Source organism: Bos indicus x Bos taurus, chromosome 21 (genome assembly GCF_003369695.1).
Source record: "Bos indicus x Bos taurus breed Angus x Brahman F1 hybrid chromosome 21, Bos_hybrid_MaternalHap_v2.0, whole genome shotgun sequence".
NCBI lineage: Eukaryota > Metazoa > Chordata > Mammalia > Artiodactyla > Bovidae > Bos > Bos indicus x Bos taurus.
In genome coordinates this window covers 42398460-43396828 of record NC_040096.1, presented here as the reverse complement: position 1 = coordinate 43396828, position 998369 = coordinate 42398460, and the positions used below count along the sequence as shown (strand labels likewise).

General features: G+C 39.2%; 3 protein-coding genes and 3 non-coding genes across 19 annotated transcripts in view; 2 read left to right on the top strand and 4 right to left on the bottom strand.

Moving 5' to 3' along the window:
• Nucleotides 1-124217, bottom strand: part of NPAS3 (neuronal PAS domain protein 3) — a 957467-nt gene extending 833250 nt beyond the window's left edge. For 8 of the 9 annotated variants that reach the window (XM_027521413.1, XM_027521415.1, XM_027521414.1 and 5 more), the window contains exon 1: nt 123997-124217. In XM_027521413.1, coding sequence (XP_027377214.1) covers nt 123997-124154 — 158 coding nt within the window. In that variant the 5' untranslated portion in view covers nt 124155-124217. Of the gene's footprint in view, nt 1-119651; nt 119774-123996 lie in introns of those variants that run through there. The other variant, XM_027521421.1, reaches the window with a different exon arrangement.
• A 114537-nt stretch (nt 124218-238754) lies between these two features.
• On the bottom strand, nt 238755-740241 carry AKAP6 (A-kinase anchoring protein 6). Of its 2 annotated transcripts, none has more exons than XM_027521919.1 (14): nt 740066-740241; nt 627130-627487; nt 533935-534186; nt 520977-522743; nt 492909-493031; nt 472986-473082; nt 471702-471865; nt 378138-378286; nt 360911-361031; nt 325309-325455; nt 322016-322240; nt 294366-294581; nt 247623-251038; nt 238755-242029 (listed from the first exon to the last, which is right to left on the bottom strand). In XM_027521919.1, exons 2-13 carry the CDS (start codon nt 627451-627453, stop codon nt 247664-247666), a joined length of 6960 nt encoding a protein of 2319 aa, XP_027377720.1. In that variant the 5' UTR covers nt 627454-627487; nt 740066-740241; the 3' UTR covers nt 238755-242029; nt 247623-247663. The 2 variants fall into 2 exon arrangements, with proteins under 2 accessions (XP_027377720.1, XP_027377721.1); XM_027521920.1 differs by lacking the exon at nt 740066-740241 and adding an exon at nt 694373-694705.
• LOC113880239 lies at nt 656621-656727 on the top strand. Its single transcript, XR_003507696.1, has one exon. It is a non-coding gene; the product is annotated as a U6 spliceosomal RNA (small nuclear RNA).
• A 100374-nt stretch (nt 740242-840615) lies between the features above and the next one.
• Nucleotides 840616-840722, top strand: LOC113880227. Its single transcript, XR_003507685.1, has one exon. It is a non-coding gene; the product is annotated as a U6 spliceosomal RNA (small nuclear RNA).
• Nucleotides 840723-841869: 1147 nt separating this feature from the next.
• On the bottom strand, nt 841870-841976 carry LOC113880226. The gene has a single exon (XR_003507684.1). It is a non-coding gene; the product is annotated as a U6 spliceosomal RNA (small nuclear RNA).
• Nucleotides 841977-870640: 28664 nt separating this feature from the next.
• On the bottom strand, nt 870641-995558 carry ARHGAP5 (Rho GTPase activating protein 5). Of its 5 annotated transcripts, none has more exons than XM_027521732.1 (7): nt 995440-995558; nt 932874-936761; nt 908051-908198; nt 884702-884779; nt 881809-881940; nt 879737-879842; nt 870641-874223 (listed from the first exon to the last, which is right to left on the bottom strand). In XM_027521732.1, exons 2-7 carry the CDS (start codon nt 936591-936593, stop codon nt 873896-873898), a joined length of 4512 nt encoding a protein of 1503 aa, XP_027377533.1. In that variant the 5' UTR covers nt 936594-936761; nt 995440-995558; the 3' UTR covers nt 870641-873895. The 5 variants fall into 5 exon arrangements, with proteins under 5 accessions (XP_027377533.1, XP_027377532.1, XP_027377535.1 ...); XM_027521731.1 differs by lacking the exon at nt 995440-995558 and adding an exon at nt 949677-949766; XM_027521734.1 differs by lacking the exon at nt 995440-995558 and adding an exon at nt 949677-949766 and having other exon boundaries at nt 908051-908195.
• Nucleotides 995559-998369: the final 2811 nt, after the last annotated feature.

Genomic DNA, 998369 nt, shown 5'->3' with positions numbered 1-998369 from the left:
CAGATCACAACATACCTATAGAACTCTCTCAGAATTAACTGAACTACTCCCTTAGTCCTATCAATTCTGCAAATCTAACAAGCTTTTACTTCAATGTAAAACAAAAAACCTAAGAGTATAACTTAGAACATATTGAACATCCAGTAAATTATACTCCAGCAGATCAGACCCAAGGGAAATAATTAGATGGGCCCCTCTATCTAGTCCTCTGTCCTCTTACCTCCCTGATGTTTGAGGCTTTCTGCATTTGTCCATATACTGGGAGATATGTCTAGGTATACACAGGACCCCAAGCTTTGAAAGCAGGCAGATCTGAAGGCAAATTTGAGCTCTGCTACATACTAACTATGTGACATTGAAAAAGGAGTGTTGCCTCTCTGAGTCTCACTGCCCTCACTCGTAATGAAGATAAATTTTATTTTATACAGATTAGAGATGATGATATAAAACATTTATCACAATGCCTGGAATAAAATGCAGTAACTATCATAACTATGACTTCACTCATTCAACAAATATTTACTGAGAGCTATCCATGTCAGTCACAGTACAAGTGCATCAAGAAGTACTGTCTACACTCTACTGGAGTTTGATAACCATGAAGCTCATAGATACCACTGCTAACTGTAAACATAAATGGCAACTTCAGTGGACCTGAGAGATGTGTAATTACAGAACGGTGACCTCCAGAACAGCTTTGATCTACATTTTATAGACCACTGCCTTTGTTGTTGTTGAGCTACTAAGGCCGACTCTTTGCGACTCCATGGATTGCAGCACACGAGGCTACCCTTTCCTTCACCATCTGCTGGAGTTTGCTCAAACTCTTGTCCACTGAGTCAATGATGCCATCCAACCATCTCACCCTCTGTCACCTCCTTCTCCGCCTGCCTTCAATCTTTCCCATCATCAGGGTCTCTTCCAATGAGTGAGCTCTTTCCATCAGGTGGCCAAAGTATTGGAGCTTCAGCAGCAGTCCTTTCAATGAATATTCAGGGCTGATTTCCTTTAGGGTTTTCTGGTTTGATTTCCTTGCTGTCTAAGGGACTCTCACGAGTCTTCTCCAGCACCATAATTCAAAAGAATAAATTCTTCAGCATTCAGACTTCTTGATGGTCCAACTCTCTCATCCGTACATGACTATTGGAAAAACCATAGCTTTGACTCTATGGACTTTTGTCAGCAAAGTGATGTCTCTACTTTTTAATATACTGTCTAGGTGTGTCATAACTCTTCCTCCAAGGAGCAAGCATCTTTTAATTTCATGGCTTCTATCACCATCCGCAGTGATTTTGGAGCCCAAGAAAATAAATCAGTGCCTTAAAAGGAGCTGAAATCCCTCCACCAAAAGTCTTACTCCCCAAACATGTATACACATATTATCTTCCTTCACAATGAGTGCTCTGTAAAAGTGCAAGTGTTAGTCACTCGGTTGTATCTGACTCTTTGTGACCCTATATACTGTACTGTAGCCTGCCAGGCTCCTCTGTCCATGGATTTCTCCAGGCAAGGTACTGGAGTGGGTTGCCGTTTCCTTCTCCAGGGGATCTTCCTGACCCAGGGATTGATCCCAGGTCTCCTGCATCGCAGGCAGATTTTTTACCATCTGAGTCACCAGAGAAGCTCGAGTGCTATGAACCCTCTTGGCAAGTAAGAGTAAGGGTGCTGGCTATCCTTGGAACTCTCATTTAGTGTTAGAATGCCATACTGCAGAATTTCTTAGCCAAAAGCATTCTCAGTCCCATTCAGAGAGCTCAGCATAGTGGGCTATTTACTGCTATGACCTCCCTTTCTCCAATAATTTTTAAGATCTGGGAAATAGTCTGAACCACAATTGCTGAAAAAAGTTATGCCAGTGCTATATCTGGAACTAAATGAATAAACAAGACATTAAAATGCAAGTTCTCCACAGCTTGAGGCACTGTTGCATTAATGGTGGTGAAAGGGTAGGTAGAGATCAGCAGGCGCAGAGGGATAGGTGAAGCAAGGTCAAGGCAGCTCAGGGGGCTGGACCAACAACTACAGAACCAAGGTCAGGGAAAGAAGCTATGCCTGAAGGCACAGCCCGACATGAGGGATGTGAAGAGAAGGGAAGAGCAATTTCCAACGTAAAATACTTGCCATTTGTCCTGAGGGGCTGTGCCGTCCATAGTGGATCCCTACAGTGCTAATCCCACTAGCAGTTCATTTCTAAGAATGGGCTCCAACACTAAAAGAATTATGTGTATACATATTAGGTTAGGATGACTATCATCTTTGAGAATAACTTACATTTATGTAATGCCTTACGGCCTTCAGCCTCACACGGTAAAGAATCTGCACAATGCAGGAGACTCAGGTTCGATCCCTGGGTCAGGAAGATCTCCTGGAGAAGGAAAGGGCAACCCACTCCAGTATTCTTGCCTGGAGAATCCCATGGAAAGAGGAGCCCTGTGGGCTACAGTCCATGGGGTTACAAAGTATCAGACATGACTGAGTGACTAACACTTTCAACACTTTCACAGCCTTCAACATGATCTGTACAATAGCCAGGCATTTTTATTAATATTTTAATTTTAAAGTGAGGAAACTGAGACCTAAGCATTTAAGTCATACAACTCATAAACGAATACAGCCTGTCCCAGAGCAAATCTTCTGACCCCATGCCCAACACTTCTTTCACCAGACAACAGCCAAGTTTCTTAAAAGGACTATCCCATCAGCAAATTCTGTTATAAATAGGGAAAATCCATTGACAGTGCAAATAATCATCTCTAAATTACTACAATTCCATAAACCTTTTTTTTCTATTAACAAAGAGTACCCTATACAGTGAATCCCAAGTGGACAGCTTTCACACCTAGAAGAAACACCTAGCACAAACCTGTATTTTCATCAAGGAAACTGAGACTCAAGAAAGTAAAGGGTCATGCCAGAGAGAAGTATTAACAGAGTAACAGAGCTGGATGTGGACTCAGATATTCTATGCATTCCAGAGCAATATTCTTTACTTTTGATGACAGTGCCCAAAAGCCCTGAACAAACATTTAAATTTTTTTTTCTATGCTTAAGAAACCTCAGCATTCATGTTGTAAGTTTGTCCTGATCACCTTCTATCAAACCTATCTGCATTCTTCAGGATCTGTTTTAAAATAGTTGGTGGCTTATCTTCTTACCTAGCAACATTTTAACTTCTGCTTTTCACCTTGTTGTGAGAACAGTCATGCATCCAAGGCTCCCTTGATATGGGTGCATATCGTTAAACAGTTCCAACTGCATTAGTTCAGATTCACCCAGATTCTGTTCCCTGTTATGACGGCCTCTGGTTTCCACCTGATTTCCTCACAGCTCTTGGCTTGGGTGGGAGAGGGCAGTAACATGCACAGTGGGGATACGGGTTTCAAGGGAGTGACTGTCACATTTCAATTCTCTTATTGATTACCAAGGAACTTCACCATTGCTGATTAACCTTGCCCATGCTTAAAGAAATATTTTAGTCAATGAAATTGTTTAGCTTTGGGGAATTACTGAAGTGTCAATGGAAAGACAATATAACCATTACTTAAGAATTTTTTTTAACTAATAACCACTATACCTATTCTCAGGCTATTTTTAACCATTTATTTGTCTTCGATATTTTCCAGTATTCTTGCTTACAGAATTCCATAGACAGAGGACCTGGCTGGCTATAGTCCATGGGATTGGATAGAGTCAGACATGACTGAATAACTAACACTTTCACTTTTACCTATATGCTGAATCCCAATTCTCTGCCTTCAGCTCACCTCTTAATCCCAAACCCAAGGTCTGTATATTCATCTATCTGTTGGACATTTCTACTCAGAGCTTCCATTTATCTTTTTTAAAAATAGAATGCATCACCTGTCCTCCCTAACTGGCTCTTTTATCCCCTGCTGGAATTACCTCAGGGATCAGCTCCACACTGTCTCCCAGGTACCACTTACTGGCCATTTATTCTTTCCTCCCCTCATTTTCCATTTCCTTGGAGTCATTAAACCCTTTCTCAGTTTTCTCTTACATTTCTCAGCAAAGTCACTTCTCCACTCACAGTGCTCTATTCTTATCTCAGGTAGGTCACCTCATTTGGATAAGTATCCTCTTCCAAGTTCTCCTGGCTTAGACTCACCTTCCTTCACTCCATCCACCACACAGAAACAGGCTCTCTAAATGCAAGTCTGACTGGGTCACTGCCCTGAAAAGTCCAGCATCACAGCTTGGCATACAAGGCTCCTGATGACCTGAGCCCAGCCTTACCTCTGCAGCTTCACCCAACACCATCCCCTCGTGTTTATCCTCTGCTTATCACTAGACTGTACCACTTCCACATTCTACATGTGCATACATGCCTTGTAGGTGCCCCTTCACTTCCTCAATGATCTTGCCTCTTACTTTGCTGACTGACTTCCATGTATCCTTTCAAGACTTACCTGGTTCATGACTTTAACTTGAGCAGCATCAGCAAGCAGAGCACATCTGATTTCAATGTCTCCTCTACAGAAGTTTTCATTCTTTTGTTTTGTTTTGTTAAAATATGAACTCTAGTTGAGAACACGCTTTACATTTTAGAATTTCAATTCTAGAAACTGTTGTAAGGCCAAAGAGGCCGGTGAATATATGTAATACAGTAGTTCTATATCCTCCATACCTAAAATTATCTCAGGAAAGACCCACAAGAAGATTAAAACACATCTATAGTCTATGAATATCCACCCCAATTCAGCCCAGATTTTCTCTTGTGTAGTCTAAAGTTTCTAGAAATAAATGTTTCTTCTTCATAAGACAACTACTCTAATCTTTTTCTACACAGTCTAAAGACCTAATTCAAGGATCTTTGTTAATTAAGCCTTACTCCAAAATATTTTAAGCCAAAAAAAGTTCATCCACCCAGAAAAGAAGGGCTCATGGGACCCTTCCCTGCAGTCCTCTTGCCCAGCTGAACTAAGCTTAACAATCTTGACTAGATCAAAAATGAAGACCTTAGAATAGAATGGATCATTAATTATCTCTACAAGACGTGAACACAACCTGGGGTAGAGATGTATATCCTACCATTAGCAGGAATATTTGCTAACCAGCATAGTTAGGAGGCGGGTAGTATCTAGACTTTAGGCCACTTGCAAAATGAATTAAATTGGTTTGTCTCAGTGACCAAAAATAAAATCATAAATGTAAAGGCTTTGGAGATGAACATAAAGGAAAACACTTCATAGCAAGTCACTACTTAGAGGTTAAGATTTCAGAGATGAATAGGGGGCTACCAAATACTAAGATTCCTCCAGAAATTTCAGAAATAAGGACTCATGGAAAAAAGCAACATATGAAGTTTTTGTCCTAGTCCAGGATGACACGTGGGGCCCTTGGTGACCTGGCCTCTTGTCAGTGGTAAGGTCACGGTAATAGCACTGTAGCTAGATACTCAGCCTCCCTCGTGGCTGGATGTGGTCCTAAGACTATATTCTCACCAGCAGAACAGAAGAGGAAGTGATGAGCAGAACAGAAGAGGAAGTGATGAGCACCACTTCCAAGACCAGGCCTTAAGATACCAGATATGCATCCTCCTATACCTTTTTCTTCCCTCAAACTATATCAAAGTAACAAAACTCCAGCTTTGACCATGCAGACAAGAGTAAGGCTGATGGTGAGCAACAACAGAGAAGGACCCTGGAACCCTGAATGACCTTGCAGATCAGAGTCACTCCTTCAACTGGGCCATTCACCTTGAATTATTAAATAAAAGAGAAATAAACCTTAACATTCTTTCAGCTACTGTATTTTATAGTCTATTACACCCTTTTAGCTTTTACCTACCTAGTAATACCTGTCCAAGTTTTTCCCACTCCTCATGCTTCAAAATCAGTTCTTCTGTAGAGTCTTTCTGAGACAACTGTGGCATATTTACCCCTCTTCCGAGTCACCAGAGTCCTCTGTTCTCAACTCTACTGCAGCTACCCTCACAGTTTGTTTCAATGACTTGTTTACTCTTCTGCCTCCCCAAAAGAAGTAACTCAGAATTCTGGAGGCAATAATTTATCATCCACTATGTTTTGCAAAATGTTTGGCACAAGTTTGTAGCTTAATGATTCCTAAATGAATAAATCAAGTTGGAAACCACACAGACATTCCTAGATCGATTGAAAGTAAATAATAGTTGTTGATATACACATTTGTCAGCTCACACTCAATGGTAATCATGCTGCTAAGCATTAGAAGAAATGTTCAAGTCTTCCAAGGGCATGGCCTTTCTCTCTAATAGAAATATTAGTAAAATGTAATGGTTGCCTTATCTAAAAACCATGGTTCAAATATATGACTAATGACAATTTAAAAATAACTACAACTAAACAAAGGAAAGAAATGGCCAAAAAAAAAAAAATAGATCCTTTGATAAATTACTCTATATTGGCAACATTTGGCTTCCCTGGTAACCCAGTGGTTTAAAAAAAAAATCCTCCTGCCAATGCAAGAAACATGGGTTCAATCCCTGAGTCAGGAAGATCCCATGGAGAAGGAAATGGTAACTCACTCCAGTATTCTTCCCTAGGAAATCCCATGAAAAGAGGAGCCTGGCCAGCTACAGTCCATGGGTTGCAAAACAGTGGAACACGATTTAGTTAGTAAACAACAACAGCAAAAGGAACCTTTATTTAACATTGATTATATTTGTTATTAAAATTAATAAGATTATCCATGGTAATGAGGTATAAAAGCTTTAGCCTTCACCCTAATCAATCACCTTTCCAGTTTCTGAAATAAGTGGCAAAAAAAAGTAACATGAACTTTACCTCTGTCTGACTTCTAGCATGAAATTGATACTAATACTGGTTTGAATCAAGTATAAGACTGGATTTCATTGCCGATGAAAACATATTACACAATAGTCAAAGAGAAATACATCAAGTTTGCAGGCATGGGATAGAAAGGAACTTGAAGATGAGTCAAAGTGACTAAATAATATGAAGTAGAGTATAAGAAGATTCCCTTTGCATATGCAAATATTTTTATCTCACTATTTTGTACCTTTTAGACAAATATTTGTGGAGCTTTTAAAATTTCCATTAGTCTATTTTATTGTGGCATAACAATAGATCTTTAAATTTGAACTGTTCTGAGATTAACTGGAATTGGATCTTTAAAATTATTTTAAATTTAATGATTATGCTGTATTAAGCACTTTTTTTTTCAAACTCCAGTAAGAGTTAACAGCCTTTGGCATGTTGCTCTTTCTGTCTGAGGAACAGAAGTAAACAGGTAAAATCACAAGTAATCTTGACACATGTATTCTATTCATTATAACAATTAAATTTACAGAGTTAGGGAAATACTCTGGAGAATCTGCTTCCTCAAGTTTGATTTGGGTTGAAGCCAAAACATTTCAGCGTTGGTACTCAGGAGTATTATTTAGAAGATAAATTGCCTGATATCAGATTTTGGAAAAGGTAGAATTACCATCAAGTCTTGTTACACAACAATTCATTGGAGGGAACATACCCTGTATTATTCAGTTTTGCTTATCATAAAAAAAGGATTACTACTAAGGAGAATTTAATTGGAATAAAATATCACTGAATTACAGTTTAGTGTAGCATTTGAATAATATATAGACCACCTCTTTCTCTTGGAAAAAAGTTTTATTTTGAGGTTTTACTGTACCACTGGTATGTAATATATATTTAGATATGTGTTCTTATCATAAATCTTTTAACACTAAAGTAGATTGTACCAACTAATAGGAGAGCTTCAGTATTGATCTTCCACTTCTTTTGAATGACAAAAATGGTTTCAACTTTCAGTGTGGCAATATCTCAAAAATAAATTTGAGTGGAAGAGATTACATTCAACTAAAACTACATTATGAAGCAGCAGCAGCAAGCTAATATAAAGTACTTTTCATGGGTATATTTGAGATCTGTACATATTTTTCCGTTTCTTTCAAGGTCTTGATTCAACAAGATTTATTAGCACTGTCTTCTTTAAATGAAAAAAAAAAGGCTCTGTATAAAAGTTTGTGTTTTTCTGTCTCTAGAACCCACACTTCTGCATTCAACTGTCTCAAAATAACTACTGTGAATAAAAGCCTTTTCTTAACTTGGTTAAGCTGAATTACCACTGCATTTTAGCCAAGGTTAATTCTTTTCATGGAAAAACTCTTAATAGGGATAGCAGGCCTTCAAATGAGAACTTTAAAACTGAAATGCTAACATGTGATCAAGGATAATATTAACGTTGAGACAAGGTTTATAATGGCTTAGTGAAGTGGCATGTTGAAGAGTAAAGATAATAATGCATATAATCAAAATGGATGGGGTAGAGAATAAGAAATATGTCTAAATTCTACCGATATTTTGGCAAATGATGGTTTTATTTTGGCAGGGATTTCCTACATCACTTTGAATAGATTTACGTTAGTAAGATGCACAAAATAACCTGAAAATTCCTTATATTCCTGGTGTGGGGGGAGGTCCTTGTTGAATACATTTGTCCTTCTCATCATGGAACATATTCATGCACCGTCAGCACAGGTGCTTCTAAAAAGAAAATTCTACACCCAGATACAAACATCCATTTCATCACCACTCTCTTTTCCTCACCATGTGTGGTATCTAATTACTTAGGCAGTCCATCTAGTCACAATAGAACCACAGGTGCCACAAAGAAGTCTCAGTACAATAGGAATTGTCTTGCGTGGAGGAATAATGGGAAGTTCCCATACTCAAAAGTTTCCTAGGACACAGGATCCAAACCTTTCCTTTCAAAGATGTGGAAATATATGATAATGCATGTTCTATATTTGGTATTTCCTTTTTGACTGATACACAGCTTCAGGCTTCCCACTATGTTTATTTGTACTTTAAAAGGCACTTTTTAATGTGCTCATGAGGAGAAAATACGACACATTTGAAAAGAGAACATAACCGTTTTGGGGGAACTTTCAATTTGCTAATTCACATGATTCAAGTTATATCCCATTGTAAAGAAATTATCATCACAAAACCACTTTTGTTTTTTCTAAAACCAGAATTCTAGAAGAATCTTAGTCATGCTTCAGCTGCATGTCACTGCATTCATAACTGGGCTTCCCAGGTGGCACAGTGGTAAAGAATCCACCTGCCAATGCAGAAGACACAGGAGATGTGGGTTCAATCCCTGGGTCGGGAAGATCCCCTGGAGTAGGAAATGGCAAGCCACTCCAGTATTCTTGCCTGGAAAATTCCATGGACAGAGGAGTCCGGTGGGCCACAGTCCCTATGGGTGCAAAGAGTGGACACAACTGAGCACAAATGCACAAGGCATGACACACATTCATAAACATCTCCCTATGTTCAGTACCAGTGTGTGCGTGCATTCTAACTCGCTTCAGTCGTGTACAACTCTTTGCAGCCCTATGGACTGTTGCCCACCAGGCTTCTCTGTCCCTGGGATTCTCCAGGCAAGAATACTGGAGTGGGTTGCCATTTCCTCCTCCAGGGGATCTTTCCAACCCAGGAATCGAACCTGCATCTCTTATGTCTCCTACAATGGTAGACGGGTTCTTTACCACTAGAGCCACCCGGGAAACCCCAGTACCAGTGCACTGAAGTATATTTCCTCCTGTGTTTATAGACTAATTTGTCTTGTAAATAACTGACCTGGAGCTAGTCCCAAGACAGCACATTATTATCATTAGATTTTTGGATAGAACAAAGAACAAACCACTGGGGATTGTCTTGTTAATATGTATTAAATTTTAAAGGAATTACTTCATTTGAACAAAAAAAAATATAGAGTCTATAAGTCTCTGCCTTTCAAGCTCTGATAATTAATAAAAGAATCCTCATCCTCTCTCTTCCATCCCCAGTAAGCCCTGGACTAGCAGTCAGCTGATTCAGCTCTGCTTTAAGTTCTGCCACTTACTACTAGAATGGCAGCCTTGAAAAATTCATATGATCTTGTGTCTTGGTTTCCTGTTCAAGACAGGAAGTGAGGGACATGGACAGTAGTGAGTTCTGGCTGCCTAACAGGGTGCTTGAGAAGGTCAAATGCATGGGAGAAAAATCACTGCAAAGTGTAAGTTCAGTGAAAATATGAAGGGTTGTTATTGTGTTAGGATTACCTAAATCTTCAACGGAAAAAAAGTTAATCTCATTCACTAACTATATTTTATAAGTGAGAAAATCAAGTTAGAATATAAGGTAGATTGTGTTTTAAGAACACTATCTTAGGACTCAATGTTCTTTCCATGATTACACTCAACTAGTGAAGTGAAATAATAAACAAAATCATATATCGATTCATGCCTCATACATAGGTGTGTGTGTGTGCACGCGCGCGTGTGCGTGCTCTTACGTTATCATTGATTATGCAATTGCCATTATACAGAATATTTTCATGAAGATTATGTGCCCTTCATTATTAAACAAATTTCATTTCAATAGCACTAACCAAATACAAATAAGAATTATTTATTTTCTATGTGATTATTTAAAAAATTCTTTGAAAGTCTCTTGCTAGCCTTATCTCATACCAAGTTATTTGGAAAAACTCCACTCCTAGCCAGCACTTCATGCATCTCTTTGATTTCTAGCCTGGAATAGCTAATAAGTAAAGCAATACAGCTAACTACACATTCATTTTCTTAGTACAAGTAAAAATGACTGTTGTTTCCTTGATACAATAAATTCCTCCATTCAGTAGACTACTGAAAGTGGCTAAAAGGGCATAAGATTCTTCTACTTCTCCCAGATCAGTTACAGGATGATCAAAAGGAGGAATATCACTGCAAGTGACTGCCACTCCTGCCAGTAAGTTAGAATCCAAACAGCCTAACCCTGGAGTTTCTTTAGAAAAATCTACATTTATAAAAAAACAGATATTTGTCAATTACTCTTTTCTTATAATGTAATATTCAAAAATGTTTTCTTAAGTATAAAATAGAGCCTCATATAGAAAAAAAATAATGTATCACCAAACAGAACTCTACCAGGAAAATGAATGAAGCATGGAAATAGACCAATAGACCTTGTGTCTCTTTGCCCTTCTCCATCAATCCAAACTTAGCCAGAGAAATGCAAAGGCCTGATTCCTGGGCCCCAGGCCCTTGTGTGTAGCCTGCACATGTACCATGCCTGCTATTGAAACTGTTTAATAATAGAGGAGCTTGCACTTTCATGTAATTCATAATTAGAAGACGACTACAACTGCACTATTTAAAATCAAGCCTTTGTTATCAGCACCAGTTTTAGACAGAAGCTGAGAATCATTTGTGAGCTGCGGCAGACCCAGACTGTTCAAAGCAATTGCTGTTCAGCATGAAAGCTGCAATGGAGGTCACGGAACAGGTCAGGAGGAAAGATAGTGTATCGATTTCACACCAGGAATAGAGGCAAAGCTAGGGCCCACTGTTGCTGCATGTGATGTATTTCACTTCGGTTTAAGGCACATTTCATTCCCGTCTGAGAGGGGGTGGGGCGCAAAGGGCAGTGGATTTCACATGGAATCATGATGAATTCTGGACTCGTGGATTCCAGTAAATATCTCCTTCCTGGCATTAAGTATTTCTGTAGCAGAGTGAATATAATGAAAATTAGGCTTCCGATGGTAGCAAGAATGTACCTTAAAAAAAAAGGTACCTATGTTGTGGGAAGTTCATTTCCTCCACTTATTAAAATGCAACAAAAGCAGACATGAATGTAAAAGCATAACATGTATACAAGTGAAGAGCTCTGCAGAATGACCTCACAATGAGCATCATTCATGTTGTCAGAATGATGCTACAGATCGCTCAATGAAAGAAGTCGACTAATAGAAATAAACCTCTCAAAAAAGAAGTCTTGGTCATGGCCTCAAGGTAAATCTCTGAAGTCATACACAGGATATTGATGGCATCAAAAAATGTTATTTAGTGTTTCCACATTGTACGTGGACTTTTCTTCTTCATCGACTCTGAAAAGCCATTCATACTGAATAAGATCTAGAAATCAGTTTATGTATACCAAACTTTATCTGCTTCAAGCTGGCCTAAGAAAACTGGTAAACCCTGTTTATTTCCAATAAATGCCATTAATTTACAATAACAATTTTGTATTCTGCCTTGACTATGACTGTCAGCATTTTCCTACTTTCAAAATTTATACCAGTTGGGTGAGCTTTGGAAAATAAAATAGCTGCTGGATGTTTATGATTATAAGCAAATGGAAACAGGGCAGCCTGGTTATCTGTCTTCCCATTGGAGAAAATGGACTTTTCCATTCATGTACTCTCCACATTAGTCCAGCTAATCCCAAAAGCCACCCATCTAGGGTGGGAAATAATTTATTTGTAGTGTTAATAACATTGTCCCCTTTAAAAATACTAATTTCATTATACATAATATAAATACTTATATTAGTTTTGTAATATTTGCTTTTCCTGTTTAGAAACATATTTTCTCTTTTCAGAGAACCAAGATTATGTTAGAAAGAGCACAGAGACATCCTTCTAAATTATTTATATCATTTCTCCACCTAATCATTATTTCTTAGACTGATCCCAGGCATCCGTGCAGGCCTTTGCATTGCACGTTCTTCCTGCATGCCTTGTTTGTTATTTTATAGGTAAGGAAGATCAATTTGCCATGTGCCATAGAAATAAAGATATGGCAATTAAGGCACGTATATTGATAGATTCCTTAAAATCATTTTGTTTGTTCCCAAGCCTCCTTTCCTAAGGAGTTTAACAACTGAGAAGGAATTTGCACAATTCCATTTTATCCGACAAAAGAAAACAAAAAAGCTCAGATATATAGAGACATTAAAATAGAGACGAGAGAGAAATAAATATTTTTCTCCCAAGGAAAACTGACAAGTGAGAAGAACTACACAGAGGTAGGGAAAAGTTAGACAGAAATCAAGTGACATGATACTATTCTAGACCAAATGGCCTTTAAATTGAATCCAAAGTATCAAAAAAGTCCTAATATCTATAGGAAGCTATAAGACTAATCAGTCCAATCAGTTATCTAGGAAGATAGTCAACTTAGTAGAGAAAACAACTGATGTAGAGAGCAGTATAGAAACTTGCTGCTGAAGTGTTTATGAATTTGGCTGACATGTCACCATTCCTTCAGTGGCTTCACATGAACCATTCTGTCAACTGGTTTCAAGGCATCACTCCAAATTCTCTAGGGAATTCATTGAGTCTTTTGTTATTGGCAATTTATCTTTAGAGAAGTTTGAATACACATAATAGGTATCATTGCTCCAAGAAATATTTTGGCTAGCACAGTAATTTGAGAAGTTTGACGAAGTCCCAACCACCTATCTTACTTAATATATAATATGAATTCAGAAAGAATCAATGGTACTCCAATACGTACTTGAACTCACAAATATATAGCTTACATTCTTTAACCAATTTTTTTTTATTGATGCTAACATTTTTAAACCTAATTAAGGCAGCTCGTTCTCAGATTCATTCTTGAGACGATCATTCTTGGCTTCTGTTGAGATATTCTCCCCACCCCATATATACTTTCAATCCAGAGACATGATATTGAAGTACATTCTAAGCAAAAGTGCAGCAGTTCAATCTCCAAACCAAAAAACCAAGGCTAAAAAGATGCCGCTTAGTCAGAAGTGCAGCTTCAAACTGCATCACCAGTTCAAAAGATGGCTCTATCTTTTCTGCAACATAACAATGATGATGATCTGAATAAGATGTCTAGATTCGTGAGCACATAGCTCCTTATTCATCTAAAACAGAGCAAGTCAATAAGATGAATGCGTTTGTGCTCAGTCGTGTCCAACTCTTCGTGATCCCACAGACTGTAGCACACTAGGCTCCTCTATCCATGGAATTTTCCAGGTAAGAATACTGGAGTGGGTTACCATGACTTCCGTCAAGGGATCTTCCTGACCCAGGGATCAAACCAGCATCTCTGACATGTCCTGCACTGGCAGGCAGGTTCTTTCCCACTAGCACCACCTGGAAAGCCCCTTATTAAAGTATAGTCGTTTTACAAACACACCCACTAAGCTTTTTTTCCCATATAACTCCTAACTCCTTTAGGTACCCAGACTCTCTTTTTGGGCAAAGGGCTTTGCAGTATCAACCCCATTACATCCCAAGCAGCAACAGTGTCCTTCCTCCTTCCTGGTGGACCTCCTCCATCACCATGATCCCAATTCTCTGTGAGCACCATGTTCTCATTAGGCCGCCACCATTACTATATACACTCATAACATAGCTCTCACTCTTCATAGAAGTGGCCCAGAACTTGTGGTCCTCAGGTTCCCTATTGTTACGGCCGCCATTGCTAGAAACTTAAGAATGACAGCACCCTACGCTCTTCCATCCTCACCCTCATCCCCAGAATTCTGACTGCTCTGCTTTCCAGCGATCTTTGCTTTAGAAGCAGACTCCAGGAAATATGATAAATATGGCTGTGGAATAGCACAGGGATCCTTCTTCCCAAATCTCAGGAAAGGCCAACTGAAGGGCTATAGGTTGTACACAAACTTCACAGATTAAAAAGCAAGTGGCTTCCAGGGAAGATTCAAAACAAATTAAGAGGACTTCCCTGGTGGCACAGTGGATAAAGAATCTGCCTGCCAATTCAGGGGACACAGGTTCTATCTCTGGTCCTGCAAGAATCCACATGCCACAGATCAACTAAGCCCATGTGCCACAATTACTGAGCCCATGCTCTAGAGCCCACAAGCCACAACTGCTGAGCCTGCACACTCTAGGGCCCGTGAGCCACAACGAATGAGCCGCTGTGCTGCAACTGAAGCCCGTGCGTCCCAGAGCCTGTGCTCTACACCAAGAGCAGCCACCACAATGAGAAGTCCATGATGCATCACAACTAGAGAGTTGCCCCTGCCCTCCGCAGCTAGAGAAAGTCTGAGCGCAGCAACAAAGACCCAATGAAGCCATAGATAAAATGTTTTAAAGAAAAAAATTAGAAAAACATAAAGTGCTTTGGCTCTTGTTATCCTATTCTCCATTCCTCCTTCACACCAAGAAACTAGCCTCCATAGGCAATTTTATGAAAACCACATATATATTAGCAAGTGACCAAACAGCTCTGAGGAACTTCCATAAACGCAAAAGTGTCTCCCATACCTGAAGCCTAGGAGCATAGGGACGATGTTAGGAGGCAAACACACAAATAGTGCAGAGAAAGAAGCTCATGTCATTGAAGAGTCTGTTTATCCTTAAAGCCATACTGGCAGCCCAGACGATTCTAAAACATCCCTCGGCACTCTCTTTTACAAAGTAATTGAAAAATGCTGCACCAACTGATTAAAAAGCATTTCAAGTTTATGCCTAATGTCTGTTATATATATTTTCAAAGCACTGAATGGCAACGAAGATTAAAAGCAGTTCCAAAATAAACAACAAATATTTATTGAGCAGCAACTATGAGGCACTCTGCTGGGACTTTAGGGGATTTAAAGATGAGTAAGACTGCATCTACAGTTTAGTTGGGAGATCAGACATATGCACGGTAGAGGTTAAGCTCTAATACAACATGAAAATACTTGAAATGTCAAAAAAAAAAAAAAAAAAATACCAGCAAATGTCTCCATCTCAGGGTATAAGGCTGCTATTCTCCCCAGACAAGTCCTAGCCCCATCAAAACAGACAAAAAAAATCTGCCTTCAAGTAATAGTAACACTGATTAAAAAATAAGTCAAAGAGATCACTGCCAATTAAGAAAATGTCCTCAAAAAGGCCCTTGATTTTTGCCTGCCCATTTAGTGAATATTATGTATGTATGTATTAAATAGATAGTTTGCTAGGCTTAATTTATATGCAAAATTCACTAAACACACTCAGAAAATAAGACTAACTTTTTAAATGATCCCCTTTCATTAGATGTCTGCAAAATATCAAAATAACTGATCACTTCAGTCATTAAGTAAAAGAAATTCATCCAATCAATGTGACTGGCATTTGTTAAACACAGTGAGCCTAATTTTCTTTTACTTGTCTATTAAACTGGCTTCTTATAAACTGACAGATGATCTCAAAAGAAAATAATAACTTTGTCTTAATAAAACCTTTCCAATGGATCAGAATTGTTGAGCTAGTTCAGAAGAAAAGGAGAAACGGGTCCCAAGGAATAGCCTAACACAGTTCTACGGGCTCCTCACTCAGGTCTTTATCCTCTCACCTTAGTTTTCTCATTCATGAAATGAGGTCATTGAGTAAGATGCTTCCTAAGGACCCCACGTGCAATTGCTCCCAGAAAGAACTACCTGGGATTAACAAATTAAAGATAATTACTTTAATACTTATGGTCAAAACCTTTCTTTCAAAATATACATACCTATGCACAACACTGCCTTTAACTTTATTAAAAAATTGAATATATATAAAATTACATAATGCATGTGTATGTGTTCTGTAGACAAATACAGTTACATTTTAAATACCCAAAGCAACAGCTATATATTAACAACTCCACTATACAGTTTTATATATATTAAAATGTCATCTTTAGCTTCATTTTCCAGCTGAGAATATATCATGTATACCACCAAGTATAGATGAGTTAATCATATTTAATAGAATGAGCAAAGAAGACTCAAGGTTTTATTTATAATGTAATATAACAGTGTTGCAGTGCTTTAAGATAAAACACTTTTTAATTTCAAGCTATTGATACTACTTTAGAAACACTATTGAAATCAACCCTTGATTTCATAGAATAGCCTAATTCTATGATATCTTTAAAGTGAAGAAAACATCAGAAATAGATCTGAACCCTTCATTCAAAGTAGAAAAGAAATAGCCCTTCATTTAAAACAGAAAATTCCAAAAACCTAGCACAAAAAGTACAGTGTTTAAAAAGTATTTTATTTATTTATCCTCAAAGTGACTTGATTATCTGATTCATAGGATCACGATTATTTCAATACATAGTAAAATACATCATTTTCAAGTAAGGTATCTAAACATCATTAAATAAATGTGGTTGTAAAGTATAACATACAGTTCAAAGGCTAAAGGCCAATGGACTAATGTACCTACAATGACAATTTTGTTTTTAACAATTTATTACATGTTATTTACACATTAAAAGAATGTCAATATAGCAACTGTGGGGACAAAGAAGTAAACATAAGCAAGGCTTGACATCTGGCCAGTGTTAGAATGTGATTGGGAGGTAACCGGGATAGCCGTGAACTGTAAATATGGAAGGTATCATTATTCTATGATGTATGATAGCTCTTAATGGGAGACAGTGATCATCAGTTAAGCAAATGAACCATTGGGCAGAAAATAGATGTGACACCATGGCCACAACATACTATCTGATAGGCGATGGACATTAACTGGTTCACAGATTTTAACGAGGACATATACACAATATGTAGGACATATGCATGTGCAAATTGCTCTATGTATTTAAATAAAATGAAGATATTAATATACCACGACTAGACTTAATTTTACGTCTATTTTCCACTCACACATTTTCACACCTACATTCATCTGTATACACAAAGATATTGGGCCAAATCTTTGCTCAGAGTTTCTATCTGATCTGATATCTAACTTGAGTGTCATGAGAAAATTATAGATACCCTGAAACTATTTTTGGATCACAAATTAAACAAATTATACTTTGCAGTCTGAACCAAAGTTTGAATTTGGTGCCAGTGAAAGTTTCTGACTAAAAAGCTCACATATTATATGATAAAATATAAGCTCGTAAAATCAAATTGGAACTTGACTTTGTCTTTATTTAGGCTCTCCCCAGGGCAGACCATGAGCTAAAGGTCCGAATGCAAACAATTTTTTGGAGTGAAGAAAATACTGGCAGGGTGTTAGAGAAGTGAAACAGAGAAAAGGAAGCAGTCAGTAAAATATGAAATCAATGATATCACTATGAGCCACTGGAGCTTAATCCCACCAAGAAACTGAGAGTCAATGTAAACTGCATCTCAGGAATCCCATCCAAAGGGCAAAGAAACTAGTGTGCTTATATACTATCTCCATCAGTCACTGGGGACTGTGCCAATTCCCTGGCAAGGGCTTCAGCAGCCAGACAGAGCCCTAGACCAAGGATGCTGCCAGACAGAAGTCAAGCTGTGGGCATTGATCACATATGCTATGGTGTCCTAATACATTCAGAGGTTCCATACAGGAACCCACAGACAGGCTGCCAACCTACCAGGGTCCTTCATTTCCTTTTGCCTTGAATGTTTTAAGCACCTTCTAACTGCTTTTCTTGTGCACTTATTCTCTCCATTTCAACCCCTCCTGTGCATTATTGCTAAATTTACCTTCCTATAACATGATTATTATCTGTCAATGCCTTGCTCAAAACCTTCCAATGGTTACTCTTTGTCTGCAGAATTAAATCAAATGTTTCAGTCAATCTTTTCCCAGTCACATTATATATTATTCTCCAGAACTTATCTCATATTCTGGTCAATGGGAGCAGTGACTATTCACCCAAATACACCGTTGTCTTTGCTCACATTTACTCCTCACCTGGGAAAATATAGATTTTATCACAGTCTATTTCAAAGGATGCCCATAGTTGTCTAAGAAGATGAGTCTCCGTCATATGGGCTTTCCTTACATGTGCCCCTTTCTGTATTTCCACAGCATCTGATTCCCTTTCTACTCTGGTATTTATCAGGCTTGGTTAAGTTTTACTTATTGCAGTAATTATCTGCACTTTCCTTCTACATTCTCAGCTCTGTGAAATCAAGATCTTTATGCTAGTCACTTTGTTTCACCTACAATACCTAGAATAATGCTTGCCATGCAATAGATGTTCACAAAACATGTGTTGATTTAAAACTATGACTGTAGAAAGGTGTCATTGTGTCATAAAAAGGGAATTAAACTTGGAGTCTGACACCTAAACTTCCACTTATAACTAGGTGTGTGACATTGGCATTCACTTCGCCATTCCACTTCTCAGTTGCCTCACCCATAAAACTGGAAAATAAACTGCCCTCTGCTACATTTTTCACATACATAACTCAAGAATTAAATAAATCAATATCCATGAAGATGCTCTGAAACGTTTAGTGGCAGAACATCACACATTATAGGTGCTATCATAGTGAGGCACTGTCCTTCAGGTGATGATGGAGATGACACTGACCTGCTGCTGTGATGCTGTGAGTAGTTTCACCAGTGTTTGTTCTGACTGCGCTGGCCTCAGTTTCAGCTCTCCTTAAAATCAATGCCTGTACTGTATGTATAAGTTGACTAGCTGAGAAGATAGATCAGCATCTGAATTTAGTCCAGAGCAGGGTTAACTAGCCTCATATGGTGAGTGAATGAAGGACACTGACCTCATTAACATCATGCATCAGTCAGCAAGCGTGTGTGTGTGTGTGTGTGTGTGTGTGTCTGTATATATTTAATAGACAAAACGATCTATTAAAAGAAAAAAGAATTTTATAAGGCTCCCCTGCTTGTCTAGATTACTCACAGAGATGATTTTCTTAGGATGCACTTGAGTAAGTGTACAGATAAAATATATGCATATCCTCGTCCTTCTCTTTTCTAAATGGCACACTCCAACTTCACAGTATATTCATATACTGGCACTGGCACACCTTTTAAATATTACTAAAAGGCAGCCTTTCTATAGTATATTAAGCAGCTGCTTGCATATGAGTATCTTGTTGTCCAGAGTGACAGCTGTATTTTCGCCTGTTTTGACATTGAGTCTGATCTGGGTGAATAGCTCATATCCATTAAAGTGCTATTACAACACTGAATGACTGCCAGAATACTTCCTGATCAATTTTAAAAGCCAGCTAGCTGTCATCATCTAATCGCAACAGCAAAAAACAAATCTTTGGGGAATAAAATGAGATTTTTAAACATTTTTAAGGCAGTGTATTAAATATAATCCCTAAAAACTGTTTGAATAAGAATTATAAGCTACAGAAATGGGAAGGTGGAAATAATATTTTCTGCACTTTGAAACCCCTTACACTTGCATATTGGCAGGCAATCTCAAATACTCCTTAAATTTACCATTTCGACAATCACTGAGTTTGAACTCCTGCCATTACATAACTTAATAAAGCAGCACTGAAAACAATCACCACAGAGTGTGATTGTGCTCACCATTAAATTTAGTTCTATAAAATTTAAGACTGAATTCAATCATCTTTCTGTCTTTGCTTCAATGGTTGAAATCCAAGTATTCAGGTTTACTTTTTACTTTTCTCAACGGCCAGAAAATATGCATATTTTTAAAGCTACAATGCCAGTATTTTAGATTTGCATTTATTAAGCACTGCCAGAGGGAGGCAGAACTCACTGAGACAGTTAAGACCACTTGACTCACCAGTTTAATTGAGAAAGTCTTACTCAAAGTTGTAATTCCACCACCATTATCCTGACAATATCAACAAATACATAATGTATAAATTGGCATAATCCATTTGGAGGGCAAATATTTAAAGGATGTAGGGAGTTTGGGTGCATTTAATCATCTGGGATGGTTTCTTAATGGGCAGGATTCAGCTCTTTTCTTTGTGGTTTTGACGGTCCATATTTTCACACCAAGACTATGTCAGGAACACTCACAACTGAAGTGGGCTTTCCCAACTGCAGGAAAGAAATGACCCAACTGCATCTCATCAGGAGGCTCAGTGGTCCTCACTTCCTCCCAAGATCATAAAGTTAAGAGAGTCTGAGCAAAAGGCTAGAAATGCCACCTTTCCAACTCACAGCCTAGAGAATCTGATAAATAGCAAGTAATATATTCCTAAAATCCTTAAATACAAGTCTCTGTAATAAAAGAGAATAATTAATGGAAATACTTGGTTGATATAAATCATTATCCATTTTTGGAGATTCAAAAGCTCTCCCCAAAATCAGGAACCTGTGCAACAAAGTTTATTCCACAGTACTAGAGGATCTCCTTTACTTTCATCAAAGTCACCCTTCACTTCACTGTAAAAGACTCTTCATCTCTCAGTTTGTTTTTAAATATTAGAATTGATGTTATTCTAAGAAACTTCTCTATCATTAAAAAAGGCAGTGCTCCCCATTGCATATCAGAGAAAGTTCTAGTCACAGCACCTGGCTTACCAGTCTTTCAAGAGTTGCTTTCCAAACCCACAGCTGGTCCTTCAATCCTAAATGCTCTGTCTAGCCCCATGAATCAGCTCCCTGTTCCTCCATAACTACGGGCCCTTCCTCAGATCTGCCTTTGCATGTTCGTACTGTTCAGCTAAATGATTTTCTGACCACTCCCACCTAGTCAAACTCTTTATTTTTTCAAAATATGTCCTCCATCAGCTCCCCTGTGAAGTCTCCTTCTATTTTCCCAGGTAAAATCATCTATTCCTTCCTGGGTGTTCCCCAAGTACCTGCACACATTAATTCCAGGCCAGAACATATAAAAAGAGTATTTTCATTATTTATCTGCCTATGTTAACTGCCATAGACATCAGGCTGTAACAGGAACAATATAAAAAAAAAATCCACAGAGTCCAAAATACCCTAAATGATGAAAATTATCTCAAATTGAGATCCCGACATGAGAAGAAGAAAAAAGTAGCAGCTCCCATTATCAAGTTGCCTTTTGTGTTTACTTTGTGGTGGATTTTACTTGTTATTTTTCATTTTATCATTCTCACCATTGTTCAAGATTTATCTTTGTAAGGCAAAATTATCAAAATCCATCTATCTATCTATCATAGTTTAAAAAATAGGGAATAGTTGGGGTCAGATCACAAAATACAATCAAGAAATGATAAAATAAAAATGTCAATAAATTTGAGGTTGGAACTGCAGAAAATATCTCAATTTTTTTTTCAAAACTACACATTATTATTAAAGGTAAAGCTCATGTTTTATAAATGCATTTTACTCCCTGAAGGTAAAAAAAAAAAAAAAAAAAACAAGTGTTCAAAAAGCAGAGAGCAAAACTACAGATGCTGAAGTGTGACCTCTGTGATGGTTCAAGATGTGAGCCACCGATGGTTACTCCCAAAAAACTCCTTAAATTCGTAAAAGAACAAGTGATACTTTATGAGCAACTATTCATTGGGTCAAAATAGCTGAGGTCATATTCGATTGAAACCTCACTGCCATATATGTGATTTTTTTCCTTGAATAGATTTGACTATACTTTGGACCTATTACCATATGGTATAGAAAAGAAAGTGCAGGAAAAGGTTGTAACTGAGGTCAGCTACTTGTGCCAATCCCCATTTCCTTCATATCTAGTCCATTACTCTCAGCACAAGTTGGTTCAGCCTCCCCACATACTGTTAAAAATATGTATATTGCTTCTGGGAGATCTACTGCCCCTTGTAAATTCACATATTAAAGGGTAGCATAGAAGGGAAAGGAATCTGTAATAGAGTCATTTATAGCCAAGCACTAAATCATATAATACAGAAAACAAATGTGGATGGCTTAGAGGGTGGGGGCATATATATTACCTCTCTTCTATGAACAATCATAAAATAAAATGGGATCTCCAAGCTGCCAAAATTAAGTGGAAGCTGGGCTACTAGAATATCAAAGACAAAGAAAAAGAGAGAGAATGAGATAGAAAGAGAGAGACCAACCAACTTAACTTAATCTGAATAAGCAGTTAACCAGGTGTTAAGTGTTTAAGAGCTTTTTTAAATTAAAAAAAATTAAACAGTTTTGAAACTCATTATATCCCAATGCATATTTCCAGAGAAGAGGGGGGAATGTGACATGAAGAGGCACTTAAAAAAAAAAAAAAGCCTGGAAAATCACAGGAAAAAAATGAACAGACTACAGCTTTACCAGCTTTTCCAATGATTCCTATTCCTCCTGACTCCGTGCCCAAACACGTCTTTCTCTGAACTGCCTTGCTATTTTGCCAAAAGAGAAAACTTATTTTCCATCTATGTAAACTCCTAGAAGAGGAGGGAGCAGGAAGACTACTCAATTCAGCCCAAGAAAAATAGAGCCCTTGTGCGTATCTCCAAGTGTCTGGCAGTGACCCAATCCCCTGGCAACGTTGGTGGTCCAGCCTGGAGGCTATGCTCTGACCTAGGAATTAGAAGCGTTTTGCTAACCTTCCTTCACCGGGTCAACTGGAGAAAATGATACACTTAACCGCAGGAAGGAAGGGCATAAAGCACATCACAGTTAACACCACCCCTTCCCTGGAGCTGGCAGGTCCAAAAGAGTCCCTGGAATTTAGCTGCAAAGGATTAAGCCTTGCTAGACTCTGTAACGAGAGGAGCAGCTTCAGCGGTAGAGAGGGGAAAAAAGAGGAAGAGAGTCCCAGGGAAAGGATGAGGAACTCTGAATTCTGGATTCAAGAAGCCAGATCTCTTTTCATTTACATAAAATGTTAACAGAATCGATCACAAAGGATTAAGGGAGACTGAAAATATATTTAAACTAGCTGTCTGATGAACCAGTACACTACAGCTAAGAGGAAGATTGTGACGTAGAAGAGTGATCTGGAAACAACAGTAACAAGAGTGACAAATCCACTGGGAGGGAGAGCTAAAATGTGGACAGGTAAAATCAGACAGATTCCTCCCAGCTCCTCAGAAAAATGTGAAAAACCAGCAAGAAGAACAGGGGAGCAGAGAAGAACCAAAAAAGAGGGAAATTCAGACCATTGCTGGTATACAGGCTCCATTAACATAGAAAATTGTTAATAAATGTGATAAATGTTCATTATAAAGGGTTTCAAACCACAGATAAAGATCACCCATAATTCCAATATTCAGTTAGTTCAGTTTAGTATATTTCTATATTTCTGTGTGTGAATCAATATATGTGTATGCAATTTTTAACTAAGATCAAAACTGTGAATAATATTTTTTTTATTTAAACCTTTTATTTTCTATTGGGGTGTAAACAATTAACAATATTGTGATAGTTTCAGGTCTACAGTGAATGGACTCAGCCATACATATACATATATCGACTCTCCTCCAAACTTCCCTCCTATCCAGGCTGCCACACAACACTGAGCAGAGTTCCACGTGTCATACAGTAGGCTTTGTTGGTTATCCATTTTAAATATAGTAGTGTGTACACGTGCATCCCAAACTCCCTATATCCCTTCCCCTCATAATCATAAGTTAGTTCTCTAAGTTTGTGAGTCTCTTTTTGTTTGGAACATCTTCATTCATATGACATTATATGGTAAGAATTTCTTACGGCCCCACATGACTTAAAAACAAGATTTTTCAATGAGTGAAATGTATTCTTATCCTATAGACCTTTGCTCTGCAATATGGGAGTCACTAATAACATACGATCATTTAAGTATAAGGACTTCAATGTATCTTGCCCAAAAGACATATCAAGTGACTCTCCTTTTAAAACCATTTGAAAATGTCGGTTTTCCCTGTGATTTATCCATATTATGAACAGCTAAGAACAAAACCAGTATCTTATTCATCTTTTCTCCTGCTTTAGTGTCTGACACATAGTAAATGCTCAATAAATGTTTGCTGATTGATCTGAAAATATGCTTATCTGAGACTTATAGGAAAATAAAGGCAAGGCTAACATATGTCCATAAATACATGCACAATAAACAAGCAAATCTAACCTCTCAACTTTAATGTAAATATTATAAGTAAACAAAATATAGTATTCAAGACAAAAGCTCATATTTGTCAATAATTTATATCAAGACCAGGAAAAGACGTTTTCATAAAACTCCAAAACTACTAACAGATTTAAATGTCTAATGTAAAAAGGATATATTCTGAATAATCTTCCCATCTACCATACCAGTGCCACACTCAGGTTATTATAAAACTACAGAATCAATCCACCTTTATAATGCATTTTTAGAATGTATTAGGAATGACAATAATTGTTAACAGCCTACAGATCTATTTCCAGCAGCAGAAAGCATCAACACATGTATGAAAAAAGGTGATTCTGACTCAAAGTCAAATTAGGAAATAAGATACATAGAAGAAATATGGAGATTAGGTCACACCTTCCAATGAAAAGAAATATTCATTCCAAAAATGATGTCATGGGTCAGCTTTGAATCCCAGTGTAAGGTTAACATTTTGTCTCACTGGAAAAAAATGAATTTGACCTTGTAATATTTATATCACATAGAAACTACCCCAGACAGATTTCTTTCTGAAAGCCTTCAGATTGCTTCTTGTCAAACCGCCTGTGTCAGAGATGTGACATGTGATCTTAACTGGAGGCCATATTTGATAGTGACAACCAGAAGACAGGGCTGAAAAGAGTTTTAGTGTAGTTTCTTTTTTCTTTGTTAATGAGTGTTTGCCACTATTTTTGTTACGTCTACCTGGAAGAGTACAGATATCATTGAGGACAGCTCTCAGACAGACTTGCTTCTTTTTACAAAACTGTTAACAGTCTTGGATTAAAAACTTAAAGGCAATGGATCCTGTCAGCACTCAGAAAGGCAAAGTCATTTACCCCAACTTTTGACTAAAACTTTACAAAACTGTTAACAGTCTTGGATTAAAAACTTAAAAGCAATGGATCCTGTCAGCACTCAGAAAGGCAAAGTCACTTACCCCAACTTTTGACTAAAATATAGTAACTCATTACAAACCAACTACAGAACAAAACAGTCTGAACAAATCTGGAAAATAAAGATCATATATTTTGCTATATATTAATAATAGTAAATAGTAAAATATTTATCCCTTTAAAAATTTATAAGGAATTGGGGGAAGGAACCATTAAAAAGTTTAAAGTTATATACTGATTAAATGATGACTAGGATTTTTTATACAAAAGTAGTATTTTTAATTCTCTGAAAATGTGTAATTTCTAACAACATTAGTAGAAATGCCTGACTGGATGAGACACTTTCATTTCATCTTCAAAACATATGCTCCAGTAGTACTTCCAGTTATTTTGTATTGACTCATAATCTTCTATCTCTATCTTAAACATTTTCCTATGGATATTAGAAGGCTTATATCTTATATTTTGTGAACTAATGTAAGTATATCTATTAAAGGCCAAAGACATGATTCCTCCAACATGCTTTAAAATTTCGTAAGTGAGAAAAAGGCTACAAAAAAGAGGCAGCCTGGTGAATGAGGTAGAAAAATTATGGGATTTGGGATCTGAAAGACCCCTGGTTTGAGTGTCCAGTCCAGCCTTCTGTGACTTTGGACTTCTTACCAACCTCTGTGAAGCTCCATGTGGTCCCATCAGTACACTGGGGGTGATGATACTATCCTGATATGTGGTTTCATAGATGGTCTTTACATGTGTAAAATACGTGTTCTTTGCAAGTCATAACAATTACTGTGTAATAACACTCCTACTACTATTGTTATATTGTCTTTGCCACAAGAACCTAAGTGAATAAAACATATCACATAGCCTACAGCACAACATATTACATATTCTCTTATATTTACTACAGAATTTAATATTAAATGTATGTAAATACTAAAAATACTGGAGGAGCTCTGGAAAGAAAAGATAACACTAGGGTAAAAATAATTAGATATGACTTTAGTAAGAGATTTGACCTTTGCTTAAAAACAAAAAGGCAGGATTTTGGAAGATTTAGAAGGGTGAAAGGGTGGGAGCACATGTGTGATAGGCTTTTTATATGAAAATTTGTGGTTATTAAAATCTTGTACCTGTGTCCATAGGCTTGTTTTGACCGTTGGGCCCTCATTTGTGACTCCTGACAGTTATTTGAAGAAACCCAGAAAACTACTTGGACACAGGTGAGGATAAGAGTAAAAATAACCACCACTTTTTGAGCAACTGCTATGTGCCAATTACCCTCTGTCTCAACTGTCTCTTCTGTAAAACGGGGATTGTTATTGTTAAGTCGCTCAGTCATATCCAACTCTTTATGACCCCATGGACTGCATTATGCCAGGCTTCCCTACCTTCACCATCTCCCAGAGCTTGCTCAAACTCATGACCATTGAGTCAATGATGCCATCCAACCATCTTATCCTCTGTCATCCTCTTCTCTTCCTGCCCTCAATCTTTCCCAGCATCAGGGTCTTTTCTACTAAGTCAGCTCTTCCCATCAGGTGGCCAAAGTTTTGTAGCTTCAGCTTCAGCATCAGTCCTTCCAATGAATATTCAGGACTGATTTTCTTTAGGATTGACTGGTTGGATATCCTTGCAGTTCAAGGGACTCTCAAGAGTCTTCTCCAACACCACAGTGCAAAAGCATCAGTTTTTCAGGGTTCAACCCTCTTTATGACCAGCTCTCACATCCCTACATGACTACTGGAAAAACCATAGCTTTAACTAGATGGACCTTTGTCGGCAAAGTAATGTCTCTGCTTTTTAATATGCTGTCTAGGTTGGTCATAGCTTTACTTCCAAGGAGCGAGCGTCTTTCAATTTCATGGCTGCAGTCACCATCTTCATGATTTTCAAGCCCAAGAAAATAAAGTCTGTCACTGTTTCCACTGTTTCCCCATCTATTTGCCATGAAGTGATGGGACTGGATGCCATGATCTTTGTTTTTTGAATGTTGAGTTTTAAGCCAGCTTTCTCAATTTCCTCTTTCACCTTCATCAAGAGGCTCTTTAGTTCCTCTTTGCTTTCTGCCATAAGAGTGGTATCATCTGCATATACTTCTGGCAATCTTGATTCCAGCTTGTGCTCATCCAGACTGGCAGTCCTTAATTCAGGGAGAGCACTCAGAACGCTGCCTAAAAGTAGTAAGCACTCAAACCTTGGCTTAGATGATGATAATAACGATGATGATGATACAGCAACAGGCCCTATGTGATGTACTTTCACAGCATCATCGATGATTCACAATAATCACGCAACCCACAGGGCCACATATTTGAGATGGCATAGAGTTGAATAGGAAAATGTTGGACCTCTTATAATAAAAGTAATCACTATGAACTGTTTTGGGTAGACCACTATTTAAAAAGGATTGGTCTAGTGGGAACAGGATAGCCAGGAAGCAAAACAGGCACTGAGATTCTTGTGCAGGCAGTGAGAGGCTGAGGAGGGGCACTTTCAAGGTGGTACAAATGGGATGGAGAGGAAGGGAACTCTGATCCAAAAAGGAGGGGGAGGGGTGCATGATTCCTTCTCCTTACAGTTTACTAACATTTCTCAAGTGCTTAGAATGTGCCCAAAAATGTGCTAAGTGGTTTTTATGCTGACTATTTCATTTAATTATTCCAGTCTGGGGTAGTTACTGTTTTCATTTGCATCTTGCAGATGAGTAAACCTGGGCTAATGACTATACTTAAAATAACCCAAGGTCATACAGCTTGAGCCAGGATTTGAACTCAGATTTCTATCTGACCTCTGAACCAGCACTCTTGACCTCCAAATGATGCTAACTCTCACACGGCTATACTTAAAATGATAAATATTCTATCTGATCGTAAGAATTAATTGATATTGATTTCTTTTTTCAGGATGCATCTCTTTGGTATCTGAAGTTTTAGTATGTATTAGATACTATCAAGGAATATCCATTTTTAACAAAGAATGCAAATCCAATTGCCAAACACCAATATTTTGAAAGGGATAACACTACAGACATTTTAAAAATATGACAAGGTATATAAATAACATCCATGGTGATATTCATGAAAATCAACTTATTTATAAAAGAATTATTATTCCTTCTACTGGGTCCAGCTTTGCAAAGGAAAAGCAAAAGGAGTTTCTCTAAACAAAATCAAAAAGTTAATTTCATGAAGCCAGCTGTTTTAAATAGGGTTGTTTTGAAGACATTGTTCATATCTATTCAAAAAGACCCCAGCCCGACCAAAATGTTTATCTGTCACTTCTAACTGATCCTTTACAAAGCCTTAGACCACTGCTTACAAAAGGAATGTAGTTTATTACAGTTGTTGCACTCCAAATGAATATTGATTTCAATCTCAGAATGCTATGAAAGGACTTGCATCAATTACACAGTACATCAGAGTCATAATGCAAGTTACCTAGTTCCAATGATGCACACAGCAAATCAATCATTCACTTTCACACACCTTTGAAGAGACACCAGCCACCATGAGCTTCCTTTATCTAAAACCCTAAAATAAACCATGCAGTGCAAAGTGGTGATAGAAAAGGAAATCATCCCCAGTTTTTAAAAAGCACAGGCTACCGTCAGAAAGCCATTATAATTACTCCCTTTCAAGTGGGCTGTGTGTTAATACAAATACAAATGAGGGGGTAAAAAAAATGAAGCCTTAATGACAGCATTATGAGGGGAGGTTTCTCCTTTACATTATTTATTTATTCAATGGAAAATTATTTGGCAATTATGATAAAGCAACTAGACGACAATGACTTTCCTTTGAATCACTAATTAAAATGCTGATTGCCTGTGGAGTGAGATGTGCAGTTATGGTCAAACAAGAACTTTCATTGTGCTAAACAGCTTGGGCTGGCCTGACACCTGGGTGGGGAGGGGAGGGTATGAATCAAGCACACTTCACTACTAAAATCACACTCATATTTATTCAGGAAAATTCTAACAATGTTATAAATCTATATTATTGCACTTAGTAATCTGAAGAGGTTTTTTTTAAATAAGAAAATCTAGGTTCAGAAATGAAAAACCTTATGAAGTCTATGAGTATATTTAATACATCTCAAATGGCTTTGCATGTGAAAATTATTTTTTACAAGTTGGCACTTCTTATATTCTTCCATTTCTCTACAAGCTACCTTTATGTACAGACAAACATCAAAGAAATGTGACCTTCTTAGTTCAACATAAATGCTCTTCAAACACAGATGGTTTCTCTTCAATAATAGAAGAAATGTCTTACAATTAATGGTGAAGAGGAAATTGCCTTTCTTGTAATGCAATGAATTCATTGCTCTGAATTTTACTAACTAAAATTATGGTTTTCCCAATAACACTGAAATAGTCATCATTTTCCAAAATGAAACATACATTTCTTACATTCACAACTTGTTTATGTTCTCAAAAATCAATTCATAAAGTTAAAAGAGAGTAGCTGCCTTAAACCAGTAACATACATTGTTAGGAAATGCATTATTTTGAAAGATTCCATCTCTCAGAGAATAAATTCTTAGATTTGGAAGAGAATAGATAATAGATCAGAGAAGGCAATGGCACCCCACTCCAGTAGTCTTGCCTGGAAAATCCCATGGACGGAGGAGCCTGGTGGGCTGTAGTTCATGGGGTCACTAAGAGTTGGACACGACTGAGCGACTTCACTTTCACTTTTCACTTTCATGCATTGGAGAAGGAAATGGCAACCCACTCCAGTGTTCTTGCCTGGAGAATCCCAGGGACAGGAGAGCTTGGTGGGCTGCCGTCTATGGGATCGCACAGAGTCGGACACGACTGAAGTGACTTAGCAGCAGATAATAGATAAGTCATCTGGAAGCTTCCCTGGTGGCTCAGAGAGTAAAGAATCTGCCTGCAATGCAGAAGACCCAGGCTTGATCCCTGGATTGAGAAGATTCCCTGGAGAAGGGAATGGTCACCCACTCCAGTATTCTTGCCTGAAGAATTCCATGGACTGAGGAGCCTGATGCGCTACAGTCCATGGGGGTCACAAAGAGTTGAACACCACTGAACAACTAACACACACTTTGAGAGAAGTCATCTACTCTCATCCAATTTGAAACCTGCCTCCACAGTGTCTCTCAGAGAATCCTGCCTTTGCCACAACTTGAGAAAAAGATGTTTCCTATCTCAAAAGGCAGACCATCCCACTTCTGAATGGTTCCAAAGGCCAATAAACATCTAAAGGTCAAACTGGCTTCCCCAAAAGTATCACTGGAATCCACTCTGGAGTATCACAGAATAAACCGATCCCTCTTCCAAATAATCCCTTCTAAATATTTTAAGACAACCATCATGCTTCCATCGAAGTTTCTTCTTTTCTTTCCAAATTCACTAACTCTGGTTCTTCCAGATGCAGTCAAATGACCCAAGTGCTTTTGGATCCATTTTTCCCTGCTCCTAATTTTTAAGCCATGATATAACAATAAATCATATTCATCTCACAGTCAAATAAAACATATAGGTCAATGTTACACAAGTGATTTTTAACAAAAACATAAATTTTTTGAACTTTGATTTATTGCTTTTACATAACATTTTCTTAGTCTATAACTAACTCAGATGAAATTCACTCCTGCTTATTTGATGCTACTTCATCTCTCGAAGCCTGACTTTCCTTGTGTACAAAATGCTTAGCACAGTAAATTCTAAACAGGCACCAGCTACCATTTATGAAGTATTTGTCAAGGGCCAGGTACAGTGCTAAGGGCCCTCTATGCACTACACACAACTAAGGTACGCATCATTATTTCCATTTCACCAAAGAAAAGACTATGGCTCAGAAAGTTTCCATAGTTTGCTCAAGGTCACCCAGCTAGTCAGAGCGCCAAGATTTGAGTTCAGGCCACCCTCATCAACACACTGTCAACGACTACTGTTCTTAATCTCCTACCTTGTAAAACAGTAATAAATGGGCTTAAGGTAAAATTATTGAACAGAATCAGATTAAAGAAGTCTCTTTAGAGATCAGCCTCCAGTTTGATTAACTTTGGGTCATTTACTCAAAAATCCTGAATCTCTCACCACATACTGTTTATATCCACAGAAAGCCCGTAACTATACCAAGACAATTTCTCAATGACCCGCACAAACTTAAGACACATGCTACGTCTTGGGAGTCTCCCTAATCTACAGATTCAGTAATCATATTATTTTAAAAGGAAATGAAGTTAGCCTGGCACCCTCCCTGTTATCTAATGACTACTGCTTTTGCCCAATTGTTGTCAATTCATCCACTTAACAGTTCCCATCCCAGGACAAGTCTAAATTTAAGCATTCACTTTATTCAGAATATCAGGATTTGGGCTCATATCTCTTCTTTCCTGGTTTTTCCAAAGACTTCCGAAAGTATTTCCCCAGTCCTAACTGAAAATTTCTTTATTTCAATGGATGAATCCACACAATTTAGAGCAACTAGGAGCTCATTTAGACTCTCTACACATATTTAAGTTTTCAGGTTCTTGTCGTTATGGTTGTGATGCCCTTTACAATTTGAAAAATTATAAATCCTTTACAGAGAAAAGAAAAGTTAAATCAGATTTAGTAATTTTCTTTCTTTTTAGCCATCTTTGTACTTTATACTATGTTTCAGACAATGCAAGTTGGCAAATATTTATGGAGCACCTATAATGTGCAAGTATTTTTGATGAGAATGAAGTATTTATGATGAGAACGATGACACATCATGCTTAAAAACCATGAAGCAGAGTCACAGTGACAGAAAGGGTTAAGGCGATGGCACCCCACTCCAGTACTCTTGCCTGGAAAATCCCATGGACGGAGGAGCCTGGTAGGCTGCAGTCCATGGGGTCGCTAAGAGTCAGACACAATTGAGCGACTTCACTTTCACTTTTCACTTTCACGCACTGGAGAAGGAAATGGCAACCCACTCCAGTGTTCTTGCCTGGAGAATCCCAGGGACGGGGGAGCCTGGTGGGCTGCCCTCTATGGGGTCGCACAGAGTTGGACACGACTGAAGTTAACACAAAAGAACATTAAAACATTAAGAGAGCGAAGAAGCTGCTATGGGGAGCATAGCAATTAAACAACAAACTAGATCTCTTATTTCTCATCTTCTATGTTTCCCAACATAACTTTAAGTCTTTTCTCATAGTTCTACAGAAAACTCGAGAAAACTTACATGTGATATTTTGGGAGAAATCACTCTTTTCTCCATTGGGGTCATCTGTTATTGTTAGATTTTTATTATTAGAGCCTCCCCTCCAATGACTCATCTTTACTCAATACTCATTCATTCATTCATAACATAAATATTACTGTATCTACTAAATACCAGGCAGTCCTTCAAAGTCTTACGTCACTGAATCACACTTATAATATTTTTAAATTATCTACTATGGATCATTTATTACAAGGCCACTGGCCCTGAATTTAAGAAATTAAAAACTTTATATTTTTAGAAATCTGCTTCCTAAAGTCTCAGGCTACTTACTCTATGTACAGTCATCACTTGACCAATGAATTCTCCCTTAATTTAGACTTATTGAGAATATCCAGTTACTCCATTGCATCCTCAATTACTTGAGGGATTTTTTTAGTTCATCATAAACTTTTCAGACTCTTGGCAAACTACTTGGAGAAACGAAACTCCCCACACTTAGCAAGCCTACTGCATTAACAGTTTTGCAATCTCAATAATTAAAGCATCATCCCTGTCATCCATTTCAAAAGGTGGCCAACAACTACTCCTAACTATTTAATCCATGCCCAAATGCTTTCTACTCAAATGTGCACTTTGGGATTCAAAAATATTACTTAAATACTATTTTCATTATCAAAGTAACAGATGCTTATTGCTGAAGCATTTGAAAATATAGAAAAGCAGAAGTACAAAATTATTACTCAAAGTCTGGAGGTAATTTCTTTAAGAATTTTGGTATATTTCCTTTCTGAATAAGTGTGTGAATAACACACATATGTGTCTATGTATGCATATACATGCTTTGTGTGTGAATATGTGTTTGCAGGATATGTATGTATTACCTATGTATGCCAGTCTCTGCATGATTCTTTTAACCTGTTTATTATTTCAGGGGAAAGTCCTTCCACTGCAGTTCTTCCATTGCTAGTTCTTCCCCTTAGTACTTGAGTCAAGACTTGCTTAGACCCCTTAAGCCATAATCATATGTTCTTCTTAAATCTACTTCATACCCAACACACACATATCTGGCCATATTGGCCCTATCCTCATTATTATGCCCTGCTATGCCTTCTAGAAAACTTCTAGGGTCTTCATTCACTATGCTTCTTCATTAGTTATATATTAAAGGTAAATATATGTTATACTCATTTTGCTTCATTTTCTTCTCTTTACCAGCTCCAAATTCTGACTGAAAGCCCTCTTGGCTCTAATAATAAGACTCCTATCAATCTCATTCTTCCCAGTCCTAAAACTTTGGGAAAACAGATGAAGACACTGCCTTATCTCACACATGTAAGTTCATATTCATAACTCTTACAGATACCTTCTCAGGCTCTTCCAATGCCCCCTCTCCTTGTATATTATGCATTGATCAGCTCTTGGATTCAATGAGATTTAAAAACAGACCAGCCATCAGTGCTAATATTCTCACTCCAAGAATGTGGTATATTTCTCATTAAGTCATTTCAGGTCTACATCCAGCTTCCTTCCACTTCTCAAGAGAGACTACTGCAGCATCTGGACTCCCTGTGTGAGACTTCTCTGTGAACACTGCTCACTGTCAAGCAGAGAGCAGATAAGTGCTTCCTCAAAAGGCTCAGCCTCATCCTCCAGGGGAACAGCTCCCATCTGCTGCTCAGCTCTGCAGGGGCAGAAGGACTTTTCTCTTTCAATGTGGAATCAAGTTCCTGTACTCACCAACACCGTGATGTTGGTTCATAATTGCCCTCTGATGCTTTCTTCATTCTTTTGCTCTGATAAAGAAATATTCTAAGAACCAGTGCTTATTATTCAGATATCTAAAACAAGTGAACCTCTCTATAGTCCAGTAAGTTTACTTACTAAATGAATAGATAAGATTTTTTTACTTAATACACTAAGCTTTGACTCATGTCATTTGGTCATTTAAGATAGGTAATATATCACTATACAGAGTCTACATTAATGACTTTCATCAGTATGTGGTCATCATTTTAACATTAATTCAAAACAACAGTATGTAACCTTTAGTTACTATTTTGGTACATGAGTAGTTTATTTTAAATTAAGGATATTAACTACAAACATATTGACTTAAACAGGAACAAAAACAAACACATATTTCTCCAAAACTATTATTTCTATATTTTTTAGTACTAAAATCATGAGTTTATGAAACATAGTCCTTACACAAATAATCTGGAAAAAAGGAGTACAATTTTCTCTGTCCCTTATCCATGTCTCTGCCACAAAATGTATATTCACATCCTCCCCAAAATCACCATGACGGTGTATATTTACATTTTATCTCTTTGCTTATCATAAAATTATGGGGGTTATTTTTTTAAATATTTGCTGTTCTGATTTGAGTAATGGCTTATAATAAGTAAACATGAGATCAACTCTACTGATTCTCAACAGAATATTTCAGATTGTATTTTTCATGTTTCCATCACTTGACTGTATATAGAAAAGTGAAAGTGATTTTCTTTCTTATTTTGGCTTATTTGTGACATCTCCATGTTATTACTAACATAAAATGAAAATGAGAAAATTCTGGAAGACAGTTTGACAATACTTATCAAAATTTAAACGCATATTCTATTTCTTTTAATTTATTCCAAGCAAATCTAGCAAATGAACAAATACAGAAATGCAAAAAGACAGCCACAGAATTTTTATAAAAACAAAACACTAAAATTAATTTAAACACCCATTAATAAGATATTGCTTACATGAAATATTATGCAATTAAATACTGTGTAACTATCAAGAGAGTTATATCATCTTGCAGAGATTTTTATAACATATTAATTTAAAAAGCAGATTAAGGCCAATATGTGACAATAAAATAAAATGTTTAAAAATATATAAGTAAGACATGAAAAGAGCCTATAAGACCATCACCAAAAACTTTCAAATGTTTCTACCTTTAAGATGGGATCACAGGTAACTTTGTCTTTATATATCTATGCATTGCATGGCATACAATGAGCATGTGCATTTATAATAAAAAAAAATTAAGACAATAAAACTACCAGAATATAAAATTTGCCTTTTAAACTCAATATCTTAAATCTAAACTAATTCAGAGACCCAAAACACATGACTCTGATTTCCATTTAAAACATTTTTACAAAGAATGCCAAGAATGATTAATTTTAAAACATTTATAGAAAACATACTATAAACATTTAATATTTAGAGAACTATACATGGCAGCCTTGAGGGATAAAGAAATCCAAGTATTTATAACAGCAAACAAAATTTCATTCAGTTCAGTTCAATCGTTCAGTCGTGCCCAACTCTGCAACCCCATGAACTGCAGCATGCCAGGCCTCCTTGTCCATCACCAACTCCCAGAGTTTACTCAAACTCATGTCCATTGAGTCGGTAATGCCATCCAACCATCTCATCCTCTGTCATCCCCTTCTCCTCCCACCTTTAATCTTTCCCAGCATCAGGGTCTTTTCAAATGAGTCCATTCTTCACCTCAGGTGGCCAAAGTATTGGAGTTTCAGCTTAAGCATCAGTCTTTCTAATGAATAGTCAGGACTGATTTCCTTTAGGATGGACTGGTTGGATCTCCTTACTGTCCAAGGGACTCTCAAGAGTCTTCTCCAACACCACAGTTCAAAAGCATCAATTCTTTCATGCTCAGCCTTATTTATAGTCCAACTCTCACATCCATACATGACTACTGGAAAAACAATAGCTTTGACGAGAAAGACCATTTTTGGTTAAGTAATGTCTCTGCTTTTTAAAATGCTGTCTAGGTTGGTCATAACTTTTCTTCCAAGGAGCAATCATCTTTTAATTTCATGGCTGCAATCACCATCTGCAGTGATTTTCGAGCCCAAAAAAATAGTCTGTCACTGTTTCCATTGTTTCCCCATCTATTTGCCATAAAGTGATGGGACTGGATGCCATGATCTTAATTTTCTGCATGTTGAGTTTTAAGCCAACTTTTTCACTCTCCTCTTTCACATTCATCAAGAGGCTCTTTAGTTCTTCTTCACTTTCTGCCATAAGGGTGGTGTCATCTGCATATCTGAGGTTATTGATATTTCTCCTGGCTATCCTGATTCCAGCTGGTGCTTCATCCAGCACAGCATTTCTCATGATGTACTCTGCATATGAGTTAAATAAGCAGGGTGACAATATACAGCCTTGACATACTCCTTTCCCGATTTGTAATGAGTCTGTTGTTCCATGTCCAGTTCTAACAGTTGCTTCTTGACCTGCATACAGATTTCTCAGGAGACAGGCCAGGTGGTCTGATATTCCCATCTCTTTTAGAATTTTCCAGAGTTGGTTGTGATCCACACAGTCAAAGGCTTTGGCATAGTCAATAAAGTAGATGTTTTTCTGGAACTCTCTTGCTTTTTCTATGATCCAGCGGATGCTGGCAATTTGATCTCTGGTTCCTCTGCCTTTTCTAAATCCAGCTTGAAGATCTGGAAGTTCATGGTTCATGTACTGTTGAAACCTGGCTTGACATTACTTTGCTAGCATGTGAGATGAGTGCAATTGAGAGGTAGTTTGAACATTCTTTGGCATTGCCTTTCTTTGGGATTGGAATGCAAACTGACCTTTTCCAGTCCTGTGGCCACTGATGAGTTTTCCAAACTTGACGGCATATTGAGTGTAGCACTTTCACAGCATCATATTTTAGGATTTGAAATAGCTCAACTGGAATTCATGTAATCCACACATAGTCTTTAGGTATGGAGATCTGACCGAAGAATATAATACTTTTTCTGACTTCCTCATTAATCAGTGTACCTTATAAGCTAAGGGGACAGAAACACAGTGGAGTAGACAGCTGGAATGCACCACCCCTTAAGGGCAGTGAATACTTTGACTCAGAAAATCCATTCATCCTATGGCTATCGTCAAAAAATCAACAAACAACAAAAGCTGGAGAGGGTGTGGAGAGAAAGGAACCCTCCTGCACTGTTGGTGGCAATGTAAATTGGTACAGCCACTATGGAAGACAGTATGAAAGTTCGTTGAAAAACTAAAAACAGAGCTACCATATGAGCCTGAAATTCTACTCCTGGGCATATATCCAGAGAAAAACATGGCCCAAAACGATACATGCAATGTTCGTTGCAGCACTGTTTACAATGGCCAAGACATGAAAACAACCTAAATGTCCATCAACAGAGAAATGGAAAAAGAAGATGTGGTATACATATCAGATCAGATCAGTCGCTCAGTCGTGTCTGACTCTTTGCGACCCCATGAATCGCAGCACGCCAGGCCTCCCTGTCCCATCACCAACTCCCGGAGTTCACTCAGACTCATGCACATTGAGTCAGTGATGGCATCCAGCCATCTCATCCTCTGTCTGTCGTCCCCTTCTCCTCCTGCCCCCAATCCCTCCCAGACTCCCAGAGTCTTTTCCAATGAGTCAACTCTTCGCATGAGGTGGCCAAAGTACTGGAGTTTCAGCTTTAGCATCATTCCTTCCAAAGAAATCCCAGGGCTGATCTCCTTTAGAATGGACTGGTTGGATCTCCTTGCAGTCCAAGGGACTCTCAAGAGTCTTCTCTAAAACCACAGTTCAAAAGCATCAATTCCTCAGCGCTCAGCCTTCTTCACAGTCCAACTCTCACATCAATACATGACCACAGGAAAAACCATAGCCTTGACTAGACGAACCTTTGTTGGCAAAGTAATGTCTCTGCTTTTGAATATGCTATCTAGGTTATTCATAACTTTCCTTCCAAGGAGGAAGCGTCTTTTAATTTCATGGCTGCAATCACCATCTGCAGTGATTTTGGAGCCCAGAAAAATTAAGTCTGACACTGTTTCCACTGTTTCCCCATCTATTTCCCATGAAGTGATGGGACTGGATGCCATGATCTTCCTTTTCTGAATGTTGAGCTTTAAGACAACTTTTTCACTCTCCACTTTCACCTTCATCAAGAGGCTTTTGAGTTCCTCTTCACTTTCTGCCATAAGGGTGGTGTCATCTGCATATCTGAGGTTATTGATATTTCTCCTGGAAATCTTGATTCCAGCTTGTGTTTCTTCCAGTCCAGCATTTCTCATGATGTACTCTGCATATAAGTTAAATAAACAGGGTGACAATATACAGCCTTGATGTACTCCTTTTCCTATCTGGAACCAGTCTGTTGTTCCATGTCCAGTCCTAACTGTTGCTTCCTGACCTGCATACAAAGTTCTCAAGAAGCAGATCAGGTGGTCTGGTATTCCCATCTCTTTCAGAATTTTCCACAGTTTATTGTGATCCACACAGTCAAAGGCTTTTGCATAGTCAATAAAGCATAAATAGATGTTTTTCTGGAACTCTCTTGCTTTTTCCATGATCCAGCAGATGTTGGCAATTTGATCTCTGGGGTGTGTGTGTGTGTGTGTGTGTGTGTGTGTGTGTGTGCGTGTGTGTGTGTGTGTATAAGGGAATATTACTCAGCCATTAAAAAGAATGAAATAAGGCCATTTGCAGCAATATGGACAGACCTATAGAGTGTCATACTGAGTGAAGTTAAGTCAGACAGAGAAGGTAAATATCATATGACATCCTTTGTATGTGGAATCTAAAAAGAAATGATACAAATGAACTTACTTACAAAAGAGAAGGATACACACAGACTTAGAAAATGAACTCATGGTTGCCAGGGGGACGGGATAGTTAAGTACTTTGGGGAGGACATGTACACACTGCTATACTTAAAATGGATAACCAACCAAACTGGATAACCAAACCTATCATATACCACATGGAACTCTGTTCAATGTTATGTGCCAGCCTGGATGGGAGAGGGGCTTGGGAGAAAAATGGATACATGTATATGGATGGCTGAGTCCCTTCACTGTTCACCTGAAATTATCACCACTGTTAACTGGCTATACCCCAATACAAAATGTTTTTGGTGCTAAAAAGTAAAATAAAAAATAATTTTTTAAAAATAAACAAGCAGAGAAAAAAAGAAAATCCATTCATCCTGACTGCTTTCTTTCTCTCCAAGAACATATAGATGGATACCATCACTTATAATACTAACCAACAAATTTGGACCCTGAGTTCTGTCATGCTTTGCCACTGTATATACATAACCATGTTAACAAAAACTATGACTTTGAGGATGAATGTATCATTTTTCGTGACAGAGTTCAGTTTGAAGATTGTACAGGGTTTAAATCTGAAAAGTGAAACTCTCACTTATAAGAGATTTACAATGTCATCAAAGAATATTGTTCCTAGTATCTAGTGAGTTGTTCATTAAACTTTAGTTTCTGTCTACCAATACAGCACGCCTTTATTGAAATAATGATGCAATATTAGAAATTAAATATCTAGAATGGATATCAACTAAAGACTTGATTTCATGCAAGAAGAGATCTCAATTCTCTTTCATGCTCTACCCCTGCTGAAGTTAACTACTGAGAAGATAAACACATTAAGACCTATATTAGGTCTGAAAACTCACAGTGCCTCTATATAACTCATGAAATTGTAAATGACAGGGCAATGTTCTATGCAGTTGTCCTGTGCAGAAACCTGGACGGTGGATGGAGAACAATGGGATGGAAAGGAAAAGGGAATAAAGGCAGGCAGGGCACCAAGCTCCACTCAGCCTGAGCAGAACCATTCCTATCTGCTGTACATCTGGGCTTCTGTGTAAGAGTTCACTTGGAGAGATGAGCCTATTGCTTGAAGGCAAAAAGGGAGAGGAAAAAAAAGAATGAAAAGAAAAACATTCGAGAAAAAGGCACATGACCCCAGGCCTCTCTAACCTAGAAACCTGAATTCTTGATTCATCCCTGCCACAACTAAGAGTCCACCTTGCGCAGTCTGCCTCAGCCCTCACAGCCTGCAATAAATGCAACGTTAAAGTGAAGAAAAGATACCCCAAAAGGGTAAAATAAGAAGAGCATAAGTGATTTATCATTCAATAATTTTCCAATTTTCCATACATAAGTAGGATACAAAGATAAAACGTTACCAGAAGAACAAACAGGAAAAGCAGAACTCAGTTTTCTTATAATTGACAAACATAAACCCTTAAATTTAGGGTTTAAATTAGCTTGAAGTCTGTCTAAAGGAGAACTGGCTTGTGCCCTTCTCACTTTGACTCCTATAATCTTATTGTTGTTGTGGAGTTGCTCAGTCATGTCCAGACTCTTTGCAATCCCGTGGACTACAGCTCACCAGGGTCCTCTGTCCATGAGATTTCCCAGGTAAAAATACTGGAGTAGCTTGCCATTTCCTTCTCCAGGGGATCTTCTTGACTCAGGAATCAAATCCGAGTCTCCTGCACTACAGGTGCATTCTTTACCACTGAGCCATCAGGGAAGCCTAAAACCTTATGGATGTTATTAATTTTAGAAAACCATTGCTAAGTCACTTCAGTCATGTCCGACTCTGTGTGATTCATAGACGGCAGCCCACCAGGCTCCCCCGTCCCTGGGATTCTCCAGGCAAGAACACTGGAGTGGGTTGCCATTTCCTTCTCCAATGCATGAAAGTGAAAAGTGAAAGTGAAGTCGCTCAGTCGTGTCCGACTCTTCACGACCCCATGGACTGCAGCCTACCAGGCTCCTCCATCCATTGGATTTTCCAGGCAACAGTACTGGAGTGGGGTGCCATCGCCTTCTCCAGAAAACCAATGACAATTAGTGAAATACAATATATATGGATTTAGATTTCAATTGAAATTTAGATTTCAATCAAATCAAATATGGATTTGATTTCAATGAATCAAAGAGTCTCTCACAAGCTCTTTCTCCTGTTTATGACCCACACCTTTAAGGCAGCTGGTCACCCTGAAGGTAAATAGAAAGGTTTGTGCAAACCCTTATCCACAGTCGAGGATGTATATCGTAGAACAAATGCTGAAGCAATCATCTAGACTGACTGATGATTAGATGATGACAGCAACATTTTCTTTATGGGATTCTAAAATTTTATTGAGTGTCCAGTATTTGCCTGACACTGTTCCATGTATCCTCTCATTGTTTTATCTGCACAATACAATTATAGTCCCATTTTCTGATGAGGCACCTACATCACAGGATGAGCATAATGAATTTTAGAAGCTGTGTTGTCCGCTGCCTTTATTTCACAATGGAGGAAAATGAGTCAGGGGGTACTTAGTGTCAGAAACAGCAGCAGAATGATAGTCCTCTGGGTCAGCCTGGCCTTGGGTGGTCCAGGGTTTCATGGTCAGGCAGCCAAAAACATATTGGCTTCAGCATTCACCAGCTAACTTCTTTGTGAAGTTATGCTACCTCTTAAAACCTTGATTCCTCACCTGTATATTGGGGAAAAACACTGTACTAAGGCCCCAGGCTTAGTGAAAATTGCAAAAGGTAAATGAACTCTTAGCGCCTCATCTGGCATAAAACTCTTGGTCAAAAAAATAAATATGGGGCTCTATTTTGTTACATTTGTTTGTTTTATTTTTAGATTCCATATATATAAGTGAAATTAGACTTATAGTCCCAGAACCAATGAGAGGTTGCCAGCTGGGAGGAAGGTGAGGAGATGGGTGAAATAGCTCAAAGGGATTAAGAGCTACAAATTTCTAGTTACAAAATAAATAAGTCATAGTGATATAATGTACACACAGGGAATACAGTCAATAATACTGTAATAACTTTGCATAGTGACTTATCATGATGAACATGTCATGATATATAAAAATATTGAATCACTATGTTGTACATCTGAAACTAATGTAATATTATAATTATACTTCATCTAAAAAGGTGACCCCAGTGTTATTACTGCTACTATAAATGCTACTATTGATGCTTCCATCTCCAGCAGTCGCTGGGGTCATAAGTGCCCCCACAATCAGCAATAGGACGCCAGGTTCCTCTTCAGAAGAGATACCTAAACTTGCTCCCTGTTGTTGCTCACAGGCCCCCTCCTTCTTAAATTCTCCTTTTCCATCTCCCTATCTGTCCATACTTCACACTGAGACCCAAAACCAGATTCAACTGTCTTAAGAAGCTGACTCTCAACATTTCCAGCCCATGCTGGTCCCCAGATCTTCCATATATATTACTGGATTCTCAAGATGGCATTTTATTGAATAAAATATGATATCTTTTGATGTTATCTGATTTATTCTTATTTCTCAATAAGGTAGTTTTCATAAAGGAGACTATTCACATTTTTATATACTTCTCCCATGCTCTGCTGGGCTTAGTCACTCAGTCATGTCTGACTACTCTGCAATCCTTTGGACTGTAGCCTGCCAGGCTACTCTGTCCATGGGATTTTTCAGGTAAGACTACTGGAGTGGGTTGCCATTTTCTCCTCCATACAGGAGTTTATAGTAGGTCTGCAACAAATATCTGTGAAAATACAGCCTTTTCTCAACCATAAATAAGCATCTTTTTGCTTTACATCATCCACTCTATATCTGGACTCATACTATATTTGTTTATAACAGCCACATTTTAAAACAACAGTTCTGTGTAAATTGAGGTATATGGCATCAAATCCTCACAGATTTCACTTGAGAAGGTATCATGTTACCAAATAAGCTTCCCTGTCAGCGTGTGACGCCGGCACAGGTGCAAACTCCAGCGGCCAGGCTGACCATACACTGGCACACAGCTCATAAATTGCTGGCCCCCGCAGCCAGTCTACTACCTTTGCAGAGTTATATAGAGTTTCTCAAATTTCATAATGTTCAAAGATTTTCTGTAGACCAAGGCCTACACAATAAATAAATCACGTGCCCTTTTCATTGGAAGTAGAATTCTTACCTAACATTCATTTCCTATAGAACCCTCAAAATTATAAAGACTATAAATTTCATGTGCTATAATTTTAAACTCAAAAATTACACATCCTCAGTCTTTATACTGTTTCAGAATGTAAATGTCTAGCAGCTTTGTGTGTCATTTTCAAATGTCTTTTTAAAATGTGTGGTTTCACATTTTCTTTGACTAACACCCCTAAACTCAGTCCCTCCCGGAGGAAGAGTTAATCATTGTTTCCACATTGGTATGCATTCCCCTAGAGCTTTTTTCCATAAATTTACAAACATACATCTGTATCCACAGAAAATATGCAATAGTCTTTTGTGACCTGCTCACTTCACATAAATGATGTCATATTGTATATATCATTCTATAACCCCCCTTTTTTATCCCTCATGGTAATGGTGTTGGGGAGAAATTTCCTTGTCAGTAAAAATATTTGTAGTTCATTCTTTTTAACTGGTGCAAATTTCCACAGTTTGTTCAACTGGTTCTTTATCAATGAACATTTAGGTTGTTTCCCCTTATTGCTATTATAAATGCTGCTGTAGTGATCACCCTTACCAGCTCCTCTATTATTTTCTATGCTGTCTTATTAGAAATCATTTTAATTAAGCATGCATTCTAATCACATATAATCCCTCAATAAATAATATCATAAAGTTTTCCATTTATTACTTAACTAGAATAAGTTTAAAATTTCATAGCTTTCATCTTTGGTAAAGACCCTTATGCTGGGAAAGATTGAGGGTAGGAGGAGAAGGGGCCAACAGAGGATGAGATGGTTGGATGGCATCATCAACTCAATTGACATGAGCTTGAGCAAACTCCAGGAGATAGTGAAGGACAGGGAAGCCTGGGATGCTGCAGTCCGCAGAGTCACAAAGAGTCGGACACGACTGAGCAAATAAACAACAACAGCAAATATTAAATTTAGAGACCTATCCTCACAGAAGAGAGGTTGGCAAACTAGGGCCCACAGGCATGCATGCTCAGTTACTTCAGTCGTGTCGGAGTCTTTGCAACCCCATGGACTGTAGCCTGCCAGGCTCCTCTGTCCATGGGATTCTCCAGGCAAGAATACTGGAGTGGGTTGCCATGCCCCCTCCAGGGGATCTTCACGACCCAGGGGTAGAACCTGTGTCTTTTAGGTCTCCAGCACTGGCAGGCAGGTTCTTCATCACCAGTGCTACCACAGTGCCTGTTTTTAACCCATCCACTGCCTGTTTTGTAAATAAAGCTTTAAGGAACACAGCCATCATCATTCTTTATACATTATCTAAAACCTCTCTTGTACTCTTAACAGCAGAGCTGAGTAGTTTTGACAAAGACTATATGGCCCACAAAACCAGAAATATTTACTCTCTGTCCCTTTACCAAAAAACTTTGCTAACACTACTACTAGAATATGAAATAGTCTTTCTGTGGCAAGTTTTTTTTTTTTTTTTTTTCTATTCCTACAAAGTGCAAGTTAAAAGGTCAGCATCTTCATACTTTAAGTAGAAAACATTTGTAGTGGCACTTGCTACTGAAAAAGTCCATATTGACCAAACACAATGATACCACTTTTTGAATTCCACAATTGAAATATATAATATAACATCATAACTGTTTCAGGCCCTTCATAACTATTTACTAAAATTTGAAATGAGGAACAAGACTACAGAGTGAGGCACATAGCAATTTAACCCTATAGCACCACTGCACTCTTTGGCTCTGGGATGGTTGTGATCACTAGGTGACTTCTAAGATCAGTTCCAGTTCTCACATTATCTGGCACCAACTATTCACACTTAAAAGGAAGAACTATTAACAGGAGCTTCATGTATTTATATTATTACTCAAAATTATCACAATGTTCATTGACATACTCTTATTATTTTATGTTGTCACTGACTATAAAATTTAGGTTAAAGTTGGAAAATAGGTAATAACAGATTTTTTTAAAGGTATAATTTGAATTTATTTACCATATGTTCCCTGGTGACTCAGACAATAAAGACTCTGCCTGCAATATGGGAGACCTGGGTTCAATCCTGAGTTGGGAAGACCTCCTGGAGGAGGAAATGGCAACCCACTGCCGTATTCTTGCCTGGGAAATCCCATGGACAGAGGAGCTTGGTGGGCTACAGTCCATAATGTTGCAAAGAGTCAGACACAACTGAGTGACTAACACTTTTATGTTCTATACAATGAACTGGTATTTACAGAGTTAATGACTAGTAGAAGCTACCACTTAAGCAACATTAGGAGATCCAAAGCATGCACAGATAAATTTGTTTATATTAGAAATATAAATGTTTTCATTATTTTCAACTCAAATTTCCAGGTTGTGCCACATTTGTAGAAAAAGGGAACCATGGTTCCCAAGCCTTGTCCTGTGTTATAAATGTTAAAGGCTTTATCAGCATTCCTCATCATGAAACTTTATAGAGTTTATAAGGAGGGTCCAAACAATTGTCCAAAGGACTGAATTCCCATTTTGTTCTCCCAAATGGAGAAATAAGACTTCTGGTTGTGTTTGATGAAAAATAATAATGATAATTACTTCTGAATCATTTGTAGATGACATTTGACAGACTTTTTAGAGACAACTTTTACTAACATGATTGCTTAGCCTCTTAAATGAGCACTGCAGTAAACCACAGTTGCCTCTCTACACAGCAAGTGTATGTGGCAGGGTGTGTGGGTGTGTGTGTGTGCACACGCGCACACACTCAGTTGTGTCCAACTCCTTGCAATCTCATGGACTGGAGCCCACCAGGAGCCTCTGTCCACGGGAATTTTCAGGCAAGAATACTGGAATGGGTTGCCATTTCATCCTCTAAGGGATCATCTTGACCCAGGGATCAAACCCACATCACTTGCATCTCTTCCATTACCCCAAAGCAACTACTTAACGACAACAAAAATAACCAATCCACTGATGAGTTGGTGCTGTTAGTGTTGAGTGAAAAGAAAGGAAAGAGGATGGGGAAATGATTGCTTTCCCCTAGCCTCAGACCCAGGGTGGGCCAAGGACCAAGTCTGCCCAGGACAACAAGGTTTATGTCAGGCTGTCCTAATGTGATTACTAATGGCCCCCACTCCCCTCCTCAAAATGTCCCAGTCCTAACCATAAATTACAGGTGGGTGCCCTCCTTAGACCCAGCCTTTCCCCCTTAATCTTTGCTTCCACCAGGGTCTCTTCACCTCTTTTTTGAGAGTCTTGATTTGGCAAGTGCTAAAGAAAGAAAGGGGAAAAAGCAATGTCCAGAGTCAGAGACAAGCAGGGCTCCTGAAATCCAGAGAGCAAGAGGAAGTAAGAGAAGTGATAAGCAATAGAGTTAGGTGAAGTCCAAGGTCAATCTCAATAGCTTCCTGCACCAGTCAACCAGGTCACAGGAAGGGAACTGTGTGCTTCTAAGGTTGGCTGTCTAGACTGGAGAGTTAAATGTCAGGGGCAGGGTTCCTGTCTGAAGACTGTTGTTGGGGCCATAGGTCAGTACCATGAGAGAGGTCACAGGAGAAAATTGAAAGGACTTGTCCAAAGAACTGAAGTTTCTGTAAAACAGCTTTAGGACTATCATGGAAACTGATATTTGAAAAAATAGGGGAAAGCTCTATGAATCCTGAAGACCCAACAGCCAAGTAATGTCCAAGGAACAGTCACTTTAACAATTTTGAGAAGACGTTCACTGTCTTTAAATCTAGAGTAACTCCCTCTCAACACTAGTCTGCTGATCATTTCCTCTAAATTTAAAGGTTCTATTTTGACACAGATGAGTTCAAAGTGAGCTCCCCCTATAAGTGGGAAAATCTTATTTGATAGGGCTTCCAACACTCTCAGCGGCTGGGGATCCAACTCTCAAACCTATCTCTCAAATAGATTGTCATACACTGAGTTCTGGGCAGCTAAAAGAATGCGATACCACATGACTCACACTCCTGAGAAACTGTACTAGATGTTCTAAGTGATCAAATTACAAAATAATAAAAATTATTATTATAGTCATTGTTGTACAGCTAAGACTTACAGAGCACTATATGTCAAGCTGCAGTCTAAATGCATTACTTTATTAATTCAATTAATCTTTACACAACCACAAGAATGATGATATTATTTCCATTTTATAGATTAGAGAACTGAGGCTAATGAATCAGCCCTAAGTCACACGTTAACAGGTGGTATAACTGGGATTTGAATCAAGGTAATCAATCAGGCTCCAGACTGTACTCACTCAACAATTTTGCTACAATAACTCTCTTACACTAAACTCTTCTGAAATTCTGAGATTGGTGGAATAGTCAGCTTTAACACAGTCCAAAATAATTCCAGTAAATTACATATACTATTCTTGAATTTTCTCCTTAAAAATTAAAATTTAAGGGGAAATGCTTTGTTTTTTCCCATGTCCCTATAAATCGTAATCACAAATCTTTTCATCTGTTATAAAGCTTACCCTGTGTAATCTTACTTGGATTTCTTCTAAATGAAAATAACCCACAAAAATACTCAGGAAAGAAAGCTCATGATGGTGTTATATTCTTTTCTGAAAGCTTCATTTAGACACCTACCAGAGATCCCTCATGGACACAGAAAAATCTTAAACTGTCTCTTATTTGATTGTGCTTGCCTAAGGCATTAAGTCCAATCCACCATGTCGCACCTCAGTAACTCGACACAGACTAGAAAATTCTTGCAGTCAGCTTCCCCAAGGGATTTGTTAAGTTTCACATGCATTTAGTTGTGCAGTTGGCCTGCTCAAATTGATAAACTTGTAGCTAAATTCTTTCTGCAGCAATGGGCTGTTGGGCTTATTTTTTTTATCACCAAGAGAATAAATACTGCAAAAGAAGCTGTTACTACGTGTTAGAGCTACCCATTAGTTTTTAACATAATTGAGCTTACATTCCAATTTCCTAGTAACTGATAAGTATTTATTTTGTGGATGTGGTTGAAAAGTGAAAGGGATTTAAAAGGGCTAATACTGAAATATATTTATAGCAAAACAAAAAAAAAAGGAAGGAAAGAAATGGTGATGTCTTAAATTGAGCAAGAAATAAAACAAATATTATGAATAAAATTATTATTTTTATTAGAATTCCCAAGTTGCTATGATACATGCCAATACAGGGAAATTCTTGCATCTATGCTCAATAAAGTCAATACCTGAATGCAAAATGGCTTGGCTTAACAAAAACATACTAAGGAAGCTAAAACTCAAATTGTCAGTTGTCAATTGTCAAAAAAAATGGGGGTCTTCTCCCAGATTTTAATCTTCCTTTTACTATGCTTCTCAATTCCTAGACTAGAGCATCAACTCACAATAACGTTCATCAGCATATGATTTTCTATCACATTTTATCAAAGCTTGTCCCACACCATCTTCTACCTCACAGAGGAATGCAGATGGGAAAAATCCAGAGACAACTCGAGAAGCATCTTACAAACTCACTCTCATGTCATACCTGGGGACTCTGCTATTTTAGACAACATCAGTATAGGTTATAAACTCAGCATGTTCACCCATATCAATTTTGAAAGTCACCACATCAGTGCAGTGTGCATTATTTGTTTTTTATATCCTCTAGGTCTATGTCATTTATCTTCAGTTCATTTACATATTCAACATATATGTGTTAATTTTTGTTCTATATTGTTTTGTTCTATGTTATTTGTTTAATTATTGCTCTATACACATGAAATAGACAGTGATCATATCTGTCCTTATGGAGAGAAAAAAACTGAACACTGAACAAATAAATATACATGCAATAAAGAAAATAAAAAGAAAAATTAGTGAAAGATTAATATATATATAATATATACTGTATATACATAATATATATACACACACACACACAGAAGTCGCTCAGTCGTGTCCGACTCTTTGCGACCCCATGGATTGTAGCCCACCAGGTTCCTCGGTCCATGGGATTTTCCAGGCATGAATACTGGAGTGGGTTGCCAAACACACAAACATATATATTCAGTTCAGTTCAGTTTAGTCACTCAGTCGTGTCCAACTCTTTGCACCCCCATGGACTGCAGCACACCAGGCTTCCCTGTCCATAACCAACGCCCGGAGCTTGCTCAAACTCATGTCCATCGAGTTAGTGATGCCATCCAACCATCTCATCCTCTATCATCCCCTTCTCCGCCCACCTTCAATCTTTCCTAGCATCAGGGTCTTTTCCAAGGAGTCAGTTCTTCAAGTGGCCAAAGTATTGGCGTTTCAGCTTCAGAATCAGCCCTCCCAGTGAATATTCAGGACTGATTTCCGTTAGGATTGACTGGTTGGATCTCCTTGCATCCAAATGACACTCAAGAGTCTTCTCCAACACCACAGTTCAAAAGCATCAGTTCTTTAGTGCTCAGCTATCTTTATAGTCCAGCTCTCACATCCATACATGACTACTGGAAAAACCATAGCTTTGACTAGACAGACCTTTGTTGGCTAAGTAATGTCTCTGCTTTTTAATATGCTGTCTAAGTTGGTCATAGCTTTTCTTTCAAGAAGCAAGCATCTTTTAAATTTCATGGCTGCCATCACCATCTTCATGATTTTAAAGCCCAAGAAAATAAAGTCTGTAACTGTTTCCATTGTTTCCCCATCTATTTGCCATGAAGTGGTGGGACCAGATGCCATCATCTTTGTTTTTTGAATGTTGAGTTTTAAGCCAGCTTTCTCCCTCTCCTTTTTCACTTTCATCAAGAGGCTCCTTAGTTTCTCTTCACTTTCTGCCATAAGGGTGGTGTCATCTGCATATCTGAGGTTATTGATATTTCTCCTGGCAATCTTGATTCCAGCTTGTGTTTCTTCCAGTCCAGCGTTCCTCATGATGTACTCTGCATATAAGTTAAATAAGCAGGGTGACAATATACAGCCTTGACGTACTCCTTTCCCAATTTGGAACCAGTTGGTTGTTCCATGTCCAGTTCTAACTGTTGCTTCCTGACCTGCATACAGATTTCTCAGGAGGCAGGTAAGGTAGTCTGGTATTCCTATATCTTTAAGAATTTTCCACAGTTTGTTGTGATCTACATAGTCAAAGGCTTTGGCGCAGTCAATAAAGCAGAAGTAGATGTTTTTCTGGAACTCTCTTGCTTTTTTGATGATCCAGCAGATGTTGGCAATTTGATCTCTGGTTCCTCTCCCTTTTCTAAATCCAGCTTGAACATCTGGAAGTTCATAGTTCACGTATTGCTGAAGCCTGGCTTGGAGAATTTTGAGTATTACTTTGCTAGTGTGTGAGATGAGTGCAATTGCGCAGTAGTTTGAACATACTTTGACATTGCCCTTCTTTGGGACTGGAATGCAAACTGACCTTTTCCAGTCCTGTGGCCACTGCTGAATTTTCCAAATTTGCTAGCATATAGAGTGCAGCACTTTCACAGCATCATTTAGGATTTGAAATAGCTCAACTGGAATTTGGGTGATCAAAAAAGTCCTCATGATAAGGTGAGATTAGAAGAAGAACCTGAAGGAGTTTAGCATGGGAATCATACTTATCTAGGTAAAGATGATTCCAGGCAAGTGCAAAGGCCCTGAAGCAGGAACCTGTGGACACAGTCAAATAAGTGAGAGAAAGGATGGTAGGAAATATCATCAAACTGTAAGCCAGGCAGCAAATCATACAGGGCCTACTGGGTCACACTAATGTGACTGTGACACTTTGAACAAACGAGTGCCTTATTCTGATTTTTATTTTGCAAGATTAATCTTGACTTCTCTCCAAGGAAGAAACTGTGAATAAGCAAAAGTGACCACAGGGGAAAGGTAGGTAGGCAGCCATTGGTAGGTAGCCAGTGGCGGAACCCAGTAGTTTAGCACAGGGTGGGAGTGAGGATGATAAGAAATAAATGCACTGGGGATGAACCTTGAAAACAGAATCAAAGAAATGAACAGAATGTGGAGTATAAAATAGATGAAGAATGAAGGAGATGGATTAGATGCAGGATATAAGAAAATGTATAAAGATTGCTCCATGGATTCAGATATAAGCAATCCAAATTCTTTACAAGTAATAAACTCACCTGTAACTTCATAGTTCATTACCAGTATGCTTTCTCTTTTGACCATCATTATAAATAATAAAAGAAGGACAAGGAGAAGGGAGAGGAAGAGGAAGAAGAAGATGAAAATAATAGCAAAATAATGAATGTATAAAATAATGGACAGATATATAATAAGCACAGTAAAATGTTCATTGCCACATCTAAGTGATAGGTGTACAGATATCTACTGTAAAAGTATTTTAAGTGTTCTGTATGCTTGAAATGTTCACTAAAAATGTGGAAAAACATATATACCATTTCCAAAATATATTGACAATGGAAACTTTTTTCAATGGCTCCATCCCATGAAAATGCATAACCCACCTACATTACACAGAAAGCTTCAATGACTTGCACAAGATTACAAACCTTAGTGAAAATAAAGTCAGGACTAGATGGTTGGTCTCCTAACTCTGCAGTCAGAGCTCTTTTAAACATATGATCCTGCCAGCGTTTGTAGAACGGTTTTCACAATGAAACTGAATTCATATTAAATCAACACATTCAGTTCACTTCAGTTCAGTCGCTCAGTCCTGTCTGACTCTTTGAAACCCCATGAACTGCAGCACGCGAGGCCTCCCTGTCCATCACCAACTCCAAGAGTTCACTCAGACTCACGTTCAATGAGTCAGCGATGCCGTCCAGCCGTCTCATCCTCTGTCGTCCCCTTCTCCTCCTGCCCCCAATCCCTCCCAGCATCAGAGTTTTTCCAATGAGTCAACTCTTCGCATGAGGTGGCCAAAGTACTGGAGTTTCAGCTTTAGCATCAGTCCTTCCAAAGAACACCTAGGGCTGATCTCCTTCAGAATGGACTGGTTGGATCTCCTTGCAGTCCAAGGCACTCTCAAGAGTCTTCTCCAACACCATGGTTCAAAAGCATCAATTCTTCGGTGCTCAGCTTTCTTCACAGTCCAACTCTCACATCCATACATTACCACTGGAAAAACCATAGCCTTGACTAGATGGACCTTTGTTGGCAAAGTAATGTCTCTGCTTTTCAATATGCTATTTAGGTTGGTCATAACTTTTCTTCCAAGGAGTAAGCGTCTTTTAATTTCACGGCTACAGTCACCATCTGCAGTGATTTTGGAGCCCAGAAAAATAAAGTCTGACACTGTTTCCACTGTTTCCCCATCTATTTCCCATGAAGTGATGGAACCAGATGCCATAATCTTCATTTTCTGAATGTTGAGCTTTAAGCCAACTTTTTCACTCTCCTCTTTCACCTTCATCAAGAGGCTTTTGAGTTCCTCTTCACTTTCTGCCATAAGGGTGGTGTCATCTGCATATCTGAGGTTATTGATATTTCTCCCGGAAATCTTGATTCCAGCTTGTGCTTCTTCCAGTCCAGCGTTTCTCATGATGTACTCTGCATGTAAGTTAAATAAGCAGGGTGACAATATACAGCCTTGATGTACTCCTTTTCCTATTTGGAACCAGTCTGTTGTTCCATGTCCAGTTCTAACTGTTGGTTCCTGACCTGCATATAGGTTTCTCAAGAGGCAGGTCAGGTGGTCTGGTATTCCCATCTCTTTCAGAATTTTCCACAGTTTATTGTGATCCACACAGTCAAAGGCTTTGGCATAGTCAATAAAGCATAAATAGATGTTTTTCTGGAACTCTCTTGCTTTTTCGATGATCCAGCGGATGTTGGCAATTTGGTCTCTGGTTCCTCTGCCTTTTCTAAAACCAGCTTGAACATCTGGAAGTTCACGGTTCACGTACTGCTGAAGCCTGGCTTGGAGAATTTTGAGCATCACTTTCCTAGGGTGTGAGATGAGTGCACTCAGGCCCAGTTTGTTGCCATCAGTAGTGAGTTACAGTCAGGTTCTGTGGGAGCCATCTCTCTTCTTTGCTCTCTGGGTTTCAGTAAGTCCTATCACTTACTTTTATGTTTCAAAACTAGAAAGCCTAGCAGGAATCTTCTGTGGCTTCAGACTTAAAACTTCTCCAATCCTACAGGAAACAGGGGCCCCTATGTTGTTTACATAAGCAAAGCAGGCTCTTTAACTCCATCTCTAACATTTTGCATTTGTCTGTTTTCAACTTGAGAGGATCCTACATAGAAGCCTAAGAATCCTCTTTCCTGAGTAACTTTTGATTCCTGTTTTCATGAAGCCAAAACTGGCTCCCAAATGCCTCTTGAATCAAATGAAAACCCCCATCCAAATGATTATCTTCACACTTAAGTGCCTTCATCTCCATTCAACACTTTTATTCAGCAAGTAGCTGTTGAGTAATCACTTTGGGCCTAGTTGTATATTAGGCCCTGTGGGAAATTACAAAATATATGACATTATTCCTGTCCTTATGAATCTGAACAATCAATGTGGAGAGACAAAAGACACACACATGAAACATTTTTATAACAGGATGAGGTTGTATGTGACTCCACATCCACAGCAGTGAGTGGAACAGACAAGTCAGCCTACCAGGGACCAGCATGTTTGCGAGAGGCTTCATCAGTATATGTAACATAAGCCGGGGCCTGCTCCAAGAGGTGCAGAAGAGCTCGTTCTCTGGGGGAAGCTCTTATGTCCGGGGTAAGAATTAGCCTGTTCTAGATGAGAGACTAATGCGCCCAGCCATCTTGTGTTTACTGGTCAGAAATGAGGCTGGAAAGGAGGTGGAGGCAGTGCAACAGTGATTCTTTAGGTATAACTTGGGAATGTGGGATTCATCTTCACACACAAGGAAGGCAAAGGGATTACTAAGGAGGATATGACAACACAAAGGTGGTTATTTATCTAGTAGTAATATCCAGAGTGGAACACTAGGTAGGAAATTATTATACCAGCGCAATTGTTTGGACATGAGGTCTCTGACAAGAGTGTGCAGGAGATGGAAAAAGGAATACATCGAGCAGGAATTCTGAAGGAACATTGTCAAATACATAAAGGAGAGAGAGGTTAACAGTGACTCTGGGGTATCACACGAAAGCAATAAAAGAATGACGAAACTGTTGATTAAAAATAATGAATAATGAAGCTAGGAAAGGAAGGAATGGTGAGTCTGAGGTGATATCAGGTCATCTAAGTTGAACAGGCAAACTGGAAAGAACAAAATAAGCCTCAGGCGAAAAATAAGGATATGATCTAGATTCAGAGGATACCAACATAAAAATGATAGACAGAGACCACTAAGTATTTCCCCAAACTCGTGACTTTTACTTCCTGGGCACCCAGCTAAATTACCCTTCCCAGACTGCTGCACAGAGTTGTGGCCACACGCCTGAGTGCTGGTCAGTGGGGTATACGCAGGGCTCCTGCCAAGCTGGGCCCACATATACTACCCACTGACTCTCCTCCATTTCCCATCCCCTTCACCAACTGAATGAAATACTCTCAAAACCCAGAAGACTCCTTGGATCTAAAATTTTTAGCTGGAAGGAGCCTGGAACCCTGAATAACTACACAGAATAGAGACGCTCATACATATATTCCCATTGGATCTGATATAAGAAATAGGTTTTCAGTGTATTAAGTCATTGATATTTGGGATTCTTTGTTATAATAGCAGAAAATTCTTAAAGAGAGGGGAATATCAGACCACCTGACCTGCCTCCTAAGAAATCTATATGCAGGTCAAGAAGCAACAGTTAGAACTGGACATGGAACAACAAAGAAGCAACAGTTAGAACTGAACTGGAACAACAAACTGGTTCCAAATTGGGAAAGGAGTACGTCAAGGCTGTATATTGTCACCCTGCTTATTTAACTTATATGCAGAGTACATCATGCAAAATGTTGGGCTCCTGAAACACACACTGGAATCAAGATAGCTGGGAGAAATATCAATAACCTCAAATATGCAGATGACACCACCCTTACGACAGAAAGTGAAGAGAAACGAAGGAGTCTCTTGATGAAAGAGGAGAGTGAAAAAGCGGGCTTAAAACTCAACATTCAAAAAACAAAGATGATGGCATCTGGTCCTATCACTTCATGGCAAATAGATGGGGAAACAATGGAAACAGTGACAGACTTTATTGTCTTGGGCTTGAAAATCACTGAAGAGGGTGACTGCAGCCATGAAATTAAAAGATGCTTACTTACTCCTTGGAAGAAAAACTATGACCAACCTAAACAGCATATTAAAAAGCAGAAACATTACTTTGCCAACAAAGGTCCGTCTAGTCAAAGCTATGGTTTTTCTAGTCATCTATGGATGTGAGAGTCGGATTATACAGAAAGCTGAGCGCTGAAGAATTGATGCTTTTGAACTGTGGTGTTGGAGAAGACTCTTGAGAGTTGCTTGGATGCAAGAAGATCCAACCAGTCACCCGTAAAGGAAATCAGTCCTGAATATTCATTGGGAGGACTGATTCTGAAGCTGAAACTCCAATACTTTGGCCACCTGATGTGAAGAACTGACTCCTTGGAAAAGACCCTGACTGGGAAAGATTGAAGGCAGGAGGAGAAGGGGACAACAGAGGATGAGATATTGGATGGCATCACCGACTCAAAGGACATGAGTTGGAACAAGCCTTGGGAGTTGGTGATGGACAGGGAAGCCTGGCATGCTGCAGTCCATGGGGTCACAAAGAGTCAGACACAACTGAGTTACTGAACTGAACTACTATAAGGTTTTCCAAAATAAATCTCTATCCTATAAAACCCCAGATGTTCAAGCCAACCTTACTGCCATCTACGAAGAACCTGCCCACTTCCTCCGTTTTCATTCATTTTATTCAGTTTCATTCATACATCCTAGAATGATTTCCCCCAACTAATCCCTGTCCTTCCTGCCTTAATATTTTTGCCTAAGTTTTACATTCCATACTAAAACAATTCCTGACTTACCCCAGGAGACAGCAGTCACTGTAATCATTTCCCTAGCCCCACAGCACTTGAGCAAATATCTCTATCCATCTGTAACTGGTTACGACTATGTTTTTATGTTTATTTTATCTGTTATCATGTATCTCCATTTATATCTGTTCCATTAGATTATAAACTCAATATGAACAAAGATTGCATTTCCTGCTTCCTTTGTAATTTCCTACATGCCTCATATATTGCCTTATACTGTCAGTGCTTCATAAACTCAACTAATTGAAGTTCGAACTTCTACTCATGTACTTGCACCAGATGCCTAACAACTCACAAAATCTGCATCAATAACATAAATACACGCCATCTTGCAGCAGCACCCTCGTTTATCCACCATCATTGGGGAAGAAGCTAGCCCACAGAATTAATTTCAGCAAATATGACGCAGCATGGAGGAACACAAGCTGGTCAACACGGCACATTCAGCTGGCGTCTGAGCCTGAAATGTTCTCTAGTAAATCACATTTTGGCAACGGTCATTAAAACAGGTCACTACTAGACATTCCGTAGCAAACAAGTTCAAACTGATCCAAATCAGTTTACACAAGTCTGACTTCAGTAACTAGTAAAGATGTTTTAAGTTAGAGGCAGTTGACACTTTCTAGCCCTGTTAGACCCTGATGCCACTGACACATTCTTTAAGACTCAACTCTGCAACATAGCACCTATGCCACCTCCTCTGTTCCTCCAAAAGAGAGGGGCCCCTCCTTTGTGATACTACATTATTTTGTATATACGTCAGTTGTACACTAGGTAGTAACTGTGGGCTTTCCCATCTGCTTCACTCGAACCCACTACAAACACCTTAGGACAAGGACTTAGCTGCTGCTGCTAAGTCGCTTCAGTCGTGTCCGACTCTGTGCGACCCCATAGACGGCAGCCCACCAGGCTCCCCCGTCCCTGGGATTCTCCAGGCAAGAACACTGGAGTGGGTTGCCATTTCCTTCTCCAATGCATGAAAGGGAAAAGTGAAAGTCAAGTCGCTCAGTCGTGTCCGACTCTTCATGACCCCATGGTCTGCAGCCTACCAGGCTCCCCTGTCCATGCGATTTTCCAGGCAAGAGTACTGGAGTGGGGTGCCATTGCCTTCTCCATTGTAGCATACTAAGTTAGGTAAACTCCAGGAGTTTGTGATGGACAGAGAGGCCTGGCGTGCTACAGTCCATGGGGTCACAAAGAGTCAGACAAGACTGAGCAACTGAACTGAACTGAACCAAAGTTACATTATAGGCTTCCCTGGTGGCTCAGTGGTAAAGAATATGACTGCCAATACAGGAGACATGGGTTCAATCCCTAGGCCGGGAAGATCTCCTACAGAAGGAAATAGCAACCCACTCCAGTATTCTTGTCTGGGAAATTCCATGGACAGAGAAGCCTAGTGGGCTACAGTCTATGAGGTCACAAAGAGTTGGACACAACAGAGCAACTGAGCACGCAGGCAAGTTACATTATTCAGGGTTTTTAAATTTATTTTTTGACTACAAGCAAGAGAAACCCAACCTAAACAAGTTTAAGGGGGAAAAAAAGCAACCAAGTAACAGTGAAGGTAACTGGGCCTAGGAAAATACATCATTAACAGATTTTTCTCCCCAGACATGCAATTCTTGGAGAATCTTTACCAAGGTAAGAAACTTAAAACTGTTTGGTTCCAAAATACCAAAGGAAAGAATTTTTAAAATATATCTATAATAGTTGAGGGAGATTAAAATGTACACACTTCCAATTATAAAATAAATGAGTTACATGTATAACATGTACAGTGTGGGGAATATAATTAATAATTATGTAATATCATTGTATGCTGACAGATGGTAACTAGGCTTATTGTGGTGATCACTTTGAAATATATAGAAATATCAAACTACTGTGTTACATACCGAGAACTAACAGAGTGTTGTGTGTCAATTATACTTAAAACAAACTATAGAAAAAGATATTAAATCTGTGGTCACCAGAAGTGGGGCATGAAGTGAGGCATGAAGTAAAGGGCCATCAGATGAAGACAATCAAAAGGTACTGACTTCCAATTATAAGGTAAATGAGTACATACAATATGATTAATATAATTAACATAATGGCTATATGTTGTATATGATAGTTGTTAAGAGTAAAACCCAAGAGTTCTCATTACAAAGATTTTTTTTCTATTCCCTTAATGTTATATATAAATGAGATAATGGATGTTCACTGAACTTATGATGATAATCATTTCATGGCATACATAACTGAAATCACTATTCTGTACATCTTGAACTTATAGAGTGTTGTGTGTCAATTATATCTCAAAAAAGTGGTAAGAAATGTAATTTTTAAATAAAGTAAAAATACATATTAAAATGTGTGTGTGTATACACCTGTAATTACTGGAAATAAAAGCACTCCAGGATGGAGACTTACAATGGTTAATCATTTACAAAATGCAACTTTGTTTGACAAGAAATAAAACATGTAAATAATCCTCATCTAATTCCTCTCTGTGCTCCTATTATAAACCAAGGGACAAAAAATGTTAACTGATTTTTTTTTTCTACCACAGTAAAACAATAATTGAAATTGAAGAAGCAAGAATTACTCATTAAAAATAAAACTTAAAAGCCAACATCAAGTACCCACTGCGTTCCTCACGCGGTGTGAGACACAATGAACACAAACAGGAATCGTATGAAGTGCCAGCCTTGAAGGAGCACAGTCTAAAGAAGGAAAGAGAAGGACATGGCTACCCTTGAGGCAGCATGACACAGGCTGTGATCAGGACCTAGGAGAGCAAGGGGGGAAGGAGAATAGCTGTCTCCTGAGTAAGGGCACGAGCAGGGGATATTTCGTAGAGGAGCTGGAATTTCTGCTCTTCCTCAAAGGATATAGCTGGGCTTTACCAAGAAAGGAGATAGAATAGAATAAGCCAAAGTAGAGAATGGGGAAAAAACAGTAAGTGTTTAGAGAATAGAAACTCTTCCCATATGTGAAGGAGAGAGACTTGGAGGAAGGACTAATGGGATAGGATTAGGAAATTTAGGTGTATAACCTACATTTCAGATTATAGCCAGGTTGTATCAGCTCAGTTCAGTTGCTCAGTCATGTCCAACTCTTTGTGACCCCATGGACCATAGTACATCAGGCTTCCCAGTCCATCACCAACTCCTAGAGCTTGCTCAAACTCATGTCCATCAAGTTGGTGATGCCATCCAACCATCTAATCCTCTGTTGTCTCCTTCTCCTCTTGCCTTCAATCTTTTCCAGCATCAAGGTCTTTCCAATGAGTCAGTTCTTCACAGCAGGTAGTCAAAGTACTGGAGCTTCAGCTTCAGCATCAATTCTTCCAAAGAGTATTCAGGACTGACTTTTGTATGCTGCCACTGCTAAGTCGCTTCAGTCATGTCCGACTCTGTGCAACTCCATAGACAGCAGCCCACCAGGCTCCCCGGTCCCTGGGATTCTCCAGGCAAGAACACTGGAGTGGGTTGCCATTTCCTTCTCCAATACATGAAAGTGAAAAGTGAAAGTGAAGTCGCTCAGTCATGTCTGACTCTTCTCGACCCCATAGACTGTAGCCTACCAGGCTCCTCCATCCATGGGATTTTCCAGGAAAGAGTACTGGAGTGGGTTGCCATTTCCTTCTCCAAGACTTTTGTATAGGGTCATATAAAGAAAGGTTGTATACAGTCTTATAAAGAAAGCCAGGATGTTTAGGGTCTTATAAAGAAAGCTGGGGAACCTAGAGCTTCACTCTGTACACAAGACGGAGACAGTGATAGTTTGTTGGGTTTCTTAAAGTTGAAATGAAATGTATACAGTATAAAATTAATCATTTTAAAGTAAAAAATGTAATTTAGTAAATGGAGTATATAACCACCAGTTTCACTATTTTTAAAATATCTATATAACTCCAACAGAGAAACCTGTACCCATTAAGCAGTTGCTCCTTGCCCTAAGTCCTGAAAACCATCAATCTGTGTTCTGTCTCTAGAGTGTACCCTGTATATGCGTGGAATCATAAAATATGTGTGTCTGTATCTGGCTTTTTTCACTTAGTCCAACATGTCTGAGGTTCATCCATGTTGATACATGTATCCCTACTTCATTCCTTTTAATGACTAAATAATATTCCATATTATGTGTATATCAAAATTTCCTATCCATTTATGTGTTGACAGGCATGTGGGGTGTTTCTACCTTTTGACTGTTCATAGTGCTGCTATGAACATGTGTGTACTTGGAATTGTTTGTGTACTTGGAATTTGAAAACAGGTACACAAACAATTCCGAGTACACACATGTGTACATGACTAAGTAGAGACTTAGCAGTGGGATGGCGGGGTAGCTTTATGATGAACTGCCAAAGTGTTTTCCTCAGTGGCTATGACAAGGAAAGAGCAAAGGCCGTTAAGAGTCTGTTCAGTTACCTAGGTGAAACATGCCAATATCAGAGCTAGGACCACCGCGCTTGTAGAAGGCAGAAATACCATGTAAGGAACGGTCAACTGTGACTTCTGTTTCTAGCCTGAGTAACTAGATAGATGCTTCAACCAGTAACTAGGTGGTTAACCAACTATTAACAGCCCTCAGTAAAAGGAAAGCGTTAGAAAGGCTGATTTAGAGAAACTGAGTATTCACCAAAAATATCTAATGGCATCAGGAATTTGGATCACAGGATGAGACTGAGTTTTACTGTAAGTTTGTTAATGATTAACACAAAGAGGATAGTTGACGGAGATACACAAAACATGGAAACTCCGGGAGAGATTAAGAAGATGGCCAAGAAAAACTGTTTAGAAAATGGTCACATTTGAATACAAGGTGAACTTAGACCATGAGTATGAAAAGGAGGCAGAGTTAGAAAAGAAGATTGAACTGTAACTTAGAGTACAAGAGCAAAAAAAACAAAAAATTTAAGTTCCTTGTTGGTATCTCCATCAGAAAGACTGATTCTTACGTCATGCTGGTTTTTCCATGAGTTAGCACTTGCTGGATTCCCTTATTCTGAATCATCATATACCGACTGCTCCTGTGTCTGCCATTGTACATACACCATACTGGTTTAGTCTACCAAAGCTCTGTATGGGTAATACTTCCAACTTGCAAATATAACCTGAGGCTTAGAAGGGTTAAATAATTTTGGCCAAACCACACAGCTGGTGTCAGAAACAGGGTTTGAGCCTATATTCCTTCTACTGTGCTGAGCTACCCCCGGCTTCAGTTTGCTATAAAAACAGTCATTTCTCTTTCCTATAAAATTTTCTCAAGGGTTACTTGCTTCTTTAGTCAAATGATGATTGTTTCAAGTAGTGAATCTTGATCTGAGGAACTCAACGTTCTTAAATAATTTTTTTAAAATAAATGTTAGAATGACTATCAAAAATTTTAAAATTTAGGGTCCCAATAACAGTTACCTTGCAAACTTCATCAAAGATTAGTTTCTTTCTATGTAAATCATTGTTATTCATTTAAATTTTTCTAGATGGAAAACAATTTTGTGCTCTAATCTGTAACTCAGAAGATCTTAGTATATTTAGTTGTTGTAGCTTGATGTACTATTTTTTTTTCTTTTGCTGAGGGAGAGACATGAGTAGTATTAACCAATCTTAACTCTTTGTTAGTGTGGATGAAAGTGTCAGTCGCTCAGTCAGACTCTTTGCAACCCATGGACTCTAGCCCACCAGGATCCTTTGTCCATGGAATTCTTCAGGCAAGAATATAGGAGTCGGGTAGCCATTCCCTTCTCCAGGGGAACTTCTTGATCCAGGGGTTGAACCAGGGCAGGGTCTTCTGTATTGCAGGCAAATTCTTTCTCATGTGAGCCACGAGGGAAGCCATAACTCTTTGTTAACAGGATATTAATGTAGTATCTTGGGAGTCAGTCTACAAGTATCTGTTGTAACAAAAGAGTGAAATACCAAAGCATTCCACCAGTATTTACATTTAAGCACAAATACCAGTACTTGGATATCTGTGATATCCATAATAATGCATTTCAAACAAAATAATGAGGTATCCCAGTCCATCATCCATACCTCCTTATCCTCTCTCCCCCAGAGAACACCCAGCCTCTCTATCACCACTTTAACTTGGAAAATTCAAAGAAGGATATCTTCACAAACTTTCTGGTTCCCTTTCCCTGGGGCCGAAGGTAATTAATTTGACAAAAAATCCTCCTCTCAAATTCCTTCTGGACTGTGATAAGCTAAGATCCTGTTTGTATATAAACAAAAGTGCTTAATTAAACAGCATATCTGATAATGACAGAAAAACTGGATAGATTCTCATGCCACCATTTTATTAATCAAAATTTGACTCTATCTATGAAGCCATGAAGATACATCACTCTTCAAAAAGGTAACAATACTTTAATTTTCTAATGCCTTTTTTTTTTTGGTAATACTAACTTCATCTTTATGCAAAATTTACATCAAGTTCTTGGAAAATTAACTGGAAAGAATGACTAAAATACAGAAGGAAATAAAGGCCACAATCTGCCAGTGAAGTCCAGCGTCTGCCTGTCAAATGGAGAATAACCCATAGTTGAACTAATAAAAAGTGGCTAGTAAATGGGTCTTTTGTCATATATGATATTGTTATCAAATTCAGTGGCCATTTTTAGGTCCAAAATCTTCTTTCACTTTAGTGTATTTGCTTATGATTTTCTCTTCAATTTCTCACCTCCTTGATCTCCTGACACTACACAAAGCAAGGAATTTGATTGTATTTGATTATATTTTCCTTTTAGAATTTCTTATCCTCCTTGCATTACCTGACCCTATTCTTTAACTACCTTCATGAATGTTTATTTTTTTAAGTCCCTTTGTTCTTCCTACTCTCCAAGCTCCAAAATTGGTCACTCACAAACCTATCTCTGCAATCGTGCCCTCTCACACAATTTATACTCAGAACAGCACCAAGAGAATCATTCCGTTTATTTACCAAACTAATCCCATGTCTCAGTCTACCTCTTTTGATTAACTGATATCACTATTCTTCTCGTTATGCAAACTCTGGAGTCATCTTTGAATAATTCCTCTCATTCATGACTAATTCCTTTCATTCGGGGTTCCCTTGTGGCTCAGCTGGTAAAGAATCCACCTGCAATGCGGGAGACCTGGTTTCTATCCCTTGATTGGGAAGATGGCTTAGAGAAGGGAAAGGCTACCCACTCCAGTATTCTGGCCTAGGGAATACCTGGGGTCACAAAGAGTTGGACACGACTGAGTGACTTTCACTTTCACATTCATTCTGAATTTAATCATGATACCATATATATTTCATATAATTTTTAATAAAGATAATTCATTAATGTTTATTCCCTTCATGTAAAGGTATAAAATAGCATTCACCTTAATACTGGGCTCAGAATACAAGTTCATGGCACTCCCTGGCTCCCTGCTTACTCCTAGAACAACAATAACTATAGCAACTTACCTGCTGACAGCCTCAAGGCAGGCTCTCAGACAGGCGTGGTTCCAAGTCCAGAAAGAGCTAGTGAGTTGGCCTTTGCTGGTCATCTCCCACTACCTCAGTTCTACATACTACTTGTACCTAACCAGTGGCATCCTCCATACAGAAAATAAACTGATCTATGAAATTTCTACCATAACAGTAAACCATAGAACAAAAAAGTCAACAGAATGAATTCTGTCACATCATGATGTGAATATTACTTGATGACTTAAGAAAAAGAACATGACACTGAGAAAGGGATGACTTACCCACAGAGAGTACTTAGAAAATGACAGCCATGGAGACAAATGCCAGATGTCCCCTTCTAGGCACTGTATATGGAAAAGCAGCCTCAATGAACTATTGACTAACCTACCATCAGTAAGCGGGCTTCCCAGGTGGCACTAGTGGTAAAGAACCCACCTGCCAACGCAGGAGACATAAGAGACATAGGTTCGATCCCTCAGTCAGGGAGATCCCTGGAGAAGGGCATGGCAATCCACTCCAGTATTCTTGCCTGGAGAATCCCATGGACAGAGAAGCCAAGTGGGCTACAGTTTATGGGGTCACAAAGAGCCAGATTTATGACTGAGGCCAACTCAGCATGCATGCAACAGTCAGTAAGTACCACAGAACTATTACTGTGATTCATCTTACTCCCCTATTCTGATTCCAGGCTCAGTAGGGGCTTCTGAATGTCTGCTTTCCATGCAGGAAAAGAATGTTAGGGTCTTGCTAAGACAAGCATTCCATCTGTGTGATTGTACTTCTCACTGTAAATGAATAATCTGGCATTCTGGTTTATTGGCCTCATGGATGTGGTTAATGTGAATCCACCTGAGAGGGATGGATCTGCTCTCTGAGTGCTGCCACCAGACTTCCAAGCTAGCTAAGCCGAGTGGCAGATTCTGTGCAAGACATAGTCAAATTACCAGGGCAATAAATTCCTTACTGAGAGTCTAAAGAGGAATGTGATAGTATTTTGTAACCAACTCTGAATGATATTCTTTAATGCTGAATACAGGGGATAGCAATTATAATCCAATAAGATTGTTTTGAATTAGTCATGGGATATGATCTGAATGATACAAATTAAAAGATGGAAAATATCATTGAAATTTTTGTCATCTAGTACTCTTGCCTGGAAAATCCCATGGACGGAGGAGCCTGGTAGGCTACAGTCCCTGGGGTTGCAAAGAGTCAGACATGACTGAGCGACTTCACCTTCATGTTTCGCTTTCATGCATTGGAGAAGGAAATGGCAACCCACTCCACTGTTCTTGCCTGGAGAATCCCAGGGACAGGGGAGCCTGATGGGCTGCCTTCTATGGGGTTGCACAGAGTCAGACACGACTGATGCAACTTAGCGGCAGCAGCAGCAGTCATTAAATGAATAATGTGTGTTATTTTAATAGCTTCAGAGGGGCAGTGGCGAAGAATTCTACCTACATTCAGTCTCCACTGTGCTTACAAGGATATAAGCCAGTACCTTATACGATCTCACAGGAAGATGCTACTAGAAGTGTTTGCGAAACTATTGCAGATGGACAGAAAGCTAGAAACCAAAGGGCCAGGTATTCCTCAATCTAAGAGTCTTGATTCTTCAGAGGGAAGACTTCTAAGGTAGCCTTAGAAGAGGATATTACCCATCATGTCCAGATTACATGGGACTTGTTTCTTCTAGAACTGTAGTCCATTAACCCAGGTTAGTTTTCCAGAGGGAATATCAAGAAAACCTTTCCTTATCACAAATATACCTCTATAGGGCCATTAAAATCATCCTGCACTTACCTCACTGATCCCGACAAGTCTTCAGTAATCAATTTCATCAAGAACAAACCCTGAATCCAAATGTGTTAATCCTCCATTAGCTTTTTAAAACTATACTCACTCTTAGTTTTCAAGTTTTAATTGGTTGTTTATCTTCCAGTTTATTCCTCTATCTACTGAATTTACCCACTAGGAGCCTTCCATTAGTAAGAAATTCCAAAAATGAGCTATCAGGGACGAGGGAAATGGTAGCACTCAAACTAATAAATTGTAATTGTAAGGATTATGTATAGTCACATTAACCCATCTGGAAATTTTTATGCAACAAAAAGAAATGTTTCTGCTACTTTTTCTTTCATAATTACTAGAATTCTTCCTATTGTATTGTGTGTTTTAAAATAATTACAGCAAGTCAATAATAGTGCCTTAAAATGTAATGATCCTAATGATTAAACATAACAAAACAGAAAGAGAGTTACAGATACTGAGAACTAACAGGTGGTTGTCAGAGGGTAGGAGGGCAGATGGAAAAAAAGAAATAGGTGAGGGAGCTCACAAGGTACAAACTTTGGGTGCAAAATACGTCACAGGTATGAAATGTACAGTGTAGGGAATACAGTCAATAACTATGAAATATATTTGTATGCTAAAAGACTGTAGCTAGACTTACCCTTTTGATCATTTTGAAATGTACAGAAATATCAAATCACTATGTTGCATAACAGAAACAAACATAGTGTTATAGGTCAATTATACTTCAAAAACAAGCAAAAAAACTCATAGAAAAGAGATCAAATTTGTGGTCACTGGAAGTGGGGGGTAGGAAAGAGGAAACTGGATGAAGATGGTTGAAAGGTACAGACTTCCAGTTGTAAGATTAAGTACTAGAGATGTAACATACAACATAATAAGTATAATTAACATTGCTGCACATCATACATGAAAGTTGTAAAGAGAATTCTAAGTTCAAATAGTTCTATTTACAAGGGAAATATTTTTTTCTATTTTTTTAATGTATATGAGATGATGTGAAGTGAAAGTCGTTCAGTTGTGTCCAACTCTTTGGGACTCCATGGACTATACAGTCCATGGAATTCTCCAGGCAAGAATACTGATGCCGGTAGCCTTTCCCTTCTCCAGGGGATCTTCCCAACCCAGGGATCAAACCCAGCTCCCACATTGCAGGTGGATTCTTTACCAACTGAGCCACAAGGGAAGCCCAAGAATACTGGAGTGGGTAGTCTATCCCTTCTCCAGGGGATCTTCCCAACCTAGGAATCAAACCAGGTTCTCCTGCATTGCAGGTGGATTCTTTACCAACTGAGCTATCAGGGGAGCCCTATATGAGATGATGGGTGTTCACTAAACTTATTGTGATAATTATTTCATGATATATATAAGTCAAATCATTATGCCATACACCTTAAATTTATACAGTGCTATATTGAAAAGCAGAGACATTACTTTGCCAACAAAGGTCCATCTAGTCAAGGCTATGGTTTTTCCTGTGGTCATGTATGGATGTGAGAGTTGGACTGTGAAGAAGGCTGAGCACCGAAGAATTGATGCTTCTGAACTGTGGTGTTGGAGAAGACTCTTGAGAGTCCCTTGGACTGCAAAGAGATCCAGCCAGTCCATTCTGAAGGAGATCAGCCCTGGGATTTCTTTGGAAGGAATGATGCTAAAGCTGAAACTCCAGTACTTTGGCCACCTCATGCGAAGAGTTGACTCTTTGGAAAAACTCTGATGCTGGGAGGGATTGGGGGCAGGAAGAGAAGGGGACGACAGAGGATGAGATGGCTGGATGGCATCACTGACTCAACGGACGTGGGTCTGGGTGAACTCCGGGAGTTGGTGATGGACAGGGAGGCCTGGCGTGCTGCGATTCGTGGGGTCACAAAGAGTCGGACACGACTGAGCGACTGAACTGAACTGAACTGAACTGATATGTCAATTATATCTCAGTAAAACTGGAAGAAAATTAAAATGTAATGAATGGACAGCTAATGTACGCATCCATTCAATCATTCAACAAGCATACACTTACCAAATACATTCAACTGTTTTCAAAATTCTGGATTAGACTGCAAATATTTGCATTTCTGCCATCTCACTTTTTTAATGGAAATTCTCAGCCTCAAAACATCCCAAACTGAACTCACTATATTCTGGCACAAATCTGCTCCTTTTCCTACATTCCCTATTTCAGAGAATAAAAACACGATCCACTGAGTGAGAAATCTTTGCTTCTCATGACTCTTTCTCCCTTATCCCTCACATCCATTTGATTATTAATTTCCACAGAACTTGCCTCCTACAATTTTTAAAGCTCATCCTTACTCATACTGCCTTAGATCAGGGTGATATCTCTTGCTTGGAAGACAGCAAAACCTCACACTGGCATCTCCTTCCTCTCATCTCACCTCTCTCTTTTCTCTTCCATATCACCACCAGAGTCAGCCTTCTAAAATTCCAATCTAACCAGCTCACTCCCAAGCTGATCCTCCGTAGCTCTTACAGTTTAATTCAATTCACAGGCATTGTGACAGGAAGTATAAAATAAAAGCTCAAAACCCACTGAACAATATACAAGTTCTAATAATTTCCCAAACTATAGCTTTCCAGCCTTGTTTCCTGTCATATGACTGTCCAATCACAACAGCCTATATAGATTTCCCTATGTGTACAGAACATCCTTTTCTACTTTATCTATCTGCGTAGTTCTTTCTCATCCTCCAAGATTTAAAGGGCTCCTATGCTCCTGACAGTTATTCCCGAGCCTCTAAAATGGGTCTTTTGTCCCCATTCTATGGCACCAGAACATCCTGTACCTGCCACTTCCACAGCATACATCATGCTAGCTGAAACTATTATCTGCACATTTGTCAGTCTCCACACCTGCCCCTCCCCACAATCAAACTGGGAGATCCTAGACAGCAAGTGCCATGAGTAGTTCATCTGTGATTTTTAGCACCCTTCCCAGTAGAAGTTATATAGTAGATAATCAATAAACACATGCTGAATGATTATAGTATGCAAAAGAATTCTATAGGAGTTGGGTCTGGGTTTCACAATTGGATATATCTTTCACAATTGAAAGATCTTGAATGGTACAAATTAGGTTTCAGAGATTAAGTAAACCCTAGAAAAGTTTCAGAGATTATAAGTCAAGTGACATCAGTGATATAACAATGAAGATAATCAAAGAGACAGGTTAGTTATTGGTGGTGCTACTGTGGTTGCTTGACACCCCCAAAGATGACATACCCCATTAGCGTGTGCTAAGTCACTTAAGTCATGTCTGACTCTTTGCAACTCCATGGACTATAACCCATCAGGCTCCTCTGCCCATGGGATTGTCCAAGCAAGAATACTTGGAGAACCCAAGTCTTTTCCCAACCCAGGGATCAAACTTGTGTCTCTTAGGATTCCTGCAGTGGCAGTTGGGTTCTTTACCACTAAGTAGCACCTGGGCTTCCCTGGTGGCTCAGATGGTTAAAGAATCTGCCTGTAATGCAGGAGACCAGGGTTCAGTCCCCAGGTTGGGAAGACTCCTTCAAGAAGGGAAGAGTTACCCACTCCAGTATTCTTGCCTGGAAAATACCACGGACAGTGAAGCCTGGCAGGTTATAGTACATGGGGTCACAAACAGTCAAGGACGACTGAGAGCCTAACACTTCACACCTCATTAGTGGTAAAAGACAAAGTTCAACCTTCAGGGTCCTAATAAGAAAGACATTATACAAACGTAAGAGTTTCTCATTCTTTCCATGCAATAACAGACTAGTCAAAAGCCTGAATCCTGAACATGTTTATAGAGTACTCAGATTGTTATTCATTACTATATCTACCACTGCCAAAGTGGGCTGTGTTTGCTTCTATGCTACTGACAACAAGCCAAAGGAATTACCTCTAAATTTTTTAACTGATAATATGAAAGATTAAAGAAAACAGTCCTATTGAGTCTTTTTGTTGACAGATGTCTGCTATGAGCATGTAGAAAAACACAGTCTTATAGAATAAAAAGGATCTTTTTTTTCGGCTATCACTAGATTAACTATGTCAAATGTTCCACTAGGAATTTTTTTCTGTTATTCCTAAAGTATTCCAAGTGTTACAAACATTGTAAAATCCCCAAATGCTTTATAACGTACCTACAAAAAAATGCAAGCACATACTCATTGTAGAGAAATTAATTCATAGAAACATAGAAGAAGGAAAGTCAGAGAGCCAGCAACTATTGAGGAATAAACGTCTTCAACCCATCGTTCAATTGGAAAACTTATCCAGAAGTATATCAAAGCTATTTGCTTTATCTTCTGTAAGTATAAACTTCCCCCTATTCTTTTCTAAATTAAGGCAGCAATGATGGTCCCAAGGAAAAGCCATTAGCAAGCATGAAGCTATGGCCAAGATAACTTTAAGTGAAGTATCAATGAAAGGTCTCTCTAGATCCATCACTTTGTCATTTCTAAAAGTTCAATTTCCAGAAAGAGCTTATAAAAAGTAGACAAAAGTTGCCTTTTGCCAGCCTCAGTCAACTCTGAGACTTAAAGGTCGAGTTAAGTGAGCAAACCCTCTCCACCTACAATCTCTCTTTTCTTGCTCAGGAAGCTCACACACTTTGCAACAGGACAGAGTCAGGACACTCACTGCCCTCTCTCTACTCAGCTTACATGCCTCAATCGTCTCCTTCCTCAGTTTTTCCTTCCAACTAATTAAATAAGGAGGCCATTAGACCAGGGTGCTCTAATGCCTTCTCAGTCAGTCATGCACTGGAATCCAAAAAGTGAAACATAAAAACAACCAATCACAAACAGCCAACTGGGCTTCCCCAGATAAGGCACCAGCTTAAGCTACAGCCATCAGATCATTTTTTTGCTTTGTTTCAGTGTCTAATCTACAAAAATATTGCTCCGAGCTCCTGTCAGTGGAGCCCTTCTAACCATCTTCAGTTTGGGGCTACCAGATCCAAATCAATTGATGCTCAAATCAACTCTTGAAAAGTTTTAATGTGACTCAGTTTACCTTTTTAACAAGATTAGTAACTTAAGCTATAATTTAACAGAGGGTTGCAACATTTAGAGATTTATAATTCTTAAATAAAGAAGCAATAAACTACAAAATCAATGATTTCTCCAATCTGATTTGAATATTTATATTTTGATATATTTTATTGAAACTGTACTTGTTAAAAATTTTTTCCAGAACTTCCATTTTCTTCTATTAAACTAAGAATAGAAAATAGTAATACTAATTAACTTTATCTATAAGAATATTGATAGTTTTTTAAAAAAGAAATATGATTCTTTTGTATGTTGAATTGTGACAAAATTTTTAGTTATTATATTCATTAATATGCAGTTTACCCAAGTATTAGAAATTTCATGAAAACACTCAAAATTAAGTCATGATAACACCTAATAAAAGCAAAAAGAAATTAAAAAAAATCTTTGGTGCCAAAATCTGAGTCAAGTCAGAAATTAAAATTATTTTGATATACAATTATTTAGTAACTAGTCTTATAAATCCGTAAAAATGTATACTTTAAAGTCAATGTAAAAATTCAGTACTTAAAGTTGTAAATTTTAAGTCTGCACAATTTTTACAGAGTTGATAACTTTGCTATCTTATTGCTGTTACTGTCATTTGTTCTATAAAGACCATAGAACATCTACTGTTTGAGGAAAACACTATACAACTAACATTCAAAATCTGATTCCAATTTTAGTATATCTCTGATCACTGGAAATAATAACAAAGAACTACTATAAAAGTCTACACCTAACGGCCCCCTCTCAGGGATCATCTTAATTTTTTTAATCCATCCTGAAAAATGTAACTTTTTTTTTTTCAAGCAGCTGATGCTTTTAAACATGCTGGACTGGGCTGAGCATTCCATCGTCCTGATGTCACACACCAGCGTTTGTCTCAGAAGACATCTTTTGTACTTGCAACCAAAAGGCAAAAGAAATCAGAGCTGCGGACGAGAGAGGGAGAGACGAGGAAAACTGCTCAGACCAATTCAGTGAAAAGAATTCTGACACAAACCTGTATATTTTTAGTCACTCAACATGCCTACTTTAAAATAAAGCCTTCTGACTTTTATAAGGTATTGTGCTTATTTTCACACTATTGGTTTTAAAAATACTCTCTGCTTTATGGTAATGTGTCACAGGGAAGTTAGCTATAGTTTCATGAAAGACGTTTTCATCCCTGACTGGCATCTTCTCAATAGCTGGGGCCCAGGCACACCGCTCTCTTCCCGGCAAGGCCCTCTGCACTGAAACAGTGCTGCATTCATAACTTACTCTCGGCACCGCGGGGCAGCGCCACAGAAAAGCTTCTCCAACCTAACGGGTTACATCACTGCAAAAGTCTTCCATTTGGCCTAGGTGAAAAACATGAATGCATGCCCCATTCATTTCTCCACCTTAAAAAAATAAAGTAAAATCATATCCACCCTAAGCAAAAAAACCTGCATTCCCACAGCCCAGCTCCATCAAAGCTAGAGCACTGCTCTGCCTGAAGCTTAGGCAATGTTACTAACTTTCTTAAACTGCCACCAACCTTCAAAACTAATTTTCACAGCTTGTGCTGCTATTTAAAAAGCCCAGTAAGGTATTAAAAATAACTTAAAATTTTTTCATGGAAAAGTCTTTGGTGCAAACATTGCCTTTAGGTTTAGGTCACATTTTAAAAATATACTTGACATACAGTCATGGAACCGAAAGCCTCACCCTTCCCACTGACATCAACAGACATGAACCACGGCGCACAGAGGCTTCCCTTTCTCCTCTCCGCACTTTGCCCTTTGGCCAAATCTGCCGCTCCCAAATCTTCTGAGTGGGTCAAATATCCATGATGCTTAGGAAGGCAGTGGCCCATCCAAAATATTTTAAGTTGAAGAAAATACACTTTTTTCCTCTCTCCTTTATTAGAATGTGCCTTTTAAGGCTGAACCATAATAAATGGCATGAGAACATTTCCATCTTAGTCTCAAAACACAGGTTACATATGTGTGTGTGTGTGTGTGTGTGTATTCATAATTGGGGAAAAGAAAAAAAAACGTGTTGGTCATAGTCCCTTCTCTAAATCATACAAATGAGTAAGGGCAGAGGATAGCAAATGCTCCAGCCATAATTTTTTAAATGCTGCAACTATCCAAAACCACAGTGGCATACAGACTGCCCGGGAGGCAGTGCTCTCCTGCACAGAGCTCAGAACCCTCACAGGGGCAGTCATGTGGGCTCTCAGAGCCGCTGTGACACTGGCAGTAGCTCCGTGTCCTCACTGCCTTACGCTGTCTGTCTGAATGACGAGGGAAAGCCATGTCAATTACGAAGAACTGTGGACCTTATGACTAACGACTCACTCAAAGCCATTTATATCCTCAATCGTGTAAATCCATCCTCGCTCACCAACCCATGACGTGAAAGAACTTTATAGCTTCTTCTAAGCTATTTCTGTGCATTATGGAGAATCAAGTTGCCATCCATGGTCAGAATCTGAATCCTAAACATCCTTGTGAAATGCTCACAGAAATCAACTATCTGCACTCCTATAAACCCAAGAGCTTTTCTTATGCCTTCTTTTCCTCTCCATGATGTGTCCTTTCTTAGGAATTAGCTGATTTTTATGTGTGTCTTGTTTGTTCTTCAAACATAATCCCTAGCTGACATACATGAAAAAAAGATATTTTCCCCAGAAAGTCAACAGGGAGAACTCCAAAAGAGACTCAATTCTCTTACTAAATATAACATAACATTTTGGGCATTAGAGAAACACTTCACACACACACACAAAAAGCATCAACATTAATTCTTGAAATACTGAAAGTTCCAATTTGTATAGGAACAGCCTAACATCAACACAGTAGACTTTTAATTACCAAAGATTCCCTCCCTGTGTAATCCGTATATTTCTTATGTACTGTAGATTTCTGCCTTTTCTAAAATGTTCAGTAGTCTCTGGAGTCTGTAGCTGTACTTCTCTCCTCCAAGACAGATCATTGAAGCCCTCCCTGAACTAAGTGAAAAGGAGACACTAGCATATATAAAAACCACTGCTCCCATGCCCATCTATAGGATTCCTTTCTTTGTTTCCCATTTTCTTTATCAATACATAATCTGCTTGTTTATCTAAGTCTGATTATAAGCATATTTTGCTGAGACAGTATTCTGGCATGTCATTCCCAGATAGCCCTCATAAATATCAAGTAATAATTATTATCATAATTTAAAGGACTCCCTTTATGAGAATGTAGACAATTTGGCTCTCAAATTCTTTACATCTTTATGCAAATTACATCCAGGACTTAATTGGTTGGCAAGGTAGATGTCAAGTCAGAAAACCTCCCTTGATGCAATCAGTCTTAAGAATTAAGTCAGATACTGCATTTTTAGAACACAGGAATGACTACATTGGGACCACAGACTTGGTGGCCATTCCTCAGAAACTCTTTTAAAAGGCACGGCAAAAATTCACAGAATATTCACGTGACTAAGGATAATTAACGTCAACCATTTCCACCCTACAAAAGAAAATAGAGCGTCTGTTAAGAATGAACAATAAAGACATTATTTTGGTCCCATTGTTGTTGGTGTTTTTTGTGGTTTTTTTTTTTGAAGCAGTTCCCATCTCTAAAAAATATTTGCAAACACAACAGTATTCCAGTTATCTCACTGTAACCAAATTTGCTGATAATGTTGGTGGAATAAATTTTGTAAATATTAGAAGAAAATTTTAAAACTGCTTGAAAATCATTTCCATTCGAAATACAGCACAATTAAAGAGAATTGAAACATAGTATTCAGGTAGCCATTCAATTTACATGCCACAAATCCAAAGACTGATGAAGACAAAATGTTGTTAAAAGAGCACCAAATCTCTATTATCCTTCATCTCTTTCCTTTTTTATATTTACTTAACTCTTTTTGAGCATTTTCACCTTAAATAAGCACTAAAAAGTGGCAAGATTTAATAAGGATATCAGCCACTCAGTGGAAGACCTCTGAAGAGCTGTATGAGGAAGAATCCTCACTTGGCTTCTAACTCTATATAAAATTCTAAAATAGAGCAGGGGTTAAACCCAAATAAAACTGAGAAAGAGCCATTACAATCCAGGTCAGGTTTACATTTAAACAATACTCAGCTTATTTTCAGAACACAGGACAACATAGAATGTGTTACATATACTGAATCTAGTTAGGCTGCATTTTAAACCATATTGGATTCATTTCTTTTTCTGAATGACTTTTCCTGCACTATACTTAATAATTCTATCTTATCTAATAAGCTTTGATAAATTACAGAAATATAGTACAATATCATTAATTTATAACCATTATTGGAAAAGGAAACCCAAAACAGACCATACAGTTTTGGCCAAAGACTTGAATTTATAGTGTCTGGCAAGAACTTTTGGCATGAATACTGGTGTATGTTACTTTTTCATTTATAAAGGGAACTTTTCCATTCAAGATTACTGTTGAAAGAATTAAATTAGGTAAAAAGTGTACAATTCCAGATAAAAGTGTTCATCTCAAAAATGAATGATTTAATATGTGAGTGACCTACCCCTGAATATTGGGAATGTAAACAGGTCATGTGAATAAATCATTCCATTGATACAAGGTGTATACACACACAGTATTTTGTGGAATAAGGAGTGCTGGTAAAGAATCCGCCTGCAATGGAAGAGACCCAGGTTCGATTCCTGGGTGGGGAAGATTCCCTGGAGAAGGGATAGGTTACCCACTCCAGTATTCTCAGGCTTCCCTGATGGCTTAGTTGGTAAAAAAAAAAATCCACCTCCAATCTGGGAGACCTGGGTTTGATCCCTGGGTTGGGAAGATCCCCTGGAGAAGGGAACAGCTACCCACTCCAGTATTCTGGCCTGGAGAATTCCATGAACTGTACAGTCCATGGGGTTGCAAAGAGTCAGACACGACTGAGTGACTTTCTTAAAAAAAAAAAAAGAAAGAAAGAAAAGTAAAACATTTCACAAAGAATAGTTTTCCAAGTTTGTAAACTCTACAAAATATTCCAACAAAGACAGAACTTGAGGAATTTGTCTTTGTCTTTCATGGAGAATATATTCAATACAATCACTACTTAAGGACAATGAAAATCTTCTTCGATATCTTTGTGTAATAGTAAAATGCTATTCAAATATCTATGTTTCTGTAGGTTGAAATTTGTTTTTCATCTTTAATTACACCTAAAAATGCAATTGTCCTCTAATCTTCACTTAAGATAACTTATAATTACATACTATTCTGCAAACTACTACAAATAGCCAAACCACATATCATGTCTGGTACAGCCTCAAACTTTTAAATTATTCCCGCCACTATGGAACAATGAATGAAAGCTGCAAGTTACCCAAAGCCTTATTTTAGCCAAGAGTTCAGCTCTGCCTCCATCTGAGTAATACTAGCAGGTGGGAAATGGAGTGACTTTGCTTTCACTTTCCTTTTCCCCCTTTATCCTACCGTTAGCAGTAAAATGCCCATTGACCAGTGCAAATAATGTAGTGGACAGATGCAAGGGACCATGCAGAAGATAAGTGTATAGAATTTAGGAACTAATTGGATTTGAGAAGGAGGAGGTTATCTTAAATACTTCCAAGTATTGAGCATATATAACAGAAGTAAATGTCTGAGGTGAGATGTTGATCATCTAAGGAGTACATACACAGAGGCATCATTTTAAGGGGTATCCTATTTTGGAATGTGAGATGCTGAGCTGATACCTCAAGAGAGGAGAAAGTTAGGAAAATAATATAGAAATGGAGGTGAGTGCAATGGGCCATTGGCATAGTCTGCTACTTGACACCCTAGGAATGGCTGAGATCAGCTAGGAAGAAAGTGAAAACAGAAGAGAAACTGGTCTGGGATTACCTGTGCTTGTGCAATTAAAAGCGAAGTGTGCTTTGGTTGTGCCCATCAAGACAACATGCTGCTGAAGCTCTTACTACCACCCCAGTGAAAATGGCGAGGAAAGGTGTGTGCTGCTCTAAACACACCTGAGAAACCTTTCCGTGACACCTTATGGGAAACCTTTATGATTTGAGAAAAAAATCTCAACTAGATTTATTTTTAAATATCCAATGTTCTGAGTACTTTTCCAATAAAATAAAATGCTATTTTTCAGTAAGAATAAAAATGTCTGAAAACTTTAATGTAATATATAATTGATATAGTTTCTCATCAAAACATTTACTGCATAGAGATACAACTGTGCTTAATATGTACCCCATTAAAAATAATTAAAGGGCTGCCACATTTCACCACAGAGGTGGATTCATTTCCATTCTGGACTCAAAGATCACTTTCTATAAAGCATTCTCAAGATGCCTGTTCTGTTTACAAAAGCTCTTCAGATGAAAGATGTTTTTGCAAATGCAAAATATGAATTATTGTCATCATCATCGTTTTTATTGTCCTAGGCATGTGAATGGATTTTGCATCTGGTGGCTGTTAGGTTTTACCGCAGCAGGGGTGGCTGGGTTAAAACCTAAATTCCTAAAGCAATACTGTAATACTTTGAACCATAGTGACATCCAAGAGGGATAATGACTTTCTGATGAAGTGAGCAGCTCCTCTGTGGTAAGAGGAGAGACGCCAAACCTGGAACCCGGTGCAAACTCACAGCTAACTCCTGGCTGAAAGTGGATAATAAATGGCTTCAGGCATTTCTTAGTTCTCTTGTGTGAACCTCTAACAGCAAGAACCACTACTGGCTACAGTGCTGAGGAGCTGAACAATTTGAAAAATACGTGTGTGTTTACAGATATATATATGGCTAAAAAATTAAACTGAAATACAATTTTCTAAATAACTTCCATAACATAAGTGGCCTGTATCTTCTTTCAAGACAGAGTATCAGTTTATTTCAAATTTAGAGATACTGGCCTCCATTCAAATTCATGGCAGTTATAGAAACCAATGTTCCGTGCCTTGATTCAGGTGGCAAGCATTAAATCTTTTTCCGGCTGTCATGCAACAACAACTTTAATACAAATTAGCACTGCCAAACTCAGTTTCCTGGGCTCAGAGGTCCTTGATGCTACTCTGTGAATTTTATTCAGACTTTCACATGAACTGTGCTCTTTCGAAATGGTAGCATTCAAGAAGAGAAACCTAAACAAAAATACAATCTAATTATTTCCTACGTATTCTAATTTACAGCTCACTACAAAAAATTAATTTCCCCCTTTTTATTTTATTTTGATTTTGATTAATGTGAAACACTCATTATGTCACACGGGAGAGTGTTCTTAGATGCAAATTCTGTTTCTGTCACTGCAACTCTCCCTTCCAGCTGTTTACATTGAATAGAGACCCGTCAATCAGTACTAATTCAAAACTACACAGAGCTTGTGTTAGTATCTCATGGTTTCTGAGTCAAACCTTTCCAAAGCTCACAACTATGGGAAAAACAGACCAAAATAAAAGAGCCACCTCTTCTCACTAGATAGGAAAAACCAATTAACTCTGAACCTGACACTCCAAACAACTTTGGGACGACTTCCAACAAGAAAAGATCTGTCAAAGAAACAATATTTCAAACTAGGATGGATTCTTCTTGTTTCTCAAATTGGTCTTTAATTAAGACACCCCAGGGAAAAACAGAGCCATGAAGTAGTTAGGCTTAGCTTCCAGGTCTCTGGATATGTGGTATGTTCAAAACCATGATCCTCTGGCAAAATTTTAACACTCACAGAAACACTGTTTAGCTGCTTTTGAACTGCCATAATAATATGTCATTTCTTTTCTTAAAAAATAAGTTTCTGACAAGTAAATTGGTATGATTCTAAAACTAAACTCACCTGGTTTAGTAGCAGCTTTCACTTAATAACCACTTCAAAGTCCACGAATTGGGCAATGTAACACAAAAAGGGCCTCGTTCTGAACTCTGCTTACACAGTTTTACTCTTTCTTGACCTGAGAAATTCAGGAACCACTATTTTTAGGCCGGTGAAAAAAAAATTTAATGAGAAAGTGGGGGAAAATGTGATCCCTCAAATATCATATATAAATACCTGAAATGGAGTAAATTATGTTAGGGTGTCTTTGAACTAAATTATGTTGCTGCTGCTGCTAAGTCGCTTCAGTCGTGTCCGACTCTGTGCGACCCCATAGACGGCAGCCTACCAGGCTTCGCGTCCCTGGGATTCTCCAGGCAAGAACACTGGAGTGGGTTGCCATTTCCTTCACCAATTTAAATATCTAAATAGAGCAAATTATACTAGGGTACCTTGATACACTGCAACCCTCAGACCCAAAGAAAGAGACATCACAAATAATGGTCCACAGACATGTGTGATCTTTTTAAATGGCCTTAAATACTGTGCAGATTTGAAGTACAGGAGATTGTGACGTAGAGGAGAGTGGTATCCAAGAGACACTGGCTTCATACTACTCATCTGACCTTCAGCTGAAGCTTTTACTCTCTGAACCCTAGTGTTCTAAGTTGTAAAATGAAAAATAAAAAACAAAAAAACAGTACCTAGAAAGAAATTTTTGCAAGGATTAAGTGAGAAAACATGTCTAATACAGTGATGCACATAATACGCACTAAATAGCTGCTAGTTCTGAACCGTAACAAAACTTCCCAGCAAACAGTGCAATAGGCATCAGCATCCCCAGTTTACAGAATAAGAAACTGGGACTCAGCTCAACTAGTTTGCTGGAAGGTACACAGGTGTTAAGTGGCAGAGCCAGGTATTTAGAAGCAATAAGCAGAATCATAACATATTAATAGCAGACTTTCATTGTGTGCCTCCAATGTGGTGGGCATTAACCTAAGCTCTTCAAGATGTTATCCAATGTAGTCTTCTAAGGACCCTATGACATTCACACTATCATCTTCATTTTATAGATAAGGAAACAATGAGCCTCAGAATACCTGAACAATTTTAAATTTCTCAGCAACTACTTATTAAGTCCTTATGATATTCCAGGCATGGGGGACTCAAGCACCAGAGGACAGACAGGATTCTTGACTTCTCAACTTTACAAAACTCATGCCTAACCAATCTTAGAAGGCCGTCACCTTAGAGATTGAGGAAGACATCAATCTAAAACTGGATGTCATCATTAACTGACACTTTGGGGAAAAATATAATTACCAACCATTTGTAAACCTTTTCTCATTAATCCAACACTTCTCTAGTATACAAAATAATTGTTATTTCTGCTTTATAGTAAAGTGAAATACAGAAATATTAACAATATTGGATCTAAGGGTTAAAAACAGTTTTCAGAAGTGAAAATATAGACAGAACATTGCTGAGGAATTGGAACCTAGACACCAAATGAGCCCTTCCAGAGCCACAGACTCAGTTTCCCCCATGAAGAGAGTCTGGGGCACCCTCCTTTTACCCTGCATCCTAGTGACCAGATCTAGACACAGCTAAGATTTATATACACAAACTCCACTATCCCTTCCAGTTTCCTGTATTTGAGACAGAACCTCCTGGCCGTACCACCACTCTGCATAGGTACAGCAGGCATCTTTCACTTCGTTTACAAGGGAAATCACGTTTTCAACTGTACAAGGCATGGCCCTGCCCTCAGTTGTGTATCTGGGTTTCTCCTTTGGGGTAGGGTAAGACATGTTTGTTTTTCCCGAAGTGGTCCAATCCCCACCTCAACTCCTAACTCTTAATCTTACAAAAGAGTCAAAGCAGAATATATGCACCCTGCTCAAGAACAGAGCCTCTTCTTCAACATACTAGTTGAGTGACCCTTAGCAAGTCTTATCACCTCCCCAATACTCCCATTTCCTCATCTGTAAATGGGATGATAACAATAGCACCCAACTCAAATGGTTATTGTAAAGATTACATAACAAAGTATCGAGCACAATGCCTGGCACAGGAGACCTCAAGAAATATTATTAATGGTTCACTATATTTATTAATATTATAACTCCACTTTACTATTTCTTTCCAATATACCCAGATCCATACAATACTACTTACAAGAAATACTAGGAAAAAAATAATAGTAAAAGAGGAGATAAATTTTTTAAATGAGACCTCCAGACTCTGCCTGTGCTGTGTGACTATTAAAATAATGACAATACTGACAGAAACTGTTGAAGTTTTTCAAGCCAGCAAGTGAATGTGTTTTTTCTCCTCTATTGACAATTCAGCTGAGTAAATAGATTGTCGTGTGTGTGTGTGTGTGTGTGTGAGAGAGAGAGAGAGAGAATGTGTGAGAGAGTGTGTACGTGTCTGTGTGTGAGAGACAGAAAAAAACATTAAAAAGTAATCATGGTCTTATGTCTAGAAATACTAACTAGAAGACCCTGAGTTAGAAAATCAAGGCCATCTTTGAAGACTACATTCTTTTTTAACACACGGAAAATATGGGGAGGCAAAATCTTGACGTCAGCTCCAAAGGCATCAAGGGAAATGAAACAGTTACCTAATAGACTATATATATATAATTATGGTGATAATCGGTGTTTTTAGCTATTGTAACTTTAAAAATATATTTAAAAAATAATTTTATGCAGTGAAAACAAGGACTTTTTCTTAACCTTGGAGAGAGATACTTGATAGAAAAGAGTCCTCTGAGAATAGAAGAGAAGGAGCTAACTCAAGGCTTAAAGACAAAGAATGAGTCATGTCTTTAGAAAATCCACATTTACCCTCATCCACTCTTGAGTCTCTCTGCGTGCATGCTCAGTCGCTCAGTCATGTCCAGCTCTTTAGGACCCCCTAGACTGTAGCCTGCCAGGGGCTTCCCAGGTAGCTCAGTGGTTATGAATCCACCTGCCAGTGCAGGAGATGCAGGAGACACAGGCTCGATCCCTGGGTCACGAAGATCCCCGACCCAGGGATCGAGCCTGTGTCTCCAGGGGATGTTCCCGACCCAGGGATCGAGACTGTGTCTCCTGCATCTCCTGCACTGGCAGGTGGATTCTTAACCACTGAGCTACCTGGGAAGCCCTCTTGAGTCTCTGAGCATGCTGGGACTAGACAGGTCTACAAATGCTTAAAGTGGTAGCCATAACCTGACATGGATGACATGGATGACAAGGTAGACATAACCTAACAAGGAAGCTACCTTGTTACTTTTCTTCTGATTTTTCAGTAGGGGTTGTTTAAATAAAAGTATCAGATCAGTTGATTAACCTTAGTACACAGATATTTCTCCCTGACATACATTACAAAGCCCTTTCTTCCTCTCAGTATTCAAGTATGTTCTGTGTGTGTGTGTATATATATATATATATATATATATATATGTATATATATATATACACTAATAAAAAAGGCACTGACTAATGTCAGTATCTAACTGAAAAACAATTAAGGAACAATAAACTCTGGAAAAGAGCAGGAAAGAGGTATGAATTTTGAGCCTGGTAAATCATTTAAAGCAGCAATTTCCAAACTTCTTTGACTGTGCACCACTATCAGTAAACGCCTTCTAGGTTGGCCTTTACCATGCACGTGCCATTTAAAAATATGTACAACTGTACTAATATTACATGCATATTGCAAAACACAAACACAAAATAACATTTTAAAGGTAAAGTTTAACATGAATATAAATCAAAGTTTCTTCCTGAACCAAAACAGCTCTTGCTGCAAACTACCTGGAGTGAGCACAACCCATTTGGAGATCCTGATTTTAGAGATCAGGAGCAAGTGAGACACAAAGATCTACCATGAGAGCTACCTTTCTGCCTGTCCCTACCACCTCGCTTACTGTCTACATGAATGTTTCTTAAAGGGGAGTCCAGGGGCCACCTACATCCAAAGTGTCTGAAGCACCTGGAGGTTCCCAGTTTCCACTCCTGACTTAAACAGTAGGCCTATCAGCCGTCATGATTAACAAGCTCCCTAAAGAATTTTTATGCACACTAATGTTTGAATCAAACCCCAGGACCTGGTTGCCTTTGCTCCTTCCTTCTGTGGTCCCCAAGGAAGTCAGAAGAAGGAAAAGTATATGGTTAGAGTGTTTTTTGGCAAAACACACACACAACCATCACCACATCACAATCACTGCAAGCGCAACAGCAACAACAACAAAAAATCTCTAAAAAGAAAATCACTTTTAAGAGGTAGAAACACCATCAAAACTGCAGAGCTGTTTGCTGGTATCGACCCTCCACCATTTGTTGAAATTTTAGTCTTTCTTTCAAACAAAGGATATCACATTCCTCCACTAAAAAAAATTACAAAATTTAAAGATTAAAAATATAAAAACTGATATAATTCAAATATACTAAGAACTGTGTGTGTATATTTTTGCTCCAACACACTGGTCCAGTGATTTAAAGACAGCAAAGATGCTTCTTTGTAAATCTCCTTTGTTGTCAACATCCACAAAGGTGACCAGGACCATTTGAAAAAAATAATGGAAACAAGACCCTACTGGAAGCTGAAAGAAAAAAACAACCATATTTTCTCAAAAGAAGAGAACGAATCACCCAACTGTCGATACAACTTCTCTAGGCTGATGATATTTAAAAACTCAGTCTGGAGGTGAAAGATTCTTTATTCAAACATCCCAATCTATTTAAAGTTTTCCAAGTTCTTTTACAGACTTTTATGGCAAATTTTGCTAGTATGATACAGTGGAAAACTACTCTACCAGTATCATCCTCTGTGTTCTGTGCTTAAGTTGCTCAGTCATGTCCCACTCTTTGGGATCCGATGAACTGTAGCCTGAGAGGCTCCCTTGTCCATGGAGATTCTCCAGGCAAGAATACTAGAGTGTGTTGCCATGCCCTCCTCCCAAGGATCATCCCAACCCAGTGATCAAACCTAGGTCTCCTGCATTGCAAGTGGATTCTAACCATCTGAGCCACCAGGGAAACCATGAGTACTGGAGCAGGTGGCATATCCCTTCTCCAGGGGATCTTTCAAACCCAGGAATCAATGGTGTACAGAATTGCAGGTGGATTCTTTACCAGCTGAGCTACCAGGGAAGCCCTGTATCATCCTCTAACCACAGACAAATATAGAGATCATGATTTATTACCTACTAAATTCTGAATTCTGACACTTTATTGATCAAACATCTTTCTGTAGTTACTCTCATCAGTAACACTTATAAAAAAAAAAACTAGTTTGTTCTTTTGTGTTATTTGCTGGGGGCGGGGGTGGTTTTAACTTTATAAAATACCTTCCTGATATAATTTTGATGATACCATGATAAATAAAAGGCTTCCCAGGTGGCACTAGTGGTAAAGAACCCGCCTGCCAATGCAGGAGACGTAAGAGACATGGGTTGACCCCTGGGTCAGGGAAGATCCCCTGGAGGAGTGGCCATGTGGCACTGATCTGATCACGTGAGATGGAAGCTTGGAGCTCTGGAAAAGCCTTTCTTTGCCTTTCTGATAAAAAGTATGTAAGTGGCTATCCCTCCGTAAGCCCTCACCCTTTTTGCCTTGAGAGCAGCCTTGGTGGAGCTGGAGTAGACACCTTCTAATCCAAGGGAAATAACCAAGAGAAGCAAAGGAAACACCAGCTCTGCCTTTGTAAGGTTGTTAAACCAGCACCAAGAGTCATCTACCTCTGTACATGTCATTCTCTTGAAAAAAAACAATCTTTTTTAAGCCATCATTAGTCAATTCTTCTGTTTACTTCAGTAGAAAATATCCCTGGCTGATAAATACCTTCTTTTCCTACCATATTTGTAAAATCTAATTCAAATATCACCAAATATCAGAATTTTCCTTATTCTTCTGAACTAGTAAAGAACTCTATCTGTATAAAGTCTCAGCATGTTTTTACGTTATTATTATGACTTTTTCTCACTGGAGGTAAATTTCTTGAGGGTGGAGGTCCTGTTTCATTCATTTTTGGCTCCCCACAAAGCACTTAGAAGGATGACTAGCAATCAGAAGTGTTTAGCTTAATATTCATTGAATGAATTTATTGATAATGAATGATAATCTCCTTTGTCAGTTAGACAACAATAATCAAATTCACAAATCTCCTATGGAAATGACTTCTGTGTAGACTCTATTTACTTACTCTATCTGTATTTACTCATTCATACCTCAGCATTAATCTATTAATCTATGTGCAAGGCAATATATTACATGCCAAAGGAGCAGAAATCGATTTGATATAGTTTGTGACTTCAAATAAAGTAATTTATTGTAGAAAAATACATATTCACTTAAATTATGCCCTATGGTCTATTTCAGATGTCAGCACTTGAAAGAGTTACTTAATCTAGGTATCCCTGCTATAGAAATGGCATTCAAAATTCAAGATATACTTATTTTCATTTATAAGCAATTTCAAACCCACAAACAAGTGAAATTCTAAAAGTACATTTTTATAGGAAACCTAGACTACTTTCTCAAACAAATCACTTTTTAGATTATGGTTAAGTATTTGATCAGCCTCAGATGCTTGTATAACTTTAATGGGCATAATTATGGACCAAATACTTCCAACATGAACATTAAGTCAGTGAAGAAGGAAATTAAAAAAAAATTAAATCAACCCCATGCTACCCTACTCCTTGTTTGGGTTTGGAGTTAGCTCAAGGCAAAAACTCCAAATAAATGAATGTGTTATTAAGATCTTACCTTCCTTAAGAGGCTTCTCTTGCCTACAAACTAAGCTGAAAGTGCCTTTCAAATATTAATAATCACTCCCCTTCCTACATCACAGAAGGGTCCCTAACCATCATTAAAAACATTACCTTTCAGACCCTAAGTCCTCTCTTTACTTCAGGAAGAAGAATGAAGTCAATGTGATTCACACTAATTTGCAAGGGTGCTTCCCAGAGTATCTGTCTTGTAAAAGGAGAGTGTGCTACTCTGTTCCATCACCAACCCATCTCCCATCAATGTGAGGTGAACATTTCCACCATGTAGGGGAGACTTTCTTGACACAAATCTGTAATGAGCCAACTTTGGAGGTGGGCTTCTCTATCCCAATCCATCTGTTGCTTCTCTTTCCCATCCCTGGACTCACTGTTCACAAGGAACCTTCTAAAAATGTAGACCATTCAACAACAAATACGAAGGCACTACGATGTGGCAAAGAGCCGCTTTTACCCCTTTTCCTACAGTAGACACAGCAGGGATTCTAATAAGGAAGAGACAATGGGTGAACAGGGGCAACCTGTTGGATTTATTATGGGTCATGTAAAATTTGGCAACCATCTGTACTTAAGGGGTTGAAGACTTTAATTAAAGCAAAATCGTGATTACCAGGAATTTCACTGTTCTTTCCCACTGTAGACTCCAGCAAAGGCTGTAGGTGCATGCATGCATGCGTTCGTGTGAGTGTGTGTGTGACTGAGTGACCTTGACCTTTAGGAACTGTCAAAGGCAGTAATGGACATAAACTATTTTCGGGAGTTTTTTTTTAATCTGAGGAAAGTCTTGCATTTGTTCTTAAGTAAGGCTGGACAAGGAAACTAAAACATCAAGTTTCTTTGATTCTAACTAATATTATCCTGGCAATGTTTACAATACAGGATATCTCAGGCTCACCAAGGGTCCCACTGGTAGACTTCTATCAATAGCTAAAAAGAATGGCAAGACCTGAATATATCTTAATAAGTGTTTATACAAGATTAAAGTATTTCTAAATTGGTCTAGAATGAACACAATACTCTGAGTCTTTAGTAATAATAAGTTTGGAAAACACAATCATAAATTTCATTACAAAGGAACAAATTGGGGAGACAGAATACATTCCAGGAAAAGTGACACCTGAATTGATGAGGCAATCTACATAAAAAATTAAAATGTGATCCAAAATGGAGCTTATTTTAATGAAGTAACAGATATTACTTCTATTTTTTCCTGCTGATATAAGTATTAGTTTTAAGTTATTTATTTTTACCTATAAAAGTAGGCATTTTAAATAAATATTATTTATTAAATATATAATAAATATTGCCCTTAGGAATTAAAGATAACATTATACCTGGCAAATAACTTTCAGTCCTACTTTTTAAAACCTATCCATTTCATGAAAGAAGTCTAAACAATATATATATATATATTTGTTAAAAATGTTGCACAAATGGTAAGCCTATAAAGAAAGCTTTTTCACAGAAGTCTAGATCATAACCGCCACAGGAAGGAGTGGGGAGTGCACACCTCCAGGTGGTCATTTCTGAGATGGTGATAACATTTGTCTTCCCTGGGTAAGTGTCATGTTCAAGTCCTAACTCCGGTACCTAAGAATCTGAACTTATTTGAAAACAGGGCCTTTACAGCTGTAGTTATGGGCTTCAATTCAATATGATCAGTGTACTTATAAAAAGGGAAACTTTGGGAGAACACCATGTGAAGATGAAGGCAGAGATGGGGGTGATACACCAACAAGCCAAGGAATGCCTAAGATTTCCAGAAAAGCACCAGAAGCTAGCAGAGAAGCAGGGAACGCATTCTCCCGCACCATCCTTAGAAGGCACCAACTCCACCTGCACCTTGATCTTGGTCTTCTGTCCTCTGGAAAGGTGAAACAATAAGCCACCTAGTGTGTGGGGCTTTGTTTCAACAGCCCCAGAAAAAGAAAACAGTAAGGTAACTATTTTTAAAATTATTTTTAAACTGTATACAAATGTTGTATGGACTTTTCTGAATTCATACTTTAATTAACAATATAAATAAAAAGTAAAAAAGAAGTTCTATTCCTATTGTAAAGGTAAGGGAAAAAAAATGAAACTCTGCAGAAGAATCAAGATGGACATATTAGGTTAGGTCTCCGGGCTGGAAAATAAATGAAGTCGTAGAGCTTAAGAGTAGGAGAAGCAACCGAAGGCAGCAACTAAACTGTGAGGACCCACATCTTGCCTTTCCTCAAAAACTGAGAATGTTTAGATGTTAATCTATTTCTAACCTAGGACAAACTGATAGTAGAGAACCAAAATCAAGTTCAGCTGTTGTACCACTAACGACTTGACTCCTTTTATCCTACGTTTTAAAATGTCCTTCCCAGGTTTATAAAATCACTTTTATTACTAGCCAGATATCTAAACATGTTTTAAAATTTTAGTCCCCACGACTGCAAATGCCCTTAAAAAACAGTTTTAATTTCATGTCTCATTCAGCCTACATGCCTGTGTCTCTTTGCTCTTCTCAATTAGTTTCATTATGTTAAGTTATTAGTAACACGGATTTCTTTCACTTATTTACTTACAAGAGGGAATCCCACCTGATATTCTTTTCTAAATCATGGCAGGGCACAAAAATTAATTTCTAATGCCTCTTTTCTCTAAAAGATGTTTCTAAAAATAAACATTTTTGTCCATACATCTACTAATTCCACTATCTACCATTTATTTGTCATCACCAGAGTAAGATTTTTGCAGCTAGGACCTGCAAGTCTACAAGGCTAATGTTAATCTCATGAGATTCAGAAGTAGCACAGTGGGAAATGGGAAAGCAGACATTCAAATCCGGCACCTAAAGTTCTCCCATTTGTCTGATATAACAAAGTCCATCAAAACCTACACATTCAACTCCACAAAAGCAGCAAAGTAGGAAGAGCATTTGGTTCAGACTTTTTTAACTGCAATTTTGGGGACATAATGTGGGCCATATCTTCTCAAAACCTTTAGGGTAATTCTGTATGATATCATTTATATGTGGAACATAAAAAATACAACAAACTTGTGAATACAACAACAATTTAAAAAATCAACAGACTCAAGAGAACAAACTAGTGGTAACTAGCAGGGAGAGAAAAGTAGGAGGGGAAGTACAGGGGTAGAAGATTCAAAGGCACAAACTATCACATACAAAATAAACTACAAAGATAGAGTATACAACATAAGAAATATAGCCAATATTTTATAACTATAAATGGAGTATAACCTGTAAAAACTGTGATCATTATATCACATACATGTAACATATAATATTGTACATCAACTATACTTCAATTTTTAAAAACTTTAGGACATTATTGGCATATTTTTTCCCTAATGAAATAGTTCTGTGGTAACCAGCCTCCAGGATGGGTCCCAATAACCCCTCACCTCCTTGTATTTCACTTTGCATAGTTCCGATCCACACTGTAGCATGGCTGGTCCCTGTGACCAATGAAATATGACATCACATTTTCAAGATAAGGATCAAAAAGACTGCAGCTTTCATTTAGGGTCTCTACTCAGACCCTCTCTCTGCCTCTCATCACTCAATCTGATGTAAACCAGCTGCTACTCTAAGGACACTGAGGCAGCTTAGGAAAAGTCTAGGAGGTAAGGAAATGAGACTCAACATCCAGCAAAGAACTGAGGTTTGCCAACAACCACATGAGCTGAGCCACCTTGGAAGCAAGACTCCAGGCAGCATTTGACAGCAATCTCGTGAAAGACCCTGAGCCAGAACCACCCAGGAGACATTTCAAGATTCCTATCCCTCAGAAACTGTGTTATATAAGTATAATGGTTATGAAAAGTAATGTGATTTAAAACTTGAAAATGTACCATTTTTATACTTTATTATTGGATTTAGGAAACATGTAATCTGTAATTACATTCCAAGTATAAACCTGGTAAATTCATAGACATAATATAGCTTAATACATATATAAGACTCCAACCCAGATCATCTTAAGAATTTAACACCAATGATTCAAATCAAAACATTTCATATACACTTACATTATATATGGCATATATATTAATAATTTTTTAAATAGTTTGGTTAGATTTTCACAACTGTCATTTCTTAATGCTTCTCTAATTATACCTTTTTAAATGTCCAAACTTCTTCTCTGGCAGAATAAACAGGCTGTTGTGCCAGTGGTGAAGAATCCACCAGCCAATGCAGGAGACATAAGAGACTCAGGTTCGATTCTTGGACCGGGAAGATCCTCTGGAGAAGGAAATGGCAACCCACTCCAGTATTCCTGCCTGGGAAATCCCATGGACAGAGGAGCCTGGTGGGCTACAATCCATAGGGTCTCAAAGAGTCGAACACGACTTAGCAACTAAATCTACCTACACTGTAAATCATGCATGCTAAGTTGGACACAATTGAAGCGACTTAGCATGCATGATTTATAATGTAGGCAGATTTAGTTGCTAAGTCACGTTCCATTCTTTGAGACCCCATGGACTGTAGCCCACCAGGCTCCTCTGTCCATGGGATTTCCCAGGCAGGAATACTGGAGTGGGTTGCCATTTCCTTCTCCAGGGGATCTTCCTGACTCAGGTATCAAACTCAGGTCTCCTGCATTGCAGGCAGATTCTTTACCAACTGAGCCACCAGGGAAGACCCTTGATTTATTACAGATACTTCAACTAAATCCTTAGAATTTCCTCTACGCATATGGAATTTTAAATGTCTTCATTGAAATATTTCTTTCTCTTCTATTTACATCACAATAGATGTATATATTAACAACTGGATTTTTTTTTTTTATTTAAATGGTAAAAATAATGATGGGAGGAAGCTCAGCCCATTTATTATAAAATATCTGGTATATGAGACAGGAACCCGGGATCTGGAGTTCAGGGGACCTGGGTAGGAATCCTGACTATAAAATTTACTAACTGTGTGCCCTTGGGCAATTTACTTAACCTCTGTACTGCTGCACCCTTATTTATAAAACAGCAAAAATATCACCTATCCCACAGGGTTGAAAAAGGAATGGGTAATGCAAAAGATAGTTTTAGCACAGATTCTAGCATAAATCAATGAGTATTTGTTATATTTAGTGTTGCAAAAAGTAAAACAAAGAGCTGAAAAAATGTCCCAGATGGGGACAATAATGTTTTGGAGATTAGTAGTTATAGTCCAGCATTATTTTTATTAGTATGATCACTTTGGAACTCAAATTTTAGGGAAGTCAGAATAATTATTATTTGAATACAGTTGTCAGTTATAACAAGGAAGAAGAGACAGTGAAAACGGTATCTTCCATTAAGTAATGGCATCTTAGACTCCTCCAAACCACAGCTTCTCCCCAGTCTACTTTTCCTTTTTCTGAAACAATAACAAAAGCCCTAAATACTAAGCATCAGGATTTTTTATGCCTTGCAACTCTCTATTACTTAGTATTTATATAGACCTTTATAACCAATAAAGAATTTTCCATGAATTATCTCACTGAATTACATACAAAATTCCAGCTAAAGACTGAATATGTTTATTTCAAATATAAAATTAATTTAAATATCAAAATGGGGAGCTCTATTCTACACTAACGACTGCTTCTGTCTCTTAAATGGTTCTTCCCTGGGGGAGATGGGCTGGCTAGAAGCTGCAGGCCATCATATCCTTACTCGTGCTCAGGGAGCCAGTACACCCTCCTCAGTGTCAACGATACAAGCATACCCACTCCACACTCTCTTTCTGTCGCCAGCACTTTGAGCTAAAAGAGGACCATTCTTCAAAAAGCTGAAGAACACACTTCCAAAGTTTTTTCCTGCCTGTCACCTGCCCACCTCCCCCGCCACAACACACAAATTGCTTTGGAACAGCCCAATCCATTATCTTTTTTAGCAGCTCATTGTTTTGGTTTAATGTCCTTATCTGCTGTCTTCCCTCACTTGGCAAAGCTCTTATCGAATGTTACTCTGTATTTAAAATCTAAAAGATAGCTAATATAGCGTTTATTACAGAAAATACAAAAAAGCATTCAGAACTGCTTATGTTTTAAAAGAAACCTCCTTAGCCCCAGAAAGTGTCATTTTTATCATTAAATTCTATCCAGAGTTTCTTCAGGATCATTACCTATTACCACTAACAATAAGAAAAGTCACTGGATAGTACCCATTGAAATAATAAATACCTTTCAGAAGGGAAGGAGATAAAGAGATCTTGAATTAGAAGGAATGTGGATTAAAATTGTGGTATACATTCCTAAACTTTAGTATATTTTTAAATTTCATATAATGCTAGTAATCTATCTCTTATTAATGCCTGTACTTAAAACAGTTACATTTAGAAATATAAACTCTTCTTAAGAGAGCATTTTTCATCATTTATTAATCATTTATTAAACAATCTGTCTAGTTCTAACTTTATGCTGATGCTATTACTTGCAGTTTGAAATAAATCAGTAGTATTTAATAGTTTTTAGTTTTGAAATTCATTTTTAACAATTTCAATAATAAACATCAGTCTTTATATTTTTCAGTTCAAACCAATATTAATCAACCAACTCATTCTGCAGGATATCAGCATTTATAGTAGGAAGACCTTCTTCAAAACATTTCATTACCATCCTGTCCTTTCCCTCCCCCTAATATAGTAAGGCCCGAAACTCAAACAGAATCACACAGTTTCTCAATAATAGCAAGAAACAACACGCCACTGTACCAAAATACTTTTTTTTTTTTTCAAAAAGCTTTCATTTTTTCTAATTGCTTTTTATGACTCCATAATTTTAAATGAAAATTATGTGAGGGGCTTCAGATTTGTGTTTGATTATTTATTTAAGAGTATTTAACTTAGACAATTGAATATCATATGCCGTTCTGTATTTGAACTTCTGAACTACTCTCTTCATTCTTTTACTTTTTATTTACCACTAAAATATAGCTTTCTAAAAGAATTTAAATAAGACCACAGCTGATTAGCAGAGAAGACAGCTTCCCACCCAAAAAATGGTTGTTAGATCTCTTCCTCAGAGGGTTTATCTGGAAATTAAATGAGATAACATGTTTAATGCTCTGAGCACATGGCCTGAGACCCAGAAAGAGTTCAACACAAGTTGCCTTCATCACAAAGATGATGACGATGAAGAAGATGGAGAGTGTGGCCATACAGGGTATCAGACAATCCTCACACTATGACTAACCCAGGGGCATCTTCAATTTGAGATATACAGCAATTTATCATAACATGTTATACAGATTTTGTGTGAAAGACAGCAAAACCAACATAAGATGGCATCACTACAACCAGACAGGAATTCACATTTTTTCAGAGAAATGTTATTAGGTTTCAAATTACTGGTAAAATATTACTTTGGGTTTTAAACATTTGTTTCTGTAATGGAAATAGCAACAAAATATTTTCAAGTTTAAAAATGTTTATTTCAAGAACTGCCATGAAATTGCCATTTACGTGGGGAATTAAGCAGCAAAAACATTTCTCTAAATACTTCCAGAGGTTGGTGAATATGTTTAAACACACATGCTGAGGAAAACACAACAAACGGAAACACAATATACTGCTGTCGGTGTTCTTAGGATTAAATGAAACTGTCTTACTCCAGGCTTTCATCTCCTACTATTTCTTAAAGTGTCACTATTAAGTTTTACATAAGTCCTCTGCTTTTTCCTCATTTTATGCTAAACATTAAGTATACATTTTGTATAAATAAAATTCATGGATAAGCAAAGATTATATTCTATAGTAAAGGATAAAAATAATGTTTAAAAACTCAAATGTATGACAGCATTTGACTAGCTGATGGAGTAATGAGGAAAATCATTTTCATTATCTTTGATTTAATAAAAGCTGTAATAGTATACAGAATAACTGCTTCCCCCACCCTCAACCCCCAAAAAATGTCTGTAATTTGACACTCCACTGTGATGGTCTTGGTGATTTGTCTAAGACGCTGTCTCAGCCAACTACCTCTGGGGCACAGGAAGAGATAGGTCTCTTTAGTTTCCATGTGTATTTGAACAGATTCTTTTTATATTAACACAGGATTTTACTTTCACTTTTGTCCTGTTCCAAGACATCTTCAAGGATATAACCATATAATAAGACATGGCTTTTCCATGGCTACTGTAATAAACATTCTTTTTGCTGCTTCTCTCCCAAACTCCTTACATGAGTTAGTTAATGACTATAAAGAATAGTTAAGTCAGGGGCCCTCCCTGGTGGTCCAGTGGTTAAGAATTCACCTTGCAATGCGAAGGACATGGGTTCGACCCCTGGTCTGAGAAGACCCCGCATGCCAAGGAAACCCCTGTGCCACAACTACTGAGCCTGTGTTTCAGAGCCTCAGAGCTGCAACTGCTGAAGGCCACAAGACCTAGAGCCTGTGCTCCAAATAGAGAGGTCCAAGGAGAAGCCCACACAACTAGAAAATGGCCCTGGCTTGCCGCAACCAGAGGAAGCCCACACACAGCAACGAAGACCCAACACAGCCACAAGTAAAACAAATAAGTAAATTTTTTTAAAAAGAATATTTAAGTCGGGGGGGGGGGTGGGGGGCGGAAATCTATTTAAATACAAAGAAAGTAGAAAAAGTAAGGAAACCCTCCTGGATAATTTCCATTTTAAAGTTCTTCCATGTGTTTGATTACTATCTTATAATCAAATATCCTCTTTTCTTCTAAAGCCCCCTGATACAAATCTGGAAGGATAGGAAATGCTACAGATTCTACCTAATTAACAATTAATCATAAATCACACAAAATGAAAATGAAGGATCACATATAACATTAGACATGAGGTATTCTATGAAAGTGCTGCACTCAATATGCCAGCCAATTTGGAAAACTCAGCAGTGGCCACAGGACTGGAAAAGGTCAGTTTTCACTCCAATCCCAAAGAAAGGCAATGCCAAAGAATGTTCAAACTAACACACAATTGCACTCGTCTCACATGCTAGTAAAGTGATGCTCAAAATTCTGCAAGCTAGGCTTCAGCAGTATGTGAACCTTGAACTTCCAGATGCTCAAGCTGGTTTCAGAAAAGGCAGAGGAACCAGAGATCAAATTGCCAACATCCATGGATCATCGAAAAAGCAACAGAGTTCCAGAAAAACATTGATTTCTGCTTTATTGACTACGCCAAAGCCTTTGACTGTGTGGATCACAATAAACTGTGGAAAATTCTGAAAGAAATGAGCATACCAGACCACCTGACCTGCCTCTTGAGAAACCTATATGCAGGTCAGGAACCAACAGTTAGAACTGGACATGGAACAACAGACTGGTTCCAAATAGGAAAAGGAGTACGTCAAGGCTGTATATTGTCACCCTGCTTATTTAACTTATATGCAGAGTACATCATGAGAAACGCTGGACTGAAAGAAGCACAAGCTAGAATCAAGATTGCTGGGAGAAATATCAATAACCTCAGATTTGCAGATGACACCACCCTTAAGGCAGAAAGTGAAGAGGAACTACAAAGCCTCTTGATGAAGGTGAAAGAGGAGAGTGAAAAAGTTGGCTTAAAGCTCAACATTCAGAAAACGAAGATCATGGCATTTGGTTCCATCACTTCATGAGAAATAGATGGGGAAACAGTGTCAGGCTTTATTTTTGGGGGCTCCAAAATCACTGTAGATGGTGACTGCAGCCATGAAATTAAAAGACATTGACTCCTTGGAAGGAAAGTTATCACCAACCTAGATAGCACATTAAAAAGCAGAGACATTACTTTGCCAACAAAGGTCCATCTAGTCAAGGCTATGGTTTTTCCTGTGGTCACGTATGGATGTGAGAGTTGTGAAGAAGGCTGAGCACCGAAGAATTGATGCTTTTGAACTGTGGTGTTGGAGAAGATTCTTGAGAGTCCCTTGGACTGCAAGGAGATCCAACCAGTTCATTCTGAAGGAGATCAGCCCTGGGATTTCTTTGGAAGGAATGATGCTGAAGCTGAAACTCCAATACTTTGGCCACCTCATGCAAACAGTTGACTCACTGGAAAAGACTCTGATGCTGGGAGGGATTGGGGGCAAGAGGAGAAGGGGATGACAGAGGATGAGATGGCTGGATGGCATCACTGACTCGATGGACGTGAGTCTGAGTGAACTCCGGGAGTTGGTGATGGACAGGGAGGCCTGGAGTGCTGTGATTCATGGGGTTGCAAAGAGTCGGACACGACTGAGCGACTAAACTGAACCGATCCTTTTCATAAGCTACCTGACTTCAGTCACCATACTGCCCTTTGTGGAGTATGCTTCAGCTGAGATGGACTATACATAACAGTACTACATGCATACTTACTACCTGATGGACTCAGAGAATAAGCTCTTCACCTCTGTAAACCTGAGGATACTCAGGGGTTTCAACACAAAGTGGTGGTGCCCCGCCGAGCACTGTTCGCTCATTCTCAAGGCTCCCGCTGAAGGGACTCCCTCCTCTGCTATCACAGTCATAATTAAGTCTGTGTTTGCCAGAGACTTTAACACAATTCATGCAAACTGCAGATGTCTCAAAAGAAAGAAGTCTAAAAATGACAAAATGACATTAGAATCATAGTATGTGAAGTATCTACTTCTATAATTGTAAACACAGTTCTTTCAAATGTTTAGCTTATTTCAATTGTCCAAACTTACTCGAGGTCAATACTCATCTTTGGAGTCTTTCTTTGATTTACCCTTAAGGTGTGCAAATACACACACCCATACACACCTATTAAACACCAGGCATCTTCTATCAAAAGTCAGACTAAATATAAAGAATTTGTGGTTTCTGGGGAATATGAAACAATGCAAAAGTTTACAAACAAAAACATCAAGGCAAATAAACAATGTAAAGAATCTATTAAAATAAGTAGTGTGTCCAGAAACCAAGAGATAAAAGAAAAATAGCCCAGATTTCAACGGTCAAAGCAAACAGAAGTGTACTTGCCAACAGTTTGACAGAACAAGATACATACCGTGGGCAGACACTATACAGTAAATTTTGGGTCCCCTTGATTTTAAAGTGCCCAGTGGACATATGAAAGCCTATGGTCAACAGACAACTGTGTATATGGGTTTAGAGCTCAGGAGAGGCACTGGTCAAAAAGGAACAAGTGCTGTGTTGTCAGCATCTTTACTTGCTTTTATAAACCATGGAAATGAATGGTAGACTCATGTAGGGAGTAGAGAATAAGGCGAGAACCCTGAACAACAAGCAGAGAACCGGGAGGAATACCAGAAATGCATGGCATCATGCAAGTCAAGGGATCAGAGGGTCACGAAAAAGGATAGAGTGATCAGAAGCATCTGATGCTGCCAAGACATTATGGAGATAAAGACTGAGAGTGTCTATTGGTAGTAGGTCAGCTCCACTGTGGAGCTATACAAGGAAGGGGACTATAGTTGGCTGGGAAAAATTGAAAGTCATGTTAAGTTCATGGGGTGAGAAAGAAATTTGGAAGCATTTGGTTATTTGGGGAGAGTAGGGCTTTCATTTTAAAGAATTTATAAGGATAACAAGAAATAAAAATCAAAGTAGAGATTGGGGTCACAGGTTTTGTTCTAAAAGAAAAACAAAACTTTAGGTTGCACTTGAAAATGGAAAGGTCCAACTTTGAGGGAATTGATGAAGTATATTTAAAGAAATGCTGAGTGAGTCTGAGATAAAGGAGCATAGAAACAGCAGCCAGGTGTAAAAGCCACACTGAAATTTTCCTGTACTGCGTTGAGGTAGGGAGCAGGGAGTGTAACAGCAATGATTTGATAATGATAGCTTCTACGTGTAGGCTACAAATGTCCTAAACTTTAAAACTGAGAGGAAAATAAGAACTTCCATAAGTTCATAATGCTTACTTTGATTTTGCCACCAAATTCGAGAAGTATACTTTCTCCAAACTGAGAGACAGACAGGTAAGAGAGTGACTCAGTCAAACAAAAGTGACATTTTGCAGCTTTCATAATTTCTAAGAGATGACACACATGTAAAATAGATACCTGGAATAGAAAATAAATGCTTATAGTGAGCAACATTTTAAGATAGCAAAAATGAGTTACAAATTAGCAAACTCAAATGCTGACAAAGTTAAGATAGCATGCTAAAGAGCTTGTCACTGTGGCTGACACATGAATAACGCAATAAACAGTAACTATTAATGTATCATTATTAAAACTGTACAACATATGTGCAACAATATATGTACAACAAATTTTCCAGGTAGAAAAGCACAGTCCAGAGATGGCCTGTGTTTTTCAGAAGGAGAACAGTCTCTCTAAATCGATATTGAACATATAAAAGAACATTTTCACCTGGAGTTGGGAAGCCAGAGTAGACCTGGACAAAATAAATCAAGTCATTATTACAGTGGGACACCAGACCAAATAGCCATGCAGAGTTATACTCATTTCTGGAATTCAGTGCTCTCCTTGGGCAAATAGAAAGCTTCTGCCCATTAAACAGTTCTCATTAACACAGTAGAATTTCTAACTGTGTTATAGGGGAGAGCTCTGTTTCCATCCATGTAGTCTGTGTGACTATGCGTGTATGGAGATATTTAGGTATATATATCAATATGTCAGACATTACTTTGGGTTCAGGGAATTAAATGTGCCTCTTTACAATACATTAATAAATTTCTAGTTAAATTTTATCCTAAAATTATTTGAGATATATCAATATATCTGACCATGCCTGACCACCACTGAAGACAAAATTCAGTGACAGTAGATAATAAACTTTGGAGAAAGTGAGCAATGTTCAGAGTAAAGACAGAAAGGAATTAGTATATTTGAACTACTGATTCATTCTTTCCCTAGAGTCATTAATTATTTTGTTTCTTTATATATATTAAGTTCAACCAAGTTTATCAAATTTTATCCCTCTACTGGTTTGTATAAAAATAACAATCTTCACCACTATTAATAAATCATGGTAAAAAGCAAAATTAATCACAGTGTTTTTCAGTGTATGCTTACACATGATTTTCTGTGCAAAGATTTTTGTTACAGGTACTATGTACACATAGTCATGGGATGGATGAACAGTCCTTCTAGAGAAAAGATCCCTAGAAAAATGTCAGCCTCTTTGTAATCTCTTCTATTTTACATGATTAAATTTTTTTAAATTTTGGCCTAATCAACTTAAATTATTATAGGTACAATTTTGTGAAATACAGAATTAATGAAATTCAAATTTTATGGAACTATAATTGACTATAAAATAGGTCTAATATGATTCTAATTGGAAATATTCCACTGTTCCAGATTTCATCCATTTGGTGCTATCATTTGGAAGTAAAGACACTATCAATGGTATATTTGGTTCCAACTGATTTTCTTGGTTCCTTGCTTAATAGAGAGTCCTGACACATCTTGAATCTAAGACTATACTCTGTAGAATTTACAAGGGTATACTCTTAATAATGTAAAGAATTCAGCTCTGAAACCCAGAATATACTAGAAATTTCTAAGCATTTGTAAAAAATAATTTATAAAATACTTAAATTTCTCTAAAAATTTCTTTTTTTAGATCAACGGCCATGATTATGGTATGCAAAGGGTGGTTGTAGGTTTCTGACAGATATGGGGGATTTCTTTAATGAAACATAAATACGAAATAAGTATAATTAGAATTGGAATTCATTCATCCCTTCATTCAGTGTTCCAAGTGGAACTCTGTTCCAAGAATGCGTTTCACCATTGGGCATGCAAAATGAAGGAGACTAATTTCTTCCCTTCCGAAGAGGTCACAATCTCTAGAAAAACAAGCGCAGAAGAACTATAACATTTCTTTATCATCCATTACTTTGGTTAACAGTCCTGTACCCTGGATATGGACACGTAGAAGTTTAATGATAGATTCTACTAATGAACTATGATCTGTTTACCCATTTGTTGATAGACAATTTCTATGTCCCACTGTCACCTCAAGAGCACTTTCCAGTTTGATAGTTCAGCACCATCTACAGATATTTGTTTGTCATTTATATAAACATCCCCATGCAGAAAATAATTAGGGAATGCACCCAACAGAGGATATTTGGGTCTGAGTGTATTAGCTATCAGGCCATGTTCTGATAATGAATTTGCATTAAACTATATTAGAATGGTATCAGTAAATCCTATTGGGATAAAAATTGGGCTAAAAGACTAGAAAAGGGGAAAACAACGTGCCAAGTGATTGGGCATTGACAGGAGGCAAACACCAAATTTATAATTGGATCTGACTTGACTATAAACCACAGGTTATTTGGGGCTTACTGGTGGTTAAAGACGGAGAAGGCAATGGCACCCCACTCCAGTACTCTTGCCTGGAAAAGCTCATGGATGGAGGAGCCTGGTGGGCTGCAGTCCATGGGGTCGCTAAGAGTCAGACACGACTGAGCAACTTCACTTTCACTTTTCACTTTCATGCATTGGAGAAGGAAATGGCAACCCACTCCAGTGTTCTTGCCTGGAGAATCCCAGGGACAGGGGAGCCTGGTGGGCTGCTGTCTATGGGGTCACACAGAGTCAGACACGACTAAAGCGACTTAGCAGCAGCAGCAGGTGGTTAAAGAATTCACCTGCCAATGCAGGAGACACAGATTCGATTCTTGGGTTGGGAAGATTCCCTGGAGGAGGAAATGGCAACCCACTCCAAGTATTGTCTGGAAAACCCCACAAACAGAGAACCTTGGCAGGCTATAGTCCATGGGGTTGCAAAGAGTAGGATGTGACTTGGCAACTGAACATGCATGCACAAGTTATTTTAACCAAGACTTTCAAGTGTGACACATCATTAAATTAAGGTATATTCAAGAGTGCCATGCTATGCAAAGACAGGAATATATTATAAGCCATGCCACCATAACTCACAAAATGGAAATCTATTCACTTGTGATTGTTACAAAAACTATGTGGAAAAAAGAACCGTAGACTGTAACTTGCTAAACAATATCATAACTTGCTAAACAATATCATAATCTCTGCATAATAATCTTTAATGTAATACATCAGCATAATGCTAGGTGTGATCAGCAAGTTTTGACGATCTGTTTATTTTGCAATTGTAATCATTAGCTTTATAGAGATAGTTAATGATGAAATCAGAAGATAAGAAAGGTTATGATTTAGTAAAATTTGAGGATGCAAGAAGACTCAATACCTGTAAGCCAATGGAAGGTATTAAAGGCAATATAAAAGATGGGGCCTATAGCATTAACTGGATAGAATTAATAGCATTAATAGAAAAGCCCCAGAATAAAGATTGAAAACAGAAAATAAATCTAAAACAGACAGACGGAAGGTAGTATTAGGATGTCATTTCTACTCTATACTAACTCAACACAAACAGTTTTGAGTCTAGTTTCAAATCCTTACTATCTGTGACCTTACCTGTAAAGTGAAGATATTACCAAACACATCTTACTGAGTGATGGAAAAGCTTAAATAATATAAAGCAAAGGCACAAAGTGAACTCTGGGGAAGTTAAAATGTATGGATAAATAGAACAAATCAGGAAGAGAGCAAGCTTAAAAATAGGACAGATACCTGCTGTGATATAATATATTAGAATGTGAAAGCATTAACATCATAAGGATCTGTCCACTACTGAATCATGATTAAGACTAAGATTCTGCATCATATACAATTTTGGAAAGATTACATACTTGAAACCTTGGTCACTTTCTGTCCAAATAGCTGACTTCATTTTTCATTAAGCTCTAGATCCTCTCACCTATAATAATCCCCATAACAGTGATTCAGATCAATGAAAGACAAGTTTCCATAAGTCTCTTGCATTTCCGAGCATCTTGCAGGCAAGGTACTAACTATCCTTTGCTCCAAACTGTCCACTGAAGTTTGCTTGTGTAGAGAATGGCCCTGGAAGATAGAGCTAGTGTTTCTCCCTCTGAGGAAAAAGAACACATCTCTAAAAGATTTAGAGTCCCTAAGATCAGAGTTCTTGTAACACAAGCTATTGTGTGTGCAGGTATTATCTAGTCCTTTTTGCATCATCCTATAGGAATTAGGGCTCAGAGAATTACATGCTGATACCCCGGCAATTGCTAATGCTGTATTAAACTTTCCTCATCTCTGAATCAAAGGTCTTGCATCTTCTACCAGTATCCATTAAACTGCAGCAGGCCAACTTACTAGCTTGCATGTAGGATAAAGTATCAGACTCTTCAAAATTCTTGACACAGATTTTCAGGATAAATATGCTCCCTTGAGTAACTGGTGAAAATGTATGAATATGCCATTTCAGGAGATTCTTGGATGCCCTGAAGACCATTCACATACTGGTATAACACTGATGGACCATGGGTTAAAAATTCCTGCCTAAGTTAGGAGAGGTCACACTCAGTCAGAGTCTATCAAAAGTTTTTGTGACCGTGTATAGAATAAATCCGCTTTCAAGTGAATGACAGCAAAATATAGCTAGACGGTAACATCTGCCCTTGGAGCAAGACTTAGTAAAATGAACTTGAGAAGAAGTGGGGATGGGATGGATCTTGTTGAGTCTGTTATAGTTTGGTTCAACCCAAATCTAAACACCTGCTACAGATTCCTTTCTACAAAGAACACTATAGCCATCTATAAATTCCCCATTTAAATTCTATTTCAGCACTAAGTGGACACTTAAAAGCTTGGCGTCACAGCCTACCACCCAATTCTAAATCTCTTCTCTTTTACTAGCTCTATACCATATTGAGAGACTTTTAACTAGAAAAGAAAAAAAGATGGTTAGCAAGGAAAATGTGTACACCATGTGCATTTAACTCAGCTTATGACATTTCCATTTTTACACTCAATACTGTGAGAAAATTAACATTATTTCTAAAACAATGTCATGATGAGATGCTGTTAAAGTTTCAGAAGAGATATTTCAAAGTGTTGACCGACATAACTCTTGGAGGGGTAAATATGTGTGGTGTGGAGAGACAGGCAAGAACACGAAAGATTCTCTGTGTTCTACCAATTAAAGACTTGTTTATTAGTATGGCTTCCTTTTAAAAAATGAAAATAAGCTTTACTCCTGACTATAAATTGTTCTAATCAGATTGTCTCCTAATCAGTTCAGCTCATTCATGTCCAACTCTTTGCAAACCCATGGACTGCTGCACACCAGACTTCTCTATCACCAACTTCTGGAGCTTGCTCAAACTCATGTCCATCGAGTTGGTGATGCCATCCAACCATCTCATCCTCTATTGTCCCCTTCTCCTCCTGCCTTCAGTCTTTCCCAGTATCAGAGTCTTTTCCAATGAGTCAGTTATCCTTACCTAGCTATTAGGAATCTCCTAATACCTAGCTAAAATCAGCTTTGAGAAAAAGTCTCTGATGAGTAAAGAGGGAGAGACTGGAGTTACAGAAGTCCAGTTTACACCATACCATACTTTTTTCTTAAGTATTTACATAGCAGAAAAATAGAAAATTACCTCTTGAAGTACAGAGTGCTTTTAGGAAAAATATTTTGATCAGTGGTGTTAAATTATCACTGACAAGCATAATACCCTAAGGAGATAAAATACTCTTAATCTCTAGATAATATATAGAATACATGTTTGGATAATCTACATTAATTTATATTATCTTTAAAAAGTTATCTTCTTATGTTATCTATTAATAACATTAATTGGAAATGTTCAAAGAAAACAATAAATAAGTAACTGATAAATGTATTTAAAAACTCATTAATCCAGGGATTTCCCTGGTGGTCCAGGGATTAACACTCCATGTTTCCAATGATCTCTCATTGGGAAACTAAGATCCCAAATGCTGCCTGGCCAAACAATAAAACAACAACAAAACAAATATATATTTGTTCCATATATACAACATATGGAACAAAAATATATATTTGTAACATATTAAATTTAAAAAATTTTAAAGTCAGTCTATCAGGAGCAAGAAATCTTATCCAATCATAAATATTTATTAATAAATCTGTCTACCCTATGAACAGGCTTCCCAAGTGGCACAGTGGTAAAGAACCACCTGCCAATACAGGAGACATGAGTTCGATCCCTGGGTCAAGAAGATTCCCTGGAAAAGGAAATGGAAACCCACTACAGTATGACTTGCCTAGAAAATTCCATGGACAGAGGACTCTGGCATGCTACAGTCCACAGGGCTACAGAGTTGGAATGAGAGACTGAGCATGCACACACACCCTATGTATGTATGTATGTGTATGTGTATGTGTGTGTATGTGTGTGTATATAGTCACTAAGTCATGTCCGACTTTTTGCGGTACCATGGACTGCAGCATGCCAGGCTTTCCTGTCTTTCACTATCTCCTGGAGTTAGCTCAAATTCACGTCCACTGAGTTAGTGATAGCAATAGCAAGGAGAGATAAGAAATTCATGTCCATTGAGTTGGAGATACAACAAGGAGAGATAAGAAAGCCTTCCTCAGTGATCAACGCAAATAAACAGAGGAAAATAATAGAATGGGAAAGACTAGAGATCTCTTCAAGAAAATTAGAGATACCAAGGGAACATTTTGTGCAAAGATGGGCACAAAAAAGGACAGAAATGGTATGGACCTAACAGAAGCAGAAGATACAAAGAAGAGATGGCAAGAATACACAGAAGAACTATACAAAAAAGATCTTCGTGACCTGATAACCATGATGGTGTGATCACTCACCTAGACCAGACATCCTGGAATGTGAAGTCAAGTGGGCCTTAGGAAGCATCACTACAAACAAAGCTAGAGGAGGTGATGGAATTCCAGTTGAGCTATTTCAATCCTACGTGCAGATGATACCACCCGTATGGCAGTAAGTGAAAAGGAACTAAAGAGCCTCTTGATGAAAGTGAAAAAGAAGAGTGAAAAAGTTGGTTTAAAACTCAACATGCAGAAAACTAAGATCAAGGCATCCAGTCCCATCACTTGATGGCAAATAGATGGGGGGAAAATGGAAACAGTGAGAGACTTTATTCTGGGGGGCTCCAAAATCACTGCAGATGGTGATTGCAGCCATGAAATTAAAAGACACTTGCTCCTTGGAAGAAAAGTTATGACCAACCTAAACAGTGGTCATGTATGGATGTGAGAGTTGGACTGTGAAGAAGGCTGAGCGCCAAAGAATTGATGCTTTTGACTGTGGTGTTGGAGAAGACTCTTGAGAGTCCCTTGGACTGCAGAGAGATCCAACCAGTCCATTCTGAAGGAGATCAGCCCTGGGATTTCTTTAGAAGGAATGATGCTAAAGCTGAAACTCCAGTACTTTGGCCACCTCATGTGAAGAGCTGACTCACTGGAAAAGAGTCTGATGCTGGGAGGGATTGGGGGCAGGAGGAGAATGGGATGACAGAGGATGAGATGGCTGGATGGCATCGCTGACTCGATGGACCTGAGTCTCAGTGAACTCCGGGAGTTGGTGATGGACAGGGAGGCCTGGTATGCTGTGATTCATGGGGTTGCAAAGAGTTGGACATGACTGAGCGACTGATCTGATCTGATCTGAAACAGCATATTAAAAAAAAAAGTAGAGACATTATTTTGCTGACAAAGGTCCATCTAGTCAAAGCTATGGTTTTTCCAGTAGTCATGTATGAATGTGACAGATGGACTATAAAGAAAGCTGAGCACCAAAGAATTAATGCTTTTGAACTGTGGTGTTAAGACTCTTGAGAGTCCCTTGGACTGCAAGGAGATCCAATCACTCCATCCTAAAGGAAATCAGTCCTGAATATTCATTGGAAGGACTGATGCTGAAGCTGAAACTCCAAAACTTTGGCCACCTGATGTGAAGAACTGACTCATTTGAAAAGACTCTGATGCTGGGAAAGATTAAAGGTGGAAGGAGAAGGGGACGACAAGGATGAGATGGTTGGATGGCATCCCCGATTCAATGGACATGCATTTGAGTAAGCTCCAAGAGTTGGTGATGGACAGGGAAACCTGGTGTGCTGCAGTCCATGGGGTAGCACAGAGTCAGACAAGAATGAGCAACTGAACTGAACTGAGTCAGTGATGCCATCCAATCATCTCATCCTCTGCTGCCCTCTTTTCCTTTTTGCCCTCAATCACTCCCAGCATCAGGGCCTTTTCCAATCAGTTGGCTCTTAGCATCAAGTGTCCAAAATATTGGAGTTTCAGCTTCAGAAGCAGTCCTTTCAATGAATATTCAGGTTGATTTCCTTTAGGATTTACTGTATACCCTAAAAACACTGAACCAGTTTAACTTTACAAGTAAAGAAGAAGAATTAGAAGGAAGATCCTTTGAAAAACAAGGTTAAAAATAAATAAATAATTGTTGCTGTTACCTCACTACAGAAATTTATTCTTTTATAAATGTTTTAGGAACACACAACATTTTCAGGGGTTAGTTATTCCCCTAAGCACTGGCCTGTCCATCAAATATTATATTAACTTCTTTCTTTGTGGTATATCATCTGGTTTTGAAATATTTCCAGAGTTGTTCTACTGTCTTGATTGAATTTAACCAACAAATGTGTTTATCACTGAACACTTCCAGAGTTTTCCTTCAGCATTACACTGAGTCATGTGCATAATGTGTCACTTTAAAATATAACTTAATACCGCCTACTGCTTCCTCTGCAATGCCCCTCTGGACATTCCTGCAATAAGCGTTTCCTTTAAAAGATGTTTTCATAGAAGAAAAATACTTAGGTATGATTCATGGGGTCGCAAAGAGTCGGACATGACTGAGAGACTGATCTGATCTGATCCTATATTTTATTGATTGAAACCTGCTTGACAAGCATCACATTTGATCTGAAAACTTTAGTTTATTTAATAGTTTTCTAAATAAGGAATATATTTAAATATTAACACCATCAGAATAAAAATTCACATAACTTCAACCAATTACTTTGTATCATAAATTCATGTTATTCAAATCATGTAGTCACATAATTTTATAGCAGGAAGGAAATGTTAGCAACTCAATATACAAATGAAGAAACTGAGGCTGTAAATGATTAAAGGATCTACGTAAAAAAGAACTTCCTACAAAGATAACAAAAGACATACCAGTGACCAAGACTTATGCCATTAGCTGCTATTCTATTAGAACTCAACAAGCAAGTAGCCAATAGTAATTCATAAAGTATTGCCCTGACAATCTCGATATATCCATGGGCTCCTGTCTTAAGTACATGTTTATTATCCCTCACCTAGAGCCAGATATCCTGGAATGTGAAATCAAGCGGGCCTTAGGAAGCATCTCTACAAACAAAGCTAGAGGAGGTGATGGAATTCTAGTTGAGTTATTGCAAATCCTAAAAGATGATGCTGTGAAAGTGTTGCACTCAATATGCCAGCAAATCTGGAAAACTCAGCAGTGGCGACAGGACTGGAAAAGGTTAGTTTGCATTCCAATCCCAAAGAAAGGCAATGCCAAAGAATGTTCAAACTATTACACAATTGCACTCATTTCACACACAAGCAAAGTAATGCTCAATATTCTCCAAGCTGGGCTTCAGCAGTACGTGAACCATGAACTTCCAGATGTTCAAGCTGGATTTAGAAAAGGCAGAGGAACTAGAGATCAAATTGCCACCATCCACTGGATCACTGAAAAAGCAAGAGAATTCCAGAAAAACATCTACTCCTGCTTTATTGACTACGCCAAAGCCTTTGACTGTGTAGATCACAACAAACTGTGGAAAATTCTGAAAGAGATATGAATACCAGACCACCTTACCTGCCTCCTGAAAAATCTGTATGTAGGTCAAGAAGCAACAATTAGAACTGGACTTGGAACAACAGACTGATTCCAAATTGGGAAAGGAGTATGTTAAGGCTGTATATTGTCACCCTGATTATTCTTTACCTTACATGCAGAATACATCATGCGAAATGCCAGGCTGGATGAAGCACAAGCTGGAATCAGCATTGCTGGGGGAAATATCAATAACCTCAGATACGTAGATGACACCACCTGTGTGGCAGAAAGTAAAGAAGAACTAAAGAGCCTCTTGATGAATGTGAAAGAGGAGAGTGAAAAAGTTGGTTTAAAACAACATGCAGAAAACTAAGATCATGGCATCTGGTCCCATCACTTCATGGCAAATAGATGGGGAAAAAATGGAAACAGTGAGAGACTTTATTTTGGGGGCTCAAAAATCACTGCAGATGGTGAGTGCAGCCATGAAATTAAAAGACGCTTACTCTTTGGAAGAAAAGCTATGACCAACCTGTCATATTAAAAAGCAGAGACATTACTTAGCCAACAAAGGTCCATCTAGTCAAAGCTATGGTTTTTCCAGTAGTCATGTGTGGATGTGAGAGTTGGACTATAAAGAAAGCTGAATACTGAGAATTGATGCTTTTGAACTGTGGTGTTAGAGAAGACTCTTGAGAGTCCCTTAGACTGCAAGGAGATCCAACCACTCCATCCTAAAGGAAATCAGTCCTGAATATTCATTGGAAGGACTGATGCTGAAGCTGAAACTCCAATACTTTGGCCACCTAATGTGAAGAACTGACTCATTTGAAAAGACCCTGATGCTGGGAAAGATTGAAGGTGGGAGGAGAAGGGGACAACAGAGGATGAGATGGTTGGATGGCATCACCGACTCGATGGACATGAGTTTGAGTAGGCTCTGGGAGTTGGTGATGGACAGGGAAGCCTACCATGCTGCAGTCCATGGGGTCACAAAGAGTCGGACATGACTGAGTGACTGAACTGAACTGAACTGAACACTTCTTGCTTTTTGCCTACCCTCTATTGTACACAAAATCTGACATTCCTTGGTACAGCTTGACTTTCAGAACTCTCTGACTGACTTGCACCCTAGCATATCTGAATAGCAGTTTAAATATCCTAGTCTAGAGATGTTATAGAATTCCTTTCATAGTTATCTTTTACAATATACAAAATCACATCAGCTAGAGGATGGTGCTACTGTCATAAAAAGGGCTATGTCCCAAGTCATTTGTTTAAGCTGCTATGCAGCCACATCAATACCTCGCAGAAAAGGGCCTTTGGAAAGTCTTAACATTCTGAAGATAAATACAAAGGTATAACACAGCTCTTTCTTTTTTTGCTAAGAATTTTCTATCTTGTTAGTAGTTGTTTGCATCAAATAAGAAGCGACTGCTAAAAGATATACTTAACTTATTATAGCTGTAAGCTTCCCTGTATTAGTAGGAAGAAACCCTTTTTATTTTTACTTTTTTTTTTTTAGCCATGCTGTGTGGCTTGTGGAATCTTAGTTCCTCAACCAGGGATTGAACCTGGGCCATTGGCAGTGAAAGCAGAGAGTCCTAACTACTAGACCACCAAGGAATTCCTCTGTTTTATTTTTTAAATGATCCCAATTTCTTGTCCTAAAAACCAAAAATAATGTATGAGATTAAACCCTACGGATGAATCCATGTCCTATAGCAGTATAGGTTATGGGATAATATGCCTTCATAATACCTTCTGCTATCTCTGTTGCTAACTATAACTCTTGCATATATAATTCCATTATACTTTTATAATTCAAGGTTTTGAAATGCTTTTGAACCATTAATATATTTTCCTGGTTAAAATTCTTTGAGATGTTCTTAACAAGAGTCTTAGATAATGAATTTGGGCAAACTCTGGAACAGTCTTTACAGTATTATCATTCTCATTAATTTTCAGAACTACCCACTGTGTTGAGATGATTGTCATGGGCCTAAGACTTCAATTTGGCTAAATATTTTTGCATACATTTCAACATATAAGTAACTACCAGATGTTTAAATGTTAAGTTCATATAGAAGAAATGGTTAAATGTATTTATTTTTATCTTATGATTTTTTTGTAACACTAATTCTCATTTTACTATTTCCTTATGTATTTCACTATTTCCTCAATATTTTGGTCTACAATGGGCCGATAACTCTAAAATCCCTTCAAAGATAAAACAATCCTTTAAAATATTTCAGAATTTACACCATTTACTCATGTAAAATATTTAATATATGTAACATCACTAATTTTTAAGAGAAACCTTATATAGTGATTCACCTATTACTTTAATAAAATATACAGACTTCATGTAAAGCACAGGATTACACTTTTTTTAAACAGAGTTTTCCATTTATATTCTTATTTGGCTTTAGCAACCTGATATATGATTCTGCCCTAACCTGTCAGAAAAAAGATGGGTAGGAGGCTAAAAACAATATTACTTTTAAGAGAGTTACTGCAGTACACAGTTCTGTACCTTCATCCAGTTTATTCGTTTTTCTTTGCCTCTTTGGTTATCTCTGAAGACTGCTCCTGTTTCCATTGTTTCATCCTTTAGCATTCACATATCAGAGCAATAAGTATTTCATTACTGGTTTATCTGTCCAGAGGCTTGAGAAGCGGTAACAATTAACCCTCCCTTCACAGTGATTGATACAGGCTTTGCTTTCAATTTGTTCCACTACACAGATCATGAAATTCTGAATGCAATCATCCTCATTGACCTACACTTTCAAACACACGGCTACAATGAGACGAAAGTAATTATTAAAAGGAACACAGGACTACTGAGATCTGAAACAAAGTCTTTTTAAAATCTGTTAGATGACCTTCTGGTAAAATTGGCAAAATCTGATGTTAACGAAAATGATAGCTTTGTGTCCCTGTCTGAAAATATTCAATGCAAGCTGATCAATGTATACTGTGGTGATTGTACTGACTGCAGCGTGTACTTTGAAAATACAGAAAGCCATTTTAGAACTGTTACAAAGTAGAGAGAAACTGTCAACACTGTAGCTTAATCTGCCTAATTTTTTTTTAAGGAAAGGAAACTTCCTGCTTTGTGTATAAAGCATCAACATTGACCAAAGCAAAGAATCAGGACTTGAAAAGCAATAGCTTTATTCTATAAGAAGACTTGCATACCTGAATCCTACGTCTTCCCTCTCCTCCTCCCTTTACAGGAAGATTCACAGTGAGAAATGAATACATTTTTCACAAAGTCTGAAAAATAGCTTCAAATAAATATTAATCTACTGCAATCGATATATATGAGGAATGGAGAGGGGCGAATGGGAGAGTAGTGACTACAGAACTATATTAAAACAAGGGTTGCAGTTAAAGAAAATCAGGGTGGAAAGCAAGGCAGCAGGCCTGAGGCTCTAATCACAGAACAGAGTGATGGAGATGAACCAATACTGCATGGATTAGCAATGAATTATTTTGAACCGTAATCATATGCCTGCACAGAAGAGAGGCAAAACTAGCCATTACTCATAAACTGATCTGCTGATTTCTTGAGAGAGGTGGGGGCAGGGGGATGAGAACAAATTCATATGCTAAACTAATTCAGAATAATGAAAACCTAAAGATGCAGTTACACTTCAAGTTACATTCTATTTTTAATATCTACCACATACTACATAATATGCAGTATTTACAGTAGAAACTATAAAGTGCTTGGATTCAAGTAGGATTAATCCAACCATTTCTTCTAAGATTAGGATGTGAGATATTTACACCACTCCATTTTTTCTTGTCCAATAAAACCATTTCTGAATACCCCCAAATATAAAACACTGAAGTATTTCGTTATAAAGAAGAAACAGTACTCAAGGAATTAACTTCCTTTGGATAATGGGAAAAAATCATACCAAATGAAGATTCGATTGTTAGAACTAATTTTGTTAGGAAGAAAAAAAATCAAAACTGCTGGTAGCAAGAGATTCCTGAGATTCTTATGAACAGACTGTTTAAATGAAGAGCACTTTAATCAGTAGAGGAATCCTCACGTTTCTAATGTCTTGCTGTGCATTCTGCAGGTTATAGTAGCAGCTGGTAGAGGTCATATATCTTTTGTGAGCATCCCAAAAAGGCTCACTGCCAGACTGTTAAATTATGAATAAGCAATGAACAAAAGAATGCAGATACGGTGGTGACAAGATAATCCAAGCAAATTTATCTATGACAAATTTCACAGGATTAACAAATTACATTTACACAGAACAATAAAAATGTGCAAAAAAAATAAATGATGAGCCTACTTTTCCTTAAAGCATTAGGAAAACAAAAAGTCACAAATCCTCTGCATATATTTAAATTTAACTTGATCTAAAGTAAGACATTTATAATATGTTTAAGATATCTTTGTAACATTTTCCCATTTTAGGTAGATATACACAAACTTTGTATACTGGTTTATATTTCATATATGTTACACTGTAAAGAATACACACACACACACACACACATATATATATATGGCTTATATATAAATCATGTATACAAACAGTGAAATCTACAATAAATAAATGTCATCCCATTCATATATATTAATAGAATGGATATGTTTTTAAGAAACAGATTTTGAGAAATTACTTGTGTAATTTGTGTAATTATTTGTGTATTGTGTAATTATTTATACTAATTTCAATTAGTACAATACATATTAGCTACCAAAATATCCTTATTCACTGATGCCTCCATTTTCAAGGACCAGAGAGAGGGGTTCTGAAAACAGTTTCAATCATTCCACTTGCTCCTACCAAAACACTGCAGTCTTTCTGAGTAAAGTGCTTCTTCTGCACGAAGTTTTTAGAACTAGTGCCCTTTTCTGCAGTGTTACAATAGCAGAAAAGAAAATTCACAGTTGCTGGAGGGGATTGATTTCAGCTATATTCATTAAAGATGACCCTTAATCCAATATTAAACTTTTCTTTATAATAAAATTATTTGTATTAATCTTATAAATGAGAAAAGCCCCAGTCTATCAGATAATAAGATATTACTGAAATGACCTGTGAGTCCATAAAGTGTTCTTAAAATGCTATGTGGCACTACTTTCCAAAATATGTGATAAATATTTAAGTTTTAATGTTATAGACAACCTCGATACCAGAGTCAGAGCCCTTTAATACTGCATTGGCATACTGAGGATAATAAAATAATGTTGTTGTTCAGTCACTAAGTTGTGGCTGACTGTGATCCCATGGACTGCAGCACACCAGGCTTTCTGGTCCTTCACTATCTCCAAGAGTTTGCTCAAATTCATGTGCATTGAGTTGGTGATATAATTTATTGTAAGACGACCTGAATGCTATTTTAAATTTTGTAGCCTATTTTTCACTTATACTTCCTACTGTCTGTTGCTTTTGATCTTCAATATTTTAGCAAAACATTTCTCTAAATGAGCCCTTGCCAACATCTCACAAGTCAACCTATCCTTTATGTAAACAAGAAATTTTCTTAACGTGAAAGTGAATGTTTAAGTTACACAAGTAAAATACTCAGCTCTTTCAACCACAAATACTCAAGCACTGCTTATCTAGTCCTTTCAAGCCCTGAAATTCCTACATTTTATTCTTTTTTTGAAGAAGCTATTTGGAAAAAAAAAAAAAAAGAAGAAGCTATTTGGTTGACAGTATTGCATCTAAAAACAGGAAGATAAATGTGGTATGCTTGTCTACTACCTCAAATCTAGCATATGTTCTACAAGGAGCAGTGATTAAAGTCAGATGTTACAAAGTTTCATAATCTTCAGTCACTAAGTTGTGTCCAATTCTTTTGTGATCCCATGGCCTGTAGCCCACCAGGGTCCTCTGTCCATGGGATTTCTCAGGCAAGAATACTGGAGTGTGTTGCCATTTCCTTCTCCAGGGAACATTCCTGACCCAGGAATTGAACCCGCATTTCCTGCATTGGCAGGCAGATTCTTTACCACTGAGCCACTAGGGAAGCCCTTTCCAAAAGTATAGCTTTTATCAAAGAATAGCTCTTATCAAAGAAATGTTACATACCAGACCAACCCCTGTGATTCCCTCCCCCCCCCCCCCCCGCATTAGAGAAATTAAAATGTTATCAAGACTTTTCCTTTCTTGAATGTCACAAGTGTGTGAACATCCAGGAAGAGAGTGGGGGGAGCTAAATGATAACTTATCACTTATGTATTTACTGTGGTCCATTTTTAACATGTTTTTAATTAAATGAGTTAATTAATATATGTAAAGCCTTTAGAACAGTACCTGGTACACAGTACTATATAAATGCTTGCTGTCATTATTTTAATGCCAGGTAATTTGGCAACAGGCCAACTTCTACAAACCCTTATACATTTCTAAAGAATATACAGAAACACAGGCAGTAAAGTGTATTATGCTTTACCCATTCAGTGGCAAAACTATCCCAAAATAAAAGTCTCGGCTGTAGTCTTTAAACTGTGACACACGCTGAGGCAAGAATAACAGGAGTGGAAAAGGTCCAGGAATACTTCACAGTCTAAGACCAAAGAGGCCTATGTACATGGCAACCTGATTCTTCAGAAATCATTCAGTGAAAAGTCTGCCCCGAAATATAGATAGCTGTGGAAGGAAGGAAGGAAGGAAGTGAAAGTTGCTCAGTCGTGTCCAACTCTTTGCAACCCTATGGATTATACAGTCCAATGGAATTCTCCAGGCCAGAATATTGGAGTGGGTAGCCTTTCCCTTCTCCAGGGAATCTTCCCAACCCAGGGATCAAACCCAGGTCTCCCACATTGCAGGCGGACTCTTTACCAGCTGAGCCAAAAGGGAAGCCCAAATAGCTGTGGAGCTTGCCCACAAAACTACCGGAATATTAATGGGTAGAGTGAGAATAATTCATTGATTCTTTCTCTCACTTTATAAACACCGTATTTCTGAACTTCTCCAAACATCTGATGAAGGACCCAGAAGCAGAGATCTAGTTCACTGCTCAGCACACACAGTCTTTCTGCCGTAAGAGCTCTCTGGCACCGGCTCAGAAATCCCTGACTCTAGAAAATTTGAAAAACGCAGGGCCCCTCCACATTGCAGTTAAGGTACTACATTTCTACAAAGACAAACCTGATTTCAATCTCTACCACCTTCTTGGGGAACAATATGCCTCTGTTTTCTCATCCATAAATGGGGATATTAGCACTTCCCTTGGAAGGCAGTGGGGAAACCAATGAGAAAATTACTAGGAAATATTTAATATTTGTTTCAAAGGACTTTGAAACAAGTAATGTCCAATAAATCTTTATTATCATATGTGATCATTTTCATTTTAAAATCCCAAAGATCTTTTAAATTTTTTTACTATTAGTTCATTTACATTATATAACATCTTTTCTTTCTTTCCCCCAAGAACCTCTAATTATTTTACAGTCCTTAGTTACAATATTTTACAAGCAGAATACCTGTCTCCCCAGAACACTAAGCTAACAGAAGTCAAAGGAGATAAGGAGCCTTCTTTACAGGTCCATGAATTCTCTACTTTCTACTCTTCCAGAAAAGGCTGTTTTCTGGCTCTTGATAATATTCCACATATCCAATATATGGACAAGTCTATAACTAAAACAACTGCTCTTACAGGGTGTATTATTCACTACTATCTCCGGTACAAGTCAGGACGGTCCATTGCAGAGGTTCAATAAATAAAGCTGAATGAACAAACCAATCAATAATTATAGTTGAGGCCCACGAGCAGTTTGGACAATGGCAATGTGTGATTTTCACCTTGCCTCTCATGATTTTGTACACGAGACCACAAGTATGCCAATTAATTCATCAAAACATTATGTTTCAGACATGTATACAGACAACTTCAAGTGCTGTTTAATCTTGTCAGTGCCCTAGTAATTTCAGCTATAGTAGCAGTTACTTTCCTCTTACTAAGCCATGCCCTGCTTATGCACTACATTTTGACTAATATCACTGCAAACTATTCTATGTAAGGTTCTACCGAACTTATTAGTGCAAACATCCTATTGACACTAATGGGGCCCAGTGCAGTAAAAATACCATTCAGTTACAGTTGGTTTATTACACTGCCCAATTGTGGGGGGGAGGGGGGAAGTAAGAAAGAAAACAGGCACTATTTACTATAAAAACACTAACATCATTAAATGCAAAGCAAACATAACTGAATTTTCCCATAAATTTGGGAAGTTCTTAGCTAGTCATAGTACAGATTTCAATATTTAAAGTTTTACATATTCCATGTGTACAACTTGGGAAGCATTTAAATTTTTAAATTAATATTTAATCACGTGAACAACTAAAAATTTTAACAGCCTAATCCTTCCACTAGGTATCAGCCTTATCCGTTGTATGCAATTAGGAAATGCTGATAAAACACTTGAAATTAAATTCTAAGCCAAGAGCCATGCAGAATTTTTTTAAAAATTAATTCAAGAGATGAATGCTATAATACAGAAAAAGTAGCCATGTGAACATAACAGGGGAGGGGCCAGCTCTGCTCTCATGTGTGTTTAATTTTCTTTTAGTGAGTGGCATTCTGCATAGGAAAGGGGATCAGTGGAATCGCAGGAAAAATAAGAAAACAAAAATAGACTATCTAAGGGCCATTATTAATAGTAAAGCACTTAAGGACATTTATTAGAAAAAAAATTATCAGAAGTGATTTAGATATCTCTGTGACATAGCCCCTGCAAATACCCTACAAAATATAAAGCTCAACAGCTTAAAAAATAACTCAATAAAAGCTACACTGCCTAAATCTTCCCCCCTCAAAAAAAAAAAAAAAGTACTGCTTTACAAAAGCATGTACAGTATAGAAACCCCCTGTCATAGAAAACCTCACCACAGAGCAGCGGACCCTGGACATCAGATCCCATTTCAGACAGATGCAATTTTAACATGCCAGTGGATCCCAAACTAAGATCTGGGCCGGAGCAAAAGAGTTGAGAGGTTTATGGAAATTCTGGCATTCCCATAAAACAGATATATTGCAGGTAGGAGCAACAACTGTGTAGAAGAATTTGGGGCAAAATTCAAACTTCATATTGCCAAAAATACCAGGCTGTTCCAATTTGTACATCAAATTTAAATTGCAATATAATTCTTACCAACTCATTGCTGAACAAGATATTAATTTCCCACAACTTTCAGTCAAATATAAAAGTCGTACTCTTAAGAATATTTTTAAAGACCACAGGGACTAAAACTTTACTCATAATACCACTAGGTGCTTAAAAAAAAAAAAAAAAAAACCTCATGTAACTTTTTTTTTAACCAAAACCATCCAATAATGTTGGATTCAAGTTTGCTCATAACAAATCAAATGTAGTAACAGGCATATTACAGATTTGAAGTAGCTATGTGTCTCTCAATTTATAAATCAGAAATTGGAAATAGGAAAGGATGCTGTAATGTGGGAGGGTCCTACATAATAAAGGTCTTTATAACTCCTGGCTCCTGAGCTATACAATCTAATATCCTCTCCGGTGGTTCTGTGATATGCCCATGCATTACAGTTCTTGTTGACAGTCTGTTGCCTTGGAAATATTTCATTATTTCAGTTTTTCCATTTGTAGACCCTTGGCCTTGTGATATGAAGGCCATCCTATTTCATATTTTCGATTATCATTTAAGCAATCTTGTGGAGCTATTTATATATAAGCAAGTGTTAGACAACACATATCATCATTTATCACTCTGTGTTTAAGCTTACATTGTAGAAAGAAATGCCTTCAAAAAAGTCTCCACCACCACCTTTACTTTTTAAACCAAAAGCCCTGTGCTACTGGAATATGCTTTGCAAACCAGCATGGGCGTATCACATGCTTGACACTTCTAATTTTCTTGGTTTTACATCCACATAGTAGAAAAACTCTGTGGTAGTACTATATAATTTGCAGCCTACTGGAGTTTTTTTGTTATTGTTGTTTGGTTTTGTTTTTAATCAAATGAGTTTTAATACACAAGGTTTTCAACTTGTTCTTTCAGGCTCCAAAGAGACACTTTCTGCGTGTATGAGTCAGAGGAATTTAAGGAATACTAAATAATAACATAAGACATTATCAAGAAAAAACTTCTTTTCCCAAAATTTACTCTGTAAACATTATTAGGAGGAAATGACTTTTGTACTGTATTATTAAACTCAGGTCAGATATGTCATAACTAAACAACAAGACAATTCAAAAGGTTTTTTTTTTTTCTCTACAAGTTTTGATACTGGTATATGTGAAAAACAATAGAGATAGTGTCCATAAAAGCCTTCAAGAAATCAATGATTTGGAAACCATGTTTTAAGTAAATGGGAGGAGGTCACTTAAAGCATGTCCACAGAAAACCATCTTTTGTAAACGTATTTCTGTTCAACTGTTACAGAGAAATCACACTACTAACCAACAAGTTCCAGGCACAAAGTCCACATAAAGGTAAAATGACTACTTAGTTGAGCAAGTAACTATGAAAAACACCCCCTCCTGAACCAATCCTCTGATTTCCCATTTCTCATTACAAAGCCAAATCAAGGAACATGTGTAATGTTTACACTTAAAAGTGTTAAGAGCATTTAAAACCCTAATAACAAAGTGAACCCTCGGGGCACAAAACAACTGTTTGGATAATGGGCCAAGTTTGTGGTTATTACTGTTTGAAACATTTAGTTTATAACTCCTTTCTTCCTTTCCTCTGTATCACTCCTTCTGCCCCTACCTCCTTAGTACTCCTCCCTCTCCCTACAGGTTAAACCTTCTCAGATCCAACCTTTAAAATGACAGCATCCGAGCTGAACAAGAAGATGCTATTAAAGGGCATTAAATTAAATACAGTATATCCTCCTACAACTTCAATCAGAATTTCAGACCAAGTGTTATTTAGTTCAGCTCTCAAGTGGAGCAGAATAACAAATCGCGTACTTTGATTTACCTTCTTCGAATGCCAAATGGAGACAGGTGATAAAGAACGCGCTCATGCACAGGCTATGAAGTTTCCTCTAGAAATTAATTCTATCTTCAAGATTCCTATCTCAGAGAAATTCCCAAAATGGCACACAAATAGGCCTCTGCTGGAGAGATTACTGGGGCCATCCCAGTAAATACATTTACTACCAGAGAACTAGGGAAGAAGGCGGCAAAGAAAAGGAAAGAAGGGAGGAAATCAATTATAAACTTTTGACTTCGAGAAGTATTCATCACCATGTTAAATTCGAAATAATTATTAAAAGCTTTGCACAAATGCTCTGAAAAGCAATTTTTTTACCTGCAAAAGTAAAGTACTTAATATGTGAATTCTCATAAAACACTTAAGACTAAATGTTCGTTTTAGCTTTATGAGTTGTCAGGTAGTTAATGCTAACCATCTTTAACATCTTTAAAAGCTGAACTGTGTATGATTTACTCCCAGGTACATGATTTATACAGAAATTAGCTAGAGTTTAGAATGAGTCATTTAAGTATCTACTTGAAATTATTTCCTTAATCCTGACAATTCTGCGGTCCCTACTGAATAAAGGAAACAAGCAATAGTGCAAGTGAAGCTTTCTAAGGGAATAGCTTGTTTAAATATCTCCTTAACAACTCGATGGAAACTACAGGTTAATGCTATGTTGTATCAAAAATAAAACTGCCCACGTCAAAACAATTAAATCTTGCTACTATGGACTTCCCTCATCTTTTCAAGTTCACTTAAGCCTGTGAGGAAAGTAAACATCGCTGGTTGGGGGCCGGGGGCGGGGGGTGGACACATCTAACCGCATTTGTTTTCCTCAGGAATCAATGGGTAACATTTCATACTTCCCACTGAGCATTTCCTCTTCTGAGACACACAGAGAGATTCACTTTGCTCAAACCAATATGCTATATGCAATTAATGTCATTAACGCTGCCAATTAATAGCAAATAGGAGTCCAAACAAAGTAGGCTGGGTGGACAGCAGGAGGGAAAAACCACGTGGGGCGGAGGGGTGCTTAGTTACTCTGAAATCTAACAATGCCACTCACGTAGGACAGTTAAGGAAATTGTGAAGACAAACTCCCTTTCCCTTTTGGCTTCGGTGTAACTAACTTCAAACAGACATGCTCGGCTGAGCTCCCTGCCTGGATATGCAATTCTCCCCTGGAACTTTTTAAAACACAGATCCGCAAACAGTAACTAACGGGACAGAGATGTTCCAACTGTTGGCACATTTTGGATCTCGCTGTTGGCTGGCTCATTGGGACTGAAGGGTTTTCTTCTTTTTTTCCTCGGGGGTGAGGGGGTGGGGGGGGGCGGTGTGGAAGAAGAGAGTGAATAGGAGGGCAGTGGAGGAGAACAGAGGGCAAAAGCAGGAGACCCACAAGTTGACGAGGCTGGGGGCGGCAGCCCGGGCGGCGGGGAGGCGGCCGCGCGCCTCTCTCCGCCCGGCCCGGCCTAGTGGCTCCGCGCGGAGACAAGCCCCTCCGCGACACCGTCCGGGCCTGGCGCGAGCTCCGCGCTCCCCGCCCCCGGCCTCCTCCTCCTCCTCCTCCTCCTCCTCCCCTGCTCGCCAGCCTGCCCTCCCCCTCCCCAGCCTCATTCCTTCCTAGAGAGCAGCTGCCAAGGGACCTGCGGCGGCCCCGGGGATCCCCCGGCCCCCCCACCCGCACCGTTGCTCCCCGCCACACGGCAGCCCCTTCGTTTTTGTTTCTCTCTTTTTCTTTTTTCTTTCTTTTTTCTGCTTTTTCTTTTTTTTTTTTTCTTTTTTTTTCTGTCAACGAGTCACTCCATTCGCCGAGCCGAGGAGGTGCGACCGCTCGGAGAGCCTGGCGCCGCCGCCGCCGCCGCCGCCGGAGAGCCCGCTCTCTGCCGCAGCCGCCGCGGGCGGACAATGCGCGCGGGGACCGCGGAGCCGCCTGCCCGCAGACCGGGTTCCCGCGGGCTCGCGGCCCAGGAGGCGGGCTGCGGAGCGGGGCCCGCCACCTCGGCGGAGGCGGCAGCGGCGGCGGCGGGAGCGGCCGCCCCGGCGGCAGGTTCAATAAACAGAAAAGTGTTACCGTTCTCGCCTGGAAGGATCCTGCTGAAAGCTGGGCTTGGTGGGCGCCATCTTCCTGCTATTTTTTTTCCTCTCTTACTTTTTGCCTCTCTCCCCACTCCCGGGGCGGGGGGCGTGGGGAGGGCGGGGGGTGTGCGTGTGCGTGGGGTGGCGGGAGTGAGTGCGGGCGTGCGCTGCGCTCAGCGGCGGCCGGGCGGGCGGCGGCCGTGGCCGTGGCGGCGGCGGCGGCGGCGGCGGCCGTGCTGCTGAGGCGGGGAGGCTACGGAAAAGTAGAGGGGCCGGAGCCTAGCCGGCAGCCGGCCGTCCCCTCGCGCCGCCGGTGCCTCTCGCTGCAGGTCGCCGCCTCCTCCGCCGCCTGCGCCTTCTCCTCCCCCTGCTCTCCGGGCGCCGCCGCCGCCGTCCATGCGTCGCAGAGCCCCCGCGGCCCGGGCCGCTCCGGCTCCCGAGACATGCCCGGCGCGGAGACAGGCGACCGGCGGCGGCGGCGGAGGAGGAGGGGGAGGCGGCGGCGCGGGGGGGGCGCAGGGGGGAAGGCGGCCGCGCGGCCCCGCGGGCAGCCCGGCCCAGGGCCCCGCCGCCACCGCCTCAGGGTTCTCGCCCTCGCGCGCCGCCACACCCCCCGCCGTCACCCCCGCCGCCGCCACCCCGAGCCGGCCGGGTGGCAGGTGGGGCACACACCCTCCCGGCGGGGGGCGGTGGGGGGCCCTAGGCAGGGAGGGGCGGGGAGCAGGGGAGGAAGCGCGGGGGGTTCCCAGCTTGACCGCTGTGAAAGTATTTCTGGGCATTTTCCAGCTGCTTTGCTCCAGAGCGCTCTCTCGCACGCAGACACACACCCCCCCCTTCTCGCGCGCTCTCTCTCTCCCTCTCTCCGTGTCTCTCTCTCTCCTCTCTCTCTCGTTGGGGGACTGGGAAGCTCGGCTGCCGGCGCAACAACGCCACTCAGTTGCAGTTTCGAACACTTCCCTTCTCTGGAGTATCGCGGCCAGGAGGAAAGAAACAAGAGAGAGAGGAACTGGGAGGCCCACGGCAGCGGGCAAGGCAACGCGGCGTCCCGGGCGCGCCTTCGGGGACAAGCGGGTGGGGTGCGCGGGCGGAGAGGCCCGGAGAGCCCCTCTGGGCGGGCGGAGCGGCGGCACAGGCTACCTTGTGGCTCGGGCTCTCTCAGCAGCATTTCCAAGCCCGGAGCAATCTGCATTATTCACGCAGGTATCAAGTGTGCAGACCCCAGGGTTCACAAGTGAATCCCCAGGAGTTTAAACGCCGTTAGATAAAACGCTTCTCCCGACTGGGCACCTGGGACCAGATCGGACTTCGGGCCCTCCGGGATCCAGCCCAGCCGCCTCCTTATCTTACAGCTCAGAGAGGCCTAGAGAAAGGGCCACTCGGTGCAGGGCCAGTGCTGGAATCTTATTGCCTAGGTGGCACTTGGTCAGAGATTTTTCTCCACTAAACCGCTCTGCACGATGTGGGCAGCTTTTTAGGCAGAGACTTGGATCAGTCATGTGTCACCCAGGAAAGTAGAAAGGACTCCCAAAGTATTTCTACTCTGAATAAATGAGAGCCAGACGGAAAACATCAATTCTAGGAGAGGCTTTGCATTTTACTTTAAACTTAAGAAAATGCTTTGCATTTTACTTTAAACTTAAGAAAAAACAGACTCTCAGTGCTACCATTTCAGTATAGTGGGGCTGAGAGTCAGAAACTTGGAAAACCTAAGTGTTTTTCGTGGCAGACGTGTTTAATCTGCATGATGATGTTTGAGTTCTCTTTGGAGTACAGTCTACAGGTAGGAGAAGATGAGAGTGATTGAAAAATGAAGTGGAGAGTATAAAGTACAAAATATATATGGGCTGGAAGACAGAGGGAAAAGTTGCCTGCTTGGAAGTTCTGGCTGCAAGACAGTCAGCTTAGGGCGTTTCTACCAAAAAATGACAAATGAGAGAAGCTTGTATTCTCCCAACAGGTGACTCTTTGCTTGAAAACCCCCTTATGCCTGTCACTTCCTCATCAAACTCTCCGAAGGAAGTTAATGCATTTTTTTTGTAAAATGATGTTACCATTTATTATATATAACAGACATATCCAGGTCTTGAGGTGGAAACTAAAGTCTACCCTTCACAGCCCCTACTGCCTAACAAGTAGGTGGCCCACATTCCCAATAAAATTCCAGAGGACAGGGGACTTGTGACTAAAACCATGCCAATAACCTTCTAGCCCTCCCACATGACTCATCCCCCTGTCCCCAAATTAACTAAAATTAAAAGTAGTAACAGGTGTTGTCATATCTGAGTAATGAAATGGAGAGCTACATTTTTCACAGCTAGCACCTTCTCTTCTGTCAACATGAGAGAACATAAAAAAAGAGAAGGGAACAGGACATCCCACAGGCTAAAGTTTAGAGTTGATTCTTTTTAAAGCTTTAATCTTTAGAACTGCAGTGGGATTCAGAGACTTGATAAAGTGGCCCCAATTCAAAGATGAAGGTGGAAGCATTGCAGCACTTTCAGGGTCAGAGTAGGGGACCATGGAGGATTACCCTTGGGTGCTCCTGACTGGCAGGACAATTAGCCCTGGGAAGATCTTCATGGTAACACACCAACACTCAGAGAATAAACATAAAAGCTGGAAATTCATGACCACTTCTTATGCCCAGTTCATATCTTAAGGGTTACTTGAAGTTCCCCAGAGTTCCCTGAAATCGTCCAAAGGCCTTCTGACATTTCTGACCCTTGACTCCCTACTTCAGAGACCACACTATTGTGACTACTGCCTGCACTTCCTAAAGTGACCGATGTATTCTATTGTCATTTAAATGTTTTATAAGTGACAAAAAAAAAAAAAACTATACCTGAATCATGAGAAGGAAAATCTAATTCTTTCCTGGTCCTTTATGTTTGAAAAATTCCCAGATCTTTTGTATTAAAGGTTCTTGTAATCACTGAACTAAAACAAGACTAAAATAAATTTTAAAATCTCTTTAACAAGGAATAGTCTCTTTTTGACTTATTTTTAAGACTCTCTTTTTAAAACTTCTGACAATACTCAGAGCATATAATGAAGTCCTCTACAGAATATATGCAATACAGGGCATCAACTTGGAAAACATTCAGTGTGTTATGCAAAACCTGCTCTGGTCGCTGAGCCATTGGTTAGAAGGCACAAAATATGGCAGTGATAGATTATCTTAACCTTTTCAGTTTAAACACTGTTGGTTCAAATCAAAGGTTCCCAAATCAATGAAGTTTGAAATACAAGGTAAAAATAGGAGCTCTTATTTGAATTATGCATTGTGTATATTTTAAGTTAAATGCCATTGGCAAATCTCTCAGATGTTTAATCGTGTGCAATCTGGGAAACACAAATATTTAATTTCACACTTTCATGTGTTCTTTTTTTTTCCTCCCATCTCTTCTAAAACTGAATCCCACAAATGGGAAGCTTACCTTTCATACTACATTGTTAGTTTTTCTCAGCACATTTTTGTGGATTACATTTTTGATAAAATCTTGAAACATCGCAAGTTGTCCTTAAGGAAAAACTTCAGGGTTCTAGGGCTGTTGGTGGTGCTGGTGGTAATATCTTCCCCCTTTCTTTCCTAATTGAATCAAATGATGTTTCCTATTTCAATGTCACACCCATAATTTTTTTTAATCTATAAATGTTTGAAAGAAATGCAAACAAGAAATACTTGAAAACTTCCTTCTTACTATCTAACCTAACTTTGTAAAATTTGCTTCCTAACTTGTATCTCTGAATCTTATCATTTGCATTATAATACGTTTAAAATGAATACTTAACAGCGCCAAGGAGACTCGGATTTCTTGCTCTATTTCCCTGTAGTAACAGGTGACAAGATAACACTATTATGTAGAATTGCAAGTCTACAGCTTCTCCTGAAAACCGTTCCCATTCTGTTTGGAAACAAATGATCAATCAGCCTCAGGTGATCAACTGCCCCCCTGGCTGCCCGTCCGCTCGGGTCCGCACCCGGCAGAAGCATTGAGAAAATTCCGCCGAAGGGGACAAGGATCCCAAAACTTTGCAAAAGCACCTTGTGCTGTGTCTCAGACTTCGCTCTAACTCCTTGGCTACGCGGGGCTGAGACTCTGGATCTAGGGCCATGCAGAACGCACAGGGTGATTCGACTTCGCCGGTACACTAAGTGCCTTTCAGTCTGAATTGTGAATGATTATTTTTTTCTGTCTTATCTATAGAACGAGGGGCAAGCAAAGTGAGCCCTGGCGATGTGCATGTGTGTTGTAACGCCTAAAACAAGAGGCAAAGTGAGTCCCACCCCAGCACCCCGGAGCGGGGGACACTATCCCAGCCCAGGCGGGACTACTCACCGCTGCTGGTAGGAGGTGATGCCCTGGACGTTCTGCGGGGTGCCGTTGGCCGCGGCGCCGGCCCTCCCCATGCCCGCGCCGGCCGGCACCCCCGCGGCCGCTCCGCCGGCCGCCGCGGCCGTCACCTGCACGCTGAAATCCGGAAATATTCGGATCATCGCCGCGGCTTCGGCCCCCGGGCGCGGCGGCTCTGGGCTCGGGCTGGCGGGGGCTCGGGCTGGGGCTCGGGCGGCGGCAGCAGCAGCAGCGCGAGCAGCGGCGGCGGCAGCAGCGGAGCCAGGCACCAGCCTGCAATCCCATTAGTGAGCCGCGGCCACTGTGCGCGGCGGAGAGGCGCTTTGATGTGCGCGCAGCGGGCTGGGGTGGGGGGGGTGCCGCAAGCGCGAGGAGGAGGTGCGGGGGGGGCGGCGTGCGAGGGACTTGCAAACAGCAAAACGTGTCAGGGTGGGGCCTTTTTTTCCCTTTTGGGGGGCGGTGGTGCTCCCCCCCTCTTTCCAGGATGTTGCTCTCACTGGCTGCTCGGGCTGCGCCGCGCGAGCCCAGCTGAGGGAAAAAGGGGAGGGGGTGGCGGAGGAAGGATGCACCGGGAGGCTTGGAGAGGACTTGGCCGGTGCAAGGGAATGACGGGCTGCGAGCGGAGGGTGCCTTTCTTTCCCGCCCCCTCAACACACACACACACACACACACACACACACACACACCGCGCACTTCCGACCCAAAGTGTAAGACGAGCGCGCGCTCTCCCCCTCTTTTCTCTAGAGAAATAACCACCATCCAGGCAGGCTCGCGCCTCCCACGGCTTCCAGTAACCTGGACTCCAGCCCGCGTGTGCAGGAATGGGGGCGCAGATTCTCCCCTCCCGGACAGGACCCCTCACTCTACCGGTCTTCTGTACGCTAGGCAGCGCGAGGGTTGCCAACTGCAAGTTGGACTACTGGAGAACTTGATGCTTATCAAGGAGGGATGGTGTGCAAAGGAGGAAGGGGGGGGGGCGCTTTTGTGCAACGGAGAGTTTGTTCAACCCTTCATAAGAAGGGACTCTCCTCGCTCCTGGTGGGCGGGCATGTTGGTCTTGGACAAACTTGTGAGGTGGGGACTGTAGGTCCAGCTAAAGGGAGCCGGTTGTGCCCCTGGTGATCCGTCTCTATACGCCCCTTTCAAACGATGAAACGAATAAATTAGCAGCCACAGCTGGGGCGAACTCTGCAAATTCCAACCACCAGGGAAACAAAAAGAGAAAACACGTGCATTTATTTTCTCGTGCCTTCCAGTTACTTCTCCACATTGTTACATCAGTGTTTCTTTAGGGGGTAAGGCGGGATGCCGTGGTTTGGGCGCGCCTTTTTAATGACAACTTGCACTCCTTCTCGCCTGTATAATGGGTGGGGACAGTGAGGAGTGAATGGCTACCCCCACCCCCCGCCTGGGACCCCCGCGTGGCCCCACTTCCTCCTTCTTCCTTCCGGATCGCGAAACTGGACCGGAGTTGCCTGGCGGAGGGTGCAGCCCCTGAGCAACGCGGGGCGTGGGCTCCCCTCCTCTGGCGCGCCCCTACCCCCAGGACGCTTTGCTGGTATTGCTGTTGGTTTCCCCCATCTCATTCTCTCGACTCTTCGCCCCGCGCGCAAAGGCCCGGGCCTGGCAGCAGGGGGAACGACTGGCCGCCGCGCCCGCCGCGCGAACACAACTTGGGCTCGGCGGAGCGTGGTGGCCGCGGCCGCGCCGCCCGACCCTCGGCCAATAGCGCCTCGCCGGGCGAGGCACCTGCTTAACCCTTTGGGCCTGGGGCTCAGCCGGCCGCTGGGACCCAGAGGGGCTGGGCCGATTGGCCAGAAGTTGCCAAGGACGAGAGTGGTAGAGACTGCCGGGCCCTGCGTCCCCGCACCAGGTCTGGGGGCCAGACGCCTGCCCTGGCCGCAGACCTGGGCTCCCCTTCCATCCTCGTGACTCCGGGAAAACAGCCCAGCGGCACAAAGACCGGCCCGCGCCCGGGCAGCGTCCCGCGCTGGCGGCGCAACCTCTTTGCTCCCCTAACCCGAGTCAGTTTCCGGAGGAGCCGCCCGAGCCCGGCAGCCGCAGGGAGACAGAGGGAGGGAGCCCCAGCTCTGGCTGGCCGGGCCCACGGCGCAGCTGCGTTTCCATTTTCCTCTCAAAGAAAATGCTTTGGACGGCAGATAATACCAGGAGATATGAAACTGCTTCGTCCCCCACATGTTGCACGTAAAAAGAATCGTAATGAGCATCTGTGGCGTGACGAGTTAGTTGAAGATCTAACCGAGGTCCTGTCTACCTCCTTCCTAGGAAGAGGGCCTTTTCCTAGTTTAAAGGCATTTCATTCAGAGCTATTAACAGTTACTTGTGCAGTGGCCAAACACGAAGTCACTGAACCGGCGCGAGTCGGGGCTCTATTGAGAGGGCAGGTGCACAGGGGTAGGTGGAAAGCCACCGGGGAGGGGTCAGGTCACAGACGTGGGAGGGCCTCTTCCCACCAGGAGCACTGCGGCCGGGCCAGGCCTTTCGAGTGGACTCCAGTTTCCGGGCTCTCCCCACCCCACCTCTCATCCTCAGGGCTGGGTGAGAAGAGATCTCTAATACCACCCCTTGGCTCAGCGCAAGCTTTCCTATGAAAAGAAATGGGAGTTTGCGCTAATAATCGCGAGGTCAAGAATGTTCTAGGGGTTGAGAAAAGTTCTCCTTCTCTGACTGCGTAAGGTCAAGGCCAGCAGTCCTGTAGGCAAATGAAGTCCAGTTAAGGGCTGACCAATGAGGCTTAAAAGGCACATATATGCAGACAGTGGCTTTCAATATAATAGCATGTCTGAATTATTGGCCCATTGGGGGTGTTGCCTGTGCCTGGCATCTGACGTCTAGGTGGTTCCCAGCCAGTAAGAGCTGCTTCCATGTATGGTTTAACTCCAGTATGTAATACCATGTTCCAGGTTAGATCCGGTGGATAAGCAGGCAGCCCTTAAATGTGCTACAAGGTGCCAGAAACCGGTAAAATGCTCTTTGCCCAAAATAGACATTTTCCCTTTTAAAATATTTTCTGCACAATCAATGAGTTGCATTTATAGACCATATCATCCTTCTTTTTAAATTTATCTTTGATTCTATGAATAGAAAAGACTGGCGATTATATTTTATTGACTACTTATTTTACAGACTAGTTGGTCTGGAAATATGTGGTCCCGCTTCCCTTCTTTCTTGGAGGGCAAGTTTCTCCTGGAAGCCCAAAGGGCAAACCTGTCTCCCTCAAAAGAAGATGTGAGATTTGCTGGTGGACATTTGAAACGAGATATGCTGAAGCTACTTCAATTATACTTGATACTATTAAAGTAGAGTTTAATGAGCACATTCAACTTCAAAGTTCCAAGCTTTCAACTATCCATATTTAAGAGAATTAATATGGTTCCTGCCCTCCAGGAACTTTCTTTTCTAAAATAGAAATAAACAGACTATGCAAAGAAGACTTGCACAGTATGTTACTTTAGGATGTATGTGATAAGTCTGTTTCACTGTTTTTGTCTTTACATGTAAAAATTTGGAAGTTTGGTTTGCATGCATGAGAGACAAATTCTTTATTGGATCTTCTTATCTTTATGTTCATTAAGGACCTTAAGCAAAATATGTTTATTCCCTCATTAGTAATTCAGATTTCATTACTCTTTCAGTTAAAATCTTTACATGCTGGCAGCTGTTTTGAAATATTTTGAAAGTTGCTTTGGCACTATTCCAACCCAAAGGGCTCCAGTTAACATTAAACTGTATACTTTCTCATTGTACATCCCCCTTCCCCCACCTAAAATGTACATATCAGGTTATGTTGAGATGTAGAAGAGGAGTTTATGATGTTTTAACTCTGAATACATACATATGATATACACACAGCTACCACAATTACATATTTACATCTTTATCCTTGTTGTCAGTGTACAACTGTGCCTTTTGCTCATATGATAAAAATATCTATTCTCTGGAAATTCATTTCCATTTACTTAGAGTTAAATGGTTTGACTTTGACTTTTCATTATTGGCTGTCAGAAGCTGCCAATGACAGGTAGGAGAGAAGAACTACAAAGCTTTATTGTATCTAATTTTTGCTTTACTCTAGTCAGGTGTTTAAGGAGAAATAAAATAGTACACAGAGACCAGAATAAGATAAAAAAAATAAATAGAATGAAAATGTCATATGTAATGAATAAGGTAGGAAATGCTTTACTCTGAAATGCTAAGTGTTTTATTGCAGGGATCATGCTTCAGTAGGGTTTTTTTGTTTATTTGTTTTCCCATTAAAAAAAAATGTGAAATGGTCTATAACAATCTGAGACATAAGGCTTAATGGTAGGAAAAGCTATGGATTAAAATTAAGGTCCCCCCATTTCATGGGAAGGAGATTTTATCTTATGTAGAGGGGGTAAACATTTGATTTAAAAATTTTTCCACCTCTGCTCCTCAATTGAAATTGAATTCAAGCTCTTAATACTAAATTTTCCATGCTATTAATATGTCCCCTAATCCAGTCAAAAGCAAAACTATGTCAGGGGAGAGAAAAATAACATAAACTTCACAATAATGACTTTCTTGATATTACAGGGGAGAAACTAAGGAATTGAGAATATCTAATAAATCATTATTTATCATATATGTATGTCCATTGATAACCTCTATAAGGAGAGCACTGAAGATTTACATAAAGTGTATAAAAGTGGCATGGGAGATTGGGCCTTTCAATATTACTACCGCCTTTATCAAATACTATTTCTAACTATTAGGCTTAACTAATTCTTAGAGAACTTTATAAATATTAGCTAGAAAAAGAAGTAGTTTAGTTAAAAGAGAAAAAAAAAATCCTTTAGCTGTTTTCTGAATTCAGCAGCAGGCAGTAGAAGAGAAATTTTTTTTTTTTAATGTGAGTGAGAAAGGGTCTCAAATCCATTTTTTTTTAAGTTAGAATATTCACACATTGTGGAGATATTATTCCAAAGCATGTGCAAATCAATAGAATCTAACTAAAGCTAAACTTAGACTTACATGCAAAATAACTAAATTGTCTCAACATATTTAAAAGACTAATTTGTCTTTAAACAACAATCTCAAAAGCTGCTCTTATTTTTTCATGATCAAGGATTTGATTTTGGAGCTGAAATATCTCTAATTTTTAGGAGACGATTGATTTTAAATCTACCTGGGATGACAAAGGAGTGTCAAATGCTGGTTCCAGTTTGCTTCTTCTATGACTGTCAACATAATTAGAACTTGGAAGGACCCACTAAGATGTAAGTTGGGACTTGTACTTCAAGTCCAACAGCAACATGCTACTTTCTGTTCCAGTGAAAATTATGCCTAGTGCTAACTGCAAATTTTATTTCTGTTCAGCTTGATTCCTCCAGGTAGGTATACTCAAATAGCCAATAGACTCTTTTCTTCACTTAATTTTCTCATTAATTGCAAAAATATTAATTCATTGCATGCTTGATTCAAGGAGTGACTAATTGCTTTGGATTTTTGTTTTAATGAAAATAACCATACTAGATGAGTTTTTACTTGACTTTTTAATTTTCAGTAGGATGGGATATTTTATAAACCTAACCACATAGCAAATCAAACAGTTTTATTACACTCCATGCTGTGTAAACCACTCTGTTTTTATTAAATTATCATGTCTTGAGGATGAGATGGTTGGATGGCATCACCAACTCCATGGACATGAGTTTGGCAAGCTCCTGGAGATGGTGAAGGACAGGGAAGCCTGGCATGCTGCAGTCCATGGGGTTGCAAAGAATCAGACAAGACTACAATGACAAATGCTATGTCAACCACTCTGTTTTTATTAAACTGTTATGTCTCTTCACCTAGAGGAGTGATTCTCAAACTTGAACATATACCAGAATCGCAAGAAGGGCTTATTAAAGCACAAAATTCTGGGCCTTCCCTTTACAAGCTCATATTCAGTAGGATTTGGGGTGGGGCTAATATTATTAATAATAATTTGCACTTCTAACAAATTCCTAGGTGATACAATTGGTCCCCACATCATATTTTAGAACCACTGGCCTGGCCTGCAGTGTTTAAGATAGAGGTAAGTTGGGAGGTCTAACTTTAGATCCCAACTTTGCTATACACTGATGAAACAGTGAAGGGCAAGTTCTTTAAGCTCTCTTAGATTCTACTACTTAACCTGGTATTCATTCAGGCCAGCAAAAATGGATTTGCTTTGCATGGTGGGGTTTCAGGGACCATTCCTTCCTTCAGGGGGTTAAGAGTTTATTAGCAGAAGTAAATATATAAAGAAATAAATATATAAATAAATAAAGTGTCCTAAGGGCAACAACAGATTTACATAAAGTGTACAAAAATGGCATGGGAGATTGGGCCTTGAACCAGATGAGCCGAGAAATAAAATGCAGTCAGGAGCTGGGGGTAAAAATCATGCACTTCGGGGGACTTCCCTGGTGGTCCAGTGGCTAAGACTCCATGCTCCCAAGGCAGGAGGCTTGGGTTTGATCTTTAGTCAGGGAACTAGATCCTACATGCCACAACTGGGAATCTGCATACCAGAACTAAAGATTCCACATACTGCAAGACCTGGTGCAGCCAAATTATATATATGGGTTTGCACTCCGGGTTTGATTACAGTTCTACCATTTGCAAGCTGGGTGACTTCAAGCAATTTCTTTATTTTCACCAAGCCTCTGCTCCTTTCTTTGTAATATATGTAGTTCTCAAAGGATTGTGGTAGGGTTTAAATGACATAAAGTGCATGAAGCACTTAGTACAGTTCATTACTCCATGAAAGGTAGTCATCACCATGGGGACAGTCTCTTAAGATCTCTCCCAAGTTCTCTTCTTTGGAGATAAGAAAGGTCTTGAAAGTTACCCATGTAAGTATTGAAATACTTTCATGCTCTGTTTATGAATGTTGATAAGTCTATTTATTTTAAATTCTTCTACAAGACACCTGCAATTCTAAGTGACTAACTTTGTTGATCAAAGTCAAGAAAGACACCAGATAGAAATACTGCAAGCATTTCCGAAAGTCCAGTGCACTTTTCCTAGAGTCCTAAAATTTAGCATTACACAAAGGGAAGATAACCTCTGACGTTGATCATATGCAAAATGTATAGGACCTAGAGATTATCATAGTAAGTGAAGTAAGCCAGACAAAGACAAATGCCATATGATATCATTTATATGTGAAATCTAAAAGACATGATATGAATGAACTTATTTATAAAACAGAAACAGACTCACAGAAAACAACTTACAGTTACAAAAGGGGAAAGGTGTTGGGAGAGGGATAAATTAGGAGTTGGGATTAACATATATACACTACTGTATATAAAATAGATCATCAACAAGATCCACTGCATAGCGCAGGAAACTATACTCAATACTATGTAATAACTTATATAAGAAAAGAATCTGCAAAGGAATAGATATATGTATAGGTATAACTGAATCACTTTGCCATATACCTGAAACTACCATAACATTGTAAATCAACTATTCTTCAGTATAAAATAAAACAATTTTTAAAGAAAACTGAAAAAAAGTATGCAGTGCAGTATCCTATCCATCATTCTTGTTATAAGAAATATATCCGGTTGGTATGGTTCTCAACAACAATTGTTATCAACTTTCATATTATAAACAATTTTTGATTAAAGAACATTAAATAAAGATTCTTTAAAAGATATGCTTAGACATAAAATAGTGGATTACAGATTTGCTATTGTACTGGTTATTATTGGAAACAAATATGTCAGTTTTATTTCCAATCTTTTGAAGTTAATAAGGGTAAGGATAACTATAATCTTTCACCAGAGTGTTCCTTGGAACGATGATTCACAAACATTTTTGTCTCAAGTCTCCTTTAACTCCTAAACATTTGGAGGCCACTCAAAGAGCTTTGGATTAGGTATATCACATCTACCAATATTTAATGTAGTCAAAATTAACACATATATGCAAATTTTTCTTATTAGTTCATTTAAAAAATAATACTCATTACATGTTAACATAACACTTTTCATTGTAAAAATTAACTACTCTTTCCAAAAAAAAGGAAAAAAGAAGAGTGATGTTTTATATTTGTTTTGTTTTAACCTCTGGTTTAATAGAAGACAACCAGATCCCCATATTTTTTCTGCATTTAGTCTGTTACAATAAGTTGTTTTGGTAAAGAAAGTCTAGCTTCACATAGATATGAAGTTAGAAAAGAGGTAAGTCAAATTTTAAGAACCTTAACATATAATTGTGAATATCTTCTCTACTGTTATACCAACTCTCAACAAGTAATAATTTCTAAAAGTTAGCTGTAATATGGAATCTGAAGTCACATTAAGAAATGTTTCACATTCTAATCATTGAAATTCATTGACCTGTAGAATTTTTGTTCATGCATGGCTCTGTATCATATGCAGTGATAATTTTTAAAACATTAACATAGATCTTCCAAAGGTTAACAGATTTCATTATACAATATCAATAAAAATCACATGTGCTAGTATCTCTACTATTCTGATTTGAATTAGTATATAAAGCCTTTACTTATTGGGAAGCTGTCAAGCTCACAATGGCAGATACAAGTTTCCTAAAATTCTAATTTTCACTTGGAATCTCAAATACTATTATTGGTAGCCAAATACTGAAAGTTGTATCTTCAAAGGACAGGCACATTTTGTTCATTTTCAAGAAAATGTCCATCAGATACTCACATCTAAATAGCTATAGTTTGTCAGTTGTTCTTTCAAATAGTGTTTCATTAAAAAAAAAAGTGGCTAGTTCAGCTTGCAACAAAAACAGCAGTACAAGGATATTTTGAGATACTTATAGATATGCACCAAAAGGGCTTTATAAACACCTCCCATTTCATCACAAAGGATATTTAAAGATACATGTTCAAGGGTCCAGATTTAATAAAGTTAATAATTCTTACAGCTTCATCAAGGATGTTCTCAAATGAATCTGGCAGCTGTTTACTGTGAATGTGCGGCAGGGGAGAACACAGTGACTCCTGGTGCAGTTTGGTGCTACTCGCTTGATTCGTGTTGATGCCCAAGCAGTCTTACTCACCTTTGCTTTTGTACCGTCAGCATCCACAGTGATATATCCACAATGAAAAAGGCAACTATTTATTATGTTGTTAGCGTTATTATAGTCTATTAAAATAGTTTTGACTTCATGGACACCCTGAAAAGGGCCTCAGCCCACACTTTGAGAACTGCTGTCTTAAGTTATTATTATGACCAATAAGGAAAGGTTTAAACTTTCTTTTTGCTATGTTTTTTTAAAAGAGTGAAAACACACTTTGCAATTATGTGTTGCTTCACTATCAAATCATGAATGGATTATTAAGAATGTGCTTACAATTTTAACTTCATGTGGAACTCATAAATATATGTTTTGCCTTCTTATATTGTCACCCAGGAAGTAGGTATTCCAATACTTAATGTTGATGATCTGGGGCCAGGAACTTCATTTTGCCTCTGTTCTCCAGAAAAAAGATGGGAATACATAAATCAGACTGATACTTCAGAAAGATATAAAGATGAAACTCAGAGCTAGATTAAGTTCCATAGCAGAAAGAGGTTTTCCACTGTTCAGAACCTGAAGAGGGCCACCTCTGAAGGTGCTGAGCCTCCCACACTTGGGACATATCTTGGCAGAACAAAGTGACCACCTTCTAGAAACTCAGGTAAAGAACTGGAATCAATGCCCTTTAAGTTCATATATTATGTAGACATAATATTTAACCACATTATCTCTATACCATAAGCAAAATACCATAACACCATTTTTAAAGTGTTATACAATCTTTCTAACACAGCTTCACAGGCAACTACAAATATTTTCTATATCATTCATCATTATTCTCAGGCTGGAGGATTTTAAAATCTTGTTCAAAATGGAAAAACAAGCTGAGTTATTTGTGCAAAGCATCTCCAGTTTCTCAAAACCCACAATGCACAAGAAAAAGGGAAAGATCTGTAATTTAAGTATTTACACTAATTAATTTTAAGTACCCTGGACAGCTGCTCAAGACACAGCCCAAAAGGAGGAGAGTAACAGTCTTTTGAAGTTAAATCACTACTTGTTATTAGTATTCATAATCCAAGGCATATCTCAAAGAGATGATAAACTCCTGAAGAATTAATCATTTATTATGGAATTTAAAATAATCTTGCTCAAGAATTATATCCCAACTCTGAGATACATATTTGATGGAAGTTGTAGAAGCAGCAGCTTCTTGGCTGACTTATTTACAGAGACAGCTTTCCAGTGTTTTTGTCTCAGAGGAATCAAGAAAGGATGTGTATCAGAGAAATGTTATCTGTGTATCTTTGCATGAAGGTAAGATACCAACATAACTCTTTTCTAACTTTACTGATTTTGATTGAGAAATGATCCCTCTTAAAAAGTGATTTGTATGGTTACCATGAAAGGAAACTATAAACTTGAGAAGATTCATTGAGAATTGTAAGTTATTTATATATGGGCGGGGAGGGGGGAATAGCAAACCCAACTGTTCAAATTTCAAAGTTCTGCCAATCTTATTTTGTTTCATTTTGGAGAATGATATGGAGCATTTCCACTTGGAAACTGCTTTGATGCTGAAGATCTCAGTTTATTATGATTTTTATTTTTAACTTTTTATAAAAAAAGAAATATTGAACATTTCAGAAGGAAAATATACTATATATGAAATCACTTTAGTTTTGCTTAACAAAAACCCAAGTTAATAATTGCTGATGTAAGATAGTTTATTTCTCTCTCATGTAAATGTTTGGGATATACTAGTAAAATGTGATTACATTTCATTTTTTTAAAAAAGAAAGAAGACAACAACATTTTTTGAATTGTAGTGTAATAAGGAATCTTGTATGGTGAGGTGTACTTTAAATTTGATTGGTGACAAAGAATTAAACCCTGGCAAATGTTCAGATATTATTTATTCCATAGTAATGTGGTCAACTATTGTTCTTTTGGCCCATATTCAGAATATGAAGGAGAAGTATCAAGGATCAAGGTTGTTTATAGTAAGAACATGGACTCTAGAAAATCTCAACCACCCGTTTCATTGACAGAATGGTTGCCAGGATTCACCAGTTTGAGAATGAGACATCTTTCTGTTGGTCATCTCAGATGTCTTAATATTTACAACCTGGTTCTGGACAGAGACAAGATACATCTATAAAATGACTTGCTCCCTCCAATCATTTTCTGCCAAAGATTCTCTTACCTTCAACTTGAGCTCCTTTTAAACCTTTAAGTCCAGGTTTCATTCCAAGCACATTTCAGTATTACACACTTTGTTGTTACGATTTGAAAGTTATAGAGAAACTCGGATATTTTAATAATCGTTTAGAAAACTCCATGTTCTACATTGTATGTTAGGGGTCCGGAGAGGGAAAACTTGAAACTCAGTGCCTGGATTTTAACCTGGCCAGGGACTTCAGGCCAATTACTCAACCTCTCAGGAAAGAGTTGCTTTCATTCATTTCCTTTTAATGATGCATGAATTTGTTTCAACAAATAGTCCTTGAACACCTATTATATGCCAAGTATTCTTTTAAACAGCAGGGCTATAGCAGGACCTAAAACAACGCTGCTGCTCATGTGGAGGTTTCACTTTAGGTAAGAGGAGATAGCAATGAACTAACATTGGTAAAGTCAGAAAAGACAATTTACAAGGTTGTTATAAGGATTAAATAAAGTAGGCAATATAAAGCATTTAGCCTAGTGCCTGACATGTAAACACACGTCTAGGTGGGAGCTATTATTGATGGTGTTACATGGATTTGGAACAGTATGAATCAAAAAATTTGCATTTCGTTAATAGTCTAAAATAACATTCCTAATCTGCATGGAAGGAGTTATTCCTATTTTGAAAATAAAAAAGTCTCTGTAATATCTAATGGAATTTTTAAATTATTATTATTGTTGTTTAGTTGCTAAGTCGTGTCCAGCTCTTTGCGACCCTTTGAGCTGTAGCCCGCCAGGCTCCTCTGTCCATGGCATTTTTCAGGCAAGAATATTGGAGTAGGTTGCCATTTCCTACTCCAGGGGATCGTCCCGACCCAGGGACAGAACCTGAGTCTCCTGCATTGCAGGTAGATTCTTCACCCCCGAGAGATCATGGAAGCCCCTAATGGAAAATTATCTCACATTAAAATAATTTTTACCTCTCCTCTCTTATTTCTCTGATTTTTCATGGTAGAATATATGTATTTGAAAGTACCCACAAAGAATTAGTGGTGCTAAAATGGGTAAATACATGAAAATGAAAAATGAATATTTCCTGGTCATCTGCTAGTAGTCAGGCACTATGTCAGGCATTTTACATGCTCTATCTGATGACACTCGAAAAAGTACATATTATTATCCCCATGTGTACAGATGGAAAAACTTCATTAGTTGCAACAGACTCTAATAAACACTTGGAACAACTAAAGAAAAAAAAATGAAGACAACTAAAATGGCTTCCAGTTTTTAGTTGCCAGTTATTGTTTTACAAGTATATATTATTGTCTATATATATTTTCCCTGTAAGAAGCAAAGGAATGAAATACCACCAATCAGACTGAGAAGATAACTGACAGTGTTTATATCTTAATAATTAATTGTCCTAAAATAAATCAGGATTGGTTTGGTTTTTTTACTTTCCCTTCTAAGTTCACCCAAGTAATGATGTAAAATGGTCATAACACTCTAGTTCAATTAGGAATGCTCATAGAAATGTTAGGGGGTTTTTTTTCTATTAGGTAATGATAGCAATGGTATAGATCAATGCTCCTAATATATGGTCCCAAGACCAGCATCGTCATTGTGGGAACTTGTTAGAAATGCAAATATTTGATTCTCACCTATTATATGAAAAATTCTGAGAGTGAAGCTTATACTCACTAGGTGATTATAATGTACCCAAAAGTTTGAGGATAATTATTGATAACCATATTACAGATCGTTATAAAACTATTTTTTTTTCTGAAGCAAAAATCTCTCTTCTTAGCAGAACAAACTTACGTCATCAGTTTCTTTATGTGAAAATAGAAAACGAAACACTCCTTTAAAGACTCAGCATTTCCAAATGTTTCCCAGGATTACCATTTAGGGAGCTGTGAAGATACTAAAACTTGAGCAAATATTTCAAAGGCAACCAAAGTCTGATTTCCTTTCTAAGTCCTTCTGCTTCTAAAGGAGTGGGAAATATATTGCAAAGACTCAAGATTTGAAAGTTCAGAAGAGAAAACCAAAAGAAAGAGTGAACACAGGGCCCTCCCAAATATGCTTTAGAGGCTTTCTATCCTACCTGGAGGGCTGGCAGGACCAGGCCTTGTTCAATATGTAGGAGGTCAGAGACTGGGATTGGTTTGTTAAAGCTGTCACCAAGATTAGAGCTTCCCGAAGCTCCTGTCCAAACATCAAGTCAATTTCTTGCTAAACTCTCTCTCATTTTAAATGGGAAAAAGATTAGACTGTTGAGTGCTTGGGGAAAAATATAAAACCAGCTGGTAGGCAAGCTTTCCTTTTTAAAAGAAAAATTCTCTCAGCCTTCTGAACTCAAAGATAGCTTAATAAAAGTTTTGGAAAAGACTAAAATAGTGGGGGTAAAAATAAGAGGGTGAGAAAAAAGGAAACCAGATACTTCTTAAAATTAGTTTTCCTTAAATATCAGTGAAATTAAATATCTTCAAAGTTCTTACAGAGGTACAGCTGAGGTAGAAAAGAGAAACACATAATGCAAAATAATGTTTAGAGATTTCAACTCCAGAAGAGTATGGGAAATGCATGACCTAAAGATAGAAAAACCATGCTTAGCATTCAAAGTATTCATATTTCTCACATGTGTACACAACCTCCTGAGGCACAGATGTCCTCCTCACATCTAATCAAAAACTCCTTTGACAGGGACCCGTTGCAGGATATAACTGGAATGGAGCAAGGAACTCAAAGTAATTCTCATTCAAATGTAAAAAGTAATGAAGACGCCTACTGAAGTTTCCATCATCACCCCAGTCTGATGACCGCAAAGCTATGGCTTGCACTATAGTTTTGAGAAATGAAGCCAAAGTAATAGTGATTGTAGCAAGATTTCTGGTGTAACTGGGCCCTGGTGAACAGTTCCCATGAATTAAACTGAAGTAAAGTTCAAGTGCTCCTGAAGCAGGTGAGCCATGTAGACTTTAGGCCAAATCAGAATCAAGTTATTTAGTTATGATGACCAAGAATTAAATGCAAAGATGCAGACAGGAGTGCAAGAGGCTTTAGGCTGTGTGTGGAGTGGGGATGGGTAATATTGTCCAGGAAAGATAGAGGGGAAGCAGGATTTGGTTGTCTTCAGACCAGGATATACACCTGAGATTTGTGAAGAGAAAGTGGTAGAAGAAAAATTGTGCAGAGAGAGTCTCAGACTGTGAAGCCCTGAAGAGTGAGGTCCTGTGTCAGACGAATTCCACCGTGGGCAGAAGTGGTCAGGCCCTGGCAGCCCCAGTTGTGTTCAGTCCCTGTTTGAGGACCACTAGGGAGGAGTGTGGGCTTCCCAGGTGCTGCAGTGGTAAAGAATCTGCCTGCAATGCGGGAGACCCAGGAGACACAGGTTCTATCCCTGGGTCGGGAAGATCCCCTCGAGGAGGGCATGGCAACCCATTCCAGTATTCCTGCCTGGAAAACTCCATGGACAGAGGAGCCTGGTGGGTTACAGTCCACAGGGCTGCAAAGAGTTGGACATAACTGAGCATGCACCTCCACCACCACCAGGGAGGAGTGTGGTCTTGGCTCAAGAGTTGTGACATCCTGTGGAAGCACTGCCCCTGGAGGCTGTCAGCCGTCTCACAACTGAATGCAAGTTCTTTCATGAAGGGAGACCCAAGTGGCACACTTCAGTGGTACCTGCAGACCCATGGTGCCGTACAGACCCATGTCTCCATTCAGGAGGAGCCCTCCAGGACTCCGGTGGGTCTCTCTTTCTGATAAGCACTACAGCCCTTCTTGCGGCTGCAGTTCCTCTCTGCCCTTCTTCCCACTCTCTGCTTTTCTTGCCCTCAGTCATCACCATAACTGCTCCCGATGGCTTTTCAGAAGTGTGTGTTTCTCTGCCACAGATAGCTTGGACTACTTTTGGAACCCTGGGGGCCTGCACTAGGATTCTCCAGCGAGGGTATTCCATAAATTCCACTGTATCTTTTTCTGCCACTGACATCTTCAAAATCATAGAATATGCTTGATCATCTGGTCCAAGCAGCAAGGCTGCTGGTTCATGCAGTCTGGTCCTGCCACAGAGCCCTGCCCCTGGTATGTGGGCTGAAGCAGTATTCCTAAGTATGGGATGTGTTGCTTTCAGAACCCAAAGAAACTTACCAGGCATTGTGCTTCTTTCTTTCTTGTAAGATTCACAAGATGCAGCAATTTGGTTTTCCGTTTGTTTTTTAATAATTTGGATGGGCTATCCCCGCATGTCTATGATCCTATGATTGCTAAGTCCCCAAAATTCTACTGCTATGTGTTCATTGCAAGGAGATCCAACCAGTCCATTCTGAAGGAGATCAGCCCTGGGATTTCTTTGGAAGGAATGATGCTAAAGCTGAACTCCAGTACTTTGGCCACCTCATGCGAAGTGTTGACTCATTGGAAAAGACTCTGATGCTGGGAGGGATTGGGGGCAGGAGGAGAAGGGGATGACAGAGGATGAGATGGCTGGATAGCATCACCAACTCAATGGACGTGAGTCTGAGTGAGCTCCAGGAGTTGGTGATGGACAGGGAGGCCTGGTGTGCTGCGATTCATGGAGTCGCAAAGAGTCAGACATGACTGAGCGACTGAACTGATTTGAACTGAAGTCCCTTCAGACTCTTTGTGACCCTATAGACTGTAGCCTACTAGGCTCCTCTGTCTATGGGATTCCTTAGGCAAGAATACTGGAGTAGCTTGCCATTTCCTCCTCCAGGGGATCTTCCCGACCCAGGGATGCAACCTACATCTTTTATATCTCCCACATTGGCAGACAGGTTCTTTACCACGAGCACCACCTGGGAAGCCCTCTACTGATATGACAGGCCCCCCAATCCCCATATGGTTTATTTCCTGTTCTCTGGAGGGCATGTATCTTAACAAGCCTTTCAGTATGCTAGCCACTTCTTATTCAACATGCCTGATTTACGTAATATTGTCAATGCAATGAACAGTTGTGATATTCTGAAGGATATAGAATGGTCCAGATCTCTTAGGACCGCAATATGACAGTTTACATAGCCCTGCAGCAAAACTGTGATTATATACTGTTATATATACCACGTGGACCAAAGAGAACTATTTCTGTTCACTCTTCTTGATTAGGAGAGAAAGTAACAAGCACACTTGCCAAATCAAAGGCTACATATCATGTAATGAGGTCCTTGCCAAGGTGAAAGTCTATGTTCCGAAGAGAATACCCCTAAGTCAATAAAGTCTCCTTCATCCAGTATTATGTTCTGGCCCACTTTCTCAAGCATCCTCAAAATCTAATCCTAGGGGTACTTCCCTAGCTTCTGCTGGAATATGCTGGCTAAGTTAGGATATGATTAATTTCTCTGTTCTCAAGCTCAGTACAGCTCTAGCTGGGTTCCATTGAGACTTGATTCTACTTACCAACATGGTAGCCAGAAGTGGTGGAAGCAGATATTGAGGAGAATCCCCCAGTTGCTGTGCTGGAAGAAGCCCCTGCAGTATCTTCCCACCTAGAAATGAGCAGCCCACCTGCTTAGAAGGTTCAGAGGAATCTGGGGAATCAAAATCTATAGGGTTGTCTACTCTAATGTCTCCCTTACCCCTTTTGTCAAACTTCCTGACTTTCCCACTGAAAGACCTGATTATTAGGTCTGACTCTGGTGAGCTTTCAGTCATTTGAAGCTCAGTGATTCTAAGTCTGGGGTTTGTTATTGGCTTTTCCTGCCTTCCCCCTATGGAGGATCAAGACTGCTTTGAGGCTGTTCAAGTGGTCCCCAGGACTTCTCACCTAATTTTTGGTTTGTTAATGGCCATTATCTTTTCATTATTCTTCTCTAGTGTTTTGATTCAATCTAATAACAGCAGCCAAATGTATTATCCTTACACGCATTATTCCCCACCCATCTCCTGTACAGCACTTTTCAAAATCTTGAGTCACGCTTGCAATCAGGGTGTCCCCCTGCACAACAGCGATGTCCTAGGTCATTACCTGTGAAGGTTTTAGCAACGGAATCACCACCTTTTGACAGGGGAGTATGTGTGCCCTGCTTACCACCAGGATGGGGGTCCTCATTGCCAGAGGAGTGCTGAATAATCCAGGCCCAAAGCCTATCTCTTTATCCGTTTGGGTCCCCGAGAAGACAGATGCTGAGGCTGAGTTAGAAATGTACAAGGTCTTCTGGGAGAGGTATCCCCTGTGAAAGGTAAAGGGGAAGGAAGCAAGATGAGACAGGGAAAACTTTTAGACAAGCTGGGGATCTGTAAGTGCGAAAGGAAAGTGGGAGGAAGCAAACTGGGAGAACCTCAGACCACCAGACAGACCTAACAAAGCCTTGGCCAACCCAGATGAAAGCTCCAAATAAAAATCACCCATAGAGGAATATAGCATTGGGCAGAAATGGCCAGGCTGTAGAACCTTGCCATGACTGGTCATGATTAGTAATGATTGGTCATCACAAAGTGTCAGCCAGGAACAGTCTGGCCTGGGCTCAGATGCTGTGGTGGACCGTCCAGTCATTGCCACTGGAGGCTGGCTGTCAGCTCATTGCACTCTGAGTGTCCCACTTCCATAGCTGACACAGCTATTTTATTAACAAACACACCAGGGGCTTCCCTGGTGGCTTAGACAGTAAAGAATCTGCCTTCAATGTGAGAGACCTGGGTTCAATTCCTGGGTCAGGAAGATCCCATGGAGAACGGAATGGCTACCCACTCCAGTATTCCTGCCTGGAGAATTTAATGGACAGAGGCTACAGTTCATGGGGGTCACAAAGAGTTGGACACGAATGAGCGACTAACAACTTTTCTCATTTCAAAGAACAGTGGTAGGTCTGACAGGAAATACAGAGTGAATAAATATGGTTCTTGCCATCTGAGGGGCTGGAGGTACAGAAAAGGGGAAAGCCATGCACATCACAAAGAAGTAAGCCAAGTTGCAAGGCTGCCAGGTAAGGACATATTACTCTTGTGTGTTTAGTATCCTTTTTCCTTGTTATGCAAACCTTACCACAGTTTTCCTCTGAGGAACCACCTCTTTCTGTTGATGTGGAAATGCCCCACAATCCCCAGCTTCATCCACCCCCATCACCTCCAAGAGAGGGTGTGACTCAGACTTGGCCACTTAGGATCTTTGCTGGAAACATGCTTTTTCCCCACTGGTGTTGCTTACTCTAAAGATGAGGTTAAGTTTACAGTTGCCAGAGAATACCTCATGAAGAGAGCCTGCCTAAGAGGGGAGCCAAGGCAAAGGAAAGCGGAGCAGAGAAAAAAGAGTTTGAGAAACTGAATCTTGATGACAAATTTGGAGCTCTTGGATCCCTCCAGACTTTGAGACCTACATCCCCTCCTAGGCTTTTCAGTTATGAGCCAATAAAGTATTTCTTTGGTTTGGGGCTGTTTGAGATGGGTTTAGTCACTTTCAACTGCTGCTGCTGCTACTGCTAAGTCACTTCAGTCGTGTCTGACTCTGTGCGACCCCATAGACGGCAGCCCACCAGGCTCCCCCGTCCCTGGGATTCTCCAGGCAAGAACACTGGAGTGGGTTGCCATTTCCTTCTCCAATGCATGAAAGCGAAAAGTGAAAGTGAAGTCACTCAGTCGTATCCGACCCTTAGCATGGACTGCAGCCTACCAGGCTCCTCCGTCCATGGGATTTTCCAGGCAAGAGTACTGGAGTGGGGTGCCATTGCCTTCTCCACTTTCAACTAGAAGAGACTTAACACAAAAATGGTAGAGAAAGGAGAGAACTGTGTTGTGTTTTAAGGCATAATCCTCTTTAGCGTGAGCCTAAGAAGGGTCATTTAATGTTAGAATTAGAAACGACCTCACGCAAAGTCCAGTTCCAATCCAACACCTTTAAAAGAGAGTCAGCAAAATTTGAATGACTCTTCTAAGGTCACGGAACCACATGGTGGCAAATCACAGGTTGACTCTAAGGCTTCCATTTCTAGGCCACAATTATTTTCACTGTGACACCCTATGTCCTTTGAGAAAAAGGAGATTATACAGTGTAATTCGTAGAACTCACAGAAAGAGAAGAAAACTAATTTATAAACAATAACAGCTACTGCTAATTTAGTATTTAATGCCAGTAATCCTAGATAATGTGGCTATTGAAGAGCGGTTAGTAACGTGGGCTTCATACTGTAATTTAGCATTACTTAAGTGAGAACAATATCAAAGTATGCACTTTTGAGCAAAGTGTGAGAAATGTCTAATCCTTATTAATTTTTCCTTTTGTGACTTGCCTGAAAATGTACCTTTTCTTTGTCCAGCACATTTCTCTTTCTTTAAAAACTTGTTTTGAACTTGTTAAAAATCTGGAATGTTGTGAGAGGAGAAACCATCTTGGAAAATTCAAATGAAATTTTTTCAGTGCATTGTTATTTACTTAATTATTGTAAAGATGTTCAGGGAGACTCTTCTGTCTTGATGGTGCCCCTATCTCATTGTGATAATGTATTCTCATAGCAGCATTTTTTAAAAAATCAGTATTCTTAAGTTTTAAAGGTTACATTAGAAGCTGAATTTTTGAGGGATGATTGTGTCCACATAAAATACCTTAAGGAAAAGGTGAAGCATTTCTACATTTATGAGTAATTGATTCTTTTATAATCTTTTGTTTTCTAGATAAGGGCTTATAAACAATCTGGGGCTTTCTATTTTAAAGATTTATTTGTAGGTTGTTTGTTTTACCTAGTGTTATAGTATTTTAATTTTAAAATGTATTTGGATTTCTTTCATATGTCAGTTTTTTTAATATTTTCCAAATTTCTCTAAAAGCAACATTATGCTCAATCCAGGCTCACCATCACATAATTAGCTTAGTAGATCAGATTTACACACTGTAAACTGGAAACAGAAGAGCAGACTACATCTGAAGAGGGCAATGAAGAAAGTGCACTCTGTTATATACCCTCCACCTGGCAACTCTCTAGGCTCTTATTTTTTTAATAAATTTGATTTTACAAAGTTCATCTGTACTATTCAGTTTAAAGCCTCAAGAAGTCCCATGCAAATCTTCAGGTTCAGGATGTCATAACTGCAAGTAGAGGCACTCACAGTGTACATATCCTTGCAAATCCTAGTTAACAAAATACTGATTATGAGAAAAGCAAAGGGATGAAACTCGCATATTAATGACAAAGGGGGAGAGTTGTATCTTGGTATTTTGCAACAAAGGAAAGTCTGATTTTTTATCTCCTCAGATTCAATAACTTCATTTGTACACTCAAGTAATATTTGCTGAGCACCCGTGTTCATTTAGCACTGGAGATGTGGAGATGTATAAACCTAACCCTGGTGCTTGGGGAGCTTCATTGTTTACAATAGCTAGAACACGGAAGCAACCTAGATGTCCATCAGCAGATGAATAGGTAAGAAAGCTGTGGTACATATACACAATGGAATACTACTCAGCTACTAAAAAGAATGTATTTGAATCAGTTCTAATGAGGTAGATGAAACTGGAACCTATTATACAGAGTGAAGTAAGTCAGAAAGAAAAACACCAATACAGTATATTAAGGCATATATATGGAATTTTTTTTATTTTATTTTTAAACTTTACAATGTTGTATTAGTTTTGCCAAATATCGAAATGAATCCGCCACAGGTATACCTGTGTTCCCCATCCTGAACCCTATGGAATTTAGAAAGATGGTAATGATGACCCTATATGTGAGACAGCAAGAGACACAGATGTAAAGAACAGATTTTGGACTCTGTGGGAGAAGGTGAGGGTGGGATGATTTGAGAGAATAGCATTGAAACATGTATATATCATATGTGAAATAGATCGCCAGTCCAGGTTCGATGCATGAGACAGGGTGCTCAGGGCTAGTGCACTGGGATGACCCTGAGGGATGGGATGGGGAAGGAGGTGGGGGGGGTTTCAGGATGGGGGGACCCATGGCTGATTCATGTCAATGTATGGCAAAAACCACTACAATATTGTAAAGTAATTAGCCTTAACTTAAAATAAATGAATTAATGTTTTAAAAAGCAGGGAAGATAGAGGCATAAACAAAAGACTAGGGTGCCCTGTGAGAAGTGCTGTAGTAGAACCGTGTGAGGATTGAGGTAAAAGCAGGGGTGAGAAGGTGAAGGTGGCCTGGGAAAATAAAAGGTAAGATGAAAAGCTTAGTAGATGAGGAAAGCAGTAGGAATTTAACAGGAGTAGGAAGAAAGGTCATTCTGGGTCAGCATTTTCTAGTAGGTGAAAGCGAGCATGTACGTTTCATGCAGGGAATGGAATGTGGTTACAGAGCAGACGGTGCGCAGTGGGACACGGAGGTGAAGCAACAAAGCAAAATGAGCAACAAGAAATTACACTCAGGTGTGCCAATGCCGGAGATTCAGGTTTGATCCCTGGGTCGGGAAGATCCCCTGGAGAAGGAAATGGCAACCCACTCCAATATTCTTGCTAGGGAAATCCCATGGTCAGAGAAGCCTGGGCAGGCTATAGTCCATGAGGTTGCCAAAGAGTCAGACACGACTTAGTGACTAAACAACAACATGCAAGGTGGAAACAGTGTCAGACTTTATTTTTCTAGGCTCCAAAATCACTGCAGATGGTGACTGCAGCCATGAAATTAAAAGACACTTACTCCTTGGAAGGAAAGTTATGACCAACCTAGGTAGCATCTTCAAAAGCAGAGACATTACTTTGCCAACAAAGGTCCATCTAGTCAAGGCTATGGTTTTTCCTGTGGTCCTGTATGGATGTGAGAGTTGGACTGTGAAGAAAGTTGAGCCCTGAAGAATTGATGCTTTTGAACTGTGGTGTTGGAGAAGACTCTTGAGAGTCCCTTGGACTGCAAGGAGATCCAACCAGTCCATTCTAAAGGAGATCAGTCCTGGGTGTTTTTTGGAAGGACTGATGCTAAAGCTGAAACTCCAGTACTTTGGCCACCTCATGCGAAGAGTTGACTCATTGGAAAAGACTGTGATGCTGGGAGGGATTGGGGGCAGGAGGAGAAGGGGACAACAGAGAATGAGATGGCTGGATGACATCACTGACTCGATAGACATGAGTCTGAGTGAACTCCGGGAGTTGGTGATGGACAAGGAGGCCTGGTATGCTGCGATTCATGGGTTTGCAAAGAGTTGGACACGACTGAGCGACTGAAGTGAACTGAAGGTAGGCAGATGCCAGATGTTAAAGACCTTGAAGACCAAGCCACAGAACTCAGATTTCACCTTATTTTTCACAGTCACCAAAGATACTTCTATTTTAGCAAGATTGTGGCATGAACATATCAAATACAAAAAAGATAAAATCTACAAGATTGTGGAGGGTAGATTAGTGGGAAGAGATACGGGAGCTAAGGACTAGTTTAGAAAACTGTACCAAAAGAAAGTGGCCTGGTGATGAGCACTTGAACTGGGGATAATGCAGTGGAGTAAAGGAGACAGGAATGTAGCTTAGGTAAAAGCTGGAGGTCAGTGATATTAATTTCAACTAAGGTAGGAAACGGGGCTCCCCTGGTGGCTCAGCGGTAAAGAACCCTCCTGCCAATTCAAGAGTGCCCACATTCAGTCCAGTTCCATGATTACTCAATCCTGGGGCCTGACTGCAGTAGATCTACACTGGTGGCCTGGGGGAAACAATGCCTGAAAGATACCTAGGCCAATTTCCAGCATACCCACATTTAAAGTGGGGCTGAGAGCAGTGCCAACAACAGTGTAATTTGTGAGCCTGCACAGTGAGTGAAAGGGAACACAACAGAGGATGTCCATAGGTGAACAATTCCCGGGGAGGAACACTCAGTGGCTTCTCCCCCAGTGGGAGAGCCCCAATCCTGCCTGCCTCACACCGCAGATCAGAAATATAGCTAAGAAACAGATCTGGGGGCCTCTATTCCAACAGCAGACCCCACTTTGACAAGGAAGTGACAACCACAGAACAGATATCCTGCTCAATATCAAGTGTAGGCTCTTGTTGCCATAACATCAGTCACACCTCCTATCAAGGGGATAACAGCCAACATACACTGAGGAAAGAGGTGGCAGACAGCCATACTAAAAACAGCCCTGGCACCAAAATGTTAAATGCATGGAAGCTACACAAGGACATTTCCACATAGAAATAGTCCTCCAAGACAGTCTGAGGGTAGGGCATTGGTGGAAGAACCCCCAGAATATTGAACCTGGAAGGCCAGAGGGGCCTAGTGCAGTAGCTCCAAAGGAAAGTATCTGAGAGAAAGAGAGACTCAACTCCTGAAGAGGGCATACAAGGTCTCTTGTACGCATGTGCACTGGATCCCAGCAAAAAGCATTATCTCCATAGGAAGCTAGGCTAGACCTCCCCAGCGGTCTTGGAGGGTCTCCTGAGGAGGCAAAGGTTGACTGTAGCTCACTGTGGAGGCAAGGACACCAGTAGTGGAAGCCCAAGGGAATATTTATTGGTATGAGCTTTCCCAGAAGTCCCTACTTCAGCACCAATACCCGGCCCTATCTCACAACCTGTAGGCTTCAGTGCTGAAAGTCTCAGGCTAAAGAAACAAGATAGGCACATAGCCCCAGCCATCTGAAGACAGGCTGCCTAAAGTCATACAGAGCTCACAGCCACTTCAAAACACATCTCGTGACACAGCCTTGCTCATCAGAGGGACAAGACCCAGTCCCGCCCACCAGAGGCAAGCACCAATCCCTCCAACCAGAAAGTCTACACAAACTCCTGGTCCAAACTCACCCACCAGGGGGCAGACACCAGAATAAGAGGAACTATGATCCCGCAGCCTGCAGAAAGGAGACCACAACACAGAAATTTAGACAAAATGAGATGACAGAGAAATATGCTGCAGACTGAGGAACAAGATTTTAAAAAGCCCAAAAGAACAACTAAATGAAGAGAAGATAGGCAATCTACCTGAAAAAGAGTTCAGAGTAATGACAATGGAGAATCCAAAGTCTCAGAAAAAAGAATGGAGGCAGAGATCAAGAAGATACCAGAAATATTTAACAGAGAAGATTTAAAGAACAGAGATGAACAACATGATGACTGAAATGAAAAGTACACTAGAAGGAATCAATAGCAGAATAACTGAGGCATAAGAAAGAAGAAGTGAATTGAAAGTCAGAGTGGTGGAAATCACTGCGACAAAACAATATAAAGAAAAAAGAAAGAAAAAAATGTGAGGGGGGAAAATAGTGAGGACAGTCTCAGAGACCTTTGGGACAACATTAAACATACCAACATTTGCATTATAGAGGTCCCAGAAGAAGAAGAGAAAGGGAAAGGTCCTGAGAAAATATTTGAAGTGGAAAACTTCCCTAACATGGGAAAACAGTCACCCAAATAGAGGAAGTGCAGAGTCCCATACAGGATAAACTCAAGGAAAAACACACTGAGACGCATATTAATCAAACCAACAACAAATAGATACAAAGAAAGATACTGAAATCAGCAAAGGAAAAACAACAAATAACATATAAGGGAATCCTCATAAGGTTATCAGCTGATTTTTTAGCAGTAACTTTGCAGGCCAGAAGAGAGTGGCACAATATATTAAAAGTGATGAAAGGGGAAATCTACAACTTAGAATGTTCTACCCTGCAAGGCTCTTCTTCAGATATTTACAGAAGAGTTAACACCTATTCTTCTGAAATTCTGCCAAAAAATTGCAGGAAGGACTACTTCCAAACTCATTTTATGAGGCCGCCATCACCCTCATACCAACCAGACAAAGATAACATGAAAAAAAGAAATTAGAGGCCAATATCACTGATGATGTTAAAGTGCTGCACTCAATATGCCAGCAAATTTGGAAAACTCAGCAGTGGCCACAGGACTGGAAAAGGTCAGTTTTCATTCCAATCCCAAAGAAAGGCAATGCCAAAGAATGTTCAAACTAACACACAATTGCACTCATCTCACATGCTAGTAAAGTAATGCTCAAAATTCTCCAAGCCAGGCTTCAGCAATATGTGAACCGTGAACTTCCAGATGTTCAAGCTGCTTTTAGTAAAGGCAGAGGAACCAGAGATCAAATTGCCAACATCCGCTGGATCATTGAAAAAGCAAGAGAGTTCCAGAAAAACATCTATTTCTGCTTTATTGACTATGCCAAAGCCTTTGACTGTGTGGATCACAAAAAATGTGGAAAATTCTGAAAGAAACGGGAATACCAGACCACCTGACCTGCCTCTTGAGAAACCTATATGCAGGTCAGGAAGCAACAGTTAGAACTGGACATGGAACAACAGACTGGTTCCAAATAGGAAAAGGAGTATGTCAAGGCTGTATATTGTCACCCTGCTTATTTAATTTATATTCAGAGTACATCACGAGAAACGCTGGGCTAGAAGAAGCACAAGCTGGAATCAAGATTGCCGGGAGAAATATCAATAACCTCAGATGTGCAGATGACACCACCCTTAAGGCAGAAAGTGAAGAGGAACTAAAAAGCCTCTTGATTAAAGTGAAAGTGGAGAGTGAAAAAGTTGTCTTAAAGCTCAACATTCAGAAAATGAAGATCATGGCATCTGGTCCCATCACTTCATGGGAAATAGATGGGGAAACAGTGGAAACAGTGTCAGACTTTATTTTTGGGGGCTCCAAAATCACTGCAGATGGTGACTGCAGCCATGAGATTAAAAGACGCTTACTCTTTGGAAGGAAAGTTATGACCAACCTAGATTGCATATTGAAAAGCAGAGATATTACTTTGCCAACAAAGGTCCATCTAGTCAAGGCTATGGTTTTTCCAGTGGTCATGTATGGATGTGAAATTTGGACTGTGAAGAAAGTTGAGCCCTGAAGAATTGATGCTTTTGAACTGTGGTGTTGGAGAAGACTCTTGAGAGTCCCTTGGACTGCAAGGAGATCCAACCAGTCCATTCTAAAGGAGATCAGTCCTGGGTGTTCTTTGGAAGGACTGATGCTAAAGCTGAAACTCCAATACTTTGGCCACCTCATGTGAAGAGCTGACTCATTGGAAAAGACTCTGATGCTGGGAGGGATTGGGGGCAGGAGGAGAAGGGGACGACAGAGGATGTGATGGCTGGATGGCATCACCAAGTCGATGGACATGAGTTTGAGTGAACTCTGGGAGTTGGTGATAGACAGAGAGGCCTGGTGTGCTGCAGTTCATGAGTTCACAAAGAGTTGGACACGACTGAGCGACTGAACTGAACTGATCACTGATGAACATAGATGCAAAAATTCTCAACAAAATATTATCAAACCAAATCCAACAAAACATGAAAAAGATCATAAACCACAATCAAGTGGGATTTATCCAAGGCTTGCAAAGATTCTTCAGTACCCACAAATCAATGTGAAACACCCCATAAACAAACTGAAGAAAATAAAAAAAGATCATCTCAATTGATGTAGAAAAGGTTTTAACAAAATTCAACATACATTTATGTTAAAAATTCTCCAGAAACTTAGCACAGAGGGAACCTATGGACATAACCAAGGCTACATATGACAAATTCACAACTGACATTATTCTCAGTAGCAAAAACTAAAAGCATTTCCTCTAAGATCAAGAATGAAACAGGGATTTCCACTCTTGCCATTTTCACCCAATATCATTTGAAAGTTCTAGTTATGGCAATCAGAGAAGAAAAAGAAAGTGAATCCAAATTAGAGAAGAAGTAAAACTATCATCGCTTGCAGATGACATGATACCACTATACATAGAAAATCCTAAGGACACTGCCAGAAAACTGATAGAACTTATTTGGTAAAGCTGCAATATACAAAATTAATTAGCAGAATTCTCTTACATCCCTGTACACTGACAACAAAAAGTCATAAAGAGAAATTAAGGAAACAATCCCATTTACCATAGCATCAAAAAGAACAAAATACCTAGGGATAAACCTATCTAAGGAAGAAAAATAGCTATACTCAGAAAACAATAAGGTGCTGATGAAAGAAATCAAAGATGACACAAAAAGATGGAGAGACATACCATGTTCTTGGATTGGAAGGATCAATACCATCAAAATTACTATACTACCCAAAGCAATCTACAGATTCAATGCAACCCCTATGAAATTACCAATGGCATTTTTTTTTTTTTTACAGAATTAGAACAAATTTTTTTTTACAATTTGTATGGAGACACAAAAGACTCTAAATAGCCAAAGCAATCTTGAGAAAGAAAAACAGAGCTGGAGGAATTAGACTCCCTACATCAGACTATACTACAAAGTTAAAGTAACAAAACTGTTACTGACAGAAAAACAGAAATACAGCACAGCAAAGGCAATCATAAACACAATGAAAAAATAACCCTCTGAACGAGACAGAACATTTGCAAATGAAGCAACTGACAAGGGATCAAGCTCCAAAATATACAAACAGCTCATGCAGCTCAGGAAAAATAAAAAAAGCAATCAAAACATGGGCCAAAGATCTGAACAGACAATTCTTCAAAGAAGACATACTGATGACCAAAAGCACATGAAAAGAGGCTCAACAGTACTAATTATAGTAATGCAAATCAAAACTACCATGAGGTATCACCTCACACCAGTCAGAACGGCCATCTTCAAAAAACCTACAAATAATAAATGCTGGAGAGTGTATGAAGGAAGGAAATCCTCCTTCACTGTTGGTGAGAATATAAATTGGTAAAACCATTATGGAGAACAGTATGAAAGTGAAGTGAAGTCGCTCAGTCGTGTCCGACCCTCAGCGACCCCACGGACTGCAGCCTTCCAGGCTCCTCCGTCCATGGGATTTTTCCAGGCAAGAGTACTGGAGTGGGGTGCCATTGGAGGTTCCTTAAAAAACTAAATATATATAGAACTACCATATCATCCAGCAATCCCACACCTGAGCATATATCTGGAGAAAACCGTGATTTGAAAGGATACATGCAAATGCAATGTTCATTGTAGCAGTATTTACAATGGCCAAGACATGGAAGGAACAATTGGTACATATTTATAATGGAATATTACTCAACTATATAAAAAGAAAGAAATAATGCCATGTGTAGGAACATGGATGGACTTAGAGTTTATATTGAGTGAAGTAAGTCAAATAAAGACAGATAAATCACTTAGATGTAGAATCTAAAAAATTATGGTACAAATGAACTTATTTATAATAACAGAAATAGTCACATATGTAGAAAACAAACTTGTGGTTACCAGGGTAAGAAGTGTGTGTATAAATTGGGAAACTGGAATTGACGTATACACACTATTGTAACTAATAAGGACCTACTTCATAGCACAGAGAACTCTACTCAGTACTCTATAGTGACCTATATGGGAGAAGAATCTAAAAAAGAGTGGATATGCTGCTGCTGCTAAGTCGCTTCAGTCGTGTCCGACTCTCTGCAACCCCATAGATGGCAGCCCACCAGGCTCCCCCGTCCCTGGGATTCTCCAGGCAAGAACACTGGAGTGGGTTGCCACTTCCTTCTCCAATGCATGAAAGTGAAAAAATAAAGTGAAGTTGCTCAGTCATGTCCAACTCCTAACGACCCCATGGACTGCAGCCCACCAGGCCCCTCCATCCAGGGGATTTTCCAGACAAGAGTACTGGAGTGGGTTGCCATTGCCTACTCTATAATGACCTATATGGGAGAAGAATCTAAAAAAGAGTGGATATATGCATATGTATAACTGATTGACTTTGCCATCCACCTGAAACGAATGCAACGTTGTAAATCAACTATATTTCAATAAAAATAATTTAAATACCTAGATGCCTAGAGAAAGCTAACGACTTGTCTGAGCCACATAGCTGGTAAGTAGTGAGCTGAACCACCAGATAAAACCCCCAAATGTAATATAATCTCTGAACTCTGAACATCCAACTCTCTGGACCTCTGCTTCTTCATCTGAAAACTTTTGGACAGGATAATCTCAAAACTCCCTTATGACTCTAAAGGCTATTCTTATGTGCTTCATTAATGAGCAAAAACTGGCATTTTAATCTTGGTTTACATCCAAGCTGAGTGAACCTGAGGAAATCACAAATTCACTGAAATCCAGTTTCCTCATCAGTACAAATTGTTATGAGGGTTTGATTATTGTGGCTATATGCTTCTACATTTATCACAGTGGTGATCAGGAAAATATAAATTAAAACAGCATGATGTTACTACATATTCTCTGGAATATTAAAATGTAAAGCACAGAAAAGACCAAGCGAGCAGCTCTGTAGAACAGCTCTCAGTTGCTGCCAATGGGACTGTAGACTTGTCAATCGTGTGAGAAGACTGGCACTGTCCAAACAACACGGATATCCTGTGACCAAGCCTCTCCTCCACAAGGAACACGTTAACCAGTCATGCACAAGCATGTTCATGCGGCACTTTTCATATGAACCTTTGAGATAACAGAATGTATATTTATTGGTCTGTGATCCTGATTCCCGGCACAGAGCTCCTAAAGCCCTTGGAATTTCCCGAGTGATAGGAGCAGTAGGGCATCTTGTGTTTTAATGAGGCCCCTCTGGGTGGCTCCTTGATGGCTTCTGGATGGGGGCTGTTTACCAGAAAGTTGTTGTTGTTTAGTTGCTGAGTCATGCCTGACTCTTTTGCAACCCCATGGACTGTAGCCTGCCAGTCTCCTCTGTCCATGGGATTTTCCAGGCAAGAATACTGGATGAGTTGACATTTCCATCTCCATGAGAGCTTCCCAACCTACAGACCAAACCTGCAACGTCTCCTGTTTGGCAGGCGAATTCTTCACCTCTGAGCCACCTGGGAAGCCCTGGCCACCAAAAGACCAAGCCATGATTAGAAACTTGAACTTTTCAGCCCTGTCTTCCACTTCTCTGTAGAGGGGAGGTAGGGGTGGTGGTTTGGTCACTAAGTCCTGTCTGACTCTTGCGACCCCATGGACTATAGCCCGCCAGGCTCCTCTGTCCAAAGGATTCTCCAGGCAAGAATACTGGAGTGGGTTGCCATTTCCTTCTCTAGGGGATCTTCTGGACCAAGGAATTGAACCCAGGTCTCCTGTATGATAGGCAGATTCTTTACCAACTGAGCTACAAGGGAAGCTCCCTGTAGAGGGGAGAAGGCCTTGAAATGGAGTTAACGACTGATCATGATTGTGTGATGAATCCTCCATAAAAATCCCGATAGTATGGGTTTGGGAGAGCTTTTAGGTGGGTGAACACATCCACCAAGAAGGGGAATGACATACCCCAACTCCCTGGGGACAGCAACCCCTGTGCTTGGGAACGTACTAGATCTTGCTTATACGCCTCTTCATTTGGTTGTTTAGCTATATCTTTTACTGTATCTTTTAATAAACTAAAAAGTCTTTCCCTGAGTTCTTTGAGCTATTCTAGCAAATAATCAAATCACAGAGGAAAGAAGGGATGAGAGCCTCCAATTTGTAGCCAAGTTGGACAAAAGCTATGGGTAACCTGGGGACCTAGTACTTGTGATTGGCATCTGAAGTGAGGGACAGTGTTATGGGACAGAGTCCTTAACCTGTGGGATGTCACACTATCTCCAAGTAGTTCGTGTCAGAAGTGAATTGAGTTGTAGGGCATCCAGCTGGTGTCATAGGAAGTTCCTCTATGTGCAGAAAAATCCCACACATCTGGTGACCAGACGTGTCAGAAGTGAAAGAAAAACAAGAAACACAGAGGAAGAGAACTGTAGGTTTTTCCAAAATAGAACCCTAAACTAGAAATTTCCCCCAAACCCTGTCAACAACATAATGGATAAATAAACCAAGGCATATACAAAGACAGAATGAGAATAAAAGAACTACAACTACATACAATGTGACTACATCTCACCAAGGAAAGACTAAGCCAGAGAAGTCAGCCACAAAACAGCACATCGTGTTTCCATTTATATTAAGTTCCAAAGCAGGCAAAATTACTCTATGCTATTAGAAGATAGGAAGGGGTTACCCTCAAGGCAGAAGATGAATAGTTTCAGGAATGCTGATAATGTTCAGTCCCTTGATCTGGGTGCCGATTATGCAAGTATAGTTTGTCAAAACTTGAAGGAGTTCTATGCCTACAGTATTTGCATGTCAGTTCAGTTCAGTCGCTCAGTCGTGTCCAACTCTTTGCGGCCCCATGAATCGCAGCACGCCAGGCCTCCCTGTCTATCACCAACTCCCGGAGTTCACTCAGACTCACGTCCATCGAGTCAGTGATGCCATCCAGCCATCTCATCCTCTGTCGTCCCCTTCTCCTCCTGCCCCCAGAGTCCTGAGTCCAGCATCAGAGTCTTTTCCAATGAGTCAACTTTGCATGTACACTCTACTTCAATAAAAGTTTTACAGCTCTTCTCAGTACCTAACAACTATTAGCATCCTCTATATGTAAATATTTCTTGCTATACCTGTGTATTTATTTACCTTCTAAATATCCATCTACCTCTCTATAGCAGCGTGTCTTTCTGACTAGGTCACTGCTTTCTCTACTATAGTTGGCTTGTGATGTGGCGGAACATCTGGGTTTTCCCCCCCTGGCTGTGACCAGCAGTGTTTCCCAGTGCCCAAGAGCCCAACTCCATACAGTACTTCCAGTGAAGTATTTGAAAATGCTCTGCTCAGGGCCGTGCGTGTGAAACATGCTGAATAAATACCAGCTAAGGGGACGTGAAATATTCGTCCCTGAACAGAAAATTATAAAAACCATAGTCAACTAGGTTTTTGAATGAATTAGCAAGTAAATAATTTTCATAGAAGAGCTGATTTGAAAACATCATATAAAAATATATCATGGTCTGATCCCCTTTATGCTGTATTCTATTTTCATCATGATGTAGTACTCTACAGAACATTAATGTTGATTCTCTCTAAATGATGCTTTCTAATTACTGTAATCTGGTAAAAGTGCGTCCTATTGATTAGATAACCATGCCAAAAATAACACATAGTTTTATGAATTAAAACAATATGGCAGGAAAACCAATATTAAAAGCTGCTGCTGCTAAGTCGCTTTAGTCGTGTCCGACTCTGTGCGACCCCATAGACGGAAGCCCACCAGGCTCCCCCGTCCCTGGGATTCTCCAAGCAAGAACACTGGAGTGGGTATATTAAAAGCTAGATAATTAAAAAATTTAACAGCATCACAGGTTTAAATCCATGGAAACTAGGGGGAAAAGGTTGAGAAATTTGTGACAGTTTCAAGTACTGGATATTTGTGATGATACAAAAAAAATTAAGCTTTTTAATTGAAAGTTTTTGAGATACTTAGTATTTTTTTTCAACTGTGGTTTGTGTAAAATTAGAGAACTAAGATTGGAACTATTGTTTGTCAAGCTTGAAAGAATGCTTAAAATACGTTAAGTAAATTAAACTTTGTGGATTGAATATAATAGCACCTAAATCTTCTAATTTTCTAGCCCATTTTCTTGTCCAAGCTAAAATTTAAAAGAATTTAGGTTTTAAATCTCCTATGATTTCTTTCTTTATACTGCTTATATTTGTAAGCCATCTCAAAGTAAGGGGACCCTCTTTCAAAGCATCATTTTAAGTTTCTTACAGGGGATAATGTAAATACTGCATTCAAGATCATCCAGCAATCCTACCCATAGGCATATATCCAGAAGAGACAAAATTTCTAATTTCAAAAGATACATGCACCCCAGTGTTCACAGCAGCACTATTTGCAATAGCCAGGACATGGAAGCAGCCTAAACATCCATCAACAGATGGGGGATAAAGAAGATGTGATATATACACCATGGAATATTACTTGGTCATCAAAAATAATGGAATAATGCCATTTTCAGCAACATGGATGGACATAGACATTGTCAGACTAAGAGAAGTCAGAGAGAGAAACAGAAATATCATATGGTATCACTTATGGGTGAAATCTAAAATATACAAATAAACTTATTGGCAAAGTAGAAACAGACTCACAGACAGAAAACAAAGGGGAAAGGGAGGGAGGATCAAATTAGGAGTTTGCAATTAACATACATAAAATAGATATACATAAGATAATCAGAATCTCCCGTATAGCACAGGAAACTATATTCAATGTATTTTAATAACATAAAATAATCTTAAAAAAGAATATACATATGTAGCTGAATCACTTTGCTGTACACTTGAAACACTGGAATCAACTGTACTTCAATGTTTAAAATTACAGTATTAAAAAAAGAAGAGTGGACAATTAATGCTGGCAGAGGTGGCTGCTAGTAGCCCACTGAGAGGTTAAACCAGGAAAAGAAATGTGAAGACTTGTTTGCCTGAAAGAGGTTTCGATATGATCACTTCATCTTAGCCATGGGCTTCCCTTTTAAATGCGTACCATACAGGTGTTGAAAGAAACAATCTGTTATTTAGCTGGGCTGGCAGGGGAGGGGGGAAGGAACTTTTAGCCACTTGGATCTATATGGACCTGGACGTGGCTTTGTGGTTAAACTGGAAGAAACCTTTTTGTTGCCTGCTTCTGACAGGCTTCTAATTTCTGATTTGATGAGGACATTACAATGCTCTCCCGCCCCCTCCTATGCCTCTTCCTCTCCCTCTCCTCCTTCTCTCCTTTCTTTTTGCTCACCCCAGTCAGAGGCCTTAAGGAGTATTTCATTTCAAGCCTTTACTTCACAACAGCTTCACTGAAGCAGGATTCTCAAAATAAATAACACCCATCACCAGCCCCCTACCATTGTCCAACTAAAAGAAAAACACCAATTAAAAGAAGAAATAAGGTTAATGTAAAAAAATTATAGCTTTTAGAAAAAAAGACCACTGATTTTCAGCTTTAGAAAAAACATGGAGGGAATACAGGTCTTAGTGAATAGCAAACTGCAGTGTTCAAGAAAAAGCTGAATAGCAGTTTAAGCTGCAAGTCCACTAACCACCAATCCAGAAAGTAATGGCAAAATAAAGGTTAAAAAGGAAGGTGACAGATATGCTGATTAAAAACGATCTTAAAAATGAGCTTCCTTTGAACATTAAATGGAAAAATCCAGAGTTTGGATTGCCAACTGTTTACAAAGGAAAGATTATTCAGAAGAACTACGTGACTTAAACAATAACATCTTTCAGATTCTTCTGGGAAGATTGGTAGATAATATGAAATTTAAACTAACATTTGGACTTTGTCCACTTTGCACACAGGGAAGACATTTTTGGCATGCTATTTAAAATATTTTCATATCAGTTTATCATTCCAAAGTATAGTGGAAACACACACATCTGCAGTTGCACTCTGTGGTATAAAGAAAAAAAAAATGGAAAAGGCTGAGGCCACTTTACCTTATATAGAAATAAATCACAATTCCCTGTATCTATTTTGTACTTATTTCTACCCGTTAATGTATGTAAGATACAATTTTAAGAAATTCTTTGTAAGAGCAAAATCATCTTGAAAACTTGAGCAAGTTACTTAAGCTCTGCTATGCTTTGGTTTCCCAATCTAAACCACAGAGACAACAGTAGAGCCCATTTACCCAAGTTATGAAGAGCACTGAAAAACTACTAAATAGGGACTTCCCTGGTGGCCCAGTGGTAAAGAATCCACCTTGCATTGCAGAGGACACAGGTTCAATCCCTGTTGGGGAACTAAGACCCCATGTGCAAAGGAACAGCTAAGCCTGTGTGCCGCAACAGCTGAGCCCACACGCCACAGTTGGAGAGAGTCTCTACGACTTATTGGAAGATTCTGCATGATGCAAGGTAGCCAAAAAAGAAGTAATAACTACTAAATAGCTAAAACTTCTCAGGGCAGTGTATGCATGTGTTGTTGTGTGTGTGTGTGTGTGTGCGCACATGGGTATGTGCTCGGTCATGATTAAATCTTTGTGACACCATGAACTGTAGCCTGCCAGGCTCCTCTGTCCATGGGGTTTCCCAGGCGAGAATACTGGAGCAAGTTGCTATTTCTTACTCCAGGGGATCTTCCTGATTCACAGTTCAGACCCATGTCTCTTGAGTCTCCTGCATTGACAGGTGGATTCTTCACCATTGTGCCACCCAGGAAGCTCATGTATGTTCACTTCAGTTCAGTTGCTCAGACGTGTCCAACTCTTTGTGACCCCATGAATCGCAGCACGCCAGGCCTCCCTGTCCATCACCAACTCCCGGAGTTCACTCAGACTCACGTCCATCGAGTCAGTGATGCCATCCAGCCATCTCATCCTCTGTCGTCCCCTTCTCCTCCTGCCCCCAATCCCTCCCAGCATCACAGTTTTTTCCAATGAGTCAACTCTTCGCATGAGGTGGCCAAAGTACTGGAGTTTCAGCTTTAGCTATATTCCTTCTAAAGAAATCCCAGGGCTGATCTCCTTTAGAATGGACTGGTTGGATCACCTTGCAGTCCAAGGGACTCTCAAGAGTCTTCTCCAACACCACAGTTCAAACGCATCAGTTCCTCGGCACTTAGCCTTCTTCACAGTCCAACTCTCACATTGATACATGACCACTGGAAAAACCATAGCCTTGACTAGATGGACCTTTGTTGGCAAAGTAATGTCTCTGCTTTTGAATACACTATCTAGGTTGGTCATAACTTTCCCTCCAAGGAGTAAGTGTCTTTTAATTTCAGGGCTGCAATCATCATCTGCAGTGATTTTGGAGCCCCCAAAAATAAAGTCTGACACTGTTTCCACTGTTTCCCCATCTATTTCCCATGAAGTGATGGGACCGGATGCCATGATCTTTGTTTTCTGAATGTTGAGCTTTAAGCCAACTTTTCACTCTCCACTTTCACTTTAATCAAGAGGCTTTTTAGTTCCTCTTCACTTTCTGCCATAAGGGTGGTGTCATCTGCATATCTGAGGTTATTGATATTTCTCCCGGCAATCTTGATTCCAGCTTGTGCTTCTTCCAGCCCAGTGTTTTTCATGATGTATTCTGCATAGAAGTTAAATAAGCAGGGTGACAATATACAGCCTTGACATACTCCGTTTCCTATTTGGAACCAGTCTGTTGTTCCATGTCCAGTTCTAACTGTTGCTTCCTGACCTGCATACAAATTTCTCAAGAGGCAGGTCAGGTGGTCTGGTATTCCCATCTCTTTCAGAATTTTCCACAGTTTATTGTGATCCACACAGTCAAAGGCTTTGGCATAGTCAATAAAGCAGAAATAGATGTTTTTCTGGAATTCTCTTGCTTTTTTGATGATGCAGCAGATGTTGGCAATTTGATCTCTGGTTCCTCTGCCTTTTCTAAAACCAGCTTGAACACCTGGAAGTTCATGGTTCATGTATTGCTGAAGCCTGGCTTGGAGAATTTTGAGCATTACTTTACTAGCGTGTGAGATGAGTGCAATTGTGCGGTAGTTTGAGCATTCTTTGGCATTGCCTTTCTTTGGGATTGGAATGAAAACTGACCTTTTCCAGTCCTGTGGCCACTGCTGACTTTTCCAAATTTGCTGGCATATTGAGTGTAGCACTTTCACAGCATCATCTTTCAGGATTTGGAATAGCTCAACTGGAATTCCATCACCTCCACTAGCTTTGTTCGTAGTGATGCTTTCTAAGGCCCACTTGACTTCACATTCTAGGATATCTGGCTCTAGGTGAGTGATCACACCATCATGATTATCTGGGTCATGAAGATCTTTTTTGTACAGTTCTTCTGTGTATTCTTGCCACCTCTTAATATCTTCTGTTTCTGTTAGGTCCATACCATTTCTGTCCTTTATCGAGCCCATCTTTGCATGAAATGTTCCCTTGGTATCTCTAAGTTTCTTGAAGAGATCTCTAGTCTTTCCCATTCTGTTGTTTTCCTCTATTTCTTTGCATTGATCGCTGAGGAAGGCTTTCTTATCTCTTCTTGATATTCTTTGGAACTCTGCATTCAGATGTTTATATCTTTCCTTTTCTCCTTTGCTTTTCGCTTCTCTTCTTTTCACAGCTATTTGTAAGCCCTCCCCAGACAGCCATTTTGCTTTTTTGCATTTCTTTTCCATGGGGATGGTCTTGATCCCTGTCTCCTGTACAATGTCATGAACTTCAGTCCATAGTTCATTAAGCACTCTATCTATCAGATCTAGGCCCTTAAATCTATTTCTCACTTCCACTGTATAATCATAAGGGATTTGATTTAGGTCATACCTGAATGGTCTAGTGGTTTTCCCTACTTTCCTCAATTTAAGTCTGAATTTGGTAATAAGGAGTTCATGATCTGAGCCATAGTCAGCTCCTGGTCTTGTTTCTGTTGACTATATAGAGCTTCTCTACCTTTGGCTGCAAAGAATATATTCAATCTGATTTGGGTGTTGACCATCTGGTGATGCCCATGTGTAGAGTCTTCTCTTGTGTTGTTGGAAGAGGGTGTTTGCTATGACCAGTGCATTTTCTTGGCAAAACTCTATTAGTCTTTGCCCTGCTTCATTCTGTATTCCAAGGCCAAATTTGTCTGTTACTCTAGGTGTTTCTTGACTTCCTACTTTTGCATTCCAGTCCCCTATAATGAAAAGGACATCTTTTTTGGGTGTTAGTTCTAAAAGGTCTTGTAGGTCTTCATAGAATCGTTCAACTTCAGCTTCTTCATTGTTACTGGTTGGGGCATAGACTTGGATTACTATGATATTGAATGGTTTGCTTTGGAAATGAACGGAGATCATTCTGTCGTTCTTGAGATTGCATCCAAGTACTGCATTTCGGACTCTTGTTGATCATGATGGCTACTCCATTTCTCCTGAGAATTCCTGCCCGCAGTAGTAGATATAATGGTCATCTAAGTTAAATTCACCCATTCCAGTCCATTTCAGTTCGCTGATTCCTAGAATGTCGACATTCACTCTTGCCATCTCTTGTTTGACCACTTCCAATTTGCCTTGATTCATGGACCTGACATTCCAGGTTCCTATGCAATATTGCTCTTTGTAGCACTGGACCTTGCTTCTATCACCACATCCATAACTGGGTATTGTTTTTGCTTTGGCTCCATCCCTTCATTCTTTCTGGAGTTATTTCTCTGCTGATCTCCAGTAGCATATTGGGCATCTACTGACCTGGGGAGTTCCTCTTTCAGTATCCTATCATTTTGCCTTTTCATACTGTTCATGGGGTTCTCAAGGCAAGAATACTGAAGTGGTTTGCCATTCCCTTCTCCAGGGGACCACATTCTGTCAAACCTTTCCACCATGACCCACCCGTCTTGGGTGGCCCCACACGGCATGGCTTAGTTTCATTGAGTTAGACAAGGCTGTGGTCCTAATGTGATTAGATTGACTAGTTTTCTGAGTATGGTTTCAGTGTGTCTTCCCTCTGATGCCCTCTTGCAACACCTACCGTCTTACTTGGGTTTCTTTTACCTTGGACGTGGGATATCTCTTTAAGGCTGCTCCAGCAAAGAGCAGCCGCTGCTCCTTGCCTTGGAGGAGGGGTATCTCCTCACCGCCACCCCTCCTGACCTTGAGCTTGGAATAGCTCCTCTAGGCCCTCCTGCACCCACGCAGCCACCACTTCTTGGACGTGGGGTTGCTCCTGACCTTGGACGCAGGGTAGCTCCTTTCGGCCGTTCCTGCGCCATCGCAGCCTAGCACTTCTCGGTCTCTGCTCCTGACCTCCGACGTGGGATAACTCCTCTTGGCCGCCGCCCCTCGGTCATGGGGTCCTCCCAGCTTCTACCCCTGACCTTGGACATGGGGTAGCTCCTCTCGGCTGTGCCAAGTGCGCCGGTCGCAGCCGCCCGCGCGTGTATGTAGATAGCACCAAAAATAAAGGGGAAAAAAATCAAAATAAAGCAGAGAGGCCATACTTACTGTTTATTAAATTACCAGCTATTAAAGCATTTGTAACTGCTGGGGAAAAAAAAAGAAAGAATCTGTGACAGAGACTATATGTGTCCTGCACTGCCTAGAATATTTATCTGGCCCTTTAAATCAATCCCTGCCCCAATAAAATCTTGACCACAATAAATATGTTTTATAAATATAAGTGAATAATATATATGGAATGCCAGAGATATTTAGATTTTCTTTGGGATTATATAGCATTTACTAAGATTAAAAATTGATTATATGACCAAATTATCATTTCTCGTGTAAGTTCAATTGTTACCAAAATATTTATCAAAAGAAAGTCTACTGAAGGATGTCTAGTGTCTGACGCCAGCAAATGTTAATCAGGTATTTTCTAATCCTTGTTTTGTTATTTTTTACACCCTGGTCCATGAATATGACCACCAGAAGCTAGCATATATTCATAGAAGCCTTAAGGGTTTTATTAGCTTTTATTACCAAATTAACCTCACTGAGGGTGATGGTGGATGCACAATTCTAGGCGGCACCAGCCCAGTTGTGTTCTGAGCTATGCTTAGGGTTGCCTTTTTTTTTTTTTACATTTTTATTTTATATCAGAGTATAGTTGATTTTCAGTGTTGTGTTATCTTCAGTCCAGCAAAGTGATTCAGTTATAAGTAAACATATATCTGGCTTCCCTGGTGGCTCAGACAGTAAAGAATCTGCCTGCAATGTGGGAAACCTGGGTTCAATCCCTGGGTTGACAAGATGCCCTGGAGGAGAGCATGGCAACCCACTCCAGTATTCTTGCCTGGAGAAGCCCCATGGACAAAGGAACCTGGTGGTCTGTAGTCCATGGAGTCACAAAGAGTCAGACATGACTGAGCAACTAAGCACAGCACAGCAAACATGCTATGCTATGCTAAGTCACTTCAGTCGTGTCTGACTCTGTGCGACCCCATAGATGGTGGCAGCCCACCAGGCTCCCCCGTCCCTGGGATTCTCCAGGCAAGAACACTGGAGTGGGTTGCCATTTCCTTCTCCAATGCATGAAAGGGAAAAGTGAAAGTCAAGTCGCTCAGTCATGTCCGACTCTTAGCGACCCCATGGACTGCAACCTACCAGGCTCCTCTGTCCATGGGATTTTCCAGGCAAGAGTACTGGAGTGGGGTGCCATCGCCTTCTCTGACAGCAAACATATATCTATTCTTTTTCAGATTCTCTTCCCAACAGAGTATAGTTCCCTGAGCTATACAGTAGGTCTTTATTGATTATCTCTTTTACATTCAGCAATGTGTGTGTGTTAACACCAACCTAATCTATCCCTCCCCCAGTGCCTTTCCCCTTTGATAACCACAAATTTGTTTTCTGTGTCTGGGAGTCTGTTTCTGTCTTGGAAATAAGCTCATTTGTGTCTTTTTTTTTTAATGAACAGAATTCCCTGAGTTGTGTGACACAATGGTACTGAGCTAGGCTCCTTTATAAGTGGAATTTGAATTAGCAAAAAAGGAAAATAATGTACACAATGTATTTTTAAAATTTTAATAGAATATTTGATAAACTCCATCTTGCCATCTTGAAAGGGTGGTTGTTTTTCCCAGAGATTTAAAGATCAGTGAGTGATGCACGCCAGCTGGTTGGCGGTCAGCACAGTGGGACTAATGGCCTATCACAAGACATTTATCTTGAGCTAGGAAAGCTCAGCTTGGTTTTATTCAATGCTCTAAAAGAAGGCAAAGAAGTTCTGCTTATCTAATTTGTTTATGACCTGAAGCTTGGAGGCCTAGAGGATCCTAGGCCTGGTTTACAAATGAAAATTTACCAGTGGACCAAAACTTAGGAAAATAATTGTAATAGAAATCAGTATTTTGCATTAAGGAACCCTCTAAATCATGATTCTCTCAATACAGACACATGTAATTGATTTTTCAACCTAAATGTATTTTGGGTTCAAGAGACTTCAAGAAATTTTTAAAAGACTGGGGTAAGTATGGAGAATAATAGATATTTTAAAATATCTGACTTTTTTAAAATAAATAAGTATGAATTTAATACATTTTTTTTTTCCAGAGGTGAAAATGTAAGATAGAATTTAGGAGTTAAAGAACTGAAGGGTTTCAAGCCTGGTTTAACCCACAACTGGTCCTTTTTTAAAATTTACCATCCCCCTCCAGAGTATTTTATCTAACATTTGAAATCAGTTACTAGTGTTGAAAACCCACAGGATTTCATGTAAATATCTGAATTGCCAGCATCTTTTGAGTCACAAGAAGATCTGGCAACAGCCAGCAGGAGCAGGACAGGCCTTCCAGTCACTGCAGTCGCCCCACCGTCTATTGCTCACCTGCCTGCTGTGGATATGCCTGGCCTCTAGGTACCTGAACTTGTGTGACTTCTATAAAGTGATGAAGAAATTCTGAAAAAATTAGATCTGTCCCCAAATGTAGTGGTTTTCATAGAACTGTTGAGCTTCGCTATCAAGCAGGCAGTGTCAGTGAAGCGTAAGCTGACATGAATATTACAGAAAATTCTTGCATGGGGTTGGAAGCTAGGCTAGATCAATGTTGATCAAATGTCTTTTTAAGAGAGCCTTGCAGTGTCATTTGCTTAAATTATTTTTTATTGTAATGACTCTGTAACATTCGAGAACACAAAACTTGGGAGTTAAAAATCTTATGTTTTAGCTGACATTTGTATAAATTCCAAACAAATATTTCAATTAAAGTCCAAAATTACTGCTGTTAACTTCTCCACAAAAACATTTAAAAAGCAGTCAAATCTTTATGTTTCCAGATTTTTCTATTTTCATATTTTAATGGAAGTGTTTATGATGTGTAGACACAAGCTACATTTATATTTCATCATCCACATACTTTTGGATCAACATGTTGGCAATGTGCTTAGTTGGAACTGTAAGCTGAGGACTGATTCCCACGGTCCAATATTCCCATGAAGCCAGGTCATTCACCACCAACATGCAGAGAAAAATAAGAAGATGATCCTAATTATGCCAGTTCATTCTGATTATGAATGTTGAAGAGCTAGTTTATACTGTTTGAGATTCAAGTGCATATATGTAGGTTCCTTGTTCCAGTGAAAGCTCTGACTCATTGAAATGAAGTCAACGGGTATTTGTAATAAGTGCTTGATGGGTAGCCACCATTGTCAGGACAATAGATGTATCAGATAAAGTTCTTGCTCCTAAGGCATATACGCCCTACATTAAAGACAAGTCTGGAACAGAATAAAATAATAGGAACAGCGAATAACCAAATATACTACAGATCACATATATAATAGGCATCTGGAGGAAGGAAAGGGTAACACACACCGATGTAATCTGTAAGGAACTAGTAGGATGCAGACGGTCCAAAGGAAGGGAGAAGGTATCCTAAGTAACAGACTCCTCCTCCATTAGGGAAATGATTGAGGCATGTGCGGGTATGCGAGAAGCTTGATTACAGAGGTCCTGAACACTCCCCAAGGTTGAAACCTCAAGCACTCCTTTAGGAACTGACTAAAGGGACAAAGTGATGGGTGTAACAGTGTCCTGAAGACCAGCTAGGAGACTTAACACTCTGATCCAGGCAGGCTGTGAAAAGCACTCTTCTAAGAGGTGACAGAAAGGAAAATACAATTTGTTTCAAAAGATGAATGCATTGCTTTTGGTCATGGATTGGTATAGTAGGATGGTGATAAAGAGAAATGTTATTTAAAATGTGGATAACTCTGGGCTGCTGGTGTGCTGATGGGATTAGTTGAGTGGACTCGGATTAGAGCCTATTGCATTTCTTTTGATATCACAACCTTACAGGGTAGAATCAGCCCCACAGGGAGGTGGGCTAGTTTTTCCTCAGAGAAAGAAGCAAAGAGAAAGGTTGGACTAGGGTACAATTTGAAGATGGAAATAAGAGAAGTTGTGGGGGCTTATGTTACAAGGTTTCTTTCTTCCCCTCCATGAAGTACGAAGAGCATCTACTCAGCTTAAGGTCCTAAGGTTAGTAATGGATGCATGGGGAATGGGGAAAATCATGTAAGCAATGCACCAGTCTAGGGATTCAAAAATACATAAATAGAATACAATGGCTATTTAAGCAGAGATGAAATTGTATGAATTTGTAACTGAATTTGGTATCATGGCCCTGAGCATTTCCTCCAGCAAACTTTGATAAGAACCAAGGATGCAGAACCAAGAAAGCAGACAGTAAGTGAAAGAGGTACAGGATTGCTAGGTGGCCCCTCAGGTCTTACTGACAGGATTGTTCATTTCACAAAGTCCAGCCTGGATAAGGAAGCAAATAAAACCAGCGTCACTTGGATATGGCCTGGGAAGAAGGAAAGCATTTGGGGGCACGGTGACAAAGAGAAGAGCAAAAGGAATGAGGGTGTCAATAGGTTTTATATATTTTTTAAATCCCTATATTCAAATAATGGTGTACCAGTGTGGAAGGCCTGGGTGATGGTGTAGCCACAGATGTGGCTGTGCCAGGGCCAACTGGAGTTGAGTGAGGCTGGAAGATGAGGGTTGTAAGGCCAGGGTGGTATTGGGTCATCAACCAAGGAAGATGGTGACAGACTTGGGTTGTAGAGGTTGGTAGAGGCTTCAGTGCCCCTATCCCTGAGGAGATTGGGACAGCATCTGGGTTTCCAGAAGCTGAGGTGAGGGAGAAAGAGGTTTGGGGAGAGGTCATGGATTGCTGACTAGGTAATGTTAGGAGGATAATGAACTAGATGCATAGTAATTAGGGAATGGGTTGCCTCTTGCACAGAAAACTTCATGCGTCTCTTTTTGCGTCCCTTTTGGGCTCTGCTTACTGCACACAGAGGGGAACTGACTGCACCTCAGCTCTTGAACACACTCAACTGTCACCTTCTATCCCAGGTCCTAACAATAAAATGTGGCCCTCACACATGTACGAGCTAACATGGAGGGAGTTAATACCCACTGGGACATTACTTGTCCAGTATTTCACTGATAGAGTTCCTGGTGGCTCAGATGATAAAAAATCTGCCTGCAATGCAGGAGACCCGGGGTAAACCCCTGGGTTGGGAAGATCCCCCAGAGAAGGGAATGGCAACCCACTCCAACATTCTTGTCTAGAGAATCCCTTGGACAGAGGTGCCTGTCAGGCTTCAGTCTATGGGGTCACAGAATTGGACATGACTGAGTGATTTTCACTGTTACTTCGCTGGTGGATACATGCTTCCCTCTAACATCCATTGGGCAGATAATTCTGAGGTGACTTCTAGAAGGCTCCTCAGAGCACCCCAGGTAGATTGTCCCCCTTTTGTCCACAGCGGTGGCCAGCCTGATAACACCTCTATGGACTGACTTTCCCTCCTTCCTGGGTTCATTCATCCCGGTTCCCCATGCTGTTTCCTGGGGCTGCTTCTTAAAATGTGCTCACTGAAGAGAAGCCCTTGTTGCAGACCGGCTTTCCTGCATTAACCCAAGACCCTCATCTGTAAGCAGAAGCCATTAATGAGCAATGAGGAAAGTTTCATGTCAGGTAAAAGTCAAGCTTCAGTTGGGAGAGGCAGAAGGACTCCTGAAAGACACAAGAAGAGTTTATTATAGGACGCAAATTTCCAAAGGATCGTCCCGGAATGGGTGGCGATCAGAGCTAGAGCAGGGTGGATAGAGACGAAGCATGCAAAGAAAGAAGAGGGAGGTGAAATATGAATCGTACATGCTAATTTCCTCTCTGCTAGAAAATAAATATACTAATAACCTCAAAGGGCACGTTTTAGACAGCTGTATTTATTGCTGTAGCTCTGCGTTTGCCTTCGTCTTCATCTGTTTCCCCCTGGATAGAACATCAGACAGTCTAGCCTTCTGTGTATCTCTATTTCTTGCCAACATGCTGATGTCATCCTATATCCAGCCCTTGAAGTCACTTCAATTCACATTCATGTCTTTTGTCTTTTCTGTGGTGTCTAATTTACTACAGCTTCATTGCACTGGCTTTTCTCTTAAGTAGGATACATGGTCAACTCCTCTAAGAGAAAATGTCAAAAACAAACTATTTCTGTACATAATAATACCATGTAGTGTCCAACAGGGAAAGTTAAAATATATATATGTATATATAATTACATAATTTTTTAATATTACACACAATTCTGATGGACTGCTAGATTCTTGGGCTTTTTCTTTTCTTTTGCTGTATTGCCACTAAACATTGCCATATTTCTTGAACTTTTGAACCAATAAATCAGATATTTTGTCTATTCTGAGCTGAGGTTTGTCATTTTTAAACATTCTGGGTTAAAATTTTAGGTTATAAGAGGCATCGGTCATGAGTTATATAACAAGTGGAGAAAAGACATCTGTTGTTACTTCCTAAGCCTGCTGAGTCATAAGTCGTAAGGACTCACCAGCCCCATATCAAGCAGGCCTGGGAGAGTGGTGGACATGTTTGACATTCAACTGAACCTCGAATTGTTGTTGCTTAGAAAGAATTCACAAAGGAGACACATTTGTTTTGGAATCATAGAAAAGTGAGATCAAAAGAGACTTTTCAGGTCGTGGGCTCCCCATTTCCTGCTGCTCTTTTATGTCACTTTGTTTTGTTTTGTTTTTTCCTTTTCGTGTACTGCTCGCTCTAGCCTTAAATTTCTGCACAGATGACCCTTTGTGAAATTATTTCACAGTGTAACATTGCTGATAAAACTGCTTTACGTTTGCAGGTCTCTTGCCCATAGCTCTTCTGGGTCTGGTGTTTCTAATGCAGAGCCAAGTTGTGGTCACCCAATGGTACCATACCCCTCCTCTTCCCTGTCCACAATTCTGACCGTGAGAATCATCTCACTCTTACAGTCATGGCTTTATTCATATACACAGTGTTTAGAATTTCTCTTCTTTATTCAAGTTCTGCAGTTATTTTTGCTACTTGTTTTTAATTCCTCCTACCTTACGTCTCACCTCTCAATGATGAAGAGCTTTAGCAGACTTTTTCTTAAACATAATTCATCACCCCATCATCATAATTAGTAATGGCAGTTTAAGTGGTAGATTTCAAAGCATATTTTGAAAAATATAATCCGAACCATCCAAGAGACTCTAATCCACAGAAACAGTCTTGTTGGGTACCCGCCACCCTTTATTGAATAATTAAGTTCTTCCAAAGCTAATTGGTTATAGCAATGCTGATATTAGACATGAAAATGTATCTGTTATACATGCATTGGCATGTGCTTACTAAGTCCCATATCAAACAAGTTAGTTTTTGTGCTATGTCACTAGGAGCTTAAATCTAAGATCATCCATATGTCCAGCTAGTCAGAGGGAAATATAGTGTTTCATTAGCATCTATTTATGGGCTTCCCTGGTGGCTCAGATGGTAAAGAATCTGCCTGAAATGCAGGAGACCTGGGTTCAATCCCTAGGTCAGGAAGATCCCCTGGAGAAGTTCGCTACCCACTCCAGTATTCTTAGCTGGGGGAAAAAAAAAAATCCCATGGACAGAGGAGCCTGGCGGTCTACACTCCATGGAGTTGCATAGAGTCAGACATGACTGAGTGATTAACACACACACAGCATCTATTTATATGAAATGTGTAATATAGCAGACTTGAGCTGCTTTCTATCATGGATACTTCTTGTTGTTGTTGGGGAAGGAGGGAATCACCCCTACCCTACAGTTAATTCATGGGGTTTAACTGCAGCTGATCCATGCCCTCCATCCCCTAACACACAATCGTGTGCTTACACACAGACACACACAGTCACGTGGGCAGGGAGGGAGGCACCTGAATTTGGCCTGGCCATTTTTAGAACATTCTGAATGTTATGGGAATAGGGAAGTGACAAAACTCTCCAATAAGACTCAGTCATGGGCCTTTGACCTCTCCAGTGAAGTTACTGGGGTGGAATATACACACAGAACTACTGGCGGCCGACTCACCAACTTTCACAAAGGGTCTTTCTGAAGGAAGTGGCAAGAGGAAAACAAATCCAAAAGATGAAGAGTGAAATCAAATTCTGATGACATCATTTGAAAGCCAGCAGAGAGAGAGATCTTTGCTGAAACCAGTGCTACTCCCATACTTTCCAATTATATGAGTCAACATATATCTGCTTTGTTTAAACCAGTTTGATTTAGGTTCCTGTCACTTGCAACTGAAAGAGGCCTCACTAATACACATAGTTTGCCAAATAAGCAGTTTGACCAGCCTTCTATATCAGTCTTTGGCATCTAGCATTTGTCAAAGGAGATCTACATACCATTTGCTTCCGAATCACCTGAAATGCTTAGAAAACATAAATTCTTAAACTGTATACCCCAAGCTTCTTAATCAGAATCCAGAAAAGTGAGGCTTAGGAACTTCATCCTTGTCAAGTTACCTCTGGTGATTCTATACACATTAAAATTTGAAAGACACTACTGAAGTCATAGCTTTTGATTATATCAACTCAGATCAACCACTTTTTTATCAAATTGACTTGTAAGTTCAGTCAAACTGCAATTCTTTTCAAATAATTGATCAGTTTTTAAATGTCATCATTAATGTGGATAGAAAATAAATACTGAAGGGCACATGTGAGAGAACTGTAACGGGACTTACATGTTTAAATAACTGTGGACGGTCCATATTAATAACATTTTATCTGTAATCTAAGTGGCCATTAGAAGAAACAGTTAAGTTAGGAGGGGAAATAAGTAACTTTAACTCAAAAAGGTGCAGGAAGCAGGGCAGACCACAGTAGAGACATGACTATCCAGTGTTTCTGTTCTTTCAGATGTTGAAAACGTTTCACCTTTCCAATATGGCATTAATCCCCCACAATTGAATTCCCAGAGACTACTTCATTTTCCAGAGACTACTGGTACAATGAAATATTCCTCATTTGTGAGGGTCCCTCTGCTTCTTTGGGTCTTTTCCATTACTCTTAAATGTATATATGCTTAATTAGTTAAGTTTAAAACACATTTGAAACTCAGGAAATTCACCTCCAAATCAGTTTCAGAAGAGATGGATTATGTGGTGCAAAATCAAAATGAATCTCTCGACTGGTCAATAGATAAATATATTGTGGTATATACTTAGTGAGAAAATGGAAAGATATGTTAATACATTTAACTATAATGATCAATCTAAGAAACATTAGGCTAAGTGAAATAACTCAAACACAATAGACTGCATACTGTATAATTCCTGTACAAAATTCTAGAAAAGACAAAACTGCAATGAGAGAAAGTAGCCTGTGGTTGCTAAGACCTGGGCATAAGAAGGCCTCTCCTACAAAGAGGCACAAGAGAACTTCTTAGGGTGATGGAGTTGTTCTACATCTTAGTGGAGATTACATGTGCTATGTGCTAAGTCACTTCAGTCATGTCCACTTCAGTCTTTGCAACCCCATGGACTGTAGCCCACCAGGATCCTCTGTCCATAGGATTCTATAGGCAAGAATACTGGAGTGGGTTCTTGTGCCCTCCTCCAGGGGATCTTCCTAACCCAGGGATTGAACCTGTATCTCTTACATCTCCAGCACTGGCAGGCACGTTCCTTACTGCTAGCACCAGCTGGGATGCTTGAGATCACATGACTGCATATATATCAACATTTATCAAGCTGTTCCTTGGTGGTTCAGAGGGCTTCCCTGGTGGCTCAGATGGTAAAGAATCCACCTGCAATGTGGGAGATCTGGGTTTTATCCTTGGGGTCACAAAGAGTTGGCCATGACTGAGCGACTAAGCCCAACAGAGCACACCTTAAATGAATGAATTGTATGTAAACTATGCCTCAATGAAACTAGTATTAAAAAATAAACTTTAGGGGATTTCCCTACTGGTTCAGTGGCTAAGACTCCATGCTCCCAATGCAGGGGGCCCAAGGTCAATCCCTGGTCAGGGAACTAGAACCCACATGCACTAAGTAAGAGTTTGCATGCCACGGCTAAAGACCCCATGCTGTAACAGAAAGATCCAGCATCCTGCAGTAAAGATGGAGATCCCATGTACCACAACTGAGACCCAGTGGAGACAAACACAGAAATATTTTTTTTTTAAAAAATGAACTTTACACGGAACAGATTTCCTTAGAGAAGAGGAAGTAGAACCCCAAGAACAGTTCTAGGAAGTCATGGACTGAAGTCCAGAGAAACTGTTCATGGTCTGGAGATGCAGACAGGTCCCACCAAGGGAAGGACCAGAGAAATCCAATGAGGGAGGAGAGGGAATCTCTGATTTTAGAGTGGCAGCCTCCTCACTCACCTGTGTTTATGGTGCTGGCTGACTTTAGTGCCACAAGGAATCAGAGCCAGCTGAGGCTCAAAGTTCTGCCTAAAGGTGACTATGGGAGGAACAAGGGCTTCTGAATTATCTCACTGATAGGAGCACACAGACAAAAGAGGTAGCGACCAGTAAGGGCTGTGATGGATGAGCAGTAACACATAGAGAAGCATCCTCCTGTAGGCATCTGTGGCCTGCAGCTAAGAGATGTACTGGGACAGAAAAGGACACTTCCTAGTCTAGAGGATATTTGTCTAGAGACCAGTGGCCTTTTGTTGTAGGCCGGTCCCATTGGAACCATTTAAAGATGTCACCAGGTTATTTGGCCAAGCAACACATTTCTAAACAGCTTACAAGTGAAAAACTAAAGGACACTAGTAAATATCTATTGAATTAAATATTTATCCTGTGGGGAGGAAAGACTTTGTAAAAGATAGGAGAAATCGCTTCTGAAAAACTGAGAACATTTAGCAAGCAAGCTTGATTACAACTGCTTTATTCTCAGACCTTCCCTGTGAGAAGTGGGGTTTTTTGGGTTTTGTTTTTGGAGTGCTTTCCCGTAAATACCCTGTCTGCATGCTGAGAGAATGAACAGGAACAACTGAATTCTGTCCATTTCACAAACCCCTTAAAAGTAATAGGGTATCCCTATTGGTAGTGTTTTATGAGTCAAAGGATGAGTTTGGACTGCCAAGTGGGATAACTTTTTATTTAAACCCCAATTTTCTCTTTCACTCATTTGCTGTCATAAAGCAAATGAAATTTGGCTTTTAAAAAAAGTGGTAATTCATGTAAAGAAACTATTAGAGGGATTATTAAAAATCCATAAATTACATTAAATTTATAAAAAGCTCTTAGTGCCAATAAATAAGTCATGTCCTTATCTAGACACATTCAAACTGGGCATCCATAAAAAAGCACAAGGAAATGAAAAGTTCAAATGGAAGAAGAATCGCTAGATGAATTACTTCATCCTAAATGTTGCAATTGGCTTCTTTTACAGGAACAATTTTTTTTCCAGAGGTGATAAACGCAGAACCTCATCAATCTAGCTCTTTACCCTTGGCGGATACTTGTCTTTCTATATGCAATTTTTTTTTTCCTTCTTGGGCTCCAGACACAAAACAGAGTATCTTTGTGATCCAGGATTTGTTTGAAGCGATTTCATCTGGAAAGAAGTCAAGCAGGGCACTAGCAGGGGAGCTTTTACAGATTATGACCTGTAATCTGGTTAATACTTTGAAACACAAAGATCCGAATGTTGGGATAAGAACATTTCATATGTGGCCATGTGCCCTACCTCCCCCACCTCCTCTGAAGTCATCCCAGAGACTGAGCAGAACCCAGCTTGCACATACTGGCGGGCTAAGAGCAAAGATAACACGGATGTAATGGCACATATTACAAGCCAAGCATAGGATAATCACCTATTAACAGGAATCATTCATTCTATTATTGCCATAGGAATCAATTTCCTTTTTAGTTTAGGTATCATATCCATGGTCTTTGATCAACAGACAGTGCTGGGGTTGAATATAAGGCCTTATTTTCACTCAGATATTTGAGCTAATCTTTAAAGTTTTAGTTTTTTACTAAAAGGTTACCTGAAACCAATGTTTAACTTTACATATCCATTTGGAGACCAGTAAATTTTAATTTGTCCTCTCTTAGGAACCATCTGCTGAAAGTAAATCTTCATAACATCTAAGTTAACTTGTGAATATGTTTACCTTTCTTTAAATACAAAGAATTTGTAGAAGATATTCAATGGTATAATTTTTCTATCCAAAATGAAAGATGAAAGTTTATTTCCCAATTCAAATTTGATACTTTTTTTGACTATACAGCGTATAACCAGCTTTCTAATGGCCATCTTAAAGCCTGAAGACATTGATTCTATTTTGGAAATAATAACTTTGTGAGGGACTAAATTGTCATGACAGATTTTGGGCAGATGCATTTTCAACACATTCACTTGCACACACATGCCCTGTGTGCAAGGGAATTAGGCATCCCAACAATGATTATTTGAGTCATGAATTCTAGACTTGAGAAATCTACATGCAGACTGGGAGTCTGGGGTTAGCAGATGCAAATTACTATATACAGGATGGATCAACAACAAGGTCCTACTGTACAGCACAGGGAACTATATTCAATATCCTGTGATAAATCATAATGGGAAAGAATATGAAAAAGAATATATAGGGACTTCTCTGGTGGTCCAGTGGCTAAGACTATGTTCTCCCAATACAGGGGCCCTGGGTTCAATCCCTGATCAGGGAACTAGATCCCACATGTTACAGCTGATAGTACACAGTTCAGTTCAGTCACTCAGTTGTGTCCAACCCATGGACTGCAGCATGACAGACACCCCTGTCCATCACCAACTCCTGGAGTTTACTCAAACTCATGTCCATCGAGTCGGTGATGCCATCCAGCCACCTCATCCTCTGTCTTCCCCTTTTCCTCCTGCCTTCAATAGTACATGTACTGCAACTAAAAAAGATCCCTCATGACACAACTAAGACCCAGTGTGGCCAAATAAATAAATTAAATAAATAAAAGAATATATATGCATGTATAATTGAGTCACTTTGCTATAAAGCAGAAATTAAACACAATATTGTAAATCAACCATACTTTAATAATTTTTTTTTAAAAAAGAAGGAATAAAAAAGAAAACTACATGCCAGAAAAGTTTCAGAGGAAGCATAATAGAAACCCATAGTTCCTAAGGAAACGCCCCTTCATTCCCTGTCACATCTGGGAAGCAACTTATTTAGAGGAATTCTTTGAGAAAGATAATAAGAGAGAAGTCTCTAGATCTCAAACATCACCATCCATCTGCTCCTGCAAGAAGTCCCTGTCCTCTGAAGCTGTTTCCTCTGGTCTTCATGCCACTGGAACAAGGAAATACATGAGATGTTAGAGTGACTGTTGTTCCTGCAATGACCTAGGGTTCCTGATTCACATGGGCGAAGTTTTTCCAGACTAGTTGGGGAACCAAATTGTATTTCAAAGAAATATTGCCAGGAATGAAGTAAATTTCAAATTTCAAACAAATGACTTGTGTAGTAACTCTTATTTTCTAACCCATTTGTAAACTGAGAGTTTCTGGGATTATTCTTCTGAGGTCAATTGTTTGCCATATTGGTTGAGAAACTGAAGTTAGGCTAAGTAATTTCCTCAAAAGGTTCAGAGATCAAAACGCCTAGAAATTCCCAGACATATCCTCTCTATAGAGTATTCATCTCATTCATTCTGCACATTGTTATTTTGTTCATACATAAGCTTACTTGTCAAAGAATGAGCCAAAGCATTGCTCTAAGTAGTGCCTTTTTAAATGTGAAGATTTAAAAAAAATCCTTTTGGGTAAGCAAGACAGTAGATTTTAACTCTCTGTTCTTCTATGACTCAACAGAAAGGATCATCCTAACACCACCTTCACTATCCCACAATGTTCAAATAAACCTCTAAAACTCTGTTTTACACATTTTATACTTGTAGAGAAGAAAATGGAAAAAGGGAGCTTTCATCATAAAGATATATGGCTGATGCAGGCACTTAAGTTTCTCTACCCTATTTTCTCTATTTATAAACCCTGTTTCTCAATGTATTTTTACAATGAGGTTTTTTAAAAACAGATTTATTTTAATAGGGAAATGCAGAATAAAATGTAATATACAGTTAGTACAGTTCTGGGATGGAACAAATGTTCATGTAAAATGAACACACATTAGAGAACATGTAACCTTTCTGAGGATGAACTTCCCACATAAATCCTCTCCTTTCTCTGGAGGCTGTGAGACAAATATCTAGGCTGTCAAAATCAGAAAGCTTTTGAATCCAAGTAATAAGGGGCCTGGGGCAAGTGACATAATTTTCCTGTACCAATGTCCTCATTTGTAAAATGAGGATAACAATACCTTCTGATTCTACAACACTGTGAAAACCAGAAAAAAGAAAGGAAGAAAAAGAAAATTGAAGTTTCGATTTTGTAGAAGTATACTCTAAAATATCAGTCTTTAAATTCAAAAACTGATGGGCCATTTGATTGTGATTTTTAAACACCTGAGCAGGTGAAGTTTTGTTCTTTTGCACATCAAACCTTTCTTTCTCTTAATCAACAAGTTTATACCTTGAAAATTTATGGTGTGATCACAAGTTTACGATACCCATCCACATACATCATTTCATTTGATCCTCATAGCAGCTTTGTGAGGTAGATGTGATGTTTCCTGGGAGGAAACTAAATAGCAAAGAACCTAATATCTTGCTTGAACCTTGCAACCTGGAGGCAGTTGAATTCAGCCTTGAATCCAGGTCTGCTGGGTCAAACTGCCACTTGGCCTCTGCAGGATCATGGCTGAACACGGCTGGTTCCTTGTTAGGGTGCAGAAGGCCATGCATTTCTTTAGCCCTCTTGTTCTCAGAGCTCCCTTAAACACACCCCCCGCCCCCCTGCCAGAAAAATGGGCTGAGTTCTCAGGAAGGGACATGCACATTAGCAAACAGGATATAAGTTCTATCGAGGAAGCCACAGTTTATACAGCTCAACTGGGGATTGCTAATCATTAGTCTTTTACCTTATTTGTTCCAAATCCTTTTCTCTAAACAACCAAATGGGGGATGGGAGCAGGAGGGCTGAGCAAAAAAGAAATGCCAGTAATCACGGTGAGTAACAGTCATAGGGGTAAAGTGACAGCTCAAGGCTTTACTGTTGTCATAAAAGTGGTGCAGTTTTAGGGCGTTAAGATAAGCAGAGCTCTGGGGTCTCTGTCCACCATGGTTCTAATAACATTAGAAAGGGTGAGCTGGTATAAACAATAACAAGATTTATGTGAGAGTAAACTGCTGACCATTGACTATGATTTTGAAGAGAGAAGAAAAGAGAAAGCCAAACTAGACCAGATTCTTGTTATGTCCCTATTTATAGGAAAGTGAGAAACTTGACCGATTCTAGTAGACATTAACAATGAGAAGGCAAGCAGCTGATTCTGATGCTGTAAGATTATAGTCAATAGAAATTAAATAGAAAAGAGATAGTAAAAAAGCTGTAACATGGCTATCTTGCACTGCAGGTTTCTAACCAGCAAAAGGGATGACTGAGCCAGCTGGATGGGACAACTATACACTAAGAGGAATGAAAATTTTGAAATCCTACTTTTGTGGGACAAAACATCTCATGTAAGGACACTGCCGAAAGAAAATAAAACTCAAATACTTTCATTCATGACTCGTCTTTCAGTTGGTAAAATTTATCTGAAAAAGAAAGTCCAGAATTTACTCTTCTGCTTGGACTTGATTTTTATGCCTTAGTAACTGAGGCATAATTGAGGCACCTCCCCTACATTCTTCCTTTGCTTGTTGGTAAAAGACGGAAACAGACTCTTTTCCTTTCAGTTTATTATCAGTTAGAAAAGGTATTTTTTTCTACTCTGCAGAAACTTCTCATTGGCTTTATGATTATTTTTGAGCTATCACAAACATTTTGGCCTCATCTTTTTATGTTAGCAATCTCATTAACTCAGCTAGATCTTTTCAGCAACAAAAGAATGCTTATTATAGTCTCTTAGATGGGAAGTCCATCTTCTTAAAAAACCACATGATTAGAAAAACAAATATGTAGGGAAAGAGTATTTCGCCACAGGAGGGAACTTAACCAAAGTACCATTGACAGATCTTAGTAAAAGAAAAATCAAGCTTAAAATAGAAAATTGCATACTTGAGCACAAGATCTGCTCCCATAATCTGGGAATTTTATGGCCTCCCTAAAGGAAAGAGTATGTGGTCTGTTAAATCTGATCATAAAATATCTCCTTGAGACCTTAAAATGTAATGTGTCCAAGGTGCAGTCCATTCCATATGGGCCAATCATATAGCTGGGATGTCAGCTCCCCAATTTTAAGACAGGCCTTCTGGTGTTATAGCCACACTCTACAGCCTTCAGAATAAGGTTGAAAACTATAAAACTGAGGACATTTTACAAATATTAGGATAGGAATATACGTTTGATATGTATTTATTAAATATATTTGAATATCATATCTATACATCTATTTTTCTGTGGAAGACTTGGAAGGAGGCACATTAAACTCTAAAATGGTTATCTATGGAGATTGTCAAGAAACAGCTTTTTCTTTTCATTTTGTACATTACTACATTTGATTTTTTTTTACAATGAGAGTTTATTAATTCAGCAATTAACATAATATCAACACAATTTTTTTTTTCTAAAGTAGGTTTGAGGTGAGAGGATACATTAAAAATATCTGGTAATCCCAGACGAGTTCAATGCACAGTTAAAACCAATTACTTGGGGATGATCTTAGAGCTAAAACAGAAATTGTGATGTTAGAAGTGTTAATTTTATACCAACTAGAGCAGCCCTGGAAATTCACTAATTCACCCTAATTTTTTAAATGCCCTTTAGATGCATTTAGAATCAAGTAGTCAGTGATTATTTCTGCTTCAGGAGAATAAATGATTACCCTAGGTAAGTACCATTACTAAGAGTTCATCCCAACAACAGAATATTCTAGAATACCAGTTTTAGGGATATGTGTTGTACAAACTCTGACAGTTTGGGATGGGGAGCTCACGCTTAAGAAGTAGAACAGCAAGATTGTAGCTTTTTGGAGCAAGATTATTGACAAGCCTGTTCTACTTAGAAACCTGAATGCTGTGTCCTGACACGCACGGTCTCACACTAAACAAAGCATGTGTTCAAATAGGTTCTCTGTGTGAATGGAGACTAGTACCAGATTGGGGGTAGGTTTGTTTATGAGTATTTTAAAAATATGTAGTGGAAACAAAGAACCAGAGCTGAGCAGGTCAGGTGAGTAAGGAGGGGTGGGGACAGTTCAGGGAAGGGTGGGGCAAGGGGCTCAGGGTCAGAAGTTCAGAGTTGTTCCAACCAATTTCATAAATCAAGTCACTTATGAAGTTATAAAAAGTAGAAGACCAGGTTCACAAAAGCCCAAACACTGCCATCTGCAGAAGAGACATCCTCTCTAAAGCAACGGAACAAGGAGAAAAAGGGCAAGAAAGAGATACTTCATAGAGCCAGGCCTAAACTAATGCTTTTTGCCCTACACCTTCACATTTACACTTAACCTAAAAAGATTAAAATATCATAATAATTCTGAGATTTCTGGCTCTCAAGATTTCCATTATGACACATCAATAAAGCAAGGCAAGGTGACTGAGAGAGAACGGCTGGCTTTCATTTCCTGCTCATTTGAAGGTCACTTTTGGAGATAAAGATTATATTTTTGCAGAACCAGAGGATACACGAACATTTCTAGAAACTTGTAACATCAGATGTTCTGAACGAGCAAAGGAAAATGAATGATCCCATTAAGATACTTCTGACCATAAATCAGAGGTGTTAAGCTCTGACTGGCTAACTTCAGCTTCCCATTTGACTCATTTGAAAATGGAACTGATGTGAATATAGATTGAGGCAAAGACGCACGGTACCATTAGAGGTGGCTTGTAAGCTACTATTCTTGGATCTTAGCTTGAAATACAGTGTGCCTAGCACCTGGAGACAAATATTTGCATCACTTCATTGTTAAGTGACTCTGTACGAGCCGCAGAAAAATGGGTGTCATGCTTGTAATACAAAAGAACTGCTGTGTTAAAGCTCATTGTCTCAGAGGGGAGGTTGGAGAGCAATTTAGTAATGTGGAGCATCTGGAAAGGGTAGTCTCATTTTCAAACTTAGCCTGCTGCCATTTGCAAAAGCACCTATTTCCCCCTTTGTGCCACTCTTCCAACTTCCCTCCCTCCAGTATTCTTAGTGACATTTTGCTTTGCTCCTCTAATGAGCAATCCTTTAGCAAGAGAAATGTGGACCCAACTTCACCCATTTCTACTGAGTTCTTAGTTTCCAGAGGCTTTCCTGCCATGGTTAACATGGTAAAGTTCTGTCACTCACTCACAGGGAAGTGATTCCAGCCTTCCAAGCCACTGTTTTCCCATCTGCAAAATGAAGCTAAAATAACTCTAATCCCAGAGGTTCGTTTTGAGGCATAGAATTGAATTTGCTAATGTGTGTGCAATACCTGGCACTGAGTGGGTGGCCAACAAATGTAATTGTCTTCCTTCTACTAAAAAAGTGTCATGTAGGTAAACACAAACTCCTTAACAACAAAAATCCCAACAGTTAAGTGATGCAAATAACCTTTTTTTTGTTTGTTTGCTGAAAGCGTTGAATGCATTTACCTTTGCTTTTCTAGGCCTCTACGTGGTGTCCGGCATACAATAGATGCTCAATGATGTTTGCTTCATAAGTATTGCTTAAAACATCCTCTACAAATGCAAGCAGGTCAACCATTTCAATGGTCAACTAAAGGCTGAAAAGCTGTCCTAGGAGTTTACGAAATGTTAATAGGAACATTCACAATAGAGACAAGTGTTCTGAGCTCAGTGAGTGCCTCTGACTGGCTCCCTTCTGAACTGGGTGCAATCATCATACCACGTGCCACTAATCAACACAACTCACAGAGCAGAACATTAGAAACAGCTGCTTAAGGACTTTGTGAATATTACTTTTCCTTAAATGTGAAATAGTGACATATATATTAATAATTGTATCTGCGCAATAGAGAGCTGAGATACTCAGACATAATCTTTAAAAGAAACCAAATTAGTATCTTATATATTCTAATATAACCACCATAGGCATTTCAATTAGAGAAGTCACATATGAAGGCAATTAGATGGCTAATGACAAGAAAGCATTCTGAGAAGTAAATAATGAGTCAAGCCTATAAATTATAATTTTTTATCATCTAGGCAGTTCTTCAACTTTGGGAAATAGAACTAAATATTTTTCATACTTAGAATTTAAATGATAAACTATAGTCCTTTAATACTAACACATTTTAAAGAGAGAAGTAAAAGTTCTTCAACTTTGAGAAATAGAACTAAATATTTTTCATACTTAGAATTTAAATGAAAAACTATAGTCCTTTAATACTAACACAGTTTAAAGAGAGAAGTAAAAGTTATTGGTGTAAAACTCTATAGTTTTTTTTAATCAAGAATTTTTGGGGACAAGTCTATAATATTCTAAAAGAAATGCTTCAAACTAAGCAGGACTGCACTGAAAAACCACAGTACCTCTGAACTGAGATTTTTTTTTTTTTAGTAAATAAATGATCAAAACACAGTGTTATAGAATCCAGAATCTGTTTCTATCTCCTAAAAAATTCCTGGAGAAGATACTCTAATTTTGTTTTGACATGTTTTTGGTATTGTAGAGATGACTTTTGCATCTAGGTACAAATATTGTAGTTTGTAAGGCTTTGGAAGTTATTTGTTACCTCATTCAGTGACATACCAAGAATTTCTTTTCCTATTTTGTTTTTTCACATGACTAAGTTTTCTTTATTCAACTTGGAAAATTAAAATTACTAAAATATCAAATATTTCTCATTAATTCTGTAACTATTCACGAATGCTATTTGGTGTAGATGTTAAAAATCACAAATAAAATACTTTAAAGCCAGGCATGTTAATTTATCATTTATGAAAGTATTTTCAAGATATTCCAAATTTCACAAAAAAAGAAAGAGTATACTATATACTTGATCATTTATACCAAGTATAATGTTCACAGATTTCTATATTCATTTGATTAGTCATTTGTTCATTTGCACTTTCTCATTCTACAAATTTTTATTTCCCTACAATGCCCTAAGCTCTGGATATAATTATCAGCAATTATACAGCATTCTCTTCCCTCATAGGGCTTACAATGTAATATGGGAGACAGACATTGATTTTTTAAAAGTCATGTGAAAGAATAATTACAAACCATGATGAAGTTGTATTAAGTGTTACTCATTCGGTCATGTCCAACTCTTTGCGACACTGTAGGCTGTAGCCCACCAGTCTCTCCTGTCCGTCCATGGGATTCTCCAGGCAAAAATACTGGGGTGGGTTGCCATTCCCTTCTCCAGGAGATCTTCTCAACCCAGGAATCGAACCTGGGTCTTCTGCATTGTAAGCAGATGCGTTACCATCTGAGACACCAGGGAAGTCCCAAAACCATGATAAGCAGTCTGAAGCAAATGCATTGGATGCAATGAGAGCATAGAACAGGGGACCTGACCTCATTTGGTGGCTCCAGGAAGACTTCCCTGAGGAAAATAGCTTGACTAAGATATGAAGAATACTGGTCAGTCATTCATGATGGATAAAGCTAGAAGTGAATGCCAGTTTGCCAACCTAGTTTGAAAAATTGGGAAGAATCATCTTACTTTTTGAAGTAAGAAAAAAGGCCCCTGTAGTCCGAGAATGAAGGAATGGTTCCCAGCTCTGACTACCAACCTTGACTAGGGGAGCTTTAAAAGATATGATGGCCCGGACTCCACCACAGACTTAGATACAGTAATTCTGGGATGAGGGCGGCCTATGGTATATGTTTTCTACAGTCCCTCTGGTGATTCTAATGCATAGCCCAAATTCCAAACTACTGCCATAGAGTTACAGAGAAGGCAATGGCACCCCACTCCAGTACTCTTGCCTGGAAAATCCCATGGACGGAGAAGCCTAGTGGGCTGCAGTCCATGGGGTCGCTGAGGGTCGGACACGACTGAGCGACTTCACTTTCACTTTTCACTTTCATGCATTGGAGAAGGAAATGGCAACCCACTCCAGTGTTCTTGCCTGGAGAATCCCAGGGACGGGGGAGCCTGGTGGGCTGCCGTCTATGGGGTTGCACAGAGTCGGTCAGACACAACTGAAGTGACTTAGCAGTAGCAGCAGAGTAGAAGGGAAGGGATGGCGGTGCCTGCAAAGATGAGCATTGTTTGGGGCCAGGGGATGTAGAAGACTATGCATGAGTGTGTAATGGGGTAACAAGTGGTGACTTGGGGGTCCCATAGCTGAGGACTCTGGTGAGCATACCCTCTCCTCCCATCCAACCATCAGTGTTGATTAATGCTGCATTTCCCATCATCCCTGCACAGTTAGGGCTTAAGGTTGAGTTTAGAGAAAATAGAGACATGTGACATATCTAAGATACCAAAGTTACAGTTGCAGATTCACAATCTCTGTCTATATCCAGCGAGCCCATGTATGTAACAGTCATCATGCTAGAGGCTGCGAACAGAGAAGTGTGCAAACTAGCTTCTGGCTAGAGCTTACAGCACAGTGAGGAAGGCAGACGGGAAATGAAAATGATTATATAACAAAAAGATAAGAAATGTGCAGGAATGCTGAATATGCAGAAATGGCTGCACTAAGTGACATTTAAGCTGAAAGTTAAAGGAGCAGAAATGACGGAGGCCAAGGAAACCTGAGCTGAAAAAGTATGGACAGCCCAGGCTGGCTGTGTTTTAACGAGGAAAGAGGAGAACAGCATAAGGCAGGGTATTAGAGGTATAAGAGTTTGATCAGGGAGGACCCAAGGTAGAAAATTTGAATTGTACTAAGCAGCATGTTGAAGAAGGAAATGGCAACCCACTCCAGTGCTCTTGCTTGAAGAATTCCATGGACGGAGGAGCCTGGTGGGCTACAGTTCATGGGGTCACAAAGAGTCAGACACGACTGAGTGACTAACACACACACACAAGCAGCATGTATTTCAGTATATCCAGTGAGCAGTTTTAAGCAAGAAACTTAACATTATCCAATTTTACATAATGACGTATAGAATAAGATAATTTTATTTTACCTACCACCTTTATTTAATAAATGTTAAAAGTATACTTTTAAAGATTTAAACTATAGATATATTTGAATCTCCTACTGCTCCCCATCTTTCCCCAGAGGAAACCAGTATCTCAAAGATTTTAAGACCTTACTGCAAATAATATCAATAAAATGTTTATAATAGTTTTATGGTTTAGAATGTAACACTGATGCGTAGTATTTGAGAAATCATTCACTCTGCTTTTTCAATTAATATTTGGTTTGGCAAGAATAAAAACAGAAGACTCAAATGACTAAGTATAAGAATGAAAAAGGATATATCACTAGCAAACTTATAAAAATAAAAAGAATTATAGGTAGTAACATGGTACATGTCAACAATTGATATAATCTAGATGAATGAACAAATTCCTAGAAAGAATACAAACTACCAAAACTGACAAGAAGAAACAGAAAATTTCAATAGAGCTCTAGTAAGTAGACATTAAATTAGTAATAATAATGATAATAAAAATTTCCCACAAAGAAGGCTCAGATAGTGACATTGAATATTCCACCAAACAAGCAGAAAAAAAGATCAACTGTTCACAAACTCTTGCAAAAACTGAGCACTCAGAACTCATTCTATGAAACAAGCATTGCCTTGATACCAAAACTAGGCAAAGAAATCACAAGAAATGAAAACTGTAGACCAATATTCTTTATGGATATAAGTGCAAAAAATTTTCAGCAAAATACTAGGAAACTGAATTTGGCAGTGTATAAAAGGATTATACACCATAGTCAAGTGAGATTTATCCTAGAAATGCAGGGTTGTTTTAACATATAAAAATCAACCCATAAAATATACCATATTAACAGAATCATGGGCAAAAAGCATAAGATCATCTCAATAAACTCAGTATAGGCATTTGACAAAATCCAACTCTCTCCTATGAAAATAAATTCAACAAACCAAGACTAGGAGGGAAAACTTCCCCAGCCTGACAAGTGCCATCTATTAAAAATCCACAGGTAACATCATACTTAATGATGAAAGATTGAATGTTTTTTTTCGAAAATAAGAAACAAGACAGGAATGTCTTCTCTTGCCACTTCTATTCAACATTTTACTAGATGTTCTAGCCAGGAAACTTAGTCAAGAAAGAAAGAAAAGAAGCGAGGAGCAAAAGAAGGAAGAAAGGAGAGGAAAGGAGGAAGGAACATCATTCATATTACAAAGGAGGAAATAAAACAATCTATTCAGAGATGACATGAACTTGCATATAGAAAATCCTAAAGAATCTACACATGCACAAAACTATTAGAATAAAAGAATTCAACAAGGTTGTGGAATATGGGATCAATATATAAAGATCAGTATTTCTATATGTTTGCAATAAAAATTTGAAAATTAAATTGAGAAAATTATTTAATTTACAATATCATCAGGAAGACTAAAATATTTAGAAGAGAATTTAACAAAAAAGTGCAAGATGTATACATTGAAAACTATGCAATATTAAAAGAAATTAAAAACCTAAATAAATAGAAAGACATCCATGTTCACAGATTGAGAGACAATATTCTTAAGATAGCATTATTCCCAAAATTTATTTACAGAGTCACTGTAATCTCCATCAAGTTCCCATCTGCCTTCATTGCTTTCTGAGAAATTGACAAAGCAATTAAAACATATAAAATGCAAGAGACTAATCACTGAAAAGAGTCTTGAAAAAGAAGAAAAACATTGGAAGTCTCACAGTGGTTTCAAACCTTACTACAAAACTACTATAATCAAAACAGTAGGATGACTGCCATAAGGATCAATGGAATAGAATTGAGAATATGGAGATAAACTGTTCAGTGTATGTTTAATTGATTTTTGACAAAGGTATCAAGACAACTTAATGGGGAAAGAATAGTCTTTTCCACCCATTATGGAACCATGCCACACTTCTGCTGCAAAGCAGGGAGAACAGTCTCAGCCCACCCCAGTGGGAGCTCTGAAGCTGGGTGGCCCAAAGGGCTTGCTTCATATTGAACCACAGGGCCAGACCTTTAACTCATATCTTGATTAGTCATTGATTGTGGATCATCCCCATAAGGGAACGACCCTGCCTGAGGTGGGTCTCTATAGATGAAACAATCTGAGAAAGGGCTGACGGCTGAACACTCCTCACTGACAGCACTCCCAGCTGCTGAGACAAGAAGGTCTTTCTTGAAGGGGCAGCATATCTCCATGTCCATCAGAAGAAAACTTTCATCATCTTCAAAAAGTCCCCTATCCTTCTTACTCAATCTTCAACCCACCAGAGGCAATGGCTGTTTTGTTATTTATTATAGGAAAACAGTTTTGGTTAATCTTGAAGGTCACATAAATGGAATCCCAAAATGTGTTCTCTTTTATATCTGACATTTCACTGAACACGTTTTTGAGTATCATCATGTTATGTGTGTGAATAGTTTATTTTTTAATATAATTATTTTATTGTATTACTAGACAACATGCTTTTCCATTTTCCTGTTGAACATTTATGTTGTTTTTAGATTTGTTGATCACGAGTAAAGCTGCTATAAACAAGTCATTTTGTGAAAAAATGTTTCATTTATCTTGGCCAAATACTGAGAGGTAGAAATGCTGGGCTACGAGGTGGCTGTAGGTTTAAGACATTGTGAACATATATTTTCACCAGCAAAATGTGAGAGTTCCAGTTATTCTGCACCTTTGCCCGTATTTGGTATTGTCAGATCTTTTAATTTTAATCATTATAGTGACTATGAAGTGGTATCTTATAGTTTTAATTTCTACTTTCCTGATGCCTGATAAACCTTTGCATGTGTTTATTTATATCTGTATATCTTCTCTTTTGAAGTATCTCATTAAGTCTTTTGCACCATCACAACCCTCTCCTCTTAAAATTAGGTTTTCTTAATTTCTTAGTCATCAGAGTTCTTTATATATTCTGAATAGAAGTTATTCATTAGATATGTATTGCAAATATTTTTTTAGCCTGTGACTTATCTTTAATTTTCTTAACTGTCTTTCAAAGAACAAAGGTTTTTTAATTTGCTGTTCATTTAATCAATGTTTTCTAGTATAACGTCTGCTTTTTTTTTTTGTCTTATTTAAGAAACCTTTGCATAAGCCAAAGTCACTAATGTTTTTCTTCTATGTTTTTGTATACACTTTGCTCTACAATTCAACATCAAAAACAACAACCTAATTAAAAATGGGCCGAAAACTTGAATGGATATTTTTCCAAAGAAGACACACAGATGCCAACAGGCACATGAAAAGATGCTCAACATTGCTAATCATCAGGGAAATGCAAATCAAAACCACAATGAGATATTATCTCACACCTGTCAGAAAGACTACCATCAAAAAGACAACAAATAACAAATGTTGGAGATGTGGAGAACAGGTGGGAATATAAATTCGTGTACCTACTGTGGACGACTCTACAGAGCTTCCTCAAAAAACCAAAAATAGAACACCCATATAATCCAGAGATTCCACTCCAATGTATTCATCTGAAGAAAGTTAAAATGTTAATTAGAAGAGATATATGTACCTTTGTGTTCATTGCCAAGATATGGTAGCCAAGATATGGAAGCAACTTACGTGCCCATCAACACATGAATGGATAAAGGTGTGGTGCATGTGTATAATGGAACACTTCAGTTCAGATCAGTCTCTCAGTCATGTCTGACCCCATGAATTGCAGCACGCCAGGCCTCCCTGTCCATCACCAACTCCCGGAGTTCACTCAGACTCACGTCCATCGAGTCAGTGATGCCATCCAGCCATCTCATCCTCTGTCGTCCCCTTCTCCTCCTGCCCCCAATCCCTCCCAGCATCAGAGTCTTTTCCAATGAGTCAACTCTTCACATGAGGTGGCCAAAGTACTGGAGTTTCAGCTTTAGCATCATTCCTTCCAAAGAAATCCCAGGGCTGATCTCCTTCAGAATGGACTGGTTGGATCTCCTTGCAGTCCAAGGGACTCTCAAGAGTCTTCTCCAACACCACAGCAAAAGCATCAATTCTTCAGCGCTCAGTTTTCTTCACAGTCCAACTCTCACATCCATACATGACTACTGGAAAAAACATAGCCTTGACTAGACGAAACTTTGTTGGCAAAATAATGTCTCTGCTTTTCAATATGCTATCTAGGTTGGTCATAACTTTTCTTCCAAGGAGTAAGCGTCTTTTAATTTCATGGTTGCAGTCACCATCTGCAGTGATTTTGGAGCCCAAAAAATTAAAGTCTGACACTGTTTCCACTGTTTCCCCATCTATTTCCCATGAAGTGATGGGACCAGCTGCCATGATCTTCGTTTTCTGAATGTTGAGCTTTAAGCCCACTTTTTCACTCTCCACTTTCACTTTCATCAAGAGGCTTTTTAGTTCCTCTTCACTTTCTGCCATAAGGGTGGTGTCATCTGCATATCTGAGGTTATTGATATTTCTCCTGCCTATCTTGATTCCAGCCCAGTGTTTCTCATGATGTGCTCTTCATATAAGTTAAATAAGCAGGGTGACAATATATAGCCTTGACGTACTCCTTTTCCTATTTGGAACCAGTCTGTTGTTCCATGTCCAGTTCTAACTGTTGCTTCCTGACCTGCACATAGGTTTCTTAAGAAGCAGGTCAGGTGGTCTGGTATTCCCATCTCTTTCAGAATTTTCCACAGTTTATTGTGATCCACACAGTCAAAGGCTTTGGCATAGTCAGTAAAGCAGAAATAGTTTTTCTGGAACTCTCTTGCTTTTTCCATGATCCAGCGGATGTTGGCAATTTGATCTCTGGTTCCTCTGCCTTTCCTAAAACCAGCTTGAACATCAGGAAGTTCACAGTTCACGTATTGCTGAAGCCTGGCTTGGAGAATTTTGAGCATTACTTTACTAGCGTGTGAGATGAGTGCAATTGTGTGGTAGTTTGAGCATTCTTTGGCATTGCCTTTCTTTGGGATTGGAATGCAAACTGACCTTTTCCAGTCCTGTGGCCACTGCTGACTTTTCCAAATTTGCTGGCATATTGAGTGCAGCACTTTCACAGCATCATCTTTCAGGATTTGGAATAGCTCAACTGGAATGCCATCACCTCCACTAACTTTGTTCGTTGTGATGCTTTCTAAGGCCCACTTGACTTCACATTCCAGGATGTCTGGCTCTAGGTCAGTGATCACACCATCGTGATTATCTGGGTCGTGATCTTTTTTGTATAGTTCTTCTGTGTATTCCTGCCACCTCTTCTTAATATCTATTGCTTCTGTTAGGTCCATACAATTTCTGTCCTTTATCAAGCCCATCTTTGCATGAACTGTTCCCTTGGTATCTCTAATTTTCTTGAAGAGATCTCTAGTTTTTCCCATTCTGTTGTTTTCCTCTATTTCTTTGCATTGATTGCTGAGGAAGGCTTTCTTATCTCTTCTTGCTATTCTTTGGAACTCTGCATTCAGATGCTTATATCTTTCCTTTTCTCCTTTGCTTTTCACTTCTCTTCTTTTCACAGCTATTTGTAAGGCCCTCTCAGGCAGCCATTTTGCTTCTTTGCATTTCTTTTCCATGAGGACGGTCTTGATCCCCACGCAACCCCACGTCCAAGGAGCGGTGGCTACATGGGCGCAGGAGGGCCTAGAGGAGCTATTCCACGTTCAAGGTCAGGAGGGGTGGCGGTGAGGAGATAACCCTCGTCCAAGGTAAAAGAAACCCAAGTAAGACGGTAGGTGTTGCAAGAGGGCATCAGAGGGCAGACACACTGAAACCATACTCACAGAAAACTAGTCAATCTAATCACACTAGGACCATAGCCTTGTCTAACTCAATGAAACTAAGCTGTGCCCGTGGGGCCACCCAAGACGGGCAGGTCATGGTGGAGAGGTCTGACAAAATGTGGTCCACTGGAGAAGGAAATGGCAAACCACTTCAGTATTCTTGCCTTGAGAACCCCATGAACAGTATGAAAAGGCAAAATGATAGGATACTGAAAGAGGAACTCCCCAGGTCAGTAGGTGCCCAATATGCTACTGGAGATCAGCAGAGAAATAACTCCAGAAAGAATGAAGGGATGGAGCCAAAGCAAAAACAATACCCAGCTGTGGATGTGACTGGTGATAGAAGCAAGGTCCGATGCTGTAAAGAGCAATATTGCATAGGAACCTGGAATGTCAGGTCCATGAATCAAGGCAAATTGGAAGTGGTCAAACAAGAGATGGCAAGAGTGAATGTCGACATTCTAGGAATCAGCGAACTAAAATGGACTGGAATGGGTGAATTTAACTCAGATGACCATTATATCTACTACTGTGGGCAGGAATCCCTTAGAAGAAATGGAGTAGCCATCATGGTCAACAAAAGAGTCCGAAATGTAGTACTTGGATACAATCTCAAAAACGACAGAATGACCTCCGTTCATTTCCAAGGCAAACCATTCAATATCACAGTAATCTAAGTCTATGCCCCAACTAGTAACGCTGAAGAAGCTGAAGTTGAACAGTTCCTTGAAGACCTACAAGACCTTTTAGAACTAACACCCAAAAAAGATGTCCTTTTCATTATAGGGGACTGGAATGCAAAAGTCAAGAAATACCTGGAGTAACAGGCAAATTTGGCCTTGGAACACGGAATGAAGCAGGGCAAAGACTAATAGAGTTTTGCCAAGAAAATGCACTGGTCATAGCAAACACCCTCTTCCAACCACAGAAGAGAAGACTCTACACATGGACATCACCAGATGGTCAACACCAAAATCAGATTGATTATATTCTTTGCAGCCAAAGATGGAGAAGCTCTATACAGTCAATAAAAACAAGACCAGGAGCTGACTGTGGCTCAGACCATGAACTCCTTATTGCCAAATTCAGACTTAAATTGAATAAAGTAGGGAAAACCACTAGACCATTCAGGTATGACCTAATGGAACACTATCCAGTCATAAAAATAATAAAATCTTGCCATTTGCAACAACATAGATCAACCTAGAGGGCATTAGGCTAAGTGAAAGAAGTCAGAAAGAGAAAGACAAATACCATATGGCTTCTTCAAATACACTTACATGTGTAATCTAGAAAACAAATGACATACATAACAAAAAACAGTTATAGATACAAAGAACAAACAAACAAGTTGTTGCCCGAGGGGAGGACAGAGAGGAGAAAAGTAGGTGAGGGAGATTTCCAGTTATAAATCTGCAGTAACAAAATAAATGACTCACAGGTGAAATGTTCAGTGTGGGAAATTTAGTATATAATTATATAATATCTTTGTATGCTGACATATGGCAACTAGACTTATTGCAGTGATCATTTTGAAATGTATAGAAATACAAAATCACTATGCTGTGCCCCAGGAAATAACATAATGTTGTCTGTCAATTATACTTCAGAACCAAACAAACAAACTCATGGAAAAGAGATCAGATTTGTGGTTACCAGAGACAAGGAGAAGGGGAAGAGTGAATTCGATGAAGTAGTCAAAAGTTATTAAGACAAATAAATACTAGGAATATAATGTACAACATGATGTGCATAACTAACACTATTATATGTTATATATGAAAATTATTAAGAGGTTAAATCCTAATAAGAGTTCTCATCATATGGAAGAAATTTTTTCTGTTTCTTTAATTTTGTATCTATATGAGATGATGGACACTCACTAAACTTATTGTGGTAACTGGGGCTTCCCCAGTGGCTCAAGCAGTAGAGTCCACCTGCAATGCAAGAGATGCAGGAGACAAAGGTTCCATCCCTGGGTCAGGAAGATCCCCTGGAGAAGGAAATGGCAACCCACTCCAGTATTCTTGTCTGGAAAAACTCATGGACAGAAGAGCTGGTACGCTAGTCTATAGGGTTGCAAAGAGTCAGACATGACTGGACACACACACATGCACTCATTTATTGTGGCAATTATTTCAGGAGGAATGCAAGTCAAATTATTATTTGGCACACCTTAAACTTATAGAGTGCTGTATGTCAGTAATGTCTCAATAAAACAAGAAAATTAAAAAGCAGTACATGAAGAAACTCTGACAAAATTCCAAAATAAGGTCTTTTATCTTGAATAGATGTAACCTAACAAAGCACACTTGGAGAATATAGAATTTTTTCTATTTATTTCTTCATCAAATTGTATTGATCACCTGCTACTCGCTGTGCTGAGTTGAGCTTGGACACTCAAAGTTCATGGCTGAAGACTCCTGCCCTCAGTGATTTTCCAGTCTTGTGGTGAAGATCATGCAAACAAAACCTCAGAAGATAATTACTGTCATGGAGACATATGCTAAGTGGTGTGCAGGTGTAGAGACCACTTAGGGGAGATACCATCTAGTTGGATAGGACAAGAAGTGGCTCACCATGGAAACCAACAGAGCCTCTGTATGCTAGGCAGGGGAAGAGTTACTGTTAGGGGAAGCACACTGATTGAAACCACCCACCCTGGGCAGGAACCATAGTAACCATTTGCATGAGTTGTTTTAGGACAGGAGGTCCTGGTAAGGAACAGGGAACTAATAAGCCACCACCAACCAGAAGAGTTCGGGAAAGGTCAAAATGAGACACCACATGTCTGATCACCTCCCAGAATCCTCTCTGGCATCCGTCTTGGCTGAAAAAGGCGTGTACCACCAGGAAGGACTCTGAGTCAGAATGATTGGCTAAAGACACCTGGAAACTAATCCCATAAAACCCGAGACTGTGAGCCACGTGGCAGAGCAGTTCTCCTGGGTTCCCTTACGCTACTGCTCTCCACCCGGGTGCCCTTTCCTAATAAAATCCCTTGCTTTGTCAGCACATGTGTCTCCTCCGACAATTCATTTCCGACTGTTAGACAAGAGCCCAGTTTTGGGCCCTGGAAGAGGTCCCCTTTCCTGCAACATTACCAGTGAAAAGCAAACGTTGAGAAAGTTGTGAGATGGGGTTTCATGTTTGTAAAAGGACCGGTAATTTAGGCATCATCAGTCTGACTTAGGCATTTTTTTCCATCCATAGAGATAAGAGAGCAAATGGTTTCTGACAGATTCAGTGACTCTTTGTTTTGGAACTTTATCCTGAATACATTAAGGAAGCTACTCTCATTATTTTGTCCTACTAGTCAAGAACCAGAAGGAATTATACATCCTGCAATTGTTTTTGCTTAGTCACTAAGTCTCATGTCTGACTGTTTGTGACCCCATGAACTGTAACCTGCCTGGCTCCTCTGTCCATGGGATTCTTCAGGCAAGGATACTGGAGTGGGTAGCCACTTCCTTCTCCAGGGGATCTTCCCGATCCAGGGATCGAACCTGAGTCTCCTGCTTGGCAGGCAGATTCTTTACCACTGAGCCATCCTACAGTTGCCCTATTACAAAATTTCAAAACGTTGGAATAAGGATTTACCTTATTCCAAATAAGCTTAAAAACAAAACAAAACAAAACAACCAATTTACAGAATATTGGTGGCTAAATGTTAGAGTTAAAAAAAAAAAAAACTTTCAAAAGAGAGTATCAAATTTACATTTACTATTGTCTACGCAGCCATTTTCCACCAAATGTACTCCAAGAGAAATTGCACAAAGTATATAATGGTAATAGTTAAACAGTTAAACATTGCTATAGTCCAGTTTGTCAAGGAAATGTAAATCTTAATTTTTAGTTTCAGAAGGAAACTACTATCTTAAAATTTGATTTCCTTTACCATCTGCTAAATACATTGTAGAGAGCATTTAAGTCAAATTTACTTATCTTTACATATGAACAACACTAGGAAATCCTAAAAAAAAGTCTCAGTATGAGTTCTATTCATTTAGAAATGGCCAGAAAAGTAAATCTCACTGGGGGTAAACCCCAAAGAAAAGACCCTGCAGCTCTCAGGAAACATCATTTTTACACTTGAAGGAAAAGTAGACTTGAGACATTATGTGTGTGTTAGTCACTCAGTCCTGTCTGAGTCTGTGACCCATGGGCTGTAGCCCGCCAGGCTCTTCAGTCCATGGGATTCTCCAGGCGAGAGTACTAGAATGGGTTGTCATTCCCTTTTCCACTTGAGATACTATACTTAGCAAATAATCTGAAATTCAAAAGGGAAACTTAAGTATTTTGACTTAGTGTTTTCTTTGAAAAAGCAACAACTTTATTTTGATCCAGATTTGATAAATATTTTTCTTCTTACCAGCAATACAATGGCAATCTGAGTTTCTCATTAGGCAGTCTCCATTTCTGCAGAGCCCTCTGAGAGAAGCATCTCTTCCTGCATGACACATTCATCACTGTCACATTGCATGGTCATTACTTACATTTTCAGAAACATCCCTTTTTCTACCCAAGCAGTATAACTAACACTGAGCCTGTTTTCCATTGTGAAAATGGTATTAGGACAGTGATAATCAGTTGGCACCACCAAATGTCCGAAAGACTCAGGCAATGACACTCAAAGACGGTTGTGTCCACATCCATGTCCAGGAAGAAGCAGAAAAGGAAGTCTTCTCAAGACTTCAAGGGGCCTGCTTGCCAACTGAACCTATCAGGTTTGATGTCCTAGTAATTTCTCCCACTGTCCATGTTTTGTTTATGGATTACTCTTTTGTTTACATGGAGTTGAAGGAATGATGCTAAAGCTGAAACTCCAGTACTTTGGCCACCTCATGCGAAGAGTTGACTCATTGGAAAAGACTCTGATGCTGGGAGGGATTGGGGGTGGGAGGAGAAGGGGACGACAGAGGATGAGATGGCTGGATGGCATCACTGACTCGATGGACGTGAGTCTCAGTGAACTCTGGGAGTTGGTGTTGGACAGGGAGGCCTGGCGTGCTGCGATTCATGGGGTCGCAAGAGTCGGACACGACTGAGCGACTGATCTGATCTGATGCTTTCATAGCTTCAATTTACTGAATTCTGGTAGAGAGTATCTTGTTAAGGTGGATCAATTGGTGGAAAGAGGATAAAATTCTTTCTGCTTCTTTAATGTATCCAGGTACCACTGGTTTTAAAGCACTCTCCATATGTAGGTCCAGAGATTTAAAAAAATTCAAAGCATCCAAAAATTCACAAAGGTCAGGGTATCAGCTACAAATTAGTAGGTTCAGATGCATAAAGTTTATTTTTGTTCTTGGAAGACTCTTTTTGGGCTTGCTTGTGACTGGATATATCCTATATGGTACTAGATTAAGAGTTACTGCTACTGGGCATCCTGCCAATGTTGGATCTTATTTATTTCTAGTTCACCACTCTACATGCAAGAGGTAAAACCAACACGATACACAACAATAGCCATATTGTTAGGAAATCCAGCACCTGATCACAATCAGGGTAAACCAGGCTTCTCATGCATCAGTTTTCCTCTTAGAAAGTCCATGTTGTTCATAATAAAAACTCCAGGGGGAAAACAGGAAGATGAGGCTTGATCTCTGGTTTAAGTTCTTAATGAGGTATGGGGATTACATGAGGAAGAATGTAGGGAATTACAAATATGAGGCTTCTGGATTAAAATCTAAGAAGTGTGTTTCTGGGTAGGTGGTTATGGACACGTAGGAGAGCTGTGATGGAGGAAGAAATTCACTGGAGGGTGACAATGTGAACTTGAAACAAAGAGCAGAAGAAATCTGCTGATGCTTACCTCAAAGATCATTAGGTGGTTTGTTTCAGGTATCAAATGATTGACACCCAAGGAAGGTGGCTGTAAGTAGAGGCTATGAATCAGACTGACTGACTCTGCTTTCAGTGTGTGCAGCTAATGTTATGGTTCATCAATGAGGTGCTGCTTAATGGAAAGGATAGTTGATTGTGGATTATTTTAAGTTGATTTTTCCAGCCTCCAAGACCATACCCTGTGATCTTTGCCTCTCAGTTTTCATGCCTTTATGCATATCCTCCCATTTTGAATCATGAGTGATCTGTGCAACGAATAGAACATCAGTTCAGTTCAGTCACTCAGTTGTGTCTGACTCTATGCGACCCCATGAACCGAAGCACGCCAGGCCTCCCTGTCCATCACCAACTCCTGGGGTGGACAAACTCATGTCCATCAAGTCTGTGATGCAATCCAACCATCTCATCCTCTGCCGTCCCCTTCTCCTCCTGCCCTCACTCTTTCCTAGCATCAGGGTCTTTTCCAGTGAGTCAGCTCTCCACATCAGGTGGCCAAAGGATTGGAGTTTCAGCTTCAACATCAGTCCTTCCAATGAACACCCAGGATGGATCTCCTTTAGGATGGACTGGTTGGATCTCCTTGCAGTCCAAGGGACTGTCAAGAGTCTTCTCCAACACCACAGTTCAAAAGCATCAATTTTTCGGCACTCAGCTTTCTTCACAGTCCAACTCTCACATCCATACATGACTACCGGAAAAACCATAGCCTTGACTAGACGGACCTTTGTTGACAAAGGTCTCTGCTTTTTAATATGCTGTCTAGGTTGGTCATATCTTTCCTTCCAAGGAGTAAGCATCTTTTAATTTCATGGCTGCAATCACCATCTGCAGTGATTTTGGAGCCCCCAAAAATAAATCCAGCCAACTGTTTCCACTGTTTCTCCATCTATTTGCCATGAAGTGATAGGACCGGATGTCATGATCTTAGTTTTCTGAATGTTGAGCTTTAAGCCAACTTTTTCACTCTCCTCTTTCACTTTCATCAAGAGGCTCTTTAGTTCTTCACTTTCTGCCATAAGGGTGGTGTCATCTGCATATCTGAGGTTATTGATATTTCTCCCGGCAATCTTGATTCCAGCTTGTGCTTCTTCCAGTCCAGCGTTTCTCATGATGTACTCTCCATATAAGTTAAATAAGCGTGGCAGAGGTGAATTCCTAGGCTAGGTCACCAATGTTCTTCTAGCTCATTCTTTCTGGAGGAAGACAGTGACAATATCATGAAGGCAATCAAGGGGTCCTATGGAGAGGCTCCTGTAAGAAGGAACTGAGTCCTCCCACAAAGAGCCAGCACCAACTTGGCAACTATGCCAAGTGGATCCTCCAATCCTAGCTGAGCCTGCAGAAGTCCTTGGTCTCAATCAATATCTGAATGAACCTCGTGGAAACCCTGAGCCAGAACTGCCTCGCCAAGTGAGACCAGAATTCCCGATCCACAGAAGCAGTAAGCAAATTTGAGTGTCATTTTAAGGTTTTACATGTTGCAGTAATTCATTTCAGAACAATAGATAGCTAAAATTAAACTTCCTCTTCTATACTTTCCATGGGATTTCCCCAGGTCACTCCAGTTGCCTCAAAAACACCTAACCTTGGAAACCAAGCCCCACTCAGGCCTTCTCCTTGTAAGTTACTAACTGTTCACCAAAACTTATTTTCCTCAACATCCTGAGTTATCGGCTAAACCATAGCGTCCAGCCTCCCTGAGGTTAGGTAGGGCCATGCGATTAGGTTTTAGCCAGTAGGGGTGGGAAGAGTTGTAACTTCAAACCTGACTCATGAACTCTACCAAGTGTGCTCCCCTCTGTTAATTTCCTTCCCTGGTTGATTGGGATGCAACCTTCAGGGTGACCTTTGAAGCCCCATGGTAAAGATGGCATTGCCACTGTCAGGCCAGGACCCTGGAAGACTGAGCAATGTGGACTGTTCCATAACCAAGGAACAATCTTTGTTCTGATACAGCTAAGCTTTGGCGGGGGGGCGGTGGGGGGGGGTCTATTTGTTCCACCAATCTAGCCTATTCTAATCTACTTATTGCCAAGTCAGTTTCCAGATTTTCTGGAATCTTTATCAAATCTGTTTTCCAGAAAAATTTCTTTTCACATGTGCTATTTCTTGAAGGTACTTTCATAAACTGGTAAACAAATCTATGATAATATGATCACCAAGTGGGCCTGGGTTAAGGATTCAGCAGTGCCAGATACATCCTGGAATTTAACAAGGTCTGCTGGCAGATCTATATTAAACTAAAGAAGCAACCCCAGAGCATTTCAAGAAACAGCAAGACAGTGAAACAGATTTTGGATGACAGACAGATTTTGAGTGACTCCAGTCACAGCATGAATAAACTTCCAACATTTGGAGGGTGCTGGCACTGAACAATAATCTCCCCCCAGAGTTTTAGTCTGGCTGACTCTAGGGAAGATGTTTTGTCTATAACCTCAGTGACATCACATCATAACGTTTGGAGCTTCTAGACTGGCATTTGGGCTCATTTCTCATATGTAGTTGGCTGAGTATTTTTAATCCTCAAATGTTTTCCATGTCCTTTAGGCATCAACAGAGAGGAAGCCAAATATAGTGATCTGAGGATCTGTGGTTTTGTGATGCCCTAAAACTTTAAGAAAGATGCTACCATGTCTTGACAAAAGCATTTTTAGCTTTAGCTTATTTTTTGTTTGTTTTGTGAAAATGAGATAAGAAGAAAAGATTAAAGAAAATATTCACGTAGTATTGGCTACACCTGCAAGGTGATGCCAACTAAGGAAAGATTATGCCAGCATCAGATTTTACCTTGATATTTTTTTCTCACACACCCTTCTACATAGTTCCCACTGTTATCCAAGTAGTCAGAGAGGAGTGACTGTTGATTATGTCATCTTCTAGCTTACTAACACATTCGTGACCAGAGATATATGACAGCCACAGGTGTTAGTTTCTGCAAAAATCCCCTGGTCAGCAATGTATTAAGGTGTGCAAGTAGTAACAGAGAAGTTTAAGAATGTCTTTGTATGGAGAATAATAGTATGACATATGAAAACATTCTCTTTGTAATTGTGTCTTAACCAGGTACTCCAGAAAGTATAGCCCCAGGCAGAAAGCCTATGCTCAAGTCCTTTGTTAAAAAATACAATCCTGATTCTTGAAAAAATGGCCGAAAAAGCAGACCTTGAGGTCACACCCTCTCAGAGGTCCACCAAAATTACAACTATTTACAGAGCAACTGTAAATAGTTGGTGAGAAAGACTGAAATCTACTAGAAAAAATCTACAACTCCTGAGATAAAGAAGGAACCAAATGAGCTGTGTAGGAGGGTCAGAGTGATGGTATAATCAACATACATGTCCCCAGATTGATGACCAATAAATGGGAGAGTAATTACAGTTGTGGAAGTCCTCTCCAAGGAGGGAGGGGTCTAAGCCCCACAGTGAGCTCCCAAGCCCAGAGAAGCGCCTTAGGAAGACAAGCCCCCAGGATGTTGGGTTTTGAAAGCCAGCAGGGCTTACTTTCTGAGGCCTGTGTAAGAACCTCCACTCTTAGAAGAAACTCTGATGCTTTGGCCACCTGATACGAAGAGCCAACTTGTTAGAAAAGACCCTGATGCTGGGAAAGACTGAAGACAGGAGGAGAAGGGGAGGACAGAGGATGACATGGTTGTATGGCATCAACAACTCAATGAACATGAGTTTGAGCAAACTGAAGCAAGGTGAAGGACAGGAAACCTGGCGTGCTGCAGTCCATGGGGTCACAAAGAGTTGAACATGACTGATCATCTGAACAACAACTCTTAGAGAAAGCACAAATCTCAAATGCTCTGTGACCCAGAGAAGAAGCATTACTTAGAAAGGAGCTTGGGACAAACCCACTTGCTGATCTTGGGCAGTTATCCAGAGAAGGAGGCAACCAGAATTCATCCGCAGATGCAGAAACGGCTGCCACTTTGGAAGCCTCCCTCTACCTTACTAGCTTCAAGACCCAATCTCGACCCGTTCAACCAGCCTGTAGGCTCCAGTACTGAGACAGGAAGGGACACAACCCCACTCACCAGCAGGCAGGCTGCCTTTAGACCCCCTGAGCCTACAGAGCCACCCCTGGACATGGCTCTGTCCACCAGAGTACCCTGGAACTAGCCACAAACATCAGTGTGTGGGACAAGACCCTGGAATCCCAGGGCTCTACCGAAAGAGACCCTGAGTCCCATCACTGTCCACCAGCAAACTAGCTCTAGCCTTGAGACCACCAAAGGGAAGCACTAACTCCAGAACCACCGCAGCCTGCTGTGGCAGGACCCAGTCAACACCACCAGGCTGGCATCAGCCTGGGACACAGGATCTGGCCCACCAACCAGTAGCCAGAAACCTCCACACAGGGCAGGACCTGGTGACCAAGACCAAAGGCCAGCCACACCTACCAGACCATCCATTGAAGTCAGCCCACCGTAACAGAGGACCTATTATGCAGCCCACATAAGGGGCATATAGCTCTGGTGACCAGAGTGGAGTGAGGTGGTGGTAGTATGCATAGGATGTCTCCTACCTAAGAAAAACTTCAAGGTCAGAAAACATAATCTATCAGGCACATAGAAACAAAAACAGCAAATTAGGAAAAATGAGGAGATAGAAGAATACGTTTGAAACAAAGGACCAAAATAAAATTCTGAAGAACTAAGTGAAGAGGAGGTAGGCAGTCTACCTGATAAAGAGTTCAAGATAATGACCACAAAGATGACCAAGGAATTTGGGAGAAGAATGGATGATACAAAATTAATATACAGAAATCTGTTGCATTTCTACATGCTAACAACAAACTATTAGAAACAGAAATTAAGAAACAACCTCACTTATAGTTGCAGCAAAGAGAATAACATACCTAGGAATAAATTGAAGAAGGTAAAATCTATACTCAGACAACTGTAAGACATTGATGAAAGAAACTGAAGACAACACAAACAGATGGAAAAGTATACCACTTCTTGTATCAGAAGAATTCATGTTTTAATGAGCACGCTGCCCAAAGCAATGTACAGATTCGATACAATCCCTATTAAAATACCAAAGGCATTTTTCACAAAACCAGAACTAATAATTTAAAAATTTGTTTGGAAATACAAACGACCTTGAATAGCCAAAACAATCTTGAGAAAGAACAGAGCTGGAGGTATCACACTCTTTGACTTCAGACAATACTGCAGAGCTAGAGTAATAAAAAAAACTACTGTACTGGCACAAAAAACAGACGCAAAGATCAACAGAACAGAATAGAGAGCTTGGAAACAGAAGCATGCATTTATGGTCAACTCATTTATGACAAAGGAGGCAAGAATGTACAAGGGAGGAAAGGCAATCTCTTCAAAAAGTCGTGCTGGGACAGCTACATGGAAAGGAATGAGATTAGAATGTTCCTTCACACTATATACAAACACAAACTCAAGATGGATTGAAGACCTAAATGTAAAGCTGGAAAACAAAAATCCTAGAAGAAAACATAGGCAGAGCACTCTTTGACGTAAATTGTACAAATTTTGTATTGGGTAGTTCTCCCAAGGCAATGGAAACAAAAACAAAAATCAAACAAATGAGAGCTAATTAAACTTAAAATCTTTTGCACCCCAAAGAAAACCATTGACAGCAAAAAAGACAACCTATTGAATAGGAGAAAATATTTGCAAATGATATAACAGATAAGGGGTTAGTATCCAAAATACAGAAAGAGCTTACACAATTCAATTTAAAAATACCCAAACTCAATTAAAAATGGACTGAAGACCTGAAAAGATGTCTTTCCATGGAAGACATACAGATGGCATGAGCAAGAAAAGATGCTCAAGATGAACATGAACAAGAAAAAGATGCTCTGACAATCACTAAATTGTCAGAGAAATGCAACTCAAAACATAACTCACTTGTCAGAATGGCCATCATCAAAAAACCACAAATAAAAAATGTTGGTAAGGATGTAGAGAAAGGGAACTCTCATACACAGTTGGTGGGAATGTAAATTAGTACAGCCATTGTGAAAAACACTATGGAGTTCTTCAAAAATATAAAACTAGAACTACAAGATGACCCAGCAATTCTACTTCTGGGTATATATCTGAAGAAAATGAAAACCTAAATTCAAAAAGATACGGGCACCCTAATGTTCACAGCAGCATTACACACAACATCCAAGACATTAAGCAATCTAAGTGTCCGTCAGCAAATGAATGGATAAAGATATATATTATTGTTATATATTGTTCAATGGAATATATAACAATGTTCCATTGTTATATATACAATGGAATACTACTCAGTCATAGAAAGAATGAAATTTTTCCATTTACGATAACATGGATGGGCCTGCCGGGTATTATGCTTAGGGAAATAAGAGACAGATAAAGACAAATACTGTATATTATCAAGGATATGTGGAAACTAAAAATAGACAAATGGATAAAACAAAACTGAAACAAACTCGCAGATATAGAGAACAAACTAGTAGTTTCCAGTGGGGAGAGGGAAGTGTGCAGGGGCAAGATAGGAATAAGGACTAAGGTACAAACTCCTATGTGTAAAGTAAATAAAATACAAGGATATGTTGCACAGCACAGGGAATCTAGCTCCTATTTTATAATCACTTTAAGTGGAGTATAATCTATAAACATTTTGAATCACTATGTTGTATGCCTGAAGCTAATATAAATCAACAACACCTCAGTGATAAAGTGAGGTATGATCTGGGGAGCAGAGGCAAGGGTTAAGTGGAGTGGGGCAAGGGAGAGAGGAGTTGCATTTATCCAGTGATTCCATCACCTGTTAGCCAAAAATTCTTTCCACGAGGTGTAAACTCCCCTGAATTTCTGGGTTGTATTTGGGGAGGGGCATGTCACTATAGATTAGTTTGCATCTGTTCAGTTCAGTTCAGTTCAGTCGCTCAGTTGTGTCCGACTCTTTGAGACCCTATGAATCGCACACGCCAGGCCTCCCTGTCCAACACCAACTTCCAGAGTTCACTCAGACTCATGTCCATTGAGTCAGTGATGCCATCCAGCCATCTCATCCTCTGTCATCCCCTTCTCCTCTTGCCCCCAATCCCTCCCAGCATCAGAGTCTTTTCCAATGAGTCAGCTCTTCACATGAGGTAGCCAAAGCACTGGAGTTTCAGCTTTAGCATCATACTTCCAAAGAAATCCCAGGGCTGAAGTCTTTCAGAATGGACTGGTTGGATCTCCTTGCAGTCCAAGGGACTCTCAAGAGTCTTCTCCAACACCACAGTTCAAAAGCATCATCTGTAATTTATATAAATATAATAAAAATACATGCTCACTTCTTGTCTGTTTTTTTTTTCACTCATTCACTCAGTGCAATAATTTTAAGATTTATTCCTTTTGTAGCATGTATGAATAGTGGTGGTCAGCATGCCCTAATGTGATCCTTTTTGATTCCCTTCATCCAGTGTGACTGGGGCCTGTGACTTGCTCCTGACCAGTAGAACATGGCTACGGTGATGGATGCCATGTTCCTGCTTATTTCACTTTTTAAAATGAAAAAAATTGTTAAAATTAGATCTTTGCTTCACCTAGAATTTATTTTGAATTATGATATGATGTAAACTTCTAAATTCTAAAATAGCTTATGCATGCATGCATGCTCAGTCACTTCAGTCATTTCTGACTCTTTGTGACCCTATGGACTGTAGCCCACCAAGCTCCTCTGTCCTTGGCATTCTCCAGGCAAGAATACGGCAATGGGTTGCCATGCCCTCCTCCAGGGGATATTCCTGAGCCAGGGATTGAACCCATGTCTCCTGCATTGTTGGCAGCTTCTTTACCCACTGAACCACCTGAGAAGCCCAAAATAGCTTATAAGTAGTCCCTAGATATCTTATTGATTTCTTTTCTCCATCAGGTTGTGGTGCCAGTTGTATCATATATTACATTCATATACCCAGAACATATTCTGAATGAGGAAGAACTTTTCAAAACTAAAAACCAGTAGGGAGAAAAATTAAAGGAGAAATATAATGAGAAAAATTAAGAAGGTAAAAACTACTATGTGGGAAAAAATTTGGCAATGAAAATGGAAAAAAATGTTTTTTTTCCCTGATGATAAAGGTCTTAAAATTTTGTGTGTAAAGGAATCTATAAGAGAAGAAATACAAGTTTCTGGTAAACATAATCATAATAAAAACTAACAAATATGAACAACAGAATGCTGAGTCACCAGACTAATTGCTTTACATGAATCTAATTTCATCTCTACAACAGCCTTATGAAGTATATTATATAAGTATTATATGAAGTAAGTATATTTGGACTGCAAGGAGATCCAACCAGTCCATTCTGAAGGAGATCAGCCCTGGGATTTCTTTGGAAGGAATGATGCTAAGGCTGAAACTCCAGTACTTTGGCCACCTCATGCGAAGAGTTGACTCATTGGAAAAGACTCTGATGCTGGGAGGGATTGGGAGCAGGAGGAGAAGGGGACGACAGAGGATGAGATGGCTGGATGGCATCGCTGATTCAATGGACGTGAGTCTGAGTGAACTCTGGGAGTTGGTGATGGACAGGGAGGCCTGGCATGTTGCAATTCATGGGGTCGCAAAGAGTCAGACACGACTGAGCGACTGAACTGAACTGAACTGAATCTCATTTCATCTCCACAACAGCCTTATGAAGTAATTGAGTTTAAGTATATTTTAATTTCAGAAAGATACCAAGATATTATTTATCTTCATTTAGTAAATTAGCAAATTTGAAATTTTGTTTGTGAGAAATTGAACATTGAAATACTGTTTGTGAGAAAATTTCCTAAGACATGAAAAGCACACTTCATAAAAAAAAATCATAAATTAAATTTCAGCAATTAAAAACTTTTAATATTTAAATACACTATTCCTCTAAGGGTGCCCACTTTCACCATTACTATTCAACATAGTTTTGGAAGTTTTGGCCACACCAATCAGAGCAGAAAAAGAAATAAAAGGAATCCAAATTGGAAAAGAAGAAGTAAAACTCTCACTATTTGCAGATGACATGATCCTCTACATAGAAAACCGTAAAGACTCCACCAGAAAATTACTAGAACTAATCAATGACTATAGTAAAGTTGCAGGATATAAAATCAACACACAGAAATCCCTTGCATTCCTATATACTAATAATGAGAAAACAGAAATTAAGGAAACAATTCCATTCACCATTGCAACGGAAAGAATAAAATACTTAGGAATATATCTGCCTAAAGAAACTAAAGACCTATATATAGAAAACTATAAAACACTGGTGAAAGAAATCAAAGAGGACACTAATAGATGGAGAAATATACCATGTTCATGGATTGGAAGAATCAATATAGTGAAAATGAGTATACTACCCAAAGCAATCTATAGATTCAATGCAATCCCTATCAAGCTACCAACAGTATTCTTCACAGAGCTAGAACAAATAATTTCACAATTTGTATGGAAATACAAAAAACCTCGAATAGCCAAAGCGATCTTGAGAAAGAAGAATGGAACTGGAGGAATCAACCTACCTGACTTCAGGCTCTACTACAAAGCCACAGTTATCAAGACAGTATGGTACTGGCACAAAGACAGAAATATAGATCAATGGAACAAAATAGAAAGCCCAGAGATAAATCCATGCACATATGGACACCTTATCTTTGACAAAGGAGGCAAGAATATACAATGGATTAAAGACAATCTCTTTAACAAGTGGTGCTGGGAAAACTGGTCAACCACTTGTAAAAGAATGAAACTAGAACACTTTCTAACACCATACACAAAAATAAACTCAAAATGGATTAAAGATCTAAACATAAGACCAGAAACTATAAAACTCCTAGAGGAGAACATAGGCAAAACACTCTCTGACATACATCACAGCAGGATCCTCTATGACCCACCTCCCAGAATATCGGAAATAAAAGCAAAAATAAACAAATGGGACCTAATTAACCTTAAAAGCTTCTGCACATCAAAGGAAACTATCAGCAAGGTGAAAAGACAGCCTTCAGAATGGGAGAAAATAATAGCAAATGAAGCAACTGACAAACAACTAATCTCAAAAATATACAAGCAACTCCTCCAGCTCAACTCCAGAAAAATAAATGACCCAATCAAAAAATGGGCCAAAGAACTAAATAGACATTTCTCCAAAGAAGACATACAGATGGCTAACAAACACATGAAAAGATGCTCAACATCACTCATTATCAGAGAAATGCAAATCAAGACCACTATGAGGTACCATTTCACACCAGTCAGAATGGCTGCAATCCAAAAGTCTACAAATAATAAATGTTGGAGAGGGTGTGGAGGAAAGGGAACCCTCTTACACTGTTGGTGGGAATGCAAACTAGTACAGCCACTATGGAGAACAGTGTGGAGATTCCTTAAAAAACTGGAAATAGAACTGCCTTATGATCCAGCAATCCCACTGCTGGGCATACACACTGAGGAAACCAGAAGGGAAAGAGACACGTGTACCCCAATGTTCATCGCAGCACTGTTTATAATAGCCAGGACATGGAAGCAACCTAGATGTCCATCAGCAGATGAATGGATAAGAAAGCTGTGGTACATATACACAATGGAGTATTACTCAGCCATTAAAAAGAATACATTTGAATCAGTTCTAATGAGATGGATGAAACTGGAGCCTATTATACAGAGTGAAGTAAGCCAGAAGGAAAAACACCAATACAGTATACTAACGCATATATATGGAATTTAGAAAGATGATAACAATAACCCTGTGTATGAGACAGCAAAAGTGATGCTGATGTATGGAACAGTCTTATGGAATCTGTGGGAGAGGGAGAGGGTGGGAAGATTTGGGAGAATGGCATTGAAACATGTAAAATATCATGTATGAAACGAGATGCCAGTCCAGGTTCAATGCACGATACTGGATGCTTGGGGCTAGTGCACTGGGACGACCCAGAGGGATGGTATGGGGAGGGAGGAGGGAGGAGGGTTCAGGATGGGGAGCACATGTATACCTGTGATGGATTCATTTTGATATTTGGCAAAACTAATACAGTTATGTAAAGTTTAAAAATAAAATAAAAAAAAAAAAAGAAATACAAGGACACAAACTGGAAGAAAACATTTGCATTAAATACCTGATAAAAGGGCTTTTATCCAGAATTTAAAAAGAAATCTCAAAACTCAGAGAGAAGATGGTGAAGAACCCATTTAAAAATTAGATAAAAGGTTGGAAGAGAAACTTCACCAAAGAAGATAGACAGATGGTAGATAAGCACATGAGAAAGCTCAACATGATGAGTCAGTAGAAAGATTCAAACTAAAACCACAAGGAGATCCTACTCCATAAACATTAGTATGGCTAGTATTAAAAGATTGGCCATATCATGTGTTGACAAGGCTTTGAATCTAGTGAAATTCTGCTACACTTTGATGGGAATGTTCAGTGGAGTACCACTTTGGAAAAAGAGTTTGCACTGAAAGTCAACTTTCAATTTTCTTATTTAAGTATTCACATGTCATGTAATCCAGAAATCCCACACTTAGGTATTTGCTCAAGAGAAATAGGAGCATCTTCACAGGAAAACTGGAACACAAGTACTCATAACAGTTTTTTTTTTTTTTTTTTTTAACAAAATAGCCAAAATGTAAAACAAGCAAAATATCTCAGTGGGAGGAAGAAGGAACAAATTGTGGTAGATCCATACAATAGACTATTCCTCAGCAATAAAAAGCAAGAACTTCTGTAACACAGGAAACTTGGATAGATATCAACAACCTTATGTTGAGTGAAAAAAACCAGATCCAAACGTGTACTTACTGTGTGATTCTGTTTATACAAAACTCTAGAATAGGTAAACTAGTCTGTAATGACAGATCAAGGGTTGTCCAAGCCCAGGAAGTGGGGGACACAAAGGAGAATATTTCTGGAAAGATTCTATATCTTAATTATGATAATGGTTGCATACATACATCTTTCAAAACTCCTTGACATTTAAGCTTAAATTGGACTATTTTATTGTAGGTATATTGTACCTTTATAAAGCTGACTATTGAAAATGATTTTCATCCCAGTGGGATTTTGTTTTCACATTACTGAAGCTGAAATACTTAAAAAAAAAAAAAAAACTTGAAAAAAAGTTTTGTTACAAAAAAGCTTTGTTAAAGAAATAATGACATAGCTTCATGCTGAAGAATTATACATTTATTATACAAATTGTGAACACTATTTAATGACATCTGAAACTAATCAAAATGGATTTTTAAGGGAAAGGAGAGTCACATAACTATATGTGAATTGTATCTCTCTTTAGAATTTTCAAATCAGCCATTACAGCTTGAAATTTAATTTCTTCTGTGCTTGTATGCTCCCTTATTATCTTTTTAAGTCGTGGAAAAATGCTTATTTATATGTGTAGTCTTTATGCAAATCATTGTGCTTCCTAAGGATAACTTTTTTTGTTCCTGACTTTTATTCATAGTGGTGAGGAAAGAAGAACATAAGTACAAAATCTGTTTCTTCAAGATCTGGGAATATACCTAGTAAGGTGAAAAATATATTTTGCAGTGTTTTTTTTTTTTTTTTTTTCTTTACAGGATTGATCAAAACCAGTCACACTGAAAATATTTCATATGAAATGTTGGTTATACCAACTTTAAATAATAATGCATTTAAATAGGCAGGGCTTATTATGACTGTGCTATTTTCTTTCTTAAAAGTTCAAATTGATGAATTTTTGCACAGTACATGGTTTTATGTCTAAAAATAATTATAAAAACTCAGAAGAAAATTATTCACTTTATTTCATATTTGGTCTAAGATTTTTATCCTTTTAATTGTCCTTGTGGTTATCTGTGTCTCAGAGGAGCATCTCACATTCTAGAAGTTACCCCAGGTCTCTTTAACTGAAGGAATGGAATAAAAAATTGAGTTCTCAGGCAAAGCCTGTTAGGGAAATGGAATTTCCTCCCATTTAGTCTTCATAGCATTAAGAGTACAATGGTCTAGTATAATTCAGGGAATAAATACTTCTACTAATAAAATATTTTAAGATTTATTTTACTTTGCTCAAAACATCTTCAGTGCCTCCCAGACAGCAATGAAATAAAGTCTTCTTTCTGAGAGTGGAATTCAAGGCCTTCCATGACCTGTCTTTGGTCCCACAGCTTACCAGCTATGACTTTGGGCAAGGTACTTATTTTTCTGTCTGGGCTTCTAGTTTCTTCATTTCAAAAAATACATAGGAAGAGTTATGTCTTGCTCATAAATTTAATGTGGCCAATAAATGAAAAAAAAATTTTTACTCATATTATATGTATGGCATATAGTGAACAGTTGTAGAGGGAGATATTTATTTCATGTTGTTATATTTGCCTGCTTTTTTCTTCTTTTAAATTTTCCTACTGTGTTGTAACTTAAAGGATCAATGTTGTTTTTATTTTTATTTTTCTCTTGTCTATTCAGTGGGCATTTATTGAAGGCTCACCATTGCCAGGCATCATGCTGGGTGCTGATGCTACAACAGCAAAGGAAATGAACATGGCACCACCCTCAAGAAGGTTTCAATCCCATGGTAAGAGAGTCAATAAATAAGAAATTCAAGAAGAAAAGTAGGTAATGACAAATATTAGCATGGGATGGAGGGATAGGGAGACCCAGTCTTGATGGCTGCTGTTAGAGAAGGCCTGAGAAAGGAGAAGGACCATGCAAAGAGCCGAGGAAGAGGGCATACTGGTAAAGGGGATAGTATGGGCGACGGGCCTGATTTAACATAGTTTGGTAGGTGAATGAGCAGAGAAGAGGCTGAAGACTAATGAGCAAAGGGCAGATAGTCTGAGGTTTGCACAAAAAAGCCTCCAGTGGCCAGATGTTGGGGGCTTGGCAGGGAGTTTGGGCAACATTCTATGTGCTGTGGAAAACCATGTTGGGGGCTTGGCAGGGAGTTTGGGCAACATTCTATGTGCTGTGGAAAACCATGGCAGAAATCTACATGGCCAAAAGACCATTCTTGCAGGAGCTGAGACTGGAATGAATGGAGCTTGGTAGTTGGGATGGTAAGGAAGGGGACAAGAGTGGAAGAAGATGTCTAGCATCTGGCTTCTGCTTGCCCCTTAGTCCTCAGCTGTGTTCCTTTCCCTGTGGCCTCCAGGTCTTCAGCCACTTCTATCTTCCTCTCCACGTGACATGCTGGGTCTTTGCACCGTTTATTTTCTCTGCCCGGAATGCTCTTCACCCAGATCACTGACAGACTGGCTGGTTCTTATTCTTTGGGTCACAGCACATAGTCACCTTTTCAGAGAGGCCTTTCTCCCTTCTTGCTGGATGCACAACTAAGAATTTTTTTGAATCAATGCAAATTGATTCAAAATTTGCAATGCGATATTTAGCTCATTATAAAAAGGGTACATGATGAAAAGAATAAACCTAATATTTGAGTAAATAAATGTAATTGTTTCTACAAGTAAGTCATGGAAGACTTTAGTAGCTGATTTCGGAAGCTTGCAGCTGAAGTGCAGAAAACGTTTCTCAGCACTCTCAACCACTCACCAGCTCTTGCAGTCACTATAATGTTACTACTGACTAACATTAGTAGAGGAGCAAATGGTTTGGGGTTTTCTGCTTTTTCTCTGGCAGCCTCTTCTTGTCTTCATGGTCTTTGTAGTCTGCAGTACGAACATACGCAGAGGTTTATCACGGGTGTTGTAAAACATGCTTTTTAAAAAGTTTCACCTCGTTAGGAAATTTGGAGGTATAATATTCGGCATTCTGCTTTTAACTCATCTTAACGAGATGCAAAGAATTCCCTAGGAGGATATTTTCTCAAAATTATAACCTAAGTGGAGTTTGATAACTAAAAGTTAAACATATATCTTAAAGAGTTTTGTTTGTTCATCTGCCAGTCCATTTCCTTATTTATTTAACTAGTTAAAAGTTCTTCACAACCGCATTTTTACCTAAATAACATTAACAGCTTGCATGATCATCATGTAGCGTAGCAGTTACTCTACTAGTTATAGTGATAATAAACACAAATTTTAATTTTAACTGAGTCTTTGTAGAATCTGAAGCATAAGATAGATTTTTCATTTCTGATTATGTCTATAATGTTTATCTACAGTTAAAAATAAATACTCAGATATTAACAATGAATCTTAATGATGTATTTTGTTTTTATTTCTGATGTTACTTTCATTAGTAAGGCTGGAAATCCACATGTTTACCTAATCATTAATTACTGACACATTTAGAGCTGCCAAAAATGCCCTTGAACTAGGCATTCAGGTATTTTGCCTTCCAAAGGCTGAGGTCAAAGACAAATTGCAGATTTTGTCTGAATATAAAGACCCAAACAAAAATTGAATACATGTCTGCTTACCACCATTGCCTCCACCATTGCCTCCAAAAGAGAACCCTGCTTTATTATTAGTCATATATTAATTATTAACTGGTTTTTCCTTCTTTATAAAAATTTCCTCTGTCCCTTCTTTGAATGCTGCTCCATGGGAATACTGATTCTATCTTGTTCAACAGTGTGTTCCCTGGGCCCAGAAACATCTCTGGCACATAGCAGGAGTCCAGTGAATCTTTGCTGAGTGAATGGACAGATGGATAACACAGAGCAGTATAGGCAAGAGATAATGGTGACTTGACTATTGCAAAAGAAATGTGGAAAGTAATTTTTTTTTTTTTAGCATACAGCATCAATAGCCCCAGCTAAAGGATTGAATGATAGCAGATGAGGACAAATTATTAAGCAGGGTTGATATCCAGGTTCTGGACTGAGAAATTTTTGTATCTTCAGTGTTTAGTATCCAGCCTAACACATAGTAGGTACCTTATTGATGTTTGTTAAATTAGTGAATTGACTCAAGCTTGGACTTCGAAAGCTGAACACTGAAGAATTGATGCTTTTGAACTGTGGTGTTGGAGAAGACTCTTGAGAGTCCTTTGGACTGCAAGGAGATCCAACCAGTCCATTCTGAAGGAGATCAGCCCTGGGATTTCTTTGGAAGGAATGATGCTAAAGCTGAAACTCCAGTACTTTGGCCACCTCATGCGAAGAGTTGACTCATTGGAAAAGACTCTAATGCTGGGAGGGGTTGGGGGCAGGAGGAGAAGGGGACGACAGAGGATGAGATGGCTGGATGGCATCACTGACTCGATGGACGTGAGTCTGAGTGAACTCCGGGAGTTGGTGATGGACAGGGAGGCCTGGCGTGCTGCGATTCATGGGGTTGCAAAGAGTCAGACATGACTGAGTGACTGAACTGGACTTTGATAGATTTGATTAGCAGTTATGAAATTGACAAGCATTCTGGACATGATAATCCCAAATCTGTGCCCACTGCTGATACCTGATGCTCCCATTGCTTCCCGGTGGCTGAACACTGCAGGCAGAGGCCACTGAGGGGCAGCGTGGTGAACTTTACTGGCGGGAGGAGAGAGCCAGGGAAGTATGATTACCATCGCTGTCATTTGAACTGGGGTTTCAGCCAGGTTGCTATAAAGCTTTTCAGTACCTCACCTTCTTCCCCAGAGGAAAATGAAGAACGCTAATTTAGAAAAATACGGCAAATTTTCAAATTAATTATTGGAACAGTATCTGAACCATGAAAAAATTCTGCTTCCAAAAGAGGATTAAAAAAGAGCATAACGGCACTAATTGTCATAGAGTCTTTGCTACATTTTATAGATTTTTCATTTTGTAAAGCAGTGATTCATTTCAAAGGGAAAAAGTTGAACAGCAATTCCAACGAAAAGTTAAATTAATACAGACATTAGCCCAGACTCTACACGGGTGATGTTGGCAGGCTACATGAAGCTCTTGCTCCCGTGGACACTACACATGGGAAGATAACCTCCCGATTTCTTCGCTGCTATAGTCATTTACTACATTGTGAGCTCTGATGTGTCCTCATCCTGGAATTCATAATGTGGCTTCATGGGTTTGCTGGCCCTCCAATTAGCCACTTTTCCTGCCTGATTTCTTAAGAAAGGGACAAAGCTATTTGAATGTGGCCATATCCTGCACAATATGGAGTCTGTCATTTTTCCCCTCTCAATGATTTTACAAATAATGATGTGCTGAGCAGAGGGAAGATAACCATTTCAGCATATGCCCACCAATCATCTCTTATTGTTTTCAAAGAATGAGCAAGTGTTCTTCTACACTTTGGGTCAAAATGATTTTTTTTAAAAAATGGTTAGAGTCATATGCACGCCTATGTGGAAAAGTTTCACTTTTAGAATCAACAAAATCATTGTACCCTCTCCCCACTGACCTCACTCCATCAAATCTCCATCATCTGTAATGAGTCTGAAAGCCTGTAAGCCTGACATTCTTTTCCCACCCTCCCTGCCCCCACTCTCGCTGGTTCTGTGGACTTCAGGTGACCACATGATAACACAGGGGACTGGGAAAATAACAGGCCTCAGAAGGGACAGGCCTGCCTTCAAATCTTGTTTCAGTCCCATCATTGCTGTTTGACCCTAGGAAAGTTGCTTATGTTCATCTGTGCAATGGGTTTCTTAATGAACACCACGTGAGGCATTAGAGACGGTGCACGCCTTTGAGATGCAGATGAAGTTCCTGTCATGACTGATCACAGCTGTCACTGTTGCTGCCTAAATCCTCAGAGCACCCTGATTCGTTCATTTATCAATAGGATCATCTCCCCTTGAGTTCTATATTGTGAAACTGTCTCATATTCCATATATTAAACATCTCCCTGTCATTCCTCATTTATTCATTTAACAAATATGAGCTGTGAAATGATTATGTGTTGGGTCTGGCATGAGTCCAGCTATCCTAGAAATCCCTGCTTTGCGGAAGACTGTGTCAGGCTGCCTTTGGGTATTAAGAAAAATCCAGGGTATCCTTTATTTAAATATCTATATTCATTTCAATATTAACCAACTTGTTGGGTGCTCCTATTTTGGAAAGCATGGTGCTAGCACTAGAATAAGGTACAGACCAGAAGGAGTTTTTGATCTAATAGTTGATGCAGCTATAGGCAAAGTATTTCAAACAAGTGACTTAATAAACTTCACCTCATGGCAAATAGATGGGGAAAAAATGGAAACGGTGATAGAGGTTATTTCCTTGGGGTGCAAAATCACTGTGGATGCTGACTGCAGCCATGAAATTAAGACACTTGCTCTTTGGAAGAAAAGCTATGACAAACTTAGCATATTAAAAAACAGAGACATCACTTTGCTGACAAGTGTCCATATAGTCGAAGCTATGGTTTTATCAGTAGTCATATATAGATGTGAGAGTTGGACCATAAAGAAGGCTGAGCGCCAAAGAATTGATGCTTCTGAAACATGGTGCTGAAGAAGACTCTCAAGAGTCCCTTGGGCAGCCAGGAGATCAAACCAGTCAATCATTAAGGAAATCAATCCTGAATACTCATTTGAAGGACTGATGCTAAAGGTGAAGCTCCAAAACTTTGGCCACCTGATGCAAAGAGCCGACTCACTGGAAAAGACCCTGATGGCGGGGGAAGATTGAGGGCAGGAGGAGAAGAGAGCAACAGAGGATGAGATGGTTGGATGGCACTGCTGACTCAATGAACATGAGTTTGAGCAAACTCTGAGAGACACTGAAAGACAGAAAAGCCTGGCCTGCTGCAGTCCATGGGATAGCAGAGAGTCAGATATGACTGAGCAACAACTTAATAAATACATTCATAATTTAGGTCTGGAGTCTTAGATTTTATATCCTCTATCATGGGAAGCCATATAAAATCTGAGGGGCCATAGAGGGAAAATATATATATAACATATTCAAATATATATATATGTTAACACTTATGTAAGATTACAGCTTTCTAGACAAACAAAATATATAGTTTATATGTTCAATAAAGCACCTAAAACTGTTATGTCTAGATATATTAATACAATTCCCATTTTTTAGATGTGATTGTTTTATTTTTGTTTGTTTGTTTCTCTTAATCTCTGAACTGTTAGGTCTCAGATTTTCTAATCCCAAATATTCTGAGACAAGATTACAGCCCACGCCTGATTCTCTAGGGAATTCTGAGACAGATGGAGCATGGATAATTGGTATCTGCAAACAGTATATCACATCTTGCTTCAGTCAAAAGTTCTTGTACTTTTCCTACTGAACTTTTGGCCAGACCTATTGACAAACAGCAAAGTAGATGGAATCTGCTAGTGAGCATGAGCCCAGGGGCTCTGAACCCAACCCAACTGCACTGAGAATTTAGAAATGTAGGAGAGGATCCAATGCTTGGCCAACCCAGAGGGAGGAGAAGTATTTGGCCAGGAGCCCTTGCAGGAGCCTGTTCACCAAGCAGGATTATAGAGCAGTGGAGGGAGCCAGGAGTGTCTGTCAGGCTCTGTGAACCCAGATGTGGTCTGCTCTGTGAGGATAATTAAAACCTCATCCTGAAAGGAGTGACCCAGTCTTCTGAGTGTTCAGAATATATGAAAAATTTCCAGAAATGATTTTACATTTAATTGCAATTAACTAGTTGCTGCTGCTGCTGCTGCTAAGTTGCTTCAGTCGTGTCCGACTCTTCGCGACCCCATGGACTGCAGCCTACCAGGCTCCTCCATCCATGGGGTTTTCCAGGCAAGAGTACTGGAGTGGGGTGCCATTGCCTTCTCCGAATTAAGTAGCTACTGTGTGCAAATCTCCATGTATGCGGCTGTAACTTGGTGTTTTGCATGACCTTGATTCTGCTTTTATTCTCCTCAAGAAAGTCCACCAGCAAAATCTGGTTGTTAGGGAGAGGAAAGTGCTCTGTTTGTCATTACTGAACTGAAATGCTTCCATCAACCTTGAATTACAGGAAGAATCTCCTGTACTTAGCTATTGTTTGCATCATCGTCGCCATCATTATTCCAGGCTCCTGAAGGAGAGACGAGAGTGCTTCTTGTAATGCCAACTGTGATTTGCATGTTCATAGAAGGTTTGAAGTTTCAGAAATTAAATGTCGGGGTGTAAAATTTTCTTGAAGGAAGAAAGTATGATTGCATCGAACTTTCAAAGTACAATCAAAGTCTAAAGGAAATATAATTATTATTGTCGGTTTATCACCTCAAACATGTTGTTGTAAATGTCATTATATCAGATGAGTTTGGTAACAGGTTTTCCATTTTGCACTTTATTTGACAAGGTGATTCATTGTTTAGTGCAGTTTAAGATGTCAGTCCTTCTGGAAGGAATTGAGCTGAGCTGATGTGCATAAGAACATTCTTCCATCAAAGTATATGATTAAAGAAGGGTTAGACTCCTGAAATATTGTTTCCAAACTTGCTGTGAATAAGAGTAGTTTCTTTGTCGAGATATAATTTATCACAGTTTGCTACATCTGGGAAAGTGTATGTAGACTACACATGCAGCTATGGCATTTTGCATAGATCTAAGTCTCTGCACAATTGTCCTCCTTCGAATGAGTTTGTCTGCAGCATGGAAACCTAGTTAGTAACTGAAGTTGTGTGCTTTTGTGGGCTTCCCAGACATGACTGAAGCGACTTAGCAGCAGCAGCAGCAGCAGGTAGCTCAAAGGTAAAGAATCTGCCTTCAATGCTGGGTTCTATCCCTGGGTCAGGAAAATTCCCTGGAGAAGGGCATGGCAACCCTCTCCAGTATTCTTGCCAGGAGAATCCCATGGATAGAGGAGCCTGGTGGGCTACAGTACATGGGGTCGCAAAGAGTTGGACACAACTGAGCGACTAGCACACATACATACCTCACAATAAGCTTGGGTGATAGGGTAAACATTTGGCTCAACATCTTTGTAGGCAATATGTTGGATTAGTATGTGTTAGTCACCCAATATAAGTAGTTCACAACAGAGCATCCAGCTTTTGAGCCCCAAAAGGGAGCCAGAATATTCTTTTTGCCATTATGATGATGCCAAAAGCATTTCCTTTTTCTCTTTGTTAAAGTCTTACACCAAATTTTTGAATAAGAGGGCTTCCCTGATAGCTCGATGCAGGAGACCCTGGTTCAATTCCTGTTTTGGGAAGATCTGCTGAAGAAAGGATAGGCTACCCACTATCTTCTTTTTGCCATTATGATGATGCCAAAAGCATTTCCTTTTTCTCTTTGTTAAAGTCTTACATCAAAATTTTAAATAAGAATGTAGATCTTTGTAATAAAAAACACCATTTATATATACCCATGAAGAACCAGGAATCTGACTAATTAATACATTATTTCTCATATTCAAGACAACCTTGCCATTTATTTGCATCCTCATTATACAACTGAGGGATCTGAGACTCTGAAAGTGTAAGTAATTTGCCTAAAGACATACAGGTGTTGAGTGAAAGAGCTGGGATTTGTCACCCCGAGACCCCAGTGCCCGAAGTTCTTCATCTTCTGTGGTTGGTGAGTGTCTAAAGCACATCAAACACGCCTTTTTTTTTTTTTTTTTTTTAGTAGTGTTGCCTATAGGTTTTAGTGCTTGCTTGGGCAATTCCTATATTTATATAGAGTATCTTTCAAAATTCCTCTTGGTACCTGACTGTTAGTATCTTGTTGTAGGTGCAACTGTTTACATCAAACAGAACTGAAAGATGGAACATTCTTGGGACTTCCCTGGTGGTTCAGTGGTTAAGAATTCACCTGATAATTCAGGGGACACGGGTTTGATCGCTGGTCCAGGAAGATTCCACATGCCGTGGAGCAACTAATCCCATAAAGCCCTGGTGCCAAAAGCCCTTTCTCCACAAGAGAAGCCACTGCGATGAGAAGCCCCGTCACCGCAACTAGAGAAAGCCCGTACTCAGCAACAAACACCTAGTACAGACAAATACAAACAAAAACTTTTAAAAAGCTGGACCATTCTTTCTTTTCTTTTCCCAAATTCAAATACATGCTGATTTCAACAAAGATCAAAATGGCCCAAAGCTCTTAGAGGGAAATTAGATATAAAGGAACTCCCAAGTATTTTCCAATACTATTATTTAGTATTGACCAGGTAGAGAATGTCATGTGATAAAATTCCTTTTTAAAACTGGACAGGCTTTTTATGAGAGACGTAATGACCAACATTTGATAATACAAAATAATTGTATTTATGCAATTGTCATTAAAAATGACAGATATGTCATGGCTGAATAATATCTTCTCCAATGATAAAAGAAGAGGCAGGTTTAATGCTTATATTGGTTTAAGGTTGAAATATTTTCAAGGCCTCCTCCCCACCAGTTTGTCTTGAGGACAGGGGAGTCCAGGATAATTTGCATGGCTCTAAGTCCTGTGTGGGCTCTGCTTCTTGGAGTTGGAATCAAGACTCCAAATTTGGGATCTGCTGAAATACTCAGGTATCCCAAACTAGAGGAGGAACTCCTATGACTTCCTGTTTACATTATGGCAGCAGAAGCTTTGAAACCTCAGGTTTGTATATGTATTTAACCATAGATTTCTTGTGTGATGTTACCAAAAATCAAGCCATCTCCAGGTACAAGGGCTTGTTTTCCTTTCCATTTAGATTTTTTAAATGTTTATCAGTATTCATATGTCTGCCCACACATATCTACCAACAAATACACACTTTATGGTTTCAAATGCAGTAATAGAATTAAAGCACTAATCATATATCCCATAAATAACACATTGCTTGGGAAGCAATAGAGCACTGTAGAGTGTGTGGTGTCAGATGTTGGACTCAGATCCCAGTTCTACTTCCATACTATTTCTGAGACTTTGGGCAATTATTTAACTTCTCTCTTCTCAGCTTCTCCATATTTAAGTGGTGTCTACTTCATAGATTTATATGGGTAATATTTGTAAAGCACCTAGGAGAGTATTTGGGCACATACCGAGTGGTATATAACTATTTGCTTAGTAAGATTTTTTTTCTTGAGGCAATATGATTATCTATTACCTAACATCCCTTAGAATGTCTGTTATCAAGTCAAAACTATAATGAGGTATTACCTCACACTGGTCAGAATGGTTGGCCATTATAAAAAAAAAAAATCAACAAACAATAAATGCTGGAGAGGGTGTGAAGAAAAGGGATCTCTTTTACACTGTTGGCAGGAATATAAATTTATACAGCCACTGTAGAGAACAGTATGGAGGTTTCTTAAAAAAAAAAAATCCAGGAATAGAACTACCATATTACCCAGCAATCCCACTCCTAGGCATATACCTGGATAAAAGCATAATTCCAAAAGATACATACACCTCAGTGTTCACTGTGGCACTATTTGCAATAGCCAGGACATGGAAGCAACCTAAATGTCCAGAGGAATGAATGAAGATGTGGTACATATATACACTGGATACCACTCAGGAATGAAATTGGGTCATCTGCAGAGGCATGGATGGACCAAGAGACTATCGCACAGAATGAAGTGAGTCAGAAAAAGAGAAACAAATATTGTATATATCCACAGAATATATGTGGAATCTAGGAAAATAATTCAGAGGAACCTAGTTGCAAAGCAGAAATAGAGGCACAGACATAGAGAAGAAGCGTATGGACACCAAGGTGGTAAAGAGGGTGGGATGAACTGGGAGGTTGGAATTGACATACATTCACTACTATGTGTAAAACAGACAACTAGTGAGAACCTACTGTATAGCACTGGGAGAAAAAAAGAAGGTACGATCTGTTTATAGATCATATATTCAGTTAACTTTAAAAACACATTCCAGTATACATTAGGTGCTGGCAAATACTGTTTGATTCCACTTATATGAGGTACCTAGAAGAGTCTAATTCATAGGATCCAGAAGTACATTGGGAGTTGCTTGGGGATGTGCGGAGGGGAGACGGGGGCCTTCCTTAGTGTTTAATAGGGACAGAGCTTCCGCTTAGGAAAGTGAAAAATTTAAGAGATGGATGATGGTAAGAGTTGCATGACAATGTGAATGTACTTATTGCCACTGAACTGTACAGTTAAACATGGTTAAAATAGCTTGTTTTATGTGACTTTTACCACAGTAAAAATATTTAAATAAAAAAAGATAGGAAATAGCTAAGGGTAAGAATATGAGGAAAAGAGAATACTTGTGCACTGTTGGTAAGAAGGTAAATTGTGCAGCCACTATAGAAAATAGTATCCAGGTTCCTCAAAAAAGTAGAACCACCACATGATTCAGGAATTCGACTTCATGGTATTAATATTTATTTGAAGAAAAATGAAAACACTAAGTTGGAAAGGTATCTGTTGCATGTCCACTGTATATGAACATGTCACATGCTCATTACAATAGCCATGATGTGGAAACAACCTGCCTATTGATAGATGAATGGATAAATAAACCCTGATGCACACACACTCAGGAGTATTCAGCCATAGAAAAGAAAGGAAGTAAAATGTCAGAGAAAGACAAATGTTCTTTGATGTCACTTATATGGGAAACAGTGGAAACAGTGTCAGACTTTATTTTTGGGGGCTCCAAAATCACTGCAGATGGTGACTGCAGCCATGAAATTAAAAGACACTTACTCCTTGGAAGGAAAGTTATGACCAACCTAGATAACATATTCAAAAGCAGAGACATTACTTTGCCAACAAAGGTCCATCTAGTCAAGGCTATGGTTTTTCCAGTGGTCATGTGTGGATGTGAGAGTTGGACTGTGAAGAAAGTTGAGCACAGAAGAATTGATGTGTTTGAACTGTGGTGTTGGAGAAGACTCTTGCGAGTCCTTTGGACTACAAGGAGATCCAACCAGTCCATTCTAAAGGAGATCAGCCCTGGGATTTCTTTGGAAGGAATGATGCTAAAGCTGAAACTCCAATACTTTGGCCACCTCATGCGAAGAGTTGACTCATTGGAGAAGACTCTGATGCTGGGAGGGATTGGGGGCAGGAGGAGAAGGGGATGACAGAGGATGAGATGGCTGGATGGCATCAGCGACTCGATGGATGTGAGTCTGAGTGAACTCGGGGAGATGGTGATGGACAGGGAGGCCTGGCGTGCTGCAATTCATGGGGTCACAAAGAGTCGGACACGACTGAGTGACTGAACTGAACTGATATGTGAGTGTGTAAAGTGACGTCGCTCAATCATGTCTGACTCTTTGCGACCCCGTGGACTGTAGCCCACCAGGCTCCTCTGTCCATGGGATTTTCCAGGCTAGAGTATTGGAGTGGGTTGCCATTTCCTTCTCCAAGGGATCTTCCCAACCCAGGGATCAAACCTGAGTCTCCTGTGTTGCAGGCAGACGCTCTACCCTCTGAGCCACCAGGGAAGCCCTTGTGAATGTGTAATCTATAAAACAAAAACATTCTCACAGATACAGAAAACAGACTGGCGGTTGGCCAGGACAGAGGTAAGGGGTGGGGTGGGCACACTGAATAAAGGGGGTCAAAAGGTATGAACTTCTAGTTATAAAATAAGTAAGTCATGGGATGTAATGTACAGCATGGTGACTGTAATTAACAATGTCTGGCACATGCCAAAGTTTCTAAGAAAGCAGACCTTAAACATTTTCATAAAGAAAAAAATTGTATACAAATTGTATTGTATGCATGCTGACAGATGGGAGTCAGATTTTTTGCAGTGATCATTTCACAGTATATACAAATATTGAACCGTTATTTTGCATACTTGAAACTAGTATAATGTTGTATATCAGCACACCTCAAGAAAAATGATCGTAATAGATTAGGAAATATGTACTTAGAAGCATAGTTTGTGGAACATTAACTCTTTTACATTTGTGCTTGATCCTCCTAAGGAGGCAATTTCAAATCTTGAAAGATGATGCTGTGAAAGTGCTGTACTCAATATGCCAGCAAATTTGGAAAACTCAGCAGTGGCCACAGGACTGGAAAAGGTCAGTTTGCATTCCAATCCCAAGGAAAGGCAATGCCAAAGAATGCTCAAACTACCGCACAATTGTACTCATCTCACACGCTAGTAAAGTATGCTCAAAATTCTCCAAGCCAGGCTTCAGCAATACATGAACCGTGAACTTCCTGATGTTCAAGCTGGTTTTAGAAAAGGCAGAGGAACCAGAGATCAAATTCCCAACATCTGCTGGATCATCGAAAAAGCAAGAGAGTTCCAGAAAAAACATCTATTTCTGCTTTATTGACTATACCAAAGCCTTTGACTGTGTGGATCACAATAAACTGTGGAAAATTCTGAAAGAGGTGGGAATACCAGACCACTTGACCTACCTCTTGAGAAACCTATATGCAGGTCAGGAAGCAACAGTTAGAACTGGACATGGAACAACAGACTGGTTCCAAATAGGAAAAGGAGTACGTCAAGGCTGTATATTGTCACCCTGCTTATTTAACTTCTATGCAGAGTACATCATGAGAAACGCTGGGCTGGAAGAAGCACAAGCTGGAGTCACGATTGCCAGGAGAAATATCAATAACCTCAGATATGCAGATGACACCACCCTTATGGCAGAAAGTGAAGAGGAACTACAAAGCCTCTTGATGAAAGTGAAAGAGGAGAGTGAAAAAGTTGGCTTAAAGCTCAACATTCAGAAAACGAAGATCATGGCATCTGGTCCCATCACTTCATGGGAAATAGATGGGGAAACAGTGGAAACAGTGTCAGACTTTATTTTGGGGGGCTCCAAAATCACAGCAGATGGTGATTGCAGCCATGAAATTAAAAGATGCTTACTCCTTGGAAGAAAAGTTATGACCAACCTGGATAGCATATTGAAAAGCAGAGACATTACTTTGCCAACAAAGGTTCGTCTAGTCAAGGCTATGGTTTTTCCAGTGGTCATGTATGGATGTGAGAGTTGGACTGTGAAGAAGGCTGAGTGCGGAAGAATTGATGCTTTTGAACTGTGGTGTTGGAAAAGACTTTTGAGAGTCCCTTGGACTGCAAGGAGATCCAACCAGTCCATTCTGAAGGAGATCAGCCCTGGGATTTCTTTAGAGAGAATGATGCTAAGCTGAAACTCCAGATCTTTGGCCACCTCATGCGAAGAGTTGACTCATTGGAAAAGACTCTGATGCTGGGAGGGATTGGGGGCAGGAGGAGAAGGGGACGACAGACGATGACACGGCTGGATGGCATCACTGACTTGATGGACGTGAGTCTGAGTGAGCTCCAGGAGTTGGTGATGGGCAGGGAGGCCTGGTGTGCTGTGATTCATGGGGTCTTAAAGAGTCGGACACGACTGAGTGACTGAACTGAACTGAAGGTAGAAGTCACCTTTTAGTGTGGATTGGCTTCTGCATCAGGGTAAATACAAAAGAATCAAAAGTCTGTACATAAGGCAAATTGGTTTGACTGTTATAATTTAAACTACTGTTCCTAGAGATACTAAGTGGTGGTGATCAGACAAATAAACTGCTTAAATCCAAGACCAACCCTGGACAAGTCACCTAATGTTCCTGAGCCTTAGTTTCTTCATCAATAAATCAGAAATACGAATATATCTACTGATTAGGTTGTTATGAGAACCAAATAAGTTAACTTTTGTCAATCACTATTAACTTACAGTGCTTTAGTCAGTAACAGCTATGTTTTATATTAATCTGTATAGTTTTATGATTTGAGTCCCTTGTCCACATTCTCTCATCTTATTGTCAAGGATAAGTGTAAATGGTATCAACTGACTACATTTAAACTGGGATAATGCTTGAGAATGCCAGTGGGCCACATTAAGAGGTGAGTAAGCTCATAGGTATACATGTTCTGATGGTCAGATTTTTATACAGTAACGTGCAAAGTTTATATTTCCGTATTTTTAAAAATATGTGGCGAAATCATAGTGAATTTAGACAACCAAGAATAAAATAAAATATTGAGGAAATAGGAAACCGACCCTGGGACAAAAGATGGAAAGGATTGGCCTTATTTACCTGAAAAGAGACTGATAAATTACTTAGTCAAGGTTTTGAAGAATAGCTTTTATGAGAGTTTTATTTTCATATATGAGAAGATTAAGGAACTGACTGTAGATACTCGTCAGCAAAGTGGACAATGTGAGGACTTCTGTTCATGAATGATGGACGTTTCTACCACAGGACAGTCTCTTAACCTCTAAAAGTCTTCAAACATGAGATAAACTATCACTATCTTGGATATTTAGAATAACTAAATCTAATTCCTTGGAGAAGGTAATGGCACCCCACTCCAGTACTCTTGCCTGGAAAATCCAATGGATGGAGGAGCCTGGTAGGCCGCAGTCCATGGGGTCACTAAGAGTCGGACACAACTGAGCGACTTCACTTTCACTTTTCACTTTCATGCATTGGAGAAGGCAATGGCAACCCACTCCAGTGTTCTTGCCTGGAGAATCCCAGGGACGGGGGAGCCTGGTGGGCTGCCGTCTGTGGGGTTGCACAGAGTTGGATACGACTGAAGTGACTTAGCAGCAGCAGCAGCAGCAGCAAATCTAATTCCTAGGGATGAAAAGTGAGACCTGATAACCACAAACTACGCCAAGATTTGATTTTGCACATGGAAGACCTAGGGCTTTCCAAACTCGGCTCTGTTCATCACCACCACGCGGGGCCACTATTATCTGAGGTTGGGCCTCTCAGCCCCCACGGTGGCCCATTACCACGAACAGCCTCCTCCATATACTCCAGAGTAGAATATCATCACTTCTTATGTGTGCCATGGGGTGAAAGCATAGGAAATCACTGACTTCATTGTGTAATGGTCGGAAAAAGAGGTGGCATCTACACACAAATATTGTCAATTTACTGAAAACCTTTTGGAGACTAAACATAACCTTGTGATATGCATATGGGAGCCAGGACAGAAATGAGAAAATTAAGGAATTTACAGTATTCATTATTCAGACTGCTTAGGTGTTCTTTGGATTTTCCTTAGGAAAAGAACATTAGAGGAATTCAACTGGAACATTACAATGACTTGGCCAATGTGACAAGGTCTGTCACTTCATGACAAGTGCTGATGGAGCCCATCCATTTCCAACAATCTGTACCTTGAAAATCTGGAGTGATACGATTCCAAATTTTCTTGACAGAAAGCCAAGACAACCTCTTGAGCTAAAGGACACAGATCACATTCATCATGTTCTTTGACTTTTTGTCTCTTCCTTTTGTGTTTCCAGTTTTATGCTTAGGAACTTTGTATTTGATCATAATCAGAGTAGAAAACATTCACCCACCAGTCATTCATTCTTTTATTTACCAGACACATAGAAAGAACATTTATAAGTTTATAGAATGACTGTTCAAAGTTTTGAATGATCCAATAAAACAGAAAGGTAATTGGGATCATGAGACAAACACTGAAATAACTATCATATAAGAGAATGTATAAGAAGCATCACGAGGGTGAATTGGGAAATAGTTTTGGACAACAGAAAAGGAGATGAGAAATCAGCATGCAGCATATCATTCTGAAGGTAAAATGCAGTCTTTCAATCAGTTAGAAGCATTTTAAGACTTTTCACAGAACTTATTGATTTATCATTGGTCATCGAATCCATAAAGAGGCCTAAGTGTATGATCTCAACATAGACTCAAGGCTTATAATTCTCTCTCAGGGCCATTACTGCTGGACAGTATGGTACAAATTAACGTGGCTAGGATGAGCCTTCTTTTTGACAGATGAAATGTCTCGTCTAAATGGCATAAAACAGGGCTGGATCCCAAGTGCCCTCCTTTTAATTTTATAACTGAACAAATTGGTTGTGTTTAGATGTCCCAGCCACAGCAGGACAAGTCCCTCTCATGTGTTGATGACATACTTTCCTATATGGTTACAAAGTGGCTTTGACAAGCAATTCAGCCTATTGGCCAACTTATGTCAGAAAAAAAGATGCTAAGTATTAATTCTCCTAAAAACAAAAGTGATCAATTTTGGCAGGCATACTTTGACATCTTAATGGATAATGTTAAACTAGTCTGCTCAACTGATGCCATATGTAATTCCTTAGGGTAAAATCTGTGATTCACCTGGTTAACTCTTGGCATTCTATTGGTCTTAAACATTTGACATGAGTCATGTTAAGGATATTCTGTGGTCAAGACAGATCTTTGGTACTTCTTATCTTCAAAACCTTCTAAGACAGGCCATCTCCTTTGTACCTTGTGATACAAAATTCCAGCATTTTCATCAATCTGTGTAAACAGTGAGTTGCTTTGTGAGAACTGTCCTTGATCTATTAAAAAGTGCTCATCTGGCTTACTGTTTTACAGAGGTAAAGTGACTCTCCATTAAGATAAAAATATCAGACAAGTCTTTTTTATTTTCACAGGGAAACAGCATCTGTCACCTACACATCTGATCTTTTTTTCAATCAGAAATGTGGATTCATGTTGATGTATGGCAAAACCAATACAATATTGTAATTAACCTCCAATTAAAATAAATAAATTTATATCAAAAAACGTGGACTATCTGTGAGTAGATCTAGATAGCAATCTCAAATTTGAATTACATTATTACTCATCTTCTGTCAAAAAGCCTGGCTGAGACTATCAATGCTTAGAAGGAATTGTTGAAGGGAACCACCGATCAGGCATTTTCAAGATTCTTCAAACTACAACTATGCTGTGTCCTTACTTATCATAAGAAGTAGTTCTATGCAGACACTGGGGGAAGGAGAGGGTAGGATGAATTGAGAGAATAGCATTGAAACATACACATTATCATGTGCAAAATTAGATAACCAGTGGGAATTTGCTGTATGATGCAGGGAGCTCAAATCTGGTGCTCTGTGACAACCTAGAGGAGTGGGATGGGGTGGGAGGTAGGACAGAGGGTTCCAAGAGAGAGGAGACATAGGTATACCTGCTGCTGCTGCTGCTGCTGCTAAATCACTTCAGTCGTGTCCGACTCCGTGCGACCTCATAGACGGCAGCCCACCAGCCTCCCCTGTCCCTGGGATTCTCAAGGCAAGAACACTGGAGTGGGTTGCCATTTCCTTCTCCAATGCAGGAAAGTGAAAGTGAAGTCGCTCAGTCATGTCCAACTCTTAGCGACCCCATGGACTGTAGCCCACCAGGCTCCTCCGTCCATGGGATTTTCCAGGCAAGAGTACTGGAGTGGGGTGCCATTGCCTTCTCCGATAGGTATACCTAGGGTTGATTAAAGTTGATGTATGGCAGAAACCAATACAATATCGTAAAGCAATTACACTCCAATTATAAATAAATAAATGAAAAAGAAAAACTTCTGGAAAACTATAAAAAGAAGTAGCTCTATGCAGCCTTTTTAAAAGTAGATTTAAATCATAATATCTGTTATGTTATTCAATGGTCCCCAAATACAGACTCATTGGGCAAATTCCTCCCAAAACTCAGGTATAGGGAAAAAGTTATTTCCTTTTGTTAAACAAAGAATACTCTCATTGATCATGTTTTCTTCTTTACTTTAATTGCTGACAAACTCAGAGTAAAGTTTTATGCTTAGATTTAGTGCTTTCCCCTTGTTTGGATTTTCAAATAATTATTCCCTCACTGTTTTTATTTCTTGGCTCATGTCTTTTATTATATTAATAATTTCCCACTCAACTGTGATTTTTATTGTAAGGTACCTCATATCACATATCACTTGAGAAAGTAGGCAGTGTATAAACATATATGAAAAACATCATCTCTTCAACATAGCCTGGTTAGCGACTGTTTTGAGCAATGACTAAGAAAGTGTGGTCAATGTAATACCTGTAGAAGAATCGCCTGATGTATGTGTTAAACAGACACTTAGGCTTTACCTCATGTCTACTGGATCGGAACAAAGGTGGGACTGGGAATTTTCATTTTCACAAGCTTCTCCAGTGCGTATTCTACAGATTAAGGACTGAGAACTCCAAAGTTACTAACCTTCCTTCAAAAGAAGGATACATCTTATATTTCCCAAGCATTGTCTCAGCTCTGTGTGTGTGTGCTCAGTCGCTCAGTTGTGCCTAATTCTTTGAGAATCCATGGACTGTAGTCCCCCCTCAGGCTTCTCTGTCCATGGGATTATCCAGGCAAGAGTACTAGAGCAAGTTGCCATTTCCTCCTTCAAGGGATCCTCCCAACCCAGGAATCAAACCTGCATCTCTTGTGCTTCCTGCACTGGCAGGTGGAATCCTTACCACTGTGCCACCTGGGAAGCCCATCTGTAGCTCTAGTAGGTCAGAAATTTAGATGTTCACAAAATGCCTGGTTGAATGAAATGTGTAAGGAAAAGTGATAAACCCTAGGCCTCAAACAAGAATGAATAAGGAACTGGAAAATTATTACTATATACCACGTGTGAGTCATGGGGAGTATTGACACCAGGGTACCAGCAGGAATGGTAAATATTTAGAGATTTCAAACTGTGGGGAAGAGGGAACACAGGACTTTTCTAGTCACATTTTGGGGGTGAGAGAGACATCAGAGATATTCCAGAATTTGAATGTTGAACAAATGGAAAAATGTTAATGTCATTATGTGACATAGACAATCATATAAAAGTAAAAAAAAAAAAAAAAATACAAGTTTGGGTTTTAAAGTATGAGGTCCTAAGAAAACTAGTAGGTGAAAAGACAGTTGGATAAATGGGCCTAGATCTAGAATTCTTGAGAAAAGCCAAGCTTAGTGATTAAATGCTGGAATGTTACACCTAGAGGTGAGTTGAAATCATAGACATAGATAATAACTCTGGAACTATAGAGTAAAATGCAAGGAAGGCTAAGAAAGAAATCAAGAGAAACACCTCCAGTGAAGAGAGGGACGAGACACATGTTAAAAAGTAGGAGGCAGAAAAGAGAATTGTGGGCTTCAGAAGTCAAAAGAAAAATGGTTTTCAAAAGAGGGTTTGAGTGCCAGATGCTCTTTTGCTGTCTGCTAGGATTATAATTTCCTGAGGAATTGTACTTGAGCCATTTGAGTAGAGTGGAGGGAACAAATGGGAGGGATAGAAACCTAGAATTCGGATAGTATAGGATGGAGAACTAGGATGGTCACAGGATCAGGAAGAAGGTTTGAGGATAAAGTCACTGCTAGACTCTATGGTGCCTTTTCAAAAACTAGGAAAATGTGACGCTTATAATGGGTAGACACTCCCACGTGTGCTGGCCTGACTTGGCCAGCAGAATACTGGACGGTTTCATCTTGTCTGGCCCCTTCAGCTAGGAGTTTTATGCTGAAGTTTTTGATGACAGCACATATTTAAGAATGTTTCTAGGCCTAGAAAAAGCATTTGTTGTTGGGGGTAAGGACAGCATGGAGTGTAACTAAGAAACAGGAGGATAAAGATAATTGATAAATCAAGGGGAGCATGAAAACACACACAGCTGCTTTTAGAAAACAGAGCAGATACAGCTATTTATACCAATACCTTACTTGAAATAAACGTCATTAATCTTTTCACATAATATGGGCATGAAATGGACTCCAGATCTCCTGTTATATTTACAAAAGGGCTTCAGAAAAGTTGTGAGTGCCATATAGTTACAACAAAGAATGAGGCAGATCTCAAGAATTGATATGGGATGATTTCCAGAGGATATTATTAAATGAAAAAAAATCAAAGGCAAAGGACACATTTGGTATGCCACCTTTTGTGCTTGAAAGAAAGGAAAATAAAAATATATTCATATATCTGCTTATTACTACAGAAAGAAGCAGAAGAAAAATAAGCCAGAAGACAACAGAATTTTGGACTTATAAGAGCTGATGGGAACCGAGGTTGATGAGCTAGGTAGGAAATGACAGTGTTTTTGAATATACCTTTTTAGGTAGTTTTGAGTTTGGAGAACATGTTAATATTCTACATATCTAAAAATAAAAATGTTAATAAGAACTGGAGGGAAGAAAAAAATAACTAAAAACTGAAAGGAAATGGAAACAAGTGAACTTAATTTTGTTTTAAATGAAAGTCATAATAAAAGGGAAGAAATAAAGAAGGGAAAAGAAGTGAGGGATGAAGGGGGGAAGAAAAAAGAGCCAATAACTAAGTAACAACATAACTTAGGAGCTTTGGAACACAGTGTTTGACCACACCCTCAGGAGCCGGGTTGGGAGTGTGGGAAAGAGAATGTGGGGATGGGGAGATTGCAAATGAATTCTGAACTCTTTTTTGCAGGTTTATTACAGTGAAGTGAAGTGAAGTCTCTCAGTCGTGACTGACTCTTTGTGACCCCGTGGACTGTAGCCCACCAGGCTCCTCCGTCCATGTGATTTTCCAGGCAAGAATACTGCAGTGGGTTGCCATTTCCTTCTCCAGGGGATCTTCCCGACCCAGGGATCGAACCCAGGTCTCCCGCACTGCAGACAGACACTTTAACCTCTGAACCACCGAAGCAATTCTGAAACCATTTTAATGGTATTGTGTTACTCAGCAAATGAGTAAATGTGTTGATGTTGGTATCCAGGGAGCTCACGATGGAAGAAGGGAATATCAAATGGGAAAAGTCAAGAAAGAATCTGTGGGATGTCACTGGAGGAACTGATGTGAACTCCTGGTTTCTAAGATCAGTCTATGTATGTGTATCTGTGGGTTTGCATGTGCATGTATACATCTCTGCATGTACATACACCTACACATATGAATATGAATATGCCTTTGCACATACACATGTACATATATGTGTATACATATTTGTGTATTTGCTAGATTTGTCGACTGAAGGGTCAGAAAAGCAAAAACATCTCGGTAGCCCTAAGCAAACCTAGCACTCAGATCTTGGTCTCCAGTACCAACTTCTACGAAGGACCAAAGCTTTGCAAAGAAATGACTGATTAAAGGATTGGGGCAGGTAAGTACAAGGTAAGGTTGAAACATCTTGTCATACCAGAAAGTGAGAGATTGTTTAAAGATGTCATAAGAACTAAAGAGCAAGATTGAAAGGCTCCCTCTGGTCAAATCTGGGACAATTTCAGCACCAAAATAATTTGAGTATAGTGATGGATTATAAAATAATTGGGAAAAAAGAAATTCATGAATTCATACTTATAAATATATAAATAGGGGAAAAGGGAGAGATTTTATTACAGTGAAATATCAAGGGCCACTGCTAAGTGTGAAGAGAGTGGCAGAGTTGGAAAATCATAATTTTGCAGCCATCTTAGAAAGAATTGGGCGAGGTAAGTATTATCAATGGATGGTAAATAAATGGAAAATTTTGAGGAGGGGCAGGATGTTTACATGGTTTTACAGTGTTTCTCCATAAAATGTCCAAAATTAACATCACCAATGGGAAACAGATGAACACTATGTGTCTCTAGACAGGACACACCAGGAATGATAGAAAACCATCTATGTTGATTCCTGTTGAGAAATCATGATTTCAATCCAATCATGAGGAGAGATCAAACACAAAGTGAGGAATCATCTATTTTGCAAAGGGGGAATCATTCTTCAAAATTGCCAGTGTTATAAGAAGACAAAGAAAGGCTGAGGAAATGTTTCCAGGTTGAAGGAGATTAAAGAGAATGACAACTAAATTCAAGACTTAAATTATGTACAAAGAGGGAAAAGGATATTATTAAGGAAATTTATAAAATTGGAACATGCAAGGCAGATTCAATAAATAGATTTTGTATATTTTATATTTATATCCATAAATCTATCAACAACTGCACTATGGTTTCATAAAAGAACACACCTATATCCTTATGAAGAAATGCATAATGAAATATTTAGGGATAAAAGGCCACGATGTATATAATTTATCTTCAAATGGATTCAGAATAAAATCATATGGTTGGGTAAATACAAAAATGACAAAGCAAATGGGCTGAGATATTAACAATAGATAAACCTAGTTAAAGTGTACTATTTTTATTTTTGTAATACTTTGTAAATGTGAAGTTATTTTCTAATAAAACATTGAAAAAGTTTTCACTTGTTATTATTTAAAATATGTATAGTTAGGTGTGTTGTCAGCGTGAAACTCAGCAAATATGAGCCAGGAAATCTGCTATCTTAGAAAATATCTTTTGAAGATAATGAGAAATTTTGAGATGAATTTTTTACAAACTGAGACCTCAGTATTTACCCTTAAAATTACATTACCTTTAGGGGAAAAAAGACCTAAGTGAAGAAATGTCACATAAAAAGCCCACATTTTCATTCCATTAAATTAAAATTTAATTTATACTTACACTTTGAATTTTCCCTCTCCACCACCTCTTTCAGATATGAAACAAAATACATGAAAGGGAAATTGCATATTTTAAGTATTCTCAAGCAAAAATGTATGTTCCTACTAGAACATTAATCTCATCGTTCATAATTAACTATTGCATTTTTCTTTCATCAGGCTCTGACCTTTAAGGTGTTCCTGTTGTGTGTGTTTTTAATGTCTAACTTTTCTGGCAAATGTGCAGAGGTCATAATGAGGCATAATTATATACAGTATATAATTTTCTTTGGCCTTTTTCAAGTGCTAATTTAGCTATCATTTCTTCATATAGAATTTTTATAAGAAATACTTTTAAAAATGAAAGTCCTTTCTCCAGCTTTGGTATGAATTATATGTTCAGTAAGTAACACAGACAGGAAATTTAGTAACATACGTATAGATGTTAAGTGAACTCTGTAAAATAAATTCTTATTTATATAGATGGAAATGAGTTTCTGAAACAGCTTTTTCCCTCCATACTCTGCTTTTATGAAAAGGAGACAAGTAATAACTAGCCTGTTATATGGTCAGGCCACTCAAGATGGCTGTTCGCTTGCTATCTGTATATCCTCTGCTCAACCAGTCCCTGTCTCATCTACATGCTACTCCCCTGACCGACCTCCCCTCTTAAATCATGGAGTCTAATCAGTAAATGCCTGTGTACTTGCCCACGGTCCCAGCCAGTGATTATTCTGATTTTCAGATCAGAATTATCTCCACTATGATACCTTATCAGAGGGGTGGTGAAGGGTACCCACCTCTGCTGGTTTCCCTGGCAACCGATGAGCCAACTTGCTGTCAATTCCCTCTATAACTGTTACTCTTCCTCTTCTCCTGTTGGTAAAAACAACTTCCATGTCCAGTTCACCACCTGCCGCACACAGTGGGGCGCTGCTCCAGGATTTTGCTTTAGAAGCGGAAGACCCCTCCTCCCCCATCTATTAAACTACTGTTATCTCCGTCACTGACTCTGAGCTCTTTCTTTGCTCTTGAGCTGGTTAAGTACAGGGCTTGCAGGCCTGTAGGGTGCAGTCCCCCACCTACCTTTCCAGTCCTCAGTTGCCTTATTATAAAATGGGCATGCATAAAGCAGGATGAAATAATGAGATCTGCAGCAACACGGATGGATCTAGAGATTGTCATACTGAGTGCAGTAATTCAGACAGAGCAAGACAAATATCGTATGATCTAGCTTATCTGTGGAATCTAAAAAAGTGGGGAAAAACGAACTTATCTACAAAACAGAAATAGAGTTATAGATGTAGAAAACAAACTTACGGTTATCAGGGGTAAGGAGGGGAGGGATAAATTGGGAGACTGGGATTCACATAAACACACTACTACCTATAGAATATGTAACTCATAAGGACCTCCTGTATAGCACAGGGAACTCTACTCAGTACACTCTGTAATGACCCGTATGGGAAAGTAATTTAAAAGGGAGCAGCTATTTGTGTAACTGATTCACTTTGCTGTACACTGGAAACTAACACAACACTGTCAATCAACTGTACTCCAATACATTTTTTTTTAATGGGCATAGAATTAGCATAGTGACTGGCACATAGTGGGTAGTCAAAAGATATTATTTTTATTAATTATTATTATTATTATTATTAATTATTTAAAAAATAATATCCAGGGTGTGTTTACTGTCTTAACCTGATTTCCTATAACTTATTTGTCCAACTAAATAATAACTGGTCCTCATTATGATAATGCTGAATCATCAAAGATTAAATTTTAAAACTGTTTAGGGCTTCCCTGGTTGCTCAGGGGTAAATTAAAGAATCTGTCTGCCAATGCAGGAGACACAGGTCTGGCCCTGGGTCAGGAAGATCCCACATGCTGTGGAACAACGAAGCTTCTGTGCCACAATTATTGAGCCTGTGCTCTGGGGCCCGAGTTCTGCAAGAAGAGAAACCACCACATTGAGAAGCCTTTGCACAACAACTAGGGTGACGCCCTGGCTCACCGCAACTAGAGAAAAGCCCGCACAGGGATGAAGGCCCCACACAACCGAAAATAAATAAAATCTTTAAAAAAACTTAAGTTGCCAGGAAATCACACGACTTAATCAGATTCTTAGGGTAAGAGGAATATTCTGGTGTTCAGTTATTCACAATCAGAATCTGTCATCTTTTATTTTTTAAATATAGCAATTAAGTATTTCATTCATGTTGAAGAATACCTCTTAACCTTCAAATAGTTAGCAATTTTACTGTCTATAAACTATTTTTCCATATAATTTTCATCATTAGTATAAGAGAATACTCTTAAACTTAGAACACTAAAAAATATATTTAGAAAATGGGCAAGTAGTATATATGTAAAAAAAGAACTATTTCCTGAAAAATTAAGGAGCTTTCATTTTACAAAACCTGGCTGTAAGCATCGTCAGTCATTTGAGATTGGCAGGCATGAGAGAACCTGTGTGAAGACTGATTTGACTTTCACACCATTGTAATGACAAGATGAAATTCAGCAATGTGAATTTCTCTATAAAAAGACACTTTAAACTAAATGAAACATGCTTGCAAGCAAGCAAACACACACACACAGAGGGAATTATTTGTCTTGAATTGCTGACAGTGTAAGTAACTTGATCAACTAATAGTACCAGACTAATTCTATAAACCTTAGAGCATTTTTTATAAACCAGTGGTTAGGGAATATTGGGATTTAAAGAGGATCTTCTGCATTTTTATGTTGTTAATGCCTTAAATCATTTTAGTCCTTGAATGAATGTTGCTGAATAATATTTGTTTCATGGCTGTAATGGCCCATTTTTTTTATAGGGAGGTGGGATTTTTTTTTTTTAATTGGAGGTTAAGTGTAAGGACAAATAAATGTTTTAGTAATTTTGGTATAGTTTTCACAAAATCACTTTGTTAATGAATTAGTTATTACTTTTAGTAAGTTAATAAAACCCATTAATATGTCTCTTGATGGTGTGGAAAAACAGCAAATTTTACACCTGGTGATCCAAGTCCAAATTTGCCACACAAAATAGATGAAGGGAGAAAAAGCGAGGCTGCAGTCTATAAGGCTGATGAACATGGCAGCCTCTACGGTAGAGACACCAAAGACTGTGAACATCTGGAAAATCTGAATGTTCTGTATGTTATGCCTCTGTAGTTAATAAGGAGTGAAGTTGCTTGGGTTAAATCATCAAAATGGGCCATTTCACTAATGTAAATCTGAGGCCAAGTTTTCTCGCATTTTGCATTAGCTGCCCATAAACTCACTTGTTTTTAAGAACGTACTCACCAGAAAGCTCAAGTTCTTTGTGGCTGTGGAACAGGGGTGTTGGTTGAGTCTCTTGTTCTTTGGAAGCCATTTCCCAGGTATGGGGGCACTTCCTTTCAAGCAAGAGAGTGCAAGCCTCAATATCAGTGGTTCTTAAGCTATCACAAGGGATTTGTAACCAATAATAAAGTACCAATGTTTAGGAAATCGCTTTTTGTGTAAGTATGAAATAGATTGTCTTAAAAGCTACCCATACACTATGGACATGCCACCGCACTTTGCCACATTAAGATCCCCTTCATGAGTGGGAGAGAAGTGGGCAGAGCCTTTCCTGACTGGAAATTGCTTATCAATTCTTGGCAAAAGTTGGAAGTGTCTCACACAACCTTCCAAGTTGTGTGTGTTGCAATAGAAAACAGACTGAGGAAAGTTGTTTTATGCATTTTCTAGCTTACTTTAAAACCCAATACAAACCATTCTTGCATGTCTTCTGCTTTGTGAGGGCCTATTAGTCAAGGAACAGAGTGTTCTCAAAGCACTGGCCACAATGGCGTTGCTGCAGAAACCTTAACATTGTGGGCTTGCCTTGCATATGTCATTTTGTTATTTTACTCTGGAAATGCAAATACATAATTCTCAAATTAAGAGGCTGTTGATATGTGGAAAGAAGAGTTTGCTTTTGAGAGAGAAAATGGCGAAAAGGCCGCTGTCTTTGTGTGGCCCCTCCCTAGGCATAATGGCAGTGGGAGGTGGTAGGGCTGACAAAAGTGAATTAGCAAAAGTGTAGCAAGTCTGTAACCTTTGAACAGCTTCTTTTCAAAAACTGTCTACCTATGACCACAGCAGGATCTGGGGTGTGTACTGATCTCCTTGATAAAGTCAGATGGTTATTTATGACCAGGCCTTAGGAAATGCAAGTGTATCTTATATAATCCTCGATCATGGTTTTACCTTTTTGGGGTTCAAAAATAAATTTGAAGACCCTGATTCTGAAATGGATTGTTTTTAAATTTCTGTGGACTACTTTAGAAAAACATTTAGAAAAGCGATTCCAGTTTATTGGTAAACTGAAGTGAGTTTAGCTTGTGTCAATTTTTCTGATGGTTTTGATTGAATTAATGACTTAGTCTATAATTGACTAATCCTCTAAATCAATCAAAGACAGTCTGTAATAAGTGAACTACATTTAAATCCTTAAACCAACTGTGGATGTAGAACAATCTTATGAAGCAAAGCACACTTCATTTTACTAAGGACACGTGAAACTGAAATTAAGAACTCAATAAAACCTAGAAAGCAAAAAACTATTGTAGGTGCTAATACACTGATTTTGCAAATGAAAACCTACCTGCCTCTAAGAAAATGGTGTCAGAATTAAGAATAATATAGACCAGGGATGGGAACACTTTCTCTGAAATGGACCTAAATATTTTAGGCTTTGCAGGACATATGGTCTCCATCACAACTACTTATCTCTGCAACTACCGTGCAAAAACAGCCATAGACAATATGTAAACAAATGTGTGGGGCTGTATTCCAATAAAACTTTATTCGTGGACACTAATATTTGAATTCCATATAATCTTCACATGTCACGAAGCACTCTTTTTATTTTTTTCAACCATTTTAAAATGTAAAAGCCATTCTTAGCTCACAGGCCAAATAGGCAGTGAGCTAGATTTAGCTCACAAGCTAGTTTGCTGACCCCTATCTTATCCTGATGAAGCATGAGCTGTAAGAGTAGGTAGTGAACTTCAAGACACATCAAGAATGTCAGTGAATCATTCACACTTATAGAGTAGCTATTGAACACTATTGAACATCACCTATGTACTATTCTTGACTAAAATGCTTACCCTGAGTTGAATAAAGAGAAAATCGAACATATCCAGACTGTGGGTCATTCTATAAAACTGGACAGGGCCCTTCAGAAATGTCAGTTACGAAGGACCAGGGAAAGAAAGAATAAAAGTGCAGGGAAACTGTTAAAGATTAAAAAGATAGGAAAACTAAAAACAATGTGTAATCTTTGGTTCCTGTATTAAAGCAAAAACAACCATAAAAGGACACTCCTGGGGTATCTGGAGAAATTTGAATATGTGTTGTCAGATTTTATTGCATCAATGTTATTAATCCATTACTTGGGTGTGAGGATGGTATTGTGAACTTAAAGAACAATGCCCTGATCTTTGGTGATAAGTGCCAAAGCATTTATAGACGTGCAATTTAATTTCAAATGGTTTGACCACACAAAAGCGCATGTGCGCGTGTGTGTGTGTGTGGAGAGAGAGATGAAACAAAAGTGATAAAATATTAATAATAAATGAATCTGAGTGATAAGTATACAAATATTACTATACTACTCATTCAACATTTATATAGCCCTGAAATATTTCAAAATAAAAATTGGAATAAAAGAATACATAGAAAAAAGAGACAGCTGTAAATTTAGTGAGTTCAACTTGGAAAATTTTGCAGTATAAGACTTATATAGTGCTTGAAAAATAAAGTATTTGTTAGAATTACAAAATAATATCAGTTCTATTTAGAAATTAAAATAATTTGACTTGTAAGAAATAGCTGAATCATTTTAGTGTGTTTTCATATTTGTATCAAATTTTTCCCCAGGAAAGTTACAGCGTTGGTAAAACCTAAAGTTGGACTAATAAAACACGACAAAATTATTAAGCTCAGCTTCTCAAAAGCCCTGAAATTAGATTTTTTGTTTTTGTTGTTATTGCATAAGATGTATGTTTATTCAGTGACCAGAAATCTGAAATGTACTTTTTTCTATAATTAAAATTTACAAATAAAAAACTCCACTTCTTCTAGTAGTCAAATCCAGATAATTCTTCACATTACTTTGCTCACAGGATTTTTGGAAATGTAGGGACACAAGATAGGAAACAAAATAAATGAAACAAACAAAATAAATTTCTCTTTTAATCTAGAGAAATTACCCTATTCAAGGACATGAAAGGCACTTTCACAAAACAACTGTAAGCACTTTGTGGGCAGAAACCACGTGTTAGTTGCCTTTGCGTCTCAAACGCCCAACACATGGCCGCAAGTAATCCATGAATGTTTGTTGAATGAGTAAATGAAGGTGGGGGGATTCTGCTATATGAAAACAGGTTAGGTTTGGATTTGATGTAAGGAAAAGATTCAAGATGACTCCGGCACTGGACTGGGGCACTGAAGGAAGTAATGAATTCTTATTTATTTACTTATTTATTTCTTTATTGAAATTTACAATAATAGAATAAACATATATCTTGGATATATTCTGAGAGAAAACTTACCACTTAAATGTTCAGATATTTTTTCTACATGTATGATGATGGAGACAGTTCCTCAGCTTCAAGGATACTGCCTCTTAACATTCTGTCAGGTTGAAATGGATCTGAAAATCATGACATATGAAGGGTGGTAGAGGGAAGTGAACAACAGAAATCAGAGCAGCTGGGAGAGGATGAGTAACTGGTCTCAATTTTATCTTCAGGGTTGCCAGGAGAAAGGGGCAGAAATACTCTGAGCACTTGCTCAGGACAGAACTCAGATCGGTGACCAAATTAAAGGCAAGGGGAAGCCGGAACGATGCAGATTTTAGCAACCTAAGAAACACCTTTTTTTACAGAGAGAAGTGTCTAATGGTGGGACAACTTGCCTTGACAGATAATGAACACACTGAAATGGTCACATCAAAAACGTATAGGCAGAGTTGGTGTGACCATTTTCAAGAGTGCCTAGGAGGGTTGTGTACAGAGCGAAAGACTGAGGCTATATTTCATTCCTTCCAACTTGAAAAAGCATTTTCAATAAACCTGAAAGTCATGCTACAAACTCAGTGTTAATACTAAGTAGATACTTAAAAAACACACATTTTCAATACCTCAGAGTCTTCAATGAGCACATAACTGGTAAATAGAACAGCTCAGCCAGTTTGTTCTTCAAATATTTTACAATAGACTTAGACTTGGCATTCTTAATTACCATCCAAGGAAAATTTAGGTTGTCTCAGTATATAAAATAATACCATACCTCTACAGAGATTCAGAGTGCTCCGGGATCTGTTTCTTCTCTACAGCCTGGCCGCTCTCCCTGTGAACTCCACGATCCTTGGGAGCCTAGATTATTATAGTCTACAGCTGCCTTTCCACGAGGCATTTATCTCTAATCTCTCCCACCTATAATCATGGTGCATCCTGCAGCTAGATGTCTGCCCAAAACCCCTTTTGAACAAATTACTACCCATTACAGAACCTAGGATGATTCATTGATTTAGAAATATGTATGGTAAAGACGGGGCACAACAAAATGAAAAGTTATTAAGTGGCAGAATTATAGACTAGTATTTTAAAAATGTTCTTGGTGTGGCACTCATAAGGTTCTACTAATAAAAAAAAAAATCAGGTGCAAAACAAAGATGCTATTAACTTTCCTTGCTACTTAGCATATTACATTCAAAAGCTCCAACTTAACTTTTGAAGAGACTCTTCATTAAGTCTCCCAGTTCACCTTTCCTCCTCCTATCCCTGCAGTTAAGCTTCACTATCCCCTACTGTCTAAATTCCTGCTCTCCTCTAACCTTTCTCTTCCTTCTTGTCCCTTGTCGCTGCTTCTTTGTGCCTCTTTCACCACTTTGCTCTCTTCCTCAGCTGCGGGACAACTACTCAGTCTCTCTGTGTTCACCTTGTCCATTCTGTCTCTAAGCCTCCCAAGAGCAGGGCTTTTGGTATCATTGCATCCCAACGTCTAGACTAGTGCCTTGCAGATAAAAGATACTAATGAATTATCAGGTGAATGAATGATTGTCATTACTGTGACTATATGAATCTACACTATTTTTTAAATTTTGATATAAATTGATTACACATTATGTGTGGTTTTATATTGCATTACATCTTTTTTCTAATTGTTTATGTGTTTTAGTGTAGCTTTCTCAAAATGAATAGATAGATGTCATCCGTATTACCTAATTCAATACTTCAACTCAGCAGATTTTTATTGAGTACCTACTATGTGTCAGGCACTTTAGTAGGCATTAGGATATAAATTCATAAGTACATTTAACAAGAGCAAGTAAAGACCAAATGGAGTATTTCTTAGCTAACTTCTTTTACACAAAATAAATACACTTGAAATCTATAGTTTAAATTAAAAAATAATCAACTTTTTTATACTTTTCTACTATTTTTTCTATCAAATCCATTCAAAAGAATTATATAACATAAATATAAGATATACTAGGTATCCCGAAACCCAAAATATACCATCAATGATAAATATAAATTAAAAAATCTAAGATAAATTTTTATTGGTTTAGGGGAACTGGCATTTAATCATTTGTGTTCCAAGATTTTATAATGATCAGAAAGATTTTTAAAATTGTGAAAGCTTCATCTCTTATGCAATATGAATATTTTGGAAGCTGCTACATGTCACATTTTTCCAGAACCAGGTGCAATAATTTGGTAAAGAACACAGGTAAAAGAGATCACTAATTTTCCTTTTCCCCCAATAAACTATGTTTATTATGCCAATTGTAATTGCCATGCAATCTAATGGATTTAAGGCTTATATTTTCCACATCACTAGACATCACAAACATGAAAGCATTTTGTACTGTCATTATACATCAATGTTGTACTTGGTTATACATATATACAGAAATTATTCACACATCTTAACCTTGCTATTTCCTCCTTTCAAACCAACACAATTTTACCATGAAAGCAGCTTTTTAATAAATGGTATAAGAAATACAGCAAGGCACACTTTTTTAAAAAACTTTTTTCTCATTACCACCTCAAGAAGCATAAAAAAAGAAAACGTTGTACATAATTTAATAGTAGAATGTCACCAGTTTCTAATATACAACACCATAGAGTTGTTTCCTGAAGTGCTGCATAGATTATTCTTTTTAAAAGGAAATAAATAAAATGGTGCTTTCAAAAGTTGCTTAACTTTGAAAGAAGGACCAGTGTTTCTTCCCTTTGCTGCCATAAAATCAAATATTGGCCTTTCAGGTAAATCTCTTTCCATAAACATAGGCATCATACTATTAAAAAAAATCAAGATTGAAACATGAGATTGGTCAAGTACCACCAGCAGGGCAGGGAGTCGGGGGCGGGGGGGGTTCATTCCAGGTAGGTGAATTTAATGGACCATCAATTTGGTGAACTGCAGAATTTTAAAGAGTTGATGGGGAGGGGAGAAGGCAAACTGAAAAGTCTTGCTGGAGAGGTGGGGTCGGTAGAGGTAGCTTGGGACAGGAATCCATGGGAGAACAAGCAGCTTTGCTGAACTTCAAAGACAATCACCTAAAGAGAACCAGTGCACATCCAGATCACAAGGCTCATGTGGACAACCGCATTCAGAAGAAAGATTCATCTGGGGAGAGGTCAATGTAACAAACGGCAGTGACACGATGGAGCCAGAGACCAGCCCAGGGAGGAGGGTGAGGCCACCCTTGAGCTGCAGCCAGGCTTACCTACAAGACACAAAGAAGTGAGAGGAAAAGCTTTCAGAAGTGTCTGTTCATTTGCAAAACTGATGAAGGCCACGATTTTAGAAATGCTTGCTAATGTTCTGAAATAAAAGGATACATAAAATAAAAAGGTTGTAATAGCCCAAATGTTTCAGAATCAATGTGCAAAATAGATTGCTTTGTTTTTAAAAAAGAAAGTTTTAAAGAAAAATAATTACCAAGTTTGACTTTTTCTCTGGATCTCATCTACTCTTGCTTGTGAGTGAAAGTTGCTCAGCCATGTCTAACTCTTTGCAACCCCATGGACTACATAGTCCATGGAATTTTCCAGGCCAGAATACTGGAGTGGATAGCCTTTCCCTTTTCCAGGGGATCTTCCCAGGGATAGAACCCATGTCTCCCTCATTGCAGGTGGATTCTTTACCAGCTGAGCTATCAGGGAAGCCCTTTGCTTGTGAACTCGGTTTTGAATACTTGAGATAGCTTAAAATCAGTATGAAAATGTGAGGCTGCTGATGCCAAAGTGACACAGCAAAGTATCAACTGAGCCCCTTTGAGGAACTGATGTATAGAACAGTCTTATGGACTCTGTGGGAGAGGGAGAGGGTGGGAAGATTTGGGAGAATGGCATCGAAACATGTAGAATATCATGTATGAAACGAGTCGCCAGTCCAGGTTCGATGCACGATACTGGATGCTTGGGCTGGTGCACTGGGACGACCCAGAGGGATGGTACGGGGAGGGAGGAGGGAGGAGGGTTCAGGATGGGGAACACATGTATACCTGTGGTGGATTCATTTTGATATTTGGCAAAACCAATACAATATTGTAAAGTTTAAAAATAAAATAAAATTAAAAAAAAAAGAAATGCTTGCTAATGTTCTGAAATGAAAGGATACATAAAATAGAGTACTTGTAACAGCTCAAATGTTTCAGAATCATTGTGCAAAATAGATTGCTTTGTTTTTTAAAAAGACATAGTTTTAAAGAAAAATAACTGTCAAGTTTGACTTGATTCACAGAGTGGGAGTCTGGACTCTTGGGTTTAACCCTTCCTTCAATCACTATACATGTGACAGTGGGATTGAACAATTCCATTATTTTACAATGGTGAAATATTCATAAATGTGATAAACCCAAATCCTTCAGGCCCTTGCCTATGAAAGGATACAACTGGGGCTTCTAGCTCAAACACGAATGCATTTCATTTAAAGTACTGACAGCATTGTGCAAATGAGAATGATTCAATTATTTCTGTACATCTGATGGCTCAGATACAAATTTGTTACAAACTCAATTGGCTAAAATCAACCTGTCGAGTATGAGGAACAATTCAAATTAGGCAATGCAGGATGCAATTGTGGTAGGTGCTCTGACTAGCTCTCGAATATAGCAGGCTTTTGCTTGTGGGGGTTTAAACTGAGTTCTCAAGTCTGATGTCAGGTTGCTTTATGGTCCTTCTAGAACTACTTTCATTCTTTCTGTCTTGCTCTCTTCCTCTATAATCTCGCAACCTGTTCAAGAGCCAGAAAAACTTGAGCAAATGTGGTTTGGCTGGAGCCACATGATGTTGGGGAGTAAAGGCAAGTTATCAAGAACAGGGAGAGAAAGACAGGAACAGATGGGATGAAATTTGTTACAGTAAAATAACGCAGTAACTCAAGAAAGGCATGGTGCATTGTTCAAATGCTGAGGACATGACTCATTTGAAATCTGGCCACTGAGTAGGGAATCCTTAGGTGAGGCAAATATGGGCTAACTAAATGACAGTACTTAAATTCCTCTGGATAATCAAAACTTTCAATCTGGCCCATTTGGAAAGGGTTAGGATAAACTGATTGAGACAAAGATCTGGGCTGTGTGTATGTGTGTGAGTGTGCACATGTGTGCGCCTGGGAGTGCATGTGAGATGGGTGATGCCCAATAAAATCTTTGATATTTAGCGTGGCAGGGCTCGTTATTCTGAAGTGCTAGGAAATTAAAACCACCTCACATCCAACAGAACTTTGATTTATTAAAGTGATTTAAAGGTAAATATAATAAGATCACATCTATGTTGTTTAGGGAAAATTAATACACTACCACCAAGAGTAGTTTCCTAAACTGCTTGGTCAACTTTGGGTCATATTAAACACTTAATGTCATTCCAAATAACAGAATAACAATTTGTTGTGTACACGAGAACTGTTGCTTTCAGAGCTTTCTGAGTTTATAAAAACTGAGTAGCAGCACTGTTTACTGTGTATATGTATATTTGAGCATGCACAAATACAAGTACTTGCCTAAAACCCAAAATCTATGGCCCTCTAACTCTTTGCAGACTGATAAAGTAGGAAAGGCAATAAAGCTAAAAAAATTCTGAAGGAAATATGTACATCTTAAGTAAATACAGCACCCTCCCACACTAAAAAAACCCCAGAAAATCAGAGAAAAACCAAAGGAAAAAAACAGTATACACTGGCTGCATGTGATGAGTTTAGTTTTTGCATCACAGGATTTACCCAGCCTGAAGTTTAGGGTTAAATCATTCACCAAAGGTCAGAGGCTTATGATGAGGATTATGAAGAAATAACTGTCAGAATACAGCAAAAAGATTAGTGCAAAGTACATCTCTTAGGCAGGTCCTAGGAGGCTCTCCAGACATATATGCTTCCTTCAAATTAGGCAGAAATATCTGGATCTATCCAGTTACCTTTCTTTGATGTGATTTGCTATCACTGACCCCTCTGTTTGTAGAAACATGATACAGAGATGAAAATAGTGAACGGCGCAGCAGTGCACCTGGAAATCAGTGCAAATGCGCCCTGTGTTAGAGCAAGTTACAATGTCTCAAACAGATCCAGTGGGCTTTTAATTAGAACACAGTAAACGAAAAACTTGTTCCCAAAATTTTGCCAAAGAGAAATGTTTGTTTCTCTTGAGGACTATAACTGCTATTCTAAGTTACAGCTCTTCTAGAAGACATTACAATCATTTCATCCTCTGAGAACTTATTTCTGGTGGAAAAAACCCAAATTTGGCAAACTTCATTTTCCTGATAAAAAGGGCATCCCAAGTGATAGCTTTCAAATGGCTTAAAAAAGTGGAGTTTTTCTTTTTGCTTTTCTGAATCTTAAAGGGAGAACAATGACAAAAATTAAGCTTTCATAGACATGAAACCTTGACCTCATTTTAACATGTAATTTTACTATGCATTCCTGACATTCAACACAGAAGGTGTGTCAACATTTTGAGATTAAATAACTTGTCCTGGTTGGTAGTATTTTAACAATATGTGAATACTTACACCCAGGTACCCGGCATTAATGACTGGTGAAAAGTTTAGGTATCCAGATGTTCTGTCTACATGAAACTGAGAACACTGAATAGGCCCGGTAAACATGGCTACCTAAATGGCCTTAGGCTGATTACAAGTCACTTGGGGGCGATGTGAGTTCTGCAGAAATAAAATCTGGCTGCTTCTCCCATTGCCTGTGATTGGCCAGGCATTGAACCGCAGGGGCTCCACAAAATATTGCTAACTGGCAGGCGGGCTGGCACATAATTTTACACTGTCCATGCCTGTAAAATTGTGGGGATTACACAGATCCATCAGCATATTCCCTTCCCCGAGTCTAAAGATGGAGCTGCAAGTCATTACATTTCATTTCAATTCTGTATCTGTATAGGGGAGAGGAAAAATCCCCAGGACGTCAAAAAGGAAGGCGTGCACCCCAGAGGTTTCTCCAGTGCCAGAGCTTCTCAAGACCAGATCTCGGCATGACTGGTGATTTGAGGGTCACCGTCACATAAGTCTGCACCCAGAGTGGGGTTGCTTTCAAGCCTTGATCCCCTTTCAGAAAACAAAAATCAGCCAGGCTCTACCGGCCCTTCTGTGGAGGTTGGCAGAGCTGGCAGTACAATTGGTTCTAATAGAACTTGTTTTGAGGCAGCTTATGGAATGGCAGTTATTCTCCCTTAATGGTCAGTTTTACTGCATACTGATGGAGAATGTGATTATAGGGTGGACATGTTTCACAGAAAATACATTTCTCTCTCTCCTACTTTTGTTCTCCCTTGCAGCCAATTGTAAATAGAGTCTGAAACACAGAAAATTAGTTGTGCTATATTAGTAAGTAGGGCTGCTTTCCTACAATTTTGCATACTGAGTTTATTTTTAGGGTATATATATGGTATAGATTCCCCCCTCACTCCCCATTTCTAGCAGCTCTACACAGAATCACACATTTTAATGAGCTGAGGGCACAGGTGTTGCAGGAAAAAAAATAATGATGTTTGCCATTCATCTTTCAAATTAAATAATGTGTTTTTAAATAGTAACTTTTTTCATAATACATTATGGGAACAACATTATCTGTCACATTTTAAAAGATGTATTTGTAATAAATGTAAATTACTTTTAGAAAATCAGTAATTAGGCTCATCAAAAAATAAACAATCTGCCACAAAAAAGATAATCTTTAGCATAGTTAAGTATAATAACTGTTATTTGAATAAGTTAACAAATTAGGGTAGATTGCTTCTGTAATTCATTTCCTATAGCACGAGTTTAGGTTACTGCATTAAGCTTCTGGAGTAGGGGGTGGAAATGGCAGTCAGTACCTCATACTTTGATGAAATACACCTCTCACATTCAAAAACTCACTTTTTCTTTTTTAAACTTGATTGAGAAAGTATATTCATCACTGAGGCTTAGAAATTGGAAATAACAGAGTTTCGGTGTCACTTTTAGAATTGTATCATCCTATCAGAATTATCAATCAGTAGCTGTTTTATTAAACACGAAGAGCAGAATGACTTTCTTTAAAAAAAAAACAAAAAAACAAAAAAAAAAACATGGATGGAAATCAGCCTGTCACCTTCAGGCAAAATTCAAAAATTCTGTTTTTATCAAAACGCCATTAACTTGTCATGTATTCTCTCCGCATTTGCTTTTGGAGCCTGTTCTCAGTCTCTGTGTGGATAAATAAAAGCCTCTTCTTTAACATCAACTTTCCCCTCCTGTTTGAATCCTCAGACTCAGTCGTGATTAGGACCTGTGACAGCACAGCCTTCCACCAGGGAAGTAAATGTGATGATAGTTACATTAGACAGAAGCGTAAAAGGAAGGCCCAGATCCGGAGACGCAGCTTTAACTTAATCACTGATCATCTCTAGGCACTGAAGGGAGCAGGCCGGGCACAGAAGCTGAAGCGGGGAGCTCTGTGTGTGCATTCTGATCAGAGGGGATAATTGCAATCTGGAGGAGAACCCCCTTTCCTCCCTTAATGGAAGAATTTGAGGCTCTACTGCATTTGACTACTTCCTCAAATTTTTGATTCTTCTTGGCATAATGATGTGATAAAGGTAATGCTACTAAAAATGTCAATGGTGACTGTTTTCCCCCCTTTTGCTTCACAGTTACTTGCATGGTTGGGAGTATTTCTTCCGTCTAAATGCCTTATTCAGGTAAATATCTGCCATGACCAGCCATCCTGACCAGTCCTTTCTCCTATCATAGCTTTGTTGACTAAAACTCATATTTTAAGTATGTCTATATTAAATATATATGTGACAATATATTCAATATATATTAAAACATGAGGACTATACGTACCTTTCAATGAGATGATTTTCATGCTTGGAGAGGGTTACCTTCTACCTATGCATATTTCTATGTCGTTCTTCATGAAGGTTTAGCAGATTCTCTTCACAGGTTAAAGCTGTGGGGCTGGGATGCCATGCGGCCTTGTCCTTTGGCTGCTTCGCCTTCGGGGAGAGTCTGGGAACTCCAGATGGGGCTGAAGAAGCACTGTGTTCTTCTGGCCTTGCAGACTCACCTGGGTTTTCTGAACTCTCCTTTTCACTGCCCAGCCTTGAAGGAGTAGTTACCTCTGCGCTTTCTCCATGGACATTAGAAGCTTCGGGTAAACCATCCACTTCCTTTCCTACATCACCTCCTTTTGGAGGACTTGAAAGGGCCACCGTGTCTGCATTACTGGCGAGGAGGGAAGTATCGCTGAACCTGGAAGAGCCTGCTCCTGCTAGCAGGGGTACTGCAGCCTCGGTGGGATCTGCAGGTTCATTTGGAGGAGCATCAGAGAAACAGGGCTTGTCTTCAGCAGGGTCCTCCTCAACACAGGCCTCGAAGAAGTATTCGGTGTCCTCCTTGTCTTCTGAGCCAGAGTCAGTCATGTCTGTTGGCAATGGAGTGCTGCTCTTCTCTTCAATGTAATTGGTGACCTCCCCACAATCACTGTCATGAGAGGAGAGAGATAAGTAGGAATAAAAGTCCCCTTTTCTTAGCTGGATGGGCCGATGAGAATGCTCCAACACCTTCTCCTTGATTTGAGTTAATGAAGTAGGAGCAGTGACCTCATTTTCAGGTTGAGATTTACATTTCAGGGCTGTTGAAGCCATGTCAATGATTTCCTTAACAAAGTCGTGTACTGAGCAATCTTCAGCGTCTTTTTGATGAAAAATGTCTGGTTCACAGTCACAACAGGAAACGTTGTCACTGGCGGCAACATTCTCCTCTGTTTCGTTTTGTTCACGTGCTAGGCAGCAACCAGCAGGTTTTCCAGCCATACTTGGTGCATTATTAGATGACGATTTCAGTACATTGGAGTCCTGTCCATTGATAACACTGGTTTCTGAAGGCAGTTCTGGACAAGATTTCTCAGTGGGAGTAGAAGCAGCACTCTGATTTTCAAAATGGTGGTGGCTTTGACATTTCTTTGGGACATGTCTAGCCATTTGGGGAACAGACTCCTTCCCAGCAATATCTGATTCATCTGAGCCATCCATAACTGGTTTGCACTTACAATGCTCACTCTCTGAAATCCTTTTCCCAGCTGAACCAAAACTTTCTGATTCCTTTGAAATCTCATTCAGTTTGTCCTTCTGACTTTCTGGAATGCTTTCAATATTGCCATTTTCCATGTCTGCCACATATGGATCTTTATTAACTGTGAAAATATTTTTCTTATTTTCACCTTTTGTCCCTAACTCACGGGTGTGGGGTAAATTCTTACTATTCCCATTATTTTCAGAGAGATGTTTTATTGAGCCATTGAGAAGGGTCTCAATGTTGAGGGTGTCTGAGGAATTGGTCATCTCACTACTACTTACATCCTTATTGCCCTTGATTTCATCACTGAGATTACACCTTCTCTTATCTCTTGTCAAGGAAAGCTTGGGTCTAATCCAGGTCTGCAGCTCATTCTTTATGTAGTCCAGCCCAGACATCACGTTGCAGTCTTCATAAATTTCATCGTCTGTTGCAATACTGGAGTCATCATCCTCATCTTTGACGCACAGCTCTTCTTCTGTTAAGGTGAGTGTTGAGCTGGAGAGGAGGTCACTGTCATCTTCATCATCAGTGCAGGCAGAGGTGCAAGAGACATTCACGATCATGCTGACATTGACATCACTTTCATCGGCCACAGAACGAGGAAGGCGCTTCCTGAATGACACATTCGATTCTGGGATCTTGTTCTTGTGTAACACAATATCCTCCGAGCAAAGAGAAAGCTCATCACTGCTGCTTAGTTCTGTAAGAGATGCTGGTGAGTCTTCATTAATAGAAGATGCCATGTCCAGTGACAGCTGGCCAGGGAAAGACATCTTTTGGGAACAGCTTTGAAGAGTGATATCGGAAACACTTCGCTTTATCTTCTGCTCTGAAGGGCTCTGGATATTCTCCAAACGATTCAGGAGATCTAATGTTCTTTTACTCAGTTCACCAACTGAGCCACTGCTCACACTTAAGTCCCCGGAGCTGTGACAGCTAAAAAGATCTTCATTGCTTTTATAAGATGTCAACCAACTTTCTAAAGAAGTGCTTCGCTGGAGGCTGTCACTGCCATTTTTAAAGATGCCCAATGCAAATAAATCACCCCCCGGAGAAAGAGACTCAATAGACGAACTATGAGATAAAAGAGAGAGCTGTCTGGCATTCTGCATGCCAGTGAATGTCTTCTCTACATCACCACTTTTATATGAACTGCGATCCATTTCATGGGGTGCACTTGCCAAAATCCTTTCATGGGGAGGTGCATCTGGTTGTAACTCTGTAGCCTGATGTTTAGATTTGCAGGATTTTTTATCAAAATAAAAACCATGAAGCAGAGGATCCTCCACATGTGCTTTTTCACTTTGTGACTGTTTCATTATCATCGGTAATTTGAGTTTCGAGCCTTGGAGGTACGAGTAATCATAAAATGTAAACACATCATGTTTTCCTTGTAATTCTTCTCCCAAACAATCAGGGGTATGTTTGGTAACACTGTTTAAATCTCCAACTTTTCCATTTACACAACCCACTGGTGAAATGGGTAACTGAGAGCTATTTGGGAGCTTAATTCGTTCCTCCTCGTCTTTAATCTTTTGCTTTAACACGTTAACTGCATCTCCCATTTGTGGGTCCAGATGTTCAGTGTCAGGGTTACTTGGGGACCCATCCACTGCATTGAGCAAGCACATTTCAGAGTTGGTGGTGGTTTCGGTGTCTCCTTCACTGACAATTCCACTCTCACTACCTGAATTTTGGCTCATGTCTCCTCCATGGCATGGGCAGGGCTTCACCAAATTGGAACCCCCTAGAAGATCTGGCAAAGATTTGGTAGATGAAAAGGAAGAGTCTTTGCTGAGACTCTTAGTTAAAACACTAGGCTGTGTCATGCTAGTGAACTTTGGATTGTTTTTCAGGAATGGGATGTGGCTGTCTTCATAGAGTTCAACATTGTGGAGGCTGTAGACCTGGTAAACGTGTGGACTGGATGGAGCAGTGATACTTGATGCAAACTGAGATGCCCCGTGGCCACCTGCCTCTTCTTCATAACTCGGGTTCTCACTACCTGTCTCTTTAAGGTTTAAGGAAGGCATGACAGGTTGGGATTCTTGATCAAGGTCATTCGATTCTTCGTTCAAACTAATTAACTTGTTACTTATGTCAGTTTCATCCCATTCCAAGGCATCCTCACTCGTCCCATTTAGGTCCATCAAGCCAGGATCAATCACATTCAAAGCCTCCTGTGTAGGAGAAAGGAAAAAAAAAAAAAAGGCAGAAGAATTAGGGAACACAAGCATGAAAATTTCATCCATTCAAAATCTCTTGGAAGAATCAGGAAAGAAATTTGCCCCAAGCATGAATTTGAAAGATAGCATATTATCAACTCTATTCCTCTCTGGAATAACATCTAAAATTATTGAAAGAGGCTTTTCTATCAATAGTAATTTCTATCAATAGTCACTGGGGGCAACAACATAGATTAAAATGTAAGATTATTACAGTCAAATATGTAATTTATGGAATTAACTATTTCTTATTGATTTCTTCTACATTTTTAACCTTGGATTGGGTGAAGATAAAACTGTCAGGTAAATAAAGGTAAAAAAGAGGTTGGCCTGTAACATCTTTTAAGGTACATTCACTCTAATATTATCACAGTTCTGGAGTGAATAATGGAGTACTATCTGCACCCACATATGGTGATATCCCCTCTTGCTTCTGGTTCCTGGGTTCTCCACTTGATGCAGCTTCTGGGAAAAGAGAAGAGAGTTGTAGCTATCTGTAAAGCCATTCACTGGCCAGAAGCTCTCATAGGTCTATCTTTTCCACTGCCTTCCCTTTAGGGTTCCTCCTCTTCAGAATGTGACCCTGTTCCCAATCAGACCCAAGCGGAGCACCATCTGACTGGTTTATTTACCCACATCTTCCTGGACTTGAGTCTCGGGCCCCAGTACTGCAGGGTAGCTTTTAAGTCATTAGTCACTGTTCTCACGGCCTCTCTCTTCCCTGGTCTCTACCACAGAGATTCCACTTTGATCCTTGATCCCTTGTTCACTTTTCTCATACTGTCCCTTTATAAAGTCCAGGCAGAAACCCCCCCCTCCAGCCCAACTCCAGCCCTAGAATAACAACTCTCTGAGCACTTCCTGACTCCATGAATGAAGCAGCCCAGATTCTCTTAGGCAGCTTTCTGCCTGCACAGTTGGGTTCTTGTTCTTTCCTTGGATTTCTTGATTTTTACCCTCTTTGGTGGAGCGTGACACATTCTGGGACACAGAAGCTGAATGGGTTTGGCATGGTCTTGGGCAAGTCACTTAACCTTTCTGGGCAGTCATCGCCTCACACCACTTTTTCAAGGGGGTCAGCACTGTCCATCTTCAGAGATTATTCTGAGGGTTAAGTGAGCTAATGCTTGTGAAGGGCTGAGGAGGCAGTCAATATAAAGCAGCTGGAATAGTCAGTGCGTGGAGAATTGCTCTAGAGTGGCCTTCAGTTAATTCATAAAGGGTTTGTTTTCCCGGCCTACCTCATTCTCTCCTCATCTTTCCTTTAAATTTGCTCTTAAAATCACAAGGGATTCATGACGTGGTACATAGAGAGAGGTGTCTCACTGTATTAACAAGTCAGCATATCTGCATTACAATTCAGAATTATTTTGACAATCTGGTTGAAAAACAGGCCATGGTGCTTTTCTTCCTCAGGAGTGGGAAAAAGGCTTCGCCAGCAGCACACTCACAGTGCTCTCCTAAGAAGCGCTCAGTCCTTCCTGAAACCACTAGTGGAAGGATACCACAAGAACACACTAAGCACAAAACACCCATTAGCACTGGATACGTAAGAGATTATCTGTACAGCCTACTTAAGTTTAAAAGAGTCCAGATACAAAGTAAACATTAATTGAGGGATATTCTTAAATTTTCTAACAGAATCTTTCCTACCAACGTTCCAGCCCTTAATATAGTTCACCAGCCATCATCATGCTCGCTTAGGTGTGGGGTACGTTCACCATGATGACTTTTTGTTAGACTTTCTGTTTATTCTTTGCTTGCTGATAAAGGAAGTACTAATGACCAGTTAGGACGACTAGTGAATTTTAACATCCTTAGCTGTAGAAATAGTCAGTCAGTCTAATCAAATAGTACAGTAATTTCAAATACTATCTTGGCAACACTGGACTCTGAGAATGCTAATAAATAACTGAATTTGTCTTTCAAAAGAGCTCTCTCTGTAACTCTCAAGTTGGTTTTAACATTTAGAGGTACAGATTTTCGTGAGGGTCCCAAACCCGGGGGCTCACTCTGGCTGCAGGAACCATGCCACCTGGACGGGCACCAGGAGCTGAGCCCAAGGGACTCCTGTAACTCGGACTTGCCCTCTGTGACATGTTTTCTGACCGAAGCCTGCCTTTGTGGCTTTATAAATGCAAGCCCACAAAAAGTATAAAACTCGCATGGCAGCATCTACAAGAACAAATCTTTCACTCAGTAAAGTAGTTGGAGTGGAAGATTTCCATAGAAGATTCAACTTCTGTCTATAATATTGTCCTTTTCCTTTCCTAATTCTTTCTTCCTATAAATCTCTTAACTTGATTGGAATTTCAAAAAAGTTTTTAAGTCAACTCCGGGGAATATCTGACAAGACCCATTAGAAAATCATTCACTTTAGACTTTACATTTTACATATTAAAGAAGAGCTGATCACTCTGCCCTCGTTCACTCTTTTCTGTTATGAATTAAATTCTGTCAATATTTTCAGTAAAATCTCCATTTCTTCAAGATTTAACCTCAAACATAAAATATACCCTGAGGGTAAAAAAAAGTAGGGAAAGTTTCCAAGAGGAAGGACATTTACAACATTTATATAACTAAAAAGTTGTCTTAAAAAAAAAGACAAATGTACAGAGTGATATAACTGGCTGGAAAGTTATTTGGTCAAATGTTCTCTTTGAGGATAGCCCAATATAGCAAATAATCCTCAAGCTAGTTAAGCATTTTTTATTGTTTTGTTTTTCTAGAGGAATTATCTGGTGCTTTATAAAATATCTCAGATGTTCCCTGTCTTTGATAAAGTGATAAATAAAACATGGATTTAGAAAAAAAAAAAAAAACCTAAGAATATTTGTGAAACCAAGAGGATGGTGAGTAGTACATGAAGTTCCAATAGAGAGTCTGCCTTTTCAGAGATAATTCTGAATTAAACCCATTTGTGCAAAGGCTTTTCATTCATAAACCTGTTTCACTGGTGCAGAATTCTGGCCTAAACCAAGGACTCTCTGTATTTAATTACACACAGGTGTGCATATACACACACACATACACACATACACACACACACACACATCTTTGCAGATCTGCTCAAGACCAAGTGGAATTAATTGGTGTTACTTTGTTTTGTTTTTATTCTTAGAGTTATTTATGTTAGTGTAATATAGACAGAGAAACTAGAAGTGGCTGGAAAATAATTATGATGATGATGACAATGACCAAGATTCCAATTGCAGCAAGTAATACCTATCCAAATTAACTTCCTTCTGCACTTGCATGACTTTGAGTCAGGTATCCCAGGACTTCACCTCTAGGATTTTCTTAAAATTTTAAGTTAAATGGTAGATTTTTATAAGTGATGAGAAGCACATTATCAGCAAAAGAGTGGAGATGAAGGAACCTGACATTCTATAAAACAATAATCCAACAGAGATCTGATATAACTACCTTTGGATTCCTTTAATTTCCTTTAAAGAGATGCAACTTTTGAAAAACTAAGGTATATCAAAAAGACTAGGATGAACTGAATGTTCCAGTCAAATTTCTGGTGCTTAGAATAGATAAAACCATTAGGAGGTCTTGCCATCTGTGTTCCCCTGTTTATTCCAGATCCAAGAGTTTACTAAGCAAGACCACTTACAAAGCCCTGGGAGGAGCGGTTTATTTGTGGGAAAGTAGACTATAAACAAAAACATACAAATAAAAGTATCAAAAACATAGAGAACCATAACTGAATAAAGATAAGCATATTTACCCTAGAGCAAAAAGCAGAATACAGGGAAGTTTGGACAGGAGGGAGAAAATGATATATAGATAAGGGTGGGGGGATCAATTTAAAGAAGGGAAATTCTACCCTTAATATACTTACTCTGCTTTTTTGATGCAATATTTTCCCTAGCACCACCTCCTCCAAATGTAAAAAACCAAAGTGTCTGATCATTAGATGCATAATTATTTTCCTAAATTAGATAGGTAGAAATTTTTCAAAAACATCAACTGTAAGAAAGAGCCTAGTCCTTAACAAACAGACAGCTTTTATGAGAATTCAGAGCTTGTAGTACTCTGCCTTTTGATGGGCAGAGAACAGATTCAGAGTTAGCAAGGAGAAATAAAGATGAAAAATAAAATAGGATAAGAAGCAAAAATGTTCGCTGTTTATCAACCATTGTGGGATATGGAGCAAACAGATCTGGGTATGAACCCTGGGTTGCCCCCCTTTACAGGTTAGTAGTATGATCCTGGACAAGTTATTTAACATGTGTGCCTCAGTTACACCATTTATGTTCAAGATAATCAGAGCATGTTGTGTCTATCTTAGAGACTGCTGGGAGCTTTAAACGAAAAGAAGTCTGTGAAGTCCTAGGGGGAGGGCCTGGCACATAGTAGGGATACAAGGATAGCAGCTATAGCAAATACTGTCTGTGAAAATAGAGGAGGACAGAGTAGCTGAGTGTTAAATAACCCTATCAAGGTTTGCATTAAGACTGGTGGTTGGTTGACTAAATTCTTTAGCGCAACTACATGCCTGGAATCCAATGAAATCAACATCAGTCAGGTCCCTGACTTACTCCCATTGCCCTGGAAATGGGGGGTGGGTTTGTCTTTGCATGCCCCCCCCGAGCATATTCCTCAGGAATAGCCAGATGAGAAAAGATGCCTGCCCAGCCCTCGGCAGGCCCTATAGCTCAAGGACTTTCTATTTCCAGAAAATAATCTTTTTTTCAAAAGGCAGGTCCATTGTCTGTGAAATTCTATCACAACTGACACATTAGAGCAATCAAATCCTGCTCACTATCTATCAGATTGACAATAATGTTAGAGTAACTTGTCTCAGCTCAGAAAATGCTTTGAAGGTCTATCTCACACTAATGATCAAAAACTGTTGCTCTTTTTCAATAACAAAGCTGATCAGAAACTCAAAACAGACAAGTAAAACCCAAAGTCAGCTCACAAATCTCACTAAAATGAGTACTGACGTGAACATATTTCCCAGTCTTGGCTACACAGATATTCTGAATTAGATGAAAATGAAAAATCCATGAGATGTTGTTTTAAAGTAAATTTAAATCGCCTTACTTTTCAACAGGAACCAGGGACAAAAGAGAGTTTGACATTGTGAATCAGGGGTTTTCCTCTTAGCTATAAACTCCATGAGGGCAGCAGCTGCTCTGTGCTGTCTCCATTAATGCCCTAGCACCTAAAACCGTGCCTGGTAAGAAGCAGGTTCTCAAAACAATTATTTAATGAGCAAACAAAAGACATGTCTGTGGTCTCGTGAAATGCTGAAGAACTCTGGGAAAGGTCTTTAGGATTTTTTGCCATGACAAAACCACATGGAGAAATGTTTGACTTTCTAACTGGAGCTACTTCTCAGTTAGGAGCTAGCAGCCTCAAAAACATTTTGCTTGGTGAAAGAAGCCAGGCACAAAAAGTCATATATTGTATAATTTTATTTACATAAAATACCCAGACTAGATAATCCATAGAGACGGCATCAAAATTGGTGGTTGCCAGAGACTCGTGGGAGGGGAGAAGGGGGAGCAATTACTTAATGGGTGCAGGCTTTCCTTTTGGGGTGATGAAAATGTTTTGGAAACAGAGGTGATGGTTATGTAACATTGTGAATGTAATAAAAAATGCCACTGAATTGCTGTGTTTAAATGATTAATTTCATGTTATGTTAACTTCACCTCAATTTAAAAACAAAACAAGCAAACAGCAGTCCTCAGTCCTACTGAGTTTTCTGGACCTGTAACACCATCAAACGTAACAGGACGTCGTCACTTTGTTGAGGGCCTTGCTTACAAAAATATTACAACAGATATTTCTGAACTCATGTACCTCACTGCACATATATTATCAATAAAGATGATTTTTTATTCCAGGCTTCTTTGGTCTGAATGCATGTTCATCACTCCTAGAAATGTTGAAGAGAAAAGCATCCTGTGGATATTACTTCGGGCTTCCCAAGTGGCATTCATGGTAAAGAACCTGCCCACCAATGAAGGAGACATAAGAGATGCAGGTTCAATCTGTGGGTCAGGAGGATCCCCTGGAGGAGGGCATGGCCACCCACTGCAGTATTCTCTCCTGGAGAATCCCATGGACAGAGGAGCTGGAGGGCCCTGCAAAGAGTCTGACATGACTGAAGTAACTCAGCACACACACAGTACTTCTCTTAGTTCAACTTCATTCATTCAACGCAAAAGTCTCGTGAGAAGAGAGTGTGATCAAAAGAGCCCTTCTTTGCTGAGTCTGCCACAGGATCACCAGTGACCTTCTGACAGCCCAGACCAACTGATCCTCCTTTGCCCTTCTGTTACTTCATTCTTCCGCAGCATTTGACTCCATTTTTCTTGAAATTTTCTCCTCCTTTGATTACCTTGATGCTAAGCCTCCTCATAAAATTCATGCAAGCCAACTGTTAAATGACAGTGTGCCCCACAGTTCTGTCTTGCTTCTTTTCACCCTGCAGTCGCCCCTGCCCTAGGTTTAGCCACGTGAGGCCTGACTGTCTATGATTCTGAAGGTTTACAGGCCACACTGAGGAGAAAGGCATTCAGAGAAAGAGTTGGGGCGGGGGGCGGGGGGACACTGCAGGACAAGGGAACAGTGAGAGGCAAAGGCAAAGGGAACCAAGCTTTGTGGGTACTTTCAAAGGAAGGATGAGCAACCTGAAAAAGGAACACAGCAGGAAAATCCAGGTAGAACTGGTGTAAAACTCTGGGACCTGAGAGAAGACTTTGAAAGCAGTGGGTGGTTACGAGTGTTACAGAAGCAGAGAGGACAAGAAGAGAGGCAAAGCCAGTGAATTAGCAAGAAGAAAGTCATTTGCCTTTTGAGAGGGAATATCCTGGAGGCTGGTAGGAGAGGAAAGGAGCACAGGATACGCTTGATAGTAACCTGAAGAAATCTAGGTTCCACAGTAAAACTGCTATTGAGATTGGGAACCTGGTCCTACCAGATGCTATTCACCACCTTCCTTGTCTTTCAGCACCAGTCTTGGCAAGGGAGCACAAATGGGGAAACCATGGAGGCCACGGAACATACAGGAAACTCTTTAATTCTTCTAACACCTCTTCCCTTGATTCTAGTAGCCCATCCTGACTTTGGGCCTATTTAAAGCAAATAAACAAAAACCCTTTTTAAAATTTTTAAATAAGATTTTGTGTGTAAAGAACAGGTTGCCAAGAACTTTGAGGTTCTATAAACAAATGATCGTGAGGTTGTAAGAAACAATTCCATAGAAGAAAGAAGGATACACAAACTAGAAGCACTTCTTTCTATAATTTCAGTCTTACAGTGCTATTTTGACTAAGAAGCAACACATTTGTGCCAGTAAGTTAAAGAAACTTAGATACTGTCAAAATGTTGACATAACTCTTAGGTGTAGTAACCTCAGCGTTGGTGTTTTAAAGCTAGGTAGCAACCGACAAATGCCTTGCATCAAGTTATTTTTTAAAACAAATTAATTACTATATAAATCACTATTCATTAAGCATCTACTGTAGGAAAAAGTTACTTTCCCATGCAACTCTGAAAGTTTCATTAGAAGTAGCTAGAAAAATAACTTGCTTCTACTGGAAAATAAATTGTTTTATCTTAAATATTGCTTTATGTACAAACATTGAAATTTTTCTTATATTCAGAATAGAATGAATAGGAAAACTAGTTTATTTTTCTCTTTTTAGTCACTATTCTGTTTTCCAGAAAATTTTCCCCAGAGTTTCAAGAATGTGTCTACAATTAGGATTGCTTAAAAATGAATTTAAAGAACTTGGGAAGAGATTTTTAAATAAAAGGAATATCTTTATCTGATCTCTTCAGTACTGTGTAGAACTGAAACGAATAAAATGAAGTACAAAAAAAAAAGTTCAATATAAAGTTTTAAAAACCCAATCACAATAAGATGGTGGCATTTTCTACATTTTATTTACGGCTTTGTTGCTGTTGTTTAGTCACTCAGTCGTGTCTGACTCTTTGCAAGCCCATGGACTATACCCCACCAGGCTCCTCTGTCCATGGGATTTCCCAGGAAAGAATATTGGAGGGTGTTGCCATCTTCTTCTCCAGAGGATCTTCCTGACCCAGGGACCAAACCCATGTCTCCTGCATTGGCAGGCAGATTCTTTACCACTGAGCCACCAGGGAAGCCCCTATCTCCTACTGCTATATGGTAAACCTATTTGGATGACAACAACAAACCCACATGCGAAGCTGCATAAAGAATTTTCCCCCTAATGATAACATCTGGCCCCATTCTTCTGTCATTGTCCTGTTTGGTGTTTGCCTTTCGACTGTCAAGAGTTGAGATAACATTTGAGTTTTGGGCCTTGGGATGTAATTTTTGCTTCTCCTTTACCTTAGTGAAAAGTACAGTCTAGTTCCTTCCTTTATAATAAGGATCTCCCATTAATAAAACCTACAATTTAAAAAAACTTGTAAACCATATTTGTGGTAAAGGAGGGGTGAACAGTTCTGTAAACAAATGAAGTGTACTGACATAGTATAGGAGGTTCCAACTTTCAGACTGAATTCTATGAACACAACCAGAGATAGCTTCATGTACAAAGTGAGCTTTGCTAACACGCTGAAGCCTGCCTGAAAAGTCAAATATCAGCTCACGGAGTTCACTCACATCCAGGATCTGCGTCCTTTATGAAGCACATATTAGTTGAGGGAATGCTGTGTCTTTTCACTCTCAAAAAGTCCACATTAAGAACAAACACTGCGTTATCCCTATTTTTAATGGTTTGCTTGTCTTGTTTGTTTCTGCTGAATCCTAATACTGTGATTACAACTCACCATTCAGAGAAAAAAAAAAACTAAAAAAAAAAGTTGAAATGACTAAAAATGGTACATATCATTTAATCTCTTTTCCACCTTAAGTCAACCAAACTTATCTCTTGCTTTTCTCAGTTTATCACCTGATTGGCCCAATGTTTAACATGATTAACTGGAAGGTCAGTTATGATTTGTTTTCTTAAAGGATTTAATTTTTCTTTCTAAATCTGATTTGATTTGATTTCGGTTCAGTTCAGTCGCTCAGTCATGTCTGACTCTTTGCAACCCCATGAACTCAGCACGCCAGGCCTCCCTGTTCATCACCAACTCCCTGAATTTACCCAAACTCATGTCCATTGAGTTGGTGATGCCATCCAACCATCTCATCCTCTGTTCTCCCCTTCTCCTCCTGCCCTCAACCTTTCCCAGCATTAGGGTCTTTTCCAATGAGTCAGCTCTTCGCATCAGGTGGCCAAAGTACTGGACTTTCAGCTTCAACATCACTCCTCCCAATGAACACCCAGGACGGATCTCCTTTAGGATGGATTGGTTGGATCTCCTTGCAGGAGGGATCCCTCGAAGGGACTCTCGAGAGTCTTCTCCAGCACTGCAATTCAAAGGCAACAATTCTTCTGCACTCAGCTTCCTTTATAGTCCAACTCTCACATTCATACATGACTACTGGAAAAACCATAGCCTTGATTAGACGGACCTTTGTTGACAAAGGTCTCTGCTTTTTAAATATGTTGTTAGGTTGGTTATAACTTTCCTTCTAAGGAGTAAGCGTCTTAATTTCATGGCTGCAATCACCATCTGCAGTGATTCTGGAGCCCCCAAAAATAAAGTCTGACACTGTTTCCACTGTTTCCCCATCTATTTCCCATGAAGTGATGGGACCAGATGCCATGATCTTAGTTTTCTGAATGTTGAGTTTTAAGCCAACTTTTTCACTCTCCTCTTTCTCTTTTATCAAGAGGCTCTTTAGTTCTTCTTCACTTTCTGCCATAATGTCATCTGCATATGTGAGGTTATTGATATTTCTCCCGGCAATCTTGATTCCAGCTTGTGCTTCTTCCAGCCTAGTGTTTCTCATGATGTACTCTGAATATAAGTTAAATAAGCAAGGTAACAATATACAGCCTTGACATTCTCCTTTTCCTATTTGGAACAGTCTGTTGTTCCATATCCAGTTCTAACTCTTGCTTCCTGACCTGCATATAGGTTTCTCAAGAGGCAAGTCAAGTAGTCTGGTATTCCCATCTCTTTCAGAATTTTTCACAGTTTATTGTGATTCACACAGATTAGATTTACAGTTCTGTTTTAGTAGTCTCCTCTAAAGACAGCTTCTTTTAGACTTAAGGAAAACTGAGAAATCTCACAATTGCTAGAATATCTCCCTTGAACTACACTGTTCAAGAACTACACTATTCTACATAAACAAAGAATGGAGAGTATAGAAGTTATGCTTGATGCTTGAAAAGTTGCTTGAAATTTCAGGATGAATTTTCCTAGAAGGTAGTAAAGGTCTTTGAAGTAAGTTTCCAAGAGATTTTATACTTCTGATTCCTAGAGTACTTAGAAATGTTAAAAATGTAGAATCCCTGGGTTATTTTCTTTTTTGAGATCTCAAGGGAAAAATACTAAGGCTTCTGAGATCTGATTAGATATAAAAATTCACTCTTGACTGGAACAGAAGCTCTGGTCCTGGGTTCTCATGAAGGAAGCTCTTGAGAGTTTTAAATGTCAGGACCTTAATTCAAACTGTAACCCAAATCAAAGGTTTCCAAATCAAAGAAATGTAAATTTCATTTTAGAGGAAAAATGATCTCAAAATGTGAATTCATTTTGTAAATTAAAAAAAAAAAAGAATATTAGAAGCTTCAGTTCAGTTCAGTTCAGTTGCTCAGTCATGTTCGACTCCTTGCGACCCCATGAATCACAGCATGCCAGGCCTCCCTGTCCATCACGAACTCCCAGAGTTCACTCAAACTCACGTCCATCGAGTCGGTGATGCCATCCAGCCTCTGTCATTCCTTTCTCCTCCTGCCCCCAATTCCTCCCAGCATCAGGGTCTTTTTTAATGAGTCAACTCTTTGCATGAGATGGCCAAAGTACTGGAGTTTCAGCTTCAGCATCAGTCCTTCCAATGAACACCCAGGACGGATCTCCTTTAGGATGGACTGGTTGGATCTCCTTGCAGTCCAAGGGACTCTCAAGAGTCTTCTCCAATACCACAGTTCAAAAGCATCAATTCTTCAGCGCTCAGCTTTCTTCACAGTCCAACTCTCACATACATACATGACCACTGGAAAAACCACAGTCTGGACTAGACGGACCTTTGTTGGCAAAGTAATGTCTCTGCTTTTGAATATGCTATCTAGGTTGGTCATAACTTTTCTTCCAAGGAGTAAGTGTCTTTTAATTTCATGGCTGCAATCACCAACTGCAGTGATTTTGGAGCCCCCCAAAATAAAATCTGACACTGTTTCCACTGTTTCCCCATCTATTTCCCATGAAGTGATGGGACCAGATGCTACGATCTTAGTTTTCTGAATGTTGAGCTTTAAGCCAAGGGTCACCTTAATCTCTTAAAATCCTTTTCAATGTAAAAAATAACTAAAAATAATTTCAAACCCTAAACTCTTCAGATATGGGCCCCTAGTGGCAACTAAGAGGATATGCTGAGCTTATAGTCCAGAGAGGCAGGGCATTATGGCCAGTGGAGCTAATTACTTAGGCCACACCTGCCTAATTTGCTATTCCAAGCAGGCAACAATGGTAGCATTTGCGAGTTATCTCTGCTTTGCTTATAGTCAGTGCAGAGTGAGGCATACTTTAATTACATAAAGCTTGGCTACTTTTTTTCTTAATAAATGACAACTAATCAGGGAAGTATAAAGCCAGGTGACCTCCATGTTTGTGTGCTAAGTCGCTTCTTCATGTTTGATTCTGCATGACCCCATGGACTGTAGCCCCGCCAGGCTCCTCTGTCCATGGGATTCTCCAGGCAAGAATACTGGAGTGGGTTGCCATGCCCTCCTCCAGGGGATATTCCTGACCCAGGGATCGAACCTGCTTTTCTTAGGCCTCCTGCATTGGCAGGCAGGTTCTTTACTACTAGCATCACCTCAAAAATATTTTTAAAAGGCCTAGTCTATGCAAGACTTTCTCCTGGCAGATGTCATCGCTGTTATTAGGAAGAGTGAGGAACAGTTAGATACACAGAGATCCCTTATGTTTATCTGCTGGTAGGTTCTATATTACAGGTAACAAAGGTTTTATTTTATTTTTTCCAAAATTAAAGTCCTTCCTCCCATGAAATTAATCATTTTCCCTCATTATTCAGTAAAACCACTAGATGAGCTGCGACTCCATAAACTTTAGGAACTCATTTATTATGTTGTCTGATCAGACCTTGCGTTTATTTACACAGCGCACCCGTAAAACCCAGCTTTCATTAGTGTTGGGGAGGCAGGGCCCTGCCTCCTTTGCTGGGAAGGTGAAGCTGGAGAAGATAATTAACCATGAAACAATAAGGAGGCTTGCTGGGTAAGCAGTAGTGTGAAAACAGTTACTCCTCACAAAAGAGGGGAAATTAGCTTGCTGAATAAAAAAGGAAGTGTCAGATTGAAGACTGAAAGGCCTGCCAACAGAAGTAGATAGCTCTATGCATCATTAATGAAATTTTTTAACACTTAAACACCACAGCTGTCCACATTTAAATGCATGTAAGTGCCATGTGTTTCCAGAGATTAATATGCATGTTAAAATATTTCTTTCCTCCTTAAAATCCTAGATGTTGTCTCTGTCTATTTCATTTCACCTACTTCTTTTACCAAGAATAAAAATGCACTAGCTTTCTCAGCGCTGTGTCCTCATTTCTAAAACCCACGTATACTAAGCATCCCAGAGATGGGCAGCATGCTCATTATATTTTTAACAAACACATTATTTTACATTCATAATACTGATATTTTAGTAAATAGAAAGTTTGTTTTGATTTTGCTGCTTCACAGAGTGAAGACTTATGATGTGCGTTTCCTTTCAAAACTTCCTCCCAGAGCATTAGTGCTCCCTGAAGCAGCCCCATTTTGGCAGAAATTCAGTTCTGTGCAGTGCCAAAAGAAATAGAATAAACAAACACTGCTCCATGCAGCTGGCGAGATAATTTACATATTACTGCACACCAAACATGAAGACCTGAATATGGATTAGAGCTACGGTGATGACACAAATGTCATATAGATAAAGAGAAACAAAATCCAACACATCGTTGTTTATTTTACTGCTGCTACTGTATGAGTGCCACTCAGAAAGAAAAAAAAAAAAATGGAGGAATCGCTTTTTGAAAATTGGACTCCTTTCCTTATTTGAAGAGGGTTCTTTCAGACTGTAAAACAAGAAAAGAGCTAAAGGGTGTGGGTTATTTTGGATCCCCTAATATTCTGTCCTTTTGTCTTGTGAGTTAAGCCAATTTTAATGTGCATCAGCTTGGATGAGGAGAATTAGTGATCTGATAAGAACAACCTTTAATATATAAAGACACCTGAATTCCTATTTAGACTTTTTCCTGCCCTTGACAATTTTAGTTGAGCGCTGTGCTCTTTGACAGTTTAAGTTCCATGAATGGAATCCTTGGTTAGAGAGATCCAGAAGGCCATTTGGGCTCATTAAAGCTCCATCAGGAAACACCATCCAGTGGATAGAACTTGCCTAAAGTTCTCAGCTAAGTTGTCCTTATTCCTGCGTGTTAGTTGACCTTTCATGTCCATATCTAGATGTATAAGAGTACAAGGAAGAAGGGACATGGCTCTGGATATTTATTACTGTAAGTCTTTTTCCAGTCCTTGGAGATGACAAGAGCTATATAAAGAGCTAAGAAAGTAACACTTGACAAATGATGATAGTGACAGGGTGAGGAATAAAGAAAATGTAAAATATTTGAGCTAACACCAAATTAAAAATTCTTTATCCTGCATTGGACAGGGTTGACCTTACAGGCAAAAACTGCTTTAAAATGCAATTATCCTAGGAGCTTTCATGACATTGTACAGGAGACAGGGAGCAAGAGCATCCCCAAGAAAAAGAAATGCAAAACAGCAAAATGGCTTTCTGAGGAGGTCTTACAAATAGCTGTGAAAAGAAGAGAAGTGAAAAACAAAGGAGAAAAGGGAAGATATTCCCATTTGAATGCAGAGTTCCAAAGAATGGCAAGGACAGATAAGAAAGCCTTCCTCAGTGATCAACGCAAAGAAATAGAGGAAGACAATAGAATGGGAAAGACTAGAGATCTCTTCAAGAAAATTAGAGATGCCAACAGAACATTTCATGCAAAGATGGGCTTGATAAAGGACAGAAATGGTATGGACCTAACAGAAGCAGAAGATATTAAGAAGAAGTGGCAAGAATACACAGAAGAACTGTACACAAAAGATCTTCACAACCAAGATAATCATGATAGTGTGATCACTCACCTAGAGCCAGACACCCTGGAATGTGAAGTCAAGTGGTAGTTAGGAAGCATCACTATGAACAAAGCTAGTGGAGGTGATGGAATTCCAGTTGAGCTATTTCAAATCCTGAAAGATGATGCTGTGAAAGTGCTACACTCAATATGCCAGCAAATTTGGAAAACTCAGCAATGGCCCAGGACTGGAAAAGATCAGTTTTCATTCCAATCCCAAAGAAAGGCAATGCCAAGGAATGCTCAAACTACCGCACAATTGCACTCATCTCACACGCTAGCAAAGTAATGCTCAAACTTCTCCAAGCTAGGCTTCAATAATATGTGAACCATGAACTTCCAGATGTTCAAGCTGGTTTTAGAAAAGGCAGAGGAACTAGAGATCAAATTGCCAACATCCTCTGGATCATCAAAAAAGCAAGAGAGTTCCAGAAAAATATCTATTTTTGGTTTATTGACTATGTCAAAGCCTTTGACTGTGTGGATCACAATAAACTGTGGAGAATTCTGGAAGAGATGGGAATACCAGACCACCTGACCTGCCTCTTGAGAAATCTGTATGCAGGTCAGGAAGCAAGAGTTAGAACTGGACATGGAACAACAGACTGGTTCCAAATTAGAAAAGGAGTATGTCAAGGCGGTATATTGTCACCCTACTTATTTAACTTATACACAGAATACATCATGAGAAATACTGGGCAGGATGAAGCACCAGTTGGAATCAAGATTGCCGGGAGAAATATCAATAACCTCAGATATGCAGATGACACCACCCTTATGGCAGAAAGTGAAGAAGAACTAAAGAGCCTCTTGATGAAAGTGAAAGAGGAGAGTCAAAAAGTTGGCTTAAAGCTCAACATTCAAAAAACTATGATCATGGCATCCGGTCCCATCACTTCATGGCAAACAGATGGGGAAACAGTGGCTGACTTTATTTTAGGGGGCTCCAAAATCACTGCAGATGGTGACTGCCACCATGAAATAAAAAGACGCTTACTCCTAAGAAGAATAGTTATGACCAACCTAGACAGCATATTAAACCTAGTTTAATAGTTATGACCAACCTAGACAGCAGAGACATTATTTTGCCAACAAAAGTCCCTGTAGTCAAGGCTATGGTTTTTCCAGTAGTCATGTATGGATGTGAGAGTTAGACTATAAAGAAAGCTGAGCACCGAAGAACTGATGCTTTTGAACTGTGGTGTTGGAGAAGAGCCTTGAGAGTCACTTAGACAGCAAGGAGATCAAACCAATCAATCCTAAAGGAAATCTACCCTTAATATTCACTGGAGGGACTTGTTGAAGGTCCAACTTTGGCCATCTGATTCGCAGAGCCGACTCATTAGAAAAGACTCTGATGCTGGGAAAGATTGAGGGCAGAGGAGAAGGAGGTCACAGAGGATGGGGTGGTTAGATAGCATCACAGACTCAGCAGACATGCGTGTGAGCAAATTCCAGGAGACAGTGGGGGACAGGAAAGCGTGGTGTGCTGCAGTCCATGGGATCGCAAAGAGATGGACAAGACTGAGCAACCGAACAACAACTACTACTACTCTTGTCTAAGCGTAAAAGCAAAAGGAGAAACCAGAGCCATGTGAGAAAATCTTGTTAGATATCATTAGAGTTTAATAGTCAAGGAAAGTTCTTCAACATTAAAGAAACAAATTATTTGAAAACAGTCAAGAGAGTTGGAGTTATTTTACCAGGTGAGTAAAAGGCTATATTGGAGCTTATTTTCTATTGTATTTTGGAAGTTACTAAGACTAGAACAAGGAAAAAGTTCTCTATTTTCACAACTCCAAACTAAAAAAACAGAATTACACTGCAACAAGAAAAGGTAGGTAAGATATACCAGAAGGATTTGTTTTTAAAAGGGCAATTAAACATTCTCATGGACTGCCATGAAAGTCTACAAAAAATCTATCCCTAGGCTTTTCTAAAAACAGAAGAAACAACAGTATGTTTAGGATAATCCTACACACCACTTTCGAAACACGCTTCCTAAAATAAATCCTTTCATTGCATTACTCCTCTCACTAAAATAAAACAAATAAACAAACAACTTTCAGTGGTTACTGTCTCCTCAAATTATTTTGACTGATTTTTAAGGCATTCAATCATTCGGTCATATAAAAATGACTGAAATTTAATGTTCGCCAAAGGCGATCTTCCCTGTGCCTCATGAATATTTGCTGCTCACTTATGTCACCATGTCTGTGCTCATAGTAGGCATTCAATAACTTTTCTTTTGAATGAGTGAATGAATGAATGCAGTTTCTAGTACCCTTACCAACTATCTCAAAATTCAGTATTAAACTCCTCTATAAAGATTTCTCTGAATACTGAGCCCTCAGTGATTTCCCTCTCAATTCTTTTTTTTTCATTTAATTCTTATTCTAGTGACAGAACCAATTTACTATTAACATTTGCTTATTTATTTAACAAATGTTCATTAAACACTTCCTACATATAGTTCCCAATCACTGAGCAGATAATAAAGGTGAACTGAGCACAGACTCACCTCTCAAGTAAACTCGCAGCTTTGTATTTAGTTTTCTAATTGGCACTGTCATTTTCAGCCCAAACACAGCTCGAAATCATGATTGTCTCATCTATGTCAATATCTTACTATATCACTTCATATAGCTTGCCAATTCCTTGAGACTGAAGACCATATCCTGAACTACTTCTGTGTAGACAAATCTCAGAACAGTGCTGAGCACAGAGCAGATACTCAAGGAGCAGTTGTGATTACCTGCCTATAGGCCCAGCTCCTTCCAAAACCATGATCCAATGGAATCAAAAACAAACCACCTTGGCAAATAGGTTAAATATTCAGAATCCAAAACTTGCATAATCAGCAGTGATACACTGATAGTATTATGGTTATAAGAAAATATTTAACCTATATAAAAATAACTTTAGTTATTCTGACTTCAGGCCCATGGGCCTGCCTGTATCATTTTGCACTGCTATACTCCTCTCTACAAAAAGTAGCCTTTTCAATATTGGTATCTCAGTTGTAACCCCTTGGATGACTAAACATAGAATCTTTTCTTTGATAGTCAGCAAACTTAGTCCTTTATAAGTTAAAAAGTCATAAGCATAATTCAAGTGAAACAACGGACCTAAAATATTAGCCATATATAAAAAAGAAAACTAGAGTAAATCTGATCTTTCTATAGTAGGGTAAGAAAATTACTTGACGCTAGTGGCATTTCCACTTAAATGTTTTCTCTTCAACCAAAATTTAAATGTGACTACTGCTTCATGATCAACGGGTTGGTATTAAGGCTTAATACCTATTATTTCTAGACCAGTGCTTCCCAATATTCTTCAAGATATGACATATAGAAAATGCTGATATAAACTTACATACTGAGAAGGAACAAGAGACCACTCACTGCAAAAGGCAAATAAATGGCAAGGTTTCCTTCCAGGCCCATCCTGCCTTCCTTTCCACACCAGGAGGGAAAAGGTTTCAATATTTTAACACATCTCTAACTGATTCACGGGACATGGGAAGGCAGCTATACATGAGATAAATATAATTAGAGGTTTCTTTAGTTGAGAAAAACATAAATACATGGGGAGGTAGAGAGACAGGTCAATGAAGACAGAATTAATGGCAGACTGATGTAGGAAGGAAAAAAAAAAAGCATACTAAAGCACTTCATGGCAAATAGATGGGAAGATTTTATTTTGGGGGGCTCCAAAATCACTGCAGATAGTGACTGCCGCCATGAAATAAAAAGACATTTACTCCTTGGAAGGCAATTATGACCAAACTAGATAGCATATTAAAAAGCAGAGACATTACTTTGTCAACAAAGGTCCCTCTAGTCAAGACTATAGTTTTTCCAGTAGTCATGTGGATGTGAGTGTTGACTATACAGAAAGCTAAGCGCCGAATAATTGATGCTTTTGAACTCTGGTGTTGGAGAAAACTCTTGAGAGTCTCTTGGACTCTCAAGAAGATCTAACCAGTCCATCCTAAAGAAAATCAGTCCTGAATATTCATTGGAAGGACTGATATTGAAGCTGAAACCCCAATACTTTGGCCACCTGATGTGAAGAGCTGACTCATTGGAAAAGACTTTGATGCTGGGAAAGATTGAAGGTGGGTCCAGGAGAAGGGGAGACTGAGGATGAGATGGTGGGATGGCATCACCGACTCAATGGACATGAGTTTGAGTCAACTCCGGAAGTTGGTGATGGACAGGGAGGTCTGGCGTGCTACAGTCCATGAGGTCACAAAGAGTCGGACACGACTGAGCGACTGAACTGAACTGAACTGAGAATACTCTAGGGCTTCCCAGGTGGCCCTAGTGGTAAAGAACCCGCTTGCCAATGCAGGAGACTTAAGAGGCAAAGTTCCATCCCTGGGTTGGGAAAATCCCCTGGAGAAGGAAATGGCAACCCACTCCAGTATTCTTGCCTGGAGAATCCCATAGACAGGGGAGCCTGCCGAGCTACAGTCCATAGTATCACAAAGAGTCAGACATGACTGAAGTGACTGTGCACACATGCATGAGAATATTCCAAAATTAATGAGACACCAAAATGAGCCAGGAAGCAGGATATAATAAATAAATACACATACATACACACACACACACACACACAGGCATATCATATTCAAACTCCAGAAGACCAAAGACAAAGAAAATCTTGAAAGAAGTCAGAGCAGGAAGAAAACCTCACCAATAGAGGAACAGTGACAAGAATTACAGCAGACTTCTTATCAGAAACCATGCAAGCAGGAAGAAATAGTAACAAAATATACAAATTATCAAGAGAAAAAAATCAGTAATATACAATTCTATAGCCAAAAATTTCACCTTCAAAAGTGAAGGAGAAGTAAATATTTTCTTAGACAAAAACTGAGGGACTCATTTTCAGCAGACCTGCCTTGCAAGAAACATTAAAACGAGCTCTTTGTGAATAAGGAAAATTATATTGGTAAGAAACTTGGATCTGTATAAAGAAAAAAGCACTGGAGAAGGAATAGATGAAGGTAAAATAAAATCTTACTTATTTTTATTCTTAACAGATCTAAATGATTCACAGTAATGTCATAGGGATGGGAAGGAAGAATTAAAAATATTCTGTTGTAAGTTATCTGCACTATACATGTGAAATAATACAGTGTTATTTGAAGATAGGCTTATACTGTAAGCTCTAGGACAGTGACTAAAAATTTTTTAGGAAGAAGTATAATTGATATGCTAAAAGAGAAGACAAAATGGAATCATACGAAATGCTCCATCAAAATAAAAGAAAACAGAAAAAAGAGGGAAAAGAAACAAAGAACAAATGTGATGAATAGGGAATAATTACAAACATGATCGATACTAATCCAACTATATTAGTAGTCACTTTAAATGTGGATGATCTAAATCACGCAATTAAAAGCTAGAGGTTTTCAGGATAGATAAAAGAGTAAGATCCAGCTATAAGTTGTCTACAGAACTTTACTTTAAATGCAGACTCATAAAGATTAAAAGAATGGATAAAGATATACCATGATAACATTAATCAAAAGGAAAGTGGAGTAGAAAATTATAAATAAAAATTTTTTAAGTGAAATGACTTCCAAATAACAACAATAAAAAGAAAGTTGGACTAACTATATAAATTTCAGACACAGCATACTCAAAAAAAAAAAAAAGGAAAATTATCAGGGATAAAAAGGGTTATTACATAATAATATAGGGATCAATTCTTCAAGACGACAATAATCCAAAACTGTATTCACCTAATAAGAGGATATCAAAATACTTGAGGCAAAAACTGATAGAACTGCAAGGGAAAGCAGAAAATCAGATATTATGGCTAGATTTCAACCAGAGCTGAAGTCTTCTGATCTAAATTCTTTCAGTAATTGGTAGATTAATCCACATTCTTTCAGTAACTGATACATCAATCAGGCAGAAAACTAGTGAGGAAATAGCTGACTTTAACACTATCAATCAACTGTATCTTAACTGGCATTTATAGGATATTTTATCCAACAATACCAAAATACAAATTCTTCTCAAACTCAGATGGAACATTCACCAGGAAAGACCACATTCTGAACCACAAAACATACTTTAGCAAATTTAAAAGAATAGAAATCACAATGTATGTTCTCAGACCACAATGGAATTAAACTAGAAATCAATAACAGGAAGCTGAAAAATCCCCAAATATTTGGAGATTAAACACTAAACTTCTAAATAACACATTGGTTAAAGAAGTAGCAAGAGAAATTTTAAAATATTTTAAATTAAATTAAAATGAAAATACAATTTATCAAGATTTCTAAGATGCAGCAAAAGAAGTGCTTAGAGGGAAATTTGTAGTCTTACATGCATATATTAGAAAGGAAGAAAAATATAAAATTAGTAACCTATGTTCCTACTTTAGGAAACAAGAAAAAAAGAGCAATTTAAACCTAAAACAAGATGGAGAAAAGAAATAATAAGAATGAGAAAAGAAATAAGTGAAATTGAAAATAGAATAATAGAGAAAATCAACGAAATCAACTAGTGCTGAGAGGGGTGTGGATTTTAATATAACTGGCTTAGTTTTGGCCAATTCTGAGTGGAAAGGAGGAAGATAAGGATGGGTGGTTATGTCAGCCATGGAATCTATCACTTTTTCAGGATTTCTTCAACTACTCAGTTCTTTGTTATTTGTTCATGTATTTATTAAGCAAAAATATATTAACATCCTAGTACATCTGATGCAGAGCCGACACATTGGAAAAGACCCAGATGCTGGGAAAGATTAAGGACAGGAGGAGAAGGGGGCGACAGAGGATGAGATAGTTGGATGTCATCACTGGCTCAAAGGACATGAGATTGAACAACCTCTGGGAGACAATGAAAGGCAAGGAAGCCTGGTGTGCTGCAGTCCATGAGGTCACAAAGAGTCAGAAACGACTTAGCTGCTGCACAACAGCAGTGCTAGGCAATGTATTAATTTCTAGACAACTATGAAGATAAGACTTGATTCCTACAATAACATAAACAATAATAGCAGCTACCATTTACTGACCCTGTGGAAGCAATTGTTCAAAGAACTTTCACCTATTAATTCATTTAAACTCGTCTAACCCAAGGTAGGTATTACTGTTATCTCCAACTCACGTATGAAGAAGGTGAGGCATTAGAAAAGTAAATAATTTGCCACAATCATATAGCTACTAAACAGCAAAGTCTGCCGAAGCTCTTAGTCATTATAATACTCAGTTCAGTTCAGTTCAGTTTAGTCGCCCAGTTGTGTCTGACTCCTTGTGACTCCATGAATTGCAGCACGCCAGGCCTCCCTGTCCGACACCAACTCCGGGAGTTCACCCAAACTCATGTCCATCGAGTCGGTGATGCCATCTCATCCTCTGTCATCCTCTTCTCCTCCTGCCCCCAATCCCTCCCAGCATCAGAGTCTTTTCCAATGAGTCAACTCTCCACATGAGGTGGCCAAAATACTGGAGTTTCAGCTTCAGCATCATTCTTTCCAAAGAACAACCAGGACAGATCTCCTTTAGAACGGACTGGTTGGATCTCCTTGCAATCCAAGGGATTCTCAAGAGTCTTCTCCAACACCACAGTTCAAAAGCATCAATTCTTCAGCACTCAGCTTTCTTCACATCCATACATGACTACTGGAAAAACCATAGCCTTGACTAGATGGACCTTTGTTGGCAAAGTAATGTCTCTGCTTTTGAATATGCTATCTAGGTTGGTCATAACTTTCAAGGAGTAAGCGTCTTTTAATTTCAGGGCTGCAGACACCATCTGCAGTGATTTTGGAGCCCAAAAAATAAAGTCTGACACTGTTTCCACTGTTTCTCCATCTATTTCCCATGAAGTGATGGGACCAGATGCCATGATCTTCGTTTTCTGAATGTTGAGCTTTAACCCAACTTTTTCACTCTCCACTTTCATTTTCATCAACAGGCTTTTTAGTTCCTCTTCACTGTCTGCCATAAGGGTGGTGTCATCTGCATATCTGAGGTTATTGATGTTTCTCCTGGCAATCTTGATTCCAGCTTGTGCTTCTTCCAGCCCAGTGTTTCTCATGATGTACTCTGCATATAAATTAAATAAACAGGGTGACAATATACCGCCTTGACATACTCCTTTTCCTATTTGGAACCAGTCTGTTGTTCCATGTCCAGTTCTAACTGTTGCTTCCTGACCTGCATATAGGTTTCTCAAGAGGCAGGTCAGGTGGTCTGGTATTCCCATCTCTTTCAGAATTTTCCACAGTTTATTGTGATCCACACATTCAAAGGCTTTTGTATAGTCAATAAAGCAGAAATAGATGTTTTTCTGGAACTCTCTTCCTTTTTCCATGATCCAGCAGATGTTGGAAATTTGATCTCTGGTTCCTCTGCCTTTTCGAAAACCAGCTTGAACATCTGGAAGTTCACGGTTCGTGTATTGCTGAAGCCTGGCTTGGAGAATTTTGAGCATTACTTTACTAGTGTGTGAGACGAGTGCAATTGTGTGGTAGTTTGAGCATTCTTTGGCATTGCCTTTCTTTGGGATTGGAATGAAAACTGATCTTTTCCAGTCCTGTGGCCACTGCTGAGTTTTCCAAATTTGCTGGCATATTGAGTGCAGCACTTTCACAGCATCATCTTTTAGGATTTGAAATACCTCAACTAGAATTCCATCACCTCCACTAGCTTTGTTCGTAGTGATGCTTTCTAAGGCCAACTTGACTTCACATTCCAGGATGTCTGGCTCCAGGTGAGTGATCACACCATCGTGATTATCTTGGTCGTAAAGATCTTTTGTGTACTGTTCTTCTGTGTATTCTTGCCACCTCTTCTTAATATCTTCTGCTTCTGTTAGGTCCATGCCGTTTCTGTCCTTTATCCAGCCCATCTTTGCATGAAATACTCAAGGAAACAAAAATTCTTCAACTTTTCTTGAAAATTTACTCTGTCTACTGGACATCCTCACATTAAGGACATATATCTTATATTTAATGTCAAGACCATAACTGCAATTTAAAATAATTTCTTTCCTTCTTTCTTCCTTTCTCTCTGGCCTTTCCACCCTCCCTCATCCCTCTTCCCTTCCTTCCTTTCTTTGGCTATTATGAATGGAAACAGGAGGGAGGGCATGTTGAGCTGTGTATAATGCACTTTCATACACTGAAGAATAATGGTGAGGGATTTGTGGAAGAAAAATAAATCTATTGGAAGTGATTTTTAAAAGACCTTTTGGTATTTGAAGCTTGGCTAGAAACACTCTAAAAGAAGAAAGCTGTTTTTGACATGTATAAGATTTTTTAACAACCATCTCTCTTGTAAGTAATTAAGTATAAGTAATTACATAATTACTTGATTATGTAGCAGCACTAAAATTTTACAGGAGGTTTTTCACTTAAACTCTACCCTTATAAAAATAATTGCCACAAGTCAAAATTATTTTCTAAATGTAGCAATTCTTTCTGCTTTTAATTTTTTGAGTGGGGGTACAGTTGGGGGAGTGGAATCTAGGCCAATTTTTGTTTAGCAACCAAAGCTAGAGAAATATATGATTTAGTAACGCGTCACTGTGTTCAGATACCGACTTAAACCTTAGAGTGAATCCCCAAGTTATGATGGTGAGAAACAATTAGGTGGGAAATGAAATTATAAGCCAAGGCATATTCTAGAGAATTTCTCTGGGCATAAATTTCTAAAATCATCAGTAATAATAGGGTGAGAATGCTATTAGTTTAGTAACAAGACAGCATTTTAACACACTTGGTATCTCAAAATGCATCACCAAATACTACGACTGAGAGATAGAAAACGCTTCAGATATAAAGAAGACTCTCAAAACTTCATTTTATGTAACCTCTGCTTCCAAGAAACAAGCTTCGGTAACAAAATATGTGGGATTTGCCCCCATTTTCTTTCATTCTTCCTATCTTTCTTTGCTTTTTCTCTTTTTTAAAGTGAGCTGTCTCATCACTGCAAATTTTCTCAAGTTCTTAGAACTCTAATTAAAATGTGGTAATTGGTTATGTTACCTCAATTACCATGATGCATGGACATTGATGCAAAGTGACACCAATTGAATCCCTTGGGTGTTTTACCCTGGGGCCATCCCATTTATCGTGGCCTTATTATTTTCAATTATGTGGCTAGATGTGTTGCATACTTTCAAGGCCAATAAATATGCAGGGTTCTCTGAACACAAGGTTCTGTTTTTTCTATGCTAGAGCTCTGGAGCAACAGGGCAAAAGGAAAAATATATTTTGTGAAGAACAAAAACTTAAAACTCTAAATTCACTAAGGACTGAAAGGTACCCTTGCTAAAATAAAGGTATTTCAAAAGAATCCAGATTATATTTCTTTCTAAAATGTTTGTTTGGAAAGCAAGGATGATTTATTTGCTATCAATGACTACTTCTTCTGGCTAAGAAAATAGTGATGGGACCATTCAGAGACCTTACAGAATGAGTTAGGGGAGGAAACTGAGATAGAAAAACAAAAGTTTTCTTCCTCTTTAGATATAAGTTTGGGTTCACTTCACTTTGAAGAGGGCTAAGGAGAACTATAGGACTTTGCCAGGGGCTCAGTGGTAAAAAAAAAAAAAAATCTGCCTGTAGTACAGGAGATGCAGCTTCCATCCTTGGGTTGGGAAGATCCCATGGAGAAGGAAATGGCAACCCACTCCAGTATTTTTGCCTGGGAAATCCCATGGACAGTGGAATCTGGTGGGCTACAGTCCGTGGGGTCACAAAAGAGTCACACACAACTTAGCAACTGCTGCTGCTGTGTTATGTCAGTTGTGTCTGACTCTGTGCAACCCCACAGACAGCAGCTCAGCAGGCTCCCCCGTCCCTGGGATTCTCCAGGCAAGAACACTGGAGTGGGTTGCCATTTCCTTCTCCAATGCATGAAAGTGAAAAGTGAAAGTGAAGTCACTCAGTCATGTTCGACTCTTAGCGACCCCATGGACTGCAGCCCACCAGACTCCTCCGTCAGTGGGATTTTTTTGGCAAGAGTACTGGAGTGGGGTGCCATTGCTTTCTCCGACTTAGCGACTAAACAACAACAAAAAAGCAGAGCTATACTGAATACTTTACAGACATAAATATAAACATAATATCAATAATATTTTACAGAGATCTGTCCCTAGTGTGAATGGGATGGTAAGAGCACCTGAAATGGTTATAGCATATAGTATTTCCTATCAGGACACCACTGTGCTTGTGGGAGACAAGCCATAGATTGTTCTGTGCTTTGCCGTTGTCACCCCACAGCTACCCACTCAATGCCAGTGCTGTCCTCAGTTATTATGATTGATTCCTGGACATTTCTCCACAAAAATCTAGGTGTGGATTAGAACATTATTTGGGAACATCATCAATACATACAATTTGACACTTTGTCAAACCAGTTTCATTTACTGAGAATGATACTTGCATCTTCACCAGGTTTTCTTTTTTAAAAAAATCACATTCTCAGATTTCTGAGAACCAAGGAATATCTTCTGTCCTTTTAGTTACCAGTTTATGTCTTAATTTATTTTGAGTATTTTGAAATAGGTACAGTATCTATCCATATGCTGCTGATGATAGAAGAAAATGACTTGGGAAAGGGAGTACTGGGACTATACCAAGATATTTTAAAAACTGGCAGAACAGGTATATTTATGACAGAATCCCAAGCTTTATCTCCAAATTAACACCTGAAGAGCCTTATGTTTGCAACACTTTGAAAATACTTTTCCATTTAAGCCTCATGCATAAATTAAATGTCAGGTCATTTTCCCCTTCATTCTTCTCTTTGGATTCAACAGCAAACTCAAAAGAATTTTGCATAAAACTCATTCTGTTACTTTTAGAAGTACTTTTAGAGTAAAAAATGTTGAGTGATGATATATGATGACTTTATCCAAAGCATTTCATTCATAATATACACCCAAAATGAACTTTATTATTCAAAATTTTCAAATCATATTTTACCTTCTCAAGCCTTTATTTTTTTTAATTCAGTTTTTTCTCATTGTTTGGTTTATTTTTTCCAAATAATCACAATACTTAATTCTATTTCTTCCAATGAAAACACATCTTATTTTTATTTTTTTTTAAATATAAGAGCCAATGTATGAGAGTGGAAAAAAGCACTGGATTTTCTTCCAAATATAATTATCTAATTAAATTCTAGCTTGAGTCTTTATGTCTTTAATACATTATGCAAAAAATTCTTAAGACTGATCAACTAACAGAAAATAGTACAGTAATAAAAACTATTGTGCTGTCATTTGTTTATATGATTCTTCTTACATTCAATAAAAAAGAACTATAGGCAGATTCTAATGACAAGAAAAAATAAGACTATAAATCAATATACAGGATGATGTGATAACCAACCAAAATAGTTATGGGGTAAAAAATGGCAAGAAATTATATCCTAAAGAAACTGTAATTCAAAAAGATACATGCACTCCAATGTTCAAAACAGCATTATTTACCATAGCCAACATGGAAGCAACCTAAATGTCCATCAACAGACTAATGGATAAAGAAGAAGTGGTATATATATGTATACACACACACACACACACACACACAATGGAATATTACTCACCCATAAAAAGAATGAAATAATGCCATTTGCAGCAATATGGAAGGCCTTAGAGATCATCATATTAAGAGAACTAAGACAAAGACAAATATCATATGATATCTTCATATGTGGAATCTAATATTAAAAATGATACAAATGAAATTATTTATAAGACAGAAACAGCTTTGCAGATATTAAAAACAAACTTCTGCTTATCAGAGAAGAAACATGTTGGGAGAGGGATAAATTAGGAACTTGGGATGAATATACACAAACTACTATATAAAAGTCAGATAACCAAAAAGGACCTACTGTATAGTACACAGATCTCTACTAAATATTCTGCAATAACCTATAGGAGAAAGAATCTAACTAATATGCACTGTAAATGAGCTATACTCCAATAAAATTTTTTAAAAGATTAAGAAATAATACTGTGCCTTTCTGATCCATGAATACAGTATAGCATATAGAGTATAGTATAGTTTTAATCACTCATTTAATATTTTGTTTTCAGAGTATCAGTTTTCCATATTTTTGTTAGATATATGCCTAAGCCTTTCGTATTTTTGCTGCTATTGTAAATAATATTGATTTCAATTTCAATTTGATTGTTAATTAATAGTACAAAAACACAACTTATATTAGTATATTGATCTTGTATCCTACAGCCTTCTTATATTCTTTGTTAGTTCTAGATATTTCAGGGGATTCTATAGCATTTTCTACATAGATGACCATAGAATTTATGAATATATTTGCTCCTTAATTTCTAAGCAACATGTCTTTAATTCCTGTTTCTTGCTTTATTGCACTTGCTAAAATTTCCAGTGCAATGGTGAACAGAAGTGGGTGAAAATGGACATCCTTACCATGTTAGAAGAAAAGCATTCAGTGTTTTACCATTAAGTATGATGTCAGTTGTAAATTACTGTATATGCCCTTTATTAGGCTAAGAAAGCTCCTATTTTAGTCTTAGGATTCTGAGCTTATATCAGGAAGAATGTTGGATTTTGGCAAATGCTTTTTCTGCACCCGCTGGGATATAGTTTTCCTTTCTATTTGATTATGGTGAATTACATTGATCTTTGTCATATGTTAAGCTACTTGTGCATTTCTATAACTCACATGGTCATAATGTGTTATCTACTTTATATATTGTTGATAATTTTATAAAATTTTAATATCTTTTCTATTATGACCAACCTAGATAGCATATTGAAAAGCAGAGACATTACTTTGCCAACAAAGGTCCGTCTAGTCAAGGCTATGGTTTTTCCTGTGGTCATGTATGGATGTGAGAGTTGGACTGTGAAGAAGGCTGAGCGTCAAAGAACTGATGCTTTTGAACTGTGGTGTTGGAGAAGACTCTTGAGAGTCCCTTGGACTGCAAGGAGATCCAACCAGTCCATTCTGAAGGAGATCAGCCCTGGGATTTCTTTGGAAGGAATGATGCTGAAGCTGAAACTCCAGTACTTTGGCCACCTCATGCGAAGAGTTGACTCGTTGGAAAAGACTCTGATGCTGGGAGGGATTGGGGGCAAGAGGAGAAGGGGATGACAGAGGATGAGATGGCTGGATGGCATCACTGACTCGATGGACGTGAGTCTGAGTGAACTCCGGGAGTTGGTGATGGACAGGGAGGGCTGGTGTGCTGTGATTCATGGGGTCGCAAAGAGTCAGACACGACTGAGTGACTGAACTGAACTGAATATTCATGAGAGATACTGATCAGTAGTTTCCTTATAATATCTTTGACTAATGCTGAGTTGGGAAGTATTTCTTCCTTTTCAATTTTCTGGAAGATTTTGCACAAAATTAGTAAAATTTCTTACTTCTCTATTTGGGAGAATTTACCCATAAATCTATCAAGGTCTGGAATTCTCTTTATAAGGAGATTTTAAACTAATGGTCATGTAGCAGATATGGAACAATTCAGGTTGTATATTTCATTTTGAGTAAATGTCAACAGTCTGCAACTGTTAAGGAATTTGTATATTTTATCTGAATAATTGAATTTAATGTTAGAAAATTATTCATAGCATTTCTTTTATATTCATTCAACATTAGTAGAATCTGTAGTGATTTCTCTTATTTCTGATAATGATATTTTTTCTCTTCTGTCCCTGTTCAGTCTTCTAGATCTTTATTAGTTTCACTGATCTAAAAATTTTTTGTTCTCATAAAATTTTTCTATTGTTTTTTCTGTTTTTAATTTCAGTGATTTCTCCTTGAAACTTTATTATTTCCATTCTTCGACTTTGTGTTTAATCTGCCCTTCTCTAGTTGCATAAGGTGAAAATTAAGGTTATTATTTTGGTGGCAAATTTTGGTTGGTACAAATTTTAATTTTTTCTATTTTTATTCAGTTCAAAATAATCTCTAATTTCTCTTTTTCATTTTTCTTTGTTCCAGGAATTATATATGTTTGCATTTAGTTTCCAAATATTTCAGGATTTCTCCAATATACTTCTAATATTTATTTCTAAACTAATTCCATTATAGTCCAAGAATAGGATATAATAAGGATTTTTTAAAATCGGAGACTTGTCCACAGCTCAGAAGAGAGTCAGTTTTGGTAGATGTCCTAGGTACACTTGAAAAGAGTGTATATTCTCCTATTATTGGATGGAGTGTTTTAAATGTCAATTGGGTCAAATTGATTTATGGTATGATTCAAGTTTTTTATATTCTTACTGATTTTCTGTCTACTTGTGCTAACAATTATTGAGAAAAGTATTGGACTCTCTGCCCCAAACTGTATATTCTTATCTTCTTATAACTGTGTCAGTTTGGATTTATGAATTTGTAAGTTTTGTTCCTAGAGCACAAACATTTAGTAATGAATGACATGTTCTCTTGATTAATTAACATTTATCATTAAGAAAATATCCTTCTTTATACCTTGTAATATTATTTGCTCCGAACTCGAATTGTTTTAATATTAATGTAGACACTCCAACTCTCTTTTAATTGTATTAGTTTAATATATATTTTTTCTTCATTTTACTTTTAACTTAATTTTTCTTTATACTTAAAATGGAATCATATAGTTCAGTCTTGAATTTTTATGCAAACTAGAAATTATTGCCTTTTAATTGAGGTCTTTAATCCATTTATATTTAACAGAAATATTGATGCAGTTGGTTCAATTTTTCATAGATTATATCTAGTCTTCACTCCCAGTTTTCCTCTTTCTCTGCATTGTGTAAGATTTTTAAAAATGATTTCCTTTCCTTTGTTGACCTATTTCTTATAGCCCCTTCTGTTTTTAAAGAGTCAGAGTATATATTTTATCTATCTCTAAGTGATTCTATACCACTACATTTGATATACAAACCATACATATAAAAGTATAATTCCATTTCCTGGACTTTGTGATATGTTTGTTATATATATTACTTCTATATGTCTTATATTAATAAATCCCTTAATACATTGTTATTATCTTGTTTTCAACGACCTATTATCATTTAAATAAATTTAAATAAGATGAAATAAATTTCATATTAACCCACACAGTAAATGTTTCCAGTGCTTTTCATTTCTTTTTGCAGACTCAGGCTTCTACTGATACCATTTTATTTTTTCGTGAAAGGATTTCCTTTAACATTTCTGGCAGTTCTGCTGATTGTCTTTTGATGATGATTTTTTTTTTAAGTTTTGATAGCTGAAAACTATTTTTGTCTTACTTTTAAAAGAGCATTTTCTATGTGAAATTCTGGGTTATTTTCTTCCAATACTTTAAAAATGTTGTTCCACTGTCTTCTGACTTTAATTATTTCTGAAAAAATGTATGCAATAACTCTTTCTTCTTATGCTTCTGTATATAATGTATTCCCCATCCACCATGCCAGATTCTTTGAAGATACTTTTCTTAACACTGTTGTAGTCTTTTTCAAGTTTCCTGGGCTTAGAGTTTGTTGACATTCTGAATCTGTGGGTTTATAGTTTTCATCAAATTTGGAAAATTATGGTCATTATTTCTTCAAAAATTGTTTGCCCCTCTGTCCTTTTTTTAAAAAAAATTAACTTATTTATTTTAATTGAAGGCTAATTACTATACAATATTGTGGTGGTTTTTGCCATACATTGACATGAATCAGCCATGCATGTACATGTGTCCCCCATCCAGAACCCCCTTCCACCTCCCTCCCCATCCCATCCCTCTGGGTTGTCCAAGTGCACCGGCTTTGAGTGCCCTGTTTCATACATTGAACTTGGACTGATCATCTATTTCACGTATGGTAATACACATGTTTCAATGCTATTCTCTCAAATCATCCCACCCTTGCCTTCTCCCTCAGAGTCCAAAAGTCTATTCTTTTTATCTGTGTCTCTTTTGCTGTCTCGCATATAGGGTCATTGTTGCCATCTTTCTAAATTCCATATATATGTGTTAATATACTATATGGGTGTCTTTCTTTCTGATTTACTTCACTCTGTATAATAGGCTCCAGTTTCATCCACCTCATTAGAACTGATTCAAGTGGGTTCTTTTTAATAGCTGAGTAATATTCTATTGTCTATATGTACCATCACTTTCTTATCCATTCATCTGCCAATGGACATCTAGGTTACTTCCATGTCCTAGATATTGTAAACAGTGCTGTGAAGAACATTGGGGTACACATGTCTCTTTCAATTCTGCTTTCTTTGGTGTGTATGCCCAGCAGTGGGATTGCTGGGTCATGTGGCGGTTCTATTTCCAGTTTTTTTAAGGAATCTCCACACTGCTCTCCATAGTGGCCGTACTAGTTTGCATTCCCACCAACAGTGTAAGTGGGTTCCCTTTTCTCCACAACTTCTCCAGAATTTATTGTTTGTAGACTTTTTGATAGCAGCCATTCTGACTGGCATGAGATGGTACCTATTTGTGGTTTTGATTTGCATTTCTCTGATAATGAGTGATGTTGAGCATCTTTTCATGTGTTTGTTAGCCCTCTGCATGTCTTCTTTGAAGAAATGTCTGTTTAGTTCTTTGGCCAATGTTTTGATTGGGTTGTTTATTTTTCTGGTATTGAGCTGCATGAGCTGCTTGTATATTATTGAGATTCTTTGTCAGTTGCTTCATTTGCTATTATTTTCTCCCATTCTGAAGGCTGCCTTTTAACCTTGCTTATAGTTTCTTTCATTGTTAAAAAGCCTTTAAGTTTAATTAGGTCCCATTTGTTTTTTTTTTTTTTTCTTTTATTTCCATTACTCTGGGAGGTGGGTCATAGAGGATCCTGCTGTGATCTATGTCAGAGAGCGTTTTGCCTATGTTTTCCTCTAGGAGTTTTATAGTTTCTGGTCTTACATTTGGATCTTTAATCCAATTTGAGTTAATGTTTGTGTATGGTGTTAGAAAGTGTTCTAGTTTCATTCTTCTACAGGTGGTTGACCAGTTTCCCCAGCACCACTTGTTAAAGAGATTGCCTTTTCTCCATTGTATATTCTTTCCCCCTTTGTCAAAGATAAGGTGTCCATAGGTGTGTGGATTTATCTCTGGGCCTTCTATTTTGTTGCATTGATCTCTATTTCTGTCTTTGTTCTAGTACCATGTTGTCTTGATGACTGTAGCTTTGTAGTATAGTCTGAAGTCAGGCAGGTTGATTCCTCCAGTTCCTTGCTTCTTTCTCAAGACTCCTTTAGGTATTCAAGGTTTTTTTGTAATTCCATACAAATTGTGAAATTATGTGTTCTAGTTCTGTGAAAAATACCATTGGTAACCTGATAAGGATTCCACTGAATCTATAGATTGCTTTGGGTAGTATACTCATTTTTACTATATTGATTCATCCAATCCATGAACATGGTATATTTCTCCACCTATTTGTGTCATCTTTGATTTCTTTCATCAGTGTTTTATAGTTTGTTATATATAGGTCTTTTGCTTCTTTAGGTAGATTTATTCCTAAGTATTTTATTTTTTGTCACAATGGTGAGTGGGATTATTTCCTTAATTTCTCTTTCTGTTTTCTCATTGTTAGTGTATAGGAATGTAAGGGATTTCTGTGTATTAATTTTATATCCTGAAACTTTACTATATTCATTGATTAGCTCTAGTAATTTTCTGATGGTGTCTTTAGGGTTTTCTATGTAGAGGATCATGTCATCTGCAAGCAGTGAGAGTTTTACTTCTTCTTTTCCAATCTGGATTCCTTTTATTTCTTTTTCTTCTCTGACTGTTGTGGCTATAATTTCCAAAACTATGTTGAATAGTGGTGTTGAGAGTGGGCTCCCTTGTCCTGTTCCTGACTTTAGGGGAAATGCTTTCAATTTTTCACCATTAAGGACAATGTTTGCTGTGGGTTTATCATATATGGCTTTTATTATGTTGAGGTATGTTTCTTCTATGCCTGCTTTCTGGAGAATTTTTATCATAAATGGGTGTTGAATTTTGTCAAAGTCTTTCTCTGCATCTATTGAGATAATCATATGGTTTTTATCTTTCAATTTGTTACTGTGGTGTATCACATTGATTGATTTGTGAAATTTGAAGAATCCTTGCATCCCTGGGATAAAGCCCACTTGGTTATGATGTATGATCTTTTTAATATGCTGTTGGATTCTGTTTGCTAGAATTTTGTTGAGGATTTTTGCCTCTATGTTCATCAGTGACATTGGTCTGTTTTCTTTTTTGGTGGCATTTTTTCCTGGTTTTGGTATTAGGGTGATGGTGGTCTCATAGAATGAATTTGGGAGTTTACCTTCCTCTGCAATTTTCTGGAAGAGTTTGAGTAGGATAGGTGTTAGTGCGTCTCTAAATTTTTTGTAGAATTTGCCTGTGAAGCCGTCTGGTCCTGGGCTTTTGTTTGCTGGAAGATTTTTTTATTACAGTTTGGATTTCTGTGCTTGTGATGAGTCTGTTAAGATTTTCTATTGCATCCTGGTTCAGTTTGGGAAGGTTAAACTTTTTTAAGAATCCGTCCATTTTTTCCAAGTTGTCCATTTTATTGGCATGTAGTTGCTGATAGTAGTCTCTTATGATCCTTTGTATTTCTGTGTTCTCTGTTGTGATTTCTTCATTTTCCTTTCTAATTTTGTTGATTTGATTCTTCTCCCTCTTTTTCCTGATGAATCTGGCTAATGGTTTGTCTATTTTATTTATCTTCTCAAAGAACCAGCTTTTAGTTTTGTTGACTTTTGCTGTAGTCTCCTTTGTTTCTTTTTCATTTATTTCTGCCCTAATTTTTATGATTTTTTTTCCTTCTACTCACCTGGGGTTTTTCATTTCTTCTTTTTCTAGTTGCTTTAGGTGCAAAGTTAGGTTATTTATTTGATTTTTCTCTTGTTTCTTGAGGTAAGCTTGTATTGCTATGAACCTTTCACTTAGCACTGCTTTTACTGAATCCCATAGGTTTTGGGTTGTCGTGTTTTCATTTTCATTTGTTTCTATGCACATTTTGATTTCCTTTGATGTCTTCCATGATTTGATGGTTATTCAGAAGCATGTTGTTTAGCCTCCATATGTTTGTATTTTTAATATTTTTTTCCTATAGTTGACATCTAATAATACCACATTGTGATCAGAAAAGATGCTTGAAATGATTTCAATTTTTTTGAATTTAATGATTCCAATTAGATATATACTAACCTGCCTGAAGTTATCTCACAGCTCACTTATGCTATCTTTTTGGCTTTTTTCCTGTTTCAATTCTGACAGTTTCTATTGTTATGTTTTCAGATTTATAAATTGTTGCTTGTGCAATGTCTAATTGGTTGCTAATACTATCCAGTGTATTTTTCATCTCAGTTATTATAGTTTTCATCTGTAGAAGTTTGATTTTAGACAGATATTTTCAATGTCTCTAGTTAATAAGCTCAATATATTTTCTAGTTCCTTGAACATATGGAATGCAAGTAGAATAACTTTTAATGTTCTTTATTAACTTTATTATTTGTCATTTCTGTATCTGCTTCTATTGATTGAATTTTTCTCCTCATTATCAAATTATTTTACTTTTTCTTTGTATGCTGGTAGCTTTTTAAAAAGAATTTATTTATTTTTAATTGAAGGATAATTGCTTTACAATATTGGTTTGATTTCTGCCATACATCAACATGAAATAGCCATAGGAATAAACATGTATGCTGGTAGCTTTTAACTGGATGGCAGATACTGCAAATTCTACCTTACTGGATGCTGGATACTCAGATGCCAATAAGCATTCTTGAGTGTTGTACTGAGATATATTTAAATTACTTTTAGAGTTTGATCTTTTCAGGTTTTGTTTTAAAGTTTTTTGGGCAAGACTTCCCAAGTGGCTCAGTGATAGATAAAAAACCCACCTGCCAATGCAGAAGATGCAGGCTTGATCACTGGGTCAGAAAGATCCCTTGGAGAAGAAAATGGCATCCTACTCCAGTATTCTTACTGGGAAAGAGGAACCTAGTAGGCTACACTCCATTGGGTTGCAAAGAGTAGGAAGAAACTGAGTGTGTGCGCGTGCATACACATATACACATACACACACACACAAACAGAGCATTTAGTCTAATTTGCATTACAAATGTAAAACTGTTCTTAGTACTCTGTCACAGGCCCTGTGAATGATAAGGGTTTCTACTGTGACTGATAGGAAAAGGAAGTATTCCTAGCTGTGTGTGAGCTTCAGGGATTGTTCCCTCTAATTTTTTCAGGGGGTTCCTTCTCTGAAGACTTAAGAGGATCACTCTGATAGCTCTAGAGCCATCTCTCTGTGCAGCTCTCTCCTCTCTGTTATATGCCTGTAGCAATTGTAGCTGCCCTATCCTCATTGGACTCCCAGACCTGTCTTCTCAATCCAGGGAGAATGCTAGGCTCCGCAAGGATTTCTTCTTTGTACACAGTGACCTGAAAATTCTCTCTAGGCAGAAATTTGAGTAACCATAGTATCACTTCAATCATTTCACATCTCTTCACTGCCTGGTATTCAAGGTCTTGAAATTGTGGTTTCTGTCCAGTTTTTAAATTATTTCAGGTATAAAGGTACTGATCCTTTACTCTATCCTGGCGGAAGTGGAAGACTGCCTATATCTTTTTAGAGGAAGAAGTCTATGGCTTCCATCAAGGAGTTATCAAGAATGAAGCACAAGCTGGAATCAAGATTGCCTGTAGAAATATCAATAACCTCAGATATGGAGATGACACCACTCTTATGGCAGAATTAAAATTAAAAGACGCTTTTAGAAGAACTAAAGTGCAAAGAAGAACTAAAGAGCCTCTTGATGAAAGTGAAAGAGGAGAGTGAAAAAGCTGGCCTAAAACTCAACATTCAGAAACCAAGATCATTGCATCCGGTCCGATCAGTTCAGTTCAGTTTCTTAGTAATGTCCAACTCTTTGTGGCCCCATGAACTGCAGCATTCCAGGCCTCCCTGTCCATCACCAACTCCTGTAGTTTACTCAAACTCCTGTCCACTGAGCTGGTGATGCCATCCAACCATCTCATCCTCAGTCTCCCCTTTTCCTCCTGCCTTCAATCTTTCCCAGAATCAGGGTATTTTCCAATGAGTCAGTTCTTTGCATGAGGTGGCCAAAGTACTGGAGTTTCAGCTTCAACATCAGTCCTTCCAATGAACACCTAGGATTTATTTCCTTTAGGATGGAATGGTTGGATCTCCTTGGAGTCCAAGGAACTCTCAAGAGTCTTCTCCAACACCACAGTTCAAAAGTATCAGTTCTTTAGCACTCAGTTGTCTTTATAGTCCAACTCTCACATCCATATATGACTACTGGAAAAACCATAGCTTTGACTAGAGGGACCTTTGTTAGCAAAGTAATGTCTCTGCTGTTTAGTATGTTGTCTAGGTTAGTCATAACTATTCTTCCAAGGAGCACATGTCTTTTAATTTCATGGCTGCATTCACCATCTACAGTGATTTTGGAGCCCCCCAAAATAAAGTCTGTCACTGTTTCCATTGTTTCCCCATCTATTTGCCATGTAGTGATGGGACCAGATGCCATGATGTTAGTTTTCTGAATGTTGAGCTTTAAGCCAACATTTTTACTCTTCTCTTTCACTTTCATCAAGAGGTTCTTTAGTTCTTCACTCTCTGCCATAAGGGTGGTGTCATCTGCATATCAAAGGTTATTGATATTTCTCCTGGCAATCTTGACTACAGCTTGTGCTTCATCCAGCCCAACATTTCTCATGATGTACTCTGCATATAAGTTAAATAAGCAGGGTGACAATATACAGCCTTGACATTCTCCTTTCCTATTTGGAACCAGTCTATTGTTCCATGTCAAGTTCTAACTGTTGCTTCCTAACCTGCATATTGATTTCTCAAAAGGCAGGTCAGGTGGTCTGGTATTCCCATCAATTTAATAATTTTCCACATTTGTTGTGGTCCACACAATCAAAGGCTTTGGCATAGTCAATAAAGCAGAAATAGATATTTTTCTGGAACACTCTTGCTTTTTAGATGATCCAACAGATGTTTTTAATTTGATCTCTGGTTCCTCCGCCTTTTATATATCCAGCTTGAACACCTGAAGTTCACGGTTCATGTACTGTTGAAGCCTGGCTTGGAGAATTTTGAGCATTACATTGCTAGCGTGTGAGCTGAGTGCAATTGTGCAGTAGTTTGAGCATTCTTTGGCATTGCCTTTCTTTGGGATTGGAATGAAAATTGACCTTTTCCAGTCCTGTGGCCACTGCTGAGTTTTCCAAATTTGCTGGCATATTGAGTGCAGCACTTTCACAGCATTATCTTTAAGGATTTGAAATAACTCACCTGGAATTACACCACCTACACTAGCTTTGCTTGTACTGATGCTTCCTAAGGCCCACTTGACTTCACATTCCAGAATGTTTGGCTCTAGGTTGGTGATCACACCATCATGATTATCTGGGTCATGAAGATCTTTCTGTATAGTTCTTCTGTGTATTCTTGCCACCTCTTTTTAATATCTTCTGCTTCTGTTAGGTACATAAAAATTCTGTCCTTTATTGTGCCCATCTTTGCATGAAATGTTCCCTTGGTATCTCTAATTTTCTTGAAGTGATCTCTAGACTTTTCCATTCTATTGTTTTCCTCTATTTCTTTGCACTGATCACTGAGGAAGGCTTTCTTATCTCTCTCCTTGCTATTCTTTGGAACTCTCATTCAAATGGCTATATTTTTCCTTTTTTCCTTTGCCTTTCTTCTCCTCTATCACAGCTATTTGTAAGGCCTCCTCAGACAGCCATTTGCCTTTTTGCATTTATTTTCCTTGGAGATGGTCTTGATCCCTGCCTCCTGTACAGTATCACAAACCTCCGTCCATAGTTCTTCAGGCATTCTGTCTATCAGATCTAATCCCTTTCATCTATTTCCATATAATCATAAGGGATTACCATATAATCATAAGGGATTTGGCAGTCCAGGCTCAATGCATGAGACAGGGTACTCAGGGCTGGTACACTGGGATGACCCTGAGGGATGGGATAGGGAGGGAGGTGGGTGGGGGGGTTCAAGATGGGGAACACATGTACACCCGTGGCTGATTCATGTCAATGTATGGCAAAAACCACTACAATATTGTAAAGTAATTAGCCTCCAATTAAAATAAATAAGTTTAAAAAAATTTTTAAAGGAAAAAAAATCATAAGGGATTTGATTTAGGTTATACCTAAATGGTCTAGTGGTTTTCCCTACTTTCTTCAGTTTAAATCTGAATTTGGCAATAAGTTCATGATTTGAGCCACAGTCAGCTCAAATGTTTTTGTTTTTGTTTTGTTTTTGCTGACTGTATAGAGCTTCTCCATCTTTGGCTGCAAAGAATATACTCAATCTGATTTTGGTATTGACCATCTGGTGATGTCCATGTGTAGAGTCTTCTCTTGTGTTGTTGGAAGAGGGTGTTTGCTATGACCAGTGCATTCTCTTGGCAAAACTCTATTAGTCTTTGCCCTGCTTCATTCCGTATTCCAAGGCCAAATTTGCCTGTTACTCCAGGTATTTCTTGACTTTTGCATTCCAGTCCCCTATAATGAAAAGGACATCTTTTTTGGGTGTTAGTTCTAAAAGGTCTTGTAGGTCTTCATAGAACCGTTCAACTTCAGCTTCTTCAGTGTTACTGGTTGGGGCATAGACTTGGATTACTGTGATACTGAATGGTTTGCCTTGGAAACGAACAGAGATCATTCTGTCATTTTTGAGATTGCTTCTAAGTACTGCATTTCGGACTCTTTTGTTGACCATGATGGCTACTCCATTTCTTCTAAGGGATTCCTGCCTGCAGTAGTAGATATAATGGTCATCTGAGTTAAATTCACCCATTCCAGTCCATTTTAGTTCGCTGATTCCTAGAATGTCGACGTTCACTCTTGCCATCTCCTGTTTGACCACTTCCAATTTGCCTCAATTCATGGAACTAACATTCCAGGTTCCTATGCAATATTGCTCTTACAGCATCACTTCCTGCCAAATAGATGGGGAAACAATGGAAACAGTGACAGACTTTATTTTGGGGGGGCTCCCAAATCACTGCAGATGGTGACTGCAGCCATGAAATTAAAAGACACTTGCTCCTTGGAAGAACAGTTATGACTAACCTAGACAGAATACTAAAAAGCAGAGACATTACTTTGCCAACAAAGGTCCCTCTAGTCAAAGCTATGGTTTTTCCAGTAGTCATGTATGGATGTGAGAGTTGGACTATAAAGAAAGCTGAGCACTGAAGAACTGATGCTTTTGAACTGTGGTGTTGGAGAAGACTCTTGAGAGTTCCTTGGACTGCAAGGAGATCTAACCAGTCCATCCTAAAAGAAATCAGTCTTGAATATTCATTGGAAGGACTGATGCTGAAGCTAAAACCCCAATACTTTGGCCACCTGATGCAAAGAACTGACTCATTGGAAAAGATCCTGATGCTGGAAAAGATTGAAGGCAGAGGAGAAGGGGATGAGAGTGTATGAGATGGTTGGATGGCATCACCGACATGATGGACCTGAGTAAGCTCTGGGAATTGATGTTGTACAGGGTAACCTGGCATGCTGTGGTCCATGGGGTTGCAAAAGAGTCAGACATGACTGAGTGACTGAACTCAAGGAGTTATCTTCCCCTTGCTAAAGATTATTTTGACTGGATTTGTAAATTATTATAGATTATTCTGAGTGGATTTATACTGATATGGATTTGTATTGTTTTCATGGATTGTCTCATATATTTTAATTTGTATCAGTGGTAGGAAGTGAAATTCAAACTGTTCAAATAATGAAAATCTTAGTCCTCTATAATAAATACATCACAAATTCAGAACAATATTTTGGGAAATGGGATACTCTAATGTAATACAGGCAGACGGTTCTGTTGACCAAAATGTAAAGCCTTAATCATATAAAGAAGTCAAAGCAACAAAATTCAAGCTTCTTTAGTTCATAAAGAAAAAATGAAGGAGATGATAAATAAAAACATATGATTTAAATGAAAATTAGTATTACACTATAAAAAGTATACACAGAGATTAGTTTTATAGGTAACACAAAATAATCCAAAGTAAGTCTGTGAAAAGAGCTTGAATGTAGAAAGAACAAAGTGGAGTTGGTCAAATAATTATGTAATTTCAAATCCCGATGATAAGTGAGAAAGATGCTTTTGAGTTTTGTCCGTTTTAACTCCCAGAATTTAATAAAAGATCTCTTGCTTTCTTCCAGTTCAAAAGAGAGAGAGAGATTCATTATTTACCTAGTTAGGAGAATTAGAGAAGCTTACTTAATTGACATTTTTACTTTTATCTGAATTTTTCTGAATATTAAGAAAAGATTTTCCATATTTTGTCAGTATTAACTCTAAACTTGAAGCCAGTAATTACCTCAAGAGACCTAGCATTATTGTTCTTTGTATATTTGCATTAACTACACATTTTCTGGAGAAGGAAGATGTCTTGCTTACTTTTGAATCTCTAACACTGATTATTATTGAGTATCACTCAGAGAAAATTCATTTGTTTAACAAATACTACAGAGTACCTGTTAAGTCCCACACGCTATGTGGGGTTTTTAGGAATGTAAAGGTGAGGAGAAACTGAAATGTGGCTGTTTCCTTCAGACTAGTGGAGAAGATCAACAGTAATTAAATCATCACACAAATAGAAGTGACATCAAAAATGAGGAGTACTGGACAGACGATTAGGTGATGTCTCTTATACAAGCTATTTCCAAAGTGACTGATTAAGAAAATTCTACAATACAGAGATGAGTTAGAGCCTCTAATTCTAAGTGCCAGAACCTAGCCTGCCCTTTCAGAATGACTTCATTCAATACCTCATAGAGAATTTCCTTCAGAAAAACTTGAAGAAAAGAGAATACCATGGGGGAGTTCACATCGTATCTTAGAACGTGGAAAAACTAACCCTACCTTCAAGAACAAAGGTTAAAAGTCATCTGCTTGGTGATCTCATGAAAGTGAAATACTCAAATAGGAACATCATACTCAAAGCCATTTTTTTGAGAATATGAACACTAAGAATTAATATAGTAACTCTGGACCAAATGCCAGAATGAAAGAAAATTATGAAATAAAAGAGTGTGTTCATTCATTTAGCAAATTTCTGTTAAAATCTACTATATGTGGGTATGTCCCAGACCCTGGAAATACAGCATTGAATGTTCCTGTGCACAGAAGAGGATGGCATAGGCGCAGGGACACCGGATGAAAAAGCAAACAGACCACTTAGAGGCTTCTGAGTCTCTTCAAAGGCAGCCTCCACATGGGTGAAATACTTGTTTGCTCAACAAAGCAACCTGGACTCTTTACCCAACCAACAGAGATCAGAAGTCAGAAACAGTTCCAACATTTTGAGGTACATGGTATTCACTGCATTGTTGACATTAGTGCCGCTTGCTACTCTTCTCTCCCTTTCTCGAGGACTGTCAACTTGTTTAGCACAGAGGACCTTATTTGCTACCTCAGGATTCCAGAAAACCTACACGTCCAGCATCCAACCTACAGAAAAGGGGAGATTTGGTCCACCTGTAGTGTTTATCTACCTCTCTTAGTAGCTTGAGCCTCTAAGAAGTAGCCAATATTTCAAAGCTAAAGCTTACCTATACAACAGAAGTAGGATAAAAATGTCCACAGCTAGTCTGCAGAGGTCCACTTCTGCATCCCTGATCATATGATTTCAAGTAAATCTCCAAAGAAACACAGTTCTGTCTCCTCCAAAGCAGCCTGAATGCTTCTAATGTTAGAGCTTCTCCAGGGGCAATTGCTTTTTATGTAAACTTTATTAGGGTCACTACTATGCTTAAATGTTTCAAACTATAGATAAAAAATAACCTCTTTTACAAAAAAGTAAGAAAGAAAAGAAAGAACTCTAACTAAATAGCTTCACAACAGACAGGTCATTTTAAGAAAAGACATCCAATTATATAGAATCTGATTGCTGGTAATAACTTGGACATCTTAAGAAATTTAGCAACTTCAGCACAAAACAATTAAGTGAACTATTAATGATAAAATCATCCCCTAGACTCAGCGTAACTACAGTTGCAAAAAGAGTGAGAAGGCTTACTGATTCACTGTCCCTCCTGTTCCCAGTTCCCAATGACAAACATATCAGATAGCAAATATTAAGGCTTTGTTAAAATTAGAATTCATAGGAGAAGACTATTTTTCAGTGGCAACATTTGATTCAGTGGCAATATTTGATTTTTCAATTTTGAATCTTGGACTCTCTGAAAACATAGAACTGATGATATAAATACACAAGAAAAAATTTCCATTGTATCTATATACGTGTGTATTTCACTTATGTAAGTCAAACATGAGAATTAGGCCTTGAACTAACAGACACTAACTTCAAGGTCCTTTGGGGAATGCAATATTTTCATCTATAAATCCTTTCCCTTAAGGATATGAAGGTTTTCTGGATAAGTGTGTATTCTATATTATAATAAAACAACTCTAGTTATATATTTTTCCTTCATCTAGCAATAGCCTGAGTTTACAGTCAATTTGGAAAATTCTTAAAAGCAGTCCACACCTCTACCTTGAGCACTGCATTAAAACTCTCAGAGGAAACTTGCTAGTTCTCAGCAATGCATCTCTATTTGAAGGAGCTCTAAGCAGGAACAATGGAGACTGTTTTACACATGGACAGTGTGAATTCCTCTCATGGAAAGAAAAGGCAAGTGGCATACTTTACTTCATTGCCTTGTCTGTAGAGCATACACGCGACTCTATAAGCTCTGAGAGTGGTAAGCCGTTTCCTAGCAAAATCTTCATGGTGTATTGTATGATTAGCAATGTTGTTGGTGAAGGAATGATTGAAAGAATTAATGGCTTAGTTTGGTAAAGTTAAGTGAAGTCTCCATATGATTTCTCTAAAAGACAATGAGACTAAGATTCATCTTACTAGTAGGCAAATGAATCTCTGTGTTATGATAAATGGAGTTTCTTTTAGAGGTTGGAGATAACTATTCCTTTAGTTAGCAAAACCACTGTTAAGAGGAACATATTTTCCAAGTCCTGAAAGAATGTTTTTCTGAGAAAAATGAGAGAGTATCATGATTTAAAGAAGAAACTATCACTCACAGATTCCTTTCCCATCTTCTTTTGCAGCCGTGTTTGCCACTGGACGGCTTGCATGACAATGGCTTCCCACCTTCTTTCAAGATTTACAATGATCAGCTGCATGGGCTGGTGGTCTGCGTTCAGGTTGCAGGTCTCCCGGTCATCCAGAAGATGTTGGCATAAACGCAGGATGGAGGCCACTCCGCGACGTCGCTGCTTGATTTCACGACAGAGGGACTGCAATGCAAAGAGGGACCAATCCATGAGCGTTTACAGGACAGAGTTCCTTTAAACATACAACATCCTCTTCCATCATAATTTTAAATCGTAGGGATATGCTCAACCATGAATAAATGGGACAAGAAGGCCTCTGGAGTTACTTTTGGATTGCATATCTTCTACCCAAGTGATTTTTGCTTCATCTCATTCTTCTCCTCCTCTCCCCCTCTTTTTAAACTTACTTCTACATCTAAAATGTTGGGTCTGTCTTTGATACCTAGGTGATTAACTTAATGAAATAAATCATTTAGGTCATATGAATGCCAAACAGATTGCCATGCTTTGTTTCAAGGTCATAGAAAATACAAAAGACAGAAAAGTCCTCCCAAATAAATGGGATATTTCCAAATTTTCTCCTAGATTCTCTGCAGCTAAAAGTTTACTTTTCTACTAACTGGAAATAAGTTAAATAAGATTGCAAAAAAACTGATATATAACAGCTATTATTTGAAAAAATATGGTAAGCAACATTTCTCTTCCGAAACTTGATTAACAAAGCAATAATGTTTTGAAAACAGAAATTAGGATACAGGATGATTATTGCATTATTTGTTAGTCGCTGTGTTTCTCTTAATAGACATTCACGCTATTTAAGAAGGATATGCATACATCAAAATAACATTTTGCCCCCAGAAGCTTTTGTATTGCTGCAGTGACCCTAAGCTGAATGATTCAAGCAAAATAGTGGGCAAACATGTCTTAAAATATTGTATCTTTTCTTTGCCTACAGATAGTGTATAAGTGATATTCTAATTCAAAGCCTTCAGGAGAAATGATTATATCCACAAACATCACTGAATTACTAATCTCGCTCTACTGCTACAATTGGACTGTTCTAACAGTTAACAGATTGCTTATTAATCAACAAGGGTAAACAAGACAATGCAATTTAATTTAGTGCTAGAGTTTTAATGCCTGAAAGTATTTGTGCTTAAAATGTTAATCTAGATAAGGCTTCATTAGAAGAAGTCTTAAAATGATTAAGTGCGGTTCACTGAAATGTGCACAGAGTGGTAGTAGATCAGCAGGTGGACGTTTCATACAGATGTTCCATTTATTGATATAATACATGCTATAGCCATTTAAACGACCCTAACTCAGTAATAGCTGGAATTCTATTATTTCTGTAATGAGAGAACCCTGTACCTTTAATATTTCTGAATTTTAAATAAGGAGAATGACAAATTCCCACACCTCTATTTATAGCAAAATATGACCAGGAATTTTATTATCCAATTTATACCAGTACAGCATTTTCAGTTATGTTTCTTGAACTTAGCCTTATTTATTTTCCGAGGGTTCATTACTATTTTCCTTATATAACTCCTGATAGAACCACCAGGTCTGACAAATTTCTTTACTGACACTATTCATTAGTTCAATGCTGAATGGAGGGAAACTCCTACACAATCAAAGATAAAACTTAAAGAGTCTACCAAAGCAGCAGGCATTGTTTCCATCTCCTCCTCCAATTCTGCTGACTTTCTCTTTTACATGCTTTCTCTCTTTCCCTCTATTTCACTCTCTCTCTCTCTCACACACACATACCCTTCAGTTTACTCTCTTGCTCTAGAACAACTGTTGAGCAAGTCAAACTATTAAGTCCACTTAATACCTGTCAGTTTTTCACCCAAAGTGCAACACTTCAAGATGACATAATAATATAGCCACTGGGATTGCTTCAGAAGAGTTTTATGAATATATGTAGAGAAGATTTTATTTTTTGTTTGTGCTTGTCATTAATTTGTTAAAAAAGCGGGGGTGGGGGGCTAGAAAATCAAAAGAGATGTTCCATGCTGCCAAACTGGATCTTGCAAAATTCTCTTTTAAGTTGCCTAAAATAATAACTGCATTTCTACAGCCAAAAAAGAGTCCTGATGTTTCTTAGCTGAATGGGAATTTGCCAGGGATGGCAGTAAAGGTATATGTGGCGTTAGCACAGCCGCATTAGGTGATATTTACAAAGCAGCCCAAACAGGCTTTATTCATCTCACAGGTGTTTTCAAAGTTCTGAAACAGGACATGTGAGGTGGCTAGGGGAAATTTTCATAAAGCTGATTAGCCGTAACTTTTAATATGAATCTAGAATGTATCCAGTATTTAAGTATCCAGATGATCCTCACTCCACATCTGAACCCCAGTCAGTTGATGGGTTTTAAACCATGTGTTAGGTGTTCTTAAAAATTGTTGACATTAAATATCAGATTTTTATGTCTCCATAATTCTGCAAATTTAAAAATTTAAATATCCAAAGAACTCAGTGTATATTCTAGATTAATAATTTATCCTGTATGCACACTTCAGAAATAACACTACTTTAAAGAGGAGAGAGTAACACTGAGAATTTACATGGAAACATATTTTTCAGTAATTTTTTACATCTAAGAGATATAATTGATAAAATTACATTCTTTCACATAAATGTGTTTCCATGTCAACCATTAAAATATACATATTTATTTATAATCACAAACATATACTAAATAAAATCAGTGATTTGCTGGCAATGTTTCTTAGAATCAGTAGAGTTCACATTATTTCTATGATAAATGATGTATAGAGAAATGTTAAATATAACTACATAGGAACAAAATGATTATTATAACTATTTTTGGCTTACATTTTTAGAAGAAAGCACTTTTAAACAGAAACCCAAGCTAAGCAATCTAAGTAAGTCTCAGAAACAAGATGAACTCATCCCTGCCTCCAGACCTCCTAAAATGTTTACTGTACCTTGCGTCTGCTAGGCACTATTTCAGGCATGGAGGCATCAAAAAAGAGCAAGTTACTGTTCCCACTCTCAAGAACCAAAAGTCTACTGGAAATGGACTACACAAATAAGTATGGTCCCAAGAATGATACAGAGAGGTAAGTGCTAAAAGAAGTTTGTGCAGGTTGCTATCAAAGGAGCCATGAAATCAGGGAAACAATGTGAGCCAGATTGTCCAAGTCGGGTAGTTGAGGTTACAAGGACAGAAGGTCCAGTAGCAAGTAGTCTGGGACACTGCGAGTACCAGGCATGTTGGAGAAAAGAGAGAATGGAGCCCCTGGAAAAGGAAGTAAAGAATGGAAAAATCTGGAAGGTTTTGTTATACATACACATGTATCTATTATTTTTTTAAACTTTCTCCCATTTAGGTTGTTACATAATATTGAGCAAAGTTCCCTGTGTTATATAGTAAGCCCATGTTGGTTATCCATTCTAAATATCGCAGTGTGTACATGTCAGTCCCAAACTCCTTAACTATCCCTTCCTCCCACCCTTCTTTCCTAATAACCGTAAGTTTGTTCTCTAAGTCTGTAAGTCTTTTTGCTGTACACCTGAAACTAACACAATACTGTTAATCAACTATAATCCAATATAAAAAAATAAATTCTGGAGAAGATATGGAGAAAAGGGAACCCTCCTACATTGTTGGTGGGAATGTAAACTGGTGCAGGAACTGTGGAAAACAGTGTGGAGGTTCACCAAAAAACTAAAAACAGAATTAACATATGATCCAAAATACCACTCCTGGGCATATACGCAGACAAACTCTAATCCAAAAGGGTACACGCATCCCTAGGTTCATGCGTGCATGCGTGCTAAGTAACTTCAGTCGTGTCCAGCTCTGCGATCCTATGGAGGGTAGCTCTCCAGTCTCCTGTTGATGGGATTCTCCAGGCAAGAATATGGGAGTGGGTTGCCATTCCCTTCCCTAGGGGATCTTCCTGATCCAGGGATTGAACTCACATCTCCTGTTCTCCTGCATTGTAAGTGGATTCTTTACCACTGAGCCACCAGAGAAGCCCTAGGTTCTACTCACAATAGCCAAGACATGGAAACAATCTAAATGTCCATTGACAGATGAATGGACAAAATGATGTGGTACATATCTACAGTGGAATATCATTCAGTCATAAAAAATAATGAAATAATGCCCTTTGCAGTAACATGGATGCAACCAGAGATTATCATACTAAGCGACGTAAGTCAGAAGAGAAAGACAAATACAATTATTTGTCTATTTCACTTATAGATAAGTGAAATATTTATTTCACTGATACGTGGAATCTAAAATATGACATAAATGAACCTATCTATGAAACAGACTCACGGACATAGGGAACAGATTGGTGGCTGCCAAGGGGACTGGGTAGGGGAGGGATGCAGGGGGAGGTTATGGTTAGCATTTTAAGTTATTATACATGGAATGGATAAACAACAGTTATACTACATAGCACAGAGAACTATATTCAGTATCCTATGTTAAACCATAATGGGAAATAATATTTTTAAAAGATATAAATACATAACTGAATCACTTTGCTATACAGCAGATTAATGCAACATTGTAAATCAACTATACTTAAACTAAAATTTACCATTTTAATTTACAAAAAGAAAAATTTGAAAGATTTTTTCATTAACGCCAGTTTTGAAGCATTGTCCTTGATATCCAATGAGATTATGTTGGTTCCTAAGCATAATCATATTGCCTTCTCAGAAAAGTAGAAAGGGAAGAAGTGGGAAAGAGAATATAAAGAAGGAGAATAAGCAACATGTCTAAGAGAAAAAGATTCCAAATGCCTTTATATTTAGTTATCATTATTATTTGGTAATCTTTAGTCCTTTTTTCCTAAAGAGCTACCTTTGTTAGTATGGAGGTCATTGTCTTAGTATCACTTCAGAATCTGATTGTTGGAATATAGTTTGGTGTGATACTTTTAAGTCTCTAATGACCTACTTTATTTGCTTATTTTACATTTCTACTCAGTTTCTTCATGTTACTTTAAAAGTCGATTTGCTATAAAAGTTGAGAAGTCCATAAGCAAAAATCAAAATTCCTAAGTTGTTTTTTCCTTTACAGTTCACCAACCCTTTAAACATATCTTCTTGGACATGTTACAAGAGAGCTGTCAACAGATTGAAGGTATTTGTTTTACACTTATAAACTTGCAATATGATTTTCAATCCACTAATGGTGATACAAAGGGGTGTTTTGGTTTATCTGGGGGTTTTCTCCTCTCCTGACCTGTTTATGAGTTTCTTTGATAGCTGAAACTACTCATATTATAGAGCCAAATGTGATGTTGGTGTAGTTTTATTAATTGAAATAATAAATCAATTATTTTTTAATTGTTATTTAATGGCTAAAAAATTAATGAATCAATCAATGAATATATCTTTTCAGCCAGTGATAACTTTATATTATTCATATTTGCTTGATAATCTCCAGAATTTTAATATAATTAAGAATGCCGATTGTTTGAATACTATATTTTGGGATTTTATACCTTTTGGTTATTTTTTGTCAAGTAAGTAATTTACCAACTAATGACTAACATGTTTGGCATTGCACTAAATTAAATAGAAGCTTTGTTCTGAGAGAGTTTACATAGTAATCAAAACCTTGTGACTGTTTGGCAGGTACAAGGCATCCCATAATGTTAATGCCTATAGCCAACGTGTGAGATGAATGTATAGCAGATGGGAAAAATGAGAGGCTATGATTGTACCTCTATGATTCTCCAAAAGATGCTTTTGGCTTGTTGGTTTGGAATCATCATTTGGAGGCAAGTTGGGAAAGATCACATGAATGATACTTCTTGTAGAAATAAGCATTTATTAGGTGTCATTTGTCAAACACCATACTTTTCATCACAGGATTGGTACTGGTGGATAAGAGGCCAATAATATGATGTGGTACCTGATCTTAAGGGCTTGTAAACTGGCTGTAAATTAGAGAAGACTCTTGGCTACTCACAATAAGACATATTAATGCAGCACAAAGGTTTTTGATAAGATCTAACCTATCAAGTTATTGTAGGTTTTTAAATGAGGTAAGTGAGGTAAATGTACCTCGTGAACAGTGAGGCTGTGACCCAAAAGTAACATGGAGTTGATATACATACTAAATTATGGGCACTGGCTTTGAAGATGAGAAAGATCATTACCAGCTAAAGTAGATAAATGCTAGGGTTCTCCTCTTAGTAGTATTTTCTTAGTTATTTTTCACTAATCTCCAATACTAATGGCAAATCTTTTGTATATTTCTGTATGCTATGCATTTTCTTAGGTATTTCATATGTATCAACTCACTGAATTCTCAAAATAGCACTCTGAGATCACATGAATGATATTGGCTTCTTGAAGAGGGTCTGAGACATACATTTCTGTCATCTACCTATTTTATAAATGAGATGATGGAGACACGAAGAGGTTAAGTATGTGACCAGTGATGACAGTTAATAAGTAGCAAAGGATTTTAACCCATGCAATCTAAATCAAGAGCCAATCCATGAAACTAAGTCACACTGCCTTTCATAAGAGAGCTGAAGAAGCTTGCAAAATCTTGACATTTTCAGATCATCTCTGCCCCTGAGTCCTAATTCGAAGTGGTTGCAGCCATAAACTTACTGTCAATGAGAGGGCCAACAACTTGCTTCATATACCTGTCAGGGGTTTATCTTATACCCATTCCTAACCCTGCAAATACAGTAAGAATCAGTAAACTATATAATTCTTAAGCCCAGGGAAGTTAAGATAGCAGAGGTGGAAAAATATGATTTAATTCATTGAACAAATATTTAATAAACACATATTATAATGGGCACTGTTCTCAGTGGTTGAGACACATCAGTGAACAAAACATAGTCAAAACGTTCTGCCCTCAAGAACCTCATATTTTAGCAGACAGTGGGAGCTAATCTCTTTTCTGAGAAAGATGTAAATTATATAAATAATAAAGAAGAGATTTAACAAAAGTGAGAAACATTCATTAGGCAAATGATTAGCAAAATTTCCAGCAAGGGGTCGGGAGATATTTTGGTCCTAACAGCTCCATTCTTGAGACAATTATGTGCTTAACTATACCTACTGTATAATGTATGCTGCAAATAAGAATTTCCAACCTAGAATTGTAAAGGAGTAATTCTTCAAAACAGAAAAAAAAAATTAAAACACCCCAGTGAGGTATGAATGATGACTTGAATATTTAAAGAAAATATGGACAAAAGACATCTTCATATTTTAACTGATTTCGAACTTAAAAGACATCAGCCAATACAGGAACTAAGCTCAGTTGCAAACTCTGGGACTTGATCTATATTGAAGCTAAATATTCTATAAGCATGCAGTGAAGTGCAAAAAATAGCAATTGAAAAATGACATGATTAAATGGCACGACATGCAATCATTTGCTCTCAATTATATCAATGTATCTTCTTCATTTCTAGGAGTCAGGCAGAAATATTGTTTTTTAAATGCCTCTATTAAATTGGTCACCAATAATAAAATAGATGAGAGTCCTAATAAGCTCATTTACATACCATACATCATACACTACAGAACTATTCTCTCCAAACAGTTTTACTCATAGATTTGTCTCCTGGTTGTCATGCATCTTTGCTACATTAGCAGATTTTAAAAGCATAATACTGCCTTCAGGACCATTTGTAGAAAAACATTTGTGAAACTTTTCTAGTTAACCCTTGGCTGGGTCCTTATTGCTAATTATGGGAAAGGTATTGATATAATATCTTGGCTGTCACATTTTATTATGATGACAGTAGAAGCAGAATCTAGGTCTGACATTTTGGAAATACCATCTAATTGCAAGTCAGAAACAGAGAATGACAGTTTTAAGTAGATTATAACTTCTTGAAAAATAACAAACTGGTTTATTTAATGTAAAAGCTAGATTTTAAAAATAGCATTAAAGCCCCCTGAATTGATTCACCAAGCACATCTCTATCAGCTTCTTGAAGAGGGTCTGGGACCTGTGCCAAAATAGCTTTAAATTTGTACATGACAGTGTAAGTCTAGATTCTAACGCTAAATGATTTCTTTTAGCCATTTAAAATCAAAGTATTTTCAGTGAACACTTTCATTTATAAGAAAAACCATCTCCCCTCTGTTCATCTAGGCTTCAGATAAGTGAAAGACCATCTTTACCGCCTTGGCCTAATTAGCCTGACCTTTGACCTAGAAAAAGATCTTGTTCTTGTAATCTAGAATCCTCACCAATCAAGATGAATCATTAAGGGCCACCATGACTATTACTACTAAAAATTCTTAGACACCCTTTGATGAATGGTGTCATCGAAGGAAAAACCATTCTTTTAACATACTCATATTTATGTTTTAATGTTTTATACCTTTATCTGTTTAAAAAATATTAATTCTATTTGGGAAGGAGTATTTCTATTCCTCTTAGCTACTTTTTAACTGTGGACCAAACTTAGTAAGCATTCTAAAAAGGAAGACTCTGTGTTATTTCATGAAAGCTGTTGCTAGCCCTGTGTGGCATTCTTTAATTTCTTTGTGACTTACCCTACACTATGTTAAGTACTTTTAAATATGTTTGTTTTTAAGAATCAAGCTCAGTGGTCATGTGCTTAGTTCATATTCACATGTAATTAGTAATATGTTGTATACTTACTGTTTAAATTAAAAATACTATTAAAATTCCAGACATATAGCCCAATATGAAGATTAAGTTACTCTAAAGAAAACTGTAATTGCTTGTGTCATTACTAAAATGCTGGTATCTATTACAGAGTCCCTCTGGAATAAAGAATGCACTTTTGGCAATAATCTCCTAAAAACATGTCCATTATTGTTAAGATGCTAAACTAGTTTGCAATTATAGAAAGGTAACTTTTAGCAATAAGAGGGAAGGGGTGCTGGATATAAATGCAACTTAGCCATTATACTATAAATACCTTTTCTGAAAATCCTACAGTCACTCTTTTCATAAGTAGATAAGGCATTAATTGCCATTTATTTTTACATTATTATATTTTGAGATCTTTTTACAATGCCCACTGTGCTTTTTATCTCTTACTGATTCCATGGGAAGTATGTTAAAATAATTCTGCAGAACAGATGAAGGTGATTTTCTTCTCCGGGTTATTTATGGATCCCGACTATCTGAACTTATCTGTGAGTTCAGGTGAAAGAAGAATTATCATAAAAAACCACACCTAGAGAATGAAGTACCATTCAGAAGGAAAGCCAGAGAACACAGGAGCAAAGATGACACATACGGAATTCCCAGGGATAATGTGGAACATAGAGAAGACAGATCATTGGACTAATTAATTTCACAAATGAGTCAACTCTGCTGTGTGATACTTTTCTAATGCTCTTACCCATACACAGTTGACTATTCCTCACCCATCTTTTCCACCAAATCCTATTTTTTTCAGACTTATCTCTGGCTAACCTATTTGTATTTCCTATGCAGCCACTCCTGGAACTCATCACAAAGCTCAGTGTTACTTGAAGTATAACAGCTAGGAACTGGTATTTTAGGGAAGTATTACTGCTATTCAAGAATCCTACAGATGGGAAGTAAATGAATTCGAGAACTCGAGGGACCCAACAAGAGTGCAGGAAGAAAGTTAGGCTATGGGGAATAACACCACTAAAAAAGTGGAAAATGATACTGGGGACAAAAGTCAACATTAGAAAGACCTTTCTGTTTTTTCATTTATACCTTCCTGACCTGGAAGAGGCTGAGATATAGCCAGCTCTATAAACTTCATATTTCTGATTTTATTTTCATAGCACCTAAAATAAATAGGACGCTTTCCTGTGGGCTTGGACCATTGGGAATTTGCTTCTTAGCTCTTTTCCTTTGCGTTTGTGGAGGAAGCCCAGGGCAACTCGACTCCTTTTTCACCGGCTTTCAGTATTCCCAGATGTGCAGTAATACTAACCACACTCTCAGGGTCGTTTAGAAGTTTAACTAATATATAATGGCAAAACACTCTTCAACTGTTATATGAAGTAGTAGAGAGATGCTGACTAAATATTAGCCAACTGGTAAATTGCTATAATGATTACTTAGCTCAAAGCAATATTCTACAACCTTATGAGAAGGAAATGTAATAAGAACTTCATTCTTTAAACACTCCCATGGCTCAAACAAAGCAGAGGTCCAGGAGAAATTTTTGAGAGCAGTTTCTTGAACAAAGCTAATTTTCCTTTTAGAAGAATATGTTTTCTTTTTCTGAGAAAAGACACCACATCCTTCTCCTGCTTGCTCCCCCAAACAAGATTAAATACACTGGGGGATAGTTTTCTCATTAATCTCCTTCATCTGTCAGCAACGTAGAACACAAGTGATCTAAGCATAAATGTGTTTTCGTGGAAGGTTTGAGAGGCAACTTGGATTGAGGGGGGAAAGAAACAACTTACAGTCTTCTCATAGAATAACCACTTATGTGATCTTGAGTAAATGATAGAACTCTTGCTGCTGCTGCTGCTGCTAAGTCGCTTCAGTCATGTCCGACTCTGTGCGACCCCACAGACGGCAGCCCACCAGGCCCCGTCGTCCCTGGGATTCTCCAGGCAAGAACACTGGAGTGGGTTGCCATTTCCTCCTCCAATGCATGAAAGTGAAAAGTGAAAATGAAGTCGCTCAGTTGTGTCCGACTCTTAGCGACCCCATGGACTGCAGCCTATGTGCCCTCAATAACTCAGCTCTAAAATGCAATGATCCTTTAGTTTTTACCATCTTCTAGTATCTGATTATTATATAACTTTGTTCTGAGACAGGAAAAATTTCATATGGTAGTCCTTTAAAAAATAATAAAACATTTAATATCTCAATTCAGTTGCAAGAGGACTCTCATCTTTGCTGATGAACTTTTAGGGATGATAGAATATTAGTTTCATTTAGTCTGTATCATTCTTACTCATTTACCTCTTCACTGGCCTACACTGTGGGCAATGGCTTTAATTGGACAAGTGGGTTGTTACAATCATTTGCACAAATCATCCTTACTTAGTCTCGAGATTCTCTTCACGTCTTGGTCATGTTCTAACATCTTCAAAGTCTAACTCCAAATATTTTCATAGTGAGAACCACATGCCTAATCCAAGTACACAAGGCTGTAAATTTAACTTCCAGTGTTGCTTTTGTAAAACTGTGAAGTCTGTTATACCAGAGTTTATATTATAGACAGTTAGGATGACATAGTTGAATGGATCCATTGGTTCTCTTGCTGGTAGTCTTGGCTGATAGGTAAAGAAGTGAATTTGTTTCAAACATCTCTCCAGGCTCTAGAGGACATTTCTCCTGTCATGACTGAGCAGCAACAAAGAGGGGCATTTTTTAGAAAATGAGGAGAGCATAGGACAAGGAGGAGCCAGCACAGGATAATAGGAGGAGCCTATCATCCTGTGCCGGAGAAGGCAATTGCACCCCACTCTAGTACTCTTGCCTGGAAAATCCCATGGATGGAGGAGCCTGGTGGGCTGCCGTCTATGTGGTTGCACAGAGTTGGACACGACTGAAGTGACCTAGCAGCATTATCCTGTGCTTCTCAAATGAGCTTCTAACATCAGCCCTCTCTATCTGGTTTTACTTACCTTGATGACATTAAACTTAAAAAGAGAGAAAAATATCCTTGGGGAAGAAAATATTATATTTAATCAACAATTTGGAGTGTCAGGAAAATTAAAAGAGATGTTAGGCCATCTTTTTGCCAGACAGGAATAATGATTTATGCCTCCACTCTATCTTAAAGAGGTTTGGGGAAGATTAATGAGGTAATGTGTGTAAGGCTCCTTAAACTCCTCATATGGACGTGAAACACAAACACAAGGGAAAAAATGATAGCAAACTCCATACTGAGTTGAACTCCTGAGAGTAAAGCCCCTGGAAAGGAGAAGATGTTGCAGGTCAAGATGGTTAGTCTCTGAGTTCCAATGCCAGAAGAGCCTTGGTTTGTTGTCATACTTATTTGTAATACTGTTTAAAACAGTACTTCATAGTATTAGTGTTTCTACATTTCCTGCCAATCACAATGTTCGTTGTAATGATCATTTTTAATTTCTATTTGTCGAATGAGATGGGTTTACTTTGTCTATTTTACAGAGGAAAAATTAAGATGTGAAAATTACAAAGGCATCAGTGATGACTCATAAAATCATCCACTTGGTATTATTGGACTATGGCCTGGATTAGGATTTAGGAGATAAGGGCTGCCATCTGGCTCTGGTTGTGTGGTCTTGGGTGAATGATTTAATTTATCAGAGACTTGGTTTTCTCGTCTTGGGAAAAAGGAGGTTGAGCTAGCCAAATGACCTCAAATACCATCTTGTGATGAAATTCTACAATCTGCTAAGTACTTCTTTAGTATCTAGCAACCCTAAAGCAATGTCTGTGTTACTGTGAAGGGTATGCAAAAAAACAAAAACTTCAAGATACTTCCTACCTGGATGGACCTAGAAATTATCATACTAAGTGAAGAAAGCCAGACAGAGAAAGACAAATATCATATGATATCACTTATATGTAGAATCTATAAAAATGATAAAAATGAGCTTATTTACTAAACAGAAATAGACTCACAGACAGAAAACAATCTTATAGCTACCAAAGGGGGAGGTATAAATTAGGAGTTTGGGATTAACAGATACAGACTACTATATATAAAAGAGATAACCAATGAGAATTCACTGTATGGCCCAGGGAATGATACTCAGTATTTCGTAATAAACTATAATAGAAACTATCTATCTACAATTGAATCCCTTTGTTGTATACCCGAAACTAGAATAGCATTGTAAATCAGCTATACTTCAATAAAAAATGTTTTAAAAGTTCCTACTCTTAACACGTTTATACACTTAAAACAGTAATGAACTATCATCATACACCTATTAGAATGCCCAAAATCTGGAACACACAACACCAAATGCTGATGAGGTTATGGAGAAACAAGAGCTCTCATTCATTGCTGGTATGAGTGCAAAATGGTACCAACACTTTCTGGGAGTTTCTTACAAAACTTATTACCATATGATTACCATATGATTACACTCTTACCATATGATCCAGCAATCACACTCCTTGGTAGTTACCCAAAGGAGCTGAAAAGTTTTATTCCCACAATAAACTGCACATGGATGTTTATAACAGCTTTATTTATAATTACAGAAGTTTGGAAACAACCAAGATGTAGCTTAGTAGATGAATTAATTAATAAACGATGGTACCTGCAGACAATAGAACCTTATTCAGTGCCAAAAAGAAAGACTTATTAAGTCATGAAAAGACATGGAGAAATTTTTAATGTATATCATTAAGTGATAGACGCTAATCTGAAAGGGCTACATACTATGATAGAACTATACGAAATTTTGGAAAAGGCAAAAGTATGAGGAATGAAAAGACCAAGGGTTTCCTGAGGTTGGGGTGGGGAATGGGGGATGAGGAATGAATAGGATTTTTAAGGCAGAGAGATTACTCAGGATGTTGATGGACATGTCATTATACATTTGTCCAGACCCACAGAATGTACAACGTAACTGTAACATAAACTCATGACTCTAGGTTAACGATGTGTCAATGTAGGCTCACCAGTATATACAGAACAGGACATCAAAAAGGAGGGAACTAAACATAAAGCTTCCCTGGTGGCTCAGTTGGTAAAGAATCTGCCTATGATGCAGGAGACCTGGGTTCAATCCCTGGGTCAGGAAGATCCCCTGGAGAAGGAAATGGCAACCCATTCCAGTATTCTTGTTTGGTATATCCCATGGACAGAGGAGCCTGGTGGGCTACAGTCTATGGGGTCTCCAAGAGCTGGACACGACTTAGCGACTAAACCACCAAAGTAAAAGCGAGTGTCTGACTCTTTACGACCCCATGGACTATACAGACCATGGAATTCTCCAGGCCAGAATACTGGAGTGGGTAGCCTTTCCCTTCTCCAGGGATCTTTCCAATCCAGAGATCAAACCCAGGTCTCCCACACTGCAGGCGGACTCTTTACCAGCTGAGCCCAAGGGAAACTACCAAACATATGAAGAAACAATGATAATCAAATAGTAGGAAAACTTTGCTGATCTAAAGCAGAATTTAACTTTTCAAAATCAAGTTGGACTCACCAAGCTCTCAGAGGAAGAAATGAAGAGATTAACACTCTATCACATACAAGTGAAGAACAAAGTTACTATGTGGCCACAAAAATGAGACTTCACCTTTACGACCACAAATGCCAAAAGAATCATTAGAAGTTTTGATGGCAAAAGATTACACAACCCATAACAAAATTTTTAATTCAGCCAAGCTATTGTTTGTATGTGAGGCCAAGAAAAATATATCTTCAGACATGCAACGGTTTGGGGAATATACCAAGAATGCACTTTTTCTATAAAAATTATTAGAAGATAATCTAATAATCAGTACTCAGAATAATTTTTTTCAATAAAAAACTATGGTATAAAAAAATGGAGGTTGAACAATAAAAAAATTTGTGTAAGGAATTCTGAAATATTTTTCATATTCTTATAAAATAAATGCAAATGCCAAAAGAAATTATTGAAAGTATGAGAATGAATATAGTTATATTAATAATACTAGCTGCACCAGTACTTTACTGATATATTTCTTTCTACTTTTAAATCAACAAAACATGTTACCTGTGCCAGCATCCTGACTAAATTCATAACTAGGAAGATGTTTACCTTTACATTTTATGCAGTATCTCTATTCAAATTATAAAGACACTATAATATTAGAAAGAAAATGGGTACCAAGGGACAACACCCATGGTGACAAAGGTAACGACATTGCAACTTGGGTTCAAAAGATGCTTTTGTCCTTCTAAGCTGGCATTTTCAATGACACAAACATGAATCCTGGTATATAAAGTTAATTATATACCAGTAATTTTATGCCAAAGCCAAAGTATTGTTTAGAGGAATTAAATGGCACCTGCAATTGAATAAATTTAATGATGGAAAAAAGATGGCTAGTGCAGAATCACAGAATGCTACAGCTGAAGAGAATTTTTTTTCATTAAAGAGCCCAAATTTACAATAATAGGCAAGGAGAAGAGAAATTAGTTGGTGAGATTACACAGTTGAAAATCCTAGATGGTAATATTGCCAACTAACAGAACCTAGTGAGGATAATCAATGAATACCATTGGTTAGTTAAATTATAAAAGAATGATATGGAAAAACTATAGAAAGATGGTTGACAATTCAACATGAACATTGGGGAAAAAAAAGAAGTTTTGTTTGTTTCCTTAAATGAAAGTCTAATTGTGTATGTGGGGCTGTGTATGTAGGGGTATGTATATATCTGTAGACCAATGATCTGTGAGAAATATGATGAAGCTATAAAGGGGTGTTTACAAAAGAGTCAGGGAGACAGAAAGTAGAGAAGAAAATGCCCTCCAAGAATCACTACCTTGCACAAAATCTATAAAGTAGCCCAATGTGGAGACCCATGTTTGATAATCTGGGATCTAGTTTTCTGCACCCTAGAAAAGCTGTCCAGTCCATAGGTCAGAGCGCAAACTTAGGAGGTCTGCTGACTACCTCCTTTTTTTTTTCTAGACTTGAAAGGAAAACAACTTTCTTGTGGCCTTCCTTACCTACATCAGATCAGATCAGTGGCTCAGTCGTGTCCGACTCTTTGCGACCCCATGAATTGCAGCACACCAGGCCTCCCTGACCATCACCAACTCCCGGAGTTCACTCAGACTCACATCCATTGAGTCAGTGATGCCATCCAGCCATCTCATCCTCTGTCGTCCCCTTCTCCTCTTGCCCTCAATCCCTCCCAGCATCAGAGTCTTTTCCAATGAGTCAACTCTTCGCATGAGGTGGCCAAAGTACTGGAGTTTCAGCTTTAGCATCATTCCTTCCAAAGAACATCCAGGACTGATCTGATCTCCTTTAGAATGGACTGGTTGGATCTCCTTGCAGTCCAAGGGACTCTCAAGAGTGTTCTCCAACACCACAGTTCAAAAGCACCAATTCTTTGGCTCTCAGCCGTCTTCACAGTCCAACTCTCACATTCATACATGACCACAGGAAAAACCATAGCCTTGACTAGATGGACCTTTGTTGGCAAAGTAATGTCTCTGCTTTTGAATATGCTATCTAGGTTGGTCATAACTTTCCTTCCAGGGAGTAAGCATCTTTTAACTTCATGGCTGCAGTCACCATCTGTAGTGATTTTGAAGCCCAGAAAAATAAAGTCTGACACTGTTTCCACTGTTTCCCCATCTATTTCCCATGAAGTGATGGGACCGGATGCCATGATCTTCGTTTTCTGAATATTGAGCTTTAAGCCCACTTTTTCACTCTCCACTTTCACTTTCATCAAGAGGCTTTTGAGTTCCTCTTCACTTTCTGCCATAAGGGTGGTGTCATCTCCATATCTGGGGTTATTGATATTTCTCCCGGCAATCTTGATTCCAGCTTGTGTTTCTTCCAGTCCAGCGTTTCTCATGATGTACTCTGCATAGAAGTTAAATAAGCAGGGTGACAATATACAGCCTTGACGTACTCCTTTTCCTATTTGGAACCAGTCTGTTGTTCCATGTCCAGTTCTAACTGTTGCTTCCTGACCTGCATACAAATTTCTCAAGAGGCAGATCAGGTGGTCTGGTATTCCCCTCTTTCAGAATTTCCCACAGTTTATTGTGATCCACACAGTCGAAGGCTTTGGCATAGTCAATAAAGCAGAAATAGATGCTTTTCTGGAACTCTCTTGTTTTTTCCATGACCCAGCAGATGTTGGCAATTTGATCTCTTGTTCCTCTGCCTTTTCTAAAACCAGCTTGAACATCAGGAAGTTCACGGTTCACATATTGCTGAAGCCTGGCTTGGAGAATTTTGAGCATTACTTTACTAGCGTGTGAGATGGGTGCAATTGTGCGGTAGTTTGAGCATTCTTTGGCATTGCCTTTCTTTGGGATTGGAATGAAAACTCACTTTTTCCACTCCTGTGGCCATTGCTGACTTTTCCAAATTTGCTGGCATATTGAGTGCAGCACTTTCACAGCATCATCTTTCAGGATTTGGAATAGCTCAACTGGAATTCTATCACCTCCACTAGCTTTGTTCGTAGTGATGCTTTCTAAGGCCCACTTGACTTCACATTCCAGGATGTCTCTAGGTCAGTGATCACACCATCGTGATTATCTGGGTTGTGAAGATCTTTTTTGTACAGTTCTTCTGTGTATTCTTGCCATCTCTTCTTAATATCTTCTGCTTCTGTTAGGTCCATACCATTTCTGTCCTTTATCGAGACTATCTTTGCATGAAATGTTCCTTTGGTATCTCTGATTTTCTTGAAGAGATCCCTAGTCTTTTCCATTCTGTTGTTTTCCTCTATTTCTTTGCATTGATCACTGAAGAAGGCTTTCTTATCTCTTCTTGCTATTCTTTGGAACTCTGCATTCAGATGTTTATATCTTTCCTTTTCTCGTTTGCTTTTCGCTTCTCTTCTTTTCACGGCTATTTGTAAGGCCTCTCCAGACAGCCATTTTGCTTTTTTGCATTTCTTTTCTATGGAGATGGTCTTGATCCCTGTCTCCTGTACAATGTCACGAACCTCATTCCATAGTTCGTCAGGCACTCTATCAGATCTAGATCCTTACCTACATAGTAATAGGTAAATGATGCAACTAATAGATAATTCAGTTCCTAACGATCATACAACTCATTCTGAAGTAATTGAAACCCATGGAAAGGTCTCCATTTACTATTTACCACTTATGTTATCTATTGTAGATACTAAAAACTGTTTTAAAATAAATGCCTTTTAAGAAGGACAAGTTTATGCTATAGTAATTATAATGTTGATAGCTAATATGTATTGAGTTCCCATCAGGCAGGCTCTATTTTAAAGAACTTTCATATATATTATATCATTTAATACTCATAGCCACTCTATGAGGTTAGGTGTTATTACTCTGTCTATTTTATAGATAAGAATCCTGGGGTTTTAAGAAAAATCATGGATTAGAAATAGGTAGAAACAGGATAAACTCAAGCATCTTGAACCCACACATTTAGGCTTCTACACTGCAGTGGATCAAATTCACTGCTTCAACCGTATCTACATGAAGGGCAATTCTACAATTGTGTACTCCCAGTTTCTTCCTAATTTGAGTTTATTAACAATTAAAATAATATTTAAATAATGTTAAGGCTGTATATTGTCACCCTGCTTATTTAACTTAGATGCAGAGTACATCATGAGAAATGCTGGGCTGGAGGAAGCACAGGCTAGAATCAAGATTGCTGGGAGAAATATCAGTAACCTCAGATATGCAGATGACACCACCCTTATGGCAGAAAGTGAAGAAGAACTAAAGAGCCTCTTGATGAAAATGAAAGAGGAGAGTGAAAAAGTTGGCTTAAAGCTCAACATTCAGAAAACTAACATCATGGCATCTGGTCCCATCACTTCATGGGAAATAGATGGGGAAACAGTGGAAACAGTGTCAGACTTTATTTTTGGGGGCTCCAAAATCACTGCAGATGGTGATTGCAGCCATGAAATTAAAAGATGTTTACTCCTTGGAAGGCGAGTTACGACCAACCTAGACAACATATTGGAGAAGGCAATGGCAACCCACTCCAGTACTCTTGCCTGGAAAAATCCCATGAATGGAGGAGCCTGGTAGGCTGCAGTCCATGGGGTCGCGAAGAGTCGGACATGACTGACAGACTTTACTTTCATTTTTTATTTTCAGGCATTGGAGCAGGAATGGCAACCCACTCCAGTGTTCTTGCCTGGAGAATCCCAGGGACAGAGGAGCCTGGTGGGCTGCCATCCATGGGGTCACACAGAGTTGGACATGCCTGAAGTGACTTAGCAGCAGCAGCAGCAGACAGCATATTAAAAAGCAGAGACATTACTTTGTCCACAAAGGTCTGTCTAGTCAAAGCTATGGTTTTTCCAGTGGTCATGTATGGATGTGAGAGTTGGACTATAAAGAAAACTGAGAACAGAAGAATTGATGCTTTGGAACTGTGGTGTTGGAGAAGACTCTTGAGAGTCCCTTGGACTGCAAGGAGATCCAACCAGTCCATCCTAAAGGAGCCCAGTCCTGGGTGTTCATTGGAAGGACTGATGCTGAAGCTGAAACTCCAATCCTTTGGCCACCTGATGCAAAGAGCTGACTCATTTGAAAACACCCTGATGCTGGGAAAGATTGAGGGCAGGAGGAGAAGGGGACGACAGAGGATGAGATGGTTGGATGGCACCACCGAAAATGGATATGGGTTTGGGTGGACTCTGGGAATTGGTGATGGACAGGGAGCCCTGGTGTGCTGTGGTTCATGGGGTCATAGAGTTGGACACAACTTAGAGACTGAACTGAACTGAAGAAATCAAGTAAGAACAGAAATATTCATCACTGTGGTTTCAGAGCCTAAAGATGGTTATTTGTGGTTTTCTAGGCAGCAATAAGGAGAAGGCAATGGCACCCCATTCCAGTACTCTTGCCTGGAAAATCCCATGGATGGAGGAGCCTTACAGGCTGTAGTCCATGGAGTCGTGAAGAGTTGGACAAGACTGAGCGACTTCACTTTCACTTTTCACTTTCATGCATTGGAGAAGGAGATGGCAACCCACTCCAGTATTCTTGCCTGGAGAATCCCAGGGACAGGGTGCCTGGTGAGCTGCCATCTATGGAGTCGCACAGAGTCAGACACGACTGAAGTGACTTAGCAGCAGCAGGCAGCAATAACGTAAGGACAGGTGACATATCTGTCATCTTTCTAGATTACCATCTCAGCCTTCTTGTGTGTTAGTCACTCAGTTATGTTCCACTCTTTGCAACTCTATAGACTGTAGCCTGCCAGACTCCTGTGTCCATGGCATTTCCCAGTCAAGAATCCTGGAGTAGGTTGCCATTTCCTTCTCCAGGGAATCTTCCCAACCCAGGGATCGAATCCAGGTGTCCCACACTGCAGACAGACTCTTTACCATCTGAGTCATATATGAGAGCAATAATACAAATGACACATATGAAATGAGTACATAGCTACCTCTCTGCATCTTTAACTCAGAGGCAAAATGCCCCACTTTAGGAATCATTCAGTGTCTTTTAGAAAAAGGTGTACTCAGAATGAATTAGGCCTTAGTTACTCCATTTTCTTTACTTTAGAAGGCTTACACTGGGATTGCCTGTAAAAATTTCCTGTGGGTCTTCCCACTACCCCGATGGTTAGTGTGAATAACATTTATTTAAAGCTATCTTTGAACTTCAACCTTAATCCAGCCAATGTTTTTCTCTTTACAAGGCAATTCTGGATTGTATCTAATTACTTAAAATTACTTCCAAAGAAGTGTTAGATGATGGATTTTTTTTTATATATACAGTGGGGGAAAATATCTGATAAAAGCTGATTTCAGTATTTTTTTATGAACATATATGGTTAATATAACTGCTTTATAAAAAAGCATTTAAGACACATAGAAAGGATTAAATCCTGTCTGAGGTCTGTTGATTTTGAAGGCATTTTACAAGCTTTTGTTACAGCCAGACTGAATTACTGTAATTCTTTGTTTGCAGCTTTGCCAACAGCATCATTACCAAGTTTGTAATGAATGGCTCTAGGACAAAGCAGCAGAGATGATCCTATAGGGCACATGGCCTCCTTCCTCATATCTCAAAATTCCAGCATATTCTCTTCTGTCCCTCAACCTTACCTCCTAATATTGAGAGTTTTGAAGGACACAGGAAGTGTGATTATTTGTGGTGCCATTTGAGATTGATTATAGTGGACATGGGAAATTCCCTCTAAATCTCTTGGCTAGATTGGTTCTATTTTTATTTCTGGAAATGACAGAGTGAGATTTGGGAAAATACTTCTTAAACCATGTGAACTGTGTTTAGCTCTTTTATTTATCTATTTTGTAAAAGTACATCAGTGATATTCCCTTTCAGCTAATTACTTAGTAACGCTGCAAACTTCCTAGTTAATTTGAAATTCTGCTAAAAACCCTACTCTAAAAATTCTAACTTCCAAAATTTAAAACAGTGACTCACTTGCATGACTATCCATTTGACCTTCAAGCTGAACCTAGGCTAGCAGACTCCTCTTCTCCACCCCTGTCTCTCTTAGAAGCTGTCCCAAGGACAAGGCCTTGAGATAAGAGTGGGTGACAAGACTAAATGGGCTCCATATATGACTGAACTCAGGTCAAGCCTCTATATAAACCTTTAAGATTCTGGCAGGTATGGAAATCTATTTGTCTCATAGCTGCCCATGACAAACCTCCTGTTTCCTTTCTTATTAAAATTGCCAACTACCAATCTGGAGTGGTCAGCTTCTTTCTTCTCTTTTCCTGCCCTCTGCTTATGGGGGTTGATTTCAGGTTATAGCCAGGGGTTATAACTCCTGATGGGGTTACAACCCAACATCCTATAGATGGCTATCCACGTAATCAGAAATGGAAGGAACAACAGATCAAGCTACAAATTAATGTGTTTTTCTCTTCCAGAAATAGTTCTTTGACCCAGGGACTAATGAGTCTACAAAGTAGTGGCAGATTCAGGAACAAACTTTCTAGGTCTGACTATTGGCCTATTGGCTCTATCCTTGACTAACAGTATGATCTTGAGTAACTTCAATTTTCCCTGCCTCAGTTTTCTCATCCATAAATAGGGGATAATAAACCAACTGTCTCAAGACCGTGATGAGTGTTAAATAAGTGAATGGAAAAAATTAGGAACTGTGACTCGCCTTCTACGAGCGCTCAGTAAGTACTGGCTGTCATTGTCACAGTTATTAAAAGAATGTTTTGTTCCTCCTATTGCAGTTCTAGCATGCAGATGGCACCCATCACCATGTTTTTGGTAATTTTTGTAATCTAGAACAGGGTCAGGAAACTAAAGTCTGCTGGTCAAATCTAGCTCACCAACTGCTCTTGTAAACAGTTTAGTAAGTTAGTTTTATTGAACACACCATATATATTCATTTACATATTGTCTGTGGCTGCTTTTACACTACAATAGCAGAGTTGAATGGGCTTCCCTGGTGGCACAAGTGGTAAAGAACCCACCTGCCAGTGCAGGAGACATAAGAGACTCGGGTTGATCCTTGGGTTGGGAAGATCCCCTGCAGGAGGGCAGAGCAACCCATTCCAGTATTCTTGACTAGAGAATCCCATGGACGGAGGACCCTGGTAGGCTATGGTCCACAGGGTCGCAAAGAATCTAACACACTGAACTGACTTAGCACAGCACAGCAGAGTTGAACTGCGACAGAGACTGTATTATCTGCTTTTTGACAGAAAATGTTTGCTAACCTTTAATTTATGGTAAAACAAGGTTTCAGTGTATTTAAGGGTCAGCAAATGACAGAACTAAAATTTGAACCTAAAGCCCATGGCTTTTTCTCTGTCTTCACTGCTGGTTACTGTTTGAATTCACATTAACTTTCTGTATTTCAAGTTCTTCACTCATAAAAATAAATAAAACACACATAAGAAGGTGATCACAATTTTCAACTTAAATTGGTAGGGTAAGGTTTAAATATAATAACATGCATAAAGTGCTTGGTCAAATTTAAATTAGTAACCAAATTTGGGACATCGGTCATTGAGAAGGTTACCATATCTATTCCACTCATTCTTGTCAGTGACAGAGCCTCTTGGCTGGTCTAAACTTATCCTTCCTAGGCTGGTTCTGGACCCAGTCCAGTGCTGCAGCCTCCTTTAACTGGTAATGGATAATTTCTCCCAATTTGAGTCTTTAGAATAATGAATTTCGTTACAGGGTACAAGGAACATATGATTAAGGAATTATTTTTTTTTTCTCTCTCTCTGAAGGGTCACTGTTAAAAAGCAATGTTTTTCAGCCAATGGCATTGAAGCTGCACACACGCAGCTCTAAGGGGCCCTTTGCCAGCTGGCCTCATTAAATCTCTGATGTGCTCTCTGCATTTTGTTGTCACAGTGTGCTCACTCCTGAACCGTTTTTGCCTTTCTGTCCCTGGGCTCACACCTTCCTGTCTCTCCCATCCAGGGCTCTGACTCTTTCTTAGGTAGAATTTTGCCTCACGTCTAATCCCACATTTATCACATTACTGCCTTAAAGAAAAGAATAAATTCCACAACTGTTTTTTTTTTCTTTTTCTGAAAACGTAAGACCCTGATCCTTTCTCTCATCCCAGACCAAGCTCTGAGAAGGAAATGGTTGTGTCTACAAAGCGACGGATTTTCATTTTTATATGCAGCACCCTCCTTCCCTGTTCTCCTGGGCAGTGCACTGTGGCCTATCTATCATTACTCTGGGTGTCACATAAAGAAATTCATTCTGTTAAAAGCCTAAGACTTTAGAGAATGGAGAATCATAAAGCTAAACCCTGTGGATAAAGCCTGTCTTCTGTGTGACCAATGACAGCAGAAGACATTTGGGAACCCATAAGAAGAGGTGGAACGTGACGAAGAGTTTTTGACATACAAAGGTTCTTTAATAACTCTCTTATCTAAGTGGTTTTATCACTTAGGAAGGCAGAGGTTATCTGCTTTTCTTGGATTTGGGGTAAGTAAAAAGTTCTTATTCTGCATATGCCTATTACCAATTATGACTTTGACAGGTTATAAACATTATATTACAATATTATTATATTACAAACATGTGGTTTCATTCTTCCAATGAATGTGGTAATATACATAACACTTAACTAATTATACACTAAGCTCTAAAGAGCAAACAGCTCAGAAATATTTATAATTGTGGCTAGGAAACACATTTATTACAACAAATATGCATAAAGCTTTATTTTTTTTTTTTTAAGTGCTGTCATGTTAGATGCACTTAGCTTATCTGACCAAATTCCTCAAGGTCAAAACTTTAGAAGAGACTAGAGTTCCAGGTCATAAAAGAAAATCATCAGGACTCCATAATCTCAAAAAGTTTTAAAAGCTTCAATTTTAAAAGTGATACATGATAAGCCAGAAGGAAAAACACCAATACAGTATACTAAAGCATATATATGGAATTTAGAAAGATGCTAACAATAACCCTGTGTACGAGACAGCAAAAGAGACACTGATGTATAGAACAGTCTTTTGGACTCTGTAGGAGAGGGAGAGGGTGGGATGATTTGGGAGAATGGCATTGAAACATGTGTAATATCATATATGAAACGAGTCGCCAGTCCAGGTTCAATGTACAATACTGCATGTTTGGGGCTAGTACACTGGGACGACCCAGAGGGATGGTATGGGGAGGGAGGAGGGAGGCGGGCTCAGGATGGGGAACACATGTATACCTGTGGCGGATTCATTTTGATATATGGCAGAACCAATACAATATTGTAAAGTTAAAAAATAAAATAAAATTTAAGAAAGAAATAAATAAAAGTGATACATGGCAAAGAAATTGACACTGATATTATACAAATATGTAAAACAAAAACACAAATATTTTCACCTCTCTAGATCATTAATAGCTACAGCCATTTGCTATTTTGGCCAAATTGCTGAAGACTGTGACTAATAAAACTACCACCGAGAAACAATCATGTTTAGTTTAGTCTTGCTCTTCCCTTTGAGTCATCTGCCATGGGAAGGCATTTAGTAAATACCAATAAATACCAATTTTGCATAGAAGTTCAAAGAATGGGCTTTAGAAGAGTCAGACAGTTCCGGATTGAAAACCAAATTCTACCAAGTGTGGCCTTAGACACACAAAATTTAACCTCCCTGTGCCTGTTTCCACATTTGCAAAGTCAGGATCCTAATACCAACCTCATGTGTTGCCAGTAGCATTACGTGAAATACATGGACATACAACGGTATATCACACATTGTCAAAGTGAGTGAGTTACAGCCACACTCCATGAGATGAATGAATCTTGGCATTATCATGTTAAGTGAAAAAGAAATCCTAAAAGATAACATACAGCATGATTACCTTTTAATGAAGTTAAAAGCAACTAAAATTAAAAATATTCCTTCCTACCAGAGGAAAGCAAGTAGATAGAGATGTGGGATTCAGGATCATGCTATCTTAGGTAAGGGTAGCAGGGGATGGAACAGGGCTGGGGAAAACACAGGATGAGCTACATATTACCATCAAAATCCTATCTGTTGTTTGGAGTAGGAAATATTATTTATTATTTTTAAAATAATAATAACTGTATTATTAGTTTGGGCTTCCCTGGTGGCTCAGATGGTAAAGTGTTGTTATCATTTATTATTTAGTTATTATTAATAACTATATTATTATTAACTATAATGCAATAATAACTATATTTTTTAAAAAATAGCCAAATAAGCGAAAGTGGGGCATAAAAGTAGTTTAATGAATAGTGATACTGAAAACATAAAAATGCTCTAAAGAAAAATCATCTTTGAAGAAAAAAATAAAACCGCAAAAAGTATCTCTGCTGCTGCTAAGTCACTTCAGTTGTGTCCGACTCTGTGTGACCCCATAGGCAGCAGCCCACCAGGCTCGCCCGTCCCTGGGATTCTCCAGGAAAGAACACTGGAGTGGATTGCCATTTCCTCCTCCAATGCATGAAAGTGAAAAGTGAAAGGGAAGTCGCTCAGTCGTGTCCGACTCTTAGCGACCCCATGGACTGCAGCCTACCAGGCTCCTCTGTCCATGGGATTTTCCAGGCAAGAGTACTGGAGTGGGATGCCATTGGTACTTCTAAAAGAAAACTTCTATGATGATTTTCAGGCACTAAAGTACACATGGTAAATAATGAATTAGGTGTAGTGAATATTCCCTAGTGGCCAGAAAGTATTAGTTAGCGAATGACTGGAACTCCTAGAAACTGTTTAATGATTTGGAAGCCGAGAGACATATCTCTGTCTCTTTTAATCTCTTTTTAATTTGTTATTAGGACCTAGCTGAAAATGACATTGATGACACTGTACAAACCTAAAGCATAAAGCTAACATCATTTGGCAGCATCAGTGAATCAATGCAGAACTGCTTATGCTTCCATTTATGATAATAGTGGATGTGGAAAAAACTGGCTTTCAGTTACCTATGTATGAGCCAAGTGGGTAGGTAGGCAGGTATATAAATAATTGTAATAACAAACTTCCTGTTACTGTTTCCAATTATTATGTAACATCTTTGGTCTTATAATACTAAGAAATTTCATCCTTTATGGATGCATCATCACAAAAAGTAGAAAGAATGATTTACACATATGAGCTCATAACTATGTGAGATACATATTACCAGCATACCATTTCATAGATGAAGAAACTGAGGCACCAGGAATTATACAAGAAATATGACCAAGGTCATAAAACTAACTGGGGCCACTGACCAGTTCACTAAAGCTACAATACAGGCATAACAGAAAGAAAATATGTTACGCAACATCTAGCCTATTGGTGACCAGGATGCTTTGCAAGGTACCTGTAAAGTCCAAATAACACAGAGGGAAATATCTGAAGACTCCATCTCCCTGAAATGGGGGGTTAGAGTTAAGCAGAGGTCAAATAACAAATCTTTCAGATATTAGATGGTAGAGAGTGAAACCCATTTGCCTCGGCAAGAGACTTTTAACTTCAACTTAATGGCAGACAAGGAATTCAAGTAAAAAGCAATGTGTAGGTGTGTGATACAGATGGTTTACTGAGAAATACAGTGCCCTTACCCTGGACGGGGGCCTCCTCTTGGGTTATGCAGGTGAGAAAGGGGAGCCTGCCTGTCTGGCAAGGGAAGGTGAGCTACATGTGACTACATTCTCTGATATGTAGACTGCTCGAAGAGGGCAGGGCAGAAGGTATGAGATGAAGAAAACCTGGTCCTAGAAGGCTTTGAGAAGAACCACTTGCTTGGTCTCAAGAAGTTCTTTCCTTCTTGATTTCCCCCTTTCTCCTCTTTCAAACCTCTCAAGCCAGCAAATTCAGGTTTGCAACCCAAAAGCCTTAGGCTGACACCGGCCAGAGCCCAAATAATCACTGAATTTACGGGAGGGCTCAAGTAGTACAGGCTAGTGTGGCTGGTAAGAGCCAGCATTTGAATTTTAAGCTGCTTTTAAATAGATATTGTGTAAACCAGGGAACAAACAAGGGGAACACTTCTTCGTGGACATACAACAAACACGCACATGGCTGTGTTGCTAAGGTTGATGTTTTTCTATGGAGGAAAATGCCTCTAATGTAGGAACCTCTTTTACTTTATTTCTTCCTTCCGTAAGTAGCTAATTCTTTCATATGTAAAAATTTTATTTCCTTTTGTTAGCATTAATACTCTTCAATTAAATCACGTGCTTTTATCATATCAATTTCTAGAAGTATTTTTAGCCACATTATTTATAGAACATGTAGGTCTGCCTTTCAAAGTCCTTGGTAGTCTTGAGTGTCTGCTGGTCTGCTTTTAATTTATCAAAGCCCTCCTTCAATAGGCACTGCACAAAACCCACAAGCAGCAGAGATTTCCCCTACACAAAGTGTATTTGATATGCTTAATGTTCATCTTTATAAACACACAGACGCTGGCATATAAGAAATGTGGAGGGTGTCTATAAATTCAAGGAAACATTTAAGTGCACAGTGATACATAGATACATGGGTATAATACTTTATGTACTTGATAAATATTTCATCCCTACCATAAAGAAAGCTTTTTATCAACTTTGATTGTTTTTTTATTACCTTAAAGTATTGCAGTTGTTTCTCAGCATTCATTGTTCCTTCCTTTTCTTGTCTCAGACAGGAATTGAAGATGAAAAGCTCTGTATCTCTCAGCCACCCTTTCAGTTCTTTGATCCTGACCTCCAGCTGCCTTACCAGGCTTCCGCTTTCAGGAGAGAGTAGGTCACGTGTACTCGACCCACTGTGGCCCGCCATTGTGTCCTGGACCTTCTCTCCTAGGGTTTTCTAATGCAGCAGATTAAAAACAAAAACACCAACAGAAAAAAAAAAAAAAAAAACACTGATTAGCACAGGTACCAAATACATATCCCAGTTTGGCTGGTGACAAGAGCCCACCTGGAAGGTGTCTGCTGCACCCGCCATGTCACGACTGAGATTCAGTTCTGATGAGCTCATTGTTCCATTAAGAACTTGATTCTCAAGCCATGGGTGTTGTTCTGATTACCACTAGAGGCTTAAGAAGACCTCATTCAGTGATAATTTCCTCTAACAGAAAGGAGCTCTGACCCAAAAGTTCACCATGGTCACTGATAAAAATTCATTTGAATTCTCATGACAGGAGTTTACAGTAAAAATTCTCTGCCTAAAAATTTCAGGAGATAGAAGTTTGAGTTTAATCAATATGTTAAAGAGGCCAAGAGAAGACTGCACAAAAGAGAATGAAATTTCTTTTTTTGTTGTTTTGGGAAGTACAATTCCCCAAACCTTCTTATTCAGGGCTGTGAAGAAGGGGCAACCTCCTTGGTGCTAGTTGTGGATTTTACCTGCCCTGGAAATCATTCAACCTTTCAGTTCTTCCCGTTTCGCATTTGTGGATGCTAGAATTTCTAAAATAAGTGTTAAAATGAGTCCCAATCCACTATGCTAGAACTCTGCTTAGATGAACCACTATGGCATGGAATATAGTCAGAGAAGGCTTTTTAGCTTTTTTTTTTTTTTTTTGGTGAAAAACACTCTGGAGCATTAGAAAGAGTTAATCTATAAGGATGAATTAAACCTACAAATATCAGCTTTAAAATACAAATAAAATGAAGTCAACCAACATTCATCTGCTGCGTAGTGTTCTGTAAATAGTATCTTTAGGAGATCGTAACAGAAAAATAGCCTTTCCTGGCAACACCCTTGTATTTTCATGGTGCAAATATTGATAATTTGAAGACCCTCAGTGGAATCCAGATTTAGCTATTGTTTTTATGCTGTAACAAAAGTAGCAGCAGGAGGTGAAATCAATGCCCTTGGAGGGTAGGGTCACAAAAAAGAATTTATTGCCACTTTTTTGTTCTGGAACAGTTTGCAATCATAAATTCTTCATAAACAGAATACTTCAGAGAATGGTCCGTCTTCATAAATATACGACAGAGGACATCAATTTCATTTAATTCACAATTTGTGTCAGCACAGCAGATGCCAATGCCTGCCTTGATAGGGTTGTTTAATATGCAATTGAGACAGAGTAATATGCAGCACAGGGGACAAAATTTCACAGATTAAACTGTACGCACCACTGACATTTCATTCTAATGTATTTCCATTCCACACTGTTCACCTTAGATGAAAGTAATATTAAAAACCATATCCCTCTATTTTACCATTGTTAGAAGTTAAAATCCTTGTCTTTAAATTTTTTTTCATGCCAATTAAAATGTAATCATGCCAATTAAAGCTGTATGCCTGGTGGTGGTAGTATGGCACAGGTTTTGTTCAAATTTTCCTTCCACCCTTCTCTCCCCAGAAATCATAAAAACACTCAGCATACTGCATTCAAACGATATTTCTGTCAAAATGGCAACCATTTTAAAGGTATTTGGCTCATAAAGGATAGCGAAACATTCTGGTTCTTTTTAAAATATTATCTTGGTTTCAAGTTTTTGTTTAGGGAGCTATATATATGACATGCTTCAAACAATTTTCCAAAAAGATTATTATTAATTATTTATCAAGTTAGAAACAGATATGTGAAAATATACCACAGACAAACCATCACTTTATCTACTGAGCAAATAAAGTTGCTGCTCTCATCATTTAGTAAACAGTCTTTAAAATGTCAGACACTAACGACATTTCTCCTGAATGGGATCAATGAATTCTATAGAATTTAGTAGGTTCAGATCTAAATCACCATGTAATAAAATGAAAGCCATTAATAATAATTGAAAAGTAATGTAACAATAGGTCAGAATAAAAACTTTTAATGTTTTAAGTTACTTTGTACAACTGCAGAGTGTGGTGAATTTAGATGAGAGAGCAAGGATTTCTACTTGCAGGTTTTTAATCACCTAGATTAAGCATGGCATAAACTGAACATGGCATTCCTCCAAGTCATCAAGGTACATGGAGAGCTTTTTATTCAAAATATTTTTGGAGTATTATTCCTTTAAAAATTAAAAAAAAAAAGTCAGGAAAGGGAAGGCATGCAAAACCATGCTCCATAACTGACACCACCCATACTTAGCTGTTAGAATTAATCATTTAAGTAATTGACAAATTTAGCTTACCCTTGATTTGAAGTGAAGGCAATTTAAGAGAGAAGTTGATGAAAAAATCGAGTCTAACCTCTCTCTCTCAGCTGTCTTCCAACAAAAGGACAGAACTGTCCCCTGCACAGTGCCATCCTGGTCTCTGGGTAACAGAATCTCTATATTGCCTTTTTGCCAGATTCTTGCATCTCAGTGCTTGGCTGAGACCCAGCCCATCATGGCGTGAAATGAATTACATGAAACTTTTTTTTTTGGCCTTTGTTAAAAGTGAGCTGGAAATTGAGGCACAAAACAGAGGCCAGTTTAATTCTGCAATTCAGATTTGGGTCAAATTTGCATCTTTGTTTTGGTGGCTTTAGTGTGACTTGAAAGCTGTAGTGACAACTCCACTTTTCATCTGAAGGGTACAGTAAATAGTTAAACAGTGGATGTCTCTAACGTGTACCTTTGGAACAAATTCTATTAACATTCATTCAAGCATGACAGTCAGTGTATATCAGATATACTGTATTATAGTTGACTTGGTGCCTACCCATAATACATGGCATATTTTACTTACTTTTTTTTATGTATTAAAGAACCAAAATTATTAAAAATCTGAAAGGAGACAAGCTCAGAGTTAAAAAAAGAAAAATCAACAGAGGAGGAAAAGCAGTGTTTTTCCCCCATAATAGCATGAATAGCTTGTTTGAAATGTAGGTAGTGAATTGAAAGAGAGAGATATTTGTGCCTCAAATTAGAAATCAGACAGATAGAGTACTTCACTACACAAAAAATGTACACATAACCTACAAACAGTAATAAAAATGCAAATACCCCAAGCAGTTCCCATTTTTCATTAATTGAATCCACTTTTTCAAGGAGATCATTTGGTAGTAAAACGCCACCTTTCTTCAAAGCTTCAACCTTACTAAGCAGCTCCGTCTTTTTCAGGTCCCTGATGGACATTTCCACACTGTATCGCTAAAATGGGAAGAGAAAAAAGATTTCATTAGGGAAAGAGGTGTTCTTAGAAAATCTTTGAGCACAGAGTTAGTGAGGCTCACGGGTATTAAAAGTTTTTGTTTCCAATAAAATTTATGGTGAGGCTAAACTAAGAACCTTGAGTCGTTGAGAAAAATGCTGAAAACGGTTTATATATATATATATATTTCACACACACAAACATCCAAGGTATTCTATTTAGTTGAATAAGCTTTATGTCTTTCTAAAGTTTGTATACATATTTGATCTTGATCTTGAAATATTCCAAATGAAAATATCTGGTCTAGGGGGATTTAATATTACAATTAGTCTTGGTCAATATTTGCTCTGGAGTATTGCCCATTGCTCTTTTCTGCCCTCTAAGGGACCAGTCTCAGAGTGGTACAAATAAATTGATCTCTAAAAACTGTGTAATTTCTTCCTTATCCTATAAGTCCTCTGAATTCTTAGTTAATATATTTTTTTTTTCATTTTTCACTTAAAAATTCTTGTGTAGGCTTGGAGAAGAGGTATATATAGAGAGAGGAAAAAAACACCTCTTTAAGAATGGTTACAAATCTATGCTTCCTTATTGATTACTATAAAATGTCCCCAAACATCACAATCAATTACATAACTCTCATACCCTAATATACATGGTTTTCTAACAAACTGTCAAGTGAGTGTCTCCTAAAAGATGTTTTGCAAGCGATAATGTAAGTGCTATTTAATGTGACAGTTACTATGGTGATTCTCTTCAAATAACTCTATCTTCATAGTTAGAAAGTCCTATATTATGGACAACTATAAATGACTGTGGATGTATTTTTTAAATGTGCACATAAAAACACTGCTGAATGGAAAAAAAACTAGATTCTGGTTAAAGTATTAAACCTATTTTACCACTTTAGGACATTGCCAAATGTGTACTGACAATCCCTAAACTTCTTTCTTCAAGGCACGAAAGTTAGGTTATCAAGGTCCATTGTCCTAACTGAGCTAAAATGAGCACCTTATCAGATCTAATAAGAAAAGCTTTTGTCTGGGCAAGGTAGGAAATCAGCAAATTCAAAACATCCCCAAGCACTTGGGTGACTTTATTCACCCGAGAATATGATATTTCATAAGATCCCCAACTAAAATACAATTAGAAGCAGCTTAAAGGAAAAGAAGGTATAAAATCCTTGTTTTAGTTACTAGGCCCTCAGCATTTTCCTGCATATGTTTGATTACTTTTAGCTTCCTATTTTAATCTTTCATTTACACTAAACATGCACATCATTTGTATTATGTAAACTTCTCCAAATGTTAGTCATTTGTGGATCACAGAACAAAATGTTTTAAATGAGGTGATTTAAAGCATTTGATGGTATTAATGAATGTTGATCAGGGAGTCAGAGTTATCCAAAATTACATGAATATGTATAATGAAAAGAATCAAGGGTTGCTTTAGAGTTCTTTCAGAATTTGGCCTGTGAAACATGGGAGTTCTGAATTCATTTTCTAATGGCAGGCAATTACCATGACCACATTACTCCAACAGTTATAAAATACACTGTCTGCTCGAATCCTCTGGACTCAACACTCAACAAGTGTTCTGGAAACCTAACTGTTTATCAGAGCAATGATGGGAGGAAAGGGCAATCTGCTTTATGCAATCAGATTCCCAACTAAAGGTGATATTGCTGACAAAGGTTTACATAATTAATTTGGTAAGACTTCTTTGACATCATACTGGAGGAACGAGAATTTCAAGCAAGCAGAAGAATCCTATTCAAATCTTTCACTTATGCCATGTGCATTAATTGACAGAAGGCATTTTCCACCTGTCCTACCCAGGAGAGGCCTCGACCAGTTATCACTTTCACTTGTAACATGCTCACCCTCTCTCTTTACCCCAACTTTGAACAGCAACTACACAGCAGATCAGTCATGAAAGACAACAGCTTAGATGTGTCCCACAAAAAAACACAGTCTTGTAATAAGAAATATATAAAAAGCAATTAATGTACTTTTAGATATAATAAATTAATTTTCTCTGTGAAATCTAGCACTGGTAGTCACTGCAACAGCTATTATAAAAAGTTACTACGTTTAAAAAAAAAAACAACTTCGTCTTCATGTACGCTCTCTTTGTCACCACGTAACCTACTGTATAAACAGATTGATGAGAGAGAGGATTGATGGACAATGCCTTCAAACTATAAATGCCAAGAGAATCCAGCTAATTGTTAGGTAAGTATTGGTATGTGCATGAGAGGTAACAGAATGTCACATAATTTAAGGTGAAAATGTTTATTTTAATTTTTGAAGCACTCTGAAGGTTGAATCTGATACAATTTAAGGCCTCAAGCTGTATATGTCATCATGCCAGAGGGTTATATTTTTGTTGATGTGAGTATGTTTTTGCTTTTCTCTCTTCAGCTTTCTCAGAAGCATTAGACAGGGACAATCAACTGCCAGCTCTATCTAGTTCTTGGTCATTCTATCAAGTAGGGATACTTTAGTCTGTGGTGAGAAAATAATTTAATCTTCATATTCATTCCATCCACAGCAGTAAGTGAGCAGAGGCTGTGCCATTGTGTCTTGTAGTCTAGGGACGTTATGATACAGACTACTCTTCCAATAGTCAAAAATGAGATTAACAAAGTTAAAGTCAGATGGCTTTTCTTGAGTGCTAAGGTAAATAAGCATCCAGTATTTAATTTCCCCACAGCACCTGCTGTGGGCCTCTCTGTCTAGTCAAAAATAAAATATACCCTATTGAAAGGGCATATTTACATTATTAAGTGTATTTGCTTGGCCAATTCAATTTTGACTAATGAAGCCTCCTAATAGATCTGTGAATGACCTAAATTAAAGACACAGGCCACTCCTATCCTAAATGCCACTCTTGTGTGTGTATAGAGATATATAAAGAAAACTTTAAAGCAGTTAAATATAACCACAAACACTAGCTTATTTTAAAAACTAAGAATTAAAGAAGTTTTTGGAAAATTCTTATTCAGTGCTTACTTTTTAAAAGCGCAAATACTAAAATTGAATTATAAAATGAAGTTAGCCAAAACAGGATTTCTGAAGTAAATATAATTAGAAATGCATGAAGACTTGATTGAGACAACTTTTTTTGACAGTTATGCTAAAGGCTTTTTTTCCCTCCTAAAACCTTTTTTTTTCCCCCCCTTTTTTTTTTTTGTTAAAAATCACACCGAAAATTCTGCCCAAATGGAGACTGGAACAATGCCTTGAAACAGTGTTAATTGTCACCATGGAAACCAGAAGAATAAGCCATTTTGAAACTGGTATAGAAGGCACACATTGAGCAACTCAAGCATTTTTCTGCCTCCCTCAATGTTAAAGAACAAGATGCCTTGTCACTGTGAGGTCAGAGAAAGAAAGCATCATGAAAGGGATGTCGATGCTCACTGTCTAGTAAATAAAAAAATAAAAAATAAACTACATACAGCTAATGCTACAAGACTCTACCCAGTGAATCTTTTTGAAATAGAAAGATCATCAAAAGATGGCCAGGACTGGGGGATGGATTCCACCTAAGCAAAACTTCAGGGCTATATTATGTGAACCTTGCCCTCAAAGCTCCCTGGGAATTCTGCTGTTGTAATAAAACTTCAGAAGAGGAAAGAAAAAAGGCAGCATGATGGAATTCAAAATAATGCTCTAAAAGCACACAGAGAGATTAAGACATCCATTGTAAGACTTTTGTATGGTGCTTCTGTTGGTTATGCTGAAAAGAGACCAGACATTGCTGAGCGGAGAGTGAAGTTTTGGCTATGAGAAACACAAGAATTAAACCAAAGAATTTTCTTGATTATTAGAATAGGGCTGTCAGATTCTGTCTCCAGGGTTTGCGTATTTACATCTTACACCGTATTTTAACTAGGCTTCATGTGATTTTATATGAGGAAGAGTAAAAGCAAGGATAAAATGATCTAGTTATTAGAATAACAGTATGATTATCTTTCCCAGTGCAAAGTAATACCATAAATACCTGTATATCCAGCATATATGCCTTTTCCATAAAGACATGACAGACAAAGAAAATACACTGAGAAAAGAAAATATACTATAGTCTATCAACAAGAAAGCTTATGCTAGGAACACACCAAAACACCAAACCACTGGCAAAATTATTTATGAAAATATGCTTTTTTGCACAAAAGTGCAGGGATGTGTCCATCTATGACTCCCATATTGTGTTTTCGGGCTAGTGTTTGCCCTCCTCATCCGAGGCTTCATGGTGGCCCCTCAGCAAGTCCATGCCTAATGCCATTCAGTGGTGAACAAAGAGTCTTTTTATATGAAAGTCCAGGGTCCACAGCTCAGCTGTACATGCCGAGTGCAGGAATCTGCTAAAGGCCAGTGTCCCCTCTGCAGCAGTGCTTGCGCTGCCCCCTTCTTCGGAACACCAGCATCCAGCATCTCAGGACGCATGTGATGTTTCACGTGGAGCCACGATCACCAGCACTTAGCGAAGATGTTCAAAACTGAAGAAGAGAGTTCAAGCCCAAGACAAATAATGGTCTTTATTTCTTGCAAACTCCTTGTATTTTACCATTAGCAATTTATGGCGAATAATTGCACAGAGAAATTATAAAGACTCCTACAATTGTCCTTGTAAATTAATAATAGGCTTTCTTGATTGGGATAAATCTGCTGCTGAGCCTTTGGAAAAATTAAAAAGTGCAATGTCATTTAAAATTGCCAGAACTCGCACAGCAAATTACATCTGAGGTTAAGAATTGAGTTTTCCCCCCTCTTCTAGCTTATTCCATTTGCATGATCTGGAAATCACATTACATTGGCCATGTATTGTTAATTGGACATAGATTGCATTATCTTTAATATAAATCAAACTACAAATATTAAAATGAATTGCAAATTCCCTAATAGAAGATCATAAAACAATCTTTTTTAAAGTATCTCCCATTAATAATTTAATTCCAATTATATCACTCAGAAAACTTAAGTAGGAAACCTGGCAACTTATTTCTCCAATCATTCCTTTTACATAACAAATACCTAAGCTTTTTCTAATAAATACTCAGAGCAAAATTCCCTGTTAGAGAACAAAAATAAAACCACCATAACTGAAAACTTTTCATTGCTGATTTTAAGTAAAATACTGCATAAGAATACCAAGTCTGTCTCTCTTGTCCCTTCCCTAAGGAGGAGAGAAAAAAGTCTCCCACAAAAAAGATTTACTAAGTTTAACAACTACTGTAATCATACTCTGAAATTATAAAATTTATTATTCTTCTATTTATTTCTTAAAAGGTTCTCTAGCCCCTTACCTTAGCTTTTTCTATAAACTTGATATCTTTCTGAAGCCTTTGCATGGCCTTTAATGAGTTTATATTAAATATTTAATACTGTTTAGGGCATATCCACTACTACCAAAAACAGTTATATTCCCAGCAGTCCCACTGTTTCAGGCAGAGGACTTGATTGATCCTCCTAGCCTGAATTGAGTAGAATGAAAAGAAGCAGTTGGAAAATAGCTGCAATCATTTAATGCAGATGACCTCTGACAGCCTCGCAGCTCTTCTATCTGAACAGAAATTTGCATGGGGTCTCTGTGCAGAGGAACAATGTAACCTAAATGGTAGACAATCTTTATTCTAATGAAGTGGGTGTCAAGGTCAATGTAAAACTGCAATGATAAATGGTGCACCACTAGGCAAGAGAAGTTGCATAGGCATTGTAGTGCTTTCACATTAATTGAAGACTGAAATGCACTGCGTGAAAAGCACAAGCCTCTCTTTTCACCATAATGTGTTAATGCGCCAATGCCAAAATGATTTCTTCAAGATGTTTGCCTGCTGACATGTATCTTATTGCAAAAATAACATAAATATGAAATTATAACACAAAATGGAGATTTTTAGAATTTAGCTTTTTCCCTGATTATAACTATAAAATTCTAAATATTAATAAAAGTCCCCAAACAACATCCTGACACCTAATGTAATTCCTTTGATCCCCCTTCCTTTTCTTTTTCTATTTAGACCTGTCTTTAATTAGCTTCAACCAGCAACCTTTTATGGTTCAACCAGAACCCGTCGATGTGTACGTTCATACTGAGCTAAGTTTAAAACAGGACTTAGGAGAGGAGAATCATTCAAATACATATTTCCCCCGTCTCACTTCTAAGTTTTCTGCTTGGTCTGTGGTTAAGATCTTCAGGTATTGTTTGTCCTGAATAAAAATGTAATAAAAGCCTATGGTTTGCAAAAGAAAATAACTATTTTCTAGTGTGAGAACTAGAGAACTATAATCTGGTTGTTGGACCTTGCCAAAATGACGATACAGCAATAACTACACCATTTCTTCAGTTGATCTAGCAATTTTGTGGCAGTCAATATTTTTCTTTATATGAAAATAAGGACAGTAGGCTGCTTTTAAGAAATCCCGATCTATTTAAGCCTGTGAAGGGGACATTGTTTGCTAATACACTCATTAGCAACCAAGCATTTTCAGTTCATCAATTAAACAGGAAATGGAGTTGCACCATTAGTCACAATTTGCTAAAATACTGATAAGAGCATATTGCTAACCATTTGAGAAACATTTCCAGGCTCAACCTGTAATTTGTTATAAACTGGATGCATTTTTATGGTTGACAGTTTTTTCTGATTCTGGTAGACCCTGTGAAATGTCAGCCACATTTCACAACACCAAGCTTCCTGCTGCAAATAGATCTTAATAATGAAACTATAGTTATACTAGTCAAGAATGGTCTATAGGTCTTTCAGTCTGCCGTCTTGGTGAGTAGAAGGCTTCTGGTCTGATTTACTATAAAATAAATGATACTGCTAGTTTGTAAGTCTGATGTAAAAACAAACTGTCTCAAACAGAAATCAACATTCCTGAAACGGTAATTCAGGGGGAAAAAAGATCTTAACATGAAGGAGGATAGTGAAAAAGGAAAAAAGTTACTGATGAAACTGTTTAAAAAACTGTACAGCTTCATCTGTGTGTGATTTGTCAGGTCTGAAGCTTTGACGTGCCCAAGGGGCAGACCCCAGCGGGGAGTAGGCTGCCGAGCTAAATAGCTGTGAAAGAAGTCTTAATGTAGGATGGAATTCAAACTAACCTTGACATGACCTCGGGAAAAATATGCAAAAAGTAAAATGAATGCACTCTGCAAGATACATCCTAATTTTGTGGTGGAGCTGGTTAGTTTTACAAACATAACTGAGACTTTAAAAGAAAAATAGAGAGCTAGTAAAAGGGGAAAACTTTGGAATTCGGGCAAAAAAAAAAAAAAAAAAAAGATGTAAGCAGGCATGATGTGCTACGGTGAAGGCATGTGAACCATTTGGAAAGAATCCAAATAAAAACCCACACTGAACAATATTGTTGTCAGCCTGTCTATTCAGGAAAATTGTTTTTTTTAGGTTGAATATAAATGACACAAAGCCAAGATTACATCATTGCATTACAAAGTCTGTTGTGGCTTTTAGCTGAACAAGCCCCATGGATCTATTGGTTTAGGACACTAATTCAGTAAGGAGGTTTTAATGTGTTATTTTTTCCCCCAGTGTCAATAAAAAATAGAAGAATTTAAGAAAGAAATATCGTAAGTGCTCTCTAGTCTCTTCCTTGTTTTTAATCTGTATTTGATAAGCCAAACTCAAATATTAGTTGATGCACTGAGTCTTGATTTGACTTTATTATAAATTTTGCCTGTTTTGAAATGTTCAGCTTAAGGAGGAAGGCATTTTTTCTAGCTCCTCAGCTAAGAACTGGCTAACTCATTGGATATATGGAAATTTTAATTGAGTGTCAACTTGTGTAGAAATTCAATCCTATTACCTTCTCAAGGTAATTTTGTAGCAATACCAGTTATTTACTACACTACTAACCAGATTTTAAACATAATTAAATTGCTAAGAACATACACCCCAAATCTAATGACTTAAATCCCTACAGCAAGGATGTGAATTCCTGGATCAAGTATATACGCTTCTATTAGATTTTTATAAGCATAAAGCGAACAGGAGGATGCAATCATTTAGAAGTACAGAAGTACAAGGAATTTTGCTAAGAACCTGTTGAACATTTATTTGTAAAGATCACTACTTAATGGATATGTCATGCCATGGGGTCATTTTTTGGTTAGTCTTATTCAATATTTTTATTAGTGAACATATATAATAACATTTGTATATGGCATGTTGATTAGATTGCCAAATTATACTAATCTCATTGGTCAATAAAGAATAATAAATATTTTAGCTCTGATAACCTAAACTCAAGTACCTACAGGTAGTAGTAAACTGGCTTCCTAGTGGAATGATTTCCCTGGTGTAAATACTCGCATCATAGTAGATTCCAAGCTACCAATGGTTGCTACTGCTGGCAAGATTCCTTAATATTCAACAATCAGCTGTCACAAGTCAGAACTAACCAGATCTAGCACCCCACTTCCGGGCTCTCATGTAAAGAATGTGAGTGTAGATAAGTCATCTTCTATCTTTCATACTCTAACTGTTGCTAGGGTCACAGAAAAGAAGAACTATTTTCTCTACTAAAAGAAAAATGCATAAATGTGATAATTACTAACATTCAGTTCCAGTCAAGGGGAAACGAGGAAGTGGTGTGGATTTTATGGAGGATAGAAGAGCACAAGTTTCTCTACTCAATTCTGTTCCTATGTGAGATATAGCTTCAATATGGCTTCTGTATGGTTAGGTACTCAGCTGAAGAGAAGACAGAATATATAGTTTTATATGAAAATTATCATTTTTATATGTTGAATTAAACTTTTTAACATTGTCCAGGCCAATCTATGTCTCTAGTTGGATCTGAATTTGCAAGCAAGTACTTCTAAATGTCTCTTTTAGATGAGATATCTGAATTTGCAAGCAAGTACTTCTAAATGTCTCTTTTAGATAAGATATTAGACCCAAAGGGAACATAACATGCTGGCATCGTAGATGAAATCTCAGAAGGAAATAGGACAAGTATTAAGTCAGACAGAATTAGTTAATAACCATCCCTTCCTCCCACCAAAAAAATAAAAATATAGAAACTGCACAAAGAATGGAGGTGACTAGGCTTCAATTGTCTTTAGGTTCAAGGAGTCAACAGACAGAGTGGAAGGAATATAAAAAGGATGAAATATGATTTGAGGCTGGATTGAGACAAACACAGGGTCAAAAAAAAAAAAAAAAAAATGGTAGCAGATAGATCAGTTTAACTGTGGTTTTACCAGGCCCAAACCTGCAGTCCTTGTTCTCATTGGTTCCATGTTCCAAGAGGGACCTAAGCAATGTATTAAATATCTAAAGAAGAGCACTTAAGGAAGTTCCAGAAAAGAAGCAACACTCCTCCAGGGAGCAAGCTGTTGAAGAAGCTGGAGATATTCAGCTGAGAGATAAATAAGAGTTGAAGATGACAGAAAAAACAGAAGAACATGTTAGCAAGTGTGGAATAGTAAGAGTACTAAACAGAAAACATTAGTTTCATCTGACCTCGGAGGTCAGGCCTGGAATCAAAGACTGAAGCACAAGAACTAAAGCTTGGGCGATAGTGAGTTCTCACTCACCAGAGTTATTCAAGAAGAGACTAGAAGTCTACCTGGTTGGGATATTTTACTGGATAATGAAGCATTGGTTGTGGATTGGCCTAGAAGATAGTCTAAAATTCCTCTCTATTTCAGAAAGTTGAGCTTTTGGGGCCCACATTCACCAGATCAGCCATAACAATCACATTATTATGTGTAGAAGAAGTGCCAAGACTGAAAAACACCAAGTTGAGGAGCAAGCTGTCACTTGCCGGAAAGAGACTCAGATATAAGATCCTCATGCAGAGAAACCCAGGAGAACAGTGGGGCAAAGATACAACTACATAAAACATAAGCTATTAATCTAAGCTTAAATATAGAGAACAAAAAGAAAAGGCAAAGTTGGCTGAAAAATCCTCAAATCGTCTTCCTACTTTAGAGGCATATTTGGTGGATTTAAGGAAATTTAAGGAACCTTTTGGATCCCCCCTTTTTTTTTAAACTAAATATTTTATAGGAATATTGAGTTTATAGGAAACTTCTACTATCCAATTTATGCAGTTAGGTCTGTATTTCAACAAGTCCTTCCTCTAGATTTTTTTTTAAAACACAAACTTCACAAATGCCACCCTCAAAAATTTCCTTCCATTGATATATATCAGAACTTTCTCTAACAGATATCTAAGAAATGTGTTACATACAACCCATTCTGCCAGCGGCATGGGCATAATGGTAATTTCTCCTCCATGCTATGAAACTTCATGGTTGTGCTGTATTATGTCGAAAATCTGCACATCTCAATGGGTTTTCCGTGCATTCCAATGCACTTCAGTGACGATGTGGATCATTGCCATAATACATCATGACTGTTCTAATTACGGTTTCATTATGATATACCCTATCAGGGCTGTCTTAATGTCATGTCAGCACATAGTAAGAATAGTTATGCAATTATGTAATATCTGTTAGAGTATGCAGGGTAAGATGGAAAAAAAAAAAGACACAAAAAGCAGCAATAATGTAATGAAACTCAGTTTTCTCCTTTAAAAAAGTTTCCAATTTAAAAGTACTTCCTTTGTTTCTCATCTCCCAACCTAAACAAACGCCTTCAAATACATCTGTTTTTATTTAATTGGATACTGCTATATAGTTTAATGGACTTGCTTTTTAATAAAGCAAAATAAGAAGAGGGAAGTCCTTGACTTCAAGCTGTTCTCTGTATGTCACAAAAGAGTATGATTCACCTAATATACGCGACAAGAAGTCCAGTAAAAATTTAGGCACTGAGGTTTACTATTATGCAAACATCAATGTCACATTCTTCTATTTCTCTTCATCTCTTGTGTGGACATAGAATTTCTTGCCTTACCTCCTAAACCTCAACTGATCAGCTCTGTCTTAAAAAACAAACTATGATAATGAAATGAGATAAAATATTAACATCCATATTTACCTCTCTAAATTATGACCATATATTCACCTGCCTTTAGTTTAGTAGCCAAAATACACCCAGATATCTACAAAAATAGAAATCTTGTCATTTGTCTTATAAATTTGAAGAATAAACTCTCAAAGGACAAGGACATGGCTTTTTTGGTCACCCATGGAGTACCTTGAATATATGAGGCCTTCAGAAAGCCCTGAGTCAATGAATGGTTTTCAAACTAAGTGATACAGGAACTGCTTTTTGTTGTTTTAATACACAATCATGGGAGAATTTATATATCAAAGCTATGCCATATCGTTATAGCTGAATTACAGGCCTGTTCAACGCATTCATAATAGAAATGCTGACGAAGCCTAAACCATGGATGGGTACGGTTGTGCAGCAGCAGTCATTTCAAATATAGATATATTTTTAGCATTAGGAGCAACCAAGTTTGTTTAAATATGGACTTTTTTTTTTTTTACAATTGCAAGTAATGTTAATAGCACACTGTAAATGTTAAGGCTAAGTGTGCAATGTCAAAATAGATTGAATCTCTCTGAAAATTGGAAATTCAGGCTTTTCAAACGTAATCCAGATGTTTGGCTTTTATTCAGATTTCAAGAAAGAGGGAACTAATATGATATAAAATTCATACATGCATATTTCATTAGTGCCTTTTGTATCGCTGAATTAAACATTCTGAAACGTGCTTTTCCCAAATCACATAGAGTCTTAAACCAAAGCAGTTGCCAAGATGTTGCTCACCTCAAAAATAATGCCAAATTAATTTCATAAGGAAGATACTATATACTTCTTAGGTTAACTCTGCAGATAATGTTTCTCCAAAAAGAATATCTTGCTTTCTCTTTGCGGAAGATAAGAAAAATGAGAAGTGGAACATTGTAGCCATCATAGTGTATGTATCAAAAAGATATTACTGCCAAATATGGTGACTTTGGAAATCTGGGAGAATCAATGGCCTAAATGAAGGCTGAAAACACTGTCCCCCATGTTGTCATCATCAAAAGCAATCTTTTCAAGTTTAGTGCAAACAGGCATTCCCTAGGACAGCACTGAGAAGCATGTACAGAACTCACCATGCAGGTGTTAAGACAGAGCCAATCAAAGCATTCCCAGGGTTGTCTGTGCCAAAACCACAACGGAAGTGCCGTCCTAACTTTATGTATTCACGTCATGACTTTTCTTTGGTAGAATGTTTTTAATCTTTCAAAGGGTTTCAATATCTATAATTGTAATAGCCCCTTAATGCCATGGGATTTTTCTTGGTGACTGCCTGAATGCGTGTATAATAAAATATTTGATCTCTTAGGCCAGTTTTTGAGAGTACTCTAGGTGTCTTCACATCAGATGAAGATGAATGTTGTATCAGAACTAGAATAAAAGTTCCTGCAATGGAATATCTAAAGTCAAGGACCATGTTTTGTTGACCCTTTATCTACTATAACTATGACCCTTCATCTACTATAACTCTTATCATTATGGCTTAGATATAGAAGATAGGAAAATATTCATTATTATTTAGATATAGAAGATGGGAAAATATTTATTCATTTGAGTTTCTCCTACATGACCAGGTAAGCCTGTATCAAGCTGTTGAAATACATGCCAGATATAAGTATACAGTACACAACAGTGAACAGCATGTGATTGCCTTATTTCTCTTCAAACTTTATGCTCAGTAAAAAACAAACAAATTTCTTTGGTTAAAGCATCCTATACAGAAATATTCTCAAATTTTAGAGAGAACGAAGTGAACTGTTTCCCATGGCCAGGAACGGTTAAAGTAAGAAAAGCTTCTATAAAATGTATCAAAGAAAAGAGGAAGATGGCAGCAGCTCTTTAAATATTTAAGGACACCTTTTATGAGTTCAGTGTTTTCTCACAGCAATAATATTTGATCAGAATGAGAGAGGCTGGGTCCAATTTGTAGTTCCAACACGAGTGTGCAACAGAATTAAAAACCTTCCTGTTCTAACCTTTTTTTTTGTTTCTTTGGGATACATGTTCATATTTACCAGAGAGAGTTTTTAAGAAAATAAACTTTAAAGATTTTATGCTTTAAGCTTTAAGTGCCGTGTCTTGCTTCAGCCTCAAAAAACTTGACTGTCATTTCAATGGATTGTTCTCTTTTTTTGTTCTCCTACGGCAAGCCCAAGGGGAAAGTTAGTCACATCACTTCTGTCTTAAGGATTAAAAATTGATACGTAGAAGTTAAGTGACATGCCCAAGGTCAGTAAGATCATGCTAAAACCCAGAAACAGAATTTTCAGAAAGAAAATGTTCATCTTAGTTTGCTAGGCCATTCCGTTTCCTTGAAAATGCATCTTTAGATATCAGTGCAGAAGTCTGAGGAAATTGGTGGGTCCTGAGTATCACATTACAGTATAATATAAATAAACTCAAGAATGCCATTCAGAGTGAGTTAAGAGTAGTTAAAACACAGTTAAGAACCCCACTCTGTGGCTTCCACAGCCAGATTCATTTTGGTATAGGCTCATCTTCCAAACCTTCATGCATCTTTAAGAGCATGAGATTGAGGTTAAAAGGGCCGAGAGTTTTCACCATTAGTCGTATCTGTGATCCCGAAGTTCTCAGGCACAGGTAAAACTTCATTAGTGCAAACTAAGACTACTGGCTTCCCTCATAGCTCAGGTGGTAAAGAATCTGCCTGCAATGCAGGAAACCAAAGTTCGATTCCTGGGTTGGGAAGATCCCCTGGAGAAGGAAATGGCAACCCACTCCAGTATTCTTTCTGGAGCATCCGATGGACAGAGGAGCCTGACAGGCTACAGTCCATGGGGTCATAAGAGTTGGACACGACTTAGAAACATTAGGACAAGACTAATGTCCTAAGCAATATCTTAGGACAAGACTATAAAGAGGAAACTTTGGTTATGACGACTGCTTTATAAGCATTTTTTCCAGTTATGTAAGGGACTCTACCATGAGCCTGCAAATAAGTTCGCTAGAATAACTGCATCAAAGAGAAACACGCTGTGTGTGTGTTGTGTATGTATTCAATCACATAAATGATAAAAGTAAGGAAGAGGATGGAGAGAAGATCTAGAGACCAAAATAAAGGAAATGCTTAGATGGATGGAAAGAAAGTAATGAGTAAGTAGGGAAAATTACAAAGGGTTAAAAGATGGGGGAAACAATAACTAGTCTACAGAGCTGTTGCTGCTGCTGCTAAGTCGCTTCAGTCGTGTCTGACTCCATGTGACCCCATAGACGGCAGCCCACCAGGCTCCTCCATCCCTGGGATTCTCCAGGCAAGAACACTGGAGTGGGCTGCCATTTCCTTCTCCAAGTCTACAGAGAATAAACCATAAAAACTCCGTAAAATAAAAGTACTTCAGAAGAGGAAGGAAATCACTGCTCGAGAAAAGATCTTCAGTAAATGACTTCCTGGAAATAATCAGATGAAAGAATATGATAATGATGGCTTAAAAAATTGTGCAAGGGCTGCAAAAATTCACCAAGAGGAGAAGAGAACAAAAAGAGGCAAGAGTACCAGGATGTGGCCATTTAGTACAGCTTACAGCCACCAAAAAAAAAAAAAAAGGTAGTTACTAAAATTTGTAATTTTGAGGATTCTCCCTAAGCACCATCGAAAGGGAGCCCCTTCACTGGGCACCATCTTCCCTGAGACTGTTACTTCTCTTTTTGCTATACTGGTGGCTTGTTACCTGGTTCAAGAGATGCCATTTCATATTTCCATGTAAAATCTCTGCTGTTTAAAAACAGGGACAATAATATACTCACCACTTATCCACCACAAATATATTTTAAGTAAGTGGGTCATGTTTCTACAAAATTTCAAATCTCTGTGGACAATGCATCCTTTTTTTTTAAATAAGTCTCTACTTATGTGACTTTTGTAATGAGATTTTTTTTTTGGTCTGTTTCCCATTTGTAAGTAAGAATACAAATTCCTCATTCATTTTTATTATGTCTTAGAAATAAGGTATTGTAACTACTGTCAATATTAGTAAAACAAGTCACATCGGAGGGTAGTCATTGAAAAGGTACACTCTCTCTCTCTTTATGTATGTGTATATATGTATGAAGATAGTTCCCATCTTTTAGAAAATATATCCATAAAGTGTTACTAGTTTTCTCTACCCTTAATGAAAGGAGGAGGGAATATCGTTAATATTACCCAGTAACACTACTTCTCAAAATCTACACACTTGTAACCATTTTATTACTGAGTTCTATAAACATGGAAACTGAAAAGGACCCATACCAAACATTTTAATTTGTGAACCAATGAGTTTCAAAGAGTTGGGTCACAATAAAAAAAATAAAAGAAGAGAAAATACATGCCTGGAATCAGACTGCCCATGTTTAAACTTTGTTTGCATTGCTTACTAGCTGTTCAATTCTCTACGCCTTAGTTACTCATTGGGGGATAATGTTAATACTTTTTTCATAAGGTTCTCTGAGGATTGAATGTGCTAATATATGCAAAGATCCTGGACAATTACTGTTATATACTAAGCACTATAGTCAAGTGTTTGTTGCAACTTGATCCAAATGTCGCATGCTAAGAAAATATGACCTTTGGCATAAACTTTTCTAATCTCTTTTATGACCCTAGATTTTATATTTATGTATAACTCCCCTTTACTAAATAAAACATTGAACCTAGGAATCAGTATTCAATAGGAAAAAAAAAAACCGTTTGCTTTTTATTGACTTCCACTGAACATATGGATGAAAGCTATTGTGCTCTGCCATTGGTTTGTTACTCTTCCCATTGTGTCTTCCTGATTTTGGTAAATACCTAGGAGCATGTCAAACTAACTCCTGTATCTGAGGGGTCTTCTCATACTGCATTCTTCTGCAATGCACCTATCTCCATCTGACATAAAAATTCTGTCTAGCAAGGTCCCTGGTGGCTCAGATAGTAAAGAGTCTGCCTGAAGTGTGGGAGAGCTGGGTTCAATCCCTGGGTTAGGAAGAGCCTCTGGAGAAGGAAATAGCCACCTACTCCAATATTCGTGCCTGGAAAATCCCAGGGACAGAGGAGCCTGGCAGGCTACAGTCCATGCAGTCGCAAAGAGTTGGACATGACTGAGTGACTAACACACACACAGCAAGATCCAGTTCAAATCTCAATTCTTTTACAAAGATGTACCAAGAACATCCTCTTAGAAGACCAGCACTTTTTTTTGTACCACACAAATGTGCTATCTTTGTTATAATTTTATGGTTTTTGGTTTTACTTTTCTAAATGGATTATAAATTACTATGGAAAAGGGCAACCTTCCTTTTTTATTGTTCTCCACAAGATATAGAAATACTTAAAAAAAGCTTATTGTCTCATCTTCTTAGTCACTAATACCAGACAGCATCATTCCTTATTCTTCCTCACTTTTTAAACTAAAGGTAAAATTATCCAACCATTAATTCCTAATATATCAGAACATGTGAACATATGTAATTTTTAAAATATATGTGAGAAAAGAGAATTAACGTGAAATATCATTGTGTGTAGGCACACAGAGAGTGATGCAAATTTCATAAATTATTAGTAGGGTTTGATACTAACTAGGGCAGTTTGTAAAGTAGATAAAACTTGAAGTCAATTTTTCCCCAAAGTAAATACAAATCTGCCTTTAACCAGAGAGTGCTACAGAGAAGCCCCAGTAGCAAATTTGGAATTAAGAGCGATCGCCTGTCATGAGGCCTCCCATGGTTGACTTTGAATTCAAACATGAGCCTATGCTCTCCCAAATACCTTGGACACCATTCTGGTCCTTTCTTCATAGACAGCTAAATGCCTTTAGCCGTATTTGCAATGACATCCAATGTGACAAACAAAATACGAACCAGGTGTGTGCACACCATACTACAAGCAGAAGGTAAGAACAGGTCATTCACATGATGTGAAGTGACCCATTTTCAGTGGAAATGTAAACAAATATATCTATTTGATGCTGTTGAGAAGTCCAGGGATGATTTGATAATTCTGCCCAAAGAAAATGGTAGGAAAATTAAAATATCTGGAAAATAAGACGTCAAAGAGAAAGCTGAACTTCCATGATAATTTACCAAAGGACCCTGGCAAGAGCCTGAATGAATGGTTATCTAAAAAAGAGTGGTTATATGTATATGTATAACTGATTCCCTTTGCTTAAAGCAGAAACTAACAAAATATTGTAAAGCAACTATACTTCAATAAAATTAATTTAAAAATAAATAAATAAGAATTTATACTAATCTTCATAAACAAGAAGTTATCTACTACTGAATAAAAGTAAAATGGAAAGGAAAGAGTCCAAGAAGGCTCATAGGTATCTATTTATGACTACTACCTGAAATGAACTGTAAATAATGTGGCATTTAGAAATTACCAGTTATGATAGTTTGCAAAACAATTATATTCATTCAAATATATATTGTTTCCTTAGCTTGGAAACCATTCCTAAAATCCTGATTTTTGCCAGATTGCTTATAGGCAAAATCAATTACTAATTAGAAAAATCTTTGTTTTTCCACCAAAGAGAGAATATTGAAGTTGGAATGGACCTTGAAGCTACCCAGTCCAGCTCTCTCACTTTAAGATGAAGAAAACAAAACCTGAAAGCAACCGTGTCATCACCTAAGGAGAATCCAGCCTCCTTTTGCTTTATCACAGGGCTTTCAAGTCGTTTCTTCCTTACACTGGTCTTATACGAAGCTTAAAAATTAGATCAAAGAACACTCAAAAGAGGGTCTAGGGAATAAAAATAACAAAGAAACTGAGGCACTGAGATGAAGTCCACCCATGCTCAAGACTTTACTATATGGAGATTTTAGTGACAGTGGTCTTTTCCTTTTCCTGAGGAAGCTTCAAGACCAGTAAATCCTGATCGCATGCACACGAGAGCAGGGCTGAGTCACAGTAAGGCTCTTAGAGTAGTGGCAAAACTTGTTTTTGTAAAACTCCACTTCACTGTATGTGTGTATGTGTGAGTGTGCATTTAAATATTTTTATTTTGTTTTTACTGTTTTAATTCTTTCTAACTCTGCTTGATAATTAATTTTCTTAAAAGGTCAATGTAAATTTCTCTTTCAGGACCAAATACAAAACATAGGGTTCATAGAATGATTTGCGAGCAGTCAAGCCACCAGAAAAATACGAATAAAAGCTGAATAACGGCCAAAGTTGAAGGAAGCGTGTTAGATACACTTTCAGCTTCCTTTGGGTCCCACAAGCACAATAGAGTATAGGAGGCCACCTGGTGGTGAAATAAACCAATTAACCATTTAATGCTACACTGAAAAGCAAGCAAAATAGGCAGACTTTGGGTTGTTACATAAAAAAATCTAGAATCCTGGGCAAAATAATGATAGTCAACATGTATCAGTGCAATACAACAGACAGAAAACTGAATTGGAAAATCATTCAAATCTGTACAGTAATGTGTATTCCTAAAAATGTTGCTGTAATAGTTATTATTTATACCAGGGACTGGCAAACTTTGCCTGTGAAGAGCCAGAGAGTACTGCTGACTCGAACAAATTGAGAGTTACGGGCACTGACACCCACACAGTCAAAATTCTGAGTATAACTACAGTGGACACTCCCTGTCTGAGATTCAGCAACTCAGTCAACTGCAGATCATGGACTTGTTGTAGTTCTTATTTATTGAAAAAAATCCACACATAAGTGAATCCAAGCAGTTCAAACCCATGTCATTCAAGGGTAAACTGTAAACAGTTAAGGCGTATGGGTCATTTGGTCACTGCTGAAACTACTCAACTTGCTATCTCTGTATAAATACAGCCACAAACAATTCATAAATGAATGTGCCTGTGTTCCAATAAAGCTTTATTTAAAAAAAACAGGCTATGGTCTGGATTTGACCTCCAGGCTGTAGTTTGTCAGCCCTTGACTCTATACTATGTATTGAGCCCATACTATTTACTAAATAAGCACAAGGCTGAACCCCTAACATACATCACTGAATTCTGACAACCTTTTAAGGTGGGTGTTCTTCCCATTTCACAGGTTTAAAAACTGCAGCTTAAAAAGTTTAAATAATTTGGTGTAAAATGTACTCTGCTCCCTCTTAGAAACGCTGTATGTAACCTCCTCCTTTAGGTAGCCTCCTTCTCCCCGTGATTGCTGATGCCTGTTCTGACCCTCCCTCCCATTCATTAGAGGCTACTTCTGGTTTCACTCCACAGTGTCTTTGCTCCTGTTTCTCTACCTCATGTTTCCTTGAAATGTTGTTTGTCTCTTCCATCTCTTTCTCCATCACTTCTGTTATGTTTAAAAGCTTTATGTCAGTTTTCATAACAACAGATGCAAGCAAGCATAAAAAAAGACAAAGCAATGTATTAAAAATAGATAGCCACATATACAACAATAAGCCAAGGAAACTGTCATACCATATATGTTCCAAATGGAAAGTGAGCCAAAAACAAGATGCTCGCTCTTATATAAATAATACATTACACATCCACTGGGAGAAGAAGCAGCTCTATCCCTAAATAGGAGGAGAATTTTTTTTTTTGGTTTATTTTTATGTAATTTTCTTTTTCTTTTTAAATTCTTTTTTCCCCAGGTAAACACTATAAGTCATACCATCTCAGACAGACCACATTCCACTTCCAAACCATCCATGAACTATTTTATTAACTATTAATAGGACAGAGCTGAAAAATCCAATGTAGAAATCCACAGACATCATTAAAGTTCCTCAAATACATAGATTTACCAGCAGTCTCTCCATATTAGCATAATTTCCCCTACAAAAGAGGACGGAGGTGGTTTCAATTAGATGGAGTATAGACAAACTGAAATAAAAGATTTTTTAACTTAAAAAGAAAACTGCAGAAGATGAGAAAAGATATGTGACTATATTAGAAAACAGAAGAGATTTAATTACAGAGCAGGGATTCCAGCCGATTGGACAATAAATCCTCACGGAAGGGATTTACACTAGATATAAGAAGACTTTCAGGGCAAGGAGAGTTGTTAAACATTTTAATGGAAGGTTGTGAATTCCCTCTGGAAAGATCTGTAATGGAGGACAAATTCTCTCCTATCTGGAATGGATAAAAAAACAATCTCTGAAAGAGAGGAAACAAAATGAAGGTCGTTTTGAGGTCACTTGCAGTCTTGAAACTCCAGGTAAAATTCTCACTTCCCATGGGTAAATAACTGTACAAAACCTCCAAAAGATTCACTTTGGAAGATTCAGGAGAAAACACTCGTTAAATGGATGATTCAATTCAGAAAATATTTATCCAGTGTCAAATATTACCTAGCTCTGGGGAGACATCCACCCAGGAGGGCACAAGCCTGAGCAGCAGTATGGACAGGGAACACAATTATTCACTTCAGTTAATTTTTTAAACAAATCTTTGAGCTTCAACCAGCTTTCTGTAACTGTATTCCCTGAACTTGGTGAGCTCAAAAATCTTGCAAGAGCTGGCTGTCACATGAAATTTCTGGCATTATTCATGGTATCCTTGGATCTTTTTGTAAACAGAAAAGGCTCTGACAGTGTTTCCATACTTTATTTCCTTTTCAAACCCAAACTTGGATGGATGGAGCCTCTTAAACTATCATCGAAACACTGGTTATAAAATGCTGGCCAAATTTGAGGTCTTGTGCTATACTCCCTTGTTGCAGAGAAAGAATTCAATTAGCTTAACTCTAGCGATTCATTTATATTTAAGTTGTGATGAACGTGAAGATTTTTGTGGCTTATAAGAAAACTAGATTCTTTAGCATCACCAGGCTGAAGAGAGTGAAGAGGCAAGAACAATCATACGGAGAGAAGTGTTCTTCATGCATATTTTCAAATCTTACCATGTCCCAGCTGAGGAAAGCTAAGGAGAAAGGACAAAGTTCAAAGGTATGCACAAATGGGGGCAGGAAATGAATTCATCACAAATCTTTATCAAAATCTAATTTTAAATGGCACATCTTTTAATCTTGGCTTTATTGTTTAAAATCATAAAGCTTACAATTAATACCTAAATAAAAAGTATAAATGGTAGTATATGATAATTATTTTTTAAACTAATGAAGAATATAATTTTTTTTTAAAATACAAGAGTGGGACAAAGTTTCAAAATTACATTTCAGCTTTCTCTCGATATTATAGCAGTGAAATGTAGTTTTTAAATTCTCCTATTCTGAATTAGCTTGCTACAGCTTTGAAAAGATGAATAAGTCTTTTAGTCTTTCTCCTTTCTTCACCCTCATTATGATGGACTTGGATTAAAGAGCTAGACCAAGTCCAAATCTCTTTTCATTTTTCTCACCCCTTCCTAATAACATTTTTAGACACACACTTGTCTGAAGTCAAACCAGATTTTATACAATCAAAGTGTCAGTAAACTCTCCTGCTAACGATAGTATAAGAACAAACTGTGCGGATATACTTCACATTTCAAATGACTGCTTATGTTCCCCTACACCTACTGCTCTATTTTGGGGCTTCACGTTTGTATGGCTCATGTTATCCTCATACGTATGAACAATTATACTGAGATTGTCTACATAATCAAGAATACATCGGTGAATACTATGGTTCAAGGGGTTGGAAACTAGCCATAGAATTCGGGTGATCAATTGTACATTTTTGTACCATTTGTCTCAGACATGGATGTCACTGTCCTTCTTTCCCTCTCTCCCTCTTTTTCTCCCTGATATCAGCCTGGACAAATCTGAGTACTCTGAGTATTAAGAACTGTCCTTAATGTACACTGGTTTTTCAAGGAGAGAAAATTTTATTTTTCTATTGGGTTGCCCAGAAAAACTAATTTGGGTTTTTCTGTAATATCTTACAGAATTGAAAATTATGTAAATTATGAAATTTTATATCACCTCAATATATAACATAAAGTGTTAGTCACTCAGTTGTGCCGGACTCTTTGTGACTCCACGGACTGCAGCCCACCGGGCTCCTCTGTCCATGGGATTCTCCAGGCAAGAATACTGGAGTGGGTAGCCATTTCCTTCTCCAATAATATAAAAGGAGGCCATAAAGTTTTAGACTCAACTAGCACAACATGAAAATAGGATTGTCTTCTTGAAAAATTAATGAGCTGATAGCATAGCTCTGATCAATAGAATCTAATTAATAGATTATTAAATGCCTTATTGTTAAAATGTTTCCCACCATATATTTATTGAATTTCTATTCTGTGCGAGGTACTGTGCTAGGCATTGGAGATATATCAATAAACAACACAGACATGAATCTTGCCCTTGGAGTGTGAAATCTAATAAAAATTAAAATCATTCATTCTCAAATTTGGTCCACAAAGTCTAAATCTACCATATTATTTAAAATGTTATTTAATTAATAAAAAGTACTCAAGGCTAAATTAATCTCAAGGAGGCCTCTCACAGGGAGGCACCTGTGAATATTGAAAGGATAATTCCATTGTAATGAAGGTAGCAAAATTCAGTATGCCAAGATTTATAACACAGAAATGAGCTCCAGACTGAAACTTGGCATATATGAAAGGATTTGTATAGTTATTTATATATGCACAATTATAATGTCTTGGGATAGCCAGTATGTCTGGTCAAAGGAATCTGACTTTATCTAGACTCAATCCTGAAGAAAGATTATTTTAATTCAACAAGTTGATACTTGGTATCTGTGTGCATCTGCATAAACACACATAAATGTGCATGCATAACTAGGTGTGTGTGTATCTCTTGCATAGATTTCCTAGTTTTCAGTGGCTAAGTTGAGATGACAAGGGGAATATCACAAATCTTTTTTATGCAAATATCTATGAGCATATGGAATCAACCACTTAGGAGGCAGCTGAAATAGTAAGTTCAGATGAGTTTCAGGGGTGTATAGATATCCTTCTGGAGAAAGGTGAAGCTCTGTGGCCTGAGAAATTTCGGAAGGAAAATTTAAGTCAACTCCAAGAGCAGTGAGGATTTTAATCTGGAAGACTCCTCCCTAGCTTTAGAATAAGAAAATGCGTGTATGTGCGTTGTGTCTTCTGTAAACGAATCAAGATTCAGCAGGAAGACCACTCTTCCCTCTTGGCTTAGTCCAGTGTGCCTCATTAGGGACAGAGTGCCACAGAAGTGCCTATTTTAAGAATGTATGAGCTTCACAAATGCCCACATTATTAAAAATATGCTTAAGAATGCCCTTGCTTCTGAGAAGTGAACTTGCTTCCTTGACAGGACGGGAAGGTAGTTTTTCTGCAAATGATATGCCTCTAGAGCATCTCTCCAAGGGGACACTTATTCAGTGACTCCCTTTCCAATAATAGGATCCATGAGCTTGAATCTTTCTAGGGTCATGATACCTTTAATCTCTCTCCCACAATGATTTATTTTCAGCCCTAGCTTTCCTGAAACTGACAAAATACAGGAGGCCTCTGTGAGGCTCTGCATAGCACCCCTCCCTAGGATGCTGAGGTGTTTAAGAAAGGTTGATGAGTGGCTAAAGAACCAGCCCATTTTCTCTGCAGCTATACCATCTACATATTGAGGACTTTCTTCTTTCTATCTTAGCACAAAAAGCTTATAGAGAGGGAGGAAATAATGTTCTTGCAAGAATTTTACCTGTTGTAGAGAAGAGGATATAGGGCAACAGTGGGCAGGCAAGCAGTATATGAAAGAAAGACGATGGGCATTAGAACTACCCAAATTGGGATCAAACCCTGACTTATTTACTTACTTCTTGTGGTAGTTACTGGTTCAGTTCAACAAATATTTCTAGTTTTCTTCCTTCCAGCATATCAGTTCAGTTCAGTTTAGTCTCTCAGTCGTGTCCGACTCTTTGTGACCCCATGAATAGCAGCATGCCAGGCCTCCCTGTCCATCACCAACTCCCGGAGTTCACTCAGACTCACGTCCATCGAGTCAGTGATGCCATCCAGCCATCTCATCCTCTGTCGTCCCCTTCTCCTCCTGCCCCCAATCCCTCCCAGCATCAGAGTCTTTTCCAATGAGTCAACTCTTCGCATGAGGTGGCCAAAGTACTGGAGTTTCAGCTTTAGCACCATTCTTTCCAAAGAAATCCCAGGGCTGATCTCCTTCAGAATGGACTGGTTGGATCTCCTTGCAGTCCAAGGGACTCTCAAGAGTCTTCTCCAACACCACAGTTCAAAAGCATCAATTCTTCGGCACTCAGCTTTCTTCACAGTCTAACTCTCACATCCATACATGACCACAGGAAAGAGGGGTGAATTTTCCCCATCCAGTTTGGAATAAGGTGGAGCCATGCAATTAGTTCAAGCCAATGATTTTAAGAGGAAGTGACATGTGATTCTTTCAAGGAGAAGATTGATACCCAGAATGAGACCCTCCAGAAGTCTCTTTCCTCTTTGCCACATTGAGGGAATATTTAAGAGGCTGACTAGTCCATCAGTCTGAGTCCTGGAGTTAGTAACAATATCAAGAATAGCCCATAACTCACTTGTGATGGACACATAATAATACATAATGAGAAATTAATCTTTGCAGGTTTAAACCTTTGAGATTTTGGGGCTGTTTGTTATCTCAGCAAACCCTAGCCTATCCTAAGAAACTAGTTCTGTTATCTTTTAGACTAACCAGTTAACCTCTCTGTATTTCAAGCTCAGAGTACATGAAGTGGGGACAATAATTCAAGATCATCATTAGTATTAAATACAATAATGTGCATATGGCAAGAATTAAATACAATAATGTGCATAGGGCACTGACACAGTCTAATAGTAACATTCGACCAATGTTCGTTTTTGTTTTTTTTTTTTTTGTCCCACTATCCTACTCCTACCTCCTATCTCTCTCACACACACACACAAACACACACTTCCCTTCTTATCAAATGGTGAAGTAGATAGCATCTGTCCTTGGGTCCTTTCCCAGATTTCTTCTCTCTACCCACTCTCCACTCTATTTTCCCTTCTCAGTGTCTTTCCATTTAAACTAGATGACAAAATTAGCATCGAATTCAATAGTATTCTCCCCCTGCCCATACACTGCTGCTGCTGCTGCTAAGTTGCTTCAGTCGTGTCCGACTCTGTGCGACCCCATAGATGGCAGCCCACCAGGCTCCCCCACCCTGGGATTCTCCAGGCAAGAACACTGGAGAGGGTTGCCATTAGAGTACATTCTTTTTTATTATAAAGAAATGAGTCTTAACGATAGGCTTTAAGGCAGTGCGGATATTTAGTAATGGAGATAAGATAGTTTGGATTGGGAATACCTAATACTCTAAAAATTATGAAAGTAAAAGTGTTAGTCACTCAGTCATGTCTTTATGAGTCAAGTCTTCACTCAGTCATAACTTTTTGCAACCCCATGGACTGTAGCCCACCCAGCTCTTCTGTCCATGGGATTCAAGCAAGAATACTGGAGTGGGTTGCCATGCCCTTCTTCAGATGATCTTCCTGACCCAGGGGTTGAACCCAGGTCTCCTACATTAAAGGCAGATTCTTTATTACCTGAGCCACCTGGGAAGCCCTTTTAGAACACTGGAGTGGGTTGCCGTTCCTTTCTCCAGGGGATCTTCCCCACCCAGGGATCAAACCTGTGTCTCTTCCATCTCCTGCACTGGCAAGCAGGTTCCTTACCACTAGCGTCACCTGGGAAGACTTTACCATAAAGACATGAATCTCAAGGATGGGATTTAAGGCAGTGTGGATATTTAGTAATGGAGATAAGATAGTTGGGATGGGGAATACCTAATAGTCTAAAAATTATGTCCCTTGGACAACCACACATCTCCTTCTTTCTAAAGTTAGACATGGTAGTAAAACAAGGACAAGAAGGAAGGAGATTTATAAAAAAAAAAAGGGGGGGGGGAGAAGTTAACAAGTTTATTAGTGAAAGCACTGTGGCTGAACTTTGCCTGCCCCTGCTCCATCCCCAGCTGGCAATCGCCAGTCTACTGTGACAGCTACCAGGACTTCTTTTGAAATAACCAAAACATTATTTAGCTACCCTTCCAGCATGGCTCAGTGGTAAAGAATCTATCTGCATGCAAGAGATGCAGGTTTGATCCCTGGGTTAGGAAGATCCCCTGGAGAAGAGAATGGCTACCCATCCAGTATTCTCCCCTGGGAGATTCTATGAACAGAGGAGCCTGGCAGAATACAGTCCATGGGGTAGTAAAAAGTCAGACATGACTTAGCAACTAAACAACAGCAACAAGAAGCCTCATCTCCCAGCTTTAGGAATATATGCATGAAATCCTAGCAAACTGTAAAACTCAGAATGATAATAAAGATAAAATATTTGGCTTTAATAGCATACATATCATATACTTCCTTATAGTTATGGTTACCATAACCAACAGCTTCTTCATGTAATTATATGGAACATTAACCTAACATTTATCCTTTTTATATTAAGACCCTTTTGCGAATGCCAAAAAAAGATGTCAATGTCATAAAATATTAAAAACAATATTTGGTTTTTATCTTTTAATTTTGGCAGTTTGGGAGGGGCAAAATAAATAACCCCCAGTTCTTACCACGGTTGTCTGTAAAGTTTAATCACACAACATACAACTTTTTTCCTAGCGTCAAACCAGATTAGCCTAAATATGAATAGAACCACTAAAGATAGGCAATTTAAAAATAGGAAATACTAAAAAGTAGGTGAGGGACATTTCCCTTAACTCACTGACTTGAAACATATATTTATATAGTATTGAGCAGTTCAGGAGCCAAAGACAACAGTAAACCAAACACCTTTTCTTATAAGGAATGTAAACGTCCCTCTTATTCATTTCTATAAAACTAGGAAGAAATCTACAAACATGTAGAGTTAAAGCCAAATCTTGCAGCTTAACAGAGGTGGGGATTCATGTCTAATTAAGTAAAAGTCATTTTTCAAAAGTTAAAGGGTGAAATTTTTGCAATTTAATCCAAAATTTTATTAGCAAACTTTAATGATTATCCTGATTGCAATTAATAAAAAGCTCCCAAACAGGTCAACTCATTTAAGTGCTATCTGTAATCATTTGTATTTTAACATGATGGTTATTACTTATTACCCTGAAACCAAGAAGCACAATGAGATATTGATTACTTTTAACCTTTAGAGCCAAGGATTCAGGAAAGGTTAGAGTAGGGGAACATTCTTCCTTTCTTGGCTGGCAATGTATAGCCTTCAGGAGAATTCAAATGATTCCCATTGGCCAAGTAGATCCAAGATTAGTTTATTCCCTGGGCTGACAAGAAATGATGATGCTTTTAAAAATAACACCCAGCAGTACTGGGTAAAGTGTTACATTTATATAACCAATGGCCTCAAGATGTGCTTCACATCACAGCAAGTCTCAGGCTGTTAACCCTTTACCAAGATTTGTTTATCCAAGTATTTTGTTGGATATTAAAAGTAATAGTTTTAATTGGAATAAACTCATCCATTAAACCAAGTTCTCTGGTAGTTTCCAAAAAGCCGAACACAATCACTAGCCCACTGCTGGTCACTAGCATTTCTTTTTGTTTTCTTTTTCCATGACAACATTTAAAAATAATTTTCACATTGTGCCACTGAGAAGCAGTGAGTTCTAGGTAAGGGCCAGCAAAATTACGGGCAAGGGAAACATAACTGTTATGTGTTAGATTAATTTGCAGAACACTTGGCATTATTATTGCCAAGTCGTCAAATTGTTCCAAGTTGTTCCGGAAGGTTGTTATTAATAGTATGTTTTCTGAGGAAAGTTCTGTCTACTTTTGGAACTGCATTTCTGTTGCCAAGGAAACTCCTTTAAGCACAGTTTTCTAGGAGCACACTGCTGCTTTTGTTTGCCAGTGTCCTATTCATATCATCTAAGTAAGCGTTTTACATGCTCCAGCCTTCAGTCCCAAATGTTGAAGTTTTAGCCCATTTAAGTTGCTTTTTCAAACATAGCTAATGCTGGCTATGATTGCCCTCTCTCTTCCTCCCCCTACACTCTACACCCTCCACCCAAAGCCCCCTCTCCCCTCCTTCTTCCCACTCTCCCTCCAACATGCCCAAATCTTACTATTCAAGGTATATTTTTAAAAAACAGTTACATTAAGAAAGATAGTTTTCACAAGTTTTTGATAAATTAACTTCAATTTGAATAATAATTCATAGGTTGTAGCATGAGTCCTTCAAGTGTTAATTATCTTTTCACTCTGAAATTAATGTAGTCATTTCCTACTGACTCCTCTACCCCATTTATTGAAGTGCTGAGGAAAACATGTCATTGAGTCCTGAGCCAGCCCTGTTGTTGTGATTAAGCGTGGTCACATGGCCCATCTCTGCCAAAAGGAGGGCCCTGAGAAAAGGTGACAAAGACAGTGATTTCCTGTCAGCAAAGAGTACGACAGGGCTGTCTAGAAGTGATGCAAATGAGGGGAACTTTCCCCACGGCTTGTTTGATCCACTCTAGGCCAGAGCAGGCCAGGCCAGGGAGAGAGGGAGCAGTACAATACAGCTGAGGCTGCCCAGAGAGCCAACGCACCTTCCGGACAGTAGCTCACCCGCCAGAGACAAAACCTGCTGGCGGGGCTTCCCTTCCTTGCCCCTCTGCACACAGAGCCAGCTATTTCTTGGCATACTATTCTCTTAACATCCTTCTTTTTTTCCCCCCTTTTAAAAAAGCAATGCAAATAGGTATGATAAGCTCTAGCATAAATCGAGTTTTATATATTGTTCAGAAACCACATCCATCTACTTTTTATTCTAACAGTTTCAGGATAAGTTTTGCCCTCTCTCAAAAAAGAAAAGAAAATATATATATATACATACACACATATATATATATTCATTCAAGTATTCAAAGCAAACACTGATTCATCAAAGCCCAAATTAATATGACAGCAAATCTAAGGACTTTTTGAACTTTAAAAAAATGGAACAACAAATTCACTTCTAGACAGCAGTGGAGACAGCCTAGGTTTTTCCATTCTGATTGCTTTAAAAATGATTAGATAATGTTTTTTGCAATATTATAATGATTTTAAGCATATTCTTCTTATCTTAATGGAGTTTTAATCTAACATACAATTAAGCTCTACAATTAATCTACTGGGAAAGAGGTAAAAAATCATCATTAGGTTCTTGTGCCTGATATACCTGATACATTTTTACCTTGACTGCTTCACTAACTAGTAATTTGCTTCCTTTGAACAATCAAGGTAGAAAATTTGGATATTGAAATTCCAATATAAAGCCTAATTAACAGAATTTAATTTTTTGACGTGTACTTCTATTCTGTACACCAACATGTAAGTTAAAAAAAAAAGTTAATGGACTTTCTTCTATTTTAAGCCTAGTTACTGTGACCTGGACCGTGAACCAGCCTACCATTACATTTTTAAGAGCTCAAGTTCAGGCATAAACGTCTCAAGCCACATTTAAAATTATACAAATCAATATAATCCAGAACAAAATGAAAGAAAACTATTGTAGAGAGCTGAATTTACAAAATACAGGGCAAGCATGATTAATTTGTTTTCTATGATCAGTTCATAACTATGACAACATCATTTTGGCATCAATAGTTGTAAAAACAAAATAAGTCAACTATGTCCCATTTTTCTTCTTTTACACTGTATTTCTTATTCCCTAGAATTTCTTATCCCATTCCATATACATGTTTATTTTAAAAGTCACATTGGTTGTCTTATAATACACATCTAAATTCTCTAAAGTAACATTTTCTCCTTTTAAAATTTACCCCTTTCTCTTGTTTGGCTTTTTTTCTCCCCCTGAAACAATTCTTTTTTCAGTGTTTTGGTTTTAAAAGCCTGTTTGTATTTGATTTTTTAGCATTTTCTTACCTATTCATTTGTCTACCCATGATTGTAATTTACTCCTCTGTTCCTTTTTTCCTTTGGTTAACTTTGTATTAACTGATTTAAACTGTTTTTCTATCTCTTCAATGTTTACATTTCTTTCTCATTTTACAAATAACCTCTTCTTTTCCCATATATAATATTGATGTCCTTTCATTAATTCCATCTGGCCAAACTATCATTGAAGAAAGCCACTTATGGATGAGAGCTGTGCTCAGCTAAGCATTACCTGGCAACAGAGTCAGAGTAAACATAACTAACTCACTTGTGAGAAGTATTATGTCTACCTGTAAGAAATAATTGTGGTTAGCTATTTCTCTATTGTACCATTTTAATCCCTTATATTAAAAAAAAATCCTAACAGGATATTTTCATTTCTAAGTATCAAAATAAACTTAATTTCTCCAAGGAAATATAATGTTTTTTTTTCCATGGAAAATGTAAGTTTATCATCTGAGCATATTTCCCTCTTTGCTTTCACTACCAGGAAACCCAGAAAAACTTGTAGGATCTTTAGTAGTTGTGTAGGACTTTATAGTCTATGTGACTACATATTAAGTCTTCTTACAGAAACAGAATCCAGCCTACATATATTTTCCCAGTTCTGATTTGTACTTATATATTAAACATATTTTTATTATTTCCCTGTGAAGTCTTAGGCTATGCTAAGTCACTTCAGTCGTGTCTGACTCTTTGCAATCCTATGGACTGTAGCCCATCAGGTTCCTCTTTCAGTGGGCTCTCTGGGCAGGAATACTGGAGTGGATTGCCACGCCCTCCTTCAGGGGAATCTTCCTGAACGGGACTGAAACCACGTCTCCTGCGGCTCCTACACTGCAGGTGGATTCTTCACCACTGAACCACGTGGGAAGCCCGCGAAGTCTTATAAACAACCTCAAACCATTAACAAAATAAAAATTACTATGTTTAGTGAGCACTGTATTATATAGAATGAATGAATTTTCCTTTTTCACAGAGGACATATTTTTTATAATACTTACACCAATGGAGAAAGATATAGGACACTCAGATTTTTCCCACAAAAGCAGAAAACACGAATAACTAACCGCCTAAATTAAGTACAACACCTTCAGTGTAAATTCCCTGAAAGCATATACATCTTGGTTGAATTGTCAATATTATATTATTTTTAAGCTAGAAGAGTTATTTTTAACCTCTTAGAAGTAATATAATCTAATCTTTTATTGATGTGGAATAGCTAAGGCATTCACTCAAGGCACAAATCTCTAAATGTGGTATTTTAGTGACCTTCATACTATCTGAGGGCTTCCCTGGTGGCTTAGATGGTAAAGAATCTGCCTGCAGTGTGGGAGACCCAAGTTCAAATCCTGAGTCAGGAAAATCCCCTGGAGAAGGGCATGACAACCCACTCCAGTATTCTTGCTGGGAGAATTCTATGAACAGAGGGGCCTGGTGGGCTACAGTCCATGGGGTCACAGAGAGTTGGACATGACTGAGCGACTAACACTTTCATATTATCTGAAAGCAGCTCTTGTTCAACAATAACTATAAACACCAGCCCATAACTCCTGAATTTGGCTCTTGGAATTAACCCTTCATCTCTGAAATATCCAGCATGATTAGGGGCTCCGTCACCTGTGCTCTGCAGGCGGCAGAGACGGCAGTGCTCTGGGCCCTAGAATGAAGCCCCTGGCAGGGCACAGCCTCATGGCCCTCCAGGACTGGCTGCCTCTGCTGCGGACAGCAGCAACAGGCACAGCTGGCTCCAACTCTCCCATCATGGAGATGCTTCCAGGCCACTCAGTTTATAAAATGTACAGGATGGGGGAGGAGCTGTCCTGAGCTTCTCTGAGCCCAAGAATAATGCCACCTTTGATCTGTAGGAATGAAAAATAAAGCTTTTCCTTGGCAAGTGGGTTTTAAATATTTCTCCATTAATAGTTAATGCACATTCAGACCAGCAGAGTGACAGCTCCCTGTGATTATGAATTCTGGCTTCGTAATGCTAGTCCAAATAGGAGCTGAACTTTCAAAATCACGGTGTTACTTTTGACAAATTAAATTGTCCTACTTAGGAAAGTAGGAGGCATGAAGAGAAAGAAAGTGAGAGAGTGGGAGTAAATTCTCCTTGGAGGTGATTCTCAGATTGAGGAAGAAAGAAACGAGAAAAGACTACCTTTGTGTTTTCTAAGCTGATGATACTGCCGATGTTTATTAGAAAACAGCTTCAGAAGATCCCCATGCTGATGCTGAGCCAGACCAAGAAGGGGAAAGGACAGACATTGGCAGCATGTCTCACTATCTCCAAACAAAGAAGAAAATATATTTAAGGGAGTGGTTGCATTTTAATAAGAATCAGGTCATTCTTAGGGCCCAGCAATTTAAAACTAATCAGAAAGAAAATGATTTTAAATTTCTAACAATATGAAAATAACAAGAAATTTTTTAAACAGATAATCCACTTTATAGCCCATTGTAATATTAAGGATCTAAATTATGTGAGGTTGCATCAGTGTATTCTCTGCCTTTCAAAACTAATTCTTTCCCCTTCAAAGTTCCTTGAGCATTCTGGTGTTTTGGGGTAACCAAGATATTACAACACGTGCTCCACTCAGGAAGTCTGCTGAATGAATTGTCTGGTCTTTATCTGAAGTTCCATATCTAGGAATCACATGATTTTTTAGCAGAGACAAGAATATAAAATAAAGTCAGGAAGGTAGTACCAAATGTTGAAAATGCTAATAAAAAAAAAACAAAAACAACTTCTTACTCTCTGACTACCATCTTACTATATTCCTCTAATGTAAAAGTTTCAAAGGTGAACTTCAGGGATCAACCTAGGGACTGAGCAATGCAGAACTGGGGTGTGGGCATGCCTCTCCATGCCAGGAAATCAGCTGAATGATGAAATAGAGAGAGCCCTACTCCTCACCAGTGAGAGGAGGACAAAAGTTTCAAATTCTATGATAACAGGAATAACTGTCCTGATCTACAGTTCCTGGGAATTTACCATAACTCAGTTGAAGTCTCTCTTAAAAGCTGTTCACTCTCATTCTTTTCATTAATGGCAGGGATAGTGAACTTCAATGTCATCCTTCATTGTTATAACTCAACAATGATTAGTTCAGTATCAACTATGTAAGATGCTTTGCTAAATAACATAAAGAATACCAGTGGAAAGCGTTTTTCTCATTGTTACACAAGCATTTTATCAAACGAACATGACACAGACAAGCTGAGATAGATGAAAATTCTGTGAAAAGAGCTGGGCGTCCTGTTGAGTTGTCGCGATGACTGGAGGAACACGAATCACAAATACCCCGTAGTGGAAGGAACAGACCTACAAATGAATTTTTTTGTCCCAGGTGCTGATGGTGCCCCTGGTGAAAAAGGCTGATGACACGTTGGTAATTTTTAGGGCCAACAAATTTTAAGATTAAAGATGAATAAGGTAGATTCAAATGGTATCGAAAGCCTAGAAAGGTCTGGGGACCAACTGAAAAGCTTTAGTCCTTTAGGGGTCTCTGTGATCCACTGGCTTCAAATCTCACTTTCCCAAGGCATCAGTTGAATTGATTCCTAGAAAAGCAGATTAGAAAGAGAAATGGGACACTGGAAATGTTGACCTAACCTGAGAATCCCTGGGGATTCTTGGCAAAGGCCTGAAATTAATTTTCTGCCATCAGTTTTTCTAACTCAGCAGCCACCCCAAGTTCTAAATGAGTCCTTCATCAATACCCTCAAGACTGTTTTGGAGATTTCTAAACTTCTGGAATAATTTGGGAGCTTATATAAAGAGAGACACTCCATAAACCTGTAACATTGCCTTTGGTTTCTAACCTAATCTATAATTTGTTTATAAGCCAAATGCAAAATTAGTGTGAATCTAGTGAGCTTAGATATACTGACACAAGTCACAAATGAAGAACCCCAGTACAAAAATGTTTGGAAAAGCACTATACTCCAGAAGTACTGAGTGGGAGGAATAATGGCCTTCAATATGCCAGAATGGAAATTCGCAGGCAGAGCACTTAACAAGGAAACCACAAGCAAAAGAAGACTGCACTTTTTGTTCAGTGATTTCCTATTAATTGTGATGTAAATTATATGAATGCGATTTTGACAAAGAAGAGCACTGTTTCTAAAAAAAATAGTGGTTTATGTGCAAAATACAAAATGCATCAAGAAAAAGAACTTTAGCATCATGGATGCAGTAAACTCTGAGATAATGGCTTATGATTAGATAACTTTCATATTATTATTTTTTTCTTTTTTACCTAGACTTTTAATGCTTAAGTCTTTGGGATAAAGCAAATATTAACAAACAATTAATATAGATTTACAGGCATCTTTCATACATAAGTCTTGATCTCGGCATGAAATACAAAATCATCTCACTTTGGTTACATTAGGTTGAAATTGTTATTCTAACAATATGTGCTGCCAGACAATGGATGGTAGCTTTGTGGCTAATGTGGACAGCTATCCATACAGGAAACAGCTAGCAGTCAACAAACTTGATTAATGTTGGGCAGAATTCTTTAGGAAGTAAAATATCACCATTTGCTGAGTCCCCAGGGAGCTTATATCTTCCGTTAACTAAGATGATTCCCAGGGGACACAAATTAAAGTCTACCACACCCTTGAAAATACATATGTCTCTTTAGAGGAAGTAAAAGTTAAAATAATATATTATAGAAAGGTAACTTAAAATGATAAAAAATTGGAGAAGAAAGAAGACAACTTCTATTTGACCTTGAACGTACTTCTTATTCTATAAGAAATTTTAAAAAGCTAGAGGGTAGTTGTTTCTTGTCATTATACTGTTGCTGATTCTGTGGTTAGTTATTAATTTTATTTTTTATGATTCACAATCTGCTCTTTGAAATATGCCATATGCTCAAAGCAATTCAAGGATGACAACTGTCAGAATTACTCCAATAAAAATTGCCTAAATGAGGAAGATTTACTGCAGTCTGATATTTCAGTGGAAAGTCCCTCTACCCTCCCCAACTGCTTTTTCAGACACTGTGAATATTGCAACCATTTTTTCAAGTCAAATCACATGACTGTTTTGCAAAAACTTCTAGGACAATCTAAGTAGAATCGGTGAAACACAGTAGGCTAAGGGTGAATTAACAGACATGGAAAACAATATAAATAGTTATTAGATGGATTGCCTGCAATCAATGTGTGAGTTCCAAGCCAGTTTTCTTAAATCACACACAATGCATTGACTTAATATGACAACGTCTGTGCTATGTAACACTAATAAACATTAAATTGGACAAGCCCTGTACCCTGGAAGCAGCAAGCCGATCGGAAGGCATTTTTTTTTTTTAATCTCTGGAAATATCTGAGGGGTGGACAGAATCCACCTGAGTGCTCCAATCACAATACATTTTGTTAAATGTTACCAGTCCATTTATCCTTCATTTTGTTTCAGTCTATTTATTAATGCAGTTTCATTTATTGTTATTCATCTTGAAGATAAATCTTTGTCCTTCTATAGAATTACACCAAATAGAATGTGATAAAGGGAACTTCCTTGCAATTATGATGTCGGTGCAGTCTGTCAGCACACAGGGGATGGAAATGAGTTTGGGGACAGGGAAGGGAATTCTAATAGACACCACGATACATACAATGAACGCAAAAGATATCCTGAGAGAGAGAAAGACTTGTCAGGCTAATCAGATCTTCCCCAGCAAGGTAAAGGCAAGAAGGGTAGCTCTAACCTTGTAAAGATGCTGCTGCTGCTCCTCTGACATCATCAGGTCGTGGCTGTCCATCACGAGGGACTCCATGTCAATCAGCCAATCCCAGAGCTCCTGATATTCTGAATCAAAGTCCAGAAGCCTGAAGATAAGGCACAAAATGTATTATGCATAAATACAGTGTAGTTGTTAAAAATCTCATATTAGAATAATATATTCTTGAAAACCTATGATGTTCCTGGGTGATACCTGTAAAAAGAGAAGGAAAAATTCTCGGTGTGGTTACACAGTGGGCCAGATAGGAACTCAAGCTTGTGACATAGCCATTTTCTTAGATTCTGAAAACATAACATGTAATTCTGATGCTTGTACCTGAGACATATTATGGCTATTTCCATTCACTCACCCTTTCTGAGGATTTGCAACACTTGAACAAAATGATTTGAACAAAATGAACAATGTCCTTGAAAAAGAGCATGCCATATTTAACAGACTGAGACATGGAGGGTCAGTGCCTTGGGAAGGTTACCCAGTCCAGAATCTGCGGTACAAATAGCACTCTCAACATTCAAACCTCTTTCTCTTTGACTAGATTTTCCATGGATACTGCATGCATCCTAATATATTCATGACTAAGAATACTAATTCAGCTAATTTCTGTATATGATCACTATATACTACCATATCCAAAATATTATTTTCACTGGGAAATGACTCAATCATTTATCTGTCCCTCTGCTGTCTATCTGCCTATCTCTGCAAATGTATATCCTACATTTATTGTCATGGATGAGTGGCCAGCATTTCAGTTTAACACTCAGAGATAGGCTTGAGTGACTCTGGTAAGCCAGTGAGAACCAGGGGCAGATCCAGTATTAGACAGGTGTTCCCCACAGACATGTAGGAAACAAAGGTAAGGACAGGAAGTCAAAACAATGAATCTCTGAATAGCCAGCAATCATTAAAATTCAAAGGAGGATCACTATGGTTTTCAACAAAATAAATCATTAGAATAAGGAGCTTAAAAGGATTAATGTGATTCTCTATTGAAAGCCTGGTGAATAAGTAAAGCTCAGATTCTTCTAAAACACTGTGATCAGAAAATGAAAGTGCAGAATGAAAAAAAAAAAAAAAAAAACTATGACTTTGTCCTTCTCCCCAAAATCATCCCTCTGAAAGAAATCTTCTAGTCTTGTCAAACTCTGAGCAAAACCCTATCAGTACTAATGAAGCAGCAGCCTCAGGTATGAATCTGAACTTATCAATCGGCATCTTATTACCGCCTTGTCCCTGTCTCTACACATGAAATGACTGCTTTTCAAAAAAGTGAACATCTGCTTTTCATAACTTAAACAATTTAATCTTAATAGATCTGTCAAAAAATTAAGGTGTATCTGGTGATGGAGTCTAGACCTAGAATCGTCTATTTTAATTACTTTTCCATAATTTTAAAGTTTTTTGATTAGAACCATAAGCATCCAGGCCAAGGCTTATCATTGGCTAACACGTAGAATGAATTAATAAATGTTTAGTGAATGTCAATGATGGATATAATCGATGTAACCAAAACCTTCAGTAAGACTAAGGTGGTCTAGAGCTGTGCTTTCAAACTTTACTGTGGATATGGCATAGCTGAGAATCCTGTTGAAATGCAGATACTGACTCAGTACTTTTAGGGTTGGGTCTGAGACTGTTTGAAGTAAGTGTTGGCAACTGGCAACCCTGATGCTCCTAGGTCATGCTTTTGGGTAGTAAGGACTTACTTACAAGTATACATGAAATCTTAAATAGTACTAAGAGTACTATTTAAGTACTATTTAAATACTAACAAGCAAAAACCACTGCAACAGGAACCAATAAACCATTAGGCTTTTTAAAAATTCATTCTGTATACCCGTGGCAAATTCATGTTGATGTATGGCAAAACCAACACAATATTGTAAAGTAATTAACCTCCAATTAAAATAAATAAATTTATATTAAAAATAAATTTAAAATAAAAAAATAAAATAAAATTCATTCTGTGAGTGATTGATAAGGAATGACTAATAAGCATTTGCTCACACGGCAGGCACAATCACTTAGAAATATCTCCTGAGTTATGTTTACTGTTTCTCTCCCCTTGTACCCTCTCACATTTTGACCACAAAGACAGGGGAAAGGTGACGTGCCATCCCCCAAATTAGGAGAGTATAATCCTAATACCCATATAGGTGAGAATATCCAGGAGAATATTAAAAGCAAAAGATAAAGGAAGGGAAAGGCTCCCCGCTTCCATCTCAGTGGACTTGGAGAATAAGAATGAAATAAAGGCAAGAGGAGCAGGTGCTCAGATGTGTGTCCCCCTCTCTCTTGGCTTAAGACCTAAAGGGAAAGCCACAAGCACCAGGATGCTTTTCCTGCTACATAGTCTGGGAGATTGCCTTAAACAATGCCCTCACAATAACCTGAGGTAGGGATGTTGCAAAGAGTTGTGGTCAGGACTCCCTTTGCTACTCTGTTCTCTTTCCCCACATGAGACTGTTCTCTCATCCTCCCATGAGGTTTCTGGGAGTTCAGCTGGTGAACTTGACGGAGGCATTACCATGGCAACAGAGACACAATGACCTCTAAGGAGAGCCAGGGGGGCCTCTGAAGCCAGACCTCCGAGAGCTGGCTGGGCCAGTGAAGACTGAGATGAAGCTTAGTCAGCAGGAAATACCTCCTGAACCAAGCCAAGAGGTAACAACACAGCCACAGGCCTCTGTCAGGTACAACCTCATAATGTAATGGCAGGGCAAGACCCATTTCATGGAACCTAACCAGCCTGCATCCAGGGGCCACATTAAGCCAGAGGGCCTCACTGTACCCCAGAATCACAAGATCACATAAGCCCCTTATATTGCTCAGATGCCATTTTGCACAAAAGAAGGGAGAGGAATGGGAAATCTGAAAAACAGCATTTATTCCAAGATGTTGTTCCCTAAAGAAAATGTTAATTTGTTAGAAAAGGCTACAAGTATTGTGTATAAGAGCCTGAACTCTGATCTTAAAACCAGGTTTTTTCTGTTGTTATATCAATGATGTATGTAATTAGGAAGTCTCATAAATTATCAATCAGCAAGTGATAATAAGGGAACCTGTTTTCTTTTCCATATGTGTATGATTAAAAAAGAAGCTTTGACTATGACTAAACAATTCAAGGGCAAGGGGTGAATTTATCTTTGTATCCCTAATGCCCAGGATCAGTTCAGTTCAGTAGCTCAGTTGTATCTGACTCTTTGCGACCCCACAGACTGCAGCACACCAGACTTCCCTGTCTATCACTAACTCCCAGAGCTTGCTCAAACTCATGTCCATTGAGTTGGTGATGCCATCCAACCATCTCATCCTCTGTCATCCCCTTCTCCTCCAGCCTTCAATTTTTCCCAGCATCAGGGTCTTTTCCAAAGAGTCAGTGGCCAAAATATTGGAGTTTCAGCTTCAACATCTGCTGCTACTGCTAAGTCGCTTCAGTCATGTCTGACTCTGTGCGACCTCTTAGACGGCAGCCCACGAGGCTCCCCCATCCCTGGGATTCTCCAGGCAAGAACACTGGAGTGGGTTGACATTTCCTTCTCCAATGCATGAAAGTGAAAAGTGAAAGTGAAGTCGCTCAGCCGTGCCCGACTCTTAGCGACCCCATGGACTGCAACCCACCAGGCTCCTCCATCCATGGGCTTTTCCAGGCAAGAGTACTGGAGTGGGGTGCCATTGCCTTCATCAGTCCTTCCAATGAATATTCAGGACTGATTTCCTTTAGGATGGACTGGTTGGATCTCCTTGCAGTCCAAGTAACTCCCAAGAGTCTTCTCCAACACCACAGTTCAAAAGCTTCAATTCTTCAGCACTCAGCTTTCTTTATAGTCCAACTCTCACATCCATACATGACTACTGGAAAAACCATAGCTTTGACTCTCTGGACCTCTGTCAACAAAGTAATGTCTCTGTTTTTTAATATGCTATCTATGTTGGTCATAGCTTTTCTTCCAAGGAGCATCTTTTAATTTCATGGCGGCAATCACCAGCTGCAGTGATTTTAGAGCCCAAGAAAATAAAGCCTGTCACTATTTCCATTGTTTCCCCATTTTTTGCCATGAAGTGATGGGAATGGATGTCATGATCTTAGTTTTTTGAATGCTGAGTTTTAGGCCAGCTTTCTCACTCTCCTCTTTCACTTTTATCAAGAGGCTCTTCAGTTCCTCTTCACTTTCTGCCATAAGGGGGTATCATCTGCATATCTGAGGTCACTGATATTTCTCCCAGAAATCTTGATTCCAGCTTGCTCTTCATCCAGTCCGGCATTTTGCATGATGTACTCTGCATCTAAGTTAAATAAGCAGGGTGACAATATACAGCCTTGACGTACTCCTTTCCCAATTTGGAACCAGTTTGTTGTTCCATGTCCAATTCTAACTGTTGCTTCTTGACCTGCATACAGATTTCTCAGGAGGCAGGTAAGATGGTCTGGTATTCCCATCTCTTTAAAGAATTTTCCACAGTTTGTTGTGATCTACACAGTCAAAGGCTTTGGCATAATGACCAGGATAGTACTTGATAAATGATGATGAATGAATATAGATAATGAAACCAAAAACTTTTAGTAGGGCAAGAATGACTTCAGAAGAGCAATACATGATAAAGATAATATTTCATCCTCAAATACCAATTGTGATACAGACAGGCTTTCCCATTCATTCTGAAGGTGAGATTTTGCCTTCAGTACACAATGGTACATTTGCTTACTTGAAATGATTATATACAGTATGCTCTCAATTAATGTGAGCTGCCTTTCCATTTCTTTCACATTATGCTTCTATGGTGAAAATTAAAGGAAATTTATGAATAGATTTTAAATAGATGAAAACTACATACAGGATGATAAAATGTTCAGAATCATGGAATTTTTTTTACTAGCTCTTTACCATGTCTTTACATCCATTGAGCTGTTCCCTCCTGTTACTCTCCCTATCAAAGGACTTAGAACAAAAGCCATTTCTTCCAGTTAAAGGTACCTCGGGCTCATTCTCAGATGATCTTCACTGGAGACCTGCAAGTGCTGAATGAATCTAACACAAATATTCACAATTCCTCCAGTCCAGTCTGTTTTCATCCTAGCTGAGAATACTTAAGCTTGAGTTTGTTAGATATGGTAAATGCTTTGGTTCTTTATTTTGCTTCATTAGTGTAGAATCAGCACTAGTGTTTTTCAAACGACAAATTCTCATCGGGTCCTAATACTGAAAAGCGAAAGCGTTAGTTGCTTCAGTAGTGTCCGACTCTTCGCAACACCGTGGGCTATGGTCCGCCATGCTCCTCTGCCCGTGGAATTTCCCAGGTGAAAATACTGGAGTGGCTTGCCATTCCCTTCTCCAGGGATCTTCCCAACACAGGGATGGAATCTTAATTCTGAAGACAAAAACATATTTTAAGCACTTGTGCCTGATTTCAGATTCTTTGGCATGTGTTCATTCACAGCTTAGGAAAAACCTGACAGTTTTCCAAATTTAAGTGAAATCAAACATATAACTTCGTAACAAATCAGAAATAAATTATAGAATTTCTTTGTTGCTGCTTTTTTTAAATCTTCTGAAGTGACTATAATTTAATGTGCTCATTATAGCAGGAAAATTCTGAGGTAAAGGAAGTAGCTAACTTTCTTCTGTTTATACTGCCTGCAAAGGTATGCTGTAGACTAGTGATTTTATAAAAGTCATCTTCTAAGGAAAATGCCAGCTATTACACAGAAAAACAGAAAACATCATAGATGAGTGAATTATCAAGGGTAGCACAGAACTAGTTAGTTCTATAACCCTTTGCAGAATATGCTGATTCCATCCGCTGATTTCAGAACCAGGTACTTTTCCTTGAAGTCCTCATGACAAATGACCTCTCTTTAAAAGAGAGACAAAGATGATTGAAATTGTGGCAAATAGTTCAGAACCTTTCTTTTAAGGGCTATGAGTATAGGAACTGCTCTTTTGGAAGGATTTTCCTTTTAAAATTTTCTTTGTAAATGTGCTTGGGTTCCCGTCAACTGATTGATACAAATATATAATCTCCTAGACGTTAAAAGGTCTCAAAGCATACCTTTTCAGTACTCTATGAATACATTATACTCTATGAAAATGTTACAAAGCAGACTTGTACACTATTCTAAGACAGTGTTATAAATCAAACACATTACCAAAGTGATATTCTTTTGGATATTTTTCCTTTAAATTGCCATATTCCTGAAGGTTTCACAATAAAAGAGTTGGACATTCTATTGCAGATATAATATTACCAGTTTTGGAGCTTTATAAGCACAATCATGTAATGAGGAGAAAAAGTCTTCTAAATCAAAGTCAGGTTTTGTTAGATAAATATAGAATTATGTGTTCATTTCAGCGTCTGAAATTCTAATAAAGACAGAGACAAGTTATGGAAAGAAATAAACATGCAATTTTTTTCTTTAGTGTTTTTTATTTCTAAATTTGGGCTAACTACTATGATAATTGCCAAAAGTATTTCCCAATATCTTGTCCATCGTTTTCTCTAACTTTTTCAGGTTTAAAAAAAAAAAAAAGATTCCAGGATTTTTCACCATGGAAATAAAATACTAACAAGACTGTTTAGTATCAATTTTTACAGATTGGATAGCAACATATTATTTGTGAGGCTGGCACAGTTTAAAAAATGATCCTTCCTCTAAACCCTGGTGGGACTTATGTTTGACCAGCTAAGTGTTTGAATACATAAATGCATTCAGCCTTTGGTATTTAAAGTGAGCATCATTAACTCAACATTTCAACTTAAACTTTGCTTAAAAGATAAAGTTTCACCCAAGTGAAATCAATGGAAGGTGTGTGTGAATATATGAGGTTCCAGCTTGGTCCACCAAGGAATTTTGATTAAATCAGACTCCAAATGAAGAAATCATCAAAATAGAGCAACCAATAGTTGAAGAAAAGATAATACTAAAAAGGCCTGGAAGCTTTTCTACTAAGGCTGAGTAATACATATTTTGGAGCATTTAAGTATCCATCTTTTGTAAACTTAATAGTTCCTTTCACATGAACATATCCAAAAACACAAGATCAGTTCCTGAGATACCAGCTTGTGTATGTTGGAATTTCTGTTAAGTGATCCAATTTTCCTAGCTTCTTTAGCATATTGATTCTTTCCCCAAATATTCACTAAGTGTTCACTGTTTGCATTATTTGCTCAAGGAAGTTTGCCTCTGGTTTTCAAAAAAGACACTAAAGGTAATGGTAGCAAAATCTCATAAAAATACACTTTAATATTATTAAAGGAAAACACTAATAACTGATTAGAATTTCCCATCATCCTCTATGCCATGTGTCATGTAAGCACAGGAGGGAGATAAAAGAGTGGCACCTAGTCCAATCACATTATCATTAAAGAATAAAATTTAGCTTTCCAGACATGAAATCTGATATGCACAGTTGCATGTAGAATCCCTTTCCACTCTAAACATATTAAAGTGTGGACACTAATTTACTATTTTGAATGAAAATTCATGAGCCACTTCCTCATGAGAAAAGCAGCCTGCCTTTGCCATTAATAAATAAAAAGGAATATGGAGTTCTTTCCAGTAGTAATTTTCTCAATTCTCATATACACCCATGTACATGTGAAAATGTCTAAGAAAAATAAAATCAATCCTACAGATTTGTTAACGATAGGTCCCACTTTCTCATGGTCTCATGGACTGTTCATAAACTCTTGCTATTAAAATACAATCCATAAAGCAAAAAAATTCTAACCTCCAAGATTAGCCATAAAATTAGAAGTATTAATGTAAGTTTCTGGATATTTCTAGAAGATTCTGTTAGGCTGTCAGGAAGTCAAAACTCTCTCTAAATTTTCAGATAATACACTGGACTAAGTTCTAGCCAAAGAACTTGAAAACATTCTGAAAAATTTAGAAATGGTAGTGATTCTAAGACAAATGTGAGAACCCATATATCTAAAGACAAAGCAAGAGATAATGTTTAAAAAAGAGAGAGAGATAAACCTTCCTAAGTCATTGTCCATGTGTTAGAGGGTCTGGATCCAGACTTGCTTCTGGCACACTGCTGAGGGTTAGGCAGCTCAGCCTTTTGTAAAAAGTCTAGTCTATCCTATAACTCCCTGGTTTTCAAAGATTTAATAAGCAATAGAGAGTATTTGAGGAGGGTATGGCAAACCACTCCAGTATTCTTGTCCAGAGAATCCCCACAGACAGAGGAGCCTGGTGGGCCATAGTCCATGGAGTCACAAAGAGTCAGACATGATTGAGTGACTAAGCATAGCACAGAGAATATTCACCCTCAAGGTTAGGGCAGGGGATAAAAATGTGTGTGCTCAGTCACTCCAGTCGTGGCTGACTCTTTGAGACCCCACAGACTATAGTCCACCAGATTCCCCTGTCCATGGTATTTCCCAGGCAAGAATACTGGAGTGGGTTGCCATCCTCCTCCAGGGGATCTTCCCAACCCAGGGATCGAACTCATGTCTCCTGTCTCACGTGTCTGCTGCATTGGCAGGTGGATGCTTTACCAGTGCGCCACCTGGGAAGCTCAGGAGGTAAATAACATAGGAATAACTCTCTGTCACCTAATCTCTAACAAAATCTTTGTGGAAGAATTACTATGGAGATCTCTCCCAGTATGACTTCATCTATCCTGTAAATTGGCTCTTAACTGAACTGTGCTTTGACATCACTTCTGCAGCCTACATCAAAAAACTGCCTTGGGAATTTGGTTTCTCTTACGAAAGTATTAGCTGCTCAGTCATGTCCGACTCTTTGTGACTCCATGGACTGTAGTCCTCCAGGCTCCTCTGTCCATGAGATTTCTCAGGCAAGAATACTGGGGTGGGTTGTCATTCCTTTCCCCAGGAGATCCTCCCAACTCAGGGATCAAACTCAGGTCTCTTGCATTGCAGGCAGGTTCTTAACCATCTGAGGCACCAGGGAAGAGATGGAGTATCACAGAGGCCTGTCTTCTCCTGAAAGAACTACAGGAGAAATCCGTCCCAGGACTCAGTGTGTTTCCCCAGATATATATTATTTTTAATCTTAGGACACTATGAATTTTCTGATGGATGAGATTTCACTCTTTTCTTTGGATGTGGAAAGCTTAGAGCCCAATCATTGCCCTTCTTGAGGACATGCACAGAAGATGCACTTTTTTGTTTTCTGGTACACATTTTACTTTTACCTAACTGACTTCAGTCAAATGTTTATTCTATTTTATTGTAAATATTTTTGGTAAGTTGACTTTAATCCTTTGTGAAAGTGATGTGGGAATGCATAAAAGAATACATTTTAAAGAAAAGAGTTAAGCTCTGCACATTAAAATGAGGTAGATTAGATTTGTTTTAGACTCTCTCATACCTCTTTCCTTCTTTAATTGACCCCATAAACTTTCCAAAGCAGCACAGAAATTGTTTCAGCATTGTTAAGATGGAAAGGAGTTATACAAATAAATAAATAGTTGACTTTACTCTTAACTTTGAAATAATACTTCCCCAGTAATTATGCCACTACTTCTCTAGTTCATCCTTTGTTGGCTCTTGGTATGGATGGCATTAGATTACTGAAGTGGAAGACTGTCTAGGTCTAAAATTAGTTTAATGTATTTGAACATTAGAAGCATATGATATTATGATCCCAAATGAATACATTTATACTGGTGAGATTCTTTTTACAGCCAGGAAGACTTATTTTAATAATCATAGTGCACAGAATATCAGTTTTTCAGAAGGTAGTCAGGCACTTTTTGCTCCTTTGGCTACAGGATGCATTGTGATCTTACTATGTGATAATACCAGAACACAACAGAAGGAGCAAAAAGAACCTGAACTGAACACTGATCAGTTGTTCATTAGTTTGAGACAGGATAAAAATCAGGGGAAGAAAGTAGAAATGCAGGGTGGAAATACGGTCGCCTTGGATTGTCTAGTGATTTATCTGGGAGAGTGTTCCCAACATTAGTACACAGTTTATGACTGCTGCTGCTAAGTCGCTTCAGTAGTGTCCGACTCTGTGCGATCCCATAGATGGCAGTCCACCAGGCCCCGCTGTCCCTGGGATTCTCCAGGCAAGAACACTGGAATAGGCTGCCATTTCCTCCTCCAATGCATGAAAGTGAAAAGTGAAAGTGAAGTCGCTCAGTCATGTCCGATTCTTCGCGACCCCATGGACTGCAGCCTACCAGGCTCCTCCATCCATGGGATTTTCCAGGTAAGAGTACTGGAGTGGGGTACCATTGCCTTCTCTGCAGTTTATGACTGGTGTGTACCAAAAAGAAAACATTTTATTAATATGCAACAATGTTCCAAAAACAACCATAGAGCAGAATTCAAAATATTCATTGAGAGAAAGAGAATATGAGTGAGCATGAATGTTCACCCAGCTGTACAAGGATATTTTTGGCCTTTGGCTCAACAGAAAACCAGAAAGATCATCCTATTGCAGTGAAATCCAGAGGCGATTACACCCCTTCTGAGGTATTTGAAGTCATTCAGTATATCTTATTGCTTATTTGATCTTTAATCAAGTAATGTTTTAAATAGTGACATATTTGCTTTCATCTGTCAACACTATTCCTCTTGGGAGTGCTATATATGTATACGTGTGTGTGTGTACATTATCACAATGATTTAGGAATACTTCATTTCCTAAAGGAAAATGGATTTATTTTTACTGCCAAACTTTTAACCTTTCGTCTAGTTAAAGTTCATTTAGTTCAACCTGCTGTGCTTGGAAATAACCTGTGTATACTGTTCGTATTTGAAAGTAAAATTTACTCGAAAACGTTACATGATGTGGGACGAATACTTCTACATTCTTACAGAGAACAAACCTTGACTACATAATCACCTGTGGACATTGCCCAAATTCCCCCTCAGCCAGAGGCTGGCATATGACTGAGACTGAAGTATCTTCTAGAACTTTACACAAGAACAGAAGGCTCTTTGAAATTCCCTCTGGAGCACCGGAAGCAGAGTCAGGAAACATCTCCCTACTCTTCTACTCCATATTATTATTTATAGTAACCCTTAATATGTGTGCACACTCATGCATACACATGCACACACACATATCCCTACATGATGTTGTTGTTTAGTAACTCAGTTGTGTCCATCCGACTCTTTGTGACCCCATGGACTATAGCATGCCAGGTTTCCCTGTCCTTCACCATCTCTCAGAGTTTGCTCAAACTCATATCCACTGAATCAGTGATGCCAGCCAACCATCTTGTCCTCTTTCGTCCCCTTTTCCTCCTGCCTTCAGTCTTTTCCAGCATCAGGGTCTTTTCAATGAGTCTGCTCTTCACATCAGGTGGCCAAAGTATTCTGATCTTTAATTTTTAATCCTGTATGCTCTCTCTCCTCCTTTAAGAATTTAGACAAGAGAAAATATACACCCCTAAAAAATTTTTCTTTATGTAGTTGAAAGCAATCTGAGCAGACCTAATGCATTCTAATATCTGGAATCAGAAGGTTCCACCAGCAGCTTGAAGACAGAAAATAGTCAACAGTAATTCTCAATTCCTGCTAATCAAGATATCACATTGGAATTGTCAATGCTATGGTTTTATTTTGGGTTTCCCAGGAAGCACCAATGGTAAAGAACTCACCTGCCAATGCAGGTAGACTTAAGAGATGTGAGTTTGACCCCTGGGGTGGGAAGTTCCCCTGGAGAAAGGCACAACCACCCACTCTGGTATTCTTGCCTGGAGAATCCCATGCGCAGTAGAGCCTGGCAGGCTGCAGTAGAGCCTGGCAGTCCATAGGGTCACACAGAGTCATGACATGACTGAAGTGACTTGGCACACACACAAATTTTATTTTAAAAGACTTGTATAATACAGCCTGAAAGATTCTAGCTGAAATAAAAATGTTCCTATTAGCCATATCTTTCAAAATGAGCATTCTTAAAGAGATTGCTATGTCCACCTGGGGTAGGTTTTGTGGGGACACGCTACCACAAGGTAAGCTCCCACCTTCCTCAGCCCCTGCTACCTCATACTCACCATACTGTCCTTGTTCGTGGTTGAGGAGCCCAAGACATCCCTGAGCTTCAGATCTGCTTCCTGGGCATTTCTACTTGGATGTTCTGCAGACCATAAAAAAGAACTTTGTCCCAAACAGTCGGTTCCTCTCAGGCCCCCTTGCTCCTCCCTTGCATTGAATACCATGTCCATTGGTGCAAAAGCCTGAAACATGGAGGTCTGTCTTAAACCCCACCTCCCTTAATGCCCCTCATCCACTCAGGGACCAGGTTCTGTCTTCAATTTCCTTCCTTCAGTTTCCATTCCTGCTGTCTTCAGGCCAGAACAGTTTCTCACTTGGATGACTGGAATAGCTTCTTAACCAAGCACTGTCTAGTCTTGCCCATGCCAGTCCATTCTCCAGAGTGCCGCCAGAATACTGTTTTAAAATTGCCAACCTATTCTTGCTGGAATCCCTGACTGGTTCCAGCTGTCTGTACACATCGCCTCTGCTGTGGGAAACACTGGCTGTCACCTTTGACCCTGGGCCAGCCTCAGTGACACTTCTCCTGGCAGGCGTTCCTGATTTACATGCCCTGCCACTCTTTGCATCCCACTGCCTCTACAACCCCAGTGCCTAACAGAGCCTGCTCAACAATCATGAAATGCTCAATGACACAGAAATCATTTGAATCTAAGTCTTCTTATTTTCTTTCTCTCCCCACATTAGAATGGCCCTTTTCCTCTCTCTTACTTGCCTCATCCAAGGCTTATCAACTCTTTCTGGCTTTAGCCTCCAATCTAGTCTCCACATCTCCCATTAATTTCTAATCTATTACTGTTCTCCACCTTCAGACTCTCCAATTTAGTACATCTGGAGTGGGACCCAGAATTTGCAATTTCTAACAGATTCCCAGGAGATACTAATGCTGATGGTCTAGAGATCATTCTTTGAAAACCACTGGAGCAATGATCTCAACTGGCAGTGGGCATCAAGTATAATATATCTTGGTCCACTCCTGCTTCCTGAATCAGAATTTTGAGGGAGGTGAGATGGGCAGGCAGTTTCAACTTAAAAGTTCCCTAAGAAATCTTGATGCATCCTAGTTAAGAACCATGAACTCAGTGATTAACTCCAGGATCTCAACTTCATTTTCTTCCTAAGCCTTATTTTACACTACTCCCTCTGACTTTCTACCTTGCTCTCCAGTCATATGGAACAGCAAGCAGCATAATGATTTCACACCCTTGTTCCCTCTGAGCACTAGATTCCTTTTAGTTTTTCATTTATGCACCAGCATTCACTGGGCACCTAGCACACTCCAGGAGGCAGCGCATAGTGTGGTGAATGTGACAGACATGGCCCTGCCTCATGGAGTTCACATGTTGTTTGCTCTAAGCTTCCTTGGAACCCTCTGCCTCCCCTTCTTCATGATACAGAGAAATACTGGTTTAATGCTGCTCTCTTGATAGACGGTAAATTTCATGAAGGTAGGGACTATGGTCTGTCTGTCTTTGTAAGTGCTCAATACATGTTTGTTCAGCTTAAATTGGAAAATTCTTCCCCTGACCTAGCCCTCTTCCAAAAATCACCTCCAGAGTCCCGTCTCTCTCTATCATTCCTGACCTGCTCCAATTCTCCCCACCACCATCAGAACTGAGCACCACCTTCCCTGAGCTTACCTTCCTGCTCCCTACTCCAAGAAGATTCCTAACTCATCACTTTGACCCTTCATTCTATGTTGTTTATGGATCTGGTTCCTCCTACTAAATAAACTGTGGGCTTCTCAAGGGCAGGGACCATTTCATTTTTGCCTTTTAAACTCTGCACTTCATAAAGGAGGTATTTAATATTTGTCAAATTAATGAATTTCATTTTTTCACTTAAGCCTGCTTTGCAGTGTTTTTGTCCAAACTTCTTGTTGCTTAAATGAAATTGCCTTAAGACTCTTCCATTTCTCTATAGTAGGACAATACCATAATTCAAATTTCATATACCGTATGGAACATGCATAACATGTGATTTAGGGGTAAAAAAGTTTATCAAAGGTCTGAGCTAAATTTCCAGAGACAGGGCAAAGTGTGGCTTCATGGACTGTTCACTGCATCACGACTCAGGGCTCTGAGGCGAGGTCCTGGACAAGCCAGTCACCCAGGCTTTTTGCCTCCCAGTTCTATTATTTATAAACTAAACAAAAGACATGCTTTGTAATCTACTCTAAGTCTTGACAGGAAGTAGGATACTACTTACTAAAATAAACAAGATTTTGAAATTCATTATAAAAATGAAATCAGACAAGCCCTTAATAGAAGGAGGTGTCAGAAAGACAGATGGTTATACTTCACAAAATTTACAAAAGAGTGTTCTTGATGAAATCTGCTCAGAAAATTGTGCCATGCACATAGTATGCCTTCAGTGAATATTTATTGGATGAAAGAAACAAAACAATTTACAAGCTTTCATTTAAATCAACAGGAGTCAAAAGCACCAACCTGCTCCCTTTGAGAATCACCAGTGACTCAAGCAGGAGAAGGCAATGGCACCCCACTCCAGTACTCTTGGCTGGAGAATCCCATGGACGGAGGAGCCTGGTAGGCTGCAGTCCATGGGGTCGCTAAGAGTCAGATATGACTGAGCGACTTCACTTTCACTTTTCACTTTCACTCATTGGAGAAGGAAATGGCAACCCACTCCCATGTTCTTGCCTGGAGAATCCCAGGGACGGGGGAGCCTGGTGGGCTGCCGTCTGTGGGGTCGCAGAATCGTACACGACTGAAGTGACTTAGCAGCAGCAGCAGCAGTAACTCAAGCACTGTAGATCCCTCCAGGAAGTGACGGTTCCCCACTTTGCCACTTAGGAACCAGTGCCCAGTGTCTCCCACAGAGGGACACACTCTGTTCCTACAGCTCACACAGCTTCACATACCATCAGGGAAATCTTCCCACCACACATATTCATGATTGTCAAACACACATTTCATGCTTGTCCACAAGCTGTGTTAAATCACCTTGATATGCACCTTTTCATCAAGCCAGAGAGGTTATAAATTCATTTCTAAACCATATTTTGGTTACACAAAAATCTTAGACATTTAAGATCTCCATTCAATCTAGCAGCTGAGTCTTCCCTGGAGTAACCTTATACGTTTTTCAACTACATATTCTCCTTTGCATCGACATAGGCTGGAGGAGGAAATAAAAACATACGGATTGTATCACCAACTTAATGTTCTCTTCAGTGGACTGGATATCTATCTGCATACGGAATGAAGACCCTAGAAGGCCCACATTATTCCCACAATATCTTATCAGAAACAATGCTCATTCTAGGTAACAAAAGGAACTGTTAATGAAGTTTATGTATCATTGGAGCAGATAATTTTAGAAGGCTGTGTTCTTAAGGTTTCAGAATTACAGATTCAACTGTGGGAGCAAAGGGTCTTAGGAGCAGGACACCCCAGATAACCTCACCCACATACATTTCTCAAACAATGGTTTTCTGTATGTAAACAAAACAGAAAGGAGTATATGGTTTTTGTCCTTAGTATTAAATAGCTGCCTTTTCTTCAGCACACTCTTACATTTCCTCACAATGCACAGCCTTCAGCACCCTAAGGAGCATAAACAAAGAATATCAGGCAAGTTCACCTACTCCCACTTCACAGAACAATGCTTGCTGTTAACTAAGCCATTTCCAGGGCAGATTTATGATTTGCGGAGCCCAGAGTAAATACTCAGGTTGGGCCCTTGGAATCTGAGGTCAGAAGCATGCGGTACCCGTTCAATCCCTAGGGCTTTTAGAAAACATGAAAATGTGACCTAAAGTTTGTGGTGGTGGGTACACCAGGGACTATTTAGGCATTTAGAGAAATTAAAGCACGTTAAGGCCTCAAAACAGCTTATTGTTCACACTCGAATATTTAACCTTTTCTAATTTGCTGTCATGCTTTTCCTCTTGTGAATAAATGTCTTTTGAATCATAGAAGATGAATCAAATACATGCTTACATGTCTATATATAAAAAATATCTTAAAAGAGCAACAAATTGTATAGATAGGTAAATTTTAAAAGTTAAAAAGCCCTTGCCCATTTCCTAAAAAGAATTACAACTCGAATTCTTTTCTTGCATTCTTAGACCTCGGGTTATATCACAAGACAGAATTTGTAACCTGTGTTGGTAATTTATCCTCAAAATCTGAACGAGAATTTTAAGTCATATCAGAACTATAAGCATGTAAGAGAAAAAAGAAAGCAAGTGCAGGGAGAGACTTCCTTCTTTTGAAGGAATATTTTGGCTAGAGTTACTCCCCGTAGGTTTATACTATGCTGTTAACATGTTATGGAACTTGGGGGAACAGTTTCTCTCCCTTGTTGTCTGGCTAAGTATAAAAGCAAAATAGGTTACTTTTTCCATTTTAATGAGTATAATTATTACCAAGTCATTAAAATTATGAAATGATTAAATTTCATTGTATTCTTTTACTCTTTAATAATCACCTACTAAATATTAAAACTGAACCAGAAAAGAATTTTTTAAATAATAGTATTTTATAAATCTCATATATGTATTATATATACATATATATATGTACATACACACACACACACAGAATGTTTGCATAATTTTGAAGTAATTTGGAAATATTTGAAGGCATAACTTAACTATTCAGTAGCATGGGTAGTTAGTATAATATAAATACAGCCATAGATCTCAGGCTGAATGAAACTGTTGGTGGGTCATTGAAGTTGCTGGGTCGTTTCATGTAACACAGACAATAAGCACCAGTCCAACATTCCACTTGACATCATGTGATGCTAACCAGTTAGTCCATAGTCCCTAAACAATTATTAAATATCTATATTTTCAAAAAATTATGTTCTACCAGTTTCCAGTGAGGTTCTGGTGTTTAAAATTTGCTTAGATGGACTTTAAACTATGAGGTTTAAAGAGAGGGAAATACACTGAGAAAATTATAGGCACAATGTAGTGACAGAAATGCTCAGCAAATCACAAGACTGTTTCGAACAAATAATACCAAAGTTAGGAAGTCCTGGGTGAGATGACAGGCTGATAAAATCCGTAGTCTTCAATTCTGGTATGAATGGAAAAGAACATAAATACCTTGTCTATTGCACTTCTCTTGCTAGCTTGGGAGGAAATGCCCACCTAACACCGACCAGTAGAACATCATTGAAAAAAGTAGAGATTAATGAGAATAAAACAACAAAAAGAATAGTTCCCTACCCATTGCCTCCTCCTGAATGAACTTTTGACATATCAGCAAACTCTTCTTTCCGTTTGCTGCTGCTGGTATACTGCTCGCTGTACAGCTTGAGGGACATCTGCTCAACAGCATCTCTTTGTGCTTCCAGGTAGCATAGTTGAACCTCAGCCTGGAGAGAGAAACAAAGAGGAATGGCTGTTTTAATCTGGAAAGAATGCATTTCAAGTGAGGTGTAACAACACAGAGAATGGGAATTGTTCACATCATTATACCGCTCCTTTTCGCTCGGATTTAATGGGATCAGCTGGGCATATTACAGAATTATATTTTAGATCTGAATCTTATAAGTTCCTCCTTAAAATATAACCTGAGTAAATGAACTCTCAGAAGACTCAGTAAATATCACAATATATCCCTGAGATCATAATACTGTATGATGAGACTTTATATAAAAATTCTGTGAAATTCCTTAATAATATTCTTCCTCGTACTGCCACATATGTAACATTTATTTTTTTTTAAAGAGTCCCCTTCCAACCCATACATTTGCATGGACACATACTCTGGATGCTTCTCGTTATCTTCACCCTGAGGAGAATAAAAAAGCCTAGTACTAATTCAATACCTCTTCAATAGGGATAAGACTTCCTACATTACTTTTTTTTGGTTCTTTGTATTTTGTCTTAATAATTTTAAAATAGAAAGAACCGTGATTTTGCTTACATGCAGGCTTGAATTGTTAAATTTTTCATAGATACTTGGGGCTCACTGTACTAAAAGGAGAGGTAGTAAGTTCATCATGCTGTTTTCTATCAAACCAAGGCCAAAAGAATGCTGAATAATATTTGGCAAGGAAATGTATTGAAGAGATGCTTTATTTATTGCAGCTGTTGTGATCCCTGTGGCTTTAGAGTTCCCCAGAACACGAGATAAAACGGGGAATGAAGTCTTCTCAGTGGCGTGCTTGCCTGTGGTGAAGGAAAAAGGCCAGTGCCGAGTACATGTGTGCTGTGGACCAAAGGAGCTCTTAAGGTCTTTTTGTGTGCTTCACTAAATCCCACACACCCATTAACATTTCTCAACAGTCTTAAAATGTCTACTTCTTTATTATTTAATTATATACTCTCCTACAGAAAGACCAAGTCTGGGTCAGTTGCTGGGTAGTTGCCAGATTTCCATAACATGTAGGAAAAGCAGAGTCAGAGATGACCTTCTATTCTTCATGTCCATGGCCAACCGAGGCCTCTTGCACACTCTCTGGTTTTATAGATGCAATCGTGGGGAAAAAAAAAAAAAGAGTGTCATAAAATAGCAGCTGCTTAAAAGGGCGAATCAGGACTCTGTAAAGGAAATGGGTAGCTTATGAAATGGAAGATCTCAAATCACTCTAGAATTTGTATTTTGTTCTTTTCCACAGGAGCGAATTATGAATGCTCTAGATATTGAGGAAGAACTTAAAAAATACTAAAATCACTATATTCATGTAACTGAAGTTTCCACAATCTATGTATTGGTTCATGTAACCTTTTTTTGTCCAAACTAATTGACTTGCATAAGGATTAAGAATTACGTCAAACACTATAAACTAAGAATAACGTTACATGGAGTATTTTCAGTATGGGAAGAAAGGGTGTGGCTGGTGGAAAGCACGAAGGAAATACTAAATCTAGTGTTAGTCAGCCTATTTATTAACAGATGGAGAAAGAGAAGGCATGGAGCATATTAATGACAACACAGAAGAGTGCCGACTCAGAGGTTTGCAGGTATCACAGAATTTGAAGAAATATCTAGAGACCTAAGAATATTGTTTAATGGTTGGGGGGGAGAAAATGAAACTGAATATAGGGAGTCAATGATTAGAAAAAAACATTAGACAATAGAAATGTATTGGTTCTATATCTTTTAATGAAGTATACAATATTCCCAAGCAACTAAATATGAGATCACTGAGAGATACTGAACAGTAGTCAAAGAACTTAATACAACTAGAGATTATCATACTAAGCGAAGTTATAAAGTGAAAGACAAATACCATATGATATCACTAAAATATGAACAAATGAACCTCTCTACAAAACAGAAACAGATTCATAGACACAGAGAACAGACTTGTGGTGGCCAAGGAGGAGGGGGGAGGAGAGGGATGAACTAGGAGTTTGGGGTTGGCAGACGCAAAATATTACATGTAAAATGGATAAACAACAAGGTCTTAGTGTTTAGCACAGAGACCTGTATTCAATATCCTGTGATAAACCATAATGGAAAAGAATATTAAAAAAGAATGCATATAAGTAAATAACCGAGCCACTTTGCTGTACAGCAGAAACTGGCACAACATTGTAAATCAACTATACTTCAATCAAAAGTAGTGATAAAATAATTTTTAAAGAGAACTTAAAAACAAATGTCTTTCCAAATGCTATCCCCACCCCTCCCCTTCTCAACACCATGGGATAATGAGGAGACATCCCACACAAATTATTCTTTTGGAAATCCCATTAAAATAATGAATCTGCACCATTACATGCCAAAGCGGCATGTCTGATCCCTAGAGGTCCCTGTTAGTTTTTAACCACCCTAAGGTAGCACACTATACCACTACTTGTTTTTGGTAAAAATCTCATGAATGTGTACCACTGGTCACAAAAAGCAACGTAAAGAGGGAGGTCAACTTCATATAGACTCATCACTACCATGGAAAAATAACTGAAGCTCAGCCCTTTGAGATCCTTGGCCATTTCTGTGCACAAGGGTAATACCTCTTGTGTGACACGGATTTCTAGAAGGGAATTCAGAGAACAATGCTGAGAGCAACCGGAGAAACAATTAGTCACCTTACAAAAATGACTGAAATGCTGTGATCTAAGACTTTTACTGCACAATATCTCATAGGCATTTGACATAGGAAACCTCCCTGTGCTAAAAAGGAGATGAATTAGATGGCCCAGCTTTTCCTATCCATCTACATTTCTATCTCTGCTTTCAGTGATTCATTTCAAAACGTGATGATAAAAATAGAACCAAAGTTGTTTCTTTGGCTAAGGTTGAATGACTTTGCCAGTCTAAATCTACCTACGAACTGCCTTAACTTTTTCTCATACTGTATTTTACTCTACAGATAATTTTTTAGAAGAAAGATTTGGACAAATTATAGTTCTTAAAAAAAGAGTCACACTGAATCTTTGATTAAAATAATTTCATCTTTTGAAGCAATAGTTAGAATGAGACATGAAACAATGAACTGGCTTAACATTGGGAAAGGAGTACATCGAGGCTGTATAGTCTCACACTGCTTATTTAACTTATATGCAGAGTACATCACGTGAAACGCTGGGCTGGATGAAGCACAAGCTGGAATTCAGATTGCCGGGAGAAATACCAATAACCTCAGATATGCAGATGACACCACTCTTATGGCAGAAAGCAAAGAGGAACTAAACAGCCTCTTGATGGTCAAAAAGGAGAGTAAAAAAGCTGGTGTAAAACTCAACATTCAAAAAACTAAGATCATGGCATCCAGTCCTATCCCTTTATGGTAAATAGATGGGGAAACAGTGGAGACAGTGACAGACTTTCTTTTCTTGGGCTCCAAAATCACTGCAGATGGTGACTGCAGCCATGAAATTAAAAGATGCTTACTCCTTGGAAGAAAAGCCAGGACAAATCTAGAGAGCTAAAAAGTAGTCGTTAAAATAGTAATAGTTCAAAAGTAGAGACATTGCCAACAGAAGTCCATCTAGTCAGAGCTATGGTTTTTCCAGTAGTCATGTACTGATGTGAGATTAGGACCATAAATAAGGTGCTTTCAAACTGTGGTGCTGGAAAAGACTCTTGAGAGTCCTTGGGACAGCAAGGAGAAAAAAAACAGTCAATCCTAAAGGAAATCAACCCTGAATATTCATTAAAGGACTGACGCTGAAGCTTGAATACTTTGGCCACCTGATGGGAAGAGCCAACTCATTGGAAAAGACCCTGATGTTGGGAAGGATTGAGGGCAGGAGGAGGCAACAGAGAATGAGATGGCTGGAGGGCCTTATCCATTCAATGGACATGAGTTTGAAACAACTCCAGGAGATAGTGAAGAACAAGGAAGCCTGGCATGCTGCAGTTCATGGGGTCGCAGAGTTGGACATGACTGAGCATCTGAATAACAACAATGACAATTGTAGATACTTTAAAAGTGACTATATTTTACACATAGAAACACAGACTATAGTATATTAAATAATATTATTGATGTGTAATTAATAAGATTTGATAACTTATCCATTAAGAAAAATGAAAAGGAACAAGAAGGAACAGACTCACTGACAGATCTACCTCTCACTTCCTGGCCAGTATCATCAATGGGAATATAAAATGAGCAGCATAGATAAAGGGAACAAATGAGCTAAAACAGTCTTTTGCTTTGAGGTACTAGTATGATTCCCAAAATGAAATGTTCAGCAAGCAAGTGGAAATATTAGGACTGAAATATAAACCCAGAGGCAAAGGCTGACACTAGGAGATGAAATGAGAATGCCATGGGAGATCGTGTATGATGAGAAGAGAAAAAGGATCAGCTCTGTCTTATTCTAATCGAGGCCTGCATAAGACCTCAGCTGACTTAAAGTGATGGATTCTCAAATATTCTCCCTCCCTCTCCACCAGCCACAAATCCATTTTATAGATAGTTCATTGATCTTTTTGATTCACATCTTGGATCATGGGTTCTTGTTTTCAGGGCTTAATTCTGGGCCTCTTTATTTAAACTCTTTTCCATGGCTTTCAATGCTACCTATGTAGTAATGGCTCCCTATTCTCTCCTCTGAGTGCCATACAACCAACCACTGCTAACTGAATTTACTTTAGGCATAGCTGTTGGAAACACTCTCCATTCTCATCCTTACTGCATGCCTCCAAACTTTCTGTTCTTAGTATCCTCCCTTTAAATAAACGGCACCATCTGTTGCTTAGGTCAGAAACCAGAGAATCATCCATGACTCCTCGTCATTTCCTACAACCAGTTACTCCTTAAATTCTATTGATTCTTCTTTCAAAATGTCTCTCCAGTCTGTCTTCCCAGTCTGCATTGCTGCCAGCCTGGTCCAAGCCTTTGTCAACTCTCCCCTGTAGTATAGCAATTATCTTCTAATGTGTATCTCCCCTTGCCCATTCCTGCCTCTCCCATCTCTTCCATTACAGTGTCAGAGTGGTCTCTACAAAACGTAAGTTAGTTTCATACTGCATTTAGATCTAAAACACAAACTTAGAACATAGCTCATTAGATTTGCTTCCTGCCTACTTTACACCGCATTCTCTACTTCTCTCTTTCTTGGTCACTATGCCCCTTGTTAAGTTTCCTTCTTCCAGTTCTTTAAATAGCTCTTTCTTCTCTAAGGACCTTTGAACATACTGTTCCCTTTCTCTAGAACATTCTCTTGCTAACGACTTCTCATTCTTTAGCTCTCAGCTGACATGTTACTTCTCAGGGAGGCTTCTCTGTCCATCTTATCAAAAAGTAGATCCACCCTATTTTTCTCCATTGCAGAACAGTGTTAATTTCCTTTACAGACATATCTCAATTCAGAATTCTTAGACTTGCTAGCTTATATTTTCTCTCTCTCTGTCTCCAGACTCTAAGCTCCATACAGGGATGGTGTTTCTCTGTCTGCTTGGCCATTCTGTATTCCCAGCACCTAGGCAGTATCTTGAACATGATAGGGGCTCAGTAAATAATTTATTGCTCATATAGTCACTAAGCCTTTATCATGTGTCAGGAACTACACCAAGTACTATGGGTACAAAGAAGAACAAAACATTGTCCCTTTTCTCAAGGGACTGCAGTGTAGTGGAGGAAAGAGGCATGGCAAAAGGAGATAAGTGCACTGAGTAAAATGATGATGGGGGAGGATGGGAAATAAAACATTGCATGAAGGTGAGGAATGGGCAGTAAAAGCCAGGTAGAGGTAACATCTGAGCCAGATCTGGGAGTATGGCTATATCTTTGCCAGGTAAAGAAGAAGATGAATATCTTTACAGGTAGAATTCTTCATTTGTTCAGAGGCCCAGACTTACAAAAGGATGTGGCATGTTCAGAGAATGGTGGCTGCAGCTTTGGGGGCATTTAGACAAAGAGGCTAAAGTAGAAGGGGATAGTCTATGGAGAATGTCACCTCAGGGAATCTGAGCTATCCAATGACCTGCCAAGAAGATGTCACTGTTTCTGTGATGGCCTTAATCTACTTCTATCTCCCTTCTTCTGTCATGAGATGGGTTGGTCCAGATACGCTCATAAAGTTCCTACCTCCTGACATGGCATTGAGAAGAGAATCAACAGTTTCCAAGAGGACAAAAGCCCAGCAATCCAACAGAGAGAATGCCTACCTAAGAGATTCTATTAAATCATTTTTCTCTAGTAAACTTTTAACATAATGTTATGGGTTTATTTCACATAATGTGTCCTCTTCAAATTGTATGTTGAAGCCTTAAACCTAAATGTGACTGTAATTGGAGACAGGGTCTTTAAAAAGATAATTAAGGTTAAACAGATCACAGGGTATGGCCCTAATCCAATAGGACTGGTGTCTTTATAAAAAGATGAAGAGTGGTCCCACAGAGAAAAGGCCATGTGAGGATGCAGTGACAAGGCAGTTGGCCATCCACAAGCAAGGGGAGAGGCCTCCTAGAAACCAAACCTGTCAACTACTTGATCTGGGACTTCCAGCCTCCAGAACTGTAAGAAATAAATTTCCATTGTTTAAGCCACCCAGCCACCCAATAAAAAATAAAGTATTTTTTATTGCCACCTTAGTAGACTAACTAAGATCATGGCATCCGGTCCCATCACTTCATGGCAAATAGATAGGGAAACAGTGCAAACAGTGGCTAAATTTATTTTTTGGGGCTCCAAAATCACTGCAGATGATGATGACTGCAGCCATGAAATTAAAAGACGTTTACTCCTTGGAAGGAAAGTTATGACCAACCTAGACAGCATATTGAAAAGCAGAGACATTACTTTGTCAACAAAGGTCCATCTAGTCAAGGCTATGGTTTTTCCAGTAGTCATGTATGGATGTGAGAGTTGGACTATAAAGAAAGTTGAGCACCAAAGAATTGATGCTTTTGAACTGTGGTGTTGGAGAAGACTCCTGAGATTCCCTTGGACTGCAAGAAGATTCAACCAGTCCATCCTAAAGGAAATCAGTCCTGGGTGTTCATTGGAAGGACTGATGTTGAAGCTGTAACTCCAATCTTTTGGCCACCTGATGTGGAGAGCTGACTCATTGGAAAAGACTCTCATGCTGGGAAAGATTGAAGGCAGAAGGATAAGAGGGCAACAGAGGATGAGATGATTGGATGGCATCACCAAGTCAATGGACACGAACTTGGGCAAACTCTGGGAGATGGTGAGGGACAGGGAGGCCTGGCATGCTGCAGTCCATGGGGTTGCAAAGAGTCAGACAGGACTTGGCGACTGAACAACAACAACAGCAGCAGCAACAACATACTTCCTTCTTATAATGTGTCTAACAACAAAATAGTTATTTACCCCATTGTAAATTTGGTGGTGAGGGGGGTAAATTTCAGTTATTCTAACAATCTTGAAGGATTAAACCCACACTTACTTTTATAATCACATCAGATACATGCCTTGTCCTTGCCCTAAAAAGCACTGATTTAGTTAAGAAATATCAATTATTTCATTGTCACTGCATATCCCAGGACCCTCTGTTGGTATCCTGAGAATGTTAGAAAATTAATTTTACTCTTTCTTAACTCATGCCACTGTAGGTCTGCTTGCTCACTTCATAGCTTCCCACATCTACCAGCCACTTGCATCTGATTCCACACCCTCTGCTTTCTCTCCTGTTTCTGTGGAAAATGTCCATATTTCTACCCCAAACCAATCCCCTGCATAGACACAAAGAGCCCCTCTTATCTATGCAAAGATTATCGCCCCAGCAGCAAATCATCCTTCTCTTCTTCAAGTTTTCTCCTCTCCACAATATTCTTCTCATTAACACAGTCCCCACCCCACCCCTCCAAATGCTGTGTTTCTCCCATGGTAAATAAATAAAGGGCTTCTCAGGCGGTGCAGTGGTAAGGGTTCTGCCTGCCAATGCAGGAGAAAAAAGAGACACAAGTTCCCTGGGTCTGGAATATCCCCCAGAGGAAATGATAACCGACTTTCTGTAATCTTTCCTGGGAAATGTCAGGGACAGAGGAGCCTGGCGGGCTGCAGTCCATGGGGTCGCAAAGAGTCCGACATGACAGACTGAGCACAAACGTACAAAATAAATAAATAAAAAGGAAAAATAATCTCTTGACATCAATTGATACCAATCTATTCTTGGCTTAAGCCCCATTTCTCTGTTCTTCATTACAGCAAAATCACTTTTATCCACATTATCTATACTCACTATGTCCAATTCCTCTCCTATTTTCTCTTGAATGTACTCCAACTAGGCTTTTGTCCACATGCCACAGTTGAGTCTTCAACCTATCCTGACCTGCTCCAGCAGGGCCAGTGGGCTTGCTCCAGGGCTCTAGGGGCATTTGGACCTTGTTTGCATGACAGCTCCATCCCTAACCTCCCTTAAGTCTTTGCTAAAATGTCATCTTCTTATTCAGGTCTTTTTTGATCTTCTACTTAATACTTCAATTGACTCCCGCCCCCCACCCCCTACACCCACCCCTCCACCCAGCAATCCTTACTGTCCTTCATATATATTTACCTTGTGTAGCCAAAATAGGTAACTTATTTTATACTGTCTATCTCTAATTGTGGACTGGAAGCTGCGAGTAGACAGGGGCTTTTATTTATGTAGCCATTGCTATATTTTATCCATGTCTTCATTGCTTTTATCTATGTATTCATCACCATCTCCCCAGCACCCAGTGCAGCACATGGTATGTGATCGGCAATCTATATAAATTAGCTGAATACATTTTACAGTTTGAAAATTTTAAATGGTTTAAAATGTACAAGGAAAAAAGACAGATAGTTTTAAGGTTGTAGCCTCAGTTTAATTTTGAAAATAGTTGGCTTTATTCTCTCTTAAAAAGGAGACTATTTTTTTCTTTGACCAAAAATTATTGAAATATATAACTAGTTTACTTTTATCTAGAGGAAAGGAAGAAGAAAACCTTCTTTATTCTGAATCATTTGGTAATATTTTATTCAGCTAATAGAGTGATCTTATATGTCACATATTATATTAAAAGCTAACCACAATGGGTTCATGCTTATAGAATGAAAATTTCAGCTTTTGTCATAATGGAGTAAGCTACACAATACATTTCAAAATGAAGTTTGAAGTCTTCTGGGTAAGAATGTGTCATAGCTTAATAAAACCTGATTTCCCATTTAAAAAACAAAAAAAAACAGAGTCATGTGAGCTTTCGGAAGAGACATCAGCAATGTCACAGTTTGTATTTGGAAGAATCCATAGCAGCTCAGGAAGACCATGGGGATCCATCAATACAATGGAGGGGAACTGTACATTTTCTGACAATAATTTTGTTATTTGGGAATATTTTCCTACTTTTACTAGTCTTTTTTCTTTACCTGTGATGCACTATCTCTAAGCACACACCTTTTCCCCTTATGCCTTATACAAATATGTCTCCCCTCTAAACTCCCCATAGAATCTATCTCTTGCAACTGGCCCAAATCACTTCACTCTTCTGGAAACACCTTCAGGTCCCTAAACCCTCATAGACTCTGACAAGGACTTTCAGGATTGATTAAAATCTCCATTTGGAAATCTCCATGCTTTTGTTTGGCAGAATTCCTCATATTCACTCCAGGATTGAGAGTTGTCACCTCTATAGTGGTTTTTTTGTTCCCCAAGATCCTAAAATGAACTCTCGGTAGACATTTATCACACATTCATGATTAGCTACATTCTAATTAAGTACAAATATTATTTGGCAATACAAAGGAGGAGTCCTGTGTATAGGATTGAGTAGAGCACCAAAGTCTCTTTCTCCTAAGAGTTGGAGCAGAGACTACGGACTACGGAGCAATGCATCTCTTTAGAATAAAGTTGATTAAAGGTCTTCATTTCTTCACTTGACAAATATATTTTGAGAGTCTCTTTATGTGTAAGACATTGTATAAGATACAAATCTGGGTCAGACATGGTGCTTGTCCTTAGGGAACCTATAACCTAGAATTATAGAAAATTATATCACATAACAGGAGCTAAAATATTTGTTCAAGGATATATGACCAATACACTTTGAAAATACTGTCAAGGAAACAATTAGTGAGTTGGTTAGGATATTCTTTTTATCAATGGATAAAAAACTTTTTAAAGTATTTAAATATTTCTTATTAAAAATAAAATATATATCAAAATTTAGGAAGATGTTCAAAGCTATTTCAATATCATACTCAGCAAGTAAGTGAGTGAAAGTCACTCAGTCGTGTCCAACACTTTGTGATCCCATGGACTGAATACTGGAGCCAGCGTTTCCCTTTTCCAGGGGATCTTTCCAACCCAGGGATCGAACCCAGGTCTCCCACATTGCAGGCGGATTCTTTACCAGCTGAGCCACAAAGGAAGCCTGAGAATACTGCAGTGGGTAGCCTATCCCTTCTCCAGCAGATCTTCCCAACACTAACTGGAATCTAACTGGGGTCCCCTGCATTGCAGGCGGATTCTTTAGCAACTAAGCTATGAGATTTTACATATACTAATCTTTGTACATTAGGCTATAAAATTTCTCTGACCATACTGGTAGCGCCAGAAAACCTAGACTTATGTTCCCAAGGTTTATTTATACTTATTTGTGGATAATAAACTCAAGACAACTGCAAAAGATAACTGATTTAAGTAAAAATATTGTATTTATATATTTAAAAGGTCATCTTTCTGTCTACTGACTTGGTGCTAGTGGCAAACCATTAAAACCATTCACTGTAATGTTTAAGAAATCCAATTTTAAAGCTATATACTTAATGGTATTTGTTAAATGAGAAGCACTTAAACAAAGCAGAAAAAATAACATGAATGCTATTTTCATTATTTCTTCTGCATTTGTGTGTAAAGAAAAACGTCATCTTCCTCCATGTTAATGAGAGAAGAGATGCCTATATTAAAAACAACAATGATAACACCTCCACTTAAACATAAAGAACAAATATATCACACAATCACATTTGTGGATCACCTCATCCACCACTACTCTCCTCTTCTTTGTAATGGAAGTAGTTAAAGTCATTAAAAATTCAGCATTTTATGTCACGAGCTAGGGTGGGAAGGGAGCGTGATTACACTGTGTGGACTGGAGGGGATGATTAGAATTTCTATGTTTCTCCATTACTGTTCCTTACCAAATCTCTGCACAATGACACAGGTGTCAAGTTGATGTTCTTATTCCCAACTTCCAAATACCACTACCACAAGTCCTTATGTACTTTCTGGCAGAAACTAAAAATTAAAGACATATAATGTCAAGATACAGTCTTAGCTTCTCTTGCCCTGCAGGACTGGCAGTTCCTTCCCAAGTACAATTATGTTGGCAAATGCTGCTATTAACTCTATGACTACAATGTACACTCCAGTTCCTGTGAAATTCTATAAAATAGTTGTCCTTAGATGGTGATAGAAAGGAAGGAATGAAGCAGGAACAACAAGAATTACTTTACATACTAATAATAACAATTTAGCTATCAAAACAGAACTGAACAAGTGTGCCTTTATACGTTCTTTTAAAAATGTAGCCTCCTAGGGTACTAATAATCAGGGCCTATGGTTCAGGAATGCACGGTAGCACTCAGCTCAGTGCCTGTATCCTCATTTCAAAGAGAATCATTCAAACCGACATCCACCCTGTCAAGAGTCTTGACTTTGAGCTGCTAATGTAGAATAAAAATCAATATAAATTTTGATCATTTGATGAATATTTACTTCTTTCTTTAGTGTTTAGGGATTTAGAATTGAAAAGTGCTGAATCAAGTCATTTTATTTTTCTGTGTTTGTGCCAACACCAATTTACTACCCTCCAGAAAGTTCCTGAACAAGATGTCTCAGGTGGTGTGCGTGTTGGCTTTTGCTGTCAATCAAACAGTATGTCAGTAGGGAACCATAATCATTTCCCTTTCATACTCTTAGTGTTCCAAAGAGGAATATTTTGATTACATCCCTGGAAAAAGTAAACTTTCTCATTTAGACACACTATTGTAAGCCGGGGTATCTGTTGGTTTTGGCATTCAGTTGAGCCTCAAATGATACAATCTATTAAAAGTTAAACATTTTACCTTAGGCTCCAAGGATTTTGCACTATAAACAGAGCTACAAATGGGTTCCTCTATAAGCAACATTCAGCATCACCCCCAAGACAAAGAGCTTTTACAGATGTTGCCATCTTTTTCATGCATTTTTCTGAAGAATGACAAGAACATATCAACTGACTGCTCTAATCAACAGATTGGTTTCACAATTAAAAAAAAATTACACTTTCATTATAAATGAAAAGAGAATGCATTACAGACAAATAACTCTAAAAAACTTAATTAAAATGTGACTTCCAATGTAAGTCTAATTGTGAGTAGAGTAGCATGCCACCATTTTTACTATGATACCTTGATACATATAACAAAAGCTTACTATTTTTGCAGGGTTTCCCAAGTGATTATTAAAAGAATGGTCTTTCCCAATTTGAAAGAGGCTAATTGCAAATACCAAAAAGGTAAGCTATTCTCATTAAAAAAAAAAAAAACAAAAAACCTTACATATGACAGAGTGCCAGAAGATTCAATATTAAGGAGACATTTTTGGTGGTTCCTTATAAATTAAATAAAAATGGCAGCAGCTGCTTTTCCCAAGAATGATATAGCCCTGGACAATCACTAGATATTATGTAGACAGATGTTTTAAATAAAATAAGTATTTAGATTGCGAGATACCTTGCTAGATATGAAGGCAATTATAGGATGTCTTTGTTAAATTACATTTTTCATTTTTGTGAGGGAAAAAAAGAATTGTCCTGGAAACAGTACCGACAGGAAATGATCCTATATCTAAAACAGCTGGAGACTGTAACTAATATAAATTTACTTGAAAATAAAAATGCTGTGTGCCTCTGGAGACATGCAGTAACATGCCATAAAAACAGATGAGAATATAAAAGTATTTAAAAGGAGAGAAAATACATTTTATCCAGATTATACTGAGATATGATTCACTAATAAATGAGAAATATTTGAAGATAAAGAAAACAAAGAAAACCAGAAGTCATTTAAAAACTTACAACAGATATTTTACTTAAAAATATTTGCAGGAAATATAAAAATAATTTTCTAGGGAAAACATTTTGCTTTACAATATATTGATTATTAATCAATTTACTAGAGTCATATAAACGGAGAAGGCAATGGCACCCCACTCCAGTACTCTTGCCTGGAAAATCCCATGGGCGGAGGAGCCTAGTAGGCTGCAGTCCATTGGGTCGTGAAGAGTCGGACACGACTGAGCGACTTCACTTTGACTTTTCACTTTCATGCCCTGGAGAAGGAAATGGCAACCCACTCCAGTGTTCTTGCCTGGAGAATCACAGGGACAGAGGAGCCTAGTGGGCTGCCGTCTATGGGGTCGCACAGAGTTGGACATGACTGAAGCGACTTAGTAGCAGCAGCAGCAGCAGAGTTATATAAAAAGGTAAAGGCAGATAAAAGTGTTTAATCAGAAAATTCTAATGAAAGCAGAGGGTGCTTACTTTGAGAAAGGCAAGGACCCAAAATGCTGCCTAAGAATATTGGAGTAAATCTTAAAGTCATATGTAAAAGCCTCTATACAAAACTCTCACTACCTTTGTCCACGCTATCCCCATCTTTATTCCTGTTAGCTGCTGAATCAGAAAGATATCTGATGTACTAATTCATACCAAATATTTATAGGCATTAACATTAACAAGGGACCCATCTCTAAGTTCATGAATTCAATATTCTTCAATTAAAGACTGAAATGTGTTCATCTATAAGATAATTTTAAGGAAGGCTAATGGATGGAAACCTTTTTTCACAGCAGCAGTGAGGAGGGTCTGCAAAGACTTCTAAGTCTTGAGTGTCTACCTCCCTCATCTCTATCTAAGGCTCATCCTGGCTGTGCTCACAGGGTCTGGATATCAGGCAGGAGGAGATCACGTGAAGCTGGATTTCCTTTGGGGTTCTAATTTGCACAGCCAGAAAAGACCCAGAGCCTCAGAAGTTAGCTTATCTTGTCAAGAGGAAAGGACACCCAACAAGAGGAAGATAGGATGAGGAGAATAAGGGCAAGTGGAAGAGCAAGGAGAAAAAGCAAGTATGTATGATGAGTGTAAAGAATGGTTGTTGCTGCTGCTACTGCTAAGTCGAAACCCCAAATAGAACACTCTTAAATAAAATCTTGACTTAAAATTCTTTGACAGGCTGCAGTTGTTAACATGCTCAAAAATGAAAGTCTAGAACCAAAACTAAAACTCGAAATGCATCTGTTACAGACTAAATGTTTGTAACAAAAAAGAAGTGACACTTTTGAACTGTGGTGTTGGAGAAGACTTTTGAGTGTCTCTTGGACTGCAAGGAGATCAAACCAGTCAATCCTGAAGGAAATCAACCCTGAATATTCAAGACTGATTGCTGAAGCTGAAGCTACAATACTTTAGCCACCTGTTGTGAAGAGCTGACTCATTTTAAAGACACTGATGCTGGGAAAGATTGATGGCAGGAAGAGAAGGGAACAACAGAGGACGAGATGATTGGATGGCATCACTGACTTAATCGACGTGAGTTTGAGCAAGCTACGGGAGGTGGTGAAGGACAGGGAAGCCTGGCATACTGCAGTCAGTGGGGTCAAGAGTGGGACATGATTGAGCAACTGAATAAGAACAAATGTTTGTGTGCCCCACCCCAATTGAAACCTACCCTCAATGTGATGGTATTAGGAGGTTGGGCCTTTGGTAGGTGATTGGGTCATGAGGGTGGAGCCCTAATGAATGGGATTAGTGTTCTTATGATAGAAACCCCAGAGAGCTGTTTCTCCCTTCTAACCTGTGAGGACACAGTGAAGCAGGAAAAGGGCCCTCATCAGACCCTGAATCTGCCAGCACCTTGATCTCGGACTTTCCAGCCTCCAAAACTGTGAGAAATAAATGTCTGAAGTTCACAAACCACCCAGTCTATGGCATTCTGTTATAGAAACCCAAACAGGCTCAGCCTTCTTTACAGTCCAACTCTCATATCCGTACATGACTAGAAAAACCATAGATTTGACTAGACGAATCTTTGTCGGCAGAAGTGATGCCTCTGTTTTTTAATATGCTGTCTAGGTTTGTCATAACCTGTCTCCCAAGGAGCAAGTGTCTTTTAAATTCATGGCTACAGTCACTATCCACAGTGATTTTGGAGCTCAAGATAATAAACTGTTTTCACCGTTTCCCCATTTATTTGCCACGAAGTGATGGGACCAGATGCCATGATCTTAGTTTTCTGAATGTTGAGTTTTAAACCAGCTTTTTCACTCTCCTCTTTCACCTTATACAAGTTACCAAGTTTCAAAAAGAGCTACTGGGGTTATTTTCTGGTAAATCTGCAACAGAGCCACTCACACACAGATGTACACACACACGCACACACATACACACATATTTGCACAAAACATTATAACAGTAATTCCCACCCACTTACATCATCTTGATTACTATAAAGACTGATCATCACTGCTTCTTAGAGCTTATAAAGGTGGGCTTGTAGTTCAGTTGTTCTTGAAAATGCTTACTAGCTCATTGCTATTATATCTGAAAGAGACTAAAAAAATTTATAAATACACATTTTTTCCTCTTTGGAGGCTTGATTCCTACCCATCAGGCATACTCTTATTCTAAGTAAGGGATAAATTAAACAAAATTATGGCCTTCTTCTTCCTCACTTTTCTTAACTCTTTTTTCTGATCTTTGTTTTAGGACCACAGTCATTGATTCAATGGACATAAGTCTGAGCAAATTCTGGGAGATAGTGAAGGACAGGGAAGCCTGGTGTGCTACAGTCCATGGGATCGCAATCAGACAAAACGGAGTGACTGAACAAGAATGAAAAAAAATGAACTACTGCTATCTCCTAAGCCAACAGACTCATGAAAAGAATTTAACATTGCTGTGTCCAAACCAGTCAAATTTCAACATACTGTTCCATTATTTTTTATTTCCATTATTCTATTAATATATTTCCCCGCTTGTAGTCAAGATGGACAGAGAAGGCAATGGCACCCCACTCCAGTACTCTTGCCTGGAAAATCCCATGGATGGAGGAGCCTGGTGGGCTGCAGTCCATGGGGTTGCAAAGAGTCGGACAGGGCTGAGCGACATCACTTTCACGTTTTCACTTTCATGCATTGGAGAAGGAAATGGCAACCCACTCCAGTGTTCTTGCCTGGAGAATCCGAGGGATGGGGGAGGCTGGAGGGCTGCCGTCCATGGGGTTGCACAGAATTGGACACGACTGAAGCGACTTAGCAGTCGCTTAGCAGCAGTCAAGATGGCAGAGCAAAAGGAGGCACACTCATCTTCTCTTGCGAGAACACCAAAATCTCAACTAGCTGCTGAACAACCATTGACAGGAGAATGTCGGATCCCACCAAAAAAAGATACCTGCATCCAAGGGCAAAGGAAAATCCCAACAAGACAGTAGGAGGGGCATAATCGCATTTAGAATCAAACCTCATACCCTCCAGAGATGCTTGGGGGTACAAACAAAACCTTGTGTGCACCAGGACCCAGGAAACGGAGCAGTGACCTCCACAAGAGACTGAGTCAGACCTGCCTTTGAGGATTTGAATGTCTCCTGCAGAGGCATGGGTCAGCAGTGGCCTGCTGTGGAGACAGGGGCTCTGGCTGCAGCGGACCTGGGAGCCGTGGCGTGCTGGTGTAAGTCCTTTTGAAGGAAGTCGCCATTACCACCATTATCATAGTTCAGCCTCGGGCCAAACTACAGGGAAGGAACACAGCCCACCCATCAGCAGAAAATTTGATTAAAGACTTACTAGAGCAAGACCCTGTTTTCCCCACAGCTAATCCCTCCCATCAGGAAGCTTCCACAAGCCTCTCATCCTCATCCATCAGAGGGCAGACAGAATGAAAATCACTATCACAGAAAACTAACCAAACTGATCACATGGACCACAGCCTTGTTTAACTCAATGAAACTATGCACAGTGCTGTGTAGGGCCACCAACTCAGACAGATCATGGTGGAGAGTTCTGACGAAAGGGATTGGCAAGCCAATCTGAGAAGGGATTGGCAAGCCACTTCAGCATTCTTGCCTTGAGAACCCCATGAAGAGTATGAAAAGGTAAAAAACTATGACACTGAAAGATATTAGATACTATGCTCCAAGTCTATTTAAAGGAATGATCTGACCTCGGCCTCAACCAGTGCGGTGAGAGGCACCTCCCCCTGGGTCCCGGAATGCTCAGGGGTCTGCCGTGGCTGTCCTTCACCGTCTATCACTCCTCCCAAGCTGCTCTCATGCTTGTCCACACACCCCAGGTATTACAGACTTCTTTCAGTTCCTTAAACAAACCTAGCTCCTTCCCGTACTGGCCCCTCCGCCCAGATTTTTTCCTTCCTTCTTCATATGACTATCATCTTCATATCCTGTAGCAGTCAGTTTAAATATTACTTCCTTCCCTGATCATCTCACCAAAGATAGGTATACTCAATTATTTTCTTTCTCAGGTCCTATTCATTTTATTCCTAATATTTACTGCATCTTAAAATTATAGTTATTGGACTTAATGATTTTTTTTTGCTTATTTGCATGCTTGCTTTTTCTGATTCTTATCTCACTGATATGTAAACTCTATAAGGACAGAGACCTCATCTTTCTAGTTGTATCCCCTAGTTGTATCATAATTGTATCACCGATGTCAGAAAATTGTGCATTGATTCAATGAATGAATAAACGGGTTGTTGAGTGAAGGCTCACAAACAATTCTTCAAGGAAGCCTGAAGGAGAGGGGATGTCCTAAGCAAAGATCCTTGGACAGTGGTGACAAACACTTCAGGTTGCCAAATGGAGTGCTAAGATATAAATGGTGGCATTCAAACAGGATCAATTCCCTTTAAAGGGCTGCTTTGACCAAAGTCTCCTGAGATTCCTTCAGTTTAACATAGACTGAGATTGTCTAAGAATTGCAAACAAGAAAACTCCTGGTGGCAATTAAGCCTGTATGTTATACATTTTAATTTAAAGTGTTGATGTTTAATTTTAGCTGGTCTGTATTATGCTTTAACCCTGGAGATAAAATAATTAGTTGAGCTAAGAGATGGAGAAAATATATTTCATGCCAAGCCATGGTAGAAGCAGGAGTCTCAAAGCGACAGGAAGTACAGTTGAACAACATACAACAGGGTGGGAAAGTTCATGCCACAAGGAACCAAAGAGAATAAAAATGATTAATACATGGGAGCCTCCTTAAGACGAGTTCAGAGAGACTCCAAAACTGATCTCATTACCAAAGGGGAGAGGGATGGGGCAATTTACCTCTTGAAGTCCCAGAATATTTTTCTTTGAGCTTCATTTCTTCCATTTAGAATGGAAGTCTGAGATATTTCATATCCTTAAACAGAACCTGCTCTGTGTATGACTGTCGAGATAGAAACACTAATTATGATGTGGTTATACCTGCAGGTACTGTTGGAGTTATTTTCTTCACATAGAATAGCTTAAGCACAGTGATTTTGGAGTTATTGTTTCTGATTTAACAGCTTATGCCTTCTGCCATATGCAGGTTAGAAGAGTTATTCCTTGCTGTCCTTGATGTGACAGCATCTAGTTCATTTCATCTTTTACATGATATGTTAAATTAAGCAGGGAAACTAGATAATGCAAGTTGTAATAAATATAAAAACAAAAGTAGCCTCAAAGTAAGAGCACAGGAAGTCTCATTTCAGCTTGAATTTTCAGCATCATTTTGGTTGTTCACGTCTTTTACTTATTGCTGTAGCTTACATAATTGATGTTGACTATGAAGCAAAGGAGAAAAGGAAAGATATAAACATCTGAATGCAGAGTTCCAAAGAACAGCAAGAAGAGATAAGAAAGCCTTCTTCAGCGATCAATGCAAAGAAATAGAGGAAAACAACAGAATGGGAAAGACTAGAGATCTCTTCAAGAAAATCAGAGATACCAAAGGAACATTTCATGCAAAGATGGGCTCGAAAAGGACAGAAATGGTATGGACCTAACAGAAGCAAAAGATATTAAGAAGAGGTGGCAAGAATACACAGAAGAACTAAACAAAAAAGATCTTCACGACCCAGATAATCACGATGGTGTGATCACTGACCTAGAATAGCCAGACATCCTGGAAAGTGAAGTCAAGTGGGCCTTAGAAAGCATCACTACAAACAAAGTTAGTGGAGGTGATGGAATTCCAGTGGAGCTATTCCAAATCCTGAAAGATGATGCTGTGAAAGTGCTGCACTCAATATGCCAGCATATTTGGAAAACTCAGCAGTGGCCACAGGACTGGAAAAGGTCAGTTTTCATTCCAATCCCAAAGAAAGACAATGCCAAAGAATGCTCAAACTACCTCACAATTGCACTCATCTCACACGCTAGTAGGGTAATGCTTAAAATTCTCCAAGCCAGGCTTCAGCAGTATGTGAACCGTGAACTTCCTGATGTTCAAGCTGGTTTTAGAAAAGGCAGAGGAACCAGAGATCAAATTGCCAACATCCGCTGGATCATGGAAAAAGCAAGAGAGTTCCAGAAAAACATCTATTTCTGCTTTATTGACTATGCCAAAGCCTTTGACTGTGTGGATCACAATAAACTGTGGAAAATTCTGAAAGAGATGGGAATACCAGACCACCTGATCTGCCTCTTGAGAAATTTGTATGCAGGTCAGGAAGCAATAGTTAGAACTGGACATGGAACAACAGACTGGTTCCAAATAGGAAAAGGAGTACATCAAGGCTGTATGTTGTCACCCTGCTTATTTAACTTAGATGCAGAGTACATCATGAGAAACGCTGGACTGGAAGAAACACAAGCTGGAATCAAGATTGCAGGGAAAAATATCAATAACCTCAGATATGCAGATGACACCACCCTTATGGCAGAAAGTGAAGAGGAACTCAAAAGCCTCTTGATGAAAGTGAAAGTGGAGAGTGAAACAGTTGGCTTAAAGCTCAACATTCAGAAAACGAAGATCATGGCATCCGGTCCCATCACTTCATGGGAAATAGATGGGGAAACAGTGGAAACAGTGTCAGACTTTATTTTTCTGGGCTCCAAAATCACTGCAGATCGTGACTGCAGCCATGAAATTAAAAGGTGTTTACTCCTTGGAAGGAAAGTTATGACCAACCTAGATAGCATATTGAAAAGCAGAGACATTACTTTGTCAACAAAGGTTCGTCTAGTCAAGGCTATGGTTTTTCCAGTGGTCATGTATGGATGTGAGAGTTGGACTGTGAAGAAAGCTGAGCGCCGAAGAATTGATGCTTTTGAACTATGGTGTTGGAGAAGACTCTTGAGAGTCCCTTGGACTGCAAGGAGATCCAACCAGTCCATTCTAAAGGAGATCAGCCCTGGAATTTCTTTGGAAGGACTGATGCTAAAGCTGAAACTCCAGTACTTTGGCCACCTCATGCGAAGAGTTGACTCATTGGAAAAGACTCTGATGCTGGGAGGAATTGGGGACAAGAGGAGAAGGGGACGACAGAGGATGAGATGGCTGGATGGCATCACTGACTCGATGGACGTGAGTCTGAGTGAACTCCGGGAGTTGGTGATGGACCGGGAGGCCTGGCGTGCTGTGATTCATGGGGTCACAAAGAGTCGGACACGACTGAGCGGCTGATCTGATCTGATCTGATATAAGTTAATATCTAGAGATATAACTCTATCAAATTTTGGAGAAAGAACCAAGAAAGAAGGAGTTATCTGGGCTTCAAAGAGCTTCTCATGCATGGGTGCATCCTGAGTTGCTAGGTCATGTCCATCTCTTTGCAACCCCATGAACTGTAGCCCTCCAGGCTCCTCTGTCCATGGCATTTCCCAGGCAAGAATACTGGAGTGGGTTGCCATTTCCTTCTCCAAGGGGATATCTGACACAGGGATCAAATCCATGTCCCCTGCATTGACAGGAAGATGCTTTACCAATGAGCCCCTGGAGACCCCAGACCTTCTCATAGTAATGGGCAATTGAGCCAACCCTCACCATGAAGTAACATTAAAACATTTTGGTGATCTGCTATTGCACATAAGACACAAATCACAGGATTAGCTAGAGCCCACACATTCAAGTCAGTATACCCACGACTAGACAACTTGTTCAACAAATAACCTACTGGCAATGTGGCTACATTTCCCCTTATGATGGCCCCATATGAAGAGACCTATCTGTGAGGATTAATGGGCTTCCCTGGAGGCTCAGACAGTAAACAATCTGCCTGCAATGCAGGAGATCCGGGTTCAATCCTGGGTCAGGAAGATCCCCTGGAGAAGGAAATGGCAACTCACTCCAGTATTCTTGCCTGAAGAATCCCATGGAAATAGGAGCCTGCCAAGCTACAGTCCATGGGGTCACAAAGAATTGGACATAACTAAGTGACTAACACACACACACACACGCGCGCACACACACACACACACACGAGGATTAATGTAGCATATCTTCAGTTACATCACTGTTCTGATTTAAAAATCAAATAATAACAACAATGAACAAAGGTCTTTCAGTGGTTGCCATTTTCTTTAGAATAAAATCCAAATGTCTTAGCACAATATTTAAACACCACTCATGATTGGATCCTAGTCCACCTTCCCATGAATCCTCTTTAACTTCGTTTTCTGACAAAGAGCAAACACCACTGATATTCGCTTCAGACTAAACCATGTCCCCCCAGGTGTACAGCCTTTCCATCTCTGTTTCCCAACCACTTCTCCATTTCTGAAGCTCCACACCCCATACATTCCTTCATGCTCAATAACCACTCAGCACACCTGGATTCCTGGACTCACAGTTCACACCTATATTATAAAATATGCATCTCTTCCCATCTTACAGGTATTCATGATTGCTCTATCCTACCAGATTTTAAGTTCTCCAAGAATAGGATATGAACCAGACTTATTTTGATATTGCAGATTCCTGACATATAATAGACAGTCAACAAATACTTGCTAAATGAATGAATGAGTCAAAGAGATGGTCTGGTGACGTTTCTATATTAAAAGAGCTGATTATTTTAAAAATTATTTAAAAGTTTGGGGCAGGAACAGAATAAAGTAAGCCTGGGACTTTTTTTCTACCAGAAAGCAAAGAAGCATCCGTTGACTAATGGGAATATCCAAACAACACAAAAGCCATCATGAGGAGGCTCCCTTTTGGCAAATTTTAGACAATCTGAACATCAAAAAAGAAGAGTTGTAAGTAAAAAACAATCAATATGTAATTATACTCAAAAGAGAGGACAAGAAGTATCACCAATTAAGATGACTAGTACCTCAAAGTTGGTAAGTAAAAAGAAAAAAATTAGGCATTTCACTTGCTACTTAAAAGAGATACTGTTGTTTATCTTAGGTTGATATGAGGAAGCTCTATAGGAAAAAAAATGCCAGTTAAAAATATGGAAGAAATAGAAAACTACCATTTCACAATCCCCAAGGAAATCATTAACTCCAGCAAGAATCATCAGTGGATTCTAAGAAATACGTATAATATCATATATGAAATGAGTCGCCAGTCCAGGTTTGATGCACGATACTGGATGCTTGGGGCTGGTGCAGTGGGACGACCCAGAGGGATGGTATGGGGAGGGAGGAGGGAGGAGGGTTCAGGATGGGGAACACATGTATACCCGTGGCAGATTCATTTTGATATATGGCAAAACCAATACAATATTGTAAAGTTAAATAAAATAAAATTTAAAAAATAAATAAAACCATTAAACAAAGCTTTGAAGAAGAACTAAATATTCACATGATATCAAGGCACTGTCCTACAGATTACTACTAACTATAAGGAAAATCTCATCTCTACAAAGAAGATATTTGGCTGCCACCAATTTAGCATCACAAAGAGTGGACAGCACAACCTGATGAGATGCCGTATGAAGTGTGCATACCAAAAACATTTAACTTGAATCCAAGGAAGCCTCTGGACCAAATTTACAGGTTATAGCAAGCAGGGAGTAGAGGGAAAAGCTACAAGACACCATGAGGAAGCAATCAGACAAATCTAGAACATAAAACATTTTGTATAATGATTCACCTGTTTCTTCAAATCGGTATTTAAGGGCTTCTGGGACTTCAGTTTGAGTGGAGTTTTCCCCCAGTTTTATTGAGAGATAATTGACTTTCATTACAGTATAAGTTTAAGGAGTATAACATGATGGTTAGATTTACATACATTCTGTGGAACGGTTATCTCAATTTCAGTCAACATCTATCATCTCATATAAAATGAAAGAAAAATGAAAGAAAGAAAAAAAGAAAAAATTTTCCTTGCGATGAGAACTCTCAGGAATCACTCTCTTAACAACTTTCCTATGTATCACATGGTAGTATTAATCATAGTTGTCATGTTGTACATTACAGCCCTGGTTCTTATTTATCTTAAAACTGAAAATGTGTACCTTTTTCTTTTTTTTACCACCTTCCTCCAATCCCCCTCCCGGACCCTCTGCCTCTGGTACCACATGTCTAATTATTTTTTTGAGTTGTTTTCTTTAGATTACACATGCAAGATCATATAGTATTTGTCTTTCTCTCTCTGACATATTTCACCTAGCACAATGTCTTTAATGTCTATCCATTTTGTCACAGGTGATAGAATTTCCTCATTTTTATGGCTGAATAATATTTTACTTTGAAGAACTTCTTTATTCATTCATCTGTTAATGGACACTTAGGTTGTTTCCATGTTTTGAGTATTGCAAATTGTGTTGCTATGAATATGGGGGTGCAGATACCTTTTCAAGTTAATGTTTCCATTTCCTCTGGACATATTCCCAGAAATGGAATTGCTAGATCATATTGATAGTTCTATATTTAATTTTTTGAGGCTCTTCCATACTGTTTTACCTAGTGGCTGTACCAATCTACAAGTTCACCAACAGTACACACAAGTTCCCTTTTCTCTACTTCCACACCAGCACTGGTTATCTTGTCTTTCTGATGATGGCCATTCTAACAGGCATGAGGTGATATCTCATTGCGGTTTTAATACGCATTTCTCTAGTAAATGACTAGTGACATTCACCACCTTTTCTTGTGCCTGTTGGCCTTTCATATGTCATCTTTGGGGAAGTGTCTGTCAGGTCCTTTGCCTAATTATTAATTGTGTTATTTCTGGTTGGTTTTTCCTTTCTTTGTTTTTTGCTATTGAGTTGCGTAAGTTCTTTATAGATTTAAACTATTAACAACCTCATTATATATATGGTTTTCAAATATTTTTGTAGGGTTCTGAAATAGAAACACGTTGAAAAAAAAAGATGACAGTGAGGAACAAATAATTTTATATTAGCATTAAATGCACTGCTATCTTCAATATGCTACTTTGAAGTCTGAGAAGCAGCACTAAGAGAGAACTATTTTTCTAATGATAAATATTTTACTTTTAGTCAGAATACCATATCCATAATGAAACTTTCTATTATTTATTGGATATTTTAAAAGAAATATAAAGTTTTATATTGTATATAATTATTCATTTTTTATAGTTCCATCCCAAATAATCTATTCACCTATGAAATAAGTATTGATTTTGTGCTGTTACTTGAGCCAGTATACAAATTAACAGGTTTATTACATGTGGTAAAAACCTGGATTTACTATCTCTCACCTATATCAGTTCACTAATCACTGGGTACCTAGACAAATGCTCAAATCATTGAGAATAATGTTGTGCTCGATCAGGAATCACTTGCTAATAGGATATTGATACTCTGATAATAAATTACATTTATACTTTCATGGTTATGAGATTACACATACATTTCTTCATTTGACAATTATAACAATCTTGTGCCATGCTCAGGTACATCAGGTATTATTATCTCCACTGAACAGATGCAGAGACCAGAAATCAAATAAATTTGTCCAAAATCAAAAACCTAACAAGAGGAAGAGCCAAAGGGTTCTGGCTCCAAGTCTAGTATTTTTTTAAATAACCATCCCATTTATCCTCTCAAGCCAGCAGTTCTGCAACCATGATTTTCAATCCCTAACCAGTCTCAGAAAAGGCAACTAAAACAGATGGGGAGTGGCACAAAATCCCTGGGTAAGGTATGCACATCAGTCACTTTCTGCGAGGCTCAGTGTACCTTGTCCTGTGGCTCTTGGACTCAATCAAAACTCTGCTCCTTTACCTCCAGCAATGACACCTATTATGCAGCCTTAGTGGCCGTGCACCACCGCAGTGTCCACACAACGACTACCCGGTACAGCTCCCCACTCAGCCACCTTGTCACTCCTTCCCTTCACACACCCTGCATGTGGCGAACAACCTGGCCTCACTGCAGGGATCTTTTTCTTGCCAATTCTGATTACTGATCCCCAACCAGCAACAACCTGTTATCCTTATGATGTATTGATATGTGGGATTCACAGGGGTCCTGGGATAACGTAGAAATTTAGGGCCAAGGTTACAGTGCATGTTGAGCTCTTGACTTTCCTACATTTATCTCGTCGCCCTGTTACTCCTTTATGGAGGCATTATTCCTATTCCCTTCTGATCTCTTGCTTCTGGCTGGTCACAGATCCTCTGGCACCTACTCAGACGCTTGTTTCCATCCCAACACATGAAGGCTTGCACATTCCAATACCAGCATCATGGAGCAACTAAGGACTCACCTGGTAACCTGCGAGACAATCTGTCCCAGTCTTATAGCTGGCAGCAGTGGCCTTTGCCTTCTCCTAATTCTACCTACCAGCCCCCTAGGGCATGTGGTCCTCACTGCGCCTGTTCTTTAGAAAATACTAAGTTCCCCAAATGAAACATTACTCTCTGTGGTGAGTCTTGAAAGCTAGAGATTATGAAAAGTCAGGTGATTCTTGTGAGAAAGTGGGAGAAGAAGCACTGAGACACAGACAGTCAAGGACAAAAGGCTAGAGTGAAGAAAAAAAGAAGAAATACAGTGACAGAAATAGCCCAAAAGCCTTTTTATATTTCATGTAGGTTCTAGAAAAAGCATGAGATAGTAAATTAAGAAAGAGGAATAGTGACTTGAGTCATTAAGTAGTCCATCTTCCTCATTCCAGTTTAATTAGTGTTTCCATATTCTCTATGAACACATAACCCTTCCATATACCCTCAAAATCGTATGTTTTAAATATTATTCACAAGGTGGTGATGAATCACCTATCTTCTTAAAGTGGATTCCAGGTCCATGTAGGCCTTACTGACATCTTTAAAAAGTGTGTTCTTATTTAGCACTTGAGAAAAAGCAAGTTAATTTTTTATAACCTTTTTTCTCCCCTGTAATCTTTTCACCAGACCCTAAAATCACTTATTTTCAGAATTCTCTCAAATCCCTGAGCTGGAATGTAGTGTTCCAGCCAACTCCTTCCTCCCACCACCAAAACATTGATGTTTCTCTCCAGGCTTTTTGAGCGATCGCCTCACAATTAGGAAAAGCCCAGTACATCCTTTAGGTTGTCACGTCCTACCAGATGTTTTCCAGCTGTTCCCAATGTCTTTCTGCTAATGCTCTGCCATCTGCCACCTTAATGGTGCCCCAGTGGAGAATGGATGCTTTGGTGACTTTGCTCTCAGACTTGTAAAGACCTGGCCCATTGCCTCATCCTGGGTAATCTGATCTGCATGTTTGTCACATTCCTCCAAATAAATGTTGCATTTATTCTACTTAATAACTAAGCAACCAACACTGAGCCAATTACGACATGAAGTGATAGTGTCATATCACTTCACCTCTACACCTCTACACCTGTATATCACTCTTCATTAATGGGCACATTCACATCTCATTTCCAGCAATCATATGTCCTGCCACCTAGATGACAACTGACATCTTGCCTAAGCAGCATCATTACTTTTTATCTTAAAATATTTTTTAATCAGTATGCCAAGCACAGCAGGACAGTAAGGAGTTATGTGCCTTTTTGTCACCTTGCTGGCTATATCAATACTTCACACATGGAAATCTTGTATTCATTTGATATTCTCTACAGCTGAATGAAGACAAATCCTGGTCCTCTGAGATCCACAGTCAGTTAAAAGTCAAAGTCTGCCAAGGAACAGCGGTAACTGGTGCTTATTTCCAGAATCTGTAAATCAGTGTGGGATCTATTTGTGTATATTTATTGAGATTATTGCTCCCTTCAATTATGTAGAGTAATGGAAACTATTTTTCTGAAACCACAATTATACTAGATGTCAAAAAGGTTAGCACCATTAGCTCATAATGCTTTCCCAAACCCAATGGGAATGGTTGTTATTGGGACTCCAGCAAACACAACAGCAAGTTCCAGAAAAATGACATGCATACTAATTATAATGTTCCTGTCTATAGGCATCTATCTATATTTTGAATTAGTTAATTTAAAATTTGGGCCCACCACACGATAACATGTTATCTTCCAAGATAAAGCAAGCCCACTATGGCACTCTTCAATAAACAGTTTACTAAAAGTATTTGTGCTTATGGGGTCACAAGCCAGATTTGTATGCAAAATCGTCAGATTATAAACCTGAGACTAAAAAAGAGTGTTCACATCATCCCTGCCAGCATAGACTCAAATTCTCTCATCTCACTGTTGTTATTTAGGCGCTAAGTCGTGTCCAACTCTTCTGTGACCCCATAGCCCACCAGGCTCCACTATCCGTGGGATTTCCCAGGCAAGAATATTGGAGTGGGTTGCCATTTCCTTCTCCAGGGGATCTTCCCGACCTAGGGATCAAACCCAGGTCTCCTGCATTGGCAGGCGGGTTCTTTACTGCTGAGTAACCAGGGAAATCCTCTGATCTTATAACACTATTTTACATTGAACGAGCAGTGTCTTCCCATTTCAGCTCATATTTAACTGAAATTAACAACATCTATCTTTTATTTGACAAAGCAATAAGATCCCAAATAGCAACTTCATGCTTAACTTGAAGCAGTTATAAATGTAGCAACAGTGCAATTGTCTTGCACTGAAAGTTAAACATTCACTCATTTCTGCCTCAGTCAATAAATGTATTTAGTTGTTTTGTAAACACTTAGAGTGTCTTCAACGTAGAAAACATCCTATCATCTAATAACGTGTGCTGGGCCTTGTAAAGGAGGGAGATAAGGCCTGTAAGGAGCTTCTAGTTAGCAAAAGACACAGATTGTAACAGGTAATTATAAAGCAAGGCAGAGTGGCAAAAAGAAGTAAGACCAACAAAAAGGAGCTAATAATACATTGAAAATACATATAAGAAATGGTATTTTCACTGAGTCCTAGTGGATGAACAGAATTCTGACCAGCAGATAAGAAATAAATACAGCTAGGCTGAAAGGAGCCTTTAGAAATGAACCTACAAACTCTTCTGCACTTCATATAATCACTGATATTTTGCACCCCTAAGAGTGTTATTTAAGTTTTCAATGCAGTTAATTGAAACCCTACTAGATGCAAATCAAAAGTTTCAGCCTTAATTGAGATATTTTGAAAATTGAACCCATTGCTTCAGGCAGGTGCTACATGAGATTCCATTAATATAGGTAATTAACATTAGCCTCTGCTTTAATTAACATGCACACTTTAATTAGCAAAGCATTAACCAACATTAAAAAATCTGATCTTCATGCATCACAAAAACTACAAAGTTATGACTACTATGTTATTTTTCTCCAAGGTTGTAAATCACAAAACAACGATCACTTTTGAACTGCACACCAAATTTGAAATATTAAACAGGGAGATAGATACAATATGAATGATAACTCTATCAAAACAAAAAAGAATGTTCTTTACAAAATATAGAGCCAAGAGCTTTCACATTTTAAATATGAATTACATTATAATTTTTCAGTGGAGGGCAGAAGACTTTGACTTAAATGAATCCCCATAGACTGTTATCTTCCTTATAAGAAATAAACAAATGATTATAATAGAGTTAACAACGTGACTATCTACCTCCTAACCTCTTCTTATCCTTTCCAGGGACCAAAGAAAATAGTAGTTTCAATGTCATTTAGTACCTAAGGTTCCAAACTAGCAAAACTTTCATTTTTAAAACAACCTATGTTGCCTTGTTTTATCTTAAAGATCCATAGGCACCGGAATAGTTCTTTACTGTAGACCTACCATGTACTGAGCCACCAATAATTACCTATTTTTATAAAACACAAAATTTACTTTCATGTTATTTCTTTACTATGATCAATCAAGATGTGCCAATTTTTAAGTTCAATTAATATTCCATATTACCTATTTTATGAAAAAAGCTTCATCTTTATATGGAATAAATGGTACCCATGTGGCATACCATTTTATTCTTTTGTCCCAAGATGTACTAAAATTACAGTAAAAGACAACGACTTTTAAAACTCACATTTATAGAAAAAGCAAACATATCCTGATTAAAAATTTTTTAAAAATTTCACAATATTGCACAAAATTAAAACAACGAAGTCCCCACTGATCTCCTACAATGTGTAAGGCAGTATTTCAGACAAAGAGAAACCCAGGTGACCACGACAAAAAGTGTCCATCTTGAACGTATATTCACATCCCAAACTGAAAATGTCAGAAAGCACAGCCATTGGGGTAAATGTTGGTACAGTGAGAGAAAGAGAGCAGTGGGTGTGATATTAGATTTGTAGGCTCATTTGCTGTCTTAAGCAGTTACTAATACTGCTTCTTCCCAGTGACTTCAAAGAAAGCTGGGTCTGTTCCCACCATTGACCACTTCACCACAGCCTGCCACAGAGTCAGCAGGAGCCCGTATTTTCACCCTTCACTCTCCAAGCTCCTTTCAGCTGACAAGTTGGGCAGTGAACGTTTTCTAGGTTTTACAAAGCTGTTTTCCAGCTGTTACAGTGAATTCCTTGGCCCTCCCTCCTATGGCAAATCAGGACCTGGGCTACCAGGAGACCATGCAGGAGACAGGCGTCCTTCCTGGATCACTGCCGAGGGCAGTGCCCTGGAAACAGGTGCCAGGGCACCTCTCAATTCTGTTTAAATGAAGTTGAAAAGTCTTTATAAAATTCTTCCTTTATTCTGGAGATATTATTATGACAAATTCCTTATATAAAGCTTGAAAGAAAGTTTTAGTCACTCAGTCGAGTCCAACTCTCTGAGACCCCATGGACTGTAGCCCACCAGGCTCTCTGTCCATGGAATTCTCCAAGCAAGAATACTGGAGTGGTTAGCGATTCCCTTCTCCAGGGGATCTTCCCAACTCAGGGATTGAACCTGTTCCTCCTGCACTGCAGGCAGCTTCTTTACTGTCTGAGCCACCAGGGAAGCCCACTTCCTTATGTAGGGTGGCCATATATCAGTTTTACCTATGCTCTGCCCATTAAATTCATTTGGGCTTTCATGCAAAAGATACAAGCACGAGAGACAGAGCATAGAACACTGATTTAGAATTGTGTGACTAATTTAAGAACCAAGGACTTTCATAGAGAAGTCCACCAGTTTAAGTTCTCCTCCCAGTTTAAGATCTGAAGACTTTTGTAGAGAATTCCTCCAGTTATTCAAGAGTGGACCCACTGCATCAATGAGCCATTTGTTTAACTGCATATACATTAAGACAAAGGCCTAATAGTGAGAATTCACTCTCCACTAAATTGATTCTTTCTCTTCACTCTGAAGTAATGAAACCACCAATTGCAAAATCAGCCTGTGGATGCACTAAAATGCAGATTCTCAGGCCCAGTTAGGAGGAAATGAATCCTAGTTTCTGGTGAGTGGGTCATCTTTAACCAGGACATCTAAGCAATGCTTACTCAGAGTAAATCTGGAGAAACTCTGAGAGAAACTACAGTACCCAACTTATCATCATATTACAGAAGATAGTCCTGAAAATAAGCAAAATAGTCCATACCCAGTTGTATAACTTCCAAATAGATTAATGGGGAAGAAAAAAGTTTTTAGGGGAGAAAGATTTATTAAAATAGAGTCAATTTTGACAATTAAAATTTGATGGGCAGATAATAAATAGAAATATTTATATTTACATAAAAACAGAAATATTTATGTTCACTTTGAATATATTTTTATAATCATCTCTGCTATAGATATTGCTTCATAAACACATTTTAAGCATAGAGTTTCCAAACACATTTCTTTAGGAAAAAAAAAAAATCAAACTTAGCTCCACTAGTAGAGTGCTCTACTTTTGCTATGTTCAATTCACCAAAAGATGGCTGAATCTTTAGCATGTTTCATATCAACCAACTTCTGATGAATTTCACGGAAGTAACAAAGAGAGGTTTATCTTGAAACAGATAGATTAATCTTAAAAGAGATAGATTTAACACACATTGACTTTCTTTAGATCTCTGATTATATTCTGCATGACATAATCATCATAAATCTGGGGAAATATGGTCCAACTCACTCTCCACAAAAAGGTTGTTGTTGTTCTTGTTCGGTTGCTCAGTCTCGTGCAACTCTTTGTGACTCCCTGGACTGCAGCATGCCAGGCTTCCCTGTCCTTCACTATTACCCAGAGTTTGCTCAAGCCCACGTCCACTGAGTCAGTGATGCTATCCAACCATCTCATCCTCTGTCGTCCCTTCTCCTGCCCTCAATCTTTCCCACCATCAGGATCTTTTCCAATGAGTCAGCTCTTCCCATCAGGTGGCCAAGTATTGCAGCTTCATCATCAGTCCTTTCAATGAATACTCAGGGTTGATTTCCTTTAGGATTGACTGGTTTTATCTCCTTGCTGTCCAAGGGACTCTTTAAGAGTCTTCTCTACAACCACAGTTAGAAGGCATCAGTTCTTTGGCACTCAGCCTTTTTTATTGTCCAGCTCTCAAAGCCATACTTAACTTCTGGAAAAACCATAGCTTTGACTAGATGGACTTTTGTCAGCAATGTCTCTCTTTTTTAACATGCTGTCTAGGTTGGCCATAGCTTTTCTTCGAAGGAGCAAGCGTCTTTTAATTTCATGTCTGCAGTCACCATCTGCAGTGATTTTGGAGCCCAAGAAAAGAAAGTCTGTCACTGTCTCCACTATTTCCCCATCTATTTACCATAAAGTGATAGGACTGGATACCATGATCTTGGTTTTTAGAATGTTGAGTTTTACACCAACTTTTTTACTTTCCGCTTTCACCTTCATCAAGAGGCTCTTATATCTTTGCTTTCTGCCATTAGGGTGGTTTCATCTGCATATCTGAGGTTATTGATACTTCTCCTGGCAATCTTGATTCTAGCTTGTTTGTCATTCAGCCCAGCATTTCGCATGAGGTACTCTGCATGTAAATTAATAAGCAAGGTGACAATAGACAGCCTTGTACTTCTTTCCCAATTTTGAAACAGTCCATGGTTTGTTTAACTGTTGCTTCTTGACCTACATACAGGTTTTGCAGGAGGCAGGTAACGTGGTCTGGTATTCCCATCTCTTGAAGAATTTTCCACAATTTGTTGTGATCCACACATTCTAAGGCTTTAGCGTAGGCAATGAAGCAGAAGTAGATGTTTTTCTGGAATTCTTTCTTTTTCTATGATCCAATGAATGTTGGCAATTTGATCTTGGTTCTTCTGCCTTTTTTAAATCCAGCTTGTACATCTGGAAGTTCTTAGTTTACATACTGTTGAAGCCTAGCTTGAAGGATTCTGAGCATTACCTTCTAGCATGTGAAATGAGTACAATTGTGCGGTAGTTTGAACATTCTTTGGCATTGCCCTTCTTTGGGATTAGAGAGAAAACTGACCTTTCAGTTTTCATTCCAAAAACTGAAAGACAAAAATGTTATTGTTGTTCAGTTGCTCAGTCATGTCCAACTCTTTGAGACCCCATGGACTTAAGTACTCCAGGCTTCTCTGTCCTTCACCATCTCCCAGAACTTGCTCAAACTCATGTCCGTTGAGTCGTTGATGCCATCCAATCATCTTTTTCTCTGTCATCCCCTTCTTCTCCTGCCTGCAATCTTTCCCAGAATCAGGGTCTTTTCCAATGAGTCAGTTCTTCACATCAGGTGGCCAAAGTATTGGCACTTCAGCTTCAGCCTCAGTCCTTCCAGTGAATATTTAGGATTTATTTCCTTTAGGATTGACTCCTTTGATCTCTTTGCAGTCCAAGGGACTCTGGCAAAAATAAAAAAAAAGCTTTCCCCATTCTAACCCTAATCTCTTGTTTTCAATCTTATTTCCCATTCTCCTCTACACAATCTTCTTCCCTAGGCCATTTGTCTATTCATCATTGGCTTCTAACCAGAAGCTTCCTACTTCCAAGTCTTTGCAAGCATTTCTCCTCCATGAAAGACTTTCTCTAATATTCACTCACTTAGAAAAAATCAAAAAGTCCTTTAAGGGCCAACACTAACATCTCCCCAATTCCAAATCTTGTGTTAGTCTTATTTTCCTAACTAAATAGTGAGCTTCTAATAGTCAAGGAAACTCCTAAAGCATTCAGAACCTTGCCTTACACATCAGAGTTACCTGAAAGCTTGATACCAATATTTCAAAAGATTAACTCCTAGAAATTCAATGTAAAGCATGACAGCTATAGTTAAAAATACTGTACTGTATGTTTTAAAGGTTGCTAAAGGTGTAGAAATTAAACATTATTATCACAAAGAAAAAAGCTTTATAACCACATAAGGTGATGGATGTTAGTTAATACTATGGTGGTGATCACCTTGCAATATGTACATATATAAAAACATTATGCTGTATACCTTAAACTTAAATAATTTTGTATGTCAATTATATCTGAGTAAATCTAGCAAAAGAAAGAATACCTTAAAATCAAATAAACAATACAAAGATTTATTAAAACATTCAATAATAAGTTGTTCCAACTGTATAGAATGTATCCTTTAATTTGAGGTACAGTTAAGATTGTCACTTGGAATCATACGAGAACCAGATACAGATCCACACAGTTCACAGATGTCACCAAAGTAGAAGAGTAACAGAATGTTAGGTAAGTATTGAGGTGAAAGAAGTTAAATGAGCAGCATCATAGGCTGGTACAGTTAGAATTGACTTCAAGTTTATTAGAATATTCAATTTCCAAAAAATAACTTCAGAATAATAATTACTATTAAGGAAAACTACCCAAAAATGTAAAAGTGCTCAACCATCAACCCCTAACTCTGAGCAATAATGATGTTTTCATTGCGCTGGGGAGGAAAATTTTTCCCTTCTTTCCTTTGGTTGGCCTGATAATTAAATTGACATAAGACAGATTAATAGGAGGAAAACAAATTTAATTATGTAATATAGAATCCCCATGAAACCCTGAGACTCAAAGGCAGTCAGGCATTGAGGCTTAAGTACCATCTTGAGGTAAGGAGAAGGGAGTAAGGACTTAGGACTTGAAAAGAGAATAAAATTCAAAGGAAAGTGAGATTAGATGTTTGGCCAACAAATGTTTACCATGTCATGCACATCAGTCTTTCTGATATAAAAAGTTATCCCTGGTAACTATTACTGGTCTCCTAAATTCTTTCAGGCAGAGAAGGGAGAAGTAAAAATTCTTTTCTAAGAATATTGGGTCTTAATAGCCTTCTGCTTAAACCATCCACATGCCAAAGTAGCAGACTTTGGGGTGGCATACTGTGCTCCCCCTCAGTTGCAATCTGTAGCATCTTACTGAGTACAAGGTATACAGATATACAATTATATTTAATCCTCAAAGTGTCAACTCTACTATTTCTTAAAAGTAACCCAGAAATACCATTATTTTCTAAATTGAAAGACAAATTGGAAAGACAGTGAAAATATAAACTGTGATTATTTATGACATCCATCCATATGGCATAAATTAACATAGCAGCATCAACCAGGCTTTTTGTATTTTATCTTCTAATTATTTCTGAATGATAGACACTTTAGGAAACAATTTTTAGTTTTACTGACTGTTTTACTTTTTTTCCTTTCCCTTGTCTTTCTTCTTCTCTACCGTCTTTTCCCTTTCCTCTCAGATATGAAAAATATGAAGGAATAAGGGTTACCATTGAATTGAATAGTATCACCAGGGTAAAAAGTAACTGATGAGAAAAGAGTGATCACCCAATTATAACTGAAACAGGAGGGAAGGGAATAGGCTATAACCTTTAAAAGAATGACATAGTCAGCAGTTCAGTTCAGTCCCTCAGTCGTGCCCGACTCTTTGCGACACCATGAATCGCAGCATGCCAGGCCTCCCTGTCCATCACCAACTCCCGGAGCTCACTCAAACTCCTGTCCATAGAGTCGGTGATGCCATCCAGCCATCTCATCCTCTGTTGTCCCCTTCTCCTCCTGCCCCCAATCCTTCCCAGCATCACAGTCTTTTCCAATGAGTCAACTCTCCGCATGAGGTGGCCAAAGTATTGGAGTTTCAGCTTTAGCATCATTCTTTCCAAAGAACACACAGGACTGATCTCCTTTAGGATGGACTGGTTGGATCTCCTTGCAGTCCAAGGGACTCTCAAGAGTCTTCTCCAGCACCACAGTTCAAAAGCATCAATTCTTTGGCACTCAGCTTTCTTCACAGTCCAACTCTCACATCCATACATGACCACTGGAAAAACCATAGCCTTGACTAGATGGACTTTCGTTGGCAAAGTAAAGTCTCTGCTTTTGAATATGCTATCTAGGTTGGTCATAACTTTCCGTCCAAGGAGTAAGCGTCTTTTAATTTCATAGCTACAATCACCATCCGTGGTGACTTTGGAGCCCCTCGAAATAAAGTCTGACACTGTTTCCACTGTTTCCCCATCTATTTCCCATGAAGTGATGGGACCAGATGCCATGATCTTAGTTTTCTGAATGTTGAGCTTTAAAGCCAACTTTTTCACTCTCCTCTTTCACTTTCATCAAGAGGCTTTTTAGTTCCTCTTCACTTTCTGCCATAAGGATGGTGTCATCTGCATACAGGACGTAACAAAAACTGTTTAGAACCAACTAGATCCAAGATGCCAGAAGATCTAACTTCCAGTGGACCTTGGGTCTCATTATATGCTTGTAGTACATTAGCATATGCTAAGTGACACACCCACCAGCAGCATGACAGTTCCATGGTCAGTCAGAGAATGGGTGGTGGCTCAATTCCTGGAAATCTCTGCCCCTTCTCCAAAATAGTTGGAATAATCCCCCCACTCATTAGCCTATGACATTACTGAGTCCATAAACACTAACCACTTCATATTTCAGGGCCTTCTGAGATGGCCCACCTTCTTGGGAGTGAAGTTCTCTCTAAATAAATCCACTTCTTATTGATCACTTTGTTTCTCACTGAATTCTTTCTGCCATAAGACATCAAGAACCTGAACTTCATTAAGTCTTGAGACCAGGTGTGTGCTCTCAATTAAGACACCGAGAAATTTTCCACCAATTAGAAACAAATTGAAAAAAAAAAAAAAAGACTGGTTAAAGTCCCAATCTGAGTCTCTCAGCTTCATAAGCACTAATTCTCTAACTCTCCCTCCTCTCCTCTCCTCCCCTTTCTCTCTCCTAAGAGAATGAATCTAACATCACTTAGAGTTTGTGACTCTGTGACAAAACATGGCAGAATCAGTGGGATACTTTGTCCCTTTAAGGAATTTTTAGGGATCTCTTAAAAATCAAGAAGAATCATAGGTGAATATTTTACAATACAGAAAATACATTGAAACTTGAATTCTGTTCTTAATTGAACATTAAAAGTAAGTTTTACTGTAAAGTGAAAGTGAAAGTCATGTCTGACTCTTTGCAGCCCCATGGATTATACAGTCTATGGAATTCTCTAGGCCAGAATACTGGAGTGGGTAGCCTTTCCCTTCTCCAAGAGATCTTCCCAACCCAGGGATTGAACCCAGGTCTCCCACATTGCAGGTGGATTCTTTACCAGCTGAGCCACAAGGGAAACCCAAGAATACTGGAGTGGGTAGCCTATCCCTTCTCTAGGGGATCTTCCTGACCCAGGAATCAAACTTGGGTCTCCGGGGGATTCTTTACCAACTGAGCTATCAGGGAAGCCAAGCTTTGCTATAAAACCATAGTGATTTTGATGCTTATCAATTTATAAAATATTTTATCACAAAAATCAACATTATATCATAATTCAAATTAATCACAGAAAACACTTTCTGATGAGATAGTAATCTGTGCCACAATCAACTGTTTCTTAATCTTCTGCATATTCATGCTTTTCTTGATAGTTATTTCTATTTCCATAATCAATTTTACTCACTGATACAGTATTTCTATTGATGCATGTGTGTGTGTTAGTTGCTCAGTTGTGTTTGACTCTGAGACCCCATGACTGTAGCCCACTAGGCTCCTCTGTCCATGGGATTGTCTAGGCAAGAATGCTGGAGTGGGTTGCCAGTTCCTTCTCCAGAGGATCTTCCCAATCCAGGGATCAAACCTGGGTCTCCTGCATTATAGGTAGATTTTTAACCTTCTGAGCCACCAGGGAAGCCCATTTCTATTGATGAACTTTTCTAAATTCAATTCTTAAGCTTGTATAATATTTCATCATCAAAATATTTTACAACCAAAATTTAAGTAAGTCCAACATATGTTATTTTGTTCATTTATAGAAGTACTTAGAATATGATCTTCTTATATCCTTTTTTAATGTGTAAAATAGATATTTAATATTTCCAACTGTGTACAAGGCATCTTCCTAAAATACTATAGTGTGATATATCTCACTCTTAAGTAATAAGTTCATAAAATTGTGTGCTTTGTTTTAATTGGTTTGTTGCATTTGTGATTGGGTTCTTTCTAATTCACTTTCTCATAGAGGAGAAAATTCTCATTTTAGTCAAAGCCGTTTCATTCCATGACAGAACATCCCCTAGGGGAGCCCTTCGGGTATGAAAAATATGCTGTAGGACAGTGTCAGCAAAACAGACCCATGATGTCAGTGGTGCAGGCTTCAGAGTCTAGCTCCTGTGAAACTAGAGTTTGTAATGGCCTCACAAAGTCCCCTAGCCACTTGCAAATGACATACCAGTATTAAATTGAGCATGACATTTTTAAAAGAGGAACTTACACAGCAGATATATAGCTGCTAAAAATTATGGCACTTTATAGGGCAAAATCTGATTTTTAATAATGGTCTAAAATAATGACTAAGTTTGAGCAATTAGTAAGAGTTTAAGGTACAATGGTTTGCAATTAGACTTGTGCACATGGCAGGAGAACCCAAATGGCCAAGACACGGGCCTTTTAATTCGATCCTGTGAGTCTGCACAGGGTTTAATGGTCAGAAACCTGAAAATCCCCACTCACTCAACTTGCATGAACATGAAATGATAGAAACCAATGACTGCATTTTTCTGTTGAACATATCAACTCATGGCCATAGACAAACAACAAAAATGAGGCAACCTTTCATTTGTTCTAGTTTTGTTAACACAGAGACCAGAGAGAGCAAATGAACAACTACACATTTGTTACTAAATACTCAACAATTTCATTATGTTCTTGAAGATAAATATTATCATTACAATTATATAGATAAATAAATTCGTTGACACAGAAGCAATATTTATAGATCAACAAAAGAAAGAAGAGGAAAAAAATGGCCAAACATGGTAACTATGCTTTCAATGGTAGAATACCTAAATTCAGGCCAAATATGTACCAATTAATAGAGTGACTCTTCTGTGCTTTAAATGTCAAGGTACGCAAAGTTGCACAGGCATAAATCAATGATGGATTTAAAAGTTTAAAAGTCGTGCATTCAGAAAGAGGAATGGGGAGAAAAGATCAAGGGAGGAGAAAGGTGAGCAAGCTCAGAAGAGAGTGGTAGAGTTGTAGCTTGAATGCAGAGTAGTTTTCTTGACTGTAAATGAAAATTTATTTTGGTGTAGTGGATGAAAGTATCTTTTAAAAAAAGGCAAAATACCCTGGACTTAATCCAACTGGGAATGATGACCATGCATGGAATTTCCTTTTAGGAAAATATTTTGTGGTCTTATAAGGATTAGAAGGGTGAAGAATACTTAAAAATAATCCAGCTCCATGATCTTCTGGGTTTCTAAAATAGGGAAGACAATCAGGTAAGACTGGTGGACTAATTTAGACATAAATTCATTAAGGCCTATGCAACAGTGCCAGCTGGAGAAATAGAAAAGCATGACTCCAAAGGGCTTGTCAAGGAAGATTCAGCAGGATTTGGTGGCTGACGGTCCTCGTTTGGGAAATAAAGGAGAGAAGAACAGTGAAAATTGCTTCTGGTGTCTGTTGCTGAGGAGCCTAGCCGGTAATGACAGGAAAAGTAGAAAAAGAAAAAGAGATACAGTTAATATTATTATGGACAGATTCAGATATCAACACATCTAAAACCAGTAACCTTCTACAGGCCACCAAAGACAGAACTGTAGCATGCCAAGTGGGAAAAGATTGAACTGAAGATGTAGGTTTGAGCACCACTGCTTATGATAGTAGTTGAAACCATCCTAAATGATAAGACCCCCAAGGAATCTGTACATAGAAAGGAGATCTAGAATGGACTTTGAAGGCAATAAAAAAGTGGGAGGAAAAAGAACAGTCAATAAAAAATTTAGTTCAAGAGGACCAAAAACCAGTGATTTGTTAATAATCTCTATAGGAAGCAGACCTTCCACAGCACATGGGAATTGGTCCCACATTGGCCAGACTAGCTGCAACAAATTAGATACCAATTCACCACCATGAAGACGAAGAGTCACTGAAACAACCTAGAAAGAGTGATGAATCTGTTAAACCCATAATCCTCTGCTTCTATGACACATGCAATACGCATGAGCACCCTGCTTAAAGAACAGAAAGTGGTTGAGAATGTGGAGGAGTGGACAAGGCTGCATAGTTATAAGTGTGGGCACTGGGTACCAATGTGGGAACCATTAAAGCATGTTAAAGGGTGAAGAGGGGCTACAAGGCAAATTCCTATGACTGCTCAGTATAAAAAGCATCAAATAACCTATACAAGCTCCAATAACCTCTAAAACTTTTCTCTGTGTCTCACAGGGCCATCCCTAGTTGTTTCTACATTCCACCAATCAAAGTTGAAATAATTAGATATCATGGAGAATTTTTTCCTTTATATGTTTTATAGTTTAGAACAAAAAGAAATTTAAATCCTCTTTATAAGTCAAAAAAGTTACATTTTGAAGAGTAGAAAATAGAAAAAAAGAGAGTTCTCAGAATTATCCAGCCTAAACCAGGTTTCCTATTAGTTTTAGTTATTTTCTCAAAGAATTAAAAATCAATGCAGAGTCTAGGTGAATACAAAACAGGGCTAATAATGCTGCTTTTACTATTATTGCGACTTCATGGGGAACCCTGGTCTGATTAAAACACATTTGAGCTGGTAACTGATATATTTTTCTTTTTTAGGTGACACGGGTTTTTGTAAATTAATTGTACTTAACATTTAGAAGTTGGAGTAGATCACCAATATGTCCTTAAAAGGCAAATTACTCTAAGTTACGTGGGACTTCTTGCACAGTACACATCTAGGCTGTCTTAGGATGAAATACCGCAGAGTAAACCGCTTATGCGCTTCCCAGGTGGCTCAGTGGGTAAACAATCTGCCTGCAACGCAGGAGACACAGACAGATGCGGGTTTCATCGCTGGGTCAGGAAGATCCCCTGGAGGAGGGCAGGGCATTCTTGCCTGGAGCATTCTTGCCTGGAGAATCCCATGGGCAGAGGAGCCTGGTGGGCTACGTTGATAGGGTCACAAAGAGTTGGACACGACTAAAGTGACTGACCATGCATGTACAAACTGCTTATATTTGTTTGCACTGCACATGGTTTTAACTGGAGGAAAGAAGAACGAGACAGTAATAATGAGATATCTTTTTAAATTCTAACTGAAATTTATGACAATGAGACAAAATCAGATCTATAAAATTAAAATAAAATCCCAAATCTTAGATAATTAGTTCAACATCTATGTTAAAATAAGAAACAAGAGCCCTTCTTGAGGCCTATTTTTAAAAGTGATCTATGTAAAATGTGAGCACTGTGTGCTGCTTAGAGAAACTAGGTGTCTCCATCGAAGACCAGGAACTTTTCTCTACAACATACTTTCCACCTTCTCTTCATTAGTTAAACTAGCTGAAAATCATTTACCAACCCATTCTACAAACCGAGCTGAGTGATCAGCCAGCTCTTATTAATACTTTTTTCTATCATTCTTATGAAATCCAGGTTACTTCAAAAAGAATCTGTATAAAATTAATCATAAACTACTTAAAGTGATTTGTTTACTATTACATATTTGTTTTATATTTGCATCCTAAATTTTCAGACTTCTAAAAGTTATATATAATTGATTCATATTTATTAAAAAGTATAAATAATGCCTGATTTGCAGCAAGGAAAAAAAATGTCTCTAACTTTAGAATTGATAAGCAACAAAATAAAAGTAAAATTACAGTGGAATGTATTGTAGCCCTTCAGTTAATGTCTTAGAAATATAAAGATACTTGTAGAAATTTAATGAAAACTTTGCAGCACAATTAAATGTGAAATGTTTTAACATGCATTTCTCCTGCCAATTGGCATACATAATAGAAAAGTAGTAGAGAATAGGTTAAACAGTCTAAAAGGATTTTAACCTTAAATTTGACAGAAGTTAAATGGCTGTGACATTGGGTTCTTCTGCTTTATTCCAGCTAGTAATCCACCCTCAAAGTTCCTGTCAGGTAAATGACCTTGTATTTCATTAACTGATAATTAAATGGATTTATTCCACTAACGGTTTTAATTAAAATGCTAGAAATATTGATTACCCCTCTCATCCTTATTCCCCCAGATGAAAAAAAGGTTTTAGGAATGTTTATTTAGAAAAGACAGAGAATTAAATTAGATTGAATCTCTATGAGACCCGAAGACTGGTTCTTTCATTTCTGCTGCTCAAGCAGAAAAAGGTTTCAATTTTTTGATGTTTGATTAATTATTTTGCAATCCATTTATGCTTACCTTGGTGTTTAATTAAAAATGTCATTTTTAGCATAATTAAATTGGCTATCTGTGGAAGACTAACTTCAAACTTATATTTTAAAAATGCAATGCTTTTTATTTTATTTATTAATTTTTTTTTTGGTAAAAGAAACTTTTTAGTTATTTGCTTTTTTGGTAGAGATACTGCCTCATGAATGAAAAACTAAGGAGAGCTGGAGCTTAATTGGATTTCCTACATTTGAATATTAGGCCACATATGCTTATGACTAGTCTAGGTTTATTTGGCTGTGCTCTTTAATCCATTAGTGATTCATTCATTCTAACAAATATAGAATATGCTCTTCCAAATGTGCTGGATTTCATAGTGTTTACACTGACAAAATGTACCTCATAAAAGCTGTCTTCAGCATGCCTGGGTGCTTTTCTACAGCACTGATTCAAGTTAAGATACAGTTTCTGCTGTCAGTTCTGTCAAAGCACATCCAGGCAACTGGAAACCTTTTTCTGCTAAACATCAGACCTAATAATGACAAAGTGGGAAGTGTAATAAACAGGAAAGGAAGACCCAATCCTTCTTGCTTTAAGGCACATGACCAAAAGGAAATGTTTTCCTATGTGTTCCTCAAAAAGGCAATTCTAAAAGTGATCACATTATTTATGAAGCAATGCTAAAAAATTAATTTCTACATTGGCGAGTAGTATTTCGTGAGAAAAGCACAACCAAAGAAGTAACGAATGGAAATCAAATCTTACTCAAGATTGAGATATTTTGTTGTAGGTTTTCAACCAAAATCAGCTCAAATCAACATATTTTCTAAAATGTTTGCTTTTTAAACAACTCCTCCTAAATTCTACTCTAGCTATAATAAGTTTGGGCCTTAATGCATAGTCCTGGCTTGCTGAAGTCACAGAAATGAGAACACATGCAGTTCTCATGTTCATGACTGATAGGGTTTCAAGAACTGAAGTGGCCATTTAACATTATTTTAAATGGAAAGACAGTAAAGGGGGAAATAGTGAGATAAAGACTCTAGATGAATCCTCATTTTGGTACACTTTCATATTTCACAATTTGGGTGCTTTTTTATTGATTTTGTAGTTTACAGGTACATCTTTCCAGGGCATAGTTGCATAGTTTCTCTTTTGATGGAGAAAAGCAAGTAGAGTCATACCGATAAAATAATTATTTAAATTCTTCAATTAATTCCAGAAGGGTTTTTGAATATGATTGTGCTCTGAATAAAAAGGCATATTTCATACAGCTGGGCAGAGTAGATGGTGGTGGCTAATGCTCCACTGACATGAAGTTCAGAGCTTGAATTTTTAAAAAGAATAGTAACTTTTACCACTCATGTACCTTAATTACATTAGTGATCCCAATATCTATTAACTGGATTTTAGCAGTCTAATTTAAACAATGTGGATTTTCTCAAAGATGGTTACAAATCATTGATATATCGTCACTCAGTCTTATTGTCAGAATAAAATCTTGGCTAAAGCTTTTACCAGACAACTTCATTCAACCTACTGAATGGGAGAAAATATTTACAAATGATATGACTGATAAGGGGTTAATATCAACATATATAAATAGCTCATACAACTCAACATCAAAAAACCAAACAACCCAATTTAAAAAATGGGCAGAAGAACTGAATAGTCATTTTCCCAAAGAGGAAATGCAAATGGCCACTTTTTTATGTTAAGGACACCAAAAGATGTTCAACATTCCTAATTATCAGGGAAATGCAAATCAAAACCACATGGAGATATTATATCACACCTGTCAGAATGGCTACTATCAAAAAAGAACACAAAGAGCAAATGTTGGTGAGGATTTGGAAAAAAGGGAACCCCCATCCACTATTGGTAGGAATGTAAATTGGTTCAGCCACTGTGGAAAACAGTAGAAAGTTTCTGAAAAAACATAAAAATAGAACTACCATATGGCCCAGAAATTTACATTCACCACAGTGTTCACTGTAGCATTATTTACAATAGCCAAGACATGGAAGAAATCTAAGTGTCCATCAACAGATAAATGTATAAAGAAGATGTGGTTTATACACAATGGAATACTACTCAGCCAAGAAAAGAATGAAATCTTGCCACTTGCAGTAACATGGACTGACCTGGAGGGCATTAATTTAAATGAAATAAGTCATAGAGAGAAAGATAAATATAGTATGATGTCACATGTGGAATCTAACAAATATAATAAACTAGTGAATATAACCAAAAAAAGAAACAGATTCACAGATACAGGGAACAAGCTAGTGGTTACCACTAAAGAAGGGTAATATCAGAGTAGGGAATTAAGAGGTACATAATATTATGTACAAAATAAGCTACAAGGATAGATTGTACAACACAGGAAATATAGCCAATATGTTACAATAACTATAAATAAAATATACGTTTAAAAATTGTGAATCACTCTATTGTACACCTGTAGCTTATATAATATTGTATAGCACCCTATACTTCAATAAAATAATAAATTATTTATTTATTTATTTATTTTTGGTCACTTATTTATTTATTTATTTATTTATTTTATTTATTTTTTTTTCTCCCCAATCTTCCCACCCTCTCCCTCTCCCACAGAGTCCATAAGACTGTTCTATACATCAGTGTCTCTTTTGCTGTCTCGTATACAGGGTTATCGTTACCATCTTTCTAAATTCCATATATATGCGTTAGTATACTGTATTGGTGTTTTTCCTTCTGGCTTACTTCACTCTGTATAATAGGCTACAGTTTCATCCACCTCATTAGAACTGATTCAAATGTATTCTTTGATATTTAAAGCCTGCTCGGGCTTCCAAATGGGCTTCCCAGGTAGCTCAGTGGTAAAGAATCTTCCTACTAAGTAGGAGACCCAGGCTTGATCCCTGGAGAAGGAAATGTCAACCCACTCCAGTATTCTTGCCTGGGATGAATCCAGGCTCCATGGACAGAGCCTTGTGGGCTCCAGTCCATGGAGTCGCAAAGAATTGGGCACGACTTAGCGACTAAACAACAGGCTTCCTAAGCAAAAGAGAAGAGGAAAAGGGTATACATTTTCATTGGCAAAAAGAGGACCAGAAAAAGTGAAAGTAAGCAGGATTCCAAGAGCCTATTTTTCTATCCAGGAAAAGGAAATATATTTGGTCTGATACCTCAGTTTTCTCTTTTAGCAGATGGGAATGATCGATGCCTAAGGAAAAGGAGCATGCGCATCTTTGCTGTTGCTAGTTCAGCCATTAGAATTTCTGAAAACCCTGCATCTGTGGATGTGAAGACTAATGAATACCATTTGCAAAATGTTAACTGTATCAGTGGTTCAAATTTGCATAGAAGAACAAAGACAGAAAGATAAGGGAAGGTGGCTTGAGTTACTATACTTGAAAATGACATGTTTCATTTTCATAATAATAGGAGCAGGGTTTTCCATACACCTACCACTACTGGCATTTAAACCACAACCACTTGTCAAGACTACTGATAATCCTAACACATATACCTACTTCTCTGACTATTGTTTTGGGAGAGGGTGACTTGGTACGCCCTCAAGATACATACACAAATATTTTCAAGTTGCCAATATAGTTTAGGGCCTTTCCCATGAACTATAAGAACTAGCCAAGATGAATAACTTTATTTTTATCATTGATGTGACATATTTTAATCTGTCTACATACAAAAGTAGCGCTGTTAACAACTGCAACTTTCTTCAAGTATGCTATGAATCACTGTATTCCTTTTTCCGTTTTTCATGCACCATTGCCACAATCTTACCTTCAGCGGTTTTGCTAGATTTCAGTGAAGATGGAACTAGAGGGCACACATTAGAATTTTATATCAGTTCAAGAAGGGGAGAGAAGAAAGACATATGAAGCCAGAATGACATTCATTGAAGGTTCCCTAGGGAAGATAACACATGTTTTTGTCTCTCACCTGCTAGGCATGCTCAATCAGTGCAATGATAAGCTAATTTATGAAATATATTTCACTGAAGCCTGGACATCTTTACTGTTGCTGATTCAGTCATTAGAAGTTTAGAAATAACGGCAGGCTAATTTTTTAAAAGTAGAGGACTTGAATTTTCTGAAATAATGCTTGTAGTAGATTTTGTATGCAGCTGCAGGTTTCTAACTAAAATAAATGCTACGGTGCAGCTGTTTAGCCTAAACCCAGAACCTCTATCGAAGTCTCTCTGGAATCTGTCATATGAGCCCTGGATATCATTATTGATACATTACAGTGTCAGAGTGATTGGGTTTGGGGAAATCCCAATATATATTAATATGTCTAATATATGTGTTCTCAGATATACAACTGTCTTTAGCTCTTTATGATCCTTTACAATTCTTTATAACTCAAATGTCCAAACTTGGCTTTTTTCAGACACACCTTGACCCACTTTCCTTTAGGACTGTGACTTTAACAAAACTATCAAGCCATCTTAACCAGAAGAGTGGTCTAGGGATGATAGAGTGATTCCCAAGGAGTGCACATCAATGTTTCCAAGTGGGCATCATCAAAATATAATGCCACTGTGGTAGCCCCTAAAACCAATCCTGTTTCGTTAGTAATAGAGCAGACAGCTTCTTGTATTATATACTCAATGCCTTCTCCAAGGAATGGCAAATTAAATGTGGATCAAATTAAAAGCATCTGAGCATAAAATTAGAGTCAAAACAAGAATTTCCCATTAAAAAGTGCTATTCAGCCTTGTGTGATATTTTTGAAGACTCCTTTTCCCTGCCAGGCTCTGATCCTCCTGCCAGGTTCCCCAGAATTGTATACAAATAGAGTCTGCTTCCCTTACTGTCCTCCTGTATCTCTTGCCAGATTTACTTGAATTCAACATATCCCTGTTTGAGGCTTGGGAGCTCATCAACAAAGGAGTGAACTTTGTCACCTGCATAGACAGTGCCATCAAGAAGCAGACGAGGTAGGAGGAGACCAGTTAAAACCTCTTACCCACAAACATCTTAGCAATCTGCCATGATGGGACAGGAAATGCAGCAAACACTCGTGATAGCCAAATGGCAACTAAATAAACTATTAAAGGTTGAAGAACTCCTCAGTGTTACCTTGCTCTTTTAAGGGTACACCTTTCAGAATAAAGTAATTTTCTCTGAAACTAAACATACAAACAAGTGGGATTTTATTTAATTACTTAATTTTTCTATGCACAGAGTCAGAATTTGAGTAGAGTTTAACCTTTTGAGATTAGATCACGACCAAATACAAGATAGTCTTTGTCTTTAGCTCAATAATAGCACTGTCCTAAGCAATGTATTGAAGCATGGTTTACAGCAAAGATGATAACAAAAGATTTAGGTTTGTCACAGAAATAAGCCCGTAAGTGAGAGGTGACTGGTTTGTAACTTTTGTGCATGAATGATCCATTGATTACAGTAAACACACCTGTTAGTCTGTCAAAGACCAGAAGCATTATGACACGACGGCTTTGTTTTTTTTTTAAAGCAGGCCTCTCATGACAAAAACAAAAGGGAATTTTATTTGGTTATCGTATGAAGAACTTCTGTACTCTTTGTGGAAGAAACTGGAGAGGTTAAGTGAGAAGGTTAAAAATAATTTATATATTTATATAATAATAATTTATATATAGGGAAACATGAATGTTTCAGTATGTGAGAGTTGGTGAGTAGAAAGAATGGAGAAAAGGAAACAGAGACAGAGAGAAGCTGTGGGATTAAAAAACTTGAGTTCACTAAATACAACAGGGAACTAAAAAGCAATCCAAGGCCTTGTTATATAGACTTTGTGTCACTTTATAGAAAAGTAGAAAAATTTTTGAGTATTTAAAACCCTTTTTACTTCCTAGGTCAGGAGAACTCTTGGGAACATCCTGGAAACAAAACCCCTTGGGCAGTATTTACAGAGAGATCAAGTGAATGTCTAGTTTCTTTGCTCCAAGGTCACCAGATAAAACTCAGCCAGGTTAGAAATTACTGACAGCTTTCCTCTGTGATGTTGGCTTGGAAGTACTTGATAGGAGGAAGAAATGACCTTCACAGAGAAAGCCATTTCTCTGGACATATTTGACAGGCTTTGGAGGGCAGTAACTTCCCATTCATACCACCATGCATGTTTGCTAAGTCGCTTCAGTCATGTCTGACTCTGTAACCCCATGGACTTTGGTCTGCCAGGCTCCTCTGTCCATGGGATTTTCCAGGCAAGACTACTGGAGTGGGTTGCCATGCCCTACTCCAGGGTATCTACCCAACCCAGGGATCGAACCCATGTCTCTTATGTCTCCTGCATTGGCAGGCAGGTTCTTTACCATTAGCGCCACTTGGGAAGCCCTCATACCACCATATCACCTCTTCAAATTCCTGAAGTACAATCCTAACTCCATTCATAGTAAGATCTATGGATGTTGGGCTTACAATCCCTTTGTTTCCTTCTGTGACAAACAGATCACCGAACTAAACTGGACATTGAACATCAAATGATCTGTCGGAAATGGTCTGTTCAGCAAACATCACATCCTCAAGGGTCTGCAAATGAGTAGCTTTCGTTAAGTCAAAATTTGTGCTTTCTATAGATGTGTACAGAGAGGGGAATGGCAATCCACTCCAATATTCTTGCCTGGAGAATTCCATGGACAGAGAAGCCTGGTGGGATACAGTTCATGGGGTCACAAAGAGTCAGACACAACTGAGTGACTAACATACACACACACACACATAGATGTGTACATATATGAGCATCTATTAATGTAGGGCTCATTAACATTTCAGTATGTGAGGTGAATATATCTATGAGAAACAGAGGAAAGAGGCAAATAACCAAAGTCAGCATTCAGTTCAGTTCAGTCGCTCAGTCGTGTCCCATTCTTTGCAACCCCATGAATCACAGCACGCCAGGCCTCCCTGTCCATCACCAATTCCCGGAGTTCGCTCAGACTCACGTCCAACTCATGTCCATTGAGTTGGTGATGTCATCCAGCCATCTCATCCTCTGTCCCCTTTTCCTCCTGCCCCCAATCTCTCCCAGCATCAGAGTCTTTTCCAATGAGTCAACTCTTCACCTGAGGTGGCCAAAGTACTGGAGTTTCAGCTTTATGAGTATATTTAAGCCTACATAGTAATCCTAACAAAAGATGAGGAAACATGCATTTTTCATTTCTACTTCAGATGACTCTGGTCTGGGCAGAAAATCAAGACTAATCACCAAGTCTATTTTCCCTCGAATAGACTTAAAGGACGTCCATTTACTTAAAGGACGTGTCTCTTGCCTTTATGTTTTCCCCTGATGACACACAATTGGCAAAAGACAACACTTGTTACATTTCTTCAACAGCAAAAAATGTTTTTAAAAAAAGGGAAACCTTTTTCATGCTCATAAATCTGGAGGATAAAAAAGAAGGAGGGGAAGAAGAAATGCAGGAGATCAAAAGTGAAAGGAAGAATGAAAAAACCTGAAGAAAAAGAAAAGAGAGGAGGGAGGCAGGCAGGACACACCTTTTTAAACATAATATCCATTCTTGTAGATGAGTTTCACCATTGGTTCCTACTTTCTCCCTTCAGAGTTAGAATATTTGAAATATTCATTAGGGTGACATTGGTAAGACAGTTCTTTTCTAGATATCCAGAGCATTAATCTTCCTTATTCTATGTTTTTAAGAGTTATACTCAAATGTACACATTGGTTCTAGTTGTACTAGTAAGTCTCAACTTATCCTCTTTTATATTGTCATAAAAAGGGCTTCACTGTTGACTCAGATCATAAAGAATCTGCCTGCAATGCAGGAGACTGGGTTTGTTCCCTGGGTTGGAAATATCCCCTGGAGAAGAAAATGGCAACCCACTCCAGTATTCTTGTCTGAGAAATCCCAAGGATAGTAGAATCTGGTGGGCTACAGTCCTCAGGGTTGCAAAGAGTTAGACAGGACTGAGCAACTAACACACACACACACACACACAGTTATAAAAACTTTATCTTAGTGAAAAAATTCTAATGCTATGTGAACTTTAATTGTATTGCCAATTTCCTTGTCATATCGTATTCCCATGGCACAGAATTAACACTGATATACTTTAACTACGCTTCATGTATAAATTTATACACAGAGAGGCATATGAAATTTTTAATGGGATTTACCTGAGTAATGCTAATAGGGAGCCACACATGTAAATCCTTGAGCATCAAAATGAAAATATATCTCTACATATTCTCAAATAAGGTTTCTTGGGGGTTCATTTAATGTTTGTGGGGAATTCATTTATATGTGTAACCGAATCTCATCATGTGAAGGTCACAGTATTTGGAGTATTTCCTAAATGCTTCTTTCTATGGTGAATGAATAGAATAGACTATGTTCAAATTTGCTGCTTTCCTCAAAGCCCACTGAAAAATGAGATGCCTAATGTTTTAAGGATAGTTTCCCTCTATTTAAAAAAAATAAATCAACTTTGTGAAAGAAAAAATGTATAGCTGCCAAGTATATATAAGTTCAAAAGTTTTTCTATTGCCTGAAATAGAGATGCAAGAAATTACATTAAAGTTTTAAACAGAAACAGAAGTTTTCAGTCAATGCAGATAAAAATCTATTAGAGATAAAATTGTTTTGACAAAAACTGTGTAAATACAATGCCACTGGCTGCAAGCCTATTATTGAATGCAAGTGGAAAATAAGAATAGCACTCCTGAAGGGGCAATGCTAAAGTGACACAAAATAAACAGAGCCATTTCAGTATAATTTTTCACATTAATTACGTTCTCTTATCGTAGATATATAACTAGCCAAGTATAACAATAATAACAAGATAGCACCAAAGTTATTTTGCAAACAGGAAGAGGCAAATAAAATAATACTGATATGCTAGTTATTAGATTACCAGCCTTTTATCTTGTGGAATAGCTTCCCTGAACAAAAAGACTATATTAATCATTTCTGTTCCTTTCAGTAAATGATATTGCATTTCTGGAAAAATAGTGTTAACAGTCTTTCTCCTTAAAAATACCTTCATTTATTTGCTGATTTGCCATCTTCAAATCTCCAACTACTAAGAACATTTCCAAAAACAATTTTCAGTATTAAGAACATTGGCTTTATTTTCTCTCTTGCCAGGTTAAAATATAATGCCCTAAAAGCGCAAGTGTTCCCTGCTTTCTTTAATGGACCTCTTGCAACCTCTTATTTACAATTTTATCAAGTATGTACCTATAGATTATACCATTTTTAGTCTCCTCAAATAAATTTCCCTTTATTCAAGTTCTAATTGTAGCTCTCCATTATTTCTTACAGACTGAAATTTATGAACCACCCTGAATTTAACCAGTCTCCATCAGGAGTCTTTGAGGTTTGTCCTCTGGAGGCCATATTTTTTGTCCATTAATCTTAGAATAACCCCAAAGTTCAAGTCCAACAGGCTTAGTTAACATAAGTCCTTTAGTTTTTCACCTAGAAGACAGAAGTTCTCTTTCTCTTTTCCTGAACATCCTAGAGCTCAGATTTTCTTTATTGTAGGGTATATTATTGTACCTTCCACTTCTTCCATTTATATAATTTGCATTCTTCTCTTGCACTCAGATCTACCCTTCTGTACACGGAGCATGCCAGACTTAATCGAATGCACACCTGATTACTCATTACCATCACAGAGAGGAGATGGGCATATTTTTCTTTATTAGTCTCAAAATATTATTCTTAGTGAAGGACAAATTCAAAAGAACCTCCCAGGCAGTAGAAGAGCAGTAATTTATTTCTTCTGCACCCTCACTAAAAATGGTTATCTGCAGCATGCCTTAAAAGAAATCTCTGGGTCTTAAAAGAGTCTCTGCGTAGAATATCAGTGGCAATACTTTATGGCAACACGCCATCAAAAGGTCACGAAGGGAAAATGGCAGCAGCTAGTGACTGCTTGTTATTTCACCTCTTCGGGTTTTTGTTTGTACGTTTCAGGTTGTTTCTACATTTTCACGTGCACACTTTTGTTTCAACAATTTTTGGTTTGTATATGTCTGTAACAAAGAGTCCATGACATTACTCCATAGATTCTCTGAGGTAGTATTTCTGTGTTGTTTCTAAACCACATTCTTGGAAGCTTAGCATTCATGTTTCAGAACTCTGATCTCTTTGGGGAATGATAGGATATTAGAATACACCACTAGATGTGTTTAAGACTCTGAATCAATCGGAGGTTATCTGTGAGGGCTAATGTGAGCACAGGTAAGAGAGAGTTGGCCTCTATTCACAATGTGAAGCATACTGAATAACTCATTTATAAGGACTGATTAGAACAGATGTTTATATTTGCATTTTATTTATGCAGACATTTATAAATTGTTACAAAAGAAAATTATTTTATCTCCCTAGATTAGATATGAGGATAATATAGAAGAAATGTTGAGGAGAAAACTGGAAGATCATAGACCCCAAAAATAAATAAGAGGGCTCACTCCTCCCTAAGCCTAAATCAAAGCTCTGGAGTGATTTTTAAAATGTTTTTTTTTTTAATGATTTAATATAGTGAGTTGAGATACATTACATTAGATATAATTAGACCTAGACAGGAAAGGTGGTTCTGAGGAGCTAATGAAATATCATTAAGGTTGAATATAAGATTGTTGATTAGGATAAAGCTAATCCTGATTAGGATAAACAAGATAGGAGCTAGAGATCTTATTTTTTCTCTTATTTATATATTTATTTTGAGTAAAGAAGATGTATGCTATCTTGTCTTTACTGGAAAGAAAAAATAAAGACTATTACTGTCTTTACATTTCATTAAAATATTCTATCATGACAATTGTCTTCTCTACTTTATTCTTAGAAAAGACATTTGCCTTTCATGTATTAAGGAAATGATCCTATAAATCCTATAAGTGATATGAATAAAATTAAATTTACTTGCTGTATATTTTGCCTTCACAGTAAAGAACTACAAGGCCCTGAGCAGTCTCCCTGCTCCTTCCCTCCTAAAACCACATCCCTCACGCCCGCCACCATGGCCCTCCTTGTTCTCTCCAGCCACTATGCAGCACAGTCACCACTACTCTCTCAGCAAGAAAAGATTTTCAGTCTCTCATTTCTCCCACGTTTACCTATTTAGTATCGAATCATTATTTAGATCCCCTCTCCATTTTGCTTTCTTGGTGAACACTTGTCCAGCCTCCCTGACTAGATCAAGCCAACTGCAATTTCTCCTAACACTCTGGACTTCTCTGCAGCGTTGTTTCACAGATGCAATTTCTTCTTTATCTGTGCAAATATTTGATTACATCCCATCTTCTTCAAGCCTCAGGAGGGGACAAATCCTATCTGGTTTGGCTCACTAGCATTTCCCCCAAAACTTATTAGTGTGATTCCTAGCATGTGGAAGGCACTCAGTGAACATCTGACAAGTAAATTAATGAATGATTTTCACTTTTTACTGGGATGATTGTTGTTTTATAGACACAACTAATTATCGGTTCTACTCTTGAGATAAGTGAAGATGGATGCAGCATCCTCTCTGTAAAAATTTGATATATAGCTGAAACCTTTTTCTCCAACAGTAAATATCTCTGTTCTTCTATGAACACAAAAATAATCAGCCACAAGTCATAAGATCATGTACACTCATGCAAAAACAACTTAGATACTTCTGGATCACTTACAGTTCCTTTAATCATCTTCAGGGCTTACTGGTAAGCATCAGTGGATCATAACATTAATTTATTTTGAACCATTCAATAGAAATAGCATTTAAATATTACATATTGCATGTACATCAGTTACTCATGCTGATGGCAAAGAATTAAAGTAAATCATACATATATAAAACCATCTAGGCTTTGAAATTCAGAGAGTGTTACTGCTATATCAGGGCCAAAATTCCCACTGAGGCCTGTAAATTTATAAGTATTTCACATTCTTTATTGCTCCTTTCTCTATACTTCCATAAGACATCATGTACTATCTCATTCTGGTCCATATTTTTGCTGGTATTATAGTCATGACTGTGTATATTTAGTCTTTTTCCTTACCTACAATAGCCTTAGGAGTAGAAATCAAATTCTGTTCATTGTATACCACCTCCAACACTTTACCCAACCAACCACCATGCACAGTGCTTTGGTAGTTAAAACATAATACATATGTTTTAAATAGAAGCAGGGAGAAAAAAACTAAAGAAAGGAAGAGAAAGAGAAGAGGAAACAGAGGGGGAGAGAGGAGATGGATAAAAAAAGTGGCCTTTCCATTGATGATACCATTTTGCTTGGATCAGGTTACTAGATAATATCAACTATTTGCAGCAGTTATCAGAGAAGGCAATGGCACCCCCTCCAGTACTCTTGCCTGGAAAATCCCATGGGCGGAGGAGCCTGGTAGGCTGCAGTCCATGGGGTGGCTAAGAGTCGGACACGACTGAGTGACTTCACTTTCACTTTTCACTTTCATGCATTGGAGAAGGACATGGCAACCCATTCCAGTGTTCTTGCCTGGAGAATCCCAGGGACGGGGGAGCCTGGTGGGCTGCTGTCTATGGGGTCGCACAGAGTCAGACACGACTGAAGTGACTTAGCAGCAGCAGCAGCAGCAGCAGTTATTTCCCAAAAACTCAACAATGGTTAAGGTTTCATCACAATATGCCATCATCTATGATTAGATTTTCATTCCTTCTCACTATCTCTCTCCCTCAATTACCTGGCTAAAACATTAATACATGGTTAAATAGTCAACATGCTGAATGCAGAAGAGAAAAGGAAACAAAGCAGAGACATAGAGATGAACACACGGTCTATTAGGCCACGGGCAGCTGCCCGCCTCCAGCGCTGCTGCCTGTGTCAGGACAGAAGTCTGGGACAAGTGGATCCTGCCACGCTTCTCATCCTTGCCATTCTTCCTTCAAAAGAGAAAATCCTTTGCTGTCTTTTCATTTACTCTTACCCTGCTCTGCTCCCATCTCATTTTCCTCTTGACTTTCCCACCAGCCTTTTCCTCAGAAGTAGGGGCTGCTCGATTTCCCCTTTCCACTAACCATGACGTGCACAAGAGAGTCTTCATGTCCCCACAGCCCTTCCCAGACTTCTGCTCCTTTACTCTAATTTAAAAACATCCCTGGGACTCATCCTGACTCTCTCTGTGTGGCTCATTACTCTTGGATTTTTCCCACTCTATGATTGAGGACTGTGGCACCAGGCTCAGGATCTAACTCTCCACCATCCCCAACTGCTTTGGTCAATTTCAACTTATGTAAAAGTAACTTTCCATAGGCCAGTTCCTTGGCTTTTTTGATTCTAATAAACAGCAGTCCACTCCCATAACCATATTCTGCCCGTATCTAGGATGTGAATGTAAACACCCATAACTTTGATCACTTTGCTGTAGACCACTCTCTGACCACAATCTCTTTGATTCTCCCAGTGCTTTCTCTCTCCTTTCCCATCCCCACTCACCCTCAACTGTTAATGCATTTACTCTTTCCAGACATGTCTTGAATAATTCTAATCCCTGACCATATATCAGCTCTCTTTCAGCTTCCTGGTTTTTTCCAACATAATCTCAGGGTTTATTATTCCAATCATCCCCTTGCCACTGTTTTCCGACTCAACTCAATTGGACATATTTGTACATATCTTACATATGCACATAACACAACAAAAGAAATCTTTATATAACATCTCCCTTTGGCTATAATCTTATTTTTTTTTATACCTGCCCCAACATCTTATTAGAATACATTTTCACCTCGGATTTGTTCTTGAATCCAGTGTAATCTGGTTTCTGTCCTTCAGAATCTGTCCCTCCTTCACAACTATCTATCTCAGAATACACTGCTGTTCACCCAGTGCCTCCTCAAAGCCAGCAACTGCTTATGTTCTCCCTTCCCTCCCATTGGTTACCAAATCATGGTGTCATAAGCTAAAATGCACTGAACTTATGCTATGTATCAGGGTCTATGTTAAGTTCTTTACATTTACTCCTCTCAAGAATGCTACAGAGTACACAGTATTATCATTATTCCCATTTTACAGAGATGGAAAGTGTAACTAGAGATGACAGGCTAGGCCAACTACTTCTACTTCCATAACAGCTTCTGGACCCATTCTTTCCGCTCCTTTCCCATGTACACTGCCTTGTTTCAGCCCATTTCGAGGTGCCCCACCTGACTACTTACCCTGGCTGCATTTTGTGTCTTCCATCCATGCTCTCTACTGCTGTCAAAGACTCCTCTAAATTTTGCAGCTAATTACATCACCCCTTGCTTTTTTCTTTTTTCAAAAATTTTTATTTTATATTGGAGTATAGTTGATTAACAATGCTATTTTGATTTCAGGTGTACAGCAAAGTGATTCAAAGTTATACATATACATGTATCTATTCTTTTTCAAATCCTTTCCCCATTTAGGTTATTGTAAAGGGTTGAGCAGAGTTCCTATGCTATACAGGAGGTTTGTGGTTATCTATTAATATTTTAAATATAACAATGTATTTCCTTGCTTAAATACCTCCACAGCTGCCCCTTAATGGTCAGACTAAAGCTCAGTGGGCACACTTATCACACAGGTCTGCTCACAGTCTGCCCCTTGCTGGCCTCCCTGGTGCTCTACTCATGCCCCTCCCTCCTCCTTCCACACTCAAGTGGAATTACTTATTGTTCCCCAACACTGTCATGCTGTGTTCACTCCCGGAAGTGCACTTTCATCAGATTAATATTTATTCATTCTTTAAAATTCAGTTCCAGCACAGTCCACCCAGCAAGTCCTTGTGATGCCTGGTGTAGGTGCCCTTCCCCACCACTGTGACTTACCGTCCTGCTCCCACCACACAGTTATATGTCCATCCCTCGCACTCAACTATCATCACCTACAAGGTGACCAGGACTGTGATTTTCTCAACTTTGAACCACCAGGGCCACTCAGAGTGCCTATCAATATAGAGGGACTCAAATATTTACTTCTCAATCTCTTCTCTCTAATTTAACTGTCCTGATCTGAACTCAAACATCAAAGGATGTTTTTCAAAATCTGTCATACACCTAAGGAAATTTTTTTTATCATTCTCCAAGCGCAACAAATGATGTTTTGATAAATTAACACTCCTAATGAAGACAGCTTCGATGAATTTATAGTAAAACAGGCATCATTTACTTGATGGGTAAGTCATTTGATTGCCAGCAATTATGTTATATGTATGTAGATATTTCAGCACATGTACCATTTACTACATTTCAAAGTCTGTTATTTTTAAAGGTATATAGATTTTTGGTTTAAAATGTCTAACAACTACTGGGACACCTTTATTTTAAGTAATTTTAAAAATAAGTGCAAAGTCCCTACAAACACTAGTCTATACGTGTATAACCGAGCTAGAAAACCACTCAGTCAGTTCAGTCGCTCAGTCATGTCCAACTCTTTGCGACCCCATGGAGAAGACCACTATTTGCATATAAATCAGTAAGTTTAGTAGTAGATTTCAGGTGTCTTGAGAACTGACATTAAGCAAAGAATAAATTGAATAGTACCATATTGTTTTCACAAAAGCTAATAAACATGGCTTTGTAACACCCTGTTCTTTGAAGTAATCTCCTTTCCTACCATTATCTGGCTTAACATATATATTCCTACAACCTTCACGTATGTATCCATACTTTAAAAAAGTTACTCAATAATTAATTACCCATGTTCAACATTCTTTATGTGTTTAGTAAAATATGTACAGTGAACCAGAATCATTTTCCCATGAAAAGGCTGACATTCATTCTTTCCCCTAGCATAAGTATCAGTATGGTGAATGTAATTGCTGTCTGTTTCTACCAGTGTCCTTCAACCCCAGTCTGTTCTAATTCATTCATCCAGCCTAGCCACAACACTAGCTCCCAGCTTCAAGACAGCTTCTTAGCCACAGCTAAATTAATAATAGAGTTGAAGGTAGTACTTTCTAAAATTACTTTCAATTTAATAATTGGAGATGGATCGAGGATATGCTTGCTTTTTGTGATTTTTCTGCAGTGAATGATACAAATTAAAGTAGACAATAAAACATCCAAACACAGAGCCCCAGCTACTTATTTCTGTATATAACTTAGACATATGTTAAGCCCTAAAGCAAAGACTTTTACTCTGATCATGACTCATACAGCAAGCGTTCCATAATTCCTTGTTCTTTACAGTTGTATGAGAATTGGCAAGCTACTTTTCCATGTGCCTATTCCCTCACTAAAATAAATTGACTTCTGGAGTTTCCTGGAAAGGCTGTAACTTGATTTTTGAATCTGAAAACAATTAATAAAGCACTCAGCAAAAAGTCCCAAAGAATATTAGTACAAGACAACTTAACCTTGGCAGAACATACACTTCATTGAACTAGAAATGATCTTCCCTTTCAAAATTCCCCTGATTAAACTCAGTAGTACTAAGGTCACTAGAGCTCTACATTGAAAACTAAACTGAATGCCTGGGCCTCACTTCCTCTCTCTCTGAATTCTTATGTTCAGAAGGGAAGCAGCCTTGCCCAGGGGTCTCAGAGGTTTTGTTATTCATGTTTTTATCTCAACACCAAACCCTATTGTTACAGCTACCTGACTCTTTCAAGTTTGGGTATATTTAGGAAGAGAACTGGAGGACATGCCAGATGTTAGCCATTTTCAGAACGCTCTGAAAGTAGTATTGCATTGACTCTATGGCCATTGCTACACTGACTCTACCCCCACCCAAGTAATCAGCTGTCAAAAAGGGTAACCTCAAGGTAATTACTATCAATCAATTAAATTCAAAGCCACGATGTCCTCAGCCTATAGAAAGATTTGAGGTAGGTTTAACTCACTGCTATTTTCAAAAAGCTTAAAACCAGGAAGAAGCAGTAATGAGCAAGTAAAAGCACCATAAAAATTTGTCAGGGAAGACGTCATAGAAAAAGTAGGCTTTGAACTCAAATTTGAAGCTTGGTTAGAAGTGATTGAGATAAATGAGAAGGAAGAGAAGAATTCCAGGTGAAGGCAACAATGTAATACCAAGCAACACTTACTAAGCATCTACTGTGAGACAGAGATGGCACCGAGCACTTTACATGCCTAACATTAGCTATTTCTACAGTCCTGTGAGTTGTTTTCTTTGATCATCCTCATTTTGTAGATAAGGAAGTTGAAACTTAGGTAGCCTGAGTATCTTGTTCAAATTCACCCAGCTAGTTAGTGGCAGGTGCCTCAAACTCTACTGCTCTAAACATACAGGTGGAGCTTGGAGGACAATGAAAAAATGAACCCAACTAGTGATGGAGGCTATGTGGAGTAAAAACAGAAAGTGTTTGATGTATGAATTAGATTGTAGAATGCCTTAGAAATAGAAAAGGTTTGAATTTGAAATAAGAGCCAGGGAAGGTCCGTAAGCAAGAGAGCAGTGTTGGTGGAAGACTCAGAGTTGCAGAGACATGCAGATTGGTTTGCTGAGTCAAGCACACACTTGACTGTGCTCAGTCACGTCAGTCACGTCCAACTCTTTGTAACCCTATGGACGGTAGCCTGCCAGGCTCCTCCATCCATGGGATTCTGTAGGCAAGAATACTGGAGTGGGTTGCCATGCCCTTCTCCAGGGGATCTTCCCAACCCAGGGATTGAACCCGTGTCTCTTATAGTCCTTTGGTAATTGTACTTGGTAAACTTTGCTTTAGAAGTGATTTAGAACTAAACCACCAAATGTTAGGGGCTTACAAAACCAAATGTTTACTTCTCACTTATGCTACACGTCTGCTACGGATGGCTGTGAGTGAGTTGTGAGTTTTCTCCATCTGTCTTCATTCCTGGATCCAGGCTCCAGGATGAAAGAGCAGTGCCTATTTGGACTTGCTATTCTTGTGGCAAAGGAAAAGAGCCAGAGAGATGAGAAAGACAGGCAATGGGTCTTAAAATATCTGCTCACTTACTGTTGTCAAAGGCAAGTCACACAGCCAAGCTCAAGCTCAGTGTCAACAGGGCAGGTTTGCATCCCCCTCCACAGGAGGCCTGCAAGTCCCACAGTAGAAGCAGGGGTGTATAATCCTCTTATAGGAAAGGGGAGTGAATAGTGGGAACAATAATGCAATCTACCAGAGGAAGCCTGTGCTCTTTACAGATGCTGCCACTGTAAATTACAGCAACAGATTGAAACGATAAACTTCATAGAAGGGGGTAAAATGTCTTGTTCTCCCCAGATAGAGGGCTCCATCCTAAGGAGAACAACTGCTATTCTATTTCCATATTTTCTGGTAAAAGTCTTATGCTCTATAATTTTATTGTCCTGTGCCTAAAATCTGTCAAAGTCTAAGAAATGAAACAAAGACAATTTATATGAATTGATGGGGATATGAATCCTTTATACCATTTCATTACAATTAGAATCAAATTAAATTAGAAAAGTAAATGGAGAAAGGACCCAGTTAACATGTGTGTACACTGTCTTGATTTTCTATCCTAGATGGTATTATAATTAAGATGATTTTACCTACTGACTCTCTGTGGCTGCTGACCAATAAAATATTCTAATTGTATACCAAACACATGTGATACAAAGAGTGGTAGTTAAAAACAAACTGACCTAAAATATATCTGGAGGCTGTTAAAAAGGAGACAGCAGGCCTAAAATGGAGTTGTTTGCGCTAAACTCCACGTCAGCAAACCAATACTTAATATCTAACCTAACTGGTTTTAATTCCCCCCAGAACTGTAACCTTTAACTAGTCAAGCTGGAATTATCTGGTCAGCACTAGTGGGGTAATCCACCCCATAGAACTTGCTGTATCCCTTAGGAGGGCAAACTTTCCTGGGACCTTTGCTAAAATTTCCTTTTTCTGTCCCTTCTCTACCTTTAAAGATCTTTCCTCTTCTACACCTTGGTGGAACTCCTTTCTATTTACTAGAGAGGATGCTGCCCAATTTATTAAATGAATCATTTAATTTAATCAATTTGACATTTACTCAGTTGAATTTTTATCTACCTGTGCTAAACAAGTCATTCACAAATATGCAGGTCATTAAATAAATAAAAATGATGTCATGATATCCTTAGGGTGAGTCATTTCCAAGCCTTTCTTTAGAATTTTTTAACCTATAAAACTAAAGTCTGAATCTTAGCTTCACACTGTTCGGTTTTATCACTCAGGTCTCTTGTCCCCCACTGATCATTTATTTACAGCTTCCAAGGTCATTCCAAAAGGTCACTGTTTAACTGGTCCAAAGCCTGATTCTTTGATCCCCTTCCCAGCTCCACATCAAGCTTTCCTGTTTGAATTCTTAAACAGAGATGCATATCTCTGCAAATTCACAACTTCATCTGAGCACAAAGTTTGGCGATACTAGAACATTCCCATTAAAGATCAATTTTGCCTGACATTCCATTAGAAAATGATCTTTTTCCTTTCTTGCAGTCCTACCAAATCTTTCAAGGAGAGTCCAAGTTTTTCCAGAAAACACAACTTGAAAGTCTAAGGAAGACAACATATTGGGATGTATGGTAGGTTATGAAGTACTTAATAAATATTTGTAAATGGATAAATAAATTGATTCATCATTCTAGCAGTTAAGCCCCTCCTTCATAACAAAAGCTCCTAATCTTTTACTTAAAGGCATATAAAAAATTCAATTTTTTTTTTATAAGATGGTCAATAATTATTTGTCATTGCTTACCAGAGCAAGGAGAAAAAAGTATAGTCAATGGTTCATAGCAAAACAGATGTCCCACTTCCCATCCTCACCCACTTTTCTTAAACAAATGTTTTTAAGTTCTGGACACACAGGTCAGGGGGAAGGGGAGAATGAATATAATACTGAAAATTCTAACATTAGAAAGAAAAAGTTGTCTCACTCCCAATTCATCAAGGTCTAAGAAGCTTTCTTTTGTATTATAATGATCTACTACATGTAATTGTGTTTATAGAACATTGACAACTCGCAGCATAGCCACATCTAGGGTATATTGTATTTGCTTTCTAAAGATCTTTACCTAAATTGACAATCAAAATGCTGCTGTACATTTTTAAATCATTTGAAACATCTCATTTATGTGGCAACTGCTATGGTGTATTCAAAAGGCTACTTTCCATACAGTAGCTCAAATAGACTTACAAGTTGCAACTTATTGGTGAAATGCTGGAATGCTGGCTTAATCATAGCTACAAACATTGATGCCCTGGAAGAATGCGAATAGAATCCCATCTCTTCATGCTGCAATTACTGCTCTCAGGAGATCAATAAATGTATTTCTCCTAGTTTTGTACAACTGCATAACTGTAATATATAGTGCTTACCAACTCCGTTTTGCTACGTTTGTAAAACCTATTTAAAATCTAACCAATCTTAATCTTAAAAAATCATAAACTATTCAATCATGAAATCATAAACTAAGAAAGCATTCTGAAAAGTGGGAAATTAGTAAATATAAAACCTGTCCTTTTAACATCATGAGTTCATTTGCATAACAACATACATAGGGTGCTCAAAGAATAATTTTCTAAAAATAACATGGGAAACAATAGATGGGGTATTTCAAGCACAATGTGAGGTTTTAAACATGAGAACAAATCTCTCAAACAAATGAAATGCTATTTGTGGAAAGTGAGTCATGGAAAGCATGTTTCTTAATATGAAGTATAAAATATCTCGATCTAATTTAAATTTCTACATAATCTGTGAATTTTTTAAAATTCACCAAAGTTTTTGGAAATAGAAAAAAGACTAGAAGGAAATAATATACATAAAAATGTTTAGCCATCCTTACAATTCAATGATAAAGTAGTTATGACCTTATTTCTTTTTTTATTGTTTATTATAGTTTCCAGTTTTCTTTAATGAATATCCATTACTGTTAATAAAAGAAGGAAGAATAAATTGTCTAGAACATTGAAAGAACTAACCCCTTTGAATCAACAAACTGTTACACAAACTTTATACATTCTATATGGGAGGGCTTACTTTTAAATTTGAAAGAATATTGGAGGTATACATTATCAGGTTATTATTTCACTTTGGTTGGGGTTAATGCTTGCATCTAAGTCCTAGCAGGTGACATTCACTTTCATAAAAATATTTTTTTCTGGTCCAAAACCATCTTGCTTTCTTCCCTGAACTAAATTATTACAAATAAGTCTTGAAAAATAAAACTAGTGCTGATACCCAACTCCATTCCATTTATAGGTTTTTCATCAAATTCTATAAGTAATGCATCATATTGCTTTCTTTTCCATAACAGCAACATGAGGTAATTTCCATTCTATCCTTTTTATAGTTGAAAAAAATCTTTCATTTCCTAAATGTTGAACAATACAAAAAGCTGCTTGCTTACATTCTCATCTGGAATCTTATTTCTAATTTCAGTTTAAAGATGGCCTGAAGTAAATTAAATGGGCCTATTAAATAAGACCTTCTAAAAACCCAAGTTTAAAATGAGATGAGATCTTCTATTTTAAAATTAACTTGTTAAATTTTGACAACTTTATTTAACGCGAACAGGAAGAGGCAGTTGAAAACGATAGCCTTGGTTTACACACAGGAGAAGAGAAATTGATATATTAGAGTAATAAATTTCCGAGAATCATAATGAAATGGTCATGATCACCTAGCTATTGGGAAGCAGTTTTTTTTTTTTCCTCTCATGTAGAGGTCCCAAACTAATACTTTGGTTGGTCATTGTAATTTGGCAGAGTATTACCATTCTTAAAAAGACATAATTTCAAGTCATTGAAGTTTGGTTGTGCTTAAGAATCTGAGGTCTAGTACTTCTAGCTTCCTGATAAATGAATGCTTACAGGCAGCTATCTGCACTGGAACATATAGTAAACTTACATGAATGTTCTCTGATTAGAAAAAAAGCTTAAGGTCGTTTTCTGCTACTTACGAAAGAAGCCCACTTACACCTAGGCATCCAGAGACACGGGACTAGGTTAAGAGCTTACTGGCTCCTGGGCAAAAAATACGCTATATGATTTTCTCATTGAAAAATTTCACATTTTACATATACGTCTAAAATATATAAATGTAATAAATATAAATATATAAATGCCTTCCTTTTCCATTTCTTTCTCTCTCTTTTTTTTCCCCAAGAAACTAGCACTTCAGCAAATCACATGGTTATGCTGTATTACGACGCACAATGTTTTCATAGTAATGTGACATGTCTAAATGACAAAACACTGGCTCTAAACCAAAAATGCAAAGTAGTTACATCCTTTCCCAAGGAAGAAAAGACTGTTATCAATTCCTTTAGCAAATTTCTTTGCTGTAAAATGGCAGCCAAACAACTTAATACCAAATCTTCACGAAGTTTATGATTACACCGAAACAAAAGGTTTTAGGTATGGATGACTTTGTTTGTGAGATTGTTCACTACCCATAGCTCTTCCCCTCTTGGCTCAAAGGGGTAAAATTATGAACCTTGAAATTGCCATCTCTCTCTTTTGCTCCTAGAAAAGGAGTAATAGGAGATTTCCTCCCCAAAGTGCACATCCCTCCCATTTCTCCAAGAGACCTGAACTGCAGGTAGTTAAAGTTTTTATTTAGAAGTTTTTATTTAGATTTTTATTTTATTTAGATTTATTTCTAAATCATGGATAGTAAAATTCTGGTATTCATTCTCAATTTTGTTTGCTCAGCTTAAATATTTTAATAAACTCTTTATTTTATTTTGACTTTTCACAGGTACTGCTATGCTGTTAGAACACACAGCTGTGTGGAATTCTTAAGAGAGATACGCTATTCTTAAAATTTGAAAGGAAAAAAAATGCCTTTGGGGGGTGTTACTCTTTAGTTGGAGATAAAGGGAAAAACAGAAGAAAGATAGGAGAGAAGGGAGATGTGTATTGTGTTACATTAAGGCTTGGCAAATGCATCCAAACCCAGCCATATAAATAGATCCTTTCACTTTAAAAAAAAAACAAAAGGCAAAAACAAACACAAAATTTCCTTCCTTTTATTATTCCCTCCTTCTTTTTGTTTCCTTTCAGTGGTCCAGGTTGAAATTATTTCCTGGAATCAATCAGCCAGCCCTAATTCTAATAGAAGACTTTAGAGAGGTTTGCGTCTAATAACAGCTCTATGGAGGCCCTTGAAACTCTAATAAAGACCCATCAACCCATCAGAAGAACATGTAATTTTATGTTCATTACTTTGTGGTGCCCGGCTGTAGAATTTGGATGGTTGCACCTCAATTAAAAGTTGAATTGAAGTTAATATCATTTAAATAAAAACTTCAATAAAAAGTTAAAGTTCTATTCTTAATGGCATTAATACCCTCTTAGTGACCGCTATGGTCATTACCAGCAGATAACTGACCTCCTTGACCCTTCCTCAGTGAGACACCTTCCTGTAACACAGTCAATGATTTAGCGGTAATGAGCACTCTCTGGGAGATTATCCTGTAACCAAGCACCTTGACTTACCATTCCCTTATCTCCATCCTTCAACAAACTTCGTGTTTTTCCATTACAGGTTTTTCTTTTTCTACAAGAGAAAGCTGCTCAGGCTCCACACCAACCCGTCCACCTCCCTTTGCCCTGCAGAGGTTCACCATATAATTGGTAAAAACCTCAATGTAATTAAAACAGTGTAAATTAGAGGCAGTCTACTATTCGTGAGCAGTGACTGCTGCCTGTTAAGAACCTTAATCTCTACGATTTGAGACCACTCTAAAGAAGGAAAAAAAAAGAAAGCTTCGAAAGGAGTTAAATGTGGCTTTCTAAGTCTCTTTCCAACTGGGCTTTGCAAATGGTGTTAAACTGGAAAATGTGGGAGACAAAAAAGAAGAAAAGTCCAAAAGGGTGATTTTAACAAGAGAGACTTCCACAAATCCTTTAAGAACTTTATTTCCTGTTTTCCTTTTTCCAGAGACTGCCATTAGCTCGGGGTTGTGCCAAAGAAGAAAAGGGAAGGGACACTAACCCAATTTTCTGTTAAAATAATGTCCTAGTAGGTTCAGCAACTAAGATGACTGAGAAATTCTCATTTCATAATGTAAGTTATTTTGGGGGCACTGTTTAAGGAAAAATAATACACTCCTTATAATGCTCTGAAACTTTATACCTTAGTTAAGAATGGATCAAATTGGCAGAAAATAAGTCCAATTTTTGTGGCAAGTCAAACCCACAAACTAGAAAACTAAAATAATATCAAACACTGATTACTAAATAATTAATTTTATTACAAGTCAAATTGGTCCTCAATTGAGGTTAAGCAGTGCTGATGAGATACCCCTAGTTCAAAGTTCATTTATTTTGCTTCTCTGATCTTCACATTAAATTTTTACCATAGCAGGAGATTATTCAAAGAATAAAGGCCAGATCATCTTTGATTCCTCAGAGGACAGATACAAGATGAAGTAAGTATCTGATGGTACTTTCAGATATAAGCAAAAGAATTTATTAACAAGGATTTTTCTACAAACATACAGTGTTGCTCTGAAGAGATATTTAATTCCTTTTTTGGTATAATTCTGTCTATATATATAAATATAAGGTCTATTTTCATGTCCATAAAACCTGAACAAAGGCAGGGAGATTGAACAAAACTTCAGCTGATACCAGTCTAATAGTTTAGTGATTCCCAATTAGTTCAAGATAAAAAAAAAATGAAAGGAAAAGAAAAAAAGGAATATTGTTCATCTATTCACCAACAAAGCATTACCTATTATATACTGTGCAAGAAAACAAAGATGGTAAGAAAACAAAGATGAAAGAGCTATAGTTTCTGCCCTTGAGGAGTTTATAGTCTAATGAACTATATAAGATAGAATGGAATACATGAGAAATCACACAGAAGTAACACGTTGAAGGAATATAGTTGATACGATTAATTTTGACAGGACAATTGTTTAGTTACCAGGTTGTATCCGATTCTTTTGCAACCCTATGGAATGTAGCCTGCCAGGCTCCTTTGTCCATGGGATTTCCCAGACAAGAATACTTGAGTGGATTGCCATTTCCTTCTCCAAGGGAATCTTCCTGACCCAAGGATTGAACCCGCATCTCCTGCATCAGCAGGTGGATTCTTTACCTGAGCCACCAGGCAAGCCCTGAAGAGCCTAATGGATGAAGCAGTATTTGAGCTGGACTTTGGAGAAACAGAGTTTGAATGGATGGAAAGCAAAGAAGAACACTCTTCAGGAAATAGCCTTGGACCTATATTGAGTGTGGTGCTGGAAAAGCAGGACTGAGGTATGGTCAAAGCAACAGAACTAAGGGCCAATAAGCCTGGAAGAGTGATTTGGGGCTGTGCTGTGCTGTGCGCTGTGCTTAGCTGGTCAGTCGTGTCCGACTCTTTGCGACCCCATAGACTGCAGCCCGCCAGGCTCCTCTGTCCATGGGGATTCTCCAGGCAAGAATACTGGAGTGGATTGCCATGCCCTCCTCCAGGGGATCTGGGGCTGGGTCACAGATAATTCTGAATACCCTGTTAAGGAGTTCAGGTTTACATGTGGCAAGGCTTTTGAGCTGAAGTTTGATGTGATCCAACATGTATATTTTAGGACGATGACAAAGGAAGTAGAGTGACTGGTACATAGAAGTAAAATTGAGACTGAGAGTTCATTAAAAGCCAGTGATATTACTCATCTCCAGTACTGGGTGGGGAGACTTGGGGTATAGGGTGGGCACCGCCAACATTATAGAATTATAGGCAAGCAAGTCAGGATATCCTTATAAACTCATACGTAAAATACAAATTACCTTCAATTCACTGATTCAGTTTGTGGGAAATTAGATTTCAAGATCAGTTTGGTTGTACAAGGAGGCCCAGGCCAAGGTTAGTAACTGGATATAAAAAGGAGATGGGACGTAACAGAAAAGCATCTCTGTGGCTCAACCAAATGTGAGTGTGTCCACTGATTTGTAAATAAACACTCCTTGATCCAAGTTAAACACATGCATGGCTGGTATTGTAATGGACTTTCCATTTCGTCCCTACTGGTCTCTATAAGTTAGACCAAAGTCAGGACCATGTAGGGCCAGGCCCACTAAATAACACCTGGAATGACCCCTGAAGGGCTGGTGAAATATCATCCCTTTGGTTGAAATAGGCCTTAACTTGTGTCTTTCCAGCAGATGCCAGGATCAAGAGGAGTAATGGTCTATATTCTGCATGAAGCGGGGGCTCGGGTATGACCACATGGGAGGCTTCCATAGACCAACGAGAAAAACTATCAAGAAAACATTTTTACTACACTGAAAGAAAATGGAGCAAGAAGGGTTATTTTTTTTTTTCCGTAAAATATATTGTTCTTCCAGGCTGCAGTGAAATAGTTTCTATTTAATTGCACAGAAATCCTAAGAAGGTTACAGCAGTGAAACATTAAAATTCTAAGGGCAACTAATAACATTAAAACTTTATAGCCCCAGATAGAATAATTTAGACAAAAACAACATGAACATATGTTTTGTGTAATAATAACAAACATTTATAGCTGTCAAGAGAGAAAAACACAGGTTTATGCACACCTTAATGGTGTGCATGGGTGAGCATGAGTATATTTAAAACATAATATATTACAAAAGTGACAGCAGGCATGGCTCTTCTGGGTACTATGTTAAATCAATGAATAAATTACCAAAAGTGAGCTGTGGCTGTTTGGATGTGTAATTGAGCTTAACGTATGTAGTGTTATTTCAAAAGAAACTGTTCAAGGAGTTTCGAGCCCAATCCACTCTGCATCTATCCTAGGCAGTTTACAAATAGCAATAAATGAAACTGTTTCACAGTAGGAAGGAAGTTTAGTTATATACATTACTTAAATGGAGGGAAAGTTAATTTTAATATGCTTCGCAGGAATTGAAAACAAACTTATAATAATTTTCTTGTGTTCACCAAATTGGAAACTGAAATGTAATATTTGAATTTAAATTTATTTTAATTATTCACTGTATGACTCACAAAATCACTAGAAATTATCTGTTCAATGTAAAACAAATACATATACAATCCTTCATAAATATATGTTTATTATTCTACTTGTTTTAATTACACCATTTGAATGCCACGCTTTTTCAAAAAAAATTATTAGACTACAGAATGTGAAATAAATTTTAAGCTTGTTTGTGCCAACAAGTTAATGGCAATTGGTAATAACTGTGCTGCAGACAAAGCCATTAATGTGATTTTTAGAATAAAAATAACTTCTCATAATTTTCTTTCTAATTATAAGGTTGTTTGTCTTACTTAGTACTCTACTACAGTTTTATGAAACTGAGAAACAGGTATGTTCTCTTATTTTTCCCTGCTTGTTTTTTTCTGGACTTACCCATCTCATATTTTTGTGTAATATATAAAATGCTGTGACTCTTTTACATAGAAAAAGTGAAACAAAATTCCCTAAGAATTAAGTCCTGAACCTACTGAATTACAGATCTTTCCAAGTAGCCAAAAGGGCCACTCTATAACTGTAATTTATTTTTTAGGAACAGCAACTTTAAGCAATTTAAAATGTTATGATGGGTTTAGGCAACAAGCATGCTGACTCATTTTTCATTTCTTTTTTGTTAATAGGGTCCTTATATTATGGCAGATGCAGGATGCAGGAATGTCATGTGTTTTACAAAAAGGAGCCTATTTTTATTGAACAGCATATTTTCATCTGTCCTGTTAGTCCTGTGCTCTGTCGCCATTTATGGCCTAAACCGAACCACCTATCAGAAGTATCTTCCAATGCTCTCTGCAACTGTATGGGCCCCTGGACTCATAAACCCAAAGACTTGCTTTTCATTTGTACTAGATGAAACCGCTGCTTACTAGCACTGAAAAGAACTAAAATGAGCTTGTACTTAAACATAGTTTTATTGAAAATCACAATACAACTATTTACATCAACTACACCTCAATTTAAAAAAGGGACATTATCACTAGGTAGGAGTTTGTCCCTTGGCATTTTCAACATCACTTCTTCTCACGTTGCCAGTTAAGTCATTTTGCCACTCTACTCTCTTCTCCCAAGTTTGCACAAACCAACCAATTTACTGACTCTGCCAGGCATTAATCCCCCAGGGTTTCCATGCTTCTAAGAGCAGATGCTGATTAACACAGTCAGGGCAGACAGATGTAGACAGACAGTGAGGCCCACTTACTGCTCCCTGTTTGTTAGGAGACCAAGATACAGAAATTACTAGGACAGGAAATACTGTTTTATGAGTTGGGAGTTTAAAGACCAGGCCATATATGCTGAAATAGGTAAAGCTATTTGACAAAAGCTTCCTTATCTTACCCTCTTTCAAGTCTTCTCTGTCTGTAACTGTGGTCAGAGTTCTCTCATCTTCAGGGACTAATCTCACTGAGACAAGACTGGTAGTTAAAGCAATAAGAATCAAATACTTTGCAGAGAGAAATTTACTGAGGCTCCTAAGAGCAAGGCCATAAGAGCCAGAGCCTTTCCCTGATGGCACTCATTTTTAAGTAAGCCATTTTCCTTTCCTGATTTAAACTGAGTCCTACAGAATTAATGGGCAAAGAGTCAGGGGACGTGGGAAGGGAAAAGAGACGGGCAGCTAAATTAGTGCTCAATGCCAACTGGTATGTTTTAAATGTTACCCTATGAATACTAGACCTACCAAGAGTAAGTAATGAATGTAAGTCACAGAAACAATTTACTATAGAGGTCTAAATACATAAATCTTAATAAAATCTTAACCTCAAAGACCCTTGAAAAAATATCATACTAGTTATTCCCAATAATAACAAACATAAAATCATAATTCAGGAGTTCAGATCCTAAATCATTAAACTCAGGATCTAGTCACCTAAGGGTACAATGCTACAGTTCAAAAAGTATGAAGATATCACACATCGAGTCTGTGGGGTCTATAGGGCCCGTATTTTTGCACTGAAGAGAAATTCCAGGAATCACAGGATGGTGTGTGGAAGGCATGGCTGTGCTAGGAGTGATTTTTATGGCACCTTAATAGGTCCTACGGCCACTGCCTACCTCTGGTACCACCCAGGGTCCCTACTGTGAAGCATCTGGCTCTGAGGATTAGTGCCTCAAGGTGGCTATTTTCAGATTAAAATGACTGTTTTTCCTTTTCACATCCATTACTTCTGACTCCAGTTGTGGATTCAGTCCTTGCTTCAGACTGTGTCTTTGGTTCTCATGCTCGACTTCCCTGAATGAGGTGACTCTCCTCCATTCCATGTCCCACTCACGGCTCCTCACTGTAACCCAGTGAGGTCCCATCCCCACACACCCACACCATTGCAAGAGAAAAGGGAGTTAGACTCCTACCCTGGCTGAAACTATGAGATTGGGAATGTACAAACTATCTCTGCTGTTAGCTACCACGTATGAACTGGTCAACCATCCAACTCTCACAGTACTTCCATGTCTATCATCTGACCACGTCAACAACTCTGTGAGGGAGGGAGGCAGCATTATTACACCTCCTTGGCAGATGATCACACAGGTGCAGAGAAGGGATTCTCTGATTTATGATCCCTGGGGACAGCACCTCCCATTTGTCTATGGTGTGTGGATATACAGACTTATGTTAAGCCTCAGATTTCTAATTCTGAAATATATCTATTTGTCTCCGTTATTATTTCTAGTCTCAATGTCAGTTCTTCTCTGGTTATGAAAATAATTGATAACATTAGTCTCAGGAAAAAAATACCTACTAAATTTATTTGGGCATTTTCCCTCCAAAGCGTATTAATTATTATATTATCACTACTGTATCATGGGATATACTCTCAATACAGTTTTATTGAAATATAAACTTTACCAAATCATCATATGTTTTCTTCATCCAAAACTAAAGGTGTTACTAAAATTCAGTTCAGTTCAGTCACTCAGTCATGTCCGACTCTTTGCGACCCCATGAATCTCAGCACACCAGGATGGATGCCTCCCTGTCCATCACCAACTCCCGGAGTTCACTCAGGCTCACATCCATTGAGTCAGTGATGCCATCCAGCCATCTCATCCTTTGTTGTCCCCTTTTCCTCCTGCCCCCAATCCCTCCCAGCATCAGAGTCTTTTCCAATGAGTCAACTCTTCACATGAGGTGGCCAAAGTATTGGAGTTTCAGCTTTAGCATCATTCCTTCCAAAGAACACTCAGGGCTGATCTCCTTCAGAACGGACTGGTTGGATTTCCTTGTAGTCCAAGGGACTCTCAAGAGTCTTCTCCAACACCACAGTTCAAAAGCATCAATTCTTTGGCGGTCAGCTTTCTTCACAGTCCAACTCTCACATCCATACATGACCACAGGAAAAACCATAGCCTTGACTAGACAGACCTTTGTTGGCAAAGTAATGTCTCTGCTTTTCAATATGCTATGTAGGTTGGTCATAACTTTCCTTCCAAGGAGTAAGCGTCTTTTAATTTCATGGCTGCAGTCACCATCTGCAGTGATTTTGGAGCCCCCAAAAATAAAGTCTGACACTGTTTCCACTGTTTCCCCATCTATTTCCCATGAAGTGATGGGACCGGATGCCATTAATTAATAAAATTATGAAGCACTAAATAGCTAAAATGAAGTAACAGAAGCTAAATAGCTTAACAGTATAGTACATTCTCTCCTTCACCAACTTTTGTAACTCTAATTAATTAAACTTAATTGAATTCTTACACATACTCTAGAAAGGAATAATAATCTTATAGAAATTATAAGAAACAGAAAAATAAATACAAAAAGAGATATACTTTACTGAAATTACATGTTTCATTGTCCTCCCTGGGAGCAAAATAACAATTATTTAAATAAAATTGTACAGTATTATTTAATTGAAAATTAAATATTTTTAAATTATTTAAATTTAAAATTATTTAAATGAAAATAATATAGTATTATTATAGCTGCCATATTTATTAATATATAATTGGTATGTATAGGATGTCACTGAACTAGCTAACTCATAAATAACTGTTTAAAATGTCAAGAAAAGGCAAATTTCCAAACACAGACATAGGTTGCTTTGTTTTTCCTTTTTTAAAAATTATAAAATGCAACTAAAAAATATTTTGCATTAAAAAGATATTTCACTTTAATTTTATAGAACTGGCCTAGATTCTGTCATATCAATTAAATTTAATCTACATAACCTCAGAGAATATAGATCAGTTTACACAACTGGTACAAATGTTTAAGGCACTAACAAATAATCTAAAGAATAACCATGTAATTGTAGGATTTTGATTTCTGTTGCAAATATTTTGTTCATTAACAAGCATTTTTAAGAGTAATCTTTAAGAGACATAGGCTGAGCACCACAGTGTATGGAACAATGAATGAGAAATAGTTCCCCATCTTCAGAGAGCAAACAGCCTGAGGAACATCTTTAATACAAAATTCAAAGAATGTGATATGTACTATAATTGAGGTATGAATGCTATGGGAACATGCAGAAAATTGAGTCATTTGACTAAGTAGGTATTGGGTGGGAGTGGAAAGGATTGAACAGGTAGAGATGGGAAAGATATAAGAAGCAGAATGAGAAGAGCACAGAACAAAAGGACAAACTGAGCAGATTTGGAGACTAGAAGAAGCCCTGTGTAACTAGCAAAGGAAGACAGGCTCAAAGAACAATGCTGAAAAGGATAGAACTTTACAGGCAGCAACGGAAAACCACAGAAGCATCCTGGGTAGGAGAGTCACGGTGCAAATGGAAAAACAGCACTGACAAGAAGTTCAAATCGAGAGGCTAGTTTCAGAACTTTGTCTGCTGGAAGCTGTGAGCTCTGCAGACGTTGGGGACAGTGAGGGCTATACAAGGTCTAGTTGGTAGCAAGCAGGGGACAGAGCCTCCAGGTTCTGAGTCAATCAGGAAATTTCACTTGGTTTTATGTTTTGTATGGGATTATGAATAACATTTAGTTTGAAAATTTTTCCATTAAAAAACCCACTAATTAAGATGAAATGCTCTATTTATAAATTAGGGAACTGAGACTCAGAGACTGTTTTATCTGGTAACCAAAATCATGAGTGAACACCAGTGTGCCTTATTTCAATAGAGTGACTGTTGCTAAAGTTATCACAGAGCAAAGAGTTGAGAAGTAAGAGGTTAAAAAAAAGATGATAGTTTAACAGTATCAGAAGTAGTAAAAGGGAAGAAGTTAAAGAAAGTATTTTGAGAAGTAAAAGGTAGAGAAAGATGCAAACTGTATAATAAAACAGTGAAGTGAAGTGAAGTGAAGTTGCTCAGTCGTGTCCGACTCTTTGCGACCCCATGGACTGTAGCCTATCAGGCTCCTCCGTCCATGGGATTCTCCAGGCAAGAACACTGGAGTGGGCTGCTATTTCCAAAACAGTAGTCTATAATTATTAATTTAAACAGTGAATTTGTTGCCTAGGGTGCTTGTGTTCCCAATAAGAGAAAATTCCAACTCCACTAACAGAAGAAAGCCAGACAAAGAGGGAAATATTAAAAATGCTGAAGGTAGGATGGTTCCTGGGTTAGTTAATGAAGCTGTTCAATGATATAAGGAATCCATCTTTCCCCTCTGTCATCCTTGGCACATAAGTCCTGTCCTCAGCTAGCTCTATTCCCAGTGACAAAACTATACAGGTCAGCATCTTGTCCTTTTGAAAGCATTCAGAACTGTTAAACGGAATCGTTTCCTCCTGTTTGTCTCTTTCCATAAGGAAGAAAACCTAGGCAGAGACTTCTCTTCATATATCACCAGTCAGAAGGGCATAAATTGAGTGCCTGAACCACTCATTACCATGGCAAGGGTGGCCCTTGTGGTTATCTGGTGACTCATCATGGTTAATTGCCTGGGCTGGAAAATGGGGTCCACTGGAGAAGGAAATGGCAACCCTCTCCAGTATGCTTGCCTGGAGAATTCCATGGACAGAGGAATTCATGGCGGGCTACAGTCCATGGGTTGCAAAGAGCTGGACGTGACTGAGTGACAGACACTTTCACTGTCAGTTTTTCACCTCGGCCACCTAGTATGGAAGAAGGTGGGTACGTAGACAAAATATGTTATTCTGTTAGGAAACAAGATGAGAAAAATGGCTCTTGGTTAGGCAGTCCACATGCCTACAAATGAAGCTTAATAACCATTGTTTGATGCTGTTGTTGATGATTATACCATTAGCACAATATCCCCAAACCATTTCCCTTTTAGGAGATGTGTGCCCATACTTCCTAATATCCAATTTCACCATTTATAGGAAGAAAGAGAGAGAACTACTGATTGCCTAGGAAAGTACACACAACAGGAGTTTCTATTTCAAAATATTCATTGAAAAAGGATGTTGTAAGACAACAACTGCTTAAAATGCAAGATTTCCAAAGAAGTTCTATCTTCAAACTCTTTCACCCGATTTCCTTTTTGTGTATTAGCCAAAAGAGAACAGTCATTAAGCTTTTTTTGTACAACTAAGACTAAAAGAATCTGCAGATAATGACAGAAGATGCTATTTGTCAAAGGTGTGAAGCAGGAATACAACTGAAAACTACTTCACAATTAGATAGAACACAGAAGTAATTACAAAGGAAGAAAAAACACTCAGTACATCTTCTGGGGCTCCAAAATCACTGCAGATGGTGACTGCAGCCATGAAATTAAAAGACACTTACTCCTTGGAAGGAAAGTTATGACCAACCTAAATAACATATTGAAAAGCAGAGACATTACTTTGCCAACAAAGGTCCATCTAATCAAGGCTATGGTTTTACCAGTGGTCATGTATGGATGTGAGAGTTGGACTGTGAAGAAAGCTGACCGCCAAAGAATTGATGCTTTTGAACTGTGGTATTGGAGAAGACTCTTGAGAGTCCCTTGGACTGCAAGGAGATCCAACCAGTCCATTCTGAAGGAAATCAGCCCTGGGATTTCTTTGGAAGGAATGACGCTAAAGCTGAAACTCCAGTACTTTGGCCACCTCATGCGAAGAGTTGACTCATTGGAAAAGACTCTGATGCTGGGAGGGATTGGGGGCAGGAGAAGGGGACGACAGAGGATGAGATGGCTGGATGGCATCACTGACTCAATGGACGTGAGTCTGAGTAAACTCTGGGAGTTGGTGATGGACAGGGAGGACTTGCGTGCTGAGATTCATGGGGTCGCAAAGAGTCAGACACGACTGAGTGACTGAACTGAACTGAACATCAAATTTACCTTTATCCACTGATATCTTTGTTCACATCACTGTGCTCTTTGTTCTATACTAAAAAGTTAATAATTCTTAGCCTTCACCCCTCAAAATTGGGGGAAAATTTTCAATTACTGATTAACAGTTATAAAATTCTCAATTATTAGGAAATGAGATGATTTACTTTCATTCTAAAATGCCACATTAGCACTATTCAATGACAATTTGAAAAATATATTTTGTTTTCTGTTGTCATATTAATCTAATTTACTTGGAATAAAAACTTGTGACACAAGAATTTCATTCATGAGGACATGTAGTGAGGTCCAGAAAGCTGCTAATTTATAAATATGTAATTCTTAGAAGAGTTTGTGAAGAGGAGAAACAATGTGTGATCAAAAAGGGGGTTCAGTACAAAAAACTTGCTAAGTACACAAGAGGTCAAGTTCTGAAACCTCTGAAGTCTTGGGTAATGGGGTAAATCCCAACACATTAAGCTGGTTGGCATCATCCTACAAGAGTCAATATCACTGATACTACTGAGCTCACTCAGCATTAGAATCATGAGTTTATATCATGTAGTTGTTGCTTTTAGATAGGAAACCACTTCAGTATTCTTGCCTCAAGAACCTCATGACCCTGGAAAATGAGCCCAACAGGTTGGCAGATGTCCAATATTCTACTGGGAAAGAGTGGAGAAACAGCTTCAGAAAGAATGAAGCAGCTTGGCCAAAGTAGAAACAATGCTCAGTTTTGGATGTGTCTGATTGTGAAAGTAATGGTCAAAGCTGTAAAGAATAATATTGCATAGCAATGGGCAATGTTAGGTCTATGAATCAAGATATTTAAGGTCAAAGACTAACAGAGTTTTGCCAAGAAAACACACTGGTCATAGAAAACACAACAATGCAAGAGATGATGCAAGAGATGAATCTTCCAACAACACAAGAGATAACTCTACACATGGACATCACCAGATGGTCAACACCAAAATCAGATGGATTATATTCTTTGCAGTCAAAGATGGAGTTCCATACTGTTAGCAAAAACAAGACCGGGAGCTGACTGTGGCTCAGATCATAAACTCCTTATTGCCAAATTCAGACTTAAATTGAAGAAAGTAGAGAAAACAACTAGGCCATTCGGGCATGACCTAAATCAAACCCCTTACGATTATACAGTGGAAGTGACAAATAGATTCAAGGGATTAGATCTGATAGAGTTCCTGAAGAACTATGGATGGAAGTTCATAACATTGTACAGGAGGCAGTGATCAAAACCATTTCCAAGGAAAAGAAATGCAAAAAAGCAAAATGGTTGTCTGAGGAGGCTTTACAAATTGCTGAGAAAAGAAGAAAAGAAAAAGGCAAAGGAGAAAGGGAACGATATACCCATCTGAACGCAGAGTTCCAAAGAGCAAGGAGAGATAAGAAAGCCTTCTTAAGTGAACAATGCAAAGAAATGGAGGAAAACAATAGAATGGGAAAGAGTAGAGATCTTTTCAAGAAAATTAGAGATATCAAAGGAACATTTCATGCAAAGATGGGCACAATAAAGGACAGAGATGGCAAAGATATAACAGAAACAGAAGAGATTAAGAAGAGGTGGCAAGAATACACAGAAGAACTATATAAAAAAGGTCTTAATGACCTGGATAATCATGATTGCATGGTCACTCACATAGAGCAAGACATTCTAGAGTGTGAAGTCAAGTGGGCTTTAGGAAGCATTACTAAGAACAATGACAATCCACTGCAGTATTCTTGCCTGGAAAATCCCATGGACAGAGGAGCCTGGTAGGCTACATACAGTCCATGGGGTCGCAAAGAGTAGGACATGACTGAGCGACTTCACTCGCTCACTCACTCACTAAGAACAAAGCTAGTGGAGGTGATGGAATTCAAGTTGCAGTATTTCAAACCCTAAAAGATGATGCTGTTAAAGCACTGTACTCAATATGCCAGCAAATTTGGAAAACTCAGCAGTGGCCACAGAACTGGAAAAGGTCAGTTTTCATTCCAATCCCAAAGAAGGGCAATGCTGAGCTATTTGTTTGTCTCAGATCTGGTTTCACAAATGGGCCAAAAAGTCCCATATGAAATTATTGGTTTTAGTAGTTTTAGGCAGATGGAACTATCCAGTGAAATTTAGTATTTCCCCCTATCTTTCTAATGGCTGCCAGAAGAAGCACCAAATGAATGACAGTAGGGAAACAAATGCGACCAAGCTGTTTTGGAAAAACGCATATATAGATTCTGTTCCAGAGAAAGGATCTGGGTCATTTTACAAGGCAGAGCTCCCCAACCCTATATTTCCAACAAAGGTCTAGAAGGGTATAAAAGAATATAATAAAGTGCATTGTGTTAGCTAAACCTCATTCATCATTTACTAGAAGGATATGTATGCATACAGATTATGGTGCACCAAATATAACATGTCAAAGATTAGACTTTGTTAGAGATTCAAACAGTATCATGATCTAGTTCTGCTCTTTGAATTTATGTCAGTTTAGAAACCTTTACCTTCTCAGTTCAATCTCACCTAATCTTGTTAGAGGACTTTAGAGCAAAGACTACAAATTTCATCAACCAGTGTGCTGGTCAGCTGATAAGTCACATTAGATGCTTTTAGTCTTTTTCAAAGCAACTCAGAATGTATTTTTTAAGAAAGTCTGTTCAAATAGAGACCAACCTCCACCACCAAAAAACAAACAAACAAACAAAACAACCTATTAAAATAATTAAGTGACTCAAGGAAATACAAAAAACATTAAAAATCACACTTTTTTATTCTTTATTATAGAAATTACTAGTTATTTGGGGAGAAATAGGTGAAATGGCTCTTTTAAAGATTGTTTAACTTACAGTAAAAGCCAAGAGGCAAAGGAAATGGGAGAGAACTGTAGAAAGGAAGATCAAATGGTAAGATAAGATTGTGCCATTACACAGAAAAGAGAAAAAGAATATCATAAAAGATGAGAAGATAGAGTTCTGTCTTTAATAATAGTACTATATATCAACCAATTTAAAATTTTAAATATATATATTTTTAGTTCAAATAACATTTAAAGTGAGCAAAACAAAGAAGTTTAGGATGTAGTTGCTGCACTGAGGAGTCTTCAGTCATGGAGTACATATTGCCTGAAAAGTTAACTAACAAAAGATATAAATGAGAGCTCAAGACAACAATAGAAATAGTGTCACAGGCTGTGTGTGATTAGTCACCAAATGTGTGGTACAAATAGTAAATGCAATATAGTTTAGAAGAAATAGCAATCACTTAGGGCTGGAAGGTTGCAGGAAATCTCTACTGTAAAGGAAGGATTTGAATCCCATTCTTGTTCTCCAGTTCCTCCTCACTCTCAACCCTCTCTCTATTCAAATAATTGCCCTATTGACTAATCACATGGAATCTGCCTTCATTCTAAATTCTTTGGTTTCCTTTTCTCTTTACAATTGCTTACCACTCAATATTTTTTCTTTCTCTTCTATTTCATAAGACATATCCTCCCTTCCCTCAGTTCATAGCTCCACCTGATTCACTTCCTCTCCATCATCTGAATCATTATGCCAATTCATCTTCTTTCTTATCCTTCTGAAACTATCTTCTTCAACCATCCATTTTTAACTAGTTCTATTCTATAGTCTATAAATGTGCTAAGGTCAGCCCTATTCCATGAAAAGTTCCTTTGACCTAGACCCCTAGTATCCCCTGTTACCAGTATTCTGGAAGGCAAGAGCTGGGAGTTTCACTATTGAGCATGCAGATTCTCACTTAATCCCCAGTATTAATATGACATCTTTGCTCTCAGTTACCCTAGACATCCCCCAAAGTTCTATCACACTTCTCCATTCTTACATAATAGGCTTTTCTTGTCAATATAAACTTCAAAGGCTAAAGCTATTAAATCTATGTAGACTTCCCTAGAAAATTACCAGTGGCATTTTTCACAGAATTAGAAAAAAATCTTGCAAATAGCCAAACCAATCTTGAGAAAGAAAAATGGAGCTGGAGGCCTCAGGCTCCCTGACTTCAGACTTAAACTACAAAGCTACACTCAACAAAAAAGTGTGGTACTGGAACAGAAGCAGAAATACAGATCCATGGAACAAGACAGAAAGCCCAGAGATAGACTCCCGCACATACGGGCACCTTACTTTGACAAAGGAGGCAAGAATACACAATGGAGAAAAGACAGTCTCTTCAGCAAGTGGTGCTGGGAAAACTATACAGCTATATGTAAAAGAATGAAGTTAGAACACTCCCTAACACCATACACAAAAATAAAGTGGAATACAGACTTAAGCATAAGGCCAGATTCTATAAAATTCATGGGGGAAAACATAAGCAGAACACATTTGATACAAATCACAGCAAGATCTTTTTTGATCCAACTCCTAGAGTAATGAAAATAAACACAAAATTAAACAAATGGGACATAATTAAACTTTACAAGTCTTTGCATAGCAAAGGAAACCATAAATATTTGCAAACAAAGTAACCAACAAGGGATTAATCTCCAAACTATACAAACTTCTCATGCAACTCAATATAAAAAAAAAGGTTTTAATGTGCAGGAGATCTAAATAGATATTTCTCCAAAGACATACAAATGGCCAAAAAGCACATGAAAAGATGCTCAACATCACTGATTATTAGAGAAATGCAAATTAAAGCTACAAAAAGGTATCATCTCACACTGGTCTGAAAAAAATCTGGCCATCATCAAAAAATCTACAAACAACAAATGCTGGACAGTGTGTGGAGAAAAGGGGCCCTTCCTATACTCTTGGTGGGAATGTAAGTTGGTACAGCCACTATGGAGAAAAGTACGGAGGTTCCTTTAAAAACTAAAAATAGAACTACCATATGACCCAGCAATCCCACTCCTAGGCATACTCCTGGAGAAAACCATAATTTGAAAAGATATATGCACCCCAGTGTTCACTGCAGCACTATTCACAATAGCCAGGACAAGGAAGCAACCTAAGTGTCCATCAATAGAGGAGTGGATTGAAAAGATACAATACATATATATAATGGAATATAGTTGTTAAGACGTGTCCGACTCTTGCAACCCCATGGACTGTAGCCCACCAGGCTCCTCTGTCCGTGGGATTCTCCAGGCAAGAATACTGAAGTGGGTCGCCATGATCTCCTTCTGAGTAATGGAATATTACTGGAATATTACTCAGTCATAAAAGAGAACGAAAAATGCCATTTGCAGCAACACGGATGGACCTAGAGCTTGTCATACTGAGTGAAAGATGTCAGAGAAAGACAAGCATCACATAATATTGCTTCTAAATGGAGTCTAAAGAGTGCTACAAATGAATCTATTTATAAAATAGAAGTAGAGCTACAAAAGTTGGAAATAAGCTTAAGGTTACCAGGTGGTAAAGTGGAGGAGGAATAAAGCTTTTCAGGCTTTATTTTCTATTAGGTCTTCATCCCTTCCCATAAATATGTGGATACTCTGTGTTCAAAAGAGCCAAACCATTCACTGTTCACCACTCTTCAGATGTCCCTCATATTCTCCATATCATGGTATTTCCTCTACCTAGCATGCCCTCATTCTAATATTTTCTTACTAACAATTTGTCAGAATATTAGAGATCTCCACAAAATACAAATTCCCTTAGAGGAAAGAGCTTTCCCAGGCACCATGAAATTGAAATAATGTCCCCTCCACACAATTTCTCTATTTCTTATGTCCCTATCTCTCATTATAGTATTCATCACACAGTCTACCTTAATTTAGAATGATATGTGTGTGTGTGTGTGTACTGTTGGGAAGTGAGCATGGAGAGGAATAGTGTCCTGTCCAGAGCTATGACATCATAATGTAGTTACGTATTCAATACTTATCGATTTTAAGGATGGATAAGAGCAGTGTAAGTAGAGAGAATAGGAAAAGTCCTGGGCAAAAGCAAAGAGAAAAGGGAAAAGACATTTGGATGATGGTGAATTAATTAGAACATTAATGAAATGAAACAGTGACATGAATCTTGACTAAGCAGGTGGAGTCAAGTGACAGGGGAAGGAATTTGGTCTTTATGCTGTCACACATGAATTTTAAAAGACTTTGAATAAGCCTGAGTACCTAATATGAGTTTGGAGCCTACATTTTCTATCAGTAAAGTAAAAATGATAATAGACGCTACAACTGCTATATTGTTGGGAAGAATGAATGAAGGACTTCCCTGGTAGTCCAGGGGCTAAGATCCACATTCCCGATGCAGAGGGCCCAGGTTCAATCCCTGATTGGGGAACTAGATCCCACATGCTTCAGCTAAGAATCTGCACACCGCAACTAAGACCATCACAGCCAAATTTAAAAAAAATCTACAAAAAAAAGAATGAATGAGATAATCCAGACATAAACCTACACCATAGTAAGCCTGCTAACAATGCTAACCCCATTAATACAGCATGTTACACACACACACACGCATACTTTATGTGATAATATCCATGATGTCAAAAATAAAGACAGTTTGTCAGGCTTTGACTTCCAGACTAGAGAAAGGAAAGAAAAAGACAGAGGGAGTAAAAAGCGAGCATTAATGTCCATGAAGTGACAGGCAGATGAGCTTCCCTAGATGCATACTCCCTTCTTTTATCTTTCTGTTCCTTCTCTCGTCTTAGCCTCCTGCTTTAGGCTTCCTTCTTTCCTCTTCCCTTTCTCACACAGCAAGATCCATGACCCTGCTTAGCCCTGCACAGAGCCAGTGCTGGCCTCTGCGGGCCAGATTAAGTACAATAAGCCACCTCCCCCTCCTAGCGCAAAGTGGCCTGGAAGCTGCAGTGAGATGGGTCCCTGGACTGTAGCCCAGCAAAACCTCAATTGAGATAATGTCCCCTGAGAAACATTAACCTTCATTTTGACACAGTGGGAGGTAAGACTGGGGATGTTCTGTGGGGCCTGGTAGCAAAAAGCACTATAGCACACTGAAAATGTCTCTGTCTTTGTTAGCATCAGAACCATATAAATGGCTATATTCCAACAGACTTCCAAAGAAAAGGAAAAACCAGTATGTGGACATCTCCGTGCCTTCTGACCTCACTGGATGGAAGAGATACTCCAGGTGTGAGAACAGTTAAACGAGCATTTGGAGTACTCAGGGTGTTGAGCGTAGGTGTGTGTACATTTGAACGCTGCTGTTTTATAAGAAGTCCTAGGTGACTCAATAAGCACAAGAGCCAGGGCAACCTAATCCCTTTAGCAGGGCTCTCCCCAGCTCAGATGCTCCCCTGCCAGAAACAACACATTTGGGGGTGGGGGGCGGCCAAGTGTAAATCACACACTGAGGTAACTGTTTCACACTTTCAAATAATTTACTTATTAGTTTTAAAGTGGTTTTAGAAGCAATTCTGTATCTTGCCTTCCGGTTTTGTTTTGTTTTGCATAAATACTTGTAGATTAAAAAAAAAATGCTGACCCCCATTGTATATCAAAAAGTACCTTGAATGTGTTTACAAAATAGATCAGGCTGAGTTAAGAAATGTTAGTTCTGCCTATAAAAGAGGGCTGCTTTCCATAGAATGTAACTTTGTATCTAATACCATGCATCTCTGCAACTCTAGGTGTTACAGATTCAGAGATTAGGTACTCTTGACTAAAAAGGAAAAACATAAGACTACCTACTCTTGTCAATGACATTTCCCTGTGTTGACTAGAGACACCAAAGAATTTCACTCCGCAAATCACCCAGCACTGGAAGTACAGTGCAAAAATCAAGATAAGGTATGGTTTTCTATATCACATAGACCATGATGGGGCTGACCATTAGCTATCCTTTGACCTAATATATATTAAATCATCTCCATCATTTTTTTCAGTCACCTAGTTAGAATGGCAGACTTCTTTAAAAAAAACTCATCTTGGGCCACCCACACATCTGATAATATGCAAATTTCAATGCTTCAAGGAGATTAGAACTATCTTTTATTCGATTCCATCACAAATTTAGTAACCACAACTGATCTTCAAAGAAATAACTCACTTTTGTTTCTGTCTTTCAAAAACACTTTTGAAGCAAAGTTGCCCTTCTTTTAACAAAAAAAAAGGACTACTGAAGAATCCACAGTAGAAGAAAGTGCTCTCCCTAGGTACTACATTTCAGGACTGTTTATACCGTTCAGTGGGAAAGGAACTGGATACTGGCTTTTAGGAAGAATTCTGTAAGGAAGAAGGGGAATTGCTAATGCATTTACTACTCATTTGCTTGCATCAAGAACCCTGTTCCCTTTCAGTCTGCCAACATCCTAATTAAGATGATCTAAATCTGAGGTGATCTATTATTCTAGATCTAAGATAGCTCAATCTACATTAGACAAGATGTTACAGTGTGTGCTTACAATGAGATGATAAGACCACTGAGCAGGAAAGCATGTCTTCCCTCATGTCTAACCCAGCATGGGGCAGAGCTCTCTGTCAGCACTCAGTAAATAATGGCCAAGCCTTTGCCTATTGTTTTTGTTTCTACTAATTCAATCTTATGATATCATTTCTGGTTCCTCTGACAACATATAACTGTGCTCTTGTTTTGAAAGAAGAAAAGAGTAAATCACCTCAAGTAATTCTTTATATACCTCAGTGCCACATACAAGTGTGACTGACCACATATAAATGCAATTTCCATCCAATATCTTAAGGCTGTTTCTGAAGTTCTATATTAAAGAACATGCAACTCCATAAGCATTTGAGCCAGAAAAGAAAAGAATGCAGAGACAATGCTTTAGAAGAATCTGGATCAAATTCCGTTCCAGGATAATAATATCCAGCTGCACTATTACCCAAGAGGTACTATATAACACAGAGACAAGATCATAAAAAGGGCCTTCCCCAATCAGCCTCTTTCTCTTCCTTCAGTTAAAGAAAGTTACTCATAGTTATTAGCATAAATACTAGGTAAAGACTTGAGTGTCTGGTAAACAAACAGAAAGTATGTGTTACTATTAGACTTGCCCTCTCTTGACATCTAACAAAAGGCGAGGTGGTTAGCAACATACCCAAGTCAGAGGACACACAGACACCACTTCCTCAGCCAGTACCTGAAACTGTCATTTGTAGGGCTGAGCAAACATATTTAAGAAATGTCCTTAAGCTTGCTCTTGTGCTATTGTTGAACAGATAACATTGATGACCTTCACAGTCTGATATCCATTTCCAAAGGGATGACAACTTCAATCTATGAACCTCAAAAGAAACCAGATAAAATAAGCACAACCCTAGAGTTCAAAGCAGCTAACCCTCTGCCTCCTTTCACTAAATAAGGGAAGATCTTGGTTGGAACCCAGGCGAGGTCACCCTTTCTATTTGCTATAAAGTTTGCTGAATTTACATTAAAATCTTCAAATAGTCTTTGTTTTGGGAATGTATATGTTTCTTTAAAGAGGACAAAGGAACCATTGCTGTGTGCTTTCAGAGATGCAAAGTTTGAGATGTCAGGCGGGGAAATCCCAGCCTTGATTCTAAGACATCCGTAATGATGGCAAGCTCTATAGGTAAAAAATAAAAACAGGGATAAGAACGTTTTAAAGGAGGCAATGTGCAAAATTTAAGAATGCCTTTTTGCTTTCACGATTTTTGTTTTTTGCCTTGAGATGTCAAAAAAAAAAAGAAAAAGGAATGTAGCCTTTGTTTGGAGTTAGACATTCGCTGTGTTTTGAAGTCCCTCCAGCTATACACCATACAGAATTTTAACATGCTAAAAAAGCCTACTTCAAAATGATAAACTTTCACCAATCTATCTTAAAATAAAATATATAATTACAAGCATACATTCAATCCTTGGATTGTGTGTGCCAAAGCTCTATTTCTAGAATTGGTGAATTTTGTTCTCTATTTCCATGTATAAAAGATCTCACAGTCCTGGGAAAACATTTTTTTTAAAAAATGAAATACAACAAATAAGGTATGCTGCAGAGTCCTGGGGGAGAAGTTTCCCAGAGTCTTTGAATTTCCTCCTATCCTCCTTCTTTACAAGATTTCTAAGACCAAGCCCTTTTCTACAGTCTCTCAAACAAGGTAAAAAGAAAAATACCCCCTAGATATATTCCTTAGATTTTCTATTATGCTTCTCAAGTTCCCACAGCTTCTGATGTAAACCTAAGATGAATTCTAGAGTTATTTTTTTATTATGTTTTAATTTTAGTTCCTCTTTTAGGTCTAAGATGAAATAGATGATCATAACTGCTATGCTTGGAGATATATTTCAAGGGACAATTTGTACATGACCTATGCAAGGTCATGTCACGGAAAGAGGGCTCCCTGATAGACAGACAGGGAGCGAAATTCAGCTTTTAGTCTTGTAGAACTCCAGGGTTTAAGCTTGTTCTATGTGTGCAATATGTTTCTGTTTAAACAGGTCATTTTAGATACTTTCTGTATAGGGACCTCACTCTGACTTGAATAGTGTCAATTAGAGGCATACGAGGAATTATTGCTCAGGTCACTGATCACTAAGGGTCATTTTTTGTCACACGAACCTGGGTGTGGCAAGTTGGCCTAATCTCGTCCGAAAGGTCGCATGTTTTCTGCATGTGCTGTTCTCTCTGCCCATCAATTTCACTTGGGCAAAAATCCTTCCCTGTTTAAAACATCAACTGCCCTCTAAGTCTTTCCTTGAGACCCCTACTTGAGGTTAGTTAATTCCTCCTCTGTTTACTCCCAGAACTTTGTACCCCCACTCCAGTATTCTTGCCTGGAGAATTCCATGAACAGAGGAGCCTGGTGGGCTACAGTCCATGGGGTCGCAAAGAGTCGGACACGACTGAGCAACTAACACTTTCACTATTTCACTTTCTACTAGAGTAATTATTAGATTCTATTACAATTATTTGTTTGTTGTCTCCACCACTAGATTATGCAGTCTGGCATATTTACCCTCATCTCGGGCTTCCTATGGGCCCAGCGCTGTAAGCACTTCAGATACGCCAGCTCTTTAAATCTGTATCACAGTCCCTTGAGGTGGATGTTACCATTGCCTCCATGGTACAAATGAGGGATCTGAGGCAGAGAAGTTCAGTCATTCTCTGAAGGACACATTACTAGTAAGTATCAGGTTGAACACAATCTGACTTCTGAGTCTGCGCCTCTCCTATTATTCCTCGTGCTTGCCCACAGGACTGAGGAAGGCAGGTGAGCAACATTAAGCAAACAGAAAGAATGACCATTCTGGTTTGCCTCAGTTTCCTAAGTTTAAATTTAGAAATGGATTTTCTTTATCTTAAGTTGAGTTTACCTTCACCCTTGACTATGGATGAGTTCATTCGTCTAGAGAAAATTCAACCCAAACTGAAGAAGAGAGAACTGGCTGGGATACAAGGGCCTGGGGTGTGGCCCGCTCTGCCAGGCTGAAGCCTTCACTCTCACGCCTCCCCCAGGTTCACACCCTGAGACGCCCACAGAAGCCTCTCCTGTAGCTGATTTCAGATGCCCGCTGTGCGCGTAGAATGACAAAGAATGTTTGGGAACAGAAATACTATTAACAGGAAAGACCACTGATGTTATTCTTTATAAACAGGTGTGAGTTGAGAAAGACATTTTCACTTAGGAGATGATTCAAATACAGAGGACTTTTGTTGTTGTTGTTTTGTTTGGAACTGAAACATCCAAGTTCCAAAGTTGGGTGACTGGTGATGGAAGTAAAGTCTGATGCTATAAAGAGCAATACTGCATGCAAACCTGGAATTTAGGTCCATGAATCAAGGCAAATTGGAAGCAGTAAAACAGGAGATTTCAAGAGTGAAAGCCGACATATTAGGAATCAGTAAACCAAAATGGACTGGAACAGGTGAATTTAACTCAGATGACCATTATATCTACTACTGTGGGCAAGAATCCCTTAGAGAAATGGAATAGCCCTCATAGTCAACAAGAGTCTGAAATGCAATATTTGGATGCAATCTCAAAAATGACAGAAAGATCTCTGTTTCCAAGGCAAAGCATTCAGTACCACAGTAACCCACGTCTATGCCCCAACCAGTAATGCTGAAGAAGCTGAAGTTGAATGGTTCTATGAAGACCTACAAGACCTTCTAGAACAAACACCCAAAAAAGATGTCCTTCTCATTATAGGGGACTGGAATGCAAAAGTAGGAAGTCAAGAAATAGCTGGAGTAATGGGCAAATTTGGCCTTGGAGTACAAAATGAAAGCAAGGCAAAGGCTAATAGAGTTCTGCCAAGAGAACACACTGGTCATAGCAAACAACCTCTTCCAAAAACACAAGAGATGACTCTGCACATGGACATCACCAGATGGTCAACACTGAAATCAGATTGATTGTATTCTTTGCAGCCAAAGATGGAGAAGCTCTATACAGTCAGCAAAAACAAGACCAGAAGCTGACTGTGGCTCAGATCATGAATGCCTTCTTGCCAAATTCAGACAAATTGAAGAAAGTAAGGAAAACCACTAGACCATTCAGGTATGACCTAAATCAAATCCCTTACGATTATACAGTGGAAGTGACAAATAGATTCAAATGATTAGATCTGATACACAGAGTGTCTGAAAAACTTTGGACGGAGGTTCATGACATTGTACAGGAGACAAGGATCAAGACCGTCTCCAAGAAAAAGAAATGCAAAAAGGCAAAATGGTTGTCTGAGGAGACCTTACAAATAGTTGTGAAAAGAAGAGAAGCAAAAGGCAAAGGAGAAAAGGAAAGATATACCCATTTGAATGCAAAGTTCCAAAGAATAGCAAGGAGAGATAAGAAAGCCTTTTTCAGTGATCAATGCAAAGAAATAGAGGAAAACAATAGAATGGGAAAGTCTAGAGATTTCTTCATGAAAATTGGAGATACCAAGGGAATATTTCATGCAAAGATGGGCACAGTAAAGGACAGAAATGGTATAGACCTAACAGAAACAGAAGATATTAAGAAGAGGTGGCAAAAATACACAGAACTATACAAAAAAGATCTTCATTACCCAGATAATTACGATGGTGTGATCACTCACCTAGAGCCAGACATCCTGGAATGCGAAGTCAAGTGGGTCTCAGGAAGCATCACTACAAACAAAACTAGTGGAGGTGATGGAATTCCAGTTGAGCTATTTCAAATCCTAAAAGATGATGCTGTGTAAGTGCTGCACTCAATATACCAGCAAATTTGGAAAACTCAACAGTGGCCACAGGACTGGAAAAGGTGGGTGTGGTCCAATCCCAAAGAAAGACAATGCCAAAGAATGCTCAAACCACCGCACAACTGTATTCATCTCACACGCTAGTAAAGTCATGCTCAAAGTTCTCCAAGCCAGGCTTCAACTACGTGAACTGTGAACTTCCAGATGTTCAAGGTGGATTTAGAAAAGGCAGAGGAACCAGAGATCTAATTGCCAACATCCGTTGGATCACTGAAAAAGCAAGAGAGTTCCAGAAAAATATCTACTTCTGCTTTATTGACTACACCAAAGCCTTTGACTGTGTGGATCACAACAAACTGTGGAAAATTCTGAAAGAGATGGGAATACCAGACCACCTGACCTGCCTCCTGTGAAATCTATATGCAGGTCAAGAAGCAAGTGTTGAAACTGGACATGGAACAACAGACTGGTTCCAAATTGGGAAAGGAGTATGTCCACGCTGTATATTGTCACCCTGCTTATTTAACTTACATGCAGAGTACATCATGAGAAACACTGGTCTGGAAGAAGCACAAGCTGGAATCAAGATTGCCAGGAGAAATATCAATAACCTCAGATATGCAGATGACACCACCCTTATGGCAGAAAGTGAAGAACTAAAGAGCCTCTTGATGAAAGTGAAAGAGGAGAGTGAAAAAGTTGGCTTAAAACTCAGCATTCAGAAAACTAAGATAATGACATCTGGTCCCATCACTTTGTGGCAAATAGATGGGGAAACAGTGGAAACAGTGATGGACTTTATTTTTGTGGGCTCCAAAATCACTGCAGATGGTGACTGGAGCCATGAAATTAAAAGATGCTTACTCCTTGAAAGAAAAATTATGACCAACCTAGACAGCATATTAAAAAGCAAACACATTACTTTGCCAGCAAAGGTCCATCTAGTCAAAGCTATGGTTTTTCCAGTTGTCATGTATGGATATGACAGTTGGACTATAAGGAAAGCTGAGCATCAAGACTGATGCTTTTGAACTGTGGTGTTGGAGAAGACTCTTGAGAGTCCCTTGGACTGCAAGGAGATCCAACCAATCAATCCTAAAGTAAATCAGTCCTGAATATTCATTGGAAGGACTGATGTTGAAGCTGAAACTCCAAAACTTTGGCCACCTGATGTGAAGAACTGACTCATTTGAAAACTCCCTGATGCTAGGAAAGACTGAAGGTGGGAGGAGAAGGGGATGACAGAGGATGAGATGGTTGGGTGGCATCACCAGCTCAATGGACATGAGTTTGAGTAAACTCCGGGAGTTGGTGATGGCCTGGCGTACTGTAGTCCATGGGGGTCACAAAGAGTCAGACACATCTGAGCAACTGAACTGAACTGAGACATCCAAATCAGTAAGAGTCAGATATATTTATTTTTCCTCCTAATATTTAAATTCACATCTCAAGTCCCTTCAGATCATGTCACCTTTTAATCACTTTTTAATTCTGCATTTTACATATATTTATTTTTTGGATTCAAATAATTCTTACTCATTGTAGAGACTTAGAAAATTCAAAGGTATTTTAAAATATATAATTGCATATTATAGGCCTCTTCAAATGTTTGAAAATTCTCTTCTAAAACATTAGTTTTAAATGGTTATGTAATCTTTCATTGGGATAAGATGCAGCATAGTTTAGTTAAACAGCCCCTATTTTTGAACATTTTGAAAGTGTGAAAGTGTTAGTCGCTTAGTCATGTCCAACTCTTGCAACACTATGGACTGTAGCCCACCAGGCTGCTCTGTCCATGGGGAATTTCCAGGCAAGAATACTGTAGTGGGTTGCCATGCCCTCCTCCAGCGGAGCTTTGTGACCCAGGGATTGAACCCAGGTCTCCTGCATCACAGATAGATTCTTTACCATCTGAGCCACCTGATACCAATGGTTTGGTATTGGAAGTAACAAGAAGACAGATATCCTTTCACATTGTTTTGAGGATCCCAGTTATGTGAAGATCATACGGCCCTGTAGGAAGAGGTTTTCTGGGAGCTGTGGAATGCAGATTCTGGGGCCCTACTCAGGTGACTGATTCATTTGAGGTGGGGCCTGGGGAAGGCGGTCCTATTTTTGAGAAATGTTAACATTGCCTCTCATTTCATAATACCTTCTCCTCATTGGGTTTAGCTATCTTCTTTATCTCATCTGTCTCCCACAGAATGAGCAATAGTGTCCAATTCAAGCTTGCCCTGGTGAATAGAGCCACAGGTCCTTATGAATGCAGGTGACTGCATCATCTCTGCTCATCCACCACCCCGACTCACCCCACTTACCCATCCATGCTCCACACCAAAGCCAAGGACAGGTCTTTCTTTATTCTATGAGTCAATGATGTCCTTTCCCTGCTCACTCCCAAACCCTCCCATTCGCCCCCACAGCCACACAGCTTCCCTTGCGTACTCCCCGCTCTCCACTAGCTGCAACAGCCTGTTCACAGAATGTCACTTCCTCAAGGAAGTGCTCCCCCATACTTGGATCTCAATCACTTCTCCCAGGCCAGCCTCTGGTGGCTCCCTTTGCTTTTCTTTCCCAGTCCATCATGGTTTATAAAAGCATGGTTGTGAGATTTAAGTCTGTCGCCCCACTTCACCACAAGCTCCATGAGACAAGTACCGAGGCTGACTGTTCATCACTGCGTCCTACCCTGAGCGGTGCTGGTAACAGGCAGTGCTCTAAGCGGTGTTGAAAATGGGCTCTGGGGCCAAAGGGCTCAGATTCACATCCCAGCTTTGCTACCTAACACCTATGTGACCTTAAGCCAGTTACTCAACTTCTCTGTGCCTCCATTTTTTTTCCACTGGGAATTATAATAGTACTGCCTTAAGGTGTATATAGTTTGTTGTGAGAATTAAATGAGAGAGTACACAAAAAGTAATGTACAACACAGTAGCTGGCATGTAGAATGAATCCAATACAGGGTAGCTTTTAAAAAGATAATCACTCGGTATATTTTTGTTCAATCAATAAAACACAACAGAATTTTCAGGCGTGTCCTTTCTCATCATCACTGCCCCCTAGTCCAACCAAAGCATCAGCCCAATCAACTTCCACTACAGTCTGCTCCTTGAAAGAACAGCATTTCTGTCCTGAGAAGTCTGCCGAAGACACTCCCGTTCCCCGTTATTAGTTCCAGCTCTGATCACGTCACTTCCTAAAATGTGTGCTCATGTGCCAAGCCACCTCTCTTCCTTCCTTCAAGTATTTCCTGAAATGTGACCTCCTCCATGGAGCCTTCTTTAAATGGAACTGAGCTCATCATTCCATCCTCTGTTTCCAACAAATAAGGTAAAGTTTGTTGCTTAAGATTTCAAAGCTATAAACCACCTGAGCTTTTCAACTAGCTGCATGGCCTCACCACTGCAGAACAGGTTGGGTTTCTCCTTGCCTGAACTTAAGAATGTGAGGCTAACGAGGGCAGAGCGTTTGTTTAACTTGCTCTGTATACATGTAGCCCAATGACAATCCACATGGAGGCTGAATAAATGTGACTTGATGATGATTTAATTACTTTGTCCGTGCCAGGAATAGAAGCCATGAACTCTTAAATCTGTTTCCCCCATTTTATAGTATGTTTCCATGCTGAGTCTATTATGAGACCTGTTTTCTGCATTAACTTTCACAAAAGAACAAATACAAAAGAAAAGAGAGATTGAATGAAAATATCAAATTAATAAAATTATCTTCCACATCGTGAGACCAAAGATACCTCTAGAACTTGGCACACTGTATTAAAAGGTGCCTCATTTAAAGTTCAAGTTCATATGCTTTACAGATTACTTTGTAAATCTACAATAGATGACCAAAACATGTCAATATTCATTTTTAAAGTACTTGTTGTATTTGGTGCATGCACCATTATGGAGAACTTACACTCAGAGCAAAAAGATTTGTAGCAAAGCATATGACCTTCTTCCCACTACAATGACCATCCCCTAATTAGGCAATGCATCTGATAGTCATTAACAGGAATGAGATAATGAATCACTTTCTCTCTTCTTTGTTAATTTGCTGTAACCAAGCGGCTAATGGATGTCAGAGCTGAGTGATTGCACTGATTATAGTGATTTATAGTTGCAACAAAACAATTTAAAACCATTCTGATTATTCATGTTAAAGATGCTTTATGTTTTGTTTACTAAATGTTTTATGTCCCCCTTTCTCCTACCCTTAAAGTACTGGCCCCCTCCTACTCTGCCACTTTTCACAGAAAGACCCCTTCCTGGAAAACTTGAAAGTTGTAGGAGGCTTTTTTTATTGTTTTAAACTAAGCCATTTCATTTTGTTTATACATACCTATACATAGAGAGAGAGAGAGAAAGTTTACCCAGTAGAAACGAAAAGCCTTAGGGGTAGAAAGAAAACTTCAGTGGTGCCTAGTTCAAAAGAAGACAGAAATAAGAGGAAATAAGGCAAACTTCAAGCCACTTACCTTGGGGCTTCCAGTCCCTTCCTCGCCCTCCACAGACACATCAGTAGCCAGAATCTCTGCTTTGATGGTATCCAGAGCCCGGAGAATCCAGCTGTGTTGCCGTTTGATTTGCCTCTGCAGCTCCTTCCATTGACTCGCAATCATCCGCAGCATGTCCTTCAGCCCTTCTCCAAAGGAGGGGAAAGCACACGTTAGCGACTCGGCTGTGTTTTTACCCAGTATTGTTTTTCATTTAAGATTAGATGGATATTTCCAACAATAAACATAATTTTAAACAATCATTACCATCACCTGCCTCTCAGAACCGAGACTGAGGGTTTCTGACTTGACAGAAGGCATAAGGACACAAAAATGGGAAAACCCCATAGATGCATGGTTTAGAATTGACTTAGATTTAACACATGGACTAAAAAAATGTATACAGAACCAAAACCATGATACATAAAAATTATTAAGACTCTAGCTTCATGTCCCAAATAAAAGGCCCTGTGTATATCTTTTTGTGGAGACTTTACAATGATCAGAAAATGTATGGAAATAAGTAAAGGTAATTCGACTTGAAATACAGTAAATGGGCCAAATTTAAGACAGCAGTCTTTAGCGTTAGCACATCAGATTAATGCTGCTCTTTTCTTACTGGGCTGTGGTAAGCTCAAAACAAGGGGCAAACTAATTCATCCTGTCTTACAGTCTTTTACTACCAGGATAAGCATAACCAAATGACAAAACTATTTTTTATTTACAATCCGTTTCTCATAAATACACTAATACTGGGGTAAGAACTGGTCTGAGGCTAAAACTCTGCTAATGCAATGACCAGCAAAGAACATGCAAAACAGTCATGTGTGTGAACTGGCAGGGAAATAATCATGTGTCTCTAGACTGCCTGCCTTATATCTGTAATGATACCTACAAGTACCCGGATGCATATGCATTATAACTATATGCACAATTCTCATTCATTATCTTAATGTTATTTCCAGAGCACCTACATCAAAAAGCATGTCAATGTGAAGTTTTCAGGAATGTGATTTCAATTGAAACTCCGCTGAACAGCAAGCCCCAAATAAAATGAACAGACCATTTGGAGGCAGTATTTCATCTTATAAGTATCACAGCATTGTATGCAGTATATGAAACATTTATAAATCTTGAAGGTCAATCTGATAATGTAAATATTAATAATACATAAGGAAGTGAATATATGCAGTAATTTACAGCAATGCTTCTTCATTCTTAATAGTCTGGAGACATAAAGACTTGCAATATTTCAGGAGGATTTACCTGCTTTGTGAGACGCAATAAGCTCAAGAAGTTGGTGTCCTTCCTCCTCCACAGCTTCCTTGAGTGCACAATGACTGTCTACATTCAACTTAAAACTCTGCAAGGAAAAATATGAGCATCAAACCCTGGCAAGGCCATTAAACAGAAAACATCCATATAAAATTACTTGCTACTTTTTATTAAGAGCCACACAGTTCAATTTACCCAATAGATACAATAGACAAACTAATTTGCAATACTAAAAGCTATTGATATTTGGGATCTGGGCTCAAAATGTTTCCATTAGATTAGCAGAGTGCATCTGTTTAGAAACAGCTGACATATCTAGAAATTCATTAGGTTTTTATGAAAAGTCACATCCCATAGGCTATATCTAGAGTAGCAGTGTTCTATAATATATACTGAAATTCTACCAGCACATATGAGGTCTTTTCTTCACTTTTTTAGAAACATTAGTGCTAGCACTATTTATGAAACCATAAAAAATTGGCAACATAAATTATGTGCACATATATAAATCCATTAATATAGTAGGGTTTGATTCAGCTGTTTTTCAGATATCACACAAACTATGGAATACTGAGGTGAATTTAGGTGCTGTAGGGAGGAGTCAAATGTTTTTCAAATGTTTTCATTTCAAGCTTATTCCTTACCATGTGACATTGCTTTATAAATAAATACATCAAGCACATGAGGGGCATTTTTCACTTATGATAGTTACCCAAAAGATAAAAATTGTTCTTATGGGTGAATTTCAACTCATAGAAATTTCTTGCAGGAAGCTTTCCATAATGTCTTTCATAGAATTAATTACTCCCCTCTCCCGGCTTCCTCTGTTCCTTATATCTGCTTCTATTGAAGAATTTATCATACTGAATTCTGCTTTATTCATATATTTGGTTACCAAATTATTACAATCAAAAGACTTGCCAGTTTCACATTTATTTCCACCTCATGTCACATACAAGGTGTTCAATAAATGTTTGCAGGAATATTGGATATCTGCTGAACTGGATCAATAGGACTCTCTGAAGGGGAAGGTTTCCATTTTAATATTTCAAGAAACAGGGATGGTTTTTCCAAAGATTTTTTTTCCATCTCTGGAATGTTATAAGGTGTTCCAAACACAGGAGGTCTGATGGAGAGCAATGATAGTAACCAATATGTTGAATCAATGGTTAGTCTTCAGAGTGAAAATACAGCCCTTGACTTGATTAATCTGAAAAGGTATGGATTTTGAAAGACTATCTGCCAAATTCTGGCTTCTCTATAATAGGACTCCAAAATACATGATATATTTTGCTCTCTCTAAACACTTGTTCAGCAATGGCTCCATGTACTACACTAAATTTAGTATTAAGAATAATTGACAAGTTTGAGATGATACAGTGTCATCTGGAATATAATTCAGGTGAAAGAGGTTCAACAATCATATGCTATGAAATCAGGTATTAATTTTTCCCATTCTTTCATTCAGAAACCATATTGTGCCTCTTCTGCATACTGGAGAGGTAATAGCAATTTAAGGGGTACAAGGCATGGCCCTGCACATCAAAAGGAACCTGAACCATCTTGGAGGTTCAGGGTGAGTCTTTTTCTTAGTGGAAAAAAGGGGTCTTTTAAAGCTCAGAAGAAAAAGCAGAACAATCAAAGTAAGATGAAAATGAAGGAGGTAGGGACGTAATCAGAACTTGGAGTATAAAGATAAGAATTTTGATTTAAAAAAAATGACTCCAAAATGATGAATCATTTCATCCTACTAGAGGCATAAGGAACAGTAAAACTGCAGCATATGGCATAAAGAAACATTAGATTTCCCTGAGGGTTGTTCACTATTTCTTGTATTGTCCTCTTTCAACTACAGGTATTTGGTTGAACAAAATTAAGTATGGCAATGTATCAGAAGCCTGATGCTTCTGGTCAATATAATAGTTATTAAAAATTAAATTATTATGATTTTATAGCCAAAACATGGATGTTATTTATTTTCTGCCACAACAGTGGAGAGCCTCAGCTCTGAAGCAATGCCATGCAAATTGAGGTGCGTTTGTGTGTTTCAGGGAGAAGGGACATAGAAAAGAAAAATACTTGCGATCAGCCCAAGAGCGCCAACACTTAGGAAGAAATCTAGAAAGAAATCTATTCTATAGATGATTTCCTTATAACTGTAAATTTAGCCCAGTGCTCTCTTTGATTCTGTTTACCTAAAACAGACAAGTGTTGAATGTTGGTAGTCATGAGCTTCTGAAGGCATGCATCAGACCTATGTCTCAACAAAAGAGAACCTTAGGACCTGTGAGTAGGTTGCATAATTTGACATAATTGAGGCCAATAGTACAGAATAGAAGCAGTTGGATCTGGTTCTGCCTCAAGATTATGTGGAAGGATTTGATTAGGACATTGAAAAAAGTGGTGTTCATTACTAAGAAAAAGATAAGGGGACAAGCTTTATGCTACAGAAAAGAACCATTTAATATATCTACAACCCAAATGATATTGCTTGATTTTCAGGTGTATCCATTAACGATTAATAACATCAAGTGAGGAATGCACAATGGGCCTCTGAGAAGGCAGACAAGCCAGCACATGAACAAAATTGTCAATGAAATTTCTGGCTGCTCAAGAATTCTGTAATAAACTCACCTGGTTCTGTGCCCACCTCTTCCCTAGGGAAGGAAGCTTAAGCAAAAGACTTTTTTGTTGTTGTGTCACTTGACACTTGGACACATTTCCATTCCTGTGCTACTAACATGTTTCCTCAGCAATGCCTTATGACATATGGTCCCTCTCAGCATCCATAGCACTCCCTGAAAATGCAGGGCATTCTCTGGAGGTTTAATTTATGGCAACAACATGGCCATAGGCAGGTACCACAGATCTGCATACTAAGGACATGAAAAATACAGTGGCTGAGACAAAGGACCAGATTATCAAACAGATGATACATCAGAAGTTGACCAGTGGGTATTCCCCTTAGTTCAACTTCCAGCCTCACCAGCTGTATATATATGAGTGCCTTACTCCTTGTCAGGATCCAAGTTCAGGTAAGGCACAATGACTGCACTTTGATCACGATCACAGCTTACCAAGTAGATAAAGTACTACATCTTTATCTATACTATCCCATCCAAATTTCTGCAGAACTCAGTTTGATGGAAATATGGAGGTCACAAGGATATGAAATGAAATCAGGGAAATGTATGCCTTGATACACAAAACTATGACAAATGTGAAGAATGTTATTCATGAGGGATCATAAGAATTGATACAAATCTCCTGATATACGAAATAGTGGGAAAGACCATAAGCACATTCAGGGGCTTCAAGATCCAAAATTTCTGTTTTAGCAGAATCATATCATGAACACAGACTTTCCGCTATCCCCGTGGAATATTGTTAATGTTGGGCCAGGTCCATTGAGGTCCATGAATTTTATGTTTGTGACCAGAGTTCACAAAAAGAGTTACTGCATCTTTCTTGACATAATTTTAGTTTTCTTTTTAATAAAGCATATGTTAACTCAGTAGTTATTTTTTGAGTAGTCTCTACCAGACCTATAGATACAAAAGTTAACAGTACACAATACACATGCAACATATAGTCTGTTGGGTAAAAGAGATCAAAAGCAAATAGTTGTATATGACCCAGTAAAAAATAAATATGTAATCAGGGCTTGATGTATGACAGAGAGTGGCAGGGCCTTCAACTGAACAGTGATATGCCATGCTCAATGAGATTTAGCTTTTTTAAAGTACCATGCTGGCCAAATAAAAACAAGACTGTGGGCTATATTCCGTATGACAGTGCTGGATAGGTACTGAGGGAGCTCAACTGGGAGGCAGGTTCTGCAGAGCTCAGTGGGGAGCTCGTGGAGAAAGGACCGGATTTCCATGTAGGGCTGGAGACACCCTGTCTTGCAGCAGGAAGCTGGGAGGCAGAAGCAGAAGCCACTTGGTGTGGCTAAGATGAGGTGGAAGAAGGGGAGCTGGGAGCTGTGGCTACACGTGATATTTAACTCTAAGAGCCACAGAAGAAGAAGTGGAAGAAGATGTTGACAACATGAGAGAGTGACTGGTAGAATTCTGTGTTCTAGAAACATCTTTCTAGCTGTTATGTAGAGTTGATTTTAAAAGGGCGGACAAGGAGACCATTTAGGAGGCTGCTATGGTAATAGAGGCCAGATGTTTCTGCATGCTCATATTTTTTTTAATTAAAAAAGGTATGCTTTTTCTTCTAAATGAATGGAAGAAGGAAGAATGGAGACAATCTTCTGTCTTTTTAAGTTTTTCTCAGTGCGTGAGAATAGCATGTGCCAGAATTTAGTTCTTTGGCTGTTCTGATGATAAATACCAGAGTTTTATTAGTCAGGAGTTTCCAAATGTGAAAGACATATTGAACTGATGAACCTTTACTCCCACTGTCATTTTAAAGAGATGGTATATATGCTGATGAATAAGACACCTGATGACACTTTTTCTTCACACAAAAGATTTTTACTATCCTAGGAAAATGAAAACTTGCTTTTTCACAAGGACAGGAGGAAGAATGTGTGTTCAGTCAGAGAAGCAGGGGCTTGAAAAGTCACCTGCTACCTGTCTCAGGCCATCTCTACCCAGGCTCTATTCTGAGCTGTGCCGAGTACCATCCTGCGTCCCCCGAAGGGCTCTTGGTGGGAAAGAAAGCCATGATCCCCTGTGGAGAGCCTGGCAGTTTCTCTCCTGCTTGTCCCAATGCCATCGATAGAGGATGGTCATATGGTCCTCAAAATATAGTATATACCTTCCAAATGCCATATGTGTCAAAAATTGAAAGACTTTTATGAGTAAATATTTATTTAGGAACCTCCTAAAAACTTGATAAGACACTACACAGCCATTAAAATGAAGACTATGAATTGACATGAAAAACAGAACATATTACAAGTCAAAAAATGAAAGTTCAATGTTGGTGGTATAGTGGTGAGCACAGCTGCCTTCCAAAAAAAAAAAAATGAAAGTTCAAAATTGCATCTATGATGCAATGGACAGACCCAGTGTGTAGAAAAAGAAGACAGCAGGGACTGTGCAGTTAGGACTTGGAATGAACTTAGTCTGGTCTCATGGAACAAGTTCTTGGGGCTTTAGCTTTCTGAAACATAAAATGTAATATCATCCAACTTCAAGTTGTTGTGAGAATTAGTGGCAATGACTGGAAAGCATTGAAGCAGTGTCTGGCAATGAGTGGGGCTAAAGAAAAACCATCATAGACTTTCAAACTCATTGTCTCTGTTTTCCAAATGTTCTGCGCAGTAGGTGTGCTTCACGGCAGTTTTAGGTGACAAGTGGCACTTCCTGTTGAAGCTGCCTGCACTCCTCAAGCACTGACCCCAGGTTCTCTCTGCGTCTGGGCTAGTACCCAGCACAGGCCTGCCACCGGCGGCATGGAACAGATGCTGCTCACTGAGAGTCCAGGGAGTCGGGGACCGGGAGACCAGTGGTCTGGGTCTTCATTTTGCTTCCGGTGTGTGCCCTTGGACAAGTCATCTAACGCTTCTGGGCTTCTGTTTCCTTATCTACAATCCAGGCATTTGGACTCAATATTTTCCAGTTCTTGGATACTTTGATTCTATCTTTAAGCCAGACAGTTAAGAACAGATGGGTCAGGAGAATTTTTATTTATTCTAAACTAGAAAATTTTCAAAGGGGGAAGAATCCCAAAGGCCATCTAACCATTCATCTACCCTAGGGCAGCTCTGTGCCTCTACCATTCCAGGCAGATGTGTTCATTCTATTTTTAACTGTCTCCAGGAAACCTTCTTCTAACTTCTCATCCTGAGTTTGCAACATTTCGTCTCAGGAATGTGAGAGCTGTGTGAAGAGCAGCATGAGCTTCCCTCCGCTTCAGATTGTTTTGCCAAGTCATCTCTCCAGTGTAGAAGTTGGAGATCAGAAATACTGTGAGGATATGCCAACAAAATCCACATGTCCAATCAATCACCAAGTTCTGCCAATTTATTTCCCATCCTCACCACTCTGTATCGACTAATTCAGGCCCACATTGTCATCCCTTGACAGGCTGACTTCAACAGCCTCCAGTCATGACCCCCTAAAAACTACATTTTTTCTTTATTTGCGGCATGCCTTGAAGGTGCAGGCATCATCTTAAGCTTGAGGGATGTGGCTGTGAGCAAGATAAATATAGTTCCTGACCTCACAGAGCTCACAGCCTAGAAGTAGAGATAGGAGGTGGAGGAGTGTGCAACTTAAAAACAAGGAGTCATAGTCAATTATATCAAGGGGATTGTGACACGGTGCAGCTGTTGGGGACAAGCATGGGCTTTGGAGCTGGACAGGCCTGGGTTCAAATCCTGGCTCCTCCATCACCCCCTCCATGGCTGTGGGCACTCTCCGTGGACTCAGTTTCTTCATCTGTAAAACGAGGACATGTGAGTGCCTGCCTTATGGGGTTCTTGTGAGTATGAGATCTCTTGATATCTGTAGAGTAGAGCCTGGCATATCATAATAACACAATACAAATATTTTATTACATGGAGTGGTCCAACTCTGAGAAAGATGCTTGTTAAAATCTCCCAGTGCTTCCCCAGGTTGCAGGATAAGGTCTGGCCTGTGAGATCTCCATCAAGTCTGCTTCTTGGGCACCAGGTCTGCCTTGAAATGTGCCTGAACTGCTTAAAATTTCCAGCTCACACCAGTCATTTGCTCATCTAAGATTCTTCTCTTGCAGGCACCTCTGCCTGGAAGGTCCTTTCCCCCTCCCCTAACTCGTCCTGCTCATTCTTTATAATTCATCTCAGGTGTCACCCTTTCTAGAAAGCTTTCCCTGACCATCTTCCACCCTTCTGGCTTCCCCTCCTCAGCACCCACAGTCCCTGTGCAGAGCTCAGACCTCCACTTATTACACTGCTGTGTAACTACTGGTAACAGGTCTGCTTTCCAACCATGAGTTCTGTGAGAGGAGGATGTAACTTTTCACTTGTGTCTGTATTCTCACTGCCTAGAACAGTGCCTGGCACACAGCACACACCTAATAAATGTTCAGGGAGCAAATGAATGCACATTCATACCAGAAACCTTTCACGATGCTTTCGAATCACCTATACAGTATTTTGGGCAATACTGGTGCAATCACTTCACTTGGAAGTGGTTGATAAATGTTCCCAAATTTTATTCATTGAACACCATGTAAATGAGCTGTCATGTTCCTTCGCTTACAAAATTACTTGCCAATTACACTGAGATGATCCTGGTGTAATTGCCATGTAAACTGTATCCTGGCTGAAATAGCCCAAATCATCAATTTAACTTTACCCTCTCATCATATGGTACTTACCACATAATTAAATAAATGGTCAGCTACCACCACAATTATATATCTCCCCAACAAAATGAGGTGGCTACATTTGTCACTGATTTATTAGTTATGACAACATGCAACACACCACCACATATAATATCAGAAGCTTCATAAAATGAAAAGCACTATGTGCTCTTGAGAAAGATGTTCTAAGTTTATGAACAAAGAAATAAGCATTATAAAAACTTTGTTCTCTGTTTTTTTTAAGGGCATTAAGATATAAAGACAAAACTCCTGTTCTTTCTGAAGAAACTTTTTGCTCCTGAAATCTCAGATAATAAAAACATCTAGCATTTGAAAGTGAATTTAGCTCCTCAAATTACAACTTCTTTCAAACAGTTGCATTTTTTTGTGGAAGGTATATAAAGTATATATTAAGGCTGGCATTCATTTTTGATAGACTTGCTAATATCTAATGCAAGGATTAGAGAAGTTGGAGAGATCCTGAATATTGATGGTGCCTCTTAGTGACAAAATGTTCATGTTTTTCTGGATGCTGCCTCCACACCTGGCACAGGTAATCATATTGACTTCCTAGCACGGCCACATTAGGCCAAATAGATTCACAGAGGTTCTGTCTAAAGGGACCATTTGACTTCCAGAACACACTGCTTCTGAGGCCCTAATTGAAAAAAGAGGTCAATGCTAGCCCAAATATCTCTCTACCCCCTGCGGTGGAATAATTGATGTGCAGCAGCCTCTACAGATGTGGAGTCACTAAGGTGATGGATGGATATAAGTATATTATTCACACGTACAACTGCTAATACACAGGTCCCAGTGCAAACACCAAGACCTAAGAATATTATGTGGATTTAGGACAATCCCTGAAGGACTCTAGTTCCATTAAAAATTTGTTTGGAAGCCTGGGGCAGATCTATTCCAACTCCCACATGCTTCGTGCATTTGAGAGGGGGAACCAAACTGCTTTAGAAATAAATTTAATAAATTTTGTAATGTCAAGTCATTAACATCCTGTCTAGTCATATAGTCTTCATCTTTTGAAATGGTAATGTTAACCTGTGGAATTTTTTTTTAAACTTTCTAATATCTGACTTAACATTTTTATTTTCCTTGTATTTTCTGCCAGAGGGGATGAATTACATCCTGAAAGCAGAAGAAAAATATCCTACTGTTTCTCTCTATAGGCATTTTTCTTGTCACAAATATACCAGACAACACCCAGAAAATCTGTAACCAGGGTCCATTTTGATTTGGAAATTGTACAGGAAATTATTGCAGACATTCATGGTTTATAATCTTAGTTATAATTTGCTGCTGTAATGGTTGTAACACTGCTTTTACAAATGTTCGTTTATTCATCTGGCAGATTTGTTTAGTACTCATTAAGCATGTGCAGGGTAGGGTGTCAAAGGAGACACCAAAAAGACACAAGCCATCTCTCAAGTCAGAGGCGAATCATTCAGGCAGGGAAGCTAGGGAGAAATTCAACCTCTCTAGGGACACCTGAGCCACTCACACCTGTTCTCAGGTCTCCGACGGGTGTGCGTGAATCTCTTGAAATGAACAAAACAACTTCACAAACAAGAGGCTTATGTGATCTTCACAACACCTTCAGGAGACATGACAGGCTTTTTTCTGGCTAAAGATCTGTTTCAGGCCTGAAAATTTATCTTAATATCATTGTTGCCAGGTGAATTGTTTCAAGATTCCAAAATTCCATGTGACACAGTAGATAAGGAAGATCTGCACACAGGTCTACACAAGGAGACAGATGGTGGGTGACAGCAGCCTGGCTCAAGTGAGTTGGGTCACCCACTGGCTCTCCTCCACACACAGAGTCCTTCAGTCCATGCAGAAACCCTCGTAGTTCAAGGCAGTCTGCAAACTTTCTTTCAGCGTTTAGCATACCACCACCCTAAACAGCTCTGATGCTGGGAGGCATTGGGGGCAGGAGGAGAAGGGGACGACAGAGGATGAGATGGCTGGATGGCATCACCAACTCGATGGACGTGAATTTGAGTGAACTCTGAGAGTTGGTGATGGACAGGGAGGCCTGGTGTGCTGCAATTCACGGGGTCACAAAGAGTCGGACTCGCAAAGAGTCGGACACGACCGAGCGACTGAACTGAACTGAACTGAACCCTATACAGCAAGTGCTCAATAAATCCAGTTATTCTCTGTCATTCTATTTTAAAATAGTCATCACATCCGAAAGAAAAAGAATAAAGTAATAAATCAGGAAAATGTGTAAGTGACAGCAATTTTCAAAATGATGGGAACAAGAGTCCTTAAACTGAGTCAGGCAAAAAGTACATCCCCAGGTACTTTGAACAGTTCAAAATGAAGACAAGACTATTTGTCTCCCAGATGCACAGAATTAGTTATATGAGCAAAAGGATGTGGTTCAGGACTCTCACATGAGCCTCCTGTGCCCACGCATCAACCTCAAAATTCCTGCATGCTATAAATCCCCAACAGATCTTTCTTCCACAAGCTACCAAAGGAAGGAACTCAAGGCTGCAAGTTGAGTACCTCAAATCCCTCAAAGAGAAGTGATGCTGCTCCCTACTAAACTCCCAGCTACTCACCTTAAACCTTAAACTGACAGGAATCAAGGGGGACAAGCATATAGAACTTCAAAGCTCCTGCAAGGCCACCAGCCCTGCTCTGTGAGGCTGAGTGGGGTGGCGGCCAAACTCACATAGCTCAGGCTTTTGAAGTCTGTTGACAGTCTCTTATTAACTGAAGCGTATGGGCATGTGGTAGCTGCTGGTCTTGTGAAGCTCAACTTTTTGGGGCCAGAGCTGCCTATCTCAGCAGAGGAGGGTAGGCAGGGAGAGTTGGGCACCAGGAAGTGTGAAATGGAAAGCCTGTCATCCCTTAACTTCAAACAATGAAAAGTGGAACACAGGTGGACGCGGAATGGCAAGCTAAAGAAAAACAGTTGAATGTATTTTGGGAAATTTTCTGGCATGACTAAAAGCTCTGTGAGAAGTATCATGTTTTTCTTATGATACAAATGAAAAATATGATTTAATTTAAAATGATATAACATAAAGATCTAACTATAAATGCTAAATGCATGAAAACATCTGTATTGAGATTTTGTTAGCCAGTCACATTATTAGTTTGATTCAAACTGCTTTTGTAAGTTCTTAGGAGCCTGGTAGGCTGCAGTCCATGCGGTTGCTAAGAGTCGGGTCCGACTGAGCAACTTCACTTTCACTTTTCACTTTCCTGCATTGGAGAAGGAAATGGCAACCCACTCCAGTGTTCTTGCCTGGAGAATCCCAGGGACAGGGGAGCCTGGTGGGCTACCGTCTCTGGTGTCGCACAGAGTCGGACACGACTGAAGAGACTTAGCAGCAGTAGCAGCAGCAGGGTAATGACACAGTAAGGAATAAGGAAAAGTTTTCAGACAATTCTGCACCAATACAAAAGTACTGTCTGCAGGGTTTTGGTGCGTTTGTGCCCCCTTGAGGAAGACACTTCAAATTGCAGGGACCACTTCTAAAATGAACAAGGTTCTGGAAAGTGGGCTTTGAAAACTACCCTTACAAACACAAATTCAGAGCTACACACACACAAACATGGCCCTATTCACTTTTTAGGAACTGGAGCAAAAGCTTTTCCGAAAACATGGTAGACTCTCATTATGGCCCCTGAACTGCTGCTGCTGTTGCTGTCTGTCTATAGCGGCAACTCTGCCGTAGACAGACAACAATGGACAAGGAGGAAACGCTCAACTGTTGCTACAACAACGGGAATGCTCGTTGCAGTATTATGTGCCACAGCATCAACAAAGAGGCAGCTTAAATGGCCATAATTATGGCAATGGTTAAGAAAAGTGCGGCAAATCCACACAAATACTAAGCAGCAGCTAAAGTGTGTAGTAGATTTTCATGTTCTGACAGAAGGATGTCTGAGATATATTAAGATACAAAAACAATCACTGAAGAGTATGCACAATGAGCGAAGAATCTTTACAATGTATGCACTTTTATGTAAAAAGGTCCAGAAAGATATAGAATAAACTGTCTATGTTGGTTATCCAGAAAGTGTAAGGCTTTCTACTTTTAATTTCATGGCCTTTATACAGTTTCAACTTTTCCAGTGAGTACAACTTAATGTTTTCCTGTAACTAGAGTTCCATAATTACAACAGCTCTATGAATGAGAGTTTCCTCCCCCTTAAGCAAACGCCCCCAGTAATCACTGAGTTCTAGTAATGTCCCCTCTTTTCCATGTGAATACTTCTCGTAATGTTCACATTCCTGGATTTCACAAACCCCTAGAATAACCCTGGAGCTTCAATCCCACCCCACACACAGAGAAGCTTTCAGCCAATTTCCAGACCCTTCAATACATTGAAGTCTTGGTCAGATTTCTGTCTGCTGTGGGGCAGCAGGCCTTCCTGTGCTAATCCCAAGGGCATTGGTAGCACCTGGGGAGACTACAGAAGACAAACCAGATGTTGGTAATGAGACTTCTGACCAGACAACAGCGTCAAAAAGTGAAGAGATCTTTTTCTGCTGACATCTCTTTCTAATTCACCCCCTTTCTAATCTATCCCCTCTATTCTTACCCATCTCCTGCCTAACTCTGTCCACTTCCTCTCCATTTCTCTCATTGCTCAGACCTCATTTAACCCTCTCACTCAACAACAGCCTCCCTAATTTTAGGCTTGTTCCATCCATGACTAAGGAAGCAAAGTCTTTAGCACATACTGGCCTTTTCAGTACTGGAAACCAAACACGCTTTTGCCAGGGTTAGAGACCTTTTACATACTTATCAGTCTGGCCTTCAAGCCTGCCTAACAGTGGATTCCTCAAACTGCTGAGATATCCATGTTCTTTTAGAACAGAACCCCCAAAATAGTTTCTTTTAAAACATTTTCTATTCACGTCAAAAACAAGGGACTCATTTCCTTAATATACACAAAGCTCCCATAAATTCCAAAGCAAAAGGCCAATGACCCAGCAGAAAAGTACGTTAAGAATATGAGTATACAGTTCTCAGAAAAGAAATACAAATGACTTCTAAAAATAAAAAGCGGTACTCAACACCACCTAAATACAAGAAATAAAAACTAAAATACAAGGAGATGACATTTATCAAAGGGACAAAGATCAACTGATCTGATAACATGGTCTAATAGTAAAGATGTGCAGAAATAGGCTTTCTCATGCATTGCTGAGTATAAACTGGCACTATCTCTGTCAAGGACAATTTGACAACACATGAAAAATTTAAATATGTATAACCTTTGACCCAGAAGTTTCACATGAAAGGTATTTATTTTAAAGATAAGCCAATACTATGCAAGAGAATGAGTATCCAAGGATATTCACTGAAGTGCTGTTTATAATAGGAAAAGACTGCAAGCAACCTATGCTTTCATCAATAAACGACGGCATATTTTTAAATGGAACACCGCGCAGCCATCCGAAAGGATGCAGTAGTTATATATTTACTGATTTTGAATTATTGCTAATATAAATTAAGAAAACAAAGTTAATTATACATATGCATTTGTTTTCAAATACCAGGAATAACTGTGAAAGAATACAAAGAAACAAGGAACAATGGTCACCTCAGGAACAGAACTGGTAAAGGTGGGGGCTGGGGGGCGCGGGGGTGGACATAGGTGGGAGGCATGCCTTTTTACTCCCTTCCTCTATTTACCTTCAGAATTCTGTGTTCTATCCAAGTATTAGTTACTAAAAAAAAAAAACCCACATTTAAAAAATTTGACACCAGAGTGCCAGTACTAGCACATCCTTCAAATGCTGTGTGTGTGTGTGTGTGTGTGAGCCACTCAGTTATGGTACAACTTTTTGCGACCCCACCAGGCTCCTCTGTCCACAGAATTCTCCAGGCAAGAATACTGGAGTGGGTAGCCATTCCCTCTTCCAGGGGATCTTCCTGACCCAGGGATCAAACCCAGGTCTCCTGCATTGCAGGCAGACTCTTTACCATCTGAGTTACCAGGGAAGACCCTCAAATGCTATACTCAAATTCATTTTCTACTATGCCCGTTGTTATTCTCTCACTTAATCTATAGACTTATCCAGTTAATTCATGGCAAGCTGAGACTTTCCCCATGGAATTTACAGTTGATTCTTGTCACTTTCCTGCTTTAAAATAAAATCAAACCTTCTATGAATCCCCATTGCCCACAGAGAAAAATTCAATCCACTCAAAGGACATTCAATCTCTTTTACCATCCAGCTCTAACCTGCAAGACAAAACCTAGCCTCAGCCATACCAAATAGCTCACCCCACCTCCCTTACTTGCCCATAAAATTTCCTCCCACCTCCTCACCTCCCCTCTTTATCCAAGAAATCATATATGGTCTATGAGGTCTACATCAAATTACATCTCTGAGCCTTCCCTACCCTGAGGAAGAGCAATAAAACTTCACACTATGCTCTAAACAGTGCTTGGCTTATCTCACAAGAAGTTCACTGCTCAAAATTATATTACATTCATCATTTATGGGACTATAGATGACTACATTTAATCTATGGTCATCTCCCTTAGATTACAAATCCCTGGAAGAAAGATGTGAAACTCATTCATCATGTATTCCTAACATGTAAATAACTGCCTGGCACTCATAGGTGCTTAATATATATGGACTCATCATCACCACCTTCCCGCCTCCATGTTTTCTCATTTATCAAACTGAATTAAGAATGTCGTTTTTCCAACACTTTTTCTATGTCGTTGGTTAATGTTTGCCCAACCTGACACGGCGCTGCCTGTGCAAATTTATCTCCCAAGTTTAAGCCAGGCCTTTGGGCTTGGCTCCTTTTCCTAATTACTATGCAGATGTCTGGTGTCAGTTTAACTTTGCCTTCTCCTACTGGATACTCTGGCTACAGGTTCAAAAAACAAAAACCAATTTCTGCTTTGTTTTCCTGCAACTGATTGCATATGATGTGGTGCCATTTGGTGAATTAGGCATGGATAAACACTACTGAGGAAATCGAAGTTGTCTTTCAGCAAATGGACATGGACTGTCATTTCTGTTGAAAAAATTACTATCCTGCTCTCTTGCTTTGCCTCTCAGCAGTCTAACTGAAGATAATAAAAATCCTTTTGAAGGGAAAAACTACTTATGATGCTTCTACTTAAATGTAGTTTTGGGTGACTTTTGCTTCTTTAGATAATAAAAATGGTGGTGAGGGAAATGACCTAAGTGTCTACCATCAGGTGAATGGGTAAACAAATTGTATTATATCTACACAAAGGAATACTATTCAGCAATAAAAATGAACAATTGAAACACACAAAATCAAACTAAGTATGCTGGGTGATCTCTTCAAGAAAATTAGATATACCAAGGGAACATTTCATGCAAGGATGGGCTTGATAAAGGACAGAAATGGTATGGACCTAACAGAAGCAGAAGATATTAAGAAGAGGTGGCAAGAAAACACAGAAGAACTGTACAAAAAAGATCTTCACGACCAAGATAATCACGATGGTGTGATCACTCACCTAGAGCCAGACATCCTGGAATGTGAAGTCAAGTGGGCCTTAGAAAGCACAACTACGAACAAAGCTAGTGGAGGTGATGGAATTCCAGTTGAGCTATTCCAAATCCTGAAAGATGATGCTGTGAAAGTGCTGCACTCAATATGCCAGCAAATCTGGAAAACTCAGCAGTGGCCACAGGACTGGAAAAGGTCAGTTTTCATTCCCATCCCTAAGAAAGGCAATGCCAAAGAATGCTCAAATGACCACACAATTGCACTCATCTCACATGCTAGTAAAGTAATGCTCCAAATTCTCCAAGCCAGGCTTCAGCAATTCATGAACCATGAACTTCCAGGTGTTCAAGCTGGTTTTAGAAAAGGCAGAGGAACCAGAGATCAAATTGCCAAATCCGCTGGATCATGGAAAAAGCAAGAGAGTTCCAGAAAAATATCTATTTCTGCTTTATTGACTATGCCAAAGCCTTTGACTGTGTGGATCACAACAAACTGTGAAAAATTCTGAAAGAGATGGGAATACCAGACCACCTGACCTGCCTCTTGAGAAACCTATATGCAGGTCAGGAAGCAACAGTTAGAACTGGACATGGAACAACAGACTGGTTCCAAATAGGAAAAGGAGTACGTCAAGGCTGTATATTGTCACCCTGCTTATTTAACTTCTATGCAGAGTACATCATGAGAAACGCTGGGCTCGAAGAAGCACAAGCTGGAATCAAGATTGCCGGGAGAAATATCAATAACCTCAGATATGCAGATGACACCACCCATATGGCAGAAAGTGAAGAGGAACTAAAAAGCCTCTTGATGAAAGTGAAAGAGGAGAGTGAAAAAGTTGGCTTAAAGCTCGACATTCAGAAAACTAAGATCATCCATCTGGTCCCATCACTTCATGGGAAATAGATGGGGAAACAGTGGAAACAGTGTCAGACTTTATTTTTGGGGGCTCCAAAATCACTGCAGATGGTGACTGCAGCCATGAAATTAAAAGACACTCCTTGGAAGGAAAGTTATGACCAACCTAGATGGCATATTCAAAAGCAGAGACATTACTTTGCCAACAAAGGTCCGTCTAGGCAAGGCTATGGTTTTTCCTGTGGTCATGTATGGATGTGAAAGCTGGACTATGAAGAAAGCTGAGCACCGAAGAATTGATGCTTTTGAACTGTGGTGTTGGAGAAGACTCTTGAGAGTCCCTTGGACTGCAAGGAGATCCAACCAGTCCATCCTAAAGGAGACCAGTCCTGAGTGTTCATTGGAAGGACTGATGCTGAAGCTGAAACTCCAATACTTTGGCCACCTCATGCGGAGAGCTGACTCATTGGAAAAGACCCTGATGCTGGGAGGGATTGGGGGCAGGAGGAGAGGGGGATGACAGAGGTGAGATGGCTGGATGGCATCAGCAACTTGATGCGCATAAGTGGGTAAACTCCGGGAGTTGGTGATGGACAGGGAGGCCTGGCGTGCTGTGATTCATGGGGTCAACAAAGAGTCGGACAGGACCGAGCGACTGAACTGACTGATGCTGGGTGAAAGAAACCAGACCAAAAAAGGAAAAAAAAAAAAAGAGAGAGAGAGAGAACATATAGCTTGATTGCACTTATGCAAAATTCTAGAAAGTACAAACTAAACTAAAGGCTCATGACTACTTAGGGATGAAGACAAGTCTGACAGGGCAGGGAGGGAGCAATTACAAAGGGGCAGGAGGAAGCTTTTGGAGGTGATAGATATGTTGCCTGTCTTGATTATAGTGACAGTTTTATGGGTGTATACATTTGTCAATTTATCAAAACTTGTAAAAATGTTTGAATATATGCAATTTAGCATGTCAAAATTATACCTCAATTAAGCTGTTTAAAAAGTGGACAGAGGTGAAGAAGCAGCAAATCCATTCAAGAACACACGTATACAGTGCTACTGTAAAAGCAGTGTTTAAAGAGGGTCATCCAATGTGCTCAGTATTTGCAAAATACCTTTCCAGACTGACATTTTCCTGAAAATGTCATTTTCTAAAAAGACATGAATTGTATTTTTGAAGGAGCAGCCAGGTTGCAAGCAGATGATTAATTATCATGGAAAATCATTGATGTATCATTGCAATTTCACAGTATTTCTTACAGTTAGAATAAAGCTCCTTCATATCTCCCATAAAGGTATTGTAAAGCTTTAATTGATTTGTGTTGGTAAAAACCCTTGGTTACTGTCATGGAAAATAATTGAATTAAGTATCAAAACATAAATGTACAACTTTTGTTATTGTTTATTTGCTTTTCTTTATAATAAACCTTGCAGGGTGCCAACTATTCTATCACATTATTAAATCAGGGAAGACATGGGACCCAGAGGCTTTCACATCCATTGGTTTAACATTAAATTATAGACTCTACAGAAATGTTCATCATGTAGCTAACTCCACATACTAGATACTCTTGAAAATACTTCTTGCCCACTCATTAAGAAGCAGCAAAGACTTATACAGGGTGAACTAAGAAATATAAATCTCTAGGCTTAGTTGTATACTTTCTTTATGGAAAGGTAGATTTTTTTTTCACCTACTTTTGAGAAGAATAACAATATTAACTCAGCACTATAGTAAAAAAAATACAATAAAAAATATAAATGACAATATTGCTCAGGAGCTACATAGATAGACATTGTGCTCAGAGAGACAGAGTAATGCAGAGTTTGCATGAAAGATGTTTAAATGACAGGCTGTATCTAGATTAACAAACAGAGCATGCAGTAAAACAGTCCCAATAACTGTCTTTTAGCATCACTTAATGGCAATCCATACACACTAGGTCTTCAGTAACTGTTAAAACAAAATTACTCCTAATTTCAGTTCCTAAAATTGTGATTTAACAACAGTGAACAAATCTGAGATTATAGTCCCTCACTATTTGCAAAGCAGAGGTAATGAAGATGTTCCTGTGTTATCTCTTGCAACTAACACAGACATGGTAGTGGAGAAAATTCATTCAAAAAAGTGTTGATCATCAGGTGGAAACAAGGTTATTCTTTAAGAGATAGATAGACATTTTAAGAAGAGCTGTTTGCTGTGGACCTAAGGTAGCAGAGAGAATAATAGTTTCTATATTTTAGGCGGGAATGTCATTGTGAAGCCGGTACTGGATACCTGCAATTCATTATGGTCTGTAAAGAGCTCTGCAATTTACAAGACCAGAATCCAGTGGACACAGGCCGCATGTGGCAATTTAAATTCAAATGTAAATTCATTAGATTGAACAATTCATTTCCTCAGTTACTCTAGCCACATTTCAAGCGCTCAGTAGATAGGTGTGGTAGGTGGCTCCCACAATGGACGTTCAATATAGAATATTCCATCATCACAGAAAGTTCTACTGGATGGTGTTGGGCCAGAATGAGACAGAGGCCAACATGGGGGTGCTAAGTGAATAATTCTGCAATATGGATTTGAGAAGAGGAGTACATATTGCTTAAAAAGAGGTCAGGTCATTCAGCTCCCATAGAGAGGAGAGACCTTGGTTCATATTTTCCTTGCCTGGCTTTCAATAAATAACCTAAAGTCAAAGTGCCCTTTGTGTCCTCATGCCCTCTGGGACCTCAAAAACAAAACTGGTGTTTTCCATAAAATATTAAATCAAGAGAAATTAAGACAGCACATTTAATGTGAAATAAAGTTCATATACTCCTGTTTAAACACAGATTAGAATTTCTGTCAGAACAATGCCAGTGAAAAGTTGACATCCTAATTAATACAATTTACATTATAAAGCAGTGAATATCTTTATCTTGCTATTATGAAATGCCCTCTTTAAAAAAAAAAATCAAGGCTCTACTCAACAGGGATTTGAATACTAAGGGTAGTATTTAAAAACCCACATACAAGAGAGGTAGTTAGGGTCAGTGGCATTTTTACACATCAACCCAGGTCTCTAAAATTGGAAACAATATATTCAGCCTCTACCACACAGTTTTGTGAGTTTTTAAAAAAATCATCCACAGGATATTTACATGTAGCAACAGGATTTTGAGGCTGTTCTTCCTGCTTTTCTTGCAATGATATAAAACACACTGCAAAACACAAACACTGAAGAACTAAAACATCCCTGCTCTCTCTCCCCTCTTCTTCCCTTCTCTCTCCTTTCTCTCTCTCCTCCATGCACTTAATATCACAGGGAGCAGTTCCGAAACCCTGTGAACTCACATACATGCAGGACTCCCACACAATGTGTATTCAATCCAAATTCTGAGCGTGTGAGAGGGGCAGAGAATCAGCCCCACAGCTGGGCACCCAAGAATTCATGTTCATTGCCTTTGTCAATTTTATGCTATCGGTGAAAGGAATAAAGATGAGATCCTGAAAGCTTGAATTTTCATTTCCTCTGACAACGTGCTTTTTCTTCATGCTTTATCACACTCCACTACTTGGTTTCCACCCCTTCATAATTGATATCGGCCATTTGAAGCATTCAGTAAAAACCTCATGAGGTTCATCAAATGTCCCCCAGTCTATAATTCTTGCTTCTAACATATTCAGAAGCATATTCATCCAAGTGTTTTCTACTTTCTCTCCATGGCTTTCCTTGTGCACAGGGACAAAAGTAATGACAGTTGTATTAATTATATGCTGAAAAACCCACATAGCAGCAAAAATGATGGAGATCATCATTTTAAATATTTTATTAAAATAACCCAGTGTAGAACAGATAAAGTAGACCCTCTTGATAATGAGAGGTTCATTAATTTTACAAGAATTCTAGAAAGCTTAGAATGGTCATCAAAATGACCTTTCACTTATTTTTTTAAGAAGAAGAAAAACGTCAGTCATCACTTTAGAGAGCAAGGGTCTAGTAATATTTTCTAAGATATTTTTAAAAATAATTACTTACCTTTCTGGGAAAAGTTTTTAAAAAATAGCTTGAAATATGGAGAATTCAGATTTCATAGTATTACTTGAAATGCCTGTAAATTGTCAGCTTCTGTAATTTACCCCGTTAAAACTTGGTTTATTAGCATATAATGACTTCTGATAAGTAAAATCAACATTCTCCATAAATAAACAAGGACCACATTAAAATTCTTCCCTAACCAACATTAAGAGCAACGCAGTCTTGCTTACCAAGTGTGTCTCCAGGTACAGTTTTAGGCTATCCGTCTCTGCTTTAGGAGGTGTCCAATTTTCAGTGGTTTCCATGGCTTCGTTTAACCATTGAATAAATTCATCCAGTTTGTTTACAAACCCCTTGTGACAGAAAAGGGGGGGAAAGAACAAGAAAAGCATGTTAATAGGTTATTTTTTAAAGCCAATCTTGAAAATTCCATACCTCATGGATGGTAAAACTGATACCACGGCAGTCCCATCCTATGTCCACACTGTACAACAAAATTCCCACCATTCCTGCCACTGAACTCTGTTAAAATGGAAAGAAACTGCTCATGATACCACTATGGTTTTTTCCCTAGGAAAGATTTTGCTTTTTTTTTTTTTTTTTTGAGGAATTTAGACTGGACTACAGCGTGTCATTGGAAAGGTGACCCTCAAATCATCAAAACATTTCTGGGTGTCTGACAAGAGCCCCCTCACTAAAAAGTCAGGTCAAGTCTGCCAGGAACCTGGCTTTGGGGGATAAAGTAAAGATGGTGTTCTTTACTTAGAAGCCCAAGGAGTTGAGGTGCCTTAACTGAAGGAGAAATCCATTTTTAAATCACATAAGTGTTTAAAGGGACTTGGATGAGTTCTACTGACAGCTCAAATGTCTGTGATTGAGTCTGGGTTCTAAGAAACTAAAAAAGGTACAGGACCAAGGAACAAATGTAAACGCCTAACTTTGGGTGTGTCCTGGACATCAGAAAAAAAAAAAAATTCTTGGCTAAGAAGCACAATTCACAATAACCTTGCAAATTTTAAAATGGTGGTTACAAAAATTTATTGGCCATTTAAAAGAACACATCTGTGGAAACGGAAAATATTTTGAAAAAAATGAAAGCCCAGCTCTGAATCTTAAGGGAAGGAAATGGGGCTGCCACCGGCTTGCCATGGCTGGGTAAACAGCACCACCTGGAGGTCGAAAGGAGGAAGGACAGGCTTCTGTATTTGAACTCACTGAGATGGCTTGGGATGCTAGTTAACTGTCTATTGAACTTAACCTGTTCTTCAGAGTTACCTTTTGATTATCTTTGATTAATATTTTAATACTTAACTGGCGAGTTAACTTGCAATAAAAATCTAAGCACTCCTCATCATCAGGGGAAATTTTAGCTTTCCACCTTCCCTCCTACTTATGTAGAATATAAGAATATAAACAGAATTTATGAAGGCAAGTGATACTAAAGTCCATCTGATTTCTGAAACTTTTGTCACCTGCTATTTCTCCACCTCTCTCAGCCTGTTTCTGTGTGGGGTGTCAACCAGTGTTCTGTGAAGTGGACAGACAGATCTATTCTCGTATCATGAGAGGATATTCTTAGAGAAACCAAAGAGGCTCCACTCTATACACTGAGCTATGCAACGTGCAGGAGAATTCACATTTGGATGCAGAAAAACAAATATTTGATGTTCATCTTCAGAAGGTCTGCTAGAGTCTTCATGGTGAGAATGAAGGAAAATGAGGCTGACGTAAGTAACAACATGAGAAAATGACAAAAAAATGCAAAATTTTACTTATTTTGTAATATAAATCAAATCCTAGTAAAATAGATACTGGCCTTTCATTAATTCTTTTTAAGCTTTTATGTATTTATTTCTGTCTGTGCTGGGTCTTCACTGCTGCTGCACAGGCTTTCTCTAGTTGTGGCCAGAGGGGCCACTCTCTGGTTGCGGGGCATGAACTTCTCCCTGCAGCGGCTTCTCTTCTTACAGAGCATGGGCTCCAGAGTGTGGGCTCACCAGCTGCGAAGCACGGGCTTAGTTGCTCCACGGCATGTGGGATCTTCCTGGACTAGGGATTGAACATGTATCCCCTACACTGGCAGGAGGATTCTTAAGCACTGGACCACCAGGGAAGTCCCTTATTCATTCTTTCAACAAATATTTATTAAGCAGCTGCTTTGTGTGAAGCACACTGCTGGACAGTACTGGGAACAAAAAGATAAATATCAGTGAAGTAAAAATATCAGCAGAACATAAAGCATGTCTAAGCACTGGCTTACTGAATTCTGGTCATTTCAATCAGTAGAAAAAGTTAAACCACCAATAGAGTTGAGACACGTACCTGAACTTTTTTGTGAAACTTCTTCTGCCTGTATCAGAATTCTGTCTGCACCTAAGTTTGTCTCTGTTCTTAGTATTTGACCTGCCTGTTTCTCTCATATTCTGAGTTTACGCTTATTTACCTGGAGAGTCAAAGACGACTATAAAAATCAGATTTTCTTCATAACACAATTCAATGCTGCACTACACAAAAAGCACATTTTACACACGTTCGCCTCACTGCTACAGACTGAGTTACAAGCCTTTGAAAGGCCACATTTTAGTTTTCCTCAAACTCCTGCATCTCATCTATTCCATCTCTCTCTCTTGCCATTTTCTACCACCAGTTACCTTATTGTTCCTTCTTGGCCCTTCTTCCATTATCTTTCTCTGCCTCCCTGCCAAGCACCCCAGGGGCACACTGAGGGTGACCCAGGCCACAGGCACCAGTCCTCCTGGGCCACCCCCTTAACTGTCTCCTTATGGGTGTATTCCTTGCTATATTCATATCTGATACATGTTCTGAGAGTCTGATAACTGAAGCCAAGCCAGGATTCCACCTGCAGAAGAAACCTTGGTCATCCAACTTGGGAGAAAATGGAACAGCCACTAGCCTGTTATCACCAGTAACAGCGCACTTCCCACTTTCAAACCATCTGCTGGAGGAATCAAATTATTTACATTTTGAAAGTTCCTTAATGAGATGAAACTTTCTAATGCATGAATTTTTTTAAAGGCTAAGAAGCACAGTGAAAGTATATAAAAATGTACACTTACAAGTTTGTGTAAAATAACTTGCTAAAGCCCTCAGTTAACATACATTTGAAGATTACATTTGCAAGGAAAATAAAAGGTTGAGTCCTGCAAATAGCTACACTCATGACAGGTTAAAAATACACATTATTAATCCTCCTACACTGTTGGTGGGTAAACAGGTACAGCCACTACAGAAAACAGTGTCGAGGTTCCCTTTAAAAGCTAAAAATAGAGCTACCGTATGACCCAGCAATCCCACTCCCAGGCATATACCCATGAAAAAAGAAAACTCTAATTTGAAAAGATGCATGCACCCCAATGTTCATAGCAGCACTATTTACAATAGCCAAGATGTGGAAGCAATCTAAGTACCCATTGACAGATGAATGGATAAAGAAGAAGTGGTGTGTGTGTGTGTGTGTGTGTGTATAATGGAATACCTCTCGGCCACAAAAAGTATGGCATATTGTCATTTGCAGCAACATGGATGAACTTACAACTTATCATAGTACGTGAGTTAAACCAGACAAAGAAATAGTATATAATATCACCTACACATGAAATCTAAAAAATAACACAAATGAGTCTATTTACAAAACAAACAGATTCACAGACATAGGAAGCTAATTTACAGTCACCAAGAGGAAAGTGGGGGGTGGGGATAAAGTGGGGAAAAGAGGGAGAAATTAGGAGTACAGGATTAACAAATGCACGCTACCACATATAAGATAGACAATAAGGATTTTCTGTATAGCACAAGGAACTATATTCAACATCCTATAATATCCTATAATGAAAAATATATATCTGAATCACTTTGTTGTAAACCTAGAACTAACACAATATGGTAAACCAACTATATTCCAATTTTATAAAGAATACTCACTGTTTCTTTTATTTTCCTATTTCTCTTCTGTGACAAACCTAGTCTGGTTGACTAGAAACTGTGGGGGTGATTACTGTTGCCCTTTGACGAGACTGCTGTGTGCGGCTAGGACAGAAACAGAGCTTTCCCTGCATCAGACACGGGACCAGGAAAGAGCAACACAGTAGAAAATAAGACATGGTCCCCCTGCCTTGTGTTGTTAAAAGTCTGGGGGTAATTTTTTTTAATAGAATTACATGATTTTTAGAACAAATTGAAATTGAAAACTATTTCAATAAAAGAGGAAAGGGGTATAAAATAGGAAGCAGATACTTGGGTTGTCAACGCAAATCTGTGAAGTGGTGCTGATTATGGTCATTTTACAGATGAGGAAACTGAGGGTCAAAGAAGGTGGGTGCCTAGCCTGGAGGCAGAGCTGGACTCTGAATCCACATCCCATTCCAGAGTCTGTTCCTCCCACGGTACCACAGCGCCCTCAGAAACAGTGCTCCGAGAGACGTATTACCAGACCCAGATGATGGAGAAGAAACACTTGTTCCCACTCTCACATTCTTAGCACTGAGATTAAAACTCAAAAAAGTCCCCCCCCCCACCTCACATTCAGTATTTTCTGTTAATTTTTCTGAAACGGGATCTCTGATGAGAATAGGGACTTTTAAAAAAATCTTTTTTTTTTTTTAGCAAGCAAAAATTTGCTTGCTATTTCATTTTTGCTTGTAATTTGCTTGTAAATTTTATTTTTATAGAAAATTTAAACCAAAATTTTAAGGCAGCACATGCTTAAGCAAGCCCATCCCATCAGTGCCTCAATTACAGATGAGTTTGACTCAGTTCAATCAGAGAGGAGACAGCTCTTAGTCCTCAGGAGGTAGTTTAACCAGTGAGCTGAGCTGCCAATGTCCTCTTGGTGTTTACTGTTTGGATATATGTGAACATGTGTGTGTTCATCCCGAGAAGGATGCACATTTCTTGGTGGACACAGAAATCAAGTATGTTGTCTGACCTAGCCCAGATCACGTTAACTACCTTCAGAGAGGGACATGCTGAAAAGCATCAGAAAGTGAACTATTTTCAGTGTATTTTTGAAACTAGAAAAGGTCAGCTTCTGCTGTTAAAACTTTTTAAACCATTCAAAAGTATTTACCCCTTTCTTAGTGTTCCAAGATTAAAGGATTCCATGAATGACCTTATCTGAACAATGCTGCTGCTGCTGTGTCACTTCAGTCGTGTCCAACTCTGTGCGACCCCACAGACGGCAGCCCACCAGGCTCCCCTGTCCCCGGGATTCTCCAGGCAAGAACAATGCTAGCTGAAACAATAAGTAATCCTCATATAGCACTCACTAAGCCTGGCATGCTACAGTCCATGGGGTTGCGAAGGGTTGGACACAGCTTGGCTTCTGAACAACAACAAACATGCCAGGACCATTTAAAAGCAATATACAATAGATCATCAAGCCAGACTTTAAAATATATTTTCTCTTGAAATCTTCACATAAACCCCTAATGGATGTCCCCATTCCCATCTTATCAATGCAGAAACTGAATTTCAGAGTCACCAAGTAGGGTCATAAAGACCCTGTGAGGTGGGTGCTACTGTCGCCCCCATTTTACAAATAAGAAGATGGAGGCCCCGAGAAATAAGGAGACATGCCCCGTGCCATGTGGCTAGAAGGTGGTGGACTCAGCACCTGAATCCAGAGAGCCCAGCTGGCACCATGTGAAATCATGAAAGACCAGCTGATCTAATGATTTGCCTAAGTCCCTGGCAGAAATTAGAACTTGAAAAACATTTAAATGAGGATTAATCATGATGACAGGAGAAGGTATATTAAAAGGTGGGGAGAGGAGGAACATGCTTATCATGAACCAGTGCAGATAATATTAAGAGAACAGCTGTTACAACCAGACAAAACTGAACTTAATTCCAGGCTCTATCTGTCTCTTACTAACAGTATAAACTAAACGAGCTACTTGGAGCCTCTGAAATTCAGTTTCTTCATTGGTAAGATAGGAATGGGGATATCCATTAGGGGTTTATGTGAAGATTTCAGGAGAAATAGATATTTTAAAGTCTGGTTTGATAAACAATTTTTAAAAACCATTTCTAATGAACAGGTTCCACTTTGATCTTTTATGTCATTCGCTCAAAACATTTTGGTTATTCACTAAGCATACAGCATCTTGCTGGCTGTCACAGGGAAGATGGAAAGAAAAGTTCCCCCTACAGTCATAATATGAGAGGTGGCATTGACTGCTCTGGGCATGCAGAGGGGGTCGTAACTTGTCTCAGGTCATCGCATGAGGTGATGTGGCAGGGGCAGCATCTGAATCTGCAGGTGAGCAAAGATTTCCCTACTTCTTATCCCACCTGCTGGTCCTGAAGGGATCATGCTTCTCTATTTAAACAGCACACACTTTAAGGATAATCTGGCTTCATTTTTCAAACCAGGACAAATGCTTTGGAGCCAGTCTTCTTTACATTAACAATCAGTACCAATGAGTAATTGCAATCCTCTTATCTTACCCAAAAGGAAGCTTTATTTAGGTTCTGGCAGCTGGTAAAATTAGAACTCTACTTATAAGCAAAATTATGCATTGAGATTTAATATGTGTATTCACCAACATATGGGACTTCCCTGGTAGCTCAAGCTGATAAAGAATCCTACAATGCACGAGGGAAGATCCCCTGGAGAAAGGATAGGCTACCCAGTATTTGGGGGCTTCCCTGGGGCTCAGATTATAAAGAATCCACCCACAATGCAGGAGACTTGAGTTTGATCCCTGGTTGGGAAGATCCCCTGGAGGAGGGTATGGCAACCCACTCCAGTATTCTTGCCTGGAGAATCCTCATGGACAGAGAAGCCTGGAGGGCTACAGTCCATGGGGTCGCAAACAGTCAGACACAACTGAGTGACTAAGCACAGCACCAAGATATGGGCTTCCCAGGTGGCACCAGTGGTCAAGAACCCACCTGCCAATGCAGGAGACATAAGAGATGCAGGTTTGAACCCTGGATCAGGAAGATCCCCTGGAGGAGGGCATGGCAACCCACCTCAGCATTCTTGCCTGGAGAATCCCATGGACAGAAGAGCCTGACAGGCTATAGTCCATAGGGTCACAAAGAGTTGGACACGACTGAAGTAACTTCACACACCCACTACCAACATATATATTTAACCTTCCATTTTTGCTTATATACCTAATTCTTATATGAAATGACTAATTTAGCTTTTTACACAATAGCTGTCAAATGCAATTCACCTTTCCCAGCCACATATCTGTGTATATAATGTGCTACCAAGACTCAGAGGCTCAAGATCAAATGAAAGGGAATTAAAAGAGATACTTTGAACTCTACCAACTTACACATTTACCCACATTCCTACCTAACAAATCCAACACAGTACAAGTAATTGACAGAAGGGAGGATATGGTACATGCTTTTAGAAGAAAGATTGAAGAGAAAATGAAATGCTTTAAGGCAGTTTTAACTCTGTTGCCATAAGAAAACTCAAATACTGAAATGTTTTATGAAATATTTAGCTTCTCTTCTAAAGGTTGAATGAAATGTCTTTAGAATTTGAAAATATTCCTAATATAACTATACCAGAATAAAGGCTGTCAGTTGGAAAGAGAATAAAAAGGGCAAAGAATGGTATTATTTTAAACTGGCCGGGTGAGATGTCTTATTCTGAACTCAGTATCATGAGTATGATAAACTGAGCTGAATCTCTAATTCCTTCAAATACTAATGACAGTGGTTTCAACTGGGAAAAGAAGAGCCCAGAAAGATCCCTGACTCTCATAATGGGAAAGGCTTTCCTCCAGCATCCAAAGGCTTTGACTTCAGTTACTCCCTGTTCTTTAGTTGCTAAGACACGTCTGATTCTGTGACCCCATGGGCTGCAGCCCACCAGGCTCTTCTGTCCATGGGATTTTCCAAGCAAGAATACTGGAGTGGGTCAGTTACTCCCTACTTATTTATAAAAAGAAATAGTCAATGTTAAGGGCAAAACAAGCTTGGAATGCATATCATCAAGGTCTAATAAAGATGGGAATGAATAAAAGAGGAATAAACTGGAACTCATAATAAGTTAATATTAACTGAGTACCTATTATGTGCCGGGCACTTATGTATTATACTTACAACTACTCTATGCTGTAAGGGTCCCACACTCTCCGTTTTACAAAGAACACTGACGCACAAACTCAAATGCTTACAACTGTCAGGAGTGAAGCTGGGGACCCTCCCACAGAGCTGTGCTCACTGACTCTGTGCGACACATTGTCCCCAGCACCCGCAAGGTTCCAGAGGCACTGGCTCAGCAGATCAGGCCATCTTTATCTGCCTCTGAATCCCAAACAAGGACCCAAGTTGCTCTCACTTTAGAATTTAGGATTATGATTGTTTCATGGTTTACTTGTAGGCTTTTTATATCCAGTGTTATAAATAACAGTACTTAACATTTGGGTGCTGACTATCTACCAACTATTCTTCTGATAACTTGTGTAGTCACTTAATCTTCGCAAATGTCTCTACTGTACAGATGAAGAGGCTGAAGCACAGAGGAGTTATGTAATTTATTCAAGGTCATAAAGCCATTAAATAGCTATTAAGTAGTTTTGTTCCAGGGCCCAAGATCTAAACCACTAAGCCACAGTCTTTGTAAGCAGACTTGCCCTCATGGGGTTCACAGAAAGAAAAACAAAGGACAGAACATTCACTGTTGTCTGCTCTTACTTCTCAAGCCTCCGTGAGAACCACAGTCCGTGCCACAAGACGCCAACGTTCCCATCACCACCACCTGTGTTTTAGATAATTCTCCCTTCTTCACACTATTTTCCGTCCTCCTTTGCTCCTTTTTCTTTAAGAAAGGGCTAATTTTGTATTGACATTAGATGAACATTTACTATTATATAGAATCTTATAAATATTACTTGGAAATATATAACAAAAATACAGGCATTGTAGACATGTTATATAGACAAGAGCTCACATATAAACTTTCTATAGAAGACATATAAACATTATATAGAAAAAAGGAAATATTTTATTGAGATTGGATGAATATTTTCCTTAGCAAGTATTTTTGTTCATTTTTATTGGAGTAGAGCTGCTTTACAATGTTGACTCCTGTTTCTCTTTCGCTTTTTCCTTCTCTTTCCTCTACTCCTTGCCCTTCCCCTCTCTTGTTCTTCATTTTTCTCTTCCTTTTTCGCTCTTCTCTTCCTTCCTCTCCTCCTCCCTCTTCCTTGTCATTCCTTCTCTCTTCTTCTGCAGCTCAAAGTCTCCCCCAACCATGTTGCGGCTAATCAATCACTTTTAATAAACATTTCCCCATATGTCCATACAGTTTTAATGAAAAGGACAGTTTCCTTGACACTGAAATACAGAGCTGAAATGATATAATCCCATGTTTAGATGGAAATACTTTCCTGAATAGTAAAACCTCCTTGTAAATCTAATAACTGGAACAAGAATGCATGGAACTAGATGGGGGTGCTTTTAGATGCTAAAAATTTTCAGAAGATTATCTGTGATTGTTTAAATAGCCTAAATTTTCTCTAAAGAACATACAGTTCTTTAGTAATAACAAAGTTATTGCTTTAGAAAAAAAAATGGAATTCAGTGTAGAGAATTTATCACACTGGATGAGCAAGAAAACAGCCAACTTTCTACCAGAGAACTTCAGAGCAGCGAGTCGGTAAAGGGTAACAACGCAGCCACTGTACTATCAGTGGAGCCAAGAAGATAGAAAATAGCATTATCTAAACACATCTGCTTGCAAAGAACAAGAGTTCCCATGCACGTTAGAAGCACAGACCCAGTCTTCAAAAGCCCCTCAGATCCCAGGTAGTTCAATGTCTTACAGGTAAGGAAACTGAGGCTCAGAAAGCTCAGCTACTTGACTGGTAACAGACCCGTAGGCAGCTGAGGCAGAAGAACTCAGGGGTTGTGTCCTCAAGTACAGAGCTCTAATATTGTCCATTTTTAAGTTTTCATGAATGTCTTATGGGGTAAAAAAATTTCTAGAATTAAAACAAAGACAGAATTAGAGTTTAAAAAAATAATGTAGAATTCCAGAGTTCTGTTGGCTTAGCTAATTGGGTATGCTATCTGATTGGGTGGCACTAGGCCAGATGAAAACCAATAGAGGACACTGAGAGGAGCCAAGAACACTCTTGGCAGATAAAGTCCAATAGAGAACAACTCATTATGAGAAATCTAAGTCGCTGAGCATGGCTAATGTTCTGGAGGCAAACAGGGAAACTGAGAGTGAGGTTGAAGAGTCTAAGCCAGGAGCCGGGCATATACACTGCACTCTCAAGTTGGGGCTTGATCCTAAGAACAATGAGGGTGTCACTGCGGTTCTGCAGCAGAAGAGAGAGAATCTGATCAGCATCTTAGAACACTCACTCTGACTGCAGTGTGGAGAGTGGATTGGCTGGTGTTGGGCTGAGATCAGAAAAGCCAGTTGAAAGGCTACTACCCTAACTCCTGTGAGGGCTAGACTGAGGCAGAAGCAGTGGGCATGGAGGGAACATGCAGGATTGCAGAGAGAGAAGTTAACACAGACAGGAACAGTTGAATTTGATAGATAAAAAAAATTGGGGAAATCTGTTACAATCTGATATGACTTCTAGATTTCAATTTTGGTTGAAGGTACTATTCTCTGAAAGAAGCAGTAAGATATTCAGAAGGAAGAAGTCATTTTACATGGTCTTAGATAGTATGTGAGAGGTAAGGAACAAGATCTAGGTTAGAGAAAGCATCATACGGGTGGTGCTGGAGACCACGGGCAGGGATGAGAACCCAGGAACAGTGTGGAGGGGCATATCTACTGGGTGTCTTCCACAGACTGAGGCCCCACAGTGTAATGCTCTTAATTTTATTCACCCCAGACCCTCATTATGTGTCTGTCTCAGTGGTTCTTGACACTGGCTGTGTCCCCAAATCAACTGTAAAATATACCAGATTCAGAGAAGGGAAATCTTCCTCAAAGTCCATCAAGGCTACAAAGATAAACAGCCAACAGCTGAGAGGCACTTGAAACATACTCATGTTGTTCGTGGTGGGGGAAAAAAGTACTCACTGCCCTTTTGTGACAAGCTAGCAAAATCCGGCAGAGAAGGCAATGGCAAACCACTCCAGTACTCTTGCCTGGAAAATCCCATGGGCAGAGGAGCCTGGTAGGCTGCAGTCCATGGGGTCGCAAAGAGTTGGACATGACTAAACGACTTCACTTTCACTTTTCACTTTCACACATTGGAGAAGGAAATGGCAACCCACTCCAGTGTTCTTGCCTGGAGAATCCCAGGGACGGGGGAGCCTGGTGGGCTGCCATCTATGGGGTTGCACAGAGTTGGACACGACTGAAGCGATTTGGCGGCAGCCGCAGCAGCAGCAAAATCCGGTATTAGTAAGAAAACAAAATGTGCTAATAGGAAGCACCAGACCGCCTCACCTGCCTCTTGAGAAATCTGTACGCAGGTCAAGAAGCAACAGTTAGAACTGGACATCGAACAACAGACCGGTTCCAATCGGGAAAGGAGTACATCAAGGCTGTATATTGTCACCCTGCTTATTTAACTTAAATGCAAAATATATCATGAGAAATGCTGGGCTGGATGAAGCACAAGCTGGAATCAAGATTGCCTGGAGGAATATCAATAACCTTAGATATGCAGATGACATCACACTTATGGCAGAAAGTGAAGAAGAACTAAAGAGCTTCTTGATGAAAGTGAAAGAGGAGAGTGAAAAAGTTGGCTTAAAACTCAACATTCAGAAAACTAAGATCATGGCATCTAGTCCCATCACTTCATGGCAAATAGATGGGGAAACAGTGACAGACTTTATTTTTGGTGGCTCCAAAATCACTGCAGATGGTGACTGTAGCCGTGAAATTAAAAGACGCTTACTCCTTGGAATAAAAGTTATGACCAACCTAGACAGCATTTTAAAAAGCAGAGATATTACTTTGCCAACAAAGGCCCATCTAGTCAAAGCTATGGTTTTTCCAGTGGTCATGTATGGATGTGAGAGTAGTACTATAAAGAAAGCTGAAAGCAGAAGAGTTGATGCTTTTGAACTGTGTTGTTGGAGAAGACTCTTGAGAGTCCCTTGGACTGCAAGGAGATCCAACCAGTCCATCCTAAAGTAATTCAGTCCTGAATATTCATTGGAAGGACTGATGCTGAAGCTGAAACTCCAATACTTTGGCCACCTGATGCGAAGAACTGACTCATTTGAAAAGACCCTGATGCTGGGAAAGATTGAAGGTGGGAGGAGAAGGGGACGACAGAGGATGAGATGGTTGGATGGCATCACCAACTCAATTGACATGAGTCTGAGTAAATTCTGGGAGTTGGTGATGAACAGGGAATCCTGGCATGCTGCAGTCCATGGGGTCGCAAAGAGTCGGACATGACTAAGCGACTGAACTGAACTGAACAGAATAGAAAGTACTCCTGGGAGAGGCATGTTCCAATTGTAAAATGAGGGAAATGAGGTGGACAACTTCTCATGCCTTTCTGACTGTTACCATCTCTGGTTCTTGCACACAGAGCCTCTTTCAAAGCCAGGGATGCTCAGATGATTTCCCCGTTCTCTTCTAGTTGAACGGGAAACTGTCCTTTGGTGACTTCTGCACACCTTCCCAACGTCATCTACTCCTCTCACTACACCCATCCTTTAAGATTCAGCTTCAAGGCTCCTCTCCCAGCAAACCATCCTGACCTAGCACTCTCTCTCCAACACGCTTTCTTACTTTTTCCATCTTTTGCACTCAGGGTTCTGATGGACAATTGTAAACCTCCTGGAGCTACTTCCTTTTTCTTCCCAGAAATCATAATGATCTTCCCCTGGCTAAAGAGTGCTGTGGGAATTATTATTTATAAGTACAAAATTATAAATACATATTATAAATATGTATAAATACAAATTACACATAAATAAGTACGTATTATTTATAAGGATGCTGTGTGGCAATATTATAAATGAGAAGTTTATATTTATCTGAACACATATTCACAGCATAAATTCCTCTACATAAACTTCCTAACGTGTCAGAGAAGTGCATTAACTAAAATTATTGGGCCAATTAGAGAAGAATCATCTCTAATGCAACAAAAGAATCATTTGTCAAGGCAGGAGGCTCAGAGTCTCACCGAGAAGAGGGGTGCAGGAATCTAGGGTGACTATCACAGATCCCAGGAAGGAGGAGGGGTGGCCTTAACCACAGTGGGTGGGTGTTGAGTAGGAGGTTGAGGCTTCATAATAACCAAGATGGCTGAAGGTAGGAGGAGAGAATAGGGTGGTGGCATCCGATCCCAAAAGGCCAGAGCCACCTGCATACAAACAGCTACTGAGGCCTCAGCCCTCCCGTCTCATAATAGTAATAGTAACAATGACAACCACAGGAGCGAACATTTATTAAATGCTTAGTACATGCCAGGTACTATTCTGAGCTCTTTAAACATTTTAACACATTTAATCGTTTAAAAAAAAAAAAAAAACTGTATGTGGAAGATACATTTTTAACTTATTTTGCAAGGGAAAAAAACTGGGGCAAGAGAGATCAAGTCACTGGCTCGAGATACACAGAACCACATCAACCTGAAAAATGCAAAGTACCTGGGCCTGAACTTACAAGCAGCACCTGTCCTGGGTAAAGTTGCTTATCCACCATGAAAATCTCAGGCCAATCATCTTCATATGATGAGATCAATAGACTGACATGATGACATCATGTGTGACCTTGACACAGAACCCACACTTGGAATCATCTGCCCCCACACTGATTAAAATTTTAAAAGTTAATTTTAAGACATCACAACATGTCAAGATGAATGTTTCCAATCTGCTTCATTTAGCTGAACTTACTTACTATAAATCAGCCTAATCCATATCTAACTCTTACTTGTTTAAGTCACATTGTCCCTAGCCTCTTGGCATCTTAGAAGCTCTAGCCAGGCCCTAGACTCCTCTAGGATGCCTGGTTCTTCTCATGCTAGAAATGCAGCATGCATAGTTTTATACCACCGGGCTCATTAATGTCACAGCCCCACACTCACTCACCATTAGGGTCTTCTAAAGAGAATTCACCCAGGATTCCATGGAACAGAAAGAAATTCCATGTTAAAGTGATATATTCTAGCGAGTATTTTACAGAGAAATGGCTGCATCTCTTAGTTATGCCGCTTAATCTCATAACATTTCAGAACTGAGAGGTATCTTAGAGGTCAGCCCGTTCAGTTTCTCTACTAATGTTTATTTTTTGAAACTGAGGCTTGAGGGCTAAAGTTTCTAAGGTCACAATGCTACATAGGGGAAGAATTAATATTCTTATTCTAAAATTAAGATTATTCTTTCCATTATTGTGGATGCTAATACCTTGAATTCACAGGAAAGGTCACAATCATGACAAGACTAGTATTCATGTACTGTTGGAGTTTACCATGAGCTGGTGCTCTTTGTAACTTCATACAACAAACTGTGCAGTGACAAACATAATTAATATCCCATTTTAGAGACTAAGAGATTTAAACAGTAAACGTTGAGTGATGTATTCACGTTTTCATAATTAAACAATGGGGGGCTATGAACTGAGCTCAAAGTTCCTGCCTTTCAGTCTGTACACTTGAGTAAATTACTAACTTCTCTATGTATCTCTGACCTCATTGGTAAAATGTGAATAAAATAAGAGTGTATTCATCACAGAGGTATTTTTTTCTTGAGAATTAATGTGATGATGTGTTAAATGAATGAAACTCTTAGCATCTTGCCTGACGTGGCAAGTGGGTAATAAATGTCAAGGCTTTATGTTTTTTTTTAATCACTATCTTTCTAAAACATCATACTGTTAACACAGAGTAATTACTTTAGGCTTAAGGATAAAGAAGGGTTCACTAATGCCCTAATAATTATTGTAATTGAATTAAAATTGCAACACTGAGTTTATTCCTCTTTTGATTTTCATCATCATAGAAATACTTGCTGTCAAATGAGGTTAGGAACTTTTATCATCCTGACACAACAAAAACCAATTTAATCATACCTTTTTTATACCAAGAAAAGAACAAAGAACTATTTTCATATTAATATTTAAAACTGCAAACAAAAAACTGCACCTTCCTTACAATACACTTCAGAAGCTCAAAATCAGCTGCACTGACTGGATGCAGCCTCATGGTGGTGCTAAACCACCATATAAAGCCTGGAGCTCCAGCTAAGGATCTGCAGAAACCAAACTGACACAGGACTGAAACATTCCTACTGAGTTAACCAGGAAGGTATTTGCTTTGAATTCCTACAGTTCTCTACAAACCTTGAGCAATGACCTTGACATACTGTCCCGACAAATCCATTAGTAATGCTGATTCAGTTTTTTCCCCTGGCATTGCAACAAATAAAATATACACATATATAATATTAGCCATAAAAACATCTGTGTAGCTTTATTTTTTAATGTTGTATTAATTGAGATTCTCAACATGGATTTGGCCACAGCATGTGCATACAAGATAATATTTACCTCTGCCCCATTCATCTATTGTAGATCTTAATTTCATATGTCCCTTGGAACCATTTATTAAAGTTCTTATATCTCTCAGCCCCCAAATCTTAGCTTGAAATCTCAACTCTTGACCTTCTTCCTCCACTATCTCATTTTTTAAAAGCCACAAAACTAGACTGATTTGCCCTTCATAGCATAACCCACCTCTCTTCATTTTCCTTAACTGACTTCCATAACCGTAGTTCAGACCCTTTTATGATATATGCAAGTTGTTGCAACAACCTTCAAAATTAGCCTTACAGCATTAGCTCCCAACCTCGACTGAACATCAGAACTGCATGAAGGAGCTTTAAAAAATACCCATCCCTTGGGAATCTGCTTTAATAGCTTTGGGTGGAGCCTAAAGTTGGAATTTTCTTTTCAAAGCTCCCAGTCATTATAAGGTGCAGCCACAATCAAGAACCACGTCACCACAGGTGTATCTAGCACACCATGGTCACGTTAACCTTAAACTATAAACTATCTGGGCCAAACATTTGAGTAATTTCTCCTCATCAGAAAGATTGCAAATAAGGGACTTGAAGGCCAAGCTGGATTTAGAAAAGGCAGAGGAACCAGAGATCAAATTGCCAACATCCATTGGATCACAGAAAAAGCAAGAGAGTTCAAGAAAAACATGTACTTCTGCTTTATTGACTATGCCAAAGCCTTTGACTGTGTGGATCACAACACACTGTGGAAAATTCTTCAAGACATGGGAGAACCAGACCCCCTGAACTGCCTCCTGAGAAATTTATAGGCAGATCAAGAACCAAGAGTTGGAACCAGACATGGAACAACAGACTGGTTCCAAATTGGGAAAGGAGTACGTCAAGGCTGTATATTGTCACCCTGCTTATTTAACTTATATGCAGAGTACGTCATGTGAAATGCCAGGCTGGATGAAACACGAGCTGGAATCAAGATTGCCGGGAGAAATATCAATAACCTCAGATACGCAGATGGCACCACCCTTATGGCAGAAAGTAAAGAGGGACTAAAGATCCTCTTGATGAAAGTGAAAGAGGAGAGTGAAAAAGCTGGCTTAAAACACAACATTCAAAACACTAAGATCATGGCATCCGGTCCCATCACTTCATGGCAAATAGATGGGGAATCAATGGAAACAGTGAGAGATTTTATTTTGGGGGCCTCCAAAATCACTGCAAATGGTGACACAGCCATAAAGTTAAACAACACTTACTTCTTGGAAGAAAAGCTGTGACCAACCCAGACAGCATATTAAAAAGCAGAGACATTACTTTGCCTACAAAGATCCGTCTAGTAAAAGCTATGGTTTTGCCAGTAGTCATGTATGGATGTGAGAGTTGGACTATAAAGAAAGCTGAGCACTGAAGAATTGATGCTTTTGAACTGTGGTGCTGGAGAAGACTCTTGAGAGTCCCTTGGACTGCAAGACCAAACCAGTCGATCCTAAAGGAAATCAGTCCTGAATATTCTTTGGGAGGACTGATGCTGCAGCTGAAACTCCAATACTTTGGCCACCTGATAAGAGAACTGACTCACTGGAAATGATCCAGATTCTGGGAAAGATTGAAAGTAGAATGATAAGGGGACAACAGAGTATGAGATGGTTGGATAGCATCTTCAATTCGATGGACATGAGTTTGAGCAAGCTCTGGGAGTTGGTGATGGACAGTGAAGCCTGGTGTGTTGCAGTCCACGGGGTTGCAACCAGTCGGACACAACTGAGCGACTGAACTGAACTGAAGTGACTTGAAGGCCAAACCCATCCGATGGCTATATCTTATTTGGCCTGTTATTAAATTGTTCAGACTAAAGATTAAAAAAATTGGGAGATGTCACCTAAAATCCAGATTTCCTATTTCTTTTTAAAAACTGCAAGGTCTGGCCACACACAGCCCACAACCCCGAGCAACCATCTCATGGCTGCCTCCCACTAGGCATGGCACTGGCCCCTCAGCCATTCAGTCTCCTTCACTCCTTACTTACACCTGCCTGTGTGATTCATTTACACTATCTGTCTGCCACTCTTAAGAGTCATTTTAGTTTGCATCTCCTAGTCTAGAGGAAAAAGTTCAAACTGAATGATACATTTCCTCACCCACTTATTGGCGTCTTCATGCATTCATTAGACAGGTATTTATTTTGTGTCTGTGCTAGGCAAGCACTTGGAATACAAAGTTCAATATATTTTGGTCTTTTCTTTCTAACTTTACATACTGTTTCCCTTCAAGTAACTCTATTCTAACCAACAGTTGGTTTCAGAGACATCTCTCTCCTAATGTTCATAGCCTGGAGGCTAAATTCCCAAATCCTTTGCAGTTAGCTGAGGCTATAAAGACAAAGTCTGGACCAACTGGATGTGAACAGAAGTGACATGTACAACTTCCAAGTCCTGTCTGGAGAGTAAAGTTGGGTGCTCTCCATGTTCCCCTTCTGATGAGATGGAACACAGGCACAGCATTGGAGTCTCCTGGGACAAGAGCAACAGGGAGAGAGCACCTGGGTCCCTAGATGGCCTCTGTCTTCCCTGGATTGATTGCCTACCTCTTGTTATGTGAGACACCAACAATCTTCCATCTTATTATATTTCAGAATCTCTTTGTCTACAGCAGTTTACCCTACACCCTTTATTGTTTCCCAAATACACCTTAATATTCTTGCCCTCAACCTTAGCTTATACCAAAGCTTTTGTCACTAATATCCTGCCTTCTCATCTCTACTAAACTTGGCTCATCATTCAAGGCCCAGCTCAAGTAGTCCATGTTCTGTGATGCTTGTTATCTTCCTTTCTCTGTTCTCCCATTGTTTGACTTTCTACTTGATGAGACTTATCAAATATTATCATATTTAATAAACAGGGCCTATACTTATGTTGTCATAGCTCTCTCAAACTCCAGGTCCAGAATTTAAATCAAAATTTGAGATTTTACATACCATAAATACAGAAGAATATTCAGAGCCCAGTATTCTGTTACTAATGCCTCTTGTGGAAAAATAATCTGTATTATCAATTCATGCTCAGTTTGTTATCTTTTAGCACTCTTGAATCTTTCTATTTCAGCTACAAAGCTAAGCCTTTCCAAGTCTTTAAAATTGTGGCTTTTTCCTTGATATTTAAGCTAAATTCCTTACTCTTGCTTCTAAACAAATTTGTCAACCCACTGGATACACATCTCTAAGAATAATAAATGCACTGAGAAGATCAAGGGTTCAAGCTTGAATGGTGATGAAGAGTCATCTTGTAGTCCTCTCATACTCGGGATATGAGAATCTCTAGGACAACATTAGAGGGAGAAAGCAGAAGATGCACTTGGGGAAGGAAATTAATATGGAAAATAGGTGCCAGGGAGTGAATATATTCCAGAAGAAAACATATTCCAAAAGAATATATATTCCAGAAGAATAGTAAATAAAAAGGAAAAGGAAAAGAAAAAAGGAAGATAATTCAGATACAGGAGAAAGGTGAGACTAGCAACTATGAGGCAAAAGGTTAGCATAAGGGAAAGGCATGTACAAAATGAAATGCCAGTGAAGAAGAGTTGAATCCAATAACCTCAAAATGCTTCCTATCTGATCGGATACTCTTAAGAGATCATTATAAACACTGAAGTGCAGACTACCACTCCACCAACTTTAGGAAAACCGCTATGTGGTTGGTACAAAAGAAACATCAAAGGGAGGTGAAAATTAAATTTATAGCAGATCTCGATAAAGTTACTAAGTTACTCTGCTGCTGCTGCTGCTAAGTTGCTTCAGTCGTGTCTGACTGTGTGACCCCATGGACGGCAGCCCACCAGGCTCCCCCATCCCTGGGATTCTCCAGGCAAGAACACTGGAGTGGGTTGCCATTGCCTTCTCCAATGCATGAAAGTAAAAAGTGAAAGGGAAGTCACTCAGTTGTGTCCCACTCTTCGCGACCCCATGGACTGCAGCCTAAAATAAAAACAATACAGCTGTGTTTCAAATCAAGTAAAGAATAGCAGACAGCGTTTTTTAAAAACACCCATGTTTTTTTGTTGTCGTTGTTTTTTATTTTTTAAGACAAATCTTGGCTCTTGAAGTTTTGTCCTATCACACAAAAAAGCTAGAGGTTGAGAGGTGAGATCTTTAAAGCATAAAAGGTAATCATCCTGAGATAAAAGGTAATCACACTAAGATAAGATAAAAAAATAACTCAAAGACTTAAACCTATGTCTTAAACTACAAAACGCCTAAAAGAAAACACAAAAGCCTCATGGCATTGGTCTTGGCAAAGATTTCTTGGCTATGACACCAAAAGCACAGACAACAAAAGCAAAAACAGACAGATGGGTCCACAGCACACTTGGAAAATTCTGGGTATCAAAGGGCCTGGTGAAAAGGCAACCTACGGAATGGGAGAAATGTTAGAACATCAAAAATATGATAAGATCCAGAATATAAAGAACTCCTACAACTCAACAACAAAAAATCAAATATCCCAATTTATAAAATGGGTGAAGGACCTCAACAGACATTCCTCCAAAGAGGATATGCAAATGGCCAACAAACATATGAAAAAATGCTCAACACATCACTCATCATCAGAGAAATGCAAATCAATATCCTAATGAGATATCACCTCACACCCATTAGAATGGCTACTATGATTAAAAAAAAAAAAAAAACAGAAAACAACAAATGCTGGTGAGGCTATGGAGATATGGAGAAACCGAAACTCACGCACTTGGGATTTTAAAATGGAGCAACCACTATGGAAAATGGTATGGTGATTCCTCAAAATATTAAAAGCACAACTACCATATGATCCAGCAGCAATCCAATCCAATTTCTAAGAATATATCCATGGAATTGAAAGTAGGGTCTCGAAGAGGTATTTGCACGCCTACCTTCATAGCAGCATTATTCACAATAGCCAAGAAGTGGAAGCAAGCCAAATATCCCTCCAGAGATGAGTGGGTACACAAAATGTGGTATATATATACAATGGAATATCATTCACTGTTTAAAAAGAAGGAAATACTGCCATATGCTACAACATGGATGAACCTTGAGGACCTTATGCTAAGTGAAATAAACCAGTCACAAAAAGACAAATCCGGTATAATTCCACTTAAATGAGGCATCTATAAGCCTTCCCAGGTGGTGCAGTGATAAAGAATCCACCTGCCAACGCAGGAGACTCAAGAGATACAGGTTCAATCTCTAGGTAGGGAAGAACCCCTGGAGTAGGAAATGGCAACCTGCTCCAGTATTCTTGCTTGGAAAATTCCATGGGCAGAGGAGCCAGAGGAGCCAGAGGAGCCTGGTGGACTATAGTCCATGGGGTCACAAAGAATTGGACATGACTGAGCACACACAAAGGAGTCAAATTCACAGAAACAAAGTAGAATGGTGGTTCCCAACGGCTGAAGGAGAGGGGATAAGGGCATCATTGACATAGTTCCAGACGAAAGATGAAAAAGTTCTGGAGATACGTTTCACAACAATAAGAAGATACTTTACTGAACTGTACACGTAAAAATGGTTAGGAAGGCAAATTCCATGGGTTTTTTTTTTTTTTTTTTCTTTTACCACAATGGGAAAAAAAGGAAAAGAAAAAGAGAACACAGGACAGCATGATATTTCTTTAATCACTGCCACCATCAGTGTGGCATCAGTGATGTATCAACATATGGTCAAAACGAGGATGAAAAATAGGAAGGGTCCTATCTGCACCATTTTATCTCTGGGATAAAGAAATGCAGAAATCAGTGACAAATTAATCCCAGGACCACACCTCTTCTGTATTCCCATTATTCATTACTCGGTAATTGCTGACCAATTCCCGTCTCTCTCTCTAGATGGCGGCAATGGTGACCGCCTTTGCTACCACAGACTAGACTGCAATTCTATATAGCCTAGTTACAAAGAGCAAGCACTCTAATATCTGTTGCACTCAATCTGAAATTACTTATGTGCAAAGACATTCTTAGCTGATACCCAAAAAAGGTTTTCAAATTGGACTGTAGATGTCTCTGAGATAAAATGCTAACAACAGCTGAGTCATTGAACTATAGCTGAGACTCTATAGTTGAGCATTTGAAGACATTTATATCTCAGGGAGAAAAAGGAATCAGCTATGTCATGCATCCATTAACTTGGTACCAATAAATTCAACCTAATGGAGTCATGTCTTCCAGGGTGAGTTCTGAGAATTTAGAGTGAGCAGAAAGCCTGTGATGTGAGAAGGGAACCTGGCACTTATCCCAAAGGACAGATCTCCCGAAATGCTTTACTTGTTGCTCAGTCATGTCTGTGGAGAAGGCGATGGCACCCCACTCCAGTACTCTTGCCTGGAAAATCCCATGGACGGAGGAGCCTGGTGGGCTGCAATCCACGGGGTCGCTAAGAGTCGGACACGACTGAGCGACTTCACTTTCACTTTTCACTTTTATGCATTGGAGAAGGAAATGGTAACCCACTCCAGTGTTCTTGCCTGGAGAATCCCAGGGATGGGGGAGCCTGGTGGGCTGCCATCTATGGGGTAGCACAGAGTCGGACACGACTGAAGCGACTTAGCAGCAGCAGCAGCAGCAGCAGTCGTGTCTGACTCTTTGAGACCCCATGGACTGGAGGTCCTCTGTCCATGGATTTTTCCCAGCAGTAATACTGGAGTGGGTTGCCATTTCCTTCTCCAGGGGATCTTCCCAGTCCAGATATCAAACCCAGATCTCCGGCATTGCAGGTGGATTCTTTACCATCTGAGCCCCCAGGGAAGCCCTGCTGTTATCACACCACACTGCAATTTTCCAGCTCCCTAAGAATCACAACTGCTCAACTAGCATAAGTAATCATCCACATTGGACTAGTGGCTACTTACCAGCTATGGCTATGAGAAAGAAGTCATACTATTCATTTGCTAATCTAGTAGTGGTCTGTGGGTTTTATAAATAGATTTGATCTGCCTATGTGATTACTGTCTAGGTTCCTTGGCATTTGAATACATCTCTAGGAGGAAAGCAAGTCAGTTCTGGCATCTCAGCTGAAATCCCAGCTCCCATACTTAGCAGCAGGGTGACCCTGGGCAAGTCATTAGCATTGGAGCCTTAGATGTGTCATCTGTAAAAACAGGACCAATAAAAGCTCTTCCCTGAGGATGTTATATAAATTAAATGAAGGAATCCACTCAGAACGTGGCATATAGTGGATGCTCAGTAGACATTATTTGCCTAGCTTCTTCCTCACTTTCAAGCAAAGGTCAGCAAATGTTTTCCATCAAGGATCATACAGTAAACATTCTAGGCTTCACAAGCCATTGGTCTCTGTCACAACCACTCAATTTTGTCACTGCAGGACAAAAGTAGCCATAAATGATGAGCACAGCTATGTTCCAATAAAATATTATTTTAGAAATTAGGCCTTGGGCCAGTTTTGGCCCATAAGCTATAGCTGCCATTCCTTAACACTTAAACCACATATGTCCAGACATCAGACTAAGCTAATTTTTCATCATTCTTTTGGATTTTGCTTGCCCAGGGACAGAGGAGCCTGGTGGGCTGCCGTCTATGGGGTTGCACTGAGTCAGACATGACTGAAGCGACTTAGCAGCAGCAGCAGCAGCAGACGTGTCCTTGTCCCCTTTCTCTTCATTGCTTTTATTTCTTGAATGTATCAGAGCAAATAAGTGTAGTTCAATGGACTGACTCATTTCTTCACTTTTAATTTTAGGCCTTGAGAAGCCCCATAGGAGGTAAGCACTCAGACCTGGGATGCTCGTTTACCTTATCCACACAAGAGGTTCTCGGGAAATCAGCCACGTTTGAGGAAGATTCCCTCAACCTGCACAGAGACTGGAAGAGGGACCATCACTTAAGAACTCACCGAACTAACTGAGTAGCTTTCATTAACGGAGAAGGATGGGTTGCAACTTATTTCCCAGGTTTTAAAATACTGCATAACCAATATATTTGCATTCATTTGTGTATGTATAAAGCACTTCTTAAAGGACATTAGAACTGAAAACAACAATGATCACTGGCGAGGTGGGAACTCAAATTGAGGGACAAGGATGGGAGAGAGAGTTAATGGAATATTTTTTAAAGTTTATAATGGTTTTGTTTATTTTTATTGATGTATAGTTGACTTGCAATGTGTGTTAGCTTCTGGTATACAGCAAAGTGACTCAGTTACACATATATAAACACATTCCTTTTCATATTATTTTCTATTATGGTTTATTACAGGATATTGAATATAGTTCCCTATGCTATACAGTAGGACCTTGTTGTTTATCTATTTTATATATAGTGGCGTATATCTGCTAATCCCAAACTCCTACCCTTTTCTCCTTTGGTAACCATAAGTTGTTTTTTTTTTTTTTTTTCTATGTCTGTGAGGCTGTTTCTTAAGCATAAGTTTTTAAACCATGTGAAAACATACAATCTAGTCAAAGAAATTAATTTTTCTGATGAATTAAAAATTCAAACTAAGAACAAATCTTTCACATTCACAAAACCAGCCTAGAAAGAGAAAGACATACATGTGAGAGGTGAAGAATGACAAGAACATAAAGCATCTAAGACTCTCACGTGTCTCATGACTCCCAGGTATCCCCAGGGACTCTATGGCAGTCCATAGTTTTAGACCAGGCCACAGTTCCTCCCATGGAGTCCCACATGCCATGCTGAGATGCTTTCCAGCACCTCCATCTCTCTTGCTGCTGACTCGTTTATTCCTGCCTTCAAATAAGCTTTAACTTTTTAAATAGAAACTTTTATCTGACCTCACTTTCCACTACCATACTTTCTCTCATATGGCTTTCACAACTCAGTCCTGGGAGTCATTAGGAATGATTCTCTCTCACTTCTTAACCATCTATAACCCAGCTTCTACCTCTGCTCTTTCATGAAGTCCCCTTTTCTCTAAGGTCCTCACTGACTCTTTACAACAAATCTAGAGGTTGGTTTTTCTCCTTCATCCTTACTGTTCTTGTACTCCATTTTGCAAAGAACAAAGCTGATGTTCATCTTACTAAACATCTCTTCTCCCTTCATTTACTTAGTACCACAGAATTCGGTTCCTTCCTCAACCCCACTCTGGGCCGCTTTCATATTCCTGCCTCATAACTGGGCTAAAACTTGAGACATCCTTTTCTCTTCTCCATCTATCCTCATTCTCTCAGGGAATTCTTCTCTTCCCAAGACTTTATTTAGTGGGAAGAGAAAGCAGACAGGGCTTGAAGCATGGCTCTATGACATACTAGCTGTGCAGGTTAAGGGAAGTAATTTAATCTCTGTGAACTCATTTCCTCCACTCTAAAGCAGGGATCCACCCACTCTTTCATTCAACAGTCTTCACTGAGCACCTACTATGTAGCAGACAATGTTCTGGGTACATGAGATTCACTAGCAAACTAAACACATGAGTATTTCTACCCTCACAGAGCTCCCAGTCTAGCAGAGGGAGACAAAAAATTAACAATAATATACATGCTAAATAAGAGAATTATATAAAATGTCAAAATAAAGTAAGAGCTGAAGACAAGAATAGAGGTCAGGATACACCTTTTAAAAGGTGATCAGGGTAAGCTACCCTGTCTGCGTGTTTAGTTGTGTTCAACTCTTTGTGACCCTATGGACTGTAGGCCGCCAGGCTGCTCCACCCATGGGCATTCTCCAGGCAAGAATACTGGAGTGGGTTGCCATGCCCTCCTCCAAGGGATCTTCCTGATCCAGAAATCAAACCTGCATCTGTTATGTCTCCTGCATTGACAGGTGGGTTCTTTACCACTAGCACCACCTGGGAAATCCAAGCTTCCCTAAGAAGCTAATATGTGAGCAATCACTCAGAAGAGAAGGAGGAATTAAAAAACTGACAGAGAAGGTACAGCCAGAGGGAGCTGACAAAGGTCTGAAAGGCAGAAGTGTGCCTAGCTTATTCTAGGGACAGCAAAGGGGCCAAAGTGGGAACGGAGTGAAGTGAGCATAGGAAAGAGCAACTGGAAATGAGTCAGAGAGGAGCTGCGGGGGGTGGAGGCGGAGGGGTGGGAGCGGTGATCCATGTAGGGCCCCTGAATGCCATAGGAGCTGTTGTGGGGTTTTGAGTGGGGTGACATAATCTGATTTATTTTTTAAGGATCACTCTGGCTGCTCTGTTGGGAACAGACTTTAGGGGAAGCAGGGTGGAAGCAGAGAAACCAGCAAGGAGGCTACTGCAATAATCCAGGCAGGAGGTGATGGCAGCTAGGACCAGAGTGGGTGCACTGGAGAAGTGGTCAATTTAAGATTAAAAAAAAAAAAAACACACCTGGTAGGGTTGTTATGAGAATCTTATGAAGGCATGACTGCAGGTACAGTGCCCAGTACATGCCTGATAACAGGAAGATGTTACCTTCCTAAGTGGCTTAGTGGTTAAAAAAAAAAAAAACTTTGCCTGCCAACACAGGTGACTCAGGAGATGAGAAAAGGGTTCAATCCCTGGTGGGGAAGAGCCCCTGGAGTAGGAAATGGCAACCTATTCCAGTATCCCTGCCTAGAGAATCCCATGCACAGAGGAGCCTGGCGGGCTAGTGTCCATGTGGTTGCAGAGTTGGATACCACTGAGCACGCACGCCTGCACACTTACTATATTTTTCTGGTCAAATATGGGTCACCATATGGAAGAGATCAAAGCTAGAATGTAATACCCAAGGTCAACTGACCTGGGGATTGACAGTCACCCTCACCTGAAGTATTGAAAGGAGGTTGGGCTGAGGAGGGGGCTTAATCTCCTTTTAGCTTTTTACCTCATAGCCCAACTCCAGGACAATATTTCCCATGGCCTACACTCCCTCTTAAAAGTTTCATCATCTACTCAACATCAGTGCATATGTTTTTAAAAACTACCTGCCTCACCTCCATCTCAAGATGTTTCTTCTGTTACAACTACCCCAGTACTAGAGGCTGAAAACTTAGCTTCATCTTTGTAGAATTATGGAATAAAAGATGCTTCCTTTGGAAGTTGGTATAATGCCATCATCTGTTTAAAACATCTCTACCTACAAAAAAGAACAAGGCCCAGAATGGAGCATGACTAGCTGTGAGCCACTCTTTGTCTTTAATGACTGGGCAAGGTCCAGAACCGGTTTTCTGGATCCTGGTCACGTCATCAACAGCCTTCCCCACATTCACCCGTCACCCATTTCCACAGCCCCTTACACTGGCTGCCAGAGGCATCTCTGTATACGTCACCACCATGGCTGCCGTGACCATCTTTCCTGTCACTGCCCATGAGGCCTTCCAGAAAGGCTATTGGAGGCCACGGCCTATGCTGCTTCAAGTGTGCTGGCTCTGGGTTCAACTCCTGGCTCTGCACTCACTAGCTGTGAGGCCCTGAGCCAGTTTCCTAATCACACTCTGCCTTGCCATCTTCATCTGAAAAGTTCTTACCTCCCAGGACTTAGTAGAACAAGGCATGTAAGGCCCTTAGCACAGAACCAGCGCAAATAACAGCCCAAGAAGGAGCATGAGTTACCGTGAGCTGTGTGACTATTCTCAGTCCCTTTCAGAGAAGTTACCACAGATGTCTGGTGAACAAATTCTACTTGCCTTGGTCTGGCCATCAGGGCCTGGCAGCAACCAGGTCTATTAAAGGTATGGAAATGTAGTGCTCCCCGCTCACTGACCTTCTGATTGAGAAATTCTCTGTGCCCCAGTACCATGCTCATTCCCAATCCCCACCTCCATGTTTTGGTTTTTGCTCCTGCCTGAAATGCTCAGCTTAGTTCTCTCTGTCTAAATCCTGGCACATCTTTCAAAGCCTCAGTAAAATCTTATTATTTCACAAGGACTTCCGAGGCAAATCTTAGCTCTGCTGCTATTATTTCTTCTCTTCAATACTGCAGTATTTACATGCGGTACACACTGGTCACTTTCTTGTGGAAAGGCATGGGAGCGTTTAGGTAATAATATGCGTTCTAGAGCAAACTGCCTGGTCTCTCTCAGCCTCGGTCTCCTCATACATAAAATAGGGTTAATATTAGGGTTGTTGTGAAGATTGGACACACAAATACTTAGTAAAAAACAATTATTAATATATGTAACTAGTATTATATATTGCTGTTAACTTTTCCCTCTTTGTTTTATATATTTCCATCTTCTTTCTCCAGGTCATTCCATCCATATGTACTATACTTTTATCTAGTATCCTATATCACAGCTTACATTAATGAGCTGAGTTCTGAAAATTTTGATTTCTCTTTTTAAAGATTTCATTACATCTAATAATTTGCTCTAAAAGTACAGATTTGCCCAAAATATCACCTCCCCATCTCAGAGCCCATAGATGGTACAGAATACAGGGAGCATGGTTATTAGCCAGAGGAGGAAGATTGAAGAAAAGAAAAAATCCTGAAAAACTAGAACTGTCTGGTCTTTTTCTACAAAAGTTAATATTGGAGACATGGAAGCTATTCTGGGGTTAAAACCAACAAATCAGAAAAGCACTGAGGGTAAGTGGAACTTTGCATTCACATATCCCTGAAGTACTGGTACGTGTGCTTGGCTACTGTTGTACTTTGTTTTGTATTTCACTCAAGCGGGTCCACCACTCCCCAGGAGCAATGTTAGGTCTAAGCAACACCAACCAAGAGTTCCACACCAGCAGGCACACAGACATGCAGAGTTCCTGGCTGAGGCCACTGTCACCAGGCAGTGACCATTGTATGTTCTTTTCTTTCTTTGGGGAATCAACTATGTTTATCAACAATAGCAAGACATTTTATAACAGGGAGGGGAGGATTTCACCTTTTCCCAGCAATACTTCCAAAAATCAGGTAAGAAACCATCTAGATTAAGAAGACCATCCTCACCTCTATTTTTTCCCATATGGCCTCATAGTTGTCCTGGTGTTGAATATCTTGCATCAGTTTCTGAATTAAAGCAGATTTTGCAGCAGAATGGCTCTCATTTTTCTCAGAGGATGAGACTCTCTCTGACTTCTCGTCTGCATATTTTTTCATGCCAGAGAGAGGCATGCCCAGTTCCTCGTCAGAAAGAAGGTCACTCAAGGGACCAGATTCCACACTCTCCCCGAGCGAAGAGGCTATGTCACTGGAAGAGCTTGGAGACACCCTGCCTAGCCTCGTATGCTTCTTCTTGACATGGTATGTTGGATACATCTCAGAATCTGAGTTCATTTCAGACAGTTCCCAGTCATCAATATTCTGAATGGTTTCTCCTCTGGGTTTCTGAGGCAGCAGCTTTGTTAGGTTTTCCAACTTCAGAGCTAATACTTCTGTCTGCTTGAGGTGAGAGGGCAGTGCCAGGTACTCATCAGAGCCATACCAGGCCTCCACAACCTGACCGTTCCTGGTGATGTGACTTGGGGAGGAGGAGTAGCTGCTTTTGCCTTTGTGCTCTGAAAGAGGGGGTCCTAGAGATGTGACGCTGTCAGAGCTAGCAGAGGACTCGCTGCTTTGAGTAAAAGGTGGTGAACTGGATGTTTCTGACTGCACTGGCAATTTGGCGTTCCCACTGCTCTGGTGACACGGCTCCAGTGAGGAGGTGGAGGCAGACTCTGCCTCTGGCCTCTGTCTGGCCTTGGAAGGACTAGAAGGAATTGCATTCGGCACTGTCGCGCTCCTAGTGTTTTTGGCTTGCTTGTCTGAACTGGGTTCCTGTTTAGGGGCCTGGCATGGAGGCATCTCTTCTCCGGTCTTGTGGGGCTTTTTCAGTCGAAGCTTCTCTTTATGGCAGTCGTTGAGCCTCCCCAGGCTGGAGGAGATCTCCTTAATGTGACTTCTAACTGTATTTTCAAGATTCCCATCCCCCATCTTGTGCAAACACTCATATGACTGGCTGGCGGCAGAGGGGCTGTTGGGGTAAGAAGACTGTAACACCAGGCACAGCTTAGACCTGTCAGGAGGATCCACCAGGGATGGGGTGCTTCTGCTCATCTCAGGCTTCAGATCGACCATCTGCTTCTTTCCACTAGGGCCTTTCAGATTATTCTTAACTGTCTCGTCTTTAAGGAAAAATCCTCTTTTTGGCAACGTGGGCTGTGTGGGAGAGTCCTCATTATAGTTAAAGCAGTCTCTGATGGATCGCTTGGGGGTTGTGTTTTCACAAGCAAGAGGCTGTGGATTCTTCGCCCCATGTTGGGAAGAGGAATCAGATTCTTGCTTCACAGCTTCTGAAGCGGGTTGAACAGCATTTGTCGGAGCTTCCACTGAAGATGATGGCCCCTGCATTAAGCCTGGTTGCTCCTCCACTGTGCACGCATTATTTTCCTCACTTCTGCCTGTGTCATCTGCTGAAAGAGATACTTGAGACGCCTCCTCGCTCACAGCTTCACTGAAGTTGGAAGGGACGGAGTCAGGAGCCACCGAAAGTAACCCAACGCTTCGGATAAGCTCGGGGAACTCCTTTTCCATCTCACTGTAGCTCCACGAGTCGAAGGGTTTGGTTTTGACCTGGCTAGAGGTCATATCACCCAGGCCACCGAGCAAATCCTCACTTGGGCTGTAGTCAGATAATTCGAAAGCAGTAATACCGCAATCCAGAGACAAGTAATTTTGAGAGCATTTGATTGTTAACTGTCCAGAGTCATCTACTTCTGTTAGAGCATCAAGCCGGCCCTGAAACAGACAACGGAAATGGTTTCAGCAAATGTAACATTACACTCATCTGCTGGGCACATGAGATTCTCAGCAGAAGCCACGATACAGGCCCAAAATGCATCAATCTCAATTGCTTCTGGTTTGAGGTACAGAAAGGCACATTCATTAATTACCATATTGCTTTACATAGTATCCTGTTCTTAAATATTTAAGGATTTTTCTTCAATCTGGAGAACAGAGCCTTGGTCAAGGCCAATCCAAAAATAACCATTCCTTGGCTGCGATCCAAAAGTCTACAAATAATAAATGCTGGAGAGGGTGTGGAGAAAAGGGAACCCTCTTACACTGTTGGTGGGAATGCAAACTAGTACAGCCACTATGGAGAACAGTGTGGAGATTCCTTAAAAAACTGGAAATAGAACTGCCTTATGATCCAGCAATCCCACTGCTGGGCATACACACTGAGGAAACCAGAAAGGAAAGAGACACGTGTACCCCAATGTTCATCGCAGCACTGTTTATAATAGCCAGGACATGGAAGCAACCTAGATGTCCATCAGCAGATGAATGGATAAGAAAGCTGTGGTACATATACACAATGGAGTATTACTCAGCCATTAAAAAGAATACATTTGAATCAGTTCTAATGAGGTGGATGAAACTGGAGCCTATTATACAGAGTGAAGTAAGCCAGAAGGAAAAACATAAATACAGTATACTAACGCATATATATGGAATTTAGAAAGATGGTAACAATAACCCGGTGTACGAGACAGCAAAAGAGACACTGATGTATAGAACAGTCTTATGGACTCTGTGGGAGAGGGAGAGGGTGGGAAGATTTGGGAGAATGGCATTGAAACACGTAAAATATCATGTAAGAAACGAGTTGCCAGTCCAGGTTCGATGCACGATACTGGATGCTTGGGGCTAGTGCACTGGGATGACCCAGAGGGATGGTATGGGGAGGGAGGAGGGAGGAGGGTTCAGGATGGGGAACACATGTATACCTGTGGCGGATTCATTTTGATATTTGGCAAAACTAATACAATTATGTAAAGTTTAAAAATAAAATAAAATTAGAAAAAAATAAAAAAATAACCATTCTTGCCCTGATTTTCTATTTTACAATAGTGTACTGTTCACTTAGTAAGCATTTGTGAAGTGATGCCTTAAGTAGTAATATTTCTGAAAACAAATTAATATGAGTGTAAAATCTCCATGTATATCTCTTTAGCTTATCACTCCATCACCTGCTACAGTGGTAAGCTCATAGTAAATGCTCAGTAAATATTTTAAAGTAGAATAATTAATTATAGTAAGTCTGCTGTGTTAAAGATATGTTCACAAATCACAGGAAGATGAAATACTGAATTTTCATACATAACAAAAACAGTTTAAGACCAGCTTCTACTGTCCCCATCTGTGTGAAGGTAAACACGAGAATCCTGGGAAAAATTAATGTGCTTCAAAAGTGTATCTTTGTAGCCCCCAACCCTTCCTCTGTGTGTATTCTCCCATACTCTCCCACCCTGACGCCCACTTCATCTGTGTATGTTAGATACCAAGTGCCCACCTTCCTTCAAAGTAGGCTGACTTGAAATTCCCTTATGCTAAAAAATAGTATTATAAGTGTTTTTAATTTAATCATTGGTTGTGTGACTAAGGCTTTTATCTCATTACTAATGCAGTTTCTAACATCACACAACAAATGGGGAGAGTTTTAATTGACGATTTGCTTGGGACAGAAGGGCCCCTGGCATCCGACATGCCTACAAGGCTGAAGGAATAGCTGGTCTAATCTAGCCCTTTAGGAGACGAAGAAAAACTGCAGAGTGAAATCTCTGTGCTCCTGAGGGAGGAATGGGGTGAGCACGACTCTGTTATTTCAGTTGGGTTATCCCAAGATCTGATCTCTCCAGGCCCTTATATCAGGTTTTTTGGCTCATTTGTTTGTTTGGATAGGGGAGGTTCTCTCTCTTCAGACCTTGCCTTTATCTCCTATTCCCTTCAGTCTTATTCCACAACATCCAGGTAAGTAATAATAATGAAAAGCCTCATTTTATTTTTAAGCCTAAATCTCCTCATCTTATAAATGGGGATGGTTCTTTATTACTATTACTTTTCCACTTAATCCTCAAAACGATTTTCTCCTGGGGTCTGTACTGTTGTCCCTGTTTTATGTAAGTGGCTGCTGCTGCTAGGCCACTTCAGTGGTGTCCGACTCTGTGCGACCCCATAGACGGCAGCCCACCAGGCTCCCCCGTCCCTGGGATTCTCCAGGCAAGAACACTGGAGTGGGTTGCCATTTCCTTCTCCAAAGCGTGAAAGTGAAAAGTTAAAAGTGAAAGGGAAGTCGCTCAGTCCTGTCCGACTCTTAGCAACCCCATGGACTGCAGCCTACCAGGCTCCTCCATCCATGGGATTTTCCAGGCAAGAGTACTGGAGTGGGGTGCCATTGCCTTCAGTGGAGCCTGAGCCAAAAGAAGGTGCATAACTAGCACAGGGCCTGGTGACTAAAGCTGAGCTAAGCCTTAAATGAAGGCTGTCTGACCCAGAGTCCACACTCTGACCTTTGTGCCAACATTTTCTGACTCACTGGGTGCTATTTTAAACTGGATATGTCCCCTCCTCCAGTATGCCTTCCACATTGCCACCAGAGTAATCTTTACAAATTGCAAGTCTGACGCTATTACTTCTTTGCTTAAAGTCTTTTGTTAGCTTCCTGCTGCTAGATTAAAACTCAAACCCTTCAAAGACAGATATGAAGAGGCCTCTCTCAAGCCACCTGTCTGTCCAAGGCTGTACTCAGCCACAGCATCATCATTTCATTTTTTGAATATATTGTGTTTTTTCTGCCTCAGAACCTTTGCACATGCTATTTCCTCTGCCAATAAAGCTTCCCACCTATAACACCCCTAACTAGTTAACTCTTACTCACCCCTCAGACCTCAGATCAAGTTTTATTTCTTCAAGATTCTAAAGTCCCACGTAAATCAGAATCTTTTATAATCTCTCAAAAAACTATGTTGTTTTTCCTGAAACATTTATCTCAATCTTTAAATACATACTATTGTGATTCTTTGATTAATCTGTTTATCCAAGTGGTTTGTAAGTACCACAAAGGTATAAATCACATAGAAAATGGCTTGCTCACCAGGATAACCACAACATTTATCATAGTGAGCTGCAGAGAGTAAGCGTTCAAAGATACATCTGTTGAATGAATGAAGGCATTTGGGAATGTATGTCTATGCCTTCATGAAGTTTATTCCTCTGATTATGTAGTTTTAGTTGACTCCAGTGATTAAATGCCCAAACTTCAGAGTTAAATGGACACAACTGAAGCAACTTAGTGTGCATGCATGTATTGGAGAAGGCGATGGCACCCCACTCCAGTACTTTTGCCTAGAAAATCCCATGGACGGAGGAGCCTGGTAGGCTGCAGTCCATGGGGTCGCTAGAGTTGGACACGACTGAGCGACTTCACTTTCACTTTTCACTTTCATGCATTGGAGAAGGAAATGGCAAGCCACTCCAGTGTTCTTGCCTGGAGAATCCCAGGGACATGGGAGCCTGGTGGGCTGCCATCTATGGGGTCACACAGAGTCGGACATGACTGAAGTGACTTAGCAGCAGCAGCAGCAGCAGAGTTAAATTCTAGCTTATGCATTAATTATTCATATGACCATGAACCAGTAGCTTGATGTCACTAAGCTTCATTTCCCTCATCTGTGAAAATGAAATAATAAGCCATGTCATAGGGCTGCTGCAAGCCTTAAAGACTCTGTAAGACACAAGTCTGGCACATGGATAGGTACTCAATGAATCCTTACCCTTATTACTTATTTTATATACATCACACTTTGCTGTGATATAAATTGTCCTGTGGTTAAGTGCTAGTGGAAGAACACGCAAAGTGCAATGGTGTGAGTGCTTGCAAGGGCCAATGTGTTCCCACTGTGAGGCTGAGCATCATTCAGGTAAAGTGCTTACCACACTGTCTGGCATATGGTAAGTTCTTAATCAATGTTTGCTATTGTGTTAATACTATTAAGTTATCACTACCTGTGCGACTACCTCTCTTAACCTCAGTCTTCTTATTTGTAAGATGGATTTTACAATATCATCTGTAAAATAAGGATAACAGCACTCACTCTCCCTACTTTCCAGAACTGTTTGAGGATCTAACAAAATTGTGATGGTGATTCCTAACATTTAATAACATATGTTATTCATCTTTGACTACCTAGTGCCTTATAAAGAGTAAGAAATCAGGCTCCTCTATCCATGGAATTCTCCAGGTAAGAATACTGGAGTGGGTTACCATTGCCTTCTCTGGTGGAATCTTCCCAACCCAGGAATCGAACTCGGGTCTCCTGCATTGCAGGCAGATTCTTTACCATCTGAGCCACCAGGGAAGTCAATAAATATTTAGGGGAGGTAGAAAGAAAGGAAGGGAGGGAAGAAATTATTATTATCACAGAAGAGATCAGTTATTATTATCACAGAAGAGATCAGTTATTATTATCACAGAAGAGATCAGTTAAGAGAGGGTTTTGCTTGTTTTATTTAATTATTCCTAAGTTTATATCCTTAAACAATCATTTAACCTCTCTTAAATTCAGTTTTGAGAACTGAATGGAAAAATGAAACTATTTTTTTAATGGAAGCATAACTGAAGTATATTTTTTAACTGAAGCAACTGATTTACAATATTGCATTATTTTCATATATACAGCAAAGTGATTCAGTTACATATATGTTTTTTCACATTCTTTTCCATTATAGGTTATTCTGATACTGAATATTGTTCCCTGTGTTATATAGTAAATCCCCTGTTATTTATCTATTCTATATATATAGTTGTGTATACCTATTAATCCCGTACTTTTCATTTATCCCTTTTCCCTTCCTTTTCCCTTTGGTAACCATAAACTTGTTTCTATATCTGTGAATCTGTTTCTGTTTTATAAATAAATTCATTTATGTTATTTTTTATATTCCACTTAAAAGTGATATAATTTAGTATTTGTCTTTCTCTTTCTGACTTATTCATTTAGTATTGCACTCTATAAGTCCATCCATGTGGCTGCAAATGGAACTATGCAAATGGAACATAGTAACAAATGTTACTATGGATGAGTAACATTAAAATGGAACTACTTTTAATATCCATTTCCTTTCTTACTAAATGAAACAATAAACATAAATTATCACAATTTCTGAAGTATAGAAAATTTCAGGATAACACATTTTGGTACAATTTTGAGCTTTGCCCTAAAGTATTTTTCATTTGTTTGTTCAGCTGGCTTTGTTTCAGTAACACATTTGCCAATTTGTTTATAAGATATGATCTACTCCATATTTAAATAAAGGAATAAAACTCATTTTGTTTTTGTAAGGACAGAAAGAAAGAGAACTTGCCACTTTCTCAATTTTCAAACCTATTCTATAATGGGCTCTGAAACTCAACTGATTTCTAGAAAAGAAACATGAATTCACCTTCACTGGAATACATCTACTATTTTAGATTATCAGCATGTTTAATGCCATTTCCTTATTCATTCTACAAATCTTTCACAGCTGAATTTATTCTAATAAAGCTGAGAATTTTATCCTAATTCTCTTCCTATTTTCCACAGTTTCAGTGTGTTGGCAAAAATAAAACTGACAAAAAATAGGATCAAAAATCCATAGCTTCAAAAAGGATAGTAACACAGACAGTGCTTCAGTTCATAGAGAAATGTTCACAAAGCAGATGGCTTTGAACCCACTGTTCCTTTACCCCTTCATTCAATGTATTCTTGCATGTCTACACGAAAGCTAAAAACTGACTCCAAACATGAAAACGCACTAAACTGCTTCCAACTGAATCTGTAAATAGTTGTTGAGCTCATAGTGTGGGGACCATCAGTCAGTTCAGTTCAGTTCAGTCATCAGAGTCTTTTCCAATGACTCAACTCTTCGCATGAGGTGGCCAAAGTACTGGAGTTTCAGCTTTAGTGTCATTCCTTCCAAAGAAATCCCAGGGCTGATTTCCTTCAGAATGGACTGGTTGGATCTCCTTGCAGTCCAAGGGACTCTCAAGAGTCTTCTCCAACACCACAGTTCAAAAACATCAATTCTTCGGCGCTCAGCTTTCTTCACAGTCCAACTCTCACATACATACATGACCACAGGAAAAACCATAGCCTTGACTAGACGGACCTTTGTTGGCAAAGTAATGTCTCTGCTTTTGAATATGCTATGTAGGTTGGTCATAACTTTCCTTCCAAGGAGTAAGCGTCTTTTAATTTCATGGCTACAATCACCATTTGCAGTAATTTTGGAGCCCCAAAAAATAAAGTCTGACACTGTTTCCACTGTTTCCCCATCTATTTCCCATGAAGTGATGGGACCGGATGTCATGATCTTCGTTTTCTGAATGCTGAGCTTTAAGCCAACTTTTTCACTCTCCACTTTCACTTTCATCAAGAGGCTTACTTTCTGCCATAAGGGTGGTGTCATCTCCATATCTGAGGTTATTGATATTTCTCCCGGCAATCTTGATTCCAGCTTGTGTTTCTTCCAGTCCAGCGTTTCTCATGATGTACTCTGCATGTAAGTTAAATAAGCACGGTGACAATATACAGCCTTGACGAACTCCTTTTCCTATTTGGAACCAGTCTGTTGTTCCATGTCCAGTTCTAACTGTTGCTTTCTGACCTGCATACAAATTTCTCAAGAGGCAGATCAGGTGGTCTGGTATTCCCATCTCTTTCAGAATTTTCCACGGTTTATTGTGATCCACACAGTCAAAGGCTTTGGCATAGTCAATAAAGCAGAAATAGATGTTTTTCTGGAACTCTCTTGCTTTTTCCATGATCCAGTGGATGTTGGCAATTTATCTCTGGTTCCTCTGCCTTTTCTAAAACCAGCTTGAACATCTGGAAATTCACGGTTCACGTATTGCTGAAGCCTGGCTTGAAGAATTTTGAGCATTACTTTACTAGCGTGTGAGATGAGTGCAATTGTGTGGTAGTTTGAGCATTCTTTGGCATTGCCTTTCTTTGGGATTGGAATGAAAACTGACCTTTTCCAGTCCTGTGGCCACTGCTGAGTTTTCCAAATTTGCTGGCATATTGAGTGCAGCACTTTCACAGCATCATCTTTCAGGATTTGAAATAGTTCAACTGAAATTCCATCACCTTCACTAGCTTTGTTCGTAGTGATGCTTTCTAATGCCCACTTGACTTCACATTCCAGGATGTCTGGCTCTAGGTCAGTGATCACACCATTGTGATTATCTGGGTCGTGAAGATCTTTTTTATACAGTTCTTCTGTGTATTCTTGGCCATGGATACTACTTAATATAAAGTCACAACACAGCTGTGAAAATAGTGGCCAGTTACAGTCTCAATGGTTTTTCATCTTTCATGGGCTACCACTCGGTGAACAAAACAAGTTCAAATAAAAGCATGATGAACATATTCCACAAAACACAATAACCATAAACTCTAGAGTACTTTCACATTCCCAGCTATAAACAGAGTTGATCAGTAAATGTTTATTGAATAAATAAACTGTTGTTGTTGTTGTTCAGTCACTCAGTCATGACTCTTTGTAAACCCATGGGCTGCAGCACGCCAGGCTTCCCGGTCCTTCACTATCTCCAGGAGTTTCCTCAAACTCATGTCCATTGAGTCAGTGATGCCATCCAACCATCTCACCCTCTGTCATCCCCTTCTCCTCCTACCTTCAATCTTTTCAGCATCAGGATCTTTTCCAATGAGTCGGCTCTTGGCATCAGGTGGCCAAAGTACTGGAGCTTCAGCTTCAGCATCAGTCCTTCCAATGAATATTCAGGATTGATTTCCTTTAGGATTCACTGGTTTGATTTCCTTGCAGTTCAAGGGACTCTCAAGAGTCTTCTCCAACACCACAGTTCAAAAGCATCAATTCTTCAGTGCTCAGCCTTCTTTATGGTCCAACTCTCACATCCATACATGACTACTGGAAAAACTGTAGCTTTGACTAGATGGATCTTTGTCAGCAAAGTAATGTCTCTGCTTTTAATATGCTATCTAGGTTGGTCATAGCTTTTCTTCCAAGGAGCAAGCATCTTTTAATTTCATGGCTTCAGTCACCATCTGCAGTGATTTTGGAGCCCCCCAAAATAAAGTCTGTCACTGTTTCCACTGTTTCCCCATCTATTTGCCATGAAGCAATGGGACTGGATGTCATGATCTTAAGTTTTTTGAATGTTGAGTTTTAAACCAGCTTTTTCACTCTCCTCTTTTACCTTCATCAAGAGGTTCTTTAGTTCCTCTTTGATTTCTGCCATAAGGGTGGTGTCATCTGCGTATATGAGGTTGATTGATATTTCTCCCGGCAATCTTGATTCCAGCTTGTGCTTCATCCAGCCTGGCATTTCGCATGATGTTCCCTGCGTATAAGCTAAATAAGAATAAGCAGTGTGACAATATACAGCCTTGACACACTCCTTTCCCAATATGGATCCAGTCTATTGTTCCATGTCTGGTTTAATTGTTGCTTCTTGACCTGCCTACAGGTTTCGCAGGAGGCAGGTAAGATGGTTTGGTTCTCCCGTCTCTTGAAGAATTTTCCATAGTTTGTTGTGATCCACATAGTCAAAGGCTTTAGCGTAGTCAAAGAAGCAGAAGTAGATGTTTTCCTGGAATTCTCTTGCTTTTTCTATGATCCAATGGACATTGGCAATTTGATCTCTGGTCCTCTGCCTTTTCTAAATCCAGCTTGTACATCTGGAAGTTCTCGGTTCATGCACTGTTGAAGCCTAGCTTGGAAAATTTTGAGCACTACTTTGCTAGCATGTGAAATGAGTACAAATGTGCAGTAGTTTGAACTTTCTTTGTCATAGCACTTCTTTAATAATTTAAATAAATAAATATGTAAAATGAATTGGTTTGACTCAATTATTTCCAATGTCCCTTCTAGTGGTAGAAAGTGGACAGGTCTAATGACTAATCAATATGGGATGTTGGACAGAATGAGGCGAATACATGGGTAAGAACAAACAAGCAAGAAAGAATGTATAGACTGGAGATACCAAGAGATATCTAAAGTAAGATCTCTTCAGAGTTTAGACAAAACCTTCCCATATCTGATCTCCACCTCATTAGCATACAATGCCTCGTAACAACAGATTTAGGGCAGAGTTGACTAGTTTTGGATTATTTTCTGTTAATTGGATTATAATTTCTTGGGCTTCCCAGATGGTGCTAGTGGTAAAGTACAGGCCTGCCAGTGCAGGAGATGTAAGAGATGCAGGTTCGATCCCTGGGTGGGGAAGATCCCCTGGAGGAGAGCTTAACAATGCACTCCCATATTCTTGCCTGAAGAATGCCATGGGTAGAGGAACCTGGAAGGCTACAGCCCATGACTCAGCACACATGCATGCATAGTTGCTTAGTTTAGAGTTCTTTGTAGTTTCCCATAACCACAAAAATTCCAATCGCGGACCCTCTAGGGATCCCACTTGGAAGGGATGGCATCTGGGGACTAACACACACCTACATACTCATTCCACAGTTTTAAGAGGAACCCTGCCAAAGACTGTATCATGTCCTTCATTGCCACTTTATCCAGAAAAGCTAAATGAAAACAGACTGTGCCTTAAAGTTAGAAGTGAGCCCAGTAGATTTTCATTCCCATAAACTTCTAGGACCTGCTGGGAATTTTCCACAGCAAGAGCATCATTAAGAAAACAATAATCAACAAGTATAAATCATCTATGAGAAGCCCAGATTTGTTTTGTGCTGTTGATAATGTTGGAGCCACTAACACATTAATAAATTAATGAGCTATGGAGCACTCTTTATAAGGTCTTTTAGTCTTATATATTTATATAAATGCCTTTTATACTTGTATAATACATATTTTCCACAAAATCAACAGCAGAGCACTAAACTGGGTGTCAAGAGCCAAGGGACTATATATACACACACACACTCTATATGTACCCATACATGGTATCTATCTATACATACACACACATATATATACACACACACACTCTATATGTATCCATACATGGTATCTATCTATACATACACACACATATATATACACACACACACTCTATATGTACCCATACATGGTATCTATCTATACATACACACACATATATATAGCCCCTACTTAGCTAGCACAATACCTCTGTGTGTGTGTTGCTTTTATTTGGGAATAGGAAAGTTTACTTGGATTTAACTTTACAGTGTTCATTCTTAAACTATGCATCAAGATTAATAACAATAAACTCTCCAAACTGTGCTTACTATGAGTACAAAAAAATCTAAGTATACTGGTTGTGCAAATTTCTAAGGCCATATGACTCACTGCAACCAAAATGATTTTTCTAAAGCATGAACTGAATCATATCAATTCCCTGAACAAACTCTTCTGTTATCCTCAAAATAAAGTCCACTTCTCTTAATATGACTTTTTAATATAGCTTTTCATCTTCATGATATGACCTCGCTCACATATTAGTTCAAATGCAGCTTCCTGGTCCTTTGAGCTTTTTGCTCTCTGATATTATCCTTCTCTCTCTTACCTCTGAATCTTTATGTCATTCCTTCTGTCTAGAACAGTTTCTACCTCCATTCATCAGTCTAATCCTGCTTCTTCTTCAGGTCTCAGGTTAGACTTGCGTCTCCTGGAAAGCCTTCCTGCCTGAATTAGATGCCCCTTCTCTGACCTCCAGTGGCTTCACGTAGACCATTGTATCTGCATGTAAATCATGCAGACCAGAGTCTGGTCTTCATGTCTGTCCACTTGTCTCGATCCCCCACTAATCTCAGCCCTTTAAAGACAAAGATCATGCTTTGATCATGATTATATTCTTAGCACCTAATGCCTGGCCCACAGTAAGCACTCAATAAATATTTATACAATAGTTGAACAAGGAACAGGATGTCAGGCTAGCACCAAAAGCTACAGGTGATATCTATGCAAACTACCAGGTGTGAGTTAACTCTGGTTCATAGCTTCATTCATTCATCATAGCCTTTGGTCGATAGATTCATTCATTCACCATCGCCTCCCATCACTATTCCTAGTTTCAAAGCCCAGCTTAGGACCTGCTTATTTACTTATAAATAATTCCTATCCCGCACCTCTGAACTGAAAACATTCTCAAATAGTCACACTTGATGATGCACTACGTGGCTTCCAGGAAAACACCCACCTCCTTTGTCTCTTCGGAGAAAGCCTGCAGAATGTCCGTCTGTCTGGTGTAGTTGCCATTGGCGTCCTGCAGACCCTGCAGAATGCGCTCCCGCAGAACAAGCACTGAGACGCGGAGTTGGTGCCAGAGCAGCTGCACGGCGTGGATGTCCACGATCACGTTGACGGAGTAGGACAGCAGCTTCAGGGAGAACTCTGTTTCAAGGAGGGCATGGATCTGCTCGACATGATCAGAAATATCTTCACAAATGTCCTGCAATAAAGGAAAGCGAATATATGATGACTCTTTTGCCTTAACCTGGGGTGCTGTGCTGTGCTTAGTCGCTTAGTCATGTCTGACTCTCTGTGACCCTATGGACCCATCAGGCTCCTCGGTCCATGGGATTCTCCAGGCAAGAATACTGGAGTGGGTTGCCATGCCCTCCTCCAGAGAATCTTCCCTGGGGAGGAGAATAGTAAAAAAGTCACTTCTTTACTTGACACCAATGATCAGGGCCAACAGGTCAAGGGAGCATATGCTGAATAGCGGCCTTTGTTTCAATTCAGATACACAGTCACAGGGGCTTCCCAGCTGGTGCTAGTGGTAAAGAACCCGCCTGCCAATGCAGGAGACGCAGGTTCAATCCCTTCCCTGCTGGGAAGATCCTCTGGATGAGGGCATGGCAACCCACTCCAGTATTCTTGGCCTGGAGAATCCCAGGGACTGAGGAGCCTGGTGATCTACAGTCCATAGGATTACACAGAGTTGGGATACAACTGAAGTGACTTAGCACAGAGTCACAGGTCATATTCCCAGGCCCTGGGGCTTCAGTGCAAGCAGGTAAGTTGATCATTTCCAAGACACAAATAAGCTACTATTTTTTCAGATACCCACACTGAAAGTTCAGCCAAGGTAAGAGGTCACCTCACAAATCCAACCTCTGTTCTCTGTATTTACTGTTAGTTTGGGATTCAGGTAAGGAATCCAACAGGGTTTCTCTTTGCTACTGGTGGGCTCCACCAAACACAAAATATCTCAGAACAGAAGCATCCTCCTGACACCTAGGGCTTCCCTGATAGCTCAGTTGGTAAAGAATCCGCCTGCAACACAGGAGACCCCGGTTTGATTCCTGGATCAGGAAGATCTGCTGGAGAAGGGATAGGCTATTCACCTCAGTATTCTTGGGCTTCCTTTGTGGCTCCCGCATTTCCTGCAATGCGGGAAACCTGGGTTCAATCCCTGGGTAGGGAAGATCCCCTGGAGAAGGGACAGGCTACCCACTCCAGTATTCTGGCCTGGAGAATTCCATGGACTGTATAGTCATGACAGGACTATACAGTCAGACACTGAGCAACTTTCACTCACTCTCCTGACACTTAGCATGAAGAAAAATGGGCTAGAACGTGGGCTTCAAAAAACTCCCAGCCATTCTCAGTGAGCCATGGGGTCTTTATTGTAAGGGACGACTGTCACATTCCCACAGGGATACAACTTACAGTTAAATTTGTAATGGATATCCACACTTTGCAAACAAAATCACTCTTAAGAAGGAATACCAGAGAAATTCCAAGAGTAAAAACAGATACAGTTTGGTTTTGTTTTTAAGACTCAGACATTGAAAATAAAAACACTATACTATATTAAAGTTTCAATGTTCTCCCCACATACTATTAGGTAGGCACATTTTATCTGATATGTCACTTGTTTCCACATTTTCATTGTGCTGTTAGAGGCCTGCAGCATGAAATAGGTAGCAACTCTGTAATATTTACTTGAACAATCGGACTCCATTAAGCATCAAAATGATGCAAATGTCAGTGAAAAGTGCTCAATTACTCATTTTTAGTTATGTATCAGTGATTTCTTTTAAATGGAGCTTTTATGATTTTTGTTAAAGCTAAAATTTTAAGATAGCATTTGGATTCTAAGGCCTATCTTGAGTATCAAAACAGTCATTCTGTGCTGGAAATATAACCTTCCAATTTCATATAATTCAGTTACTTGTCAAAGAAAAACTAAAATGTAACCTGTATTTAACAATGTGTGCTAATAAGCAAAAAAAAAAAAAACAACACTATTGAATAATGATGGAAAGTTGTGCTGAATTTTGAACAATAATTATTGTACAATTTCAATAAATGCTTCAATATTAGGCCTTGAAATCTAAGACCTAATTGGTAATAGTGATATAAGCTGGTGAAAATAACTTGAAACAGATTAAAAAGTTTGAACAAGCATTGGAGTTCTAATTAGGTAAACTTCTTAGAAAAGAATATGGGCCCATGGTCTTATGCAGACCAGGAGAGACTTGAAGCAAAAATTATACTACCATATTACATGTACATGAGAAGCAATCATAGCCAGATTAGCTAGCCTTTGCTGGCCTTCAGCAGAAAACAGCAGGCCTGTAACTATCATCAAATCTTCCATGTAGCTTGGGGTCTTAGCTGATGCTTGTCTGGGCATCCACTCCATTTACCCCCACAGCTCTTATTTCTGATCCTCAAACACCTCCCCAAAGCAAATGCCCTGCATCCTTTGCCCTGTCAAGATGCTCATTTCTGTGCAGCAGTGTTGCCTTGGGAAACGCCCTTCCTCCCACTGCTGACCTTTTCCAAATTCTTGTACTCTCCTGGGTAATACCCCACAATCCACTGTAAAAACACGTCTTAACTTCTTCACAAATGCTACCTCTACCTCCTGGTCTTACCCAAACTTGACTTTGCCCAAGGCTCCTGCTTCCTCCATCACTCTCCCAGAGGAGCTGCTCATTCTCCCAGGCCTGGACTGAGAGGGGGGTAGGACAGGAGAGGGAGGGGGACCTGATGGGGCAAGAGCAGGCCTCAGTGCTGCTTTGCCACTTTCTGCTCATTACTCTTTTGCCCTCATATTAACACTCTTCTTTCTTCATAGGTGCCTACCATCTGCTAACCTTCCTGTCATCCTCTTTTACTGCTGTTATCTGCATTCTTCTCTCTCTTTCCGCTGCACTAAAGAATGCATCTGGTTCACAGTTTTCTTTCTTTTCCATACTGAGCATAACTGTTACCTTAGATAATGTCAACATTCACCTTGAGGAACAAACCAATACTCTAGGCTTGAATTTCCTTTACTCCACAGCTCCTAAGACCTTGGCGCCCACTGCACAGGGCAACTCTCCACCACAGCTCCGCTCTGGACCTTGCTATCACTCCACCTGGGGAACAATATCAGGAAGCCCCTTGTGCCACCAACCTCTTTGTCCGACTTCTTTACTCCCATTCTCCCACTACAGGTGCTCTTCACCCTATCCAGGCCACCATTCCCTCCATCCCCTTTTCTCATATGCCTCCTGCCTCCTAGCACAGCCTCTACAGTGATCACTTCAACTACTCTGCCGATAGTGTTCTCAACTTCCTCACACTTTTTGGCTCCTTGACTCAGAATTTGTGAGTGTCGGTCCCTTAGGCCCCATTATGATGCTACAGATGCAAAATATATGACATACCTCGGAGAGAAAAAGGTTGGGGAAACCCTTCTGCCACCTGCTCAGAACAGTTAAACAGGCATTTCTACACCCTCCCACGCCCATCCCCTTATACAAAAATTATATATATATAACCTGGGTACCATGAAACCTACATGCCAGAGCACATGCCATCTACTCTCTTTACACACACACATGGCTCCTTCATAATGGATGCAGGAATGTAGTCAGAGCCAGGTCATGGGTCAGGATGTCAGGCAAGTATCCAGGGGAAACTGCACAGAAAAGGCACCAAAGCATCCATGGTGCCAGTTAACTTAGGTTTCCATACCCTCCTCCTTAGTAACCGTGAAATGTGAACTGGTCCTGTTTCCACACATCAGGTCAAATATTTTCTTACTTAATTCACATACAGCACAGTAGCTCCTATGGCATTCAGAATCACAGCACAAAATGCATTGACTACATTATGTTTATCAACTGCCCACTTCACTCAACAGCTGCTGCCGCCAGTCACTGAAACAGGACTCTCCTATGGTTACCTAGTAGCTGATACAAACACTGATGACCTGGGATTGTTTACAAATAAACTCCATCTGGTTGGCTCAGTGTTATTCTTTTAATTTTATGTTTATGTGAGAGAGGTGCCTTTTTGGGGTAAAACTGTTGTATATGTATTTTCCGATTGTATCTTATGTCTTCCAGACAGATACAAGGCTTTTAAGACAACTGTTATATTTTTAACCAGTATCGCCAGTTTCCACCAGTGTGATATAGCAGTGAGGATGCCTTTTCTGCAAGTGCTCTGACTGCCTACTCTCCTAACTCTAAGCATAATTGCCAAGAATCCGGCTAACTTTCCCTCAGAGGGGATCTGTTTGCTGCTTCATCATGAGGCCACCATGCTCACTCCCAACCATTCTCAAGACATCGTGATGGTTTCCTTGTGAAATTAAAAGTATCTGTAGATCAGCATTCTGCCAAAGTGTCCCAAACTGCCCATCTTCAAGGATCCCATAAGTATGAGAAGGGAAACCTGTCCTTCCAGCAACTTCCCTGCCCAGGTCCTAACACAACACTTGGCACCCCATTTCACGAAGTCCCACTGACGCAGCCATTCCCACTTCTCTTTGTTTCAAACCCCCCCAGTAACTACAGCCTGCCTCTCCACAGGGACAAAGAGCAATCAGCAAACATTTCTGCCTTCTTCTACTACCCAAATCATGTTTCTTTCTCTTCCCCTCAAATAATTTCACCATTTCTCTCAAAACACTCTTGAGGTACATTTGTATAACTGCAGGACACATTCAGATGGTTTTTCTAAAACACACATGAATTATAGCCTGCTTTTAAAGAACATGTCTCCCCACTCCCTCTTCCATCTTTTTTCCTATCAGAATTTTAAAAACCTTGAACCCTCATCTTATTCAGAGCATACCATTACATTTAAAATAGTTTTTATTTTCTAAAAGCAGTAAGCAAGAGATAAGCAAATATAAGATGTATTGTGTGTACCTATTTTAGTCTTACTGCAAAATGCCATGTCATCATGACTGCTCATTTTCTTTACTAGCAATTGTAGAAATGAATGATTAAAAGTAAAGTGACTTTTACCCATATGTTCACCATATGTGTGCATGCTCATTAGAAAAAGCTGAGAAGAGATTCTTACCTAATACATGTACTTTGTATTTTAAAATGTAGATCAAGGGAATAGCAGTTACTTGTTTAAAAAACTCTGTAAGTGAACCATGTGAACTAGAACTTGCAAGTTTATGCAAAAAAATATTGCAGAGTATTAATGTCATCTTCAGTTGACTTTCAAAACAGTACTTTCTCCAAAAGACAGATTGATAGCTGTTCCTGTGATAAGGTATTTTTATTTCTGCCAAAGTAGACTACCTCCTCTTTTCTCCTTCCTCTCCACTTTTATAATGGTCCTAGTTTCTTTGTCACATTGAAAATGACTGTGAGTGATGAAGACTGGTGGGAGGGATGCTGAGACTCTAATCACCATAGTACTTCTCTCCAAAGTCTGAAGAGCTCTGTGGCTGTTATCAGTGGTTATCCTTTTAATTACTAAAATTCTGCAAGTGTGAGGACTGAAATGAGATTATTAATGTAGAAATGATTTTTCTGTTATCATTAGCTGGCACTTGTTCATCTCCCTCACTGTACTGTACTTTTCTGGAAGCACGAAATGTGTCCTATTCATCTTTGCGCTGCTAGGACACTACCATACAAGTGAGCACTGTTCAGAGGATGTTTGCAGAATTGGATTCAATTGGATAAAATATTGCTATTTCACAAATCAATGTAAAATCCTTAAAAAGCAAGCACTGATTTAGCTTCTTCCCCTAAGTATATCCACACTAATTAGTACTCTCTGCAAATGTAACTGATACTGAATTTTCTCTTGCTTTGATTAGAAGAGGTGACAAAAAAAAAGCATTTTGGTTAAAAATTGTGATTTTAAAAGACTCAGAGGGTTCACTGACAAAGATGCTGCTTTAAATTCTTAATCCCAGGTCCTGATTTATTTGAGATGAGAAAAATCCTGAGCAAAAAGACGAGAGGAAAACTGGCAATTGCTACTGCACACTGGAAAACCTGTTTTCTCTAACTGAGCTATTGCTTAGTCACTTTCACATTCAGTGTTTTAGATAATAGTTCAAAATCAAAGTTCATTCACCAGTGAAAATGACAGCTGTGGCCTCAACACTCAACAGCTCATCTGGAAATGGCTCAGAAGGTCTGTACTTTCCCCAGGACATCTTTACAGAACTGACTTAAGGTAGAAATGGACAGAGAAGTCAGTTTGGTTCAGTCGCTCAGTTGTGTCCGACTCTTTGCAACCCCATAGACTGCAGCATGCCAGGCTTCCCTGTCCATCACCAACTCCCAGAGCTTTTATACTCTAGTGCACTTGTTAATCATGCAGATTTCAAAGCCGCTCCTTTTGAAGAAAAATGGGACCAAGGAATCTGCATTTTATGAAGCATGCAGTGGCTATTATGACTGTGTTCTAAGCACCACACATCGATAAACACTGAGCCATAGACAGATCATCAGTCTAGAAATGGGAGCTACATGCAAGCCAGCTGCTGCTGCTGCTGCTGCTAAGTCGCTTCAGTCGTGTCCAACTCTGTGCAACCCCATAGACGGCAGCCCACCAGGCTCCCCGGTCCCGGGATTCTCCAGTCAAGAACACTGGAGTGGGTTGCCATTTCCTTCAATGCATGAAAGTGAAAAGTGAAAGTGAAGTCGCTCAGTCGTGTCCGACTCTTAGCGACCCTTATGGACTGTAGCCTACCAGGCTCCTCTGTCCATGGGATTTTTCAGGCAAGAGTACTGGAGTGGGGTGCCATCACCTTCTCCAAAGCCAGCTGCTACACAACCATAAAAACAAAACCTTCAGCAACTTGAAGGGTAGCCTCCCACGGACACTACACAGATATCTCTACTGGAGTACTTACATTCTTTGTGCTCCAGAACACAATTTCCCACAACCTTATTTATCCATCATGATAGACTCAGGCCATTATTCTTCCACCTTCCTATTCCCCTGAACTCCTGCAAACACACACACACACACCTGCAGACATATGCATATTCCCTTGAGGCTCATTCCCATCTGGCTACACCACTCACTACTATCTCTTCATTCCAGTCACTTAAGATTTTATTTTCTAAAAATTTATCAAAACTTTTTGGCAATTTACATTTATCTGAGATGGGACTTTTCTAATAACTCGAAATTTTGGAGCATTTCAAGTTACAAATGGTCTTATAAATTTACCTACAAATACTTTCTCTTGATCTATTCATAAACACTCTTTATACTGGGAGAGTGTTCTATTTGGGATTTCATTGCTGACTCATAGTGTGACCTTGGAAAGGTCAACCTCTTTCTTAGATACTTTTTATATATTTAGATCACTAAGAACATGGCACAGCTTCTAAGGATGTGTTTCTATGTCTTCCTCCCCCGCATAAATATATCCACAGCAACTAACTTGGCTGTTGATTTGTATTTAAACACCTACAGCATGCCTGCTGGAAGCTAACATTATAGACACAAGTTTTTAGATCTCACGTCCAGAACAGGAAATGAAATCTCATAGTATTAGAGCCCCATGAAGAACTAATTTTAGGGGCCATGGTTCACAACCTGTGACTGAGATAACAAAAAATCCATATTCTGAAGCCAATACTACCCTTTTATGTAAATGGGAGTGCATGTTGTCAATTAACCTTCTAAAAATCTCTCATTGCCTCCCAAGAACCCAATAATTTCATTTCTAGGAACCTCTTCTAAGGCAGTAATGCATTTACCTACTGAAATGCTACCACAGAGTTATTTATAATGGTGAAAAAATCTAACAATCAAAAGAGAGGAGATTGGTTTAATGTGATGTGGTATCCCATACAATGAAAAAATACACAGATAAAATATGCATTCTGGATGTCAAGAAATATTGTTAAGTGAGACAAACTAAATTATACGAATTCTATTAAAAATTATAGTTGCATATACTCTCAAGGAGAGAACTGAAAACTATGTCAAAGCTGTTTGTTCATAGTATATTCTCTAGATGACAGCAATATAAATGATTTTAATGTTTTGTCTGCATATATTAAATTTTCTCTAGTAAATATACATTTCTTCTGTGAAAAAGTAAAGTAAAAGTTAACCAACAACAAAGAAGTTAGTTTCTACGGCAACAAGTCAAGGAATAAACAGTTATGCAGAGTAAGTAATATGTAGAATACAAATATAAACAGAGTCAATATCACTGACTGAAGAAGATCAATGTCAGAGCAACAGTACCCCCTAAACCATCAGCATTCTTTCTGTGTAGGGACAGACCTGTCACCTCATTCACAGATAGCCTATCACCATTCTCTGAGGGCTCTATGTCAGGTGGCCAGGTGCTACAAGCTGAGTACTAACAAATAAATTACATGCCATTAATCAGTGGTTATTATACTCATATTATATTCATATCCTGAATATTCATTGGAAGGACTGAAGCTGAAGCTGAAGCTCCAAAACTTTGGTCACCTGATGTGAAGAACTGACTTATTGGAAAAGACCTTGATGCTGGGAAAGATTGAAAACAGGAAGAGAAGGGGATGACAGAGGATGAGATGGTTGGATGGCATCATTGACTCGATGGACATGAGTTTGAGTTAGCTCCAGGAGTTGGTGATGGACAGGGAGGCCTGGCGTGCTGCAGTCCACGAGGTCGCAAAGAGTTGAACACAACTGAGTGATTGAACTGAACTGAATCAGTGGTTATTAAGACTTTCAACTCTGTTTTTATTCTCATTGCCTTTTTTAAAGTTTAGCAGAATTGATATAAAGATATAGGTAAGGAAAAGACATTAATCACCTGAAATGAGTGAGAATTTATGTATTAATCACCCTCTCTCCCTTTTAATTTCATTGAATTGTTCCAGAGCACAACTACATAGATCATCAACCCTCTTCCATATTTTTATATAAACTCACCAGGGAGGGATGTTGCTAGGGACAGATTCCATTACTTAACAAAGTAAAACCTGTTCATCTCCAAGAGAGACCTCAATACTCTAGGATTCAGAATCTTCCACTTTCAAGATACTATAGTCTTTAGGTAATCACCAAGGAAGTGAAGACATCTAAAAGGAGCTCAGTATTCCCTTGGGGGTATACTTTACATAACTGAAATATCAGTTCTCCACAACTGTTTAGGAATTCCTGAAATACGAAATTTTTGCTAATTGATTTATATAAGTTTCTGTTTACTTCCATCAATGCAAATAATTTGTATTGGTGTGTTTGTTCTGTCCCTATGCTCATCCTTCCATCCACAGAACCACAAAGAGAAAAATGCAAACATCTAGCACATTTTCTGAAAAATCTAATGCTGAGCATCAGAGCCTCTGTTTTCATAAAATGAAAACATAGAATTCAGCTTATATCTTAGTTAAGAGAATCCATTTTTGTATTTTGCCTGCTCCCCGCTTGACTGACTCTCTGTATTGGAACTACTCTTCAGCAAGCACTAGACATACAAAGCAAGTCAAAAGTTATTGAATTCCAATAATGTGGTTTTAAATCTACCCTCATTGCCCTTTTCCAGAGGCCCCTTTGGGAAATAAAAATGGATCAGAATAACATATCTGACCACCAAGTGCAGCAACCATCCATTATTAATGTCCCAATGACACACCAAGATGAAAGACAGAGGAGCCATTCAAATAGTCATATAACACTGATTCAGGCTTCTCAAAGGACATTGTACTTTACTTTTTAAATCAGCAACCAGCTGAGAAATAAATTCAATTTCAATTCACTTCCCAAACTTCCAGATTAATTTTACCTATAAAATCATTTTAACCTCATTGCTTACTTAGATTGACTATAAACTTAGTGAGGAAGAACTTTCTTTTCTCTTATTACACACACAGAATCCTATTCCTATCAAACAATAGGCAGAAAGCACACAAAAGGAAAAGCAGGACCTATAAATGAGCTCTGAGCAAGCACAATGACCAACCAAACCTCAGGTTAGTCCTTTGCACATTTACTCTGTGATTAATAAGCTCTTCCAAATAGCATCCTAAGTCTTAAACTTCTCTACCCTTAATTAACTGCAGACAGAAACCATTTTGTGAATGTCAAGTGAAAATTCAGATGTGTACAAGTAAATTAATGATGAGTTCAGTTCAGTTCAGTAGCTCAGTCATGGCCGGCTCTTTGTGACCCCACAAACTGCAGCACGCCAGGCCTCCCTGTCCATCACCAACTCCCAGAGTTTACCCAAACTCATGTTCATTGAGTCGGTGATGCCATCCAACCTTCTCATGCTCTGTCATCCCCTTCTCCTCCTGCCTGCAATCTTTCCTGGCATCAGGGTCTTTTCAAATGATTCAGCTCTTCACATCAGGTAGCCAAATATTGGAGTTTCAGCTTTAACATCAGTCCTTCCAGTGAACACCCAGGACTGATCTTCTTTAGGATGGACTGGTTGGATCTCCTTGCAGTCCAAGGGACTCTCAAGAGTCTTCTCCAACATTACAGTTCAAAAGCATCAATTCTTCTGCACTCAGCTTTCTTTATAGTCCAACCCTCACATCTATACATGACCACTGGAAAAACCATAGCCTTGACTAGACGGACCTTTGTTGACAAAGTAATGTCTCTGCTTTTTAATATGCTGATGAGTAATAAAATTAAAGAAATACAATACAAAGGGCAAATGACTTGGAGATACAGAAAATAACAGTAAGGAAAGGTGATACGAGAGATTTATAAGGATAAGGCAATTTACACTGTTTCTCCATGATTCAGATCTTACCTAGGTCCAAAAAGGAGGAGAGATGGAAGGTGGCTTACAGATAGCAAAGTTTACTGTTAAAGTTTGAAAAAGGACAGGAGGGAGGAAGATGAATAAGACACATAAAGCGACACAGTTGCTGCATTCAAGCACTCAGTTCAGCTCTATTGAGGGAGAAAAAAATGTGTGACCAGAAGTGGGCAGCTGAAGAAAAAGACCTGGTGTGGGAACTCTGAGACAGAAAGCAATTATCTCTAGCTAACACAAGAGGGGAGCAGTAGAGGATTTCTGTGAGTGGTGTGAACGAATGACCTGGAACATTCAAACACAGACGATCCTGCTTCTTTGGAATTCCATGAAATCTTTCTGGCAATAACTCAGACTTTGAGCAGAAATCAGAAGCAAGGTTTCAATCAAGAGAGTCAGGTGCAGAGAGGCCTATCTACCCTGGATAATAGCTGAATTGAAATCAGAGAGAGAATATTGATAACAAGGAAATTTCTGAGGAAAATTTATCCCTGGTACTAGTGAAAAGTAGATTCTGTAATTAAACCCCATCCATGGTGCCTGTCCACTCATACTCTATAGAGGATTTGTGCTCCAGCTTTGCTCACACAAACATCAAGAAGGTTCTCACACTCCAAGCAGAGGGTACAAGGTATGTGTAGGGCGATTTCATCCCAAGAGACTCTTCTCCTCCTTTCTCCTGCAGGTTGGCACAAAGGTTAAGATCATCAGTGACCCTGAGGAGCCCTCTATATCAAAATGCCCCTGGGGTTTCATCACAGAGCAGCAAAGAAAGAGGACTTGATCGGCCAGCCTGACTCATGATTTCCTTTTGCCAGAGTTGACATGAGAAAATAAACACACGCTTCCTTGAAATGGACAAACATTTCATCATCATATGATCAGAGCAAAGAGGCCATCTTGATGCTGAAAAAAGCACCTAATTATAATAGCATTCATTCTCTATACGTCAGTCTTAGGTGGAAACAATATGGACCACAGCTTAAGATCTATAAATAGGCTATCATAAACAAGTATGTGAGGAAAAAGTAGTAAGTACCCAAATATCTCTGGGAGACAGGACTGCAGGTCACTTTTTTCTTTAGGCTTTCCAGATGGCTCAATGGGGAAAGAATTGGCCTGCAATGCAGAAGATGTGGGAAATGTGGGTTCAAACCTCAGGTCATTTTTTCTTCGTAGCCATATGTTTGCTTATATATTACAATTTAGTATAAGGAACATGGAATACTTTTTAAAAATAATCATTTGGTGGGTTTTTTTTTTCCTGCTTGTTTGGTCTTCAGCATACACACAGAGATCCTTTTTTTTAAAAAAAGGAAGCACTAAGTGTATCGTAGCAGAAAGACATGGTTAGTAGTAGTCATGGGAGAAAAGCTGGGGAAAGGGAGCGAGAAATAGCACAAAGGCTTTTGTGTAAGGACCCTGAACCCTACAAGATGGCCAGTGCCAGATTCCCCATGAGTGCTCTGCCCACAAAGATGTTACAGCCAAGTCCTGACCCATGAACTCACCCTAAAACTTCCTTTATATGTAGCCAGAACACATTTTGTTTTTCAGACTGTGGGAGGTCAGCTGCCAGGGGTTATGGAATGACAGAGATTTCCGGGAGAGGCAACCTCAATGAGAATAAAGGAGTGTCAAGTAACATACAGCCAATGTTAATCGACACCAAAGCTGGAATGACCAGCCCTCAGATGGACTATAAAAAGCCAGCAGAGTTGCACGTCTCATCAGCAGGACTCTAGTTGCCTTGGAGCCAGACTGAGTCTGAGAGTAGTGACCACTCCAGCTGTCAATAAGCAGTCAGCGCTATCATCCACCCCAAGCAGGAGCCTGGTGTCCTGGAGCCACCTTCCCTCTCATGTAAACAGCTCGATTAAACGCAGGCCAGGACAGTGTCATTTATAACAGCGCAACTTGCACTTACTTATACAGCCAAGGAGGAGTCATGAAACACACAGTATGCCACACAAACGGCCAATGAGAGGATTTTTTAAAACTTTACAAAATATTATTGACAGTTCACTGCAAAAATGTTAGAAAAGCTAAGACAAAAAATTAATCAGGGACGTGTCTATCTCATTTACCATTTATCCCTAGAGCCCAAAACAATGCCTGACACACAGTAGGCTCTTGATAAATAAATAATCACTGAATGAAGGTAATAAATAAATCTCCAGTAACCTACTCTTCATACAAAGTAGTGCATAACTTCCAAGACTGTGTTGTATTTTTGTGTTGTTTTTCACTCAATAGCATATGATGAATATTCTTTCATGTCAATAAATGTGTTTCATAATTCTTTATGGCAGCATAGTATTCCATTTTATGAAAATATAGTATTTTTTCAACCAATCCTTTGTAGCTGGATGTTGGCCTCGGAGGGTCATTTTCTTAAAGGCACAAATACCCTATCGGTCAATCACCAAATTCTGCTGATTTTTTCTTTTGTTAGAATATTAAGTTCCATGAGAATAAGAAACCTTTTCTGTATTACTTATCACTGGATCTCCAGAACCTAGTACAGTTTTTCAAGATCAACAAACAATGAATAAGCAATGATACTTGTCTGTTCCCTTCCTTTAGTTCCCATTTCAATGGCCCAGCTCCTGTCTGAACCCCTGACATAGCCTCCAAGCTGGTTTCCTTCCCCTAATATGTCCAACCATCTTTCCTGAGACAACCATCTTTTACTGAATTAAATACCACTAAATGCCCCTTTAATTACACAATGAGTTCCCCCTTCATTATGTAATTCTCTTGCTCAGAACAACCTTAAAATCTCTGCAATGCAAGGATAAATTTTAAAGTCTGTATTCTAATTTACTAAGGACCACTATAAAATAATCACAAAATACTTATAAAAATGGAAATCTACCTTGGAGATTTTTCAGTCTGAAACTGTCATTTCACACATGAGGTAACTGAAGCTTAGAAAATTCAATGACTTACCAAGGGCACGTGGCTGGCCAGTAACAGAGCTCAGGTCATTGGCTTGTGGGCCACCGCTTGTTCCTTGAGGTCACACCAGCTGTGTCCCAGTCTACCTTGCCAGCTTCATCTCCTACTCAGATCCTCATTTCAGAGGAGACAGTTTTCAAACTGCTGCTGAAATAAGCCTGACTCATTCTGGCTCTTGTCTTTTGCTCACAGCATTACTATTGCCTAAACTGTCCTCCTGTTCTGCTTCAAATCTTTTTCAAGGTTTAGTTCAAGCCCTGCCTACTTTACAATTCTTTCCCGGGCCAAACTCAATTCTTTGTCCTCCGATCTCCATTAGCACTTGCCTGTCCCACTCATTCCAGCACTAAACTATATACCGTCTTGCAATAGTAAATATCTCATAGCTGAGTGAAGTAGTTTACTGCATGTGTAAGAAGGAAAAGAATGGTGGAAATGGAAAAAACACCAATGTGCGGAGCCAGTCAAATACATTCTGATGCTGGAACATACCACTTAGTAAGCACAGGCGCTCGGGCATTACGCCTTGATATTTCCTTTCACTGTTTCTTATTTTACATGTGGAACTTAATTTGAGGCCAGTGTTTCTGGTTTGCTAATTTCTGCAAAAGCCTCCCAGCTTCAAAGCAGGATTATTTTTTATACTTTGAGACACTGGATGATAAGACCTTTAAGAGAAAGAATCATGCCTTACTTATTTTAGTATTCACAGTAGAGGCTTGTGCAAAGCATTAGACTACACATTTTGGAGCAAATCTGACTACTTTTCTTAAGTAATTCTACAAATACCCAAATTGAAATTTGCTATGGTACTGTCCCCTAACTGACTAATACTTTTGACTAATAAGTTGCTCACTCAGTCGTGTCTGACTCTTTGCGACTCCGTGGACTGTAGCCCACCAGGCTCGGTCCACGGGATTCTCCAGGCAAGAATACTGGGGTGGGTTGCCATTTCCTTCTCCAGGGGATCTTCCTGACCCAGGGATCGAACCCAGGTCTCCCGCATTGCAAGCAGATGCTTTAACCTGAGCAATTATTGGATGGATAAACATAATACTGACCAATCTGGAAATAAGATAGTTAAAACTTTTTACTATAGTTACTATATGCTAAAGAACAAAAAAAAATTCTCTAATACATTTAATTTACCTTATGCTAGTCACTACTGTCTATTCTTATACCATAACTCAGGGGAAGTACTGCTTTTTAGGCACCCTGTGTAGACTTTTTTTTTTTTTTTTTTCTTTTTCTTAACGTCTAAGAGGAGAGTGAAAAAGTTGGCCTAAAGCTCAACATACAGAAAACTAAGATCATGGCATCTGATTCCATCACTTCATGGGAAATAGATGGGGAAACAGTGGAAACAGTGTCAGACTTTATTTTTGGGGCTCCAAAATCACTGCAGATGGTGATTGCAACCATGAAATTAAAAGACACTTACTCCTTGGAAGGAAAGTTATGACCAACCTAGAGAGCACATTCAAAAGCAGAGACATTACTTTGCCAATAAAGATCCGTCTAGTCAAGGCTATGGTTTTTCCTGTGGTCATGTACAGATGTGAGAGTTGGACTGTGAAGAAAGCTGAGTGCCGAAGAATTGATGCTTTTGAACTGTGGTGTTGGAGAAGACTCTTGAGAGTCCCTTGGACTGCAAGGAGATCCAATCAGTCCATTCTTAAGGAGATCAGCCCTGGGTGTTCTTTGGAAGGAATGATGCTAAAGCTGAACTTCCAATACTTTGGCCACCTCATGCGAAGAGTTGACTCATTGGAAAAGACTCTGATGCTGGGAGGGATTGGGGGCAGGAGGAGAAGGGGATGACAGAGGATGAGATGGCTGGATGGCACCACCGACTCAATGGGCATGAGTTTGAGTGAACTCTGGGAGTTGGTGATGGACAGGGAGGCCTGGCGTGCTGTGATTCATGGGGTCGCAAAGAGTTGGACACGACTGAGTGACTAAACTGAACTGAACTGAACTGAAGAAGCATATGTATGTTGGGGGGTGGTGTATAATGATATATGCACACACTGAGGTAAAGAGATAAGGAACTTTCCTTATATAAAAGAATTAAAGCTATATTTATGTGTGTGTATGTATACACAAAAGACAGTTACATCTGCCATAAAACTGCTATTTATTATTGTTATATTGATATATAAGTTTGGGATCAGATGTCACTTTATGTATTTCTGAATCAGTGACTAGATAATTGATCCATTCACATATTTATTGATGAGTAAATGAACCATCTCCACCTACTAGCTAACAAGTCTACATATGTCTAGATACTTACATATGCACACAAAATCAAGGCCAGATTTTATGACCATGGCATAACTGAAATTCTAGAAGGGCTAGGGGCGGGAGTGCAAATTATGTGGATGTGGCAAGAGCTGGTCTCTTCATAGTAGAGCATTTACCATAATCTTTGAAGTCTATTTTTTTTTCAGTTTAAATGTTTCAGTTCAGTCTAAATTTTTCAGTTTCTACACCAAGGCAGAACAAACAGATCTATGACTTTTGCTTTACACTCTATCTACAAAACAAGCTAGTTCAATGTTCATAGGATAGTGCTATTAAGCTTCCAACAACTATATTCCCTTCCATTTATCAGGACGTTAGGACATTCCTTCAAGTTGTTCACATGGAGGAGGAGCTCCTGGGTTGGTAATTACAGAAAAACCTGAACGGTCTTTTTGGCCAACCCAATACATTAAAGCTAGGCTTCACACATCTAAAACTAATGTCTTCCCCCCAAGTTATTGCTTTTTCAGCAGTGCAATTAAAATAGAAATTTCTAGAATTCCACATTAAGAACTGCCTTCAAGACAAGTTCACAAATTGCACAGTAAAATAAATGCTGTATCTTCACATTCATTTCTATTTTGACCAATGATTAATACCCAGCTTAATAACCTGGCTTACTCACCCTATGCTTGGCCCTAAATAACTTTTGTCTGTTTTCAAAAATCAAATCTACTATAAAAAGGATGAGAATTAGACACCACTGAGGATTTTGAAAGAAGTATGTAGACGTCTCTAAAAAAGATTCCAAAAAATGGATTCTCAAAGTACTGTGCATATTATTGGACCATGACTCTGAAAATGAGTACATTTATTTATACAATGAGATAAATTCCTTGTGACTGAGCAACTAAATGGAATCATTCATATTTATATATACCTCATAAATAAAACATGCATATACATTATGCATGTATCAGAATGCCTTATACATAATACTCAATAAATACACTTTTTCAATAATTGTTCCTAAGTACAGAATCAATGTTATTGATTTCTCTTTTTGCCTCAGGCTCCAACATAGCTTGACATAGCACTGTTATGTCTTTATTTAAAATTTATTTCATCATGATTTGTCTACATTGATTTTGGTTATTTAAAATATTGCGTTAAAATACTATTTATCTTGATTACTAAGTTTTTTGTCACCCTCTAAAATTTTGGGCCTGAGAAAAGTCCCTCAGTTGTTTCACCATAATCTCCATCCTTCTTTGGCTAACCCACTGGCTGAGGAAGATAACAGAACCTCCCATGCTAAGCTGGGTCCATGTCAGCCACCATCAGAAAACCAGCAGGCACAAGAACTAGACAAATGCTTGATGCCATATGGCACTGAATTATGAAGTGGCTTCTCATGCAGCAAGAGTTAGTTGATATAGCAATGACAATTATAGGTCTATAGAGATTAAATTTAGGGGGCTAGTAGACTCTGAGAGTTATGATTATATTATTCAAAGTTTGCTGCTTATCTGGAAAACTAAATGAGACAGTATAGAGCAGATTATGGGGCTTCCTGGTGGCTCAAGAATCTGCCTGCAATGCAGGAGACCCAGGTTTGATCTCTGTGTCAGGAAGATCCCCTGGAGAAGGGGATGGCAAGCCCCTCCAGTATTCTTACATGGAAAATTCCACAGACAGAGGAGCCTGGTGTGCTATAGTTCATGGGGTCGCAGAGTTGGACATGACTGAGTAATTAACACTTCCACTTTTCACTTTCATAGTAGATTGTATTACTGGTTTCTAATAGTCAATGTTCTTCTTTATGAAAGGGTTATACTTCTTCAGCCCATTGATAATAGACTTGGCCAAATGACTTGTTTTGGCCAGTGAAAAGTGAGCCAAAATGAAGTAGCTGGAATTTTAAAAACCATAGAGTAACCCTCCTGTCACTATTTCCTTCCTGATTTCAGAAGACCAGAATAACCCCAAAAGAGCTGCTCCTTCAGCCTGGTCCCAGATGATAAAGACACAGAGGGAGAGCAAAGCTGAAACTCACGCACCAAAATGCAGAGCCCAGGGACCACAACAGAGACCCAGTGCAGCCAAAATAAATAAATAAAAAACAATATAGCAACAACAAAGATAGTGCCTTGTAATGAACTTAAGAAAAATGGAGAAGACCTAAATTTTTAAAAAAGCTTTAAAACACTAATGAGGTTTTTTTTTTTAAAAAAAGGAATGAGTAGAACAACAAACTATGTCCCTGGATAGGAAGATTCCACATCATTAAATAGCAGCCCTCTCTAAGTTATTTTATAAACATGATGCAAGTCCCCAAACAAATATCAACAGATAGTCCTTTTCACTGCGGGGTGGAGTTGAAGGTTGGGGATAGAAACAGACAGTTTGATTCTAACATAACTGGATAAACAAGAATAACCAGAGAAAACCTTTAAAAAAAAAAAAAAGGCCAGAATGACAGTGTGCATGCTAAGTCGCTTCAGTTGTGTTTAACTCTTTGCGACCCTATGGATCCAGGGGAGGCACCAGGCCCCCCTGTCTGTGGGATTCTCCCTTCAAGAATACTGGCGTGGGTTGCCATGCCCTCCTCCAGGAGATCTTTCCAACCAAGAGATCAAACCTGCGCCTCTCTTATGCCTCCTGCATTGGCAGGCCAGTTCTTTATCACTAGTGCCACCTGGGAAGCCCTCTTTAATAAACATCAAAATATATTATAATGTCTCAGTAATTAAAGTTGTGTAATATATCGCAGACAAGTAGAAAAAAACAAGTCCAGAAGTAGATCCCAATACATGAGGGTATTTGAGCTTGTGATAAATGAGGCATCTCAAGTCAGTGAAGAAAAAAGCAACAACCAGACAAATATCTTAAAAGATTAAGTTGGAGCTACCATATACCTGGATAAATTCCAAATGTATCAAAGATTTAAATGTGAAAAATGAAAACATAAAAATTACTAGGAAAAAATAGCTGAGTTATTTATAATCTTGGAATGAGTAAGGCCTTCTGGATAAAAAATCCAGAGCTATTAAAAGAAAGACAAACTTGTATACAATGGAAAAAGGAAAGAAAAGTTCTGCAAAATTGTGAGAAAGCATACATTAAGCATAGTCAACGACAAATGACAAACCAAAAAAAAAAACAAACCGTGGTTCATATCACATGGTTTATACCCCTAATCAACACAGAACTCCAATAAATCAATGAAGAAAAAATCCAACAACACAACTGAAAAACAGGCAAAAAAATTAATACCGTTCATAGAAAAAGTATTACTTCATAGAAAAAGTAATAGTTAAACATATGAAAAGCTGCTCAACCTTCTTCCTAGTATGAGAAATATAAATTTAAACTATACCCAAGTATCAGCTACAAGGCAAAAATCCAAAAATTTCATAACTCAAGCTATTGGCAAAGGTGTAGGAAACAGACACTTTTAATACATTCCTGGTTGGAGGGTAAATTAGTGAGATAACTGAAGAGAACAATTTGGCTATTTCTGTCAAATTCCAAATACATATACACACTGACTTACAATTATACATCTGAGAATTTACACCTCTAATATATTTATACTTTTTGTGAAATGAACATTAAATAGTTCAAGCTATTTAATGTAAAATAAGTTTACAATGTCTAAATATTGGAAACAGATTAAATGTCCAGTAATGGGTGACTAGTAAACTAAGGTACATTCACATGACAGAATACTACACAGCTATAAAAAGAATTAGGATGATAAAAAGGCTCTCTATAATTTTGGCATAGAAAGATCTCCATTAAGTTTAAAAGCAAGGTTTAAAATAGTGTGTATAGAGTAACACAGAAGAATGAATATATATTTGCTTATAAATGCAAATATGAAGTCTGGAAAGATCTGTAAGAAACATATAAGAATGAGTACAACTTGGTTAGGGTATGAGAGGAAGAAGCTGGACATCCTCTACTGGAGAACAGAAGGGAGACCTCGGAAAGTATATATTTCATATTTTTAAATTTTTGAAATTTGTGAATATGTTCCATATTCAAAAATTTAAGACAGCATCAAAAACTCCAAACTAGTTTGCCATAGGTAATTTAAAGCTAAAGGGCAGTCAGTAGTTTAATCATATCATCTTCAATAAAAGTGACTAGAAAAGGTCAGTTTTCATTCCAATCCCAAAGAAAGGCAAAGCCAAAGAATGCTCAAACTACCGCACCACTGCACTCATCTCACACGCTAGTAAAGTCATGCTCAAAATTCTCCAAGCCAGGCTTCAGCAATATGTGAACCGTGAATTTCCAGATGCTCAAGCTGGTTTTAGAAAAGGCAGAGGAACCAGAGATCAAATTGCCAACATCCGCTGGATCATGGAAAAAGCAAGAGAGTTCCAGAAAAACATCTATTTCTGCTTTATTGACTATGCCAAAGCCTTTGACTGTGTGGATCACAAGAAACTGTGGAAAATTCTGAAAGAGATGGGAATACCAGAACACCTGACCTGCCTCTTGAGAAACCTATAAGCAGGTCAGGAAGCAACAGTTAGAACTGGACATGGAACAGACTGGTTCCAAATAGGAAAAGGAGTACATCAAGGCTGTATATTGTCACCCTGCTTATTTAACTTATATGCAGAGTACATCATGAGAAATGCTGGGCTGGAAGAAGCACAAGCTGGAATCAAGATTGCTGGGAGAAATATCAATAACCTCAGATATGCAGATGACACCACCTTTATGGCAGAAAGTGAAGAGGAACTAAAAAGCCTCTTGAGAGTGAAAGAGGAGAGTGAAAAAGTTGGCTTAAAGCTCAACATTCAGAAAACGAAGATCATGGCATCTGGTCCCATCACTTCATGGGAAATAGATGGGGAAACAGGGGAAACAGTGTCAGACTTTATTTTTGGGGGCTCCAAAATCACTGCAGATGGTGATTGCAGCCATGAAATTAAAAGATGCTTACTCCTTGGAAGAAAAGTTATGACAACCTAGATAGCATATTCAAAAGCAGAGACATTACTTTGCCAACAAGGTCCATCTAGTCAAGGCTATGGTTTTTCCAGTGGTCATGTATGGATGTGAGAGTTGGACTGTGAAGGAAGCTGAGCACCAAAGAATTGATGCTTTTGAACTGTGGTGTTGGAGAAGACTCTTGAGAGTCCCTTGGACTGCAAGGAGATCCAACCAGTCCATTCTGAAGGAGATCAGCCCTGGGATTTCTTTGGAAGGAATGATGCTAAAGCTGAAACTCCAGTACTTTGGCCACCTTGTGCGAAGAGCTGAGTCATTGAAAAAGACTCTGACGCTGGAAGGGATTGGGGGCAAGAGGAGAAGAGGACGACAGAGGATGAGATGGCTGGATGGCATCACTGACTCCATGGACATGAGTCTGGGTGAACTCCAGGAGTTGGTGATGGACAGGGAGGCCTGGCATGCTGCGATTCATGGGGTCGCAAAGAGTCAGACACAACTGAGCGACTGATCTGATCTGATCTGAAGGGACTTGTGCTATCATCAGTAGTCCATGGAGAGCCATCACTCCTTAGTACTAGTCTGATTTGAGGAATATTATCTCATTTCTCCATCTAAAATATCCCCTTTCATCCAAGAAATAAAGCAGCTTATTCAACCACTTCAACTCAACAGTTTCACTAAAAGCATTTCTGTTACTATTCTTCTAAGTACTTCTAAAAAGCTGAAAACTTCAATTGAACAGGCTGCTCATTATAACATAAAATGCAATTTATACATTGATTGAAATAGCTTGATGAGGACCTTCGTAACCCTTCGCTTTGAAAGAGGAACTTCAGCATGCTAAAGGAAAAGGCCCACTCAAGATGATAATGCAGTGTTCAGAATAGTACTATTAGTTGAATTATTCAGTAATAAGGCATATTTGCTTCATTATACTTGGGCTGCCTGTCATTTTCCAAAACAGCTGTAATAGGATATTGTCATTAAGTTATAGAGCAGCCTTGGAGACAAAATATTGAAGACCTGAGGTTTTCTGCAAGAACTACATCTACACAGACAAAATTAAAGAGAGGGTTGAGGGATAAATAAACCAGGATTGGGCAGTCTGACAGAAAAAACATCACTCTAGGGACCAGCATTCTACTTATACTTTCTCATAAACTAACCCATCATGTAATGTACCTGGGCATCAGTTTCCTGATTTGTATAATGTGGATAATAACAGCCTATCTGCTGTGATAGAGACTCTACTGTATGCTCTTTAAACCCATTTCCTCTTCCTCTTGGGCACAGGGTTAAAAAGAACATTTCCCAGGTATCCCAGGGACTTGAGTGGGTTTGTATGACTGAGTACTGACCAATGGAATGTAGGTAGCAGTAATACTTTGCTGCCAGGTCTAATCCCCAAAACTTCCTTTGGGATACTCTACCAAACTCTCTCTTCTTTGTTTGCTGGCTAGACTCAAAGGATCCAGTGAGGTAATCTGAAGTCATAAGAAACGGCAGTCCTTAGAACTGCACTGTCCAAAGTGGTAGCACTTGAAATGTGGCTACTCCAAATTGAGATATACTGTAAGTATAAAACACATGCTGGATTTTGAAGATTTAGTATAAAAATGTTTAAATAGCTTTTAATAATTTTATAATGATTACATGTTAAATAATATTTTGGACAAACTGGGTTAAATAAACTAATATTATTAAAATTTATTTTACTTGTTTCTTAGATCTGGCTACTAGAAAATTTAAAATCACATACATGATCCACATTTGTGGCTCATATTATTTATTTATTTTGGACAATGCTGCTCCAGATGTAAGGAGCCTTGATCCCTGAATGACTGCAAGACAGCAGAAGTGCTCCACTACAGTGCTGTGCTATCCCCAGTCCAGAACGCTTCTGCAAGGAGGAACTGCAGGGCTCAACCCTTGTTCCGTTGGCAGTCTACCCTATGTCCCCTGTGTGCATACCTGCTCCAGCTCAGCTAAAGGAAAAAGAGATGTGGTCACACCAAGGGTAAAAGGGATGGGGGAAGAGTATCTTAGACAGGATGTGGCTATGACCATCATACATTCAGACTCTGGAAACATCTGGCAAAACAGGTAGAGAAAATGATAAAAGCTGGGGATATAGAGACTTTTCCACACAGGTAGTGATCAGCACTAAAGTACAGAACTCCTCAGTTCTATTTGCCCATCCAAACCTTCACCATTCTAACTAGTACCGGCACCCCACAATGACACCACCATACCAATCCTAGGTAGATACGCTACAGGAAGGAAATTTTAACCATGGGTAGAGCCGCTGGGCATCCCGGATGGTGAGCATGCTCGCCTTCCTATCGGAGGCTTGAGGGAAGCACGCCCAGTGTCAACACAGCATGTCCACCGTCGCAAGCACAGGAAATAACAACTGGCTGAGTAGGATACTTTCCTCCTTTCCTTTAGACATACTGCAAAATTCATTTTCATATAATAACAACAAAACATCTTAACAAGTAAATGTTCTGTAGCAATCTGCCAAGTGATTAGGTCATGGGATGGGTCTGGGTGCCTATTTCTCCACAAAGCTCATTCAAGTCTTTTGTAAGCAAGATCATTGCTAAGAATAATCTGTCTATTTTTCCCGTTGATAATTCCATGGATCAAGCAGATAAAATATGTTAGTAACTTTTTCTCTCCTTCTTCTTCTTGTCTCTTTTTCTTGAAAATAAAGATCTTTTTATAAGTGGGCCAAACACAAAGGTATTAGAGAGCAGCAAAATCAGAACCTCAGGTATTTTGGACATGTCAATTACAGTTAACCTTTTATAGATAATAGCCTCATACAGATATAGGGTGGACCTGTGGCTCAGAGGGTAAAGAATCCACCTCTAAGGCAGGAGATCTGGGTTCAATCTCTGAGTCGGGAAGCTCCCCAGGAGAAGTGAAGGGCTACTACCCACTCCAGTTCTCTTGCCTGGAGAATTCCATGGACAGAGGAACCTGGCGGGCTACATTCCATGGAGTCTCAAAGAGTCAGACACGACTGAGCAACTAACACTTTCATATATAGATACACTGCTTCAGTTCATACAAATTCTTACTGAATAGATTTAATTCTTTTATCATGTACATGTAAACTTTCGATAAGTTCTACTTTTAATAATAGGTATTTCGTATCAATGAGGACTACTCAACTGGAATTGTAAGATTTTTCAAATTAAAAACCATGTAATAAAGGTTTTGTCTAGTCTCTTTTGAGTGACTAATGCTTAAAAAAAGTAAACAGTTGAAATCCATAATACTCAATGCATTTTAGTTTGATAATAAATTTGTGATAATATCAAATAATGAAACATAATAATAAACACAGAGTAGTGTCTCAAACTTCATGAACTATGTTAACAGTGATATATTTAATGTTACTACTACTGTATCAAAATGTTGTCTAATTTTATTCTAAGCATCAATATCAATGCTTTGCATTATCTACCACATTCATCTTCTGAACAGGTCACTTTATAATGTAAGCAGATCTGACTGTGTAAGATCAACATCAAACATCATCTAAAAGCTGAAGCAAGGGGTAACTTCTTAATTGTATACAGAATGACAGCCCTAAATGAGTGAATAAGAATGAAAATTCCTTCTCCCTCTCTCTCTCTCTTTCTCTCTCTCTCTCCTTTTGTTGCACTAATATTTTCTCAAGTGTTTTAAACTTTCATATAGTAAAATACAGCTTGCATATATAAAAATTTTATAAATTTTAACCAATAATTGTGAAGTGAATACTTGTGTAATTATCATTGTGCTGAAAGAATTGAACATTGCTAACAGCCAAGATGCTCCTCATATATCCTGTCTAGAGGTGATTAAGCCTATTACTTTATGTTAATCACCTCTTGCTTCTCTTTTTTTTTTTATCATTTTACCTAATTAGTATGGGCACCTAAATGGTTTAGTTTTTCCTGTTTCTGACTTCTATATAAATGTAATCATACAGTGCATATTCCCTCGTCTTGGGTTTTCATATCACATTAAGTCTAAAAGATTTTTTCCTATCCTGTGTGTTTTCTATCATGAGAAAGTTTCCAAAAATAGAATACATAATTTGCATATAAAGAATAATAATAAAATGAACACTCATGTGCCCATCATCTAGCTTTAGAAATTTCCCTCATTTACAAACTGGGTTTGCCTAACAGTTTCCAAAATGTTTTGACAAGAAAAAGAAAAGGGAGGAAGACATGTAGAATTATTTAACTACCAACTATTATTGACTTGGTAGTTCAGAGCCTCTAAACATCTTTGCCAGTAATATAATCAAAGCAGCCTGACCTTCTGACCCCTGGGTCTTGGGGCTGCCCTGGCCTAGATGGTGACTGAAGCTAATTTATTCCCATGGCCAAACGGCAGATGCTATATACACTGTATGGAAAGAAACAGAGATGTTTGTAAATCCCACCTGGGGCCTGAGCTGCTGTAAGCTTCTTTTCTCTGAACTCCATCCTCAGTATGCAAAAGGCTCTACACACAAAGCAACTGCAGAGCAACTCATTTTGTTGCTCTCATTTCAGTCCTGTTGCTGCACTATGATGGCTCATCCCCAGGTTCTGAAGACCCTTCCCTCCCAGTGGTGCTGTGGAGTGACAGTGCTAGTCTGTGGTGTTTCCCGTGATAGTCACTTCCTTTCGGTAACATCCAGCTTGTGACAGAGCTGAACGGCAGCTCCGATTTCTTCCTGCATCGCCCATGTTGCTGTTAGTCACTCAATTGGGTCTGACTCTGCAGCCCCATGGACTGTAGCCTGCCAGGATCCTCTATCCATGGAATTCTGTAAGCAAGAATCTTGGAGTGAGTAGCCCTTCCCTTCTTCAGGGGGTCTTCCTGACCCAGGTAATGAACTCAGGTCTCCTGCATTTCAGGCAGATTCTTTACCAACTGAGCTACCAGGGAAGTTAAGCAAAGGAAGAGCATTAGTAAAAACCCAGACACAGACAAAAAAGTAATCATTGAAGATATACTGATTATAAGGTAAATGGTTAAAAAAAAAAATCTCTGGAAGAAGAAAATGGGATATATATGATAAAATAGTTGTTATCTTTTTGGAAATAGGTGAATTAATTTATTCTGAGCTCTTCTATCCTAAGAGATTCTGACACTCCCCTGCCTCCACACTGCTGCATCGCAGTCTAGGTATGCTAGAACCTGCAACAGGTCTCTCTTCCTGACTACACTAGCTTCTTAAGGGGAAGGACCACTGAGTGTCATTCATCCTCAAGTTCACAGTGGCTGACATATGTGGTTGTTGTTCAGTCGCTCAGTCATGTCCAACTCTCTGTGACGCGATGGACTGCAGCACACCAGGCTTCCCTGTCCTTCACTATCTCCTGGAGTGTACTCAAATGCATGTCCATGGTTGGAGAGCATCACCAACTCAATGGACATGAGGCTGACATATGGGAGAGTGTCAATAAATAACTGGTAAGTTAAAAAAACAAATATTTGCTACCTGAAGCATCAGCTAAAATCTAAGATAAAAGTTTAAAAATAAGTTCCTTTATGGAATTTTCCTTATATAAAGAAGTCAGGCCTTAATATGTTGATATACATGTTAACTTGATTATTGAATAGCTCTAGGGATTCAAACAAATATTCTTTTTTTAAAAAACAAAAAGTATCTATAAAATGTAGACTATTGGTATGACTGGGGAAATGGTTCCGGCACCTAAGTAAGGGGTTATTAGTTGTTATATATTCAGAGCTGATGTTCAAGCAGCACGTATAAGTAAGGCCACACCTGTCACTTAGAGCTGACATCAGTTCTGATTAGCCAGTGTTCACTTCATGCTACATGTTAAAAATATGAATATTATGCATCATATAGAAAGAAGGCTACTTACTATAAAATGACAATCCTATAACAATGGAGGAGGGATAGCAGTAGAAACACTGCTACTGTAAAAAATGCAACTGTAGAAGGACATCTGAAAGCTGTTAGTGAATTCTACTCATACTTAATAAAATCAATATATTAATAAAGAAATAGTTATACAGTTTATTTTTTCATAAATCCCTAAGATAGAAACTCCTTAAAAGAGAACAGTCTTTAAAACAAAGCTTTAAAACACCCAGAGAGATGGTGTGAAGCTAGGAAAAATCCCAAGAACACCGCCTCTGTGTCTGTCTCGCCCACCAGACTCTGTCTCCGTTATGAGGTACAGCGCCTCTGCTTTTCGGTTTGCATTTGACGCCATCCTCGATGTCCTGTCATCGGCGATTGTCCTATGGCGTTATAGCAACGCGGCCGCTGTACACTCTGCCCATAGGGAGTACATCTTCAGAGTGCGTCTTGAACTTGGAATTGCCAATGCAAAGTGATAGAAACCCTGCTCAGCCTTCTGCCTGATGGCTGTGGGCACTGACTGTGGATGTGGTGGGTGTTTGATACTCAGAGGGAGAGAGTGTGCCTTCAGCCCCGCCACAGAGCAGAGTGCCAATAAGCTTTGCTTTGTGTCACACTTTTTTATTGTGGGGAAAAACATATCGTATTTACCATCTTAAATATTTTAAGTTTACAGTTCAGTGGTGTTAGGTGTATTCGCACTGTTGTGGGCAGATCTCGCAAATTGAGACTCCATACTGATTACACAGCTTCCTATTACCCCTCCCCCAGAGCTGGGTAACTGCTGTTCTACTTTCTCTCTCTATGAATTTGACGACTCTAGGTAGGTCCCTCACATAAATGAAATGATACAGTTTTTGTCCTTTTGTGACTGGCTTGTTTCACTTAGCATGATGTCCTCAAGGTTTACCCATGTTATAGCATGTATCAGAGTTTCTTTCCTTTTGAAGGCTCTGTAATATTCCATTGTATGCATAGACCATATTTTGTGTATCCTTTCATCAACCAATAGACATGTGGGTTGTTTTCCCCTCAGCCTTAATAAATAATGAACTGTAAGCATGGATGTAAAAAAAAACAAAAACAAAGCTGCGGGTACTTTCCTAGCGGTCCAACGGTTAAGAATCCACCTGCCGGTGCAGGTTCCAGCACACGTTCGTTACTGCAGATTAAGCCTATGTGCCTCAACTACTGAAGCCCACACTCTCCAGAGCCCCTGTAGCACGAGGGAAGACACTGCAATGAAGCCTGTGAGCCACCACTAGAGCTTAGCCCTCACTCTCTGTGGGTAGGCAAAGCCCACGTGCAGCAACAAAGACCCAAAGCAACTAAGAATAAATAAATAAAATTTAAAAAACAAAGCTAGGGTCACTATATTAATATCAGAAAAAGTAAATTTCAGAGCAAAGAATATTACTAAAGATAAAGAGTCATTTCATAATGATAATGGGCTAAGTCCATCAAGGGGATAAAATGATCCTAAATGTCAATGGATCTAACGAGACCATTTCAAAATTCATAAAGCAAAAACTGAAAGGAGTAATTCACAGTTACAACTGGATATTTCAATATCCCTCTCTCAATAATTGATAGAACAAATAGACAAAAAACCAATACTGATACATACATAGAGAAGATTTAAACAACATTAGCAACCAACTTGACCTAACTGATTTTATAAATCTTTCTCAACTAAGAGTAGAATACAATTCTTTTCAAGTGTCCATGGAATGTTTACCAAGATAGATCATAATTATAAAACAAGTCTCAATAAAATTTAAAAGACTCAAGTCTTAAAAATTATGCTCTTTGGCTACAATGAAATTAAATTAGAATACTTAAAAACAATAACAAAAGTACCTCTGAAAAATCCCCCAAATATTTGGGAAATAAGTAATACACTTCTAAATAATTGATGAGTTAAAGAAGAAATCAGAAAGTAAATTAGAAAGCATTTTTAAATTAATAAAAATAAATATACAACCTATAAAAATTCTTATGCTGCAGCTAAAGTAGTACTGAGGAGAAAATTTATAGCATTAAATACCTATACAAGAAATGTATCAAATCAGTGATCTCAGATTGCATCATAGGAAGTCAGAAAAAGAAGAGTACTGAGATAGTACATGTAGAGAAACCCTAAAACTATAGTATACGTTTGGTCATTGACTAACTACCAAGGGTGAATTTTTCAAAGATATCCCAAACACTGCTAAATATCAACTCTCAGCCACTGAGGATGTTCACTCTCAGTCACCAGGTCTGACAAACACCACAGGCAGCACTCAGCAGAAACAGTAAGTCCTTTTAGAAAGACAAAGGAACTAAGAATTCACAAAAGATATAGCACATACATACTAAATGTATTCATAAGAAGTAACCTTGATGATCATGCTTTTAATGAGATGGCTCTCATATTTTGGGAAAATATTTCACTCTTGGTATTATTGTTGGGGATTTAAGGCTAAACTTTCATTAAAATGAGTTAATGTTCAAAAATCACTTAGAATAAGCCACACAAAACTGATATTTTTACAGGCCCAAAGTTATCAAATATTGGCAAATGCATATTGTTCAAGCTAATAATTCCTGAGACTGCAATAGATATAAATGTTAGAAGAGCAATAAGATTTCAGCTTTGCAAGGTTATTAAATAGACATAATGCACAAAAAGCAGGATAATACTCTTTTCAACTATTATTTTTTAGTTTAAGTCTCAGACCTATCTCTAGAAAATCTTTACCCACCAAGGTCATGATTTAATATCCAATATATCCAATAGGTTACCCTCCAAATCCAAAACCACACAGACATTCTTCAAGGGATACCCAAAGGTTTTGTGTGATCATATACACATACCTAAATGTTCCTTGATACTGAAAACACGGTTTTTGCTTCTCAGAAATTTATCCAGGTTTATGCAACATTTGTGATCTCAATTTAAGATTCTGATGCACAAAATAGAACCACCTAACCATAGTTTAAATTATAACTTCTTATTCATTTTATATAGAACCTCCTTAAAAGTGATCAGCTGTTGAAGTATGTGTTAAATTATTCCAATTACAGAACCCTGCTTGAACATATGCTTCAGAAATATGTCTGTCATATGATACGAGGTATATGCATAAATCTGAATAAATTCTGGATTATCCCACTCGGGCGGAAGTTCCAAAGCGTCCCTTCCAGCATTTTCATACTTATTTTATGTGCCAGATATTTGGAAGCCAAAATTAAACTTGATACTTTATAATGTGGGTCAACACTGGAGTGAGAAGAGCAAATGCTGCAGCATTTTACATTAGCTGCACTGATACAGGGAACAAACAGAAAGCTGAGATTATTTGGATTAGAGAAGTGTTGATTTTCATCTTAAAGATAAAAACCTAGACCCTCTTAAGGGTTTTAAAATATATTAAAACTACTAACAACATTTTCTCCCGTTGTTTCTCACAAATATAAAACCCTGTCTTTTGGATCTAGAATAAGGGAAATAAAACAAGAAAGAGGAAGGTAAATTTTAAAGAGGCATTTCATCATATGCCAGGCAAACTGAATTTTGTCTAACCTCCATCAGTCTCTGTTAGGTCCCAGCAGTCAAGTGCATGACTTTTCATGCACTTGAGTGAGGAAATGAAGACTTCGATTTGCAAAGTATCAAGGAAGGGAGTGAAATTAAGTACCCATCAATACAGACACGCTGTGTGCAGAAGAGACATTTGAGATCTCTTGTCCAACTCTGGAATTGAACAGTTTTATGACCTCTGTCCAACTTATAGAGAATTCCATGTAAACAACAGCCTACCTGAACTGCGCTGCAAGAAGAGAACCAAAGTACTGCGGGTCCTACCCAGGCTGCGGAAGTCTCATGTCCCTCGGCCGAGCCTCCGCCTCTGTCAGTTACTCCATCACTGACCCACAGGTTCAAAGCAGGGCACTGGAAACCCAGATCTTGTAGCTCAAGTAGATCTGGTCTTTAATCAGCTGTCGCTGGCTAACCAGCTTTACACACCGAGACGATAAAGCACAACACGTAACTTTCTTTCCATACCTGAACACTTAGAGGCTTTTGGGCCTACTGCTTAGAGGCGTGTTGTGAACTGTTAACTATACTACACTTTCAAATCCTCGGTCCCTCAGCTCCCAGACTGCTAACTGGAATTTCAGTCCACATGTGCCCCTCACAATTAGCAGGGTTATTTTAGGCACTGACCTAAGTTCTCAGGGAATGTAAGCTGATGGCGAGGGGGAGTCTAATGTGACAGTTGCTTGGTTACAATAGAAAGCTCATTCGAGAAGCTTATAATCTGTGTGCAGTGCTTCCTCGACACCCCGCTACATGGATTTTTACTTTAGCTGGGGAGAAACACTGAAATTATTCACCTATCTTTTAATACCCACAGAAAGCTTAGACCCATCACAAGGAACAATAATTCAACAGAGGGATTGGACAGCTATACAAAACAACTTTAAGTTTTGTCTGGCAGTATTTAGTCACATGGTGTGTCATTTCACAAGAAGTCCTAGCAAAAATAAACTACCCAAAATCTAATCAAGATTACCAATTCCCTTCCAGGCTCTCTTACAGAAAGCTATAAATATAAAATACTCTAAAAATTTTTCATAATTATTAAAGTTAGTTCCCCTCTACAAACTAATACATAGCTACTAGGTTCTACTATTTCTAATAAAGTACTCCACCTACTGGTTAATACGACGGTTTTGCAGACTGTATCTCCAGGGAGATATAAAGCAGAAAAACAGTAGAAGGAAAGTGTGCTATCTCCTTACCAGTGAATTCCTCCATGCAGCACTGAATATTTTGTCTTCCAGAGGCAATATGAGGTAAATTCATAAACGTTTCAACTTCCTCATCAACACCCTTCTCATGGTTTCCACAAAAGTCAGAACTCAAAGAGAGAACCTGAATTCCCAGGAAGGCATGGATATAAATTAGACACAGGAAGAATTTCCTGAGCTGGAGATTTGCTGAGAACTACTTGTAGAAAGAATTAGTCAAACCTCATTCTGTATGCTCGGCTGTATCCAACTCTTTTGTGACCCCACGGACTGTAGCTGGCCAGGCTCCTCCATGGGATTTCTGAGGCAAGAATACTGGAGTGTGTTGCCATTTCCGCATCCGGGGGATATTCCTAACCCAGGAATCAAACCTGCATCTCTTGTGTCTCCTGCATTAGCAGGCAGATTCTTTACCACTGGGCCACCTGGGAAGCCAAGTCAAACCTCATTCTAAGAGAAGGTTAAATAAAAGGGTTGATAAATCTGTTAGGAATGGTTAGTCATGGGCTCCCTAAAGAGACAGCAACAAAATGGGTTAAGTCTAAAAGCCTCATCTCTTTCCTTGGCGACTGCTCTCTCAAACTTCTTGAAAGTCAGCTCAATGGTCATCTCCTCTGGAAGCCACATGATTCCCCTCAGCTGGCTTAATGCCCCCTCCTCAGTGCTTTTCCAATGGTCTGGTTACCTCCTTCCTAGTTCCCCAAACAGGGCACTCAAGTCGGCAGTTCCTGTATCGCATTCATCTTTGCAGAGCAGGCTTAAATCAGCACTGGGCCCTTAACAGATATCAGTGAATGTTTGCTGAATGAATGAATTGGATGGGGTGTTCTAGAATCACTGAAGCATTCATGGCCTGCTTCTGGGTTCAACAAGCCATTCACTGAGATATTGTTAGTTTAGGGTGACCAGCAGCTCTGAGGTGGCATGATAGATGTCACACAGATTCTTATAAAACTGAATGACTGAAGAAGGAGCAAACAAATGAGTAACTACATGTCAAATCTTTAGTATTAGTAAAAGTGTTCTTAGAGCCCATTCCTGGATTCCAGTCTTAAGCCAGGCCTGCTCTAGTCAGTTACTGCCAGTGATAAATAAGAACCTACTTTCCCAAAGCCAAAGGCTTTTTCACACAGCTCCCTCTCTGAATGCAATTACCCTTTTTCTCCAGCACCCCAGCTCCCACTTCCCACAATCTGAGGTTCTTCCATTTATGATGATGATGAAGAAAGGGAAGCGCAGCAGTCAAAGCCAGTTCATAGCATGGATGAATCACTGGCTATAATGGCTACACTTTAATCTTCAAATTCTTCGAATATCTTTTAAGAATGAGGGAAAAAAGCGTATTTTCTATTAGGACTCATGAAAAGTATTTGGACCACTGAATATTTCTTAAAAGTTATTTTTTTTCATCATGGATTTTTATCTAGAACTTGATAGCATAACCTGTGCAATTTTTTTAAGAGAGAGAGAGAGAGATAACCCCAGTTCTGTGGTCAGTTATATCCTGGCAGCAAAAAAAGGAACATGCACTTCACAGAGTCCTATTTTTAATCCTCATTTAAATAGCTGTCAGCTCTTGCGAGCACAAAATAAGAAAGATGACAGAATCAAGACAAGATTTTCTGACTAGAACCAAGTATTAACACTGGATAAAAGCTATAGTTATTTGAGAATTTACATACTTCTCAGCAAGTTTAAGCAGCATCCAAACATAACTTTCTATCATTCTGGCACACACCAGAAGTAGACAGATAGACAGATTAACAGATCATCCAATAGAGACATCTGACAAATCTATAAAAGAGATTCTTCTAAAATTCAGGTAAGGGAAATGCATTTCTTTACTGGCTCTCACTGAGAAATATATTTATTCACTTAAATATAAATTATTTTTTCAATATCCATTATATAATAAGTTCTGTGCTCAGCCCTCAGAATTTTAAAAATGAAAGTACCATGGCCCAAATCCTCAAGGAACTTAGAATTTAGAAGAATAGATAAGTAAATAATCACGATGCTGTTTGAGACAGAGGTGGTGTCTGCAGAGGGTGTCATGAGAACAGGAAGGTGAAAATGGGCACCCTAGTCAGAATAAGACAGAGAAGCCAGTAAAAAGAGGCGAGGTAAACCAGAGTCCCAAAGAACAAGTAAAAAAGAGAGGCAGACACAGATTCTGTGAGGAAGCATTCAAAGAGAGAGAGTATCTGATGAGAATACCTGGAAGCAGGAGATACGAGGTACTTCTGCTGAGGCAACTGAAAGCATGTGAGTATGAGAAGAGCCTAGCATACAAGGGTGGGAGTAGGCAAAGAGGCAAGAGATGGAAACAGAGGGTAAGATCATTGTCACATCGCAGGCCCACCCAGAGGACGGGATGTTGAGGATAACAGCTTGCAGTACACCTTGATCCTAAGGGGCTTCTGTGGGCCTTTCACGGTGGAGGGCTTCAATTAAAATAATTCAATTAACTCATTATTTAGTTTCCCATTTGAGTCACAAATCCAGGCAGATAAAATCAATTGTTGTTACATAAGAACTGCATGATGGATATTTGATGTTACACTTTACATAGTATTTATAACCTAGATATGGGTATAGCTATAAAAATAAGCTTCATTTCTAAAGGCACACATAACACACTTCAAAGCAATGATTCAGAATCACAAAGTCACTGGAGTTGGAAATCTGGTTCAATTTCCTCTCATGGTAGAGGAGGAACTACCATAACCATGGTCCAGAGAAGCTGTCATTTGCTCCAGTCATATGCCACAAAGGGGCAGGCCTTATTTGAGGGCAGAGGTCTGTGAGAATCCCACAGCACACAGCGCCTGCCTTCATTATTTGCTGCAGGGCGGTGGAGGGGTGTGAGGGGATAGGTATAATGTTACAATTTTATTTTATGGGTTATAGAGAGCTATCACTAGATTGTAAGCACTGCAGCAAAGCTTAGGTCAGATCTGTATTTTAGAAGGAGCATTCCTTGTTTCAATTGAGGTCTTTTTAGTAACTCAGACAAAGAATTGGGATAATTGGATGAAAAAGGCAGAGGGGATGGAAAAGAGTGAACATATTATGGAAACAATAGGGAAATATAATGGACAATATTTGGCAACCAGTTGGACATGGTAGGTATTGAGGCAGAGATGTTGAGCAAGGGTAACTCCTTGTTTCCTGGCATGGATAACTGAGGAACCCAGGAGCAGGTATCTAATGAGATACATGCAAAGTGTTTATGCAGAAAGGAGATGTCGCCTAGCCTTGAGAGGAGCAGAATGAGCCTGGAGTGACAGATGACACAGCCAGATCACCTTCACATCCCACAGAACACTAAATGACATTCTTGGTATCTGAGGTAGTGTGTCCTATCTTTGATGTTCCCAGAGGCATGGACATAATTCATAGTTATTGATTAAATAACTAAAAATCATATACCATTCCCTGATAATAAACCATCATATTTTGACAGTATCTTAAACTTCCATTTTTATCATTACTTGATTTCTAGTTCTGGTTATTGCAGACTAGCCTGTGTAGACCAACCTTTCTCACTGAGAATAACTAGATAAGCTGAACAAAAAAAGTATGTTTGAAGGCATAAGAGAATTCCCAAGGCAGCAGGGACTTGAGAACCTAAGATCTTACAGAGAATAGAGAGGCTATATGGCACCATTTTTCCCTTTAAGGCCTTAAGGCAATGGCACCCTACTCCAGTACTCTTGCCTGGAAAATCCCATGGACAGAGGAGCCTGGTAGGCTGAAGTCCATGGGGTCGCTAAGAGTCGGACACGACTGAGCAACTTCATTTTCACTTTTCACTTTCATGCATTGGAGGAGGAAATGGCAACCCACTCCAGTGTTCTTGCCTGGAGAATCCCATGGACAGAGGAGCCTGGTGGGCTGCTGTCTATGGGGTCGCACAGAGTCGGACACGACTGAAGCGACTTAGCAGCAGCAACAGCAGCAAGCAGAACTAAGAGGTTGAGAAGCTGGGCTGTTTTCAGTTTTCAGTGCTGGAGGAACAAAAACTGGAGCTCACAGTGCAGCAAGGAGGAGGAGCCATGGTTAAAAAAATATTAAATAAAAATAAACCAAAACAAAAACTCAGGCTTTCAGGGAGAACCTCTAAAGAACCACTCTAGAGAAATACAGGTAAGCCAGAAATAGGCCAGTCCTCAAAAGGAATCCAGCAAAATGTAAAAAAAGAATATATTATGAAAAAGTTGGATTCATTCCAGGAAATCAATATTGTGTGAATGTTTGAATTTAATGTTTGAAAATGAAAGTTTGAAAAATAATAGGAAGATCTCTATTCAGAAAAAAAAATTGCTAAAAAGGCAACAGTCATGGATAAATCACATAGACATATTTTTGGCAAAGGAAGTTAGATACAAAAGAATATATCTAGCATGATTGTATTTATTTTAAGCTCAAAGGCAGGCAAAACTAAACTGTTATTTAGAAATGCTTACCCAGCAGCAAAACTGTAAAGCAACAAAAAGACTATCATAAAGTCAGAATGCTGGATACTTCTGAAGGGACAAAGGGGCTGAGATCAGAGTGAGTATGTGAGATGATTCTATGTTCCTAAAAAAGTTCTACTTTTGTTTAAGTTAGGTAATAATAAGTCAGATGTTTGCTTTAAAGCTTCTCAAATCAAATATATGTGTGTGTGTACATATATGTGAGAGAGAGAGAGCAATTGTTTAAAGGAAATATATACTGATAGCAAGACGTGAATGGCTAAAGAAACATACCATGTTCTTGCATAAGAAGATTCAAGATTATGAAGATGCCAATTCCTCTAAAACTCGTCTCTAAAGCAATACAAGACTAATAAAAAAACAACAGAAAATCTCGTACCAAACAAGCCAATTTTAATTGGAAAAATATGCTAGAAAGGCAGGGAATTTTTTAAAATATCATTCTTCTCAGAACTTTTCTTTTAGTTTGAGGTAGAGACAAGGAAATGGCAACCCACTCCAGTGTTCTTGCCTAGAGAATCCCAGGGACGGAGGAGCCTGGTGGGCTGCCGTCTATGGGGTCACACAGAGTCGGACACGACTGAAGTGACTTAGCAGCAGCAGCAGCAGAGACAAGGAGTCCATCAAAGCTGTATATTTTCACCCTGCTTATTTAACTTATATACAGAGTATATCATGAGAAATGCCGAGCTGGATGAATCTCATGCTGGAATCAAGACTGCCAGGAGAAATATCAACAACCTCAGATATGCAGATGATACCACGCTAATGACAGAAAGTGAAGAGGAACTAACAAGCTTCCTGATGACAGTCAAAGAGGAGAGTGAAAAAGCTGGCTTAAAACTCAACTTTCAAAAAGCTAAGATCACAGCATCCAGTCCTATCACTTCATGGCAAATAGATGGGGAAAAATGGAAACAGTGGCAGATTTTATTTTCTTGGACTCCAAAATCAATATGGATGGTGACTGCAGCCATGAAATTAAAAGATGTCGCCAAAGAAAAGCTATAACAAACCTTTTTAATATGCTTATTTAAAAGCAGATAAATCACTTTACAAACAAAGGTCCATGTGGTCAAATCTATGACTTTTCTAGTAGCTGGTTGTACATATATGAGAGTTGGACCATAAAGAAGGCTGAGTGCTAAAGAATTGATGTTATCAAACTGTGGTGCTGGAGAAGACTCTTGAGAGTCCCTTGGACAGCAAGGAGATCAAACCTGTCAATCCTAAAAGAAATCAACCCTGAATATTCATTGGAAGGACTGATGCTAAAGCTACAGCTCTAATACTTTGGCCACATGACACGAAGAGCTGACTTGTTGACAAAGACCCTGATGCTGGGAAAGACTGAGGGCAGGAGGAGAAAGAGGCGGTAGAAGATGTATGGTTGAATGGCACCACTGACTCAAGGGACATGAGTTTGAGCAAACTCCAGGAGACCATGAAGGACAGAGAGGCCTGGCATGCTATAGTCCATGGGGTAGCAAAGAGTCAGACACAACGTAGCAACTGAACAAAAAGAGCCAGATAACTAACGAAACATAGCATAAAACTGTATTATATGAAGCGATGTAGTACTTCATATGTGAATAGATAAATGGAAATATAAAGCTAGAAACAGAAATGTGGTGAAGTTGGTTCAAGTGGGGAAAAGATCATTTATTCAACAAATGATACTGGGACACTGAGGTAAACTTGAATCTTTGGTTTAAGAAAAGTTTCATTACAGGGCCAACCCAACACACTTTATAGAAGCGGTATTAGTACAGAAGGAATATGATTGTGTTTTAAATATATAAAAAGATATTAAACCTCAAACATAATAAGATAATTGTGCCAATGCTATCTCAAAATGCATGTTGTGGGTGAGGGGCCTGATGCAATTCTTTGTTTTGAGGCATTTCCTTTCTCTAATTAGCAGCTTGCTAATAGGTATATAACTCCTTGCTAAAAACTAGCAAGGGGGCACTCTTTCTGCCCCCTTCTGATGTCTATTTCAGAAGCTTTCTCTATCTCTTTTATACTTTAATAAAACTTTATTACATACACACACACAAAGAATTGAAAGTTAAAACTACACTGAAATACCATTTTCATTTATCAGATGAGCACTGTCAAAGAATTAACATGTGTTGAAAGAGACACACTCACATCCTGCTGGTGAGAATATAATCTTGTATAAGATTTATAGAAAATTATTTGGTAATATCTATCACAACTATCAATATCAATTATATACCCTTTGACCAGCAAATTACAATGATAAAGATTCTTTTCCTGAAGATATACTCACATAATGGAAGACAACATTATGAAGTTACTCCTTTCTGTATTTGAAATAACATAAAAATCCATTAATAGTGGACTGATTGAATGAATTGTATTTATACATATAGTGCAAAACTATGCAGGTTGTTATTCTGGTTTGAAATGTTCTCCAAGGTATGTGTTGTTCTCATATGTGCAAAACATTATGTAAAGGTTGCAACATTTGCATGAAAAATAAAACGAACAATTATTCATACATCCATAATATTACTTGAACATATTTTCTGTGCCAAGCACTTTCCTAGGCCCTTGGAAAATATTAGAGGACAAACCAGAAAAAGACAGACAATAAGAAAAAAACATATAGCATAAGTGCTTTGGAGGAATAGAAAAACAAAACAGGGGGAATAAAGAGCATAAAGCTGGCAGTGGGGATGCTGCTTTATATAGAGTGGTCAGGAAAGAATTTCTGATCAAGTGATATTTGAACGGAGACACCAAGGAAATGAGGGGGAGACAGGAAGGCATCTGGGGGAAGTATATCTCAGGAAGTCAGAGAGCAAGTGTGGAGGTTCAGGAGTATTAAGTATGCTTAGTATATTTAGGGAACAGCTAATGAGAACAGAACGAAGGGAAGAATGTAGGAGATGTAGCCAGGAAGGTTGCTGAGGGGTGGGAGGAGGGACACATACTGCCACTGTGAGGACTTCAGGCTCTTATTCTGAGATGGAAAACCACTGGACGGGTGTTGCAGGATGGTGTGCTGGGAAGCAGACTCTACCACGAAGATTAGCATCCTCGAAGCTTTTCAGGGCAGGTGATGCTAGTGGTAAGGAACCCACCTGCCAATGCAGGAGACATAAGAGATGTGGGTTCGACTCCTGGGCCAGGAAGATCCCCTGGAGGAGGACATGGCAAACCACTTCAGTATTCTTGCCTGAAGAAGCCCATCGACAGAGGAGCCTGGTGGGCTGCAGTCCACGGGGCCGCAAAGAGCTGGACACTACTGAGGCAACTTAGCATGCTCACGTGCTCTTAGGACAAACTCCCGAGGAAGGGGAAGAAAGCAGGCAGAGCTGGGGAAAGGTGGGTTGTAAAGCAGTCTCAACTAATGCATCAGTCCACCCCACACGGAACTCTGAAACTGAAAATACCCTTCAAATTGTCCAAAGTAATGCGAGGCCAGGCCTTTATAACCCCATATTGCTTAAATACAGCATGAAAATGGACACTGTAGTAGTAAGTTTATCAAAGGGTGGGAGAAGAGGAATTGGAAATAGTAATTGGAGACAACTTTGGTGGCTCAGAGGTTAAAGCATCTGCCTGGAATGTGGGAAACCTGGGTTCGATCCCTGGGTCGGGAAGATCCCCTGGAGAAGGAAATGGCAACCCACTCCAGTACTCTTGCCTGGAGGATCCCATGGACGGAGGAGCCTGGTGGGCTACAGTCCATGGGGTCGCAAAGAGTCAGACACAACTGAGCGACTTCACTTTCACTTTCAAGTACTACTGCTGTAAGGGGAGCAGAGAAGCAAGGTGGTAGCTGAAAGGGAATGTACAAGTCAAGGAAGAGTTCTTCCTCCTTCAGGCTGGGCTACGTTACTGCTTGTTTGTGTACTGAAGGGACTAATGCAGCTTATATTTGTTTTGGAAGAATCTATATTAAAGTGATAGCAATGATTGCCTCTGAAGAAGAGAACTGTGAGGCTGGATAATAAGGGTAGGAGGGAGGCATCAGTGTTTACAATTTTGTAATTTGCATGCATTATCTAATCACAAGTCAATCAGTAAACAAAGTAGAACAAATAAAATAGATATTTATAATAGTGACACAAAAAGTGATCCTAAAATATTATGTGAAGTAAGCTAACTAATAGTAGCCAGTAAGTTTTTAAAATTATATATATGAATATAAATTTGGACTAAAAGTCTAGAAAAACATACCAAGTTGTCCACAGAGGTTATCTCAAAAAATATAAATGGAGAATTCTCATTTATCTGTTTGATTTTTCACAACAATCTTGTATATCAGGAAAATTTTCTTTTCATATTTTAAAAGTATCTTTCAGTTTCAGTTCAGTCGCTCTGTCATGTCCGACTCTTTGCGACCCCATGAATCGCAGCACGCCAGGCCTCCCTGTCCATCACCAACTCCCAGAGTTCACTTAAACTCATGTCCATCGAGTCGGTGATGCCATCCAGCCATCTCATCCTCTGTCATCCCCTTTTCCTCCTGCCCCCAATCCCTCCCAGCATCAGAGTATTTTCCAATGAGTCAACTCTTCGCATGAGGTGGCCAAAGTACTGGAGTTTCAGCTTTAGCATAAGTCCTTCCAAAGAACACCTAGGACTGATCTCCTTTAGAATGGACTGGTTGGATCTCCTTGCAGTCCAAGGGACTCTCAAGAGTCTTCTCCAACACCACAGTTCAAAAGCATCAATTTTTCGGCGCTCAGCTTTCTTCATAGTCTAACTCTCACATCCGTACATGACCACAGGAAAAACCATAGCCTTGACTAGACAGACCTTTGTTGGCAAAGTAATGTCTCTGCTTTTGAATATGCTATCTAGGTTGGTCATAACTTTCCTTCCAAGGAGTAAGCTTCTTTTAATTTCATGGCTGCAGTCAACATGTGCAGTGATTTTGGAGCCCCCCAAAATAAAGTCAGCCACTGTTTCCACTCTTTCCCCATCTATTTCCCATGAAGTGATGCTACCCCACGTCGGAGGTCAGGGGTGGTGGCCTAGAGTGCCAGGCTGTGACGGTGCAGGAATGGCTGAGAGGAGCTACCCCATGCCCGAGGTCAGGGGCGGTGGCCAAGAGGAGCAACCCCAAGTCCAAGGAGCGATGGCTGTGCGGGCACAGGAGGGCTGAGAAGAGCTACTCCACGTTCAAGGTCAGGAGGGGCAACTGTGAAGAGATAACCCTCATCCAAGGTAAGGAGCAGCGGCTGTGCTTTGCTGGAGCAGCCGTGAAGAGATATCCCACGTCCAAGGTAAGAGAAACCCAAGTAAGATGGTAGGTGTTGCGAGAGGCATCAGAGGGCAGACACACAAACCATAATCACAGAAAAGTATCTTTACCATATATAAATTTGTAAATATGAATTAATCTTCTGTGTGCTGAAGCAACAAGGAAACCAACTAGATACCTTCCTGGGTCACTGGACTCTTCAGGCATGAGAAGATGGGGTAGGGGCTGAGGGGGAATACAAAGAATCAAACCTGGGCTGATTGAGTAAAAGTGTAGTGAACTCCGGCTTCTAAGAGCACGTCTCACACTGCTTTACCTACCAAACCATGCCTACCACGGTGACACCTAAATTCAAACAAATAATAAATGAAAATAGATTTATTTAATATTTGGGCTCCACATGGGTTTATAAATCACAAAACCATTTCTTCCTTCCTTTCTGACTGATATGTGAGTCAGTTTACACAAATATCTACAAATCATGGAAAGAAATCCAACATCAAAAAGCATGACCTCCTATGAATGGGCACCTTGACCCTGAATGGAGTACAAATATTTAAGAAGAGAGCCCCTTGGATTCTTCATATTGTGTTATTATTTCAATTACAAGACTTCAGGGCTTAATACAGACCATTTATTAATACAAGAGCCCACACAGGAGAATTTCGTATTCAGGTCAGTTGTGAAATTTTTCTCTTAAAATATGACTCCAGCATTCTCTGAGTTGGGGCTATGTTCAGCTGCTGCTTTCTTTTAAATATCTGACACAGCAGCCAATATTTCTCTCTCAACCAACAGCTGTCTATCATTTGTTTGAATTTGTTGAAATGTGAATATACATTTAGTCAGAACATGCTCTTCAAGGGAAGAATATTAAGAGACCTAACCCTCAACTTCAAGGTCCAATGCTCTCATATTTACAAAAAGATTGTTTTTTTCCTCTCACAACTCAAGACACCCTGCAAATCCCAGACTGGCCTCACAAGGACTAAACAATCATGGTGCCAGCGTGGAGAAGGTAAAGGACTCGACAAACCCCTGAGCGCAGGAGTTGTGAGAAAACATAAACATATGGGCCCCCCCCCATGCCAATATGGTACAAAAATGTTCAGGATATAATATTAAGTTAAAAAAACAACATATTAAAAAAAAACATATAAAATTGTGACGGAGTCGAAGTCCAATTTTTGTACACATGTAAGTAAAAACTGGGAAAGGGAAATACATCAAGAATGATTATTGTGGGTATGTCTAGTGGGCCACAGGTGATTTTTATTTTCTCCTCATTTATATAAGAATATGTGCTATTGTTATAGTCAAGGGGAAATAATAGAAGTGATTTTTAAAAGCAATCATATGCAATGCCCAAAATCAATCCAAGAGGGAAGGGCTATTTCCCTGATATAAGCTACATGTTCCTTTCTAAACTGAATGGCATTTCTTTCTCAGAAAGTATTTTCTTCATGTTCCTGGCGGTCCTTTAACAAGTCAAATTCTCTAAGAAATAGGAGTGGGGAGCCCTATCTCCTCCTTCCTCCCACTGTATTTTCCTCAACACTTTAACTTGAGACTAGCTCCTCCCTCCTGGATACTAATTGTATTCTGAACCAAAGACGACATAGCAGAAGTCAGGAGTTCATGGTGAATGATGCATTCCATTACACCAAGAAGCCTTGCTCATGCCACTCTTTCATTCTCTATCTTAATCCAACTATTCGCTCTTCCTCCACTTGGGTAGCCATCTCCCATCTGAAGGAGTCATAGCCAGCTTTCTTCATACCCATCTGAAGGAGTCATAATTAGCTTTCTTCATACATAGTCATCACAGTGGAGTTTGTGTGTCCTGGTTTCTCCCCATAAAACTACCTGGTATAAACCTTCTTTTTCTGACCTGCACCTTGGGCAGACATATACTTCAGGCTAAATCTAGTTTCCACATGCTAATTATCTCTTTCTGATATCAAACTACATTTTTGTGTTTGCTGATGGCAGAGGTCTCCTCTGATGTGTCTTCTGTCTCGTTTAGCTTTCCCTCTGAGGATATTCGGTTCATCTTTAATCCTCGTCATCATGGTGTATTAGCTTAACTGCTGCTGCTCCACATCTTGACTCCATTTGCAGCCTGGAATTTTCCTCCTCACAAGTCACTTACTTAACTCTGTAGTCATCTGTTTAGCAGAAGGACCCTCAGCTCCCTAACATCTCTCCCTTTGTTTCACAGACCTGAGTGTGATGTCTTCTTGTAACATTTGATAAAAATCACAGAGGAACTTGGCTTTCAGGTGCATGTGTGTGCATGCGTGTGTGCGTGTGTGTGTGCATGTGTGCGTGTGTGTGTGAGAGAGATGCTTCTTGGCATCAACATTCACTGATGTTGGCTCTTAATCATTAAATATGAAAGCCCCAAACTCCATACATGGCAATGCTCAGTAAATGTTTTTGCTCTTAGTGTTTCCTTCTGGCATTTAGGACTGGATGCCCACTAGATCTGTCCTGTCCAGCTATGCGAAAGATTCACTGTGGATGCTAAACCCCAGCCAGGCAATGCCTATTGACTGACAAATCTAAGACTCTCATCATAATAGCTACATCTGTATTGCACTTATTATGGCCAGGCATCATTCTAAGCATTTCACAGATACTATTTAATTTATGTTCATTACAATCCTATGAAGTAGATGCTATTATTATGATCACCCTTTTAGAGAAAAGGAAAATGGGACACAGTGAACTTCCTTTTGTAGCTGTGTAAGAGGTGGGGCTGGAATTTGTACCCAGACAGTTGGGCTCCAGGAATCAACTCCCTTAACCACCACTCTAAATTGTCTTTCATATGTAGCAAGATCACTATAAATAAAAATGCTTCGTTACTGAAAAGATCTGACTAAATTGAGTTTGGGAACCAAAGTAGTAAATTTGCCACAAGGCATTTTTGCAAGTCTATGATACACACTTGTCTGAATTGTGGCGCTAAGTAAGTTTGTCAGCACAGACACGCACACACATATGGCAGCCAAGTTGCCTTGGAGCTGAGCTTCAACCAGCCAGTCTAAGCCACTCCTTGGGAGAACTGTGAACCCGACCCTCAACTTCCTTTTTCATCTGCTTCTACTTATGGAATTTTTTTCTCTATTATTTTTAACTCTGTGATTCAGAATGATCCTCAATTTGGGGTCCAACATCTAATAGCTTTAATCTTCATCTACACAATTAAAATACAGCTAGATTCAATTCTAGGTGTGAGAAAGAAGGCTAAAATCCTGTAGGAGACTTAGACTTCTATTCAAGTATCTTAATACAAAGCATCTTTGAGGTAATTTACTTAAAGGAAGCTCAACTGAAACCTTTTCCAGCCCCCATTTTGCTGTTTGCTCTAGTCTGAACAGAGTTTGAGTTGGCATTGGGGCTCTTAAAAAAGGAGGCCCCATGATTTTTCCCTAGGCCGCTCAACCCAATCTAAGGAGCTACTTCTATAGACCCACCCACTTTCCCTCCCCTTCTGTTGATAACCCTTTAAAAAACTAATCACTGCAAGAATGTTAAGTGCTTGAGGTCAGAATTTTTGTCAGTTTTGTCATTGCTATGCCAAGGATGAATGTCTGACATATGGTAGGCTCTCAATAAGTATTTGTTGAATTGATAAATACATTGTAAGATGCCAGAATATAAATATAGGTATGTTTAAGAATATATTGAACTTTCGTTTCAGCATAGAAATAGCACAATTTAAAGGCACAAACTAGATAATAATTACAAAACTGTTGTTGTTCAGTCACTAAATCATGTCCAAAACTTGGCAACCCTATGGAATGCAGCACTTCAGGCTTCCCTGTCCTTCTCTATCTCCTGGAGTTTGTTCAAATTCATAGCCACTGAGTTGATGATGCCATCCAACCATCTCATCCTCTGTCCTCCCCTTCTCCTCCTGCCTTCAATCTCTCCTAGTATCAAGGTCTTTTCCAATGAGTTAATTCTTCCCATCAGGTCACCAAAATATTGGAGCTTCAGATTCAGCACCAATCCTTACACTGAATACTCAGGGTTGATTTCCTTTAGGATTGACTGATTTGATCTCCTTGCTGTAGGGCTTCCTTTGTGGCTCAGCTGGAAAAGAACCCGCCTGCAATGAGGGAGACCTGCATTTGGAAGATCCCCTGGAGAAGGGAAAGGCTACCCACTCCAGTATTCTGGCCTGGAGAATTCCATAGGCTGTATAGTGCATGGGGTCGCAAAGAGTTGGACATGACAGAGCGACTTTCACTTTGTCCAAGGAACTCTCAAGAGTCTTCTTTAGCACCACAGTTCTAGGGCATCAATTCTTCTATGCTCAGCCTTCTTTATGGTCCAACTCTCACATCCATACACGACTACTGGAAAAATCATAGCTTTGACTAGATGGACCTTTGTTGGCAAAGTGATGTCTCTGATTTTAATACGCTGTCTAGGTTTGTCATAGCTTTTCTTCCAAGGAACAATCATCTTTCAATTTCATGGCTGCAGTCACTGTCCACAGTGATTTTGGAGACCAAGAAAATAAAATCTGTCACTGTTTCCGCTATTTCCCCACTTATTTGCCATGAAGTAATGGGACTGGATGTCATGATCTTGTTTTTTTGAAAGTTGAGTTTTAAGAAAGCTTTTGCACTCTCCTCTTTCATCCTCATAAAGAGGGTCTTTAGTTCCTCTTCACTTTCTGCCATTAGAGTGTTATCATCTGCATTTCTGCAGTTGATATTTCTCCCAGAAATCTTGATGCCAGCCTGTGATTCATCCAGCCTAGCATTCTGCATGATGTACTCTGCACAGAAATTAAATAAGCATGACGACGTACTCCTTTCTCAATTTTGAACCAGACCATTGGTCCATGTCCAGGTCTAATTGTTGCTTCTTGATTTGCATACAGGTTTTTTCAGAAAACAGGTAAAGTGGTCTGGTATTCTCATCTCATTAAGAATTTTCCATGTTTGTTGTGATCCACATAATCAAAGGCTTTAGCATAGTCAATGAAACAGAAGTAGATGTCTTCCTGGAATTCTCTTGCTTTTTCTATTATCCAAAAGATGTTGGCAATTTGGTCTCTGGTTCCTCTGCCTTTTCTAATCCAGCTTGTACATCTGGAAGTTCTCGATTTGTGTATTACTGAAACCTAGCTTGAAGGATTTTAAGCATTACCTCCCTAGCATGTGAAATGAGCACAATCATACCATAGTTTGAACATTCTTTGGAACTGCCTTTCTTTGATATTGGAATGAAAATGAAACTTTTCCAGTTCTGTGGTCACTGTTGAGTACGCCAAATTTGCTGATATATTGAGTGCAGCACTTTAACAGCATCATCTCAGGATTTTAAGTAGCTCAGCTGGAATTCCATCACCTCTACTAACTTTGTTAGTTGTAATGCTTCCTGATACCCACTTGACTTCACACTCCAGGATATCTGGCTCTAGGTGAGTAACCACACCATCATGGTTATCCAAGTCATTAAGATCTTTTGTGTATTCTTGCCACCTCTTCTTAATCTCTACTACTTCTGTTAGGTCCTTCCTGTTTCTGTCCTTTATTGTGCTCATCTTTGCATGAAATGTTTCCTTGGTATCTCCAATTTTCTTGAACTGATCTCTAGTCTTTACCATTCTGTTTTTTTTTTTTTCCTTTTCTTCTGTTGTTTTCCTCTATTTCTTTGCATTGTTCACTTAAGAAGGCTTTCTTACCTCTCCATGCTATTCTCTGGAACTCTATATTCAGTTTTCTATATCTTTCTCTTTCTCCTTTGCCTTTCACTCCTCTTCTTTTCTCATCTATTTGTAAGGCCTTCTCAGACAACCACTTTGCCTTCTTGAATTTCTTTTTCTTGGGGATGGTTTTGGTCACTGCCTCCTATACAATGTTACGAACCTCCAGCCATAGATTTTTAGGCATTCTGTCTACCAGATCTAATCCTTTGAATCTATTTGTCACCTCTACTATATAATCAAAAGGGATTTGATTTAGATCATATCTGAATGGTCTGGTGGTTTTCCCTACTTTCTTCAATTTAAGCCTAAATTTTACAATAAGGAGCTGATGATCTGAGCCACAGTCAGCTCCTGGTCTTGTTTTTGCTGACTGTATAGAGCTCCATCTTCAGCTGCAAAAAAATATAATCAATCTGATTTGGGTATCGACCATCTGGTGATGTCCATGTGTAGAGTCGTCTCTTGTGTTGTTGGAAGAAGATGTTTTATGACCACTGTGTTCTCTTGGCAAATTCTGTTAGCTTTTGCCCTGCTTCATTTTGTACTCCAAGGTCAAACTTGACTGTTACCTCAGGTATCTCTTGACTTATTACTTTTGCATTCCAATCCCCTATAATGAAAAGGATATCTTTTTTGTGTGTTAGTTCTAGAAGTTCTTGTAGGTCTTCATTCAGCTTCTTTGGCATCAGCAGCTGGGACACAGACTTGGATTACTGTGATGTTGAATGTTTGCCTTGGAAATGAACTGAGATCATTCTGTTGTTTTTGAGGCTGCACCCAAGTACTGAATTTTGGACTCTTGTTGACTATGCAGGCTACTCCATTTCTTCTAAGAGATTCTTTCCCACAGTAGTAGATATAGTGGTCATCTGAATTAAATTTGCCCATTTCCATCCATTTTAGTTCACTGATTCCTAAAATGTCAACGTTCACCCTTGCCATCTCCGGCTTGACTGCGTCCAATTTCCCTTGATCCATGGCCCTAACATTCCAGGTTCCTATGCAATATTGTTCTCGACAGCATCAGACTTTACTTTCACCACCAGATGCATCTACAGCTAAGCATGGTTTTCACTTTGGCCCGGCCTCTTCATTCTTTCTGAAGCTATTGCTCCCCTCTTCTCCAGTAGCATATTGGACACCTAACTACCTAAGGGGCTCATTTTCCAGTGTCACATCTTTTTGCCTTTTCATACTGTTCATGGGGTTCTTGAGGCAATAATACAGGAGTGGTTTGCACTCCCTCCTCCAGTGGACCACGTTTTGTCAGAACTCTCCACCACTACCTGTCCATCTTGGGTGACCCTGCATGGCATGCCTCACAGCTTCATTGTGGTACACAAGGCAGTGATCCATGTGATTATTTTGCTAAGCTTTCCGTGATTGTGGTTTTCATTTTGGCAGCTATGGGATTGTAGTTCTTGCTTCTGTCTGCCCTCCAATGGGTGAGGATAAGAAGTTTTAATTGCAATATTATATAGTTTAACACAGTATTAAAACATTTTTATGGCTAGTTGAAAGAGCTGAAAATGATTTCTGGTTGCAGACTTGGCTCACAGATTAAGATGCAAGGATTAAGGTGAGAAACTGTTTGTATGCTAGTGCTGCAAACAGAAGTTGGCTTTGCCTGGATCTCCACACTGAGGAGATTCATCAACATGCTCCTTTTGAAGCTTTGCTCCTCACAGAACAGTCAATATATACCCACCATCACTCCTTCAAGACACCTTGCCCAAATGGCACCTTCAAAATACAAACCAACATGAAAAACATTCAAGGAAAACGATTAATTGGTGGGGGGGTGGGGGGCGTGGTGGTGGCAAGGGTTGCATCGGAATCAGGTACAGTCAGTGTGATAGCAGAATGGTATAGTAAATTAAGAGAGTAGGTCTGGAGATAGTCTGAAAGTCAGTCTTAGCATTGCTATTAACAACTTTGATTCCTTGGGAGAGAAGCTTAACCTTTGTGACTCAGTTCCCTCATTCATTAAGACAGGACTAGATACAAGTCATAGGATGAGGATTAAATGTGATAGTACATGCACAGTACCTTATTATGCCTATAGCAGTGCTGAATAAAAGTTCACTATGATTATTATACATTTATGAACCATTAAAAGTAAAGTATAAAAGAATACTACACTGAGATTTCTTATCCTTTGTATAATGCTCATCAGGCTGCAGCTCTGGGTTTATTTTCAGAGAGAAAATTTAAACAAATACACTTCCTGTGTCTCAAATAAAAATACAAAATTGAGCACAAATACTCTAGAGCTGTGGAAGTGATGCACAAGTTCTTCCCAAATGAATGGAAAGTTAGTTTTCACCTGAAAAAAATCAATATACTTCCTATCTTTCAAATCAAAGAGGAATAAACAAATATACAGAAATGTTTGACAGAGATGTGGAATCAGAACAAATTTTGGAAAATGAGGGAAGTGCAAACACCAAACTGAATTTTTAAGCTAAATGAAAGATCAAGTAGACTGGAAACATACCCCATGTAGAGAAGGTCAATCCTCATCTCCCTCAGGGAGAAGCAATAGTTCCCTGCAAGCTGCAATCCCTATTTCTTTTCTGTTTGTGAACTAAAAGCCAGCCCCATCTGGAATTGAGTTTGGTTACAAATAAGTTTATCTGTCCGTTTGTTTACCTTGAAGTCTTTTTTTTTTCTCTTCCAAGAATTCTAAGGATAACATTCATAGTCACTCTTTCTTTTCTTTTTTTTTAAACCAGACAACTCGTTTGTATAGTAGAAGCTGAACCACGTGAAATTACCTACATTTAAACTGCCTTTGACCTACAAAAAGAGCAATTTTATATGGTTCCACTTCATTTGTTGTAAATTGGATGGATGTGGTCTTGGAAGAACTAGGAGGTAAGGAAGTGGATGGATAAGAAGAAGGGCTGTTTCCCAGTGAATCTTTACTTCATTTCTTCAAAGTTGTCGTATCACAAAGCCAAACTCTTGCTGAGGAATTGGAACCACTTCACAGGGAAGGAATTAAATTCTTTCAGTATTGATGAAAAGACAATGTGTTGCTAACAGCAGCAGACCTATGACCCAGTTGTATGAGAAGGTGACAAGGAAGTAAACCACTAGCCAAGCAAAGAAAACAATGGCTTTCTGCCCCCTGCGCTGGGATGAAAGCTGCATATGCAGCAGGTGAACAAGTTATCCTGAGAAACATGACCAGGCAGTTTCCTACCATGTAAAGCACTAGATTTTCAGTCCCCTCCCCTATATCCCATGCCCCTTCAATGAACCTTGTTCAGGCATGTTTATTAAACAATGGCAAAATGCTTGAATTATGAACCTACAGGTTAAGCAGCAAGCAGCTCACTCCATTAATTAGGCATTTCAGTCTCTTCTTCCCCAACTCCCTTGCTTTCTCTCTTTCTGCTTTGGAATTTTCATTAAGTATGACATTTGACTTATTCTGAGAGCAAACACTGTATTTTCTGGCTTTCTTAATTTGAAAGCCAGATGATCTCTTTATTGGCCCCAGGGAAGAGGGAAAACAACCTTTTGTCAACAATTGCACTTGGCTTTTCATTTCTTAGTTTTCAAACTCACAATTCCATTATCACCTTTGGTGTGTGTACCCTGGAGATGGTGTGAGCAGCCTATAAAACAGGCTTCCAGTGAATCACTGCCTCTGAGGACCACCCCTCACTATCTCCTGTCTCCACCTCTGGACCCTCTCCCACTGCCCACCAAAAGCTAAACTGTCATCTATGTTTTATTGAAAAGAGTATTTTAAAATGTGTGATAAAGAAAGCAGTAGGTCAATCTTACGGAAAATAAATACAGAACACGGAAACTTTTTTTCACATTGCAATTCCAACATTCCACAGGAATTTATATTTAGGCAAATATGGGTGTTTGAGAGCACTTCTGGACTCAACTTTAATCATTCTGAGAGAGGAAGAGACCAACCAGTTTAAACTAGATTTTCCTCTCTTTGTAATCCATGTGGCATTCCAAACATTTCTAAGCATTAGAGTTACATCATTTTCTCTCTTTTTTTCATTTAATACAAACAAGCCATTATGTTCCATTTCACAACCTTTAAGTTCCCAGTATCAAATTACCCAGCTGTTGTTTCAATCTCTCTCAGTTGCTAAGAGATGGAGATGGTGGCAGACCAGACCAATTTTCTTCAACACAGAATTGCAAGTTGACATAAGAGGGAACTAAATGCAGCCAAAGCACAATGAGCCTAACAGTTGGCAGCCAGGCTGTGTCTTTTCACAGCTGCAGGAGACAGTTGGTTCAGAGAACTTCATTGCCATCTCCCTGCCAACATCACTGCCATGTTTTCATGAGTTCTGCACAATGCCTCTCAGCAAAGAGAGGTATTTTCATTCGCATTACAGAGATCAGTCTCCTGTTACATTGGTGCTCTTAGAATTAAGTACCATGATCTTTTCTGGGTCGAGCCCTTTAATAATAATAATAACAACAATACAGAAAAGCTATAAGAACATTTATAGTCCCCCACTATTCTGCCTAAGGCACTTATTCCCCCAGCTGCCAGGAGTGTTGGCTGCTTACTGCTCCCATCTGAGACCTTCTCTGGGGCTTGCCCTCAGCTGCCCCACCCAAGGTCACATCCTTCCCTGGGAGCACTCCACATCCAATGTCTGCCCAGTGGGAGGAGGTAGAAAGCCTGGCAAGGAAGGAGTGGGTGCAACTCTATGGAGTTCCCCATAGGAATGACTAAGGCCTCTACTACAGCACAGTGGTCAACTCCTCCCTCTGCTAGGATGATGTCGCTCGCGTCTCTCAGATGGTTCATTCCAATAAGCCTGCAATATACAAATCTCAGAGCCTCAGAATGTGCGTCCTTGAGAATGCAACCTACAAGGACAATTATCAATACATTCTCAAACCTCTGATTTCTTTGAAGGAACAAGCCACTTAGCTTCTACATATTGAAGTCTCAAAGAAACCTCACAAGGACTGTTTTTCTTGGTTTATTCACAATAATCGTGCCAGCACAAAAGTCAATAGCTCAGAATGCATGATACACGTGCTTACGCAGTGGCACAAGGCAGTGTTCTTAATCTTGTCCAAACTCCAGTCAGGGGGCAACATCAACAGATGATGGTAAAGTGGAGGTAGATGAAACAGATAGGAAACTATAAAGACAGTTTCTGTCCTGGATGGGGGTGCAGGTTTCAGTTAAAGTTAACTGTGCAATGAAGATGTTAGCTGAAGCCCTGGTAGGGGGTACACAATTCTATCTACTCCAACAGGGGAAAAGAATGTTCAAAGAGTTTACAATAAAACTTGAATAAAGGTAGACTACACCTCAGGAGAAGGTGAGACCCTGGGTAGTGAAACTAAATCCCAGCTGATGGCCATAGACTTGGATTGCACCCCTGGCAGCGAAGATTTAAACATTTAAACTATGTATGAGAGGATTCATAATATACGGACTGTTCCAAAAACAGTCCCAAGGTTTGCATTCTGGAACACAATGTGTTACTTCACTATACCTGCCTGTAACTGGACTAAAGGACTGCTCACGGATCAAATAACTTCTGCTTCCTGTATTTGTGTGACTAGGCAATATGAAATGTAGAAATAAGTATAGAGATGATAACATAAGGCATGGTACTTTGTGCTAGATTTAGTACTAAGTTTTGTAATTATAGAGATAATGTGTATTTATTATTTAAAGTTTTAAAATCTTTTAAGGAGTCTGAAATATAATATTGCTTTGAAGTTTTAATTTGAAATGTTTCACACTTACTGTGATTTTATTAAATTTTGATTAATTTTTTAATATAAAAGAATCTAGTTTATTACGGTTATGAGTTTGGTTTATTACATTTTTTAACTTGTCTAAGTGCAAAGAAAGATTGGTTTAGTTAGGCTTCAAAGTCTATGGTATTATTCATCTAAGGTGTTTGAGATTATTAGGTTAAAATGCTTTAGGAAACTTAACCAAATTTGTGAATGATGTTAATTTGTTAAACTTGAGATAACTGAACATTAACCAAAAAAGTTATCTTATTTTTGCACTATATTTACTAGGTGTATTAATAAAGAGATAGCTAAGATAAAATTAAGGCTTAAGAAAAAAACTCAACCTTTAAACTTTTCAACTTTAATAATGCAATCTCTAAGTGTTTCTTTCTACCTCAATAATCAGGAATTATTTAAGCCTCACCTACTACTGTCTGTTCAAACTATGAGTCTCTCACAGCAAACTTAGGTATTTTGTTGGCGTCTGCATACCCTACAGTTTCAGAGCTGGCAATTTTCCTCTCAGTTGCTTTGAGTGGCTCCCTAATTATGTTTCTTGAGAGACGAAGCTGATGAATTCAGGAGGAAAGAACCGTGCCTTCTTTGTTCAGTTGCCGATGTGAGTCCCACAACCATCAATGATACAGTTTATACGGAATAAGTCATGAGTCAGAATAGAAGAAAATCATGTAGCTTTATCCAAAAGTAAAATACTGTATAATAAATCCAAAATTACAATGAAAAGTCCTTAGTTCTGGTTTGATTGAGGGTCAATCTTTCACAGTGCAGTGGCGGGTAGTATGGGTGGGAGTTATGTCTCTCAGACTGTGCTTCTCCATTGTTCACGTGCATACAGGTCACCTTGGGATCTCGTCAAGCTGCAGGTTCAGTAAGTCTGGGCAGGAGGAGAGACTCTGCAGGCCTCACAGGTTCCCAGGTGTGGCCTAAGCTTCCAGTCCAGACCACACTTTGGGTCTCAAAGCTCTAAACACCAGTACTCTAGCTGATGTTCTGTAGTTTCTTTAGCAGTGAAGATTCTGTCAGGAGTAACAGGAAGGGTGTGGTGCTGCGTAAGTACTAATCCTGGCCTAACATGGTATCAATATATTTGCAGGAATTGACGTTTCACCATTTAAAGCTTTGCTCTTGAAAGAGCAACTGAGGTTAAAGCAAATCAGTAATTTCCCAACATCTACAGGCTATTTTCTTAGCAAGTAAAAAGATAAATATTAAGCTTAAAAGAGTTAAAATGTCACATATGCATGTCAATGAACATGTCCATCCCGATAATGAAGTAACTGAAAGCATAATCCTTCATTTCAGAAACATATAATGTCATCTGTATTTCATAACTTACAGACATGTTTGAGCAGCGTTTCTTTGGCTGACAGACCAAGAGTATATGCTTTAGGAATGTGTTTCTGTTGAACAGTGAGGCAAGAAAAACTGTAGCTAACTGGCATCTGTGTGAACACTAGGTGGTGCTACAATACAAGTAAACTATAGATGGATAGCAACTCCCTTCCCCTGCCAGGATTCAATTCTTAGTGATTTAATTCATCATCGTATCTTGCTTGTTTTCTCACAGATCCAGTTCAAAACTGATCTTCAGTTTATTACACAGATTACTGGCCATGTTTCAGAAGTTTTCTATTTCTTGGAAACACTATAGGAAGCTACTGATACTTTGATATGTCACAGACCCAACAGTTATTTAAAATGTGTGAACATTTGTAGGCATATATTTTTTCATTGTTCTTAAATTACATGAGAGAATCTTAATGGTCACAAAGTCTGTGATACACTGGCATACAAAGTTGTGAAAATCTATTCCCTTAGAGACCTTTAAGAGCAATACAAAACCCTCTATTGATTTCCTGTATTAGTTTCACAGGCCTGCTTCAAAGCAAGTTTGATGAACTTTACCAAACAATGCGTACAAATTATTTCCTGGCACTAGGTCTCGTGGCATGAGCTCTCGTACAGGAAAGTACTTCCCCAGTGTTGCATCAGTTCTCACGGTAAACCCCATGAGTCAGGAAGGAGTGACAAAGCAGAGGAAGGATCAGCACATTTTCTAGTAGAATGCTTAACTAACACCTCTTCACGTAGCAGCACCACAGAGTTTCGGACAATCTGTTTTCCACATTCCACTAAGCAGAGATTAATTTGAACTAAATCTACCTATCATTCACACCTTAATCACAAGTCCTTTTAAACAACTGCTCTATCTCAGATCAGTATCATAGAAATAAAGATGCAGATGAAAACGGTTTAGGACTGTTAGGGCATAGGGAAGGCCTGATCAGAAAGCAGGACACTTGGGAATTAGCGAGTCTCTGGAGGGCGTTGTGGTTGTACGTCGGTGGGGGGGCTTTGATCAGAGGAAAACAACAGGAGGGTGTGGAGTACCATGAAGAGAGAACAAAGCAACCAAGACGGGAGGAGGGAGGGCAACAGAACACACCAGAAACACAAGCCCTGTTAGGCAGCTTTGCCTTTAGTCGTGGCAGCACCGGTGCGTGACCCAGAGGAGACCCTGATCTGAGCAAGAGAGGACACCCTACAGCAACCTGCAATTACAGGCTGCTTAAGCGCAGAGATATAAACTTAAACCAGCAAAGTCCCTGGCTTCAGGGAACTCTCAATCTACTGTTTCTGTGCTACACTCATGAGGTAGGCTGACCTTCAGTCCATGAAAGTGCAAGACATTGTCTGACAAAGGCTCTGATATTCATTTCCTGGATACAGAAAGCATGGCAGACAGGAATGAAAACTGAGTCTAACCCCTCAGAAGGAGCTGAGTAAGGAATATTTCTGTCATGAAACTAGCTCTTCTGAGTTGTTGTTCATTATTCAGTCATTCAGTCATGTCCGACTCTTTGTTGACCCCATGGACTGCAGCAAGCCAGGCTTCCCTGTCCTTCCCCATCTCCTGGAGTTTGCTCAAACTCATGTCCATTGAGTCAGTGATGCCATCCAAACATTCCATTCACTGTTGACCCCTTTTCCTCCTACCTTCAATGTTTCCCAGCATCAGGGTCTTTTCCAATGAGCTGGCACTTTGCATCAGCTGGCCAAAGTACTGGAGCTTCAGCTTCAGCACCAGTCCTTCCAATGAATATTCAGGGTTGATTTCCTTAAGGATTGACTGGTTTGATCTCTCTCTGTCCAAGGGACTCTCAAGAGTCCCAGCACCACAATTCTAAAACACCAATTCTTCGGTGCTTAGCCTTCTTTATAGTCCAATTCTCACATCCATATTTGACTACTGGAAAAACCATAGCTTTGACTCTATGGACTTCTGTGGGCAAAGTGATGTCTCTGCTTTTTAATACGCTGTCTAGGTTTGTCATAGCTTTTCTTCCATGGAGCAAGCGTCTTTTAATTTCACGCCTACAGTCATCATCCACAGTGATTTTTGGAGCCCAAGAAAATAAAATTTGTCACTTTTTCCACTTTTTCCTCATCTATTTGCCATGAAGTGATGGGACTAGATGCCATGATCTTAGTTTTTTGAATGTTGAGTTTTAAGCCAGCTTTTTCACTCTCCTCTTTCACCTTCATCAAGAGGCTCTTTAGTTCCTCTTTGCTTTCTGCCATTAGAATGGTATCATCTGCATATCTGAGGTTGCTCTTCTGAGTATGTCATTTCATTTCCTCTTCTGTAAATATTCATCATCTGTAAATATTAATGAGGTGCCTACTTTTTCAAGGTACCGGGGTTCCTCTCATATTACTGACTGAATAGAAAAATCACATATCTTCCTAGGTTCTCAGTGTTATTGCTGGGGTTCCTATTTCATTGCTTTAAGACAAGGACTCCTATTGTTAACAGAAATGTGACACCATTATTTCATTCCTAAAAATTAATTTCGAAACATTATAAAATGTCCATATTTCCTCAAGTTTTTATATATATATATATATATATATATATATATATATATATGGAGAAGGCAATGGCACCCCACTCCAGTGTTCTTGCCTGGAAAATCCCATGGACAGAGGAGCCTGGAAGGCTGCAGTCCATGGGGTCGCTGAGGGTCGGGCATGACTGAGCGACTTCACTTTCGCTTTTCACTGTCATGCATTGGAGAAGGAAATGGCAACCCACTCCAGTATTCTTGCCTGGAGAATCCCAGGGACGGCGGAGCCTGGTGGGCTGCCATCTATGGGGTCGCACAGAGTTGGACACGACTGAAGCGACTTAGCAGCAGGAGTAGCAGCAGAATATATATATATATATATATATATATATCTTTAGCTATATACATTGAATTCTGAATCAGGATCCAAGCAAATTCCAACAGACTGGTTAATGTAGCTCTTAAATCTCCATTAATCTACAGTTTTTTCTCTGTGTCTCCCTCTCTTTCATGGAAATTCTATTGAAGTAGGGTTGTCTGTCCTGTAGAGTTTCACTTCACAGTCTGGGCTTTGCTAATTGCAACCCCATCAGTTCAGTTTAGTCACTCAGTCGTGTCCGACTCTGCGACCCCATGAATCGCAGCATGCCAGGCCTCTCTGTGCATCACCAACTCCCAGAGTTCACTCAAACTCACGTCCATCAAGTCAGTGATGCCATCCAGCCATCTTATCCTGTCATCCCCTTGTCCTCCTGCACCCAATCCCTCCCAGCATCAGTCTTTTCCAATGAGTCAGTTCTTCGCATGAGGTGGCCAAAGTACTAGAGTTTCAGCTTTAGCATCATTCCTTCCAAAGAAATCCCAGGGCTGATCTCCTTTAGAATGGACTGGTTGGATCTCTTTGCAGTCCAAGAGACTCTCAAGAGTCTTCTCCAACACCACAGTTCAAAAACATCAATTCTTCAGCGCTCAGCCTTCTTCACAGTCCAACTCTCACATCCATACATGACTACTGGAAAAACCATAGCCTTGCCTAGACGGACCTTTGTTGGCAAAGTTATGTCTCTGCTTTTGAATATGCTATCTAGGTTGGTCATAACTTTCCTTCCAAGGAGTAAGTGTCTTTTAATTTCATGGCTGCAGTCACCATCTACAGTGATTTTGGAGCCCCAAAATATAAAGTCTGACACTGTTTCCACTGTTTCCCTATCTATTTCCCATGAAGTGATGGGACCAGATGCCATGATCTTAGTTTTCTGAATGTTGAACTTTAATCCAACTTTTTCCCTCTCCTCTCACTTTCATCAAGGGTTGCAATATATTACACATGCCACGCTCTCCTATGTTTCCTGAAAATTGATAGTCAGATCTAAAATCTTGATCACATTCAGGTTTCTTTTTTCTTTTTTGTTTTTCTTTTGGCAACACTAACTTATGGATGATGTTGCACAGTTTTGTAAAGAATTGCATGTGGTTGTCTTACTTTTTGTGATTTTTATCAGCCAATGAAAATCACTGCCAGCAGTTCTTATACGGAACTTTGTCCAGATATTCTGACTACCTAACACATATTCTTCATCAGATTTCTTAGTAACTTAAGGAAATAACATACCCTGATTTCTTGCAAATCTGAGGTCTTTATACTCAACGCTCTGTTTCACTGAATCCTTAGCTCACATTTTCTTTCCCAAAGTATCCTAAACATGTTACTCCACTGTTTTTTGACAGGAAAATAAAATTAAATAATCATCTGACAAAAATCTAGTGACAATCTCACATTCCTTCCCTAATTAATGACTTCATTCTTTAGCCTGGATGACCACAGGATTTTTTTTCCTTCCTCTTCAGAGTCCAGTGATTTTTCACTAATCTGAAAAAACGGTCTTTTTTAAGTGGATTTTTTGCTGCTTTGGAATCCTTTAAGAAAATGAAAGCAAGCTTGATACATTTTTAACTGTTAATACAGCTTTAGGGTAGTAAAAGAAGTGCCATCTTGAACAAGTTAACTTTTTTTATATATGCTAACATATATTTGCCAAGGGTTTTCATTCACACTAACTTGCTATCAAGGAGGCAGATTGAACAAAATATGACTTTGATCACTGGGGAATTATCTGTAGCAAATGGATGGAATCCCTACCTTGTAAAGTCAATTATTGTGATTTGCTAAAATGATGACCAGGTCAGCCTTATAAAGTTGGAAAAGGAAGGTTTCAGGAAAGTGAACATAAGGGGAACTTTTAAATTTTTCTGTTTTGTCTAACTTGGGTCCTATTATATAATTAAGGTTTACAGCCTCTGAACAGAGATGAAAATGTCAACGGGAACAATTCAGAAAATCAAGTTTATGATGCAGACAAAACACATGTGGTCTAGGGATGGGGCCCGGTCTGTGCAGCTTCACCAGGGCCTGAACTTTATCAGGATGTCAGCCCGAGCAGCACACAGGGAAGAATTTCCAGTGTCGTCAGCACACAAATATCTTTCTGTTTGGTTTCGCTCTCAACTAGCTCTGTGTTGAAGTCCTGAAGTTGATTCTAGATGAATAAGAAGCTTGGGATTTCTAGGTTTTGCCTGCCCTGGCCTAGTGCTGAGTACAAGAAGGAAGGGGTATTCTCACCATATCTGCTATACAGATAAACTTCTAATTTTGAGCTGCCTCCACTCTATGCTGGGGCCATTTGAGAGCTAAAATGTGAAGCAGATAAAATAAAGTTTGGAATCCTCATGACTTCCCCTGATATTACTAAAAATGCTCATTGTCAGGGAAGCTTCTGGCCCATCCCCTCCTCCCCGATCAAAACCCACATCTTCTATATTAAATTTCCTCAAGTCCTACTCAGTAGATGATAAGACCCTATTCTGTACATTAAATTCAGTGCTTCTTCAACCCTGTCTTCACCAAGAAACCTCTTTTGTTAGCTATCTCACTATAGCCAATTGTTTCTCACCATAAACCCCACATTCTGAAAGACTGTACCTATTAGAGAAGTTAAATTATTTAGAAATTTTTATTTTTCAATTTTTCCATTTATTCAATGACAATTAGAACTGCTTCTCAGAGCTGCCTGACCAATATGAGATAAGAGATACTAGTTACCTCACAGGCTTGATAGAACTTCAGAGAAAGCAGTAAAAAAAAAAAAAAAAAGAAAGAAAAAAAAATCAGTCTCTGAAACTATATTATGCGTAAATGTATAACATCTATTAGACTTTTTGAAGTTTCCAAAGTACTTTGAAGATTATCATTTATTTAGATATGTTGGTTAAATATCATTTCAAAATTATTTCTCCTAATATGTATTTCTCCCTCCTCTTGCATAAGAAAATATTTTTAATTAAAATGCATATAATTATTAATGCTAAACAAGTATCAAGTCCATTTAGGAGATATATTTGAGGCCCATGGACAAGATTCTGGTTACAACCAGCCCTGTTTTTTTTTTTTTTTTTTTTGCTCATGACACCTTAAGGTGCCTATTTTAAAACAGCTATTTTGATCCAGCCATTTGACGGCTATTACTAAATCATAATGTAATTTTGGTTGATTTAGATTTCACATCTATCAAAATTCTTTGTTTCAATTTGAAAGCATAATTTATTTTATAAGGATTGCTACCAGCCACTTATTTTTATTATTTGATAATGAAACAAAAAAACTTTTGAAAGCTTGTTTCTGAAAATAGCTACATTTGGTGACTTGCTTACATAATATTATAGCTTTGTACTCTGTATTTTGGTTTTCATAAAAAGCATGTTGATCTCTGCTTTCTGTTCTTTCTAAAGTCAAAACTGAACTACATTTCTGTGAAGACAACATTTCTACGTTTTTCTTCATTTTGAAATATTTGCTAAATTAAATACTATGTCATTCAAAGACTGCTCATCATTAAAATGAAACCATGATGAATGCTTCTTTTCATATAAGGCATTTTAATAATATCTAGACCAATGTCTATGGATCCTATTGGCCTTAGCACTATTATTTTACCTGCTTTATAATCAAATAGCCTCATGTGTTTATCACATATTGAAAAAAATGTTAATCATTAGCCCCTTTAAAATTTTGAAATGCATGTATTCTGTCCTTTTCTACATATGCTGATCTACCACTTAAAAATATAGCAAGACAAAATAAACAGTCCCTCCACAAAAATTCAGCCCTTAAAAAATGATGAGGTAAAGACAACAAAATACCTTCCTCTATCCCTTCCTCTCATCAGTGTGACCACATCCAGATTGTCCTGCTTTGACCAACCACTTTCCCCCACCAACCCATTTTATAAAGGCAGATAGACGAACAGTAATTCAATCATTTGTTTGGAATTTATACTTCATGTACTTCCAAAGTAGGATTGGGGCAAGTTACAAATGTCATGTAATATAAAAACAGGACAGCGCTGATAAAAACAAACCAGTCACTCTAAAGGTGATCAAAGGGACAGGGACTATATGGTTCACCACTGTTTTTTCCCCAGTGTCAGTATCACAAAGGAAGATTTTGGAGTGAACCAATTTTACTTCAATAAAAAAGGGAGGAAAAGGAAGTTTATTTACAAGCAAGTACTTCTTGGGACTTTGAGTAAACCATATCTGATGAGAACTTGGCAAACACACTGAGACCCTCATCCAATGGATAATTCTCATAGTCACATCATTCAGCTGCTACATGTTCAAGAAAAATACATCATCCAATAGCTGTATGTATGTTCAAGAAAAACATACAAGCACGTTTTTAAATGAATAAAAGAAAGAAAACAATTTGAAATAAGAAAGCATTTATTTGAGGCAAATAACTCCATCCATTCCAAATCTATGATTATATGCCTTTTAAATTATATATCAAAAAAGAAATGTGAAATAAAAACTCCTTAAACATCTAAACATGTGTGTTACCTGCATCTTCTCATCTCATATAACAGTCAAGTTTCACTATAATTTCTCTTCCCACTGGTCTGCTCCAGCAAACCAGTGGTCCCTACATTGTGGCATCTCATTTTCTACTGCTTTATATCAGCAAGTACAAGATCAAATATGGCCCTGAGTGTAAAACTCTATGATATAGGGGTCAGAGCTGGTCGCATAAGAAGTTGTGCTCTAACCAGAAACCTTGAGACTCTAGTTTCTATAGAAGGACAAGCATTCTCAGTGAGTTGAAATCCAATACATGACTCACGGGAGGGCATTTGCCCTTTCTAAATTTAAGATCTCTTACATATCTTAGAAGACACAGATGAAATAGAAGGCAGGCCATCAACCTTAATTTCTCTAAGTTATGTTTTGCTAGCATTCAAAAAATGCCAGTGAAGAGAGAGATCCCAAAAAAGGCAACTGCACATTAAACACTCAAAAAAACAACTTTGAAGGCATATTCCAACTGCAATAAAGCCATGACCATCTGGTTAGCTTCGTAGGCTGACGGAAACCTTATGCATAATTTGAAGCTGTCCGTCCTTATCATTTCTTATGTAAAGTCATAGGGAAAATTAAGGAATTAAGTTCAAGTTTCATAGATGAGCTAAAGACAGAGACTGATTGCTTCCCCAGACTCTAAGAACCTTCATTTCTAAGGAATGTTGCCTAACTTGGATGCCATTTGTGAGAAACAGATTCGATTTGTAGTTTGGCTTAAAGGGTCACTTTGAAAAATTCTGTTATCACTTCGGGAATCTGAAATAGCTAATAATGAGCAGGTGGTAGTCTGACTTTAAGACAGCTCAGTCAATCTATACAAAGCACTTACTTCAAAATAAGCTTCTAGATAAATACTAGCTATAAGACTGGACTGCAACACTGCCTTAAACTGTATCTGAGAGACAGTGTAAGTCCTGCTACTGCCTGACTTGTCATTTAGAGCGGTGGGATGTAGAGGAAGGATGCTGGCTGGAGCATCAGAGAGCAGGGCATCACCTACATTCTGCCCCTTGTTAGCTGTGTGAATCTGAGAACTCACTTAACTTCCGCGGACCTCTGCTTTCTCATCTGTAGAATGAGGAGTGGGACTGGATGATTACTCAGGTTTTATCACATTGTAACGTTAAAATAAAAAAATCCCCACTGCTCAGAATGTCCTTATATAGAAAATCTGCCTTTGTATTTATGTATTTATGCCTACAACAACAACAACAAAAACTGTTTCTGAAGCCAGAGTTCCTTTTGCCATGATAAAGTCTTCCAAATCATATTTTATCCACCACTATCACCAACACAGGTCCCTACTTTAGGTTTTAAACTGGACTGCACAGGATAAAGGGTCTCTGACTACCACCATTACAACTAAGAGGTGTTTTAATAATATGAATATCATTCATGACAGTAGTACTTTCCTTTTATTTCTTTAAACTAATCACGGACATTATTTTATCTCTAATTATTTGGTAAGGTAAATGGTAAATATTATTAATCCTATCTTGAATAGAAAAATTTAATGAGACTTAAGAGCGGTTCAGTGACTTGCCCAATTGATGTGAACGCCTCTCTCACAATCAACCAAGGGAATATTTATTGATGCAGTCTCTGCAGGACAGCTCTACAATATGGACCAATTTTAAATATTTTTTACACACATACAAAAAGATATATGCTGAAAGTTTTTATAATAGGGAAAAAATAGAAGTTACCTATATGTACATCATTAGCAGAATATGCAAATAAATGAAGGCATATTCAGGCAATGGCTTACTACACAAAGGAACTGAATTTGTAAAGTTTTATTTAATGTTTATTAAATCAAGCTTAAATATCCATATTTGGCTAGAGGCTATTGATTTCAGACAGCACAGCAAACACTGATATTTATTTTATGACTATGTATTGCCTTATAATCAGAAAAAATACAAAATATTTCATTTAAACATCAACAGCAACAATAAATCAACTGACCTGTGCTTAGGAGACAACCAGAAGATACATGAATAAATTAGTTCACAACAGGTTTATCTAAGGAGCTGCTTTATCTAAGGATCTCACTTCCTGCAGAGTGAGATCCCATTCCACATTTTATTAATATATGCATGGTTTCCATACCTGTACATGATTGTGCTAATTTGGCAAGTTTCCTAGACACTGGTTCACATACCAGCAAATAAATTGCTTTATGCCAAGAAAGCTATATCCTTTGTGTGAGCTCTGCAGAATACACCTGAAAGAGAGAGTGATAAATGGACGGGACCAGAAAATAGAAGCTGGAGCACTGAAAGCAAGGCCAGATTTTTGAAAGGATGATAAATTATTCAACTCATTGAATAGATTTATAGTGATTAGGAAACTCAATCTTTCTACTTACAGATTTTGATTATATAAAAATGTATACTTATAAAGCAGCAAAACACCTTACTTTTTCAAATGGCAGCCAGTATAAAATTTAGTCTTAGGGAATCATGTAAACTATAAAAGCAATTTGACTTTTAGACCTGCATGAAGCCAGAAGGATATTTGTTTCTTCACATGGATTTCCAAATTCCAATCTGTTTGCAAATTAAAGCAACATTTTCCCTCCAGTCAATTAATTTTTTTCCACTACCAGGTTATTAGCTAGAGAAAATATAATAATGAACAACTTCCCCAATTTGTGTTTTTCTTAGTATTCTGCTATTCTAAATAAGCTATAATAAACATGTTCATGTAGAAGGCTTTTTTCCCCCTATATTAAGCATTTTAAAAAGCCTTCTAAAGGGTTAAATTGGCCCAAATTTTAGCATCATTAACAATAAAACTATAACTAAGCTCGCCAATAAATTGAATCTTCCACTTAGTCCACTCTTTTGAAGGAAAAAAGCTAACCCCGAAGTATATTGAAAGAAGACAGGAATGTTCAGCATACATCTCTTTGTTGTTGTTCAGTTACTAAGTTGTGTCTGACTCGTTGTGACCCATGGACTGTAGCACGCCAGGCTCCTCTGTCCTCCACTATCTCTTTGAGTTTGCTCAAATTCATATCCTCAGTGATGCTATATAACTACATCATCCTCACCCACCCCTTCTCCTTCCCTCAATCTTTTCAAGCTCAGGGTCATTTCCAATGAGTTAGCTCTTCCCATCAGGTGACCAAAGCTTCAGCTTCAGCAACAGTCCTTCCAATGAATATTCAGGATTGATTTAGTTTAGGATTGACTGCTTTGATCTCCTTGCTATCCAAAGGACTCTCAAGAGTCTTCTCCAGCACCAAAATTTGAAAGCATCGGTTCTTCACCACTCAGTATTCTTTATGGTCCAACTCTCACACCCATACATGACTGCTGCTGCTGCTGCTAAGTCACTTCAGTCATGTCCGACTCTGTGAGACCCCAGAGATGGCAGCCCACCAGGCTCCCCCGTCCCTGGGGTCCTTCAGGCAAGAACACTGGAGTGGGTTGCCATTTCCTTCTCCAATGCATGAAAGTGAAAAGTGAAAGTGAAGTCACTCAGTCGTGTCTGACTCCTAGCGACTCCATGGACTGCAGCCTACCAGGCTCCTCTGTCCATGGGATTTGCCAGGCAAGGGTACTGGAGTGGGTTGCCATTGCCTTCTCCCCCACACATGACTACTGGAAATCATAGCTTTGAAAATATGGATCATTGTTGGCAAAGTGATATCTCTATGTTTTAATAAGCAGTCTAGGTTTCTTATAGCTTTTATTCCAAAGAGCAGGCACTTTTTAATTTAATGGCTGCAGTCACAATGGCTTTGAAAATATGGATCATTGTTGGCAAAGTGATATCTCTATGTTTTAATAAGCAGTCTAGGTTTCTTATAGCTTTTATTCCAAAGAGCAGGCACTTTTTAATTTAATGGCTGCAGTCACAATCTGCATTGATTTGGAAACTTGGAATCCAACAAAATAAAATCTGTTACTGCTTCCACTTTTTCCCCTTCATTTTGCCATAAGTGATGGGACCAGATGGCATGATCTTAGTTTTTAAATGTTGAATTTCAAGCCAGCTTTTTCACTCTCCTCTTTCACCCTCATCAAGAGGCTCTTTAGTTCCTCTTTACTTTCTCCCATTAGAGTGGTATCATCTGCATATCTGAGGTCATTGATATTTCTCACAGCAATCTTGATTCCAGGTTCTGATTCACCCAGCCCAGCATTTTGAATGATGTACTCTGCTTATAAGTTAAATGAGCAGAGTGACAATAAACAGCCTTGTCATACTCCTTTCCCAATTTTGAACCAGTCAGTTGTTCCATGTAAGGTTCTAACTGTTGCTTCTTGACCTGCATATAAGTTTCTCAGGAGACAGGTAAGATGATCTGGTACTCCCGTTTCTTTAGGAATTTTCCACCATTTGTTGTGAAACACACAGTCAAAGGTTTTAACATAGTCAGTGAAGCAGAAGTAGATGTTTTCCTGGAATTCCCCATGCTTTCTCCCCGATCTAACAAATGTTGGCAATTTGATGACTGGTTCCTCTGCCTCTTCAAAACCCAGCTTGTATATCAGTTATCAGTTCATGTACTGCTAAAGCCTGACTTGAAGGAGTTTGAGTTTCCTTGCTAGCATGAGAAATGAGTGTAATTGTATTGTACTTTGAACATTCTTTGGCACTGCCCTCCTTTGGGATTGGAATGAAAACTGACCTTTTCCAGTTCTGTAGTCACTGCTGAATTTTCCAAATCTGCTGATGTATTGAATGCAGCACTTTAACAACATCATCTTTAGGATTTTAAATAGATCAGCTGGAATTCTTTCACCTTCACTAGCTTTGTTCCTAGTGATGCTTCCTAAGGCCCACTTAACTGCACACTCTAGGATGTTTGGCTCTAAGTGAATGACTACACCAATGTGGTTATCCCAGTCATTAAGACCTTTTTTGTACAGTTCTTCTGTGTATTCTTGCCACCTCTTTTTAACCTCTTCTGCTTTTGTTAGGTCCTTACCATTTCTGTCCTTTATTGTACCCATTCTTGCGTGAAATGTTCCCTTGATAGCTCCAATTTTCTTGAAGAGATCTCGTCTCTTCCTCTATTTTTTTGCATTGTTCCTTTAAGCAGGCCTTCTTATCTCTCCTTTTTATTCTCTGGATTTCTGCATTCAGTTGGGATCTCTTTCTCCCTTGCCTTTCACTTCTCTTCTTTCCTCAGCAATGTGTAAAGCCTCCTCAGACAACTACTTCACTTTCTTGTACGTCTTTTTCTTTGGGATGGTCACTGCCTTCTGTACAATATTACAAACCCCCATCCATAGTTCTTCTGGCACACTATCTACCAGATCTAATCCCTTGAATCTATTCATCACCACCATTGTATAATGAAAAGGGATTTAATTTAGGTCATACCTGAATGGCCTAGTGGTTTTCCCTACTTTCTTCAATATAAGTCTGAATTTTGCAATAAGGAACTCATGATCTGAGCCACAGTCAGCTCCAAGTCTTGTTTTTGCCGACTGTATATAGAACTTCTCCATATTTGGCTGCAAAGAAAATAATCAGTATGATTTCAGTATTGGCCATCTGGTGATGTCCATGTATAGAGTTGTCTCTTGGGTTGTTGGAAAAGGGTGTCTGCTATGACCAATGTGTTCTCTTGACAAAACTCTGTTAGCCTTTGGCCTGCTTCATTTTGTACTCCAAGGCCAAACTTACCTTTTACTTCAGGTATCTCTTGACTTCCTACTTTTGCATTTAAATCCCCTATGATGAAAAGGACATCTTTTTTGGTGTTAGTTCTAGAAGGTCTTGTAGGTCTTCATAGAACTGGTCAACTTCAGCTTCTTCAGCATTAGTGGTTGGGGCATAGACTTGGATTATTGTAATATTGAATGTTTGCCTTTGAAACGAATGGAGATCATTCTGTTTTTGTTTTTTGAGGTTGTACCCAAGTACTACATTTCAGACTCTTTTGCCTATGAAGGCTACTGCATTTCTTCTAAGGGTAGATATATATAATGTAGTAGTAGTAGATATAATGGTCATCTGAATTAAATTTGCCCATTCCCGTCCATTTTAGTTCACTGATTCCTAAGATGTTGATGTCCACTCTTGCCATTTCCTGCTGGACCATATCCAATTTACCTTGATTCATGAACTGAACATTCCAGGTTCCTATATAATGTTGTTCTTTACATCACTGGACTTTAGTTTCACCACTAGACACATCCACAACTGAGTGTCGTTTCTGCTCTGGCCCAGCCGCTTCATTCTTTCTGGAGCTGTTAGTAACTGCCCTCGGCTCTTCTCCGGTAGCATACTGGACACCTACAGACCTGAGAGGTTCATCTTTCAGTGTGATATCTTTTTGCCTTTTCATACTGTCCATGGGTTTCTCTAGGCAAGAATACTGGAGTGGGTTGCCATTTCCTCCTCTAGTGGACCACATTTTGTCAGAACTCTTGACTATGACCCATCTATCTTGGGTGGCCCTGCACCAGCATGGCTCATAGCTTCAACTGAGTTACCAAGCCCCTTCTCCACAGCAAGACTTGTGATTCATGAAGGAGATACAATGTCTTAATCTGCATTATTTCATGAAAATGATGTTCCAATGGTTACCTCAAAAGCTTCTGTATCCTTAATTCTAAGAAAGATTCAGGTATGCTCAGTACTATACACTTGAAATTTGGGGAGAAAGAGTACTAATAATACACAGTAAAAAAACAAAATTAGTATCAATACTTGTTCTTTATTTTACTCTATTAACTAGGAAAGTCAAATGAAATATGCCCTGCCCCTTGCAGGCCTTGCTAATTAAAGTTTTTTTTTTTTAATGCTATATTTCTGAATTTCTTGTTTCTTTATACTTTTTCAACATATTTGGATGTAAAATAATAGTCTTATAACTTGAAAACAATGCTCAAAGATCTCATTCTTCCTCAATAGGCAAAAGAACAAAACTATGTTTTATCTTTTTTTTAAAAAGCTATATTTTATGACAAAAATCAAACAATAGAAGAATGAATTATGAGTGGCAGTATATACAGTTGCCACAAATCTCACACACATGCACATATACACACTTGGCCAGCTCATCCTGTCGTAGTCACAAAAGCAGCAAGCAGTGTTTGGATTGGGAAATTATAATCAGAACTAGGGACATTTACATAGCATCTGAGAGAGTTCCAAGTTCTTCTAAAGAATGATCTTACTTGATCTGTAGCCTTTAGAGAGAAACATTTACAGCCAAGAAAATTACAGCTCATAGAAATTACTGGATTGCTTGGCATCCAACTTCTAGTGAGTAGCACAGACAGGAAAAGAACGAGGCCTGCCATCTCTAAATCCTGCGGACTTCCCACTCAGCCTCATGTCCAGCCAGCCCTGGGGCAGCAGAAAGTGGAGCGAGGGCCACAAGGGCAGAGAAGACAACTGACTGTCACCAATTTGAAGAACTCCCATTCCAACATTAAAACTGGTTTATACTAGTGGGGCATCAACCTTTCATTACTCACAACATGCTTCTGAAATCTCTGATGCTGCTTAAACTAAAGGAGCCACCATAAAATAAAATAAAATTTAAAAAAAGACCAAGACATTCCAGTATGCCCTACAAACTCTAGAAGACCACTTCAAACAAGCTTTAAGAATACCTTCAACTGTTTTAGTAGTTATGAACAATAGGTTTAGAAATTAGTCTCTTCTGCTTGAATTCAGTTATTAGTCAAAGTCATATGACAAGTTAAAACGCAGTTTTCAACAGGGCCTCTTTTGGAAGGCTTTTCCTTCTATCTACTGTTTCTGGGCCCAGACCCCTCTCCTCTATTAAAAAAAAAAAAAAAAAACATTTCTAAGAAAGCCTCTCATATATATTCTTGATGTGAATGTAAGCCATTACATTACTTACGCCAGTGACATTTATTTTTAATGCTTTACCTCTAATTAAGAAAAGGAAGCCTTTGCAGAGGGCCGAGGGAATTCAGGCATTAAAGAATGGACTGGGAAGTTAATTTTAGAAGGTGGATCTCATCTGCAGTCTTACCATATACCTGGGATTGGGCAGGTCCCCCCAAAGCTCCCGATGTTCATGTATATAAAAAACCTAATACAAAGGAGGATCCAGATGACTATTTTCCACTAAACATCAGACTGTGAAATCAAGTATACATTTTCAATATATCTCGCAAAATCTTCCCATTTTGAAATCAGGAAAAAGTGAACTGAAAAAGCAGCATTATATATAGTATCAGATCAGATCAGATCAGTCGCTCAGTCGTGTCCAACTCTTTGCGACCCATAAATGCAGAGTCCCCACGAATGGGTTTCAGAGGTTGTCTTGAAGTAGTATGCAAATTACGGGCATGTGTGTGCAATGCCTTGTGAAGATGACTTAAAGCTTACATCACATTTTCAAAGAAATTACTAATATAAAATAGGCTAACATTGACTTCAGAATTGGAAAGACCTAGTTTTTATTCCTAGCTCTACCGCTTTCTAGCTGCGTGAACTTGGACAAGTCAACTAATTTCTCTGTACCTCAGATCCCTCAGCAGACGTCCAAGTATTATTGTCAGGATTAACAGAGATAATGCATACAAATCACTTTGAAGAAAGTAAAACATAAACCCTGGGGAGCTGGTTAGTATTATTACTAGCAGAGAAAAGGACTAGAGGGACTTTAAGAGAAAGGAAATGTTCTTATCCAGATGCAAAAAGAGGCAACGGGGGATCAAAGCCACAAATTTGGCAGAATTTACAGTTGGCTGAGGATATGTCTAGTTATCTCGGCAAAATGTTACACCTGGAAGGAGGCCTACTGATCCCTCATTTTATAAATGAGGAAGATGAGACCCAGAAAAGGGAGGTGTCACTACATCATAGTTAGTAACAGAACTTGGACACTGAATTTTGGTCCTACTCCAGGCAGCCGAGAACAAAGAGAAGCTGCCACTGAGGTACTGTTGTTAACCAGCTACAAAAAAACCACTCAGCTTCATCAGATTTATAGATGTTTTTCCTCCTTTGCAAAAGGACCTTTGGTCCTGGGCATCATTAATCAAGATGTCAGTGCATTTCATTTTTAGTTCTTCCCCCTTTGCTCTCTTTACTACAGAAAAGGCTGTGTGCGTGGGAAGATTTATGATGGATTTAAATATGTCATTGTACCTGTTTTAACCTTTGAAACCAAGACTCCCACTGGGAACTGTTAGAGAGAATGTCATGAGGAGTACATTTCCATACGAGCTCTCACTTGCACAGAGAATGGATATAAATGAATATTAAACTGCCAAGTAGTCAAAGATGGAGTTGGTTCATAATTCTATTTCCTCTCAAACATGAATATGTGTTATGCTAGAGATTTAGAAAAACTGAACTGGTAAAGGACTTGCATAGAGTTTACAGATTTAATTTGCCCCAAACTTTAGATCTATTTAACTGGAATATCTTGTCTTTCAAGGGAACTTAATTAATGCTACTCATTGTCTCATTCTAATTAAGAAAAAAGTCAAATTTTGCTCTGAGTTAATTCCAACAAAATTCTGCTTGTTTTGGCCAAGGCGGAACCCCAAAACTCCTGTGAACAATTATACTAATTTTAAAATGCTTATGAATACATTTTACTAATCCATTGAAATATCCTCAGGAAGTTATGTTTTCCCTGACATGCTAATGCCACTCAGAGCAGAGGGAAAATTTTAAATGATAATGTGATGTTCTTGGATTAGAAGAATCAATATTGTCAAAATGACTATACTACCCAAAGCAATCTACAGATTCAATGCCATCCTGTCAAATTACCAATGGTGTTTTTCACAGAACTAGAACAAAAAACTTCACAATTTGTATGAAAACACAGAAGACCCCAAAAAGCCAAAGCAATCCTGAGAAAGAACAACAGAGCTGGAGGAATCAACTGTCATGACTTCAGACTATACCACAAGGTTATAGTCATCACGACAGTACATAGTGGCACAGAAACAGAAACACAGACCAGTGGAACAAAATAGAAAGCCCAGAGATAAATCCAAGCACATGCGGGCATCTTATCTTTGACAAAGGAGGCAAGAATATACAATGAAGAAAAGACAGCCTCTTCGATAGAGGAAAACTGGACAGCTACATGCAAAAGAATGAAACTAGAACACTCCCTAACACCATACACAAAAATAAATTTAAAATGGGTTAAAAACTTAAATGTAAGGACAGAAACTATACAATTCTTAGAGGAAACATAGGCAGTACACTCTTTGACATAAATCACAGCAAGATTCTCTCTGGCCCATTTCCTAAATTAAGGAAAATAAAAATAAACAAATGGGACCTAATAAACGCTTTTGCATAGCAATGAAAACCATAAACAAGATGAAAAGACAGCTCTCAGAATGGGAGAAAATAATTGCAAATGAAGCAACTGACAAAGGATTAATCTCCAAAATATATAAGCAGCTCATATAACTCAGTATCAGAGAAACAAACAATTCAATAAAAAAATTGGGCAGAAAATCTAAACAGACATTTCTCCAAAGAAGGCATACAGATGGCTGATAAACACATGAAAAGATGCTCAATATTGCTCATTATTGGAGAAATGGAAATCAAAGCCACAGTGAGGTTATCATCTCACACTTTTCATAATGGCTATCATCAAAAAGTACACAGACAATAACTGTGGAGAGGATACGGAAAAAAGGGAACCCGCCTGCACTGTTGGGAAGGCAAACTGATACAGTTATTGTGGGAAACAGGATGGAGATTCCTTGGAAAACTAGGAATCAATCTACTGTGCTGCTGCTGCTAAGTCGCTTCAGTCGTATCCAACTCTGTGTGACCCCACAGACGGCAGCCCACCAGGCTCCCCTGTCCTTGGGATCCTCCAGGCAAGAACACTGGAGTCGGTTGCCATTTCCTTCTCCTATGACCCAGCACTCCCACTACTGGACATTTTTCCTGAGAAAACCACAATTCTAAAAGATACATGCACCCTAATGTTCATTGTAGCAATATTTACAATAGCCATAACATGGCCACTCCAGTACTCTTGCCTGGAGAATCCCAGGGATGGTGGAGCCTGGTGGGCTGCCGTCTATGGGGTCACACAGAGTTGGACATGACTGAAGTGATTTAGCAGCAGCAGCAACATGGACACAACTTAGATGTCCACTGACAGATGAATGGATAAAGAAGATGAGGTACATATATACAATGGAATATTATTCAGCAATAAAAAGAAAAAGATATGAGTCACTTATAGTGAGGTGGATGAACCCAGAGCCTCTTGTACAGAGTGAAGTAAGTCAGAAAGAGAAAAGCAAATAACATATTAACATAATACCTGGAATCCAGAAAAATGATACTTAGGAACCTAGCAGAGAATGGACTTGTGGACACAGCAGGGGAAGGTGAAGTTGGGACAAACTGAGAAAGCAGCATTGACATATATACACCATTGTGTGTAAAATAAATAACGGGAAGTTACTTTTTAACACAGTGAGCACAGCTTAGTGCTGGGCTGGGGTCAGGGGAGGGGATGGAGGCTCAAGAGGGAGGATATAGATATATATATAATTATGACTGATTCATGCTGTTGTACAGCAGAAACCAATACAACACTGTAAAGCAATTTCCACCAGTTAAATAATAAAAATAAATAAATTTTAAAAAAGAATAAAATGATAATGTGAGAATTCAATCAGCCAATCAGCTGACCAAAAATGGTTAGTTTTATACCAAAAAAAAAGTGGGAAAACTTTCCCTTAAAAAGTGTTTGAGTGGGAAGATTAGATTGGGAATTTGAGATTGATATGTAGACACTGCTATATTTAAAACAGATAACCAACAAGGATCTACTGTTAAAAACATTTTTTAAATAAAATAAAATATGAGGGGCAAGCTTTTAAATTTGTTTGAGAATATAAAGAACATATGAAAATAAGAATTTTTTTCAAATTAGAAAAAATTAGCAAATAAGAATGCAACACAGTGAACACTGTTGCTGAATCACAGCTCAAGAAAGCAGTGAGGGTTGAGTGCATCCAGTAAGGCTTTACAGCTGAAAGAAGAGATATGTGCTAGGCTCTGGGTCACTGGCTTTTAGTTGTGAATGAGAATTATGAGTGCAGAATTTGTGCTGCAATGTCTAGCTAGGGCCATGATATAAAGAAAGCACATTCATCTTCTTAAATAGCTTCAGTTTGAAATAAGATTTTTTTCCTATCATTGACTATGTTATAAAAATCAAAATAAAACAAACACAAGAATCTAAAAAAAGAACCTAAGTTTGATGAGAAATAAATAAATGCATAGTCTTTTATAGCTTTTATAGCCTTGTGCTTTAAGCTTCAATACATTTCTTCTGGAAACCTGCAACACATTTATGCAACTGCATTTTAAAAGATGTATGGAATTTTAGGGTAACCACATTAAACAGATATGAAATATTTATTCTTATTTATGATCCTGTGGCAGACAAGAAATATGATTTCTTGTAGCTCTTTAGGAAAAGCTAGGCCCAAGAATTTTTAAAACCTAAAACAAACAATAAAAAAACAGAAGTCCAACTCTGAGAAGAAAATTCACCATTTTTTCTAACATAGTTTTACATATCTGCAATTTAATTTATGAAAGTTTAAAAAGAAATATTTTAAAAAATATGGACACAACTTATCTAATTAAGAGATACAAAAAAAAGAACATATGAAGCAGAAAAATAAATGAGGAAAGCATGCAATTATATGCACACAAAACAATGCCAACTACTGTGCTAACCCATGCAGAATTTAGGTTCACTTTGATTTACCTAGCTCATTATTCATTACAGAAGACCAGAATCCAACTTATATGCACCCCAGCGAGACCTACTAGAGTGAACACATTTCAACAGAACCCAGCAAAATCATCAAGTCCATGCGGGTATTTAATAAATAGTTTCTGCCACAATAATGATGTATCTGTGTATCCACGTATACAAATCTTACATTCATCTACTACACAATATAGTACAGAACACAAATAAATAAGCTAAAAATACCTCATTGTCTTTGAATGTCTCCTTACAACAACTACCCTTTAATAACATCAAGTTTTCATTCAGATCAGACCAGATCAGTCGTTCAGTCGTGTCCCACTCTTTGCGACCCCATGAATCGCACTATGCCAGGCCTCCCTGTCCATCACCAACTCCCGGAGTTCACTCAGACTCACGTCCATCGAGTCAGTGATGCCATCCAGCCATCTCATCCTCTGTCGTCCCCTTCTCCTCCTGCCCCCAGTCCCTCCCAGCATCAGAGTCTTTTCCAATGAGTCAACTCTTCACATGAGGTGGCCAAAGTATTGGAGTTTCAGCTTTAGCATCATTCCTTCCAAAGAAATCCCAAGGTTGATCTCCTTCAGAATGGACTGGTTGGATCTCCTTGCAGACCAAGGGACTCTCAAGAGCCTTCTCCAACACCATGATTTACCCCTTAGTTCATTAACACACTATTTTTAAAATTGCAACAGAGTTTTGAGGTGAGGACCCACCCCACCCCCCACAGTCATAACCATAAGGTGTAAAGTGCTCAGAATGTCTTGGCAAAGGTCAGACAAAATGTAAATATGCATGCCAACTACTGTGTTAATCCATGCAGAGTTTCTAGCATAGGTGTGAACTAACTTTCCCTGAGGAAGATCTGCTAATTATTCATAGGTCTAAGTTTCTCAGGTTGTAGTTGATCAGCAAAATAATCAAAGGAAATGCTGATTGTTCCCTTCTGTCCTGATTCTAAAGTCATACAAATGTATCATCAGAGATGCAAAATTATGGAAAAGAATAAAGCAGGATTCCTCACAGTAATAACCCAAACTGGATGCTACACCTACCACCATGCTACAGTAGATACCATATGAAAATATGGGGAGAATCAACACAAGGACTGACCAGACTGAACTCCAAAAATGTTTCACCAGGTAGGTGACATTTAATTTACCTGTGACTTGGGAAATGTATAGCAATTTTTCTAGAAATAGAAGTTTATGGTAAGGAGTAATATGATTTCCCAGGGAGAGAGAAACCATGTTTCAAGGCATGAATTTCTGAAAGGGCCTGAATTTTCAGAGGAGCAGGAAAGAGAACAACAGACCAGATGAGTCCAGATTGTGAAGGAACTTGCAGGCTGCACCCAGACATTTGGACTTTACCTAGGTTTCCCTGGAAGATCAGCTGGTAAAGAACCTGCCTGCAATGCAGGAGACCCCAATTCGATTCCTAGGTCGGGAAGATCCACTGGAGAAGGGATAGGCTACCCACTCCAGTATTCTTGGGCTCCCCTTGTGGCTCAGCTGATAAAGAATCCCCCTGCAATGAGGGAGACCTGGGTTCTATCCCTGGGCTGGGAAGATCCTCTGGAGAAGGGAAAGACTACCCACTCCAGTATTCTGGCCTGGAGAATACCATGGACTGTGTAGCCCATGGAGTCGCAAAGAGTTGGACATAACTGAGCAACTTTCACTGGGAGGGCAGCCAGAGGCTAAGAGAGGTAAACACTGCAGTTGAAATATTTTTTAAAACAACATTTCACCTGTGTTACTTCCAGGATGCAGACATACGTGCATAAAGGAGGTAGTCTCCTACATGTGTCATGTGGATGACTCTCCCCATCTTGTCAGTAGCACCTAACTCCCCAAACTACAGAGGTGGATTCGTTTGGCCAATGTGATAATATTAATTCCCTTTGCAGTAGCGAAGGTTTGAGCTGCAGCCATTCTTAACACTGTTGTTTGAATGATTTTATAGGGTCTTTTGATAGACTTTAAGTTTCTGGAAAGGAGGGACACTACAATGCATACTGAAAACTTTCTTTGGAATTTCACCCAGGCTAGCTCCCTCCTCATGAATCAGTTCTCCAGTAGACCTTATACTCACTCTCTCTTCTTCGGGTGAAGAGCATATCACTTTCCATCTTCATTTCACATATTCCATGTCTATTAAACAATGATTTTGGTAAATTTGCCTCATTCAAATAATGAAAAAAATTAGTGGTTTGAGTATCTCATAACAATAGAAGCAGCTTATACTAAAAGCCCTCTAGTAACAGCCATGCTGCTAAAATGAAGACAGAAGAAATTTCTACCCTATTCCTTTTTATTCTGTTCACATGTGTATAAAGAAACACAGCCCTGAGCCCTAATGGCAGGTGATAACAGTTATACCAGTTTGATTTGTGCCCAAGGAGGGCAAACAAAGCCACAGAGAATCAGTTGCCTCTGACTCCCCAGCTACCTTCCTGGTTTGCCACAGTGGCCTGGTCTAATGGGCTGTTTCTTGCTTCCTGTTACCACCACGCAAGTCCACCAACTTTGTGTTATTTACTGAACATCCTCATAAACTGTTTCACATCTCTCTCCTTCCCAGATTACTATGCACACACCCACAGATTCATGCCAAGACCCAGGTTTTTATCATGTTATTTCTTTGTTCGTAGGTGTCTGTATAACTACTGTATCAAGCCCAGACTCCTCCGAGGGATTTAAAATATTTGTGGCCCTTCAAAATGTGTCTCCTCTAAGTTCAATGACATATATCATTCATCATTCCTCGACTCCAGGGGAAAGCCCCTTCCATCTTTTATAATCAAAGCATCCTGTGCACAAGCTATCTCCCAGGCCTACACAAGGCAGCACAAAAAGTTATACCAGGAAACTGCACAACCTCCAAAGGTACCATTTGTATATAACCTGAACAACTATAGGTGGGCAGTCCTGAGCCTGGACTTCTCTACAGAATAATTTCTAGCTTAAAAAGTTGTCGTGAGAATTAAGAGAGAAACATTTACTTTTTCTGGATTCAGTTTTTCTTTTGTAGGTAAACACTGTTAATATAACAGTTAATATAACAGTTAATAAAACATAATATTTTGAGGCATTTCTTACAATTATGAGTATGGGTGTGTATTCATTCATTCATTTAATAAAAATTTTTTTGACCATATAGCATGTAGGATCGTAGTTCCCCAGCCAGGGATTGAACCAGTGCCCCCTGCATTGGAAGCACGGAATCTTAACCATGGACCCCCAGGGAAGTCCTAAGTAACGTAAAAGAGTACATCTAAAACATATGGGCTGGTGTCTGGCGTGGACTTATTACTTCCTTCCCAAAATTTTTACTTTTTTATAAGGTTTCTCAAACAGTCCATTCTAAAGATCAGTCCTGGGTGTTCTTTGGAAGGACTGATGCTGAAGCTGAAACTCCAATACTTTGGCCACCTCATGTGAAGAGTTGACTCATTGGAAAAGACTCTGATGCTGGGAGGGACTGGGGGCAGGAGGAGAAGGGGACGACAGAGGATGAGATGGCTGGATGGCATCACCAACTCAATGGACATGAGTTTGGGTGAACTCCGGGAGTTGGTGATGGACAGGGAGGCCTGGCACGCTGCGATTCATGGGGTCGCAAAGAGTCGGACACGAATGAGAGACTGAACTGAACTGAAGGTCATTTGGCAAACTGAAAAAGTTCAAAACAGTAATTTCATAGGAGTCTTTGCTCCTAAATAAGTGATTTTAAATCCCTTGCTGTCGATTTGGGAGGAAAGGAAAAATGGAACAAGCAAGACATATCCAAAAGCCCTCTGTTCAAAAGTGTCTCCTTTGAGGGTGGTCAGCTCTAGCCTGTGCACTGGAACCACTAGCGGAGACTTTAAAAGTACTGATGCCTAGGTCCAAACTCAGACTCTCATATCACTGTCTACAACAGGGCCTGGGAAATGGGCTTGTTAAAGCTTCCTAGGAGATTCTACTGCATACTGCTACTGCTACTGCTAAGTCGCTTCAGTCATGTCCGACTCTGTGCAACCCCAGAGACGGCAGCCCACCAGGCTCCCCTGTCCCTGCAATTCTCCAAGCAAGAACACTGGAGTGGGCTGCCATTTCCTTCTCCAATGCATGAAAGTGAAAAGTGAAAGTGAAGTTGCTCAGTCATGTCTGACTCCTAGTGACCCCATGGACTGCAGCCTGCCAGGCTCCTCCATCCATGGGATTTGCCAGGCAAGAGTACTGGAGTGGGGTGCCATTGCCTTCTCCCTCTACTGCATAAGCAAGGATGAAAAACACTCTCTCTACACGTGACATACCTGGAAATCAACTGATTAGTTAACATTTTTCGATAAAGGTGTTCATCTCTTGCTCCATCCACTTCCATGTTAGGATACTAGTAATTCACACCTTAGTATCAGTTCACTTTAATTAGATCACGTTTCCCTCTTTTGAGATGAAAACTTTGAAATGAAGAGAGTAGGCAAAGGAGCAACAACGGAGAGGAAAAACATCTCTCTATTGCATAATCTATGAATAACACTCCTACTCAAAGGAATTTCAGGATTTCATTAATGTCCCCATTTCTAAAACTTCACATTCCTACTTGTGATGAATCAAAATACAAAATATTTTAAATTAAGAAGAAGCTTAAAATACTAAGCTTCTTCTTAATTAAAAACATGAGCCCCCATCCTCACATCCATTCATCTCAACCATCTAGTACAAGAAAACCAGAACTAATATCTTATACTTTATATCCAATAAAATTTCTCACACCTATAGCAGGGTGTGAGGGTGTGAGGACACTGCACTCAAGTAGAAAGAATATTAGACTTGAGGCTCTGAAAGCTTGTTTGACTCCCAGGTCGATCACCTACTAACATTTCTGGGACTTAATTTCTTCATCTCTACTAGGGGATTAAGGTAAGGATTGAATAAAATACTGTAAGCAAAAACTCCTAGAACATATCAGGCATTCAGTAAATGCTATTGAACAAAAAACTCTCCAGGAAAGGGAAGAATTAACTCATATCCTACCTCTGGGCTGCCCCTAGAAATATCTAACTCCCTGAGACCATAAAAACTGATGGCTACTGTTGCTCAGTGATTGTTCATGCTGACATTATTTTAAAACTACTTTTTAAGCAACAGATCCCAATAACACTTCTCTAATCAAAATACTGGTTTCTTTAGATTTTTCTCATTGGACTCATTTCTAAATCCTTTAATGATATTTATTACTTTTCCTTAAACTCCGTTTTTATGGTTTCCTTCAAATTGGGAAGCCTGTGATAATTATCATTTTCCATTCTACTATTGCTAATTAAAAATTACACAGCTGGACAATCTAGTAAACTTGGTGGGCCACCTCAATAATTAGTCCTCCCATCCTCAACTCTAAATATGCAGGCACACGTGGCTAAGGTCCATACATAGCCAAAATCTTTCACAACATGTGTCACAAATAACTAAAGTTATTTTTTCCATGTCACCCTTCCCAAGACTTCCCAAGTCTTAACCAAGAATATTCATATGTATTATTAAATATGTTCTTGATGTGAGATTTTTAGATCTTCCAAAATCATCATGAAAAATATTAATCATGCAACTATCAAAAAGTATTTATTTAGCACTTAGAGTATGTGTGCAGGGGGTGGAGGTAATTACTCAACAACTAAGACTTTTTTTCACATAATTACATATCTAAAATTAGCCTTCTTGAACATTAAACACTCTTGTTCAATTCAGTTCAGTCACTCAGTCGTGTCCAACTCTTTACAACCTCATGGACTATAGCACGCCAGGCTTCCCTGTCCATCACCAACTCCCAGAGCTTACTCAAACTCATGTCCATTGAGTCGGTGATGCCATCCAACCATCTCATCCTCTGGCATTCCCTTCTCCTCCCACCTTCAATCTTTCCTAGCATCAGGGTCTTTTCAAATGAGTTAGTTCTTTGCATCAGGTAGCCAAAGTATTGGAGTTTCAACTTCAGCATCAGTTCTTCCAATGAATATTCAGGACCGATTTCCTTTAGGATGGACTGATTGGATCTCCTTGCAGTCCAAGGGACTCTCAAGAGTCTTCTCCAACACCACAGTTCAAAAGCATCAATCTTGTTACGTCATCCAGTTTTCATGGTCAGTGATACCAACTGTCTTTATATAACCTAAGCATTAATAATAGGAAAACCTTTTCCACTGTTAATCATTTTACTGAAATCATACTTCCAGGACACTTGACAGCTAGTATTCATATTTCCTGAGAAGATACACCCTGAGGAAGACATATTAGCCGAAAGAAGATTCAAGCAACAAATCTGGGCTTTGGGAAAATAAAAAACTTCAACATCCTCATATCTACAAACAGAAATCAGCTTCGTTTTCTCACTTTCTGAGATTTGAATATGCTTTGGGGTTGTCATCTGATCCCATATAAATACCAAAAAAAAAAAATTAAGTTGCAAAAATTGGTACCAGGTTACCCTTACTTGCATAATAGATTGCACAATTAAAGTACATATCAAAGATATGAGGGGAAAAAGCAGTAACTATCAAACTGTTCTGGCATTGACTCAGAGAAAGACATAAATTATACATCATGACCAAGCATATATATATATATATAATGAAAGCCAAGTTTCACAAAATAGTATTTATCCTACTTTATGTAATTCTACTTCAGTTTCATCTCTTTAGTTCATTGAATTGATTTCACAACCACTAAGATGGCTGGATGGCATTGCTGACTCGATGGACGTGAATCTCAGTGAACTCCGGGAATTGGTGATGGACAGGGAGGCCTGGCGTGCTGCAATTCATGGGGTCGCAAAGAGTCGGACACGACTGAGCGACTAATCTGATCTGAACACACTGAGATATACTTTTTGAAAAACAGCCATCTAAAGAATGAAAGGGAAAATATTTACTCCTGGGGCAAATGTCTTTGCCCCAAAACAAAGACATTTGGTCTTTGATCTTAAACTAGTACTTATTTAACTTAAGATACGTTACAAAGAAAAAGAAATGCAAGAAGGCAAAGTGGTTGTCTGAGGAGACTTTACAAATAGCTGAGGAAAGAAAAGAAGCAAAAGGCAAAAGATAAAGGGAAAGATATACCCAAATGAATGCAGAGTTCCAGAGAATAGCAAGGCGAAATAAGGAGGCCTTCTTAAGTTAACAATGCAAAGAAATAAGAGGAAACCAATAAAATGGGAAAGACTAGAGATCTCTTCAAGAAAACTGGAGATATCCAGGGAACATTTCATGCAAGAATGGACCAAAGAGAGGACAGAAATGGTAAGGACCTAACAGAAGCAGAAGAGATTAAGAAGAGATGGCAAGAATACACACAGAAGAACTATGCAAAAAAGAAGTCTTAATGACCCAGATAACCATGATGGTGTGGTTACTCATCTATAGCCAGACATCCTGGAGTGTGAAGTCAAGTGGCCTTAAAGAAACATTATAATGAACAAAACTATTGGAGGTGATGGAATTCTAGCTGAGCTATTTAAAATCCTAAAAGATGATGCTGTTAAAGTGATGCACTCAATAGGCCAGCAAATTTGGAAAACTCAGCAGTGGCCACAGGACTGAAAAATGTCAGTTTTCATTCCAATCTCAAAAAAGGGCAGTGCCAAAGAATATCCCAACTACTGTATAATTGCACTCATTTCACATGTTAATAAAGTTATGCTCAAAATCCTTCAAGGTAGGCTTCAGCAAGACGTGAACAATGAACTTCCAGCTGTACAAGCTGGGTTTAGAAAAACCAGAGATCAAATTGCTATCATCTGCTGGATCATGGAGAAGGCAAGAGAATTCCAGAAAAATATCTACATCTGCTTCATTAACTACGGAAAAACCTTTGACTGTGTAATCACAACAAACTGTGGAAAATTCCTAAAGAGATGAGAATACCAGACCACCCTACCTGTCTCCAGAGAAACTTCTATCTAGGTCAAGAAGCAACAGTTAGAACTTTACATGCAACAACCAACTGGTTCAAAACTGGGAAAGAAGTATGTCAAGGCTGCATATTGTCACCCTGCTCATTTAACTTCTATGCAGAGTCCATCATGCAAAATGCTGGGCTGGATGAATCACAAGCTGGAATCAAGATTGCCAGGAGAAATATCAACAACCTCAGATATGCAAATGACACCACTCTAATGGAGGAAGGTGAAGAGGAACTAAAGAGCCTCTTGATGAGGGTGAAAGAGGAGAGTGAAAAGCTGGCTTAAAACTCAATATTCAAAAAATAAGATTGTGGCATCTGTTCCCATCACTTCATGGCAAAATGAAGGGGAAAAAGTGGAAGCATTGACAGATTTTATTTTCTTGGGCTCCAAATCACTGTGGATGGTGACTGCAGCCATGAAATTAAAAGGCAACTGCTGCTTGGAAGGAAAGCTATGACAAACCAAGACAGTGTATTAGAAGGCAAGAGACATCATTTCACTGACAAAGGTCTGTATAGGCAAAGCTATAATTTTTCCAGTAGTCATGTACAGATGTGAGAGCTGGACCATAAAGAAGGCTGAGTGCCCATGATTTGATGCTTTCATATTGTGGTCCTGGAGAAGACTCTTGAGAGTCTCATGGACTGCAAGGAGATCCAACCAGTCAATCCTAAAGGAAATCAACCCTGAATACTCATTGGAAGACTGTTGCTGAAGCTGAAACTCCAATCCATTGGACACCTGACTGCAAAGAGCTGACTCACTGAAAGAGACCCTGATGCTGGTAAAGACTGAAGGCAAAAGGAGAAGGGGGTGGCAGAGGATGAGATGGTTTGATAGCATCACTGACTTAATGGACATGAATATAAGCAAACTCCAGGGCTTCCCTGATGGCTCAGATGGTAAAGAATCTGCCTACAATGTGGGAGACCTGGGTTCTATCCCTGAGTCAGGAAGATCCCCTGGAAGATGGTATGGCAATCCAGTACAGTATTCTTGCCTGGAGAATCCCCATGGACAGAGGAGCCTGACAGGCTACAGTCCATGGGGATGCACAGAGTCAGACACAACTGAAACGAGTAAGTGGCAGGAGATAGTGGAGGAAAGAGGAGCGTTGTGTGCTACAATCCATGGGGTTGCAAAGAGCTGGACACAACTTGGTGACTGAACAACAAAATATTACAAACTGAAAACTACTTAAAAATCTTTTAATTGAATATTTCACACAGTTTATTAAGATCAGATCCTCTAAGCCCTAAACTATGATGTCAGAAGTTTAGTTCCACTCAGAGTTCCTGTTATAAAGAATTTATGAAACGCCTGTGGTGTGTTTTGGATGTACCCAAGAGTTCACCCTGGCTGTTGCTCACTGTTCCAGCCAGTAGACTCCACAACTGCCACCTTAGTACAACCTCTGCCATCATAGGCAGAGCCTGTTATGCTTCCGTGGTAAGCGAAAGAGAATATTCTTTCCCTCTATATCTGTGGAGCAAGGGGAGGAGAGAAGCCCAAGCACCCAGGCACAGAGACAGCTGAGACAGGTCCTCCAAGTTATACCCACAGCCTTTTCCCTTCCCTGGGTACCCATGCTGCCAGGTGGTGGCTGCTTAAGATGGGTTCTAGGACTGAGAACACACTTTACCACAACCATACTCCCTCCCTGCTCTGGGGAAGATTCCTTGCCCCATAATGAAGGTGAATCCCCTTCCAGGAGTTCATCATCCCAGGACTTCCATTGTCTTCAGTTCGTCAGGTACATCTGATATGAGAATCCCAGCTGTAGAGAGGATCCAAGCCTTTTCCCCAGTAAGCCCTCCAGGCCCTCCATGTGAGTCACTGCGTATCTAGATTTAATTCCACATGTCAGGCACAATCTCAGTCTGGATATAGCCCAGTCAGAACATCTTATAAACACAGTACCTACTCAGTGTTCTAACTTTGAGAATCTTAAGTGTGTTATTTAGGGAGCTGATTCCAGTAAAGTCACTTCAAGACTTTCACTTGTCATCCAGCCACATCTTTTAGTCTAAGCTTGTCTCTTTCCTGCTATCATGCTTCCAGGAATATAAATAATATTCTAAGATGACTGTTAATCAGGAAGCATAGTTATCTACACTTATTTAGCACCCAAATATATTCATTCAGAGCAGAAATTGCAGTTAGAGTCAAACCCTTTTAAGGTTCTTGTTCTGGTTTTCCTGCAGAGAACAGCCTCCGAATCCAAAGGAATGGGGGTGGGATGGAGGGGTGGGGGAGAATTTCTAAAAATGGTTCAGCTTGCCTCTCATATTTCTTCCTTAAGTATTGTATCTGGAAGCTAAGAAGCAAAATTTGTGGATTACATATTTTAATCTTAAGGTGAGACATTTTTAATTCACCCTCTAGAACAATAACCACCACCCCCTCCCATTTTGGGGACTTTAGTGGTTTTTAGTTCATCCTAAGGCTGAAACTCCAGTACTTTGGCCACCTCATGCGAAGAGTTGACTCATTGGAAAAGACTCTGATGCTGGGAGGGATTGGGGGCAGGAGGAGAAGGGGACGACAGAGGATGAGATGGCTGGATGGCATCACTGACTCGATGGACGTGAGTCTGAGTGAACTCTGGGAGTTGGTGATGGACAGGGAGGCCTGGTGTGCTGCGATTCATGGGGTCGAAAAGAATCGGACACGACTGAGTGACTGATCTGATCTGATCTGATCTGAAGGGTTATAATAAAACTTCCCCTAAGAACTTGGAAATAGGTTGGTAAGAGTAGTCTCTGATTAATAAACTTTCAGATCAACACAATGACCAGAAGAGAAGTTTAGTTACCTTTAAAGAAAAAGAATTGTTCAGGCCCTCTAGTTTATTGACTGAAATCCTTACCAAAGGAGGAGTCAAACTGAAAGTGGGTTGGGAGGAAGACCAATACAGCTACCTATAGAAAGAATAGACTCTCCCAGGCAGACTCCCCAGACAAGATCTCCAAGATTCCTGAATTACTCACAGACTCTCCCCCATGGGAGAGTACTGTCCCAAACGCATTTGGGCCTGAGTCATCCAAGGCCATTGTCTTAATTCAATCCTCACCAAGCAGGCTTCCTGCTTGTTAATTCCAGAGCAAGCCTGCCTACAGGGAGAGAAGGCACTGACCATACAGATTTGGACTTATTGTACAGGAGACAATTGCATCAGAGAAGGCAATGGCACCCCACTCCAGTACTCTTGCCTGGAAAATCCCATGGATGGAGGAGCCTGGTAGGCTGCAGTCCATGGGGTCATGAAGAGTCAGACACGATTGAGCGACTTCCCTTTCATTTTTCACTTTTATGCACTGGAGAAGGAAATGGCAACAGACTCCAGTATTCTTGCCTGGAGAATCCCAGGGATGAGGGAGCCTGGTGGGCTGCCATCTCTGGTGTCGCACAGAGTCGGACATGACCGAAGTGACTTAGCAGTAGTAGTACAGGAGACAGGGATCAAGACCATCCCCATGGAAAAGAAATGCAAAAAAGCAAAATGGCTGTCTGGGGAGGCCTTACAAATAGCTGTGAAAAGAAGAGAAGCGAAAAGCGAAGGAGAAAAGGAAAGATATAAGCATCTGAATGCAGAGTTCCAAAGAATAGCAAGAAGAGATAAGAAAGCCTTCTTCAGCGATCAATGCAAAGAAATAGAGGAAAACAACAGAATGGGAAAGACCAGGCAATGGCACCCCACTCCAGTACTCTTGCCTGGAAAATCCCATGGATGGAGGAGCCTGGTAGGCTGCAGTCCATGGAGTCGCTAGGAGTTGGATACGACTGAGCGACTTCCCTTTCACTTTTCACTTTCATGCATTGGAGAAGGAAATGGCAACCCACTCCAGTGTTCTTGCCTGGAGAATCCCAGGGACGGGGGAGCCTGGTGCGCTGCCATCTAAGGGGACACACAGAGTCGGACACGACTGAAGAGACTTAGCAGCAGCAGCAGCAGAGATCTCTTCAAGAAAATTAGAAATACCAAAGGAACATTTCATGCAAAGATGGGCTCGATAAAGGACAGAAATGGTATGGACCTAACAGAAGCAGAAGATATTAAGAAGAGGTGGCAAGAATACACAGAAGAACTGTACAAAAAAGATCTTCATGACCCAGATAATCATGATGGTGTGATCACTCACCTAGAGCCAGACATCCTGGAATGTGAAGTCAAGTGGGTCTTAGAAAGCATCACTACGAACAAAGCTAGTGGAGGTGATAGCATTCCAGTTGAGCTATTTCAAATCCTGAAAGATGATGCTGTGAAAGTGCTGCACTCAATGTGCCAGCAAATTTGGAAAACTCAGCAGTGGCCACAGGACTGGAAAAGGTCAGTTTTCATTCCAATCCCAAAGAAAGGCAATGCCAAAGAATGCTCAACTACTGCACAATTGCACTCATCTCACACACTAGTAAAGTAATGCTTAAAATTCTCCAAGTCAGGCTTCAGCAATACGTGAACCATGAACTTCCAGATGTTCAAGCTGGTTTTAGAAAAGGCAGAGGAACCAGAGATCAAATTGCCAACATCCGATGGATCATTGAAAAAGCAAGAGAGTTCCAGAAAAACATCTATTTCTGCTTTATTGACTATGCCAAAGCCTTTGACTGTGTGGATCACAATAAACTGTGGGAAATTCTGAAAGAGATGGGAATATCAGACCACCTGACCTGCCTCTTGAGAAATCTGTATGCAGGTCAGGAGGCAACAGTTAGACTGGACATGGAACAACAGACTGGTTCCAAATAGGAAAAGGAGTACATCAAGGCTGTATATTGTCACCCTGCTTATTTAACTTATATGCAGAGTACACCATGAGAAATGCTGGACTAGAAGAAACAAGCTGGAATCAAGATTGCCGGGAGAAATATCAATAACCTCAGATATGCAGATGACACCACCCTTATGGCAGAAAGTGAAGAGGAACTAAAAAGGCTCTTGATGAAAGTGAAAGTGGAGAGTGAAAACGTTGGCTTAAAGCTCAACATTCAAAAAACAAAGATCATGGCATCCGGTCCCATCACTTCATGGGAAATAGTGGAAACAGTATCAGACTTTATTTTTTGGGCTCCAAAATCACTGCAGATGGTGACTGCAGCCATGAAATTTGCAGCCATGAAATTAAAAGATGCTTACTCCTTGGAAGGAAAGTTATGACCAACCTAGATAGCATACTCAAAAGCAGAGACATTGCTTTGCCAACAAAGGTCCATCTAATGAAGGCTATGGTTTTTCCTGTGGTCATGTATGGATGTGAGAGTTGGACTGTGAAGAAGACTGACCGCTGAAGAATTGATGCATTTAAACTGTGGTGTTGGAGAAGGCTCTTGAGAGTCCCTTGGACTGCAAGGAGATCCAACCAGTCCATTCTGAAGGAGATCAGCCCTGGGATTTCTTTGGAAGGAATGATGCTAAAGCTGAAGCTCCAGTACTTTGGCCACCTCATGCAAAGAGTTGACTCATTGGAAAAGACTCTGATGATGGGAGTGATTGGGGGCAGGAGGAGAAGGGGACAACAGAGGATGAGATGGCTGGATGGCATCACTGACTCGATGGACGTGAGTCTGAGTGAACTCTGGGAGTTGGTGATGGACAGGGAGGCCTGGCGTGCTGTGATTCATGGGGTCGCAAAGAGTCTGACACGACTGAGCGACTCAACTGAAATGAAGTGATCCAACCACATATACGAACCGAGCTACCCAAAGATGCCCAGCCCTTGCCCTAGGCAACTGGGATACAGTGGAGAATTATACATTTGAGGTCCCTGGAACTAATACAAATAAATAAATAAGGAAATTAAAGCTAATGATAAGAACTATTACCAAAAATAAGCTGAATAGTGGACTAGATAATTGCTGGGGGAGGAGATGAGTGTTTTAAGAATAGGGATCAGGAATAGCTTCTTTGAGAAAGTGACATTTAATATAAAATCAGAGGGTGAACCCCACTCTGAACATTTTCCAAAAGCATGTCCCAGCTAATGTAAGTTATATATCAACAGGATGGTAGAGAAGACCATGACGACAAGATTTAGAACAATCAGTGTGAAAGGGAGTTTGAGGTGTGTAGACAAGTTAGGTGAGGGTAACTCCTTTTTCTGTGCTTGCCTTTCACCAACCATAGCAGGGGTCCCAGCTCACTCCCAAACCCTGCTCAACCCTCTCCCAGGTTTGTGCCTCCAGATATCAGAACTGGACCATGCCTCTGGCTCACTGTTTGATGAGGATCCAGAATCTACCAGATCAAGCTAGAGGATGAGCATTTCTAGGCAGAGGACACAGGAAAAGCTATGAGGCAAGAACCAGCCTAACATTTCTTTGGAACTTTCAATCTGCTTGGAGCTTTATAAACAAGGGGAAAGTAACAGGAGACACAGATAGAGAAGCAGGCAAAGATAGAGCCACAGGAAGAGAGCTGGATTTTATTACAAGCCAACAGGGAGCAAGGAGTCACATGACCGATTTACATGTTCACAAGATCTCATGGCTGCTATGCAGAGAATAAACTGCAACACAGTAGAAGAGGCTCTAAAAGTAGCCCAGGCAAGCAGCAACATGACTTGACCCAGCTGGCAGCAGTAGTATAGGGAGAAGTGAATGGATCTAGGGCATATTTTGAAGATGGATCCCTAGAACTTTTAACAGACATATATGTGGGGTGTGGAGTCATGTTTTGGCTTGGCAAAAAAAGGGGTGCCTTTTACTGAAATTGGGAAGACAGCACTGGGGAGGCATTCAGGGCTTTTCAATGAGCATATCGGTTTGAGATGCTCACTAGAGACATAAGATGTCTGTTAGGAAGTTGGGGCTCCTAGAAAATGTTGTGATGGATATACATAAATTGAGAAATTATCTGTGCCTAGATGGCTGGACCATAAAGAAGACTGAGCACTGAAGAATTGATGCTTTGGAATTGTGGTGATGGAGAAGACTCTTGAGAGCCCCTTGGGCTGCAAGGAGATCAAATCAGTCAATCCTAAAGGAAATCGACCCTGAATATTCATAGGAAGGACTGATGCTGAAGCTCCAACACTTTGGCCACCTGATGTGAAGAGACAACTCATTGGAAAAGACCCTGTTGCTGGGAAAGATTAAAAACAAAACAAAAGAGGGTGGCAGAGGATGAGATGGTTAGATAGTATCACTGACTCAAAGGACATGAATTTGAGCAAACTCTGGGAGGACAGAGGAGGCTGGCATGCTGCAGTCCGTGGGGTGCAAAGAGTCAGACATGACTTAGCAACTGAACAACAACAAGACGGTCCTTAAAGCCACGGTATTCCCATCCTTGTGATTTTTTTTTCACTGTATAATAAATAAACTGAATAATTCACCAAGGCATAAAGACAAATTGGGATGCCCCACAGCAGATGGCTGGCTTTGCCCCCGGGCTGGGCCTGCCTGTCTGGTTTGCGTGCACCTAACTTAAGAGCTCGTAGAAGGCGATGCCACCCCACTCCAGTACTCTTGCCTGGAAAATCCCATGGACGGAGGAGCCTGGAAGGCTGCAGTCCATGGGGTCGCAAAGAGTCGGACACGACTGAGCAACTTCACTTTCACTTTTCACTTTCATGTATTGGAGAAGGAAATGGCAACCCACTCCAGTGTTCTTGCCTGGAGAATCCCAGGGACGGGGGAGCCTGGTGGGCTGCTGTCTATGGGGTCGCACAGAGTTGGACACGACTGAAGCGACTTAGCAGCAGCAGCAGCAGCACCAACTTAAGAGCTGCTTCTACAAGATGTCTTGCTGTGATTCCACATATAAAATTCTGTGACCCAGAGCCCTTTTTTCTTGGGGATCCAGTGTGGAAATCTGAAGAATGACATGTATTTAAAATATTTTTAAATGCATCTAAATGCTTATTTGGTTGATTAAAAAAAGTATTACACAGAGGGGAAACTTAAATAAGTAGGAGACCAAAACTAAACTCTTGTGTCGATAGGGCCATAGCTCACTCATCAGAGCTCTTTGACTTTGGGTTCAAGGCAGAAGGGCTCTATTATTAGACTTATTATTAGAAAATTCTGTTAGTATAATATTCAGAGACTGTTGGTTAAGTCACCCGATAAACTAAGCATCAAAGAAAGTAATAATAGAACTCCTAGAATTAAGTTAACATAAGACAATTTCACTTTACCCCTTAAAATGTTATTAACTACTCTGTGACCACTGTGTTGACTTCCTGCTCAAGGGCTCCATTCTCAGCAGGGCAGACAGACCACACAGTGGGACAGAGCTAGATGGAGGCAGGAAGAGTGAGTGAGAAGGTAATAGGCAGTTCCATTGAGAAAAAGTAAACTGCCCTACAGGGGATTTCTCAACAGTGAACAAAATCCTGGTTGACATACAAAACTTCATGTTCCATATGGAATGACAATTTAAGTTTTTACCTACGCACTATTGATACAATTAAATGTTGTTAGTTGACACATTGTTTTTAGATGCCCTTAGCATTTTTAGTCAGAGAAGGCGATGCCACCCCACTCCAGTACTCTTGCCTGGAAAATCCCATGGACAGAGGAGCCTGGTAGGCTTCAGTCCATGCGGTCGCGAAGTCAGACACGACTGAGTGACTTCCCTTTCACTTTTCACTTTCATGCATTGGAGAAGGAAATGGCAACCCACTCCAGTGTTCTTGCCTGGAGAATCCCAGGGACGGGAGAGCCTGGTGGGCTTCCGTCTATGGGGTCGCACAGAGTCGGACACGACTGAAGTGACTTAGCAGCAGCAGCAGCATTTTTAGTGGAGTCTTCTAAGGAGATTTCCATCCCCCCATTCTCATTTATCATTTACCACATTTTCTGTGTAAATCTGAAAGATTCTGTGCTTAATTGGGCTTCCCTGGGGGGCTGCTGTCTATGGGGTCACACAGAGACGGACATGACTGACACAATTTAGCAGCAGCAGCAGGCGGCTCAAACAGCAAAGAATCCTCCTGCAATGTGGGAGCCCTGGGTTCGATACCTGGGTTGGGAAGATCTCATTTTAGAGAGCAACAGTTAACTTTCCTTGCAAACTCAATCCTGCATTTCCTCATGGGAGTCACAGAAGAAGTGCAACATTAGCAGGAACAGAGGAGAGTAGGATTGCTGAGGAGCCCCCGATTTCCTTCTATCTCCAATCTGGAGGAGCTAGAGGGCTGGTGGTGGTGGTGGTTTAGGCACTAAGTTGTGTTCGACTCTTGCAACTCCATGGACTGTAGCCTGCCAGGCTCTTCTGTCCTTGGGATTCTCTAGGCAAGAATACGGGAGTGGGTTGCCATTTCCTTCTCTAGCTAGAGGGCTGCTCCTCTGATTAAAGGGACTGTGCAGCAGGACACACCACACTCTGCTGCCACAGGGGGAAGACCAGCCAGCTGGCACTCCAGTAAAGCTTGTTCCCAGCTGTCTCTGATACCCTTTTGGTGCTTTCTCCTTCCTAAGAACCTATAGAAAGAAGATCACCCCACCTGCTCAGCCTGGGAGAGGCCAAGACACCTTGGCATTCTGGCCTTTTTGTTTTTTCTCTCTAAAACCCCTCCCCTTCCCTTTCTTGAAAACTCTCTCTTTTGGAGTAGCTGGGTCCCAGATTTGCTGAGCCAGTCTGAGGAGGCTGAGCTAGATCAGCTCCAGGATTTGGGGCACCTGTGCTCCCTCAACTGTCCTTTCCCCTCACGATGATGGCTGCATCTGATAAGTCACTTAAGCATTAAGATCCAAGAATCTGTTTGGTCTTTGGTTGTAGATCATTTGATATGAACCAGTTCAGGCAGAGGAATTCTCCTTAGGATCTCACCTAACTGACTAGAAAATTACATTGGGGTTTGGGGCCAATGCCCTGCTGCTGCTGCTACTGCTGCTAAGTCGCTTCAGTCGTGTCTGACTCTGTGTGACCCCATGGACTGCAGCCTACCAGGCTTCTCCGTCCATGGGATTCTCCAGGCAAGAACACTGGAGTGGGTTGCCATTTCCTTCTCCAATGCATGAAAATGAAAAGTGAAAGGGAAGTCGCTCAGTCGTGTCCGACTCTTTTCGACTCCATGGACTGCAGCCTACCAGTCTCCTCCATCCATGGGATTTTCCGGGCCAATGCCCTAATTGGTTATAAATCTGCCTTGCTTTTTTGCCCACCATTGACCTGAGCGTGTATTTCCCTTGGGAACCTGGAAGAGAGAAGAGGCCGTCAGAGGGCAAGATTCCCTGTATCTTGAGATCCCCAGGCCAAAATCTCTATTAATAGCACTCTTTACTAGCATCTCCATTTCATTATTATCAACAGTCAGGCTTCTGAAGGGCTCAAGAAGTTACACACATTCTTTTAATGTTTGAACTTTAGATGAGTTGTTATAAAAGCACCTTTGTTCTGCATGATGCATTGTACCTGGATGAAAGAACTCATTCTAAAAGGAAAACACTGCCCTCCCCCACCATGCCAGAATCCATGGTTTGCCACAAAGGCAGCATGGACTTCAACAGGAGGTAGTAATCACATACATATACAATCGGCTCAGTTTGACTTTTTTTTTTTTTTTAATCTATGAGAGTCTTTAGTAAACCTTTTGTAATATTTTTATTCTTTACTACTGATTTCTATGGCATCGCACAAAAATGCCCCCCTGCTTTCCTCATTTCTCTGCATTATCCCCTGAGGTCAGTTTTATTTTAGGTGCTCAGTTCACAAAGCAAAACCAGGAAAGAAATCTGCCCATGTTTAGCTACAAAAATAATAGTTTCAAACCTGTTGTTCTGATTTCCTTCTTGGATGCTTTCTCATCGAGAATTACAGAACTCAGGCTCTAGTTACCGCAGCCACCTTCAGACTTCTGTCTGGAATGGACCTGAGCCCAGAGACCGTCCTTACCTTTAGTTGAACTAGATGCACATCCACATGCTTGCTGTCTGAGTCCTGCTGGACTGAATAGGTTAGGTCTCGGACCCTCTCCGAGGTCATCCGGAGCCAGGTCTCAATCTCAGGTAAGTGGAGGACAATCTTCCAGTCGGCTCCTGTATGCAATGGGGGAGGCTTTTCGTACTGCTGGTCGGGATCCATGCCTCTCATCACCTCTTCTCCTCCACCCTGCTCCACAGTAGGCGTCAAGTTGATGGCCATGGGTGAAGCATCAGTGGCCATGGGATCCAGGTCCTGTGACCTCAGAGGGGAAAGTGTCACGCTCATGGTTAACATGGAGAAGTCTAAACCTTACTTCTTTCCAAAACAGCTGAAAGGCAAGAGGAAAGAAGAGAGCAAAAGTCAGACAAGATTGCCAAATAAAGGAATGATACTTCACAGAAGAAACAAGATTTCTAAATTAAGCCAGCTTTCTAAATTAAGAAACCACAGCTCATAACAAAAACAGAAAGAGGTGCTTTGAGTTTCTACCAACTAGACCCAAGATTCAGCATAAAACAGGAACACAAAACTGATGGTATTGCCTACCCCAACATCCATTCTTTTCTTACTCCTTAATAATAAAATCCTAATTTTCAGTTGTGTATACATTTGCCAAGAATTTAAAACTACATTCCCTGCCTCCATCGGAGCTTGCTGTGGTCATGTGGCTAAGTTCTGACCAATGAAATGCATGGTTTCTTTTAAGATAAAGTTGATTAGTTTACTAATGATCTAACTATGTCATTTATCTTTTTTCTGTAACCAATTTGACATAAAATAACAGCTCAGGATCTTATACTTTAAACATTTTTAATAGACATTATTTTTAGTTTCAGGAAAAACTTCTACTCGGGGCAATGGGTTCCTTGTCCTTTTCTAAGTCTTTTTCTAGTTCTATGCATTCAAGTCAGTTTATAACCTCATTTCCCCATAGATGAAAGGCAGCTGATCAAAATATGAAATGTGATTATAATAAAGTAGCTATATTTCTTTATATGCTTAAGATTAACTTAATAACAAAAACAAAATTATTTTACCTATAAACATGGAGAGGGAATAAACAAAAAAGTTCCCAGTTTGACTTGGAATATGTAACATTCCATATAGGAATGAGCACAGGGAATAAAAGGACTTATTGAAATGACAAAAGCCTTAAGAATAAGTTATTCTTATGACATATTATTTCAGAAGCTTTCTAAAGCATACTCCCTCTCCCAATTTCTTGATTTTTAAAATTACATGATAAGGAGGTTTGCAGATGAATTTTTGAAAACAAAGTTATTTGCAAAGAGCAAAATATTATGTTATAAGGTAAGTTTATCACATTGGTACCTGCCTCAGAGAATCGTTTTAGGCTTCAACAGCTTTCCTACACCTGATTGCAAGAGGGAGAAATCCACACCCCATATTTTTAACCACTCTCACATGCAGCCTTTAAAATAACAATAATACTAGACTTGACTGTTTTTAAAAAACTAACAGAATCCTGCTCAAATTCTTCCAGAAAATTGCAGAAGAAAAGGTCTCCATCACCCTGATACCAAAACCAGACAAAGATGCCACAAATAAAGAAAACAATAGGCCAGTATCACTAATGAACATAGATGCAAAACTCTTCAACAAAATTCTAGCAAACAGAATCCAGCAACACATTAAAAGGATCATATATAGTGATCAAGTGGGCTTTATCCCAGGGGTGCAAGGATTCTTCAATATACAGAAATCAATCAACGTGACACACCATCTTAACAAATTGAAAGATAAAAACATATAATCACCTCAATACATGCAGAGAAAGCTTTTGACAAAATTCAATACCCATTTATGATTAAAAAAACCCCAAAACTCCCCAGAAAGTAGGCACAGAAGAAACTACCTCAACATAGTAAAGGCCGTATGTGACAAACCCACAGCAAACATTATTCTCAATGCCAAAAACTTAAAGCATTTCCTCTAAGATCAGGAACAAGACAAGGGTACCCACTCTCACTACTATTACTCAACATAGTTTTGGAAGTCCTAGCCACAGCCATCAGAGAAGAAAAAGAAATAAAAGGAATGCAGATTTATAAAAGACAAAGTAAAACTCTCACTGTTTACAGATGACATAATACTATACGTAAAAAGCCTTTAAAAATGCCACTAGAAAATTACTAGAGCTAATCACTTAATATAATTAAGTCATAGGATATAAAAGTAATACACAAAATCCCTTGTATTCATATACACTAACAATGAAAAATCAGAGAGAAATTAAGGAAAAATCAATTAGAAGATATCAAAATTTCACTGAGAGGGATAAAACTCCAGAAGAGTGAGCTTTTTTATGTTCAGTCACTCAGTTGTGTCTGACTCTTTGCAACTCCTTAAACTGTAGCCTACCTGGCTCTTCTGTCCATGTGATTTTCCAGGCAAGAATACTGGAGTGGAAATACTGGAGCTGAGAAGGAAGTGCCATTCCTTTCTCCAGGGGATCTTCCCAACCCAAGGATCCAATCCAGGTCTCCTGTATTGCAGGCAGATTCTTTACCATCTGAGCTACCAGGTAATGTGTATTATTTACACCAGATACGTCAGTAAGACTTTCCAGAGGAATAAATATGGAAGATTCTTCCTTCTGGAAGTTTGCATATTAAGACTGATAACACAGATGTAGTTATATATGTAACGGACAAATAGAATAGATTAAAACAAATAAAAACATTAAAGAAAAATGTATTAACACCTTATGTGCATCACACACAAGTAACGGGCAAAGAAACCTTATAATCAAGCTGCAAAAGCAAAATTTTCCTGTATCTACCCTGTGACTCAGATGTTAAAGAATCTGCCTGCAATGCAGGAGACCCAGATTCGATCCCTGGGTCAGGAAGATCCCCAGGAGAAGGAAATGGCTACTCACTCCAGTATTCCTGCCTGGAGAATTTCATGAACAGTAAAGCCTGGCAGGCTACTGTCCATGGGGTTGCAAAGAGTCGGACATACTTGAGCCACTAACACTTTTCAAAAAATTTCAACCTGCATGGGATGTTTCTATATTTAATTGATCAAACTGTAAAGAGAATTCCCATAACCCAGTAAAGCAAAGCAATACTTTACTTGAAGTATATTTCAACTTCTGTCTATTTGCTTTCCCTCACATACCAGCTTTGCCCCTGGGGAAGGAATACTGTATGTGTCGTAACAGCAGAGCAAGCCCAGGAAGTGGCATAAAATTGATTAATTACCCATTTTCATGGGAACTAATTACAATAAACATTTAATTTTCAATTCCAATAGTTCACACTAAATGTACCACCCATGGATAACCACCCTCTATTTCTGATTTTCACAAAATTACATCTGATTTCCAAGATAAATTAGTACTTAAAGGAAAACTGCCTCATATTGTAGAGATCTACAATAACAATCTTCATGTGCATTTTTCCTGCCCTTATCTCAACTACTCAAGCTTGCTTTGCCATCAAATTAATTACTCTATTTGAATGCAAACAAATAGTAGGAAATTCAGCACAACTCTATACATCCTTTCAAATTCTAAGTTTTGTATTTTTGTTTTACAGGGGTTCATGCAATAAGATTCCTTTCCAGTCACAGATAAATTTGAGGGGGCGTGGGGGGAAGTCAATAGACCACAACTTCTGAAGATGCAAATGAAGCACTGATTCAAGTATATACGGATACCTACGCAGTTATAACTCTGGCTCTAAAGCTGTACGAGAGGAGTGATCAACCAGTTTTTTGGAACCCAATGACCTCCTGTTACCCTCCCCCATCAAATGCTTATCTGTGGTCACCTTTCCAGCATTAGAGATAATACCACCTTTATCCCAGCTGCTGTTAAAAATAACATAGATCAAATCCTTTCCTTTCCACAAATCCATAGAAGATTCAACATTTAAAATGCAAAAGGCAAAAGCAGTAAGGATTTTAAAACTTTAAAAAAAATTTTTTGTGGGAAGGTTTTTCTCACCACACTCTATTTCTCATCCTACAGAAACTGAAGAAACATGCCATGGATTGCTCACTAACAAGGACTGCTGCTGCTCAGGACCTCCCTGACAGTCCACAAGTTTTCAGTCGAAACCTGACGTTAGCAGAATATATTCAACGTGAATAAGACATTTAAATAAGGAGTGTGTTCTTTGACCAAAGTAGGAAGCAAAAAATGCAGCTACACACGCATCAAAACTGCCCACGTCTTTCTCCTATCCCTTGTGATTTCTTCTGTTAAATAAAAGAACAGAAAAGCCAGAAATCTGCTGCTGTACTCACTGTAAATGCTTTTGTCCCTAAAGGTCCTTCAGGATTAAGTGCCTGGCTCCTCCTCCTCTCCCCACTCGGGTTCTCTTCTTATAGCCAAACAAGATAAAGGCCCCTATCAGGGCTGCTTCATGCCAGCAGGACACTGGCGAGCCTGTAGAGGACCAGCTTCAAGCACTCTTAGTGCCCTAAATCTCCAGCAGAGAGAGGGCTACTGCACTGTCCCTATTTGGAAGCTAATGTATAAGCTCCAGTCCTGTGCAGTCATAGGCTGGCCTTTTGCGAACAAGCAGTGATAAGGGTGCTGAGAAAAAGGAGGTAGTTGCCAAAACAAGGATCACTATGCAAAAGAGTATTTGGGTGGACAGACCACACCCAGGCATGGTCCAGAAGAATCAAGACCATATGCCCCCAAATCAAGCAGTTTAAAGCAGGATAAATTTTTAAATGTACAAATAAATTAATAGTACTATAGCAACATAACCAGTTGACAAAGTCAATTTGAGCTAAATGCATTCATTCAGGCCCTCTCTCTTTTCTTAGGAAGAAACTGCTCTTCCCCAAACAAGAGCATCTTCATGCGTATAGTTTGAAAGGTGGTCTTATCATCATGTAAATCAACCCCAAACCTAAATACTCACTGTCAATCTTCCTGTACGCTGCTTACTCCCCCCAAAAACAAGTGAGAGACTAAAGCATAAGTCTAGCCAAATTAACAAATCTGCTCACTACAAAGGACATGCTACAAAGCTGAGGTAGAGAAAATTAAGTTAGGCATCACTAAGTGTCCTTTTTTCTTTTGCTTCATTTTTTTGCTTTCGTATTCTCATAATTACCCTTCACAGAACCTATTCATAGAGACACTGAATTTTGAAAGAGGAAAAAAAGTTCCACTGGAATGCTTTGGTTTTTGTCTATGGCTAGCTCTCATGCTTTGACTGCATTAAGGAAAAATAAATGAACTCAAGAGGTGCACCCTATATCCGCTTCCAGGACTCTGGAATTGGGCTCTGCAAAGAAAACACAAAACAAGCTTAATAAATGGTTTAATTAAATGTCTCGGCCTACCCAGATGAATGAGGCTCTAATTCATCAGCTAGTTTTAAATCTTGCTGCCTGTCTACCTCCCCAGCCTCTTGTGAGGTCAAGGATCGGGAAACTTTAAGTGGCTTTAGGTTCTTTAAGAGGAGAGCCAAAGAATTCCTACAGAATATTGTTAAATTTGTACTTAGGGGGAAAAAGAGTGCCTTTTGTAAGATGTTCCTCAGGAAGTTTCCGTCATTACCCACTCCTCCTTTATCTTGGCCCTCCGCTCCCAGCCCCAAGCCCTCCAGCACTCATCTGGGTAACGCTGTTTAGTGAGATCAGTGTGATAACCTCAGATTAGGCTCACTTTCTAATCCTCCTACGTAACAGAGCAGCCTAAAAATGGATATCAGTGAGAAGAAACTCAAGCTTCAAGTACACAGGCTTAAGGAGTAGGGAGCGGGATGAATACAGCCTGTAAATAGTGGGGCCCAGACAGATTTCTATAATTTAAAAGACCTTCTTGATGTTATCACTGATGTTCTCCCCCATCCTTTTACCTTTGATATATCCTTTGTGTATGGCTGTCCCCTCAAGCAAATGGCTGATTACTTCCTACTAATCACACAGACCATGAGCCCTCTCCTGAGTCACTTCTCAATCACTGCTAACTCCCTCACCCAGAGCATGGGGTCTTATGTCAGCCATAATACACTTCATCAATCATCTTCCTTGCTTAACCCTTCCTCCCGCCCTGCCCCCACCCACTTCCTATTATTAGATTCTCTTCCTGTGGCATAGACACCCAGACTGACTCAGTTAGTCATCACACCTCCCGTGAATTCCTTCCATCACTGCAGCGGTCAGTTCCTGTCACTCAGAGATTTGGTTGGCTACTTCACTCCACTTGGGGTGGGGTAAGGAGCACTAACACTCATCAGCTGCGAATAGTGCCCACAGTCATGAATTTGTGGATCTGAACTCAGGGATGCTAATGAGTATTCATATTTCTTACCCCCACCCCAGGTGCTAATAATCACCTTTAAGCATTAGGCAGCCATCTTTCTGTTTTTCAAGAAATTGTCCTGGGAAGAACTGGATTTGTAAAACTAATACATAATTGATATAGTCATTACTTTTGTCAATGCTGTTAATACCAAGAAAATGAAACAAGATTTATATCAAACCAACTGACATTACTGAGAATCAACTATATATAAAGCACTACGTGTGTATATAACTCATCAGATTTACTTTCAAGGAAATTATAATTAATGGAGACAATTTCCCTCCCTCCAGTCTCCCCTTAGACACACACACACACGTGCACACACACTCATCTACTAATACCCTTAACATAGGCAGAACGTGGGCAAACAAAGCCCTATGGGGGCCCTGTGGGGTGGCATTAGTCCTGGATAGAGGAAAGATAAGGAAGAACCTGAAGAGGGAAACATTTGAGATAGGCTTGTAAAAGTGGGTGTGATTTAGATGGGCAAAAATACAAGGGAGATGGGGAAAGAATTCCACCCTAGGGGAAATACTTGGACAAAGACACCTCAACATCAAGAATTGGGGAGAATCAGCAAATAATTCAGTGTTGAGAGGAATTGGGAGCTTGATGGAATGGGAACCAGAAACAGATAAGACTACAAGGTAAGCTCCAGCCGTGTTATAAGAACACTTTGAACACTGTACAATGGAGTTTGGAATGAATCTCACAGGGATCAGGAACTCTGAAAAGATTACAAAAGAAGAGAGATAGAATTATAGTTGTGTGCTAGAATGAGACAGGAAAGATCAATATACAAACTCTTATTTACCAAGAAAATTAAATGAGAAAGAAGCATTATGAGGGAATCAACATCTTTTCCAGGCAAACTTCATCAATATAAAATGTAATATTTAAAAATTTCTTTATACCCCATAAAAATCAGAAAGAGAGACTGATTGAGACAGAAAGACTACAAGTCTAACTTTTAGATCAGAGTGATTAAAGGAGTTCTGTGCTCTGTTCTACCTACTCCATTAAATATAAAAGAGTTCCCCATTTTTAGCTCTCTATTAACCCTAGCATCATATATCTGAAGTGGAAAAATTTGGGGGATCATTTCATGCAATGTTTTACTTTTTTCTTATTATAAAATTTTTTAACTAATTAAAAAGTAACAGTAATTCAAACATTATAAAAATAGATAATATTGAAGTTAAATATCCTCCTCTATCCCAATATTCTCATCCCCAATCAATAAGTGATAAGAGGCTATTTATCTTTTGTGTCCTCAATATATAAAGTAGAAAGGAAATGAACCCTAAAAGAAAAGTTGTCTTTAAAGATACTGAAGCCTAAATTAGTCAGTTATCTCTATTAATGAAGCAATATAGAAATGTTTGCTAATTTAGTGTTTATTTACCAGGTACTAGTATGAATTCTACAAAAAGTTGTCACTGACAAACTGAAAGAATGCTGGGCAATTTCTGCAAAGAAACAGCCAACTGAATATATGTATCTAATTTGGCTCCTTCTAAGGCAATGGCACCCCACTCCAGTACTCCTGCCTGGAAAATCCCATGGACGGAGGAGCCTGGAAGGCAGCAGTCCATGGGGTCGCTGAGGGTCGGACATAAGTGAGCGACTTCACTTTCACTTTTCACTTTCATGCATTGGAGAAGGAAATGGCAACCCACTCCAGTGTTCTTGCCTGGAGAATCCCAGGGACAGGGGAGCCTGGTGGGCTGCCGTCTATGGGGTCGCACAGAGTCAGACACGACTGAAGCGACTTAGCAGCAGCAGAAACCTCTAACACTACTGCAGTGGGGTTTTAGTTTGAAATTTAAGTATAAACACTCAAGAATGGGAGGAAAAACAGTAATATTTTTAGCAGCTGAAAATCAAATGAATAAATGATAAATGCCTCAGCCAACCCAAGAAAACAAAATCCTAAACCAGTGGCACAGAGAGTAAAGAACAAACCCGATTTTACCGTAGAATTCTTTAAGTATTTTGAAATTGGTGGAGCCAAGATACCTCTGGCATTGGGGATGGAAAAGTATTTAGTGAAAAATTAACTTTACCCAAGAAAAGTCCGGCCTTTGTTCCAACTCCTGAGAGGTAGCCTCTAAACTTCTAGAATTCCCTGAGCGATAGGATTATTTTTGTTGTTCATGGTGGGCCCTCAGACAACACCTGATAGTCTACACTAACAAGGTGATGCATGATGGGAGCTAACCACACAGAAAGACCATTAACGCAATTAGAGGGTTGGGGCCTTGAGCAACCATATGGGCAATCATTCATGCCTAAGTAATGAAGGCCCAACAAGAATTATCAACACTGAAGCTCAAGCACACTTCCCAAGTGGGCGATACTCCGTGAGTACGGTTATACACCAAGCACAAGAGGTAATGCATCCCTAAGGACATGGATGCTTTGTATTTGGAAATTTCCCAGTCCCAGATTCCACCCTATGTTTCTTCCTTTGGCTGGTTCTGATTTGCACCCTTCTGCTAGAATAAAACTAAAATCATAAGTATAGTGCTTTCCTGAGTTCTGTGAGTTGATCTATCGAATTATACAATCTAAAGGAGTCTGTGAGAATCTCCAAATTTATCATTATCTGGTCTGAGTGAGGACAGTCCTGGGGACCCCAGAACCCACAGCTCATGTCAGAAATCTTGGGCAAACTAGACAGTCTTGAAGAACTGTACCCTTAACCTCAAGTTTCGCCTAACTGTGGGTAATGGAGCAATGCTATGTTGAGAAGATTAATTCTGATTGAAAAATGTTTAGAGACATTAGAATTTTAGGTCTTTCCTTACTCTGTGTTGCTGGGTAGTTGCACTCACTCCAGTTCTAGATGTTTATTCTTCAGAAAGAATCAAAGGATCTCTGGACTTAGGGGCTCTGGGCAGTTGAATATAGCAGTACCTTGAAAATAGGGGAATTGAGTTAACAGGCATTTGGAGTGCTGAGACCCCGAGTCCTCCTCAGCAACTTGACTCTCCAAAGCCTTCATCCTCCATTTAGGAGACTAGAGACACCTCCCCCACCCCCACAAGTAGATTTGATCAGTCCAAGAAGATACAATAAAAAATCTGGCACATCCAGATCACCATACAATGACATTCAGGCCTACCCACACATTCTGAGATTCAATCAGTTTTCTAGTCTCCTACTCCTAAATATGATCAGGCAGTTAAGGACTAGCAGAAATTAAGGAAAAACTCTAATTTGGATAACAGTCCCAAAGGAAGCAAATAAAAAACTTCAACCTGGAGGAAACAGACTATGCGAGGAGAAGATGATTTGGTTAAAAATAAAAATTACCAGAGATAAGATATCGTATCCATGAAACAAGAACAAAATTTTATTTTAAAAAATGTATAGAAAAAAGAAAAATTTGGAAAAATAAAAACATGATAGCAGAAAGAGAAATCTTAATATAATGGCTGGAAATAAAGTTGAGGAAATCTCACAGAAAGTAAAGCAAAAGATAAATAGACAGAAATTAGGAGAGGAAGATAATCAGGGACCAATCCAAGAGGTCCAAGAATAGGAGTCCCTGAAGATGAAATGAAAAAGAAAGGAAAATATCATTAATAAAATCTTATAAGAAAATGAAGGACATGAGTAAGAAGACCCACTCAGTGTATGAAAATAGACACACAATAGGACACTTTATTGAAATCCAGAAAACTAGGAAAATAAGATTTGGGTTAAATGTAGAGGCATATACAAAGAATTATAAATTAGATTAATTTAGATCCTAATAGTAACTATGATATTGTGATTTATAGTAAGAATATCTATTTTGTCTTTATCCCCATTTCTGGCATAGAGTTCCTAAAACTCTGGGAATGTCCAAAGCACAATAGCAAAGATATCATCTTTCGTTATAATATTTGTTCTTTTGTCCTTCTTCCTGAACTAGCTCCAGAGCCATAATGGTGAAAGGAGTGTCTTGTTATTCTTAAAAGTCCCTTTCAACCACACCTGAATTTACGTTAATGAGGTAACTTTCAGAAAGGATGAGGGCTGATTGCCAGGGAAACCAACCAGATTAAGACATTGGAACTTTTGGCCCCACCCCCCCCAACTTCTAAGGGGGAGAGAGGGGCTAGAGGTTGAATCAAACACTAACGCCTATGATTTAATTAATCATGACTGTGCAATAAAGCTCCATAAAAACCCAAAAGGACAGGCTTTGGAGAGCCACCAGATTGGTGAACAAGAATGCATCCACAGGCTAGGTGGCTGGTACATCCCAAACTCGACGGAGACAGAAGCTCCTGTGCTCAGGACCCTCTGGACTTTGCCCTGTGTATCTCTTTATCTGGTTGTTCACTCGTATTCTTCAATAACCTTTGTGACAAAATGATAATATAATAAGTAACCTGTTTTCCTCAGTTCTGTGAGTGGTTCTAACTAATTAACCTGAGGAAGGGATTGTCTTATAGCCAGTCAGTCAGATGCACAGGAAGACAATATGGATTTGGAACTGGCACCTGAAGTGAGTAGCGAGAAGGGGACAGTCCTGTGGGCTGAGCCCTTAACATGTGGAATCTGATACTATTTTCAGGCAGACAATGCCAGCACTAAGTTAAATTACAAGACACCCAGCTGATATCACTGAGTTGTTTTGTGTGGTAAAAACCACACACTCAGCAATGCCAAAAGTGAAGAAGATTATTGAGAATGGAAGAGACAGGCAGAAGTGAGTTTTTCCATAATAGCAACACTGGAGACTAGAAGACAATTATTTTCCTCAAGAAGAAAAAAGAACTCTAGCATATAATGGGATACCGAGAATAAAACAGTTTGATAAAAAAAAAATCAAATGTGAGGACACGATAAGAGACTAGTCTCTTCACATTTAAGTTCACAAGAAAAGAAACCTCCCACACACTTTTCTCAAGAGATAACCAGTCTCTTTGGTAGGTACTCCACCAAAACAAAGAGGTAACCAAGGAAGAGGAAGTTAAAGGATGCAACAAACAGGAAACCTATCACCCCAGGGTGGTAAAGAGGAGAAATTTAAGGATGCCAGCCATATACCAGGGCAAGGAAGGCATCCAATCCAGATTGGACCAGGTCAGAAGGCTCTCAAAAAGACTTCTCCAAACAGATGACAATGAAAGAAAACCTGTGCAAATGAACACAATAAGAAGAGATTTGTTGATCTAACAGAGCACTGGAGATTGAATTAGAGACACAGAAAACTAAGCAAATAATAACAATAAACTCTAGAAAAAAATTAAAAGGTGTATAAAATAGAATAGGAATTATATTATTCTATGTGGTTTAGCTAAAAATTGCATTTGCATATTCTTAATAATAACACTAAATGTTGATGTAATCCAAGTCACAACATGTTTTTGCAGGAAGAACTGGGGGTAAGAATTGTGTGTGTGCACCCATGGGCATGTGTGCCCCTGTGAGAGAAAGTAAGAGAGAGGGATGGAATGGGGAAACAAGCTAAATAAATTCTTATCTTTCATAGTGAGAAGTCAATAGATAAAAATAAGAGAAAAATACTCGGGAAGTAGTCATGCCATTCTATTGTTCTAAGACAAAGGTACTTACCAAAGAATCAGCTGACAGATGAAAATGGTTGCCTCTAAGAATTGGAAATGGAAAAGAAAGTCTAGAGGCTGCTGTTTATCCAAAATCCCCAAGCTACTTGACTCTAAACTATTTGTGTATAAGCATACAAATTTAAAATACCTAGATTAAAAAATAAAAGTGTTTCTTAATTGCAGGACAGGGGTTTAATAGACTCAGGTACATTGAGAATTTCCAAATAAGGAATAGGAATATATGACTTATTTGACTATGAAAATGATTACTTTTGTTTGCTTGTTTTGGGTAGAGAATGGCACAATACTGGACGGGGCACTCAGTAACCATGCTAAGTTTAAATCTGTGCCTACCCACCTGTTAGAACACCCTATTTTAAAAGACAAAATGCTTATTGTGACTCAGTTCAATAATAAGGTTGTATTTGTTTCATTCAAATAATTCCTTTAAGAAGTAAGTGCTTCCTATAACTAAACCTTATCTCATGATGAAAGCCACGATTAAGGGACCAAGCTGAAAATAAGGTTATTTCATTATTTGTTCCACGAGTAGATATGTTCTAGAGTGAATAACTATTATTTCTGACGACAACTGAATCAGACTAAAATACAAAATCATGAACTGAAGCCAGATCTTTCAACTAATATTACATTTGTTAGTACCATTCATGCTGCAACCTGAGAACACATCAAACAACTACCCCACAGTACTATTCTTTCATCAACAGAAGGCATTTTACAGGTGATGAACTCTCATAAAGACCAGGATTTTCAAAAGCATTATTTCCTATTCATTATTATTTCCTATTCACCCTAACTTCCCAGACATGCAAAAAAGATTTTCTCTAGAAGATTCTAATGTCAGATTTAAAAATACTAATGGAGACAGTAAGAGCTCTTAATATTTAATGGTCTGATGTGATCACAGATTCTCTCTCTGAATGTTCTTTAATACAGAAAGAATAATTAAAGGTCTGGTATTATATCTGCTTTTCAAAGAAACAATTTCAGCAAGGTAAAATTTTTTCAAATATTTTACAATGGTTTTGCTTAAAATGAATCAAGTTTATTAAATACTGTTAAGTATTTCTGTCCATCCAGTCATCTAAATTGAAGATTGGTATCCCTGATAAAGTATGACTTGCTCCAACATGAACTGTTGCTTTAAAAAATAATTCCTAGAATAAATAAAAGTTCTACACTATGGACCTGCAAAGAAAAATAAAATATATATATTTCTAGTAAAAAAGAGATAGATAGAACAAAAATAAATATGGGCTTGTACTATGTATGGGTAGGCAATAAAAGCATAGGGCATGGACAAGCTTAAGCTTTTTTCTTAATGAATTATTCATTCTCTTGCTTAAGGAAATAAATAGCAATAATAGAAAGTGCTGAGTAACAGCTAATGGCTTAAAAGCCTCTAAAAAGAACGTGGCAGATCCTTTAAGGACTCTAGAAACTTAGATTGAATACTACCAGATGCTCTGTCAGATATTCCCTTCAGCAAACAGGAAAAAAATATTTTATCTTTTAATGTAGGTTGTCTCCTCTAAATCCCAGGGAGTACAAGGGACAAAATGCTGAATATTATAACAGATCAACCTATACTGTCTCCCAACTGCTTGAGAGCTAAAGCCTAATAAGTTGAAAGCAAAAACCCTCCAGCCCTTAGATTTTATCACTTACCACTAACAAAGTTTAGCTGTGCTGTGGGAAGAGAGCAGCAGGTTCCCAGAGAGGTCATCATTTCCAAACCTTTCACTTCTTGCTCTCCTTTAGTAAGTCGTGGATAAGACTTTATCATCAAGCACATGAGAATCTGGCAGTCATCCAAGACCCCAGGGTCATCCAGATGCTTTAAAGCCAACTAAGCGTTTTATTTTAATTTTTCCTATCTTTCCTTCTTAGCAACAGTTAAAATTGATAGGACACTCCTAAACAGTTGTTTCTTCTCCATCAAGCTCAGAAAATCATCTTTGTATAATTTTTCAATTAAGACTTCACAATCATATCATACATCACATGACACAGCTATTTTGGGTCTTACTTAGTCATTTACAGCTAAATACAAATGAATCTCAGACATATTATGCCTGTCACAGCTTCTGTTCATTGTGCCCTTTGCCCAGATCCTGTCATCATTAACAGTTCCCTATGAGTCATTGATTTGGATACTAACGTCTTTTGAATGAATTTCTTCAACAAGAAATGTTACTTCATAGGTTTGAAAATGAACAATCCAGAATATGTCATCAATACAGCTGACAACTTTTAGAACAAGAGTATTTGGAATGACCTTTAATTAAACTAGTCTCTCTAATGTGGGAATTTTATTTCATTTTTAAATAATGTAAAACACAAACATCTGAGAGAATATGGCTTTTCTCAGCTTCCATCATAATGTGCAAAGTAACATGAAGGAAACAGATTTAGACAGATTTATAAGAAAGCAGAGGAATATTTTGGCCTGACAGTTTTATGTATACCACAGTTTAAGGGAAAAAAGGTATTTAATGGGCATCTCACTTTGACACTTTCTTGGTGCTGTGAAAAACCAGTGAGGCAACACTTGTTGACCCTCCCCCTTCCAGGAACTTCAGGCCCAGGAAAGGAAGAACTAGCAGTTTCTGTGTGGACTTACTTCTCAACTGAACTATAAAGAGAAAAGGTTGGAGAAAAACTGCTCTGAACATAAAGAGTAAGTCTGTACTATTTTTCCATTTTTTACCAGCTTTACTGAGATATAACTGACATATAAAATTGTATACACTTAAGTGTGTGTGAGGGCTTCCCTTCTGGCTCAGACGGTAAAGAATCTGCCTGCAATACAGGAGACCTGGGTTTGATCCCTGGGTTGGGAAGATCCCCTGGAGAAGAGAATGGTTACCCACTCCAGTATTCTTGCCTGGAGAATTCCATGGACAGAGGAGCCTGGTGGGCTACAGTCCATGGGTCACAAAGAGGCGGACACGATTGAGTGACCAAGCATGCACACAAGCGTATGTGATGATTTGACATACAAGTATTGCAAAAGGATAACCACATAAGGTTAGTTAATACACCCATCAACTCATATAATTACAATTTTGTGTATGTTTGGTGAGATCACTTAAGATATATTAGTATTAAATATAGTCACAATACTGTCCATTAGATTCCCAGAACTTAATCATCTTATACCTGGAAGATAGTGCCTCTAACAGCCACATTCTACTTTCCATTTCTGTGAGCTTGGTTTATTTCAGATTCCACATACAAGTAAAACCATACAGTATTTCCCTTTCTCTGTCTGACTTTTATCACTTAGCTCTCAGGTCAATCCACGTTGTCACAAACAGTAGGGTTTCCTTCCTCTTATGGATTATATATATATACATATATATACATATATATACATACATACACATACACACATTCATGTCACATTATATTTATCCATTCATCTCTTGATGAACACAGATTTTTCCCATGTCTTAGATATTGTGACCAATGCTGCAATAAACTTGAGGATAGATATCTCTTCAAGACAGTGATTTCATTTTCTCTGGATACATACTCAGAACTGGGATTGCTGGATCACATAGTAGTTCTGTTTTTTGAGGAACCTCCATACTGTTTTTCACAGCAGCTACACCAATTTACATTCCCATCAATAGTGCACAACAGTTGCCTTTTCTCCACATCCTCACCAGCATTTGCTGTCACTTGTCTCTTTGAGAATAGTTATTCTAATAAGTGTGAGGTGATAGCTCATCGTGGTCTTGATTTGTATTTCCCTGATGATTACTAACATAGAGCAACTTTTCTTATACCTGTTGGCCATTTGTGTATCTTCTTTGGAAAAATATCTACTCACGTTCTCTGCCCATTTTTAAACGGGATTATTCAGGGGGGTTGCTATTGAGCTGTATAAGTTTCTTATATATTTGAGATGTTAACTCCTTATCTAATATATGGTGTGCAAATATTTTCTCCTATTCCATATACTACAAAAACTTTTTCCCAGTTGAGTATTCTTGACTGCCTTGTCAAATATGACTCAACTCTGCCCTCCAGCGAGTAAGCACCAGCCCCACCTCCCCCACAGGCCATGTACACGGCTTCAGGGGGCCCTAGCTCCACCCTCCAGCAGGTCCACACCAAGTCCTATCCCCTCAGGGCTGCGTGACCAGCCACAGGGGGACCCAGCCCCACTCATCAGCAGGCCAGCAGCAGCTCCATGCCCCCCTCACCAGATGACACAGCCCACTGCACAGGAAGCCTACCCCACCCTCCAGCGGCACTGAAGTCACCACATGAGGCATGACCCTGCCGCCAATAAGACCAGGGGCCAGCCTGATCTCCCAAAGCACCCACTGTAATCAGCTCCAGCACAACAGAAGGGAAACACATCCCACATTGATGGCAACCCCAGAGTGTACAGCTCTGGTGACCAGAGGGGAGGGTTTCTGGGCCCCAAAGCACACTTCCTCCATAAGGCCACTTCTCCAAGATTGAGAAACGTAACCACTCTACCCAACACACTGAAATAAACACAGAGAACTGGGCAAAATGAGGAGATGGACAACTATGTTCCAAACAAAGAAATGAGGCCTAACCTCAGAAAAACAACCAAATGAAGTGGAGATAAGCAATCTTTAAGATGATTATTTTTATTTATTTGTCAGGCAAATTATAGATCTTCATTTCTTTGTGGTTGGAGTTTCATTATTTTTATTTGGTCATGTTGTATATTGCCTGACACTTCATGATCCATGCAACTTTACCTTGGTTTTTGTACATTTGAAGGAGCAAGCACCTCTTTCAGTCTTTATAGTTTGATTTCAGTAAGAACAGATCTTCTCCTGTCTATTCCTCCAGTTGGTGGAATAACCTATAGAATCACAGTTATGTTGGGCTAGAGCTGGTTATGAGGTTTTTGCTGGGTATGCAGTGAGATCCATGGTCAGTGGGCTTATTATCAGGGTTTCAGGTGGATGTGGATAATGTCTGGTGCCTCTAGTACCTTATTCAGTAAGTATATTGAGTAAGTAGTGCTCAGACAACTGTTCACTTCTGAATCCACAGTGGGGTCTTCAGACAGTGAACCTATTACAGGTGTGTGGCAGGTGTGGTCTCTAGGAAGATTGCCACCTGGTCATTGGATGGGTCCCTATGTGGGCAGGACCTATCGTGAACCTCGGCTGAGAGGGGCCAAAAGTAAGCCCCAGGACTGTTTCAGTTTCCAGAGCCAAAACTGAACTCGGCAGACCTGTCTCTGCAAGCATAGATAAGTCTTCCACCAGGTCCCTGAGCAAGCTGCTCTGATCCCTGACTGTGAGTAGAGGCACTAAAGCCAAGTATAGGACCCTTTTAGGATCTCCAAGAGTTTGGACAACAGGGCCTGCTGCCTGATCTCCATGCCGGCAAAACTGCTGGCAGACTGTAAAGGCACTAGAGTAAAGGGTCCTTTCAGGATCTCCAAGGGCACACATGGGAGTGTCTCCTGTGCTGGGACCCTAGAGCCCCAGGACTGTCAGCAGACTGGCAGACTGTGGCTGTGAGGAAGCTAAAGCCATGTATAGGGCCTTTTCAAGGTCTCCTACGATCCATATGAGAGTTTCTCCTGCCAGGTTCCTATGCCAACAGGCTTGCTCTTGGATTGCGGCTGGCATAGGACTAATACCTAGTCTAAGGCCCTTCAAGGATCTCCAGGGAACAGATGAGAGTATCTCATACCTCATCAAGTCTCTGTACTTTTAAACTAGTTTCTGAGTCTATTGTTGTTAAGTCGCTCAGTCTGTCCAACTCTTTGTGACCTCACGGACTGCAGCACACCAGGCTCCCCGTTCTTCACAGTCTCCCAGAGTTGGTTCAAACTCACGTCCATTGAGTTGATGATACCATCCAACTATCTTCTGTCACCCTTTCTCCTCCTGCCCTCAATCTTTCCCAGCATCAGGGTCTTTTTTAATGAGCTGGCTCTTCACATCAGGTGGCCAAAGTATTGGAACTTCAGCACCAGTCCTTGCAATGAATATTCAGGACTGATTTCTTTTAGGATTGACTAGTTTGATCTCCTTGCAGTCCAAGGGATCCTCAATAGTCTTCTCCAGCACCACAGTTTAAAAACTTCAATTCTTTGGCACTCAGCCTTCTCTCTGGTCCAACTCTCACATATGTACATAACTACTGGAAAAACCACAGCTTTAATTATATGGACCTTTGTTGGCAAAGTGATATCTCCGCTTTTTAATATGCTGCTTAGGTTTGTCATTGCTTTCCCTCCAAGGAACAAGCATCTTTTGATTTTGTGGCTGTAGTCACTCTCTGTAGTGATTTTGGACCCAAAGAAAATAAAATCTGTCACTACTTCCACTTTTTCCCCCTTCTATTTGTCATGAAGTGATAGGACCAGATATCATGATCTTCGTTTTTTAAGGTGGAATTTTAAGCCAACTTTTTTCACTCTTTTCTTTCACTGTAATCAAGAGGCTCTTTACAGAAAGAATAATTAAACGTCTGTCACTTTCTACTATAGGAATGGTATCATCTGCATATCTGAGGTTGTTGGCATTTCTCCCGGTAATCTTGATTCCAACCTGTGATTCATCCAGCTCAACGTTTCACATGATATACTCTGCATAGAAGTGAAATAAACACGGTGACAATATGCAGCCTTGATGTATACCTTTCCCAACTTTGAACCAGTCAGTTTCATGTAAGGTTCTAACTGCTGCTTCTTGACCTGCACACAGGTTTCTCAGGAGGCAGGTAAAGTGGTCTGGTACTCCCATCTCTTTAAGAATTTTCCACAATTTGTTGTGATCCATCCACACGGTCAAAGGCTTTAGCACGGTCAATGAAGCAGATGTTTTTTTCTGGAATTCCCTTGCTTTCTCTATGATTCATCAGATGTTTGCAATTTGATCTCCGGTTCCTCTGCCTTTTCTAAACCGATCTTACACGTCTGGAAGTTTTTGGTTCACATACCACTGCAGTCTAGCTTGAAGGATTTTGAGCATTACCTTGCTAGCACGTGAAATGAGTGCAACTGTACAGTAGCTTGAACATTCTGTGGCCCCAGGGCCATAGAATTGTCCTTTGGCAGGGGTACCATACCCTAAACTGAAGAATTTCAAGCTTATATTTATATTTAATATACTTATATTAAATAATACACTTATTTAATATTTAGATCTCATCTATTCCACTCAGATCTCAAAATCCTATCAGCATGACCTTAACTTCAGTCAGGAGATTGGAATCTGATCAGATCTGAAGGAAAGACTGAAAGATATTATTGAGGGAGGTTAGTTCATCAGTAAATATCACTCTATAGCAGGATTCTTCTACCTTGCTATTATTTACATTTTGGGCCAGAAAATCCTTTATTATGGCTTCCCAGGTGGTACAGTGGTAAAGAATCTGCCTGCCAATGCAGGAGACACAGGAGACATGGGTTCAATCCCTGGGTTGGGAAGATTCCCAGGAGAAGCAAATGGCAACTCAATCTGGTATTCTTGCCTGGAAAACCCATAATCAGAGAAGCCTGGCGGGCTGCAAATTCCTTGGGGGTTGCAAACAGTAGGACATGACTTAGCAACTGAGCACAGCACAATATTGTATAATAAAGAGCTGACTTGTGCATTGTAGCATGTTCACCACCCGATGCCAGTAGCACTTCCACCTGTCCAGTGACGACAATCAAAATGTCTTTCAGTTCAGTTCAGTTCAGTTCAGTCACTCAGTCATGTCCGACTCTTTGTGACCCCATGAATCGCAGCACACCAGGCCTCCCTGTCCATCACCAACTCCCAGAGTTCACTCAGACTCACGTCCATCGAGTCAGTGATGCCATCCAGCCATCTCATCCTCTGTCGTCCACTTCTCCTCCTGCCCCCAATCCCTCCCAGCATCAGAGTCTTTTCCAATGAGTCAACTCTTCACATGAGGTGGCCAAAGTACTGGAGTTTCAGCTTTAGCATCATTCCTTCCAAAGAAATCCCCCCCCAAAAAAAAGAAATCCCAGGGCTGATCGCCTTCAGAATGGACTGGTTGGACCTCCTTGCATTCCAAGGGACTCTCAAGAGTCCTCTCCAACACCACAGTTCAAAAGCATCAGTTCTTCGGCGCTCAGCCTTCTTCACAATCCAACTCTCACATCCGTACATGACCACTGGTAGAACCATAGCCTTGACTAGACGGACCTTTGTTGGCAAAGTAAGGTCTCTGCTTTTGAATATGCTATCTAGGTTGGTCATAACTTTCCTTCCAAGGAGTAAGGGTCTTTTAATTTCTGGCTGCAGTCATCATCTGCAGTTATTTTGGAACCTAAAAAAATAAAGTCTGACACTGTTTCCACTGTTTCCCCATCTATTTCCCATGAAGTGATGGAACCGGATGCCATGATCTTTGTTTTCTGAATGTTGAGCTTTAAGCCAACTTTTTCACTCTCCTCTTTCACTTTCATCAAGAGGCTTTTTAGTTCCTCTTCACTTTCTGCCATAAGGGTGGTGTCATCTGCATATCTGAGGTTATTGATATTTCTCCCAGCAATCTTGATTCCAGCTTGTGCTTCTTCCAGCCCAGTGTTTCTCATGATGTATTCTGCATATAAGTTATATAAGCAGGGTGACAATATACAGCCTTGATGTACTCCTTTTCCTATTTGGAACCAGTCTGTTGTTCCATGTCCAGTTCTAACTGTTGCCTCCTTACCTGCATATAGCTTTCTCAAGAGGCAGGTCAGGTGGTCTGGTATTCCCATCTCTTTCAGAATTTTCCACGGTTTATTGTGATCCACACAATCAAAGGCTTTGGCATAGTCAATAAAGCAGAAATAGATGTTTTTCTGGAACTCTCTTGCTTTTTCCATGATCCAGCAGATGTTGGCAATTTGATCTCTGGTTCCTCTGCCTTTTCTAAAACCAGGTTGAACATCTGGAAGTTCACGGTTCACATATTGCTGAAGCCTGGCTTGGAGAATTTTGAGCATTACTTAACTAGCGTGTGAGATGAGTGTAATTGTGTGGTAGTTTGAGCATTTTTTGTCATAGCCTTTCTTTGTCTTTAGATAGTGCCAAATGTTTCCTAGGGTTAAAATCACTCCTGGTAGAGAACCGCTGCCTTATATTGAGACTCACAGTTGACATTCCCCTCCCACATACCCAGAGCTTCACATCAGCTTCTAAAATATTTTAAAATTATGTATGGGTGAATATATATAAATCTATAATCTATGTTTGAGTTAATTAACCATCTAGGAAGCATAGTGTAGTTTGGCTCTTCTCAACTAAAATTATTTTGTTCTTCACAAGATCCAAACTTAAAAAAAAAATTTCTGAAAAACACCATCTAAAATTAAAAGTATCCATCCTTCCAAAATTTAAAAATAGAAAACAAAAACTATTTAACATTATCTACGCATGGGAAATGAAGTGAGGTTTACCTTACTTTACACAATTCTAAACAGATGTTCTTTCTCACTCAAGAAACAATTTATTATCTTAATCATCATCATGATCATCTAAAAATCTCATCATATATAATCAAGAGAGGTAAGAAAGTCAAGCAGATTTTCCTGAGGATACCTCTGAGGTTCTGGCCTTTAAGAGATGTGCATCGAATGTCAGTTTGAAATGTGAAATTTTATTACCTTTCACCTTGTTAAGTACTTTTAATGTCAGTTTCAAATTAAAAGAGTGCCTCTTTGCATGTAAGAAAAATACTTTTAGAATGTATGTATATATGTGTGTGTCTGTATCTGTATACACTCTAAAAGTATTTTTCTTACCGTCTGGTGGCTCAGACAGTAAAGAATCTACCTGCAATACAGAGACCTGGGTTCGATCCCTGGGTTGGGAAGATCCCCTTGAGAAGGGCATGGCAACCAGTTCCAGTATTCTTTACTGGAGAATCCCCATGGACAGAGGAGCCTGTGGCTGCAGTCCATGGGGTCATAAAGAGTCAGACACAACTGAGCAACTAAGCATATATATATATATAACCGAACCACTTCACTGTACAGCAGAAATAATGAACACAACCGTGTAAATCAACTACATTTCAATAAAATAAATTTTCTTTAAAAAAAAGAAAGAAAAGCTCAATTATGAGAACTATACAATTTCAAAGTAGAAAGGAACCTCAGGAGCCATCTATTAACCTCTTATCCCAGGAAGGGATCAACACATCAAGATTCCTGGTACATGATTAAGGATAAAGAAAGATGGATTTTAAGAAGGTTCACTTGTGAATCAACTAGAAAACTATCCAAATCTGCTGTTATAACTTTTACCCATTGGTATAACCTTTAAAGAAAACAGAATTTTTCTTTCTAATTCATCAGTTTCCATTCAAAAGTTCTGGGCTCTTTTCTCATCTGTGTAGTTTTAAGCCCCTATATAATCCTAAGCCTCACTGGTGTCAGGAAATGAAGTAGAACAAGCTTCCTAAGACAGCTGACCATGTATCCCTTCACCAAAACCCCTCCCACCTACCCCTCAGATCAGATCAGTCGCTCAGTCATATCCGACTCTTTGCGATCCCATGAATTGCAGCACACCAGGCCTCCCTGTCCATCACCAACTCCCAGAGTTCATTCAGACTCATGTCCATCGAGTCAGTGATGCCATCCAGCCATCTCATCCTCTGTTGTCCCCTTCTCCTCCTGCCCCCAATCCCTCCCAGCATCAGAGTCTTTTCCAATGAGTCAACTTTTCGCATGAGGTGGCCAAAGTACTGGACTTTCAGCTTTAGCATCATTCCTTCCAAAGAAATCCCAGGGCTGATCTCCTTCAGAATGGACTGGTTGGATCTCCTTGCAGTCCAAGGAACTCTCAAGAGTCTTCTCCAACACCACAGTTCAAAAGCATCAATTCTTCGGCGCTCAGCCTTCTTCACAGTTCAACTCTCACATCCATACATGACCACAGGATAAACCATAGCCTTGACTAGAAGGACCTTTGTTGGCAAAGTAATGTCTCTGCTTTTGAATATGCTATCTAAGTTGGTCATAACTTTCCTTCCAAGGAGTAAGCGTCTTTTAATTTCATGGTTGCAGTCACCATCTACAGTGATTTTGGAGCCCAGAAAAATAAAGTCTAACACTGTTTCCACTGTTTCCCCATCCATTTCCCATGAAGTGATGGGACCGGATGCCATGATCTTCGTTTTCTGAATGTTGAGCTTTAAACCAACTTTTTCACTCTCCACTTTCACTTTCATCAAGAGGCTTTTGAGTTCCTCTTCACTTTCTGCCATAAGGGTGGTGTCATCTGCATATCTGAGGTTATTGATATTTCTCCCAGCAATCTTGATTCCAGCTTGTGCTTCTTCCAGTCCAGCGTTTCTCATGATGTACTCTGCATATAAGTTAAATAAGCAGGGTGACAATATATAGCCTTGACGTACTCCTTTTCCTATTTGGAACCAGTCTGTTGTTCCATGTCCAGTTCTAACTGTTGCTTCCTGATCTGCATACAAATTTCTCAAGAGGCAGATCAGGTGGTCTGGTATTCCCATCTCTTTCAGAATTTTTCACAGTTTATTGTGATCCACACAGTCAAAGGCTTTGGCATAGTCAATAAAGCAGAAATAGATGTTTTTCTGGAACTCTCTTGATTTTTCGATGATCCACCAGATGTTGGCAATTTGATCTCTGGTTCCTCTGCCTTTTCTAAAACCAGCTTGAACATCTGGAAATTTACGGTTCACGTATTGCTGAAGCCTGGCTTGGAGAATTTTGAGCATTACTTTACTAGCGTGTGAGATGAGTGCAATTGTGCGGTAGTTTGAGCATTCTTTGGCATTGCCTTTCTTTGGGATTGGAATGAAAACTGACCTTTTCCAGTCCTGTGGCCACTGTTGAGTTTTCCAAATTTGCTGGCATATTGAGTGCAGCACTTTCACAGCATCATCTTTCAGGATTTGAAATAGCTCAACTGGAATGCTATCACCTACACTAGCTTTGTTTGTAGTGATGCTTTCTAAGGCCCACTTGACTTCACATTCCAGGATGTCTGGCTCTAGGTGAGTGATCACACCATCGTGATGATCTGGGTCATGAAGATCTTTTTTTGTACAGTTCTGTGTATTCTTGCCATCTCTTCTTAGTATCTTCTGCTTCTGTTAGGTCCATACCATTTCTGTCCTTTATCGAGCCCATCTTTGTATGAAATGTTCCTTTGGTATCTCCGATTTTCTTGAAGAGATTTCTAGTCTTTCCCATTCTGTTGTTTTCCTCTATTTCTTTGCATTGATCACTGAAGAAGGCTTTCTTATCTCTTCTTGCTATTCTTTGGAACTCTGCATTCAGATATTTATATCTTTCCTTTTCTCCTTTGCTTTTCGTTTCTCTTCTTTTCACAGCTATTTGTAAGGCCTCCCCAGACAGCCATTTTGCTTTTTTGCATTTCTTTTCTATCAGAATGGTCTGGATCCCTGTCTCCTGTACAATGTCACGAACCTCAGTCCATAGTTCATCAGGCACTCTATCTATCAGATCTAGGCCCTTAAATCTATTTCTCACTTCCACTGTATAATCATAAGGGATTTGATTTAGGTCATACCTGAATGGTCTAGTGGTTTTCCCTACTTTCTTCAATATAAGTCTGAATTTGGCAATAAGGAGTTCATGGTCTGAGCTACAGTCAGCTTCTGGTCTTGTTTTTGCTGACTGTATAGAGCTTCTCCATCTTTGGCTGCAAAGAATATAATCAATCTGATTTCGGTGTTGACCATCTGGTGATGTCCATGTGTAGAGTCTTCTCTTGTGTTGTTGGAAGAGGGTGTTTGTTATGACCAGTGCATTTTCTTGGCAAAACTCTATTAGTCTTTGCCCTGCTTCATTCCGTATTCCAAGGCCAAATTTGCCTGTTACTCCAGGTGTTTCTTGACTTCCTACTTTTGCATTCCAGTCCCCTATAATGAAAAGGACATCTTTTTTCGGTGTTAGTTCTAAAAGGTCTTGTAGGTCTTCATAGAACTGTTCAACTTCAGCTTCTTCAGCATTACTGGTTGGTGCATAGACTCAGATTACTGTGATATTGAATGGTTTGCCTTGGAAACCAACAGAGATCATTCTGTCGTTTTTGAGATTGCATCCAAGTACTGCATTTCAGACTCTTTTGTTGACCATGATGGCTACTCCATTTCTTCTGAGGGATTCCTGCCCGCAGTAGTAGATATAATGGTCATCTGAGTTAAATTCACCCATTTCAGTTCCATTTCAGTTCACTGATTCCATACCCCTAACTCCTTTCAAACACACCCAATGTCACCTAGTTAGCATTTTCAAAAGGGATGGACTCTTTGTCTTAGATCCATTTATCAACTAATCATGCAGCCTTCACCAGCATCATCCTCTCTCCACGGACTTAACTGAGCCTCTACCCTTCACCAATATCCATTCATCAAGGAGTGATGCTTATTTCTACTCAGAGACTATTGGAGAGGCATAAAGGTCATCTTCCTCACCTCATACACCCATTTGGAGATACTTTACACTATAGCAGAGAATAATTATATCTTTGATTAAGAAAAGAGGCTAAAATCAAGTCACACTCAATTTACCTGTATTCTTAGGAAAAACTATGTAGCAGACGCCCAAGTTCTCATTCTTATCTTTAGAGAGTTTTCTCATCCACTTAAGTGAAAATCAAATGAGCTCCCAACAGTTAAAACCATCACCAAAACCATCCTGTCTTACTCTGAACACTGAAAAGTTTTTAGTATTTTATTAGCAAAAATAATTTTGTTAATCTGAGACCACTTCTTTTTTGTAATAATTTTTAAGTCTCCAGCCCTATTCAAGTCAATCATTTCAGAGCTAAATTTGGAATGATACTACTTTTATAAGATAATGTAACAGCTGAAGACTCATTAAAATTTTCATTGTACCCTGCAGTAGAATTCTGTTCTTTTCCCCTCCTTCCCTGTACATTTCCACTTGATTAATCCCGGCTCCCAGCCAGCCAGTCTTGGAGAAGATCCTGCTTCCCTACCCAATCCCCACTGCTAGCTCTGGTGTGCCAAATACTAATTCTTACTCATGCAGTGGCAGCTCCTCTTTTTTGAGAAGCTTTTCCTCGCCCTCCTCCTCTCCTGTATTACAGTTTGGGGGAGTTACGAGGCCAGTGATTTACACAGGTACTAGAGGTACCTGACACCACCCAGAGTAAGCCTACTCTTTTGGCACTTCTCTGCACATTATCTGACAGGAGGTATCCTCTGCAGTCCTGCAAGGAATTCTTTTCAGGACCTTGAGGATTTTCTGCCTCAGCTCCTAATAGGCATTAAACCAAATATTTTGCCCAGATTCATCCTACCCCCACTATGGAAGCCTCACTTGCTCCAGGGGTATCTCATAACCCAGGATCCTAGGACAGTTTATTTGTTTGGTTTTTGTGTTTCTGTGGAGTTGCCATTGCTCTGAAGTTAGCTGGTACCATTTATTAAGTCTCTAAATCTCAAACTATGGGCTTCCTGAAAACTACCTGGAAGCAAAATGCGAATGAGAGATCATAAAAAAGAACGAAGGAAGAAGTAGAGACACTCTGAGACAATCTCAAACCACCTCACTGACATGCAGTGGTAACTTAGGTTTGTGGCTCTACACTGGTGCCCACACCTCTGTGAGGGTCAGCCTCCCAGGTGCCTGTCCAGGCCTGGCCAGGGGGGCTCAGCCTCTGCTCCCACGCTCTGTGCTCTGTGGTGGCTAAGGCTCTCCTCGGTGCCTGAGTGGCCATCTCCTCACACAGAGCTGAGCTGGCAAACTGATGCTGCCCAGGCCCAGAAACAGTGGGGGCTGCATGGTTTGTCTAATTCTCTGAACATAAACTTGGCAGGAGTCCTTTGAGTTACTAAGCAACTGAACATCTGACATGAAGTGTTTAACAACCTTTCCATAGATTACTAAAAGTTCCCAGAGTAGATTCATGTCTGGTCCCGTGAAGAAAGAAGAAGGAAACAGAGGTAGCCAAGAAGAGAGTGGGGAGAAAAAGCCAAGAAAGAAGGCGAAAGGAAACAGCAACTTACAGAGGCAGGAAGAAGAGGAAGGCAGGAAAACGGGAGGCATTTGAGATGGAGACTCTCAGGGAAGGAGATTATGCCCCAGGACAGCATTTCCCAAAAGCTCTAGGAAGCAGTCTTTCAGCAAAAAGAGTTTCTACGGTTTTCATTTGTTATACAGAACCATGGGTCTTTCCTCCATTTTTGTTGTCTTCACTCCACTCAGCCACTCACCTCAAATACACAGCTCTCACAAAATCTGTAACAGGAGGCTAACACGCATGACAATCTCATGTAGACACACAAGGAGCAGAATACCAATGCAAGACAGGTAGCAAGAACGGAGGAGTTCACTCCTTCTGGCTTAGAAAGCTCTCGATTCTTAACTTAATGTTCTGAGCAAGATGCCTTTCTGCTGCCTCTCTGGACCGACTTCCTGCCCTGCTCCCTGGTGCAGGCAATGTGTGCTTAGTCGTTCAGTCGTGTCCAACTCTTTGAGACCCCATGGACTGTAGCCTGCCAGGCTCTTCAGTCCATGGGGATTCTCTAGGCTAGAATACTGGAGTGGGTTTTCATGCCCTCTTCCAGGGGATCTTCCCAACCCAGAGATCGAACCCAGGTCTCCCACACTGTAGGCAGATTCTTTACTGTCTGAGCCACCAGGGAAGTCTGGTGCAGGCAATAAGGAGATGAATTGTTTGTGGAAAATTGGAAAATTTGACAATAAGAATAAATCAACCAAAAGCCAATCAGCATTTTATTAACACATGGCTAAAAATCTAAAACCAAGAATTGCGACAGTTTTAATAATAGGTTTGTGGGCCTCAAATTCTCTCTCCCACTACCTTTCTTTAATAAACATTGTATTCTACATAGAAGTTAATCCAATCAGCTTCCAGCCCTGACACACAGAGATCCGGCGAGAGGTACTTCTTTCCAGAGTAAATTTTAGGGGTCCAGAGTCAGTGGTATGTGCTATTACAAGAGCAATTCTTGCCTCCAGCCCCCCAGAGTACTACATATCTCATTTAAACAGCAAATTAGAAAAAGCAATTGTCAAGAGGAAAAATTAAAACTTGAGTGACATAAATTCTGCCATTCTGTTTGATCACATGGAATTTTTAACTCATGCTTAAAATTTAAAGCAGTAAAACAGTGCAATTATACTGTTTTGTTTGATAAATGCAAAGTTAATACATGAAATATTTTACTGAATTTAAACTTTAAAATTATTACTTTTATGAATAATTGTTAACTATATTTATTATAAAACTTAAGGGTGAATCAATAATTATGATTGATTATTCACATGGTTATTGTTGAAAATAATTTTGTCCTATATAAGCAAGGGTAAGGGTATTAAAAATTATCTGTTCTGGGTGTCAAAAATGCCTGGTATACCATTACCTCTTTGGAGCACATAAGTGTCTCCTCTGCTCTCTGGCTTCTCACTGGGTTCTTACTGGACCACTGGTGGGGATCAGGAAAGAAAAAGAGCGAGATCGGGGCATTTATCTCTTCCTTTCCTTGCAGACTTGCCCAACTCTGGCAACATCCTTTGACATTTCTCCCCAGCTTTATTGAAATATGATTGACAAATAAACAGTGTATAAATTTAAGGTGCACAGGTGGTCCAGTGGTTGAGAATCCACCTTGCAGTACAGGGGACACTGGTTTGATCTCTGGTCCGGGAGGATCCCACATGCCGAGGAACAGCTGGGATTACTGTGCCACAATTACTGTGCTCTAGAGCCTGACAGTGGCAACCCACTCCAGTACTCTTGCCTGGAAAATCCCATGGACGTAGGAGCCTGGTAGGCTGCAGTCCATGGGGTCGCTAAGAGTTGGACACGACTGAGCAACTTCACTTTCACTTTTCACTTTCATGCATTGGAGGAGGAAATGGCAACCCACTCCAGTGTTCTTGCCTGGAGAATCCCAGGGACGGGGGAGCCTGGTGGGCTGCCGTCTATGGGGTCGCACAGAGTCGGACACGACCGAAGTGACTTAGCAGCAACAGCAGCAGAGCCTGACAGCCACAACTACTGAGCCCATGTGCTGCAACCACTGAGGCCTGTGCATGCAGAGCCTGTGCTCCCCGACAAGAGAAGCATCGCAACGAGAAGCCCACGCGCCACCTGAAGAGTAGCCCCGCTCACTGCAACTAAAGAAAGCTCGTGTGCAGCAAAAATGACCCATCACAGCCAAAAAACGTATGAATATTTTTTCCAAAAAAAACTTAAGGTTCACAACATGATCTTTGGAAATATGTATATGTTGTGAAATGATTCCCCCAATCAAGTGAATTTACCTATGCATCACCTCATGTATTTACTCTGTGTGCGTGTATGGTGAAAACACTTAAGGTCTATTCTCTTGGCAACTCTCAAATACATGATACAGTATTATTAACTACAGTCACCATGCTGAACATCAGATCTTGAAAACTTTTTCATCTTGCATAAGTGAAATTTAGTACTATTTGACCAGTATCTCCCCGTTTACCTTACCCTCCTGCCCCTGACAACCACAGTTCTACCCTCTTTTTCTGAGTAAGTTTATTTTAGATACCATATACAAATAAGATTAAATGATGTTTGTCGTGCTCACTTTGGCAGCACATATACTAAAATTGGAATGATACAGAGAAGATTAGCATGGCCACTGCCTAAGGATGATATGCAAATTCATGAAGCATTCTATATTAAAAAAAAAAAAAAGTTTGTCTTTCAGTGTCTGGTTTATCCCACTTAGCATAATGTCCTCTAGAATCATCCAGTTTGTCACAAATGATAGGATTTCCTTCTTTTTCATGGCTGAATAGTAATCCATTGTATAATATTCCAATATACCACATTTCTTTATCCATCTACCCATAGATGGCCATTTAGGCTGTTTCCATATCTTCCTTACTGTGAATAATGATGCAGTGACATAGGGATATGACTACATTGATGTCATTTCCTTCAGATATATATCAGAAGTGGAGTTGCTGAATTATATGGTAGTTATTTCTTTAGGTGTGTGTGTGTGTGTTTTTTTTAAGGACTCTCCATACTGCTTTCCATAATGGCTATACCAGTTTATATTCCCGCCATCCTTTGACTTTGACCAAAGTCATTCTTCCCCCATCCGACCCATTCTCTCCCTCCCTCTGTTTCCCCTCAATTGTGATTATTACCTGCTCATTCAGACCCAGGGATGGACAGGCACTGCCCTCATTCCTTAGTAGCCTGAGGATACCACACTATCCCCTGTCATTTCTGGATATCCTGTCTATACCTTTATACATTTAGTTTTATTTAAACTCTCTGAAAATTACCCACTTTGTAGGAGTCAACTATTTTCCACAAAGACCCTAATTAATGTATATTCTTACTTCTTATAAATCCAATTTCCATCACAACTCTTCATTATCCTAGATCTCAAACGGAAATGTTTCTCCTCCTTAAATATGTATATTCTAATTCCATAGCGTCTTAGGATCCTGGGAATGGAGTAGTTGATATCAGTTGTTTATTTACACTTTCAATATTCAGGGGAAAGTGGATGTGCACTTAGCTGATGAACTGCTACAGCAAAGCCTCTATACATCACTTCCCTTCTCCAAAGTTTGCTAGTCACCTTGTAAAAGTAACACTGGACAAATTGCTTCATTTAGCACAACATCTCTCTCCACAAAAATCACTATCACTTTCCTGCATCTCCCCAAATTAAGATCTAAGAGTTCACCAGTCATACCATGTCTAAAAATTAAACTTATACATTCTGAGATTAATCAAAGCCTATTAACAGGGCTAATCTTAATCGTCCCAAAGAAAGGCAATGCCAAAGAATGTTCAAACTACTACACAATTGTACTCATCTCACATGCTAGCAAAGTAATCCTCAAAATTCTCCAAGCCAGGCTTCAACAGTATGTGAACTATGAACTTCCAGATGTTCAAGCTGGATTTAGAAAAGGCAGAGGAACCAGAGGTCAAAATGCCAACATCCACTGGATCATAAAAAAAGCAAGAGAAATCCAGTAAAACATCTACTTCTGCTTTATTGACTATACCAAAGCCTTTGATTGTGTGGATCATAACACATTGTGGAAAATTCTTAAAGAGATGGGAATACCAGACCACCTGACCTGTCTCCTGAGAAATGTGTATGCAAGTCAAGAAGCAACAGTTAGAACTGGACATGGAACAACAGACTGGTTCCAAATGGGGAAAGAAGTACGTCAAGGCTGTACACTGTCACCCTGCTTATTTAATTTATATGCAGAGTACATCATGCGAAATGCTAGGCTGAATGAAGCACAAGCTAGAACCAAGACTGCCGGGAGAAATATCAATAACCTCAGATACTCCGATGACACCACCCTTATGGCAGAAAGTGAAGAAGAACTAAAGAGCCTCTTGATGAAAGTGAAAGAGGAAAGTGAAAAAGTGGGCTTAAAATTCGACATTCAGAAAACTAAGATTATTGCATTTGGTCCCATCACTTCATGGCAAATAGATGGGGAAACAATAGAAACAGTGACAGACTTTATTTTGGGGGGCTCCAAAATCACTGCAGATGGTGACTGCAGCCATGAAATTAAAAGACGCTTACTCCTTGGAAAAAAGCTATGATCAACCTAGACACCATATTAAAAAGCAGAGACATTGCTTAGCCAACAAACTTTTCCATCTAGTCAAAGTTATGGTTTTTCCAGTGGTCACGTATGGATGTGAGAGTTGGACTATAAAGAAATCTGAGCGCCGAAGAATTGATGCTTTTGAACTGTGGTGTTGGAGAAGACTCTTGAGAGTCCCTTGGACTTCAAGGAGATCCAACCAGTCTATTCTAAAGGAAATCAGTCCTGAATATTCACTGGAAGGACTGATGCTGCAGCTGAAACTCCAATATTGTGGCCACCTGATGTGAAGAACTGACTCACTAGAAAAGACCCTGATGCTGGGAAAGATTGAAGGTAGGAGGAGAAGGGGACAACAGAGGATGAGATGGTTGGATGGCCTCACTGACTTGATGGACATGAGTTTGAATAAGCTCTGGGAGTTGGTGATGGGCAGGGAAGCCTGGCGCACTGCAGTCCATGGGGTCGCAAAGAATCGGACACGACTGAGGAAATGAACTGAACTGAATCTTATGGTCAATGGGAAGACTTAATTCCAGACAGTACTGACTTTAATGTGTCCACATCCTCTGCATTTCATTTCATCCATTTCCAAGTTAACAGCAACTAAAAGCATAGCTAAGTTTTTCTACTAAAAGTATTTCTTGGAATAAACACTTTTGTTAATAATTTTCAAAAAAATGTGTGGGAGAAAAGGCACACTAATCTCTATTCTCTGCCCTTATAATGTTTAAAATGACTTAAATACTCTCACAGTGTGAGGATCTGACATCAGAGTGCCAAGCAAATTCAAGCAAGGAAACAGGTTTCTATTTAGTAAAGAGCAAAACTACATGATTTCTGCAAAGCAATTCATCAATCTGATATGACTCTAACGTAATTACTCAGGAGAGAATCTGGTGGTGGAAACGCCACTGAAGAAACAATTACCTTAACTACTCTGCATTGATGAAAATGAGAAGTAGAGTCAAACAACAACAATAATAGCAATAATTAAAAAAAAAAAAGCTAATGCATCACACTTTTGTAAGGCACAGTTTTAAATGTTCTACCTGCATTCACTTATTTAATCTTCAGAACAATCCTAGGAATTAGATCACTATTGCTGTTCCCAATTTTCAGATGAAGAAAAAGAGATTCAGAGAATTTAAGTAATTTTTCCAAAGCCATCCAGCTAGTAAGTGACAGAGCTGGGATTCATGAGTGGGTCATCTGGCTTAGCACCCATATATCAAACCACCAAGACATACCATCTCTACTGGAACTTAGAAAAACCATCCTTTTACTGGTGTGCAATTAAAAACTATATCATCTTATCACAGCATGTGAATTCCATTTAATTTCTGCTTCTCTTTTAGGAACAACAACTAAAAATGGAAACTGAGGCATCCCAAGAGAACTCTTACTGGTGTAGTCAGAGACATGGCATTAGGACCTAGTTTTTTCAGCAGAAAAGAAAATGAATAAATTCTCATCATTTAGGAGAGAATCAGGAACTTCTTTGTGAATCTGCTGACGGCTATGGTCCCTTCCCCAGAATGTACTTTGCATTCAATTTCAGGGAGTTTGCAGAAGCCCAGATGTCCATCCATAGGCCTTATGTGAGAAAACTCTCTTCTTAAATGAATCCTAAGTCTACAATGCTGTATATACTTCATTAAATTAAAAAAACAAGAATCAACTGATAAACCAATATTTTCACTGGGTGACTTCTACAATCAAAGCACTGTGCCGAATCTTGTGTGAAGAGTCTCAGAAAAGACGTGTAATATAGTCCTCGCCTTCAAAGAGCTGGATGGTCAAGTTTGCAAAATAAGACAATATAAGAGTAGGGTCATTACTTCTCTAAGGACTCTAAAGAAAGAAATATTAATTTTAGCTTGAGTTGTCAGTCAAGGCTTTAAAAGAAGACTTGGAACATGATGTGGTCTAGAGAGCTGATTAGGATTGCAGAGAAAGTGAGAAATGGCATTTGATATCAGAAAATAATAGAATTCTTCCTTTTCACACTTGCCTGGATTTGTAGGCTAAGAAAATTACTTTTATGAAAAATACTGTGTGTTACCAGCAATTGTTAAGAATCTTATTTTCTAACCATATACTGTGCTTCCTGCCAACGTGCTCACCTCGGGCCCAGCTCTCTGCTGGGAGGACAGCACACAGCTGGCAGCCCTTGGCCTGTCCTCTCAGAAGCCAACTATTAATAGATGGCGCATAACGCTGTTCACCAGGACAAGGAAACCTGTCAGTAGAAATTGGCTTACAGCTCTTCACTCATCTCCCCATGGCCAGAGGAGCCCAACAAATAGAAATTTATTTTGATTCTGAGGTGGCTTTCTATCTCATTAGCAATCCCATGAGTCCCTACTCTTTTCACTCAACTGTCAACAGTCCTTGATGTTCTGAATAAAGAAGCTGTCCAAACTGGGATTAAAAAGAAGGGGGGAAAAATCACCATTCCTTTTCTCAGACTCCATGTGGAGGTGCTGAGCTGGCTCAGCTCCCTAGAGAGCTCTCTTTTCCTTTTCTTTGTAGCCCTAGTGACTATGCAGGACTGAGGTATTTACATCACACAGCCTTGATTCTTGCTGCAATTCCTTCCAGCAAAAATTCCACACAACAGAAGGACAGGGTACAGTTAAAATTCTGGTAGAATCAACGTTGACTTGATTGGGAAATTCTAGAAAATGGAATTAAAAGTCTGAAAAGAGACTAAGTTACTAATTAGCTAGGGTTGCAAAAAAAAAAAAAAAGCAATGTATAGAAATAGAATACAAGGAAGAAGACATCCAGTAAAATGGTCATCCTACATTCAACCAGAAATGGACACCGCCATCTCATATGTGGAAAGGAGATGCAAGTTTGGAGTGGTTGCCTCCTTTCAAGAGATTCACAGTTTGACAGTGTTGCAGTATATCCCCAGAGGACTGGGTAAAATTGGAGGGTGGGAGGGAAAGGCACATTGGAGAAGAAAGTATCATAGAAAGCGAGTAGGTCAAAAACAGAAACGAAAGCATAACTTTAAATGAACTCGTACTTTGACACTCTATAGCTGGGGGTAACGAGAATAAGATCCAACAAATTAATACCATGCCACATGGCTTAGAATATTTGGGGTGGTCAACAACCAGGAAACTCATGACTCAAAGTGTACTTAAAAACTTTTTAAAGTCCCCCCCCCATTTATACAATACCTCACATGATAAATAACAGAGGCAGAGCAGTACCTAGCCAAAAAGAAACTATCAGGATTCTAGCTCTGCTGCCCTGGGATTCACTTGGCTCTGCTCTCTACCCTAGACTGGCTTCATCCTCAGGATGAAGGCAACATGCCTATAGCAGTTCTAGGGATCATGTCCTGACAGCATGGCTAGAGGAAAAACAGATCTAGGCTTTCCTGTTTTTCTCTCAGGATTGAGGGGATGTTTCCTGGAAGCTTGCAGCAGACTTCCCCTTGCATCTCTTCCAGCAGATTCAGATCATGTGCCCCTTCCAAAACCAACCACCAGTGGGAAGAACGTGAGTGGTTGTCAAAGTGCAGTCCCTGATCCATGAACAGTACCTGGGAACAAGGTAAACTATTAGGACTAGCTCCAGACTCACTGAATCAGGGTCTCCTGAACTGAGGCACAGCAATCTATGTTTTCGGAGAAGGCAATGGCACCCCACTCCAGTACTGTTGCCTGGAAAACCCCATGGGTGGAGGAGCCTGGAAGGCTACAGTCCATGGGTCTCAAAGAGTCGGACACGACTGAGCAACTTCACTTTCACTTTTCACTTTCATACACTGGAGAAGGAAATGGCAACCCACTCCAGTGTTCTTGCCTGGAGAATCCCAGGGACAGGGGAGCCTGGTGGGCTGCCGTCTATGGGGTCGCTAAGAGTCAGACACGACTGAGAGACTTCACTTTCACTTTTCACTTTCATGCACTGGAGAAGGAAATGGCAACCCACTCCAGTGTTCTTGCCTGGAGAATCCCAGGGACAGGGGAGCCTGGTGGGCTGCCGTCTATGGGGTCGCACAGAGTCAGACACGATTGAAGTGACTTAGCAGCAGCAGCAGTAATCTGTGTTTTAACAAGAATTCCAGGTGATTCAGACGTACTTCAGTTTGTGAACCACTGGTTTAGACTAGAGTAGAATGAGTGTTGGATTCCCAACCACAATGACCAGGACAATGGTCGAGGGATCAGACCAACCATTAAGATGACCGAAGAGTTTATTCAATTACCAATTTTGAATGCTTGGTCCACTCCAACTTTTTATTTTACTTTCACTATACCCTTTAACACTATACGGTATCTCTGTCAGGTATTACTGTCTCCATTTTACAGCTTAAGAAATGGAAGTTCAAGCAATTTAAGTAAACATCCAATTTTACAGAGCAAAGTCAAGATCTGAACTTAGGCCTTCTGACTCTAACCCACTTTTCATTTCATTACGCCAGAGCTGAAAGATGGAGGTTGCCTTAGCCTCTGTATTCTAGGGAGGCTCTGAACTCCTTGATATTCATATTTAAATGAAGATTGACCAGAGAAATATCCTCAAATCTATAGTCTTCCTTGGGTCCTGGAATTCTAAGAAATTGCCAGGTTATGAGGCTTCCCTGAGGATACTTCTTAACTGCCTCTTAGAGTTCAGAGTAAACCAAGCCTAAAGAGATGGCCCAGAAATACAACAGACATTTTTTTTTTTCTCTCAAAAATGGAAAGGAAACACCCAAAGGCCCCAAACCGAGAGAAATCTCAAAAACAGGTACTCAAGTTCCTATTACTCTAGACAGAGGTCACTGCCATTCTCAGTAAGAAATGTGCTTGCATGTTAATGATACATGGGGTGGCCACAAGATGGGGTGAGAGAACTAAGATTCTTACATTGAGCCAGGACCCTAAAAGGGCTACACCCTGAGAACGCGTAGACTAAAACAAAAAATCGATCTACAGATGGAGGACAAGGAAACTCCTCTCCCTCAGGCTGAACTCTAAGGGGGAAAAAAAAAATCTCCCCTGATAATTTGCAACAAGAGGCTTGCCCTCACGGTGAGTTTTCAATATGGATTTATACTCCTAGCAAGGGCAATAAATCCCCAGTCAAAGAAAGTAACATAAAAATTGGTTTCCAGATTGTCACTGCCCCTGAGGTCCTGGCTAACGAAACCAGGAAGCCTCTTTGTAAAGACACATTCTCATCTCAGGCCACACAGGGTTCTCACAGACAAGAGCTCACAATCCTAAATCACAAAACCTGAAGGAAATGTCACCACGGCTGAAGGTTCAAAGAAACAACAAATATGAACTTCACATAATAGAATTATCTGAACAGGAGGTTTTAAATTATTTTTAAAAGTAAAAGAAAGATTAAAAATATGAGAAAGGAACACGACACTATCAAAAAAAAATAAAATAACAAAGCAGATTTGAAAAAGATATGCAATAAGGAAATTTCCAATCTCTATCATACAACTGAGCACACACACATCATTCTTAACAAGAAATGTATGACCTCATTGAGAAATCATCCTGGGTTGCAACAGAAGTTGTCAGAGAGGCAAGAAAAGCATAAGGTTAATCTCATTGCTCCACAAAGCATTTTGTAATTTGAGAATCTAAGCAAGGAATCACCAAAATGCCCTGCTTTATACTCTATCCAATCCTACCCCTACCACGACATGGAGAGGTTGTTCCTGTCGCCTGCTATAACATGGTGAGAAGTTGAACAACAGCTAAATGACTGGTGATAATGTTTTTAAGAATACAGAGGGCATGTTTGATGAAAAGTTTTGTGAAATCTCTTGCCCTGCAGAACTTCACCTTTCAGCTTAATATTTATATTCGTGGTATTTCACAACAAAGGCAAGCATTTCAGAAAGTACTATATTAAACTCAAACCTCTCTTCAACAAAGTGAGTTTTCTTTATCAAACTTAAAACTTTTTGTTCTGGTTTTCTAGATAAGGAGCATTTCCCTTAAAATTTATTTCTAATAACTTGTAGAAATATAAAAAGGGGGAAATGCAAGTTGCAGAATATCATTAATTTGTACCAAATACAAATTCCATTCCAGTGTTGGAGAAACGCGTCTGTGAAGGCCTGCGGTTCAGTAACCATCATAAAGGTACTTATTCACAGAGACTGTCACACCGTTCTGCTGCCAGACCTAGCAGAAGCCTGAAACCACGGGAGAGGGCTGCACATAACAAGTGGATGGCTGAAAAGCACAGGATTGCATCAAACTATGCTCATCAACTTGGATGCTTCTGTCTTAATCCATTCCTGGCTGAGAGGAAGGCCGCTCCTTCACATTCCTCCCTGCATTTCCAAAATGCGTGAATCACTTGGCAAAACCTGAGGCCAAAGGAACCACAAAAGGCAACTTAAAGCCAAGAAGCCCTTGCCTGACCCTGCCTCAGGGAGAACGAACTCCTGGTTTAAATACAGGCTTGGAGGAAACAGCAACTCCCTACCAGGGAGAAGGCCTCGTGCCTGCCCACCACAGATTTCCTTCCATCACCGGAGACAGGCAGAGCCTCACTGCATTTGGGACCTATGTTTGCTGCTGGGAAAGAAAGCAGAGAAGCACTTCTGGCCCTTGTACAAACACCAATTATGTTCCTTGTTTACAAAGCAGTTATTTGTCTGAATGCAAGCCACATAAAGAGCAGGAAGATTCTCTTCTCTTACAAAGTCAGAGTTCCTTATCTATCTGTAACACAAAGGTCTCCTTTATTATAAACTTGGAATAGATGTGTCTACACAAGGGATAAGTGATTGAAGGCACAAGCAACACTGCCAAGCTAGTAGAGTGGCATCTGAGATTTATTGTGGGGTTAGTGTGAAAGGTAGAACAGTGACAGATGATTAGTTTCCGGGTTAGAAGCCTAAGGCTTCAAAGAGATCACAGTGCTAGGTTTCCCAAGTTGCTAGTTTTGTAGCAACTAAGTGAACTCTTATTTACATAGTCATCAGCCTGTGTTAGTTTCAGCCTTCTCTGTACTATACCTACTCTCATCTTAAAATATCCAACCACAAACGCTTGGCAGACAGCTCTTTACTTCCAGTAAGTTAATTAAGGGTTATTGAGTACCTACAGCCTATTTAGAGCCGTGTGTTAAATCTAAGTCACAAATCCTCTTCTCATGAAGAAGGTGGTTCATTTAAGAAGACAATCATCTCATCACAAGGAAAAATATATTTTTCCACTTCTTTAATTTTCTATTTATTCAAGATGACGGATGTTCACTGAAGTTATTGTGATCATCATTTCATGATGTATAAAAGCCAAATCATTATGCTGTACCTTAAACTTATACGGTGCTGTATGTCAATTACATCTCAATAAACTGAAAGGAAATAAACAAGTGAAAAAAAAAAAGATGACCAAAACTGTACTTTGGCCCTTTATGTGGGTTTTCTTGCTTTAAGGCACTTGGTGGCTCCTCCAGAAACAGCCAGAGTTCATTTCTTGGCACCATGGCCCTGACCCCAACTCGTGGGTATCCTGGCAAGAAAGGCAGAATACTTGGAACTCTAAGGCAGTAATTCTCAAAGGTGATCCCTGGACCAGGAGCATCAATACCACTGGGGAACTTGTTAGAAATGAAAAGTCTCAGTCTTTGCCCAGAGCTAAGGAATCAGAAGCTCTGGGACCGATTCTCAGCAATTTAACGTTCTTCAGGTGATTCTAATGTATGTTCAAGTTTGAGAAGCACTGGTTTAAGTGAACTGATTTTTTAAAGTTCTGCCACCTGTCAAACTGTCTTGCTTTGTTTCCACTTTCCACCTTTTCAAAACTAGAGAATTTTTGTTTTGTTAACAAGTTATAACCCTTCTGGCTGCAAGTCACAGCAGACACTTATCAAACTAGCTTAAACAATGAGAATGTTGACTGCTGCTGCTACTGCTGCTGCTAAGTCACTTCAGTCGTGTCCGACTATGTGCAACCCCATAGACGGCAGCTCCTCTGTCCCTGGGATTCTCCAGGCAAGAACACTGGAGTGGGTTGCCATTTCCTTCTCCAATGCATGAAAGTGAAAAGTGAAAGTGAAGTCACTCAGTCGTGTCCAACTCTTTGTAACCCCATGGACTGCAGCCTACCAGGCTCCTCTGCCCATGGGATTTTCCAGGCAAGAGTACTGGAGTGGGGTGCCATTGCCTTCTCCAGAGAATGTTGACTGGCTCACCTAATTGGAAAACTAGCATAGGGCAGGTTCCCCCATTGACCTAATCCACCAGCTCTGACTTGGGTTTTCCCAGAATTCTATAAATCCCACCCTCCTCCCAGGTGGTCAGTGAGATGGCACAGCAGTTCCATCTCACAGCTGCACACAAAAGCCTCCACTGGAAGAGAGAGGGCTCACTTTTGGCAACTCCCAAAAGAGTGAAGGAAAACTTTCCCAGAAGTCTCCAACACACCTTTCCTCTCTTTTATCATGGATCCAAATTACAATATGAAGTCATTCCTGAACCAGTTACTGGCAGAAAGGGTGGGAATAAACAGGCCCATTACCATATCTGTGGGTGGAGTTAGTTCCCCCCACCCCCACGTGGAGGGTGGATGTCAAAAGAAAATCAGGGTTTCAGCTAGACAGGAGAAAGGAGGAATGACTGATAGGTGTCAACTCATTAAGAATATCCTCTCAGTAAAGGAAATCATCGGTTCTTGACATGGCAATTAAAGCTAAATATCATGAGTCTAGAAAGCCAAAACCACAAACTCCAGCCCTTAGCATTGAACAGTAATTAGGCTGGAAGGAAAGTCATCAAATCTCAAAGGAAAACTCAGGAGTAGAGTGAAAAATAAAAACTATTTCCTTTTTATTTCTTATCCATTATTCTACTTCTCCCACCCCGACAATACAATTTTCTAAGGAATAGCTGAGGTCTTCTGGCCATTTCCCCAGTGTTACATGAATACTCCTTATAGATAATTAATGACATATTTCACTCACAAATAGTATATCCTGGAACTATTTCTATAGCTTACTAAGAAATAGTAAGCTCTGGTAACTCTAAGCCAGGTAATGTTAAGCAAAGAGGATACAATGAAGGTGGGTCCTCATCTCTAGGACCCACAGTGAAATGGAGGACAGATATGTGAACAGGTGAGCACAATTCACTTTTGTGCATTGGAGAAGGAAATGGCAACCCACTCCAGTATTCTTGCCTGGAGAATCCCAGGGACAGAGGAGCCTAGTGGGCTGCCGTCTATGGGGTCGCACAGAGTCGGACATGACTGAAGTGACTTGGCAGCACTTAGCAGAGCACAATCGGAGAAGGCAATGGCACCCCACTGCAGTACTCTTGCCTGGAAAATCCCATGGACTGAGGAGCCTGGTAGGCTGCAGTCCATGGGGTCGCTAAGAGTCAGACACGACTGAGCGACTTCACTTTCACTTTTCACTTTCATGCATTGGAGAAGGAAATGGCAACCCACTCTGGTGTTCTTGCCTGGAGAATCCCAGGGACAGTAGAGCCTGGTGGGCTGCCGTATATGGGGTCGCACATAGTCAGACATGACTGAAGTGACTTAGCAGCAGCAGCAGCAGCAGCAGAGCACAATTCAGGGGGCAGTGGGCAATAACAGACACATGCCCACACTGTAAACATACCATACACCAAAGCAATAAAATCCACCTGAGATATGAAGGATGGAGGTGATACTCCAGGAAGGTTTTGAAAGATAAATAAGGAGGGGAAAGTTAAGTTTCTGGCCAATCCTTAGAAGTCAACATAGATAACGAAGTATTTCGTTTGTATAACAAAGCAGCAGATCCGCCCAGGGCAGAATACTCTCCTTCAGTGCAGGGGTTCAGACACAATTGTATTGACATATTTTGAAAGTAACTTGCTACTAATTATAAAATACTAACATATGCAAATAATTCACCACTTAATAAATGAAAGCGGGTTCAAGGTTATCACTATAAACCTCTTTTATTTCTCATGTGCTTTCAGAGGTGGGGAAAAAAGGGAACAGAGTTATATTTAGCCTAATGGAGACAGAGTATGTGTCTGGGTTTCCCATGATTGTATAGAGTAGGTATGAACAGGATCTGTTCTGAGCCCTGGCTAGAAAAGGTGAGGACAGAAGCTTAAGGCTAATGCTGTTATTAATTAATTCCTGAAGTCAACTCCTAACTTGTGGTAACCAAGGCCCTAACTGGGGCCTTGAAATGAAATGAAACTAAGGTGGCCCTAACTTGCACAAGTCCACTCTATAACGAATGATGCTATCAAGCACACACCTGATTTTTCACATGCACAAAACTGTTCTACCCCACAATTTTTCAGAGATAAGGGTCTTTTTCCTCCTTTTCCTTTAGTTGCTAAGAATGACAAATACAGTGACTTTTATATAAACACAAAGCCATATTTACAGGAACTGCTTCTCCCACTAAATAACAGAAGTAAACTTAAGAAAACTACATGTTTCAGTTGACTAGAATAAAAGGTCACCCCAGCAAAAACAGACACATGCAGCAAAGAAATATGCCACAGCCTAGTTCAGGGGTATCCGTGTGTGTGTGTTTGCATTCAGGCGTAGAGAAGAGAGGGAGAGACAGCTGCTGGGTGATGTGAGCATAGACTTCCTCAAGAGCAGGTCATCTTGACTGCTGTTTAGTCTGTTTGCTCTCATGCACCAGTGACCCCACGTTTCCAGTCCCAAAAAGTTTGTTATTTTATTCTTTTTGAGACTCAGAGTCTGATGCTTCATCTTACCCTGTAGAACTGTAAGACCACCCCATTGATCCCAGTTTGGGAACTTAATCTCCCTAATATTATAACATATTTGCCAGACTCCTTTGGAATCCTAAATCTTTGGAAGTTTAGAACATTTGCCTCAATCAAGCAAAGAGCGTATCCCTTGCGGGTGGCATGCAACACATCGTGAACGCTCAGTAAACTTTCCAGATGGTAACAGCAGAAAATCAGCTTGGAAGAAGAGTATCAGAAACACTCCTGAAATACCAGTGTCAAATGGCTTTCAATTTCACCTACTGCTCGAAGATCACTTTACTGACTGTTATACTACCAACTGTGAGTTTCATACTTGAATAAGCAGAATTCATGCACCTATGTTAATTAAGTATTATCATTTAACTTGACTCTGTAGAAGAGAGTGCTTGGTGGTTATTATTGATTTTAAATATGCAGTAATTGAAACTTGAGGAACCTGGTTGAAGGTAGATGTTTTCTACATGATTTGTTTTCTCTTTAAAAAATTTCCTTTCCAGTTAATTTCCATACCTCATTCTATTATTTACTCATATATTCAACTGTGCCAGTTAGAATTTTAAATACATGACAAATCTCAAGTGTTTATCAATGTACCTATTTTTAAAGAACACTTTCTTACTTTTTATCATTATTAGTCATACCAAGAAATAGTAATAGCCAAGAAGAGGACCAGAACCCATATTTGTCCTTAAATATCTCCTTGCCACAATTTTTCTTTAATTTCTTAAATTTGAATTTAAAACATTTAACTTTAACTTTTCACTTTGCTTTACAAAAGAGTTGCAAAATAGGACAAATAAGTCCAGTTAATTCCTTCTTCCCTTCTTTTCCCCAAATGTTAACATCTTATATAACCACAGTACAATTGTTGAAATAAGGAAATAAACATTGATAAAATTTTATTATCCAATCTATAAACAATTCAAATTTTGTCATTTGCTCCACTGATGTGCTTTTTCCAATCTAGGTCCAGTTTAAGATCATACAGTGCATTTATCATAGTCTCCTTCAACCTGGAGCACCTCTCAAGTCTTTTATGACCATGACAATTTTGAAGAGTATCGGCCTGTTATTCTGTAGAATAAACCTCAATTTGGGTTTGTTTGATGTTTGCTCATTATTAAATTCAAGTTTTCAATTCTGTCCAGAATACCACAGATTTGATATTGTACCTTTCTCAGTGTATGAGCGCAGGAGACACATGATGTCAATATGTCGATATTTATTGATGATACTAACTTTGTTCATTAGGTTAAGGGGTGTCTGCCAGGTTTCTCCACTATAAAGTTACTATTTTTCTCTTTGAAATTAATAAGTATATCATAGAGAGATACTTTGATTCATGCAAATACTTTTTCTACTAGTTTTAGCATCCATTGATGACTTGAAATTGCTAAGCCACACTCCTGTGAAGAAACAAGCTGTTAATGGAGAACACGGTGTGCAGTCCTTTTAGTCTGGCCGCCTTACAATACACAGTCAAAACCAGTTTCCCAGAGTTGCTGAAATTAATTCTTTCCTTCTCCTGACCACTCACTGTGGTTATGTTGTTCGTGTGCAATCATTAGGTCAGTTATTATTTATATTCTGAGTTTGCCCACATCTTGGATGGCCTTCTGAGTAAACAGAACATTAACATGGTTCTAAAAGTCAGAAGTACAGAGAAAGGTATATTCAGAGAAGTCATTCGCCCCTCCTTTCATTCATTCCATTTCCACTGTCCCTGTACCCCACAACACACACATACTTTTTCCCTCCCACTCTCTCTATATAACCAGTCTCATTTGTTTCTGGTTTATCCATCTTGTATTTCTTTTTTCACAAATGAATATTTTCTTTTTTGCCTGTCTTTATTACATGAAAGTAACATACTATAGATAATCATTTATCTTTACTTTTTTTCACTTATTATATCAAGGAAACTACTCTATATCAGTTCACAGAGATTATAGTCTAAGTCTTTTGTTTTGGGGGTGAAATTTTCTTCAGAAGGATAGAGGAAAAGTATATGACAACTTGTTCAAATTCTGGAATATTTTAACTAATATTTCCTAGAGGAAAATGTTTCTAAAAACACCAGTTGCACAGATAAGCATACCTAACCCTGGCAGGATTCCTCCTTTTACTGCACAAAAACAGCTCCTCACTCACCCAGGGTAAAGCATCTCACTCAGAAAAATATCCCATATAAATGTTAAATTATTTCATCATTTCCAGTATCCCCCTTTTGTGTTATATTAAAATTATCTTGTAAATTAATGAAGTATTATTGAATATCTGTTGAGCACCTTCCAAATGCCAGTTATTATGGTCAGCGATCAATGCAAAGAAATAGAGGAAAACAATAGAATGGGAAAGACTAGAGATATCTTCAAGAAAATTAGAGATACCAAGGGAACATTTCATGCAAAGATGGGCTCAATAAAGGACAGAAATGGTATGGACCTAACAGAAGCAGAAGATATTAAGAAGAGGTGGCAAGAATACACAGAAGAACTGTACAAAAAAGATCTTCATGACCCATATAATCACGATGGTGTGATCACCCACCTAGAGCCAGACATCCTGGAATGTGAAGTCAAGTGGGCCTTAGAAAGCATCACTATGAACAAAACTAGTGGAGGTGATGGAATTCCAGTTGAGCTATTTCAAATCCTGAAAGATGATGCTGTGAAAGTGCTGCACTCAATATGCCAGCAAATTTGAAAAACTCAGCAGTGGCTACAGGACTGGAAAAGGTCAGTTTTCATTCCAATCCCAAAGAAAGGCAATGCCAAAGAATGTTCAAACTACCGCACAATTGCACTCATCTCACATACTAGTAAAGTAATGCTCAAAATTCTCCAAGCCAGGCTTCAGCAATACATGAACCGTGAACTTCCAGATGTTCAAGCTGGTTTTAGAAAAGGCAGAGGAATCAGAGACCAACTTGCCAACATCCGCTGGATCATGGAAAAACCAAGAGAGTCCCAGAAAAACATCTATTTCTGCTTTATTGACTATGCCAAATCCTTTAACTGTGTGGACCACAATAAACTGTGGGAAATTCTGAAAAAGATGGGAATACCAGACCACCTGACCTGCCTCTTGAGAAACCTGTATGCAGGTCAGGAGGCAACAGTTAGAACTGGACATGGAACAACAGACTGGTTCCAAATAGGAAAAGGAGTACATCAAGGCTGTATACTGTCACCCTGCTTATTTAACTTATATGCAGAGTACATCATGAGAAACGCTGGACTGGAAGAAACACAAGCTGGAATCAAGATTGCCGGGAGAAATATCAATAACCTCAGATATGCAGATGACACCACCCTTATGGTAGAAAGTGAAGAGGAACTCAAAAGCCTCTTGATGAAAGTGAAAGTGGAGAGTGAAAAAGTTGGTTTAAAGCTCAACATTCAGAAAACGAAGATTATGGCATCCAGTCCCATCACTTCATGGGAAGTAGATGGGGAAACAGTAGAAACGGTGTCAGACTTTATTTTTCTGGGCTCCAAAATTACTGCAGATCGTGACTGCAGCCATGAAATTAAAACATGCTTACTCCTTGGAAGGAAAGTTATGACCAACCTAGATAGCATATTGAAAAGCAGAGACATTACTTTGCCAACAAAGGTCCGTCTAGTCAAGGCTATGGTTTTTCCAGTGGTCATGTATGGATGTGAGAGTTGGACTGTGAAGAAGGCTGAGCGCCAAAGAATTGATGCTTTTGAACTGTGGTGTTGGAGAAGACTCTTGAGAGTCCCTTGGACTGCAAGGAGATCCAACCAGTCCATTCTGAAGGAGATCAGCCCTGGGATTTCTTTGGAAGGAATGATGCTAAAGCTGAAACTCCAGTACTTTGGCCCCCTGATGCGAAGAGTTGACTCATTGGAAAAGACTCTGATGCTGGGAGGGATTGAGGGCAGGAGGAGAAGGGGACGACAGAGGATGAGATGGCTGGATGGCATCACTGACTCAATGGACGTGAGTCTGAGTGAACTCTGGGAGTTGGTGATGGACAGGGAGGCCTGGCATGCTGTGATTCATGGGGTCCCAAAGAGTCAGACATGACTGAGCAACTGAACTGAACTGAACTGAAGACACTGCAGCTAGGAAGCTAATAAGTACAGTAAATAGAACTAAGGAAAAGGCTATAATGCCAGGTTGTGTGACAGTGAAGTGATTTTAAAAATTGCCCTGGAAATTCATAATAAGAGAGTCCTCCCAACTCTACCCAACAACTCACCAGACCCCAATTGGTATCTTTTTCTATAATTTAATCATCACTGGAAAACAATGAATAATAACTATAAGAACTAACAGGCTAGGAAGAAAACAAAAACAAAACAAACACTAACAGGCTAGAAAGCAAAAGGGATGATGTAAATAATAACCAAACTTTCACATAGTCAGCTTGTTCCATGGTCTGCTGATTATTAACAGGGATAATGCAGTGTTAACAGAGGCAGTTATTCTGAATCTCTCAGGTCATATCAGAGTTTTATCTCTTAAAAATCACCTTTCCTGGCTCTAAATCAGTGTTTCTCAACTTGTTTTTCATTATCAACACCTCTCAGGTGCTCTTTTAGACATATTTTTGTAATCACCACTCATAAAATTTTACTACCACAGATACACTCTACATGTACTATATGTATATCTGTACTTTAAATATCAAAAGAGTAGGATTCTACTATTATTTTTTTTTTTTTTTTTACTGGGCAAAAACCACTTTTCGTCTCCTAGGGCAGGGGTGTAACAGTGCCTCTATTGAGAATGCAGGTTCTAGGATTCTCCATGATCTCCATGATGCCATTTTCCTGTGTAGAAAATTCTTCCATCTCCAAAATGAAAAGAATTGAGAACCAAATGAGTGTCAGACTACTGAGCAACAAATAAAAGAAAAAGCATAAGGAAAGCAAGTCACTAACCATTGAAAATAAGAAACTATATTTCAAGTATTAATTAGGAAGAAATTAAAATCGATTTGATGCATTAATAAGACTCTACAGCAGTTAGAAATGGCTACCTAGAAAGTTAGCTGTCTTTGACAATGCTAAAGCTCATGCTGGACTACTAAAGAAAACCATCTTCATTGATGATAAAACTGCAGTTGCACTTTTCAAAGGCAGTGAAACACCAAATGTTCTAGCTTTCAACCATATTTAGCGATGTTACTCATGGCTTTACTATCAGAGGAAAGCTAACAAACAAGCTAATTAGCACCTTTTAAATATAAGTGAAGTCACTCAGTCGTGTCCGACTCTGTGCGCCCCATGGACTGTAGCCTATCAGGCTCCTCTGTCCAGGGGATTCTCCAGGCAAGAATACTGGAGTGAGTTGTCATTTCCTTCTCCAGGAGATCTTCCCAACCCGGGTCTCCCACATTGTAGGCAGACGCTTTACCATCTAAGCCACCATACAAGCCCCCCTCCAAAAAAAAAAAAAAAAAAAACTACCAAAAAGAAAAAAAAAAAGGCGTTTTCTTAAGAAATTGTTAACACTGAACCTAAAGAAAGTAATCTGAATGAATGACTCACTTTTCAAGAGAAGGCTTATTGTTCTTTTTTCCCCAATGAAATGACAAAATCAGGAGACTTTCCCTTGGCATTAGCCAGGCTGAGAATAAAAGAAGCTATGGGGAATTCAAATTTATTGGGCCATTTCTCAAAGTTAGGGAACAACACTGAGTTCTTCCTTCTCAAATGTCCCAATCTCCCTAGAAGCAGATGCTGAGGGAAAACTGGCATGATAGACTTTTGTGAAATGAAACAATAGAACTGGAACAGAGGAAAGTAATGTATACTGAATGAAAGTGTAAGTTGCTCAGTCATATCCAACCAACTCTTTGCAACCCCATAGAACGTAGCCCGCTAGGGTCCTCTGTCCATGGGATTTTCCAGGCAAGAATACTGAAGTGGGTAGCCATTCCCTTCTCCAGGAGATCTTTCCAACCCAGAGATCAAACCCAGGTCTCTGCACTGCAGGCAGATTCTTTACTGTTTGAGCCAAATTTGGAGCCCTAGGGAAACCCCAATGTATGCTAAGTGCCAAGCAATTTCATTAAGTTAAAATATTTATCTCTTAAAATTACCATATTAAGTGATATTTCACTTCATCTTCAGAAGTGAAGAAAACATGCTTAGAAGGTGATCTAATTTTTCCCCCTTTGTGACACAACTGCTACATGACAGATTTAAATCTAGGTATAACTCCAGCATTAATATCCTGTTCCATTATGGGTCCAGAACCTTGAAACAGTTGCCTTCTGCCCTTTCTGACTTTTTGATGCCATTTCTTCATACATTTTCCTCATTCCTCATTCTTTTTTGCCTAATACATTGGCAAAAACACTCAAAACCTGCATATATCCATAATTCCTTTACCACCTCCTTTTTTCTTTCTCTTGGTTAGTGGCACTGGGTTGCTCCTTCACTTTCAGATTCAGTGGAATACCTGAAAGGTCAGGTCTTTCTTGCAACTCCTCTGGAGGAGTCTTGAATGACCTGTTTCTCACCGTTAAGTGCCAGCCTGTACTTAACAGTAAAGTGCCTGCTTTGCCTCATGCAACTTGGTATCTTCCCTTCTTCATTTCCCTTTTACTCTATTAGGCATAAATTAAAATAGATTTTATGCATTAATAAGACTGTTTTACACCTCATCACCTGTGTTTACACCTTCACATGAAGCACTGAAGTTCTTGTTTTAGGCTCTGCTTTCTAGAGGAATAAGACAAAGACTCTTATACTTAGCCTTATAATACTTAGAAATTTATGCAGTGTTACACTGAATTTTTAATAGACTTTATTTTAGAGCAGCTTTAGGTTCACAGCAAAATCGAGTTAAAGGTAGAGATTTCCAACACATATACAATCTCCCCAACTATCACAATCTTGCACCAGAGTGGTACATTTGTTAAAATGTTAACATTTTAACACTTTAAAATGTGGTACATTTGTTAAAATGTTAAAACCAATGAAGCTATTGTCACATCTTTATCACCATTAAGTCCAAAGTTTCCATTAGGCTTTACTCTTGGTGATACACATTCTACAAGCTTGACAAATGTATAATGGCATGTTGTTGTAGTATAACAGTGGATAATGGCACATATCCACCATCACACTATCATGCAGTATAATTTCACTGTCCTAAAAATCCTCTGTGCTCTACCTATGCATACCTCCGTCCCCACTAACCCTTAGCAACCAGTGATCTTTTAATTTTGCCTTTTCCAGAATGTCATATACTTAGAATCATATAGTATGTAGCCTTTTAGAATTGCCTTATTTCACTTAGTAATATGCATTTAAGGTTCTTCATATTTTTACATGACTTGATAGCTCATTTCTATTTAGTACTGAATAATCCACTGTCTGTACATATCACAGTTTATTTATCCATTTATCTACTAAAAGTTGCTTCCAAGTTTTGGCACTTATTAATAAAGCTGCTATATACATCCACATGCTAGATTTTGTGTGGCTATAAACAGTCGATTCTTTTGAGTAAATATCAAGAAGCCAATTGTTAGATTATATGGTAAGAATAAGTTTAGTTTTTTAACAAACTGTCAAACTGTTTTCCAACGTGGCTGTTGGAAACCATTTTGCATTCCCACCAGCAATAACCGAGAGTTCCAGTTTCTCCATATCTTCATCAGTATTTAGTGATGTCAGCATTCTGGATTTTGGCCATTCTAACAGGTAAGTCAGAGAAGGCAATGGCACCCCACTCCAGTACTCTTGCCTGGAAAATCCTATGGACAGAGGAGCCTGGAGGGCTGCAGTTCATCGGGTTGCTGAGGGTCGGACACGACTGAGCGACTTCACTTCACTTTTCACTTTCATGCATTGGAGAAGGAAATGGCAACCCACTCCAGTGTTCTTGCCTGGAGAATCCCAGGGACAGGGGAGCCTGGTGGGCTGCCGTCTATACGGTCGCACAGAGTCGGACACGACGGAAGAGACTTAGCAGCAGCAGCAGCAGCAGCAACAGGTAAGTAGTGGTGTCTTACCACTGTTTCAATTTGCAGTTTCTTGATTACACATGAAGTTGGGCATCTTTTCATATGCTTATTTGCCATCACTGTATTTTCTTTTGTGACATGTCCGTTCCAATCTTTTGTTTCTTTCTCTCCAATTAGCCAGATAAGTCAGGATATGATGGATTATCAGCCAGGTACACTTACCACTCCCAAGGTCACCACAAAGGTCTATTCTCTGCAGAAGAGGTTCTTCTCATCAGATTGCTCTGCTAAGACTAAGACTCTACTCTGCTCCATTGCAGGCTGCCTGAGGGAGCCCCTCCCTCAAAATCTTGACCTCAGTCTTATTTCTACTGAAGAATAGGTCAGCTTCTCCCATCTTCCCTTCCAACTCAATTCCAACCAATCCTTTTTTTTCCCTTCTAGTTTCTCCAGTATGTTTAGTTTTCTGGCATTTGATGCATGCATGATGTCCGGGGTGCAGCGGAAAGCCCTCAGAGTACAAATCTGGAGAATTGTGTCTGGTGCCTGCTCTGCCTCTGATCAGCTGGTGAGCTCTGGCAAAGTCACTTAACACCATTATACTTCAATTTCTGATTCTGGGAAATGAAAAGCTAAATTGAGATCTTTTCCAGCTCTGATGCTAGAATTTTAGAGATATATTCTGCTCTTTAATGACATCCTGGAATACAGCCGAACTCTTCCTGTGTATCTGAAAGTCTAGCATATATATTTCTGTCTTTGAAAATGCAGTTGAAATGTATCATCTTCCTTTTCAGGGACATTGGTGAAATATGGAGCCAATTTCCAAATCATATATTAGTGTAATCCAGCAGAAGGTGAAACCTTCAAGTAAATATTCTCTTTCTCAATCTTTTCTCTGGCTCACCCTCTTGCCCTCACTCTGTCCACTCCCTATGCTTCTCCTTCTTTCCTCTCCTCCCTTCTCTCTTCCTCTTTTGTGCACTCACAGATGGCATGAGCAGAGCAACACAGCTGACAATTAGAAAGCTAGTAAATTTGCTGAGCTATATTTGGGCATAAGATTCATGATGAACTCTTTCATGTATGAATACTCATTTGTGCTGATTTAGCTCATCCAGAAAATGGTTGAGAGTAATCTCCGCCCCCATCAGGTGACCCCCACCAGCAGTACGTGCACACTTGCGGGCTGCAGCCAAGAGAGGCGGTGAGTCCTGTGTAGCGGTGGAGGCTTTGGGTCAGAATCCATGGCAAAGTTGCTTTCCCCCCAGCTGGAATCTAGGCGGACCACACAGCTGCTCTCTCAACTGCCCAAAGGTCAGGGAGGAGCTGGTTCCAAAGAAAATGCTTTCGAGGAAACTAAACTTAATATGCTGCATTTTCATATATTTCTATAGAAATATGTAAGAAATGCAGAAAAGGAAAAGCTGTAGACCAGAGAGCAAGACATCATCAGAGAAGAAGATGTGAGTAAGACAAGGGCAGAGATACTTCAACTGGGAGTTTTGCCAACCTCCTGCCAATCAGGAGGTACTGGAGATCAATATGAGAATGATGCTGCATGGTATCTGCCATTCACTTTAGATTAACAGTTAGCAATCTAGGGTCCTTCACACTTTAGCTGCATCAACAAAGTTCACAGTAAAGAATCTGAGAACAGAGGATAAATATCTGTGAAGAGTTGGTCCTAGAGAACAACTATAGATCCTGTACCCAGGGGGTAGGGAACCAGTCCTCTACACACTGGTACCTAAACAAGATTATTTCCATTGGGTGTGGCACATGCCACACTGTAGCAAATGTGACACTTACAAAGCAGAGGCCACCAACAGCAAGTAAAAAAAAGATAATCATCATCATCTTAGTAAAATAAAATTTCCATTCAAACTATTCCACTCAAATGTCATCAAAAGATAAAAGGAAAGAATTCCTTTCCTTCTATAAAGGTGAAGTACCAAGAAAGCAGTCTGGAGCTATGTCTCATTTCAAATTTACTCCTTTTAGATTTGCCTAATGCCAAACAGATCAAAGCAGGAAATATGCATAAAACCCCCATTAATTCCATTAAACATCCATTACCATTCAATGGAATCAATTTTTGCATTTGTGGCTTTCATTGTTAGCATCACCCATCCCCTTCACCCATCATAATCCACCTCATTCTACTTCCTCCCCATCCCCTGCACACACAAGCACAAAATGTTTTCAGAGTTTAGGCACACACGGCACTTTGCCAGTGACAGTCATGCCCCCTAAAACCGAAACAATAAGAAGAATGTGGACTTTGTTCTCCCCCCTTACAGGGAGCTCATTAAAGGGTGAGGCTGCATTACCACAAAACAGGCCAAACCAGTTCCTATTAAACCAGTTCATCAGAGACATTGTAACGTAATAAGGAACAGGAGCTAGGGGTCTGAAAACTTGAAGTTCTAGTCCTAGCTCTGCTCGGTATTCTGACCTTAAATCGTTTCACAGCTCTAAAACTCGGGAAGTAGGGTTGAGGCCTCCTCCATTCCCAAAATTCTATGTTCCTATGGCTTACACTGGGCTTCCCAGGTGGCTCAGTGGTAAAGAATCCACCTGCCGATGCAGGAGACGCAGGAGATGTGGGTTGGATCCTTGGGTTGGAAAGACCCCCTGGAGGAGGGCATAGCCACCCACTCTAGTATTCTTGCCTGGAGAATCCCCATGGACAGCCTGGCGGGCTAAAGTCCATAGAGTCGCAAAGAGTCAGACACAACTGAGAGACTGAGCATGCACTTGGCTTCTCATAGGTAGCCATTTTCAGCTGTCCCTTGCTTCTTTCCTCCCCATATCACTAAGCAACAGTAACAAAACATGAGATGACAACCTCAGGATTTCCCTGGTTTTATCTCCTACTCCCCCATGAGAATTTATCTAGTCGTATTAAAAACAACCTGAATACTCAGCATATGAGGGCAATGCAAGACACAGAATCTGTACCCTAGAGATTCTACCTTGTTCAGTCACTTAGTCGTGTCCAACTCTTTGTGACCCCATGGACTACAGCATGCCAGGCTTCCCTGTCCTTCACCGTCTCCCAGAGTTTACTCAAACTCATGCCTACTGAGTCAGTGATGCCATCCAACCATCTCATCCTCCGCCTATTGCCCTGGTATTGAGAGAACTAACCGAGTCTGAAAAGAAAGCCCTCCTCACACTAATCTAGCAAGATGGGACACAATGACCAGATCCCTTGTGTGCTAGAGCCCGGTGTCACAAGTTAAGGGATTTTGCTTCTTCACAGTGTTTCCCTAAGCCTTCAGTGTGCAGTGTGCTCACTCCTGGTCAGGTGCTCCTAATCCCAGAAATGCACATCACGTTACCAGTGACCACTTGCTGGTCAGGAGCCAGCCTTTCCACAGGCTATCCCTGGTCACGTACATGCACAATGGCCAAGGTAGAGAATATCAGTTGGGGGAGGGAGTGTGGCAAGGCAGGTAAGGGGAGGCAGCTGGTGGCAGAATGAGGAGCTGTGTTTCACCAGGGCTTAAATCCAAGAAAAGCTCACTTTGAAAATCATCCTCAAAAATCCATTAAGAAAGCACCATATTAGAGATTGACATTTGGCCCCTCAATAATACCTTTCTCCAGGGTAGGAACAACTGACTCTTTCTTGGGTTAAGTAAGAGATGAAAAGTTGGCTTGCACTTAGGAGCCATGTTTAAACCCAGAATTACCTTCAGCTCAGGAAGATGCTCCACCCTAGGGTGCCCAGGGGAACCAAGATCAACTGAGGAAAAGCAAGAGCATGTCTCGCATCCTAAGGGAGCTCCACAGACAAGCCTAGGCTTTGGGGTAATTCAGCATGTAGGACGAGTCACAATATTTAAACTCCTTTCCACAAGTTACTGGCTGAGTCTGTATATTTTAAATGTCCCATGATGTAAAACTCCACTGTACTGTCACCAGGCAAGGATACCGGATTTTCTGGAACTGCCCAAATTCAGATATTCTGTCTCAGCCTCAGAATAGCTGATAAATTACAAGTTTCAGATACTATAGTGATTTTAGAAAATAATACAGGCCCTTGAAAGATAATTAATCTGCTTTTTTCAGAGTAGAATAGGAAATGACATAGTGTGCTTTTGTACACACACACACACACTCACAAACACAGAGGTCTGCTCTGTGACAGGCCAGAATGTGACATAATATTATTTTTGACAAACAGTGAAATAACAGATTTTTTAAAGTCGCTTTAGGATAATTTTGGTTTTATACATCTAAATAGTTTTCTCATCCTTGAAAGTAGTTTCATCTTCAGCTTCTTTCTCTACTCTTCACTGGGAAAAAAAAAAAAAACACCTGAACTCTTCCCTCCTGAGTAGAATCTCAAAATTCTATCTCGGAATGGTGCATGATCTTTCTAAGGCAATTTATTTTTTTTTTAAGCAGGGGTTGCAGGGTTCTGATAACTCCCAAGCTGGCAGCAAGAGGGTGAGGCCAATAGAAATACTGAAAGCATTCAGGTGATGGCAGCAGCACCCTTTGCTGGCCCGCTCTCCTCTGCCTGCTGCCACCAGCTATCCCATTTCAGGGAGCCACAACCAAGTCATGGCATCCTTGCCTGCTGATACAGCTTCCTTCCCCTGCAAAACAAAGCTGGTGCACACCCCGACACCCGCCTCTTCCACAGACAGTGAACCCCAGCAAGCATCTATCAAGGGCCTGCTCTGGATGTGCCCTGGTAACTGGCACTTGAATCCTGCCATGCTTTCCTTCTGAGATGAGATAATGAAGCTGGAGTATTGAGGACATCAGGCCTGGAGGGGGTTGCTATTCCCTTCTCCAGGCAGATTCTTTACCGACGAAGCTACCAGGGAAACCCTGGTCACAAGGTACTCAGTCAATATTCTCATTTGAGGTTACCTATAACATTTACTGAGCACTTACAATGTGCTGGGTACTACATGCAACACTTCATCTAATCTTTTCTATGACCCTAGAAGCACAAATAATTATTATTCCCAAATTATAAATGAGGAAACTAGCCCATCAAGAGAATATGCAACCTACCTGAAGCTCACACAGGAGCACATGGTGGGACAAGGAGCTGAACCTGCGATGTCTGATTCTGCAGCTGCTGCAGAGAGGTCTACACCACAGAGCCTCCCTCTGAAACCCTACTCTCAGACACAGGCATGGACTCCAGGCGGAATAGGCTTCTCCGTCCATGGGATTTTCCAGGCAAGAGGACTGGAGTGGGTTGCCATTTCCTTCTCCAGGGAAATTTCCAGCAGATGGCTCAGATGCTGAGAAGACTGGCTGGAAGAGCACTGGTATCAGCAGGGTGGAAGTGAGTCAGTGAGAACAGCAGCAAAAAGCAGAGAAGGGAAGGGAAATGAATGCTTGTTGAGGACCTGCTGGGCAACTCACAATCTTGAGAGGCATGTGTTACTAACGATCTTTCCACAGATGAGCATACTGAGGCCCAGAGGGTTAAATCACACACCAATAGTAAGCTCGGACTCTGCTGAGCTACAGATAAGCAGGTAGAAGTTTCATCCTTCTAGGGAAAGAGAGGGAGGAGATGATATCCCACAGCAAGTGGGACCCTGGACCCTGAGCAGGTGAGGTCTGGAGGCAGAGGCTGGGGAGGCAGACTGATGAGAAAGAGAGAGAAGAACCTGAAGTGTCTTGGGTAGACATGCTGTTGGAAGAGGGTTTCAGCCAGATGAGGTAAGTTAGAAAGGAAGCAGGGCCAATGAAAGCAGAGACCTCAAAGACGAGGTTATGGGGGGAACTATGGGAACAACCTCCTCTTGTGGGCTCGCTCTGCCCTCCCAGCCTTTCCTTTAAGGCAAGCTGTGCTCTGCCTCTGACTCCCCACCCCAAACACTTCTCTGCCTCCAGGTAACACTTACTTTACTCCCTCTCCTTTAATTGCCCAAACAATGAAGCTGAAACTGATTTTTATTTTATGAATTTAATAGTCAGATGCTCTCATTCAACTTTGAAATTAGTTAAACAGACAATTTTCTGTCTCTACCATTGCTCAGAAACTTCACTGAAATTTAAACCAAGCTTCTCCATGTAAGGGCATCTTATTGATATTTTCTACATTTCTTTAAAAGAAAGAAAAAGGTTTCCCATTTTTACCATAAATTATGTCCTTTGGCTGGATGTTTCTCCTACTGTGTCATCATTTTTTAAAATAAGACTTTAGGACTTCCATGGTGGTCTAGTGGTTAAGACTTTGCCTTCCAACGCAGGGGGCTATGGGTTCTATTCCTGGTTGGGGAGCTAAGATCCTACAAGCCATACTACCAAAAAACCAAAACATAAAATAGAAGTGATATTGTAATAAATTCAATAAAGATTTAAAAAATAAAATAAGACTTTGAGGATTTGTATGTTTGATCTATAGGTTTTGCTGAAAACACCGGGAAAAAAATTTTAATTAGAGGCTTTCAGCCGAAATCTCAGAAATCTTGAGAGTAAAAGCTCTGAAGCAGGCAGCTGTTCCCTGTACCTGATTAATGTGGTTTTAATGACAGGGGCTTACTTTCCTCATGTGACAAGGACTCTAGCAGCAGATGATTCTGGAGATGATGCAAGGGTTTAAGGACATCCCTATGGATGGAACTTTCTGTCCTTCTGCTAGACTAGCCTCAGTGTATAGGGATTGTATTCTCTTCAAAGAAACAAAAATCTTAAATATTTTCTAACATATGCCTCTTGAAGGGAGAATCCATTAAAATGTTTTATTATTTTAATGTCTGAACCAGCATCCTCAATAACAGAATACAACTTCAAGCCTAAATGTAAGTGAAAAAGACTTCTCAAAATCTTCACTCAACAAACATTTGTTAGTTTGTATCTTATTTGAGGTAGGCCCTGGGATGAGGATTGAGAGAGAAACAAATTATAAACTGCAATCTCCAGGAGCTTTCATTCTGGTATAGGTGACACATAAAAACAGACCATCAAAAATGTCTCCTTGAAAGAAGAGAGTGGGAACCCAAAAAGGGGGCAGAGGACTGCCTGAAGACACTGGAGAAGGCTTCGGAGAAAAGACACTCCAACTGGTCTTGAAGGATATGCAGACATTTGCCAAATGAATCAGGGAACATTTTCAGTGGCAGGAGCCATGGGCTTACTACATAGAAAAGAAGCTGGAGAGTCAGGTCAGATTACAAAAGACTTTACATGCTCAGTTGAGGCAAAGGGGTGGGGAGTGCTCTTAAGTTTGAGAATGACATGGCCAGCATCAAATTTTAGGAAGGAAAGTTGCAACCTTGTGAAGACAAGTTTGTGTGAGAAAGTGACCAGAGAGAAGGCACTTGTGGCCACTGGCAAGGTGGGATGAGGGACTAGATGAGATAGTGGCCGAGAGGAGGGAAGAAGGAGCAGATCCTGAGTTTCCGAGATAGACATGACAGGATTTGCTAAATGACTAGAGGTGGTGTGACAGGGAGGAGACATCACTGTCAAGGGCAGTTCACAGATTTTCAGGCTAGGCAGACGCTGGCTGGAAGGTGATACTATTCACAGTACTTAAAAATGAAGATCTTGACAAGAGTTGCTGAGCTCAGCTTTGAAGTAGAGTTTGAGACCCCAAGAGGAATCCAAGTTAGGATCCAACCAGAGATGCAGAGCTCGAGCCTGCAAGCAAAGTACGGGGGCAGATATCGATGGAGGTCCTCTCTGTTCACAGGTGGGGCTGACATCATGAGGGTGGGCCACAACGAAAAGGAAAAGAAGTAGGTGGTCCAAGGAGAGCAGAGATAGAAAATGAAGAACAGGACAAGACAAGGGGAGAGAAAAAGGAAATGAAATAAGAGAACGTCTTTATATTTCACCCTGTAGGAAAGGTATAGAGATGCCTCAGACCCCTGGCCCCTTCTTCGGGCAACTCTGTATAAAGTAAGAAGGCAGAATAGAAACAGATAACACACAACCTGTGCTACAGAGGACAAGCGGCAGCAGTAAAGGACGAGGCAGGAAGAATGAGAAATAAATTACCTGTACTTTGCTCCAAAGTGTTTAATGAGAATTTTTTTAAAGCCAAGCAGTCTGAAGTAATTTCATACAGGAGAAAAAAATCCTACATTCTTCCCTTGTCCTTGAAAGACTTACTCTATTAGACAAGTACTAGTTTCAGCTATTTGGAAAATTCACTTAGGTGAAACAGGGTTTTGTCAGAGTGTCAAGACAAAATAATTATTTCAATTTAAAATACTCATTTTTCCCCAATCATTTGAAATAAAAACCCCTACCCTAAAAAGAAGTAACTGGTTTGGGTCATCTTCTATGTAATACTAGAAATGAATCAAACCAGTATAAAAAAGTCACTTTAGTGTGGAGTCTAATGGACCATGCACATGAAGACAATCAATAAATGTTATTTTCCAGTGATGATTAGGCTGGTCCCTCTTCCCCAGCAGGCATCCAATCCTCAGACACTTTCCTCTCTTTCAGGCATGAGCTCCCACTGACTTCAAAGGAAGCTTTAAAAATGGATTAAAGCAAAGATCATATACTGACTTCAAAGGGAGCACTGAAAACACAGAAGATATTTCATAGGGGAAGGCACAGAGATGAAAATTTTGTTCCTCTTATTGTTTCATGCTTAATGAATACCATCAGTATCTGCTGTGCATTCAGCCAAAAGGGTTTTCTTCCCTTTGCAACATTTTCCATTTTGATGACATCATACTAGTTGTTCATTCTTAAAAAAATTCTAATGCTTGCTCTAAACATTTCAGTATTATTTATTAACAGTGAAGCTAAATGTTAATTTTCTCTCTTGATGATATGGTGGCCATGACAATACAATTTTGTCACACCATGTAAAATATTGCCATTTTAACTGCATACCATAATGTCACTATGGAAAATGATGAGAACTTATTCTTGATAGCACAATGTTCTTCTATTATACATAGCCAGATCTGATTCTCAGGTCTCTCTTCCTCTTAAATTTCAAATCATTTACTATAATAAACTTTGAACTTTTGTGTAAGTGACCACCAGACCTATTGTTTCTCTGAAGGACGATTATTAATGTACCATCACCACATTCACATAAGAAAAATTCAAAACACTTAACTCTTTGTGGCATTAAAGAGACTCTGAAAATAAAAATATATTTCAAGGAGGGCTTGTCTTCTCCATAAAAAACCTCCGACTCATTCTAAAACAATAATCATGATTAATCAGGAGCTTGTAAACAAGCATGTGAGCTAATAAAACTCCTACAGAGCCCACTAAACTCACTGGTGTCCTGATCCAGCGGCAGGACATCCAGCTAAGGAATAAACAAAACCTGCATGCAGATGTGGTTAATGTGGAGGAGGAAAGCAGTCATTTTTACCCTAATGCTCAGGCCTTTCCTAGGGATCTCCATGCTCCCGAGACTGCCTGTGTTCATGACTGCCCTGTCTCCCTCCACATGACTCCCCTGCCCTGTACATACACACATTCTCTCTCTCTCTCATAGACACACACACTTCTATAGGACAACCACACGTGGGAGTCATGAGCTGTATGATGCAGGAAAGAGAGTGGGAGGGAATCAGAGAAGGCTCTCCTCTCTCTCCATGGGGAAAAGAGAGAAGGGCATAGCTGAATGTGTTACACAGTTCAAAGGAGAGGAAGATCAGACAACCCCACATTTGATTAAGTTCCATATAAGGATTCATAAATGAAATAATGAAACTAGTGGGACTACCACCAACTGTAAGTCAGAATAAGCAAGAGAAATAATTACAACAAAATGGTAAGGAAGTTCAAAGTATAAGTATGCACTGATTTAGCTAAGAAATCCAAGTCTGGCTTTAAATGATATGACAAGACCAGATACTGCTCAAGAAAAGTGATGTTTCCAAGACCTCATGGTATATCCTGTTAAACAGTTAGAACAGAAGTGACCAAAATGTTATTTTTCTAAGTTTATTCCTCAACTGACCCCAAGAACAAACAGTTCAAATGAAAATTAAAACTGGAAACATACACTCTTCTTATTCTCAAAGAAAAGCCTGGTTTGAGTCTAAATTTACATCCACATTCTGAACCAGAAAAGTCCTTTTAAGAGAAAAGTTTCATTTCAAAAGAAAAAGCACGCATTTCCTCTGTGTTCTATTCATTTTACTTACACAGAAATAGATGAAACAGTGACTGTGCTAGCTCCCACGTAAGCCCTGGGCACTGGGCGGAAAGCAAGGCACAAATAACGATGGTCCAGGAGAGAATGTGTCCCGTGGACAGGAAGAATGAGAGGCAGATAAAGCTATGCCATGTATCTCACTTAAAATCACCTAAGGAAAAGTCAAGTCAAGGTTCACTAGGAGTGTTGCAGAATTCTAGTTATGAGGGGAGTTTACAGATTTTCTATAAGTAAAAGAGGGATGGGTCCCAAGGTCAAATAAGTTCAACTACATCTGGGAGACATTTGACAGACAAAGTTTGAGTAGGTTCTTTACTGTGGCACTTCCCAGTACCCCTTTGATGGACTAACATACATCACAAATTTCCAAGAGAATGGAGCTGGCAGCATTAACCACAGGATACTATTTTTCACAGACTATCTCATGGAACTGCTGCTGCTAAGTCGCTTCAGTCGTGTCCGACTCTGTGCGACCCCATAGATGGCAGTCCACCAGGCTCCCCCGTCCCTGGGATTCTCCAGGCAAGAACACTGGAGTGGGTTGCCATTTCCTTCTCCAATGTATGAAAGTGAAAAGTGAAAGTGAAGTCGCTCAGTCATGTCCAACCCTCAGTGACCCCATGGACTGCAGCCTTCCAGGCTCCTCCATCCATGGGATTTTCCAGGCAGGAGTACTGGAGGGGGGTGCCATTGCCTTCTCCGATCTCATGGAACTAGTGGCCCACAAAACACTTTAGGAAGCCCTGGGAAAGTATGAGCTTGTGTAGAAGACATGGAGCATTTCAAATTGACCAGTCAGTCTCAAGTAAGTGAAGAGTAATTAGAAGACAAAGTTGGAAATGTAGGTTAGGGTTCAGATCACGGAGGCCTGTGACACTCTGAGTACATTCTCCTGCAATCTCCCTCTTTCCTTGGCCGTCACAATGATAAATCTGAATAACTTTAGTTCAGAACTGGCTCTGACACTTACTAACTGCAAAACGTTCAGTAAATTACTTGACATTTCTATCCCTAAGTTCCCTTTTTCCCCTCATCTATAAAATAGGGTTGTTACAAGGATTCAAAGAGTCCCTGACTTACAAACCACTTATGAACTCCAGAACATAGTAAACACATAATAAACCTTTGTCTGTCTGTCTGTCTATCAAAGGCTTGATAGGGAAGATCTGGAAGAATGTGGGCCTGTGTAGAAGACATGGAGCATTTCAAATTGAACAGCTGAGCATTTTAAATTTCTAGCCTTTTGACTATTCCTCTCTGCCTCCCATGTTGGTTCAGCATTTCTCTCTTATTCCTTAAACACTGGCTTTCCCCAGAGTGGTCCTCTTAGCCCCTATTCTCTGCTTACTCTGAATGCTTTCCTTGAGAGATGGCCTCAACTTATTTTTTGCTCTACTTCCAAACTTCTTTCCCCCTCTCTATTGCATATCACATCATCAAACATCCAGCTGTGCAGAATAGAAAGCCTTGGATCCATCCTTCCCTTTTTATACTCCCACCGTCCTGCCTTTGTCCTCCACTGCTCCCCTCCCTACAGTCAGCTTGTCAACTGATTCACTGACTCCACTTCTGGGATGGTTCTTGAATTAACTGGTACCTTTTCATTCCTGGGGTTTCCCTGAGAGCTCAGTTGGTAAAGAATCCACCTGCAATGCAGGAGACCCCAGTTCGATTTCTGGGTTGGGAAGATCCTCTGGAGAAGAAAAAGGCAACTCATTCCAATATTCTGGCCTGGAGACTTTCACTTCACTTCTCCATTAGTACTGCAGGCTTCAATCACATTCTTAGCATCTCTCACTTCGATTTTTGAAGCAAGTTTCTAATTTGTTTCCCTATTTCAATAGGTTCTTCACATTATATTTCATAAATACAAAATTGATTATCTTATTCTCATTTAAAATCTATGACGATTATAATTTTATATTAAATGGTTTAAACAATAAATTCCAGTTAATGATACTCATGTTGAAATATTTAAAGAGTAATGTTCTGAGATCTGTGATTTGTTTTGAAAGGCAAAAAAAATAAAATGGATTGATGGATTACAAAGGGATGGATGGTTGGATAGACAGGTGATTAAACAAGTACAATAAAATGTTTATAGTAAAACACAAACTGAATGATAGTTGTACAAGTGTTCACGTAGAATTCTTTCATCTTTGCTATACGTTTTGAAACTGTTCATAATAAAATGTTGGTGGGTGGAGGATCATGCTGGCTCCCTGTCATCTAGAGGAATGTATCCAAACATCTTAGGTGGGCCCATCACAGTCTGGCTCCCAATCTTCCCCCTGATTTTACACCCTATTTTGTTGTTCTGTTGTTTAGTCCTAAGTCAATTCCGACTCTCTGCAACCCCAAGGACTGCAGCATGCCAGGCTTCCCTGTTCTTCACTATCTCCTGGAATTTGCTCAAACTCATGTCCACTGAGTTGGTGATACTATCCAATCATCTCCTCTTCTGTCACCCCTTCTTCTCCTGCCCTCAGTCTTTCCCAGCATCAGGGTCTTTTCCAGTGAGTCAGCTCTTCATATCAGCTGACCAAAGGATTGGAGTTTCAGTTTCAGCAGCAGTCCTTCCAATGAATATTTAGGGTTGCTTTCCTTTAAGACTGACTGGTTTGAAATCCTTGCTGTCCAAGAGACTCTTAAAAGTCTTCTCCAGCACCACAGTTCAAAAGCATCAGTTCTTCTGAGCTCTGCCTTCTTTACAGTTCAACTCTCATGTACAGACCCTATGCTCTAGCCAAATGAGTCAAATGCCTTAATACCTTGTAGACTCATATGGCCAAGGTTTTACCAGCCTTTCCTCTTTTTCTAGAAGATTCTTCCATTATTTCTCTATCTAGCAAATGTCTAACTGTTCTCAGCATCAGCACACCCTCTTAGATGACCTCCTGAACAAAATTAACTATTGCTATATCAATAAGTTACTGTTAGTTTTTCCTGCTTGTACTAAAAACTTTTTCTAATAATTATTTTGGCTGCACCAGATGGCAGGTGGGATCTTAGTTCCCCAGCCAGGGATCAAACCCATACTCCCTGCATTGGAAGTAAAGAGTCTTAACCATTGAACCGCTTACTAGGAGTTTCTTGATGAACTATGTCTCTCAATTCTTGTATACACAATACTCAGAATAGTGTGGACACATTCTAGGCCATTAAAACATGTCTCTGAGTTAAACTGTGCACCAGATTAAGTGTGCTATTTCTTACACAGAGTTGTAAGTTGCTATCTCTCAGCCTTTTGCCTCATTCAGAAGCAATCTCTACGTCCTCTGTTCCATATAACAGTTGTTTTCATCACCCCTCATCTTTAGCCATGGATAATTGTGATCCCAGGCTGTATAGCTGTTCTATCTTAATCCAAATGGGTTGCACACATTTCAAGTGTATTTTCTATAATTAAGGAGTAAGAGTTTTTTCTTCCTATAAAGACTTTTACATCAACATGTAAGAGAGGAGAAGGTCACTTATGACTAGCTGATGTTTGGTCTGTTTCTAAAAGTGCTAACAACAAAAATCTCTTAAGTTTTAAAATGAAATTCTGCATTATAAAGAAATAGAACCATCAGACCCTGAAACACTGAAAAGTCCCTCAGAATTTTTACCAAAGCTTGCACCTAACGTTCTTTATCTTCCCCTAAAACTTAACAGGCAACAATCAGCAATAACACTTTTCTGTATTCTCATAAGAAACAGCCTGTGAACTACACAAAATCTTGTTTGGGGCATTTCTAACTGCTCCTTCCACTTGTTCAGGAGAATTCTTGTCAACTGAACAAGTAAATGTTTGATTCCAAAAAGCTGAGTCTCGCCATTCCCTATACTTTGTCTCCAGTGTCCAAAAACCAAAAATGTGATTTTTAACAAATACATTTATTATAAAGAAGTTTTACTCCAGTTGGAAAAAAAGGGACTCTTTCCAGGTTCATTGTGATGGCATTTGATTTGGGTGATTAGTACTTTATCGGAGAAGGCAATGGCACCCCACTCCAGTACTCTTGCCTGGAAAATCCCATGGATGGAGGAGCCTGGTAGGCTGCAATCCATGGGGTCGCTAAGAGTGTGATACGACTGAGCGATTTCACTTTCATTTTTCACTTTCATGCATTGGAGGAGGAAATGGCAACCGACTACAGTGTTCTTGACTGGAGAATCCCAAGGACGAGGGAGCCTGGTGGGTTGCCGTCTATGGGGTCGCACAGAGTCAGACACGACTGAAGCGATTTAGCAGCAGCAGCAGCAGTACTTCGTACCCATTACAAACACTGTTTCTGATCCACTAAATTTGCATTGCTCCAAGGTTCACTGAATTAAAATACCTCCTCCTCTGCCTAGCAATAAATGATGTATTTCTTCACAAAAATCTTCAACAGTGACTCATAACTCCTCTACAGTCAAGAGAAACCCACAAAGGACCCAACAAAAACAAAAGAAAAATGTTAACTTAACAAACAGCTTTTACAAAATGCTCACAGTTTTGATTGCATAACAAGCCTCCCAACCTCCAGCCTGTTTGTTAGCCACTTTCTCAGCCCGGCCTCCTCAGGACCACACGCATCCTCCTGTATGGCAATTTGTTTGTTGGTCTCCTCTTTGATGAGAGGCAACAACATGGGGTGAAGGGTGCATTCTACATCCCCAGGACATAGGGTAGTGCCAGGGATAAAGTCAGAGCTCCATAAACTCTGTGTTGACAGGAGGGAAGGAGAGGCAGTGATTGTGGCTCATGGGTCTGGCTTAGGAACATCTTTTAGGTCACAGAAAACAAGATGAGCATTTACTTCTAGGCCCTAGTTAATTTTCATGTTTCTGGAGTTCTCTTGCCATAGTTTAATATATAATCTACTTCTCAAATTACTATCTAAACTAGCAAATATCTCCCCTCAAAAGAAATAAGCCAGAGTGAAGCTAAATGAGATGATTTGTTGACTCAGTTTGCACCTTCAGGAATTCACTGAAATTAAAACCAGGAGTCATCATGAGTCACCCTTCTTCCTCTTGCACAAGGAAAGGAGATGCAATCATGGAATGGAACATACAAAGAGTAAGGCAGGTCCCCCCAGTACTAAAACCTGCCCCAGTCTCCGCATGCCAGTGAACCTAGAAAATGCAAATCCCAAACAGATCTTTAACCACTTACTCGCTTGTTTACATTTTGAGAGCCTTTATAAGAGTAATATCTTTTAGCTTTAAGAGACTATCCTCCTTTCCCCCCATCATTTAATAGTAAAGTAAAAGATTTTTTTCAGGCACCTAGCACTTCATCAGCACTAACAGGGCCTCTGGTTTCCTCCTCAATCAATCAGTAAGTTATTTATGGCTAAGTCTCAGAACTGTGCAATTAGAGACACTGGAAAAGTCTACTAATGGTCATTCATCATGAACAGCAGTTCTAGTCCATAGGGAATCAAACTCAGTTATTATTTGGGTTCACTTCTGATAATTAAGCATTTAAATAGCATTCTGCACATCTAGCATGTTCAGCAACAATGTTGATAAATATTCTTCCTAAGAACCTAGAACATCACCCCCAGATCAATAGTATTGTCTTTATAAGTCACAAAGTTAGGGTGGTCAGGGACCAAGAAAGTCCCCTCATTCTGCATGAAAGAGATGCTTCTCCTCTGAGGGTAAGAACCAAGCTGCTTCTCTAACAGCAGTTTCTGGTTTGTGCTGATTTGTCCACAGTTCTTCAGTCTTTTACTAGGTCCTCTCCTGATGGTTAACGGTATTTCAGAACTTCTGACCCTGTCCTGAAAATGCCATACATCACATACTCTGTGGCCAAAGTGGAACAAAACAGTCTGGCTCAGAAATAATGGTCATATAATGGCCTGATGTTACGCTGCTCTAGGGAGTTATGATTTAAAGGGAACTTACACAGTTAAAGAAAAAGACTGAAAACAACTAAGAGAACTGCTGTTTCTATTTGGAACAAGTCAACCACTCAAAGGATAAACTCAGCACTTAAAATGGATTGTTCTCCTGGGAAAGAATTTAACCTTATACGTGTATCGTACATGTGGTGGTTAATTTTATGTGTCAAGTTGACTGGCTAAGAAATGCTCAGATAACTAGTAAAACATTCTTGCCAGGTATATCTGTAAGAGTGTGTCTGGCAGATATTAGCATTTGAATCAGTAGACCGAGTAAAAAAGATTGTCCTTACTAGTATCGGTGGCACCATGCAGTCTGTTGAGGGACTGAATAGAACAGAAAGGTAGAGGGAAGACGAATTTGCTCTTTCTGCTTGAGCTGGGACATTCATCTTTTCCCGCTCTCGGACATCAGCATTCCTGTTTCTAGGACACTGGGACAGAAACTGCCACTTACACCACTGACTCCCCAATTCTCAAGCCATGGGATCTGGACTGAGTCACACCACCAGCTTTGCTAATTCTCTTGCTTGTAGACATACCAGATCATGGGACTTGTCAGTTTCTGTAACTGTGTGAGCCAATTCCTATAAGAAATATCCACATATATATGGACACACACACACACACACATATATATATATACACATGTGTGTGTGTGTGTGCGTGTGTGTGTGCGCGTGCGCGTGCATGCACTTCTTTGGAGAACCCCGATTAACTTGGTACACTGTAAGCCAACACTTGAAAGGAAGCAGCAATCTCGCGATCAAGAGGCCATTATGAACAAGTCTTATGAGGCTAGTGAAAGCAAAGTAGCTCAGTCATGTCCGACTCTTTACGACCACATTGACTGTAGCCGCCCACCAGACTCCTCCGTCCATGGAATTTTCCAGGCAAGAATTCTGGAATGGGTTGCCATTTCCTTCTCCACTTATGAGGCTAATCATCCCTTAATTATTTGTTTTTAAACATTTGTTTCACTGGATAAACAATTCAGAAAAACATAATAGATGGGTATACATACCTGTATAGGTTCCATCAAGAACTCTGACTTAGTCGGTCAAGATGTAGAGAAGGTAATAGGAAAGCAGGAAACCAGTAACAAATCCAATGAACTTGGCGAATGGTTACTGGTTTCTGAGTCCTAATCAGTCCAGAAGAAGGCTTTTGGTGCCACTCTGCATTTCTTGTCCTTTGCCTGCCTGGACAACAGGTCTCTCTCTCTAAGTGCTTCTCAAATCCATCCACTTCCTTCCACCTCACTGAACGTCTCGGTACCAGGCCTCGCTATCTTTCCCCTGGGCCCTGCAGTGGCCAATCTCTGCCTTCAGTCTTGCTTCTTTCCAGTCTTTTGCCCATATTTTAAAAGGGTGCCTATCTTTTTTACTTTTGCCTATCTTTAGAACCAGCCAAAGTTCTATTGTTCTATCACAATTGTGCATAATTACTTTCATTGTCAAAAGTACTCCCAGTGGGTGAAATCATATGCCTAACTTTAAAACAGCACAATTCTAACCACATTACTCTTCCATTTAACCCTTTCAGCGGGTTCCACCTGCTCTTAGAGTAAAATCCAAGTTCTTTGATAAGGTTTTTTTTAACTTAATTCCACTAAACTCTATGTATTACGAGGGAAGGGATTTTTCTCTTGGTCTGTTTGCATGACTCTAGAGCCCAGAAGAGTGCTCAAACATGTGTTGAATAATTAGCTTTTAAGGAACCCACAATGTGGACACTTCCTGTATCTCCTACTTCATCTCTGCCTTCTCTTCTTTATAGTCTAATCTTCAGACAGATTGTGCTACATTCAGTTGCTTCTCACCTCTAGGCCTTTGCATATGTTCTTTGTTCTGCCTGGTACATTCCGTTCCTTCCCTCTCTTGCACCTAATCTCCTGTCCAATTGCTTTATGGTCCTGCTTTAAAGTCCTTCCTTTCAGAGGCCTTTCCTAGCCTTCCAGTTAGGAAATGTCCCCCAACTACTTATGCACACACCACCCTGTACTCCTAGGCTAGTACTCATCATACTTGCTTTCTAGTTACCTATTTTTGCTTACTCTCTCCCTCTCTCCTCCTTTTCTAGTATGTTTGGTCCCTGATAGCACTTATACACATTCCCAGCACCCAGGCATCTACTACAATGTCTACCACATGGGAGGAAACTAACACATTACTGTTCAATTAGTGAAAATAAGCCAATGCGATCTTAAAGGTACAGTATAAAGATAAAATGGGATGACAGTCCTGCCTCACTCTTCGGTGGATGATGTTCAGTCCTGTGTACCATTTGTTAATAAAAACATAGCCCTGCCTGCTCAGAGGAGAGCAGTCAGGGAGGTTAACAGACTACAACACAGAAACTGAGACAGTTCAGCCTAGAAAAGAAGGGGAAGGAGGAAACAAAGAAAAGAGAACTGCCTTCATATTTCTAGAAGAAAGGAAAAGTCTATGTTTCCCTTCTAGAGTCAATGGAAGGAATTAGAGGACAACATGTTTGGGCTTTTTTACTAGTCAAAGCTACCAAAATATAAATGTGTTGTCTGTGAGGCATTCCTTAAAGGCAAATGGTGACTTGGTGTGGGAGTGAGGCTGGACTAGAGTAGAGATTAAGGTGGTTAAAGCAGGTTGGTCAGATGAGAAGGGAAGTTCCCAAGACTCTCATGCATACCTCACTGAGCTGGCTGGGAATTCATCCCTGTCTCCACTCTACACACCTGTGAAGAAAAATAGGCTTGGTCAAGCAGGATAAGAAGCAAAGTTTAAGGAGTAGGATACTAAAGGTGAGCAGTCATTGAGGAGAAAATTAAATTACTGATGGTAATCCATCCCTGTTTAAAATACAATAAAAATATACAAGAAGATAATGGATTCAGTAGTCAACTTTTAATAAATCCAAAGAAAAAGAAAAATCTGTTCACTTTAGTTCAAGATAAAGAGAAAAAAGGTCTGATCTTTTTTTCATAATTAATAATATCTAATAACACTTGTGTTCATAATCTTAGCTCCTGAGCAATTAATAATTTAAAAAACAAACAAGCAAAGAGATGGAGTTTCAGACCACTTAATTCCATGACCACAATACTTTCGACCACTTCATAGCCTTAACCCATCCTTCAAGTTACTAGTGCAAACATCCATGTCTTATCGGGCTCTGCGGTAAGACTCCAGGTGACAAACTAATGACACTGATCTCTGTTTTGAAGGACTTATTTCTGGATCTCCGATCTTAGGATGACTGGACTTGGTGGGACAGGAAATAAACTCCCAACAGCAAATCTGAAGTGGCTAAGCCTCTCTCATTCAAAAGAGCCTATCCCAGGGGAGTGGGATCGCTGCTCCCAGGAGGACTTCCAAAAGATCTACTGAATTATTCATGGTGTGGTTGCAGCAGTCCACTGCAGGGGATTTTCAAATACCCCTATGTTTAGCTACCACGCAGGCCCATTTCAAGGATCTATTCCAGAGCTCAGGGGGGTCAGGGTGGTTTGTAAAGCACTCTGGTGTGTATCCAAATTCTTTCCCCTAGCCTCCTCCGAGCTGTGCTATGATCTTGCAAAAGCCTTTCTTTCTCCTAGGGCACAAATTAGAGACTTAAACACCTGGGTTTTCACATTTCACATTTTGACTAACAGAAACAGAAACGCTTGCTGCAGTTTTGTCACCACTGCTCCCCACCCATCCCTTCCCACACACACAGCGTTTTCTAATCCAAATGTAAAGGGAGCAAGAGCTCGCTCTCTAGTTAGAAAAGAAACACAGCAAGAGAGAAAACATGCAATGCCAGTTAAAGTCAACATTCTAAAAATTAAAGGGCCTAGTTCTCAGGACAGATTGTCTTGCTCTCACAATGGTTTTCTAAAGACCTTGGACCAAAGTCAGAGAGTATCTGCCAAAGATCACAGCCACCCCCCTACTCCACCCATAGTCACAACAGGCCACTGGGTGGTGTCAGAGACAGACTATCAACCCATAGTCTGACAACTCATCCAGAGAGGACTCTGACCCCAGAAGGGGCTGCCCCACAAAGAATTAACTCCTGAGGATCCCTGGCATCTGGAGAAAGATTGGTTAGCAAATAAAATAATGAAGTCTGGCAATCAAGCATCAGGCCACTGCAAATGGGCAGGAGCAGGATGGGAGCGATGGTATAAAGGCTGAGCAGAGGTGGGGGCAACCAAGGAAGGGTAGGATGCCAGGGGGAGGCAAGGACCAATGGACTGTTGTTTGATGAGTGTGGTTTTGCTCATGTCTGTCTATTTTAATGGGAGAGACCTTGGAGGGTACTTATAGCCTAAGGGAAAGAGTCAACAAAGAGAAAAGTTTGAAGATACAGGAGATAGACTGGGGAGGATTTGTGAGCAAGTGCCCTAGGGAGGGGGAGGGGGAGAATAACTGCAGACAGGGCAGGGACACATCTCCCCCGAGGAAAGGGAAAGCAGTGAGTGCAAATGATGGTCAGCAAGGCTGGGTGTGGGAACTGAGAAGTTCTCATCCTATGATCAACCATTTCTTGGTGAAGTTGGGGGCAGGAGACGAAAGTCTGTAGTGATTCTGAGAAGACAGAGGAAAGGCTGACCGGGAGGATTACCAGATGGTCCAGAGGCCCTTCTGACCACCAGCCTGTCCCAAGAATAGCTCCCATGGGAGATCACAGAGGAGAGTGGAGTCCCAGAGGGCCAGGGCAGCTGAAGGAAGCTATTCAGAGGAGGAGGGAAAGGTCTGGAATCAGTAGTCATGAGGGTTAACTGACCACACAAGGTACACATTATCTAGTGTGTTTCAAAAGAAGGCTTAATGGGTCCTGGGGTCATCAGTAAGTCCTAGTGAGACAAGAGACCCTCTTGATGGCAATGTCTGTGTGAGAGCTTCACAAAAGGGACAGACTAGGTCCCAGGACCAAAGAGCAGTGTGGAAATGAGCTGCAGAAGACTCCCACCAAGAGAATCTCTCTCCCTACTGTTCTGTGACCCCATCATTAGAGAAGCAGCTGTCCTGTGCTGAGATGACTCATTTGCACAGGTACTACCACCCTGCAGCTTCTGCAATAAAGGCGGAAATCAGAGCAGCTGACAACGGTCAGGGAATGGAAATGTAGTATTGCGTCTGTGGTCTACAGTACAGCTGTGTGCCAGATGGGCAGTGGTCAGGCCTGTTGACTCAGGGAAAGCCTAGCTTGGCTCCTGTGATAACATGAGTGCAAGGCTTGGACTCTGTGTCTACATCTGTGAAGTATGGAGTTTGTCCTAGAATCTAGAGGATTTCTAAGCCATTTCCTGGTTCTATTATTCTTTATAACTCTATCATCAATTCTATTTATTCCAGAGTCCGAGCATCTCTGGCAACCTAAATCTACCACCTAGCAACAAATAAAAGGGAAACAATCTGGGAGACCAATGTGGCTGTCATAATTTGTTATTTGTGTCACTGATTATCATCTAGAAAAGTAGTTTTCTCAACTGGGACCTCTGAAATATAAATTGAAGGAAATGATTCAAAAAGCCCCCTTTTCACTTATTATTTGAAGTAAAAATCTTCTTTATTTTTCCTTGAAATTTCTACACTTCACTGAGAGGTGAGAGTGAAACAGGAAAGGGGAACTATTGGAATGGGGGGAGGGGTCATAGTCCAAATGACTAAAAGGTTGAAAACAGCACTAGTGTGAAAGATCAAAAGAAATCAGGGCCATTCACCCTAGCTAAAGAGATAAGTAGTTAGATACTTACTCAGATAATCCCACTCCCCACCACCATCTGCCCTTCAACAGATGGGGTACACCACTCTGCCATGCCCACCACGCAGCATCCACTGTCTACAATCCAAACAGATTTTCCAAGGGCTCTGGTTGTGCTAAGAGGAAAGGAGGGAAAGAGGAGCTTACAAGGAATGCCTCTCTCTATCAATATCAAGAAGAGTCCTAGAGAGGACTGAACTGGTCTAAATCTATTTCATTTCTCTGCATCAGTTTATTTCTCTCAAAACTTGCCACCTTCTTTCTCACACCTTCCTTTTCCTCTTCAGCTTTTTTCACAAAAATCAATCCAGATTCATTATCTCTACAACCTCACCCCAGTGTGAAGAGACTTCCTGCTACTACCCTTACTCCAGTTCCTAATTCTTTCTCCTACCATTCAGATTTGAGACATGATGCTGAGCAAAAAAGACTCTTGCCCTCACCCCACTTACAATCTAATGGGCAAGCCAGCTGTTGCCTCCACAATCCTCTCTATTTTTGACTTATCAAATGTTCTCGCATGAACTAGCCACTGTCCTCTTATTATCCTAACAACCAACTAATCACCTTTTTAGTAGAAGCTGAATCGGCACCTCCCCAGTGAAACCTTTCTCTGTTCCCCTTGGTAGACTTAAATATTTGTTTTCCTGTGTTCCCACATCACACAGTACATAATCAACCTGTTTCTGGTAGGGGCTGATTGGCTGGTGATTTTTTGTGCTTCTGTCTACTCACTAAGACAGTAAATTACTCGAGACTAGGGATGTTTTCTCTCAGTAGCACCACTGCCCAGAAAAGCATGGCATCTATCAGTTAAAAATTAAAACTGTGTTATCTAGTCCATACTTCAGATAATATTCCATCCATTCAGCCATTCTACAAGCCATAGGACCATCTTTGGTTCATCCTTTTCTTTCTTTCCCTACTCCATTGAAATCCAGGTGTATACGTCTCAGTTAGTGACTGTCCCTTTAATGCTCTGCAATCCCTGAGTGCCCGCCTCATGCCAGCCCTGGTCTTTTCTTACCTGACCTATGACAATAATCTGCTCACCACTTTTAGTCCTCCCACCACTGAATGACACTTCAAGTTGTTGCAAATTTTCTAAAGCACGGGTCTAATTGTGCAACTTCTCTATTCAATAGGATAAAGTCTTATTAACTCCTTAGCTCGGTTCCAACTCACCTCTCCAGTCCTCTCTCTTACCTCTCTGTGCTTTCCTGCCCCAACCAGCCAGAGCGTAAGCCATCTGACTTACGCTCAGGTCACATTAAGCTGGTGCACGCCATGTTTGTTCCTGCTCCCAGCCGCTGCATGTGCTCTTCACCCTACCCGGAACGCCACCCCCGCCTGTCTTTCCCCAAATACACACACAACACACACAAACATACACACACATACCTTTCCCTGGCAAGTTCCTGTTTGGGACAGAAGCCCAGCTCAAATATCAACTTTGCTCTGAATATTTTCTCAAGTCTGGCAGAACCCATTTTTTTCTCTCACGGTGCATCCACATATTATTTGGCTCATACCTGGAGTATAGCACTTAATGTACTGAATTTTAATACTGTCTACACAGCTGTGTACACTACAATACTATAATACACCTAATTCATCTTTGTAATGTACACAAGCCATATTGCACAACATACAGGAGGGTCTCAATAAATGTTGTCACCACTGTTAAAGGTGCCTGTGTAGTCGACATGTTTAGAAATATTAGAAAAGAAAATAAGAAACTTTAACCAGAACTCTAGGGGCACTCATTGGCCTCCAGGCCGAGGATGGACTAGTTAATCCCTCAAGCACCCTTAGTTCTAGTCTGATCTCTTAGCATGAATTGAGTACAACAGGGCAAGCACGATGCTAGGTGAGTTTTTTTAATCAAGTATCTTACCTATCTCTCACAACAAACCTGTGAGATAAGCAAATTATTTCCTTTTCAATGCTGGAAAAAAGTAAACTCAGAGAGAAAAGACTTGGCCAAGTTCCTGCAGCTGGCCAGCAACAAAGCCTACTACTAACCTGAAATTTGAAGATAAGCCTGAAGAGCAGGACTTTTTAAGCCCTGAGGCACAGCAGAACCCACTGGGCCTAATAAGTGGGAAAGAGAACTTAAAGAATAATACATGAACAAGCAGAAATCAAATGATCTTCCCTGTAGCTTGAGTCCTGGTCTCTGTTGATTCTGAGCCATATAAACAGTGAAAGTGAAAGTTGCTCAGTCATGTCTGACTCTTTGCAACCCCATGGAATATAGAGTCCATGGATTTCTCCAGGCCAGAATACCGGAGTGGGTAGCCTTTCCCTTCTCCAGGGGATCTTCCCAACTCAGGGTTTGAACCCAGGTCTCCCACCTTGTGGGTAGATTCTCTACCAGCTGAGACACAAGGAAAGCCCAGAATATTCAAATGGGTAGCCTATCCCTTCTCCAGTGGATCTTCCCAACCCAGGAATAAAACCAGGGTCTCCTGAATTGCAGGTGGATTCTTTACCAACTGAGCTATCAGGGAAGCTCCTGATAGTAAAGCTTAATAAAAATCAATGAGGAGCCAATCCATATTACAAGTGCAGCTGGAAATATCCCCTATGGGAAAGAGAAAGATTTCAGAAGCAATGAAGAAAACTGACTAGTCCCTCACATCACACTTTACCCAGCAGAATCCAAAACAAAACTCTAGATGGCGTCCCTTTAAAAGGTCCAGCGGTTCATTAGTTACTGGACTTTGAAACAGCTGCCAATTAGGCTGTTTCCTGCCTTCTTTCCAGCGCTGGCCTCACTGGCCTCCTGGCTGGTGCTTCTCACCCCTATTCCCTTCATCCTCTGCCATTTATAGCAGAGCCCAACCTCGCCAATTCCCTGATCCCACCAGCGTTCTTCCTACCAGATCATTGCTCACACTGTTCTCAGCCTGCGATGACCTTCCTCAGCCTCTCTAAAATACATCAATGGCCAAAGGTGACACAATTTGAGCAATGTAACAAATAACCACAGTACTGAATTATAACCTAAAGTATAAAATAAATATCCATTAGTGTATACTTATATCAATAAATGACTGAATAAAGAAATAAGGGAGTGACATTCCTTACCAAAAATTTGAATTAATAAATGTAGGGAAATGAGGGAAATAGAAAACCACCACTATAACACTACAGTAATAACTGCTACAGGCAGGATTCATTGATGAATGCTAAAATCAGTGGAGAAAATGTTCAGGAGAAAGATGGTATTAGCACTGCCTCAAAGTACTACCTCCCAAATTTACTAAGGACTGCGTTGCTTTTAACATATGCACACAGATCCTTTGACAGACCTCCCTCCAGGAGATGAAGCTCAAGCCCCCTCACCTTAAGTGACACTGAACTTAGAGATCTGCTTCTGAGGAATAGAGCATGGAAAGGGAAAAACAGTAACTTTACTGTTACTAACCACATGATCAAGGTTAAATCACCAGCAATCAGCACGAGCCCTCTGATTTACATGAAGAGAAAGGCATATCACGTCTGTGGTGTTCTCCCCAAAATCCATAATCTTAGTTGATTCAGGTGAAAACACCAGCCAGACTAAAATTGAGGGCCATTTTAGAAAATACCTGATGACCAGTATTCAAAAGTATCAAGATCACAAAAGACAAGCAAAGACAGAGGGACTGTCACAGACTGGAGGAGACTAAAGAGATGTGATGACTAAGTGCACTGTGGGATATCCTGGATGGGATCCTAGAATAGAAAAGGGGCTTTGATGGAAAAAAAAAAAAAAAAACAAAAGGAAAATCTGGAGGGGAAATAAGTGTTTGGTCTTTAGTAGTGTATCATTGCTAATTTCTTGGTCTTGATGAATATATCATGGTGATGTCAGCTGGTAATATTAGAGGAAGCTGGGTAAAGGATATATGGAGACATTCATACTATCCTTGCTACTCTTGTAAATCTAAATTTATTTCAAAATAAAATGTTTTTTAAAGTACACCTTTTCTTTTTTTTTTTTTTTTGCTTTTTTATGTATGTATATTTTCACTTTTCTAAAATGAACATGTTTTCCTTGAAAAATCAGAAACTAACAGAAAGATGTTCATTTTTAAAGACAACTTTCTTGGCAAAGGCTTCTCTCAGGAGAGTAAATTGCTCCTCACACTGCATGCAGGAGATGAGAGTTCAATCTCTGAATCAGGAAGACACCCTGGAGAAGGAAATGGCATTCTTGCCTGGGGAATCCCATGGACAGAGGAGCCTGGCAGGCTACAGTCCATGGGGTCACCAAGAGTCAGACATGACTGAGCGACTAAACAACAACTGCATTCCTTCAGGATTCTGTCTGCTCAGAGACTCTGTTGCAGCATTCAGTTCATTCTTCTTATTTTACAGTTCTGTGTCTCTCCTCTCTGAAGCTTTATGGAGGCAGAGGCCTTTTTAATCCTACACAGCACTGAGAATCCAATGAGTGTAAGCTGAGCTACTGGTAGTAAGGAAGACTCTGTCAGTCCAGGGACAGGCCTGGAGCCAACCTCCCTTTGAGACTGGCCTGCCAGCTGCGGTTTCTCTAGACCTCAGCACCTGGGGCCTCAGCAGGCAACTTTAAAGCAGAGCTCTGGAACCAGTCGGTCCCAGGATAATTCATCTCTACGACCCCTGGCCACAGCCTTGTCTAACTCAGTGAAACTATGAGCCATGCTGTGTAGGGCCACCCAAGATGGACAGGACATGGTGGAGAGTTCTGACAATACATTGTCCACTGGAGAAGGGAATGGCAAACCACTTCAGTATTCTTGTCTTGAGAACCCCATTAACAGCATGAAAAGGCAAAAAGATAGGACACTAAAGATGAACTCCCCAGGTTGGTAGGTACCCAATATGCTACAGATCATCAGTGGAGAAATAACTCCAGAAAGAATGAAGAGATGGAGCCAAAGCAAAAACAACACCCCATCGTGGATGTGACTGGTGATGGAAGTAAAGTCTGATGCCATAAAGAGCAATACTGCACAGGAGCCTGGAATGTCAGGTCCATGAATCAAGGCAAATTGGAAGTGGTCAAACAGGAGATGGCAAGAGTGAATGTCGACATTCTAGGAATCAGCGAACTAAAATGGACTGGAATGGGTGAATTTAACTCAGATGACCATATTATCTACTACTGTAGTCAAGAATCCCTTATATGAAATGGAGTAGCCCTCATAGTCAACAAGAGTCCAAAATGCAGTACTTGGATGCAATCTCAAAAACAACGGAATGATCTCTGTTCATTTCCAAAGCAACGCATTCAGTATCACAGTAATCCAAGTCTATGCCCCGACCAGTAATGCTGAAGAAGCTGAAGTCAAATGGTTCTATGAAGTCCTACAAGGCCTTCTAGAACTAAAACCCCAAAAGGTGTCCTTCTCATTGTAGGGGACAGGAATGCAAAAATAGGAAGTCAAGAGATACATGGAGTAACAGGCAAATTTGGCCTTGCAATACAAAACGAGTAGGTCAAAGGCTAACAAGAGTTTTGCAAAGAAAATGCACTGGTCACAGCAAACACCCTCTTCCAACAACACAAGAGAAGACTCTATACATGGACATCACCAGATGGTCAATACCAAAATCAGATTGATTATATCCTTTGCAGTCAAAGATGGAGAAACTCTATACAGTCACAAAACACAAGACCAGGAGCTGACTGTGGCTCAGATCATGAACTCCTTATTGCCAAATTCAGACTTAAATTGAAGAAAGTAGGGAAAACCACTAGACCATTCAGGTATGACGTAAATCAAATCCCTGGTGATTATATAGTAGAAGTGACAAATAGATTCAAGGGATTAGATCTGATAGACAGTGCCTGAAGAGCTATGGATGGAGCTTCATGACATTGTACAGGAGGCAGTGATCAAGACCATCCTCAAGAAAAGAAAGGCAAAATGGTTGTCTAAGGAGACCTTACAAACAGCTATGAAAAAAAGAAAAGCAAAAGGCAAAGGAGAAAAGGAAAGATATACCCATTTGAATGCAGAGTCCCAAAGAACAGCAAGGAGAGATAAGAAAGCCTTCCTCAGTGATCAGTGCAAAAAAATAAAGGAAAACAATACAATGTATCTAGAAAGACTAGAGATCTCTTCAATAAAATTACAGATACCAAGGGAACATTTCATGCAAAGATGGGCACAATAAAGGATAAAAATGGTATGGACCTAACAGAAGCAGAAGATATTAAGAAGAGGTGGCAAGAATACACAGAAGAACTATACAAAAAAGATCTTCATGACCCAGATAACCATGATGATGTGATCACTGGACTAGAGCCAGACATCCTGGAATGCAAAGTCAAGTGGGCCTTAGGAAGTATCACTACGAACAAAGCTAGTGGAGGTGATGGAATTCCAGCTGAGCTATTTCAAATCCTGAAAGATGATGCTGTGAAAGTGCTACACTCAATATGCCAGCAAATTTGGAAAACTCAGCATTGGTCACAGGACTGGAGAAGGTCAGTTTTCATTCCAATCCCAAAGAAAGGCAATGCCAAAGAATGCTCAAACCACCGCACAATTGCACTCATCTCACATGCTAGCAAAGTAATGCACAAAATTCTCCAAGCCAGGCTTCAACAGTATGTGAACCGTGAACTTCCAAATATTCAAGCTGTATTTACAAAAGGCAGAGGAACCAGAGATCACATTGCCAACACCCTTTGGATCAGCGAAAAAGCAAGAGAGTTCCAAAAAAACATCTACTTCTGCTTTATTGACTATGCCAAAGCCTTTGACTGTGTGGATCACAATAAACTGTGGAAAATTCTTCAGAGATGGGAATACCAGGCCACCTGACCTGCCTCCTGAGAAATCTGTATGCAAGTCAAGAAGCAACAGTTAGAACTGGAGTTAAAACTCAACATTCAGAAAACTAAGATCATGGCATCAGTAAGACCATGGCTAGTCCCATCACTTCATGGAGAATTAGATGGGAAACAGTGAGTGCCTTTTTTTTTTGGTCTCCAAAATACTGCAGATGGTGACTGCAGCCATGAAATTAAAAGACACTTGTTCCTTGGAAGAAAAGCTATGACCAACCTAGACAGCATATTAAAAAGCAGAGACATTACTTTGCCAACAAAGGTCCGTCTAGTCAAAGTTATGGTTTTTCCACTAGTCATTGGATGTGAGAGTTGACTATAAGGAAAGCTGAGCGCTGAAGAACTGATGCTTTTGAACTGTGCTGTTGGAGAAGACTCTTGAGAGTCCCTTGGACTGCAAGGAGATCCAACCAGTCCATCCTAAAGGAAATCAGTCCTGAATCTTCATTGGGAGGACTGATGCTGAAGCTGAAACTCTAATAGTTTGACCACTTGATGCAAAGAACTGACTCACTGGAAAGACCTGATGCTGGGAAAGATTGAAGGCAGGAGAAGGGGATGACAGAGGATGAGATGGTTAGATGGCATCACTGACTCAATGGACATGAGTTTGAACAAGTTCTGGGAGTTGGTGATGGACAGGGATGTTCATGCTCCTTGGCACGCTGCAGTCCATGGAGTTGCAAAGAGTTGGACACGACTGAGTGACTGAAATGAACTGAATGTTAAAGAGTGAGGAATTGGCTCCTCTGCTGATCTGGTTCCTCCTGTACTTCTTCCTGAGCAGAGGAAAGATAATCCTTACCAGAATTATGAGATTTTGCTTCCATTCCCAAAATGTGGCTTTAATTGCTCTGGTTCTTGTAACTCTTTTCCTCAAGGATACTGGGATACATTTTCCAGGGCCCGGAGGACATTTTTATGAAGCCACATGGTACCTGATGGCCATGACCCAAGGGCAGAGACTGCTCTGGACAGTGAGATAGAGATAAAGGACTGGGCAAGTCAAGGACCTGGAAGAGAGAGCTGGATAGGATCATGCTGGCAGCAAAAGCAAGAAGTTAAAGGTAGGCTGGACCAGAAATATTCTAGACAGGAGCCAGGGGATTTTAGAGGTTACAGACTTCCCAAGTGGCACAGTGGTACAGAATTGCCTGCCAATGCAGGAGATGCAAGAGAGGCAGGTTCATCGCTGGGCTGGTATTGGAAACCTCTGGAGCAGTAAATGGCAACCCACTTCAGTATTCTTACTTGGAAAATTTCATGGACAGTGGAGCCTAATGAGCTACTGGGGTTGCAAAAGAGCTGGACATGACTGAACGCGCATGTACACACACACTCACACACACACATACATACCTTATAGTAGGGATCAGTTAGCCTTGCTCAGAAGAATATAGGCGGAAGTCAGAGTAAGACAAACAAAAAATTAAATTAATACCTTCTGAGATACCAAGAGCAAAAGCAGTTTTCCAGAAGCTAATAGAAACCCAAAAAGTTTAGGAAGAAGAATGTGGATGCTGAAAAACTACGAAGAGTTCTGTCGTTATTGGAGAATTTCTGCTTCCTTTCATTTCCTAGCATTCCTCCTGCAGTACTTTTCCCCTGGACTCTTTGGCCTTCAGATGCATCGTAACCAGGGTGAATATTCCACAGCACAGTACTTCCCACCTAGCAACTCTGCTGGGCCCAGATAATGCCCTGAAAGTTGCAAGTGACCCTGTATTTTTCAGTCATTCCTGTTCCTGTGTCCTGAGCCTGCCTTTTGGTCTAGGGTCCTCCCCAAGATCTTCTGAGGATCTGTCTCTCAGGACACCTTTCTGATTCTCAAGCTCCACTCTTAACTGGCCAGAGTACTTAAGGTAGAGGTCCCCTTTAAGTCATCCCCTTAGGACTCTCACTATCTAATTCATAAAAGGGACTCTCTAGTACCTATTACTCAGTAAGAATCATGGCATTGGTGGTTGACACAATGGAAGCTACTCAAAGGAATTTTTACAAATCTGTTGGACAATAGCCATTTCCATTCCAGTGACATTGCAGTATTTCTAAACAACAATTTTTGGGGCAAGAATTCAGAACTGTACTCTATAGATTCAAAGTGGGTTTGACTTGTATATGGGAGTGATTCTTTTTAAGACACCCTTCAGACATTTCATTTAAACTTAAAAATCAAGGGACATCTTTTCCTACAGTAGTCTTTTGATTTTATGGCTCTGTGTAGATGCTAAGGAAGGAAGGAAAAATGTCTTATGACCAAAGACTGTATAGTCCTGGGCCAGGGGTGGAGGACTGTCTATTTCTTGGCCTTATATGGTCCTGAGCCTCAGAAGTACAGAAAGATCTGTAGGCCTATTGGGCTTGATATAATGATTAATGCGATATAATTTTGGTTTAGAATTTGGAAGTTCAAATTTATTGAAAGTGTGTATAGTAGTAATAAAAATAATAATAACAACAGCAATGACTTTCTTCTGTTTATTGGGTGCTAATTATGTGTCAGGCTGTATGTTAAGAAGTGTTTCACATTAAATAAGTGCTAACTTATTAAATCTTCAGCCAATTTATTGTTGATAAAAGGTAGTTGAAAGGACACACTCCGTGCCCTGACCCTGGTTTCTAAACATCCTTCTTCAGTAAAAGGAATAACTTTCTAGGATACGAAGAGTTTCAGGTGGGCATGAATATCACGTAGTATGAGAAAGTAAGGAGGTGCTCACAAAACAAAAGCAAAAGGATGGGGCATGTCAGAGGGACATAGGAGTCAAGCTGAAAAGCTTCTCTTTTCTTCAGCTGAGCCACACTTGCAGAATCTTATTCTCTGACCCAGTCCCAGCAGTAAAAGCACCACGTCCATGCTGCTGGACCACTAGGGAATTCCCTGAGAGAGCTGCTAATAGCTGAATTTGGGACACTCTGAGCAATAAAATACATAAATAATATAGTATTGTATTATAATTCCAAAGTATAAAACAAATATACAATAGTGCACGTTAATATAAATAAATGAATGAATAAATGAATGAACAGGGGAAAAGAGCCAAGTTTCCCTACTCAAGAATTGCCAAATAATGTATAGTAGTACTGCTGTCTCTAGGAGTAAGAATTTAACCCACCCCTCCATTCCCTACCCAGCTCCCCACCCCTACCCCCGCTCCTGACCACCGCCAAATTAGGGTGGGCTAGATTTGGTGGCTCACTTCCAAGGAACAGAGCACAGAGAAAGAAAAACACGCAGTAACTTTACAGGGGAAACGTCTGGCAAACACCACCATAGGCAAGTGATGAAGTAAACTTCAACAGTGATATTATGCCAAAATCATGTACCACTGATTCTGGTGTGATGATAAGGGTGCTTCATCTCCATGGCAATCTTTCCAAAAACCCATGTGTGTTATGTGCTTGGTCACTCAGTTTTGTCCAGCTCTTTGCGACCCCATGGACTGTAGCCTGCCAGGCTCCTCTGTCCATGGGGATTCTCATGAGAGAAACATCAGACAACCTTGACTGAGGGACATTTTACAGAACAGCTGGCCTTTCTCAAGACTATTACATTAATAGTTATGTACCAAAATCAGCTTTATAGTTTTTACGTATGAACCTTGGTAATATGAGATGTTAACAAAGGAGAAAACTGTGTGTGGTTGTTAGGGAACTCTCTGATTTCTCTTTGCAGCTTTTCTGTAAATATAAAATTATTCCAAAACAAAAAAATAGTTTACTGATATAGATAAATGAATGAATAAACTGGTGAATAAAGAGTTGAAAGCTTAAAAAAATACAGGCTTTTTTTTTTTTTTTTCAAATCAGAGTATTGTAGAAAATAAAAAATTCCTCTCCTCTCTGAGTAGAAACTCTAAGCCCACCCCACTGCAATCCCAGAGGTAAATATAGTTTAACAATTTGGTATAAATTTTTCCAGATGTTTTCTCTGATCTTTATGTATATACTTTAAAAATATACAACTGGAATCTTGCTTTTCATTCTGTCCTATGACTTATTTTTTCTCTACTAAATACAAAATCATGGAATTAGCTTCAAGAAAGAATGTAATGATTTTCCAGGTGACTTTTAAATATTCCTGAGAGAGTATTGCTTCCAGAGAGGCATTAGCTATCACATCTACATCTTACCCAATTTTTAAGCCTTCTAGATGTACTTCTTATAGATGTCTTAGGCCTTTCTAAATTTTAGTCATAATACCCAAGATTATTACCTGATCTGCTCTAAAAATAGTCTTTGATAATCATGGACTTTTAAGAAACAAAGACTAGAAAATAAAGTTATTAATAATTAATAAAATAGAAATAGGAAAGATGTTGCTAGTTGACTACATTTATGTCATAATTGTAGATGGATGTTAACTGAGGTTGTTAGTGATAGAAATTGAATGTATTTCTGTGTATGTGCAGGTATATTTGTGTATATAATTTTAAAGCATTACTTTACTGCCTCCTTAGGATAAGAATAATAATCTCTAATTATCTGAGCTCAGAGCCAGAGAAATTACTGATTTGAGTAAGATTTTCTTTACTTTCACCCCTTTTTGTAACACAGCCAGAGCTGGAACTTGAACATGGTTCTGTCTTAGCATCTTGCTGTGCTGCCTCCAACCCCGACTGGGTAGCCCTGCTGTAGACACTGTAGAGAGTTACACAGCCATAGGCAATGGCTCCTGTGCAAACTTGAGGAATTATGTGTGCATGTGTGTGTGTGTGTGTGTGTGTGTGGTGTAGGAGAGTCTTCAGCATGCTCCTCAGGCCTTTTTTTCCTGTCATACTTCTCTCCCATTTCCAGCCCACACTGTAACAGTCCTTCACTAGTCACCCTCACTGTGCCATTCCCAACCTCCCATTTCTCCACCAATGGCTGCTGTATCCTGCAGAGAAAAGAGAAGCTTAATGATAGGAATCCCTCGCATGTCCTGCCTCCTTAATACAGATCTATAAGCTGGTATATCTCCTTCACCTACTTTCTCTTCCTGCTTTTACAGAAGTGAAGTCGCTCAGTCGTGGCCGACTCTTTACAACCCCATGTACTGTAGCCTACCAGGCTCCTCTGTCCATGGAATTTTCCAGGCAAGAGTACTGGAGTGGGTTGCCTTTTCTTTCTTCTTCTCCAGAGGATCTTCCCACCCAGGGATCAAACCTGGCTCTCCTGCATTGTGTGCAGACGCTTTACCATCTGAGCCACCAGGGAAGCCCTGCTTTTATAGAAAGAGGCAAAATATTGTTAAAAGCATGGATTTTGGAGTCAGGAAGAAATCTACCCATTCTCTGCTCTGCCACTGTAGCTGTGTGACCTTGAACATTTCACTTAAAATTTTTCAACACTCCATTTCCCATTCTGTGAAATGGGCATAATTACAGTGTTCATTTGGTAGTATTAGAAGATAATGCAGGAGAAGTCTGTTTAGCACAGTAAGTGCCTGGTGTGGTAAATGGCAATAGAACCTTCTTTTCAGAAAAAATCCATCACCCAGATCTTAAATTTCTCTTGTTTTTCTGAACCCTTCCTCTGTCTATAAATATGGTCAAATAGCTTCCAGGTTAAAGTAAACAAGATCCAAAAGACCCCTCCCTTGATCCTGCCTTTATCTCTTACTGTTGTCCCACTTCTCTTTGCTCACTGCCATGGTTTTAACAGAGGACACCCTGTTTCACTTCACAATGCATTTATTTTTGCTCACATGAGATAGCTGGCACTATTGCTTATGGTAGAATAACCCTAACTGATACCGATTCTTGGAAGCATCTTTGATGCCTCATGTGTAGTTAATGCCTCTCAGCTCCTTTAGTTACTTTAGTTACTGTCAACAAATACTTGTTAGGAACAGTAGCTAAGAGCTCCTACAATACTAGGATCTGGAAATACATAAATGAATAGAATATGATTCTTTTCCTCAAGAACTTCACAATTTAGTAGAAAAGAGAAATATACCAATACACAATTGTGAATCATGTATTATGAACTAGTAAAATAATAGGAACTTTCCTGGGGACATATGATAGGTTCAAGGACTAAAGGAGGACATATGTTGACATATTTAGTATTACTGGAGCTTCCCTGGTGGCTTAGATGGTAAAGAGCCTGCCTGAAATGCTGGAGACCCAGGTTCAATTCCCCCCGCCATTGGGAAGATCCCCCAGAGAAGGAAATAGCAACCCACTCTAGTATTCTTGCTTGGAAAATCCCATGAACAGAGGAGCCTGGCAGGCTACAATCCATGGGGTCACAAACAGTTGGACACGACTGAGCAACTGACACTTTTAGTGTTACTAAAAAAATAAAGGGTTTCCCTGGTGGCTCAATGGTAAAGAACCCACCTGCTAATGCAGGAGACACAGGTTCAATATTTGGGTCAGGAAGATCCCCTGGAGAAGGAAATGGCAACCCACTCCAGTATTCTTGTGTCTGGGAAATCACATGGACAGAGGAGCAAGCTACAGTCCATGGGGTCACAAAAGAGTCAGACATGACTTAGTGACTGAACAAAAACAACAAAAATAAAATAAAAATAACACTATGTGATTCACGTAAGGAGGAGTTTGTTTCAGGAAAGGAAAGCAAATTAATGAGTCTTTCCCATTATAAATTTAGGACAAAATTTTAGCCTCACTTTGTAACATAATTGGACCTCTCTAGTGGAGAAACTAGGTCAAGGAACAGTGGTAGTGCAGGGGAAATGAAATTAGAGGCATTTTAAAAGCTGGTATGAGTTTCTGATATAAAAGCTCAGCCAACCACGTCTGTTTTAAGGCACTCTTTTAGCTGGATATATTATTATTTTGTGTGAAACTGTTTCTTTTCACCATATCTATAAATGTTTATCTAAATCGAGGTTAGATTTACTGCAGGTAAAACCTCTTAGAGCAATTGCCAAAGAGTCAAGAATATTTGTGGGTCCTCACTATGGACTGGTGTTTAAGAATTTAGAGACAGAATTACTGATTAGAGAGCAATCTTATAGCATGAAGTAAAATCATGGCTGCTGCCAGCCCATATGGCACCTTTATGCAGTTTGGAAAGATATTCTCTCTTCAAAACACTTCACTTCCACTTTTAGGAAATTGTCATCATATACTGACTTTATTAGAATAGGGCACTTTTATTGCCATTTTCTGGAAAACCACACTAGTAAATACGCAAACTGTGGTACTTGTGATGTGAAGAGTCCCACTAGAAGGGGTGCCCTTGTTTAATGCACAGCCTGCATTGTGGCATACACGGCAGTCTTAGTTATTGGGTTGTATTTAGCATTCTCTCCTCTTATGTAGTTTTGCTGCCAATTACTTATCTTTCAAAAGATGATAAAAATTTGCAAATGAAAACCAAAAAGTATCAGCTACACTTTACTTAAGGGGAGAAGAAGCTAACTTTGGGCATATCCAGATGACTCTCAGACCATGCATTTTCTCCAATAGAATTGAATCAGAGCACGGCAGAGTATTGTGTTTCGGCTGTTGCTTACTTAGCTTGAAAAGTACAGCAGCTTGAAGAGTACTGAAACATCACATGCATTAGCTGTGGCTCTGCAGAGGGTACATTTCCAGTTCCCAACTTCCTGGTCTAGAACTCTGGGACGGGTTTGCAAGTACAAATTTTCAGTTTATGGTTATGCACCATAAATTGTGGCCAGCATTTGATCTTTGCCACTTATTACACTCTCTTGCTCTAGAATTTGAAATTCCTCTTCTTAGGGAAATCCTGCAGTAGATACTCAACTTATGAACAAATTATTTGTTCCCTGAATGAAAATGAATCTTTGCTTATTTTCTAATAAAGAATGAAGTTTTGGATTTTAAATAGTTGGGTATACTTTGTTTCTGGTGTTGTTTCCCTCTAGGTTTGTTCTCTGACATGTATTTTGGGTGGGGGACTAGGATGCAGTGAGGCATAGCAGTTTACTCAAGGTATATTCTGGCTTTTAACCTCCCAAGAGGACCAGCATGACAGGAGAGCCATGATCCCAATAAAACTGGGAGGGGAACAGAATATACTGAGAATAGGTGCAGGATGTTGGAGAGCTTGTTTACTTTGGAGCTGGAGTGATAGCTGGGGTTCCCCAGGGACAGTGGAAGAGGGAGAAAAACTGTCAGATGTGAGTAAGATGGGGAGATGACTAGGCCAGCTTGAAAAGTCCACCGAGTAAGGCTTAGTGATTACACATGCTGTATTTTCAGTGGTGACCAGGGGTGGGTCAGTTCAGTTCAGTTGTTCAGTCATGTCCAATTCTTTGTGACTCCATGGTCTGTAGCAGGCCAGGCCTCCCTGTCCATCATCAATTCCCAGAGCTTACTCAAACTCATGTCCATTGAGTTGGTGATGCTATTCAACCATCTCATCCTCTGTCATCCCCTTCTCCTCCTGCCCTCAATTTTTCCCAGCATCAGGGTCTTTTCCAATGAGTCAGTTCTTTACATTAGGTGGCCAAAGTATTAGAGTTCCAGCTTCAGCATCAGTCCTTCCAATGAATATTCAGGACTGATCTCCTTTAGGATGGACTGGTTGGATCTCCTTGCAGTCCAAGGGACTCTCAAGAGTTTTCTCCAACAACACAGTTGAAAAGCATTAATTCTTCAGTGCTCAGATTTCTTTATAGTCCAACTCTCACATCCATACATGATGACTGGAAAACCAAAGTTTTGATTAGATGGACCTTTTTTTAACAAAGTAATGTCTTTGCTTTTTAATATGCTGTCCAGGTTGGTCATAACGTTTCTTCCAAGGAGCAAGCATCTTTTAATTTCATGGCTGCAGTCACCATCTGCAGTGATTTTGGAGACCAAGAAAATAGTCTCTCACTGTTTCCATTGTTTCCCCATCTATTTGCCATGAAGTGATGGGGCCAGATGCCATGATCTTAGTTTTCTGAATGTTGAGTTTTAAGCCAACTTTTTCACTCTCCTCTTTTACTTTCATCAAGAGGCTCTTTAGTTCTTCTTTGCTTTCTGCCATAATGGTGTCATCTGCATATCTGAGGTTATTGATATTTCTCCTGGCAATCTTGGTTCCAGCTTGTGCTTGTCACCCCAGGATTTCACATGATGTACTCTGCATGGAAGCTAAATAAGCAGCATGACAATATACAGCCTTAACATACTCCTTTCCCAATATGGCACCAGTCTGTTGTTCTATGTCCAGTTCTAACTGTTGCTTCTTGACCTGCATACAGATTTCTCAGGTTTCTTCTCATTTCTTTCAGAATTTTCCACAGTTTGTTATGATCTACACAGACAAAGGCTTTGGCATAGTCAATAAAGCAGATGCTTTTTTTGGAACTCTCTTGCTTTTTCGATGATCCAATGGATGTTGGCAATGTGATCTCTGGTTCCTCTGCCTTTTCTAAATCCAGCTTGAACATCTTGAAGTTCATGGTTCACATACTATTGAAGCTTGGCTTGGAGAATTCTGAGCATTACTTTGCTAGTGTGTAAGATGAACGCAATTGTGCAGTAGTTTGAACATTCTTTGGCATTGACTTACTTTGGGATTAGAATGAAAATTGACATTTTCCAGTCCTGTGACCAATGCTGAGTTTTCCAAATTTGTTGGCATACTGAGTGTAGCACTTTCACAGCATCATCTTTCAGGATTTGAAAGCACTCAACTGGAATTCCATCACCTCCACTAGCTTTGTTCACAGTGGCCCACTTGACTTTGCATTCCAGGATGTCTGGCTCTAATCCAATGATCACACCATCACGATTATCTGGATCATGAAGATCTTTTTTGTATAGTTCTTCTGTGTGTTCTTTCCACCTCTTCTTAATATCTTCTGCTTCTGTTAAGTCCATACCATTTCTGTCCTTTATTGTGCCCATTTTTGCATGAAATGTTCCCTTGGTATCTCCAATTTTCTTGAAGAGATATCTAGTCTTTTCCATTGTATTGTTTTCCTCTATTTCTTTGCATTGATCACTGAGGAAGGCTTTCTTATCTCTCCTTGCTATTCTTGGAACTCTGCATTCAAATGGGTATATCTTTCCTTTTCTCCTTTGCCTTTTGCTTTTCTTTTTTTCATAGCTGTTTGTAAGGTCTCCTTAGACAACCATTTTGCCTTTCTTTTCTTGAGGATGGTCTTGATCACTGCCTCCTGTACAATGTCATGAAGCTCCATCCATAGCTCTTCAGGCACTGTCTATCAGATCTAATCCCTTGAATCTATTTGTCACTTCTATTACATAATTGCCAGGGATTTAATTTAGGTCATACCTGAATGGTCTAGTGGTTTTCCCTACTTTCTTCAATTTAAGTCTGAATTTGGCAATAAGGAGTTCATGATCTGAGCCACAGTCAGCTCCTGGTCTTGTGTTTGGTGACTGTATAGAGTTTCTCTATCTTTGACTGCAAAGGATATAATCAATCTGATTTTGGTATTGACCATCTGGCGATGTCCATGTCTTCTCTTGTGTTGTTGGAAGAGGGTGTTTGCTGTGACCAGTGCGTTCTCTTGGCAAAACTCTGTTAGCCTTTGACCTGCTTCATTTTGTACTGCAAGGCCAAATTTGCCTGTTACTCCAGGTATCTCCTGACTTCCTACTTTTGCATTCCAGTGCCCCAGAGTGAAAAGGACACCTTTTGGGGTGTTAGTTCTATAAGGTCTTTTAGGTCTTCATAGAACCGTTTAACTTCAGCTTCTTCAGCATTACTAGTCAGGGTATAGACTTGGATTACTGTGATCTTGAATAGTTTGCCGTGGAAATGAACAGAGATCATTCTGTTGCTTTTGAGATTGCATCCAAGTACTGCATTTCAGACTCTTTTGTTGACTATGAGGGCTACTCCATTTCATCTAAGGGATTCTTGCCCACAGTAGTAAATATAATGGTCATCTGAGTTAAATTCACCCATTCCTGTCCATTTTAGTTTACTGATTTCTAAAATGTCAGTGTTCACTCTTGCCATCTCCTTTTTGACCACTTCCAATTTACCTTGTTTCATGGTCCTAACTTTCCAGACTAATGGACCTAACACTTTTTAACATTGGCCTATAACTATTAACTAAACTTTAGACTTGACTGAAAAGTGGCCAAGTGGCAGATGGCTTCAATCCCAGGCAGCCAGCACTAGAAGTGCATACAGTCAAGTGTACTGGTATTACAAAGAAAGTGCGGGATAGAGAATTATTTATACCTGGGTTCAGTTTCTGAGGGAGAAGGCAATGGCACCCCACTCCAGTACTCTTGCCTGGAAAATCCCATGGACGGAGGAGCCTGGTAGGCTGCAGTCCATGGGGTCGCTAGGAGTCCGACACAACTGAGCGACTTCACTTTCACTTTCATGCATTGGAGAAAGAAATGGCAACCCACTGCAGTGTTCTTGCCTGGAGAATCCCGGGGACGGGGGAGCCTGGTGGGCTGCTGTCTATGGGGTCGCACAGAGTCAGACATGACTGAAGTGACTTAACAGCAGCAGTCAGTTTCTGAATTACCCTCATGAGCAAAGAGACTCTGAGCAAATGATAAGACTATAAGTTTCAATGTAAAATGGTAACCTAATGTTACAAAATCTGTAATTTACTTTAAAGTACTTCAGTATAATATGTGGATATATATGACAATTAATTTAAGCTTCATTATAGATATAGTCAGCAAAAGTTATATCTGATAAATATGGTCCAGAAAGGGGGGGTGGATTAATGTGCCAAGAAGCATTATATCAAAAAGGGGGTAACCTCTCTCCTACCTCCATAAATAATCATTGCTTTGTCATTTAGAAAGATGAAAATTAGAAATGGATTTTCCCTGGAAAGATTAAATGTATTGAAGACATGTGAGCTAGTTAACATACTGTAGAAATACTTTCAGAAAGAAAGAATAAGGACCCTCAAATGTGCCCCTTAGTGATGTTATCTGAGGCTCAGATACGTGCTGCCTCACATAAGGCCCTAATGTGTCCTTGTCTTCAACCACTGGTGTAGAACTTGATTGTGTGATGCTTCCTAAAGGGTACAGAATTCTACCTGGAATAAAGCTTTTACTTAATATTGTACAGTTGGAGCACCTAAGAAGAAACAGAGCTGGAACATCATTAAACCTATCAAGCAGACTATATGAAATACTTTGTGCCTACTTTGCTAACGAATGTTTGTCTAATAAGTACCTGTATGTGTGGTGATTCTGTTCAAGGCTTTTGTTCATTACAACTTGTTAACAAGGCTGTGGAAGAGTAGTTAATTATTATCAATTCAAACTTCTCAGGTAGCTACTACGATTTCCAAAAATAACCTAAGAATTAGGTGTGACTCTCAGACTGGGTTAAGGAAATTCTCAATTTTCATCCTTTATATCCTACAGAGTTTTTGAGGATAACTCTGTTGTTGTAAAAAGCTACTATAAACTCTGAAAATCCAGTACAAACATGTCTCAGAGCTGTTTTTGATTTGTACAACCCAATCTTCCCCAGGGTTTGCCAGCTTAGGGGATACACATGTAGTCACACTATTGGCAATGTTTTGCATTTACCAGTTTCTTTCTTTTACCAGGCTCACCAGAGTCTAGTTCCCTGAAAAGAGGGCCCAGGGTAGAATTTCATGATGTTTCAACGCTAAATATGGATGCACACTCATTACAGCATGGGCACCTTCACCAGGAAGAGCTGTTATTTCCAAGCACCAGCAGGCCCCTCTCACTGATGCTCTCTGGGCAGGGGTCTGCAGGCTGGGGCTCACCCCATGGGAGATGTAAGGCAAACCTTTGGTAATGTGAGGAAATATTTGTTTCTGCTTAATTTTTGTTTCATTCTTTTTTATTTTTACTTTTGTGTGCATTTTATAAAATATATATTAATATAAGTGAGGGCGTATACATTTTTTTTAACAGATAAGACTGTCAATCAAAAGAATTTGGAAACCTCTGGTTACAGCACCTGTAGAGAAAGGGGAACATACCTTTCTCTCTCCTATTTAATACACTGTCTAAAGCTTGTAATAATAGGCTTCCCTGGTGGCTCAGATGGTGAGGAATCTGCCTGCAATGCCAGAAAACTGGGTTTGATTCCTGGGTTGGAAAGATGCCCTGGAGAAAAAAATGGCAACCCACTCCAGTATGCTTGCCTGGGAAATCCCATGGACAGAAGAGCCTGGCAGGCTACAGTCCATGGAGTCACAGAGAGTCAGACATGACTGAGCTATGAACACTTTTATTTTCAAGGCTGCTAAAGCAGTGGTCTTGTGCTCAAATCGGGTACAGATTCTTTAACTGAATAGCTTTTATGCACAGTACACTTGCCTCTCCCTAAGTTTTATAGGTCTCAGCCATGAGTTCAGGAATGACCAAGAGAGGATAACTTGTGTCTCACTTCCAACTGAGCTCAGAATCACTTCACCTTTTGGAAATTAGAGTTTATCATGGCTGACTTCACTTCCCTTGGAATGAGTTCTCTTCAGAAATCTCTTCTGTTCCTGGTGCCAATACACTCTGTCCCTTGAAGGGAACAGACCACCCACTCATCACCAACACAGGGCAGACATTCAGTGGACATATCCAGACATGTCTGTAGCTCACTGATGGACGCAACTCAAGCTGAGAGGCTCCAGCCTACACCACATCTGACAGTGTAAAGAATATTACCCCTCACTGCTAAATCACATAATCATCTCCAAGGCAAAGGACTACCTGTACTGGGAAAATCTCTCTAGGTAATCTTGTCCCCTGAGAATAGATGCATAACCTCTGTGTCTCCAACTTATTCAATATCTGTGGGTGGAGGCGGGGGGGAAGTGAAATCAATTATTTACCATATTTTAATACCTGAAGGTGCAACAGATTGTTGAACTGAATCTGAATTAGAGTAATAAATGCACATTAAAGTGTGGAATTTCCCTTGACAAGACTATGAGAGTTTAATAGTAAATGTTATTCACTGGGCTTAAAACAATTTTCTATGGAAACCTTTTCCCCAAATTAGAAAGGAAGCATAAGGAAAATAAAATTTGATATACAGACCACAGAATGTTCAAACTACCATACAATCACATTCATCTCACACGTTAGCAAAGTAATGCTCAATATTCTCCAAGCCAGGCTTCAGTAGTGCCTGAACCATGAACATCCAGATGTTCAAGCTGGATTTAGAAAAGGCAGAGGAACCAGAGATCACATTGTCAACATCCATTGGGTCATCGAAAAAGCAAGAGAGTTCCAGAAAAATCTCTACTTTTGCTTTATTGACTGAAGGTGATGGCACCCCACTCCAGTACTCTTGCCTGGAAAATCCCATGGGCAGAGGAGCCTGGTAGGCTGCGATCCATGGGGTCACAAAGAGTTGGACACGACTGAGCAACTTCACTTTCACTTTTCACTTTCATGCATTGAAGAAGGAAATGGCAACCCACTCCAGTGTTCTTGTCTGGAGAATCCCAGGGACGGCAGAGTCTGGTGGGCTGCCATCTATGGGGTCGAATAGAGTCGGACACGACTGAAGCAACTTAAAAGCAGCAGCAGCAAAGCCTTTGACTGTTTGGATCACAACAAACTGTTGAAAATTCTTCAAGAGATGGGAATACCAGACCACCTGACCTGCCTTCTGAGAAATCTGTATGCAGGTCAGAAGCAACAGTTAGAACTGGACATGAAACAACAGAATGGTTCCAAATCGGGAAAGGAGTACATCAAGACTGTATGTTGTCACCCTGCTTATTTAACTTCCATGCAGAGTACATCATGTGAAATGCCAGGATAGATGAAGCACAAACTGGAATCAAGATTGCTGGGAGAAATATTAATAACCTCAGATACGCAAATGGCACCACCCTTATGACAGAAAGCAAAGAACTAAAAAGCCTCTTGATGAAAGTGAAAGAGGAGAGTGAAAAAGTTGGCTTAAAACTCAACATTCAGAAAACGAAGATCATGGCATCTGGTTCCATCACTTCATGATGAATAGATGGGGAAACAATGGAAAGTAAGAGACTTTATTTTCGGGGACTCCAAAATCACTGCAGATGGTAACTGCAGCCATGAAATTAAAAGATGCTTGCTCCTTGGAAGAAAAGCTATGACCAATCTAGACAGCATATTAAAAAGCAGAGACATTACTTTGCCAACAAAGGTCCATCTAGTCAAAGCTGTGGTTTTTCCAGTAGTCAGGTACGGATGTAAGAGTTGGACTATAAAGAAAGCTGATTGCTGAAGAACTGATGCTTTTGAACTGTGGTGTTGGAGAAGACTCTTGAGAGTCCCTTGGACTTCAAGGAGATCCAACCAGTCCATCCTAAAGGAAATCAGTCCTGAATATTCATTAGGAGGACTGATGCTAAAGCTGAAACTCTAATACTTTGGCCACCTGATGTGAAGAACTGACTCATTGGTAAAGACCCTGATGCTGGAAAAGATTGAAGGCAGGAGGAGAAGGGGACGACAGGGGATGAGATGGTAGGATGGCATCACCAACTCAATGGACGTGAGTTTGAGCAAGCTCTGGCAGTTGGTGATGGACAGGGAAGCCTGGTGTGCTGCAGTCCTTGGAATCACAAAGAGTCAGACATGACTGAGTGACTGAACTGATACAGACTATCCCCAGCTTATGATGATTCAACTACTATTTTTCAACTTTATATGGTACAAAAGCATTCACATTCAGTAGAAACTATACTTTGAATTTTAATTTTGATCTTTTCTTGGGCTAGTGATATACAGTATCATACTTTCTCTTACACTGGGCAGTGGGAGTTTCATCATCCACACTGGCAAGAGGATAAATAACTGATAAAATTACAATCATTCTGTACTCAGACAACCATTCCATTTTTCACTTCAGTATAATATTCAAGTAAGTTACATGAGCTATTCAACACTTGATTATTAAGTTGGTAATGCATTATAAGATTTTTCCCAGCTGTAGGCTAATGTAAGTGTTCTGAGCAAATTAAGGTAGACTAGGCCAAACTATGATGTCCATTAGATTATACATATTAATTACATTTTTTTAATTACATTTTTGATTCACAATATTTTCAACTGATGTTGGATAACCCCATATGAAGTCAAGGGAGATCTGTATAAACATTGGTCAGCACTGAAGAATTGATGATTTTGAATTGTGATTATGGAGAAGACTCTTGAGAGTCCCTTGGACAGCAAAGAGATCAAACCAGTCAATCCTAAAGGACATCAACCCTGAATATTCATTGGAAGGACTGATGCTGAAGCTGAAGCTCCAATACTTTGGCCACCTGATGCAAAGAGTCAACTCACTGGAAAAGATCCTGATGCTAGGAAAGATTGAAGACAAGAGGAGAAGGGGATAACAGAGGATGAGATGGTTGGATGGCATGACCAACTCGATGGACATGAGTTTAAGCAAACTCTGGGAGATGGTGAAGGACAGGGAAGCCTGGCATGCTACAGTCCATGGGGTCAGTGTCACACACGATTTAATGACTCAACAACAACAACAAAATGTGGTTATTCCTGCTCAATTTAGGGAAGAAGCTGAAGTTGGACAAGATGCTGACGCAAGACTCCTTTGACCCCTGAGATCTCACAGGTCTGGGATTAGGATAGAAATCCTACTAAAACAAGGTCAGGCCACCAGGCTGGCCACCAGTCAATCTTTTACACTATGAATACCCCCAGCCTCCACTGACCACGGAGAAGGCAATGGCACCCCACTCCAGTACTCTTGCCTGGAAAATCCCATGGATGGAGGAGCCTGGTAGGCTGCGGTCCATGGGGTTACTAAGAGTCGGACACAACTGAGTGACTTCCCTTTCACTTTTCACTTTCATGCATTGGAGAAGGAAATGACAACCCACTCCAGTGTTCTTCCCTGGAGAATCCCAGTGACAGGGGAGCCTGGTGGGCTGCTGTCTACGGGGTCTCACAGAGTAGGACATGACTGAAGCGACTTAGCAGCAGCCACTGACTACTCCTGAGAATGTATCCTAGGTACTGTAGTGAAAGTCACTTAGTCATGTCCGACTCTTGCATCCCCATGGACTGTAGCCCACCAGGTTCCTCTGTCCATGAGAGTCTCCAGGCAAGAATACTGGAGTGGGTTGCCATTTCCTTCTCCAGGGGATCTTTCCGACCCAGGAATGGAACACATGTCTCCTGCACTGCAGTCAGATTCTTTACCAACTAAGCTAGGAGGGAAGCCCTAGGTACTGTATTATATATATACATTGTGTCCAAACTACAGAATACTTGACAGGTGAGGTACTAAGAAGAAAAGCAGAGCCCAGAAGGGCAACTTTCCTTAGGCACAGAGCTAATAATTGCATGTGACTGTAATCTGAACTCAAAAGATCTAACTGACACCAAGCACAGCTCACCAACAGACCACCACCTTCCTCATGGGAGCCAGTCATCTAAATCCTTTAAGGGGAAAAAAATGGTTGCTGATTTCCTCCTCTTGTGAACATTACTGTGAACAATGCCAGTGTCGTGGGCCACAGAGTTAAAACTGGCTCCTGTCCATTGGAATTAATTCAAAAGACATATGAGAATAATGCCTGCAAAAAGGAAATACATTCTGGTGCTGAAGTCAACAGTGTGTAATCCTCTTGAGTTAGGGTGTAGTAAATTTATATATCAACTTTTGAAACTCTCTGATCAGATAAAATATTTTTTTATTTCAAAGTAAAAAAACAATAATAACAATAACACACTCTTTCCATCTAGGATAACACATCTCTTGTTTGTTGGAGTCCCTGTCAGTGCTCACACTGTGCATTTTCTCCGCGTCTTCACCACAGCACACCAACCACACTGAACACCTGACGCTGTCCTAGACACAGGCTTTAACAGAGCTGGAAAAAGGTCAGAGCACAGCTAGAAAGATTATGGGGATGGAAGGGCTTTGAAAAGAAAGTCTAATAATATCAGGTCTATAGTGTAGGTAAGAGGACACCAGGAGGTAGGGGAGCATGACCTAAATCTACTAAACAATAAAAAATTATTTGGAGTGATGTGACCCTAAGCTCATTTTCACCATCCCAGAGAGTTAGAGAGTTAGAAACTCTACAAGTCTTGGTGACTCAGCAGGACCTGGGTGAGGGAAGAGGCAAAACAGAAGACTAAGGATGACGCTCAGTCTCTGCCCTGAGGGATGGAACAGAAGACAAGGCTTTATTCCAGACAAACAATTCAAAAAGAAGAGCAAGTTTGGAATGGGGAAGAGGCTGAGATAATTTTAGATGTGCAGGGTAAAGGTATTCAAGGAAGATTCTGGAGAATACACACAGAAGGTAGGAAAAATATTAAGTCTGTATCTCAGGATAAATAATCAGAGGGTAAAAATCTGAATTCATGAGTCATCAGCACAGGGTTACAGGAGAAGCCATCAACAAGCACAGGATCATTCTGAGAAATGGAGGAGAGTTAAAGATTTTGTCCATTCTGGTCTCGGAAAGAGACAGTCTCACAGGAGTTATTTTAGGCTACATAAAACATTAAATTCATTTACCTAGTGGGTATTAAAACATATGGAATACTTGTTGTGAAACTTTAAGATCTATGACTTTTTTTTGGTGCAATTTTACAAATAAAATTTTTAATCTATTTGTTATAAATAAATACAATTTAAAAGTCAACCATTTTCATGAGAGGTTTGTTACTGTTGCTTTCAAAAAACAAAGTATAAAAGGGAAAATAGTTGAAGTAAATTTCCAGACGCCAGATGAATAATAGAATTATTGCTCCAGAAATAGGTATATGAAGATGACATGAAAGACAATTCTCCTATTCTCCCCCAAAATGTCCCTTAGAGATCTTATTAAAAATCTACACAGCCCTGGAAGATAGGACTCTTCCCAGGAATCTGCTCCTTGCAACCATTTCTCATTTAATCTATTTAGGGCCCTTTGTTCTTCTAGCTAAACATTTAGATATTTATGAATGAGGGAGTATAAGAATGGTTATTTGAAACAACATTATGACTGTTACAGAGTTTGAATATAAAATCAGGCACCATTCTAAGAGTCATAAGGATTGTGCTCAGCAAGCCCTTGAGGCAGGCAACAGTATTTCCACTTTACAAATGAAAACAAAGCTCAGCAAAGTTGAGCAACTTGCCGAAGGCACATTTTCCCCTTCCAGAAAAGAGGAATTCGATCCCAGATGAGTCTTTCATTAAAGCCTCTGTGTGCTCTTTGCACTACTTTTTTTAACTCATTTAAGGACTGACTTTCATCACTGTGTTATAAAAATAGTAAAGACATTATTATGATAATTACTAAATTATTAGGTTGAACTACATGAAACTGATGATATTTGGCCATTTTTTATCTACAAAACTGGGAATTCCACACAGTATGACTTTCTAAAAGCACTTACAGGTATTTTGGGGAGTGTCTAGAGCAGCAATGTGAGTTTCTAAAGAAATTCCACACCCAACAAGAAGGGTAGAGGAGAACCCAGCTATTCACTCAGCTCATTAATAGAAAATGCATGTTATGACTAAAAAGAGAAAGAATACATAGAAAATACTTGATTGTAAGATAGGGGAAGTGTTTAAAAGTTTGTTGGGGCGGGGGGGTGGTAAGAGGAGAGAGAATTGGAGGAAGGTACAAACGTCCAGTTATAACACAAATTAAGTGCTAGGAATGTCATAGTAACATGACATCTATAACTAACACTGCTATATGGTATTTAGAAAAGTTAAGAGAGTAAATCGTAAGAGTTCTCATCACAAGGAGAAATTTTTTCCCTTTATTCTTTTCTTCTTTCTTTTTATTGTGTCTATATGAGAAGGTGGATGTTAGCTGAATCTAGTGTGGTAATTATTTCACAGTATATACAAATCAAACCATCAGCTTCCATGCCTGAAGCTGATACAGAGATGTATATCAATTATTTCTCAATAAAAACTGGAAAAAAATTTAAGTTTGTTGTGAAAGACAGTTCAGTTCAGTTCAGTCACTCAATCGTTTTCCGACTCTTTGCGACCCCATGAACTGCACCACGCCAGGCTTCCCTGTCCACCACCAACTCCCGGAGTCCACCCAAACCCACGTCCACTGAGTCGGTGATGCCATCCAACCATTTCATCCTCTGTCGTCCCCTTCTCCTCATGCCCTCAATCTTTCCCAGCATCAGGTCTTTTTCAATGAGTCAGCTCTTCGCATCAGGTGGCTAAAGGATTGGAGTTTCAGCTTCAACATCAGTCCTTCCAATGAACACCTAGGACTGATCTCCTTTAGGATGGACTGGTTGGATCTCCTTGCAGTCCAAGGGACTCTCAAGAGTCTTCTCCAACACCACAGTTCAAAAGCATCAATTCTTAGGCGCTCAGTTTTCTTTATAGCCCAATTTTCACATCCATACAATGACCACTGGAAAAACCATAGTCTTGCCTAGACGGACCTTTGTTGACAAAGTAATGTCTCTGCTTTTCAATATGCTATCTAGGTTGGTCATAACTTTCCTTCCAAGGAGTAAGCGTCTTTTAATTTCATGGCTGCAGTCACCATCTGCAGTGATTTTGGAGCCCAGAAAAATAAAGTCAGCCACTGTTTCCCCTGTTTCCCCATCTATTTCCCATGAAGTGATGGGACCAGATGCCATGATCTTCGTTTTCTGAATGTTGAGCTTTAAGCCAACTTTTACTCTCCTCTTTCACTTTCATCAAGAGGCTCTTTTGCTCTTCCTCACTTTCTGCCATAAGGGTGGTGTCATCTGCATATCTGAGGTTATTGATATTTCTCCCAGCAATCTTGATTCCAGCTTGTGCTTCTTCCAGCCCAGCGTTTCTCATGATGTACTCTGCATATAAGTTAAATAAGCACGGTGACAGTATACAGCCTAGATGTACTCCTTTTCCTATTTGGAACCAGTCCGTTGTTCCATGTCCAGTTCTAACTGTTGCTTCCTGACCTGCATATAGGTTTCTCAAGAGGCAGGTCAGATGGTCTGGTATTCCCACCTCTTTCAGAATTTTCCACAGTTTATTGTGATCCACATAGTCAAAGGCTTTGCATTATCAATAAAGCAGAAATAGATGTTTTTCTGGAAGTCTCTTGCTTTTTCAATGATCCATCGGATGTTGGCAATTTGACCTCTGGTTCCTCTGTCTTTTCTAAAACCAGCTTGAACATCTGGAAGTTCATGGTTCACATATTGCTGAAGCCTGGCTTGGAAAATTTTAAGCATTACTTTACTAGCGTGTGAGATGAGTGCAATTGTGCGGTAGTTTGAGAGTAGTGAAAGACAGTAATTTGTTAATTTAAGTGAAACCTTATGTATTCACTATAGGTTAACCACCAAGAGTATTGTGAAACACAAGCTAATGAGTCAAACACGTGTGAAATTTAAATGGTGTATAAACTATGTTTTCATCTGTATCAGGGCATTAAGCAAATTTAAAATGGTTTATGGAACATCATTTTGGAAAAAATCACAAGGCTGAACAATTGAAAGAGAAGGAGAACCCTGTAAGTGAGCCTTAAAATATTAGCGCTTAAAGGAAACACAAATCATTTACTTTAACCCTTTTGTTTTACTGGGGAGGAAACTACGGTTCAGGGAGATTGTATTAGCAGGAGTTAAAATTCAGGTTCCTACTTCCAGTCCAGGGCTCTTTGAAATAGATCTGAATAACATGCTATTTGAACATAATGATGTCCTCGTACACTGTAACGGGCTATGGCATATATTGCAGATGGAAAGAAATATTCCTAGGGCATAATTTTTATCCTAGAGCATGAGGAGGTTGCTAAAAGTAAATATATTAAATATGTTTCATAACCATAAAATAAAAACACTATGAACTATAAACTTAACATTATTACATTTTCTTATTCAGCCCATCAATATTATGGTATAACAAGAACACTGCCTTCTCCCAAGATGTTTTTCTAATTGCTTTTGGATATTGTTTTGACCTTTAAAAGAGGAAGGATTCTAAAAATAAAATGCTGTCAAAATGGTTTGAATTTCAAGAAAAAAATCTTACACCTGTTGGTTGAGAAACAAATACTCAGTTCAAAAGTATGACATTTAGAATATGTCTTTGGTAAAAAAAAATCAGCTATAGACATCCACTGTTAAAAGATAGTTTGCCTCTACTTTAAAATATACAGCAGAAATTGTCTATCTTAATTATTTCCTTCATCATGAGGTGGTATGATCTTCTGACCAAGCAAATATATTGTTATGTGCCTGTGCTTTGCTTTATTTCTCATTAGAGCATTTTTATAGCAACGGGAAAGGGCTGATTCCATGGCTTATCATTCTCCCTATCTGGTGCTTTCCTTGAAGATTCTTTTGAAACTCACTAATGTATCACTCAATCCACTGAGGAGTCATGACTTAAAGGAGGATAAAGAACCGTTCCTGAAGGAGACTCAAATTCGCTAAAGAGAAAGAAGACAACCACCAGTAGGAGAATCGACATATCTTTCAAATGACCTGGGAAACTCTAGCTCTCTTTTAGAAACCCCATAGAGAGGGGAAGCCCATCAAAGATGTCTGGGCAATATCCCTGCTTTCAGTGGAAGGATTTAGAAACTGAATGGTGTATAATGACCTAACCACCAGCCACAAGAGCTTCTTGACATGGTATGTGGAAAAGCAAGAGTCACTCAAGGGTGTTCAGAACCTTGAAAAGCATCACTGCAATAGAGAATTCATTTTCTACGTACTGAATACAATCAAATTGCCTCTCTCAAAGGGTATGTGGATTCATTCATTCATGCAACAAGAATGTACTGAACCCCACCACATGCCAGCCACTATTCTAGGAGCTAAGGAAACATCAGTGAACTAAATAGACAAAAATCTCTGCCCTTGTGCAACTAGCTTTGTACCAAGGGGAGACAAACAATATAGTAAAATGTGTAGTTTTCAAATGGTGATAAGTGCCATGGAGAAAAATAAAGCAGGAACAAGAAATTACATGAGATAATACATATGTGCCTAGCACAGTATAAAAATTTTAAATATATTAAAGGGTTTTTCTTTCCATTAATAAAAGCTCTGAAAATTATTTCATTGGTTTCATAATTGAAGTTGAGAATTAAATTTTTTCTTGGAGGAGCAATAATCTTATCCCACTACTTCTGAGTAGTAAAATAATAATAACTTTTATTTATCATATGCCTGCTCTGTGCTAGTAACTTTACATAAAAACACTTATAATTCTGTAAAATGGATGTATGTGTATGTGTTCAGTCGTGTCCAACTCTGCGACCCTATGGACTATAGTCAGCCTCTGTCCATGGGATTTTCCCACCAAGAAGACTGGACTGGGTACCCCCTCATTTTATACATGGGGAAAATGACACTCCAAGAAACTCAAAATCACAGATCTTGTCATCTTATGCTAGAACTAAGATTCAAAGGTAAATATGCCTGGCTCCAAAACCTACCATGCCAGGCTCTATTCTTGTTTACTGTTTAGGTTTAGGAGTGTCAGGAGATGGAGTGAGTCAAGAAGGGAAACATGGCTATTGCTCCCATATGACCACCCACCCCTGCCTACCTCCCAACCACTAATCTTCTGAGAATATCAGTCTACATACATGTGAACAAGTTGTTGTTAGATTTTAGGATTTCAAAATCTGGAATGGGAAACTCTCATTTGGTATAAGCGAGGCAAAAATTCACTTTAAGTTTGGTAATGTAGCTTTTCCACCACCATTTGAAGGTGTAGAGTATCCTTGAAAAGAAGCTTTTTTTTTTTTTGATTCCTCAAACTGGCTGACAGAACTCATTTGCAACTTTATGTTGGGTATCTGGGCATATGCAGTATTTACAAAAGGATGATGTTAAGATTTAGCACCTAAGAACCAGAAAACACCTAAAAACATCACGCTAGAGACCATGATTTTTGTTATTTTCTTAAAGAATACTTTTTAAAATTAAAACAAAATATATTCACCTTCACAACAAATAAACTTAATAATACTAATCAGAGCAAAGACTAAAAGGAAAAACACTCTAAGTAAAAAATAACATGGTGAAATATGTCTCTTCTTAAGCTGGTTATGCTACCTTTTCCATGCCTCTGCCTCTTAGCACGTTCATTTTCAGTTTAGTAAAAATTCAAATGTTTAAAAATCATGTTATAAATTATTTAATACTATATCAGTGAAAATCATAATATCTTAATTCACAAATCTGATTCTTATAGTTCTCTGAGCAGACTAAAATTGAAGAACATAGGGAAAACCACTGGACCTAAATCAAATCCCTTATGATTATACAGTGGAAGTGAGAAATAGATTCAAGGGATTAGATCTGATAGACAGAGGGAACATTTCATGTAAAGATGGGCACAATAAAGGACAGAAATGATATGGACCTAACAGAGGCAGAAGATATTAAGAAGAGGTGGTAAGAATACACAGAAGAACTATAGAAAAAGATCTTCATGACCCAGATAATCATGATGGTGTGATCACTCATCTAGAGCCACACATCCTGGAATCTGAAGTCAAACGGGCCTTAGGAAGCATCACTACAAACAAAGCTAGTGGAGGTGATGAAATTCCAGTTGAGCTATTTCAAATCCTAAAAATGATGCTGTGAAAGTGCTGCACTCAATATGCCAGCAAATTTGGAAAACTCAGCAGTGGCTACAGGACTGGAAAAGGTCAGTTTTCATTCCAATCCTAAAGAAAGGCAATGTCAAAGAATGTTCACACTACCACACAATTGCACTCATCTCACATGCTAGCAAAGTAATGCTCAAAATTCTCCAAGCCAGGCTTCAACAGTACCTGAACAATGAACTTCTAGATGTTCTAGCTGGATTTAGAAAAGGCAGAGGAACCAGAGGTCAAATTGCCAACATCCACTGGATCATCAAAAAAGCAACAGAAATCCAGTAAAACACCTACTTCTGCTTTATTGACTATGCCAAAGCCTTTGACTGTGTGGATCACAACAAACTGTGGAAAATTCTGAAAGAGATGGGAATACTAGACCACCTGACCTGCCTTCTGAGAAATCTGTATGCAGGTCAAAAAGCAACAGTTAGATCTGGACATGGAACAACAGAATGGTTCCAAATAGGGAAAGGAGTACATCAAAGCTGTATGTTGTCACCCTGCTTATTTAACTTACATGCAGAGTACATCATGAGAAATGCTGGGCTGGATGAAGTACAAGCTGGAATCAAGACTGCTGGGAGAAATATCAATAACCTCAGATATGCATATGATACTACCCTTATGGCAGAAAGTGAAGTAGAACTAAAGAGCCTCTTAATGAAAGTGAAAGAGGAGAGTGAAAAAGTTGACTTAAAACTCAACATTCAGAAAACTAAGATCATGGCATCTGGTCCCCCATCACTTCATGGCAAATAGATGGGCAAACAATGGAAAGTAAGAGACTTTATTTTGGGGGTCTCCAAAATCACTGCAATGGGGACTGAAGCCATGAAATTAAAAGATGCTTGTTCCTTGGAAGAAAAGCTATGACCAATCTAGACAGCATATTCAAAAGCAGAGACATTACTTTGCCAAAAAAAGGTCCATCTAGTCAAAGCTATGGTTTTTCCAGTAGTCAGGTATGGATGTGAGAGTTGAACTATAAAGAAAGCTGAGTGCCACAGAATTGATGATTTTGAACTGTGGTGCTGGAGAAGACTCTTGACAGTCCCTTGGATTGCAAGGAGATCCAACCAGTCAATCTTAGAGGAAATCAGTCCTGAATATTCATTAGGAGGACTGATGCTGAAGCTGAAACTCCAATACTTTGGTCACCTGATGTGAAGAGCTGACTCACTGGAAAAGACCCTGATGCTGGGAAAGATTGAAGGCGGGAGGAGAAGGGGATGACAGAGGATGAGATGGTTGGATGGCATCACTGACTCAATGGAACCTTGCCATGATGGCTACTCTCTCACCATCCCCTCTCCACATTTTTATTAGTTAGCTATAGGTCACAAAGAGTCTGACACAACTTAGTGACTGACTAACAAAAAAAATTGAAAATGCACAATTTTAAAACTATGTTCATACACCTGTTTTCACTTTGCACATAACCTTCTACTACCTAAGGCCCTGCTCTTTTGGTAATTTCTAGTTAATGCCCCACATAGACTGCCTGCAAGAGCGATTAATATGCATTCCAGACACATTCTCTTTTAAATCACACAAAAGCAAAAAGCAAGTTAAATAGAGTGGAATGTCACAATTAACTACTTAAAGCTAAATGTAAGCAGACTGCTTCACAAGGAGAGCTGAAATGTCATTTGGTTTTAGATGGGCTATTTTTATGCTAATATAATGGGAATAAACAGAAGCAGGGAAGTTGGGTGCCTAGGGGGCTGCTGGTGGGGAGAATGATGGTGGGTTGATAGCTATCCCACAGGAACAGTGATAGGAGACTGCTGGGGTATAAACAAAGGATGAGCACTAAGAACTGAAAAAGCTGAGAGCATGTGGCAAACAGACTTTGAGTGGGCCAGAAAAAGTACTGAGTTGTTTAGGAAGACACATTTATATGGCTGAGTCCCTTTGCTATTTACCTGAAACTATTATAACATTGTTAATTGGCTATATGCCAAAGTAAAACAAATAAAGTCTGAGTATGATTTTTTTAAAGAAGAAAACACATTTAAATCAAGGAATTGAATGAAAAGAATGGAAGATGAGATGGCAGCCCCAGCTACACCTGAAGCCCCATCTCACAGTATCTCTAGAGCAAAGGAAGAACGAATCAGAATGTCTACAAGCAGAGCCCAGACAGCATGGTGTTAAACTATGACAAGCTCTCCAACTAATATACACGTGCTTGCCTTTGGCTGTCCTAATTTGGAAAGTGTTTCTTCAACACATGATCTTACACATGGTAGACATTGACATACTTGTTGATTGTTGACTGCTGATGAAATTATCTAAAGCAGCTGGCTCTACAGCTTGTACAGCGGTGGATGTGGTGGGCATTAGGATAGTTACATAGGGTATGGAGTAAGGCTGTGAGTCCTTGGAACTTGATCCTTAGAGAAGACTCCATCTCTACGACATGACAAAAGCCCCTTATGGATTTGTCAGATCCTTGTTTACTGTCATACAGCCACAAAAAAAAAAAAAAATTAATTTTTTCCAGTGCATCAAGTACCATCATTCATGTCAGTTCTCTAATGCTTCTCTGTTCATCTGCAAATTAGTACAGCATCTTCTCACTGTGACATGACAGGAGAGCATGTGTCACCTACTCTAAGGTCCAAGAGTTTGTCACCATCTCACTGTGGAAAATTCTTCAAGAGATGGGAATACCAGACCACCTGACCTGCCTCTTGAGAAAGCTGTATGCAGGTCAGGAAGCAACAGTTAGAACTGGACATGGAACAACAGACTGGTTCCAAATAGGAAAAGGAGTACGTCAAGGCTGTATATTGTCACCCTGCTTATTTAACTTATATGCAGAGTACATCATGAGAAACGCTGGGCTGGAAGAAGCACAAGCTGGAATCAAGATTGCCGGGAGAAATATCAATAACCTCAGATATGCAGATGACACCACCCTTATGGCAGAAAGTGAAGAGGAACTCAAAAGCCTCTTGATGAAGGTGAAAGAGGAGAGTGAAAAAGTTGGCTTAAAAATCAACATTCAGAAAACTAAGATCATGGCATCTGGTCCCATCACTTCATGGGAAATAGATGGGGAAAGAGTGGAAACAGTGTCAGACTTTATTTTCGGGGGCTCCAAAATCACTGCAGATGGTGACTGCAGCCATGAAATTAAAATACGCTTACTCCTTGGAAAGAAAGTTATGACCAACCTAGACAGCATATTGAAAAGCAGAGACATTACTTTGCCAACAAAGGTCCGTCTAGTCAAGGCTATGGTTTTTCCAGTAGTCATGTATGGATGTGAGAGTTGGACTGTGAAGAAAGCTGAGTGCCAAAGAATTGATGCTTTTGAACTGTGGTGTTGGAGAAGACTCTTGAGAGTCCCCTGGACTGCAAGGAGATCCAACCAGTCCATTCTGAAGGAGATCAGCCCTGGGATTTCTTTGGAAGGAATGATGCTAAAGCTGAAACTCCAGTACTTTGGCCACCTCATGCAAAGAGTTGACTCATTGGAAAAGACACTGATGCTGAGAGGCATTGGGGCAGGAGGAGAAGGGGACGACAGAGAATGAGATGGCTGGATGGCATCACTGACTCTATGGATGTGAGTTTGAGTGAACTCTGGAAGTTGGTGATGGACAGGGAGGCCTGGCATGCTGTGATTCATGGGGTCGCAAAGAGTTGGACACGACTGAGCGACTGAAATGAACTGAACTGAACTGAATGGCAGATCTGGACTTATGAACATTAGCATGGCTGGAACTACCTTGCTGAAAAAGAGTTCATTATAAATATTGACTGTAATTCCCTTTTTTAATTAGAAAAAGTGAACTCTTCCTACAGTAATATAATCTCAAATTATAGGCACCCAGCCTCCTAGAGAGAATAGAAAAATAAAACAGTGCTAAACAAATACCCAACCAACATAAAAATGTTGTGTAATTTAAATGAGAGTTAAACAAAGCAGGTGCTAAAAAGTAATCAAGTAGTAACAAAGGGTGGGAGAATTAATTTAAACAATGAACCAATAGGATGGTTAATCAGCTTGCTTTGCAAAGAACATTTGATTTCTCCCCTGAAAACTGCAGTGGTGACAAATAAGCCTGATCTATGAAATATCTTCAGGTATAATGTAATATGTCCCTTATTGCCTATAAAAGAAATGCCACTGAATCACAGGTATATGGTGCTGAATTATCATGGATGCTTCTAAATTACCATGCATGGTGTCTTCGCTCTGGGTTGTCTGACAATGGTTCTTCTGTTTTTCAAACTCTACAACTGCTATTTGAATTATTCCAGAATAGAGGTTTCAAACTTAAAGGGCTCAGGCAGCAGCAGTGGGGGTAAATGGACAGGAGCAGAGGGAGACCATGATGAATTGGAGAATACTGCTCCATCTAAGGTGGTCAACTCTTGCCAAGTGAGTCACATCATCTCATTCTTAGACAAAACCCAGAACTGTTAGTCAGTTTTTTATATCAAAGGGGCCATACAGATGGCTAGGTAATTTGCAAGGTCCAGTGTAAAATAAAAATGCTGAACCCCTTGCCCCCAAAATTGTTGAGAATTTCAAGCTGGCAAGAGTAGAGCATTAAAGCAAGTGTGGACCTCTCTCAGCACAGAGCCCTGTGTTGCAGCACAGGTTGCCTGCCTATGAAGCCTGTCCTGCAGCTATATAAAACAAACTCAGGAATCACCTAGTGTGAGACCCATTCTAAAGCTTCTACATTCTCTCCTTATTTCCCCTTGGGACTCAAAGTAACAGGGCTGGAAGAGTTTGGAGTATGCCCTATAGTGAAAGAACTGAGACAAACATGGCTGGTGGCTGACAAGGAGAATAAAGTATCCCTTGTTCTCACCAAGTCTTAAAACCAACTGGGGGATTCAGCTGTTGATAGGTGTGTGCTTGTGGATAAGAAATCTTAGGCCTTCCGAATCCAAAATACATAAAAGTTTGTTGCCATAGCCAAAGTCCTATAAAAAGTGATACTCCCTGGAAAAGCTTTCACACTCATGGCCCATCTATAGAGCTGGGTATGTCGGACCACCATCAAAGAGGAACACTTAATCCACCAAGTGACAGTCACAAGTTAGATATCCTTCACACATGCATGAACATGAAAAACTTCATGAAAATTTATAAAAATACAATCAAAGTTTTGCATACATTAGTTAATACGATTGTTTAGACAAATGCTTCCCATTTAAAGTGATGTTTGTAAGGCATACTAAGGTGAATGAACAGGTTGCTTGTGGCTAGAGGTGACTGGCACATACCTCCACCAGCATGCTGGCCATTTAGAGGGCTCACTAGAGAGTTTTTAAAGATGAGAACTCTCTTTCATTAAAATAAAAAAACATCCTTAAACTGATCTGTCATATACATTTCATATTTCCATACATCAGGTTTATATCAATTGAGATAGACATGTAAAACAATTACAATTATACTTTTCATAACAGCTTAATACCAACAAAATGCTTATTGCCATATTGGCTATGGTCACACCCAGTAAGATTCTAATCCAAACTCAAGAAGAAAAAAATCAAAGCTGTTCTTCAATGCAGCAATTTTACCTCCATGTGTAGGCCATATCTGTATGTGTGCACAGATAATTGGTGTATCTCTGAAACATAAGTAAACAGAAATAGTATTATGGTATCAAAAGAATAAATTATTCCACTATAAATTTGCCTGTTTTATTTGGTCTCTCCATCCCCATTCCTGATAGAATGTAGTGGGGAAGAAATCTGCATCTATCTCGTCCCACTGTTATGTTCTCCAACATTGCCTGGCACATAGTAGATACTCAATAAAAAGTTGTTAAATTGAATTGAATACATAGGATCAAAACAAGTTATCAGTCTCTGATTCTAGGATTTTTTAAATAGAGACATGTGGCAGAATTTTTTCCCTAAATTCTACTGGCTTTTCTATTCCCCAAATAGAACCTAATTCCTGTAGTCACTGTACCCAGCAATTCTATTGCTTTCTGTCAGCCTCTAATTCCCATCGCTCACAGAGACATGAGCTTGGGCCTCCTTGAGACAGGATGGGAGAAACATTAACTTCTTCTCAGAACCTAGAAACAGCTAATGAGCTCTGAGGAATAATATTTCTAAGTATTCACCAAACCAGAATCAATATCAATGTGCTGTCAGTGTGTGCATTAGCCCCACAGTCAAACAAAGAACAGCCTTACAGCCCAATAATGACACTGGGTGTGGATAACTGGGATGGGCAAGATGATGCAGAGATGACTGTATTAGCTCTCCTCAAACACAAGGCTCCCAGGATGTTGCACACGACTGTCATTCTTGTACTCTGTCAGAAATAGGAAGCATTTAGACTCAGCCACTGATAATATTCAGCAAAATAACTCTCTTTTAACTTCTTAATCCAGGAGATGGATTCAAAGTACACCTTCCTGGCTATAAGAGAAGTTTACTCTTCTATTCCTTGTCTGGTGTTGGCAGGGAATTCAAATGCCTTAAAGTTAGCAGAGCACTACATAATGCAGCTGATAAGACAGGTACAACAAACTTGAATCATTACTGACTCATGTAAGACCTCCTTTCAGTACAGCTCCATCACGCCCACACTCATTCATGTAGCATTTCCCATACACAGATCCTGCTAGAAAGGTATGTTGAGCAAGGGTACTGGCAAAAGGTCTGAATATCTGTTGTGCATTGCTTCAATCTATAGGATCTGACCAAGATTCATGCTCATCCCTGTAGTAAAACTGATCTTAGTGTTTTAAATGAGATTTCATTCTCTGAGTGAAATCTGATTTTCCAATCAGAATGAGAAGGGTGGGGTGAGTATGATAGAGTAAAGGTGGCTGCTCTCATGGTATACACAGTTAAGATGTCATAAAACTAAGATGACTGGGTAAGCAGGTGGGTATCACAGTCAAAGCACACTGATTTGGAATCCTGGTCCAGTCACTTATTAACTCTATGACCTTAGCCAAATTTGGTAACCTGGCGAAGACTTGGTTTCTGCAAAATGTAAATAATAATATCTAATCCTATAAAATGAGATTCTTACTCTCTATTTCATAATGTCATTATACGGGCCAAATAAGTTATGTTCAATGTTTAGTTCAGTGCCACACAATAAAAACTGAATAAATAAGAGCTTGGTTGTTATTATGATTTTTATTTTTATCACCCCACCATGGCCTAATTATCCAAAGAGTTAACTTATTTGTAACTTTGTAATTCAATGAAGAAAGCTATAACCAAAAGCATAGAGAAGGTTAGTTTCTTATAAGGCTTCCATGGTCTAAACTTGGCCATACAATAAATATGATCATAATGATCTTTCTCTTATCACTGTGAAAGAAAATTCTCTACATTCTAGAAAGTTTCAGTGAAACACCACAAAATGCAGCCATAGAGCAATCTCTCCCTTCCCCGGTACACACACACACCCCATCTACCCCTTGGGGATATATTAAAACTAAGACAACTGAAATAGCCTTAGCCAATAATTAAGACACACAGCTAATCAGAGAGCAGCACAGGCTCTGCAAAGAAACCGAGCACTCAGGATAACAGTTCCCATTATTAGGGCTTTGTTCTCCTGGAGCAAAAAGAGCATAAAAGCATCAAGTTGGGGAGCTGCAACTGTATTTTAAATATGTGCAGAGGTGAGGAGAGATCACAGGCACCTCTGAACTAGAAGGATATTCCACCAGATAACTGCGTCAGCCCACACCCACCAGCGCACTCCCCACCCTCGAAGCATGACTCCACTGTTTCTAACACTATCCTTAGGAATCTGGCTTCTGCGACTTCCAGTAATTGTACAAATCACCCATGATGAAGCATCTAAGAGCACTGTTAGACAAAAGAAACAAACATTAAGCAAATAGGAAACTCATTAAAATGCTGCCTTTGGTTACTTTTATTCCTAGCAATTTATGTTATCAAACAAGTCTTTCTTCATTGCTTTTCCCTGAAAGTAACACTTCACATGAATTTCAATGGCCACTGAGTGATTTTCTCCAGACCCACATAATCCAGCCATGATATGCACTTTCCCTCCCCGCCCCCCCACCAACCAGCACTCCTCCTTGTCACCCTAGAGCCTCTGACTTAGCTGTGTTCACACCCAGAAGTCCCAGGAGAGCTTTCTGCTCACATTATACAACACAAAAAAGCAGGCAATGAACAACCAACCCATGCTCCTAAATGCTTGCCATAAAGCCAGACTGAGCTGACCTCTCCCATCCCACAGAGCTGCATATCAGGCACATAAACTTAAAAGAACCACGAGCAGCCTGTGTGTGATATATATAAACAAACTAATTAAAACCCAAGGTCTTTCATTCTAGATAGTGCCTAATAATGGGACCAATATGCTTGACTCTGTGCAAAAAAAAAAAAAAAAAATCACTCCAAGCTGGCAAGAGGTATTCCTTTTCCTGCTCCCTGTGAAACATCTCTTTCAGGCTCAATAAACAGCCTAAAAGAAGAGGAACTCAAGGGTTGCCATTCATTCCTGTAAGACTTTTCAAATAAGAACTATCAGCTTGGCAGCACTGAGCCAAAAGACCACTCCCTGATTCCAAGTGGACATATTGATCAATTGCACTGACATGTGCCTCCTCCTTTCTCTCCCTTAGTAACAATCAGCTGCACCAGGGAAATCCATTTCCCAAAACAAAAGGCAACTCACTGCTCCTTATCTGACAATGCCAAGTCGTGTATTTTTTTTAAAATAATAATAATGGTGATGATGAGGCCTAAAGACAGAGATAGGAGTTTAAATAAGCACCATACGTGTTTATCGTAGAGTTTCAGAAATGAGTTGAGGTTATGACCAAGCCCAGAGATCTGTTTTCACCACAGTCGCTGAGGGTTCAGCTATTTATTCATCTTGCCAGATTCTGGTTAAAGTTAAACAACACCACTGCCACTTCCAGAGGCTCTCCACAGGGTTACCCTTCACTGCAACTGCCGCAGAGGAGACTTGGTACAAGTCAGCCTGCAAATAACTCCAGCTATTTTGGAGACTAGCGAGAGATGAAAAAATATCATGGCAGTTTTTCAACTAACTATGAAGGCCATAGACTGAAGGACTAGAGCATAAATCAAAAGGCTTAAGTAATTTCATTCTGTTTAGGTCTCTATATTTTTAATAAATTCTGTCTTCAACATGCAAGAGGTCTCCTTTCACATCAGGGTTATGTCAGATGCTTATTCAGCATTCATTTCTTGCCATGAAGAAACTGAAACCCAAACGAGGTAAATACTGAATTTCATACTGTAAACCACTTAATATTTCATAAATCACAAGAGCAAATAGGGGACCAATGAGCTTTCCCCACAAAAAAGAAACATATCTTTACAATCTTTAAATACTGTGTACTGCTCAATTTAGAGCCTATTTGGGGCTTTGCGATAGAAAAATATCTTATGTTTATGAAAAATTCCATGAGAACACTAAAAATAACAGGCAGAGATGAAACAAGAATAATTCCACATATTTTTATTTCTCTATGACTCTTACAGGGCTTTGTCTTAACCCAGCAGCCTGAAAACAGATTTAGGTAAAACAGCTCTTCTTTCCCTAGTCCATTTTAAGCAGACAACATCCCCCATCACTGCCTCAGCAGACACCGGCTAACCAAGAAAACAGCCGAGCAATTAAGGCCTAGACATTTAACACTCACCATCTCCTGCTCCCACCGTCTTCTTTTGATGTTTACAGCACATCTGTAGGATGCAATACTAGGAGATGCCTTGTTTGACCTGCTGCATGATGCTGTGACATCAGTTCAGATGATGCAGCTCATTATGGGAAAGACTGCTGTTGCTATGGCAACTGGGATGTGCTAGGAATCCTTGCTGCATTTCCAGTGGAGCCTGAGACAATACGGAAGCCCTGTAAGAAACAGACGATATGCAAAATATAGACCAAAGGAAGAGGATCCCTCATTGGACAAAAATCCATAGGTCTAAAAGGGATTTCCCTGAAGTCACTTTGGAAAAAAATTAAAATTATCTCCTACTTTTTTGTTACACATTTAGGAAGGGGAGAGGGAAGAAAGAGATTTAGTGCTAAACAAATTAAAAACTCAAATGGACAATGTTTCTCTGTTTGTTAGGCAATTTGATTACTTTTTCCTCTCTGGACAGCATTACAATTAATTACCTTTTTTAAAAGTTACTAAAAAGAATTTTTCTCATTTGTCAAAAACCAGAAGCAAAGCAAGGAACAGAAAAAGAATTATAAATGCAATATAAACAGCTGAGAAAGTGACTGTTATTCTGAAGTAAATAGGTTTTAGTTCTACAGAACACAAACTCCTACCAATGAAGTCTGTCCTGATCATTTCTACTGATGAACAACAACCCACAGAACCTTCTCACACAGATGAGCCCCAGCTCTCACTTGAGCATTGGAGAGGCACATGGAAGGAGGTTTAGAATCTAGGGGCCACACAACTTCACCTTCAACTTCTGGGGTCCCTTCCCTTGATCTGCAGAGATCTCCTACCACTCAGAGCCAAATGCAAGAGAGTCTTTTCTGGGACCAAACCTGGTAGTTGGAACAAATGGCAACCTGCTAGAAAGTTCCTAAATCGTTTGCATTCCTAACATTGGGGTTCTGTTTTCTTCTCTATGAGGCAATAAGACACAAAGGAGAAAATTACTCACACACCTCCCCCGACAAAAGCTGAAACTGCATGAAAAGCCACCTTTATATAAGACACAGTGAGGTTATTTCTCCAGTTAGGAAAAGAAAAGCAAATCTAAAACAATCATTTCTTTCCAGTCCTGAGCAGAAACAAACATTATGTGATGTGAACTGGGGGTAAGGAGATATGGGCAAAAGCAGCCATCTCTTGCATATTTAATATTCTCAGACCACAGACAGAGAGAGAATCAAGCTGACCTACATCCACTCTATCTGCACAACTCTGGGGAAGAACCACATTCTAAAACCCCAAGTCTAATGAGACAATTACACTGTCCCCTCCCACTTGAGATTTTAAATGCCATTGTTAACCAACAGCATCAGGAATGGGGGGATGAAACGGCAGAAGGAATTTAGGCAGTGGCTTGGTAAATGGGGGCTGATAAAATGTCTGAAAGGTGCCAAGATCCTAGCAGGGTGCACCATCAGCCATGCACAGAGCATTTCCTCCCTGATGGAAAGCCAAGACTATTCTTGCTTCACTTAATGAGGAATTGGGAGGCCAAGAGCAAGACGTGAAGCTGCCTGCCCAAGTCATCCATGCTCTCAGTCATAGGCCGAGCCTGACTCCCACCCTTTATCTTAGACCACATGCCACACCACGGGAAGTAAACAAGCAGCTACTCTAGCACAAAGAGCACTGATCTGGGATTCAGGAAACCCAAGTGTTAATGCCAGTTCCTCCAGTGAGCATCTGTGTAACATCAGGTCAGTCAATTAACCTCTCTGGTCCTCAAGTTTTCCATCTGCAGACATGACGGATTTAGCAATAACCATGGTTTTCAAGGTTTTTGTTAGTAGTGGAAGCCTTTCTTCTAATGATATAGACCAAAGCTGGGCTGCCCTGGTTGAGAGGAGAGAAGAAGCCCAGAGTCAAAGTTGGTAAACTCTTCTCGAGCCCACCTCACCTCATCTGCCATGATCTGACCCCTGAAGGCAGCTCTGATGAAACCCTCAGCTGGGGAAGAGAGTGAAAGTCATGGGTCTATAACAATATTATGAGCCTTTCCCTAGCTGAAATCCATGGTTCTATAGAAGAGAGAGAGAAGGGTAGGATCAGGTGTTCCAGACTTGAATATGGCTTCTCAGGATGAATTTGCTTTGCCAGAAGCAAGTCACTTGTTTGGTGGGAAGAGATGAATGCTTCATCAAATCTGCTTCAGAAAGTATATTTGGGGATTTCAGTCACAGTAAACAGAGCCTTAATCGATCCAATCACTGAAGAAACTGTGTAAGGCATAAATTGGCACCATTAGCATGAAGCATATGTAGAAGGGAAAAAAAGCCTGGGCTCTGGAATGGTTCATGAGACTCAATAATGACACACCTCAAAAGGCTAGGGCCAGGGCCAGAGCTGGCAAGACCTCCTCAAAGGAAGGTGCAAGGCGTTCTCCATTTTTTCTCTTGGACGTTCCTGGACTTGACAGTGATCACACACCCCAGTCAGCTTAAGCCCCTTCCCTGTTCCTTCCCAGGCAAAATTCCCATCAGCAAAGGCCAAAAAGCATCCAAAAATCCAGGGAAGGTGGATTAGCTCCTGAATGAACACCTAGATTTGGAGCTTGAAGCAAACCTTGGGGTGACTTTCGCCAAAGAAACTGACCCCAACCTATTCAAAAATCTCCCTGTCATCTTCTGAATTTAAGATCTTCTCTTGCCCAGCTTCAGAGTTAATATGGTTTTCTGTTTCACTAGACTTAACTCCAAACATAAACATCTGACATAAAAGCAACTGGCAGAAGTCTAGCTGTGCTTTGTTACATGGGTAAATACCTATACATGTCAGGACCAACATACGACGCAGGGGTTTATGAGCTGGTTAAACTCTGCATTGGTATTTCTGGGGCTTTCCTGTTTTCATATTTAGTTTTTTCATAGGTCTTAATCTTATCTACTCAAGTAGACAACACTTTAGGGTATTACCAATGTCTTGTGAGACTTTTTGATTTCCTCATAACCTTTAGCACACTCCTAGGCATAAGTAACCGCCTAATAAGTCCTTCTTAATTATTTATTTTTTGTTAAAGTAATACTGTTTACATTCCAACCAAGGAAAAATTTCCTAATAGCTTTCCTTATCACTCCAGAATTTGAAATGTTATAAGATTTTACTAAGGCTTATATGTGTAAATCTTTTCCCCTTCCTTTGCTGCCAAAATAACAAAAAGTAATTTGCTACTAAGAAGATCTGACCAAAAATGATAAAGCAATCCAGAAAACAAACATTTTCAATTTGTCATCAGAAACAGAAGGGACAGTGATCATGATACCTGTTTCAAGTTATTTACAACTGAATCTTTTAATTAACATAGCATTTTCAGCTCACATAGTCTTTTAGACTAGATTCCTCCCCTTATCCAAAGAAAATTATGAATAAAATAACTAACCCTCATTTATACAAATTCTTCTCCCAGCAAAAGCAAAATACATTCTTGAAAGATAGGGTTTCCCAAGATAACTTTAGTTAGAAAAAGTGATTCTTTTTTTCTATGGAGAAGAAACAAATTACATCATACCTTCATATGTAAAATTCCAGTAAATAATACAGTAAAAGTTTCACTAAATCAAAGTCACAAGCAGCTCTGATAAAAGAGTTTTGTTTTACAGGGTACAAACATATTTTTCAGTGAATAATCCAATAATCAGCTCTATATAAAGAATAGAATCACACATCATTGGTAAAGTAATCTTCATTTGCTAGGGTGTCATGAAACAAATGAGAGAGTCAAAATGCTGCAACCTATCACAAGCATCCATTTTGTTTAACCTCTAATGAGTTGTTACACTGGCCTGCCTTATATTCCATTAACTGGATGCATCTCTGTCATGGAAACAACCTCAAGCATCTTCAGGGCAAAGACTAAATCTACCAGAGCGGAGTAGGCTATGTAGCAAACACTTGTTGTGTACCTTGCCTAGTAAATGCTTTTTTACGTGAGTCTGTCAAACTCAGAGACTTAATTCTGGTCAGCTCAAGACATACAACTAAATACTCCCAAGCCACCAGTCAGACATAAACATATATGCATATAAACACATACACAAACAGACTTAAAAACATACGTGAGAATGAGTTTTGGCACATAATATCAATATTTCCCTCCTACTCTAGTCAATGATAACATTTTACTTTTAAATGTACTAATTTACTGCTGGTCTAAACACTCCATCAATGTATTTACTGTGAAAATATTTTACTATAACACAAAATATTATTGCTTCATGGAATTCTTTTGAAAAGGATTCAGTTCAGTTCAGTTCAGTTCAGTTCACTCACTCAGTCATGCCCGACTCTTTGCGACCCCATGAATCGCAGCATGCCAGGCCTCCCTGTCCATCACCATCTCCTGGAGTTCACTCAGACCCACATCCATTGAGTCAGTGATGCCATCCAGCCATCTCATCCTCTGTCATCCCCTTCTCCTCCTGCCCCCAATCCCTCCCAGCATCAGAGTCTTTTCCAATGAGTCACTCTTCGCATCAGGTGACCAAAGTACTGGAGTTTCAGCTTAAGCATCATTCCTTCCAAAGAAATCCCAGGGCTGATCTCCTTCAGAATGGACTGGTTGGATCTCCTTGCAGTCCAAGGGACTCTCAAGAGTCTTCTCCAACACCACAGTTCAAAAGCATCAATTCTTCGGTGCTCAGCCTTCTTCACAGTCCAACTCTCACATCCGTATATGACCACAGGAAAAACCATAGCCTTGACTAGACGAACCTTTGTTGGCAAAGTAATGTCTCTGCTTTTGAATATGCTATCCAGGTTGGTCATAACTTTCCTTCCAAGGAGTAAGCATCTTTTAATTTCATGGCTGCAGTCACCATCTGCAGTGATTTTGGAGCCCCCCAAAATAAAAGTCTGACACTGTTTCAACTGTTTCTCCATCTATTTCCCATGAAGTGGTGGGACTGGATGCCATGATCTTCATTTTCTGAATGTTGAGTTTAAGCCAACTTTTTCACTCTCCACTTTTACTTTCATCAAGAAGCCACAAACATAAAAGTAAACCTAAAATATTCATAAGTATACATGTCACAAAAAGAACATATACCATAATAAATACATTGAGATAACAAACAAAACAATGAATCAAATAATAAAAGTACTGCTTTACCTATCTCTGTGTTTACAGTGCTTACTCAGTGCTATGGACCGAATATTTGTATCCTTCCAGAATACATACACTGAAATCCTAACCCCGAAGTTAACAGTATTAGGAGATGGAACTTTTGAAAGGTGACCTAGTAGTGAAGGTGGATTGCACATAAATGGGATTAGTGCCCTTACAAAAGAGGCCCCCAAAAGTTCCCTTGACCCCTTTTACAATGTGAGGACAAGGTGAAGGGGCATTGTCTGTGAACCAGAAAATGGGTTCTCACTAGACACAGAATCTTCCAGCCCCTTGATCTTGGACTTTCCAGACTCCACAACTGTGAGAAATGAATGTCTGTCTTTTATAAACTACCCAGTCTATGGTATTCCTGTTATAGCAGCCCAAACAGATTAAGACTCCGTAGCTCCTCAAAACTAAGCTGTGTTTCTATATACTTACAACAAAAGATAAGTCAAGAAAACAGCCCCATTTACAATGGAATCAAAAAGAATATAATACTTGGTAGTAATTTAACCCAAGAAGGTGCAAGATCAGTACACTGAAAATTATAAAACACTAATGAAAAATATTAAAGAAGACACACATAAATGAAAAGACAGCCCATATTTGTGGATTAGAATAAACAATACTGGTAAAATGTCCATACTACAGAAAACTATTTTCAGATTCAGTTTATCAGCCTATCAAAATGCCAGTGCTCCTTTTATAGAAATAGAAAAAACAATCCTAAATCTTGCATGGAGTCACAAAAGACCACAAGCAAAGCAGCCTTGAGTACGAAGAGCAAAGCTGAAGCATCACACTTTGTGATTTCAAACTATCATACAAGATTATATAAGTGAGCAAACAATCTGGTACTAGCATAAAAATAAACACATAGATCAATGGAACAGAATAGAGAACCCAAAAATAAACCCATGCATAGATGGTTGACTAACTTTCAACAATGGCACCAAAACACAAAATGGGAAAAGATGGCCTCTTCAATAAATGGGGTTGGGAAAACTGGGTAATTATATGTAGAAGAATGAAATTGAGCCCTTATCTTATATCATACACAAAAACAAACTCAAAATGAACTGAAAACCTAAGGAAAAGACCTGAAATCATAAGATTCTCAGAAGAAAATCTAGGGGAAAATCTCCTTGATATTAGTCTTGGCAATAATTTTTTGGATACAGCAGCAAAAGCACAGACAACAAAAACAAAAATAAACAAATGAGACACATTAAACTAAAAAGTTTCTGCATAGCAAAGGAAAGAGTCAAGAAAGAAAATACTTGCAAACCATACATCCAATAAAGGGTTAATATCCAAACTATAAAGGAACTCTTACAACTCAAAGCCAAAAAAAAAAAAAAATCAAATAATTCAACTTAAAAATGGGCAAAGGATCTAAATATACATTTTTCCAAAGAAGACATACAAATGGCCAAAAGGTATATGATAAGATGTTCAATATCACTAATCAGGAAAATGTAAATCAAAACCACAGCCACACCTGCTAGTATGTCTATTATCAAAAAGACAACAAATATTGTTCAGGATGTGGAGAAAAGGGAGTCCTTATACACTGTTGGTGGGAATGTAAACTGGTATTGCAATATGGAAAACAGTATGGAGGCTCTTCAAAAAATTAAAAATAGAACTACCATATGATCTATAAATCCTACTTCTAATTATATATTTGAAGGAAATGAAATCATCATCTTGAAGAGATATTTGCCCTCCCATGTTCACTGCAACATTACTCACAATAGCCAAAATATACGAACAATCTAAGTGCCCATGAGCAGATGAATGGATAAAGAAGCTGTGGAAGACATATTATCTGTGGAAGATATCTATATATGAAATCCCACATTTCATACAGGATTTATATCTCCAGTTTTATACATATATATATGTGTGTATGTGTATATATATATGTATAATATATAAATATATAAAATATAATACATATTAAAAATATATAAAAAAAGGAAATCCTGCCATTTGTAACAACATGGATGAGCCTGGAGGGCATCATGCTAAGTGTAATATCCTGAAAAAGAGAGATACTGTAGGTATCATGTGGAATCTGGGGGAAAAAAAATGTCAAACTCATAGAAACAGAATAGGATGGTGGTTTTCAGGGCCCTGAGGAAGACGTTGGTCAAAGGGTACAAACTTTCAAGTATCCGATGAATAAGTTCTGAAGATGTAATGAACAGAATGGTGACTATAGTTGATACTTCTGTTTTGTATATTTGAAATCTGCAGAGAGTGTAGAATGTATGCATTCTCACCAAAGAAACCAAAAAACAAACAAACAGAAAACAGCAATCACATGAGATAGATGTGTTAATTAACTTGATTGTGGCAATCATTTCACAATGTAAATGCACACCAAATCATTACAGTATACACATTAAATATATTACAATTTTATTTGTCAGTTATACTTTCATAAAGCTGAGGGATCGAGAGAGAAAGAATCAACAGCAACAACAACAAAAAAGACATCCAGACCTTGTGTGGAATTTAACCAAGTGTTTCATTATGGATATAAGATTAAGATACTTCAGGACCTTGGCTTAATGTCTTAAAACACCCAAGAAGTATGGCATAACTGTAGACAGTACCTGCAGTAGTTGATCAACACTTAAATAATGTGCCATTCAGATTTTAAAAAGTTAGTGGTGTGCTACAGAGTATCATGAATAGTGCAAGAGATGAACTAGACTGAATAAACAGATGATGGCCCATGATAAAAAATGAGTTAGCATCATTTGTCTATCTGGGACTCCAAGAGATGATTTAAAATAAGGAAATAACCCCTCCTCACCAAAGTGGCACCCTTTGGAGTCACTGCTTTTGATGTTGTGTGTGTTCCCATGTATTGGTGGCTTTGAAATCAGCTCTGGAGTCTCCTTCACAAGAGATAGCATTATGAGTAACCATCCCATCACGTAGACGGTGGGGTCTGAGAAGAGTCCAAGTCCCACCTGCCTCATGCTCTCCTTCACAAACCTGCTGCGCTTCCTAAATTACCTCAGAATCCACTGCACTCAGCTGGAAGCTAATGAATGTTCTGGAGGAGAAGTGTCACCATCTGCTATCCACAGCCATTGATACCCACGAGGCAGTGAGTGCTCCGGGACAGGCACTAAGCAGATGAGTGGGAAGACAAATAGGTTGAAGCCCCACGACTAACAGCCATAGGAAACTGAACAGGGCATTAACCTCTCTTAGAGTCCTCTTCTGTAAAGTGAGGAGTAACTGCTCTGCCTACCTGACAGTGCTATGGAAGTTTAGGAAGTAAATGCCCTATCTGTAAGTGCTGTAAGAACCAGGGAATGGAGGGAGTAGGTAAAGGGAAATGAGAAGGAAGAAAAAGAGGAAAAGTAAGAGAGAGAGAGAGAGGTCAGGACAAGGACAGGAGAATGAGAAAGAGGGAAAAGGGAGAAAGGAATGAAAATATGGGGACAAAAGAGTGAGGGAAGTGAGGGGAAGTAGAAAGGGAGAAGCAAGGGGAAGGGGATGGGGCTAGGAGGACGAGGAAGCTGTGAAGGAATGTAGGCTTTGAAACCTGAATTCTTCCAGGCTCTGCTCCCACCTAGGTGTTTGTATTGGGCAAAGCATTTATCTGAGCTTCACATGTGTCTTGGGGAATGAGGATACTAATTCCGCCTTTCAATGTTATTATAAAGATTATCCACTCATTTGTTTCAACAAATATTTATTGAGCACCATTCTAGGTGCTTCACATGCATCAGTCAACAAGCACACCAGAAGCTCTGTCTTCTGGGAGCCCATATTCTAGTATGAACTGAAGAGTCCAGTATGAAACCTGGACAGTCAGTAGATGTTAGTTAACATTTTCATTGATACTAACAAACTATAAAGTAGTATAAAAGGTAAAAATATTACTATTAGCCCAAATTAATCAAATTAGCCAGACTCCATTTCGATGGAGAAATGGAGGTTAGAAGAGGTAAACTTTGATGAAGAAGGGAAGAAAGTTCTGGTACACCTGATGGTACCCAGGAGAGAAATTGAGGAACAGGAACATGATGATACCCAGGAGAGAAACTGAGGAACAGGAACCTCTATGAGCCCAGGATGCACCACCCTGAAATAAAAGTAGAAAACTGCTCTTCAACCAAAATACCCACTGTGGGCTGTTAAATGAAGAGGGAAAAAAAATCTACTATAATATTTAAGATGTTACATGTATTTTCAAAGCCCCTCAGGTTATTCTAATGATCAGTCAGGACTGAGAATCACTGAACTAAATAATTCATATATGAATAATTGAGAACAAGTTTGTTGCACTATGTGAAGTGTAAGTATATAATTAATGTACATGAGGGATCATTTTGCACTTCCTGGAGCTAGAACAGGAACTTTTGAGTTTTTCTACTAAGGGTGACATGTTTGTACTGATCCACACTCTCCTTGTTCACTTGACTTACAGAAGGTGAGGGGGAGTGTGCAAGATGAGAGAAGTAAAATGAAAGGATTTTGAATGTGCCTTAAATAGGGCTCAGTCTGGGGGGTGAAGAGGATGCGGAGCCACTTAGAATTTATTTATTTATTTTTTTTTTTAATTTTACGGCGGCGGCGGGGGTGGGGGCGGCGGCGGCGGCGAGGGAAGAGCCGCGGGGCCCGGGCTCGGGGGGCCCGGCGGGGGCGCCCCCGCGGGCGCGCGCTCACGGGCGCCCCCCGCGCGCGGCCCCGCCGCCGCCTTGCTCTCCGCTTTTGTCACACCCACTTAGAATTTAAACTAGGAAATGGCATATTCTAAAGGCTATCCTTCTCACAAAGTTTCATAATACACCCTTATCTGGACTTACTAGAAATGTGCTCTTCTGTTAATCTCTAAGTTGGTATAGTCTTCTTATTTTTTAATGTAAAAGCTATCTTTTAAATATACAATCTCAGCGTAAATCACTAAGGAGACATATATAGAGAAAATGTATACAGAGTAAAGGATTCAAATATTTTAGTCCAATGTGAGTTACTTAAGAAATAAGGACAAATAAATGAGAGAAAAATTATAATAATAAATATAATATTAGCTAACTATGTGACAGGCACAGTTAGGGTATGTATTAAATCATTTAACCATTAAAGAATCCTGTGAGAAAGGTACTGAATGTCATTTTGCAAATAAGAAACAGAGGCGCCCAGAGTTGCTCAAAATCTTGCTGCTATAAATGGCAGAATACTAGAGACTTGAATCCAGGTGGGTAGACTGATACAGAGCCTGCATTCTTCTTTGTTAATTGAAGTATAGTTGGTCATAACGTTGTGTTAGTGTCTGGTAGACAACAAAGCATTCAGTTATACGTGTATATATATGTACTATTTTCCATATACTTTTCTATTATGGTTTATTACAGGATGTTGAATACAGCTCCCTTTGCTATACATTAAAGCCTTATTGCTTATTTATTTTACTTACATGGTGTGTATCTGTTAATCCCACACTCCTAATTTACCCCTCTCCCAGCCCTTTCTCCTCTGGTAACCATAAGTTTGTTTTCTATGTCTGTGGATCAGTTTCCATCTCATAAATGAGTTCATTTGTGTCATTTTAGATCCCACATATAAGTGGTATCAGAAGGCACTTGTCTCTGTCTGACTGACTTCACTTAGTGTGATAATCTCCAGGTCTATCCATGCTGCTGCAGATGGCATTATTTCATTCCTTTTTATGGCTGAACAGTATTCCATTATGTATATATATCACATCTTCTTTATGCGTTCATCTGTCAATAGACATTTAAGTTGCTTCCACGTCTTGGCTCTTTTAAATAGTGCTGCTTTCAACATTTGGAGAAGGCAGTGGCACCCCACTCCAGCACGCTTGCCTGGAAAATCCCATGGATGGAGGAGCCTGGTAGCTGCAGTCCATGGGGTCGCGAAGAGTCGGACATGACTGAGCGACTTCACTTTCACTTTTCACTTTCATGCATTGGAGAAGGAAATGGCAACCCACTCCTGTGTTCTTGCCTGGAGAATCCTAGGGACGGGGGAGCCTGGTGGGCTGCCGTCTATGGGGTCTCACAGAGTCAGACATAACTGAAGCGACTTAGCTGCAGCAGCAGCAGCAGCAGCTTTGAACACTGGGGTGCAGGTATCTTCAAATTACAGTTTTTTCTGGATATACACCCAAGAGTAGGGTTGCTGGATCAGAAAGCAACTCTATTTTGTTTTTTGAGGAATCTCTATACTGTTATCCATAGGGGCCACACCAATTTGCATTTCCATCAACAAGGTAGGTTCCCTTTTATCCACAGCCTGTCCAGTATTTTTTATTTTTAGGCTTTTTGATGGTGGCCATTCTGACCAGTGTAAAGTGGTACCTCACTGTAGTTCTTATTTGAATTTTTCCAATAATTAGCAACGTTGAGCATCTTTTCATGTGCCTATTGGCCGTATGTATGTATTCTTTAGAGAAATAACTATTTAGGTCTTCTGCCCATTTTTTGATTGGGTTGTTTGTTTTTCTTTCATTGAGCTGCATGAGCTGTTTGTATATTTCAGACAGAGTCTATACTCTTACCTTCCAAGGCACAACATATAATCCTCAAAATGTTTACCTCTGGAACACAGACCCTCCCTCATTAACAGACCTTTCCAGGCATCTTGCCTTGACTACACTGGTTCCCCAGCAGCAGTTCAGAATTCAGTCAGCAGTGGAAAAGAGAAATCATGCGCACTCAGGTAATCCACAATATAAATTAGCCATGTTCAGATCATGAAGAGGAGACTGTGTCTTAAGGAGCTTCCAACTGATTTCTTACATTTTATAAGCTACCAACTGTAAAAGTCTTGCCTAACAAAATTCTGTTGGTACAATCTGACCAATCTGGTGGGCATATATTAAGTTTTCAATAAATTCTTGTTGATCAAAACAATATCCAGATCTAAACAATTCATCTACCAGCCCAGACATCTTTTTATTACAAACTCACTTTTTATTATTCCTATGCATGTTTCCATGTTTACTAGATATTGATGCACCCATATACATTATGAAGTATCATATCATTGGTTTTAAAGTTTATGTCATAGCAATCTGCATAAATTGGGTTTTTCCTCAACATTATATTTTTTATATCTAGCCAGGTAGATAGAAATAGCTCTAAGACTGTCACTTTAACTGCTGTAAACGATTTCACTTCGTGAAAAGTCTGAAATTCATTTATCCATTTTCCTGTTGATGTATTTTGTCACTGATTATTGATCAAAAACCCCATTTTCATAAAAGGCAAAATATTAATTTTATTATTTAAGAAAAAGGATCTACAAAAACAAATTCAAAACAACTAGCAAAATAGCAATAAGAGCATGCATATAGATAATTACCTTAAATGTAAATGAATTAAATGCCCCAACCAAAAGACATAGGATGACTGAACAGATACAAAAACAAGGCCCATATATATGTTGTCTATAAGAAACCTACTTCAGATCTAGGGACAAATATAGAATGAAAGTGAAGGGATGAAAAAGGTATTCCACACAAATGAAAATTAAAAGAAAACTGGAGTAACAGTACTCATATCAGACAAAAAAAGACTTTAAAATAAAGACTATGTCAAGAGACAATGAAGGACACTATATAATGATCAAGAGATCAACCCAAGAAAAAGATATAACAATTGTAAATATATATGCCCTCAACATAGGAGCACCTCAATATATAAGGCAAATACTAACAGCCATAAAAGGAGAAATTGACAGCAACACAGTAACAGTGAGTTACTATTATGTAGGAGTCTTTAATTCCCCATTTTCATCAATGGACAGACAACCAGACAGAAAATCAACAAGGATACATAGGCCTTAAATGACACACTAAACCAAATGGACTTAATTGATCTTTATAGAGCATTCTAAGCAAGTCTCAGTAAATTTAAGAAAATTGAAATTATATCAGGTATCTTTTTTTTATCACAACACTACGAGATTATAACCAACAGCACAAGAAAAAAACTAAAAAAAAAAACCAAAAAACACCGAGGAAGTCGAAAAATAAGCTACTAAATAACCAATGGATCACTGAAGAAATCAAAGTGGAAATAAAAAATTACCTAGAGACAAAACAAAAGCACAATTCAAAACCTATGGGATGCAGCAAAAGCAGTTCTAAGTGGGAAATTTTTAGCAATACAATCTTATCTCAGAAAACTTTCAAATAAACAATCTAATCTTATACCTAAAGCAACCAGAGGAAGAAGTAAAAACAAAACCCAAAGTTAGTACAAGGAAAGAAATCATGAAGGTCAGAGCAGAAATAAACAAAACAGAGATGAAAAAGACAAAAGAAAGGATTCATGAAACTAAAACCTTGTTCTTTAAAAAGATAAACAAAATTGAAAAACCTTTAGCCAGACTCATCAAGAAAAAAAGGATAAAATTAAAAAGGGAAAAAATTAAAATTAAAAACCAATAAAATGAAAAAGGAAAAAACAGAAGTTAACAATGGATACCACAGAAATACAAAGGATCATAATTACTACAAGCACATATATGCCAATAAACTGGACAATCTTAGAAGAAATGGCAAATTCTTAGAAAAATACCATCTCCCAACACTGAACCAGGAAGAAATGAAAAATAACAGCAGCCCAGACATCTATTTCGATGCTGCAGTGCCTAAGCTGTGCAAGGAACAAAGGTGCTTAAAAATAATGTGTCCAGGCCTCCCTGGAGGTCCAGTGGTTAAGAATCCACCTGCCAACGCAGCGGGCACGGGTTCAGTCCCTAGTCTGGAAAGATCCGACATGCTACAGGGCAAATGAGCCCATGCACCACAACCACTGAGCCCGCACTCCTGCAGCCAGGGCTCCACACAAGAGCGGGCACTGCAGTGGGAAGCCCATGCACTGCAGCTAGAGAGTAGCCCCTGCTCTCCACAACTAGAGGAAGCCCTCACACAGCAACAAAGACCCAGCATAGCCAAAAGTAAATTTAATTCATTAATTAATTTTTAAAAAAAAGATGGTGTTGCCAATCAAAGTGTGTGGTGCACAAAGTACATGGATGGCAAGGGTACAGGAAGTACAGTCTCAATCATTGCTAGAACCCTTGTCCCCCTGGCCTAATTTTCAGACTCAGTAAAACACACTGTGGCTCCAGGGGGAAGAAGACAGGGCTGGGAATTGGGAGCATTGAGTCTCAGTCCTGGTAACTAGCTCCAAGGGTCATTTATCTTTTCTGTTTCATTTTTTGTCACAATGTATGCCCTGCCATTTCTGAGGACTATTGTAAAATTCCCTGAGATAATATTAGGGAATGTGCTTTCTGTATTTAAAGCCTACAGGCCAGGCCAGTAAAAATGGCAAGGGTTTTAGAGACCAACAGACCTAGGTTTAAATTCCAGGTCTGCCATTCGTTAGCTACGTGATCTTGGGCAAGTAACCTGCCCTCTCTAAACATAATGCCCTCATCTGTTAAAAAGAGTTACTAGTAAGATCTATCTCTTAGAATAATCAAAATAACTAAATTAGCTGATTATATAAAGCACCTGGCACATATTAATGCTAAATAAATGGTAATTTTTTTTTTTTTAATTTATTCCCCATCCTGAACCCTCCTCCCTCCTCCCTCCCCATACCATCCCTCTGGGTCGTCCCAGTGCACCAGCCCCAAGCATCCAGCATCGCGCATCGAACCTGGACCTGCATCTCGTCTCATACATGACACTTCACATGTTTCGATGCCATTCTCCCAAATCTTCCCACCCTCTCCCTCTCCCACAGAGTCCATAAGCCTGTTCTATACATCAGTGTCTCTTTTGCTGTCTCGTATACAGGGTTATCATTACCATCTTTCTAAATTCCATATATATGCGTTAGTATACTGTATTGGTGTTTGTCCTTCTGGCTTACTTCACTCTGTATAATAGGCTCCAGTTTCATCCACCTCATTAGAACTGATTCAAATGTATTCTTTTTAATGGCTGAGTAATACTCCATTGTGTATATGTACCACAGCTTTCTTATCCATTCATCTGCTGATGGACATCTAGGTTGCTTCCATGTCCTGGCTATTATAAACATTGCTTCGATGAACATTGGGGTACACGTGTCTCCCTTCTGGTTTCCTCAGTGTGTATGCCCAGCAGTGGGATTGCTGGATCATAAGGCAGTTCTATTTCCAGTTTTTAAAGGAATCTCCACACTGTTCTCCATAGTGGCTGTACTAGTTTGCATTCCCACCAACAGTGTAAGAGGGTTCCCTTTTCTCCACACCCTCTCCAGCAAAATAAATGGTCATTATTATGCTTGTTTTCCAGCCATTATTTCTCAGGTTAGTCTTACATAGACTATAAACATCTTGAAGGCTTTGACAATGAATTCTTTGAAATCCCTACAGCATTTAGCATAGAACTGAATATGTGAATAGTGACTAGTAGCAGCAGCAGAAGAAACAATACTAGTAGGAGCAAAATGGTGGTCCTGCTAAGGACCACTCTTAGCAGGAATCAGCAACAGTAATAGCAGAGCAATAGTATTACAGTAAAGCCAGCAATAATAATGATAGTAGTAATTGCAATGCTATCCTAGCCTAGGCCTTCTTCTACTATGCATCTTCTATCCTCATATCAAGAAGATAAAGTCTCCCATGCAAATAAACACTGATTTATAGGCACTGGGTCAATAAGAAATTGAGCAAACCTTGCAAGCTGAGGAAGCGCAAATGCTAATGGATGTTAAATACAGGCTGCATCGTACTAATCCCGTAAATTGTCATCTGTTATCAGATGCAGCATCTCTATTCCACTGTTAAATGGGGAAAATGCTAAAGAAAGAAACTGGCAGAATTCTGATCAGTGGTGAGCATAATTCACTCAATACTTAAGAAGAAAACAATCTGAGGCCCTTTTGCTCTCAAACTGAAGCCTTCCTTAGAACTTTCTTCTCTGACCCTCAAAACCTCAACATCTTAAAAGACTCCAGTCCTCCAGATTCAAAGTTAATTTTTCAGGTATCAGGGAATGAGCAGAAAGGCTCAGATAACTACCTGAAAGAGAAGCCCAAGTCTGTCCCAGCTACTTTGGGTCAAAGGACAAAGAGCTTGGGAGAGCAACCACCATGAAGCCAGGAAAATAAATTAAAACACCAGATGAATTCCCCCATCCATCCTCATAAGTAAGGTTTTCTTTCTCTGGTGAAAATGTTAATTATTGCTTAAGAAAGTAACCCAAAGCATAGACGCATTGTAATTTCCTCCTTTCTACACTTGTTTTTAATGCATGGCTTCCTTTGGAGAACATGGGGGAGGAAGTTTATTTAAGTCTATTTAATAATATGTACATGGTATATATTTTAAAAGAAAACACTTACAAAGAGGTAAAAGTGGCAAAGCTTGACCACGAACCACGTATAAAGAAACATCCTTCCAATAAGAGCAATTCCAAAGGGGGAAACATAATCTCTGGTTAGCAAATATATATATATATGAAGACACTAACACTATAGATATCCAAATACATGTATATAGGCTCAGTACATAACACATCAATATGATGACACACCAAGAAATAAATATCTTAATGGAAAACTCAAAGGAATTAAAACACGATCTATCAGGAAGACTCTCACCACTATTGGATAGTATTTTTATTCATGTGAGAATGAAGGACAATAATCTGTTCTTTGGGAATAAACAAGTCAGGAGCCTTTTTCTGTATAGGCCTAATGAGCTCTCCATAGCTTTCCTCTTTCCTCAATGATAGGAAATCAGAGTTCACAAAGAAGTATCCATTTGGCTGAATGCCAAGGGGAGAAACATTTTGCTCAGAGCTCTTTGAGCAGACAGCCCAAGGAAGAGAAAGTTTGGGTTCTCCCCTGCTCTGCTGAGGATGCACATAGGCAGTAACTCTGGGGATGGTATAGCAGCAAAGTGTCCACAGTTTAAAATCTGCTATCTCTGTCTTATCACCACATCCCCAAAGTCAGCCAGGGTTTACAGACCTTCAAATTTCCCTTGGCCCACCCAGGAATGGATTTCCTGACTCTAGATTACTAATTTGCCAAGTTCAGTATATGCCAACAGTGGGCCTCAGTTAGGTAATGGGAAAATACAGAATCTGGTTTCATCAGATGGGTGTGTACTTGCAAATATCCACCAAGTGGTTGATGGCGAGCCATGATGAATACAGAACAAGGACCTGAACTAGCAGTTTTGTGTTCAGCCACGTAACACTGTTATCCCACAGTCAGTTCTTTCTTCACTGGTAGCAAAGATTCCCAAGTCTTTTTTGGTACCAGAGGCAGCAGAAGCTCTAGAAATATTTGGGGTAGAGAGAATGGAGTGACCTAGCAGAAGCAGAGGCAACACTCAGGGTAGGAATAAGCAAAGCTATGAAGCTATGCTCCTACCGCCACCACAAATACCCACTATTTATTTGAACGATGAGATTTAGAATTACTAATTCGGACTTGAGCAGAGTGTTCAGCCCTTAAATAGTCCTAATGGTAACCTAGTAAAATGTTTTGTAAACTCTAATTGCTACTGCTAAGTCGCTTCAGTCGTGTCCCACTCTGTGCGACCCCATAGAGGGCAGCCCACCAGGCTTCCCCGTCCCTGGGATTCTCCAGGCGAGAATGCTGGAGTGGGTTGCCATTTCCTTTTCCAATGCATGAAAGTGAAAAGTGAAAGGGAAGTCGCTCAGTCGTGTCCGACTCTAGTGACCCCATGGACTGCAGCCCACCAGGCTCCTCCGCCCATGGGATTTTCTAGGCAAAAGTACTGGAGTGGGGTGCCATTGCCTTCTCTGTGTAAACTCTAAAGCACTATATAAATGTTGTCTTTACTATTAACATTATTACCAAAAAGATAATACCCAGACTTTACCATTTGAAAATGTATTTTATTCTTATTTGTTTTTAAGCTGTTAATGGTCTAGGTAGTTTCTTCAATGAACTTTAGAGCACTTACAAATTATGTTAGATAGTCTTCAGAGAAATTCTAGACCAATGAATCAATGAGAATAACAGTAGAAGGGGGGAAAAACTTTCAAAAATGTGTCCTTTCCTTCAAGAAACATTATTTTCTGTTACTAAAGAAAACCCCACTCAGCCTGAAATATTATGGATCCTTGAACAATATAGGTTTGAACTACACAGGCCCACTTAGACAGAATTTCTTCACTAAATACATAGTTTAGTACTGCATGTCCACAGTTGATTAAATCCATTGATATGAAACCGTAGATACGGAGCTGTAGATTTTTGACTGTGTAGTGTCAGTGTCTCTAACCCCCTCATTGTTCAGTGTCAACTTGGTTGACTTTACCAATATTCAAGGCTATTTCATGCAACTAGGAATTGGTCTTCTAATAACAGTTACCTGACCGAGAAGACTTTTGGAACAAAGAAACACTCTGTCCATATATTATTCCTGCTTCCACCCATTACATACACAGAAAACACTTTTCTTGCAGTTTTAGAATAGGAGTTTTCCTTTATTCCAGCCGTCAAGGTTCAGAGGTACAGAGGTCTAGCTTTGGAAACTAAAATATTGTGCTATGTGATTTAGTACCAGACTCAGACAATGTAAGTACTATGATGTGAGTTCTGGCCACTCCTAAGATTTTCCAAACTTTGATGGGTAAAATCTGAAGGGAGGGGGGTGGTGGATGAGGGCTGCCATATAAGTGATTAAAACAATTCTATTTGCCCAGATACAGGAACCTGAGTTCCCTTCAGAGAGAATAGTACCTTTGTTTTGAAAAAAAAAAAAAAAAACCCTGAATATACCTTGGTCACATCTACCAATTTTCCTTGAAGAACAATGTGAAATAACCTAAATAAAGTTGCTTAAAATTTAAAATATAAGTACTATTTTTGGTAGAGAAGATTTTCACTTGAGGTTGAGCTTGAGTGGTCTTTAGAGACTTTTTTTTTTTTTTTTTCCAGAAAGGAGCTATGGATTGAGGATAAGGTTCATCTAAAGGGAGTGGAGAGAGTGGATAGTCCCAATCTTTGGATGAGACAGAGACTTCGACTGAGAAAGCCACCCTTAGACTGGGAGGGGAGGAACCTTGTTCTCTTTCTGGGTTCTTGGGAGAGGTATACTTAGATTCTTATAAGTACAGCACCCCAGTGTGTGGTCAACTGGCTTCTGCCACATAGAAGCATCCAGAAAAACAGGCAGGCGGGCACTAGAAAGGTACCCTGGAGCTATGTAAAACTTTGAAGGTAACAAAACTGCTATAAACTGAGTTGTACCCCTCAAAGTTCATACGTTGAAGCCTTAACCCTCAATATGACTATATTTGGAGACAGAGCCCATAAGGAGGTAATTTAAGTTAAATGAAGTCATATTGGTGGGACCCTAATCCAACAAGAAGAAAAATCAGAGAGCACGTGTGCGCTGCCCTCTCCCCATCTCCGTCTCCCTCTCTCTCCCACTGTCTCTCTTCCTCCCCCTTCTCCCTCACTCCTTCCGTCTCCCTCCTTCCCGCTCTCTCTCATGTACACTTGCACACATTTTTCTCTTTCTTCCATGTGAGCACATAGCAAGAAAAACAGCCACCTACAAGTCAGGAAGAGAGCTCTCATCAGGAACTGAATTGCTGAGCACCTTGATCTCATACTTCCCAGCCTCTAGGGCTGTGAGAAAACAAATACGTGTTGTTTAAGCCAATCTATGGTATCTTGGTGGGCTTCCCAGGTAACACAGTGGTAAAGAATCCACCTGCCAATGCAGGAGGCATAGGAGACAAGGATTCAATCCCTGGAGAAGGAAGATCCCCTGGAGAAGGAACTGACAACGTGCTCCAGTATTCTTGCCTGGAGAATCCCATGGACAGAGGAACCTGGCGGCCTACAGTCTGTGGAGTCGCAAAGAGTCAGATGCAACTGGGCACACACACATGGTATCTTGCTATGGCAGCCCCCAAGTCAACCAAGACACATACCCATTAATAGTAACTGTTTCAGGATACTTTCTGTATAAGTTTCTGTTTGTTTCATTATTCCTTCATCTTAAATAGTTTTATCAAACCTGACAGTCTAGCAGATCCCTCAAGTTATTTGAAGGCCTAATATGCTTTGTAAACTGTGTGAGGCAAGGGAAAACAATGACAAATATGACAGACACAGACACTGCCTTTATGATCAGTCTAGACAGGAATATATTAAATATATACATATATATGTTCATGATAATTGTAACAAGTGCCATCCTACCATATGAGAGCATACAGTAGTCTCTGCCGTGCTATGCAGAATTAAGAGGAGATCCTGGTCTTTGTATGCAAGAATCGGGCAAGGCTAGTGTGGTAGTGGGGGCAGCCACAGCCTGAGGGAGATTAGAGATCCTATACCACATAAGGCAATGGCCAGGCTTGATGAAAAGACTGGGCATCAACCATCTCTCTCTTGTTCACTACAACAATATCCCCAGAATTTTGCACACCCTAGCACACTGCAGACACTCCACAAGTATTTGTTTTTAGATGGATGGGCACGAATGACAGTACCGTGGGGGAAAATCTCAGAAATAAATGGGAGGAAATCCGAGAGGACTATAGCCCTATCCTCCAGTATATAAAAACATAAAGTTGCTGTCATAAGAGTATGAAGAAAAAGTGACACTTTATTACAATTCTCAGGGACATTCCAGTAAAACTGACTGAAGATTTGTTTCGGGGACCATGTCAGAAATGCTCTGTAATAAACAGCTGTTGTTTCTGCCCAACAGCCATTTCCAAAAGTTCCAAGAGATTCAAAGTTTTTACCTCTGAAGCCTCTTTTCCTTTCGGAGAGAAGATCCAAAATTTCCTTTGAGAAATCACCCTCTACCATTCTCCTGTCACGTGGTTTCCATGGAATTGAATTCAACTGGAGCTACAGGGGAGTCCCTGATTGGCTTTAAAAAACCAACATATCCCATCCCTGTGGCTACACTGAGTACTTCCAGAATGGCACAGAAATCAGTCAGAGCCAAGGAAGTATGCTTAGTCTTTCTCCGGTATTGGTAGTGGGAGTGTATAAAACCACAAAGTGAACCAGTAAAGCTGACACCCAAATGAAGCAAGCCTAGAGACTGAACATGGTGATAATACGTGAGCACTGGACCAAACCGCACTGGAAGCTCAGCCTGCCTGTGTACTTTACGTGAACTGATACATTCCCTTCTTACATAAGACACTTAAGAATCCTAATGGATATGCCCTGCTTGCCCTGTCCTCACTGTCTTATAGGCTGAAGTAGGCCGGGTCACAGGAGCAATCTGCCCACCTCAAGCCTCTCTGGAAGGCAGCTTGGATTTCTCTGGCAGGGCTCCACAGGCATCCTGCCAGCAAGGATGGTCCTGAGAGAGCTCCGTTTGCCCTGTGATTAAGGGCTCCGTCCTACAACCTGCCCTCCCTGCATCTGTTTCCTACGGCAGGAGGGCAAAATGCCCAATATGAGATATATGGGAAATCCCTGGGCTTGAAGTTCAGAGTTATTGATGCAATAACAGATTTCAGCTGTCTCCCTTTCTGTTACCACTTTGTCATGTCACAATTGCCCAAAACCAAGAAAAGGAAACCTCAGTGGCTCAGTGGAATTATATAGACAGAGAGAACAACCCCTGAAGACAGAAGGGTAGTTCTCTTTCCACACTACCCTGCAGCCCAAGATTAAGTGGCCATAGCCTTTCCCTTCAGTTCTCTGTCACAGGTCTTCAGCACACAGCTCTACCCTGCAGTCATAGGATGCTATGGACTGAACCGTGTCCCGCAAAATCTGTATGTTGAAGCCCTAATTCCTCCTCTCCCAATATGACTATATTTGGAGTGGAGATAATTAAGGTTAAAAGAGGTCATAAAGGCAGGTCCTAATCCAATGGGACTTCTAAAAGAGGTAGAGACACTGAGCTCTCTCTCTCTCCCACACACAAACAGCAAGCAAAGGCCATGTGAAGACAGAGTGAGAAGGTATGAGTCTACAAGCCAGGAAAAGAGTTCTCACCAGAAACCAAATCAGCCAGAACCTTGATCTTGAACTACTAATCTCCAGAATCATGGGAAAATATTAGTAAATTTCTGTAGTTTAAGCCACCTTATCTATGATATTTTGCTATGACAGACTGAACAGACTAATAAACAGAAGGTTACATTTATCTAAAGCCAGTAGGAGCAAATTGTGTGATAAGGTTGCGTGAAAAACTAAAGTAATCTTTACTTAAGAAAATACTAACATACTGTTGATGGGCAATAATTGTCATGTTTTATTCTACCACACATAAAAAGAGACAGAGGGGCAACCAGCATGAGTCACCATTGAGGGAAACTGAAGTTACTGGCATGGAAAAGAGGATATGGTGGTTTTCAAACAGCAAAGAGGTGTCATGTTAAAGAGTGAGCTAACCTTGTTCTGGTACTCAAAAACCAGAAGATCAACAGAGAAAGAGAAGGTAAAGCTGGAAGCACTCATGAAGAGGTGCCCAACAATTGAAAGGATTGCTTCCTTGGGCCACGGAGCACCTTCTTACTGAAGATAAACAAGTAGAGACTGAATAAGCATCTCCCAGAAATATCAAGCAAGCAATTCTCACAGCAAGGCACAAGGTTGAACTGTAAAACTTCTATCTCTTCCTCCAACTCTACGATCTTATGAATCTATGACTAATAGCACAGCAGACTCCTGGTTTCAAATCCCGACTCTGTCACTTACAAACTGTGTGACTCTGAACAAGGTACTTCCTCATCTGCAAAATCAGGGCACTAAGGATAACTTCTTCACCTTGTGGTGGTAACATGAGTTAATATATAGAAAGAACCTAGAACAGCACCTAGCCCATAGTAAGCCCCGAGTAAATGTTAGCCTTTGTTAGTGATAGCTGAGTGACAACTTTGTTCCCAGCCCCATTACAACTAAATTGAAAGTGTTAGTTGCTCAGTCATGTCCAACTCTTTGTAACTCCATGGACTGTAGCCTGCCAGGCTCTTCTGTCCATGGAATGCTCCAGGCAAGAATACTGGAGTGGGTGGCCATTTCCTTCTCCAGAGGATATTCCCAACCCAAGGATCAAATCCAGGTCTCCCACACTGCAGGCAAATTCTTTACTGTCTGAGCCACCAGGGAAGCCTACTATCCCTACAGCAGGATGTAGAAATATACACATGCTCCTGGTCCTCAAGACTAATGTATAAAAGTAGGAGCAAACAATGCTTGGAGTTTTGGCTACAAATTAAACACTTTACATAAATCACTATGTTACCATTCCAAATTAAAATAACAGACCAAAAATTCTAAGATTAAGTAATCTGCAGCTAGTCACAAGGCGATAAAAGGATTCAGATCCACTTTTACCAGGCTACAAAGTGCAGGCTCTTTCCATTGTATTGGCCGTCTCAAAACTACTCTGTTGCTTTATCTAATTATATCACTGCCAAACCCTGTGGGGTAAATAGAGTGCACAGTATGATGCGCGAGTTGTATATACAAGCTCTGGAGTCAGGAGACACAGGATCAATGGTGGCTCTGTATTACTAGCTGTGTTATTTAACTCAGCTCACAGGTCCCTCATGATACAATGAAGAGGACGTTAACAGTTTCTATATGTGTACAGAAAGTATTTGTTGTTGTTTAGTCACTAAATGCTATCTGACTCTTTTGCAACCCCATGGACTATAGCCTGCCAGGTTCTTCCGTCCATGGCATTTCCCAGGCAAGAACACTGGAATGGCTTGCCATTTCCTTCTCTAGGGGATCTTCCTGACCCAGGGATTGAACTTGCGTTTCCTGTGCTGGCAGCTTTCCTGGTAGCTCTCCTGGTAGCTCTTTACCACCAAGCAACCAGGGAAGCCCTATAGAAAGCACTGGGTTAGCCAAAAATTTCATGAGGGTCTTTACATACCAGAAAAGCCTGAACAAACTTTTTGGCCAACTCAATACCTAGCACAAGGCTAACCGTAATGAGGTGTTAACCATTATTATCATTCCACTGATACATCAAGAAACTGACACACATCAGCAAAAAACCTAGACGATAAATCAGGTTCCTTGCTTGTCAACCATTTTTCCACTAGGTCATATAGCTGTACTGACATGTCAGTGTTTTTCTTCTGAAAGACTATATATATTTTTTAACACTGAGCTCTTTGTCAAAAATGATTATATTTCTGCCACCTCCGCAAAGCTTAAATATTCAATATGTTTTTTGCTAATGATTCAATCCTTAAATTCAGCCCCTGATCATCCTTCTTCTGGCCACCCTTCCACATAATTCAGGAAAAGAAGACACCCTGGTCCTGTGTCCCCACCACAGTAGCCACAAGCAAGAACGCTGCCAGACCTCAGCCTCCAAGCTTCCTGCTCTATTACACATCCCAGGGAGTGGCTGCTACAGAAACGCTACTTGCCTCACATCTGGCTTCCATTTTCTTTACCGAATGGTCCTGTTTTTCACTTTGTGATCCTTCCACTGACCCCTGCTAGACTTCCAAACAAACCAACCATGGGCAACCATTTCCTTTTGGTGAAACTCCTTGCAAGCCCAACCATAGTTATTATTTTGGTTTTTATTTCCTTATTATAGTCCTTGATAGTGACAAAGTAGTACTTGCTCCCCTCTCCTATTGTGGGTTGGAGACCGAGACAACAGGCCTGGAATTAAAAAATAATTTGTTTTTAAGAGTAAACTAGAGATTAGACAAAATAGACAGTACCTATTCTCTTCTCTCTCCTTCACTCGCAAATTAGGCCTCTGACCCACATTCTCACGTGGATAATGGGGTTTCTACTAGCCTGAGGATCCCAATTCTGTGCCAAATATGGCTCCCCCATATGGCAAAAAAGGCTGCTGCCATGGGACAGCTGCTGAGCTGAGACTAAATCCTGTTTGGAACACTTACGGCTCACAGGGTGTCACCTCCAAGATGTTCAGGGCTCCATCTCTCCCTCCCAGCCTGCCCATTAGGTTTAAAAGCAGGCGTGCAGCATAATCACCCATGCCTCTCCCGGATCCCTGAGGGGAGCCCCCTCCTCTGGGTGGAGCGTCTGTCATATGGCTACCAAGCATCTGGTTTTAAGCAGTTTTTGGTTGAGAGATGAAGTCGTGCCAGTATTGTACTGTTTCCCTTCCCTCTGGACATTCATCAGAGTAAATGACATGAGTAGATTAGCCCAAGGACCTGAGTCCCACCTGGCTACAATTGATTCTATGGATCCAGAGTGTTGAACCTCACATACTAGGAATCCCTTCTAGTGTTAAAGTACGTGGGGATTTGAGTTGTTTTTCAGAGTTTATATTGTTGTCTGATTGCCCCCTACACACCTGTAACACCCCACTACACACAGACACACATTCATATACATTTTGCAACCGATAGTTGGTTTCATTTTTTTTCCTTATAATTTCTCCATGTCCTTGTTAGTGAATGAAAACATTTTGTACTTCAAACTCAGCTTGATGAAAGTCTAAATCAGCAAGAGGTTGAGTGATACTAAGGTCAAGAAGGCCATCTCCTCCCCCCACACCAGAAAATGCCAGAACTGGAGGACTGGGAGGGCAGTGTGGTTGGGGAAAGACAAAGAAGCAGAAAACAAAAGCCAGGAAAAAATTGACATTATCCAGTGATATAAACAAAGAAAGAGGAGAAGGAAGGTATGAAGAGAGATAAAAAGTATGATGAGAGATGGAGTAGAGAGGAAGAAATGAACATTTATAAAGTATCTACCATGCACCAAAACTTTATAAGATAACTCCATTTTTATGGAATGTTTAACATCCATCAGGACCCCATAAGAAAGAAGGTACCCCATTTTTACAGACAAGTAACTTGTCTGACATTGTTGAGTAGCTAGTAAGTATGACATAGCACCTGAACTCAAGTTTGTTAGAATTCAAAATCCCATGCTTTTCAGTGCATCAATCTGTCTCTCTCAAGTCTAAATGACTGTGTTCATTCTTAACCACAAACACTTACTGTAACTATGGACACATAAAATGTTAACATTAGAGGAAGCTAGGAGAAGGGTATATGGGGACTCTCTGTACTATCATTGCCACTCTCCTGTAAGTCTAACTTTATTTCAAACTAGAATTTTTAAAAATGAATATAACTGCATTTCACAGAGCACGTGTAACCCAGACAAGGAGACAGCCGTGCTTCTATGGATCAATAACCAAGCTTCATATGATTTACTCACTGTCCTTTGACCTCAGATGCTAATGAGCCCAAATGTTGCTTCTTACTAAAATTAAGTAATTGCTTTAAAAGTTGCTGTCAATCTGAAGATATTTCCCAGCTAACCCTATTACCGTTGCTAATTTAAACACAGAATTAAAAACTGCCATTACACACCATGCTACCCGCTTATGATTATACCTCACATCTTCATAATATATCATAGGAGTCTCACTCATATCATAAGCAATTAAGTACAATATTTTAGGCTTTGGGGTGATAATGCCTACTACTATTCTAATGATTGGTAACTCAATTATTTAGTTATAAAAATAATGCCCTTAGTTGTAGAAGTTCTATGTGTTGATCTGGCATCATGTTTTCAGATATTTATTAGACTGGAAAGAGGATCCAGGCCCTTCAGAGGACACAGTCAGACAAAAAGAGTGATAGGCATCTAATTCTGTTTTCATATTTTCTACTACCACCTTTTGTGTTTCTAAAGGGATATTTCAGAGTCCTGTCTTTCTTTGAGGTACACTCTCCTTTAACCCTTCTTGTGGTACTCCTGGATCTCTCGGTCTCGACACCCTGTCCTGGCCAAGAGGTAGGCATGTAAGCAATCTACCTCTGACCCTCTCCCCCAGGAAATGGGATACTGGGCAAGGGAACTAAAGATGGAAGCTACATCGAGGTCCCAAAGAGACTTTCCATGAGCTAATCCAACTAAGATCCCTGGAGCTAATATGGCTTCTATACTTGTGAGATCTTATTTTCTCTTACTGTGTGAGCTACGCAAATCTATTCAATAAGGGTTTTTTTTTTTCTTTTAATAAAAGATAGTTTCTGTTACTAGCAAATGTAGAGGATAAGAACGCTGTATCTGGAAGGCATCTTAGAATGACCTAATAACCACACTCCCTTGCTTCCAGCCAGTAGGCTGCAATTGAAGAAAGTGAGCATTTTAATTTGTGCTCAGTCTTGCTACATGGAATGTCAATTTTTTGTCCTTGAAACTAATAGCATGCTAGTGTAAACAGTCTCCGTGGGCTTGCCCATAAATATTTCATAGGATATTGCTATTAAAAAAAGTCTGCTTTAAAAGAGTTATTGATGCCACAAACTAGCTCTCTCTATAAATGAAGACCTAACAATGTATAATATTGATACTCCTGTAGTATTTCCTATCACAAAAATGAGTTAAAGGAGACAGAAATTACCTCCAAACTCTATTTTAAAGTAGCTCATTTAAATAAGATATTAGGAGAGACACTGCTATTAGGCTCTCAGTGGCTTAGAATATTAAGTTTACTTCTTGTTCATATCACAGGCCAATGTAGGTCATTAGAGGGATGCTGCTCCACAAAGTTATCAGGTCTCAGGGTCCTCCATCTTGTAATTATGAGCTCCTTTAGTCTGTAAATCTCTCCATGTGGTAGTCAAATGGAGAGGAGAGTGGGGCGTGGCCACAGGAGATTTTTATGGGTCAGACCTGGAGGAGGAACACATCGCTTTCACTCATATTCCACTGACCAAACTCTAGCAAGGTTACACTTAGCTGCACAAGAGGCTGAGAAGTGGGGTCTAGTTTTGTGCCCGGAAGGAAAGAACACATACATTAGTGAATTCCACTGGGTTCCCTGGTGGCTCAGATCTGCCTGCAATGCAGGAGACCTGGGTTCAAATCCTGGGTTGGGAAGATCCCCTGGAGAAGGAAATGGCTACCCACTCCAGTATTCTTGCATGGAGAATTCCATGGACAGAGGAGCCTGGTAGGCAACAGTCCATGGGGCTGCAAAGAGTCAGACATGACTGAGCGACTTTCACACTGCCATAAGCAGCAGATTTCTGGACTTGAAAGAAAACAAAAATTCTGAGTATAATTCACCTCTACCTAAATACAGAGACTGCCCTACTTGAATTAGCTACACACACAGATATGTTTTTTTAAATATTCTGTTCTACAGTGACACAAGAAAAGCACTAAAATTATCTAAGTAATCAAGACATGCAAGCTTTGGGAACTTCCTTGGTGGTCCAGTGGTTAAGACTCTGCACTTCCAATGCAGGGATAGCAGGGGGTGCAGGTCTGATACATGGCAGGAAACTAAAATCCCACATGCCACACGGTGAGGCCAAAAAAGAAAATTAAAGAAAAAGATATACAAGATTTCTTATTAAATAATGAACGCAAAAAATATACTAGGATAGGGTCTTCCGTGGTGATTCAGTGGTGAAGAATCCACTTGCCAATTCAGGAAATATGGGTTCAATCCCCGGTCCGAGAAGCAACTAAGCCCATGTGCCACGACAATTGAGCCTGCGCTCTAGAGCCTTGCAGCACTACAGAAGCCTGCGAACCTAGAGTCCATGCTCTGCAACAAGAGAAGTCACTGCAGTGAGCGCACCTCACTCCTGGTACACTTGCCCAGAAGAATAAAGCCCCTCAGTTCCTATTTCCTAACAATTATCTGCACCACAATGGCTTAAAGAGGGAGGGGGTGGGGAGAAGGCGGGAGGGCCGCTTAGCCAGCAGGCCTGCTTCGAGGCAGCCAGCGGGCTGGGCTGGCAGACTGCTCAGAGCCTGCTGCTTTCCACCAGGGGTTTTGCCGACCAGATCAGAGCGACACTTGAGAAGGCAGCAGCTGGGGCCAGAGACATCTCCTCTAACTCCTTCTTAGCTAATGAACTGGAAGGATCCAGAGGGAGTCAGGAAAGAATAGCTCCCCTGGGGTGTACAGGGAGGCCTTTCCTTCCATGAATTTTCCATTTTTAATTAGGCTTGATGGTTCCGTCAGGATAAGACTTTTGAGACAAAGTATCGTACTGAGTAGGGATGCCCAAGGCTTCATTCACCAGATCCCTCAGGATCACAGACCCAATACTTCTCCTGACTTGTCTCCCGACTTGTGATGGGGCAAAGAGGAAAGAAATAGGGGATTTTTAAAGTATGTTTTCTATTTCAAAAGGAACATGCAATAATTATTAAAAATTAAGACAGTTTTGAAATACAAAACAAAAAAAGAAAATGTTTCCCATAAACCTACCTTCCCAAAGGATAACAATCTAGTGTTTTATTTAGCATTTTTTTGTAGACAGATACCCGTGTTACTTGCACATAAACATAGATACTTAAGATGAAAATTTGATATTATACACTCTATGCCTCTTGCCTTTTTCCAACTGCTGTATCTATCTCATTTCCTTTAACAGCTGAAGAATGTTCCATTTTAAGTTTATGCTTTTATTTTGCCAATCTTTTACTGAGTAGTATCACTTTTCAGTATTTTATTAGAATAAATCCCTGATATACAGATTATTAGATATTCCAACTTACACTATGTTTTTTTTATCTTAATAGATTTTAATAGACATTACCAAGTTGTAGCCTTTTTGTTGCTATTGTTCATCATAAAATAAGTTTCCAAAACAAATTTAAGGTGAATTGTTTGAATGATTTACCCATGAAACATGGCCACCAGAGAAGTTTCTACCTAGATAAATTAACTGTTTTCCAAATCTAGGAGTATAGCTCTGGGAATAGTTGGCAAAGAAGTCACTCAAAATAGACAAAGCCATGAACAGACAAGTCATTTGAACAATTTTACATTCATTATCTGATCCTGCAAATTATTCACAATCGTACAATACTAACTTCTTTTAAAGTAAAAATCTTACCTCTTTATGTTTCTAGAAGAAAGTCAGTCCTGAGTAGTTTGGAAACCAGAAATGGAACAGGGTCTATAAGGAAAGAGTCTACTATTCAGTGCCACAGTCCTCAGGCATGAAGGGGTGAAAGTGAGGAAGGTCCCCAGCCTGACAAATAAACTCATACAGATGCTAGCTGTCCCTGCCCTGAGCACCGGATAGGGGTGTCAACGGGGCCACTGTCCTTGCATGTAACAGACGGAAAAGAGAAACCAAGAGAGTTACCCTCAAACTGCTGCCTCCTGGGGTCACAATTCTTTCCCTCACGTAAAACCCCTCTTTTTCTGTCTCCCCAACTTCCCTCACTCCATAAGCAATGAAGCAGGTCTGTATCCTCATTTTCCTAGGTCACTGTTGAACCACATTCCCCAAGACACACTAGCCTGAATTCAGTCCCCAATTGGCATGTGTGACCAGCAGAGGTCAGCATGGAAGTTTTAGATGTCACTGGAGCCAAACGTCAAAATGGAAGAAGAAATGACCACATCCATTCTCATCCAAGCATGTTTCAGTCTTTGTAGTGATAGCTTGTGTTTGAATAAGAGGAAAACATAATAAAGTAATATAGATAGGTTTGAAAAACAGCAATATGCATTCATGTGGCCTTAAACATTTATTTCTTCTATCTACAAGCTAAATTTTTTTAAGTGTGATTCAAAATTGACTACTGACTATATTAAAGCCCTGTGTAAATTGAAGACAACAGAAGGAAAAATCAAAGAGGAGAAGAAGCAAAGGAAACTTCCAAGAGTGAACAGGCTAGTTTTGAAAGACATAATTTGGGTAGTCAGTTCTTTTCTTCATTTTCAAATTCGAAATATGATACAAAGGATTAAGAGCTCCCTGTAGTTGAAATAAGAATTACCTAAGATTGCTGATAATCATGGTTTGCTGCAATAATGCCATCATCAGACAATATTAGCATAAAATGCCAAGATAATAGTTTATGTATGTAAACACACACCTTATAAGTAATTTCCTTTTTAAAAAGGAAAAGAAAAAAAAGAGAGAAAGAAAGAAAAGTACCATTTTATCACCATGCCCTTTTAATGCAGAATTATTATTCTTAATGTAGAGTCAGATTAGATAATCCCTCTACCTAACAGGAAAGTGTACGAGTATGAGTGTATGAGCATGTGCAGGATATGTGTCTGTATATACACACACAGACATCCTGCTGTTTTATTTCATTTTAAATCAGTGTGTTCAAGTGTATTCTCTTATGGTATATCAATAACAAACTTTACTAAGGAAACCTAAGCTTACTAGGATCAGCATTAATTTTTTAAATTAATCAACAACAAAAATGGGCTTTGGAATTATATAAAACTGTGTTCAAATCCTGGCTCCACCATTTACAATTCAAGAAATTTGAGACAAATAAATGACCACTCTAAGGCATGGTTTCCTTCACTGCACATGGAGGTACTCCCCACAGAGCTGAAGTATGAATTAGATGAGAACACATGCAACCACCAGACAAATCCTGAGGAGTCAGTAAGTTTGATTATCTTCCCTTTAATTCAAACATGAATGATTTATGCAAAATTCTTCCTAAGATATGCATGGTACCCTTGGACTGCAAGGAGATCCAACCAGTCCATTCTGAAGGAGATCAGCCCTGGGATTTCTTTGGAAGGAATGATGCTAAAGCTGAAACTCCAGTACTTTGGCCACCTCATGCGAAGAGTTGACTCATTGGAAAAGACTCTGATGCTGGGAGGGATTGGGGGCAAAAGGAGAAGGGGACGACAGAGGATAAGATAGCTGGATGGCATCACTGACTCGATGGACGTGAGTCTCAGTGAACTCCAGGAGTTAGTGATGGACAGGGAGGCCTGGCGTGCTGCGATTCATGGGGTCGCAAAGAGTCGGACACGACTGAGCGACTGATCTGATCTGATCTGATCTGATTTAGGAAACAAATGAGAACATTTAAGTTACAAAACATAATTTAACACTTTTTGCTAACAGTTATCTTATGACACCATCACTCCTAGTTAAGCCAGTTAGTCTTATATAGTGAAATTGGCATTTACCTACCAAGAGAGTTTTGAGGGATTTCCCTGGTGGTCCAGTGTTAAAGAATCTGCCTTACAATGCAGGGGACGTGGGTTCAATCCCTGGTTGGGGAGCTAAAATCTCACATGCCTTGGAGCAACTAAGCCCACGTGTCGTAACTACTGAGCCCGCACGTTCTGGAGCCTGTGTGCCACAGCTAAGACCCACCATGGCCAAATAAATAAATATATTAAAAGGGAGAATTTAGAGAGAAGGAGTTTTGATATCCTCACTATAATCTTTCAAGCTAGTGGCCAAAAAGCAATGCCAAACCTAAAAATGGACTATAACCAGGATTGTTAAAGGATAATGCATGGCTCCTTTTTTTGAAGAGAAACAAATGTCTCAGAGAGATTGTTTTAAAATCACTCAAAAGCACAGCAAAGGAAAGGTAAAACAAAGGGAACCACCTGATATAACACCTATTGTTAAAGTAACCCTTCCCCTTTTCCCCTTTCTGCTTCCAGAAAACAAAGCCCTTAAAATACAAGCCTCTACTGCCAATGCATGAGACACAGGTTCAATCCCTGATCCCAGAAGATGCCACACGCTGAGGAGCAATTAAACAGTGCACCACAACTACTGAGCCTGCTCTAGAGCTCAGGAGCCACAACTCAAGCCTGCATGCCCTACAGCCGGTGCTCCAAAACGAGAAGCCACCACAGTGAGAAGCCCGAGCACCACACCTAGAGAGTAGCCCACACTCACCGAAACTAGAGAAAAGTCCTCAGAGCAACAAAGACTCAGCACAGCCAAAAAATACATAATTTTTTTTAAAGTACAGGCCTCTAATCAATGCACATTACCTATAATAACATATAAATGTGCCGGTTTTCCTAAATGGGAAAAAGTTCAATGTAGGGAAGGAAAGCCAGGAGTAGGACAAATCCTGAGTAGACTAAATACTGGAATGCAAGTGAGATTCAATTCACGTTAAAGAAAGATCAGAGGTGTTCAGAATGCAACGGGTTCATTCCATCCTTGAGGGATCCCACTTGTGTTAATGGTTCCAGTTCGCTCTTGCTCTCCTGCACTTGGTACTTTACAGTCATCTTCCCTTCCCTGTCTGTTCTGTGTCACAAGCTCCAACATCAAATGGGAAGATGACAGACTTACACATACTACTTGACCAGCTCCCACAGTTACATAAAGTCACGCTCCTGCAGTAAATCCCTGTGTGTCTGTGTGTGTATATTTATATATAAATACATGTATGAAGGGATTTGTTACAGGGATGAGACCTTATATAACTGAGGGACCTACAGATATATATCACATTCCCAAGTGGCTCAGTGGTAAAGCAACTGCCTGCTAATGCAGAAGACAGGAGACATGGGTTCAATCCCTGGGTCAGGAAGATGCCCTGGAGAAGGAAATGGCAACCCACTCTAGTATTCTTGCCTGGAAAATCCCATGGACAGAAGAGCCTGATGGACTGCAGTCCATGGGGTTGCAAAGAGTCAGACACTACTGAGTGCTCACACAAGACATCACAAGATGGAGATATCTATATCTATATCTATATCTATATATCTGACGAACCCTTACTGATAACACACCTACATACTTAATATATTGATACTTTTCTTGTTTTTCTCTGAATATCTTAAATCTTTTTGATCTCTTCAACACAGAAGGGAAAACGCAGAACTAACTTTAAAACATCCTTTTCTCTCTCTCTCCCCTTCAGGTAACTAGGTTACAATTAAAAGCCATTACATGGTGACGTTATAGGATAAAGAATACCCAAAAGCCATTTTCCATCTCTTTCTTGTTAGCAGAAACCCAATCTGATTCAGGTGTCAGAGGCCTGCTCCCTCCTAGGAGGCTGGGCCCTCCTTTGCCCCAGGGGATGCATCTTGAGTAGTGCAAGCCAATCATGGAATTTCTTTTCTTCCCAATGACTGGGTTAGGAAAGGGCATGTGACAGTTCTGGCCAGTTAATTGAAGAGGGAAATCTGTTGGGTGCACAGAAGTTTTAGGAAGTCTTCCTCCTCCTTTTTAAAAGGGAACATGCAATAGAGATGACCCTTCTCACAGTCTTTGGATGTTGTTTTACAGGGACATGATTTCCGGAGCTGCTATAGCCCTTATGGTAGGCAGAATAATGCCCTCCAAGTGTGCCCATATCCTAATCCTCAGAACCTATAAATATGCTAGGCTACATGGCAAAGGGGAATTTAGGTTGCAGACAGAATTAAATTGCTAATCCTCAAAAGAGATTATCCTGGTTCATACAGGTGGGCCCAAAGTAATCACAAGAGGTCTTAAAAATGAAAAGGGGAGGCAGAAGAGGAGAGCTGGAGCGAGATGTGACTACGGAATAAAGACACAGACATGCAACACCACTGACTCTGAAGATGCAGGAAGGGGGCCAGAGTCCGAGAAAGTCCCTGCAGAATCTGGGAAAGAAGCCCTGATGAAATCAAGCCTTACATCTTGATTTTAGCCAACTAAGACTAATGTGGGACATGTGACCCAAGGAACTGTAAGATAACAAATATTTGCTAATAAGCAGCAATAAGAAATTAATAGAGCCCTATCTGACTACAATGCTAATATACCTGAACTCAAGAAACCAGTGGCAGGAGTAGAGAGTAGGAGAGCTTTGGCTTCCCCCTGGAGTTTTAAACTCCGTATGTTCAAAGTAATTACTAAAGCAAATGTAGAGCGTGTTACGAGCCCAGGGTACCTCTTCTACTAAGCTCTGCACTTATGACTTGCTGTGTCCTGTTCTGAGCATCATGTTCAAAGACGGACACTTGCAACTAGAGTGTTCACGTGACATCACAGGAACAGCAAAGAATCCTGAAGATGTTGCCTTATAGGAGACTTCAAGAAAGTCTACAAACCTTATGAGGCTGGGATGTGTAAGTGGGAATGAGACTGTTCTCCAAGGGGCAGATTAGAACTCATGGGTAGAAACAGATGAAGCAAGTTTCATCACAATATATGGACAAGCTTTTTATCATTTAGAGATGATCACTGCTGGAGGGTCTTGCCTCTGAATGTATAGCACTTGATGTCACCGGAAGAGAGTCCCAGATAGAGTGGGTCTCATTCTCTTCTAAAATCCCACCTAAACCTAAGGTTTCATTGGTTTATTTTTAAGTGAGAGTTTTAGTGACTAGTACAATGCTTACCACATAGAAGGTACTTAGTATTTGTTGAATGACTGAGTGAGTTCAGTGTGGAGGCATAGGACACAGACTGCAAAATCTATCTATTTCACAGCTTGTCCATGTTAGTATTGCTTTGATAGGCATATCTAGCCTGTAGAAACAGGCCTGAAAACACTGGCATACAATTATGACTAAGGATTATCAGTAAGAATTAGTGTCCAGATAATGCAATTGGTTTTTCTCATCCTAGTCTTTCCATAATTCACAGAGAGGAACAGAATTTATTTTGTTACTCCTCAGGTGGTTTCCAACCAGTGGTCATATAATTTCTAGCTATTTATCATTCCATGCAACCCTCCAGTAAAGACAAAACAATGAATTGCTTAACAAGTAGTATTTGATGGTGATGACATTCAATAGTATCTTTGTATTTGCCTCAATGTTAGGACCCTTTTCAGGGCTGCCATCTGGACTAAACCAAATGACAATGCTGATTTCTTGATGGCCCAGTCCCCACATCTTGTTTTGCCCTTTGGGTTTATCCAAAATCCAAGGCTTGTCTGACTCAGAATCAAAATATGTGGTTAGTTACTAAAAAAGGGTTTTGGAGCTTGGTCGGCTGGCTGGGTTTTTGTTGTTGCTGTTTTGGGTCCAGGCATTACTCTTAACTCCCTTCGGTTAAATACTACATTACCCTTTCCAATTTCTCTTTTAAAATGCATACAATTCTGGGTCAGAATGGGAGTGATTGCTTTCCTAGGCCTGGAGGGACTGGGGTATCAGAGCTCTGAGCTCTGGGGGCAAAGGGAAAAGATGAGAAAGGGGGAAAACAGAGATGCACTGCGCTACTCAGAACTACAGGGAGCTTGAGTGTCACCTGTGGAATCACACCTTGCTCAGGAACAAATTTTAGAACAAATCTAGCTGATAACTCAATTCTAGAAACTCAGTGAGTGATCCCTCTTTAACTCTCTGCTTCCCTCACAGCAGTGGGTTCTTGGTCTTGAAACTACTTTTTATAGAGTGACTTTGTCACCCTGACTGGACGGAGAATAGGCATGAAGTCTAAGCTGGACCAATCAGAGTCCATTTATCAATACCTGAATTAAAAGACAGAGACACATTGGCCTAGCCTCTTGAGATGCCTCATCCAGTTACCATGATGTAGCTTAGAACCTGTAGGCTGGCCAGCCTGTACTTGCAAAAGGTCAAAGGGGCAGAGGAAATAGGCCTATGGCGAGACACACCTGATCCTAGGCCCTTCAGAGGCCTGGCTACATTCTTGCTCAAGGTTACATTTGTGTTATCTTGCAAGTTATATGGCACCCCACTCCAGTACTCTTGCCTGGAAAATCCCATGGGTGGAGGAACCTGGTGGGCTGCAGTCTATGGGGTCGCTAAGAGTCGGACACGGCCGAGCGACTTCACTTTCACTTTCCACTTTCATGCATTGGAGAAGGAAATGGCAACCCACTCCAGTGCTCTTGCCTGGAGAATCCCAGGGACAGGGGAGCCTGGTGGGCTGCCATCTATGGGGTCGCACAGAGTCGGATACGACTGAAGCGACTTAGCAGTAGCAGTAGCAATCTTGATTCGAGTCTATTACTTGTCATCACAGAATCATAATAGTACATATCTGTGGTGACTTCTTTAATGTGTCAACTTAAGTAAGATGAACCACATTTTCCAGGATTCCCTTTTCTGTGTATTTCTGAGGAGGATCAAACACAAGAATGATTCTTGTGGGAGATCTGCTGGATTGAAATGATGCAGCAACCATTCCAAAGCTCTCACAGCTGCTGCTTATATCTGCTTACTCAACTTGTTCACATGAGGCAGCAGCTGGGCCTGAAGCTGGCTCTGCTTTCCCCTGGACCTTCCCTCAGCTTCTCTAGCTCCTGGTTTGTGCATGGTTAGCTCTGTGATAAAGAATTCAAAATTGACTTTTAGCCATATATTAGTTCATCCTGCTGATACTGGGCCCATCTTCCCAATCTATCGAGATCATTTTATCTGTCATTCTGTACATTAACTACCTAAGCTTCATTACAATCTGACCTCTGGCTGTCCTCCCCATACTCTTCTTATTAATACTCCTCAGGGCCCTTCCATCTTCTAGAAAACTATTAAAATAGTGGGCAAGAATGGAAAATGATCTAATATATCACTATGCTGCCCCTTCCTTATACATTTAAACAAAAGTTTCTGAAGATAATGGTATGAGTTTTGCAGATATGGAAATTTCAGTCCCTAGATCAGGCCTGGTAGTAAGGTAAGGCAAAAGAGGGCCTTAAGGTAAATGGCTGCCTTGTCTGGCTACTCTTGTAGCAAGTTTTGGCCACCACAGCAAGAAATAGGAAGCCCCAGCTTCTCCCATCTCTTACACAGGGCAAAAATTCCTCACACTTTGTCTTCCTTTTTCAAAGAACTGTAAGATCATAAGGTTGGGAAAAAATGACTTGTTTCAGCCTTATCCCCCAATCTTGAACATGCCTGGAACAAGTAGATACTCAGTAGTAACTATTGCCCTTTGCTACATAAGCTTGCACAAGGCCCACTTTGACACTGAGGGCACAGGAAATCATAGCCAACCCTAAACTGCAGCACAAACATCAACCTCCGTGTCCATAGTGGCAGACACATCACCAGCCATGACTCGTAATATTTGGGTGTAAGAAAGAGAGGGAAGAAAGAAAGAACGGTGATATAGTACTTTTTACCAAATGTACAATTCCAATTTAAAACTAGAGATTCAGTTCAGTTCAGTCGTTCAGTCGTGTCCGACTCTTTGCGACCACATGAGTTAGTCAAATATTATTATCCTTAAGCCCTTTTTAATTATGAGTCCTGGAAATTAAACTAAAATTTCCCACCTGAGCAAAGTGTGCACACTGTGTTAACTGAGAAGGTAGAGGGGAATATGAGATAGGTAGACAGATGCAAATAGACCTCACAAAACAGAAAATGGCTATGTATAGAGGGAGGAAAGGCTTAAGTGAAGAGGACAGGATAAAAAAACAGATTTCTTTACATATGCTTTTGTTGATTTGACTGTGGAATCACGTAAATACTTTATATCATTACAAAACAAAATTTTAAAAAGCAATACTTTTATGCTGAGTCCATACTCAAAAAGCTTTGTATTAATACTATATGATTCCATTTATATGACATTCTGAAAAAAAGGAAAACTACAGGGCCAAAAAGCAGATTCCTAATTGCTGGGAACGGGAGTGGGAGTTGACCATAAAGGGGCTTGGGGCAATTCAGGCGATGATGGAACTGTTCTATGTCTTGGTTGTAGGGCAGGGTACATGATTTTATGCTTTAGTCAAAACATACAGAACCACACATTAAAAGTGACAAATTTTACAGTATACACATTATACTTTAATAAAAGGAAGTGTAAAATAGCCTTAATAATAAAAAGCAAAAAAAAAAAAAAACTAAATGTGTGTCTAGTGGTATAACCATCAGAAATAAATCACAAGTGACTTTGAAACACAGTGATGTGTCTCGTCATTCATGTTTTTGCATACACCCTCATTACAAAAAAGAAATTCAAACATTTCAATCATTTTCAATTCATCATAATTTTAGAGTAGCATTAATAATGCAACTCTTGGACTACTGGGTGTTTAGTGTGGGAAAAGTATAATGAGTAATAATATTGGTGTTAAGAACAGAGATTTTGATGTAAAAGGAAGGCACAGATTAGGATCAATGCAATTAAGTAAAAATCCTGCTTTCTTAATTAGAAGTATTAGCATGAATTCATAATTTATTTTATGTTAAAAATATTTCTTGGACTTTTCCGGTGGTCTAGTGGCTAAGACTCTGCACTCTCAATGCAGGGGGCCTGGGTTCGATACCTAGTCAGGAAACCAGATCCCACATGCTACAACTGTGTGTGTGTGTGGTGGGGGTGGTGTGTGTATTTCTTGTATATGTCTACTGAAAAGACCTAAAAATAATGGCCAAACCAGAAGCAATTACCAACCATAGCATCCAGGTAGGCAATGGCACCCCACTCCAATACTCTTGCCTGGAAAATCCCATGGATGGAGGAGCCTGGTAGGCTGCAGTCCATGGGGTCGAGAAGAGTCGGACATGACTGAGCGACTTCACTTTCACTTTTCACTTTCCTGCATTGGAGAAGGAAATGGCAACCCACTCCAGTGTTCTTGCCTGGAGAATCCCAGGGATGGGGGAGCCTGGTGGCTGCCGTCTATGGGGTCAAACAGAGTCGGACATGACTGAAGTGACTTAGCAGCAGCAACAGCAGCAGTGGTCTCTAAAATATACCTCAGGGCTTCTTGGAGAAATGGTAGATTAATGTCTGGAACAGAAAACATAAGAGATGAGCGAAGAGCAATTTGTTACACTAAAAGATAAAGAAGTCATCAAACATTACTGGAGTTATCTCCAGAATGTCCATGACTCAACTTGAATGCTCCTGCTGGGCAAATACGGGAAAATTTAGGCACTCGTAAGGATAATACAGGCAACGCATTAGAATATACCACACGTTTAAATTCTTAAGTTCATAATGATCCTAAAAAGCACTGGTCATCTTTGCATGCTAGGGAACCGCTTCATATCTGTAAAGCTGACAAATAAAAGGAATCAAGTACCTTTCCTGCTTTTCATTAGGGAGCCCTAGTGGCTGTCAAGGGTAAAATTTTCTTTGAACTGGAAGTGTTCTAGCTAATAAGGGAAGAAGCAAAAATGCCGACAGATTCTATCAGATCAGATGCAATTATTAACCAGAGGAATGAGCCTAACTTCTGAGAGAAAGAGAAAAATTAAGGTGAAAAGACGTAAGAACATTTTTCATTGTAAGTATTTCATGAGAAAGTGATACTGATTACTGAAAACTAAATTGCTTAAGCTTCTTTTCTTTTAGTAACTTTACTAGGATATAATTCATATACTACGTGTGAGTGTGTGTGTGTGCACGTGCACATGCTCAATTATGTCTGACTCTTTGCAACCCTGTGGACTGAAGCCCACCAGGCTTCTCTGGAATTTCCCAGGCAACAATACTGGCATATTTTTCACAGGGATCAAATCCATGTCTCCTGCATTAGCAGGCGGATTCTCTGCCACTGTGCCACCTAGGAAGCCCCTCATGTACCATATAATACACTCATTTAAAATGTGCATTCAATGGTTTTTAGTATATTCAGATATGTAAAACCACCATCACAGTTTCAGAACAATTTCATCATTCCCAAAAGACCCCCAACACCCATAAGCAGCTATTACCCATCCTTGTGTCACCCACAGCCCCCACCACCAGGCCAGTGGTGTTTGAAGTGTCATCTCATTGTGGTTTCCATTTCCATTTCTAGAGATGACTTTTTAATGTGCAGAGAAATAATTTTTTTTGAAACTTTAGCTCTCAAAGTGAGGAGAAAAGATCCTTTTGAAAAGAGAACAAGTTGATTCACACTTCAAAAAATAATAAGATGAATGCTTTTTAGTGAGGGATTCTCAAGTCAGTTTTTAGGAATTAAAAATCATACTAAAGGATGAATATTATAAAGAAATAAAAGACAAAGAACATGGGAAGAAGAAACAATATGTTTTTTGGTCATATTCTGACAGATAATTTGACACCTAAGCATTGGAAAAGAGCCTGATGCTGGGAAAGATTGAAGGCAGGAGGAGAAGGGGATGACAGAGGATAAGATGGTTGGGTGGCATCATGGACTTGATGGACATGCGTTTGAGTAAGCTCCAGGAGTTGGTGATGGACAGGGAAGCCTGGTGTGCTGCAGTCCATGGGGTCACAAGGAGCGGACATGACTGAGCGACTAAACTGAAGTGAACTGAAACATTTATGTTGAATAAAAACTTTTATTCCCAAGAGCTGGTTTTTCAATCAAACAGTATCAGGATGAGCAGACAACTCCTGAATTTAACCAAAAGAAAGAAGGAGAGAGGACGGGAAAGTAGTGATTGCGTTTTGGAACAGTTTTTATTAAAGTTGAAACTGAGGCGTCTGAGACTGGACTAGCCCTTCATGGAAGAGACATCAGCACATGACTCTGCTGTGTTTGCCCTGTAATGTCTTGATGTGCTATAAAAGGTTGGAAAAAGACCTGGAAAAAATTTTAATTAAACATTTGGGGAAGCCTAAGAGACTGAGTTTAACTAGAAGGAGGTAAGTTTTCTAATTCAGATAAATTAATGGAACTAAAGTAAACAAGTCAAGACAACTCAGTTTTAACAATTTTGAATATGGTACTTAAATAAGTGAGTCTATCTAACATGAGAATATGGAGTAAGCCATCTGGTGACCCTAAAAGAGGAGATAAAAATGGAAAATCACAGAAGTGACTGTTTACTTACCCTTAAAGGAAAACTAGAAAATGGCATTTATGAAAATGAACCTACCAGAGGCACAGAGAGGAAGAGATGTTGGGACCATCATCTTAGAATAAAAGGAAAAATCTGACATTTTGTCTTAGAATCACAATGAAATTTAGAGAGGAAGGGGTTGGGTCATCCAGGAGGAAGACAAAAAGGTGAAAGGAAAACAGATGGAACTGAAATAAAGGAAACAGCCAGAAATATGAAAGAAGAAAGTAAGAATATCTTTCTTACATTCATAATATGAACAGGACAGAACTCTGAAATCCATTGAAAGACTTCACGAAACCAGAAAATCAATGAGACCCAGAAAATTTCAAAAAAGAAGTACATTAACTATATTTCAGAAGAAAGAGAAGTAAAAATAGGATGATATCTTTGACGAAAAAGGCCAAAGAAGGGGGAGGAAAAAAAGGCAAGGGACTAGGGGAATAATTTGAGAATAACTTGATTTACTCAAAGAATTTTTAGGTGAGCTTCTAGAGCTTTCTAAAATCAAGTTAGGAAAAAAATGTGGAAATGTCACAAAATAAGAGAAGGAAATACACATGAAGAAAATGTTTTGAGAAATTATCTTGAAGAGAACGAAGGATCATCAATGAAAATGTCAAATTAAGGAAGAATGCAACAATTCTTCTTTAGTGAAAAAATAGAAATGAATACAAAGAGAGAAACTGATATTTTAAAGCAAATAATAACTGTCATTTAGAGGTGGAAATAATAGGTGTTTTCCTTAAACTCTGAACTCTTGACATTACTTTTTTTCTCATTCAATTATGTATTGAATATACACAAGGCTTTTTCCCTCTTACAGACTAAGACTTTTAAGCCAAAAATATAGAAACTATGTCCTTTAAGTCACTGCAATGAATACAAAGTAGACAATTCTTTATATTTCTGCCCAGTTCAGGAAAAAGCTGAGAACTTTTATCTCCATAAAATTGAGAGAATATCATATACTGGTCTAGATTATAAAAATGAGTAGTCGCTCAACAAACACTGAATAAATGAGGAAATGATGAATGGAAAAACAGACATGCACACAAAAACACTGCTTTTTACTTGAGGCATCACTCAAGATTTTTAAGCCACATCAAAGACAAGAACTATCAAAAATTTTCTTTCAGGAAAATTAATTCAAATTAAAACATAAAGCTTCTACAAAATTTTGTTTCTAAAAAGTTCTTTAAAATTTTGAATCACTACTTATATACACGAAACTAACATAATACTATAAATCAACTATACCTCAATAAAAAAGGAAATAAAAAAAATCAAACATATGCTTTTGAAATATTTTATCATTTGACAGATCGTGAAAAGACATCCCAGAGAAGTAAACTTTTGAATAGGACTACAAGTACCTATTTTTTACCTTAAGATTATGAACATATTATTAATTTATTTTTCTCTTTCATTGCATTCACCAGACTTAGATGAATCATGTTTAGAGGCTTCTTCTTGCATAATGCTTCTAGAAGCACCTTTTACTTACAAGTTTTCATGAAACTGGCTGGAAGTAATTAGGATTAGTCAGAAACTTGCATAACGATCATAATTTTTCATTAATAGAAATGTCTCTGCATTTTTAAATAGGTTAATCATTATATTCCAGATAGTTACATCTTTTTTAAGTGAAATCTATACTGTTTTGTTAGACATGGAGTATGAGAGGGAAGATTTTGATGCTACTATGATACCTGAAATAAGATTTAACACTCCCTCAAAGAAAGACTGCTTGGACTATATGCAACAAGATAAATCTACCTGGCTGTCATCACCCACAAATGCACCTTGCCTTACTTCTACTATACATTAAAAAAAGAAAGAAAGAAATGAGAAAGACGACAATAAGATAATCTTGGCACACATTTGCCTGCTTCCAACCACTAGACTCTGAGTCCTTGAAGGCAGAGACCGAACATTACAGCTTTTTGATCCTGCACCTGACACAGGCATTTGATAGCATCTTGAATGAAGATTGGTCAGTTCTGGGCACAAGATCCAAACCAGATACTAAATCATGGAGGGATGTCTTGTGCTACCAGGCTATAGGGTTTAATATTTTATTCGGTTTCCTATCCTGGAAAGCCCATTCCTTTATCCAGCAAACATTAAGCATCTTCCACAAAGCAGGCTCTGTTATACTGCTTGGGATACAAACAAAAATTCCTATCCCTAGCCTACATTCTAATGGAAGGAGATAGGTAATAAATAATTCAAATAATCAATATCTTATGTTAGATGTTAAGTGCTATAGAAGAATAAAATAGAGCCAGTTAAAGAGAATCAAGCATGCAGAGGGAGTTATCATGAATTTTAAGCAAGGTGGTCAGGACCGGCTTCCCAAAGATGGTGACAACTGAACACAGACTTGAAATAAGTGAGAGAAGGAGTCCTGGGGATCTGAGGGAAGGTCTGTCTACGGAAAGAGCTTTAGCAAAGGCCTTCATGTGGGAGAGAGCCTGGCCCGTCTGAAGACTAATGGTAGGCACCTAGAGCAGAGTGGACAGGGGAAGCACATGTAATGTGGGCCCGGGTAAAGACTTTGGCTTTTACTTGAAAACAGAAATCCTCTGGATGATTTTTGAACTGAGGAGTGACATCTGACGTATTAAGCAAGATCCTTCTCACTACTCTGTTGAAAGAGGCTGAAACAGATTCACGGGGAGGCCCTTGCAGTAATCCAAAAGAGAGATGATACCTTATGTGTACACTAGGGCTGCCACAGACAAAGCACCACACACTGGGTGGTTTAACTAACAGAAATTCACTGTCTCCTAGTGTTGGAGCCCAGAAGTCTGGGATTGAGGTGTGGGCAGGACCATGCTCCCTCTGACGGGACTAGGCAAGGATGTGCTTCAGGCCTCTCTCTTAGCTTCTGGTAGCTTCAGTCGTTCCTTGGCTTGTGGATAGCTATCTTCTTCCTGTGTCTCTCTATATCAATGAGAGCAGGGAAGATAATGAGAGGTGGTCACATTCTAGATAAGATATGAAAATCTGACCATAGATTATCCTGACAGATTGTGGAGAATGTAAAAAAAGAAAAGAATAAAGGATGAGTCCTTGATTTTGACCTAAGAAGGGGATATGCTGCCATGAAGATAAGGAAGACCACAGACAGAGAAGTGGGGGTGACAGCCATCAGGTGCATGGCGTGTAGTGAGCTGCCAGTCTCCAGCAGACGCGCTTCTAGGCTTTGAGGCAGCACTCAGGCCAAGGCCACAGGCTCCCTGGACTGCTCTCAACCAGCAGCTGTGCACAGCAGGGGCACTAGAGCAGGACTGTTCCAGCCTAGGCAGGATGCCTCTAAGGGCAACCTTGGCTCTGGGTCCTTATTTGCCCACTAAGATTTGCTCAAAGCTGTGCAGAGTCTCAGGTTCTTACCCGCCTTTCCTCCTTTCTTCCCTCCCTTCCTTCACAGGTTTCAGATTCACAATGCCATCCAAAGGCTCTCCCTCTACTCTGGCTCTTACTCCTCTCTATCCTTCACAGGTGTCTCCCCCATAAGTCCCTCACACTTCTAATTCCATCTTGGTATCAACATCCAGAGAACGTGAACTGACACAATCGGTAGTAGGAGTCGGGCTGAGAAAGCAAGCAGTAAGATGAGATCTTTGGACTGAATCATCCACCCTTTGTCTGGTAAAGAAGAGTACACCCCAAGGGGTCTGTGGGACATGGACAGTCCCTGGCACAAGGCAGTGGGCCAGTGGCTGAAGATTTTACTGATAGTGATGTGGGAACACAGACAGTGGAGGGGAACTGCCATGCTGGTAAGATGCAGGCATTTGAAAGATAAGGGGGTGAGTAATATTCCATTTTATATATGTACTGTCAACCACAAATTGGCACTTGCCATGAGTGCTTGCCATCTGCCTCTACAAGGATTATATCAAATCATGTGCTGCCGCAGCTGCTGACCTTCAACAGCCCCTGAAAGAGTTCAGGATGGAGAACAGAAATGAGGCACTCTGTACTCAGGGTGAAACTGGCAGGGCAGGTCTTCAGATAGTTAAATATTTTCAGGAGCTGATTTCATTAGGCCAATTCTTGTATCTCCTCATATCTAGAAAAGCACTAAAATCCTTCATGGTGATGACAGTTTCTTGTGACTAGCAGAAGTTTCATGAGACAAGCAGAAATTTTTTGGGAAAATATGTGCTTAATAGCATGAACTCCCTACTTCACCAAAATCACATATACACTCTCCTTTTCCCCAACCTCTGTGGAACAGTTTCTCAGAGCTATCTCCAGGGCTGCAGTCCTCATATTGCCCCAAATAAAACTTAACTTGCAAGTGTCACATTGTGCATTTTTTTAAGTTGACAGTACCACAACTTCTTTATCCATTCATCTACTGATGGACATCTAGGTTGCTTCCATGTCCTTGCTAGTGTAAACAGTGCTGCAGTGAACATTGGGGTACATGTATCTTTTTCAATTACAGTTTCCTCAGGGTATATGCCCAGTAATGGGATTGTTGGGTGATACAATAGTTTTATTCCTAGTTTAAGGAATCTCCATACTGTTCTCCATAGAGGGTGTATCAATTCACGTTCTACCAACAGTGCAAGAGGGTTCCTTTTCTCTACACCCTTTCCAGCATTTATTGCTTGTAGCTTGTTTTGATGATGATCATTCTGATTGGTGTAAGGTGATATCTCATTGTAGTTTTGATTTGCATTTCTCTAATAATGAGTGATGTTGAGTACCTTTTCATGTGTTTATTAACCATCTGTATGTGTATCACAACAAACTATGGAAAATTCCTCAAGAGATGAGAATACCAGACCACCTGACCTGCCTCCTGAGAAATCTGTATGCAGGACAAGAAGCAACAGTTAGAACTGGACATGGAACAACAGACTGGTTCAAAATTGGGAAAGGAGCCTGTATACTATACATCAAGCCTGTATACTGTCACCCTGCTCATTTAACTTATATGCAGAGTACATGATGCAAAATGCTGGGCCAGAACACTCACAAGCTGGAATCAAGATTGCTGGGAGAAATATCAACAGTCTCAGATATGCAGATGATGCCACTTTAACGGCAGAAAGCAAAGAGGAACTAACGAGCCTTTTGAGGAAGATGAAGGAGGAGAGTGAAAAAGCTGTCTTAAAACTCAACATTCAAAAAATTAAGATCATAACATCTGGTCCCATCACTTCATGGCAAACAGATGGAGGAAAAGTGGAAACAGTAACATTTTATTTTCCTGGGCTGCAAAATTACTGCAGATGGTGACTGCAGCCACGAAATTAAAAGACACTTGCTCCTTGGAAGGAAAGCTATGACAAATCCAGACCGTGTATTAAAAAGCAGAGATATCACTTTGCTGATTTGCTGACAAAGGTCCTTATTGTTAAAGCTATGGTTTTTCCAGTAGTCATGTACAAATGTGAGAGTTGGACCACAAAGAAGGCTGAGTGCCAAAGAATTGATGCTTTCGAATTATGGTGCTGGAGAAGACTCTTGAGAGTCCCCTGGACAGCAAGGAGATCAAACCAGTCAATTCTAAAGGAAATCAACTCTGACTGTTCACTGGAAAGACTGATGCTGAAGCCAAAGATCCAGTACTTTGGCCACCTGACGTGAAGAGCTGACTCACTGGAAAAGACCTTGATGTGAAAAGATTGAGGGCACAAGGAAAAGGAGGCAACAGAGGATGAGATGGCATGACCGACTCAAATGGACATGAATTTGAGCAAACTCCAGGAGATGGGGAAAGACAAAGAAGCCTGGCATGATGCAGCTCATGGGGTCACAAAGAATTGAACACAGCTTAGTGACTGAACAATAACAATGTCTTCTTCAGACATTTGGAGAAATGTCTGTATAGGTCTTTTGCCTACTTTTTGATTGGACTGTTTGTTTTCCTGGTATTGAGCTGCATGTGCTACTTAATATTGCTGCTGCTGCTGCTAAGTTGCTTCAGTCGTGTCCAACTCTGTGCAACCCCATAGACGACAGCCCACCAGGCTCCTCCGTCCATGGGATTTTCCAGGCAAGAGTACTGGAGTGGGGTGCCATTGCCTTAATATTACTCAGCCATAAAAAGGAATGTATTTGAGTCAGTTCTAATGAGGTGGATGAACCTAGAGGTTCATCGTGAAGTAAGTGAAGTAAGTCAGAAAGAGAAAAACAAATATTGTATGGCTCAACATACTCCCCTAAGCCTTGCAAGTCTGCAAAGGGAACCCATCACTTTGGGTGAGAAGCTAGCACATACCCGTAAAGGAAGACACTACAAAGGCCTCTCCGCCACAAGAAGTACATGCCACCTTCAGGAGTGGTCCACTTGTCCCCTGACTGCCAGAATGATAGCTCAAGATAATCTGTGGTAACATGCTAAGGGTGATAAAAGAGGAAAGAGAACTTCAAGAACTAGCATGTCATGACAGTCCAGGGAAGGACCACTATGGTTGTACTTTAACGGTGCTTAATCAAGGGAGGAGGAGTACAAGACTGTGTAAGTAAGAATGGCTGGATGACATCACCAATTCAATGGACATAAACTTGGGCAAACTCTGGGAGATGGTGAAGGACAGGAAAGCCTGGCATGCTACAGTCCATGAGGTCACAGAGCCGGACACAACTTGGCAACTAAACAACAGCAAGCAAGAGTAAATTGACTTAGGGCATTCTCTTGGGACATGGGATCTAACATCCTGGCAAGGACCCCATGGAAGGAGCAAACTTGCTGTCCGGAGGTTCTTAGAAGCCTAGAGAAAACTATGGTGATGGTGGTTTAGTTGCTAAGTCATGTCCAGCTCTTTGTAACCCTAGGGACTGTAGCCTGCCAGGCTCTTCTGTCCATGGGATTTCCCAGGCAAGAGTACTGGAGTGGGTTGTCATTTCCTTTTCCAGGGAATCTTCCTGACCCAGGGATCGAACCCACATCTCCTGCTTGGCAGGCAGATTCTTTACCACTGAGCCACCTGCAAAGCCCAGACAAAACTATGGTCTACACTAAATAAAGTAGAACTTCTTGAGTTGCCACAGCAAACAGCCAAAGAAGGGATAAAGAGGCTGGGGGAAGCAGGTACACTGGAATGGGTGCATTATGTGATTCCAAAGACCCACCAGAGGAGTATATTTGTTAGGAGAGCTAACAGGACGCTTCATTTATTTACCAAGGCCATCAGGAATTTCTAGTGAGGGGAGAACGGGCACCACTAAGAACTTCAGTAGTGGCTCTTCTCTGTAAGTTGGCGCCTATAGTAAGAGAGGCAGTCGCAAAGCTTGGCTTATTGATAGTGATGGAGTTGATAGGCCCCAAAGCAATTGTGCCCAGGTGGCAGCACAGAAGCCAGGAGAACAAAATTACTGCAGTGACTGGCAAGGCTAGAAGGTCAGCTAACTGATAAGGAACCTAAAAAGAAAAGATACCAGACGATCAGAGTCAAAAAGATTCATGTAAATGGACATATAGTTGAGAGAATGAAGTGTGAAGGTTTTTGTATCATGTCAATGCCATCAGTGCCACCACAGAATAGGCACTGAGGGATTAAATAGGCAAAATGACTCAGCCAGCTGACACAAGTCAGCCACCCTGAACTAATAAGATGGGCACATCCCACAGTGGCAGAGATGATGGTTACATTTGGGTGCCAACAGTGTGATCCTCACTTACCAAGGCCAATCTAGCTACTGCCATCTCTGGATTTCCAGCCTCAGAGATCAAAGTTGAACATCCTCCTAAGCACTATTCCTTGAGGAAAACAACCTACCACTTGGCAGCAAGTTGACTATACTCCCTCAAGGGCCAATGATTCATTCTTATAGGAGTAGACACCTATTCTGAGGAGGGGGTTGCCTTTACTATCTGCAAGTCTCAAGCAGCACCAGTATACAGGGATCATGGTGTGCCTATTCCACAGACATAGAAGGCCACAAAACATAGCAAATGGCCAGGAACCTACTGCATAATGAAAGACATGTGCAGCAGGCCCATGACCATGGAATATACTGGCCATATCACACACCACACCACAGAGAAGCCAAGCCACTGGCATAATAGAGCACTGAAATGCCCAGTTGAAGGTGTAGCTGAAATATCAACTCAGAAGCAATTCCCTACAAGGATGGCATGTAAGTATTGAATCTATATGGCACTGTGTCGCAACAGGAAGAATTCACAAGTCTGTGAACCAAGAGATGGAAGCAAGAGTGGCACCACTTACCATCATTCTCAATGACCCACTTGGGGGTCTTTGTGTTTCCCAACTCTATCACTCTGGGTTAGAGGTCCTGTTCCCCAAAGATAACGTGCTTTGCCAAGGTGCACAGCTTTCTTTGATATCATATGTAACCTGATAAAAGGAAATCCCTCATTCTCTTCAGTTTGAGATTTAAGATATAAGCAAGACATGACCACCTGCAATTCTATAGCTGATAACTGGACAAAGTTTGCAGTGCAGAAACTGTATGTTTGGGATCCCCTGTACATCTGGTTCCACTACTATTTTATAAGATGTTTAGAGCATGAAAAGATTAACCTCTGCTTTACATGCATGCTGCTTACCAACAGCTAAGTTACTTAAACCTGCCTTCCTCAAGGGCTATTTCCTGCAGAAGTCCTAGTTTTAGTGAGAGAGCAAAAGAACCACCTGCTGGCTGGGGTCAGGGCTGAGTTAGTTGAAGAGTCTCAGCTTATTTGACCCTTTCCCATCTGCCAAATATAAGTGACACTATCTCCCTCTATGAAAGCAAAAGAAGAAATACAGCAATATAATGAACATCTGAGATCAGATATTTAAAATAATGAGATTTTTCTGTAATGAATGGAATGTTAGGAATCATGTTCTTAACATGCAGAGGTTAAAATGAAAGGTCTGTTTTTCTGCAATGAATTAAAAAGTGAGCAGACGCTATGTTAGGAGCAAGAAGGCAGCATTCTGACCACACCCTCCCTCCTCGGAGAGCGGGTGATATTTTGATCACTAAAGCACTTGTGATATTTTGTTTGGTAGGTAGCTGAGATATCTGAATTTTTGAGGCATGGGAGAAATTGAAAAGTCTCACACATTCACAGAACCCAGGAAGAAAGAAGAAACGGAGTGCTTAGATGTCTGGTCTTCTTCTCACCTTGTGTACAGTCAGGCACTTGAGGTACCTTCCTTTAAAGTGAATTTAGCACAAGCAGGGTCCAGAGTATGTACACACAGACTCTACAAAATTATTCCTTTTAGAAATGTCGTCATCACAAACATAACAAAGATGGCGATTAGGATTCAAAAACAGCAGTAGTCCCAAAAATTGTTTTAGAATAAACTTTATACCCCAATAGAATTTCATTTGTATAGGCCTGGGTCTGAAAGAGAAGGGTTAGGTTTCTAAAGATAATAGATTAAAAGCTAGGGAGTCTAGATGGTCTCTGAGTTGCTACTTACTTGGCATCAAGTACATTCAGTTTTTGAGTCAAAGACATTCTTATGGTCTGAAGGAGACAGTTGCTGGTTTTAAGGTCCATCAGTGGAGTGTGAACATCCTGAAATGCCAAGGAAGGAAAGTGCAGGCCAATCCAGCTTGTCTTTTCTGAGAGATGGCCAAACCTTAGTGATGATCTGATTTGGGCAGCCAAGAAGTCTTAGTTTTGATCTTTTGTAAGGAAAAGTTGAGACTCTGCCTAAGTCAACAGAAAAGGGAAGAGGCCAGGATGTGAATAAAACCTACGGGATGACGCCTGCCTACCCACTGGGTAGGCACGTTCAGTTTGAGGCCTTCTGCTTGCCTGCTTAGGCCTTGGGCAATTATTGAGCTGATGTCTCATGCACCATTACATAGAGTGTATACTCATTTACTACATCTTTGTCATGCTGTTTTAAGACATCTTTGAGAAGGCTTACCTGTGACAGCTACCTCTCAGCTAGAGAGCTAGACACTGTGGCCTCTCCAGACCCCTTTCCTGGGAGGTCTAAATCAACTCCCTGATTTTCTGGATGCTGGACATGAAAGAGGGTAACCAGGCTAGGAGCCCGGGAATAGACAGCTGGGTTCAACTGGCCTATGAAAGCTGCTTTCCCTCTAGCACATTACTGGAAAGGCAATATGGTGTAACGGTTTCTGTGTCATTTTCCCATTCTGCCACTTGCTAGCTATATAAATTCTGAAAGTTGGTTGGTTTTTTTTTTTTTTTAATCTCTTATAAACCACTATTTCTTCATCTGGAAACTAAAAATACACCTACAACATAGGAAATACATGTAAAGTGCTCGGCATAATATAAGTGATTGACATCTGTGTTATTCTCATTACCAACAGAACGAGGAATTGAGGGAAAGGGAGATAGGAAAGGGAGACAGGAAAGTAACTCCTCATCTATGACTCTGTTTCCTAGTTTGTATAATAGCAGCATGATTGTTACAGCCATTTGCCTTAACAGACACATGAAAGACAAATGACATGACAGATGTGAACCTCACTGGGAAAGACATATAAGGTGGTATCATTAACAGAAGGCTTTGTCCTGAGGAAACGAACATGGCCTTGACGTTTGATTGCTCTCTTTTGGGAGTATTCTTCCTGAACTCTACCTTTCTGCTTTCTAATTCTCCTACTAGACAGGCAAATTCACATTTTCAACTGCCTCTGAGATATACACTGAAATTTTGAGATCAGGTAATGTTGAATTCTCATAAGCTCTTTCAAGCAAGGAAAAAAATTTTAAATAAAAATAAAAACCATAAACTACCAGGTGATAAAAAATGAAGATATCATATGTCCAGATGTTGCTAAGTTAACAAGCAAATCACAGTAAACTTTGATCCAGTCACTTTCAATGAAAAGAGAATTTAAATTGACCTATTTTGGGGGCTCCAAAATTACTGCAGATGGTGACTGTAGCCATGAAATTAAAAGATGCTTACTCCTTCGAAGGAAGGTTATGACCAACCTAGATAGCATATTAAAAAGCAGAGACATTACTTTGCCAACACAGGTCTGTCTAGTCAAGGCTATGGTTTTTCCAGTGGTCATGTATGGATGTGAGAGTTGGACTGTGAAGAAAGCTGAGCGCCGAAGAATTGATGCTTTTGAACTGTGGTGTTGGAAAAGACTCTTGAGAGTCCCTTGGACTGCAAGGAGATCCAACCAGTCCATTCTAAAGGAAATCAGTCCTGGGTGTTCATTGGAAGGACTGATGCTAAAGCTGAACCTCCTATACTTTGGCCACCTCATAAGAAGAGTTGACTCATTGGAAAAGACTCTGATGCTGGGAGGGATTGGGGGCAGGAGAAGAAGGGGACGACAGAGGATGAGATGGTTGGATGGCATCACCGACTTGATGGACATGAGTTTGAGTAAACTCCAGGAGTTGGTGATGGACAGGGAGGCCTGGAGTGCTGCAATTCATGGGTCGCAGCAGGGTCGCAAAGAGTCGGACACGACTAAGCGACTAAACTGAACTGAGCTGAATTCTTTCAGAAATAAGATCTCTTTCCTGCTCCCCTACCCGCATCCTTGGAAAAAAAGAATTCTAATTTAAAAGCTAACAGTCCTGTGGCGTTTTGTTTTTGCTGAAGAAATTTTTTTCTATAGTTTATTTCCTTTCCTTGAAAATAATATACACAAGGTCCTAAATATTTACCAGATGATACAGATCTGCCAGGGTTTTCAGCCAATTTTCAAAAGTTTTATGAAATCACTTCTTGGACATGTTTCTAACAATCTGGCCCATGAAAATGTAACTGGGGAGGATTGTTCCACCTTCTTCACATGGCCTCTAGGTCACAAGCCTCTGTGTGTGTCCATAGGAAACTCATACCCTGCAATTTTGAAAGTCCTTACTTGTTCAAAAACAGTTGTTATCAACAGATAAATATACAAAAAAGTTTATTCTCTGGGAACATCTATTTCCAATGAAGACACCACGTGTTCTGGCTTCTGTACAAACTTACTTTCCCAGGCTCCACCTACTCATATCTCAACTATCTGCCTTCTTAGCTAAATAATCCTCAAAAATAAATTTCTATTCAATTTTTACACACTAGCAATTTTCAATTCAGGGTCCACAGAGCCAAATACCAAACCTGCCTTAATTAGAGCAGCTCCACTTATATATTTTTCTTTAATCTTTATAATTTTATTTGAATTAATGCTTTAAAACATACTGGGGGGAAATCATATGTTTCTATAAGTATAACCCTTAATAAAGAAGGTCAGTTTCATTACTTCAGTTACTAGAATCTTTTAACTAATAGATACCAAAATCTCACATTTCCATTTAAAAATCTTTTGAAAGGATTATAAGCCTCTGAGAAATCTTAAAAAGAAACAGGAAGGCTGGGCTTTCACATCCTGTCCCCATTGCCTTGAGGATTTGGCGGCCAAAAATCGAAGTCTTTCCCCATGGGAGTCTCACAGACACATCCAGCCAGGAAGGTCACATCCTATGGAGAACTCCAGAGGAAGAAAATGATCCAAAGGGGTGCGAAACAAGGCCAAGCATTTACTATAGACCAAAATCCATCTATAAAGCAGCGACCCAGTTAGTGAGGAGACGTTATCCTCATTCTACCACGCTATTATTTTTGTGTCTCTATGTGGGTCACAGCACAGAAAAATCCATGGAGGATTTGCCAGGGAAAATATGGAAGTTACTGCTGAGGATTGTTGACCTTACTTTTTTACTCTAGTTATCACATGAAGGAAAAGGTGAGACCACAGGGAGTAGCAAACCCAGACTTTGGGATCTCACAGACATAAGAAAATGTTTTTAAAGAATTAGGGTAACTGACTCAAAGTTGCTAACTTTTACTTTTGCCCTGCAAATAAATGCTTACCATGATAACTCTCATCTATTACTGTCATTTTGTAAAAGGGCATTTTAATACCAGAAAGGAGGGAGATTATGATCTCAGAAAAAAAGGGTTGACCTTTCCTAAACAGATCAGCTGGCCCTCTTATACTAACATCACACCCTGCCCCCTACTCAGACTGAATGTTCTGTTTTGTTTCCAATTTAAACCAGTGAAAAGTACTTCAAGGCAATCCCAGAACATACTGTGTACCCAAAGAATGAGGCCAGAGGATCCGGTGATGCAGGCTCCGGAAGTGGCTTGGCCCTGACCTAGGCAGACTGGTAGGGAAATCCCTGAGAGACAACCCCAGGTATGAGTAAAGGGAATCCAACAGAAAACCAAGTGCGTCCTGGCAACTCACAAGCTCTGCTGTACCCTCTGCCCAGCCCTGGGAGAGGGATGGAGGGGGCAGGAGTGCACGCCCTCTTCCACACTGCCTGTCAGCTTTCCCAGCTTGGTCATCCTTTTCCAGCAGATGGCAGAACACACACATAGAAAACTCCAAAGCCACCCAAGGCTTGTGCCTCTTGGTTGGTCCCGGGTATGATTTCTTTAAAAGTCAAGAAATTTCACAAAGAAAAAAGTCCTACCCACACTTCATCCAGAAACCTGTTTACACAGTACTTCACAGAAAGGCTGAAACTCTCTGCAAAGGGAAAGGCCACAAGGTAAAGAAAGCTTGACCCATGAACTGCAAAGACCAGGATCAACAGCTTCGAGATGTTAGAAAAGCCTAGCAAATAATTCGTGTATTTTTTAAATTCTAAACCAAAAGCTTTTGTTAATCTGTTTAATTAATTTTTATCACATGTGCCTATAAAAATACAGTTATGAACTGTCTTTACTAAAGAAGCTGACAGATTTTACATTGCCTCTTTCCAAGGAGAGAAGTCATACAGTATCCGAAGTTACTTCTGACACAGTGGGTCAGAACAGCCAAGAAAACGAATCTTGTGTCTCTACTGGAGTGTGTTTTCACAAAAGCAAAATCATGTTCCAAGCTAAAAAAAGTATTTCCTAAAATATGCTCTAATTGAATATTTCAGACACAATAGTAAGTAAGTAGGTCACTTGCTCTCTAGGATTCAAAGACTACCAGCCTGTGGTACTCCATTTCTATCCTGAACAGCAGAGTTAAAGGGAAAGCACTCCACACTACAAGAAAATCCTAAAGCTCTTTACAGCAGCAGCTGCAGCTCAGAGGTCAGATCTATGACCATGTGTTTTGTAGAGAATCTTTGAAAAAATTCATTAGTATCCTCAAAAGTGCCAGTAATTGAGCTTCCAAAAAAATCTGCAACAAACATATCTATGCTACCACCCGCCCTTCTAGGCAACTTCTAGTCAGAAAATGGTCCCAGGAATATATGCCCTAGAAACATTTTTTAAATAGCCTAAATTTGACTGTCAAATCATGCTCCTTCTCCACACTCTCCTTTTTTTTCAGAGTCTATCTGGTCCTGCCCCCACTGCCAAACAAGTACCCAGTGTTCCCAGGGACGCACCACACTTGGTGCTTTCCAGGATGATGCCTGCCATGCAAAAGAGAATATTAGAGCCAGAAAGGCTCTGACAGAGGAATTTATATCGCTGTTTCCAAAGATGAGGAAACCCTGGCTCTGAAAAATAAACTCCCTCAGGCCACAATTGGCTGGTGCCAGAGTTATCCCCATCCCTCCAGGTCTTATCAGATTGTTCATTTTCTCCAGACAATAAGTGTGGGGCCAAAGTATCTGACTTCATTATTACTTCTCTCAGAAAACAGATCTTTGTTGAAGGGGTTTTGGTTTGGAAAGTTCAGGAAAGACCAGTTGGAGCAGACACGATCTTGAACAGTAGGTACTTTCCATGCCCTCAAATCACATTCTGCCTGTAAACAGACTATGCTTAAAAAATGTAAGCACGGAGGATGCAGCTATGGGACCCTCAGGCAACCATGAAGAATACAAGCACCGTGAAGGTAGGGACTCCCTTTTATTGACACCTAGTATGAATTCACTGCCAGTACTTAGAACAGAATTCTCACTGAACACCAGCTCAACAATAAATATTTGCGTGATGAACAAAATGAAGGAAGGGAGCATCCCTCTTCCATCCTCTCTAGAGTCCATCTCTACCCACTCTTGCTTCCTCTTATACTGAAGTCTAGATCAGAACTCTGCTGTCAGGCAATACCTATCAGTCATTTACATTTTAGCAGCCTTTAAACCACTGCTTGAAGTGTTTGGAAAAATGCTTTGGCCCCTTTGCAGGCTCAGTCTCAGTCAACAATGAAAGGTCTCTGTGGCCAGACCATATCCATCTTCCTCCCCATGCACATGATCAAGGTATGAAGTCTTTGGAAGAACAAAAAACTTATTCATAGGCCATTAGCACCTTTCCCCAGTGACCTACAGATTCCCTCCTGAGGCTCTCCTTAGCTTTCACATCTTGTAAAATAATCTAAAACCCTATTCTCCTGCTGCCTCTATCTTCCTTTCTCAGCTCTCGAAACTTAGAAGCTGTGCTGCTTTTGCTGATTTAGGCTCAGGCTGTCCTTTCAATAAAGGCCAAGATGCTTGTCTCCCACTCTTCATTCACTGAAGCCCAAGCGCCTCACCTCATTAAACAGGAGCCCATTCTCACCCTGTCACACACTAGGGGGTGCTGTTGCTATAGCCAGACCCAAGGAAGTTGGAGTCAGGGAGGAAAAGGAAGTGACCAAGCTCTCAGGGTCCTGGGAGACATTCCTATCTGGGCCTCTCTGCACAAACCCACTGCACAGTTTCTCAGAATCAAAGACTGTTATACCTCCTCAAACTCTACAATTCCAAGGTGAAGCTTACACACGGTACAATTAAATGGGAGGACTGGAGATCTCCAAACTAAAGGTTTTACTGTAAGACTCATTTAGGTACACAAGCTCACATCAGAGTATTTTTGATGATGGCTGGATGGGAATAATTAATTCTCACTCATCACAGGAGAAGACAATTCTGTTTAGACAACCAAGCGGCAAACACTGTCAGGCAGCATCAGATATATCAAAGGCAACCAGAACAGCCGGGAAACACTTGAGCTTGTCCCTGCTTTTCACAATCATCTTTCCTGGTATGTGATGTCTAAGACTTTGGGAATGAAAGCTTCGTACACAAACAAATGAATATCAGCCTCTCTCAACCCCGAGCCTGGCTATTACACAAAGCTTGCAGGCTGCCAGAGAAGCTTCCCTGGCCTCGATTAACTCTTTGCTTGAATAACTGGTGGACCTGCATTGCAGGAAAAGCTCTCTCACGCAGCATAAATCCTTTTCAAATTTCTGAACAAGTCACTGTACAAAGAAAGTATTATTTTGTTGGGTTTGTAGATTTTTTTAAGATAAGTTGAGGATAATGTGTATTTTTTTTTTTAAGTTCTCTGAATGAGGCTCTCACCTAACAGTATGAACATTAAACATTCCCACACAGGGAAGAATAGATCTGCACCAAGGGAAGTAACTCTGGTATTAATCCAAGAAGAAACAATCCCGCTCACCCTTCCCCCACCACCAGCTAGGGTTTCACACCCTTTGTTGCAGTGATTTGGGTACTCCACACAAATGCTAATGAGCAACAACTCACTAATGCTAATGATTAGAACTCTCTTTGGCTCCAAAAGCAATCCAGCCAAGCTAGAAACTTGAAGAATCCCAAAGTGGTTCAAGAGGGACTCAGTCAGTCAGAGGTGCCATTTTAGAGCAAATCTTACAGAGAACAGTTTCCTTTTGCTCTGAACCCCAGCCCTACAGAGGACACTATCCCAACTACAGGTACATCATATTTTCACATGAAATGCAAGGAATTTCCAGTACCAGGTCTTCTGCAATAACTAGCTTGACATTGCCACATAAAGCTCTAAAGACAAGGATAAATATGCCATACTTAACAGAGTTTCCTATATTAAGGAAACTTCTAAGAAAGTTCTCTTAACTTAATTTCCACCCTCACATACCCAAAAGGTATACTCCCATTACTTCCAAAAGCTGACTACTGCAGAGAGCAGGCCAGAATGAGGAGGCTGGGAGATGTGATGTGGGGTAGAATACGTTTGAAAAAGGTACACTCTGAAAAAGTGACTGAATAGCTCCCTGGAGGGACTCTGCTTAATCTCACTGGAAATCACTTAGGTTAACACAATCATAAGGAAAAGGCAGAAAGGGTGGGTAATACCAATATACTCATGATTCAAGGTCCTCATAAACAATGGGTGTTTCTGGCCCTACCCTGAAGTTTTAGCCTTTAAAATGAAAAACCCAAAGACAGAGTCTTGTAGTTAACTAAAAACTTTGATGTGTAAAATGCTAACTAGTTTGAAAAGGTATAGCAGAAAGCAAGTTTTAACATTATCTGCTACAGTTTCAATTTGTTTCACAGTCATTCCTGTGATTTCCTAATCCAAACAGTGAAAATAAAGTCTTGCTTTTTCAGTAACCCAATACTGAGTATTGGTTACTTACTGGGTTCACCTGAAAAGATTAACTATCCTTGCCCCCACCTCAGTGGACTGTCATTCTTAATTGGCTTAGGGTGGATTCTGAGCCGAGGACCTTTTCCAACTCCTCAGGTATATGGCCAGGCTGAGCACCACTGAACGGGGGTATCCAGGCCCACCTACCTGAGTGTAATTCACTGCTTTCTTTGAACTTTCCCATATCTGATTTTTTTATTCTGCAAAATGAACTTAGCCGAGAGCTCTCCCACCTGAATAGAGTAAAAATAAGACTGTAATCAGGTGGTGCAGTGGTAAAAAATAAAAAATCCTCCTGCCACTGCAGGAGATGCAGGAGACGTGGGTTTAGTCCCTGGGTTGGAAAGATCCCCTGGAAGAGGAAATGGCAACCCACTCCAGTATTCTTGCCTCGGAAATCCCATGGACAGAGGAGCCTGGCAGGCTGTAGTCTGTGGGGTTGCAAAGAATCAGATATGACTGAGTGTGCAGGAACAGGCAATCATAAAGAACTTTGAGGTAATGAACAAAAGGAACTGGGCACTTTTATCTTGACAATTGAAACCAACTGTTGGCACTGCTAACAATGAAGCCACAGAGGTTAATGAGATGGTGAAATAATATAGCAAATATGCAGCAAATCTGTAATTCTGAGGTAGAAATATGTTATGTCTCCTTACCAAAGAATTTGTTGCATTGCAGAATTTAGCATTAAATTCAAACAAAGAAGCAGTAGAGAAGAAAGGGATGTGAGAAGCTTGAATCACGAAATGTCTAAACTTAGATCCAGATGGTGCTGCAGGAGAGGTTCAAACCTTTAGTCCCAGGGCAAATACAGCAAAGTCGCATGGGGAAGAAGCCAGCAGGAAGTGCGAGGTCTCCCGCTGCCTCCCTGTGCTTTGTCTCCCTCTCCCACGCCTCCCTTCAAGGCCAGTGGATCTGGTGGGGCCCCTGACTGAAATTACTCAGTTCCCTCCGCCCTGAAAGAACAGAGCAGTCAACCTCGCGATGCTGGCCAGCAGCTAAGGAGAGATACACCCCCTTAAGCCCTAAACCATCATTCAGCACCAAAGAAGACCTTCAAAGTGAGAATCAACTAAACCCTAAAAATTAGGACTTTCAGAATCCCAAGTTAGCTTCAGAAGAAGAGGCCAAGTGGTACCCCTCAGTTACATGAGCTGTGAACTGGCAAACGTTACTTTCTCAGAAAACAAGAATCACAGATCCACTTGGCTGGCAGAGGATGGCGCATCTCCACTCACCCACACCTGCAGCATCACAATGACAGTAACACAGCTGGCTACCTAAGGACAAAACGCTAGAAACACCTTACATAATCAAAGCTATGTAGCAAGGTGACATGCATGGACCTGTGTTGGAATTTCACTCAGGCAAAAGTCTCCAGCTCCTTCCAAATGTATTTCTAATGACCTAATTTGGTCAGGATTTTGGTGAGACAGCTTATCAACCAGCACAGAGTACCTTCCCTACTCCTTCCGACAAGGTACTCACAACCTCGCTTTTGACTTTTCTCTCAATCCTTCCCAGTCAGGGCAAGCCCCGGGTTTTCACTTTCCTAAGTCGGACTTGGGCCCCTGCAATGATTCTTCATTCAAACACTTAAAACTCTTGCTCCTAGAAGATTGAAGCAGGCTTCTAAAAGCCACCAGTTCTCAGGCATATACTGTGTTCTACGTTCTTAACTGTCTTCACAACAATTTATTAGGCAGGTATATTATCCCTGAAGCGACTTAGCAGCAGCAGCAGCAGCATTATCCCTATTTTACAGATAAGGAAACCAGAGCAGAGAAATTGATAACTTCTGTCCAAGATCAGATAATCAGTAAGCAGTAGAGCAGTCTTTGAGCTAAAGTTTGTCTAATCCTACACTCGTGTTCTTTAAAATAATAATGGTGGGTTCTTACATAGTACCATGTGCCAGGCACTGACATAAGTACTCTCCAAATTCAACCTTAACCTTTACAACAACCCTAGAAGGGAAATACTATATTTGTCACTACGTTTATGCAGGAAAAAAACTGACAGAGAGATGCAGAGTGTTAGTCACTCAGTCGTGTCCAACTCTCTGCAATCCCATGGACTGTGTAGCCTACCAGGCTTCTCTGGCCATGTAATTCTCCAGGCAAGAATACTGGAGTGGGTTGCCATTTCCTTCTCCAAGAGATCTTCCCAGTCCAGGGATGGAACCCAGGTCTCCTGCATTGCTGGCAGATTTCTTTAATGTCTGAGCCACCAAGGAAGCCCGACAGAGAGATGCAACAACTCCTAAAGTTGCATTAACTGCCAGTTCATAACTGGCAACACCAGGTTTCAAACCCAGGCAAGCTAGCTCCAGCACCAACCCTTAACCACAGTACACACTACCCCCTCATTCTCCCTGCAACTTTATCTTTCTGTATTCATTCATTCAAATATGGCTTAGGCCCCTAACATCTTACCAGATATTACAGAAAGATAATTTTCATTTGAAAAATGTCTTCCCTCAGAGAGCAGCAGTATAAATGGGCAAAATCAGCAAAACAGTGTCAAGAAAGAAGGCAGTTACCAGAATGTGAAGTCAGGTCCTGTGTACTGGGGGCAGCAGGAGAACTCGAGCAGGTGGGAGGATTCTGCTGGGCACTGAAAAGTAAGATAACTTTGAAGAGGCAGGAAGAATGGTCCAGGAGGGGAGAATAATACGAGCAAATGTACAACAAGAGGAGGACTGGGGATGGAAGGAGGTAACTGCCCCCTATGCCAGACTCTGTCCTGCTGTTCTATGCGTGTGAGCTCATTTAATCCTCATACAGGCCTATAAAGCATCCTTGTTTAACAGATAATAAGGTGCAAGAGTCCAACAACTTATGATCACAAAACGACCAAGGGACAGAGCTAGGTTCATCTACCTCCCATACCTTCTCTCAGCAGAGGGCCTCTTCACAAGTGAACACAAACCCAAACCAAGGAGGCCAAGGAATCAAGACCAGCCCTGGCAGGTCCAGGCCAACTCCACCCATTCTGATTTCCAGACCCCTTAGAGCAACTGGGGTTCCCTGTCTTCCCCCCATCCCACTGGGTAGGTGCATTTTCAACTTAGAAGCCTCTTCCCATGGTGTTTTCACTCCAAACAGCAACCTTTCTGCAAACTGCATACTGTGACTTGCTTTGTCTAAATATAGCACAGTCCTTTCCAGCCAGTTTGGCTCGCCAGTAGAGGGCCTCACTGACAACAAGCTCTCTGCTGATGGGGGCAGCTGATGGGGACACAGGCTAGGCCTGGGGACCCTCTAAGATCCCCTAACCCAGGCCCCTTTGTAGGGAAGACAAAACTGTGGCTCAGAAAGGGGAGAGGAGGAGTCACTGAAGGTATTCCCTCACCCCACCAAAAAAAAATCTGAACTCCACAAAAGCAATTTGGCAAGCAGAGGTCTGAAATTCCTGCAACAGCTTGGGGAGGAGGGAACTAAGGATCTGCCTTCCCACATACTCTCTCCTTTTAAAAGAGAGGGCTGCTAAGACTAAAAAGAGCAAATCTGTTTTCTTAGCAGGGTTCAAGCTTGACTTAAATTTTGTGTTGTTAGGAAGGGAGTGGAGGTGGAAGGGCAGCTAAATGTGAATCATCAGCAACCTGAGGAGTGAGATGTTTTGGGAAAGCACGCCTTCCTGGGACCTTGGATTGGCGCCCTTCTCTCTGCAGGGAAAGCAAGCCCTATGTCACAGCACCCACCTACAGCCTCTTATAGCATGCCCTTTATAGCACCCACTGTCTAGAACGGGAATACAGGTGTCGTGATGCTTCCATTGCCCTCAGGTAGCCCTTAAACAGACCTGAGGTAATGGACCTGAGTACAGTAAAGGAGAATCTGCCATCCAAAGAATAAAAACAGCACCCATTATGTCACTGTCAGAATGTTTAAAGTGCATATCAAGATCATTACTTATCAAACTTTCCCTCTAGCAACAGAAATAGCCCACTGCTCTTTCTAAGGCCAAAGGACTGTGTGTTACCTTCCATTAATATTTCCTGTCACTCTTCAGTCCCATTTCTACCCATCATCACATTAGACCATAGCCAAGAGACATAACATTTTTTTTTTTAATGTACTTAATGTGTTCAGAGTACTTATAGGTTAATTTCCCTGCTGGCAACTTTTAGTGTGGTCATACAGAGTACGACAAGGACTTCTTCTCTTCTCTCTTTAGCATTAGATAAAGTCTTCAGAGGGTGCAGAACCTAGATATGTTTAAATAAAACAGACCAATGACCTTAGGCTATAACAATTCACACAGGAGTGGTTGGATATGCATTTTTTCTAATCTAGGGCTTACTGGCCAAAAGTAATTTGAAATATTTGGGAACCTAGAGATTGGAAGACTTAAAGGTAAGGAAGCTGGACCATTCCCTCTTTCTTTAAATCCTCTTTTCCCCTCTGCACACCTCTCTGTGTTTGCCACCTACCTCTCTGAGCACTCACAGTTAGGTTGCTTCATGTGTCCCTCTCCCTCTGCCAAGCTAAATGTTGGTATCTCCCTGAACAAGCTCTCCTACTCCCACGGAGACATCACATATTCCCAAACCTGCACTTCAGCTGGTATCTCTCTTCAGAACTTCAGACCCATTCTGTGACACTGCCAGCCCTCTGTGATGTCCCACGAGCACCTCAGTCTCAACCTGTATAAAAACGACTCGTCATCATCTCTCTCCACACCTCTTCGCATCCATTTCTCTTTCTCTTTTCTCTTGCTGATGGCACCATCTTCTATCATTGCCCATATCTGAGACCTAGGAGTTATCCTTCACTCTTTGTTCCTCCCCACTCAAGGTCCCTCACATCCAATTAGTGTCAAGCACCACATGATCCTCTCTTGAATCCATCCACTTTGCTCCACTCTCATAACCTCTAACCTAGGTCAGGTAAAAATCATTATTTCCCAGAGTTGACATAAGTCTCCCAGTTGGTTTTCCTGTCCCTACTTGAGCTCTTCGAATCCATTCTTTATGTTGCACACAGTGATCTTTCTAACCTGTTATCTAAGCATGCCACACCTTTGACTAAAAATCCTGCTTTTAGGATGAAGTCCAAGTGCCTTAACCAACTGAAGAGATCCTGTAGGACTTCGTCTCCACACAGCTCCCCAGCCTCATCTCTCACCAGAGTTCCTTCACATTTCATGTTTCAGTTCCACAGAATCTCTTTCAGACCTTCAGATCTGCTGTTCTCTCACCTCCCGACCTTCCTAGAGTCACAAAATTGTACAGAGAATAGGGACTGGAAAATCTCCAAATCAGGGCTTTCCAGCAATTTCCTCTTTGTCCTCAGAAAACTCAATCCAATTAAATAAATATTTACTGACTGTCCACGAAGGGTAAAATACTATCTTGGCAATTGCAAAGACATTTAGTAAGTAAGACATAACCCATGCCTATGGAATTTGAGATCTCACGCAAGTTCACTTGAGTTTAAAAGTGTCTTTGCACTCTGAGTTTAAAAGTTCAAGTTCCTGAAATGTAGTTCTCTTCCTAAAACTTAAGTTCAAGCCATGCTAAGGGACTATCTGTTCCTGACACAACTGGTTTGTGCCTACACTCACTTTTACCAGAATATTTCACCCCTTCTCTACCAATTCAGAGCCCACATACCTTCTCAAGCTGTACATTTCAAAGAAGCAGCACTGGCTGTTAATGCCTAAGTTAGAAAGCTCTAAGTTCTGTTGACTTTTTCAGCTGTTGCTTATGGCACTCTAACTGGCATTGTTCCCCAGGAATTCCAAGGAGCCTGAAATTCAGCATTATGTGTGGTGTTGCATTGGTCAGGGCTGGACAGGAGTTTTAGGTTTTAAATACTGGGATTCAGGAAAGGGGTACAAAGGGGTACAAAGAGGCACCCTGAAGAAATAGAATAGACAGCATTTCTGTACTGTTCTTGAACACACAGAGCAACATGATGGAACAAGGCAAAGAACACCTATCTAGAATCAACAGACTACGGTCTATGTCTCTGCTGAGTTTGAATGTGATTTCATAACAGAGACGCAATCTTAGTGATGGTTTTCCTTCTTCTTGGTAGGCAGACGACTGACTAGAAGGCTCGGGATTAACAGAATTTCAAAAAAGGCACCCCTCTGGGCAGATAAATGACCAAAAAGTCACCCCCTCCACCTGAGTATATGGAGGCAGGATTTGTGCATGGCATGCACCACATGTCCACATGTGGTTGGCCCGGAATGGCACCTCTCTGCCTTCCAAATTCATGGCTATCACTACATAAATGGGAGATAATATCTCGAGTTTCTCACCACCCAGCTCTCAACAACAAGGGGTCTACTTTCAAAATAGAGAACGTTACTACATTTTCCATACTTCTCTACTTGGAAACTCATGTGAAGATTCCTAATGCCTTAAACTTTCATTATTTATTCATAATGGTCAATCCTGACACACAACCCACTCCCCTCAAATAAGGCAGAAAATTTGGATTGTTCTCAAATACAACACAAAGAGAATTTCTGGCAACCAAGTTTTGCCCAGAGGTGGTAATGAATCATAATTATTGTTGGCTGACCAGAAGCCAAATGACTATTAATAGAAAGAAGCAACATGAAAGAGTCAAACAGGAGAGGGAGCGTGCAACATCTGAGTTGAAACAATAAAACAGGAACAGAATGTAGAGACCCAAGTGGCCATTTGTCCTGCATCTCACTCCTTTTGATTTTAAGGCTGGGGTTGATTTCTGCCTAGTTCAAGGCGGGGCATATACTAGCCTAATTTGGTTTGGGATCCAACCAAGGATTCTGGATGCTCCTTTTAAGGCAGGTCCTGGCCCTTAGTTTAGCTATATTCCTAGGTCTAAAACACCTTTCCTTCCATCTATTGCAAAATAAGTTTGTCAGTGTATATCAGCCACAGCAGTAAGCAGGAGAGTCAAAACACTGAATGCACATCAATTTCACGTTTTATTTGCATCCCTAGAGGCCTGAAGATTCTACATCTGGGGCAGAAAAATCTCCCTCAAAGGACTGTACATGGAGTGACCTTCATGTTTTCCACATCTCTGGCCTGGCCTTATTAGTCTAAGGACATTAACCCCTATATTCTCTCTAAGAACTATCAGTAAGTCTTTCAGTCTAAAGGAAGTATCAAATAAGGAAATTACTGATTTACAGGCCAAAAATATGTATTGAGTTGGAAACATGTATCAATTACCTTCTCTATGGAAAACAATGGATTTAGCACTAGGACAGGGTAGACTAGGATGAAGAAGGGCTTGAAAGATTAGAAACAAGAAATCTCCCTTCAGTTCAGTTCAGTTCAGTCACTCAGTCCTGTACGACTCTTTGCGACCCCATGAATCACAGCACGCCAGGCCTCCCTGTCCATCACCATCTCCTGGAGTTCACTCAGACTCACGTCCATCGAGTCAGTGATGCCATCCAGCCATCTCATCCTCTGTCGTCCCCTTCTCCTCCTGCCCCCAATCCCTCCCAGCATCAGAGTCTTTTCCAATGAGTCAACTCTTCTCATGAGGTGGCCAAAGTACGGGAAGTTCAGCTTTAGCATCATTCCCTCCAAAGAACACCCAGGGCTGATCTCCTTTAGAATGGACTGGTTGGATCTCCTTTCTCCTTTGGACTCTCCAAAGGCGTCTTCTCCAACACCACAGCTCAAAAGCATCAATTCTTTGGCGCTCAGTTTTCTTCACAGTCCAACTCTCACATCCATACATGACCACTGGAAAAACCATAGCCTTGACTAGACGGATCTTTGTTGGCAAAGTAATGTCTCTGCTTTTCAATATGCTATCTAGGTTGGTCACAGGACCTTAAAAATGGGAGAAACACACAGACAGAACCTAAATAATTTGAGAGACAGAGCCCAGGTGTATGGGGTGGTGCTTGTGGAAAGAGAACCAAATTTGGAACCTGCCATACCATCAATACCTTTTAAATATTTTTCATTCCTCCAGGGTAAAATCTTATTATACTTGCCAAGGAGAGAAACTACAATAAACAGAAATATGCTCCTGAGGAAGATCTGTCTATACTCTTTTGCTATTCCTAGGACAGAGGCCCTAGAGTCTATTTTCAAGTAGAGCTGGTTTTGATGTATATTAATGATTTGGTCAGTAAGATAGCAAAAAGCCAAATAGATCAAAGGGATTAGAAAGGCCCACTGAGACAAGATTATGATCCATCCACCAGCAGATATCTGGGCTCTGCAGCATGGCTGGGACACAGACCTACTGATTCAAGTGGATGCCACCATCCCTGTGTGCCTGAGGGTCTTTTACACCCTGGGGAGACAGTAATTGCAGTTCTAACAGGAAGATCTGTGAAGCCAACTGCAGAGCTCCCCAGTACCCTGCATTAAAAGTCATCAAAACTGGAGGCTTTGCTGATAAGAGAAACAGAGCATTAGAGAAAGTAACGCAGGATACTGAAAATCCTCAGTCAGACCCACTTCAACTTGATTGTAATTCTTGGCTCCAGGCCTATTTCTGAAAGACATCAAACACAGAAAGAAAAAAAGTCTGAGGAAAAAAACACAGCTTATTCCACTTGGCGGATAGAAATGAGACATGTAACAGATGGAATGGGAAAGGGCAAAGGGCGTAATAAGATTCGCTACAGGATTAAGCGTTCATTTGATTAAAACCAGCATATGCAGGGCAGAGGCAGAACAAAATCACACCACTCTGACTCATCATGCTTCAGGGTGTGCAGCCACCACTGTGCGGGGGAGACCAGGTGGGAGCCATATACACAAGCCCCGCTAAGAAGCATCATAATTGGTTAACTGGACTGTGAAGGTTTTGCCTTGATCTTTAGTGTCACCAAAGTCTCAGCCACAGAGAAAACTACTCATCTGCCGCAGAAACAACAGCTCAGCTTTGTACCCTCAGTGCTGAGTGCAATGCCGGGCACATCAGGGCTTCATAACTGTGCTTTGAGTGAAAGTTTAATCTCTTAGTTACATCCATGAGATCTGGAAGGGGGAGAGGTACAGTCTACAGCCATATGTCCATAATCAGTAATGGCCCCTTTCACTCACGAAAGAGTATCAGTTTGGACAGCATTATATTCTACTTTGGGTATATAGTCTATCACCAAAATGAATATTTTCCATGGATTAGATGATCACAAATACACACAGAGCCCTTTATTTTTTCAACCAAGTCACTCCTCAGTCCTTGCAGACCTGTCTTTGGTGGACTTGGTGAGGCCTGCTTCTCGCTCGTCCCCTGTTTTACCATTTCACCCATGTTGCCCTTAAATCTGCTATCCCTGTTTTCTCTCATATGTCCTGGCTCTACCTTTGGGGTGGAGAGTGTGAATCAGCGACTCTGTGTCCTGTGAGTCCTGATTATTTTAAGTCCTTCAGTGTCTCAGAGGAACACCACTTCTAACATATCTTTCTTTGCTAATATTCACCATATTTCGTAGCATGACTTCAATATATTTTTGTGCTGACAAAGTCTCTTTTTTTCTGAATTTTCAGAGACCTCTCACAAGAATGAATGATAATGACAACAAGGAAAGAAAGAAGCAAAGGAGGAAGAAAACCCTATATTTCTACAAATGGATAAATAAACAAAAAGCTTGAGTTAGGGCCTACATATGGACAAGGAGATAGACTTCCAACCCTGTGGCTTCTTTTTAATCTACCAAAAAGAAAGGGCTGAATTAAATGCTTGCTTTTTAAGCAAGTAGTCTGATTTATTCCTGGGACTTCTATTTCCACTTATTTACCTCAGCATTTACACCAGCAGGATTCAAGAACAAATTCCATTTGTTCAAGATAAATCATCATTCACTCCAGGAAGCCCAGAACCATCATAAAAATAAAGAGAAGTAGGAGGGGAAAGGAATGTTCGTAAGAACTGGATCCATTAGTAAGTTTTGGGTTTGATATTTTTATGTAATTTTTTCAATCTTTCTTTCAGACCATGAGTGGAAGTTTATTATTTGGTATGTAAACTTCTTAGGAGATTCTGGCATTACTGCTAATAAGGAAATAATAGTAGATCTATATTCTCTGTCTTCATAAAAAGAAGCAAGAGACTCATTTGGCCACGTCAGACTGAATCAAGAACCTTAAATAAACCTTAAAAAAATAAATTATAGAGTCTGAAGATATGGAATGGAATCCCATTCTATTCATTCCTTGTTGCATAGACTCAATTTCTCTGCACAATGAGGGCCTTATTTGCTTAATCTCCACCCACTGCTCAAGCTCTATGAATCCATGACTAATCAACTCGTCAGGGAGAATTTCTTTCTCCCATCAGCCCTACATGAAGTGCATCAAATGTTCAATCCCATTTCCCACATTCCACTAGTTGTCTTCTGACACCCCTAAACAGAAGGCTTTAGGATCTCTACCCTCTTTTGCTGCCCCAGTCTTTCCCTGAATCAGATGGTCTGGATTATATAACTTCATCAGGGTGACTTCTGGTAAATGAACTGACTCTACACACAATGCCTGGCTGTGCCTTGGCTAAGTGCTCCCTGAGCAGAGCAAAACATCTCAGATCAAACAGTCTATCTGCCTTTAGCTGGAAAAGAGAGTTTGAATAAACAAGTTTGCTCAAATTGGCCAGCTCAGGTCCATCACTGAAAAATCAATCGCTCATTCTTCCGGGTATCTCCTAAGTCCGTGCATGTTGTTCAGTGGATTCAATGCTATAGCAATCTCAACCTCTGCTCCTCCTTTTGCAAGGCACGTTATTTCATTACACCTGCCTAGAAAGGTACCAACATTCCCTGACTTCCTACTGACACTCATTGATTCAAGTGTGACTCCCAGTCATGTTTCTTTACTAAAAGGAGCCTAAACAAAGCATGTGTTTCTCATTTTTCCCTAAAAAATAGTGGTCACAAAGGGACAGTTAGGGCGTTTGGGATGGACATGCACACACTGCTATGGATAACCAAAATAGATAACCAACAAGGACCTACTGTGTAGTACATGGAATTCTGATAAATACTATGTGGCAGCCTGGATAGGAGGGGAGTTTGGGAGAGAATGAATACATGTTTATGTATGCCTGAGTCCCTTCCCTGTTCATCTGAAACTATCACAACATTATTAATCGTCTATACTGCAATACAAAATAAAAAGTTAAAACAAAAAATAGTGGTCACAATTCACCAATACCCACTGTTCCTATAAGATGGAAACCCCTTTACAGAGTTAGACCCAGGGATCTTAAACTCCATTTGGAGATTTCCAGAAATTTCTTTTATAACTACTTTATGGAATTGCTGGGACTATGAAATGAGATGATGCATGCGAACTGCACAAACCCCAGCACATTACAGGAACTCTATTTTTTTTTTCCAGTGGGTGAGAAAGATGCCTTAGAGAAGGTAGCACAGCCGAAGCTCTCTTGATGATGACAGGAACGATTACTGTGACTACATGGTAAAATGGTAGGGGTAGGACAGAATGTGTTAACATAAGTAGATAGAAAAAGTGAAACAGAAGTGGAATAAACTATGAACATAATATGGGAAAGTTCTCCCAGACACTGCCTTCTCAGCATCCCAAATGGCCACACTCATGGAAATCTGGTTTTTCTGGTGGGTTGCAAGCTCCAACCTCATTACAGTATATAATCTACCTAAAAATTTCCCCTTCCTGCACTCTGAATGCTGCCATCATAGGAACACATTCTCTACTCCCTGGATAGATTCTTATGTGTAATTGCTACATCTCTCGCACGGTACCAGTGGCATTCATATCTCTACATTTGATTCCTCTGGTCTGAGTGGAAACAACCACCTGAGATTCTATTTTACAGAAAATTTGATAAGTTCTATGATGTAGGAACCCATGCCCACTTAATTCTCTAGGAATTGTACCTACCACTGCTTTGCTGTATTTAAGGGTCCATGGTAGGCATTTTCTTCATAACAATCACAGATGACATCTATTGACTTTCAAATGCTCTCATTGCCTAGCTGAAAATAGTGTCCCACACAAGGGGACACAAGGAAGAACTGTCCTACTCCAAACAGCAATGCAGCTCTCCCACCCCTACAGGGTAAACTCTGTCTAGTCTAGTAAAATGCCTCCTAGAAGAGAAGTGAATCAAAAGCCTCCGTACTTCTAAGCATTAGCTTTGCTAGGCTGACTTGCATATTCCCACACCCTAACTGCGAGACAGATTTCTCATGGCCCCTGAATTCTGTTTCCTTGTCCTACTAACTGGGCTCAGGGACAGTGACGGGCACAAGGCATTCTTATGAAACAGATGCTCAACTCAAATCTACTAACCACAGCAGGAGTCTCTCAGACTGGACTTGTTCCCAGTCTCTTTTCCTTGATTTTCCTTCTCTAGCTTCCTCTATGCTTTTTAAAACTACTGCTCTTCTTCCTATTATAAATGAACTTCTTCTTTCTGTCATCTCCTAAACCTCCCTGAAGGACTTCTCTATCAAGTTCTAGCAAAAAGTAGCAAGAATGCTGAAGACCAGTCAAAAAAAGCAAACAAAAAAGCAAAAACCAAAAAAAAAAAGACAAAAAAAAATGTGAAAGGAAGCATGCTTTTGGTTCTGGAAACCACATGCTTCAGTGCTATCTCAGGCACTAGTGCAGAAGGGTCCCTTGAAAAGGACTCGGACTATAACATTGCTTAATACTAATATCTCAGTAGCACTGCAAAGTGATGTTTACCATGACTTCCCTTATACCAAGGGCTGGGTTTCCAGCAACTCCTTTTATTCCTTTGCTGGTGCCAATTTCTAATAGCTTTATGGCCAGAAACTACTGCACAACTTGGGCAGGGGAGGGCGGGGTGCAGGGAGTGACAGGAATTAGATCCAGGCCCAGCAGTTCAGTGGAACTGTGCACAAAAGCTGGCCCCTGGAGGAAACAAAGGTCAGGAACGGCCCTGGTCCCTTGGCAGTTTGAGGGTGTCACTAGTTGGAGAAAATGAGATAGGTCTAGTCCAAATAAAAGAGGAAGCTGGTACCTCACCTGTCAGCTGCACACTGAAATAAGAAACAAAAGCCCAGGTTCCGGAGTTTCTTCTGCCTGTCAGGTGCCATTACAACTTGGTGCCAGGCCCCAACCATCCCTTCTCTATACCCCAGTAGGAAAGCAGCAACAGGGTAGGGTTCAGCAACACTCTGTCTATAAGGGGGACAAAGAAGGAGGCTTACAGCCTGACCATCTTATCCGAGGTGATGACAAGAAACCTAGAGAGAGATTACACATGCATCCTTGTATGACCATCAGAGTCTAACTTGCATCTTTGTGTAAATGAGAAGACCTTCCTTCACTCTGAGTAGATACAGCTCTATGGTTACATAGCTTGGGTGAAACGTGGGCATGATTTGTGCTCAGGAACAGTGCACAGCACAGAGCCTCACAAAGCCGTCCCATTCCATAGCTCAAGGGTTAGAAACTACTAGGGTTAAGGCAGTGTCGGAAAAGACGGCAAGTGTCATGTCTGGGTCAGTCTTCTCACACCCTTCTGCGTGTTGGGGCACTGATCTGTGCCAGGCTAGCTGAGGGCAGCGGTGTTAGGAGGAACAAGGGTGGCAGGAACGCAGTGGCCCTGCCAGAACTTACAGTCAAGGCAGCCATGTCCTAACCTCACTCTGACACAGCCACTGAGACCCAACCCACTCCTATCACCAGACTCACTCACCACCATCTGTCTCTGAGAATGATTATCAAGAACAGTCCATGCTTGCTGTGAGTGCATGTGGGGATTCAACAGTGATGTGAGGTACAAAAATGGGCCAAGCAGTATTATTACCAATGGAAAATCAAAAGGAATGGAGAAAGCTCTCAAATCAGGGTGGATTAGTTCCTAAAAAACAAATTGGACAACACCTCCTCACCACTGCTCCAAACATAAAATAACAGATAAACTTTAAAAGAAGGTATTAAAAAGGTTAGCACTTCCCTGTAGTTCAAACAGTAAAGAATCTGCCTGAGATGCAGAAGACCAGGGTTCTATCCCTGGGTCAGGAAGATCCCCTGGAGAAGGGAATCTCAATCCACTCCGGTATTCTTGCCTGGAGAATTCCACAGACAGAGAAGCCTGGCAGGGTACAGTTCATGGGGTCTCAAAGAGTCAGACACAACTAAGAGACTAACACACACACAGATTAAAAAGGTGGGCTCTAAAGCAGCATGATGATCTCCCTAGAACCGACTACTTGCAGCTCTGGGGGAATTCATGGCAACTGGAGGCGCTCCACACATGACAGGTGCTCTGAGTCAGTTTCATGGTGGAAATCAGGGCGGGACCAGTGTCCCCTGCCCTCATGACAAGAGAGCTACTGCAGGTGCTGTCTGAGGGTAAGCCTCCTGTGAAGCTGCAAACCTAGGGAGCCAGTAAGAAACGAGAACAGTCCTGGCATGGAGCCAACCTGAGCGAGGCTGTGCATAAATGCAGGGAATTTACCTGCAACCTATTTAGTAGCAGCCAGGGCAGTACTCTCTCACCACCATAGAATACCTCATTCTGAAAAAGGGTCCTGGGAGGCTGGAGCAGAGACAACCATTCAGGGACAGAAATGTTGAAGAAAATGTGAGAATCTTAAGCAAAAAGGGTAACCAACAAAAGTCAGCTAACATTACAAACACAATGAAAATAACAGACTAACCTCAAAAGCATTTCTGTGTTATCAGGCTCCTCAGAGAAAAATGAAGGAATAACAAATTCAGACTTAAATTGAAGAAAGTAGGGAAAACCACTAGACCATTCAGGTATGACCTAAATCAAATCCCTTATGATTATACAGTGGAAGTGAGAAATAGATTTAAGGGAATAGATCTTATAGACAGAGTGCCTGATGAACTATGGACAGAGGTTTGTGACATTGTATAGGAGACAGATTTCAAGACCATGCCCATGGAAAAGAAATGCAAAAAAGCAAAATGGCTGTCTGAGGAGGCCTTACAAATAGCTGTGAAAAGAAAAGAAGTGAAAAGCAAAGGAAAGAAGAAAAGATATAAGCATCTGAATGCAGAGTTCCAAAGAATAGCAAGGAGAGATAAGAAAGCCTTCCTCAGCGATCAATGCAAAGAAATAGAGGAAAACAACAGAATGGGAAAGACTAGAGATCTCTTGAAGAAAATGAGAGATACCAAGGGAACATTTCATGCAAAGATGGTCTAGATAAAGGACAGAAATGGTATGGACCTAATAGAAGCAGAAGATATTAAGAAGAGGTGGCAAGAATACACAGGAGAACAATACAAAAAACCTTCATGATCCAGATAATCACGATGGGGTGATCACTCACCTAGAGCCAGACATCCTGGAATGTGAAGTCAAGTGGGCCTTAGAAAGCATCACTACGAACAAAGCTCATGGAGGTGATGGAATTCCAGTTGACCTGTTTCAAATCCTGAAAGATGATGCTGTGAAAGTGCTGCACTCAATATGCCAGCAAATTTGGAAAACTCAGCAGTGACCACAGGACTGGAAAAGGTCAGTTTTCATTCCAATCCCAAATAAAAGAAATGCCAAAGAATGCTCAAACTACCGCACAATTGCACTCATCTCACATGCTAGTAAAGTAATGCTCAAAATTCTCCAAGCCAGGCTTCAGCAATACGTGAACTGTGAAATCCTACATGTTCAAGCTGGTTTTCGAAAAGGCAGAGGAACCAAAGATCAAATCACCAACATCCGCTGGATCATCAAAAAAGCAAGAGAGTTCCAGAAAAACATCTATTTCTGCTTTACTGACTATGCCAAAGCCTTTGACTGTGTGGATCACAATAAACTGTGGAAAATTCTGAAAGAGATGGGAATACCAGACCACCTGACCTGCCTCTTGAGAAACCTGTATGCAGGTCAGGAAGCAACAGTTAGAACTGGACATGGAACAACAGACTGGTTCCAAAAGGGAAAAGGAGTACATCAAGGCTGTATATTGTCAAGCTGCTTATTTAACTTATACGCAGAGTACATCATGAGAAATGCTGGGCTGGAAGAAGTACAAGGTGGAATCAAGATTGCCGGGAGAAATATCAATAACCTCAGATATGCAGATAACACCACCCTTATGGCAGAAAGTGAAGAGGAACTCAAAAGCCTCTTGATGAAAGTGAAAGAGGAAGAGTGAAAAAGTTGGCTTAAAACTCAACATTCAGAAAACGAAGATCATGGCATCCGGTCCCATCACTTCATGGCAAATAGATGGGGAAACAGTGGAAACAGTGTCAGACTTTATTTTGGGGGGCTCCAAAATCACTGCAGGTGGTGATTGCAGCCATGAATTTAAAAGACACTTACTCCTTGGAAGGAAAGTTATGACCAACCTAGATAGCATATTGAAAAGCAGAGACATTACTTTGCCAACAAAGGTCCGTCTAGTCAAGGCTATGGTTTTTCCAGTGGTCATGTATTGGATGTGAGAGTTGGACTGACTGTGAAGAAAGCTGAGCGCTAAAGAATTGATGCTTTTGAACTGTGGTGTTGGAGAAGACTCTTGAGAGTCCCTTGGACTGCAAGGAGGTCCAACCAGTCCATCCTAAAGGAGATCAGTCCTGGGTGTTCATTGGAAGGACTGATATGAAGCTGAAACTCCAATCCTTTGGCCACCTCATGCAAAGAGTGGCTGTTGCTGCTGCTGTTAAGTCGCTTCATTCGTGTCCGACTCTGTGCAACCCCATAGACAGCAGCCCACCAGGCTCCACCGTCCCTGGGATTCTCCAGGCAAGAACACTGGAGTGGGTTGCCATTTCCTTCTCCAATGCAGGAAAGTGAAAAGTGAAAGGGAAGTTGCTCAGTCGTGTCTGACTCTTAGCGACCCCATGGACTGCAGCCTACCAGGCTCCTCCGTCCATGGGATTTTCCAGGCAAGAGTGCTGGAGTGGGGTGCCATTGCCTTCTCCAGTAAAGACTTGACTCATTGGAAAAGACCCTGATTCTGGGAGGGATTGGGGGCAGGAGTAGAAGGGGACAACAAAGGATGAGATGGCTGGATGGCATCACTGACTCAATGGACATGCTGCTGCTGCTGCTGCTAAGTCGCTTCGGTTGTGTCTAACTCTGTGCAACCCCAGAGACGGCAGCCCACCAGGCTCCTCTGTCCCTGGGATTCTCCAGGCAAGAATACTGGAGTGGGCTGCCATTTCCTTCTCCAATGCAGGAAAGTGAAAAGTGAAAGGGAAGTCGCTCAGTAGTGCCCGACGCTTAGTGACCCCATGGACTGCAGCCCACCAGGCTCCTCTGTCCATGGGATTTTCTAGGCAAGAGTACTGGACTGGGATGCCATTGCCTTCTCCTCGATGGACATGAGTTTGGGTGAACTCCGGGAGTTGGTGATGGACAGGGAGGCCTGGCGTGCTGCAATTCACAGGGTTGCAAAGAGTCGGACATGACTGAGCGACTGAACTGAACTGAAGAGGAAAAATATAATAAATGAAAAATACAGAAACTGAAAAAGTTAGATGGGATCACCTCTAGTCTGTACACTCTCAAAAGAGGATTAGAAAACTGAAAAATTACACTGAGAATAAACCACTAAGAAGGAGAGGGAAAGTATGAAAGAGCAGCTAAGATTCATGGAGAATACTTTGAGAAGCTCCAAAATTCACATCAGTCCTTCCAATGAACACCCAGGACTGATCTCCTTTAGGATGAACTGGTTGGATCTCCTTGCAGTCCAAGGGACTCAAGACTTTCAAGAGTCTTCTCCAACACCACAGTTCAAAAGCATCCATTCCTCAGTGCTCAGCTTTCTTTATAATCCAACTTTCACATCCATACATGACCACTGGAAAAAACATAGCCTTGACTAGATGGACCTTTGTTGACAAAGTAATGTCTCTGCTTTTTATTATGCTATCTAGGTTGATCATAACTTTCCTTCCAAGGAGTAAGCATCTTTTAATTTCATGGCTGCAATCACCACCTGCAGTGATTTTGGAGCCCCAAAAAATAAAGTCTGACACTGCTTCCACTGTTTCCCCATCTATTTCCCATGAAGTGATGGGACCGGATGCCATGATCTTCGTTTTCTGAATGTTGAGCTTTAAGCCAACGTTTTCACTGTCCTCTTTCACCTTCATCAAGAGGCTCTTTAGTTCGTCTTCACTTTCTACCATAAGGGTGGTGTCATCTGCATATACATCAACCAATTCCAAGAGCCAAGAATTAATGGAAAAGAAGCAATATTCAAAGGGTTAATTTCAAGAATCGAAGAAATATGAATCCACAGTTTGAAAACTTACTCCAAGAGGCAAGGTGATGAAAATAAATTCACAACTATATTGTGTAATCAAACTACAGAACATCGTAAAAGTTACTAGAGAAAAAAAGACAAATTCCTATGAAGGAATGACAGTTGGACTGAAAATAAGTGTATCATCAGCAACAATCAATGCCAAAAGAAAAGGGAGTAATATCTTCCACTCACTGAGAGAATATAATTATTTACCTTTCTGTACTGGGCTATTTAGTTATCATAGACTAGGGGAGCTTACTACCCAGAGACTCACTGAAAAATAAAAGACTGAAGAATTCATATAGAAACTGATAAAAAAATATATAATAATACTATATTGAATCCTTAACCATAAAAATAATAACTATTTTTTGTGTGGTTTTTTAAGTTTAAATAAAACCCTAGATAGCAATATGAAGAAAGCTATGTGCAAAGTCTGTATAGCAGGAAGAAAGGAACAAAGAAATTATTTTCTTATCCAAAAGAGAAGAGATATACTGAATAAACACAGACTTTATAAAAATTTTAAAAATCAAGTGTATATGTTAAAACTGTAAGGAAAACCATTAAAACACGAATAATGCACCATATATATTACAAACAACAAAGGGAAGAAAGGAAATTTTTTTAAAAAATCAATTGCACATAAAGCAGAAAAGAAAAAAAAAAAAAGCAGCAAAGGATAAGGGTGGCTGCAGCAGAAGCACCCAGATGTCTGCCAAAGATCTGTGATTCTCTCCCCCAGTGAGGAACTGATGCTAGGAAGTGGCTGCAGGCTGAGAACTACATTTCCCAGGTCCCTCTTGCTTCTAGGTACGACCATCTGACTAGTTCTCATCGAGTGAGCTGTAGTGATGTAAATAACTTTTAGGCTGATGTGGTTAAGAAGCAGGCATGCCTTGTCCACCCTGTCTTTCCCTTTCCATGGTGATCTTGGAACTTACATGTTAGGAGTGGCAGAGCCACAAGATTGAAGCAACCTGGGTTTCTAAATGACTGTGTGGGGCAGACCATACCCTCCATGCCACTGACTGGATTTTACATAACAAAATATAGACCTCTATTAGGTTAAGCTACTGAGGTTTCCAGGTTCATCTGTTAACCTCAGCTAGCACTACCCTAAGTAATACAGATGGTAAACAGAAAATGCAAAAAATAATGTAGGTATATTATCAATCACAAAAATGTAAATGGATTAACTTAAGTTCAAGGGTTGGCAAACTATACCTGGCAGGCCAAATCTAGACCTGTATGTTGATTTATGCAGTGGTCCCCAACCTTTCTGGCACCAGAGACTGACTTCATGGAAGATAATTTTTCCACAGACCAGGGCAGGGAGGTTCAGGATGATTCAAGTGCATGACATCTATTGTGCACTTTATTCTTATTACATCAGCTCCACCTCAGATCACCATGCATTACATCCTGGAAGCTAGGGCCCCTGGATTTACGTCAGTCAATTTATTTATTGTCAGTGGCTATTTCTGAGTAGCTACAGCAGAGACTATATGTACCACAGAGCCAGGAAATATGTACTATCCAGTCCTCTATAGGCAAAGAGTGCTGACCTCTAGATTAAACCCACTTATTAAAAAATGAGATGAGAACAAGTCAGTTTTTAAAGATTCAAATGATGCTATTTACCAGAAAACATAATTTTTTAGAATTTCACCAAACGTTTAAAAACAAGGAAATGCATAAAGATATGTCAAGCAAATATTAAGCAGAAGGAAAAATACATAGCAGTATTAATATCAGACAGCATAAAAGGTAGTGCATCGGCAGTGGACAGAGGAGCCTGGTGGGCTACAGTCCATGGAATCGCAAACAGTCGGACACAACTGAGCAACTTCACTTCATTTCACCAAAAAAATACCCTAAGAAGATGAAACGATCTTGAACTTGTAAACACCTCATTATATAAAGCAAAAGTGATAGAATTACAATGAAATTTTTTCAGGACTGTAAATTCAGAGGCAAATTTCACCACAAATGTTTCAGTAACAGATAAATCAAGCCAATAAATTTTAGTTATATTAAAGAAATAGCAATTAGGAGATCTGAAAGCTGTGACTCCCAATGGAGAATGGGTGGAGGTTTCAAAACCATTTGAGGAACTTTTTCAAATAGTACATTACCCAGAGAGAAGGAAAGGAGAGATCCCCTGAAAACTAACGTAGTACACTCTGTTACTGTCAGAGAGGCATCCCTCAAGGATGTTATACTGTGGGAAAAAGAGGTTGAAAACTGTTTAGTCTTTTTTTCTCAAGATGGTAGACAGTGGTCAATCTTGATGAGAAGCACCCTGAAAAGAAACATTTTTGGATTTATCAAGTACTTAAACCATTTCCAACATGAGCTTCTCCATGGCTACCAGAGACATCAAAGGACTGGAATAAGAAGAACAAACAAACAAAAATCTGTTCTGATAGTGACCAGCTATCTCTCCTGATTTTCTGAGCACTTGTTTATAATTTTCAAAACATGTCAGAGCTTTGTCTTATAGATTCATTTTAATTAAATATACAAGTGCTCAAGACAGAAAATAGTTTTTAAAGTGTTTAAATATATTGACCTAAAATCTTGGCCAAACAGCTTTAGGAAAATTTTACTAATAGCCTATTAAAAGGCAATCTACTCCCTCTAAAAGTTCAAAGTTCACCGCACAAGAGAAATTCATTTAATCTAAGAAACCACCAAAATGAAATTAAACTCTGCAATAAAATAGAAGAATGTAACATTCTCATTTAATCCATTCCACCAGTCCACTTGGTTTCCTCTCTAGCCCTCACCTATAAGAAGAAATTTATAATAATGCAGTCAGTATGACAAAATTCCTCTCTAACAAATAAAATGTATGTCCATAGAAGTTTGCAATGAATGTATTTTGAGACTCTATACTCAAAGGCAAGAATAAAGAAATTGTGCCCAAATAATGGACTGAGGTACTAGTTCATAAAAAATATATAATAAATATATATTAAAAATATATAATTTAGTAGTAATGAGGAAAACATAAAATGCTAGGGCGAGAAGTTCAGTTCTGACATGGGAAACAGAGAATACTATGTATTCTTGAATAGGCGAATAACATGGTGAAAATATCAAAGAAGGATTAGAGCAGAAAGAGAGAGGCTAGAAAACCTGGATGGTCCTTGAGTGAGTTGATGAGGGAGGGGATTTAGAGGAGCAGTCGTAAAAATGAGATGTACTATGAATGAAGATTGGGGAAGAGGAGCCAACCCAGACTGGGAATAACTGGGAGAGAGAGAAAACAGGAAAAAAAAAAGGAGGGAGTAGGAAAGAAGGGCGGAGAAGGCAATGGCACCCCACTCCAGTGCTCTTGCCTGGGAAATTCTGTGGAGGAGGAGCCTAGTAATCTACAGTCCATGGGGTCGCTGAGGGTCGGACACGACTGAGCGACTTCACTTTCACTTTTCACTTTCATGCATTGAAGAAGGAAATGGCAACCCACTCCAATGTTCTTGCCTGGAGAATCCCAGGGACGGGAACCTGGTGGGCTGCTGTCTATGGGGTCGCACAGAGTCGGACATGACTGAAGCGACTTAGCAGCAGCAGGAGAGATGGGAAGATGGAAGAACAAAGACTACATTGATTACATTTACAAAACTGGTCCAGGCATGATGACAGTAAAGAGAAACCTCTTTCTATTCATGGAGGTGAATTTCAGACTCCTTAAATTTAAGATTAAAGATCAAGGATAAAAATCAGGCCAGCATGTGCATACGGTGATGGTGATTCTCAAACAGTAGCCCTTAGAGCCCTGCATCAGAATCCCCCCACCCACTCACCCCCAGCACCCCCACATCCCACCCCCGTGCCTGTTAAAATGCAACTTTCAGGGCTCCTCTCCAGACTCACTGGGTTCCCTGATAGCTCAGTTGGTAAAGAATCCGCCTGCGATGCAGGAGACCTGGGTTCAATTCCTGGGTCAGGAAAATCCCCTAGAGAAGGGAAAGGCTACCCACTCCAGTGTTCTGGCCTGGAGAATTTCATGGACTCTGGAAGAGACTCTGGAAGAGGCACAAGCTGGAATCAAGATTGCCGGGAGAAATATCAATAACCTCAGATATGCAGATAACACCACCCTTATGGCAGAAAGTGAAGAGGAACTCAAAAGCCTCTTGATGAAAGTGAAAGAGGAAGAGTGAAAAAGTTGGCTTAAAGCTCAACATTCAGAAAACGAAGATCATGGCATCTGGTCCCATCACTTCATGGCAAATAGATGGGGAAACAGTGGAAACAGTGTCAGACTTTATTTTTGGGGGCTCCAAAATCACTGCAGGTGGTGATTGCAGCCATGAATTTAAAAGACACTTACTCCTTGGAAGGAAAGTTATGACCAACCTAGATAGCATATTGAAAAGCAGAGACATTACTTTGCCAACAAAGGTCCGTCTAGTCAAGGCTATGGTTTTTCCAGTGGTCATGTATTGGATGTGAGAGTTGGACTGACTGTGAAGAAAGCTGAGCGCCAAAGAATTGATGCTTTTGAACTGTGGTGTTGGAGAAGACTCTTGAGAGTCCCTTGGACTGCAAGGAGATCCAACCAGTCCGTCCTAAAGGAGATCAGTCCTGGGTGTTCCTTGGAAGGAATGATGCTAAAGCTGAAACTCCAGTACTTTGGCCACCTCATGTGAAGAGTTAACTCATTGGAAAAGACTCTGATGCTGGGAGGGATTGGGGGCAGGAGGAAAAGGGGACGACAGAGGATGAGATGGCTGGATGGCATCACTGACTAGATGGACGTGAGTTTGAGTGAACTCCGGGAGTTGGTGATGGACAGGGAGGCCTGGTGTGCTGCGATTCATGGGGTCGCAAAGAGTTGGACACGACTGAGCGACTGAACTGAACTGAACTGATAGTCCATGGGGTCACAAAGAGTCAGACCTGACTGAATGACCTTCACTTTCGACCCACTGAACCACTATCCTAGGAATCTGGATTAAGTCAGTTTAGAGGAGGGAGGTACTAAGTGCACTGGAGTGACCCCCACCAGAGATGGATGTGTGCACTCTGTAGCCGAAACTCCAACTGGCTGAGCTTACCCAAAGTTACTGAAGAGGAGAGCGGGATCCAAGCACTAACACTTAGGGTGGAGAGGTGGGGTCTCAACAGTTATGTGTCACAGACAAAGAGTAGCCAGTGAAGGATACACAAAGAAAGGAGTATGTAAGCTTAGCAGGACAGAATTATACATTATCACTAGGATGAGGGAGTATGTGGACAAAGTTCGACTGGGTACTTGGGTTTTTTTTTTCCTCTGAAGTCCTAGAAAACGGGACTCCTGTGACCGACCAAGAATATAGCTTGAACCTACTGATAGCATCCTGGACAATAAGAAAAACCAATAGGCTAACATTAGGTACAAAGTAGATCAAGTAGTAAAGTTTTTAAGTATTAACTTGTCCAAAGTAAGAAAAGATCTAATGTCTCTCATTTTCATCAAGTATGTAACAATAACTTTTGGGTTTAAAAAAAACCAAACGATTAGGAAATGTTTAAACAGGTGTCTAATATTTTAAGCTCTGGAAGAAAAAAGGTGATTCGCCCCAAGTGTACTATTCCTCCCAGTTATATTATTTCCTTTCCAGTGTTTTTTAAATGGTCCTAGTTTCCAAGGTAACAGCCACAGGATACTAGGTCCTATTCCTCCCAGTTTAAGAGTTGCAGGCAGGTGCTGTTCAGGATGTAGTGAAAGCCTCGGATCCAAATACCCAAGTGCTCTTCTGGAATTAATGAGCAAAAATATTCAATCACTGCAAACCTTAAAGCTGAAAGCTTCTCTGGGTAACAACAGCAATTTACACACCTGCAAAGCTTTGCAATACACAGGGCCCTTTCCCGTGCATTTCTCACAGAGTCTTCCTCAGAGGGAAGCAGAGCAGATATTATTATTTTCCCCTTTCACAGGAAGGGTTATGTCTTAGGAATGGAGCTGGGATTTGAACCCTGACCATCAGGCTCAGGAATCTTTTCATGATACATGAAGCACATTATTAATTTAAAAGAGTTTCTTTTCTTTTCAGATGTAAATCTAAGGGACTTCTCCGGTGGTCCAGTGGCTAAGATTCCGTGCTCCCAATGCAGGGGGCCTAGGTTCCATCCCTCGTGGCGGAACTAGATCCCACATGCCACAACTAAAGATTAACATGTCGCAACTAAGACTTGATACAGCTAAATAAATAAATATTTTTTTAATTATGTAATTAATATTTTTAAAAAGTAAATCTGAAAGGAACATTTGATTGGTAAGTGTTTTATCTGCAGTTTACATCATCAAATATTTCAGTGATGCCAGGCTCAGTTTTTCTGGTGAACTTGAAGCCTAAATTTCCTGGGAAAACAAAATCTTTCACCTGCAAGAAGGAATAGAGTTAGCGGGGAAAGTAAAACCACAGTGTGGCCAAGGAGACGTGAAATATAAATGCTTTATACAGCTGGGGTCTTGGTATAACAATCAAACTCCTCCTCACCCCACAATCCAGGGATTCTCACCATTCTGGAATGATTAAGGACTAAATCTTAACTACAGTAGAGGCAGCTGAGCTACAAAGAACAAATAAAACAAAGAACATATCACTAACATCTCCCTGAGACCCTGAGAACCCAAAGCAACAGTTTTGTGGCCCTAACTGTGCTAAGGGGTAGCATGAGTGCACATAAGCATAGAAATTATTTCTGAAACAGCCCCTGTGTGAGCAGAGGCCATCTTATCATGGAGTAAATGGGATAGAGCCATGGAAATATTATCTTCTTACAGCTGCTTCAGCGTTTTTAGCATTAATTCATTCAGAAAGTTATTTACTGAGGTCAGACTTTGTGACAGGTAGTTGGGATACAGCAGTGTACAAAACAAATGAAGTCCTACTCTTTGTAAGTTTTATTCTAGCAGAAGAAGAGAGAAAACAAATAAACTGTGTGATGGGCAACAGTTGCCATGGAAAAAAACTGAAGCAGGATAAAGGGGATGTGGCTTTCACAAAATACAAGTTGTGTTTCCATTTTAAATGTTTTTATAAACCATCAAAAAATCCATAAGATTAATTTTAGTAGATGTTCTAGTTCAGGAATATTTTATAATGATAACAGAATCAATTCCTCAAGACATAGCAATCCTAAATGCATATATAGCTAAACATTATTTGCTTCAAAATGTATGAAGCAGAAAGTTGAAACTGAAAGACCAAATAGAAAACTCCATAATTATAGCTAGAGATTTCACTAGCCATCACTCAATAATTGATGGCAAAAGTACACAAAATCAATAAGAATATACAATTGGTTTGAACAACATTATCAACTAACTTGACCTATTAACATTTATAGAACATTCCAGGCAACAACCACACAGTCTTTTTCTGGCCACACAGAACAATCATGAGGCATACCATATCCTGGGCTGTAGAACAAGTCTCAATAAATTTAAAATATTGAAATCACATGATTTCAATATTTAAAACTTAAATTTTAAATTAAAAAAATAACACGAAGGTATCTAGAAAATCCCCCAAATATTTGGAAACTAAAAGTAAACATCTAAATGATTAATGTAGCAAAGAAAAAAAGGTAAATAGTAAACATTTTGAACTAAATGAAAATACAAACACAGCACATTAAAATATGTGTGGTAAACATAGTCTTGGATTGGAAGAATTAATATTGTTAAAATGACCATACTACCCAAAGCAATCTACAGATTTAATATAATTCCTATCAAATTACACACGGTATTTTTCACAGAACTAGAACAAATAATCCTAAAATTTATTTTGAAGACTCAGAGTTGCTGAAGCAATCCTGAGGCAAAAGAACAAATCAGGAGACATAACCTCCTAGACTTAAGAGGGTATGAAAAAGCTACAATAATCAAAACAGCATGGAACTGGCACAAAAACAGACCTATAGATCAATAGAGAATCAAAAGAGCCCAGAAATAAACCCACACATCTATGGGCAATTAACCTACAACAAAACAGGCAAGAATATACAAGGGGGAAAAGACAGTCTCTTCAGCCAGTGATGTTGGAAAAGTTGGACAGTCACATGCTAATCAATAAAGTTAGATCATTCTCTCAGTTCAGTTCAGTTCAGTTGCTCAGTCGTGTTGGACTCTTTGATCTTTTTAGATAATTCTCTCATATCATACAAAAAAAGAACTCAAAATGACTTTAAGACTTATATATAATACATGATACCATGAAGCTCCTAGAATAAAACATAAGCAAAATATTATCTGACATAAGTCACAGCAATATTTTCTCAGGTCAGTCTCACAAAGCAAAAGAAATAAAAGCAAAAATAAAACAACTCACTCAAAAAATGGGCAGAAGACCTGAACAGACATTCCTCTAAAGAACATACAGATGGTCAATAGGCACATGAAAATATGTTCAAAATCATTAGTAATTAGATAAATGCAAATCAAAACCACAATGAGATATTATGTGAGAATGGTTATCATCCAAAAACCCACAAACAACAAATGCCGAAGAGAGTGTGGAGAGAAGGAAATCCTCCTGCACTGTTAGTGGGAATGTAAATTGGTACACCACTACGGAGAACAGTATGGAGGTTTCTTAAAAAACTAAAAATAGAGCTACCATATGACTCTGCAATCCCACTCCTGGCCATATATCCAGCAAAAAAACATGGCCAGAAAAGATACACGCACTCCAGTGTTCACTGCAGCACTGTTTACAATAGTCAAGACATGGAAGCAAACTAAATGTATATCAACAGTCAGTCAGTTCAGTTCAGTCGCTCAGTCGTGTCTGACTCTTTGGGACCCCATGAATCACAGCACGCCAGGCTTGCCTGTCCATCACCAACTCCCGGAGTTCACCCAGACTCACGTCCATCGAGTCAGTGATGCCATCCAGCCATCTCATCCTCTGTCGTCCCCTTTTCCTCCTGCCCACAATCCCTCCCAGCATCAGAGTCTTTTCCAATGAGTCAACTCTTCGCATGAGGTGGCCAAAGTACTGGAGTTTCAGCTTTAGCATCATTCCTTCCAAAGAAATCCCAGGGCTGATCTCCTTCAGAATGGACTGGTTGGATCTCCTTGCAGTCCAAGGGACTCTCAAGAGTCTTCTCCAACACCACAGTTCAAAAGCATCAATTCTTCGGCGCTCAGCTTTCTTCACAGTCCAACTCTCACATCCACACGTGACCACAGGAAAAACCATAGCCTTGACTAGACAAACCTTTGTTGGCAAAGTAATGTCTCTGCTTTTGAATATGCTATCTAGGTTGGTCATAACTTTCCTTGGAATGGATAAAGATGTGGTAAAAGGACTGTAGCCTGCTAGGCTCCTATGTCTATGGAATTCTCCAGGCAATTCTACTGGAGCCATTCCCTTCTCCAGGGGATCTTCCTAACTCGGGAATTGAACCCAGGTCTCCCACATTGCAGACAGATTCTTTACCATCTGAGCCACCAGGGAAGCCCATATATATATACAACTCAGCCATTAAAAAGAATGAAATAAGGCCATCTGCAGAAACATGGATGGATCTAGAGAGTGTCATACTGAGTGAAGTAAGTCGGACAGAGGAGAAATATTATATGACATCCCTTATATGTGGAATCTAAAAAGAAGTGATACAAATAAACTTACTTACAAAATAGAAAAAGGCTCACAGACTTAGAAAAACAAACTCAAGGTTGCCAGGGGAAAGAGATAGTTAAGGGCTTTGGGAAGGTCAAGCACACAATCTATATTTAAAATGGATAACCAACAGAAACCTATTATATAGCACATGGAACTCTGCTCAATGTTATGTGCCAGCCTGGATGGGAATGGGGTTTGGTGGAGAATGGATACATGTATATGTATGGATGAGTCCCTTCACTGCTCACCTTAAACTATCACAACATTGTTAATTGACTATTCCCCAGTACAAAATGTTTTTGGTGTTATAAAAAAATAATAAAATTATTAAAAAGCAAAAACAAACAAATAGGACCTAATCAAACTTAAACACTTTTGCACAGCAAAGGAAATCATAAACAAAATAAAAAGACAACCTACAGAATGGAAGAAAATATTTGCAAATGATGCAACTGACAGGGCTTAATTTCAAAAATATACAACAGCTCATACAACTCAATAACAACAACATCAAAAAACAACCCAATCAAAAAATGGGCAGAAGACCTAAACAGATACTTCTCCAAAGAAGACATACAGATGGCCAAGAGACACATGAAAAGATACTCATTATCGTTAATTATTAGAAAAATGCAAATCAAAACTACAATGAGGTATCACCTCACACCAATCGGAATGGTAATTACTAAAAAGTCTACAAAAAATAAATTGTGGAGGGATTGTGGAGCAAACAGAACCCTTTTACATTATTGGTGGAATTGCAAATTGGTGCATTATAGAAAACAGTATGGAGGTTCCTCAGAAAACTAAAAATAGAGTTGCCATGAAAAAAGAAAAAAAGTGTTAGCTGCTCAGTTGTGTCCCAACTCTTTGTGCTACAGTCTATGGACTGCAACCCACCAGGCTCCTCTTTCCATGGAATTCTCCAGGCAAAAATACTGGAGTGGGTAGCCAACTCCTTCTCAGGGGATCTTCCTGACTCAGGAATCAAACCCAGGTCTCCTGCATTGCATGCAGATTCTTTACCATCTGAGCCACCAGGGAAGTCCCTGATCTAGCAGGCCCACTCCTGGGGAACTTTCAGCGGCTAAGACTTGGTGCTCCCAATGCAGGGGGCCTGGGTTCAATCCCTGGTCAGGAAACTAGATCCCACGTGCTGTAACTAAGAGTTCACATGCCACAACTAGAAGATCCTACATGCTGCAATGCACATCAAAGATCCCGCATGACACAACTAATACCCAGCACAGCCAAGTAAATAAATAGTTTTTTAAAAATTCCACCCCTGGGAATTTACCCAGAAAAACTATAATTTGAAAAGATAAATACACCCCTATGTTCACAGCAAAAGTATTTACAATAGCCAAGACATGGAAACAACCTAAATTTATATTGATGGATGAATGGATACAGAGCAGCTAGTGTATATATACATTGGAATATTACTCACTTATGAAAAAGGATGAAGCAATGCCATTTGCAGCAACATGGATGGACCTAGAGATTATCAGACTAAGTGAAGTAAGTCAGAAAGAGAAAGACAAATACCATGTGATATCACTGACATGTGGAATCTAAAATACAACACAAATCAACATACCTATGAAACTTGTTTATTTAACTTACATGCAGAGCACATCATGTGAAATGCCCAGCTGGATAAGTTTTAGGCTGGCATCAAGATTGCTGGGAAAAATATCAACAACCTCAGATATGCAGTTGATAGCACTTTAATGGCAGAAAGCAAAGAGGAACTAAAAAACCTCTTGATGAGGGTGAAAGAGAAGAGTGAAAAAGCCAACTTAAAACTCGATATCAAAAAAACTAAGATCATGGCATCCAGTCCCATAACTTCATGGAAAATCGAAGGGGAAAAGGTGGAAGCAGTAACAGATTTCCTCTTCTTGGGCTCTAAAATCACTGCAGATGGTGACTGCAGTCATGAAATTAGAAGATGATTGCTTTTTGGAAGGAAAGCTGTGACAAAATTAGACAGTATATTAAAAAGCAAAAGCATCACTTTGCAAACAAAGGTCCATGTAGTCAAGGCTATGGTCTTTCCATTGGTCATGTATGGATGTGAGAGTTGGACCATAAAGAAGGCTGAGGGCCAAAGAATTGATGCTTTCAAATTGTGGTGCTGGAGAAGACTCTTGAGAATCCCTTGGAGAGTAAGGAGATCTAACCAGTTAATCCTAAAGGATATCAACCCTGAATACTCATTGGAAGGACTGATGCTGAAGCTGAAGGTCCAATACTTTGGCCACCTGATTCAAACAGCTGACTCACTAGAAAAGGCCCTGATGCTGGGAAAGGGGGAGGGCAGGAGGAAAAGAGGGCAACAGAGGATTAGATAGTTGGATGGCTTCACCTATTCAATGGACATGAACTTGGGCAAACTCCAGGAGATGGTGAGTGGCAGGGAGGCCTGGTGTGTTGAGCCCATGGGGTCTCAGAGTTGGACATGACTTGGCGACTGAACAACAACAATGAAACATAAAGAAACTCACAGACACAGAGAACAGACTTATGGTTGCCAAAAGGTAGCTGGGTGGGGAGGGAAGGATTGGGGGTTTGGGATTAGCAGATGCAAACTAGTATATATAGGATAGATAAACATAAGACTCTACTGTTTAGCACAAGAAACTATACTCAGTATCCTGTGATAAACCATAATGGAAAAGAATATGAAAAAGAATATATATGTGTGTAACAGTCATTTTGCTGTACAGCAGAAACACAACATTGTAAATCAACTATACTTAAATAAATGTTTTTTAATTTAAAAAATGTGTAGGGTACAGTTACAGCAGGTAAAACTGTCTAGAGGCAAGTTTAAATGCTCCTATTAGAAAAGAAGAAAGGTCTAAAACTAATAATCCAAATTTCCTCTAAAGAAACAAGAGAAAGAGGAGTAAATTAAAGCTAAATAAATAGAAGGAGGGAAATAAAGAGGAGAAATTAACAACATATAGAACAAGAAACAGATAAAAAAATTTTAAACCACAACTGGTGGGAGTTTTTGGTACAATACAATAAAATCAATAAATGTCTAGCCAGACAAATCAAGAAAATAAGAGAGAAAACACAAATGGAAGAAAAGAGGAGACCTCATTACAGACTCTAGAGAGATTAAAAGAAAAACAGAATAATATTACAAAAAACTTGATTTAGGACAAAATTCATCTTTTCCTAGAAACACAAGTGCACACACACGGTTACAGTCTCTGAAACTACTGCTTCTCAGAGCAGTCTCAACCATTTATAATCATTTTAACTTTTAACCAAAATAACTTTTATTTTGCATAGAAAACATTTCACGTGGAAAATGTGAATTGTCACACCCCAGCTTTTAATCAGACTAGCAGAGTTCATGGATTCACATAACTTTCTACAGTCACTAATATTCCATATACCACTTCTCAAAATGGTAGAAACGAAGATGTTCACTAACATGAACCAATGACATAGGTTTTCTGTAGTATATTAAAATAAGCTAAAGTATAAAAAATGTAAATATGCTTAATAATTAATACTTTATTTTTTCATCATATTTACAAATGATCTAGGTATTTAATGACTTTCCATTAATTAACTTGTTCTAATGTCAATCCAAGATTTAACTTACCAAGATCTTGGAAACTTATCTTCAAGCTGACATACCACAGAACATAATTATTACACTAATTAAATAAAGTGCAGCAGAATAAGGATTGATTTGGTCAAATACAAATTTATATTTATCATAAGCAAGCATTAAATGGAAGTAATGCTAGCTTATTTGATCAGTAAACCTGTGTGAGTTTAGAAAAAACATACCCAAATATAATATAAATGTATATTGCATTATATATAATGCTGATAAATCAAAGAATATATAGCTGTTTTATTAAACCAAATTATTAAAATAATCCATCCCTTCTGAAAAGGTTTTCTGCAGTTAGCATAAGAGACTTTAACTGGCAAAAGTTTGCTGCTGCCGCTCCTGCTAAGCTGCTTCAGTCATGTCCAACTCTGTGTGACCCCATAGATGGCAGCCCACCAGGCTCCCCCGTCCCTGGGATTCTCCAGGCAAGAACACTGGAGTGGGTTGCCATTTCCTTCTCCAGTGCATGAAAGTGAAAAGGGAAAGTGAAGTCGCTCAGCCATGTCTGACTCTTAGCAACCCCACGGACTGCAGTCTACCAGGCTCCTGAGTCCATGGGATTTTCCAGGCAAGAGTACTGGAGTGGGGTGCCATTGCCTTCCCCTTAACTGGTTTAGTGGGTTGCTATTTGGAAGAAGACTGGAGAGTCTGTTAAGTAAGCAAGACCACTGGTGATAAAGAATCCACCCCTGGCTGTTTCTAATTACAGGGAAATGATGCTGACTGGGAGATCCCCAAATCAGTATTATGATGAGTTGCAGACTCTTCATTCTTAAATAGTCTCCTGCCGTATTCATTCTACCAGGATTAAAAGGTCTTCATAGCTCAGCAGTTCCTTCGACTGCATCATGATTCAATTATCCTTTCAAGGGTGATTTGAGACCTGTGGGCACTCTCCAGTCCTTTGGGCTTCCCAGGTAGATAGAGTGGTAAAGAGCCCACCTGCCAATGCAGGAGATGTAAGAGACTTGGGTTTGATCCTTGGGTCAGGAAGATCCCCTGGAAGAGGGCATGGCAACCCACTCCAGTATCCTTGCCTGCAGAATCCCATGGAACAGGAGCCTGTCAGACTACAGTCCACAGGGTCAAAGAGTTGGACACAACTGAAGCAACTTAGCATGCACACACACACTGCAGTCTTGGTCTTACTTCCTGTAAAGCTGCAAGTGGAGAAATCCACAGCACAGGTTCCAGTTGTAGTCTCAGGAGGTCTCCATTCAATAAAACTGGAGCAATTTTTCTCTTGCCCTTGATTTGTTTCCATGTCTTCTTCATCACCAATGACAATTGTCTCACACTTTCCTTCTGAGAAGCCAATGCTCCTGAGGATGGGAGAATTTCGGAATCATTTCATTGTAGCTGCTAATTTTTTGATGATATGAATGTTATGGTTCTCTGACCAGTTATCACTAGTGCTGAAGGCTGGGGAGGCCATACAGGTTCAAAAAACATCACCATCATCATCTTCTACTGATGAGTCTTGAAATTTATCAGACCTAGAAACTAAAGGATTAGGTGGACCACTAAATGAATTTCCTACATTAGTGAGACACATCATTCATTAGATATTTAATGAATGAATATATGAATGGTCCTCACTGAATGAGCCCCTTTGGGGAACTGATCTTTTCCCTCCCTAATTCATCAGTGGCCTCTGATTTTCTGGGACATTCCCTTGAATACTCCACACAGACAACCACAGATTTCAGATACTCGGCTGCTCTTATGTTGTTCTCTATCCCAGGACCCACACTCGTCATCAAGATTGAATTAAAAATAAACCCAAGAAATGATAACAGCTTCTTGCCTTAGCCCTTCTAGAAAGGTATCACTGTTTAAAGGGGATGTTTTAGAATTTGAGCAAAAATTCGTTGCTCTAGTGACTAGAAGAACATTCAGCCATCAAGACCAGGAAGAGTTCATCTGAGTTAGGCCTTTTGGATCATCTCATACACCCTCTACTCATCATGCCCTTCTATACCTCTGAGCTTTTACGGTTTTTCATCAACCCTGCCCACCTGGTGAATATCACCTCAAAATTATCTTCTCTCTCTCTCCTGGTTAGCAACTCTCACCTGTTTCCTTAGTAGAGCTCATACTTTTACAACTTATTAGTTATCATAATTATATATGCTGTCCTCTCCTCTCCCAGAGGCATGAAGCCCAACAAGAGGGGGAAGAGTTGCTGAATTCAAAAATAGGCTCGGAAAAGAAGGTACGAGGAGAGAGTCAGAGAGATGGCAGTGACTCAGATGGCATTGCCAGCTTTGAAGATGGATGGGGCCACGGGTCAAAAACGCAGGGGGCCTCTAGAAGCTGAAAAGGTGAAGAAACAGATTCTTCCCTAGAACTTCCAGAAAAGAAATCAGTCTTGCCAACAGATTTTTCGCTCAGTGAGATCCATATCAGATGTCTGATCTAAAGAATTGTAAAATAATAAATTTATGTTGGTTTCTTTTAAAAAAAGAAAAGAAAAGGACTGTTTTACTTGCTAGTTTGTGTTGCTTATCTTGATTCTGGCAAATTCTATTTTTCAGCAGTTACTGGTAACATCCCCATGAAAGCATGAAAGCTTCTCAGTGAAGAATTATGGTCTGAGCCACTGCTAAAAGCTGTGATTTCAGGTGGCTGAGTCGCACCATCACTCACCAATCTTTTCACTCACAGTGCTCCTCTTTTCCCAAATGCCCTGCTGCTGCTGCTGCTGAGTCGCTTCAGTCATGTCCGACTCTGTGCGACCCCATAGATGGTAGCCCATCAGGCTCCCCCGTCCCTGGGATTCTCCAGGCAAGAACACTGGAGTGGGGTGCCATCGCCTTCTCCAGCCCAAATGCCCTGTTGGATATTTTATTTAAGCCAAATTGTTTCCCAAATTTTTTGAGCACTACCTTTGGGATTTTTGCCATATCAAAGTAGCACCAGAGCTAATAGTAACTTAATTCCTTTCTTCAAAGCAACTTAATTTTTAAATAGTACTTTTGCTTTATAGGTAATATGCATAAAATATTAGGTTTGATGTGCTAATTGTTTTCTCCAAATGCACATTTAAAAACAAAACTGTTAAAATTTTTAAAAACCTTTGCATTAAAATAAACTTGTAACTACTAAAATTTTAAAAACAACTCTGCCTAGGTACCCAGGAAAATCTTTTCATGTACATCAGTAGGATAACTCCTCCACTTTGTGAAATACTTCCTAAGTTTTTTCTACCCTCCCCAGGCCTTCTGCCCAGAGCTACCCCTTCATTCTCAGCAGGCTCCCTCACCTCCTACATACTTAAATAGAGAGTCCTTCAGACTTGAATTCCATCAAGCAGTCTCCCTGTATCTTCCCACTCCATACACACCCCTGAAAGCTCACCCGCATCTGCTCTCATCCTTGCTCCCTCTGCCTTTGCTCTCAGAAGAGGAGCCTGACCTTCTTTCCACTAAAGAAATGTCTGTTCACTCATGTTCTGAAGCCCATTCTAATACACTGCCTCGAGGATCTTACCGTTAAAATAGTTTTCAAGGATTTACCTAAATTATACAAACTTATACAAACTTATACAAACAAAATTATACAAACTTAAATTCTTAAAATGAGCTGATTCCTTTACTTTTTAAAATCTAGCACATTTTAAATCCCAGAAATCCCATTCCTTATTTTCTGAGAATTATAGGAATATTATATTTAAACAGGCACCTATTTATCTCAAAAGCCAATCAGAACGGGACTTCTTTAACTTAGGAAATTTTTATCAACTAATAACACCATCTGGATTTGGAAAAAAACGTTATACATCCATAAAATGAAATGTAAAGACTTTTTTGAATTACAGACACACAAACACAGAGTTTAATACCAGTCATGAGTCAAGAGTAAATTCAGAAGTACAAAACATTTACTGGCTCAGATAGCAAAGAGCTGTTCTCCTTGGTGAAATACAATATTCTTAATTGTTTTGAGCCCAAATAAATGAATAACCAAACAAATAAGACTAAAACTAGTTTCTCTGTTGTCTCTCATCCAACAGAGACCCAATCTCTACAAATCATCAATCTATTCACATGTTATAGTTAGACATAACACCAAATTCCCAATCATTGCTACTAAGAGAGGGCAATGATACTGCTGCAAGCAGAACACATACAAACCACAAAATTAATAGAGAACATTATTAAAATTACAATAACAGAGAGCAAAGCAAAGTTACTGCCATTTTGAGAGCCAAAAAACAAAAGATGTGTCTAAGCTTTAAGTAATCCATGAGTTGCATTTCTCTGGGGAAAACTACACCTAGTTTTGTTAGGTGAATCCAATGAGCAGCTCAGTAGAAGATCTCCAAGATGTTAAAGTATATTTGAAAAAAAAAAAGTAAAAATCATGCCTCTCATACACATATAAAATGAACATGTGTTAAAGATTTTATTGAATGTATTAATCAATGAAGAAACAAGGTAGATATTGCAACAGCTCAAATTAGAAATCAAAAATCACAAATTTATATGAAGTAAAGGAATGCTGAAATGAATCTGCAAATGGAAGCAAAACAAGCTTCTTCCACAGTGGCAGACAGAAGTCAACTAAATCTCTACTAGTCAGGACAGATTTTGCATGTCTATAAACAAGAATTATTTTGTGTTGCTATCAGCTATCTTAGAGAAGGAAATGGCAACCCACTCCTATAGTCTTGCCTGGGAAATCCCATGGACAGAGAAGCCTGACAGGCTACAGTCCATGAGGTTGCAAAGAGTCAGACATGACTTAGGGACTAAACAACAATCAGTTTTCTACAATTAACAGTTTTAAGACAGTTTCCATAGATTTGGAGTCATATAACTCTAATCAGATAAGCCTGGGGAACTGTCTAGATTCTAGACGATGCAGTTATCCACCTGGGCACACATTTTTCCCACACAAGAGACACTTCTCCCATGAAAACAGAAGAAACAGGGATTGTGTGAATATAAGTAAATCTGTAGTTGCTGTTCAGTGACTAACTTTTTAAAATGTCAGTGCTGCAGTCAACATCCTCAGTGATTTTGGAACCCAAGAAAATAAAATGTGTCACCGTTTTCACTTTTTCCCCATCTATTTGCCATGAAGTGATGGGACCAGATGCCACGATCCTAGTTTTTTGATGGTGAGTTTTGAGCCAGTTTTTTGGAAATTAAGGAAGCTCATCACTGATAAGTCTCTTGTGCAGACTTTCACCTTTCCCCCCTTCCCTCCTCCCCCGCTCCCCAGTAATATGAGCGGGAGAATATGAGGTTATCTGCTACTACAAAGTAAAGCAATTAGTTGCTGTGAAAGGGCTCCGTGCAGAAAAATATCTCACACCAGCCTTACCTCAGTGACTTTCTCATTTCACTAAAAGTAGCCTTTAAAACACAGGGCTTCCCTGGTGGATCAGTGGTAAAGAATCCACTTGCCAATGCAGGAGACACGGTTCCATCCCTAGTCTGGGATGTTCCCATATGCCTGCAGAGCAGTGAAGCTAGGGCGCGACAACAACTGAGCCTGTGCTCTAGAGGCAACAAGCCACAACTACTGAAGCCCGCACCCCTGAGAGCCCATGCCCCACAATAACAGAAGCCATAGCAATGAGAAGCCCAAGTACCGCAACTAGAGAGTACCCCCGCTCACCAAAACTAGAGAAAAGCCCACACAGCAACAAAGATCCAGCATAACTCTCCCCAAAAAACACATATAAATCATCTGGGTATCATCTTTTGCATAACTTGTATGCAGAGTACATCACGCAAAATGCCAGGTTGGATGAATCACAAGTTGGAATCAAGACTGCCAGGAGAAATATCAACAACCTTAGATATGCAGATGATAATGGCAGAAAGTGAAGAGGAACTAAAGAGCCTCTTGAGGAGGGTAAAAGAGGAGAGTGGAAAAAGCTGGCTTAAAACTCAACATTAAAAAAACTAAGATCATGGCATAGGGTCCCATCACTTCACAGCAAATAGAAGGGAAAAAAGTGCAAACAGTAACAGATTTTATTTTCTTGGGCTCCAAAAGCACTGTGGACAGTGACTGCAGCCACGGAATTGAAAGATACTTGCTCCGTGGAAGGAAAGCTATGACATACCTAGATTGTATACTAAAAAGCAGAGAGATTACTTTGCCGACAAATGTCAGCATATAGTCAAAGCTGTGGTTTTTCCACTGCTCATGTATGGATGTGGAAGTTGGACCATAAAGAAGGCCGAGGGCCGAAGAATTGATGCTTTCAAACTGCAGTGCTAGAAAACGCTCTCAAGAGTTCCCTGGACAGCATGGAAATCAAACCAGTAAATCCTAAAAGGAAATCAATCCTGAATATTCATTGGAAGGACTGCTGCCGAAGCTGAAGCTCCAATACTTTCGCCACCTAATTTGAACAGCTGATTCATTGGAAAAGACCCTGATGCTGGGAAAGACTGAAGGCAGGAGGAGAAGGGGGCGGCAGAAGATGAGATGGTTGGATGGCATTACCGACTCAATGGAGATGAGTTTCAGCAAACTCTGGGAGACAGCGAAGGGCAGGGAAGCCTGGTATATTGCAGTCCAAGGGGTCACAAAGAGATACAACTTAGTAACTGAACAACATCACCATCCTTTGACTAGTACAGTCAAATCCTCACAGCCCAATCCTCTGGAAATCTATCACTAGGCAAGTTTGGGAAACACCGCTCTACCACATTTTAGTTTACTGGGTTAGCCAGAAGAGCCCTGAAGAAATAAAACCCAGTCCTGGTGAGTTTTGAAATATCCTTGGAGATCTTTCTAGGTGGGGCATTTAGGAGGTGTTCTGAGGAGTCTATGGGTACGTGAGGGAAGGGGGAATAGCCATAAAAGAGAGAGACTAGCAAAGGAAGGAGGCTGGAGGAGAGTGCCAATGAGATTCGTTAGTAGAGAGAGACAGAGAAATGGAGAACAATTAAATCAGAACCTTCAGGGGAGGGCTCTGGCACTGATATTTTTTAAAGCTCCCAAGATGACTACAAACTGCAGCCCAGGTTTATAATCTCTGTTCCTTAGCTGAAGTTCACCATTTTCACATCAGGTAAAGCTGGTCACTGATACTGAGGTTGTGATTCATTTATTCCCTGCTCAAGAGGATGTGAGGATTTTAGTTGAGCTGCTCCTTTTTAATTAGAGCAAAATTCCTAAAGAGGAAATGATTTCAATTGCGTCATATCACTGAATGTTCCCTTTCTACGAGTAAAAAGAAAAATAATAAGGTAGATTTTCCACTTATCAGTGTGTGTTATCCAGTTGTTGCAGTAAGATGAGAAGAACTCAGAAATATGGCTGTAAAATAAGTCTTGAAGTTTTTATTCTTTTCTAAGCTATTGCAAAGAGTAAAGTGAAGTGAAAGTGTTGGTCACTTAGTCACGTCCGACTCTTTGCAAACCCATGGAATGTAGCCTGCTAGGCTCCTCTGTCCATAGGATTCTCCAGGGAAGAACACTGGAATGGGTAGGCATTCCCTTCTCCGGGGATCTTCCCCACCCAGGGAATGAACCTGGTCTCCTGCACTGCAGGCAAGTATGACCTAGTAATACTACAAGCAGTCCAGTGGAAAAAGAATTTGGTCTCAGAAGATAGGTAGGACCAGTGCCAGTACTGCCCATGGAAATTATTAAACACTTAACTCACACTTAGCTTCCTTCTCCAAAAATAAGATTTTTCATCTCTTTGGATCTATAATGCCACGGATTGTAAGATGCACCAGTTTTACATATCACAAAGAAAACACAAATGACTGTTTTATTCCATCTGTAATGTAAATAGTTAGAATTATGACAGCATCTATTGGTAACACAGTCTAATGTTCCAGAATATAAAGATAAAAATTCTTGTCAATAAGATAAGCTGAGAAAAAACCTCTAAATCAATCTTTCCTAAAGTCAATTTGCTAAAAATGCCCACTGAAACTCCCTTCTTCTTCTCATGCTTGTTGTTTAGTCACTAAGTTGTGTCCAACTCTGTTGTGACCCCATGGACTGTAGCCTGCCATGCTCCTCTGTCTATGAGATTTCCCAGGCAAGAACACTGGAGTGGGAGCCAAGATACAAAAGATTATCTAATTAAAAAGCAACCTACCCTAAAAGTTTCCTACAGAACTTCCAAAAGATGTGTTAAAGAACACTATCTGCACACCCCACCAAAGAAAGTGATTAGAGACTTACACATATTTAACTAGTGATAAGAGCAAGAATTCTTTTAGTCAAAATCTAATCATGGGATCTTAAATATATTTTAGTTTGGCAGAAGCCAATAGTGTTTGTTTCAATGTTGCAAATGTATAGCTTGAAAACATGAGGGTGATTACAAAGGCATAAGGAGAAGGCAGTGGCACCCCACTCCAGTACTCTCACCTGGAAAATCCCGTGGACGGAGGAGCCTGGTTGGCTGTAGTCCATGGGGTCGCTAAGAGTCAGGCACGACTGAGCGACTTCCCTTTCACTTTTCACTTTCATGCACTGGAGAAGGAAATGGCAACCCACTCCAGTGTTCTTGCCTGGAGAATCCCAGGGACGGGGGAGCCTGGTGGGCTGCCGTCTATGGGGTCGCACAGAGTCGGACACTGCTGAAGTGACTTAGCAGCAGCAGCAGCAAGGTGAACTGGGTAAGCATGCTCAGTTAGTGAGGTATTCCATGCAGATGGAGGAGGGACAGGATGAGGAAAAAAAGATTAAAGTGGAGAAGACTAGCAGAACACAAGAGTTTGAGGGGGGAAAAAGACAGCTGTGTAATAGAAAGGAGAGAAGAGAGGAAGGAAATATAAGACGTTAACTGAACGCCTCTAACAATTGTTCTCCTGGATGAGGCCTTTAACAAATGTATAACCTGACAGAAAACAACATTCAGAAAATATCCAGAAAAGAAACAGCCTGCATGCAAATAGTAACGAGGGTCGGTGGCAAGAACCTGTAGCTACAGGAGAGAAGATTTGCGTGAGGGAGGTGGGGCCTACAGACCCACTGAACGGCTCCAGAAGAGCCTCTTAGTAGCAAGGAGACAGAAACAGGACTGCAATCTAGCTTAAGAAACAAAGGCAACTTGCTAGCTCATGTAACCAAACTATGGAAACGACTGAATGATCCAGAGGCTCAAAAGACAATGATACTCTTCCTTCGTTTCTCATCCTGGTCTTTTTCTCTCAATTTCTTCCTTGGGGTACCAAGAGCCTTAGGTAGACATTCTTTATACCGCACGAGCCAAAGGTTAAAAACAAACCGACAGCCAGCCAGCCAGACCCTCTACCTGGGCAACGTTCATCACTGTATTCTAAAATTATTAAGTGAAAGGTGTATGGGAAACTTGATAATGGAGGGTTCGGGCTGGTGACCTCACCTGAACCCACTGATTCAGCCAGACATTACCTGCCTTTTGTTGAGATGCGATAGGAAAGGATACGTGCTACCAGGGCGCCTCTAAAGCCTAGTAAATTATACCAGGATCTAATTACAGCTTTATATCTAACTATATATTTTCAAAAAACATGGAGAAACAAGTTAAACGACATCATCAGTGATAAACGAGCCAAATGAAAGAAATGTTACGTTTCATGGTGTAAATATCCGGTTCGCCCTACAAATCAGTATCATGAAGAGAAATGGCGGTGGGGGAGGGGGGAGTGGAGATGGGATGTTAGGAAATTAATGAGACCTAAGAAGCACAGCAACCAAACATAACGTGGGAGGACAGAACCTTCTTTGGAAGACATCTTTTAAACAACCAAGGAAATTGGAACGTTGAGTGAATATTAGGTGAGACTACGGAATTACCTTAACTTTTCGAGGTGTGATAATGGGTGATTACTTTTCTTTTTTTTCTCCCAAGTACTCATCAAAGAAAGTTTAACTGGGAAACTACGAGCTCTAAAGGGAGGCGGGCGGCCCACTCCGAAGAGCGTCCGCCTCACCCAGCGCGCTTGTCACGCTGGTCCGCGGGCTCCTGCAAGGCGCAGCTCGCCGCTCCCAGCATGCTCCACGGGCCGAGCACTCCCGCAGGAGGACCCGGGGCCCTGGGGCCCTCGACGAGACCCCCCTTACCCAAGATGCTCCGGGCGCTCATTTGCATGTCCCACCAAGAGGTGAACTAGACTTGGTTTAGTTGTCGAGCACCAAACGTGCGAGCTTTGTGAGTGACTGCACCAAATCAAATTTCCCAAAATGTTCCGCGTTCGCTGGGGAGAGGCGCAGCTTGGTCACCATAACTATAAAAGAGGAAAGATATCTGTACCTTATATATCCTGTGGGGGGTAAACGCATAGCGTGCTCGCTTCGGCAGCACATATACTAAAATTGGAACGATACAGAGAAGATTAGCATGGCCCCTGCGCAAGGATGACACGCAAATTCGTGAAGCGTTCCATATTTTGCTCTTCTTCCCACGGTCCAGATACTGTCTCAGGCCCAAAGGAAACGCCTTCGGTGAAGCACAACGTCTGGCACGCAATGCTGAATTTGTGATTTTTCAGTATAAAATATATTATGAAAAATATTCGTGCAAGGCAATCTATGAAATGAGAATGAAGCTGAGTTACATCTGTAAATTTATGTGCAAATATGAGTTTGAGTAAACTCCGGGAGTTGGTGATCACAGGGAGGCCTGGCGTGCTGCAGCCCATGGGGTCGCAAAGAGTCGGACACGACTGAGCGACTGACTGAACTGATGTCGTTTCTACGTTATCTTGGACATAAGAAATCTTGCATTTCCTTAACAGAGCTTGAAAGTTCTGAAATCGCCTTTTGATCTGTCTCCCTAGACAACACAAAGCAGAGGCGCAGGTGGGTCTAGATCTTAGCACTAAAGGCTGCCTGAAACATGAAATGCTCAATGAATCCTTACCAAATCATTTCTGAATTATTAAATAAATGAATTATTGCTGTTAATGAATCCTTGCTATAGGAAGTAAGCAACAGTAGTACACGTTTCTCGGGCCTACTTTGTGACTTTGGTCGTTTTTGACTGGAATTCGTACTCTTTTCTCAGACTGTGAGCTACACAAAAGCAAGGACTGTTACCAAAGAGTGAACTCAGTGTTGGCCGGTGGATCCTTGAGCTTCCGGATCAACTGAAAACTGGCTAGAAGCAGCAAGCCGGTTACTAAGTCTTTCTGAGACGGGTTTTCTATGCCTGTTTTTATCTGACTTCTAAGGTACACTCAAACTGCCGCCTTACCTAAACCAGGTGGATTCTGTCATGGGAAATATAAAAATTCAGCGCCCAAAACCCAAAGTGTATTTTTACCAGTAAAAACAAGCATTCGACTGCAGACACCAAGATTAGCTAGGTAACTTAATAGAATTGAGACACGTTGGCCGGGGGGATGCCAGGCAGCCATCGAGCTAGAATCGACGCTGGGAGGGCAGAGGATCCGGTGGGAGAGAATTCCAGGTGTCCTCAGGCTTTGGGGATGCATGTCGGAAAGCGCAAACCGGAGGTCTGCCTCCAAAACTACCTCTCAATACTTAACAGTTTTTTGTGTTACTCAGGGAAAAAGTGTCTGGAGGTGGGGAATGGCGCAAAATATGGAACGCTTCACGAATTTGCGTGTCATCCTTGCGCAGGGGCCATGCTAATCTTCTCTGTATCGTTCCAATTTTAGTATATGTGCTGCCGAAGCGAGCACGGTTTGCCTTTCGTCCACGGCGTATATAAACTCTGGAAGGTCTCATCTCTTTAACAGTTACGGTGACCGAACCGTGCACCTTTTCGATGATTCTGAAACTTTTAGGGAAATTTGATCTCACGGATCCACGCACAAGGCTCACATGTTTGGTATTCTGACTGCTAAACCGCGAAACTTGTCGAGTTCGCCTCTTGCTGGGATATGCAAATGAGTGCCCGTAGGATCTTGGGTAAGGGCCCTGTCACCGGCTCCAAGTCGGACGATGGGTCCTCTGGGGCGCTCAGCCCCACGGAGCATGCCGGGAGCGGCAAGCGAGGCTTGCTTGAGGAGCTGCTAGCAAGTTGGACCCGCGTGGTCTGCGACGGCCGCGATGCGGACCTGCTGCCCAGCTGCGACGACTGAGGCAGCCCTGGGGGCCTGCCTGGAACAAGTGGCATCTCCCCCAAGTCTAAGAATTTGCGAATCGGTTGCTTTGCTGGGCCAGTAGGATGCTGGGTCACTAGGATTTTGGACCGAGCTCGGGTTCTCCCAGCAAAATGTGGAACGTGTCACCAATATTTCACCCGTGACATAGTAGCCTTGTGCCAGTTCCAGAGGCTTTGTCGATATAAGCTAGCGTCCAGCCCTCCAGGAGATTCCTCCCAACAACTAAACCAACTTAGATTAAGATGGTCAGCACCACACTCTAGGATGCCCCCGGCTCCGCTAGCGTTAGCGCCAGTGGATCCGGCCTGAATCCATTCTGCGCAGGAGTCAGTAAGATGGGAGGGGCAGCCAGGACGGATGGCCACGCCCCTCACAGGTGTCTTTCCCTGAGGCCACCTTGTAGCCTGGCCTCCAACCCGCTGGAACACTGGAGGACACGCTGAAACGCAGCTGTTTGGCCTGAGAGATCGATTAGAAGAATTAAAGTATTAGAGCTGAACTGGAGAATCATTCTTGTGCTTCCGCGTACTTCCCACACGCTAAACCTAACCCTATTATGATACAAACATGCCGGACAGACCTACCTGCAAGACATACTAGAATGCTAGTGTTAAACATCCTGATTTTAGCTACTGCTCAAGTCGCAGCCTGACACGTTGTGAACTGAGGTCCAAAGGTGAAAGCCTCCATATGCTGAATTAAAGTGAAGGGCATAAGCTTTCCTGCGTTGTGTTAAAATGGCACCCTTAACCAGGCATATGGCATATTAGAGAATAAGTGGGATTTTGCTTCTTTTGGTCGTTCTACCCTTTCCACAACATAGTATTTTGAAGCAAAAATCTGTGAAAGATTAGTAATTTTGAGGGGGAGGAGGGAGGAGGGTTCAGGATGGGGAACACAGGTATACCTGTGGCGGATTCATTTCGGTATTTGGCAAAACTAATACAATATTGTAAAGTTTAAAAATAAAATAAAATTTAAAAAAATAAATAAAAATAAAATAAAATTGGTATCCAATTTTATGATGTACAAAAAGAAAATAGGGTGAACCCATCTAAGAGTTTCTGGTATTGATGAGACAAAAATAGAGAAAGGAACAGAAAGCCTACATGGATTATTGCTGAACCTATATTTCTCTGTGTTTATAGTTATAATTCTCTTCGTTCACAGATTTTGAGAAGTAATAAAATATATTGTTCTTATCTCTCCCCAAATCAGGCAAAAATGACAGTCTGTTGAATTGTCCAATTACAAATAAAATATGCTTCGATGCATTTTTTCTAATGACCTGTCTTTTAAATAAGCATTTCTGACTTCAAAGCTATTAAGAAATATTAAATTGATGTTCAGTTTTATGATTTGAAGAAATATATCAAACCCCTCATGTTCTTACTCCATTTAGCATCGGTACAGCCAGGTTATTAAAGGATACATGTTAAGAGGAATCTGTGGCTCAGCTGGTAAAGAATCTGCCTGCAACCCGGCAGGCTTGGGTTCGATCCCCCGGTTGGGAAAATCCCCTCGAGAAGGGAAAGGCTACCTACTCCAGCATTCTGGGCTGGAGAATTCCAGGAACAGTCCATGAGATCACAAAGAGTGGGACACAACTGAGTGACTTTCACTTTCACTTCATAGTTGGAAGGATGGTCAGAGTTCTAACGACATGAACTTGATGTCTCTACAAGTTGTAAACTTCGGTCAGGCTACACTTCTAGGTGACCATGTTTAAGCCCTTCATATTCTGAAAAGAGGAAAAATGTTTTACTACAGACAGAAAAAAAATTTGAAAGTTGACTAAAGATCAAATTTTTATAATGGCTTTAAATTATCAGATATGCATAGAAATAGCAAAAATGTGTGATTTTCGAGTCATGACACTTGGAGTAGAGCAGAATTTCTCACAGGTGATTTACACATGACCCCCTTTAAAGAAATAAATTCTCTCTAGGCTCCCTATATTGCTGTAATTACTTCTATTACATTGCTATTTAAATATGTATAAACATAAAACTGGGTATAAACTCATTCTTGTAGCTGTTACATAGTCTAAAACCAAAGCAAACTTACAAATTAAATACACAACTACAAATCAATATAATTCAAATGAACATTAATTTATTGCAGTAGATAATGTGTATGGCTGAAACTAAGTAAACACTCATGGGTTTGATAGTAGAAAGATGTAGCCTCAGATTTAGTTCTGTACTAGACTTGTTTCTGTGTTTTGACTCATGCAGAGAATTCAATTCACATAAGTATGTTCTGAAAAACTGAACCTTGGTTTACTACCAAATTATAGATACTGGAACATATTTTTTAAAATATTTTAGCATTTTTGAAATCAGACCACAGCACACAACAGATGGGCGCTGAGACTCTATGAAATAGGGTAGTTTCAGACTATCAGGCCTCCTAGTTAACACTGCAGTAAGCAATCTTTATTGATGACTCCATAAAGCTGTAGTATTTATTTCAACATGGAGTTGGTGTAACAGTATAATTGAAATCAGCAGTAAATATATATCTAATCAAATTTTGTTGAAATTTAGAACAAGATAAGATTATATTGAGTTGGTTTTAAACTCTTAAATGTTTTTTTAACTTTTTTTTTTTTTTCCAATTTCAGCCCTGAGATTATAGTCAGACAATTGAAAGCTAAGAAGGAACTAGGTTTCTCACAGTGTTTTGTTTACATCTTCTTGGGATTCCATTTGGACAATATTTCAACAATTGTTGGCAAGAGAGGAAAGGATTAACAGAGAGGCTGTATAATCAAAATTACCCTCTCACCCCCAAAACAAGGCAGACAGGTTCTACAGAGAAACAAGTCTGACACAGGCATCATAAGCCTCGTGGTTTTTCAAACAGGTTCCATACCATGTTTGCCATGAATGAGGCTTGAGAATGCTGAATTTCACAGAGGCAATTAGATACTGAAACTGCCTCATTTACATCATTTCAAAATTGATCATAAATCAGACTTTATTATGATTGCTTCCACTCTGTTTTCAGTTTAGAATATTCAAATTACCATTTAATCTTTATTTGTATAGACTGTCCTGAAAGCATTTGGATTTCTCTTGGTGTAAATACATCATTTATATTATTCAGTTTATTTCTGTTCATTTCTCATTAGAACCTACAAAATAGTACAGTACTCAGTGGCATATCATTTTCTTGATGAGAAACCAAAGTACTGATTTCTTTAAAAAAGTAAGAAACTAAAGACAAGCATTGAAAATGTTATTCATATGTATATTATTACTAGGTGGAGAAGGCAATGGCACCCCACTCCAGTACTCTTGCCTGGAAAATCCCATGGATGGAGGAGCCTGGTAGGCTGCAGTCCATGGGGTCACTAAGAGTCGGACACAACTGAGCAACTTCCCTTTCACTTTTCACTTTCATGCACTGGAGAAGGAAATGGCAACCCACTCCAGTGTTCTTGCCTGGAGAATCCCAGGGACAGGGGAGCCTGGTGGGCTGCCGTCTATGGGGTCGCACAGAGTCGGACATGACTGAAGCGACTTAGCAGCAGCAGCAGCAGCATTATTACTAGGGAAATAGAAATTTTGCCTTCACAGAATACGAGTACAGCGGCAGACACTGGCCATTGCTACCATTTATTATAGATAGCAGGACATGCCAACCAAACAGCACTGACACACTGATGTTCCTTAGTTCACAAAGCTGAAATTTCAAAGGTAGATGAAAATTTACATTGAAATTTTATGGCAATGCTTAGTTGTAAACTCAAGATAACTTATTCAGAAGTTTCAGACTCTGCTTATTTTAATATTTTAGGATAATCATCCAAATATAAATAATTTCTCTTTAAAATCCAGTAGAAAACTCTGACCCCTGAGAACCTGTTTTAAGACTCCAAGAGATTCTATATCCCAATTTGAGAAACACTTTATAGGTTGATATAGAAAAATCTACTTTCTAGAGTTTGTGCATCTTTATATGTGTTCTTTTCTTGAGAGGACAACCCAAGAATTAGAAATAGAAAAGGAGAGGGTAATAGTTATTAAGCACCAACTACTTGGTAGGCATATGAGATTGCATTTAATATTTGCAATTATTATCCCATTCTACAGCTGAGGAAACTGATGCTAACAGGAATTGTGCACCTTGTATAAATTCATATGAGTAACAATACAGGGTTAGGGGAAAGCCAGCATTTAAACTCAGGATCCTCAGAATCCAAATCAATGCTGCTTCTTATTCTATAATTTTATCTAACAGTAGAGAAACCCTAATACAGCTTTAACCAGGAAAATCTTTAAGAACTATTTTGAAATTCTTGGGCAATCAATACCTAGAATATCAGTTCAGTTCAGTTGCTCAGTCGTGTCCAACTCTTTGAGACCCCATAGACTTGGGGTACTTGGATACTTCACAAAAAGATATTCAAACAGCTAATAAGCAAATAAAAAGATAATTCAACACCATTAATCACTAGAGAATTGCTAGTTAATATACAATGAATAGAATTCCACACCTATTAGAATGGGTAAAATATAAAAGATTGACAGTACCAAATATTGGCAATTATGTGGATCAACTAAGAACTCTCATACATTGTTGGTGGGAGTATAAAATGATACAACTTTCAAAGAATAGTTTGGCAGTTTTTTATAAAGATAAACATACATTTACACATACATTTACACAAGCTTTCACATATTTGCCCAGAGAAATTAAGATGTATGTACACAAAGATTCATATAGAAAGGTTTGCAATATTATTATTCATATAGGAAGGTTTGCAATATTACTGCTTTACTCATAATAGTTCCAAAGTGGAAACAATCCAAATAGTTTCCATCAACAGGAAACTGGATAAGTTGTAGTATACAGTGGAATACTACTCAGCAATAAAAAGGACTGCATCACTGATATTCATAACCTGGATGAATTTTACAGATGTATTGTACAAAAGAAGCCAAACATAAAAGAGTACCTTTGTATGATTTCTTTCATATAAGGTTTAAAAAGAAGCAAAGCTAACCTAATAGGAACAGAACTCAGAACAGCCATTGCTTAGGCTGATGGGGAATAGGGAATGGACTAAAAGATGGTACAGAGAAACTTTCTGGAATGATGTAAAGTTCTATATATCTCAGTCAGTGGGTTATATGGGTGTATATATTTGTCAAAACATCAACTATACACGAGATGTGTGCATCTCACCATTAGCAATTATACTGCAATAAAAAAAGCAGAAAGCATTGAGAACAATACTTCAGTTCAGTTTCGTCGCTCAGTCGTGTCCGACTCTTTGCGACCCCATGAATTGCAGCACGCCAGGCCTCCCTGTCCATCACCAACTCCCGGAGTTCACCCAAACCCATGTCCATTGAGTCGGTGATGCCATCCAACCATCTCATCCTCTGTCATCCCCTTCTCCTCCTGCCCTCAATCTTTCCCAGCATCAGTCTTTTCAAATGAATCAGCTCTTCGCTGTTGCTAAAATCTAATGCTGATGGGTTTTTAACCACCATTGTTTTTAACCAGTGTTCCTGAACTTTATACTCTGTCCATACTCTTTACTAAACATATATTGATCCCATCTAGTAAAGAGGCATTTACTAAAGCTGGTAGATATAGCCTTTGTGGAGGTTTCATCAAGTTGAGTTGAGAAATAGATACATATACTTCTAAAGTAGTGCACTGAATATCTTTCAACACACAGTGTGTGTGCTTAGTCACTTAGTCATGTCCAGCTCTTTGCGACCCCATGGACAGAGTATGCCCCAGGCTCCTCTGTCCATGGGGATTCTCTAGGCAAGAGTATTGGAGTATGTTGCCATGCCCTCCTCCAAGGTATCTTCCCAACCCAGGGATTGAACCCAGGTCTCCTGCATTGCAGGCAGATTCTTTACCATCTAAGACACTAGGGAAGCCCTCAACACACAGTAATTCCTTTATTTAATAAGTAGTTCTCTGACTTCCCTGGTGGTCCAGTGGATAGGAATCTGCCCGCCAATGCAGGGGACACAGGTTCAATCCCTGGACCAGGAAGATTCCACATGCCTTGGACAACTACACCCTTAAGCCACAACTACTAAGCCCATGCACTAAAGGCCAGGAGCGGCAACTACTGAGCCCCTGGACCCCAATTACTGAAGCCCACACACCTAGAGCCAGTGTTCCTCAGCAAGAGAAGCAACTGCAGTGAGAAGTCTACACACCACGATGAAGTGCAGCCCCCGATCACCACAACTAGAGAAAGCCCACAAACAGCAAGGAATACCCAGCAGACACATAAGTTTAAAAAAAAAAGTAGTTATCAAATACCTATTATATAGCAGGCACCAGAGGTAGAGTAGTGACCACGGAGTTTTAGCTGAGTGTGAAAGAGAGAGATTTTTAAAGTATTCAAATAAATGAGACAATTTCAGATGGTGATAAATACAATGAATAAAATGAAATATTTGACCACATTTTATTTCTGAGGCAGGATGTGTGATTCACATATTTGCACGTCAAATTATGTTTAGCTCCCTTGTATTTCAAAGATCAATTCTCATATACTTTTGTTCTCATTCTATGAAGAAAACACACTTTCAAAACACAAAAACATGAAGACCTGTTTCACTGGTACACATTTATATACATTTTCTCACACACTCTTTTTAAAAGGGCAGATTGACAATTCATCAGATCATCACACATAAATTAAGAGCACATGGACTGTAACAGATCCACTATCATCCTTCAGTTTCCCTGGAAACTCACACTTTCTTCTCAAGGCTTGAATATTTAAGAAGGTATACTACTGACTGGGATTTTAAAACCTATTGGCTTCAAATGACCCAAGAAAATCATACTATTAATACATACCAAGCTTTCATTCATGTAACACGTAAGGTATAATAAAAATCTGAGTCTAAAGTCATAGCACCTAGTTCATTGAAATTATTCTAGAGTCATGCAGTTGAGCCACAGGATTTCACCAGTCTAAGAATCTGTTACCAAACTATAGTATTGTTGCTTTTGATATCTTAAAGTTTATTTTGATTCTCATCAGTGGAGGAACAGAAAAAAGATTTGAGCCACTGGTGCCTTTAGCTTTGTTTGCCGCTGACGAAAAGCTAAAACTGTAGTGGTCTTCACTATGGCAGATCAACCCTTGTCATACAACCAGCCTTCCCAAAGTCAAGTAGGCCTGTGCAAACCAAAACGTGGGTGAAATAATTTCCTGTTGTTTCTATGATGCTTTATATCATTTTGAGAAATGGTGTTTTTTTTAATTAGCAAGCTCTATTAGCACTTCAGGGAAAATAATTCCTGAATGATTTTCAGAGACAAGCATCTTTAATGTCACCTGCTTAGAAACAGACACTGTGCCAAAGGGCAGCGTGGTCTGCTCAGTGGCTTACTTGTAGAACTGAAAATAACTAGAGAGCAATGAATTGTCCATTCTGGGTTAATCTTCTAGCATTTCATCTCAGCTACACAATTCATATGGAAGAAAACTCTTTGCTGATTGTCAACATAGTCTACATATGATGAAAATCTACATTTATATTCATTCACCTTGCAAAATAATGATAACAACATTGGTGATAGGTCTTAGGAAACAATGGGGCAGGTATTCAAGTGAAGGCAAGCAATCGAAGAGAAGGACAACTGGGTTTACATAGTTACCTGAGTAAAAAAGATAATTAAGAATTAAAATGATCACATACATAAATAGCAATAGTAATGAGAGTGAAAATGGACACTTACAATTTATATGATGATGCTAGTGTTTTTTTTCCTTTTTTTCATGAAAATATATCCACAGTGTTTGTACTCACATGAACAATAAAACTCAATTCATTTTATCGTTTAAAAACAGTTTGAGGCTGACAGCAGAGGCGAAGTTAGTTGCGCAGTCTTGTTCAACTCTTTGCAACCCCATGGACTGTAGCCCACAAAGCTTCTCTGTCCATGGTGATTTTCCAGGCAACAATACTGAAGTGGGTCGCCTTGTCCTCCCCCAGAGCATCTTCCCAACCAAGGGATCAAACTCAGGTCTCCCACATTGCAAGCAGATTCTTCACCATTTGAGCTACCTGGGAAGTCCACTTTACACTCCAGGCTAAGAAAATAATGCCAAATCATCCTTGGAGGGCATCCATAATGGTGGCTGAAGTCACCCTAAAATGGTTCATTTTCCCGACTCCTTTCTAATCATTCTGAGACTCATGGTCAGCAGGTCAGCAAGGACCTCTTTTCTATCTATCACACGGCTCTTAACCCATGGGGTTGTTAGGAATACAAACTTTTGGGGAGACATATCTGGATTTGAATCCCAGCCTGTATGATCCTGGGTTAGGTTTTTGGTTGTGCTTTCCCACAGTTCCTTGAACTGGGAACAGTACCAACCTCATTACTGTAAGATTGAAAGATAAGATGCTGTATGAAACATGCCTGACCTATGAAAGGTACTCAAATAACTATTTGGTTCATTTCACATCTGTTTCTTTCTCATAGGTCTTATCACACATTGCTTATAAAATGTTATCTTGCTGTTTACCCCTCCTTTGATTATAACCTCCTCAATAGTGAGGATGGCAGATCATTCATTTTTGTGTCCTCTAGAGCCCACCACATAGTGCCTTAAACAGAGAAGGCACTTGGAAACTATATATTGAATTTTACTTCTTGTAACTCAGCATACACTCAGCAGTTTAATGAAATAAAACCATGGTCAAAATGTCTAATGATATTTCTTTTTCCTATAGGCAGGCTGCTTTTATTTTTAGAAGTGTCTTTTTGGAGCATTCATTTAGACTGATGGCCTTTTCCTTCAGGCAGACAGTCTTCCCAGGTTAGATGGGGCTATCTGTTTTCACCACTCATCTGAGGCTTTGCTTTTGTCTTGAAAGTAGTTTGTGACATGCATGTTTAGATGAGTTTTCCAGTAAAACAGGACAAGCCCAAGGAGTAAATCAGCCAAACTATTCCACCTTTTGCCAACTGAACATCCATTAGCTGCAATTTATAGTACAGCTGACTATATGTATGCATGATACATTTTTAAGCAGTCATAAGAATTTTAGTGAGCCCTAAATATATTCGAAATGCTTTAATCCAAGGAAATTTATTTTTTTCAAGTTCTCCATAAATAAAGTAAATGGCAATTATAAAAATACTTTAAAGAGGCAAATTCAAATCAGTCACGTGGGGCCATGCCTTGTACATTTTACTATGGGAAAAATGTGAATAAATTAATGGTCTTGAATATTTATGAATTAAGTGCAACTATTCTTTCCTTTATCTTTTCCTTTGGCTCTGTGACCTTAGAGAACCCGTTTTCTCATCTCACAAGTCTGTTTTGAGGATGGAATGATGTAAATATACATAGTGCCCAATGCAGCACCCAGGGCACAGTGCAGACTGGACTTGGGGCAGGTGGCCAGGTGATACTGCTATTCAAGGCACACCATGAGCCCAAGTCTCCCTTTCAGGAGAGATGAGAGTTCTCAATGACAATCCAGTAAGGAATTTCCCAATCCCCTTCTCTCTGAGCCCTCAGACATTCCAAAGACTTTTGAGTCAAAATACTGTTAAGAATTCTGATCACAAGAATAACAAATTGAAGCAAACAAATGAAAACATTAGCGTGAAGGGGAGTTTGTGGTGACCCAGTGATTAGGACTCTGGAGAAGGCAATGGCACCCCACTCCAGTACTCCTGCCTGGAAAATCCCATGGATGGAGGAGCCTGGTAGGCTGCAGTCCATGGGGTCGATGAGGTCGGACATGACTGAGCGACTTCACTTTCACTTTTCACTTTCATGTATTGGAGAAGGAAATGGCAACCCACTCCAGTGTTCTTACCTGGAGAATCCCAGGGATGGGGGAGCCTAGTGGGCTGCCGTCTATGGGGTCACACAGAGTCGGACACGACTGAAGTGACTTAGCAGCAGCAGCAGCAGCAGCAGCTCTCACTGCAATTCTTGATGGTAGAACTGAAATTGTCCCTTGTAGGATGACATTTTAGGAATCAGTAAACTAAAATGGACTGGAATGGGTGAATTTAACTCAGATGACCATATATCTACTACTGTGGGCAAGAATCCCTTAGAAGAAATGGAGTAGCCCTCATAGTCAACAAAAGAGTCCAAAATGCAGTACTTAGATACAATCTCAAAAACGACAGAATGATCTCTGTTCATTTCCAAGGCAAACGTTCAATACACGGTAATCCAAGTCTATGCCCTGACCAGTAATGCTGAAGAAGCTGAAGTTCAACTGGTCTATGAGACTTATAAGACCTTCTACAATTAACACCCAAAAAAGATGTCCTTTTCATTATAGGGGACTAGAATGCAAAAGTAGGAAGTCAAGAAACACCTGGAGTAATAGGCAAATTTGGCCTTGCAATACAGAATCAAGCAGGGCAAAGCCTAACAGAGTTTTGCCAAGAAAATGCACTGGTCATAGCAAACACCCTCTTCCAACAACACAAGAGAAGACTCTACACATGGACATCACCAGATAGTCAATACTGAAATCAGATTGATTATATTCTTTGCACCCAAAGATGGAGAAGCTCTATACAGTCAGCAAAAACAAGACCAGGAGCTGACTGTGGCTCAGATCATGAACTCCTTATTGCCAAATTCAGACTAATATTGAAGAAAGTAGGGAAAACCACTAGACCATTCAGGTATGACCTAAATCAAATCCCTTACGACTATACAGTGGAAGTGACAAATAGATTCAAGGGATTAGATCTGATAGACAGAGTGCCTGAAGAACCATAGACAGAGATTCATGACATTGTACAGGAGGCAGTGATCAAGACCATCCCCAAGAAAAAGAAATGCAAAATGGCAAAACGGTTGTCTGAGGAGGCCTTACAAACAGCTATGAAAAGTAGAGAAGCAAAAGGCAAAGGAGAAAAGGAAAGATTACCCACTTGAATGCAGAGTTCCAAAAAAGAGCAGGGAGAGATAAGAAAGCCTTCCTTAGTGCTCAATACAAAGAAAGAGAAGAAAACAATAGAATGGGAAAGACTAGAGATCTCTTCAAGAAAATCAGAGATACCAAGGGAACATTTCATGCAAAGATAGGCTCAATAAAGGACAGAAATGGTATGGATCCAACAGAAGCAGAAGATAGTAAGAAGAGGTGGCAAGAATATACAGAAGAACTGTAGGAAAAAGATCTTCATGACCCAGATAATCACAATGATGAGATCACTCACACTCGTCTAGAACCAGACATCCTGGAATGCAAAGTCAAGTGGGCCTTAGAAAGCATCACTATGAACAAAGCTTTACAAAGGATTATGTCAAGGCTGTATATTGTCATCCTGCTTATTTAACTTCTGTGTAGAATACATCATGAGAAATCCTGGACTGGATGAAGCACAAGCTGGAATCAAGACTGCTGGGAGAAATATCAATAACCTCAGTTATTGAGATGATACCACCCTTATGGCCGAAAGCAAAGAAGAACTAAAGAGTTTCTTGATGAAAGTGAAAGAGGAGAGTGAGAAAGTTGGCTTAAAACTCAACATTCAGAAAACTAAGATCATGGCATCCAATCCCATCAGTTCAGTTCAGTTCAGTTCAGTCGCTCAGTTGTGTCCAACTCTTCGCGACCCCATGAATCGCAGCACGCCAGGCCTCCCTGTCCATCACCAACTCCTGGAGTTCACTCAGACTCACGTCCATCGAGTCAGTGATGCCATCTAGCCATCTCAACCTCTGTCGTCCCCTTCTCCTCCTGCCCCCAATCCCTCCCAGCATCAGAGTCTTCTCCAATGAGTCAACTCTTCGCATGAGGTGGCCAAAGTACTGGAGTTTCAGCTTTTGCATCATTCCTTCCAAAGAAATCCCAGGGCTGATCTCCTTCAGAATGGGCTGGTTGGATCTCCTTGCAGTCCAAGGGACTCTCAAGAGTCTTCTCCAACACCACAGTTCAAAACCAACAATTCTTTGGCGCTCAGCTTTCTGCACAGTCCAACTCTCACATCCATATATGACCACTGGAAAAACCATAGCCTTGACTAGACGGACCTTTGTTGGCAAAGTAATGTCTCTGCTTTTGAATATGCTATCTAGGTTGGTCATAACTTTCCTTCCAAGGAGTAAGCGTCTTTTAATTTCATGGCTGCAGTCACCATCTGCAGTGATTTTGGAGCCCCAAAAAATAAAGTCTGACACTGTTTCCACTGTTTCCCCATCTATTTGCCATGAAGTGATGGGACCAGATGCCATGATCTTCGTTTTCTGAATGTTGAGCTTTAGGCCAACTTTTTCACTCTCCACTTTCACTTTCATCAAGAGGCTTTTTAGTTCCTCTTCACTTTCTGCCATAAGGGTGGTGTCATCTGCATATCTGAGGTTATTGATATTTTTCCCGGCAGTCTTGATTCCAGCTTGTGCTTCTTCCAGTCCAGCGTTACTCATGATGTACTCTGCATATAAGTTAAATAAGCAGGGTGACAATATACAGCCTTGACGTACTCCTTTTCCTATTTGGAACCAGTCTGTTGTTCCATGTCCAGTTCTAACTGTTGCTTCCTGACTTTATTTTGGGGGGCTCCAAAATCACTGCAGATGGTGATTGCAGCCATAAAATTAAAAGACGCTTGCTCCTTGGAAGAAAAGTTATGACCAACCTAGACAGCTTATTAAAAAGCAGAGACATTACTTTGGCGACAAAGGTCCATCGAGTCAAAGCTATGGTTTTTCCCGTGGTCATGTATGGATGTGACATTTGGACTATAAAGAGAGCTGAGCGCCAAAGAATTGTTGGTTTTGAACTGTGGTGTTGAAGAAGACTGTTGCGAGTCCCTTGGACTGCAAGGAGATCTAACCAGTCCATCCTAAAGGAAATCAGCCCTGAATATTCATTGGAAGGACTGATGCTGAAGCTGAAACTCCAAAGCTTTGGTCATCTGATGTGAAGAACTGACTCATTTGAAAAGACCCTGGGGAAGATGGAAGGAGGGAGGAGAAGGGGATGAGATGATTGGATGGTATCACTGACTCAATGGACATGAGTTTGGTAGGCTCCGGGATTTGATGATGGACAGGGAGGCATGATGTGCTGCAGTCCATGGGGTCACAAAGAGTCGGACATGACTGAGTGACTGAACTGAACTGAACTTAGGATGCCAAAAAAAAAAAAAAGACTAACAACAATTACCTTGAAAAGGAAAACAAGGAAGCAATTATTATAGGTGGGGATGTGTGGAACATTCAAGGGTTTCCTGGGAGCTTGCAGTGTTTTGGATCTCAGTTGTGGCTATATTGTTTGATTTTATGATGACTGAGTTACATATTAGCTATACAGTAGCTTGGAGAAGGCTCCAGTACTCTTGCCTGGAAAATCCCATGACGGAGGAGTCTGGTAGGCTGCAGTCCATGGGGTCGCTAAGAGTCAGATATGACTGAGTGTCTTCACTTTCACTTTTCACTTTCATGCACTGGAGAAGGAAATGGCAATCCACTCCAGTGTTCTTGCCTGGAGAATCCCAGGGACAGGGGAGCCTCATGGGCTGCCGTCTATGAGGTCGCACAGAGTAGGACACAACTGAAGTGACTTAGCAGTAGCAGTAGCAGCAGTATACAGTAGGTAAATTAGTGCCTATGGAAAGAAAACTGATGATGTACTCTCCATAAAATAGATCTCAAGTAATTTCAAAGAAGTATTATCAGAAAGACTATGATTCCTACAATTCTTCCATGTATGAGTTGCACCAGCTAGAATCCCAATTGTGAGCTTTCCCAGCTAAGGTGCTTTTTATCAATCTTTTCTCTTGGTTGAAAAAAATCACAGGCAATTTGTTGACTTTGATTATGATGAAATAAAATTCATATTTTATAGCAAGATAAGAAAAAATTTTTTAAAAGACTATGATCTCTAAAAATTCAAATAAATTAGAAACTGTACAAAATAACTACAAACACTCTGTATATAAAATATTAAAAATGCTTCTAACAATACATAAATTAGGAAATATTTCAGAATAAACAATGATAAAAACACATACTGTATCAAAATTTGTAGAATATAGCTTATGTACTATTAATAGGAAAACCTAGAGCTTTAAATGCACATTAAAGGAATGAAAAAAAAAATTAATGATCTAGGCAATCAACCTGAGAAATTATAAAAATAACTCAATAAACCCAAAGAAAGTAGAAGGAATTGATAAAGATAAAAAGAGGAATTTAATTAACTAAAAACAAAGACCCTATTTTTGAAAGAACCAATAAGTCCAAAAGTTGTTTTTTTGGGGCGGGGGGGGATAAAACTAACAAAATTAACAAACTTTGGCAAGACTGAGCAATACAAAAAGAGAAGAGGTATAAAGAAGCATTGTTTAAAATGTAGAGGAAGGGATATTACAGATACCGAGGGAATAAAAAGGTAATAAAGTAAACATAACGTGTGACAATAGATTTGAAAGATTAGATGAATGAGACAATTTCATGCAAAAATACTTCCTTCATATCAGATTGATATGGTTATGGATGGTTCAAATTGCAAATTCACTAAAAAATGTCCGACTCACACCAAAAGGGGTGATTTTTTAGATGATTGTTTGGATATTTCTTGACCAGAAAAGGAAGGATTATCTGAACTCTCATACCTCATGCTTAACCTCTGATGGTATAATAAAAGACAAATTACATTTAGGGGTGGGGTGGGACAGACCTAAACATCAGTACCCTATCAACAATAGAAGATGATTAGTCAGTCAGTTCAGTAGCTCAGTCATGTCCAACTCATTGCGACCCCAAAGACCCCATAGAAGATGATATAAGGTATGAAATTATGTTTTTTTATTATAAACCATTGCTAATTTTCTTTACATTCTTTTTTATTTTTTGAAAAATCTTTTCAGAATTCTGACCTCGTTTGTATTTATTTACTTAGTGACGTCCTGTGGCTTGCAGGATCTTAGTTCCCTGACCAGGGATCAAAGTTTCCAGGCCTACAGCAATGAAAGTGAAGAGTCCTAACTGCTGGACCACCAGGGGAAGTCCCTAGTTGTATTTATGTTACCATGTTCAATCTCAGGAATTCAAGTTTCAGGTAACACAGCACTAAGTTTGAAGTTTTTTCCACGTTGATCAAAACTGCAGCATCCTCAGCTTTGCAGGCTTACTTGCCACTTCCTGGTGCAGTAAGAATTCATTGCACTATGGAATACTTCAAAGGACCATCTGTCAAAGAACAGTCACTTCTTCCCAGTCAACCTATTAAATTAGTAAGAAGCAGATAAGACTGTGCAAGAACATGGGTTTTAGACTTCCCTGGTAGTAGAGTGGATAAGAATCCGTCTGCCAATGCAGGGGACATGGGTTTGATCCCTGGTCTGGGAAAGTTCCACATGCCATGGAGTAACTAAGCCCGTTAGCCACAACTACTGACCTCAAGCTCTAGAGCAGCAACTGCTGAACCCGCATGCTCCAATTACTGAAGCCCACACACATAGAGCCTGTGCTCCACAACAAGAGAAGCCACCGCAACAGAAGTCTGCACACCTCAACTAGAGAGTAGTCCCACTCTCTGAAACTAGACAAAACCCACACACAACAATGAAGACCCAGTGCAACCAAAATATTCATTGTAAAAATTTTCAAATGCCTTAAAAAAAAAAAAATGTACTTTGAAGTCAGAACAATCAAGGTACAAATCCACCATGAAGCTTGTATAATCTTGAAAAAAATACATTTAAAATATCTACATCTCAGTTTCCTCATCTGCAAAATTAAAATAGTATTGTTCATAGAATTACTAAGCCCAGGACTGAACGTGTTTGAATAGAAAATGTTTATTGTAGAGCCTGTAGATGCTCTATTGTGTAGTTCTTGTCCCTGGTTCCTACTCAGTGTTGGAGAGAACATGTTTTTAAGTGGGTATAACTCATACACAGTGAAAATTCTTCTCCTAGAATCTTTGGAAGTTATAAACATCACATATTTAATAATCCAATTGTTTGGGCAAAAAAATTCCATTTCAAGAAATTTTGCATTTTTGGTTATCACACTGTTCAAGGTGGCTGGTTAGTTGTTTTTTTTTTTTTGGTCTGTGAGTATTATAAAAGAGAGTGTCCTGTTTTTGAAATGGCTGTAGAAGGCATAAGGGCATCAGTGAAGTGGCTGACTGCCCACCCACCCCAAGATGCTGCCCAGCTGATATCCTACTCCTGTGTATAAGTTTTAGGGAAAGAAATTTTTGTGGACTGACCTGCTTTATACCTTAAGAGATATGTTCTCCCAGTGGGAGATGTATTTCCATCCAAAAAAATGACTTCCAATAAGTAGTTCATATTTGACAAATTAACCTTTGAGTACCTATTCTTATCAAGTTATATTTAAAATCTAGAGTTTCTAGGCCTACAACTCTCAACATTTGTGTGGTTTTTTGCCGCTTTTTTTTTTTTTTTTTTAAACTTTGGGACCTAACCTATTACTGGGCAGTGAAATCACCTGCAAGGGAGGATTGCAGCTATAATTAATTGGTTATGATCAACACTAAAAAAATACAGAAAATATTTGAAAGCATTAATATATGGTAAGGGCAAGTTCTGTTTGGGAAACTTTCATATCTATGTTCTATGTGTAGGTGTATATGTGTGCACATACACAAATGAATCATCCTGTCAAAATAATTTTTATTCTGGGTTTTGGTCAAAATGAGAATTGAAAGCTGCTGCTCCGTGTAACCTGGGCCAAAGGTTTGTTGTCCACCATATGATAGGGCAAGGGTAGGGGAGAAGATTCCCTCTTGTTGATCTAAAACCCAAGAACCCACACATATCACACACATACCAAGCAGTTCCCAATGTTCAAGTTTGTTTTGTAAGTTTTGGGGGACTCAGAATGCATCCTGTAAGAGAAAGACATCAAAGCAGTCCACTAAATTTTCTTTAATCTACAGCCACAGTATTAAACAACCCAAGAATTGTGGAACAATATTCCACAGGGAAATGCAATCATTTTCAATTTATGAAGTGAGATACTCACTAACCTGGAGTAGAAGACACCTAGCTTGGTTGCCACTAACCTGTTAATGATTTTAGGCAAAGCAGTCATCTCTCTGAACTCAGCTTTCTCAGGGAAGAAATGTTGAGGTTCTTTAAGGTTTCTTCTTCCTCTGTCATGTGATGATCCAGTATCTCTACTGCCCCACCTTCCTCCCTACAACAGAACATGGGCACTTGGTGTCCACAGTCAAATGTTCCTTTCTCCACCAGAGCCCAGGAATGTGTCAGGAGCTGTGTTTCAAACCATATTCTAGATGGCATGATCTTGTTCCAGAACCCCAAGGGTCTGTCCCTTTAGGATTTTCAACAAACTCTACATTTCCACTATTGACACCTCTAAGACCAGAAGGTCTGCTGGATACTATTGTACACTTGATTGTACCAAAGCTTTACCTTCTTCTGGACTCTCTTCTATTCTGTACCACCTTGAAATCTGGCAGCTTTCCGTGTCACTTGGTTTATGGGGCAGCAGAATTCCTAGGTATATAACAAAGGTTCCAAACCAGGGGTGATTGTGCTCCCCAGGGGACATTTGGCCAAGTTTGGAGCCAGTTTTTCACGACCGGAGTAGGGGTAGTGCTATTCAGATCAACTTGGGTAGAGGCTAGGGATACTGCTAAACACCCCACAAAGAGTTATCTGGTCCACAGTGCCAGTAGTGCCAAGGCTGAAAAACTCTGGTGTAGAATGGTTCCATTCAGAGCCTGAAGAGGCCTACCAGGTGCTGTCCTTCCTTATTTGTGGTAGGGGATGCAAGATATATAACAGCAAATTTCTCTTACTCTGAGGGGAACCCTAAAAATTCCACTGAAGTGAAAGAGCCCTGATCTTAAAAAGGCTTCTCTCTCTCCTCTGGAGTGCAGGGTCTCATCAAGGACTCCTCCTGCATAGTCAGTGTGACATCAATGTAATGGATCATGGGATGCCCAGACACTTTCAGGTCTTCAAAATGTAACAGATGTTAAAAGAATTGACATGGTTTAAGAAGCATCACTATGAACAAAGCTAGTGGAGGTGATGGTATTCCAGTTGAGCTATTTCAAATCCTAAAAGATGATGCTGTGAAAGTGCTGGACTCAATATGCCAGCAAATCTGGAAAACTCAGCAGTGGACACATAACTGGAAAAGGTGTTTTCATTTCAATCCCAAAGAAAGGCAATGCCAAAGAATTGCACTCATTTCACACGCTAGCAAAGTCAATGGAAACAGTTACAGACTTTATTTTGGCGGGCTCCAAAATCACTGCAGATGGTGACTGCAGCCATGAAATTAAAAGATGCTTGCTCCTTGGAAGAAAAGCTATGACCAACCTAGACAGTATATTAAAAATCAGAGACATTACTTTACCAACAAAAGGTCCATCTAGTCAAAGCTATGCTTTTTCCAGTGGTCATGCATTGATGTAAGATTTGGACTGTAAAGAACACTGAGCGCCAAAGAACTGATGCTTTTGAACTGTGGTGTTGGAGAAGACTCTTGACAGTCCCTTGGACTGCAAGGAGATTCAACCAGTCAATCTTAAAGGAAATCAGTCCTGAATATTCATTGGAAGGACTGAGGCTGAAGCGGAAACTCCAGTACTTTGGCCACCTGATATGAAGAAGCAACTCATTGGAAAAGACCCTGACGCTGGGAAAGATTGAAGGCAGAAAGAGAAGGGGACGACAGAGGATGAGATGGTTGGATGGCATCACCAATGCGATGGACATGAGTTTGAGTAGCTCCGGGAGTTGGTGATGGACAGGGAAGCCTGGTGGGCTGCAGTCCATGGGTCACAAAGAGTTGGACCTGACTGAGTGACTTAACTGATTAGTGATATCAGGCTTCCCTGGTGGCTCAGATAGTAAAGAATCCACCTGCAATGTGGGAGACCTGGGTTTGATTCCTGGGTTGGAAGATCCCCTGGAGAAGGGCATGGCAACCCACTCCAGGACTCTTGCCTGGAGAATCCCCATGGACAGAGAAGCCTGGTGGACTGCAGTCCATGGGGTCACAAAGAGTCGGAAACAACTGAGTAACCAAGCACATCAGTGATATCATGCCTGACACTACCATCTGTTATTAGGACCACTTTTGGTTGAATTTATGACAGCCTATAGTCATCCTCCAGGATCCATCTGGTTTCTTCAGAGAGCAGACTAGTGAATTTCTAACAAACGGGTGGGGATGATGCTTTGGGTCTCTAGGCATCAAATATCAACTCAGCCTCTGTGTCTAACATTCTTTGAAATCCAAGGTTCTCCTTTCTCCAGTGTACCATCACCAAGTAATGGCCTCAGTCGTTTTGGGAAAAGACAGAAAATATTATACTTGCTGAGTTGTTGTAGGATTCTTCCCCCAGGAGATCTGTTCACCTTTTTAGTCAGTTGGTTCTGGGTGTGAATACAGGTCAGGGAACTAAGTAAAGGATTTTCACTTTTTTTTGGAGTGGCTGCCTTTGGCCTCTTGTTTCTCCATACTTGGTTTAGAAAAATTTTTGTTTTTTTGTTCTTAGATGTTAAACAGCATCCTCACTGAATGTCCATCTCTTTTGCCCCTACAGATGACATGTTCTATTAGCCATTTCCACAATTCCCTGGTCACGCCTCTGAGACTACTCCCTCCAACCACTCCTGTTCTATTAATTAGCTCAATTCTGTGACCACTTTCCTACCGTCACCCCCAGTCTGCAGATGAGAGGAGCCACCATTACACTCTTTAGTGAAACTGGTGCCCCTCTCAGAAGTCCATTCCTGCTGGTCTTGATGGATGCAGAAATGTCTAGATCCCAGTATCTGTTCAACACCACCCAGTAGTTGGTCATTGGCTATAGGTGCCCATGGATACTACATCTTGAGTTTAAATGCTGCAGTAGATTCTGACAGGGTTGCAGCTGAGAACTGTCAGCTGACTGGAATCCTAGAGGCAAAGATTTGAACAGTGGTGCACTTCCATGGTTACCATATGGACATAGTTTTGAACTGAGAAAGAGGCCCTAGGGCAATAGTAGTTGATGAGATGGGAATCAGGATGACTTGCTTATGCAACTTGATTGGGTCCTCCAGCTCTGCGGAGGCCCACTCACAGATGTACCACTTCTATCTTATGAGAGATTGCTGCTGGCTCCATCTGACCTGATGATGCCTTGATAGATTTGACAGAACCTACCTCATCTTAAATAGTTCTGGCCACATGGTCATTGATAATCCATGATCATGCTTGCTGTCTTGTCCATGGCCCATAAGCATGCCAGGAACTTTCTGAAAAGTATGTAATTCTTGACTGCAGATGGCATGGATTGCTTCAAAGCCCAAAGAATCTCTGTTGTGATTCTCCTGTTGGGGAAGCCATAAATGTCACATGTTGTCTTCTCCCATCACATACCTAAAAATATATGTAATTCTGCTTGTCTTTTCAAAGATATGAGTTGTGATGAATACATACACACTACTATATATAAAATAGATAGCCAACATGGATGGATCTACTGTATAGCATAGGGAACTATACTCAATATTTAGCAATAACCTGAGAAAATAATCTGAAAAATTGTATATGTATATATATATATATATATACACACATACACACACACACACATAAAAATAACTGAAACACTTTGCTGTACACCTGAAACACACTGTACATCAACTATACTTTTTTTGGCTGTACTAGGCCCATTGTGGCTCATAGGCTTAGTTGCCCTAAGTTATGTGGGATCTTAATTCCCATACTAGGGATTGAACCCACGTCCCCTGCATTGAAAGGCAGATTCTTAACCACTGGACCACTAGGGAAGTCCCAATTATACTTCAGTAAAAAAAATTTTTTAACTACTTCATTTTGGGAAAAGATATAAAAAAAGATGAGTTGTGACTTTACTCTGTGCATCTATTTCCTACTTCGTTTTTACTTTTTTCCTGCTCATAATCTAGGTTTCCTAATATATGCATCGACAGCTACACATTCAAAGCCATAAATCTCCTAAGCATGGCCCTAGCAACCTCCCACAATTAACATCCCACATGATTTGATGCTATTTTCAGTATCTTTTAGTTAAAATATTTCTATTTTTCACTCATGAACTTTTATATGTTTACTATCCAAACATTTCAGGATTTTACCTTGTTAATGATTTTTATCTTAATTCTAATATAACTAGAGAACAAACTTTGTGACTTAAATCCTTTGAAATGTGAGATTTCCTTTCTGGTTCAGCATATGTTCAATTTTATAAGTTTCATGTAAATATCTAGAGTTATTGGGTACAGTGACTAATATAGGTCCATTATGCCATGTTTGCTTGCCATGTTCAAATTTTTGATACCTTTACGGATATTTGCTTCAGTAATGAAGAGGTGCTAATGTACTTGGAATTGTAAACCTTTCTCTTTGTTATTTCTAACTTTTTTGCTTTATTTAATACTATGCTATTAGGTTCCTACAAATTTAGAATTGCTATCTCATCTTGAGTAAAGTTTTTATCATTATTAAGTATAATCTCTCTAGTAATGTTTTTTGCCTTATACTGCCTGATAACAGTATGACAATACCAGCTATTAGTATTTGTGTATTTTTATAAAATGTTTTTACTTTTTGATAGTCATACATATTCCTTATTCCATAAATGCAAACTAGTAAAGATTTTTAAAAGTTGAGCCAACTCTATTTCTTCCTCTTAATATTTGGCTAAATGCTGAAAAGATTTTTTTCATTTATATTCATGAGATTGCCCCATAATTATGTCCTTGTTGAATTTAATTATCAAGATTCTATTGACCTCATCAAATGTTACTCTTTTTCAGTTCTGCTAAAGACTTTATGTAAGATGTGTGTTATTTACTTGGTAAACTTAATCAGAAAACCATGTAGGTCTACGTACACTATGTACTTTTAAGTTACAAATTCATTTTAATAGATATCAGTGGTTTATAATACCAACTTTTTCTTCTTATTTCTGATCCTTAAGACTTTTGGTGGGACCCTTATAAATGTTTATGATTTTGTCATTTTTAAAATCTGGTCTGATTCTCATATATTTAGAACAACTTTTAAAATTCAATGTACTTATTAATATATTGGGGTCTAAGAAGTGATGGAATTCCAGCTGAGCTATTTCAAATCCTAAATGATGCTGCTGTGAAAGTGTTGCACTCAAAATGTCAGCAAATTTGGAAAACTCAGCAGTGGCCACAGGACTGGAAAAGGTCAGTTTTCATTCCAATCCCAAAGAAAGGCAATGCCAAAGAATGTTCAAACTAATGCACAACTGCACTCATCTCACGTTAGCAAAGCAATGCTCAAAATTCTCCAAGCTAGGTTTCAACAGTACATGAACCAAAACTTCCAGATGTTCAAGTTGGGGTTAGAAAAGGCAAAGGAACCAGAGATCAAATTGCCAACATCTGCTGGATCATTGAAAAAGCAAGAGAATTCCAGAAAAACAGCTATGTCTGCTTCATTGACTATGCTAAAGCCTTTGACTGTGTGGATCACAACAAACTGTGGAAAATTCTTCAAGAGATGGGAATACCAGACCATCTGACCTGCCTCCTGAGAAATCTGTATGCAGGTCAAGAAGCAACAGTTAGAACTGGACAGGGAACAACAGACTGGTTCCAAATCGGGAAAGGAGTACATCAAGGCTGTATACTGTCATCCTGCTTATTTAACTTCTATGTAGAGTACACAATGCAAAATGCAGTGCTGGAAGAAGCACAAGCTAGAATCAAGATTGCTGGGAGAAATATCAACCACCTCAGATATGCAGATACCACCACCCTATGGCAAAAAGCGAAGAACTAGAGAGTCTCTTGATGAAAGTGAAAAAGAGTGAAAAGGCTGGCTTAAAACTCAACATTCAGAAAACTAAGATCATGGCATCTGATTCCATCACTTCATGGCAGATAGATGGGGAAACAATGCAAACAGTGAGACTATTTTTGGGGGCTCCAAAATCACTGCAGATGGTGACTGCAGCCATGAAATTAAATGATGCTTGCTCCTTGGAAGAAAAGCTATGACCAACCTAGATAGTAATGCGATGGACATGAGTTTGAGTAAGATCAGGGAGTTGTTGATGGACAGGGAAGCCTGGTGGGCTGCAGTCCATGGCATAGCAAAGAGTTGGACATGAGTGAGCGACTGAACTGATGTAAATTACTGTCCTTTTCCCCAAAATCCTTGCCCTTCTCTGATTGAACCCTTTATTCACAAAATGGGAGAGAAGGAATTGTAAACACTTTTAATTTTCTAGGAAATAGCATTAACTCTCCTAACATGCCCAGATCTCTATTACAAAGCTTAGCTTTGACTAGCTTAATACAATGTATGATTGTAAAACTGCTCAGTTACTATCAAGCTTACATGATATAAAGTTATGAGTTTAAATTTGAATGCCAAGGTTTTTCCTATATAATCAACTCCTACCATATAAAATTTTTCCTTTGGGAACTCCCATTTTGTCCTCACTACATGGAGTATAAAGGCACATGACAGGGAATAAATCTCTTACTCTCGCACCTCAAGACCGTGTAGTTGTATAGCTTTTGGATAGTTTGATTCTTAAAAAGCTCTGATGAAGTGATTTTGATATATGGAAACCACTGCTATAAATAGAAAAATACTTGAAAGCCAGCACATTCTTAAAACTTGAGAAAGGTTAGTTTCACCTGAAGGAACTTGTTTGAATTTAACCAATCTATTAGGATTTGTCATTATAACCCTCACATAGCACTTATATAAAACAACCAAAAAGATTTCAGAAGATCTACAGTTTGAAGAGATCACCCATTAAATGATGGTCACACACTTAATCCATTATGGACATTTTATTTTTGGTTAGCACTTTGAAGATATTAATCACTTCACTAACCTATATGAAAACATATTAGAACACTGTATGGTCATGATTACAGATTAAACTACCCTCAAAAAATACTAAGAACAGAAATAAAGCTGTGAAAGCAATTCACTTGTGCTGTATAAAATTCTATCACCATCCCTAACTTCTAGATGCAATGTTTTATTAATCTACTGTGATCTTTCAAAAAAAACTATTCCAGAGAGTTCTCATTTACTTCTTCTTTACAACTAAAAAAGAGATTATTCAGTTTTGGGGGAAAAAAGTGGTATGAATTGAAGGCAACTGTCATTATCCTTTGTAAAATTTTACTCTGACCTACATTATTCTGAGTTACTCTATCATACATTATTCCACATGAATAAAACTTGGAAGATTAATTTTACTAACCATCTAAGGCAAGGATCAGTCTAAGCTCTGTCGACCAAATCCAGTCTGCTGTCTCTTTATAAACATAGTTTTATTAGAATGCAGTCACATTCATTTAATTCTGTATTGTTCTGGTTATTTTTGCGCCATAGCAGAGTTGAATGGTGCCACAGATTGTACGACTTACAAAGTCTAAAGACATCTGTTGCCTGTCCTTTAACCAAGTTTGCTCACCCTGATCTATACCATAAAGTGGATTAAAAAATTTTTTAAATTACTTATTGGCTGTGCTGCGTCTTTGCTGGTGTGTGCAGGTGTTCTCTAGTTGCAGCAAATGGGGGTTACTCCCTAGTTGTGGTGTGGGCTTCTCATTCTGGTGGCTTCTTTTGTTGCAGATCATGGGCATGGGCTCTAGAAGTGTGGGCTCGGTAGTTGCAGTTCCCAGGCTCTAGAGCACAGGTTCAACATAGCCCCTGTGTTGCAGGGGCTCAGTTGCTCCATGGCATGTGGGATCTTCCTGGACCAGGGATTAAACCTGTGTCTCTTGCATTGGCAGGCAGATTCTTTACCACTGAGCTACCCGGGAACCCCTTCAATGGATTTTAATGTAACTTACAACAGTTATTTTGTAAAGAAGAATTGGATGAAACAGTTTGTATTTTTTTAAAAAGTACATTGCTAATAATGGTTTCTCTATATAAACTAAAACTGTACTTTTAAGTGCCAACAAAGATGAAAAGTTTGGAAGTAAAATTTCAAGAAATCTCAAGAGTATCCATGTTCTCTCACATAGCTAGTTTTAAAAAACCATTTTCACCTACACATTTGAAATAATTCACTTTATACAAATAATTAACCATAGTAGGGACAGAGAACACTGCTTCTATTTATCATTTAAGTTATTAAATATAAGCTGGCTTCATTAAACACCTACAAAGATATTTATATGGATAAAATAAAATACCAAGAATCTAGAGATGAGAAATTAAGAGTTTGAAATTTAAAACTGTTAAGATCCTCCACCACGTGGGCCTCACGCCGCGTCTGCTTTAAGAGTCGCCGTGACACGTGTGTGAGGCGCCAAAAAAAAAAAAAAAACAACTGTTAAGATCATTTAAAAACTGGCTCAGTTCAGTCGCTCAGTCATGTCTGACTCTTTGCAACCCCATGAACTACAGCACACCAGGCATCCCTGTCCATCACCAACTCCCGGAGCCTACCCAAACTCATGTTCATTGAGTCGGTGATGCTATCCAACTATCTCATCCTCTGTCGTCCCCTTCTCCTGCCCTCAAATCTTTCCCAGCATCAGGGTCTTTAAAAATGAGTCAGCTCTTCACATCAGGTGGCCAAAGGATTGGAGTTTCAACTTCAATATCAGTCCTTTCAATGAACACCCAGGACTGTTCTCCCACAGAATGGACGGGTTGGATCTCCTTGCAGTCCAAGGGACTCTCAAGAGTCTTCTCCAACACCACAGTTCAAAAGCATCAATTCTTTGGCGCTCAGCTTTCTTCACAGTCCAACTCTCACATCCATACATGACCACAGGAAAAACCATAGCCTTGACTAGATGGACCTTTGCTGGCAAAGTAATGTCTCTGCTTTTGAATATGCTATCTAGGTTGGTCATAACTTTCCTTCCAAGGAGTAAGCATCTTTTAATTTCATGGCTGCAATCACCATCAGCAGTGACTTTGGAGCTCCACAAAATAAAATCAACCACTGTTTCCCCATCTATTTGCCATGAAGTGATGGGACCGGATGCCATGATCTTAGTGTTTTGAATGTTGAGCTTTAAGCCAACTTTTTCACTCTCCACTTTCACTTTCAAGAGACTCTTTAGTTCTTCACTATCTGCCATAAGGGTGGTGTCATCTGCATATCTGAGGTTATTGATATTTCTCCTGGCAATCCTGATTCCAGCCTGTGCTTCTTCCAGCCCAGCACTTCTCATGATGTACTCTGCATATAAGTTAAGTAAGCAGGGTGACAATATACAGCCCTGACATACTCCTTTTCTTATTTGGAACCAGTTTGCTGTTCCATGTCCAGTTCTAACGGTTGCTTCCTGACCTGCATACAGGTTTCTCAAGAGGCAGGTCAGGTGGTCTGGTATGCCCATCTCTTTCAGAATTTTCCACAGTTTACTGTGATCCACACAGTCAAAGGCTCTGGCAGTCAATAAAGCAGACATAGATGTTTTTCTGGAACTCTCTTGCTTTTTCAATGATCTAGCGGATGTTGGCAATTTGATCTCTGGTAACTCTGCCTTTTCTAAAACCAGCTTGAACATCTGGAAGTTCACAGTTCACGTATTAAAAACTGGTAGGGACTTAAACATATTAAATAGGACAGACTACTTAGTTCAAGGTCATAAAAAATGATCTGGTGCTCAGTCATGTTCGACTCTTTGCTGACGTCATGGACTGTATAGCCTGCCAGACTCCTCTGTCCATGAGATTATCCTAGCAAGAATATTGGAGTGGATTATCATTTTCTCCTTCAGGGGATTTTCCCCATCGAGGGATCAAACACATGTCTCCTGGGGCTCCTGCATTGGAAGGTAGATTCTCTACTGCTAAGCCACCTGGGAAGCTCTGGTGAGTACTGATACATAACTAATTTGGATGAATTACTAAGCAATTAGAAAATATGTCAACTCTTAATCCAACATCACATATACTGGGATTAAGATTTAATATAAAATAGAAAGAAATTTGAATAAATACATTTTAATACCAGGGGAAAGTATCAGACAAGCTATCGGAACAAGAACCATTATTAAACAGTTCAAAATAAATTTTATAAGGCAAATAAAGCTGAACAGAAAATCTATACTGTGAGAATAAACAAGTATCAGGTTGTTCCTAAACTATAAATTCCCTGGCATCTACTTACAGCAGAAGTCCATTCTACTCAAGGTTTTGGCACTCTTCCAACGATGAGTAAAAGTAACTAAACCAGAACTGCCAACACTGCATTAATTCCAAGATTTAAAATTTAATACATCAAGCTAAGATCCTGAAAGATTTCTATAAAAGATTAATATCGAACACTTTAAGATTTAAACAACATGAGAACTGTGGATCTTTCCCACCCAGCCCTGCACCAGAGATAAAACCTTACCAATTCCTCGATCCCAACAGCACAGAGATAAAACTAACACTGTAAGGGGGAAAAAATGGAATCATGCTCATAGGAATGATGATGAGATCAGCTAAGTAGTGAATATCCCCAAAGTTCATTAGTCAGTAGACTTTAACTACCTTAAGAGATCATGGTACTTGGATCACTTCTAATGACTGCACATTGGACATCAGACATTATTAATGCTTGAAGAGTCTTCTCAACTACACGCAGACCCTACCATAAGAAGTCAATGTTGAAGAGTAGTTCCTTCCCTTATTCAATCTTAGAAAACTTTATTTTCAGACATTTGATAAACTGAAAAGGCTTCTGAGAACTTACAGAGTTCAGACACAATAAAAGACTTAAAATGTGATATAAAGTTTTGAAGTAAATCAGAAATTGTTCAGCCTAAGAATTAAGGTAGTTAAAAGGATTAAACTTAAGATAAAACATATACAGTCATCATTCAGGTCACTGACCTCACCAGATCCATAGAATCTGGTAATATAGTCCCATAAACTTTGACTGTAATATTCATGAACCATGAAGAAAACAAAAATATTATATTCTTCAGTGTCAGCACCTCTGTTATAAACTAGAATAGGCTTCCAATATTTCCAGTACCTCAAAATAATGTCTAGCCACAGCTAAGAAACCTGTGCAACCTTGTTTTTCCAAACATTTTAAAATTATCATGCGTAGGTATACATACAGAACAGATTTTGGATCTCCTCTCATGGTACAGTAAAAGCTCAATAACACACTTCTCAAAATAAATTATGTCACCATACTGACATAATTTAAAAAATATTTTCCTATTTTATGAAAAAAAAAAAAGTTGATTTTTACCAATGAAATGGTAAAATTAGAGGCAACTATAACTTAAAATCACATAGCTTCTTAATGTTTTATTCATAGCATTCTTTACACAGAAGCTTCACTGATATTAAATTTACTGCAGCATCCTGTTGGTGAAGCACAAAAAATTACATTATAAACAAAGAAACAAAGCACTTTGACTTTTTAAAATTATATATATATTTATATCCAATTGACAAATAGCATCACAATTATTACCGTATAAAAAACTAAAAATCACCATGTAAGCTAAGGCCTAAGTTCTTAATCCAACTGTTCCCTTCTGTTACTATCTAAGAGATATAAGAAATTAAATTCCAGTACCTCAAAAAAAAAAAAAAGGGTCTATATTATTTACATACAGTATGGAAAATAAAAGCTGCTTTTTGGCTAAGTTAGATTGCTGGTACCTACATTATTTACATTGTAAATATTAGAGGGAGAAAGCACTACTAACAAATACCATTTCAAATGAAAATATATTTTGCCTGGAATTTTGTTCTAAAATTAACTGTATATCCTAAATAAGTGTCTGTTGAAGACAATTTGATTTCCCATAAATCTACTGAAAATTTAGACAGTTCCACTATGCTTCTTTATATTGCTAATCTAGATAGTGTTAAGTACAATATTGAAATAAGCACTGAAGCTTAAATGAAACGATGGCAACATGTGTGTAGATGGAATTTTATTTAAAACTGTAAAATATAATGCCTTAATATTTACCCATAATTATGAGACTATCTAATATTCTTTTCATCCTTTAAGAAGTTTCATATATGACAGGTCCCTAAAACAGTGAAACCTTCCAGTAACTTACCAGAAAAAAGTTTCATTATATTATTTTGCTTGTAGAATTACTTATCTAACATTAAAAAACATATCTAAACCCTTGGCAAAAACAAACGCAATCAATTCAGTGTAACAGACTGAGCTTTAAACTGTATTTTAATTATCAATTAACTGTAACCTATTGGTTAACTGAACCAAAAGCAGAATTTTAAATGATCCGCTATGAAACTTTTCAAATCAATTATAGAATGCATAGAAAAGTGGAGATAAATTTTGGGGAAGGTGTAAGGTAGTAAATGTGGAAAATGGTAAATGCTAGTTTTAATAACAAAAGTTGCACTAAATGTACATGAAAGTTAAATTAACACAGTATAAAAGAGAATAGCTTAAATAAACTGGGATTCACATATTACAATAGCAAAGTTATGACCGAATGAACTGAAGACATGAACAGTTCTGAAAATTCTCTTTTCAGCCTACTTCCAAAAGAAATAGTCAGGCTTTTTTCCTGTACATAGTTTTGAGCTTTGTCTATACCATATATAGTAGAAAAATAAATTCTTTAGCAACCTAGAAACAGTTTATAAAACTCTTACAGTTTAATTTTCTTTGCCAGACATGCTGATGTTAAACTGACAGCTATAAATTAAAGCTATATAGACAATAGGTATAAGTAATATAGAACAAGAATACTACATTTACCAGATTTTTCTTTTTAAAAATTACTGTACTTTCTTAATTCCTGTGTGCTTTGCAATAGGAATAATAGGGACTTTGTTTTCTTAGAAAAGATAATAACATGTAAGAGTATAACACAAATAAGATAATTTATAATATACATGTACTTCCACAGCAGCCTGGTTCATGTCAACATCTTGATTCTGAAGTCAAAATTAGAAGTACAATACCTAGGACATAACAGTTGGGAAAGACAGTATTTATTTTAGGAAAAAATGGAGCAAATCAAACTCTTAGGAGCCTCAAATCTCAAAACCATCTATTTACTATAGTATACATTAGACAACCTTAAAATTGCAGTATGAAGATTACAACATGGACTGAAGAAATTTTTCTTTACTACACAAAATATAACCTAGCAACAAAAATCCACATTTTTTTTTTCCTTTCTGGGGAAAAAAAAGGGGCATGGTTTGATAATGAACAAATTTTGAATAAATCCTATCAAAATTTACCTATGCCATTTAATTCTGAAAATTTTATCCGTAATTTAGTGTTCTGGTTGTAACTTTGCTAACAAAATGTTTAACCTCCAAAGCAGCAGTCATTTACAGCAAATCTGGTACCAACATCAAAGGAAAATAATTGTTTTACAAAACGGTGCAAAAGCCACTTTGGATTTTAGTACAACATATCACAGAAAGAATATGAATACAAGTTTGCAACTTTATATATACATACTCCAAAGAGGCTGTCAGTACCCAAAGTATTTTTATTGCTATATTAGCAATGGATTTTTGGATATGTTTTTTTAAGGGCCACATAAAAATAGATTCAAGGGACAGATTAAATTGAAGTCCTAGATTAAAATGTTTGGTTTAAAGACTTTTCTACAACAAATTTCATGTTTATGTATGAAAAGTTATATAACCTTATATGAAAATGTCATGAAGTATTTTCTACACTATACTAAATGTATTTCCCAAGAGGGAAAAAATTAAAATATCTAAAATATATTAGATTAAGATTACAAGACCATAATAGATCTTTTGAACATGCATCTGTTTACAGAATTAACAGTATACAAGATGTTGGTTTCATTATGGACTATAAAGAAATGAGTTGGTGACAACTATCCTTTGCACAACATTATCAACTCACTTTAGCCACAAGCATGTCCTTGGTATGTGTGTACAAGAAATATTTTCATTTACCCCCATCAAATCATCCACAGGTTTACTTAGAAGATGAAGGTGCAGAAATATGTTAAATGTATTTTTCTTTCCTTCAAACAACATCCCAAGCATGGCATAAGTAGCCTGAAATAATAAAATACTTAACTGGGCTTTTTAGTTATCTACACAACCTACTAAAAGTAAATTAAGTTGCTCAAATTAACACATCAAATAACAAAACCAGCCATAAAGCAGGCTGGAAAGCATTAAATGTTTCATATACGTGAGTTTTTAAATCATTTAATTTCTATAGAAAAATTTTATTCACAATATAATGTGACAGAAAATGCCACAGGAATGATATACTGATTGCAATAAGGTTGCATGCAACAGCAGCTTTGTATTTTATAGCTATTTTTGTTTATAAAAATTAAACCTCTCAGTCATGCTTATCACATGGTCTTAGTTTTGTAATGTAAATGAGTAAGGAATACCATACAGTTCAAAGAGGAAATGTCTCATCATTTTGAATGTGAATTATCTGTAAGAAACATGAAGTATACTACTGAACCCTGAAACATGCATGTCTAGATTTTCTTTTGTCCAATTTCAGGCTGTCTGCAATCCTTCTTACTTATATAATACCAAGAGGATCCGTCTGTAACTGTGGTTGTATCAGCTGAGGTTGCAATGGTGGTGGTAACTGAAGTGGTACCATTGGTTCTACCAACTGTCCTGGGTTTGAAGGTGGCGCTGGAGCCACAGTGTTTGCAGTTTCCACAATTTCTCCATTGTAAAAGAAAAACTGACACTGTTGAATGAATGTTTCAACAACGGATTGATGGATCTTGGTGGTAGACAGAAATTCTCGATTTTCAAAATCAGGTCTCATCAAAGTTGGCCAAAAACAGATGGATAAGTTGTCTGCTGTCATTAAGTTGACTTTATTATGTTGACTGACCCTGAAATTATGATATAAAAGAAAAATTAGAAACCAGTCAAAACTCATTACAATTAAAGAATTCATGAGTTGGAAATTGTTTCAGATGATTTGGCTTTACTTTTTCTTTTTTTAAATCTTAACTTCAAATTTGAAACATTTTCTTCTTGTGCATTCCATGTTCAACTACATTCTAATAACAGAAGACAGCAGTAAAATCCATTCCTTATGAGAATCAAAGATGGTTTTTACTTCCAGAAAAATTATTCTACTTCCAACCAGGAGACTTTTTAACTTTCAAAAAAAATTAAGTTTCTAGTATTCTAAAAAAACAATCTTTTTAATCATCAACTACCTTGCACATCATCACAAATTTCAATGACAACAGTTCACAGAAGCACATTCTACCTTAAAACTCTTATGATTTAACAATAAATAATTTACAAATGACCATATATTACGCAGGAAAATTTTATACTTAACTGTGCATATCAAAAAGTTTAGAACTTAAACCAAAGGACCCACATCCCCGAACATAGGAATTGTTCATCCGAGGTAAAATAAATGCCCTAAAAACATGTGTTCTGTGGTAAAAAAAAAAAAGGCATTATCTTTTGTTAAGAGACTAAATTAGAATAATCAGAATAAAATCAACCTTCTCTTAAAATACAGTGTATAGTGGGGCCCAGTCAGGTATGTCTATGTGGTAGTCAAATAAAAATTCTGAAAATGCCTATAAATCTGAAAGACATGAACCTGGGCAAGTCTAATTGTTGAGTCAAAACAAACAAAAGGGAGGTAATGTTTGAGTTGAGTAAAGGGTAATGGGTGTTAGTAAAATACTAGGAAGAGTAGTTCAGTCACAACAGTGGTTCTCAAATACTAGAAAGCAAAAGTAATAAAACAGCATGGTATTGGCATAAGAACAGACACATGGATCAATGCAACAGAATAGAGGGCCCAAAAATGAACCCACACATTTATGGACAATTAATTTTCAACAAAGGAGAATACACGATGGAGAAAAGACAGTGTCTTCAGCAAGTAGGAGAGCTGGACGGCCACATGTAAATCAGTGAGGTTAGAACACTTTCTCACATTGATATACAAAAAAAAAAAAAAAAAAAAGAAGTCAAAACGGCATTGGACTTAAATGTAAGACATGACACCATAAAACTCCTAGACGAGAACATTCGCAAAACACTCTCTGACATTGTCGTTTAGTCGCTAAGTTCTATCTGACTTCTTTGTGACCCCATGGACTGTAGCCCACCAGGCCCCTCTGCCCATGAGATTTCCCAGGCAAGAATACTGGTGTGGGTTGCCATTTCCTTTTCCAGGGGATCTTCCTGACCCAGGGTTCAAACCTGTGTCTTTTGCATTGGCAGGCAGATTCTTTACCAATGAGCCACCTGGGAAGCCATATTCTCTGACATAAATCACAGCAACACTTTCTCAGGTCAGCTGCCCAAGATAATAAAAATGAAAGCAAAAATAAATGGGATCTAATGAAGCTTACAAGCTTTTGCATAGCAAAGGAAACTATAAACAAAATGAAAAGACAACCTATGGAATGGGAGAAAATATTTGCAAACAGTGTGATCGACAAGGAGTTAATTTCAAATACACAAATAGTTCATACAACTCAGTAGCAAAAAAAAAAAAAAAAAAACACAAACCCAATCAAAAATGAGCAGAAAACCTAAATAGACATTTCTCCAATGACATACAGATGACCAACAGGCACATGAAAACATGCTCTACATTACTAATTATTAGAGAAATGCAAATTAAAACTATACTGAGATACCATCACACACTACTCAGAATGGCCATCATCAAAAAGTCTACAAATAATAAATGACGAACAGGGTGTGGCAGAAAGTGAACCCTCCTAAACTGTTGCTGGTGCAACAGTGTAAATTGGTGTAGCTACCATGGAGAACAGTATGGAGGTTTTTTAAAATATTAGAGTTGCCATATGATCCAGCAATCCCACTCCTGGGCATACATCCAGAAAAGATGAAAACTCTAAACTGAAATGATATATCCACCCCAGTGTTCACAGCAGCATTATTTACAAAAGCTAAGGCATGGAAGCAACTTAAGTGTCTATCAAAAGATGAAAGGATAAAAATATGGTAAATATACACACAATGGAATAAAAAAGAATGAAATGATGCTATCTGTAGTTAATGAATGGACCTAGAGACATACTAAGCAAAGTTAAGTCAGAAAGAGAAAAATACCATACAGTATCACTTATATGTAGGATCTAAAAAATAAAATGATACAAATGAACTTATTTGTTCAAAACAGAAACAAGATTCACAGACATAGAAAACCTATGGTTACCAAAAGGGAAAGGGCAGAAGAGGAATAAATGAAGACTTTGGAATTAAAAGATACACATTACTACATATAAAATACAAAAAATGATAGGGCCCTACTGTATAGTACAGGAACTATGTATGATATTCCATAATAACATATAATGGAAAAGAATCTGAGAAAGCATGTAATTGAATCACTTTGCTGAACATCTGAAACCAACATAACATTGTAAATCAACATTAAAAAAAAACAACCACCACCTCCCAGTGGTTCTCAGTGTCTATCAGAATCTTCTGGAGTGCCTGTTAAAACACAAGTTTGATAATTATGTCTTGAGTTGGGTCTGTTAATTTGCATTCCTAACAAGTGCCCAGGTTTTGCTGATGCTGCTGATTTGAGGACTGAATTTTGAGAAAGACTAAGGCAGTCATGTTAAGATGTGATAAGGAGCCAGGCACAAATTGATACTTTTTGTTAAATGCTATCAGTTTAATACAGTGGCACTGTATTAATAACGTGGTGGAAACGGAAAGGAAATTTAACAGAATAAGTTAGAACTAGGCCACTTAATGTTAATGTTTGGATTTTTTTCTTCAGGATATAAGTGATCTTTACAGAAAGAGTTTTCAAAATGATCACTCTGGCATTGTGATCAAAGGAGAAAGAAAAACTGGCAGAGAGAGCTCAATGAAAAATTAGAGTTCCCTAAATGAGAAATGATGAAATTAAAGCAGTGGCAGAGGAATGAAAAGGAAAAATAATTAGGAGAAAAAACTAATATGACACAGTAACTCACTGAATATGAAAGGTGAAAGAGAATATATTTAAAGAACAACTCTATGGATTAATTTTTGCAATCTGTCAATCACCTATTATATATCTATCATTTATTTCCTATACTAGAATGTAAGTTCCATGAAACGTGTGATTATTTTATTTACTGATATCTGTATAGCACTTATAAGAGTACATGGCACAAAGAGTAAACCCATTATCGTTAATAATTGAGTATTTCTTTTAAAATTTAAGTCTGGTGATAAAATTTCTCTATTCTACTTTCTAGTGGCTCCCCACACCATTCAGAGAAACAATCATGCAATGTTTTTTTTCACTGACACTTACTCCCTACCCCAACCCCTTAAATGTCAGTTGAACTCAACAGTGAAATTAGTGATATACATGAAAGCAACCTCCTTGTGAAAATATTTTGAGGACTAAAGCTAGTCCGTAGGTTACACTCTGAGTAGTACTGTCCTATCCTTCACTCTGCTCAAGCAACATATGCTTCTTTGCTATTCCTCAATATATCAAATGTGCCTGTTGTCACTAACTGTTGTTATCACTGGAGTCAAACACACTAAGTGTCTAACATAACACTGATGGTGGACCAGCACATGATTCTTTGAACATGCTCTTTCCTTTGTCCCTTTTCCATATTATTTTTTAATGAAGTTTAATTCTTATTTCAGTACTTCAATCAAACTATAAAATAATATGTTCATATACCATCCCAACATTCCATACGAGATAAGCTCTCTTCTAGTACCCTGTACACATCTGTTAAAGCATGAACCACCTGTATGGTAATTTTCAAAAGAGGAAATTCCACTACCTATACTGCAATGTTATATATGCTGGTATTTTCTCAGAGAGGGAGACTTCAGAGAAGTTACTAGAAATGTTTATAATTTTATGCTACACTGAAAACAACAAAACTTTAATATTCTCTTTTAAGAGCTACAGACTGAAATGTACTTGTTTTGGACACTGACATTATTAGCTTAAAAAAACCAAACATGAGTTCATTACAATGTTAGTAGAAAATATTGTGAAGGGTGGACTCTCACTCTCAATAACAACTCTGTGAGGTGTTATTCTTCTCACCCTTATACAGTCAAGAAAATCAAGACTTCAGTTCAGTTCAGTTGCTCAGTCGTGTCCGACTCTTTGAGACCCCATGAATTGCAGCACGCCAGGCCTCCCTGTCCATCACTAACTCCTGGAGTTCACTCAAACTCAGTTCCATCAAGTCGGTGATGCCGTCCAGCCATCTCATCCTCTGTCGTCCCCTTTTCCTCCCGCCCCCAATCCCTCCCAGCATCGGAGTCTTTTCCAATGAGTCAACTCTTCGCATGAGGTGGCCAAAGTACTGGAGTTTCAGCTTTAGAATCATTCCTTCCAAAGAAATCCCAGGGCTGATCTCCTTTAGAATGGACTGGTTGGATCTCCTTGCAGTCCAAGGGACTCTCAAGAGTCTTCTCCAACACCACAGTTCAAAAGCATCAATACTTTGGCGCTCAGCTTTCTTCACAGTCCAACTCTCATATCCGTACATGACCAGTGGGAAAAACCATAGCCTTGACTAGATGGACCTTTGTTGGCAAAGTAATGTCTCTACTTTTCAATATGCTATCTAGGTTGGTCATAACTTTTCTTCCAAGGAGTAAGCATCTTTTAAATTTCATGGCTGAAGTCACCATCTGCAGTGATTTTCAAGACTTAGGAAGGGTTAAAAAATTTGTTCAAGGCCACAGAACTAAAAACATTTCAAAACCAAATCTATTTAACTCCAAAGTCTTGAGGTTTATCCCATTATACAATATCAGTATTTTCTTTCATTTAACGAATGATATTGGCAAGAGTTTCTTTATAGAGAAAAGCATGAACTTGAAGCTCTACACTATTTAAGGTTTTTGATATTGGATAATGTTATACATTTCAGTCAAGAAGGATGGTAATATGAATTCAAGTTTCTAACAGACTTTCACTATGAAGACTATCTAAACAAAACAAGCAAGATATACAAAAGAAATAGCACAAAAGAAGAGGGAATTAAAGCACTTAATAAAATTTGGATTCTAATCATAAGATGTGCCATTTGAGCATATGATTTCTCTTTAAATCTCAATTATTCCAACTTCAAACAGGTTGATTTGGTTAATTATCTAAGTGTCATTTTGACAAAAAAAAAAGTACTCACCACACTTACTTTTTATAAAATCATTATGTATACTAAAAGGGTCATATATCTTTCTTTAAAAAGGTTGATGAAAAACCTATTTTACAAATCCAGGAAAAAGTGATCTAGAGATTCAAAATTGAACTATCTGTTAAGTTTGTCTCTATCTTAAAATTATCCAATTTATAGTTATGTTGAAATCTGTAGTGCATTTTACTTGCAAAAACAAAAAATAAAAATACCTGTTTAGATGTGTTATTATATATCTGAATACATCATAGTTAACAGGATGAAATTTCTTAACAATTTCTTTCAGTGCATGAAGACGTTCTGCTTTATCCAGGATTTCTGTAAAAGTAGTGAGGAATTTGTATGAAACACAGACATTAAAAAATACTGATAAAGCTTCTTGCTATGCTTATTATATAAAACAATCAAGAATGTATATGAAATATGTTAGGAGAGGTAAACAAAAACAAAGAAAATGTAAAGAATCTGCTAATAAATAGATTATCATTTATTACAGTAACTCTTCAGAAAGCTAATAACTGAATAACTTGGGGATGGCGAAATCGTGTATTAGTAATTTTTTAAAGCAACATCTAACTAGGTACTGACTTAGAATCAACTAATTACTAACAAATCTGTTAAGCTCTTAATATTCATGGTACAAACAGTAAATATTTTAGGCTTTGTGGGTGAAACTATTCAACTCTGCAGTTGTACAAAAGCAGCCATAGACAATATGCAACAAGAGTGGCTTTGTTCCAATAGAACTTAAAAAAAAAAATCTGAATTTCATATAATTTTAACATATAATTTTTTCTTTTAACATTTTCAACCATTTAAAAATGTAAAAAAAAACATTCTTAGCTTGAAAGCCTTCTGAAAACTGATGGCAAGCTGAATTTTTGGCCCACAGGTCAGTTTGCCAGCACCTGATTTAAAGCATCACCATATACTTATTTATAATTCACTTAGCTTATCAAACATCTTTTTTCACAATCACTACAGTGGTCAGTTACTTTTCAAACTTATGCAAATTATGAAACAGGATAACTGAAAGGCAGTTCTGCGATAAATAGGAGGAGAGAAGAGAGCACCCTTACTGCTTCTCTTCCTCATTCACTTCTTTCTTCCAAAATAATAGTGGGTTCCTCTGGAGGGGTCCAATCTGCATAGCAACTCATGGCAGGTAGTATGAATACCACTTACTGTGTGTTAGTCACTCAGCTGTGTCTGACTCTTTGCGACCCCATGAACTGCAGCCCACGAGGCTCCTCTGTCCATGGGATTGTCCAGGCAGGAATACTGGAGTGGGTAGCCATTCCCTTTTCTAGGCGATCTTCCTGACCCAGGGATCAAACCCAGATCTCCCACAATGCAGGCAGATTCTTTACCATCTGAGCCACCAGGGAAGCCCCAAAACCAAGTACTAACAAATTTCTCATTTGCCACATATCACTTCTAAATCAGCCCTCAATAATTTCCTAACTAGGAAAGTTCTAAGGCTATTGTTTACAGTCAAAAAGGAAGAAAATCTAAGCTATCAAATGGACCATTTTCCCAGTTTATATATGAGACTATGTATAAGGCAACTGGATCGTGTGCCAATATATTGAAGTGGATTTTAATTAAAAGAAAATTAACTGAGAACTCTTAACAATCAAAACCATAAGAAAGCAACTTCACTCTAAAGAGTCTGAAGACTTGGAATCAGAAAGACATATTGAAGAGAAATATTTAGAAACTAAATATTGAGAACACAGTAAGGATTAAGCACTAGGTTACCTGACAGTCAAATAGACCTTTTTTTCCTCATTTTCCAGATAACAAATGAGTATCTGCTAAGTGGAAACATCTGGATGAATGATTATGCCAAGTAAGAATCAATACTGAATAAATATTCATTTTCCTGTCTAACTCTCTCAAAAACTGACTTAAGACATGAGGCCAAAGTTAATTTCTTTGACTTAAAACATATTTAAAAAAAAAAACATACTTTACTGAAGTACGTTACAGATACATTCATTTGAAGAATTAATTTCTTTTTCCTAACAATGCCTTTGAGTTTGATTCAAATACAAACCTCAAACTTCCAGCACTATGATCTAACTTCTAGGAGCACCTAGTCATCTAGGAGGCTAGCTAAAAGTATTTAAAGGGAAAGAACTTTAATAGACAGCTCTAGAAGCTGAATTTTTATTTGCTACACATTCTACTGAATGACCTCGTTTAACACATAGCAACCAATGTACAAACCCACTACCATCACCCCTCTCAAAAAAAAAAAAAAAAAAAGGCTTATACTTACTTGCTGCTTCCAGTAGCTCTGGATGAAGAGAATATGGAATTAAAGGATCTGGTAGATCTGCAAAGAAAGCTTTAAGAGCTCCAGCTACAGCATTTACTGTTACTTCCATTGATACTAGACTGATATTATGATCTACAAGACAAAAATTGAAATTAAAAATTATAATAAATTTAAATTTATAACAAGAGAAGTAAGCTAAACAGGTATTTGAAGATCCAAAGATATTTAAGTCTTCTCATTGATCACCTTTATTTAAAGGCAGATTCATCTCTCCCCCATTGTTTTAATGTAAGTTTGCCTGATAAAACTGTAGATAATGAAAGAGAAAACCAAGCAAGGAGCATTTTCTGTTACAATAAAAAACCTGTTAGGCTTATTAGTATACAGGCAATATTATTTAACATTTCTCTTCTCTTAAAACATTTTGTTTAATGTAAGCTATTTTTAAAATAGGTCATAAGGAAACAGAGACACAAAGATAGGAATCATACATATAAATTCAAGCTTCAACTTTTTAACTTATACTTTAAAAATTTTAATATAAAACACTTTAAACACTTATCAGTGAAGTTCTAACTTTAAATAAATAAGAACAGAACACAGTAAAGGTGTATTATAAGGTTAATTTGCTATTTTAAAGTCTTATTTTCCTTTTATAAATACAATGAATACTTATGATAAAGAAAAAAGTACCCCCATAATCAAGAGATAATCACTGTTTATACTTTAGCATGTTTCCTTTCATCCCTTTTCTGCTCATTTGAAAAAAAAAAGATGAATCACATATATATATTTTATATTGAATTTCATTTTTAAGGCATTATCCAAGGTTATTAAAATTTCTTTTAAATAATTTTTAAGGGAGCAGGAAACATTTCATTGCAATTTCAAGCTTGTAGAAATTCTGCAATAATAATAAAAATACAAAGAACTCACACATACCCTTAACCAAGAATCACCAATCTTTACATTTTGTTCCACACATAAACAATTTTAACAACTATAAAACATTCTCCCAGACATAAAATTTACATAATATTCTATTACTGAAGATTTAATTTATTTCATTTAAAAAAGCTATAAAGATTTTATGATTAAAAACTTGTATTTACTAACGCTTACTTCCTTAGGCAGGCTACATTCCTTGAAATATAAGCTACCCAATCAACATTTAACACAGTGTCTGGCACAGAAAATTCATCATATGCATTATCTCATTATTCTTCGGTTATTTTTATCACTCCCATTCTGAAGCACAGTGAAGTCGCTCAGTCATGTCCAACTCTTTGCAACCCCATGGACTGTAGCCTACCGGGCTCCTCCGTCCATGGGATTTTCCAGGCAAGAATACTGGAGTGGGGTGCCACTGCCTTCTCCAGGGGAACTTCCCGACCCAGGGATCGAACCCTGGTCTCCCGCATTGTAGGCAGATGCTTTACCATCTGAGCCACAAGGGAAGCCCAATTCTAGATTAAAAAGTTGCTGTTTAGAAAGATTAACTTCCAGAGATCACAAAGAAAGTAAGTGACTTCCCAGGTGGCGCTAGTGGTAAAGAACCCGCCTGCCAATGCAGGAGATGTAAGAGATGTGGATTTGATCCTTGGGTTGGAAAGATCTGAAGGAGGGCACAGCAACCCACTCCAGTATTCTTGCCTGGGAAATCTCATGGACAGAGGAGCCTGGCGGGCTGCAGACAATAGGGTCACGAATAGTTGGACACAACTGAATCAACTTACCACAGTAAGTGGTAGAACTACAAAACAAAACCAGAAAGTCTAAATCAAGAGACCCTGGTACTGATTATTCTTCCTTTATTACTTAGAGGTAAAATTGTAAGGATTTGATAAAGTCTAAACAGTTCTTGTAACAAAATACTTTTAAAAAGTGAAACACTAACAATACTCTTTCAAAGCAAAGCATACACACCCCCTTCTCCAACACTCAACAATTTTACCATTTCAACACATATAATCTTCATTATTCTATATGGTTATCTAGTATTCTGCTTGTAAACATGAGTGGACTCCCCACCTTTAAAACAAAATACAAACAACACTGCAATAAATTTATTGGTAGGCTTACATGAAGACTTGTAACAAATATTTACAAATGGAATTTCTCCAGCAAAAGCTATATAAAGCACCCATAACCAATAATACACAACACACCTGTTTGCCTATGCCCTACCAATAATCTTTTCCATTCTCATAATAAATACAATCTTTTTGTTTTAATTTTTATTTATTTATAACTGACAAAGGCCAAGCATATTTACATATGTATGTTGTTCTTCTGAAATTAAATTGCTTAATCTAGCAAAGAAAGTCCATAGCCCCCCTAGATTTGCAGTTTTTCTCCTGATTTTGTTTTATCCACTGTTCCATACAGAAGTTTTTACATTTTTAAGCAGTCCAGTTTATCATCTTGTTCATGCTTACTAGGTTTCATGTTAAGTTTAGGCCTCTCCCTACTGCAAGATTATAAAAATATTCACTCATTTTTCTCCCTAGTACATACAGTTTTCATTTTTTTCACTTAAATCTTTGATCTCATAATTAATTTAATATGAGTAGGAAATTCAGCTTTTTAAAAAATCCCTAATTAGTTGGCACAGTATCATGAAAGAAAAAAAACACTTTCAAATTGCACTTAAAGGTAAATCTGCATACACAAAGATGATGATGCATCATAACTCAATTTACTGCTTTTCCAATTCTGCTAATGGATTTACAGCTCTCCTGTTTCTTGACTCTGGTATCTGTCTGATTAAATACTCCTAATACTACTTCAAAACTTTCTTCCATAATACATGATCTTAAGGAGGTTTTCATATGAAATTTCAATAAGGAAACTAACAAGATGGTAATTTTGCCTTATGTAATTATCTTTTTACCTTGATCAAACTGCTTTTGAATATTGTCTTGATCAGTTTTGTTCCCACTAACACGGTAGAGTCCTTCAGTACATAATCCTAAAATAAAGAAAGAGACTTTTATACATGCATATATAAGTACAACAAAGAATATACTTAACCTTATGTACAACTTAGTGACTTACAAAATATGGTGGTAAATATTTTTAGGAACAAAATAATTTTGAACATTTCATTTAAAGTAAGTTCACAATGGACTATTTTAATTTTAAACCAGTTAGGCTACTCAGTTCCATGCAAAAAGTGAGAAGAAACATTCTTCCTATTTCTTTTACTAAATACATCTAATTTCCTGACTGTGATATATTGAAAAAAAACCAAAAGACACTGAAAGGTGAAGAGAAAGTGAATTAACAGCAACTCTAAGAACTTGAAAAACAACATGACTGAGTTCTCTGGGTTTTCTTTTTGCCTTATATTTCCTAGACCAGGCAACAGACAAGCCTGCAACCCAGAAACACTGATGAACACAGGCAAAAAAATAAAAACAACAATAAACCACCACTCAGAAAACCAACAAGAAAAGCCTGCTCTCTCTGGTGAAAGGATTGGGAAAGGTGTAGACTAGCAAGCAAAATCATTTTTTAATTACTGCCCTACTCCAGCCAAACATCGTGGAACCTACTCCTCCTCATTCACAACAATGGCAATCTACTAGCCAGCAGCAACAAAGGTGTCCCTCCCCTTTCAAGATGTCAGCAAGGGCTGATTGAAGTCTGAAGTTTTAACTACCACCTTGACCTAAGAGGTAACCTCCCCTCTCCACCACAGTGGTCAACAGAGGCTGGTGGAGATCAAGCAGGGTGGGGAGTCCAATCTTCTAGCCTCACTTTGTAGCAATGAGGCAGCCTTCCTCCTCGGCTAGTACAGTGTCAGAGGAGGCCTGTTAAAAATAGATTTAAATAAGACTCAAAGTTTCACAGCATACTATTCAAAATCTAGAATAAAAACATAATAAAATGAAAATCATTCATCATTTCAAGAATCAAGAAAATCTCAACCTGAATGAGAAAGACAATTAATCGACACCAATGCAAAGATGTCAGTTGTGGAACTATCTGATAAGGATTTCAAAGCATCATAAAACACTTTGGTGAACAATTATAAACACACGTGAAACATACTTCCTAACAGAAAGTATCAGCAAAGAAACAGAAATATAAGGAACAACAAAATGGAAATTTTAGAATCAGAAATACAGGAACAGAAACAACAAATTCACTGAATGCTATCAACAACAAATGAAGACAGAGAAATGAGCAAGTGATCCTGAAGACAAACAACAGAAATTATCCAGTCTAAAGAACATAAAGAAATTAGACATGGAAAAAAAAAAAAAGACAAGTTGCAGGGATTTGTGGGACAACAGATGAACCAAGATTTATATCATCAGCCCAAGACCTATCCCTATGTTCAATGGGAAACTTCTAAAAGAGACTCAGTTTGATAAGGCATTGTACTCTTCTGATCACAAGGAGGAAAAAAAGAATAGAATAGTGGATTCTGTCAAACTTATTTCCGGAGCAATATCAAAGGTGCTTGTATGGGACAATATATTAATCCCTTCTAATTTTCATCAGGTTAAAATATTTTATTAATATTTTGTTTTATAAATTTCACAAATATCTTTACATACAAAGATGTGAAAGGGGAAAAAAAAATGTACCTCACATTGCAGGAAACAAGTCAACATTGAGAAATTCATGAAAATAAAGGTAAGGGAAGATCCCCTGGAGAAGGAAATGGCAGCCCACTCCAGTAGTATTCTTGCTCGGAAAATCCCATGGACAGAGGAGCCTGGCAGGCTGTAGTCATAGGACTGCAAAGAGTTGGACACAACTGAGCGATTGAGCACAAACACACAAACCCGCAAAAAAGGTAGCAAAAATCCACTGACAAGTTTCATGGGTCAAAGTCATTAAATCCAAAGTTTTAACTTCAATAAAGCACAGCTGCTGCTGCTAAGTCGCTTCAGTTGTGTCCAACTCAGTGACAGGCTCCCCTGTCCCTGGGATTCTCTAGGCAAGAACACTGCAGTGGGTATAAAGCACAGCAGACACCACTAAATAACCAAAATTATCATTTACTGTGGGACAAAATAACATACTACTCCAACAACTCAACACTCAAAACATGAAGATCATGGCACCCAGTCCCATCACTTCATAGCAAATAGATGGGGAAAAAGTGGAAACAGTAACAGACTTTATTTTCGTGGGCTCCAAAATCACTGTGGACAGTGACTGCAGCCATGAAATTAAAAGACGCTTGCTCCTTGCAAGAAAAGCAATGACAAACCTGGACAGCATATTAAAAAGCAGAGGCATTACTTTGCTCTCTAAAGTCCATATAGTCAAAGTTGTGGTTTTTCCAGTTGTCATATATGGATGTAAGAGCTGGACAGTGAAAAACGCTGACTGCTGAAGAATTTATTCCTTCAAACTGTGGTGCTGAGGAAGACTCTTGAGAGTACCTTGGACAGCAGGGAGATCAAATCAGGCAATCCTAAAGGAAATCAACCCTGAATATCCACTGAAAGGACTGATGCTGCAGCTCTAATACTTTGGCCACCTGATGAAAAGAGCTGATATTGGAAAAGACTCTGATGCTGGGAAAGATTGAAGGCAGGAGGAGAAGGGGACGACAGAGGATGAGATGGTTGAATGGCATCACAGACTCAATGGACAAGAGTCTGAGCAAACTCTTGAGAGGGATGATGAAGGACAGGTAAGCCTGGCATACGACAGTTCATGGGGTCACGAAGAGTTGGATACGACTGAGCAACTGAACAACAATACCAACAGATATGACGCACTTAGATACAACAATACTTTGGTGGTATTTCTAACTAAAATGCAAAATTCGAATCCAATAATGAGGAAAAGAAACCTCAAACTGATGGAGAAAGAAAACGTTTATTTGTATAGTAAAACACCAATCCATAAACATAATAAAAATGATAGACTAACCTGACATAGTGACAAGCATTTATTTGCTACATAAAAAGGAAACATGTGTAATCATCCATGCTAAAAACCTTGCCTTCCTTTCACTGATAACTGAGTGATGTATTTTTTCTTTTTTTAAAAAAAAAGCAGCAACACCAACTTAATAATCTAGATGTGAATTAAATCATCCAAAGTATCCATCCTGGGCCTCCAAGTAATACAGGCATTAGAAATCTATACCAATATTCCAAAACTAAACTTAAAATATGTTTTAACCAAGTACTTTCACCTTTTTTTCTTCCATTAGAAAGATTAACCCTTACACTGCACAGAACTCATGATATCTGAAGTTCTAAAAGGGTCTAAGTTCTATTTGAGTTAATAGATATAAAATAAAAGAGTTTCACTAAAGTCACAAAACACACAACAAACAGTAAGGGAGAAGCAAGCTGTGTAGATCATTCATGAATTATATTGTTTCCATGGGAGGCGGCATCAGCAAAAGAGACGAAGAAACAAATTTTGGAGCTTGGTTCCCCAATAAAAGAAACTTAAAGTGAAAGTGAAGTCGCTCAGTCAGGTCTGACTTTTTGAGACCCCATGGACCAGAGCCTATCAGGATCCTCCATCCATGGGATTTTCCAGGCAAAAGTACTGGACTGGGTTGCCATTTCCTTCTCCAGGGGATCTTCCTGACCCAGGAAACAAACCTGGGTCTCCCGCATCATCAGTTCAGTTCAGTCGCTCAGTCGTGTCCAAACTTTGCAACCCCATGAATCGCAGCATGCCAGGCCTCCCTGTCCATCACCAACCCCCGGAGTTCACTCAGACTCACGTCCATCGAGTCAGTGATGCCATCCAGCCATCTCAACCTCTGTCGTCCCCTTCTCCTCCTGCCCCCAATCCCTCCCAGCATCAGAGTCTTTTCCAATGAGTCAACACTTCGCATGAGCTGGCCAAAGTACTGGAGTTTCAGCTTTTGCATCATTCCTTCCAAAGAAATCCCAGGGCTGATCTCCTTCAGAATGGACGGGTTGGATCTCCTTGCAGTCCAAGGGACTCTCAAGAGTCTTCTCCAACACCACAGTTCAAAAGAACACATCAATTCTTTAGCATTCAGCCTGCTTCACAGTCCAACTCTCACATCCATACATGACCACAGGAAAAACCATAGCTTTGACTAGACAGACCTTTGTTGGCAAAGTAATGTCTCTGCTTTTGAACATGCTATCTAGGTTGGTCATACCTTTCCTTACAAGGAGTAAGCGTCTTTTAATTTCATGGCTGCAGTCACCATCTGCAGTGATTTTGGAGCCCAGAAAAATAAAGTCTGACACTGTTTCCACTGTTTCCCCATCTATTTCCCATGAAGTGATGGGACCAGAGCCATGATCTTCGTTTTCTGAATGTTGAGCTTTAAGCCAACTTTTTCACTCTCCACTTTCACTTTCATCAAGAGGCTTTTGAGTTCCTCTTCACTTTCTGCCATAAGGGTGGTGTCATCTGCATATCTGAGGTTATTGGTATTTCTCCTGGCAATCTTGATTCCAGCTTGTGCTTCCTCCAGCCCAGCGTTTCTCATGATGTACTCTGCATATAAGTTAAATAAGCAGAGTGACAATATACAGCCTTGACGTACTCCTTTTCCTATTTGGAACCAGTCTGTTGTTCCATGTCCAGTTCTAACTGTTGCTTCCTGACTTGCATACAGATTTCTCAAGAGGCAGGTCAGGTGGTCTGGTATGCCCATCTCTTTCAGGATTTTCCACAGTTTATTGTGATCCACACAGTCAAAGGCTTTGGCATAGTCAATGAAGCAGAAATAGATGCTTTTCTGGAATTCTCTTGCTTTTTTGATGATCCAGCGGATGTTGGCGATTTGATCTCTGGTTCCTCTGCCTTTTCTAAAACCAGATTGAATATCAGAAGTTCACGGTTCAAGTATTGCTGAAGCCTGGCTTGGAGAATTTTGAGCATTACTTTAGTAGCATGTGAGATGAGTGCAACTGTGTGGTAGTTTGAGCATTCTTTGGCATTGCCTTTCTTTGGGATTAGAATGAAAACTGACCTTTTCCAGTCCTGTGGTCACTGCTGACTTTTCCAAATTTGCTGGCATATTGAGTGCAGCACTTTCATAGCATCATCTTTCAGAATTTGGAATAGCTCAACTGGAATGCCATCATCTCCACTAGCTTTGTTCATAGTGATGCTTTCTAAGGCCCACTTGACTTCACATTCCAGGATGTCTGGCTCTAGGTCAGTGATCAAACCATCATGATTATCTGGGTCGTGAAGATCTTTTGTGTACAGTTCTGTGTATTCTTGCCATCTCTTCTTAATATCTTCTGCTTCTGTTAGGTCCATATCATTTCTGTCCTTTATTGTGCCCATCTTTGCATGAAATGTTCCCTTGGTATCTCTAATTTTCGTGAAGAGATCTCTAGTCTTTCCCATTCTGTTGTTTTCCTCTATTTTTTTGCATTGATTGCTGAGGAAGGCTTTCTTATCTCTCCTTGCTGTTCTTTGGAACTCTGCATTCAGATACTTATATCTTTCCTTTTCTCCTTTGCTTTTTGCTTCTCTTCTTTTCTCAGCTATTTGTAAGGCCTCCCCAGACAGCCATTTTGCTTTTTTGAATTTTTTTCCATGGGGATGGTCTTGATCCCTGTCTCCTGTACAATGTCACGAACCTCAGTCCATAGTCATCAGGCACTCTATCTATCAGATCTAGGCCCTTAAATCTATTTCTGACTTCCAGGGTATAATCATAAGGGATTTGATTTAGGTCATACCTGAATGGTCTAGTGGTTTTTCCTACTTTCTTCAATTTAAGTCTGAATTTGGTAATGAAGAGTTCATGATCTGAGCCATAGTCAGCTCCCAGTCTTGTTTCTGTTGACTGTATACAGCTTCTCCATCTTTGGCTACAAAGAACATAATCAATCTGATTTCGGTGTTGACCATCTGTTGATGTCCATGTGTAGAGTCTTCTCTTGTGTTGTTGGAAGAGGGTGTTTGCCCTGACCAGTGCATTTTCTTGGCAAAACTCTATTAGTCTTTGCCCTGCTTCATTCCATATTCCAAGGCCAAATTTGTCTGTTATTCCAGGTGTGTCTTGACTTCCTACTTTTGCATTCCAGTCCCCTATAATGAAAAGGACACCTTTTTGGGGTGTTAGTTCTAAAAGGTCTTGTAGGTCTCCATAGAACCGTTCAACTTCAGCTTCTTCAGCGTTACTGGTTGGGGCATAGACTTGGATTACTGTGATATTGAATGGTTTGCCTTGGAAATGAACAGAGATCATTCTGTTGTTTTTGAGACTGCATCCAAGTACTGCATTACGGACTCTTTTGATGACCATGATGGCTACTCCATTTCTTCTGAGGGATTCCTGTCTGCAGTAGTAGATATAATGGTCATCTGAGTTAAATTCACCCATTCCATCATAGGCAGATGCTTTACCATCTGAGCCACCAGGGAAGTCAAAAACAACTAAGGAGCAGCCACAGTGTATCAGAATCAACTTCTGCAGAACTCTGGAATCTACTAAAAAAATTACAACCACCATTACAAGTTTTGGAGAAGAAATAAGCTTTAAACTGCCCAGCTACTACTCGCCATAGCCTAGACTGGCAACGACCATGAGGAAGGTAGACTGCACTTGGGGTTTTGGCTGCAAGTGTCAGAGGCAGGAACACAGATCTTGTTTGTAAAGAAATATAGTTGTAAATTTTAACTTGTCTGATGGCTCCCAGAAAAAAGAGCACAAGGGCTTGCCTATGTTTCACTATGCTAAAATATTTAAATATCTTATTTTCAACAAAAAATTTAAGAAGCACAGAAAAGCCAGTATGGTCCATTCTAGGAAAAAATATTAACAGAAACTGCCTATGGGGAAACCCAGTCACTGCACTTATTAGACAAAGACTTTAACCTTTAAAAATGCACAAAGAGCTATCAGTTCAGTTCAGTTCAGTCGCTGAGTAGTGTCCAAACTTTGCAACCCCATGAATCGCAGCAAGCCAGGCCTCCCTGTCCATCACCAACCCCCGGAGTTCACTCAGACTCACGTCCATCGAGTCAGTGATGCCATCCAGCCATCTCATCCTCTGTCGTCCCCTTCTCCTCCTGCCCCCAATCCCTCCCAGCATCAGGGTCTTTTCCAATGAGTCAACACTTCGCATGAAGTGGCCAAAGTACTGGAGTTTCAGCTTTTGCATCATTCCTTCCAAAGAAATCCCAGGGCTGATCTCCTTCAGAATGGACGGGTTGGATCTCCTTGCAGTCCAAGGGACTCTCAAGAGTCTTCTCCAACACCACAGTTCAGAAACATCAATTCTTCGGCGCTCAGCCTTCTTCACAGGCCAACTCTCACATCCATACATGACCACAGGAAAAACCATAGCTTTGACTAGACGGACCTTTGTTGGCAAAGTAATGTCTCTGCTTTTGAATATACTATCTAGGTTGGTCATAACTTTCCTTCCAAGCAGTAAGTGTCTTTTAATTTCATGGCTGCAGTCACCATCTGCAGTGATTTTGGAGCCCCAAAAAATAAAGTCTGACACTGTTTCCACTGTTTCCCCATCTATTTCCCTTGAAGTGACGGGACCAGATGCCATGATCTTTGTTTTCTGAATGTTGAGCTTTAAGCCAACGTTTTCACTCTCCATTTTCACTTTCACCAAGAGGCTTTTTAGTTCCTCTTCACTTTCTGCCATAAGGGTGGTGTCATCTGCATATCTGAGGTTATTGATATTTCTCCCAGCAATCTTGATTCCAGCTTGTGCTTCATCCAGCCCAGCATTTCTCATGAGGTACTCTGCATATAAGTTAAATAAGCAGGGTGACAATATACAGCCTTGACATACTCCTTTCCTGATTTGGAACCAGTCTGTTTGTTCCATGTCTAGTTTTAACTGTTGCTTCCTGACTTGCATACAGATTTCTCAAGAGGCAGGTCAGGTGGTCTGGTATGCCCATCTCTTTCAGGATTTTCCACAGTTTACTGTGATCCACACAGTCAAAGGCTTTGGCATAGTCAATGAAGCAGAAATAGATGCTTTTCTGGAACTCTCTTGCTTTTTTGATGATCCAGCGGATGTTGGTGATTTGATCTTTGGTTCCTCTGCCTTTTCTAAAACCAGCTTGAACATCAGAAGCTCACGGTTCACGTATTGCTGAAGCCTGGCTTGGAGAATTTTCAGTATTACTTTAGTAGCATGTGAGATGAGTGCAACTGTGTGGTAGTTTGAGCATTCTTTGGCATTGCCTTTCTTTGGGATTGGAATGAAAACTGACCTTTTCTAGTCCTGTGGCCACTGCTGGGTTTTCCAAATTTGCTGGCATATTGAGTGCAGCACTTTCACAGCATCATTTTTCCGGATTTGAAACAGGTCAACTGGAATTCCATCACCTCCACTAGTTTTGTTTGTAGTGATGCTTTCTAAGGCCCACTTGACTTCACATTCCAGGATGTCTGGCTCTAGGTCAGTGATCACACCATCGTGATTATCTGGGTCGTGAAGATCTTTTTTGTATAGTTCTTCTGTGTATTCTTGCCACCTCTTCTTAATATCTTCTTCTCTGTTAGGTCCATACCATTTCTGTCCTTTATCGAGCCCATCTTTGCATGAAATGTTCCCTTGGTATCTCTAATTTTCTTGAAGAGATCTCTAGTCTTTCCCATTCTGTTGTTTTCCTCTATTTCTTTATAGGAAGCCATGAACAAAGAACCATAGAAAACCAGGAGAATGGTGACTTAAAAAATGAAGAATATTAATACATACAAATTCTAAAAGATGATGCTATTAAAGCACTGTACTCAATATGCCAGCAAATTTGGAAAACTCAGCAATGGCCACAGGACTAGAACAGGTCATTTTTCATTCCAATCCCAAAGAATGCTCAAACTATTACACAATTTTGCTCATTTCACATACTAGCAAGGTAAAGCTCAAAAGCTTTCAAGCCAGGCTTGAACAGCATGTGAACCAAGAACCCCACGGACTGAAGCATGCCAGGCTTCCCTATGTTTCACTATCTCTCAGAGTTTGCTCAAATTCATGTGAATTGAGTCCGCGATGCCATCCAACCATATCATACTCTATTGCCCTTGTCCTTCTGTCCACAGTCTTTCCCTAGCATCAGTCTTTTCCAGTAAGTCAGTTCTTCACATGAACTGGCCAAAGTACTGGAGCTTTGGCTTCAGCATCAGTCTTTCCAATGAATATTCAGGGTTGATTTCCTTTTGGATTGACTGGTTTGATCTCTGTGCTGTCCAAAGGACTTTCTCCAGGACCGCAATTCGAAAGCATTAATTCTTCAGTGCTCAGTCTTCTTTATGGTCCATCTGTACATGACTACTGGAAAAACCACAGCTTTGACTATATGGACCTTTGTAGGCAAATTAATGTTTTTGCCTTTTAATATGCTGTCTAGGTTTTTCATAGCTTTCCTTGGAAGGAGCAAGTGTCCTAATTTCATGGCTGCAGTCACTGTGCATGATGATTTTTGAGTCCAAGAAAATAGAATCTGTTAATGTTTTCACCTTTCCCCCATCTGTCTGCCATGAAGTGATGGGACTGGATACCATGATTTTAGTTTTTTGCATGTTGAGTTTTAAGCCAGTTTTTTCTCTCTCTCTTACCTTCAGCAAGAGTGAAGTTGCTCTTCACTTTCTGTCATTAGAGAAATGACTGCATATTTGAGGTTGCTGATATTTCTCCCGGTCATCTTCATCCCAGTATGTAATTCATCCAGCCCAGCATTTCACATAATGGACTCTGCATACAGTTAAATAAGCAGAGTGACAATATACAGCCTTGTTGTACTCCTTTCCCAATTTTGAACCAGTCAGTTGTTCCACATAAAGTTCTAACTGTTACTTCTTGACTTGTATACAGGTTTCTCAGAAGACAGGTAAGGTGGTCTTGGCATTCCCATTTCTTTAAGAATTTTTCAGTTTGCTGTGATCCACACAGTCTTTAGCGTAGACAATGAAGCAGACGTAGACGTTTTTCTGGAATTCCCTTGCTTTTTCTATGATCCAGCAGATGTTGACAATTTGATCTCTGGTTCCTCTGCCTTTTCTAAACCCAGCAGGTACATCTGGAAGTTCTTGGTTCATGTACTTTTGAAGCCTAGCTTGAAGGATTTTGAGCATAACCATACTACCATGCAAAATGCATGCGACTGTATGGTAGCTTGACAGTTTTTCGCACTATCCTTCTTTGGGATTGGAATGAAAACTGACCTTTTCTAGTCTTGTGCCAGTCCTGAGTTTTCCAAATTTGCTAACATATTGAGTGTAGCACTTTAACAGCATCATTTTTTAGGATTTTAGATAGCTCAGCTAGAATTCTATCATCTCCACTAGCTTTGTTTGTAGTAATGCTTCCTAAAGCCCACTTGCACTTCACACTCCAGGATGTCTGGCTCTAGGTGAGTGACCATACCATCGTGGTTATCTGGGTCATTAAGATTTTTTGTATATTTCTTCAGTGTTTTTTATTTTGTATATCTCTTCTTAATCTCTTCTGCCTCTGCTAGGTCCTTACTGTTTGTGTCCTTTATCATGTCCATCTATGTATGAAATGTTTCCTTGATATCTACAATTTTCTTGAAAAGATATCTAGTCTTTCCCATTCTATTGTCTTCTTTGCATTGTTCATTCAAGAAGGCATTCTTATCTATCCTTGCTATTCTCTGAAACTCTGCATTCAGTTGGGTGTATCCTTCCCTTTTCTCCAGTGCTTTCCTCTTCTTTCCTCAGCTATTTGTAGAGAAGCGATAAGCCTCCTGGCTGGAGGAGGTAATGGCAAACCACTCCAAGAACCCCATGAACACAAACAGCATGAAAAGCACAAATACCTAAGTACAAATCTAACAAATATATACAAGATCTGTATGAGAAAAACTATAAAACTGATGAGTCAAAGCAAAGGACTAAATACAACTGACCTCTGAGCAATGCAGGAGCTAGTCCGTGTATAACTTATAGCTGGTCCTCTGTATCCACTGTTGCTCCACATTCACAAATTCAAGCAAACATGGATTGTGTTTAGTAATATATTATTTACTACGGAAATATATCCAAGTGTAAGTGGACACACACAGTTCAAACTCATGCTGTTCAAAGATTAACTGTAAACGGAAAGATATACCATGTTCTTGGATAGGAAGACAAATACCATTTGGGTGTCAATTCTTCTCAGCTTGATCTATAGATTCAAAGCAACCCAATCAAATTTCCAGGAAATTATTTTATGGTTATCAACAAACTGATTGTCAAGTTTATAGATCACTGACTTAAATGTAAAATGGAGAACTATATAATTACTAGAAGACAACATAATTAAAAAAAACCTAGATGACCTTGGGTATGGTGATGCCTTTTTAGATATAAGCTCAAATACACAAGCTGTGATAAAAATACTGATAAGGTGGGCTTCCTTAAAATTAAAAGTCATTGCTCTGTGAAAGACAACATCAAGAGAATTAGAAGATAAGTCACAGACTGGGAGAAAATATTAACAAAACATGTTATCTGATAAGGACTGCTATCCAAAATATACTGCTGCTGCTGGAAAACAACTCCACTGCAAAATGGGCCAAAGACCTTAATAGATACCTTATCAAAGAAGATATATAGATAGCAAATAAATATAAAAAGAAGCTCCATATCATATGTTACTAGGGAATTTCAAGTTAAAACAATGAGACATCACTATTAGAATGCCAAAATACAGAACATTGACAACACCTGCTGCTGCTGACAAAGATGTGGAGAACAGAAATTTTCATTTACTGCTGCTGGGAATGCAAAATGGTCTAGATGCTCTGGAAGACGGCCTGTAAGTTTTTTAACAAAACTAAATGTACGCTTTGAGCTTCCATTGCCAGGAGCCTGGATTCAATCTCTGGTTTGGGGAACTACGATCCTGCAAGCCTCAAGGTAGGCCAAAAAAAAACAAACAAAGAAACCTAAAGGTACTCTTACCACGTGTGCTCAGTCACTCAGTTATGTCCAACGCTTTGCAACCTGTTGGGCTGTAGCCCACCAGGCTTCTCTGTCCATAGGATATTTTAGGCAGGAATACCAGAGTGGGTGGCCATTTCCTCCTCCAGGGGATACTTCCAACCCAGGCATTGAAGCCTTCTCGTCTGCACTGTAGGTAGATTCTTTAATGCTGAGCCACAGAGCAAGCCCACTCCTACCATACCATCCAGCAATAATGCTCTTTGTTAATTTACTCATAGGAAATGAAAAATGTCTACACAAAAATCTGCACACTGGTGTTTACAGCATTTATTTTGTAGCTATAGCTATGTTTATAGCATAACTGCCCAAATGTGGAAGAATACAGGCTGTTCTTCAGAAGGTAAATGGATAATTAAATGGTGGTACATCCAGACAATGAAATGTCAAGAAAGAATGGTGTTATTAACCCATGAAAAGACATAGAGAAAGCTTAAATGCGTATTACTAAGTAAAAGAAGCCAATCTGAAAAGGGCACATATTGGATTATTGTCTAACTATACATTGTAGAAAAGGTAAAATAAAAAGGTAAAACAATAAATAGGTACGTGGTTGCCAGGGGTGGGGGAGGTAGAGAGAGATGAATAGGCAGAGCACCAAAGATTTTTAGGGCAGTAAAAACACTCTTTATGCTACTGTAGTGATGGGTATGTCATTATACATATGTCCAAACCAATAAAATATACAACACCAAGAGTAAACACTAATGTACACTATTAACTGTGGGTGATATTCATGTATCAGCACAGGTTTATCCTTGGTAAAAAATGTACCATTTTGGGGAGTGATGTTGGTGATGGGAGTTGGGGAGAGTTTCATGTGTGAGACGGGGTAAATGAGAAATCTCTCTCTTGATTCTGCTATAAATCTAAAATTTTTTTTTTAAAGATATAAACACATAGCGATCAATGCAAAGAAACAGAGGAAAACAACAGAATGGGAAAGACTAGAGATCTTTTCAAGAAAATTAGAGATACCAAGGGAACATTTCATGCAAAGATGGGCTCGATAAAGGACAAAAATGGTATGGACCTAACAGAAGCAGAAGATATTGAGATGGCAAGAATACACAGAAGAACTGTACAAAAAAGATCTTCACGACCCAGATAATCACGATGGTGTGATCACTCACCTAGAGCCAGACATCCTGGAATGTGAAGTCAAGTGAGCCTTAGAAAGCATCACTATGAACAAAGCTAGTGGAGGTTATAGAATTCCAGTTGAGCTGTTTCAAATCCTGAAAGACAATGCTGTGAAAGTGCTGCACTCAATATGCCAGCAAATCTGGGAAACTCAGCAGTGGCCACAGGACTAGAAAAGGTCAGTTTTCATTCCAATCCCAAAGAAAGGCAATGCCAAAGAATGCTCAAACTACCGCACAGTTGCACTCATCTCACACACTAGTAAAGAAATGCTCAAAATTCCCCAAGCCAGGCTTCAGCAATACGTGAACAGTGAACTTCCTGATGTTCAAGCTGGTTTTAGAAAAGGCAGAGGAACCAGAGATCAAATCTCCAACATCCGCTGGATCATCAAAAAAGCAAAAGAGTTCCTGAAAAACATCTATTTCTGCTTTATTGACTATGCCAAAGCCTTTGACTGTGTGGATCACAATAAACTGTGGAAAATTCTGAAAGAGATGGGCATACCAGACCACCTGACCTGCCTCTTGAAAAACCTGTATGCAGGTCAGGAAGCAACAGTTAGAACTGGACACGGAACAACAGACTGGTTCCAAATCAGGAAAGGAGTATGTCAAGGCTGTATATTGTCACCCTGCTTATTTAACTTATATGCAGAGTACATCATGAGAAATGCTGGGCAGGAAGAAGCACAAGCTGGAATCAAGATTGCCGGGAAAAATATCAATAACCTCAGATATGCAGATGACACCACCCTTATGGCAGAAAGTGAAGAGGAACTGAAAAGCCTCTTGATGAAAGTGAAACAGGAGAGTGAAAAAGTTGGCCTAAAGCTCAACATTCAGAAAACGAAGATCATGGCATCTGGTCCCATCACTTCATGGGAAACAGATGGGGAAACAGTGGAAACAGTGTCAGACTTTATTTTTCTGGGCTCCAAAATCACTGCAGATGGTGACTGCAGCCATGAAATTAAAAGACGCTTACTCCTTGTAAGGAAAGTTATGACCAACCTAGACAGCATATTAAAAAAGCAGAGACATTACTTTGCCAACAAAGGTCCATCTCGTCAAGGCTGTGGTTTTTCCAGTGGTCATATGTGGATGTTGGACTATAAAGAAAGCTCAGTGCAGAAGAATTGATGATTTTGAACTGTGGTGTTTGAGAAGACTCTTGAGAGTCCCTTGGACTGCAAGGAGATCCAACCAGTCCATCCTAAAGGAGATCAGTCCTGGGTGTTCACTGGAAGGACTGATGCTGAAGCTGAAACTCCAATCCTTTGGCCACCTGATACAAAGAGCTGACTCATTTGAAAAGACCCTGATGCTGGGAAAGATTGAGGGCAGGATGAGTAGGGGACGACAGAGGATTTGATGGTTGGATGGCATCACCAATTCGATGGACATGGGTTTGAGTGGACTCCGGGAGTTGGTGATGGACAGGGAGGCCTGGTGTGCTGCAGTTCATGGGGTCACAAAGAGTTGGACATGACTGAGCGACTGAACTGAACTGATATAAATTTAAATTATAAAAAGCCACACTATCTTTTGCAATGGTCATGCACTCGTTTTAGGAAAAAATAATAAATGCTAATTCTATTTTGGAAAATAAAGACTTAAAAAGATATCACTCTTGTGTTACTATTGGCACAAAGGACACACATGTAAGGTTATTAAAAGAAACTAGGGTTCATTTTTAAACATTAAATAAAGATTTAATCATATGTGCCCCCAGTTTTAGGAGCTACAGGTCCCTAATCTCTTAGAGATTATGGTCTAATGGCTATGGTGTTCAAAAAAACAAAAAGAAAGGATTAGCTGTACCCCAATGACCAGCTACTTTCAAGAAGAAAATGTTCTTGCTAACAGATAAAAAATATGTTTCAAAGCCAGACAACACAAAAGGCCATTTATTAATATACTAGAAATCCTTAAGGAATTTCTGCTAGACACAGGCATACTAAAATTATCTCATGAAACGCTTTAAGGGCTAATTTATAATTCTTGGCTATATCAAGAATAAACAAGTCACTCTTGAATCATTAAAGTCAGATGTCAATGATCACAACTTTAAGCATTATCTGACACTGTTAAGGTTATTAAAAGTCTAGAATTTCCAAAGCAACCTAAGAAGTCCTTTAGGAAATAGCATCATATGTTTCTTAGTGTGATGCATCAAAGAAAGATATCTCAGCCCTATGTAGAATTCCAGCCAAAAGTGTTTAAGTTGAATCTGACCAGGAATCAGACAAAATTTAGGAACATTCTGGGAAAAAAAACTTAAGAATTTTCAAAAAATGTGTCAAGAAAATATAAGGCTAGAGAACTATTATAGATTAAGGAAAGATAAAGAGACATATTTCATGCATAACAATAAATGCAAATGCACGATCCTTGACTGGATCCTAAACTGAAAGAACAAAGAAGCTGTAAGAGGGCATTACTAGGATAATAATGGAAATCTGCTTATAAACAAAATATTAAAAAGTAAGATTTTATCAATGTTTTATTTCCCAAAGGTGTTATTTATATTGTGGTTATGTGGAGAAAATGTTCTTAGGAGATATATGCTAAAAGATTCAAGAATGAAGTACATGGTGTCTGTAACTTTCCAATGGTTTAGCCAAAAAAAAAAAAGGTTGGGGAGAAATGTGGTAACCTCCTCCCCCAAAACTGGTATATCTAGATGAAAGTTATGTGGATGCTTCATAATATTATCCTTGTAACATTTCTGAAGGTTCAAAAAATTTTCAAAATGTTTAGAAATAAAGAAAACACTGGATGATTACTTCAGATTTGTGGTCACATATTTAACGTGAAATGCATGGTTTATGTTTTTCTACAGCCATGATCTACTTTTCTCGTCCAATTACAGAGAAGGCAGAGAGTTAGTTTAATCAAAGTTGAGGTTTGCCAAGAGAATAACATGGTGGGGTTTGATGAGATATGCAAAGGAATGAATATAAAAATGGACTGATATATAGGTAGGATAAGGAAGCACAGACGATAAAAGGCAATGACATTCAGTGAAAAAGTTATTTATTTAGATCAATGAAAATGAGTAGGAGTTCTTCAAAAAGGCAAGTGGGAATGATGAAGTATAAATAAAAACAAAGTTATAGTAACCTTTATTTTACCAAAAAAACAGAGATTCATTTATACTCATTTCACCTCAATTATTTCATTTATCATTGATGTGTTGGAACAACATAATTTTCAGACCAATATTTAAAGAACCTCACTGAGACACTCATGCTTCTAACATAATCTGAGCAGAAAAATAACCTCTAAGCTTTAGAGGTAATCTTTTCTTTGTAATTTGTAATAATGAGGGCATTTCAGATTAACTACATCTACATGCAAATATAAATTTTAGGATAGTGAGAGAAATTCCTGATTTATCTGGAACTTGGTCATCTCATCCCCTAACCTATCATAACTTAAAAAATGCAAATAAAAAAGATTATAAATAACCAAAAAGATGTTACAAACCCCTGCACTAAAATATACTGTTTTCTTTATAGGAGGAATACCTCCTGTTTACCCACAGATTCTATTCAACCTAACCAAAAACACAACTTAGACTAATTCTGCCATATGTTTTCCTGACTCACAACAAATTAGAAGTTGTAAACTGGAAATGCAAAATAAAATTATAAGCAGCAGGAGATACACTGGCAACAAAACATAAAACTGAAAGACTAAAATCAAGAAAAAATTTTAGAAAATCTCTAACATAGAAATGCTTCAAAAGTTCCTGAAGATAGCTCTTTAATAACAGAGAAAACTAGCTTTAAAATATTCTAAAGAATAAAAAGATAAAGGAAGAAACACTTCCTAGCTCATTCTATGAGGTCAGTATTACCCCAATACTAAAGCCAAAGACTCCAAAAGAAATGAAAGCTATATACCAATATTCTTTAGGAATACAGATGCAAAAAACTTCTGCAGAACACTAGCAAACTGAAGGGCTTTCCAGGTGGCACAGTAGTAAAGAAACTGCCTGCAAATGCAGGAGATGCAAAAGATGCAAGTTTGACCCCTGGGTTGGGAAGATCCCCTACATTAAGGAATGGCAACCTGCTTCAGTATTCTTGCCTGGAGACTCCTTGGACAGAGAAGCCTGGTGGGCTAAGAGTCAGACGCAACTGGGCACCCACACAGCAAATTGAATGCAACAGCATTAAAAAGATTATATACCATGAGGCAGTGGGATTTATCACAGGAATGCAAATGTGGTTCAACATAACAAAAAGATAATGCAACTCACATTAATAGAATGAAAGAAAAAATCCCACATGATTATATCAACTGACACAAAAAATCATTTCACAATATCCAACACCCTTTCACAATAAAAAATACTCTACAAACTAGGAATAAAATGTTTTATGGATTGACTTAGTCTCCCCAAAAGATATGTTGACGTCATAACCCCCAATGCCTTAGAAAGGGACCTTACTTGCAAACAAGACCACTACAATCAGCTAGGATAAGATGAGGTCATATAAGATGAGGGTGAGTCCTTAACCCAACAACTAGCATCTTTCTAAGAAGGCAGATACAGCCAGAACTCCAAAGACAGAATGGAGTAACATTATTACTTGTAAGCCAAGGAATATCAAGGATTGATAGACACCACCAGAAGCCAGAAAGAACCAAGAAAGGATTCTATCCAGTCTCTGAGGGAGCATGACCCAACTGACATCTTGATTTCAGATTTCCAGCCTTTAGGCTGTCAGCAAATACATTTCTATTGTTTTAAGCTACCCAGTTTGTGGGAGTTCATTCTGACAACTCCAGGAAACTAATACAGAAGGAAACTTCTATAACATGATAAAGAATATTTATGAAAAATTCAGAGCTAACATGATAATGGTGAAAGAAAGCTTTCCTCTAAAGTAAGGAATACCAACAATGCCTGCTTTCACCACAGCTATTCAATATTACACTGGAAGTTCAAGCCAGAGCAAGACACAGAAACAAAAGACAACCAAATTTCAAAAGAAGAAGTAAAGCTATCCCTATTCACAGTGGTATGACCTTATATACATAGAAAATCCCAAAGAATACACACCCACACCAAAAAAAAAAAAAAAAACCTAATATGCTAATAAAAAAACTCAGCAAAAAACAGAATAATCTTAAAAGCAGTTGGGAATTGAGGGAGAGAGGGTAACACATCATATACAGAGGAATACTGGAAAGAAAAACAGATTTTTTGGTAAATATCATGCAGAAGATGAGGAGCAATCCAAAAAACTGAAAAGAAAAAAATCTAACAGCCTAGAAATAAAAGAACAAAGTTGGAGGACTAAACTTCCTGGTTTCAAAAATAACCCCAGAGATAAAATATTGAAAACAAACTGGTACAGACAAAAATGGGTAGGCATATAGATCAATGGAATATAAGTGGAAGAACTACTCACATTTATAGCCAAGTGATTTTCAAAAAGAATGTCAAGGTAATTCAATAAATGGTGCTTGGACAATGGATATGCACAAGCAAATGAATCAAGCTGGGATGCCTCCTTGTACCACACACAAAAATTAACTCAAAATGAATCACAGACCTAAATATAACAGGTAAAACCAAAAAAGCTCTTAGAAGAATATATAGGAATACATGTTTGTAATCTTGGCTTTGGCAAAGCTTTCTTAGATATGATACCATGTACACAGTAACCAAAAAAAAATTAGATTTCATCAAAATTTACAACTTTTGTGCTTCAAATGATACCAACAAGAAATTTGGGGGAAAAAAACTGCAAATCGTATTTGAAAGCAACTTGTTCACTGCAGATGGTGATTGTAGCCATGAAATTAAAAGATGTTTACTCCCTGGAAGGAAAGTTATGACCAACCTAGACAGCATATTAAAAAGCAGAGACATTACTTTGCCAACAACGGTCTTTCTAGTCAAGGTTATGGTTTTTCCAGTGGTCATGTATGGATGTGAGAGTTGGACTATAAAGAAAGCTGAGCGCCGAAGAATTGATGCTTTTGAACTGTGGTGTTGGAGAAAACTCTTGAGAGTCCCTTAGACTACCAGGAGATCCAACCAGTCCATCCTAAAGGAGATCAGTCCTTGGTGTTCACTGGAAGGACTGATGCTGAAGCTGAAACTCCAATCCTTTGGCCACCTGATGCGAAGAGCTGACTCATTTGAAAAGACCCTGATGCTGGGAAAGATTGAGGGCAGGAGGAGATGGGGACAACAGAGGATGAGATGGTTGGATGGCATCACTGACTCAATGGACACGGGTTTGGGTGAACTCCGGGAGTTGGTGATGGACAGGGAAGCCTGGCATGCTACAGTTCATGGGGTTGCAAAGAGTTGGACACCACTGAGCGACTGAACTGAACTGTATCTAGAGTATATAAAGAACTCTTCAACTCAACACTAAGATAAACAACTGAACTTAAAAATGGCAAAGTATATGAAAAGATGTCTTTCCAAAGATATACAAATGGCCAATAAACAACTGAAAATTCCTCAAAGGGTTAAACATAGGGGCTTCCTTAGTGGCTCATATGGTAAAGAATCTGCCTGCAATGCCGGAGACCCGGGTTAGATCCCTGGATCAGGAAGATGCCCTGGAGAAGGAAATGGCAACCCACTCCTTCCATGGATAGAGGAGCCTCATGGGCTACAGTCCACAGGGTCGCAAAGAGTCAGACATGACTGAGCGATTAACACATACGTACCCTATGATCTAGAAATTCTGCTCCTAGGTATGTATACTCGAAGGAGGGAAAAATGTGTCCACACAAAAAACTGGTACATAAGTGTTCACTGCAGCAACATTCAGAGTTGTCAAAAAGTGGCAATCAACACAAATTCGCATCAATGGAACATTATTCAACAATAAAAATGCATGGGGATTCCCTGGTGGCTCAGTGGTAGAGTCTGTCTGCCAATGCAGAAGAAATGAATTCAGGGCTTGATCTGGGAAAACTCCACATGCTGCTGAGTTAGCCCATGCACCACAACCATTGAGCCTGTGCTCTAGGACCTGGGAGCTGCAACTACAAAGACCACGTCTGCAACTACTAAAGCCTGCGTGCCCTAGAGCCAGTTCTCAGGAACAAGACAAGCCACTACAATGAGAAGCCCACGCCCTACATCTACAGAGTAATGCGCACAGCAACAAAGACCCCGCACAGCCAAAAATAAATAAAAATTATTTTAAAAAATGAAGTACTGAGAGATGCTAACGTGGATGCTATAAAACACTATGTTAAAGCAAAGAAGAAGACCAGAATAGGTAAATCTATAGAGTCAGAAAGTTAAGGGATGATGAGTATGGAGAATGGGGAACTGACTGCTTAATGGATGGGGTTTACTTTGGAAGTGATGAAAATGCTCTAAAATTGAATGTGCTGATGCTTGCACAACTCTGTGAACATACAAATATACCACTGGACTGTACAATTTAAATGGGTAGAGTGTAGATTATGTGAATTATATTTTTATAAAGCTGTTTTCTAAGAGGATTATAACTTAAGAAAACCTTTCAAAAATAAGGATAATTACTTATTTAAAGTAAAAATTATGAACATATCCTATGATACTTAAAACATATTGTAAATTTAAAGTGTACAATAGAAAAAGGGATTGGAAGGTTAAATGTACTGTTCCAAGGTTCTTAAGGTACACATTATGCTGGTGTAATGTTGTCTAAAGATGAATTGTGATTAAAGATATGTATTTAAAATTCGAGAGTACCACTTAAAATAACCCTAACAGATAAACATTGTAACTGGATGCTGGCGTTAAAATAAGAGAAAAAAGTTTTCAGCTTATCCAAAAGAAAGCAAAAACAGAAAAGGAATAATGTTCACACTAGACAAAAAATAAATAAAAACAAGACAGAAGATTTAAAACCAATTAGATTGATAATTACATAAAAAGCCAATGATCTAATAAATACTCCACTTAGAAGAGTGGATTGTCAGACTCAGTCCATGAGAAACTCCATTAAATAAGAAGATACAATTAAAAGGATTAAAAAAACATACTTCATAGAAAAAAAGAAAGAAAATGCAGTTTGCTACATTAATTTTAGATTAAGTAGGCTTCAAAACAAGGAGAATGCATCATAAGATACTATTTCATAAAAAAAGACATAAACCTAAATATATGTGAAACTAAAGAAATTACAAAACACATAACGCAAAAGCTAACACAACTCAAAGGAGAAACAGACAAGTTATCAATCATGATTAAAGATTTTAACAGTACTCAATTAAAAAAAACAAGTCAACAAGAAAATCAGTAAGGACAGATAAGATTTGACCAATATTCTCAAAGAACTTGACCTGACATTGGATGAATCTTTCATCCAATAGCTTAATAAACATTTTGCTCAAGGTCCCAAGGAACACTCTTCAAAACAGACCACATTCTGGGCTATAAATAACAAGTCTCAATAAAGTTACACTGAAGTCAAACTGTTTTCAACTGCAACAAAATTAAACTATAAATGAATAACAAAGTTATCTGGAAAACATCTGAAATAAAAATTAATGTGTTAAATTAAAAAGTCAAAAGGGAAATAAATTACAAAGTATCCTGAACTGAATGAAAATGGAAACAGCATTAAGACCTTGGTGTACAGCTAAAATAATATTTACAGGAAAATTTAAAATGCTAAACAGTATAGAAGACTGGACAAAATCATTAATCTAGGTTTATACCTTAAGAAACTATAAAAAAAATCGAAAGCAAAAAGAAGTAAAGAAGAAGTAGAATTCACTGAGTTTAGAAATGGACAAAAGAGAAAAAAAAAAATCAATAAAATCAAAAGCTGGTTCTTTGAAAAGATCAATAAAATGGACAAACTTCTAACAAGAAGGAAAAATGAAATTAGTAATGCCAAAAACAAAAGAAGAGGCATCAAAAGTATGATATGGAATTTTATACACCACCTTATAGCAACTTGAATGAAAAGGATAAACTCCCTGAAAGACACAGTCAATGCTTACTGAATAAATTGAAAATCTGTACAGTCCTATATCCATTAAAGAAATTTAATCTATAGTTAAAAGCCTCCTCACAAAATTCCAGGTCCAGATAGTTTCGCTGGTGAATTCTCCAAAATTTAATAAAGAACTATTACCATTCTATACAATCTTTTCCAGAAAACAGACTCAGTCTGTGATGCCAGCTTTACCCTGATACCAAAACCAGATATAAGGCACTGCTGCTGCTGCATCACTTCAGTCATGTCCGACTCTGTGCGACCCCATAGACGGCAGCCCATCAGGCTCCCTCGTCCCTGGGATTCTCCAGGCAAGAACACTGGAGTGGGTTGCCATTTCCTTCTCCAATGCAGGAAAGTGAAAAGTGAAAGTGAAGTCGCTCAGTCGTGTCCGACCCTCAGCGACCCCATGGACTGCAGCCTTCCAGGCTCCTCCGTCCATGGGATTTTCTAGGCACTGCTAGAAAACTATAAGTTGTTAATTCTTAGAATGCAGAATCCTTCACATTTTAGCAAACTGGGTCCAGCAATAACACATAGACCAAGTGGTATTTATCCCAGGAATCTCAGGTTAATTTAACATTTAAAAATCAATTAATGTAATTTCACCATTTACACTGAAGTAAAAATGAGCTTTCTAGATAAGACATTCGCCTAACTTTTTTATTAAAAAAAAAAAAAAAGCTTATCAAAAGAGGTCATTAAGAATAAATAGAGCTATAATGAAATTAGCTCATGTTTTCAAACCATTAAATTTTGTAGTCTATTCAGATCACTACAGTTTCATGGTTAACTTGTATTCATTTTAAATGCACATAAACATAATATTCTGCCTATATTCCTCAACTGTGACTAGTCCAACAGATTCATTGGATGAAACAGACGTAAGAGCAGGCTTGTTTTTAAAACAGTGAGGATATCTACACACGCCTTACAAATACAACTCAAACCATATAAACCATATTAAGCTAGTGCTCCTGAATAAATAATAACATCACAAACAAGCTACCTCCTGTGCATTCATAAATATTGCTATGAATTTTAAAAGGAAAAATTCATGTGTAAAATGAGTTAAAAAATAGTATCAGTCTTAAACATTTTGAAAACATTCAAACTACTACCTTAAATCATACCTATGATTAAATAGTAGCATAAATTTTAAATCAAATGTCTTGCAATGGTAACTTCTATCCTACCTGTATCTTCAATAAATTCCACACATTTTTCAACAAACAGTGGTATAGGCTTCTCAGCTGTAACCAGATCCTGGAGGGGCATCCCAAAGTAATTACTTTCCCAATTTCTACGTGTTGGTGGATTGAAGTTCTTAGTTTTCTTTTTCTGCTATAAGAAAAAATATTTAAGTTAAAACTATTTTAATTAATTCCCTTTAAAATAACATTAGTATCAAGCAATATAAATACACAATTTGTATCAAAAGAAATATCTAAAAGTTACATCCAACCTAATGTCCATCAATATGGCATTCAATAAATAAATTCTGCTATAAACAGCAACTTGACCAAGAGAAACAGATGAAAGTGAACAGACAAAAAATGGCTGAACAGAAGAAACTGTTCTCTTTGGAAAATAAGAGAAAACTGGATAGGCAGGAAAATTAGAAAAGATCATTTTTCAATGCCAATGAAAAGGAAAAACAAGGAGTAAGCATCACACAATTCACAGTTCAAGTGTGGTATGTTAATTGCTGCATTTGTTATTTGGTCTTTGACAAGTTCCAAGTGAGATTTTTGTGCATAGCTATACTAGTAAGCATAACATAGTTTTATTTATTGATTATATAATGAAGCTATGCAACTCCATGAGTGTCTATAGTTTCATCATTTATGCCTTATTTCCCCATTTTCTTCCATACTATCTATTGAATATTTCTTAAACATTAAGATATTTTTTATAAAAGAAAGTAACATCCCAGTGGGAAATGAGATGTTAATTTAGTCTATTAAAAACATTTTACTAGGCACCCAAAAAGGTAATTTTTATTAGCAATGAACAAAACATTTTCACAATAGTAAAAAGTTACATAAGGATTTTCAAAGTTTAACTTCAATCTTGCACTGGGAGAAAATAGCTTCTTAACCAGGGAATGAACATTTCAAAAACTAAGGAAATACTGCCTGAAATTCAACCCTTAAGGAGATTCTGAGTCAGTCTTCCTTAAGTAGGGTGTATTTATATTTGTCATGAGTATTTTAACTGACTTACAAATCAGATAAAAACATGCTATTTCTAATCAGAAAAATGTGTGTGTGTGGGGGGGGGGGGCAGAAAGGGAGCACAGGCTGAGGTTTCAACACTTAAAGCAACAGCCCTCATTTTAATTTCCGATTCTTCCCATCGGAATCTCTCCTTTGGATGGACTGACCTTTCAATATTCTTTCAAGTTCCGAGTTACGCAATTTCCCTGGTGGCTCAGACGGTAAAGAATCCAACTACAATGCAGGAGACCCAGGTTTGATCCCTGGGTCGGGAACATCCCTTGGAGGAAAAAACAGCAACCCACTCCAGTATTCTTGCTGGAGAACTTCACGGACAGAGGAGCCTGGTGGACTAAGGTCCATGGGGTTGCAAAGAGTCAGACACAACTGAGCAACTAACAGTCAATTAAATCCTTTCTTTCATTTCAATTTGAGGCTGCTCTACCTAGCAACATCCAGAGTTCATGAAATCCAACTTTTAAATTTTCATATACCATCACTCTGGTGATACAGCTTACACACAGTATAACTAGGTGTTTGGAATGTCACCATCAAAGCACTGGAGTACTTGACCTGGCTCAAGACCTAGCCCATCAAGTCAAGTAGTGTGGATTCTTTCTACTCCTTAGACGATCCTTCCACTAACCACCACCACCAAAACAAAACAATGTGCAAGAAAGCAGAAATGAGCTGAGGTAGGGATACAGTGGTTGGGTTGTCGTCTTTCTTAGGAGGAGCATTAAGATGCTTTCTAGTCTGCAAACTACTAGAAGCACCATTTGATTAGAAAAGTAAAAACTAAGGCAATGATGGGTGTTTTGTTTAGAATGATAATACAAGTGGTGAAAAAAGACTACATTTAAGCAGATTAATGATAACAGCAATGCCTAGCCTTTGGTAGCAGCAACAGAAATAAAAGATCTTAATCTGAAATGTCAACTAAAGGAAAAAGTTGTAAGAAAAGTAAGTAGCTAGTCCTAACTGCTCCAATCAACTCTTAAGAAATTTGCTTTTCATACTACCCTTTAGGAACCAATCTAAATTCTGAACACTTTACTAAAATTGGGGTTAGATTTCTCTGGGTTATGCTGAGGGGATATCTCCCAAGGTCCATAAATGTACAAAGGCAAGTTACTCAATTCTGCAGATTCAACACCACTAATCTGAGGGAATGAAAGGCTAGGTGGCTTATAGCATGGAATTTCTGGCAAACTCTAAAGGGATAATTTACTAACATTTAACCGCCTTGACAATCGAGTTACAGGTCACACACACTGTAGGGGAAAAAATGCATAAAAAACTTACGAGACTACCAATTTTTCTACTAATTTAAACTGCTACAAAATAAAATTCTGTGTAGGAAAGCTGTTTTGAATTAGACACTCCTATATTAGCTTTTATGATGAAGAAAAATGTCTGTGACTTTTTTCTGTAAGTGACAGATCTTTTATTTATTTAGGCTGCATTTGGTCTTTTTCTCTAGTTGCTGCGAACGGGAACTACTCTCCAGTTGTGGTGCAAGGAATTCTCATTGCAGAGGCGTCTCTTGTTGCAGAGTACAGGCTCTAGGTACTGAAGCTCTAGGCTTCAGTAGTTGTAGTGCATAAGATTAGTTGCTCCACAGAATGTGGGATATTTCTAAACCAGGGATCAAACCCATGTCTCCTGCATTGTCATGCAGAGTCTTCACCATTGAGCCACCAGGGAAGCTCTATAAACTGACAGTTCTTAGGAACAAAAATCGCGTCAGAGAGTTCTTTAAAAATGTGAATTTTGAAAAACTACATAATTCTAATATACAACCCTTAGTTAAGAGTTGCTAATCTATAGCTTCAAATTTATACCAATTTAAAATAATTTATATACTATAAAATCTATTTCATAAATTAAACTGTCTAAGGCTAGATGATGACAACTTCTATTGCCATCAAGGTTTTCTGAAATGCAAGAAAAAAGATGGGGCATATGGTTATTTGGTCATTTATATCTATAGCTTTTGACCAATCATTAGTCAGAAGTGGCAGCCCCCAATTAAATAATTGTGTTAGTAAGAAAACAAATCTGATTTATGATAATTCAACTTCTGATTCATCATTACATATAAATCTTAATTTCTGCTCAAATACAAATACCCATGGTCTTTTTTTCTGGCCACTTAGGTAAATCTCATGTCTGCAAAAGCATATCTAGTAAAACAAACATTCCATTTCACAAATAATATGAACAATGTTACTAATTAAGTGTCTAGCAGATATTAAAAACTATCATTAGAGTAAGTAAACACAAAAAGGTATATAAATAGCTCTTTACAGAACTGGCTCTTCCCCTTCAGCAGTATCAGCAACACAACAAAGGAGAAAAACTAAGCAACATCCTGAAGTAAATACTATAATCAATAACACTGAAAAAAACACAATACCTCAATTCACAGGTAATCAACCAACTGAAGAAAACTTTGGTAGCAAGAAACAGTGGAGGTAGTTTTCAAAGAATAAATCTAGGAAACAAGAAATTTTGGACTTCTCTATTGTCTTTAAGATGGGATTCTTGAAATAAAAGATGAAAGAAGAAATGAGACAACCATAGGTAAGATGTAAAGAAAGTAAAGAAAAAACCCATTAAAGAAATGAATACCCTCTTTGGTAAAACACTCAATGATTCAAAATATCAGAATAAAGTGGAAAAGATCATCAGAGTCCTCTTTTCAACTATATCATTTCTCTGACACACACCAAAAACCACTTTTGCTCCCATTTTAAAAAGAAGTCTTCATCTTCCTCTCCCTGTGAGTAACTGCTCCAGAATGAGAATTCCTTTTCGTAGAACAAACTCATTGGAAAAGACCCTGATGGCAGAAGGAGACTGAGGGCAGAAGAAGGGGTAACAGAGGATGAGATGGTTGGATGGCCTCATCAACTCAACGCACATGAGTTTGAGCAAACTTTGGGAGATGGTGAAGGACAGGGAAGCCTGGTGTGCTGCAGTCCATGGGGTTACAAAGAGTCAGACATGACTGAGCAACTCAACAATAAACTCCACATAAATCACCTATACTAGTTGTCTCTAATCCCTCTCTCTCCATTCCCTTTTATATGTACTCAAATTAATCTTTTGCTCAGATGATAAAGAATCCGCCTGCAATGCGGGAGGACCCTGGGTTGAGAAGATCCCCTGGAGAAGGGAACAGCTACCCACTTCAGTATTCTGGCCTGGAGAATTCTATGGACAGAGGACGCTGGCAGGCTACAGTCCATGGGGTCGCAAAGAGTCGGACACACCTGAGCGACTTTGACTTCACTTCAAGTTAATCACTTTCATCACTTCACTAAATCTGCTCTTACTAATATTATAAATGATCGTTCTGCAATAGTCAGTTTTCAGCTCTCCTCTTAACCTTTCAACAGTTATTCTCTTGAACAGACTTCAGGAGACTACCTTTGTTATCTCACTTGTCCTCCCCTTATTAGTCTCCTTTGCTGGTCCCTCTTGGCAACCTTGTAATACTGGCAACACCCCAGGCCTCAGTCCCTGTCTTTTTTTCCTCAATATCTATAATCACCCTCTTGGTAATGTCACCCATATGCTGATAACCCAAATCAATACCTCTAGCTCAGCTCTTTCTCTTGATCTCTAGACTCATTTGGAACATTCTACCTGACATTTTCACTTGAATGTCTGAGACATTTCCTAACATGTGCAAAACTGAACTCCTAATGATGTATTTCCTTAAAATGCACTCCATGTTTAGCCTTCTATATACATCTCAGTTGCTGACAATTCCATCCTTTCAGTTGCCAGACTAAAATCTTGGAGTCATCTTTGATACCTCTTGTTTTCTCACATCCTACTTTCAAATGTATGATACAGCAATTACCCACATCTTAACCATCTTATTGTGTTGACTGCCTAATCAATCCTCCCTGCTTCTACCATCATTCCTTACAAACCATTCTCAATAAAGCAACCAGGATAATGACTCCACAAATAATGGCCTTTAAGGGCATATACAATCTTGCATGCCTTGAACTCTGCCTCTTTTTATTCCGACCTTATTTCCCTGTACCTTCTCCTTCATTTTACTTCCTTTCCTCCAACTACATGGCTTACTTGCTTTTTCAGCATGCAACATATGCTCCTAATTTTACATCTGTTCCCTCTACCTTCTCAATGAGGCCTACACTATTAAAAACTGACTATTAAAAATTGTAATCTATGGCCTGTCTCCTGCCCAGAACTTCCAATTCCTCTTACACTGCTTTTCCTATCCACAACACTATATGATTTTCTCATGTATCATCATCATATGCCTGCTACAATTTAAGCTCCACACAAGGGCAGGGATTTTTATCTGCTTTGTTCATTAATATACTTTAATGACCTGGAATACTGTTCGTAAAGAAGAGAAAGGTACAAAGTCAAGGTACAAGTCAAGGTCTCTTCTGAAATAATGAATTTAACTTGCAGACAGAATAATCTCATCATGCACCAAGGAAGATAAACAAAAAATAGGAATAAACCATCAAGTTACAGATATGCTGCAGACTTGGAAAGCTTCAGAAATCTTAAAAAGCATTTAGGTAGAAGAAACCAATGACCAACAATGGTGAAAAAATATCAGGCTAGCCTCAAAGGTCTCATGAAAACCTAAAAAGTCAGAAAACTCATTTCTATAGGAAATGAGAAAAAGATTTGTCAAGGATTCTTTACTTAGTGTGTCATCCAAATTATGGGTAATAAGCAACTCTAAAAGGAACTATAAAGTTCTCAAATACATAATAATTAATATTTAAATAATAGCACTCTCAAACTGCTTTCTTACAAATCCTAATCACATAATGAAACATCATTGGGTGGAGAACAGGGGACACAGGAATAAATTAGGAGTTTAGGATTTATATATATATATTTATTAGTATATATAAAGTAGGTAACCAACAGGGAGCTACTGCATAGCACAGGGAACTATTCTCAGTACTTTGTAATAAGCTACAAGATAAAAGAGTATGAAAAATATATATATACACACACATACATAATATCTGAATCACTTTGCTGTACATGTGAAACTAATAAAACATTCAAAATCAACTATACTTCAATCAAACCACAATGAAACATCATCAGTATTAAAGAACTTACATCTGGAAAATGTGTGCTTTGAAAAACATAAAAATAAACACTTAAACACAAAACTAATTCTGAGTTACAGTGGTACAGCTACTAAACAGAATATTATCTGTAATTTTATGAGTCAATGTACAGAATGTAAAAATTAAACAACTAGTAGGCCAGAACCAAAAGCTTCAACCTATCCTAAAAAAGGTGGTGGGGAGTAAAAGATAAAGTAATTATGTTAATATGCAACAGGGTATCACAATATACTATGAAGGATTAAGGATGTTAAACTGAAGTTGGGATTCAATATAAACTTAAAGATAAAAGGAAGCCTCAAATAAACTAATAGCTCCTTTCTCTTCTTTTTTTTTTTTTGCTGATGAAAAATAAAAATAGAAAATAAGAAAAAAGCAAACTGAAACATAAAAATAAATGTAAATGGGGGTTTCCCTGGTAACTCAGTAGTAAAGAATCCGTCTGCCAGTGCAGAAGACACAGGTTCAATCCCTGGACCGGGAAGATCCCACATGACTCGCAGCAACTAAGCCCGTGCGCCACAACTACTGAGTCTGTTCTCTATAGAGCCCAGGAACCACAACTACTGCCGCCAACTACGGAAGGCCTCGTGCCCTAGAGCCCAAGCTCAGCAACAAGAGAAGCAACTGCAATGAGAAACCCGAGCTCCGCAACTAGAGAGTAGCCCCACCACCTGCAAACTGAGAAAAGCCCATGCAGTAACGAAGACCCAGCACAGCCAAAAACGAAGATTAAAAAAAAAATTTTTTTTAATATCTAAATGGAATAAGATCAGGTAAGTTATAAAAGACTCTCAGACTTGGTAAAAAAAAAAAAAACAAAACAAAACTAAACACGACTAACCACATGTCATTTTAACAGACACTCCTAAAAGTTGAAAACAAAATGATGGAAAAAAGAATCATTTTTGTTTTTACAAGAGCAATGTTAACTCTGCTGCTGTCTTCAAAGCAAAAAGCTTTGAACCATACAAAAGAGACTCACATGATAATTATCCAGAATTCAACCCATCATGTAGCAACAAACTATAGCAGAAATATGTACCTCTAAGGAAACAGAAATTTTTAAATGATCTCCTTTAGTTCTTGTCAGATCAAGTATACCAAAATTATGGATAACAAAGATGAATTAAGAAGGTTGATTTCAACAGATTTATATATACTAATATATGCTAAAGTTCAGGAACCAGATATATAATCTCATTCCAAAGTAAATCATTTATGTTAATATTATAGAAAAAATTAAAAAACAAATACTAAAGTATTGACAACAATCCTCTAAGTTTAGAGGATGGTAAAAAAGGAAAGAAAGAAAAGGTTGGGGTGAGGTTACACAGAATTTTCACTGTAGGTTGTACAGTTCCTTTTGTAAAGAAAATGCTTTCTGAGAAGACAAAGATTACTTGTGTAACCAGAAAAAAAAAAATCAAGATCTTAAAAATTATGCTTATGGAAAAAAAAAACTGTCTACAATACATAAATTGTAATCCTGTTTTCAAAAAGGAAAGAGATAGGAAATCAAATTTTTCCCCAGTAGCTTCCAATTTGAGTTTTCCCTTTCTTACATACTCTGTCCCACACAGATTCTCAACGTATCACAGCATGCTGAAAAACTGAGAAGTTGGGCAATCAAAGAAACTCATGTAACTACAAGCACTACCTACCCTCTCTCTTCCTAATGTCCTCAATTCACATTTCATCCATCTATCCCTCTCCTGGGTCATTCTTATGAATATACAAATATACTATCTCTCATTTTAAAAAACAAACACAAAAACAAAACCCTCCTTTGATCCCATATTGAGCTCTACTGTCCCAATTCTTGCTCCTCTTCATAGAAAAACTTCTTGAAGATGTCATCTACATTTACAATCTCTATACTTTTCCACATCCCATTCACTCTTCAACCTACTTCCATCTGGCTTTCTCTCCCGTCCCACTGAAATGCTTGTTAAAATCAGATACCTCTACACCATCAAATCAAAAAGAAACTTTTAATTCCTCTTGAGCTCTCAGCAACTTTCTTGATTGATCACTTCTTCTTAAACACTTGCTCTCTTGGCTCCCATGTCACGACTCTTTACTAGTTTTTCCTCTTTTCTCAAGAATTCCTTTTTCAGTTTCATCTACTATAACTCTTTCTGGTTTACCCAGTGTCAGTTCTAAGTTCTCCCTTCTCCACCCATTCTCTGTCCTTATGTGAATTTATCTAAACTCATGGCTTTCAATGTTCTTCTATCCTGAAAACTTTTCCTCTGAGTATCAGATTCATACATCTAACCTTTATACTTCCACTGGGATGTCAACACAGGTATTTTAACATAATATAAAAGGCACAAAACAGATGTCCTGATTCTCTCTGATCTGAAACTTTTCACCCTTAGCTTAGTCTTCTTCACTATCCCAGCAAATCTAAACCCACCCGTTGCTTATACCATTGCTTATACCATAAATTAATAATCAATCTTGATTTTCCCTTACTCTCTACAGTGAATGCATAAGAAGCCCTATTGGTAGGACTTCCAAAATACTCTAGAAATTGTCCTAGAGTACTTCCTTTTTATTACCTTTTTATTAAAGGGTAATTTTCCTTTTTATTACTTACACCTTGGCACAGTATCTGGCACACAGGTGCTCAGTCAACACTAAAAGAAGCAAACAGAATGATAAACAGGAGCCTGAGAAAGCATTCACGATATAATGTTTCTGTTAATAAACATACAAGGTACTGTTGGTTTATTTACCAGTTATGCAAATAGTTTCATTATACCTAATTTTTTTTCCTATGGGAGTCAACATATAGGTGTACCTAAACTTAAGTATTTGAACCTAATAAAATCAGGATTCATACAAAATAATGATTCCTATCATAAAACTACAAGAAGAATTAACAACCAACTCTATGCAAATTCATTTGGAATAAAGTAATGTATCTTCAACAGAATGTAAGAACTGAGCATTTACCATGTACGTAACATCATGCTAGGTATTCTGCAGGACAGGGCACACAAAGCTACACACGTGAAAAACTTCACAGAATACACACACACACACACACACGAGTACAAGCAAACCTGGCAGACTCCAAAGACCCGTGGGTTAATGTCAATATCCTGTTTGTGATATTGTACTAGTTTTGTAAGATGTTACCTTTATGGGAAACTGGACAAAGGGTACATGGAATCTTTCTGCATTATTTCTTACAATGGTATGTCCATCTACAATGAATCAAGTTAAATTTTTCTTAAAAAGGTCACTGCAATAATCCAAGTAGGAAGTTATGATAACCTCAACTAAGACTGTGACAATGAAATGGAAACATGTTTTATGGCAGAATAAAGATCAGCCAACTAAAATAAATAGCAATAGCATGTAGTTTAGACCCAGAGCACCTCCTTCATGAAAATACATTCTTAACCAATCATGGTGAGGATAGGGAAGTAATATCTATGACCTGTGAGGAAAAACCTGCCTCTCCTAATGAGCAGGTACAAACATGCCTCGTACGATCGACTTCTAGAACGCACAGGAATTTCCTTAAAGGCCCATTCAGCTAGACAGAGTTTCTCAACTTCAGTATTATTGACATTTTGAATTACAGGGTGTTTAGCAGCATCCCTGACCTTTACCCAACAGCTATCAGTAGCAAACCCCCACCCTAGTTCTGACAGCCAAAAATGTCTTCAGGCATTGCCAGATGCTCACTGCAGGTCAAAACTGACCGTGGTTGAGAACCATTGTGCTAGCTAATAACAAGGACTGAGAATTCAAATTTGGGAGATGGCTATAAATATAACCCTGAGAAGTCTGAGTTTTTTTTAAATTCAGGATTGAGAATCACTACTATAGGGTACACAAAGATGAATGATAATCATAACAGCCCTCAAAAAGCTTACAATGTAATAATAAAAATAAAACTTACTGAACTACAAAGCAGTAAAACTACTATAAAGTGATTATGCTGGAAGAATATTACACCATAGCATGTGTGTGTGTGCTTAATCGCTCAGTCGTGTCCAATTCTTTGCGACCCCTTAGACTGTAGCCTGCCAGGCTCCTTTGTCCATGGGATCCTTCAGGCAAGAATACTGGAGTGGGTGGGTAGCTGTTTCCTTCTCCAGAGTATCTTCCTAACCCAGGGATCAAATCCAGGTCTCCCACATTACAGGTGGATTTCTTACCAGCTGAGCCACCAGGGAAGCCCAAGAATACTGGAGTGGGGAGCCGATCCCTTCTCCAAGGGATGTTCCTGACCCAGGAATCGAACTGGGTCTCCCACATTGCAGGCGGATTCTTTACCAGCTGAGCTACTAGGGAAGCCCATAGCGTAACACACCAATATAAGAAAGAAGTCTTTAGTGGAAACCAGTGTTCTGTGAAGATCTACTTAATACTTCAGAAAAAAACCAATTCTATAAGAAATGTTAGGTGCTGAGACGTTCAAACACTTTACAAATGAGAGATATTGTGAATACTCTCTCACACCCTTTAACCTAACACTATGTGAAAAGAAGGAAGAGAAAACTGAGGGCAAATAAAATGTGGTCTGGGTTCTTGTATATACTAATCAGACAAAATGGTTCTCACACTGATTAATCTCTAAGATGACATCTTCCTATAAAGCATTTCCACATATATTATCTACCTGGCAGGCATTTTATTAATGCCATTAACAACTTTATTACAAAAAAAAATTAAATCTGGAGTCACATCATCGACTCAATGGACATGAATCTGAGCAAACTCCAGGAGATAGTGAAGGATGAGGAAGCTGAACACAACTGAGCGACTGAACACCACCACCAGGAGAGGGACCTAGCAAAATCTATTCCAGTAAAGGATGAGTAGATTTCTTCCCAGCTTCCCTAAATATTTATTTTCAAGTGTATTAAAGGGAAAATAAGTTTTATATTATACCCAGCATTTTATTCTTAAAACCACTACTTCTCCCTTTGCTTTTCATGTCATCTGTTAGGTTCTTTCTGGTACTCTAGTGACTTGCCAATCCAACAATGAGAGCATCAGTAAAGAATGAAGAAAAATTCAAGTGTGTTCTCCTCTTACATCAACAAAGGTTCTAGAGTCCACAGTTTTAGTAAGTACATAAGAAACCTTTAAAATGCCACTAAAATTTTGCAAATGTGCATTTTTCCTTTTTCCCAAACCCTTCCTTAGATTCTCAAAGGCTAAGAACAATTTCCAGAAAGCTCAAAACAATTACACATGCACATGCAAAATGTACCTTTTATTTGCACAAAGTTACTTTCTCAAGACGACTTTTGTCATACCCTTGGTATTTTGTTCTAAGAACTGCAAACATCAGAAATTACTACTTTTAAAAAGTAGTCGTCCTTCCTCTGAGGCGTCTCTTTACATAGTCACAGATTAAGTCCTATTGACGGCTCTTTCAACACTCCGACTGTGATGACAAGAAAAAGTTAAGAGCTAAAAATTATACAACAATACCTACTGTAGAAATAACTCTTCTAGGGCTGAGTGGGACAATTTGCAGTACATAAAATTTTGGAGCACATAAAAATTGATAAACCTATAGACTCATAAGTCTTGGAAGAGTAACAACTGCCCACTCATATAAAATTATAGTAAGAACACATATTTTGTGTTACAGGAGTTAAGTGCCTCCTTGATATATATATATATATATTCTGGTTTATATTTTGGTGGTGGTTTTTACCATACATCAACATTAATCAAGCCATGGGTGTACATGTGTCCCCCAATCCTGAATCTCCCCCCACCCCATCCCTCTGGGTTGTCCCAGAGCACCGGCTTTGAGTGCCCCGCTTCATGCATTGGACTTGCACTGGTCATCTGTTTCACATATGGTAACATGCATGTTTCAGTGCTATTCTCTCAAATCATCCCACCCTCGCCTTCTCTCTCAGAGTTCAAAAGTCTGTTCTTTACATCTACGTCTCTCTTGCATATAGGGTCGTCATTATCATCTTTCTAAATTTCATATATATGTTAATATACTGTATTAGTGTTATTCTTTTTGACTTCACTTCGTATAATAGGCTCCAGTTTCATTAACTAAACATATTCTAAAAATTATAATGCTATAGAACTAAGAGTAACTTCAATAATTTGTGCTATGCCAGGTTTTGCTAAACATTCAACATACTACTATGAAAGCTAAGAAAAAACACAAAGTTTGAATAGAGACACACAACTGAAGACATTAACATTTGCTCTTAAATTAGTAAAAAACAAGCATACCACTGACAATCATTTAAAATAAGTCTTATTAGAACGTGTCAATCAAAATATACTTTAAACACTAACCATTCTGAATTACATTTTATTTTGAATTTGAAGAGCAATAGATCTTGGTCAAACCCACAGCAAAAACCAAATCCAAAGAAACAGCAAACAGTAAAATACAGGCAGAAATACTCCTATATTCACACTTATGTCATACCATTAATTGATGTCACCAGCACCAGAAATGCTACTAAAGAAACCAATTTTAACTTCATGAGAAATTTCTGAAACACTTTAGAACTAATCAATCAGAGGCAGAACATATTTAGCCAATTAGCCAGTATGAAAGCAATAGAAGCTGTTACTAAAGACACCTAAGTAAATGCTTTCCAAATGAGAGATACCAGAAGTTTTACTAACCTTGATGAAAATATAAAAAATGCTTAATATTCAACAAAACCAAATTTACTAGACTGAATTCCTGAGAGCAGAGCCCACGACCAAGTCATAACTTTGGCCAGTGTTCCTCTGTCATAGCAAGCATTCAGTAAGATGCTTATTAGATAAAAAAACAATTTCTTGAGTCAAATAAATGCAATTATTAAAATATATATATATATATAAATGGTTGTTTTATTACCACTACAAAAAAAAGTCATATATTCATACTGACTTCAATTGATCATAGTACAACACATTGTGCGAGGACATGGAGATCAACTATAAACAAGATATAAATCCAGCCTGCAGTAGACACTGGCTTTCATCCCTTAGAAATTACCCTAATTTGGGGGAAGCCAACCTCACCCAGAGCTCTAAAGGCTCAGGTCAACATTCAGCAGCATAATTCTACTCTCCTGGCCAGACTTCATTGGTTAGGAATGGAGACAGGACCCAACTCACAGCAATGAAACTGGAAAAGATGCTGACGCTGACTGAGGAATCTGGGAAAGCAGTTTTCTCATTCTTCTGAACACACTTCCTTTACAAAAGTGACCCTTATTCTCTCCATTAAGGAAGTGTCTGCAAGGTAATAATAGATACAATGGGCACCCTATATCAACTGCCCAGAAATCTTTAGATTAAAAAAAAAATAGGTAAAAAATAGAAAATCTGAAACTGTCAAGCAGTTCAAGACTTGGTTAAATGACCCTGTTCATTAAACAGGTACAAACTACATTATCTGTATCTGACCTCTAAGAACTCCTCTTTCTATAGTAAGTTTTTCAAGCATTCAATTTTTAGTTAGCCTTAAATATAATTCTTTCAGGACTCTAGTTTCTCTCAGATGTGAACACCGACAGTCACTTAAGTAACCGTCAGAAGGTTACACTAAAAAAGTGATACACATTAAAAAAAACAACATGCAACTTACCCTATAACTTATACATTCTGATACAGACAAACAGCAGTTCAACACAGACATATTTTCACGTATTTCATTACTTTTGTATCTGGGATGAACAATTTCTAGATCAAGAGAAAGTTCTTGTTACCACTGTTTGGCTTGACAGTATTTTCAAACTGGGCATTTTACTTAATAAAGACTGAGGTTCTAGAAGTCAGAAGTCTAATAATTCTAAACTTAAGATTTACTATTCTAAAGGATCTACCATAGTAATAGCTTGGTACCAATTCACTACTTACTAATAATACATTAACTTGTTTTGAAGAAAACATACCTACTTTGGTATTCTTTCCTTAACAGGCTCTAAGCCCTAGTACAATAGCTAAAGCAGCAGAATCTTCTAAGATACTGATAGAGGGGTTTAGTAAGAAGGGAGCAATAAAAAAAAAAAAAAATAATAATATGGATTGGAAGGAACATCTGAGGGTAAAATACCAGTTGGTAGTTGCTAATAAAAATAAGTGTATGAAAAGATTCACGACCTGGAAACGACAGGAAAACAACTTTTAAAAAGGCTGAAAATGAAAAATCATTAGAATACCAGCTTATTCTGCTGCTGCTGCTGCTAAATCGCTTCAGTCGTGTCCAACTCTATGCGACCCCAGAGACGGAAGCCCACCAGGCTCCCGCATCCCTGGGATTCTCCAGGCAAGAACACTGGAGTGGGCTGCAATTTCCTTTTCCAATGCATGAAAGTGAAAAGTGAAAGTGAAGTCGCTCAGTCGTGTCCGACTCTAGGGACCCCATGGCCTGCAGCCTACCAGGCTCCTCCGTCCATGCGGTTTTCCAGGCAGAAGTACTGGAGTGGGGTGCCACTGCCTTCTCCGCCAGCTTATTCTAATGCACCACAAAATTCACCAAGTATTCTACTATTTACTATCTGAATCAAGAGGATAGCACCAAAATGGATACTGAAGAAAAGACAAGTACATCTCACTTCACTGCATGCATGTGTTAAAAACTGGCAATTTTATCAATACAACTCAAAATTTCTCATTTAGTTCATTCTCTTAAGCACTGTTTTACAAGCACTTGTAAGTTACAAAATCAATTTAATAGGTCATAAACCAGCACCTATTTTTTCACTATAATAGGCTAGAAAATCAAAATAACTTATAAAGTAGGTACTGTTTTAGAAAATTCCCTTTACACAGAAATATATATGTATAATGGGCCATGATTTAAGAAAATAATCCTTACAAATCTTTCCAAACCAAGGAATATCTTACAGCTCTTGTTCCCACAACTAATACTAAACTCCTTTGGGGGTACAGAACAAAAGATAGTTAAGCATAAAGCCATCTCTGATTGGCAGAAATGACAATCAAAGCCCACATTAGGAGAATCAGGTCTTTGAGCCTCTTTTAAATGCCGCTAATGCCCAAATGTTATGATTTTCCAGATGTCAAGGAACCTAAGAAAATATTCCTAGACTATAGCTCCCATGCTGGAATAAAAGAACAAAGGTTAAGAGAATGAACTTTTCTCTTAGAAAATAAAAGAAAGAAAAGTACATAAACTTAGGATCAGAAATCACAGAAATCACGTAAGTGCAAAACTTAGGAGTATTTAATTTAAAAATGAGTCAGGAAAGTAATCCAGCAAATGGGATAGAGGACTATTCTGAAATACAGATGGAGTATACTGGGATATTTCAGGCATGAAGCACATTATAATAGCATTTATTGAGCACTGCTACATGGCAGGCATTTGAAACACATAGTTCCAACTTCTCCCACAATTCCAAGGAAAACATTGTAATTCTTAATTTACAGGTGAGGCAATCAGTTAAGAAAGGGTATGTGATCTTTGTTTATTCTCCCTACCTTTAAGGATAATCGCTGCTACCTGGCCATTCAACGTTGGTAGCTCTTCAAGGCTGTGTTAGACAACTGTATTCACTCCCCCTATGTCATTTCATCTACTGCCATCTCTGCTTCACTGTCTCCTAAATATGTATCTCCAACTCAGACCTCTTCTCTGAAGATCTGCATATCTAAATACCTACTTTACACCTCGACCTGAACTCTAACTTCTACCCCTCAATTCCAAACCTGGCAAATTTCCAATGCTCTATGTAAGGAACTTCCTGGTGGCTCAGACAGTTAAGCGTCTGTCTAGAATGCGGGAGACCTGGGTTCGGTCCCTGGGTCAGGAAAATGCCCTGGAGAAGGAAACGGCAATCCACTCCAGTACTATTGCCTGGAAAATCCCATGGACAGAGGAGCCTGGTAGGCTATAGTCCATGGGGTTGCAAAGAGTCGGACACAACTGAGCGACTTCACTTCATGTAAGGAATAGCATCATCACTAATTAAGCTGCACAAGCTAGAAACCAAGGTGGTATCTTTCCTCTCTCATTCATCATCTTTACCCTTCCCTCATATACGCAATATATTCACCAAATCCACCCCATTCCATCCATTGCCACCATTCTCCCTCCCGACTCCAACTATTCAAATTGTTCATCACGATTCACTTAGGCTACTGTAAATGCCTACTGGTCTTCCATATCACTCAACCTATACTACACACTGAAACCAAGTGATTGCAGATTCACTAACTCTGTTCATTTCAATTTACTCTTAGGCTCAATAACAAAAAGTCCAACAGTAATAAAAAGGTCTGAGTCCAGTCCCCACTCTCAAACCTCTCTTTGTACTATTCTCTCCCATAGGTCAGGTGTCAGCCAACTATGGCCTAGCGGACCAGTTTACCCTGTTGCCTGTTTTTTGAAAATAGCCATACTCAATTCATTTACGTATTGTCCATGGCTGCTTTTGCACTGCAACAGTAAAACTGAGCAGTTATGATACAGGATGTATTACATCTTCAAAGTCTCATATATTTATTATTTAGCTCTTTACAGAAAGTTTGTCAACAATTGTTTTAGATCATTGACTAGTCACAGTGACCTCCTTTAAGAACATGCACATTCTATTCATTTAGGATTAAATATTCTTCCATCCACCCAACCATTCCCCTAGTTAAGTTCTATTCATATATCAGATCTAAAAAATGACAAGTCTCAGAGAAGCCTTTACTTACCCTGTAGACCAGTTTATCCTAATTCAGATTAGCCACATTTCAAGTGTTCAACAGCCTTAGGTGACTTGGAAGGAAAGTTCTGAGTCAGAGGTCTGTATATTTGGGAGCTCTCTGTTCTATCTTACTGGTCAATGTGACTGTCTCTATGCCAATACCACACTGTGTTAAATACTAAAGTTCTACACAATTTGACAGAATAAGCACATATATCACCACTCCACCTCTGCCTTTCTTCTTCAGAAGTGTCCTAGCTATTCGATATTTGTATTTACTACTCTTCCATATTTGTATTAGAATCTGTGTAAAATTTCTTGAAAAATCTGACACTTTGAGTGAAACAACACAATTTAGAGATGTAGAGTCTGAAGAACAATAACTTCTTTATGATAAGCCACATTCATGGACAGGAAGGCAACAGCTCCCCATTTATTTAGATACTCTTTAATGACTTAAAATAATGTTTTATGCTTTTCAACAGAGGTTTGCACATTACATTACAATTACTCCTAGGCACTAGATAATCTGCTATGCTTTTGTAAATGGTGTCTTCTCTAATTACTTTTTCTAGTTATTTATTGCTGAGGTATAGAGATGCAACTGACTTGATTATTGATGATATATGGAACTAACTTTGCTCTTTTATTTATAATTTATCTGTAGATCCTATTTGGCTTTTACATAGGCCAATCATATCATCAGCCACTAATGAAAGTTTTGTTTCTTTCCAATACTCATGCTTTTATTATTTTTTCCTTATCTTTTTGCTTTAACTAGGATCTCTGTATAATATTGACTGGAAGTGGCGATATTATAAATATTCTATCTAGTTTCTGGGTCAAAAGGGAATTTATTTCCCTCATGAGGATGTTATTTAAAGTGATTCACTTGTTTGCGTATTTATAGATACCTGTTCTCAAGTAAGCTCTCATCTGTTCATAATTTAGTAGCTTTCCACTAAATTAGTAAGAAGCTAATGCATTAAATTTTATCAAGTAGTTTCTATATATTGTTGATTTTTTTTTTTTTGGCGTTTAAATACATCTGACAACCCCAACAATTGTGGGTCAGTACCCTGTGTTCAAATACATGAAAATATCTGCAGTGAACTATATGGATATTTTTTAAAATAAGACAAACAATGATTATATGTAGCCTCACACACCAGTTCAAGTAGGATTTTCCCAAGAACAGGGTAAATCAGATCATGCTGCCAAATTCTACAAAAATTTTTGATTTTCAGAGGTTATGGATTTCAAAGTTGCAGTTAAGAGTCTGTGGACTTGCACTTTAAAATTTTTGCATGTGCACTCATAAGTAAAATGGGGCTCTGGGACTAAGAATAGGTAACTTCACAGAGAATAAACTGAATGAATTCTCCTACTCTATTTTCTGGATTGTTTTTGCTTTGGCTCCATCCCTTCATTCTTTCTGGAGTTATTTCTCCACTGATCTCCAGTAGCATATTGGGCACATACTGACCTGGGGAGTTTCTCTTTCAGTATCCTGTCATTTTGCCTTTTCATACTGTTCATGGGGTTCTCAAGGCAAGAATACTGAAGTGGTTTGCCATTCCCTTCTCCAGTGGACCACATTCTGTCAAATCTCTCCACCATGACCCACCCGTCTTGGGTTGCCCCACGGGCATGGCTTAGTTTCATTGAGTTAGACAAGGCTGTGGTCCTAGTGTGATTAGATTGACTAGTTTTCTGTGAGTATGGTTTCGTGTGTTTGCCCTCTGATGCCCTATTTCAACACCTACCGTCTTACTTGGGTTTCTCTTAACTTGGGCGTGGGGTATCTCTTCACGGCTGCTCCAGCAAAGCGCAGCCATTGCTCCTTACCTTGGACGAAGGGTATCTCGTCCAGAAAGAATGAAGGGATGGAGCCAAAGCAAAAACAATACCCAACTGTGGATGTGACTGGTGATAGAAGCAAGGTCTGATGCTGTAAAGAGCAATATTGCATAGGAACCTGGAATGTCAGGTCCATGAATCAAGGCAAATTGGAAGTGGTCAAACAAGAGATGGCAAGAGTGAATGTCGACATTCTAGGAATCAGCGAATTGAAATGGACTTGAATGGGTGAATTTAACTCAGATGACCATTATATCTACTACTGCGGGCAGGAATCCCTCAGAAGAAATGGAGTGGCCATCATGGTCAACAAAGAGTCCGAAATGCAGTACTTGGATGCAATCTTAAAAACGACAGAATGATCTCTGTTCGTTTCCAAGGCAAACCATTCAATATCACAGTAATCCAAGTCTATGCCCCAACCAGTAACGCTGAAGAAGCTGAAGTTGAACGGTTCTATGGAGACCTACAAGACCTTTTAGAACTAACACCCAAAAAAGATGTCCTTTTCATTATAGGGGACTGGAATGCAAAAGTAGGAAGTCAAGAAACACCTGGAATAACAGGCAAATTTGGCCTTGGAATACGGAATGAAACAGGGCAAAGACTAATAGAGTTTTGTCAAGAAAATGCACTGGTCATAACAAACACCCTCTTCCAACAACACAAGAGAAGACTCTACACATGGATATCACCAGATAGATGGTCAACACTGAAATCAGATTGATTATATTCTTTGCAGCCAAAGATGGGGAAGCTCTATACAGTCAGCAAAAACAAGACCAGGAGCTGACTGTGGCTCAGACCATGAACTCCTTATTGCCAAATTCAGACTGAAATTGAAGAAAGTAGGGAAAACCACTAGACCATTCAGGTATGACCTAAATCAAATCCCTTATGATTATACAGTGGTAGTGAGAAATAGATTTAAGGGCCTAGATCTGATAGATAGAGTGCCTGATGAACTATGGACTGAGGTTCATGACATTGTACAGGAGACAGGGATCAAGAACATTCCCATAGAAAAGAAATGCAAAAAAGCAAAATGGCTGTCTGGGGAGGCCTTACAAATAGCTGAGAAAAGAAGAGAAGCAAAAAGCAAAGGAGAAAAGGAAATATATAAACATCTGAATGCAGAGTTCCAAAGAATAGCAAGAAGAGATAAGAAAGCCTTCTTCAGCGATCAATGCAAAGAAACAGAGGAAAAGAACAGAATGGGAAAGACTAGGGATCTCTTCAAGAAAATCAGATACCAAAGGAACATTTCATGCAAAGATGAGCTCGATAAAGGACGGAAATGGTATGGACCTAACAGAAGCAGAAGATATTAAGAGATGGCAAGAATACACAGAAGAACTGTACAAAAAAAGGTCTTCACGACCCAGATAATCACGATGGTATGATCACTGACCTAGAGCCAGACATCCTGGAATGTGAAGTCAAGTGGGCCTTAGAAAGCATCACTACGAACAAAGCTAGTGGAGATGATGGAATTCCAGTTGAGCTATTCCAAATTCTGAAAGATGATGCTGTGAAAGTGCTGCACTCAATATGCCAGCAAATTTGGAAAACGCAGCAGTGGCCACAGGACTGGAAAAGGTCAGTTTTCATTCCAATCCCAAAGAAAGGCAATGCCAAAGAATACTCCAACTACCGCACAGTTGCACTCATCTCACACGCTGGTAAAGTAATGCTCAAAATTCTCCAAGCCAGGCTTCAGCAATACGTGAACCGTGAACTTCCAGATGTTCAAGCTGGTTTTAGAAAAGGCAGAGGAACCAGAGATCAAATTGCCAACATCCACTGGATCATGGAAAAAGCAAGAGAGTTCCAGATAAACATCTATTTCTGCTTTATTGACTATGCCAAAGCCTTTGACTGTGTGGATCACAATCAACTGTGGAAAATTCTGAAACAGATGGGAATACCAGACCACCTATCTGCCTCTTGAGAAATTTGTATGCAGGTCAGGAAGCAACAGTTAGAACTGGACATGGAACAACAGACTGGTTCCAAATAGGAAAAGGAGTTCATCAAGGCTGGATATTGTCACCCTGCTTATTTAACTTATATGCAGAGTACATCATGAGAAATGCTGGACTGGAAGAAACGCAAGCTGGAATCAAGATTGCTGGGAGAAATATCAATAACCTCAGATATGCAGATGACACCACCCTTATGGCAGAAAGTGAAGAGGAACTAAAAAGCCTCTTGATGAAAGTGAAAGTGGAGAGTGAAAAAGTTGGTTTAAAGCTCAACATTCAGAAAACGAAGATCATGGCATCCGGTCCCACCACTTCATGGGAAATAGATGTGCAAAGAGTGGAAACAGTGTCAGACTTTATTTTTCGGGGCTCCAAAATCACTGCAGATGGTGACTGCAGCTATGAAATTAAAAGACGCTTGCTCCTTGGAAGGAAAGTTATGACCAACCTAGATAGCATATTCAAAAGCAGAGACATTACTTTGTCAACAAAGGTTCGTCTAGTCAAGGCTATGGTCTTTCCTGTGGTCATGTATGGATATGAGAGTTGGACTGTGAAGAAGGCTGAGTGCCGAAGAATTGATGCTTTTGAACTGTGGTGTTGGAGAAGACTCTTGAGAGTCCCTTGGACTGCAAGGAGATCCAACCAGTCCATTCTGAAGGAGATCAGTCCTGGGTGTTCTTTGGAAGGAATGATGCAAAAGCTGAAACTCCAGTACTTTGGCCACCTCATGCGAAGAGTTGACTCAATGGAAAAGACTCTGATGCCGGGAGGGATTGGGGGCAGGAGGAGAAGGGGACGACAGAGGATGAGATGGCTGGATGGCATCACTGACTCGATGGACGTGAGTCTGGGTGAACTCCAGGAGCTGGTGATGGACAGGGAGGCCTGGCATGCTGCGATTCATGGGGTCGCAAAGGGTGGCACACGACTGAGCGACTGATCTGATTTTCTGGATTTGTAGAACACTGGAATGACCTGTTCCTTAAAAAGTCTCCTTAGAATTACCTGGGCCTGGTATTTTTGTGCTAAGAGGTAACTACTACTGCATAACTTATTTAACAGTTACAGGATTATTCTAAGCTTTCTTGTAATGGACTTCAACTTTGCTTAACTTTTAAATTTATTGATCTAAATTGTTGACAGTATTTTCTACTATCTTATTAATCTGCTGCTGCTGCTAAGTCACTTCAGTCGTGTCCGGCTCTGTGCGACCCAACAGATGGCAGCCCACCAGGCTCCCCTGTCCCTGGGATTCTCCAGGCAACAACACTGGAGTGGGTTGCCATTTCCTTCTCCAATGCATGAAAGTGAAAAGTGAAAGTGAAGTCACTCAGTTGTGCCCTACTCTTAGCAACCCCATGGACTGCAGCCCACCAAGCTCCTCGTGCATGGGATGTTCCAGGCAGGAGTACTGGAGTGGTGTGCCATTGGTTTCTCTGCTTATTAATCTGATCTATTTGTAATTATATTCCCCTTTTCATTCTCAGGGTTTACACCTTCTCTTTTTACCTGATTTTGCCAGATTTTGGTCTATGTTTCTAGTCTTTTCATATAATAAAACTTTTAGTTTTGTTGATTTCTCATTTGGTCTCTGTACTCATCACTTCAAAACTGAATGTGTACATCGGCCTCCTAGCTAGACTACCTGATGCCAATCTCCTCCCCATTTGGAATCTCAAGTCAAAACAATTTTCTTACTGCTCAGGCCCTGCTTAACTAACTGCTTTTGGATTTGAACTAGCTCTTCAGTTTAGCAGACTCTTATAAGTTTCAGTTCAGTTGCTCAGTTGTGTCCAACTCTTTGTGACCGCATGGACTGCAGCACGCCAGGCCTCCCTGTAAAGGTAATGATATTACACAATACCCTCAACTGGGACAGTTTCCTATTTTATCTTAACTTGCCTAGACACAATCTTATACCTCTGTACAAATGACTTCCCCCTATTAAAATATCTTTTCTTCTTCCTAAAAACCAATCAAAATACTCAAAACTGGTGATTTACCTTTTTCATGAAGTTTTGTGAACCTAACTCTATACCTCTATGGTGATCTCTCATCTTGTATTCACTTAATATATGTATCTGACAGTATTATCACAAAATAACGTATATACTTTTTTATTTAATCAATTTACCACATGCCAAAGCACTATTTTGGAGAAGGCGATGGCACCCCACTCCAGTACTCTTGCCTGGGAAATCCCATGGACCGAGGAGCCTGGTAGGCTGCAGTCCATGGGGTCGCGAAGAGTCGGACACAACTGAGCGACTTCCCTTTCACTTTTCACTTTCACGCATTGGAGAAGGAAATGGCAACCCACTCCAGTATTATTGCCTGGAGAATCCCAGGGACGGGGGAGCCTGGTGGGTTGCTGTCTCTGGGGTTGCACAGAGTCGGACACGACTGAAGTGACTTAGCAACAGCAAGCACTATTTAAAATAACTATGAACGTATTTCTCATAGGGAAATATGTTTATCTCCATCTTCCTTGAAAGGAGTATACAGAAGTTACACAGCTAGCAGTCTGGCTCTAGATCATGTGCTCTTAACTATTACACATGCTTCCCTACAGTGCTCTAGTATTACTTTTCTACCTCTGTTCCAAAAACAGGGTACTGTCTTTCAAACTAACATTTAAGCTTTTTTAGGGATGTGCATCTTCAATTCTTTTATATCCTTCAACAACTTTTTGTACAGACTTAAGCATTTAGCAGGTTTTTAGTGAATGCTCACTAAACTGAAATAGAAGACAAACTTACTCAAGTCCAGCTTACACAATGAAAATAATTTCCAGGCAAACAAAAGCTGCACTAAAATGCTCCAGCTTTTCTGTAATGCTTAAAGGAAAAATACCACGGATAACTATGATATAAATAGTTAGCCTTGGAGACATCCAAGGCACTACACTGTACATATATAATACAAAGCCCTAAAGTGTAACTGCAGCATAAAACTATATTTATAAAGCTGCATTGTAATCTATGTTTATCTTTTTAAGAACAGAGGTTCAAACATTTAAGTGACATTTGTGTTTAAGGTTAAACACTGAAGGATTAAAAAATCACTTATAGATCTAAAAGCTTCCAAAATATCATGTTTTCCAATTCTCTTAAGTATCGTAACACAATTAATCTAAAATTCAAAGCAATGTTATATAGGCATGTCTTGGAGATAATACAGGTTGAGTTCCAGACCACTGCCTAAAAACAAATATCACAATAAAGTGAATCACACAAATTCTCTGGTTTCCCAGTGCATGTAAAAATTACATGTACACTATATGGCAGTCTATTAAGTGTACGACAGTATTATACCTAAAAAACCCAATGTATGTACATCAATTTAAAAACGTAGCTAAAATGTGTTAATCATTATTTGAGTCTTCAGTGAGTTGTATTCTTTTTGCAAAAGTAACATCAAAAATCACTGACCACTGTAACAAATATTATAATAATTTTAACATTTAGAATATTTTGAGAATTACCAAAATGTAACACAAAAGCAAGTAAGAAGTAAGAAAATGCTACTGGAAAAATGGTGCTATGAAGCCTTGATCATTGCAGGGTTGTCACAAACCTTCAATTTGTAAAAAATGCAGTATCTGGGAAGTGCAAAAAGCAAACCGCAAAAAAACAATATATCAAATATGCCAATATATCAAATTAATATGTCAACAAATCAAGCTGCAAAACTGCGAAGTCAAAAGGGAAAAACAGACAAATAGGATGCTTATAAACAGAGAAAATGAACAAAAGCATTTTATATCTAAGTTTCTGTAGACAGAATCTACCTATTCACCTAGAACTTTTATGCTGAAGAATACAAAATCAAACTTCCACCCCAAATAAACTTTTTGCTGTTCAGTTGCCCAGTCATGTCTGACTCTGCGAAATGAACAAGTTAAAGCACAAGTAAATAAAATGAAGTAACAAAAAATAAACAAAATGAAGTAACAAAAAATAATCAATCCTCACAAAATATTCAGAAAATTAAAAAGAGCTGCCAATTACACTTACTAAATGACAGAGAGCGTAACTTCTCACTGACATCAAATCCATTATCTTAAAAAAGTAATTTTTTAAAAGTCAAAACATCTTTAGAAACATTATGAACCATAAATTAAACTTACTTTTTTGTCTTCTTTCACTTTGTGGGTTTTCTTCTTCATTTTCTTATCATCTAACTCTTGATCTGAAGTGATTGCAGGATTATCAATACCACCTTTCCAAGTTTCAACAGGAGAAAGAAGTGGATCTTCCTCACTTCCACGATGTCTTCCTTTTCTTTTCGTTTTAGAAGTCGTGAAAGCCTCATCATCACTTGCATCTGAATGTGTTCTTCTGTAGTATGACTTGGCTTTACTAAACAGGGTTTTAGATTTATATTTGTATTTTGAAGGCCTCCGTTCTCCATGACTTTTCGAGGTTCTATCGGAAAATCCATTTTCTTCATCTCCTTGGGTGTTATTTACAAATGAGTTTCTAATTTTAATAACACGATTCTGACTGTCATCTGGGACAACGTATATCTCATCAGAATAGCCCTTCTGTTTGAAAATTGTGTCAATAGGTTCTGAATAGTTATCTGAAGGATCCATATCTTCGGGATGTGCCAAAGGCACCCGAGAAGTCTGTTTTCTTGGATTTTTACCAATACCAGCTTCAATTGTTTTTAAAAGGTTTGGATCCAATTTTTTCACGTTTGTCTTCGGTGCAACTGGTTTAGGTTTAATAGGTGGAGGCACTTTATGGTTGCGTTCATGGTCATGACAATTCGGGGTGCTGTGAATAGGGTATTCATTTCCTTCCAAATCTAATCTATATCTGGATCGGTCACTAGGTGTTGGAAGCAGCTGTACATCATCCCCAATTGGACTATAAGGAGGTGGTGCTTCTGTATCATCATCTGAATCAGGGTAGTTGTTGTAGGGAAAACAGTCTCTGGGAGATGGCAGGAAAACATCTTCACTCTGATGGGTTGATTCCCTTGTACTATCAGATAAATAGGAATTTTCTATCATATTTTTTTTCTCTAGAACATCACTGAAAAACAGTGTAAAGACCTCAGTTTGCCGATGATACTGAGATAAAGAATACAATGCTGTAAATTTAGCAGAGATCTCAGTTGCAATGTGTTCTCCTTCAGTCATTAACTCCTTGATGGCCTCATTTTCAAAAAAGTCTGCTTGGCTGTCAGTAACTGCCACCAGTTGTACAGGGATGGTGTCCTGAACCTCTGACAGAAATGCTCGAAGCATTCCCATTGATGCTTTCCGTTTGGCAGAATACACTAGTATATAACCATGAACCAGTTCATCTTTCCTTACTCCAATTGAGGAATGGTATGATAATATTGTGATCTGTATTCGCCTCCTTTTTTCACCAATGATTTTATCAAGCATTAGGGAATTATTCTGTCCAGCTTGGGCAGCACTACAAGAATGAGAATCAAGGAAGGGTGAAAGAATAAGATCCACACTAAATGGATCACCACACATGGCACACATGACAATTCTCAAGTCAGCTTCTGATACATCCTTATTGGTGGGAACTGGGCTCACCACATCTAAATTATGTTTAACAGATTCTAATACTCCTCTTAGAGCTTGCTTTATTTGGGTTTCATTAAATTTACGAGGATATGTACCACCAGGTACATCTACAAAAGGACACTGTAACTTGTTTGCCAACTGTTGCCCTTGGTGCCTGAGAATTGGTAGATTCTTACTAATAGAATCTCTCTGATTAGCCAGAATTAATGTAAATGGAAGGTTGGCCATATACTTATCTTTTCTGATCTGAGAAGCTTCAGTTCTTATTTTTCCAATAAACTCCCCAATAAAATTCAGTGACTCAATGGAATTAAATACACAAAAGCACCCATGTGGTTTAAAGGCAGCAGTCCACAACTGACTTAAAAAGTAAGGCGACTTGGCATCAACAGGCCGAAGATCAAGTTCATAAATTTTTCCATCTAAGGCATACTCATCGTCAGTGGATTGTGTCCTTATCTCATTTGCTAGTTCTTGGGCAAGGCCATCTTTCCCTAAAATGAAAAGGTTAACTTTATCTATATTGGTGCTATCATGATACAACCGTAAGCGACCATGATCCAACTGCAAAAGACTACTGGCAAGTAACTGCTCTACTTTAATGTCTGTACAGTTTTGGCCACTAAGACATGTTTCTTTAGTGGGATGATAAACAAATCCTATATGCTTAAGTAGAAGAGACTCCCTATCCGGTGCAAGTTTCTGTAAAGCTTTATATCTAGGTTCTTCACTCAAAACTGTATGAATTTCACTCATTTTATCTGAACTAGGTGTTGCATTAAGATCTAAATCATAAAAAAGTTCAGAATGTTCAAAAAGCATTTCCTGAAACTCTTCTTTGGCTTTTTCAACTATTTCTCGCTGATGCCTACCATACACCTCTTTGCTATCAGCCTCAGTGATGTATTTGAAGGCTTCATCCTCCATTACAAAACACATAACTTCCTCCCATGGTTGCCCAGGTGAAATAAACTGAATTTTTTCCAAAGTCTTCTTGAATTTTTCCTTCATTTCTACCCTCCTCTTCTCTGATATTAGATGCTGTACATGGTTCTGATAGACTTTTTCAGCTTCTAAAGTGCTCAGGAGGTCAAATGGGATCCGTCTATCGTTGATTTTGTCTATATGGTCAGTTTCATCCCAAGGTGTTTTTTCTAGCACCACAAAACATAACTGAAAATCTGCTCTCTTTTCCATTAACTTCAAAGCTTCTGACCAATTCAAATGTTCAATCTCTTCCAGATTTGGCAAAAGAGTGTTAAAAGCTCTCGGTAAAGTATTTATATATTCTTCTCTCCTTTTTCTTATATGTTCCTGTTTAAGCTGTTCTATGTGTTTTGAGAATGTATTTCTAGCCTTTCTTGTTCCCTCTAAGTTGATGTATTCTTCATAATCAGGATGATTTTTCAATTTGTTACTAACAGTTTTCCAAGTTGCATGATAATCTCTTACAGTCTGTACAAGTTTTTCGAACTTATCTGTTGCTGTGACAACAAGTTGTCTCTGTGTTTTATAAGCATCCAGATAGGGAATAATTTTAGGCTTGCCACGAGTTTTATCCAACATTTGTACCAGTGCAGTGAAACATGTCTCAATGTTGACGTTAAATCGTGCTGATGTTTCCACTACAAGAAGGTTCTTTTTGTTTGAAGCAAATGCCTGAACTTCTCTAAGATAATGATCCACACATTCATCACATTTAGTTGCTGCTATTATTACAGGTTTTTTTGATTTTGATAGTTGGACAAAAAGGTTATTCACAAATTTAAGTTGATCATCAAACTTCCTATTGCATCCCTGACTTACGTCAATGCACAATAAAAATCCATCTACATTGAGCTTCCCTTCAGGCATTTGCTTCTGTTCGAAGTCTTGTTCCAAGCCTAGTTGATCAGTGCAAATGTACATTAGTTTTTCTGCTGACTGCAATTTAGAGGCAGCTGCACGCTTTATATATGGTTGCAAATTCGTACTCCGATGAGGCAAGAAAGTCTGGTCATCAATGAACTCAGTTTGTTCGATGACATGAATTTTGCACTCTACTCCATCTTCACCACTTTGCGTTATGTCACCCCAGTACAAAAAATGATCATTGTTTACTACTCGTCCTCCGAAGTCAATGGTGCTAAGCACAGAAGTATGTTCTGGATAATATTCATCAGCTTTTGAGCGTACAAATCTATTGCACAAACAAGACTTTCCAACTCCACAGTTACCTTTGTCTTTTTCAGTCCCAGAGAGTCCAACTACACTGATGGTATAGGACGGGGGACGAGGCTCTTTGTTTTTTGCCATCATAACTCTCTTGTCATGTCTCTACATTCATAAAGATAACCAGATATACTTCTCATTTTGAAAATAAAATCATCTCAAAATACAGATCCCACATTTCAGAACTACATTTGGTTCTTTGTATTTCCCTCATTTCTGTGCAGAAAGGTCTTCAAGATCATATGGATCATCTTCCTAGAAAGAGAAAAAGGACAAATCTTAGTCATGAATTATACATGCTGAACTATATACACATTAAAGATGTTCATAATAAAGCACCAGACAAGTTAACAATGTCACAGTATTTTAAGAAATCACCAAAGACAGTTTATGATTTACTGTTAAAAGTGCAAGATGACCTCAAAATTTAAGGCAAATCTAACAACTAAAAAAACTAAATACAAATTTTAATGTGATCTTACAAACTTTAAAATAAAACCCTATTTACCAAATATGCATTTTGTTTCTAGTCCTTCCCTTCCCTCAATTTTCCTGTCTTCTCTGTCTGGAGGCTATGTTTGATAATAACTAAAACAAACTAGTTGCCTTAACAACTCTCTCACAACTTAAAAACCTATCTGCTTTCTCTTACGTGGTTCCTCAAACCTTATTCCCTAAAATGGAATTTCATGTGAATTTAGCAAGATCTTAGAATTTTTAAGTCTTATGCAATCAAATATTATATACAAAACCAATTAAATATATTCATATACGTAAACAAGAAAAAGGAAAAAATGAACAGTTAATACAAATTGTTACAGTGATTAACTGGATCAACACTTCTCAAACTAAGGACCAATTTTTATTTCATATACGCAAGTCAATTTTTAAAAACACAATGAAATTTTTAATCTGAATGAAATCTTTTAAAAAATGTAGGCCCCAATTTCTTACTAGATTCAAGAGACAAAAAATTACTGCCAAACTGTTTCTAAATGTTCTTGATTCCTGCATTTATTTCCTCTCAGAGTATTTACAAAAAGCTCCCAGATCGTATTTTGAGTAGCACAAAGCTCAAGAATTTTAAGATTATATATCTGAGACAATCTTTTAGAATTATTTGATATAAAAACAACAACAAATAACCCATAAGACTTGCACATAATTTAATTCAGCTTATCTGTGTGGAAACAATGAATTAGTCTAATGGTTTTATTTGGAGACTCTTCACATTCTTTTGAGGTTTAATTAAAAGCAATACATAATTTCTACTATACCAAATTTCACAAGGAAAATATCCAGTCATGTACATCAACATATATGAAAAATATCTTCAATCCAGACAAAATACAAGATCATAAAGACCATGAGGGGAAAAAAAATAAAAGGTCAGAAAATAACCACTATTTGCCCCAAATACGTGGTTTCTCCACTACCCTCAAAATTGCAAGTAAATATCTATTAAGATTATAGTCCACATCTGCTATACTAATGGTAAAAAGAAATTATTCTTGCAATTTAAAATTTTTACTGTATTTCTAATATTTTAAAATAAAATATCAAGATTTATTCTTGTATTATCTAAGTTTATCCTAGCAACCTCAATGAAATACTGATTTTAACTGTATCAGCCACCAAACACTCAAGCAAAATATTAGGTTCACTTGTGTAAAATAATGTTGAAGCACCAAAATCAGTAGTAGAAAATCATGAGTAAATGGAAATGACTTCAAATTAAATTCCTAACATTTATTAGTTTACAACAACAGTAAAACCCTAAATCTTTTGAGACACGGTTCCCCAATGTATAAAATGGAGCTGCCTATCTAAACAAATTTAAGAACTAAGTTTTTCTTTGTTAATGTTAAATGCAAAGAAAAAATGCTTAATAAATATTAAGTTCTGTTTTTAAGATTTGATTGTTGCAATCAAGGAAGCTGTTGAAGATTTATTAAAAAATGACGTGTTCAGGCTGGTGATTTGCCAGTATTTATCCAAGAGCAGTACATACAATAACTAGCAGTGTAAGAAATTAGGGCAGTCCCACTCAATCCTATTAACTCTCTTTTATCAAGTAAAAAAATTTTTAAATCTTAATGTGATCAAACTGAATATTTGCACTGAGCATCAAGTTTAACATTCTTTACTTAAACCACAGAAAAGAACAATTGGGCTACTTAATGGATATCTACTGAAAAGAAAACAGTGAACTAACTGGATAACAAAATTATAAAGAGCAATAAAAAGGGAAATTAGTCTGTGAAAATAGCATGGTGATTCCATAACAAATGATTAAAAAAAAAAACCCTTCAAACAGCAGAATACAAAGTCTATCTTTCTTTCTTTCTTACTAAACAAGCAAAAAATTGCAGACGATATCCTTTTAAATGTGTACCAAAAGAAAACATAACCAGCGATTTCTTTGGGGAATTTTTACATTGAATTCTACAAACACTAGACCTACGCAGAGCTCTTGATTAACTCTGGTGGACAAACATCTATTCTGAAAATTAAGAGCAATTCAAAGCAATGAAAGACTGTTCCCTGCTTTCCAGTTTAAGAGACACAAAATTTTCAATAAAAAAGTAACAGTATGTTATATGGACCTGAGTATTGTGGAAAATTTTCAACTACAAATCTAATCCTTATCATAATGGTTACATCTTGGTTAATATATTTTACAAATACCTATCCAAACACATTAAAAGAATCATTCATGCTCTCCTAGAGCATAAACCTCAGAAGACTGAAACACTTTTCTATCTAAAGTTATCCAGCATAAAAGTCAAAATAAAAACACTACCACAAAATGAATTTTTAAAGTTTCAGAAAGAAAAAGCCGTTAAAAGTAAGGTGAATGGAAGCATGAAGTCCTCATCCTTTTATCAGTCATTGAAAACTAGAAGGCTTTTTATTTAACAGAGAAATAAAACTCTATTGTATTGACAAATTTTCAGTACTAAGGCTCTGACACATCCTAATTAGTGGCAGTCTCTGACTTACAAATATTAAAGTTCAAATTAAAAATAAGGTAGCTTTGTGTGACATGTGTGGTTTACAGACCAAATTCACAGTAAACTACCACTAAGACACAGTAAAGAACATCCACGTTCTTTCTAGTAACAATGTTCTCAGGCAGGCTACCTGCTGGCCTTTTGAAGTCAGATCCAGAGTTTTTGTCATGAGTCACCATATAGTGATTTTCTGGTGAGAAAATTCATTTATCTAGAGGTAGGAAAGAATGCTGGACAAATAAATAGTTGCTCTCTCCAACTCTTCACCAGAGCAGTGCCTATCTGATTTACAGGTTTACTTAATTCAGAAGCTTTAGTTTAAAAGTATTTTCAGATTTTAAAAAAGTTTCAGAAACCCTAGACTAGAAAACTATTGTCATCTTGTCCTTGAAAAGATTTTGTCATTTGAGTGAGTATGGTATAACTACCTCAAGGAAGAAAGTTATACTTTCTGTACAGGTTTATAAGGAAATTTACTTTCAGACACTTGGATAGTTTATGTAATTAATCCACTGGCCCTCACTATTCAAGTCAAAATTGCACACTATTAACTAACCAAGGTAGTTTTTCTTTTGTACTGAGAAAAAAAGAATGCCTTTTTAAAATTTCCCACTAACAAGCTAATGGCCAATGTCTACAGGCAGGCTGTTAGATTCAATTTGAAAACTCCTTTCAAGTATTTTTAATGGTTAATACTTGACTATGTCGATCTAGACATAGCTTTTCTATTTTTGACATAACTTAATCTTTGTAAAAAAAAAAAAAAAAGAAACCAAGATAAAAAGCAATAATGACCTATTCACAGTTACAGGGTTGACTCTCTTGATGACCAATCTTTACCTTCTTAAGCACTGTCACTGTTGTTTACTAAGTCGTGTCCAACTCTTTTGCAACCCCATGCACTGTAGCCCACCAGGCTCCTCTGTCCATGGGATTTCCCAGGCAAGAATACTGGAGTGGGTTGCCATTTCCTTCCTTCTCCAGATCTTCCCGACCCACGGATTCAACCATGTCTCTAGCATTGGCAGGCAGGTTCTTTACCACTGAGCCACGAGGGAAGCCCTTCTTAAGCATTAGTGCTACTTGTAATAACCTGCAATGTAATTTCTCCTCGTGCTTTTAAGATTATCCTATACACTTTCAAGGAAATGTTTAGAATAAGTATCTCTACAGAAATTAACAACAATGTATAATCTTTAAGTTGGACAACTGTGCTGAAATGAAGCTATCTCTACAATTAAGTTTTGAGACGTTTTAAGTCATTCAAACACAACATGATCCTTTTAATGGAGTTTTAATAACATGAAGTGGCCTTCTGCAAAAATAAAAAAAAATTTTTTTTAAGCTCTATAAGGAATCTAGTCAACTGAAAGAGTCTTAGTAATTCTGGATTTAAACTAAATTTTGTAACTTTTCACAAAACCGTTGCACTCATGAATTAATAAAAAGTATATTTTAAAAAATATTTTACACTTCCAAGTTACTATATGCTGTCAGGAAAATTCCTGCTGGCCTCATCTTCAAAATACATTCAGAAATCATTGCTTTTCACTACCTTTATTGCTATAAATCTGATCTCATTCCATTCTCATCTCTGGCTCTTCATTCCTCCAAAGGCTTCTGAACTAATTTCTCTGCTTCCACTCCTGCTCCTCTTCCTCAGTCTGTTCACAGAGCAGCCAGACTATTTCTTTTAAAACATACGTAAGACCGTCCCTTTCTTGAGGTTAAAACTGTCCCGTGTCTCCAAAAAAGTAAAAGCAAAGTCTTTTCAATGGCTTACTACAAGATCTACCTTCTTTAACCATATCTTACTCTCTGACCTATTCCCATTTTATTCTCCCCATTCCTCATTCTATTCCAGTCACAGTGAAGAATCCTGAACAAGCTAAACATGTTCCTACCTTTGCCCTTACTTTCCCTAACAATCTCCAAATTCTCCTTTGCTTATCCTAATTTACAACTTCTTCATTATTTGTCATTAACTCTACCCCTCTCCCCTCCCCATTCTAGGTTTAAAAAGATGTACAAATGCACAAACCTGTTCATTCCATCATCATATTCCAAGAGCCCCAAATAGTCCTTCCCACATAGTAGCTATTCAATAAATGTATGAAGCCTAATAAATACTACAATCAAATGTTCTTAATTCCCTGGTTAAAAAAAGTAAAAAGTAAAGCATGTTAGGTTTACTAAGTAAGTGCTGCTGCTGCTGCTGCTGCTGCTAAGTCGCTCAGTCGTGTCCGACTCTGTGCGACCCCAGAGATGGCAACCCACCAGGCTCCCCCGTCCCTGGGATTCTCTAGGCAGTAACACTGGAGTGGGTTGCCATTTATTAATCTAAAAGACATCATAAAGCTATTTATGGAGGAAATATACATATATTCAAGGTTCCAAAATTTTTGTCAAAAATTAAGCTATCAGAATAAAGACTAACTATGGTCTATAATAATGTACAGGTATACCTTGGAGATATTGCATGTTTGGTTGCAGACACCACAAAAAAGCAAATACACAATAAAGTGAGTCACACAAATTTTTTGGTTTCTCAATGCATATGAAAGTTTACACTATACTGTAGTTTATTAACTGTGCTTCCTTTATGTCTATATGTACATACCTTAATCAAAAAATAACACTGTTGGAAAAATGGCATCTATACACTTGATCTACACAAGGTTGCCAAAAACTATCAATGTGCAAACCCTCGGGATCTGCAAAGCACAATAAAACAAAGTATGCCTGTATTCAGTCAGAATAATCCCCTAATTTTTATTTTTTACACTTAATATTTTTTAAAATCACAATCATTTACTACAGAAAAGTACACTTCAAAGATCTAATTACACAGAAGCAGCTTTGTAATTACATTCTTTTTTTTTTTAATTAAAAAAATATTTATTTTTGGCTGTGCTGAGTCTTTGATGCTTCACAGGTTTTTCTCTAGTCACAGATAGTGGGGGCAATACTCCAATTTTTGTGTGCAGGCTTCCTGTTACAGTGGCTTCTTTTATTGCAGAGCACAGGCTCTAAGGCACACAGGGTTTTAGTAGTTACAGCTCCTGGGCTCTAGAACACAGGTTTAATAGCAGTGGCATACGGGCTTAGTTGCTCTGCACCATGTGGGATCTTCCCAGACCAGGGAGGATTCTTTACCACTGAGTCACCAGGGAAGCCCTGCTCCATCTTTTTTAGGTCAAATAAAGAAAACATCCCTTAAATAAACAAATATTCAAGACAGAAGACAGATTCAAGCCCAAAGATGATCATATATTCCACAATCTTAGATAAACTTACCTAGAAAAGTTTGAGAGTAAAAATATCAACTGTATACTAAAAGATGAATATGGCATAATATTACCTTAATAATATACTTAAGTATACCTCAATACAAACTTACGCTATAAAAATTAGAAGAGGAAATGAAAAAGCCATTTTAACATATAAAAGAGTTAAGTAAACAATGTTAATGCCAATCATATTCCATATTTTCTTTGACTAAGGTTTGTACCACATAAGCATACAACCTTAAGGATGAAAGGAATGCTAAAGTCATATTCCCATAAATTAGTCTTCATGAAAGCATATCTTGGTAGGATCCAGGATAGAGCGTTAGGATGATTTTTTATTTTTTAATCATATTCCCAGCACTCAGATCAGCGCCTGATATACATGGGAGATCAAGTATTTGATGACTAAATGAATCAATCTTCAAACTCAGATTCTGGAAAATCTTGAAGTCACATTCATAGTCACAATTAACAAAAATCACATACTATTATGGATCCATAAGGTATAGCACTGCAGAATATTCTAATATAGCAAGTCCAGTTCTTCCCCCAAGACCTTTAGTCTGCTCATTAACAGAAATAATGAGTTTATAAACATTAAGCCTGAAGGGTACTTCCAGAAGGGTCTCAGTATGCGGCAGTCAGGGATCTTTCCAAACTCTACTCAGCAAAGGTAATTCTGCTTTTTACCCATTTTTATCTTTTGATATTTCAAGTATTTATTGTTTGAAAAAGTTTCACTGCAGAACATAATGGTGTAAACTATTCCCAAACAGATTTACTGCCAATACTATTTTTAATCCACACTTTCCTCTAACAACATGTCGTCTCTGAGGACATGGTATCAAAGTTATTCTCAGCCCTTCCTAGTCCATTTCTTTATTCTGTGGTGAAAACAGAAGAATCAAGGGTCACCTCATTTACATCAACCTGTGTAAACAACCCATTAAATATATACTGTGCTTAGCTACTATTTGCTTCGCTTTATGGCAGAAATTTAGATAGGGTGGTCAGAGAGGGTGGTCTGACTAAGCCAGAGAGCTATGAATATACTCCCTTCCCGGGTCCAAGTTCTTTCTTCTCACTTTGGAGAATGGAGACATGGGGAGAAGGGCATAATTTGCCATTCGTTATTGTAATGCTACACAGGAGGGAAAACAAACTACAATTTTCTTACTTATGGGAACATTAAGTGGTCAAATAAAAATCTCAAAAAAAGGGTACAGACTAAAAAGGAGGTATGCTTTTTTTTAAAAAAAGGCTGAAAACCACTGCCCACTCTTTAACAAGTACTACAGATGAGAAGACATAGGCAATGCGATACACTATAAAACTGATAAATGTAATAAGAACTCAAAGAAATGAAAGATCAGTACAAATTAGAATACTTTGTAATTTGGGCTTTGAAACTTTTTCTGTGAAAGGTCAAACAATAAATACTACAAGCCACAGACAATATTTACACAAATGATCATTATAGACAATGACATTAGAATTCCATGTAATTTTCACATATTACAAACTTTATTCAAAATTGTTTCCCCAACCATTTCAAAATGTAAAAAGCCATTAAACAAAATAAGCAGCAGACTGGATTGTGCTCACAGACTATAATCTGCAGACTCCTGCAATAGATTTAAGGATTTGAGTAAACTCTGAAAAAGAGACTGGGTTTGGATTTTAAAAAGTTCTTCCTGGTATGTGATTACTGTGGAGTGGCTGAGTACAGTTGCCATGTTAGAAAGTAGAAACTTACTTATTTCTGAAGATATGTCTATGGAAGGTCTTCAAGGGCAAATACAAGTTAGACCTTGTAGTGAGCAATAAGAAACCATTCTAAATTAGAAGTGAAATACAAAATTGGATTTGGAGGGGCACAGTGCCTAAGAGATGGGCAAACACTAGAGAGAGGCTTGAAAGCACCTGAACTATCACAGAACTGAAAAGAGCCATTCAAGACAAAGACTTTGGTGACTGGCTACTAGATAAAAGAAATAAAAAACAAATGAGTCAAGTTTCTTAAAGAAAAACTAATCAGTCTCAGCAACAGATGGTGCTAACACTTGAGTTTCAGGTGACAGTATTACCAAGACAAGTGAAAACACAGAAATGAAATGAGGTAAAGTCAAGATTAGTAACATCAACTTCAAGATCACAAACTTGAGAAAATAATTTAAGAGACCATGTGATGTGATACCCTTTGTAACAAGTATTCCAAGAGTTATAAACTTAGATAGTAAAGTAGAAATCTGGATCTTTGTCTCTCCTTCCCTTTAACAGTCAACCAAAACAAAAATAAAGAAGAAAATGAAGAGAGATATTATCTTGGTTCTAAAAAGGCAAGTATAGAAAGAAATATAAAATGCTGGATCACAATACTGAATAGGAAGAAAATGAACAAACTGTATACCCTATTAGAAGGCAAAGAATCAGTTTTCCAAGGCTGTTTGACAATGCCAAATATAGTTAACAAAGATAGGAATGTAGAGATAATTTATTTCCCCATTACTCCTTCTATTAACCTTGTGTTAATATTTTCCCCCAAATCCTTCAATTTGGCTTACAATGTACAAACTGAGTTTGTACATTTTTACCTTATATTCCTCCCCCACTCTCTCCGTTAATTTATCCACACCTCCTTATGCTTTGGGTCTACAGTGTCTTTTTTTCTCACTTATCCCAATCCTGCAACTTCAAAAGGATATCTCCTTTATTTAAATTTCTTTACACCAATTTTTACATCAATATCTACTACTTTGTATATGGCTCTTCTACTGTGTTAAACTGGCATTTATTCCTAAATCGTCAAGCACCAAAGCTTCGCACCAAAGCTGTAAGCTCTTTTAAGGGAGCAACATTTCCTTGTTTCACTCTAATGCCTGCTGCTGTTGCTAAGTCGCTTCAGTCGTGTCGGACTCCGTGAGACCCCATGGACTGCAGCCTCCCAGGCTCCTCCGTCCATGGGATTTTCCAGGCAAGAGTAATGGAGTGGGGTGCCATCGCCTTCTCCACCCTAATGCCTAGGTGCGCAATAAAATATTGGTCAGGGATAATAGAATATACTAAGTCTAACATGAAGCTAGAAAAATGAAAACTTCGTGATGAAAAGCTTGAAAATCTAACCAAAGGGAACCATACTAGTCATTATGTTAACCCAAAAATTACAGTTATGCATAACTTTTCCCCAATAGTTCTAAGGAGTAAAATACAGACATGATCAAATATTAACAACCTATTTTATCTGACTGCAAATCTAAGGAATTGTGGACAATCTCCAAAATACAGAGAAAACAAAACAAAAACCTTTTTTGTCTCTCTTACTTTCAAAGTTCTACTTGCAGTCGAAACATTCAAATTCAAATGCTTCTTCTGTAAAGGTTTCCCAAAGAGGCCCTGATAGAAAACAGTGGTTCTCTTTTCCACATTTCTTAGTACTTGTAACCATCAATATTTATTACTGTAAAGTTACTACCGCTTCAACTATAGCTTGAGCTACATATTTCTAACTTATCTTGGTACCCCTAAGGCCAGGCACGTAAGTGCTGAATGAAAGTAATCTTAATTAATGAATACAAACTGGATGCTTTCAAACAAATTTTAATACAGATGATTTTTTTTCCAAAGTAATTCTTGTATTTAGGAAGAATACTTTTAATAGACAAAAATAAAAGCTGCCCTGGTTTCTAAGGGTGAGATATCAGAGGAAGTCTCAAGGCACCCAGCAAAAATCCATAAGGGATCCAAGGAACAGAATTTGAAAACCAATTAAAGTTCATACCTAAAATTCTAAGCAGTGAACTAATATTTTTCTTTGTTTTCCTAGTTTGAGAAAATTATCAACAACCTTCACTTAAACAAATAGGAGCTTGATTACTCAAGTCACCAAATAATGGAACACTTTACAAACTTTCTTCACAGTTCTTTGCAAAACCAAACTCCCATGGTGTACCCCAAACATCCTTTAGGAACACAAATGTTACTAAAACACAGAACACTATACAACACTTCTTGAGCCAACTATATTATCTGCATACTTTCTGGGTATGCAAAGAAAAAACCAGTCCAAATAAATTTCAAAAATAATATTTATGGAAACTTAAGTTGTGACAAAACATTCTGCAGCTACCAAGAAAATCCCAATTATGCCATTTCATGTTTAAGAACTGAATACTAAAAGCAACACTTGTGTTAAGTACCATTAATGATGAAAAAGTAAAAGTTTAGTACAGTCTTCTTGAGAAATAACTTTTTCCTCAATGTATAAGTGAGTTACAAAATATTATTCTAAGCTGTACCACAATATCAATTCCAAAAAAAGAATGCAAATACAATATTTTATTCCTTAAAAAATCTTAACTCTCAAGGTCGAAATAATTTTCTCCAAAAGAGTTTAAGTGTATAGATTATATCAGCTTTTCAAACAGAAAGAGAGAGGGGTGGGGTCCTGGTTTCAAAACATTTAGGTTAAGTACCATGTGACAGAATTAAGACATTACTTTTACAATACAATGTCTAAAGTGCTAAAGTAATTTAAATGTGGGAGAGGAGTGCTAAAGAACTGATGAAGATATCAGAATTCTGTGACAATTCTTTCTGGGATATCCAAGTGTAACACACCCCATTCCCCAATGCTCTTGTAATTAATGTACAAAGAATGGTAAAATACATGCTTAAATGGGTTAAAAAAAATGCAGCCTCCACATGACAACCAAATCGATTGTTATCTAGTCACCTGAACTGCTCTAATTTCTGCTTTAAGTCAATTAGATCAGTAGTGCTATTTCTTGAAAGTTAAATGCACAGATATACCCAGATTTTCAATCATGTATGTTTAATCACATGCTCCAAGGCCTATGCAAGTTTTTGGTAGTCTGCATTTACCAGTGTCTTCCTCTGATCGACCATATACAAGAAACGTGGGTCAATTTCAAACAACAAATAGATGAAAGAGCCAAAAATGAAAAAGCAATTTAAAATGGAAGCGAAATCTTAATCTGAAAACTGCCTAGTAGGTTACAGGTATGGTCAGTATGTCTATTTAAGAATACTAAATAAGTGTACAGTTTCATCACATTAAAGTCGAATAAACCGGAATTGACAGTACTTCCAAACACATTTTATTAACATATTTTACTCAACCAAATACTTTTCTGAAGCGTTGAATCCAGATCAAATTTTTGTTAAAAGAACCATCTTGAGTGGAGATTTAAGAAACAGTCCCTGAAATGAATATCAATGGAAATAAACACTTATTAATATATTCAAAATGAATACTGGTTTTGGAATTTAAGTGGAGTCGGCAAACCCCGCCCTCCCAACACCTGTAGAAGACTGCGTAAGAAAAGATCAGTAAACATAGCGACGCATTTCACTGTTTCATACCTGAACACTTTTAAAAAAACGATGTCGTCTCCTACCAATTACAAATGCAAAAACAAATACCGATGGGAATTTAAACTTAAAAACGCGCGTACACACCATCTGTATGCCTCTTTTGGTCTATACTTAAAACATTCGAATTCCATATATTAAACATGGGCCCAAACCGGATTTCTATCATATTGTAAAAGCATAACCATCTTCCTTACAACTTTCTCGGAATTTTACTAAACGTCCTGATAGTTTGCCTAGACTTCCGAGCACCTTTCAGCCTCAGCTACACCCTGAGCCTCCACCTCACTTGCATTTCTAATAACGCTGGAGAGGGAGGGTGAGAGGGAGTGAGTGTATTTATGTGTGGATAAGTGCGCGCGCGCTCCCGCGCAGTTCCCCACCCCCACCCCGATACTTTTCTTTAGTGGAAACAGAGGGAAAATCTAGAGGTTATTCTAGCGAAAACTCAATTTCAAAGCCTCAACCCAGCCGCAGCCAACCCTTAGGACTCTTGTGTTTTGGTTGCGCAGTGCAACTTCTCACATCCTACCCCGAGCTTTAGGAGCAGTCAAGAAATTGGTGAACAGAACCCAGGGTCCGGGGGGAGCTAGGGGGAAAAAGTGAAAGGGCCGATCCCCCAGAAAGGCGCTCAAGTTTGCAATGAAGAGTGTGTCTCCGCGAATATGCGCCCACCCCACCTCTCCCCTTCCAGGTGGAACTCGTTAACAGCAGCCGCCCGGCTAATAGACACCGCCACCTTCCTCCCCCACGCACCACCCGAGACCAGGGCAAGTGAGGGCGGCGGGCTGGAGAGGACTCCGACCACCACCAGGCCTCCGCCGACCCCTGCCCCATCACCTGTGGGGAAAGCGCCCCCTCCCCCGGCCTCTCTGCCCTTCACGCCGCCCGTCTCCCCCCACGGCAGCCGCTCCCCGCCCCGGCCTGCGAGGACAGAGCGCGGCGCCGGGCTCCCCTCCGCGGCGGCGGGGCCCCAGCCCCTTGAACTGGTTACAACCGGCGGCGGCGACCGAGCGGGGCAGTGGGCGGCGGGAGGGTCCCCGGCGGGGAGGGGGCGAACGGGCAGGCCCAGAGGAGCGGGGAGTCGCAAGGTCCTACCTAACACCGTCGGTCTCCTCCGTCTCCTCCTCAACGGCAGCGGCCCCGGTGGTGGCGGCGGCAGCGACATTCCTGGGGAGCGCTCCCGCCACCGCCGCCTCCTCCTCCACTCTCTGCTCGCCTCTCTTCCCTGGCGCGCTCACCGAGCGCCGCGTCCCTTCAGCCACCTCCCCCCGCCCGCCCCAACACACACGCCCCGAAACCTCAAGCCCTGCGGCTCCCGTGGCCGGGTAACCCACCCTCCCTCCCTCCCCGCCACCAGCGGCGGCCCCGTCCCTCCCCCCTTCCCCGGCGCCCGCCGCCGCGCCGGGTTCAGTAATGGCGGCCACTCGGGCTCCCTTGCGCTGACGGATCTCTCCCTCTCTCCCGAACTTTACCTCAGCATCTCTCCCGGCGCGCACCGCCGGAACGCACACGCGCGCGCGCGCTGCCACACACCCGGCCGGGGGCGGAGCGGCGGCGCAACCTCGACGGGGCGCGCGCGCGCGCACCCGCACCGCCCTCCCCACAATCCCCCGCCCCCGCCGCCCTCACCTCCCGACGCCTCCCGCGCCGCGCGCCCGGCTGGGCCCCGCCCCTGCCCTCGTCTCCCGGGAGCCTGGGAAGGCGCGAGCGCCGGAGCCGGAGGGAGGGAGCGAGTGAGTGCGCGGGGCCGCGTTCTCGCTCGCGTCCCGGCTCCCCCATTGGCTTCTGCCCCTCCCCCTTCTTCCTCCGCCTCTCCCATCCATTGGTTCCCTCTCCTACTCCATTCCTTCTCACCTTTTCCCTTTTACCCATTGGCGTGAATATTTTTCCTTTGCTTTCCCCCTTTCGCCGTATTCTGCTCCTCCTCCGTCCCATCCTCCACGCTTTAGAAGCTGCCGACCATGCAGCTCTGAGCATTGTCGTCTCCGACCTTCCCTGCTTTCTCCCTTTCCTTCTGTTCCGGTTTCTGGCCGTAACTGAGAGCAAACCACAGTACTGCAAAGGGACCTGATATTATGTTAGCCGTTACAAACATCGCATGGGCACTGAATGATTCTCGATAAATCAGCTTACGCTTTCTGAGTATTACAGAATTCAAGAGAGGAAAATATATGCACCACGCTCGTTCTCAGGGACATGCTCCCGCGTGTGCAGCCAGTTTCCTGCCTGGGATCTCTGGCCAACTAGACGGCACCCGCCCGGGACCTGGTGCCGTACTCACCCAGAAAGCAAAACTCCATGGGAGCAAGAAGATTCCGTTTCTCCGTCGACACCGCACAGGGACGGAGGCAGGCCCTCGGTTTAATCCATTCTTAAGGAAATTGAGCGAGATGCCGAGACATGGGGCGGATTGAATTCAGGTGGCCCAGAAGACCCCTGCTCACACTACTACTGAGCAAACCTTTAGGAACCATCGGTCACCTGGCTTTTATTATACTGTCTCAAATATAGTCTATTTTTGGAGACGTAGAAATTTCACAAGTTTGGAGGTACCCTGGGCTTTTGGCGTATTTCTCATCTGAGCATTGGCATTGAGTCGTGGTTAAAGGGCGGTGGAAAAATGTCTTTTCTTTCATCACTGAAGAAACTGAGGTCTTGTGACTTTCCCAAGGTCATCAGAATCTGTCTTACACGTAGTTCTTAAAATAGCTGCCGGCAGATGAAAGAATGAATGAGCAAAAACATAAATCTACCCCAATTTGTTATGTTTAAAAGAAAGAAGTAACTTGGGGGCCAATTTCTTTTGGGGAGTAGATTTATTTCCTGCATTGAAAACGGCTCATCATCAGTAAACATATAAAAAAGGCTTTTAAATTTAAAGTATTCTTTACTTCTTATGTTACATAAGGTACTTTAGTTAGCCAAGGTTGCTTTTTAGTGTTATAATGATGCAGCTGCTTCCAACCAGAAGTACGTTTAGGGTCTGTCAGTAAAGAAAAACAAAACTACCTTTTGGTAAAAATCTGTTAGAAAATATTTGTCAGTAAATCTGCCACAAAATTTCAGCAGAAGTCCTGTTTCTTTCTTCCACACCCCTGCCCTTCTACTCCATATTTCTCTAAGGTAAACTTAATAGACAAAAGCAGAATAGATGTTTAATTTCTCTATGTCTCTTGCTCCCTAATTTTAAAAAGGCATGACTAAAATTACTTCCTCCAGCCACTCCCTTGCATCTGAATGGTACCAAATAGGTTAAGTGAGGTACCTAGGTACTTATTTCTTTCAGTTATAAACCCTAGGCAAGGAAAAAGGACACTACAGAAAACTTGCAAAAAAAGAAAATATACAAAAAAGGAAGAAAAAGAGGAGAGGAGGAAATTTTGGAGAGTGGACCCATCAAAATGCGGTACTAATGCCTTAATACACACATCACTTGTACAGGTTGGAAAGTCCATGCATTTAAATGCGTTTTTTGACCTTTGTATTAAAAGTTCCTAAAAGTACAAGAAGCCAATTCAAAGCTAGAATTTTGATGTTGAAGTATTAAGTACTATAATAGGGTGTCCACCCTAATATAAAAATTATTTCCTAAATAATCAGAAATTTCATAACCATGGCATGTATCAGTACAAACCAAAGTCAAATCAGGGCTTTTAAAGGTGTTAACATTCTTTACATATTACTGTTTTCTTCAAAACAGGACATCATACTGAAGAATCAGGACATAACACTGGAGACAAAAAAAGACTTTTCAAATTTATATTTTTCATAATATAGACACAAGAAAATGAAGCAGGGCAGGGAGAGGGGGAAGCCATGGTTTTCAAATGATAATTGTCATAACTGACATTGTTTTTACTCTTTAGTCCTCCTATATCATCCATCTTGAATTAAGGAGTCTGAACTTTACAACTTTGCTCCTTATTAATACTAATACACTGGTGAGCTGCTTACCAGTACAAATAACTAACAAATTTTTATATCATTTTAATTTTTGTATCTGCTCCTCTCGAAAAAGAAAGCCTACAGTTTTCGGCATAAATAAAAATCTGAAAATGGAAAAAGGGAGTCAAAGTTCTATGGTTAAAAATACTTAGATATATCAATTAAAGGCTATAAAGAGCAGAAAATAAAACTCAAGGATAATATGGCATATTTTAAAATTGATCAGGAACCATGCCTTCAGGGAAACAGCTTTAAACACCAACCCTCCCCACCCAAAACAAAACAAAAAAAACTTTGAGAAAATAAGCAACTTATCATTTTACATACACACAGAAACACTCTGGAGAGAGAGAGTAAATATCACCAGTCCCTCTCGGATCAACTACTCTTCTTATCTAAAAAGGAAAAAATTTAAGCACTTGTTCTCCACTGGATAATTAAAATCACCCAAAGCTTTGTTCTTCATTTACTTTGAAAAAATTAGCAGAGTAAGATTTCAGTCAGGCATTTTAGGTTTTTAATTTAAATATCCTCCACAAATTTCTATTTCTTTAACACATCCTAACAAAGTATTCATATGCACAGTCTTTTTAGGATCAAAAGAGATGATAGCCATAAAAAATGTTATCAACATTCCAGCTTTTACCATCAGCAGTAGCACTACATATAATATTCAGATGTTTGATGTGATTTGGTTTCAAAAGAACTTACCCTATAGAAGTGGGTACACCCCCTGCTGGAAATCTCTGATTATAACTACTTTGGCTTTTGTACCCTGAACCAAAAATACAGGAAAAGCCATAAAGGGCCTTTCCATTCATGACAAAATTAACCCATACTTTTTGCCTGTCTGACATTAAGACAGGCTTTTGGAAAACATACTATCTCAGAATATCACCCTGATTACAGGAAAAATACATGAAAAAGTTGGAGAATAACAGAGGCAAATAACAATAACAGAAACGTTATTTCATGTCTAATTTCCCACAGAATTTCACGACTTGTTTCCATACCCCACCTAACCCCTACCTCCTCCCTCAACCTTTCTCTTTCTCCATATCCCGTATAGTTAGAGCTATTGGGAGGAGAGAAAGCAGGGTATTATGGGGTGTTACTCCCATGAGCAGGCAATACCAATAACCAATAACCACAGTATAACCACAGTAGCCATTTGCTGAGTTAAGGTGCTAAAAAGCTTTCTCCAAATTTGTTTTATGGCTACCAATGATATTTTCAGCATGAAGAAAAGGTGTTAATTATGTTTTGGCTATTACAGTAGAAAATATTTTGACAAGAGTTAAGGTAATTGTGAGCATGGGACTGGAACAGTAGGAAAGAAATGCAATGACCTTATTGGCATTTTGTCCCACAAAACCTTGTTCTGTTAATTTTTCAGAATTGTATTTTCAGACTGAAATCCCAAGGATGGTATCAGAGTCTAACTTCAAAATGTTACATTCATGCCGCTCTGGTCCTCGGACATAACTGAAAGAGTAAAATTAAAATTATGTTTTTGAATAATTAGTATTTTATAAAGTTATTTGTAATGCAGACTCCTTTTAAAGTAATAACAATTCATTCAGGTCCCACCAGCACAAATACTTTAATTAGACAAAAATCTTCAAGTTATTTCCTCTCACAAAAGGAGGTATTGTTGAACCATCTGGACCCTCCATTGAGTTTTTATGAAAGATCACAGCTTGAATTTAATCAACCCCAATAAGTTTAACCCCATAAAGCTAAAAACTAACTGCAAAGGTTCCTAAGAATTCTCTTTGAGATTGTTACCACTGTAATTTTAAATCATTACAGTGGGAAACAGGAACCTGTATTGCTTGACTATTTAACTATACACATAATTTTTGTGAATATCTGTATTCCCACTTTCTAGATTGTAAGCCCCTCAAGGTAGGCATCACAGATGAATGTTTGGCTCTGTTCAATAACTAGAATTTGATTAGTAGAAAGTTCAGTAAACATTTGGTAATAATAATATGAAACACTCTAGGTTTTATGGATTTCTATGGATTTATTACTAACAGAAGACTTTGGATTTATTTTGAAATACCAGCTGAGATAATCACTTCGGAAAATACAAATCATTTAGACAAATTGCTGAATTAGCTTGTGAAAGTTGAGTTAGATGTCCTTCCCCAAGTACCACCTATATTTCTCCATATTACATCTCCCTGGTAGGTAATTGTGAGTTACCAGTGACAAGTAACCATGGGTCTAAAGTGTCAAGGAATATTCTAAAGAACTGGTGCAACTAACAGTTTCTGAAATCAATAATAAGGCGTCTAATCTCTTCACAATTAAGGCTTTGTTATTTCCACCTATTATTATAAATTGCAGTAGATGATGAATGTCTTGCCAATCCATGCTTCAGCATTTTCTTCAAAAAGCGTCACAAATAACAATGTGATTTTTTTTTCTGATGAATGCACTGGTTCTTTCAAGCATACCTATTACATAGTGAAGAAAATAACACTCATCTTTCCCCAAATAGGCTTCCCATCTCTCTTCAGCACAGCCCAGCACAGGGCTCTGGCATATACTGCATTTATTTCTAGCTTTGGTTCTCTTAGGTGTAGACATTAAACAACTCTTCTATTCTTTCCCCCCAGAGTATTTACATTAAAAATTCTGAGATTTTACAAACATGATAACAAAGTAAAAATGACAAAAGTTCATAAAAGCTCTGTGTCCTATAAATCAGATTCTTTAAAATTAAATAAAGTGGATTTAATTAAAAATAGATTAAATTAAAAATAAATTTTAAATATTTTAAAAGTATATATTTATGGAGGTAGACAGATATTCATATTTTCTGTGAAAAAAATTAGACTACAAAGCAATGAAGGAAGTACAATTCTATTTTTATAAAAAGAAAATGTTTTGAAAACAAGATGACAGTATTATTAACTAACATGTTACTAGAGATTTAATCGAAATTTCCAGAAGAAATATCAACAACCTCAGATATACAGATGATACCACTCTAATGAGAGAAAGTGAAGAGGAACTAAAGAGCCACTTGATGAAGGTGAAAAAGGAGAGTGAAAAATCTGGCTTAAAATTCAGCATTCAAAAAACTAAGATCTGGTCCCATCACTTCATGGCAGATAGATGAGGAAAAAATGGAAACGGTTGCAGATTTTATTTTCTTGGGCTCCAAAATCACTGCACACAGTGACTGCAGAAATGAAATTCAAACATGCTTGCTTCTTGAAAGAAAAACCATGACAAACCTAGACGTTGTATTAAAATGCAGAGATGTCACTCCGCCAACAAAAGTCTGTATAGTCAAAGCTATGGTTTTTCCAGTAGTCATGTACAGATGTGAAAGTTGGACCATAAGGAAAGCTGAGCACTGAATAATTGATGCTTTTGAACTGTGGTGCTGCAGAAGACTCTTAAGAGTCCCTTGGACAGCAAGGAGATCAAACCAGTCAATCCTAAAGGGAATTAACCCTGAACATTCATTGGAAGAACTGAGGCTGATGCTGAAGCTGAGACTCCAATATTTTGGCCACCTGATGTGAAGAGCTGACTCACTGGAAAAGGCCCTGATGCTGGGAAAGAGTGAGGGCAGGAGGAGAAGCAGGGAAGACAGGGTGAGATGGTTGGATGGCATCACCAGCTAAATGGACACTAGTTTGAGTACACTCCGGGAGATAGTGAAGGGGGAGCCTGGTGTGCTGCAGTCCAAGCCAGACATGACTTAGTGACTGAACAAGAGATTTCATATACATGGTGATATTATAGCAAGTGTTTACTTTATTCTTTTTGCTTTTTCTGCAATTAAAATTTTTCCTAAATTTTTTGCAATAAAAATTGGAATTATACTGGTTGAAAATTGAAAAAGAAAGGCAATGTAAAAAGCAGAATAAGGTAAACTGTCTTGAAGCAATTGAACTGTCTCTATATACATCTACTAATTTCCTTTTTTATTCTTGCCTTTTCTTCTCTTCACTGTTTATCCCCTTACTCCTACTTTAGCTGTTTCTTCCTTCTTCCTTTTTAGTTTTTGATTCTCCATCTTCTTGTCCTTCTCTCTTAATTTTCTCTTGGGCATTTTACAGGCCACCTTGGGTACTGTCTGTCTGCGGGAGCCTCTGATGTAATGGAATGAAATGGTCTAGGCAAACCTATTATTTCCACCACTAGATTGTATTGTCTTTGATGACTTTTTAAATGTTCTTACAGACCAAAGCAAATCAAGCAAAGAACATACGTTTTAATTGACTTATTTTAAATTATGTAAATCTGCCAATAGCATTGCCTCTACTGTTGATGATTTCATGGCACAGATTCTATTTTTAAGCTCTTTTTCCACACTAAAACTCTGCACAAAAATTTTCAGATATAGACAATAGATAGTTTGTCTAATATTGATAAAACTGAGCTGATCTTTCCACATGCTCTGGTATTTCCCTTTGTACTACAAGGTTTATGATAAAATGTGTTCCATTTGGAAGGTTTCCCATGTGGATTTGCTGATACTTAACTTCCCTGGTGGCTCAGTCAATAAAGAATTCACCTGCAATGCAGGAGACCTGGGCTTGATCCCTCGGCTAGGAAGATCCCTTGGAGGAAGGCATGGCAACCCATTCCGGTATTCTTGTGTGGAGACTCCCCAGTGACAGAGGAGCCTGGCGGGCTGCAGTCCATGGGGTCGCAAAGAGTCAGACATGGCTAAGTGACTAAGCACACACAGCACCGCACACAGGTTACCTTTGACTTCCTATCACCCCAAAGCAACAAAGGGTTGCTTTTCTAAGTCAGAAATTTATCTTGTAGAACTCCTCCTTGGCTATATCGTCAGCACAGCACAATCAATTACCAATTTAAAGAAAGGTGAAGATGCTCTTACTACAATACAAAGGCATGCTGGAGCACAAATTAGTGTAGTAGAAAGACCACCAAACTGGGGATCAGGGGACTTGAATTTGTTATCTCAGATTCTGCTTACTGTGTGACCTTCAGAAGTCAAGGAATATCTCTGAAGTTTCCGTGTCCCTAAATGGTCCCTTTGCCACTTTAACACTATGGAATTTGAATTTATTTTGCAAGGTTAGCCCACAGACCAGGCTTCACTCCTTCCTGTTTCACACTTAATTTAACACCCACCCACACTCACCATCACACCCAGGACAAAGCTGTTACTCTTAGCTTCTCTGTAAGTTTTGTCTGAGGCCTGTACCTCATCCCTCCCTACAAAGGAAAAGGAAAAAAAAAAATTCATCCTGATGAAACTAAATTAATTGCGTTCCTCCAAAACCCATCTCTAAAATCTATTCCTAGAACAAGCCAGTCATATCCCTGTTATAAGGGCAGCTTCTCTGAACATTCTTTGACAAAAGATTGCTTTGTAGTTTCTAAGCTTACAGTCCTTTATACTCCCACAATTTATTCATCATTCTTCCCCCACCCCACCCCCCAATCAGCAATATAGCCCCCGGCATCCAGTAGCCAATTCTGGGTCTTCACAATCCTATTTATTAATAGTATTCAGGTGCTCATGGTCTCACCCATGCCACTTACGGTCAGTCCTATTTCTACCATCACCCCAGACAACAACTAATCTTCTTTCCATCGTTAAGGACTTGCCTATTCTGGACATTTAATATAAATGGAATAATACAATATGTGGTCTCATGTGTCTGGCTTCTTTGACTTACACTATTTTTGAGGTTCATTCGTATTTTCAGATGCATCAGGAATTGCTTCCTTTCCATTGCTGAGTAGTATTCTATTGGATGTATTTACCACATTTTGTTTATCTGTTCACCAGTTAGTTGACATTTGATTGTTTGCACTTTTTTAGCTACCATGGATAATGCTGCTATGAATACAAAAATGTTTGCATGTATATATGTTTTCATTTCTCTTGGGTAGATACTTACAGGTGAAAATTATGGGTCATATAGTAAATTTATTTTTAATATTATAAGAAAATGCCACGTATTTTCCAAAGTGATTCTATCATTTTATATTTCAATCAGCAGTGTATGAGGGTTCTAGTTTCTCTACAATCCGGTCAATATTTCTTATTGTCTATCTTTTTATTATAGCTGTTCCAATGGGTAAGAAGTACTATCTTATAAGTACCTTGAATTCACATTTTCCTAATGACAAATTCTGTTGAACATCTATTTATGTGCTTTTTAGCCACTGGTATCTCTTCTCTGATAAGATTTCTATAAAAATCTTTTGCCTATTTTAAAATTGGGTTGTTAGTCTTATAATTCTGGGTCTCATTGGATCTTAAATTCTTCTATTGAAATTTGCTCTCCAAAAATCCTGAAGACTTTTTCTTAATGCAACAATGACTTTATTTTCATATTTCCCAATACTTCCTTGCATGTTTGTGATATTTTTTTCCAACTTGCATAATGTTGTAAAAGCTAAAATATTGAGTAAAATATTTTCTCTTCCAGGGTATTCTTACAATCAGTTTATTTAACTGGCAATACATAGTTGTTTAGACTTTCTTTTCTTTTCCTCATTGTCTAAATGGGATGGCTTCATACCAGTTATCCTATTTGATTTTATTGTAGAAACAGTACACTCATTCTATCAGAAAATCTGAGTGAAGGACTGTTAAACAGTGAGCCACATGCTCCCTGATTCATGACAACTGGGATCTCTATCTCAATAGCACAAGGCTTGAGCAGAATTTTTGAGGGATTTCAACCAAAAGTGAGTTACTACAGCTAACCTTCTTCTCCTTGGTGCCTAATTCATTTTCAGTTAGTAAGAGTTTTTGAAAGTGAGTTAACTCTTTTAAGCCAAGGGAATACAATTTTAGAGCACTTCAAAGTGATCTTTTCATTTGATACCTCAAAATACTGCCATGCCTTTTAGGGTTTTGCAGTGGAAGGCAGCTTCTTGGCCTCAAAGAAATCATGTTCCACAGTGATTTAGGGATTAGAAAAAAAGAGAGGCTACTGAAGTTTGGATACTGTTTTCCGATTTACTATGTATAAATCTGCAGAGTGGCCTGTAGGTTTGTGTTTCTGTGGTATGCATCCCAAGTGGCATAATAATTCTAATAAAAGAGCTCTGGCTTTGACAGCATTCTGTATGTTCACCTTGTATTGGAACAAGCTGCTGACAATTCTTTGACTTTACCTGAGGGTAAAACTCTTCACCCTCTCCAAACATCTCATCAGTTAACTTGTTGTAATTGGCTACCACAGCCCACCATTCTGATAAGTATTTTTAGCTAAATCATCACAATAATAGGTGTTTGTTAAGATATCTTCAGAAATCAGATGCCACTTTGTACACCTGCAGCTTACAAAGACGGCTTGCCTATTAAACTCTCCTAAAACATTGAGAATAAATACTCTTGTTGTTCAGTTGCCCAGTTATGTCTGACACTTTGCGACCCCATGGACTGCAGCACGCCATGTCTCTCTGTCCCTCATTATCTCCCAAAGTTTGCCCAAGTGCATGTCCACTGCATTGATAATACCATCATATAAATACTCTTTAAGTTGCTACAATGAAATATTGTCTAAGTTGCTAAAATGAAATGTCCTCATTTGAAAATGGAAAGTCTTCATACAAAGTGGGACACTCTAGGAATGCTGACAATTGGAAATCTTAGTCTCCCTAGTCCTGTTACATTGGTCCAAATCTTATTTAGGTTTTTGCTTTTAGTTTAATCATGTTGAGAACGCTTGTTGTTTGAAAGTGATATTATTGAGTGTAAGCTGGTTATAGGGTAATTATTTTAAGTTTACTCTGTTTGAAAGTGATATATTGAGTATAAGCTGGTTATAGGGTAATTATTTTAAGTTTACTCTGGATTATTTCACATATGAGATATACTCGGAGTTTGATGTATTTTAGCAATTCAGTATGATTCCAAATTTGTTCAAACATATGAACAAACATGTAAATACTTAAATAGCCTGGCAGAAAATAGATAAAAATATTAACAGTGGCTATCTCTGGGTAATTTTCTAAAAAACACATTTATCATATATACTTTCTTGCATATTCATCTTATATACTTTTTATTTGTCCATATATTTTATTGGATTTATTGGATAAAAAAAAAGAGGATTTTTTTTTAACACTGCACATACTAATCATATCTTCTTGTTCACAACATTCCTTAAAATTATACTGTCTGGCAGATAGAATACAATCAACAAGAATTCTGAAACCTAAGTAGACCATCTCTTTGGAATATTTTTTTGATATACTTTCTCATTCAACAACTATCACTTTGTACCCACTATGTACCAAAGACTGTGCTCAAATCAAAAATACAAATGTGAAAGGCATGATTTCTGCTTGCAGTGAGCTCATTTTCATGTTCTAGGATTGGATATTAACTGAGAACTAGGTCCATAGATTACATGTTTTAGTGAAGAGCAAATAAGTCTTTCAATTTCTATTATTCTCTAATAGTTTCATTATCTATAATTTCTCCTTTTAAACATGCCAAGCATAGACAGATAAAATTTTCTGTAGAATGACGAGGTTGAATAGACAATAATTTCTCCTTAGTCTAACTAAACAACTAACTTGCTCAAATTACTTTTGTAATTAAGGTATTTTTCAGATTCTGATCGTTAGAGGTACCCTAACTCACTTTTTTCTCTTCTATTGTCAAAGTTGTAATCTCATGGTTTTGTGTTTTGCAATTTTTAGGTTAGTGCCATACCACTAAATGACAAAGAGGCCATTCCAAGACCAAATGAAGTCTTGTTTTAACTGGCATATAACTGTTTTTATTTGGGTTTCTGTGGAATTTGGAAGTCTGCAACTCATCCAAAATGAGGGCATTCCACAAATTCCATTTCGTAAAAGCCATCCCTCCTTCGTATACCGTTTCCATTTTCTTCAATGTAACTAAACTTTTAGCAGGACATTCCAAGAAAAGTGATAAAGGGATGTGTTTTAAGACAAGCAAAACAGAATTCTTACTCAGCAAGTCCTCTCGGTAATATTAATAGCAGTAGCAGCAAAGTAGTAGTAATAGTAGTACTACAGAAAAATAATAAATATAATTAAACACTTAACACTTTAAAATAAATTTTGAAAATCCAAAAATATAGTTTGTATGTTTTAGTTGATTCAACACAAATAATAGTCACAAATCTTTAGCAATGTGTGTTTATTTCTCAAATTGTCTATAAAAAAACTAGGTTTTTCTGGATTGCCAAAATTGTAGCCTAAAAATCTTAGTTCTTCTTTTACATGCAAAAGTTTACTCGGACTCTGGGCACTTAAATGCAAAGAGAAACGGGAATAGATTATGCTACAATAATAGGAGGCCTTATGGAAGACTGTGGTTATCTTCCCGTGTAAGATTACTCCCGTGGCATCTTGTTTCCTGAGAAATATAGAATATGGTAGCTCCCCATATACAAGGGATGGTCTGTTGATAACGAGTAAAACTCATTCAACTTAATGGGGATGAGGCGCATAAGTCAGGACAAACATGGAACCCAGAGAATGTAACAGAGGAGACTGAGAATGTGACAGAGGAGACTCCAAGAATGTTCTAACCGAAGGCACAGTTGGTTTGTGGAATTGTAATAGGGGTTGCGTTCCAGGTCCTCATTTCTCCTGGGAAAGCCTCAGCACGTTTTCCTGAAGCCTGGCTTTTTGCAGACTCACGACAGAGCGTTTCACTCTTAGTGATGTGCTCTTCACTCTTCTCCTCAACAGAGCACAATTTAATACAAGTACTTCTGAGTGTGCTAAAATTTATGGAAAATATGCTCTGTAAGAGCTTTAAGTAACTTGGATTCTTTTGCTTGAGAAAAGGAAAACTATTTTTAAGCATATAAATGATGCAGTGGTGAGTGAACAAAAGGAAATGAGCTTATACAGCCATAAGGCTGAAAAGAAGGAAGACCTGACAGTGTTAGACATCTTAGGGTTTTTCGGACTTCTCTGATCTGCCTGCAGTGCAGGAGACCCCAGTTGGATTCCTGGGTCGGGAGGATCAGCTGGAGAAGGGATAGGCTACCCATTCCAGTATTCTTGGGCTTCCCTTGTGGCTCAGCTGGTCAAGAATCTGCCTGCAATGTGGAGACCTGGGTTCAATCCCTGGACTGGGAAGACCCCCTGGAGAAGGGAAAGGCTACCCACTCCAGTATTCTAGCCTGGAAAATTCCATGGACTACAGTTCATGGGGTTGCAAAGAGTTGGACAGGATGGAGCGACTTTCACTTTCTTTCACTGGAGATATTTGAAAACCAGAGTCATAAGTGCTGCTGGTAAGTCAGGATAAAGGACTAAGTGGATGTTCCTATGATGCTACTCAGGTAAAGTGAAAAATACCATTAAAATCAAATGTTCTATGTGTCTTAACATGCTTATAAAATAAGAAGGCTGCCTTTCACTTGGTGTGAATGCATGGTAAATAACGCTCCAGTGACACAGGCCACATACCAATATCAGCATCCGTAGCTGAACCCTGAGTCTCAGACTCATCTTTGCATCAGTATATCTGGGCGTCTGTTCTCCCAGATTATCATCATTATCATCGTCATCATCACAAATGAATAAATCATTATCCTTTCCTTCAAAATTTTAATAGGTAGGAAAAAGGACACTATGTCATGGTTCCCAAATTTTTCATGCTGCTGCTAAGTCACTTCAGTCGTGTCCGACTCTGTGCGACCCCATAGACGGCAGCCCACCAGGCTCCCCTGTCCCTGGGATTCTCCAGGCAAGAACACTGGAGTGGGTTGCCATTGCCTTCTCCAATACATGAAAGTGAAAAGTGAAAGTGAAGTCGCTCAGTCGTATCCGGCTCCTAGCGACCCCATGGACTGCAGCCTACCAGGCTCCTCCATCCATGGGATTTTCCAGGCAAGAGTACTGGAGTGAGGTGCCATTGCCTTCTCCGAAACTTTTCATAGTCACTTCAAAATTTTTCAATGGCTTCCACGTGATAGTTTGTGTTTTAAGAATCTGTTGATGAGACAAATACAAAATGACAACAGCAAAAAGCTGTCATGAATTTTCTTATTATTTAAAATGAATGTATCTTGTTAATCCCCATGGCATTTATGTACGTTTGAAAAATTGTACCTATGGGACACTGTATGTTAAGTTTCCAGACACTGTTTGGTATGCACATTCAAAGGGCCCAAGAAAAGTCAGCCCTCAGAGGAAAATAACAACTGGAGCTAAGGAGATCTGGATCTGTAGTCACTCCTTGAAAACATGACCAGATGTCTTTCTTTCTGAACCTAACTTTCTAATCTATAAAATAAGGAGGCTGGACTAGCAGCTCTTTAAGAATCCTTTGAGCTTTAAAACGTCTTTGATTATATCAGATTCTTTATTTAGCAACCATATGCAACTGGATTTAAATGTCATATGTGGCTGTAAATGTCAATGTATGGCAATATTAATATGGCTTTTCATGCTGGGAAGTTGTTCTTATCAAGAATTTCTCAATATTCTCAAACACTTACATTTAGTAAACTCATTACAAATATAAAGCATGCCTACTTCTCAGACATTGCTTTATTTTTTATATTTCATTTAGTCAGACAATCTTAAAAATTAGGTTTAAACATATTTATCCATATATTAGAGACGGAAACACTGAAGTCTGTCCAAAGAGTTACATAGTAAGTCAGTGACATAGTTTTAAACAGAGTTGTCATTAGAAGATAAGTTCTGCAAAGAATGCTAAAAGTATCTATTCATGTTCTTTTCACAGTAATGAGTAAGTTATTGAAATAATCACTGTAGGAGATTATTTTCCCCCAAATTATCACTATCCTAATTGCTGATGACTATTAACTCAGTTTTTTCTAGTTTGTACTGTTTGATTGTAATTGATTCAAAGACTGTAAAGCTACTGTATCAGGGTTTGTGTATGCTTTTTAAATGTTGAAGTAAAGTATACCTGAAAATATTTAACGTTAATATTGTTAATGTAAATAGTATTTAAGGAAAATTTTGAGAGTGAATGAATTAGTGAAAAGTAATAAATGCTGTTCTTAGTAAATTTCAGCAAATGATTATACTTTTAAATTTTAAAATATCAAATCACATTTTAATTTTAATGTTTATAGTTCTGTATAATGTTTACTTTTCTTCAATAATATGATTTGAGCATTATCGTTAGCATTTACTTTACTCTTCTGACCATATTTTTCCTAAAGTGAGTATATATACAAAATTAGTATGACTTTATACACAAACACATGATAGATATTTAAATGCCAAGCACAAAATTCCTCTTAATCATTTTGAATTATTAGTAGATATTTTAGATAGTCACAGGAATAACTTTTATTCATAACTGTTCCATCATTTCAAAGCCTAATTATAGGAAATATTTTAAAATACTGGGAGCCTAGAAATAAATAGATATCTACTCCAATAACTTGGGATAGCCAATGTTTCCAGAGCAACTGAATACCTAACGTACTGGGAAGAATAGCTTTTAATTTAGAGCAACAGAACTACTGTCCAGAACAAACCAATGCCAGTTTGAAGAGGATTTAGAATGCTTACATTTCACCCAGGTATAAAAAATTATATTGAGTAAAATCTAAGGAGTCATGTCAAGATAAGCATGATAAAGTTTCAGCGATTTAGTTAGCAGTGAAAAGGAGAAAAATAGAGCCTAAAACAGAAGGATGTTAAACCCAGAAAACTTCTATAGAGCCAGGGAGTGAGGCTTTGAGACTTTTGTCACAACTCTTTCTTCTTTTCATCCTTCTCAGCCCTGAATCAAGTAGGTGGCTGGGCCACACTGCAGGCTCCTATCAGGGGTTGAGCCCTGTTCTGAAATTCTGCTGAATGCGTATAGATGTATTCATGGGAACTAATTCTCCCACCTTGAGCAAGCTCTGCACCCTGATTAAGCACTTGCAAATTCTATGCTGCTCAGCAGCATCTTCATGAAGCTTTCCAAGGTTGCTTGGCGAGAAAAAGATCTTCCTCAAAAATATACTGATTATGGAATGGTTCAGATACAAACTGCAAAGTGCTGCATGAGATAGGATCGGAAGCAACTGATCAGAAGCTCACAAGGGTACATATGGTAGGTCCTTGACTAGCCACTGCATGATGGGAGGACACAAAATAGGCATCTAGCCACAGACACAAATAAAATATTGAGAAATGCCAGCACAGTTTCATGGCTAAAACACAGTTCAGAAATTAATTTCAGCTTTACATAATCACACAGGAAGTAATTAAATGAAACAAGACAACCTGCTTGTTCAGAAATTAATTTCTATGCTAATCTTGAACCCTAAATTTTTGCTAATCCTGTTTCACTTTAATCACATTTTCAAAAGCCTACACTCTTTACCATGTTTCCCAAATGCCACTGTTTTTCACAGTGTGTTCTGTTTTGATACAGGTCTTGTCATTTTTGCCCTCATCTGACAAATTTTTAAAAAGGCAATCTAAACACAATCCTACACAAAGTTTGGAATGTTTCTTGGTGCAAATGCCCCTGAAAATTTCAAAGTTTTCTAGATTAGTTTGTCCCAGTCCAAATGATCAGAGGTCTCTACAAGAAAGCTCTCAAATCGTTTCCACGGGCTAAGTAAGAATCCAGCAAATTACCAAATGATGGATGAACAACAGCTATTGTGAGGCCTTTGCTGCTGCTGCTGCTGCTGCTAAGTCGCTTTAGTCATGTCCGACTCTGTGCGACCCCATGGATGGCAGCCCACCAGGCTCCCCTGTCCCTGGGATTCTCCAGGCAAGAACACTGGAGTGGGTTGCCATTTCCTTCTCCAATGCATGAAAGTGAAAAGTGAAAGGGAAGTCGCTCAGTCGTGTCCGACTCCCAGCGACCCCACGGACTGCAGCCCACCAGGCTCCTCCATCCATGGGATTTTCCAGGTAAGAGTACTGGAGTGGGGTGCCATTGCCTTCTCCTGTGATGCCTTTAGGCACGCTGAAAGTCACTCAGTCGAGTCTGACTCTTTGTGACCCCATGGATTATACAGTCCACGGAATTCTCCAGGTCAGAATAATGGAGTGGGTACCCTTTCCCTTCTCCATGGGATCTTCCCAGGCCAAGGATTGAACCCAGGTTTCCCGCATTGCAAACGAATTCTTTACCAGCTGAGCCATAAGGGAAGCCCAAGAATACTGGAATGGGTAGCCTATGCTTTCTCCAGTGGATCTTCTCAACCCAGGAATCAAACCAGGGTCTCCTGCATTGCAGGCAGATTCTTTACCAGCTGAGCTACCAGGAAAACAAACACCAAATCATGCACTAGTCATTTTCCAAAGTAAGTGATTATCATCCCTACAAAAAACATTTTAAAGCATCTAAGTCAAATGACTATATCTTCCTCTAGATTGAAATATATTTATGACATCTAAGGACTGTTTGTCCAACTGGTTTATTCAGTCAATTGTTCATTTGTCCATTCATTTAACCAACATATACAAAGTGCTGGATTTTGTGCTTGGTGCTAGAGACATGAAGATAAAGATAAATCTATTCTCACTGTTTAACAGGAGAGAAATGGGAGAACAATACTGGATTATAGTGATAAGTATGTTAGAAGAATGCTCTCCACTGGGAAGGAGGGTGTACCAAAGAAGGCTTCCATCACCAAGGAGATGATAAACAACCAGAGTTTGAATCAGGAAGAGGAGCTGCAACAGTGAACAAGAGTAAAGCTAAACTAGTTTTTAAAAAAACTAAAAAAGTGAAATTCAGTAGGAATCATTTGGAAAGACAGGTGACCTGTGATTACCCTAGAATGCAGCTCAGTTTTATTGCTTCAGGGCAAGAGAAAGAAGTCCATGCTCTCCAAGGACTCCTTTTCCACTTTACAATTTTTTGATTTTGAAGCTGTGGTACAAACTTAGCAATAAAATGATAAAGAAAATCATTCCACATGTGACCATAGCAGTCAGGAGAATGTAGGAGAGAGTCTAGGATGCATGACCAAACAGTCCTCAAACACCATCATCAAATAATCTCCCCAAATCTCTATGGCCCTAATTCCTCAATCCTCTATGAGCATCATTCATAATTTTCCATTTGAGGGGCTGTGATATATCCCCATTCTTAGAAATCTCTGTGACCTTTTAAAAAGATAGCTCAAAACATGACCTGTAAAATTGTAGCCTACGTTTCTTATTTTCAACACTTAAAATTTCAGAGTTCTTAGATTCTTCCCTTTCTACAATATGAAAGAGATAATGAAAACATTTGTTCTGTCCCAAACTAAAACAAAAACAGAAAATTTACACTAAATTTAGCAGCAGTAATTCTATAGGGCTTCAGTAGAACTGGACTGCAATTGAATAATCTAATGAGAAGCACTTAACTCCATATTTGTGTGCCCCGCTTCAAATCCATGCTGTGGGGAGGGGAGTAATTTTTTTTTAAGGGACTTCCAGCCTGCAAAGAATCCACCTGCAATGCAGGAGACACAGGAAATGTGGGTTTGACTCCTGGGTCAGGAAAGTACTTTGGAGGAGGAAAATTGCAACCCACTCCAGTATTCTTCCTGAAAAATTCCATGGATAGAGGAGCCTGGTGGGCTACAGTCCAAAGGATCACAACTGAGCGACTAAGCACGCACCTATATAAGTGATTAAACTACTCTTGGATGCGGCATAAGATAAATCAATAAGATAAAACAAACTGAACTCAACTTTAAGAGAAACTTTGTTATGGTGAAGACCCAAACACTGAGACATCATTAAAGCTTCCCGATTAAATTAACATAAGAGGCACAATCTTTCCATTCCCCTTTCGGTTAAGAAGCTGAAGCTTCTTTATACTGACATTTCAATGTGTCTGAAGGGTTAGTTAAACCAGAGTAGATTCATAACCTTGTATAAAACAGGGAAGAAAAACCAAATAGCAATGATTACTAAATGTTGCAAAAGACTATTCTACGTGACACTCAAAAAAATGGTGTGCCCTTTAACACAGCAGTTCTTCTAGGACTCTGACTCATGGAAAGATAGGCAAGAATGTCAACTGATGTACTATTTGTATTGTAAAAGAGGGAAAACAAATCTATTTTGATTAAAAGAAGATAGATAAATCAACTACATTAGAACCATAATATGGGATGCTATGCAACCATTAGAATGAGATGTATTTATATGTACTAGCATGAAAAGAGGAGAAGGCAATGGCACCCCACTCCAGTACTCTTGCCTGGAAAATCCCATGGACAGAGGAGCGTGGTAGGCTTCAGTCCATAGGATCGCTGAGTCGGACACGACTGAGCAACTTCACTTTTACTTCTCACTTTTATGCATTGGAGAAGGAAATGGCAACCCACTCCAGTGTTCTTGCCTGGAGAATCCCAGGGACAAGGGAGCCTGGTGGGCTGCCGTCTATGGGGTCACACAGAGTCGGACACGACTGAAGCGACTTAGCAGCAGCAGCAGCATGAAAAGATCTCTAAGATATTAAATGAAAAAAGCATGTCACTTAATTATATATATATATATGTCTGTATCTATACATAAAACTACATTCCATTTATGTGAAAAATATATGTGTACATATATGTACATATATCTATACATTTAATGTATGGTAAGGAAAGATGTGTACCTGTGGAAGAAAGTGGATGGGTTGCAAGGGAGGCAGGGTAAGGATACAATAAAGAGGAATTTGTTACTTCTTATACTTTAATGTTGTTTACATTTTATGATTAAAACTCTCTTAAAAAGTAAAAAGCAAATGGTATACATCAGTTGTCAACAAGGGTAAAGAACAGTAACAGCAACAAAAAACCTAAAATAAAGTTAGAGGTCATAGCACACATTAGAGAAGGCGTACCAAAGTCTGTTCCAGAAGACTGAAAACAATCTCAGTAGCAGATTTTGGGGTTTTCTTTTCAGATAAGGTATTTTCAAACAGTGAATTATGTAACCTCAAAGCATAACATCTCTGATTAGTATGCACTGCAACTTTATACTATATAGATTGTATCATTTTGTAATGTGTCAAGCACATCACTATAAAGGCACAAAACATATGCTTTTCACCTGTGATAAATCACCTTGACTAGGTCACAGAATGAGTAGACAGCAGGCTGTAGAGTTTTCTAAGTACCACATAAGAGCCCTGAAATGTAGTGACACTTTTCTTATTTTGCTGGCATAAGTGACACATGCCATCAAAACCACAGCCCATCTCACATTTGTTACACTTTTGACAAGCAATTGTCATTCAGTAATGCTTGTTCATGTACATTGGCATAAAACAAAAGGAGATATATATTTATTTTTATTTCAGAAGTATAAAGTTGTATTCTAGTATTTTTATAATGCTGGTAATTCCTTACACTTATTAGAATTAACATGATAAAATATAAATATTTAAAAAATAATAATTTGAATAATTATATAGGGGTTTTTGTTCCATGGTACTCAACTCTACCTAGTTAGTATTTAGTTCTATTTATTCCTCACCTTCTCCTAACTTTCTTCCTTCTTTTTTTCCTCCCATCCTTTCTTCATGGCTTCCATAATTACATATTCAACACCTCTTATGTATTAAGCAGTGTGCTAGGTGTTAGGAATCCAAAGATGAGTATGACATAATTTCTGCCATGAATGAGTTTACAGTATAGTGAGGTAAGCAGGTTAGACCGAACAAAACATGATGCTGTAATAAAATCCTGATGAAAAAGAAAATAACATTTACTGGGCATCTACTACGTGCAAAGCACCATGTTAGATGTTTATCTGCATTATTCCTTTAACCTTCATATTTAACCTTCCTACCTTCCTGCAGGTATTTTTACTTTCTTTTTGCAAATGAGGAAATTGAATTTCAGAAAAATGAAATAATGTTAAAGATCTCAAAGCATCTAAGAGATCAACAGCAGTGCTGTTAATATGCTAAATTATAAACTTGGCTTCATTAACTCACTTGTTAATACCTGCCCCTGAACTAGAAACCAAAAATCTTGCCACCCACTGCCAAAGCTCACTTTTAGTTAGAAAGAAATGGGCTGCTATGGTTCAACAGTGAAACTTGGCAAATGTTTTACACAACTGAGTTTCAATTTTAAGTATAAGATAACATTATCATTCTATTAACAATTAATTTTTAAAAATTTGACAATTGGGAGAGTGAATTCTTCTGAAAATAAAAGTATTGATACTATATACAGAAAATAGAGTACTCTAGAAATAACATTGAATGGTTTATCTGACCTCCATCTTACCAAGTTTCCTTAATTTCACAGTTTAAATGCATTCTTAATTTTTCTTCTCTTTTTGAAGGACAGTATTGGACCAGTTTCTATAACCAAGACATATCTAGAAAACTTAAGCTTTTAGGAGGAGAGGAGGAAGCAGGCATTTTATAGCTAGTAAAACTGAAGATCCAAGTATTAACTGAAGGTTGAAAGAAAGGTCAACTAATGAGCCTTCCTCAGTTTAACACTTTCTGTTCTCTTTGTTAATAGAGATGAAAAGTAGCTTGTTTGCTTCCTCCTTACCTTCCAACATATACTAAATACTTACTGTGATCCAGACTTTGTGCTAGGTACTGGGGATACAAAAATGAAGTAATGCACAGTCTAACAGGGATCTTGTTGCTGCTACTGCTGCTGCTAAGTCGCTTCAGTCATATCCGACTCTGTGCGACCCCAGAGACGGCAGCCCACCAGGCTCCCCCGTCCCTGGGATTCTCCAGGCAAAAACACTGGAGTGGGTTGCCATTTCCTTCTCCAATCATGAAAGTGAAAAGTGAAAGTGAAGTCGCTCAGTCGTGTCCGACTCTTCGCGACCCCATGGACTGCAGCCTACCAGGCTCCTCCGTCCATGGGATTTTCCAGGCAAGAGTACTGGAGTGGGGTGCCATTGCCTTCTTGTGAGGCCCTGTAAATACCATGTTCTAGGCACTGTATTGGGCTTCCAAGGTGGCGCCAGTGGTAAAGAAGCACCTGCCAATGCAGGAGACATAAGAGACGTGGGTTCAATCCCTGGGTCAGGAGGATCCCCTGGAGAAGGATGTGGCAACCCACTCCAGTATTCTTGCCTGGAGAATCCCAGGGACAGAGGAGCCTGGTGAGCTACAGTCCACAGACTCACAGAGAGTCGGACATGACTGAAGACAATTAGCATGTACACACAAGCAGCGTATTATGTGCTTTAGATGGGTTATCTCATTTAATACTTACAATAACTCTGTCTGATAGGTAGTAATATTGTCTCCATTTTGCAAATGAAAACAAAGCTAATGACAGTCACATATCCAGAAAGTAGCATTGCTAAATGTGTTTGAATTTTAATTACTGTATGACACTGCTAAAGTAAAGACAACCAAAGAACTGTGGGAGCCAGAAAGGTATAAAAGGGAGTGACCAACTTGGCTCCAGGCAGTCCAGAGAGCCTTTTTAGAGGAGATAATATTTGAGCTTTACCTTGAAAGAAGAGATAGTAGATACACAGTGGGTGGACGGGTATTTTAGGCTGAGTAAAAAATAAAATTTTAATTGTGTGTGTATACACACACACATGTATATAAAGGAACAGAGGTGTAAAAGAACAGGGCAAGATTGAAGAAACAGTTCAGGGCCTTCAAGAAATGAGCCAACAGGCCTAAAGCTAGATGAGGAAGGTTTGCATGTTTCAACAAGGAACTTAGGCTTTATCCTGAAAATAGCAGAAAATTAAGAAAATGGAATAAAAGGTTGTGTGCATGTGTGTGTAAGATAATGCCTGTGGCAATGAAGAGAGTGGGCTGAAAGCACTATGTCTAAGTTTAACTGCAACAGTCTATGAGAGAAGGAAGGGGCTATCCTGAGGCTATGTGTGATAATGTGATTTATAATAAGGAATACATGTTTGGTTTTCATTCCTAGTCCCTGACACAGGGCTCCTAAAACTTTATAAATTTCTAAGTGATAAGAACACTAGAAACATCTTTTGATCTAGTGTGGTGACTCTGGGTAGGCTCCTGGATGGAGGCCGGTCAACAGAAAGACCAAACCATGACTAGAAATTTTGGCCCTGCCCCCACCTCGACTTCTCTAGAAAGAGGAGAGGGACTAGAAATGGAGTAAGTAGAACTCGATCAGGCGTACATGAGGAAGCTTCCATAAAATCCCAATAGCATGGGATTCAGAGAGCTTCTGGGTTAGTGAACACATCCACACTGGGAGGGTGATGCACCCCAACTCCACAGGGACAGGAGCTCCTGCACTTGGGACCCTCCCTGACTTCCCCCTATGTATCTCCTCATCTGGCTGTTCACCTGTATCCTTTAATAAACTGGTAAGTGTTTTCCCGAGTTCTTTGAGCCTCTCTAGCAAATTAATCAAGCCCAAGATAGGGGTGGTGGGAACCTCTGATTCACAGCCGAGCCAGACAGAAGTTGGGGACCAGCTAACTATTTGTGATTGCCGTCTGAAATGAGGTGAGAGCTGTCTTGTGGGACTGAACCCTCAACCTTCAGGATCTGATACTATCTCCAAGTAGATAGTGTCAGAGTCGAGTTAAATTGCATGTTGCACAGCTGGTGTCACAGAGAATTGCTTGTTGTGGGGAAAAACACTCCATGCATTTGGTGACCAGAAGTGTCAGAAGTGAAGTGTTCTATGTGAACATAAAGGCGAAACACACAAGAGGAAATACTGTTCATTTTTTCCCTTAATTTACTCTAGTTCTGTGGATGTCTAGGTATCTAAGCAGCCTATCTTGTGCAGCATGCTGAGAGGGGTTAAGTATGTGTATAGCTTGTGTGTATGCTCAGCTGTGTACAACTCTTTGTGAACCAATGGACTATAGCCCGCCAGGCTCCTCTGTCCATGTGATTTTTTCAGGCAAGAATACTGGAATGGGTTGCCATTTCTTCCTCTAGGGATCTTTCCGACCCAGGAATTGAACCTGTGTCTCCTGCATTGGCAGGAGGATTTTTTAGCACTGAGCTACCTGGGAAGCCCCCATGGACACACCTTACATGTCATGTTATTGTGTTAAGCATTTTTACATGTATTATTCACTTGATCCTCATAATAACCCTAGGAACTTATTTCTTTTTCTATTTTGTGGAGATTTCCTATTATTAAGAAAGTTATCTAAGATCATACAGGTGACCACTAGTGGAGCTATAATTCAAACCACTCAAGCCTATCTTCCTTCAAAGCTTATGGCCTTTCACAGAGGACACACTCAAGGACATTACAATCTGTTCAATGGTTCCATTCATTCTAGTTGGCCTTCAGTGAATTTAAATAAAGTACCTTTGAGAGCCAAAGTGTTAAAGCAGCAAAGATGACAAAATAAAGATCACAGAGCAGATCTATAAAATAAGACCTAGTAAGGGGCTTCATTTAAAACTATGCTCTTTACATCACATTTGTGGGCATACTGCCATTCACCTAAAAGGGAAATTTCTAGAGATGCATGTATAATTTGCATTTGTGGTTTTGGAAACTTCCCAGAAAACCATGCTCTGAATAAAAGGACATGGTATTAAGGTAAAATCTATATGTAGCTTTGCCTAGCAACCTAACTTCCAGAATCAAGGTTATTACTAAAACAATTTTGAGTAGGCTTTGTGTATTTAGATGTATATATATGCGCACACACACACACACAAACACATACACAGTGTCGTTTTAGAGAAACCAGGCTAGCTGCTACCCTTTGTAATGTTGCATTCCTGTGACTAAATGGCCTTGATTCCATATTAAACTAAGCTTTCACACTGCTATAGCAAAGTGCCATTATAGTTTTATTATCATTCATTAAGTTTACAAATGGATTGGGAACGATAATCCACATGGTATAAGTGCTATATCAACGTTAGTTGCTGCTATTGCTGTTATTCTTTATTATTATCATTACTATTTTTCCAATCCAACCAATCATCAACATTAATAGTATCAGGGGTAGACCCTAAAACTTTGGAGGGTCTAGCATAGCATGAATCTCATATGCCTTTGACCAAAGAAGCATCTTCTTTTTTTTCTGAGGATACTCTAGATTATGAGATTGACTCAAACAAGCCAATCATCATTTCATAATTTCCTTCTTCATTTCCCCGCTCCCCTATACTTCTGGCTCCTCTGTCCACGGGATTTCCCAGGCAAGAATACTGGAGAGGGTTGACATTTCCTCCTTCAGGGGATCTTCCCAACCCAGGGATTGAACCCATGTCTTCTGTGTCTCTATTGGCAGCTAGATTCTTTACCACTGAGCCACCTACTTACTCATAAAAAAGAATGAAATAATGCCATTTGCAGCAACAAGGATGGAACTAGGGATGAACATATTAAGTGAAGTAAGTCAGAAAGAGAAAGACAAATATTATTTCATATCACTTATACGTGGAATCTACAATATGACACAAAGAAGCTTATCTACGAAATACAACAGTCTCATAAACATAGAGGACACAGTTGTGGCTGCCAGAAGGAAAAGTGGGTACAGGAGCGGTGGACTGAGAGTTAGGGATTAACAGATGCAAACTATTATATAAGACAGATAAACAACAAAGTCCTATTGTATAGCACAGGGGACCATATTCAATAGCCTGTGATAAACCAAAATGTAAAAGAATATGACAAAGAATGCATTGGCTGGGCAAAAACTCATTCAAATTTTCTGTAAGATGTTATAAATGAACTTTTTGGCCAACTCAACTGAACTACTTTGCTGTAGAGCAAAAATTAACACAATGTTATAAATCAACTACACCAATAAAATAAATTTAAATAAAAGCAATAAAATAAATTAAAAAAATATCTACCTTCAGGGATAAGTCAGGAGCTTGGCATGAACACACACACACTACTATATATAAGATAGATAACTAACATGGAACTACTGTACACTCTATTCAATATTCTGTGATAACCTATACGAGAAAAGAATCTAAAAAAGAATGAATATATGTATGTGTATAACTGAGTCAACTTGCTGTACATCTGAAACTAGCACAACACTGTTCCAATACAATTTTTTAAAAGAAACTAAAAACAAAAAACAAGGGACTTCCCTGGTGGTCAGGTGGTAAAGAATCCACTTGCCAAAGCAGGCAACACGGGTTCCACCCCTGGTCTGGGAAGATTCCACATGCCACAGAGCAACTAAGCCCACACACCACAACTACTGAGTCAATGCACTGCAACTGCTGAAGTCCGGGAGCCCTAGAGCCCATGCTCTGCAACAGGAGAAGCCACCGCAATGGGAAGCCTTGGCACTGCATCTAGAGAAAGCCCACACACAGCAGTGAAGAGCCAGTGCAGCCAAAAAGAGAAAGGAAAAAACCTCCAAAAACCCAAGCCCCTCCCCAACCCCCCCAAATATCTACCCTCAAGAAGATGCTATTCTAGTGGACCACTCACACCACACCTCTCACCCACATTATCCATCCATCTACGGCCAGGATCGGATACCCTGTCAGGACACAGGACTGGCAATAGGTACAGAGCAGGGAGGAGAAAAGACCAGGCCTCCAGATAGCCACGCCTCACCCTTACCCTCCTGCCAGACTGACTATACATCAGCATGGTTAAGAGAAAATCCCCTCACCAACGCCCCCCTGCCCCGCCCCCACCGCTACACTCACCTTTGTATGATGTTTTGGCTTTTGTCACCTCTGGAAGCTCACAGTTCATGTAGCTAAGAGGCGGCTCTCCTTTCCAACCAGCAGGCACCTAACACTAAGAGCTTTTCATGAGGAAAAACTTGAAGATTTGTAGGAACCAAGGGCATTTTACATGAAAACTAGACTCCTGGCTGCAGGGCTGTGTGCAAGCACCTTCTCGTCAGGTACGAGCTGTACTGAGCAGCTCTGCGATCTAGGATTCCGTCCACATGCAATCCACTTGTGCCACGCTAGACGCTCGCATCAGTAGTGCCTGAAGGGCATGACCAGGAGATTGAATTTGACCTACTTCATACTCGGGTTCCTGCTCTGTGGGATCTTAATGAGTTTCACTAAACCAAATCTTCCCAGTTTCCCTAAAATGTAAGGAAGGAAACAAGATTCAAATGATTCATTTAGAAATATCCCTTTATCATGCGATGTTGACTAAACTCTTCAAATGAGAGCATGTCAAGTAGATGACTACTACTTATCCATCTCAAGAGCAGGAACAGAAATTATCTACAAAATAGAGGAACTCAATTCTCAAAAAACCAAAAAATGTTATTTGGCCAGTGATTCAGCCTCTTTCTCTCAAACCAAACTTTTTGGTAAAAGTAACAACAAATGAAGAAAATAGGTGTTTTGAATTGAATCTCTTGTTTTCCCTTCCTCCTGGTGGAGGTAACTAATAGACAGTGAAATGGCCAAGAGGTAGGCAGGAAGCCACAGACGATAGGAGGAGGAGTGAAGGACAGAAATGATCCACGGATGGTAGCTAGGTCTGAAACAATGTAGAATTCAGTGTATTTCTACTTTACATGATAAAGGAAGAAGCATGGGAAATAATAGTTATACTAGCTTAGGTAATGACAGTAATTAATAGTTACATGCCTCGACTATGCTAGGCCCAGTGCCTGCCAGGTATTTTATATCCATTATCTCTTAGCAATTCTACAAGGGTGGCAGTATTCTTATCTTAGAAAAGAAAAAACTGGGGACTCAGAGAGTTAAGTGTCTTGCCCAGACTCACATAGCAAAGTGGAAGAGCCTGGACTGGAACCTAAACTCAAGGCCCTTCCCTTTCGCCCCAAGTCTCCTCTCCATGACCCCTCAGAATCTATTGCAATATTTGATACAGTTCTCAAGTGGGAATCTATTATATTGATAGTTTAAAACATTTTAAATAACATTCTAGTGAAACATGTAGAATATCATTAGGGTATGGAAAAATCACTTACAGAGCTTGTTTAAATTGAGTATTACTGGGTTCTATCACTGGAAGACTGAAATTCAGTAGGTCTGGGGTTTACTATCTAGACCCCAGGTCCAGGAATCTAGATTTAAACATCCAAGTAATTAATATAAGTGATCATCAGATTATACTTTAAGACACAATGTCATTGACCCTACCTGAAATTTCTAATTCTCAATTTCCTATTCCCTTGCTTTGTCACTCACTTTTTTCTAACATGTATGATGGATACATGCCAATGAGATTATAGTTTGGTGTTTTGGGGAAAAAATACAATACTGGTGGGAAGGCACCCAAATACTTGGTGGAACTCTGTTGCTAACTGGTTGGGTAAACTCAAATAATTCTTTTGAATTGCTGGGGGCCTTTGCTTCTTTACAAATGAAGAGTTTCTAAAATCACACATCTATGATTTTATTTGGCTAAAGAAAGCCAATTTTTAAAATGAAAATGGTCTCTAGAGCCTAAACATTTCAATGGTGAAATCTGATAAGCAGAGTCTGTTTTCTCTATAAGTTTTATAATATCAACACAGTGCCTCTCAATATCATGGATCTGGGGAAAGGGAATGGGAATCCAAAACCAGAAGGAAGTGCAAGTTACATTTTAAAACCATTCAGTTGTTTGCTTAGCAACTGATTTCTTCAATTTCCTGATGGCTCAGCAGGTAAGGGATCTGCCTGCAATGAAGGAGATGCAGGTTTGATTCCTGGCTGGGGAAGATTCCCTGGAGGAAGAAATGGCAACCCATTCCAGTATTCTTGCCTGAGAAAGCCCATGGACAGAGGATCCTGGCAGGCTACAGTCCAAAGGGTTGCAAAGAGTCAGACATGCCTGAGCACACCCACACAATCAAGTAGTTATAGCCATCCTAAGAATACTTTTTGTATACATACAGTAGACTCTTGAATGATACAAGTTAGAACTGTGCTGGTCCACTTACATGTGGATTTTTTAAAATAGTAAATACTGTAATACTAAATGACCCTCAGTTGAATCTGTGGATACAGATCCATAGACACAGAGGGTCAACTTTAAAGTTACCAGAGGACTTTCCACTGAGTAGAAAATGGGGCCTTAAATCCCCATGCTGTTTGAGGGCAACTGTATTTCAAATCTTAAAAGGCAGGTTTTTGCAAATCATTCATTCTAGTTTTCAGCAGCATCTTGCTGCTGCTGCTGCTGCTGCTAAGTCGCTTCAGTCGTGTCTGACTCCATGCGACCCCATAGACGGCAGCCCACAAGGCTTCCCTGTCCCTGGGATTCTCCAGGCAAGAATACTGGAGTAGGTTGCTATTTCCTTCTCCAATGCATGAAAGTAAAACATGAAAGTGAAGTCACTCAATCGTGTCCGACTCTCAGTGACCTCATGGACTGCAGCCTACCAGACTCCTCCGTCCATGGATTTTCCAGGCAGAGTACTTGCAGTCCAATGCAATTTTGAGTTAGCTTTTAAAGAACTAAAGACACCCCTTGATTTACATTAACACACCCTTGGATATTCAAAACACAGGTTGAGAATTACTGATTTTTATCTTGTTTTTAAATGCCCAAAGTATGATTTATTGGATGGTTAGTGTCCATGGAGATAAACCTAAGAAGTGAAATAAGTTATATGAGTGAAGCCACAAGTTACAAAAGATAAGGAAGACCGTGGTGAGAGACCTATGGTTTGAGGAAAATCAGGAAGCAAACTTGCTCGCTTTCAGAAAATTGTGTTTATTTACCTTGAAATATTCCTCTCAGCTCTGTGACTGATTAACACCTTAAGATTGCCGGGAGAAATATTGATAACCTCAGATATGCAGATGACACCACCCTTATGGCAGAAAGTGAAGAGGAACTCAAAAGCCTCTTGATTAAAGTGAAAGTGGAGAGTGAAAAAGTTGGCTTAAAGCTCAACATTCAGAAAATGAGGATCATGGCATCCGGTCCCATCACTTCATGGGAAATAGATGGGGAAACAGTGGAAACAGTGTCAGACTTTATTTTTCTGGGCTCCAAAATCACTGCAGATGGTGACTGCAGCCATGAAATTAAAAGACGCTTGCTCCTTGGAAGGAAAGTTATGACCAAACTAGATAGCATATTCAAAAGCAGAGACGTTACTTTGCCAACAAAGGTTCGTCTAGTCAAGGCTATGGTTTTTCCAGTGGTCATATATGGATGTGAGAGTTGGACTGTGAAGAAGGCTGAGTGCCGAAGAATTGATGCTTTTGAACTGTGGTGTTGGAGAAGACTCTTGAGAGTCCCTTGGACTGCAAGGAGATCCAACCAGCCCATTCTGAAGGCGATCAGCCCTGGGATTTCTTTGGAAGGAATGATGCTAAAGCTGAAACTCCAATACTTTGGCCACCTCATGCGAAGAGTTGACTCATTGGAAAAGACTCTGATGCTGGGAGGGATTGGGGGCAAGAGGAGAAGGGGATGGCAGAAGATGAGATGGCTGGATGGCATCACTGACTCGATGGACGTGAGTCTCAGTGAACTCCGGGAGTTGGTGATGGACAGGGAGGCCTGGCGTGCTGTGATTCATGGGGTCGCAAAGAGTGGGACACGACTGAGCGACTAACTGAACTGAACTGAAGGCACTAATTTTCTTGTTCAAACAGCTTAGTCTAGCAGCAACTTTGGTTACAGAGAGAAATGAAGAAACGATACCATGTATTATTACGTGGGAAATCTGAATCGTCAAAAACAAAAGAAACAATTCACTCAATTATGAACTAAGTTGAAACGCACTACTTACAGCAATGTTGAGGGAGACATTAATTTCACATTTAGATAGTGTGCAATATTTTCTCCAGAATTTTGCAGTATAATTTAACAGCTCTTATTTAAAAAAGGAACTTTTCAACTCAATTGATGCTAGTTTTATCTCTGAAGCTTTCAATTATACACATTCCCAAAAGCATCATATTAAGTAAACTCAATGCATTCATAATCTTACATAGCCAGTGTAGCATAGTAGAGGCACTTAGGGAAGTGTACTAAGATTATTTTGCATGTATCATAAGGATAAATATATGTTTTCAATCTATTTTCTAACTATTTCCTAAGCCAGATCTTAGAGAGTTCATAAATTGACTTCGACTTCTTCAGTTTATGATTTTGCAGTATCCAAGAAAGATAAAATGTTTGCTGCTGCAGCTAAGCAATGTAATATTGCTACAGTCTATTTATTTGTACTGCAAGGTAAGCTCACAAGTTAAAATGAAAAGGTTACTTTTTTTAGGTCAAGAATTCTAAGAAAAACAAATTTTTATACTCCATACTAATCTTTAATAACATTCATGAATGCTATGCCCTAAAAAACCAAAGTAACTATTTTTTATGGCTTAGAAAAAATTCTAGCCAATAACCTCTAATCTACCAATAACCCAAAATATGAACTCCAGAACCAAACCCCTGACAAACCATCAAAGACCACGTGGGCAGCAGGCTATATAGGTGCTCAAGCATCTTCTCCCTTCACATTGTACTGCATCTTCAAAACTGAAGAAATAGTTCTATGAGCCAAAAAGGGGCTGGTGGAACTACAGCCCTCTCTCTACTTAGCTACAGCTCTCTCTACTTAGAAAAATAAGAAGAGTATGTCCCAGTGGATCAGAAACTTCTGTTATCATGATGTTCAAAATCATTGGGATGCTACTTGGCCGGCAAATTGTGCATTTACCTAATTTTTTAGAGGTTTTGTGTCCACTTAAAAAACTTTGGGTATAATTGTGGTCTAAGGATGCTCTATCAGTGCTGAGGGGAAACCCAGAGAGCAGGACTTTGTTGTAATGTGTCTGTATTATATCTAAAGGATACATAACTTTTTCTAGAATTGTTGTTTAGGCATTCAGAATTTGGGTAGGCTAAATCATTCTCAATAGTAATTCTGAATAATCCTTGTGTCTGAAATGCCAGATGGAGGAATATCAAGGTAGATGAAATGAATTAATAATAATGGCAGCTAAAATTTATCAAGTGTTTGATATGAATGATTTTGGTTAATTCTCACAGTGATCCTCTGAGGTACATATAATTATATATTCCATTTTACAAATGAGGAAATGGAGATCTATGGAAGTTAAGCAACTGGCTTAAGGATTCAGAGCTGGTAATGGAAGAATGCGAATTTAACCCAGGCAACTGGGTTGCATATCTGACATGTTTAAAAGATGTGCTATATGGCCTTCCAGAAGGCCTCGTTTGCTTCCAGGAAGTCCAACTCCACAACGGTCAGCCTGTCTCTGCTTACCTGTTGTTAGTTGCCAAGGAAAGGAGACAATCCTTAAGGTGAGCAGCATAAAATGTTCAAATGAGAGTTAAATAAGGAACTTGTGTTTTTATTTATGCTACATTGTGCGGTATGTAAGGCAATTTATATCATTCAGTACTTCAGAACCATACCATTAATTTTGGAATGTCAGATTAGCATGGAAGCTATCTAATCTAGCATTTTTTTCAATAGGAATTTTCTGACACCAAGGATACAATGTTTAGGGATACAGCCTCTGTAAACATATTCCAAGTTAAAAAGTTCTTTGCAAAAGGATGGGGAAAAAGGGGTAACTATGTAGAATTTGAGGGAAGTGACCGTAAGACAAATGGAATTGACTGAGAAAATCTCATTGCTTTGAGGTTCATGGAAGAAACTTGTTGCCAACTCTGGGCCCCTGGGATGTCCCCCCAGAACCTTGTGAGCAATGGACTTTTATAGAGTTTATAAAAACTCTAGGGACCTCACCTCTAGGGACCAGGGGGCTCCTCAGCTCCAGGAGAGAAGCTAAGAAATTCCAAGAAGCCTGTGCAGTTCCTAACACGTTTGTGTGCACAGCTAAATAGTGTATACTATTTTCTTCCCTACCTCTTCTATTCTTACTTGGTGGGGCAGCGGGGGCAGGGGGGGCATGGGCGGTGGTTTCTGTGTTATCTGTACTCAAAGAAATCTCCATGCCTTTATGAAGTGACAATGACCAAATTCTCTTCATCAATTCATTCAAAGTTTCTGGTCAAAACAGACAAAGAAATAACTAGAAAAGGTTGGAAAGGATAAGAAGGTGTTTTAGTAAATTTAAAATATATTGTTTCCCTGAAGTACTAGTGCGTTTTCAAAAGGCAGTCTCCTAATTTGTAATCACACTCTTACTATTTTATATCCAAATTCATTCCGTATTTCATGACATTTTATTATTTAAACATTTTATTTCTTTATCTGGCATTGGTTATTTTTGAACCCGTGGTCAGATAAGAAGGCTGGGCAGATGGTACTTTCAATTTAAACAGATTTTTATGCCATTAAATGGAATGTTTGCTCTGTCTAAGAAGAGCATTGACTGTAAAAGTCACAAGCTTCAGACCATTTCCTGTGGGATTTTTCCACTGTCCTTCCAATTAGCCAGTCAATGTGATGTTTCTCTAAACATGATCATTTATTTTTCTCTGAGGGTTACCTTCCATCCCATTCAAGAAAGATGATCCTGGAAAATAAGGACAGCTTTCTACACACCCTCAGCACAGTATTATGATTAATTGCAGCCTAACGTAATAAATGACACAAGGAAAAAGCATTCAGTTTCTTTACTCTTCTCATATAAAAAAGCATTTGTTGCACTTTGAGTCCCAGCCAACTTTCATTGTTTAGACAATAATTAGTCGAATTATACCAATCACCAACAATCATAACAGACATTATATAATTGTAATTTAGACCAATGACCTTGGACTTATGAAAACAGAATGTGGGATATTTAATTGCATAATGTGGCACTACAATTCTGTATCTATAAACTCCAGGTTTTTATATTAGCTAATTGATTTATAATACCCTGTACCTAAACATTTCTGAAAATAACAAAATTATGTGAGTTCTACAAGATAACCAAATAACATTTATTTCAAAGAAACGGATCCATATTAAAAATAAGACTTCCATTCTCCTATAAATAATGACTTCATATACTTCAGAAATTTGAAGGGACTTTGCAACAGTTTAAATTGATCTGTTTCAGACAATTGGACTAGTTTAAATTATTGAAGGATGAAAACAAATCAACATCTTTTATAATCAGAGAAATGCTGAATCTGTTCAATACTCACTGTCAGTGGAGTTCACCTTAAAAATAGAATGCGTTGTGCATACAAAAACAAACCTCAAGTTGGAAGCTTCACATCAACTGAATGATGGATAAAAGACTCTTCCAGCACAGTAGGCAAATTTCCCCTTTAATAAGCAGCCAGGAAAAAGCAATATTTCAATGTTTGCTCTCCTTCCTCTGAGAGAGAGGGTTTCACTATGACTTATTTTACTTCCTTTTTATTCTGTCCTATTTTCTTGGCTCTCACAGACAGCTCCAGTAGCAACATGACAATACCACTTTGCACTTGCCGAAAGCGCCTTTTCTCTAAAACTCTCAGCTGTGGTCTATGCGAGGAGAGTGTAAAACAGGGGAAATGATGCAAACATTGAAGTTCATCCTCTCGTGCAAACATTTTGAGAGACTCAGACTCATTTGAACTCCAGCCTGGGAAAGAAGGACACCAATGAAAACCTAACTCCTCCCAAACTTCATGCTTAGTATCCCTGAGGCCTTCGGCAAGATTCACCATTATCTTGAGCTCTGACTCACATATAAAATACAGCAATTCCATTTTCTTTATGAGCATCTGAAGAGTAACTAGATTGCTTTTTCTAAAATAAAACTTGGGAAAAAAAAGCAGATTCTTGGAATTCTAAAAATAAGCCTAAAGTGGGTACTTAGTAAGTATCAGTCTTGGATGTATGTTTCTAGTTGAAAACATTCACATTTCTGTGTTTTTTTTGTTTTGTTTTTTTTTAATGAAAAAACTTGCTTATCCAGGGGGAAGAAAATCTCAAAATAAAAAAATGCTTCAGAATATAATTTATCAAAAGGTTGTTGATGCTCTCCTTTCAGTGTTTTATGTATTTGCATATGTATATGTAAATCTGCCGGAGAAGGCAATGGCACCCCACTCCAGTACTCTTGCCTGGAAAATCCCATGGACGGAGGAGCCTGGTGGGCTGCAGTCCATAGGGTCACTAAGAATCGGACATGACCGAGCAACTTCCCTTTCACTTTTCACTTTTACGCATTGGAGAAGGAAATGGCAACCCACTCCAGTGTTCTTGCCTGGAGAATCCCAGGGACGAGGGAGCCTGGTGGGCTGCCGTCTATGGGGTCGTACAAAGTCGGACACGACTGAAGCAACTTAGCAGCAGCAGCAGAATGTAAATCTGCATCTATAGCCATCTACACAAGTATTTTTTAATGGAAGAGAACTTTCTTTACAAACATCAGAGATCTCTGTTGTATGCTAAAGTTGTTTAAGGTTACTATCATAAGATAGAGATTTTCAACTTTCCAGGTTCCTGAGGAGTACCTGGGTTTCAGGAATCAACAATCATTCCTTTGCTCTCAGCATTTATAATGGCTTTGAAAACTTAGAGCAGTTTTCCCTTCATATTTCATCAAAGATGCAGATAGTTCTTCTCAAAGTTTATCAGCTAATTAGAAGAGTTAATTTGTGTGGGTTGGAAATTCCTCAGCCCAGTTTTTATTTTAGTAAACTTAAAACACACATAACTCCTCTACCAAGAGAAAATGTAGGAAAGATAAATTAACCTGCCAGAGTAACCAGAAAGAATGTATTTTTGCAAACATGTATTTCTTGTAGATTAAAGAAAATATGTTTTCAAAAAGAGATTACAAGCCAGTCTATACAGTATAATCCTGGTGTTGTTTTAAATAAATGTGTGTGTGTGTGTTAAAGTCACTCAGTCCTGTCTGACTCTTTGCAACCCCATGGCTAAAGCCCGCTAGGCTCCTCTGTCCATGGAATTCTCCAGACAAGAATACTAGACTGGGTAGCTATTCCCTTCTCCAGGTGACCTTCTCAACTCACATATACACAAACACATATACCAGCAAATAAAATACAACAGCATATAGAAAGATTAATATATCATGACTAAGTGGGAATGCAAGGCTGGTTCAACACTAAAAAAATCAATCAATGTAATTCATCATATCAATAGACTAAAGAAGAAAAATCACATGACCATCTCAATATTCACACAAAAGCATTTGAAAGAATTCTATATTTACTCATGATACTCTTCACAAGTTAGGAAGTGAAGGGAAGTTGTGCAGCCTAATTCAAGGCATCTACAAAAAACCTACAGCTAACATCATACTTAGAACAGGAGCAAAGTAAGGCTGTCTGCTCTCATCAGGGCTACTAAACATCACACTGAAGATGCTGGCCAGTGCAATAAGGCAAGAGGAACAGGCACATTGTTCAGAAAAGAAATAAATTTTCTCTATTTGAAGATTAAAAAAAACACATCTAAACAACATTAGTTATTAGCTAAATGTGAATTAAAACCACCATTATACACTACCATATACCTGTTGCTAAGTCTCTTCAGTCGTGTCCGACTCTGTGCGACCCCACAGACGGCAGCCCACCAAGCTCCCCCGTCCCTGGGATTCTCCAGGCAAGAACACTGGAGTGGGTTGCCATTTCCTTCTCCAATGCATGAAAGTGAAAAGTGAAAGTGAAGTCGCTCAGTCGTGTCTGACTGCCAGCAACCTCATGGACTGCAGCCTACCAGGCTCCTCCATCCATGGGGTTTTCCAGGCAAGAGTACTGGAGTGGGGTGCCATTGCCTTCTCCATATACCTGTTACAGTGACATTAAAAAATAATTATACTAAGTGCTTGTTAGGATGTGGAGTGATGGAACCCTTATAGTTGCTATTGGAAATGCAAATGTTATATAGTCAGCCCGGAAAATTGTTCAGTATTTTCTTATAAAGTTAAACCTTTACCTAACAAATAATCTAGCAATTCCATTCCTAGATATTCACCAAAGAGAAATGAAAATTATTTCCCAGTGGCTTTATTCAAATCGCCAAAAACTGGAGACAACTCAAAATGTACTTAGAGTGAATGGAAACAAGTTGTGGTACATCTATCTATACAGTGAAATCTTAGTCATAAAAAAAAAATGAACTGTTCATACACGTAACAACATGGATGAATCTGAAATGCCTTATGCTAAGAGAAAAAAGCCAGACTCAAAAGATTACATCTTGCACAAGTCTGCTTATATGACATTCCAGAGAAGGCAAAATTAGAGAAAGAGAAAACAGATCAGTGGTCACCCGGGGCTGGGGATGAGAGTAAGAGGAGAGGCTGACTATAAGGGCAATGAAAGGAATTTTTTTGAGGTTGATAGAACTGTTTTGTAACTCGATTGTGCTGGTGCTAACAGGACAGTGTGCACTTATCAAAACTCCACAGTACACAAAAAATGTGAATTTTACTGGAGGTGAATATGGTAAACTTTAAAAATGCATTAATACATACACACATAAAACCTGGAAGGATATATGCCAAAATACTGATGGCAATCATCTCTTTGATGTATTAAGTGTGATTTTAATTTCTTTCTTATCCTCTAACATTTTTAAATTATCTCCAGTCAAGATATATTACTTTTATTTCCAGGGGAAAATAAAATTACATTTCTTTCATCTGTTGAATGTGAGGTTGCCTGCCTCTTGGAGGTCTTCTTCATCCCAGTATTCCCTTCTTTCTTCCATTCTGTCCTTTATAATAGTTTTAATACATCAAAACTCAGTTTAAGAAGATGTAATGATTGCCTAATGCCTACTCAAGCTAGCCCTAATTTCTTTGCTGCCTCTATTTCTAACATGAGATTAGACAAAGATTTATTGAGCCCTTATTATGTGCCAGGAACTACTAGGTGCTCTACATGAAATATCTTAGGTAATCCTAGTACAATAACCTCAAATAATGTGCTTTTTCTGTCCTCAATTTACGGATGCCTATTGTCACAAGCTAATAGAGATGGAAGTGTGATGATCCCAGAGCTCAAATTCTCAACCACTGCAGTGGAGTGAGGTGATTAAAAAGTATGGCATCTGGGGTCTCCTTGGTGGTTCAGTGTTGAAGAGTTGGCCTGCCAATGCTAGATACATGGGTTTTCCATGATCTGGGAAGATCCTACATGATGCAGAGCAACTAAGCCCACGACTATTGAGCCTGCGCTCTAGAGCCTGGGAGCCGCAACTATGAAAGCCATGTGCTGCAACTACGGAAGCCTGCGTGCCTTAGAGCCTTGCTCTGCAAGAAAAGAAGCCACCGCAATGAGAAGCCTGTGCATCGCAACTAGAGAGCAGCAACCCCACTCAGCACAACTAGAAAAAAGTCCGCACACGGTCAAAAATAAATAAAATGATTATTTTTTTAAAAAGTATGGAATCTGGAGGAAAGCTGCCTGGGTTCTAAACCTTGGCTCACTACTCTAGTGGGTGATCTCCGGGGAAATTATTTAACTCCCCTGAATCTTTTCCCTGAGCATACATAAAGATAATAGCAGCAACTATTCAGTTGGTTGTGAGGATTAAATTATATTATACATGTGAGGCGCTTAGTATATAATAGGAGTTCTCTCTGGGCCCTCCTTCCCACCCCTGCCAGTCTTCTTTCCTCTTCAGCTCTAGCAGGAACCTTCCTTCAGCTCCCATCAAGGTGATCACCTAACTATTCAGCAATAGCACCAAGCTCTTCCTGTCTACTACCTTTTTTGTCCAGAACATCTACTCTTCTCTTTTCCACTTGTCTTATCCTAGCTAACAAGGCTTAGCTCAAATTACCCTTGGTCCAAGACAACATTTCTTTATTAAGCTCCTTATGGGTGGTCACTAATGATTTTATGAACACTAATTTTGTCTTTGATTAAAATGGCCATCCAATAAGGTAAAGTGTATTTCTATCATCATAGAAAGTTCTGTTAAATAGCACAGGTCTGGAATGTAGACCTCTGGAGGGCAAGGACTATAGCTAAGGTTCTGGAAACCCAGCAGTACTTAACACAGTGATTACACAGGACGAATTCAGTTGAGCACTTATGTTTTATTGATTTGCCAAGGGCATTCACATTTGATGGGAATACTAATGTAGGCATGATTGTTTGACCTTGGCTACAAAATACTGGTTGATTAAGTTATTTATACAATTTCAATTTTCATTTCAAAACACCAAATTTCCAAAGAGCCCAGCTCATCTCTCCCTATTCAGGGAAATGAAATAGCTTATTTTGCCAATGACCTCTCTAGTTATGAGCTGATGTCCTCTGTGACATATGCAATTTTCACAGAATCTTAGATTGAAGCTGCCCATGTTAAGTAATCTTGTGCAAAACATTACCTAAAAGAATTGTCTTAAAGCAAAAAGATTTCCTTGTGCTTGACAAATACTGCCCTGATAGCCAGCAGCATTTCAATAAAGAGAAAATGTCCACATTCACCTTAAAAGTAAAGAATTAAGGTCAACTGATATAACCAAGGTCACATTTCAGCACTACTACTGGATCCATTTCTCTCAGACACCTGAGCCCCTAGCATGCACTGTCTTTACCGAATCCTAGAATTCTAAATCATTCCCATGCCCTTAGGGTATTTTACGCCCACTAATGATGCCATTTATTCTGAGTGCCTACAATTTGTAAGCTCTCTGCAAAAGTGGGAAAAGCTGAGGCCGAGGCACAGCGCCCCCCCCCCCCCACCCCAACCCCCAGCCTCAATCAGGTAAACATCTTGGCTCTAACCCAGCTGAGTCACTGTCACAGAGTAAAAGACTCAAAAAAGTCAGATTGAGCTTAAACCATTCCACTAAAGCTGCTGCAAAGTAGGCCATTAAGAAATAAAACATAAAAGTAACAAAACAGCCTTTTTTCCACCATATGCTAAGAGGTTTCTCCAAATGATAACACACACACACACACACACACACACACAATTCCATACATCAGACAGGAGGGCAAATTGAGAAAGTGGCTTCAGGGATGTGTTGATTGAAATACTCAAGCAAGATGAATTGCTTTTTGATAATTAGATTTGAGGAAGTCTTTTTTTTTTTTTGGTCTTCTATGACTCCACTGTTGTGTTTATTGCAGAAAGACTTAAAATTCCAAGGAGGTAAAGGTCTTTCTCCACATGTTTCATTTCTTTGTGCTTTTATCCAAGACACAATGAAAACCTTTATAAAAATTTCTCTTATCAGGCTTATTTGCCAAATATTTGCAATGTTAAAATGGTTCAGTATTTCACCCAAACTGTAATTAAGATTTGAAGAAGAAAGTTATTCCTGGATATATCATTATTAACATTCAAAAAGAATAAAAGAGGTGTAGATATGAGTTTCAACAAATGAAATTAGCAAAATGAACCTGATTTATATTTTAGGCATTCTCTGATAGCATAGCTCCTAGAATTACAGCATAAATAATAGCCCCTATTATTAAAATTGAGAAATTCAACAAGGCACAAGATCAAAGTGCATGTACACTGGGTTAACCTCATACTCATTCAGTCTCAATTATTAAAAACTGCTTTTGGTTAGATTTGCACTTTGAATTGAGAGGATTTCTTAACTGACAGCAAATTTACAGCCTCTCCTTATTGCAGCAAATTTGCTTGACTTTTGGTCTTTATGCTGACATTTTGATAAACTACTATTCACGTCTCATGGAGAAATAGCATGATAATAATCTATAGCAAACACTTGCAAATTAAAAAAAAAAAAGGGAGCAGAGATAGCAGGATAAAATGCAGCTCTCCAACGTCAGAAAAGTAATCAACAGTACCAACAAAAACCTATTGGCAGTCTCTTTACTGTTGCCCATATTGAAGTCCCCTCCACCTCCCACAATCCCCTGGGAGGTGTGCTCAATTTTTTTCATTAAAGGGATTGAGATGGGAAGGTGGGGAGGGTCAGAGACAGAAGGACATAGAATGTGATGAAGAGATACAGACAGAGGAAGAGACAGAGAGACAGGGAGAAAGGCAGAGCAAAAGAATCCAAGACACAGAGTTTCTGACTCAGGAGGTCTGGGGACCCACCTTAGGAATTCAGCAATCCCAGGTAACTGAGGAGAGGAAGACTGTCAGAAAAACAGAACAAAAAAACCAAATAGGTTCATACATGCAAAAAGGGGAGAAGGTACTTCTTCTCTTTGGTCTGTGAAATACCAAAGCTTTTTAAACCTGAATGTGCCTAGGAATCACGCCCGGGATCTTGTTAAAATGCAGATTCTGTTTGAGCAGACCTGGATTGGATCCAGACATTCTGCATGTCTGATGAACTCAGGTGATGTTGATGCAACTGGACCAGGAACCACTGAATCTGAAGTCTCTACATTACCCAAGGCAGTGTTTATCAAAGTATGTCCTGATGACCATCTACATCAAAACCACAGGGTTGGTTAGTTAGGGAGGGAGGGTACTGTTCTTATTGCAGATTTCCCACCCCCTAGACATACTGTATCAAAAACTCTGAAAGTGGAGTCCCAGGAATCTGCAGGTCAAACAGAAGTTTCTTTGATTCCTATATAGACTAAGAACAATGGACTGGGTGTTGGGGGATGGTAGGGGTGAGGTGGAGTGGAGGAAAGGCAGGGAGAGGAGGACATTAACAGGTAGTTGTTCAGGGATTAATATTTCCAGCTACTGGCTTATCAGGGTGCCTGCTTATTTTCTCTCCTTTATTCTATTGCCCACCTTATGTTGGTTGTCGATGACATCAGAGAGGCTAACTAGGATCCTAAAAGAAGGGGTGAAACTTCTAATCACCGATTTTTTTCTGTATTAGTAAAATCTTAGTAAGAAAAAAAAGGAAACTATAGGCCATATTTAAATTTGTTTTCTTAAATTTAAATTATTTCTGCTTTACCTATCTTCTGTTTCCATAGACAACCACAAATTGTTGTCTAGACTTCGTTAGCAGTAAGTGAAAAAATGTTTCTGTAGTGATTACTTAATATGTTGCTAAATCCAGGAGACAGCAACTGTCTGCCAGCAAGTACCATATTGAAGTTTCCTAAACACTACAAAAAATAGAAATTATTTACAGTTAGCATTCAACATTGGCAAACAAGTCATGTTATTAAAGTTGTGTTTGCATATGTGATATTAGGAGGCATGCAAATGTATGTGCAAAACTGGTCATAATTAATCATTTCCACCAGTGAGAAATATCCCATTTCCAATCTTGTGGTCCAATCCCGCCTTTCTTGGGAGCACAGATGTGTGTTTTTAACCTGCTGGGGACACAGTTGCTGCTGCTGCTGCTGCTGCTAAGTCGCTTCAGTCATGTCCAACTCTGTGCGACCCCATAGACGGCAGCCCACCAGGCTCCCCCGTCCCTGGGATTCTCCAGGCAAGAACACTGGAGTGGGTTGCCATTTCCTTCTCCAATGCATGAAAGTAAAAAGCGAAAGTGAAGTCGCTCAGTCGTGTCCGACTCTTAGCGATCCCATGGACTGCAGCCCTCCAGGCTCCTCCGTCCATGGGATTTTCCAGGCAAGAGTACTGGAGTATTATGTGCAATAGCCCTTTCCCAACCGCCTGATCCTATACCTAATTCCTATTTCTTAACCAAAGACTAAAAAAATAAAGTTTGAACAGCAGTAAATATGGACAGTTGTTTCTAATCCTAGTTCGTACTGGCAGAAATTTTTGAAAGCTCAGGTTCCCCAACCATCTCAAGATTCATATTCAGTAGGCTTGGGGTAGGCCAGGAAATTTGTAACTGTCTAAAACATCCCAGGTGATTAAGAGGATCAGCCAGAATTGGGCCTTACTGATATATATAAAAGAGCATTGGACAAAATCAAGGAACTTCAATAACATTACAGTTACTATTTTTGTTGTTCATAAAATTTATGTTAATTTAACATAAATTTATGTTTAGTTTAATTTATGTTAATTTATGTTCTTCCTACATATCAGGCATGTTACGAAGCACTTTACATATATTATCACTGAATCATCACACCAACCATGAATTTATGGGTGAGGAAAGTTAAGTAATTTGCCCGAAGTCAGAGATAGTAAGTGGCAAAGCATAAATTTGATTTTATCATCAAGTAATAACTGAGTCATTTGAGCAGGCAGTGAGTCATTCAAGTCATTGGGTTTTCCCATTTGGAGATGAGGACTGGGAGACTAGGAAGTAGAGCTCTTCTAATCTTCCTTTAAGCTCTAATGTTTACTGGTGGAATTCTGTTGAACTAGGAGACATGGTTTGTGCCCTTCTGGAGCTCAAGCTGGGTTGTCAGTCTCCCTGGTCCTCCTCGTTTCAGGTTTAAAGTGTCACTTCATCTCTGTCTCCTCATTTCTTATGGAGCAAAAAACTTCTTCACCAGCAACCCTAGTTCGTCTCCCAAGCATCTCCCAGCACCTCAGGGTAGAACCCCAATCCTCCTGGCCTGCTGGGTAGCAGCTAACCCAGCCCTGTGCTGTTGACACAGTATGTTCTCCACCTCGATGCTCTGCCCTTCCTGGTTGCCTAATGGCATGAGCCTGCTTGCCCCTCAACAACCAACCCACGTATCAACTCCTTCGTGTAAACATCCCTCTTTTCCTGTTCAGAACTAATTTTTTCTTTTAATGTTTTATTTTTGTCTTGTGTTACAGGTAGAGTGAACTTAAGTCCTAGCTCTTCGGCAATCTCAGTTTCAAATATTCTGTCAGCTTATCTACACAAGGATGCCAGTACTTGGCAGTCTTGGTTTAGACAACATGGCAACTGTAGTTATGGCATATAACCCACTAGGAATGTGAACTGTTTTCCTTTTGGTGACGTTACGGAGGGCAGAGACACCTGCCTTATCTGTTTGACTATTCTTCCAGCCACCTCCATCCATCTATTCATCCATCCATCTACCCATTTATTTGCATGTAGATCAAGTTGCTGCTGCTGCTGCTAAGTCGCTTCAGTTGTGTTCGACTCTGTGCGACCCCATAGACGGCAGCCCACCAGGCTCCCCCGTCCCTGGGATTCTCCAGGCAAGAACACTGAAGTGGGTTGCCATTTCCTTCTCCAATGCATGAAAGTGAAAAGTGAAAGTGAAGTCATGTCTGACTCTTAGCGACCCCACGGACTGCAGCCTACCAGGCTTCTCTGTCCATGGGATTTTCCAGGAAAGAGTACTGGAGTGGGTTGCCATTGCCTTCTCCGGTACACCGAGTTACATACCCCAAATTTAAGTTGCCTACACTTGGCCCATAATAGACACAATTTTTTATTGAACTGATAGTAACTGATTTTATGTGAATCCCTATTTAGATAAATCCTTTGCAATCATCTTCTTCTCTACCATACCCTCGCCACATTGGACAAAAAACCATTTCCTCTAAAAAAGTAGGTAATAAAATATTAAAGGAATGATAGCTATAGAAAATGAATAGAAGGACAGAAATGTTAAATTTGATTAGTGCAGGTATCAGCATAATAAAAGAGACAAAGCTGACATTGTGCTTTGGTTAAAAGACAGTGATGAAGGCCAAGCTCTTTAACTGGACCTGTGCCCAGCACTGCCTTTGTACCAAGTCTGGTAAAGGATTCAGACAGCATGAGACCAATGTGACCCGTAAGACTAAGTGAAGGTAAGCAAGGGGCCATGTCATAGTCAGCTCAGACTGCTATAACAAAATAACATAGAGTGGCGGGGGCTTATACACAACAGAAATGTACTTCTCACTGCTCTGGAAACTGCAAGTCTAGGATCAGGGTGTAGGCATGCTTTCTTGTGAGGTCTCTCTCCCTTGTTGCAGACAGCTGCTTTCTCATGGTATCCTGCATGGCAGAGAGCAGACAAAGCAATCTCTCCTGTGATTCTTCTAAGCATGTTAATCTCATTCATGAAGGCTCCATCCTTAGGACCTCATCTAATCTTAATCACCTTCCGAAGATTCCACCTCCCAGGACCATCACAATATGGGCTACAGCTTCAACATATAAATTCTGAGGGGACACAAACATTCATTCTATTAGCAGACTGTGAATAGGTCCTCAGAGGCAGAGCTCTTCCACTCACCACAGCATAGGGTGACAGTATGCAGGGAAAACAAATAGAGTAGACTTCTGAAAGGGGTTTCATCTCCCAAGGCAATAAAATAAAAGCAAAAATAAATGGGACCAAATCAAACTTATAAGCTTTTTCACAGCAAAGGAAACTATAAACAAAATGGAAAGACAACCTATGAACTGGGAGTAAACATTTGCAAATGATGCAACCGACAAGGGCTTATTTTCCAAAATATACAAACAGCTCCTACAATTCAATAATTAAAAAACAAGCAACCCAATCAAAAAATGGCAGAAAACCTAAACAGATATTTCTCTAAAGACGTCATACAGATGGTCAAGAGGCACATGAAAACATGCTCATGATCACTAATAGAAAAATGCAAATCAAAACAATGAGATACTACCTCACATCAGTCAGAATGGCCATGATTAAAAGGCCTACAAATAATAAATGCTGGAGAGGCTGTGGAGAAAAGTGAACCCTCTTACACTCTTGGTGGGAATGTAAATTGGTGCAGTCACTATGGAAAACAGTATGGAAGTTCATCAAAAAACTAGAAATAGAGTTACCATATTATCTAGCAAACCACTTCCCGGCATATACCCAGACAAAACTATACTTTGAAAAGATAAATGCACCCCTATGTTCAAAGCAGCGCTATTTACAACAGCCAAGACATGAAATCAACCTAAATGTCCCTTGATAGATGAATGAATAAAGAAGATGTGGTACATATATACAACCATATGAAATAATGAAAAATGCCATTATTTCGTAAGAAAGAAATAATGCCATTTGCAGCAACACGGATGGACCTAGAACTTATCATACTAAGTGAAGGAAGTCAGAGAGAAAAAAGACAAATACCATATCACATCACTTATACGTGGAATCTAGAATACGATGTAAGTGAAAATATGAAACAAAAACAGGCTCACAAATATAGAGAACAGACTCATGGTTGTCAGGGGCAGGGAAGAGAAGGGCAGGATTGGGAGGTTGGGATTAGCAGATATAAACTAGTATCCATAGGATGGATAGACAAGGTACGACAGTACAGACAGACAACGGTATTCAGTATTCTGTGATGAACCATCATGGAAAAGAATATATGTACGTATAATGGAGTCACTGTGCTGTACAGTAGAAACTAAACACAACACTGTAAATCAATCACAATAAAATAAAAAAAAATGATAGCTTCTATGTGCTTGGATACCAAGAGGAGATCATGAATAAAGGAAAGATCATGCATAAGGAAACTCAGTGTTCCAAATCTCCTTTTCATGGTTATTGTTTGGCAACTTGTAGAAGGTTTCACTGATTTCCAAGATTTTCTTAAACACCTCTTCTCTGTGCTCCCAGACCATGTATCTCCCCTGTTAGCTACCACAGCGTGGCTTCCTATGACTTATCTATCCTTTTTATTACACAAAAGGAAAAACAGAAAGCTCTCCACAAACAAGATGTCATTTACTCTGGTGTTTCCAAGACCTGGTAGAGACATAGAAATTGCTCAGTATGTGTCTGATGAATTATTGAAGGGAAAAAAATTAGCCATCCATACCTATCATGCGTATTTCCTTTTAGTCACCTCTTTTGGACTTCTCAAGTAGGTAGTGTTTTGTTTGTGTCATCCTCATAAAAATGTAGGCTGTGTCAGGCCACAGGTAGGTTTCTGACCCACAGGAGGTCTAAGCCTGGGAACAATGATGTAGAAAAGATCAAAGCACAGGGGGACTATTTGGACTAAATCCCCTTTTAAACAGAGAACTTTGCTATCTCAGCCATTCTGGAAAACGGTTCTAATTCTGATTTTATTCTAGTAAAACAGGCAAACATTTCCTTTGCAAGGGTTGTCCTCTTCTTTCTGCTTTTGCATGAGCATCCAAAGAGTTCTTGTAGAGAGTTCTTACACTCCTCTGTGTAAGATGAGAATTACAGCTTTAACATTTACTTCCTCTTAACCAAGACTCAGGAATCCTGAATCAATAATTTCAAAGATCAAGTGAGACGGCCTTTGCTTTGTAATGTGTTTTTCCATCTCACTATCTACACACTGCCCTTTTCTCTCTGCAGTCATCTGTAATTAGTTTTCCGCCACGACCTGTTTAGAATAGCGGATGCACTTCCCTTGACCATCTAGTTAAATATTATATAATAATAGTTCACATTTTGTGAAACCTTGGTTATTCTAAAAAGGTTGGACACGGTGGATCATATTTTCTCATAGAAAAGCAGAGAACGAGGTTTTGAGGTTTGGCTTATGGTTAGTGGCAAGTCATAAGAGTGCTGGACATTCTCCTGGAGCAGCCTCTAACACATTCTAACTCACCTTTACTGTGTCAGCTCTGTGATCTCTGCCTTAGTCCTGTTAAGCAAAATGATATATATATTTTTTAAAAACCACATGGTCTATGGTGAATAGCACTACATTTACTCTCATACATTTTCCAGTTCCTATTCTTTTCCCTAATGCACACTGGAAGAACATGGCCCAGCTGCATGCCAACCAGCAGAAGCAGAGGGAACTATATGGCTAGAGATTCCAGTTTCAATGGGAGATGTGGTCCTAAAGGCCTCAAATGACTGAGGTCTCATCATCCTCAAACTATCTTGTGTTGTTGTTATTATTTGTGACTCTTTACTTATGCAAATCTCCACAAAGAACAGTATTTCTTTTTTTTTTTTCATTTTTCAAATGTGGTCACATAATTATTTAAACACAATAGTGTATGTGAGTGATGTTTCCATTAACTGTGGGGATTTTACAAATTGTAACTCCTTCAAGCTCCTTTCATCTGGGAATTTTAAAGTCAGATTAGATCTAGATTGAGCTTTATGAGGGGTCTCTCAATGGCAAAAATAGCAAAGCATTTAAGGAAGTGTTATCTATATACAAATAGCCTATATCTTCAAAGGATAGTTCATTATAACTAACATGCAACAATCCTGATTATTTCAGTAGGTCATATACAGAAAATATAATTCTCTTTTCCCTACATTATTTTTTCTGAGAGTAATATCACAGACCAAAGGATCATTAAAATCAGGTCCTGGATTTTTAATTTTCTTCAAAGGAATGTGTCAAGGAAAAGTATATGCTGTAAAAATCAGCTTATCACTGACAAGTCACTCCTTAGGTTATTAAAGGTGCAAAAACTTCCACACCACCATTTACTTTTTATAGAGAAAAAAATGTAAATGTTACAGTAAGAAGAGAAAAATAGTTTATTCAGAATTGTTGAGAGGCATAACTAATGAGACACTATGCAATACTTTGCAAAACTGTCACCTCTCATTCATTTGAGTTCCAAATCTCCACTTGGGTATGAGCAAAATCTTTTGCTGCTGCTTGTCTCATTATGGCCAGAGGTCCTCCTCCTAGACTATCTGCATTGTTTCTCAAACCGGTGTTTTGCAGAACACTGACCTTCAGAATGGTGGACAAGACAACAGAGCAGAGTGGTGGTCACCTTAATAGCCATGGGCATGAGCTGTGTGTGGATTGATGACAAGGTATGCGCTGGACCCAGGATACTGATGAACCCAATGCTGTTCACCTGATGCCAACAACACTTTTAAATTAGACTTTAATGCACACACAGTCCTAGTTGTAGCACGTCCACCTCTGTGATTTCAAATGTTACCCGCTCTAGTCCTTAGTCTCAGTATTTATAAAATAGGCATGATAAAGCTAGTCCTTGTCGCAGTAATTGAGAATACAATGAGATGAGGCATGCCAATTTCTTTGTTCATGCTTACCTATTTCTTGTCTGTCCTTACCTCATTCCCAGGTAAAAACTAGGGACTTTATCTTGTACCCAGAGGTATCTCCAGTGCCAGGAACAGTGTGGTCACGTAGCAGGAAGCTTGACAAATATTGTTCTGAAGAAATGAATGACTGAGACAATGTAAGAGAAGATCTTGACATGATTCCTGGCAAATAGTAAGTGCTCAATAAATATCAACCAAATTAGTTCTTTGAAATGTTTTTTGAATAAAGTAGCTTGTGTAATATATATTATAAAGACTCTGAGATATGGGGCTTCCTGGCCCAGTGGCTAAGACTCTGTGCTCCCAATAGGGGAGCCCAGGGTTTGATTTCCAGTCAGGGAACTAGATTGCATATGCTACAAATAAACAAGATCTTGCGACTTGATGTAGCGACTAGGACTCAGTGCAGCTAAATAAACAAATGAAAAAAAAAAAAAAGACTCTGAGATATCCTTCAGTGAAGAAATCTGCATAATTTTTATTTCTTCAGTTAAGAAATCTGTATAACTGCTGCATTTACCAGTATTACTTAGCCACAAAACTCCCTCTTCTCAACTATACCTGCTAATCAATATTTTGCAACACTATTGTAAAACTGAACACACTTTGGGGAATAAGGAATTAGTTCAGTATCCCTATTTAGAGGTAAGGCAACTGAGATCCAGCTATTAAAGAATTTGCCTAAATCAAGTAGAAAGAAGTAGCAATTCCAGAACTAGA

Bases quoted from the DNA above. Each gene is read 5' to 3' on its own strand.
- ARHGAP5 (XM_027521732.1), bottom strand. From the start codon at position 936,593: ATGATGGCAAAAAACAAAGAGCCTCGTCCCCCGTCCTATACCATCAGT. The intron at 908,199-932,873 runs GTAAGTTTAATT...TTTTTCTTATAG, and splicing joins AAGTGAAAGAAGACAAAAAA to CAGAAAAAGAAAACTAAGAA. The intron at 874,224-879,736 runs GTATTTTTATTT...TCATAATTTCAG, and splicing joins ATAATAACACATCTAAACAG to GGTCAGTCAACATAATAAAG.
- AKAP6 (XM_027521919.1), bottom strand. From the start codon at position 627,453: ATGTTAACCATGAGCGTGACACTTTCCCCTCTGAGGTCACAGGACCTG. The intron at 473,083-492,908 runs GTAAGCAAGACT...TTTTCCTTGCAG, and splicing joins TGTACCTGGAGACACACTTG to AGTTTTAAGTTGAATGTAGA. The intron at 251,039-294,365 runs GTGAGTGATAGT...TCTCCTACACAG, and splicing joins AGAAGATGGGAAAGGAATCT to GAGGCTTTGAATGTGATTGA.